Genomic DNA, 1,153,433 nt, shown 5'->3' on the forward strand with positions numbered 1-1,153,433 from the left:
CCGCCGTGGGGTGCCCGTTCCAATGTTTAATGATCCTTTCCATGAAGAAATTCTTCCCAATTTCCAACCTAAACCCTTGGCGCGCTTTCAGAGTACGTCCTCTTGTCCTGTTGCTAATCCTGTCCCTCATCCCTGCTCATCCCACAACCTTCTCTGGTTCTTCCACCTTCTGACCTCAGGCTGGCTCGTCCTGGCACTCCCCACAGGGCTTTCTGGAGCTGCTGGAGTGTACCAAAGGTATCACACATAGTAGATAAAAACACTACCATAAATAGTAAATAAAATACCATTAACAGTAGATAAAACACTATTTCCAGCCTCTGCCTCCTGAAGGTGGGACAGTGCCAGTGATGGATGGCAGAGCACTGGTTTAGAGCTCAGGTGTCCAGTGTGGGACAGTGAATCAGACAGGTCACAGGGCTGCTTTGGGGCATCCAGGAGCAACGTGAAGCTCAGGATGTGTCAGATTCCTCCAGCTTCTTGATATGTCAGATTCCTGTAATTTCTTGATATGTCAGATTCCTGCAGCTTCTTGGTCCTCCTCCAGAAAGGTGCAGAGAGAGCCTTCTCTGCAGCACAGGGGTCTCAACCAAGTTTTATACATGTCCAGGCTTAAGTAGCTAAAAAGCACTGGATTTCCATGTTTTTGTTTTTTTCTTTTACTCTTTTGATGTAATTTTGATTCAATTTTGATACACTTTGATGCCTGCATTGTGTTGTAGACATCTGGGCCCTTTTGACTCGAGTATCCCATTTTAATGTCCTCTGTGGGTGAGACACAGTGCACAGGGTATATTCCATCTTTGAAGACTTGTCTGCACTCTCATATCTGAAACTGTCTGTTTATTCCTATCTTCCCACAAACTCAGATTTATGTCCTTGATCTTCACCATTTTGGTCATATCAAGGATAATCCCCAATGTCTCTGCTGCTTAGTTGTTTTCAGATTATTTGCAATCCCATCCAACACCAAAATAGTCTGATTTCTGTCTTAGCAAGTGTAGGTTATTTCAGCCTCAGACCTTGAGGGGATTTTGGGCTTTAAATATTCTTTCCAAGTCCTCAAGTACAGCTGTAGAGAGGATAGAAAATTTTAATTGCTTCCAAAAGAAAGCAGTGGCTCAAATGTATCCCTTGGCTTTTTTTATTTTAATTTTACAATTTCAAAGAAAAATCATGTTAAGTGATCTGGAAAGAAACAGCATTGTGAAAATGCTTTGATTTCTGTCTTTGTTTTTTGGTTTTGCTTATTTTTTTTAAAGGAAACGGCAATGAACAAAATAGGCCAGTGCAGACAAAAGTGAAATCTATAGATGGATTAAATGTTGCTACTAATACTTGATACTAATCTTTTAAACAAATAAAGGATTGGAAAGGCAGGGGCTTGTTTTCATTAATGTGACTTCTGTAGCAGCTCTGTTATTTCTGTTTAGGTGGTTTTGCTTTTTAGGGTATGGTTTGGGTTGTTTTGCTTTAGGGATTTTTTGTTTGTTTGGGTTTTTGTTTTGTTTGTTTGTTTGTTTGTTTGTTTTGTTTGTTTTAGCAAAGGGTTCTGTGTTTAGGGCCTGGAGAATTCTCTGTAGACTTCTACTACATATATTAAGGAGGGGCTTACTCTTGGATAAAATAATTTTCTAAGCATTATCAGTCTCAAGGTTATGAATAGCATTCCAGAGTTAATGAGAAAAAAATTCTCAGAGATCCATAGCTTCAGATGGTAACAGTATTAAAATGGTTTATTGCTTATTTTCAACTACCTTTCATATATATGCTTTTGAGAGGGTTAAATAATGTGTTAAAGATTGTGAAGTGTGAGATATTATGGTAAGTGTGGCCATATAAGAACAGAAGATAGATAAATGCTGAAATCAAAAATGGTATCATGTTTGTGATGAGAATTTAATATCCATGTGCAGTGCCCTGGAACAGAAGTACTTTATAGCCCTTGAAAAAGGAGCACAAGGCAGGACAGAAGGCTTCTCCAAAGTGATAAGGCACTGATGAATTTCAGTGCTTTTCCCTGGCAAACCTTCTAGTCCGCAGAGTTTCTGCCCCTTCTCCCTGCTGGGCCTTGGGAAGGAATGCTGCTGCTGCTGCAGTGCTTTCCTCTCCAGCCCTTTCTGCAGCAATGTGAGACCCAGCTGGACCTTCTCATTTTTGTTAAATGCATGATTTACACTTGCATTTGCACTGCAGGAACAGTAATGCAGGAATCTGGGTGACAATGAGGGAAAACCCAGACTTTTACTAAAAATTCATTTCTAATAAGGAAAAACTGTTAACCAAAATGACAAAAAAAGTGCTTGCTCCTGTAATAGATCTGAGATTTTAACTGCTGTAAAATTTCCCTGCTGTGAAAGCACATGAATTCCTTTGCTTTTACAGCAGTAAATCTTCTTGTAATACTACTTATACTTATTCCATGTATTAAAAGTCTCTGAATTACTTCCCTGCATTGTGTTATTTTTCCTTTTACAATCTACTCTAGTTATGGGCTTCAGCTTTTCCTGTCCTCTGGGCCCTCTAAAATGGCTGCTACAGAGGAGCTGTGATGTCATCAAAATACTCAATTTTGTTCTTATTTCTGCCACTGCAAACTCGAAGTAACTGTCAAAAGATTGAAGTGACACTGGTTTAAGATATTTACCACAGGATTTATATCATATTGTTGGAGTTCTTGTGATGGTCAGGCATCAGGAGATTCAGTGTATTGAAATATGGTACAAAATAGGTAAAGTGGGAAAAATAGGAAGAGTGAGGTTTGCAAACAGTGGGTATTGTACAGTTCAGAATCTAAAAAATACTGGGGATTAGACAGAATTAGACCAGATCAGGCTGGAGATCAGAGAGCAAGCCTAACATCACTGTGATTGTCAGAGGCTCACTTTCAGCCGAGAAGCCAGGAATGGTTTTCTCCATTTCTTAGGAAGCAGAACGCTGGGTGCAAAGTGATATTTCACAGTCATCCTGGCAATCAGAGTGAAGGGAATAAAGGAGCTTTCCACATTTTGCCACCCTGTGCTGCAGTTCTTAGGAATATTGTCAGAGGTTCATTTCTACCTATTTTGAGCCCCTGATGCTGCCCAGGCAGCCAGAGGAGACATCTCTGTTCCTCCACATTGAGCCTGTTATTTAGATATTATCACTGAGCACGACTGACTTACCATTAATAACTGAAGAGAATTCCGGGAAGGCATCTGCTCAAATAACAGCAATAAATTACAGGATATGGTAAGGTTTCCACATTAGAAAGGCAAACAAACAAAACATAAAGACTGTGTTACTTTAGAGAGGAGAAAAATAAGATGTAATTCAAAAGAGGTACATAAGGGACTGAATAATATGTAGAAATAAGTTCTTCTGTTTGCCCATGCCTATTTATCCTTTCAAAGGACACGTGCAGTGAAATTAAAAGACGACAAAATCAAAACTGATAGAAGAAAGTACTTTAGATAGTGGAACTTGTTATCACAAGATGTATTCAACAATGTTCCAAACAGAATTAGGGTGCTCTGGGGACCCCACTGGACAATACCCCCTTGCATTAATTTTGATCTTTTGACTCACTGTGAGGTTAAATGTGCAATCCACAAAAGTTGGTCCCTGTGCAAAGAATTGTAGTAGAAGAAAACAGGCAGCAGAAGTTAAGACTAAATAATCCCAGAACACTATAGAGCAGAGCTGGAAGAATTTTGTGAGAGATTCTAATAGGATCTAAGGGGACCGAAGTGAATTGGATTACTGCAGACAGTAATGTAACAGGGAAAGGTAGAGTGCTAGATTATTGATGAGGACAGAGGATGGAGATTACCTGAGGGTGTCAGCACACTCCTCACAAAATACATTTTCATCTAATCTTTCTACTTTAAAGCAGGGAAAAAAGTTGCCCAGAAGTTCCCATTCATTAATATCTGTTGCTTTCGAAAAAGGCCACAATGATTTTGTTGATCCTGTCTTATTGAGCATCTTGCTCTTTCCTGATGTGCAAAGACACGACTGGGCTGAGCTCTTGGCTTTCTTGATGAATGTACGAGTTGCTACAGGCAAAGGCCACCTGCTCATGTTTTTATGTAGGTGAAGTAGTGACCTTTCTTTGCCTTGCCCTCTCAGTCTGACTAGTGCCTTTTGCCGAGCATTTTTACTGCACATCTGGAGACACTCAGTGCCTCTTTAACATTTCACTGTGGCTCAGCCATGACAGAGCAATTCCTCCTCCATTTTGCTGCTAAGTCAATACTCAGTTTGGTGCATATGAGCATTAGCTTCACTCATTCTTGATGTGTATCCTGCCTGCAACAAAAAAGAAATAATAGGCAAGCTATCTAAAGACACTGAAGTTTTCTTAATATGTAAGCTGTTTTTCAGGTCTGCTAAATTCTTTTTCGACTGGCTGCAGCTAAAGAAATCAAACCTGATTTGATTACAGCCACTAGAGGAATATTCCAGATCTTGAATTCAGTTGTAGTAATTGGAAACTTGTGTTGTAAAGGAATCATCTAAATTCATCTAAGAGATAACTTCTTTGAATACAGTCTTAGGAATTCACAGATGACACAAATTCAATCAGCCGAGACAGCATTAGCTTTGTACCCCAGAAAGTTCCTAGTCTCTCCCTTACTCAGTTCAGAAGAGGTAACATTTTTCTTTGTGCTTTTACATTTAAAATAAATTGTCTTAGATGGAGACATTGCCCCAGCAAAGTTTTTGCCAGGAACAAAATTCTTCTAACCAAGTTATAAACCCCTGAAAATAGGGCTTTATAATGGGACTGCTGATAGACCCTTAACAATAGCATTGTGAATGGTGCTGCTATAATTAATGATACTTCAGAAAGATTTATGGTCCTTAGAAAGAGATAAAACAGAAATATCATTGCTTCTTTTCCTCCCATCATTTTATCCTCTATGAAATTTTATGTGAAATAAGTCAAATGAAAAATGTAAGCTCTTAATCTTTTCCCAGAGTCCTGTCTCTCACTTGATGAACACTTTCACAGAATAAATTAGAGCTTTTTACTTCTTATATATGTACAGCTTTGTATTTAAAAGGCAAAGAAAAGAACATTGTTGGCTTGGCAAAGCAGCTCAAGACAACGGTCATGGAGGAAGCAAACATGACTCACTATTCTTGTCTGTTCTTCTGCCACACCAGAGACAATGGCTCTTGTCCTGCAGTAGTTCTGAGCAGTTGGGTAGTGTCCAAAAGTGCTCTGTAGGGAAGATTCTCTGCTGATGGAAAGTCAGCCACAATGACTCTGGCTGCAACAGCAAAAGCCCAGTGGCCTGAGCAGAAAGCCAAAAGCTGTGGCTTGATTACAGCAGATAGTACCTCTGTGAAAACACAGAATACTATATGGATATTTAATTTAACTGGGAAAGGCATAGCAAGGATCAGTTGCTGGAGGCTGAGGCTAGAAAAAAATTGAATTAGATATTTGGCATTATATTGTAACAGAGAAAGGGAGTAACCACTGGAACAGGCTATCAAAGAGAAAGTGAATTCTCCATTTCCTGACAATACCAAAGGAGAATGAGAAGCTCACAAAAGAAATGCTTTTGTTGAAACAAAACATATTTCAGCCGAATAAAAAGAAGATTGACAGCAGTATTTAATGGCCTGTGATGTACAAGAGGCTGCCCTGACTGTATGTTCTGTGTGTGAACATTGTGACTCTGTACAGCATTTTAACAAATGATGGTAAAGCACTGCTTACTGAGCAGAGATCAGGGGAGAGGGCTCTGAAGGATTTGCTTGGAGCCCATTCCCTGCAGGGAGCTGCTGGGAGCTGGCAGGGAAAGCCAGCTTCTGAGGCTTCTGAGCCTGCAGGGGGACAAGCTTCACCTCTGGGCAGCCAGGCCGAGGCAGCAGCTGAATAGGGGCTGAGAAGTGACAGATTTGGCACAGGCCACCTGGAATGGCAGATAAAGCTCAAAATCCATCACATCCAGATCAAGGCTCTGGCTCGTGCCAGCCTCACCCAGCTCAGATGGCATCAGGCACTTGTTTTCCAAAAGCCTCTGCAGTGTGTCAGGAGTTTTGTCCCTCTGCCCATTAAAGTAGCAGCGTTTGAGCATCTTCCCTGTTATTTTGATTGACAACAGCGAAGTCACTAGAGAACCTCAAGGACTTTCTTGCTGGCTTGTTTTCCTGTTATAAATCATAGCTTTTTATATTAGAGGAAATAAACCTGAAATGCTGTTTCAAAAGAATGGCTGAAGTTAGTTTCTAATAGGAAGCTCTGAGATCTATGCTCACATTCCCCATAAATTATAACATTGCTGCTTTAAAATGCCTCCAATCCATCAGAAACAGAGAGAGATAATACATATACATATATATATATATATATATATATAAATTAATTAATTTTTTTTTAATTACAAGAACTTTTGGTTTTGTGCAATTCACTTTGGAGGGCAGAACATTTTTTTTTTCATTGTAAGAAGATTTGTAAACACATTCCAAGGGGAGTGCAGAAGTGACACAACATGGCTGCCTCCACAACTTTTTCCTTGGGACCATCCCTAACCCCTAAATCAGCTACAGGCTGATTTACCTGTAGCAAAAGAAAGGGTTGAGTGGATTAGTGTTAATCAGAGACATGGGAAAGTAAGGAAGGTTTTAATTGAGCTTTTGGGCTTGCAGCTCAAAAGAGAATTCCAGAGCCATCAGATGTAGGGGCAAAAATATAATTCAGAATAGCAGAAGATATATCTGAATCCTGAGTAATTAACTTTTGAAGGTAATAAGATATTTTTTGGAAGTAGAAGCCTCTCTCTCTCTTTCTCTCTAGCACTGTTATCCTAATAAAAGTGTGCCTTTAGTATTATAAGAAAGTGACTCCTACCTGTTTTCTTTTACAGTGTCTTAATGGTGTATACACACAGCACCTTGTTAAAGGAAAGTTAAGTAATAATGAACTAGAACTTCCCAGTCTCTGGCAATAAATTTGCCCAAACAGAGTGCAGATGAATTGCCTCCAGAGTTGGGTGAGTCACACCAGGTAACCAGGTAAGGAGCTGGCACATTATGGGACAGTCATAAGTGGTCTGAAGATCTTGGGGTTCAAGATGAGTTCCAAAATCCCCTAGAGACATTGCTGACTTCAGTAAACATTAAAGCAGGATGGCTGGAGTGGAAGGGTAGGGAGTCCCCTTACAGTTCTGAGATATGAAATATCCCTTACTGTTTCTGTGCTGCCAGTTTAACTCCCTGTAAAATGACGACGCTAACACCTAGTCACTAAAAAAGGAAAAAAAAAGAAGAGAAAAATAAAAAAAAGAGAAAAAAGGAGAACCCCCACCGATTATCTGTTCTTGGAGGCTGTACAGTGCTACAATTAACAATCCTATTTCTAGCTGTTTGTGTTTCTTTTACATATGAGTCATCATTAAAGGTTAATGAGAAAAACTAACACTATATGAAAAGGTTGTTTTCTCATTATTTAAACATTTTCATTTTAAAAGCTCTATGTATTCCTAGAATATTATTAATTTATGATTTGCTAAACAATATCTTAACTAGTCCCTTTTAATTTCCTCACATGGCATAATTTTAAGCAGCTGCAACCAGTGCCCTTAGTTCCACTCATCAGTTCTGAATCTCTGCACTGCTGAGTCTCCAGCAGAACAAACTTCATCCAAACAAAGCACAGACATGTCCATCAAATCAGCCAGAGCTTCTGACACGCACCTGGTGCCAGCTTGGTGCTCTAGTGCTGGCTTTACTCTGGCTGCCAGAGGAACAGAGGATTCTGAATCCAGTGTCATGTTAGCTTAGCACAGAGAGGTGATGCCTAACGTAGCGTAAACCCCATCAGCACTACACCAAACCTTCCATGTTATTTTTTAACAAATTTAAACCATCAGGGTGAGCATTTATGAGTTCAGTGCTTTACATCAGTAGATCCAACGATGAGAGCCGTAAAGTTACAGGCTTGGTCACAACCTAAGCCTGCAGTAAATTTTACACTGTGATAAAACACCATTGAATTAAAATAAAACCTATAAATCATTTGTCCATTTTCAGTGCATTGGAATATATTATGGTGTTGAAAGCAACTCTTCTGGCATGGTGGAAGATGAACCCTACATTACAGCATCAAACCAAGCCACCTGTGCTCGTGGCCATGAGGGGAAAAGATGAGCAGAAACCCAAAAGTTTGCTCAAGTTCTTGCTCCACACCAGGGTTGCACGTGCCAGGTTTTCCAGTTGGACGTGACTCTCTCTTAATGACCAAAGTTAACAAAAAAACCCCTCTGAAAACAGGACTTCATGACAGAAACGCCTACACAGCTGTAAGAGCCACTTCTCAAATGTTCTTATGCTTATGAACCACAAGACTAATATGGCAAAATTTGCCGACTTTTGCAGTTTTCCCCTCTTTTGTCGAAACTAATGAGTCACGATTAGAGTAATGCTTTTCTGTGACTCTGAAACCATTTTGCCTAATGAGGTACTAAGTCTTTATAATTAGGCCCAGAAGGGAGCTGGGACATGGCCCCTTAAGAGCAATAATTATTTAGGTTATTTATGGTAATAAAAAATTGAAAATAGGAATTCTTCCTCAGAATGCAACTATTTATTCTTTTACATATTGCCTAATAGGCAATTACCCTATTAAGGCAACGTTTTGTTGCTAAAGACATTAATTGAAATGTAAATTAAATGTAAATCAGCTAATTAAATTGATATGTAATGAACTTGTCATGCAGGCTTTTGAGATCAGATGCATTCTGCTAATAAACAAGTGTTTTACTGGTGCCATTGCTCACTGGAGTTAAGGTTGTTTAACGTGTTGTGTCGATAACATTCTCCCATCCCAAACTGAAAGGTTTGGATTGTGTTACTAGAGCCCGGAATGAAGCTGGCACTGGGACCTTCAGGATTTACTCCATCTTATTATTTCCTGATCAACTTCATTGCAAGGCAAGGTGTTTCCCTAATGGGAAGTGCTGCACATCCCATTGGGTTGTGATCCAAGCTCTGCTGTTCCTTCTGCTCCCCAGAAATGATGAAACACTTTGTAAAAGCCGTCTCCAAGATCAGTTCTGCTATTTTAGGTGGCTTCTGGAGGGGTTAATGTTATTTCTTTCTCCACAAACTATGGCCAGTTCAGCAGAGGTAATGAACCCTCCCAGCAGTGGGAGGAAAACTCTACACGTTCCTGAAATAGAAATAAAATGAGAAATGAAGCAATCAGAATTTACTTGGTGATTATGTTGACAATGTACAAGGTAAACATCAAAGTCAATGCAGCAACAGGAGAATGAGCTAGAATAACCTTCTGTGTTAGCCATAACACACATGTAACCTTCAGCATCAAAGCGTGGGCTTGTGTCAAGCTGTAAATTAAAGGGAAAGAATAGGAAACCATCAGTTCTCCTATGAAACAATCCATTTTCCTGCAGCTGCCATTTGAGCCAGACATACTAAAATTTCTGGCAAAAATTCAGGCCCTGTATTGAAGGTATCTTGGAGGACAAAAGTCCCTCCCCTGCCAGATACATGGACAAAACTCACTGCCTCCAATTAAGTAACAGTAAGGCAAATGTCACACATTTTGCTTTCAAAAATCTCAGGTCAGCACCTTATAGACCTCACCGCCCACTTCTGTTCACATCATGCAGACATTCCATGTGCTCAGTCACAAAGCATAAGCAAATGTAGCAAAAAGGGCTGTGGAAGCAAGAGAATGGAAAAACAGTTTGGAGTTGTGGAAATCCAGAAAGTTTACCTGGATCCATCGTGCTGTAGCTGCACCTGAGCATTAATGCTTAATTATTCTGTCTGGAATAAATCAGATGCTGCATTTATAATTTCTTCTATCCAGAGAACCTTCAACCCTGCAATCCTTCAGGGCCTGGGAATATTTAATAAACATGTCAACTACCACTCTTCTTTAACTTGAATGCAGCATCTTGTTTTGTCCTACTGAAGAACACTCCAGTTTGAAGTTTACAGAGCAATTAAAGACCCTCATGGGGCCCCTGATATTGTCAGCATATGTAGATTAGTAATTGTCAAGTTTCTCCCTAAGGCTGAAGAGCTCTTAGTCAAATTCCAGAGATCATCAAATATTCAGATTTCAGTGGGCTCTGTGTCATACACAACACAGTGGCATAATTAAACTAAAATGTTTCTTTTCTAATAAACTTTTGGATCTGTATATGTTTCTATTATTTTTTTTAATTAGCTATGATCACAAAATAAAAAAGAGCATCAATCTAAATCTGAAATTTTTATGCTTCCAAAAAGTCACCCTGGTAGTAGCTTTCTCTTCCAAAAAGTTGGGGTTTGGGGACCACGCTTATGCTGCCATGACCTGCAAAGGCCTGATGGAGCACAAACCTCAGCAGACTGGAGGTACAGTTACTTGTCTGCCTTCTTTCCAGTCGACACCTGGGCACAGGCCATGATGCTGCCATCTTGAACTGTGTCTTCATTGACCTGGTAGCTTGGACTAGCTCAGTTTTTAGTCTATTCTTAGCTGGTTTTGATGTCTGTGAACATTGATGTAGATAGAAACAGCACTAAAAAAAAAAGAAAAAAATACTTTAGAGGTCAAGAAGGGAATTAGAATAGGGATCCTCCCAACCCAGAGTCTTGCTGTAGGGACTGACTCCAACCTTCTCCATTGTTTGAGCCCTCTGCCTGCCACACTGGGCAATCAGATATTCACCTGAATTTAATATTCATTTACCTGAGTATTAGACAGGAAGTTTGCTGGCTGGCTTTGAATCTTGCATGGTCCAGCTCTTGGAGATCAAATAACTGCTATAATACGGTAAAATGGAGTAACAAGAGCAACTGGATGAAGCTTTCCTGCATTAAGACTGGCCTGTACATGTTCCTCCAGCTGGATCCCCCTGCTCTGGGTTCTCAAATCCATTGGATTGTGGTCCCAGAGCTTAGATTAGTCACAATGTGTGTCACTGGTCTGCAGCCATCATTGGAGTCACATTTCATTGAGCTGTGTCTGTGGACAAAGCCTGTGGCAAGGAGGAAGTTGTTACAAACCTCTCTGATATTTTTGACCTACAAACTCAGATTTTAAAGCTGCATTTGGGATCTGAAATTTAATTCCTGGCAAAATGAAAAAGAATTGGACTTGGAAATAGTGAAGGTAGCTTTTATAATCTTCATTACAGCATGTTACATAAAAGAGCTAAGTTACTGCTCATGAGTAGATCTTAATTTCCATGCTGTTCATTTTCTAGGTGTAGCAGAGGACAAACTGGCAGTGCTTGGGAACTGACAGAAACCTTTTGTTAACCCCAGACTGCCCATGCACACACAGGTGTGTTCTTACTTAGACAAATGTGTTCAAATGAGCAACATTTCTCAGGCTGGTCAAGTGAGTAGGAAATCCTGTTTGTGTGTTCAGGAGGAAAGTCTTTATTACCTCCATTACTGCACTTCAATGGCACTTCTCCCTCTGTAAATCCCATCTTATTTGTCACAACTTACCTGCAGTGCTGAAAAGAGGCAGCTCTGAAGGCTGAGATCTTTCACTAGCCCCTGAACAGACAGCTGAAGTATCTCCTTCTCAACACAAGGATAACCTGAAGCCAGCAGGTAATTTCAGAGTGGTTTTCTGCAGTCTCGAGCTGACTTTAAAACAAAGCTGCATTATATTTTGCCTCCAAATCTTTCAAGCCTCCATGTCCCCAAGCCCCTTTGTGGACTGAGCTGTCATTTCATGAAAATCACTTAAATTCTTCCCACTGTTGTGTAACACCCACTGTTGATGCGGCTCTTCTCCACTTGGTCCACTGCATATGGCAGAATATAGGGCTGCTTTCTTTTCACAGGCCTCTTTCTGTGCTAGGCTATGGAAACTGCATCCAAGCAGCACAAAAAATGTTGGGTCTTATATAGTAGCCCAGGAGGAGATCTCAAGAGTCCCAATAAAAGAAGATCAAAAACTTTCCTCACATTCTTCCTATGATGATACGTCTCAAAATCATTAATTTTTCTTGTCCTGTATCATATCTTAGTCCAAGCTGTTTTTCCCAAGTGAATTGCAACATGGCCTTTGGTTCAGTGAGTTTAACTGAAGCGTGGCTATCTGGGAAAAGGACTGTTATCTGAAATAAAGTAACTCCTTCAAATTTATTTTCTTGATCTTGTACTTTTGCTGGGCTGCCAGAGTCTTAATGCCTGGAAAAGTATCTCTCACCTAGGGCCCTAATTTTAAAGGACTTTAGATTTTCAGGGGCTGGATGGTATCATCTGCTTGCATGGATTTTGTCAGTGTATTCCTGCGAGTGAGCCAGCCTGAGCTGTGTGCTAATTTCCCATCTCCTCTTTTGGTTGATGACAGTCCCTGGCTCAGTGAGATTTCACTTTTGCTCAATGGACTCTTCTTTCCCTGCCCTCCCTGAGATATATTTTCTAAGCACCAATTTCACTCCAAAATTAAAGATGAAATTTAAAGATTAGGGACTGCAGGGTTTTTTTTTTTTTTTTTTTTTGTTTTTTTTTTTTGTTTTGTTTTGTTTTGTTTTGGTTTTTCTTTTCCTTCCAAAGGCATTTCAATGTCTCACACTCATTGATTGAGTTAGGTATCTAAATCATCCAGGGCAATCTGGCCCCCATTCCAAATTAGGGGATGTAAAAGGCCAATTTGCCTTTTAAAAGCTCTCCAGTTTAATCTCCTGCTGTGCGATTAGTGCCACGCGTAATAAACACGTTGTGAGCGGTGCCGAGGGCAGGTGTGGCTGAGGTAATGGATCCCACCGACTGCCTGCTCTACAGATGCCAGGAATATCAAACACTGCCTGCACCAGCCTTAGTCCCAGTCAATTCTAATTACTTGAGTGGACTGACTCCAAATTCAGGTGTGCTGTGGTGTGACTGAGGTCAGGGTACAGTACATGATTCTTGTCTTAATACCACTGTAGTGCTGGAAAGGTCAAACTGAGCATCGTGCAAGGGGAAGAGGTACCGGCTCTGTTAAAATTGTTCTTCTCTCCTCTCCTTGAACTAAGGGGTGAAGATTGTGTCTCTGCTGAAGAGTGTTCTGACATACTGCATATTTAAAATAAAAAATGAGGAAGAATGGAGGAATCATTTGTGCAACAATCCCTAACTGAGCCTTCTTGAGCTTTGCGTGAAACCTCGGGGCACTTGGTCTGCCAGTCCTTTGAACTACAACTACACCAGAGTCAGAGGCCAGGGAGGGCAGCATTGCCCCTCCAGGCAGGGGTAGTTTCCAGTCCTGACCATTAAGAAAATCCAGCTTTACCTACCAAATACCCTGTTCAGAAAACATTAAAACCCTGTGTTCATTTGTAGGCATTCCTGCTGTTGGAGGAATTGCTGACGAGTGGGGCACAAGGCTGAACTTCCCTTTTCCATTTGCTTACCACTATCCCACTTGACCAGCTGTAAAGCACCTCCAAGTAGGAATGTTCCCTGTGTGTCAGTCATAGCATTTTTTTCTGTTTTGCATTGGTTTTCATAACTTTATTAGGTAGTGAGTGAATGTCTGGGATCAGAAATGGTTTTAGTTGGGCTCAGCTCACTGTTAGGAGGTGTTATTATCCATACCTGTTTCCAGTGTAACTTCCCGGGAGCCCACACATTGGATCCCAATCCATAGCCATTCTGCTCATTTAGCTTCAACTATCTCTAAAGTGTTAACTGCTGAAAGCAGAAACGTGAAACCCTGCAACAGAGAGAGCTGATTAGAATTCAGCCCACTGTATCACCCCTAAATAGGAAATAAAGAATACATGGCTGTGATTAATCGTCCATAAATGGCCACTGCCTGCTTCCTCTGCTCCATACAAACACAGTCCACGTATTTATTCAGCTCACCAAAGGAGTAACAAGATCGTTCCTATTTGTTAGGACCTGGGATTTAAGCAAGTACTTAAAGGGGAGCTCAGTTCTTGTGTGTCTGTAGACATGCACACACATCTGCTCTTCTGTCTGGTTTTCACTATCCATGAGATAAATCAGAATTATTTTTTTTAAAGGTGTAGTTGCCTATAGATCAAAATATATTGAGATGCAAAATCACAGCAATGTCAGTTTTAGTAAAATGATTTTTATGCTATTACAAACATCAGTCTTTAAGGATTGGCAATAGTTGTACCATTAAGAAAAAATGTTTTGGTTTTTATGCGTTGCAGCTTGGCCAAATCTGACACCAGGACACTGGGAAAAAAATAATAAAAAAAATCATGTGATGCACAGAAACCTGACCCGTAGCTTGAAGCACTGGTGGGTAAAGTCTGTTTTTACCAGTTGTGGATACATTTCCATTGGAGCACCAGCTTGCCTGCTTGTGGTTCAGCTGAGCTCAGCGGAGCAGGGCTGCCTGCACCACTGCTCCCTGGCAAAACACAGAAACATCTTTCCTTTGCTGGGATTTGCAGTCCGAGGGCTGCATCTGTGAACAGAGTGCTGCCTCCTGAACCTCCATCCTCTGCTGTCTCTGCGTGCTTAGAAATTTCCCTGGAAATGTCACTTGCACAGGCATTGCAGTGGCAGTGGTGGTCTGGGAAGGGGAGGTGACACTTTGGAGATTTGGTCCCTTTGCCCCCAATTTTCCTGAATGTCTTTAAGCAAATCCCTTGGTTTGTGGATGCCCTAGCTGATCAAAGGGGATTGATAACTACAACTCTCATTAAAGGCACTGGAGATCAAGGAGGGAAAAAAGCTGCACGAGAGCCAAATATTTATATTATTACCCTGCAAAATGGTGTAATTGCTGAGAAATGGCCAGAAAAATTGTCAAAATCATGGATAAGAAACAGGAAACAAAATCACAGAATGGATGATGTTGGAAAGGGTCTTGAGATCACCTTGTCTATCCTCTCTGCTCAGGCTGAGTTACTTACATGGAGTTCCCCAGGGCTATACCTGGCTGGATTTTGAATATCTGCAGGGGTAGAGACTCCATAGCTTGCTCCAGCACTTGACCACCCTCATAGTTAAAAAGAATTTTCTTGTGTTCAGATGGCATTTAATATATTTGTTTAAATTTGTGCCCTTTGCCTCTTGTGCAGCATGTGGTCCCCAGTGCCCGCCAAGGGGAACCAGTGAGGCCCAGACAGGGACTGCATGTGACCAGATGTGATCTGATTTTGCCCAGTCACCTTTGAAATCCCAGCGTTCATGCTTTTTTTCCCCTCTTGATCTTCCTCAACAGGCTCCTTTTGCTTGGAGACCAGTCCCAGCTGGTGGAACCAGTGGGTGTAACAGGCTCCCATCGCCTGGAGATGCTCTAGCACCATCCAAGGGCTCCACACCCCCAGGAAGTCAGCAGAGATTACCCAGCAATAGGGAGCCTTTCCCAGGTGAGCCTGTTGTAAAACAGTGATTACCACCACCACAAGATTTCTCTTCTAGGAGAGAAAAAAAAAAACCTCTCTTGCCTAAAGATGTTATCATGCATAATTCAGGGAAGAAATCCATACTGCATTTAAAAGATTACATCTTATCATCCAGGGTACTTATTAGCTTGATGATTTAAAAGTAGATGGGGATAGAGCCTTTCCTGCTATTCTGCAGTAGCATCAGTGCTGTGTGCTGATGAGTGATGGCCTCGTGGCTTGGTTTGTGGCTGAACTGCTTTTCTGATGCCACAGCTGGTCCAGATGGGATGGAGAAATTCCCAGTTCACAGCGAGCAGCCCTGGCTCTCTCTGTGTGTGGGTTTCACCAGACCACCATCCCTCTTCTTCCTGCTGGGTTTGGTTAAGTTTGTGGCAGGCAGCCACAAGGGGTTAGTGGTGTTTAGCTCCTCTGGTTAATGCCCTGTCCAGGAGCACACAGCACTCCCATCTTCCCAGGGGCCGGGGAAGATGCTTTGGGACAGCCAGGGGCGGGCATCTGGACACTGAAATGGGAGGAGGTTGGAACAAAATTCAGGCAGATTTACCCTGGACAGCACTGGTTGTTCTGATGGCCCTTGGTGATTTCCAAATACATGTTCCCCTTCCCAGAACATGCCCTCCTTTTGACCTGGCATGTCCCATGCTGCATGGAACTTTGCTCAGAACAGGGCTGGGTTTCCACCTCTGCCCTCAGACTGTGCAGATTGTCACCATTTTTCTAAATCAAGAAAAACCTCTTTTTTTGTTTTTTCTTAAACCAACCCACACATGGGCTGGTTTAAATCAAATACAAATTTGAAAAGTATAGTGTAAGTTGTTTAAAAATGGCATTGCCCCAGCAAATAATTTCTTTCAAATACCACGTGCACCAGATTGAACTTGGAGAGGGAGAACTTGGTTATGACCTAGTTTAATTATTTATTTATTTATTTATTTTATTTCTTATTATTTTTGCACCATCATTCTGTCCGTCTTATGCCTTGTGCCTCCCCTGCATCAGGAAGCAGGACATAGCAAAACTGGCCATTCATGGCAAAATTACTCCAGGTCACCATCTCAGGACCTATCTGCAATACCTAAATTAAATAGCTTTTTTTTTTTTTTTTTTTTAGGTTTTTTTTTTTTTTTTTTTTTTTTTTTTAGTTTTTTTTTAGTTTTAGGGCTTATTCTGGGCTACATGCATATATTAAGAGTGTAAATATGTTGAAGTTGAGTGAGGATGCTTAGGAAATCTTGATTTTTTTTAAATCAAATATATCCTGGGCAAGAAAAATTAACCCCAAAAGTTGGCACCTGCACTGATTGAAGGAAGTGGCATGGAGGTTTCTAGGGTATTTCTCTGTGTGGCTTTCCATACAAGCTCTCATCTCAGAGATTTCCTGATTATATCATGGACTTAGAACTAAATGATAACCTGGGGACTCTGATTCTTACAGCCATTTCAGGCAGAAATCCTCAGATGAATGGCCTGGGAAGTCTCAGGATGGCTGAATGACAGCTTGGTTCAGGAACAGGTTGTACTGAACATGAAGCGTGAGAGTGAGTAAAAAGGAAGTATTCTGAAAAAAATCCTTCTCCTGTTTCAAGGTTGAGAGGTATGAAATGTCTGCATTTAACAGTTATTATTAATTACTGCTTACTCTCTGCCAACACTGCCTTGGGAGCATCTGTGATGATTTAGCCAAGCACCCATGGCCATCACTCAACTGGCTGCTGTGACTAAGCCATGGAGCCTCATTCACTTCCCTCTCTGGCTCTGTGACCCACTTCTGTCCTGTTTTAGCTCACTTCATCTGCCTGAGACTTGGGCCACCATGTGAGAAATGGGTGTTTCCTCACATGGAAAAAATGATATATAAGGAAACATTAGTATGAGGTAAAATTCATGGGGGTTTGGATGGCAGACATGAATCACAGAGATAAATATTCCTCACCTTATCCTAAATCTTGCAATATCTGATCCATAGAAGAGCTAAAAGTTGCAGTCAAGATTTCCAGGTTAAAATCCTTGCTTTATTAAAAATAGCAAAATGCTTCTTCACCTAAAAAGACCAAAGGTTCATTCCTGGAGGCTGAATCACAAGCTCTGTGAGACCCATGTTCCCATGCCAAAAAAGGGAGCGGAGGACTCAAGACTTTCATGCTGAAGAGCACCTCTATGCTCTAACCAGTTTCCTCAGCTAAAGTTAAACTCTGCTTCTCCCCCTTTTTTCTACCCTCTTCTTCCCACTTCTCAGTCAAGCCTCCTCAGACATACTCTGTGTTTTCCACTTGGTGACTCAGCATCAGCTGCTCAAACTCTTTGGGAGCGTGACAGGGCTGTGACCGACTGAAAGGGAAAAGAACTCTGCCTTAGGGGACACAGAAATGATTAAGTGCTAAGTACAACATGAATTTGCCAGAAAACAACATCCCCACCAAGAGCCTGCTGTCTCCCTGCAGGGCTGTGCTCAACCTTCAGATTTGTGAATACCAGCGAGCAGATTTAGTGCTCATGGCAGCTCTGGAAGGGGCATCACACAACAAGGATAATGCTCAGGGCCTAAAATAATCACACCTCTAGAAATTTATTAACCCAGCCTTAAAATTGGCCCTAAATGCTGTAGAACAATCCTCATCAATCTTAGCAATACATGCATGGAGCAACCCCAAAAACTTCCCTGCCTTCACCTGGCACCAAAGGGAAAAAAGTACAAATCCTCAGCATTTGTTCAGGCTGCTTTGGTTGAAAGTATCAGGGGTAACAACCCTAAAAGTGCAAAATGAACAGGGGGCTCTTTATACCCAGGGTAATTTTGTGTACAGTAGGATATTGACTCCCTTATGGCTGTCAGAAAGACTTCATCCCCAATGGCATAACTTGCTCTAGTACTCTTTTCTTCCAAACCCTAGCTGGTAATGAAACTTTCCTTCAGATACACAGGCTATTGGTAGTGCAGTTTGAATTGGCTGGTTTCTGTTCCCATTGCTTCCAGACAGTAAATTTCAAGCTTTACTGGAAAAACAGCATTTTTATACTTCACAAATTTGGATTCTTTAAAACATTTTCGAAAATAAACAACTTTTTTGATGAAAGGCATAATGAAAAAGAAAAATATCTGTTACATCCATGCCCATCAGTACTGATGCTCCCAGTCTCCCCTGTGTTCCTCCCACAGGAGGATTCAAAGCCCTACAGATGCACTCAAAAACATTTCATCCTTCCACATGTGCTGCTCTGCCATGGAGAGGTGCATGAGATGTGAAATAAATCACACCTTTCCAAACTGAGCAGCACTCCAAAGCATTTCATCCTTCCATGTGTGCTGCTCTGCCATGGAGGGGTGCATGAGATGTGAAATAAATTACACCTCCCCATACTGGGCAGGTGTGACAGCCCCTGACAGCCACGCTGCTGCCCTTGGATCTCTGCTCAGAGCCAGCACATGGGGAGGAACATGAGTTATGAGAGGAGCTCCTCCACGCCAGGCAGAGCCACAGGAGGGTGTTGGCCTGTCCTGAAATCCCCTCTCACCACAAACACCCAGTCCCCAGAGCACTCACCTGCAGGGAAGGGATGAGGCCATGGTGGTCACTGTGCTGTTGAGGGTCACTCTGCTGCTCTGGCTGTGCTGTCCATGCCTGGAGGTGACGTGGCTGCACTCCCAGGGTGATGTGGAGGCAGTGGCCAGGCTGTGCCTGTCCTCCCCCTAAGGGGCTGTGTGCTGTCCCGGCCACAGCAGCTCCATCCTTGGAGCCCTGGGTTTGCAGGGAGCCAGGGAACTTGCTCTTTGCTGCTAAACTGTGGTTATAGATCACTGAATACAGATGATGAAGCACAGGGAAAACCTCCATCAAATCTGGCCAAGTGCTTTGAAATCTTTTTTCTGCACAAGGACAGAGAGATTTTAGGGGATGGAAACCAGCTCCTTTGCCAGCCATGCCAATTGTTTTCAGCAACCTCCAGTGGGAAAAGAAACATAGCGAGCTCTGCTTATGTATCGTTCCCATCCAGCACCATTCCCTTGGTTGCTGAGGAACCTGGTTTAACTCATTTTTATGTGCAAAGAAAGAGGTAGATAGACATGAACACAAACACAGATACATAGAGCACACACACATAGACACACGTAATCTAGGAGGCAAAGAGAGAATCTGTACCTGCATTTGCGATATCTTCCTGCACCAGGTAAGGAAAGCATCTTTTTCCTTTTAACTGGGTGCTGTACCTACATTGTTTCCTTGCAGTCTATCTTTAGGTTATAGCAGTTCACAGGTTTTTTCAGCAGATGTGTTATTCAATTACTTCAGGGCTTTTCCATTTGTAATATTGCGAAGCAATGATAGCCAGCAGACTTCACCTGTCTTTTAGAGATAGCCAGCCTGGTAATTTTAACTCTGCCCATTTTATCCACACCAGTAAATCTCATAACATGGTTATAGAGAGATTCCAATTTTTGTAGAACCTTCTCCTGGGAATTCCTGTATACAGTATTGCCATAGTCTGTAATGGACATAACCTGTGATTGGATTAATGTTTCCCTAGTGAAGAAGTCAAAGCATTTCATGTTCCTATAACTGGTTTGCAGCTCTGCAGTAAAGGTCTTTGGTGTGGCAGAGAGAATAATTGCAAACTCAGCCCCAATCAGAATATATAATCCCCTCACAGTGAGGGTCTATCTCAGTGCAGTTAGACTGCCCGTGCAGGGGTTTGTAGTGGGATTTTCTTGTCAGGAGAGCAGAATGCATGGAAAACAAGGTAATTTCAGTATTTTAATATTCATCATCCAGTCCTCCAGAAGGGAGGCAAATGCATTGCTACTGCTCCAAGGGAGCAGCCTTGGGAACAGCCAAGGGAGCCTGCAGCTCCCCAGAGCAGGGAATGAGAAGAGGCAGGCAGGGCTTTGCAATGGGCCACTGGTCTCCTCACAAGAAAAGCCCTCCACTCGTGTTCAGATAAACATGTGCCTTTGTTCTTAAGAGTAAATATCATTCTGTCCAAATAGAAGCCTAGTTTTGGATGCATATTGGCTTCTGAACCTCTCAGCATCCCTGATGTCACCTAACCTTGGTCCTGACACAAGTGACTAATAAGGAATTACTGTTGGGAGTTCAATGTGCATTCCTTACATCTCAGACATGGATCATCTCCAGGAAGAAGAGGCTAATGGCAAGCCAGGAGTAGATTCTGAAGCAGGATCTGCCTGCTCAGGTGGAGGAAGAGAACTTCAGCACTCACATGGGAAGAAAGGGAACTAGACACTGGGAAAAAAAGGTCTCCTATATTCACCTCCCATGCTAGACTCCTCAAAAAATGGGGCTTGTAAACCCTCAGGCAAACTAGCAGAGACCCCTCAGTGAAAGAAAGGCTCAGGCTCCCATCCCCAGATTGTCAGGGAGAGCTTTGAAGAAACAGTTTATTGAAGATCCCTGAAAGCAGCTGTGGGTCTCTGAGGAAAGCACCATAAAGTCAGCTCTGCCTATGGGCTGCAGGGGAGATGTGACTGGGATCTCAGCATGGAAAAGTTGGGTACTGGCAACTGTGGCTCGGCCAGAAGGTGCCAGAGACAAACGGAAAGAGGAATGAAATGGGAGGCAAGAGCAAAGAGCTTGAACAAGACATTCTGGAACGAGGATGGGGAGGATGGGTTCCAGATGGGCGTGCTGCCCGGCTGAAGAGCAAGGCAGATGCTCTTGGCAGATAACCTTCTGTTTGGATGTTACAGCATTGCTGGGCAGGTGGAGAGGATGGGAAGGTTAGCACCATGGGACTTGACAAATGGGATGTCATCATTCCCCATATGGGTCACTGTCTCCAATCTGTGCTTCCTGTGCCACTGAAAGGCTGGAATATCTCGGCAGAAAGGCAGCATCTCTGCCGGAGATGAGCAAACTACTTTAGGTCTGTCCTAAGACCTACAGATTTCAGGCTGTGGGGCAGATACCTGTGCACAAGACAGGTAAGAAGTGGAGACAGTGATTTTCAGGAAAATCCAGTTATTAAACTTAAAATATTGACTTTTGCAAGTGTGGCAGAGGGAACCTTTGACAGCTGATAGCAGGGCAGCACAAGGGCTTGCCACAATCCAGCTGTCTTGGTTTTGAAGTGATCTGGGAGCCTGTGAGGAGGAAGAAATGGAAATGAAACAACACATTCATTCCACAGATGCTTTTATCACTTTATTCATATTTCTAGAGTAGTCTTTTTGCAGCTAAGCAAATATTGAAACTCTCTCATTATATATATATATGTATGCATGTATATATATAGTAACATCCAAAAATAAATAATGAAGAATTCTCCAAGTGTTTTTGCAATGAACATGGGAAAGAACATTTTAACTCCAGTAAACCAACTTTGAAAGTCTTCCACTAAAACCCTATAAAACCCAGTGATAGTCATAAATTAGCACTAGATTAATTCAAAGGAGAACTTATTCCCCCCCTGCATACCTTCTAATCCATATCTCCAAGAGGTCATTTTAATTATCACACTGTCAATGCTATTCATTACTCTGCTTTTGGAGACAGAGAGCCAGCACTGTGCCTTTTGGAGGCCTTGGAATTCATCATATGAAGGCATTTTATTCTCCCCAAAAATGCACACAGTTTAACCCTCTCACCTTGAAATGCTGATGGTAGCAAGTTTGCTTGGTGTTCTAAATCATTTTCCTTACAGTGGGATACCTCTTTCTTGCTTTCAAGCGAGTTCCCCTTGTCAGACAGCAACTAAGGAAAGCCCAGCTAACGGGTGGCCAATGCACAGATGCATTCAGCTCAAGGTTTGGCAGATCCTGAGTAGCTTGTCCTTCTTCAGAGACATGCAGAATCAAACTTTCAGCACTACTCCTGACTCACACTGCCTCAGTCATACATCTCTTGGCTAGTCTGGTCTTTCTAGACCCCAAACAGTTTTTGATGGAGGGTCATTTTCCCTGCCTGTTGGACAGGTCTCACAGCAAGTTTCATGCTGCAGGCTGACAGTCCCATTTCTCACATGACCCCTCTCCTCAAATGATCTGATAGAAGAGCAAAAAACCCAGCCATGCAGTGGATGATAAACTGCACACTGAGGAGCACCTGCCTGGCTCCCAGAAGCTATTTATCAGGCTCTCTTCATGCAAGCTAACAGGACTAGCACATGCAGTAGGCACAAGGGCTTCTGAGCCCAGCACTAAAAGGGGAGACATCAGATGGTGCAGTAGAGAAGCCAGGACTCCCTCGTTAGCTCATTGTATGGATTACCCCTTTAAAGAGAGAGAAGGGGACTGGTGGAGGAAGGAGAGGCTTTCTCATTTTAACAAATAGCTTTTCAGACACCACAAATGATTTCTGCAAATCTATCAGTTCACTCTTTTTTTTCCCCCTCACAGATAGGGAAAAAAAACCAAAAAAAAACCCTGAAATTGATTCACCATCTATAAATAAAAAAGAATCAATAGTAAAATTTCTAGCTAATTTCCCTCTGCCTCTTTGCTCCTTGGACTATTTCTTATCTTAGAAATATTTGTCTGAGGGAAAAAAAAAGAGAAACATCATCGATTCCTGACTGCGACGTGTTCCTCCACCTTGCCCTACAGCTCTCCTCTCCTCTCCTCTCCTCTCCTCTCCTCTCCTCTCCTCTCCTCTCCTCTCCTCTCCTCTCCTCTCCTCTCCTCTCCTCTCCTCTCCTCTCCTCTCCTCTCCTCTCCTCTCCTCTCCTCTCCTCTCCTCTCCTCTCCTCTCTCAGCGTGTGGACACAGACGAGTCCTTCAGGCTCCTCTTCTCGGGTTTTCCTCCAGCGTGGCTGTTCCCAGGGCCCCACTGGGCAGTGCATTTATAGGGTGGCACGTTGTCCTTCCTGCCAAAGGAAAAAAGAGAGGATAGATGCTGTCAGCCCCTGCAGTGCTCCAGCAGCAGGTCAGTGTGAGTGGGGTGTGCTCTGAGGAGAAGCTGTGTGTGAAGTCTCACTGTGAAATGCATCTGTGAGGAAGGCTTTGGCAGCTCAAGAAAATTAGAGGTGTTAAAGACCAGCTGGTCCCATCCCTCTCTGGCCAGAGCAGGGTTGGTCCTTCAAGGAGGATTCAAGGGCTTTGTGCTAACTCTGAGCTCTCCAAGAGAAGGGTCCCATTACTTCTCTTTGGGTGAACCCCTTCCCACTGTTTTCTCCATTGAGGTCCCTTCATTTCTGCTCATGAAGAGCCCTCCTCTCACTGTGAATATTTCCTTCTGGGGCATGTACCATCCCCAGGATGGCTGGGTTCACACATCTGCTCACAGCTGGATTGCCTCCAATGCCAGGATTGTTCACAGCTGGGTCAGAGTCTTTGGGGACAGGGATTGTGTGGCCAGGGAACACCCAGCACATGATGCCAGCTCTTCCAGCATCCAGACCAGTGCCTTCAAAGAGCCCACAAAGATGTGATACTGCTGTTTCACTGTGCCCATAACTCCAATTTTCTAACTCAAATTTTCTCACTCGAATTATCTAGCCAAATTTCAGTTGTCAGTATAGTTTGGAGTTTCCAGTGCCCCTTTCAGGCTGCAGCCCCAGCAGAGCTGTGGGAGTTTTATAACTGGCCTCCAAAGGAGCAGGGTTGTGATAAATACAAAGTGCTTTTTGCAGTGATGCCCCAGGAGTCCACAGGCTAAGAACTGAGCTTTTCAGAGCCCAGCACCACAGAACCAGCTCCCCAGCTTCCCACAGCTTATCTGGTGGAAAGACTTGCTTTATAACACTTCAGTTCCTGATAAGGAACTAAGTCTCATTACTCATTTCCCAGGCAAACACTCCTCTGTGTATGTGTTTACAGTGTGCATGATGAATTTTTGCTACTTTAAGGAAAAATAAATCTCTGCTAACAGTTAATTCTGCAACATTTCTGTTCTGTTTACTTATAGAGCCATTTTGCTTAGAGGTTGTAATTAAAATCCTCCATCTCACAGCCTGCCACTCTCACTGCCCCTCTTCCCCCCAGGTCCTGGCACACTGCTCACAGCAAGATGGGCACAAGTGACCAAGACAGCCTCAGCCCTGGTCTGTCTGTCTGTCTGGGCAGAGCCTGGCCTGGGGAAAAAGTGTCACAACTCACAGCATTGTGTCCAGAGTCCTTGCTTGATGAGAGGCTGAATTGCAGAGGGTGTGGGTCCTCCAGCATCATCCTCATTCAGGGAGGCACAGCCAGCACTGAGCTGTCCCAGAGCAGGGAACCTCCCTTCACAGCCTCTGCCAGCACTGGTGGCTCTCAGTGGGACTGAAAAGCTGACTCTGAGAAAAACACTGGGACCAGGAGCCAGAGGAACCATCTCTGGCTGCCCTGTAAGCCTGCCTGTGAGATTCCAGTGGAGAGTGGGGTCCCTCTACACTTACCCTAGAGCAGCCTTCACAATCCCCTGCAGATACACCTTCAGACAGCTTCTCCTTTGTACAAGTAGCAAAACCCAGCTATCCATTCCCATCCCAAGGAAGGCAATGAAACTGTGCTGGCAGTGTTGCTCACAGCAGCCAAGGGGCTCCAGTGACCCTTCAGGGTGCTCCCTCAGGCAGCTCTTGGCCCCCTCAGCTGTGCCTTGCCAGCTTTGCTCATTTTCCCCCACTGCTGTGGCAGGGCACAAACAGGAAGGTTCTCTACTTGTGCCTGATACACTCTGAGCTCTCAGTCTGCTCCCTCTGAGGTCAGTTTTGGTAACCCCCAAGGCAGCTGCTGACCCTGGGCAGGCTGGTGCTGGTGCTGTACCAAATCCTACTGGGCCTCAGACACTGGCAGGGAGAGGAGCTCTGTCACACACCTGTGTCACACATCCGTGTCACACGTGAACTGACCTGCCAAAGGCCATGCAGCAGATCTGGGAAGAGCTGAAAAGAGCTGATGGAACCCCAGTTTTCTTGATCCCTGCACCCTGACTAACCCCAAGGAATTGGGCTTCTCTGTAGTGACACAGAGAAACCTGCCTTCTTCACCACAAAATTGTTTGTTTTTCAGTACTTCTGCTTTTATTTGCAGAAGGAAGTTTTAATATACATTTTAAAAATTTGTAATAATGTAGTTGCTGATGGGACCCAGGGCTTAGAGGGCTTTACCTCCACCAGCCCCTCCCTCCCCACTGCCACAGCTGCTACCATTTACTGCATCTCTACAGTTCAATCACCAACCTAAGGCATAGTGGTATTTTGAAGAGATAAACATTGAGACAAAAATAAATAAATGAGGACCCTGGGAGGGAGACCTGAAAGGCACAGTGAAGTGAGAACAAGCAATTTCTCTGGTTCTGTGTCTAATTACATTGACATGTTCCTAGACAGCACTGGAGACCCAAACACAGCAGCAGCTGTGAACCAAATGGAGACTCATGAAAAACATCAGGAAGCCAGGCTGGCAGCCCATCCCTTGCCTTGGGGCTGCATCAGCACTGCCCATGTCACTGCTGACAGCCTTCCTGCCCTCTCCCAGCACTGGCTGGGCAGCAGGGCTCAGCTCCTGGTCCAATTTCTCTGCACCCACTCCAGTCACCCAGCAGCACTGCTGAGTGTCATTCCTACACTCCTCTATGCAAGTGAAGGAAAAAATATAATGCAAAATATGAAAAGAGGATAAAAGTGGGTCCTAAACTTCCTTTTTCCTGATTTGGTTAACATAGGACAAGGAAATCCTGTCATGCCAACAGCACTTAGAGGTGAGATTTTTAGACTCTGGCCTTTTTCAGCCATCCACTGAACTGAAGCATCATGAGGATCAACCACTCAGTTCACATCAGGTACTTGTGACAGTGTGTTTTTTTGGACATACAGCCAATTGACAGCCATAATCAAAGCACAGCTCTGCTACATGTTCATTGCACAGACAACAGTTAATCGTGCAGCCATGCAAACTGCTTTGCAAATTGAAATCTCAGAGGCATAGCAATTACAATACCAAATTTATACCACATCTCCCACTCAACTAATTGTACATCCAAAAAATCACCACTTGAATAATCTGAATACATTCACCTTTAGAGCTAAAAAAGCCTTTGCTACATGCTTGATCTCAACACAATTTTGAGTTACAGAACCCCATGGGAAAAAAAATGCCAACCTCTGATTTCAACAGGAAAATTGCTTCTATCTAAATACAGCAGATGCATAATTCACACTGACGTCTAACAGCCTGGTGTTCCCAGCAAAGCTTGTTTTTACTCTGCAAAACTGGGGATGTTGCTATTGCTGCCTGCAGCTCTCCCAGCACATCTACAGGACAAGCCCTGCTCTGAATGTAGTGTTCACATCCAAAATAACAGCACCTGGTTTCTAATTGTTAGCAAATCTTAAAGGCCTTAAAGTGAACTAGCAGACCTACAAACTAGGCTGATGTTTTGGATGGGTTGAGGTTTGCAGAGCCACCACTGGAGGCACATTTGTGCTGCTGTGGCATTTTGAGCTCTTTCACACACACATTTTTTGACTTTTGTTTCCATCTCGTGAAGCAAGGCAAGGTGGGGAGATTTGAGCTAGTGACTTTGCAGCTGGTGTATTAAAGAAAGTCAAAACAGAAGAGAATTGGTGTTTAAATTGCAAAGGGAGGTAAAAATAAAGTTATCTAAGCCATGTGAGTGGGATCAAAAATGAGTCAAGGCTGGAAAATGGGTAACCTCTGATCCCTGAGATTAAGAAATCTGGCTGCTGTTGTGTTGCTGCTGATCTAATTTTTACACTTTCCCTCCAAACAGAGGAGACACGTTTCCATTGTGTCCATCTCAGCTAAACAATCAATGCCTGATCAGTCCCAATGCTTCACTCTCAGGGATGCACAATTAACCAGCTCCATGTTTGACACTGCAAGGGGAGCTCAGTATTTTCTGGGAATGCCTGACAAGTTTCAATCATACAGAGCACAAACCAAATGACCCAGCAGATAATGACAGCCTGTGCCCTGACAGTTAGATAATGTGCATGCTCCAAAGCAAGGCCAATTAGAAGCAATAAAAACAAATTTGAAATGTTAGAGCAAAGGTCAGAAATGCTCAGACATTACCACAGGCTTGATTTTTCTTCTTCTCAAGCGCTCACCAGCACTATTTCCATTAAGTGAACATGTAGTCATGTTTGCCAGGTGCCCACCCGTCCATTACAGTGCATTGTGACTTCTGGGCCATACAAACCCCACTAAAGTGATGTGTGGAGAATCCCAGCACTACCTGGAAATCTCATCAGGTCCCTATCCTATGGCTCTGCCCTTCTGAGTACAGGGGCTGGCCCATACTGCTTATAGAGAAGGCAGAGGTTACAGGGTGTGCATGTCTCTCCCTCCACCACAGAAGGGATTCTGCTGCTTGCCATCCATCCTTCACTTCCTGGCCTCCCTCCCCAGCTCAGTGCAGCAAGACACACCTGTTTTATCCAGGAGACAGTGCCCAGAGGCAGGAATAATTAGTTTGTAGCTGGAGCCACACTATCACATAAGAGAAGGCGCCACAATTACAAGCGCGGCTCACACACAGCTAGCCTTGTGTGCCTCTGCTGACCCAGCTGCAGACAGCACAGGAATGGATTTTGTCTTGGCTCCTGTCCTCCCATTTCCTAAGGAGCAGCAGGACAATAATGGATTGCACTCACCTGAGGAGATGTAGCAGAAAATGGCAGTCGCTTGAGCTCGTTCAAGTTACCAGCAGAATATTGGGATTAACATCCTGTGTGCATCAGACATTATCCACATCAACCCACCCCTCACACAGGTCCCTGTCTCTGCTTTCCAAATCCCAGGCCAGGGTGATGCATGAAGTAGCACAAACACTGTAAATCTGCTTGTTGGGTTCTGGCTTCCTCAGAGCAGCAAGACCAGGGAAGGAGAAGGAAAGCAGGTGGGTACCTGGAGGCATACCTATGTGAGGATGCCTGGGAGAGCTAATCTAAATACATTTAGGGTTTAAATGCAAAGCTGATTAGTGAAACCACAGCAAGCTCTTATGTGATATGCTCCTTCGGAGTTAAAGTAGCCATAATTCAATTTATTCATTTAGCTCATTTCCAAAAAGTAAATTAAAGTGTAGTAAATTAAATTAAAACAGCTGACAGCACCTCCATTTTGAAAAGGATTGTTAACGTGGACCCTGACTACTTCATACAGTAATGCAGATTATTTTTGCTTGCCAGGCCCCCCATCAGGCACATCAGCTCCCCATCCTGAAGTATTTTTACACTCCCTCTGATCAGGGAGTCTCCAAGAGCAGCACCAAGCTGGACATGTATTTAGGTGTTTGCATGTGCTTCAGTGTGCTCAAATCCAGGGTAAAATTCTTGCAGCTGGCAGCCTTGTTCCCAAGTGTTGGAGAAGCTAATTGTTGTAATGAGGAATTTTGGTGAAGCCTCTGCTGGGAGCTGGCCAAGCACTGCACATCTCTAAACTCTGTAAATGGATCCTTTTCACTGAACCCATGCAAATGCCACTGTTCAAAACCTGGAAGGTGTTCTTTAGTGACAGCTGCAAGTATCAAGAGTTGCATACAATGTGCAGATGTGTGTGGGAGCAAGCTGATTATAATTACCAATAAAGAAGGGGGGGAAAACCCCACAAAATTATTTTTTTAGGCAAAACCGATAATTTGCCTTTAAACCTTAGTATTTCTTCCATTACTAACACAATTTACAGACCTGGAAACCAAATTGAAGTTGTTCTATTTTGCTGCCCTCATTCCATTTCCTCCCTCCTCTGCAAATTGTAAGAGGTTTTGCTGACCTTTCATTCATTTAGTCTAGAACATTTTTCCTGTTTATTACACTCTGCTCTCCTCTTAGCCTCTGAAAATGGTGGGAGAAAAGACAACAAGACAATAATTTAAGTTTGGGACAAGTGAGCTGGGGATGGAAGCAGAGCCTCTCAGGAATAAAGAAGGGAGGTGCTCTCACTCCCAGCTCTCATGTTGGTCGTGGCCAGGTCAAAGAAAGCACAACCAGATGCAGGTGAAACCTCAAAAATCCTGAGCTTGAAAGTGTGGAGAGGAGTTTTTCTGAAACACGGGTAGAGTTGAACTCAGGAGAACACTGCAGACCCAGTGGGGCAGAAGGACCTGCACTCAGCACATGCCAGAGAGCAGCCCAGCCCTGGCCTGGTGTCAGAGCCTGCCAGCCCACACAACCTCTGGGCACAGCTGCTTAGCGTTGAGGTGGGGCTCAAAATGAGCTGTCCAGGCAGAAGGACCTACCTGTGGTCATATTGTGCCCACACACAAAGCCTTCCCCATCCCCAGCCAGTGTGGTGCAGCAGGCAGTGCCCATGGCCTGTGAGCATGGTGGGACAGTCCCGTGGGCACATCCAGCCTGCTGGAGACACAGCTGGGCTCTCATACATCATCATTAGAGCTGCAAAGTCAAGCAGCAAAAGGAGGAATTGCCAGAATAAAGGCTGTCAGAGCAATTTTAATTCAACCTCCTGGCAGATATGCCTTCTGATGGGGTCTTTAATTACCTCATCACGGCCTACTTTTTCTTCAACAAGGCTGCTGCTTTATTCAGGGCACGATGGACAGACGGCAATTAATGAAGGGCCAGTCAATATTTTGTTCTGTCCTTTTTTCATTCAGTGTGTGGCTCCAGGCACTATTTGCCACATGCCATCAAATCCATGCTCTTAGAATTATTCATCTTCTTCTGAGCTTTTCTCTCATGTGTATCAGTATAGCAATTGTGAGGTTCCCACATAGGAAGGAAATTCTTTTCCAGCACTTCTGTGAGCAGAACACAGAAACTCAAAGAAGTTCTGTGGGTTTTACCTATAGGAAAATATAGGGCAGACATGACCTGCAGAATGCTCCACCAGCGAGGCCCAGGTGGGATTTCTCAGGATATCCACACTGTCTCTGTTCAAAGCCCATCTTCCCTAAACCTCTGACAGAGCTGTTTAAACACTCAGGACATCTAGAATTTGAAATTCAGTGTGCCCAGAATATGAGTAACATGGACCTGGTGGCTCTTAGAGAGAAAATGTCAGTGGTCTAAAGAGGGAAGATCTCTGGTGATGGTGGGCTCTGTCACAGCCAGGGAGCCATAGTGAAAGAACAGAGAAATGCTGATATGGGCAAAGGGATGAGCTTCAGGCAGTGCAAACTGACTGGCATTTGTGAATTTCTCACCAAAATTCTTCTTTTCAACCTTAGTCATTCTCTGTAACAGCTGCGCTCTGCTGTCTCCTAATCTCTTACAAATTTTTCACCTTTCACCAACCTCCTTTCAGAGGAGGACATTTCACACTTTCAACCCAAGAAATCTTAACCTTTCCTCGGGCACAAGTAGAAAGAGGTGAGAGCAGGACAGAGACTCTGTAAGAGGAAGAGCTCCCTGTGCCACTGGCAGCATCAAAGGGAGCCCCACTCAAATGGTTCCCAGTGAGTGCCCTGGGAGTGGAGCTCTGGTCACTGAGCAGCTTAGGAAAGGAACAAGAGGAGAGGGAGGGCATGAACCTTCATTGCTGTCCAACAGCCCCTTTCTGCACTGCTCTGTGCCCACTTAACCCACCCTTGGAGAGCTGTCTTGGTGTCCAGGACAGGCTCTCTGAGCCTCTCTCAAGCATGGCTAAGTGGCAGTGCTCTCTTCTCCAGCAGGCAGCACAGAGCTCTCTCGTGCCCTGCTAGAAATTCATGGGCCTGCTGGCTTGTCACTCCAAAGAGCATCCAGCATTTTCAGCGAGGCTTTTAATTCATTAGCTCACAGAGGAAAATATTCTAACCTCCTTGCTCTCCTCAGCTGAGTCACTGATGCTTTCCTGCCTCGCTGCAGACACATCACCTTCAGGAAAATAATTACATAGCATGCAGATAACAGCAGACATTATCTTTGTGAGCTGGGTGTTTGTTTGGGATCACAGGATCTCCCTGCCTCGAGGACTGCAGGACACACTGGGGTTACTCCTTCAAACCTGACCTTCCTTTGCAGGCTGTGGGAAACTCTGTGGTCACTCCAAGGGGAACTGGGGGATGCCTGAGGGAGCTCAGTCAGAGGAAAGGGCTGAAGGGTTCTGGGAGGAGCTGGATGAGCTGTGCTGGGCTCCATCACTGGAAGAGGTTGCCCAGAAAAGCTATGGATTCCTCATCACTGGAAATGGTCAAAGCTAAGTTGGATGGGGCTGGTCTAATGGAAGGTCCACCCTCTAGGGGATGAAACTGGATGATCTTTAAAGTCCCTTCCAACCCAGAACAATCTATGATTCTGTGATATGGTGGCATTTGGGCTCCTGTAGGCAAGGACAAGTGGAATTTAACCCCAGGTCCAGCCAGCCAGCTAGGTTCACTTACAGGCACATAATGACACTATACCCAGAATACAAATACAGTTATTTCTCTTGATTCTTGAAATAAGCTGCATTTTGGTAGCAGAGGGTGCCCTACCTCCAGCCTCAGTCTTGTTCTGTAACCAGAGCTGGTCCATCAGTTATTGCCTCTTACTCCAGATGATCCTGATCCCATTCCCACTGAAGTGCCTGCATTGCCTGTGCTGTAGGATGGCTGCTCTCTCACAGCCTGACTGCAAGGACAAAGCTCTTGTAAAGGTGCCTGAATTTGGGTACCAGCCCTATTTCTGACCCTCAGGTCCACCTCTCCCTCTATGTGCCTCAATTTCCTTCTCCAAAGCACGGTGATTCCAACACAAACATTTCCTTCCTTGCGGCCAGACGTGCTCTGGAAGTGTTGCAGGTTGTTGCTATTTCCAGGCCTGTCATTCTAACACATTTTGGCTGCACTAATTCCCTCAAACAGAAATTGTTCTGCCTGTCCTAGTCTGGGACAAAGCAGGCAATTAGCTGTCCCTTACACGTTTATTAACTCTGCAGCTTTCTTTCAATGACTATGTGAAATCCAGTAATGTTTAAATATATTTTCATAAACTGTGGGCACAACATGTCCTGTTTCCACTAATAACCGTGCCATATAATTAGTCCTGATTACACAGATATTTAGTATCATTTTACATATTCCAGTCCTTTCCTAGTGCCACTGCCTAGCCAAGGCATATTTAAAGCTACAGCCATCTCCCTTCTGTTTCCCAGCAGTTTGCAGCAATTCCTTTTGAAGAGGATTGCAGTTAACACAGCAGCTTCAAAGAACAATTTCATGATGGACATTTTAGGTGCATCTACATATATATATATATATATATATATATATATATATATATATATATATATATATATGTATGTATGTATATATAAAGGCTCTGATCAAATGTCAGATGACAAAGCCCAGGATACAAATACAAGGCATTTATCTACTTGCAGGGAAAAGCTGGTATTTGAAATCCATCAGGAAATTAACAACATGAATCTTTTAAAATCCATTCCTTAAACATCTGTTGGCTTAGGGCTGAACATCGACCGTATTTAGGATTTTACTGGGAGGTAGCACCCCCCCAAACAAAAGATCCCTCACTGCATTAGGCTCTGGTGGGGGGGACAAGAAGAATTTGCTCTGTGCAACCCGATTAGAGATGTGTATCTTTCCCTGCTGGCGTGGCTGTCTCTATAGAGATGGACATGGATATTTGATGAGATTAAAATGCTTCACTTACCACTGTCAGTGGTTCTTTAATTTAAAATGAAGAAAGCAAACAACCATTCCTTTTGATGAGGTAACTGGATGATGCTATGGAAAAGCACTTTGCTGTCAGGTGGTAATTAGGTTCAGTAATAGTTGTGGGTTTTTAGCCTTGGAGGCTGTGGCCCCTGGGAGTCTGAGAGAAATGATACATTCAATTTCCGGAGGAGAGGGAGATGCTGGATGCTGTTCTCTGCTAACCCTGCAGGTCTCTGCAGATAAGAGCATTCGGAGCTGCAGTGCCGACAATCCTCCTTGAGCCAGCCTAAACTGTGGTGTCAAGATCAAACAAACAGAAAAGGGAGATGGGCTCAAAGCAGGCCTGACACAGGCAGCCTGGCTCTGACCACATGTATGAGGAGCTGCCAGAATGGCTGCAGTGAGAGGATTTTTAAAGGAACTCCAGCAATTGCTCTCTGGTCTGGGCTGATATTTGTAACATCCATCTTACACATCACTAGAAAATCTTCAGTAGGAAAATGTTCCTTTGCAAACAAGGAACATTCCCACAGCTACTCTTTTAAGGGAGGAAAAAAGCAGGAAAATGGCAAGGTTCAGCTGCCTTCCTTGCCAATTTGGAATTGCCTTTTCCATTACAAAATATAAACTATATATCAAAATGTAAACTATATATATTGGTTGTGCTGTTAAGAGTTGAAACCCAAATGAAACATTCCAATTGGTCCAAATGCATTTAATTGAAATTTTTCAGTTTCGAGGCATTATTGCTGTTTTCTCAGAACAGAGGCAAATACTGCGTATGATGTTTCCCATGAAACAGGTGCTCAGGTTCCTGCTCTGTTCCCCTCTGATGTTGTTACACAGCTCAGTGGTATCTCCCCTGCCCCTCACACAAGCTAAGGGACACTGAAAGGATGCAGCTGGCCAGCACCAGAGAAGGACCAGCAGTGCTGCAGGGAGCCAAGCCCGGGCATTTCATGCCTTTGTGCCTTGCTCGCCAGTGCCTGACTTCACACCCCACTTCCTTTTGGGCTAGCACCCCCTGAGCTGATTTTGAACCTGGAGCAGGGGCTCGGGGTGAGAGGGGATCCCTGGACGGAGTGTCCAGCTGGGCTGGCAGCAGGATCCTGCCTCTGGCTGCCAGCACAGCTCCAAGGGAGGGAGAGCTCTGCCTCAGCACAGGCTTGCCAGCCACTTCCTGAAGCACTGAAAAAGTTTTCACTTCCAGAATTAAAACTTTGCGAAATAAAAGCGGGTCTGATTCGCTCTCGGGAGATAAATGAAGGGTAAGTCCATTAAAGATACTGTGGTGAGATTGGTGCACAGCAGACAGAATTCAGGAAAGATGTCGATATCTCCAAAATCCTCTGAATATTTTTTTCAGACATAAACCAGGTATCTTTCCTGATCACAAATGCTTTATTTCCAAATGGAATTTCAATAAAATAAGCGCAGTTAGACTAGCACATGTTATAAAGCTGTAATGCAGTAGCACTGAAGTTTAGTCAGGAAAGGTATTAAAAAAGCAGCCCAGCTGAAGCAAGAGAAATTGCTTTCTGACCTACCGAGTTTTAGGAGTCGGTGCGAGTGGTCCCTCCACCAAGGAGTTCAGCCTGTAGTAATCCAAGAATGTCCTGGCCACATTTCTTCCAAGCTTCATATCTGTGAGTTTTTAATTAAGGAGCATTTTCTTAATCATTAAAAGTAATAACAATAATAATAATTTTAAAAAAAGAGCAGAGTGTGAAGGTAAGTTATCGCTGTTTAATGCAAGAGCAAGTTTTACATCAACCATCCCACAGAGTTCAGTCTCCAGGCAAAAAAATTACTTACACTGGCAGATAAGGTGGGGGTCATCTTGTTTGCTTCTTGTTTTCACAGGCAGATGCTGCATAGAAACACAGACAGGAGGAAACAATCTCCCTTTCCCCCCACACCTGGCTGCAGATCCCCGTGGTTCTCATGAAATACACTAGACAAAAGGGGCCCTCCAATTTCCACATTCAGGGAGAATAATTACCTTAAAATGCTTGGATACAGGCAGTATTTCTGTATCCAGGATACAAGGTCAGCTACACCACAGTGTGAACCTGCCATGGACCAGTGTACTGGAGGTTGGGGTTAATGCTGTAGTCCTGCACGCCTTTAGCTCTGACCCCCAGAGTGTCATGGGAGCATTCACTGTTCTCTCCCTGTGTTGCATTCAGGACCTGAAATGGTGATTTTAGCACCGACCTGGAAGGACAGCAGGTTACCTTAACAAGTTCAGCAGTAACTCTGGTGTTTCTTCTCACTAGCCACGATTTCTCCTCCAGCTGACCCCTAAACCCAGCATTAGGGAGCTGCTGCACAACAAAGCTGCCATGGGGACCTCAGGGGCACAGGAACCAGACCTTCCTGAAGACTCAGCTGCTGACAAAGAAGTTGAATAACCTGTGGATTGCACTGAAAAACAATATCCCAGACAACATGTCCATGGGGTGAACCTGCTGCTCATGTGAGAAGTCAGCATTAAGCCTGCCTGTTACAGAGCAGCATCCCCTTACCATCCACAGGGTGATGTCCAGCTGGGAGATACCAGTGGGCTCCATTATCCACAGCTGTGTTGTGGGGACTGAAGGCTCCTTTATTTTCCTATTTTGAACTGATGCCTACCCTCAATAACCTCAGGGTGCTCCAGAGCACTGCCCCAGAGGGTGGTGGTGAGGAGCATTCAGCAGGGCTGCTGCAGCAGCTGAGGTGGGCACAGCACCTGGGGAGTCTGAAGGGATCTCTGCATCCAACACCCAGCAGTCCAGGAGGATAAGCCATTGCTGGGGTGTTTTGTGTGTGTGTATGCATACTCTGCTTTATCAGTAGTTGTCTGCTGATGTTGCCATTAGAGGAAAATTCTAGAAATGCAAATCCCAGGGGCTTCCAGCAGCGCCACTGAAGGCACTGGCTCCTAAATGAAGCTTTTATTACCCACCCACTTACATTAGACACATCAAAACAAGTCAGCCTGAGACATCAGGTTCACACAGCAATGTGAGCTCTCTTTATCGTTTATTTATTTATTTATAAGGAAGGTCAAGCTGATGTGACAGTCTTTACTTCTCCAGAAATCCAGCCACCAGCTCTGCTAGTGCTGCAGTCAAGTCTAGTGGCTGAGGATGACTCCTGATGTTGCTTTTCTCTCCAATGACCTTATCCTGCTTTTCCAGCTCCCACTGCTGTGCCTGGGGATGGTTCCATGGCTCTGTCCCTCCTGAGGGTCTATCCTGACACACTCCTGATCCTCATACCACGTGTGCTGTGGGCACCTCTGTTCTCCTGGCCAGCAGCAGGGCAGAGCTGGAGCAGCTGGTGCTCCCAGCTGTTGTTTGCATGGACAGGGAGAGGCAGCTCTGTGGATCAGCACAGGCTGTGTGGATCAGCACCAGCTGTTCCTCAGCTGTTTCCCAGCTGTTCCCCAGCTGTGGCAGTGCCCAGTGAGCTCCCCTCGCAGCCTACCAGCACTGCTGGGCAAGCCCTGCATGCAGGGAGGCTCAAAAAGTTGGAGACAGCCTGAAGTTCACCAATTCGAGGGAGGGCAGTGTTGCTCTGGAAGTGTTTTGTGGTTGTTTCTGGAATTTGGGGACGGCTGGGGGCAGCCTGGTTGCTGCGGATGTGGACTCAAAGCGGTGGTGAAGGTGAAGAGTTCAGAGTAGTCTGAGGAAGAGGGGAAGAAGGGGAGAGGGCTGTCAGACACTTAAGGGATTGAGAAGACTAACATGGCTTGATCTTGTAGTTTCTTTCATTTGCTCGTCACTTTAAAGACATAAAGTGGTAATTGGACTCAGTAAAGTCTCGAGGACATTTTGTCAGTGGCAATCTCAGAAAGCTCCTCTGCCAGAAGTGGAGAGGAGCTGCCCTTTTCTTGTCTCTCTGCATTGCTTTTGTTTGCACGGTGGGAAGAACCTGACCTGCTGTCCTGGGGGAGGAAGCCCTTGGATGGCAGTGGGTGCAGACCAGGATGTGGCTCCACGAGCTCCTGCCTTAACCCTGACCTGCAGGAATCCAGTTCCACTGCTGAGCTCAGCTTAGGAACAGCTTTCTGAAGCTGGGGACAGCTAACCACTGGGATAACCTGCCTTAGCACATGAGGAAATCTCCAGACCAGAGCTCTTCAAGAACAGGCTAAACCCAGAGCAGACATGTATGGTTTAGGTGTAACTGGTGCTGCATGAGATTTGGGTAAGGAAACATAAAAGGGCCTCTCAGGCCACTTCATCCCATTTTCCTACCGTTCTGAACATATTTTGCACCCCACATAGAGACTGTTTGCTAAGATAGCCAAGAAAGGTAAGGGCATTTTGCAGAGCATGGACACAGATGGAGAGCGTGAAGAAACTGGAAATGCAGTGCCACATGCATCCATTGAAAAGTCACAAAATGGGAATAACTTGCAGTCAGCAATGATGAAGAGAGACTCAAGCCAGCATGGGATAAAAAATGTGCATGTTCTAATACTAATCTCTCCAGCCATCCTGCCCCCTCTGCTCTGCCTGTCACTTCTGCAAGGGATGAGTGGTTTCTGTCATGGAAATCAGGCACCTGATACATAAAACCAAGGGCAGAGCATTGGTCTCTCCCTGTGACTGTCCAGCCTGGGCAAGAGCTGTCATGACTCCCTCAGCAAGTGCCAACAGCACGTGTGTGCAGAACTGGTAGAGGAAAACAAATTAAAGCAATAACATTTGCATTCATCTGTGGTGCACGGAAGGCTCAAGCTCCACTTTGGCATATAGAGTATCCTGAGCATGTAAATAACAGCTATTGCAACCCAAACCTACTTCCACTGGGTGGATTGGTCGGTTGGTTGGTTTTTAACCAGCTTCCTTTCTGCAGTCACACGTGCTGTGTGCCCACAGGAATTCCCTTCCTAGCCTGAGCTGCACTTGACAGAAGGCCATTTCCCTGCTACTCCCATCATGGGAGCTCAGCTTATACAAGACAGCCAAAATGCATTTGGGAGAGTCATGTTGGGAACAGCTGGGTGTGTCCTTACCTTCACTGGCACCTGCAGCTCCCTCTGATCTCTCTTCTTCCTTCAGAGACTCATTCCTTCACACTCCGTATTTCTACTTGGAAATGGAAACCAGTGTCCCTCCCACAAACGCCCTTCTCACAGCATTCACTCTGTGAATGGCATCAGCAGATTTGGGGAGATTTCAGGACAGTCTGTTTATGCCCAACTCCGCCAAATTTCACAGATGTTCGGAGGTTCAAGAATCGTGCTGGGCTCCCTGCAGAATCCTGCACGTTTATGATCCCTACCATGCCCCACAGCCCAAAACTTCCAGCCCTGGTAAGAAGGGAGCACAGAGGAGTGGGGACTCTCACAAGCCATTACTAGTTTTCAGCTGACACGATTCATTGAGCCTATTGTGAACAGTCTGCTTAAGCTCCAGCCTCTGGAAGTGCAGACAGAGCCTTGTTCTGTCTGTGCATGGAGGCAATAAAAATCTCAATTTGGAAACCAGTTAGCAGTACAAGTCATTAGGGGAGGTACTAAATGTTGCTGCTTTAATAGCTCACTGATCCTTTAATAATGTCACTGCTGCAGAGCATGGTGGCACCGTTCGCTCGCTTTTGTTTTGCTTTTTGAAATTCAGGGTCATTCCACTTTCAAGTGAGTGGATTATCTCTCTTTCCTCCTTCTGCCAGACACTGCAAACTGCTTTAAATAATTAGAAAAAAAGGATGGCTCCTTCAAATTCACCATCTCATTTTCATAAGGTCCAGTGTCATGGCTTTGGAACGGGAAGAGAAACCGTGATGGTGGTAAGGATTTGACAAGGGCAAAACAGTTAGCAGCCCCCACTCATCTTTGATAAGTCCTGTGGGGTCTCTGCCAAGCAGATTGGATCTCTGGTTTTATGTCTCATCTAGAGGACGGCACCTCCATCAATTTGAAACACTGCACTGGGTTATTAGCTCATGGAATTCATCCAAGTTTAATCCTAAGTAGGATTTGAAATGTGACCATTCAGTCCGGAGGCACCACTGGCCAGACCCACGCAAGTCTTTTGTTTCAGACAAACAGCTTTAAGTTATCCTAAAGACAGACAGAGAGGAAGAAAAAAAATGGAAAGGGAGAAAGAGGGTAAAGAAAATGAGAACAAAGAGAAAAATGAATCTTTTTAATAGCTCAAATTAAAAACCAGAAGAAGCTCTTTGTTTGACACCACTGAATTTTACAGCAAATCTCAGTCCACCCCAACAACGATCCTGTTATTTATGAAAAGAGGGTTATTTTGTTTGGGAGAGTCCCAGATGACTGTGGTCAGCGAGCATACTGTCAGCTTCACACAATCTCAAGAGAAATATGGATGAGGTTTTCTCATCTGCTTATAACAGCTTCCATCAATGGATCAAACCCCTTCCTGACTTGAACACGAGCTCTAATGGAAAATGGCATTACAGAGCTTTAAACCACCATGTTATATCATGCCAAGCCTGATCAGAGCTAGTCCTCTATTTTAGCAGAGCTGTTTTCAGCAGTTACTTACCTATTTTGTTTCACAGTGCTGACACTGCTCTCTAATAAACAGATGCTGCCCTAATCTCATCTCATGGGGGGCAAAGCAAAGTGTGGCTGGGGCAGAATAGAGACTCTGTGGTGAAGGAGGGTGGGGAGAGGGGCCATTCCAAGGCTTTTCACCAGCATTTAACATGGTGCAAGTCTGGCTGCTGATGATGCATCCTTCCCTGGGACTCACTCCAAGGAAAAAATGCCCCCAATTCCTAGCACAGCTGTTACATATTTCAAAATCTTTATCCAAGGAGGAGGGAGCTTCTAAAATGGGAGTGTGGGGAGGAGATTGGGCTTTCTATAGCTCCTGTAAGAATCAGGCTCAATGTGGGAATTACTGGGGATACCCTCTCCTGGTACTCAGCAGGTCAAACTTGAGAAACTCAGCCAGACCATCCAGCCTTAAAATCTATAAAAGCCGTGAACTGCCAACCTGGAAATAGCACAGGGACTTTCCCCAAGGAGAGCATTTCATTCCCGACAGCCCCAGCTCCTGATTCCAGATGGGAGAGACACTTTTGGAAACCAAAGGTAACAGCAATGACGAGCCTTCATTTTTATTCCTCTTGTGTGTCATCAGGGAAGGAACCAGACAGAAAAATCCCTGACTGACTATTTCAGGCTTTCAGGCCCTTTTCCTGAAATGCTTGATTGTGGTGGAAGAAATTACCAAGATGGGAGCTGTGTGCTCTTCTCCCTGAGTAATCAGAGGCCTGTAATTTTCTCTCCTGCTCTGAAGGAGGAGATTGGAGAACAGGTATCTTGGAGAGCACTGTTTTATCTGTGCTGGAGGGGCTGTGCTCAGGGACCGTGCCGTGTGTCCCATGAACTCATTTCAATATCAGCCGTTGCTTTTGTCCTCCTGAGCTGACCTGAAACAGGCAGATCCCACCTAACACCTGGGCATGGAGAACAGAGGAGGTGGTGGTGCTGCACAGGAGCCTGTGTGTTGGGAAGGATGAAAGTTTGACAAGAAAGTCTCACAGATATGTATGCTTAGCAGAAAGATTTTTAAATGTTGAGTCTGATGAAGGAATAGAGATAGAAGCAAGTTTTGATATAGAAGAAAGAAATTGCTGAGCCAGTCTTACTGACTAACCAAGGAGGCAAAGGGTATGTTAGTTAGAAGGGGTTTTTATGGCTTAGAGCAAAGGATAAACCCACCTCAAACAAGAAGCTGTTTTTACCAAGCAGAAGGAAAGCACAGGCAAACAAGCCTGCCAATGTTGCAAGTAGGAAAAAAGGTCTCAGAATTTTCTGCTGCAAGAAAACTGAAAACCAACTTCTAGCTTAAACTGTAATGTACTAACTTTTAGTGATTGGAGAATAGTAACATGAATATGGTAATTATTGTAGTTATGATAGGCTATAGAAAAAGGTTAAGGTATAGATTGGTTCTACTGTATTAAGATGCTCAGGAAAGAAAAGTATAAAATGCAATGTAACCAAAACCAAAGGGTCCCCAGGCCTGCCTGCAGCTGGAGCTGACAGCTGTAGGCACAGGCTCTGTCACCCACCACCCTGGACTGCTGTAACCTCTTGGATGCAATAAACTGCATTTGGAGAGCCCCTGGAGTCCCACATCTCTCATTTCAGCTCTTACACCTGTGGCTGGACAAGCCAAGGGCTCCTGGCCCTGCTGGGGTGCTGGATCAAGGGGCAGCAGGGGCTGGAGGGGAGCAGAGTGTGGGGGAGCCACACGTGTGGCCATGAGAAGGGAGCACCTGACTCAACAAGGATTCGAGACACAAAGGCAGGTACAGGAAATTCAGCGTGCCCAAACAAGCACAGAACAGTGAGGGCTGAGATGTCTCACTGGGAACACCACAGGCCCACAGCCCATTTTACCTCTGCATCCACGTGCCTTTCCCAGAGCTGAGAGCATGATTTTACAGGGACACCTCTGACTGCTGCTCCATTGTCCTCATGCCATCTTCACATTGCTCCATGCAAGTGACATTTTGTCCATCTTACGGTCCCTCTACAGTGGGAGATGGAAATGGGCCCTCCTGTAAATGGTAATCTGCCCTAAGCTATAAAATGACCAAAGAAAATGGTTTATTAAATATCTTGGCGTTGCTGACTCCTGATGAGGTTTCCTGAGGGACAGAGGTCAGAGCCAAGCTCACAGCTGAAAAAAGAAAAGACCCTGAAAGAATGAATTTCAGCATCAGGACATTTTAATTCATTAAAATATTGCAGCAGCATCACTTTGTAAATTGGTATACTGTAAAATTATGCATTTAAAACCTGATTGTAACAGCTTCTATCAAACTGTCCGAAAATTAATTTGGGCCTGAATTTACTGGTCTCACATTAATGTCTGATGGATCTTTAATAAGAGTAGCAGGAAAACATAGGATGAGTCTCTTTTGTGATTTTAACATTTCTGATCTTTGCTATTGTTTAATTCTGGTTACTTGCCAGCTCTGGGAAGGAGCCCTTGTGGATTAGCTGACCTCAGCTCTTTACACAGTCAATGAAAATTACAGAGCTGATTCTCTCTGATGTACTGAGAAAGGATGAGGACAGGGGAAGAAATTTCCAAGTGAAAATCCAGCATTCACTTATCACTGATGAATGTTCTCAAATGCACGGGGGGAAAACAGTATGAAAAACAAAGCCTTAGCAGTTGTTTTCAGCTTGGTTGGAAATGCAAGAACAGTGCAATACTCTCCAATTGTAATTAACTCCCCCAAAATACACTGGAAAATCATAAGCTGAACTCTTTGGGGATCCTCTCAGTCCCTCACCACATGACAATCCCTGTTGCTCCAGGTCTGGAAGTTCCCATTAGACATTCTACCCACTGCTTTGGGCATAACATTTACTACCACCCAAACAAAATCAGTTTCAAGATAAATGGTAGAAAGAGTGTTTCGACACACCAAAGTGTGGATAAACCATTTCTCATCTCTAAATTGCTGGAAGCTCATGACTTGTATAAATCACAACCAGGCATCTGTGATCTGTTGTGTGCTGCATTTTCCCTCTTCGGCTGCAGCTTCCACTGGCAGACAGGGCACAGTCAATAGCTTTGACAAGAGCAATCCTACAGAGAAGAAATTAAGAAATGGGATTGACTTAGAAATATGAGGAACTAAGAAACACGGGGAGCTAAGAAACAGAAGCCTGAGTGTAGGTGGGTTTAAAGTTTTTGAGTAAAGAGAACTGAAGAGTGCTGGCAGTGATTGCAGGATTCACTGGGATTTTAGGGAACCTTCCTTCCCTGCCTGGGATACCACAGGTTCTGCAGTGTCCAAGGGGAACTGTTTGCACTTGCATCTGCTCTCCAGTGTCTGAGCAGATGTGGATGACCTCCTGAAACCTGCCTGGGGTCACCCAGCTGAAAAAGGACTCAGTCCAGTGGCTGTTGGATGGTCTAAGTCAAGATGCCTCTTAATAACTTGCTCAGAGTCACATTGGATTTATCCTGCTTTTAGTCAGTCTTTGTTAGGTCAAATCAAGGCACCATTGGCACTTGTTGTGGGCCAAATGCAGGGAAGGGACCAATTATCCTCAGGACTTGGCTTAGCCCCTCTCTCAATCTATCCTGCAAGGAAAAAGGACCATGGCCTCAGAGGCTGTGCCTTTAAAAACACTTTCAGTCTCCAAGTAATAGTCATGCTTCAGTGTGTTCAACATTTCAGCTGAGCTCAGTACAAAGTGCAGTGATTTAAAGCCGGGAGATCAGGCGGGATTCAGCAAATTCAGAATTATTTATTTCTTTAGAGCAGAAAGTCTGACTACAGATTATTTACTGCAAATGGGTCTGTTTGGGGGAGGGGAGCAAGGCGAGAGGGTAGAGAAGGTGTGAATTGATTGATTGAAATTTTTTTCAATTAAAACAAGCAGTTTTTAAAAAAGATTTAATGTTTTATTGAAAACTGTGAAATAATTCAAGAGTTTGGAGCTGCACTAAGGGCAGATCATAGAGATGAAAATGGGGGGAGAAGAAACGAAATTTTTTATCCTGTGGAAGAAGGGAAGGAAGAAGAAAAAAAAAAGAGGGGGGGATTTATAATGGGAACTGCCCCTGGCCAAAGCAGAGGGGGCTTTCTCCCCAAAGCAGGGACACAATGAGCTGGGCCAGAGCTCTCCCCACACCAGTGTGACACACCTCACCATGGGTGGTCACTCCAGAGAGGTGGTGCTGGAAGGTAAGAGCAGGATTAGGGCTATTACTGGTAGGTAGAGGAACTAATGATATTTTTGTCATTGTAGGGAAGAAGTAAAATATTGCTATAATCTCCGCCACTCCTAAGTTAATTGCCTCTTTGCTAATATAATTCCCATTCCCAGATAAATTTAGCTTTTTCTAAACCCTTTGAGTTTTCCTTTGTGTTTTACACTCAAGCTGGAATGCAGTGATAAGACACTATGCATATATATATATATATATATATATACACGTATATATTTAATCTACAGACACACAAATATAGTTATATATAGTCCCTGCCACAAATAACACTCCTCTGACTGCTAAAACAGCTTCTCCCTCAGGCTGGGCTGTTTTCCTCCATCCTGTCCCTGGGGAAGGGATGCTGGCTGTGTCCACAGAAGGATGCTGGAAATGTCTGCAGCTCTCCCCTTCTCCACTGCCTGTCTCTTCCCTGTGTTTCTCTGATGGGAACAATCCATTGCCAAACTTCAGATCCACCATCTCCTGTCATTGTCACAACCACCAGCTTTCCTGGAACAGCCGGCAGTGTCCTGCTGTACAGTCAGTGTAGGAGTGGCCCTTGAATTTTGAAAAGGGCATCTCAGAGGAAGGTCTTGTGAGGGAATTGAGCATTGATTGAGTGGTGGGGTAGCTTTGTAGCCACTGCCATCCTTGGTGAAATGGGGTTCACAGCAACATGCTTGTGACTGTAACCTAATCGGCAGCCTCTGGTTAAATTATTTTATGTGACTCTTCAATTAAACCTATCCTATTTTGCTATTGGCACAGTCTCACTCTCTGCTTGTGCTGCCTATCTCTATTTCCATATTACTAACAAGAAGTAATTCCAAGAGCACTGTTTGCCTCTATTCCCAAGTTCCAGTATCATCCTGGAGGAGTCTCACTGGTGCCCAGCTCAGGTGACAGAACAGCTCCTCCCTCTCAGAGCCACACCTGGAATCACTGGGGAATATTCACTGGGGAGTATTCACCTACGGGTACCAAAGGATGTTTGCTGCAGCTGTGGCCCTGGTGCAGAGGGCTGGGGCTGTGTTTTCAGTGAGCAGCACCTCTGGTCCCTGCATGGAGAGCTCCCAGCTGCATCCCAGGCTCTGGTGGGAAGCAGGGTTTGCCTGCTGTAGGGACACAAAGCTCCTGAAGTTGGTTTAGTTTCAGCTTCATTATCTGGATACTTCAAGGGCTTAAAAAAAGGCTGATCAGGAGTATAGAAAGTCCAAGGAAGGAAAGCTGAAAAGATTTCTGGACTTTGGCTCACGGATAGTGATAGAAAATGTGCAAATCAGTAAAGGCTGCTGTAGAACAGGATAAACTGTTCAGCATCTGCTGGTGATGGGACGAGAATCAACGGCCTTAATTTACAATAAAACACATTAAGATTAGGCTTAGGGGGAAGCTTTTCAGTGATAAGACTAGTGGAGCAAAAGAAAAATATCTCCTGGAGAGGCAGTGGCATCTCCATCTTAAGACAGAATTAGGGAAAACAGCTATGAGGCCAGACAAAAGGAGAGTTGAACCTTTTTGAGGATGGAGGGGTCAGCAAATGGTTGCCCTATAACTCAGTTCCTTGGGCTGAGGTCTTGCTGTACAGGAGCACTCTCCACCAGGTTTTTCTCAGACCTTAGTAAGGCAATTTTGACAAGCCTCTGCTCCTTTTGCATGTCCAGCAAGAAGAATAAGGGGCACAAAATCACCACTTGGTAGCCCACAAGCCTCAAAAGACCATTATAACCAGCTCATCATTCACCACCTGCCCTGAGACTGAAAATTCAGCTCCTCTTCAAGGGCACCACTGTCTTCAGCTGGGTGGAATCCCAAGTCTCCTGTCCCACATTCATCTGCTCTTAACTTCTGAATTCAAACACTGCTCCTCTTTAAAAGCCTCTCTGCCTCTTGCTGATAATTAAAACATTGGTTGCACTCTGGGCTCGCTTTTCCAAGAGGTCTGGACAGCGTTGCAGGCAGTTCAGACAAACAAACAACCAGACAAACAGAATCCATTAGGAGCTGCCACTGCTGACTGTCGCCCTTTCGCATACATCACAGTGAAAAGGTTAATGCTTCCCAAAAGGGGTGGGAGAGACGGGTGGAGGGAAGGGCAGGAGGGATCCAATCCTGCGAGGACCAGATGTCAGAGATGCTCAATACCTCACAGAACGGGCTCCCCCGCCAGCAAGGCAATTGCCCATCTCTTGGCAAAGCTTCCCTTTGAGGGATCTATAATTTATTAGGGAAGGTGGAGTGCTGAATAAATTGTGCATAGAGATGAAGCAGAGATGATCACTAACTCAAATCCCTGGGAGCTTGGCATTTCCAATCTTTAGCTCCCATTTGTGTCCCCCCCCGGTCCCTCCAAAGCGAGCGAGCCAAAGAGCTGAATATCGACAAAACATAATGAGCTCATTGAGATCTAAGCGCTGCAATTAGCAGGGTGGAATGGAGCAGAGGGGCTGGGAGGCAGACTGTAATTATTTATAATGTTGATAATCACTTATGTGTAGTTAAAAATATAAATACATCCCAATGCTTGATGGCATTCACCACCCTTCAATTAGCTCCGTGCCCGCTAAGTAAGCGATAGCCAGGTACCCGCAGGAGAAAGGCTGAAGGTCTCTGTCTGGTAGCTGTGCTCACACACTGGTGGTGGCTGGGTGGAAGAAAAGCAGTTAAAGAAGGTGCCTTTGTGATAGCTCACACCACTACCTACTGCTAATGGAGTTGTGAAGGAGACAGTTCAGACAAGTGTTCTCGTGGCGATGGATCACCCTCTGCCATCTTCTTTCCTAAATTTCGTCTCCACAGGTTGTCATCCAGAGGAGCAGAATTTGGTTAAATCAAGGGATGGCAGTGCAGAGAGTCCCCACTGTAGGTGAGGAGCCTTTTGCTGTGTGACCTGTGCTGCAGTCACAGAAGAACCCGTGGTGCATTACAGGGACACTGGAACTATCATGAGAAGCACTCAAACTCCAGCCTCACGTGTCCCTGCACAGCTCACCTCATGCTGTTCCTCCTGTGCCTAAACCAGCTTCTTTAAAAATAGCTTGAGTCCCTCTGTGCTGCAGATACTTCCCTACTCCTGAAGATTTTCACTAGGAATAATTTTTTCAACAGAGTTATCCAGTCTGGATGATTCCAGAGATGGGCAATCAAAACCCTTCCTTTCTAGCAATATTCCATCTCCTTGTGGATGGAATCCACATGCCAAATGCAAATCCAAATGCCTCTGTCACAAAAATGTAAGGGATTTAATTAAATAGTTGGTCCAAATACAGTCATGTTTTACCAGCAAGAGGGAAGGGAGATAAAGAAATAGAAAGCAGCAAGTCTGAGTTGTAGGCATGCTCCCAGGGAAGATTCCATACCTGAGAACACCTTCACCTGACAGTATACAGAAATGACCCTTATCATCCCCATAGTGCACTCCATTGGCATAAAAATTTTAATGAAAAACCAAGTAAGAGTAAAACCACAAGAAAGGGGGAGATTGCTGTACATCAAAAACAAATACATTTTGATGTGGGAGAGTAGGTAAAACCCCAATCTGCCTGTACCATTGATTTCCTTCCAGGTGAAAGGAGCATTTAACACACTGAGGACTTAAACTTGGACCCTTTTCAGTGCAAGTTTACAGAGAGGACAGCAGTGAAGGAATGGTCACCAGAGTTTAGTGAAGGAGCTTAATGAAAACATGGAAAATGTGGAAAGAAAAAAAAAGGAAAGAAAGAAAGAAAGAAAGAAAGAAAGAAAGAAAGAAAGAAAGAAAGAAAGAAAGAAAGAAAGAAAGAAAGAAAGAAAGAAAGAAAGAAAGAAAGAAAGAAAGAAAGAAAGAAAGAAAGAAAGAAAGAAAGAAAGAAAGAAAGAAAGAAAGAAAGAAAGAAAGAAAGAAAGAAAGAAAGAAAGAAAGAAAGAAAGAAAGAAAGAAAGAAAGAAAGAAGGCAAGCAGCAAGAACACAAACAGACTGTGTTGCAGTTGAAAACGCTCTGAGAAAATACAGGCAGTGTTCAGTGAAACTGAAAGAGAAAAGAGCAAAAGCAGAGTAAATGGAAATTGTTCAAAGATAATTGAATGTATGTCCAAGCGCTGGCGTGTGCCAGCCAGCAATAAATGCACTGCCTGTGAAAACAAGCTGGTGGGGCACGGGGAGGAGCTCCTTAAAGCAAACAAGGGGAGCAAGGAGCAGCTGCAAGTAGGGTGCAGGGCCAGGAATAGGGGACAAGGGATGGGGGATAAGGGATGACTGGCTGGGAAGGAGCTGGTGAGGCTGGAAATGAGGCAGAACAACGTGTCTTTAGCTGCATGCAAACAGGACCCCAGATCTACCTTGGGCATGGTGGAAATGTGAAAGAAAGGCAGCTGGATCCCACTGCAAGGGCAGCCTGGCAGTGGCTGGGGGAGTTGGTATTTTTGGGATTGTGTTCTGGTTGAATAACCAACCATTCAGTTAGTAAGATGGTGCAGGAAATCTGTCCTTGCTCTGTGCATGGCTTTGCAGGGGCTGAAGCAGCTAAAAGAGAAATATACCTCAGCTATTCTAGCAGACAAAGAGCAGAGAAAGCACAAAAAGGACAGTGAGCTTCTGGGGTGTCTAGAAAAAAATCCACAGAGAGAGCAGGAATAAAAGATTCTTTCACAAGAAATACCAAGCCAGTTCAGACCAAGCCTGACCTACTCCAACAGCCTGTCTTTGTCACCAGCCAGTGTCCAGAGGAAGAATTATAAGATTTACACCAAGGGATGAGCCTCTTCTCCCTGTATGAGGAGCAGTCTTGCTCCTGCAGCAAGGAGCTGTTCCCAGTTCCTTGGGCACTGACCAGGACAAACATGGCTCAGCCCTTTTCAGAACCAATTTCCCTTCCCTGTTGCCTGGAAAGCCTACCAAGACCCCATACAACACCACACAGGCACAATTTCAAGTCCTGGGCCAGGAATCAACCAGGTATCACATCCTTTGAAGTGTGTTCCCAAAGCAGAAATTAGTCTAGAACTTAAGGGGTGTAGAAAGCTGGTCACCACAACAAATAAAACAATACCTGCCAATAGCAGAAACCTTTCAAAGGCTGCTGGACTCCTCCATCTGACATAGATTAAAACAAAAACACAAAAGGGGATGTGATGTTTGCAACTATCAAGGAAAATGCAGCAGCACAAACAGGAAAAGGAGCCCTGTCCTCACTTGGTCCATGAGAACACACTGTCCTGGATCAAACTGACGCTTGCACCAGAGGAGACAGTGTAGACACATTGTGTGGAGAGAAGACCAGGGACTAGCATCAAAAATATTTCTACAAAGATTTTCTGGGAAAAAATCCCTTTGCCCCATCTGCATTTGTGTTTGCTGTGCACTGCCTTCCTCAGTTCTCAGGCAATCAGTGCAGAGCTGGCTCAGCTCTCACAGCCATGGAGTGATGCCTCACTCAGGTTCAGCAATCTCAGGCACAAGGAAACAAACCCAGGGAGAGGAGAGGAGATCCCACTGGAAGCAGATCCCCTGTCAAAGCATGGCTCTTGTGAAGAACAGCCAAAAATTGAGCAACCACCCAAAAACTTCCTGGCAAAGTAATTTTGAGCTGATGTAGCTGAGAAAATGTGGGTCTATTTGCAGATCATTTGTCAGAGTATGCCAGACTGCTCAGAAGAAACACTTGAGCTGACTGCAATTCTGGTATTTTATTTTATTTTATTTTATTTTATTTTATTTTATTTTATTTTATTTTATTTTATTTTATTTTATTTTATTTTATTTTATTTTATTTTTAATATCAAAATGACTATAAGTGTTTTTTGTTTTCCAAGCAATTTGTTTCCAAAAAGAGTATATGTTGGTATCAACTACTATTTAAAATATGGAGAGAAAATAAAAAGTAGGACCTTTCCAGTGGAAGCAACCTCAGCATTTAAATTATTTCAATGCTACAATATTGTCTCTTTGATGCAACCAGATAAACTCTAATTAGTTATGACTAAAGCATCTGCTTTAGCAACACCTGGATCTACAAGCCAAGGAATCCAACAGAGAGACTTCTACTTACTTCAGTGTGCTTTGTAGAAGCTTAATGTTGCATTAACCAGTAAATTCAGTCAAAAACCCAGAGAACAAGGGTGAAATTAATTCAGGCTCCCCAAAAAGGAAAGAAGAGATTCTGGCAAGCAAATTCTGAAAGAGCAAAAGTGTCTGGATCCACCACCCTTTTATTTCTCTTTATCTCTTGCAGTAACCTGATGAACATGAGATGAATTTATGATGGAAGAAGCCAACTCAGCCAAGCCTACAGTGGCTCCAGAGCCTGCTATTCCTGTCCCAAGAGCCTGATTCCTTTATTGCAGTGTTTTTCATGGATGCTAAAATCCCCTTTATTCTCCTCTGAGCTGCTGTTGCCTTTGATTGTACAGAAGGGATTTCTAAATGCTTATTTACTACCATCCTCCTGTAATTCCTGCATCTGGGAAAAAAGGGAGACCGGTTCATTTTGAAACAAGATGTTCATCTTTTCGACAGCTAGCATGGACTGGGGCATCAATAAATTAAGGGTTCTAGGGATTAATTGATTGGAACAAGGTTGGTTAACTAAATGGGAACTAATCTGCTAGCAAGCAAACTGGAGCTGGGCTACATTTGTCCTCCATGAGTTTGGGCTGTGAAAATGAAAATTTGCTGATGATAGCAGTAATGCAAACAGGGATGCTGAGCAGAAAGGGAAAAAGGAGGTTTTTCTCCCTAAAGGAAATGTACACAGGCTCTGCTAGATCTGAAATGATATCTCGCTCAACCTCTTTTCTTTGTGAAAATCACTACTTCTGAAACAGGAATTCTAGTGAAGGGAAGATCCCATTATCAGCAGCAGTCACATTTCACAGCAATGTGATTAACTGCCGGTCACATGTGCCCCTCACTCACCACTTGCAGACAGCTCAATAATTTTAACGAGGAAAGAAGACTGTCTTTCCCTTTCTTCCTTCCTTTCTTCCTTCCTTTCTTCCCCCTCTTTTCTTTCTTCCTTCCCCTCCCTTCTCCCCTTTTAGACTTCCCTTACAAGGCAGGCAGTTGAGGCTGACCCTTCAGGAAAACCCCACCGGGACCTGGATATCACTTATCAAGTCTAAATATGCTGTCCTGGCCCAGGTTGATGTGAAGAGCGGCAGCCACGTCTGAGAAATCTCCCCCTTTCAGAACAAAACCAGTCACCTTGGCTGGGAAATACACTCCTTCCATCACAGTCACACTTCAATCACCAGCCTTTCCCTTGTCTCAGCTCCTGTCCTTGGTTCGGAGTATTTACAGCCCATCTGTCTGTCTCAAACACACTTCTCACTCAAGAGGGAAATTAATCTCTCCTTCTCTCCCCTCTCTGCTTTCTCTCTCCTTCTCCCTCCCCCCCTCCCTCCAACACTTGCAATTTGCCATGAACAGCTTCCCTTTTCTCATCTAAAATTCTCGATGACTTTGAAAATTGACTGCACCCACACACCTGGGCACGGTGAGAGATAATTGATTGCATTTTTATTTCGTCTCTTCCCTAAACTGTTTTCCTTGCTAATGGCCAGTTCTCTGCAATTTTTTTTTTTTTTAAACTGACACTCAGTGTGAGGGACTGAGGGAAAGGAAGAAATAACCAGCTGCTGAATATTGTCTCTCCTGCCTCTCCAAGGAATTAAAAGCTCGATGAGTGATGAGGATCTTGCGTGGAGACAGATCAGCTCTCACAGGGTCCAGGTGATAGAAAGCTTTGCAGGAGACCCTCTGGGGCTTTGCAAAGGGACGTGCCCTGTAGCACTGCTAAAAGCAAAGGTCACACAGGCTTCCCAACCACTAACTAGGGGTACCCCCACGTTTTTCTGTTCCACTTTTAAGGCTTAAGTTACTCACTGCTCCTGCACCTTCTTTCCAAACAGAGCAGACTCCCTCTTTTACAAACAGGGAAACTGAGGCACGGTGGGGAAGGATGATTTCCATGAAATCTCCTGAGATGGGAGGCATTGCAGCTGACAAAGCACAGAACTGGGAGAGAGAACATCCTTTTATTTCCAGCTTGGTATCAAGTGAGGGCAGAGGAACCAAATTATTTAGATATGAGCACTGACCTTGGCTCCTAAAGACTCTTAAAAAGTCAGACATGTTATTCAGGTAAAATACTGGCTGTGATTTCTCTGGCTCAGTTTCCCCATGGTAATAGTGATGGGCCAGTTTGATTGTGAATCTGCCTCTCATCATCAGGAATTGGTGGTAGTTCTTTTATGTCTCTCAGGCTGAAAGGATATTACCAGAACCTTTGCTCCTAGGAAAAAAATCTGCTTCTCCTCCCATCCTCTAACTCATCTGGAAATCTTACTCCAGAGGGTGTAGTAGAGCTTATGGAGACTGAAATTAGGATGGAGGGATAAAGGATGGATTTCACAGGGGGAATGAAATGGAATGGGTAAAACCAAGTCAATCAGCTGAACCAAGAAGGCTGGTTAGGTGAATTCTTCCTGCTTGTGTTGGCCTCCTTAAGGTCTTGTTTCTTGGTTAGTAAAAACTGTTCTTTGTGCTGGGAGGTGGCTCTCAGCACAGGAATGTGCTGAGGGAAAAGCACAAGTTTCTGAGGTGTGCTGGGTCAGTCCATCTGCAGCTGGAGGCCCAGCAAGACCAATCTGGAGACAGATGGCAACACAGAAGAAGCCACCTCTGAAATGACACACAGCATTTGACCTCAAATCCTGACAGACAGACTCTGTGTATCCAAATTGCCTGGAGAAACTGAACACACCTCTGGGCAAAATCACATTTATATCTTACAAAAGAAGAAATAAATGGGAAAAGGGCACAGTCCACAGTTTGAGGAAGATTATGAGCATTTCTTTTTGACAGTCTGGTTTAGCTGTGCAAGGAAAAGAGATGGGGCTCCTGAGGAGAAGGAAGGAAAAGATCTGGATTCCACCTGCAGTAGGCACAAGCCTCTGATTTCCATTGCATCCATGGCCCACAAGATCCTAACACTAAAATCAGCCTTCACCTTAATTCTGTACCTGGGTGCTCAGGATTGAGAAAAAAAAACAGACGGAATTTGCAGTCATATATGATTTCTGCAGTGCAAGATGACAGAAATCCTGTAAAGTATCTTGATTTTGCCAGATTACTTGCCAAAACCTAAGATATTTTGGCACTGTGCAGTTTAAAATATACCCTGTGCAAGTTCAAGTCTATAGTTCAAGTCTGTAGAGCAAAACTTGATCCAAAAGAAACAAAGAAAACTTCTCCATGCACAGCTGCAGCCTCTCCAACAAACTGTGAGTTTGCACTTAGCTGGGCTAAGCCAATTTACCTCAAGTCTCATAAAGCCAAAGCTACTCTAACATTTTGCTAATCTGTAAGAGACAGGAACATCCTTCACTTCTAACCTTTCCAGCAAGATCAGCTGATTAGATACATCAAATACTGGTGTCAGAGATGAGCCAGAGCAGCAGCAGTGGGAAATAAGATTTAGCCCCCACCTTCATTTAATTTTTATGATCAAAATGTTTCAAAACCCAGTTATGTCCAAGGGTATCCTCAGGTTGGATGAAGGTGTCAGGCAGGTACTGGACCCTTCTTTTCTCTTAGTTCATTGCAAAAGACAGAAAGAACAGGCTGGTGCTTCCAGGGATGCAGGGCAGCTTTCCAGGGAGAGATTCCTGGGGGTACATTTCTGAAGGATTTCGAGGCAAAGCTTATCCAACAATAGCATTTAGAAGAGAGTGGATGATATTGTTAGGCAGAATATAGGTTTGTCTGAAATATTCATCCTCTCCACACAAAACTGTTTCCTCTTTTGTCTATTTCAGTGAGCACTCTCTACTTCTGTACTCTGAGATGTTTACATAACCTTCACTCAAGGACCACAGATTTAAGCACAAACATGTTTTATCCTTTCCTTTCACCTCATCCATGGATTTCCGTAAATGCAGGAATGGAGAAGTGCTCTCCAAGGCAGGCCCCCCTCTCATCAGGCTTTGCCAAATGTGTGCAAACACAAAATTCGTACAGGGCTGCCATCCAATTCTGCTTTAACATTCCCTTTAGAAGTCAAACCTCCTTGTTATTTACTGTCAGCCTTCAGACCAAAGCAGCAATACCCATTCCTGGTGTGCTGACCTGTCACGACCTGCCCAGCCTTCCTGGCTATCCCCAGCATTACCAAAAAGCATTCCAGGGCTGCTGGATGTCAGCAAGAGTTAACTTCTGCTGCCCCTACACAGCTCCATCCTCACAGGGGCCTGGAGGCCAACAATTGGCAGTTCCTCTGTTTGCCAACTGGAAATCAGCCTCCTTTTTTGCTGAGTGCTCCATTAACAGGAACCCACAAGCAGGAGGATGAGGGAATCCAAGTCCCAGCCCAGTGGGAAGATTTCCTCTGTGTCCAGCAGGCCCTGGATCAGGATTCTGCCCAGGCAGGAGTTACTTGAAAAGAAAGAGCCATTGTAATCTTTGGGGCAGAGCATCATCCACAAGTGTTAACCCTGCTCTGGTCTGACAGCACCTCTGCTCCTTCCCTGCCTTACAGCATCATTTTTGGGGTCAGCATCTCCAGCTCAGGTACTGGGTATGACTGGGTATGCACTCCTGTGGGAATGAATGAAAAATCTTAAATTTGAAACCCAGAAGATGAAATCTCCAATGGGCCACATGGCTCTGATTCTCTAAGCAAGGCTTTGCATCTTTTTAGCCAGGCTGGGCTTTCTCTTTTTTTTTTTTTTTCCTCACAAATATATTTCAAACAACAGGGGAAATGTAACAAACCAACTATTTAATTAGCAGGTACTGCAGAAAGCAGGAAAAGAGCAATGCTGTACACAGTGACTGTGTTTCCTCTCGATTTATTTCACACAGATGGAAGTGTTAGTGACAGCAAAAGAACTAATACTAATTCCTGAAAGAATAATTAAAAAAACCAAACCAAACAACTCCAAAGCCAACAAGAAGTTAACAGTACTGTTTATAGGCAGGCTGTAAAATGAGCAGCAGAAGGCTCAGCTGCATACAGAGAGACAAACTTAAACCTTTCTCTCTATAACACCCAGGGCTGCAAGTGAAGATGGTCTGTCTCCAAATAGAGATGAATAAGAAGCTGATAAATATGTCTGAGTGGGCCTGTGCTTTAGAAGGGACAAGAAGGTCAGGTGGGCATGACAAAATTCTGGAAGAAGCTTGGAGCAGATATTGTTGGAAAAAAACAAATGCACCACGTGCAGCTGAAGGAAATGTGGTGGTTTAGGTCCATTTGCCAGTGGAAATGTGTCCACAAGACAAATCCTGCTGCTGAAGGGGTTGGCAGCCTTGTTGCATATTTTCACAGAATAAAAAGGCACTCAGTAGGCTATTGAGAGTCTTTACTTTTCACCTCAAAGTCTGGTTCCACCAGATGAGGGCTGAGGCACAGGGGCATGGGTAAGCTCTCCTGTGGATACAGCTTTTTGGGGCTGTTAATTCAGCACTAAATTCACACACATGGGAAGCATTCTCATCAGAAGATATAAAAGCAATTCCTTGTATATGTCACACCATTCACAGTATCTCACAGGCACTCTCTGGAGCTTTCAAATACAGCACAGTCAGACCTGCTGAGACTTGGAGACACTGGGTCACCTCTGAATGCACAGTTAGAGCCTTTCCCCACCCTGGTGACCTGGCTGGTAATGGATGTTTCAGTGCAGAGCCCAGAAACCCAGAAACTGTCTCACACCGATTACATCTGAGAGCACTGTGCTCTCAGAAAAACAGCCTGCACGCAGCAGCTCTGCACAACAAAACAAGCTGCAGGCAGCTGAAAGCACCCGCTCCTTCAGGGAAACCTAAACCTTCAGGAATGCTCCTGAAACACCCAGCTGCAGCAGGGCAAGCAGCAATCTCTCTCTCTCTCTTTCTGTGCTGCAGACCCCGTTTTCCAGATCTCCAGTTCTCATTCAGCTTGGGCAAACACTTCTGCCATGGCTGGAGAATGCTGTGGATGATGCAGGTTTCCCATGCTCAGAATTTAGGCACTTGTAGCTGTGTTGCTCTACTCCTGCCTCTTAGCCTCAGTCAAAATCCACTCATGGGCCTCACTGAAACACGTTGTCATTCTCTGTAAAGAATGTAAGCACCTCCAAGTGACCACAGGGGCAAACAAAGCCATGAGGTGAGGTCTGAACTCAGGACATCAGTGCTGGCATGAAGAGCAGCAGCAGCAGGGAATCTGAGGGGTGCACACTGACCTAAGGGCATTTCAGTGAGCAGCAGGGCTGTTCTGCAGCTCCACCAGCCCTTTCATCCACGGGCTTCACCTGCCTGTGCCCTCCCCTGGCTGGCTGAGCTGCTCACCAAGGTGAGCAGATGGAATTTGCCCACCTGGGCTTGTGCTTGGTTATCTTGCTGCATGCCCATTCGTGGAACAAAGCACCTGTCAGTTTAGAAGCAGTCAGTGCTTAACCTTTACAAAGCCCCAAGAGGGATGGAAAAGGTGATGAGGAAAAATGAAATTAAAAAGAAATGAATGATATGGTTTTGTTAACAGTTAATTGTGAAAGGTAACACCCAATTTTAATTCAGAATGGTGTGGCAAGGTCAGGCTGGATGGGGCTCTGAGCAACCTGGTCTAGGCTAAAGGGGGTTGGCACAAGGTGGTCTTTAGGGTCCCTTCCAACCCAAATAATTCTGATTCTATGCAAAAAGTCTGGTTGTCTGTCTCATTTGCTAAAGCACCTCTTCCCCAGCACGGTGATGACTCTACTCTTCGGTAATTCAGTTTAATTGAAATTCTATGCCTGTTAAATTCTGAGCCCTGTATCGATCAACATATGTCAACTGTGGAAAATTGTACTAAATTGTGTTGTTTTACTGTGCAGCAGTCAACTATCTGTTGGTGTCTGAAGTTAGTTTATTTCACCTACTCAAAATTGGGCCTGGACTGATATTGCATCTAGAATTGGATTTTCTGTTCTTGATTTTTAATAACTAGGATTTGCACCACACTCAGAGAGATAAACACAGCCAGCAATTGGGGCTGTGGATCTATCAGCTCTTAGGCACGAGGCAGAGCCCTGCCTGGTTTGGAGCTGCATGGGAAACCTCAGGACCAGTGAGCCCTTGTGCAAGGTGCTGCTGGGATTTCAACAAGAGCTTTCTCCTCTCCCTGCTGGTCCTGAGCCTATCCCATGGCCCAGGACACTTGGCACTTAATCATGCTCTCTGTCTGGTTTGTTCCCATGCTGAATGACCCTGAGTTATACTGACCTTTCTTCTCAAACCCTGTTTTCCAGATCTCCAGTTGTTTCTGCAGTTGTTCTCCTCCTGACCCACATTTTTTGGGGGTGACGATATAAAAAATAAAATCCACACTCAGAACTAACCTCTGTGCCCTGGCTGTGACCTCACAAATGCTGAGGAAAGCAGAGGGCTCATTCCAGTACCTATTTCCATGAAAAAATGCTGGTTTCCCCCCAACACAGAATTTATTTCATGCTGGTGATAGTACCAAATCCTTTTCATCACTAGTTTGCCTCCTGCCTCAATCCATAGAGCCAATTCCTCCTGCTTGTGTATAAATTCCTGCTTTATTTTCACTGAATTGCATCCTTCCTCTCTTTCATTTTTTTTTTTTCTGAACATTTCTCCAATTTGTTTGATCTTCTCAAGTGGAAGCGCTTGCACTGAGCAGCCTCTACAAATACATGGTGCAGTTTAAATTCCCCAGTGTTAAAAATATCTGCTTGACTGTAAAAGACTCTACTTTTTATATGGAAATAGCAGCTCACTGGGACACAAGTGGCGCTGTGTTGTATGGCATGCCGAAGCAATCTGGGAAAAAGGAAAACTAATACAAACCAAAAGTAAAAATACAAAGTAAATACATAAATAAATAAATAAAGTAAGCAAATGGGATTGAATTTACAAATATATCAAAAACGTCCTGTGTGGAGACATTTACTTTCCATGCAAAAGTAGTTTCTTATCCGCTCTTTTATCTCCATGCTGTGTGCACACTGTGCAGCTCAGGGGACTGACTGCTTGATGTGTTATTGATTTCAGGGGGAGGGGAACATACAGAACTGACAGAAACTTCTGTAGCAAGTAGCACAACTATTCACTCAACATCCATGGCCTCTGAAACCAATTCTGTCCTCTTTTCCATGTTTTCTCATTTTGTTTTCAATCACCACTGACAGGTACCTTCAGCTCTCCTCTCTTTCACACTGCAGAGGGGAAGCAGCAATAATTAATTCTAATCACAGAGAAGAAAAGCACAACTGCAGAGAATGTCCACTGGAAAAATATGGTCAGAAACTCCCCAGTCATGCTCCTGCCTGTCTGCAGCCATAATGCACAAAGAGCTGTGAATCCAAAAGGGAGAGGAAATGAACCTCTTGCTCAGGGTTTTGTGCTTGATCAGGAGTGAATGAGAGACAAAGTAAAGCTCTGTTTAAATTTCTGTGCAATGTGTAGATAAATAACTCAGAGGGAATGCACAAATGAAGATGGTCAGCAGAGCCCTCAGGACACATCTCTGCCACACTGGGACAAACTGGGAGAAGAACCCCTCAAGACAATTCCCACTTTCTGATACTGCATCCAGAATTTTACTGGCTAAATTAAAACTATTCTAAGTGGGAGGCCACCAGTGGACAGACCTGAGCTGCTCCTCTTGGTGTTTAACCCCTTAGGTAGAAGGTCAAAACATTATGTTTTTTGTAGAAGAGAGACAGAAGTGCCACTAAACAAGAAAAGTTTTGAGGGAAAGAGACACAATTCTTTTAAGAAATGCCAATGGTAGAATATTACCTAAATAGTGATTTTAGAAAAACAGCTGTATAAAACCAAAAATAAGCAAGGAAAAAAACCCCAATATTTTGTCTGATAGGTTTCTCTAATTTTTAAGTTTCTTCATTTAGATGCCTCTATCCTTGGGCTTAAACAAGTGTCTCAATAGCCTAACAACAGTGTTACAGGATTTGGTACAGGGATTTAGACATGTTTTCCTTTGAGTCAGGTGATGCCTCTAAATTTCATAGTGTTTTTTGAAATTCCACACCTTATATTTTACACCCTTTCTCCTCCAAGAAAAACATATGAACTGACTTAATCTTACAAAAGGCGATAATATTTTTTTTTTCTCAAGTGATCCAAAATGTTTTACTCATGACTAATAAGGGGCTACCTCTTCATAAAGACATGAATGATCACTTACCAGCATCCATTAGCACAAAGAAAAACCCCTTTAAGACAAAAACGACGAGCAATAAGTCTGCATGAGAAGTTCAGAGAGGAAAAAGATCATCACATCTGCATCACAGTTTGGCTTAGAGTGGTATCTGCCAGAACACCAAACACTAATGTCAGCTTTTGGTATGATACATGATGTAATCCAAGGGTGTATGAATTAAAAAACAAAACAAAACAAAACAAACAAACAAAAAAAAAACACCAAAAAGAAACTCAAAAAATCCAAAAAGCAGTGAATAATTTCATTATCTCTGACTTCATGAAAAAGAGATGGTTACTCCAGCATAAACTTAATTTGGAGGGGTCTGGGGAAAATAAAGAATGGTCTTATCTCGAGGTTTTGGATTCATGGAAACTCCCAAAAAAAGCAACTGCTGCAATGTCCCACTTCTCTAGGGGCACAGGAGGGGTATTCTTAGATATTTATGGACATTCTTACTTGTGGTTTCTACTAGAATACGAAATAAAGAGAGCAAAAAGATGTTTTGCAGATATTTTGAACCCAAGAAAACATTTGGTTTGCCCTGGGGGATATACAAAGCCAATGGCCCTAGGAGCAATTTTAACTGGTATTTATTTCTCCTGCTTGGTGTAGGCACTCAGGGAAACATTTCTTGTGCTATTTCAGTGGCTTTATACTGCATAGAAGCTGAAAATCTCTGTGTCCTCATCTCTCTAACATATCACTGTGCTGACAGAGACAGGAAAAGCACCCAGCAAACGCAGTGTGTTGACTCGCTCCTGACATGCATAAAAGGAAGCAAGGAAGATGAAATTTCAGTATTTTATTATACTCCAATTTTCACTCAATCTGATTGTAACCAGCCATTTTCAGTGCCAATACTTCCATTCAGAGAGGCCTCAGAGGCAGGGACATTTTTTTATCAGTGTGAGAGTAGCTTATTGCAGTGTTGATTTATACCAAGGAGCAGGTGGGATAGCTCGGGCCAGCTTGAAGCTTTACCATTTAATAAGCAATGGGCAAATGCAACTCATCACTGTGTGGTCTGCTGGGAAAATACTGCTTGCTATTTTGATTTCCACAAAAGAGCTGATGCTTTTTTAAAGAATGTGTTGTGCTCCTGGAGGTGACAGAAACTCAGGTGATATGAAAGACATTGATTAATCAGGTAGGCATCCCCCAAAAATACATGTTTAATCTAAACATGCATAATTATATATGGATACTGTCTGGGGGACCTCTTATAGATGCATTTGTTCTCATGTCAGGCCTTTTACCTCCTTCTGAAAACCTCAAAAAAGAAAAGGCAGCAGCAGGGCCAGAGGTGAAGAAATCTTAAAATCACAGAAGGGTTCAGGCCCTCCATGAGTTATGGGCAGTAGTTGGTCCTAGAACTACCAAAGGAATTCTTATTTTTTAGTTATTCCATCACTAATTTAGTTACCAGGTAGAGTTAACCAAAATACTAACAAATCTGAATGGTCATTATGTTCTCAAATGAAAATTTCAGGTTATTTTTACTAGCTTACTAGGAGTTTGTCGTTATTTATTTATTTTTTATTATTATAATATATAGGGACAGTGCATTCCTCAGTGATGCAGCTGAGATTTCAAATTCCAGACAGTGGCTGGGAGGAAATGGCACTGACTTGGCAGGCATGAAACATAGTTCTGTTTTAGCTGTGCAATTTATTTCCTATCTCACTTTGCACCTGCCTTTTCCTTCTCCCATAATACATTTGTCCATCTAAATTGAACAGCCTTCCCAGCAAGGATGGTCTTTCTCTTACTGTTTGTATCTGGCATCACTCAACAGGGCTCCTGTTTCCTCTGGAGTCCTGAGCAGTATTGTAACTCAGGCAATTAAGATGAGCAAAAAGCCTGATTATTCTGCCTAAAATAAGTCTGTAATGGAACTAACACTGTGCAGATGGGAGAACAGATACCTCATATGACTATTTTGCTCCATTACACAACAAAGAGTCAACTGTGAGCAGCTCTCTAACAAGCTGGATGTTGGTAATTTTTTGTCCGGAGCACTCAGCAAACGCTGATGAACAACAAGTGAGCGTGCATTTACGAGTGATTTGCTAACAAAACCTGGGAGCCAAGGCTGCTGCACAAGCTCTGCTGAAAAGAAATGGGCACACTTAGTTTGCTGTCAGCAGCAGAGGCATCTTCAGTGGTGCTAATGGAGGCTGGGGCTGCGGGCTCTGCAGGGCACGGATTTGGCTCGGCGTTCATACAGCACTTAGCACAGTGGGATCCTGCTCTGTTATGGGATGCCATGAATGCTAAATTAACACAAATACATATTTAGTAAGGAGCAAATGATAGATGTTTTGTGGACAGCCAGGCTGCCGCGTTATTTGGGTTGCAGAGTTTCTCCTGCAGCCCAGGCAGTTCTAAGGAAATGCTATAAAGATGCCCAGGAGCTGCCTCATGCAATATTCAATCAGCTGAAGTGATCCGAAGCACTGCTGGTATTAGAGAGCACGCTCTGCTGTATTCATCTGTGAGCTGTTCCCTTACAGAAATCTGAGCACACCAGAGGTCCAGAATCACAGGTAACATCTGACAGAAGTCTCTTTCTGTCTTAGAAATTCAGCCATCAACATCTGCTGAGATGGGTTCTGTTTCAGATGAGATTTATGGAACAGCTATTGATTAAACCACAGCTTTAGTTCCGTTTACCACTTACACAAACAATACACAAACAATTAAATACATTACTGAGCTGAATAGCATTTCAAATTAAAGGAGTTTCTGCCTTCAAAAGCACTTAAAAACATTATCCTCAGACATACATATATATGTATGTTTTCACTGTTTAATTGACATTGTTTTCCCAACTCCTTCAAGTCACCTGTAATATCAAGTCAATTAAGTATTATTTTCCCAACCTATTTACTGAGCTACCTAGCAATCAATCCACCTACACACAGAGAGAACAAATGCTCATGGGGGATGGTAGATCTTAAAAAAACCACTGAAAAACTGTCAGCCTTCTCCAATGGCAGCCAGGCTCATAGCTTTGCAGGATTACACAGCCTGACATCTTGCAGAAAATAAGTCCATGGGATAAAAGCTCCATATTCTGACAGTACCATTCCCTCCCTGCAATCAATATACTCCTGTGTGGAATAGCATTACTATTTCAAGTTATACACATGCTAAATATGTTTTGGATTATGTTGGTATAAATAAATAGATGAGAACACATTTCTTTTCCATCTCTGGTCAGGAGATCACCCTCAGAACAGAAAGCAGTGCTGGGACAGGTCAGTAACACTTGGGTAAATCAGGTTTGGCTCCTGCCATTGCCACCAGGTGACCTTGGGCATGTCACACAGGGCCTGGCTTCCAAAGGGAGCTGAGCACAGGGTTTAGAGGCAGAAAACCCCAAGTGCTTGACATCACCCCCCTCAGCTCACAACACACTCAGCTAACCAGAGTCATCCCCCCAATATATTAAACTTTGCTGTATCTGTGTGCATGGCAATGCAGAAAGAGGAAGAGGTAATATATAATCCAACACTTTTCTGTATAAGGAGTCTAAATGAGGGTCAGTTCAGCTCACAGGTGGTTTATTTGCCAAGTCTCACTGTGGTCTCACTCACCAGGAAACATGGGGGGTGATGGAACAGGAGAGGCTTTACCAGGTCTGAGAGGAGCTCCCACTGCAGCCTGAAGTATGGGGCTCCTCTTGTGAAAGGGCACATGATCCCACAGACAAATATTTTTTCCCTATATTTTTCCCTATTTTTCTATACCCTATCCTTGTAAATCAAAGCATTAAATCCTGTTTTGTCCCCACTGCATCTCAGTTTGTCAGCACTGCATTTGTGCTGCATCTCAGACTCCATCCCTGAGCACCAGCACCATCCTTAGCACAGGTGGGGCTCCAATTCACACAGGAAAGTCTGGGTCTTTCAACCTGGACCAAAGAAATAAATCCTGGCCAATAAATCCTGCATAGAGCCAGCATGAGGCTGGAATCAGAGATGGCCCATAAAGCTCTTTCAGAGTGAAAACTATTACTGTTATTATTTGTAGTGCTTCATTTAGTAGAAGGGCAAGTCACACCCCTGTACAAGCAGGTACATTTTGGGGCACCAAGCCAGGTAGTAAAACAACTGTGACTTGTCAGGTGAGACAAGATCAGTCAGGCTACGATTTGGAGTTCAAATCACTATTGGAAATGGAGCTTCCTGGGAGCTAGAGCAAACTAAATTAAAGCACAGATATTCACACTGCCAGAGGATTTCAAAATGAAATTTAAAGGGCTTCTTCACAGAGATGGGAGAGTAATGCAAACAAATGCCCATGAATATTTGTTCACATTTTACAAGCTTCTGCTTTGGCCATTATCAGCCACCTTCAGTAGTTTAGTGTGTGTTCAAGTCATCCATATCTTGTGGTTCAAGAGTCACAGCATTTCAGTGCTCACTGCAGATAGGTTGTCTAACATTTTCAGCTGGGGAATAGCACCAGATGATTCCCCCTGCTCAGCTGTATCTGTTGGGACAGCCAATTTTGGAATTCAATACCAAATGAAAGCTAGAAACTTCCCTTCTTCTCAGACCACACCAGGTTTAGCAGAGGGACCTGCTTAGTGTTTCCAGAGCAGGGTTATTTATTTTTAGCCTTCTGTGCTCTTCTTGATCTGAAGAAAGATCCAGCTCCCATCATGAGGGCTCTCTGCTACCTTATGCCTAATGCCCATTCCTCTCTTTACAGCCCCTGAGTTAATTTTTCCCTCATTAACAGCTGCTGTGGCTGCACATGCTGTAAAATGGGATCCACCAGACCTGTTGTGTGAGAGTGCACACAAACTCTTCCCAAAGCCCTTACAGCCTGCCTTTCATCATACTCAATGTGAACAGACCACAAGGAAAGGACAGAATTTCAGTGTAAATCAGCCACTGTTATATACTGAGGACAGTTCTGGAGCAGCCATTTAATCCCTTATTGTTCTTTTTCGTAAGAAAAACACATTGCCTTCCATAAATCTTTGTTGTGAGTCCACAGGGTCATCTATTTGCCAAAAGAGCAATTATTGATTATTCCCAGCCTACAGCTGCTGTGGCTGTTCCTGAAGTGTGTGTTCTTCTATAATCAGAGCTAAGGTTATGACACAGCTTTTGTCATCTGCTTTCCCAGAAAACAACAATATCCCTATGACATCCACAACCAGTGCAGTGCTATAAAACACCAGAAAGAATGGCTTCTTAATGAGGGATCTTCTCTTATTTGAATCCCATTTTTTAGCAGTCCTGATGCCCCTTTTAAATCAGTCAAATAACTGCAGTTTCAGTCCAGCCTCTGGATCTGTCTGAGCAGGAATCTCTGCCAACTCCTTCTAGCACATTGAGGCTTAGAGGAAAAATTAAGCAGCATTTCAAAACACCAGTTAGGTGTAAGACTTAGCCAGGCACTCAGGGTAACAATCAATGACTTGAAATTTTAAAACTGGGTGTTCTGATCCTTCTTTCTCACCAAATGATCCTGGTCTCATCAAGGAACAGTGAAAGACATGGGTGTGCTAAATGATGTTCAGAGGTTTTGTATGAAATCCTCAGCCACTGCTGGGCCTGGCTGGCCCCAGGAAATGCCAGTGACACTCCTGCTTAGATCATTAGTTCGAATCAGTGGTGATGGCTGGAAGGGGCTGCTGTGAAATGAGATGCTAATAATCATCGTGTGTACAGGCAGCATTTCAGGGTGGGCTGGCATGCCCCATGTCAGCCTCTACTTTATGTTCATGTGTATAATCCCCATATCAGATAACTCACACCCATTTAAGAGTACCAGCCTGGGAAAATAAATCCTCAGATAACCCACACAAGTCAAATAATACACCAAATCAGATGTGGTGGGATGACCAAGGGTAGGAAAACTATTAGGGAAAAAGGTGCAGACTGTGGGAGTCAGAGGCAGTAGAGCTTGACTTGAGAGGAGAAGGGATGCTGAAATGTCCCCTCATCTCATCCATAAGTGTGGGCAGAGACCACACTGTTCCCAGAGCATTTTGGCTTGTTTTTTTCACAGAGAGTGAGCAGCCTGTTCATGAGAGAATCTAATACTATATGGAATAAATGAGATTTGAAAACTGCATATTTTCCACCCACACTACAATGGGCATTATTGCTGGCAGCCAGCAGTGGGAATAGCTGGGTAGACTAGCCTTAATTAGGAGGAAGGCATATTCTTCTCAGGAGAAAGCTAGGCTTGCAAATGTTTGCATCGAGCACATTCCATGGATTTCAGACATAGCACCATTTGCAAAGCAAGGTCTGATTGAAAATGTGTGTGCACTGTAGGGCATCATTTTCAATTCCTGCACAGGACATTTCTCCAGACAAGCAAAAGAGGACAGGGTTTCAGATGCTGTCACTTCTTCCTTTGTGAATTGTAGGTCATGCATTCACCCAAAATACAAAATGTCAGAAGCGAGGGCCACAATGTCTGCAGGGGCTGAGCCCTCTGAAACACTGCAGACCCTCAAGCTGCCATCTGGGGAACCCGAGCTGAGCCATAAAATCATTCAGAGTTGGGATCCTACACAGCCTTAGCATGTGTGGCCAAACCTGGTCTGCACTGATGCTGGGGAAAGTGTCACAGGCATCTTTTATGAAAAATCCTTTCTTTAGGATTTTTCCTCTTGAGAAGCTGAGAGGCTTCAAGAACAAAATGTAAACATTGATTATCTGCTACTGTGGAATACAACAGGTGGATCTGTGATTGGCCCATGTTGTTGTTTCTAATTAATGGCCAATCACAGTTAGCTGGCTCAGACAGAGTCTGAGCCATGAGCCTTTGTTATCATTCTTTCTTATTCTATTCTTAGCTAGCCTTCTGATGAAATCCTTTCTTCTATTCTTTTAGTATAGTTTTAATATATTATATATGATAAAATAATAAATCAAGCCTTCTGAAACATAGAGTCAAATCTTTGTCTCTTCTTTCAACCTAAGACCCCTGTGAACACGGTCACAGGAAAGAACAACTTGGACTGTCTTTTTACAGTTTGCAATTGACAATTAAACCCCCTCAAATCACACTGATGTTATTAGGGGGACTTCCTTTGGTATCAAAAGGGGTTAGGAAGGCCAGACAGATCAAGAGTTCCTCAAGCAGATAAATAATGTTAGCTCAACATTTGTAGAACAGTTTCGATGCCCTTCCTGCATTGGTGTTGTTTTCAGGAAACAGTTAGGAAACAAAATGCAGATTATTCTTCATGGTGAAAAGCTGAACTGTTGTATTGTTTATCCTGCTTTGGAAGTGTTTTGGCTGCAGACGTCTGGGCCTGGCTCCATTTCACTTCTGCATGGCTTCCAGCCTCCCCTGGAGACATCTCACACGCCTGCAGCCCTGTCCTCTGCCCTCCCACCAGCAGGCTGCCACCAAGCCAGGAGGTGCTGCTTCCTCCAGAGCAGTTGTCAGTGTCAGCACATGAATCCTCTGACAGATGGAGACTGAAAGCCATGAGAAAAACAGCCCTGCCCTCGAGATCAAATCCTTCAGCTTCCCACCACGTCTCGCTCCTCTTGCTCACCCAGGAGCTGCCTCCCTGAATCCCCCTGGAGGGGGAATTTCCTTAGGGCCAAAGCACAGAGCTGCCAAGAAGCTGCTGCAGCCCGGGTTTTGTTGTTTCACACTCTAATTACACATTAAGGTTTGGAATGTTTTCCAGGATTTTTTTTTTTTTTAGAGGCAGCTGAGTCTCTCCATCCTGTCCCATCCAGATGGTGCTCCAACTGGATGCAAATCTTCAGAAAACACTTTTGAAACTAAAAACCCAACAACAACAACAAAAAATGGAACTGAGTGAATTCTGTGCATGTGCAAGAGATATGGCTGTGAGGGGGCAGGAGAAAAGAGGCAAATGCCTTAAATGCCTCCATAAGAGACATTCAGAGCTGGTTGGAGCCTGGTGGCACCCAAGGGTCAGGATTTGACCCCACCACCCCACACCTGAAATGTCTGTGCTTCCAAAATACCAAACCAGCATGGCCTGGGTTCAAAGAAAAGCACCACACAGTTCCTCCAGTTCATTTACATTGTTATTGGTTGGGTCTGACTTTTTTTACTTCTTTTAAATTTAGAAACAAGAGAAGGCCATTGCCAAGTTGTCAAAGTTTTGACACTGGCACAAGGCCAAATGCCCCCACGAAAATACACTTTCTCTGGTGTCTGCTGTGAGATTTTGACCAGGAATAAACAAAGCAGGCTCCCACTTGAAAAAAAGAAAAATTTATTAACTAAACTACAAAAACAATTACTAAACTACACACAAAAGAAAAGAAAACAGAAGGAAAATGAAAACCTCACAAAAACACTCTCCTCCTCCTCCCCCCTAAATTCCCAATACAATACATCTTCCAAAATCACCAATTCTGGGTCCAGCACCACCCCTTTAGAATGCTCAACTTTCAGTTCCTCAAGAGGAGAGGGAGTCCTTCCGTGTGTCGTGGTGGCCTCTTCCGTCCTTGTTCCGGTGCTCTCACCACCGAACAAGAACCAGGGCTGCTTTCAGGGTTGTCTTTTTAAGGATGCTTTGTCCAGTTCCAGAAAAGCACAGTATCTCACCTTTGGGACATCTGTCCCCCCTCATATTTTATACACCCCCTGGGGCCGAGGGGTACCCACACTGAATCTTCTTTGGCTCTAGGACATTTCTCCCCCTGGACTCAGTCTCTGTATCACACGGAAACATGGCTCTGTCCATGGCTACACAAAAGAGTCCAGCATAAAATGCCACTCCATCTTCTCCATTCTTCCAACATCTCTCACTCTCTCTCTCTCTGGTCCAGACCTTCATCACTCGTTTAGGAAGGGTTAATGTTCTGTGAAGTTTTCATTGTCCAGGAAGGGTTAAAAAACTCCTCCAAGCGGCTGGACTCCTGGCTGCACCCCCCCCCCCTCCCCTGCCCCTTCTCCTCAGCCAGGCTGCCTGCTGCCAGCACATGTTTACTAAATTTCAAGGTAACGGCCACAAACACAGGCTGCACTCTCTCTCTCTGTCTGTCTCCAAGGGCGGGGGGAACAGGCTGCCCATTGCTTCCCGGCATTTCTTTACTTCTTCCTTCCACCCTTGGGGGGGCCAGGCCTGCCTCTCCCGGGCCGGGCCGCATGGCTTTTCCCCTGCCCCCGCCCAGCCAGCAACTGGGCCGGGGGAGAGAGACCCAACTCCTTCCCGCCAGAAACCCAAAGAGAAACTGCCAGGGGGAGAGCCCTGCTTTTACCCTGTGTTCTCAGAGGTGGATCCAATGCCCAGTGGTTGGGCCAGATGGCAATATTCAAATCTGAGCACTCATTGGCCCCATCCACAGCATCCCAGAAATCCTGTTTCCGGGTCAAACCATGAACTTGTCTCTCTGCGGGAGCTGAATCAAGACCACAAAGTCATGTAGATAGGAAGGCAAATACTGAGTTTTGGTCCTGTGAGGTGAAGGATTTGTAACCTTTCCTGAACACCCATGAGATTATTTACACAAATTCCTTTCTGGGTCCAGAGCTTGGGGAGCCAGAATGGCTCCTGACACAAGAACAGCAAATGAGTACACAACAATCCAAGAGAAAGTAAATTGGAGCTGCTTTTAGATCACCTGCCATGCCATTATAAAGGAAGCTCCTCTATCTAAATGGCTTCACATTAATTTTCTTCATCTGTTTCACACTCTTCCCCCTTTATTGCCCCACTTCCCCAACAATACAAATTATGTTGGCTTGGACCTATTTTCTCTCCAGCAGTTCAATAATTTGGAGACAGTGATGCATCAGAGCTCTCAGTTGGAAAGCACATTCAAACATTTACTATTCTCTCCTACACTGATTACTCACTCAGAGTGCTTAAAAAAAATAATAGCAACATTAAAAACCAACAAAAATATCAACCTAAAATAAAAAGGAGAATATTAAAGTATACAGCATTAAAATAAACTCTGGCTCCCTTGCCAAAGTCATTAATAATTTTGGCTTTCAAAAAAAACCCAAAAAACCAAAGAGAAAAAATTTGGATTGCTCTGCTCTTCAAGTATCAAAACATCCAATTAACACAGCTAATTAGCGTCACAAACAGCAGTCAAAAGAATGGTAATTTAGATTCAGGATTTCAAAGGTTTCTTAATCCCAGGCCAATGCAACTAATCTCTCAGAGGCTGAAAGTGTTTTGTTATTGCAGTGCAATTGTGTAGCATCCCATCAATTAGTGGCATTGCAGGGAACACTCACTTACATGATTCATTTGTATAATCAGAACCTAAAAAAACCTTGGTGGAGTTGGGGGGGAAGGAGGGACAAGAAGGAACAGAAAAATCTAGTCCCTTAGAATGTGCAGTATCAATTTTTCTGAATAATTTTTACCATAGCTGGAAATGATTGTGAGTAGCACCACATCCTTCCCCAAATGAGCGAGCAGGTGGAAGGGCTTCTGCTAGTTCTTAAGAGATTAATAGGAAAAGCAAAGCCAGCCCTACAAGTGACATTAGCTGGCCTGCAATTAGATGTGATGGCTGATATGAACGTTTTCTTAGAAAGGGAAATGAAAAGATCCCTTTCTCACCACCCTTCCCTTTATGCAAGAAACACAAAAATGGCAGGACTCTCAAGAAACAGACACTCTTACATCACAGTTTTTGCACATTCTCCAGTGATAATTTGACCCCAAAACCTCCTGGCAATCCCAAAGTTTACCATGTATCTTATATCATCCTTCCCACTTCTGAAAACCCCATCTTCCAGTGGGTAGGAATGCCTCACTGCTGGCATCAGTTTTTCTGTCTTGACTACAGAATTCATCAAATAAAGCTTTGAAGGTATATCTACCACACCCTCTACTCATTGAGATCATGCATCAGCTGTTTTAGAGGTTAAATATGCTGAGAAATGAGCAAGGTCCAAGTTCAACACAAACTCCCTCTTCATTTGCCACGTTTCTCTCTAAGTTCTAGATCAGCTCAAACCTCGTTTCTGATCAAAACAACACAAAGTAGTGCCAGAGCTCTGGAATCAAACCATCTCTTCTGTCAGCATGGCAAGATGAGAGGATTATGACAAAGATAATGACAAAGACATTTCATAATAATGGTGGTAAACCACTGATTTACTTTAAGCAGCCTCTATGCAGAGCTGAGCTGTTCAGTACAGCTCACACCTGGAAGAACAGAGTTTTCCAAATCTAAAACCAAAGTTTTTCTTTCCAGTATGTGCACACACTGCCCCACACCTCCCCACCATTGGACTCTTCAGCTCCATTTCCTCTTGGGTACAGAGGTGACTTCGAAACCATCAGCATTTCTACCACAGAGGTACCTGAGGGCTTCACTGCTCTGGGTGTCACAAAATTCAGTCCATGCTTAGAAGAGGCTGAGGGTAAAACACTCACTACAAAGCACTTGGTTGTACCCATGGTATCTTTTCTTCAGGTCTGAGAAAACGAGAAATCCTGAAAGCAAATGGACTTGAATCAAAACACAATCAAGCTGATGGAAAATGGATTATTTATGACAGGAGGGAACATTTGCCCTCTCCAATCCTAATTTCTAGCTCCTGTATCAAACCTGCCCTACAACTGCAGTTAATAAGATTGCATTGAATGAGACAACCCATGAGCAGAACAGGTAAGTGCATGGCCAAACCTCACTGAAGCCAAGAACTGGGAACATACAAAAGCTGGGACCACTGTCTACATGAGCCCAGTAAATGATCCCAGTATCAGTTCTGGCCAAGGCAAAATAGGGATAAAAAAGGTGTCCAGAGGTGAAAAAAGTTAATGCACAAATACAGTGCTCCCTCTTGAAACCACGACCATGTTTTAAGGTGTAAAGCGCTAATGAAGATGTATAGACTCAATCTCATGGACTTATAGACTGAATCTCTGCCTCACTTATATTAAGCTCTGGCTGGTCTCACCCACTCAATCATCCTTAACACACTCATTGGCATCAACAGCTCCTTTTTTCTGTACAGACAGGGCTCCTCATATGCTGCAGGTTTTGATATGAAGTCTAAAGAATGGATAATTATTAAAGGGTGCTTGGTTGTGGCTGGACACTGTGCTGGTTGGGTTGAGCTATTACCATTCACTCAAGAAAAAATAGGAGAAAGAAGACCTTTAGGAAAACCAGACAATGCAAAAAAAATCTCTGAACAGTATAGTTGATTAATGCATGTTATTAGAAATGGCCCAAATGGGAACCTTATCTATGAATTCCTTCACTGTTTTGGGACCGAGGAATTCTCAGATCAAAGTCTGCCTGCATTATTTTCACAATGGAACAGTTGTTAAAAAAGAGAAAGGAAGAATCTATATTCATTTCTGGTTGGCAACAGTCAGGATGCTTACCAGCCTTGCAGGATTCAAACCTCAAGGGCAGGTTTCCTTAGGGAAGAGGATATCATAGAAATATTTATATTATTTCTTTTAAAATACTAAATCTCAGAGTCAACAAATCACTCAATAGCATAAGGGTTATTTCTCCTCCCATCCTTATTTCTCCTCCCACCCAAACATATCCTAAATCTCTGTACAATTTAGCTTAGCCGACACTAAGGCAGGACATTCTCTGCAGCACATATGCATACGGGTGACAAAATTCAATTATTCAAATTATGTGACACTTTAACTGTTGTTCTGTTGTATAAAGAACAGTTGCTATCAAGTGATTAAAGGCTCATTCTGGTTCTGCCTCAAAGGAGAAAGTGATATTTTGATCAAGATGGTTCAAGGTTTTTCACATTCTGCTCCAGCTTGATAACAGAGCTCATGGACAAAAGAGAATGCAAAGGTAGGAGCTTAAAATATCTTAAATAACACTGCAGAAGTTACCAGGTGGCTGGTGAAGTCAGGTTTTAGCTGAAATCATGCTTCTCAGCCTCAAGTTTGAGCAGTAAGGCTTGGCTAATTAAACCACAATAAAGCCTGTACTCATAAATAAACACATATAATCTATGTATCATATACTCCAGTATATCATTTTCCAAAACTCACGTTCCTAATCTATGAAATGAAAAGAATATCTGCCTTCCTCTCTAGACCAGTCTGAAATTCATAAGCATAAAGGTTATTGTTTAGGAGCTCTGAAATACTTCTCTTTATGTAGGGCACATTTACACAATTTTTTTCACCTTGCTGTTTCTAGAACTGTTTGGAATTGTGCAGTAGATTCACAGGCAGAATGAGTCTTTGTTTGACCAGGAAAAGTATTTTGAGGTCTGGCCTTCCTGGTGCTAGTGAGTCTAAGTCAGGTGCTGAAATGTGATCTTAGCATCATTTCTGTGTATATTAGCACAGAGTTAATAGATAGGTACATAGATCTACATTACAATTAATAAGTGTGGCCAGGGAAAAGTAGGTCCCCCAGCACACCTTTCAGAAGCAAGCCGTTATTAATCAGCATTTTAACGAAGCATAATTACAACAGCTTATGGCTCCCACCAGGTAAAGCAATAATTATAGGTGCAACCAAATAAACAAGGAAAATAATTACCTATTTCTCAGAGCTAATATTAATTTAACCAGGCTTGGAGTGATGGCTAGACAGACAGCTTGGTGCTTTCACCAGGAAAAAACTGCTATGATTTGAGCAAAGTCACAGCTGCCATTGTCACAGAGCAGGGAAAGGCACAAAGTGTTTTTCACCTCCAGGACACCTCCCATATTTCAAATTCCCTGTGTGTGAGAAGCACATCTTCTCCTGGGAAGATGGGGTGAGACATCCTGGGCTGAGACACAGAGCCATGCTGGATGGGCAGTGTGACACAGGCAGCTCTGAGTGCCCACCATGGGAAGGGTGGGCAGGACACCACGCTTCCAGGGAATCTCTGCTTGACAGGAAAGTTAACCCTGATACTCAGAGCCATGCTGGATGGGCAGTGTGACACAGGCAGCTCTGAGTGCCCACCATGGGAAGGGTGGGTGGGCAGGACATCACATTTCCAGGGAATCTCTGCTTGACAGGAAAGTTAACCACTGGCAGAGGAGGTCCCTGGGTTAGCTCCACCACTGTGACTGCCTCAGAGTAAGCGGTGCTGTTCAGATGGATCAGCAGAAACTGTTTAATAATTACTTTCCAGAGCAATTTCTGCTGTGCCATCCCTTCTATCCATGGAGAGCAGCAGACGCAGACGCACCAAGTGCTGCTGTAATATCTGGAGCACTCCAGGCTTCCTCTGGATTATGGTGGCTTGTAAGCACACCCCCTCCTGGACTCAGTGAGGCTTTCTGATTGCATTGGGGATCTCCCACTGCATCAATGCAGGCAAGTCCCTGGCATATGAAATAAAAACTAATGAAAGTTTTGGAATTTGTTTTCGCGATGCTCCCATCTCTCTATGGAAACACAAACAAAGAGGCTGATGATGATTTATGGCCCACTGCAGCCCAGTGGTGTTCTTGATTCCAGCTCTAATACTGTTAAAAATTAATACCTTAATGATTCTAATGCATGCTGGTATTACCTGGTGATCCTAAGGAAGGAGGTGGGGGTCACAGAATATGGTGGAATGCTGCCAAGCACAGGCTGTTCCTCCAAAGTCTTGGATTCTGCAGTGTGGTAGCAGAAGTAGGCAAGGAAAGTATGAAGGTAACAGGACTAGCACTGCACAAAATCACAAGCTGCTGGGTCAAGGCTGAGACCAGAAGACATTGGTAGTGATGTCATTATGACACAATCACAGCGTGGCTCTGCTGAGCCCACATTTGTCCTCAGGCTCCTTCCCAGCCCTGTGAGTGTTTCAGCAGCACGGTTTCATTGGGTTCTCCAGTGTTTCAGAACAAATTGCACTGGTAAACAGATCTGTGACAGCACTCCATGATGAAAGACCAGCTCTGTCTTTGAGCAGCATCGATTCCTCAGGCTGACCCAAGTCAGCACAGACCTGTCTGACTCCAGCCAAACAGCTGGCAGGGGAGAACCTGAGAGCTGAGAGCTCACTGAATTTAGTTCACTACACCAACCATTAGTGTTCAAACTGACAAACCATTTTCCCTCCTCTCTGAGTGTCGCAGTGTTGGGTTGCCCAGGTGTGAGGACCAGGCTCTGCCAAAAAACAAGTTCAGGAGTGGAGCATCCTTTGCTAGGGTTGCTTTGGCCTCATAATCAGAACAGCTCTTTCATTCTCATTTTTTCCTTTTTATTTATTTTTTTTCTCACAAGAATTACCAAGCCTGAAAACACTCACTTATATTTCATATTTAGCAAAGTGACTTTGCACATCCATGCTGCAAAGATAAAAGGAAACCACAAAAAGATATGAGGTGGGACTTAAGGCATTTCTGATATTTATAAAAACACAGTGACATAAGCACTCCTTAAGAAACCATGTTCTCCTGAGTAGCTCCATAACTAATCATTTGGGAAAAGGTTTGATATGTTTCAGCTAAGCTAAACCAAATCCCAAAGCCTTTTTAGCTTCACCATCACTAAATGGAGGCTTATGCCACTGTAATTTGGGTTTGAATTGAAGACATGAATGTCAATAGAGTCAAGAGGTTTGGATACAAGTGGGGTGGAAAATTTACCCTGCGGAACAGATTTTACCCCTTGCAAAAGCTGTAAAGCAAGGATTATACAGCAAGTGAAGCTATATTGCCAAGAGGAGCACATTTAAACCCTTTAGGAAACTTTTATGTAATTTTATTATTCCTTTAATTTAATTTCTTAAAATCTCTTTCTCTCCCCACTCCAAACACTAACCATGAAATGATGCACTGGAAGGAGACATGGTGGTGCCAAATTCTCCTCAGCTGAGATGCTCTAAGCTCAATTTGAACTGACAAGGTGCCCGCACGAGGTGCTGAATCAAGTGCTTGTCTTGTGAAAAGCAACTTTTACTTGCAACAAAGGGCATTCCTGGTCTGAGGATCATCATCCTATCACTCTCCCTTTTCATGGCACAAAATAGAGGAAAGCTTCCAACAGTACAAAAGCAATAGATTTGTGACCCAGATGTCTGGGTCACCCACGTGGGTTTTCTGAACCTAAAATGTTGTCCCATGGATTCCTTAGGGCTAGATGCAAAAACAGAGATAAAACCACCACAAACAGTTAAAAAGCAATCAGAATTCCTAGGACACTGCTGGAATTAAAATAGGTTCAAGCCCTAGGTGTTTTATAAAGTCTTGGGAGAGACTTATCTGTATTTTAAATGCCTCTAAAAACCTTCACCCGTCTTTTGCCTCAGTTCATCTATTTTAAGTACAGTAATAAGCATCATCCCTTGCCTCAGAAGTGTGCTATGACATTTCCTGAAATACATTAGTCAACTCTCGGGAGAGGTCCAAGGGGCAGCAAACTCTTTACATAACTATTGGTGAGGAGGAGAACTCATCCCATGCTAACCATGGCAGCATTTCACAGGAAAAAGGCTCGAAGTAAGGAAATGTTTTAAGAAAACTGTTTCTATTTAGCTGCTGTGTAAAGAAAAATATGAAGACTCCGCTGAATTTCCCCCTAATTTTTTTCTCCTTGGAAGCTTGTGTGGTACTCCAAGTAGCTTTAGGAATCTTTCTAGGCAAATCAAACTCAAAGCTGTTGCTGCCGGCTGCCTGAGTCACTTGTACAAAGGTTTTCCATGCCACTTCATTTAGAAGGATGTTACCTTAACTTCAAATTCCAGGTGTAATTACAGGAAGGGTTTTGTTTAGCCTGGATGTACATTTAATGCCTGGCTGATCAAAGCAGGCTCTGCACATATCTGACTTCACAGAGCTACACTGGCAAACTGGTGCAGAGAAGGGAAATGCAGTGGAACAGTGAGGGATCAGCAAGGATGCAAAACCATCTATCACTGAAGGGTGGGACAAAGTCCAGGTAAGGGCTGGAAAAAGTCCTCTGCAGAAAGAGAGCCTGAAGGCCAAGGTGGCTTCTCCCAGCTGGTTGCCATCTCCTCACACTCCATAAAGAGCTGCACCATTCAGAGAATCAGTAAAATGTCTGTTCTGCCGTCACCAACAGGCACACATTTAGAGGAATTACCATAAGTCACTCTTTTTCTTTTACTTAAATGGTAAATGAAAATATGAGTGAGGTACCTAAAGTCATCACTGTCCTTTCCCATCCCATCTCCTGAGTTCTGAAATACCCAGACCTGGCTGGAGGTCCTGTCCCCAGCCACCCCCCTCCATGTGTCCTGACGACCAGAGATGTGGGAGCTGTTGGTGACAGAGTCCATCCGAGGGCCTGTGCAGCTGGGACCTCACCAGCTTGGGTCAGAAATGTGGCCACTCATGCAGATCTGAAAGAGATTTACCATCTCATCCACCTCCTCTTCCTCCCAGGCTATGAAGCCAGGGTTACAAAGAATTTCAGGTTTCTTCAGGTCTCCATGAAGCCAGGCTTACAAAGAATTGCAGGTTTTTTCAGGTCTATGGTATCCCCTGTAGAAGTCAAGGCTCTGGGAGCTGTATGATTACTTGAGATTTCCCCAGCATTCATTTAAAAATGCAATTGTAGGCTTCACAGTTGGAGAGAAAAGCTTAATAATGCAACTGCATGCAGACCTAAAAATAGACTCAAAAAGATTTAAAATACTCCCAAATACACCTGGCAGTGCTAGATTCCAGCTTCACTGGTGCATTCCCTTCTCTTCAAGCTTTTCTTGCTAGCACAGGGAAACCGGGGAGAAAATTAAAACAAACCAAAATAATGAAGAGGAACACATAACTGTGAAGGTTCAAAAACACTGAAGCAAGAATTAGGAGAAGACACAATGACAGAAATTAACTCATTTACAAAGCCTACCTGGGCTGCTGGGGTCCCTTTAACTGAACACAGCCCAGAAATGAGTCCACATTTATGCAATGAGAATGCTGATGAACGTCATCACTGTGCAATGGCTTCAAAATTGATTTGTAGGGGGTAGGAAGATTTTGTTCCACCTCCCTTAGTGGGGAAGCCAGACAGAGCTTTAAGCTTTATTGACTCTGGTATTACAATCACAGTTGCTGGTCTTTCAACCTGTTTCAGAATTGGAGAGAGGTTTTCTTCTCTGTATGACTGGGTACTGTGGCATGGTCGATTCTGTGCTGAATTGAAATTCATCAGAGCCTGCTTTGTCTCAACAGAGTAATAAAAGCCTAAAACGTTATTATGCATGAAATGGTTATGGAGCTGGTGAAAGGGTTGTTTCTCCCCCTTGCTGCAAAAAAGGGGAGGAGAGGGGAGATATCTGGCCTGACAATAAAAAGTGACTGGAAGAAAGATAAGTGTTTCACATAAAATGGGCTCGACCTGCAAAATTGTGTAAGAGAAGCAAAAAACATCAAATGGATCTCGGAGAAGGAGCCCAAATAATAAGAACCTCAGCCAGGCCTGGTGCTGCTCAGTGCAGGAGACTCACCTGAAATCTCTCTCTGCTCACAGTTAACCCAGTGTTTAAATACAGATGCAGTCTGCACATTCACCTCTTTTCTTGATTTCCTAACATGAGACATTAGCAGATACTCCAGGGCACAACACAGTTGTGCCAACACAAGACAGGGCTCCCCTGGCTCCAATCCTGCAGAGAATTCTGCACTTACAATACCCCTGTGGCCCAAGTGAGCATTTTTAAAAATTCCTCATGGAAGCAAAAGGCTTCAGCAAGACCCAGCTTTCCTAATGGAAACTAAATTGGGAAAATATATGCACACAGTCCCAATATGAGTAAAGACAGAAGAGAACCTTTGTAGCAGATGAAGATACCTTGATCTTTAGAGGCTCATCAGTCCCAGCTTAAGCATTGCCCATGGAATACCTGTGTTTTAGGCTGCATTTTGTGCTGTTTGAGGCAGACTGGGGGTGATGCTGCTGTGTCAAACTCTGGTTGCATGTGCAGTTGAAAGGGGGCAGCTCACACAGGCACTTCTGGATGAAGGGCACACTCCGTGCAGCTTTTCTCTCCAAGTGCCTATTAGAGTTAATTAGCAATTAAGTAATTGAATTATATACAATTGCTCAAAACACATATGCATAGAGACAGATAAGTACTATGCACTAGGGTGCCTATGTAAATATATATAGATATATCTATATATATCCATACCTCCATATACAGTCTGTTAAGTAGCACGTACACATAAAAGACACAGGAGGAACTTTGCCCTTGCTGAACTAGATGGGGGTTTGCTAATTTGTTTGAATGGCACCCAGGCTCTGCCTGTGGCTGTTTCCCAGCCATTCCAGAGGCAGTTCCATGGTAGGGCAGCCTGCACCTACATACCATCACCTGCACTGATGAGACTCCCTTGCTGAGCAGGGTAGCAGGAGATTTAAAGCCATGCCAAGCATCCTTGAGCTGCTGGGCACTTCCAATTTTGAAGGAGGTAAGGAAAATTCCCAGACATGTGCTAAGCAAACCTACAATGTCTGTGTGCTTCTGTAAATAGCTCGATATAAACCACGCATTGTTTACCCTCATGAAAAAAAGGCTCATGAAAGTGTCTGGTCTCCAACCCCCTTGGATTCTCTCAGAGGGGGGGCTCTCAAAGCAATAACTATTAAAGTGTTCCTGCCATTTGTCTAATGCAATTCCATGCTCCACATCCATCTTTGGCGAGCTGACTTTCATTAACACTTCAAAAATAATTTAAGGTTTTCGCGGTGAAGGTTAGAAACTTTTCACAGCCCAGAGCTAATAGCTCTGCTGTTTACATGTTATAATGTCTTGATAACCTTTTCAAACATGCTGTGGCCGGCAGCTGGGACCTGTCCCTGCTATTTTTGTTCCCAGAATGTAACAGCAGAAACGCAATGACTTTGTGCCCCTGAAATAGTCACATTTCTTCTCTTTAGGCTTCACTTCCATTATAGCACTAACAGAAGGGGCCTCACCTTTTCAAGAGGCTCCCAGTATACAGAAATACAACTCTGGCTGTCTTTTCCCTGGAGGAATGAAGCATGCTGATTGTCTCACTGGAAAATCAGTCTTGGGGGATAGAAGGAGGCCTTGCCTTGCCAATCCAGGGGTGCCTTGGAGAAGGCAATGAACATACACAAATCATTTTGCTTGGAAGATTCAGGTTAGGATTCCTGTTTTCAGATGCTGGATGGACAAAAGCACAATTCTACAGTGTTTATTCCAGTACTGCAGCAAAACAAGTTCTGCAGCTCTCTTGCTTTGTTTGAGTTGTGCAGAGATTACAAATCTGTGCTGGTGACATGGCAGGCTGGCAAACAGTAGCTGGATGCTGTGGCATCCACTGGCTAGAAAATGCTGTCTCTGTCAAAAAGCAGGGATCTCACTTGCTTCACTCTCCTGCCTGCTCAACAGCTGGAACAGGGAGGCAGGATGGAATGATGCTGTAGTTTCTAAAAGCCTTTCTAAAAACATCACGCCAGCCTAATTTCAGCATACTGTCCTTAAAATTACTGGGCCAAAAAATGCCCTCAGACACAATTTACATGGAAATATTCAATCCCATGGAGAGCTCCAAGAGGGGTTTTCTCTCCCTTAAACCCAGAAGCAAATAAATGCAGCTGCTCCAAAGTGATAGTGAGCAAAGGCCCTGAAGCTGAGAGAATAGGACCAGTCCATTCCTATTAAGTTAAAACATTAAAAGTCCTGGACAAGCTATAAAAAACAGAGACATGATCAACTCAGTCAAATTTAGCAGACCTGGGGGCACATCCATGATTTTCTCTCTCTCCTGGGAGCTCTGCTAGATACAGCTCGGAGCAGCCAGAAGCACCACAGCACGTGTTACAAACAATGCGCTAAATGAGCCCTAAAAGAAATCGTTTTAATGATCATCTTTCTCCTTTTGGGCAGGCAAACCAGAGGCAGAGGTCAATTTGTGCCAGGATCCCTGTAGCCTTCTTGATGCCATTCAGAAACCAGATGAGGTGAAATGAGGGGTTGTGGATTCTTCCCAATCCAGAGAGGGTTCCAAAGGTGCCCATGGGCTGCTGCCACCACAGAGAGCTGGTCCTGGAGAGATGGATCTGCACATGGGATCCTAGAGAGCACAGGCTAAAGTATTTCTGGCTACTAGAGAGTCACCACCAAGTATCTTGAAGACAAGTACAGGCTTTTGATCTCCACCCAAGCGCTTTAATTTTTTAAGGTTGAGAAGTGATGACAAAAAACTTTTAAAAGATTCCTTGGCTGGGAAGGAGAGGGGAGTAAATCAAAGAGCAAGGTGTACATCCTACAATTTATTGTGGCTTATTTAGGCAGCCTGGCTAAATACTACACAGAAAGCTGCGCATTCAGCAGAAATTTTGCAAGTAGTTAGCATAGCAAATGAGAACAGATAGTGATCAGGCTACAGAACAGCAGAGCAGAGTCACTGTTAATTAAGAGACCTAAACGATGAGGCCCAGTGAATTAGGTCAGTGAATATGCCCCTTCCTGCCCCAGTTTTAGGCTGTGCAAATGACTCCAAGCCAGGTCATTTTCAGAGTTCCTGTGGTTGCCAGTGGGGCCGTGTAATGGACGTGAGAAACACGGCCAAGAAACACCCAACAATTTAGATCTGCTCTAGAACTGGGTCAACATACGGCAAAAGAGAATTAAAGTCAACAAATGTAAAGTAATGTTCATCACCACACGATCCTCAGAACCCCTGCTAGGCCTAATTTATATAAATGGCTCAGAGAAGCTGACTGCAAACTGGTTAAGCCTGCTGACAACACAGAATTGGGGAAGTGGACGCGGAGAGGGAAGGAGTAAGCAAGCAGAGAAATTCTACAGGGTCCTTAGCTTTGCTGGATAATTTGGACAAGGTGCAGCAAATAGCTCCTAATGTTGACGAATGCAAAAGCAATACAATTTATTTGCAAGACCTCAGGACAAAATGGGAATTGCCTTCAACTTTAGCAAGGGGAGGCTAAAATGGCTACAGCAGGAAGGCAGCAGCCTTTTTCACACAGAAGCCAGGTGGCACAGCCATATAATACATTTTTAAGCTAGGAAAGAAATCAAGGCGAAGGGAAAGAAAAAAAGCCACATTGAGGTTGCCTAAAGATAATCCCCCCAAAATCAGCAAAACGGACCTGCATTTATTATTACATCTCTACAGAAAAGTCTTTAGCTGGCAAAAATACCTGCATAGCTGATACTCTGCAAAGCCTAAGCACAGGTAAGACCTGGCTATAAGTGAACACAGAAACCTTTGTGTGAGCCAGATGGAAAGGAGCTACAGCTAATTTTGGGTGACTTCTGAGTTACTTCTGGCAAGCCCTGCTTAGAAATTTCAGTCCTGTGCTACATGAGCAGCCCCAGAGCACAGAAATGACAATGTCCAAAACAAAAGCCAAGTCTTGGAGAGAAGTTGTTTTTGTCATTGCCTCAAGATTGATTCTAGTCATACCCAAATGTGTTGCAAGGAAGGCTTTTCCAAATGATCAGGGATTGAGAGGTGTCAGGATATTAGGCAGTGAGAGGCCAGTTTTGAGGGACAGCTATCGCACAAGTTCTAACCCTGCCCACGCCAGCCTAGGCAAGTGCTCACACTGCAGCACAGGGCAGGCTACGGAGATCACCCTAAAACCGAAAAAGAGGCAGAATCAACTTATTTTATAAACAAAACTTCCCAGACTGTCCTCCATCTTCATAAAAGCAGTAGAAAGTAACCTTTTGGAGTACTGTAGTTCAGACATTAAGAGCAGACTGCACAATGCTTTGGCAAATATACCACACAGCCATGGCTGACCTAGATACAGAGAAGTGATCCATGCTGTAATAGTGAAATGAGCAGCAGGAAAACCTATAGGACTACTGTAGGCTATAAAGGGGGAGAGTTCAGAAAGGAACCTAAAAGAGAGGGAATAAAAAATACAACACAGATGACATCACAAGTGTGGTAGTCAAGGAAACATGTTTCATTTTTTCCCTCAGTTCAGAGCAAGCAATCATAAAATGGACAAAAATAGGAATTCAGAGCCATTCCTATCTTCTTCCCTGAGATTATACAACTTTCAGAGACAATAAAAAGCAAGGTTTAGTCAGTGTAGACTTAGGATCTAATCTTCACAAAGGTTTGATCTTTCAATGTTCAGCTCATAGTAATTTTGTTCCTCACTTCAATGCACATTGCATCAGCCCAGGAACAACAGAACACTATGTACATGGTGAGAACTCCTTATCAGCCCCTTTTTGGGGTAGTCTATCAATCATCAACTGTGTGTAACAGCATTTTATTAGCTACTCTAAGTTAAATGCTAGCAGCATTGTCAAGGTGCTGCAATTGTGCAGCTGAACTCCATTTTGAATCATTTTATGAATGCCATCTCCTTGAGCCCAACAGCCAACAAGCCATTATGTTTCTTACCCCAAACTAAATACCTCGGGCTCACAGGACCTGCAGAATGGTACCAGTGTCCCTCTTCCACTGTCAGAGCTTTTTACTCTCCAAAATTTATAAAGCAGCTTAAGATGATTTGCACAGAAATGTGCCTCACAGCCAGAGAGACATCCAGAGAGGATGGAAACCTCCTGTCCCTGAAACAATTCAATCATAAAGCAGCAAGCAAGACCACATCAGAAAAAAAAGGGAAAATAATGAATGTCGGGCATTGTATTTTGCTATTAGTTAACCAATGCATCCTAACATTGCCATTCCTAGGACAACATAAACAAGTCTATCAGAGTCCCCACCTCTCCACACTATCCTGATTAAAGTAGCTCCCAGTCATTTCCAAATGTAAATTTATAAAAGATGCTTCTCATTTTGCAAATTACTCAACATTTCTTGAAGCAGTGTCGCACATTTTGTCACAAGGGGGTGATGCACATTCCTCTACTGCAGGGCATGCAGAACCTGGAAAATGCCCCCACAAAGATGTAGTCCAAGGTGGGAGGCACAGGCCATCCAGTGGCATTCCAAACCTTGGGTGTTCATTTTACCAAACAAGCCTTCCATATGAGATCAAGAAAATACTGGTCAAAAAATATTGTTCCTTTTATTGCTTATGTATTTATTTCTTGCCCTCGCTTACGGAATGACCTAGTGAAAAAATATTGTTGTCTTTTATTTGCTTTTAAGTTATTGTATCATCTTACATTTTTATGTTTGTAGAGATTCCTAACCTTTGAGTCAACACTGTAATTAACATTTAGATACTATATTGTGAATGACAAACAGATCTGTGGCTATTAAAGCTAGCCTGATGCATCCTCTGGATCAGAAAGTTCTTGATGTCCTGACTGCAAAACCTGGGTGAACACTGCAGAATTTCCTCTGCCTTATGTCTCCCAGTTTGATTCATCTTTAGCACTATTCAGTAAAACTTTATTGCCACTAAAAGCTTTATCAAAGTGCATAGTGTTGCCTGAGGTCAGACCAGCCAAGCCTTGAGCCTCATATGAACTGTTTTGATGCATAGAAAATCTGTCTTTAACAATTCCAGCCTCTCCTAATAAACTGGCCCATCCCTGAAGAGCACCAACTTGGAAATATAATTAACCTCGATGTATTCTGCCTTGCGCAGCAAATAGCACTAGGAAGAAAGAGGGTTTTTATCTGATTCACTCTTAACTACTAAATCATGATTCCTTTTATTATGTTTTTGTGCATTTCATCCTAGTGGGACATGGAAACAAGTTTGGGTAGTTTCATTGCCTGAATTTTCTGCTGCATACCAGCTGTCTGGTGTGGCTACATTCTCTGCCCTGGAAAAGAACATTTATTTCCCATTTCTATACTGTCTCCACCACTTTCCTAGGAGGGAAAGATCTTTTCCCTAACACAATTAAAATAAGTATAACAAAATATTCCTTCATCCTATATCTAGGCATTGTAAAGCCATTTTGTGGTGATGAAGTTATACACCTCCCAGTTTAGTTCAGTTTCATTGCTGTTCAGTTAAGCTGAAGCTTTGGCAGGGTATATAGTGCCATAGAGAGCCCAGAGCAGGCAGGACTAGACCTTTCATGGAGGTCTTGCTCAGTGATTGCTTCCCCACATGCACTGGTGATCTGGGGAGCTCCTTGCTACCAAAAATCAAGGAAATTAAGAAACTTGGGAGCATTGAAAAGAGAGGATGTGGCAGACCCAGAGCACAGAAACATTGTCTAGCCTGTGGACCAGGGGAGAAGGTGGGATGAGCAGCAGGGAATGAGAAGAAGAGACCCAGCAGGTTTGAGGGAAGATGGACAAGAAGCTGCACACCTCAGCTGCACACCTCACACACATGGATCTCCATGCCTTTCCCAGGTCACCCTGACAATTTGCTGCTGCAGGAGGAAGGGACAGCCCTCACAGCCAGCTTTGCAGGCTGGGCACAATTCTGCTCCTGCTGCTTGTTGGATAACCAGGGAAAGGATGACCTTGTTTGGCAGGGAACTTTACACACACATGTCAGGTCCCCAGGGCAGCACAGCACCCACCGCAGCAGCACCAGGCAGGTGCAAACACACCCACCCCTGGTTGGCAGTTTCAGGAAAAGGCTCTGTTTAGCTCCAGGTAGGCAAGGACCAGCAGAATGTGCTCCCTGCACTGTTCCTGTGCCTTGCAGGCCGCCTGCACTGCTCATTGCAGGGCTGTGACCAGCACTACATTCTCTCTTCCCCCCACATGCACTTTGTGTAGTATCTGGATTAAGGATGCCTCCTCTTGTCATTCAAACTGTCTTCTCTGCTGCTCAGAGCTGAGCTGGCTGGAAAATGAGAGGCACAAGAGCTGATATTCTCAACTTCCTTCCATAAAGAAGGGATTTAGTATATTTGTTATCTCAGTTTGGATGGAAAGACAAGGAGACAGCAACACCCATGAATTCGGAGGGAATGAGGCTGCATAAAGAAAGTTGGTGAGAGGAGATGTGTCCCCATAACCACCAGAAACATCTAATCTTCCTTCCTGCCTTGCTGAAACAATCCTTTTGTGGTTCGCCCAAATGCAGCCATCGCCAGCTCTCATACCCAAAATAATTAGACTTGCGACATTTAAATGAAGGACTTTGGCAGGTGAGAAACAGCAGAAGAAAAGCACAGCAAAATGGCATTCTATGCCAGCCTTCCAGGGATATGGGGCAGCCACAATCTGGCTGGGAAAAAGGCTGCAAAAGCTCAAGGTGTCTGCCTCACTCATCTCACCTGCGTGTCTCTCAAGCAGAGGAGCAAAGTGCTGTCCCTGCTGGCTCCTGGTGGGCAGCAATGAAAGGAGGCTCACAAAGTGATATTTCTCTCTCTCTTGCCTTGAGCAGGTGCCAGCAGAAAGCTTTGGCAGCTGCTGAGTGTTGTGCTCTGGGAATTTCTGCAGCACAGAGTGTTGGTCTCACTGCCACAGTTGGATGACACCAGACCCGTTGGTGACAATGAGCCTTACAAGGAGAAGTGAAGGTGTAAAAACAAGATGAAATCCAAGCTGTGCTCTTTTGCAGGGCAGAAAGCATTTATTGACGTCAAGAACTGCAGCCCATTCCATTTGAGGTGTGTGTGGTGCCCAAAATGAATTCAAGAGACCACAAATTCACCTGAAAGATTGATTTCATGGCCTGAGAGTCAGAACATTAACTGTGCATCACTCAGCTCCAAAGCAGCCCCTCTTTTTCCATGTGTGCTGCTCCTCACAGCCATCCACCTTTCCCTGCCAAGGCTGGGAGAGGGCTGTGTGTCACCCCCCACTGCCACCACTGCCCAAAGGCACTAGGAAGGCAATTAGCAGGGAGAGGATCGGGGAGCTGGGAAGGCTGTGGGATGAGCTGTGAGGCCAGGGAGAGCAGAGGGCTCACAGGGCTGATGTCACCTGTAACCACGTGCAGGAGCATTGTGCCAATCCCACAGCAGATGGGGTAACACCTGACTTTTATTCCCAAAGAAGGTAACAAGTGGCAAGAAGGATTGCTTTCTGCACAAAGGAATAAAGGCAATGCTAATTAAGCACCAAGCCTTCCTCTCTGCTTTGTTGCCAGCATTGATCCAAAAGCTACAGGGGTGACTACTGTGGGACAGATCTCATCTTTGGTGCCACTTTGATGATTTCAATAGAAACATAACAGATGATGCAGGAGGAAATCAGCCAAGTAACTTCAACAAACTTTCACCAAGGTGCCAAACATCCCCCATGTACAGTCACCACTTCATCATCCTCACCATGAAGGGTGCCCTGCTCTGCTCACTGTCTCTCATCCTGACCTAGCTCCTTACACATCCCCGGTGCAGCTGACAAAGAGAACAAACAAAATACAATCTGTGTGGCCTGTGCTTCAGCCAGCTCACACAGTTAGCTCTACTCTAAGTCCAGCTCAAGCTTTCCACTCCCTGGAGCAAAAGAAGAAGCAATCAGCTGGCCCAAACACAAAGATCCCAGCACCAAAGCAGATCAGGAGTCACAGACAGGGAGCTCTGGGAAAGGGGAAAGTGTTTGCTGCCTCCTTCTTCCTTCCAACCCCTTCAACCTCCCCAAACATATTGCACAGATTACACAGCTGGAGGATGAGGATGAGCAAGAGCAGTGGCATTTGCAGAGACAGACAAACAGCAGCCAGAGAGTGAGGAGACAGAATCCCACCAGGAGCTGGTGTTCAGCATCTCTGTTTGCCCTGCAGCGGTTTCTGAAGCCAGAAGGTGCCTGCAAACTGGCTCCCAGTGTCCCTGCACCAAAGCTCAGCTCTGCCAGGGCTCTGGGGAGGTGACTGGATCCCTGCACTGCCTTCCTGCAGCACTCCCCCTCTGCAGCTCCTTGTCTGCTGATGCGCCCACTGTGGGTTTCCAGCTCCTGACAGGGTTAATTGGCAGCCCCAGCAGGGGAAATAAAATGTTTCAGCTCTGTGGTTGCTTTTTTTTCTGTCCTTGTTTGCTCACGAGGCTGAGGGAAAGTGCTGGCTCCTGAAGGGTTACAGAGCAAGCACAGCAGGCAGCCAGCTGCTCTAGCTCTCTACCATTTATCCCTGCCCCATATTTGTGCCCCTTTGTGCTGCTCAGGTGCATTTGGCAGACAGACACCCCTGCTCCCCAAACCTGGGGCTATGGGGAGCAGAGGGCACAGGTCAGAACTGGGGGATGCCTGGGGCTGAGGGGGACAAGCCAAGGGGCACAGCCATGGGCACTGAGGGCCATTCTGCACCCAGCAGCAGCAGGAGCTTCTGCAGCCCTTTTTCTCTCCTGCAGCCCTTTTTCTCTCCCTCCAAGGCTGTGCTTCAGCAGAGACAAAAGCCCCCTCCCAGCTTCTTCTCTGAAAGCACTCTCATTCCTTTTCCATTTTCATCTAAGTTTCCAATGAAGATTTATTACTCTGAGTGATTACGCTGTCAGCCAAATGAGCAGGGAATAGGAATATCCTTTCTTCTTGCATTCCAGCCACTAGTCCATTTGGCTCTCAGCAAAAAGAGCAGATTTAGCATGATTTTAGTCCCTTTTTCTTGCAGGTATTATTTATTTTCAGGTTGACAGCATGTGGGAAAACCCATCAAGAATCAGTACCCTGGGGCATGAAGCTGGGTTGTTATTCTCCTATTTAAAACCTCGAAGGAATGAGGTGGTCAGTTAAGCCTAAGTCATGTAAAACTCCAAGGCAAAGGCTCCCTATCAGCACTGAAAACCAGTCAGATGTGGCAGGAGAAGCAACTAACAAAAGGCAAAGAGGGCGGTGAGGAGACAGAAATGTCAAAGCAGAAGACAGCAATAGTTCCCATCCTACACTCAAAAAACAGGAATTGTACACAGCATGACAATTGCCAAGGAGATGAAGCATGCACGCATATGCAAAGAGATTTTACCCAAGACCTGTGAGATCAAGATTTATTTTTGAAGATTGATTTGTTGGGCTTTTTGTTGATGTTGTGTGTAGGGTTTTTTCTCCCTGGGATAGGTGGAGAGTGGGACATTTTTTGTTTTTAATTTTCATTTCCTTGTAACAAGAATATTCCCCTGTCATGTGAGAACGCAGCTGCAGCAATAACACCACACTACACCTGAATGACAAGGGCACAAACCTAAATGTAAATAAAAAGAGTACCCAACTACTCTGATTTTGGTGCCCACCTGTGAGAAATGCAAGTAACAAACAGATTGCATCAAAAAAAACACCCCTCACGCTGTATTTCTGACATAACTGGTTAGATTATTAAAATGGTAATCAGTAAAAAGGGCAATTTCAATCAATCAACTTCATCTCCTAAGGAGAAGCCACAGGAGGGAGAGTGAAGGAGTCAGGAGATCTGGTTGTGCAGATTTAGGCAAATCACTTTGCTCTGTATGCCTGTTCCATTTTCCTTTTATCTCACTAGACTGTGTCCTAGCACTGTGTCATTGTCTAGACAACGCCATTTCTCCTGTCCTGCATTTTCATCCAAGAAAAAACTGGGGGAGGAAAGGACAGGGAACCGAGGCTGCAAAGCTCTTTACAGAGCCACAAACAGATTCACATCCCCACATCTCAACATCCCCAGTCACCAGCAAATGGCCAGAAAACCCTCTGGTAAAATGTTCCTTTTTTTTCTTTCCTTATTTTGGTGCAACAGAGAAGGACAAGTTGCTGTTCTGTGAGCCCAAGCACAGCACCCTGCTTGGGGAGCCCAGGGCTCAGCCCTGCTGATGTTCTGCTCCTGTCAGCACAACACCACTTCTCTTCTCGGTTTGCTGTGACAAAACCCAGGAAACGGTGCAGAAAGGCAATGTTAACAACAAAAAACAAAAAACAAACCCTGTCAGGATGGCAGAGCTGAAAGCTGCTAACTGGGGAAGGCAGGGAGGGCAGGAGGAGGGAGGGAGGTGGTGTGACCACCCCCAGCCACAGCAGGTATGGTGACATGGTGACATGCAGGGCGACCCCTTCACCTCGGGTCGTGCACAAGGTCCCAAAAGGCCCTCAATCAAAGCAGGGCTGAAGCATCCTAGCAAGGACAGTGCAAACAAAGCTCACAGGAAAATCACAGCATTTTCAGGGCCTGCCTGTGCCAGCGAGGTTTGCCTGGCTCCCCTTGCTGGGCTGCGGATGGAGCCGTGGGATGGGACTCCCAAACTGCCTGAGCTGCAGAGCACACGGGAGAAATAAATGACAGAAACAATGTCCCTCTGGGTTCTTCTCTTTCTCTGCATATTATGGTGTCACTGTGCATGTCACCTTGTGATACTGGGTTATTTATCATCACTGAGTGCCTAGATTGGCCCCGCTAGAGAAAAATCAAAGAAAGCAGCAGGGGCTGGGGTTTGATGAGGAGGAAACAAATTCTTCCCTTCAAGAGCATGCAAACTTCTCTGCTACCCCTTGCACACCCACACACACAATCCCAGGCTGCTCCTTTCCCCTGCCAGCAGCTCCTCCTCACGCATCCCTGCTCCTCTCCCTTTCCTCTGCTCAGACTCAGTGCCTTGTTTCTATGGATTTCTGTGTCAACTCCCTGAAGGATATTCACTGGAATGGACACATTTACAGGATTACTAACATTCTGAAAGCAGGTGGTGCTATTATAGTCATACAAAAGCCACCTATTTTTGGTGCCTTGTGCTGTCATCCTGTTAGGCTGTGCTTTGCTTTGCCTGGTTATTGTACCAGCTTTCAGCACCATTTCTGTGGGCTGCTCCACTTCCAGCTCTGTCTGCAGGGGCCTGATAGAGGAGCATCTTTGTTCACTGGCTTGGAACTTCCCCACACAAAGAGAGGCCTGCAAGTTTCTCTTGCTGTCATCATTCATTTCCTTCATGAATCTTGAGAATGTACTTTAGAAAAAAGTTCTGCTATATGTGCATATCTAATGTATGCATACACTCACGCATGTAAATTTTCCTATGCAGAGCAGCAGCCTTAAAGTGAAATGTTAGAAGATGACTGTATTCACTTTATCCTTATGTCACATTTCAGGTAATCACTTTGAAAGTCATCAGGTAAATTTTGAGTATTGTCTATGTTCTTCAATTATGTCTGTTCATATTAACTGCTTTAATATCTCATCTTGTATTGGCTGGAAACTCTTAGATTGTCTAATCTCATTTCTTGGCACATGGTCTTACCTGTCCCTGCACTCCTGGGTTTGGTTGACAGCACTGCAAGGGTGCTGCACTTATCTGCAGCCACAGACCATCTCTGCCTAAATTCCATCTGAGCACCCAGCACTGAGAAGTAAATCGAGGTGAAACACAGGCACAAAGTTTAAATAAAATCACATTATCAGCAGCCACATTTACAGAGCCTCAGTTCTGAGACCTTACTAAACTACTGGTGAAATGATCAGGAAAAAACAATGTCAGCATGTGACAGTTTAAAAGTGCATGGAACAGAGCAGGGATCACTGCAGGAAGATCCTCAGGCAGACCAAAACCACCAGGATCTCCTCTGTCCTTTTCACCTTGAAGGGAGAAGCTGGATTTTCACTTTCAGCTCGGCACTTTGCAAAACCTGGCAATCTTGACTCCAGCTCCTTTTACTCCACATGAAGGCAGTGGAGGGCAGTATAAATTGTGCGTGTGCTTCCCAAAGTGTTTTATGCCAATCCAGCTCACGTGTGAGGGATTTGCATTCAGAGGGCTTACGGTAAGTACAGAATTATTAATACAGCGTTGCACTCGATAGCTGAGACACTGCTTGTAACCAGGGGGAAAAACCACCACCCTTCTGCTGTAAAGCATCTAAATGGGAATCAGGCTCAGCCTTGTCTCATAGCATATATGTCCTGACCTGCTGTTCTCTACTTTGTAACACAAATTCAGCTATAATCAATTATGGCTTGAAATGTTCCTTAAACATAGAGAAAAATCCAAAGCACATGCAAAGGCCTCTGATGGTAACTGATGTGATGAAGCAGTGCAGGAAACTCCTTTTTCTTAAGGCTGATTCTCAGTGCCTCTGCAGACAGATGCAGTTGCTGTGCTGTGTACTGCTAACCTTGAACTGACATTAACAAATGTATCCAAACTTTCCTTTTCCAGCCAGGATGGGGACTCCTCTGACGGCTGCTGCACATTCCCCTCTCCCCTCATTTCATGACCAACTCTCTCTTGGTAGCCAATAGAGGTCAAATCTAGATCCCATTGGTATTCACGGTGAAAACTATTGACATCAACAGAGAGGATTTGTACAACAGAGAGAACATGAGCAGGAAAAGGCCACCCCAATCTCAGCTGGTGCAAACCAAGATAGTTACAGATTTACAACAGAGAAGGCACTGGAAAAAAAGACAAAAGAGAATAAAAGTATCCTTATTTAATCAGCTGGGATGCAAACACAATCTTCTCACAGCCCTGTGCCACAGGAAAGCTTGGACTTGGCCAGGCTGCTGCAACAGGGATGCTCCATATCCTGAAACCGCTACCACCGCTGGGGCAGTCCGGACACACGGGGGAAGCAAAGCGAGAAAAAACCCGCTTTGTTCCTGATTTTAGCCACCATCAGGAGCACATGCCCTGCTCTCAGCCGGCTGACACGGGGGGACGGCACGGTCGGTGCCAGAAGAGGGCACTTGAGCTCCAGCAAGCGGGAGATGCGCGGCAGGGCTCGGGCTGGACCAGCCCCGCCTGCGCCGCGGCACCGGGGATGCGCAAAGGACCGGGATGCTGCTCCCGTGAGGGCACCGGGGATGCGCAAAGGACCGGGATGCTGCTCCCGAGAGGGCACTGGGGATGCGCAAAGGACCGGGATGCTGCTCCCGTGAGGGCACCGGGGATGCGCAAAGGACCAGGATGCGCAAAGGACCGGGATGCTGCTCCCGAGAGCAGCCCCGGGGATGCGCAAAGGACCGGGATACTGCTCCCGATAGCGGCACCAAGCGCCCTCCTCGCTGTTCTCCTGCCCCAGGGCTTCCTCCAGCCCCTCTGTGAGCTCCTGCATCACACAGGTCCCTAACCTGGCTTCCATGGATGGTATGCCCGCTGAAATTCTCTCCTTGCTGGAGCTTTTTGTGGTCACTTGCCCAGACTCCCTCTGGAGTGCAGTAACATTTACACTTCCTCCAGTCTTGCCCCCAGCAGAAGCATTTCTTGAGTCTCTTTCCTTTGCTCAGCTGCTTGTTCTCATCAAACTTGCCCAAACTTAATACTGCTGAGAACTTGTGTTGGTAGAAACCAAAAAAAAATAAGGTCAGAAGTTTTGGGGTGAATGTGTATCAAACACACAAAAGCCTGCTGCCCAGCAAAGCATCCTAAACACAGAAGCTGTCTGCTTTTCCCAGCTGTGTCATCTGGTTCAAAACCAGACTAGTTTCCCTATAAACCTTACTCACTGAAGCACAAAACCTGCTCCCATCCCTCCAGGCACAACGTAATCAGCCATGCCTCATCTCCTTAGAAAACTCCTGACAACAAAATTTCACAGATTATGCAAAACCCTGAATTAAAGACAAGAAAGGCCAGAGGAGATGAATAAAAACAAACTGAATGATACAGCAAGTATGGCAATTTAGGTGTTGTTTTGAAAGCTTTGTTCTTTTTCTGTGGTGCTCCCTATGACAAATACGAAGCCATTTTCTTGTTTGAGATAGGTGAGCACAAAGTAATGGCTAATGTATCTGAACCAGCCCATAAACTCCCAGTGCATCAATCTATACCATCTAATTCTAAGTGGCTGCCTCAGAGTGGTAGCCCTGTGTTTGCATCCCAAAAGTTTCCAGACACATGAATAAACCAAGCACGGATAAATCGGTCTGAAGGTCTGTTTCTCAGATGGATCTGGCAGCTGCCTCGGTTTATTGGCAGCTCATTTATCATCTCAAGAAAAATATTGATGGTTCTAGAGACACAGGCCCTTTCTGTGTCCTGGCTGAAGGAAAGCTGTCCTTCTGGGCAGGCTTTGGAAAGAAAGTCAATGCGGCAAAATCTGCTTGGCAGAAACGTGAGGGATGTGGCACAAAGAAGAATCATTAAGTAAGGAAGAAGGAGCACCAGGATGATAACCCTGTTGGCCTAGAAATAGCCCAGACAGCAAGAATAGGAGATTGTGAGAGTGCTAACAGGCACAGTCATGGGCATCTTCTCAAGTGGAGGAATCACTGCTGCGCAGGAACAGACAAAGAGCCTGAAGCTGTGTTCTGCCAACAGAGCAGCCATTCAGCAGACCCTGAAGAAATTCACAGAAACACAGTGATCAAAAGGCTTGAAAACAAGGGGACTGAAGGACTGGAAACTCTCTCCCCTTGGGCTGGCAGCATCATGCAGTCCTGACTCCACGTAGAGTGCTGGCGGTCCAGCTGCCTCTCTCCTTGAAGGACACTGGGAAGACAATTGCAGCCTCTGAGCCTTTTCCATTCCCTATCTTGACTAAACCAGCTGCATTCCATTTGAACAGCATATTTAGGGATTTATTGAAAGCAATACTGAGATTTGTCATGAATTGATGTGGTGGGAAGAGATGTTACTTTTCACATGTCCCCTCAATATTCCTCCAGCCAAATGTCCAGAGACCAGTGTAAGTTTTGGCTACACATGGCACTCCTCTGCTCTGCAGATCCTCCTTGCTACATGAGAGGTCTTGAGCAGCTAACATTCATATTGATGGAGAAAAGATGAGTGGATTGTCACCTATCACTTGATATTTTATGCTATCAGATGACAATTGTGTGTTTAATAAGGATTGCTTAGTTTCAGAAAAAGAAATAACCAGCCTGACAGAATCATGAATGCAACCTGACTGTGGGAGCTGTTATCCAGAAGTTGCTTCACTGCACACCAGTCATAATGACCCAAAGCAAGGTATTTGGGATATTGCAGTTTTCAAAAATGTAATCCCTCCAATAGGCAGTGTTGCCAGATTCTTTTAACCAAATGAACAAAAACTCCAGTGTATGCTGAACAGGAATTCAGTTAGTTTAAGTTCTGAATCCTTCCTAAGTACCAGGAAAAAACCAAGAGGACAGGAGAGCAATCACAGTGTTAAGTGCATCAGGAACTGAACACATGATGTTTACAGTCTGTACTCTAAAACTGAAAGCTTTATTCTTCATTTGGTTCTTATACTTGCTGCTCATGTGACCAGAGTGCCATTTATCCTGAATGCAAACAAAAATCATACAACAAATACCACTGGAATCACTGGAGTTGATTCTCCATTACTTGGCAAGTCAAACAGTTGTGAATAGCCAGAGAAAAAATGTAAGATGACAAACCAGCTCTAGACATGGTTACCTGAGCTGGTAATATTTTTCTGCTTATGATGTAGCGGGTAAGCACACAGCAAATAACTAAGTAAGCTGTGAAATTTCAAATGTGAAATACAGGTGGCTGATGGTCAATGTTGCTCCCAGGGTGACAGGTAGGAATCACAAAATAAAGCTTTCTGATTGTAGGCTTAAAACAAACAAGTAATTAGTAACCTATGGAAATCCATGACAAGGAAAGTTTGGATGCTAAAAATGTATACAGGTTCATGGGAGACACATCCACTGACTGTTATCTCAGATAAAATCAATGTGTGGGTTTTGGTCTTTTCTCCCAAGTAACAAGTGATAGGACTGAGAAAATGTCCTCAGGTTGTGCCAGGGAAGGTTTAGGTTGGACATTAGGAAACATTTCTTCACAGGAAGGGCTGTAAGGTACTGGAACAGGCTGCCCAGGGAAGTGATGGAGTCACTATTCCTGGAAGGATTTAAAGGATACGTGGATGTGGCACCTGGAGACATGGTTTAGTGGTGGGCTTGGCAGTGCTGGGTTACTGGTTGGACTTGATGATCTTAGAGGTCTGTCCCACCCTAAATGACTTAATGAATTCAATAACTCTGGCTCTGGGATCCCCAATCCACTAATTGCTGGAAACCAAAGAATATTCTGGGGAAAATAGTTGCATGCTTATTCTGTTTTCAAATTCTTCTCAGGCACCTTATTTTGACCTCTGTGAGAGACAAGGCACTGCAGAGGACTGGTTTTGATCTGAGCTGATTTGGCTGTCCTCTTCTTAAGAGATGAGACATGAGAGAATCAGACCCACTCTTGCTCTTATCAAAACACAAAAGTTTCTGAACACCAGATCAAAGCTGCAGGTTATCTTTAGTTTCTGCCTGAGACATGTTCAAGCTTTGTTTTTCTGAACTGTGGACAAAGTTTCCCCTCTGGATGACAAGAAACACAGCTGGCTTAGGGTGGGCCTGTACTGGCCTTGGCTTGGATGGGTATTCCCACCACCTGGGAACTGAAACCTGACAAATTTCCGGCCTTTTTTAGCAGAGGTTTCGTGGGGAAGGTGCAATCTGCTTTCCAGAATGCCACAAGATATCCTTTGTTAGGGCTTTCACAGGGGCTAGGGGTTAAAGTGTAGAGAGGAAAGGAAAGTGAAGTCTCAACTCACCAGGGGCATGCTCAGAAAGAAAAGGAGATGTTGGATCTGTTTCCTGTGACTTTCATGCCTACTGTCCTCCTCTGGTTTCTAACAATAGACATGTAGCTGTCCCTACTGGAGAGATTAATTGTGGTCTCTCTGCTCATTCAGCCAGCTATTTTTCATGAAACTCATAGGAATGTAATATCTCTGAGACCTTCATCACTGTCAAATTCAGTTGCAATTGGTCAAGCAGCTGAGAAAGACACACAGAGAGACACTTGTTTCTTTGCAGAGTTTCCTAAAAATCATCTCTGATCTTCTTTCAGAAGGTTGGTATTTGAGACTAAAGAAGTGGTTGTTAAAAAAGAGATTCTGCTCCCAACCTAGAAGTCCCTTTAATCAACAATAACCAAGATGATAGTAGCAAAATATGAAAGCAAGAAGGAGTAGTTTGGGTGAAAGGCAGTAAAAAGTGAACAAAACCACGAGACTGGGCGTGTCTGATTAGTGAAACACCTCCTGGGAAAAGTCCCATAGGCTGACAGAAAGGCCTGGGGTAGGATTAATGACCTGAATGCCAACGAGATGGTGAGAACACAGACAGGACAGGCACAGGGGAGAAAACTCAGCCAGATTTGAAGAGACACAGAGAAGAGGAAAAAGAACAGAAACATGGAGACACACAAACAGCACCACAGGCTGGCAGAAAGGGAGAGACCTCTCCCAGAGACACTGCAATTTGGCTGTTTATTGCTTTTTGAAAAACAGCTTGTTCTGAATGGCTTTTCCCCTCTTCAATCCCAATGACATTTGGGAAAGCTTCAAAGCACAGCATTGTCTAAAGCCCTTTCCTAACCTAAGTCTCCAACCCACAGACACTAATAATAACCACTCCCCTCAGACATTTCCAACAAATTGTTAATATATTTTAAGCCCTTCTCTCCATTGCCTTTCAGATTAGCCTTGCCCTTTCCTTTGCACTTAAGTTTAGCAAGTGTTACTAATAGGAATTTAACATTTACCAAAGAATTATTTTAACTACGGATCTAATAGCATTTGTATGGTGTTCTGAGCACCCAAGAGCCTCGTATCAGTTCTATATGCTTAGTTTTGTCTAAGTTGCTTCTAAGAAAAAGGAAAAATACATGTTTAAGGAAAAGAAAATTCATAACAGAGGCATTCAAACCCAGGAAAGCCAGCTCCAAGAAGGATAGCAGCAGTGTCTGGAAGGAGCTTTCCCTTCTTTATGTTATCCACAAACCTGCATTCACTCATGTGATCAACCTCACCTTCCAACCTTTCAGCAAAACCTCAACTTGTGCTTGGTATAAGTTATTTTTTTCTGTGTACAAAAGAAATACTGACAGAAAAAAGCTATGATTATTACTATGTTTATTATTACAATATTATTATTGACCAATATTATTAGCTGGCAAATTTTATGGGTTTTTAAAAATATACTACCATCAAAACCTTTTTGAATTAGAGAGTTTTGTGCTTGCAGACCATGAGTCATTGAGAGCTTGAGTGGAAAGCACCAGTGAGGCTTTCAGTCAGCAAAGCCTCAGTGACAGCTTGGCACCAGGAGCATTGAGTGTCTCACAGGGACCCCAAAGGCTGCATTGGATGAGACCATTTTTAGAGCTGAGCTTGTGAAGCTCAGTCTTCCCATGCCACTGGATACAGCCCTACTTGGGCTGAGGAGCACATTCTGAGCCAGCTCTGAGTTGAGGACAGCTGCTGGGATGCAGGAGTGGTATTTGCACACGTGTCTCTAAGATGCTCAGCTCTGTACAAGGTCCCAGTTGCTGGATTCAGTTGTAAATATTGGTGGTTCTCAAATCAACCTGTCCAAATTCCCTAGTCCATGTTCACAGCTACTCAAGTCTTCCTGCTCTTCAAAGGAGGCAAACTCCTGTATTCATGTTTGAAACTGACTTGAGGGCATTTCTGTAAGTCTGAATATGCATCTTGCTTACATTCTCATCCCACAGCCACCATCTGTTCTATCCCCTGTACCTTGGGAAAGAAATATGCATACACAAGAGGAGAGAAAAGGTAACTGGAATCAGATGGTTAAATGGAATAATTTTGAAGGTGTCTTCCAAGACTGATATTCTACATTTAAGCAAAAAAAAAAAAAAAAATCTTTCTTTAAAATAGAAAAGCACCCTTGTAATACACTTCGCACTTTTATAGCATCTTTCATCTGAGGCTATCAAAGCACTTTGAGGTACAGATCCTAAGAAATCCATTACAAAAATTATGCATATTCCTAAGTTGACTGTAGTCACTTCCCTAAATTTCCATTTCTCTGACACTCCCAGACAGATTGACACAGTCAGTGCTACAGGCAACCAGATAGACAAATCTACATAAATATAAACTCTCCCCCACAAACAGCCTCCCCTACAGAAGAGAAGTGTTTTTGTGCAGCATTGTCCACTCCATTGAGCCCTTTGAGGTGTGCATACTGCAGCACCATGTACTGCCTTGTACTTTCATTCCACTGCACTTCATTAAACATACTTTCACTGTTTCTTAATTTTCTTTGAGCAGGTCCCACTGTATATACCCGATATGAACAAACACACAGATTCCTTCTGGGTATGAGCCAACAGCTGCAACCCTGAAAAATATCAGCTTCTTATATCATTAACTGAGTTTCCATGGTGCCCTGGGGCAGAGATATTGATGCTTGACAGCATTATCACTATAAAGTAACTTTACAACTCTATAATTTAACTCTATGCTTCCAGTAATATTAAGAGCATTTGAAATTGTGGCTGTAAACCTTGACACTTTCACACAGACTGGGGAGCTGAAAAGAGGATTTTGTTTCTTCTCCTCCAAACCAGCGCTAAACATGGTACTAAGAAACAAACACGACGTGCAAGGAGGTCACACAGAAAAATCTGCAGGATTAGGATTAATGCCATGTTTTGCAACACACAGAAAGGAGCCTGTTTGTAGTGCCTCAGCAGAAGAAGGAGACCTCTGGATGCCTCTCCCTGAATATGTGCCTGATTTACTTTGAAATCATCTTGGCAAGAATCTCTAACACAAGTTCAAACCTAAGCCACGCTGAATAACCTCTGCAGAGCTCCCTCAGCTTTATCAGCACAGCTTTTCATACCTCATTGGCTTCTGCTAGTAATGTTGCCTTTACTGGCTGGGAATGAACCTGCAAAGGCCATAATCTGTCTCATAAGGATCTTCTCTTAAGGATATCACTAACAGAGATAGGAGGATCAGGACAGGCAGTTGCCAAAAAAAGAAATGTAAAAAAGCCCAAAATAACCAAGTACATTTGCCCTAGGGGACTGGCAGGTACATGAAGCTCTAAAAGTTATAGACGCTTTTACTGGAATTGTAGTTTGCATACAGATTCCTTTTCCCCAGGACAGGCATTTACTGAGATCCAAGTACTCTTTAAAAGGAATCTGGATGTAACAAATGACTGTTTCCTCTGGGGATTTAACTTCTCAAGTTCCCAGTCAAGCAGCAGGCAGATATTTTGCTTGAAGTTAAGAATAAGAATGAACCCAGTGGTCTCCGTGTCAAAAGCCCAGGATGTGAGCTCCTGTTAGGTGTTTGAAGAGATTCTAGTCAATCCAAGCCTTCATTCTATGGCTGTAACCACATAAATACATCTTTATGCCCACAAACAAGAGAGAGTTCAGCAGTGCACCTTTGGATGGGGTCCTTCTCCACCTGGAGGAAGCTTGCAATTGAGATAAAAATACACAAAAAAGCTACGGACATGCTGACAATTGTGATGCCCACCCATCTCAATGAACATTCTCCCCTACAGCTATGGTCATACCAGTTCCTGCCAGGTCTCCATCATTTCTGCCTTCCTGCCTCATGGCTGGGCTGTGGAAGAGTAAAATCCTTTTATTCTCTGTTATGAACTGCCTCCTTTGCAGCAAGCATCCTGTTCAAACACTCTAAAAAATGAACCAAATAGATTTTAGAGCTGTTGATGTGAGAGTCCTTTGCTGGCTGCTCTCAGGCCAGGCTGCCATGGCTGCTCTTCACAGCTGTAGTGGGATACTGGAGAGCACCAGCTCTGGGTGTGCTGGGCATTCCTCCTGCCTCCCCCTCTTTATCCCTTGTTCCCTGCCCAGCTCTGAGGCTGGTGAGAATCGAGGCAGCTCAGCAGCTCAGCTGCTGCTGGTGAGTGCTGCAGAGCAGTTTACAAGCCTCATGTCATAAGCCCTGTAAATGCCTAGTAAAACATGGAATTTAATGGAAGCGTATCAGCTCATTTTAAAGCTCCTTCACCTGGTGCTGAGCTAACTGTTGTTGTGCTGCCTTTTTTAATCAGTTACCACCAAATGTGTGCATGTGTGAGAAGGGTTTTAAACGTTTCTCTGTCCACTTCCAGGAGAGTAACAGACAAGCCTACAATCCTCTTATTTTGCCTTTGAAACAGAGTCCATTCACTGTTATCTGCAGCGCGTGTTATCGTGGGGTTTTCTGCAGAGCTTACAGAACATATCCCTAATGTTTCTCACACTCCAGGTATGTATCTGTTAGACACAGACCTAGCAGGCACACACACAGCTCTGCAGGAATGTCTAAGTGCTTTGTTTGCTGGGTGAAAATACAAGAGGAACTCCAGCAGTAGCCATTAGTGATGCCATGTCAGTCAAGGCCTGAGACATTGATGTAATCATGTTAATTCTCTGGGTTAGAAAAGGACAGAAACTCAACACTCTGCATGATGTTATCCCACCATTTATGCCCCAAACATAAACACCCTCCACCAGACTGGAGGAAGACCCTTCTCTCCTGGATTTCATTTAAACAGTGCAGCCCTAGTAGCCAATTTGTTTTTAGAACATTCCAGGTGTCATCCTCTAAATTCTGAACCAATTCATTTACAACATTCAGTCATACTAACTGGAGTAATTTGAAACTGATTTTCATTTCTAATGGTACCTTTCCATCCATTTTTCTTACTGAAAAAAGTTACTGTCCACACTAATGGGTAGAATTCAAACAGACTGAAAATCTGTCTTCCATTTTCATGCATGTAAGGTATTCATATATCTCAAAAATTACAAAGAATATTTCAGTCAGTCACACAAATCTGAAAAAAATGGATAATCTTACCTATTGTTAAAACATATCTATTACTGTCACACAGAAGTTTGCATGGATCACAGAGTTAGCATGTAAAACCTGGAGAACACAAAGAGATAAAAACCCACCAACAAACCTAATCCACTTATATAATGGCATGAAAGGGAGTAGTACTGTGATCTTACTTGCTACAAATGCTGTAAAGAAAGGAAGCTGACAGGTATCATTACTTGTCACCAGAGCAAACACAAGTCTATTCAGAGTTTGTTCAGTATTTCTACCTGTCCACAGGAACAACATTAGGCTAAATTCATATTTTGCAGAATCTGGAGATCCTAATTGGTTTTGTTCTCTAAAAGGAGCCAGTATGGCTAGTTCTGGATGTGTGATCCACTTTGTAGTCTCTTTTCATGGTTGTGGGTGACCTGAATTTGAGGCTGAATCTCAGTCTGCACTCCTTAATCCAACAGTAGAAGCTTTGAACAATCCTAGCCTCCCTGATCCTGTTTCCATTGAAAGGAAAGGGAAATGGGAAAAGGGAAATGGGAAAAGGAAAAGAGAAGGGGAAAAAGGGAAAGGGAAAAAGGGAAATAACAAATAACATCACAGTGGGACAAACAAAGCTCTAAGAAATACATATTAAAGACAGATTTCCAGAATACTTGCACTATCAGTTCAGTTCTTGGGCTTGCTGTATTTCTTCCTTTTTGTGCTTGAGTTGCTGCCTGCATATAAGTAGATAGTTAATAGAAGCAGCCCTGTCCTTGGAGGCCAATATGAGCTGACTGCCTGTGTCTTTGGTTCAGGTCCATTAAAAAATCCGAGCATTAATTAATCACTGACTTGCAAATAGCCTGTTCCAGGCTAAATTGGAATGCTCTGCGATTGTTTTACTTTCGGTCACAGGCACTTCAGTGATGTGAAACTTCCTCCCCTGCCAGGACAGGATGTGCATAAATCCAGTGGCTACTCCTGTGTTGGATCAGACCAGTCTAGAGCCTGTTCCAAGCAGCTCCATTGCTTCCACTAACCAGAAAACTGCACACATGAGGAAAAGACCTCACAGGCAGTACTCTGGATAGAATTCCTACTCTGGATAGAATTGAAAAGGAAATAATAAAACCTTCCAGGGCAAAATGCCAGTGCAGCATACTCCATGGGCAAAGAGCCTCCCTCTGCTTGCTGTCTGCCAGGCCAACCAAAACCTGCTTCTCCTCCTTTTCCACTCAGCTGGGTGAAACCCTAACTGCAGAAACCAAGCTGCTGCTTGAGTGCTGTGCCAGAGGGAAGGTTCTCTGCTCTGGATCCTGTTTTCTGTGCCCCAGCTGCTGATGGGATGAACAGGAATGGAGCAGGGAATGGAGCACCTCTGCCTGCAGCAGGCAAGGCAAGCCAAGCACATGGAGATGTTGGACCCCACAGGAGAAACTTCTGCCATGTGAAGCACACACCAGAAATCTTTATAGAAAAGGAGACTAAGCCAGTCTGATCTACCAGTCGTGAAGGAAAACATATCCAAGGGAATCATGATCTCGTGTATATAGGGGCTCTTTCCGTTCCTCACTGGAAAAACTGTGTTCTTGATAAATAAGGAAGAGAAACAAGTAGTTTTCAGCATGAGCAGAAAATGAGGAAGAAAATTAAAGGTAAAACTAAGGCACAGGTTCTTGAAACACCAAAATACCATCTTAAGGAAATAAATACCTAAACCTAACAGTAACAACATTTTCTTCCACAGTGGCAAGATATACTACATTTGTGCATGTTGCAAGGAGCTTTTCCTTCAGTTAACTTTGCTGGGCAAAAAAGAGCTTCTATTACAAATGCTCAAGCCTGGTAAATCACTTTTCATATATTCATCTCCCTCCTTCCCCCAAATTTCACTTTCAGTGGAGAAGTCAAACCACAAAAGCCCAAATGACAAACAATTCCTCTCCCTGCTCCCTGCTCCCTGTTTCTTGCTCTTATTCCCACATTGAGAGCCTATATACATGGATGGTGAAGAATTGTATCTCATATGAAAATTTCTCCCTTGCTATCCCCAACTTCCAAAATGCAGGGGAGAGGTAAATAGGCAATCACAGCTAATCTCTCTCCCTCTGCAGTGTTTCTAAACCTGTGAAAATTTCAAAAGCTGCCATGATAGAATGACAAAATGAAATAACACACCCAGCGCTGAAGTATGGGCACTGGCTGTTTGATTGAGCATGGTGACAAAAAGAAAAAGAAAAACATAAAAGCAGATCATAAGACCAGTCAGAACAATTCTACAAATTGCTGATACATTGAGATAGCCAGATGGATATGTGTTTTTTGAGGAATGAGACACCGCTTCTATTTGAGCACTCAGAAAGGCCAACAACTTTGATGGTTTTGTTCTCACAATTTGACTTCTATTTCTTTGTCAACTGGCATTGAAGATTTGTCCTCGAGGCAGCTGCAGAACCTAATGGATCCTTTTGGCTGCAGTTCAAAGGCAGAGAAGATATTTTACTCAGTACCAAAGATGCACTGTCAACTTGCTATTAAAACAATAACACAAACACAGGGCTAATGAGGGAATAAGGAGAGAAATGAAGAAAGAAATGGAAGGCTGTGGAGGGGAATGGATCACAGACTCTCCAGGACTAGCTCCTATAACAAGTGTGTGAGACAATCTCCTACAAGAGGGAAATGGCTTATTTGATCTAATGTCTTTCTCTTCTTGAATTTCCACAGTATGGAGAATCAATATGAGGGAAATTAAAGCATCAGGAGCAGACTCACATTTCCACTTGTGTGTGTTCCTATCTCAGCAAACTCTTATGGAGACACGAGTATTTACCTTAAGTGCCCGGTCCACGTGTGCTGCAAGGGGACGGATTTCAGAAGGATACAGGCTTCCTCGGTGTAGGGCACAGCAGGAGCAGCTCCAGCCAGGATGTAGCTGTAGAAGGAGACCTCCAGAGTGTAGCAGTAGGATGTGTCATTGAGGAGCCCCCCAAGGAAGCGCCGGCCTGTGCCGGCTTTCACAGCGTCCCTGTTGAACGACGTGCTGGACTGCAGGAGCAAGAACACAGGAGAGCTCAGGAGTGCAGCAAGGGAAGGAGCCTCTGAGAGGATAGAGAAGCTTCACTCACACTGCCAGACCCCATTTGCACTGTATAGGCTGCTCTGGGTTTTGGTCACGGCCTGGAGGGGAAGCACGAATCTGGCACACAGGCTATAAATGATGCCTGGCAGACCCTCACAAAATTCATCTGGGCTCACCATTAATATCAGCTTTTCCTCTTCCCTCTCAGATAACACAAAGCAAGGCTGTCATATGCAGGAGTTGAAAGTGAGCCTTCCAGATCCCCCTTGCTCAGGAGTTAAGCTGCACCATTACCTGGATATTGGATTCCTTTGTCTCCACTGCATTCCCCTGTATCATCACCATTCCCCCCACCCCTTCACCTGGGCTCTTAATCAAAGCAGAAATACAGTGGCATTTATGTTTTGGTGAAACTTACTCACCTAAGATATTTGACTGGTTCTTAAATTAGGTCACAGAAATTTCCACTTCACTAACTTAAATGTTAAGGGGGTGTTGCTCTCTGGGTGGAAAAATCTACCTCACTATTCTACAGCACCAGCAGCACAGTATAAAAGGCAGTATTTTGTGCTATTACTGAAGATCTGGCTGTAAGAACCCTATAGCTTTATGACTATTCATTTGAGGGGTGGAGGGGAGGACTCCAAGCATTTCCATAAATGAGTTTTAGCTCTCCTTTGAAGGCATGACATCTGGAGACTAAAGGGCAGCTCATCTTCAGGTCGATTGAAGTCTCAGAGCTTGTTCCTACCAACTAGACAGAAAAATGGATTCTGATTTCATTTTGATTTTCAGACTCTATTCAGAAACCTCATAACCATTAGACTGAGCCAATCTGGGCTGAGCACAAGCTAGTGACAACCACAAAAAAACGATCCAACTTGGATCTGTTGTATAAAAGGTCATTACATCTCCTGCTGTAAGAATTTTATGTTGTCAGTGAAACACAAAGGACCCTTAACACAGCTCAATGTTCAGTCATTGTGCCCATGGTGAATTCTTTGAGCTGTCCAGTGTCCACCTATGGAGCCTTAGGGCTACTACCTTTTCTAGCCAACACCATGTGAATATTTATGAAATCCATCTCTTACCAAAACTGGGAAAAGAAAATTTCCTGTGTATTTAAGAAATGGGATGCAATGGTTCAAAATACTGAACTTCTCTAGACTGAGAAAATCAGGTTAATACTGAAATGAGCAACAACTCTTGATAAATACTGTATAACAGGAAAAAAGCAGAAAAAAAGCAGAAATACCTGTGGGTTTATTAACATTCTGAATGTCTTGAAATCTCTCTCATGTTGTAAAAAGGAAGGTTTTCCAGTTTAATTAGAATAAAATGGAATTGGGTTTCTTATTATCATTATATATAGATGTTTCCAAATGCAACTTGTTGTCTTTTTGGTAACATAATATTTAACTTTGTGGTGATTTGTACACAGAATGCATTTTCCTATGTAGATACAATATAATTTCTGCCAAATTACATAGCAGAAGCCTGTAGAATATTCTGAATACCTGTGGGAGAGGGAGCAAAGCACTCATAAGGAATGCTGGGAAAATTAACTGTTAATTTGATATATGGGATAAAATACTTTAAGAGGTCTACAAGAGGGAATGTTCTCTGGATTCCAGCAAAATAAACCTTCAAAAGGCCACTGAGATCCTGAGGCAGAGGGAAGCTTTGGCCTCAGTTAAATTTCAGAAGCAGAGGAAGATGATCATGCTCAGGGGATTGCTTCCTGAGCCAAGTGAGCACCAACTTCAGTGGAAGGTGAAGGTGCTCCACGTTCAAACAAATGCCTGCAGTGGAACTTTTAATGCATGAGAGCATCAGCTGCTGGTGGAAACAAAGGAACAGGAAAACAAATGGCTCAGGACAGGATATTGGGCTTTGTGTGCAGAGGCATCACTCACAAAGGGACTAAGCTAATTCTGAGGCTGTATTTGGCACAGGAAAAACAAGGAAAATGTGGGAGGAGGTGACTCAGGGAAGACATTAGGGATAGAAGTACTTCAGTGAGTAGGAGACTCAGTTACTGATATGGAACATTTGAGAAGATTATGGAATCTCATCAACTCTGTTGAAAACAAATTGTACAAGTATCTGCTGAGTACAGTTGGTGGTTTTGGGATACAGTTTGCACATGAAATCCTTCTCCTATTTCCCATTATCTTAATCAGGCTAAAAAGAAAGTTATGAGTAGAATTCCTAATAGATGATTCTTAAGATGAATCTTATGTAATATTTTCATCACAGTTCTTGGCACGGCAAAGGAGGAGCATGCCAACAAAATTTGCTGATGACACACTGTGGAATGAATCATCATTATGGAGGAGGTTCTGAATATCATACAAATAAAAAAGCAGTGGGATGACTTTGAGGGCCAGAGTGATTGTAGTCTGATGAAACTCAGCCACACAAGTGCCTGGTCATGCACTAAAGCATAATAATAATAAAAAAATCTGCAATAGGCTAAAAGCTTGTCAGCTGGAAATATATGGAGAGAGTCAGATGTGTTACTTCACTGAAGTGGTTTTTGCTTTCTAGAAGTTGAATTTAGTTATTGGCAAAATTGTATTTGCTGTATTTAAAAAGTGAGACATAAGTAGTTTAAACATTATCAAGACAGTTACATAAATGGTAAAAAACAAACAAACAAAAAACCCCACCAAAATTAACAACTTTTCAGAGTTTGAATTTTTATAATGCTATTTCACGGAGCTTGGGGCTTTGGGTTTTATTTTGGGGGGTGAGGGACTGTGTTCCTTTTTCTTTTTCTGAGTATTTGTTTAATAGAAGAGTTTCAGTTTCAGCTGTACAAAATTACTTGAAATGGCAAAGCATTAATAAATTCCTCTGTTATTTATTTGCCAAGTGGTAATGAATTGCCAGGAATAAAAACTGACTCTTCATTTAGGTACCCAAATGTAGATTTTTCAGGTTATAATTGTCCTCATTTTGAAAAAAACAAAAATCTGATGGCATAAGCCAACTTGGTGTCTTGGGTAAAAGATAAAATCTGTCATTTGACTCAAGAAGGTTGGGGTAGAACATAACAAATACATGTTCTAAAACAGCAGCTTGGGCCAGGCTGTAAAGAGAGTATTATAAGCCAAAATATGATTTGATATTTTATAGGAGAAAAAGAAAACTACAGATAAAAGAAAATTTAGGTAATGACAAGAAAGAGCAGCAGGTACTTGCTGAGTCTGACCTTCTACTCACTTTTTTAGCTCAAGATAAAGGCAGTGGGGAAAAAAAATTAAAACAACAACCGGCAAAACTTTGACTCCTCACCACAGCTGATCTTGAAGTTTTGCCCATGCACATTTATTTAATCAAACCCTAACCTGGGGAAAAAAGGGGTGGGGGCGGCAAGAGGAGGGCAAAAACACAGGGAAAGTTGTCTGCAAATTAGTCTCTTGCTTTTCTGGGAGAATCTATTTCCCTAAACCCCTTTGCAAAGCCAAACTGAAGTCATCATTAAACAAATGCACTGAGCAGGCACAGCAGGAGAACAGCTAAACAAATATTTATTTGTCCAAGGCTGAAACGCATGGGAGTGTTAACAACAGCAGCAGTGAGAAGCACAGTCTGCAGGGTGGGGGGAACACCAAAGACTTTGAAGTTCTTAAATAGTGATATTTGTATAAAATCAACAGTAATGCATTATTAAAACACACAGATACATTAAAGCTCACAGAAGGACTTAGCTTCCCAGCTGGTGTGAGGAAATTCAGTGAACAAATAGCTATCCACAGAACTAGAAGATGCCAAGAAATCCAGTGTAAAAAGAGCAGAGAAGGAAGGGTGAAGGATTCCCTTACTTTCTGGTGGAAAGAAACTCACCAGAAAAAACAGATTTCAAACACATTTGGGAGCCTCAAGGAGTGTCTCTCTACACATCAGCCATTAGTGGCAGCTTCCCCAGGCCTCCCTACCAGACTTCATTCCTCCTCCCCATGCTGTGCTGAGTGCCAAACTGTGTGACCAGTTTCCCTGCTGGGAATGGCAGGGAACAGCCAGGAAGTACAGAGACATTTGGGAACCAACTGGACCTTATTCAGGCATTGCAGCAGACAAAGATGTGTGGAAGGAAATAAGAAAAAAAAAGGAAAAAAAAAAAGCATGTAAATTCTTTCTGGAGTGATTTCAAAGCAGAAAAGGATCTTGGCCCTTGGCCCTTACAGAATCCCTGTAAGGACACTCAGTGGTCCAGTAAGGCTGGTGCCCCACAGTGTGTCTCCTGAGTGAATTCAGCCCACCTTCCCACTAACAGTGACCAGTGTCACAGATACATTTTATGAAAAATCTTTTCCTTAAGATTTTTCCTCCTGAGAAGCTGAGAGGCCTCAGGAACAAAATGTAAACAATGGTTATCTGCTGCTGTGGAATGCAACAGGTGGATCTGTGATTGGTCTCATGTGGTTGTCTCTAATTAATGGCCAATCACAGTCAGCTGGCTCAGACTCTCTCTCCGAGACAGAAGCTTTTGTTATCATTCTTTATTTTTCTATTCTTAGCTAGCCTTCTGATGCAATCCTTTCTTCTATTCTTTTAGTATAGTTTTAATATAATATATATGATAAAATAATAAATCAAGCCTTCTGAAACATGGAGTCAGATCCTCGTCTCTACCCTGTGAACACGGTCACAACCGGAATGAACACACCGGGCAGTCCATGTTTACAGTGTGCTCATTGACTCTGTGTGTCTCTGGCAGTCACAAGACTGGCTCCAAAAGGCAAAGAGGGACATTTCTCACACATCTGAGACTGAATTTGCCCCATGTACCCTTTTCAGCCCTGATGGGCTTGGATTCTGAGTGGCCATGCATGGTGGGAACATTGGCTGGCGGGGTCTCCTCCTCAGAGAGGCCTCAGAGGGGACTGGGCCTGCTTCAGCACCTGAGAACCTCAGGCTGCACAGAAGGAGAAATTGGAGGCAAACACCACTAAAACTGGATCCAATCTGGAGTGGAAGAAGGGATAACAAAAAGGGATGAAATGTCAAGCAGGCTGTGTCCAGCCAGTGAGGAATAGGAGCTTCAGTCTCCCTTTCACTGATGGCAGGACAAAGGGACCTTGTCATCCAGAACTTTTCTGGGGAATGAATCTTTGTCATCTTCTGAAATTGCTCAACACATTAAGAAGAAAGGAGCAAGGTATGACGACAGTGTAAATCAGATCTTGCGAGGTTCCTAACATGGGATCCAGGATATGGACTGCACATCATTTATGACCAATCCTAAGGTGTTTCCCCAACCTAGCAAGAAAAGAAAAAAAAGTAGAAGGCATTCAGAAAAATGCCAACCAGGCAGAAATCTGGTCACAGGCTTTGACAGAATGCAGAAGATGAAATTCTGGCATAGCAAGGTCCAGGGAGGTTCCTGAAATTCAAGAGAGAGATTTTTACCAGCTGTTCACATCTCTTGCAAAACAACTGATTATGGATGTGCCTGTGGAAGGAAGTAGCAAACTGCATATCTCAAAAATCTGAGCTCTAGTGTGCACATGAATGATTCCCAGATGATCACTTCTCCTCACAAAGAAAGTACCTGCATGAAACTCAAAATAAAGAGATCTTCCCTAAAGTTTCTAATATGTACATAGACAATGTAGGTCCAGGAAGGGTTCTACAATAGGATGTAGCATGTGCAACTGAATGCTCAAAAATCATAAAATTATGTTAGGAATCTTTCCTGGAGAAAAGCAGAGACAAAAACACCAAAAGGATTCATAATTAGAGAATAGTTTCATATTGCAACATACAATTAAAAATATGCTGGGTCAGCCTATGCCATTTCCATAGCTGTGTTTCACAGCTGAGCCTAACCACTCCTAAAATACCCCACTCCAAACCCAGCAAAACTGCCCACATTTTGCTCATTCTACAGATAAGAAATAAACACTTTACCTGCTGGGGTAAACTGGGATTATGCATACAAGTTGTTTCATGTTCTTCAGTGATCACCACCCCACCAGCAATGGCTGGGTGTAATCAGGACTGATTTACAGCATCACCAGAGCTGGCTGCTGATGCTGCTGCTATAGATGAAGAGAAAGGTTTTTTCCCAAAGCAGGTCTGACCTCTATGAGCCCTCAACTCAGTGCCAGGTGTGGGAAAAAAAAAAAAAAAAAAAGATAATAAAAAAGTTAGTGCTCTAGGAATAAAGGAATGGCGCACTTGTCATCAAGGTAGAACAGACGTGCCATTGGGAAATGGACTCGAGCCCAGGCAGTGTCAAATCCATCTCAGAGAGCAGTTTTACAGTATCAGCTATAACTCACTCTCTCTCATTTTCTAGAATGCTTTATTGAAGTCTGCAAAAGTTTGAGAAAGGGCACAGAAATGCACTGGCTTTGGCATCTTTGCCACAGACAGAGCTGATTCCTGCCACGGTGTGTCCAGCTGCCACTGCTTTGACCCTGCCAAACTGTGCTACAAGCAAAACTTCACCTCTTACTTCTCTGGAAGCACTGAGCAAACTTCTCACTTCAAAAGCCAGCTTAACTCTCTTAACTCTGTTATAGACTGGAAAGTAGATGTGCTGGTGTGGTTTGGGGTTTTTTTGGGTATTTGTTTTGGTGGTTTTTGTGATAGGCTAACACCAACTCCATACCAGCTGGGTCTGGAGACTTGGAAATGACGGCATTTGGGAGGCTGCTACCAGGCAGGCTTCTTCCAATTTATTTAACAAGCTGCAGTCAGCATCAATCCCCAAAGCAGACAGCTGATCTGAAGGAGGGAGCAGGCAAAGAGGAAGGATTCTGGGAGCAGAGGTGTGATGGAATGGGAACAGAGCTCAAAATTACTCCACAATTCATCTCACCTTGCAGCTTAGCCATGTTTCTGATACACAGAAAGAAAACTTATTTCATCTCAAAGCCAATTGTGACTACTGAAATCTGGGAAGAGGAGTTTTAGAAAAGTTCAGGATCATTTCAAAGAGGAATTCTATTGTTTGAGGCTCTTCCAGGTCCTGTAGGAACAGGCACATTGGACTGATAATTCCTGTGAATAGGGCTCACTCACTCTCACAGAAGGCTCTGCAGTTGACAGCATTTCCATAACTTCTGTGCCTGGTAGGAAACACTGAGGTGGGCAGAAAAGTCTGGGTTAGCTGGGGAATATTCTCTGATCTAGAGTTTGATTTGCTGAAGTCTGAGGAAAGGCAGGCAGAGGAACCCTGGAATAGATTGACCTGCACCATGAAGGTGAAAATACCTAAAACTGAACCTTGAAAACCAAACAGCCTCAAACCCTAAAAGATTTTTAATAATTCTCCTCCCTGTTTCTTTTTTCCTTTTTCCTCCTGCTCAATGGAAAGCAATCACTCTTTTCTAGAGGTAGCATCACTGTTGTAGGAGTACCATGAACACAACCTGCCTAGCACCACATTCTCAGGCTTTAAAGTGCAATTCTCCTCAGAGAAATAACAGTTTAAAGGTACATTGTCACCACACACACATCTGCTCCCCGAGGGGCTTCATTATCCCTCTAATGTGCAGTGCAGGAATACCAGATCTTTTCCCCTCCCAAGTGTCCTTCAGTCATGCCTGCTTAAGTTTCCTGATAAAAACACATATTTGCATGGTCATTAGGAGAGGTGTTGGAAGGAGGGAGTTTTATAAGCTCTCAGTTTATGCCTCAAGACCAAAAGTACCAAATTAGTTCTTTTTTTTAAAAAAAGAAATTCCTCAGCTAGAAAAGAAACTGGCTCTCACGCTTCAGGGTTTCAGCTGTTCACCTGTGAGAAGTACAATAGCTGCACTTTTTACTGCTCATTAATATCTGTGCTCTGCACCTTGAACCAGCACCAGTGCAGGGGTTTGGCCTGCATTTCCCATTCCCCAGAACCCTTCCCCACGTGCCCCTAAACTGGTTGTACTCCCAGCTCCCACCTTCCCCAGTGCTACAGCTCTGAAGTTGTTCATCGAGTTTGCTGGCTTTAGCTCAGCACTAACACAACTGGAATCCAAATCAAACCAGCAGCTCTCCTGAGGGACAGCTCCTTAAACAACACCTGCAGGGTGGAGGTGGCCTGAGACCTTCACAGAGCCAGGCAAGGCTTTTCCTACAGAGCTGGGCAGCCCATCACAGCCCACCTGGAAAGAACAAGAGGAGGAGGCAGGTTCCACCACATCCTACCCTCAAAGCAAACCTCAGAGTTCTTTGTTACTGGATCTGCCATCCTCAACACACACACTCAGAGTGTATATCCCAAAATATCCTTCCTCAGGTCCCCTCAGCTCCTACTTTAGTGAGCCTGCATCTCCCCATCACCACAAGTGACAATGTCACCTACTCAAACATTATCCTGTCACCCATTACCCAGGGTTAGGCTGGGCCTTCTCTCCCATTTATGAGCCCACCCAAGCTGTGACCAGTGATGCACACAAATAGGGGATCTGAAATGTGTCAGGTTAATAATGAAGGAATGCTTTCCCCCTGTTTTTTTACTAACAGCAGCCTCTGCTTCTCAGAGCACCTCCTCCCCCAAAGATGGCAATGGTGGCATTTCCTAGGCTAAGCTCTACAGAATAATCACACTGTTTAGAAAATAACTCAAGTCTCTGGAGTTCTCACTTTCTCCATTTGTCAGTAGAAAACGAGACATTTCCTCAAAATATACAATAAAATAGCCTCTAGCAATAGCCTGCAATGCTTCTCTTTACAATACTTTTATGAGCGTGAGCGTGGTCTCCTGGGAGTGCTTTCATAATCATTTATACAAATGACAGAAAACTAGGACAATGAGAAGCAAAAAGGAAAATACAGCCATCATGCACCCAGTTGCTTTGAATAGTTTGCAGAAAAAAGTGTTTTTCTCCATGGCAAAGAGTTGTCCTCACTTGCAGGCCTAAATCAGGGGATCACAACCTTCCTGAGGTGGGACAGGATGCTGCTTGCAGAGCAACACAGTTTAGCTCATTGCTCACACTCCTTCTTGGCTCTCTCACTGCCCCAGGACAGTTCTCTGAGCCAGAGGTGTATTCTACATACATTAAAATATCATGTGGTTAAGAAGATAATACCCAAAAAGATATCCTTCAAGAGGGACAGGTGTCCAGTTCTTTACTACCTCCCTGTCCTTCCTGCACAGCACAGTTTGTCCCATGTGAGGGGATTTGTGATGCTCTGCATGAGGGGCAGCTTGCAGGAGAACCTACAGCAGCTCCTTTCATTGCTGCTGCTCTGGGAGGCTGTCACCTGCTCCCAGCACGTTGACATTAGGTAAGAGTAATGTTGGTCTTTGAAAATAAACCATAAAATTGCTATGAAATCTTGTTTATTCTGTGTACATTCTAAATTTCTACCTGTGTGGGGATGGAGAAGGGGCTATCAACTCCTGCATGCACAAACAACAGGGCAAGAAGGTACTGAAAGAAAATCCATTTGTTCCAACACATCCCCCACCCTCCTTCTATTTTCAATACAAATTCAATCCTCTGTACACAAGGAAGGGTGAACTGGTGCAGCACAACATAATGGAACAGTTTCATTTCACTGAGACTCTCCAAAAGGCAGAGTCCTTGTGAGACCAAAGCCTGTAACACTGAGAAGGACAGACTTTACAGTCTGCTCCCTGTGCCACCAGAAACAATAAATAAGTAAATAAATAAATAAATAAATAAATTTCCTGTCTTGGCTCACCCAGCCCCCAGAATAAATAAATAAATAAATAAATAAATAAATAAATAAATTTATGGAGCAACACGTCCAAGAAGCAGCAAGCAGGAATGCATCCCAGAGGGGTGCTAAAGCATATAATAGCTGTATTTGTCTTCCTGCATATGCCTTGGTACAAGACTACAAAAAAAGGAGGCAGGATCATTTGTTGTGCTCAGGTTTTAAGAGATTTCTGAGTAGATCTGTTAAGCTTGCATGATGTTAACAAAACCTACCTGAACACAGCAGCTTTTGCCTTTCTGGGAGAAGAGTCTTTTTTTACCAAAACAGCAGAGAGGCACTTAGGAGGGGGTGATGCAAGTGAGTATGGATTTTACTTCAGGATAAATTCCAGGCAACTTTTCTACCGCTTCCTCTTCCTTGCCCAGCCACATACAAGCTGGGGTTTTTGTTATTTCAGAACAGATTATAGGGATTTGATCATTCAGTGCTCATATTACTGCCTCAAGCATTTGCACCACCACTGCCTTCAGAGGGAGGTGTCCAGCCAGGGTAAATCATAACAGCCCAGAGAGGCTGCCATAGGATGGAGGAGGTTTGCTGGAACAAACACATTTTCCCTAAGAAAGATTGGATGGGGGGATGCTGTGAGTATGAGAACAGCAGACCTGGAGTTTGTGGATCGAAGAAAGTCAGCAGAAGATATAAAGAGATTAAAATGTTTTTCTTCGTTGCTCTGTGTTTGATATCCAAACTAAAAGAAAACAAAAACAACTGAACAAAACACCACAGAAAGTACTAGTGCAAATCATTCAATATTTGCATCTTCTCATATTGTTGAGACAATGAGAGTCTCTAAAATATGTTTTAGGTGACAGTGTTATGGCATTGGAGTTAAGAACATGCTTCCCTAAAGGAAACTTGGTGGGTTGCTGTCTAGAGACTTCACTCTTGAGTGTGAGCATGATATAAAACAGGGAACTGCTGACAAAGAAACAAGACTTGCTCTTGGGACATCCAAGTTTTATTCTCCAATTTCTTCAAGCAAATTATTTCTCATCCATTTGTTATGTCTTTCTCAGCATGACTGGAAGCTTTTAGGGCTGTAGAATTCCTCAGCAGTTACCCAGCATAATGGCACCCCAAGTTTTTTTCAGGGTCTTTGGCTAACTCTGGCACACAGAGGTCAAACAGTGTTTATAAGGAAGGTTGTCTGCTGGGAGGCTGAATACAAGAAAATTAAATGAGAACTCAAATGTATCCCAAGTGCTACCAGTTCACAGTCTAAAGGAAAAAAAAAAAAGAAACCAAACTGACTGGATCAGGCCAAATACCTCTGCCTGGTTTTTATCCTTTAACTGAAAAGAAAAGCAATCTTTGCAAAGGGATAAAGCCACCCAAGAATGGCTGCAGTTGTTTCTTTTAAACGAACCAGAGAGAACAGATGGTGTCCTCTCATTCTGTCACAGAGGTCAAAGTTAGCCACCTCTAAGACTAGCAGGTTCTTGAAATGCTCAAACACTCAAGTCTGGTCCTTATGACTAATCCACTCTCCCAAACAAGAAAGGTCAAATGAAGAACATCCCTACAAAAACTGCAACTACTCCAAGCCATGGCTGATGTGTAATGCACTCAGACATGGTGTCAACAGCTGCTCCTAAAACACAGTGAGTCAGCCTTTCAAAAGAGCATGCCAGCTTTCACTGTTAGAGCTTTCACATGGATTACATTTACTCCCCAGTGTTTAAAAATATCTTTCTTAAACATTGAAAATATAAAATGTTTTCCTTAAAGATTTTGTCCCTTTGGCCCAGGCAGCGGCCCAAGAACGTCTCATGTATTTATTTGGGAGCAAAACATCAATACATCCTAGCCTTTCTTCCACTTTCCTTTTCTCATGCTGACAGCTAAACCAAAGGAAGGCCTCTGTTTTCTGAAGTCATGTACCAATGAGGAATTTCTGGTCCCTTTCACAGCTTATGCCTCTGAACCACAGTCAGCCTTCCAGAGAGCTGTGGGGTCACGAGTTCTGCCCAGCAGACAGGGCACAGAGACACTGGGTGACTCTCCTTTGGTCCTGTAACAGGCATGTGGGTACAAATCCCCTATCCATCCCCTACTCTAATCACCAACCTCCCTTGGATACTGTCATTTCAATAAAAAGGCCTACTGGCAATGACAGGTGAAGAAAGCAGCCCAGGCATGAAATGCACTCTAAAGTATATTAATAGAAGGTTGCCAGACGAAACGGCACAAGGCATTTGATCGCATAATCTCAGGCTTGTTGTTCATGCTCCTTTGCATCTGGCTGTGTGATTCCTGCCAGATTCTTGGCTGGAGGAGCAGAGGAGGATTTGCCTGCCTTCCCTAACCCGTGCCGGGCTCAGCTGCAATCACGCAGAGCACTGAAAGAAATCCCTTTGAGTTGGGATTCATTCCGAACATGTAAAACCCAAATGACTGCTTCTCCAAAGTGAATCCCATTTCACAGCAAGTAGGTTATTAGTGTGGAACTCCATACAAGTAGCCTGCATTCAAAAGCCCTCTGCATTATTAATAGAAGATGAGCTTTTGACATCAAAGGAGAACCATTATGTATGCTAAACGGTGGCAAAAATTGTACCCGCACTTCAAACCTTTTCAGCGCTTTGTCCCTTGTAAATCAATCAAGGTTGACAGATGCTTTAAGGAGAGTAATCTTTTCAATGATACTGTCAATGGATAACATAATGGAACATTGTCTCTGTGCTGTGTGAAGACATGGAGCTAGTCAATTATGGACAACACTTCATGCAGCCGCCAGTTTTCACTTGAAGTGCTGCTGTTGAAGTATTATAATCCCAACAAATGGCCACAGCAGCATACAATGTAAATGAGACCTCCTGAAGCTTTGGAAAATTCATTAGTAACAACAGTGGTCCATTCCCACACTTTCAAACACCAGCCTGGTAATGTTAACGATGCACTTCCCCCCTTCCCTTTGAGCAGGCAGTAGGGCATATTTACATACACTGTTTTAAACCTTCAGCACATTTCTCTCCCCCATTTTGGATTCCTTTCCTCTCTTCACCTGATATTTTCAACGAGTCACATAACCCACATGGATGGAGGCTGGAAACAAGAAAACAGACCTTCCAACTTGGGGACACGTCGTCACTTCACACATGTGAGACATTGGAAAAATGGCCTGGAGGGATGCCAGGGGAAAAGCTTCCAGCCTCAATGCACCCAGTGCCAGTAGCACCTGGGTGGAACTCTGCTCCAGAGTCAAAAGGGAGAGACTGTGCTGTTTATTTAGCTATTGGCTTCTATTTCCTGCATCATCTTCTCAAGGATTTTCCCTTTGTCAAGCAAGGCTTGTGCTAGGAGGAACACTTAATCTCCCACAGTAGCAGAGAGAAATCCCACACTTGAGCAGAGAATCTCTAAACTCCTATCAACTGCAGGTTTTCATTGCTATGATCTGTGAATGCCCCTTACCCCTAATGTGTTTTTGAAACAACCAGGTGCACACCAGAAACTCAATCACTGAGGGTAAGAACAAGCTGTTCCTTGAACCCGACTTCCCCTTTCCCACTCTCCAAGCTGCAAGTATTGGCTAGTTGAAAATCCTCTCGCAGAACAGTTTTCTATGGTAATATCAAAGAATTTCAGAATTATACATTCTCTTTGCCACAACTTTCAACAGATGTTATCTAACCTTTTCTTTCAAGGTGATTAATTTTATTTCTATTTGCTAGCATATTATTATTTAGAGTATACAAGTAAAATCTTTGACAAATTAATATAAACATTGGAATGATAAAGTTGATCCATTTGATCAAAAGACAAAAGATCTGACATGGTGTGCCAGTAATTCAGAGCCAAAGATAATTAAACAGAAGATGGAAAACCTGCTTTTGTTCATGTGTCTGATGACATACATAAGATCACAACTTACCACTGCTGGATAAGGTCAATTTGAGAGGGAAGATGGTAGCTAATAATAAATTTTTTAAGTAAGCTTTTATTCGTACTGAAATAAAATTCAGTCAAATAAAGCCAGAGATTTATCATAAAGGCAAAAAAGAAAACCCAAAAAAACCCCAACAAAACAAAAAACTAGGAAAAGATAATTAAGAAAAACTGACTTACATAAGAGAAGTCTTCAGCATTCTGACAGAGTAGCTTGGGAAAAACAGCCTGTCTCTGAAATCTTTCCTCATCCTCAAAGATGTTCCCATACATGAAGCCATTCATCATGGTGGAGTGGGCATGGATGTCGATATAGAACTCCAGGTTAATCTTCTGTTGAGGGAAAACAACAACAACAAAACATTCAGCACGAGATAAATCATAACTGAGTTATGCAGGTGAAGCCTCCCATAAATCCAGTCCTGCCGTTCTTGAGCCCATCCATGGTGCCAGCAGCAGGGAGCCACGCTGAAGATCTCACTGTGATGCATGCAACCTTCCTGCCTCTCTGTGGGGGCATGTGAAATACAGCAAAGGACCATGACAGACATTTCTTTGTCTTTTTTGAGAATATTGGAACATTCTGCACAGGACACTGTGCAAAATAGAGCCAAGCCATCCTTCATTGTGATACAGGGCTTACTGCCAGTGATAAAAATATGCACCTTCCAGTTCTAGAGCACGATTATTTGGTCATAGCTTTGCCATCTCTGCACAGTTCTGCACTGAATTATGCAGATGTTCCTTTCTGCCAGGTGAAACAGGCTCAAAATTGTGTAAAAAAGACTCCAGTATTTCCTGTGCAGTTTATTTCTTGTGTAGAAGGAGAAAATACTGCAAATGTTTTGTCTTCCTCCCCTTTCCAGCAGTAACTCAACAGAAAAACTCTCTAAAGCAAGTGACTGGAATACTTCTCTGCTTGTGCAGGACTCTGCACCAACTCTTGCTTCAAAAGAAGACAGCAGGACCCCCCAGCACAGAAGTGCCTGCTCTGCCCACACCCTTCCCATGGCACCAGTGGGAAAGAGGGAATGTTCACCTGGATCCCTGCACACAGTGCCATCAGCAGCACTAAGGAGTGGTACCAGAGCAAATTCCACTGAATTACCATGATTCCCCAAAATCTTACAACCTCTGGACCTGAACAGATGACATGACAAGCAAATCCCTGTCACCTGGCCAGCATGGGGCCATTGGGGCTCTCCTGGTGCCCAGATCTCACATGTCCCTGCCTCAACAGAGGGATGGAGAGGAGCTCTGTTGGCAGCAGGATGCTCATGAAGCTTCTCCCTGTCCTGAAACACATCAGGGAGCTCTGCAGCCCCAGTCTCTCCTGCACACAAAACTTGCTGGGCTGCTGGGGAGCACTGAGCCATGGGGCACTCCAGGGGGACAGGAAGGCAGGTTGGGTTGGGCATTATTTGGTATGTGACACTAATATAATACAGATTTACTTTCCCCCTGGCAGAAAACCAGTGTATAATACCCAGCAACTGTTTAGTTTAATTAAACAACCTAGAGAGAGTAATAATGCATCTTATTAAGCCTCTGCTATGTTAAAATGCTAGCTAATGCAATATCAATATCTGACCATGCTTCATAGGAAAGGGAACATTTGATTGTGTTTGACTCTAATACAATAAATTGTTTGCTCCTGCCAAAACATTCTGCTGTGCTATAGAGGACCAGCCCTGCAATAAAGCACACATCTGCTATTTGGAGATACAGCACTGAGGAGAAAGATTAGCATTGACAGGATGAAACACCACACAGGATTTTCTTCCTCTCCGAGCATACAGAAATTAAAAACCAAGATTAAGTAATACTATTTTCATGAGATAATTTCCCCATTACAAACAGAATTTGATGAGATCAGATGCACACTGGCATATCACCATAAAACAGAACATCTTGTAGAGTCTCAAAACAGTGATTTGATGAAGTGAGCAGATAATCTAGTTAAACTGGGTATTTGTAAAGCATGAATGTCCTTCACACATAAGTCAGTGACCTAAGTCATACTTATTTTAGAACAACCAGACAGAATTCTTTATAGGAACATAGTTACTAACATAAAATAATCGAGAAGCACAGTGAGATATATAACAATGGACTAGAATAATTTGTGACTTAAGACAAATAAAATTGCTGGTGTAAACTGCAGGATTTGTGGTATGTCGTGGTGTACTTATTAATTCATGGTTTTCAAGTTGTTTCCAAAAGAAGGTGGCCACAAACAGAGATGCAGATTGCTAAGACAATTTTCCACACACTACCCAGCAAGAAATTCACCTGCAGAACATGAGTGACCTGAGCTTCAGCTTAGTATTCAATTATCAAGCTATCCAGTCTAACACAATGCCACTGGAGTATTTTCTAAACTCTCCTAGGACCTTCACTCAAAAAAAATTGTTGGTAGAAGTGTCACAGAGAATATTAGAAAGTCTCCTGGTGTGCTGAAATTTCCTTGGAGATCTTTTTTGCTCACCAAAACCATTTTCAAATAATCTGCTTGCAGTGGTTATTTGTAAGGGAAGGGTGTCCTTCACCGATGTCCCCTTCACCTAAAGATGAACCTTCCAGATCCCTTATTTGGAAGCTGTGACATTAAACAGGTAGCTCATCGCCCAAATAAGTGTTCAAAAACATTTTTCAAGTCATCCATTTCAAGTTAATTAAAAAGTAATTTCTTAAGTTAGCCCACGATGACTATTCAACTGGAGTTTTTTTTCTGGTCTTTGTTCCTTAGCCTCCAACTGAAGATATAAAAATCTCTATTTTGCATATTCTTGTGCACTAAATTTAGTCCAAACTTGCAACTGCCCATCCTATTCAGCATGTTTTTAAACATTGCTAGAGTAATTGCTAGTTAGATGTACTACTTCCAGACAATGCTGTGTGTGAGCAGAACAGCATTTCAGTGTTTCACATTTCTCCTCCTCACATTCATTACTTTATCAAAGGGAAACATGTTCAGCATTCTCCATTACAGAGCAAAATAATTCAGTGCATTGTTGATATAACACATGAGTTTCTAATGGAAAAAGTCCTTTTATTCCCAGACACAAAGTTATTGTGGCCTTAAAATAGACAATAACAGCCACTAGGACATTAAAAGTTTGCCACCTCGTGCCTCAAGTGGTAAACCAAGCAGCAGACAATTTGTTGGCACTCAAGAATTATGCTATGCTCCTGAACAATAATTGTTTTTCTGCTTCCTCTTTAGAGTCATAGATATTCATAGGTGCTTTACAAGTAGGAACTGTTTCCCCCACTGCCACCTAAGCAAATTTAAGCAGGGGAATAAAGTTTTATATTTCAGTTGAGGTTCTCTGGAAGATTTTGACATAATTACTAATCTCCAGCAATTCAGGTAGGATCACAGAATTAACATTTTATGGAATATATAATGTCACCTACTGATGGCAATTTCAGCAAAGTCAGCAGAGAGGTGACCTCCTGAAATTGTTGCTCTTGGAGATAGGAGAACTTTAGTGGGAGAATGAAGTAAATAAACAAATGTTTGCATTTACATGAGCACATGCAAACACACTTAACCCACTGCTCTCTGCTGCCATACCCCAGGGGTATCTGCCAATATCTACACATCACAACCCAACCCCATCAGGGCTTCTCTTGCTGCAGCACCTGCAAGTGAGAGGGGGAATAGATTCAGACATGGCTCAAAGTCTCATATTCACATTTTCTTTATGCAGAAAATAATGAATAACTAGGCTCAAATGGCTCTGGATGCCAGAGCTGCCTTCTGAGAGACTTACCAGTTCCATCCTACAATATGATATTAAACTCATCATTTTCTGCTTTAGAGGTAGAATGCAAAATGATTCAGAATCCTTCTGAAAGTCATCATGCAATTTAATTCTCTCAAGTGCCTTTTCTTTGTGCTTACAAGCAGTGGCAGACTTTTCCTCTCTCACAGTGTTTCTTAAGTAAAGCTGTAATTACCTGGATGACCCAGGTTACAGAGCTCCAGAAAACAAAGGCAGACTTGGTCTTTCTTTTCTCTGAGTCTCAAAACAGAAATCACTTACTAGACTGACAGAGACAATGATTGAACCCCACTTCTTTGGAAAGAAAAGATTCTCTCCCTTGAAAAGGATGGTTTTTATCTCTTCTTGGCACTTACCATATAAACCTAGCATAAATAAACAAGCAAATGAATTTCTGCTCTAAAGTTCATTTGAATCCCTACTGTTGTGACATGCATTTTCCTACTGAGTCAGTCTGAACATTCTGTCAGCTTCAGAAATGTACATATAAATTAGGGGGTGGTGAAAATGAAAGAAATCATGAATTAAGAAAAAAAGCTCGCATTGTCAAGAGAGGAAATAGTTAAAGTAGTACAGAAGCTGGTTCATGATGGCACAGAGAAAGTTTTGAGAAAAATATATTCTCACTTGTCTGCATTTTTATTTCCTTCACTGAATGCCTTTTGGAAGGTCAGTAATTAAAGAGTAAAAGGAAATAGCTATGTTAATAGCCAGTGCTGATGTGACCAAACTTAGACTTTGAACAGTGCAATTATGATTCTTAAGAAAACAGAGGTTTAATAAATAAATAAATAGAAGTCAGTAAATGCTATAATAAAAGGATAAATGTGCATTGAGCCCAGAACATGAGCCACTAGAGAGACAAGTGATGCAGGAAGAAGCCAGCTCTGTCCACCAGCTGTCACTTCAATATGGATTTTATTAATTCTTGGGCATAGCAATTGGTTTAGAGAGAGAGGCATCCAAAAGCCTTCTCCACTCCAATATTTCATATAGGGGAAGGGATAAACTCCTTGCAGTGTTTTATACAAGCTTCTAAAACCATGGACTGTCATTTGTTGCAAGGAAGGGAGCAGCCTCCAGGCAGATTTTGTGCTCTTGCTGCTAAACCACTGTTTGGAGTAAATGGACATTCAACAGCTGGCTCAGCAGAGGGAGTGTGCCCCTTTTCATTCAGGGGACATTCAGAAATTCCCAGAAGAATAGGTCCTTTGATGCTTCCTCAGGTATGTCTCCAAAGCAAAATTCCTCAAAAGAATCTCTCAAAAGAAAATTTTGCACGTGTGTCTAAGACATCCCTTTTGACACAAACACATTGTTACCTCAGGATTAGCTATTTTGGCAATGCTTACAGTGGTGACACCAGAAAACCTCAGGAGCACAGCATTCTCCTAAGGAAAATGAAGGAAAACTGAGCATTCAGCATCACATGGCCAGCAGTCCACATTCAGCTACAAAGCAGCATTTCTTCCTCTTTTAGCCCAATTGAATTGTGCCCAGTGCTTTGAATTACTCCTTGGAGATGTGTGACACTTGTCTCCTTCTGGCTTTCCAAGGGAGCATGAGGTGGGATTCAAACTGCCTGGATATGGTACACACATTTTCAAGCTTGAAATGCCTGCATTTGGATGCCTGGTAAGGTGGATTTTACCCAAATTACTTTTCTAGCCCTGTATTTCCCTCACCACCCCAAAAAAGCATTAAATTCTTCCACATTTTCCTCTGCTATGCTTTATATAACCTTTGACAAGTTAGTCCAACAGAATCATCCTCAGTTTTTTCAGACAATGCCAGCCACCTCTTATCAGAGGCACTATTTCACATTTATACCACTCCCCTTTTGTAACCATAGGGACAACATCTTTCTCCTTCCATTCATCATCTCACAGACCACCTGCTCATTCACCTCTGTAAACACCATGGCAACAACAGCAATTATTTACCCAAGAAATTAATCGTAGGAAAAGGAGTTACTATTTTCAAAAAACCTCAAGCAAAAAAGGTTTCCTCATCTTGCTTCCATAGAAAGGAAGATGCCAGTTTAGAACCACTCTTGTTCTCACTGATATGAAGCACAAAAGACAGTTTTGCTTTTTCTTCAGACACCTTTACAGTCTGACAATGTCTTTTAAGTGTCCCTGCAGAAGCCAGCACTGATGTGCCACTAATTCTGCATGATCTTCCAGCAACTCTTCACAACACTTCAAGCATTTTTTTTCAGAACATTTCAATGATATTCCAGGAGCTGTTTTCTCTCAGAATGAACCACTCCAACCCAATTGCTATTCATAAGTAACTATTTACCAACCCTGTTTCATGGCAAATAATGATAAATAATGATACCTCTTGATGGTAGGAGTAACCTGGCATGACTCCCTAGAGCCTCAAAGGGGATGGAGAAGAGACTTCTGTTTGTGTATGGTTCAGCAAAAGGATGGAAGCCCATCAGTACTGCTTTCCTGCCTGCCTTAAAAAGCAAGGGATGCTTTTATCCACAGAAGAACAGGAACCTGTACCCTACTCTGGTGTGCCCATCAGCCACCCCAAAAGGAGCCAAACTCAGAGTGCTGGCCTCAGAGTGGGAGGTCAGCAACATGCATATTCTGATCCTGCCTTGTTATCTGCTCGCTTCTCTCACCTGCCAGAGCAGATAACAACACCTCCTGAGGATTAGCTGACGTTTGGAAAGCACTTTGAAGATATAAAGCATCACAGTGTGTGCGAGTGAAGTGTTAATTCATCTGCGGGGCCGGTTCGCTCTGACCCCTCTGCAGAGACGTCCAGTTAATGTCAGCTCTGGCAGGTTTTGCATTCAGGCACCTGTCCACCAGCCCCTGGACTGCAGCCAGCAATTCACACAGGACACACAGGAGCCGTCAGATGGCAGCAACATTTGGTCATGACAGGCCTGAATTGGATTTGAAAGGGTGACCTGGAGGTGAAAGGCTCTATCGAGAAGCCACTGCTGTTCAAATGCATATTAAATTAGAGAGGCTCCAAAGAGACAATGTTAAGACCCAGATCAAGTTTAGGCAAGACTTTCAGCTCAGCTGCATGGACAATTCTTGTATAATTTTTGCTCTAAATGATCATGACCAGAAAATATACTCTTATGGATTTAGGGTCTGACCTCAAGCCAAAACTAGGAGTGCGAGCCTGAAGAAGTCCAGTGCTTGTTCTGTCTCCTCCTTCCTCTGTCTCTCATATGAAAAAAATGTGCACATACACCCAGCACCATTGTTTTTTGACCTTCACAATTTCTGAAATCTTTCCTTGCCTGAATTATTAGAACAAAAGAGCAGTGGGACTGATCAGGGTCTTGGAGCATTTCCTCACCCCAAACTTTGCTGGTTTTACTGGGCTCTGCCCATCTCTGCCCACTTGTGTGTCACCAGCAGATGATCCACAGAAAAATTTAGAAATTAGAATTAGAAACAGAACAATCAGAAAATGCTTTAGAAATCCTACCTTGCTCACTCCTCTGCTACTGAACAGCACTGGCTCTACAGAAAGAGGGCTCTTCAGAAAAGACAAGTGGCAAAAGAATCAAGAGCTTTTTAGAAGAGGGGAGAAATCCTACTATAAAAGAGAATAAAAGAGAGAATAAAAGAAAGCAAGCAAGAGGGAAAGAGTAAAAGAAAGGCAGAGAGAAGATGAGGCAGTAACTGTTACTTATTCTCTTATAATTAAAGCAAGAAAATTAGGTTATGAAACAGAAATATCTAAATGACCATGTTTTCACTGGATAATTAAATTTAGCTCTGGTCTGGTTGTGAAGGTTCTCCCAGCTGAAATGCTCCCAGTGGCTGTATTGAAGGTTTTAGCATGCCTTGGTGCTGTTCCTCAGACAGCAACTTGCTTGCTGTGTGACAATACACAAGCCATTTAATATCTTCAGGCATCATTAATTGCTGCTTATATGCCTGCAACTATATTAAGGTCAAGAATTCCTGTTCAACTATTCACTTCATAGCAGTATTAATAGCTTTGTGTTTTACCACTAACTTTTAATTATACCCCTGCAGAACCCTCGAACCAAGGAGCACAGACTTTACAAGTACATAAATAAGGCCCAAAGACATTGCCTGCTTCTCTTCTAATTACAAAGGCAAAGAGTGGTAGACTAAAAACAATGCCTAGGAGTTATGGCTCCCTGTCCCCTAATTTCCTAGGAACTCTTGCAGTTGGACAAATTGTGTGTAACTCAAATCAAACTCTTTAACTACCAGTTTCTCTATATTCTCTCAAATAATATATATCATTATTCACTATTTCTTACTAAATAAGTAGCAGCTGGCAGAATATAAAGTCATCAGGCAGAAGACCAAAGGCAAACAAAATGAAGTGTTTTTTAAATTAGCTTATACTGCAGCACTTACTGCCACTAGATTTTGGCCAAAACACAGGTGAACAGAAAGATCAATTAGATAAATTCAAAGAAAAATTATGTTCTTACACTCCAAGCAGTGAGCACAACACCTTGAACATTAAATCCCAAATTACACATTATCAGTAGCCTTGCTCTCTTTTTAGCCTATCCCTTAGCATCTGCAATAAAATTCTTAGCCAAATAGACCTTGGGTTTGATGCAGCATCACTGTTCTTATTTTCCAATTACACCTTAATTTATGCTGCAGAATGAGACTTCTGTAGTTCTTAAAAAGGTAAAGTGTTGATTGGTGGTGAAAAGTATGTGTATTTCTACAGTTTAAACTCAATCTCTAAAAAGAGATTAGACAAATGACTCTAAGGCAGATCCTGATCTATATAAAGCTTTCAGCTCAACAAGCCCTAAAACAATGAGAACTATAAGCTGGACATCAAAGGTAAAAGTCCATTTTACAGATGTAAAATATTTTAGAGGCCCCCAGATTATCCAGGAAACTGGATTAGTTGGACTTTTTAGAGGACCTGTAAGGGTTGTTTTTATTTTACATAGATTTTTGTGGAGTAAGAAGCAAAAAGCCATACCTGGATGGCAACTGCAAACCTGCTCAGCCAGGTGGGAGGAAGCAGCACTGCCTGTGTCATTCAGAGGTTAGGTGGGCCTCCATTTGCTTGAGAAGGCAGGAAGGCTGTGCATGGACATTGTGCACATGCTTTACCAGGGGACTGACAACTGAAAGCCAAACCAGCTCTTTGAGTTCACCCTGCCTGGCCACAGGCAGGAGCTGTCCATGGTCATTATCCTGACCCTGTTCCATGGTCATTGTCCTGACTCTGTTCCATGGTCATTGTCCTGACCCTGTTCCATGGTCATTATCCTGACCCTGTTCCATGGTCATTATCCTGACTCTGTTCCATGGTCATTGTCCTGACCCTGTTCCATGGTCATTATCCTGACTCTGTTCCATGGTCATTGTCCTGACCCTGTTCCATGGTCATTATCCTGACTCTGTTCCATGGTCATTGTCCTGACTCTGCTCCCTTGCAGGCTGAGCCTTTCTGTTCCTTCCTCGTGCTCAGGGTGAGCAGCCAGCACATGGAGGAAGAGATAAAAGTGAAAGCTGATAAACAGGAACACAACAGCACTGAAGGAGATTAGGGACTCTACAGCAGACGTCAGTGCTGAGGGGAGGGACAGCATGCAAATACCAAACAGAACTGACCCTGGTGTTGTCTTGCTCACCCATGATTCATCCACAATGGGAAGAACAGGTTTTCTTGGCTTTGTCCTACTCAGAGACAACTGAGCATAACATTTTGTACCAAACTGTGGGATTTTTTCTCTGAGCTTTACATCTAGCAGTATTTATGGTCTGCACAGTGCTATAAAAGCTAAAATGTAATGCACATTTTGGAAGGGTCTGCCATTGCAACTGAAAGCACAACATATCATGCCTTTTCCAGGGCATGTTATCAGCATCAATTCTATATGAAACTTATTTCTCCAAAATTCCCCTATTCCTACTTGGCCAAGAGGTGTCCTGGACTGCACCAAAAGCAGTGGGGACAGCAGTCAGTTGAGGTGATTCTTCCCCTGTACCCTGCTCTTGACACCTCATCTGGAATGCTCTGTACAGTTCTGGGACCCTCAACATAAAAATGACACAGAACTGCTGGAGCAAGTCCAGAGGAGACCATGAAGATGCTCAGAAGGATGGAGTGCCTCTCATGAAGACAGGCTGAGAGAGCTGAGGTTGCTCAGCCTGGAGAAGGAAAGTTCTTCTCCAGGGAAGTATAAGTCCTCCTCCAGGAAGGGCTTGGAGCACCTTCCAGTACCTCCCCTGAGTGACAAGAAAGCTGGAGAGGGACTTTTGACAAGGACCTGTAGTGCAAGGACAAGGGAGGGGCAGGTTTTGATTAGATACTTGCAAAAAATTCTTTACTGTTAGGGTGGTGAGGCCCTGGCACAGGTTGCCCAGAGATGCTGTGGATGCCCCATCCCCGGCAGTGTCCAAAGGCAGGCTGGACACTCCCATGGGGCCCTGACCAACCTGCTCCAGTGGAAGGTGTCCCTGCCCATGGCAGGATATAGGAACAAGGTGATTTTTAAGGTTCTTCTCAACCCCAAACATTCTGTGGATCTGTGGTATTACTGCAGGCAATAATGCCCCCTTGTGCTCCTCCTGTCAGACCAAACAGCAGGACAGCTAACTGTGCCTATAAGAAGAGTCACAACTTCTCAAAGACAATGTCTCCCCTGCAAGCACATCCTGGGGACTACTACTTTTTAGTATTTCAAACAGAAAGAATATTCAGTTCTTGCAGAAGATCAGGGGACTCAAGATTCAGCACACTGCTCTAGAAAATAAGTGACAATCTCAAGAGGAGCCACCAGGGCATACCCAACAAAGGTATGGTGGACTCAGAAGGAGAAGATTTCCCACCCTAGATAGCAGCAGCTGACCCACATGATCAATGGTTGACTCAGAGATTTAGGCAGTTTCTGCATGCTTTTTCTTCTATATATGTGTATATTCACCTTTATAAGGATGTCTGTGTGTAAAAATGCATCTTTAAGTACAAATATTTCGAACTTGCTTTCATCCTCCTCCTCTGTGTCTGTTACAGCTGTCTGTAATGGACTACAAAGCAATTTGCTCTGAACTGTAAATAAATCAGACCAACATTTAATCCTTGCTCTCTTAAATGTTGCACATCACTGATGGTTTTCAGGTTGAGCATTGTGAACAAAAATATTGTGATTTAACCCTCTCAGGCAGATAAACCCCACAGAGCCACTCACTCCCTCTGCAGTGGACTGGAGAAGAGAACCAGGAGGATAAAAGTGAGAAAACAAGGTTTGCTCTCCTATTCCAACCACAGACCACACAGCAAGGCAGAAACCATCTCCACTCCAAGCAGCAAAGTCTTGCACAAAACTTTGGCAGACAACTCGTGGGCAAAGCAAACTTTTGGTGAACTTTCTGTGTTTTTCCATAGTTTCCCTGACAGTTTCCTCCCCTCCACACTCCCACACACCACACTGAGAGCTGCAGAAAGTCCAGAGCTGTGCTTTAACTTTGCATTTCTCTGAAGGAAGGAGGTTGCTGCTATCTCTGATGGTTGGAGCCTGATCCTGTCATCATTAACTTTCAGAGAGGCTCTTCATTTGCTGAATATTGGTCTGTAATAAGAAGCAGGAAGGATAGGCATTTTTATAGCAACTACCTGCCAACAGATTTCAATTCTTTATCCCTTCAAAATCCCACATCTGTCCATGTCTCCAGGCACTACTGGAAGAAGCTCTGCATTAGTTATTTTTATTATCAGCATAAAAATCTTTCCATTTATTTATTTATTAAGGAGAAAAAACCAGCTATCTACAAAACAGTTCATTTTGTCCTTAGGCAGACATTTAAAGCTGTCTGCCAATGTCTTTCCTTAATAAAAAAAATAAGCTAAAGTCTTTATTACACACTGTGTAACAAAATATGACCAGCTACATTCACCCAGCTGAGACATGCACCATCCATCTATCAGAAAAGATTGCTGTCACTGGAAGAGGAAACATCTGCTAAAGGAGGTGTTGTCTATCCCATACCTGAACCTGGCCACTGATGGTGCACCAGCCAGACCCCCAAAAAACCCCACTTTAAGGCTGGGTCTTTGCTTTTGCCTCTTAGACCGTGATATGAGTATTTTTCTGTGGTATATGTATTTTTCACATGAAGGCTGAAAAATACAACCCAAATTACTTCTGTACCTTGCACAAATACCCCTCGCCCCTTGGATGCATCTCCTGTCCCACATTTTGTGGCCGATATCATAAAAATATATATCCCCATATCCCTGAAAAGCAGGAAGGATTTGGAGGCCTGGCTGGGATGTGTGGCAGAGCTGCTGCCTGCTCTCTTTCTGGGCTAGTGACTGGCATGTTAAACCCAAACAACACATCTTAGACTGACACAAGATGAAGCACATTAGGCAGATGGCATGTTTTTTCTGCACAAGCCAGTGCCAGAGTATTTCCTCCTAATGATCTTCTGTTCTTGTTCTCACAGCAAAATTAGTTTTAAAGCAAAGAGAAACAACAGGGAAAAAAAAGTACGTAGCATGATGAGAGCAAAGATTACTCTGTGGGAAAAATATCAACAAGAGCAGGGTTTTGTTCTTTCAATCCCATGGCTTTTATTTATATATATATATATATTGTTTATAAAAACAAACACCCTATTTTGTCAGACTTGAAAAGTCAAAATTTACATTTAAATGGAGACATTTAGCTGGGTTTTTTTCTCTCTCTCATCTCTTGAATGCAGAGCACAAAAGATTAAAAACTCTCAATTTTCCTAAATGGACGGATAACAGGTGAACTTTGCATTCTGAGAGCTATTCATTTAGTGAACAATGTTCCACTCAGCAAAAGACCAAAGCCCAGCTGATCAAGGGGAAAAGAGCACTGGCTACAAGGCCTGACACAGATTTGCTCAACAGCTGAGACCAGGAGAAGCTGTGATCCCATTGTGTCCTGTTCCCAAGGAGGAAATTATGCCATGTACAGCAACACCTACATTTCCAGATGTACAGTGGATCACTATCCAAGTGAAAATCGCTGCAATTTTAGAGATTGCAGTGCTACAATAGCCCTGGTTTCATTGCCAGAGCTACTGCAGATGTTTAAAATGTGAGGTGGTCTGCTTGTAAGAGAAAATTAGAAGACTTAAAACAAGTCCATAATTGCATGGCATTAAAGCTATTGTAAAATATCAAAGTGGACACAAATACCATGATGACCCTTAAAGCTTGCTACCAATTACCTTCCTTTAATTTTTTCCTTTTTTCTTTTCTTTTTTCTTGTTTACTTCCTGGCCAGGAAAATAATTACTGATTTTAGGCAGGGAGTCTATCAAGCAGGTACAAGTGCAAGCAAAGTGCTCAGATAATTCCATGTGAGCCCCATGGAAAGGTGCAGCAGCAGCTCATTCAATTCTGGGCTGCATTTCTCCTCTCTGCCTTTTGCTACCATACAGCTGATCCACAGTGTTAAAAGGAAAACCAAACCAAATGCTAACCTCACGTTTTTTAAAATAAGGGTTATCCACAGATCCAACCAGCCCTTTGTAGGCTCTAATTTTAAAGGCTTTTAACAGTTTGTCATGTATTTTACTGAGTGAAATGCATCTATAAACCCCCACCAACAAACCACAAGAAGCCTCAACCACCTCCCTCTCCCCTGCCAAAAAAAACCAAAACCAAACCCCCAACCCCCCCAAAAAAAGCCCACAAAAACCCCAAAAACTAAAACAAAAAAAAAAAAAATCCACAAAAAACCAACACAAAAAACTCCCAGGAATAGTAATAACTGTTTGGAAAAGGCACAGACACAAAATCTAAATGCCTGGGAGGCGAATGCACTATCACTCCGTACCCAGCAGTAGGAAATTACTGACTCACTCTTTTAAAAAAGGTGCAAACAGTGTTTCTAGACTCCCAGGACCAGAAGCTATCCCAATCACATTCCTATTGGGACATGTATTCTGATGTTCACCCATCATCTCATCTCTGTCTCTGGAGAGTTTCCCTTTCTGTCACTCTCACAAACCACACAAGAATCCATTGTTTAAGCAACAAATGCTGCCAGATTTTCTAGCAGATCCAAACTTAAAAGCATTAAGAAAAATAATACAAGAGAATGGAATATGTTAAAGCAATTGATTCTGAATTTAAGCCTTATCCTGAGATTAAAAGGATTTTAACTGAGCCAGCAGGACAAACATCAGAATGTATGAAGAACTTGTATCCTGGTTTTCTTCTCAACCAACCAGGAGCATCTGGGAATATTTGGTTGTATCTGGAGCACTGACTTGACTGGTATCCATGTGGTACTACTCCAAATAGTTTGAGAAGTCTGCCCAAGAAATAGATGAGCAATGCCTCCTTTCCCAAGCACACCTCTGTACAGCTGTGTCCATCCCTGTGGTTCCTCTACCCCAAATATGAAGCAGAGCTTTAAGGTAGTGCTGACACCACTATGCCATCACTGCAGCTGCTGCAATGCTGTTTCTGGACACAGACTTATCACAGCCAAAAAGCAGGAGGCTTTTACTTCAGGCAACCCTTAGGACAAGATTTCAGCCTCCAAGTGATATCAGCTTGATTCAACCCTGAGTTCTCCTGAAAATATCACAGGATCCAATGAAGCATTCCCATTCGTTGCCATTTCCTACCATGACCTGTTCTAACAATACTACACAAAGCTTACTGTGTATTTATTGTGTTGTGTGTGTATATATGCATTGTGTCTTTATTGTGTTGGTTTATTTACACATTTCATGTGGCATCCATGCCCACAACATCCAAATCTGACATCTGTTAATTCCACACAAGTGAACTCAGCTGGTCAAGAGGATATAAAGTGATATAAAATGTCATCTTTCGTGTTCTCTGGCTAAAGCCAGCCATGTAATCAGGCACTCTTTATGATGGGCATATCATGGGTAAGCAGTGATGACAGAGTTTATCAGATACCAAAGGCCACTCAAACACACTCCTGACTTTGCCTCTGCAGGAGTTTTTCAATCAGTGGTACCAAACTTGGCACATGGTTATCACAGCAGGTGGAAACATGAAAACTTCTGGGTTACCTTCAAGCCCTAGCAGGAATTAGCATGGCCTTGAATTAACCTTGAATCTTACCCAAGGGAAGAGCTGTGCAATATATTGAAACAAGCAGTACTAACTGGCTGCAGAGTGTGAGCTTTGGGACAGAACAGGGCTAATAAAGATACTGAGCCCTTCCTCCTGCTCCTCCAAAGTATGGCAGCTGAGCCCAAAGGGCCAGGCAGCAGCTAAAGCAGAGTTACATCTCATGCTGAATGCCCAACTTCTCTGGAATGGCTTGTCTGCTCTGAAGAAGCATCTCCTGGGCTGGCTGGGCGGCCACAGGGTCTATGTGACACTTCCTTGAGTTACCTGAAACACTTTTATTTAAACTAGGTATTTCTGAAATTTCGTGGGTTTTTGCATCAAAAAATATTCTCGTATTCTTTTCAATGACCAATTTGTGGAGAAAAGGACTTTTAGAAATATTATTCAAAGAAGAATAAGCTCAGCACACAACTGCAGTCAGGTCCCTCATGGAAAGTGGTCCAGCCTGAAGGTACACAATCCTTAGTACCACCCCAACTTTTTAGCAGTCTGTCTTTACATCCACAAATTTCCATGCACAGGAGAGATCTTCTTCACATAACTCCTCCTTTTCCTCCACCCACCCCAAAATAACCCCACAAGCCAACAACCTATAGCTTTATGTGCAGTAATTTGACAACACTGCAGTTCTAATCTGCAGCTGAGAAGCAGAGACACAAAGGCCAGTACCAGTGAAGAGAAGCAAAGCACAATTCAAGCCTGATTCTCTTCTGTGCCAACATGATGGATTCATACTCAAACCACCATAGCTGAAACTGTGCTGGGCTGCTCAGCTGCCTGGAAAAACCAATACATATCATCCCACCATGTTCTGAGTGCTGGCTATTTTTTTTTTAAGTTTGGTTTGTTCTGGTTTTGGGGGTTTTTTGGGGTTTTGGTTTTTTGGGGTTTTTTTGTTGTTTTGTTTTCTTTTTGTCTTTTTTTCTTCTGGTTAATAGGTTTTGTTCTTTGTGGTGAGGTTATTTCTTGCTTTGTTTTCAAGGGCTCTCCAGGTTCCAGTAAATGACACTGGGTTGTGTATAAAGCTGTGGGATTTTATTCTCTAATACCAGGAAATTAATATGCACACATTTTTCAGTTTTTTATCTTGTGAATACAAACACTGAATCAAAGCATCAAAAAGAAAGAAAGTGAGATTTTTTTTTTTTTGCCTAAGTTTTCTGGGACTCAATAATATTGTCAGTTTCTCTTTCTCTCCTGCTTCTATTTTGTCTTAAGGCTCTGCATCTTGGAAGACTGTGAAGCTGCTGTGTGATTTTTATCTCCATGATTAAAGTGTTACACTTTATTGAGCTCTTTGCATCAGCACCAAAATCTGCAATGCAGGATTTTACATAACACTTCATTTTCTCCTCGCACCATTACTGTTATTAACCTGGTCGCAATAAACAGAAAATACAGCTCGGCTCATGATGTACTCCTGAGTTTGTGTGTGTGTGTGTGTGTGTGCATAACAGAAAAGGAAAAAGAAGAAAAAGAATGGAAATGAAAGGGCCTCCACCCTGTGAAAGACTAGTAATGGCTGCATGAACTTGTCATTTCCTTAAAGAAAAATCTCAGCCTTTCGGAGATAAAAGGAAAAGTTCTGTGCTGGAGCTTCTGCATGTAAGGATTTCTTAAAAAAAATAAAAAAGATCAAAACATAATGTCCTAACTATTTCCAAATTCTCTAACTCATTGGACTTCTCGGATGGAAGATTTGATTGATATCCTGCTTTCATTGATATCCTAATTTGGGATGTTGCTCGTTTCTTTATTTAAATGACAAAGAATGTGAGATCTGCCAAGGGGACACCAACAAGGGTTTGGAAAGCAGCTGAGGAGCTGGATGTGCCAGCACAGGTGACCTTCCCCCTCCACCAGTGGCTGGAACCTGTGTGTTTCACAGACACAAGATCTCTGAGTTCCCGGGAAAATGAGAGTTAAATACCCAAATGTGTAGGAATCTGGGTTACTGACAGATATTCTCTTTTTGCTGGGGCAGGAGAGACCTGCAGGTTGTGGAGCAGAGACATCTAGATGTGTAAGCAAGCTACAGGAGCCATGAAAAAAGAGATGGGTTGTCCATGAACAGATGGTCACCAAAACTTGATTGAAGCCTAATGGGGGAAGGAGAAAGAAAGCCAGTGTGGGGAACCTGGCATGTCCCAGAGAGAGCCCTAAGAGGCAAAGTCAGTTTGGGTATCGCCTGACAGAAATGTTTCAGGAGCTTAGGCATCATCTCCAAAATAAAACAATTAGGAGACCAGGCTTCCTAGACTTGCTCTTCCCTTTAGATAACAGAAGCTCTCCTTTTGCAGTCCTGAAATGCTGGTGGTGGGGAGTTGGGGGATATCATAGAAACCTGTGTCAAGCTGTCTGCACTCAGGTGCTGCAGGACCATGAACTGCACTGTGCTGCCACAGCAGCCTCAGGCATCTCCTCCCAGGGTTGGTCAGGAAAGTCAATGCAGACTGGGCCCAGTGGCACTGCTATAGCTTAGCCTGAAATGTTCTGGTTATTTTTGAAGGATTGTTTTGTTTTTTAACCCAAGAGAAATGTTTTAGGAAGCTCGCCAAGCTTCTGCCCCCTACTTATGTGGGTTCTGCTCTTTACTCATGCTATTTATTTTGTACTTGCTCTTTACTCAGTTTACTACAGCTTGAAATATAGCAGAACATTTTTCAGTTCGTCAGTGTGTTGTTTGCTGTCAAGGAGACGAAATGTTACTACTTTCCTCTGGAGAAGCTTAGGACATGATGGATGAAATGTCACAAATAATTAGACTTTTCTTATGAATTACATTTTTTAAACTTCTGTTTGCATGTCAGCAGGTGTGTTACGGATAGGCTGCATGGAAGGACCTGGGGAAATTTTAGTTCTCTGGGAACAGCAGTAATGTAATATCTGATAAGCCAGCTGAGACAAACTTTAAAAACTTTTACTATGGCAGTTTGGTGCTAGGAAAGATCTGAGTCCAGTGGCAGGATCAAAAAGGTCCAATCCAGTTCCTGAATAGCATGGACATGATTAGGGATTTAAAGATTGCTTGACACAGTCTGACCTGAAGTCCATCCACTGCAGTGTCTTGTTTCTGATGGTGATGTTTTGTGGCACTGTTAAGCCCTACATGATATGACACCCAGTGATAATCTAAATAACTATCAGGCTTGGAGGAAATAAAAACTGCAGTTCACTTTCACACTTTGAGCAGAGATGTACTGCAGATAGGCAGATACTCAGATTGCATAAAATTATCCAGGAGACAGACATTAACAAACCCTCCAACTCTGAACTCTCCCTGGATAACTGCTCCACACTTTATGGACTGGGCACACGCCAATGAACACCCCCAAATACCTGAGGATGCTGAAAAATCTGCACAAAACAGTCACAGGTACTCACACACTGCTTCTTCTTTAGGGTTTATGTGAGTTTCGAGATCTCTCATCATTTTAATCTCCAAGTTTATAAATGGCCAGTTGTTACAGCAGTAAACACTGGATCAAACATAAAGCTGCAGCTGAATTACTGCTTTGAAATCTCGTACCACATGCAATGACTTTAAATTGCTTGCTTTGCTAGAAAGGCTGAAAAAATGTGAAGCCGTGACACTCTAAATCACACTAATCAATGATGTAAATCTTAACTGTATGAATGTATCAATAATGAGGAATGCTCCAGGGGAAAAAAGCAGGGGAACTGCACACCTTTAAGATCTCCCTTCCATAACCAACTTATTCTCATACATTGCAGAATCATCAAGAAAATATAAAGATTAATAATGACCTGGCAAAATTTACTTAACCCCTTTGATATGGAAATAAAGTCTTATTTTATCAATGGGGAAAAAATGCCTCTCACATGTTATTTGCTCAGCAATCTCAACTGATTAGGAGTGATTCAATTAAAATGGAAGCATTGCAGTGAATGACATAAAAAGCATCACTGAAATTTTCTCAGGAGATTTGAAATGTTATTTTTAATGCTAAAGATAAACTGTATACACACAAATGTTTGAAGGGGAAGTGGAGCCATGAAGTTCCAGTGTTCATGTTTCCAGAACACAGCTTGTTTATGTCATCACAGCATTTCAGATAATATTATAGATATTGCTATTATCAAAACAGGGCCTGGGAAAATAGTTTTCAAATACCAGGAAAGGAGGGGGAGACACCTCTCAAACCCTTTTTTTCTCCTTACTCAGAAAACAAAGCTGTGATCATCGACTCCTCTCTAAGGATCATAAAACAACAAAAGAAAATTGCCTCCCAATGGCTAACATGATGAGAGGGAAAAGAGGGAGCTTGAGTAGCTCCTTGACTGTGTTGCTTCCTCCCAGCAACAGCTAATGAGATTCCCTGCCAAGGAGGAACCTGCCACACATCCTCTACATCAAAGGGGATCTGGAGGATATTCTATTGCCTTTGACTACCACGCTGCCTAGTGTGGCAGGAAGCCACATCTGAAAGTCCCCATGACCCCCAAAAGTCATATATTGCTCTCTGAGGGGCTTGGAAGCTGATAAAACCCATAATCAAGCCCTTGTTTTGCTGCTTCACAAACACTTGTATTCTAACAGCTGTGTGCAGGTTTATCAGAGAGAGGTGTTTGCATCTCTGCCTTCCTTAGTCAGGCCCATCATAACTTACATGGTCTGATCACTGTCCATCCTTCCTCTTCCTTCACACTGCAGCTAGAGAAAGCTCAGGAACAGTCAGATTTCCTGTAGTGAAATCACAGAGTTGCTCCCATGGTCGGTTCCCAATCCATGTTCCAGGTGCTACAAGCCATCCCTGTGGCAGTGTTCACAGGGGTCTGAGGGTGAGGGAAGAGACAAGGATCTGACTCCATGTTTCAGAAGGCTTGGTTTATTATTTTATGATATATATTATATTAAAACTATACTAAAAGAATAGAAAAAAAGGGTTTCATCAGAAGGCTAGCTAAGAATAGAATAGAAAAGAATGATAACAAAGGCTTGTGGTTCAGACTCTGCGTCAGAGCCAGCTGACTGTGATTGGCCATTAATTCGAAACAGCCACATGAGACCAATCACAGATGCACCTGTTGCATTCCACAGCAGCAGATAACCATTGTTTACATTTTGTTCCTGAGGCCTCTCATCTTCTCAGGAGGAAAAATCTTAAAGAAAGGATTTTTCATAAAAGATGTCTGTGACACACCCTCAGTGGGGCAAGGCTCAGTTGGCATCCCAGACACCTGTGGCTGCTGTCCAGCGTGCCTGTGCTCCCTGCGCCACTTTCTAGCTGGTCTTCAAACACTTAATGAGTTGCCTCAGGGGGCAGGGTCACACTGCAGCCCAGCAACCAAAGCACAGGAGATAACAACCTGCCCAAGGTCACCCAGGATGTGAGGAAAAGCCAACCAGTGCTTTTGGTTTCTGTCCATTATGCTGCTGCTCTTGTTTTAGAGGGTTAGGGAGAGGCTCCAGGTGCTGAACTGAAACCTTTTCCATGTTAGACCCTGTTTTCAAGCAGAGTGAAGGTGGAGATTGTAACTACAAAAATGACAGGGAGATGGGAGGTCACTCATCTCTTTCTCTTCTACCTCTTCTGGGTAAGTATTTTGTTTAGGGGGGACAGGATGCCTTCATAGTCAATGCAGCTTCTACCACTGATCAGTGCAGGCAAAGGAAACAGAAAGAAGCAGGGAAACTATTCAACAACCTTGCTGTTTGCTGCACTTTACACGGGGAACCTAGCTTCCTTCATTTTGGGGCAGAGATATAAAGAAGTATTCCAACACGAAGGCATAATTTTGGCTCTGTTCCACTCGACTGGAGATAAGGATGCAGTGTCAGCTGCCTGGGAACATAGCTCCCAGTGCTCTGATATTTTTTTGGATTCCTCTGGTTGGGTCCCAAGTCACTGTGCTCATTTATCACACGTTGAAGACTGTTGTTTCCTAGTACTCCTGCTACAGGGAATACTTCAGGAGGCCCTGCCTCCCCTGTTCCCAAGCCAGCAGAAACAAAAGGGGCAGAAGCTTCCATCTCATGCAGTGACATGGGCATTGATTCCTCAGCTCTGACACGGGCTTGGCATTTGACCTTCAAAAAATCATCCAGCTGCCCCCAGCTCTCCTCTTATAATGGGCATGGCAGAAACCAGTTTGTTAAATGTCCATAAATCACCACTCCTCATAAAAGACACTTTCCCATAGTGCCCAGTAGTGCAAATTCAATGGGATGCTGATCAGAACAGGAGCTGCTGTACCCTATATAGCCTGCCATTACACACACCTAAACACAACACCCTTTTCCTGTGCTCCAGGGTGGAAGAGCAAGAATTACTGGTAAAAGGAACACCCAGAAAAAATGTTATTTCAAAAGGTGCTGTTTACTTAAGAAATTACCCCTACTTTGTATTTAATATTTCATACCTAAGGTTCAATCAATGCAGGAAATTCTCCTTCTATTCTCGTATCTGAACAATAATGATGCGAAAGGTCATACTGCGTATCATCAATAAAATACTGTCTCTTGAAAATCAGTTTTCAGATAGTCAAATTATTTTTGAAATAGAAGTGCCATTCTTTAACCCTGACAGGAAGTTAGAGGAACAACATTCAGTTTCCATTTAAAAATCAGAGTGTAAAAGGGTAGGGAAAAAAAATGCCCAAAAATCACTAACACAAATGTCATTCAGGCCTGGCAAAAAGGAACAGAGATTAAATGTTACCATTTATAGTTTGCAACCTAAAGAGAAGATCACTGAGCTAGAGCATGACAATAAAATCTATTGCATGTATGCAAACTAGCCAGTCAAATCTCCAGTTCTCTGCAGACTGGAAAAAACAACCAAAGGAAAAAGAAACAACAAAACATCAGAACAACTGAAAGAAGAAATAACACTTCAAAAACCTTTCTGTTTCAACTACATATAATAAGCTGTTCCTCATACTGAGGAAAGTCTGAGGGCTGGGTGTTTTTTCTTTTCCTTTTAATGTGAGATTTTTATTCTTACAATTTATCTTTAATGTTACTTGAACATAGGTTACTCTACCTGCACACCAAAATATACTGGCTTGGAGTTTAATTTTTAGACACTTAAAATTACATTTTCCCAAGCAATGGTTGCTCTTCTCCTGAATTTGAGCTTCCAGGTAAGAGCTGGTTTTACAGGGATGTCTCTGTACATCCTTTACAGTCCTTATAAAACTGCCTGGCCAGCCAGAGCACTCACTGCCTGGGGAACTTTTGGTAGGGGTAGGTTAATCTATGTGACCCCCATAGTTCATCTGAAACTGCTGCACAACTTTCTAAAGGCCCATCTTTATTTCCTCCTCCATCTCTGAGTGACTCCCAGCACACACTTTCTTCTCAAGGATAGATGGATCAAACACAGAGGTGAGCATAAACACATTTCTTCCTGGGAAAACATTTGCAGTGGGGTGGATAAAGGCTCAAGGCTGCCCACTAACACCCACAGTCCCTTGTGCACCAGCTCCAGTGTAAAACCACGTAAATGTGCAAACACAATGATTGTGCTCCAGCAGAAGTATTCCTATTCCCACAAGAAATGCAATCCAGATGCTGGAAGGGTTTTTTATTAGCAGGGATCTGTCCTTTCCACTAATGAAAATAATTTTTCTGTTCTCTGAAAGAACCAGCAGATTCCATTCATTCCAGGTTAAAGTCTTTTTCCTGTATGCTAATGTGTTTGATTTTTAAGCTGATGATGGGTAGTCTGTCTAAGTTATTTCAATGTAGAGCAAAGGAGTAGCTCCCCACAGCTTGCGAGCCCTTCCTTCCCCATCCTCTGAAGCAGCATTAATCAGAACTGCTGCCTAAGCCACGGAACATTTTGCAACTCTACCCAGCCTTCTTCCCACCCCTTAACACCTCCTCTCCTCTTTCCCCCCACCCCATCAGCGCTGCTCCCCCAGCACAAATTGCCACACATCTGTACAAAGGACAGGCGGAAGAATAAGGTGACAGTTCTTTAAGGAAAGAATAAAAATGCAAATTAACAAACACCAAATTTGCTGTAAACATTAAATACTTCAGACATGAAGCCTTCTGTGCTACAAGAGCGCTTTCAGCATTATCTATTCACAGCAGTTCCTCTGCTCCTGAGGGTCATAAACACTGAGAGATGGAGCCAGCAAAAAAGCTCTAGTTGAAATTCAGCTCACAGCAAAAGCAATTTCCGAGTGTGCAAAGTGCTGTCAGCAGGCCTGATGTTTGTGTATGAAATATAGACAATATGACTGGCCCATCGGCAGTCACTGTCAGCCTGATGGATGGGGCCTGGGCAGGAGTAAAGCGGCTGCCGTTAGGGCCCAGTCTATCAGATGCCTGATGGAGATTCGGGGGCTTAATGGAGGTAAAAGTTTCTTCTAATCGGGCAAAATTTTCCAGCGGTGATCACAGAGAGAATAAAAGGGATAACGATCTGATCCGAGGGCACGAGCAGGGCTGGCCCGCCTCGGCACGAAGAAAAAGAGGGAAGAGATGCATTCTCAATATGGAGGGAAATTGGTGTCTTTGTTCTTGGATGTCAGCTGTCCCAGAACAGACAGGACAGCCCTAAGGGTCACTGTGTGCACAAGGTGTTCCCCACTGCCCACACTCCTGGCATAATGAAAACATCACTCTGGTGCCCGTCACAGCATACCTCTTACTGATGGACACAGCACCACACCCATGCAGAAATATTTGTGAAACAGCCAGTTCAAATGTCCTCACTCCTTCTACCATTTGGAAACCAGCATCCTCGCTATTTCCATTTTTCTTTTGTCTCCAAGGTTGTTATGTGAGTAAAACCTGATGTGTGGGGCATCTGCAGTAAAAACACAGAGGGCTAAACTCCACATCCTACCTCATGCTATGGGGTCATTACCTCATGATGCCCCTCAGGCAGAAAAAGTAGAGACCATAGTAAAAAGCCATGGCATGGATCAGGGCACTTGTAGTGGTTCAGTTATTAGTACTCGTGCCAAGAAACCATGAAAATCAAAAGACTCTGTTGAAAAAACGCTGACCACTTCAATAGAAATAGAGAGCAATTAGAAATGAGCTTGTGTTTCAAAGTCCACGAAGCAGTCTGCAGCCAAACTGTATATATTTTGAAACTAAAGAAACCATAGCTTTGATCCATCCCTATTTGCAAAGGCAAAGAAGGGCTGACAGCTTGTGATGTTTGCCTCCCTTCAGGTAAGTGAGAAGGCAAGTTCATATCCTAGGGAAAGGCAGAATTATTTCAGGTTTTCACTCCAAACGAGGACTGCTAAGCAGAAGAAATTTCAATGAATGCCTAAATTTCTTAAGCAAAACCACCATAAGAACTGAGGCAAAATGCAGAACAGGAAATTAAGATTGTGCACAAATGGGAAACGATCCCAGGTCTAGCAGTCTGTCCAACATTTTTGAAGAAGCGATATATTTCTACAAGAAACCACAGGTTGAGAAAACCCTTCCTCTCCACTGGGACTTTATACTTTTCACCCATCATTACAGGCTCTTCCTTGATCAGAAATAAAGACAACAGTAGCTGCTGGGGGTATTTGAGGACTTAAAAAATGGTCATTTCTTTGCACCAGTGTTTAAAAAGCTCTCCAACAGGAGAAACAGCAAACTTTTCAATACCCTAAATTGTCATTGTCATCATAATGGACCCAGGTTCAAGAGGATGGAGTACACTTGAATAGTTCCTACCTGACCTTCTAAACATACAACCTGCTGGTTCTTTCACCTCTCTAGGCATGTTCTCTGCAGCTGGAGATTTTCTTCCTTGGAAAACCTCTCCCCAAACACATCCATCCCTGCTCTCAGGCTGGCAGCTGGTCTTCACACACCAAACCCATCAGTGTTTCCATGATATTCTGTGGGGCTTCTCCTCTAGAACCCAGTTTGTTCTGCCCCAGACTCAGCTGGAAATTCTACATCCCAAAGCCCCAGCTTAGAACTTGTCACAAGGGCTCGCTGTTTCCTACTTACCAAAGGGACACAGGAGCAGGCAGGACTCAGCTGGAGCCTCTGGTAGCAAAGCAGCTCCTGACATTAATATCCTTTAGCACAGGCTCCACGAGAGCTGCTAACTGTGAGCTTTTTAAAAAGATTGCTGCATCCTTAACAGGTTTTAAACGAAGCTCCTTTACACTATTACCAGCACCTGATGAAAACCACTACCCTATTGAACTCACCAGCGGGCCATTAGAAGTGTGTCAGATTATATTAACTAGGCAATTAAAAAAAAACACCCAACCAGCAACAACAAGGAGCAGCAGCCCGGCTGGTGAGGAGAGCCTGTCTGTCGCTTTGTAAATCCCCAAATTAATTTTGAAAGGCCACTTTCAGCCTGGAGTTAAGGCCAGATTTACCCTCTGCGTTGTCTGCAGCGGGCTGAATCTCTGCAGCAACCTGATGAAACTGATTATTTATGATAAGTGACTGACGTTGGAACAGTGCCCAAAAGGCGAGGGAATGAAAGCTGCTGTGACCCCAAATGAGATGATTTTCTTTGATCAGCTTGCACCAACTTTTAAAAAAATTATGACTTTTGGTTTCATGCAGGAGATCAAATAATTAAACAAACAGATGTGCAGATATTAATAACAAAAGGTGTTGCACGAGGGAAGCATTCAACCACAAACAAGCCATTTATTTTAAGACTTAAGTGTTGCTGAAATTCCCAATCAGAAGAAGAAAGAATGATTTTTAAGTGTTGTGTGGGAGACATTTTAGAGAACTGGGAGTAATTTAAAACAGAATATGCTTTTTTGATGAGACTGCCAAAACCAAGATGCCTCTGGATAAAAAATAAAGCAAAAAAAAAAAAAAAAAAAAAGTTAATTTACATACAGACAGAGCTGTCAAGTGAGTCATCAGCAGAGAGAGGGATAACAAGTCTTTGGGTAACAACTCCCTTGTTAGGAAGATGGCAGCAAGAAGCAGGATCAAGGGAAAAGGAAAGTCACTGTACAGATGTTTTAAAGGAACAGTTAGCATTTTCTCTGGTTTGAGGGGCTGAACATTGCAGCTGCTTGCTCGGTGCAAGTGGAGAAAGCACCTGCATGAAGGATGCACAGCTGGGGAAATAATTGAGTAATGTCTTCTATTTCTGTTCTGCATACAAGGGTCGGAGCAAGGAGTTTGGGTCTGGACTCCAACCTGAATTTTCCTCAGGTTTATGCTGCTGGGGAAGGCAGGAAGGATGATATTTTGGGGCTTTACCTCTCCAGGATAGTCAGAAGTGACTTGAGGAGGCACTGGGGACAGAGTGACAGGCCCTGTCCAAGAACTCTCAAGGAGTACCACACACCCACCCACACTCCTTGAGTGCTTCTGGATGAAAAGCCCATGATAAGAAAAAGAAATGAAAAACCTTTTGTCTAGAAGTGAATATTTCATGCAAAAATCCATTTTTCTGTTCTTATATGCTACCAAAACAAATCCTTACACTCTGCTGAAGCTAAATATCCCACAGAGAATTTATTTTAATAAAAACTAAAGTATGTATGGCAAAGGCTTTACAAAGAAGAAAACCTTTAGGACCAGAACTCTCCTTATACTGTTTTAACATGGCCATTTTCATGTATGTGTGTGTGGTGCAGACCATTGTGCATGTACACGGAATTGTACTTTTGTGACCATTAACTATTTGAGTAAATATCAATGTGATTGTGGGTTTCTTCATGAGAGTACAGGAAATAGCTGTTAGAACAGAGCAAAGTGGGTTTTTATTAAAAAACCCAAAAACACAGTAGGGTAAGAAACAACATGGGTGTCTGTGGGGGTGAACTGGTTAATCTAGCAGTGTTCCTGTCTTCCAAGTTGCTACAGAAGTGACAAATCTACCCAAATTCCAGCCCAGGTGGCTCACAATAATCTGCATTTCCCCATCACGATTGCAGTGATGTAGACTGGAGGTGGGGTTCAGTTTCAGAAAGCAATACATACCCACAACTCAAACTGACTTTGTCTGCCAGAAAATGCACAGAGCTCAATGCATTTGGTCTTACAGGAAACCACCAGCAAATTTTCCAACGGGATATGCTGAGAAAAGAGAGGTGCCCATCCAGGAGAGGATTCCTGGCTCCAGGGCTCTACATGCATCCAAGACATGATTCACACAGACAGGAAAATGATCAGTTCTTTATGGCACATGGTCTTTCCTTCCTCTGCATGACCAAAACAATGCCAGGATTGAAGACAAATGGCAAATTATGAGGTTGGGGTAGGTGGGACACACACACACATATGACAGGGAGTGTCCATGGGAGCTGAAACAGCCTGGCATCCCCACCTTGCCTTGCTAATGCCAAAATGTCTCTGTGCAAACAGATGTTCCACTCCTGGGCAGCACCCTTCCCTTTATCAAGGTTTTATACCCTTCACTAAAAATCCTTCCCAACATTTTCCTCACTCTGACCTCGCTGCACAAGAGAACAGCAGCACCAGTGGTAATAAAATGTGTCCTTTAGTTTCAGGAGTCTGCCTTCCATTTAAAGCATGGAAATGGGAGGCAGCAGCTGCTGATGGCTGTATAAACATAACTGTCCACAGAGCATAACTGGCACTTTGCTGAACTCATCTCTGCAAAATAATAGATGTGGCTGGTCTGATGTGATAATACTTGATTGATTTACCCACATGGTATTTAAACTGTGGCTGATGTGACCCTTTTGCTCCAGTCTACCCACGAACCCATAGATTTAAACTCCACACATTAAGTGGATTTGTTGGAAAGCTGGAATTCACAAATCAAAGAGGCTGTTAAGGTTCAATAATATGGTTGCATGATGAATGTAAAGCCAGAGCCCATTGCACGCTAAGTGTGTTGGATAAAAAGGCATCTCAACAATATCTTAGTGTGATCCCCATTCTTTTCTGCATCTTGACCCTTACCAAAGTTTTCCAAAGCTGTGAAACCCAGATTTACAGACTTACCAATACAAAGAGCACAACTAAATAAAATTTCTTCTGAACATGCATCCACATGTTTGAGTGTTTATTCAGATTTCACCTGGACTTCAACCCCAGCCAGGCTTGAGCCCTCATTAACAATTGTGACTCCAATCCAACATTACCCAGTGACTCTGCTTGACAGCCACCAGTGCTTAGCAAGTCTGTAGTTCTTTATGTCTTGGAGTAGAGCATCATTTAATTTGTCCATATAGCTCAAATGCTTGCTTTGATATGCAACAGAAAGGATCAAAGGAATCACTCACGACTGTTTTTCAGTGAGGTGCCTACCAACACGTTTCCAAGAGCTACAGGCAATTTAGGGGGAAGATGTGGTGGGAATTATGGGTAAACAGCAGCAAAAATTACAATAAAATAGAGGAAAACAAATGTTGCAACCACAGCAACAACAACAAGGAAAAAGCAGGTTTGTTTTGTTTTTCTTTAAACCTGACTGGATTAAAACTTGTTTCCACTAACCAAAACAAAAAGAAAAGCTAACATTTTAAAGTAAAAAAATCCTTCTGATTGGAAGTTTTTATTTATTCCTTCTGTGAGTTTCAAAATAAAACCCTATCAAGGGAGAAACTGTCTATTTGCTTGTTTTTACCCTTGACAATCACAAAACCACATGTTCAGACAAACCTTTTAACTAAAGAAAACCTTTCTCTCCTCCCTGTGTTTCCCATATGTATGCTCCCTATTATTCACCCTTTTTTATCAATAACTTCCAGCACTTGGAATTTATGTGCAGTATTTAATAAGAGCTGGTGTGAATGTCGAAAGTATCTTGGTAAGATGTTATGTGTCAAAAAGCGATCATGTTACAGTGTGATGGATTAATATGAAGAAACAGCTTGAAGACAAGGTATTCATCTTTTTTTTTCCTTTTTTTTTTTTTTAAATGACAACACTAATACATTTGTTTCAGATCTGAAATTAATTTCCTAATAGTAAGAAAGGTCAAAATGAATGAGAGACATATGAGCCTTTTTGTCATCTTTGACAAATTATCCAAAACAATCCTGTCAAATCAAAAGGGATAACATTTTGAGTAATAAATGTTAGTACTGATTAACTGGTCAAAGTTAATTCTTTCCAGGAATTGCAATATGCAAAAGGCAGGAATTCATTCATTTGCTTTGTTGTTTTTTTTTTTTTTTTTTTTTTTTAATATTTCTTCTATCATGTTTTCAACATAGTTTTCTTGGAAACAGGCCAACCTGGTGTTTTCTGGGAATGATGCCTGTTGAATGGTACAAACTGAAAGTGGTATCTTCTGCAGCGCTCAGATGAGTGTTTTTGAAGTAATTTGAAAGATAAATGGGATTATTAATCAACAGAAAAGGGAAGGGGCTGTTTTGCAATGCCTCCTGGTTTCCAGATGCTTTGCAGTGGGATTATGTTAGGGGTTTCTCCTGAGAGACAAATTCTCCTGAGTATGCAAAGAGTTAACACCCAGTTATAGAAAACTGAAACTTAAATCTGCAAAACAGAAAGCTCTTCATCACGGCTGCTTCCAAACTGGTAAAGCTGCTGCGTTCTCTAGGGCTGGGTTGCTCTTCTGAGTGTGTTCAGTATGTTCAGAGGCTTTGAATTATTAGAAACTCCTTAGGGTAAGACTGGGGCAGAGAAACCACAGAACTCTCAGGGGATTCAAGGATCTGTCCAAGGGCAGAAGCCAATAAAGTCCAGCAGATGTTATGGGCTCTTCACCTTTTCCACCTGTGGGACTTCTTTTTGGAAAGAAAAATGGTCCCTTCATCCTATTTCACAAGCACCAAACTATGTGGGAAAGATGTAAGTTGCATTCAGTATTCCCCAAAACTGTGGACAAATTGTTATGAACACCTGGTTAGAAAACCAGAATACACATAATTTAAATAGAATTTTGGGAATCTGTTTTTCCCAGGTGAAAATCCAGCCCAGCTCTCCAGGGACCAGATGTGATTCATAAGATGTGACTTCCTGGCAGAGTGTCTGCATCACAAAACAATGACAAAGTTGTTTTACTTCTCCAACAATACCAGCAGGGCTAAGGAAAATTATTACCTCTTCTTAAAAACCTTGGGGGTTTTCTATTCTGAAACTGTGGCAGCCACAGGAACATCATACCTCACATACCTCATCCCACAAGAACACCTTAACATCTCCCAAAGGCCTCACTGCACAGTGCAGAAAATCTTTTCTGTGTTTTTGTGAGGAGATTCCACCTGCAGAGCCTGCAGGTGCTGCACACAGGCACTGCTGTGCAATGGTGTGCAGGGAAAGGGCTGGGAAAGGGCTGCTCTTAATTCAACCCTCACAGCCACAATCATTTTCCTGGCTAAGCAACATTTCCAGCTTCATGCTGCCTTTCTGTCCTCTCTTGGTGACTTCAGCTGCTGCTGTGCATCAGTTCCAGAGGATCCAGAGCAGTGCCCAAGCCAAGCTGAATTGCAAACAAGCTGAATTACAAGCATTGAGATGCAGCCACAGTGGGTACCACTGCAGGCTGGGCCCACCAGTGCCCATGAAGTACCTGGGATGCTGCAGCAACACATCCTCCACCACTGCACAGCCCCTCATTTAGGATCTTCTACTTGAAATACCCTCCTAGTGATCCCCACAGAACTGAATCATGGCCATGGTCATCCTGACAGAAAATACCCAAATAATTTCTCTGTGCCAGTTTTCAGGCTTTTAGAAAAATTTCCTTTTTTTCCCTTTTAATTGGAAGACTACTCCAGAAGTCTAAAAAGAACCCCCATACTAAGGGAAGTTTTCCCCTTAACTTATTTCTGTAAACTTATTCTGCTAAACCTTTGGTCAACACTAAATAAATCCTTTTCTCTTTGGGGCTTATGCAAGTCAAAAAAGATCTGGAAGACAGCACAGAGTTAGGTGACAGGGAGGGGGAGAAATATGCTGAATTCTGATAATTGCTCTTCTCAGAATAAAATGTTTCCCATTTATTACAGTTGGAAGGATTTATGCAGCATAGAGAAAGCTATATCAGTCCATACATATTAGCACAAGATTGGGCTCGCTATTATATCAACACTTTTCCAAAACAGGCAGCAGCATGACTAATCTCAAAGCTCCAAAAAAGAAAGTGTCTCTTCTTTGTTTGGCCTCTCAAATCTTCCAAATAATTTTCAAAATATGTTTCCCTTCTCTTCACCTCCTCCTGCAACTAAAAAAAAAACCCCACAGAAACCACAAACCCAAAACAACAACAATAAAAAACCAAAACACACACACACACAAAAAAAAAATCCCTGAGAAGAATTTAAAGAGCTCATTCAAAAGTAAAACACAAAGATAAAACCTCCAGTGGTAGATTCTTTCTAACTGGTGAATTTATTCTAAACTCAGTGCAGAGAACTGAGTAAAATAAAGGTCAGCCCCTGTGCTGGGAATTCCCCTGACCTTTCAGGCTACATCCATCATTGGTATTACACAGAATTTGCCATTTATCACACCAAACAGAGAGCAAATCTTTAACTCCTTTTCTCTTCCCAGCAGTACAGACCCAACAATTATTCAGATTTTAAAACAAAATCGATGTTTATCCAGCTCCTTCTCACAGCTCTGCCTCTTTGGGCTCCTCACTCTCCAAGCTCTGGATGTACAGCAGGAAACTGATGGAGCAGGGAGCACATGAGAGCCCATGTGTCTTGGGGAGATGGGTGCCAAGGGGTGGATTGAAAATCCATTTGGAAAGGCCTTTTAAAAAGGGTCTGCTTTCCTACTGACACCTATTGAAGGGTATTTGTGACAATCTACTCCCAAATTCAGGATCATGTCTGGGGAAGCCTGGCATTACTGAGGAAGAGGATTCTCTGAAAGTTTCAGACCCTCAGATAGCATCAGGGAATTGTTCTGCTGCACTTTCTGCAGAAGTTTGGCACCTGCATACATCAGATTTGGATGGTTTTGAAGGATCCCCCCTGATGTGAAAGCATCCTGGATGGACACAGTGAAGGGAGCAGCCCAGCCCATGAGGTCACAGCTCTGCTCATCACCACAGATGAATTTCTCTCTGACATGGAAATCTCATGTTATCCTCAGGCTTTCTGGTAGCAAAGTATAGTCAGTCCAGAAGTGGAGACAAAAAGAAGAGAATATAAGGAGCAGCTATTTCCATGTGGGAATTCACCTTCCTCAAAGCCTGTGACAGAGAAGCACTGCCCCTTCTCCAGGACTCATTCCAGAGAAGAAAATAAACAAGTCAGGGTGCTGGGGTCTGACACAACCACACTTGGAGCCATAGAAAGGAGGTCTGGGATGACTTCATCTCCATCTAAATGATCTCCTGTGTTTACAGCTGCCCAAAAATGCAGGGATGCCCTGAGAGACCTGCTCCCTGGGATGCCCCAGCTCAGCTCTCCAGGCTGACAGAGCATGGCAGGATTCAAAACAACCCTCTTTCACCTCAGCACAGGGATCTCTTCCTTCCCTAAAAGCTGTCAGTGCATGCCTGAGCCACCCAGTGCCCTGGTGCCATTCAGTGGCTGCTGCTTGCATTCAATATTCACATTATCAGCACTAAGGACCAATTTGGGAGCTCCCAAGCTTCTCCCTCACAGATAATGCAGGAAGAGAGGGCAGTTGCCAGGATATTTATGAAAGGGTGCATGGGACAACTATATCTGTGGAAGGTTAAACAGCCTAATGCATGATATGAGCATCTGTGTCATGAATCAGTGATTAAAGCAAAGCCTCTTTCATCAAAATTCAGCAATCTCAACCATGGTAAATAATAGGCTAATTAGGCATCTGCTCATCCCATGTCCAAAGGGACAGGCCAGTTCCTGGCACAAAGCAAAACATTTGTTGCACCAGCGAAAAGACATTTTCAAGCCTGTGGTCTACCTACAGCAGAAGAGATCAGCACCTTCCTTTGCCAAAGGATGCTCTTCACAAGGAGGAAAGCAAGATCCCCTTCCTGCTGTCAGGGCTTACAAACTGCCCTTGGGGGGCTGAACCCAGCACCTGGTCCAGAGTGAGATGGATGGGAAACTTTGAACTGAATTTTAAAGCACTGATTGATTAGAAATGATAAAGTGGGGAGCTGGAATGTTCTAACTGCCCAAATGTGTCAGCTATAAGCTTTGAAGTTTACATACAGTTAACAAGGGGACAGAATCTGACCAAATTCCAAAATAGGCAGGTTTGGCCACAACAATAATTATTTTTCCTTGCATGGACTCAGTCACCCACGACATGCCCAATGGTTCCAGCAAAGGAACATGCTTTATTTGGTTCAGGACTGCTCCTCTCCACTCCCATCAAGTTAGGCTCACCTCCCTGTTCCCTTTGGCTCTGTAGGTACAGCTTAGCAGAGAAACTGATGCCTCATGTGCTGTGGTGGGGACAGCAGTGTCTCCACAGCTGGCTGTGGCCCTGGCACTGCTGCAGGGGCCAAATCCATTTGAATGACAGCCAGATTTAAGAGCAGATCTCCTAAGGCTGATTGAAATAACCCCAGAACTGCAAGGATTACATGCCAGTAGGGAGGCTGCAGATCCATCTTTATTCAGAATAAATGCCATTGCTTCCCAAGCACCCTTATCTATCCCTCACACATACCTCTAAGATCCCTTCAAGCAGTGAAGTGCTGCTGCCAGGTGACTGCATACCTGGAGGCCACTTGGCACCAGGCAGCCCCTCAAGCAAAATTTGTCACTAATTTTTCTGCCTGACACACTTTTAAAAACAGACAAGTGGAGTTTTTTGTCTCAAGATTCCTCCTCATTTGGCTGGACATTGCAGAGGAAGGCTGGTCACCCCCTCCTAGAATACCATAAGAATAATCAGCAGCTCCCCTGAGTGTAATGAGCTATTTCTCAGATGGTTTTGTGCTCTTAGCACACAACCCTAATGCCTCAGCAAGGTTCTGTATGCTCTAAAACCAGTCATGTGCCTGCTGTGGCATTCCCTGGGCTCCTGCACTGCTCCCCCAAGACAGACCAGATTTCCCATGGCAGCTTGCAGCAGACTTCAGAAAGGAAAGTTTTGCTAAATGCAAGATGGTCATGAATAACACAGGGAGTTTAATAACCTGTGTGTTATTTATTTTGCTCCTAAATACAATCCATGCACTTTATTACATTCAAGGGTGTCAACTCACAAAATATGTCAAGCCTGGTCAGTTATTGCCCAATGTACAGTAAAGCTGTTTTCACTCATATTCCATGAGGTTATTCAAAATGACTTTAAAATGCTTACTGCTACAAGAAATTCAGGGGAAAGCTAACATCCTCCCTGTGCCCTTCTGTCTCCATTTGTCTGGCTGAATATTTGTCCTTTTGTACCTTCAGCAAAATTTCAGCAAGGTTTTTCATATATATCCTGTCCGAGAGCTGTTTCTGAAAGCCATTACCAGATGCATTTTTAAAGGTATTGAGAACAGGGAGAAAAAAGTAGATCCTCTTAAAAATATCTTCCTTTTGCAAATACAATTTCTGATGTCAAACTGTTACACCAAATTGGCTCTTTCCACATTCTAAGTTTTTAAACATAAGTCACTTTGCCTTCTGAATTTTTGTATCTCCCCCTCCTCCTCTCCTTTAATTTTAATGTAGAGGGACTGAGTAGCACTGTGAGAAAAGCTTAGGCTATACAATCACTCCAGATGATCAGAGGAAAGTTAAAATAAATGGAATTTACTGGTACTAAAATAATAAAGCTCAGAGACATCTAAACAGCATTCACTTGCTTGCTTAGCAGAACTAGTTATTTTGTGTATTGAAGTGACAGCCTTTCATACAGTGAAATAGCTTCACCTGTGCATTACTACAACAACTCTACTAAGCTGATCAAATCTATAGTGAGGTGAAATCTGCACTTAGGAGGAGATAATCCAATATGCTCTGTCTGCAGTCTGTTCTGTCATTTCCAGTCCAAAGGATAAAAATCCTAAAACACCCCATCAAGTCCCAGTGTGGTTCAGGAGGACATTGACTTGGTTATTAACAAAATTAGCTGGGGTACAGAGGCAGTGAGCCCAAGTGCATTTATTTATTTATTTATTTATTCTCTCTACAGGTTGCTGAGCGCGGGTGGCAGCTGGCAGTGCCCTGCATCACACGAGTCAGAGCAGGAAAATTCCTCTCAGCCCTGGCATTCAGTGCCCAGGTTCCTGCAGGATGGCTCCCACAGCTGACTGAGGGGCTGTGCTCCAGTTAGCACAGACCCTCCTGATGCTGGCCAGCCTGCAAAGCCAGATGGCAGCTCCTCCCTGGAATTTTGGGCCTGGGTACCCAGTGCAGAGCACAGCTTTTGCAATAGCCTGGTGAATGGCTCCCAAGCTTTATTTCAAATGCTCCAACCTCTCCCTGAACTGCAGCACTACTAGATCCAATCATACATCTGAACTCCACGGGGAAGAGATGCAGATAAATTCCTTTGCAAAATGCATAATCAACAGGAAAACAATGCATAAAACGTACTATAGGTGCAAAATATGTATAGACACATACACATAACGCTTTCCCCACCGCTCTCAGTGCACAGATATTAATGGTTCAGGTGATTAAAAAAAAAAAATCAATCTGCATGGCTAAAAGCAGTCACAGTGATCATTTACAGCTTCCACTGACTTCAGTCAAAGATACCAGCACTCTCAAAATAAGACTAAAAACTAAAATAATGCTGCACTTGGATGGATTTCGGTGTTTCAGATCTAGCAAGCTGCATTTGAAGTTATTTTCACTAATAACATAAAATCACAATGTCTGATATCCATTTTCATTGCCCTTTCCTATTAGAACACTGCTGAAATCAACAAATTCGTTTGCAAACACTCTGTCCAGAATCCCACCTTATACAACAGTGGTATATCTAATACAACAGTGGTATATCTAGTTAAACAGTGGTATACCTCAATTTGACTAACACACAATAACTGCTAAATACTTGGTTTTGCAGAGAGCAATCCACTACTATGATAACTGTAAATAGGGTTGGATGGGGCTGGTTGCACCACTTCTCCTGGCAGCCCACTCCCAATCCCCCTTTCCAAGGGTCTCTAGAGGACACCTGAGCATTTACTCCCTCCCTTCCCCTAATCCCGTTAGAATGTAACCACACCACTTGGAGAATGGAATTAACAGGCTACAACCAGGATGAGATGGGATCAAGCAACCAGCATTTCAAGGAGAAGGAGAAAAGATGAAAACAGTTTTCACTTTAAATCAGATAATCTATCCTCCACCTTGAATTCTGGGGGAAAAAGCCCAACCTCCTGATCTCGTAGTTAATCCTGTTCTCTCACCACCACCCCTTCCCAGCTATGGTGTCAGGCTTTTAAAACAGACTAAAACAGGTCAAAATACTCTGTCATGGTGAGACATATTCATCATCGCAGAGCTGGAATATTATTTCTTATTTCCAGGGACAGCTGGGGGTTTGTGCTAGGAAAATCAAGTACACAGACTTAAATTGTTTTCTAAACAAAGAGCCAAATCCCCCAGCAGTATTAGGAGATTCAGCAGTTCCCACTCCTGCAGCTCTGCTTGGAGTTGCTGCAAGTAAAAACTCAGGATCAAAACCTTTTCTCCTGGCTTTTGCTTTCTAGTGAAAATTCCTTGCTGAACTGAACAAGCAAGGAGATGATGAAGTAATTTGCCCAGAGCTGTCAGGCTGGACAACATCCTACCTTCCTCACCCTTCTTACTCCTGGCTCAGGGCAGCTTCAGCCACTTTCATAATTTTTTAAAAGAAAGAAATGCTCACTTATTTGAAAACAGAATTTGTAGGTGGTTTTGCACGCCGTTGTCACTGTGACTTATGTTTCCAAACAAGTGAAAATTAGGCTAACCTTTAAACCTTGCTGCATTGCCTGGCAGTCAAAACAAAATTGACAAAAAATATACTTTAATTTTAGCAGCCTCCAAGTGTGACATATGCCAGGTTCTGACACATGCCATTTTCCTGAGTCACCAACATGTGGCATCCTGCTGCTCCAGCTTTCACACACCGTGGCTGAGGGATGATGGAATGTGTCTGCTGGTGGCAGTAATAGTCTGGTACCCTTAGCAACATTGGGCAAACTGTGAACCTTTGCTTACATCAGGCCAGATCAATACAGCCATTATCAAGGGACATAAACAGAATAAAAGGCTGTCTCTATTGCATGAGTTAACTGCAGCAAGAGGAGAACATCCAGTTCCTGAAGGGCAGACTCACCAACCAAGCACAGGCAATAATGTTTCCATGGACTACAAGTCATCGGGGAGGATTAAATCTGCTCCTGCTGAGATTTAATTCTACAGTGAGCCCTTTTTGGGGGAAGTCATAAACCACCACAAATACCCTAGCAGAAGACCAATACTGAGATGAAGGCAGTTTATTTTCAAAAAAAACCAAAACAATAGAATAGCTGGGCTCAGAACAGAAATAGATTTTTCTTGATGCACATCTAAGTAAACAGCCTTCAAACAGTGCTCTGCTGATGGGGTCTTTTCCAGAGGTGACTACATTTCAGTAGGGGATAAACTGATTCCTAACTTGAATTTAAACTTCACAGGTTTGTCTTCAAGATATAATGAGACAGGACAGGATTCTGTTTCAGAGGGTGCTGTTGAAAATCAAAACCTAAATGCAAGATATTCTCACAGTTAAAAACGGAACTTTGAGGGGCCAGCCTATCAACAAAAACATTTAAAGCAACAACATGTTTAACAAAATCACATGATAATCCTAGCAGCATTACATATTATGTACATACATGCAGTGTTGTTAGTTGGGCAAAAGCACCAAAACTACCAAAACACCCCATTAAATTCCGTATATCAACACATTTAAAGGATTTATCTTGACTATGAGCTGGCAGGGTCCTTGTGGCCAAGGAGGTCCAGTGGGGTGAGCCTCAGCACAAAGAAGAAGTTCTGCACACTGAGTGTGACAGTGCTCACAGGGGTCTCAGGTTGAGGGAAGAGACAAGGATCTGACTCCAAGTTTCAGAAAGCTTGATTTATTATTTTATTATATATATTACATTAAAACTATGCTAAAAAAATAGAAGAAAAGGTTTCATCAGAAGGTTAGGCTAATAGAATAGAATGGAATGATAACAAAGGATCTGTCTCAGACTCTCTGAGCCAGCTGACTGTGGTTGGCCATTAATTAGAAACAACCGCGTGAGACCAATCACAGATGCACCTGTTGCATTCCACAGCAGCAGATAACCATTGTTTACATTTTGTTCCTGAGGCCTCTCAGCTTCTCAGGAGGAAAAATCCTAAGGAAAGGATTTTTCATAAAAAGATGTCTGCGACAACTGAGCAGGACAGAGCACTGGGTTAGGCTAACCAGGCAGGTTATGGATTTCCCTCTCTGGAGACATTCCAAACCCACCTGGATTTGTTCCTGTGTAACCTGCCCAGGTGACCCTGCCTTGGAGGGGGCTGGATGATCTCTGTAGATCCTTCCTAAACCTAAGTGTCCTGTGATATTATATACCAGACAAAAACACCAGCATGAAGGAGGGAGCAAACTTGGCACACACATGATTTTGCTGAGCTCCCTTTTCAGCAGTATCAAACACATTGCTGATTTTTCCTTCTTGCTTATATGCTCCATGGTGTGTGTTAACTTAAATTTTGCTGTTTATGTTCAAGAAACTCTCTGAATCTCCCAGATATACATTTATGGGAATCAAGGATTATCAGTCTTTATAATATGATCCCTCTTAAGAAATAATGAAATAATTATCAGTATTGTCTCTAAAGGAGTCACCCTGGAACACAAACAAGCAGCACAGAAATGAAGGAGGCAGCTCACAGGTTGGAGTGTCCCTGGCTTTCAGCATGCTCAGGCAGATTTATCACATAAAGGATGGTCAGATTCTGCAGCTCAGGCCAGCAAAATGACCCAGCTCAGTAATCCAGCTCTACACTGCAGTTTCCTATATGTCACTTCCCAGAAGGTAGATGACTGAGGAGAAAAAGAATTTTTTTTCTTTTTTCAGAAAGAAAATAATTCTTTTAAAGAAAACCACCTTACCAGCACAGGAATGGAGTTTTGAAGATATTTGGAGAAAGATTTGATATTCCAGATGCTCTCGTGAGATAAATCCTCTAAGCTCTTTTAGATCAGTCATTTTCTCTAACAGCTAAACCAGCAGAAGTTGGGGAAGATCAGACTTTGATGCCCATTTAGGAAAACCATGATGGATGATATTTAGTACTTTGTAAGTCAGACTAGATTATCACGGTGATTCCTGTCTGCTTTTAAAAACCTATTGATCCACTGGTGTCAGCACTGCAGAAGACAGCAAGCAGAAGCCTTCAAAATACTTTTAAGATGGGGACTATTGCTAACTTTGATGTGGTAAAATTCCAACATCATGATGTATCTCCTGACAAGAAGAAAATTAAACTTCTGTTAATTAATACATTAATTTTAATTGGATTTTTCACAAGGCATATAGTAATCAGATTCTGAAGAGATGACTGAATGCACCCACATAGGAAACATTGATCTGTCCTGTAACCCTAACTTGAAAGATTTAAGCTACTAATTCAGTTTTCTTGTCTGAGGAGCCTTTGCAGCAGGTTTGCATATAGTGGTCCTCTGGGTTTGGGAGAGTTTCTAAGCATAAACTGGGGAAGGAAGACAGTAAAAAAGCTTTAACAAGAGTAGGAATTAAGTCTTGTTCCAGTGCAGCTTGAGCAATGCTAGAAATAGGTCATATACATCATGGAAACCAGCCATGAAATATAAGAACTTGCAGCTATCCAGAGACTGATTAATGATTCAAATAAGCAATTTCTTTTCATAATTGCACTTAGGGAACATTAGAGACACAGACCCCATTCAACAGCTTAAAATGGGCTCTAGATCAAGAAAACATATGCAAAACTGCAGGGTTGCTGCCTGCAAAAGCCAGCTAGTAATGCTACCAGCATTAAGCCATTTTTTGATGTCTATAAAATAAAAGAGCAGTTTTTCAGGTTTAAGGAAAATAGGAACTCTGGAAGCAGCTCTGCTTCGTTACAATCCTCATAGGATGAGTTTGCAAAAGGAAAAGACTCTGGCAACCTGAAATCATAAAGGGTATCTATTATACTTTGCAGAAGGGAAGCAGAATTATCCGTTCAGCTCTAGTCACTCACTCTGTAACTAAAACCTATCTGCCTAAATATCCCCACTGGATCCATTAGTTGCCTTCCTTTCAGCTGTGAGGCAGTTGCTCTGTTTTCCTCACAGGATTCCTGTTCTCAGGCACGGGCTCTGGTTGACACAATAAACCAGGCACAAAAAATAAGCAGTGGAGAATCCTGTCTACAGGATTTAATACTATTTTGGAGTGGCATATGCCAAGAAATCAGTGGGCCCATCCTATACCTCTGCATGTTGTCACAAAGACAATGCAATAATGGCCTCCCCTGAGGATAATGATCTTTTATCCAGGGAAATCATATAGTATGTAAACGTTTCCCATCAAAACACAGTTTCACTTCTTTTTCCCCTTCCTTTTTTTTTTGTATGGCACTGAAAAGTAACTCCACTAAAACTCAGATGTCCCCAGGCACCAGAATTGGAGGGATGCAGAGGTACACAGGACAGAACAGAGCCCTCTTTTAGGCAGAAAAAACACTATTGATTGTTCACAAACCTGATAGTGCCAATCCAGCCATCAAACAGCTGCTTTAATCAGGGAATAGTACAAGAGGCTGTGTCAGAGGAGCTGTCTTTTCTTTGCCATGCACAAGCTCATGAAAGAGCAGCCACACAGATCCCTGGATGTGGGCAGCACAGGATGTTTAAGGAAACAATGCAACTAAAAGCAAAAATGAGCAAAAAAGCTCTGATCATCCAAGAAAACTTGGATTCTTCACTTCTTTAAAATCATTTGGTTAGAAATTTACCAGTGCTTTTCAAAAATTCAAAATAGGCAACAGGTCGATTGCCTTTATCTTCATGCTCATCAAACCCCTCAAAAAAGGGTAGCAGATGTATAAATTCCACCTTCAAAAATGAAAACTCCCATTAAACCACTGTTATCCATGTTATCTGACTTGTCCCCCATAAAGAGCAGCTCTAATTTGGGAATTCCCTTTAGGCTCCTCACTGTGAACACCAAAACAAATAACTCATTTAGCTTTTCTGGAAAGACCTTATTTTCCTTGAGCACTTCTTCTACATCTTGATCATCTATCAACCTTATAGACCTTCAGGCAGGCTTCTTGCCTCTGATGTGTTTGAAAAAGTTTTTATTATTAGTTTTTATGCCTTCAGCAAGTTATTCTTCAAAATTGTTTTTCTCTGCTATTATTATGGGTTTGCATTTGACTTACCAGAGTGTACTGTGGTTTTTTTTTCCTTAGTTCATTTGGGCAAGACTTCAAAGGGTGTCCTTTAAAGCTAATGACCTTCTTCAGTCTAATAATCCCCTTTGCTAACTTCTCATGTAACCTTTTATAAGTTTTGGAGGTTTTCAAATAGGTGTAACACACTCTATAAAGGTAAAACTGCAAAAATGCATCCTACAATGGTGATTTTATATAGCTGCCATGTCACCCCAAAGTGTTATTTTGTTCTGTTTTGCCCTTTTAGCTACTGCTTTTAGATTTCTTTTCCATTTTATGTTGGCCTCCTTTCAGAAGTATGTGCCCTTCTAAGGTCTTTCTGGTTTTCATATTCCATCAGGAATGATGAATTTGACCATGTTTATATTTATTATTATGGAATATTTCTATCTTCAATCAAGACTTAATCCTCACTAAGGGATAAATTAAAAAAAATACTCTTTTCTTCCGGGCTCTTTGATTTCTTGCTTCCAGAAGACATAATTTTTAAAGTCTATAAATGTGGTTTCTACATCAATTTTAATCATGACCCTTAATTAGGCCCTCTCATTACATTCTTTGAGTCCTCATTGCTTGTGTGGCAATTCTGAGCATGACAGTAAAGTTGCTTAGTGCTACCATTCCATTTTGGCATGAAATTTTAATGCACAGAGATCGTGGGATTTTCAGTACTTGTTGATACAATTCCATTCCCTGCCTTTTTTTTTTTTTTTTCTTCTTCTTTTCTTTTCTCTTTTTTGCTTCTGATCTTTCTTTGAACTGTAATGTCACTCCTCTGCTGGCTTGGTTCCCTCTGTTATTAGTGTATAATTTTACACTGCTATTCCAGTGCTGCCTGATTGAGATGCTATTATGTCAATATTCTCATTTAAAACCAGCATTTCACTTTACCCATCTTCATTGCATGCACTGGGCTAATTGTCCACTGGCTCTATTACTGCTATCTCACACCAGTAGAATAGCATGAACAGACATAGTTAGGTCAAACACTTGGCCAGCTGTCTCTAAATCATTTTTGAATACTAAGAGCTCTTTTGTATTAAATAAAAAAGCCCTGGCAGTGACTTTGCCCCTGTGTCTTAAAAGGCAAATGCAATCCCAGGGAAACGGAACAAAGGGCATGGTCCCAACACCTTGTGAAGTGGGGAAAATAAAATGGATCAGCTCATTGCAGGCATTTCCACTTGCATCCTGTGAGCAGCCCTGGCAAGAGGCAGCTGGAATTGAGTGCTGCATTGTGCAGGAGCTCATTCTCCTCAGTGCTCAGCAGTTCAAATGCAAGCACTGAAGCAGACTTGGCAGTGACCTTGGCTCTGACCCACTTTATAGAAGCACTTGGGGAAGGAGCAGAAGCAAAGGGGGAGTTTTTCATAAGTGGCTAAAAAAAAAAATAATATCTTAAACTCCCGTGTCTCACTGGAAAACTGAGAAGGGGAGGAGAAACATGAAACCAGAATTACTGAGGAGGAGCTTAACGATATCTCCCAGACTCAAGGAAACTCTCAATGCAGCACTGAACATGTCAGCCACTCCCTGATTAATGCTACTTAAAATTAAAAAATCCAAAACCCTCTCTCCCCAATGCAGATGATAAGAGGAATTCAATAACATCACATCTGTAAAAATTACAGAATGTATAAGCAGGAAGAGGATGCAACAGAAGGAGAAAAGAATCCATGCTGAACCCCTCTTGTACAATCAGTCCAAGAAAAAAATACATGTATTATATAAAGGGAATGTTTTCCTGCATTGGCAAGGAGTAAATTCTTTGAAGAGATGGCTCTGATTCATCAGCAGGGGGCTGGCAGGTGCCCCCAGAAAAATAGAAAACATGGCTGTACGTCTTCAAAAAACTATTTTAGGAGACACTATTTCCTCAGAGGGATATTTGAATTGTGTTCAGCCCCCTAGGCACATCCCAGGAAAATACAACCATGTTTTGATGGTAGAGAGGATACTAAAGCTTTGATGGATAATATTTTGATCCAAGGTAAAAGAGAGGAGTTTGACTAAAGGCCCTAAAGAGCCATGGAAAGAGACTGAGATGCTGAGCTAAAACTAAGAAAGCAACACCATAAGTTCCATGTAATAGCAATAAAACACCTGGAAGAGAAGATAAGGTGTACAGTAGATCACTGCAAAGTGGAGGTCATAACTAACATGCCTGCCCCAAACAAACTGCAGCAGCTCACAGAGATTCCTCAGAGTGGCAAACTCCTGAAAAACACCCAAAAAAATCCCCCAAAATTTCCACAGAATAGCAAACTGGAAAAAAAAAAAAGGAAAAAAAACCCAATAAAACCCCCCAAAATTTCCTCAGAATGGCAAACTCCTGGAAAAAAACCCCAAAAAATCCCCCAAAACTGGTTCAGCTGTTTAGAGCAGTACCAGAGGTACTACACACAGACACCCCACATCACAGAGAGAATGCAGGAAATAACAAAACCTGTGAGAATATCAGAGTTGAGTAAAGGGACACTTATCTAGAGATATTATAATGATCCACACATTAATTTGTCTGCAGTGCTTCATGCAGGTGTCTGGGTATCATGGAGAACAGCTTAGAAGTGTCAGGTACAAATGAGAACTGGCCATTTCTGTGTTGAAAAAAAGAAAATTTTAGTCACTGGGATTAGAACATTTCATTCTATTTTGTGTTATTGGTTTTATCTGAAACTGTTCCTATTCTAGATAAAAACATTATCAAAAGGGATAGTAAAAAAACTGTTCAACCTAGTCAACCAAAGAAACCAAAACCTGTGTCAGAGATTACCACCATGAAATGATTAGCAAAATGATTGAGTGCAAACAGAGAGAAATTTTGTATCTGTAGACACATTTCAGACTTGTTTCCTGGAGACTCTGGAGTATTTCACAAAAATACAGTGGAGCATCATCCAGAGCTAGACTGTGAACATGCAAGTGTGATCAAAACAAAACAAAACCAGCCAAAAAGCCAGTCTAGTTTATATGAAATGTGATTTATAATTTCAAAACACAAATTTTACTCAGCAAAAAATAAGACTATTAGCACTGGTTGGCCTGAATAGCACTCCCTTCCTTGACTATCACTTTAACAAGGAGTTCACAGTTACAGGTAGAACTTCATCTAACAGTGTTAATGATTCCTAAAAGTTACCAAATAAATTATATATTCACTTTTATGAATATACTTCTTTATGAAGATTTACATGTTGAAAACAAATCAAAGGGAAGGGATAAAAATCATAGATTAATTTGAGATGAGAAGGAAATCTGTAGAGTTTATTGAGTGTATTCAACTGCCTCAAAAGGGAATTAACTCTATCTTAACCTTTTTCCAATAAATACCTGTCATAAAACCCTCCAGTGGCAAAGATTCAGCATCACCAGCAAATAATCTGTTCTAGTGTAAAACCAGCTCTGCTATTTGCAAGTTTCTTTGAATACTGTGTGTGTTTAAAGGGCTGTGGGAAGAAAGTTGCTAAGATCAGAAGCTGCTTCACCAGGTATGAACACAGAACATATTACTAGATCAAGACAGAATGTTTACTCCAGGAAGCACAATTGTTAAAATTGCATGAAAGGAACTGAGGAGTTCTTCTGAACGCTCACTGATAAGATTGCTTATCAGAAAATGCCATAGCTAACAAACTGATCATGCACACTGCCCTTGCTTCTGTCAGCAGATACCAAATTTATCCTTATTTAACAATGAGTGGAGTTTAATGGGAATACTTTTAAACAGCCTATATGAAGTAGAATGTCAGCTAGAGCATTAGTAATTCTGATTATGCTGGTCCAACAGGAAGATGTGAAATAGTCAAAATCCGCAAGCTTTTGGTGGGTACATTAGACTGCTAAATTACAGCACTGAGAGAAAAGTTGCCTTTGCTCCTGTTCAACAGGAGAAGAATGATATTTTCAAAATACTGAGATTTACACTTCATTCAACAGGGACTTGCAAGAGAGAAGTGGTACAGGGCACTCCTGCAACACCAACAAAGTGGCACAAACATGAAGCATTGCCTTAGCAAATGGACACAGGGCTATCACAGCTGAACACACAACTGCATGAGCAGAGGGGAGCCCTCCTCCAGTTTCAGAAGGAGAGAAATAAGAGGCAGCACATTGGCCATTGTGCCTAAGAAGAACTCAGAATAACATATACTGTATTATCCCAAGGATTGTTGGCAAAAGATGATGCCTGGCAATGGCTGTTTTGATATTGGAGTGAAAACCATCAGGTACAAATGACAGCCCAGGGTGTCTGATACTCTCTGAGTATCGCTTCCTAGTGGGCTGTTAAAATTCAAGATTGAGTTAAAAATGATTATTCACTACTACTAAGTTGTTTAGTAGAGGAAAGAAGTGAAAGAGCTCTGCTAACAGCAAAATGGAGCCAGGTAGTGTGTGATGCTACAGAGCTCATTACCCTGTGTTAATCTGCTCTGACTCCCCACACCAGATGATGCAGACCTCAGCTGATCTGTTTGGCTCCAAGTGAGTTCTGAGCAACACCAAACCCCAACCCACAGCCTTTCCAAACATTTATTAACATCCAAACTGGCTTCAGCTAGAATGAGAATGAGCTTATAATTTTCCAGTGAAATATTTTCGAGTTTGCTGCTCCGATTTATAACAGGAGCAGGGGAGATGATGAGGGAAAAGAAGAGTTTTTGAAGAGAAAACAATTGCTTGCAGTCATTCAAATGTTAGATTAGAAAATGCTACTTGAGGGCTTATAGCACAAGAAACCTAAATGTACAGTTTTGATGAGAAAACCTTGCAAAATCTGTTGTTGTACTTTACTTGTCAAATATCCAGTATCACATTGATGGTAATACTAACAACATCATTTCAGGAGATGAGTGGAAGCAGAGCCTCTGAGATTGACACACTTTACAGGACTGACAAAAATAAAATTTATGTCACTCTGCTAGCAAAGCACACATATCTTGGAGACCAACTGCATATTTCTAAATGTGGAGCTGTCTGGTGAAGAACGTGGCACTGTCCAAGGCAAAACAATGTTGATTTGGGATAGTTGCAACCTGCAAAATATCAGTTCCAAGATTCTATGTCTATATTCTGTGACTTAGATTTCCATAAAAACAGAATGCCTCTCTCAAAATATGGCAGGGATAAGAGAAAAAACAAAAATCCTGATTTGTTTCATGGCAAAAGTTGAGGATAATGGGGAAATTGGGGGGTTGCATGTGCTGCACATGGAGCAGTCCCACAGCACCACAGCTCCTGCACAATCACAACTCCTCTCCTTGACAGTGCACTCCAAATGGTGCTGAGGATATTCAGCCCAAGGAGGACACCCATCAGCCTCCAAAGAAGGGTCTGAGGAGAGATTATAACACAAACCCAGTGGACTGTATGTTCAATAACTTTGGAAGAAAGCAAATATATTCTCTTTCTGAAGAGGAACACAATCATCTGCTGAAGAATCCAGTTACATTGACTTACCAGGCTAATTCCCCTGTACTGCTTGCCCACTCAAACCTACCTGGATCAAAAGCTGGGCCTCCTCAGAGACAGGAAGATTGGAAAATAATGATTTTGTTCAAATCTGAGCCTGCACACAGGATCTTAAAAAAAAATCCTCAAAAACACAAAAAGTGTCATTTACCCTTAAATATCAACCCTCCCCATGCCTACAGTATTGTGTTTACTCATCCTGCCTTATTACTAATGCTGCTGTCAGCAGATACCCCCAAAGCCCTCAGGCTCCTTCCCTCCCTCTTTCCTGTCCTCAGCAATTGCAGATTGCCATCCTCTATCAGCCAATTCGTCAGCCCTTGTGGCAGATGTCTGTGTGGTGGATCTAAAGGTTCCAGCCCAGCAGATGACTCAGAGTTTAGCATGCTGGGGCTTTCATTTTGCATTGAAAACTTTCACCCAGAATAGTATTAAAAGTATGCAACATCAAGCACTCCAAAGTCAGGAATGGATAAAGAAAGGTCAGTTTTGCAGAAATAATTTAAATTTTAGTATATACGTGCATGACAAAGGAGATGCTAATTAAGAGGCAAATCCATTAAGTGGTAAGTTGTTTTTTTCAGTTTTGGATGGGTCTCTGGCTCACTCAGGGCACAAGGTGAACAGCATCTAGCAAAGGAATCATTTGCTTGTAGGACTCCAGCTTCATTTCAACAGGAGGCGGAAAACAGAAGAAATACAGAAGAAAGATCACAAACTCCAGTGTTGAGAGTGCTTGGGAGCCCTGAATCCCATGTCTGCATTTTCACTTGGGAGGAGCAAATGACTTGAAACAGATTCATCCCAAATGGTCAGTCACAGCCTATTCCTCGTCTCCTAGGTCCTAGGAGGACCAAATGACAGAAATAGTCAATTCCAATCTTCCATGCAGAAGCAAGGGGTAAATACAAGACAGTGCAGGTATCAGTCTTTGCTGAGTGACATGAAATAAATCTGATTCCAGGCATTCTAAACCATCTATCACCAATGAGTAGGTGTGATCATAACTGCTTCCTATCCACACAAGGATGAAACATTTGTCTCTCAGAGGGGTCCCTCCCCAGAAATAATCCACAGCTCTGCAATGCTCCCAAGGTATAGCAGTGAACAGAACAAAGGAGCCCGCAAGGAGATGAACAGTTTGTGTTCAGAGCAGGATCTGCACAGGGCACAGCAAACACAGGACAAGGCTGCACAATGAACACTGAAGGTAAAACATTGAGTAGCTGCTTATTGTGTGGGAGTTTTCCTTTGGAGAACTCAGTGAGGGAGAGGTCTAGAAGGGAGAATAACACCAGCCTCTGGGGGAAAAGGCCATAACACAATGCTCATAGCAAGGGGGCTGAGCTGACAGTGAGTGCACTCACTAAATCTGTTTTTAAAGGGTGCTGGAATGGCTCACATGAACATGCTTTAACAAACTGCAAACATGAGCCATCTGAGTTGGTTTAAACAATACATTCATGCTCTGAGATCATTCTGGTACCTGCTCCAGCACAGACAGGGAAAACATCAACAGGTATCAACTGGTGGAGTGATGGGAAGACATTGCTGGCTCAAGTATGGGCCGGAAAAGGGCTTGGGAACTGAAATAGCCCCAGCCAGCAGCACATGATCTAGAGGAGACTATCACTTCAGTCTCATCTGCAAGACTGATACCACTAGAAACAGCTGAGAATATCCCCTCACTCCATGTAGGTCAACATGATGGCACAGATCATCAGAGTTATTGAGTCAAAGTCAGTGGAGATCAAAATTCTTATTGTTTCTCATTTCTCAACCCATCCATTCCCCCCAAGGGCAATGTGGTCCTTATGGAATCTGAAACACTTTAAAAATAAAATAAAATAAGCTCACTTTGTAAAACCCAGAAGAACAGTGAACCACAAGTGCTGTGGATTATTTTTATACAGTAACTACAGCAAACACGCAACCTTGGAACACTCAGTGCTGGAATCTCTGTGGCTGTGGCATTGTGCGTGTGCCTCATACCCACTTCACTTATTTCTGTGTCACTCATCCTCCCTGCTCCAGAATGAACTTTTTTTCAAAGGAAGGAGCTTATCTCCCGTACTGCAGAGCAGCGGAAAAAATCCTCCTATGCAGCAATATTTAAAACATGGTTTTATGGTCTTACGGCAGCTAATTTTCCTTAAGTGATTTAAGGGAATGAATACGTCTAAAAGTCCTGCACTGAGCTGCTCTGCAATGGCAACATGAAACCAAACTTCCCCTTGCTTTAAACAACCCAGTCTTCTGCGGACAGCCCTTCACAGCAGATCTTGTCTGCAATGGGAGGGATGAAGGTTATTTTTTTATTACATAATTCCTCAGGGAATTGGGTTTTGCATTTCATTTCATTTTCCCCAGTGTGGGAAGACTTTAGATGGGGAGGGGGTGGCAGGACAGATGTGTTCCAATGCAAAATGCCTGATGTGACACGGTTTGACACCAGCTCTCCTGCAGCAGGTCACCTGTGCGTGCAGCCAGCCATCCATCACGTATTAGTCATCTGAAAGTAACATTCTACCCCTGAAAAGCACCTAACATTTTTAGCTGCCTGAAGGGATTCAAAGCAGGTTTTATTCCGGCACTCTGTCATAACTCAATAAGAGCAGTCACTGCTAAAGCAGTGCAAGGACAGCGCCATGGCACCTGGCTTGTCTCCCCCTTTTGTCCCAGCACTTTGGGTATGGTCTTTTCATACCAATATTACTGGGATCACAGGGAATAAGAATTTGGTATTTCCTGAAAATAACAGTAATCCCATATACTGCATTGCATTGCTGAGCATCCCTGAAACTGCCAGAAAGGCTGGTGTTGACAAGGCCAGACAAGAAGGTTTTTTTGGTGGGTAGCTAATTCACTAAGAGATGGAATTCTGAAGAGCAACCTGAACTTTGCTGGTACTTTAATAAAAAAAAAATTCTAAAAAAGTAATTTTAAAAAATTAAATAACTTTGAAAATTAAATGTTTAAAAAGCTCCCTTTTCTTTCCCTCAGAAAGAAATGAACTGGAACTGGTTCATCTCAGGTTGATCACTGGGGAGAGTGGGAGACAGAAAAATGGAGGAAAAAAAATTTCCATTTCAGATTAGCTCTCACCAAACAGTTTTGGTTTTGATTTTTCATTTTAGCCACCATAGCAAATTAATTCATTCTTCACACATAGGACAGCTGGAAGCTACCAGAATTTTCAAAGATTCCTTAGAATGTGATGAAGCTGAAAAGAACTTCCCCCTACCTCCAAGAATAGCTTTACTTTACTGACAGTGACTTTTCATAATTTCAGGATTCGTTGCCTTACTGGCTACAAGCACTTCCCTACACCCAACTTTCTTGTAATGTTTAAAGGCCTCTTCATTCTTGGGAAGAAACCTCTTCTTAAAGCAATCTGCATGCTCATTCCATTGACTAGAACAAAAATTATTTTGCTGTTCGAGGTAGAAAACAGAGGAAAGACCAGGCTGGTTTCAAAGCTCCTTTCTGTGCCTTTCCATCATCATCATCACCACTTTAATAGAGCTTAGGAGCCTCGGTCAGAGGCACAATGCACAGTGCAAGGTGCTGCAGAAACTGAATAGAAAGACAAATTCTGTGCCAAACAATTAGTGGTCTAAGAAAATATTTTTCATGCAATTGGATTCCAGTCCATATGTAATGATCTTATCTATCACCCTATCTTCCTTGTACCTAAAAACTCCTCTGTACAGGTATTACTGGAAGATAAAAAGTCTAATTAAGATGTATTGGGAAAACCAGGAGTTAAATTAAAGGAGGTCTTATCCTATACATGATGTAGCCAGGGGTAAGAATCCTCTTTCTTTATTAGCAAGGCTAGCCAGGTTCTTTTTTCACAGAAACAAAAAGGAAAGAAAGAAAAAACAAAAGGAAAAATTAGCAAAACTTCAGGGGCTTAAAGATTCAAATTCCCTCTCCATTGTGAGAAGCAAAAAGAAAAGACAAATACCAGGAATACTATAATGAAAAAAATAATAATCTATAAAATCTCCTCTTATTTTTTGGTAGTGATTTTTTCCCTACCCATATCCATTTTTTTTTCCCCAGCAGTTTTTCTTAGGTGCCACGTTCAATAATCCTTCCGCGCCTTGATGTCAAACATTCAATAGCTGTCTGCCTCCCTCCCACTCCTCTTCTCCATATTCTCCTCAATCCATCTCCTCTGATTAGCTAAGATTTCACCTTCAAGAACACCTCTGCTTCTCTGAGTGAGCATGAGCGTGTCCGTGTGTCTTTATATAATATTTGCAAACATTCTCCCCCTCCTGCCCTGCACACCACACAGCCACCACTGCCAGAGCCCCGGATTAAGCATTGCTGCCATTCCCTAATTCAATTTGGGGGGCCTGCTGTTTTGAATCCTGCTCAGAGCATGAGAGCAGCTCAACTGAATTTAAGCCCTGCTTTCAGAATTATTCCATAGTTAATCTGAGCTGAGCATCATTCCACGCGCTTTCTCCTCCTCTGGTGCTTCCCGTGGCCAAAGCCCGGCTGTTCCCTGCTCTCCTGCAGTGGAGGGGTGGCTCCCCCAGCACCAGGGGGGCTCAGCAGCTGTGTCCCCACTCACCGGGTTGTTGTACATGTCGATGATGAGCTCCTTCACTCCGTGCAGGGTGGGGTGAGCCCACGGAGAGGGATTGGCCCAGTGCCGGTTCAGGTCGAAGCCCAGCAGGGAGCACCTGCACACACACACACACAAAACAGACACGGAATTAGCAGGGCTGTGGCCTCTCCTTGGATCAGATGCAGAATTAGGGTTACATTCTGCGGCTGAAGTAGTTAAACGTTGGTCTCATGGGGGAAACAAAGCAAACCCTTCCCTGAGGAGAGCCTGCAGCAATGGCACCTCTCAGAAATAACATGACCAGCAGAATATCAACTGGAATATCAGCTCCGGCCATTCAGCCTTCTCCCTTCTCCACAGCCTGTGCTTATTGTATTCTTTGCCTTTCCCCAGCTTGGCTGTCACCCTGGTTTTTTTTAAGATTTTCTAAGCCTTCTGATGTTGACGTTCTTGTAGTGAACTTTCTCACACACCTTCTGTAAATAACTCATTGTCTTGCATTCCTTTATGGAGGAAGAGAAAGTTGATGGACTGTTGGTTTGACCAGTGTCATTGGAGAGGTGGCACTGTCACCCTCCAATCCGCTGTCACTTTTGGAAAACTATAAATGTTGGAGTCAGAAAATAAACTTCCCTTTTTTTCTTCACCTTGAGAATAGCAGTGTGAGCTTTCGTGTCCTATAGTGACAATTGGCAGCCTGGAGCAGCCTTGCCTGACCTTGGAGGTTGCCTTCTCTTTGGAGCTCAGGCTGAGGGTGATTCACACACTGCACCACCAAACTGGACCTTCAGCTTGTCCTCAGACAGGCTCTGACTCAGCAGGGCTCTTCATGATCAATGGCCATTAGGTTTGTGCTTAAGGGATTTAAAGCATGAATATCATTGTTCCACTAACCCCGGGCCTCTGTCTCTTCCCCTCCTGCAATTGCCTGCACAAAAGTTAGCCAAGCAAATCAACAAGTTAAAATGATTATTGGCCATCAGATCCTGTAGGCGTTGGAGCATGGATGCCACCTTGGCTTCTCCTTCCTGCCCTGGCTCAGGTCCCGCCCAGGACACTGTCCTGACTTGGATTCTGCTGCTCACAGCCCCACAGAGGAGCATCCAAATTCTTTGTGGGGCCCCACTGAAACTCAGGAGGCTGTTGACAGAGTGAGCACTAAAATTGAAAATTTGAAATTTGAAAAAGAAATTAGAAAGCTGGAAGTGGCACAAGTAGAAATCAGATACGTTGCCTACTGCAGAGATCACCTAGAAAACCTTTGGCTACTGATACATGCAGGAAGAGAACTGTGTCATCTCAAGCTAAGCTTGGGATGAGTTGGGTAAACTCTTGCTCAGGAATTCTGTAGAAGATCATACAAATAATACAAGGCCAGGTAGAGATGCAACTTCTTCTATAGTTAAAACAAACAAACAAAAAAAATCAACCTTGCTGCTAAGCCTTAAAGCTTCTTGAGAAAAGAAGAGCTTTCATTGATCCCATGTCTATTACAAGAATGTCTGTTCAGCCTTAATCTTTTAAACACACCTATGCAAACTGGAGATTCACTCCAGCAGTGCTATCCTCTGACCAAAAAAAAAAAAATCTAAGAATCTGAAGACCCAAAACATAGGTTTAATTGGCAAAGAGAAAGGAAAATAAAACTAACAGCGGTGAAATACTCAAAAAGGTGAGGGGATGAAACCAGAGGATGAAATTCATTTCCAAACCTGATGAAAAAATATTTTCCTATGAACCAAAGGATGCAAAATTAATGTGACATTCTTTTGTAAAAGTTCCTATGGGTATCTAGGCAAGCAGGAGCTGCACTGCTCCTTGGGCTGACACAACCCACCCATCAGCTCTGGGAGCTCAAACACCCAAGTGCAGCCCTGCAGCCCCATCACTGCTGCCCTGGGTGCCTGCAGGGGTGCAGAAGCCACCTCCTTGTCGTGGTGGCCACTTCTCTGCTTGTATAGAAACCAGATGGATTTTTTTTTTTCCTGGACATTTTAAGCAACTACAATTCCACAGACAACTCAGAAAGTTTCTGCCATCCTACTCTACAGCATACTGTGTCAGATTTCTCTCTCTCTCTCTCTTCTTTTTGCCTGTATGTAAACTCTCTGCACTCGGCTCTACTAAATCCTATCTTCTTTTGAACTTATAGACATTAATAAAAACCAGAAGTACTTCCAGAGACGCAGGTGGAATTACACCAGGATAAAACTGGCAGAAGAGCAGAATGAGAGGAATGAGTTTTTCATTTAATAAAAGCAGAAACTGCCATGAGTTTTACTGTATTTTGGCACAGTTCCCAAGAAAACAACATCCTTACTGTAGAAAAACTTTCTTAAGAGCTCAGAATCTGAACCAAGATTTATATACTTAATGTGTCACACTTACATTTTCTTTTAATAATATTTAATACCAGAGAAAATGAGCATACTGTCAATATTAAATTTGGGGGTTGGGACTTTTTGGATAACTTTATCTAAGTCATCCCCATAGAGAAAAGAGGTAAGTAATACTTAATTTTTATAAGATCCTAAGTAAGGCATTGTAATTTGCAGAATTTTGATGTGTCAGGAATGTCTGGTAAGAGATGAAGCTCATAGTTAATTTAAAACAACAAGAACAGTTGAAAATAGTTGTCCTTACTTGAAAAGACTTCATAAACAGAAGGAAGCAACGTTTAACAAACAAGTTATTCATTTGGGAAGCTCCTCTGAGCTCTGTTTAATAGGAATCCAAATTAATTTCCAAATATCATTTAGCTAGTCTTTGATGTGGTATATCACATATTTATCAATGTAACAACAATTAATTAACTTTCTGATGTAGGCATTACTATTTCTCTCCAGTCTGGAAACAGTGTAATATTTTCTCCCCGCTTCCACTTTCCAAGTCTTTTTTCTTTCCTTTTTTTGCCTAAAGACAAATTTGTATCTACCACAGCCTCTCTTTATTCATCTGCTGCAAACTTGTGGCCTCTCTAAGGAAACATCAAGTTGTGTTCCTTGGTACTTCAGATTTGATTATTGACTCTATTGCATGTGGAGCTGTCTCCCAGAGCTCACGTATATCAGGACATGGCCAAAACACACGGCGAGCGTCTCCCACGTGCCCATTACAGATCCTGCATTCATTTCATTATCTTGCTCCCAGCTGATGTGATCTCCCCCATGGCTAATGCCTCCAATGCGAGAGCTTGAACAGGGTAACTTTAAAATTGCATCTTGCGCTGCTTTTTAATTCGCCCTCCCAGTCTTAAACCAGCTAATTTCTGGAGCACTTTCCACTGCTTAACTGTTTGCCTGCTGCTTCAAACACTGGGTAGGCAAAGTAGAAATGCAGATATGCTCTGGAAACAGCAGGTCTGTGGTGGGAAACAAGTATGTCCTAAAATAATACATAATCTCTCAATATTTGAGACCAGTGCTTTTACTCAGAGTGCAAGTGTTGCCATTTGCTTCACTGCAGTTCCTCACATGGCTCTAAGTGTTCCCCTAATTTAGAAAGTGCCTCCAAATCTGCCCTATACAGATTAGATTTATGTTGTGCTGTAAATAAACTAATGTGCTCAGTATAAAATTAACAAGGGGGGAAAACCTGCTAAATTATATCAAAGTACTGCTTAAGGATGCTCTTAGAAGGGGGACACAGAAGACAAAAAATCAGGAAACATTACAGACTCCAAGAGGTACAAGGGAAGACAAAAAGATCTTCAGGATTAGTGAGGGCTGGGACAAGGGCACTGGAGGATACCCCATTCCATGAGCATTAATGACCATGCCCATGAATGCTTTTATGAATGTGGCAGGTCACAATGCCACAGAGCCTGATGAGAATGAGGTGTTGGCACAGACTCTTCCAGATCAGGAAAAAACAAAGAATAGATAGCTACAAGCAAAGTAACAACCTGTAGCTATTACCTGATTTTGGTCTTCATTCCTACTGTAAAAACCTAGGATTTGGTCACGTAGTCATTGCAACAAAAATGACATGTATGTAATTTAAAGCATTTAAGCTGATAACCATTGTTTGAATTTTGGATTATGCTTGCTATAGTTTGCTAGATGTAGAGACCACATGCTGTGCTTCTGCTTCGTGGCTGAATGTTCATTTAAATCAGGTTCTGTGAATATTCTTGTTGAATTAGAATTCGTGTTTCACCAATGTTTTCCAGCCTTTTCCTAAAATTTCTGTTTTCTGTAAATAGATAAATTTATTACAGTGTTTATAAATTTACATAAACACAGTGCAAATTCAGTCAAAGCAAATGAGTTTCAAAATTGCACTGTAAACTGAAACATTTTGCAGTATTCATCCCTCCCTACTTGGGAGGCAGCCAGATCTGAAGAGGTTACCAGCTCAACTCAGTAAAACCAAAGATGTTCAGACCAGCACCCAGCTTGCTGGGCAGTTCTCTGGACAGAAACCCTCTCTGGGACTGAACTCATTGCTGCTTTTAAGGATTTCTTAAGCAGCTGCTTTAGTGACAACATCCTGAGGAAGGATTTAGTACCAATGCCCATGCTGGGTTTATTTTTCAGGTCTTCTTCCTATTCTTTCAGGAAGAAGAAAGGATCTCTTCTTCCTGGAATGTCCAAGTTACAGAAACCTGCAGGAACTCTGCCTTCCTTTACCTTCAGTCCTCCCTGCCCTGCTCGTTTTTCCTGCCGTGTGAGCCTAAATCTCTCCCTTACAGACCCATTTCCACAAGGTGAGATACGGAGAATAATGGAGGAAGGGAGCTAAAGAAATCCTTTTTCACGCCCTGTGATTTATTACAAAGGGAACCGCGCACCCTTCCCTCCAGCTCTGTAAGGCTGCGTTGGTTCATTGGATCAGCACCAGGTGAATCTCCAGATAATCTCCACACACACAAAGCCAGGGAGCTCCAACCCACGCCTGGCACCACCAGCAGGGTCAGGATTTGGGGTTGGGAAGGCAGAGGGGAAGGGGGAGCACTGTTTTAGAGGGCAGACAGGGGATAGCTGGTCCCTCTGGCTGCTGTCCCTTGCAGGCAGTGCCATGGGGCTGCAGCAGGGATGGTAAAGGCAAGGGCAGCACACACAAGGTTTGCTTCTCTTCACAAATATCACCTCAGAACTGATATGTTCTGTTTTACAAATCAGCTCCACACCTGCCAGCCAAGTCAGGTCTTCATTAGTGTGTGTTTCACTGTCTGGGTGCTTGGGTTTGCCATTAATGCATTTGCCTATTATTCATTAAAAAGGACTCACTCAAGCCCACATATTCTAAAGCAATTAGGTTAGCAAGACATCCTAACGCTCCAGCTACAGAGAACCCCTGCTCTGAAAAGTCTCTCCTCCTCCCCAGCTTTCTGCATTTTTAATTTCGAGCTCTGGAAACCTTCACAAAGGCTATTTAACAGAGGCACTGCAGTGTGCTCCAGGCAGAGAGCAGCATTAGCTGGCAGAGACCACACGGTGGAGTAGAGGTTTGCAGAATGAGCTCTGCCGGGTGTACTGACATAATTTTAAATCGTACATGACGGTTAAAGATGTGTTTCTCCATTTTATGTGTAAACAATGTTAAATAAGAATAAACACAAAGGGATATTTTCTCCTTCTGATGAATACATGCATTTCTCAGGGCTGGTAATAGGTGTCACAGGCACACACACCAAGGAAGACACACATCCCCTCCTGACACAGGCACACTCTGATCTTCAGGATATGTCTCAATTCTTGCATTAACCCCCCTTACACACCCCAGGTAATGCCAGAAGGATTCCTGGGCACACAGCAGCATGCTGGAAATAAAAACCCATCCTGCAGGTAGGAGAACTCCACCCAGTGAGTGTGCCTGGCGTGTCAGAGGGTGAGATCCCCTCCCTAGAGCAGCTCACCCCTGCAGCTGTCACAGGACTCTCTGTATTTCCACACCTGCATCGTGCCCAGCCCAGTTTCCAGTGGGACAGGGTTTCCAGCACTTCCCCTGGGATGCAAGCCCAGCTTAGCAAAGCTCTCCCCTGGGAAGAGCCTGTCCCCAGGTGTGCATCTCTCCAGAGGACCCTGCAGGTCCAGTCCCACCTGTCCTGCCCTGCCCTGGGAGGGCTCTCTCAGCTCCTGCTCCCAGCTGCATCTGAGTCACTGCCACGCCAATCCCGGGCACTCAGGTGTTTTAAACAACTTGATGGCAACACCTACAGTGCTTCCATTTTAAAGCCTGATTCATTGTTTGGCCTTTTCAAAACCAAACACATCACTGACTTAATGACACAGGAGACGGGTTTTTTTCCAACTTTTGGATCCCAAAATATTTCCACTGTAGGCACAGGGCCTTCAGAACTCTCACATATGCAGCCCATAATGCAGTATTATATAAACTTTCTTTTCTGATGTCCAAAAGCCACCTGCTCATGGATCACAAGCTGTAAAATACTGGGGAACAGAATTTTAATATGTGCTTAATTTACTGGACTCCCACTCTGTCAACAAGTCAAACTCCTCTAGGCCCTCCTGCCCTATCTACTTGACTTCCCCAGAATGTCCTAACAAATGTTTCCCTTCAGATAAGCAACCCTTCTTTAAAACATTTGTAATTTTTGTTGGTCTGTCTACATTCCTGAAGGGGCAGGTTGGGTGAAAAGAAGTGTTTCATCATCACAGTGGTTCACATTTCTGGAGATATGGCTGCTCTTGAATTGTGCTTTTGTTCCCACTTCTGGCCTTCCTCAGACACACAACACGTCTCAGAATTATTAGGGAATACTCCAGCTGTTATAGGATGGTATAACTCCATATTACACATCTCCTATCCAGCCTGGCACACAAATCTGGAGCTCTACTCACTTCTAGGAAAGAGGAAAGACACATCCTGCTCCCTGCAGACCAGCATGATAAGAACACCCCCAGAAGATGGTTGAGCTCTCACCCCCAGACCCATCACACACAGAGAGCTGCACTCAAAGGAGCCAACCTCAATGTCACAATGCTGAGTTCTTAAACTTAGGACAGAGCCTTCCTCAGCCCTGTGCTTGTCACTGCTCTGGCACAGCCTTTAATTGCAGCTTTAATCTCACTTTATTGTCACAGGATCCTCACTGGTCATTAATGAGTGGACCATTCAGTATTTTGGCTTTTCCTTATTGTTCAATATACAGCCCTAGGCTGCTGCTTACTGCATGCTACTCAAAGCCTGCTCCAAGGACAGAGCTCTCCAGCTCTTCATGGCTTTTCTAAAGTGCTCAGCACTGCAGGAGACAACTGCTTTATAAGCACTGATGGACTAATTTTCCCAACAGCACTGTTACAAGAGGGGACCACATTGTCCCCAGTTCATAAAAGAGCAACTGGGACAAAAATTGGCTTACATAAGAGACAGCCACTAATTTGTACCATTCTATCTGAGACGCCAAGGACAGGACTTTTTTAGGATAACATGGGTTTACATAGCATGTTACACATCCAGCACCTAACTCTGATTTGACCTGAAGCTGACTGTACTCAAGGCTTCTCCATATCTGACAAAAAATGGCACTGTGAGTGGACAGAATATTAGAAACATCGAATTTTGTCAGAGATTACTAGAAAATGGTAAGGTATTACTGGATCATGAATGGGGTTTGGGTGGGTTTCAGTTATACCTTAATTCAGCCATTTTTCTTGGCTTTATATCCTGATACTGCTGCATTCAGCTGTGTCTGAGAACCTGCTGTAACATGTGGTGGTTAGAGCTAGCATTGTGCCTGAGATTTCCTTGACTCTCCTGAATAGATTTAAATGATTACTTTGCTACATTTCAGGGTACCAGGCTACTTCCACCCAGGACATCCTCATGGGCCATGCCAGAACTCAGCCAGAAATCATCCATCTCCATCATCACAAAGGCCTTTTCCTCTTGGATATGCTGGAGGAAGGGTTTGACCTGATCCCAAACAGCCAAGAAGGTGTGTGCTGGCCCTCAGTGATGCAGCACAGGACTGGCAAGCTGCTGGCTGAACCCTAACAAGCAAAGTTTGACTCCCCAGCACCAAAACACATCTGCTGGCTCCCTTTAATAATGTTTGCTAACAGGCTCTGACACACTTAGGTACTTCTCACTCCCATACATAGCCAAAATACAAATTGTATTCCTGCATAACCTTGCTGCATCTACAAATTGTTCAGCTTGAAAGTGACTTTTTGCATTTATAAGGAGACATTTATTTTGGGTTGGTTGGAGGGAAGGCCCTTTTGAATTTCCCTGCATTCCCATACACATGGTGTGCAAGCAGCCTTCTCCAGCTGCATTGGCCAGCAGATATTAAATGTCATCAGGAGTTAGAGCCAGGGACATGGCCATTAGCCAAACACCCCCTTTACCACAACTAATTGAAAGTTTTACAGTTGTATGCAAGCCCTGAATAAAATCCCAGTTGTCACCATACAGGGGAAGGACAAGTGACACAGTGGTTCACTCATCAGGGTGACACCATGGGACTGTCCTGTCACTGCCTCTTATCTAACCCAGGTCACAACTGCAATGCCTCAGTTCTTCACTTGTAAAAATAATCATAAACCCTCCATGGTGTTTGGAGAGGGAAACACATGAAGGATTATGAAGTGTTTTGGTGCTACAGAGATGGGGATATGTTGGTGAGAGTGACCCAGGGTCCCCAGGCAGGGGCAAAGGAGAGCTCTTTATTCCAAAACTAGGCCTTTTAAAGCCTTGTTTTCAGCTCCACAGTTTTAAACCATAACAAACATCATTCAACCAACCACCACACACCACAATGTGAACAAACAATGGTTACAGAACTTGTTTTTCTACCCCTAATTCAGCTGAGCCCCTTTCCCACAGTCCTGTTCTGCTTAGCCAAAGTACCAGGCCTGAGCTAGGGTTTTACAAGGCCTTCCCTTAATGTTTTATATGCAACAGGGTTTTATTAGGTTCCACAGATGGAGATTATGGAATGGATTATGTTCTACAGATGGATTATGGAATCCAGTGATCTATGGAATCAAACAAAGGTTTTCTGATAGACTCTGAATTTTGTTGAAGTTCATTTCCAACAAGATTGCACAAGCTTGTAGTTAACAAACAATCCTGCAATGCCTATAAGAGCATATAAGATAAAATAACCATGAGATATCCCAGTCCAGTTTTTGAGAAACATTCTCTAAGGGTTTGGATGGAGAAAAGGGGTTGTGTTGGGTTGTGCTGTTGTATCAGTGAACATTCCCTCCTGTTTCTTCTACCCCTTACCACCTGTAAGTAAAGAAATTTTCCTCTCAAATCTGTCTTTATTCTCACTTTGAATTTCAAGGTTATCTGGCCCACTGGGTGTGTTACATATGGCTGTCTAATTAAAGAGCGAAGATTAACCTTATTCTATTAGATTATTTTAACACCTGCCAGGTGACTACTCTGCTTTAGCAAAGGCACAATGTGGCCAAATCAGTTAACAAAACTCTACCAAAAAATCTAAACCCAAACAAAATACCACACCAAAACCACTAGATTATTTCATTTTTGAAAGTCCATCAGGAACTTTGGAAAGCCCCAGAATCACTACCATGATAAACTAACATTTCAAAGCAGAAATAATACCAGTGTTATGTTTGTCACATAACATTTCAGAAGATGGCAAAGAAGCTGCTCTGCCTCTGATTGCAATCAATAAAAAGCCCAGATGCTTTAGAAGGGAGTTAAATCAGGCTCAGATTTTTCCCAATCACTTGTTAATTTAAAGGGCAGAGTTTTACCACCTGAGCTTCTCTGTGTGGTGCTGCCTCAGCCCAAACAACACAGAGAATGGGGAACTATTTGACAGCATGGTGGTCTCTGGTCCATTTCCAATTCCTACCTGAAATCACTTAGGCCTTAAATTGTCCACAGTCCCAGCAGTTGGGCACATTGTACACCCCAGAGGGGAAGATACCTGGCAAAGAGACATTTCTCATGATGCTCCATGATACCTCCTCTTCCTCACTCAAAGCCACGTGAGAGGGATTTGGTGCCAACCCATGGGACGTGGTCACTTGTCTCATTTGGATGCTCGGAGCAGGAATGTAAAGCACTCAAAGTGTGGCTTCTATCAAAGTGTGGCTTCTATCAATCACTGCAACACACCAGCAGAATGTGATTTGATACCAAGCCAAGCTGAAACTACCCATTTCGGTTCCAGAGCACTGAAATATCTTATTGCAATGAATAATGGTGCAATGATAGATTAGTTTGGGAATCCTGATGAGAATGTTAAAGCTGAAAAATTTAAACCTTCAGGGATTTAGAGTTTTTGGTTTTGGATTTTTTTGTTGGTCTTTTTTTTTTTTTTTTGTTATGCCTCAAAAATAGGTGCCAATGGGTGTAAAATTGTCAGAAAAATTTATTATTATACCCTTTTCGGAGATGTATAAAAGAATGCAACAATTACTAAAGGCATGTAACTGTTCAAGAAAAGAGGTGAGGATGAAACACCAGGGAAAATGAAATCTGGTAATTGTTATACAGAAAGGCTAGGAAGGAGTTTAGGTGGAAGCTGATCATGGAGGAATTTGGGTTGGAAGAGGCATTAAAGATCATTTAGTTCCAACCCCCTGCCAGGGGCAGGGACACCTTTCACTAGACCAGGTTCCTCAAAGCTCCCATCCATCCTTGAACAATTTTGGGGATGGGACATCCACAGCTTTTAATCTCCATTGAAAAGATTATATAATGAAGTCAATTTTAATTAGGCAACAGAGAACTCAAATGAGGGGAAAACCCTCCCACATTATGATTTTATTTTATCCATGGGGATTTTCAAATCTTGCCCGTAAAAAGCCAAAAGTAACCAACACAACACCGAAGTTAGCCCTGCTTTGAGAATGGCTGAAGACCTCCAGAGGGCTACATTAAACAATTTTCTTTATAATTCTAAGAAAGTCTCAGGCACAAGAAAAGTTTCACTTGCTGCTCATACCTCAGTGGACACCAGAGAGCCCTGCTGTGGGACAGGCAGCTTCACAGGCTCACAGAATTACTTTTTTTTTTCTTTCTGCATATTTGCAGCCTCACACAGTTCAGCACCCTCGAGATAAAATCCTACAGGAAAAATGTACAATGAATGGGAACATATATGAATGGGAAGCAGAGGAGCAAACAAATTTCAATTTCAAGCTTTCATGGCTTAGCATAAACAAACATGAAACAATTCATCCTCAAAATATGGGGGTGGGAGGGGGATACTGACAGTGTCATCAAGACACACAGGGAGACTGAGAATGAGGGAGCCTGGAGTGAAGAGAACATTTCAAAAACTCTTTAAAGCCTTGGGAAAGTTTGAAGCAAAGATGAAACTTTCCTGATCCATTCAGTGGGTCTGCAAAAACAATTCTCTTCATCCACTGCCAGCCCCCAGACTGTCAAAAATAAGCCAGCTCTGTCAAATGTTGTTTTCTTCTTAATAAAAATGAGCTTTTAAAATATCCGTCAAAATTTGGAATGGGTGAACAGATTTTGAAAAAATAAGAACAGTCTAATAACTTTCTAGAGAAAGATGCAGAAATAGCTTCTAAAGAACTCACACTGAGCTAATTCTCTTTATGAGCCTGCAAAGTCTATTTAAATTTTATATTTTCCCCTCTTTTATTTTTCATAAATTCATCCTCTGCCTGCATCCGAGCTGATATGGGAGTAAAACTCAAAACTCTCATTTGGGATGGTGCCCCATTTCTGCACCTTTTGGCAACAGGGAGTGCAGTGATCTGGAGGTGAATATGAAGTGATTAGGGGGATGGTTTGCTTCTGTTACAGGCTCTTGTAAACATTCATTTGAGCTGTAAATGGACAAAAGAAGAAAGTTCATCTTCCCAGCGGATCTATCCATTAGCTTGTTGTATCCCACACCATACAAACATCATACAACAGTGATTAACTGCGCAGGTTCTGGCTGTTTTAGCACAATGTCATCCTCCTGACAGGGCTCAGAAATCAATCCCTCCAGTCATATTCCACCCTGAAAAGTAGTTCAGTGTTTGTCAGGAGAGAAAGGAATCTCTTCAGCAGAGCTGTTACCTGGTTTGTTCAAGGAGGGACTAAGATCTGAGTGCTGTGGCTTCCACTGTGCACTCATCTAGTTCTTTGATTTTGGTAGCCAGTGCTCCAAAAACCTTGGAGTTGTTCAGAAGTTGGTTCTTGCTGCCTTCTGACAGCAAAATGCAAGGCCCCATGTTTGCAAAGTCTCTCAAAATGTGATTATTGGAAGCATGTAGGGAAAAGAGCAATTCCTTACATTCAGAATCAAATGATTCCTCTACACTGGCTTGACCTAAATGTCTGCCAAGAAAGTTGTGGTATCTCTTTCCAAAACTTACAAGGCAGAACTAATAAAATAAACCAAAAATGCGTCACTCTGTCCATGCATGGGCTTGAAAAAGAATGTGGAGGCAAACAAATCCGAGGATGACAAAAATTTAAATGGTTCACCTGCAGTCAAAGCTCATGGAAAGAGCAGTTTCATGGCCAGGAAGAGATGGAAATTACTTTCTCCACTTTAAAAGAGAATTTATTGAAGCCTTGAAGACAAGAACAGAAGCAAAGAAAACAAAAGAAAACAAAAGAAAACAGCCCAGAAGAGCTCTGAAAATCCAATCTCTCCCATCAGCCTCTGGAAAATGGATAACCTATGCGTGGTATGATTGAATTTCTCTGTTTCATCACCCTAGTGGAAGCGTCTTGTATGAAACTCTGGTTTATGAATTGAGTTTTGAGAGGGACCTGGGAGAGCAGGAGTTATCCCAATCTAATCAGGATGTGACAAACACATGCATCAAAATGTTGCATTGTCAAGATCCAGAAGCCACTTAATTCCAGAAAGATTTTAAAGTTGAGAAAGCAGCTTTGGCAACAAGATTAGAAATGATGAGAAGGCAGATGAAAATCCAGACAGAGGAAGATAGCCCAATTTTTTTTTTCAAAAACATCCTTTCAAAAATTAGGCCATGTCCCTCCATGATTTCTTATTAACTTCTTATGCAAACCTATGTTTTATTCAAATGAAGGACACAGTTGCCTTCTTCCATCTATTGTACCTTCTTCCTAAACATATGCTAATGATGGAATGAAAGACACATGAACTGAGATAAATAACACCAGAAAATCCTATAAACCCCACAGGTTAAAACACCACTAAACATTCTGAGCAAAATGCCCAACAAAGCAGATTAAATACAAGAATAACATGCAAATGTCATTGCCACAGAGCAGAGAAATGTGCTAATGCCAATGCCACAGGACAGGAAGCAAGATTCATGAGATTGATTTGTGATGGCTCCTAAACAAAAGCAGGGCACAAAAATAGCCTGTGATTATCAATAACATGAGATCAAATCAGAAAGCGTGTGCATTAAGAGAGATGGCATCAAATGCTTCCTTCAAAAGAAAAAGAACATCACAATCACTTTGTATTTGCCTGGTCTCTGCTTGCATTTCCTATCTAACTACTGAAGATAGTTTCAGAGGATAAGTACAGATTAGCAAAATATTCAAGGTGATTGAATGGATTAGCATTATTGTTTAGCACAATGCAAGGTGATAGGAAAATCCACAGAAAAGAAAGATCTGCTATCTGGACAGCCACTTGAAATTATGCAGCTCACAGGCTGAATTCTTACATTTCATGTAACATCATCAAGTGTCACAGTGGATGCCTGAAAACATTTCCAACTAAAGAGTGAGATTTAAAGCTGGGGATCTTGAGCAACAGGTGGAACAAGAATTCCTAAGTAAACTGCTATCTTGTTTGTCACACAAATAGAAAATCCATATGCTAGTGCCAGAGGCAAAAAGAACATGTTCTAGCAAACAGCACAAAACACCCCAAACCCTGAAGAAACATTTGTCTGTAGGAAAGGGGTGGGAAAGAAAAAAAGAGATTAAATGCATCTAAAAAAGTCAAAATTACCTATAGAGTAATTAACTGTGTACTAAATCCCAGGCAGGTAGAAAGCACAAATGCCTGCATCCCCACTATCCTGGCCACTGTAATCATGTCCAGCAGCTTGGGCTGCCCATTTTCCCCACCCTTGTGGAGATACCCACTGTAGGTAACAGATGTACTGATGTACTATGCTCCCCTCAGGCCCCAAGGATGCAATACCTGATCAAACAGACAGACTGTTTCACACTGTGACAGGGATATTTGGGTTTTTTCTAGGCATCCAACGTTAATAGAGGTCAAACTGTGAACAAATCCACATAACCTGTGACTAGGGACGGAGATTTCACATTCAGACATTGCAATTCTACACAGCTTTCTTCGCTTCCAGAACCAGAGACTTTGTGCCTCAAGAGCTGAACCAAATCCCCTAAATTTCAGACATCTCTGGTTTGCTTTTCATAGAGTTTTTTGGAGCATTTCACAAGCATTAATGGAATGTCCTCCAATGGTTCTGTGAGGCAGGTGCACAGAATTAGTTTCACTTTGCAACTAAGACCAAGGAGCAGAGAGGGATTGAGTGAATCAGCCAAGATCACTGTGCTTTTGTTTGACAGAGTCAGAAATAGAAATAAGGATTCCACAAAAAGTAAATAAAACCTCCCTCCCTGGAATATGCAACAAAATATTTGGTTAATTTTCACTGCATGCATCCTTACTGGGTTACAGCCAGGAAAGGAAGCATCATTGCTCTGAGCAAGGTCACTCCCACAGCAAGTCCAGACAGACCTTCAGCCATCAATTGTGTGTGCAAATCCTCAAAAGAAATAAATATAAATATGAATATTTAAGATCCAAGATACTGGTATAAGGATTTCAGATATCTTAATAAGCCTTATTTATTGAAAAAAATCCAAATTAAGCCCTGTTTCCTCACAGGTAATTATGGAAGAACTAAACAGCAAATGACACTGGCCAAGCAGACATAGATTTTCAGGTTAGCAAAATTACCTTCAGATATGAAAAAACAACTTGCCCTAGGCTGGGACAGACAAGTTTAGCCAATCTAAAGAAAAAAAGTAGTGTTGATTCTCTTGAATCGGTACACTCTCTCCAGTGTAGCAGAAGAGCTTAACTGGTCTGTGTGGGGAGGTAAATAAGTAAACCAGAGAGCCCTGCTTGCCCAAAGCACAACAGACACCTCCCCACTCCATGGAATGTAATATCCAAGCTTAACTGAAAAACTTACAAATACATTGTTTGGGATAAAAAGTCTGTTTGCTTTTTAATTCTCGTGACGGTTTTGACAAGATGACTATCAGACAAAGGTTCAGAAGATGTAAAGCAGAAAAAGGGCCAATTAACAACTTTTTGCTCCTTCAAAAAAATTTGAAGCTGCTTTCCAGTAATGAACAATACGCAGGCATATTACTGAAAGCTGAAAGGTGGCTTACTTGAAGTGATCAGCAAAATAATTGGGACAATTCTCAAAAATAAAATCCTCTCTCTCTCCAAATTTGTGTTCATAGCTCTTCTGGCTTCCCTCCAACCCCTGAATTATAAGTCAGGACTTTAATTTGCCAACATAGGCCATTTCTGCATTGGCACTAAACATCCTCTGTAGTCATTGCTGTGTTCATATTGGTCAGCAAAGGAGGATCATTAACTTTTGAGTAAAAATCTGACATCACAAAAACCTCTTTAGCCCTGTTTGCTCCATTTTGCCATGGAGCCTTTTCTCATGTTTAAGGGGATGACAAAAAGTTAAGAAACTCTTAAATGTAAGAGGTTAGAAGGAGTTCTACATAGAGCAATAGACAGCCCTGGCCAAAATGCAAGTGTCTACATGACACTTGTAGCCACAAATGACAGCAAAAGAGTTGGATTCATATCACAAGGGGACAGGGGGTAAGGGGGAAGATATAAAAGAGCAGCAGATCAGTAATTAATGTAAGAATATTTGCTTAGTCCTCTATAGCAGTTCCCACGTTGAACACTTCACTGCTAATCAGACTGACCATTCATGTATAGATACTGAGCCAGAATTAGATCCTAGATACCTACATCCAGTATGATTACACTTTCTTAGAAGAATAAATTTTTTAAAAAATCCAGAGGGCTGATTCACACTCAGTATAAATTGGTACAAGTGTTGACAATTGTACGTGTGGATATCAGTAAATTTGAGATTTGAGTCAGATCTCCTGACTCTTGTTAAACAGCTTAAGAGAGGCAGGATAAATCTCACTCTAACCCCAGCCCCAAGTTAGCAGGGTTACAGAAATCTGTTCAAATGGCAGCTTATCCCACTGACTGTGGATGGCACAAATCACTTTCTGGGAATGCCCCACTGACCACAGCCAGCTCTACCAGTCCAGAACACATGACTAACTTTTAGATGGCCAAGACTAAACAAAACTAATCCAACCTGCAACATTCAAAAATGTATTTCAAGTGTGGGTGGTGTTATGCCTACTAAGCAAAATCCAGAATCTACAGGGCAGGATCTGACAACAAGAAGTCAACAATCCCCTAATCAAGTACACAAAATCTTTCAGGCTTTTCAAAATACTAAAACCCCAAGGGAAATTTTGTCCTCAACCAATTTCAAGTCAAGTTTTACAACCCAATGAGGTGCACAGTTTTTTCCAGTGAGTTTTTACGAATGGAGCATGCAAACCTTTGAAATTCTCTCATGGCTCATTTGTAGGCATCTCACTGTATCCCAGTGAGAGTGGATGAGAGGGATAATTGAAAATGGGACACACGGGCATCAAAACAAGCAAAAATGACCCCCTCCTTTCTCTTTTCCCTTTTCTTCTGGTTCATGCTTCTAAATGAAATCCCAGGCTGCCTTCCAACTGCTACTCAGAGCTGTCACACAGGAGGAACACGTAGAGAGCACTAAACCACTGACCTATTTCCATCCTTGGAGCTGCTGTGTCTACACCCCTCGTTGTGAATTCTGCACACACACATGCACATGTGCACAGCAATTTCCCTGTGTGCTCCCACGAGGAACTATTTCCAACGCCTAACCTCAGCTCCTAGAGGAGCTCTCTGCTGCTTCCTGAACAGCTGTTAACCCCACGGCCTCAGTGCCCTCCATAATTAGGTTAACTTTTGGGAGCCTACCCTTTGGGGAAGACAATAGAAGCTTTGGCTCACTGACCCATCTTTTCTGTTCTCCACTGCATACTGCTCTATGTCTGAGATATTTGTATACAAGGATCCTTTCATTTCTTTTAAAAATGCAAAGCACCGCTGCAGAGTGAATAAATCTAAAAGAGCACATTAACATGTGCAATTCATGCACACAGCAAAAGGCCACTGAAAATGAAACCAAGTGGCTTGTGCCTTCCTACAGCACCCAAATCACTGAAATAGCAAAAGGTGTCACAACCTGAGGGCTCTCAAACCCTCCCGCCCTCTTTTAGAGTAAAATAAAAAAGAGCTTTTTTAACCCTATATGGCTTCTGAGCTACTTATATCACTTCCTAGGAAGAAGCAGCCACTGTCTTACTGATCTTGGCTGAACTTCAAAGATACAGAAAAGTTAATTGGATGAAATGAGGCTTCCAAAGAAAAACTTTGTGTGAAAAGCTCTTCAACCAAAGATTTGCATGCAATCCAAGGAGCCACAATATGGAGTGGCAGCAGCATTATTAGTGGTGTAGAGGAATGCATAATGCTTGGGAGAAAACTTTCCTTTGCTCTTTTTCCTCCAAAATGTGAAATTCTTTTCCTTTTCCCCTGCCCCACCTTCAATTTAAAGGTGTATAAAATAAGAAATGTAAAGGAAGCTAATGAAGGTAATATGGAACATTAAACCTGAGATTATTTTTTAAAATGGCCACATTATCAGCCCCTGAAAAAGGATAAAGTAAATGTTGTTCCATTTTTATTTCTTGTTATAACAGTACTCTGACAAAAGTGAGTATAATTGTTGCACCTGAAGCTTTTTATCATTGTTCCCATAAGTTTTCTATTTCTACTTAATGTGGGTTTGTACTGGAGGAAGCCCTGGTCAGCAGAGTGCCAAGTCCTGCACAATACAATTACCTTCTGGGAGTAGAGCACACTCCTGGAGGAGATTTTTAGACAGTTATGCAGAACTGGACCAGAAAACTAGATTTCAAGGGGCCCAGACACCACATCTTGTCTACCAGTCATAGGGCATCAAACTCTGAATTTCTTGTTAGCAGATTCTGTCCCATGAAAAGTTGCTGGAATAAAGGGGAATTAGGCACAAGTTTCCTTTAAAAATATGTCCCAGAGCAGCTGCAGTCCAGGTAGTCAAATTAAAGCAAGTGTCATTGCTTGAAAGGTAATTGAAATGCCAAAATCAGTATGAGAATTTGTGCTAAGTCCTCTCTCAGGACTACACCGAGGCTCGTGATTCAATTAGGTATTACAGCACTAAAGCCAGACCTTCACTCCTAATCTCTGGGCAGAGGATTCAGTATTTTAGAGATAAAAAAAAGCAAATGAAAGCACTTTCTTCCTCCTGTTCAGGTCTATATCCAGAAGGCCTGTTCTGCAGCTTTTTTAGGAGATTAGAAGCCTGTGTCTCCCACACACTGTAGTCACAGACGTGTGTTATAAGGCAAATACCATTTCATTAAACCATCTCTGAAGGTTTTATTTTCTCTCTTATTTTAATTCTGGATAAAGCAAGTTCTAAAAATAACTCAGATTGTTGATCTTTTAGGACAACTAGAAAGAGTCTCCAGTGCAGCCTTAAAACATGCAGCTGTTACATTCTTGTTATTTACAGATCTAAGAATTTCTTGCAGATACCCTGGATCCTACTTGCTGTAGCATCAACTGTGTCTAGAAATACAATCTAATGTAGAACTACATCCATGTGCTGAAGAAGAATTACAGAGCTAGTTATAGAAACCTAACCTTACCAGAAAGCTAAATTTTTTGATTCTTTTAATTGATAATCTGCATAAAAGTTCTATTTAGCAAACAATGTCTTAAACAAAAGGAACCATCTTAAACTATATATACCAAATATTTCTGCCTTTTTCTTTTATTCTTGTTTTTAACAAACAGCTCTAGAAACCCAGGTTTCCATGATGTTCTTGGGAGAATTTTAATTCTCAAGAGAAAATAGGGGAAAAAAAAAAAGAGAGAGATAGTACAGCAAGGCATAATTGTCTCCTGCAGCTGAACACACTTCTCAAAGTTCCATTCCCTATATTCTGTGTGTCCTGAGATGCCCCATCCTGCCCCAAACCAGATCCTCAGCTAACAGGACAGAGGCAGCTGCTCTGGTCCCAACTCTGGTGCATTTATGCCTGCAGGCAAACCCTTGGGAAATTCTTCTTGCAGCTGGTTTACACCCACTCGTCCTCTTAGGCTCAGTCATGCAAAGGAACAAAATCCAGTGACAGAGGCTGTGGGAGATGAGAAATGCCAAACAGGCCACCAATACAGTGCATCTGAATGGAAACAAGCTCTAAGACTGCAATCAGAAGAGGAAATGTCATCCATCTCAAAATCCACTTGCTCCTCTATTTCATTTACAGGACAAATAACTGCAGAGCCTTTCCATGGCACCAGTGAGGGGCCACACTCTAAATTCCAAAGCCTAACACTGCAAAACTGTTTCACTCTCTGATTTGAGAGGTGCTATAAAGGACCTGGAGTATTAAAAGCTACTAAAAAATCTTCATCTGGACTCCAGAAACCTTTGAGATGTCTCAGGCTCGCCAATCTCAACTTCAGCACCCGAGGACTACAAATTGCTAATGAAAACCACAAACCCCCAAATCCAGGACAGAAATCTCAGGCTTTCCTCAAGAGCAGAGCAGGAGGTACAGCCATGTACCTGAGCCACATCCAGCTCCAGCAGGATGGAGTGAGAAGGGCACAGGAGCTTGGGAAGAGCACAGAACGGATGTCCAGGCTCCATCTTCCCTGAGATGTCCTGAAAGTACTGATTTAACAGACATGGACTGGTATAAAACAAAGCTCTTACTACCAGCCAGTTATATTAAAGTAATTCCAACCATATGAATGACCACTTAGCATTTTTACTGTATTTTGTCACTGGCACTAACTCTAATTTGCAAGGCTACTTCTTTGGCTATACAGTATGATAAACACATATATAGAGAGAAATTTAGGTGGTTGCTTTAGTTAAGAGGAAAAGCAAATATATTCTGTTCTTGACAGAACTCAGTACTAACTTTGACCTTCACCACTGGTCAAAGTCACATTGAGACCATTTAAGATCTCAGAGTTTAATACAATTTGTGACCTAATGATATAGGAAAATACTTTATTGTTTCCAAGACTACAGAAAAAAGATGTGGACTGAGATACCCATTATTAAGGATGTGGCCACATTCTTTTCTTTGCTCACAGCAGCACTCAGTCATGGCCTGCATCCAACTTAAGTAATTGTTCCAAATTCCATGTATCAGCCTTTTATTTTGCAGGTTGGAGATTGTATCTTTATAATAATAATTTTAAAAATCTATTTTTAATGTTTGACCTTAAATAAAGCACCATATCTATAATGAATTTGTCACCAAGGAACAGGCAGGTACAAACTATTTCTGCTCGTGGCAGCAATGGTCAAATGGTCAAAGCTGACTTTCCCCTTGCTTCTGCAGACCTAGAACATCTATAGGGCTCACACAGCTTCAGCTTCTGCTTAAGGCAAGTGTTCAGGGAGGCATCAGCAAAGTTAAATGGATTTTCTGAGGGAGTACAACATTTTATTTTATGATGTTTCTTCCTTACCCTATTAAGCTTACATGATACCAAACCACAAACCCCCTCTGCATTGCAAAGTTGAAAGGAAAAGCCTCTAGCTTCCATTGATTCTAATGGAATTTGTCATTTGAAAGGAAGAAATTCTCTCCAGAACTCATAGAATACTTCAATTAGATGGAATGACTTCATTTGTAGGCACTGTGTCAAATTTTCCCAGACAAACAGTCCTTTAACTCTAAGAAAGACCAAGAAATCATTTGGTACATGGGCTTATTGCAAAAGAAAACTATGAGCACTACACAATAGCTTGAAAATCATACATTTTCAATCCAGAAAGAGGTTACTGTGATCATCTTTGCTGATCTACCATTCACACACGAAGATGGCTCATTCACAAAATAATGAACCACCCCACCAAAAAATAAAAAACCAAAACCAATAAAAAACAACAAGAAAACAAACAAAATCTCAAACAGATATTTAAGAAATTATTTTTATTTCAAACAAAAAACAGTCCATCAGGGAAAGCATACCATGTCCTCTTAAAGACTTGAATGTTCCTTTCTTGAGAAGCTGTTTCAAGACATTCATCTCTGTCATTCCCTCCTCTATTATAGTGAAAACTACCCTTCCTGTTACTCCACGTTTATGTTCCTTATGTACATGCTCAGATCACAGATAATTGGGTCCCCACATATTGGCCCCACATCATTCATTCCCTTGCCCACTCTCTGCTACACTAAACAAACAAAGCTCCAGGACTGCCTGGTCATAGAACAGTTTTTCCAAAACTATTCTTGCTGGTCTTTAGAACCAGTCAGACCTGTGCCAAACACAACTGTTTGCATGTCAATGCCCTTGTCCAACTGGCTTTTGGAAAGCTGAATTTCCGAACATTCTGGGTGGTTTGAGATAGATCCAAGAAACACAGAGGAAAACTGAATGGTGAAATGGACTCAAACCCCCAGGACTCCAAGAAGCAGAGTATTTTTTCATACATGAATGAGAAATAAAAGTCTGAGGTAGATTGATTGTTCAAAATATTTTGATTTTCTTATCAAGCAAGCTGTGGTTGTCTCCTTCTCCAGCTTCAAGATTAAAAAAAAAAAAAAAAAAACCTCAGTTCCTGACTCAGTTCCTCTAAGGTAGCAGTCATTTGACTTCCATGGGAATTTATGAATCCTCAGCTGTGTTGTTACTGTTAACAAGAGCTGACAGTTAAATGCATTTCATTAACAGAAACTAGAATGAGAATGACAAAACTTTAGCAGATCAGATCTGTAATTGAAAAGATGACCAATGTAAGGAGAAAGAGCTGTCTGCCAGCATTGCACTGCCTCGCCCCCACGCTGATAACAGCCTTATCTCCTGCTCGTGGCCTGTCGCTCTCCCACACAAGCCAGCACAGCAGCAGCACGATGGAGATGTCAGGAGCAAACCCATGCCAGCATCACCTCTCCCTGCACATCAAGAGCAGGAGCAAAGTAAATCCTGCTGGAAGAATTAAAAACAAAGGTTTTTCCCAGCTGAAAATGTACAGAAGATTAGCAAAGGCACAGCAGAAAGTAGAGGAGGGTGTCAGGCAGTTTGTTAATTGATTCTTTTCAGACTTGGAAGAGCAAGCAGAAGACCCAAGGACAACTGGTGGGGTATAAAACTTGCTGGGAGTGCTTTTGTGGGATAGATATTCTCACTGTGCAGCTTCCTCACCACCAAGCACTGCCAAAAGATCGGCTGGGCCTTGAACATCTGTGGATTTCCAAAACCTACTGAACAAACCTCTCTCCAGATGCACAGAAAGACACTTTAATCCAGATGTAAAACAATGGGTAGAACCATTTCACTGCTCAGCTGCAGCAGAATAACAGCAATCCTGGTGCTAGAATGTACTTGATGATTGAACTGGGAGCTGAGAGAGTTCCACAGATTTGCCCAAGGAGTAAAGAAGAGGAGAACATCTAAAAGTAATTTATTCTGAAGAAATACACCTTTTGGGTCAACCATCCTTTTCAAATGTATTTTGTCGCTGAAAGCTCCTTCCCTGCGTTCACCAAATTTAGAGTAGTCCTACTCTCAGTGGATATATGAAGGTTATTCAGCCTGATTGTGTAGTTTGCTATTGTGTTCCCTTCCACCAACTGGAGGGAAGGAAAGGAAAATTGAAAAAGGAAAAAACCCGACCACTATTCATCCTATTATATTTAGTGCTCTGTCTTCCCCTGCTGTAACATCTTGCTTGATTGCCTTGTCCCCCTGCTGTGCCATACTCTTTCAGCTCTGAAAGCACTTGGGAAAGTGAGGATCATTTATGATATACTTGTATAGCATGTAGCAGGACAAGGCCATGGCTTCAGCAGGGCAGTGTCAAGGCATAATTGACCATCTCAACATTCAGGCTCCCTTGCTGACCTCCATCTATTCAAACTCATGTACAAAATTTATTGTTAACAATACAAAATACAATCAGTCTGAGAGGCTTGGGCCACCTCTGTGACATCCTTCTTTCAGTTCTTGGGAGTCACAAAGATACAGCCTTACTGCAAGCCCTTCCATGATGCACCTCACTCACTGCTTTGCAGAGAATCAAATCACAGCTCAGCCTACTCTGAGTAGAGATTGGTCTTGTAAACAAGAAAAACATGTTCTTTCACTCAGATGTTGTCGAAGACATCTTTTATGAAAAATCCTTTCTTTAGGATTTTTCCTCCTGAGAAGATGAGAGGCCTCAGGAACAAAATGTAAACATTGATTATCTACTGCTGTGGAATGCAACAGGTGCATCTGTGATTGGTCTCATGTTGGATGTTTCTAATTAATGGCCAATCACAGTGAGCTGGCTCGGACAGAGAGCCGAGCCACAAACCTTTATTATAATTCCTTCCTTTTCTATTCTTAGCCAGCCTTCTGATGAAATCCTTTCTTCTATTCTTTTAGTATTGTTTTAGTATAATGTACACCATAAAATAATAAATCAAACCTTCTGAAACATGGAGTCAGATCTCTTCCCTCACCCTCAGACCCCTGTGAACACGGTCATAAGCTGTTACTTGGAGAACCAAGGGAAAAACCTCTGCAACCTTTTCTTTCCCTGGTCATGATGTAGAGGCACTTTAGGGGGGGTCAGGCTTTTCCAAGCTCCAACAGAGCTGGCAGAGTCCCAGGATAAGTGCTGCATGGGGTGCTGGGAAGCTCCAGTCATTTTCCCAGCATTTGGATGTCTGAATAGCAGTGATTAAGGGAGGGGGCAGCTAAACCCACTACCACCAACCACAGCATTCCAGTGTTGTTAGAAATCCAGCTGTTCTCTGCAAAATGACAGGATTTACTGTTCCTATTTTGGTTAAAGAGACAGACAAAACTCCCCTTCCCCACCCATTATCGTTGTCTAATCTCTCCAGCTCCGCGGCTGAGGCAGCATTGGCATTCCAGGCACGGGCAGCACAGGAGCGGCAGGTTTATGGTCTGTGCAGCCCAAGATCAGCACTGCTCGCCCCCCAGCAGCTGGGTGACACCCAGGAGCTGCACTGAAGCCACCTGCACCTCCAGGAATGTCCATCCTCCCCAGCCTGGGAGGGGACAAGGAGCCACAATCCCTGTCCCACGCACACAGGCAGAGACACACAAGGCTTTTGTGGCTGGACACTGCATGTCCAGAAATCCCACGTCCTCTTTCTGATCCCAGCTCCTCCAAGCTGGCAGAGAGCTCTTCCTGCAGCTCCCAGGCACCAACCAGGCAAGGCCATCAGCTGTCACATCTCCCTCCTCCCAGCCTGACATCCCCCCTCTGCCTGGCGCCAGGGGCAGCAGGGAAATAACCTGCTATGAGATTAATTGTTCCCTCTGCCAGGTCAGCACAGCTATGGTGGCTTCTGTATTTATAGGGAGCAGAGAGAAAAGGGGTTTGGGGGCAGTTTTTTTGCCATGTGTACATGATAGGGCATAACAGTCGCATGGAAACAGCTTGTTTCCAGATTCTGACACCAAAAAGCCCCTGTTTGCTTAAATGGACATGCCAAGTCACCCAATTTATTACCAAAGAGTGTAAATAATCATTTGCTGCTGTTAGGAAATAATAATCCTAAAATGAGATCACATGGGCGTGGCTGCTTTTGAGCACACCAAAACCCATCCAACAAATCACTGGCTGCCACTGTATTTCATTTCCAAGACCCCCAGAATCACGGCAGAACAGCCAACTACAATTTATGCTCTGGATTCAGAATTGTTTTATGTCCATCCCACCCAAGCTGCCATGAAAAAAAAAGGATCCCTCTCTGCTCCTTCTTCTCTCTGCCTGGTCCCACTTTTCTGGCCGCACTGGGAGACAAGTGAGAACAGTTTTGTCAGGTTGGTTTTCTGTGGGATCAGTGTTTTTCTAGCTCACAGCACTGCCACACAAGCACCAGCAAAAAGGAGATGGCAGGGATGCACAGCCAGGAGGGAAAACAGAGCTGAACTGCTCCTCTGGGTAGCCAGAACACATTTTCCTGAGCTTAAAGCAGCTGTGGAACAGCAGTGTCCCATCTCTTTGTGCTTCAGCAGAAAAGGGATATGTACTAGTAGCTAAATAAAGTTTCCCTTACAAACACAAACTAAATTTTCAAATCAGCACCAGGACTAGTTTATAAGAGCTCGATGCCTTGCAAGCTCCTTAAACTCAATATTTAAATATGTTTCTTTTGGGACACTTCCCTTACAAGAATTAAGCCAAGCAAAATGTTTTTATTTTTTTTCAAACAGAAAATGAAAGATCACAACTCTGAACCTCTTAGAGGTGCTTCACAAGGCACTTCCAAATCACAAAGAGATTACAGTGTCTGGGAGTTAATGTGCTGACCAAGACACATGAGTGGGAGCTTTGGGCAGGTGTCTGCCTCTACACTCCTCAGAAGGGATGCACATCCTCAAATTCTTTAATCTTGTTTTATTAATACAATATTGGTTTAGATAATGAATGCTTATTATTTAGCTTTGTCTCAGGATTGTTTTGACATTACATGACACTGCCCTTAGGACCAATATTATAAATTAAACAGCAAGCTGCCATCATTTTAAGTGCTGCAATTTTAGAAATAAAAAAATAAAAGAACAGATGTCACCCAGGAAAAGAAAACAACAAAAGTGGAACCTAAACAAACATTCCCTTAGGCTGCTATTGTTTTCCTAATAGCTTGGATGGTTTTTCACCCTCCCCGCTCACACAGCAGCAGCTGGAATAGGAAGACTGGACTTTTCTATGGACAGTTGATAAATTCTTTCCCAATTTAGAGTATTGAACCCCTCCCTTGTATAACATCATAACTGTATTATATATAATTGTGAGTACAAGGAAAGAGGCTCTAGAAGAGATCATGGGAATGATCAGTAGTTGCTGGTGATCTCGTGTAAATAGGTAGACTTCAAAAAATTCCAGAATGTCTGTCCAGAAAAGTCTTCAGGAAAAGTTAATCCTGTACAGCCTGCCCTGGCAGCTGGTGAATCTGTGCAGGTGAATAGATGTGGCAGAAATGGGACAGGGGAAGTGAGAAAACATTGAAAAAGTTTCTGAGATGCTGCTTGGGGTGGTAGAGTCTGAAACTGGGATACACACTAATCACAAGCTGGGCCTTCCTATGGTCACAGACTACAGGCAAAGCACCTTCCTCACTCTCCTTCTTTAGGCTGTTCACTCAAAAGGAACTGCAGGTGCTCTCATGAAGGCAGAATTTGACCTCTAATTGGTAATTTCTAGAGTTAAGGAAAGAATTTCCCCTCTTGACTTGCAATTTCCATTTTTCACTTAATTGTTGCCTAGGCAATCCCTGCTGGCACAAACAAGCACTGGAGTGTAACCTGTAAAGCTAAAATACAGAAGCAGCCTGGTCGCGCTCCATGCACAGCTGAGAGAGGGGTCCCAGCTCTATGAGAGTCACAGAATCATAGAATATTCAGGTTGGAAAGGACATTTAAAGGCCCTATAGCCCAACTGCCTTGCAAAGAGCAGGGAGATCTGTAACTAGATCAGGTTGCTCAGACTTGGAAGTTTTCAGGGACCAGGCTTTTACCACCTCTTTGGCCAGCCTGTGCCTGTGTTTCACCATCCTCATCCTAAACATTTTTTCCATTATATCTAGTCTGAATCTACTCTGAATCTCTGAATGGTTTTATTTCAAAACCATTACCAATTGTTTTGTTGCTACAGGCCCTGCTAAAAAGATTGTTCTCATCATTTTGTAAGCCCCCTTGAAGTGTTGAAAGGCAGCTATAAGTTCTCCCTGGAGCCTTCTCCAGGCATTCAGGAAGTTCTGCGAAGTACCACAGCGGTCCTGTACTCCTCACCAGGAGTCAGCACAGAGAAATCTCTTCCAAAGTCACTCCTGAAGATGGGGCAGAATGGAGGAAACTGCTTAGGGAACAACCCAACCCAATAGCTGTGTTAGAGGGGGAAAACCAAACAGGGGCAAGGGCAGGAGGGGGAGAAAGCCCAGAGAGAACCAACACAGGCTCCTGAGTCACAGTGCTCATTCTGGGACCTTCAGCAAAGCAAGAGCAGCACAAACCTTGTTTGGGGGAATGGAGGAGACAAACAGGAGTTGGAATGGGGATTGTCCCCTCTGCTGACACCTACACCTTATCCCAGGCCATCTCCTCTTGGATGAAGCACCCAAAGGACCTCTCTGCTGCCCTTTGCCACTGCACTGACACTCCCCTCTGGTTTGCAAAACCAAACAAAGACCCACAGCATGCTGGCAGAAGTTTACTAAGTCGTTCACATAATTTAAAAAAACCCACAATATAACCCCAAATAAAACACAAAAGCAAGGCAGTCAACCCAAAGAAAAAAAAAAAATCACTGGAGAATTCAGTCCTTTGTTTGCTGCTATGAACAGAACTCAGAGCTCCAACCACCAGAGATACAAGCCAGATTTATAGAGGAAATTAAAAAAAGAGAAGAAAGCCAAATATGTTTAGTTACTTAACTGAAAGTAAATCTAAGAAACCCAGATGGGATTATTCAGGCCTAAGATCAGCTATTCAGGAGAGAAAAAAGAGAAGCAAATATTTCAACCAAACTGACTTTAACACCCCTGTTAATTACAAATACATTCTGGAAGATAAAGATATGCAAAAGAAATGAAGTCAGTGAAGGTCAAGAATAGGTTCCTGCAGCAGCTTACAGACATAAATGGCACTTAGGTACAAAACTTTGATTCACTTGGCTGGGATTCATGAGCTGGATGCTTATTCTCTGCATAATGGCTCAAAGGTAATAATCACAAATGGTTCTATTTAAATGGAAAATAAATAGCCCTGTCTCTTTAAGGACATCATGTCTCATTCTCGGTGGAATAGTGGCAGCTATAAAAAAAGCTATGATTTCAGTATTTCTTGTGATGACTTCTCTCCCCGCTCGTCTAAAAATAAAAGGCTACTCTGTAGCTCCAGATCAATCTAACTAAAAGAGAAGAATTCGCTTACAAAAACAAAATAGCAGCTCTGACACTAGTTAGGTATTCATCACATGTGGAAATGGCCCATAATGCTGCCTTCAAACCTTTCCAACAAGTTGTATTAAATTAGGTTGGGTTGGGATTTTTTTTTCCTTGCACCAAAAGCAAAATAAATATAGCTTTATTTAATGCTACTAAAACGTTCAGATTCAACTGGAACCCCAAGGCCTGTGGCTTTGTTGTTAAAGCACATATAGTGACTCTATTGATTGGTGCAGTCCTCTGTGCAAGAGAATTTGTCACATCAATAGCAACTGAAAAATACTCAGGAGCTGTAATATGGTTTAAATGAGCAGTTACCACATCAATATAAAGAGCATTTCAACGGCAATAGATAGGAACCCTTTTGCAAACCTAGCATTTGTTTTAAGATAAAGCTTGACAACTTTTATTTTATTTTTTTTTTCATTTTACAAGGGAGATTTTTTTAAGTAATGGTGAGCAAAGCAGCAAGCCCTGTGGCTGTCCTGTGGTGACAGCACTCTCTGGGCAATGAAAGCCACGATGGACAGAGAGCTTCCAGATGGGAAAGGAATGGCAATGCCACAAGCCAGGTGGGTGTGAGGGTCACAGGTAACTCTGCTGCTCCTTGGGTTTGCCATTGCTGCTGCCCAGAGCACACCTGGGTCACAGCTGTGCACCCACCCCTGAATTTGCTTCCCAGAGCCCCAGCCTGGCTCACACATGAGCTGGGACATGCTGGATGTGAGAAAGACAGAAGAGAAGGTTTCCTTGCCCATCCTCAATACCAAGAAAGAGCTGGGGGAGGAAAAACCTTCTGCCCTGCCTCTCCTCCAGCCTCCTGGGAGAAGGTGAACCATGAAATGGCCCTTCCCAGCTGATATCAGATCTAGGTGGGCTCAGAGAGAGACTCACTGGCCTCAGTGACATGCAATCCTGTAGCCATGATATTGTCTGGAAAATCCCTTTGCCAGGATTTTTCTCCTGAGAAGCTGAGAAGCCTCAGAGGAAAAGAAAAACAATGATTATCTGCTGCTGTGGAATACCACGGGCGCATCTTTGATTGGTCTCATGTGGTTGTTTTTAATTAATGGCCAATCACAGTCAGCTGGCTTGGACTCTCTGAGAGCCATGAGCTTTTGTTATCATTCCACTTCTTTCTTTGCAAACCTTCTGATGAAATCCTTTCTTCTGTTGTTTTACTACAGTTTTAATATAATATATATCATAAAATAATAAATCAGCCTTCTGAAACACAGAGTCAAGATTCTTATCTCTTTCCTCATCCTGGGACCCCTGTGAACATGAACACCACCACACAACCCTAGTTGAAAAGTCAAGCAAGGTGAGAAGTACAGGGAGCATCCTGAATGTGTGCATCGTGGGTTTGTGGGGTCTGGCACACAGAGCTGGGCTCCCAGACCTCCCCAGGGCATGCAGCCTCTGCTTTGGTCACAACTGAGTTGGAAAAAAAATATATAAATAGTAAATGCACGGCAAGGAATGAACCTCCATTTCATGGGCTGGAGGAATCCCTGTTTTTCAATAATGAGAAATAGTTCCGTGTTTCCCAAGGAGGGAGCACGCTTTTCCTGACTCAGTGTGTTGATAGAGCACCATCCTCTCTCAGCCTCATTCCTCCTTCCCTTGGGTTAAAGTGCAAGGGACATTCTGGTCATCCAGGCAAAAATCCCACTAGGCAGATCAAAACTGGAATGTGCTGCAAGTTTTGAGTAAGATGAGAAATTTCACACTATCCTGATATCTTCTGGGTAACTGCTTATTTTATGATGACTAATAGGCAATTACTATGGTAATACTGCAATACAACATGTGTGAGGTTTGGAAATGAGAAATTATAGGTAACTACTTTGGACTCATTTCTATGGTAACAAAAAGTAATTGTCATTAAATACCAGTTATATTGCTGCTGTACCTGGTAATTATAGATTTTTTTATGCCCAGTAACATAAATAAAACCAATAAATTTATTCAAAAGGTCCACGATTGTTTACTTATACGTTTCTATACAGAATACACAATGACAAACACCTAATTAGGAAAAATAAACTCCATTGAGAGCTTCATCTTGTCATCTGAGATGGATACTCTGTTTTTCAATTTAAGGAAATGCATGAATTTCACATCTATTAAATGAAGTTAAGGGGGAAAAATACCTTCTCTGCCAGAAAAATAGGTGAAAATTAAAAAAGAGACAAACAAATTATACTCTGCATGTGTGGAGTTGTGTCTTACAACTGAATAAGTGATAGTAAAAACGACCTGACATATCCAGTCCCCCCAAAAGGGACATAAATAATAAAATAATTTGCATAAAGTCTACATGTGCCTTTACTGTTAAAAAAACTTTATGAATTACATGTGAGCATGAATTTTTTGATTATTTCTTCAGTCACAGAAATAAAGTCCAGAAAAACATGTTCATGAGAAATCTGAAATATTTCATGCAATCTAAAGCCTAGTTTTCTGATTGTATTTCAGATCTTTCAAAAGTAATGTTTAGAAAAAGTCAGTTTTTAAACAAATTGTGCCATTAACAAACAAAAAAGAAATAAGACCGTCCTTTATAAAATGCTGGTATGAAAGATTTAAAATGTTTCTCAAGCCTTCCCTTTATTTTTTTTACTGGAAACAGTCTGCTACATTTGACTTCCTTTTACAAGCTATTAAAGTCTTTACAACACTGCATTTCTGAGACAAGAATATATCATTTTCTCAAAACATGAAATCCCAACACAGCTTTCACATGGACACTGACATTTTATGGTGAATTTGGTTTTCCAGTCTGGGTAGGGCTGGCTTCCTTTCTGTTCACCAAATTAATTTGTTAACACAAACAAGATGTAAGGACTGTGTTGAGTTCAAAATATTGTCACTGACAGTGAAATGAGAAAGGATTGGAATCAGTGTGTGCCCTCTCCTCCCCATTCACACAAATTCTTTCATTCCCTACAATCTGACCAGAAGGATATAGCAGTGGTGGGGTTTCAGACAATTTCAGCTAATTCATGGCTGTAATTTACAGAGGGCTGATGCTGCCACAGCTCCCCCAGAGAAAAAGGAGCAGAGAAGAGGAATGGGAGCACTCACTGGGACATGCAACAGACCCTACAGGGAATGGTCAGGATATTTCATCTGCCTTGCCATGGCATTTCTGGGGTGCCTCAGTGAAGAGCTTCCCAGACTAAGCTACGCATCCCTTCTGGTGCCCGTGTAGGATTTTGCCTCTGAAAGGTGAGGCTGACAAATTGGAACTAATCTAAGGCAGTGTGGTACAGTCATCTCGCCTGCAGGGACACATTTCAGCATTCAGCTGCAGAATGCCAGCTTAAGAACAAGCTCTTGATAAAGGAAAGTTCAGGCCAAGCCTGGGGATGCACGACTTTTAAATCAAGAACATTTTTTTTTCTCCCCTTACTCTACCCCTTCCTCCCTGGGGATGGCAATATGATAATGCTGTACTGCAAATAGAGAGAGAAAAGTTGAGAAATCTCTCTTCACTGCACTAGTTTCCCTTTATTTCCTAAAGCTGTTTCACAGTTTAATCCATCAGAGAGGGTGAGATTAGTGTTATGGAGAAACTCACGAACATTTTTATTTTTGTGCCACATTTTTTTTTAAACTAAAGCTAAAGATCAAGTTGTGCACTACCCCCAGCAAAAGTAGTCCTTCTATTCAGGTGAGAGCTGAGGACAAGTTGTCAGCTAGAAATGAGGGGAAATTATGCTGAAGACTCTCTGTTTTAGCTGGGTGAAACAACGGCATCTTCCTGGGCAATTTAATTAACAAACCCATGCAGCATAACATCATCCATGCACTGTAACTGCAAAGGCAGTTGCACTTAGAAATGTAATGATACCAGGCTTTAAAACTTCAAGAAAAGGGAGAAACCCATTTTCCTGGTTTGGGAAAGACTCTACATCCTTGGCCACAGTGAACAGCAGGTACCTGTCATGATTCTGTATTTCAGGAGCAGCTGTAATCATGCAGCAAGAAAAGGACTTGGAGGGTGGTTTTTTTCCCACTGAAAAGAGTTAAAAAAAACCCAACAAACCAACCCCCCCACCCCAAAAAAAACCAACCCAACCAAACAGAAAACCACAAAAAATTTCATTCAAATTGTGTATAGACTTCCTAAACATTCTGAATTAAAGGAGCTGCTTAATCGCCCCTGTACATCCCACAAGGCACCTTATCTTTTCATTCCTAATTGTAAAGGAATAAAAATTCTTAAACTCTTGCATAAACTTGAATAAATCAGTAAATTTTAGCATCCCATTTCCATGTATCCTGATACAATGAGCTCTGACATTCATTTCCATGACCATTTCTTTTAGAGCCACCTGAATATACCTGCAACATATAAACAATTTTCCTCACAGGTGAGTCTGTACTTTATGGTTGCAGTCCCAAACTCAGTTGTTGCTGGTGATGAAAATTTCACCACATCCAAGTCAGAGTCACAACCCATTTTGTTTGTTCTCTTGAGAATAAGCAACAGTTTGTGGAAAACAGGCAATTCATGGTGGCATTGTTGCAGATGTGGCCTAAACTCCTAAACCTCAGTTCACAACAACAAAGGAAGGAGGATTTTGGATGAGAGCACAGGACTCACATCCTCAGTCAGTCCTGCATCCCCAAAAATGGCAAGGAAGAAAATCTCACCAGATTAGCTGTTATTTTATCACTCTGGCTTGGTGAGTGGTTGGTTCCTGTCCTGGTGCCAGGAGAACAAGTCCATCCCATCCCATGGCATCCCATGGCATCGCATCGCATCCACTGCATCGCATTGCATTGCATTGCATCGCATCTCATCCCATCCCATCCCATCCCATCCCATCCCATCCCATCCCATCCCATCCCATCCCATCCCATTATCCCATCCTATTATCCCATCCCATTATCCCATCCCATCCCATTATCCCATCCCACCCCATCCCTCCTCCCAGAGTTGCTGACACTCTCAGGCTCCTCATGGTGCCTGGGATTCCAGAGCACAGCCAAGTGCATCCAACAGTGCTCTTTGCCAGTGTGCAAGGCTGCGCACTGGTGGGGTAAAAGAAAATCCCCTCTCACACTGGCAGGAGATCAATTTACAAACTCAAGCATGAGGTTTAATTACCCATTTCATTATCTTAGCTTGCATAGTCTGAATGTGAACCTCCAATGAACCAAAGAAATAGTCACCAGCTGCTGCTTTGAGAAGGAGGGAGATAACAGGAAGTTCAAATGCCTAAAACTGCTCTTGCTGCATGTGGCACCCCTTGGAGGTTATCCCCAGCCAACAGATCTGTGTTAGACCCCACTATGTGGAAAACTTCTGAAAGTCCTATTTATGTGCTAATCTGAACAAAGACCAAAAGAGATGAAGCAGAGTTATCTAGCCAATCACTGAGAAACCTCAGAGTTAAATTTTCAAACACAAGCAAGTGATCCTTGGAGATTTTTTTAGACATTCATCCAGTAAATTCAAGTAAATAAATTGTGATGTGCTTGTGGATTTTGTATGAGCATGAAATAAAGTGTTTGCTGCAAATTATTCACTCAGCACTAGTTAACTGCAATGCTGGCATATTACTAGGCTTTTTAATATTCTTCTCGAGACAACAGGTAGCATTTTGCTTATTACCCTCATTTTAAAGTTATTATTTACATTAGGCTATTTGTAAATACAGTGAAGAATTGCAAGAAAATAAAATGTTTTTTTTTCATTTTTTCACTAGCTCATTAAAATTCTCTTTAGTTCAGGAGGGCTGAAAATCCTGCATATCATGGAAAGTTAAACCAAGAATACACCATCAAGCTCAGCAATTCCAAATTAATTCACATGCCCTTTCCCACTACCTGGGTTCCCAAAAGGCTTTTCAAGTTTCGAGCCATATGAATGCCTATAAAAAGCTGCATGTCTCTCAAAAACTATAAATAACAGAGCAGGGGAAAAACCCTACAGGGCAAGTGAACTTAGGGGAAAAACAAAAGCTGCTTAATTGCAATTGGAGTTTGCTTATGTGCAAGGCACCTGGAAGAAAGGAAAGTGATGTAGCATCAGATTCTAGAGCCATTTTGGGGCTTTATTCCAGTATAGTGACACATTCTGATAAATTCCTGGTGCTGTCTGATGCCACCCCTGCAGTGTCACTGACTGGTTTGGGATTTGCCAAGCATCACCGCAGCTGGAAGGAGCCACCTGTTCTGCGAAGCTTCACTCAGAACACACAGAACCACTGTGGAAATCACCCCCACAACTCCCTGCTGCTTCAGCTTAACAATGAGCAAAGAAAGGGAGGGATAAGGAGCACAGATCACAGGATCATAAATGCTGGAAAAGACCTCTAAAACCACTGAGCCCAGCCATTAACCCAGCACTGCTAATGCATGTCCCTAAGCACCACACCTGCACATTTTTTTAATATTTCCAGGGACAGTGATTCCACCACTGCCTTGGTTCCAATGCCTGATCACCTTTTCAGTAAAGATTTTTTTTTTTTTCCTAATTCTTAATCCAAAACTCCCCTGGCACAACTTGAGGCTGTTTCCTCAACAAAGAGCTGCCAGCAGCCCCATGTTCTGCACCTTCTATCTTCCTCCTCCTCAGTGGTCTCCTCACCCGCACAATAACCCAGCCTTGTTCTGCTTAGCAATGCAACACCTAATTAGATCAAAGGTAGCCTGGCTACAAAGTGAATTGTGTTATTTAGTCTTGCACAGTAAGCAAAACCACATGCAGTATATTTCATTTCTCAGGGGCTTCTCCAGAGAACTGTGTGGTACGTGTAATTGCCCCCACAAACAAATCATCAACTAATCAACTGCTTTTCATTATCACCTCCAGCAGCACATTTATTTTGTAAATAAATGCATTAAGAGCAAACAATTTTAGGGAAAACAAAAGATTATCTGAATACGATCTCAGCAGAGGAGGTGGTAAAGTAGTAATTCAAACACTAAAATGGAGCAAAATTAGCATAGGGTGGAATGATTATTCCATTCCATGTATCCCTATCTATTACAGTACAATAACAGAGTGAAATCTGTGACTTTAATGGATGATCTGGGTAGTTTAAGGGAGCTGTGATTGACTGACACATTTACATAGAGGCTGATGAGTAGCATAATGAGTGCATTCATAAAACACAGCTAAGGTCTAACTCTAAGCTGACATTAACTCCCACACTTAGAGGAAGCCTGTAGAGCAGATACTCTGCTGTCTTGAAGAGTTGCTCTCTACCTCCTGAAGCAAACAAATTCCCTATTTGCCCCTCTCCTAGGTGGGAATTTCAGGAAGCACATGGCCATGTGAGAATCTCCAGTTTAAGGGGAATTAATTGAAACAAGCCATGTAAGATTCAATGACAAAACAGTGCAGGGTGTATAAGGCAAATACAACAATACATGGGTTCATTCCCCACACCATACCTGTAATTTCCTAGGTAAACTCCATCAGGATTGAGCATGGGAGCAATCTTGAACACCAGGTGGTCTCTCAGTACTTTTGCAATTGGATGGTGGCTCACGAGGAAATCAATTATACCTGAGAAAAAAAAATTAAAAAGGAGCTTGAAGAGGGGGGTCTGTGACATCAATGATTTCCAGGTATCTACTTGAAATTTCACATATAAAGGATTAGAATGATTACTCCTCCTGGTTCATGGCACTGTTCCTGCTTCCAACAGAACAAACCACTTGCAGTCATGCAGCACCTGCTTAAAACTCCAAGAACTTTAAAGAGAAATACCTGAATCTGTCCTCATAATGCAAGTACGCCATGGTTGCATTACCAGACACTGTTAAGTTTCCACAGAGAGAGAAGTTACTGCTCATCAGCTAAGCCACAATAACAAAAAGGAGAAATGGAGTTACCCCTCACACCCAGCCTGCACAGAGCTCACCTTGTGAGTGGAAATTTGTGGAGATGAGCCATCTCAAATTCATTTCAGCATACATCCAGACCTAGCCATGATGTATGAACACAGATTTCAGATCTCCTGCATGTATGAAGGGGTGTAAAATGCCTCACAAAAATTGGGAGAGTTGCACAATATGTGCACTGGGCACAGGGATATTGTGCAACTGGTGGACTGGAATTTATGAGGCTTCACTTCTTTTGCACTCATAAAAACCAGAAGTAGCTCCACCTCAGCAACTCCTTTAGTGTGGAGCCCAGGCAAGTGATGGGGAAGCAGATCCTAAATGCCCTTCCTTTGGGCACATCACAGCACCAGAGCCTGCAGGAGGAATCCTTATGATTCCTCTTGGCCTCATGCTTGGGGAGCCACTGAATATTCCTCAGCCCAGGGCTGGTGCTGGGGCAGGAGAAGGAACCTTGCAGCTAAATTCACTGCTCACCCCTCCACTGAGTTGCTACTGACAGAAATAGCTTCCAGGGAATTAGTGTGGAGATAAATTGAGTTCCTGTGTAATCTCAGGACACCCACAGATAGGTCATGACAATTCGCTATTTATTGTAAGGTCCATCCTGTGAAGCAGGAACCATTTACTGAATTTCCCCAGAATAAATCAATCACTACGGTCTAGTAACAGGATAAAATTAAGCAGAGAAAAATTAAGGCTGCTCATCAGTAAAATTTCAGTAATGGTGAGCTCTATTAGAGTGTGGAATTGTCTCTCCAGGGTAAGAGTGGAATCCCATCATCAGAAACATTTAACACTGGGCAGGGTAAAGCCTCAGGGAATAGCTATAACAAGCAATAATTCAGCATAGAAGGGATGGCCTGGGCTAACTAGCTGACTTCAGACCTGATGTTTTGTGATTCAATCAAAGTGTTAAAAAAAGCCCCTAAACCCCATGTTCATGCCAGGTTAAATGCACTTGTTTACAGCTTGGCTGGAACATGCATTAAAGATGAGACCAAAATCTCACATTCTGCATGACTCCTTCATTTTGCTAATTTCCTAAGGCCCACTTTGTATTTCAAATACCAGAAAGTCTGAACCTAGGCTGCTGTTGGAATGAATTCGAATTATCTGAGGGATATGGAGAAAAATGAGGCTTCTGAAATGTCTGAGCTGATCAAGGCATAGTTGACTCTAAACATCAGCAACTTTTTCATGTCTCAGTGACTAATCCTGAAGAGGAGAGAGGAACTTTCTCCAGGTCTTCCACTCGAGAAGAAACTAAACCTGAATTTCTGAGGCAAATTAGCATATCCATAATTATATTTCTCAGGAAATGTTCCTGCAATTGCCTCCTCTCGATTAAGGAAACTGAACATCGATCTGCTTTTTGGCTGCTGTTGTGACTTTCGTTCATTATCCAACAGCAAGAACACGGAGGAGCGACGGGGACACAGTTGGATCCTGAATAACCAGATTTCCTAACTGTATGCAAACACAAAAAGCTTAGCTACGTTAAACTGCTGCTCTGACTGTTTCCTGGCAGTGTCTGAAACACACACCACAGTACTCACACCTGGAGGGCTCAAAATCACTTAAAGGGAAACAACCCCTTACTTAGTCCTTGGTTTCCCAAGACCCTGTGCTGGTTTTAAAGAGCTTGCAACTTGACTCAACTAGACTCAAACTCATCAGTTTGTGTTTTCTAAAACACTTGGAGGAGTTAACTATTCAGAAATCAGGGTGTCCAGAACAAGGTTTATCCTAGGTTAGATAAGACCCTTCAAGTGGAAATAAAACCTACAACAAATAAAACCTACAACAAATATCGCATCATGTGCATTGTAGATCATTGCCTTTCTTTCACGAGGTGACACAAGAGCCCAAACTCTCTTTTGCTGTGGCTGTCATGGTGTCGTGGAGAGGCTTGTCCAGGTTCTGCTCGTTTCCTGGTGAGGTCTCTGGTGTTGAGATGACTCCAAGGTGTTAGAAAGTCTCTTTTTCCCAGCCCCAGGACCGAAGAAGAAGCAGAGATGTGTCAGTTCTGCTTTCCAAGGTTGTTTGTTGTTTCTTATCTATAACATTCTTTCTCCAGCCTGCTAAAGGTCTGTCCAGCAGGTTGGGTTGAGGCACTCTGGCTGCCCTCAGGAGGGTGTTATGTTTTTATAGTAAAAAACACATGTGCTTTATTTACAATAATTTTCCAATACCTATCACCTATGTTAGACAACTTGTCTCTACTCTAAACCAATCCAGAAGTGCCACCATCCCAGCAGAAGATGGAGGCCAAGAAGGAGAAAGACAAGACACCCCCAGGTTCCTCCATCTTGCCTCTCAAACCCCTATTCTAAAACCCCAAAATTCTACTTTTTCACCCTGTGACAAATTCACTATCATTCCATTCAAACCCCTGTGTCTTGTAACTCTTCGCACAAAGTTGGTAATTTGTTTCCATGGGTAAAAATCAAAGGCACAGGTAGTTTTGACTCCATGCCAGGGTCCCTGAGCCCCCTGCCAGGGTCTCAAGCCCTCCAGGGGCAGTCAGAGGAATGTCCTGGTTCCGAGAGTTTCCCTCCTGTTATTGATGCAGCCTCACTCAGAGTTTGGCAGGAGCATCTTGGCAAATGAGAGCTGCAGTTCTCAGCTTCAGCAAGCAAATCCTGTTCCCCAAGAAAAAGCATGCAGTGGTGTGGAAGGCTGCACATAAACATGCAGAGGGTGAGGGTCTGCTGTGCCTGATTCACTGCTGCACCCAACTAAAGGATGCTGGGCGCCCAGAGCTTGGTGTCAAACATGACCCAGCATCTCCCCAGGCACCCCAATCTGCCTGGGCTGCTGCAGCCAAGCTACCCATCAAAAAGAGATTTACTTGATTTTCTTACTTAGAAAACAGTTAAACCTGAAGAAGCCTTACCCCATTGGTAAAAATACCAAGGAAGAGTTAAAAATATCTCTCAGAATTCTAACCTGGAAGTAGAGGCAGTTCTAAGGAGCATGAGAAAGGCATGAGACAAAAGCATACATTTACATATACAAACCTCACCCTAAAATTATTGTAAGTATCCAAATAATCAATACAACTAGGAAATAGCTTTGTCCTTCAGAGGAACCCAATAGTTCTGGGCTGCCTGAAATAGTCCAGATCAATAATTTTTAAAATAAAAAGACAGATATCAGAGTATTAAACAAAAAATACCATTGCCGAGAACTTGGTCCTCCTGTTAATAAATCAATACAAACTAAATTTTACAGCTCCTGTAATCAGCAAGAGACATATCAGTGTATCTCATTAGGCCAGGGTTAAGAATTTGGCAGCAACCAAAGCCCATTTAATATCATTTACTCCAAGGCAGACATGGCAATACAACAGATGTCTAATTTATTTGTTGATCTTTGTATTAAAATAACAGTTTGCTGGTAAACAGGAAGGGTAATGATGCCAGTCACCCTTGTTAGTGGCTAATAATTGCTTAAATTGTCCACTAATTGACCTGTGGTACTGTTGAAGCACTGGATGGTGTTGCAGGGCATGAAGTAAACAAGGCCACTGTAATGTTGCTTTGGAGAATGACTTCTGGAAATAGAACTACTTATTGCCATAAATTTTCCTTTCACAGATGAGCAGATTAATTGGTCTGCCAATTAGTCTGCTATTAAAGAAAAAAAAAGGGCTGCCCACAGATTGGTTGGATCTTCGAACTGTAGCCCCAGTTTGGGTCAAAGGAAATAATCCAATCTGAACCAGCCACATCAGCTATGGAAAATAAGACAAGCATCATTTAAAGACACAAACCTCTGTGGCTGGAGATCAAGGAAAATAGCCAAATCATGAAGTATTAACTCTTCAAGAGACTTCAAAATGAAATAGAGGATGTGATGGAATGGGCCTACCAAGGCACATTACAGTGTGGAAAAGTTCTCCAATTAGAAGAAGCGAAACAATATGGATTATTTTCCTCCCAAGCTTTCTGGAAAGCAATTAAAATCTTTATATTTCAAATAATTATGTGCAATTATAGATGCTGCCTGGAACCAGAACAGCTCAGAAATCAGCATTCAGCCATGACACAGGAAGAGGCTTATTCATAGTCCACTAAAAATCCACCAAAGTCATTACATCAACTTCAAGGAGATTTTCATAGTTGCAAGCAAAAGGGAATAAAGAATTGAAAACAAAGAAAGGGGAAAACAATACTCACAACTGCTAGCATTAGAGACATACCACATTGACTTAAAAATGTCAGACTCTTAAAAAATTTATTTCTTGGTAAACTCAGTTTAACTGAGATGGCACTAAATCTGGACCAAGCCCCTTCTACTCTGAGTCACTTCCTCATCATTATTCTTTCTCAAGGCTGAATGCACTTTTTCAAATTTCTCCTGCCTTCTGCAGCTCAGCACCTCTCATCTGCTCCAGTTTTAGGTCCTGTGGCATCTTTCTGCCCAGCCCAAATTATCTGCTGATTCTTCTCAAGCAAATTAATCATTCACCCCTCCATAACATGTCATTTCCACTGTTCTGTCAAGACATTTCCTCAACCAACATCCCTAAACTCTGTTTAAACTTCCTGCTGGCTCTAACATGACCTCTCCACATTTGCTCCTTCCAAAGAAAAGCCAGTCTTATCCCCTGCTTTTTCCATTACTCCATCCTTTCACCCTCAGTCTGACAATATATTTAATTGTGCAGCTATATAATACATTTGCCCTGCTCCTATTAGTGAAAATCTAATCAGCACAGACCCTAATGCAATATGGCAACTGCTAATGCAAACATACACTGCACTGTATCTAGTATATGCCAAGGAAGGAGTGATTTATGTTTTCAGACCCATTTCCTAATGCTGGGTAGCTGCTGGTACCCTTCAGTCAGCTCACCACAGCCTGCAGGTTAAAGAGAATGTGACAATTGGGCTCTAACAGCCATAGGATCTATTCACTGGAAAATAAATGTAAGGGAGTCCCAAATACTTATGCTTACATGAAACTGTTGAAATACACTGTTAAAGGAGACTGAATCCAATGTGAATGACACTATAGTTATGTTTCAGTGGAGAGTAAGAAAGCAAAAATACGGGGTTGGGCTTTTTGGAGAGGGTTTTTAGTGTGACAGTGAAAAAAACCCAAACCAATCCAGACGCTAATGTCCAAGCAGTTACAATATCTTGCCTCCAAAAAGCAAGTGCAATACACAGAATAAACGACAGCAAGCCACCACCGTGCCACCATTTGCCTGAGAAGTGTTTCTCCTTCAGCAACAGGGCCCTCATCTGTTGAGCCTTTGCTTTGTCTCATGGAACTGCAGGAAAAAAACCATAAACCAAAACAAAAAAATACAAAACATGACGAAGACAGATGGACCCTCTTCTCCACCCCAGCATGGTGGGGAAGGTGCCACACTCCCACTGAACCCTGCCCAGCTCAGGTCACAGCAATGCTGTGCCAGGGTGGGCTCCAGAGAACACTCAGCTGCTCCTTCAGTGCAGCCCCAGCAAGGCCCAACAGGCAGAAATGGCCCAAAAATGCCTTATTCTGAGGTGCTTCAATGTTCAGCACAACACAAGAACAAAAATAAAAGCATGTGAAGGGTGATAAACGAGCAGAGCTGACTCATAGTGAGGCTATTGACATGATCTCACATCATGCTGTCACCAAGATCATCACAGAGGGATCCACATGCACAAGATCACCACAGATGCTGACTCTGCCCCTTCTTCCAGTTCTGCTCCTCCTCCTAATGTGGAAAAACAGATTGGAAAACTCCAGTGTGTTTTGTTTGTAGTATTACACACTTTTTTAGAAACACGGTTCTTGGGCAGGGGAAGGGGTGAAGAAGGGTGATGCTGACATCAATCCAAAGAGAATCTATAGATTTTGAATACTTTATTAATAGGTTGCTTGTGACAGTGTTCACAGGGGCCTTTGGATGAGGGAAAAGATGAGGATCTGACTACGCATTTCAGAAAGCTGATTTATTATTTTATGATATATATTACATTAAAACTATACTAAAAGAATAGTAGAAAAGGTTTCATCTCAGAAGGCTGGCTAAGAATAGAATAGAAAGGAATGAATAACAAAGGTTTGTGTCTTGGACAGAGAGTCTGAGCCAGCTGACTGTGATTGGCCATTAATTCCAAACATCTGCATGAGACCAATCACAGATCCACCTGTTGCATTCCACAGCCACAGATAATCATTGTTTATATTTTGTCCCTGAGGCCTCTCAGCTTCTCAGGAGGAAAAAAATCCCAAGGAAAGGATTTTCATAAAAAGATGTCTGCAACAGTTGCTTTATCTTTCCAAAGGTTCCTTTGGAATCCATGGCAAAACAAAGGTTTATCTCATCAAAATTACAAAAGCTAATAGGCTGGTGAAGAAGCACTGCAAAACCAAAACAGGCACCTGGTTATGGTGTTAGAGGAAGGGAAATTTGATGTCTGAATTATGTCACCAGTTTCCTGGTGCACATCTGCATGCACGTGCCTCTCTCTCCGTAGTTTCTGGAACTGAGACTGGGAAGATCCAGAGCAGTGTCTGTTTTCCCTGAGCCCTCCCTGGCCACCCTCAGCACACCCAGGAGCAGGGCAAGGGAGGGCAGGATGCTCTCAGAGGGATGCAGCACCTTGCACCTTGCACCAAACCCGAGTGAGCATCCCTCAGACCCCACTTTCCAGGTCAGACTCTTCTCCTGCCTTCTCTGCTGATGTTCAGACTTCATTTAGACTTCCCCCAGGAAAGGCTCAGAGGGGACCTGCACAGGCCTGAGGGTGGCACATGATGAAAAGCAATCTAGGTGTTTGAAAATGCAGAGAAGTGAACAATTTTCCCCAGTGGCTCCTGTGGACAGGAAAGTCTCAAGGGAGACAACCAAGCAACAATTGCCCATGGCAAAACACATCAGAGCCACCCAAGGCAGGTGAGACAGCTCCAGGAAGGACATCCCTGGTTACATTATTTCTGAAGGGTACAGAAAGAAAAAGCCTTATTGATTCTCTTGGAGCATCAAACCTTTTGATCACACAGCAATTTGTCCCCAGCTAGACAGGTAAATATTTCAGGGTTAAGTAAGAAGATTTTGTTGCATTTGTTTGTTGGTTAAAAGCACCCCAGAAAAAGTCTGTAGGTTCCCATGGCTATTTCAAGTTTTTTTTTAAACCTGCAACCATAATAGCTATTGTAAAAAAAATCCAAAAAAACCAAACCAACAGTTACCACTTGTGCACTGTGCACAGAGCCCCACTTCACCTATTTTTAAAGAAGTTTTAATCAACCTGAGACAGAAAAGTTGCCCACCTAACTAAGGATCCAGCTGCAATAAGCAGATTGATTAGAAACACATCAAGCTATATTATGGCATGTTTGTTCTTTTATTTACCGTTTAGTCTCTCATCTATTCTCTGCTGTAACTCTTGGTCTCTTCAAAACACAGGATTAAAAGCAAAGGAAATCTCAAATAATGGGATAAAATGAATGTGCAGGAAATGAATGGGTGAATTAGATTACAGCAGATGAAACACTGAGGTCTCAAATGCAAAATGCAGAGAGTTTATTTAATTTGTTACTCTTTTAAAATGAAAATATGCTCACTGACTTGAATTAGTAATTTTCCTGTTCTAAGATATGTTAGGCCATTACAGCTAGGCCTGTTTCCAGAGCAGTGAAATAAATGGAAAACAGCCAGTCTCCCAGGGAACACAGTCCTCACTGCATTTTGCCAAGCTAGTGGAACACTGCTAATGTCAGCTCCAGAGAAAACCACAATTCTGCTGGAGGGGCTGCTGCAAAGGAATTGAGAATGACTGGCAACAAATACTTCAAATGGCAGAGCAAGGCACTGTGGATTTCCTCCAATTTTAATGTGTGTGGTAAGCACAGACAGTAATTGATTTAAAGAAGATTTTAAAAACCCATCATTCCTGACCATTCCCTCCCTCCCGCCCTACTACAGTTAGCCCAGGGTTGCGCAAATAATTAATCTGGAATTTGGTGTTGATGGAACAGAAATCCATGGGTAGCAATGGGAACAGCAGTCTGGAACCCCTAGCTGTATTCTGTCAGAATGAGAGAGAAAATAATTTCAAGTGTTTTCCAGAATCTCATAAGCATAAAAATCCTTCTCACACCACTGTAAGGATACAGGAGACACTTCTGCCATCACAGCCTCAATTGGCATTTGGCATCTATTCACATTGCAACTTCAATGAAGATTTGGAAAAATTGTGCCATAGTAAAACATTCTGGGACTCCTGGGTAAAGAAATGGACCTTGTTTCCCATTTTTATGTGTCTGCTGACTGGACAGGACTGACTGGGATGGAACCCTTTAAATTTATCATGGATATTCCACATAAAGGAGGCAAATTTACACCACTGCCTTTCATGTGCACTATCCTAGTATTTTTGAGAGAGTCCTACATTTAGACTGTGCAAACAAGGCCTCAGAACACCAAAGAGTTCCAGACCCTGATACTCCAGATGCATTTCAAACAGGGAGAATACACAGAGAAATGGATGTGACTGGAATAGCCAGTCACAAATCAGCAGTCTACAAGTACAATCAGTTCAGTGTAGAAAGTTGCTAAGTGATGAGTGTTTGGGATTTCCTATGTATTTTTATGAGCTGTTGCTCTTTCCTCAGAAAAAGATTCACATCTGCTTTGAAGGATATGCGGCTGCTGGTGCTTGGCTGGAGCACAACATCCCAATTCAGTGCTGAAAAGATATAGATATGCATTGCCAGCAAAACATAATTAAAGTTGGCATTCCCAGTGACTGGGATGTGGGACCAGGAGCCAGAATGCCAGATCTCAGTCTCTAGCACTGCTGATTTTTGGCAAGTTGCTACCAGAGTCTGCTATCTTAGTGTATTCAACTTGAGATAGCAATGGCCAGATTTGCAGGGCAGCAAAACTGGCATCTCTGGGGCCAAAACCAGCAGATGGATTTTCCAAACAAACTCATGAAAGCTCATTGGAGCCGACTGTAGCTGGAAACATGGCAAGTGGCCACAAAATGCTAGGTGTTGAGTAAAATTCTGAAACTTTTCTGCTCTTACTCAGCTGTCACTAGTGACATCTGAGCTACTCACAGTCCATCCCCAACCCACTCTTCCCTAAAGGTAAGCATTTTCTGAAAATCAGCCCTGTAGGGGTCAAGGTGGAAAGACTTTTGGTGACAGAGACAACAAGTGTTGCTGGTCAGTTCAAAATTGCAGCCCTGAATACTCTCACCCTTTCCTTTCCTTTCCTTTCCTTTCCTTTCCTTTCCTTTCCTTTCCTTTCCTTTCCTTTCCTTTCCTTTCCTTTCCTTTCCTTTCCTTTCCTTTCCTTTCCTTTCCTTTCCTTTCCTTTCCTTTCCTTTCCTTTCCTTTCCTTTCCTTTCCTTTCCTTTCCTTTCCTTTCCTTTCCTTTCCTTTCCTTTCCTTTCCTTTCCTTTCCTTTCCTTTCCTTTCCTTTCCTTTCCTTTCCTCACAGAAAGGAGCACACAAAGTGTTCCACAAACTATAGCTTTGGGTAAAATGTGGCATCTAATTTTGCCTGTTAAAATTGTCAGCCAACAAATAAAAGACAATTAAGCATTTTGCGAGGACAAGTCTAGTTCCTACTTTAAAATTCTCTAGATATTTTATACTACCCAAAGCCTGATCCTGTCTGAAAATCCAAAAGAAAAAATAACATTACTAAACAGACTTGAGTAGATGATGAGACCGCACAAACTATCTTGTTACAAAAGATGCCGTAGGTCATATAATTCATGTAATTATTAGGACATACATTCATGTAATCTTGTTCTGATAAAACTGTCTTCTAACATGCCTTAAGAGTTCCTCTGATGCTTTGGCACTTTAACAGCTGGAAACCCCAAGGAACCAAACAGTCTGACCCTTTCCTACTTGTTGGATGCAGCAATTTATGGCCTCAGGACTCATTTGGATGCCATTGAATTGGATTGTGCATATTTTCAGACTTTAGAATAAGAATAGAATGAGGAAAAAAGCCCTAGATTGAAGCTTGGGTGCTTGGATACTTGATCAGAGCAGCGGTGGGGTGTTGGTGGCACAATTTCCTGCAGCTCTGGGTGCAGGGCACTCGTGCTCTCCCCAGCAGCACCACCAGCCCAGGTGGAGCACCAGGTTAATCCCTCCCACCATTTCATGGTCTCTGCCTTTCCTCTTCCTTGCAGCAATGGGATGCCCACAAGTTTCAAAGCAGCAGACTAATTTAGGAGAGCAGGGCTGGATTTGTCTGGTGAAAAGTGCAAACCTGCACGGAGGGAAGCAGACTGTCTGCCCTGCACAGAGATGAACTCATATCTCAGCCCCTTAATTACCCTGATGGCGCTTGCTTAACCTCAAACTAATCTCCCCTGGCCCAGGGGCAGTTGTGCAGCTCTCCAGCAGAACTGATGCAACAGCAAAGAGCTGTGACTTGAAAGAACCTGTCAGGCTGACAAAGAGAGGAGGTATTGGCAGGAGCACACAGCTCCTGCTTCAGGATTGCCTGAAGGGTTCCTAAATTCAGTGCACAGCACAGACTGAGTGGGTGGCTTCCTTGGCTGGCTTTCCTTTCTTTAATTTTCTTAATATGCTGTAAGGAGCTTGGAGTTCTCTTTGCATCAAAATGAGCCTACCAATACCCCCTGGATAATGCCTCTTTTCCTCCTGGGGAAAAACAAAAGGGTTCCTGGAGAAGCACTGCAAGGATCAGATGATCTTGTTTCATTAATGAATTATTTGGGATTTATCAGAATCATTCTCAAGATGTTACCTCAAGAATATGATGCGCTTGGTCATTATTATTCAAAGTATGTCCCTCCCATGAGTGTGAGTCCTCCCGTCAGCTCAAAAAATATTCACTGCATTATGGCCCTCAATTTTTACAGAATTAACTAATGGTAAATCCAGCTAGAGTTGAACAGAAATATGCAGAAGATTCCTTCTATCCTGATGAGTGAGACAAGAGGCAAACCTTGGTTGCAAAGAGGGGAAAAATAAACATAAGGGGAGTAAAATCCAGAATGTATGAGCCAGAGTCAAGCAGGGATGTACCCTGGCAGAATTAACTCAGGCACTGTTTCCTGCTATCCCTATCAACTCACAAAACACCAGACTTTTCACCATTGCCCTGAAGGGGAGTTTCAGCTGTCCACCAACAGCACCAGCAAGGAGGTGAAAAAACCAGAAACAGAAAATCACTTCATTCTCCAGTTTGCTACTTAGAGCTGTAAGGGTCTGGCAGGGCAAACAGAGAAACTGCATCATTGTTGGAGTGTTGCTGCTTTACCCAGGAGCTGGCTGAGCTCCCCAGAGCCTGGCAGATGACTGCTTTCCTGCCCATCATGACAACTGCAGATGTGGAGGTCAGAAACCTTCCCAGGGCTGGCAACAAGACTGCACCACAAGTGTAAATTCTCCAAAGTTGCCTGCACTGGGGAAAAGATTCCCAGCAGAGCTATAAAAGTGATAAAAATAAACTCTGATGGACACAAGGAGGACTAAGCAGACCTAGTTCTACTTGGGAAACCACTAAAAGTTGCAGGGAATAGCAAAAGAGGATGAACCCTCTCCTTTCAAGCCTTTTGTTGAATTGTCTCCCCAGACTCAGAGCACTTCCTATATGGCCAGAGATACCTTTCATAACCTGGCAGAGGTGCCTTTCTTTGGGAATTAGGAACCTTTGGGATTTCAGTGTGCTTGGTTAAACAAAGCTGGGCACTGGGAGCAGAGGCTGGACTAGTTTTACCCAATTTTACCCAGTTTTATCCAACTTTACCCAGTTTTACCCCTGGATCTGTCACACCGTGCTGTTCTGCAGACCCAATGAACAAAGCAGCAGCCACACTGAGCTCTTACAGAATTATCTGTGGTCACAACAAGAACTGAAGAAACCTGAAGATGGATAGAGCAGCCCAAGCAAAGAATGCGCTGTAAGCTGAGAAGGCAAAAGGTGGATTTCTCTGGAGGCAGACAGCGAATACATTTACATGCAAAAATCTAATACACAGTGAAAAAGGGAAAGGGCATTACATAAATAATGCGAGGCAAGGAATGAAAAATGTGTATTTTTAAACACATTCTAAAAACGGTTTCCAGCATCTGCAAACACGTTGCTCAGCCAAGCAAAGACCCAGAGGCAGCAGGTTTGAGTCAGGCAGGCACACACAGACCAGAGGGGCCTTGCAGAACATCACTCATTCACACCAAGGTCCCTTCAGCTCTAGGGTGTTGGGAGAGTATTTGGGGTATCTCCACTTTTAATTTGCCTTTATCTACAACAACCTGCAGACATTTGCTGCTGGCCACATCACAAGAGGGCTCCTCAGCCAGACAGACTCCTGGTGGCACCACTGCTGGGATGAAAGTGGAACACAAATTGCTGGGAAGGAGCAAAAGCACATTGATGCCCCCATGGGCGATGTGGTGCCCTAAAGCTCTGGTGTCACAGACATCTTTTCATGAAAATCCTTTCCTTAGGATTTTTTCCTCCTGGGAAGCTGAGAGGCCTCAGGAACAAAATGTAAACATTGATTATCTGCTGCTGTGGAATGCAACAGGTGCATCTGTGGTTGGTCTCATGTGGATGTTTGGAATTAATGGCCAATCACAGTGAGCTGGCTTGGACTCTCTGTCTGAGCCACAAACCTTTGTTATTCATTCCTTTCTATTCTTAGCTTAGCTAGCCTTCTGAGGAGAACCTTTTCTTCTATTCTTTTAGTGCAGTTTTAATGTAATATATATATCATAAAATAATAAATCAGCCTTCTGAAACATGGAGCCAGACCTCCGTCTCTTCCTTCAACATAAGACCCCTGTGAACACCGTCACACTCTGGATCTCCAGAGGACACAAGGACAGGACTCAGGAGAAAATTGGGATGTGGGAAAGGAACTCTTTCTTGTACTTCAGCCCAGAACTTTAATCCACTCACCTATGAAGAGCTGAGGTGTCCCTTCCTTAGGGCTGAGCCCCAGCTGCTCCCTTCTGCTGCAGATGTGGCTTTTCCATTCATATGTGGCACATCCACACACTCCCCACATGCAAACACTGGCAGCTTGGCCGCGCAGGAACCTGCACAGCCATTCCCCTCATTTCCCCCGTGGGCACGAACAACTAGATCGCTTTGTGACTCCTGATACACAGAACTTGCACTAAGCTAGCTGTAATGGCACCTTTTGGCTGCTTCATTGATTTCCACTTTACTGGGTTTGCAGGTTACACTGCTTCACTGTTACAGGATTTGCCTGTCCTTCCCTTCAGATGGACTGAGAAGGCACAAGGCAGTTTCTCCCCTTTTCCACGGGAGGCAGAGGCACCTGCAAGGCTCCAGTGGCAGAGCAGGGCACAAAGTCTGCTGGCACTGCAAGGCAGCAGCTCTAAAATGGACAACCAGAATAAGAGAGAGAGAGAATCCTGTTAATGGAGAGCTGTTTTACACTCTCCTGTGGTTATTTATGGGCATGAGAAAGGCAAGAGTGGCATCAGCTTCCTTCAGAGGAGGCTGCCTGTCCCCTGGAGCCAGAGGGAGCTTCCTGCCTGCTCTGGGTCTCCCCCTCAAAGACATCCAAAAGTAACACACTAGCAAAACCAGAATAAAGCAGATATCTGTATATCTCCTCCCTGACAGATGGCATCAAGGTAGTAGAGGCTGAGTTGTTCTAAGCAGTGCCAAAGGACAGTTAAAACTGAAATGAAACATGGAAGTCCATTTGCACAGCAAAGTCTGGAGCTTCAGTTTTGACAGGCAAATAAAGCAGGGACTGTATTTGTATGTATTTTGTATGTAACACCTGAACTATTTCTGGGGAAAAGAAAAAAAGGAGTGATTTATTAAAGAAAAACCTAATCCTCAGGGAAGATCTGATGGCCAAGAAAATGCTGGCTGCATCTGAACTTCCCCCCATTGACTCAGAGGTGAAAGTTGTGGATCTGCAAGTTGCTTTCAGTGGTACTGGAGGGGACTTGTTGGATAGCTGCTTGCATTGGGTTCCAGCAGGCAAAAGCCTTTTTCCCTGTGGTTTATTTTTTTGTCTTATAGAAGAATAAAAAAAAGTAATGACCATGTCTCTACATGAAGAAAGAAATTGCAAAACCTCTGCTCTGCCCCTCATTGCTGGAGATGGATCTGTTCTTTTATTTACACTGCATGACATCCAGGCAAGGAAAAGCTCCACAGAAATAAATTAGGGTCACTCTCTGTCAGTGCAGGTGTGCTCCTGGCTGTTAAGCAACAGAACGTGGCATAAGCCCCTTCCTCCACTCCAGAGCAAATGTTGCTGTGAAAATGAAGATGCATTGCAGATCCTAAAGGTGATGGTAATTAGCACTGGAAAGGGAATAATCAGCAACATTTCCTCACATGAGTAGGACCACCACAAGCATCTCTCCTTGTAAAGAAGTGAAATTCTCCAGGAGGGTATAAAAGTACATGTTTCCATCTGAGAAGTATGAGGGAGAAAAGTCAGAGGGATATAACTTTCAGGAGGCCTCCAAGGATTGAGGGGGTTTGTTGTTGTTGTTGTATTAGGAAGAAGCAGCTAAAAAAACCCCACTATTTCCTAAAGAATTCTGTTTGGAGACAGTCTTAATGCAAAATCAACTTTGAAGCATATTAAACTGAGAAGGCATAAGATGCTCTCATTCCAGACTAAGAATTGCTGTGGAAATGTTCTAATGCACTCTACATTCACAGTCTGCCTCAGATGCAAATGAAATCTCAAGTGCCAGCAAGCTCCAGACAGAAGCTCTCCCCAGGCACTTTGTAAGGATGGGTTTGAAATCTGGCAGCACCGTGACCACAGCAGCTGATGTCAAGGCGCTCTTTCCCTCATATCCTTGGCCACTGGGAGCAGTGCCAGGAAGAAAAATCAGAGTTCACATGTGACCAGGGGCGAGGACTTTCTAACTTTCTACCTTGAACAGAATTTTAAGGTCTTAAAGGTAAACTTAAGTTTAATAAACAGCCACTTTTGCTGCATGAAGGAGCCAGATTTCAGAAGGGAGAGGAGCCACAGAACACACTGGGCAAACTGAGATCCCAGGGATCTGCTGTCCCCAGGGCAGGGAATTACTGCAGGGAATAAGGGGTGCTGTTCCAACAGGTTTCCAGCTCTGTTCCCTGCTTCTCCCCAGGAATGAGCGACACACCCAGGCTTTGAAAGATGGCACCTGGACCAAGGCTGGACCACAGCATTTTCCAGTTCTACTCTTGACTCTCTGACAGATCATGTCCCATTTGATGGAGGGCAGGGGAAGCTCACTGAGGCTGAATGGCTTCTCCTGTACCTGGAATTAGGCACCCTCCTGGTCTCCCTTTGCTGCTGTGACACCAAGCACAAGTGCTTCTAAGGGAACAGGACATGAAGCTGATCAGTGTTGTACTAAAGTCACCGCAGCAGTCAAACTTTAATCACTACAAAAATTGAAAATGCTCAATGATGCTCCTTTTGTGTAGGTGGAGGCCATGCTGAACCAGAACTTGCCCTGTTGTCATTGTCTGTGTCACACTTTTTCTGTAGTCACCCAAAGATTTGGCTTCTGCTTGCCAATAATATAGACCACATCCATCTTTATAACATTTTGCCTACACACTGTTCCACTGGCTGAAAATTTTGGAGTAAACTTTTATAATTTTGAACAAAATATCACATAAGGAGACCTGCAGACTTCTCCTTTCCTCTTCTTTTAACTGACCACAGATCTTTGGCTTTCTTTGTTCTTTCCCTTCCCCACCACATTTTTTTTCCCATCAGTGATAAAGTAACAAAAAAATAGAGGAACAAAAAAAAAAAGAGAAAGGGAAAATAGGACAAAAATTAGTGAGCTTGTATGAAATTTATAACAAAGCACTCTTTGAAAACCTGTGGCATTAGAAAAAAAAATACAAATTAATTATTTTTCATCCATGTCCAATTATCTTGTAAATTTAGCAGTAGCAAAGACTAATGCCATAACTTCCAAATCATAACACAGACACCAGGAGTGTGTTACCATTTGTGGAACTTGTAATAAGTAATTTGACCCTTGAACTAACACTATGGGGCACATCTGGAAATTGCCACTTAGGGGCAACACCAGTCACTAGGGAACCAACCTTCCTGGCCAGAGTGACATTTTACAGAACCCTTTTCCATTGTTCAAAACTCCCCTAAATTTACCCTTCCTGCCTACAAAGTGTTTAACAGAAGTTTGTCCCTGCATTAGGGTCCCAGCACAGCAATTTGTGCCTACATTTATTCTTAGGTGAAATTAAGCAGAGCTGGCAATGAATGTGCCCCATTACCCTTTCCTTCCACGCCCAGAGTGCAGAGAAGCCTCAGCCTGCACTGAAAGAGCAAAGCCAAAGCCAATCTCTACAGGGCTGTTGTCTGCTTTTATCCCAAGTGCCTTCTCCTTGCCCTCCAGACAGGCTTTGCACCCTTTTCTCTGTAAGCTGGAGAAGCCATGGCTCTCATAAACATCTGCACAATGTTTAGGCACTGACGAGCTTGTGAGCAACCTGTCCAGGGGCAGAGGGAAAGTTTAATCCCAGTGCCCTGGTGTCAAAGGAAAGTTTGCAGCAGCCAAGTCTCAGTCACTCATCAGTGCTGGCTCCTGAGAGCAAAGCAGGAGGAGCAGAAAGGTAAGTGCAGGGCACCTCGAGAGAAAAGGACTGAAAACAAAATGAAAACAACCCCAAAAAAAATCAATTCAGCTGAACCCAGCCAGGGCAGGCAAAGAACAAAGGGTCAGAAGACAAAGCTGGAAACAATAGACCAGCAAGATGAGTGTCAGTTGTGAGGAAGAGCCAGGGCACTGCTGGAGGAGAATGGAAAGGGCTTAAATTATAAAAACCAGAAGAGATTCCTAATTGTGAATGCTGACCTGCAATTTGATCAGCACAGCTCTCACACACTACTGCACTGACTGAAAGGGCTCATCTCAGTCTTGGTTCCTTGATGGCAGTGATGGTCACTTATCAGAGCCCTTGCTTTGCCATTAACAGAGTCATGAAATTGAGGTCTAAAGACAACCCTGAACCTCCTGTGGATTTTACATCTTTGTCCTGAGTTTTGCATATTTATTTCCTGCCTTGGCCCAGAGAAGATCTGGTTTCTGGAGCAATACTGCTCCCTAAAAGTGTAGGACTGGCTGCCCATGGCCATACAGAGCAATAAGCACAGAAAAGGACCCTGATAACTGGGCAGACATATTTAAGCACCTTCAGAATCCACTCAGACTGATTTTTAGTGGGAAAACCAGGTGATATTAAGGAAAGCCAAATCATCATGAAGTCCAGGTAATCAGTATTTTCTCTTTTTCCTGTCCTCAGACATCAGCAATGTGCCCCAGTGTGTACAAATGTGATGTGCTTTGCCCTAGAGGGAGGTTGGTAGGGCTGGGAGGAAATTATCTTTAACCTATGTTATCCAAAAGTATGAGCAGTCAAGAAACATTGCAAAACCAGGATGTTCAGGAGATTAATTGGGCAATCTCACATGGAGACAAAATAAATTTGCCTGTTGTTCTACAGCAAAAGCCTTTCTCAATGCTCCCCCTTGAAGACCAAGGGCTCCTTTAGCTCTGTGATTATCCCAAAGAGGATTAGTTAAGCAGAGCTAGTCAAAGCTCTGGGCAAAGGGCAAACCAAATCAAACAAAGCCACTTTTGACATTTCTGAGCTGCAGAGGCACAGCTGACCTTGCTGTCCCAGGGCTGAGGAGTTACTGGGAGCAGAGGGATGAGCACACAGGGGTGAGCCTGCCTGAGCAGCCCAGCTCTCTGTTCCTGCTGCTGCAGATTGAACAGAAGAGCTGGGACAGCAGCCTCTGCTGCTGGTGGGGAGAGATGTCTCAGCCACAGATGACACAGCTTCTTCCTCAGGGACAGCTCAGGTTTCCACAATTCTGGGGTTCCTCTGCAGTTGCAAACATGAACATCCAGCTCATGCATTGTCCACCTCCACACCCTGCCACCATCTCACCTTCTCTCTGTGCAGGAGTTCCAGAAAACACCTTGTAAAGGTGTAAATCACATGACTCCACAGCCTGAGGAATTTAAATCATCATAAACTTCCTCCAGCTCAGGAACCTGGGTGTATAACCTCTCAGACCTGCCTGACACCACAGTGATTTGATTCAAAGCCTGTGGTACCTTGTAACAGCCAATGTCACACTGGGTGTTAGGAATCCCTCTAACAGTCTATTTGCAGCAACACAACTTGAAAAGGAGCTTTTATTTCCCTTACTCCAATATGGATGCTTTAGTATTCTCAGAACAACCTCTCTCTCCTGGGATACTTCACACTAAAATCTCATCCAGGAGATTTACAAGGGACAGACAATAGTGATTTTCATGTTGCTTTAGAAGCCAGGGAGAGTGTGTTTCCCTTTGTATTAAAGCTTAGGAGCTATGCACTTGAAGAAAAAAATCTTGGTGGGAAGGATGAATGCAATTTAACAACCTTAAGAGAGTCCTGCAGCTCATTTTATGGTTGGGCTGTTGGATTCTGCTGCCTTTGTTTGCTTCTCATCATTTGGTTTCCTGAACTCCTGTAAAAGAGCCCATGAACTGCAGCTCCTGCTCACCACATTCCATCACTGCTCCTAAGAGGTGAGCTGCTCCTGAAAGCATAGGAATATTCCCATCCTCCTGAAAGCACAGGAGTGTTCCCATCCTCCTGAAATCACAGGAGTGTTCCCATCCTCCTGAAAGCACGGGAGTGTTCCCATTGCCATCCTCTCCTGACACAACTTGTGCATGTCACTGGATGCAGAACACCATAAATTCATGGAAAGATTCTACTCTTCCTTTGACCAAGAGCAGTCACCTCAAGAGTAGAACTCTGCTCTAGGGGATGCACTTTCCTATGAACTGAAGCCAGAAAAGATTTTCATAGGATGTCAAAAATATTGAAAGGGAATGGAAGTTTTGTGTCTTTATACCTCAAAGGGTAGTGGCAAGAAAGTATTAAAAAATACCCTTAAAGTGGAGCTTCTGTGTTGCTCAGTTCTCTTCAGTCTTAGCAATGCAGCCATGAAGAGGAACACTGGAAAAGGCTCCCAAAAAAGCATTCCTGAACCAGAGAGTACCCATTCCTTGTCTGCCTGGCCATGGCAGAACCCCTTCTGCACCCAGAGATGCCTTACAAACACATCCAAAGAGGAATTGCACACTAAGCCTTTATACATATGCATTCCATTCACTTGGAGCCTAGAAGTAGCCAGGACAGCAGAAGTGTTTGCTTCCATTCTCTTTCATTTGGCAGAGAAGGCAGAAGTGAGACTTGACAGTAATACAACAAACATGCAATTACAGGATTCCTATCCCCTGTGGAATGGTATTTTCTTTCCTCCTCTGGTAGGAAACATAGCTTGGAAATGAAGATGAATTGGCTTGCTAGACAGAAGAATAAAACAGATCAAGTGAGATGCAAGCCATGCATTTGTTCAGGTGCACCTTCAGTCTGATGGGAAATCTGGCAGATGATGTCCCCAAGCTTCTGAGGACCCAATCATTGCCACCACAGGGATTTCTAGGGGCACTGCTTTCTTCTGCAGTGCAGCTGCTGTTCCCAAAAGCATCTTACACCAATGGCTACAGAACTCAGTTTATTTACCTTAGGAGGAATTTATACCCTGGAGACAGCTAAGCAAGGTCATCACCTCTGCTCCTTCAGAAAGGCTCTTTTCACAGGTAAAGGCTGAATTTACACTTTTATCTAAAACATGTCTTGGCCTTCAGTTACTATCACTTATGTCCTAATGCTCAAAAGATTTATGCTTAATAAAAGAAACAGAAAAGCAGCTTTTAACCCTGACAGTATATTCCTCCTCTTTCTTCATAAGAAAAGACAAAGTTTGGGTAAAATTCCAAGTAGAAGAAACAGGCTTCACAAGGATCCTTCTCATGCTTATGACTGTTTCCCACAAGAAATATAAAACACAAATCCCAAATAACAAAACAAAACAAACCCCATAACACAACCAAAAAAACCCACCCAAGTCACATTTATTGTATTTTAGCAACTTCACTCTCCTACCAACTCCCTCAGGTTTCCTGAAGGATCAAATTCAAAGGATTTGAAGGCACTGCCTCCACAAAATGAACTAGAAAACAGTTTTAAGAGGCCACTTTGGAATCTGTCCAGGAGTTAAATCCTTCTGAGCACCTGGAGCATCCTGGTGACACAGAGAGCAAGTTCAATTACCCACCAGCCCAATGAGTTATAGTGCAACATCAGGACTGGAGAGACAGCTGCTGGGAGACTTGTTTTCAGGCAGTCTTTTCCCTTCCATTCCATGCTTCAAACTTAGAATCAAAATTTGTACAAGTTTTCAGATTTTTTTTTCCCCTGCCCTCTGCTGGCGAGAGGGTGAGGGTTAAAAACACAGACAAAGGATGCAAACAGAAAATCAAGAGACCTTGCCCAGTGCAATCTGTTCTTCCATTTCATATCATCTGATTTAAGGTGAAGCAAGGGAGAGCATTCATTTAAGCAGCTATAAAGAAAGAAAAAAAGATTTATTGAAAAGTAATTTTTTCTCCGTTTCTTATGGAAAAGAGTCACAGGTGTCTGTTTTTCTTATATTTTCTCTTTAATGGCTGTTCCCTTTTCAGCTCATAAGATTCAAGGTCAGGTCCAGGTTAAATTATACTGAGCCTGAGAGGCTCAGCAACTTCAAACCCAGTTATGGGATTCCTCTCCCTTCTGTATTGCACTGGGCTCCCATTCTGGTATTCCAGCCTGGAAATCCCTATTAGACGCTTGGGGTACAAATTTTCATTTCTGCATTTAGATGGCAAGATGGGTGCCACAGTGGGAAATCAACAATTGGCATCCCACTAATAGAACATGCTAAATCAGTGAGTAAAATTAATGTCTTGGTGCATCTAGACATGTTTAACCTTGGAATTACTGACTGCTGGCAAAAGTCAGAGCATACAGGATAAACTTAAATGTAGGAGTGTCTCCTACAACTTTCCATGGATGTGAATAGTGAGGGACAGTTGCTTTTCTCCCACAAAGAATATAAAATCTAGCAAACATAAGAAACAAAATAAGACTCTGAGAATATTGGGGGCTAAAAATACCCCTATTGCCAAGCCTTGGATAAAATCCAATCCTTTTGAAAGCTGCCTTATGGTCAGTGTTTGGAGGGTAGGGGCTTGCACAGATTATTAGTGCACACTGTTACCTGACATCTGTAAGAGTCAGTTTATTTGCCTTTACAGTAAAGTATGGAAGAGAAAACAGCCCACAGTTTCTTAAAGGAAAATACTATGAGGGAGAAAAATGAGAAGAAATATCTAAGAAAGGAAAATAATCTAAACCCACAACTTCAGAACAATCCCTCAGAAATCTGACAGGCCAAGAGAGATGAGTTCGGGCTGTAAGATGAATTTGCACTCCTTTGTGCTCACTACAAACGCCCTCCAGGAGCAGCAGTGATTCCAGCAGTTGGTTAAAAAATGGTCTATAATAGCAAAATGAAAACAAATCCTCTTAATCCTGGATCCTACTCCTACTTATTCATCCCTAGGAGTGGTGCAAACATCAATGCTCATGGTGACCATCACCATCTGAGCAGGAGAATACCACCCTACCTTTGGATTGAAAGGTACTCATGTGAATATTCTGAATATCCTCTCTGGTGGCTGGGTCTCCATTTCCAGCCCTGAGCTCCACCACAAGCAGTTAGGAACCACCAGGAAAACTTCCTAAAAAGGAGAACCATTGTACTAACTCCTAAAAGACCAAAACAGAAACAAAAAGGTTCTTAATCCATCTTTTTATGAAGAGGCCCTCCAGGGTTTTGTGGCAGCTGTAGCATGTGTGAAATACTACAGCATTTCTTTGTGACTGCTGGATGAGGTGCCTGATGGTTCTGAGGAGGTCTGGTCACTGCTGCAAGCACTCCACAGCTGGAAGGTGACAGAAATATCTATCCAAATTTAAAATACCTGCACATTTGCAGGAATGAAGGGCATTTGTATCCAAAACTCAGCTTTCAGTGGATTCTTCACAGTAGAATATGAAGAAAAATGACAGAGAAACAATTTTGAACAGACAGATGACAAGATTTTTTAATCCCACAGGAATACAAAATCCTTGCATAGATTCATAATATGTGGTTAAAGTGGAGGACAAAGGATTAAAAGACGAGCACAAGCATCTCATGATGTATCAAAGCTAGAAAACTTGCTTCTCAGGGGCCTTGACTAGTCAAAAACAAAAAAGTCCAAACAAACAAAAAAACAAACAAGAAAAACCCAAAAGCACATGCACACACACCAACACCCCCCCCCCCAAAAAAGCAAAGAAAAAAAAAAAAAAAAAAAAAAAAAAAAAAAAAAACCAAAAAACCAAAGAAATGGGGCTTGTAATATGTAGTTTCTGCCAGGTCCCAGGAATCTCCTGTTTGGAGTACACAGCTAAAAATCCCTCAGCAAAAACCAGCCCAAAGAGGGCAGGAAAGGAACTGGCCAGCTCAAAGAGAGGTAGAAAAGTGAGTAAGGAGTCAGATATTATCTTCAGGCTTTAAAGAAGACAGTGACTGAACAAATTAAAACCAAAGATCAATGGGAAAAAATGAAAAACAAAAAATATAAAGCTTTTTGCTCATTCTCTATTCCCCTGTGGACTGATTCTCCAAGCTTGGGCAGTCACAGATCTGGTCTTCCATCCATGAGATGCTCCTGGGGAATATTTGGGATCAGTTTCCAGATCTTAATACTCCAGGTGGTGAGCATCATCAAACATTCAAGAAGAAATCTCTCCACCAAGAAAAAAAATTGTCCTGACATGTTCCATATGCACTGAGCTGGCATCTGGATATAAAATCTGCAACACCTAACTATGCCAAAAACCTTCCTGAGACTCCAGAAATAAAATTCCTAAGTGTGCCCTCAACTTGACTGCCAGAGGAATCTTTTTTATGCCTTCTTTTGATCCTCCCACACAAAAGTTTCCAAAGATGGAGCAAGCACCCAGTTTCACATTTGGCAGTGCTAGGAACAACGCTGCAATGGCCTTGAAGTGTTTGACATTTCCCCTTGTGTGGATGCTGATTCTGCACAGGAGGCAGCTCTGCCTGCATGGGGCAGGGGCTCAGTGCAGAGCCCAGAGCCTCTGGGCCCAAGAGCTGGAACCCAGCCACAAGTTTCTGATGTGCTTCTCCAAAACTCATATATTGATATTGCCTTGTTATTTTTCTTGTATTTCCTGCTCTTTCTTTTTTTTTTTTTTTTTAATTTGTTTGTGTTTTCTTTGTTTGTTTTTGGCTTTTTTTCTTGCAAAGCACAAAGTTGTTTCCATGAGACAATCAGAGCATGACTTCTATCTAGCTGTTTCATCAGGCTAAGCATGCCACACGCTTTTACACATCCTTTTTTTTTTCCTGATTATTTCCCTTTTGAATAAACTCTCCATTATCAAAATAAAATAACATCATTTACAAAGCACCACCTCAGCAGCATGCCTCAGCTTTCATTTCACAGGGCTATGCCAGCAGCCACAAACAGAATCAAAGCAGCCAATTAAAAATCCATATTCATTAACAAACATCATGTGTGCTGTAATGCCCTGCATTGACTGTGGCACGGCAGGGGATGGGGAACTCGCTGAGTTTCCCTGCTCTCAGTCTGAAGCATTGTTTTGTTAGAGGAAGGGCTTTACCTTTGCTGCTCCAGGCCAGCAAGGAGAGTGTCCTGGGGCAGCAGAGGGGGCAGCTGCTCAGCTCAGCACCTTTTCCCTCAATGATGGCAAACACAGCCCCTTGCCAGGATTTAGAGCACACAGAGAAGACCATGAACCTGTGCCAGACCCTCCCCACCGAGGTCTTTGGGCACCAGCAGGGCCCATGGCAATGGAGCCTGTGGCACCACGAGCAGACAACATAATAATAAACTCTGCATATGCTTGATTGATGCAGCTCATGGGCTCAGCAGGGCCAGGTCCAAGCTGCTGCAGTGAATTACCAAATTGCCCTGGCTCCAGGGGAGCTGCTTTGATTTACACCATCAACACTTCACTGCTGCACACGGTCACATGCATAAGTACAATATTTCAGGCCTGTACAATGAAGTTATATGAAGGCGTGCCGGGGTTATTTATTTATTTGTACCCATGAGCCAAGAGATTTACAACTCTTTATAAATACAAGCTGGGCAATTTGCTTTCTATTTTTAGCAGGAATGCTTTGTGCAGGAAACAGCTGTCAGCCACTGGGAGCTGTGTTCCTCAGAGCAGCAGCTTCAGACAGAGAGGCCTCTTAGAATTCAACTGGAGAGCTAGGGTCACTGCTTTGTGATGGAAAAGAAGCTGGAGATGGTACACAGCAAGAAAAAATATAAGCAGTTAACAGAATGAACCCCAGCAAAATGGGCTGGAAAAGCCATAAGAAAAGGACCTTTACACAAATATATTGCAAATGAGTGTGACTGTCTCATTCTTCCCAAAAAAGCTTCAGAGCCCAGCTCTGTCCAAGTTCAGTAAACCTTCACAAGACTTGGAGCCAAGCTATTCCTACAGCCTCAAGGAAGATGAGCAGCTGGGTATTAGATGAGAGACTCTGCTGATATCCTCACCATGGAAAAATCTGCCACGTCCCATTTCAGAGCCAAAGCTATCCCCACCAAGCAGGAGATCAGATCCATCAGATCTGCCACCTTGGGGCACACACTCACCTTGGCAGACGAAGGAAGAGGGAGTTTCCCCAGGATGGACCCGTGCTGTGATGAACACCACTTTCTGTTCAGCCCCTGGACGCAGGTTTGCTGCAGCAGAAAGGGGACAGAGAGGAAAAAAAAAAAAAAAAGAAATTAAGATTATTAAACTGTGCCCCAGATGTAGCAGCAAACAATTGTTAATTTTTAAAACACATCCTTTCATTAGAATTGGTCACACATTATAAACAAGCACAATCCCTGACCAAAGGGGCATCGTCACCAGGTCTCCTTCCCAGACTGCACAAGGGCTGCAAGAATAATAACATGCAGCCAAACCTGCAACAACAAATTTAGGTCTCTTTTTAAAGCCCAAGATTTACTGCAGAGACTTTAACTGCACTGTAATTGTGCTCTCACTCGTGATAAATGTCCCCCAGGGCCACAGGAACAGCACTGGGGCTCCAGTCGAGGTAAAGCCAATTGCACCCTGCATTGCACTTGGTCCAAGCCTTAGCAGTGCCAGGCAATGGCAAAGTGCTACAAATTATATTTATTAGGCTTTGCTCTGGAGGATTTAGAGGTGATTTTTCTTAAATCTTTTAAGTGTTTGGGACTGCATCTGCTCTAACTGAAAGAAAAGTTTAAAAAAAAAGTATAGGAAAGAGACCAAGATTAAATCCAGGAACCTTCTCCAGTGAGGGCATGAAAATGTGCTATTTCCCCTTCAAATTGCAGATAGGTGGAAGACAGATTTAGATCCCAACTATGCTGAATTTAACATGGATTAATCCCTCAGTTTTGAAGCCACACCACTTTGGCCACCTGCTTTAGCTATAAACTACGTGGGTCAACCAGGATCCTTCTTTTGTTTGTGCTGTGACTGCACTTAATAAACAGCAAATGAAAATTATGCTCTTGCAAAATGGGTTCTGGGAATTTTAAAGACTATAAGAGGTCAGGACCTCAGTTAGATGGCTTATCTCAACCTGAACACACACAGCAGGGGTAATGCTAAACACAGCAGGCTCCAATTGCTAGAGACAGTTTAAATCTTTGTTTTGAAGTAAAAAGTTTACAGACTGGAAACTAAATCCAAGTTGTTGTTTTTTTTTTGTTTTTTTTTTTTGATTTTTTTTTTCTTCCTCTTTTAATTAGGTAGATTTATTGCACACATATCCAAAGTCAGACTTTTATTTTCAAAGAAGTGTGAGTCCTCAAGACCATACCTTAGTTATTTTTTTTTCATTTCCCAAATTCTTAGAAGTGCTCCATTTTCCCCAGGGCAAATCACACCTTACAGAACCATAGGAATAATCAATACATTTTTTGCTGTTCTCAGGAGACAATTGCAGCAGGTTTCTTCTTTTATTTCCTTAGCATCTCAAAGTCCTGCAGCTGCTCTCCCTATAACTCAGCCATCCATTTGTTCTCTCTTACACCAGCTTCACCATTCCCTGATGTTTTTGAACCCCAGAGGCAAAGAAATATAAGAAAGAAAGTCCCTGCCAAACCCTGCAGCTGGTGGGGTCAATTCTCTCAGCAGAAGAAAAGTGGGAGGCAGCAAAAAGGAACACAACCACATCAGCCAGGAGTCAATGACCATCCCACATCATTTGCATTAAGTAGTGTGGGAGGAAGGAGATAAATCACCAAACCAACTTTAGGGAACAAAAGGAGAAGGGTTGGGATCACTTTAGCAAGAGGAGATGAGTTTTCCTCCCCTCTTGGAAAACCAGCATTGCATCAAAGGGGCTGTGGCACAGCACAGATGTGATGCCCAGCACCATGGCTGCTTTGGGTCTGGAACAGCACTGTCAGGAACCTCTTGGACAGAGGATTGCTTTGGGGTGTTTTGTGGCTTTGGCTTTGTTTTCAATTACAAAATTGTTGCTATTTATGCTTCATAACACTTATTAGAATCATTATTATGATCAATAACTTTCACTATGCAAGTCTATTTTAATTGGCAATGAATTAAAATCCCCACAAGTCAAGTCTGCTTTACCCCAATGGCAATTAGTAAATGATATCCTTGTCTTTCTCTTGACCCATGAGCCTTTCCTTTTTATTTTCTCCCCCTGTCCTGGGTAAGAGGGAGCAGCTGTGTGGGCACCTGGCTGCTAACCAAGGTTAACCCACTATACAACCTGAAAACACAATTTCATTTTTTAATTTAAATGTTACATTAGAAATACATCCTATTTTCTACTTCAGGATTGAAAAGATCAATCAAAATTAAGAAGATTAGAAGTGTATAGCTTTGCTTAGTAGATGCCAAAAGCGCTTAAGCAAAATGACAGAAAGGCACACTCCATTTAGCCACAGCTTTGAGACTTGTGAAAATGCAGAGAAATCTGTTGTGGTACCACTTTTACCCTTCTGAACACCATAGCAGTGAATCTTAGAAACAAAACTCTTTGACAAAACAGTTTTTTTGGAAAGAAAGGAAAGTAAACATGTCTGGAATGGTTCCTTTTCCATTTTCTTTTCTGGAGAGTATCTTGAAAATTTAAATGAACATTTTCTCTTCCCTTTGAAGTCTACCACTATCATCAACATGGATAATACTTGCCTTGATTTATGAGAGACCTAAACAATCTGTCACTGTGTGTTACACCCCAGTGTCCTGCTCCTCACCCACTGCCATCCTGCCCCTGCTCAGAGGAGGATTCCCCAGAGCAAAGCTGTGGAGATCTGAGATGCTATTCAGAACAATCAACACTAACCTCAACATCTATTCTGGCTCCCCAGCAACCACAGTAGTAATAAACACCGAGCAAATTTCACACGGAAAAGAAACTGAATGAGCTGCAAGCAAGCAGCTCAGACCTCTCATTCTGAGCATCACTTGTGCTGCTTGGCCCTCAACCCATGTTCCTTCCCCTCTAAAGCTTTGGCATGTCAAGCCAGTCACTTAACCCCACTGGCAGCACTCCCTCAGCTCTCACCCAGGAAACAGCAATTTCCACTCCTGGTTGCTTATTGTGCTGCTGCAGCTAGAGCAGCACAGAAAAGATTTTCTACTTACAGAGAGAGAGTCAGATCGAATTCTAAACCTTCACGGCAAGGCAAGAAATTCACTTAGCCATTTTCATTCAATTTTCATTTTTATGCTACTATAAAAAACATGAAAATGATAGTATTTGTATATAGCAGCTTAATGGTAGGTATCTAGAACATTCAAGCAGAAATATTAAATCTATGGAATTCCATTTGCACCACCAAGATGAAGTACTATAACAGAACTGAGGTAGAACATCACTCCTCAACGTCCAGGATCTTTTCTACCACCTTGCCAGACCAGAATCAGATGGCAAATTTGTGGCTTCTTTAGGTCTTGCAGTCATTATGTAGTTTATAATTCAAATTCACAAATTAGCACTCAGGATGAGAAGTCTGACCCTGGAAGGTGGGTTCAGAGAGCCTTTAGGCTGGTGCCTGTCAGGAGATCTTGGGAGTGAATTTCACTCCTTTGCAGAGGACTTCAAAGTTGAGAAAGGTACCAGAAAAATCTTGTCATCTCTGGAAGACCAGAAGGCTCCAATCCATGGGAATCCATCATCCTACAAACATATGGCCAAATAACAATTTGATTTAAATACCCACGTACATTTTAATGGAATGTTATCCACTGCAAATGAATTCCATATTGTCATCCTGTCTCAGGTACTTTGCACTACAAGGTGGGCTGTTGCCAGCATGTTTTTATTCAAAACCCTGCGAGTTAAATACTCCACAGAGGAAATCAAAGCAGCTCTATTGCATTCCCCTCCTGTGTGCCACCCCAGCTCGCCTGTGCCCAGCAGAGCTGGAACATCTGTGTTGAAAACAGCCCTGCCCCAAGTGCCTCATCTCCACCACATTAACCTGCTCCAGCAAATCAAATCCAAGCAGCATTTACTGCACTCTGGTTTTTCCTAAGAGACCAGATCAGCACCTAATCCCATTTATTTTTGCTCCTTCTGGCCACGAATGTCATTTCAGGTAGGAGCGTACATCTCAGCAATGCAGGAGTGCAAAGGAGCAACATTTTTGGTCACTGCTGAATCCCACTGGACTTGGTGAGGTCAGATTTTCTTTCTCACCTTCTTATAGTTGGCTTCAGCAGAACAAAGAAACTAAGAGAGACAGAAGGTGGAAATTATGCCATTTGTACCACAGAGTGATGAGCAAAAACTGGGATGCAGGTTGTGGAAGTCAGACAGCCATTCCTATGCAGTTTTACCTGAAATGGGAGGCAGCAGCATTTTGTCTCCCATGCAAAAGCCATGGAAGGCCAGGTCTGTGATGAGGTAGCCCTGCTACAGGGGACCCTCACAGCTGATGGACTGCCCTCACCTTCACTCTGTCCTGCCTGGGGTTTTTTCAGCAGTCTCCTTTGTGCAAGGACCATCTCCTCAGCAATGGTCCTGCCTGTAATGCTCAAAACTGCATCCAAAACCTTCCGAGTTTTGGGTGTTCATTCAGGCTCTGTCCTTGACTCTGTCAGGTGCTTAAGTACATGATTTGTTGGAGGGACTTGCATCGTGCTCAAAAATGTGCTTAACCATAATTTTGGCATGAGAGCTCTGCTGAATTGGGGCCATTTTGCAGGAAGCCTGCCTCTGAGATCATTGTCACAATGTTTTAAAGTTGGAGATTGTGCAACTATTATCCTTTATTGCTCGTTTTATGCCAAAGTCTCCCTTTCTTTTTACATTCCTCTTAAAAGAGAAGCTATTTTGGAGCATTTAATATTATTTAATCTCTTTACTCTGGCAGCATAGAAATTACAGGAACCATTACAATGGTCCTGTGTGAGCGTACGCTTTATTGATGTATATGCTGACCTAATATCAAATTGATTTTATTCAGCTTTTCTGCTGACCATGGAAAAATGCAAATTGGGTATTATATTTGCACACTAATTTTATTGGGCCCCTGTGTCTTCATAAAAAGATAAAGTTTGGGCTAATAAAAATAAAACATTTCTGGGGCTAATATAGGCAAATGTTTATGTAGGCAGGTAACAAATTGGTTTGTCATTTAGGGGAACATAAAGAGCACTAAAATCATCTTTAGGCAAAATAGATTGGTGGCTTTTGCTTAGCTTTTAGCTTTCATTTGCAAAATCAATTTAATGTAGCACAGTGTCTCAAAGAAAGGGTGACACAGGATTAAGACATTAATTGTATTCCCCCTTCATAACTCCCCCTTATTCAGAGGCCCTGGGATTTGGGTTTGCTCTTGCTCAAAGCAAATTAAATATATTTCAGCAGAAAATAGGAATAAGGAACCTTTAGACTTTTGCCATGTGTGAGCATCCTATTGGGACAAACAGGGGCAGGTAGCAGAGTGGGACTCAGTGTTGTGCAGGCAGATGCTGACAGAGCTATCAACATTTGTCAGTGCCACCAGGAGTCTGAAAGCACAGTGGCTGTGTGATGTTCCTCCTGGATATGGCTGTGTCCCTCCCTCCTCTTCCCTCTCAATCCTCTGTAGCAATGCCTTGTGCATCCTCATGGCCTGGAGCCCTGCTGGAATACATCTGAGTGAAGTTCCACCACAGTTTAAGTAGACAGGTGTATATCAACAGCCTAACTTCATTTTATTGAAAGGAATTGGCCTATTTACATCTCAGAGCAGGCACTATTTCCACCCAGCTCTTGGTTTTCATCCCTTCCCCTTCCCTGCCTCAGTTGCAGGGTGTTCTGGAGGGGTTCCATGGGGTGGGAGGTTACATAAACAGTTTTGATGTTAATACTTGACTGCATTTTCAACGTAATAGCCCAGCAAAGGGATCTGACTGTGAAGCAAAAGACCAGAAATATCTCCTGGTAAAATTATGCTGAAGCACAGATCGAATGACGCTGCAGAGCTATTTGCAAAATCAGAAATGGCAAATGCCTACAGAGCAAGAGCCCCCTTACCTCCCAGCCACGTTTGCTTGTTTTTAATCTTCATTACATCTTGTAAGCAACCATTTTTCCATTTGGGCTTTCTGATACTGGCAGCTCACTACGCTTTTGAGGCAGGAAAATTAAATGCACGCAAAACCAGTCAAGATACACTCGCATCTTCCCTTCCTCCTCATCTCCACTAAAAAAAACCCTCCAAAAAACACTCCTAAAAACCTGAGTTTTTTTTTTTTAATTATACATATGCATTTGAACGTTGGAACATACAGTCCTATGAAAAAGAATGAAAATCTGGAATATGAGCTGCACATTATTCGTCCTCAAACAGCCAAGGTGATGACAACTCACAATTAAGGATGCAGACAGTAGCATTTAATGTCACCTACCTGCATCACTGTCATATCATAACAGTTTAGCAGGCAGGTCCCCAGCCTGCTTTTTTCCCTTTTCTGCTTTGCTATTTATAAAGTCAGGTTGGAGTGTAGATCAACCTCTTGCCCTCCAGAGAGCGGAGGCACGCAGTAAATTATGGGAAGGCTAAGTGGTACATCAAATGTGTCTCCTCAAAGCTATGCATCATGTTGTTAAATTTGATGTCTAATCCCAGAACCCCAGAAATCATTCCCAAAATCCCAGAAAATGCATGTGTCCTTCAGATGATATAGAACAAGAAAGTAAAGTTTACCTGCAGGGAAAAGAAAAAAAAACCACCAAGACAAAAACATTCCAGACACGATTTGCTAAAGCCTTCATTTTACTTGAGTGTCTTTCAGTGCCATTTCCTTAAATGCCATTGACTCAAAACTCACCCATCTGCACTTGAATACATGAACTCTGATCTACTGTACTCACTTTATTTTTCCTTGCAGTGGTTGACAATGAATTACAAACTGAATAAACCAAACATCCTATTTATCTCTCTCTAAAAATCTCACATCAGATAGAAATGCAGTATCTTACACATGCAGCAGCCCTTCTCCAGTCACCACCAGTGACAGCAATAATGATCTTCAGCTATTCCACAGGGTTCTCTTGACTGAGATCCACAGTGAGCCCCTCACCAGTGAGGAGAAGATGGAAACACTCAGGAGCTGGCCCAGAGGAAGCAGACTTCATCCTTTGGGAAGGAATCAATACTAACTGGTATCTTTCTTGCTCTCTCTGTTCACAGCTATCATCCCTCTAGAATTCTCACTATCCCAGTAGCCTTTTTACAAAGGGATGGAACTAAAATATTCAGATGCAAGACATTTCCACCTGAAGTACTACATTACACGGGTACTTTTTCAGTTTGTCTTTAAAATCCAGGGATTCAGAAGATGATGTTAGGACCTGTTAAAAAGCAACTCTCTATCAGCTCTCTCCAGTGGAGAGGGCTACGGCTGTGTTTGTTTGCTGTAAGTATGCATGGACTTAAAGATAAGAGAATAATTCAGCCAAGGCAGAAAAGAGGGAATTACCACCCCCTCACAAAGTAGTCCAGCAGTTACAGGAGCAGCCAGGACACCTTTGATCTGTTTTGGATTACTTTTCCAGTTTTGCTGTGGCTTTGCTTGTGATTAACCTCAGTGCTCAGGCTTTCCCATATAAAAACTGAGCAAAACCATGTGCACTTCAGAAAAGAATTGAGAGTCCCTGTACAGCTATTCCCAAAACTCTTCTAGTTTCTTTGAGATGCACAGCCACATCCTTGTGCTCTTCATGGATTTTTCCAAGTAAGGCGGCACTGAAAATGAGATTTAAAGCTGCCATGAGATTCAGCTCCAGAATCTGTGAGTCCAGCATCTCTAACCTCTCAAGGCCAATGGATAAAAAATAAGGAAGGAACAAATTGCAACACAACATGCAAAAATTGGGAAAGATGTTTCTGGGAAGCTGTAACTAAAAAACCTCCATTCAATGGGGCTAGGTCTCATATTATTCACTTAAGAAACAGGCAAAAAGTGTAACAAGAAGAGAATTAGGAAAAAAGAAAAAGTTGGAGCAGCATGAAATAGTGGACAAGGCTGGAGACCTGCTCAGGTCTCCTTCTGTGAGGAAAAGAACTGAAAAGCAGCCAAAGTTTCAGCCTGCTGGGCTAAAGTCTCAGACCTGGGGGAGCAGTGAAGCAACACAACCAACACTGTCACCAATTCATCTCCTGTGTTCCACCTTTTTGACACTGCCCTGAACAACATGAACCCTGCTCTCTTATTCTTCCTGACACCCATTGAAAAGAAGTGGGGACATGATCAATTACAGGACACAGGAGATGATTATTTTTTTTGATTTATGTGTTGCATCAGACCCTCCCTGGGCAGAAGGACAAGGGCTGACAGGGTTAGGAAGAATAAAACCTTAAGTGCACAAAACCTTGAAAGCAGTGATCCCAAGCAAGATGTGCAGGGTGCTCTTGCAAGGGGATTTGGCTTTTACTGACCTATGACTTTGAGCTCTTCAGTAGCTGAGCTAGTGGTCAATAAAAAGCAACCTGCTGAAATGAGATTCATGAAGAGCCATGCTCCTCAGAATGTGACACTGACCTCTCTGGGAAGCGCCAGCACTCTGTTTGGAGAGAGGCTTGAGCACACAGGCTAGAAAGAGACACCAGTGAATTGTTTCTCTTTTCATATTCATTGCTTGCCTGAAATCAGAATTCAGCCCCGAACCCACAGCACCGAAAATTGAGATGCTCAGTAGAAGGTCTGACACCCCAAATTCAAATTTTGAAATACTTCAGCAGGGTGGGGGATGCAGACAACCCTCAAGGCTGAAGTACACACACCCCTAAGGCAGCCAGGAGCAAATCCTTCTTTACTGTCATGTTAGACATTGGCTTCAAATCAGGGTGAGAAACCTGTTCTTAATGTGAGCAGGGTGGCAGAGATGGGGTGGAAAAGGCCCCCTTCTCACAGGCCCCTGCTTTTGTTCATTGATTCTTCTCAGATTTTAATCACAGGGACATGATGTCAGGGAGTCTGTGGCTAGAGAGGAGTTGACAGCCCTAAATCAGCTTTGCTTAGGTGTGTGCACTCCATTCACTGGCATCTGACTCCAAGACCAGCAAGGGTCACAGACACGGCCTCAGACAGAAGTGCACCAGGAATACTGGACATATATCATAAATCCCAGAGCCTGGCAGGACAAAGTCCTGTCACACCCTTGTCCTTTCATTCAAAAGGAAGCAGTGAGATACATGCTTGGAGGCAGGGCACTTTCCATTCTCGTTAAGGGCTAAAAATTAAGCAGGCTGCCATTCTTATTCAGATGCTGCTTATGACATTTCCCCTCTGCTGCAAAAACAATTATCGCAAAGATGTTGAAATTCCACCTGGGCACATAAAACCTTCTCCTTCCCCAGCCAACCTGCTGCCTTAGTCCCCTGCCTTGTAACAAACTGAGAACAGCTCCTCTCACAGACATGATCCCTCCCAAAGCTCCTGTAAGCACCACATTAACTTCGTGTGCACGCAAGTGTCCACCGATCCTAATTGTCCTTTTTGTCCCATCATTAGTTAGCAATAAATTCCAGAGGCACAGTCAATCAATACAGCATGGGCCATAAGGGAAAACACATTTTGTTGCCTGCACTAGGCACACACTGCAAGGCTGTGAGAGCTTTGCAAAACCTATCTAGTCAGCAAACTGTTAAAACCAATTTATACACACTCACTTTCCCTCTCTCAAAGCAATAAACCTATGGAGAATTTTAATTAAAGTCAAAGGAGCCTTTAAAAGTGGAAGGGGAGAAATCTAGCACAGCGAGAAATAAATTAATAAAAACACGCTCCAAGTTGAAGCTCAAGGGGATCACTCTCAGTCATCATTTATTTAAAGGATGGGACACGTCAAAGATGGGAATGTCAAGTGGGAGATGCTGTGAAGCAGCAGAGGACAGAAGAGGGGCTGATGAACTGCATGCCACAGCTTCTGTAGCAGATCATTTTTTGTCACTCAGGTTATACTTGTGGCTGCCCACCTGCTGCTTGATATTCGCTAGCTCTCAAAGTTAGGCACTGGAATATCTGCGTGCCCTTTCACAGGTGAGCTGGGGGAGGACCTTTTGGCTCATCTAGACCATCCTTATCTGGTCAGCACCCAATTTCTGTAGAAAATTATTCCTTTCTCTCAACATGAAGGAGTTTTTCTTGGTATTTAGCCAGTGGGTTCTTTTGCTGAATTTCATTCTATTTGTCACTTGCTTCTTCCCTTGGTGTTTATATCTTTTTAAAATTAGTTAATTTTTAATACATCATTCTAGCTTTTGCTTGGGCCATAAACTACTCCAGAAGAATTGACTGACCCTTCTACAGGCAGGCAAACCACAGATCTGGTCAATTCTCATGTTCAGGAGCTCAGAGGAGAGCTGGCATCCTGCTCTTCACCTGTCATTTTCGCAGCCACCAAATCACATCTTGCAGCCTTTTCCATAGCACACGCAAGAGATTTCTTCACTCTGGGCCAGTTGCAAACAAGCAATGCTACATTTCTTAACTTTAACAACTCCCAGTATGAGCTGCTGGAGCAACTTCTCATCACCTCCTGCAACAGCTCAGTGCAAGAGGCTTGTGTGGATCAGTGCCCTCAGCAGCCACCTGGCTACCAAACTGTGGCCAAGGGAATATCATACTGTGTCAAAACATCCCCAGCATCAGATGCAAATTAATCACCCATAATAATCATGTGATTGCACTGGAAACCCATCCACTCTCAGCCTTCAACTACAAGAAATATGGAGATCAAATATTGACTGCCTATCTTGACACTCATTATCTTATTTAGAGAGTCCTGTGCTGTCAATTTTCCAGCTAGATCCCTTGGTAGAAACAAAAACTTCATGGATTAATAAGACTCCACATTAGTTTCCATGTAAAAGCCTGGAAATACAATTCCTTTCCAATGTAGAAAAAAAAATTCAATTATTCAAAACATTAATAAGTATATTTGATAGTCAATGTAAATTGAGTTATGTTTTGCCCTTTCCCATAAAACAAACCAAAACACCCTTTTCATGGAAAGAGGGTTAGAAAGGTTAAAAAAAAATGAAGAAAGTCAAAGTCATTACGTTCCAATCAAACTTGATAAATATGTAAATTACGGCAACTAAACAATTGTCTTTGACAAATGGCTTCCACGTAATGGATTTTTCATAGTAATGAGGCTACAGTGCAATTGTTTTTTTAAAGCCTTACATTTCTCATTAATAAAAAGTGAGTCAGTGTGCACAATGGGCATATTTACCAAAAAAAAAATTAAGAAGGAAATAAAATTTTCAGACAGCAGTTGACATCACAGAGAGATGCCTCAGATGGTGTCATTGCTTCCATCAGCATTGACACATTGTTGACTTTAATTAAGTAAGTAACTTTAAATAAGTAAGTTGAGTTTAATTAAGTGGCTTGAACTTGAGGAACTACTCAGAGCCAGAAAAAAGCCCAGGACTTTGCCACTTGCAATTCAGTTGGGGTTTGTTTCTCCATCCAGATCAAAGATGCCAGCTGCAAATGCTACACAAGCCCTACAACACCCATGGAAATGGCAAAACAAGCAAGAAAATCACTTCATGGCATATCAGTAACTTCCCTGGCCACCAGCTTCTTCCTGCCTCATTGAGTCCACTGGCATTTCAGACTATGTCAACCTTCACACAGCACCTGTGCATCTCTTTATCTTTCTAGTGGAGTTTGAATGCGACTCCAAAGAAAAAGATTCACAAAAGATGACCCTGGACGATACAGTTGTGCTTATCATTGTCCTCAGAACATTGCAGTACTCATCAGGGCATCTCTAAGCTTCTTACTCTTGATTTCTGCTCACTTGATGCACTTTGGAACAACAGAAGGGCAGCACCCAAGGTGGTTTGAGCCTGCAACAGCTTTTCCACGTAAAGGAGCAATGGCTGCAGTGAAAACATCTCAAGAACCACAAAGACTCCCTTGTCATGCACCCAGCTTTAGCAGGACACAGCATTCAGGGTCCCCTTTAGTGCAGGCTGCTGGCTATCCCCCCTTTCCAAGGCCTACAGAAGAAAATGGATTTTTCTCATCTTTTCCAAAGGCCTTTCCTCTGCAGGCATCTTGCCACATCTGCAGAAGCAGTGCTGTTTTCCCTACCTCCACATCCATATTCATTTAAATAGAAAAAACAGGCTAATTGAAGGGGGAGTGGGAAACATTAATCCATTTTTCCAAGTTCCCCAACTTCCCCATCCTGTGTGTTATCCCCTATCACTGTGGTGCTAACAGGGCTCTGTTTACACATTCTGTATGGTACAAAATTCCTGAAGTATTGGGAGAATTTCAACATGCATGCCTACCTCATTTAATACAATTTTGGCTGCTCAGCCCTTCTTGTTTGAGGGAGGACTGCATTCACATCCCCTCACTATAAGGAATTCTGCCACCTGGCATTTGAATTCCTGAGCCAAGGATACATGACTGAATTTGTATTTACTCCCAAACACTCTCTGTACACCCAAGGGTCAGCCAATACAGGGTGGTGATAGATCAAAGGCTCTGCTGCTGATTTTAAGTTATTTAAAGTAAAAACAAACCTTCTCACCCCAATCTGCTGAAAGTACCTAAGGGTGAAGAAGGGAAAACACAGCCAGGGGGAATGTCAGTGGGAAATAAGGACAGAGGAGGTGGAGGAGAGGACTGTTTATAAGTCTTCTAATAAGCCTATATACCCTGGCTATATCTCTGCATGCATGCATTTCTTTTGCTGATACAGGATGCATACTTCATGTAATGCTGCTCTTGTGAGCCAAGAGAATCTGCATGTAATACAGCAGGAGAATGTTAATGACCTTCAGCTGAGCTGGAATCCAGCAGCACTTCCCTTTATCCAAGGTAGGCTTCAGAGCCACCAGTCAACCTTGGGGTTCCTCATGGAGCTGAGAATCAGTGAGTACAACATGACCACACACATCCCAATCTGTGCTGTGTCCCCCACTTGCACAGGAGTTGGTAATTCTTCCCAAATACCCCTCAGGCTGTAGAAAAGGTATTTTTTAGGCAGCACTTTGTCAGTGAGAGAAAAGCAATTTCAAGCCCATTCAAGTGATGGATCCTTGAAGCAATATGGCTTAACCAGCTCATCCAGCACAGACTACTGAGTGGTTGGCACAGCCACCAGCAAAACATCTGTACCCCAACTCCCCACACCACCCTGGCCCCATCAGGCTGAAGGGACACTCCCTGGTCTCACCCAGACCTCTGATGAAAGCAATGTGTGTTACTCACACACTGTTACTCAGCCACACTGTTCTCCAGTCAAAAATATTTGAGAGATCTGGAGCTTTTTCAGATGAAAGAATAACTAATAGGGATACTCCAGATAAGTGTGAAAACAAGATGTCACCCTGCTGTCCTTAGGAGTATGTGACACAAAAGCTCGATTTGAATGAAAATCTAAGTCAGCATTTGCTTGTCTTCTCAGTTTATGGACTGATTTAAGAGAAACAGAGAACAGATTAGTCCTAATTTGCTTTATCTTTGCATTTCCAATCTATTGATTATAATAATTGTGGAAGCTATCTTCCCATTAGCCACAGTTATTACCATACAGAGCACATGCAAAAGCCAGAGTGGATTTAAGTGGTTTTGTTTCCAGTGTTGGTTTAATGTAGCCCTGAACATTTCCAAGGCACAGAAAGAAAAAAGAGAGCTTCCATGCCATTAAATTCAAGCAGATTTTTCTCATCATTGCAGAATTTAAGCTTTCAAACCCGACATGTCCACAATGATGATATTTAGGACTGAACCCTGGAGAGGCTTTTCAGAAGTTGTCAGGGCTGAGCCCAGACCACTGTCCTAGTTTTGAGAAAGCTTCTAAAATCATGGAAAACTTTCTGAAGGTCATTGTCCTCTATAAAACACATAATGTAGCACTGTCTGAATATGAGGAGAAAAGTCAAAAATCCTGTGTTCTTTCTGTTGCTCTTCCACTGAACTGATGAGTAACCTTTCAAAAGACATTCAGGAATAAATCCGCAAACAGATTTAGCCACTAAAGTAGCCTAAATCCCATTTAAGTCCATAGTTTAGATCTTCAAAAACTGCATTCAGCTGTCACCTAGTTCAGGAGATGTCAGTATCCATGGGCAACTAGAGCTCTCCCTTTGGCCAAGTCTCCCAGAAATCCATGTCTCTCTGCCTCTCCTGCTAGTTTTAATAGATATTTCCAAATTGTACCTAAGGGAAGAGCACCACAAAAATCACAGAGGTAAAAGAATAGTGGCAACAATCTCCAAGTTTTCAACACTCATAGGCTAAGAAGACTTGCCCAGAATTAGGAAAGTCTCCAGGCAAAACCCTTTCTTTAGGCTGAAGACACCTGAAACCACATTTGAGCTTCCAGGAATATCCTAAACACATTCGGCTGAAGAATTTTTTTCATTTTTTAAAGTACATAGCATTTTTCATTTTTTAAAGTACATAGCATTAAATAGCACAGGAAACCTGTTTTACCTCCTTCCACACTGACACCCTGAATAGAAGATTACAGGATCCTGATTGCTCTTGCCCAACAGCTAATTCAGTGAATACTAACTTAGGTGACAAAGAAAAGTAGCTTCAGCATGGAGATAGAAGCACCTCTTCCCATCCCCAGAGCATGAAGACTGGGATTCTCTGAAAACTCAAATTTATAACACAGTTTGGAAACCCTAAAATTACAGGGGTATGTTAAAATATTGTTTCCCTATCCCAGCTCTCCCCTGAAGTGTCTGTGTCACTTCAGGAGGGACGCCAGGGTGAGATGACCTTCACAGTGCTGACAGAAGATATGAATTGAAAACAGGGACAGAATCCAAGGACTCTCCTTGAGTACACTCTACTTGACTGCCTTGAGTTCACTGGGCTTTTTCAAACCTTATTTTGGGCTTTTTCTGGGAGCTCAGATGGCTACTCAAAAACTGATGGTTATTTTAAGCAGCAGATCAGGAACCTTCCAAACTGAGAGTGGTGAGGGAGGCACAGGTTGCCCAGAGAAGCTGTGGATGTCCCATCCCTGGAATTGTTCAGAGCCAGGCTGGACAGTGCTCTGAGGACCCTGGCCCTGTGGAAGGTGTCTCTGCCCATTTCTGCAATGAGATGATCTTTAAGATCTTTCCAACCCAGACCATTCTATGAAGAAAATTGGTACAGGGACTGTATATACCTGCCCTGCTTTTTTTTAATGTCTGTTTTCACAACTCTTGCTCTATTTTCCTCCATTTTGAAAGCACTAGTAATGATTATCTGGTTTCACACATTGCTTTGAGATCCTCAAATCAAATAAAACCTTCACATCTCTCTGCATTTATTACTAAAGCCAAATTGTGCCTGTTTCTTCTGTTCCCTGTACAACAATCTGGAAAGCACTTTCCCAAAAATCTGCACCTTGATCCTGCAGTATTTTATCTACAAAAATGCAGATCTCAGGTTTTAGGGTGGTTTTTTTTTTTTTTTCCTTGAATGGATAGAAGACATCAGAAGAGGGAGAAAAAAATCCCAAACCTTTCCTGGGAATTTTTTTTGTTGTGTTCCTTTCCTACTCCTCTAGCTGTGGGTCACATATGTAAGTGGCCTTTCATGGCAACATACATCCATGATTATACCAATATAAATCAATAGTAGATATATTTTAGTTCAATTTTTAATATGCCATTCAATCAGTTTTTTTCATAGAAAAAGAGAACCTGAGCTGCATATAAATGGGTCACAGTACCTCATGTTTACTGTTAAACATGAATTAAATCTGAGTAGCTTGGCATATCTCTATAATAAAAAAGGAACTATTAATAAGATTTCATTAAATGGGGAGCTAATATGTAACAGCCTTATATCAGATATGTGAAAACAGAGTTTCATAACAAGATTGGGAAAAGTATTATCAAGGACCTAAGCAGAAAATCTGTCTTTCTCGATACTGGAGGAATTTATATTTGAAGAGTGTTCTTTCCTATTGAGATCTTCATTGACTTGTACAAAAATACCCCTTTTAATCTCAAATCCCCACTGGCATTTACATATGAGCACTGAAAATGCTATTGGGCTTTAGAGATTTAATTTAATGAAGGAAAAGTATTTCTATTAAAGTGTGTAATTTTTTTTTATTTTATTTTTTTTCCTCAACACAACATCTTCTGAGAAACCAGGGAAACAGGATTATTTTAAGCTCTGAAAAACTGACTAACCTGTGCCCTTGTAGAACTCCTGCTTCACAAAGGAAGCTTAACAGCTGTGGCAAAGCCTGGAGGTGCACTTGAAAAGGGACCCTACTGTCCCAAGTTATCCACACTGAGAATGCCAAGCCTGGAAAAGGCAGCAGACAGAGAGGAAAAGAAATGTCCCCATGCAGCCAGGTTGTTTGTGCTAAACTGCTGCATCATTATCTCCATTTTGAAATGTCAAAGATGGGAAAAAACTCACCAAATAGTACTGAATCTTCTGCATTAATAGACTGATCCTCTCATCTGTTTGTGTCAAAAGGTATTAGGTCTGGCTGGGTAGGTAACAAATTCACTGTTGGGGTAAATGAAAGCCACTTCATCAATTTGGGCAGAATTGCACCCATTGGCTCCTGTGATGGACTGGGCTGAATTGTGTCATTTAAGATTCCCTCCATCCTAATTCTCACAGTGCTGCTTTTGTGAGGCTAAAATCTTCGTTTCATCTGCGGATCGCCCATGTCTTTCTTGTATGAATATTCATTACAAGCATAAATTCCTTTTCATATTGAGAAGGCAAGTGCACTTGACACCAGGAGGCCTCTCAACAGGACACTGCCAGGGCTGACAAGCTCAACAGCAGTTGTTCTATTTGTGTGCAGAGCCTGCACCAAGTTGAATTTCCTCAATTAAAAAAAAAAAAAAAAAAAGAAAAAGGTTGTTTTTTTTCTTACTTAGGAACAAGCTGATCACTGAGTTACAGCAATGCAAACCTTACAAGTCATCTACTACAACAACAGCTGGGCCCAGGAGTTAAATGAAAAAGCACTGTGACAGCAGGAGAGGGTAGAACAGATATAAATACCTGACTTCTCATGAGATCTCCTGCTTATCTCATATTTGGACAGCCAGCTCTGCAGAGAGGTTATTTCTGCAAGGAGGTGCAGATAACAGAGTACCCAGACACCAACACAAAAAAGAAAAAGGGTCATCTCCTGCTTCTGAAGTGAGACAACCTCAATGGAAAGGAAGTCTGAAGGTCTGATTCCTCATAAGTTGCTTCAGGTTTCACCAGACCTACAGCCCAAACAAGAGCCTGCTGAATCTCACAGCTTCCTTTCCCAGGTTTAGCTGCCCATCCTCTCTGTTCAACATCCTCAGCCCTCCCAGGTAAGTAATATTTCCCCCAAGCATGAAATTTTGGACAAAAAGATAACTGTGCCATTGACCTCAATAGATCCATGATTCCCCTGTGTGCTCAGCCACAAGTATTTCACTCCCTGGGGTTTCTGTGGCTGCCCAGTGAAAGTCAAATTTGGGATTTCACACAGCTTCCTGCATCAGGTTTGTGGTTTGTGCCAAAGGAACTCATGCTTCATTTCACAAGGTTAAAAAGTCAAATATGACAAATCTGGGAATATGGGCAATCACCTGAAGTAGCTGGAAAAGTAAATGCACCAGAGTCACAGATGGAACATGAAATTAATTTTCATTTAAGCCTAATTAAAACAGTGGTCAAAGATCATCCTTGAATCTTTATTTAATAAACATATTAAATAAAGACATATTGGTGCATATATGGATAGCTACACATCTGAGCTAGACACACAACTATTTTACCCTAATTGGCTTCATTTATTTTTTATTGTGGGTAGCATGATGGACCACACTCTGATTTCATTTATTGCTCCTGAAATAGTCCCATGCAGGTGCACAGCTCAAGGGCAAAGATAGACACAGTGTTGATGCTTGGATTAACAAGCATCCAGAACTTCCCATTTCTACTCAAGTGTCACCCAAAAATTTGCAAATAGTGATTATACAACAGATTCCTTTTTTGTTTTGAGTGAAAGCAATCAATATTATTAAAACATTTTGACAGTGACTCTGATGTTTCCTTACTAAAGAAACAGGAGATGCACTGGGTTATGCCCTGCATAAAGCTACAGTCCTGCCTCAAAGGCTATCACAAAAGTGGCAGATTTGTTCCATCCTTCCACAAGCTAAGCATAAACAGGAGAATAAAAACCTGATTTGATGGCACATGAGCTGCATAATATGAAGGTCCATTCTAGTTAATTTATTTTAAAACATTAGCAGATTCTTTTCAATCAGAAGCCAACCTGTCTCCCTAAACCAGCTTACCCAACTTTTGATTCAGAACAATTCTGAAAGGTGCTGTTAATTCCTCATCACGAACAGCCTCAAACTTCGGACACAGGCGCAAACTTTACAAGTGACCTCTGTCACCTCAGGACACTGAACAAAAATCCCAGTACTGCTGATAAAAAATCAAACAAAAACCCTTCTGGGTAAGGCTGAAGCCACCAGGGACCATCCTTCAGCCAGCACAAATTGTTCCTGCTCTGCTGGAGTCAGTGGAAATGTGACTCCTTGCCTCAGCTAAGGACTGGCCCCAAGTCACTGGCTCATCTCTAATGGCACTGCCAGGGGACAAGGTGGGTGGAAAGGAGAAAACAAGCAGGGAAAAAAGGTTGATGTGGAGCAGCAAACAGTGTTGTTGTTTTTTTATTATTTTGGTTTTTTTAAGCAGCTGGCACTGCTAATAGAAATCCCCCCTCTTCCACTGCATTCTTATGCAAAGCTCAGATCTGAAGGTTACCTGCTTCCCCAGTGACTTGAAATGGAATTTTTTGTAAGGTAATCTCTTCAATCTGTCTCTTCCTGTATTTACAGAGCATAAAAGTAACCATAAAATGCCACCTTTTCTGAGCAAATCTAATCTGCCCTCCCAGTAATACCAGGCCACAAGATGATTATCTCATTTTCTCTTTGACAAATGTGGACTTATTGGCTGGTCATTGTCCAAAAATTGCATGTGTCTACATCAGATACATAGCAGTAAATACAAATAGAAACTATGGAACACTGAGCATAGGCAATAGGAGGCTGATGTCCCTGCCTGGTGACCTGTTCTGCAGAGTCAGTGACACAGAGCAGCCTGTCATTTTCTCTGCTCTGTTTATGGCTCTTCCACTCCTCTTTTCCACTTCAGCTCCAGACAAGGAAAGAGGTAAAAAAGGACAAGAAGGGTAAAGAAAACTACTTCTGCATGAAGGGCAAAGGAATTACCAAGCTCTTAACAAAAGGAAAGCAGTAAAACAGCAAAAAAGATTTTGGACACCTTGTTTGGGGTAATCAGGATGTCTATAAAGAGACAAGGGCAAAGGTTTCTAGGGAAGAGGTTTCACTAGATTTTGTGTGGATGGAGAAAGACTGCAACTGAAGCTCAGCAAATGAGGAAGAAGAGAGGAGGAAGAGAGGAGGGAAAAATAAGTATCTATTCCGGACTCCTGCTGTGAAGGACTGGGAGAGGAAGAACCAGCCCTTAGAAAACCCAAAGCGTTACTTAATTCAGCAAGCAATAACAAGCTGCCCAAAGGGAGCAGTGACAGCCTCAGTGGGGATGCTGCTCCTGCAGCATCAGGAGCTGCTGGTGTGCCAGCACAGCGACACTCAGCCTGAGTGGTGACAGCCCAATGTGACCACTGCAAGGCACAGCACAGCCCTTTTTCCCCTCAGGTTTCAGGGCCTGGCTGAGCAAAGCCCAGCCTCATCTGGGTCAGGCACACAGACTCAGGTTCTGAGCTCAAAGGAGAGCTCTCCTCTGCCCTTGGAGGTGGAAGCCTTGGATCCCTTTGCTGGGCTGGCTGTGGCAAGGTTTGTACCTCAGTCACAGAGCCAGGCTGGTGGGAGAGCTCCTTTGCCAGCAGTAGCAACAAGTGTTACATGGAAAAAAAAAAAAAAAAAAAGGAAAAAAAGAGGAAAAAAAGAGGGGGGAAAAAAAGGGTAAAAAAAAAAAAAAAAAGGGTGAAAAAAAGGTAAAAAAAAAAAAAAGGGGGGTGGGAAAAAGGGGGAAAAAAAGGTAAAATAAGGGTGAAAAAAGGTGAATAAAAGGGTGAAATAAGGTAAAAAAAGGGTGAAAAAAGGTAAAAAAATGTAAAAAAGAAGGGTAAAAAAGGGGGGAAATGGTTAAAAAAGGGGGGAAAAAGGGTAAAGAAAAAAGGGTAAAGAAAAAAGGGTAAGGAAAAAAAGGGTAAAGAAAAAAAAGGGTAAAGAAAAGGTAAAAACGGTAAAAAAAGGGTAAAAAAGAAGGGTAAAAAAGGGGGGAAAAATGGTTAAAAAGGGGGGAAAAATGGTTAAAAAGGGGGGAAAAAGGGGAAAAAAGGGTAAAGAAAAAAGGGTAAAGAAAAAAGGGTAAGGAAAAAAAGGGTAAAGAAAAGGTAAAAATGGTAAAAAAAGGGTAAAAAAGAAGGGTAAAAAAAGGGGGGGAAAAGGGTGAAAAAAAGGATAAAACAAAAGGGTAAAAAAAGGGGAAAAAAGGGTGAAAAAAAAAGGTAATAAAAAGGGGGGCAAAAAGGGGAGAAAAAGGGTAAAAAAGAGGGGGGGGAATGCTACAAAAAAAAGGGGAAAAATGGTGAAAAAAAAGGGAAAAAGGGGAAAAAAGGGGGAAAAGGGGTAAAGAAAAAAGGGTAAAGAAAAAGGGTAAAAAAAAAAGGTCACTTGTAGCCTTGGGCAGAGGGATGGAGAGTTCCTCTGGCTCCCTGGAAAAGCACAGGAGAGCAAAGCCTGACAAAGGAAGTACTGAGGCTGCAGGGAAGAGATTAGGCAGGAACACATCCAGGAGGATATTCAAAAAGCTCTGTCCTTTTTGGATCCACGGGATTTAGATGATAAGGAGGAATCAGGCACCTAACTGCCTTCCTGTACCTTGGCTTTCAACCAGGATTCATCCCACCTGGCTTTCAGTATTTAAGTAATGAGCCAAGCACCTTCAGAGTGCAAAGCAAGCCTCAGTGGGACCAGGCACCCTTTGGAGCTTCCAGTCCTCTTGCACTGATGCCAGGGGAGTGTGGAGCCTCCAGCCTGGGCAGCTCAGATAAATGCTCATGCTTAGTTGTGACAAATCTGGAGTTTAGCCTCTCCCTGCTTCTCCCTCTGTGCAATAAAGGTCAGCTCTCTGCTGCCACAGGCACATCCATACCTACCACAGGCAATTCTCAGTGTGAAGCATTCATCCTGCTTCTGCTTCACACAGGAGTTCTGCAGCTCAGGGATCTGAGGAAAACCTCAGGTCTGAGATACAGTTCTGTGAGGTGTGACACAGCCTGTATTCTATTCTGTGCCTGCCTTGTCCAAGCCAGGACCTGGGAATAGCCGGTGTTGGGAGAAAATTCAGTAAAACCTTGTCTGTGTGGTGTGGAGAGCAAAGAAATGAGGGGGGAAATGCAGAAGTCTTGCTTAGGTCCAGCAGTCACATTAAAGAAGACCCTTCACAGTCATTACACTTTATTCCTGCACTTTCATTTTCCACTATCATGAGGCACACTCCAAAGGCATATTTGCATTGCCAAGGTGTTACCAAAGTGAAGCGAAAGAGCTTAAAGCTTCTTTTATAGACAATGCATCTATTCATGGTAGATAAAGGGATTAAAGATCCTACTAAAATCCATTAGAATCAGGAGTAATACTGCCACATATAGTTTTATTTTGCACTTTTATTATACCTTTCCTCACAGGATAAGAGAGCACTTGTCAAATGAGAAATTAGGCTCTGCTACTTTAGCAGCATAAAATAAAAACTGTGCTTTCAGATAGAGAGGACAGCTCCACTGACAGCTGAAGGTCACACAGGAATAGAGCCTGGCTTGTGGCTTTCTGCTCTAAAGCCCATTCTCTTTTTCAATTAAAGGGATGACAGTGCCACATACACACAGTACTTGGGGTAAACATTTGTCTGAGTTCCTCATCTCCTCCTACCATTATCTGCACCATTTTTATTTGAATGCCTCATCTTTTTTTCTTTTTTTTTTCCCTGAGTTTTCTGCAAAATTCAAATGAACCGTGAAGAGGAGAATGAGAGGTTTATTGAGCCATAGCAGGCTAACACTACCCATGCTCCTGCATGATTCGAATACTCAAGTGGCCCAGATGCTCTAACATTCAATTAATGAATTCCAGAGATTTGGGAAGAGGGTGGAGGGAATAAAAAAAAAAAATTACACAAGATGTTGGCTTTGCCGTTGCATTATCCTAGGTGTCTCAGTCTGATGAAGGTTAATGAGGAGAGTTCAAATGCTAAGACATAATTAAATAGCAATAATTAAAGAAGCTGACACTGCTAGAAGCAGCAAATGGAAAAAAGGTGAGACTGTTTCCCTTTAAAAGAAAGTAGGATGTTATTGCTCTAAACACAACCCTAACAGGTTTGTGAAATGAATCCCTGTATCCCAAAACACGAGGCAAACACTCATTAATTGGTATCACTGCACATTTAGTGCTCTTTCCTTGCCCTCCCCAATGCCATTTGCCTGGTTTTGGATGGGATGCTCAGCACAGTGAAGCCCATTTGGCAAGGCTGGACCCTGCTCAGATGGACATGAGCTGGTCCTGGCTGGCACAGAACTAACAGGGGTTCAGACATTGCCCAGATGAGCACTGACAACGAAAACCACTGTAGGACAGGCAATGACCTGATCTATGACATTCTAGAAGCAGCCAGTGCAGGACATAAAACTGAATGTTTGGAAAACTGGAATATTCAGATCCTAAAAGCTCTGGACATTTGGGTTCATTGGATATCCTTGCTTTAGACTGGCTGGTTCACACAGCATGAAGCAGAAAGGAGGAAAAAGAACAGAAGCAACTTCTAATTTATTTTTCTAATTAATTTGCAGCTGCTAGTTAACATGCATCTTTTGTTAATGACATCAAAACTTCCCACTGTTCAGAAAATTTCACTGATTTACTGAACACTTAAGAATCACTCAGCACTGTCAACATGGCAAGGGCTGCCATGGTAAACACCAGTTTGCCTGCTGTTGAATTCCAACCCTGCATTAAGGGGGAGGGAGACAAGAAGATCTCTCCTAGCTGAATAAAGTTATGTTTAGATACATATGAGGAAAGGAAAGAAGAATGTGTTGTTAAAAATTCAGTGCGAGCCAGCCTCCCTCAGAAAGTGTCTTTTTTTAAAGCAGATTGATTCTGACATTTCACCTTTCTCCTGACCACGGGCTCCTGCAGAACTGGCACAGCATCCATCACTGCAAACACCTGAGGAGCAGTAAGTATCCTTTTGTAAACCTGCCAGCAGCCAGTCAAGGCAAAACCTGCAGCTTTTTAAACAAAGGAGAAAAATCCAGTACCAGAGCAGACAGGTAAGAGCTCATTTTCATCCCAAAGTCACACCAGGATTTAAAGATGGGTCTCCACGGGTGAAAATCCAGTTCATCAAAGCACTGAGCTCCCATGAATGCTTTCTTGGGTCATTTTGTCTTTCTAAGAAACTTAAATTATGAGGAAAAAACACTAAGAATAAGACTAACAACAACAAAAAAGCCACCCCTCCCTGCCTATCTCCATGAGTAAGGTGTGCTGCCCTTGCTCGGGGGTGAGCAAGGGGAATCTGTTTACAGATGACTGGTGGCTGAACTTTTGGCAGCAGAAATGTGTCTCCCACAATTCTGTCCATCTAAGCTCAAGTGCTCTGCTGTCTCTTTCTACCTACAGATGTCTTAAATTCAAGGCAAGAACTTGGCAGGAGTCAGAAACCAGACAAAAAGTACTGCAAATATATTCATGGAAGTTGTACATTTTGAAGCTTAGCAGACAGAAACCTAATTATAACTTCATAAGTTCTTCCCAAGGTTGATTCCACAGTGGCAGAACCTGGATAATCAACTTTCTGAAGCTGGTCACAGGATAAAAAAACCCTTATTTTCAGGACATGTTCAGAAGGGAGAAATTCTTCCAGTTATGCAGGAGTTCCAAAGCAATTGGCTCCAAAAGATCAACCATCCATTGTAGCCTTGGTATCAGCTCAAAAATAAAATAGTGATTACAAAAATCCAAATGGACAGCCCCAACCCAAAATCTGTAGGCAAAGGGCTCCTGACTCAAGAACTCACCCCTATTTCAGGATCTGCACCAGCAGAAATCCAAAGGGTGCTCACGTTAACTTTTACTGTGATAAAACCACTTTTGCCCTTCAAGGCTTTTTGCAGAGATTTCAAAGTGTCAGAAACTCAATTTGCATCCAGAGAAATGAGATAAATGCAAGCCATCTTTAGCTTTTAAGGCCAAAACCTGCTGAAGTTCCCATGACAATGACTAGAGGGCATTTAGATTCATCTGCCTGCTCATGACATGTTTTCATTCTTTCACTGCCTCAACTGCTATACTCAAATAGCCTTTCCTTATTTAATCTCTTATGTTTCATATTTCTTTTCAATTTCTTTCTTTTTTTCAACCTTTTGTTGAGGTTTGTTTTTAGGGATTTGGGTGGGGTTTTTGATGTGCTTTGTTTGTTTGTTTGTTCTTAAGGATGAATTGCTTGAATGGCTCAGAAAAACACAACACGTAATTATCAATTGTGCATTGTTAAGAGCAACATAAAAAAGTCACAACAAATATTTACAGAACCTGCAACAGCAGTCAACGCCTCAGGTACTGATCATCAGCCCCCAGAAAATCAAGAGTTAAACATGAAGATCTTAACTGTTTTCTCCTTTGAACTGTTTTAATCAATCAGGATGGTCTATATTAACAGCCTTTAAGAGATTACAGGATGCAAAGACTAAAACTGGCCCTTAATAATCTAAACCTAAAATCTGGTCAGTTCAGGTGGACTATAGAGACAGTAAATATCCAGAAACAAAGACTTCTAAGAATTACTAACAAATCTCTGTCTGAGGAAGATTTTTTGCTGCTCAACTCTTCATCTCACTATTTCTTAAAAAGAATTTTCTTGTTTTCAAGACAGTTTTTCCTGAAATAACTGCACCTAAAACACCAAGATTCTCTAGTCTGCTGTTAGAATAACATGTTCATGACAGAGGAGATAGAAAAGGAAGGAATAGGAAAGGAAAATAAGGAGGATATGGGGATCAGTTTCTGTGCATCAGCAAAAGACAAGTTTTATCAGGTTGGGAAAGCTGATGGAGAAAAAGTTGTAAGTAATTTATAGTTCTGTAATCCTACATAAATACAGCTATGATTCTGCTTTTATGTGTAACCTTTTCTTCACCTCACACATGGCACATTCTGCAGGCCAAGAGCTGTACCATTGTCTTTTATCCATGGTTAGGCACTTTTGCATTACTCCAAACTAATGAAACATAATGTTATCCTAATCTCCTCTGTAAAGCTTATCATCAATTGTCAATTATCCACAGCATTGGGATGAGAAGGGGAAATAAAGTTGGCTCAGCAAAAGAAATTGATAAGGTGAAGCACATTTAAATTCAATAAATCAGTCACTGTTTTTAAGATGTATATTTTTGAAAGGTGAATTTAAGAAGTAGGGTGAGATCATCAATGTGCAAAAGGGTTTTCAAAAGATTGATATCAAGATGATTCCTAAATAACATGGGTAATTGGCTAGTGAACAATCAAAAGACTTGACTACACTGCAGCTTCTTTCTTTCTTGGAAGTATATTTAAATGCCTCCTTTCATCTCTCACTGTGATTTATACTACTTTTACATAGTCTACATTACAAGAAAGTTTTGGCCTTCAAATCAGATAGGTCCTCTAGGAACTCAATTATTCACCCAATGAAAAGCTACATGAAGACCCTCCATATAATGATTTTTCCTGGCAGGTATTCCTAATGAAGTGATGCACCAGTCAAAGAGGATGGTGGACAAAAGGGGACATTTGCAGGCAGCACATTCAAAATTATACATGCACAAAATTAAATTACTATTGAACCATCAATTTCTCCATGTCAAGTTTTCTCTTAACTAATGAGGAGGCTATTCTCAATTTTCGAAAGTAATGTGTACAAGGCAAGGCCATATACATCTGTCTCAGACAAAATCAGAAGGTTCTGCCTCTTAAGATTGCCAAAAAGTTGTAACATTCAAGCACAATAGTTGAAAGTTTTGGCATTTACTTCAACATAAACACACAGAACACACATGCTGAGTACAGCAAAGAAATTTTGATTCTACTTTTAGAATCATATGTAGCAAATGTCCATGCCAGCATTCACCTGATTTTATTAAAAATAGGGAAGAAACTACTAAATGGACTTATTTCTTTTAATAGGAAACCCTATATTTATTATCCTAGAGGCCAGGCATATGAGAACAGACACAGTTACAATATTGTTTCCTCATTCAAATGTTTCCCATTTTAAAAGGAGAAGAACAACAAAATTAAGAAAAGTTGACTTTTAAGAGGAGTCATCAAACGCAGTGGGGTTAAGACTGATTACCACATAAAACCCTGCCAATACCATTAGCCCTCTGTTTATAGTGAACATGCACAAGGTTTATTTTTCAAAGGCAGACCCTCCAGCATGCCAAGCCTGTTTTTTCATGTGGAGATGATGTGTATACTTCAAAAATCACATTTCTAAAGCTAGGAGACATATTCTGCAATGAAGCTGGGAAGGCACCTACAGAGTTTTGCTCATTTACATCACACAGTGTAGCAATCCATGATGCAGAATCTCTGTGGTACCCACTCCCCCTTCCACATTTAACTGATAACAACTCCATACTGGGAACCAAGTTTGTACAGAGAAAATTTTCCTTAACAGGAAGAAAACCATGCTAAAACTCCATCAGATTGGTATTTTACCCGGGACAGTCTGCCTCCCATCCTTCAGTAAACAGCCCAGTATGAATACAATATTCCACTGAGCCACCTAATAGTCCACTCTCTTCCCTCACTCCCTTAAGCACGAAGAGAAATTATATATGGTTTTTAAATTCATTCTTTTGGTAATAAAGAAGCTTCTTATCAGTGATTGCATGCATTTAAGTGATGTCCCCTGGAGGTGTAATTTTCCAGCATTCTCATTTTAGCATCTGTTGGACCAAACTGTATTTACAATCTCCCTGTGTACCAATATCTGACCCTTGGCCTTGAGGTAGGAATGCTGATTCTCAGCATTTATCTGACAATTCTCCTTTTCCTGCAGTGGCCTCCAAAAGTAAATGAAGATTAGTTTGCTTTCAGGGCTTATTGATTAAGCCCTGTAAAGGATGGTGGTTGTGAACTAACTCAGGTCATAATCGCTAAAGAGGTCTCGGGAGCCAGAGCAGTCATTTTCCTGCAAAGATAACTGAAACCACAGAGCAACACAAGCAAGATAAACACACCCTGGGTTTAGGGGTAGCTGGTGCTTTGTGCTGCAAAGAAACACACAAACAGAAGCATGTTTCCCCCTGCTTCAAAAAGACTCTCATCACTTTTCCCTTAAGCTCAGGAAAGGAAATGGGGTGATCACAATCTCCAAGATGCTCCTGTGTGGTCACATATTTTCTTCTTGCACAGTGCTTTTCATCAAGGATCTCAAATTACTTTTCAAACACTGATTAAGCCCTACCTGTGAGATAAGCATTCTCACAGACACAGGAGGACACAGAGTGTTCAGCAGCTTATCCAAGGACACAGAGTTCCTGAGCTGTGGAGCTGGAATCCAAGCCCAGCCTTGGCAGGGGATGTGATCTCCAGAGTACACCTCCAAGCCACGATATTCCCTGCAAAGCTGCACAAACACACCACCCCTCCCTCAGAATGGCTTTATAAACACCTTCAGTTAATAAAGACAATCATCATTGGCCTCAACATAAAATTCAAACGTCCTGTAGGAGCAGCAGTGGGCAGGAGGATGGCCTCGGGCTGGAAAGACATTGTGTTGGAGGAGGCTGGGAAAAGTGGGCCTGACAAGGGTTTCAGCCTTAAATTGGTTCTTGCTGAGGAAAACAACAGATCATCTATCACCTCCCAATAGAGTTAAACCCCAGATCTAAGCCCAGGCCCCGGGGAAAAAGCATAAATAACGGGATTTGCACTGGGGAGGAACACAATGAGGAGCACTGCTCACCACTGACTTCTGTTGTGGAGGCACTGCAGTGGGAACGTGAACTCAGGGTCTGCAGGCTTTGATGAGGCAAAACAACTGAGCTCAATACTAAGAAAAAACAGCTCAAATTTTGCACAGAGAAACAATTTTTTTAACCTGTGTTTAATATTTCGCTTAATTCTCGTGAACTAAGTATGCTTGTAAAGTAGCCAGCTATAGGAAGTATCCAGATATGAAAAGAAATACAATATAAATATGTAAAAATATTTCAAATTTCTGTAGGTGATGATGAAGAAAAGTGAACTGCTTAATAAAATGCTGTTTAAACTTTAAAACAAAACAAGAGTAAAACACTTAAAATCTGAGATAAACCATATTTTAAAGCAGCTATACAGGGGAGTAATATTTTAAGTATGCACAAAGATACAAACTGAAGAAAGCGCAGAAAATATTAGTTGAGTAAAAAAAAAAAAAAATCGGTGCAGCTTTTCAAATATTATGTTTAATAAGCAAATTGCTGAAGTCTTGTTTCTCCTTATTCAGTTCCTGAATATCCGCCCTCATTTTTCTCATCCTGTGTCCACAAACCTCCCTCTCCCATCTGCAGAACCCCAACCCACACACGAATCCCTCACCCCTCCTGCCCTCTCTGCCCCTGCATTGGTTATGCCATCCTGTTCTCCTGCCTGGAGTTCATGCCTTGCTATTAAACACAGTAATTGCACTCTAGCCTTCAGCACAAAGAGGCAGATTCAGGTATTTCTCCTGGATTCAATGTAGATTTCTGGGGTGGTTGGCCAGTAAGCCAAACAAAGACTGACTCTTAGTGAAGGGATAATATGCCTGTGCTCCTCACTGTTCACCACACAATTCTGCTTCCCACTTACTTTGATCATACAAGAGCAAAACAAAAAGAAATTAGGATTTCTGATGTTGTTTCCTAGCTCACTTAAGGAACTAAAATCATACATCTTATACAAAATTATCACCAAAATGACATATTTTGGGCCCTACAGCACAATCTGCAATGAGCTGTGCTGACAACCACTGTGTCTAACAAGATGTAGACCAGCTGAAGAATTTCTGGTTCTGCATTGACATTCTTCAGGCTGCAGAGCAATGTGCAGCTCACAATCATTATCTCATTAATATCTAAAATAATTCACGTAGTATTGTGCAACAAACACTGAGAAAAGATGCAATCAGTATTTCAAAACTAGCACATGGGGACCAGCACAGGAGAGGGATTTGAACCAGCATTTGTTGTGCAGAAACAGGTGTCACCACTCATCTACACCCCACAGAACAGCAATAAGGGAGAAAAAAGTATCTGTATATACTATCATGAATTTTGCCTTTGCACATGCAGTTGGAGGAGGTTATTTATGGAATTCAGAGGCTAAAATTTTTTCTTTCATATCAAAACTCTTGGATATAGTAAAAAAATGTAAAATCAGATGTCATTTCTCAAGATGTTCCATTGGACTAAGGGTTGACAATTGATTTTTCTGGGCTCAGAAGATGATCCCAGGTAGGATTTAAGGTAATTGTGAAGTTAAACCCATTTTCTTCAGTGTACCTTTTGTCTTAAAAAGAAAAGAATAGATATTTTTATACCAGTGTATATATATGTATGTATACACAGGCCAGCACTTCAGGCTGATTGAAAGATTACCTGCACAAAAAGACTTTGTTGCAAGACTCCTGAATCACTGATAATCAGTAAGAAGGGACCATATCCAAGGGAGAAAAGACTGTGTAAGCAGAGTTCCTCATCTCTACCCTAATATCTAAATTTGGAAAGAACAGTAAAAACCACTCACACTTGCTTCACTGACGTGATTCAGCCAAACATCTGGAGAAACAAGTGTTTAGAAAAGCTCCTTCTTCCTACCTTTCTATTTTCTGTTCTTCCATTTTAGGATCCACTTTCAAGTGATGCTGGTTATTTCAAACAGGCCAATTATATTCTTGAACAGGATTATTTCCCCTCTGCAAAATATGGCCACTCCTGTTCAGCAGAACTTGAATCCACTTGATTTTTCTAAAAATGAGAACACAAGCCCTCATTCCCCCTCTAAGCCTACTCCTCCTCCATTTCATCTCAAAATGCACATTTTGCCTGACATTCTGCACTGTGGTCTGCTCTGAATTTCAGTGGCTGGGGTAAAAAGCCAATTTCCTTTGCCTCAGCAAAATATGCAGAGCATCCAAGAATAAAAGCTCAAACCTATGATCAAATTTCTCAGTCCTGAGAAGACTCTCACCTGGGACAATTCCTGTGGTCCAATGTGCTCAATTTGTGAAACAAATTCTTTATGCTTAAAGATTAAAGCTTAAAGCAAAAGGTGTTGGGGCAGGATGATGCTTCTGCTCAGAAGGGCACAAGAAGTGGCCAGAGACAGCCAGCAGGGCTCAGCTGATACTGGATGGGCTGATGGAATTTGTTCAGGTCTCATAAGGTCAGGCACACTTTGCCAGCACTCATTCTGTGTAAGCTTATAAAACCTGGCTATATTCTATGTATATTACACCACACAAGGCAATATTTTAAGGGGTTGCCCTCAAAAATCCTCACCACACATTTGGGTAAGTGTCCTAGATGAAGGAGGCACTAAAGACTTGTCATACTCAGATGTTTTTTAACAAGCTCTGCCTGCACATCCCTCCACAGTTATGCTTCAAGATCTTGATGTTTATTTCTTACACACAAGACCCTTAGTTGACAGAAAACAAACAAAAAGCTTTGCCCTGAAGCAAGATACTTGACTGCTGGAGAGATGTTTAACTTTCCCTTTGTTCTTAGCCTGGGAGAGGAGGGGAGAAAGAGCTGAAATTCCTGGTTAAAGTTACTCTCATCATGCTGCATCAGAGCTGGCTAAATCAGTCACGCTGCATTACTCTACATGGCTGATTTAGCCTCCTATGATGAGTCACTGCAGTCAAGCGTCAGCAAAGAGATGTGCTACTTTAGAAAATAAAAAAAAAAAAATTCAGGGCAGGTGCTGTGTGCCAAATTTTGCCTTCCAAATGGATTTTTTGTTGTTGTTGTTGTTGTTAAGTTTTAAGCATGGCAGGAGTTTATTTGATCAGCTGTGCCTCTTCAAAAAAAAAATTGTTATCACCTTCATTCTTTATTAATTTTTGTCTGGAGGCCCCCAGTGCGGGTGGGACACTGTCACATTAAGCACTGCACATTTGTGTGGGAACAGGCAGTGACAGCATTCCCTGCCATCTCAGCACTCCAGGGGAAAGAAAGAGCTCAGAGCAGGAGGAGTCTGCCTCAGGGTTCCCAGGGCCCAGACTATCATAGTTCTCTAAACCACCAAAAGCTCCTAAAATTAGTTCTGCATTTCCACGTGTTTTAAAAGGCTCAGGGATGAAGGAGAAGGGTAAAAGTGAGACACAAGGATTTGGGCTCTGACAATAAGACAAGAAGTCAAGTTTTAGTGACCTTGACATCTTGTCCTTGCCCATTGTCTCTGCAGCTTTCAATGAGAGGTCCTCAAATCTTCCTGCCCCAAGAAAAAATGCAATGCCCAGCCTTGCCTAGGACATCATCAACGTGCTGCAGAAAAGAGGATGAAGAACAAACAAGCCACTGTCCTGCTGTTGTGGAACACAGGCTCCACTGGGCTGGCTGAAAAGGCTTTTTTAGCACTTAAAGTTTTGGGTTGTATTTCTACAGAATCCAGAGACTATTTCAGTGCTCACAGATTGCAGAATAATCCAGGAAAACTATATAAATCATGGTCCCAAGATAGATCTCTTCTTCCTTTTCTTTTTTTTCCCCTGCCTTCATTTCCTACTTCCTCTCATTTGCTTTTAGATGCCTGGGTAGATTTAGATTAATCTTAGGGCTGAAATGTTACACTGAAGGGTTGTATTAATGCCTGATCCAGCTACTGCATCCTACTGTAATTCATGCACATCGGTAATAAAAATAATCCTCTGGGAAAAATATAGTGGGGAAAGGAATTTTTTTTTTAAACTCCGTGACTGTCAGCACATTTTCCTTCTAAAGAAAACTAAAAAAGAGTTTCTAAAAAGATACTGCAGTAGAAACCTTTAATGGAAATATCTCTAGGTAGCTGATGATTCTGATTCACTACGGACGCAGTTTGTTTTCAGTCTAAAATAAAACGAGTGGGAAAATTGCAAACCCAAAATATTATTAACTGCATTCCACATATTTCTTTCCTTCATTATTACTTTGCAGTTTCTAGTTTAAGAAGCCAAAGATCAGACTTCTCCACATATTGCAGAACCCATTCGAGTGCCACTTAATCACTTGCCGACAGCTAAATGGGTGCTCCAAAAAGACCCAGTCCTGTCCTCTTCACATGAGCATAATGTATCAGAACCCAGGTGCACCACTTCTAAAAAGCAGAGTTTGCACCAATTTTTCCTACTGTTAAGCCTCTTTTAAGCAGCCTTCTAAAATAAGCATATTCTAATTGAACTGCTTGTAACACTTGGCAGCATCTTTTGCCACAGAAAAACTTTAAGTGCTTTTTCCATTTCTAAAAGGGCATCTAGGAAAAATAATAATAATAATTAAAAAAAAGACAGTTCATCCAAGGCCATAAGAGATCAGAGATTTTCTACAGAATTAATATGCACAATGAAGAATAAACAAGCATTTATTTACAGGGTATATTAATGGAGGAAAGGAAAAGAATTTTCCTTTGCATCACTACACCCACTGACATGAACAAGTAATCATTCAAATGCTTTTAAGAGATGCAGTCTTGCTTGTACAACTCTGGAGTCACAGAGAAATGAATGTAGATTACAGCAGCAATAGAGAAGCTATAAATACACATACTCTGCCAGTCACACCTGGTGGGTTTTTTTTAATATAAGATCATGGTATTGATATATTTCTTCTTGCAGATGATTTAAACAGTTATTTAGGATGTCAAGATTAAAAATAGTCTTTTAAAGAGCAGCAAAGGTATGATGGTATGATTCCTTGACTTCATTCACTACATTTTCATTTCAGAAAAAAACCCTGCTTACTTATGGAATATCCCAGCCATCAATCAAAGATAAGATCTTTAAACAAATAGGAAGCTTAAAATAAATTGTATTATGTGGGAAAATAAAATAAAGTAACACACCAATTAATTCAAATGAGTGTTTTGCTGGAAAAGATTAATTTTAGCACAATTTGAATTTCAAAGTTAAGGCAGTCTTCCCAAGTCGCCTACCTGTTGTTCATGGCTACCTTATCTGCATTTTCTATTTCACTGGTTTACAGTTAAAGTGGGGAAAGGGAGATAGAGTTAGAAATTTTAAAAAGGCATGTTTTAGTTGACTTGTTCTCAAACAAAGATACAGAAAATCCTCCCTCGCCCAGCTCAACCAAAACAAGCCTGATTGTTTGTGATTTCAAAATGGGAAAGATTTTTAAGGTCTTAAATTGTCAAATGGTGACACCCCTTTCTGCCTACTTTAAATTATTATACTTTTAGCTTTTTTAAATTCATCAATTCCTGACATTCTGTCTGCCCTCTCTGCCATCTTAAATAAACAAAAGGAGAACACAAAAAAAATCCACTCTCCCAGCAAAGACATTTGTTCAGAACAGAACAGAACTCACACAGGCCAGCATCATTGGAGAAAACTTGTATTTCCTTCTCAAACTGGTAGAGGAATCACAGGAAATTTCAGACAGAAAAATATCTGGATTTTCTATTCCGACACTCTACTTTAGAAGGACTAAACTCAAAACTGAATGCAGTTGAGTCAAGGTGTTTCATTCCCATGCACAGCACAGCTGATCCCCAGGCAGAGCTAAACCGGGGAATTTGCATTTCCCCCTGCAAGGCCCAACAGGTCATGAGAACCTTGGCAACCTCCCAGCAGCCAATTCATCCACAAAAACCAATCACAATTTTCTAAAATAAATTCTTCAGCAGATAAACATCCAGTAAGACTTTCTTAAAGTGGGGACAAGAAGATTTTTTTCTCTTTCCCCTTATGTTTATCAAATATTTATTGTTGCCATTGCAAAGAAGTTATCACTTTCTAATTCCCAAGTACTTCTGTGTTCCTCTGGAATGGGGCACCATTTTGTTTTATAATCGCTAATTTTTTATAGATCTTCCCCTGCCCCTCAAACCTCAAGTGAAGGAGGACTGGCAAAGCATTATCTTGTATTTTTCTATGATTGTATTATGCTCAGCACCAAGAGTGAATTTCAGAGGTGGTGAAATCAGCTATAATCCTGACTTACTCTGAAAACAGAAGAATTCTGAGTCACTCTAAAACTTGATTTACAGTTTGGTGCTGTGAGTAATAAGCTGAAGCAAATAAGAACATGGTCCAAGTCAGCATCAACATACAGAGTTTGCAGAATTATGCAAGCCAAGGATTGGGCCCAATAGGTATTTAATGTGAGCAGTAGCCTTTGCAGCATGCCACAACTCAGGACTTTTCAGACTGAGCAGAGCAAGACATATTTCTTGTATAGATGTAAACCTTAACTCAGCTCCAGCAAAGGCAGCTTTTGTAAAAGTAACACTGTAAGACCATCTAGAGCAGGACATAACACAACTCATCTTTATTAGCAAGCATGCCTCATTTTTCATGGGGGAAACACACTATATCCAAAAAGGACAGGAAAAGGGAGACATAGATCATTTAATCTTCCAGGAGACAGAGGCAGATCCGTGTGAAAGCTGCCATGGAAGAAAACAGGACAATGAGAGTTTGTGATGAAAACAAAGGGAGAAGTTACAAGCAGAATACTTGAACATGACAAAGAAAAGGAACTCAGCAGTACAAAGATATGCCACACACTTACAGATCAAGGTTATCCAAGATTGATTTGAGACAAAAATCCTTTCATCCAAAAGTTCACCTGGCTATCCTAAAAACACCCTAAATTGTAGCTGCCAAATCATAAGGAAATGTGTAGGTAAGTTTTACTTTACCCACTGAGGTCTGTACTGCATCTTCCACTGCATGAAGCATTTCCAAGTTCAGTATCATTCCCAGAATAACATTTAAATGTGCACAAAGCTATTTGTCAGCCCATAACCAAACACCCAAATTGGGTCTGACAGAACGTGCAATTGCTCACCCTGGACAACACTTGCTGTCCAAACAGATAGAGATTTTGTAGCTAAAGAGAACAATCTTTTAATTATTAGTTTTAATCATCAGTGCAGACATCTCATTAATACGAACCAGAAAGGAACTTGACCTAACACAATATACCATGTCAGAAACGAACAAAGGACCATTCCTTTCTTATCAACAACCATTTTCAATTAAAATGTCCACATTTGGATTCAAGATTATTGCAAGAGACTTACTTTGGTGAATAATCTGGCTTTCCTAAGCAGGTCAGTGTTGGGTGAATAAAAGATCAAGGACAGTCTGTAACTATTCCCTCAGACAATCATGTACTCTGTATGTACCCCAGAAAAGCATTGGAAGGACTGGGTGCTAGGTCCTTGCATTCCACTGGAGACAGTTTTGTATGAATTTGACTCACTTCTATCCATGGAGTGCTCCAAATTTCCCTTTTGCCCTTCCATTTTGATTTTTTTTTCTTTTCTACTCTTTGTGTTTAAGGCAGCCCAGACTTGCTGGGCCCAGATGAACTTGGGATAACATTTTCAGGCACATTCAGCATCACAAAGAGCTTCAGTCCACTTCCAGGAGTTCTCAGAGACAGGCCCAACAGACACAGCCAGTGGGGCACATTTTCCAAGAAACTAATGCAATAAGCAACAGAGTCTCCAAGTCTGGTGGAGAAAAAGAGGTCACCACATGTTTGGCAACACATCATTAACTCCCTAATTATGCACTAATGGACATCTGATTTTTCAAAACCACTACTTGATGCAATTACATTCCACTCTCTGACATTAAAGGAGAGCTGGAGCAGCACTACATCATCCACCTGCTGCATTTTTTTAAAAGTCCACTTAGTTCAGAAGGAATTAATCCCTTTTACCCACTGCTAATATCAGGCACCAAAAATAAAAAAGTTTTTAGTATTTGAAGGAAAAACAAAATGCCCCATACCTTTGATCAGCAACCAGTCTTTGGTACTAACAGCTGTTAGGAATAGGTGGCCACTGAAAGGTTTCTGCAGAGCCCTGAGGTAATGGATGACAAGGTTTGGGCGAAAATCCATTCAGTTATGCCAAATTTTACTGAATGTGTGCGAGTTTCTGGCCTACAACATCTGAGCCAATGCTAACAAAACACTTCTCTCATGTTTTAATTCAGGACTAATTGCATATGCACCTATTCTGTCAGCTGGGGTAGTAACACATGGTTTGCCATGCCAGCAGAAGTTGCTGACTCCAACTTATAGCAAAAAAATTAAATAAAAGCAACACCACATTTCCATTATTTTTCCTGCTAATCCAAATGTACTCAAAAGCAGTTGCACCAGCACTCCAATGCTGGACACTTACCAATGTGGTGAGTGACTCCAAAGTTCTGGTACAAATAAAAAGTTCCCTCTTTTGTGTCTTTAGCCAGACAAGGCACCATTTCCCCGTTCTCAGAGCAACCATATGAAGACTTCCCAGGTACTCATGTCATGGACAAAGCACCAACAGACACTTTCTGAAGAATACCTGAAATAGAACCTCAACCTTTCAGGCAGAGCTGACCGAGTGTAGCTCTGACATGAAAGAGCATTTATTAAAAAAAAAACCAAAAAAACAGACCCGAACCCAGTTTTAAGCCATTTATTTTAAGAACAGCCTAGTGTAGCCAAGGGAAGAATTTAACCTCAATGAAACATAAATGAAATCCCATCAGGAAAGGCCTGTTTACATCCCAGCCCCAAAGGGCTTTTTTCAGAGTTCCTAGCATCCTCAGATGATTTCACTGCCATGATTTATATATAGCTAGGGAAGACCTTAGATGAAAATCACATGTGGAAATCTGCAGTGCTGCCAGGCGGCCTCTGGAGGGAAGAAAGTGCTGTGAAACTTCTGGAATGGTTTAAACCTCTGAGCCCCTGCAAGGCAATTTGGATTACACGATGGCCCATAGCAACATGCTGTTCCTGAACACACAAAGCATAAATATAGCAAATCGAGTTAATAGGTTTTGTGCTGCACATCTTGTTTTGTTTGCAGACAGTGCTACTAGAAACAGCTTCCAACCAGCTTTTCTTTTGTGATTGTTTTGGTCCAGCTCATGCCTGTTTATGCAAATATCCATTTTAAAGTTGTGACTGTGAAAAGCAATTGTGAGTGAGAAAGCACCGGTCAAGGGCTGGAAAGGATTGCTTGGATCAGTTCCTTCCCCACTCCAGACAATCATGGAAGAAAAGCCAGGATCAAAGAGGCACTTAATGGTGTCTGCTTTCCCACTTTTCTCTCTAGCCCTTCTTTTGACCTTCCCAAAGGATGTTTCATCTTCCAGCTCCAGTACAGAAAGGGAAAGCCCTCACTCACGGTGTTGACTCTGGGCAATGCTGCCCAAGTGGAAGGAGACCACCTTCAGCATCACCTTCAGAGACAGAGACTGCCACAGCCACGCCTTTTGTGTAATAAAGCCCTGCAGATTCACTGTGGACAATCCCAACCTGATGCAGCCAGGATTCAAGGCAGTACTTGGCCAGCAAGTGATCAAAGTGTGACTGTTTGCCTGTAATAACCTACTACATTTTCTAAAATTTTTGCTGTCCTTCCTTCTCAGAGCAAAGGCGAACAACCCACAATATTTGAGCCCCAAGCAACAGATTATCTACTTAATCCCAGTCTGAAGGTACAGAAAGTAGCTGAAGGTTCACCTCCTGCCTGCTCTGAAAAGGCTCCTAGCAAACCCACTCTTCCTTAGCACCAAACACTAAAAGAGCTCTCCAAAAAAATGGCACTGTATCCTACACATACTTTGGGTAAATTACACAGCTATATATTTTTTTTCATAGCTCAAAGGTAGCCAAAGAAATTATTCCATATATTTGCAACCTTTTTCCATTCTGTGGTGGATTGTTTAGCAACCGCTTGCAGGCACCTGAGACGTGGAGGACTGCTCACCCCTCTGAGTCTAGTGCCCATTTGCAATCCTGGACCCTTTCCACTCTGCTCAAGGAGCCTGGTCCCTCTTGAAACGCTCCAGAAGACCCCATTTAATCTCAGCACCTGTAAAACTTGTCCCTGTTTAGCTTGCAGTGAGTGAAGAAATACACCAAGGTGTTGTTACTGTGCTGGAGGATGAGGGGGTAGAGTAAAAACAGAAAGTCACACTAGAGGCGAAGGAAAGCTTCAAGGGCAGTCCAAGGATCAGGAAATGTATCCAGCTCAATAGACCCAACATAACTTGGGTATTGACTTCATAACATACACGATTGTGAACTTTCCCGGGGCTTTTTACACATTAATTCATAGTTCACCTGGCACTCCCAGCTCTGCAAGCCTAAGCTCTACACTCCAGTTGCTCCAAAAAAAATCCTCTCTGGGCTTGGCAGTCAGTTCTGCTCCCTGAGTTTTTCACAGCTACAGCTGAACGCGCCACCCACCACTGCTCATCCAGGGAATGCCACCCTGCACTCAGCCCCTGGAGAGCCTCCCTGCAGGCCAGGCCACCAACTTCCTCCGCTGTGAGGGGTTTGGGAAAGCCACGGAACCACCTCAGCAAGCAGCAGGGAACTGTGTTAGCAAAGGGACCCATTACACACAGGATCGGGGGTGGGAATTGGTACTAGGAAGCAAGAGCAGGACCAGTGTGGAGGCCCTGGAGGGGCTTCTCCTAAGTTACACCCATTGGCTCCTTCCCCTGTTGCTATGCCTGAACACAGGTGCTCCTGAGGCTCTCCCTCCCTTTTCCCTGATTAGGCCTCACCTTGGTACTGCCTGGAGACCAAGGTCAGCCAGGAGGGCCCAGGGGGAGAGAGTGGGGCCTAGGGGGGATGTGAGGGTCTGAGGGGAGAACATCTCACTGCACAGCTGAATTACACATCTAAGGATATTATGCAAAAGTCTTTTTTGCTTCTTTACCCTGGACTTCACTAGCAGCAATTCAAACTGCAACTCAGCCCCTGGAGAGCCTCCCTGCAGGCCAGGCCACCAACTTCCTCAGCTGTGAGGGGTTAGGGAAAGCCATGGAACCATCCCAGCAAGCAGCAGTGTGCAAGCACTGCAGGGAACTGTGTCAGCAAAGGGACCCATTACACACAGGATTGGGGTGGGAATTTGTGCTAGGAAGCAAGAGCAGGACAAGTTCAATAGGAACTTGGCACATGCATCAGCTCACTTCATTGACACTGCAGCCATTTGAAAAATGCATCAACCAGCAGACGAGGGAAATTATCCAGCTGGGTTGCAGTGTCTGTCTCTCCTGAGCATTATCATCTCCAAGTCTTAATCCAGAGACACTGCAAGGAGAGTCAGGGATCTGGTGTCCCATCTCCTGCTGATGAGCTGGCAGGTATGGCAAGGAGACTTGGGAGGTTCCCTTTTTTAAATAAAAAATGCAGTTGCCAGTGCCAGCTGATGGGCATGAAGGCAAATAAGCCATCCCAGAGCTGAACTCAGCCATGCCACATGTCAGCACCCCATCACTGCACTACATTATGTAAATCAACCTCTGAGAAAAACACAGCTAGGAAAGAAGCCGTAATCCTGGCAGGCCCTGCTCTGCCAAGTGCAGCCCCAGCTGCCAGCTCCATGCAGGAGTTACATCTCAGTGCCTGCAAACAGGCTGCAGGCTTTGCACTGGCTCTCCCTCTGCCTCTACTCCTGTTTTATTTACTCTGCACTGCCTACATTAAGGGCAGGTCCCTGAGGACTGAGGGAAGGGGATCTAAGGGAGAGTCCAAATCCATGCTTTGGAACAGCACATTCTGCCCTGCACCTTAAATTGGAATAACCATCCTGGCCCAGTTCCACCTCCCAGGTCAGGTCCAGGTCCACCTTAGCTGCTAAACTCAGCCATGCTTTGCACTACAAAATAAAGAAAATAAAGTGAAAAAAACAAAACCAAACTAGTTTGAATGACTTATTTAATGTTTTGTCAGGAACACTGAAGTTGCTCAGCAGTGAACTCTCCTGTTTATCTTCAGGGACTCAAACCACTCTGCCATCTGCTTTTGCTCACTTCTTATTTGCTCAGTGAAACCTCAAGCTTTCTTTTCAGGAATCCAGGACTGATCTAACTCACATCTATCCACAGTCCAGCCTTGGTGCTTTTTGCTTTTCACTGGCTTTCTGTCTGCCCAATCCACCTCCCCTGCAATTCTGCTTTTTCCTATATGCACTGGTGCCCAATCTCATTTTTCAGTCACACCACTGGCCGCATTTCACCCACGACTCCAAACCCAAGCTTCCTGCCTCCCACTCACATCTCCCCAACAACTCATCCTCCCCCTTTACTCCCTGTGCTCCCTTCCAGGCTCCTAAGCAGCTTCTCTCTTTTGCTCACTCTTGTGGAAGTCTCACCTTCTACCCATGCATAAAATCTGCTATTTCTTACGTGCCTGACCATACTCCTTCCATTTGTGTCCCTGCAGAAACATCGCTTTGGTGAGAGCTTTCAAACAAAGTCACCAACAAATTGTAACAAACAGCTTCAAGACCAAGGTTTGGTGGTCTGATTCACCAGACCTATTTGTCTTGGATGTGATACTCACTGCCCTACTCAACTCATGAAAGCACTGAAGCAGGGACTGTGATTTCCTGTTCCACAAGGCACAGACCACACTGTCAAGGCTTAATAAACACCAGACAACCTTTCATTTCCTTATAATTAGTTGCATCATTTGACTCATGTTACAGGAAGAAAGGCACAAGAGCAATGCACAGGATTCATGCTATTTGGAAAAAAAAAAAAGGGGATCAAATTCAAATGTAGTATCCAAGAAATATTTAAAGAACAATAAATCTTCAAAGACAGCATCATAACTGAAAGTAATCCTACAGTAGGGATGACATGCCCTATTCAGTCAGAAAAAGGAAATTTAGAATAGAAGTTTCTGTCCACATTATCTTTACATCATAGAAATGTTTGGTGGGCACAGGGGGAGGAAAGAGGGGAACAGGACAGGAAGTTTTCCTTTTACTGTGCAACATGTTGTACATTTTTAGCAACTCAAGATGTCAGAGTCTTCTCCTGGTGTGTGATTGCTGGTTTCACTTTTTGCAGGAAGAATTAGGAACTTCAGAGGCAGAATTAAATGCAGGAAAAGAAACATAGGCAACAAAAACTGGAGATGCTTTCAAGGTACCAGGGTAGCTGGTAAAAATATATTATATAGCCAGGAACTTCTTTTTATATGTTGTGATATAAAATAGACCATGTCCTAGTCCCAGCCTCATGGAGGATGGTCATAAAAGTATTTACATGATCCCATAACACCACACCCACACCCTTTGTGGGGGCTGCTGCTGTCCCCAGCTCCTCTAGTCAACCTGCAGCTGAGCTTTGCAAGAATTCATGCTGATCTGACAGTGGGAAAGAATAATTCCTGCAGGACACCAACCTTCACATTGAGGCTTTAAATGCTCCTCTAGCTGGGGGTCACTCAACAAAGGTTGTGGTATCCCTCACCTCCATCTTACACCTGGGTGTGCCAAGGCCTGAAAAAAGGATTTTGGGAGGGACTGGAGGCCAGAAGAGCAGAGGCTGTGTTGGGGAGGGTTCAGCAAGATTAACTACCCTGGTATTAGCAGGATGTGTGTCATTCAAAGGGAGAATGTCTAGTTTCAGTCTGCCTGATAATGTCTACAAGAGATTTATTGCAAGAGTGAGGAACAAGAAGCAAAGTGTAGAATCTCAGTGGAGGAAGGGTGAACATCTGGTCTGAGGCAGATGACACTTTAGGAAATGATGGCCATGCAAATCACCCGTGTGCACGAGCTCAGAAAAAAGAGTGCCCACAGCAGATGATCTCCAGGCTCATGCTGCCATTTAAATGGGATCAGCTAAGAAGCAAGAATGCCATTTTCATCTGCAGCAGATTTGTTTCACGGCATGCTGGGCCTGACTGGGCTTCTCTGCTAAAGAAATGAGAAATTCCTGGAGCCAAGGACATTAGGAGATGGGACGTGGTGCCTGCCAAGTCCCTCTTTCCCCAGGATGTGGAGGCTCCCAGCTCATTCTAGATCAGTCACAACACTGTGGGCAACCTGCCATCTCAGCCCATTCAGACACCAGCCAAACATCATTATGAAAGCTACAAACTCATCCACTCAGAGAAGTGAAAAAACATACATAGCACAATCAAGCCTGTCATCTGCCTGGGCTTTGGTTTGTGTCCATGTTTCAGAGTCACTTAATGAAGTGAAAACCAGATTTCATCTCTGAGTATCCAATAAAGTGTGGGGACATGCCAAGACAGAGAGCAAGGAAATGTGCTCTGTAACAGCCACAAGCAGGTGAGCCATCACATGAGGTCTCTCTAATTACACCCAAACAGAGCAGAGGCCACAGATTTTGTGGCACATGTGAGAATCAAAGGGTTTGGAGAATATTGATCTGGGCACAGTCCAGCACAGAGGAGACGCAGATTGGGGTGACAGGGAGAAGAGAACAAGGCTTATTTTGAAGGACAGTAAAAGCTTCTGTAATCAGGAGGGATGATGTAGTACAGCAATTCCTAAATTCCTTGGGAAGGCAAGACAAACACCTCTCACCCTGGCACCAAACCACAGCTCCCTCCAGATTCCTGTTACTGTCACTGAGACATAACAGCTGGGGATTACAGGAGAGTTAAGCTGCCATTCCAAAAGCAGAACACCACCGTTTCCCAACATTTTAAATCTTAAATGCAAGAAGAAAGACAGGCAAACAGTTGAGAACCAGCACTCAATGGAAACTTTAGGGATTTGGGAAAATCTCCACTCTCCCCTTGCCCTTCTCAAGTCCTTGGCTCAGCAGTTCTTGCTCCCTGGTTTAGGGTACAGCTTTAGGGCTGGCAAACACACACCAAAGAGCCCATCAGCCCCACAGCTCCCAGCCCAATTCTGCTCATGGAAAAGCTGAGTGAGGCTTGAATTAGGATTGAGTGGCAGATGAATGAACCTTCCAAGGCTGTCAGCCTTTGCTTGCTGCGCCCAAAAAAATCTTGCATGGGAAAATTTTAATTGGGGCACTTGAAGAAGGAAGAGCCAAATCAAAGCCCCATGAAAGGTCTGAGCAAGCCCACCACCCTCACAGGAGCACCTCAGCAGCTGGATTTAAAGCTGACAGGGCAAAGTCTGCAGTCTGCAGGTCACATCAGAACCTCTGCAGGCATCGGATGAAGCCTCCATCCCAGCAGACTCCCATCCCATCACTGACTGAAACAGCCAGACAAGATGGCATAACCTTCCTCCAAAATCCCTCCTGCAGCCAAGCCTGCCCAAAAGCTCTCTATGCAGGTCTTTTCTCTAAGATAGAGCTGTTCTTTATCTAAGAGCAGCTAAGTCCACCCTGGTATTTTAAATCTAGGCAGGGGACACTGTCATAGAAGTGCCCCATGAGCCATCTTCCACCAAGATTTTAGAGGTTCACCTTTGAGGCTACCATTTTCCTGTCAGATTTGGTTAGCTGATAGCAATCAGTGGCTCCAGAAGTTATGATGACACACTGCAGAGAGGAGGAATAAAAACAAATAATGGGAATAAAGTCTTAAGAGCTCCAAGTCGAGCGCTTAGGTTTAGGATTTGACAGGTGCTGCCCACACAAGTACAACCTGTATAACTGCTATCCAGTGGAGTAAGCACTATATATCTCATCTGGCAGCTGGAATAGGGATGTAAGTCACAGAAAAGAGTTGTTTCCAAGCCAGCCATCACATAAAAGTAACTCTTTGTGGAGTTTCTCACATGCATTGTTAAAGTTGAGTTGTTGCTCGAAGGTACAAAGCAGAAATCCAACACAATCAAAACAGACTTTCAGAAGGGCAAGGAAATATGCCAACAAATACACTGCGCAGGGCTTCACCTTGTCAAGACTTTGGCATGCACAGACTTGAAGAAACAAAGGGAAAAAAAAAGAAATCACCTTTTGCCACTTGCTTTAAGAAATTTCACAATCCTCTGAAAACTTACAATGAAGTAGCTTGTTTTGTCAGCGCTGATAAGCAGCTCCTGGATGGAAGACAAGGCAGCTCTCTGTTGAGCACGGCAATATTTTGTCAGGAAACCAATCAACAATATTAATGGCAAGTAAACTCCTTTATTAAGGGAAAGCAATTTCTGCTCACGTTCCTTGCACTGGCAGATGGCCTCCCATAGATTGCACACTTCAAGTCTAGCCCCAGAGAAAGGAACTGGGGGGAAGGTTTGTCCTTAGAAATAAATAAGCATAGCTTGATTTACCCTTAGAAGGGAAAAAAAATTAGATTACTCAACTGGCTCAGTTGTAAGAACACACAGAAACTACACTGACATTTGGACTTTTCATATTTTCAGAAAATTGAACTGACTTTCTAACTAACTGTCATCCTGCCTCTGCCAAAGGTCTTCCAGCTAGATCCAAAATACTGAAACCTGAAGAGAAACAAAGGTACTGTAATGAACAGAGAACATTCCTGAGTACCAAAGCACAGTTTATTCCTCACAAGATGCCTGACAACTTCCCATGCACACCGCAGGTCATTCAAGCCAACATCAACTCAACAAGAAGAAAGCAAAACTTTCTTAATAGAATATTAATTTATCTCCCTGTTCAAGCCAAGAGGGCTGAGAGACAGACAGAAGACTAAGAAGCTTTAGGAATGCTTATTGTTCTAACTCTGACAAAAAGTTTTCGTGTACTTTTTACTTATTAATTCCCTAGCTGCATTTTGATAAAGGCTCTTCTGGACAGAGATCAGTTGAATTCCTAATCAAAACCATGACAAGCAGGAGGAAAAAAAAAAACCCAACCAAAAAAAAACCCAAAACCCAGAACCACTTCTGCTTCCCAGCATGAAAAATTCAGTGTAAAATCCCATGAGCTGCAGTCTAATGACATCACACTAATGGAAGAAGAGAAAGCCTTCTAACAATTAAAAAGAGCCTTGCTGAGAAAACACACAGAAAATTGTCAAGCTGTCATTTGTCTCTCAGCTACAGCACATGGGACAGTGCTGGGGACTGCTGAACACCCATTTGTCTCTGTAATGGGCTACACCAGGAAACAATACAGGCTCAACACTGAAGGAGGGTTTTTTTTGTTTGCTCTTAAACAGAAGGGCAACATCAGTTAAAGGATGCTGTGGTACCACCCACTGCTGCCTTTCCCATGTCCATGGTCCCACGCTCCCCTCTGCAGCACCTGCACAATCCTGAAGCATCTCCAAAAACATTGGAGCTCACCCATTGAACATAAAAAGGAGTTTGGCTTAATACATATTCAGTTTCCTGATAACAAAATTTGCATAGACCGGAGAGCAAATTTTATTTTTTTTCCACATCCTGCACCTCCAGCAAAATTGCCAGGGAAGGTTTGGTTCCAGCCCTGTGGCTGCTGACACAGCGACGTGCACGGCAGGAAGAACACAGCTTGAGATTTAGATGCCAGGCTGAGCATTCAGCACAGAAACCTTGTTTTGGCTTTAAACCTGAGCAAATCTGATCTGGGAGTTCACTGATGGAGAATAAATATGGAAAAAACTGATTTCAGATTGTGTCTTTTGAAAGGATGAGTTGACAGGGCAAAAATAGCAAGTGCAATGGGTACCTGACTGCCATTGTTACATTTGTTTAAGCAGAGATTGCTGCAATGTTCAGGAGCTGCATAAAAGGCTCTGTAATATGCAATCAAGTCACAGGTCTGAAAACACACCAAGAAACATCCAGTAACTGTCACAAATGATAAGAGCTGGGCAGATAAAAGAAGTAATTACATGTTCTTTGAAACTCTATTTTGCTATTTTTAGTGCTTTAATCAAGGGCCCAATTCTTCCACCTTTCTTCACACCAAGTAATCCTTTACTCTTTAATTATTTTCACTAGTATGGCTGCAGGCAAACTAAGCTACAGTGGAGCCAGACTTGAGGGAATCGGAACCTGGCCCAAAACAATTTGGATGAGAAACAGAGACTCTGACGAAACACCATCATCACTGGATAAAAAAGAAGAAAAAACAACATGCCTTTTCCTCTTGGTGTGATGGACCCAGCCCAGAGCTGGAGGCTGAGGTTTGCTCACTGTGATATTTAGCCAGGGGCCTCTCTGGGGCTTTGCTAATCAGACCAACCGAGCTGGATCGTGGTCTGGTGCAGGGAAATACAGATGGCTATTAAGGATTGGACTGTGACCAACTCATTCACAAATGCTATCAGGCTATCAGACACTAGCCATTTCTGGGCAAATCCCAGAGGAGAGGGGTAAAAGGTGAAGTATTTCTTCAACAGCAGGGTTTTAGTATGAACTTCCACAGCAAATCCCGCCACGAGCGCCAGGCTGGGGAGCAATGTTCACACTGAGCTCTGCACTGGTTCAGTGGTCTGAATCAGAGTAGAAAGATCCAGAGCCAGAGCAAGGCTCCTTTTAATTGCTGTGATGTGTCTACACCAGCAAAGAGTCCAGCCCTGGAGAGGAAGGTGCACGAGCAAGACCCAGACAGCCATACCTAATGAGTTTGCTTTGCTTTGGAGCCCTGTCAGCACAGCACCTGGAGGAGGCTGTCAGTGCTGTAAACAAGAATCACCATTTGTCAGGTTTTGTATTTCACCTTCAGGACTTCATTCTGGTTCCTAACTGTTCACATTCAGATGCTCAGTGCATGCTCTGAGCCTTGCTCAGTCAGTATGCAGCACCCACTGCCTCTCTTGGTCCCCCCTCTAAGTCCCCATCTAGTTTGCTCTGTGTGCTGCACGTTCCAGGAAAAAATAAAGCTACAAAAACAACCCAGTAAGGAACCAAAGACAGGATTAGTGTCCCACTGCTATTTGTTAAGGTATGTTTCTGTGAAAGAAGCCAAATTTCTCTTTCCTGTCAAGTCTTTTTCTTGGAGGAAGGGAGGGAATTAATACAAAGAGAAAAAGCTCAAACATCCTCGAGTACAGATATTTCAAAACTATCTAGATCAGCAAAATAATAAAAATAAAAATAAATTATTTTCTGTAAATAAGTAAGTAATAAATTATATATGTTTACATAATAAATACATAACAAATTATATATAATTTACATATGTAATATATAAATAAATAAACTCTCAACTTGATAGGGTACTGATCACAAAGTCTGCTCCCCCAGGAAGCACACAGAGCTTAAGTACATCTGGGAAAAGTGTCTCCAGGCACTGTGCTGCTGTGCCAATAGCAGCCCTGTGCTCCTGGGAGTGCCATTTAAAACACCATGGGGACAAGAGAGGAGCAGTGAGGGACAGCCCTTCACCCACCGTCACCCTTCACCTATTCCTATATTTAGGAAGCAGAATGTTTCCCAAAATTGAGAATAACCCCAAGTGGACCCTTAGCATCCCCCATCCCAACCTCCATCTAACAATAGAGTGCCTGGAAGTCTCTCCCTCCCTGCAGCATGATCCATCTCCTCTTCAACAGCCCTCCCCAGTCCTGTCCTCTGAAATATTTCCCATCTCTGCCGCCTGAGTTGGGGCTGCATGTGCCCAAAATGCCCCTTTTGTGCACAGTTTTAGGAACAGATTTCTGACTTTGGAGGAGTCCTGCTGTACCAGTGAATCCAGCCCCGGTGAGTCAAAGTGCTTCAACAGAGTAACTCTACATCAGAGCCTTGTAAAATACAGCTGTTGCTGCAGTTCACAGCTGTTTGTCACAAGTAAGAAGTAGAGTGACACCTCTGTCTTACTGCCAGCACCAGGACAGAAAAGTGCCATCATTGAGGTGTCCGTGGGGCAGCCCACAAGCACAAGAACAGTAGAACCAGACAGGATGGGACTACAGGCTGGCACACTGCCACAAATGAGGTAATGGGGAAGGATTCTGAGCACCTCTGCTATCATACAGAACACAGCACTGTGAAGCTCCTTTGCTCCAGAAAGAATTTCCTGCCAAAGCCCCAAACATCAGCCTCACGAGAGGGGTGCAAGGTACAGCAGTGGGAATTAGCTGTACAAGCAGCCCTGGTGTACCCTGACCCAAGTCAATTGAATAAGTGCTGTATTATTCCAGGCCTCATTTCAACAAGAAGCCATCTGACAGCTGCTACCTCACAAATTGCTCTGTAAAAACAGGTGCAAAATGAGCAGAAAGAGCTATGCTTCCCTTCCTTACTCAACTGGAGCACTCAGAAAAGATGGTCACTAAGAATGATGTTTTCAGAGGGCAGGAAAGATTGGAAGACCCTTCAGTTTCTTCTACAAAGCAAGGCAGCCCTGTAGCAGACCTGAAATGATGTATAGCTTAATTATAATCATGGTTTCATAAAATGGTCTGGGTTGGAAGGGGCTTTAAAGATCATCTTGTTCCAGACTCTCCTCCCACCATGGTCACCCACTACCAAATTGCTAATTTGTGAGGTCTTCAAAGATCCATAGCTGCAAAGGTGCTAAAAATGCAAAGTGTGTTTTTTAAAGCAATAATAATATATATATATATATATATTCCTAGACTTCAGAAAAGCTCTATGAATCCAAACAAAAGTAAAGAAAATGCCAAAACCCTGCATTTGGAGGAATGAGGCATAAAACACTTCAGGACATAATCAGTAAACACGACAATATTTCCAAACCAGCCTTTTGAAACAGCACAGAGCAAAGGCACACATATCTAGATTCTCACAAGAAAACAGCAGCTCACCCACTCATTATTTTGGTATTCTAAGAGGATCAAAAAGGCCATTTTAATTCTCCAAATCCTTCACAAAAATCTCTCTCAAACACATTTCAGGCAGGCTGGATGGAAAAGAAAGAAAACTGTGATCAGACACATCATGATTCGGGGAGATCTGAGTGCAGAAACCTGTGAGCATTTCCACAGAATGCAAAGCAGTAATTAAATGCTTCCTATGGAAAAGAAAGGTTGTCCCTTGTACACTTCTGTCAATCTGCATTTAGGAGACACAGCAGCCCTCTCAGTTCAAGCACACAAGCACTCTGGTTCTTTGCTGGAGTGACCTTAGCTGTCAGCCCAGCCTGTCCTGTTCAATATCTGTAGCTCCGCCTGGTACCTTTTGTGAGCACGTGTTGGGATGAGGAGAGGCAAAAAGGAAAAAGCACAATGAAAAGGCAAAGCACTGGCCCCAATTAAAAAATTAAACAGGTGTCCTGAGACTGTCAGCCTGAAGATGGAGCATCTACATTTAATTAAAGGGATAAGTTTAGCAGAAAATGCCACTCCAGCTACTGTCAGAATGCATGATTAATCTGTGATAAAATACCCAGCACTGTCTAACAGAAGCGGACGGCTGGGGGACACATATTTACACAATCACTTGTTATTTCTTCAAGATATTACCAATGACCCTGAGCTTTGTGTCAGTGCATTAAAACAAAATTCTCACATCTGGTCTTTTGAAATCTCAGACTTGCTGGAGGCTTTTCCCAAGCAGCCCCACGCAAGAGCACTCCAAAGCCTGGGAAGGGGAAAGCAAACCACTGTTGGAGGCTGCAGCCTCTCCACCAGCAGTGGGGGTCACCCCTTTTAGTGTCAGCTCATCAGCCCATCTCCTGCAGTGACACCAGGGCATGGCTCTTCCTGCAGCTCATCAGCAATGCCAGTCCTTTCCAAGAGGTTCCTTAACAGCCCTTTCATTCCCCTGCCACGGCAGCGGGTGCTGCGCCCGCCGCTAATCAACTCCTGCTCCAATTAGTGGCTAGGGTAGGGGGGTTCTTCTCGTGATTGATATACTCTGCTATTGAGCTGCTAAAGAGCACAATTATTTCTCCTCAGTCATAGAGACTGTTTGGCAAACCATTCAGGTCAGATAATATGCTCAACAGCGGCCTCAAGTTTAACTTTTCCTGCCCCTCTGAGCACGTTTAAATAACAGCTGCAAGGTCCTCAGTGGCTCTCAGCTAAGCTGGGTTTGTTTCCAGCCCCTGAGAATGGAGAATTGGCTTCCAGGACCTTTCTACATCTTCCCCCAGGGAGGGAACATTGTCTTTGCCTGCCTTGGGCTGCCTGAGTCCCCACCTGTAGATTCAGTTGTGCTTTGTTTCCTCTGCATGGGCTGGAAAGGTTTTAAGCATTAAACAAGGCTCCAAGGACACATCTGTGGAACTTCTGCTGGGCTGCTTCCCTGGACTGACACTCTGACATACCATAACAGCTACAAACACCTGCACTCAGGGCTCTCACACAACAGGTACTCTCAGAAAGCTGATATCCATCTCTCCTCACACCAGCAGGTGAACACATGGGGCCCACACAGAATGCGCCAAACCCTTCCAGGAATGAAATTATCATGTCCCAGAGCACAGCACAGTGCAACTGGCACTGAACAGGACATTATTTGATGCATCTGACTTCTGAATTTTAGGTCTTAATTTTATCCCTGAGAAAGAGGAGAAAAAAAAAGGCAGGAATCACTACCTTAAAGTTCAGCTCTGCTTGATGCCAACAGTTCTTTCTACCTCTGTCCATGGCTATGCTCCTAGAATGAGGCTTCTCTTTGGCAACATGGTGGAGATTATTAAGACTTTGCTGAGATAACTTTGACTGTTCTACAGCAGAGCCACTTAATCAGCCACATGCTAAAAGCAGGCAGTCATGCCAAAGGTGTATTGTCACCATAAATACAAGATGTGTCACTGCTTTGACTACCACTGAGGAAAGCTTTTGGCTGTCCTGGCATTTCTCTTAGCTTTTAATAACGGCATTTTCTGTAACAAGTTCATGCAATGTAAATAGCTTTTTATTTATTTTATTTACTTAGCCATCAGCTACCAGTCAACTACCACCAGCAAGGACCTAAATGGATGATAACCTGGAATACTACTACTTCTGCTTTCACAGAAAGAGAGGCAGTGCTGTGAAAAAAACATTCCGTAAGTCTACAACTGGCTATAGGCATAGTTATTTATGATTTGTGTAGTCAAATGGTTGAGCTGCTCTTCAGTGCCCCTGAAGCTTTGAACCAGACCTGAGGACACAAGGCTTGGACAGCAAACTGCCTGTCCCTCAAAACTGCTGCCTCCAGACCTCAGCTGCAGCATGAACTGCCTGCTTTGGCCTTCATTCCCAGAAGGATCAGCTGTCAGAGGAATGTCACAAACCACCCATATCATATTTCACATCCCCACTTGCATGCTTGATTAAATTAATAGTTATTGTGCTTGGTACCAAGACTTTCTGAAGGACAACACTTTGGTTTCTGAGAGGTTTCCCACCTCACACAATGTGCCTTCCATGATCTCCAGCCACTGTTAATAGCACTGTGGAGTTTTGCTCATGGAATTCACTTTCCTTGCCCATGGCTCTGTGACCACATTTTCTCTAACTGGTAGGATGGGACACAGCAAATCTCATAGATTCAGAACTGAGGACCTCACCCAGATGATAGAGGAAAAAGGAAAGGAAAATGCAGTAGAAATAACTTATTCAAGAGGGCATCCCATAACCCCTTGGAGAGAGTTGGTATATTTTATGCTTTAGCATTACATGAGGATGAAATATACTAACTATTGGGCTCTTTGTGCCCTTTCCTAGCTGCTAGACTAACTCATTGCTTCCTTTTGCTCCCAAACAAAGATGGATTTTTGCAGGCTTTCTGCAGTTCTAGCATTTTCAGTAATTAAACTTATCTCTGAGGCAATCACATTTAGGATTACTGGGTTTGCTATCTCCAGGCTAATAGGGTCAAAATGCTTAGCTGCCCTCCTGCCTGCCAGTTTATAGCATTTTGCTAATGGATCATTTCCTTCCATGGGGATAACACTCTGGCTATTAGGTGTTCTCCTGTTGCACAGCAATTTTAGGTGATCAGGCAGTAATAATAAGTGTTCTTGTTAGATTGGAGACTTTATTGCCAGGTTAAAGAGCTACAAAGCAATAAGAATAACTTTTTGCTGGCAAAACAACTTCAGTCAAAGACAAGGAGCACTTCTGCTACTGGTTATCCAATTTTCACCTTGCTTATGCTCAGTTTTGCCACACTTGTACCCTCAGACTGCAAAACTGCTCAGCTGATTATGCTTCAATGTTCTCATGTTGGAAGAATCCAAGTCCAACAGGTTTTTCTGTCTATTTTAACTGCATCCCTGAGAAGCTCTGTACCTGCAGCACCTTGTTTCTTGTTTTTATTCAGCATTATTTCCTTATCTTATGTCTCAGCCTCCCCTGCCCACAGAAGATCAGTGCAGCAGCCAAAGCTCTGAGCAAATGGGCACCCCTGTGCCTTGAAAAGTGGGGGGAACAAGAAAAAAAAATGGTGTATGCAAATGAATTCCTTCTACGAAATGGAGTGTCTGTGCAAAATGACATCACCCAGGCCAAGTTCAGACCCACAGAAATCACTGTTTCCTTCCACTCTTTTCACTCCAAAGGGAGTTTATGCTTCTGTGGACAAAAACAATTGCAGTCATATCTACTGCATCCTAGTCTCAATGCAAAGTGGAATGACAGTGGCTTACCCCCAGAATGTGTTTTGCTGGTAGGACCATTTAATATTACTCACTAGACCCTTCCAAATGAATGACTTGAAGGGAGAGGATTTCGGATTTTTTTTTTCCTAAGTTACTTGAAGGCAATTACATTGCACAGAAAGTAATAATCACTTGTCAGGCTCTCCACTTCACACATAGAGCCTTATTTCCATAGAGGTGAACACATAGTAGTTCACTTGAATGCTCTTATTTTAAAGGATTTGGTGCAATCAGTGTGAACCTCATATTTTCTCTCTCTCTCTTTTTTTTTTTCCCCTTTTTTAAATTTTTTTTTTTTTTAAGAAACTAAGACAACCAATCTGGCATGGGTTCCATTCTTGAGAGCTCAAGAAAAGATGCATTGAAGTTAATTGGTGGCAAAATGAAGCAGGTCAAAGTGTGTCTCTTGAGTTCACAAAACTGGAATATGCACAGAGAAATCTATTCAAGTATCTGTGGTAGTGAGATCTGTTTTGAGGAAATCCTTAATACTCAATCCATTTGTTCCTCTCACAGTCTCTGCCTGTGATCCCACCAGGCTGGGCCCATCTTGCAACTGGAGACAGTCAATGGAATTCAGACTTGGACTCAGGAAAAACAGTGCTGCTGGTTCTCTTCACCAGAAACACTTCACAGCCCACTCCTCTGATCAGACTGGAAGTGAAAAGGCAGAGAAGAAATAACAGGATTTTAGAGAAAAGTCAGGACCGCAGCCTTAATCACTTATTTCCAGGAAGCCTTAATCAGTTATTTCCAGAACTTTCCAAGAAGTTATTCTGGAGAATAACTGCTGAGCAATTCTAATTTATCTTTGCTAATGTCTACCAAATCTCAACTTATTTGCCTAAGCAAATATTAATCCTGAGCAGTTTGGTTAAAAGCAAACACATTTTCCCTGGAGATAGCTGCCTTTCAGCATTGGGTGGCACAACTGCACCCCAGCATCACAAACCCAGACTTAATTCTCTCTGTCACAGACCTACCCCTGGCTGGGGGGGTTCCTGAGCTCTACACAAGCCCCCAGCCTCAGCTGAACCGGGGAAGGCCAGCAGCTCTCCCAAGCTCATGGGTTAGCTCAAGCACAGTGCTAAAGTGGGAGCTTGACAAATTATTATTTTTCATGCCACCTAATGGCACTGTGGTACAAATGAAACACGCCTCAGACTGGCCCAGGCATGCCTTTGACTGCAGAATAGTTTTATCACCACGAGTGCAATGTACAATTTGCTCTGGGATCTCTCTGAGTGAAAGACAAGTCATTAACGTCCTCTAAACATCCTCCAGGAGCAGTAAGACAAAGAACAATCAGGCACAGGCTCCGCTTTGAATAGCATCCTGATTTTGGCATCTTGTTTCCTATCCTCCATCAGCTTTCAGCAGGTGAGCTGAGGGGGAGATCTGGCTGCACCGGGCAGCAGGCTGAGCTGTGTTTGTTTTCTGTGGGGTGGCTAATGAAAACAGCACAGCAGGTGCTGGGAAGGAGGGGCTGCTCTGCTGTCCGAGCTGGGCTCACTCTGCCTCCTGCAAAACTTCCTCACTGAACTCCCACCCACACCAGGCACCAGGTGCAGGGATGTCTGGAATATGGAATCAGCTCTGAAGCAGAGAGGGAGGCAGGGAGAGCAGAGGGAAGATCTGTGCCCTGCCTTTTTCACACCTTTTGATTCTGCCAGGGCTGCAGGCATCGCCTGGCTCTCCACAGCTGCCTCCCACAGAAGCCCGGGCCATGCCCTAAATGTCAAGCCTGAATTTCCATAGTTATGAAGAGTCTGGATGTCAAGTGGCCCCTCCAGGCCTCACATTCATCTGAGGTTGGCAAGACCAGCACAGAGAGTGCTCACAGTTCAATTACAGGCATAACTAAAGATCAGGCACTGGCCAACAGACTACAGCAAGAAGCCCTTTCTCTTTGAAACACTCTTCAGCTTGGGCAAGTCTGTACTAGGACATCTTATCAGGTTATATTGTGGATAGATAAGGATTGGCAGAGCTAAAAATTTAAATATGGTTGTCACAACCTACGAGGATGCAAAGCCATTTTCCTCTGTCTTTATCAATAGTTTCTCAGGGCAAATTCTTCAGTACACAGAATCCTGCAGCTCTAAACTGCAAGCCTACCTGTTGGCATCATACATATATATACATATATACATACACACACATATATATATATATATATACACATATATATATATACACACACATATATATATATACATATATATATGCATATATATACATATATATATTAAAAATATATATTTATAATATATATACATATATACTCATATATATATACACACACACATATATAGAAAGAGAGAGAGAGTGAATCGTGCTTTGGTTCAAGAAAATCAGCTTAAAAAAATCATACTAATACTACCCCAAGCTCACGGATTATTGATGGAAGGTCTCAATGTATTTTTTTCCCCCTCAAAAAATACTAAATATTCTTTTTTTCCTGCTTCCTTTATGCTGTTTCCCTTTGATGAGTAATAAATAAAGAAGCAGTTGAAAACAGAATGTAAGTGCAAAGCCCCAGATCTGAAAGGGACAAAGACTCCATCTGTCACAGAGAAATCCAAAAATCCAAGTAGCAGCTCAGAGCCCACCTGCCAAAAAGGTTTTATGTTTATGTTAAGTGTGGCTTTAAGGAACAGAAATGTTCTGGCAGATAAAGGCAGCCATGAGAATGACTAACTGAGATGCACAGACAATAATTCCCTCCTTTGATTTCCTCCACTGTCACTGCTATCAGTTAGACATCTGAATGAAAAATCAGCTTAGAAACTTTGATCCCTTTAAAAACAGAAAAACAAACTCTGTAATCCGGAAATCCTTGGAGGAATATGGAACTGCAGCACCCCCCCTATGCAGCACATTTGCAGCAGCTGTGGGGAGCAGGGGTCTGTGCCTTGGACCAGGCAGCTCAGGGTCCAGCACAGAGGTCTCTGCTCCCTTCTGGGCCTGATGTGCCTGGGGGAAGAATTTTTGTTCTTCAGTGCTGCTCCCAGAGCACGCCCACCCTCATGGCTTGCTCGCCATTTTGCACATTTTAACAAAAGCAGAATTTCAGACTGATATTTCCCAGGCAGGAATGGAGATGGTTGAGTAGCCAGCGGTACCAAACAGGAGGTCCCCTAAATAGCTCAGATTCCTCTATACAGGCTTGTTTTTCTGCGCACTCTGTTTTGCTCCTAGTAGACAGAGACTCTGAAATATCCATCTGCTTCCCCAGAGCTCAGCCCTTTGCCTTCACCTCAAACACAGGAGAAAACACTACACCTTTACCTTTATGTTGAATTGGAATTAATTTCTTTTGTTTCTCTGGCCAAAGGCCAAGACCCAAGTGCTGGAGAATGAAAACACAATGAGCAGTTCTGAAGAGCAGAAAGAGTAGAGATTGCAGAGGGGCAGCTCAGCAGCAGCATAATGAGATGTCCTGAGATAGTTCTTGAAAGGGCTGAAAGACCTCAGCACTAACCCTGCTTGGATATGGGAACACAGCCCCAGCACTGCTTTGCACTGGATGCAATGAACTCCAAATTGCAGAAATATCCCAGAATTCATCATAAAGGATCAAAATCTGCCACAAATCCATAGTGCAACCTGCTCACTCGGTCACACAGGCACACCAGTGTCACTGGAGACTTGCCAAGCCATCCCCTTGACATTGGCAGGGGGATATGTACAAATCACCAATGGGACGGGGCTGCTGTGGAACGTGCCTTGAGCTGTTTTATTTTTCAGTATCAGTCTCATTACATGATTATGACAATGGGAAGATGCCAGCAGCTCACATCTTAGGCAGCAGACCAAGAATTTAATGTTACAACTTACTTTATAAGCTTTTTGACCAATCACACAAAGCAAAAGCATACTGACAGTAGTTCTATCTAATCACCATAAGCACATGTACCTTTGGTTAAAACAGTGCTTGCTTATTTTGAATACAATACCTACTTGTAAGACTTAAAACACAACACACAGAGCTCTATTATTAAGCTTCAACCTTCCTAATATCTTGTTAGATAAACTTTTCTGTAGCTTAGAGAGTTATTCTAGACAAGCGTTAATACACAGACCATTGTTCTATTTGTCTTTGCTTTTCTACAGTTTTAATAATTTTTCTGCTGACCTATCTCATGGTTGCTGCTTAACTCTAGTCACAGTTCTACTGCTTCTGGGGCCTTCCTTTTTCAGCTTTCCCAAAACCGTCTGATTTTAGATTCCCACATCCCTTCATGACCCAGCTCCGTGCTGGGTGCCGCCCTTCCCCAGCTGGGCTCACCTGCTCCAGGTGGGATGGGGCAGCAGCATGGGCAGCAAGCCAAGCTCCTTTCTGAGGCACAGGGTAGGAGGAGGGCACACAGCTCCCATTCCCAGCTACCTCCCCCATACTGGTGCAAAATCTTTCCTCAGAGCCACCCTGACTCACCATGGGTCCCCTCAGCATCTGTGTCACCTCTGTGTGTCCCTGCTCCCTCCAGGGCTCTTTGTCTGCCAGCTCTATTAACCCATCTTTGCAGAGCACACGAAATACCTGACCTTTCCAAGAAGCCTCTCATATCCTTGGCCACTAAGGCAACATTTTACTTCTGGAGTTTCTCTGCATCCTACGCACAGAAGGAAGCAAGAGCAGCTGGTTTTAGAGCCTCACACCTGAGGCAAACCTTACACTTTTGTCCTTTCCTAGCACAGCCGTCCTCACTGATGTTTTTTTTCTCTCTGTGCATGTTCAGTGCCTCTCTCCATCATCAGGAGAGCTCTGGGGGGGAATGTGCACCCCAGAGGATGCCCTTCAGTGGGGTCACTGGGAACAGCCCCCTCCTCCAGCTCCTGCAAAGGGGCACTGGCCCCAGCGTGCCACAGATGGAGAGCAGATATGAAAAACAACAGCCCTCAACACCCCTGCACCCTGACCATTAACTATAATTGTATTCTACATCAATCACAGGAGTTCTCCCCTTAAAGGTTATTAAGTATAATTTCTACTATGCAAATAGTTCCAGCTTCATTAATGGATTTTTGGTTTCTAGTAGAAGTTGTTCTTTGATGAATGTCTCCAGATGTCAGTATCTGAAAAATGTATTGGGGGGAAGAAAATTCTCCCTGATGCAATGTAAAAAAGGTCCACTGGAGAGAGGGGGCTGGGGAAGACAGAAATATAATTAAAACAATTAAAATTCCTATCTCATGACCATTTACAGATGCTCCAAAGTGGCTCTAAATTAAAGGGAAATGTCACAAAACATGGATGCTTCTGCCAAAAAGTAGCATTAAAAATGACAAATTCCAAACAGCCTGAACATTCTCGTTAAATCCAAGGCTTTAACAGCTCAACCAAGGCAAGCAGAGTGGGTAGACAAAAAAAAAAAAAAAATTCACATCCAACAGTCAGCTGTGGAAATGAAGGAGAGGTGACCAGGGAAAAGCTATCCAGCAGAACAACGAGCCAACATGAGACCTATGGATTTTCAGATTTATTCCCACCAGATCAAGTAGTTTTTCTACCATCTCATCTTTAATGGATTCAGACTGTCTATTACTATGACCCTGGTTGCTGCCTTTTCTTAACCACAGATTTATTTTTTTATAAGTGTTTAAAAGCTCTGGTGATGAAAGGCTTCATCGGATATCAAGATTTGCTGGATGAAGTCTCTCATGTACACTCACACCCCAGGTCCCAAGCCAAGGCAGAGAGAAGGCTGTGGGGTTGCATTTCCTCTGCTTTTTCTATTGTTATTTTCCTCCCTCCCCTTCACTCCTGGGAGAAATTTCTTTTGGAATATTTTCTCATTTATATTGTAAGAAACCTCTGCTGGTGTGCTTGGGTAGGGAATCTTGGTTTGTTTTTTTTTTCCTAAAGGCCATCTGCCTAAACTTCTTACACTCTCCCATTTAGGTTTACAGTGGAGAAACTCAATTATAAGAAATACAATAAATATTTATTGAACTGGCAAAGGCAATAGCACATGCCGAATGTGCTCCATTTTCCTGGATAAACTTTCCCCGCCCCCCCCCCCCTGCATCAAGCCCTTGTTCTGTCAGAATTGTTTCATGTTAGTACTAGTCAGTCACTCCCCATGTGTCAGGAAATGCAAACCATGCCTGCTGTGAGACAGGGAGCGCGGGTGCCACTTTGCAGCTCCTCGGGATGCGAGCTGGCACACAGACAAAGCGTACACAAAGGATGACAGGCACCACAGCCTGCTCCTCCAAACAACAAACTGGGCAAGTGACAATGCCTCGGGAGCAGGGCTGAGCTGGGGAGGAGGGAGCACGCAGGTTTGGAGAAGCTGAAGTGGAACTGGAGCAGGTAGGGGAGGTTTCCTTGGCAGGAAGCAGAGCTGCAGGGCACAGCTGCTCGAGGAAAGGAACATCTGTGCGTGGGGTCAGCTACTACAACCTGGAAGCAGAGCCTATTAAGTGGCCATCTGTAGATGGTTTGCTTATTTACAGGCCTTTCAGCAGTACAGCTCATCATTACCTAATAAGTACTAATGAACTTGGCCAGATTCTGCAGCTGCAGAGGAGGTGGGGTTTTCATTCCTTCCCCAGCCTACAAAGAGCTTTAACTCTGGATGACTTCACCTTCAGGGGCTCAGCACTGGTTTGGTTGGAAGTATCCCTCTCTGGCTAAGGACTAGGTTAGACCTAGAGGAGGATTTGGCTCAGGCTCCCCTCTCTGTGATGGCCAAACCACACAGGATCCAACCTCCAGAGCACTTGGGGGCTGCTCAGCTGTTGTAGACATCTTTTATGGAAAATACTTTCCTTAAGATTTTTCCTCCTGAGAAGCTGAGAGGCCTCAGGAACAAAATGTAAACATTGATTATCTGCTGCTGTGGAATGCAACAGGTGCATCTGTGGTTGGCTCATGTTAGTTTGTAATTAATGGCCAATCACAGTCAGCTGGCTCGGACTCTCTGTCTGAGACACAAGTTTTGTTATCATTCCTTTCTATTCTTAGCTAGCCTTTGGATGAAATCCTTTCTTCTACTCTTTTAGTATAGTTTAAATATAATATATATCATAAAATAATAAATCAGCCTTCTGAAACATGGAGACAGATCCTCATCTCTTCCCTCATCCAAAACCCCTGTGAACACGGTCACACTCAGCAGTGCTGAGCAGGCTGCTGGCACACGGAGCTGAGAGCTCTCTGCAAGCCCTGGGGACGAGGTCCAGACCCAAACACACTCAGTGCAAGTGCTGGAAGAGCTAGCAGCTCAAAATCTTCCCAGGGGAGTCAATGCAGGCATCCCAAATGAGGAGTGAGGGCCTTCACGGTCTGATCTCATCATGCAGAAAGCGCTCGGTACAGTCCGGAAATTAGCTCAGCCTTTCAGCATGCAGTGTGTGCTGCCCCAGCCAGAAAAAATTATAGGACAGGAAATTATTGTTGACTGGATCCATCATTATTCTTTTACCATCTGTTACCTTCAGGTTAGTGTTTCTCATAGCTCACACTGCTTTTCAGCACTGCATCCAATTTTAACTGACCAGAAGCTAAAAAAAAAAAAAAGTTCAGATTTTGATCAGTTCACCTTTAATTCCCAGGGAAGATTTCTGTCATGAAAAATGCTACAGAATCATTAATGAGCTGTTGTAGTTGAGACTTCTGTTTAATCTCCCATCCATCAGACAGCACCTTTGGCATTGCCGTGACCCCAGGCTTCCCACAACACCTGGCACTTACATAGTGCTTCACCTTCTCTAAGCATTTAATTGGCATAATAGATTAATGCTTATTGATTAGCTGACTCAGAAGGAGACCACCACATTCCAGGTTCCTGGTGTCCCTTTTTTGCAGCACATAGCCTTTAGCTGGTGGATAGGAAGGAGCTAGTTAACCTCTTAGTGTCTGGAATTTCACAGGTTTGGCGGTACAGGGAATTAGGAGGTACCAAGTGACATTCACAGGAGTGATAAAAAGGAGACTCACAACTTAAATAACCTCAATATTAACTATACTACATTTCTACAGATAGTATCAAAGGAACAGTGTCAAGCTGCTTGTCTGACCAAGGATTACTAATTTCTTTTACCTGTTCCTTTGGGAGCACACTTCCCCTCCCATCCCCTGAGCCTGGCTCAGGCCCCCAGGCCCAAACACAGCAAAAGGCCAAACTCCCCCAGTAAATAATTACAGAAGTCTTCCAAAACTCCAAACAACTGTAAAAAAAATAAAAAATAAAAGTGTTTCTTGCCACTGGGCAGGCAGGAGCACCATCTCCATCACAGGCAGATGTGCACATGAAAAACAACAAAGCCAGTGAGGTGTGGAGCACACATCCTGTGAGGAGCAGCTGGGGGAGCTTGGGGTGTTTAGCCTGGAAAAGAAAAAGCTCATGGAGGACCTTATCACTCCCTACACCTCCCTGAAAGGTGGGGCTCAATGTCCTCTCTCAAGGGACCAGACAAGAGGAGATGGCCTCAAGTTGTGCCAGGGAAGGTTTAGGCTGGATAACAGGAAAACATCTTCAGTGAAAGGGTTGTCAAGCATTGGAACAGGCTACTCAGGAAAGTGCTGGAGTCACCACCACAGGAGAGATTTAAGAGACATGTAAACGTGCTGCTAGGTTAATGGTTTAGTCAATGGTTTAGTCAAGGGTCATGGTTTAGTGGTAGACCTGGCAGTGCTGAGTTAGCAGTTGGACTCAAAGACCTTTCCCAGCCTAACTGATCCTATCACTCTGTGTCCCTCTACACAGGCACCTTGAGGAAGCACAGAAAAGCTGTTTGAAATGTCTGGGCTTCCCTTTTATACAGCAAAACCTACCAGGGAAAGGAAGCGTCCTCCCTTCAGGCAATGAGCACTGTTCGTAATGGATAACCACCAGCTGAAGAGGAGGCTTAGCAAGCCCAAATGCTGCCTGTAACAAAACACTTTTGGGCAGAAATAATATTCTTTAACACCTTCTTTGGCTAGGATTTAATACGTGTGAAATCAATGTTATAATCAAACGTAATACTCATTTCCTAGAATAATCCTCTGACACAGCACTTGCTATTTCAGCTGATTAGAAGCATTGTTCAAATAATAGAAATTCCTGATCAGTAACCCACAAGTCCAAGGCAAGTTTTTTATTGTAGCCTAAGGCAGTTACTTCCCTTCATACTAAATGTTCACAAGTGGAGAAACACTTGTAGGAATTCTTCTGTTGCCATCAACTTAAACACTGTGTTCTCCCAGCAATGGACAAATAGTGGCTCATTAAGCTGTTGGTGCCTAAGCACCAATAAGTTTGTGGTTAACAGCCAGACCTGTGCTGTTAAGGCCTGGTTTTAATTTTATTTTTCATACTTCAATAGGCAGAAGCAGAGAGGGAATCTCAGACTGCAAGACTCAATGGGGGAATGCAGGAAAGTCCTCAGGCAACAGGGATGGGATGCTGACAGTCCTAGGTGAGTTCTACAGGTGGAAAACATCTACCTTCAAAAGACTCACTTTCAGACATGATAGATTTCAATAAAGAGATGAAACTGATGGGAGGTTTTCTTTCTGCATTTCTGCCTGCTTTTGGCAGAGCAGACCTGAGCGTGCACGAAGGAGTTATGACTTGACAGCAGAAAGTTGTAAAGCTTTCCCTTCTTATCAAGGCAGAGCAGCTGAGACAGCCTCTTCTATAGTTGGCTTTTTAATTGAAAGATTAGAAGTTCTCTTATGCAGCTTGCACAAAACACAGCATTTCAGAGAGGTCACCCAAGGTCCGTGCTCTGATAACTCCAGGGCTGGAACTGGCAGTGCCAGCAGCAAGGGGACAACACGAGCTCAGGAGGCCAAAGTAAAGAGTTTGATCAAGCACCCTCATCTCAATTCAGTGCCCCTCAGGCTCAGGGCTTGTTGGGCTGCACAAAACCCCTCAAAACAGAGTGGGGTGGTGTTTGTGGGAAGAGATGAGAATCTTGACTCCATGTTTCAGAGGGCTGATTTATTATTTTATGATATATATTATATTAAAAGAAAATTATATACTAAAACTATGCTAAAGAAAGAGAAAGGAGACATCAGAAGGCTAATAAAGAAGAATGATAATGAAATCTTGTGGCTGACCAGAGAGTCTGACTCAGCTGGACCTGTGATTGCTCATCAAGTAAAAACAACCACATGAGACCAATCAAAGATGCACCTGTCACATTTCACAGCAGCAGATAATTATTGTTTACATTTCATTTCTGAGGCCTCTCAGCTCCTCAGGAGAAAAATCTTAATGAAAAGATTTTCATAAAATATGTCTGTGACACCAGAGCTCTGCCCTTTCATCCCCCAGTGCCTCGGGCTCCCCGGGGCCAGTGTAGTAGGACCAGCTCACAAATGAGAGCACAGATTAAAGCAGCTCAGCCTGGGACTGAGCCCAGCCCAAGGACCAGGGCTGGTGCCTCCAGGGAGGCTTTCCAGGCAGGCAGCAGCTGCAGCTCCTGCCCAGGGAGGGAGAGACTTCAGTGGAGAGGGCACCTTGGCAGCATCATCAGCGGGATTGTGGTCATGCACCTCGAGCTCCTATTGAGGCCATCACATTTCATTCATGTAACTCATCTCTGACTCCTGTAACCCCCCAGGGAAACAGCAAACACTCCAGCTCTGCTGCCCAGGGGAAAAGAGCCAGGAGATGTCTCCCAGCAGAAAAGAGAGGAGTTTCATCTGCTGCATCCCCCTCTCAGTCCAGCTGCCCCACGTCCTGGCAGGGAACAGCAGGGAAACACCTGGGAGTGGGATGCAGGGACACCCTCCCAGCCCAACACATCTTCCCAGTTTTCTATGTCACAGAAAACACCCACAGCCCCTCATAGACTGATCTGGAGTCAATTTCCAATAATTTCCAAGATGCAAAAATACAGGCCATAAAATCCTGGTGTCTACTTGCATCACAGACAGCAGAGGCATCTGCCAGCACCCTGGGAAACAGGAACCTACAATAAACACCCTCACCAGAAATGGTCCCTGTCAAAATAAACAGGTGCACATTCCCACTTATTACTGCACTGCCATACACAGCCCAAGACTCATTTCCAGACTCAAGTGGTTCATTACTGAGGAGGATAAAAAAGGAAATGAAGACAGAGTCACTAAGGGAGAGCACCTTGAGTGAACATTCTCTGCTTCTTGTTTTAACACCTGGGAGAATAACACAAACCTGGCCCACTACAGTAGCTCAAGGATCCCTGGCATCCTGTGCCTGAAGGCACAATTACATTAAATAAAACAAACTTTGTTTTCCTCAACATATTTGAAATGAAACTCCATTAAAATGGGAGAATGTAGATTTTTTTTTCAGCTGATAATCTATTTCTGTTTTGTTTTAATCAGGCTTAAATATAAACAGTAAAAGGAAACTCTTCTCTCTTTAAGCCTTGCACAACTCATCCATCACCCATCTGTCCACCTTGCACCTCATTATTTATTATTCAATACTCAACAAGCTAGCATGCCAGTTAAGATTTTCCCTGAAGAAAGCTAGCATCTAGACAGACAGCAACTGCTATCAAAATGTTTCTTTTCGATTTCTCTGCCCTCCCTCAATCCATCCTCTGTGGTGGGAATAAATATAAAACCTTTAAAGTAAATAAAACACTTTTTAATGAACCAGCAAAAGCAAGAGGAAAAACAAAACTAAACAGAAGTCTGTTTTCTTTAGTCAGACTTTATCAGTGCTCCATTAAATCATTTTCCTCCTGGTCCCTTTCATCCTCCTGAGTTCTCACTCATAAGGAAAATCTGCTCTCGGACACATGCAGGCTTCTGGATGCAAGGCACATCTGTTGTTTAGACCTCAGGCCCAAAGCAGAACTCCAGCCATGGTGTTTCTTTTCCAGGCATCCCTCTAATGAGATGATTTAGCTGAGTGGATGCTGGAAAAAAAGCTACCATAATAACCCAGAAGCCTCATCTCAGCTGCTGGCTGCCCAAGCCAGGGAGCCAGAGGTACTGCCAGGGCTGGGTCCATCCCCTCCAGCACCACCCCACCCTCCCATGGGCACAGGGAGAGCCTGAAAGTCACTGGAAATGCAGCCTCTGTTAAGGCTGCAGGTCCCCTTAATGCCAGGGGGAATCGCCAAAAGCAGAATTTTGCTTTCTGACTGAGCTATGCTGGCAGCCTCCAGCCAGTTTGGCTCTGCAAGCAGGAATTCCAGCAAGGATTCCCCCTGTTCCCATCACACTGCACCCACAGTGCTGTCCAGAGGCAGCTGTCCAGCTGTGTCCAGGTGCCAGGGCCAGGCACTCACTCCTGCTGCCCCCAGGTGTCCCAGAATTTGTGTCCCTGCTGGCTCTGGGTGCACAGGCTCTGCCATGCATTGAAACCATTCAGGGATACCAGCCCTGGACTTGGATCCTCACCACCCAGTGCACTGAGAGATAAACACACAGCTGCAGCTCCCACCTCCTCCTCCTCTATTTTGGGATTTGCAGAATAATTTAGCAGCGGGCTCCACTCCGAGACTGAGGGTTACAGCCCCACAAGGCAGCTCCATTCAGAGCCCTGCACTGGTCCATGTTAAAACACACACCTTAAAAAGAAGATAAAGCCCCAGACACCTCTGAAAATCAGGCCTTTCCCCCCCACACTCTTCCAGACAGAGAACAACCTTGTGGCAAAGGCAGAACAGGGTAAACAAAGTGCCTTCCTCTCCATGATAACACCTTCCTATTTTTGTATCTTGTATTAAATAACATCCTCCTTTATAACACTCCCAGCAAGAAAATTTATCAGGAAAAACATAAGACAGAAAAGGTGAGATTTTTTTTTTTCCCTTTCTTATCTCAAAGTTTCCTGCCTGTCAGGGTTTCACACATTGGCTGATGTGCCTTTCATGTAATACATGAATATAATTTATGCACGGATGTATCTGCAAGTGCTTGTGTTAGAGGGCTCTGTGCATAGGGGCACCTCTGTGAGGGCACAGCTTACACAGAGCCTGTGTGGATAGCTGGGTTAGGTGATTATGGGGAAAACCTCAGTTAATTTTCAGAAAATTTGGGAAGGAAGGAATGACAAAACTCTGTGACACGAGCTGGGCTTGGGGACAGGAGCTCACAAGTGGTGACTGCCACCCTCAGCTGCATCTCGGGAGCTCCAAGCATGAGATACTCCTGGCACATCCAGGTCAGGCATGTGCCAAAACACAAATACATTTGTTAGCCACTCACCAGAAGGAAAAATGGAAAAAAGAAGGATAAAAAAAGCCTCAAAGTTTGGTGTTGGTTTGTTTCTTGTTTTCAGTACCCATTGCTCCCCTTCCCGAATGCCTCATTTATTTTGAATTCCAGTAACTTATACCAGTAATATAATGTCCTCATTCCCAAAATTCATTATGATCATTAAGGTTTAAAGCCCGCTCAGCAGTAAATGGAGACAAGGAGTAAATGATTCCTCTCTGGTCACACTACAAGGGGGAGGGAAAAGCCCTGGACACCCAGAGATGCTCACACAGCAGTGCCAGCCCTGGAGAAGCACAGCTGCATCTTCCTCATCCTCCCTGGCTGAAGCATCAGGTCCCTTCTCTTACCAAGTACCTGATAATGCTTTAAAAAGTCCTACAAACAGAGCTTAGCTCCACACACACCCCCAAAGTACAATGTTCTGCCAGGGAAATGGTCTTTTCTAATATCTTGTCTCCAGAAACAGCATAATCTAAAGTGTCAGATGTTTCCTAAATAGAAACTAGCAAGACCTCCAGTTGTGGCTGGGGTTTTTTTATGAATCTGCTTTACTCCTTTAGCTGCTTACTCATTTGCACTTACCTTTTAGTCTGATCATGTAAGAGGTTTTGGAACAAGTACAGAGGAAGAATAAAAACATAATGGTCTCTCACTGCTCGAGGGCATAACTCTAATTAAAAAGAACATTCTTGCTTTTAGCACCCAGGCTTCTCTCTCCAAAACCTGAACTTTGACATTTTCAAACTGAGATTTAAAACAAGCAAATAATTCTCAGTGCCACGAGAAAGGACTGCCTGCACCGTGGAGCGAGAGAGGGGAGGGATGAGGGAGAGAGAGGTTCAAGGCTAATAGATTTATCAGGGGATGGGAGTCAGGAAAATGCAGATTCACTCATCAGTGAGACCCGGGCTGGCAGTGCCACAGTTCTGCAGTCCTGCACCTACCTGAGGATGTGCCGCTCTCTCTGTTTAACCAGGGTGGCACCAACACACCAGCCCTGAACAGGGGATGTTCTCTGCCACCAGAAGACCTTCCAGGGCCAGATCAGAGCCAGAGCTCCCCACTGGCAGAGGGGTTTTAAGGATGTCTCTGCTCACAGGGCGCTGTCCCAACTCCACAGCTCAACATCCAAGCCTGCGGTGTTCCTCTTACAGCCTCACACTTGGAATGACAGCATAGATAGCATTGTATTCCTGCTGCAAACACATCCCACGCTCCCTAATCCAGCCCTTTACCCTCTCCCTGCCCTTCTTTGCAGACACAGCCTCCAGCTACAGGTTTAAGTCATTGAGTGAATTGGCAGAGCAGAATGGAAACTGGCAGCGTGTGCTGCTGAGTCACAGGTGTGGCAAAGCAGCACCTTCTTTACAGGATAGGGTTTGCCTACAGCTCCCTTTACTCCTGAGGTATATGAATTATAAATCTTAAGAGTATTTAAAATGTGTATGTTATAATTAGCTTCTTCTAATCAGCTGAAAACCATTCACTTCTGAATTACGACTGGGGAAAATAACAAAAAGTGTAGAACTCAGAAAGCAAGAAGACAACAGACACAAGATAAAGAAAGGAACAAATGAAATTTTTCAGGTTAGGAATCAAGAGTCATTGAAAAGAACAATTTGGAAAGATGCATTACAGTTACAAAATTGACAGCAATACAAAATTAACTCGTACTACTCTATTTTAACTTCAACACATTACACACCACAGTTCATTTCCTCTTGTAACAATTCAATCAAGGAGCAATTAAATCATTATCACCTCCATCCAATATTAGTATTAATTTTATTTTAAACATCAATATAGAGGAAACATTTACCAACAGCAAATAAAATCCCATACATATATGGATTTCTGAGCTGAAAATCAGCTCATCAGCTAATGTGAACAGATGAGTAAATAATTCCAATGGTTCACATCCAGCACATATTCCTACAAAATGCACATGTAACTGCTCCTGATGTGGCAGAGATGGAGGGATGTACAAGTGGGAAATCTGCATCTCCATGGGCCAGGCTACCCAGTGCAGGAAAGGAAATTCTCCATAACTCAGGAAATTCTCCATAATTCTGCCCCTGCAGGAAAGGAAATTCTCCATAACTCAGCATTAACCTGACTGCAGAGCTCTGAGCTAGCAGTGCAGAGAGCTAATGAGTGCTATCAGAACAGCACATGTGCCCATAGAAACATTTGTACGAGGAGCATCTTTGTCTTAGGACATGCAGGAGAACCCAGGAGCAGCTGCAGGATAACTTATTTTTGATTTGGAGTCCTCATCCTGTATAATAACATTAACTAGCTTCTTGGTGATTGACCAGCTTCATCCATCAGATGTTTCAAAGGAAAATGAAGCCACTCTGGAAACATTACTATGGGCAGATTTTCTTCCCCTTCCCTTTTTTTTTTTTTTTTTTTTTTTTCCTCTACAGGAAAGGAAAAAAATTCTGGTCTTCATTTGCAATAGAAAAAATCCTTCTGCACATGAATGAAACCTAGCCAAGGCTGGGTATGGACACAAGATATGCAGAACTACAGGTCCCAGACTTTGACAAAGCAGTGAAGGAAGAGGGGAGCTATGGACCATCCTCTCCACCAGCATTGAGGGTTTGGCTGGTTTAGAAATATCCTTCAGAGCAGTGCAGAATTTGCAATCATTGTCCTGCTGGGGTTTAGTTTATCTGGGATTTTAATTGTGTCCAGCAGTAATGTGTAATGAGAATGAAGGCTGCACCAGCAAACACAGAGGGGTTTTCCAAATAATTTAAAAGTGATTTAGATACTTGGGAAAAAAAAAGACCCAAACCTCAACTAATTGTTAACTAAGATATGGTCCAATTTCAATTATTCCACTGATTGATCTTTAAGTGATAGATTTTCAAACGGACCATTAATGAAAAGTGTCCAGTTCCCATTAAAATGTAATGGGATTGATACCTAATCTGTTCAGGCTCCTTGAAAAAATCCAGTTTAAATTAACTGGTGGAGAAGCTTTGTACTTTCCAGTTAGTAGAATTTACTCTTGCACTGCATAAATCTGATGAGTGCTAAATAAGATGCTCCTGAAGCATCTGTCCATATGTCTCTGCCCTGGACAACACCATCCATTCTAATCCAGTTCTGGACTTGGGCAATAGAAATCTCCTAATTTCCACTAACCATATGTTAGCTTTGCCATATGGAAAGGAATATGCAGTGATGAGAGTGGTGACAGAGCCAGATTTCTTTCCATATGTAATCTAGAGTATGACAGTCTCTCCAGAGGAGGAAAAGCCAGGTACAGCCCGTGTATGTCCTGCAGGGAGAGCCCAAGTTGCCTAGCAAACACACTGAAAAAACTTTCACACAGAGTCTTCAAAAGCATGAATTATCTGCATAATTATTTTATAGTACCCAAATACAAAAGCTTGGTTTTCTCCCATGAGCACTAAGACTTCAAACTGCAAGCAAAACCCTGATTATTTGGTATTACTGAGAATGCCACTCTCACAGAAATTCAGTGGTATCTTGATGGAGTTTTATCAGCATCTCAGAAAAAAAAATGTATAATTTAGGAGAAAAAAACACCTTATGGTTTTTAATTTGTGTTCTTCCAGTGTTAGGGTGCTGCTAGACATTTGGTCTGACAGGAGTGATGCAGGTGGCACAGTGGGGACAGAGTGAATATTTGTCCATCTTTGCCCAACAGAACTTGGGTTTAAGTCACAGGCAGGAGTCCAGTGATGGCAGTGTGCTCCCTCTCCTGCCCATCTCCTCACAGACTGAAAGCCCTGCCAGCAAGGCAAAAAAACCCCCAGGAATACAGGGAAGAGATTTTGCAGGCCCCCAGCTGTTCAGAGCTGTTCAGCTCAGCTGTCCATCCCCCTGTCCCACCTCACCAGGCTGTGGAAAGGGCTGCTCCAGAGCAATCCTGGGGAATGTCACACCCAGAGTATGTGACCAGGGCTGACATGGATCCTGCTGATCCTGGCCTTGGATTAGACCTCACTGTGCTCAGGCAGCTCCCAGGGAAATGAGAGAGGCATAAATTATCCACTGTGCTCAGCTAATTCATCCCTCTGCAAGGAAATCCACATCTCCAAGTGAAACAAAGCTTCTTCCTTCCTTCCATGGTGCCTCCAAGCAGATGTTCACATGTTCACCATTCTGAGTGCTAATACAGCCCAGAAAGGTTATCTAATTACAGAAACAATACTTATTGGATGCACTAATGCTTCTGCAATTTTAATAGCAATATGATAGCTAGGATTTATATTATTTTCCTTTTCTGATTAATTATTTACATAGAGACAAGCATAGATTATTAAGTAAGTGTGCGCTGTGCCAGGCTGCAAAGAGATTTTTTAAAAAGAAAAGGGAAGAAAGAGACTCTAAACTTTTTTTTTTTTTTTTTTTTGAAACCATCATCCAAGTGCTTTGATATCCTGTGATCCAGCAATTTGCATTGAGGCTCTTGGGACATTGGTGCAGAGCACAGATTTGATCCGGGACACTACAGGTAATGTTGTGACTTCCCAGTTTGGTGTGGGGAGAGAAAACACTGATGTCAATACATGCATTCAGGAAAGCTGTGTTCAGCCATAAGCCCAACCAAATGCCTCAGAGGAGTGGGAAACATCATGAAATTGAGGTTGTTTTGCAGTGACTGTTCACCTGTTCCCCATGTAACATGTCCCAAAGGTGCTGACTGGAATCAGGAGAAAATTTAGGGACAACCAAGACTTCAGGGACAGACATCTACCATCCACCCAACCCATCTCAAAGCATGGCCATGAGTTCCTCAAGTAGACTGTACTCTGGTGGAAGCACACATTTCCCCTCTTTTTAGTAAAAAAATCCTCCAACATCTGTCTAAAATGTATCATACTTTCCTAAGATCAAGTAATTCTTGGAGGTTTGCCCCAATATACTTTAACAGATGTGTCAGATAATTATTGCTAAATGGCAACATTGAGCCTGGTCAGCTATTCAGGTGGGATGATCTCATTTTCAATATTTCATTAAAAAAAAATTCAAATTAGCTTAAGGCACTCTTAAGGCTAGAGATAAAACTCTGCCCTTTGCAGAAAACTGAAAACCATGGCCACTGCACAACCATTCAGCTGGAAACACAAATCTGCTTAACACCTGTGCAAATTCCTCCCCATTTGTTTATCATTTTCCTTACCAAAAAACACTTTGCTAACTTTCTGCAAATCCAGATATTTCTATGAAATGGTGTTTTGGTGCAGTGATAAAATTAATGAGAGGAAATTCCTAAGGATGAAAAAGACAAATCTTTAGGCTTATGTCATTAAATAAATTTGGCTTGGAAAGAAATTAATCCTATCAAGTTTTAATCAGGTGGTGACTTTGCTTTGATTTGTGAATAACAGTTTTAATAAAAGATATTTCACAGAACAGAAGAATCTCTAGTGCAAAATGCCCCACAGTCTCCTCCTCTGACTGGAATTTCTGGTCATTAAAAAAGCCAAAGCAGAACTATCACTACTTACCTCATCTGCAGCTATGAAAACGTGAGTGAGAGGTCAGAGGAGAGGGGGGAAAAAAAGAATCCTTGGAAAAAAAAGGGCTGGAAAATATAAAATCTAATTAGAGTGACTCTAAAATCCTTCCACCCCTCATAGGTTAGGAGGGAACAATAGCAGGAGTCCACGAGCCTTAGCAGGGCACGCGGTTCCCTCTCACATCAGCTTTCATGGTATTGCAGGTGGATTAAGTAAATCACTTCAGGCATAAATTTATCATAAAAGATGGAGGGAATTCCTCCTTCCCCCAGCAGGACCAGGCAGCTGAAGGCAATCCAGCAGCCTGCTGGATCATGGGCAGGGCAGTGGCAGTGCAGGGAAGGGTCCCTGCCTGTCCCCATGTGATGCCCTCCAAGTGGCTGGAGGACAGAGAGATACAAGAGATCCCTTCTAATCCCTGCTGCTGGAATACAGGTGTGCCACCCTTGCAGCTCCCAGGGGTGACAGCCCATGTCTGCAAGAGCAACAGCTCCAGAAGAGGAGGAGATTTGGGAACAGAAATATCCATGTATCACACAGCTCATAGAGGTCATGGCTTAGCAGTGGAGTTATTCTACAGCCACAAAAAGAGCCTAGATCCAAATCAAAGGTGGCAGAAACATGGACCAAGGATAAACCTCATCTTCTCCAGGATCTAAAAGGAAACCAGACACTCTGGGGAAGGAGCCAGAATGGTGCAGATTCGTGTATCTGGGAACTGCAATGGTCTTGGTACCTTCCCAGCCTTGGGTGCTGGGGAAGGTGACACACACCAGAGGGAAAGAAGAAATACTCATGGATGGAAAACAGAAATACTCAGGGATGGAAAGCAGAAATACTCATGGATAGATAGCAGAAATACTCATGGATAGATAGCAGAATCACTCTTGAATGGGCCCGAGTACCCATGGTGTTTGCAGTCATGCTGCAGCCCCGTGAGCACCTCAACAGCATCTTCCATGGCCAGGCAGCCCTGCTCCCTCTGCCTGCTCTCCTGCAGCAGGATGGGCTGGGAGCAGGCACCTGTGTGCCTGCCAGGACCAAAGGCAGATCTAGACACAGCTCCTGCCCCCGCTATTTTCTGGTGAGGACTTCACAATAGAGTAAATCTCAGGTAGCAACGAGCCCTGCTGCGCGGGGAAAAGCTGAGTGTGACTGAGAAACCCTTCCATCACGCTGTCACAGAAAGCAAGTTCCCTGGGGCTTGAAGGAAGGCTGTGCCTTAAACGATTTGCTCTTTAATGGGCTTTTTCTTTGCAATCAGCATGTGAACTTTGAAAAACCAGTGGTTTGGTTTCCAGAGTGTGCAGCCCTGAGCCCATGGAACCCACGCAGCTCGCTGCTCCCCCCGCGCCCCGCCAGCCTGATTGGCAACCCTGCCAAGAGAGCCTCCCTGCAATTTCTGCATCCTGCATTGTAGTAAAAATAATGTGCTGCTGATTTTAAAAAGGGTTTTTAAAAATATGCCATCCGAGCACCACCTTGATAAAAGCTGAAAAAGATGCATTTTTAGTAACAGAAATGTGAGAAAAGAACAAAGTCTGGAACGGGGGAGTTTGGCCCAGGTGAGCACTGCAGACCCAGAGTCAGGTGGGATCCTCAGGAACCAGAGGGATTCAGGGTGGGAGTAAAGGATCCCTCAGAGCCAGTGAGAGTGGAGGGTCAGGCCTGGCTTTGTTCTTACCCCTCTCTAGAGAGAGGACAGGAAGGATGGGAGTTCCTGAGGGTGACCTAGCACAGTGCTGAATGTTCTCCAGCGCAATGCACACACTGCACCAGAACTGGGGGGCTCTGCAAGACCCAGCTTCAGCCAGAAAAAAGGGCAGCAGCTGGGTGGGATGTGCAGGGAGGAGACTTCTCACTGCCTGTCATCCCTGCCCAAAACCCCCTCAGAGCCTGCTCTCCATGAGCATTCATGATTTGGGCTCCAGCACACACCTAGGACAGGACAGATGTTGTCCCCCAGGTCACACGTGATCCAGTGGACCAGAGCACTGATCCAAGGCACCATCTGTCACCTCTACAGCCAGACCAACCCTATTCCCCTTGTGCCCTGCATCTCCCACAGTGATTTCCTCCTGGCCTCTTTCTCCAAGGGCCCAATTGCCATCAGCATTTCTCATCATTTAGGAGAGATGCAGAGGACTAAGGCTGAGCAGCAGCCTCTAACCCCTTCTCCTGACACAAGCTTAGTCTTTGTTGCACTGTATTTACTTCTGTTTTCCAAGAGTAGGGAAAAGCAAACAATGTAGAAAACCTTTAATTTCACATTTTTTCCCAGCTGGTAAAAATGATAGCTGGATATGCACACATCAGTATAATCGTCTCCTAAACAAATGGCACAATGACAAACCGAGGGGGCGGGGAGAGGGGGAGCAGAGCACAAGCTGGTGTTTTCAATTTAGAAAGTATGCATTATTTACACTGCCATTATTCCACTCAATTTGAGTTCACGCTTTAGTCCTAATTTCAGTATAATCAAAGTCAATGAATATTTAATCAGCATTGCTTCCAGAAATTGAGTAATGCCATTAACATAATGTCCCCAGGACTTCAATGCCGATTTTCCTCAAAAGCATGGGACTTTCACTCTTCCTGCCCTTCCCCCCATCACTTTAACCAGTTGATGCTCTGATCCCCACCTTTGCTGGGCTTAGCAAGGAGGGACCTGCCCAAAATGCACAGAATGGGAGCAACACTTCCCAAAAGCAGAGTGTGTCCCCACTGATGCTGATCCAGCCCCAGGATAGGTAATAAAAGCAGAGCATTTCCCCTCAGTGTGTCTCAGTATGGATAAGCATCGTAATAACAATAATCCATTTGCACTTCTGGAGCACCTTTCAATGGAGGGGCTCCAGTCATTCTGCAGGCATTAATTAATGCCTCCCACTCCCCTGCAAGGAGGGCTCTTATTTGTGTGATAGCTAATCTACAGATAGGAAAGCTGGAGCATGATGAGGTTAAGCGCCTGGTTTGCAGCCACCCAGGAATCCAGTGGCATTTGGGCAGAAGTCTGGAGCTCTGAGTGCCTCCAAGCTTCCTTCCCCAACCAACAGACTGTGCTGCTTCCCTAAAATGAGATCAAGAAAAGCAGCAGTACCTATGAATATTTATGAACAATACAAAATTACAGCATAAAAAATTGTACAGACATTTCAGAGCTGCTAAGTGATGGCTCCAGAGCTGTATCTCTCTGTGCACAGAGCATTCAGCAGTCAGGGCACACATGCCCCCTCCAGTGGGGCTGCATCTAATCTATCATCTTTTCTAACATGACTATCACTGTAATATCTCAGCAATGCCTTCAGCGGAAGACCTATCACAGCCTTCCATCTATCTGAGCTGGTTTATAAAGATTTTCTCCATGGTGCTGGAAAATCTGTGGGGCATGTGTTTTAAAATATTGGATAAATTCCCCACTTTCCCTTCTGTAAGTCTAGATAGAGCTTTAATGCAATCTTTATCAGTAATGAACAATCTCTTGTTATCCCATGAAATTAGAAATAATCCTTTTTTAGGTTAATAAGGAAGGAACAAAGTTCAATTTTGTTCACACAACACATACAGTTGGGAAGTCTGAGGTTACATACAGAAAGTACTTAGAAAGATATTCTAACCTGATTTTTAGAGGGTTTTGACAGTTTGGGATCATCACACTTTCATAAACTCTTCCATGAACAATTTCTTATCACATATCAGTTCACTGGTTGCCTAATTTGCAAATCTCTCTGTTCTTCTCAGCAGGTTCCAGCATGGCACAGGCTCACCTCAGTGCAGGTGTTCTCTTCAGTAATGACATTAAGGATCATTTTTCAACTGCCGAAGATTTCTGAGTTGCACAGGTGGATGTGGCATATGGAAATTTTCATTCTCTACCTCTGAGAGTGGTCTTCAAAAATATTTTTTCTAAAAGTTTGCAAAGCTGTTGAAGCTCAAAACCAGAAATACTAATATGTGCTTATTTTGCTGAATTACATCATAGTTGTAACCAACTCAAGCACAGTCCCGCTGGCCTGGCCATGCATTTAGGCTGAGGCTGACAAAGATGAAGTAGCACCTGACAGATTTACACTCCAGCTCCATGGAATTACCCTGATGTGTGTAAATATGAAGATCCAGTTTGCAATCATTTAAAAAGCTTTATTCTTGGCTCATGTCAAGAGTTTGCTCTTGGAGATGGAATGGGGGAAATAAAGGGTGCAGATGGAACAGGGATGGAGGAGTAAAGCCTGTGCCTGCAGAGGGAATGAGGAAGGACTTTGCTGGAGTGGGGATGTGTTTTTTATGGTCTGGAGAAAGGCAGAGACGTGCTCAGCTCAGGAGCTCAAATCAGCAGCAAAGAATATCTTGTACATGTCACTGGCATCATAGAATGAAAGCCCCCTGTAATCTCAAGGAAAGCCCTTCTGTGAGCATTTTCCCAACCTATCTTGTCCTTAATAACAAATATTTTGAAGCCAGAAGATTAATGGTTTTGTGGCAGTGACACATTCTGATGTCTGTTGAATGAAGTTGTCTCAGCCATGCTCCAGCAGCACCCCCTGACACCTCCCATTAATCCCAACGGCTTTAAACACCAACCTTAGCAAACACCAGTGCCACCCTGGCTGAGAGGGAGCAAACCTGGCCCCAGCTGCCTCTCAGCAGCAACAGGAATGAAACATGGGGGTTCTGCCCTGGAAAATCCACCTTCAGCGACTCTGAATGGAGACCAGTGGCTCTGACAACATCTAGGGATTCTTTCCTTTGATGGAGGGCAGAGCAGTCTCATTCAGGGTCTGCAGCACACCAGCACCCACAGAAGGGCTCTCACAGCTCTCACAGCCCTGCTGGGAAGGATTTCCACAGCCCTGCTCCTGACAGGCAGAGTAAGAGTTAAGCTGGAGGGGGGGGGAGAAGCCAGGGGATTGCCATAACATATCATCAGTGGCTCTATTAATAGGGTTCAGGTTATAACTTATTCATGAACTTGTGCACTTTTCACTCGTACAGCATGGCAGGGTAACTCAGGAACACTTATGAATGACACTACTAATGCACCAAAGAGAAAGGAAACACAGCTCTGCTGCTGTTGCACATTAAACCCATCTATTGCTCTTCAAGACCACAGCAGATCAGTCAGGCAGACATGGATACTGCTGTTAAAGGATCAGCCCCCAGAGCATCACCACCCCGCTGGGTCTGGCATGCCTTTGGCAGACACACAGCACATTAAATCTTTTCGTCTTGGCAATATTCGTGCAATTTGTCCTATGATTCCTGTCTCTGCAAACCCTCCTGAGCATTGCCAGATTCAACAGGCATCACCTCTCTCCATGGCCATGGAGGCCCAAAGGCATTCCTCTTGCTCCATGCAAATCCATTGGAATTGGGAGCAATAGCCTCCTTTAAAAGTTCCACAATAGAACTCACAATGAACTGATGCTGATAAACTGGGCCAAAGCAAAGAGTCCAAAGAGCTTCACACCCTGAAAAATCAGCTCTGTGGTTTTTGAAGTTCACCTCCATGGTTCTGAATGGCGCTGAGGGAAGGTGAGAACAATCCCTGGAACCAGGAGGTTGTGGCTGAACAGGCAGCACCTGCAAACATCAAATGGAGCTCGCAGAAATGTGAAGGCTCAAATTCCCATTGCTGCTTCTGTTCCTGAAGGAGCTGAAGGCTTGTGCTATGGCACAAATCATTGAGGACTGTTGTTGTTATCTTATTGTATTTCATATTTCTGGAGTCCCATCTTAAAGTCCATACCTTCTTGCTGGTCCTATTATGCAGCTCCTCTCTGCAGCACAGTTCCTCATGGCTTCCACAGGGGCTCCTTCTGGGCTCTCGACCCAACCCCCTTTTATCCCAGAGGCCTTCATGAGCTACAGCTGCTACCCAACCAAGGATCCCACAGCTGTAGCTCATCCAGAGCAACAGGACCCACCTATCTAATACATAGGACTCTCACTACATATATATATTCACAAGGACTCCTTTATAACAATACATATATTCAGGCCCCTACATTTCCCCCCTTTTCTTTTAACAATTTCTCCATTACACAGTTACAATATCCATATCTGTCCCAGCTCCCAGGCTGCCACAGCTCTCGGCTGTCCGGGGGATTCCATACCTAATACATATATTCAGGCCCCTACATTTCCCCCCTTTTCTTTTAACAATTTCTCAATTACACAGTTACAATATCCATATCTGTCCCAGCTCTCAGGCTGCCACAGCTCTCAGCTGTCCTATCTTCCACTGTCCCAGCTCTCCGGCTGCCACAGCTCTCCGGCTGCCCTATTTTCCACAGCTCTTCAGGCTGCTACACCTATCTTCCACAGCTCTTCAGGCTGCTACAGCTCTCAGGCTGTCCTATTTTCCACAGCTCTTCAGGCTGCATACCTCCATCACGTCGGGGTCACCAATTGTTGTTGTTATCTTATTGTATTTCATATTTCTGGAGTCCCATCTTAAAGTCCATACCTTCTTGCTGGTCCTATTATGCAGCTCCTCTCTGCAGCACAGTTCCTCATGGCTTCCATAGGGGCTCCTTCTGGGCTCTCGACCCAACCCCCTTTTATCCCAGAGCCCTTCATGAGCTACAGCTGCTACCCAACCAAGGACTTTGCAGCTGTAGCTCATTTAGAATAGCTGGGACCCACTTATCCAACACATAGATCTTACAGGGACTCTCTCCACATTTCCCCCTTTTTCTATTACTAACAAATATAGTCAAATACAGTATAGATATTCAAGTACAATATATGCATTTCCTTACAATACACACACAAATACAATACACACATTCCCCCATGACTCAAAGGTCATGTACAACACACAGCTTCTTGACTCAAAGGCCATATTTCTCACAGCTCCTGGCTGCCACAGCTCCTTGATCCAATAGCTATGTTCTTCTCTACAGCTCTTCAGGCTGCTACAGCTCTCAGGCTGTCCTATTTTCCACAGCTCTTCAGGCTGCTACACCTATCTTCCACAGCTCTTCAGGCTGCTACAGCTCTCAGGCTGTCCTATTTTCCACAGCTCTTCAGGCTGCTACACCTATCTTCCACAGCTCTTCAGGCTGCTACAGCTCTCAGGCTGTCCTATTTTCCACAGCTCTTCAGGCTGCTACACCTATCTTCCACAGCTCTTCAGGCTGCTACAGCTCTCAGGCTGTCCTATTTTCCACAGCTCTTCAGGCTGCATACCTCCATCACGTCGGGGTCACCAATTGTTGTTGTTATCTTATTGTATTTCATATTTCTGGAGTCCCATCTTAAAGTCCATACCTTCTTGCTGGTCCTATTATGCAGCTCCTCTCTGCAGCACAGTTCCTCATGGCTTCCATAGGGGCTCCTCCTGGGCTCTCGACCCAACCCCCTTTTATCCCAGAGCCCTTCATGAGCTACAGCTGCTACCCAACCAAGGATCCCACAGCTGTAGCTCATCCAGAGCAACAGGACCCACCTATCTAATACATAGGACTCTCACTACATATATATATTCACAAGGACTCCTTTATAACAATACATATATTCAGGCCCCTACATTTCCCCCCTTTTCTTTTAACAATTTCTCCATTACACAGTTACAATATCCATATCTGTCCCAGCTCTCAGGCTGCCACAGCTCTCAGCTGTCCTATCTTCCACTGTCCCAGCTCTCTGGCTGCCACAGCTCTCAGCTGTCCTATCTTCCACTGTCCCAGCTCTCCGGCTGCCACAGCTCTCGGCTGTCCGGGGGATTCCATACCTTCTCCTTGGCTGCATGTTCTTTATCACGTCGGGGTCACCAATTGTTGTTGTTATCTTATTGTATTTCATATTTCTGGAGTCCCATCTTAAAGTCCATACCTTCTTGCTGGTCCTATTATGCAGCTCCTCTCTGCAGCACAGTTCCTCATGGCTTCCATAGGGGCTCCCCCTGGGCTCTTGGCCCAACCCCCTTTTATCCCAGAGCCCTTCACAAGCTACAGCTGCTACCCAACCAAGGATCCCACAGCTGTAGCTCATCCAGAGCAACAGGACCCACCTATCTAATACATAGGACTCTCACTACATATATATATTCACAAGGACTCCTTTATAACAATACATATATTCAGGCCCCTACATTTCCCCCCTTTTCTTTTAACAATTTCTCAATTACACAGTTACAATATCCATATCTGTCCCAGCTCTCAGGCTGCCACAGCTCTCGGCTGTCCGGGGGATTCCATACCTAATACATATATTCAGGCCCCTACAGAGGACTTAATAAATATGGCAGGGTGTGTCAGTAGCAAGGCTGAGGGAAGAACCCAGATATCCCTAGGGACCAAGTGTATTCCTCTCACCTACACGCCTGGCAAGAGACTTAGCGCTTGTCACCGGTCACTGTTTTATCTCCAGTGTCTTAATTGTCTTCCTGCTAGTTAGGGCTCATTGTATGTTCTATTGATTGTTGTTTCCCCACTAATTGACTGTGTGGTTGTTGGCTTCTTTAATTGCCATCCTGAAAGGCACTGTAAATTGTCCTGCATCAACATTAGTGATGGTAAGAAAACCAGAGTGGCGCAAGGAATTTCAGTATTAATACAGTGGGGAAACAACAAGATCTTGGAATGCTCTCAGCTCTCAACCCCTCTCTCAGCCAACTCATTCTAACCTTGTACACCAAACATTAAAGTTTTCACTTTCACATGCTGGATTCAGGTTCTGGTTTTGCCCTATATTCTGGTTCAATATTAATTAAATCATATGATGGATGTGCAGCACATCCTTTCCAACACTCATGGGCTTCCCAGCTCCTCCTCCAGTTACCTAAATCTGGTGCAAGACACAGAAGTCGGTGGGTATTTTCTTTAGACTTCCATAGACCTTTTGGCCCAGATCTTGAAACATTTATTATTTCTCACAGACATATGGGTACAGACAAGAGACCAAGGAGATTTTTCTAGGGGTCTAATTCCTACTAATTACCTCAGCCTTGTTAGAGCCTTTGAAAGTCTGACAAAGCACTCACCAGCATTTTTAGACAGTTGAATTGCTTTACCTGACTCAGTCCTCCAGCGCCCATATTTGCAAACATTGTCTGGTTATGCCAAACTCTTAATCCAGGTAACAGGACAGGATGAGTCAGTCATGCAATACATTTAACTGCTCTGGAGATGACAGAAGACTACAAGAAGAAAGATAATTAAAGACCTAGACAAGGAAAAAAACCAACCTTTTTTTCCAGAAACCATTTAGCAGTGAAAGGCACTGGGCATTATTTGAGGCTTATTGAATCCATGCTGGCTCTCTCTTTTCTGGAATAGCATCATGCGATTGATTCCAGACCTTTTCTTAGAAGAATCCCAGTTCTAATTTAATCCTATTGAGCAGCAGTCAGAAGCCCACCAAGGGAGGAATTCCACTCATTTCAGCCAAGCAGTGGTGGGTTTGACAAAACCAAAAGACATGCCTCTTGCCTTTTTTGAAGGCTTTTTGCCTTTTTGAAGGCCTTTTGCCTTTTTTGGAGGGTAACTGTCACTGCAGCAGTCTCTGTCACTGCCACTGCCTACTCCAAGAATGCAACATCCAGGATCTTGTTTGTTTTCCTATTAAGGCAACACAAGTGCTTTGCTAGAGTTTGTGTAAAAAATGAAAATGTATTTTTAAAGATGATAAATGGTCCTTTTGGCTCCTGCTGCTTCCTTTTTTCTTTTCTATTCTGCTTTCTATTTTTTCTCCTAGGTAAGAAAAAAATCCCTCCCTTCCTGTGCAAATTCACACAGCTTTTCAACCAGTCGGAACAGGAGGTCACATTTCAGCTGATGAGAATATGCTATGAAAACTTGTGTGTGCTATGCCTACATATCCTGATCTCCCTCTTATTCCTTCTCACCCCTCCTAGATGCAAAAAAAGCAACAGAAAAAGAGAAATTCCCCCCTCAACACTTGAAGTCTATCCCCCAGCCTTCTCCAAAGCACTTGAGTAGTTGTTACTGTAAGAGAGGAGCTAAGGGGGACTTTGAGTTATCCTGCCACATCCACAGGCCTTTCTTTAATTTCAGGATACTGTTCTTGAACTTTAATGGAATGATTAGTGATGTGCAGCAGCAGCAGCAAGAGGAGGAGCACAACTGAAGCCAGGAAAGCCTAGGGATGCAATCCCATCCATCTTTAGATGCCACATCCCCACCAATATCTGCTGTGAGCACCAATTCATTAGGCTGGTGCAATCTCTTCAATAAAGCCCTGCCTGTCCCCACTGAGCAGCTTGTTAAACCTCACAAGTCAGTGCAGAATCAATTTGCTCAGCCCTCACTGCTCCCCAACACTAACCTTATTAACCTTTAGGCACAGCAAAAGGGCTGTTCATTTGCTGGGATATCTGCTTTGGATTGAATGATGAGGAGTGTGATGAGAGCACCAGCCCAAGGGGCTCTGTCTCATCACCTGAGCAAGTGCCAGGTTCAGCTGGGTTTTTTTCAGAGGAGATGGATGGAGGAGCTCTATTTCCGTGGGTCCTGCTGCTCTGTGCAGATGTTCTGTTTGGCTTCACTTTGCCCTTTCATCTACAAATAAACCAGCTCACCTCCCTCTCCTTCAGAGTTCTGCATTCATGTGCACCCAGGGTTAACACTGTAGCCAAACCATGTCCTTAACTTCTGCTAAAACTTAGATAAATTCACAATTCTTTAGTTGCCTTTCTGCCACCTCTTTTATGGAATTGTCTCTGTTTTCCCAGACTACTTTGGATCACCTTCTCTCTGAAAGCAGATTCATGCTCAGCAGCTTGAAAAAGAAGAATATACATCCACACACACACAAACCAACCTAATCCACATCTAATTCTAAGAAGCTGATGGCTACTTGAGGAATGGCTCACTTTATAAATGAGAATATATGAAATACCCTACTGAGAAGAGAGGGTACTCAGTACTTCTGCAGCTTTGTGCAATGCTCAGGTATTCTGAACTATTTCTACCTTTTGACAGTTTAAGCCTGTTTTTCCCCTGCCTTCTAGTCGACTCCCATCACTTATTGCAAACCCCACAGGGAGAAACAAAAAAAAGTATTCTCCTTTAGCTGCAGCTCTCATGTCCTATATGTGCTACTTGTCAACGTTATTTAACTGCAAACTTCTTGCTGGAACCTGATCTGATGGTCTACATTATTTCCTAGCTCTGCCTCATTGTCGGAGCACGAATAGAGAAGGTGGCAGAGTTCTTAAAAATGAAAGGGAGCAGAGACAATCTCTGAGAGGTTTATATCTGCATTTTGAGGTGCCTGACAAAAGTTTGCAAGCACATTTTGCCTGTGAACAGCACACTACCCACCACGTCTGAGGGTGCCAAAAAAGCAAAACTTGGAGCACACACAGGGGAAGGACTGAGTTGAAAAAAAGCCAGTTCAGGATCTATCTGCTCACAACAACCAACAAGCACATAAATGAGTCTTGCACTCTTCTTTCCTCATCTCCACTCTGTGGCCACTCTCCAAAGAGAAGGCGGCGTGATGAGCCAGGGGAAAGCAAAGCAAAACACTCCTGGTTCAAGATCTGATTAGCTGGGAAGCTAATAAGTGCACTGAAGCTTTCATTCCTCAAGCTGAAACAGGAAAAGTTAGGAGGGGAAAAAAACCCAGCTTTTAAAGTGTCAGAATTTTTTACTTCTCATCTTGAACAGTGCCTCTGTACATTTTTAATAGCTGATCCTCCACGACACCCTTGGGAGCAAGGCTAGGGAGCCAGAACTTATTGGAGTGCTCACATCCCCATCTCAAAACCCAAAGCCTTTCCACAGAAAATAAGTTGATTGAAAAGCTGCATGAAGTGTCTCTCCTATTCAATCTAGAAGCTTATTAGCTACTTTTTGAGTCTTGAGCCATTGAGGTTTACTGGCTCCATGCTTTCAGTCTCATCTCCTCTTCCTCTGGGCCAAAAACTTTCCTTAGCTTTCCTGCCCCAAACTTCTCAGAATTCACCCTTACTCTCTGCAGTGGAGGGGAGGAAGGCAAGGAGTCAATGAGCTCTTTGATACAGCAGCTAGAGGGGGTCAGAGATTTAAATTTACCCAGAGGACAGATGATTAAAAAAAAAAAAACAACCAAAAACCCAACCACCCAGAAACAACAAGTGAGACTGAAGGCTTTGTCTTTGTTTCAAGAACAAGAACTGAGTCAAATGCCTGTGATCGTGACCACGGGATCCTCCCACCTTCAGAAAAGCAAAGCACAATCTCCACACAATGGTAACGTTTTACACAGGTTATAGATAGCAAAAGGGTCTTTAAAAGAGAAAGTAATCTGAAGGAAAGGAGAAGCCGGATGAATTTTTCAAGTCATCCTCTTATTTAATAAATACAGGACAGAATCAATGGCTTCTGCTGAAATTCAGCAAAACATCCTTGGCATTTTGGAGCATCCCTTTTAATTTCCACTGGGGGTGATTTTTTTTCGCTTTTAAACTATTTTTTTTCTTCTTTTGAAGAATGTATAATCAAAGACCATAATTCCTCACTTACTACATGTTTATTTGCTTTCATCTTCTTAAGACCAATGTACTTATGCTTAAAAATAATCACAAGTGCTACTAAAAGTGCAAATAAATTCTAAGCAGCCTAGCAAACAATGCTCCTAAACAATAGTCAGTGTTTATAAGCAATCCTATGACAAGAGATGTGATAAAGAATTAACTATTACTTGTTAGGACTTAGGACTTCAGATCACTACAGAGAGTTGACCCAAATCCTCTGCACAAGACCCTGGGGTATGCATGATCCCACTTTTCAGAAAGTCTCTGCACTCCAGGTTGTGTGGTAGCACTTAGCCAAAGTAAAGAAAAACTTTTCATTTGCCTAAACTGGAGCTTAGTAGGCTTTTGTTTATTTTTGTCTGCTAAAAGTGACAAAAATATAAATTTCTGTTACTTAGAAATCTGATATTTAACAGGGAGCTCAGGCCAACACTCCTCACTTTCAATGGGAACGAAGGGCTGGTGTACCCTTCAAACTGTGCCCTAGAGATGGCGGGCTGGATTTCATTTTCTTTTCTCTTTTCTTTTCTTTTCTTTTCTTTTCTTTTCTTTTCTTTTCTTTTCTTTTCTTTTCTTTTCTTTTCTTTTCTTTTTTCTTCTCTTCTCTTCCTTCCAGTTAATGTTTAAACATTTTTAAACTGACATGGAAAGAGACATTTTTAGGATGATTAAATGCCTTTCATTTTCTTGAGGGAAACTAAAGATGCCTAAACACACCCATGAAATTTGGGGTCCAGTTGTCTGCCTTTAGGTAGCTGTAAAAACATTTGGCCTAAAGATGCTGATCATACAACACGACAGAGCTAAAGGAGAAACTGAAACTCAGGGATGCCCAGATCTTTACCTCTTAAATCTCTTTGTAAAACAGTGAGAAAAATGCACAGCTCCAGAACACCCCAGCCCCTTGCCCAGCATGCCAGGAGCGCGGTTGGGATTGCAATTATTGCCAACCATGGCATTGCCCAAGCAATGTCATCACCACTGTCATGGAAGCCCAGTGGTTTTGTCACAGGGAACTGAAACCTGGTGCCTGGGAAACAACAGTGAGAGCTCGAGTTCCCATTCCAGAGTTCCCATTCCAAAAGCAGCATGTGCCTCTGGCTCGGCAACTTCCTCTTCCCTGTCCTGTGGCCACAGAGGTCACTGCTGGAGGAGGAGACTCAGACTGTTCTCCTTAAGCCAGACAGTGTCTGAAGCTGGAGAAAAGTTTTACTTTCTCTTGTGCTTTTTCTGATTTTCACTTTGGGTCACTTCCCTTTCAGCAGCAGAAGAGGCAAGAGGATTCACCCTTGGCAGATGGAGTCAGCTGCTGACAATACATTACACTTAAAATTCCTTTTAATATTCTGCTTAGACACACTGTAAAAGAAGAATGGATATCCCGAATAATTAAAATATGTTTAATTTGCATGGAGCTCAGGGCATTGTTCTGACATCAAACATCACTGTCAACCATATGTGGAATTTCAACTGCCAAGTGCTTCATTTATGTGAAAATTAGCTTAAGTGTACAAAGAATGAAAAATTTATGATTATTTCACATTTTAATAAATGCAGTGCTATGCATTAATTTAGACTTCTAAAACAATTTTGACAGTGACAAGGGAATCCTTCACAGACTAAGTGCTGCAGCGCGTCGTGCCTCACATGTCCTGCGGAGTTGTGTGCTGGAGTGTTAAGGCAGTTAGATTTTTGTGTTTTTAAACAAAGATATTATATGACTATATCACTTAAAACACTGCCTCACTCTTCCCATGAGAGTGGCACAGAACCCATCAATGGCTTTCAGACAGATCGGCATCTCGCGTTACACAAAAATGTTTGCAGTGAGAAGAAAAAAAAGTGCATAAATTACATTGCTCAATGTAACAGGCACTGGCAACTTTCCCCAGACTTTTGTTGTACAGGAAAATCACTTGGGTGGTGACAGGATCTTCCACAAGGTGCTAAGATCTGGCACCAATGTATTATTTTTCATGAGCATCTCCTGTTCTTCATGGTAAGACGTGAAGCTGCACCACCTCTTACTCCTTACAGGATATGGGGGGTTTCTCCAGGCCTAAATGGAAGTCCCACCATGTTTTTTGGGGCCTGGGGCACCCCAGACTGAGAGGAAACATTAGCAACCCCTCACAAACTGCTCCTTCTCTTGGTCCAACCAGAGGTCCCCTTCAAATGGCACTTTTCATATCACAATCAACTTTGCCTTTTGCATGACAAAATTAATAAAGCACTTCTGCAAACGTGGACTCGTAGGATCACAGGCTAGTTTGGGTTGGAAGGGACCTTTAAAGGTCATCTGGTCCAGCCCCCTGCAATGAGCATCTTCAACCAACATCTGAAATTCTGTACAAACCCCCTGAACTCCAAATGTAACTGACACAAAGAAAGAAGAGAATTTTAGCCATTGTCAGCGCACATAAGTCTGACTTTTGTGATTTGTAAGATCTGGCATTTACAGACATGTTAAACAGAGTACACTCTCCTCTCTGCATGTACTGCATGCTCAAAATCTACATTAAAAGAAGGTTATTAACACCATCCTGGCAGAGTTCAGAAAAGAGACCAAAACCAACTTCATTCTGCCATTTCCTAAGGTGGGGCTCTTTGAACAAATCTCTTTGGTGTATTTCAAATTCTTCTTTTCTTTCTTTCTTTTTTTTTTGATAGAAAGCAAACTTATAAAAATGGAAATTCTATCACATAGCCTCACCTTGAGCACAGATGAATTATAAACAGGGTTTGATCCTTCAGATCCACCTAGAGCTCTCAGCATGTGAGCTTATCTAGTAACCAAAAGCAGCAAAAAGCCTTCATCCTATCTTAGAATCAGCTCTGAAAGGAGATGAGATCAGAGACATGCTTTGCTATTGGCTTTCATGGCTGTTTCCTGACAGCAAAATAGTACTAAGAATAAAGAACCTTAAGACCCATTCCAGCTGCTTTAAACAGGTGTGATCTGGCAGGCATAGCCACTTCTGTAAGCTCTGAAACGTGAGTCAAAATCTCCCCTTCATGGTCTGGTTACTTCTGGCCTTTGCTGTCCAAATGCAGATCTCATTCCTTGTTGCAGGAACAAAAAAGAGCAGCACCAGCCTCTGCTAGGACAGGAGGAAACTTTTGCTCTCTGTGTCTTGGGCACCAGAAAGCTTGGCCTGGCACAGGAAATGAGTCACTTGGAAAATCTGCTGGCTGGGTGCTCAAGAAGCAAGTGCTGTATGTGTTTATATGGCATTTTGCAGGTCCATGACCTGCACGTGGCCTTTGGGTGAATGTGGGAATGGCCATTTTCTGGGGATGGGAGCAGAGCCCAGGACACTGCTTGAGTCCCCCCTGTGTCATTGTTTGATGGTTTGGATGGCACCAGCCAAGCCCAGACTGTCACTTCTGGCCTGGTGGGCAGGCACAGGTGGCATGCTGTGGTATTTTTGGGGTCCCCCATGGTGGGGAGGAAAAATGAATCTGACTCCATGTTCTTAGAAGGCTAATTTATTATCATATTATATTATATTAATTCTATTATATAATGCTATACTAAAACTATACAAAAGAATAGAGAAAGGATACAGACAGAAAGCTAAAAGATAATAATGAAAAACTCATGACTCCTTCCAGAGTCCAGACACAGCTGGACTGTGATTGGTCATCAAGTCAAAACAATTCACATGAAACCAATCAAACAATGACCAGTTGGTAAACAATGTCCAAACCACATTCCAAAGCAGCAAAACACAGGAGAAGCAGATCAGATAATTGTTGTTTTCATTTTTCTCTGAGGCTTCTCAGCTTCCCAGGAGAAGAAATCCTGGCAAAGGGATTTTTCAGAAAATATGACAGTGACAGCATGCCATGGGCCAGCTGGAAATGGAGGACAATGGAAGGCTAATTTATTATCATGTTATGTTATGTTATGTTATGTTATGTTATGTTATGTTATGTTATGTTATGTTATGTTATCCTAAAACTACACTAAAGAGTAGAGAAATGATAGTTACAGAAGGCTTAACAAGATACTAATGAAAAACCCATGATTCTCTCCAGAGTCCCAACACAGCCTGACCGTGAGTGGTCATTAAGTCGAAACAATTCACATGTTGAATAAACAATGTTTAAACCACATTCCAAAGCAGCAAAACACAGGAGAAGCAAATCAGGTAACTGCTGTTTTCATTTTTCTCTGAGGGTTCTCAGCTTCCCTGGTGAAGAGATTTTTCAGAAAATATGATGGTGACAGTTTTGGTATGAGACAGAGGTGAATCCCTTCCCCTGCAACTTCTCCTGTAAGATGTCACTGGAGGCAGAGCTGGTGCTCCCTGCCAACCTGGCACCACACAGGGACCAAGCAAATGCCACCTGCCTTGCTTGGTCCTCCCTGCCACTGCTCTAATGCCTCTGTAGCCCTCAGGCTGAGTTTGCACTCATTCACTTGGTGTCTGTCAAAGAAAATGAAAATGCAAACAAGAAAATCGATGTTTGGGGTTTTTTAAACAAGTTACTTTACTGACATTTGTGCTGCAGGTGCAAGGTGGTGTTTGTTAAAAACGGCCTACCAGGGCAGGGGAAATAATGGTTCAAAAAAAGTCCCCCTGGAATGAAAACATCTCCTCGGGCTTTACACTGGATATTAGATATGTCATAATGTACATAATCACCTCAAGTGGGATTTCAAAAGTATTCTGCTCTAGTCTTATTCCCACCCCAAACTGAAGACAATTTTAAGCTCTGATTTGAATGGAGACATTTAAGAGCCTCAATATTTCTCCAACACTTTTCACTAAGCTTTTGTGCAGTCTGTAAGTGAGATGAAAGTGGTATTTGCATATTTGTAAAATAGCACGTGGATCATTTTTATCTGGAGAATACTGCTGAAAACTGCCATCAGAAATTAGGGGAAAATCTAGAAGTGTGCATTTAGAAGCAGATGAGGGGCTGGTCTTTTATTTGGCTATAAATTTGTGTAGAATACAACTGTCTGAATTTGTTGGGGGAAAAAATTTCTTGCGATTCGAGGACCACAGTGGGATGTTTTCAGCCAGATGAAATTGAGATCATCCTGGTGTTAAATATTTGCTGGAGGAGGTTAGGCCTTCAACCTAATACCAGCACTCTGCCCCAAGGAATTGTTCCTAACTGCAGAATGTTTTGTCAAAAGCACTATCATCACATGCTATTTTCAAACCAGAAACACTAAACCAGAGAAATGCAGCTGGGAAGAGGAAAAACAGGGAAAGAGCAGAAAAAAATAGAAGGAAAAGGGAGCTTGCACCAGCCAGGAGAGCCAGCAGCAGCCAAGAGAGCTCCTTTTGTTTACATCAAGGGTGACCAAAACTGAACTTTCCCTCCCCATTTTGCAACAGCAAGGCAAGCCAGCCACATACAATCCTGCCTCCATGGTTTGAGCAGTTTGAAGGATGTACATGGGGGTGTCAGTGATGAAACACCCTCTAAGGAGGTTGAAAATGCAGGGAAGGAGATGGAGATGGAGATGGAGCTGAGGGACAAAACAGGATCAGGACAGGCTGAAACTTCACAATTGAGACTCTTACATAGAATGAAAACAAACTGAAAATTTGGTATCACCTGTCAGATACCAAAACAGGAATTGTCTCTTCCCCCATCAAATCATATGGCCCCAGAACAGTAAAAATAGGTTTTGTGTGTAAAAAGGTTTTGTGTGCAAACACTGCTGCTGAATTATGATGCTCATATTGTGGGCCAGGGTTTCTGCACTAGCCCGAGGCCACAGTCCAAGAAGAATTAAGAAGACAAAAATCCTTAGATGTAAACTCCTCAGAAGCAATAAAAATGCAGTCATGACTCAGATTGGTCACCACAGTTTTGGTGAGCATACACATGCCTGAATACATATATATTATATATCTGCAGCTGCAAATCTAGCACAGGCATAACACCTGGAGAAACCCAGAGTGGCTGCAGAACCCAGTGACACAGAATATTCAGCCAAGCCCTGCAGCAAATCATCAAGTTTGGAGAAGACCTCCAAGATCATCAACTCCAACCTTTGACAGAAAACCCCCATGAAGAAACCACCTTGGCAGGGTTGTCTGGACAGCTCCCACCCACCAGAGACAAGCAGAGGTAGGTACACAAAGCACAGCTACACCATATTTACCACCTGGCAGAACAGCTAAGATCTATTTAAGGGTCTGTGCCAGCCCCAGCAGGTCCCTGTGTGTGCAAACAGAGCCAGGGGAGTCCCTGGTGGGACAATGCCCCCAGGGTCCTGCAGTGGTGACAAAGCTGGGCTCTGTGCCCCTAATCCTGCAGGAGGAGGCAGAGGATGAGCTCAGCCACTGGAAAAGGGATGTTGAACACATCCTTCCACACCTCCTGCCAGCTGCTGGCAGCTGCTCACCTTGGTGGGAGGTGCAGTGCCACAGGAGCAGGTAGATGGAACAGGAGGAATCTGTCAAGGACTTCAGAGAAACAAAAAAGGAAAAAAAAAAAGAATTAAATAGAAAAAGGGGTTGGGGGATAATTACAAAACAAGTATTTTTAATGGTTGCTGGCAGAAACCCCAACCCTTGTATTTAAATGGCTTTTTTAATTAAAAAACAGCAGGCTATGAATGCTAATCTCTCTGAGCAGAAAGCTCCTGATGGTTTGCCTGTTTCCAAAAGACTAAATCAATCAGCAAGAAGGCTAACCCCATCGTGGGAACAGCATTGCAGAAGGGCCTCAACTTTCAGAGACTCCGTGTGCTGCACTCCTGAACACACAGGGCAAGGTGTAAACTAACACCAACACTGCAACATTCACAAAACATATCCAATAGTGCTTTTACTTATTTTTTCCTAGATCTGATCTGTCTTTCCTTGTTACTTCAGAATGTGTTTTGGGTTTTTTTTTTTTTTCTAGCTAAAAATATCAGTGGAGGCCTGCCAGGCTAAAATGTGCAGTTTGAGTCCCTAAGTGTTTGGGTAGGGAATATTCCAATTGCTCCACATTTTTGCCTATGTAAACTATTTAACTTGCAAATCAGAAAGCAATGTTGTATGACACACTTGGGTTTTTCTTGGAATCTCAGCAGACATGCAGAGAAAAAAAAACATATTACCAGCAGAGAGAGTGAGGAGAAGAGAGAAAAGAGAGAAAGAGAGAGAGAGAGAGAAGGATGTCAACCATGTAGTACAAAAATAAATTGTTAGCAATTTTTTATGAACTGAGTTTTCCCAAATGTAAAGCAATTTAACAATTTTGTGCCATTGCAATTCACATAATCTATGGGTAGAGGGATTTTAAAGGAAAATCCAGCCCTATTTTATTCTCTGTCAAGAATTATGTGTCATTTTGTTTCTTCCCCACATTTTATATTTGTATAAAGTGTGAGAGAAAGGAAGGCTCACCAGGGAAGGACACTAGCAGGGAACACCCTAAGAAAATCTGGTGTGGAAGGCTACCTAACCTGGCACTGCCATGCAGTTTGCAAAAAAAAACAAATAAAATCCAAATATTATGTATATGCATTTAAGTTAACCCAGTCTACTGGTCTCACAAAGATGTTCAAGAAATATTTTGTGCCAAGTTGCTACACAGAAAGAGGAGGTAAAGAGGTCCATCAGTGATGTGCACATCTTTTCTAGAATCTGGCTACACCAGGAGCCAAGGTTCCTTCAAAGGCAGGAGGGTTTACTCTGCACCACAGCTGTCACTGGGACAAGTAAAAAGCCTCAAAGATATCAGCACTCACCCTGTGTGACAACACTTGATGCACCTGGATGCTCTGTACAGCTCCTGCCATAACTTTGAGGCGCCCTGTAAGACTCAGTGATGGAAGAGGATTTGCAGAGGTGCTGCTCAAATTACTGCCTGGTGCCCTTTCCTTAAATCAGGCTAAGCTTTCACCGGGATCAAGGTAGGGAACAGCTCCAAGGAATTTCTCTGCAAATTCATTTTGCAGGATGCTGATTTCTCATTATGAGAGAACACAAATCCATTTGATGAGAAATGTTCTCTTTCCAGTCTCATTTTGTTTCACAACCTGTGGCCTAAACCTCAGGTGGATTTTCAAATAAGCTAGAGCTTGTCCTTGCAAGGGAACCTCTGAAGGAAACAAGCACAGAGAGCACGTTAGCATCTTTTGTGTTACTGCCCAGTGCAGCAAGAGAGCACAGGAACACCTTGACAGAAGTGACGTGTGCCCCTCATTCTGCGTGCAAGAAACCAAAAATACTTTGCAGATTTCTGTGAATTGTGCCACACAGCCTTTCCAAGTTCTTCTTTCCCCCCTTTTCTCAGATGGGGGAACTTGAGGGATGGCTGATAGGAAAGCAGGCCAAGGGAAACTCCCAAAGTGATTTGGGAGCTAGAACAAATGAAATCTCCTGTACTTCAAGAACTAGACCACTCTGTGCTCCAAAACCCACAAATTGTTGTTTCATACAGAGATGACTGACTTCATACATTTTGCATCCAAGTGCCACACTGACACTTGCCATTCTTGGCACTGAGGAGCTAAATTTATCACTGTCTTCTTTCATATGCCCCAGGAAAGGCAGAATTAGAGATGTCCTGCTGCCTGGGTTGCAGCAGCTCCCCGTTGTTAATCCATCCACGCAACATCCCCACCAGAAATCTCTTCCAGCTTGATTTGCTCTCTCCACTGAACAGCAGCACGTGGATCAAACCAGCCCGAGCAGCTTGCTGTCCACCTGCTTCTCAAGTGCAACCAAGCAGAAGAAAACCACTCTGACAATTTGAAAGGGGACTACAACCAATTTAGAAGGAAATGATCGCACAGAGTCCAACCCGGTGCCTCGGACGGCGTCACGGAGCAATCCTCCATCACTTGATGTGCTGGGGCTGTCACTCTGCTGCTTTCAAATGAGCTCAGGTAAACCAGTTCCACGAGCATGATTCACTTTAAAACACTTCCACTCCAGGGCATCACTCTGCATCGCTGCCACTTGTGTACTTTCAAAGAGTATTTATACCATGCTTTTCATTTCTTGAAGCAGATTTATATAGATAAAATGTGGCAAATGCAGCCCCTTTAATGACTAATAATCTTATTTCTTTATGGGAAACATGAAAGCTCTGGTATGGATGTAACCATCAATTTGTTTATCGTGTCTAGGCCAAGTTCTTCACCTATGACAGATCTATGCTAGTTAGGTGTGGAGTAAACAACACTGGGAGCTATACTTACCTAAGACTGATCCTTAAAATCCTCTGGATTTTCAGATGAGAGAGTCACATTTTTGTTTGGTTGAACACTGTTGACCTAAACATCACTTGCTGCCATGGAACTGCATTAAGTATTCATTGACTTTCAGACCCAAACTACAGTTCAGCATTTTCTTAGGTACTTCAGAAAGAAGCTTGGCTGTAGCATTTTATCCTGAAGTCTCTGATGCCATCCAGTATTAATTTCTTTGCCAAGAATCAAGTCAGTCCAAGTCCCTCTGTGCTCCAGGAGACTGCAGGGACTGCCAGAGCAAACCTCACAGGACATTGCTAGAGAAACCTCAGGAAGGCAGTGGAAAGCCAAGCTGAGCTCTGTTGCTTTTGGGACAGTATAAACACCACAGTGGGTAAACCAGCCACAAAACAAATTTTTAAAAAACCAACCAAACAAGTAAAAAACCACACAAGCAAACAAAGCACGAACATACACTTCCAGGGAAGCCTCAGGGGGGAGGGAAACAGCCTGCTGTGGTGGGTACTTGAGGTTGATAATGGTCAAATAGCATGACCTAGAAGGGATCAGCAGGATCTTTAACTGTTATATGACTACAAGCTGTATAGCTACATGTTACATGGCTAGAAACTTCAAATACTCCTGCAAGGAAACATCACAGATAAAGCACATCCACAGATTATCTTCTGCTTTCCATATACCATGAATGGAATTTTGTTTGAAACTAAACTGACTTTTTCCAGGTCTTGCCATGGCTTCTTAAGGGAAAAGCATAAAAAAGCTGCATAAATTATGGCTAACAGAGGTGGGCTTTTTTTTCCCCCACAGAATTTGAAAAGCAGAAGTAACCTGCATTGTCCAGCTTGTAACAAAGGCCCTTCCTCCCATTAAGTGGCTACACACATTTTAGCTTCTCAGTCCTTCTCATGGCATTAGGTTAATTATCAACTCTTTAGGGCCCCAAGTCTTACTTGTGAGGTGGTAAATGAAATCCAACTCCTTTATGGTCCTGCCCAACTTCCTAATAAAGTCCAGCAAGGTTGGCAACAGGAGCATCTTCAATGTTTTCAGGTGAGCATTGCTCCCACACTGAACCAAGTTACATTTATTATCTTCTAGTCTGGCTTCTGTAATTTTAATTCATAGAAGACCACATTCACCCTTCTTTTATCTGCAAATCTGACAGCTGTAATAAAGCAATACTGCACATTTCCCCTGGTTCTGGTGTTATTCAGGCTGGGAAGAGCCATTCTGCAGGGCAGAGACCTGGGGCTGCCAGCTGCACAGGACAAGGGGAGGCAGCCCCAGCGCTCCCAGCAGCTCCCACAGCTGAGGGCTAACCCGGTCCCATCCTTCCTCACACCCCAGATCAGATGTTCCAGACTCTGAGATGTGGGTTTTGGAGCAGGGGAGTGGGGAATCAGGGAATTCAGACTGCAGGGAGGCCACGGCACAGAGCCAGCAGGATGGAGCCATGGAAAGGCTCTGTGTCGGGATCTTTACTTATCAGAGTGACCCCGAGAAAAGTTGGAAAGTCTCTTTGCCCAGCCTGGTGCTCAAAAAAGGAGTCAGGGCTCTTCATTCTTGGTCTCAAGGTTGTTTATTGTATCTTATCTATAAAATTCTTTCTCCTGCCCTGCCAAGGTCCATCCAGCAGGACAGTTCCAGGCACTCTGCCTGCCCCCAGGGCAGTGTTATTTCTTTATACTAAGAACTCTGTATACAATGTTTACAATTACTTTCCAATATCTATCACCTATGTTAGACAGTGAGCTTCTACTCTAAACCAATCTGAAGGTTCCAACATTACAGCAGAAGATGAAGGCCAAGAAGAAGAAGGAGAAAGTCTGGACACGCCCAGATTCCTCCATCTTGCCTCCTGAACCCAATACCAAAAACCCCAAAATCTACTTATTCACCCTGTGATAACTTCACTGTTATTCTGCCTAAACTGTTGTGCCTTGCAGATCTTCATCTAAGGTTGGTCATTTGCTCCACGGGTCACAATCAAACCCACAGGGGCATCTTAGGCTCTGTGCCAGGGTCTCTGAGCCCCCTGGCAGGGTCCTGGGTCCTGGCAGCTCTGCTGCAGGGACTCTGGAGGGATGCACAGGCAGAGCATCCCCATGCTTTGGGCACATCTGGCTGCCTCTGCACAGCAGCCTCCTGGCACTGAGGCACCTGCTCATTAGCTCCTGTGAGGAACAGGAGCTGTGCTCATCCTCCTCTTCCTCACCCCCATCCCACGGGGGGAGGGATCCAGCCCTGCCCTGACTCTCTGCACGGGGTCAGGCCGTGAATTTGGCCTCACTGGATCCAGATGTGCTCCGTGGTGTCCCAGTCCCTCCCTGTTTAATGAGGATTTGTCCCAGCAGCGCCCCTCTGGTGCCTTTTGGAAGCTCTGGCTGCAGCTGCAGAGCTCACTCTGTGCTTCACTAAGAGCAAACCGGGCTTTCAATGACATAATTACAGCCCTATATTAAAATGTTATATTTAAATGATCTCATTCTTCATCAGCAAAGGATATCCCTAACCAAAACAAATTCTTCTATATCATTTATTGTATTTAAGATAATTTAATTCATGCTGGAAGGCAGCAAATGAATAAATTCCACAGCACTTTATTTAAATATTTTTGAACAAATCTTGAAAGATGTTTTCATTTAGCTGAAAGCATACTAATAGCAATTTTTTTCCTCTACCACAATAAAAAATATGGGTTTCTTTTTATTGCACTTGTTAAAATAAATGGCATTTTTAATAAAGACTGTCCCCATAACAACATATATGATTTGATCACATTATGAAATAAATGTCATGTGAGATTATACATTTCAAAGCAGACAGTTTATGTTCCTTTAGTTATTAAATTCAATCAGTTTTACTTTTTTTTTTTTTTCCTGAAGGCAGGTATGGTTTTGATTAAAATGTGACCCCAAAAGCAGAATAATTTTAGTGAGAGTGCATTTTCATTTTTTGAAGGTTTATCTACCTTCCCATAAGAACTTAGAAGAAAAAAAAAAAAAGTATGGCTTTCAATGGCAGAATTAAAATTTGGTTTCCTTTGACTGACATTTTTATTCCCAAGAAGACCATGTTACAGCACAGTGCTGAGTGGAAAACTTCAAGCTAACTAACTTGTTACTATGTTTTTAGCCCATGAAATGGGTCTGATGTTACAAATGGTCCCAGTATCCATCTCTTGTAGAAACTCAGCCCTGAGCCACAGCCTGTGCCATCAGACCAGGCTGTGACAGGGAACCACCACAGGACCTGCAGGGAATTTTGATTTCCCCCAGAAACTACCTGAGAACTATTAGATACGAACATGGGGATGCAGAGGACCATCCAGAAGTGAGCCACAGGACCATACCCATGGCTCCATACAGGCTGGCACTTCCTCCACAGGTTTTGGATTGTACCCTAACCAAGAGCAAACCCTCTTTCCTGTCTCTGAGTGTCTCCTTCCTGCCCACCCTGGTTGCTGAGGGACATGACTCAGGGTAAAGTCCCTCCTCAGGAGGCCCACAGGTCAGAAGCTGGTCCAGCTCTGAGATGGAAGTTACTGGAGTGGTTTGGCCATTCCTCCTCACACCGGTGCCCCTAGCGCCGCTCTCACACATCCATGGTCAGTACAGTGGGACACCTGCCTGGACAGCAGTATAGGAAAACCAGCCCATTTTGGGTCTGTCCAGAATGCCCATTGATAATTTCTGGATCATTTCCCTCATTTAGGAACGCAAAAATCAGAGCACTTTGGAAGAGAAGGCTTCGTGGTGCCCCTGAGGTCTCCCTCACAACACAGAATGTGGACCTGCCAGCCCCAGGTGTGAATATCACTGCTGGCTCTTCAGACACTGAATTTTTCTTCGGTGTCTTTCTAAAGCCCTCCATCCTATCCAGACACTTTTACTGCACAACAGCCTTGTTTCAACAAATGAAGCTCCTGTTAAAAATCACTGACAACACGGGTGTTGGCTTAATAAAGAAATTACTTTTAATCTAAACATCACCATCTGTCAGGCCCTGAAAAGGAAAAACAACAACAAAAAAAGAAAAAGTGCAGTGATGCACAGCCATGGAGCAGCATTTGAAAGCTCCCATCCCAGCTCTCACCGAGCATGAACACTGAATATTAAACAAACACCTGAAGCTACATGTGCCACCAGCTCAAAGCATCACTTCATTTTCTGCTGCGTGCCGCAACTTAGGAGAGCATCGCGGGCGCTGCCGTCTGTGACGCCTGGAATTATCCATGGGAGATGCTCACACCACATCCCACAGATCCTGCAGGAGCCACAGGGGTGCCACCAGGGCAGGACACGTGTCCTGGAGCTTGTCCTGGCCACGTGTGGTGCCCAGGAAGGTGGGGACAGGCACAGGCTCTCTGTGATGGTGTTCGCAGAGGTCCTGGGAAGAGAGGAGGATCTGACTCCATATTTCAGAAGGCTTGGTTTATTATTTTATGATATATATTGTATTAAAACTATATTAAAACTATGCTAAAAGAATAGAAGAAAGGATTTCATCAGGAAGCTTGCAAGCAAAAGAAAGGAAATGGAATGATAACAAAATCCTGTGACTGACCAGTGAGTCTGAAACAGCCAGACTGTGATTGGCCATTAATGAGAAACAACCACATGAGACCAATCACAGATGCACCTGTTGCATTCCACAGCAGCAGATAATCAATGTTTACATTTTGTTCCTGAGGCCTCCAGCTTCTCAGGAGGAAAAATCCTAAGGAAAGGATTTTTCATAAAACGTGTCTGTGACACCTCTCCTTGGGCAGGAGCAGCTGAGGCTCTTTCTCTGTCTGCCCTGGGGTGGCCTGACCCCCATGGGGGCACTGACTCTGACCTTCATTCATGGAAAAGGCTTCCTAGACTTTAAGATAGACTAGAATCCACAAAAGTGTTAAATAGATTATAGAGAGAAGTGTAGGTGTATCACTTGGTGAGAAATTGAGGGTTTGGGATTTTTAGTATGCTATGGATGGAAGCAAGATGAAGGACACCACAGGGTGTCCTCCTGGGTTTCTTCTTCATGCTTCTTCTTCCCTCTTCTCCTTGGGTTTGGGTGGCATTTTGTAACCGGGCAGAAAATTCTGCATTGTGGGCTCTGTGGGATCAGTTATTGGGTTAAAAGTTTAGTCTTAAAAGACCTTGTAACAGGAGACTGTTGGCCATTTTGTGCCTTCTAATGAAAAGCTGCCCAACTCACTGTAGTGAGACTGATAAGAAATAATAAACACTTGAGTCTGGACATGAATTACTGCATCAAGTGCCTTCAATCCAGACCCAGAGAAACCCACAACTGGGACTCCAACAGGGCTCCATGCCTGGCATCTGCACCTGCCCAGGAGCTGCTGAGGGTGGCTTCCATTGACACCTGGGCCAGCTGCTGGAGGCAGAGCTATGAGAGGATAAAGAGGGGAGGATGCAGATCAGGAGCAGCTTTCTGCAACACTGTCAGGAATTCTGCTGGAGCAAAGTTTCTGATGGCTGACTCGTGCTGAGGTTGGATGAATTGGTGGGAAGCTGGCTGGGTTAGGAGGAAAGTCAGTGGTTGACTTCCCCGTCATTCCCAACAGCTCTGAGCAAAAATAATCCCGGGATTAAATGATTCCATCAGCAGCTGCGCTCTAAGGAAGCTTGGTCTGTGCTTGCTGTACCTCCCTGTGACATTCCCATCAAACTTCCACATTATTGCCCAGTCCCTCCACCAGGCAGAGGAGCAGCAGTGCCTGCCCACCCCATCCCACACCCAAGGGCAGCTGGGCAGCAGGGAAGGGGCTGGAAAACAGGCAGAAATACCCTGGCAAGCACCACTAGCAACCCAGGATGGCTGAGTGAATCCAGAGTGAGCAGTCAGATGTTTTACAGACATTTAACTGATCTCCCAATATCCTGCTAAATCTCTCAGGAAATGCTCAGTAAACCCTACTGCCTGCACACTGGAAGTGACAGTCGTCTGCAATTAAAAATGCCTGGAAATGGCTCTCCACTCCTCTGCACAAATAATCCAGACTACAAGCAAATAAACAAAATAAAATTGCTTTCTCAGAAGCAGCTGCGGGGCATCTGGAAAAAAGATGTTCAGGAAACCCAAGCAGAAACAGTGACCCAGACTTGCTCCTTTGGCAGTTCTTGCCCCACTGTCTCCTGTTTTCTGGAGCAAACTCTCCTGCTTACGCCTTGAGGAAAATTTGTACTGAAAAATTAAAAAAATGCAAAAAAAAAAAAAAAAATCGCACCTTTACCAACCAGCATCCTTCTGCTCACATGAGTTTCTTGCTGTGCTGGTGATGGTAGAAATAAAGCCAATTAAAACCAAACTCCAGAAGTCAATCAAATTTTTTGCCCTTCATCCCTTTGTTGTGAGGGAACACTGCATGTTCTCCTCAAGTTACCTCCCCAAGCAACAATCCCATTTACTTTTTGACCTCTGTAAATTAAAACAAGTTTGGAGCTCTCTTGGTTCAGAGCTGTGACTCCATTTACTTGTGAAATTGTTTATTCAAGCAATTCCCACTCTGTAGCATCAAAGTTTGTTGTTAATAGTTGCAGACCACTAATCTACAAGATGAATATAACAAAGCTTGAGGAGGAATCCCAAATGGACAGGCGTGATAAGAGATGGGAGAAAGAGGAAAGAGGCTGGCAAAGCTCCAGGTACGCAATATTTTTGTGCCTGACCTCTTTAATTACTTCAACACCAAGCTAGACTGGCAGATGAGCTCCAGAGCTACTCCAGTGATACCAAGGACTTTCATTTCTGTTAAAAAGATGAGGCTTAATTTTTATTCCACAGTATGGAGGTACCTCCATCCAGAACAATTCACCACAGCACAAAGAGGAAATTACTTTAAAACTGAAAAACAAAGAACTTCACAGCACTTTTCTGCAGTAGAATGTACACATATAGCAGCAAATGTACACATATACCCTTCTGAGTGCCACTGCCAGAGAAATATCTCATTGCTAACAGGAGATCAGGGGTTGTGTTGCCACCTCAAGGTCTCAGATGCAGGCAACTGGGATGGGGGACTCTGGAATGATGTTCTGGCTGCTTGTTCCAGCCACTCATCCTAAGGGACCGCCATGGGGACCACGTCTGCAGCCACTGTTCCTGGCCCTGGGGAGACCAATGGCAGAGATGTCTGGGTGAAAGGTTATTGCTAAATGAAGGTTCTACCATTTCAAAGGTTACATTTTTATTCTCTGTTGGTGGGTTGGGTTTTTTCCCCCTCTATTTTTATTTTTTTAAGATCTACAACACCTCAAAACAAAAACAGCAAAATGAAATATCTATCTGCAGCTAAAATCAGCAAGCTGGAGAGATCCTGACTTCTGAAACTTCTCCCTAAGTAGCTGGGATTTTTGTCTTTCCCCTCCCAGCTCATCAGAGGCCTGTCTCCTTTCCCCACATCTTTTATGAGGTCTATCATTGAGAAGGTTTAAAATCCCTCAAATGTTTTCACCAAATATCTGTAACTCTCCTCACCCTGGGATTGGAAACTGGGGAGGGAAAAAAGATTTTTCAGCTGCAACTTGTCTCAAAGCATGAAGCCAAGACAGAATCCTTCATTAGGTTTTGTGCTATATACCCTTTATTAAAATTAGCAACATCTGATTTTGGAAGCAAAAAAAAAAACCCAGATCACAATTTAATATACTATCTTGCCCTTCACAATTGAAAAGATCTTGTAAGAGTGAATAAAATTTCATTAATTTCATGACAACAAAATTTCATGATAACAAAAAGTTATCATTATCGTGTACATTTACTGAAGAAAAACATTCAAATGACTGAACTGATCTTACTCTGTTAAAAATGGCAAAACAACCACAGGAGTTTCTAAAGCAGAGCTTAGAAATTCAATGAAAAATGCCTGGTTCAACATCACTGATTTGGGTGAGCAGCTTGGGCTTGACTGATGCTCATCATTTTTTTCACTGTGAAGTGGAATTGTTACTGACCCTCCAGGCTGAACTGGAAAAATAAATCTGTATTGCAGTCTTGTCAATCCCGAAAGTATCAAGACCTGAGCCTGAAACTTCATTCTTAACCTGAGATATGGAAGAAAACTCTGCTGCTGGTGAGAGATCTGCAAAATGGATTAGGAAGAATTTTGCTTTTGGTTTGATGTTCAAATTAGATTACTAATTCACAGAGTCCTTTTTACTGTTTAATAAATTCAGATGAAAAGGAAAGATACAAATTCTCACAGTTCTCTTGCTACTTAATACATTCAGATGAAAAGGAAAGATAGAGCATAATCAACACGTGTTAATTTATGCAGATCTTTCCCTAGCTCCATGTTTTAAAATGTCTTTTTTAGATAAAAGGCCAATAACACTCAGCATTTTTCATCTTCAAAGTGCTTTGAAAATATTAACTAGCAAATCAGCACAGCACAACCATCAGGGTCCATAAAGATTAACATCCCTGTTTAAAGAGCAATTCCAAGCAGAAAGGTTATGGGATTTCCTCACTAACCAGCAGCCTATGCCAAGGAGAGGTGCTGGTTAGCAAATTCATAACTTGAGGTGCAGCATCAGATAAGAGCTGGGCTCTAAGTCATTCATCACAGGCGATGTGTGTTCTAAATCTTGGTAACCGGCACTACCTGAAGCTTAAAAAATGCAAAAAAAATGGGCATCCTGCAGAAAAAAAGGTGAATTGTTGGGGAGTGTTTCAGCAGTGCATCCTTTTGTTCAGGAGCATTGAGATAAGAGAGACTCACTAAGTGGGGGCTAAATGCAGCTCTCATGCTGGATCCAGCATCTCACATTGGGCTGTGTCAGCTCCCTGGAGCTCTCCATATCACACCTGGGCTGGGAAGAGCACCCCACACTGCCCTGAGCACAGGGATCAGGCAGCACACCCAGGTGAAGCTCAGCACACCCAGCTGAAGCTCTGGATGCCCTCAACACACCCTGGTGAAGTTCTGAACACACTCAGTACAACCAGGTGAAGCCCTCAATGTGCTCAGCACAGCCAGGTGAAGCTCTGGATGCCCTCAGCACACCCAGATGAAGCTCAACACACCCAGGTGAACCTCTGGACACCTAGGTGAAGCTCTGGATGAGCTCTGGATGCCCAGGTGAAGCTCTAGATGAGCTCAGCACACCCAGGTGCAGCTCTGGATGCCCTCAGCCAGTGCCTCTCAGAGCACTGAGCTCTGCTGCCTCCCAGCCTTCCCAGAGCACAGATCTTCTGATCCAGATCTTCTGATCAGTGCCAAGGGTTGCGTGGGCAGATGCCTTTCTGTCACAGACGGCACAAACACATTGTAAACAAACTGCTGAAACTCCTCCTACAAAACAAGATCACTTTCTAGCTCTCCCACTGGCAGGTCCTTCCCGTCACCCCTGCTCAACCTGAGCCACACCACTGGGGAAACTTTCACTACGAGCAATTTCAACACTTCTCCTTTCAAGCTCATTGTTTCCTCCCTGTTCATTATTTCCTGTCTAGAACATAAAGGCACTTTCCTGAAGATCATCAGTAAGGAAACAGGGAAAGGGGTGGGTGGGTGTGCATTAGATTCACCTCAGCTGCTAAGGGCAGGCAGTGTGAGAACTGGGAATACCCCACAGAAAGGCAAAGTAACAAAGACACAAAAAGTGAAAATCATAATGATTTATGCAAGGATGTAAGCCACAGCTATAGAGAAGCCTTCTTTTGGTGCCATTTTATTTTCTTTCCTTTTTAAAGATGGACAGCACAGGGCAAAGCGAGGCTCTCTGGGTGACAAAAAGCAGAGCTGAAAACATTCCCAGGCTGTAAGTGGGTCATGTGCAGCACCAAATCTTGCTGCAACATCAGCACACCAAGGGCCTACTTTTTTTTTTTAGACCCAGGGTGTTGTTGTGGGCTGTTTTGGGAGTGCCCCCAGCAGCAGCAGATCTGCACTGGCACTTTCTCCAGTCATTCATAACAAGGCTCAGTGACGCAAGGGCAGGCAGCGGCATCGATGGGCTGCGGGCCAGGAGGTGAAATGCCACAGCAATGTTCTAGCCCAGGGCCTCTAAGACAAACATCAGAGTGAGAAAGAGGAGTTCACCAGAGTTCAGGGCTCAGCCACGCTGCCTGGGCCTGCCCTTCCCCACAGCATCAAACACTGGGGCCTGCCCTTCCCCACAGCACCCCACGACCCCCCACTGGGGTCCTGCCTCCACCTTCAAAGCCTCTCCAAATTGTCAGGAGACCTCTGAGAATGGTGTCTGGGCTTTGGCTGGCACTGCACTGTGGACTTTGATCCCAGATAACCCTGTCCCTTCCTGCTGGAGGAGCTTCCTCTGTCTCTTGAGCCCTGCCTCACAAGCAGATGCAGAACCTCAGGCAGGAGGGTTTTTCTCAGCCCCCAGCCCTGGGGATCTGGGATAAAGGATGGGGTTTCCTCCTGTCCCAGTGCTCCACCCCACAGCTACACTTGCACACCTCCCATGCCCCATCTGCCGCTCAGCCCCTCTGACAGGAGGAAGTGTCACAGACATCTTTTTATGAAAATCCTTTCTTGGGTTTTTTCCTTCCTGAGAAGCCGAGAGGCCTCGGGAACAAAATGTAAACAATGGTTATCTGCTGCTGTAGAATGCAACAGGTGCATCTGTGATTGGTCTCATGTGGTTGTTTGGAATTAATGGCAAATCACAACACAGTTGGCTCTCTCTCTGTCCGAGCCACAAGCCTTTGTTGATTCATTCTTTTCTATTCTTAGCTAGCCTTCTGATGAGAACTTTTTCTTCTATTGTTTTAGAATAGTTTTAATGTAATACATATCATAAAATAATAAATCAAGCCTTCTGAAATACGGAGTCAGATCCTCATCTCTTCCTTCAACATCAGACCCCTGTGAACACCATCACAGGAAGCAAACACCAGGCCCAAGCAGTGGGACTCAGAGAGCTCAGGGCTGAATCAAGGCTGAATGTCATGTGCCAACACTGTCTGTAATTAAAACTGTTTACTCTTCTGAGAGCAAAATGTTCATCTACTCCAAAAAACCAGACCCACCACCCAACATTTAAATACTTTCTGAATACAGTGCCTGGCTTACAACACACTTTATCAGAGGTCTGGGCTATCAAAGGTTGCATACTCCGTGGGAAAAGTAATATCCGCTTTAGCTTTCAAATATTTTGGCTTTTTTTATTAAAAATGTGTACAACAAAAGCTTTATGCTGTTGTCATATACAAAAGAGATAACAAATGGCATATACAAAGCAGATAAAAAAATGCAAAGAAGTGGAAATCTGTCAGCTATTAATATCAAAAGGCCACACAGAGAACGAAAGGCAAAAAAGTTTTTCTCTGCATGAGCAAACCAGGTTACTGTGTTTTCCAAGCAGCACATGAGGGGACAGCCAGCAGTGCAGGACAGAGGTGTTTCCTCAGCTGATGTCTGGGAAAAGTGGCACCAGAGCCAGCACAGGCACGTCCCAGCTTCCACAAGTCTCTTTTGGCTTTGAAAGCTCTAATCTGGTGCAAAAACTTTGAATAATTCACTGATTTGGGTGCTGTAAAATCCACACACCCATTGTCAGAGGGCATTAGACAGATCAGCTCCTGACTCCTGTCATTTGCTCCTGTACACACAAAGGCTGAAATGTCTGTCCCTGACAATTCCAAATGTGCAGAAAAACAGAAAACTCCACAAATAGCAGTAACTGAAGCTTCATGGGGATTTTTTTAGTCTTACAATGGGGAAAGCTTTGGGCAGAATGGAAGTTTGTTGGGGAAAAAAAAACTTTAAACCTGGGGCTAATGCTTTAATTTCTAACAATAAAAATACTACATCAAAAAAAATCAACAAACAAAAAACCCAAAAACCAAACAGCAACAAACAGAAATTAGCTTTAACTTAGCATTTCAGGTATGGTAGAAGAGTGATGTATATAATAAAAAGGATTTTTCCAATGGACAGGAAACTACATTGGGAAGAGGGAGGAATAGGATTCTCAGCTCTGGAAGAAACCAAGGCAACAAGTTTAAGAAACTTTTGCCACAAACTCCTCTGTTTCCAGGTCACTGGTGAAAGGAAGGCAAGTTCTTTTGTGAAAGGATTTTGTGAGCTGTGAGCACATAAGCACAGAATAAGCATCACTTTTAGATTTTAGATAGTTTTTCCCCTTCATTCAGAAAGATAGATACAACTTTTTTTGTTTGCTTTTTTCTTTTTGGAGGGTTTTTTTTTTTTTTTTTTTTTTTTTTTTGGGGGGTTTTTGCTTCATTTCATCGCTAATCTGGATTTGGAGCTTGAAATTACCCTTCTTTTCTCATTAAAAAAATCTGATGAGGCTGCAAATAATCAGATTTCACTATGCATCTATGAAAAGTATTTCTACCTTTTGTTCATCTCTATTCCTGTGTAAAGTACTTATGTTTTCACACTTCAGGATCCTTTAAGAGGTAAATTACATTTGACAACCTATGCTTCTTTTTATTAAGGAAAAAATTGATGGCTGCTGGCTTACATCACTATCATAGATGATTTGGAGGCCTATAAGCATAGAAAATGAAATTATGTTTGTTGGTTTTTTCCCCCCTAAACTGATATTAAACTTTCCTTCCTTTGACCTTTTGGACTGGCTTGCCCATGACACCATTTCATTTGCATTCCAGCCAAACATAACACTGTCAGTGCCATGTCAGGTAGAACAAAGCCAGACAAACTCAAAATAATAGGTGGTTTGGTGGTTTGGATTTTCAACTACTGGCAATGACACCAAGGTTAAGAAGATGTAATTTTTTTTTAGAACAGCTGCTGGGAAAAAAAACTGCTGAAGGAGCCAGGCATTGGAAAGCTCTCAGCAGAACCATCTATTGACAGAGAAGGCTGATCCAAAGGGATATTTCACCAGTTTCCATCTTTCTGCTGGGAAAGTTTAAAGATGAATTTCTTTGTATTTGGCTAGAGAGTTTGCTCAGCAAGTTTGCTCAACTTATTAAAGCACTGCAAGGGGAAGTACACAACAAAACGTGCTCCCATGCACGTGAGTTTCGTGGGCAGAAAGGAGGAAAGGAGGATAACACTGGGGAAACTCAAACTAGAAGCATGGGCCATTGCATTCAGAGTCCAAATATTTGGCATTTACAGAACAATAATTGCCTTGTGAACAAGACACTATTTAGAAATTCAGAAGTACAAAATGTCAGTCACAGACAATTCAATCAGTACCATATAATGAGAAATAGAATATAGAAGCTCATGGCTTTGGGAACCAACATAAAGAGAACATTTAGAAAAATGTTTTTTGCTTGCCACTGCTTCCCTGCACCAAAGGTGAATTCTCCATGAGGTATTTGTCACTCTTGGTCACCAATGTAAAGTTCAGTTGGTGAAACTGCAGCCACACAACTCCAGCAACCAAAGCTTAGGGTGTCCTTTGCTAGCACGAGCGTCCCATCCCATGTGCATCACAGGAAGGTTTGTCTCATCTCTCAGGGAACCTGGGAGAAACTGAGCACATGCCCACAGTGTTCAAACTCCTCCCACACCATTTCTTGCAGTCAGGCCTGCATCACTTTGGTTTCACTGATGGCTACCCCCTTGTCTCTCTCTGTCTCTCCAGAGAGTGATATTTTAATTGTCTGTTCCCTTTTTTTGGTCTGTCAGCTCCCAGTCTCAGCTAAACAGCTGGGCAGCTTTGGCTGGAGTCCAGAATTAACATAAGTTGTTTTTAACCTCTCAAAGCAAAGGTCTTTCACATGGCTCCCCTGGGTGACCTCTGGGCACAAGGATCTGCTATTTAAAAACATCACCATGTGCAAACCACCAACCTCCTGAGACAGCTGTGCAGGACCTTGGCCATGGCCTGGGCCTGAGGGGCATCTGGGCACTGTCACTGAGCAGAATATTATTCTCACCCCTTCTGAGCCAAACAGCACCAGAAACAGCTCCAAAGGATCTGGGAGCATTTAAATACCATTCAAGTTCTAGTTTTTACCAGTTTAGCGCCCAAACCCCCTTCTAGAGCCAGGCAATCAGGTTTCCTGTCTAAAGGGGGACTGCACAGCATCCTGTCCACTGTCCAAGGCAGGCAGGGCTGCTGCAGGGCGAGGGGAGGGTTTGAAGCACAGGCATGAAGTTCACTATTTAAGAGCTTAGCCATGATTATCAAACACAAGCTGCCAGTGATCAGTGGCTGCTCTGCTCTGCAGCAGCAAAATCCCTGCTCCAAAGAGCACAGGCACAGCTGTGCCAGAGCTGCGTGGAATTTGCTGATGAAAGGACTTTTAGTCTCAAAGTTAGTCTACTTTCTCCAACTTTCCAGCTCTCAAACAGAGATATTACTGCTTTCTACAAACCCTTGAAACATCAGGACATCTCTGCTCCAGAGGTGAGACGAGGACTCAGGCACAGCTCCGCAAATGTTGACTTACATAACTTCCAGAGTCAGAGCACAGAGCGTGGTGTGCAGGGGCTGTCTGAGAGATCCAGGTGCTGTGCCACTGGCAGAGCAGGGATTAATAAGTGCTCAGCAATGCAGGGTAGGCTGCTCCTCTTTAATTGCAGGGATGCACAAAGCATGAGTGGTTATTTGCTCACCTGAGCAGCTCCATCGGTAAATGGTGATGCAGGGAGCAGCAACCCAGCCTGCCCCACACTCAGAGCCTGAGCTCCCTGCTTCGGCCATCAGGACACAAAACCTGGGAAAACTACACCCACTTGAGCCTGCGTGCTTGACAGGGCCCCCAAATATTTGTGTTGACTCAGTAATTCAAGAGTTCTAATCCCATGGCTAAATATCAGCTGGCCCTCAGCAGTTCTCATTCGGAGAGGACAGAATGAGAAACCATTAGTTTACTTTTGGCTTCCCTACAAAACAGTGCATTCTCCCAGGCAGCAGCCATCCATTCCACCAGTGTTAGCAGCGAGGTCCTGGTCCAGGACAGGGGTTGCTAAGCAATATGGAAATACAAACAATAAATGAGTAACAGCCACCTGCAAAAGATTACACACCGAGCTGTACCTTGCCATGAAAGCCTGTGTTTGAAACTTCATCTCATTTGGATTCAAATTTGCTGAAATCAAATTTATAAAAAAGGAATGATTATAGTACAGAAGGTTTTGAGAGATGTAAACACTTCCTTTTCTATTACTGTGATTCACTTTGGGTTGTTCTCTACTGTTAGGCATTTAAAGCATGCAGCTCTGTGGAACACAATGGCTGGTTTCCTTATTACAGCACACACTGGAAACTGCTTAAATATATTTTTCTGTCAACACGTATTTGTGATTCCCATATTTAAGGAGCGACTGCTGCTCTGTGTACACGTGCCACCAGCATGACTGATGCCAGAACGGTGTTTGCACAACTCCACTTCGGCAAAGATTAAAAGCTGCTCCTAAGAAATCCTCTTTACAATGCCCAGCTATGCAAACAGCCCATACTAGGACATCTCACCAGAGAAACTTCCTCTCAAGGCCACCTCGCACTGGCTGTACCCGCCCTGAGCTTGAGCAATGGGGCTGCTACTGTGCAGAGGGCAGATTCCTTCCCTGTGGGCTTGGTTTGTCACCCATTGGAAAGGTTCCATTGCCTCTAATAGGAATTCAGAGCCTCTCTGCAGCACGTCCCACGCCCAGGGCTGGCCAGGGCCACAGAGAGCAGGCACAGAGCAGCGCAGGCAACAAGATCCTCAGGCTGGGGCTTCAGGATTCCCTTGCGCCTTTGGAATGCGATCCACAGAGTTAAAAAACAAAAGACGCACCCTCTTGTCTACATTTTTGTTGCCCTTGGACCTGTGAACCAGCACAGCTATGTCATTCTGTGTATTCCCATAAACAAAGCTAATTTGGGGGTTTTCTGGTTGCATATGAAACAATGGGAAATGAAGGGGAAAAAAATCCCATTTTTTGACAGCGGAAAACCAGCAAAACAATTCACTCTAAATCTTGGCATCCAGCTCAGCCACAGCAGCACTCAGACTCCTGTTCTGGCCATGTGGGAACCAAAGCGACCTCCCCTTCCGTGCACTTCCACAGAAAAACCCAGAAGTAGTTTGGCTTCTTTTGGCTCACAGAGAGAGGGTTGAGGTTTGTAGCCACTGTAGACCAATTGCTCTCACACACAAACACAAAGCTATGTTTTGCTCAACTGCAGCAATTTAACGACAAATTTGAACGTTTGTCATCAAAAGATTATCCTACCTGGGGCTAAATGCTCTTCTCAACTTTTGTACACAGCTGGTATAATCTTACCGTGTACCCAAAACAAAAAGGTAATTTGCCTTGGTTATTTGGTGGGGGGGTTTTGCTGGGTTTTCGGGTGGTTTTTGTTTGTTTTTGAGGGTTTTTTTGTTTGGTTTGGTGGGGGTTTTTTGAGGTTTGGTTTTTGTGGTTTTTTTGGTTGGTTGGGTTTTTTTCTTTTGCTTGATTGTTTTTTTTTGTTTCATAAGTTAAGAAGCTTTCAGCTGGAGTTTCCTCCCTGGCTCAGAGACAGGAAGGTGGCTGCGGATGGGCAGGTAAAAGATGGGCAGGTAAAACTGTGCAAATCCCAAAGTGCCAACTCCTGTGGGAAGGTGTGTGGTGTTTGGGATTCTGGGCAAGTGAAGCAAGGCCAGGCAGTGCTGAGGCAGCAGAGGGAATTAGACTAATCCCAGCTCCAAGGGAGGTGCCAGGTTACAGAGCCGGATGCGGAGCTTAGCGTTCGCTTTCTCAGGAATTCACTCCCCTCCTAACTGGGCTGCTGAGGAGATTTCACTCCACGTTATTGCTTAAGCTCACAATCACTCCGTGCCTAAAGATTAATCTGCACAATAAACACAACAACAGCTACTAGAATTGAGGGCATCAGGGAGCAACGTGAACATTCGGGGTGTTTTTTTTGGGATATTACGCATGCAGCTCAAGAGTTGCAAAGTTCAAAATGAATCTTGCCACAAGTCCTCAAGGCAAACAAAGACAGATGAGTGGGGCATTACAAACCATTAGCACACCTGAGCTATTCATGTTTCATAAATAAAAACAAAGAAAAACAATGGTGGAGCTCAGCCTGGTGTTGCAACAGTACCATGGGGAAGTGCAGGTACAGTACCCCAGAAATCAGAGCCATCAAAATATCAAAAAATGGCTAAAATATTCCAAGTGTCACTATCTGAAGCTACCCAAGAACCTTGAAAACATAGCTCCCATTAAATTTATCTTCCAGATGACTTTCCAGATCCCAGCCTCAAGTTTGCACTGACATTCCCCAGTTTATAAAAGCCTTTTGATGGTTTTCTGGTAAAGATCATACAGTGTTATTTTATGACTTTTAGAACAGAGGACTTGGGATTGTGTCATCAGTGCTCATTTCTGACTCAAGGTGTGATGCTGAACAAGTCACCAGCACCCTGTTTTTGAGAACTATCAGTCATTTACTGACAAGAAAACTACTTTCTCCACTGGGACAATTTGAGGCTTCATTAAAAATGTTTACAAACAGTTTTAGAACAGGTAAAATTCTACATAAAGGCAAAGGCAGTTTTCATTTATGCACTGGTTAAGGACATACTCTAGAGAAACAAACTAATGGCACCATACTGAGAGGTAATATCAGTATGATGTGGCAACAGAGAAATATCAGATGGGAAGTAGAGATCCTTCCAGATGACTTTCAGAAGTGGAATAATGGAAGTGAGATTAAGTTTTCCTATCACTTTAGGAACTTGCTGTCAGTCTGCTATACATTAACTCAAAGGAAGGATAACAACCTCAGCAGAGGCATTGATTGCAGCTGAATTATGAGCCCTCAGCATGACAAAGCCATGAAGATATTTCTAGAGAAAGGCATTTCTGGAAAGATAATGTCTCTGTAAAATGTACTGTTACCACCCAAGATAAAACCCAGCACAAAAGCATCACTGATGGGGAAAGATCAGGCAAGTGCAGGAGACACTGAGCAGGATAACAGCAGATGAATTGGTGAGTGTATCTCCCAAGAAAAATTTAAAAGACAGGTCAGCCTAGCAAAGGTAAAGTGGATATGATCTCTCATAAACTCTTCAGAGACAGGAGAAAAAAGCCACTCAAACTTGGCAGCAACTCAAGAACAAATAAATAGACTGCTGCTCGTGAGTAAATTCAAACTGGAAGCTGGGTGGGGGGAAACATAATAATCAAGTTCTAGAGAACAATGTTCTCAGTTTATCTGCCATTAGCACAGAAAAAGCAAAATTGGAACAGATTGACCCGTGGAACAGTGGGACGTCAACAGCACAGGACCAGCAACTTCAGTCCTGTGTTACAGGTCCAGCAGCAGGTCCAGAGACTTCCAGGGCTGCAGAATAGTGGAACAGATATTCTTGGAAAACTTTCCAAAATGAGCAAGGAGACCCTTACATCTTCTAAATTCTTCCTTTCTATAGCAGACTGTAATGCTTATTTTAACTCACCTGAAATATCATCTTACTCCTCCACTAGCCCAAGCCTTCCAGTTAAACTGAACTATCTGACACATTCATACAGTTTGATGTGACCTGCAGCAAGGCAATTCAGGCTACAGCTGGAATGATTATTTCACTATTTATTCCCTCTTTCAAGAAAAACCATGTATATATCACAACACATGAATTCCTGGCTTGATAAGGTGCTGTGCTCTTTTTAATACACCCTTCCCTGGGTTTCACTGGGGATACACCCAGTATCCATAATGCTCCAGAGACACCACCCACATTTTCTACCATCATCTTTAATACAAAGAATTCATTTGTATCCTTCTACAGGCAAGACAATGCCAGATGAATTTAGGCAAAGAAGAGATTGTCACATAGCTTCCAGCCCTGGGAGTCAGCAAGGGATTAGCAGCAACAGGACTCTCTGTCCCGTGCTCAGGCTCCACTAAGCAGTGCCAAGGGATTCGTGGCTCTGCAAGGATGTAGGCCATGCCAGAGGGGACACAGGCAGTCCTGCAGGAGCCTGCAGGCAATTAAAAGCAGTGATGCAGCCGAGCATCCCCACAGGCAGTGAAAAGGGACTTCCCCTGAGAGTGGAAATCGCAGACAGGAACAATCTATTCGTCTCCCATGTCCCCGACAAGAAGGGAAGACTTAGTTATAAAGGCTTTAAAATGCAATGAGTCACTTCTCAAAAGAGGTCACTGAAATTTTGCCATGAGTCACTTCTCAAAAGAGGTCACTGGCTACTGAAATTTTGCTGAAGTGTTTAATACAGAGAAAACCCTTGAATAACAAATACGAATCCCTCTAATCATACCATGTCTGATTCTTACAGTAATTACATTTGGGGTACCTGACAGTACAAAGGGGAGATTTTCACATGCAGAGCAGAGGCAATACTGGCCAACAAACCATCCCTCTGCTAAAAAAGCTCCACTAAAGTTCATTTCCCAGACCAGGAAAGAGTTTGTTACCCAGCAATAAAACAGGAGATCACAAACTTCTGTGGAACCGCCTGTGCAGTCCTTGCTCAAGGAGGAGAATGCCATGCAGGTCCCCTGAGCAGTGGCCAGGGCACACAAAGCACCACCCGCCCCAAACGCATTCAGCAAACTCTGCAGCCTGTGGGACTCTCTGCATCTCACCACAGGTCATTGATGAGAAGCAAAACTCTCACACACAGAGGGTGAAAATCCAGCAAGATCTTGCACCACAAAGGTGAAACCTCTCAGGTACAGGTTCTACCTGAGCTCCCAAACAGGAAATCGGATTAGCCGGGCGAGCAAGGAGACCTTGAGAGCAACTTCTGCACCACCCATAACCGTGCAAAACATCAGCAAGGCCTTTCCCAGAGTGTTTTTAATAATCCTGCAGCACTGGGGTAAGGGCATCAGCTGGTTTCTGCCCTCGGTATTACAACATGCACTTAAACTGCTCTGACCTAACTCCTCCCATCATTAAGACACTAGTTAGTTAAAACCTTGCCAACCCCTCCCAATTCACGTGGAAAAGGGTCACCTTCCACCAGCCCCAGAGAGGGAGGGAGCCCAGACCAGGCAGAATTTGCCAGAACCTTTTTTCCTGAGGTCATCAGATGAAGGTGATAATTTTAACCAGAACAGCTCAGCAATGATGCCCTGTCCATTCTCTGGAAGCTGGACAAACCAGCATGTGAGCTTTCAATTGGCAGAGATATTAATTTCAAATCAATAGGAAGCACAAAAAATATCAATAGGCATTTAGGAGTGAAAAATTAATTACTTTTCAAAGGGTGCAGTACACAAATTTCCTGGTGCCTTTACAAATAGAAATAAGTCAATAACATGATTTCATAACGTTTATAAATGACTAAGTTAATTAACACGGAATCTTCAGAGAGATGATGAAGGAAATTTAGAAGAATCTTGTCTAGCATAATTCAAAATTCTCAAAGGAAGGAAGTGATTTCTTAGAAGAGATTAATTGTAAGTTTTTTTACTTTACCTTGATAGAATATCTGTTTACATATTTAAGCTGGTTTTGACCTTCAAAATTCTGGCAAAGAACAATTTTCATTAAACCATCTCAGTGGAGGAACTCGGCAGTTCCTCATCTCATCGGTTAAGAGGGGATATTGAGCATTTAGCAGGAATGGTCAAACAAAATGTGTGTAAGTCATATCCAAAGCAGCCTTTAATTTATCACAGCAGACACAGCAAGGGCTGATGCACAGCAAGCTCTGCTGTCAGGTCAGATTCCTTCTTGGGACTTGGCTGGAGGTTCCAGAGTGGAGCAATTCCACAAAAGTTGAAGTTTCTCCCTGGGGATACCCTACCCAGTTCTAATATCACAACATAATGATAACTTATGATAACTTTTCCCCATCCTTTGGCAATTCAAAGGCATCTTCATCCAAGGAAACCCTGCACATATCCTGTAGACACATTCCACAGGAGTAAAATGGCTCTGGCTTCCCTTTCTTCCAAGTTTTACCTCTTCAGTGTCCTATTTTCTGTGAAACTCTGTTCACCTGCTGCCCTTCAGAGCCCAGCTGGGCCCCATCACCCACCTGCCTGGCCCAGCTGTGAGTGCAGGAATGAGCAGCTGGAAAAAGCAGGAGGAACGTGCTCTGTCTCCTCACTGGCATGTGAGTGGTACAGAACCAGAGGAAAGTGGAGCAGAGATAAACACTCATTTGAAAAACAACATTTCCAGGACAGAGCTACACTTAGTAATAGAGTAAAAATACACTGGGACATCAATTGGTTAAGTATCACATTATATCAGAGGTTTTTTCTTCAAAATTAAATTAAGGTTGGCCCACAAAATGAAATTAGTATTGTATATCATATTTTAATACAAAGTGACGTGTCCTAAACCACTGGATTGTATCACATTAACTAAACCAAACACTCCTATAGAAAGAATTTCCATAAAACTCAAATGAGTTTGGGTAGTCATAAAGGAAAAGCATTTCAAAAAATGAGTCAGTCATGACCTAGAAAATCTGTGGTGGAAGGAGAGTGAAGGCACTCAGTCAGTCTATTGAGGTGTTTGTGAGCTGCACAAATACTGGGGGAAGGCATTAAGACAGGCAAATTAAGAGCTAGGAATAAGTTAAGCCAGAAAGACTCACAGAGAAACAAGGCACAAGTTGAGCAGCGAGGGCAGTACTAAGCACTGGAATAAGCCACTCAAGGAAAAGATGGATTTCACACTTTGATGGATTCTCAAGAATGCTTGATTTTTCTGAACAGCACTGCTGTGGTCCAGCCAAGGTTTCTTTTCAAGGGAGCAGCTGAGTGAAGTTTTGTGATGTGTTCTGCAGGGAGCCACACCAGCTCATGGAACAGCCCAGCAGCCACCACAGCCTGCACACCTCCAGGCACAGCAAAATCAGCCTTATCAAGAGCCACACTCAGATCACAGCATTGGAAATGGCTCTTTCTTGCCCAGTTCACCAGGTGGCTGCTCTCACACAGCAGCTGGGAAAAGGAACTAACAGAGGGCTGATTAAAGCCATAGATCAGAATACATCTGTCAAGGTGCCCAATGTTTTCCAGCACTCACCTGGGCACTGCCATAAGGTGTGAAACTTCCAGGCCACTGACCCTCTGCAAAAGCAGGGGAACCTCTGAGAAATTAATGTTTTTAAGAGATACTGCTGAAAGATTTACTTATTCCATGTTATCACTTAAAGACCTCCATGTGAGAATGAAATTTTCTTTGCTACAACCTAGGCACTGACAGGGCAGGGGGGAAAAAAATAAAAAAACAACAAGAAAATGCTGCTGTGTGAAGTCCCTGAATGGCAAAGTCTGCCTTACAGTGACAGCAGCACTACCAGATCTCCCAAGGAAATGCTCTAGTTCTGTGTCAGTCACCCCCAGGAATAACAAGCAGGTATTTCACTTCAGAGCCCCGCTGACAATTTGCAAGGCAGGAATCATGAAACACTCCTGCCTTGTCCCTCTGAGGCAAGCACAGACTCCCATTTGCAGAAGGAACAGCACGGAGAAAGGAACACCAGGAAAACAGGCAGGGCTGGGGACCATCAGGAATATTATCCAGTTGTGGGTTTACATGGCACAGGCAGATTTACACAGAATAATGGCACATCACACCTGTACACACACAGCTGTGTATCTGGAATAGATAGAGGTCCCTGGCTGCAGAAGAAAATGCTGATTTTGTCACTTCATAAAGGTTAAATTCTGGGAGCTTTAAGAGTGATTGGATTTTTTTAATTAATACAACTTTTCACTGATTGGAACCTTAAATTCCAGGTAAACTGCTTGGGATTTTGCTGTTTGGGTACTGACTTCACCTCAGTTGCACATACTAACTGTCTGTGGGAAAGGATTATGTGACCCTTCTACCACCTCTTCTTTGCCTTCCTGCACCACCAGACTGGGATGCTCCTCCACACTAGGCTGGGTGAGTGAATCTCAGTTATTCTGTAAGCTCAGGAAAGCCACAGAGTGGAATTTGCCCACACCCACCAATGTGGCAAGAAACCTTTCTTGGATGAGCTGCATTAGGGGACAGTAGCTAAAGAGAAGCCAACCTTCCGGGGTGTCCTTCCCAGTCCTAGAAAGGAGGGTGGCTCCTTGTATTGTCCTCCAAAGGAGAGATGACCCTACAAAAGCACCTTCAGCCTTGTTTACCCTCAAAGGCACACCCTGGGTTGCTTATTCCTGTAGGGATCTACAGCAAAAAGAAGAACTTGATCCTGGAAGATGAAAGTGTCCTTGCAAATGCCACGAAAACCAATGAGTGTCAAAGAATTTTAATATACAGTGCAGGAAAAGAAAGCAAACTCCTACTTTACAGAGTTTTAGTTTTTCATAACCTAAGACTCTTAAAGAAATGAAAACACAGAACATTAATTTGAAGGCAATGCTTTGACCCATCCACCTTCCATCTTACACACTTTGAGAATTATTCTCTAAAGGTACTTCCATAAATCCTGCAAAGGACTCCATAAGGAAAGGCAAAGTCATAGTTCATCTGGCTCACAAATACAGAATGTCCAAATGGACTATTTTCAAGTATCAGTGGCTTAATACCCCAACTGAAACATGGAGAAAGACATCTCCCAGAATGATACTCAATTAATTACAAGAAAAATGAGAAATACATGAAAGTACATCTTTTTTTTTAAACTAAACTACAATTCAGTAAGATTTAAATAAACATTTGGGCTGACATTAAAGATGTATTTGAGTATAAAGGATATGAAGCTCCCATAAAGCTTTTTCATCTGAGTCTCCTGTGGAAGGGGCTGGTACCAGTGTGATATGGCACTACCAAGGCACATTCCCTCTGTTGCTGTCCCAGGCCATCATTCACATCCAGCAGGGTGAACACCAAAGGGTGCTCACAGCCAATTCTTCTAATGATCAGCAATCCCATGAAACCTGCACCCCTCTCTACTCCAAAAGCATGAAAGCTCAGGCCAACTATAAAGGATACAAAAACACCAACACACGTCACTTCTCATCTTCTATTTCACAGAACTTTTAGCAATTGTTATGTTACAATAAAAGCTAAATCACCCCCAGCCTATGCCTCTCTTGGGTTGTTCAGGAAATTTTCTGTGACTCTTTAATTTCAAATCACTAAAGACCAAAATTCAGCATGACAGTAGGTAGCCTGATGCAATAAACATATATATTCATAAAGACTTCAGTTCCATTAAGGCTTTACTATCAATAAACAAGGAACATAAAGTTGATATCCTGCTAAATGTGGAGGAAACAATTTTCTTTGTAGGAAGAAGTTTTCTAGCCAGAAGGCAGCACAGAAAAAAATCCTTTAGGCTCAGCTTCTTCCTCCCCTCCCAGAGTCGCTTTCCCCTTTGCTCTGATCCAGCCATAATGCAACTTCATCTGATGCTGTAAGTGAGGTATTTTCCTCTTTATGGTAAACAAATGATCTCACAACCACAGAACCATGACTTCACTGTATGACAAGAGGGTATCTGATGCACGGAATGAAAGTTATTGTTCAAACATAAACAGGAAAAATAATTGCAAAAGTAAAACAGATGAACAAGCACATAAATTAATTCCTTCCTGAATCACTGCTCCTGTTGTCCAAGTCCAAATGATTCTCTTTCCCTATTTAGGAACCCTGAGGGGATGAAAAAATATCCAAGACGGTGAAATTAAAAATTAGCTATTGAGCACGAAACACGCAATGATTGCACTTCATAACGCTTTTATTGCCTCGGTATTGTATGAATCACTTCAGAGTTCCACACTGTTATGATGAAAAAAATGACACCAATAAAGTCTGAGCAATTGATGTTATGACTTCATCAATCCGAGACTAAAGGCACACACAGAATGACAAATATTTTCAAGAGTATGGAGAAAGCTACCACCTCATTCTGAGGAGGCACAAGTTGTGTCTTTGTCTCTTTCAGAAGAGAATTCTCATGTCAGAAAGATGGAATATTGAAATAATCCTCAGTGCAGCTCCATGTGACACAACCTTGCTTTCCCTTTCTGAAACCAGCCAGATTTGGAGTTCTCAAGAGCTAATACACAGTGAAGCCACAGCTAATACACAATGTTCCCAATTCACACAATTCTCTGAGCTTCTGCATCAAGATTGTATCATTTTAACAATGAACTGCACTTAGCCTTAATTTTTAAAAGTCTATAGATTCTGGAAGTGTGAAGTAGAATTATCTTTGCAATTTCAGTAAATCCCAAAAAGTTCAATTTATTGCTACTTAAAACTTCCAAGAGGACAATAATCTCTGCTTAAGACAACAAAGCAGCCATCACAGTAATCTCTCCGATACAACATCAAAGGTAAGGTGCAAAAAAGTGACCTCCCACAGGGAGAATGCACCTGCTTTTGACAGCCAACAACAGGTAACCAATGCAACCTTGAATTCCTACTTAGAGTTCAACTTCGACATAAGTATTTTACTATTTTCTTTAAAAACTCTCCCATCTCTATAAAGCACCAGTAAATCCAAACCTGGAACAGCAGAAGTGAACAATTTTTTCCCCTCTCTAATAAATACTAGTTTTCTTTTTTTTTTTTTAATTGAGTGGCTAGATTTCAGCTATGAAAGTCCCTGGTATGATTCTTTCCTTTAACACAACAGCTCATATCCCTTATAAAATCACTAATAGAAAATAAAGCCCTTTTTGTTACCTCTAATCTTGCTTCCTTGCAAGTGTGCCAGAGGCACTTTAATATGGATCAGATCATGAATATCACAAATTACTGCAGCAATGTGTGGCAACAGAAGATCAGATTATTCATATAACAGCAATACCTCCTTCCTGCTTTGATTAAAAAAAAGAGTAAACTGTCACTTCCTCTTAAATCCATGTCTTTCTGATCCTTACAAATCCAGGTTTACAGTATGAGGTAATGGCATAGCACAAACCTTAGAATGACAAATGAGGGGTATTACAGGGTGTAATAAAACCTACTTCACTTTCTGTCAAAACTCTCTCCTGTTTCTCATGATGTACAGGTAAGAAGTTACCCTAGAGCAGGAAAAAGTTAGTAGGGACTATTTTCTATAAAGTTTCCTATGGTAGATTCACAGCAGACGCAATATGAACAAAGCAAACTATGTACGGGCAGGCACAATTATGGAAAAATTAATGTACCAACAAGAACAGCCCTGGTCATAAACGCAGTGCAGGAAAATGAAATGAAACTCACAGTTAATTTATACATCAGTTTTGCAATGCAGAAAAGCACACCTCATTAAAGTTCCTATTTTTCTTGGGTATTGCTGGAACATGGAACTCCAGCCTATTTCCCTACTTCAAACAGACACACTAGGAAACAATTGTACAACCTTGATACTGGCTCATGGGGAGGGAAAAGACAAGAGTAATGACCAAATAAAAGTATAAAATGTTATTCACACACCCATTACTCCCTGCAGAGCACTCAGCACGCTGCCATACAACCACAGTGTGCAGAAATGGCTTATTATTAGCAAAAAACTTATTTTCAGTATCCAAAGATTTCGTTCAAGTTGAAACACAATGTTCTACCTTTAATATATCCTACTTCTTTAACATGACTCAACAAAGTTTCGAGTGGCACATTAAACATCACTTGCCCAGTCCAACGGACACATTTCTTAGCCCCCATTGATACTATGTTTCAAAGGGAACTGAACTTTTTTGTGCCACTCAAATATCCGTGTTGAACTCAAATGAAAACTAGCCCGGGCTGATGAAATCTCCAGGAAAAATTTAATGATGCCTTCCAAGATACTGTGCCCAAGGAGAACATTTTAATTCTTCAGCAAAATGCAGTATTAACATCTGATGGGACTAGTACGTCAAGGAGAAGCCCTAGAAAGGTGATGCTGGTTTTGCAGAAGGAATTAACACCTCTGATTTTTGGGGCCAGGCTGGAGTCCTAACTCTAATTAAATTCTAAGCTGCTTTTTCCAGGTTTCATAAAATAGGCTTATCTTCTAAGAAGTTCAACTTGATCTTCTCATTAAAGAATGTGTTACAATGGAAACACATTAGTACTAAAGCCATAAAATACTAAGGAAATTATGGGCACTTTCCCCAAAATAGTGGGTTGCCTTAGTATCACATAAAAAAACCCCAACCCTGTACATTCACAAGTCTGCTTGAAAAGGGGAAACTTGCTGTTCAAATGTTTTTTCAGTGTTATCTCTATTTGTTCTCTTTAATTAATAAAAGGATACATGCAGTGACATTTTAAACACTAATCTGCTATTTAGCATCCCAAATTAGGAAACATAAACATTTATGCACTTCATTAAACACTACCTAAGAACACTTTTGATATTAGCAGAAGACAAGGGAGGCCATTCAAAGAAACTTCAGGGCACACATAAGACACTGGAAAAACACACTCCTGCTCTTTCCACCCCTCACCACAAAAGCTCTGGCTCCATCCCATGGGAAGCAGCTGTTGAGAAATGAACCCTGGAAACCAATGGGATCTGACACACCAGTTCAGTCACACTGTGGGGTTAAGGGAAGGGACAGGAATGCAGGTGCACCAGTGGTGAAAATTTGGTGTTCCTGTTTGGCAGCACAGCACGAGGCTGGTGCAAGGTAACCATAAAAGTGACTTTAGAAAGCATAATGCAAACACTTAGCTATGAGTTAAGACACTAATTACATACAGGTGAAGTACAGGGAGAAACAACCTGCTGTTTGTCTCATCTCTTCCAAGACAGGTCTATCACACCTCCTCCTCCCCTCCTCTTTTTCTTACACTCACCCAGCCCTTTAAAGTGTTGTCATCTTATTTCAAAGCTCCCATACCTTTTCAGTGATTTCTCATGGACATCTCCTCACAGCACTGACTCTTCTTCACAGCACAACCAACAAATTCCAACTGTCCTCTCACCCAGCTAACCCCCTCTTTTGTAGCACTCATCTCCTCATTGGAGACAGCTGTGGCCTGTTAAGTTCAGGGCTGTTCTTAATCTTTGGTGATGAGCACAGCTGCAAGTCCTCAGGTGTGAGATTGCCTTCTGCACTATTGTCTTACATTCTATCCCTCCACACTAAAGAATTATGGTATCATTTAGGTTGGAAAATACCTTTAAGATCACCAAGTCCAGGCATTCACCCAGCACTGCCTATCCCACCACTAACCCATGTCCCCAAGTGCCACATCTATATCTTTTATCATTTAAATACTTCCAGGCATAGTGAGTCCACCCGAGCAGCCTGTTCCTTTCCACATTATCTACATTATAGGACACTGAAAGAGGCTTCACCTCAGGGTGAACCAGTGCTACAGGAAGGTGATAAGAAATGGGAAGTTTTTCAAGACTACAGGAAACAGAATTGCAGTGGTAAAGAAACAAATGCTGACACTTGGGAACAGGTAGGCTGCAAGGGAGACAATCACAGCTGTGAGCACAGAATAAATAGAAGGTTAAGTGAGATCACAGACCCTCAAAATTCATCAATCCAGATCTCAAGTTATCTCTAAATCCTTCATGAAAAGAGAATATTTTGCTTCACTTACACGCAATAACATATAGTTCAATGACAAATGACATTTTTGATGACAAATTATTTCTAAAAACTTTGCATCGCAAGTCTAACTTCAATGTAGAAAATTATTTTTATTTGTAATTAAAATTTGTGCTAAAAGTGTCCATTGTTAAATGATGGACCCAAACAAAATTGTACTAAATTTTCTACTGTACATACTCTTGCCATAGTGTGGCAAATTTTAAATTGTTTGAAAGTACAAATACACTAAAAAGGTAATATTTTAAGAACAATAGTATGGACACACTGAGAAACTTTATACCACAACCAGAAATTTGAAGTGTCTAGGTCCCTGTAAAAGAAGTGGTTTTAGATTTATTTATTAAAATGAATTATCATGATTTTACAGCTTACAGCTTTGGGTACTTTGTTGTTCATTGTTTAGTTTTTGTTTTTTTAACTGTGATGGTAATAGTGATCTGCCTACAAGATAATTGAAAAAGAAACGTTCTTTGTGTATTTTTGATCAAATATATTGTTAGAGATCAAAACAAAGATTTATAAAAACAAACGATTGAAATTTCATTTCAGAAAAAACCACTTTGTAAAATACAGTAAAATCCTTTCCAATAGCAAAGTGAATTTTTTACAGTTCTTCCTTCTAAGCAGATGTTTTACTGCAGCTGAGATCCAACAACTCCAGCAAAACTCAATGCAGGGCAAACGGGTCGGTGTCCACACAGCCAGAACCAATGTACAACCATAGGTAACAAACTGCAACTCGCTGGAGAAACCTTGGAAACTTCAGTTTTCATTGGGAGTGAACTTACAATATATCTTACATTAGTTAAAAGCAGTTTACACCATGACAGAACTGCTCAAAAAACGAATCAGTTATAGGCAGAGAGCAACGCTTCAATTCAGCTTCTCCCATCAGCAAAAATGCCACACAAATCAAAAACCAACACTTAAGTAAAACACTAAGACTTTATTAAAAATCCAAAATTTATTGCAAATTGTACTTTGCAATTTCCCTCCTTTCTTCATTTTTACATGATTTATTGATATCCATGATTTTTTCACAGATGTACTTGTTGACTTTGGAGAGTCTCTGTGCAATTTCAGTTTCATCCACAGTTTCTTGTGCTATTCTATCATACAAACATTCTGGGGAGAAAAAAAAAGGAAAGAGTCATTAGGATATTTTTAGAAAACACAATAGCCCTGAGTTGGGCTGACAACTCAAGAGACAGCAGTGAGTAAGCACTGTGTATATTTGTTGCAAGACAAGAGAAGCTTTCCTTGATTCACTGTCTATCTTGTTTCAGTCAAGATTTGTCACCAGGCTTGAATCAGCGGCATGACCAACTTCCAGTTATGCTGTGACTACATTAATAGGCTTTCCATACAGAAACAAGGCTAAACCCAACCTTTTACAGTGCCAGCCTTGCCTGCCTGACCCCTGCATCTGTCTGAATCTCCACAACAGACTTAGTCTCCTCCCAGGTGAAGTGTCCCACCAGAGCTGTATCCACAGTGAGTCACTCCCACCTTCACCTCTTCAGCAGGGTACGGAAATGACAATGCTCAGGAAGAGAAGCAGTAAACAGCAGGAGAACACCTTAACTCATTTATTTCATTTTTTTTATCTCTTATGAACATGTATTAATGTTCATGTCTTTATCAGCTGCCCTGTCCCTGGGCTTATTTCACTTTTACTGGTGGATTATTCAGGACACGTGCCATCTCCTTGCATGTTTGATCAATACACATTCTGAAATACACATTATCTGGAATTCAAAAAGCAAGTGATAGCAGTAACTGCAAAAGCAACGTGGGCAGTGAAAGTTGAGACAATTTTTTTTCCCAGATTTGGAAGTTTGGTGCCAGAATCCTGCAGAAGTTACTGAAATCTGAAGTGGAGCAACACACATAACTCCTTAGTGACAGGCAGGTTTGGGTTTTTTTGGTTTTCATAAACAGACCAAGTATTTTGTTGTGTAGGCTTCCCAGACTGGTTAAACAAATTCTGTTCTGCTTTGCCTAGTGATCTATTCCATTAGCTGTTTATTGCTTCATATACAGAAAGCCATAGAGATTATTGCTTAATTAATGTGCTTTACAACATTTCTAATGCACCATATTAAAAAGTTATGAAAATTAAGTACTATGCATGTTTTGTAGTTCATTTGGAAACCTCTGAGAAGTTTTATAAAAGGTTATTTTGCATTAACAAGGTTTATAACAGTGCACATCCATCATACTTTTTATCATTTCTTTATTACATACTACACAGTGGGGATTTTTAAGAAGCTATAGAGATATCAGACACATTAAGAGCTAATGTTGTCATTCAAAAATCTATTTTAAATAAGTTAGTCTGTGTCCACAGAATAATGAGAACATCTAAAGCAATGTGAATTTTATGTTGTAAGATGTACTGAATACAAAATAAATGAAATTAACCAGCATGCAGCCTGATAGCTGAAATGCTGATCATCCATAAACTATGATTGGAAATACAACACCTAAGAAGAGGCACATCACATCACTGGGAGCCTGAAGAAGGGCAGTGTGTTTGCAGGACACAAGCTGGCCCTACAAGGGTGTCAGAACACTCCCAGGCAGATACACCCAGTAAGGTGAACTCCCAGTGAAAGACAGGCTGTGTTGTTCATTTAGCCACAAATCCAAGCAAAGAATCACTTAACACAACTCATTCAAAAGCTGTAATTTTAAAAGTTGGTGTGAATCAGAAAGATCCTTGATCACAGTTTTTCCTCTCCATCTCTTCCATTTTTGTGAGAGGGTGTAGAAGTAGTTTAGTGCTTGCATAAGGACACTGGCTTAGGGCTTCAAAGAATAATTTGGAGGTTCTGCTCCCTTGTTTTTTGGCTTTACAGGAGCAGAGACACCCTTTGTACTGCTGAATACCAAAGATTCGAGTATACCTCAAAGGCTAACCAGGAGCTTCACTACTTTTGGTGATGCCTGATCCAAATCACTGGCTGTGGAAAACTCTCTCAAACCTCAACTATTTGTCCCCTTGCTGGTCATTAGCTTGTTTTGTTTTGCTTTCTTCTCCATGGTGGGGCAAGACCTGCTTACACTGACGCAAAGGACACGACAACATGGAAAATCATGGTTATGAACTACCCAGTCCCACTGATACAGGCAGCCTGACACCTCCAACACTGGCCATGCAGATTAACTGGTTCAAGAAGAGATTGTACAGGCTGGAGTCTAACAAAAGGGAAACCAGAGACAAGGTGAAAGAAACACTAAAAAGAGGAACATGGAAAACCAGGGCATGTAACAGTAGAATTCAAATGAGGGTTGAGGCTTGAAGCAGAAGTATGACAGAAAACACAGAAAAATGAGGAAATAGGGAAGAGCTGAATTGCTGGAGAGTGTAAAGGTATGGAAGAGAAGAAAGGGAAGGGCCCCATCTGCCTCTCATCATGTACCTGTTGGAGCAGACTCCCAAACTCACTGTAGCCAAAACAAGGGGAGTTAGAAGAAAGCTGTCATTTAAATGGCTTGAGCCATTAGAGTAGCCCTGACAAAAGTAGAAGAGGAAATTCTCACAGAAACAACCTTGCCAGCAGCACTGAGGAGCAAAAGCCTCCAGCAGGGAAACTGGAAACCACATTGCAATGGGCCAGTGGAAAATAACCCCCTTGTGCTGTGTGCTTGTAAATGCACACCAGGGCAACAATTCTGCTTCCCCTTTGGGAGAGCCACTGCCACAGAGTGGATACTTTATGTGGCCAGTATGTCACTGCTCAGCTACATCTGTAAGGATTGTACCTAAAGACCCCAGACAGAACTAGAAAATCAACATGGAACAGTTTCAACACTTCCACATATAATCCTGAAGCAGCTTAGTGGAAAAAAACCCCCACGTCCTTTCCTCATTTCTTATAAAATAAGAAAGATGACAGTACGGAGATAAGTTTCCAATTTCTCCCCACACAACACAGACACAGACACACACACACACTCAGAGAGGAACTGTATTTCTTACTCCAAAACATGGTACTTTCATGGCCAATTACACCACCTCTTAATGAGTTCACAGTTAAGAGCACATAGCAACTAAGAACAGGAAATGCAGAATAATGAAGCTCTACCAAATGGAGAGGTTTCTTTCAGCCCTACTGCAATTTAGAATGGACACAAAACCTAAACATCCAATTTCAGTATGCATTCCATGAGGAAACAACTCAGTTCTGACTTAAAAAGAAGCCTGAAATACCAAGAGAGACAGAAATGATGCAACACAGGCATGATGATGCAAAGGGACTGAAATTCACCATTCAGTTTAAATAAAGGAGAAAGCCTCCTCTCTCTCAAAGTACTACACACATGGACTCAGGCTTGCAGTTACTGAAAGTGTCATTACAATTTTCCCTATCAGATGAGGTCAGCGATTTACACTTCCTGTCCAAATTCCAATTCAAGTGCAACAATTAATTTTTACTATTTCCATTTTCTTCACTTAAAAGGGGAGAACTGCTCTTTCTTGCCTTTGAAGGTATGCGTATTTTTATAGTCACAGCTATAATGGTTTCTGTGCCTCATGCCAGAGCTGGTTATGTTCTGGATAAAAGAATGTCGTAAAGCTACTCTCAGTCTTGTTTAAAGGAATATATGCACTTTAAAAAAATCAGCATGCTACAAATGAATTCTAGAACAACATGTTGTTCTCCAGGCTCAGAGTCCTGCACTGCAAGTGGTCTAAAGTGATGATTTTCAAACCTTACTGAAGTCAATGTACAACAATGTACAGCTGTGGAGGCCTGCACTGTGCACAGCTACTGCAATGTGTTCTACTGCTCCTGGGTACGTATGCACTTCACAATGCAATAGCAATCTGAATTACACTTTTTAATCAGTTAATTTTAAATGAGCTGAAAAGAAGCATCTTTCAACTCGGTGATTAATGGTTAAACTCCAAAGCAGGAAGCAAAAGTTTTCAAATAACCTACCTCTGACAATGCTTAATTTGTGAGGTGAGAGAGGTGGCTTGGGAACGGCATCTTTCTTTTTTTTGGTTGCAACTCCTGTGACACTTCTGTTCTTGAGAACATCTGTTCCCCAAATCATAACCGCTAGATTTTTTGTATACTTTGAATCTCCTTGTGTTACTTGCAGCTGGTGCCATTTCTCCTCATCTACCCAAATTCCACTGCCAAGATGGACCTAGAAGGTAGTAATAATAACAACTTATCTATGGTATGTAGCACACAACAGTATCCAAGTGCTGTAGGAACATTAATATTAGGAACTAAAATAACAGTAATTAGGGCTGAACAAATTCATTTTGCCTAACTCTGAAACTCTTCCAACTTTGTGGGTCAGGGAGTTCAAGTCAACCTCAATAAATAATATAGTTCCTTTTAGTAATCCCTACTTTTCCCCCCCACATAACCTCTCTCCTGAAAGACTGTGGTCAGGAACAGAGACTGGAGAAGGAAACAGTGAACACATCCAGTATTATATAATTATGCAGAGCATATAAACCAAGCAGTTGCACCAGCCTAATTCAGGAGCAAGATGAAACACTTCCCTTTGGCTAAAACACTTTACCCAAAGCATATTCCAGAGGCAGTAGAGACAGAATTACTTCCTAAGTTGTATCCTGTACCTGTTGGCAAGAGCCAGCCTGATTGTTTGAAGTAACTGGAAGGGGAGAAAGGATTTTGAGAGCTCCAGTTTCAATATAAGCCAGGAGAGTTTGGAAGCTTTGAAAAACTTCCAGTTCTAACACTAAGTGTGCCTATCATGTACGATCAATGTACATGCACCACATGAATACTGTTTTGTGTTTAGGCAATGACCCATTGCAGCAACATCATAATCTTTCCATTATCTGAACAATGGGAAGTCGAGGTATTTCACTGAAGTAGTAAAGCAGGATAATATGGGCACTGGAAAACACAGTATGAAGCCACTGGAGAGTCTCCATAAGGAAGATGCTCGAGTCTGGTTTTGCTTGTTAGCCTTGGTCAGCACTGACTGTGCCTGGCTGTCTCCCACAGGGCTACCCTATGTCTCCACCCCAAGATTCCCAGTGCTCCAGTCTAATGCCATACAAGAATCCAAGCACCATCCTTAGACTGCCACTACGTGCTTGAGCTGACAGCCCTGACCCTCAGGACACCTTCCAGCACCAGCACAGATGTAACTCCACCAGTAACCAGCACAAGTCTGACACAAGTGCAACCAGGACACACACGCTGGCCCTGCATGGAACCACAAACACTTTGCACCCTGTCTGTCCATGCTCCAGCTCCTGGAGTACAGTGCAGACTCCTCAACTACCTGTGCACACAGCAGCTTTGTTCACGTGCTGATGCACTTCACTCATTGGGACACACACCTGCTCTCATCATAACAAAGGTGTGACCCACAGCTCCCAGCTGCTGATCAGAGCTCACTGCACTCACCTTCAGACAGTCTGGACAAGTGCAACATACCAAACAATTGGATTGCTACATAGCCAAAATCTAGCTTTGATTAGGTCTGGTCCAATGGGGGTTCTTTCTGCAACACTAACACTTAAAACTAACTTTTGACCTTCTTATGATTAAAAAAAAATGCTATCAACAAAATCCCACAGCAAAACTGCATGAGAAGACTGTTTGCCTTAACTGCTCTGCTGTTAGTTTTCTGTGGTTTTACTCATTTCATCTGGCTTTACATAAACTGTGCCTGCTACCCACACAAATCTGAGCAGTATCACAGAAGTCCCATTAAATGCAATGAAAATTGGAAAAAGCTACTGTAAAATTTTATATACCAACATTTTACTGCCTGTATTCAACTGAATACCCTTTTTCCTGTAAATGGAAACCTGCTTTAATTATTAATGAGGACTATAACCCCAAGAAATTTCTTGTTACAACGGCATCCTTCAAAAGCAACTAGATGTTTAAAAACTTAAATAGAGTAATACGACTGGTTTGACTACAAGCTATGTTATATTAAAAAAAAAGAAAACTCTACCTGCCTTAAAGCATAAAACCATGCAGCAAGCTGCCTCTCCTGCAGAATCTCCTGCACTAAAGGGATTCTAGGAAGCTTTTCACAAGTCTGCATGGACAGAAATTAAACTAGTAACAACCACAACACAAACACCCTCTTTTTTTTTTCCTTTTTCTCTGTTGTTGAGCCTCTTCATAAATGATTTTTATAAAGGCACACTCTTTTTGGTGCTCTCTACATATTTTGTTAGGCAACTTCAATGAGCAGTGAGCAGTCTGTGCTCAAAAATAATTTCAGTGCATTTTTTAATTCAGTTATTTCTGGTTAGATCTTGGAAAAGTTCTTCAGGAAAATGTCTGAAAGTTACCTAGAAAATAAATAAGATTAGAAATGTTGTGACATAGCAAATTTTGGGTGTTTGTATTACATTAGTGGTAGGGATCGCTGTATTTCATCAAAAATCCAACTCTTCTCTGCCAAAATTAGGGTTTGCCTTTGCCAAAGATTATTTAGTTCTCTAAAGCCACTACATTATTCATTAGCTTGAAGTTATTCAAAAGAAAAAACAAGTTACAGGAAGTATTTTTAATATTTATGCTTCAGAATGATCATCTCTTCTTTTAACATGCTTCATTTATTAAAACAGCAATTGCTGGAATGAAACACCTATGGCAACTACAACTATGTGACAGACAGCCACAGCCACAGCAATCTTACATCTCCATTTTCTATTTCTAGCACTGTTAGGGTGAGGAATTCAATCTGCCTGTGTCTCAGTTTACCTCTCTACAACAGGCCCTACTGTTTCCTATCAGCCCCAAAGCTCAGTGAACTCCACACTCAGCAGACATTCCCCTCTTGCTGGAAGAGCTGCCCCATGAGCCAGACTCTTGTCTTGATGAAATCAATGGGAAATTTACTCCCAATTTCAGCAACTGTGGGATCAACCTTCAAGCACAACGCAACGGAGATGGCAGCGAATTCAAAGCGACGCTCACCAGCGTGGCTGTGCTAACATCTGCAACAGATCTAAAACGTGCCTCAGAAGATGAACCCTTTTTTTCCCCTTTCTTTCTTCTTCTTTCTTTTCTTTAAATGAATGCCATAGGCTCCGTTTTCCCTCTGGAGGGAAGAAATTTATCTGTTCTGAAAGAATCCTACTAAGATCAAATCTGGTGCCACAAAGGGTAAGATTTGTAAAAAAAAAGTACTTCAACTACTCTAGTGGTGCATATCAATAAAGGAATACTGAAATAAAGCCATAAACAAGGAAAACTGAAGAAAACTACCCTCCAACACTCCAAATACATTATTAGTTCACATTTTTGGCATCTGAGCTGGCTGTAGATCTATTAAATAGGCAAACCAAGAAGCAAAATTACAAAAAGAAAATTAAAGAGATACTTATATGTGTAAAGACAGAAAACTTCAGCAAAAGTGCCAAGAAGCTGACAGATGAAAAAAGGGTGCAGGAAAAGCTGCATACAAATACTAAAGGATGTGCCCTATCCCACAGACCTTAAGTGGAAGAGAAGGAGGTAGAGGAAACTCGCACAGTAATACACCCTAAGTACTCATTGCACAAATTTACACAAAATAATCAAAGAAATAACATATTTAAATATATTAGCCAAGAAAAGCTATCTGAACCAAATACCTGTCAAACTGTCAAGATTCTACTATTTTTCACGTACATTCTGTCCCCAGTGATTATGTTGAATTCTTCCTCAAGAGGGACAGACATTGTGCAGTCAACCTTTTAACACCAATCTGAAAACGCAGTTTCATGCTATATTCCTTCAGTAATTCCACTGCACAGCAAAGCTGGAATGGATGTTTCCTCCCTAAAGATTCTCAGATTAGGGTCCCAAATGAATCTCTGTACACCAAGAAACAGGATCTGCACAGGCAATTCTGAAGGAATTACAGTTTTGTAGAAGAAACATCACATTTATTTAATGATAATGAAAACAGCTGTAAAAGCAGGCCTAGGTAGATGAGCAGTTAATGTGTTAAACAGGCTGAAATCTGAAAAGGTCTCAGTCAGGTCCTGGCAAACTAGAGCTAGATGGTATTTCAGCAACTTCACAAAGTCTCTGGAAAGTAGCACTACATCAGCTCAATTCAGTGGCAATGCTCCTACCAGCAGCAAGGGAGCCCATTTTCCTTCCAGGGTTCATAACTACCTCCTGCACTCCAACTCAAACATGAGGGCTTCTCTGTAATATGACTACAGCACATTATAAACATTAAAAACCCTTTAGGAAGAAGTATTTTGGTTAAGTAGACTCATTTGGTTAAGTAACTTTATAACATGGGTTACTGACTTTGGTCAATATTTGGTGTATTTATGGATGCCACCAACTGAAGACTATGTCAATTTGCCTGTGCATGAATATTTATTTAATATCTATATTCCTCATGTTGCACATCATTCAATGCTCTCACCACTGAGAATATTTTTCTATGCTCTTCATATCTGTGTAACTTCACAATTCTCCTCAGCATAACAGCACACCTTCATGAAAACTGAGGAAGCTTCTACAAGCTGCTACCATGCAACACCCCCACAATCAATGAAAATTCCACACGAACATCACCAGATGGATATTTAAAAATGACTCATGCTATATTTAATATAAAATACCTTTCCATTCTCGAGAATATACTTGTCCATTACTGGAACAGGGGCAGGGTAGTACGTTGATGTATTTGCTTCCTCACTGAAGGTCTTCTGTACCTCAGGTTCAGGCTCAATTGATTCAGGTTTTACTTTTTCAACCTCAATGGCAGGTCCTAGACAGTTAAGAAAAGAGAGCTGTCTGCTATCCCAGAGAACATGAAATCAATCCCTTCATCACCCATGATTAGCATAAAATAACATATTAGTCATGTTCAATTTAATGTTAGAAGTAATCTAAACCAAAATCCTACTTCTGAACATCAGTAACTAAAAGCAGGATAAGTATTCCTGCTTTTTAAACATTAAAATGTTTAATTTTAATTTAAGTGTTTAATTTTAGTCCTAAAGCATAAGGACAATTACAGATATGGGTAAGATTTCTTCACACTACGGAAATTATGTTAAAATGACACTGAAATTATAAAGCAAAAGCAACAATAGTAATTCTTCAAATAAGAATTGCCATATAGTTGCATAGGAACCTGCATAATTTACTGTGATAATTACATAAATTATCCACACAGAATTACAAATATTATAGAAATCCAAAATCTCTTTAGATATAACAGAGGTGTATAAAAGTAGGGAGGATCTGCAGCAATGCTATGAAGGAAACAGACTTAGGCTCCTTATGCTGAAGTATCATGCACAGAAAGAATATCAAAGGTTAAAAAAACCCACATAAATTAGAATTTTGATTTGTCCAATTCATCCAACACCGATTTTTATTTTTAATCAACAAAAATAATGCACAAATTAAACAACGGAATACTACTAAGCCTATGTTTGAGACTTAAAAGTGGATTAGTTATTTTGTTAGTCATCAACTTTTCCAGATCGAAGACATAAAATGTTCCTAAAAGGACAGAAGAACAAACTTAAGTGATTTGTGAACTGGATTTCCTGACTCCATTCCTTGCAGGGGTTCCACCAGAAGTCTAGGCTATGGCCCCAAGCCTATCAGTGTCCCTTGACGTGTGGCTCTAGGGTCCCAAGAAGCTCCAGCAGGCACTCAAGTTCCATGCAGGGCCGGTGGCTCCACAGCACAGCAAGGTTAGACTCTGGACACCGTGTCCAGAACTCTAAGGATAAACTCACCCACTTGTCAGTGCTAATTGTCCCAGGCTGGTGCTGAGAGCACTGCAGCACTCTGCAGCCCAACCCTGACATCTTCAGCCAGTGACAACTCGATCAGGAGGTGACCCCTGAGCTCCCTGCTCGGTGTTTGTGCACACAGACCCAGCCCTGAGCTGATCCAACTCTGCAAGTCACGCTGGCACCACAGCTCAGGTCTTAGTCACGCATCCTAAATAGTTCCTGTGCCTGGAACAAGCACAGCATTCATCCCTCCCACTTTGTGCAGGTTCATTTAGAGATTATTATACAGCAATAGCAGTGCTTCCTCCGTTGTCAGCATTTGACATTTATCCTATAGCTTATCCTACACCTACAGAGCCAGCTCAATGTTCTCAGCTGGCTGCCACTCCACGCTCACCAATGACTAAAAGTTGTCTTGGCAACTCAGACAATCCTACACTGCAGTGCCACCAACAAGAGGGTCTTAAGAGCCAGCCCCATGGCACAAACAGAGAAATCACAAAACATCCAATTTGCATCATAATTTCATAGTCATCTTAGTAAACACCTCTAACACAATGAATATACAACAGTACAGCCAAGACAAGCTGAACTTCCTAAACTTCAGACTGTAAAGCTGATTGAGACTGGGGGAAGACCTGGACTGGGTAAAGCACCCAAAGCCTGCCCTCAGCATGGGCACAGCTGAAGAAGCAGATGCAGGGATGTAATTGCCAGTGTGACCTTAAGAAGTCAACTCTGAAGCTGTTACTTCACATTCTTCCACAAAGGGCTATTTTCTTATACTTTGAAAGTCACTTTAAGGGAGACACCTAAGTATAACCACCTTCTTCCTAGCAGGAAATATTTATTTCCCTTTAAACACTTTTACTACTCCCTATTTAGAAGACTTTCACTGTTTTTAGTCATATATTGACACAGCTGGAATTTGGTTTCCAGAGCTTCCCCAAGGAAAAAGCTGATTAAAGTCCACAACAACCACAGCTCTCACAGGTCAGAATACCTCTGCTCCAATTCATGCTTTAACCACTTGCTTAGAAGTTCACCAAAAGAAAGCCTTTAAAATCTCTTTTTTATATCCTGATTTTTGATTCCCAAACAGAAACCTGCCTCTAACCAGGCAGTCTCCACAGCCACTTCCACAACCACTAAACTCTGCATTTTCAACCCTGCAGGCTGGGAATTGCACATGCAGCCTGTACTCCTGCCTGACAACAGAGCACTGTGCCCCATTCACCACACTCCAAGCTCCCCCTCTCTGCATCTTATTTTAAAGAAGAAGAATGGGACATACAAAAATATATACCTCCATCTAAAGGCTTAACAATGACAGCACTTATGTAATAAGGATCAGGGAAAACCAAAAAAAGACGATTTTCAGAATGCAAGAAGGAAACAAATGTTTTATTGCAAAATCATTCTCCTGACTGCTATTTTTTTAGAATATCCAAGAGGCGAGCAAACTCAAATCAGGATGAAGTGGTAGAAGGCTTCCCTTTACCTTCCCTTTTCCTCAAAAATGCATTTTAGGCTACATGCTACTCCTGAAATTAGTAAGAAAGTAAAACCAAATTGACTGATAAAGTGGTCAGCATACATTTGTAAGCAGTAAGTTTTTGAACATGGTCTACCAGAATTTGAAGCAAAACAACACAAGTGTGAGAAGTGGTAATATTGGTACTTTCTGTACTTAAAAGAAACCTTGGGCCTTTTTTTTTGTAAACATCAAAAAGCCAAACAAATGTAGAAAAGCTGAAAAACAGTAATTCCTGACATGTGGGTAAGACACAAATCCCATTTCATTCTCCCTACTCTGGTGTCAGTCCCCAAGACACTGCAAACTGGATCACTAAAATTAAACTGGGATTAAAAATAAAACCTTGGGGGTCTGTGTGCACATGCTGATGAACCAATGTTTCTGAATGAATGTGAATATACCACCTGACTTAGGAGCAACACTAATTCTCTGCAATCTAACATGAAGCTGAAGAAATTATCAGGGAGCTAAAAACACTCAAGCATTATCCCTACAGAACTTCAGTACTTCTGACCATGTTTCCAGCCACAGGAAATGGCACAGATCTTGCCTGTGAGACAGCTATTTTTTTAAAGAAGTTATTGAAATTTTTCTTTTGCAATCCAAGGGCTATTTAAACTCCCTACAGGGGAGAGTCAGTTATTTAATTCTTTAAATTATCCTACTCTCTAATGATAAAAAGAGGGCCAATTAGGTGTGTTTTCAGGTGCAACAAAACAAACTGCAAAGGCCTACAGCTGCAGGGCTTCCAGCTCCCCACGTGTGCAAGGCAAGAGGCTGCACACATTATTCCAGGAGCTCAAGAGGGACACCATAACCTTTTCCACAACAGTCATCCCATTCTTCCACTGCTCTGGTCCCTAGATGGTGAAATGCCTGCCTTCTCCATGAAGGGATGTGCCTGGAAATAATATACTAAAATCATGAAGATGGTATTAAGCATTTCTCCATGGATCAGTACTGCTTTCACTGCTGTAGTTTGCCACAGCTGCCTCCAAGGCTCTTTTGTGACAAAGAGCAATTTGGTGTCACCATGAGGAAGATGAACCTCCTCACTCCTGCTACAAAAGTGGCTCCAGTTTAGTAGCAGAGCTGAAGGCCTAAATCTCAAGTACAATGCATTGACTTCCAGCTCCTCACTGAATTCAACACGTTGATGGGAAATTAGGAGACTGACTACTTGACTGCACGTTAGCTCAAGAGACTGTTCTATATTTGATCTGCAAGTTTAAAATGGCAACAGGCAAGCATTTCCCACAGCTGCAATTCATCAGCACAAACCAGCTGTCATCTCATGCAAAGAAATCACAAGTCTCTAAGGTGAAACAGAAATGCAATTAGTTTGCATTAAGTCCAGCCTGCTAGAAGTGCAGTGTAACATAAATTACATGTAATTTGAAACTCTAGGTTTAAGAGATCACTGCAACTGCAGATGAATTCAGGATGTAATTTATTTTCAGAACAATTTTCAGATATTATTCACATACCCAAACATACCTCATTTATAAGCTGAAAAAGTAAGGAAGACTAAAAAAGTCTTTACATATCTATTCTTGATTAAAAGTAGTACTTTTTCATACTGTCATCAGACTCTCTAATTTAGAACATGCTGAAGATGTCTCCCTTGCTAATTATTCATAAGTTTTGTATTGATCTTTCTAGAACATGGTTGTTTCTCTGCTGTGAATGAGGCTAAAAGGAAAAACAACAGAGTAAGCAACAGTTAATACACTGAGTCTTAGGAAATTCAAACCCTGTGAAGGACAAAGCCAGCACGGCCAAATTCCACCTTTACCATCCAATGTTCCTTACAAGTAATATTAACAAGGAATTTTTTTTTGGAAGTGTCATATAGCTGATATTTTTCCAGGCATGTGATTAAATTTAAAGAATTTGTCTTCAATGGAACTGGGATTTGTTTTCAGTTGTCACACTGATACATACAATAGAAATGCATGCCCAATATTTAGAGAAGATTCAGTATTTTTTTCCCAGGGTTTCTTTTCCTCTTGCTTTTCTTTTTTTTTTTTTCTTTTTCTTTTTTCTCTTTTTCTCCTAAGGTTTCTTTATTTGGCTGAAGCAAAAAAATGCATCTTCTTTTTCTTAAAGTGAAAGAAAAGAGATAGAATTCAGTACCTGTCTTCATTTCACTGCTGGTCTCACCACTCCAACTGCTGTCAAGTCTACCAACTAAATTGGTACTTTACGCTGTTCAGCCCCATTGCCTACCAACATCTGGCTCGTGCTCCATTCCCATAAATTCCAGCTAACTACTTGCAGATGAAGAAACATCTTTCCATCCAAGGAAAATTTTAGAAAGCTCAGTGGAATCTCCTGCCAACCACATCGTCTTTTTCAGGCTGCGGCAACCTTGCCTATTTAGTTTTATTTAGAAAGTTAACTAGAATGTTTATGGTAAGTAACGACATTTTAATTGTGCACAGTGTAACAATGATGAGCATTCACAATCAGACGCCCAGTTTAGGTTGTGGGACACTCCAAGAACCTGGCTCCAAGGGTGTGGGCACACCTGAACACATGCTACAGCACAGGCACATGCTCTCCCAGGTCCAGCTCTGTATGTGAGGGTAACTCAGACCCACATGCAAATTGCATGCACTCGTTCCAGTCCAGGAGAAGAGCCAATATCCAACTCACATGCAAAAATTAAGTTTCCAGATACACAAAGGCAGACATAAGAATGGCATGCTAAGTTTGGATGCACAGATTTCAACCAAGTTTCAGTCACCGAGCAAATCTTCAACACAGCAGTACCACATTCTAATTGCAAATAAATGTAATTAGTCAAATTTTTGAAGGTATTCCAAGGGTACCATCTTCAGTGAAAAGGATGAACTTTTTATTTTGTCTTTTTTCCCATTTATTCCAACATAATGCTTAAATAATTGTTATAAACCCAAACAAAGGAGCAATTGACCCAAGATATTTAAAACTGAAATCCAAATTACAAAAACCTGCATTTTGCAACAAGTGTTGATAAACGGGACACTAATATAAAGCCTTTTTAATTATGCTTTTAACAATCCATTGTTTTTCAAATAGCATGGCTATTTAAAGCCACTGCTAAAACTTCAGGAATATATCACATTTTAATAAGCTACTAATGGGAAGAGGGGTCAGAAAATGGAAGGTAACATAGTCACAGAACAACAAACAAAACCCCTAACTGCAAAGGATAAATTAGTTTTAGCCCAACTATTCATATTCATTCCAGCACCTTTTCTTTACTTTTTTTTTTAACTGGAACATATTGGTATATTTTGCAGATGATGCTTTATTAACTTTTTCAGCATATATTGGAAGGTCAGAGACTCTTTATAATACAGCTGCTTAAAATGGAACTCTGATTCAGCCATACCAGCACAAAGACCTCTAGTTTTTAAAGAAAACCCCAGACGTACATAGCATACAAATTCGACACATATTGTACAGCCACAGCAGAAAACCCTTTTAACATTCAATGTCCGGCTTCACAACCACTGCTATTCTTCAAATCCATTTCCATGACTATTGATCACACCTGCAAAATTCATTCAAACCAGTCCCACTTAAGTCCGGCACTTACCACTACCTAGTCTTAGGAGCAGTACATCCTGGAGCCTCCTGTTCAAGTCTCTGAGCTCTTTCATTTCTGACACGAGTGCCCCATACTCCTTGAGCTTCTTTGCCTGTTGCACAAGCTGTCTCCGCGTTCTCTCAAGCTCCTGTTGAATGTGTCTCATCTCTTCCTGTTGCTGCTGGTAACTCCTCAGCAATTCCTCATAGAGAATCCGAGGAACTACAGCATCGTCCATATTGTTCATGCCTTCTGTAGCCTCCATAAAAGCCTCCTCAGGGCTGGAAGTATTACTGAGACTCATCCCGTTCTGTTTCTCAAGGCGAGCAACAACTGCTTCAATGCTTTTGTGTGTACCTTCACTTTGTTTCCTCCCATCTTGTCTCTGCACGTTATAATAAAAAACAAATAAATTAGGAGAGTGGCAATATTCTTGTCTTCCAAAAGACTAAGACAAAGCCAGTCTGCAAAAATATTTTGCCTAACAGGTTCTTATGGATATAATATGCAGCATAACTAACATGCAGTTGTAACCCAGCTAAATGCATGTACAAACTTCTGAGGCAGCTAAAGGCTTCCTGCATCTGTGCAACACTTACAAAGGCAGTGTATACAGTTCACTTGATTCTGTATCATTAATTTCTTTTTGAAAAAGTTGATCTACATCTCTTTTTCTTTAAAGTTTACCCTTAACATTCAGATTCCTGACAGCAATTGATTTTCTGATAAGCATGAGAAAGAACAACTGTGCTCTCCATTTGTCACCTGTGACGACACCAGAGGTGAAAGCAGCACAGGTACAAAGCTGTTCTGTGAACTGAGGGCTTGTCCTTCCCACACTTTGGGAGACAAAACCTTCACTGAGTATCTCTACAGCACGTGCACCCAACTGCCTGATGCCAGTGACTGAGTTAACATTATCAGCAAACACTGAAAGGGATTTGAAAACACTGAAGCTGGAGACGGAATATATCATCCAGCCTCATCGTCCTTATCAACTGATTCCTTCTATATTAGTACTGCATTGCAGAGGCTTCAGGACCTGGCAACTCTCAGTGGAATTTTACCTTCAGTCATCTGCACAAACCCTACAAATTAAATCACACCACTTTCCTGGGGCCTGGATAGTGGGATTAATATGTGACAGTACACGTAAAGTCACTAAGTTTTACTGGCCAACTAAGAAAAGGCATTTGAATTTCCAAGCAACTGCAAGGAAAGTAAATGCAGCTCACAGAGTAGAGGTGAGAAGCTCTACTCATATCAAATTCCCATACCACAATATCCATGAGTAATGTGGTAGAAAACAAAATTATTTGATGTTACACCTCCAGCATTCATCTTCTAAAAAAACCTAACAATTAAAAAAAGCTGGCCCAACACAAATTCCTTGCGTTTTCTCCACACACAAGGAAATGTACTAATATCGCTCCTGCAGCTGCAAAACACATGAAACCATTGAGCAGTATCTTATTCTGAAGGTTGGCAGACTTTTAAAGAAATAATTTGATATTAAAAAAAAAATACATTTCCATAGTGGGTTCCTGGCATTTAAACCTAAAAAGGCAGCTGGGAGTTCTTATGGAGGGATACAGTCCTGTCAATTCTTTTCAATCACTGCAGTTGGGCAGTCTCAGAGCACCCTTCCCAATGCCAAACAAGCAGTGAGCAATGTCACAAGTGCCACCAAGAACAGCTGGTACAGTTGGGTACTGGTGACTTTTAAGGCATTTAGAGCCAAAGTGGAAGAGCATTGTTGCATCAGTCCCAGGTGGCAGTCACACTGTGCAGACAATATACACAGGCAAACGTCTGACTGCACTTAAATCAGGTTTTGATAAAACATACCCCACCCCCACACACAATGTGACCCAATTTCACCAAACACACTGTTTTAAGGGGATCAAAAGCAAGCCTGGAATTCTTAAGCTAGGATGTTCATATATGCCCCAAGCACTTACAAAAAAGATAAAAAAAGGAGAGGAGGGGAAAAAAACCAGAAAGACTTCAGTACCTTACTGTGTCTAAGCTCCACATCTTCTTCCCCATAATCTGTAACTTCCCCAGCTTCTTCTATGTGATTGAGAGAGAGTTTGGGGATTTTAATTTTCTTCTGCATCACACTGTTCTCAAGGTCAGTTTTGTCCTCTAAAATGTATATTAAAAATAAGGTTTTGTTACATTAATCAGTGTTCTTACTTTCAAATACTACATGATTTAGGCATGACCAGTTACAAAAACCCAACCTCCCATGCTCCAATCCCCTCATAATACCATGATCAAATTAGTCCATGGTGTAAATCCACTGATGCCCACTGGCAATTCTAGAGTTTCAACTGGGGATCAGGCTGGCCCAACACACAGATAAATACAGAAAAATGCCAAGCTAAATTCAAGTGATCAAAAGTGTTGATGAGTGGCTTGTACTATTACCAAAGTAAGAGCTGAAGAGGCTGTAAATAAAACTTCCTGCATTGCTCTAAATTATGTTTACCAACGGTATTTTCAGATTTATAATCCATTGCTGCAGTTCAAAATCTGCTTAGGGTTAAAGTGAAAATAAACTTGGTAATTCATCCCATACTCTAACCATCATCTGTCAGCAGCACAGATCTATTTGCACACATGGCAGATTCTGCTGTTCTGCAAAGTGCAGGGCTGGAAAAGGGAATGTTGCTGGAGAGCCTCAAAGTGCACTACACAAAAGTTGCATCGGAACCAAATCTGTAACAAAATTACTCCACAACCCTATTTCAATAATTAATGGATTTCATCCTTTTTCTTTAGATAATATTGGTGAAGGCCATAAATCTTTGCATCTCATTAAAAATTTAAAATAAAGTATTTCCAAGTCTGTAACATTTTGATGTATCTCAAAATTAGGTATTTAAAAATATTAATCTGAAAATACATTCAAAATATTTTAATATTCCTGAAAAGGTAGAGAGGGGACAGTGAACCAAGAGTCTCCCAAAATGTGCCTGTGATAGGTAAAATTCCTGCAGAACAGACAAGGTCTGAGAAGATTCATTTGCTCCTGGCAGAGTCAAGGAGAACTGCATTTAAACTGTCAAGCATTGCCTTCGTACACCGAGAGCTTATGAACAGGAAAATATTTTGAGTCTTCCTATCCACCTGCAAATTTTATTCTGCAAATGTCCCATGAATATTTTTGAAAGTGCCAAGGAGGATGGCCCCTATGAGTGCTTAGTTGCATTGACTTTTGCTTTCTCAAATTAGCATCTCTCCACAGGACCTCAAAATGGTTTGTGTTGACAGTGTAGGAAAGGGAAACAAAGGTAAATCACTGTTTAATGAGGAGCAAGGCATTCATTAGAAATGAATTACACAGATGAATGCAATTCATTTTGTTACAGATAGAAATGGATCTCTTGTAGGCAAATGGTGATATTACAGCCCAAGGCTATGTAAAAAAAATAGGCAAAGAACATGCAGAATGAGATATTAGACAACCTGAAATGAAACGCAGATGGTAGCAATAAATACTAAGACAGATGCAAAAAGAAACAGATAAACAACAAAAACCAGCTAGGCTTATTTTAGATCATTCTCCATTCCCCAGAGCATCGTGGATGCTTATCCCAGTAAAACAAAAAGGCAATCCAACTGTTTCAGTTTTGAAAAATAAACCCCTATGTTTTCATTTATCTGGAAAATGTAGGTTCATCAGAAAAGTGAGATAAGCCAATTCTAATGCCAGAGAGATGAGAAGAAAATATGGAAGCCCTTCCCAAAAAAAAACAAATAATACAGACTTCCAGACTAAAGGATAGACTGATGGGTATTGGTATTTACTTGGAATTTAAGAATAAATGAATCCATATTGAAAAGGGCAAAAAAAGAAAACCACCAACATTTTCTGTGTTTATGTATTTTGGGGTATTGGATGGATTGAGGAATCCTTTGCTAAACTATGTTCTCTCAATTCCTTGGAGGAAGAACAGCACGTGGATACTGCAGAGCCAGCTTCTCCAGACTGCTTGGCCAAACCATCTTCCATAGGACATAGGACATGAACTCCTCCTTCATTTAAAGAATTCAGATCAGCTTCTGTCCTCTGAAATAACCCTTGGCCTCACAACCAGATGGACACAATCCCTTACTTGACACAGTTACCAATTTGTCTGCTGAGAACTCACTGGGGTCACCAGAAGCCAGAACCACACAGCAACTGGGCAGGGACACAAGGCATCCTCCCCATGGCAGGGAAAGAGACTCTTGAAACAATCAAGGACAGGGCTCACAGAGGAGTAAATGCCTGTGCAGACTACAGAAGTCAGCAAATACTTTCCAGCGAATAAACCAACATTGAAACAAAAACAATGTGGAAGAATAGTAATATTTGTCCTTGATTTTGGCTTTTAAAGTAATTTCAAAATGGTTAATAACACATTCTGTGCACTTAACAATGAAAATGAAAGAAAATATTTAGTTTGGGGTCAAAGAGAACAAATGCAAATTATCTGAATTCTTCATTCTCTTCACTCCACTCAATTTCAGTTTGTTTATAAAATTTATGTTTGCAAAACTTCACTGGTTTTGAAGTTTGTTTAGACATCTCCTTACAAATGCTTAGTTTGTACATTGCTGGCACGTAACTATCAACACAGTTCTCTTTCTGTTCATTTGACTTTTCGTTTTACTGCTTATCTGTACATGAAGCAGTAAGACAAAAAAAAAGGAACTGTTTTTTCCATACATGAAATTTGAAGAAACAATAAGTTTATATAAGTTAAAGCTCAGGAACTTTCAATGCATTCAGTAAGCAAATAAATGTTCCTCTGCCTTCCAACAACAATATATGTAATATTTTTTTACATATGCTCTGGTCTTTGAAAGCTTATTTATACCTAACACAATCTATCCAGTGTGTTGAATATGAAAAGGCCTTTTGTTCTTTTTCTTTTTTTTTTTTAAAGTGCATTTCTAACCTCTGTTGTCTTCTGCATTAGCTGCAGCTAGAGCCAGAAAAATCTCATCCTGAATTTGAGATTAATGCTGGAGTTCTGGCTCTTGTTCTGTAAATATTAATGGAATTTGGGAAGGGGTGGGAGGGAGAGAGTGGAGACTGGGGGAAGGGTAGGAGAAACATGAATATGCATTTACAGCAGTTCTCCTTAGGATGCTCTGTCTCTTGTTGTGGCAGCAAACAAAATACAGGTACAAAAGGACAATCCAGCAAAAAACAACACACCTGTGATTTTGAGTCAGAAGAACACCAGGAGAGGAACCAAAAATATGTACAAGCTCCAATTCAATGCCTGAGGCTACATAAAAGAGAGAAGGGCAGCCTAAAAGCATTGCAACTCAGAGCCTCCTTTTGTAACGATCTAAATAACTTGTCTGGACTTTGTTCCCAGTCATTTAAACCTTGCTGGAAGTTAAAAATTACACCTTCCCCTAGGTGGCTATGATCAGCTTGTTAGAAAGTTGTGGCTATTGTTTTCCCTAGATATGCAATGAGTGGTGCAGTGATATCAATTACTGAGAACTAGCACTTAACATACTTAATTAGGCACTCATAACAAAATATGCAGGGTGGAATGCAAGATACAAGAATGGATTCCCTCTGTTCTTCAGGAAGGGACATTCTGAAAGACACATGTAAATTAGAAAAAACTGCTTTTGTTCACAGAGAACCTGGCATTCTGTGATTCAAGATAAAGAGCAAAGCATGCTGACATAACCATGCTCCAAGAAAAGGTCAGACTTGGAGAGATCTTGGCAGCCAGCTCCTCCTGGTGCTGAGGCACAGGGCTCAAGAGCCAGGGCACATGACAGGGTCCCTCCCCATCCAGATTTGGGAACAGGCAGTCAGGAAAAAGTGAACTGCTGAGGAATTCCACAGTGCCTGGGAACACACTTGGCCTCAGCTCAGTGCTCTAAGAAAGAAAAGCCAAAAAAGCAACTCTGCATTTAAAAATCACTATCAACTAGCAAAGGATAAACTGTTCCTGGAATGCTTTCTTCAATGAGGCCCTCATTCCAGTGTCAGGATGGGTGGATCCAAGCCAAAAGGTGACAGCTTCAAGTCTAGAGGGGAAGGGAACTGAGGCAGAGAAAGCAACTTTAAGAGGGCAGGGAGTTGGTTAAATGCAAGGAGAAATATGTTAGTGCTCTAAAACTGAAAACCCTGTTGTGGGATGTAAAGTAAAACTATGAAAATCTCAAAGTCCCCTTAAAGCATTCCTTACTTTCTAATTTAGAAATAAGGACTGAAGAAACTAATCCCTTCAAAAAAGAGTTCAAATACTGATTTTTTTTCTATCTTTGGAATGAAAGCTGGAAAAATAAAGGAAGAGAGCTCTGCACTCCAAATGGATGAGGGATGGCAGGTCTGGTGTCAGTCCAAAGAAGGGGCTTGGCAATGCCATAAATCTTACAGTAATAAAATGAAAGAACCTTGAACAGAATTCGTCCTTCCCTTAAGCCTTCAAAAAAATTCCACTCCTTGTGAAAAATGATATGCTGACAGATGAAAAAACTTACCATCAGCCTTCCCATTTCCAGGCATGCACCCAGCACATATGGACAACACCTGCACCAGATTCCCCACACACTGCTGCACTGAGCAGCTTTGGTACTGATTCAGCCAGGTTGCTTCTACAGAGAAGGTAAGATCACCTGCCTGGGCAGGCTGTGCACTGGTTACACATCAGGAAAAGCAAAAGATGCACAAGAACCAAAGCAAACACATAAGCACAACAGGGCATGGATTCCTAAGTGCCACTTACACACAAATAAACAATATTCAGTACTGCTGTGACTGAGAAGGAAAACAGCATGATAATAATAATAATTTTTTTAAAAGCCACCTAGCTTATTTGAAGCTGGGAAAAAAAGAACTATAAATTACTTTCTTAGCTAATTTAATGCAAACATTAAAGGAGGACTGGAAGAGGAAGAAGAGATGATATTTCAGAAAATGTAATGATCCTGCAGGCTCAGGAGATATTCAGGATACAAAGCAAGAAGAAATGTGCCTCACAGGAGTACACTGAGATTATGACCACTACCAAGGAAGAAACTGAGAATGACAGTAACAAACACAGGCCAACAGACAGCAGCAGAAATGCAGAAGTTATTTGAAGAGAACAGGTGCCATCAAAACCAATGCAGATAAAAAGGGAGGAGTGTGCAAAGGCAGGGTCAACCAGGTACTGGCACAGTCAATTCAAGAATTCAAGATTTGGAATTTGGATAGTAAAATTTACTACATGGTTTTGCTCCTTTTTTTTTTTTTTTTTTTTTTTTTTTTGCAGACTAGAGGACAGCTTTGTTGGAAGGACAGAGAAAATATTCCAGAAATAAACACTGGGCACAGTGAAAGCACTTCAGAAGTATATTTAGTTGGACATAAAGGTAGAGCTGAGTGTAAGCAACAAAGCAGATGAGGAGTATGGAAGAGACAGCAAGATTTTGGGTTGGGAATGACAAACGAGATTATTCCTCCTCTTGACTCCAAGTTCAAGACAAATGGACAAAAATTGTAGGAAAATACATTGGGACATCCTAAGCATAAACTGAAAAAGATTTCTGCTCAGGGTGCCAGAAAGGGAAGCTGACAGAAAATGTGAGAAAAGTTAGCAATAAAAAGGCAGAGCTGAGAGATGCCATCATCTGGGCTTGTATCACTCCCAAAATTTTAAGAACTAAGTTGTTCTGCAGCACTTCACCAAAAAGAGCAAATGACAGCAACACACAAATGAGTGACTGGAAGGTTGTCTTCAGAGCACAAAGAAGAGTGAGTAAAGAAGTCAGGGAAGAACAACACATCAAGCAGCACCGTGACGGGCAGGGCTGATAAGCACAGGAAGGTGAAGACATGCACTTGAGGAACTGGCCCAAAAGGCTGCTAAATCTTGTGAAGTGAATTTCAATAAAGTCTGAAGAATAGCAAACAGGGTGAAAATAATTCTTAATCAAACTGGGGGAAGGCAAGATAGAACGGTCTTAAACAACTGCTTGACAGATTTAGAGATGATGGGTAAGAAGGATGATGTGCCAGGAGCCTGAACCAGGAGTGCTCACTGATGATGGAGAGAAAGCCACACCTGCTTCATAGAAAGGCACTAAAGAAGGGAGAGAAAGATTAAGGAGCCAAAATCCTACAGAAGCAGAGCACAGATTATATAAACCTCTTAAATCCTCTCTGAAGTCCTACATCAAGTCTGGCTCTTGCTCATTAATATTTAATACAGTAACACAAGTAAATGCACAGAGCATGGACCTGCTGCTGCTCTCACAAAACCCAAAACAAACTAAAACTAAAAAAACAAACTACCATGCCAGCTACTGAAGCAAATAATGTTCAGGTCTCAATGCAATTTTTCTTCCAGTGGAACAACTGAGATACCCAGTCTAATTCTGGTAGGAGTGACAGTTATTGATATGGGCCACCTATCCTTAGCCAAATTTCTAATGCACATGAGGACACTCAAGCACTTTGTAACATTCTCCTTTTGCATGCACTCACTTATCAGCATTGCTCAGATCTACAGTCTTGAGTATCAGCCCAGATACTCTGCTGCAAGAAAAACCTACATGTATTTTCGTCTTTAATTTCCATTATAAACAGAAAATCTATTTTTCAGTTCTGAAGTGAACACAAAGTCTCATCAAAAATAATTAACAAAAGGCAACACAGCTCAAACTAACACAACTAAAAACAGCCATTATTCTTTGTCAGCAAAACTCTCCCTTTCACTAAACTTTCAGTGATACCAGAACTTGGCTGCAGCACAAACACATGGAGCTGGACAATCAAGTTATGAAAAGACTACTCTGAGAAACAGGAAATCAGGCTCTCTACAACACTAAGGATAGTTTTAATCCTGGTCCAATATTTACTTAAATACTGACCTTGAATAATTCAAACTTTTCATCTTACTGTCCCCATCTAGCTCACTGAAGTGTTGTACAGATTTGTTAATATTTGTACAATACTCTGCACATGTCAAACACAAAGGATTACAGTTATTACAGAACAACTCTCTTAATCCTTTCTGAAACAAGTACACTAATACAGCATTACCATCACATTTAAAAGAAACCCTGAAAACAAGCAGGATGTGAAAATGCCATCCTTTACATCCTTCCTCTGCACCTACACATGAAACTCAACTATGGGCATTACTTTTCAAAAATTGGAACAAAAATATTTATAACAAAGCTATGTAATTCTTTAGAAGTTCAAAAGCTCATTTAAAGAGCTCATCAATCCCAATGCCAGCTACAATTTGTCAATCTGGCTGCCCTCACCAGTCCATCTGTATTAGACTGTACAATTGCACTGGGAACAAACCCTGTGATGATCTGATGGTCACACAAAGCCATGGAGATGCTGTCCAGCAGGTAAAGCCTGCAGAGAACACTCCAGGAAGCCTCCACATCCCTGCCCAAGGAATAAACTCACTATGGAAATACAGGGTAGATTCATGCATTTTTTCAGTTTCCATACAAAAAATGACAATGTGGTTCAGCCTCTACTATTTTTAAAGAAATTCTTTAAAAACACAAATAATTGACTGACTGGCACTTCGGCAATGCACTGGAAAAAATGTTTTACTGTTAAATTATGAAAATAAAAACATTAAGTTACATTTTCTCCCTTTTCACTCCCTTGCAAATTTTAGTATATTTTAATTAGTTTTAGTTACCATAGCTACCATAACCATACTATCTTTGAAGTCAATTTTATTAAAATCCTGAATTTCATATTTTTACTGTATGCTGGCTGAGCTCATACAACATTTACAAGTATAAGTGATGTTAAGTGGTGCAACATAATACTAAGACCATGAAAATCAACAATAGTGTAGGTCACCTGTATTTCCTTCTGTTCCAAAAATAAATTAGATGATTTCTTACCATTAAGGTAAAGTAAAAAGAAAACGTGACTGAGGAACAAGCAGGTCAGTTGAGAAGGGTTAAAGACAAAACAAACAAAAAAATGTATATTCAGAATAAGCAGGGTAATACAGGAAATGAGGAAATTAAATATAAGTGCAAGATCTTCTTGCACAGATAAATCCCAGCTTTTTAATCAGTTTTTACTGGCATTTTAGCCTGCTGATGACATCACCACTCTCCTTAGGGTTACTCCAAACCACGACTTAGAAGTTACAGTTTTAAAAGTTCCAAAATTTTTTTTGCTGCTGCCATTTAGCCTTGTGTCAATGTGCCATAATAAGGCTTCAACACTGAAAAGACATAAACAACACCAAAAAGACCCCACAAATTGTGCCTTTGTGGAAGTCCTTCCTAGCTCAGAGATGGTCCTACACTTGAATTTAGAAGAAGGGAAAAAATTCCTCCACTCTTCATCTTACATGAGTTAAAAATAAACCAGAAATGGATCAAATACAAAATGAGTGTGAAATTTAGCTTTAAATATTTTTCATGAATACTGCCACACTTGTGTTCAGGACTATATTTAGGAGTGTGAAGCAGTTGGTTACTCTGTTAGAGAAAATGATTTGCTGAACCTCTGCATCCAGCCAGCTTTTACTTGCTAAAAAGGTAAAACACAGCAGTAGCATATCAGCTAAGGGTGACAAAGTAGGCCATGCACATCAAATATCACAGTAAAAAATTTTAAAAATGGAAAAAAAAAAGCTATTCTGAACAAGGTTACTTCAGCACTGGCTGAACTGCTGGGCTTAGTTTCTCCCAATGACTGGAGTGGGCTCTGGGTATGGCAAGACCTGCACAGGCACAGGAGGTGACACCACCGTTAGGGACAGCTGGACTGGCTGCCCAGGGACAGTGACCCAAAAGCTCCTCCCAGGTACTCCCAAACCAGCCCAGGAAAAACCAAACTAATTAAAAACAGCCTGTGAGGAACCACTACCAGTACTGGGATGTTTCCTACAACCTCTTCCTGATTTTTCTTTAATCAGAACAACCCTTGGGATCACCTGAGAAGCACCTGCAGGTGCTTTGACATTTTTCCTGGTGCCACTTCTCCCCAGGTCTCTCTCACACACCATCCAAGCAATGCATCCCAGCAGGGGACGGGGACAGGCCCAGAGATTCCTGGGAACAAAGAGGCAGCTGTCCCTACCACAATGGCTCATTCACCCCACTGACTGCCCTGGGAAAGGAAATGGGACATATGGAGCATGCAGGAACACAGGATGGAGCATGGAGACAGTGGCCACAGCCAGGACCTGCTTTAGCTACTCCCCACGCTGAATAAGGCAAGGAGGAAAATCCTCAGAGAAGCTCAAGACTATGGAAATACCAATAAAAGCTTGGATTATAATATCACACATCAAGACAACTTCCTGACCTAAATTTTGTATATTCTTGATAAATCTCTTATTGCAAATTTTTCAGTGTTCCAGAATTTGACAAAGGTCTTTCCTCCATGAAATTTCCATAGCAAAGAAGCTTGGATACACACTTAGTTAAAACACTCTCAACTTACTCAAAACTCAGTCCTAGAATCATCTAAGTTAAAATCGTTCTATGAACAGATATTTTATATCCTTCTGAAATACATAGTAACATCTCACCATGGGCTGCACAGGCTCTTAAAGAAAAAAAAAAAATCACATAACCTACTCCAATAAAAAGTGGAGCTAACATTTTATAAAGGAGCAAGAAAGGATAGGGATGCTCCAGGTATTAACACATTTGCTGGGGCAGTTAAGGAATTGCTGTGAGAATCTGATGGAGATATGTTTGCTATGAAAGTGTGGGTGGGAAATGTTGAGGGCAGCAGCTAGAGAGCACAATTAGTTACTGCAGCCAGGAAAGAACACCTCCTAGGAGAAGACAGTCATTATTAACTTGTTAACAAACATAGCCTGAAGTAGGGAACTTTTAGAAGTCTCTGAAACTCAATTCATTCCATCTAATATTCATCACCTAGAAAAGAAAGAAAAAGCTCCAATGGAGTCATCTAAAGATCATGCTGCTATAAGATGCATATGCTCAGAGACAACATTCTGCTAGTGACTATTAGACAGCGTGGAAAAGCTGCAAGTGGCATATGTGTGTCAAGGAGAGGGACCAGAAAAAACAGCTCTGGAGCATTTTGAGGAGAGGACAGAAAAGAAGAAAAAGGAAGGGTGTGGATGATCAGGAAGACAGACCCAAGCTCCTCCTGAAAAGCTGCCTGCTATTTTTGTATTCTCAACAAGACAGACCAGCTAACATCACCTCAAGACTCTGTAGTCAAACTCCAGGCTGCTGAGCTCCATCTTCCATTCAAGAGCAAGAAAAATTATTCCTTTATTAGCACATAGCATCAGCTGCTGCTAGCCAAATGGTGAACTTGTTAAGGCAAGGGACACTGACTGTAACATGTCTTCTGTGGCTGGAAGGTCTACAGCTACCTGAGTCAGGCCAACCTTTCTGGTTTGAGCCCCAGTCTTTGGCTAATTTTTGACAAAGTGGAAGGTTCCCAGGCCAACTCATCCCAGCAGTTCCCAAGCCTGCACACAGGGACACAAGGGAAGGCACAGCTGCTCAGAGTCCATCTACAGCAGCTCTTCTCTAACACTATCACACTACTCACCACACAATGAAACACAACAGTATTTATCTCCACAACATACCAAGTCTCTCACAATTACCTGATGATCATGAGCATGATCTACACACTTCCCTCTTTTATTTTTCATTTTTGAACTCATGATGCCTTTAGAGCAGCGCTCTCTGCTCTGCAGAAACAATATCCCTCACAAGTGCATTGGCTTCCAACCATCCAACCTCAGCACAAAGGATCAAAGAATTCCTTCTAGACTCTCTCAAAAGAGGACAATTGTTTTATGAACTCTTCACACAACCAGTGCTTCAATAAAGCTTTGCATTGTGGGCATAAACCTGTACTTAGGCCTGTGTGAATTCCTACATTACAAGGGTAGATGTTTGAAAGGTATCTAAATTTCTTTAGACATAATAGGAAAGGAAAACTCTTTTCAAAAGAAAAAAAAAAAAACAAAACATTAATGCATCTTGTATCTGTGTTCTTTTCTTTCCTTCTTTTCTTCAAGTTGCCAGAAAGGAAAAACAAATGGATCTGTTTATCAAACTATGACTAATTTCCACTGCATGGACACTGTTTGATCAGGAAAATATATATAAAAAGCCAGAACTTTGTTTACTTGACCAGCTTTACATGCAACAAAATTGGTCACCATTTAAACTGTAAAAGAACACTTTGCAGGCTCAAAAAAACACATTTTCCCCTCTTATTCTTTTTTGTTGTCTGTTAATTTTAATATCTGAAATTCATTTTAATATCTGTAGCATAACTTTGATCCTGAAGCCTCTTCCCTGTGGGGAATTCTTGGACCAAAGCAGTAAATCCATAAAGTCATTGATGTATGGTTTGTGCAGTTAAGGGTTCCTTCCAAAAAATTCACAATCAACTATGTATATTTTAAATATAAAAGCAACTTTATACACATTATTTTCCTTATTACTAAGACAGGCTAAAAACCTTTGGAATTAAAAGTTCTGTGCTGGTATGTGAAACGTTACTGCAGACTTGCAAAATTATTTTTAACTGAATAAGCAGTTTGTATAACATTACACTTGCAATGTTTGCCACAAAAACTTATCATAATCTGAGTTGGTCACTATAAAGCAAGAATTGTGCTATGATGTCTTCATGAAGACCAAGTTTTCTCTTCAAGGTTTTTAACCACAATAAAACCAAATACCAATATTAACATTTTGGGGAGAAATGAAAACTTCAGAAGTGACCCTTGGTATACAACTTCTGTTGAATTCACCTAAGGTATTCTTACATGGTACAAGCTGGAAAGAAGGAGAGAAGTAAAGACTCTTGGTGTTCAAGTGAGAAGTTTTCCAAGAATGCAAAACCCAGATCTAGTCAGAATACACTGAGATGTGAGAGCTGTAATAAAGACAGCTGTGTGTTTCCTTGTGTTCCTGGCTCAACAGGAGAATTTCCTGTAGAAATTAGAACCTCTGGAGAGCAATTAGTGCAAATCACTAACACAGGTAACAAATCTTGTTCTCTAAAGGAAACAGTGTATATTTGTTTGTTCTGGTTCAAGATACATGAAACAAAGAGAAACTGTACAGAAAAATTCAGGAGGGCACATCTTGGGCAGACACAGGCTCTGCCTGGAACAAGGGAACTGGCAAAGATAAGCACTTGCTGCTGGAGAACTGAGGCAACCTGGTGGGCCCAACATGGGAGCAAAGGTCTAATATATCTAAATATCATTTCTAAATATTTCTCTGGAGCATTTCAGCTGTGTTGAGACAGAGAGGAGGACCTGAAAGGGCACTGCTGCTGCAGGTCCCCAGAGGGACAGAGGAAGGTGAAGTGCAATGGGATGCTGTCTGTGGGAAGAGACCATGCCAACCCTGGGCACTGGGATTGTTGCCTTCCATGGATCCGACAGGGAAAATGCAAGAAACACTTCACATACACTCCTCTGCCACAGGCAGGACAGCCAAAACACGGGCTGGCACAGGACAACAAAAACTTAGCAGGAGAACCCACTCCTCTGCTAGATGGCCTAAGTAGAGTCCTCCTGAACTTCTGGTGTTGCAAATACTCAGAAACTGGAAAATCTTTGCAGGGAACTCATGTTTAGCTGTTCCTGGTTCTTTTGAGGTATTTGTTTATGGCCAATACTAGAAAGAGGATAATGGCAAAAGTCACTGCTGAGCCAGGAACAAACTGGGCCACCACCAGTCTAAACTGGCTCAGGAACGGCTAACTTCTAAAAATAAAATTAGAAAATTACCAGTTTTAGGTGACTTTAACACCAAGTTACTTTGTTTAGACATCAAAGCTCAGCACTGCCTTCTAAGAGCTCAAGACTAAACAAAAGAGTTTTTTTAGCCCATTCCATATTTGGGGAATTAGACAGAACCAGTAATTCGCCCAAACTGAAAAAGTCGGGATAACAATCCAGTGTCCTCTTTGCTGCCCAGACTGACATTTCAAATGGTCATTAAAGTCTTTCAAAAGCCTATTGGGCAAGCCCACACTAACCAGCAATTTGCTACAACCACCCAGTTCCTTTCTATGTCAACTACGACTATGGCAGCGAGGAAACTTACACAAAGTCTTCACGGAAACACTGCCAGAGTCACTATCTGGGGGCAACGTCCTGACAGCACTATCTCACCGGGGCTGAACACCTTCAGATGGCCAAAACACGGGGTTATTTCAAGCATACGCTTGAATTGGTCCCCTTAGCTTGGAGACATTTGTCATCTCTGAACACGAAACAAACCAAAGGCAGCCAAGCCCACGCTCAACACGAGCAGTACCTGGAGGTCTGGTTCCACTATTGGTGAAGTCACTTAAACTAACAAAGCGGACATAAAACAGCACAGCTCACAATTGGCAACAACTGCAAAGGTACACAAATGACTCCATGCACTATAAATAAGCCGTAGACGAAAACCTAAACTTTTTTTTTTCTTTTTTTTTGTTCAGTCTCCACAGCCCCCCTCCCCGGTGGGGGCATCACGGAGGGGTCGCGGCTATTTTGGAAACCGAGCCTTGGGCCCCCTCACGGACCCGGGGCTGCCCCTCCCCACCCCGGCCCTCGCCCCCACCATCCCTCCCCTCCCCTCCCCTCCCCTCCCTCCTTCCCTCAGCGGGGAGGGGGCGGCATCGCCCCCCGCCCGCGGCCCGGCCCGCCCTCACCTGCCAGCGCCAGGATCTGGGCCTTGTGCAGCAGCAGCCGGTCGCCCCACTCGCCGGGGCTCTCGTCGTCCTCGTCCGCCGCCTCCTCGGGGTTGCGGTACACGGTGTAGACCTTCTGGTTGTCGAAGTCCTGCTGGGAGGTGGGGCTGAAGTCCCGCACGCGGGACACGGGCAGCGCGTAGCACACGTTGTCCTCCAGGAACCGCACGAACGCGTACATGGTGCGGGGCGGCCGCGCGGCTCCGCGCCCGCCGCCGTATTGTTCCTGCGGCCGCCTCTGCGCTCGGCTGAGCGGGCCTGGCCGCGCCGCCCGCCGGGCCCCAGACGGCGCCGGCCAGGCGCGAGCAATCCAGCGCGGAGCGACGCGAGCGGGGCGGGCCCGGGCGGGGGCAGCGGGAGCGGCCGCGGCCCCGCTCGGTGCCCGCCGCAAACAGCGCCGCACACAGCCCCGTACGGCCCTGGCCCGCCGCAAACAGCGCCGCACACAGCCCCCTACACAGCCCCGGCCCCGCTCGGTGTCCGCCGCACACAGTCCCGTACGGCCCCGGCCCCGCTCGGTGTCCGCCGCACACAGCGCCCCGCACAGTCCCGCTCGGCCCCGGCCCGCCCCACACAACCCCGTACGGCCCCGCTCGGTGCCCGCCGCACACGAACGGCGCCCCGCCCGCGGCCCCTCACGGCCCCCGCCCTGCCGGCCGCCACCGTGCAGCTCCGCACACCCCCGGCTCCTCCGCCAGGGACACGGGTCCCGCCTCCCCCGTACCATCTCGCCTCCGAGAAGGGCCTCGGGAAGGTGTTTTTGCCCCCAAGTTGAGAACTCCGTACGCGTGTGCCGCAGAAAAAGGCTTTGTTCCAGAGAATCAAGGAGTGGTTTGTGCTGGAAGAGGCCTTAAAGATCGTCTCGTTCCAGTCCTGCTGCCCCAGGCAGGGACAGCAGCCACTGGACCAGGTTCTCCAAGCACCATCCAACCTGGCCTTGAACACTTCCAGCAGGGATTCCAGGGCTGGTGCATCCGTGACTTCCCCAGACAGCCTGTACCACCCTGACCACTCTAAAGCATTTTTTCCTGGTAGCCAATGTAAACTTGCACTCTTTCATTTTGAAGCTGTTCCCCATTGTCCTGTCACTACAAGCTCTTGTAATAAGTCTCTCCTCATCTCTCCTCTTAAGTCTCTTTCAGGTGCTGCAAGGCCATAGTAAGGTCACCCTGAAGCCTTCTCCAGGCTGAGCAATCCCAAATCTCTCAGTCTTTCCTCCTTGGAGAGGTGCTCCATCGCTCTGATCACCTTTGGAGGGGTAACAGAGGGGTGACACGCAGTGGGATTTTTGAGGGCCAGGGCAGAGCCAGCGAGTGCAGGGAAAGGGGCAGGAGGGAGCTGTGTGAGGAGAGTGGATCCTTCCTGGGCTGACAACAGAACCCCACACTCATCTACCACTTGGCAACAGCACTGGAGCATCAGCTTTTGCATGGAGGTCCTCCTGGGAATGCAGAACCACCTGCACTCCATCATTCCCATGTCTTCTCCCAAAAGAGCACAGAGCTGAGAAATGCTGTGCAGGTGTGTCAGAACCAGGCTTAGAGGCGGAACAGGTTTTATCATGAATTCCCAAACTTTTGGAGACTTAGATACAAAGTATGGATGTTTTGAGGTTCACGTATGAAAAGGGTAAAGTGGCAAAATTGCTTTAGGTTCAGAGCAAACTCATACTGCTGTTGTTAGTCCTGAGATCTGTTTTACCCAGCTAGACCTAGGAACAGAACAGTCACATGGGGAGAACTGTGTAATGTAAAAATAGAAAGAAAAAAAAATCACAGAATGATTACAAGAGAGAGGCATCACCAGTTTTTTGTTTGCAAAACACCAACACAAAGTGAAACCAAAATATATCTTCTTTCTGGGTTTTCATATGCCTGGGCATTTGCAGTACTATCTGTGCCCATTGCACTGAGTAAAACCACACTGTGCTTATTTTTCCTGGTTATCTTTTATAGACTTCCTCCTACATGGGGTTAGACCACAAGCTGGAAAACATAGAGTTCAGTTTTGGCTGAGCACTGGCACAGGTTCCCAGAGAGCTGGTGGAGTTTCCATCTTTGGAGGTAACTCAAAACCATCTGGACATGGTCTTGGGCAACCTCTTGAGCAGGGGCTGGATTAGGGGAGCTCCTGAGGCCTCTCCCAGCCTCAGCCATTCTGTGACAGTGCCAGAAACTTTTGGTTGTGCCCAGCAGAAATGTGTCTTAAACAGCACATGAAAACACAAGGCATCTATACAGATGTAGTTAAGCCTATGTAAGTATTTCCCCAACAAGCTGCAACCTTCCCATGCAGTAATGGCAGCTTTATTATTTTAGCAATTACAGAGTTTTGCAAATACTCCAGTTTAAGATTGGGGATTTAAATGGCAGTACTTTATGTTAACAATAAAGTATTGCCAGACTCGTGTGTAATTACAGGCAAATATAACTCTGCTACAAAGTATGGATGACAAATGTATTCTAGTAGCAAGTCTGCAAGGGAAATGAAATTCCAGCAAGGATTGTGTTGCTGATCAAACAATACCAGCTGCTGTCTCCTCTACCTCGTGTTACAGTGGGGTACAGGGAGCTGCAGAGAGATGACAGGACAGGCTGATTGCTGGAATTACTCCATGGACATTGTTAAAATGATATGAACTACAATTTTGTTCTACTGAGTTCAGTGGCCAGTGAGGGATTGGGTAGGCTGCTTCCTGCCAGGACTGTATTCCCTCCACAGCTGAATTCTATTAGGGAATAGGAACTCAGAGCAATGGTAAAACTGGAAATAAAAGGAAACAAAGAGAAGGTCAGGACTCAAAAATTAGCTTGAGTTGGAAGGGGAGAGATCTCTTTGGGTATCCAAGAATGCTTGGATAATTTGTCTCAATGAAAGGAAACCAAAAGGCTTCATGTGAAGGCAGTTAGCATCATAGTGGGTTTGTTGGTTGGTTGGTTGGTTAGTTGATTGGTTGGGGCTTTTGGGGAAAAGGAACATTCTAATCTGGTGTTTAGATTATTTTACGTTTGAATGTTCAATTACAGCCAAGACTGTAAAGATTTTTGCATGAGCAGCAAAAAAATAAAAGGTCTCAAATCCTTTAGGCAGGCTGTTTCACAGTTCTCCACTGAAGGACGTTTTTGGGAACAGATAAGGGTTGGGATGATAAATGCATGTTTACTCTTGGTCCCTTGCACACATGTTGAGCCAGAAGGCATTATAATGCTAAAGAATTAATAATGATTGCATACATTTTTTTCTTCTGCCTACAAGGAACAGTGTTAATTTCTGGCTTTAAAATCTATAAATAATCTGCACTGGTTAGCTGTGAAGCTGAGGAAAAATCCATTAAAGCAGCGAATGAAACACAAGTCACTTGTCACTCCTGTCTTTTGGACCTTTCCCATTTCTACTAATGGTTAGCCAGCTGCTTTAACATGGAGTTGAGATTGAAGTTTAAAGGTCCAGAATTTTTTTAAAGGTATAGATTTTAAAACTCGTTGTAAAGGGAATTACTGGAACCTTACTGGATTTAAATCCCTGAGCCACTCCAGCCTTTTAGAAACAGCACAGCCCTGCTGAGAAGTAAATTGTTGTACTTTCAAAATACAAATGAAGCCTCAGCTGAGAAAGTAATACTGTCACTCCAAGAGTGGAAAAAACACAGAACACAGTCCCAGCCCTTGTGGGACTCCTGAGTGGCTCTTTCTTGGAACACTACTTATATTTTGCTGGTGTTATTTTTCTTGAAAAGTAAAAAAAGCGTTCAAGCAAAAGCGAATGTCTGCAGCTTTCATGTGCACTCTGTGTTTTCACTTAAAGATAGAAAATGAAAAGCTAATCGTTCCGATAAAAGTTATGCAGGTGCCAAATCTCTTTTCCCAGCAAAACATTAAAATTAGGCTCATCATTCACATTATTGCATATTTAGTACCAAATTCTCAAAGGACACCATATTGACTTTAAATCTGCTAAAGAAGAAATTCCCATTTTCTTTTAATGTCCCAGTGGAGGTGCTTCACTACTACCTGACTTTTCAGCAGTAACCATGCATTGGACTACAAATAGGAATCCCTACACATTGAATATGTGGTTTAGAAAAGTATTGTTTCTAAACTTCTTATTTGTTCTCCGGGTAGCGCATTTTTGACCCAATTGTTTTCAAGCTCAAATATACCTTGAAGGAAAGATGAAGTCACAGTTTTTCGGGTAACACTGTATTGGAAAAATGGCATTAAAAGTCATACAGATTAAAGAAGAACTCAGCTAACAGGCACAAGAACTGAAGAGTGTTCAAAGGTTTATATATGTTCAGGCACACAATATACTCACAGTCTGGCTAATTTTTATGAAGAATATGATTGGTAGAGTGGTCAGAAGATACTTCCATTCCATGGTTTGCATTTTTTACCATACAATGAAGTGCAGGACAAAGTCATTTCCATGTATAAATGTATTTTCCTCTGAACAAAGTCAGATACAGCTTCTAGGTGTTTTAAGAGAGAGGGTGGTTGGAAGGAGGGAATCTACTACCCAGACGGAGCATTCCAGAGGGTTGTTCCCCTTTGTATTTGAAAATAAATTTTAACTCTTGAGACACTGTCACCACACTGTGCTTTCAGCATCACAGTGATTACATATAAAAATACAAGCAAACAAAAATAAAGGTCCTTTCCTGTGTGATCCTAGAAGATGGATAAGAAAATATTTTTGTCCATATATAATTCTGAAGCACTCTGTTACCAAGAGTAAGAGAACCTAGATTACACAGATAAATTCTGAAGATTTAATCTTTTCAGATCTATGGTCTTACACCATCCTCAGTCCCAATTCCTCAGAGTGATCTAACTTGTCTCAGGGCTGTAGTCAATCATCTTTTACAGTAAACTCTCACACACTCACAGAATATTCTTTCAAAGAAATGAAACCCAAGGCACATTTCATGGATCCATTGGCATAGGAGACACTTATTTCCCAGCTGGTGCATTCTGTAGCATGAAAAGGTAATGATTAAGCCAAAGTGTCCACAGGAGAAGGCACTTGTCTCACTGTTAATGACTGGCTGGAGAAACCAAGGACCAAAGAAAAAGCCAGACAGTCATTAACTGCTGAAAATTCCTGACCTAAAGGTCATTATTACTATTATAAAATTGGAAAATAAAAAAGTAATTATCGTCTTTGGGTCTTTATATGATTAAAAATATAAAATTCCGGTGTCTGTTGCTGTGGATACTGGTCGGTAAGGTACTTATCTTTCCCATTCTGGCAGGCTATGCAATGGATAGATCTGGGACTGGCAACCCTTCAGGAATGTGTGCCAGACTGTATTTTCCTCTGCCAAATTACAGGTTAAACGTGCCCACAGAAAGTCAACAGGAACCAGGAGACGCTGCCAGTCGGCACCATCTCTCCTCAGTGAGAGCAGCCATTCCCCCACCCTCCCCAGCCCTCTCTGGAGCTGCAAATGACTCTCAAACATTGTGACTTTCAGCTCTACCCTCATGTACCATTCCAAGTACTGCTAAATGCCACCTTTTGCACTCAAGTAAAATGCTGGTTTCCATGTGATAAACTCCTTTCCTGTGAGGAGGGCAGGGAGGGCTCTGTGTGAGCTGACTCGTGCACGGGCTCACCTGTAAAACGCGTCCTTCAGGTGCCATTGCCACTGTCTGCAAAAACCGCTCTGGAGACGATATTGCTCTTGCAGCCCAAATGATCTTTATTGCTACTACCATCCACTGATGGCTTCAGCCTATATATTTTCACTCTAACTGGAAATTTTATTTGAGATTTGCCCTTTCCTATTATAAACCAGACTTTCCCTTGACTTTTGACAGACATTTTACTAATACGACTCTAAAAGTAGCTTTACATACCTAGATTTTGCACCCCTGCAATAATTTGGTTCCTTCTGCACTTCAGATGAAAAAGTGACTTTCTTTCGGCAAAGACTAAAGTCTTTTTGTAACCTTTGGGCTTCAGTGTAAAATATCATTACTAGACACTGCCTGTGATTATGTATGGTTTAGACAGATCCTCTAAGATGATATTAATGACCCTTTTTCATAATATTTTCATTTTGGTTTTCTGTTGTCACATCTGTGCAGCACTGTTCTGTCTTGAACAAGCAGTTGTGTCTTATACTGACAGGGAAAATGATCCTGCAGCCCTTTTCTGCAGAGAGCTATTCTGCTTGAGAGGTTCATACAAGTAGTGTAGGATAGACACAGAAGGAAAGGAGGTCAGCTACTAAAAATGCAGGGCTGCGTTTTTTCCAAAAAGGTACCTCCACATACTCCCACTTTCCTTTAGAAATCTGATTTTAGCAAGAGCGTGGACAGGCTCTAGAGATGGTTCTTGCTGTTTTGGAAGCTTCTGGACAATCAGCAGCTGCAGGAATTGGATTGAGTGAAGGCAGAGTCAAAACTGCTTAAATAGATGTTCTCACAACGCAGTGCTTTTTAATTTATACTCCTGTCATATTCCTTCTAATCCCTTTCAAGACAGGTTTATATTTCATTATAAAGTGAGTTGAGTTTTTAGAAGATGTTCCCAGGACTTAGTGCTCACATCTCACTACTTCAGAAGGTAGAGTTTTCTACTTCTGATGGAAGTGACAATCAGAAATGGACCAGCGGCTCTTCTGAAGAACTTCAACTAATGCGAGCACTTAAAATCCTGTTGTGGAAGGTGAAAGGGAGATAACAGAGCAGGAATAATCCTTGGAATATTTCAGGGAAGTGCCTTCCTCAGCTGTGCATTGTTAATAATCATGTTTAAATTAAAAGAACAGAAAATGAAAGCTGAAACTTCTGGCAAGTGAAAGTGCTCCCTAATCTAAAATCCTTCACTATGCTCTCTGAACCTTTCCACTCTAAATAAAACCAGACATATTTATCATTTATGAGTTACAAATGAAGCTGCACCTGGTCTGCTCTAGTAGGTGAATTAAAAAAAAAAAAAGCAACAACACGCAGCAAGCAAATGTGAATTGAAAGGAATTGCTGTGACCCAGCTCTCAAAAATTCATTTAAGGGGGTAACTGTGATAGACCCCTCCAAGAATTGTTCTAGTTTTTCAAAGCAGAGTAACTCCTTTTATCTCACACAGTGTAGATGATTGGCATAGCATAGGAAACTGGTAATCCAAGAGGTGTTTGAAACCTCAAGGGTCTTCTTGCTTTGCTGGTATTTTCCACAAAACCCTGAGCAACATCTATTGTTCAATAATATTTAACATTCAGGGGAATCAGGATATTTTTTAAAGTGTGATCAGAAAAAAAGGGCCTTTCCTAGGCTGTCCCAGAATTCCTCATAACAAAGAGAGCTTTCTTTCATAAAGAAATACCTTGCACTGGAATACCCTAGGGAAACCAGGGTATGGGGTTTCTTTAAACAAAGAAGGGAATGTTCGAATTCGAGGTTTCCTTTAAGTACTCTTCTAACGTGAATATTTTTAAGGATGCCCTATTAAGTTCATGCATGAAATGTCACCCAGCCGTTAGTATATTTCTATGCAAATACAGCTGTGAAAGCTAATAACTGAAATCTGCATTTTTTCCACATTTCCAGTGTATTAAGCAACTTCTCATTCTTTCCTGTTTTGTAACTCACGTTAGCCTCTTGTATCAATAGAACAAAGCTCAGGTTATACTGCTTCCTGCTTGAATTCATCTGCAAACATCAAAGGTGGACATTTGAATAAGCAATTTAATGTATACATTTTTATTCAGTTCAGTATACTGATTTTCTCGTGGTAGGAATAAGAATTCTGCAAGATGACTGCAGAGAAACACACCATTCAGAATATGAATTGGAATATTCTTGCAGTGCATTCAGTGAGGATGGTGTGATATTAAGATTAGAATCCTGCAGATAATCAGATTTTGATGCTTGTACACATAGTGTGGTATTTCTTTTCCTTTACAAGATTTGTATGCAAAAACACAGCAATCCAATATTTGGAACATGCACTGTCTGCAGATACTACACCATCCAAACTGATGAAAAAATAATGTCAAGGAAAATACGAAAGTGTTTGGGGCACTGCTGCATACAAACTTTGCTAAATTCATCAGAAGTAGTTTTACTGTTCTGAATACAGAAAATATTGCAAAACCAGTCCTCCCAGAACAGTGAGATCAAACAGGGCTTGTGTCCATCCCTTTATTAAATCTTGGACTAAAGATTGACCCTTGGGAGCTGTAAATATTTCTCTAATCTTTCAAATTCTCTGATCTGATACACACAGAATTTCTTTCAAATGGCCTATATTTTCTAAATTCCCTCTCTTATTATTTACCAGTACATATAAGAGGTAATAAAACAGAAAAGATAAGATAGGTGGGGATTTAATTAGAAGCAAAAGGGGGCACTACTGAGAATATATCACAGTATTTAAAGAACATAAATATAATGCATACCTTCAGCTTTTATCCAAAAATGCAAGAGAAAAGACCACAAAGCAAAGGAAATCTGAATTTTTTTAAGGGCTAAAAGGAATCAGCCCAGTGCAGTTGCTCAAGATTCTGCTTCAATGGTTAACTGATTGGGAAGTAAGCTAATAATGCTTTAGATAAAATTTCACTGATGACAAGTGATGAATTGACACATTTATTTAGAAGCAATGATAGTTCAGTAGACACCCTTATCTGTCCTGCCTCTGACATGGAGGCATGATCTAGAATCACAGAATCATGGAATCATTTAGGTTGCAAAAGACTTTTAAGATCATCAATTCCAGCCATTAACCCAGCACTGCCAAGCCCACCACTCACCCATGTCCCTGAGCACCACAGCTACACCTCTTTTAATTAACTCCAGAGATGGTGACTCTACCACTTGCCTTGGCAGCTGGGTCCAGGGATTGACAACCCTTTCAGCAAAGAATTTTCTTTCTAATGTCCAATCTGAACCTCTCCTGGTGCAATCAGAGTGTTCTGCCACTTGTTGTGGGGAGAAGAGACCGACCCCCACCTGGCTACAACCTCTGTCCATGGAGATGTGGACAGAGAAAAGTGATCAGTGACAGTGATCAGTGACAGTGATCAGTGACAGTGATCAGTGACAGTGATCTCCCCTGAGCCCCTGTTCTCCAGGCTGGGCCCTACAGCTCCCTCAGCTGCTCCTCCCCAGATCTGTGCTCCAGACCCTGCCCCAGCCCCGCTGCCCTTCCCTGGGCTCGCTCCAGCCCCTCAATGGCACGAGGGGCACGAGGGGCCCAGAGCTGAGCGCCGCACTCGAGGTGTGGCCCCAGGACAGTGCCCAGGACAGGGGGACAGTCACTGCCCTGCTCCTGCTGCCACCCCATTGCTGGGACAGGCCAGGTGCCACTGGCCTTCCCGCCCACCTGGGCACAGCTGGCCCATGTTCAGCCCCTGTTGAGAGCACCCCCAGGACATTTTCACGGTCTCTCACTAAGATCACTCCTGGCAACTCTCATGGGTTTCATTTGTTTTGCTCTTTTTTTGACTCTGTTAACCAAAAGAACAAGGATAATAGCCGTTCTTGCCCTCACATCATGTAACAACATGAACTCAGAGGTTGGATGTAGCAAGGACTCTGGTGGACCTCAGATATCTGCATGCAGCTTTACAATCCAGGAAAAGTGAGAAAGTTATTGCTTACCCTGCAGGGCTGTCTCAGTACAAGATCTCAAATACCATCTGTGCTCAGCGTGGAAGCTGCCAAAACCCCATCCACGGAAACAGGGAGCACAGAGTGTTGTAACTCCCATCTTGCTCTGGAGCAAAGAGTGAAAAAAAGACACCTCCATCCTCTTACTTTAACAGCTTAAAATTCTAACCCCTGGCAGGTGCAGATACAAAGTTTCTTTCAAAACTAGACTAAGGGAGATTTCTTTCAAAATCCACCAACAAGACCAGGAGATCACCACAGTGATGTCTCCCATTTTTAATTGATAAGCTCCTTGCTGGGACCCTTGCCTGGCAAGTGAGGTGCCTGGCTTTGGTTCCCCCATCTTCCTGAAGGGGTTCAGCCCTCCCACTCTGCACCTCCACTCATAAAATCCTTTTCTTCCCCTAAACACACATAATTTCCTCTAGTCAAAACCCCCAGGAGAGGGATGCATCTGTCTCCCAGTCTCCTGCTCAATGCATTGCACTTCAGATGAGTTCTTACTGATCACTTGTAAAGGTAAAAGCACAATAAGTGACTCTGCTACTGCAGGGTCATCTATTTCTCCCACTGAGAGCAAACTACTTTGAATTTACTCACATTCATAGAGTCATAAAACGGTTTGGGTTTGAAGGGACCTTAAACATTATCTAAAATCACCTCCCTTGACCTGCTGACTGCACTGCTCTTGATAGGTGTGGCTTTCTGGGCTGCAGGCACACATGGCCAGGTCATGTTGAGCTTCTCATTAACCAGCATCCTCAAGTCCTTCTCCTTAGGGCTGCTCTTAATCCATTCTCTCTCCAGCCTGTATTTGTGACTTGGATTGCCCCAATCCATGTGCAGAACTTTATTTTAAGAGCTCATATATAAGAGCAGTCAATGTAAATCAGCAAATGTGCAGAACACTTGTTATTCCCGAGTAATTTCTTTAGGGGTCTGTATTCTAGAGAGAAAAGTATTGCTGAAGTGGGAAGTAAAAAATGTAAGTAGCAATTAGATTTTCTCTTAAATACTCAAATAGCTCCAAGGTTATGTTTTCTCTGAAAAATATTCTCAGTGAGTGTATTCGGTGCTCTTGTAGCACATTACATGTTTTAGCTTCTTTGGGGATTCAGTTTTTTATACCTTCAGATTTTAAGGCAAATGGAAGTGGAAAAAATGCTTACATATGAATGCCTTGCTTTAATTGTTTTAACATTTTGGGGTTTATTTGATTGTGGCCCTTTCTCAAATAGCAGGGCCAATATAAATGCCATGCTTAAAATGCTTAAAACTAGAATTCCCTCTGTTTTAAAATTTTGCCTAAAATGGCAGCTGTATCTTTGAGATGCTATTTAATTAACATCAGTGAAAGACTGTCAGTAATCAGTACTGCTGAGTGGTTTATTTACTTGGAAAAAAATATGGGTTTCAGTGCTTAACTTTCATCTTTTTAAGTTTAGAAGTTTTGGTACCAGCGATATAATTTGCAAAGTTATCTCTAGGCAATTAAAAAATATTCTACCGTTTAACCTTTGGATGATGTATAAATATGCATAGACACTCCTACAAGGCAATTTGTCTGCCAATCTGGAAAATGCTAACGCTGTAGTCAATAAGTCAACAGTCTGCAATGTTAAATTATGAAATCAGAAAGAAGTGCAGCTCGCATTCAATCCAGATATAAAGATCCTAAGGATTTCCAATTTTCTGTGTGGGACAATAAATTTCAGAGGCGATTGTATTCTGCCCAAATAATCACGATCTGCACAGCGTGTTCAGGTATTGTTGCAGAGATTAAAACCACAAAAACAGAGTGGAACAGCTCAGCATCAGATAATCACAAGCAATTCTGTGTCAGCAACAGACAGCTGGAGACATATGCCAACAATATTGTAAAAGTGGGAAAATGGAGATTTCGTGACAGCAAGGACGCGGGTTTCATACATTAAGCTAAGTTTCAACCCAAAACATTGAAATTGGTGTTCACAAATAACAGCTCTCTGTCACAGTGTTCAGAAAGTCTACTATTTAGCATAAAAACTACGTAAAACAAAATTAGGCAGAAGGTGGTATTTGTTTCTCTAATATTTTGCATGTTGACCAGCTATTTGATTTCAGTGTTATCATAGACAAAGAGATCAGAATATTTTTTGCCAGATCAGCTGGAAGAACTGTCCAGTTGTGGACCCGACTAATGATTTGTGAGACTCCTGTGTAAAAAAGCAGTTAGATGGAATTTTATCTACAAATATTTGTCTAAAGATTTTTTCTTCCAAGTATAGTTTAAAAGAAAATGAACAAATCTTGACCTAACTTGAGCTATTCTGTTTTTCCCTTTCCCTTGAGTTTCAAGTGTCCCTGTTCTTCCTTGATACTCATTCCCCTCTATCCCCACTTTTGTCTTTCACTTTTTAAAATTAAACATCTATTAAGAAGTAAGTCCAAGAATAAAGGCTGAAAAAATCCTATTATATTTATTGCTGTGAAGCAGAAGAGAGTGCAGGGAAAATACTTAGACTTGTGAAGCAAAAAATAATCTACCTTTCCACTGTTTTCTCTCAGAGCCTCCTTTATAGACCCATAAAATCCTTTTCTTCCTTTTTTCTGTAGGTGACCATATAAAATCAAGATAAAAAATTCAAGGCTCTGAACCGAAAAACCCCACATTTCCTATTTTCACAAAGAGTTCTCAGAAAACCCTTTGTATGTTGGATTTCTTGTAAAAACGGGAAATAGCTTGAAAATATTGATGAGGGAGTAAAAGCTGTTCTGATGAGTTCACTTCCCCTGCATATGAAGAGCAGTTTCAAAGTGATGTTTTATAGAGGTGGCTGGGCCTGTTTTGTGATTTTGCTGTTGAAGCCCCACCTTTGTGTCTCAAGTGTTTTGTCCTGGGATCTGGCTGTGATTCCTGAAGCTGCGACTCTCAGGGAAGTTAATGGGGACGAGTGGCTTGTGAGGAAGCTCAGGCCCAGGTCCCTGAGGTGTTTGTGTTTTAGGGCTCAGAGCCTGGTGCAGGTTGAGGAGTGATGTAAATGCTTCAGGCACCACAGAAAGAGTTTGAAAAATCAACGCGATAAGAGGTGTCAGCGGGGAATGGCAGATTGATTGCAACAAGCAATGCCAAAAAGTTCTGCAAAGAAGAAAAATGTAGTCTGAGTAAAAGAAATAAAGAAGAAAGGAGGGAAAGGGTAGTAAGAGCTTGCACGCCTCCGGCAACTGGCCTGCAGATCGATGTGCATTGGGGACAATTAATCGAGCAATTCCTATGACTGGCTTTTTACACTGGTGTGTAAACCTTGATGAAGCTGTTCAGTCCAGATCAACAGGTTGGATGGACAGGATCTACCCTAAAAATCAACTTTATTGAAACTTGAGTGGCTTGATGAAGCTCGTCTTTTGGATCAATGGAAGGCCAGCACCTCCAGATGATAGATCACCCATCAATTTAGGGGTAGGAAGGACCATTCTCTCCTGAAGTGATTATTGGTTCCTCAAATATGGAGCACAGACTGGACTCATGGTGTTGGTGTGGCTGAAGCAATATGGGGTAAGTTTTAACCTACACCTTCTCCTTCCCTCCAAGATTGATACCTTTTGTGGTAGCTTTTTTAAACAGACAAGAACAGAAGCTCTTAATTTTGGGATGTAGTGAACCACACTCTGAACCACAAACCTGTGTGAACAAAGGCCCAAAGCCAGCATATCTAATCCTGAGAGGCTCACAGAGATACAAAGATGATTTCCAGCCCCACAGAGCCCATGCACAGCACCCATCTGCTGCCACAGCGGGATGTGACTACAACAATCCTACATCTGATGATTAAAACCTGCTTTGACTCGTGTTTGGGGTCGCTACCATGCAAAATGCATTACAGCAGCCTCCATGCTCCTCTCCAGCTGGAGAACAGCCCATCAGATCAGCCCTGCTGCAGGAAAACTAAAGCCACCTCACAGTCTCACCTTACCCAGGCCAGAACACTGACTGCTGCAAAAAACATGAATCAGGAGTAAAACAGAGCGCTGAACACATTTATCAAAATGATCACCGTTGCAAGATCTGCAAAGAACAAAGAAAACAAATCCAAGGAAAGTTAACACCAGAAACCATTTGCAAGGCTGTACAAGTCAGCTAATGAAATAACTGTCAATGCAGACACAAACCTTTTGTGCTTTCACACAATTTAAATATAAAGTAATTTGCATTCAGGTATCCAAGTCTCCCTGAAAAAAAGATTAACAATAGGATTCGCTTTCTTTCTACAACCTTTTTTCTCCCCCCCTTCCCCCCAGGGGTGGCTCTGATAAGGTCACCTTATTAATGCAGATCTCTGTTTTTCAGAAAGCAGCCAGGAGTTTAACTGTTTCACTGTGAAATGATCTATGAGATGAGAACAGTCCATTTTTTATCCTTGATTGATCATTTCAGCATATATAACAGCAAATCCTAAGGGACACCACTCAAATCCCTGCCTCAGAATGACCTAGAGACTCAGCTCTAAAAAGTGTTGCGCTCCACTACACAATCCTTCAGCATTTTTTCTCAACTTTGCATTTTCCACTGAACATAATAAAGTTGCCTTGCATCATTACAGTTCTCTGTAGAAAAAAAAAATAAAAATCTCATAAATAAGTAAAAAGTTTCAACGGCTGAGAATTGGGTGCCACTACAGCCTGCTGAGGAGCTGAGCCATCAAGCAGTTAATGCCTTTTCCCTAGGCACAAAGGCAGGAGCAGGTCTATGATCTCAATTCAGGTGTCACGGCTTCTCATTTCCTTCCCTGGCCACCAGACACCTGTTTCCCTGCTCTTAATAGCCTGTGATGGGAACTGCCTGGTGCCAAAATCACAGGCTCTGGCTCCTCTATGATGAGTTGAAAATAAAGCGATTGCCCTTTTTTTTTTTTTTTTTTTTGTTATTTACTGTGTCTAAGCTTTATCTCAATTCCATTGTTGGTTTATTCTTCTCCATTCTGTGTGCTTCCAGCCAACTAATCTTCGTTTTGCTTTTTTTGATGACTTTATGCTGACATATACAGAGAACTTAAATAAATCATTACGATTATAAATAGCAATGGCTGGATTACAAAGGATTCTGGAACACTTGTGATAGTAAATTAGCAGGCAGGCAAACTTACAGCTGCCAGCAGCTGATGTAATATTTTAGAGAATTGTTTTCTGGATTGCGTAAGGGAGAATTGTTGTCCTTTGAGCTTCGTTCTCAGTTTCTTTCAGTCTGTCAAATGGTTCAACAATGTGATGCTCACACAAAGTTCACAGAAAAACAGTTTATAAATCCCAAATATCATACACACAGCCTGTTTCAGACTTCACAAGTTAGAATTTAGGAAAAAAAAAGGTCCACAGAGATATCTGTCTATTGCTAACAACACCCCTGAACAGATATACATTATATCCACAGAAACAGCTACCACATCAAGGAACATTTGCACTAATTTCCCCCTTTTTTCCTTCTATCCTTTCTTCATAAACATCAAACTCCAACAGGCTATTGTATTATAATAGCGCAGCCTGTAAATTCCTGTAATCAACTGATGGAGCAACATTAATTATGGAGACTTTGTACAGGCCACATGCATCTTTACATCCCTTTATAAAATGCTGACACATTCCCCATCTAACAGGGATTACAATCACAGAGGATGATCCTGCAAATGCCCACTATTGAATGTAGCATTTGCTATCATGAGTAAGCCCACTGAAGCTACCAGAAACTCACATGGCCAGACAAAAAGCTCTGATTCACATGTATGACTAACAAAGGTGTTCAGACCACAACATTTTCTGTCTGATTATGCATTTGCAGACTGAGATTTAGGGGACTGACGCTTTCAGACTTGAGAATCAGTCTGGGACAGCAGTCTGGCTGGGAGATGACGCAGGTAGGAGGTGCAAGAACAGGTAGTGGGTGCCCTCAGAAATAAGCTTAGAGAAGGAAGACAAAGTTTGGGAAGGAAGGCATCAGGTATTTATGTTGTAATGATGATGAAGTTGAGATGGGAGGGGTACATGACGTGCAAGGGATACAGGAGATAATAGCAGAGATGTACTAAAGACAAGATTTGGATTAGGTGGGATTTAGCCAGCAGGGACAGAAGGCTCAGTGCTAATATTGAAAAGATGGGGAAGCAATAAAAGGATTCAAAGAGCAAGAGGCTTAGTTGTGAGCAGCAGGAGGAGTGATTCTTAGCCAATCCATTGCACTTAGGTAGTAGCTGTTGCTCAAAGGCAGCATGCAGAAGGTGTTGTCCACAAAAAGTCTCATAAAACTCCCAGAGTAGGGCATGGAGTTGGGTTCCTGACACTGTGCCGGTCTGGCAGGCAGGCTGTGGGGTGAGTCATGCCATGAAGCAACCCTACAAACACCTGTGAGAGCAGCTCATGGAGCGAGCACCCCGAGATGGAATGCCCTTGGATTGAAAGGAATATGTTGTTCCTTGGCACAATGTGTAACTGCCTTTCACTTGTCTCGTTTGGAGAGAGTGATTTTAGTCTTTGGCAGCGATGAGTGGCACATGTTGGAGGTGTTTTGCCTAAGGTGTGCTATTTCATTAGCTGAATGTTGCTTAACAAAGCCTCATCATTTCAGAAGGCACGCTGTAATGAATTATTTGCAGGTTATCACTGATGGATACATAAAATCCACTGAAAGCATCAGCTGTCACTCAGCAATTGCATGGCCTGAATATTTATTACCTTTTATTTATTTTATGCCTATTCTATATCATGGACAGGTAAGAATTCTAAGACATGTTAAAAATCATTTCTGCTGATAAACATCCACAATGTTAAAATCAATCTCTCTTCATCCCCACCCAAAACAAAGCAATTCTCTCTCCTCCTATGCCCTGTATTATTAAAGGCCTGAGTTTAGGGAGTGTTCTTGCTACAGTGCCTGGTGTTGGCCAACTCATATTCTCCCACAAATGCCCCTAAAAAATCACCATTAGCATGCAACGATCCAGGGACAGAATAAAGCAAGAAAGCAAGATTAGTGTAACAATGATTAGCTTTAGTGTAGAGCATTATAAGGTCAAATTTCTGGTTGCTGGTCTGGGTGACTATTTTTACAGCACAGTGTAACTGAGAAAGGGGCTGCTGACTATTCTCAGGTTTGTGTTAAGGCTCTTGGTATTCCCAGTGGGAATGAGAGCTTTCCCAACACTGTGACACCACACAGGGATGGCTTTACCTTCGTTTTCCATAATAAATTCTTGTCTGTTGAATATTAAAGTATACCTCCGGTCACAGACTATGTAAATATTGGTGACATTATTCTGAAAATCTTACACTTCCCAAAGTGATTGTTTTAAAGGCTATTAGTACTTGAGAGGTGGGGGTCTTTGGGATTACACAGTTTGTATACAGCAACTTTGGGATGACATGCTAAGGAGAAATATGTCTGGCAAAGATGTAAAAACAACAAAGATAAGAATATTTTTAAATTACTTCAAAACACAACTTGAAGCAACAAACACAAAAGAAGGAATGAACACTTGTCTTCTATTTTGCTTTATAAAGAATAAACCAAATGAGAAAGGGATTGGGATCTGAGGGTAGTTCAGAACAATTGTAACACTGCAGCTAAAGATTTGTTACTCTTCACTTTGCAGATCATGAACTTCCATAAACATGGGAGGACAGGTACAAACCCAGGACTGGCCATAGGTCAGAACACAACTGGCTGCAATGGGGAGTGCTCACAGCAAGTCTGAATCATGAAATACAAAGCCCTCCTGTAGAGACAAGGCAGGTGGAATAGCTGCACTTTTCTTGATAAAACACATAATCTGATTCATATTTCTGTCATCAGATTGTTTTCTTGTTTTGTTTGTAATTTGCATGAAGTATCCTGAGTTGAGCCTGGATTTCATTGAGGTAAATAGACTAATTTTTTTAATGACCTTCACCTGCTGCTTATATACTGGTCTCTTAGGTCCAAAAGGGATTTGAGGATAAAGGAAAATATAAAACCTAATCAAATCAAAAGAACAAGCCTAACTGGATTAAAATAAATAAGCCTGTATATACTGTCCTCAATTATTGACAACTCTTTGGATTATTACTTCTGAATTGAAGCTGACATGCCCCCATGTGATGCACTAAAGCAGTTTAAAGCTTTAACAGATACAGAAATTTAAGGACTCAATTCCTTTCTTAACATAAAACTAGAGTGTTTTGATTTGTTGGAACTTGGGCAATTAGTAATGATACATTTGCTGACAGGTCTTGAGCAGGAACAATCACAAACACTGTGACTCGGTACAAGATTTATTTGTCAGAGTGCATGCTTTTTAAATCTGAGTAAAAATGGATTCTGTAAACTGATTGAGATTAATTAAAGGTATAACTCAGGGAAGGAAAAAAAATGACTCACTGCACATTTATTTTCAGATCATTTTTCACTGGAAAGTTTGCAGGTCTAACAAGCAGAAGCTACTGACACAGTGTGCAAATGGTTCTGCTTTCACATCACAGGAGAGGGATTTTTTTCTCATTTTTCTTTCCTTGGCTTGTCTGATAGCCAGGTGTCCAGTCTGTGAGGTTCCTGCCAAGGCACCAGGGAAAAATGTATATTTCTGAGCAGAAGCTGACCTTACCTACTTCAGGAAAGAGAATGATTCTGGAAGGTCTGGGAAAATACTCCCGGTATGAAATTTCTCAGCAGTAAGGAGGCAAATATAGAAGAGCTTAAAATATAGATTTGCTCATGTATTTTTTTAATGCTTGAGTCTATAAACACCAAAGAAGAAAAAGAAAGTGATGTAAATTATAAAGGCTTCAGCAAGTAGTTGCAGGCTGCAGTGTCCCAGGGTAAGCCTATGGCTTTAGCCACTTCCCCAAAAGGCTCTTTGAACAACTGCAGCTTTTATTGTAATTGAAAACAAAACAAAAAGCTGAACCCCAATAGATTTGTATTTCAGGTCATTCAGCTGCTGTAAATTGATACCCCATCAAGGCAGGGGCTGAAGTGACACCCATGCAGTTCTGTCCCATATCACTGTTGCAGTACAGCCTGGGGCAGCTGGTGAGCAGAGCCCAACCCTTGAATCCCTTACCCAAACCCCTGACTTTTCCCTGGAGGAGCTGGGGAACAGCTCTCCTACAGCACACGCCTTTCACACAGGTGGGCAGGACCCCTCAGCCCCAGAAGCAACAGCGCCATAAAACCTGACAGCAGCAGCAACCTGATTTTTTCCTTGCAAGCAAGAGCAGACGTTCCAGCCCCTTCCTGGAAGGAACATTTTTGTGGGAAATTCAGCGAGGTGACTTGGAGGGGTGAAAGGCAGGGACATGGTCCCTGGGAGAAATGAAGGGGGAAGTGAGTGTCAAACCAGACAAAACATGACTGGTTCCCTTATTATCCAGTGTGAAACCCAGCAGAGATTTCAGGGCTTAACATGATACTGTGAAACATCAAAATTATCAGTTGTGCCCAGACCTAAGGACAAAATATTATTTGTCATAGTATTGGGCAAAACTTCAATGTAAGAATGGGCATCAAGAAACTAAAGGACATATTTTTAAATGTGATGTTACTCCAGAAGTTCCTTCAGGTATTTTTATTCAGTGTTTCAAAGAACTTGTTAACAGAAATACTTCTCAAAGTCCTTCTTTTTTCCACCATTTCCATCCATGCCACTGCTCCTGCTCAAAGGGACAAGTCCCCAAAGCAACAGAAATGAATGGAAAGTGAAAAGAAAGTTCAGTAGCCAGAGCTGCTGCCTTGCTTGGTTATTCTGGTACTGCTCTCTGGGAACACTCTGCTCCCAGCCAGCTCTGCAGAGAGGGACTCTTGCCACCTTCCAGCCAGGCCAGAGAGGATAATCTATCTGAGTGCCTGTGAAAATCACATAATCCTTTTCCATCAGGATTAATATCCAATGTCACACCAGTCTGATACATACAGGATGAAGTCTGACACTTCTTGTTATAAAGGTCACGGAAGGAAACAATCTCTGCCGTCCCCAAAGCAGAACCCATAAGTGACAAATTTCCATTCCCCTCTGTGTGTGTTAAAGAGGCAATCTTCATCATCACTATTTTTATTTATTCCTGGGAACAATTTCCACCTGGTGAGCCTGGAGCCTGCATCTGGGTAGTTTTATTCCAGCTGCAGCAATAGTTTAATCGGAGCGAAGCTAACAGCAACATCGCTCCTTCCCTGTGCAGTTCAGCTGCTGCCTGTCCCCCTGCAGAGATACCTGTTGTGATTCTTGCAGGAGAAAAATGACCCATTTTCAGGTACACACAAAGAAGCATTACAAAATAAACCAAACTGCTGTCTGCACTTCATCACAAGTTACAGCAACCTCATCACCTGCAGAAAATGTGTTATTACATATATGAGACAGATCATAACTGGAAGTTGGAGGCTCACTAGTCATAAATTCAGGCACAAGCGGTAACGAAATGTATTTTTCCTCGTTCATTTTTAGCCAACAGTATGTGAACAGCAGTTTGAAAAGCTGGTGAAGCAGGGAGGCTTGGAACAACTACAGCACATTCAATCGACATAAGGACGGGATCAGGTCTTGTTATGTATTCATCTTATTCTACCTTGTTAAAATCTAATCCAGCTTGCACCATCTTCAAGACCTGGAGCAGGCCCAGAAGAGCAAATCAAGCTCTCCTCGATGGCATAGAGCAGGCAGGTCCTGCCTTTTGGGATTATTAAAAGATCCCATTTTACATCTTAACCCTGCAGGCAGAAACAAGTCTGCAAGTCACCTTACATGAGGAGATGAAGGAAGGTGTTACATCATTAAAAGCCAGTCTAGGGTTTCTAAGTGGAGGCACACACATTAACTAATTGAATCACTATCTTCTTATCTTGGGGAGACAAGCTGCTGTTACTCCAGATTAAAATGCAAATGTTCACCATCTTTCAAATAGTAATGTGAATTTGAAGTTGGGGAATGGCCTTTCTGTAAGCTTTAACTGCTCTCTCTGCTCTCCAGGCCTGCAAACAGACAGTGTTATTCTGATTGCTCACACTGCTGAACCCTGAATGTCTATCCATACTGGTGTTTTGCCAACTTTTGCCATCTTCAGCCTCAATGTTTTGTAATTTTTCATAACAGTTCAATACTTCATAAACAATGTACCTTAGGAAATAATAGGTATACATACATCTTACTGATAGTATAGGCATCAGCTTACTAACAACCTTTCATAGAGACCAAACAACTCATAATAAATTACAGAATTAGGAAATAAGTTATCCAGACTGAGTGTCCTGTTCCTCCCTCTTCATCATTTTCAGGGATTCTTTCACTGGTATTGACTTGAAAATACCACAAAAAAAAAATTATAGGACAGGATTAAAATTCAGAATGAGCATGACAACTTGAAGAAAGAGCCTGATGAAAAAATGGTGAGAGATCAATAAGGACAAGGTTATACATAAGGAATACCTAACTGAACAAATACAAGCTAGAAGAAAACCTGAGAGAGAGATTTTGCAAGAAACTGTGACATATCTTAAATCAGAAACTCAACCCAAGTCAACTGCATCAGACTTTACAAATGAGGCAAATATGAAATATAGGATTTGATCTGCCTGCTTTTATACAGCCTGAGCTGGAGCAGTGGAGAAATTGTTGTGCAGGGAGTCCTGGGCAGAGCAAGGACCTGTACAGAGATGACACAGGGGAAATGGCTGGAAGGAGTGAGGTTCTTTAGTCTTAAAAAAAGCAAACTTCAGGTACTTGAAGTCTGTTGTGGAAAAGGAAAGAAATTATTTAGTCTGTATTGTGGAAGGGGTAGAAGGAATGGACTTTTTAGTGCAGCAGGGTCAGTTTAGTTCAGGCATCAGCAGACTGCTCTGAGCTGAGGCTGCAGGATGGGGAGTCTCTGTCCCTCGAGGTGACACAAATATCCCCCAGAAAAATACATTTTTTTTTCTCTATCTTTCCCAGTAACTACTCTGAAATCACCTGTCCATCTGAAATGCCACAAACACATGGTGACTGTTTCCTTGGCTTGGGCTGGGCCAGATGACTCTCCAGGAATCTCCTGGGACCACTGTCCAAGACTTTGTGGCACCATCTCTGGTCAGGATAATGTAATGGTGCTAACCCAAAGGAAACAACTCTTGCAAAATCCCAGAATCACACTGTGTAATGCTGAGCCCAGACACCTGGCATTTCAGGGGAGACCAAAAGTATGACAGAGAGATGTTTGCTGCTGCATTTTGCCTGCAGCAAACCCAAATGCACGGCAGTGCCACGTGCACATCCTGCAGCAGGGGAGGGTGCTGGCACACAGCCATGGGGCAGAGGGGTTCAACAGGCTCCTCTGGACTCTGCAGTAGCTAAAGACTGCTCAGCAATGTGGTCACACCAGTCACAGCCTGGAAATGCATCCCAGGCTTGCTCCTGTGGGAAGTGCAGGGGTATCTCATGAAGGAGAGGCTACTTCAGTAGCAGCAAGCAGGAGGAATAGAACCATGTGGGCTGAAACAATAAATTGCTGTCACATCTGTCAACTGTTCCTTTTATTTAGTCAACAACTATCCGACTCAGTATATTTGCTGTGAAGGAAGGAGAGAAAAGCTGGCAAAACCAAGATGAATTCTGAAGGGGGAAAAAAAAACCTTTTTAAATTTTTTTCTTTTTTTTTTTTTTTTTGTGACCCATATTTTTAAGCATTTATTCACATTGACTTTTTAAGGGAGAGAAAAACACATAATTTGCACTTTGGGATAAGTTGAAGGTGTCCATGCAATTTCATGGATGGCAGAATACCAATTTTGCTTAAATGATAGAGTCCCACCACATGTCTCTTATTTAAATGACCTGAAAATAAGAGATATGAAGGCATAAGCAAGAAGAGAAAATGAACCTAAATATATAAAACTAGTGCATTGTGTGATATTTCTTGGTGTGTATTTCACTGTGCATACCAAGCCCACTCTTGGACATTGTTATCCCCGGCATTAGCCCTCTTTGGAGTGGTCATCCTCATCACAAGCAGCCCAGAGCTCTGCTGGGTGTGTACAGAACAGCCAAACACTTAGGGGAAACTCCCAGCTCACTAACAAAGCCAGGAGATGGAATTTTTGTTCATAAAACCCACACTGTGTTGGAAGAGCAATATAGCCCTTCTGTGGGACCCATGGCACAATAAAAGCAGCAAAAGCTGGATGCCATCCAGGATTCCCATAGCATTTGAAACATTGGCATTGAAAGAATTTTGTTCCTGAATTGCAACAAACAAACGAGGAAAAAAAAATTAAAGAAGTTAAAAGTGAGGTGTCCTGAAGATAATAATACCAGATTTTGTTTTCAAAACCTGAAATATTTAGGTCTTATATCATAAAAAGATATTTCAAACATAGCATCATTCCAAATTTTCTCTCAACTTCATCCAGTCAACTTTGGCTTCATGTACTTTAACTCCTCTTCCCCTATTTATTTGCTTTGTTTTTTAATACAGTTTCCTGAGATCCTGCTGTGTCCTCTCTCACTTTTCCTGTTTCTCAGAGGAACAGATGGCAGAAAGTTTTAATACATTTTTCTCTCTGTCTTTCCCAGTAACTACTCTGAAATCAACTGTCCGTCTGAAATGCCACAAAGCCTTCAACATCAATGTTCTTTGCCTCGAGTTTACCCAGGTATTGTCATCTTGGAGCTTTTGCCCTCACACCTCCCTGAAAACACAAAGCCTCTCCTGGTTTTTAGGTAACACCTGACTTCTGAATAGAGTTCCTTGCCACCCAAATCGAGCTGGGATGTTTGACTCCCAGCACAGCACCCAACCTGCTGCTCTAATCCAGGAGCTCGCTGTCTTCTTGTTCTCCCCAGCCACATCTGCCCCTCAGATCCTTGCCAGCCCTTAATCTGAGCATAACACTACCCACACATCCTTCATGCAAATAACTTCTTACAAATGCTTTTCCAAGAAAGCACATCAGTGTAATTCCAGAGAAATAAATGACGGAGGCAAACATGTTTTGAAAATTCAGGGTGAGTGAAGTGTGACCTCCTCTGCTTGGAAATTTAATCACCATGAAATTCTCTGGCATTGTGTGCCTTTATTTATTATTCCCATGTAGGATCTATTCCTGTTTTCCCTCACCGCAGTGGCATCTGGGTGGGTTATGAGACCTTAACTTCCACTGAGAAGAAAGTAAATGTTCATTTACACCAGCCCAAGTGGCAGAGCACCTGTGTTGTCCCTAACGCTGCCAGTAGGCAACTTGTTCCACTCATGCAGGGGGTCATTCTGTTGTGTGCCAAAGGGAATCCCACTTTCAGATTGGATCATTTCATGCACAGCACCTTTCTGAATGCCCAGGGGCCCAAACCTGAGTGAGTTCTGACTCAGGGATAGGCAAGACATGAAAGATGGTGCCCCAGCCCCGAGCCAGGAGGCTGCAGTCAGCAGCTCTCAGAAATGAATCAGTGGCTCATTTTTTCCTGCACATTCTTTATGCACTGTATAAGTGTTTAATAAAAGCTTTACAGTAGTGCTTTTATTTTGCCTAATTCTTTTTAATTTTCCTATGCTTTAATTAGCTGCATTTAATTCACACAAAATAAAGTATTAGGTTTGTGCTTTCCTCTGGGCCAAGTCATCGTACCTCCAGGAATCATTAAAGTACACATGGGCCCAGCAATGTAAGCTTACTTGTAATATTAAAAGGACTATTTAACAAGAGCAGTAACTGTTGATTCCCTTTCCAGATTTGTCACAGTTCAAATGCTGAAAGAAAGTAAATAGTATATTTCATTACACACATTATTCTGACATTTGTTCAAATAATATGCTTTGTTTTGTATGACCTTAAGAAAAACAAGTGCCTTACTTCAGAGCAGGATATGTCCCTTTGACTTGTAAAGAGCAGCAGATTTCAGCATGGTTCAGTACAAGACATCCTTGTGCAATTCCACTGTAATTAATTCTGAGTTTGGGGGGTTTTGGGGGCTTCTCACTTTATTTCAACTATGTCATCTCTGGGAGCTAAGTAGTTGCTCTGGTCATATTGGGAGGGAAAGTGTGTTAAGCAGTGAACAGCAGTGTTTTCAAGTGTTCATTCCACATACTGAAATAAAGGAATTTTGTAAAGGCGCCCTAACAACAGCACCCAGCATTTCTGCAGCAATGAAACACCCACCCATTCCTGGGATGGGCAGAGGTGTAAAATCTAGAGGATTTATACAAATACAGATGTGCAATTCAGAGCAAACTAGGACAAAAGAAACATCCTGTTAGGCAGTGCACAATGAATGCAGAAGAAATTTCCTATGCACATTCTCTAATTGCTCTGAGTGGGGAGAAGAATAATAAACTAACATTGAATAGTTATGTTATAACTGAGAAATAACATATTTTCCTGAATTTCTTGTTGAAAAAGGTAGTGCCCCCTGGCTTGGCTGCTGTTGTGGGACAAAGCCCAGCAGCAGCACTCCCTGTGCCCAGTGTGACAGAAACCAGAGGGAGCAGCCCAGGGTGGACGGCTCAGTCACTCTGCAAACCCACCCAACAGGAACATCCATCACGTTATAAATATCCCATTGCCACCCTCTAGCAGATGGAGCACAGCACTTGCCTCGCTAATCAGCAGAATATAATTCACCTGAACTCTCAAAACGAATTCATTCTCGCAAGGGGAAATCACTCAAATTCACCTACTGCTTTCCTGAAGGAGTGCAAACTGCAGAGGGGAGCGTGTGCCTTTGCTGACAAAAGCTCAAAGAAAAATACTGAAAATTAGGGAAAAGCAATAAACAGAAAACCCCATATGTTGTGGGGAAAAAAAAAAAAAAAAGAACAAGCTGATGTGCTTACTGGCTTACCAAAATACAGACTTAATTTACTTCAAGAATTGAGGTATTTTCTATATTTTATTTAAACAGAGCAGAGAAGGTTCTGTGAGGCAGATTTTTGGAGCTATTTAAACATAAAACTTCTAAAAATTATAGGTTTACCATCCTGAGTTCCATTTGCATTTTCTTGCTGTTCACATACCCTGAGAAAATGCAGTGACTAAAGGTGGGGAGCAAGAAAGGAAACTGGGGAAAGAGAAATGTAAATAAATTCTAAAAAAATCCAACACATTGATATTGTTGATCTGGAAACAAAATGAAAGGCAAACCCAGAAAGGCCCAAGCTCTGAAAACAGACTGCTAACCACAAGAAAATAAGGGTTTCATGTGGAAGCTTCTTTCCTATTTCAATCCAGTTTTCAGCTTTTCAATGCTACTGGCTCATTCCATGGGGTACCATTGTTCTCCCTTCCCTGGATTCTCATATTTCTTTACCAGGTGACAACAACAGGCAACTCTCAGATGTTCAAGAGAGTAACTGAGCACCTCAGTTCTTCTGCCTGTGATCAGCAGCTGGTATTTTACAATCTCCTGACTCTGACTTCAGGACCCTTGTGCAGAGAGGGAAGTCAGTCACAATTAAACCACAAGTTTCTACCCTGCTTTACACAAAATGAGACAGATCAGGAAGGCAGCTCCCTGTGGGTGTTGCTCAGCATCATCTGATCACCCCCCATCTGCTGAGACAAATGAATTCTGCAAGTAGAACATTCCTAGAAGTGCAGAAATTGCTTTTGACCTTGAAAGGGAACTATTGAGAGCAAAATTGTGTGAAATTCAGAAGTCAGGAAAGAGCCTGATTTGAGGAATCCATTTATCTGAGTAACTGGTAACTTTACAAAATCAGCATTGTAGTATGTGTGCCCACAGGAAGGGCTGGGTGGCAGCCTGCAGTGTGTGATCCTTGGGAAGACGGGGAAATTCCACCTGGAGCTCTGCTCAAGGCCATTTACAGCCCTGTGTAAAGGACATATTTTATTTAACTGAAAATACGGTACAAAAAGCATTACCTTGCCTCATCCAAGGAACTTCTGTGCAATGATTGGTCTGATTCTCCTGCAGTTTTAAAATGAAAATGCCATTCTGCCTATTGGCTTATTATCTTACCGGGACTAAGAAATTAAAATGACACATAGGTCTTGTGCATGTGCCTGTAAATTCTTTCCTGAATTTAAACCTTTTTGTAAACCTAATATGAAATTTGCCTGTTTCACAACAATTCATGTAACAATGGAGTTCTGTTATCCTGTTTATCTAATCTTGATGCAAATAAATAAAAAAAAAATCAAAAAACAAAACAAACCAAAAATAACCTGATGCTTCAAAAGAGCCAATTATTCACAGACAGACAATCAGGCAAATTTGAACTGTGGGAAACCTTTAAACTTTTGAAATGAGAGCAAGCTGAATCCTCCTTTAGGCAGGCTGCAGATTTCAGCCTCCCTTGAAACACGGATGGGATAAACTGCCACCAGACTGGAAATGGCTCAGAAAGAGCTGGAAAGTGAGATGCCAAGAGAAAAAAGGGATTGCACAAGGTGGGAAAGAAAGGTCATGCTAGTGTTGGGGAAAGACCAGGAGAAATTTTTGAGAATGTTTCTCTTTGCACATGAGCCATAATGAGCTGGGTGTAAAACTAAAGGGCCAAATTATGTATTATGAAAGAGTTCTAAATGACGGAACATATGCGTTAACATATTTCAAGTGATATGTTTTAAAAACATTATCAAGCTTTTATGCACATGTTGCATCGTTCAGCTCCTAAATTCTGCTGCGAGATCTGTGGGAGGAGATAGCCTGCTTGCTTTGATTCCCAGCCTTCACTTTGTGTGCTGCCTGAACACACACTCCCAAATGTGCTTGGAGAACAAAATTAACCCCTGACGTGCAGCCACACAGCACAGCCCTGTGGGAGCTGCTTTTTCTGTGAAACAAAGAACTCCACGCATATTGCTTCATCACCAGGTGACTCAGAAATTCCTGCTCTGCTCTCATGGCAGACCCAAGGACGGCTGGACAGGTGCCCTTTCTGCCTCAGATCTAGGGGTATATTAAGAAATAACATATGTGCGCAGTGATGTTTTTAAGGAATTCTGTATTTATTTTCAACCTCTTTATATAAAGGGGAAATACCCCAGACATCTGAAAGCACAAGGGGCAGTGAATGTTAACCCAGTCCTGACGTGCAGCCCTTGACCAGACTGCACAAGGGCTACCCTACACAAACACTGCTCAAGCCAATCCTTAAACACCCTGGCACACACAACTGGGATTCATACTGAGCATTTCAGCATCAATTATGGAGATCAAGGGGTTTGTATGATTAAACAGCTTCAGGGGTCTGACAGGTATTTACTGTACAAGTCAAATAAAAGACATATGAGAGATGCCAGAGCCCAAACCCACAGTGACAGTGGGGCAGGACACAGGAATTGGTAACAAAACTTTGCAATGATTTAAAATCCCAAAAATGGTCATTAGGGATTTTAGGATTGAAATAACTGTGCAAGAAAGCCATGAATGCCAGCCTTGCTTTGTCTTTCAATGGGTATTCAAAATATAAAGTTGAATTTACTTAGGAAAGCTGCAAAACTTGAAGATTATGTGTAGCTGCAAGAAACTTGAAGATTATGTGTAGTGAATAGGTTCAAAGAGAGAAGTTGTGGTTACAGCAGCAGGCAGTGGACATTTCATGTTAGCAGTTGCTGCAACACCACAAGATTATCAGTGCTGGGGAAGAGTGATCTGACAGCTGAAAATGGGAAGAGAAGTGGCAGCAAGGTTAAAGCATGGTCAATACTATGGAGAAAAGGGCTCTGGCTCCTGTCTCAGTAATTTCTTTGCTAGCACTGGTGGAAGTAGAATAGGGATCTTATCTGTCATCTTCATTCTCCTAAGATTTTGTTTCTTTTTTTGAGTAGGAAATTTAAGCTGGTGCGTGGGTGAAAGCAAGAACTCATGAAAGTAAACATGAAACAAACTGAGCACCCCACATGTCTGTGGCTGGATCCTGTGCAGCAGACACTGCTAGAGCCTGCAAGGAGAAGTGACACTGCCCAGCCCTGCTCTCCCATCCCTCTCCCTGAGCAGGGCAGCATTGCCAGGGACAGGATTTCTCCTTGGCACAGGAATAACTTCCCTGCTCTGTGCAGCTCCGTTCTCACCACAATCCCAAAAAGATCCAGAAAACCTTTCCCACTGGGCTGCCAATAAGAGGCAGAGATTATTAAACACACACACAGACTCTTTCAAGGGAAATTTTAGCTCAAGTCCACATGGTTCCTTATCAGACACTGGACATCAGCTACTGCTTTTTAGCTGCAGTGACACCAACATCTACAACATCACTCACTAAATGTGCCCTTCATTGCACCTTCCCAAACACAGAGCAGCCACCACCTCAGAAGAGATGATGAACTTTGCTCTTCACCACCAAACTTCATAAGGGTTTGTCATTCAGGTGGCTGAATAGTTCATAGCAGCTAAAATTGCTCCTGTGACAGCATTACCTGTTAATTGTCTGCCCGCTGATAGAATCTCTCCTTACAGTTATATATGCCCTCTCTTTAGGAGGCAGCCAGTTTCAGTAAAACATCATTAATATAATTAATATATTTCATTACCTTTGTTCTGCTTCAGTTATTTTTCAATGGAAAAGCTGAAGAATTTCAATAGCTAGGAGAAGAAATAATGTCACCTTGAATATGGAATTTCTTCATTATGATTCCTGAATTTGATTTCCAGCATGGAAGTGGAATGTATTTGTCAGGATAATGGCCAAAAAGGGAAACAATAGGAAGCCTTTGTTATTTTAAATAGTTAAGTTGTTACACAATATGATGGACTTCTTCTGTTGTACCTTAATGGATAGTAACACAATCAATAAATGGCTGTAACAATTTCATTCTGCTTCACCTGCTGTAATTGAAAAATAACTCAAGCAGAACTTTGGAGTAGTTTGTGATGTATATTTTTTTTCTTCTGCCCTCCCCTGTCCTTTTCTTTTTTCCTTTTTTTTGATTTAGATAAAGATTACACTTTAGTGATTGGAGTAGGTGTAATTGTTATTATAAACACCTTTCAACAAGCTGTTGTACCCTGAGAACAATCCTGCAAGGCTGCAATAGAATGAATGAAATCAAGGGGAAAAAACATGGATCTGAGAGGCATGAACAAGGATGTTATTGGTAGAGAGAGAAAATAGGAAGGGATGAGGTGCTGCCATTCACTGCCTAAGACTGTTCAATCTGGAGTGGCCACCACATCCTCTGCTAGAAAATGACTAACAGAAAACTATTGAACTAAAGTCCATCAGCTCTGCTTGGGACAAACCTGAAGGAACTCTAGGAATTCCAGGCAGAAGATTTCTGTGTTATAAATGCATGGGGGAGAAATTGTTTCAGCTGTATTTTTACCCAGCTGCAGTATTAAGAACACATGTACTGCAGTCATGTCCAAAAGAATTGTTTGTAAGAACTTATGTGTGAGAATTCCAAATGGTGATGCAGTAATCATGAAAAGAAAGACTACAAACTATGGAAATTTGGAATGGAAGCTATGTTTAAAAGCAGATATGGAAACAGTTAAACAGCACTCAGCCCACCATGCATGCTTCAAGTGCACAGGAAAGATTAAAAACATGATAAAAATATTTTTTGCTTTTTAAGAAGTGAAGTGTAACAAGCACATCCTATTTTCAAAGTAGGAGCTCCTAATTTTGCTCCCCAGTACAAGAGACATGACAAAATGATCCAAAAGATTGACTTTGGATCCAATGATTGACTTTCCATGGGTTCAATATGTTGCTAATCATAGAATCTTAGGGTAGAAGGGACCTTAATGAACATCTAGTTCCAACCCCCACAATACTGGTGATAAGAGACAAGAGGTTCCATTTACTGCCTTAATTACTTTGCAAAGTGATTGGTTTGGGGGTTTTGGGTTTTTGTTATTTGTTTTGTTTTTATTTTTAGTAAAAATCTCTGCCACTCTATATTTTGTACTACAGAAATCAGGGCTAAAGAAATGTGACCTGAGTCGTGATCATCTTGTGTTCCTGTGGATTTGTTTCCCCACCAGCCCGAGAAAGTTCTGCCCTGCACAAATGAGTTTCCTATTACTGCAAAGAGTGAGTTTTGTTGTGTGGAGAGACTGCCACTGTGGACCTGCTACAAAGGAAGGGGCAGCCTGATGAGGGAAGAGTTTGAATTTAAAGTTTCCGGATGTGACCTTCCATCTGATGTCTGGAAGCTTTGTTTGGAAGAAACAATAGTGACAGTTGTTATATTTCAGTCTTTCACAGGGCAGCCATCAGTCATGTAAGGTCTTCAAAGATAGAATGATTTGCTGCATTGTGACCTAAATGCTGCTAATGAGCAAGTCTGATCTGAAGCAGCCAGTGAAGAGACTTTGGTGATATCATAATGGACAGTAAGAGTAAAAAATTACCAAGTTGTCAGCTGTTAATTGACACGGTTAACTCCTATAGTCAACTTAAAGATTTCTTTGAATTCCAAAGAAAACACAAATGTTTTCTGACGTATTTGCCAAGCATCAAAGCTGATTGTTTATACGTTTCCCCCTCCTATTTAAAGAATACTTGGGGGAAAATAATCCACTTAAAAAAAACCCTTCCAACTTAAATTCTTCTCTTTGGGCACTTCAGTCCACAGCAGTCTCATTTTCTGGGTTCCCTTACTGCTCACTTCTCTCTAATTAGAGCCAAGAGAATAGATCACAGCAAGTAACTTACTCAACAAATTTAGCTTCTTTTCTGCTCTCCAAATGTCTGCAAGCAGATTGCAATTTCCTCAAAACTGTTCATTATTCAAATTTACGGTATATATTTTTTCTCCCTCTGAGTATTTCTCTATGGATTGATCAAGAACAGTTTGCTTTAAGTATTCTGTATTCAAAATCCCAGCTGCCTTCAGTAGTTGTGATTAAATATAGAAGTCATGTGATGCCATCCCTGCTTCTCAAATGCAAAAGCATAACTCTTTTTTAGACCCCAATTTGGCAAGGAATTCAAGCATGTGCCTAGAAGTAAGCCTAAACGTTCTGCACCACAGAGATGAGACTATTTACCTCATTAAAGTTTAACATGCTTTAAACACTTTCTTGGATCCAAGCCAAACAACATCTCCTCTCCTCCCCCTGCTCCCCCCCGCCCAGCAACACGAGGAATTTTACTCATTTACTTGGATTATTTGTTCCCCTAGCTCCAATCTTTTACAAAACATTTAATATATAGGACACTGCTAAGTCCATGATTTGCCTTCTCTGAGTCTCTCTCCTGGCCACAGAAGTGCTAGTTCCAATGATCTCCCCAGTCTGGGAATTATTTTAACTAAATTCCATTCTTAGTCTTATGACAAAGCTAAGAACACTTTATTTAACATTATTATATTAGCATAAACACACAGTCCATATAGGAAATCCACCTGATGTTTCCATGTAAATTCAGATGGAACCATCACAGGGCCCAACTGCTTAAATCCCACTAGAGCAACCATTTGAAAATTCAGATGGAAATTCTGCAATGATGGTCTCCAAGAGGTTACAGGAGAGTCCATTTGATAAAGTTAAACATTTCATGTTGCAGGAGTTCACACATTTAGTCCTGTACCTCTGCATCAGAGATCAGTGTGTTCCTGGTGGCCTGAGGGGTGAAGCTCTCTCCTATCCCATGGCAACAATATTTTCAGATGCTTTAATAGCAAGTAAGACTTATGTAGAAGAAGGTAACAAAACAAAAACCCCAATGAAACCCCCACCTTCCAGAAAGAGAATTAACAACTGTGAAGACAATGTGTTTATTATTATCTTGGCTTGCCAATGAGGAGTTTTAAGAGTTATTTACCCAAGCTGCTCATCAGCAGTCTCAGGACTGTGTAATGACAAACTTCCTAAAGGTCTCTTCTGAAATTCTTTAGCAGTTTTTACTAAAGGCTGCAGGAACATTATGTCAAGACTATATCCAGGTTAGGATGCATCAAAACATCCTCCAATGCCCAACACTTTGCATATTTATTTTTAAATAGTGCATATATCCTCTGAGACGTTTTGTAGTACCTAATGAACCTATGCTGTGTGACAGATGTACAGATTCTTCCTGATTTCATGTTGATTTTATACATTTATTTTGAAATAAGACCACGCCCTGGCCAGTGCACAGCTTGCCAAAATAGCAGTTAATTCTCTTTGACTCAAGTTATATGCACAAGGGGAATTCTGAGGGTTTATGCTGCATATTATATGGGAAAGACCTGACTCTGTGTTTTGAAATGGGCTGTATAGTTCATAGCAGGCAATTTTCCTCAAAAGTGCAAGATTCCACAAAGTAGAAGATGTGAAGCAAAGTGCAAAAATATCTCTGATTTTTTTCTCATGCCTCCTGCTGCAACTGACTCATGCCTGTCGTTCAACATATCTCTCATCCGGTCTTTCAGGTGCTGTCACTGTGAGCAGGATGAACAGTGGCTGCAGGATTTACTTGGGGGGGAGATGGCAAAGTGATTCAGAACAAAAACTCGCTGACAGACTGGCTGACAAAAACATCCCAACACAAAACAAAGCTTTAAGGACAGATAGACCCTGGAGTCATTCAGCTTTTGATCTTGGTGGCAATGTGCAAAGCCTGTTACACAAGATGTTTCTCACTGCATGGACCAATGTGTCCAAACTTATCATATCCAGCACAACTTACCTGGACCTGGCATCTGATGCACGTGCTGAGATAATTTGAGAGATGTCTCACGTCACTGGCTCAGACTCTAACTTCAAATGAGCACTAATTTCTAAATGTACCCTTAAATAAACACACACATAACACAAACAGGACTTGCAAGCTCATTTAAAAATAAATTAGTGCATTCAGTGGATGACCAGGAGAGGGTGTCTTCAATGCCTTTCAGCAGTTCTACCCAGACATCCAGCAAGAATTGCAGTGTGGAAACAGAAATCCTCATCTGGTGGGAGCTTGAATCAGTAGGTAAACAATTTCAAGGTAATCATTCAATGGGGAAAAAAAAGAAAAGCTATTTTTCAGTATATATGAAAGAACAGGAATATGCAGACTAGCAAACCTCACATCTCATGGCTCCTTTGAAGATCTGGAAGGCTACAGTGGTGCTGGGTAGTGCTAAGCAGACTGTGTCACACACGGCGCCGTCGCTGGGGTGTGAAATGCAGATTCTGATTACGCTGTCAGTTCTGAGCCGAGCTTTTTCTGTAGCCTGTATTTCCAGAACTCAAAAATATTTATATAGCATCCATTTCTGTCACACCTTCCATCCCACAGAATCCCGGAGTGCCAGCCAAACAGAGATCAACTCCATGCGGGGATGGCTTCACCCAGCGCCCAAACGCAGCAGCTGTGGAGCTGCACGTGGCAATGCCCCGGACCTTGGTGTGACAGGGAATGGCACCATGCAAGCTGTGTGCAATGGGAACACAGGGAGATCAGCCCAAATGCCATTGCTGAGGCTGAGATGTCAGCCAGCACCCATTGAAAGGGCTGAGCAGCATTGCTGCCTTAACGCGCTCCAGGCCGGCTTAAAATTCCTGCAGATTTTGAGGTTAATACCCTAATTTATCTTCCAGTGCCTTTTCAACTCCTGCATATTTTGGAGCAGTTGTAATCAAGTGCACATGTCACTTTAAAGCAAGAACTAATGATGAAGCAGATTCCATTGCTCTGGAAGGCACAGTTTCCATGATGTATTTTGGTGAAACCTTTGTCAGCTAGAGGTCAGGCTGCTTTAATTGTACAACAGCAAAGAATGAAAGGCCTAATAGATGTATTCACACCTGAAAAGGCCACCAAAAAAAAAAAAGAAAAAAAGAAAGAGGGGGAGAAAATTCAAGTGCGAAGCAGTAAATTTTTTAATGCTTATCAGCTTCAGAAAGGTATCCACATAATAGACTTCACAGGACAAATTTATGATTCTGCAAATGTTCCCTTCATTTAAATCAGCATCCCAGTGACTTTATATCTGCAAATCACCCTAAAATCCTGATGGCCTGAAATTCTAAATGCCACAATGGACCATCTCATGTTCATTCTTCCTGGTAAACAGGGAGGAGGATCTATCATAATGACACTGGGGCCTTTTTGAGGAGCCCAAGGTCTGGCAATTATGCATATTAGGCTGAGTGTTTAAGTCCAATAATGGGGTTTTAGTGATGGATGGATCATCCTTTCCTGTACTTCTAAGATGCTTGTGATAGCTGAATTGTCCCCAAGTGGCACCCATAAATTTTGGCCTTTCAGAAAGGCCCACATATTGTGTAGGTATCACCCAAAGCCCTCATTAGTTAGACTGTGACCTTTGGTGCGTGACTATCAGGCAAAAGCCTACAAAAGGCCTGTGTTCGATTAGCACTGCAATTTGTTCATTATCTCCTGACAGGAATTTGCAAGTGTCAAAGACAATTCTGTTATGAAAAGGTCAAGATCTGAGTGGTGGGGAGAGAGAGCATCACTCTCAGAAATTCTGCCCCAGCAGCAGCAGAAGCCACCACCTGATTCTCACCCACTTCATTCTGGGAGCCAGGAGCAGGTAAATTGCAATTTCACATAATTCATCATCACAGGAGTTAAATCACTTCAGGATAAAAACGGGTTTTCTGCTTTTTTACTTAAAATTATGGAAATTGTTTCTGACAGCAAATTGCTCCTAATTAATTTACGGTCTCTGCTGGGAAAACGCACTGTACTGTTGATTTCTACCTTCTACAGACTTAATTATTAAAAAAGCAAAATTTTCCTAAACTATTAACTTCTGTGCTGCCAGAATTAAGAGTTATAGGAACTGGAAGGGAGGCTGGGTCTGGCGTGCAACCAGTCTGAGGTTTCACTGCACACCTGCAGACAAATGATCCCTCCAGTATCACCCTGGTAATGTAAGGAGCATTATCGCCATTTTAGAAGACTCGATTTTGTTTCATTTTGGAAAAAAGTCAGGCTTCTACAATTGCAACATTGGCTGTCACACCACTGAGCTGCCCCGTAGCTCTTGACCCTTGCCTTGGATGAACTGAGACCTGCAGTGGGTGATGGACACCCAGCACTGGTCTGTCCTTAGCTCTTGGTTTTCCTGTCCCCTAGCTGAGGCTGTGAAGCAGTTCACAAGGCTATAAATACTTCTCTGATGACAAGCTGTCACGGCACTAATGTGGGAAGGGGGAAAAGTGACCGTGCTGAGAGCTTCAGGTTCTCAAACTTGTGGAACCTCTGAGACAGAGCAGAGTGGACAAGATAGCAAAGATGGAAAGATGCAGGTTCATAGTCAGGTGAAAGCCAGACTGCTGCAATACAAATTTCATCAGCTCACTAGAGGCAGAAGAGAGGAGAAGAGAACCATTACTCCTTTGAGAAAAATGGGTGTTGAATCTTCAGGGCTGGGGACTGCAACCAACCAACAAAAAGGAAAGAAACAGAAGGATCACAAAATCTCTGTAATAAAAATTAGGGGATTAAGGGTGAGAGGTGAATGGCCAAAATCAGGACTAGGCTACTAATACTTAAGGGGAGAAAATAGAAGAAAAGCTCCATTTTGAGTCACGGCCCATGTTTACAGTGCAGCCCACCTGCACCTCCTGGACACAACAGCACAGCTTCAGACTGGTGGTACAGAGGTCTGAGAGGGCACTGAAATGTCTCCTAATCCACAGGGATAAAATCCTCTTTTCTTGGATGTTTTCACCTTTTCCATCTAGATTCCAGCCAAGTCTCAGTGCCAAATTCCTCATGGCAGCACAGAGGTGTAATATGCGCTGTGATCCATTCCCCTGTTATTTTCTTGAGGTGCAGGACATCCAATTACTCTCTTTATTGGAATTCAAAACTTGTCGTTATCTCTTTGGCAACTGATGATAAAACCTTTGGTAGTGCATACTGGCAGTGGTAAAATGTCAAAAGACCTACTGTACAAGCACAGAAAATTTGACCCACTTTTGTAATGCTACAAGGGTCAGAGTCTTACAGTAAATCCAGTGGGAAAGTTTGGCACAAGCCCATCTGATCCATGATATTTAGTTCTATGAGTTAGATTTACCCAGCTGCTTTCATTTTCTAAGCTGTCCCTGCTGAATGATTCCCATCGCTTGCTGCGTGAGAGAAAGCAGCAGCAGATCACAGAAGAATCTAGAAAATGTTGTTCTAATATTTTTTTACATCACTCCTTTGCTGACAGCTGTGACATTTAAGAGGAGGGAAGGATTGGTGAATGAGGATTCACGGCACTCTTGGTTGCCATCAGGGAAACAGCAGCATTGGCACAGAGGGGATGTGCATATTATTAAAGTACAAACAAATACACTCGAGCCTGATACACTTTAAACCTGAGATACACGAAAAGGGGCATTGTTGCCATCAGAGAAAACACTTCATATTATCACAGAAGAAAAAAAATAAGTAGGGTTTGAGAGTTTGAGGGCAAACAAACCCTGCAACAATTTGCACAGCTATTAAAAGAAAAAACAAAACAAACCTCCAAACAATTAAAGGAAACAAACAAAAACCAAACAAAACCAAACTTCACTGCAAGAATCAACTAAAAGGCCAGAAAAACACAAATTAAGGCTGGGAGCTAGTAGAGAATTACATAGCACACAAGGCAACCTTAACTCTACCCTTTCAGCAGCAATTTGAAAAAGAGTCAAAACAAAAGAGGAAAATTGTTAGAAATCAGGATATTTGGGATTACTGTGAAAAATACTGCAAAACACCATAAAATATTAATACAAAATGGGTCACTCAATAGTCTCCATTCTTTCCTTTGTTTCTTATAAACAGACATTATTCCAATTTGCTTGTTGTAAGAACAGTGGCCAATTTCAACTTGCAGTAATAGTTTTTCTCAAAAGGTCATCCAGTGATCAATACTGCTTCCTGCCCACAAAACATTTAAACATGTACCTCGTTTAGAATTTTAAATAAACATTTATGATGCTTATGAAGACGTTTGATGTTCTTCACTGTCTCCTGAAGCGGGCAAACACCACAATCTGAGGTCGTCTCAGGAAAGTGTAACCTGTGAGTGCAGGCAGCTGGGGCTGGAATGTTACCTGAGCTTACTGCTGCCATTAGGGAAAACACCTGAGCTGAATGACAATTGAGTTCTGCCAGTTCAGCTGGGAAGGGAGCACTGCTGGGCTTGGTGGTTAACACAAAGAGAAGTTAATAATTACAGAATGTAGCATATAATTTTGAAGGGACTTAAGGGAAATTTCCTTCTTGATAAAGGGAAGTTTACTGTTCCTATGAAAAAAAAAATGCAGGAGGAGCAAAAAGATAATAAAATGCAGGATTCACTAAAGATAATAATCTAAAAAGACATTGATGATTGTTAATGTGCTGTCTCATCAGATGGAGAAAAAGAAAAATTTAACATGCAATAGGAGACTTCAACCTCCAAACAAGCCCCCTTTATCCCTAGGAGGCACAAGGAATTGCACAGGGAGTTTTTTACTGACAGGCTCAGGTAGTGACCCTGGCAGGAACAGTCAACAAAAGCAAGCAGCAAGTGAAACTCTTGACTGCTGCAATGAGTGTGGTGTGGGACTGACCCCAAGGACATCTGGCAGCTTCAGCTGGTGCAGGAGGTGGCTGCCTGCCACCGAAGATGAGTCAATGGACAAGAGCATGCTGCGCCTGCTCTTGGGCTCCTGCTGGCTGCCAGTCTCATTCCAGGTGCAGGCTGAAGTGCTGGTTATTAACTATGGAGTCCTTGGGGATGTAGCAACTGAGCGACCTCAGAACGCCAAACACCACGGCTCGATTTTCCTGTGATCTTTAGGAGCAGCAAAAGAACTGTCCCAAATGAAATGGTTCTTGATCACCATCCAATCCAACTGCCCAGCATCCCTGTGGCAGCCTTCTGATGCAACTGGTGAGGGTTTCTGGACACTCTTGATGCACTGCTCTACCTCATGGTCCCCCAGATCATCTTCCTGTATCTGACCTTTCTGTGACAGCAGTTTTGATCCCATCAGGAATCTTCTTGATGAAAACCAAACGTTTTTTCATCAAAACTTCAGCATGAGCAACAATTCTAACTGCAAAGCAGATGGTGATGAGTATGCACTATTTATTTAGAGTTAAGGTTTTGCCTTTCATTTAATGCTGTGCCACTTGAATGCTCCTGTGATGGGTTTATAAATGTCTGCAACTACAAAATGCAGCAGGTAAGGTGGAGCAAAAGTCTTTATAAAAATGGAAGTAGGAAGAGCAGAAATGTACTCCTGTGACACAGTTTGCTGGGTAGAGGTCTGGGACAGAGGCCATGACTCCCACAGCCTTTCCTGAATGTGACACGGAGTGACATCATGGGAGCTGTGTATCTCTGCCAGGTAAACATAAGAGATGAAAAATCCCCAATTCTTACATAAAGACTGATATCATGAAGTGACAAGCTATAAACTATACTACTAAAATCACCACCATTAGCACTTGTGAATAACCAACTTAAACATGAAAATATTTCCAACAACCCAAATCCTAAGTATTGATGAGGATATTTTCTCAAATTTTCTTGTCAAAACAAGAAAATTTTACAGTCATTTTACAGACAGAAAAGAATGATCATCAAGTCTTTCTTATGCTCAAAAGAGAAAGAATCATCAGGTTGCAGAAAATTCCCCACTTTTCCAAACTCTCTCCCCATGGATAGGGGACCTGCTGGCCAGCTACATCTCCTTTGCCACTACATCTTTATAACTGAACTTTTAAGTCCTGAATTCTAGTGGGAACATAAAGTTTCACAGGTACAGTAAGTGAAGACAGCACTTTTCATGGTTATTTAAGTAAAATATCCTAAAATAAAGTGTTAGGCTGCCAAAATCACTAACTTTGTCAAAATCTTCTGATGATGGATCTTTATTATTTGTTAACAAGAGGAACATTTAGCAATAACTAATATTGGACAGAAATCAAGAAGGGTATTGCTTTTTGCCAACACAAATTCTCCAGGACAGTGTCAGCTTGGCAGAGGTCAGAAATAGCATTCCTGGTTGGATTTTTCCTGACTATTTTGACAGATTAAAGAAAACTGCATTTTTTAATAAGTTTTTGTTGGGTTTTTTGCCCAGGATATGCATGCTTACAGTAACTCTTGAACCTGTTGAACAATTTCAAGCTCTTAGACAAAGGATAGTAGCCTGCAAAATCAGAGGCTCCTTCACTTTTAATGAAAACAGGCAGATCATTCAAGGAGAAAGAGACTATTAAAGCGTCTTCATCAGGGGAAAATTTGTAGTATGAGCTCACTACTTATTAAAGACCAGAAAACCCATACTTGCAAGCAGGCATTATTAATCTTTCTGCTAGGAGAACTGCTTATTCTAAAGAAGTGCCATGTGCTGCTGTGCTTCCAAGATACAAGATGACAAATTCATTAAATGTCAAAGGAGCTGTTTATACATCAGAAATGGAGCAGACACGGGCACTAACCGGGCTCTTTGTGTGCCTGAGGTGAGCTGCTTTCTCCCAGCCCGTGCAGTTGAGTTCCTCACACTTGTTTGTGGATCAGAAGGTGGTACACGAAGAGAGGGTGAGGAGCAAATCTTGGGGAGGCAGAGCAGAGCCAGGCAAAATGCAGAGCCTGAGCCAGAAAGCTTTTTACACAGACCTCACATGCCTGTGCTGGAAAAGAGGCGAGAGCTCTGCATCTGGCCCGTGCAGCTGCCAGAGCCACCCCAGGAGTGATGGAGAAAAACAGAGCTGAGGAATGCCAAGGGCAGCACAAACCTCTGCGCCAGCACCGGGACGCGATGCCAAGTGAGGAGCAGGATTGCATGCCTCCACCTTGAAATGGCATGCCTTTTTAATAAAGGAAATTTGGATGGAGGAGCAACTTGCCTGGGCACATTTTTTACATGTTTTTAGACTATGCAAAAGGAATAAATGACCAAAACACTTGTGTCTGCACCTATAGCGAGCCCAGCAGTAGTGTGAAAGCTGCCAGCATAACTAAATGAAATCTGCACTGATGCCAACCACAATCCTCAGCTGAGCTGAATATTGCAGAGCTTGGCAGCTGGGGTCTCCGATTGCCATTCAAACAGGTGGAGAGGAGTACAAATGAGACCTCAGTATCTGGTGATCCCAAAGAATCAATGGATTGAAATTATGATGCCCGAGATTGCAGAAAATGGTAAAGAGAAAAAAAATGGACAAGAGTGAAGCTAAACTAGGACATGAAAATTCAGGGTAGGCCAGAAAACCTTGCATCCCTCAACAACAAAATAGCAAAAGCATACTGTATTCCCTATTTGTATTTAGGTCATGGACTTTTTTAAGGCGTAAAAGCACATTAGTATTAGAATAGCCTTTGAAGCAGATGAAGCACATTAACTCTGCAATTCACTGATGATATGACATCAATGTTGTCATGTATCCATTTGCAAAAATCCAGATTATTTCTTCCTTTGATCCCTGAAAAAGGGAAGCCTCAGATGCCTTTGAGAAAATATCCTCATCAATACTGAAGCACTTGCAGAGCAGTCTGCCACAGGGAGGGAAAGGACTGAGATTGAAAATGAAACATTTGAACTTCCTCTATTCTTCTAAAACAAAGGAATATAGGAGGGGTGCAGAGTCCATGGGGAATAGCCATAAATTAGACAACTTTTTCAGGTGTGCCATGACTTCAGAGCCGAGGCTGGTGGTGAATGAAAGTCATGTCCATCTGTGGGCTGTTTGCTGGCAGAGTAGTTTAGCAAACGCTTCTGTGGCACAAGCCCTATTGCTGGCTGTCACGATTGACACTAATTAACACCCTTGCTGACAGCCTTGGGGGAAAAGGCCAGGGGCTGGATGGGCACAAAGGCTGGGTTGGCCTCTTCCTCCTCCAGCTTGTCTCCTTGAGGGGAGCAGTGGAGGCACACTGGGACATGCTTGGCCTGCCAGGACCTCGTGGTGTCTGTTCTGGGCATGAACACACCAAACTCCTCTGCTGGAAATTGCTGGGCTGCCTGGCTGTCTGCGAATCCATTCGATAATAAGAGAAGAACCAGAGGGAGTATTTTACAAACAGAGCCTAGAAGAGACATTACAAAGGTAGCTATAATTTAATTGTTTGTCAGCATTCAGTAGACTCTCCATTAAAATTCAAAGAATAGCCCAGACCCCACAAGAATTAGAATAAGAAGTATGGTTTATGTAATGTGATTTCTATTTCTTATGCACAGGAGCATTTTTCTTCTAACACCGTGCTGGAAGTGTTAGGTTACCCTGCCAAAATTTTCAAGTCTGCCACTGAGAAGAAGAGACCAACACTGTGATGAAACTGAAGAAATGTTCTCAGAGATTTTTAATGCACCAGCTTTTCCAGAAGACAGTGACTTTGGTGTGTCATTGAATGAAGTCTTCACACTCTAAAAGCTGATATCCAGTGTGTAAAAGTCTAGAGCCCTTATGCAAACACAGAGTAACCCTGGAAGCTGGACCTTGTTTATACCAAGTAGCAAAAGACTGCTACCAAGTGAAAAGCCATACAAACAAATCTGCTAAACAGAGCAGTGTTTCTGGGGTAAATCCATCTCAAATTTGGCTTTACTTCAGGCTTCTGTCAAGTAGATGCTCTCCTTACAGACCATTTAGGGAATCAAAACTAAACAGAGGAATTAATAATACTGTGTAAAACTCTCCACTCTTCATTGTATGCAATCCACTCCATGGCCAAATTTTTGACCATTTTCCCCACTGCAGGCAAAACAAAAAATACCTTCCCACTGTTCAGTAAGAATTTCATACAATTTTAAGGCAAGAAGAGAAAAAATTGCTTCATAAAAGGGAAACCTCTAAAAGCAATCCACAGAGAAGAAGCTAAGATGGTATCAAAGATACTTATCAAATCATTCTTGAAGTGAGATCAATTGATTCCTGTGAGTTCCACAGAAACAGAGCATTAACATTTGGGAACAGACTCCATCTCCTGCCTCCTTTCCAGCACCAACCCATGCCAATCCTTTCACAAGAGGAAAAATGCATTTGGCAATTTTGCAGTTGTAGTATCCTCGGACACTGTGTATCAGGCCCTGGTGCATGAAATGTGACAATTCTTCAAGGTTTTCATACTTTCAGGCTATAGCAAATACAGCATATAAAAGTGTGATATTAATTCAAAACAGAAAACTGAAAAACCCCAACAACTTAGAATCTTGCTTTGCCAGTTTTAAGAGGAGAGACTGCTTCTGGATGCTCAAGAATCCACCCACAACAGGCTTTTTTTTCTCATGGCAGGCTGAAGCCTTAAATATTGCATGCAATTTTCAAGGCTTGCAGCCAAATTTCAGGGTATGAACACGTAAATTCTTAGAAGGCCTTAGTGAGCCTGTTATTCTCATTTGTCCATTCTGATTATTATTGGCCTTTTAAAAATGGTAAAATAGTAAAATATACTTACAGGCAAAAGAATTCAGGAAATGAGCACATATTTCATTAAGAGAAGTATTAATTAGCATTTCTGAATGGTTTCACATTCAATGGCAACATCATTTTGCTTATCAAATGCAGAAGTCCAACCTTCCAGCAGTAAAGATAACAACTACTAAATATTGTTCAAAACATAAACCAGCAAATACTTAGATGCTTGCCTTGCCTTTCCACATGATGCATTACAATAACAGCTGCTATTTTACTTTGTTAACAGCGACTTTTCTCTCACTAAATTAAACAACACCCAAACCAATTTGAGTGAATTTTGGTGGTACCCTGAGTTAAAAATAATTTTGGATAAACATGTTTGACAACTACTAAGTTAATGAAACATTTATTTCCTCCATATCACATCCTAAGCATTTAAAGTTTTGAAGCCTACATATCTGTGCATCTCCTCATGCTTTGTTTCACATCACAGAGCAATCCTGAAGCACACAAAATGGATTCCCCTTGGATGAAATTTAATTAGAAGATGTGCTCCAATCACCAACAGGCATTCCAGCCACAGGAGCAGACCTGAGCTGATCCAATGGGAAAACCTCAGGAATGCACACAGTAGGGTATGGTCATGTGTTCAGTGCCAAATGTTCTGCTCCAAAAAATCAAATTCCGTCAGTCCATACAATTTTTAGTCTAAACACAGCCTGAGCAACAGGAGTTGGGATTAACTCTGAGTATTTATCTCAATTGTCTCCACTCCAGAGTTTCTTTGCATGCTCAATGTAAATGTTTTCAGATATTTCAGTTGCATGGGGCAAAGAGGAATGAACATTTTGGTTCTTTTCACTTCTTGTTGCAGTGACATAAGTGGTGGCTGATGGGAAATAAAACAAATACTGCAGATTGTTTTGATTCCTGTCAAGGCTGTTATTACACTCTTCACATATGACTTTTTTTTTTCTAAAAAACCACTTTGCAAAATAACATGTCTGGTGCTTCACATTGCTGTTGTCAAATAGTCCAGACTATCTCAACATTCTTCCTGTCATATTCCAGAGTATGGCAGAGGAATGATCAAAATTATTTTCTGGGTTTCTGAGCTGAGAAAAAACATGGATTTCCACAATGAATGCTCTTGTTCTTTGGGAGCATCCCCAGTCTTTGAATTCCAGTTGCTCTTCATAACCACATTAAAGATGTGCAGATAAAAACCCAGATTTTTTTATTGCATTTGGAATAGAAAAGGGCTGTATGTGTAACTTTTAAAATAAATGTCTCAGGCGCAGTGATGTTCAGTACATTGCTTTAATTGTTTGGAATCTGAAAGTTAAATTCTATTACCTCCACCACAACTTGAATATGAACTCTGAAGAAATGCTCTTATTTGTCAAGTTGGCTGAGCGAGGAGAGCACTATCCTTACAGGGATTTCAAATCAATCCTACTCCAGGAGGTAACTGCCACTACTAATAAGGATTTTGTTTGCAATTTGCTGTATGTTTCCTCAGGATGTCACTTTGCTCATCAAGCAAGCCTGCAGGCACTCACTCCACTCCAAACAATATAAAGCCATTAAATTCTTTTGCCTTGTTAAGGGGAAACACAAACTTCCATCCACCCAAATAGAAAGGTAAGTGGAAAAGTAATGTTCTACCCCATGCAAGTGATTTTTCTAAGTTATTATTTTAGCAATGTGAGCTCCCTTCCAGTTTGATCTTTAACTTTTGTGAGACTGTCAGAGTTTCACATACGAAATAAGAATAATATGTTGGGGTTTTTTTTCCAGAAGCAGATCTGCTCTGTTCACTCACTCCTTATTCTTCATGCTTCCAACAACTTTTGCTTTTCTGGGACATTGCCAATTAGCCCAAAGATTTCCAGAGGTAGTTCATCACACTGGACACTCAAAGTGGAAGAGGAGTGAAGTACAACAGAAATGTAATTTTTGGTAGGCTGCTTAATGCTGTGCCTGACCCAGCCATTTTGGGTGTTTTAAGCATCATCTCATTTGTCCATGTAGATCCATTAACTCCAGAGTACTTCAGCAGATTATTGTTCTTTACTCCCCTGTTCTCTTGTCTCCGTTTCTTGCTTAGCACAGCATGAAATACTTTAACTGGTTTACATGATGTAATTGGTCACCTTGAAGCCAGGAGAGATGCACTGAGTGTTTGAGAGCTGACTGTGAGCTCTGCTCTTGTGCTGGAACTACACAGACTCTATTCTAAAACTTCACATATTCTATTAAACTCTGGCTGTTTCCACTTCTCCTTGGTAGCTTTTCTAACTCTAGAGCTCTGCACTGGCATAACTCTTGGCTGTGATCACACCCTGGTAGCACCTGGATATGTTTATTTCCTCTGACTAAAGGGCAGATCTTCCCAGAAATCCATCTCTGATGCTCTGCCCATTTCGACACTGTCTGAGCACCACAGAGAGATTCTGAGCAAAACAAAGCTGTAAATTATTTACCTGCTTGATTCTAAACCCAGGCAAGCAATGATTTCATCCCTCCACAGAAAGTCCATATAATTTCAGGCAGCCTGGGAGAAGGCCAGTCCAGCTCATGCCCCACCCAGTTCAGTTAACATTACTGGAAATATTCTGCTTTAAATTTCATACCAGGCTGTACAAAAGACCTTTGCCTGTTGCCATGGGATTCTGCTCCTGATTGTAAGAGATAGACAAAATACCTTTTGACAGTTCTTTGCTGTAAATATGTTCCTGTTGTAAATTGACTCTTATTTTGTGTGTGCCCAGGGACATAATTCCAATTAAAACTTTGGATTGTGGCTCTCCTGTTTGTGTAGCACAAACAGACACTTGCACTTTCTCCACAAAGGCAAATTGCATATGTGATTTGGAAATTGTCTTTTTTAAAAAGCAAGTACACACATGCTACCAGTAAACTCAAACCTACCTCCAAATGTGTGTTACAGCATCTCCCTGTCTCACTTTTATGACCTAAACTGAGTTTAAAGTCTTATAATTTAAACTGGTTTCTCAAATGTTGATACTTCAATGCCTTTTATTTGTAAGTGAAAACAAGAATAACATGTGTTGAGGTATAAAATATTTTGAGATACAGTTTTGACATTCTGATCCATTCTGTGTCCCTGTGTATATTACATTAAAAAAAGAAAAAAATTTGTTTGAATACATATCTTTTCAGGCTTCATCCAACTTAATTACTAGACAAACACAATCCCAAATTCTTTTGGTCAATACTGCTCCATCAAACAGGCTCTGGCTGCATTCCTGGCTTTAAGAAGCAGAAATCTAGGGGTTTTCTTTCTATGCTGAAATGCATTATATTGTGTGAAGGATCCAGCCAGTCAGGAGATCAGGGTTGCACTGTGTGACAGACCTTTCTACATCTTTCTTTACCACTCAGCAGTGATGTTTTAATCACTGACAAATCATCATTAGAGGTCTCATTGGGCCCACTACGGTGAAAGGAACCCATTAAAGAGAGCCCCATTCAAGTGAGGCTCCCCCATGATGAGTGATGTGTGAGATGTGTCAGTTCACTGAACTTTAACCTGTTCGATGCATTCTATATTTCAAAAAGGTTGTAAGGCACTAAATCAAACACCTTATAAAGTTTATGCGGCTTCATCAACATATATGTGATATACTCAAAGGCCAAAAAGAATTGTTTGACAAATCCTTTTTCTCTCCAAACACGGACTGCCTTTCATTAGGATTTAACTTTTGCTAACTAAACCTTCATCAGCCTTTTAATTAGTTTCCTGGGGTTGTTGCCAAAATACCAGTCTGTGCTAACCTGGGTCACACGAGCTGCCTTCCTGAGTATTTGCACAATAAAAAGGCAAAGGCACCCCCCATTTCCAAAACACATTCATTTAGCAGAGCATTGGGTCTGAGGTGATCCCAGCTCCTACCAGGACTCCTGTACTCCTGATTTAAGAGTGTTTATCCCCAACAAAATCCCTCTCTGCTATTGCTGGACTTGAAAACATTTTGCCCCAAGGTGACAGAAATTAAAAGAAACTCTTATATGGGCCTTTTGAAAATCATAATTTTGAACTAAAACCTGAGTTTTAGTTTATTTAGAATTAAAGAGATCCCAGAAAATAAACTAAACTAGAACTTTTTGTTTTGCCCACATGGATTTTTCCTTCATGTCTTTTATTTTCTTTTTTCCCCCTTTCTTTTCTTCCCCTTCTCCTATTTACTACTTGAAAGCTATTTATGTCCCCTATTCCCATTAAGGCTAAACATTTGCTATTAATTTTAAATGCTTTCTTCATTGTGTCACTGAACCATAACTCATTTTTTAGCTAAATTTGTTTTCTTTCATGTCAAGGGATGTGGCTTTGGAGATATACAATTAATGTATTTTCTTACAAAAAAAAAAAAAAAAAAAAAAAAAAAAAAAAAAAAAAAAAAAAAAAAACCCCACACAGAAAAAGAACAGAAAAGTATTTTTGCTAAGAAAAATAAATATTTGCTAAGAAATTTGTACAGCTGTGGGAATTTAATCCTTCTCAAGCACACCATAGTACACCCTTCTTTTATCCCTTACTGAACATAAACTTGCTATGATTATTGGGCCAGTAGTAACTTGTAGTTATTGTTGTATTTGTCCATAATCACGCAGCTCAAAATACAGGATGCAGCATCTTCAACTATTAAAAAAACCCATAAACTTTAGAAGCTCAATTCAATCTCCACTCCATAGTTGCAGATCCTATAGGAAAAAAAAAAAATAAAAATCACAGCTCTACTTGATTTCTTTTCAGATGAAGTAATTTTGCTGATCACCCTCATTGTCTTTCAGAGTACCTCTGCTGGCTCTGCCACCTATTTTGTGAGCCGTGCATTGTTACATCTAATTTATTCTTTAGTTTTGCTGGTATCAAACACCACATTTTTGACTGCTTTTGTGCTCTGGGATGTCGCTCCTGAGGGGTTGGAACTCCTCAGGTCAAGAGAACTGCACAGAAATTTGGGGCACAGCATCCATTTTATCTTAAGGAGCTTTCAGCTCCTGTATCATGAAATGCAATCCTGTGAGTAGGGATTGCCTTCCTGGATTTCCTTGTCCAAGGTAAGTCCATCACAGCTGAATTGCCAGCCACATTCGGAGGAAATCTTGCCAACCACCTTTGAAGAAAATCAGGAATATGCCATTATTCTGGCTCTGGATCCAAATGGACCATCTGCCTGAGCTACCTGCAAGTCCTGGACAGAACCAAAGTTCAGTTGTGTCTGTCTTCTCTGTGTCACAGGAGCACACAACAGTTTCAGTTACAATAAAAGAAAAAAAGGTAAAAGTCATATTACTGCCATATTATTGTACCACAAACATATTTGTAACTCCACAGCATCTCCACGTTCCTCTGAGCTGGGCTGTGTGTCTGTGCTCCAGTGGGGCAGTTTTTGAAGGTAATACCAGCATGGACAGGGTGTTTCTGTCTGGAACTGATAATCTGTGAACAATGGATACAGATAAAACAGGGGAGAAAATGTTCTGCCTTTCCCAGGCACTGATGTGTGACCCACAGAGCTGCCTCAGGTAACACAATGGTGCTGTGTAAAGTTTCAGGAACACGCTGCACATTTCCAAATTCCCTCAGCTGTTTGCTGGGAAAGCTCTGAAGCTACACGGATGAGCTGTGCAACCTAGTGCCCAGCTTTTTAAACTGTTCCTATAGATAAGTCCATATAGATACTGTTCATATAAACAAGGGCTCTGTTTTGCATTTAACTTGGCAAATAAAGACCTAAATACACAAATATACAAAAGACCTAAATACACAAATATACAAAATTTAATCCAAGGCGTCTCTGCTGTTGATATAAAGTTTGCAGTAAATAGAAGATAAAATATGTAAATATTTGAACAAAAATATAATTAAAATAAATGAGAGAAACTCGTGTTTTCACATCTGCTCATTGGTGCCAATTGCCAGCCTCACATTTCATCTTCAGGACTCAGTTGATTAAGGTAGCCATGACATATTTTCTGTCAAGAAGCCATTCATATCTATAAAGATATATATCCCAACCTCACTCTCCCAAAATAGCAAATTCATTCAGATTTTGTAAGACATGCAAATGCTGCAGCTTCACTGATGCTCATGGAAGGTATCTGCCTCACTTGGGATACATGCAAAAGAGTTTTATTACTTGTTGGATTTTTTTCTCTTTTTTTTTTTTTTTTTATCACCTGCTGTTGTTCTTCCAGCTCCTCACTTTCCAATACAACTTAAAAACACTCAACGTCCCACAAAGCCCATTCCCTAGCAACAAAACTCCATTAGAATGAATGTTCTAGGAATGATGGTCCCTTACTACAATAATTGAATTATAAAACCCACCTTGGCCTCCTCACTCTGTATCCAGCACCAAGTGGACAAGGCTGGGAGGCTCCTCCCCTCCCTGGTAGATCTCAACCTTGGTGTTGAGGAACTGTCTTCTCCTGGGATGAGAGCCTAGTTTATCATCTCTGTAATGATGCATGTTCCTTGTTTCATCCAGCTGCCTTCTTTGGAAGAAATGGACAGCTAAATAGATTTAAATAGATTATATCCTAATTAATAATTAACATTTAAAGCAGATATACAAAATGGCTCACAGCCAAGTGGGAAATAAACCCTTTTCTTCAAGCTACAATTAATTTTTTCCAGAGATAAAATGATAAGAAGTACAAGAAAATATTTAGCAACATTTATCTGCACGTTGAAATAGAACTATTATGACCTGGAAAATGTGTGGAAAGGTTCCTGACATCTGGTCCTCCTTGATAATATTCTTCCATGGTGCTCAAACAAAATGCTGAATAACAAATACAACACAAAGCTCTGCCTCCTATCCCATAAAGTCTGCTCTTCCCTACTCTTTTTTTTCCTCCCCTTTGTCTAAAAATTAAATAAAATACATGAAATTAATCCAGTGAAGAAAAAAATATCGCAGGATTCAGAGGAGAAATCCATAAATTTCTACTTATTCTCAGCAAAGTCCAAAAAAAAGTGAGCTTGAACACTGACCAGCTTTGCAGACCCTCTCACAGCAAAGATTGCAGGGCCACTTTGCTGCCACCTTTAAGCTCCAGGCTGCTGGGCTGTGAATGTAGGAAGGGATATTCCATGGCATTTGGAGACAAGCTTGAAAACATGCATTACATATATTTAATGTAGTAAATAAAGCATTCTTCCCCCACAGCTCCAGCAATGCAATCCAGTGCTGTTAAACTCCGCGCTTACATTTGCCTTTGCTCAATCCCTTTCTATCCAGAGAGCATTTCCTCCTCCCTCCAAACACAGCTGCTCTAATCCCAAGGCTCAGAATAAGCCACATTTCAGCACAGCGAGCAGGAGCAGAGGCCAAGGAGCCAAGCCAGACCTGCCAATTCTCCAGGCTGCTGTCACTCCCTCTGTCCCAGGTCTCCACAGGTGATGTTTTCCTCTATTTCCATATTTCCATTCTATTTCCCTCTATTTCCATCTTTTGGAAACAGCAGGCAGAGATGGGGTTGTATCATGTGCTCCACCCTGATTTTTAATATACATGGGGCCCTGAAGAACCTGATTTAGGGAAGAGGAATCCTCCCTGCACATGGCAGGGAGGAGAACATGATGATTTTTACCATCCCTTCCAGTGCAAGCCATTCTATGATTCTATGATTTATTTCAGGTGGAAAAAACATGAAGGATTGAGCTCTTTTCCAGATGGGGACTGCACCCAGCAGAGGATTTACCTGCTGATGGATCCTTTGGCACCACTGCAATAACCCAGATAATTACAAATTGTTATCTTGAGCCAGAGCCTACAGGTCAAACTGGCCCAGAGGCTTCAAATGGAAGCTCACATCACCTTTGAGTGAGTGAACATTAAAAGAAAGGAAGCAGACTTTATCTTTAAGGCTGTGCTAGGCAAACATCTCTTGCAGAAAGTGAATAATAAATATGCTGTGTGCCATGGTAATGTCCATGGGGGGAGGTAAGGAATTGCTATAAAACATGGTATTCTAACTACTACAGATGTTGCTGCTAGAATTTACAGTTTTCCCTGTGTGCTTATCTCTCCTCACCAGTTTCTGCACATTGAATCACATTCAAACATGAGCCATTTGAAGCCATCATTTTATTATTTTAACCTTTTTTTTTGTTTTGGAGCTACTATTAATTTCTTCTGTGCTATTCTGTAATGTTAAATAGATTCAAGAACTGTATTTACAAACCACATGCAATCCTATTTTGGCACATGTAAATTACATGCAAATACATTCTAAATTAGTTTGTTTATCACTCCAGAATTCTAATCCAAAGGTTTTGTTTTTTAAATTTAGTTTTTATCCTGACATGTTTACAAATGAGTTTGACTCTGGAAAATAACTTAATAAACTCAGGGTTAGCTATGCAATTAGAGGAGGCATCGGGGAACCATAAAACCTGGAAAACAACATTTACATCTTTTGTACATCCAAGATTCCACCTTTTTTTTCCCTCCCTTAAATTCATCATTTCAAAATATTGCTGTTATTTTCGTATGAGGACAAACAGCAAGAACTCATTTTTATAACCAATGACCCCTCTCTCCAACAAGCAAGTCATGGGGTAGCACTGGATAAAATGCATAAAGTAGAAGATTTCATTATAAAAAAAGAGAAAATGAAAAATAACTGAATTAACATTGATCATGACTTTTCAACGGCATTTCTTATTATTACGGCCGAGCAAAGTCTCCTGTGGGCAGTAAAGCTTTCCCATGTATTATTAGTCCTCTACAGAAAGCTATGAAAAGACACAAATCTGTTTTGTCAAAGGACAGAAGAGCATTTAGTTATAGGAGGAAGTATGGCCATAATCCATTGTGGGGTTGAAGGTGAAGAAAACAGAACTATAACACGGAGCCTTAAGAGAGTAATACCCTGCAGTTAATTCCTGAGCTCCACGGCCAGGCTGGCCAGGCTGCAGGGAGAGCTCACTCCCAGGGCAGCCTGGCATCTCCAGGTTTGTATTTATGGGCAGCAGCACTGCTGCCTGCCAGCCCTGCTCCTGCTGGGTGCTTCCAGAGGCATTTTTGGGATGCCACAACTCAGCTGTTGTGAGCACCACCACCCTGACAGAGCTGTCCCTCAGAGGTGGGAATGCCTTGCTTGGCTGTGCTGTTGCTGGGGATTCAGCCCAGAGTCCAAATGAGATGTTTAGGAAAGTTCCCCAGCCCATGGAAAGATATTTGAGTGTTTGGATAACAAAACTGCAGCCCACCCCCTGGAGTGAGGGGCTCAGCTCGGGATCAGCGTGAAGTCGCTTTCGTTGTTTGGTTTGTCCAACCTCCAACAAGAATTAGGGGTTTGGTCCAAGTCAGCTGCAATTTAAGTGCTCTGGACCAGATCCCAAAGCAAACGTGCAGCAGGTCTAAGTGAGGGCTCCTTTGGCTTCCAGCCACAGGCCCTACACCCTCGCAGTCCCTGGAAGGAAGGAGGGCTCAGCACAGGGAACAGGCAGCAGCACAACAGGATTTGGCATCACTGTGAGACTCCTTGGAGGATGGGCAGAAAAATCAGGGTCTCTACAGATAGATTCCTTCCTTCCTTCCTTCCTTCCTTCCTTCCTTCCTTCCTTCCTTCCTTCCTTCCTTCCTTCCTTCCTTCCTTCCTTCCTTCCTTCCTTCCTTCCTTCCTTCCTTCCTTCCTTCCTTCCTTCCTTTCCTTCCTTTCCTTCCTTTCCTTCCTTTCCTTCCTTTCCTTCCTTTCCTTCCTTTCCTTCCTTTCCTTCCTTTCCTTCCTTTCCTTCCTTTCCTTCCTTTCTGTAGTCCCCAGAGGACAAAGACAAGGGATGCAGCTGTGCAACAGGGCAGGTAATAAAATAGACCATCATGAATAACACAATCTCCCACTATCTCCCAGCTATTTGGAGAACAGTTATTTTCATTTTGGTTCATATGGCCCAGAAATGTGACTCTGGTTTATGCTGCCTCCTCCCTTATCCTCTCTGCTTTGTGGCCCTTCCCCTCCTGTGCCCGGCTCCTCTGGCAGCACTCTCTGTCCTGGCACTCTCAGCAGGGTCTTGTGCCACGTCAGGAGCAGAGCCTGGTGTTCAAACAGAGTTTCACCTTCCTTTGACTGCTTCCTAAGGACACTGCAGTGCTGCCACTCTAGCAGTCCTCACGTTATCTCATTTAGCAGCAGCTCAAATGACTCCCTCCCAAACTGCACTGAGCTGTGTGATGAACAAGTCTCTTTTCCACCATGGCTTATGCTGCACTTACAGTCAGAATTCACAGAACGAGCACACCTTCCCCATTCAAATCTCCGCTAAAAATTCCTTTGTTATAAGCTCAAAATAATAATAAGAGCTCTGGGTTATCCTTTCTTGAGGGTTTCCCTGTGACCTTGGCTGACTGCTTTAACAGAAATGTTCTGCATACAAAAAAAAATGAGCCTACTGGCAATCCTTAGAAACAAATGAGCTTAGGAAAAGAGCTCTGTGCAGTTCCTGCTCCCATCTTCCTCAGTCCCACTCATTGTTGCTGTACAATCACCACTGTTTCTGCCATTTTCTGTTATATCAGAGATTGGAGGAAAGGGAGAGCAAAGAGACATAGTTCTATGAAAATAACATTTTATTTTTGACATTCTCTTTCCATGTTTCCCATCCGCTGCCCTGGTCTTTGTCTGCTTAAGTTGCCAATTATTCAGGAGCAGCTTGGTGTCACTGCATCCAGCAGGATGACACCCCTGTGGACTGGGGTACATGGATGCTGCTAAAATAGAAATTTAAAAAAAAATTAAAATGCATAAGCTAAAATTCAGGCCCAGGTGCAATTCAGCTGCACTGGGGTAACAGCACCCTAAAGCCAGTGAGAAAAAGACTTGGGGCTTATCTGTCTCTGGCACAGAAGCCAGGTAACAAGGCTTGGAGGGAGCTGTCCCCACACTGGTGAGGCTGCAGCACAGCTCTGCTGTTCAGGGCTCTGCTGGCTCATGCATTTCTGCACTGTGTTCCATTTTGTAGTGTCAATATAATCCTCTGCTGCCTTCTAGATATTTAATACAATGATTTCCACTTAGTCTTGTTCAGGTCGCTCAGCAAGAAGAAATGTGCCTAAATGAAGAGTGACAGGTGACCTTGAGAATTAAAATTTCATTAAAAAGGAAGAATGTTTTCCATCCTTTCCATCTGATACTGAAGAAATAAGGTGTTTATGAGAAAAAAAGTTCTATTTTAAGTTTTCCCCTAGCTTACACAAGAAGAGGATCACAATACACCTGTGCACAGACTTGCTGATTTTCAGTCCCTCTAAATGAGGGAGATGCTCATTGTGAAGTAAAACAGAAAGTATTATGTGCAAACATTTACAGCATAAAAAGCCTTGTCACCTGGGATACTTGCTGCTCCTGAAAATTCTGATCAAAGATAAGAACCAAGACAACTCACTGTAATCAATTATGCACACATAGTCCTCAACCTATGCGCAATTCATAAAAATAACACTAAAAACATAACGTGGATTTACATGCAGAAATGAAATGTGGACATGGTCAGAACACTAATCTTCTGATTGCTATCTTAAATTGGCAGTGCTGGCACTTTGAGCAGGTCCCTGGCTAGACACTGTTCCCTTGAAGAGATTTCCAGCAGTCCTTCAGCAGCTCCTGCTCACACCAGAGGAGCTACAGAGCCCCAGCCCAGGGCTGGAGGTGACAGGAGGGAGTGCTTCATCAACCTGGACGTGGGTTTTATGTCCATGCAGGCAGGGATAGTTAATCTCCACACATCCCCAAAGCCCTCATGGTGCATGGAAAGCCTTCATTTGACAATCTGACTGGATTTAACACAGGAACGATGCCCAGCCCTATCCCATGTGTAGCACAGGGCCCCCCTGTACATGGACTGACCAGAGGCAGTGGTCACTCTCCCATATTGATCACTAAATCCAAAAGGGAAGTTGAAGATGCATGAAGATACATCTTCAACTGGCTGGTTTCAAGCAAGTATGAACATGCTCCGATTGTTGTCCTCACAAATACCAAATTCACACTATGAAGTCTTTTCTGCCTCTTTCCCACCCACCCTTATAACAGCAAAGCCAAGGAATTCATGTTGCAATATCAATCCTCTCATCAGCTTTACACCCCTCAAAACCTGTGAAATATTTAGATTTCCACGTGAGGATTTGTTCCTGTTTTGCTGTAGCTGACATCCTTTCCTCACAGGTGTTACACATTTTTGCCCAGGTGAGCCCCAAAGAGTACCCAGTGACTTAATGAGCTGATCAATTACTGTTCATAAGAAAAGATACTGTCTCTTTAAAGGTTATTTGAAGGTTGATTGCTATCTTATTGCTTATATCCTGCAAATCTATTCAGCCTTATGAATGAATTTGACCTTTTTATACTTACTGGGGGAAAAAAACAGAACAGAAGTTAATTTAGAGCTCTATAATACAACATTTTTTCCCAGAGAAATGAAAGGGCATTCAAATCGATACCTGCACAATAACACTCTGATGAATGTTTGCACCCAATTTTCTCATTTTGCTAACTTGAGATTGGGCATTTTGAATAGTTCTCAAAGAACATATTCTTTATGTGCTGTGAAGTATGTGGTATTGTGTCCAAACAATGCTAGAGGATAATCATTATAGGAGTGTCACTGGGCCTGAAAAGGTCAGTTAGTTAGAAATGTCAGCTTTCAATGCAACTGTGCTGGACCTTCCCATGTAAGGAACCAATTAAAGGGACATGCCAAGGTGCATGGAAACACCATGGTGACCCAGAATAATAATAAGGAATTGTGGCAAAGCTTGATATTTTTCTTCAAAAGTAATGGATTAGCCTTTAGAATATCTTCTCTGCAGTCTTATTTTGACTTTGCAAATATCACTTCTTCTACATGTATCCAAAAAAAAAAGGTCACTTTTTTAAATGCAAAGGTGGGGATGAAACAGCCTTACTCAAAGTAAACATTCTGCAAACAAATGGGGATAAAGTTCTGGTTTCATTATTGAATCAAAAAAGTGCCATTTCTGTAGAACTCAAAACTGGGATATTGGAGACGGATGTGGGTGATGGTGAGGAACACAGGTGGAAATAGGTCAGGGAACAGGCAGAAAGATCAGTGAGGACTTATTCTCTTGGGACATGGTGTGAGGGAAGGGAAAAGGCACTGCAGTAGGAGGCATCTCTGCAATTATTATTCTGGCAAATGCAGAGGTATAACTGAGAATTAGGAAGGTACTGATCTGCATGAAAGAGTAATTACAAGCAACAATATTATTTCTCCTTATCACAGCAAATGGAAATTCTTACAGCTCTTCAGATGAGAAATTGGATATAGTAAAATTTCCTAATTAGCCTCGGGACAGCTGAAGCCAACCTAATGACACAAAAAAAGGAAAAAGAGTCCACGTCTTCCTTCTGCTCTCTGTTAGTGCAATTATCTTGCTAAAGTTTCATCAAGTCTGGAAAAAACTTCTTCCTGTGGCTTTATGGTTCAGCTAAGACAGGCAACACGAGAATTTCACTTTGAGCAGAGATTCTAGCATTTGTATTTTATTTTCATGGTAGGGAAATTCTTGTACTGTGGGTTCAGACAATCCATTGCCATGCTGAGCGGTGAGATTCTGACTCCCCCAGTTATCTCATATTATTGAGGGCAAACGGGTGGATTAATACCCAGTGATATGGGAAATAATTCACTGAGCATTAAAAGACTCAATTATTACTGGAATTTTAAGTAATTTCTTTTCTCCACCAGCTTTGCAAGTAAAGGAGTGTAAGAAGCTTCAGTAACAAACACGAGCAGCGGTTAAGTTAGGCTGTTTAAAATCTTCAATGCCATCCTTTGACACAGACTAAAATCAATGTGCTATTAATTAATAAGGACTTGCAAAAAAAAAAAAAATGTTCCCAAGTTTTAGTAGCAAACAACTTTCTGTCACATTTTATTAGTTGGTATCATTTTTACTAATACCTGTCATATAGCTTCATGACTTTGAGTTCATATTATTTTCATGCTTCAATTAGAAAGAAGTTGATAGCCAGACTATCCAGGAAGGTAATGGAAAAGTCTTGTAGCAGGGCTTAGTGGTGAAATTTATAGTTAAATGAAACTTTGAAATATACTATAAAACTTCTCCTTCCTTTACACACTTTTACTTGAGGTCTCATAAACAGTAATATGTAGAAATGCAAAACTTAATCAGCTAAAAAATATAGCAAATCCCACATATCACTTTATGCAATGCCAGGAGAGCAGAAATATATTTTCCTAACCAGAGGAAATTAACTAGGCAACAGTCCTATATCTATAATTTAAAGCAGTAAAATATGTATGGCAGAAGCTAAAGCCACCTTAAAAGAATTCAGGGTAGCAGTATATCACAAATTAATGAAATGGAGACATTTTTAGAGCATGCAGCACTGATGATATTAAAGGGGGGAGAATATTTCACCACATAGATCAGACTGATAAATACTTTTAAAATCAAGCTTTTTTCCCTGTTTAAATGTGTAAGATCTTGAATGTTAGGAGGAAGCACGTAGAAGCCATTAACACTTCTGACCAAATCTCAATAGAGATTAGGATTATTTTACTCTGTCCCTGCCTGTAAAGCTCTGATGTGGTTTACACATTAGGAAAATCTGAGTAAATCAAAAGCCAGGAATTACAGAGTCAGCACTTACATTTTTTCATCTAAAACAGAGCTGAAAGAAACTTTAAAAAAATGGCTTTATATTCTGTGCTGTAGCCAAGCTGGACACTACGGAATTTTCAACTACCCCAGGTTTTTTAATGCAATCAATTTACTGCTGCCAAATGTAGTAGGTTTATGTACATCTGGGAAACATGCACCTACGGTGCTGATGAATTTCTCCTGACATTGCACTGATTTCAAGAGAATGTTATTTTAAATTGGCAGTAGAGAGACTGGTAGAGAAGGATAAAGCCCTGAGGATGGCTGAATCAAAGAGAATTTCAAAAGAATTTTCCTGATGGTTCTTGGATAATATCACATGTTAGCTATTTTCAAAGCCAATAGTTTCCAACACACTTCCATTTATGGCATCAATAATTAAAAAATACTTCAGTGGGGGAGGAACTTACCTTACTGAGAAGAGAAATTGGAAAGCTGTGTTATTATCATAAACACAGGAGATGCAAAAAGCTGTGTCTCCATGGAGAAGCTATGGAAACAGGGGTATCTTATTTGCAGCTATTGAGTGGTTACCACAAAATGTGATGTGATTGCATGTGCGTGTTCAAAGTGCTACAAGAACATGATCACAGAGAAATGAAGGGCAGATCCTCGTCTCCTTTGTGCAACAAGGCCAAATTAAACCACCTCAAGCTTTGGTCCTACACCTCCAAGACAACTAGAATAGCATTAAGGACATGTTTTGGATCCAATTCAGGGGTAAAGCTGTGTTTAAAGAAAATTTAAATTACCAAAACTTAAATCTCATTATGTCCCACTCCCTGCCAGCATGTCCCTGCCAGCTCCTAATGAATTTTTAACATCTTTCCCCCACCCCACTGCGCACACCAGCCCTGACTCGGGCACCCTGAACTGTACAGCAGCACTCTAATTGCACCTCACATGTCAAGGGGCAAGAAGAAAGCAGTGTGGTGAGAGCATTGATAAATTTAACTTAACATTCCTCCAGCTCCTCAGCAGCAAAGCAGAGCAGAGAACTCCCCTCCACATTTTACAGGGGTGTCAGTTACTTCAAAGGAATATATTTGAGCACGAGGGAGCCTGGCTTGCTCCCAGCCTATGCATCATTTGTGTCTGGCTGTTTCTGGAGATCCACAGCAAAGAAAAGACTTCCTCCAGTTTGGGGCACAGTGTGGAGCTTGCCATACCTGCTTTATTAGGGTGCTGGAAGAGGTGAGCCCTGCATGTTGCATACAAACAGCGCAGTTGGAGCTGCAGCTCCAGCCATCTGTATTCCTGTTTCTTTTATTTTTTTCACTTTTTCCCAGGCTTGTTTCAGTCCAGGGTATAGATTAATGGTCTATACCTGTTCGGTTTAACATACAGATGTGCTTTTAAGTCCAGCACCAGTTCAGGCAGGTTTCAGGAAGCCAAGCACCCATTGCTTGGGAGTTGGAAGCCACATGGAGCAAGGCAAGAGGCAGCGCTGGATCACTCTTGGTGTGGGTTCAGCACAGCATAGGCAGGGGTGAGGTTCAGGGAACAAGAAACAAATTCTGATCCTTCTGGGGGAATTCTGGGGCATCATGCAGCAGCCATGGCCATGGGGAGCAGGGTGACTGCCATGAGACAACGTTAAGGTTTCTGTGATTCCACAAACTCCCTTTAAATGTTTCGGCGTCTGAGTCTCAACAAAACTTACATTAATGGCATTATTTAACCTTGTAATTAGTCTCATTAATTGGCTGATCAGTTTTTGGAAATTGTTTTAGCAGCACATGGAGAACAGCTGTTGTACTATCTGAGAGGGATCACCATCGATTCTTGACTAAAGGTAGAAAAAACTGGTTCAAGAGCTTCACACACACACAAGAAAAAGAGATGATATTCATTGTGACAGAAGTGCAAATCTCAGAGGTCACCTTTTCTTTTGAAGCCCTTTGTCTATTCTCACAATTAAGCAATAGGGTTTTGGTGGCCGACACCCCTTGTGGGACACGGAGGACTTTCACAATTCCAACTAAAGCTGTGTGACCTCTGCCAAAAGCAAAGGCTGCCTGCCTGCGGCAAGGTGGAGAACAGAAACAAGTCCCAGAGGATTGGCAGGTGCAACTAAACAGCTCAGCCCCTCATTTGAATCAGTAAATTAAGGGTTGACAGTGATTATGGCTGATCTCAGCCATCATAACTGATATCACGACTTTGTAAAAGCAGACTGTCAATGTCAGATCTTAGAACTAGGACTCAAATAATTAAATATTTTAAAGTAGCAGTCTCCAAAGACAGATAAAAGCCCCAAGGCTATGATTTATTTTATTTTATTTTTGTATTTGTAGGGCTGAAAGTAGACCCTTTAATCCACAGGCTGACATTTTCCAATCCTACTAGGAATTGAGTGCCTAACTTTTTCAACCCCTTTGAAAATTCTCAGCTTTACGCTCTTTGGTAAGTTTGGCCTGATCCAGCACCAAGCTTCTTTTGAAAATGCCTCTACTGAAGGAAAAACTACAGGCACTTTATTATGTAATCGTGAACAAATATTATTTTTTCCCCTCTGTATACAGTTATGGTAGATTTCTGGTTAAATATCAAAGGCTAAAATTTGCATTTCAGAAAAGGTATAGAAAAGGTATTTTCTTTGTTATAGAAAGCTTTTCCCCCACTTTTAGCGCAGCATGCTTACCTACACAGTTATTGAAGATCCTTCTAATTGCTGTGTTCATTTAGTAGATTGCTTTATTAAACAGAGACCTGATCAGCTATTTACTGATCACATCTACACACAAACTCAACCCAATCAACCCTTTTACACTGAATACTGTGTCAGAAATTATGAGAAAAGTATCATAAGTTTGTTTTACAGTAAAGTCTCATATTAAGTAATTCTAGCCCCCAACTCTCATTTCTCTTATTGAAAAAGTGCCTGTAGAGTTTGGTGCCCTTATCCAAGATCTGAGTGTGTGCTATGATTAAGACCTTCAGACATCTTTTTTTTTTCCTTTTTCCTCTAGAAACAGGGAATGCTGAAGATATGGAAAATGAAAAATGTGCCATGTTTGTCCTTGAAGTTACAGTTAGAATAGTGACAATAGCTGTATCACACTGTATTGTTGCTTTTATCAGCAAGTGCCCTGAGCATACATTAACATAATTGCAAACTGCGTGAAAAGTGAACATGCAAAAATGTGATGCAATTGCCAATAGCCTCAAACATCTGTCCCAACAAAGTGTTCCTCCTCCTTATTTTAATTCTTATTATTTTAACAAGGTTAGTGAAGGAGAAACCATGTCACAGATTATACTTACATTCAGAGTGTCAGAACAATTATTGACATGAAATTGTTATCCAAGCAAATGTGTGTCACATTTTGTTCACTTCCCATAACACCTGTTCACTCTGCTAGCACATTATTACCAGTTAAGGCCAGAATTCATTAGTCCCAGTTAAAGCCCACCTGAAAGCTTAATTCATACACATATCTGAAAAATGAACAAAGTTAAACCTAAACGTGGCACTATTTGAGCAGGGCTTCATCTGAAGCTGATGGGCAGCAAACTTCTGTAGCAGCTAATGGAAAGAAAGTGAGCCAGGCAAAGAGGAATAAATTAAAAGCCACCCAGCCTTAAGGGCTGAGATCACAGAGGAGCACAACTGAACCAAACTGCATTTCCACCAAGGTACTGAGACCTTCAAAACTCGCTCTTGCCACAGCCCCACACTTTCCCAAGAAGAACAAATTTTGGTTTATCTTCTTTATAGGTAAATTACAAAAGCCATTATGAAGCAGATGGATTAAGGCATTTTAATTCCTCCTAAATATTTCCTGCCCCACTTTGGGGTTCTCAGCCCTGAGCCTGGACCTTGTGTCTCCTTCCACACACGTCGAGTGCCACCATCTCCCAGCTCCCCAGACTGCTCCCGTTTGCCACCAAGGAAAGTCAAGCTTGCATTTCTGTGATACTTGAACACACTCTGTGAATTTGAGGGCATCTGCCCTGCAGATATACCACTAACTGTAAACCCAGGAGGCTTAAAGAAATATCAGCACTCCAATTCATAGAGTAAAGGTCTGAGGAGGCAGCTCTGTGAACGGATAACTGCCCGGGGCTTTGCCGAGCACAATATAGCTGTCACTTGTTATTAGGTGAAAGATTTTCTGGGGAACAGTGTTTTTCATTTTGCATGTCAGAGACGGGGGAAAAAACACATTTAGACAACCATCTCTTTAAGAAAAGAGAAGAGAGTGGCGCGGCAGAGCTCACTTACCGGGGCTGGTTATTGTCAGGAGGTCAAGCCGCCGCTTCTGCTGAAAAACAAATGATAAAGGAATTGTTAAAAGGGGACTAATTTTAGCGGGTCAGCTTAGACCTGTAAAGTAAGTGTTCTGACATTTACAGCAGGATTAATTACAAGTTACATGGCTCACTGTAACTCTTTTGGAAGGGATCCACATGTACTTTATGAGGGAGTAAAATCCCCTTCCTCAGTCCTTTTAATGTGTCTTTATTTGCCCTTATAAAGTGTTACTATTTCTTTTTTGGAACATATACTTGAAATGGATAGCTGGAAGCACAGATGGACCGATATATTTATAAAAGTGATTTCTGATTCCACAGGGAAGAAGACATGGAACCAGGACAAGCAACTCTAAATTCTTTATTCATATCAATCATTGACTCAATGCCTGTATGTGATCAAACACAATTATATCGCCTTGGGGTGAACCTTTCAAAGATGTGCAGAAGGATCTAGACAAACCCAGGACTGATAAAAGGAAAGCTTCTTTACATGCTGAGTGCAGTCAGCCCATGGATCTTGTTGCCACTGGATATCCCTCATCCCAAAAGCTTGCCAGATTTGATCATCACTGGATATGTGTACAGACAGCAAAATACAGGCAGTTATTATGGCAAATAACCCAGTTTACACAGAGGACTGGTTTCTGGAATGGCTGCAAAACTTCGCAGGATGAACAAACCCATACTATGAGAAAGTTAGGAAAATGTTTGGCCTGGAACAAGCCAAAAGTCCCACCAAAGCCTTTGTGATGGTGAATGCATCTGAGGTTCCCTTTTCCTGTAACACATAGCCAGCACTGTTACCTACTCCACGTTCCCAGTCTTAGATGATCTCTCCACCACTGTCTCTCGGTAGCTTGCCACTTAAATCCAGGTGCTCCTGGACCATTATCATCTTTTCTCCACTTTTCTGTGGGTTGAGAGCTTTCTGTCACAAGCAGGGCTTTCCCCATCTCACGGACAGACTGCTACTGCCCCTTCATCATAGCACTTTCCAACTTACTGTCTTCTTCCTAACTTTGCCCAACATCAGTGTGTCTAGCAGGTATTGAAGATTATACTGTCCAGTTTAATTTCTCTCTCCTAATTTGCTCAATAATGTCTGTGTTACTTTCATTTATTGTCAGCCCTATTGATCTTCCAATCTAATTCTCATCACTGCGCTCACTGTATTCCCTATGTGACAGCTGAAAGTCCTTGAGGAGGAAACATTGACTTGGCATTCCCTACCCTGAGAGCTCTTCCTTGGAAATCATGACTGATGAAACTCCTTTCCAAACCCATCACTTCCCTGTGGTAAAGCTTCACTGTCTGAAGTGCATGGACACAGTTGGCCATCCACTGAATACACTTGAGCTGTGTGGGGCACAACAGCAAATTTGGCCTGCTGGAATGCCAAGTGGGGTGTCAGGCTGGAAAAACACATTTTCTGAAACCTTCTTGGCCTTCAGTTCCTTACCTCTGGCACAACAAAAAATATATTTGAGAGAAAATTCCTATCTATCTTTTTCCAGAGGTGCTCCTTGTTCTCTTCACTCTGCTAAGTCATTCCAAGCATGACCTTAGCAGTGTGCTCAAGCATATTTGCTTTAGTCTAAAATACTGGGGCCAAACCCTTTTCCAGGTGTGCCATGGTAAAAGGGAGCAGAAAACCCTGCTGCTGCCTTGTGTCATCTGCTTATCCTCCTCCTTTCCTGGGAGCAGCAAAGCAGGGTAAGAAATCCTATGTGTGAGCACAGGCCCCACCTTCCCAAGGGGAGCTGTGAGACAAAACATCTCCTAATGAGCTAAATTTTATATAGATCCTGCACCTTAATCCTGATTCATATGTACAAAGCTGTGAAATGCCAGAGCTCAGCCCCCACTGGGCCCAAAGCTTTGCTTACATTTCTCAGCACAACTGGAACTCCAAATGCTGTATATCTAACGAGCAGCCAGAGCAGAAAATATATATCTGAAGCCGATACTCCGTGAAAGCCTCTCTGCTAGGAAAAAAGGTGGAATATAAATATCCTGCATTAAAGAAAGTTGGAAAATGTAAAAATATGGAACAGAGAGAAAGGCATGCAGCCCAACTGGCCCTCAATCCTGAAATGGGGTAAAAATAAACATTAAGTGAAAAACCAAAATAGCTTAGCTTGATGTGTCAGGAAAACAAAAGCATATAGGACAGGTCAGACAAATGGGAAGTAAAATGAAATTATTACAAGTCAAATGTTCAGTTTGTAACTTTTTTCCAGGTTGAATGCTGCCTGCAAGCTGACCTTGGAAAAAACAAATTAACTCCAGATCCAGGAAATCTTTGTGTATATGTTGAACTTTAAGCTGAAGTAATTTCTCTGACTTCAAGTAGAGCAGCACTGATCTTTTGCATCTAACACCTAACTGCTGCAAGGGATTTGAAATGCCACCAGCTTCCTGACACTGGCTCCACCCAAGTGCTCCAGGCTGGAGCTCGGTGATTCCTGCCTGCCTGCTGACAGAGGGAGGAAAAAATTCTCAGCTCTGACCTTCTCTGGACCTTGGAGAGCTTTTTCTGCTTTAGCTCCTCCAGGGAAGTTTGTGTACACTCACCCCAGCCCTGCAGAGAAGCAAACAGCAGAGTGCATTCCAGAATCATGCATTTAAACATGCAAAGATGCCCTAATTATGGACACAATCACTTTCAGGAAATTCCTGCCTGCTCTCAGATCTCAGGGCTAGCTCTGCCGTTTCCAGGGCTCAGCTGGATGCAGGCAGCCTAGTAACTAGATGGATTAAAAAAAAAAAAAAACAAAAAACCCAGACAGACTCACTTATGAGCAGCTATAAAAACAGCAGTATTTGAATTTAAAGAGAGAGACATTACAAATGTCACACCCATTAATAAAATAATTTCATCAGAAGAATCGTGGCTGTGGGGCTTTATGTATTTGCTTCTTTCTTCAGTGCTGAAAGATGCAAATTGCAGCTGTGGCCCCCCTCCAGCATGATCACCCTCTCCCTGTTTTGACAGATTTCTTGAAAGACTCAGCTCACAAGATATCTGGCTTTTTTTGTTCTGCCTTTAGGAATTTTCCACTTCTCAAACACCTGCCCCTGCTGAGATGCTTGGGACCATCCCAATCTTCAGGCAACCCACTGTCCCAAGAATTTCTTACAATCTGAGCACTGAAATGTGATGAGTGCTGTCCCCGGTTGGGAAAGTGGTGACAGCTTCCCATGTCTCTAAGGCTGGATTTCACCCACGTTGACAAAAGGGCATTCCACAAGAGACACAAAAATGATCCCCACGGCATCAGCCATAATTTATAAGAGGCAAACAGAAATATTCCCTGCATCATCACAGTATCGCTGCTGCTGCTGTAATCCTGTCCTGCCCTTAAGGGGCAGCATCCTCTTTTCCACTCTGCTGAATGTTTGAGATCCCAAGGGCAGGAAGAGGCCACTGGTGATTCATCCTGTTCCCACCTGGAGCAGTTTCCATCTCTGGCACTACCAGAGGCACAGCCCCTCCAGCACACCAGGGCTCAGAGCAAATCTGCAGCGGATCGTGCTCACTTCCACAAAATTAACACAATCCTTAATTAATGCAATAAGCACTGATGAGTAATAAATCATATTAAAATACAAGGAAGGCAATTTTTTAATAAATTAAGCATTGATTCACTCAATAAATATTAATCTGCTAAGCATCAAGAAGTCATTACATTTTAGGGAACCAGCTGAAGAACGTTGTTGGTGAGCCGGTCTGCAGTGTGCAGAATGGTCCCTGTTCACCCATAATATACACCTACTTTTAACTAATTCCTGAATTTATCAAGTCAAACAACTTGCCTGAAAGTGAGTCTGGATTATTATTCCATTGCAAAATGCAATTTTCTCAACATAGATTCTAACTAACCCCTCAGATTTTTTCCTGTTTCTTAGTAGCTCCTTTTCTAAGTACCTTCTTTCTCTTCCTTGGTTTTGGAGGTCTTTAAAATATTTGCTGACTGGTGTCATTTAATTTTCACCTCAATTAACTTAGCAAGAGTTGCAAAACTAGGAAAAAAAATTGCAGGGGGAGTGTAAATTAACTCATTCATTTAAGTTTAGCTTATCTACGAGATGTTCTTTCACACTTTGCTCTCTGCAGAGTTCCTCCAACCTTTTATATAGATGTGGGATGTGCTGCACTTGCTTTGACTGTTATCTACAGATTAGCAAAAGAGAAGGGAAAAAAAGCCAGATGCAAAGATGCCCCACGAGACTGATATGGAGCTGTTTCTGTAGCAACCGATGATTTTCTTCTCATGTAAGAATGAGCCTCGTCATATCTAATTCTGAATGTATCTGGGCCTTCCTTGCCAGCCAAAGCTGTGTCAAGTATTAAGTCAATATAGTCAGAAAGAGTGATAAAAAAGCAATTATAAAGTCATCTTCCTACTCCTTCTCCAGCCATGATCCAAAAAATATCCTTATCCCTGCCTTCTGTCCCAGCACATCATCTCCAGGCCCCAGCAGTGCAGGTAAGTGGGGATGGAGCTGGCAGCAGCTACTCAGGGATCTATTCCACACATGATGCTGGAAGCTCCTTCAGCTTCCCAGCCACGCACATCCCAGGAGCCAGCAGAGCTTTTCCTAAACAGCAAGGCCATCTCTTCCTGCCTTGCTCCATATAAAATTCCTAAGCCCAGAACCGAGATCACTTCATCCCTAGAAAGCTCCTGTTGGCTTTGTGCCTCTCACTGCCTTCACTCTGTGGGCAGTTTTTGCTGCAGCTGTGAGCCCAAAGCCAGGCTGCCCACCCACTGACAGCTCCTGCCACTGCCCCCTCACAGGAAGCTGCAGTTGACTCTCTGGGACCTCACAAGGACTTTGTCTTCTTATTTTACCCAGCCTGGTCTGTGCTATTGATTTCTTCCCCCTAATTTGAGTGTGTTTTGAACATGTGTCTGTCCCTCACCACCTTCAATTTACTGTGCAGAGGGTTTAAGATTGAAATGAATTGCACAATGTTATTTTTTTTTCCCCTGGAAACTTTGCCACAAGTTGTCACTAATGGCACCTTTTCTTTTTGACTTCAAAACGAGTGTTTCTTTCCTGTAAACTGTGTTGACACAAGAGTAATTGAAACCAGTGTATCTTATCACATATAAAGCTGAGGATGCACTGAAGGGTGCATTTCACATTTCTGTGGCCTCTATGATTGCCACAATGTGTAATGTCAATGCTTTGGAAATCTGTCTTTCCACATTATGGCATGAAGGAACCCAGGGGTTCGGAAGAGGATGAAGGAGATCCCAAGAGTGCAGCTTGGCACAGGTGGGTGGCACAATGTGAGTGCCCACAGGAACCACCATGGTTTGCACTGGAGGGAAAACGTGCAGGATGGGCAGGTTAAAGGCTCTATCCCATCCTTCTTGTTGCCACAGGATAAGAAATATTCAGAGCTGATCAACATCTGGATAAATTTTTTAAGGAAGGCTTTGATGAAGGAAGGTGTTAGGGAAAAAGTGATCATCTATATCTGCCCAGTTCCCAGTTACTCAAATGCAAATTTCACTCCTTGTACCTCCTTCCCTTCAGAGTGCAAGAGTTACCTCCAAAGATAAAATCTTGATTTAAGTAATGGCACCAAAAAAGGACTAATTCAAATCCTACAAAAATTGATAATTCAATGATTTAAAGCTGTCTTCCCCCTTCCCCCCCCACATGATTCTGAGCAATAATCTTTTCTTTCCATCCTAAAATCACAGACTTTTGTTCACATAATGAAACAAGGTCTCACATTTTGTACTTCCTTTAAGATTAGCTGCTAAAGTTTCCTGATATAATGATAAAATGAACCAGTCAGCTTGTTGACACTTGACTGGGATTTTAGCAAATTGCATCTGCTGTAGCCTACCCTGTGGAATCAATTATTGATAATATAGGTGTGGAAGAACATTTATAAAAGTGGTTTGGGATATGTTATTGCTCATGCTAAGAACTATAATGAGCATTTTAAACCATTTTGACAGTGACCTCTGCAGGTATTTGATCACTGCAATGTGTGGTAACTCTATTCTGCTTTAGAATCAAAACCAAGCCCAAATAATGAAAGACAGTGCCAAACCTTTAAGCTAGTTTACTCATTCTTCCAGTGCACATCCTCTCCTACTTAATACCTGACACTTGCCTATTTCTTTCCAAAAACCAGTGATGCATGGTGCCTTCCTACTTTCCCAAGGCACTGCCAAACAAGTAGCTGAGACTTCTCCTTCTCCCCCCTTGGACTATTTGTCTCAGGAACAAAAGATCTACACATAATGTTCTTACAGCCCTGCTGTGCTCCAAAGCTGTGCAGAATGAACATTAATACAACAAAGGTTAAGCAAAGGTGGAAAAGCCATTTTTTAGCACACAATCAGTAAAACCTATGTCAGTAGGAGAAGGTTGCAGCCCCTTGGTAAGCAGGTAGAGCTGTAGATCATTGTCCAAGCCATGGGAGACACTCTCAGATTTATGGGCCCCACAAATTCATGGCTTTTTCCACATGTTCTTGAATGACATCTACTCATCATTCATCTATAGGTTGCCTTATTTCCATATGCAGCTGCCATAAAGCAGTAACCAGATTCATAGTGAGTCACTAGGAATGCAAAAAATGGCACCTCTCTGTTCCCTGTGTAATTAATAATCAGAACAAAAAGTTGTTGAGGCTATCTCATCTCTAGAAAGAACTGGTCCTTAATTTTGCCATAAAAGTTATAACAGCAGAAAGCCTCTTGACTGAGGGAAAAGAAAGGATGATATAGCCAATACCTTTGTTCTGCTCTTCCCAAAAGCTCTGGGCCTGCAAGAAAAGAAAGAAGAGAAGAGAAGAGAAGAGAAGAGAAGAGAAGAGAAGAGAAGAGAAGAGAAGAGAAGAGAAGAGAAGAGAAGAGAAGAGAAGAGAAGAGAAGAGAAGAAGAGAAGAGAAGAGAAGAGAAGAGAAGAGAAGAGAAGAGAAGAGAAGAGAAGAGAAGAGAAGAGAAGAGAAGAGAAGAGAAGAGAAGAGAGAAGAGAAGAGAAGAGAAGAGAAGAGAAGAGAAGAGAAGAGAAGAGAAGAGAAGAGAAGAGAAGAGAAGAGAAGAGAAGAGAAGAGAAGAGAAGAGAAGAGAAGAGAAGAGAAGAGAAGAGAAGAGAAGAGAAGAGAAGAGAAGAGAAGAGAAGAGAAGAGGAGGCCCATTCTCCATGGTCTGGCCCCACATCCAGATTGGGATCAAGACTTTTTTTAGCTGCACTTTCTTGTGCATGTTTTAAATGTACTTCTATAGCAAGGGTTCAGGATCTACTCATTCCACAATTTAACTCAGCACTCTGAGGGGTTTGTTTTGGTGAAACACTGCCATGCAGGTTTTTCATAGTTTCTTGTATTACTATGTAAATTGCAGAGCTGTGGTTATAATCCTGTGCTTGTGACATCAATTACTTAATGCCTATAGAGATTATTGTAATGCTGCAAACAACAGATTATGTTTTAAAGTACATAGTAAGCAGCAGGAACTAATAAACTCTTTTATTTAAGATTTATTTATTTTGAAAATAGAGTAAATAAGGGCAGGAAAAACTGCACAGACCCACACAGTGCCATTAACAACCAAAATCCATCCATGACACACATCCCTCCAGGCACTGCCTTGCAATCCTTTAGCTGAGATTCCTGTCTTACATTAAGTTTTACCAAGGAAAGGAGAAGCATTCCTGAAAGCAATTATGAACTTGAAAGTTCATCATTTGTTGGGGGGCAGGGGGAGAGAAGCAACAGTGTTCAATGAATGCTTAATTAGAAACAAAGCATATCTGCCTATACCAGTAATGGGATATTGACTGACCAGCCATTGTTTATGGGCTGGTTTAGATAACAGGACAGATTAACCCCCAACATAGGCAATTTTTTAAACTAAACATGCAATTGTAGAGCCTGTGATTACATCATAAGGGAGAGACAAATTCAGGGGTTCTTGTCCCTGCTCTGGACCTTGAAATTCAGCTCTGAACCCACAGATCGTTTCTCCCAAATATTCTTTTGCTGTCTATAGCTAAATAAATTTTTATTCAAATTGGTACTGCAGTTCCAAAATTCATATTTGACCTAAGCAGCTTAGTTACCAGCTAGTAGCAGTTTAGTAGCAGTTTTCTATTCTCTTCATGTCAACTAATACTAAGTTTAATAAACTGTCATCATGCCAGAATAGCCACGACACTGGTGGGGAGAAGACTGGCTTGGGTTCAAAGGCATTACTGGTTTGCAAAAAAAGGGAATTCTAGGAGGAGGAAAAAAAACCCAAAACCACCTCAAGTTCTGAAGATGTTGGGAAAATTTCTGAAACATGAGAATTTTTCAGTGAAAGAGTGATTGATTTCAGCCCTCCAAACTCTGCTCAGGCACCTCTGCAGCCACAGACTTTTCTGCAATGGAGACAGGCAGGGGGGAAGGGGGAATAACTCTGTATTTTCACATTTAAACTAGGAGGATTGTTGAAAATCCCTCCCTCAACCCCCACATATTATGTAATGCCTCTTAATTACTCTATATGAGTTAAGGCAACATGATAAAAATTTCATCAAAAAGTTAAATTAGAATCTGTTATGTATGGACAAATATATAAATTTATATGCTCAACTATTTTGGTCTCATCTAATTTCAAGGTTTTCATCTAATTTCAGTTTGAGTCTGTTTCCTTTCACAATCCATAGCAGTGAGTTTGTTTTCCTATTGCTGAAAATTATTTTTTTTTTCCAAACCAGACCACTGCTTGTCATATTCACTTCAACAAATGATTCAGAGCATCCCAATCTTTATTCCCCCAAAACCTGCCTATTTAATTACAGCCCATGACAGCACTGTCTGGAGAAGTCAAATGGCACAAATGAGCGTGGGCTTTTCTGAAGGTAAAAGGAACAATCTGACTTTCCAAACAGACCCATCACTTTCTCATTTGTTTCTGAAGCAATCTCGTTGTGCTTTCCTATGAAATGTGCTAAAATCATCACTAATTCCTGCAGCTGAGGCACCAAAGTTGTGGAACAAGGTACAATCAGGCTGCAACTGCTATCAAAATTCCTAAGGACTACCAGGGCAGCTCTGGGACTCCCCAGAGCCTCTCCCAGGGTCACTCTGCCTTTGTACACTTTGTAATTCATGTTTAATCAATGGGTGGTGTCTCTACAATTGTTGATAAAAAAGCCAAATGGAGGCTACTGCAGCCAAGGCAGCATTTCACTCCATACATCTCAACTGGGACAGTTTAATCTTAGTTTTTAAATTTGGCATTTTAAACCCAAATCCTTCAACCAGGTGCTTTAAACTGTGAAAATCATTCCAGGGGAATTTTTATTCACAGCAGTTGAAGAGAGTTATATGTGTTGTAAATAATATGTTATGTTATATTAAAGGAGAAAATAAAAGTTTGGTTCATCAGAATCGCTGAGCTGAATTAGTTTGCCTGGGAGCAGCCTCAGTGGGGAGTTGTACAAGAAAATGAGGCCATCCAGATATTACAAGTTTGCTCCTCTCCTCAGTCCATGTCAGGTTATTCTGACTAATAAAACAGGGGACAACATTTGTCCTGTCAGCTGAAGAGAGATAAGGGGTCTGAAACCCTAATTTCATTAGCCTCATTGCTAACTGGCTCAAATTATCTCTCTTTTACAGTTGTTCCATAAGCAATTCACTGGGGACCTGCCACCTGATGTACATCTAAAGGTGCTTAAAAAACCCAGAGCACACACTGTGAAAAATCTGAGCACTGGTGAAAAATCTGAGCACTGGCAAACTGGGCACTGCTTTGAGCAGGAGGAGCTACTGGGAGAGGGAAGGGAACCAAATGCCCTATTAACCAATCTTAACATGAAACTGCTCATTTTTTTGCATCACAAATGTGGAGATGCTTCAGGGTCCAGCCCAGCCAAAGGCTGAATTTCCCCCTGGTGAGTCCCTGGGGGCAGGTTGTGCCCCTCAGAACCAGATCCCCAGCAGACAGAAGCTGAGATTTGCTCACATGCAACAAACATTCAACCAAGGACATGGTAATTCTGTCATGAGACAAAGCAGTTGTCCTTTGGGCTGCACAGAAAATATGTTTCTCTGGGTAATTTCAAATGTGGATGTTCAGCTATGATTTGTGACTCACTCTGAAGTTTCCATTTTTTTTTATTTTTAGAAATAGATAGTTGTTGTATTTTAACTACCATTCCCTTATTTACGTTCTTCATTTTTTAGAAGAAATCCAAGAGGTTTCCAAACATCCATTGAGCATTAACCTCAAAAATTAATTATCTAGATGTTTGCAACAACATTTACACACTGTGTTAGGAAAAGCAATTTGCTTCCCCAAAGAGTACCTATTTTTCAGTTAGCAAAAAAAGCTGTGGTATGTCAAGAATAACTCAGGGGGAAGCATCAGTCCATCATTTCAAATCAATTTCACAGTTGCAGGAAAGGTGAACAGAGTTTCCACAGGTGAAAATGCCAGGAAAATTTATCCTTGTTCTTAGCCTGAACTCCATTGTGTCAGACAGCAATCTTTCAGGGGTTTTTTAAAAAAAAAAATTTTTTTGAAAGACCAACACAAATGTAAATGTTCTAATTTATAGTGGCAAAATTAGGTGTCAGATTCATTCCTTGTTTTCAGTGAGCTCAAATTTTTCTTTTGGGCACTGGAGACAGAGAACATTTTTCCTTCTGAATTGTGGCTCCCTTTGCCACGGTCCTGTGGGTTTGGGTTATGGAGGGGATGCGGGAGCCCAGCTCAGCTTTGCCCTCTCCACTCCAGCTTCTCCCCAGAGAAAAGTTTATTCCCCACAGACCACTCCAGAAGAAACTGTCTCTGCTATTTCAGCCACCAGAAATATATCTGTGCTAATTTACAGCTGGAAAAAAAAAAAAAATTATGAGAGTTCACATCTCTTATATCCCCCAAATAAATAAACTAAACGGTTCAGATAATACAATAGAATCAGTATTTTCAAATGAGCTTTTTAATGAAGCCTGAATAGATTTCCAGCCCACATGAGCAGAAAACTAAGTAAAATCATTGGGGACTACTGTTAAAAAGCTCCTTGAAAAATAAAAAAAAAAAAAAAAAGAAAAAAGGAAAAAAGGAAAAGAAAGAGAAATTGATCTTAGGGCAGAAAAGGCACTTTGCATACAAGGAACTGGCAAAGCAAGGGGCAGCAGAGAAGAAAGTGTTAAGAGAACTGAAGATAAAAAGGTGCCATTAGGAAGATGGCTTTGGAGCAAATTACACAGAAATAAGATGAATTTTTTCTTAAAACCAAATAAGCAAACAAACCAGCTCCCCCAGCCCTCTGATCAGCAAAGAAATCAGAACTGTCAGCTTTCATCTGCCTCGCACAATAAACCTAAACTCAAAAGAATAGTTAAGTTTTGATTCAAGCCACACAAAGCTAATTTTGCTGGCCATGGCTTTCCCTAACTAGGTGTTTTGGACTCTGAGGAACGTGAGATTTTCTAGGTTGGAGAGTGTTTTAGTATTGCTACAGTGTCAACCTTGAATTATGCACGGATTTTTAAATATGGATCTGTTCCTCTACTTATGATGACAGGCACATTCACATCATATAAAATTGGGAATGAGGAGAGCTAAACAAAGCCAGTGAGTTCTGAATTGATCACCTAAAACATCTGCTGTATTGCTTAGGAATTGCAGCCCATATGGTATTTCAGAGCATCCAATATTTGGAGGCACACTACCTATGCAGAGCATCCATAAAATGTCAGAAACACCCATTTTGGCTATTTCAGTCTTAACTCTGGATGCTCTTTTTGTAAAATAAAAAGCCTAAAATTATTTCTGGGTTTATTTTTTCTGTTTTGTCGTATAATTTGATTGCAATCAACTTATCTCCTGCCCTAAGTCTCCCCTGTGTTTCTGTACACTGGGAATGTTAATAGTGTTCAAAACAACAACAAGAACTTAATGGAAAAGAGAAAAATAAGTGATCATCTAAATGTTATCCTTCCTATCTCAGCCAATCTACTCCTTGCACTTATTCTGAATCTCACCACCATTAAGGTACAATAATCCCACAGCAACCCTAACACAGTATTGATTAACAACAAATCAGAAATATGCATTTAAAATGGGAGTTTCCTCTGATTTAAAAATCCTGCTATATCCAGGTCCTGCCAAGAGAAAGGATGTGACATTTTTCAGCAACTGACCTCAGAGTGAATTAGACACCCAAATAATTTTTAAGCAGTAATGTATTTTTGAGAATGATTCTAAGCATCAAAATCTCACTAAAACAAGTCAGATTGGAGCCTCTAATTTTGCATCAAAAAATAGCAAGGCAAAACATCTCAAATCATCAAAAAAAATTATTTTTTTTTAAATTCTACTGGCCAATTACCTGCTTTGCAAGTTAGGCTTTGTTTTGGGGGAGATAAGAAAGGCTGGACTGTCACAACCACTCAGACCACATCCTAAAGGAGGAGAGAGCTGCTGTGCAAAACAGAGAAAATACCAAATGGGGCATTGGAGCCACAGAGCCAGAGGAGCCATTGCATTGAAAATAAATTCTTCAAATGGCAACTAGTCTGGGGAACAGTGCAGGTTCAGAAAAGATGGCAGAGATCAGCTGAAATACTTGCAATTTCTCATGACAGAGTTTCCTTTAACCAGTCCAAGCTCAGAGAGAGGTAAGGGTGAACCATGAATCAACACTCACCGAGTCTCTCTGGTAAACTTATTATTTGTTGTTGCAGTCTATTGCACAACTCAAGACAAAGGCTTTCCCTCTGCAGATAAACACTAATAAAAGTGCCTGTATTTTCCCTTTCTGCCTCAAATCTAATCCATGGGTAAAAATCAGTAGCAAGTTGCATAATTCTTAGAATCCCTCCAAAATTTATTGGATTATGTTCTACAAGTGATTACAAAAAAAAAAATCCAGCACTAATTTACCCTTTATATCATCAGGCAAATTGGATATATCTTATTCATCCATCTCAAACATTCAGAATTTCAGAATTAATTCAGTATTTCAGAATAAAAATATCATTTTGGAGTGGCCAAGAGGTGAGTTAGGTACCAGTTTTGGCAATTCCAGCTCACATAAACAGAAGGCAATCTGGAGCCCAAACTGCAACACACAAAATTGTATACAATTTAAAACAAGTTCTGTGCCTAGCAAGAGTTGTCCAGTTTAGCAGGATTACTATTTCTAATGCTGGAATGCTAAAATATGTTATTTAATGAAGCTGCATTGTGTACTTCATGATAGCCAGCTGAATAATACTGAAAATTAAAAGCTTATTTTCTCTCTTTGTACCCTGAAGTCATTGAAACCTAAGAGAGCAAAACTCACAGCTCACATTATCTCTGCCATAAACTTATTCTAAACCTAAAAGGCCTCAAATTTTTTAAGAAAAACAAAATTCAGAGCTTTTTGTAAAAGAGCAGATCCCAAAAGCAAAACCACTGCTAGAGCAGAGAGAATTCTGTCAGGGCTCCCTCTTTTGGCAACAAAATAAAAGCTTCACAGATCATCATGAAAAGCTTTTCGCAGGGGGTTCTTTGCTCGCAGGAGTGCAAACCTCACATCACACATGGCCTGGCTGCATTTTATCTTCTAGGGGAGACCTCAGCTGCCCAAAAGTCTTCATTTAGCCATACAAAAAGTGCTGCTGCTGCTGCTGCTCATGAATTTTGGAGTTACTTTCACTGTCCCTTGATTCTGAAGATTACTTGGAGCAAGAGGAACCACTCAAAATTCCACATTTTGCTGGGAGCAAAAATCTTGCTGGGAGCTAAGAGTTATAGGACTGGCCAGGAGCAGGCAGAAACAAAAGCAATTTGGCATTGGCTGGGATAAAAATCACAGGATTAGTCAAGAAAATAGGTCACAGAGGACAGGCCAGAGAACAAGTGTGAAAAATGGCTTTTTCTGATTAGTCCCTTCCTGGGAAGTGTGCCAGAAAGTACAGAAGGTCCCCAAGAAATTTCCTCAGGCTAAGTTTCACTGTGCAGCTTTTCCACAGAAGCTGTCAAATGGAAAAAAAAAACATCTAGAAATTTTTTATCACTATTGGGACTGCTGGTACAGAAGATTTGTACCTGGATTTTACACAGGATTTCTAAGAGCTGCTGATGGCTTGGGAAGGGACAGGGCCTGAATTTGTCACCTGAATTTGTCACTTACCTGGGGGCTGGGATGTGCAAGGAAGGAAAATCTGTTCACCTGAGCTGCTCCTACATTTCTCAGTAAAATGGAGTTTGGGGTCAGTATGCACAACCCACAGGCAATTTAGGGCAAGTTCTTTAGTATTGTACTAAAACCACAGACACATTCATATTAATTTGGCCTTGTAGGCACGTATAAATATATATTTATATCTAATAAAATATAGGAAAGGCTTTGGATAACTTTTTCCTTTGGCTTCTCTGTAATTTACATCACCTGATATTCTGAAACTCTGGTTTTTGTTTTTGTTTTTGTTTTTTATAATGGGAGCTTTTTAGCAACTTTTGGTAAGGATTATTGAAATTTAAAGGTTCATTGTGTTATAATTGTCTCATCCAGGCCCCAAAGGCTTTTGTGTTACTGCTGTCCTGTGGGGAATTGAGCAATGGGATGCTGGTTTTGTGAACCCAGGGAGAGCTCCTTATAAACATGACAGATATTATGGGGTCTTTCAATTTAAATACCTTGTCTGCAAAAGGCAGATTGTTCTGGATTTATACACATAAAGAGAATATCATGCTAACTTTTTATTAAAAATTAAAATCTTTTGAGTCACAACAGAAATCAATATACCACAATTTGAGTGAAGTAGAATGATGATCCTGTGGTTAAGTAATTGAAAAGGGAATTGAGTAATCTGTCATTCTCCCTGCTCTGGGCAACTTAGCTCTGGATGTCTTAAGCACTGCATTGTAGGCTCTTAAAAGAGTTAGGCATCATGTTTCCAAAAGCAATTTCAGCAAGCAAGGCAGCATTTGGGGTACATTCCTAAATAAAAGTTGCATTTTTTACATTTTGCACATCCTGGAATTGTGGCCTTTTCCAACATGCTGGACTAAGAGGTTCAAGGAGCTCAACAAGGTGGCCAGTAAGGATGGGAGGCATGATCTGAGACAATCAAGCACTGCCCATCTCTAACCTGGCAGGTGAGAACTGACTGTGGCTGTAAAATGTGAGGCTGGGCAGGAGCTGCTGAGAGCTCTGACATGTGCAGAACCCAGCGCTGGACCTGCCTGAAACTGGCTTTGAAAAGCATCCTCTGACACCTCAAAGCACTTCTGAAAATGAGACTGAACCACCTAAAGTGCTCATGCATTACTCTACATGGTCTTGTGGAGGCCAAGCTCTAAATCCAAGAGCTCTTTGGGACACCAAGCTGCTCAGCTAAGCAAGAAGGAGGCTGCATTTCCTTTCTTTTGTTCTTTCCCTCTTTTACCAGCACCAGTTTGCCCTGTCTGGGAGAGCCTCATGCAGTGTTGAGGTGCTAGACTCAGTTTTTTGTGCAGATTGTCCTTTGCTGCATGTACACAATCTCATCACCGCCTGGCTGTCACGTGGAGCGAGGTGGGCGCAGATGGGTGACCACGAGGGTTTGAAGAATAAAGGCAACAAAAATGCAAAAAGATGGATGGTAAAGACAGGCGAGTGATGATGCAATTCTGTATGAAAGTATATCTGTGCAATCAGTGTGGGCAAAATCTGTCCAGGCTACCTGAATCTGGAGTGATGCTTCTTTCCATTACAAGCCAATGCAGCAGCTCAGGAAGAGAAGTGTTTGCCTTCATTTTGAATTTGCCTGCCTTTTGTCACAACCTTAATTTCACTGAGTTGCTGAGTTTTGTGTCTTCATAAAATGCACCATTCAAGCTTCCAGCAGACATGCAGATTAGCCTTATCCCAAAGCACCTCATCTCTATTTATCCCGGGATAATTAGTCACATAAATTAGAAGTCATTACCAAAGGCTACAAAAACCTTTAGCAAAGGCTTGTTGACAGGCTAAACATGTTTAAAATATTTTTAGGGTGGGAAGAGAGGGGTGTGTATGTGGGGGGAGGTGGGGGGAAGAGAAATATCATCATCAGAGGAAGGAAATTCTGTCAGAGGAAATGGGGCTGTGTTAATCTGTATTCATTCCTAAAGAAAGACTTATAGCATTGTGTGCTGCCACGGTGATATATAACAGAGGACATTTCAAATGCCAAGCCATAAAAGTGTATTTTCTTCATTACATTTTCGTTGAATGCTTTGATCTTCCCATTTTACACTATAAGTTTGATTCATCATTACTTTCCAGTAAGAAACTGCCACATTTGATTGTGGAAAGAAGAATTCTTATCTAATTGCAATTTGTAAGCCCAGGATTTAGTGTATTGTTGCCTGAAAAATGGAACTGTCTAAATTATTTTCCCTGAAACTAACATCCTCAACAAATAAAAGCAACATATGATAGCTGGGCATAATTAAAGAAAAAATGACACCTACTGTTACATGAATAAAGAAAATATGTTGATGACAAGAAAGGGGGGGGAAAAAAAAAGTGAAATCCCTGCAGTTTTAGTAAAACACAAAAGCATCACATTTTACTTCTTTTAACACATTTGTTCAATGAATTGGAAAAAAAAAAAAAAGCAATCCCATCCTCCAGAGCAGGCTGCAATGTACAGTTATTTCCCTGCAGCCCGAGCAGAGCTCGTCAGACATTTTGGATTCACTGTGCAGGCACAGCAGCCCTGCCTGAGTGTCCCGACACCCAGCAGCCTTTCCCGAGCCATGAGAGAGCGGCCACGAGAGTCTGGGCGTGCAGAAAATCCTCCCTGCTTGCTGCTTCACTTTCAACAGCCATTTTGATCTCTTGAGGTGTCTGTACGTGTTTTATAAAATCAGTTTTCAGGCAACTTTCTGCTTCTTCGAACCTTTTCTTTTTTATTTTCTGCTTTGTTGCTCGTCGTCCCAGCTCCCTCACATGTGCTTATCTATTCCCTTCCCCAATATTAAGCAACTCACAGAAAACCTCTGGTAACAAAACATGTAATATTCTGTTATCATTTGGCATTTTACCATCCAAAGCTTAGAGTATTTGTCTTTTTTTCCTTTGTTTTCAGCACTGTCCTGCCTCGCCCCTCCCCACAGCATTCACATATTCATTACAGATGCCTTGATAAACTCGTTTCCACTCCATGGGGTATGAATAGGGTTATGGAAATCACCTATCTATAGCAATACATGATAACAAATATGCAGTGATAGCTCTGAGAGATGAATTATTCCCCACTCTCAACAGCATCACAACAGTATAATTTGTAACCTGTTGGAGGAAATGCTATCCTGATATTAGTGAGTTTTCCAGCCCATTCTGAGATCAATTCTGCTCCAGCTACTCCCCCAATGTACTCAAGAAAGTTTGAAGCCAGGCTGGATTTTTCTACCCAAGTTGGCAATGCAGTTTTGACTGCAGTAAAGATATAATCAGAAGATTTCAGACAATAATGTGTAATGTACTTATAGAAATATACCTAGAATATGACTAAGTACTACAGGAGCACTATTACAATCTGCTGTAATAATTACCTGCAAGCAAATATAAACACAGTCAAAAGAAACACTATTAATCTCTAAAAACAACAACAAAAAAATCTAATTATGTATCTTCATTGTTTACAAATGGTCCCAAGTATTGTCTCAAAATACAGAGCATTACTCCAAGTAGAAGCACAGTAGTAATGAGTGGGTTTGCAAGAAAAAAATAAATAAATAAAATGGTTACTCTGGAATTTGGGTCATACTGCAGCAGCAGTGGGGTTGAGCAGCTGTGTGAGGGATGCAGCCAAAACCTGGTTAGAAGCCACTGGCCTTTTGTGGAGATAGAAGGAACACTCTACATGAGTCACCTTCTGAGCCACCTGCAAACTGCCTGTCAACAAGCTCTCAAAATAGCAAAATCCTGCTGGGGGGTGGGCATATGCATCTCTTTCTTGGAGCAGGATCTCCATTTAGTAATAATAAATACTTAATGAAAAGAGGGCTTTATGCAAGAGTAAAATATGTTTTCCAAACATCCAGGTACTGAACTGGGTGTTAGAAATTGGCAACAGCTGCACAAGAATTCCAGAGCTGGAGAGAGGCCTAAGGTAATGAGATAATAACCACCTTGAAGATGAGTGCCCATTTCACCAGGATTCCTCTGATCACGGCTGCAATGCCATGTTTCACCTCTATTACATGGAATTGTTCTCTGCATTGCCAATCATTAGGATACCCCCGGTATTGGAGCAGAAGAATTTGCTGTGCACCTCAGGTGAATATCATGTAAAATCCAGGAAAATGAGCTCTAAACCCAGTTATTCCAGTGCTGGTGTCCCAGCATCACTGGGAGCAGCTGCTCAGCAGCCCTGTCACTGCCTGCAGCCACAGTTCCCCTTCCTGGATATGGAGAAGGACCAACCCGATTAGAAAACACTTATTGGCATTAAGCATCCACTAGATGATCTCCCAAGCTCCCTTCCAACCTCAGTGATTCTATGAAATATTCCTTTATGTCAATAAACACGAGCAGATCTGATCAAATATTGATTTCCAGCACTGCTCTTCCCCAGGCAGGTTTTCTGTAACATTGTGAGGAGTCAAGTGATGGGGAGGATGAGAGATGTTTTTCCCTACCCTGCCTCTTCTGGAGCCTCAGGGAGTTCTTTACAGATTCAAGAGAAACAAAACACATGTGGCTTTGAAGAGAGACAGCTCCTTCTTAGGACTGCCAGAACTGCTTTGGGTCTGAGGGGTTTCTCTCGGACCATTCAAAGGAGAAGTTTTGGACCAGGCTCTGGATGTCTCCTTCACCACGTGGACTCCACAAGCTTCTCCAAATCTGAGATATTAATGAAAATAAAAGGAACAAACAAACAATACCATTCCCTGGCATCTTAGCTCTGGTAGACTTCTTGTTGCTTAAAAGGGAAAATTTCCATTTCTATCAAATAAGTTATTTGATAAGGGCTATTGCTGCAGACATTCACTTCACATGAAAGATTTCTGGATACTGCAGTGTTAGATAAAAGCCCTAAAATATCTGGGATAAGGGACTGTCCCTGGCCCACACTAGTTCAAAATATTTGCCAGGCAAAATCAAAATGTGACCTTCTTCAGTAACAAAAAGAGCATTATTTATTTATTTTTCAATTTCCCCTAAAAGTTCCCCAATGTACAAAGAAAGTGGCATTACTGCAGGGCATATCACAAGCATTTGGGCGAGTAGGAAAGAAAAAGGAAAACTCTCCCACTGAACTTCTCTTTTTCTGAAGCATCATTCTAAGATCAGGAGTGAGCTGTTTTGATTTCTTTCTTTGGTTTGGTTTTTTTTTTTTTTTTTTTTTAATGCTTTCCTATATTGTACCAGATTTTTTTTTTCTTGATTGCAGAAAACATTTTCAGTCTGGAATAATTTTTAACTACTTCATTAAATTGTCCTAAAATACAAAGAATTTCAAACCAGTGTGCTTTTATGATGTGAAAATTCTTTCTAGAGCTTTATGGAGCTACTGCTGTGAAATCATAAATCAGCATGGGCAAAACAATGAACCATAATATTTTGCACGGATGTGGGAGGAACAGTTCCTGGTCTTTTATATAACTTCTAATCTATGTTAAGCAAGAAGCATTAAGAGTAACTTAGAGACACTGTCAGAGTTTGAAAACAGGTATGATAAAGAAAAAGAATTCACTATTGCCCATCAAACAGGGTAAACTCAGACCCTTTCAAAAATTATCTGAGCATCCTCAAATCCAAAATGAAGTCAGTGGAGTCCTGCAGCAGCTCTGTGGCTCTGAAACTCAGCTGCCCATTTTTTAATGGAGAATGGCAAAATACCTTGAGGGGATACAGAGCAATTTAAAGCATTATGAAGACAAAACACTAAGTACCACTTCTTACTGTACACACCATTTCATCAGGGCATTTTTAATCAGCATGCCTCCGAGAGAGCCGGGCTCAGCTCCACAATATTTAATGTCAATGGCTGCTGGTTAGCAGGGGTGGCAATTCTGCTTAGTGGGGACATCTTCCAGTGATTTAGCAGTGATTAGTGCTGCTCAGTCTCCTGCTGCCCGTGCTGCTCCTGTCTCCAACAATAGCTGCTCGCTGTCCCCAGCCCTTCTGCCTGCTGGAAATTGCTGGCAGTGATTTTCCAGCACCCCCTTTCTTCCTGACACCCTCCCCAATTCCTGGAGAGAGCTTTGCTCCCCAGGGCTTGGGATGAGCCCACTGCACGAGCAGGGATGCTGTGGCTGGCCCAGCTGGCAGCACTGCACTGCTGGGGGAGCATCCAGGCCCTTTCTCAATGCATCCAACATTTAATCCCCCCCTCCATGGAACTGTTCAGTGGCAACAAAACACTTTGACACAAGTTTTCAGAACCTTGGGTATGAGCGCTGTTGTAAGAAGGGAATTTTTTATGATCTCCTTCGTCCATTCAACAGGGAGATCAGCACACACTGGTCCTTTAAGAAATTCAACAATTTTGATAATTTTTGTTTGGTCCTTTTCTCTGGGACAGAATTATTCTTTTGCACATTCTGTCTCTAGCCTGCTCACACATTAAATACCAGTAAATGTATTAGTGTTGCTGAAGTCTGCTAAAAGTCCAGACCCGCAATTTCAATACTTTAAATCAGTAATACCATTTGACTGCTTCCTTCCCAATGAAAACAGTGGTTGTTCTTTTGTGGGTTGGACTGGTTAAATGATGATTCATTAAATTCCAAGAAAAAAAAACCTTTCAGTTTTTAATAATTAGTTTCATTCAAATTTAATAACAATGCAGCTTGAATAGAATCCTGATTTAGTGACAGAAAACAGCAGAATCAGTCCTTGCTTTTTATTTTGTCTCACAATACCCTTCTTCTCTCACAGGACACTTTGGGCTTATTATATCAGCAGTAGATGATACCATGTTTAAAATATCAGTTATCTGCTATTGGGTTTGCCATAAATTTCTTGTGTAATCTTCAGCAAGTTACCAGTTTACCATCTAAAGGAACTAACTTCACACTGTGCTCTACCTGTTCTGGACATTATATGGTTTCCTTAATAAATATAATAGCAAGAACAGATAGGAGGATATTTTTAAGTGCTTTAAAGGAGAGAAAATTATAAAATACTAGGGGGGCTTTTTGTTTGGTGGGGTTTTTTTTTTTGTTTAATTGATTTTTTTCTTCTTTGCTAACAACCAGAGAACCTTAAAGGAAGCCTTTGAGCAATAGCTGGTATTGCTGGTATCCACTGCTGTTAGAGGAATTTGCAATTTTTTTTGTATTCAAATGGCATCAATAAAATGATGGTTTATGAACACTCTTTAAAATGCAGAAAGGGAAAGAGAATACAGAAAGCTGTATGGTAATACAATATTCCAAAGACTGCAGCCTATGAACCCCAGACAATAAGGACTCTATAACAATGGAAGTCTACAGTGTACATAGAGTTTTGATATCAGACTATTTTTTAATCAGAGAATGAATTTTATCAATGTTGGTCTAAAGTAACCTTGGGCACCGTTAAGATTGCTAAAGGGGGAAGGAGACTGGATAAAATAATTACATATAAATCTCCAAGAAGAAATTGCATTTGATCCCAAGTACACATAGAATATATTACAACCAGGCTATTTTTAAAATACTTACTCAAAGAGATGGAACAATAAGAATTTTCTTGGGCATGAAAAGGAAAAAAAGCACCTGTTTTAATAACCATTTTATAAATTGTCCTTATACTTCTTTAAAGACTGCAGGAGAAATACTCACTTGACATAATTGGTTCTAGACCTGCATCTTCAGAAAGTGTCTAGAAGCAAGACCCACAAGGTCTCAAAATTTGTACCCCTACATTGTAAACTGCAATCAAGTTAAAGTGCCAAGATTTTTCAGCATTGTTCAGGAATCAGTTTTTTTTTTTTTTTCTTTTTTTCTTGTTCATCTTTATGGTGAATTCCACACACGTGGAAAACCATGCTCAGTGAGTTATAAATGCCCACTGGAGACCAAAGCTCCTGAGATTGGGATAAGGCCACATCACGAACTTCTCCCTCAAAGTTGCTGCCATGGCAAAGCCGCTGAGACTCGGTGTGATTGAGGCACCCGAGTGAGGCCGAGCTGCATTCCTTGCCCAGAAACAATGGGGTGCACTGATTTGCATAATGGTGCACACATTTGCATTGTGAGCAACTTTTGTAATATTGTATGTGGATGTTCCTTGTGCCATAAACTGACTGAAGCTCACAGCCTTGGATATTTAGAAACCATCAAGTGTAAGTTAGTTATCTTGTCTGTCTTTAATATCAATGGATGGATTAAATCCCTTCCATAGGATGAATCTTTTTACTTCTCTTGGATAAATGTCTTAGGGGAGAGTGAATCATCTTTTAGAGTTTCCTTGCACACACCAGCAATTTAGAAAGAGCCCAAATTGGCAGCTCAAACAAGGTCTTAACTAAGGTTTGTCATCAGATGAAATTAATTTCACCCTAAAGTTTGTAAAGACTGGAAGGCACATGAGGACAGCAACTTCCCTGTGCCATCCAGCTGCTGATGCTTCTTTCTGGATTAGGTTTTTTAAACTTAATCTTTGTAGGAAGATTCTCAACACAGTTGTGAAGAAAGGAGGCAGAAACTTCCATTTCTAGTTTAAGTCCCTTTAGCAAGAGATGCTATAGAATAAGAAAAATCTAAAAATAGAGAAAGGAGTTTTGAAATACTTAAACCACATTACATAAGCAGAACTAACAAGCAAAACAAGTCAGATGAATTTCAAATGGTACTAAATATAACCTTGTAAATAATACCATTCTAGAAGGCTGATTTTCTGAATCAGAGAGCCAGTTAGCATTAATGGACATAACTTCTGTGAGAGATAACTAAACGAAAGGAGGTTAAGGGTTGAACATTTTGCTCTGTTTATTCTCTGAAATCCAATTAACTTCAGGTATTTGAAAAGACAAAGCTTGAAGAACACATCTGAAGAAACGTAAGGGATTGAGACTCCTGAAGGAACAGGAAGAACTCTTGATACAAACATTGCCACACATCCAACAGGGTAAATTCTTTGAATTAGGCATGAAAGAAACAAGAGCTCTTCCCAACAGTCCGGAATGGAGGTATTTTTGTAATTTCTGATCTTCTTTCTGTGCCTCTAAAGTCATCACCTCCAGCAGCTTGAAATCCAGCACTGCTGCCTGTGCCAGGTACCTGTATTCATTAGCACCAGCATCTGACAATTGCTGTGTGGCACCTGCTCAGCACTGGGGTTAGGGGCTCATTTGTGCTCCTTGGATGCACAGACAAGAAGAAAAGTTGAGATGGGTAAGCAGATATTGCACAAACAATTTGTCAGTGATTTAAAAATAAAAATAAAAAAAAGAAAGGGAAAATCTCCCCCCAAAAGAAAGGAAAAACATAAGGTACTGTTCTGGAAGATAGGTGTGCTACAAACACAGTGTAAGTTTGTGAGCTCAGTAACTAGCAAAACTTTTGACAAAGGTGTATGAAGGTGGATCTGTCGTGATGCAGCTTTGAGGGAAAAGCACTCAGTCACAGAGAGAGGAGTAAACTCTGACAGGATGAGCTGCAACCTTCCATCAGTCCATCCACGCTCAACGTGAGCCCCACATGTTGCTCTGCTCTCACAAGAACAAGTGAAAAGGTAAAAGAGAACAGCTCCATCCCACTGAACAATCAGGATTGATCCAGGAGAGAGGGACACCATAAACCCAAGCAAATACATATACACAGGGATATATCCAGCTTCCAGAAACTGATAAAACCCAGACCGTGACTCAGCTAGTGGAATTAAGTGTGTCTGATGTAAGTCATGCTTGCACTTATATATGAAGAAAACTATCTGCTTAGAAACAATTCATAAGCAATGACAGGCAAAATGTTTTGGGGTTTTTTTCCCGTGTAATGGCTGGGATGGGGAAGCTGCTGTGCAAATTAAGCCCCTGCAAGAAATCCAGGGATGAAGTGACTTTGTTGTACTGAACAGGAGTTTCAGCTAATTTTGGGCAAAAGCATTCTCTCATTTTCACCCAAAGTTCTATATCTCCCTCATGGAGTTAAAGTACAGAAATTGATATTAACTTCTACTGTGTCATTATAATAAAAAGAAGAAATTTTAGGAAAATAAGCTTGGAGATACTAAATATCAGTAAAAAGAAATGTTAGCACAAAATTAATAGTAATTTGTGTTGCTGGAAGTGAAGATAGATAAACACCTGAAGGGAATCTGTACAAATTGAGGATTTGTGCTCTCCTAAAGTCAGTAGGGTTTTTGTATTTCTGGACCATCTATATTCTCTCAAACACTAAGTTTGCAGAAGAACTTTCTCTGTATAGACATGTTTTGAAAATGGCAGTCTGTCAAGCCACACTATGTGGGATCCATCTCACTTATCTTTACAGGATATGCATCAAAGCTGAACTGGTCAACTGGGATTTTCTTAAAATAAGAGAAACAGGCCCCTCCAAAGGACTGTTAGTCTCATCTATTGTAAACAACAAGCTCAGGATGGAGCACAGTGCCCTGTAGATCTGGGGGGTTTTTTTGTCTTCATCTATTCCTGAAGAAATCCAACTCTAATTGGTAAGGTCAGACGAGAATAACTCTCCCCAGTAAGACAACACATTAGCATGTTCTCCTGGAGTCACAGATACGTTTCAGAAATAAAGAGCAGCCTTGGCTGAGGGTGGGAATGCAGAATTGGATCCCTATAGTGCTAGACAGAGTGTCAACAAAATTGGCTGTAGCTGAAAGGTATGAAATCAGCTCTCCATCTCAGTGCTGTCCATGCAGCTCTGGATTCCCTGTAGTGCTGCTTCTCCTCTTTCACCCTACTCTAGTTGATTTGGGATTAAAATATGAAAGCAACTGGAGCAGAGTGGTTTTATTAAACAGCTGCTCTAGAGGAAGGCTTTGAGCTACCTCCTGTTACTTTGAAAGATACAACGCCAATAAATCTACTTCTGAGTAATGGTAACAACACGCTCAGTGTTAGCGCTGCTCCTGCCCTGTTTGCTTGTCCTGTGAGAAAGATGAATGGCTGCCATGCCTCACATGAGGATCATAAATAGCCTGGTATGAGAAAACGAATTCGGCGTTTATGGGGCACCAGTGCCAGTGAAAGCATTTGTTGGGAGCGTGCCAGCTCTGGCTTGCTTGTGAAAACCACTGAGTTTTCTTTTCTCACATCAGTCCTTCCACTAAAGAGCCTTTGGAGTTTATGCCCACACCAGCATGAGCGCTGTGAGGGAATCAGTGCCTGCTTTTAGCTAGAGAGAGGGATACCAATGCTTCCACAAATTATGTTCTAAGCCCGTGGCTGTGGCAGCAAAAAAACCCCAAAAACAAACAAACAAACAAACAAACAAACAAACAAACAACTAAAAAAATTTTTAAAATCCTAAAAAAAAACCCCAAAAACCAAAAACAAACAAAAAACCCCCAAAAAACACCAAAAAACCCATAAAAACCATAAAAAAATCTTCAAAAAATCCCTACCAAACCCCCCCAAAGAAACAAAAATCACAAAAAAAAAAAAAAAAAACACAAAAAACCCAAAAAATACCCAAAAGAGCAAAACCAAAACCTAAAAAACCCCAAAACCAAACGAAAAACCTAAACCACCAAAAAAATTTATTCTGCCTCTATGAAAACTGAGGTAAGATATTTCATAGAAATGGTAGCTCGAACTGAAATGCTGGGCAGCACTGAAGCCAGTAAAGGAAAAAGGATTTCTCTAAAAGGTCTTCGACAAGGTTATCAATCTAGATAGGCAATATTCTTTAATGAGGAGCTTGTAGGCAGAACAAAATAAACAGTATGGGTGGCAACTTACAGTCTCAATTATCTGGAAACAACTGTATTTGTTGAGAATGATTTTGAAATCAGAATGTCTCTCCAAGTAAATATCTAATGTCAGTTATATTGGAGGACTTGTTTACTCTACATTAAGGAGGTTCTCATCCATTTGTATCCAGCAAAATAAAGCAGGCACTGCCAGCCAATTAAACTGGTTCCAGTTACTGTCTATAAATCTGTAAATGGTCATTTTTAAAATATATTTGTCAATTCTTATTTTAATTATGTAAGAAGTACATTTTATGATCATCAAATTAAAATAGAAGCTAACCCATCTCATTAAACCTATCTGAAAGGAAACAAAATGCACACTGAAATGACAAATACCAATTGTTGAATCATCTATCAGAACTGAGAGCCAACAAGCATTTTCCTTAAAAACCCTGAAAAAAAAAGTGAAGCAGCATTTCTGAAATAAATGAGTCTGGCAATACAAGCTGAAATGGAAAGGGCACTCCTGCACATTGCTCACCCCACCACAGCTCTCAGTGTGCCTTGGTTTTGGGTAACTGGGAATGTCATGTGAGGAGAGTTCCACAGGGACTGGGATTTTCTGGGTTCTGTTTTGAGGGAATAGAAATAGCATTTGGCTACCAAACTCCTGACTCCATAGCTCCTACAAATTGGAGCCAAGTTCTCCAACAGGGAATGCTTAGAAACACGGATAAATGTGTTTCTACTCCATGCCCTGCAGCATCTCTAATCTTGATTACACAATGAAAACCACAGCCCACACCCCATCCTAGCCACCCTGAGTCAAACCATGGGTAAAATTTCTGGGCTTCTTGGAGTCTATGGGCAGACCAGTTGATCAGACAGCATTTGGAGCCAGATTTTCTGCTGGCTTAACACCATTAGTGTTGGTGGAGTTGTGCCAACAGAGAATTTGGCCCTTGAGCTTGGAGTCAGTTTTCTGAAAACCTGTCCATCTCCAAGCAACCACAGAATGTGCTGTGGAGTGCACACAGAGACCAAAGCAAATAAGAGGTGCTTTTAAAAAAAAAAAAAAAAATCCATGTGAGTACTTTTGGTCTGCCACCAAAAAATAAATAGTGCCTTCAGCTTTCCACCATCTGCAGCACCTGTAATTGCACAGCCCAGGCTCCAAAGGGGCCTGCAGGCTGAAACTGGTTTTGGTTTTAGATCTTACAAATGCTCCATCTCCTGTGAGGTAATGCTGGGTTTTTAAGACTTTTTCAAGGTTTAATTGTCTCACGGTACATGTGCAATTCACCCAGGTCACTTGCAGGCAAGCACTGTCTCTAATATGTCCTGCCTATCTTTTCAGACCATTTTTTAGTGATCAGGAAAGATTTTTTCACTGTTTTCTTTTCCTCTACTGTTCCTTTTTTTTTTTTTTTTTGCCTGCTGGCAATAATTATAAGTTGTGCAGACACAAAAAAGCGGATATTAAATACTCTGTATTTTATTAAAAATACTGTCATAGGCTTCAGTCCTGAACCAGCAGTCTGACTAATACATATTTGCCTTCCTCTGGGACATAAACATAGTCATTATTCCTGACAAAACAAAAAAAAAAAAAAGGGAGGGGGGAAAGAATTGTAGCTATTTAGTAACAATTTAAGGTTTTCATTTACTGCCTTGCAATGCAATAATGCACATGCATCTGTGTAATTGTTTTTCCTATGCATTCCAGTTGAAATGGATCCTACTTCTTAGATTCATGGCAATGAAACATTTATAGCACATATTCTGGGATTAATTTGTATTTATCCTATCATATTACATTATTAATATTAACATGCCACTCCTCCCCTTTAACTGTCCTTTTCTTTTCATAATAATAGTTTCTGTGAGGAAATCCAGCACAAAATTTTTTATCCTATCCTAGTCCAAGGATGTTTGGCCAACTCTTGAGGTGTTATAGCATTAGCTGATTTATACCAGCTGAAGGTCTCATATCTCATTTCAAACTGTGTTTCACTTCAGTTCTCAGACTGTTGTGATAATTCTTCAACTTGATCAGCTCTGTTTGTGCAGTTGTCAAACCCTTTCTTTCAGTCCTTGTTTGCTGAAGAAAGGTGCATGTGAAGAAAGGTGTAGGTGAGGAACCTACCCACAAAGTTAAATTCTGTAGAAATCTCTGACCCAATGCACAGGGAAAAAAATCTCTTTATTGGCTTCATGCTGTGGTTGTTGCTTTCTGCTTGGTTTTTAGAAATGTTTGCTGATCACTGTTCAATGCAATTCTGACTGGAATCAAAAAAATTGGACTGGGCTTGAATTGCTGGGATAAAATGCTGTTTTACAGCTCAGCTCTCTTTTCTACAAAATGTGAGAAAGAGAAGACCCTCTGCTGAAGTTCTATTGGAACAGCTGGATTAACGTAAATGAAATTGTGCAAAAGCTCTGATTGCTGAGCTGTGGAGTCCAGGGATAGTCTCAGATAAAATATCTTTAATCAACTTAATACCACAACAATTAAGGAGAGATCTTGTGTCATGTTCTTAGGGTGAGAGATCAGAGCATTCTGAATTTGTGTATAGATAATACAGTGGCTTGGATATTGGTTTCATTTCTGCCTGATCCAGGAAATGGAATTCGCTTCTTGGGCATACAAAGCACCAGATAAAACTCTCACAGTCCCCTGCTTCTGGGCAGTATCTACCCTCAAATGATCTGAAAATGTATTACATGGAGTGAACTGCACAGCGGTTCAGCAAAGCATAAAGATTGGAGTTGATTATCAGACAGCATTAGTACTACAGACCTCAAAAACATTTCCTTACCTGCTGCATTAAATCCTGGTATCTCAAAGAGTGTTAACTCTTGGAAACAGATGAAATAAGGGTTGTGGGCACCCAGCAAAGGCTGGGGCCTCCTCATTTGGAGGGAACAAAGGACACAGACAGCAAGAAATGGTGCAAAAGAATTAGTCTGACTGACATTTACCACTATTAAGTGGCAGGAGACAAGGACAGTTTAATGAAACAGAAGGGTTGAACATTTGAAACATTATATGAATAATTCTTAAAATATGCATAGCTAATCTCTGAAACGCTCTGGCACAATCCAGTAAAGAAAGATTTAGTATGATTTAAGAATTATTTGATTTCTGTGCATCTAATGAGAATATTCAGGGGTACTTCTGGGTAGAAAGAAGTAAAGGAATTAGCTCTTTGCTTAGAGTAAGACTTTAACCATTTTCTGGTATTTTAAGAAGAAATCAGGCCATAATATGTAATTTCATGGCTGCCCACTTTAGGAACTCTCAATGATGTGCTTGTTACAGCTCATTACTGGTTACAGGATGAAGCTGCTCGTTGATCTGATTTGGTGTGTGGTTACTTTTTTGCAAATGCTTGGGGTGAGGTAAGAGTGATTTACCTGAGGTGACAGAGAAAATCAGTGACACAACTGGGAGCAGGTCCCAGGAGGCTGGATCTCAGCTCCAATAGCTAAGTTGACACTACTCACTTCTCAGTTTTGTAAATAAAGGAACAAAGACCTCTTAAAGAGGGAAAAAAAGCACATTAACTTTGCAAGCATGAGGCATTTATTATCTGTGTGCACATATCACATTTTAAACCCTGTGACAAAGTAATATTCCAGCCATTTTGCAGATGAAGCCGTGCTGGAATTGGTTTAGGCTCATTCAGTAAAAGAAGGAGTTAAAGCACATCTGGTTCCTGCAGTGGGTACTGAAATGTGCACACTGAAATGTGTCAAGGCACACTGAATTTTGCCTTCTGCAGCCTCTGCACTGCTGCTGCTGCTGCCCCTGTGCTGGGAAATGCATCACCCTTGGCTGTCTGGTGACTCCACCTGCACCTCTCTGACCCCTAAAACGTCTTGCCCAGGTCCAGGATGGGCAGAGAGGCAGAGGAACCACAGAATCACAGAATGGTTTGGGTTGGAAGGGAACATAAATGATGATGTAGCAGCAAGCAGCTTGCCAAGGCCTCTAAAGCAAGTCCCCAATGCGACTCAGCCTCTAAATCTATAGCTGAATGAACAAGCAATACCAGTTTCTTTTTAAATCAGTAGGATTTCAGGTGTGTTACCAAATAATATTTTTTCTATAACACCAGTTAATGCCCCTATAGAAATAATGATTTCTGCTGCCTGTTCATACACTGGTAACTAGCCACAAAATAACTAGCAACTTGAACTTCTGCACTGGGTGAAAAGATTCAGATCAAATCCATCATTTCTAGATACCACTGGTTTCTCAAGTAAGTGAAGTTTCTACCAGGAAGTAATGAGAAAACAAATTCCTAGAGATACATCACAAATTAATTTTCTATGTGAATTCTGTTAAGCCTAAAGCAGTACACACTTCACTCATCTCAGATTTTTGGGATGTACTGATGTACTTGAGCACCTTCATGTCACTTCCACTACTGCCAGCAATCTTCCCCAAATCTGAAGCATCTGGTTTCATTTCTGATTAACATCAGGAAAGAAAGCATCCCCTGTGAAGAGCTGAGTTTGACTTGAATATAAACTTAATTATCAACCTCAGAGCATATAAATCACTTGGTAAACTATATCCTGCCTTAGTCGTGCTGAGGTCACTGCCAGGGGATCAAAAAAGAGTGAAAGTTGGATGAAAGTCCAATACATCAATGCAGACGAGTGAGATGTTACAAAGGGATGTGGATTCTGAGTTTAACAGAGGCAGCTCTAAAACATTCAGAAAATGATCATTCATTGTCATGGCTTTCATGGTCCAAAGGCTACTGGCATCTTATTTCTGAAAAAGCAAGTATACTTCTCTTTCTAAGCTCTGCTCTGTGTATGCATCAAAATGTACTTTGTTTTGACCATCTTTATGCAAAACCCTATTTTCTCTTTAATTATCACCACTACAACATGTGTTTAAATAAGCAATCCAATCTCTGTGTGAAAATCCACTGCATATCTGTTTGATCTGAAGACAAACTGATGTGTTCAATCTACTGAAAGCAAATCTGTGACATGAATATTCACAGTCCATTTAAACAAAGCTTCACAAAATAATTTGAGTGGTTACTGAGGAGCACTGCAGAAGGTACTGTGTCTGGTGAATTCTCTCTTCTCAGATGTTTGAAAAGATAATTGCTGCCTACACCTTCTATATGGAGAGATTAAAAAAAGGCTTTGGACAATAAGATGCAAAGAACAAATTACGCTTACCAGTGGGCTGAAATATCACATCCATGTGTACAGTTGACATAAATCCAAATTAAGGCTGATGTGGAGAGCCTCATGCTCTGATTGCCAGTTCCATACTTGCCTTTATACAAAGTCTTTAGCCTCTGAAAGACTGTCAGGTTTATTTTCCTGAGCTCAGCATTCATGCATGCAGATAGATGCATAAGCATTCACCCTCTTATCCATACTTCAATTTTTTGTATACAGTAAGAAGACTCAGAAAGCAGAATATGCTGATATAATTTCATTTAGTTTGCTTCTAAGATGGTTTTAGTCATCAGGGTGCGGGCTGCTGTTTGCACTGGATGACTGTCCCCAGGGCAAAGAGCTACCTGAAGGGGCTCTGGGGGGAGCTGCTTTTTCTCTGTGAATTCACTCCTGCTTTTGAATTCCCAGCTCCCAAGATTCACAGCTCATACACCACTGAAGGGGACGAGAAAAATGCAATTAGAAGATAAAGTATGTACCAGCGTGAGAGCTGAACAGGAAAGTGCTGGCACATCTCTGTTAACCCCAAGCTTTTGTAGCTGCTTCCTCATGGGCAGGGGTGTTTGGTGTCAGCCCAGGTCACAGAGCAGAGCCAGAGTCAGGTGTTTGCACATCCAGGGGCAGCTCAGGGAGACGCCAACAGAGACACCAGCGCTGCCCCTCTCTTCAGCTTCCTCATAACATTTAACACTCTTTTTTTTCCTTATTTTTTTTGTGTTCTGACTATCTATAGCTCCCAGAGCAGCCCACAGAGTCCCTGTGAGGGCTCTCAGGAAGCCCTGCCCCATCAGGGCTGGAAGTTCAGGAGGATCAGGGACCCACCCTGGTAACTTTCCCCTCATTATTGGCCACTGGGCACTGCTGGAGCAAGAAGCTGGAATGCAGCTTAATGACAGAAAATAATGAAATAACATTCATTCTGTGGTGTCCCCCAGAATGAATGTTATTTCATTATTTACTATCGTTCCTGATTTTTGCCCAGTCACGTGGATGTCAAAGCACCAAGCCAGAAGCTCCTCACAGAACCTGTGAGCTGACCACGCTGTCCTCATGCACAGCCCTGTGGAAATAATCCAAAAAACTTTACCATTTATATATATATATGCTCAGGGAGAGTTAAAAATACCCACAAACTGAGGGAAGCCAGGTGTCCATTCATCCATGCACCTGCACCTGTCTGTTTTTCAATTTTGTGTTCTATATGTGGTGACATCAGCATTAGTGACCCAAGGGAGCATTCCTGATGCCCACAAAACTAGTTTTTATTTAGAGAAATCAGCCTTTAAATAACAACACTGAAATGTTCTTATTTAGTTGCATCTGTAAGATTTTACTCAGGCATTGCTTGGTATTAACATGCTGTGTTTATCTCTAAGTACCAAACTCCTTTCTGTCCAAAAAAATGATACTGAAAATGCATAAAAGCAACATACTGTGAATAAACAGCTTATCTTGGGGGAGAAAGATAAAATTCACAAAACTTAAAATGGGGGAAACCTCCTTCACTGTTGAATTTACCATTTATAGATTAATCTGTCCATTGTGTTTCTATGAAAAGCTTTTCTGGCATTCTACTCAGAAAAACAAAATCTACATTTAAATGAATGTAAGAGTGTAATACAGCAGGAGCCTGTCAGACTGTTTTATACCTCATTGCTATAATTTAATGTTATTGATGCAACCTAGATTATGTTTGAGAAATGAGATGGTGCAAATTCTCTTTCATAAATCAACCAATGTGGCACAAAATATTAGGCTACAGCATTATGTAGTTCTGAAACTATTATATGACCTCAAAGTTCCCTAAAAGGCTTCAAATTGGCATAGACTAAGAATTTGCTAAGGGTATGTTTTCAAAGGGAATAGCTGTTGCTTGTTCATGGCTTAAACATTATACTATGCCAGTAATAAAATACCAGTGATGCATGCAAATGGAAAATCGTGCTGCTTTTTGTGGTAAAAAGGTTAATTCCTTTGGAAGAAACCAAGTCGCTGGATAAAAAGCATATCTCAGCCACCTGACTAACACACAGACATTTCAGTACAGTTTTATTGTATACAAGGGCTAGGAAAATCTAATAATATCCTGCTTTTTTCCCTAAGATTCAGCAGGTAAAAGCTCTGATTGAATTTCATCTTGATTTCATTAAATATTCATAAAGGCCAATTAGAAGGGCAGCTAAGTAGGCCACAAGGCTCCCTTCCATCATCCTGTCAAAGGCAGTCCATCAGACAGTCCTGTTTGCATTAGGGTCTGTAGTCAATATCTTCATTCAATCTTCATGTAGTATCCCTCTAAATCACTGCTCCATCCCACTTTACGGCTTTTATGGACAGACAAGGGGGGAAAAAAAATCTAATAATTCTGAAGGCAAGATGCTTACTCGGTAGAAAGCAAAATGCAAATGAGAAAAAACATCCTCAATCAAATGTTGGAATGAAAATCTTTTCTTTAATGAGCAATGACATTGGTAGAGCACTGATTACATTGAAGAAAAACTGTTTAAAATTCATAATCAATCAAGCAAGTTTATTTTAACCTTTCATGACAAAACCGCTGGGTTACAGTTTAATTTATTGATGGTGCTTATCTCTCCCTTCAACCACTAATTTTAAAATTACAACCCATATAGAATATGCTGAGTTGAGTCACGAAAATATATACTGATGTTTATATTCAAAGAAACCTATTAGCTCTGCCTGTTTCCCTTTAAAGATTCAGTGGCCTTTCCATACATGCCATGTTATATATATTTGCAGTTTATGCAGCTGAAATGCATTAACTCCACTGATGCCTCGCTGGACTGAAGTGTCCTGGCAGTTTTCATATTCTGGCCTGTTTGTCAGATAGAGCTGAGCAATTATTATTTTTGCTAGATGAGCATGAGGTAGTGCCTCATCCTGCCACTAACCACCCACTCCTGGCTCAGAGGGCATTGCCTCCCTTGAAACTTCATGAAATTTGAGGATTTTGCAGATAGGCTTTTACTGTGAGCTTTCTAAATTTGTCTATATCAGGTATCATAAAAAGAAAATTATTTCCTTTACTATCGGCTCTCTTTCCAGAAGGACTTAAGGAATGCTGTGGGTTATAGCAAGGTAAGATTGGTTTATATCTTGCTTGAATCAGTTACCTTTGCTCAAATTGCTGTTTTATACAACATGAAAATGTTGTCCCATTTTGGTTTTAAAAGACTTTCAAGCTCTCTCTTCCATTTTCTGAAAACAATGAAATATCTTTCCAGCCTAACACAGGGCATGGAAATGTAAGTTTCACCATTCTGAGTTTAAAAATACATTACTACAAATTCCAGAGACCTAATGAGAACAAGCCTCTCTAGTTTCTATTGGCTGTCTTCATTTCCTTCATGATGATTCCTTGGGAATCTTTAGCAGAGCAAACTCTGTAGGTCATTTTCTGTAGAGCAGCTCCATGTTTCCTTCCGACAGTATTTGCACGTGTTCAGCTAAGCAAGCTGCACCTAATCCTTAATTAATATTTTCTGTTCTTTTCTTTTTTCAATGTGTTTAATTACTAACTACTTACTTCTCTTGGTGACAAAGAAATTGAAGGATGAATATCACTGAGAGTTGTTAGCAAGTAGGGGAGACAATTGTGTGTCTTTGTTATGCAGCTTCACCTGAGGACACTTGACAGTCTCAAAGGGGTTGCCATGAGAATAAATATATTTTTGAACAGTCCTCTTTTATTTTCTCAGCAACTTATTAGATTATTAAAATGTACTTCCAGCATTCTTTATATTAAAAATATTGCCATAAAATTTACTTTATTCAGTTTTGAACAGAGATGGGATTATTCCTTTCTACCCAGCTCCCTGCCCTTCTTACTATATGTACAGCTCCATTAGGGTAAAATGTGGATCTCTGGGCAATTCTGATTTTGGTCATCTGAGAGGCTGAAAAATATGGTCATCCCATTTAACATGCCCTGTAAACTACTGAGAGACAACATTTAGTCTTTCTGGACTGTGTTTGGTCTGCACTTAGTCCTGCTTGCTTAGGTCAGGCAAGAACCATGAGCAAATTATTCAGGGCTCCCAGTAGGGTGAAGCAAAACACGATTTTCATTTGCTTTGGGAAGGCCAGCTCTCTGCAAAGGAGCTCAAATCTCTTCTTGTCTCTCCAGGCACATCCCAGGGCACAGCCTGGACACTCTGGGTGTGGGTAGGGGTTGGTGCAGGGTCCCCTTTGCTCCTCCACATCTCTGATTAATCCTGCAGTCCTTACTCTGTCTCTCTGCCTTAACAAAATGCCTTGTGTGGTAAGGAAATCACACCAAAAGGCTGCAAGCAGATCAGGCAAAGGGAAGATATTTATCATCTTGTTTGGCCTGCAAAGAGTTTGATATGCCGTCCACAGGCCACTGGAATGACAGAGCCTTTAAAATATTTGAGTATCATTTTAATGGAGTAGACATTTTCTACCTGCTCTCTGTTCGCTTTCTTAAATCTTGGTCCCATTTCAGTACCAGTTAATTTGAAAAACAACAAGAATAAAGTACACAGAAGCTGCTTTAGGCAGACCTAAGATAACCTGCTGTATTGGACATTCCTACCCATAAACCTCTGGCATTAACCATAAACCATCCTAATCACCACTGGAGCTACATTTCTGTCGCTTTCCTAAACTGTGAGCAGAGAAAATCCCTGACCTGTAAAAAAACTAGAAAAATGTCAAATGGCTGAGTTTGTAGCTTGTGTTCAAATGATTATTTAAAGACTCCATCCTGAAAAATTTAAAGCTTAAGTAAACTACTTCTTTCCATTTCTCCCCTTCTGTGTTAAGAAAGAAAAAACCATGTCAAATATTCACTGCCCAGTTGTGTTTGCTACAATGGCCGCCAAAAAATCCCCGACAGGATGTTGGGAACCCCCAGGAAAGCTGTTGCATACAAGCCAGGATGATTTCACTGCTATGCACACCCTTGTGAACATGAATGTTTTGAACCTTGTGTTTGGTTCCTGCATTCTAGGAAGGACACGTGGGGTACTGCATCCAACAGGAGGAGGATGTGGATCAGTCTGAGAAGAACACAAGGACGATCAGGAGAGTGGATCACCTCTCCTGTGAGGAAAGGCTGAGAGAGCTGATGTTGGTCAGCCTGGAGAAGAGAAAGCCCTTGTGCTTTCAGTATTACTGAGGCCTGTAAGGAAGATGGGGACAGACTTTTTGGCAAACAGTAGGACAAAGGGGAAACCAAAAGGGAAAAGATCGCAACTAAAAAGGAATAAATTCAAACTAGATATAAGGATGGCTTTTTTTACAGTGAGGGTGGTAAAACACCGGCACAAGTTTCCCACAGAGGTCATGGATGCTCCATCCCTGGAAACAATCAGGGTGAGGTTGGACAGGGCTCTAAACAGCCTGATCTAGTTAAAGATCTCCCTATTCATTTCAGAGGTTTGGACCAGATGGCCTTTAAAGGTCCCTTCCAACCCAAATCATTCTGTGATTCTACATTTCTATTACATAGCTCAATGAACTTTTTCTGACTCCAGGACATAGCACAAGGACAGAGGGTACAGAGAAGGGTTACAAATGAGTAAGATAATGAAGAAGCTGCCTAATGAGGAGAGTGAAATTGCTGGTTTTTTTCAGCTTGTAGGGAAGTCTGCAAGATGGGATAGAGGGTTGCAAAATCCTGGAGCTTGTGGATAATATGAAATCAGAAAAGAGAGTTGTTACTCACCAAATCTCCCAATTACAACCAGGTGCCATTATTCTTACTGAAACTAGTGAAACACAGGGTTAACCCAGACAAAATTATAGTGTTTAAATAGCAGAGACTGAACTTCTGGAATTTGTAGCCATAGGAGGCCGTGGAGACAGATAGCACTGGCAAGTTTAAAAAGAACTCCAGGCACATCAGGTCCACAAACAGATCCTAAAGTGAATAGGTGAGGATGTAGTTTTTAATATCCCTAATCCAATGCTGGTGTCTGCTGAGAGGTTGAGGAGGGAAGGCACTGCAAGCAGTGGCCAGCCTGATCCACCCTCTGTATTGAGCATCTCTTGCTGCCACTGTGGGAAACAGAGCCCTGAGTTAGACAGACCCCTGCCTGCCTCAGCAGGGCCCTTCTGATGTTTCTATATTGCTCTGCAAAAGTGAATGTTCTCTGAAAGATGTGCAGATTGCACCTGTGGATGGTAGGTTTAAAAATAAAAAAAGAGATAAGTTGAGCAAAAAATGGAATATGACATGTTTTTAGGGGGTTACAGAGGAAGGAGACTGGAGTCTATTATATTGAAAAAAGAATCTGAAGTGTCAGGGATCAGTGGTGAGAGGAATGGAAACCAAAAGTACAATGGGAAAATTGTTTTCTTAGGGCTGAAAGGGTGGTGGATACCCAAGTGCAGATGGGAGAGCATGAATCATTTGTGGCCTTAGTTCTGCTTGTCTGTTAAATGAGGTTTATGCTATTTATCCTGACAGAAAACACAGAAGCTTAATTTGTTATGTTTCAAAGAATTTTGTAGAAGCTGAAATGCAAATTGCTTGGAGATGGATCCAAAATGTGCATAATTCAATAAGGCAATTTTCAATAATTTCCAAGATGCCCTGTGGAAACCAGCTCTTAGCACTGCACACCAGGTTTAGCAGCAAACTGCTCAATGAGGGCATTTGTTTTGCAAACCATGCTCTCATCATCTTCTGGAGGAAAACAGGGATGGATGAACTTTTAAGTTCCTAACACTGAATGAAACTGGAAGTAATTTCCCCTACCAGAGCATACCATGTTGTAGTTACCATCCTAGATCATCAAGAAAACAAAAAGGTGACTTCTTTTTTAGGATAAAGAGAGCTATTTAAACTGAAAAACTATTCTTAGCCCTGTACAAATAAAATCTGTTCAGGAGCAGCCCTTAATGATTTTTGTAGCTTTTAGAAATGTTTGCTGATCTACACATCTAGAAGAATCATAAGAATTTGTGGGGGTTTTTCTGCTTCTTTTTAAGAGCACATTTCTTTCTCCATATTTCTGCAGTTTTTCACATTCTTGTTCTGGATACACACAATTACTTCCATTAGGCAGCCTAGATACACCAAGAGAGAAATAGGAATGTTTCCCTTTACCCTCCAAAAGCAAATGTAATCATGTTCCCTTGCTGATTTGTGTTTTGAAATTACCATTCTAATCCAATAGTTTAATTTTATTATACCCTTCAGTCTAACAGACCAGGCAGAGAATGTGTAATCACAAACAAAGGGCCAAATCCTGCTTGCCATACTAATGGGAGTAGTCCCACTGATTATAATGGGACTACATCAAGCATTACCCTTAACTAATGTGAAATGAGATAAACACACTCAGACTCTGCTGCAGGGTTTTCTTGGAGCATTTCTCCAGGCTTGTTACTGAGATTTTAAAACACTGTCTAATGTAGTGCTGAAAGTTCCACCAAAGTGGAAAAAAACATCTTCTTCATTGGAAAGTGCAAGCATTCTGATATTTAGCCTATGTTGAGATAAAAAGCCTCAAATATAGTATTTATATATAGGCATTTGAGGTGTTTAAATAGAACATATTTTAGTATCCTTTTGCAAAAGAAGCCATGTGATCTTTCAGGTCAAAACCCACAGGTTTAACCATTTCCTGCTCCTCAACAGAATTAGCTGTAAATCAGAGTGGTGATGGGGAAAAGGACATTTCATCAGTTCCCCCTTTAGCTCTCCTGGTGCTCATCCCATATGGAATTCCCTTTGCCCTGAATCCCTGACAGGTCACACAGCATCTGCAGAACTGTGGGGGGAAATCTCTCCTCTTGTTTTATCTCAGCTCCCAAACCCATTCTCGCCTGATATTCTCAAACCTTCTCAGTCGAGCCTTCAAGGTAAAGAAAATGTAAGTTGTAAAGGGTAGCTGAGACTTATAAAAGAAATCAGGTGGGAGACTTGTAGAGAGAGGTGTTAAATAGTTGCAATATGGGCAAAGAAAGAGCTATAAAGTGAAAAATAAATCCTGGGAAGTACAGCAAACCTATGCTGCTGCCTAAGCAGTATAACCTTTGCTAGGCTATTAAAAACCTACTTTAAAATAATATAATTGATTCCCTACCTCTCCACTCCAACCTTCTGTACAACTAGGATGGAAAAATTTGGAAAACATTTCGGGACATAAAAATATAAAGAAGGGGGAAGGAGAGGTTTAGTACTTGGGTTAGGGATTTTTTGGTGAGTTTTTAAATATTTTTTCCCCTGAAATGGTCTGCTCTCAGCTCTTTCAGAACCTAGGTGGCTGTGTGTAATATTCAAACTTTTCAATCCTTTAACATAATGTTTATTTCTGTCAGCTGAGCAACCTTTTTATCCAGTTCTCTGATTTAGTATACTGCAAACCAAATACAGCTTTAAAGCCTTCATACTTTCCCATTATCAGGTCCTATGTGCACATTTGGCTTTTTATTCTTGACTGTATGTTATTTACACAGAACATCTTTCCTTGGACTCATAAAAGTGTCTAACTGACCATGTTTCTGATATACAAGAGTCAGTCAATATAAAAGATGTAGAATGAATTGATGACCAAAACTTGCCTTTTCCAAGCCATCATCAGCAGTGCAATAAAAATGATTCAAACACCCAGCATGAGTCATGCTGGCAATCTGATGGGATCATTGTTTCCCAAAAAGAAAGCCTGTACAGAAGCCTCTGTGCTATTCATTTCACCAGCCTTCTTTTAAAATAATAAAGCAACACAAGGCTTGTCAGAAATCAGGTCTTACCCAAACAGGACCACTGCTCAAACACCCCTGCCATTCCCCTCTTCCTAAGAAAGCCTGGGGACACACCACAGCCTTAGAGCACACATCTCAAATGGGAAAAAAATAAAAATCCAGAGTACTTTGGAAGTACTTCCCAAAATCAGGGTTCCTTTCCTGAAAAGAAAAGCTGGCACCCTCTCTTTTACACTGCTTTAGATCCATTCATCCCTGGATTAGGTTAAGGAGGTCACACTCCTTTGTAACCGAATTGATACACCTTATTTAGGAGTTAAGTCACCCTAAGCAACCTAAACAGCTAAAGGAGAGAGACAGACACCTCCAGAAAGCATTTGAGCCAACTTAAGATCAAATTCACTATGGAAGTGCCTTTTTCTTCACTGATTACCAAGAAAGCCCCAGATCAAGCTCCTAGCTTAGAGCAAATCTCAGCAAAATGCTAAAAAAGGGATCAGTTAGGGCTGTAGACATCTGCAGAGGCAGGCAAATACCTTAATCCAAACCAGGCAGCCAGTAGCTATCACTGCTCACTAACAACAGCTACTCCCATTTTACACCAGTGTTCTCTACAGAAAGATGTTTGTTCTGTAAAGAAAGACAAAGCATGCAAAGAATTTGGATCATCAGTGAAAATGAGAGACAAAACTGGCCTAAACTCACCTGCCTTCTTCCATTCCCCAATGGCACAAAGGGGAAGGGTCCCCTTGAGCCATTTCTATTCATATATGTTCAAATCATATATATCTATATTTTTTTTTCACATTTATATTTCTATTCATATATGTAAATAAGGAAATACATTATATATACAATGTTCTGGCCTAAATAGTGTTGGTGAAGTGGACAAGATGAGCCTGATCCAAAGCCGTGATGATGAGGATGGTGCTCATCCACCACTTACATTAGGGAAGTTTTGCTCATAGCACATGGCAGCTGTATAACAGCAAATAGTGTCAGTTCTGTTCAGGAGAAAATAATACAAAACTGTCTATCACTTCTTCAGTTCTCAAACTGAGATACCAAGATTCATGATATTTTTGCCCAGAAGTGATATGTGGCGTCCCAAAATACAAACTTTAAAAAAAAAAATTAATAGTAGTTACTGACCTTTCCTGTCTTTCTGGGTAGCAAGGCACAGTCCAGTCAAGCTCCTTTTGAGTTTTGCTAAGAGAAGGAAAGAATTTTAAATGCCACAGAAGGCATCCCACAGCCTTTTCCCCACATGTGTGTCAACCCTTCGTGAAGGGTTCTCTTGACACAGAATTTTAGAAGCTGAAATACAAATTAAAGGAGAGCAAGAACCATCAGGACAAAAGCATCTGAATCATCTGCCCCTTTAGAAGGAACTTGTGAAGTGCATCAAAGCCCTTGAAAAAGTGGCTACAAAATGTGGTTTGGAAAAACAAGCAGGCTTTTATACATGATAAAACTGGGCCAAAAAGACACCAAATGGGGATAAATGTGCCTGAGCCTTTGCCCACTGAGGCAAGAGGCCAAGCTGCAGATGCACAGCAGCAGGAGAAGCTGCAATGAGAGCAGGCCCAGGAGCTGAGATCCCGGCAGCTGGAAGGGAAATTGGGAAGTCTGGGAGGGAGAAAGGATGAAGACATCCAAAGATTTCACTGGGGTAATGTTCTTCCAGCTTGGAGCAGCACACTGAGCCACCCTGCAGGGCAGAAAGTGGCACAAAAACTTTTAATGGCTCTGATTTTGTACTCTTCTACCCTCCTCTGATGGTTTGCGTGGGCAAGCAGACTCCTTGCATGGTAACACAAAACAGTCAAAGCAGTATTATCCAAGCACACTTCAGCAAATTGGGAGATCAAGAGGCAGACAAAACTGACAGACTGAAACTGGAGGTGCCACTGAACTGTAATATGATAAATAGCAGCTATAGCAAATTCAGAGGGTATTTATTTCTTTGCCAGAGGTAGAACAAATGTTGAGTGGCCAGCAATGGATTGATTTTTCTCTGTCAGCTGATGCTGTTCAGAGTCTGAATTGTAATTATTATGCTACTATTACCCGAGTTACAAAAATCTACTCAAGGTTTTCCTTCGTCATGTGCAGAACAGGAAACTTGGGAGTAAAAACTGAGCAAAGAATTAATACAACTATAAATATAAATGCTGATGTGAGAGGCATACATTTTCCTCTGACTGGAGCTGCTCACACTTCCAGTAACTAATACCTCATTCAGAAGGGCTGAATTTCAGCCATCCCACAAGGCCAGGACAAGGACTCACGGTCAGCTACAATGTGGTGCACCAAGGCAGGCGTGCCAGCTTTCTATTATCATGGTGAGATTCCATCACTGCATTAAGCCAAGTTGCTTGACAGCTATGAAAAAGACAGCTTCATCCACTTTTATCAGAACACTGACCTTCTCAGGAAATAACAGGATATATCCTGCTATCATTCCTCACATGAAACTCCTGTTGGGGTCAATAGGAATTTGGCTAAAAATGTGAAATCAGTACTTGGCCCATAATGTTTAGTGCCACATAACAGGCTATTGGGAAAGGATCCAGCCTTAAGCATCAGCTCTCATTAACTACACTGCAGATTCCATTTCAAAAGACTTTCTGAAATTTTCTGTGCACATTAAGTACCAAGAGCCAGATCCTGAGCTGATGTAAATCAGAATATCCACGATGAAGTCAAAGAAATAAGGTCAATAAAAATCAGTCAATGAACTCAATACAGCTAAGGAAAACTACGCAACAGAGAATCTGGCCCAATGAATAATTCTTTAGTCCAAGCAATGCTGCAGAATTTTTTATCTGCAGTGACTGATCTTTTCTGCATATTCTGTGGTTCTTCACCTGTGGAAGGTCATTAGATGAAACTGCTGGAAACCCCAATGCAACAAAGACTGTACTATGAATAAATTAAGTTCTGGACTGTAAAACAGCATTTTGCCCTACTATAATAAATAAAATTCTTTTCTGAATTTTGTGATGGTCTGACTTTTCTTGTGATAGAACAATAGCATAATTTACTATCTAACAAATACCTGACTACAGGAAAGGGGGGAAATTCTTTTCTGCCTACTTATTTTCCTGATTTTTATAGTCTTCTGTGTTATGTTAAAAAGGAAATAGGCTCAAATGTTTATTTTTAAATTAAGCACTGCTAAATATGTAGCTTTCTTTCATCTTGTTTGAATATGACTTACCCAATCTAGAGCCCTGGCCAATATTTTTGGATCCACATTCCTAAGAAAATATATTTGAACTACCTTACAGATTACAAGTCTGCAACATAAGTGTTTGTAGAGATCAAAAGCCTCCACACAGGTATTCAGTCAACAGCTATAAACATTTGGACAATAATTTTGATCATGTCATAGAACTCACTTTTCCAAGCCAAAATATTACCCTTTTTAACAACAATAATTTATAGTACCATGAATTTCCTAACAAGAAAACAGGAATATTTTTAAGCTAAGCACTGCACAAATGCCAGCCAAGGTGAGAGTTACAAAAATAATAATACAGAAGTCCTGTCACACCTCTCCTACACTCCAGAGAGCAAAAGATGGAGCAAATACACTTTATGATACTGTACTGCAACAAGTCATCTTCTCTCTGTGTACAATTTGGGTTTTCAGGAAGTCTGTGCACCTTGGCATTTATTTGGTAAAGCTAAAAGCTGGAGATGAATCTGGAATGTGTCTTAGACCATGCAGCATTCTGGCAGGATCAGCAAAGCCCTAAAAGGGGCCCAACATAAAAACCAACTCCATTACTCCACCTCCCTCTTTGCAATATTCCTTCAGCTTGTGCTTGAAGGCCATCAAAATATGAAATTGCCTTAAATATGGAAGCTGCATGACAACATTTCAATTAAAAAGCTTTTAGGAAAGGTCGTGGAAGGCATCTATAACATATATCCAAAGGTCTTGGGATGGAGAAGGGTACAATATGGGTCATGTCACAATTATGGTAAATTGGTTAAAGCAGTTTCCTGAGACTGCTCCAAGCAGAATAAAAGTGATTGAGAAAGTCACAATATGACAGGTATTAATAAGTACTACCTATCATAATGTCTGATATAATATCTTTTATCAAAAGGATCCCAGAGCACTTTGTAAAACTCTACGTGAACTAATTTCTTTTATCACTAACACATTCCCATATTTCTGAGAAAGCAGTGCACTGATGAACTCTACACAGCAGCACAGCATGAAATTTCTCATAATCCCAGAAAGTGAAGAATACCATTTCTGTTTGAAGTTTGGGCAGGGAAATCTGCATTTAGGGGTAAGTTCTCACTAGCACAGTACATTTTCAATAGCAAACATCCTGAAGGGCTGCTTCCTTCTGTCCAAAGCCAACAACATCCAGCACAGCTGTGCACTTTGTAACAACTTTTTTAGAGTAAGTTCAGAAGAGGAGCATCAGTCACTGAATCACCAGGAATATGCCCTTCCAAATCCATGTCCAATATCAAGGTTTCCTATTAAAGCACTGTCTCAGATCAAGATGATCTGAATTACCAGAACTGAAGAGATTCCAGTCCATGTGACACAGCAAATCCCACACTCCTACATTATTTAACAGTCAGTAAAATATCAAAAGCCTTCCTGGAATCTTACCTGAGTATCTAGGAATGGTGACCTAAAAGCCATAAAGTGTTTAAACAATAATTTTAAAAAAGAAGCAAAGAAATAGATAGATTGCTGAAGAGGAAATCTTCAAGGGCCTGGATTTGACAGGCTTGTCAATATTAAGCAAAAATATGTGCCTAAAGTAAGGAGAGGATGAAAACAAAAGCCTAATACCAAGTCTAAAATATTTCCTTTTGGTACAGACTGCCATCTTCTTACCTTGTCTTCCTTCAACTCTGAGCCCATTCTTTAAATATATATCATCCATCTATCTATCTATCTATCTATCTATCTATCTATCTATCTATCTATCTATCTATCTATCTATTTATCTACCTGCCTATCTTCAGTGAGACAACAATGCAAAAATGTGATATTTTTCCTATGCCCACAAAGCTGGGAGGAAGCATGCCTGATGTCATAAGGATGCAAAATTACAGGGAAAGAGCTCTCAGAAAACAAATCTGTCTCTTGTGTCTTGGGAGGAGTTTGATTAGTGTGACTATGGATTTTTTCTGGGTATTATTATTTTTTCCTGTGCCTGTGAAGGCTAAATGAATAATTATATTGCAAGAGTTCAGCCTAAGAAAAGTATTTATTTGCAAAGAAAGGTATATACAGCTCCATTTGTTAATCTTAAAATCTCTCCTTTTCCAGGCCATACAATTGAAAATATACTGGCGTTTTTTTAATATGCCTTTCATAATTTTGATGATGGCAAGACAAATGTTCACTTGATTTTTCAAAGGATAGTTCAAGGTCTTTAAAATCTGTGAAACACTTTTATTAAATGAGATATGTCTCAAATGAGGATTTTCCAAAATATGAAACCCTTCCATATTTACATGCATTTGTCCAGGTCGTATTTCTCCCTTGCCTTGAATTTTTCCCTGACTTCAAAATGTCCCAGCAGGGCAGTGTAGGTAAGAGAACATTGCAATCCTATGGATCCTATGGATCACCATTCCTGTCACTTCTATTATTCCCTAGAAATCATCTGAGATCTGCACACGGGGATTCCTGCCTCCCCAGCCCACCACATGCGCACACACACACAAGCACACAAAGGATTATTTTATACTGACATTCAGCTGCCAGCTCATTTTATCCTGGTCTTTATAAAATAATATCCTAAGTAGCCTATTAGCTTTAAGGTCAAAGTCTTTGTCTATTTTCTAAATCTGTTCCCTGCTCTCCCCCCCCGCCCCCCACTTCCTTTCCTTTCATTACCCTTTCCTATCAATTATCTCATCCCTGCCTGCTGCCCATCTGAGCGAGCCAGCAGGACCCCCTCAGTGCCCGCCAGATTGTCTCATTCAGCGAGCTCTCAGGTTGCTGCTGATTGCCGTCTTTATTCATTACCAAAACACTTGCTACGCGCCGCTCGGGCCCTGGCAACCGCGGGCGAGGCGCTGCCAGCGAGAACGTAATTAGTGCTGCACCACAAACAGAGCAGGGATGGAGGGAAGGATGGATGGATGGATGGATGGATGGATGGATGGATGGATGGATGGAGGGATGGACGGGCTCTGCTGTGAGTTCTTAGGAGCAGCAGTGAGACGGGCCTGGGCTGGTTCCGTGCTGGAGCTGGCTGCGGGTTTGCCGCGCGCTAATGATCGGCCCAACTCGCGGTTCTGACGGGCCTGGTCTGAGATAAAACGCATCTCTAAACAAACAAACACAGCAGCAATTTACTGGTGTGGGATAGGGTATGAGAGGAGCTCTGCCTGAGCTTTCATCCACGGGTTTGTGAAGTGCGTGGCGCTTCCATAGAGCCATGAGTGCTGCTTGGATGTGGAAGGTGGGCTGGGGGCCTGCTCTGATCCATGGGAGGCTGCCCATAAGGGCAGAGCTCCTTTTCCTTATTTCTTCACTGAACAAAAACAGTTATTAGGCACCGTTAGTCAGCCTGAAGTCTCCAAAGTGATGACTGTCTTCCCAAAGGAGCTGAATGTTACTTTTAAATGATCTCAGGCACAGATTATCCTTTTCTCTCCTTGTGTGCAAATTGCACAAGTTCTTATTTCGTCCCCTGTATTTATTGCCCTTCCCTGTAAAAATCCACCTTAAAATTTCACTCTTCCATTGGGGAAGTAAAGCTGAGCAGTGTTGCTGTTTCTAAAACATGTTTATTAGGGGAAGATCATTCTAACATCAGCTGAAAGCTTCTGTGTGCCTTTTGTATCTGCTCTTCAAATCCTTAATCTTTAAAGTGCTCACAACGAGGAAAATGCCTTAATGCTAAGCAGTCTCTAGCAGATTTGAAAGTTAAATTCAAGCAGCATTTATCTCACCATCAATGGGAAGGATTTATCCTATTACCTATTACTGCCATTGACAAGAATGGGTCCTGTGTATCTCCAACACACAATGGGAAGCAGACCCATCTAAAACTTCTCATACAAGAAAAATCACCTTTGATCCAAGCAGTATCAAACTGTATGGCAGCAGTTATAGTGATAATACTGTACATCACATGGAGAATAATTGATGAACTGAAAGGAAGCCAAAGAGATAATTAAAAAAAAAAAAATAAAAGAAAAAAGAGAGAAAAAAAAGGAGAAACCTTTCATACCACAGAGTTACAAAGACCTTGCCCCTGGATTTGTTTGCAGTGCTTTGCTTAAGGTTTAATTCTATTGATTACACATTCCATTTTCCAAAGTGCCATTTGCCTGAAGGAGCAGGTGGTGTTTGCTGTTTCCATTTAACTGATATATTAGCCATGTGGTGCACTGCATCAGTGGGCAGTATTAATCAATTTACGGCAAGATGACAGAGAGAATCACTCACAGCAAAATTGCAAGGGGGAAAAAAAGGACAAAAGCAGGAAAATAATGACCATTAATGGGGAACTCGAAAACAGAAAAAACCAAAATCTGGGCTTTTAATACTTCTCTTTCATAACAAATGGAATTGGAAAAATTTAGGAGCAGCCAGTGTTTGAAAGGAGACAAATATTGCTGTGTTCAGTGCAGTACTTTTTGTAAGCACTTTGCTGTTTGGCATTGTGTGATGAATACACAGTCACAGACCTCAATACTTGCTGAGAAACTTAGATTTCCCTCCCTTAACTAAAAGCAAAATGTATTATACAAGATCGAAGTTAGTGCAGCTCTTTTCTTGGAAGATCCATTAAGTTTCTATATGTGAAAATTATTTTTGTGCTACTTTATATATTATTTGAATAAATATTTTCAATTTGTGAATTTAGTATGAAAATTTCTATGACACTGAGGCGTTCAGGTTCAAATCAGCAGGTTCCTTCTATCTGTAAAGTTTTTATTAAAAAAAAAAAAGAAAACAAATTTCACATTGTTCTGTAATTATGTTTCTTCAAAAATATATCTTGATTTAAATTCAGTGAGAAAATAGAGAAAGACACATGCAGAGGAGGGCAAGTGACTTCCTCTCAATTTGCAGTCAGGAAATTCATACCTTTCTTCAGGAATCACAGGAAAGGCACCAAACTTCAACTAAATAGTTTTGCACTCCAAATTGCTTCCTCATCCACAAAATAAATTGGCAGAGGAGCTTTAGGCTCCCCAAGAGTGTCTCCAGCAGGAGCCTGGAGGGCCTTGCATTTCCCAGTGAGGTCAGTCACACCAGAGGAAGAGCAGCACATCCCTCTGCCACAAATCCCACTGTCCTTTCCCCATCCAACATTTTCACCCTCCAAAACTGGGTCCAGGCCCACCCTGCATCCCCTGCTAACAGAGAAATGCCCTGGCCACATCCACACTGGGTTAATTTGGATGCTGCAGCAGAGATTCTCTAGGGAGCAGAAGTTGAGTTCAGGCTCCAGGGCCAGGCTGGATCAGCCCCTAAAAACCTGACCCAGAGAGTGCAACCCCTGCCCATGGCAGGGGGCTTGGGGCCAGCTGAGCTTTAAGGGCTTTTCTACCCAAACCATCCCATTGTTCAATGATTCTGTAAGCCACAGAAAAGGGCCAGGATGGCTGAAGATTTCTTGAAGTTTGCAGAATCAAAGGATTCTGCAAGAAATGCAAACCCTCCCATTGAATACCTAGCAACACAGGGACAAAGCTGAAAGGAATGTGAGCCCATGTAAAAGGAGAGGCTCCATTTAGGAACTGTCAGATGTTCCTGAACAGCATGTAATCCATCTCCTTTGTCTCCTTGCACATGCTGTCTCCTATAAACTGACTTATCCCTAACTATCTGATGAATTTTGTTGTTTAACATTCTGTCCTTCCTCATTGTTATAAAGTATGAGGATGCAGTGAAACTATGCTTCATAAATTAACAAATAATAATATAACACTGCTTCAGAAACTTGTCTAAATGATGTAATGTTATCATGAATCATAGCCTTAATGAGGATAAAGGAAATATTTGGCAATGGAGTATCATACTGCAAAATTCAATGCAATGAAGTTATAAAAGCTTTCAGAAGTACCTCATCATTAAATAAATTTAGCAAAATTTTCCATTTGATGGCTTGTCCTGGATTAATAAACTTGTGGAGAGTTTGCTTTTGCATCTTTTGTGGTTTTTCTTCTTTGCACCTCTGGACAGAGAGGGAGTTTGAGCATCTGAGCAAGTTTACAGGGTCTAAGTGAAGATGACAATAATCTGAAAAGCCGAACTGGGAAAATCACTTTAAAACATTAAGTGAAATTGTACATGGGCTAATTTACAGATTAGGGACTCTTAAGGGAAATTTCTTTTATCCTCCTGAGCTACTTCATAGCAAAACATTATCAGGAAACCATTTCAAAAAATCATGCCAGCTTAGGAATTGCCACAATTAATGAATCTCATGGACCAATCCTCCCCATTGTTCTTTCCTTAACAATGTCTAATAGTTTGTATTTTGGAAGAAAATGTGAAAAAACCCCACAGCCTTGCTGCACGCAGCTGTAAGGTTACTCCCTTTGGTCTCCTCACAATTGCTAAAATGAAATAATTTAATGCTGAAGCATATGCTTTAATATTATGGGAAACTTGTTAAGCAATTAGAACTCCAGCTTTTCTTTATAAGCATTCAAGGAGCTGATCTTAGGGGAATGTTTCTGTATTTTTGGTCTCTGTTACACCTGGTGTCTAAGAGTTGCACAGTGGATTTTTTCATGGTACTACTCCAGCAGCAGGCACTATTCTTGCCACCCTGTGGATTACCATTGTTTTACATAGATTTTGGTCTGTTTGCTGTGATTTTTGTTGCAATACACTGTGTAAAGACACAATATAGCAGCTGCTGAGTGTTCCATCACCTTTGCCAAGCTTTGCAGCTCTCACTGAGACAGGCACACCCAGGATTTGAGATGCTAATTAGTTCAGGAGATGCAGTAGGAAGGACTACTCACATCTCTACCCACCGAAACAGAGGACATGGAAATAGAGCTGTGAATTTCTATTTGCAATTTCTGCTTTAGTATTCTCACTCTGTGCTTTCTGTGCTTTCTGCTCAAACATGAAAATGTCTTTAGTGATACTGTAAGTAACTGCAATAGATTGCCACAAGCCACGATGAAGGAGCAAGGGCCTTAACATCTCTAGCTTAATATTTTCATGATAATTTTTTTTTTTTACACACCCAAACACATAGTTCTGGTGTCAGGCTGCTTATCTGCTGTTGTGAAGGGATTCACAGAATAATGCTGCTAAGGGAAAGATGCTTTAGGAGCTGCAGTGCCTTCATCTCTCTAAAAGGAGTTGTGGGACAGCAGAGTGACCTTCCCTGGCAATAGGAGCAATGCCACCATGACTGTGATCCCAGAGCACATTCCCAATGCACTGCAGAGCACCTTACAGCACTGCTCTCCACCTCCATCAGCACCACAGCCTTCCAAGAGCGGCGTGATTGCAGCGCTGAGCCCATTCCTCTCCTTGTCTCCTAAGGAGCACAAGCAATTTATTTATTTTCTCCTCTGCAGCAGTGCCCTCCTTCCTGGCCTGGCACATCACTCCAAGTCACTTGGTGTGATGTAAGGGCGGGCAGAGACTGGCTCTCATCAGCAGTTCTGCATGGTTATGCCCATGTAGAATAAAAGCAGCCTTCTCCACACCAGGCTGCTTATTAAACTGCTCTTAATGGTCTGTGAGACCTTCCCTCTTCCCTCTGCCTCCAAAAATGTACCTTGCTTTATGGGACTTGTGGGAACTACAGGCTGACTACGTGGAACTAGAAAAGGATGAATTCTAATTAAGAGATAATGTCAGTGGAATAGAACTTTGTCACAGGATAATGATCCCCTGCTGTTAGATAAATATGGAAGCAAAACTTAGGCAGTTTTTGAAAATAAACAGTGAGGTGATGCCAAGATGTTTATATTCAGGAAGGGAAACATTTATCCCTCTGCAGTATTTCTATTTCATGGGGTTTTTTAATTAAAAAAAACCCAATCCTTCCCTCCCACACAACAGAAAACATCTTCATTAATGACCTTGGCCTTGCAAACCATCAGCAGCGTACAATCCTCACTGAAATCCAAGAGAGGTGGAAAGCAGCACTGACAGGTTCACCTTAGGGAGGTAATAGAGTTTTGAGAACGTCATCAATAAAGCTTAGCAATGATTAGTAATATTTTCCCACTTATTAATACTCAAATTACTAGCTATAATGAGCCAAACTACCTTCTGGCAAAACTCCTTTTTGTCAATGGAAGTACGCCAGCAGGCAATTTGGTTCAGTGTTTTACATTTACTGTATATGTATTCAGTGGGCAAATTTTGATCTGTTACCTGTTTATATTTGGAGCACATCAACAAAAGTCAGTGGAATTGCAAAGTGAAAACTATGCAAAATCTGCTTATTAATGTTTTCACACTGTATTTCTTTAATTTACATTTTCTTGGGAGCTAGGAAGAAAATAGAGCATGCAAAATACAGTGACTTATCAAAATCTGAAGGGAAAAAGCTGCAGAAGTCAAACTGCATGGCAGTGACTTTGGTTGCTATGTCTGCCAAAATAGTTCTCTTCCTCCAATGCAGCTGGAGGTCACATGAAAAAAAAAAAAAAAAAGTGTGGGGAGAAAACCTGGCTGCTGCTTCAGGCTGCAAAAAAGTGCATCAGAAACACCAAGCTTGGAAGTTCCAGGTAACCAACCACAGGCTCTGGTTTTTAACCTCTGTTTAAGGGAAAAGCCTTGCTCCCACTCTATTTTCTGGTTTCTAGTCAATCTAGGAAGGGATACAATCAGGGTGCACTTGTTGGTCCCAAATCCTTGGATATCTTTGGGGTTAATCCCAGAAATGAATGTGAGCCCTGCACCAGTGCCAGTGCAGCTCTGGAGTGGCTTCTCCACTACGCCCGGCAAGAAGGAAGTTGGAAATTTTTTGAAGGATGACACAGAGGCATCAATGTGCCAGCAAGAAAAAAGCAGCACTGACATGCCATCAGTTGGAACTTATCTCACATGACAGAACCTATGCCACGAGGATTCAGCTGCTTCCCTCCACAATTTAGGCTTCATCCTGTCCCAAATTGCAGATTTTGTCAACTGACAAAAAAGCATCGCACTGATATTTCAGCAAGAATGAGCATAGTTTTAGTTAAATTGATTAAATGAATCTGGTACACTTCTACATTGTTTTTTCTGATCTGTTATTTTCATAATATGGTATTTAGCTGCCAGGAATTACGATCAGGAAAATTCAGTGTCTTGTGTTTCTTTTGGGTCTTTTTTTTTCTAGATGAGCGAGTATAAAATAAAATCAATTAAAAAGCAGGAATGCAATTTCTAGTGGCACTTAGCAATGACTGATTAATATTTTTTTAATATTTTTCCACCATAAATCTGTTCAGCTTGATTCCCTTCCCTAGGAAGCTATTTAAAAATGAATCAACTTGTCAGCATTTTGTTTAAATGTCTTAAGTAGCATCATTGTTTTTGTTGTTGTTATTAGTGGAGAGTAACTTTGTTTTTTTTGCCATACAGAGGATTCCAGGAGCTCTGGCTCCGTGCGTGGCCCAACTATTTGATATTCAGGATGCTTTGCCCCCTCTTCCATTGCTATGACAAGGTTACACAAAGTCTGCAGCTCGGTGAAAACAGGTTCCTCTGGAAGCTGCAACTCTGACAGACTTCGTGCACAGCAAGGCACCCGTGACATCCTGGCGTCTGCCAGCTCCATTCCTGCTTGACTAGCTCTTGGTTACCTCAGTGATAATGTCTGCAGGCACTGATTAATGCACAATAATGGTACATCGCACTGGAAAGATAAGCTTATAGAGGATCAATTAAACAGTGGCAATTTCACAGCCTGCAAGCTGGGAGAATGGTACCTGCAGCCTTTTCTGGGAGCTGTTTTTTACCCAGTCTCTTTTGCTTGCTCTAGAATTTTCATTTAAAACGCTGACTATCATAGGGGGGGGAAGAAAGAAACACCCTGAAAACGAAAGGTGATGGTACCCATTAAAATTACAAGGGAAAATGAATATGAATCAAGGCCCCTGAACATTCCTTCAGCTGTCAGAGGGCTACAAATTCTGCTTAGATGATAAGACAAGAAGTTTTTTCAAATGCAAACTTGCCATAAATGGTATATAGGAGAATGCCATTGTTTCATGCAATTACATTGTTGCCTGGGCAACCATGTACAAAAGTTAATGTAAGTACAGGTTTAAAGATGAAGTGTCTCCCTGAATTGGAATAAAACCCCATTTAATAGTATAGATGATCCACAGGAAAAAAAAAATTACCTGAATGTAACTATAAAAAGACCTCTTCTTCAGAAGGAGTATAAATTAAAGGTTATCTTCCTCCTTCAGTTTTTAGTCAGTCATTTTAATAATAATAATAATAATAATAATAATAATAATAATAATAATAATAATAATAATAATAATAGAAAGCAGAAATCTTCAAGTACTATATCTTAATAGATATAACAATGAAAATTTAAAGAAAATTAATATCATCTTCATATCAGAAAGCTTTAGAGAGATTCATCCTCTAAATAAAAAATTCACAGGACAGTTTTTCTCATAAGGGCATTTAGCACAGACAACAAATTATTTTGCCCTAGAAAACACCACTATGAGAAAGTATTTTATTGAAATGCATCCAGAGATTGTTCTTCCAATAATTATATTTAATGCTGATGGGGAGGGAGAAAGCCCATGTTGTACTGGGCAGTCAGTTTTATTACTGGAATGACTACACTTCTTCCTATCATCAGGCTGGAATTAATGGCAGAATTATGGCCCATTATCTCTATTGCAATGACTTCTCCGGAAGAGGGTGACCAAAGACATATATTTGAATGTGGAACTAAAGCACACTGTTGAATGTATTCTTTGGAGTATTTTGCCTCCCTGGTCACAAGCCAAAGTGGAGAAACATCCAGAAAACATGACAGACAGAGGACATGAAACAGCAGAAGAGCAGAAATTAAGAAAGACAAAGATCTCCCTTGTTATGCAGTCATGGGTTTGGGGTTTTTTTAAATCAAAATATAATCTGCGAGGCATCCTGCATTTACACCCCTATTTATAATGACAGCAACTGCCACTGCCTGTCAAATCAAAAGAAATACCTTTCTCAATTTGCAGGGAAGATTAAAAATACTCTTCTTTCTTTTCTTTACAAATACAGGTATTATTTTTGAAGGAAAAATAAACTCTTGTGCAGTCTCTTTCACTGTTAAAAAAATAAAACAAAACAAAACAAAACAAAGATGTGTCCTGTATTTAGAAAGGACAAAACACAAGAAAACTTATTGAAAGGAACAATGCTGTACTACTGCAGACATGGAGCAGCTGACCTAGCAGGCCTTTTCCATCTCTTACGTCTCTGACTCTGTGAGAAATGGTACAAATGCATAATAAAGTCTAACACATATTCACTAAGACACCGAGCAACTGAAATACGTAACAAAATAACACAATTTTGCCTGCTAGGAAATGGTAAGTGTGTTTTGCTGAAAACGTCAGTTAGGAAGAAAAGAGATTTCTGGCCAATGTTGAAAGAAAAACCTCTTTGTGTTAATCCAGTTGGGCATGATTTTCACAAGTGCAGAACACTTAAAACTCCACTTGAAGTCAATAGAAGCTGCAAGTGCTCAGCACAGCTCAAAATCAAGCCCCTCGGGAACTGGTGAAGAACAAAGAGCAAGGAACTTGTGCCTCAGATAAACTGACTGTCAAAATTTGTAGAGCTGCCATCATCTTCTCATTTAAACGTGTTCTTAACACCTTCCTCTGCCTCTGAGTGATAGCTATAAGTCACTCCAATCTGGCACTGGTTAGGCAAGCAGCAAGCTAAGATTTCTGCATTTATGCTAATGCATGTGATTTGGAATGATCATCTTGCGTGTGGAACTCCGCATCTGTACCTTTTAATGCATTTAACACACTCGTGCTGTTTCCTACACAGGTTAAAGTTATTAGAACAGATACCTTCATAATACATCAATTAGATGCAATCAGTTCTCTCTCTTTCTTTTCTTTTTTATTTTTTTTTAAATTCATTATTATGGATCTCTCCAAAGCTGGAAGACCAAAATAATCAACAAATTATTCAGCTTCAGCATGGTGGTTATCAACCTGAGCTTGTAGAAATTGCAAGATTATTAAGCGACATTACAAACCACAGATAATTGGAAGGTATCAATCTTTGGGTGTCTGTCAGATTAGGGTTATAAATCAACACAGTTAAGAACAAAGAAAGAATTGGACATTGAGCCATTTTCTTAAAAATGTACTGACAACTCCAGTAACTGCAGTTTGTTTCTGAGGAAATAGGAGAACTTAAAACATTGTCTCTGTTTGATAAGAAAGGAGATCTTATTGGAATTCTTATGAAGAGGAAAAAATGTCTTGTTATGACTCATAAAATAATAATAGTATGAATAATACTTTGCATTGTTTTAGAGCCTTCTATCTCAGAAGCTGAAAGTAACTTTATAAAAATTAATGGATTAATCTTGACACTTCATCTTTGAGGTGAACCATTATCTTTGTTTTACAGATATTAAACTAAAGGCAAGCAGATTCTACACATCTTGATAGATTAACACTTGGAGCAAGCATTAAATACAGTCTTTGCAGGAAATGCTGGCCTTCTGTGGAAGCAAGGCAGAATTATCAGTTCATCTGTTGGCATAATCCAGATCATATGAAATTGCTTTTGAACCTGATGGTCAGTGACATTTGAAAGAACTGAAGTCAATAATTGGTAATTTCCTCCTGAAGTCTGGAGGTAAGCAAAGGCAATGATACAACATAGTGTCCCTCTGGCATCAAGGTCTACATTTTCCAGACCTTTTATTTGGCAACAATACCTGATAGCCAACAGGAACATAAAACTCAGGACAAGCCATGTTTGGTTTCCTTCCACCCAGAGGATCTCCTGGAGCACATCTTGTGAAAAGGGGAAAAGGTGGGGTTGTGTTGGGGCTAGGGGACACAGTAAACTGACCTGCAGGATACCAGGATTAAACAGTTCTATGTATGCTTAGTTAAAAAACAAAATTTATTTCAGAAACCAGTCCCTTTAGGAAAAAAAAAACATCAAACACCTGAGTGCTAAAACACATCTTTCAATATCTATCCTTCATTTTTGCCTAATGACATATGCCTGAATAGCCACCAATCCAGAGTACTTTGGAAAAGATCTTAATCTGTCTGAAATGGAAGAGCTGTCACACTGAGATAAGCTCAAGGACTAAAAATTTGTTTTACTAAAAATTGCTATCTGGAAATTCTTTCTGTAGCAAGGTAAACAGTTCCAGCTAACCTACTTTCTACAGAGTCAAAGGAAATATTTTCAAAGGATACCAGAGGTTCACATACCAAAACGCATATGAATTTCTCCGTGCTTGCTTATATACTTGTGTTTATCATGACTGGGCCCCTATCACAGTGTCAGTTTAACAGAAGTGAAAGTCAAAAACCATCTAAGTATGTGTTCCTGTGCACACCTGCAATAACACTTCACTGGATGACTGAAGGCATAAATGCATTGGCACAGCAATGCGAATAGGTGAGGTTCAAACTGATGAAAACTGTTTGGAGATGCATATCCTGGGGATGGGCCAGAATTGCATGGTTTATTATTAATATCCTTGGGTTCATCCAGGACAGATATTACTGACCACAGCAAATTCTGGGAGTGTACTGTTGATGGTGTATTATTCATGCAGTGCTACATAAAATTAACACAACGGTGAGGAAATATTGGCTACAATCCTAGCAATAAAGCTCTCACCTAATATGAGGGCCATTATTAATGAGGAGAAATAAATTATGTGCTTTACCTCTTCCTTCATGTTCTCCAATGTAACATGGGCTCTTTTACACCTTGTATAGATTTTGAAGACTGGTGTAAGGCTCATATGGATCTCTTTGGAAGATAAAAGGTTTTTATGTATGAGGTATGGAAGACCACGTAGTTCAGTTCACCTCAGCTGCAGAGCTCTAGTGATAATATATAAATCATCGTGCCACCAGGGCTAGGTATCTTTGAAGGATCTCTACATTTGAAGCTCTCCTAATCTCAGATCTGATTCTCTTTATCTCTTCAATCAGAAGACGAGGCAATATATAAGAGAGCAAGGTGGAAGCATAGCTGATGAGTTCCTCATTTAACAACTAAAGCTAAAAAGAAGAAATTTCCAGGACTTGAGAACTGTCCCAAGGTCAGCTGCCTTCACTCATGCTCATTTTGGAAGGGGAAGATTGGTTTATAGACATGGCTTTGGAGGATGCCTCCAGTACAGGAAGTTTACACAGGACCACAAGTTTGGCTCATCACAGGACGTGATGCCGTGGGGAAGAAGAGCATTTCCCTGAGCTCTGGATGCTCCCAGTTAGTGAGCACACCAGCTCAGCACACCGGGGAGAGCAGCACAGTTGACAGGCCCATCCAATTTCAATTAGCATTTCAGCTTCAGCTGACAAGTCAGAAAGACAGAGTAGGGGAAAGCCGAACGCGAGGCAGCGAAACATGGCACAGAAACTCAGCAGACAGGGAAATAACGTAAAGGCTGCTTGATTTGCAAATTGACTCATGCAGCAAAATCAGTTTCCTTATTATTGTTTTACAAGACAGAAAATTAAGGTGGGGGGGCAGATATATAACTACATGAAATTATTTAAGAGAGAAAATATCAGAGAAAATATCTGGAAAATGTGAATGGCTCATCCACTTGAAAATGCTGTAGAGGTAACAGGCAGGGGGAGCTCCTCTACTGGTCACAGGTGAGATAAAAACCAGAAGGTCCAGGAGCTGCTGTCATCACTGAGCTGGGGCAATGCTGCCCACCTGCTAATTAAAGGCTCTGACATAGCTACCAAAAAATTCAAGGCTATGGGATTTCCCACCAGCTACAAGATGAGTGGACACAAAAGTCAGGATCTATTACAACTGGCTTTTTTTGGCGAAAATGAGCTACACTTCAGATCTATTTTCCCTCAGGGTTTTGAAGAAGGGGGACAGATGGTTGGATAATTTATACCATTTGGCATGAGGTTGCATTTGAAATAAAAGAGAAGAGAAAATAAAGGAAACTGAGAGAGACAGAGAGGCATGAGCTATACATAACTGAGCAGAGAGGCAATCACTAGACACAGATCTGCTCAGGCAGCACCACCAGTGTGTGTCGCTAAATATTATAATGGCAATTTTAAATGGAAGATAGGGATTGGTGACTCCACTGAGGAGAAATTAGAGTGGACAATATGAACATTTATTTTCTAAACATCCCCATCTGAAGATCTCAGAAAGCTCTTGCATCTGTTTGTTTACATTAATACATAATCATGCTTTTCAATTCATATTCTTACTCATCACAAGGTATCAGCTTTCAGTGGTTCACTTTCTCCAGACTTCAGCTTGCAGCAAATACCACCATTTTTCTTGTACAGCAATGGACAGTAAAGTTCTAGTTAATACTAGATCAATTTTAGGAGTGATCATATTAAAAAAATCCAAAATATGATGGTCAATTGCAGTGTAGTGAACTTCAGAGCACATAAAAGTGAGATGAGCTCAATGGAGTAGTAAATGCTACACATTCCCAAACTGAGAAATAACAAATCATCTAAAGGGCACTGCAAAGGGAAACACAGCAAATGGAAGGTCTTTTTCAGCCTGGCTTCCTGAGGAATCCAGTTTATGTAAAAATCCCTAACAATTTTTCCATCTTCTCTACCATCACTGCACCCACTAGCCAGTTGTCATTAAATCTCTCAAAGACACCTGATTGATATATGGATATTGGGTGGTTTAGGCACAGGAATGGTTTGCCCAGTAAAGCTGGGGATGCTGCATCCCTGGAAATGTCCATGACCATGTTGGATGGGGCTTTGAGGAAACTGCTCTAGTGGAAGGTGCCCCTGTCCATGAAAGGGTGTGGGACAAGGTGTTCTCTAAGATCCCTTCCAACCCAAACCGCTCTGTGACTTTGATTCTATGATATTGCAGTTAGACAGGTTATACAGGGGGAAATAAAGGAGAGACACTCAAAATAGATCCACAGCTGAGGAAAAACTCATAGCCTATACTTCATGGTGCATTACAGCACAGCTGGCACACAAAGCAGTGCCACAGGGAGCCTGTGTCCACTGTCCACTGCTTCCATGCGCGTCTGCAAAATTAATCCAAACCAACAAATATTCCTGAGCCCCTCTGGCTGGTGGAGGTGCAACACTTACCTCAGCAGCCTCAATTCCCAACCCCAGCACTGCTCAGTAGCTAACATTTGCTCTCTTAAACGTGTTTCTCAAACAGCCACCTCGGGAAGGTCTTGGAAAAAGCCAAAGCAATCAAAATACGTACGGAGAGCTGTGTCAAATCTAAAGCTGTAAATATTAAAAAGCCATTGCATGAATATTGCAAAGCTAAATGCTGCATGTTGGCAGAAAGCCCACAGTTGCCAGTGACCTTCTTTGGGAAGGGAAGGCCGACCTCCAAACAGCCGTATGGGGGTTGCCTGTGTTTGTGTTTATTGTGCATATAAATATACGCTGGTCTGTTGACCAAGTTTGTGGGACATTTACAGTAGTTATTAAACTCAATCTGTATTGTTTCAACCTTTCCACAGCTCTGACAATGTTTGTACAATAAATGCTGTCATCTACAAAAGAAAGTGGGGGAAAAAACTAAAAGGAAAGGGGGATAATACAGGACAGAGAGGCTGTCACAGCCTTGGTGTCTTCCCAGGTGGGGACAGGAGAGGCTGAGACCAACACAGGGGTAGCCAGTGCTGCAGCTCAGGAGACTCCAATTCCTCAAAGCTGAAGCAAAAAGCAGCAGCTCTGTCCTGGCCACACACAGGCTGCTATGGAGGCAGCTGTGGCTGTACACACTCTGCTGCATTTGCACCAAAAATCTGCCTTGTACTTGGTGCAGACTGGGAGAGGCACAGCAAGAGCCAAGGTGATGAACCTTTGAATATACTTAAATGTTCAACATTTACACCATGACCAGACAGCCTTGCTGTGCTCCTTGGACTTGGTATTTTGGTGTGAAGCCATCTCTGTCAGAATTAAAAATCCAGATAAACCCCACCACAGTGAATCTGAACTTGCTTCAGTGGAAAAAAGTCAGACCATGTTTTGAAAATCCCCATCATCTTCCAAGGATGAAAGAAACCCCAGAAGATGATATTTTAGCAGAGGAAGGGTTGGTGAACACCTTAGACACATCTCTGGCACTAAGGTTTTTATTCACTGGGCTTTTAATTTGTTTTCACAGCGGTTTGAACAAATTGAATTTGTTAATTAAAGCGGTAAAATGAAATGCTGAACATTATTGACTAGATGCTAATTACATTAGAAGAGATATCGAGGGAGGGAGGAGTCCTTGTTTTCAATAGCCAGGACAAATCATATTAAGAGAGACAAGTGATCAGTCTGAGCCTAAATTCTGCAGGGAAAAAACTGTTTACATGTTGTGGTTTAATGTTTATCATTCATGATCTTCAATTGGCAATACCAATAGAAACATGATTACTGCAGCTTGCTATTGTACCTCTTTTCAAATTTCACTCTAGTTTATAACATTCACTAAGCAGAGGTCATTACCCAATTAAATGCAATGATGCTCACTGTGCTAATCAGGAAGGACATTATTTTAAAGTTGGCCTCATGAAAATGCAAGCAGTTCACATTCCATGTCTGAAAAACCCTTTGAGTGTTCAAGCTATAACTTTTAGTATTAAAAAAATTATTATCAAGTTGATTGTTTTGTTTCTTCATACTCCCTTTCATTTAATGACTTTAATTTCCATATTAGCATATTATTTTCAGCAAAATTTTAATTTCACCCTTCATCTATTTGCATGGGAATGGCTGGAATTTGGTATTACTTTCCTCAGTGTAATTTAACATAAATATAACCATAGTCCTTCCTGTTAATGACCACTACACAATTTCTGTTATGTGGGTATCCAGCCCCAACCTTGTGAGTTATTTGTAAACAAAATGCTTTCACCACATGACTGAAATCACTACCTTCAAAATAGTCTCTGTAAAATCCTGCTGCTGTGGAATTGCCAAGAGATTTTGGCTCCTGAGGTACCTAAATAATGTCTGAAAACAGAACTGAGCCCCTAGATTACTTAATTGATAATTAATATTTTACTCTACATGCAGTAGTTCCTTTCCAGATTGGAGCTATAGATACCAACACATCTGATCAAAGTGCAATCCAGCTTAAGCCCTCAGAGTTGTATTGACTTTGCAGTGTGAACAGGGGCAATAAAGATTACCAGAAGCTCAACAGCTCAGAATCCAGAGAGAGGAGATTTGCTGAGTAAGAGGAACCATTTTTAGACTAACCATTTTCTTCCTCTCTGTTGTGCTCCTAATCATGACCCTTTTTTGAACACCACTAGGATACTTAGTGCTTTACAAAAACACAAGGAGACTTTCAGAAAGAATGAAGGCATTTCGTTCTAAAAGGCATCAAACCTCTGCTGCTCATAAATACACTGTAAACAACAGATGAAGCCTCATTATAAAGAAACAAAGAACAATTGTAGCACGGAGAATCAGTGTTAAACCTTGCTGGGCAGAGGGAATAAACATTGTTCTTCCTTTAGAGTCACAGCAGAGAAGTGGCAATAAAATGATAAAAGACTGATTAATGTAAATGGAATAAACTGAAGCATCAATTTCTATGTCTAAGAAACAGGAGCAGAGCTAAAAAAGCCTGAACTGCAACCACCAGGAGCAGAAAAAGCAGCTGCAAAGCAGGGCACAGCCACCTGCATTAGCTTAAGCAATGAGTGCAATAAAGCCCCAAGCACAGGAAGGTGATAAATTAAAGGTTCTCAGCTCTGGCATGTTGAGAGTGCCTTAACAGGGACAAAGAGAAAACAAACACTCTTCCTGTTAGCTGTTAAGGGCATGTACTTTGCTCTCCTTTCCAGTATGGACAAACAGTGCACAGAATGGCCTAAATGACACATTTCCATTTACTTTCTTTTGGGAAGTTAATTGCCTGGCAGCAACACAACCTGGTTGGGCTCAGTAGGGTCCTGAAAGCTCAGCCCATGTGTAACTTCATGCACTCAGGCAGGCTCATTGAATCTGTGGGTTTGCACAATGGGCCCTTTGAGCATGGCCAGTGCTCAGGAGAGTGGTGGCCCTGGGAATGCTGGTGCTCCAAAGGCTCTTCAGCCGGGAAACAAAGCCAGTCAAACCATGGCACATACACTGGGAATGACCCCACATATGGCCAGTAGGTCTGATAAACACAGTATAGATTCATGGTGCACAAGAAAGGACTTATGGATGCAGAAATGAGGCATAAATTGAAGCTGATTTTCACAATGGTTCTATTTAGAAAAATAGATTCCTCCAATAATAGTTCAGGATTTTTTTCTCACACGTCTCTTATAAAGAAAACAGAATGTGACCTTATAATATGTAAAAACCAGGTACAATACAGAGAGCTGACAGATACAGCCTTGGCTGATGGGTCTGCAGAGATTTCTTCAAGGCACAGATGTGCAGCCTGCACCTCTGGGAACCCATTCCTTCAGATGATACCAACTTCAAATAGAATCATGCACTTATTCTCTGCTTATTCCTTTTTGAAGTTCTTAAAGAGAGTAGAATAACAATCAAGAGCCTGATCCTTCCTGCCTAACCTCATTCTGGTCGTTTGAGGATTTGGTATCTGAAACAAACAAAATCTGATTCTGTGTCTGTCTAATCATAAATCTGTTGAAAAACTACTCTCTAATAAATCAGACTTAATCCTACTAAGTCTGCCCTTTGCTAGTTCTAACTTTTTATTCATATATACTTTATTTACACTCTAAACTGTGAGTAGCTTGGGTACTGAGGTTTTAGAGGAGTCTCCTGAACAAGTTTCCTTGAACGTTTTGAGTGGAGTGAGTACAACACAAAATTTAAGCTTGAGCCAAATTCTTGGCCAAAGAAATGGAAGAGTGAAAAAAACCCCAGAAATCTGAAGTAAAATACATGGGAATGCCACAGCAGAAGTTATTAGCACTAATGCTTCCGAGCTCCTGCTGCGTTGATGTGGTTTTACAGATACTCAGTGAAGGTCTGTTGCTCAACAAAAGAATTTTGCTCTATGTTTGCATGGAAGAAGTAATAAATTTATTACAATCAGTGAGCAAAATCCAAAAAGATTGGACATCTGCCTTGGAATCTGCTCGCTATAGAGAAAACTGTTTAATATTGGCAAAGAAACAAATCTGAGAAGAGCACAGGACCTAATTAAAGGAGACGTGCTTAGAAAACAGATACCAAAATGACAGACACTGCTTTTGGACTAGAGATGAACCATGAAGAGAGAGTATGAATTTCAGAGTGTTTATTTTTTGAGGTTTTCAGGCAGGCTTGTTAGAACTCTGTGGTACCAGGGCTGGTGAGGCTCTGGCAGTGCCCTCAATGGCTCTGTGTGTTTCAGAAAGGTTCTCTTTCCAAACTCTTCTGGGAGGACTGAGCACGCCCTGCTCCACCAGAAACATGTACTACAGAGAGGAGAGGTTTTAATTGATTGCCTTCAATATAGCTGAGGAAAAATGCACAGAACAGACTTACCATGAATTTACTATTTAGATGTTTTATTGATTAAAAACAAATGGCCAATACGGCAAGTCTCTGTCTGCACATATGCTTCCTTTTTTTTTCAACTAATGCTCAAACAGAAAAGTAGCTTTGCTCCAGGGTCCCTCCATTTCATTCATGTTCTGGCCTGCAGAAGTTTATATCTGACATCAGAGGGATATTTCTTTTAATATATTTTTTTTTAATTCATATGGACATTTTATTATCCTTTTTTGGCTTAACCAGTTTAATTCATTTTCTGACGTCATGAGAGGAGGAATTTCACTTTTTCCATGTGACAGAAAATCAGGTCTTAAAACTTCAAATGTAGTGTCACCATTGCCTTTACCAAGCCACACTGGAGCTCAGGACTGAGTTCTGCAGGACACAGCTGTGGACAGTAGGAAAATTCTAGGCAACATTACCCACTGGAGCTGTTTGTGTTTTGAGAATTGTGTCTGGATTCCAAAGATCAAAACTTTACTTTCTGCTTGCCTTCCACCTGCATTTCTGAAAAACAAGAATTCTAACTTCACAAGGATTGCTTGTTAGATAGTGCTCCTGGCCCTCGGGAAACTTTCAGAAGCTTCAACTGGCTCAGAGGAATCTAAAATTAAAGGATGACCTTAGTGACCTTCATCATGAAAGTCTGTGCCAGCTAGCAATAATCTGGTTCATATTTTGAGAAGTCAGTAAAACATCACCAAGGAGAAAAGTTTTAAAAATGAATGTAAAAAGCCAAGGGTATTGAAATTAGCACCAAATTTGGACAGCCATTTAAGTTTCCATTTCCAGTAATTCCTAATTGTGGTCAAAGAACATGAAGAATTTCAGTCCATTTCCTCCAGAACAGATTAATGCTGCACTCAAAAGCAATAAACTAAAACACAAAACATAATTGAAAAAATGGAACTGGAAGTCCTTGGTCAGGCTAATGGATGTAAGAAGTGAAGCAATTTGTGAGCTCTTGTTGCTCCCTCTGAGCTGTTCCCTACCACTCTGGTAATGAGACAGTATCACAAAGTTTGTCACTGGAGTGTTAGAACAAATCAACAAAGAGTGAAAAGGTACCACACCTCTCAAGAAACTGTCTCCAGATTTGTCTTAGAAGCAGAAGGAATTCATATTGCAGTGGTTTGAAGTAAACCTATTGCGTGTTTGGACTTATTTAGATCTGCACCTGTACTGAAAGTGTTACCAAACCTCTAACAACATTTGCTACAGAGCCACAACACACTCTTGTGACAAAAACACACTTATGTACACAAAACCTAGGCTGTTTTACCTAAAATATCCCAACCAGACAAGCTGTGAATGTCCCTGTACACTCTGCATGCTGATGTGCAAGAAATCCCAAATGTGGGGGCCATCCCAGCAGCACAGGAGGTGACACAGTGAACTGAACCCTACAACAGGTAATCATGGCACTCTCCATTGCCAGCAGCACTGCACAACTGCTGCCAGTAATGATGCCCATCACACAGCACTGCAGCTGGGTGATTAAAGAAGAGGACTCTGGACCTTAAATTTCTTTGTTTTGCCATTCACATGCTATGGAGTCCTAGATTCTTTTCAGAGCTGATATGTCAACGCACTCATTATGGTTTAGCTGAGGTCTGTGTATTGTTCTTCATATATATTCACAGCATACAGTAAACTCTAATAGGTCCTTTGGAGCTTTAACACTGTATGCTGTAAATGGTTATTAACAATAGTATTCATTCATTTACATGTAATGGATTCATAATAGCAAAAGTAGAGTGAAAATCTTATGCTGTAATATAAAAAGTAGATACTGCATAAAGGCAGCATTTTAATACTCAATACTCTGACTGCTTTAATTATTTTTTAAATATCAATAGGTCCTGCTTCAGTAGCTCATAAAATTACACAAACCAAAGCAGCCCTTGTGTCAAAGGAGCACAATGAATAGGGTGCACAAAGGCAGAGATCTCCACAGGCCGTCTTCCCACAGACTTGCCCATGGTGGGGATGGGAATCCATTCACACAAGGATCTCTCCCTGTGAATGGAGATGATCCCACCCCTGCAGTGCCCAACATGGAAGGCCTCTCCTCCAGCCACTCACAGGTGCTCCAGGGAGTTGCAGTCCATGTGCTGGAAGGCAGAGGAGGCAAAAGAAGAAAACCACCAGGGAGAAATTCATAATACTTTCCAAAATCTACAGGCAGGTCATATAATCTCCACCTGATCACCTTTAACAGGACATTCTTTAACCACTAAAAAGTTCTTTGGAAGGGAAATTGAAGCTGACATAAAAGTCTAAAATGGCTCCATGGAACTGAGAAATGAAGTCCTCCATTTCTGACTGCTGCCATAGAGGAATAAATCCTGGTTCCTCCAAATAGGAAAATCCCCAAAAGACTCCTCACTGAAAACTGTCCTTCTCAGCGCTTTTCAGTGTACATTACCAGATCCTTGTTTTTTCTACTGCTTCAAATAAAAATACCAGCAAACAAGTCAAATGGATGCAATTTAGGACAGACAAAGACATTCCACAGAAAATGGCTGAGGCACTCACTCCCCACAGCCAGGGTGGCAAACATCTAATGGAACTTTACAGATGCAGCTCACCACTGGTGCAGAGAAAGGGGCAGAGAGAAAGCAGCAGCTCTGGGGACATTCCTAATAAACTGAGGAAGAAATAGTCTTTCTTTGTGGGTTATTTTAGGGTTTCTTAAAGTTCAAACACTGCTAAAGCTAATCAAAGGAACAGATTTGAAAATGGAGTCGCTGGCAAACCATGAACACACTATGAAGACTGACGCCACTGTGAGAAAGCAGTTGAGATTCCAGTATAGGTTTGCTAAAGTCATGTTTTATTTATCTAAGAGTTTAGTACAGTTGGGAGTGTATTTTCTGTGCATTTTTTTTTTCTCAGAATTTGAGATAGCTTCTTTCAGCAAAATCTGAGATGGTAGAATAACATAAGGATATCAGGTCTCATTATATCAGCTTAATAACCGGTTTCTTTAGTCATTCAGAAATCTAATGGAAACTGTAAACATCAATACAAATTTAGCTTTAGTTGGTATCCTCTGAATACCACTAATTTAGCCATTAGTTAGATTGCCTCATAACATAAATGCAATGCCTTTCTTCTTAAGCAATAAGATGAAATAGAAGAGGAAAAACATACATGAATTCATGATAGTGAGCACCAGATATGCCATTAAAGGGATTTTTTGGAATCTGAGAAGGTTCATATATACCTAAAGGATACTGAAGCTTTTGTCTAGCAGAGAAAAAGGAAAAGAAATAGGTTTTTAAGGGATTCATTGCATAAACTGTTTCTGGAAGCCAAGTCCAACACCCGGTAAAATCCACTAGCAGTTATTTATCACACAGGAATAATTTGCTCCAATATTTGAATACTTCATGGTGAACAGTAAAGAGCAAATGTTGCTCTTTGTTTTGCTGTTTCTTATTTTTATTTGGCTAATCAAAGGTACTGAAATCACACTGACATCAGCCATGTTCTAATTTACCTGTGGTTTACAGCTGTTGTTTTTGAGCTTACACTAAAGGTCAGCAGGGCTGCTTGTATCCCTGTCAAGGATGTTCACAACATCTTATAAGTCAGTAATATTTGGGAAAAACAAGAATCAAGAAAATTATAGCTGCAATGCCATTTATTTTTGTCTACTTATTAAACTACTATTCCAATGTATTTTATATCTGTAACTATTTAATATAATTAGCTGCAAGGCAATGACATTTTTTATAGCATTGGAGATAAAAAGCCAATATGTTAACCCCCAGGACCCAATTTTTGTGAGGTGAGAGTTTGCTCATTATATTCAAATTAGTAGAGATACAAGAGCACAGGCAGTTATATAGCTTATCTTTTCTGCAAATATATGTAGACCACTCTAAAATGATTTGCCTCTTTTTTTCCCTGGCTATAAATAACTGGAAAGATAGGTTTCTGGTTTGTGCTAAAACTGAGTCTTAAACTATGAATATCACAGGAAAAAAAAATGTTCTTTTACATCTGAATGTAAATGTTTACTTCTATATCATAACTATCTCTTTGTTCATGGGAATGAAAAATAAAGCTTAATATATTCAGAGTTTCATTGCTATTAGCAACACAAAACCCAGCTTTGTCTCAGATCACAACTGATTAAAAATAATATTCAATTGTAATTATCAAAATTGTACCCAATCAAAAGAGCTGCTCTATTGCAGGCATATTCAGAACTTCACGGACAGAGGGCAAGGAAGGAGGTTAGAAAATCTTAATGTGAAAGCAATTTGTATGATCTGCATAGTAACTTAATCAACAGCAAAAACAAAGTCATTTCTTCGGTGCTCCTCGTTTGTATTTTTATATTCAACTGTGTTCTGAGTGGTGCCAATTACCAATGTGAGAGTTACAGAGTTGATTATCTCCCTGATTCTAGAGAGTCCTGTTCCATTGATAAGAATATCTGGTGTACAGCCTGTATCACACAATGCTGCTCCATCGCCTGATATTGAGTTAAAAGGACCATAAATCCTGCTTGGCAACCTGGTCTGCTGGAATAATGGAAAGTACTTGGCAGCAGTGGCTGAGCTGTAATTCAAGCTCATCTCCTCAGACAACTGGAGAGGGACACACATGGCCGCAGAACTCATTTCGGAGTCTGAAAGCCATTAAACATCTTTTGCTGGCTTCTACACCAAGGACTGTGATGCCAGAACCTCAGTGCCAAGGGATACCCAAAGGGAAGGCATATGGTCTGCTTTCACTTGTGCTAAAGAGTTCATTCTTGTTATTTAAAGAAATAATGGAATGTGTGCTTCTTTCTTTATCAACACCCTGCCTATTTTAAAGGAGGTATAATGATATGTAATTAAATCAAATACTGTATTTAAGCCTCCTTCACACTGTGGTCTGTTGTATCTGCAGAATGGTGGATGTGCAAAGAAGGGAGAAGTCCCAGGAGGGAGCCCAGCTCACCTCTGTGCTCCTCCAAAGAGTGCCTTGAAAAGAGTGAGAGGCATCGCTCATCCATGCTCTTCCAGTCCCACAGCAAACCATGCTGTGAGGACATTTTCCATCAACAGGGCAAGGAATGCTGCTTCTGATGTATAGCAGGTACCAAAGACTCACTCTCAGGCAGAAATGAATGCTTGTAAAAGCAATCAATGTTTCCCCTTGTGTAACCTTCCCTTACATGATCTAATCTCACATCAAACCCCTCATCTTAGCACGCGACTGAAATCTGCAAAATTAATGTCAATATTAATAAAGTTGTCGGTGCAGTGTGTTAGAACTGTGTGCAAAAAACCTAGAGTTGGTTTAGAGCAACTGGTACAGCACGAGCTTATTGTGAGTCTTTATTTCATTCCATGTAGGAAAGGAAATTTTCATTCCTGTAGGATTCACAGACTGGCTGTGACACCAACACTAAATATAACCAGCAGCCAGAAATAAGGAACAGAAAGAGCAGGTACAAAGAAATGGGAGGACTCTGTAAGAAGCTGGAATGAGGTTAGAATTCTTTGCATCTTTTCTTCCAGCATACTTATAGGGGGAAAGGAGTGGAGCTGGAGCTGCTGGATAAGCAGACCAATGCTCCAGCCTTTTAGATCTGCTGTTCTTACAGCTCATTTAAAGCCTTGCCTCTATTCCCTGAATCAATACTCAGGCAGCTGTTTTGACAATCTCACTCTGGTGGTGTTTCTCCTGGAAGGATGGACAAAGGGGAGAGGGCAGAGCAATCATCTCAACAAGGTCTAAGCCCTCAAAGGTTTCCAAGGCAGAAAGAAATTGAAATATCAGATACCAATTGCTGAGATTGGCATCACAAAACAGCACCTGGTCAAGGAACACTGGGTGACTGAGTCAGTGAGAGAATTCATGTGGCAAGACAAACAAGCTAGTGTTTATAAAAAATATAGACCAATTTAAATATATAGTTTCCTGTTATCGATTAAAATTTCATCCTTAAATACCCACATAGACAACACTACAAAAATCTGAATCCTGAATAGATCAAATAAAAACTGGATACAAATCACATCTGAAGTACGTATTCCTTCTTCCTCTCACCTTTTGTTCATCTAGGAAATGGAAATTTCACAATCAAATGATTTCATAAAATGCAAGTTTCATAAAAGAGTTAAAAAACAAGTCAGATAAATGAAAGCAGGTACTACTCCACCTCCCAGAGTAAACACACTAATGGAGGGATAATTATTCCATTAAGACACAGGCTACAACAAGACAATGAAACTGAACATAGAAACATCAATTTTATAACTCACTGTGCTATAATTATTCTCTGGCTCAGTGAATGCATATACCCTTTCAGAAACCTACCGTGCCTTTCATCTTACATAAAGGATTATATCTTTAACCCACACACAGCAAATACAGCCTTCTGTAACATTCCCATATTACTCCCTGCACACTGCTAGATACTGCTCATTTATAGTAAAATCTGACTATTTCCAACATCTGAGGAATGTTGTCCAAATGGCTTTTTTTCACATATGTGTATGTATGTCTGACCTGATTACATCTTCCTCAACTACACATCCAAGAGTATAATACATTCCTAAGCAGCAAACTAAACTATTCATGGGGAAATCTGGGAAGAATTCAAAGATCTTCAGTGTGAATGATAATTATGATGTATAATTGGACGACAAACATATTTCCCTTGAAAATCCAGGAACGGGAATGAGCCCTTCCAAATAACACAGTACAAGATATCTAAACGCATTTTCCAAGCAGCATTCACCCAATTAAAATTAGAAACACACACACAAAAAAGAAACCAAATTAATGTGATATAAGAGTTTCATTCATATCTACTACAGCTCTACCTGAACATAAACCAATGTGCCATTTACACAGCAGATACTCTCAGTAATATTCTGCTCTTTCTCCATGCATAGGACACTCAATACTATGAAGAGGAGTTTATATGTATAGGGAGATGGAATCCAAATTAATCTAGTAGAAATTTGAACAAAATTCCTCCTGTAAATTATTTGTGAGGTCTGCTTGGTAAACCATTAACCATTTTTTCTGTAGTGTTCTTTCAAACACAGCCAGTGCTTTGTGTAGAACATACTGCTGGTTGTGTTTCGTGTATATACGAAAATACTGATTTACAACACTTTTCTCTGCCCAAGCAATACCACATGAACACACACATCTGGTAAACTTGCTGATAACACTCACACAGAGAACCCTGTGAGTTCATTCTGAATTATAATATCTCTGTAAATCTGAGTAACAGCAGCAAGCAGAAAATCATTCAAAGGTTTTCCTGTAAAACACGAGGTTAGTAACCAACGGTCAACTTCACTGGGCTCCTTTATCCCTATCGAAAGTAAATCATTGCCATGCAATTTGTTTGCCCTGAAGCTACAGAAACCAGGCACTGACTCCCTCTGCTCTGTCATTCCTGCTCCCATCCTTTCAGCTGGTAAAAGTGCCAGTTTAGTGCTATCAAATGTGAAGAATCAATATGCCGGCAGACACCAGTAGCACGTTGAGCCATCAGACCATAACAGTCTGAGATCAGTTTTATTTTTTTCCCTTTTGTATTTGTGCTGCTTTTTCCCTACTGTCTTATCTGGAGTCACTGGATAGAAGCCATCTATCAATCAAGCAAAGTCTCAACAAGGTTTATTACTCAGCTGCTCAAAACAGGGAATATAGATCAGGCCTCATTATTATCACAGAATATGTTAGAATCTACTTTATTTTTGCAGTGATTCTTTCTCTTTGCCACATTAACCTAATGGCATAACTTTAATTGACCCACAGGCTACTGACTTACTGAGAAATGTAGCTGAGACTTCCTATAAATAAAAGGTCCCTGAACTAAATGGAAAAAAAATAATTTGCAATGTCAGTAATACCCGTGGTCAGTATTTTATTTACCTTACTCAATTGTGTTTGTACATGTGCCTGCAGGAACTGATGGCCACAGACCATTTCTTTGAATTCTTGGAAATGTCTTCTCCCCAGCAATCAAAATTTATTATTCCCTCCATTCTAATGCAAAGTAGGTTGTTATCCAAAACTGTTCTTACAGCAGAGAAAACTGAATGCTTTGTGTTTTCCACCCTCAGTAGAACTAATCCTGGAATAAGAGTTACCCATCTATTTATGTGCATCTGTGGATGTAGGCCACAGAGAGAAGAAGATTTGCCGAGGTGTGGAACTCGTATGTGAGCCAAACACCACCTCCACACTGGATTCTTCTGTCCTCATCTGTAATGAAGCTGATCATCTGAAGGATGAGTCAGCCTGGTACAAGGCTGGCACACAACAGCAGTTTTCCTTACTGCTACATAAGGGACAGGAACTGGGTCTAATTTCTTCCCCCTTAAAATCCGAACTTTCAAAATTAGGCAATCCCATTGTAATTTTATCATAATTAAAGACTGAGGCGTACAGTGACAGCGCTGCTCTCTGAATTCACAGAGATTCATTCCGGGATTTCTTGCTATCCTGTAATTAGTACAATGAAGAACCTTGAAATTCACTTAGCAATTAGCAGTGATGAACAAAAATGAGTTGCCTTTAAGGCACTTAGGCCATATTCACACATCTTATTTTAAGAACCAAGCTGCCTAATTTCCACACCTGCAAACCATGCTCCTGGATCTGGAAGGATGATTCAGACAGCTTAAGTTAGGACTGAATTTTTTTTTGTATCCAGAATCACACTGACACAGTTTGGATCCAAGTGCAGGCACTGCTTTCCTCCCTGTTGCCAGTCACACTGAGTCCTACCCTGGTCTCTCATTCTAAATCTGAGATATTCCACGTCTAAAGGCTTTAAATCCCAGGTCAAATAGCAAGAGAAGCCAGCTAAAGGCCAGCTTTGCATGTCATGGCTGATGCTGTCCGGAAGGATTTCCAGGATGTGTCAGTATTAGACGTGTCAAAGCAGCGAGGAGAAATGCCCTGCATGTCAGGAGGCTTGTCAATAACTCTAAACCTGAGAGCAGGAGAAGCAGATAACCATAAAATGATGCTTTGCATATTCAACTGTTTGATAAGCTCTGAAAATGCAATTTAATGGCTCTGTACAAATGCCAGGATTGTTGCTCTTTTAGAAATGAAAAGATTAAAAATCAATATATATAGCATTATCCCTCTCCTGTGCCACCAAGGAATGTGCCAACCAATATTCTTCACAGAAAAGCCCTCATTCTTCACCTCACCTTTTGCAGTTTACACCTACTCTTGACAGCAAATATCTCTATGATTAAGCATATAATCCCATTTCTTTGTTGTGACGGATTGCTGACCAAATAATTAAACTATTTCTATTTTTTATTTTGGATCTGTACTTAAATAGGTGAAATCAGTAAGAGGCATTACTTTAATCCCATTGTGGTTTTAATTTGATTTACTTTATGCATGCTAAGAAGGTCTTTCTTCCACATCTTTCCAGAAACCAAGAATGATGAGGTGAAATCCTGGTTCTTTGCTTGGATTGAGACCCAGAATTCCTGCTGAGTGCAGGAACCACCCAAGTGCAAGAGATGGGAAATAAAAAGCCACTGGAATGTCTTCAACTTCGTAAAACTCAAATGGTTCTAGATGTTTGATTGATTGATACATAAATTTATTTTGTGCCATCTCAATGTCAGTAGATAAAAGAAAGTACATTAATGACAGACTAATTTCCCTTGTTGCTTTGTTGGGTTTTTTTTTTTCTTTTTACTTGAGAAATGCTTATAATATGAAAGCATTTATTTTTAAAAGTATTTTTAGATAAATCAGTCTTCTATAAGGAACCTAGCTACCTTTTTTTTTGTCCCATATACTTAACTCTGGTTTGTGAGAAAGAAGAACTTCTTCTGTTATCAGACTTTTTAAAAGTAAAGAAAGCTTTCTATTTAACCTATTTTACATGTATTTTTATAAACCACTAAAAAAAAATAGGAAAACCCTAATGTTCACCCATAAAAGTTCAGAGGACAAATAATTTTGGTTCACACTGAGAGCGAAGGCTGACCAGAGAGTTCCACGGCAGCCTGAGAAGGGAGACCACCACAGCATCCTTATTTAAAACACATCCTACTCAATCATACCTTCTTTATCACCATGGCACACCTCACACTGCAAAGTTTCACAAAAACTGCAACTGATCTGTGTCATTTATTTCCACTTGAGCCAATTAAAGAACAGTGATTGGAAAAGCATTCTCTGTAAATTATTTCCATTTGGACTACAAAGCTGGGCAAATCTGGAGTTTTGTGATAACCTTGTTTCAGTATTTTTAAGCAACTGATAGATAGAAGAGAAACAATACCAAACAGATTAGGGCATTATCTATCCAATTAAGAAAGAGAAAGGAACACTCCAGCCTTGGATGATTTGGCAAGTAATGCATTTGTGTGCACTTTCTTTTCCCTTTATTATTACAAAGCAATGACTTGGACCCACAATGCTTTATTGTTGTAAATATTAAGCACTTATAGATGGTTCAGCTTCATTTCACTAAACCATCTTCTATTCACCTCCTTAAATGCATGCAGGCACAGGGAGGAGGAACTTGATGATAAAGGTAAACATATCACATATATTTTTGGCTCGGACCCAGAGGTCAGGTCTTGCTGCATCTCAGTACAATGGGATTTTTTCACTGACTTCAGTGAGAACAGGATTGGACCACTGGGCTACAATAACCCCATCCCAGCATTGCAATAAACAGGGACATAAGACTCTGATCAGTGTGTTCCTGCACTGACTGGTGGAAGAGCTGCCAGGTGTCATTCAAAAAGAAATTTCTCAGTCGAAATTTAAGCCACAATACTAAGTAGATGGTTCTAAAACTTTAGGTGTTATCAGTGGATTTCAAGTTACCTGATACAGATGCAATGAGTTACAGCAGAACAAGAAATCACCTATTGCACCTGGGTATGCCAAAGTACCTTAGAGCATATCTCAGCTTTAACCAAGAAACTAATGAAGACTTTGTGGATGAGGAATGGGTCTGAGAAACAGCTTACTCTTTATATTATCTTCCTCTGTGACCATGGGAAAAGCATTCATCTTGTTTACTCCATCTTTAAAATCAGGCTAAAAATACATTATTCATCTTTAGGCAGGGCTGAGTTATTGATGGCAATGGCTGTGTAACTGTTCACCATTATTTATTATTATCAGAACTGAAAGCTTTGCAATGGATCAGACAATAAAATCTAATAATTTCTGTTTATCAGTGAGCCAAGCTAAACAGAACTTGATTTTCTTGTAACAAAACCAACATATCTGTGCTTTCCCTCTCCTTCTCAGGTAATCCAACGATTGAATCCTCCTACATTTAGAAAAGCTATTGAGAAAGTTAATGTGCAGAAAGTTTGCCATGGAAACCTATTGGACTGTAAACCTGGACTTCCTGCGTCTTTTGACTTTAATTTTTTTCTCATATACTACAAAAGAGATTTTGAAAGCTGACGTCAGTAGTTAATCACAGTGGCATCTTCTGAGCATCATTTTGTATTCCAAGAACTTTACTGTGTTAAACTCCATCTAACCCATCTGCAGCCCATTCCCAGTGAATCAGAGATCAATCCCTCTGACACCAGGAAAGCCTTCACTCCACGCTCTGCAATTTGCAGGGGCAGCTGAGGCAAGTCCTGGAAGGAGCTGAGGAATTAGCAGCTAGAAGGAAACACAGAAAACGTGTGCCCAGTTGCCAGTCAGAGAGTCAGACATCTCCAGGTTAGAGTTATTTCACCTTGAGCCCTAGAAAATCAAGATAAGAGTTGAAATTGCACATTTCATAATTTTTTTTCCTAATACAATGCAGTTCACTTTCAGAGGTAGGAGGCTCATTTAAGAGGGTGCATTACTGCAGAACTCATGAGCACAAATATTTCTGAGCTAACCTGTTTTTATTTAATGGAAAATAGGTTGGTGCAATGCAATTGTGCTATCCTTAATCAATGGATCTCCCATAGAAACTCCCTTCTCATTTCCCCCCAACACAACAGCTCCAGAGGAAGCAGAATGTTGAAGAAAGAATGTGAAAGATCTCTTGACTGTGTTTGTTGCAATTTCATATACAGACTGATGGCAGTGTGAAGCATTTATGTCCCTATAAAATTAGTGCTTAGAGCTTCTAAAATATTACTCTTTTCCAACACAGTTTATATTTTTTGACTTGTAGAAGTTATAATCAAGATACCCTATGGATCTTCAGTAATTGATGAGATACAGAAATCAAAGGCTACTGAAGCACCACAATTTGGTATATTACATTATTTATGCAAGCTAAGAAAAAAAATATAAATTTGCTCTTGCTGGATGACTGTCACTAGTGGACATGTAACCCACAACATTTTGTCTACCTCCATGAATGATTAGTTAAAAGAAAAAATAGTTAATCAAGATAAACTTCTACACCTAGCTAACAGAGAACTGAAAGTTTATCATGTCTAAATATGTTTCTCATACATTTACTGCAAATTAGTTTTTGAAAGTGAATTTCAAGGTCTGCTGGCTCCAAGGTTCACTAACTCAGTTTTCATTAAGTTTTCACAAATGATCTACTGTAGCATTATTCTTTTATAGTAGTGGAGATTTAAGGCCCAGTATGAAAAGCAATTATACTGTCAGAAAAGTGTATTTTGACTTATTAAAATATTGAAAGGTTTTGTGAAACTATTTATTTTGGTCCTCATTTGGAGTGCATGTTGACAGTGTTATGAAGAAAGTCTTGTTTTGGGTTGTATCTCTCATTTTACCTCCTTGTTGAAAACTTGAGATAATCTTACTTAGAAGTTATGTTAAATACTTGTGTAGGTAATAAATACAAAGTGATTGTGGTTCTGCCCTGCAGTTGGCCCACTGGATTTATTGTGCTTGATCTGTTTTATATTAATGATGCTTATGTGTTAGTTAAAAGTATATTAATTTTATTTCTGTAAATACTGAAGATGTTTAAAAGAAAATCTGGATATTTAGCAGTCTGATGAGTTACATGAGTCATATCAAGAAACAATTTTGTCCAATTTTCTTGGATCACTTGTTTCAACTGCATTGCATTAACTTTTTCCAATTACCTCATTATCTGTCAGAGTGTTATTTTTATATCCTGTTTGAGCACTATTCATCTCAAATAACTGACTTGGAGAGCAACCACAATGCTCTCTTTTGGCAAAAGTCTGGGGAAAGCTTAAAATATGAGGAAAGGATTTACCCTCCAATTGTTTCATGGCACCTAGGAATAAGTTCAGCTGTTTGCCTCTTGACTTCCCTTCCAGAGCAAGTGACTAACAAGTATTTAAGGAAAGGACAAAAAGTGGGTGATAACTGATTCAACTTAACCCTTGATCTTGTTACACAAAAGCCATTGTTCAAGACACAAGAGGAAGAAGAGATGACATTACTACTTAGTTACTTCTAGAAGTCAATGCCTACACAGGCAACAGAAAATAAGGGGGTTTTTTCTGCCTCTAAAAAAAATAGTACCATGTAACTTCTTTTTTACCCATCTCAATTAGATTACTTCGATTACTGTGTACATTAGTCATGAAAAAGAATAACTGCCAAGTTTATCATTTTTGCCTGGATTTGTCCAGTTGTGTAATCATGTAGATTGACATGAAATTCTAGGAACTACCAGAAAGGAGCTGGTGGTTTTCTTTGCAGGAATCTCATTATGTCCAAGCCAGAAAAACAACAGTAGGTGTGAGATGAATGTATATGCTAATGCAAGGCTTGTAGGAAATAAGCAGGAGGAACAGGATGTGTTAAACAACTAATAAAAACCTTTTTTTTATTAGCAGCAAGACTTGGAGAAATTATGCATAGAATTATGTGTAGAAAGGTGTCTGGGGTCTGATTAAACCCTACAGAAAGGAAGAGGGCAGTGAAAGGAGGCATGGATCAGATGACATCCTTTGAGAAGGGAAAGGCAGAGAAGAGTAACATAAAGACAAATAAAGGCCTACTTTCAAGACCAGTAACCTCTGTGAGCTGCAGGGTTAGATAGCACAGGACACAAGTGTAAACCTATTAATGACACAAATACAAGTCATGGCACCATGCAAGAAGTGTGCTCATTTTAGTGAGAGACAAACTTGGGGAAATCCCAAGCTCCCCAGTGACCTAAAACGCAGAAAGAAATGGCACAGAACATGAAAATAATATTACAAAAGTTAAGAAGTAGACTTTGGAGAATGGAAAGAAATAAAAGGGCCAGGATACAAAGTGAGATACGGCAAGGAGGTCCAGAAAATTCCCTATAGGAGCATTTTCTAAATTCAATAACAGTAGAGCTAGATCAAGAACAAATTGCTCACTATTACCTACAGAAGAAAAACTAGCAGCAAACATTAAGATTGCTGAAGTATTTAAAACCATATTGTTCCAGCCTCCCTGAAAAAGTTCAATTATTAAGAGGAAGTTGTGCTCAGAATGCAAGCTACACAGCCCTTTGACTTCCCTCAGCAGAGATCTTTGGCTCTTGCACAGTTTTAATACAATAAATGCAGTATGGAAAGCCATAAAGTTATTTCTACCAAATAAATGTATTCACAGTACCATAGCATGGTTTTCATTTTACCTTACAGCCACTTTCAAAACAATGGCCTCCATACCACAAGCACAGGAAAAATTCAGTTTGAAGTCATGTCGCATGGTACTGGCCCTACCAACTCCTGGTTAAATGCTGACACATTGAGATTTTGCTATTTTATTGATTTCCCTTAATTACATTGATTGTAGAGGTTATGCACTGTTATTGTTTAAGCTGTAAATACTCATTACATCCATTAGGATCGTTACTTTGAGAAGTGAAGAGGAAGCTCTGTAATAACTACAGAAAAAAAGTTTTAGTTATAACTTATGGTACTAGAAACAAATTGCCAATAGGATCCAGTTCTTAGGTGTTAGTAATGAGTCTTTTCATCAACAGAGTTAGCTACTAATTAAGCCTCCAAGCTCGTGGTCTATTAGCATACTCTCTCTAAATGCATTGATACTCTAGCACACAAGGTAAGGGATTTATTTTCCTAATTCTAAAAGCTAAGGGGCTGTTCCCCTTTTGACAGGTTTACAAAACTCTTCATATTTTTAATAGTTCTACATGTAAGATCTTGCACTGCAAACAACCTAATTAGGACTAAAGGAACAGATACAGATTTAAATAAATTAGTGTGGATTCTTTATAATTAACTTTCCATGAGTTCTCCTGGTGTTTTCCCAGCATGATGTGGCTTTCTCCTGGCTCTTCACTTCTACATTGTCCGCTCCTCCAAAGGCCATAGATCATTTCCTGTTCTGCAGCTGAAATAGCACAGCTTCAAAGGCTGTGACTAACATCATTTAAACCATTATCATTTTTTACCCAACTATTATTAAACAAATTGATTTCCCCCCAGTCTCTATGATAAAGAAAATCACTCATTCATTTTGTGTGTTCTTGGAAATCTATGTTTCTTCTTTAAATCACATAATAGCAGGAATTAGGAAAAATGATCATTTATCTGATGTCAGTAAGTTGGGCAAAGCTATTACATTTGTCATCATGCAGGAAACTGCCATTACATTAGGCCAATTTTTGCAACTAATATTTTTTGATTCATTCACTACTCAAAAATTATAATTGTCTTTGAACCTTTTTAATTGTCCCACTGGAAATAAGAATACTTTGGACTGTATCTGATGTGACTTAAAAATAAAATTTTTGTTTAAAATAATCTCTTCATGTTCCTCATAGCAAAAAAACTTTTCTAGACAAAACAAACAGGTTTTGAAGATGGGAAATGTTAGCAAGATACTAAAATACTTTTTCTTTTTCTTTCCACCTTAAAATCTAAAGCACTTGCCCCATAAGTGTGGCATAGAGACTGAATGATCTGCCACGTGTCATGTTCCATCATCCCACAGTCCTTGTCATCCCCTCATTGCATATTCTGCCTATGCAGTAGGACTGAAGTGAAAAGGATGATGGTGTTTTTGCCAGCCATAAAGTCTGCATATCTCCACAAAAATCTTTTGTAAAAGGATATAGAAAGTAATACAATGACATCTGTGATGAATCTGGGTAGCCATGTGAGAAATACCAAGCTCAGCACACATTCTGGTAAGAAACAGCTGATATCTGTTCCCATTTAATAGAACTACTCTTGCTAGTAGAATAAACAAAGTTTTTATTTATTCTGCAGTTAGTTATATAAAATCATTTTGTGTGAGTGCCTGCTAGCAGAATCTGAAGAAAGCAGCCAATCCTGTTCATTTTCATGACAGATGGTATAAAGTAGTGTTTAAGGCACTGGTGGGAAAATGGAGAGAGAGATTTTAATCTTGAATTCCCCATGGTGCTGCAGTACAGCCTGTAATGCCAGCTCACTGCTCTGTGCCTCTGTTTACCTTTTCCCTTTTCTACATTTCAGAAGGGAGCTTTTCTCCCTGGGTACAATCATCCAGTGCCTGCAGGAAAAGGCCACAGTACCAGTGAGAGCACTAAGCAGTGTCCCAGGACCAGCAGTGCCACCAGTTTTATGTAAACCTCTTATTTACTCCATAAAAGCACTGCAGTGTTCAAACAGGATGCACTGAGAAAGACTCCCTGGTAGAGATTTTCTCTCTGAACTGTTTTGCCACATAACAAGAGCTTTAAGACCGCTGAAAGGGTTATCTGAATTCCATGGCTAGTAAATGAGCGAGGTTTTTGGCAGTAAATTCATGCAAAGCCAGGGCTGCTGAACTTCAACAGCTGACACTGGCTTCTGCAGGTGCGAAATCACAGATGGTTACATGTCATTACTGCCACAGAAGTGCTACTGAATTCACTAACATTTGCCAGGCTGTGCAGAATACTGTACACACAATATGCTATAGGATTCAGGCAGCCCTGGACACCACATATTCAGGGTACTCCTCTGTGCTCAGTAATAAACAAATGATTCAATGTGTAGGTCCTATATTAACATCCATATCTTTGTTCTTCAGACTTCACCTTCTCCTTTTAAAGAGGATTACAGTTCACACCCAAGAGGACCTGGTTTTGTGCACAACAAATGGCAAGGTCAAATTAGACATATATAAAGCTTTAGTCTCCAACACGGTGTCCCTGACACTGTGTTGTTAGGGATGAGAGTTTGGCCAATCATCAATAACAATTTTGCCCTTGCTTTCCCTCCTCCTGCTGCAGGAAGCAAGCCCCAGGCTACTGCAGGCACTTCATACACTGGGACAGAGCAGGCTCAGTAATTCAGGACCTATTATTTAGCAAGAGAATGGGCTGTGATCCTTCTGATCCTCCACAGAAAATAACACAGAATCCAACAGGACCTTATGTTTGTAACAGTCAGCTCACACCTTCTCATTGCTTTAAGTTCTCATTTTTCTGTCTCACTTTAAGAGGAATTTTTTTATATTGAAATTGCACTCAGGGTAATAACCAATTTACAACTTTTTCACATTCCTATTGCAGACAAATAGATTGTGATCAGAAGTGTTTTAAAACCACAATTCTACTAATGCTATCTACTTGACAAATTGCCCATAATACGTGAGAAAACCAAACAAAGTCATACTAATCCAGACTTCAGAGAACAAAAGTATCAGCTATGGCTCATTTTGTAGTTCATTTTGCTTCCACTCAGATACTTAGATCCTTATCCTTAAAATGAAACAGAGATGAAGGACAAAAAAATACTGAGAACTCTCTGTTACTTAAGAGGAGCTTTACAGATTGACCACTAAGTTGCAGGTGTCCAGAGGGCAAAATCTGGTCTTTATATATTTTCTGAGATAGAGAACACTTGCTGTAATGGGAGATTATAGAAGTGGAAAGAGGTATTACTTTTTTTTTTCCCCTAAAAGATAGTGGAGAGTAACTACAGGCTAAGAATCCTCCTTTGCTAACCTGTCTAAAATACAATAATTACACGACAGAGTAAAAGTGATCCTGTGCCAACAGAAATCCATGGCAGCTAATCACACTGCTGTATGGCTGACCACGTACTTAGTGATATAAACAAATTAATTCCCAAAAGATAGCTAATCCAGCTTTTCTAGCCCCCTAGTAACATTGTGGAGCCTGTGCACTAATACCTAACAGCATGTACTTTATATCATTTGGTGGCAACTTTTCCATTAACTGGCAACAAAGGACTTTTTTATTTGGATTTAGAAATTCCCAAAGCAAATTTCTGAAGGGCAAACTTACATAACACCATTTAATTTGCAATGATTCCAGATCCCAACAGTGTGAGAGCTCCTACTGAAGCCTGTTCTGTTGTCTTTAACCAGAAATGTGATGGTTATAACAACAGACCAAACCAGCAATGTGCCTGCAATGTAAAAAAATATTTTTACAGATAAAAGATGTGATGAAAAAATACACATTTATCACACATTTTGGTTAGACCAGCATGGGGCTGAAGGAAAGGACACACAGTTGTCTAATGAGCTCCTGGAGCTGCTCTAAACAAAAAACCAACAAATTAACCAAGAAAAGGGACCAATTTCTCATTGCCTCATCTGCAAACCCCTGCCCTTGGTTAAATGGAGGAAGGGTCTGACTCCACCCAAGTTTCACCATCTGCTTCTGAGGGGCACAAAAAATAACTGTTGTGTCACATTCCTATAATTATGCAGAAATTATTAGCTCTCATAAATTCAAATTAATAAAATAAAACAATCTCATATGATCCTCTCTCTTCCTTCCAAAATAAATACGTCAAATTTATCTCAAAAGCTACTTTCCATAAGTGTCCTATTTTCCTTTTACATTATGTGGCAGCATTAGAATATCATTATTCTCTGAAAATGGATGTTTAAGAACACTTTGATAGTGTTTAAATTTTTTCCCTTTTTCTACTGATTTATTGTACATTCCAAAAATACCCTGGAGCAAAACATTTGTTTTGGTTTGGGAAAGGAAAAGTCAAAAATATATTTGCTATATTTGTCTCAGTCAAATCCAAATTTTAACTCAGTCTTCAAGGTCCAAAAAACTCCCCAGAAATGAAACAAAAACATATATACCCCTTACTTCTGTCCTTCTCCTTCGTTCTCTATATTGATACAGAATTTGTGTCACTAGAGGCATAACCCTTTATTCCTGGAGTTAATTTTTTTCCTCCAGCTGGTTATACTGATAAAAATTTAATATCATATTCTGAAGTCTTTGACTTTCCCTTGCATATCTTCATTCTTTGCGATTTCTGTTGTGGGCCCATATCTAACCTCCACATTCCTTTGCTGTAGGAATGTAGGAAATAATGAATATTTGCATAGTTAGTGATAAGTGATGAAAACTGGGACAGGACAGCTGCATAAATAATTCTAATTGTGAAGGAAGGTCTAATGACCCACCTGTAATTCACCCTGCACCCTGGTAAAGACACAGGGGCTGAAGTTAAATAAAAGTTAGTCTAGGAATCCAAGTTAGAACAATAAATATTTAAAACATAGTTATTAGTGATTGTTAAAAATTCCTTTATACTTTAATAACTGTTTCTAATAGAAAGTTGCCTGTATCCTCAGTCCACAGATGGCTGACAAATATTTCTTAAGAAAAGCAGGAAATTCTTCTGATATATAGGTAACTGAACAAAACAAACAACTTAGCAATGAAAATTTTCCAATAGAACTTTCTGATACAAGTCCATATATTTCATCTGTTACTCGGTGTAAATTCAAGAGCCTCCCTCTGCCATTTTGGGATGGTTTTGGTCTGCTGGGGGTCTCTGCCCTATTTGCTAAGCCAGTGTGAATGCCTCAGCTACTCAAGGGTATCTAAAGCAGTCCTAGAAAAACTTCTGAACAACTGAATCTTGTCTCAAATAATGCCAGAAAACTGGAGTTAAACAAGTGGAAGGAAGATCAAATAAAGGCGCTTGATGTCAAAGATGTTACACACTTTCTACTCTCCAAAACTGATAACCATGCTGGGAAAATTCTCTCATTTAATTTATGATGAATGGTATTCTACATCCAACAAGGAAATATTTTTCTCACGCTTCTGACTCCATTTTCTCTCTTTGATTATCTTTTACATTGTCTGTAGCAGTGTTCCTTCATGATCAGCTTTTTGAAAATACCCTCTAAGGGGAAAAGACGAGTCATTCTGAAGAAGAGTTGTTCTCTTTGGACTGACTTTAACTGGTGCAAGCTGACACCATCTTCCATTTATCATCAGGTCAGAGCACACATATAAGCAGTTACTATGGAGCAGCTTATGCATTGCAAATTAACACCTCTGTTTAAATATCACTAATTTATTCACATGCTCACTCCCTTAATCTTAGCAAGAGAATTGCATAAGACTGCAACAGCCACAGAAAGACAAGAAATAAGTTATAAACAAGCCACATTCATATATAAGATTTTATAATATTTTCAAATACTCTTTTGACCCGCAATCCTCAGTATTTACAAAACAAAAAATTATACATTTCTAAAGAGATTGTTAAGAGAAAATTCCACTAGTACTTGAACGATTCAACACCCACTCATCTTTCTACACACAAAATATATATTGGGGGAATGGTGCATATGGAAAGCATATGGACTGTGGCTAAAATGGAGCAAAACCACCTTTTTTGGTAAGAATTCTGTGTGAAGCACTCACATCTGCAGAGTAACAGTGATGGCCCTTTAACATATGCAAGTTATTCTCCCCTCTGAATTCAGCCAGTGGTTCTTTAACCGACAGACACCAGTAAGAAGCCGTGGCTTCATTCCCAGTAAATTCATCTGTCTCAGGGAGCAAAGGAGAATGTAACATTGGAATTATGCATGAGAACCGAGCATGGAAACTTATCTGGATTGACCAAGAAAGGAAAAATAGCCCAGACATATGGGGTGGTGTAGGAAAAGGCACAGATTCTCCTGTAGGAGCATGGCACTGCCAGAACAGCTAAGCATAAACAGCCAGCTGAGAGCAAGAAATGTCTGAGAATGAAGGGCAAAATGAGCTGGGTAGGAGGGAGAAGAAACACCAAGTGGAAAATGAAGGGATTTGGTTTGGTTTAGAATGAAAATATAATCTAGCTCTTGGACTTCAAGAAGAGGGTAGTAGAGAGTATCAGGTTAGCAAGGCTAAGTTAAGGGTGAATTTCAAGGTTGTTCACTCTCCTTCAAAGAATCCAGAGAAGTTTATAGTGCAAGATGCTAAAAATATTTCTAGATACTAACCTAGCAATGCAGATCACATTAACATACAGCTTTGTAAGGAATGGTATATAAATTAGAACTATTTGCAAAGGAATGGAAATAATAAGCTCATATAGAATGATAAATGTGTGTTATTAATACTCTGTTGTCTTAATTGCAAGCCTTTTGTTCTCTAATACAGAATGAGAATATTCCCTGCAATACAATTATTCTCTTGATTGTTGGTTAGATTAGGATTTGCCACAGGGCTTTCTGCTTCACAAAATATTTTACTTGCATGAAGAAACCATGAAATGCAGGCAGATATCAAACAGTGAAGTCAAAGAAAACAGATCATGTTTGCTCTGTCATACTTCCTTAACCATCTAACTGGTCATTTATGGATGGGAGTGCCTCCCACTGAAGGAAGAAGTGAACAGGACTCACATGCTCAGTTCAGAATTTGATGGGTGGGTATTCTGTGTGCTATTCCAGAAAAAAAAAAAAAATTAAAAATGGAAGAAAAAATTGTAAGGAGCCACTTTATTTGAGCCATTTCCAATTCCTTTTGGCCAAACCTGAAATAATCTTATTTGTTCACACACTGCCTACTGATAGAGTAATATGAACATCATGGAACTGAAAATACAAGTAAACAAACCTTTCTTTTAAGACCTTTATGACTCAGCAGGTCATGATTTTCCAATCACTAGGTGAGTCAGAACTAAGCCTGCGAAAAGGTGTTAGAAAGTACAAGACTTGATCATCTGCAGTGCAAGAATCACTGTCCTGACCATCCTTGTAATTAAGTTATCCATTTCTGTTGTAATGGAATGTGTTCCATCCAAATTCCCACTCTGGTACTTTCTCCCTGTCCCAGCTTGCTCCTGAAATTTCATTTGGGTGTAGAACTCAGTTTGTTCTGCCCTGACCAGGGAGCTGAGGCTGTGTGTGGCTAAATGCTGTCCTGGTTAATGTTTATTATGATGCCACTTTGAGATACTTTAGTGAAAAGCACAACAGAAACACAAAGAACAGGTCCCTGACTCCAGCCTGGAAGAACCAGATCAAGGGAAGATATTTGAGAGACAGATTGAGAGAACCACCCTGTGAGGTTTCCACCCAACCAAATGGAATCTTGCAGCATTTTTGACAGTAGCAGCAAGGTTTCAGGATGTGTGCATATCATGGCTTGTTGCTAATGGAGATTATTGTCCGTGTTTATTCAATCAATATCAGCATGTCTGAGGGGACTGGAAAGGCACTAATAAGGACACACGTTGTTTGGGGTAAACACAGAGCTGATTACAGCCACATCCGCTTGGTTTGGAACTAAGATGTAAATGGGTATTTTCGAGATGCTGATAGTGGCAAGTACAATTCACCTGGCAATGAGAGAAGAGGACAGAACCTTCTGGGCTCTCTGTCACTCCCAGAACAATCCTTGGACTCACCATGGGTCTGGCTCAGCTCCTGGCAGCCTCTCAAGCCACTGCATTGAGAATATTTAGTGTACAGCTACACTCTGCAGCAGGCAATGCAGACACAAGCCAGGTAACTCACCTAGATATTCCTCTCCTATTGTGTATACCCAGGCTGCCAAACTGTGCAGCCTAAGAGACTGCAAGCCAACAAAGGATTTGTCACAGAGAGTATGTGCCATGGGACAATGAAGCACAGAGATGCTCAGAAGTTGGCTCTGAGATCACGGCTGGAAACTGAATGTAAATTACATTATGGAAGTCTATTGCACATCGACTTCAGATTTGATCAGAAAACAGAACTGTGTGATTGCTGCACAGTGAAGAAATCCTTTGAGAATAAATATTCACACTGTTATTGTTTAAAAGATGAATGATCATATTGGCCCTCAAGAATGCCCTCACAGAAATAATCTGTTCAGACTTTTCAGTCAGATATGTGTATGCCATTTTAAGTGAGGAAAGAAGCAATCTTGCCTCGATAGAGCTTATATTCTGACAGGAATGTCAGCTACATCACCAGGGACTCTGTCTAAAAAAAGGACTTGGAGGCATAAAATTGAAATCAGGAGGAATTTTGGTAGAGAAACCCAGAGCTGTGATCCCGAGTTGTGAACCTCAGCTGCCACTTGTATCCCATTCATTCAGCATTTTGTGGCTGTAAAGCTGACTAGAGACTAGCAAGTTCTGCTTTGGCACCCACTCAGAATTGCCTGAGTTTTGACAGAGCTGAGCAGTTTGGCTCTTAACCCAGTCAGGCAAAAGGAGACTTGGCATTGCTGATGACAAAGAAAATAGTTTTTGGAGAAGTAAATGCATTTTTTCAATTTGCTGAAATAGAGTAATTCCAATCATTAGCAGAAGTACAGAATGGCCTGACCATTGCATTTCAGACCTTAGTTTTTCTATGCACACAGTGGTACAGCACATTAACTCTTCTGCTAAAGTAGCCCTGGATGACATTCCATCTGTACTATGATGGATCTCCAGTCACTTCCTGGAACACACTGGTGCAGTGCACAAAATCCAACTTTGTGCCTACATGGATTTTTTTCAGATATAGGAACTTAGAAACCAAGAGCAAAACTGCATTCACATAGTACTCAAACTTTGTCACTATTTTCTCATCTTTCAGAAGATTACTGGTGACAATTGTCTCCAGGTCTGGTGGTGCTAAATACCTGCAGTTCCTGTGAAAGTTCAGTAGAACTGAGAATGCCTGATAATTTGACAAACTCTCACAGCAATTTTATACTTGCTGCCAACAGAATAATATGGGAAAAAAATAACATTTGGTATTTTCTTAGAACTTTGTCACAGAGCAGTATCTGTGAAGAAAAATAAATCTCATGGTCATCACCCATAGACAAGTCTGGAAGCTGATACCTGGAAATACTTTAAAAGCAATGACAAAATTTATTCACTTTAACAGTGCAGGACAGCACACATGAAAAGGTTGTTTAACTGTTTCTCTCTGAGTTGTAGCATTCAGATAGACACGATTCTGGAAGTGTTCAAAACCTGAAAAGCAGCCTCTGAGATCTTTGACAAGGTACAGAAATACCTCAAAATAAGCAAGTCTTATCACCATAAAGGAAAATTGCACATGGCACAGCATCACCTCCTCTCAACCTCCACCTCCCTGGAAATCCACCAAGAGTTCTGAGGGAGAGGCAGAGGAAAAGGGCTGGGAAGGCAGGCAGGAACAACACCATTTGTGCAAGAAATGTTAGATTCCTCTCTCCTTTAAGCTTTTGCACGTAGATCCCTCGCAGAGCAGGGAATGTTAAACACTGCTATAGACTAAATGTCATTCCTTTACTAACCTCACAAGCTGAATGAAGCCAGGAGGAATTGCTCTCCCAAAAGTTGCAAAGAACAGGGAGTAAACAGAAATTCTTCCAAACCCAGGTAAGAAACTGAGGTGGCAGCAGACTCAGATGATCTTTGCTCCACCTGCTCATGGGGACTTTGCAGGTTCCAAGCAGGGAATTGTTCATTCCCAAGTTTTTCATATGTACTTGTATGTATGTTCATACATACAAGTACATATGAACATAAAATATGCTATGTTCAAAGAGTTCCACGATAAACTTCCAACATTTCAACAAAACAGTCGGAGTAAAAGAATGAACTACAGTATTGGAAACTGAACAATGAAACAAAACAAAACAAAATCGCAAACAAACAAAAACCCCACAAAACACCAAACAAATGAAAAAAAAACCACCCCAGAGACAAACCCTAAACATATGGCAGTAGAATTCAAATACTTCTTTTCTCTTTATTCACAGCAAAATGCTTATATAGACATACAAGCTACAAATGTCACTGTCTAGTGTATCTAATATGCAATATATAGTGTTATACTGTAATGGCTAAAACTTTCATCTTCTTCATGTAAAGATGAATGTACTCTTTAACTGGAAGAAGCAATCATAAGGACTGCATCACTAGGGCTATTTACTATTTGTTATTGGCTGTTCAACATTTCCAAGCATGTTTGGAAGGAATATTTGGACAGTGTATTCAGCAATTTTAAAGATTGTCCTGGTATTATTTACAGACTCCAAGCAGAAGTGTTATTTCTAATAATTTAAGACACTGTTCTCAAAATTCTTCTATCTAACAGTTGTGTCTTGTCTCTCTCACAATACATACATTTTTTACCTCTCTTAAACCTGGTTATTCCAATCCTTATCCCATCACGACTCCACTTTTACTAGTTTAAAAAATGCCTGTGGCACCCCAAATGCCACCAGCAGCACTCTGCTATTCATCCCTGCTCCTCTTCTGTACATTGTCTGCAGGTAAATATCACATTACTCCCAGGATTACAAATGAGCCTTTGGGATTTTTCAAATGGAGGAAAGGCATTTGTGGGGAACAAAATAACACAATCCTTAATCTTCTCCCCTATAAAAGGAAGTCACAGCTTAACTTGAGACTGGTATAATTTTCTTAAATCTCTGCACCTTCAGAGGAGCAGTCATCCTCAGGAAGGTCAGCTCATCCAAGTCACCCCTGACTTTTTGATGTGATAAGCTCAGAACAACACATCAAACCTGAAATTCAGTGTAAATATCTATCATTTAACTGCTTTGCAACAACTCACACGCAAGAAGTTCTTCCCAATTTGTCACACCAATGGCAGGCTCAGTTTAAGGTGTGATGATGACCACTGAAAATTGCACCCTTTTGGCCAACATTAAGACAAAAGTTATTTTTAACAGACATCATTACCTGTTGAATTAATGTTTGCCTGTACATACAGGCTTATATGTGTGTGCCTATATGTAATTACATTTCACCCTCCCCAGCCTTTTCCTCTCTCACATTCCCACACATGCATCCTTGGAAAGGAGAAAAACCTTCTGTGTATTTTTATTGGCCTGTCAATCTGCTAACTTTTTTTTTTCTCTTCCATAACTGGAATGTCATGTAGCATGTCAGTCCTCCTGCTTTCCCTTTCACCAGAATTAAGCACCCTGCATGACTGCAGAGAAAGCTGCTGGGGGAAAAGGCAATTTCTTTTCAACATTTAGATTTGATACAAGAGGTGCCATACATTGCCTATCCAGGAAAAGAGACACCAAGATCAAATCCAATATTTTAAATCCAAAGTATTCCATTTCCTGTCCTCCGTTAAAATACATACTAAGAAAAAGACACAGATTTCATTTGGTGGAGTGAAACCAAGCAGAATTCTTATCAACCTGGGAATCAAACCCAAAGCATCCATAACAGGCTTAGAAATGAATCTTTGAAGTCTCACTTTAAAACTGACCCCTGAGGTTTTGGTGACCATCAAAATGTTACAGCATGAAATTTAGGAGACAGGGTTTATCACTGTTTCTTTAAAGTAACCAGCAGGTGATGCTTGCAGTGATGCTGCCATAAGGATACTCACTCACCATTCCAAATTTTCCTCTTCCATTCTGTTATTCCATCCATCCATCCATCCCCCTCCCTCCTTTCCCTGAACACCCCCAAAAATATAACACTTAAACTGGATGAAAAAATACAGTAACTAAAAAAATTCCTATAATAAGCTGGGAACTGGCATGACTATCTGTCTTTAAGTGTGAGCATTCACAGCTCTGTTTCAAAACCTATTCAAACCTGGATAGCCTTTTGTGGGGACAAATGGAGCTGCTGCCAGTTTCCACCAAGTTATAAAATTTTCAGCGTCACAATAAATTGTGAGACAAGGAGAAGAGAAATTCAATTTAACAAGGAACTCGTAACTTTTCATTGAAGGAGTGCTCACTTGTGGGACAAGGAAGAAAGAGTGAGAGGTACAGTGTGCATCAATATCTTATCCCTTTCTTTCTGGGTTGTCCTTGGAGGCTTGTCCATAATTTACTTTCCCAGGGGAAATTTAACACAAGTGTAGCAATTTTTCCTTTCATCCTCCTGATGGACTAAGCTAGCCTCAGAAAAAAAGGAAGGGGTAAAAAAAAGAAGGAGAATGGGAAGATGCACAGATATTGTTTACCCTGCAGATCATGTATTATTTTTACCTTCAGATGTACATATTTTGATAGTAGTGCTAACTGTGCACACACACACGCACACGCCGGGGCAGTGTGATCAATGGCAGAGGTCAATAATCCCATTTCAGAAGCAGTTCTGCTGCAGACTGAAATGAAACAGAGTAAAGTCTAAAGTAATGAAATGTGACAGAGCCACATTCACTGCCATCCTCCAAATATGGGGAGAAATACATTTCTACACGAGGAAATCCAAACTGTCAAATTAGCTCCACTCATATAATAAACAGGGCTACACATGGCATCATCCTCAGAATTTGCCTTCTCCAATTAACTATAATATGATCTCACAAAGTCGGATTTTTGTCGGAGCATGAATGACTAACCTTCAGGTTTCCTTGTGAGCAAATAGCCTATCTCATTAGTTCACAATATTAATCAAATCTTTTATTCCCTCTTTATATTTGCTGTATCACAGTGATACTATACCTTCTTCAATTGGTTAAATCAAAAAATGATCTATAAACAATCACAGTGCATTTAGTACCATAATTGTCAATGCATCTCGTTACATTGGGCAGGGCTGGTGACAGCTGGCAAATCTGTCTTTGATCTATGAGCAATCCCAGGCCTGGCTGAAGCTGCCCCTCAGTCAATATAAACGTCAGAAGCAATAGCACTGTGTTGTAAAGTGTGATCTCAGAAACAACGGAGCCTCCTTCCAAAGCACTGGGCAGATCCAAGGCTGCGAGCAAGCCTAGGGGTCTCCCTGTGGCAAACTGTGGGTATGAGTGCAGCAATATCGATTTGGTGGAACTCTGCACCCCTGCATTACAGCAGCCTAGAGGAACAGGAAAAGCAGCAGAGCAGATATTTAGGACTTTCACTGCTGGAAGGAAGCTGCACAGAGATGGGTGTTTTCTTGTCCTGTCTTTGGGTTTCCCCCATGTCATAAATAAAGTTAGTTATGGACAAAATAGATTGGTTTGTGTATCTCTATATTAGCCATTTACTCATCCTAAACCACCTTTTCTGTCCTACCTTTCCTTTTCCCAACTTCTGCTTCTGGAATGGTGACTTCCATTTCTATAAAATTAAAAATCTCAGTGCAGACAGGAAATGTAAATGATGTCTGCAGAAATAATTTCATGGAGCTTTTGACTTATTTCCAATTGTCACTAGAATTTAAAAATGGATAATTCCATTAATTTAATAAAGTATAAGTTCAGTTCAGGAAGTGCTAATTGAAGAAAATTCCCCAGAAGTAGTAATTAAAGAATGAACATGTGATGCAGATGTTTTTGATGGAAATCCCAAAAAATAGGTATTACCTAACCCAGTCCAATCTCTGCATTGAGAACCTAAAAGAAAAGGTGGACGTACTACAGCTGTCATATGTGGCCAGCAGAGAGCTGGAGAGGTGACAGATGATGAAGAGCAGGTTAATCATAGAAAACTGGTCACTGTGTTCTTTGGACCACTTCAAAGTCTGTGGTCTAGATGCAAGGAAATATGGAAGTATACATTTATGAATAAAAATATCTACAGAACAAAGGAACTACCCATCTGGTAGGGATAAAAGTAAAAATCCAAATAAGTGTGTACATGAGACACATACATACAGAGACATCAAGGGTAACAAAAAACACTTTACAAAAAAAAAAACACTTTATAAACAAAAAACACTCCAGTAAGAGTGATATCAAGGGAAAGGCTACTCTGCTCCTTAAGAAAGAAGTGAAACATGATGGATGATGGCAAAAGACTAATGAATATCTAATTTTTTCACCTCAGTCTCTACTATAAGGTCAATCACAATCATGTATCTATCACAATTAATTTCACTGACAAAGGGCCAGACTTGAGCCTCAAATAGGGAAGGTACAATATTTAGAGTACTTAGATAAGGTGGATGTTTTTAAACAAGGTGAGTCTAATGAACTTCATCCACCAGTACTTACAGAGCTAAATGGGAATCTCAAAGTCATCAGGGCTTATTTCTGAGAACTTAAAAAGGACAGTGGATAAACTGGAAGCCCTAGGAAAGGGCCAGTGTAATGTCTACCTTTAAAAAGTATTTTAAAGAAATAGGCAAGCCTGATAATTGTAAGCCAATCAGCTTATCTTCAATTCATGGAAAAATACTGAAACAAAGAGCCCAACCCTTTGTGAGTGCCCGGAAGGCAATGAGAACATGTATAACATCCAACATGGATTTGTCAAGAGCAATCATGTCAGAGCAATCTAATTTTCTTCCCTGATAAGGTAACAGGCCTTGTGGACAGAGGGAAAGCATCAGATGTCATTTGTACTCTGGACTCTTTTTGATCCCCTTCCCCATATCAATCTTCTAAGCCAACCATGGAGGCACAATTCAGATGGAAATAGTACAAAGTGGCTGCAACACTGATTCAGAAAAAACATGCTTGGAGTGTGATTAGCAATGTTCCTATTGACATGAAATGCTACCTCAAGTGACAATCTGGATGAGGCCCTCCTAAGTCTGGTAACATTTAGGATTTTGATTAATGACCTGGAAAATAGCATCACATACACACTTGCTGTGACAATATCCTTCTCAGAGGCATTAAAAATACACTGGATTTATAATGACCAGAATTCAGAGAAAACTTGATGAATTTAAAGATCTGGTTCGGAAGCCACAGTGCTTGTTTAGTAGGGATAAATGTAAAGTACTTCACTGAGCCAAGAAAAATTAACTACTTGGGATGGAGAACCACTGACATTGGTAGCCATTCTGTAGAAAATTAAAACTTACTGTGGATCACAAGCTGGATAATCCATCAATAATATCACACTGCTCCAGTAAAGATGAATGTCCTACTGCAATGGATAAATTAGTTCTACTTTGTTTGACACAGAAGAATCTTTCTACTCAGCACCAGGAAAGCTGCAGCTGCATTTTATTTGATCCAGTCTGAAGAACTGCACCTCCAAAAACTGAAGACCAACTTGTGATAACCCAGAAGAAATTTATGATTTAGGGAACACAAGTAAGAATTGAGGTTGCTAAAAAAACAAACAAGGAAAAAAAATAAAAAAAGAAGTACAGATATAAAGAAAATGCTGCTAAAATCTAAAAAAATAAAAACAAGCCAACAAAAAAAAATTAAGGGGGGAAAAATGAAAAAGAAAGGAAAAAAGCCCCAAACCACAAAACTGGTAAACAGCTCTTTGTGCTGATGTTAGATAGGGTAAGGCAAAAATGACTTAAAGAGCAGCCAGGGAGTCTGAGGCTAGATTTTAGGGAAAAAACTATCAGGCAGTAAAAAGCAATAAACAGTAGAGAAGACAGATTGCCTGTGGAAGTTCTGGAATACTCCTGGAAAAATCTGTCAGAAATCACACAGAAATCCTTCCAAAATAAATGTGGATCTTGCCACACTAAAAGGGTGATCCAGGCTGCCCAAAGGTCCTTCCCACTGGTGTGATTCCACGAGCCCTACTGAAATGTCCCAGAAATCAGATCCTTGCATATCATGTTTGGGAGCAGTGAGCAAAATTAAATATCTAAATTTTTACAAATAAAGTATTCTATACAGCTGAATGGAATTATGGAAATTTAGAACCTATATTTTAAAAAAAGATGTTGAGAAACTGAAAGACACAGCAAGAAGCCACAGGAAATACTTAAGGGGGGAATATATCTTGACATGAGACTCAAATACTCCAAAGTGCTGCATTACAATTACCATTAACTTCCCATCTCTATCCCCCCGTAGAAGCAAATGATTTCTTAATCTTGTAGCAAAAAATTAGCTACCAGAGGAAAAAAAATTACATAATCCAAGATTAATTCAACTCAAAAATTAGATTTATGTTTTTAACAGTGAAAGTAATCAGACACTGGAACAAATTACCAAAGGAAGCAGTAGATACTCTGCTTCCTGACGCCTTGAAATCAAGACTGGATGCTGTCCCAAAAGACAGACTTCAGTCATACGTAGGTTAAAAGTTCAACCCAAGGCAATACAGGTTTAATTTAACAGTCTGTGATGTCCTAGAGGGATCCCACAACTGTTCAAAGTCCAGGAATTAATTTAAAGTGAGCCTGAACTTCTTTTCATCTGGACAGGAGGGTCCCTACACCCAGAGACTGGTGTTGCAGCCTGAAGTGGCATTGTCTCCACTGCCATGGGGTATTTTCATACACTGGGCTTCTTTTTCATAGCCCTATGAACTCAGAAATATCCTTTCCCAACAGAAAGTTGGGAAATGAAAAAATTATATTTTAAAATATAATTTTAATATAATAAAAATATGGTATATAAAATATAATATAATATCATAATATATATAAATATATATATTATATAAATATATGGAATACACATAAAATATAATACTCACCCTCCCAAACCCTCAGAACTTATTTTGCTCAAACAGCAGAAAATGAAAAGTTCTAGAAATCCAAATGGGTAATTTGTGATATGTTTCTTTTTTTCAGAACTTTAAGAATCTACTATTTAATGCCTTATTTAGTCTGTAAAAGTTCTGCCTGCTTTAAGAGCAAAAGGATTAATGGTTTCAAATTCCAGCGTGTTGACCTTTATTCAACATTAAAATGCTTATTTGAGCATTCTGCCATGGTACCAGTAAGCCTCTGTCTAATGAAAATTGTAAGGGAAAGAAAGTTTAACTCCCATATGCCCACAAATAGAATTATTTTGCATTAAGAGGTTTAGGGGATCTTTTGTGCACACACACACAGAGGTAACATTGGTGCAAAGTGCTACAACCACAGAGTGCACATGCTGCTGCTCTGGCCGCAGGCTGAATGTTACAGCAATATTAATGATGATGAAGAATAAAAATGGTTAAGAGCTCCTGCTCCCAAGTTATTGCCCTGAATTATTTGTGACAGCAAATAATTTGAGGCAAAGTCAAACAAAAGCAAATCATACCAGTTGCTTCTGAAATAAATTACAGAACTTTGCTTCCACACACCAAAAAAAAAGCCTGATGAAAACTGAAGAAGGAATTTGCATACCAGGGTACAGGGCGTGTGATAAGAGAGCAAATCAAAGAGGGGAAGGGGAGGCCAAGGTGGATTTTGGGTGATGCTGAACAGGAGAGAGGGGAGGCTGCAAATGCTGGGGCTGGCACAGCAGGATGGGCTGGAGAGAAGCCGGCGGCAATGAAGAGACATTGCTGCTGCTGCTGCTGCAGACCTGCAGGGCACCTGCTGAACACAGGCAATCGTCCCCAGGGGCTGATGCCAAGAGAGAAAGCCTTGAACACTCTGAATCACCGCTCTGATACCGACTCCAGTGTCAGCTGTGCAAAAAGCAAAGCAGGGGAACACCTTTGTCGAGGCAGGCTCCAACTCACCCCTCTCAGCATCAGGAAACAGGATCAAGTGCAATGCACAGCATCACAGGGATGGCACATGCAAGGAATTGATTGCCAGCTAAGGTTTTGTGATCACACTCTTACCATACTTCAGTAAATCTTTTTCTTTTTATGAAAGATTACAGGTCAGTCTTTTAAGTACTGAAAGGCTTCTTGGGCAAAACCACAGTTGTTACAACAGTTTTTTGAATAAAAAAATAAATTGCTCAGAATCTAAAGAGCTGAAATAACTTCCCAATGGTAAAAAGCAATCAACAGCTTATCTGAAGAAGGGGCATTGAGCAAGCACATTTTAAAATGTTACAATAATTTTGTAAGAATTACAAAATGTGTCAGAACTGAAGTTAGTCGTGACTAAGAAATTATGCATAGGACAAGTAGAGGAACAGCAGAATCAACACTGCAGGAATGTGCAGGTTTAAGGAGATGAGAATAGGAGACAGGAAAATCAATTTATTGCATGATAAATGTTCATATGCAAAATAGCATGAGCAAAAAAACCCAGCTGTGAAGAATGTGGCAGTGAAGGGGATCAAATCATTATGCATCAGAGTGAATATTTCATCATTCTAATTCAAACTTCCTGTGCAAATATTAACAGAACCACAGGAAAAGAAAAATCCTATAAAGCATGCCAGCATTTTGCTAAAAATACATACAACCACTCCAGAACTGCAAATATAATTCGAAATTCCCAACTCTCTTAGAAGTCTGACTTCACTGAACATAGAATAAATTCAGGCACAGAGGAAACCAGAATGGAGAAGGTAGAGGTGGATTTATTTCTGCCTCTTAAACAACTTTAAATAAACTAAAGGCAAGGCAAGACATGCTTAGAGTGAATAAAAGGAATAAAGTTGGAGAGGGAAAAAAAGTGTTCCATAAAGATTCCTTTAAAATTATGTTCCTTTATTACGTATTGAAAGTCAAAGTAATTGTTTTCTAACCTAACACTAAAAGGAACAAAAAAGCTTTATTTAAAAAATCCAATCAGTGAGTGACTGCAAAAATAATGGTGTCTGCCAGGAGCACTGATGCCTCTAAAGAAATATATATTTAGTTTGGCTTACTCAGCAGTGCTCAAAAAAACTCTAGGAATCATTCTGGGTAGAATATGCATTTTTAATAAATACCAACAAAAAAAGGGGAAAAAATCAATTCAGCACAGAAAAAAAGGCCATAAAGTTTCTTCCAGCTCTGAAATGCAAGCATTGTCTTAGCCCAGCTCCTTTTTCAGTCATATACAGACAGCACAACAATGAAACACAGCAAGCTTGAACTGAGCTCTCTGACTTTCTGTAGGTAAAAATGATGGCACTGTATCCATCAATCCTACTGCAAGGAATTGGCTGCCAGGACGAGGACTGGGGGATACCCCCAGTGTGCCATCCCACACCACAAGGAACAGAGGGATTGGGGCCAATCTATGCAGCAATTGATACTTACTGCTGCCATAAATCTCACCTACAAACACTGTTTGAATCAAAATATCATTTGCCATAGCTCATTGTTCATCTCATTCCAAATTTAATGCCATGCAATTAACAAAACTACTCTAAATTTATCCCCAAAGCTTATGTGCAGCATGCTGGACTTGTGAGATGAAACAGGCATGTGGTAAAACATGCTCCTGTTTTTGCTGATTCTCAGCATAAATGTTTCCTCCCCTCTTATCAGTTGCCTGAACACCAGCATGCTACAATCAACTTCCTGCTAGTTAGTTAAGATTCTTGCCTGCTTGCCTTTCTTCTCTAAATACAGCTCTCTCATGCTGCTATTGATCAGTGACTGAAGAAAAAAAAGGCAGGATGAAACTCCTTTTTCTTTCCTTTCCTTTTTTTTTGTTATTGATATTTTTTTAAAAGGTCCTTTCATCTCCTCCTCTACCAGGAAAGCATTACTGGATGGAAATACAATAATAATGAATCTAAAGCTGTTCAGCACCAAACTACCTAGAAATGGAAAACATCCCCCTAGAATTGAGCCTCCTGCTTTCCAGTGAAGCAGCACACATGCACTCCAATTACTTTCCTTGTTACAACATTAGTAACTCAAGGAAATTCTGCTCCAGTCAATTGTGCTTCCAGAGATTACATGCCATTGGGAAAAAGGGCAGAATTTGACCCACTTCTTTTTCGTCATAAAAAACTATCAAGGATGATAGGTAGCACATCAAAATATTTAATATGATTTTATAGTTTAAGATTTATTGCGTCACACTGCCCATGAAGTCTCTACTTCTAAGCAGTTTATGCCATTAGCAGGAGGGGTTAATTCCAGCAGAACTTTTGAAAGCCACTTCCCACTTCTCTGGTCATCCCTCAGAGCACAGGAGAACCAGAGGTAGCTGAAAACAGAGCAATGTATATTTAGCCTGCAGTGTTATATAACCTGTCTGTTAACAAATGCAAGACACAAAGTAAAGTCATGTAACCCAATTGAAACAGTTCGTTCTGGAGGTTGATTTCCCTTGGGAAACTGAAACATCAAGTAAGAAACTGAACCAGTTAAATATAACCTTTTTAAAGGGCAAAAGAATTCAAAGGTAATCAAGGATTTTTTTTTTTTCCTCAGAAGGGCATTTATAATTATATTCCACTCTTATTTATAACAACCCTTTTAATGTTGGTACTACAAAGAGCTTCACAGAAAGCCAGCTTTGCTTTATATAACAGGATTCAATCTCCACGTGGTTTTTATATGCAAAACATCTTCTACACAAGGTATGCAGTGACAAAAGCACATTTCCCTGAAGAAACAAGGAATGTGTTTTCAAAGTGGTTCATGAGCCTTCAGCCACGTGCCTTTTGCTAATATTGTGGGAGACTCGAGAAGAAATCCTTAACTCTTGTTTTGAGAAAATAATGGCAAGTGACTCCATGTGCAAATACAGTGAGCTCAGAACCTAGTGGATAATTCCCTTTGTTAACCTAGAATAGAATGGTTTGCTTTAATCTCCTGATTACTGAGGAGAAGGAAACAGAACAATTACCAGACTGTTTGTTTCAGTTTCTTTCCACTGGTTAGGCAGGTATAAGCTAAGAAGTAGAAATGATGGGCACGAGGCAAAACCTCCTGAAGCAGAAGCACTTTTCAAAATTCAGCACCAGAGTGACCAGGTGGTCTGTGATTAATCATTTAAGATCCCAAGTTTCGTGTTCATGTTGTGTTAGGACACAACATCTTGTGTTATGAAAACAACAGTGGGAATTTCAGAGTGGGATCTGGAGGTGCACAAAGCCAATGAGAAGGAAATCTACAACAAAGGGTAAGGATAGGTTTGGGTGGGACAAGCTCCTGCACAGAAGGTCTGCTGGATGCAGTAGAAATGAATTATACAGAAACCTGCTGCTGTGCATCTTCTACAGACGCAGCAGATACTCACACAGTCTCACTCTGCAGTCTGTTACCCTTGAACAATAAAAACAATGCAAAGGGCAGAGCCTTCACACAGCCAGAGGTGCTCTCAAATTATGCTGCACAGATTAAAAACGTGCAGGAGTTTCCCAGGATGCTATAAATTATTGATCTATCCCATTTCTCATGTTGCCCAAATGCTTGTAAATGTTACTACACAAAAGACATCTGTAGCAAACCGCCCTAATAAATTTATTCCGCGAAGAAAAAGAAAAGTTAATTTAATCTCAGAATTACATGAGAGACATTCTGTTTGAGTAGCAGCAAGCATGCAGGATCCCAGCATGGATTCCATTGTGCATACCTGCTCAAAGTCTTAGCAGACACACACTGAACACCTGCAAGAGCCTGACAGAGGCAATCGGGCTGGTGATTTCTTACCCACAACAGGCAATCTGTTGATACACTATGAAACCAGTATTAGGAGATGCTTTAGTCAAAATGCTGCAGGTTATTAATCACAGCTCTGGGGTTTCTGACAGGATGTTTTGATAAAATAAATCTATTTTAAGTGACTGTAATGAAATACTAACCGGTTTTTGAAGGGCTTTTAAGATGTTTTTAAGAAGTTTCAGATCAAAGGCTCAGTTAATGTAACCTCCATGCATTAAATATTTAGTACTTATTCAGTCACTTGAGCACTCAGGCATCTTGACATTGTAAAAGGAGGAGAGGGAAATTGAGTTTAAGTCAGTTTTACACAGTGGGATTTTTCAGTTTTTATGTTAAAATCCCAGGCATGTAATTTTAATACAAAGGGGTCTATTCTTCTACAACAGTATATGCACCACCCATTAAAAGAATTCTTTGTTCACCTGCATAGATGGGAGAATAAATCCTCTATAGAGTCACTTCTGTAGAAACTGTTGTGCTGGGATTAACATCATGATTGAACATTATTCTGTCTCTGAGCTCTCTGATGGACAAAACCAAATGCACACACTTCTCCTTCCTGAACAAGTAGGCTCTTACAAGGAACAGAGAATTTTAACAATGGCAGATAGATTTAAGCAAGTTCTTTTTAGATATTTGGATTATGTGACTGTAAGATTTATCCCCTTTCTAGCATCACCAAATTCCAACAGCTGCTCTTTACCATTTCATTTCTTCCAAAAAGTGCTCAGAGGTCTCCAAAACAGATGAGAGAAATAATCCTATTTGGGGGCTTATTAAAATAGATGTCTTAAATTAATAAACTGCAGATAAGTAGGGTCTGGATATCCATGCTGAAAATGCAACACTGTATATAAATTTTACAATTTCTGAAGCACCACCTTCCTTGTGAAAGCTCAGTGAGTGTAGTAGGAGCTTGAGGATGACTTCAAGCAGAATGATGACACTCCTGAGTGCATTTCTTGGCTCACTTGCAGAGGATTATAGACACTAAAATATTAAAAATTGCCTTTGAAACTATTGCCATGACCCACATTAGCAGCTATTCTCAGAATCAAGGAAGGTATTGTGCATTTCCATCCTGTTTAACACAAACATGGACACATCCAAGTTCTTTGATTTGCACAGTTGCTCCAAGGCTCTTGTATTTCGCATAAATTTGTAATAAATAAAAAAAAAGGAACAACCTTACCTCAAACACTACCCATATATGGAAAAAACCCAGCAAATGGTTCTGCACATCTTTCACAGACATTTCCCAAATTTCATCACAAACATTTTCCCAAAATGTACAACGTGATTGAAGATGACTGCACCCTAACTTGAAAGAAGCTAAAACTGACCTCTGAAGTAATGGCAGCAATACATATTCCCAAATCTGGTAAGGCATCATCATTGCATGACCTTATTTGTCATAAATGTCTTCTGAATGTTAAACAAGCACAAAGGCTGTGTGTCACCACGGGCTGAGCTGTGACACAAAGACAAACAGCCACTGAAAGCATCCACATGGATCTCATGGTAACCCCATGATCTCATCTGTTTTTCTCAAAGAATTGTCGTGTTCTTCCCTGCTTTCACTGCTGGCCATGGCTCTGGAGCTCCTGTCTTCTCTGCCATCTTAAATTATATAAACACATGGTGCAAGAAGGTGCAAGGTGATTTTACAGGATTTTACATTTCTTTGTACATAACTTGAGTATTTCTTATGCATGGTTGCCTCTGTGTGCATGCCACTGTGAGAAACTCCCAAACAGTAAATTAAACAAATTTATCCTTGCTCTGCTGAAGAAGAAACTATGTCAGAACTGTTCTATGCAAAGAAATCCAAACCACAAGACAACCCTTGCCACATAAAGAATGTTAAATACTCCAACAGGTCCCTCACTGATTTACCCAACAGTCAGAATGTGTCTACAAGGTACTACTGAATAACCTCATGTCTGTGTTTCTTTTGTGGCTTCTCTGATTGTTTTGAGAGTGGAGACCTGTGTTAAAACCACCTAAACAGCCAATGAATCAAGATGATTCCTGAATAATTTAGCTGTGTGAAAGTAGATCTCTAAAGATCTCCTGGAATCTTACAAATCAGTTATGTCCTCAAAGCAGGAAGCTTAGGAAAAGGCAGAGATAAAAATATGGTTAATTATGAAACAAAAAACAAATAATCTAGATGTAATCTAGGAGAACATTTATGGTAACAGCTCAGGGGAAGTCAGGTTTCAGATCTTGTCCTGCTGCCTCTGTCACTGACATTGCACTCCAAAGGAAAGCAGCTTGGACAGGGGGAGGGTAAGGAGGTTCTGACCAATGCTCCAGTGCAGGTGCCATGAAAAATGAGAGGAACAATAGTCGTGGTTTTGATAATAGTAAAAAAAAAAGGCCTTTACCCAGTTCTATAGAAACTGAATTCAGCATTATGAAATACCCAGCTTGACTATGGCACTTTCAGATGCTCTGTCGATTAAAAATGAGAAAGGAAGGAAAAAAGAAAAAAAATGGAAAGGAGAGGCTGTCCAAAATTAGCAACATTAAAACATTAAGTATTTCAAATGTTATTGATCAGAAGACAGGAAATGTGAGAATTATCACATATGTTTCCTTATAGAAATTAAAGCCATTTAGATAGATTCCAGTCTATTGTTAGTTGCATGTTTCAACTTGCAATGAATATGACGTTTTGAAATCAGGATATAGCCACACATAATGCTTTGAGATGCAATGGACTTCTGAAAAAAAGCAGTCTTGGCTGTATGTTAGCTATTAACAGAATTGTCCCAGGCTTTCAGAATTTGGGATCATTGAGTAACAATCAGTTTATTCAACTCTAATAGGGTAAAGGTGTCTCTCAGAGAGATTAAACGTGGACTGTCCTTGGAACAAAAAGTGTAAAATTTTGTGCTCATGTTGGCTGCACCAGAGGTGCAGATGGGTATTCCCAGCACACAGAAGGTGGCATGAAGCTGCTGTAAGGAATTCTGTCCATGATCATTGCTGAAATTCATCTGCCACCAGTGCTAAGTGCAGGCAGGGAGATCTGATCCAGAGGTTTACTACTACAACACATTGCTGTTATGCAGTCGGCTGTGATCCTTGCCTTATCATCATTATGGGGTTTTTTAAATCAGAGAAAGAGTATGTTGAAACACCTTTGTGATTTCTAGTAAATTTCTGTGCAATACAATTCCCAGAAAAGCCCAATGTTCTGAACTCTGTGCACATGGGCTCCCTGTTGTGTTAAAGCCACATCTCCTGTTGACATTTTCAAATAAATCATGGAGTGTGTGCTGCTATCCTACTTTCTAGTACAGGCTATCCTACTTTCTAGCACATGGAACAACTTCTGAAACTAATCAAAGAAGGTGTCTTTTGTGAATTAGTATTTTAGGGATGTTAATCATCACCAGTCCAAGGTCTTTCTAAACCTCTTGTTGTGATTCAGCACTATTGCATGTAAAGAGAATAACTTGTGACTGTATGAAAGAAAAGAGAGCTTATCTGCATTTCAAAAAATACATAGACATAAAAAAGGGTCACTCCCCTAGGTTATCTTAAAAAAGGGATTAAGGACCAATTACTCTGTGGTCCCCATTTGCAGGAGAGAATTTCTTTCTTTCTGAGTAAGTTTTCAGATTGAGCATGTCAGGAAATTTGTGCCATTACATGCAAACACGTGAAACTGGGGTGAAAATAATTTCTAGAATCCAGTTTGTTAATGAATGAACACAGGTGCAGTTCTTATCAAACAAGGAAAGACAGACGTGAACAGGAAAATTTTTTGCATGCAGTTTTCATTAATTTCCACCAAAAATTTGCTTGGCTGGTGTACAGGAGTTTCTGGAGATGGCTGCTACAGGAGCCATCAGTTTACTTTCCTTGGTACCACCTGATGGTTTCTACTGTCTCTGCAGTACATAGAAGGGGAAGTAATTGCTGTCCAGGAGCTTTGCAATACATTGATTTTCCTTTTTTTTCTGATTTAACTTTCTAATGAGCAGAGAGACTGGCATACATAAATTCTTTGCATTGTAACATAAATAAATTCATTGTAGTTCTAAAGTAAGTCCAGATTTCTAAAAGAAGAGTTTTTATTTGCCTATATTTCTCTAGGAAGATGAAAAATCTGAGATTTCAGAGACCACAGTCATTTTGCTCCATTATTGTCATAGCAACAAATTATCTTGAAGCACTGTATGCAACATCTATAGCCATTTGCAGTATAGCTCTAGCTACTAACTTGTTTCTGTTAATGGCTGGCATGAACCAGTCTCTGTAATCTCTGCAATTTAATTGATGAACCACAAAACAAATGGTCATAGTTAATAAAATTATATTTTGCCATCTGTGTCCAGTAATGAGAAAATCTGAATTATAGGAATGAAAAAGAATGAAGTTTTCTTCCAAACAGATCAATGCATCCCACCTCTTTGTCAGCATTAAATTAGATGTTATCTGTTGCTGTGTATTTCCCTCTTTGGTTGCCATGGCTAATGGGAGTTTCAGCCACGATGGACAAGAATTCTGTTTGACCATGGGGAATATAATACCTTTTCCTCTGTTTTCCTATGACTCTGTGTGGTATGAGTCTACAATCTTATTTGGTCTGAGTGCATCCAAGTCTCACTTATAGGAGGACAATTTTGTTCAGCTCTGGAGTGTTATTTGCCGTTACAAAACCTTATCTATTTCTATAAAAGAAATCTAGAGGATGTGTGCAGTTTTATTCCTAAAGCTCTAAAGGTTTTCAAAATCAGCTGGAGCTGAGGGCAAATCTGGTGCTGCCACAGTATCTTGTAAGGATGATTACAACAGCACTAAGGTACACCTTTGGAACACATATTCTGTTCTCCTGAGTTCACATTCTGAGCAGTTTGTTCCCTTGAGGGCAAGGACATAAATTGTCTGGACTCTTCATAAAGAGACCACTACAATTTAAAGGAAAAACCAAAACAAAAAACAACCCACCCCAAAACCTTTTATAAATTTTCTAGGAACCTCTATATCATTAATTCCCCTAACAGATGGATGGTCCCCACACAGAAGATAGCAAGGTAATTTATGGTGATTAGTTGATTACCTAGACCTTGCCAAAGATTTGGAGCATTTCCTTAAGCTTTAGAGAGGAAGACAGACTAAGGCAAGAAGGAGAGTATATTATATCAACTCACAGGAGACAAAGAAGATGCAATGCTGCTGAGCACCCTGTTGTGTGCAGCAACACTATTCTTGTTCTACATAGTACCTTTCAGATTTTGAAATATTCATTGTTTGGATTAATATCTATGTCTAGGTCTCAGACAAGCCTTGATGGATCTGACTGTATTGCCAAATACCTCCTCTTTTTTCACCACAGTACCATCAACCTCTGTTTTAGTCATCATCTGTTAATCTATAAAGTGCCCTTAATCAGTCATCTCTGACATTCCTATAAATTTCCCATCAGACATAACACATTACAGGCTATTTTTCATTCTCAGAAGGCAAATAAGAAAAACAGACTTGAGGTCTTGAATCACATAAACTGTGCAAAATAGCAGACTGCATTTCTAACTCTTTTCCTGAAAACCACAGCCATCATTTGAGGAGCTCAGTAGCGACAAAAATAGGGCCTGATTTCCAAACCACTAAACTTATTTTTGGGGTGAAAGTGTCAGCAGTTGGGGCTCAGTTTTGTGCATCAGGAGCTCTGAAAAGAGAAGTTTGTGTGAAGTGAATGTGAAAAGGCGCTGGGAGCCGCTCGGGAAGCGCGATGGGCTGCGCTGTCCAGGGTCCTGACAAGGATGGGAGAACTCGATCCTGCCCTGAGCTCTATCTAAATTGTCTGGTTGCTGAGGCTGACCTCTCAAAATGAACACCAAAGGCTTTCCCACAGGCTGCTTCCATGCAGTCCAGGTTTCTGCAATAGTCTCCTTTCCCATAAAATGACACTGCAGTCAGAACAATGTTATGAACCTTAACTTACTGATATTTATGCAATATTTCGGAGGCTGTCAGAGCAAAAGTTCAAAAAAAAAAAAGAGTTTTCTTTAAAGACAGGCATGAGATTTTCCCTTATTCCATGCTGAGAACAGTGCAGCACTCATACATATGGAAAGACTAGTTAATATTTTAATTTTAAGCAACATAGATGTTTTTAAAAAAGGGGGGGAAGGAAAAACAAACAACATTTAACAATATGCAGCTGTTACTAATGAATTTAGAAGCTGATTAAAAATAGAATTATGGATATTAATGCATTATTATAAACCACCATAATGTAGGAGAAAAAAATTATGTATTATAAAATCCTGAAGTTGTCAGATTTTGAGAAAGTAATAGTCGCCTTAAATTTTAACTAATTAGGACTAAGTGCAAAATTGGGTGCAATTGATGAGAAATTAAAAATAAATGGGAGGGAAATTATTTCTAAAACAGATTTTTCTTTCATGCATACTCATGAAAACTCCTGAGATGGATGGTACCTCTCCTTTGTCTTCCTCCATGTCACACATTTATTAGAACATCAGAAAAGGTGGTTCAGAAAAACATATTTTCTGTAGAAAGGTATGTCCACAATTCTAGGGAATTCTGAGTGAAAATATTTGACTGTGGGCCTAAGGCTGGCTCTTTTTTTTCCACTGGAAATGTCATGTAACTGGGGCCTTTTCAATCCGTGTTCATTTTCTCAGATTGTTCTCTGCTGCCACAGTATGGTGCTCAGCTGCTGTTTGAAAACATGAAAAAGAGGATCTTTATCAGAGACTGCAGTTCTTTTCATGTACCAATATGACTGGTTGCCATGTAAGATCTCTTTTAGGGTATTAAAAAGGCTTTAAGCTGTATCCTATATTTCCTAAGAAGTGAAAAAACCGATTTTCAATTAAGTACCTACTGCTTTACATTAAAAAGTTTCTGTCTCCTTGTGTTATTTGTATGTCATTTGGTCTTCAAAACAAAGATAAATATTGCTTTCAGTATTTGTGGATAATAGCAGCACTTCAATAGCAGCAACATTTTCTACAAAAACACTCTTTTTTAATCTTTTCCAGGAATATCATAGTCTTCTAAAATAAAATATGTTTGAATGGAACATGATGTCTTAAAATAAGGATGGTACTGGCCTCCCTCACATGTAAGTTTGATGTGCTTCATCATTGCACTATTCTTTGATTCAAAAATACTTTGCTAACAGTGCAGAAAAGTAAGGGTCATTAAAATCACACTGAAATCAACAACAGATCACAGGCTACACGTAAAATATCTCTCAGCTGTGCTTCCTTGTATGTGCTATATTTTCATGACCCTTACTTCCTCTCTTCAAGTACCTATCTTCAAATACTTGGGTCAACACTAAGGATGCACTCAGCAAGCTGGGGCCACATGAGTTACACTGCCTTGGTCTCTACTATCTTATAATCTGCATCGAAATATGTTCTTATGTCTTTATTTTCTCATTTCTATATGATATCTCCCCAAATCACTTCTGACATACAGGCAGAAGTCTTCTTAGAGCCTGCTTTTAGCTTTCAAGGCTTAAGGACAAAAGAGATAAAGTCTTACTGAACATGTGCATGGCAAGGATAAAGAACTCCAGGATTAGCACAGATCCCTTATGCAGAAGACCTCAAATGCAAAACTTATTCATACACTACTAAAAAAAAATAAAGATTGCTGAGCAATGATGGGATTCACTTTATACACAGATATTTAGCATATTTATAGAAAAGTGCAAAAATAGGGGTTTTATTATTATTTTTTGCCTGTAGTCATGTTGTTATAGTGGTAGTACAAGTTCACAACGAAACATTAGGGCACCAGGCCTAAGTGCTATTTGTTTTGACCTTGGAGCTTAAGGACATTTTACATGCATTAAACTTGATGCCATGAACTGTGCCAGTGTCTTCAACATGCCTATTTAACATATTTAACAAGTTTAAATCTACACTTAAGGGTTTTGCTGGATCGAAGCCACAATGCTCAGTTTACATAAATTATGTGAACAAGATTTTGCCTGAGGTATTTAGAGATTTTAATATATTATACGTACAATCTAGAGCTGGTATAAAGTTAAATCAAAAAATAGTTCTTTCTTTGGTTAAATTAAAAGGCATAAATCCAAATCATTTGGACTGTGCAGACTTTGAAATTCTTAAATAAGCCTTCAATCCCAAGGTTTCATCCCTACAGGTAATGTGAGCCAGGCTAACCATCTTTGGGGTCTACAGTCAAAGAATAAAGATTAAAATACTGCTCCAGCCCCACAGATGCATTACACAGCCACCACTCAGGAGATCTGAACAGAAACCAACTCAAAGACAGCCAAAATCCCAGCAGAGTCAATGCAGTGAAGTGCTACGGGGCAAATGTAGTTAATAGCTCCACATAGCACAATTTCCCCTCCGCGCCAGCACATCCAGCATCACTATCAACATGGTAATTATTGCTTAGTGCTCTGCTGCAAAGCAGGGAAAACACATTTCTGGAAATGGAACTGCAAGAAGACTGAAGGCATTTTAGGGTTTTCTCAGGGCCCTACACAACCTCAAAACATACTCATGTTTTGCAGGGCAACAAAATAGATTTTAAAACCATGAAAAAGCTTTATGTTGGTGTACACACAGGACCTCAGACTGAGGGGGTTTTATGAGATTATATTAATTGGTTGTGCCATGTTATTTCCCAAACACGAACTAAATAACAGGGATTCTTGCCAGCACTGAACATGGGAAGTAAAAATAGGTTCTCTGTGTCCCCAGAAGCTTAGGGTGCAGTAACTAAAGGCAACTGCATAGATCTGAAGTTCAACTCACAGTATGGACAAAATCAGTAGGTTTCCCACTGGGATTAAAATTACCCCATGGAACTTTGTGGAACTCAACCAAATAGGAGAAAGTGCTGAGGACAGGAATGAATAAAACCTGCCTTTTACTTGAAATTTGCCATTGCCATGAGAAAAGGAGCCAGACCCTGAAATGCCTTCCTGCACGTGGCTGTGAGCTCAGCCATTTCAGGACATCTGACTGGATCTCTAGTGTTCCCTTTCTGGGGTGAAACCTGGACAAGCAACATTTTATTCCAGCATTTCCATAAAATGCAGGAGTACATATTAAGGGATGGAGCAAATAGGGAACAGAAAACACAGAAGGGCAAGGAAGACAAATCCTAGAGCAGGATGTGAAGTCATGTGAAGTGGCACTGAGGTGGGGATATGGAGTGCATAGAGGAGAAGACGACTGCCTTGTGCAGTCCTGGTATTTAAAAGACCTCACAGCTATTTTGGATTTGCCCTTCACAACTCAAAGAGATAAGGGGAATGAATAGGAAAGAACAAAGCAGGATAAGTAACATAAGAGCAGAAAACAAATACCACAGCTTTTTTCTTCTAGCTATCTTAGGAGTACAAACTAAATGTAAAGAAAAGGGAAGGTTAGATCTGAGGTAAAGAAAGGGCAAGCCAGATGAAGGACAAGTGTGGAGTAAAGGTGAGATGAAGAGTCTGACTTGGAAATGGGAAGAGCCATGAAGCAAAAGGCCAACCTGAACAGCTACAAAAAGTCCAGTGAAAACTTCAGAAAAGTCACTGAATTTCCAAAGGTTTCCCTGAGTGGCTACAAGATGAAAGGGTAAAGCTTGGGACCTGTGCAAGAAAACAGATTGCATAGACTAACTTTGCCACACACAATTCATTTGCTGTCATTTCTTTCAGGAAGTTTCTTCTTAATAAAATAGATCATAACATTTTTTTTTCTTCAGATGATTTCTTACCTCAATGGGCTTTTTGTGCTCAAAGCTTCTTTTTTGGTCAAGTGCTTTTTCCAAGTGTTTTTATTAAATGGAGAATAGTAGTTATAAAATGTGAGCTGCAAAATGGACTTAAGATTTGAATCCTTCTTCACAATTTAAGATTTTTTTACTCATAATTAGATAAAGAGCAATTAGTGCAAATGCTTCTAGAAATTATTTTACTTTATCAAACAGTGTTCTTTCTGTAAATTAAGAAATAACCAGCTTATGCACTTAGTAACCTTGCATGATATTAGCTGCAAATTATGGTTTCATTGTTTGTTTTTTTCAAAAAATATATACTGCTGCCAACTTACACCAAAGTATTTCTTGTTTTTACCATGAACCCTTGTGTATATCCCACAGACAGAGGGCAACATTCAATAGTAACATCATTTCACCTATCCATCCTACTCTGTGATTCCCACAGGCCAGGTTATCTCCCAGAACTCCCTTTAAATTGTAACAAAGACATTTTCCTTAAAACTGATGGTATAGAATAGTCCCCTGTAATTTTTCATGTTATTTATATAATTTCCCTGGTAGCACGCTGTGCTATTATATGCTATAAATCATATTTTATTTTGGAAAGAACTGCTGGTGGTGCTATTTTTAGGTCTAAATCTACTTCTGCTGATATCCAATCCAGCTAAGAAAATAGCTGTAGGAACATTTAAAATCTCACATACGGTGTTGGGATGACATCCACATTACGAATGTTTTGGGAACAGCAGCACTATAGGAGTGAAAAATACACCACTGCATAAAGATAATGTGTCCTGAACATATACATAGCTGCACTTTTAAACTACTGAGAAATGAGAAAGGGGATTTACTTTTCCTAAGCACGATTTCTGTGGCCTTTTTCAGGCCAAGTAAATTGCCACAAATTACATTTACATGACATTTCAACCTAGTTGCAGTCAAATCCATTGGAAAATACAGTATCTGACACCAACAGGATTTCAGAGGTACATTACATTACACAGAAGCCTGTAACTTCTATTTTTTTTTCCAAAGACCAAGAGTATACTTTTCTTTTACAGAGCTGTTATTACATAACCCAGAGTTGAATGCAGAAATGGGAATTTTAACCTTAGAAAAACTGCCTATTTTCTTTGCTTCATGCTTTAAAACGTTCATAACTGAGCAGTTAAAAATGGACCAGCAGAAAACGGCAGAACCGATCAAGAATTTTTACTGGGGTACGAAGTCATTTAGTCAGTAAATAAAGGAAATTTGGTCAACCAAGCGGCAATGTGACATCTGGTGTGCAGTTTCACAGTCTTAGGGCATCATTCTGCTTCTCTCTGGTACCAGCATGAATCAGGAGTAACTCATGTAAATTAAAAGCCAAAGTGGTGTGGAGCCAGGAGGAAGCACTCTGTTTCCCAGTCTGTCTTTCAGTGTTCCATATCTGACTTAAGAGATGGGCTCATTTACAGAGCCCTACATTAGACATATTGCCTCCTTGTTTTAAAATATGTGTGTTTAATATTTAATTTAACAGGACTCCATATTCCAGTCTCTGTGTACTGTGGGAGTCCCTTTGAGGCTCGTGGTTTGCATGTGCAGTCACAATTCTCCTCGAGTGTAATTTGGAAGCACCATTGCCTAATGGAGTGAAAGGAAGTATCTGGCTCTGATTAATCCTGGTTCTCTTTGGAGTGAGTAATGAAAATAATGCCCAGCCAGTGTCAATTTGTAAAGTGGGCTGTAGGAGTTGAGCCAGGCTGTCCAAAACTCATTTAATTTATTATGTATGTCGGTGGAATAGTGGTGGAGGCACAAGTCCCATCAATTGTCCACACACTTCAAGCACACACAGGCAATTTGAACTACCAGCTTCAAATGACAACACACTCCAAAATTTTGCCAACTCTTAAAAATTGGTTATAATGCTACACATATAGCTATTGCACATGAAACTGAATAAGTATCATAAAATAGGTACTGTAAATATAAAATGTGCCTGTGCTTATATTTTCACAGAAATATAAAAATTGGTTTAATTTTGTTGTGCTGTGGAATATTGCATAGCATTTGCTGGGAGGAGAGACACATCAATGATATGCAAAAAAGTAATTCCACAATTCAAAAAAGTGCTCACAGATTTTGGATTTCTGATCTGTTGGGGCAAACCAAAGAAAATCTGAAGTTATCCAAGGCCAATAACAGCAGAATGAAAATAGCAGTTTAAATGGTACCTGGGTGACCATCTCAGCTCACTTGCAGGAGAGACTATTTTCAAGAACATTTGGCACATCTAGTATGTGGGATAGCTCTCTGAAGTAAAGAATATAAGCATTAAAAGGTCAGAAATAGTACAGCTAAGTTATCCATTTAAATGGGAATGGCAAACTTTGCCATTTGGCTCTGAACCATTTTGTCATTCTCCATCCTAATGACAATTACATGTCCCATACCGATATTTCACTTTCAATTTTCATAGAATTAGTGATAGTATTTCAGGAGTTAACGGAGGCAGAGTACTTTCTTTAGAGAAGATATGAAATTAGATTAGAAATTAGATTGCCTTGAAAACATTATATGCAGCAAAATGTGCACTCAGCCTCCAGGAGTAATCCTCTAGGCATGGCTTCTTGTGACTTGAGTTTTTCTTTTTCACAACAAAGGAAAAAAAAAAAACAAAAACCAAAAGAGATCCAAAAATCTGTGGTGAGATTCTGCCATCTCCAAGAGACACAGCTCAAAACCACCTAATCCAGGAGAAGAGAAATTACAAACACTAAACACTTTCCCATCCTCCCAGTCACAGACTGCAGCGGGGGGCTGTGAGATTCCCCGGGGATGAACCCGAGGGGACCAGCAGCTGCGTGGCAGCTGGACAGATGTGCTGCAGCTTCCCCTTCCATGTTCTCCCTCCTCAGCCTGTGCCCAGCATGAGGAATCAAACAGAGTTTGTCCTCAGATGGCACCTTTAAAATACCTTTCCCCATGTGCTGCCAGGGGTACCGTCCCTTGGCCAGGAATAGAGCTTCTGAGGGCCTCTTTATGCCAATCTGATTCCTCTTATCTTACATAAGGGGCCAGGGCAGGGACAGAGCTCTCCTTCTCAGCTCTAAATCTATCCTATATGGCACGCAATCCTCCAAAGTACAGCCAGCTTCTGCTTTTATGGAGCACTGTGCAGTGAAGAATGAAGGATCCTGTTTTTCACCATTTAAAGATGTATGATAGCAACAAAGCTCTATGTTAAAATATTTAACTTGCAGAGAACTTATGGAAATTGTCTATTCAAGCTCAGCAAAGACATTAAATTACCAAGCTGTTCTAGGACAGTTGTGTGTGGAGAAAAGCCAGAAATGCTCTGAGATTGTAATGTTGCTCACAAAGATTGCAGCATGAGCCTGATTCTGAAGCTTTTTTATACAGCTTGGGGAGCTGCAAAATGTTACCATATCAATTTATGCAAAACATACTGTGTGTGTACATATAGATATAAAAGCAGGACTTATACACAGCACATTTCCTGCCACATTTTGAGTGGCATCTGTTTGTTTAGCATGCTGAAATATGAAAAATAATATTTAGCAACTACTGGTAACACAATGTTAACAAGATTTAAGAGTATAGCTCTGTCTGTCAAAATGCAGATAAAAGACAAATCCTTCAATCTCTGTGTTTTAATCAGTCAGATCAGAGGTTTGATGAATATGCAAATGAGACTGTTTATACACTGGTTTCACAGTGAAAGGAAACAAATTCAGTTTCATTATAGAATTAATGACAGCTCTGTCCTCTAAGATTAATAATTAAAGCCCTACACACATTAAGATGATAGTGCTCTTTCCGCCCAGCCTCTGCAGATTTTACTTTTCTGTTTTTAAATACCCCTTTCCCTTATAATTGTTTGTCCCCCTAATTGGAATGATTAATAATTAATGCCAGTTCATGGATATGCAATAGTCATCTTTAGAACAAGAACTGTAGTTAACCTACAAAAAGGGTTAAAAAATTACTTCTTTTTTAATTCTGATTTTGCTCTTGCCTGTAAGTTAATTTTTTCTCCAAGTTTAATGCCACCATAGGAATTTCAATGGCCTGCTTTAATGATTGAAGCTTTTCATTTGTTTCAGTGCAGGACATACATATGATTTCATTTTGATGTTCACAATATATGCTGGGTTTCTTTTCAAAGCCCCTGCTGCTGGTATCAGCAGCCTTCACAACTTTCTGATTCTGAAAGACACACTACAAGTTTCAACCAAATCAAATCTCAGATAAAAGATTAAGAGTGTGGTACAAGTGCATTATAAAGTTTGAGAAAGCAAAAGTTAAAAAAAAAGAAAAACAGAGAAAAGAGATTTGAGCTATTATTTTTTAATCTGATGATTTCTGAGTTGACATGGGAGTGGCTGAGTCATGCTTGCCAAATCCCCTGGACAGGCAACATTTCAGAGGAAGATTATAGCAAAGTGAACAGAAGTTCAGCCTTACCATTAACTCTCCTTTCTGCTCCAGAAGAACTATGACACTTCATTTTCTGTGGCCATTAGGATCTACACAGAGACCACTAAATCCCTTCTAATTGCAAATGACCAAAGCACGAATTTTTAAGATAAAAGAACATTGCTGGTTTGTGCATGTTTTGCATTATTTTATCAAGAAAAGTTGTCTTCTGGGTCAAAAACCCCATATTTCTTTCTGAACAGAAAAGCTCTTCCAGAAAGACAAATGGTCAGAGTACTCTTAAAATCACATTTCTACAATAAAGCTGTTTGGGTTTCATATTTTAATTTCTTTAGAGGTGAAATGATCCTACGGAGGAATCCAGCATTGGCTTGACTATCTCAAAGGAAATATTTTATGTGACATTAAATTAGCATTTGCCTATACTCCACCATGCAGATCCACCCACTTCCTCCTGTGTTATTGACAGCAAGAAAACAAATCTGTGTATGTGGGTGCTTTAGCAAGGACGATGAATGGTACTCTGGAAGCATTTTAGGGTGGATAGACATCCATAAGGAAGCCTGCTGGTACTTACCACGCTGAGCCCCAGCAATTCCCTGCAGAAGTAGTCCATGTTCCTCCTCTGGAGGTTGTCCAGGTAGTGCTGCAGGCGAGTGTAGGTGTAGGGGTAGCAGTAGGCAAACTGGTAGGTGTCGTCCTCTCGGTCGAAGCAGAAAGCAAAGGACATGACATAGTTCTTCCTGTGGTCTGGGCAGCGGTAGTAATACACGTTTTTGGAGGGGATTCTTTGCCTGAAAAACAAAAACAAAAATGTGTCTGTAAGTTAATTTTTTTCCTCCAAGTTTTATGCCACCATAGGAAACTCAATATGTATGAACTGATGCATATCGACACGGACATTAGAGATCTGATCTGTGTGAGATCCAGATTCCCTCCAAAGTAAATGAAGTGGAGCAGCTTGAGCAGCTCAGGAGCTGGTGAGGAGATCCCAGAGCCTGTGTTTGGGAGCACCTGTGCAGAGCAGGGCTGTGACAGCCCCAGTGCCACTGTCACCACTGGGAGTGCAGCTCTGCCCTGTGCCCAGGCTGGCAGAGCCGCCAGAGCAGGGAGAGCATCATTCAGCCAGGGAAACCCATTCCCACAAAGTGAAAAGGATGCACAGGCTGTTCAAATATCCTCTACTTCACTATCAGGCTGCTGCAGCCTCACACCACTCATAACTCGAAGACAGGCTCCAGCCAAACCTACACCTTTTCTTACAGGTTCAATTCACCAGCACAGAGAGGAGGCACAGCTAATGAAGGAATGCCAGCATAAGACAACACTGACAAAACTATTCCTGGAAACCAGAACAACTTTTTATATAGATATCCTTATCAACATCCAGCCAATGAAAAGATAAATTCTTGAGGTTAGAAAACAAACAAACAACAAACAACCTAAAAATCATACAAGAAAAATTCAGGTATGGGAAATAACCAGATCTTAAAACAGAAAGCAAAGAAGAATTCCTTTGTTGTATTTGTTCCCATTCTAAATAGGACTGCTGCTCTCCTCAACATTTCTGGTTTATCTGACAAGATAGAAATGAATGTACACAATGGTAAATAATTATATTAAAGGCATTTATGTAATTGTTATCAAGGTGGTATCTCTTTGAGGAATAACAAATATCTGCCTGCAATCTCTCACACAGCTCAAGTTATTTTCTTACTTTTCAAGAGAAATAAGTAATATTTCAGAGGTGGGGCAAAAATTTGTTCTATGGATGGGAGATGTTCACTATTTCTGCTTGTATGCTTGGTACATTTCTTAGGTGGAATTTCCAGCTTCATTCAGACAGGAATAGTCTCCAATCATGCCATGCACTTGTAATTTGATGTAAGTAACTTACCAGTCATGTTTGGCAACAAAATGCTATGGTCCTGCAGACTTTACCTGATTCAATTACACAATCTTATAAACAGGTCTCATCTAATGATTGAAGCAGATCTCAGCTATACTGGGATCATGGTGGGGGAGAAGCATAACAAGATTTACAGACATAGCACCAGTAATGTGTGTCTTTGTAATCATTCCCAGAAGCTGGTCTGCTGCAGAGCCTCAGTTTTGGCCTCTCATTGCTAATCTGAATTAGAGGACAAAACCCTCTCCTTATACACAGGTACATATTTGCCAATTAGCAGCAGTTAACGAGTCTGGCCAGCAAGACTCAGGATCTGCAAAGAGAAACAGAAAGGAATTGACATCTTCTTGAGAAAGCAAAATAAAGAACCAGTGATCCAGTTAATTACAGTCAGAAAAAGAATTTATCTGCCCTTTTTAATGCCCTGCATCTTGAACATTCAGGACCTCAATAACTTCCCCATCATGACTGAACATGAGCCAGCTGTGCCCAGGTGGGCAGGAAGGCCAGGGGCACCTGGCTTGTCCCACCACCTGGCTCGTGGTGGAGTCACCATTCCTGGAGGTATTTAAAGGATGCGTAGTTGTGGCACCTGGGAATGTATTTTAGGGGCAGCATTGGCAGTGCCAGGATAAATTTGTACTCAATGATATTAAATGACTTTTCCAACCTAATGAAATCTATGATTTTTTTTTTTCTTTTTTTGTTAAATTTGTTTACCACTAAGATCTGGAAATTCTATTTAACACTAATATAAAAGACAGAAAAACAAACAAACCTTTTATTCTTTTTTAAAAAGTATCAGTAGGGAAAAAATGCCACCAGCCATCTGCATGCAGCCCTCTTACCTAATGGTTTTCTTCAGTATCTTAACATATTTCTATCATTCTCCCTGACTCTGGAGTGCTATAGGACATCCCTCATTTGATCTCAAATCAAGCAGATGATATGGCAGCGGGTAAATCTATTCCAGCTCCCAGTCCTCAAACCGTAATGCAAGTTTAAACAGTGTGTTGCTGAGTTGTTGAACTTTATTTGTTTCCAAATTAGCATGGGGAAAATAATAAAGGACAAGCCTCACTCTGTGCTATAAAAATTTCATGTAAAATGAGACCAATAGGAGGAAATTCAGGATTTGAGAAAGGCTAATGCTAATTGAAATTCATCTGCTGATAGTTAATGTTTAAATGACACATAGTTCTCCTTGGTTCAATAACTTTCTACTTTTAAGCAAGTTGAAGACAACTTTGTTAATGTATTAAAGGCACTTTTGATATTTCATTCCCTTTCCCCTTCATTATAAAAGCTAAGCATCTGTTTTATTATCCACTTTGACACATCACTTTATGGCTGCATTTGGCTATTATGGCTAATCTTGATGTCTAGGACATCTGGTATTGACATTTCACTATCTGGTGTCTGACACAACAGCAGAAACCATCCTCAGTTCCTAGGTTTAAATTCACCCTCTCAGGGCACAAAGTGCCCAAACTCTTAATTCAAACCATATCTTCCAAAAATAATTATAATAGTACTCTTGTCACTGCTAATCTATTTTTATCTCTCCTAGCACTTTGTCACTGCTAATCTATTTGTGAGTCATACAGAGAAAGAGAGTTAGCATTTAGATACCAACAACACATCTTTACACACAGGAGCTTAATCAGATTGAGATCTTATCAGGGAATTAAAGAAGAAAAGAAAAAAGGGAAAGAAAAGGAAAGAAAAGAGACAAAGTGCTAGATATCACCAACTGAGTTTTTGATAACGAAAAGACATTGCTCAGTTCTTGAATTAACCTTTGTGTCCTAGACACACTATTGTTTACTCTTTCCCTTTTTTGTTCTATGCCTTCTGGAAAAGGACACCCACACACTGTGGCAGCAGCTGCTCCTATTAATTTAAAGCTATTACAAAAATTAAAATTAAACCCAATTACTTTGGCTGGTTTATAGCTGGGGAATGGCTTAGTCTGATTGTTCCCTCTGGTTATGGACAAAAACAATATTCCTACCTACAGGCAGCTGCCAGTGGAATACTAATGCATCTAGGGCCTGGCAGGAACAGATTCAGAATGCAGAGTCTAACTGCATTTCTTACTAAAGAAAAATATCTTATCACGGATCTGCAGAAATGCACCAAGTCCTTCCTTACTCTGAGTCACAATGAAGCTGATTTGTAGTTAGAGGCAGGAAGGCAAAATGATGGTGGAAACCTCAGTGCTCTGATTTGTCCCTCTGCATTTCCAGGCAGCTCACACTCAGCAATGCATCCTGCTAATTGATGCTCAGCTGCCCGGATGTCTGAGCTCCTGAGGGGTTCTTTAAAGGAGAACCACCCCCATTCCAAGCACAGCCACAGAGAATAACGTGCAAACATCTCGTTTCCAGTCTGATTTCTAGGTGTATTTAAAGAAATGGAGCTTGATATCATACATTGGTTTGACACTAATTCAGAATGCCTAGCCTTAAAGATAAACACAAAAATCTTTCTGTCCAAGGAAGGAGGAGGCACAGAAATGGAGAGTTTCTCTCTATTTTGATGCTAACAATCCAGTGGCAAAAGCTTGAGCCTTTGAGTGTCTTCTCCTCCTGTCTGACAAGGCAGCACACCCAGCCCAGAGGATTTGTTGCTCCAAGTGTGAATGTCCATGAGCTCTCCTGTTCCTCTGTCGGCAGCAGTGCAGTCTGGAGTCAGGACGTTTGCTCTGTTTTGGTAGTGTGCAGCAGGATCAAATTTGTCAGTGTACAAAGAATTAAAATTAAAATTGTCGTCCTTATCCTGATGACTTGACAGGTCCCAAGATCTTACTCCTTGATACTACAAGAGGCAGTGAGGGGTATAATTCAGAACTTCGAAAACTTTACTAGCTAACTAACTATACTTCTAACTATGTAACTAACTATACTTCTAACTAGCTATACTACTTTACTACATAAGTAATTATACTTCAAATTTGAATATAATTTTAACTTCAACTTAAGAATTTTGACTTTAAAATCAAACCTTTTATTATCTATCTTTTTTTTTTCTGCTACCTTCTGCTTATTTCCATTTGAAAATTGGTAGTTAATCAATGCTTTGGAGGACAAACACTGGTGGTACTGATGGTACTGCTTTGTGGGATGTAAGTTTTAAACATGGAAGGGTGATAATCAAATCCTCTTGTGGCACCACAGCACAAGTAATTACGAAATAACAATTTTTGGAACGCTTTCCTCTCCCTATTGCATGACCAAAGCAGGGAGCTATGGCCCAGCCAAATTCCCAATGACTTTAATGAGCAGCATAAATAGTCTTTGGACTGCTTTTAATATGGCACTCATAAAGTAATTATTCAGTCCCTTGCCTCCACAGGATGGGGTTAGACATAACCAGTCAGGAGACTTCAAAGTAAGATGATGATCTTTGGAGCAAAAACAAAAAACTGCAGGTGCTGTAAAAAATCGATGGCCAAAAAAAGAAAAATTCCTGGATCTGGCTTGTAGAGAAATGCTCAAGTTGTGGTGCAGCATTAGATGTGGTGACACACTGTGGTGAGCATTTCCAATTGCCATCACTTTGCATGGGGAGGGATAACAATGAACAAATTCACAAATCTCCAAGCCTGCCTATAGAGCTCAAAGGGGTGGGCCTGAGTCACAATCTCAGACAAAATTAAGCCTCCTGACCCAAAACTTGATTCTGATTCAACTTTGAAAAATAACCTCCAGGTATTTATTGATGTTGTCCTAAATACTAGATTTGGCTACTCTTTATGAGTGCTTAAATTTCAGTCCTAGAGCTGGATGTCCCCAGTTATTCACTGCAAGAAATCCAACAAACTCTGGACAAAATCTAAGGATGTAAATCTTGTGCTGCAAACTCCTCTTCTGGAAGGCAGCCCTTTACTTCCTCATTTCTTTCCCTGTTAGTCTAAGCCATTATTTTTCTCCTTGCTTATTCTTGTTGACAAGTGGAGCTGACCATCTTCAAAATTCTTAGCTTACTTGTGACAAAATAAGTTTGTAGGGTTTTTTTTCTTGCACATAATTTTATATTTGATTCACAGAGCATGGAGTGACAGTGAATATGTCAGATGGTGTTAAATATTTTTTGCAGACAACTGAATGGGTTTTGGCACAGCTAACTCAGTTTCAGACACTGCAAAACATGTCCTGCTTTCTTTCTTCCTACTGTGTATTACAATGTTCCCCAGATATATTCATAACTTAAGACCTCAAGGTTTTCCACCTCTAACAGTATCTGGTTTCTTCCTAAGTATAAAAATCAAAATATTGTATAATTCAATTTAATAAAAATCAGAAACTCTACACATTAAGCATGCAGCTTTCATTTTAATTGAAATAATTAACAAACATCTATCAAAACTGTTAGAGAATTCAAATAATATTGAATTGCACAAAGATTGCTTGTAAAGTCTCTTCATTCTTTACAACTTCAAGGAGACAACACTGCATTTTTAACCATTTTTTCTCTAAATTCCATTAATTCATTAAGCTTTTTTTTTTTTTCCTTTTTGAGAGAAAAAGCTGGGAAGAAGCAGGGAAGGGTCATGATTGCAGGATATGAAGCAACACTAAAAACCTGTCCCCAGGTTCTGCTGGCAGAAATGAAGTCACCATCCTTCAGTTTGCCAGAATTAGGAGAATTAAAGGGAGGGATGATAAAGTGTAAAGTGGCAAGAAATAATTTTTAAAATTACCGAATTAACTTTAAGCAACTTCATATCAGATAGGGCAACACTCAATCCCTCGAATGGCGAAAAGTGTTGGTCCAGCATCTCCAAACTCAGTTTGGTTTTGTGGGAGGAGGCTTCATTCAATGCCTCTATTACTTCCCACGTGTCTATCTCCCCTAAACATGAAATCTGTCCACAAAGGTCAAAAATTATCACTCTTTTGACAAAACACTTGAACATGTCTGAGAGCAGCTGTCAGCTGATAGCAAAATCCAAAATCTTCTGCCAGCAGCGGGTACAAGTGGGATTTCCAGTGCACAAGCGCCAATTTCCTTTCTCCCTCCCTCCTGCCCACCTTCAGAGCCAGAGCCACACTCCCCCCTCCATCTTCTGTTTATTCTGTCCAGTTGCTAAATCTCAAACTGCAGGGACTTTCCTCTGTTGGAGCAGCAGCTCCAACACTGCAATTATTCTACAGAAACTCTCTTATAAACTGCAGGGATAATGAATGGTGCTGAATTTTTCTTCAGTCAAAATATGATTTGCCTACTGACCACAGGTATTCTGGCCATAGATTGTTTCAATAGAAATATCTATGTGCAGTGCTTGTAAATGATAAAAAAGAAAGAGAAGGAGAAAAGACAACTTTCCATACATATGTTGTGATCCTCTGAAGATATCATGAGTGCAAGAGAAGGATTCAGGGGCCAGAATTTATGTCTTGAAATGCAGCTACCAAGAGAAAAAAAAACAAATTAATAATAAAATTTAAAAATACTTTAATTTGTGATAAGAATCCCTGAATAAGGAAAGGTACAAGGGAAGTAAAGGAGTGATACACCACTGTAGTTCCAAAGTTTGCAGTGTAGAAAAGAAGAACAAAAGGGTTTTGAACAAACTGAGAAAGGGTAGCCACAAATGCTGTAAATAAGTGGAAAAATTTAAAAAATAAAGTCAGCATAAATAATGTTGTACCAGAAAAAGGTGAGGACAAGAAATGTTCCACCTCAGCACAATGCCTGTCCTGGCTTTGACCTGTACCAGACTCTCTGGCCACAAAAGAGCAAAGTTCCTGACAACTTCAGAATGCAGTTTGCATATACTGACATCAGGGAGCAAATAAGCAAATAAAATCCAGAAGAATGTGTATCACTGACTGCATTGGGAAAGAAGGTAGGTCAGGAGACAGAGAGAAGGGGACAAGACTGGCACAGCACAAATTGGCCAGGAACAAGGTAATGGCATGACTTAAAATAAATGCCCTTTTAGGTCTTTGCTTTGTCTACAATCCCTAGAAAGAAAAATCATGCTTGAGAGAATCATGACCTGGACAAATTTTAGGAAAGGCTGCTTGGTGAGAAATAGTTAATTCTTACTAAGAATCTCCTCAAAACACATTTATTTCAATTTTTTTTTCAACAGACAATTCAGATGAATTCCAAAGAATTTCACCAAACAATTTATCCATTAGCACAATAATTTAACATCTTCATGACCAAATTCAGCATTTTACTCCGTAATTCTTTCCCGTCTCCACTATAATCTGACATACAACCCCTTCAGATTATGTTGACTGGAAAGCACATACAGGATGATACAGGCTGTGAAACCGAGTCCTTAGGATGTTTGGAGCATGTGTTGGCCTGGGAATGAGGGACCAACCTCAATCCCAAATTCAAGTCCCTGAACTGCATTACCAGTAGACCACTGGGTCAGCTCTAATAGCCTCTTAGCCTCAATTACCTAATTAGCCTTTTCTTCAGTCTCCTCTTCTCCCTTTCCCATCTGTTCATATATTCCCACCACTCCCTGTTCTTCTGCAAGAATAATTTTTAAAATCTATGTTAACTTCATTTAGGTTAGTCTCAGGTGACTTCTCTATGCAAGAATAATTTATAAGTCTCATAAGAGCCCCAGCTTGAAGAAGCTTTTCAGTAACATATGAATTCTGAAATCCATGCTGAAAATGTTGATGATCTCAACAGTCTAAATACAAAGTTGAGATTTTTAATTTATATCATTTAGATGTGAATTTAAAGTAACTACCAAAGGAAGGAGAACAGATAGGAAAGAGGTTTCTGCCAGTTGTAGCTTGGTTGATATTGAACTGTCCTTAGCAAGATCTCAAACCCTCTGGAAGCCTTTGCCTTCCCAAAGTACATTATTCCTGATAAAGATCAGTGCATCTCTGATAGTAGATGATGTATGAGCAGGATAAAGACAAAAGAAAACAGGAAATTGTCATCATGGATCAGACTTTGTTAGCTGGGGAAACTTCCCCATATTATTTTGCTTTATCCTCTCATCTGTCTACACACAATGAAGACTGAGTTCAGTAATTCATTTTTAATGCCCCATTTCTTACGCCTTCTAGCACCTTGTTCACTTTTTCTACCATAACAGCATCTCAAACGACTTCTGCTATGGAACTGCCAACAGCAATCTTCAGGGTTTTTCCCTTTAGTCAGAGGATAACGTTTTTGTGTGCTTTCCTCCACAGACTAACTTCTCATTTATCAGGAATGAACCTTCTTGCCAGATCACCCAGAAGTTTGCAAGAGTGTGCTACAGGCTTAAATTACTTAAGTAATTACACGTCATTTGTAAATGTTACCACCTAATCCTTCACCTCTCTCTCCCAGGATCATTAATAAAGATATTTAGCATGTGACCTGATAGTTAACTTTAAGAAACACAGCTGCTGGCCTTTTAGTGGGATGAAAACTGACCACTTAGCCCTCTGCCTTTTTGTTTCCTTGTCGGGTTTTGATCTATGGGGATACTTGCCCTGTCACCATATGTGACTACTTAGCCTTTGCAGCAGTGTCTTGTGACAGACTTTGTCACATGCTTTTAAAAAGTCAAAATACATTATGTCAGGCAGCTCATCTCTCCTAAGCCTGGGAGCTGAAACCCAAAGGCGAGGAAACATTCCCAGGAATTCCCAGGGGGAAAGTGCACCTTGGCATCCAGTGCAACCCAAGGGAGATAAACTGGGAAGGTTGGTGAGAAAGCCAGAAACACATTTCATTGGCAATATTGCAGCTATTTTTTCTGTTACAAAAGGAGTAAAGGAGTTACTTCATCACAAGGAGAAAATGTGGAAAAGACCACGTCAACTGACTGTCCAAGTGAGTCAATCCAGGAAGAATTATAAAGCAGCAAAATACAAAGGTTTCACCTTAAAAAAAAAAAAAAAAAAGTTAAAAAAAGCGGGTGGGGGGTAAAAAGGAGACTCGTCTTTAAGTCTTCTGCAAGACACGCTAGTCCCAGAAGCTGTTTAAGCCTCTCTTAAGAACTGGGAGCCTGTGCTTGGTTCTCAGCCCTGTGCTTATTTTCCAAGGTTTGAAACAACAAAACGAGTCAGCAGAGGGGTGGGAGATGATGGGAGCAGTGGGTGAGAGCACCATGGACTGCAGAGCACCCAGAGCTGTGGCCAGCAGAAGTTTGAGGTGTGGCCTGCCAGGAAATGCTTGGCTGGGGCAGTGAAGAGCCAACAAAACAACACAGTGGCCTCACTAGATGAAAATGCTGCTGGTACAGTTATACCTTGGAGCTGGTGATTGCTACTCTGAACATCCAACCTGTTGGAGTCCTCTTTGATCCTTTTCAGGAAAACTGAAAAGGGTGGTCTAACATTGCTTATTTTACCACCCAATTCCTATTTGTCAGTGAGGGAAATTCTCTCTCTGAGCACCAGTGAGTTCAGGACTGGTTTCTGGGAAAGGGATGATGTCAGCATGTCAGCAGATGACCCCCTGAAATTCAGACATGGCCTTTGTGGCTGTCAATCAAATCCAAGGGAAAAGGGTTATCTAAATCTTTTTATTCCTCTCTCTTTCCTGTGTGGCTGTGACAGGGCACTGACAGAGGCAGGACGCTGGGCTAGAGAGAATTTTGGTCTGATCCAGGATGATCATTCCAATTCCTTTTTATGGGCACATCCACAGAGTTCTAAGCAATGTAGTCAGACATGGTTTTCCTTTGCTGAAGCTGTTCTCATTAAAGTCTCTCACATCATGATCTTCCAGGTGTTTTATTATTCCCTTTTAAATTCCTGTTTCGACCATTTGCAATGTGCAGATGTAATGCTTACTGGTCTAAATATAGGATAAACCCCAGATACTTGCCAACCCTCTGGAAAAGAGCTTGGTTTTAATGAGAGTGCATATCTTTGTTAGCACTTCACCTAATTCATTCCTAATCTTCCTCAGAATTCTTTTATACATAAATCATGTGGGACTGATGATTTACTACTTTTTAATTAATCAATTTGCTCCATCTTCCCAATCTCTGATAGTGCCTCATCTTTATTCCCAGAAAAGAGCAGGTCTAAGATAGGTACCTCCTTTTTTGCCATAAAGACTGACTTATGCTCTAGAACTCCTGATTTCTCTGCGTGAAAACACATAATTTTAAAACATGTACAAGACATGACAATGTGAGAGCAAAATAATTTAAATTCAGCATCGAAAATTTTTTGTTTCTTCTCCAGGCTACAGATCTTGCACGTACACAAATTTTATTCTCCATGCTCCTCTGTAAGCTCCTTCAAATTCCCTCCTTTCTCCTCCCTCCTTTAAAAAACTACTTTATCACATCCTCCTACTCTTGAGAGTGTTGCAGAGTACCCACCTCCAAGGGTGCTTGCATTTCTCTACGACAAGGAGAGGCTGTAGTTCTCCCATTTACCCCCTGTGCCAGCATGTGGCCTGTTAGCAATGGCAATGCTGCATTTTCAGAACTAAACATGCTTTGTGCTGGGCAGCCCTGCCTTTTGTGTCCCTCGGTTATCCCTTCTGGAGACAGCACTCAGAGCTATCACATTAAACACACAGCAGAGGAAAAAAAAGAATTCTGGAGGGAAAAGCCTCAGTTTTCCCAGTCAGAAGGGAGCAACAAACATGGCGAGCCCTTTTCTTGAAAGATGAAAGTGAATGAAACAGGACTTCAATACTCTGGCTCACAGACCAGGGGCTGCTGCTTTGCAAGCACCCTGGGCCTCCCAGCTCCAACACATGCTGACCTTGATCCCAATCCCCACTGAGCCCAGCTCTAAGGAAAAACACCCCCTAGATGGCCACCTAGAGAATAAAATCCTTATTTTAGTGAGGGAAAAAAATCTAATATTTTCTTGCTGCTCAAATCCTTTGTCATCCCATTCACATTGCTATTTTTGCCCGCTGGGGCTGGTTCAGAAATAACCTGAGCAGGGTTTCTTCCCCAGGTAACAGAGATGGACTCAATGCAAAGGTGCTCAGTCTGCAGGGGAAATAAAAGACAATTTCCTCCTTCTCTCTTTTCCAACATTCCTAGCTACTGACACCCAGAGCAGTATTGATCTAAGAGAAGACTAAGTATCCTGCTCTCTCAGTTTCTCCTTATTTGCAGTACATGTGGAAACATGGGAGCAGAGGGAAAACGATGGGAGTGGGGGGCCCAGGCAGTCAGAAACCATTGTACACACCTGGGATTTCTCATCCCAGACAAAAAGTTAAAAAAATGAGATGCTGCAATGGTTGGAGCTGTTGAAGACAGGAGAAATTGAAAAATGGTGTGTTACACTAATCTTGTTTTTCCAAACTGTATGCGTGATATCACCCAGGCCACTCCAATTTTTCACAATAATAGTTACAGCATCATTTTTCTTGATAGCCCTTTAAAAAATATTCATTTTGGGAAAACTCTGTAGTTTGTTGCTTTGCTTTTTTTTTTTTCCTCTACCTGAACAGTCAGTGTCACAAAATGGAGCAACTGCAATCCTTATGCATATTTAAAAGTCCTGCCCCATTTCACCGTGCTGAGTTTGTTTAGACTACAAGAGCATTACCTCCTTTACCCTCTTCTGCAACATAACTAGACATGATGGCAAAGGGAAGGGAAATGTAGGATACATTTCGTTAAATTACACCAAGTTTTATTTAGCCTTGAAAGACTCTTCACATTCTCCTGCAGCTGACAAAGTTCCAGACACTTTTCCACTTTTCCTTCCTCTTTGGACTGTTATAAAACACAGTGAGAGAATGCACATGCTGCTCCCAGGTCAGCAGGGAGGCTGATACCCTGAGCTGTCTATCAGGTAGTTGTCTACAAGCCAGTGATCACCAATGCAGTGCAGAATTCGATATCTGGTCAACAAAAGCATTTTTTTTTCTGTGCTCTCAGGAAATGTAATCAAAATAGAGGAGACTCTCCTCGCTTTTCACCCCTCAAAGATTCCCTGAGCTAAATCCTCAGGAAGCTCTGGGAAGAGGAATGGAGGTTTATGGCATACAGTTTGAGTTCCAAGTGACAGACATGTACCTGCAAAAACCATGCCTCCAGTGATTTCTAGGCACACACTGTAAGGCTCCAGAGAGGTTGGTTACTCTTAAAATCATTGTTCAAATGTTTGCACTGCCAGGGCCCAATCAATGAGATAATCTAAGCAGGTGCTGCACTAGTTGCTAGTCCAGACCAATTACCACAGATTCCTAGTGAAATACATGTGGTACTCATAGATTCCAGATGAGGAAAAAGTGGGAGGAGAAAACCCTAAAAGAAAACCTTAGGTTAAAAATTTAAAAAAAAGGAAAACAGAAAATAACCCAAGATGATGGGCTATCCTTATTTGTTTCTCAGTATTTCCTAAACTGTCAGCAGCAACAACAATTTAACCATGAAATCATACACGGAAGGATGTGAAAACTTTAGGTAAAGCAAAATATGATCAATTCCATGCACTTTGTCTTTCTATTTTTTAAATGAAACATTAACAATTAGCAGTAATGCTCCTCAGTTTCTTTCAGGTTGTTACCCTGCATCACCATAATGAGTTACCCTTACCTTCACCATGTTAGACAACCCTGCATAAAAACATTAGCATCTACAGAAAAGCCAGTAGGACTATCACTGCATTTTATTTATATTTGATGTAAGGTTTTCTGGGGATTACTTTACCTTTCTCCCAGGAACTCATCTGTTTCACATATCTAAAGGTTTGGTCCAAATATTATCTTCCATTTTGGACAAGTAAGGCTTTGTAGGACTGGTATGTTTGTTAAAAACAGCAGTCTTTACTGCAATAAGGATGAGGTGTTGAAACAAAGCATCTAAAAATCTTCCAAACAGTGTCAGGAAGCTGTAATATTTATGCTTAAATAAGAAAAAATAAGAGAAAGCAACATATGGGATACAAAAACTTTTATAAGCAAATCATCTTCAAAATGCTCCATATATTGTGTATTTCCAGGAGAATGACAGGATATTTGTCAAAATACATGTAGGAAATTTTTGTAAGAGTACTTGAAAAATAATATACACAGCTCTCAGTTTAAAAACACAAATGGTGAAAATTTAGCTTGTAATAACATTAATTTAAGCTTTTAATATTTAAAAGCTTTCAAGGAGGAGTCACAATTTCTTACCTGTTGCTTTTCCAGGCAATACCATGTATTAAACAATGTCCCTCTGGTCTTTAAATGGGACCAGAAGGCACAGAGGTGTTGTATATCCAAACACAGGTGTGTGTTAATTATTATGGCCAGCATCTTAGGAAATTTAGCCATGTAATACTGTAAACATGTAATACTGTAAACATGTAAAATGTATGGAATTTTCACTGAAATAGTGGGGAAAATTCAATACACATACACGTGCAATTAATTAAAAAAATACATCAAGCTATTACGTAGCCCATTGGTTTGAAATCTTTGTGGAAGACTTTGCATCTGTCTCATTTTCTCACAGCTGTACATTAGGTCAGCTTTGAGCAGAGTCCTGCTGAATATGAACCACAGTTTTAAGCAGGATTCATAAATTAGGGTTTAGCATTAAGAGGCAGGAAGGTAGATGCCATTTCCTATTCCATTAATGACTATAAAAATTCAAGCACAGGAAAAATATATGCTGAAAGGTCTTAAAAGTTAACAGCTGACTTTATAAAAGGAAGCCATATACTATATTAAAACATGAAAACAGAAGAACAAAAATTATTTCTGTGTCATTTCATACACTATTTGTATATATAAAAACATAGGTATGTATTAAGTCCCACAGTACTAAAAATGAAAATATAAAACCTCCAAAAGTTCTTTAGCTTTATTTACCTGGATTGGAACTGGGAGAAAAAACGGTATCATGGCTTATAACATTTTCAACTGGATGTGATCATGCTCATATTCCTTTATGAATCTCTGTCTCAGAATCATTAAACTTGATGTCCATTAACGACGAGGGCCTGGCTGGTTAAACCACTTACCCCAGACATAATCCATGTCCCACACAGCAGTGCTGGTGCAGATAACGCGGCCCTGCTGCACACACTGCTGGGGTCTCCATCAGGAGATGCCTGGCTTGTGTTTGCCCCATGGACACATCAAACTCCCAGGGGAGCAGGCTAAAAGGCCAAGGCATTTTCATAACTCAAGCAAACCAAATCTGAGCCCAGCTTTCCCTGACAGATCAGTTTGTGCTGCTCTCAGCCTGTTCCTAGCACTCCATTGTTAGAATGCAATGTGGCTTTTAAGTGACAAGACACAGCTATTGCAGACAGCCAGCACAAAAACTGCCTTTCACTGTTATTATTTTAAAATTGCTACTATTAAATTCAAAACAAGCAATATAAATGGAAACATTAAAAAAAAAAAGTATTGTCTTAAGTTGAAATTACAAACATCGGAAGGGAAATTAAATGACCTCAGGAATAAATAGGAAGAGCACACACAAACCATAACCCAGTGCTTTTGTTTCACAACTGTCTCTCCAGTGCCTGACTGACTGAAGCCTCTAATTTGCTAGATAAACATGCTGTAAGTCATCATTTACCCCCCAAAACCCCTGATCAGCCAAGAGCTGTTACAGCCACACAGTGTCCCAGGATTTGCACAGTCAGGAAAAGCTCTTCAAAACCATGCAGGAGAAATGCTGCAAATCCAGAAATGAAGACCTAAAGAAAGGCTTGAAAATGCAACATTTCATACCTCCTGAATGATGACACAAGATCTCTATGACAGTTGTCTGAGAGAGAGCTAATGGACCTGGCAAATTCAAGAGAGATAAGAAAGGCACAGTAGCATTGTCTATTAGAACAACAGATTGAACTGGGAAAAGCAAACACATCCAGCCAGAAGAGCTCCTGGGCCTTAAAGCTTTCTGCTTTTCTCAATTCAGCCAGCTCATTTCATAAAATATTCTACCTTTAGCTCATATCCACTTCATGACTGAGCATACTTGTTACAGGTTAGTGGTGCCTTTGATTCCTTTTCGGTCTCTCCCAAGCAAACACTCTAAGTGACTCATCCTACATCTCCACTTTTCCTGGAATCGTGTCTCATGATTTCCTCCCACCTTCTTCCACCACTGTAACACATTTCATCAGCAAAAAATGCAAAAACCCACCACAGACTTCCTTTGAGAAGCTGTGGTCATAAGTACAATGATTTAGAACAGTATTCAGAAATCAGAATTGTTGTCTGTCAGTCAAACCTGATAATCAGAGTAAAGACTTCATGTGTAGCTTAAAACCAGGACTATCACCTAAGTTGCTAGGCCACATTCAAGCTGACCAGGGAAACATTAACATTAAAATACAAATGACACCTGCACTGACAGAGATGAGTGATTGGCATGTCTGACCTCAGCACTTGCAGGCATTACTATGCAATACATTAAGCCAATCTAAACAACAAAAAAAAAAAATTTTATTACAATAGCTAAATTTAAGTCCTATCTTCTATTTTCCACTGTGTCTTGCAGCCTTTTACCCTGCAAAATCTCATATATTAGTATTAAAACATTTTATTCCATCTCAGAGAATGATCCTGTCTCTATCAATTCCTCACTGTATCTCACCAGCCTTTTAAGACCAGTTTTAGGCATGTAAAGAATAATGAAAAGTTCAGAAATTTATTTTGATTTCCTGCAATATGCTACCCAACAGTTTTCTGTTGTGTTATATGACCTTTCTGCCTAGCTAGTGTTTTGCTATTGATTTTAATTACTCAGTTTAATTTACTGCATGCCAACACAAAGCTGTTTACTCCTACTTGCCAAAATGTTGTCGTAGTCTCCCAGAGGAGGGCAAAATGAGAAAACTTTACATGTTTTACAGTTACATGCTATCCATTATAAAGAATTTAATAGATTCACGTCACATAAATGTCACCGTGCTCACATGTAGCCACTAAACACACCAAAACATCACACAGGAAGGAAAATCCTGAGCCATTCAGAGAAGAGGTAAGAATGTAAAAGCCTTAATTTATAAAAGGCTTTGACTTGAAGCAGTTTAGATTTTCTGCTTTGCCATTCTCCTCGGAACAAGTGAGGGAGTTACGACCATATGTTCTCCTTCTGCATAAGAAAAATCATGGACAGAAATGAATGAGTCCTAGAACCACACAGTGATTATAAATCCAGGTAAATTCTACCTTGCCCCATAATCCAGTTTCAGGGTGAGAAAGAGGGAATGCTAATTTATGACCACTCTTTTCTTGCCACACATCACAGAAATGATGAGAAGAAACCTCTTTGTGAGAGGATCCTACAAGCAGAATGTTCTTCCAAGAGAAGTTATGTTGGCATAATAGAAGTTGGCAATGCTGGAAGATGAAGGAAGCTCATTTCTGAGGTAACAGCTGAGCCCTTTACTGAGCAGTGCTCATCAGTCCAGTTCCTCTGTGAGGAGGCAGATAGGAAGGGGTAGTAGGGCTGGAGAAACTCAGGAGAAGAATCTCTGTCTCTTACTACACCTTGGAAAACCTATAAGGGAATTAAACCTTTTATTTCTTTGTAGAGAAAACATTTAAAAAAAAGGCAATTTCAAAACCCTCATACCAGCTCGACATTTCAGCTTGACATGAAAATTCACAAAAGGTAATTTATTTCCCATATAATTATTTTGAAACCTACTGATCCATGGTTATGGAATCCTATTGTGCTGGGATTCTAGAGACCCAAAACAAAAAAGCCCAAACTTGCTCCAGTGATGAATGAAAATAGTTTTTGGTGCATTTGATCATCTTTGAAAGTATGCATTATACTGACTAAGATTCATGTTTTTTAAACACCAGGTCATCTACCAGCTCTTTGATTTCAATTGTGTTTAAAAATAGGATCATCTGATGATAGTACTGTGTTATAAAAGCTTCACCAACTCAGCTCAATTGTAGAGTGCTCTTGAGGAATGATAAGATCTTTGGACAAAGTTGAATATCAAGATGATACATGCTAAGAATATGAAAATTCTCTATTTGAGTACCTTGTTTACAGAGTGAGAGTCAATCTCCTGCAGAACTTTTGAAAATTGTATTTTAAATTAGGGGGGAAAATGATCGAGAATACAAAACCCATTAATTTTTCATAGTGCTTTTTATTTGTTTATTGCGGTTTTATATTTACCATAATATTCATCTGAAATTAGAGATTTTATCCTGAGACTCTCACCACTACAAAGCATTTATAAAGCTATAAAGTCAAGCTCTTAAAACAACACTTGTTCAAAGCCATGGTGATTCACTATGAAAATATGCATAGCCTAAAATTTTCTTATGACCTTGATGTAAACCATAAACTGAACAAGACTTCCCTAAAATCCAGGCCTGTGTTGGTTCAGTGCAGGGACAGATTTGCTTGAAGGCTTCCATAAGAGTTGAAATGAGGCTGGGAAACTTGCCTTTGCTCCATCTTCCACTGTACTTTGTACAGCTGAAAGACCAAAGGCTCTTTGGAGGGGAGGCATTGGCTAAACCAGCAGCCAGTGCCTTAGAGCATTGGCTGGTAGTTTAGAGCTAAATGTTCAACAGATTCTCAAGTCTAAATAAAGTCTATCTGCTGCCTGTCCAAGACAAGAAAAGAGTCAGACACCTCTGAATGTGAGGCAGCAGGAAATGCCCAGGGCCAGGACAATTTCATCTGCTCTGTGATCACAGGATAATTCAGGTTGGAAGGGACCTCAAGAGGTCATCAAATCCAACTTCCTTCTCAAGTCAGGGTCAGCTATGAGATCAGACCGGGTTTTTCAAGAGGTTTATGCAGTCAGGTCGTGCAGACCCTGGTGACAGTGGCAGTGTCATTTGCTAGACACTCTATCAGCAGTTAACAGCGCTCAGGGCACCTGCCCAGCTTGAGGGAGACCTGCCATGACTGTCACCTCTGCCTAAGAACTGTCCCCTCGGGGCAGGGACTAACCAGTCTGCTGCTGGCTTGGCTCACACAGGAAAGTCCTCTCTTCTTACACACATGGTCCATTTTAGATGAGGAGAATTCAAACATTTCTTGGAGAAGAAAACTTACAGCAGCCCAGCAAAGATATTTTCTTCATCTACATTATATATATTTGTTTTCTGCAAAACCTGGAAAGTTCTCTGGGAAGATCCCACTCATGAGATTAAGCCCAGAACAGGCTGAAGAATACCCAGTTTAAAAGTCTTGGCAGAAGCCAAAGATCAGGATTTGGCTCCTGACATTATTACAACTGACAAATGTATGGATGCATCCTAGATAGGTCTTTAAACAACCAAGGAATTCATAAGTCAAAACGTAGGAACTTAGAGACCAAAAATATTTGTGAACTTACAAATCTAGACAGCAGCCCTGCAGGGACTTTAAAACTTCACATCTATACTTGGGTTTCAATAACTGGAATCAGACTCAATTCTAAACAAGTTCTTGTGAAGATCCATCTTCTAGACCAGGAAACTGGCAGAATATTACAACACCAAATGGCAACAGTACCAAAATACAGCAGACCTAAAGAAAGCTCATTAATAGCCCCACAGAACTAAAACAAATATGAAGAAAAACCAAAGGAAAAAAAAATCAATATTCAAAACCTTATTCCCAAATTCTCCAGGTGGCACTGTGTACAAAATTATACATCTAAACTCAACATCCAGTCTTCCCACACCCAGTATTAAAAATGCCAAATCCGAAATCATTTACCAGCAGGTGTAATGCTTGCTATCATTAGCAGCACTGCTCTAAATCAGAGTGGTAAATAGTAAATCAGAGAGACTACTCCTGGCAGTAAGCATTATGCCCACAAGTAATAGTTTATAGTTGCCAGCCCAACAAATGTTGTGCTATGATTTTCCTAGCTGTAGCAGTAATAAGATGCCAAACTATACTGTGAAAAATGACGTAGATGCTGAAAACATATTTGGCTTTTCTTTTTTTTTACACATGGTCTACACAGATTCAATAAGGAAATGGAAGTCTGTTACTCCAATGCTGTAAGAAATAAATTATCTGCACTGCATAGTTTATTGTTCCATCCTGCAGATATTTTTGACCACTAGTAAATTATTTTAAAGTAGCATGCAGACATGTAGCCTACTCTCCCACATACTTTCTAGGGCTTAAAATCCTTTGTCAAAAAGAAAACATCTTCACACAGGGCTCTACACCCAACAGGACAAGCAAAGTACAAGCTGTTTCTTGATAGCCCACAAGGGTTTGCATGGGGACTCTTGGAAATCAGTGACTGCCCTTGTGAACATACCTGTCACCAGCTGATCCTGCTGAAAACACAGGGCACTTCCACAGCTGAAGTCATAGAATGGGCTAGAAGATCTACTTTAAGCCCTGAGATCTACTCACCTGCTGCTTTATGACATTTTAGAAGTAACTTCATTAAAAAAAAACAACAAAGCCATAACCAAATAAACAAAAAAATAAAAAGAAAAACAAAAATACCCCACTAAAAAAAAAAAAAAATTGAAACATTCAGGTAGCCTTTTTTTTCTTTTTTTTTTCTATTTTTTTTTTTTTTAAGATACTAGCCTCTTTCACAGGTTCTGTAAATTATCATAAACTCTAGTGCAAATCCTTAGGACAAAAAATCCTTGATCCTAGGAGACCAGTGAAAGTTGTCCTAAACCTGTCTGACAGTTCCTTACATATCACAGCTGTGAAGGCTGTAATGGATCATGGACTGAATTATGAAATTCTAACATGCTATGGCTTTTTTTCTTTACTCTAAAATTAGGATTTTTCCCTTGAAAGGTCATTAAAACTTTTCCCCATTATTTGTTATGATAAATCAGCCTTTACCCATAACCAGCCTGGAGACCTTTACAACTTCTGAGCCCAGAATTTCCATTTGAATGAGTCATGTTTTTTCTCACAATAACCCCAATTCTCTCTCCTTGTTAATATGGTTGCCCCTGGTGCTGCATTAGCTAATCCCTTCAAGAAGGCAGCTAGCAGGACCAGGAATTGGGAGTTCAAAGGTCACCCCCAATATCTCCCCAGTGGCAACATGAGGTGAGCAATGACACAGAGAATTTCTTATTTTTTTTTTTAAATAAATCTAGCACCCTTTGCTGCTGCCAAAATTACTCCCTATGACTTCACAGCATGTAAACATTTCCTATTTTATACAGTGCCTAGAGTTTTTCTGCTAAAGGAACATGACTCTTAAGATTTATACTCCTGGTCATATTGCATTTGAAAATATTTTAAGCTACTCTGTTTATTTATTCCTCTTCTCTTCCTTACTCATAATAATACCCTAGATACCTAAAAATGGTATCACTTTTCTTATCTGAAAGTGGGCTGTCTGCCAATTTCTGGAATTTAGCTCTCTAGCTAGACCTAGTCTCCTTTAATATTCAGAAGATACAGATCTGTTATTTTAACCAGAATACATTTCACTATGTACAGATTCTTGGACTATCCCTATTAGAAGTGCAATTATATACAACACAGAGCTTAACTTCATTTAAAGAGTTTGTTATGCACTGCCAAAAAATTATAGATGTGCTTTTACAAACCAAAACCAAAACAAGCCAAAGGTACATAAAACTTACTGTGTCCACCAAGGATTGTCAGGCTTTCTCCCAAGAAATCAAAGACGTTTAAAAATACCAGATATCTTTTTTAAAATTCTCAATCCCTCACAGGAACTATAGGGCAAAATACTTCATGGGCACACAAAAAAAGCTCCTGTTCAGAGGTTCTTGTTATGACTTATCTCTCTGGAGACTGTATAAGACATTGTCTTTTCCCACTGTAAAACCTTTTTATATGTTCTGCTCGGTCTGATTTCAGAAAGAAAAAAGGACATTTTCTCTCTTGCAGTCTGATTCAGAATAAAGCATTCATCTAAAAGGAAGGTATAAACTGGGCATATACAGATGGGTCTTGTAATTTACTGTGTTCTATGACATCACCTAAAACACCCCTTGAAAGTGACTACTCTGTTTTCTGCTTTTGTCTGTGAAATAAATTTTCGTACCAATACACGTGTCCAGACTTCTGCTAGAAGTTTTGCAAAGATGGTCTTGTGAGATTAATCTTTGACATTTGTACTACAAAGTCCACTTTAGCTTGGAAAAAAATGGGTAAATAACAGGGGTTTAACTTTAAAAAGATACACCTACGTAAGGAAATTTTTAACAGATGTTCTTCACATGGTTATTTTTCCATTCATAATTCCACTTCTTAGAATGCAACAGCTACCTTGCTGGTACAAAATAACCTTGCATTATACTATTTCTGCAGAGAAATAAAAAGGGAAAGGTAAGTTATAATATATTTCAGAGGTGAAGGAATACTTATGTTACTGTTTCCATTGCAATATCATAGCTTTGCTAATGGCAGCCTGCTGCGCAGGTAAAAAGAAAAAGGGAAAAAAAGGAAGAAAGGAAAAAAAGGAAGAAAGGGAACCTGGTTAATTAGAGTACAGTTGCTGCTTTATTGCAGCATTACTGCTAAGTGCACTGAGATGCCTTCCCATAGGCAGGTGCCGGTGGCTGTACAGCTCATTTAGCCTGGGTGAGTAATGTCAGATCAGGAGGAGAGAAAGGCTTGTGTCTTCAAACTTTCAATCTGCCTCCATTATCTGTGATCAAGGTGGAACCACAGGGGAGTGGAATTACTGGCAGGTCTAGGACAAGTGAAGAGACAGTGAATCTATAAGACATATTAATCATCTTTCCCTTCTCTTGGCTGGCGCCAGCCTGCGCCTCCGACTCCCCGGCGCCAGGCAAATGGATTCTCTGTCCCCACAGGTACAAGCCAGTGCCTTTCAGGGGCAAGTCATCAGAATAATAATTACTGACACTGCTGAGATCAGCCCCAACCAGTCCAAAAAGAGAAGAGAAAGTAGGAGAGAAACACATTTCCTGAAGTTTCATGACGGTATTTATGGCACTGAGATATTTTTCAATTACATTAAGGACTTTCAAATTATATAATTCTGAATCTAGGTTTCTCAGTATTGTAGTAGCATCACCAATGTAGTATGACTATTTAAAATCTTTACAGTTTCTCTTTAAAACATAATTTAGATCTGTTGCTGAGGTGTGAGCACAGAGAAGTGGATATTGCATCAGCTATATTATGACAAGTGTTAAAACTCAGTTGATATGAAAAAGAACATGATCCTTACATGAGTTCCTTTGCTTAGCTCTGAAACAGAGGTTTGATGTATCTGCTCTTAGAAATAAATATGAAATAGGAAATAATATAAAAATCATTATAAATACCATGCAGCAATTGCCACATATATGCATAAATAAATATATAAACTCAGAAATATTTTAAAGGCATAAGCATAATTTTAAAACAGTTAATTTAACACAGTATGACTATTCTGAATTTTATTGCAACAAGAATTTTTAGTGCCTTTTCTCTCCAAAGCATTATTTATAAATACAAACAATATAATACAATGCATTATCAAACCTATATAGAAGAATAAACTCCAGCAAAAATCTATTTCTGTTTCAATTCAGTAATTGTACCAATATAGAAAGAGTTCAGAATAACAAATAAGGCAATTTGTTACATTTTACACTATAGAGAAAATCTTACATTATAACATATTGTACATTACAGCACAGAACATGAAATATTTTCTTGGTCCTGATTACAATCAGTTCAATATCTGACTGTCATTGATACCGAGCTCAATATAAGAGTATTACAGCAAAATGCCAAATTACTTGCCAGAATAACATGACAAAACTGGCTCATTAACATATGCTGCTTGATGAACCCTCCATGTAAATACAAATCTTAACTTCAAGAGTTTACATCATAAAGTATCTGACCTTGAGTTCAGCTTGGAGCTCGCCACACACCTGCAGCCATGTAAGCAACAATAATGCTAATATTTGTGTTTGCCATTTTGTGTTAAGGACCAAAAAAAAGAAAAGAAAAAGAAATTGATTCAAGCAGTAACATGTGTTCATTTATTTTCAAATCAGCAATTTCGAAGTTTACTGACAGACAGTGCAGAGCAGGGGAATGACTTGAAAATGCAAAATCAAATCAAATCCCTGCTTTCTTGGTGATCAGCTGCAGCAGCAGCTCCAAGTCAGCCAATCCACACTCACTATTGATTTTTCTGCTGGTCTTAAGTGACTTTGGACACTGATCAATGTTCTAAAAGAGAAATATTAAATCTCATAAAGGAAAATGCACATCTGATAAAGAGCAGCAATGAAAGAAAAAGTTTGCCAAAAGATAAAAGGATGTGCATATTTAATGGTAGCCAGGCTCTCAGGACACAGACAGCCACTCTAAAAGCAAAATTAAGCCATAGCCTTTTTGGTTTTTTTGTGAGAATTGTAGAATAAAAATTTCTTTGACGTGCTCTCAAAGTTATTTAGAATTTTATCTGGCAATATAAACAATCCCCCTGCCCCTGCAGTGTTTACTGCTGTTATAGATATGTAGACCCCTAGAAGATATAAAATAGCAGTGGAAAGCTGTTAGATTTTTAAAGTAAAAAATGTTTTTTAAAGAAATATTAAAAGTTCATAACTATTCCATTATTTCCATATCCCACTGTTTATTGTAATTTCACTCTTTTTTTTTCTTTTCAATATAGACCACAGATTTTTCAGAAAGTTTATCATTAATTTAATGAGGTATAACTAATTTTTTTTTTTAACTCAGCTATTTACAAAGGGGAACCTTGATGCACCAGCAATCCCAGCTAAGACCCTGTGATAGATACAGTGTATTCAGATATCAGCTGGCGTGACAGTGCCTAATCCTGAGTAACGTGACCGAGAGCCAAGGGAATGCTATTTCTCTCCGTTGTTCCAAACAACAGATGCTGTCAATTAACTTTAAGCAGCGTCCAAGAAAACCCTTTTGTTATATTTTGCAGTATTATGCAGAAAGTGTCACCTCTGGAAATGAGGGAACAAGCTGTTTTTCATTATCATTCAATTGTCCCAATCAATCTGACAATTACAAAGAGAAAAAGTCTTAATCACTAGACACATGCTAGTTGCTGCTAGTTTTAGCAGCTGCAAAGGAAAAAGGGAAAGGAAAAGAACTACAGCCCCCCACAAACAACAGAAACAACAAAAATAAAAACAACAAAAGAAAAACCAAACAGAAAAATTCAAAAACTGTTTTCCTATTTAGAGATGTAACCCAAAAGCATACCTGCATTAGGGTGAAAGATAATTGAATACACAGTGTTATGCTAGGTATGGGAATAGCCATTGCAACAAATTAGTAATTAAATCAGCTTATGCTGTTGATTTACTGTGGCTTTTATAGAAGTACCATTTGCTGTGTACAAAGAAACAGCCATCAGCCTGTTATTCATTTGAATACAAGAAAAGTTGTTCATTAAAGTTGTGACTAGTGAATTTCCATATCATTAAAGTACTGTATACATAAGCAATAAAGGAGCTTTCTGGGAGCTGGTGAGACAATGAGTGTAAATACAGATGGCCAGATTCATTTATTTGGCTGGGAGGACTGAGGCTGCACAAAGGTGGCATTGCCAGCGGGGACGTGGGCAGGGCTGGAACTGCTGCTTTGGTGACTCTCCTCAAGAGCCTCAAACAGTAAAAGCAGTTTTTACACTGGAAAAACTCCTTTTTATCTTCTGATCTGTGCTTTCCTGCACGTGTAACATTTTTATGCAGAAAATTCAAGCAATAGCATACTATGCCTATGAGGAAAGATTCTCATACTCTCAATTTCTGCTCTTTGAGTCTCAGTTGTTTGGTAAACTGACCCACCATAATACCTTCACCTGGCCTGCTCATCCCACCAGTGTTTATGAGAAAATAAAGGATAGCTTGGTGGCCCATTCCTCAGGGAGCATAAGTTCCTACATAACCTCTATTTGAACAGTAAACAAGCTACAGATTTGGCCTGCCATCAGGATTTTGAAAGATTCGATCTACCTGGAATTTCTACAGCAATAAATACCATCCCATGGAAAAAAATAATTGTACTTTTCAGTACATTCAAATGTTCTCTCTCCTACCATCACCCAGAATAGAGCAGCAGGCAGCAGCTTTTGGAACAGAACTGGCATCAGGAGTCTCTCAGAGACACATGCACTGGCTGGTGAGTGACATCCATTAGAATAGGTATTCCAGTAAATGCCAGATATGTGACACTGAAAGTATCTGTCTGATGCAAGTCTTTCAGTGTGCACCAGTTATGTTTTGTCATCTCCTCTCAAACAGCTCCACTGTCACTAAAACACAGAGAACATTCCGTATTCCCCACCACGCTGCTCTGGCCATCAGCACCTGGCCACTAAAGGGGGGCCACAGATGGAAACTATTCCAGAACTATCGGCAACCTTGTTGAATCCTTCATCCTGATGCCATTCTTGAAGGAAACAAGGGTGAAAAAAATGCCTTGGTTTGCTGATATTCTCACTCAAGAAGCTACATGTGGGTTTTTTTGTACCTTTATCAAAAAGGACCCACTCTCCTTCATCTGACTCTCTAGGATCTTTCAAAAAGTTGCACTACAGTGAGGTCCCTGGGCCCTGATGCAGTTCACATAAAAGTGTGCTTACACTCTGGAGGCCAAGACTATGATGCTGGTACATAAACCTGGATTTCAGTTTTTGTCCTCAGGAAATCTGCTAGTCACAATAATTCCAAACCATGCACATAAAGATATAAAGATCAATGCACAAAAGAGATTCACAGTAAGTATTAAAACAAAACACATATCTTACAGCAATCCATAAGACTTAGATGAGAGGGAAATTTGATACCTGAGGCATGAAGAAGAAGAAAGAACAGGTAAGCCTTCCTGATAAAAAAAAAGAACTCTCAGGCGCTGCATTTGGCAATCACACACAGTTTTGTACACTCTGACCAATAAATCTATGAAACTGCAGTCCAGGCCCATAAGGCAACGAACAAAGTGGGACAACTCAGAGAAAAACAAATAATTTTGATTTCTAATCTCTTTAGAGATAAGACTTGTAGACATCATGGGCCCTGCAAAGGCCACCTGCCCAAGATAGAAAAACAGTCTTTGACCCCAAACCTGTCAAAAACCAGGAGATGAGAAGACTGCAAGGGGAAATTGGCTCTGAGAGTTTTCTCAAGAGGTGGCAAATTTGTGGCTGGTTGTAAAACCGCTCTTTCTTCTTGGCAGACTTTTCTGATTTCTAAACTATTCAAGGTAGTTCAGGTTTCACTAAAGGCACATAAAGACGGAAAGAGGTTTTTGTCTTAGCTAGGCCCTTTCAATGGGAATTTTCTGCCCTCACCCCCAATTAACCTGTAAAATTGATACAAGTCACTCAGAGGGGGAATCTCAGTTACTGTGGGATTGCTTATCCACTGAAGATATTTTTTGCTGTAGAAAATCTTTATTTTATAACATAAAATTTCCTTTACTACCTACAGTGACAGCACAGATCCCATACAGACCTGCATTACTTGTGTAGGGAAAGGCTAGCTCTTTCTATAAATTATAGAAGATGGTACTTTAATTTTTATTTTTGAAAACTAGCATCCCTTTGAAAAATAATTTTTAAAGAGATAATGCATTTTTTGAGATGTATATGTTTGTTTATAAAAGAGAGGAAAATCAAGCTAATTACTCTTTTAATAGATCTTTTGTTTTGGTGTGATTTTTTGTCCAAAACTGAGAAATAAGAATGTTGCTTGATCCATTTCTCTTTGTACAGTTCAACTGCCCTTGCCATAAAATTAAACACTTCAATAAGATAAAATTACCATCCTTTTGCATTTTACCTTGATAGTGGAGGAATAAAGTACTATTTATTGTAGTTATACTGATCTGCATGTGTCTCTTCAGTCTTTCAAGATCTCTTTTAAATAAACTCTTGAGTCTGTGCTGCTTCCTTCTTGAATGTTATTCTTCATTCTACTGTGTGGGAGAACTTACAGAATAGAGAGAACAGGTGTGTTTATTAACAGTTATGAGGCACTCAACCAGAAGCTTACCATTTTCATTTACAGTTGGACTGCAAGAGTGCATATGTAAAAGTGCAACTTCAGAATGACTGAAACTATTCAAAACACCAGATCCAGAAGAAAAAAAAGGAAAAAGACCAATTATCATAGAAGAAGCACCTTGTTTCGACTTACTCGGAATAAAATGTCTTAAAAAACCCAGACTCGTTTTGAAATGTATGAAGATTTAATTTGCAAAAGACATAGGTAGCTAAAAAGAAAATATAAGAATTTTAAAAGTAAGGAACATGAATGAAATTGTGCACAAAGCTCTATAGCACTGGGGAGTATTAGAGGACACTAAAGACCGGTGACTCTCTGAGACTCAGCTTGGCACTGTCAGAGATCACAAATATTGCATGTGAGCCCTCAGCACCTCCAGAGGAAGGCAGGAAAGGAGGAATGAAGCCAGTTCAGGATTATAAAGTGTGTAGAGGGGGAAAAACATTATTTTTAAAAAATAACTAATTAAATTTAAATAGAACAAAGAAGTTTGTGCAAGGAGCACAGGCAGTGGTGGAGGTGCAGCTCCATCTTTCCACGGGAACTCAGAGCCATCTCAGGAAATCGGCAGCAGCCAAAGCTCACCCTGTGCCAGCCCCCACAGGCAGTGGGGTTAAATGGGGAGGAAGTTCTCCTCTGCTGCTTTGGGCTGCGTGTCTGGAGCCAGAGGAGCAGGAAGTAATTCCTCGTCTCACACTGCTGCTTCTTGGCCTCCACCAAAATCTCCCTGCTGTCACTAAGGAAGAGATGCTGCTAGAGTACCTCAGAAAGATGTATGAAAAAAATAACCTCCCAGAAGCCAATTAAAATGTAGGCCAAATGCTCAGGGAAAATTTCTGTAAACACAGGTGGAGTGTGCCAGCTCTGTGGAAAGTGGGTGTTTTTAATAAAAATGATGGAGAAGGGCTGCAAGGCAGACTGCTGAGGGGAGACAGAAACCTGCAGCTGCTTTCTGGGCATGGAGGGGGAGGATCCATCCATGGCAGGATCTGGGTAGGCCTGGCTTTTGTTAGCAGGGCAGGAACAAGAAAAAACAAGGAGTATGATAAGGAATGATTGGAGAAGCTGGCTATCAGAAGGCAGAAATAATTTAAAATGGTAATAAATGAAAAGAGTAAGAGGGAAATTGGCACTTTGGACAGAATGCCAAAGTGCACTTCAGGTGACCTGGGATTGTTGGCTTAAACCACCAGGGATAAAAGGGCAGACTGGAATACATTTAAAAACACTCACTCTTTATGTAATACAATAAAGTAGGAATGAATTTGGAAGAAGTTATGGAACAATTCTTAATGGTATTTAGAAATCTACACAACCTTCCCTAATCGTACAAGGGTCGGGCAGGAAAGGATATTCCTCAGTATTTTCAGCAATACATTTTGGATCATCTCCTCATCTTGGCCCATTCCAGGGGAAACCTCATTGCTCTGAATCCATTCACCACAATGGATGCACCTCTAGTAGATACAAAATAAAGATGGGAAGGAAGCAGAGCCCAGCCCTGCTGCAGCTAATGGCACTAATCAGCTATTGATGAGTCCTCAATGTCAGTAACAGACCAGGCATTAATGAGGAATGCTCACTGCTGATTTATTAGCAAGATAATCCTATGACAGAGAAGAACTGTTGTTGGAGAAAATGCCCATTCAGTGGGAGAATAATAACAGAATAATAATAAATAATCATAAATGGGAGCACCACACACAGGTTCAAGCCCTTCTGTGCTGCCCATCCCTGGCAGGCTCTGTCAGCTATTGTGGAATGACCTTACTGGGAAGCATGCAAAATACAGGATGCATCTCTGCCTCAGGAAGCTAATTAAAAAGAAAAAGCAAGATAAAATACGTGGAAATACCTTTAGCTAATTCAGATCTTTGGCTGATAACAAAGCAAGACAAATTGCAAAGATCTGATACAAGTTCTGTGTGGGTTTTTAGCTATGTGAAGTATTTTCTTTGCAAAATTGGATGGAGCATTTTTATTCTTAATAACTGAAAGTGTAATGTACTGTATTTTATGCTATTATAGAATTGTGTAAAGGTTATTTTGCTGCTAGTTCAATGCATATTTTCATATGCAAATGACACAAATTAAATTATCTCGAATAGTAGCAGAAATTCCAGGAGAATAGTATTTTAAATATAAATCCTCATGCCCTCAAGTCATATTATAGATAGAAAATTGCTTCTGTATTTATATTTTTTCATTAAAAATAAAATTATTAATTTTACAAGTTAATTTACCTTCCCCATCACAACACCAAAATTGAAATTATATATTCTAATGCGTAGAGATATTAAAGACTGGTTTATTGAAAGCAACTTACTGTTTTAGGAACATCTTCTTGATAAGTGCATGCTGCTGCTACAATTCTACAACATTTGTAAAGATTTTATTGAACAGACTGTGCATTGCTGCTTGGGTTTTGCTAAGCTTTATAGAATTCAGATTTGCTCAGGAACGTACAAGAGGTTTTATGCACAACCTTACACTTTTTTTCCAGTGTTGGATATTTGAAGGGAGCTCTGCAGCAGCCTTGGTCATGGGTTTTAGGGAAAGGCCTGGCTGCAGTGCAGTGACTGTCTCAGGATGGTCTCAGAAGGGTTAATGGGAACAACCTGCTCCCCCCACACACCACGTGGAAACTCACTTTTATTTCCACACAGCTTTCTTTCTATTATAACCTGATCATAACCTTCAAAGATGAATCTTGGTGAACCATAGTAATGGGTTTATAAGAATAAGACGTGAAAACACCTCCAGCATTTTCACAGCCTCATCTTTTCCCTCAAAAGAAATCTTCCTTTCATTTAATAATAGGGCTTATTCTTTCTTCTATTAATAAAATGATAGCTTTGCTCTCTTTTAGATTTTTATATTGTGCCTAACTAAGGTCAAAGAAGGTTCAGGTTGGGCATCTCTTTGCAATAATTTAATGTTGGAGGAAGAAGAAATATATGTAGCAGGGAAATTATCCCACCAGCTAGACAAGAACCTGTGTTTAGTCACTGAGCCACTTGAAGGTTAATCAGATCTCCAACCAATCCCATCAACCGGGATGTGATGAATATTTGATTCAGACTAATTAGTAGGCAAATCCAGACATTCTGAAGGTATTTGGAATGGCTTAGACAGTGGCCTGGAAAAAGAATAGAGGTAGCAATACTCCCCATTATTACACTCCAAAAATTACTGCACTCCCCCTTAGGTCACCTCCACAACCCCAGAAGGGTTGCAGGTGTGAATAACAATAATCAGAAATAAAGGTAGGTGTTATAATTTCTCTTTCTTTTGTCAGTATTTCCCTGGAAATGGGGATTATGGACATCATGGCTGTGCTCAGCCTGGAGGAGAATGTAGCTCCAAGGGGTTAGGAGACACTTACACAAAAGGTATAATATTTGTTACTTTATGCATCTCCAAAGGCCTGAAATAAGGTGATAAAACTTAGTGCAGCCAATACTTTCAGAAATACCACCTTCACACCAACACTATTCTGTTCCAGAACAAAATGCTGCACGGTCTAGGGCAGAAAGCAAGTCCTCCCCCCCCTAGCTGGACCTTTCCCTCTCCAAGGAATTCTTCCCTGGAAAGTTTTGTGTGCCGCAGACACATTTGACACACAGTGCCTCGGATCAAGATAAGCAATTACTGCATTATTAGCAAAAGAAACTTAAAACTTGTGATTTCTACAACACTGTGATTGGTAAATTGGTATCATCACTCTTGCCAAACCTTGGTGAATTGGTATTATCACTCTTGCCAAACCTGCATTTTCCCCCCACCAAAGTACTGCAAACCTTGACACAACAAGGTTTATAAACCAAATCCACCAAATCCTAAAGCTGGCCTGCAAGCAGTGCCATTTAGAATTTCTAAATGGATGAATACAAAAAGAGAGAAAAAGAAATGCCCTGAGTGGCCTTTTCTCCTCACGAGACAAAAGCCTTTACAAGGGGAACTCTTTGTTGGTCAGATCATTTCTCTTGTCAGGTTTTGACTCTGTTTCGATTATACAGTCAGTAATAACTCTGTGAGAACATCACTATTAACTAAAAAGGTCAATATCTTGACTTGGATTTCTCTTCTTTCTAAGAAAGAAGTTGAAACAAAATTTCAGATTAAAATGAAAAACATAAAAAAGGCCCCCACAAATTCTAAATCAGAAATGTCAAAAGTAAAAAAAGTGATATGTTCTCTCAAAATACGATGATGTAGAAAAAGAAACTTTCTCTTGAGTAGATACCAGAGTGTGAGCATACCTTGCCTTACATTTCCCAGTCAGCAAGGGTGCAAATATTTCATTTTGACTGTAGAAAAAATATCCAATTTTTACTGAAGGAAAAAAGAACTGTGCTGCAGAAGGAATTTCAAGTAGTTTTACCACCAATGACAGACAGAAACAAGAATATAGAAATAAATGGGAAAAGCCATTCACTGAATAAAGGGTGCCATTACACAGGGTGCTAAAATTCTTCCTTTTAATGAGGCTTGACCATGTCCTAGCACTCTCCATGGTCACTTGGACTCAACATGGCTAACAAATTGCAGGCTTGGACATGAATGATGGATTTCTGCACATTAATAGAAAATGAATAATTGGAATACATTTTTTTTCTTCTTCAGATCAGATTACTGAGAGATCTACACAGGCTCACATGTACACAGAGCCACACAGTTTACAGGAAAATAGAAAAAAATCACACCAAAATGTGATCCATGACTTAAGTGACCAGCCTACATGATCAAATGGGGTGTTCCAAGGACACTTTTACTCCATGGGTTTCTAGGATTGGACCCTAAACTAAAAAGTCAAGTGATCTAAAGGCTTTTGAAAACTGACTTAAAAATACCCCACAGCCCTTAAAACACCTCACTTGTCAGTTTATAACTTGAGCTGTAAAAAAGATGCAGAAATAGAAATAGATGCAGAAAGGAAAGAGGAAGATGGGAAATGGCTAAAAGAACCTGCTCCAAAACAGAAATCCAGTGTCAAACTATACCTGTGTTTATCCAGCAACTGACCACAAAAATTACATTTCCAGGCAAAAGTATACAATTTTTGTAACAAGCTGCAGAAACTCTTATTATAAATCCCTACTACCTTTATGCCAAAAGTGTGCCTAAAAACAGTCTCGTTTTTTATAGCACTACATTAATGCATTTGACTTTTTAAAAATCCTGTAAAGCCCAACATTCATGTTTAACAAATGCATAAAAAGAAAATTAAACACTGAGATAAATTATGAGAGTAACATTTTATAGGGATCTGACTGTTTTGCTCAGAAAAAAAAAACTTATTGATAGGTATTTCTTTATAAGATAATTAGATTTCTTTCATAGTGTAAAGAAATATAAAATATATTTAGAAACTACACAGGCAAATTTTCTCTTTCATGTTTTCATTACACATCCTAGAAATATAACAAAAAGACACATTTTTGAAACAACAAAAAAATGTCTCTGAACGAGCCAATATTTCAAAACGATAATACATGACAAAATATATCAAAATAATTATAAAAGTGATTCAGACAAAATTGACTCTACATATTTTAAGTTAAATAGCAAGCTGTTAGTCTAAGCAAGATAATCTTATGCTTCTCAGTCATTTTTCTTCACAGCTTTTAAGGAAACACAGAATGCTTGAGGTTGGAAGGGATCTCTGGAGATTGTTTAGTCCAAGCCCTGCCTTGGAGCAGGGTCAGTTCCTGCAGGTTCTCCAGGAATGTTCTCATTGGGCTTAAATAACACCATGAAGGGACACTCTACAACCTCTCTGAGCAACCTTATCATTAAAGAAGCTTTTTCCAGCATTCCAGATATGTCCTAGCAGCACTGAAGGGAAAAGGAGGATCCTGTCCCTCATCCTTCCACTAAAGCTTCCCTGCTTCCACTTCTGGCATCTCATGGGCTTTCTCAAATTAATGAAAACACATTAAACCACTGGAAGTTGTTAATAAAAAAAAAATTAAGCTCAAAGGCAACAGCTTAAAAAAATGAGATGAGGGTTCAGTGTGGAAATATGGCCCCACAGTTCTCAGATTCTATTTAACAGCTTCTATGAAAAGCAGAGTGGTTCTGAGAACAGTGTTGTAAGAAATCCACATGCTTTGCTTCTAAGAAAAAGGATGTTTTGACATTAGTTTTAGGTAGGTCAAGCTTTTACTTTCAGATTTTATTTGTAAAGCAAAAAACTGTTATCACAGAGAGGAAAACGAAGGCATGCTAGCTAGCAACAGGGAGTTGATTAATGCACCAGCTGAAGACCTAAAAATGCCATGAATTTCCTGGCAAAGTATGTTAACGAGCAACAGGGAGCTGATGCAGCTGAGGACAAAAAATTCCATGAATTTGTTGGCAAACCCATAGAAACTGCACATGTTACTGCAGGACACTAAATGCATAGTCCTGCAAGATGCTGGGTCTCACCCCAGCAATTAAATCCTCCACAAACTCAAGTCCTGTTCTGAGCTCACCACAGATCAGTTTAAGGGCCCTATTTTTGTTATCTTCAGCACATTGTTTACACTTCTCAGAATTAGTCTATTTCCTTTTAATTACAGTTTGGCAAATCATTGCTCCCAACTGTTTGTTCAAAGACACTTTGAAAAACAAGCCTTTAAGTTTCAGAAGAAAATTTTTACAACTGCACAGAGTTACTCTCAAAATCCAAACAGGAGCGTGGATTTCTCACTGAGGAATTCATCACACTTCTTTCTAGAATCTGGATGAACCTTCAAGGTGTAACACCTTTGCAAATATTTAATCTTCCAGAAGAGGATTCATGCCCAATGGTATGAATTATCAGGGGGAATAAATACACAGACTATGTGTTTGTGTAAAAAAAGCTGCATTAGGACTGATCAAAGATTCATCCAAATTGATGTTCAATTCCTAATAACGAACAAAAATAAGTTCTGAGGATAAATATAACAATGCCAGTGCAGGTATTATGAAAAGAGTTAAAGCGCAAAAAGATTCAAAATATGACATTTTCATCTCATGTACAATCCACAGACAAATGTAGAGATATGCAAAAAATCAGGCAGGAAGAAAAACAGATGATAATTACCAACAAGCAATAGGATCTGCAGAGCATAGGTAATTTCAAATAAATAAGATTACAGTTTCATAAAGATAACAGGGCAGCAACACAAAACAAAGTTATCCCATCTAAGAGACTGCTGAGGAAACAATAAGGCTACAGAGATCCTAACTTGGGTCCTGGAAATGTGCCTTATCACAGTACTGACACCTCCAACAGAATATTTCCCACTTCTCAGGAAGGCTGGAGGTGAGGGAGAGATCCCAGGGAAGCAACTGCACTGTTCACACTTCTGTGGCAAGCTGGGTACACCCTGGGGTGAGGATCTCTCCTTTGCAGGGCAATGACAGGCACTCTATCAACATCCCTGCTTCAGGCTTCACAAAGTATTTGGCTTCCTCTCTCATAATATTTGGAATGAAAACAGCACTATCCAAATGTCATGAACCTCCGTTTTCTTTAATTAAATTGACTACATTGATGGAGCCAGAAAGGCTTCTGAACATGAGGAATCACTCCATGAAATATTTCTAGTGTGGGCCCCTTGTAAATTTACCCTTTTCTGGCAGTTTTGTGAATAAAAAAAAGAAAACATGGTGATATGGTAGGTGACATATGCAGAATACACGTTGAGAATAATGACATGGATAAATCACTGGGGTGATATATTTTAATATAAGGAACATCATCATGGGTTAGGTCAGTGGTCCATCTAACTCAAAACTGTCTCTGCAGGACAGTTTTGGCAAGTTCTGCAGGACACAACCTAAAAAGAGACAGCAAATCACTCAGCAACTATTTTACTTTAGAATAAGGAGACACTGGGTAGGATAAAACACCATGGTAATTAGACCTTCAATGGACAACAGCAAACACAAACACTGACCACATACATGCAATGAGCTCCGGCCTGCACCATCAGGCAGAATAAAGTTGTGATAGAAACACTTCAAGAGAGAAAAAAAAAAAAATAAAGTTGTAATAATGGAAAAGTTTGGAAGAGAATCATATTTCATCTGTGGCTCGTTGAAAGGGCATGTCTGCAGTGGAGGCCCTGCTGAGGCTGCAGAGTGTGGTCACACTCAGATGGGCACTGCAGGCTGGGACAGGGCACGGTCATGCTCGGGCAGCTGGAACAGCCCAAAAAGCTGCCCAGGTTTGTGGGTGACATTTAGAAGGCAGAAACATTTGTAACCTCAGCTGAATGAGGGCTAGTGAAGGCCCGAGACTGAAAGCTGAAACTAGAGTAATTCAAGCTAAGAACAGCGTGTGCATTTTCAAACAGGAGGATTATTGATCATCAAAAAGAAAAAAAAAATTTAAAATAAATCTTAAAAGATTCTGTTAATCGCTCTCTATTACCTGACATCCATAAATCAAAAGTAGATTTTCTGGGAGTTACACTGTAACATTTTGAGCTCACTGCAGAATTTATGAGTATTACTCTCAAATCTGTTCCCTGTGAGAAGCAGCACCAGATCACCACGGTGGTACATGATATTCTGGGCAGCCAGGAGAGCAGTGCTCTCTGCTTTCTTATGAGTGCAGATACTGGTTTATTCCCTATGGATTTTTCAGTGTTCCTAGAAGGAGGTATTGCAGATAGGGAGAGGAAAGAGGCCCTTGGATTCTCCTAGTGCTCAGGCAATGGAATCAGCAAGGTGGTGAGTACAGAATTTCCATGAAAGATAAACTCGATCCATGCAGCCCAGAATTTGTGGTAGGGATAATTTGGGTAAAGAGAGAGGCCAAGCAGAGCTGACACACACGTACCAGCAGTAAAATGTTTACATCTGGGTTCTGTTTACTGGCCACATCTTTCACAGACCTCTTAGCTTCTATTTACAACATATCTTCTTCAAAAATTATAAATTGTTTTAGCTGGAACTCTCAGCACTGTGCTGACAATGCTTAGTTGTATTGATTTTATGATGGAATATTATTTGCTTTGTTGAAGGTTTTGCAGAGCTGTTTCTAATCTAGTGATAGATGTTGGCAAACTATCCTTAGGAATTTTAACATTCTGACGGTTCTTGCAGTCTGAATATAATTAATAAAAAAAAGCTGTAGCAAACTGCTTAGTGAAACAAGACTATGGTTTGAGTCATTTCATTACAGTCTTTGACTAACAAATTGGAATCAATTTGTAAGGACAGAACAGAAGATTATTTTGGCATTTAGAGTATATTTAGAATGAGAGAAACATGAGATACCTCTTTTTGTTCCATCATTTAACCCGTTGTCTCTAAGACACACATTTTATTACTTTGGGGATTAATCATTTTAGTTTCCTAGTTTTTCTTTTCCTGTCTGTTCACTTGTATTTACCTACTTTCATCTCTCTTCAGACTCAGTATGAATCAGGCCAATAATTTGGGATGCAGTGAGAAAAACTGAGAATTATTAGGGAATTTTTTGCTTTGTGCATAGCAAAAGAAAAACAGGAAAAAAATAACAATAAAAATGAAAAAATATTATAGAGCAGAGCTGGTTTGATATGGTTTCCAATAGAGTTTCTCCAAGACAAGCAAAAGAAATGAGCCCATTTGAGCAAATTAAAAGTTGTCTGGGAGGAGCACGAGGGAGCACAGCACAAGAAACAAGAGCAGGGCTCTGAACAATGAAAGCAGGGAGATGCTGGATTTTGTTGCTTGCTTTTCAAACCATCTGCTCCTCAGGCACGAAGGAGTTTAAAAAGTGACCCAGAGACGTGACTGGACCATACAAAACACAATAGTAGGCACATGCCTTTTAATTAAAATCAGTGATTACACAGCAAAACATCTGCTGAAGAAAAGGTTTTTATTTGGCCTTACAAATTGATAGTATGTTTTCAATTAAAGGAAAATCTTAATAGTCCAATTTTTGATGCTGCAAGTATTTTCTAAACTAAAATAGGGATAACTGTGGTGTATATTTATATAGGAAATGACCTTCCATATTGTCTTTATCTGAGAAGTCATCTCTCTTTTATCATCAAAAAAGACATAATACTACATAAAGAAAATACAATATGGATGTTCTTTCATATTAGATTTTAACCATGATTAAAATAGGACTCTAAAGCCAGAGCTGCTGAAGCCTCTGGGATTTGCAATTTTACTTGGCAGCAAACAAATGGGAACTATAGGGGAGAAGTGTATGCTACAGCATATAAACAAAAGGCAGGAAGATAACTATGAAACATTTTATCAATGCTTAGCAAGAAAGAGCATTTATATCTTGAGCTGAGAGATGAGTCCATCCTTCATGGCTTAAACAGAAAAAAATGGTTTTTTGGATCCATGCAGACAGACTGGAAATGACTGTGGGAGCATTAGATTCTTAAAATTCCAAGCTAAGAAAATTTCTATGGTATCTGATTGGTTATGTCTTAATTTCATAGCACATAAGTATTCAAGATAAGAATTTCCCTACTTTTCAAGTGATTAGAGGCAAATCTCTCAGCCAAAACAGCTAAACAAGGTATTATTATTTTAAAATGCTTCAGAAATTCTGTAGATGTTAAAAACCAACCTGCTTCAGCTTTATTTCCATACAAGGGCACAAAGCTAGCTGCCAATAAAAATAAATTATCTGGGAAGCAATCAGAAAACCTCACAAACACTAAATAAAATGCCATAAGGTACTGTACCAGGAGTACCATACCATAAGGTACCATAAGCACTGAAATATATTGTGTGTCAAACCGTGTTAGCAAATATGCTTCACTAACACTCATCAAGGAGCAGAAAAATCCCAGCTTCTATTCCCCTAATCCTTAGAGCAGAAAGCATTTTATAAATAGACATTTTTAAAAAACCACAGTATATTGCTGTTGTTCCAATATTTTACTGTTACTGCTCACTTACAGTATCTGACTTGCTTCCTAAACACATGTAAGGAAATTCATATTTAGAGCTGACTTGGAGGGCAAAAATTTCAATCTTAGACTGAAATTAAAGTTGAACACTGCCTGGACTCAGAGCTTTCTTAAACGCTGCCCAGGTCTTCAATACTCAATGAAAACAATTTCCAAGTCCTTTCTCTGCCAATTTATCAGAATCTCATTTATAACATACACTGACTTTGAGCTTCACTTGCTGGGATAGAACATCTGAGATAGATGGTGGGGGCACACAAATGAAGGTTTAAGCTGAGCCAGGGGTGTCAGGGTGGGAGAGGAAGGAATGAGAGGACATTGCTGTCCCTCCTTGTGCCCCGCTCTGGCAGTGCCAGTGTGATGTGCTGGGTCTGGCCACACAGCCCAGCCTTCACAGAGATGTGGTTTGGTGCCCACATGGAAATGGGGAGGAGCTGGAAACACCATTTGCACCTTCAAAGAGCAAACACCAACACAGATCTGGGTGAACCACCCTGCATTAAGTGTAAGCCTAGCTGAGGGTTCTATATCCCCTCCAGTGTTAAATAAATTCCCACATGTATCCCCTCCACAATGCTTCATATTTTGATGCCTATAAAATTTAAATACTAAATATGAAACACACATCACAGGACCTCTGTTCTGTGGATAATTAAAACAGGATAATTAAAACTATTTGTTCATCACCACTTCTCCCCCTTGAACTTTCAAAAAGGGCAGAAAAAATCAGAAGCCTAAAGTATAATTATAGCTGTGTTCAGCTATTCTTCCTCCCTGGGAACTGACTGAACTGCAAAAAAAGAAGGCAAATATGGTGGGCATGGACAGCAGATGAGACTGGACACCTTCCAGAGCACTCCTGATGCAACTTCTGGATCTTTGGGAATAGATCCATCCTTTTTAAAGAATACAGCCCTAAGAAAGAGTTCAGGCACCTGAGCTGCAAACTTTTGACCTGTGTGTCCTCAACTCCCAGTGACCCACAAATTGCCAAATAGACTTTGATTTACAATGCTCTTTCCCCCTCTTTTTTCATAAAAACACCTGCCCTAAGAAGAACATTAAAGTGCCGTGTTGCTTAAAACAAATCACCTGCTAACATCTTCATTAAACAATTGCATTTGAATCCTTAATGCCAATTGTAAAGTTTCTGTTGGATTTCTGGGATTCTGTTTAAAGCAGGAGTTATTTTGCTTCTTTAATGTTGGTGGGTCCCTGACAGCTGACATCATTACTCCAAAGGATACAAAGGACTTAAAAGTACCTTTCAGGCATTGATTTAAATCAAACAGCAGTGGAGGAAAATGAACTTGTGTGTGAAAGGTTTGAATCTTCTGACATACATTTCCTCACATTTGCAAGTAGGTTGAATACTGCAATTGAATAACTGCATCAAAAGAAATGAAAGATATGAATACTTGCACTAATTTTTTTTTTAGTTTGTATCTCTCAGTGCTGATAATCTAACAAGGATATATTTTTCAATCACATCTCATTACTAAATGAAAGTAAGCTTTTATACTTCTTTAAATGGAGATTGAGAAAATGGTAAAGTCAGCACTGGAATTCAGCAGTGCTGAAATTTGCCACCACTACAAGACAAAGTAGGCTTTGTTGTCATTTCAGCATGATTATTTTTCCCCTAAGATTCTGACTCACCCCCACAATAATTTTCAACCAAAAAAAAAAGTAGAAGGAGAAAAAATGGGCTTTTTTAAAGCAAAATCGTAGCTTCTAAAATAAACTTCCCTGAACAAAACATTTCTTGTTTTTCAGATTTCATGTCCTTGATTAAATATTAAAGATGAAACATTGCAGAGCATCAGCATATTTCTTCATTAAACCAAAGGGACATCCTGAAGATATCCTTGTGCTTTATTTCTGCCTGGCTATACCATGGGATCAGCAAAATATGCAACAAATATAACCTTGACCACTGCCTTCCATTCAACAGGGACCTGAGGGTTTACATTGCATTATCCCTGGGGTTATCTATTTTAGTTTTTCTATTTTTATGTGTTTAGACACAAATTATTTACAAACTGCTGGTTTGCAGTGACTAATTTTAAAAAAAAAGAAAAAGAAAAAAAGAAAAAAAGGAATATCAGCAAAAAGAAGAAAGATCTTTCAAAAAATTCAGTACAATCTTGAGTAAGCAGGAGATGGGGAACAAACAACCAGAAGGAGCAAGAGAACAGGACAACAGCTGAAGCCAGAAGGTTTCTGTTCAAGAGCAGTTTATGATGGAAGGTACAAAACAGAGATATATCCCAGGCAATTCCTGGATCAGAAGAATATTGACTATCAAGAATATATTCCTGTCCACAAATCAAGCTCAATGTAATATAAAAATAGTAAGAAAAACAAAATTCACTTCTGAGGAGAGCTATGAATCACTAAAGAGTAAAAGGCAGGTAGTTTGACATGAAGACAAACATCTTAAGAGGTTTTTTCCTCTGATGAATTATGAAAAAATGTTTTTTGACTTGAAATGCTGCACTTTCCATTATACCTATGCATGGGTCAAAATATTTCAAAACTGCTTTTTACAGAAAATAAAGGTGTGGTGGGGTAATCAACAAACCCACAGGAGAAGATCATTGATCAATGGCTAAAAAAATGCAGATAGGCTAAAGCGACACTTCCACCAAATTAATACTTATTTAATTAAATCTGGTCCAGGAAATGAGCACAAGGCATTCTCATAGGAGCCAAGAGCCTGGCAATGGATGCTCCTGCATGTGGAAAAACAGGCTCTGGTTCAAGGTTTTAGCTGTGGCAAAGCCAAAAAACTACTTGAGCCAGGGTCCTACACATCTTCAATAACTTCATGAATCTCACCAAAACTCCACCCTGAACCTAGGAAATTGTTAGCCAGTGAAACCTGAAGAAATATTTGTTAAAAAATAAAAAAAAGTCCATTCTTCTCTCTTCCATTTTTCAAATAGTTCATTTAGTTAAAACACTTCCTGATAGTTCATTTCTCTGACCAGACAAATACAGTGAAGTGCTGCACACAGAGAAAGAAAACTCCAAGCCCAGAAGAGCTTACATTTAAATCTTTATATCTGAGAATCCAAGAATGAGACAAAAAAACCCAAGAAAAGTTTCTTCTCATTTAGAAGGCTGAATGATTATAACTTTTCCTTTGTTAATGTGCAGATTTCTTTTTATTAGCATTGAAGATTAAATGAATAGGAATTGACAAAAGACGGAATTCTGATTCCAGCTAAGTCAGTTTGTAAAACAACCCTTTAGAAATGAAACTCTTCCTGTACAACTTCTTCTAACAGTAATGGAGCGTGTAGAGCTAACAGCATAACAAGCTAAAAATAAGCTCTCACAGATATTAAAAGTAGATGCCAAGAAGAAGATCTGGACATTTGTTTGAATTCAGATTCTCACTTGGCAATGTTCTGAAGGCAAACCTAATTAAAGGTTACAGTTGGCTACATTGCATTACCCAGACTGTAATTGTTCTAGGACCATGTGAGTGTTTAATTTCTACAAAAAAAAAAAAAAACCTCACAGTTAAATTAAACATTTATCTATTTGAGATAGTGAGCTAACCACCCACTCAAAAGAAAAGAAAAAGAAGTCAGAAAAGGTAACTGAATGAATAGCAACATAACAGTTAGAAAACTTTTCCACTTCCATTACAATACTCAGCATGAAGCTCACAGCACTACCACATGCAGAAGGATGTTGCATAGAGAAAATTGGTTTATTGTCTGAGAAATACAGGAAATCTCTCTCTCCTCTTTTGTTTCTGAACAATTAATGCAGCGCTGGTTAGGCACAGTCTGGAATTGGGCACCTAACACAATAATGGTCAAGACTGAAATGAAATTAAAGAACCAAGTTCCACCTTCACTGGAGCAGAGGGCTGAGCACTACTGTGGAGTGCCAGACTCTTGTTCAATTAGTTCCTACACCCAAGTGCATCTCAGTTAAAATTTTCCACCTCTCAAGATGCAAGCTATCCTTTTTTTGGGTGAGCTGCTCTCATTCCCTGCTGCAATGACTGCTAAGAGCTCTGTCCAAATGGAGCAGGAAGAAATTGGCCGATGAAACTTGAACCTGGTCCATTGATGCATCTGAAGCCCACCAACCCACTGATTTTCTTGGGCAACCTAACCTTGAAGACACAAAAAACTGTGTAAGAAAACTCAAAAGCTCTGGAGTTAGCCCTTAATTTCCTGAGCTGAGCCCCCACGATCTGGTTTTAGCACACAGCAACCTCTCTAAAGCCTCCCAGAGGCACTTGAACAGTCAAATTTGGTCAGGACTGTACTCTCTGGTGCTGATGCCTCACTTTTTTGTAGCAGCGTGATGGTTGGATTACTCACTCTGGGAGTAGGAGGCAGTGGATTCAAATCTCTGAACAGTCTCTGATGGAACCAAATTTGTATTTTCCATGTCCTGGGAGAATGACTAAATCCCTGCCTCCAGCCTGATGACTCTAAGTGAGTTTCCACACTCCACTCCCTGCAATGTACATACATTTTTACAAGAGATCTACACTGGATAAAAAAGAAACATTGTGGGTCACCTGATGTAAATGGTACTATGAATCTTTAAGTGTTTGATGAAAAGTTGAACTGTTTTAAAAATATATCACTTTCTTGGACTTCAGAGATCTGTGAAGGACCCTGCATTCCAAGTGAAAAGGACCCTGCACTCCAAGTGAAAGCTTTAATTCCTGAGAATAAGAGGGAGAAAAATAGTGCTAGAAGTGGTTTGAGGATATGTGCCAAATTTGATGTGCAATTGGCACAGATCTGGCTCAGTGCTCTTGCACAGCTTGGGTTGCCAGGGAATGTCACTGTTGAACTGGATTAGTGCCCCCACCATGCCCTGGAGTTTCAGGGATCTCAGCTGCAAAGACCATCCTTAGATTTGCATCCTGGTAGACCCAAATCCAGACAGGTACTCATCACCTCATTGCTGCTTCCCCAAGGTCAGCCTCAAGTTTCACATTGATCAGCTGCATCCCAGTGAAAAACACGGCCAAAGACTGGTTTCAACTAACAGCTCGTGCTGAGGCTGCTATTTAATTTCGCTGTCTTAGAACAAAACTTTCAGAGATGTTCTGTTTGCCTAAAGACAAAAGGCTTATTTATACTCTGATTTTATATCCCTACCAGATACTTGCATTTCCAGAGGATGGCTATGTTTAGAAATTCATCTATGTAAATAAAGTGACTTACACAGCTCTGGGTCCCTGAATAACACATTTACAGATAAATCAATGGGTTTGCTCTGTTCCAGCTGGAAATCTTTCACCTGAAGCCATGCAAAGTGGATCCTATCTTACATTTTACATCACCAGCAAAAACTCTCAGCTTTAATTTTGGCAGAATCACATTTTCTATGAGTGACAAAGAGGAAGAGGTAAAAGAATTGCTCTGTTTTCAAGAGGAGGTGGAATCTGCAGAATCTGGCTGCAGCAATCTATGTTTTTCAAGAGCCTCCATGTCTCGTGGGGTCCTTTGCACTTGTGAGCAGGAAGTGAAAGTGTGAAAGAGAAGAAAGCTACGAACAGATGTGCTGTCCCCTTTATCATGAAGTCTGTGACTTCAACATTTTAAGTCATTTTATCTTAAAATACAAAATTCACAAAAAAGCATTCACAAAAACCCATTAGTAAGGCTGGCAGATTTAAATCTCTATGCTGAAATGGAGACTTCCAACACAAGTGAAGCATGTAGTAATGCATTGAAAATACAGTATATTAAACACAAAGAACAAGGTTATGATCAAAAACAACATGAACTTAAAAATTCATGGTTACTCATGCTACACCATATGTCTTCCACCACCTAGCCACAACAGGGTGCCCTTTAATTACTCTACTAATGTGCTCTTTGTGTCTAAGTGCTAGAGGACATATGGTACATTTCAGTTGTAGCCATGAATTTCATGTCTTTAATGCTTTCTGTCAAAATTGAGATGTCCTTTTAAATGTATACATGTGTATACATTTGAATTCAAATGTTGATATTGTCACCTCTTTGAATCCCTATACTGTTCTGCACCTCATGGTGCAATTCATTTATACTCCATTTCAGGAGCAAATGGATAAAAAATTGAAATCTATTATATTTTTATTGCACAGACATATTAAAACCAAACAAAAACACAGCACCACCTACTTAATGACCTGGAAGAGGGAGGGACAAGCAGCTAAATCACCAGTTATATAAAAATGGCTTTTTAGTCTCAAACTTTCTCGCTGAGCTTACACACCAAAATACTAAGTGAATCGACTGCACTTCTGCCTTATTCTTTGAGATTCTATCAGAGAGCAGCTTTGCAATTTATTGTCATGTGCTGCTGTCCATTAACAGACAATATTTTTAATATATTTTTTCATTTCAGGTTGAAAAGGAAGAAGGTTTTGTCAGTCTCCTCAATTTTTCTGCTAGTGACAGTTCAGATAGGAGCTGATGAATGAAAATGCCATTCTGATGTGCCTAATGTATTGTAGGCAGCAATCAGATCTTTGGTATAAACAAGGTGCAACACGGACTTCAGAACATGGTATTCCTCATCTTAAAAGGTGTCAGTGTCTAGACAAAGAGGATGACATCCTTTAAAGTGCCTTTGGAAATTAGACAGCGATTCAATGCACCCTGGACTCAGATGGTGGTGATGTGCTTGATGTATGTACAGTCAAGACAATTAAGTTACATTAATCACATTCTGAGTCAATTACAGTTCCAGAGAGATTTGGGGTTTGCCCTGTGTAGGAAGAAAGCTCATTTTATGTTCCAGTTACAATAAAGAATTTCTCAAGCATCTCCTGTGTCATTTAGGGTTTAAATCAGAGACAGCTCTCACATCAGCCACTGAATACTACGATGCTTCCTCCAGTCCCCCAAACTGCAACCTGCAAAGGCTTCAAATGCTGCTGCTCAGAACGAACAGATCAAGGTCAAATATTGTGCTAGAAAACATAGGCTTAAAGTACCCCATGTCATTTTATGGGTTAGGAAAGCTACAGGCTGTTCCACTTTACAATTAATAGCCAGTGAGAAAAACAGAAACGTAGCTCTGTGATGGGTTGAGTTTATTCTTTCAGGCTTGATGACGCTGCTGCACTTTTAAATTAACCAACATTCTGATGCTTGTCTTTGATCTGTAAACTCACAGGAAGTGCAGTTTCTTACCAGGAGGAATGTTGGGTACAACCTGGAAGTCCAGCATTTGGCTGTTCTTACTCTGGAAACCATAAATAAATCCCTCATCTAAACCAGTTTCTGAATATGACCAAAACACAATAATCTCAGTACTAAACACAGGAAAATAATTGTAAAACTGAAAGACACAGAGAAGTTCCCCTCTACCATGATTGCCTAGAAGTGCTGTCCTTTTTTGTTGCCTTTTATTAGCATGAGCTCCATTTGAGACAAGGGAGCAAGAGAACCATGGCACGAGGAGATTAGGTTATTGGGGATTATGTGGACAAATTCCACACATTCCGACATAAAATGAAAACTCTCTGTAGCCATTTATGATTCAGTTTTCTTGAAAATATGCCAACTGAATTATAGCTGCTTGAGACCAATCTGCCAAAATTCACAGGATAAAGCAAAATGTTTACAAGGTAATGCAACTCAGTGCACAAGATGGCTAACAGCACATACAGCTAAAGATTCACAGCTATTCAGGGGAAAAGAGACAAAGTGCTGTAAACAATTTTCTATGAAATAGCTTTCAAAACACTGCCCAAACCAGATAAAACACTAGAGGCTATAAAAAATTGCCAGAAATTGCAAGTTCATGCTTTCAATAACCCTCCAACTTGGCAGTGTCTTTCTACAATTGCGTTAAAAGAAAATAAATTCTATTTACATGGGCAATGAGCTCGGTTTCCATATTTGCAACTTCCAAAGACAGTCCGAGTGCAAGGCCAACCTGGGAGGTCAAATTAATTACAACTGTCTCTTGTAAAGGTTTGCATATTGGAAAATTGCTGCTAATCTGAATTCATATCCAGCACAATAAAATGACATTTGAAGCAGAAGAACAGAATAAACTATTTCGTGGAGGATTAGTTAATTGCAAACAAAGTATAATAGATTACTCTGAATCAAAGTCTCCTTATGGGAGATCAAGGATTATGCTTATTTTAGCACTGGGACAATGACTTATATTTCTTCACAAAAATTTAAGCTGCAAAAATAAAACTAAAAGGTAAAAATTCAGCCAGACTCATTATTTACTATTATTCTTCCTAGAAATAGCAAAAAATAAAACATTTTGCCTCAGAAATATGGCATTAATTTTTTTTAGATGATTTTTTAGTAATGAACGCTTGAGTGCATCCAGAGGAGGACAAGGAGAGAGCCTGGTGAGAGCCTGGGAACACAAATCCTGTGAGGAACAATTGAGGGAGCTGGGGGCGTTCAGCCTGGAGAAAAGGAGACTCAGGGGTGACCTTATTGCTCTCTACAAATTCCTGAAAGGTGGCTGTGGTCAGGTGGGGTTGGTCTCTTTCTCTAGGTAGCACCGACAGAACCAGAGGACACAGTCTCAAGATGTGCCAAGGGAAACACAGGCTGGAAATTAGGAAAAAAAAATTATGGAAAGAGTGATAAAGTACTAGAATGGTCTGCCCAGGGAGGTGGGGGAGTCACCATTCCTGGATGAGTTTAAAAAAAGCCTGGATGTGGAACTGGGTGCCAGGGTTTAGTTGAGGTGCTTGGCCTGGGTTGGACTCGACGATCTTGAAGGTCTCTTCCAACCCAGTCATTCTCTGAGAGTATTAAACAGAACTATACACCACTGATAAAATTAGAGAAAGTTTTAAATCCAGCAGGATTTTCCATTAACATTTGACAAACACCTTTTTCTTAAAAAATATGCTTCTGTGGTTCAGGCTTGACTTTATATCTATGACTGCATTGAAATAAACTGAGCAAAGACCTGAGGGATGCCATATGTGTAGACAGAACAAAAAGTGAAATGATATTTAGATAGGAGGATGGCTTCAACTATCAGTGTCAGAAGTTTAGATGGCCTATTACAGTGAAGAAATAAATAAAAGTCCCTTTGTTCTTTTAGGCTGGGGGTTCTGGGGGCCTTTTTATTTTTTAGTTTTCATTAACTACTAAACATGAGAAGATTTTTTTTTCTCTCTTTTGTCCAGAAAAATAAAAAAGTTCCCTTGTGGTTCATTTTCATCGAGTTTCTTCATGAAAGAACTATCAAAGAAAGTTACAGTGTATATTACTTTTCATTTCAGAAGGATTTCAGCAATCCCTAAACCTCCAATAGAATCTTCTTGACAACCTAATCTCTTTGTAGTAGTAGCTAAATTAAACCAAACTGTCATCAGTGAAAGCTCTCAGGAGTCACTCAAGGATATTCAGTACATATGATCTATAAGGGTACAGTAACCCATCTTTAAAAAAAACTGTTTAGGGTAAAAATTGTTATTAAAGACCAAAGTCTTCTCAGGGCATTTGTATTTAACAATTATTTTTGTCTATTCTCATCTTCCAAATGACCTCAATCTTTTTTATTTGAAGTTTATTTGAAGTTTAGCTTCAAAAATTATGTCTTCATTGGCCAAAAAAAAAACAAAAAAAACCCCTCACCCACAAAATAATATAAACTTCTAGAAAAACAAATTGTTGTTGTTGAGTTGAACATAAAAAAAAATACCATAGATTGTATTTTCATATAATTAGTGTAATGCCCAGACACTTATATCTTTTCAGGTATTTCTATGAGAGCAAGAAAAACACATTGCACAAATGATGCATTAATGCTACATTTTGAGTAAGAGATGAAGGCATCCAAACTGCTTGACACAATACCACCATTATGAAGAAAGAAACTCATTTTCATTCCTACAAATTGAAACAGAGGATAAAAACAGGTGTGAAAGAAATTTTACTTGAGCTGCTGATCACACTTAACAAGTTTTTATACTTGTCTGGACCCTGAAATGCTCAATGATGGGAGCAGGATACAGATCTGGTCAAGACAGAGTATCTGACCACAAAATCCACACACTCCACAACCTGCCACCCCATAATTCAGATACTGCCACTTTAATTTATTCAAAAGAATATGTGAAACGTGCTGCTAAACACAGAAAAAACCAAAAAAGCCCTGAATTCCAAATTTCACCAGCATTTTTCATTTCATGAAAGGAAGTGGGGCTGTTTTAAAATATCAGGAACATTTGTCTTTGTGAAGTGTATCTATGGTATTTTCCTTGCTCTGAGTAGAGAATGGGATATACACCATGATAAACTTTACTACTAAACGTGATAAACATTAACTTCCATACTGAGAATCCCTAAAACCACTGATATCAATTACACAGCCTGGAAAATGTCAAAGCTCCAAACTACTATCATGATTTTCACTCCAAGTTGTCCAAGGCCAGAAGGATAAATCCATTATAGAGCACCTACAGACTTTTGAATACTGATTTTGCTGCAGGTAGTGCAGCTTTGCAATTGAAAATCAAACTCCTTGCTACTGGCTGTACATGTAGATGTAAAGTAAGAATTTAGAAACCCAAGTCTGGAGACAAGTTATCTATATTCTTAATTAAGGAATGGTTAAGAAGATGACACAGACCCAGGAGCCCCTGGGACACATTGCTATGGAAAAAAAAAGTGGGGAAAAACTTTTGCTATTGTGAGCAAAAGTAGATCTCACTGCTTTATGCTTCTGGTTTTCTTCAGTTTGGGGAATTTTTTTTTAAATTAACACATGAGGAGATGATAAATAAAACCTCTCAGACATTTTTTTATGAGACATAAAACTAATTTGCATGCTGTCTTGCTTTCAGGTTGCAGCAACAGATACCATTTTCAGAGACAGGGACACACTTGTCACCATGATGACTACAACTGAGTTCTCGTTATCTCTGTAACACCACAGAATATGTTCAAGATGAGGGAACAAAACAAGGAGAGTTAAAACATTTTGTTTTCCCATTTGTAGGAAAATTGCAGGAAAATTTGTAGGAAAATAATTCCAAAAAATGGGAGGAAGGAATATGTACAATCCACTTTGCAACTCCTGCCACGACCTGAGGAGTCAGGTGAGTCCAGCACCTTGAACCTCCAGCTTTACTCAGCTGAGTGGGTGGCAGCTATTTAATGAAACAGCATTTTAAGAGCACCAAGGAAAGCTCCATCCTGGGTGTTATTAGTGCATTGTGTCCTCCATGAGTGTGATGGCAAGCAGGAGCTGCTAAATGGCATCAGTCAAACACAGCGATTTGTTAGTGATGCTGTCACCTGCGTGCGAGCGTCGGCTGCTCTCGCCGCGCTCTGCTATTCACAGCCAGGGAACACTCAGCCCCTGCCTGTCAGCCCCAGGTTATCTCTGAACTTTTGTCACCTGAAGGCATATTTAGACATGGCAACACGCAAACCACCTTTTTCTCACTCATCAACACCTTGTATTACAGTGTCAGAGAGAGGATATTGCACAAAGGACCCTGACTAGCCAAATTGGTTGGTGAGATGTCAAAGCCATTTTGTGGCAATCAAATGAACATATTTATTCACAGATGAAATAACTGAACATAGATTTACCGTAGTTTTGATTCAGTCCTCGTCTTTCCTGCAGGAACAAACAAAAGCTTTCATCTTGGACAGCAATGCAGATGGTAAAAGCAAAAGAACATTACAGAAAAAGATCTGTCTGAAAATTCAGACTTTATATAACAAATTACTTGAAAGGGCAAACAGAATGCTGTCATATTTCTTTCCATCTTAGAAGGAGCCCCACAACAGAACTTCTATTTTAAATAAAAAGAAATACTGTAAAAAGTTAAATAATTAAGAAAAATCTTCAAGCCCTAGTAATTGGAAGGGTCCCAAAATCCCTTTGTGTTTCATGCTGAGATGCACAGAGAGTTGTTCCTATTTAATTGAAAATGTATTAACATTACAATTTCAAAGCATCAAAAATAAAAGGAGTTCCCTGAAAATTTAAACCAGGCTTCCAGTGTTTCCTGTTGTGCAGAAGAAAGATCTATTTTTAATGGTATAAACTGTAGAAAAGGACCTAAAGAGGGCAATTTCTTCATTCTTCAGGGAAACTGGTGGGAAGTAAAATGGTGTATAATTAGTTTTGGTGGGTTTTCTTTTCAAATATATTTAAAACTTTGTGAAGATTAATGCTCCCACACATCTGCATTCAAGCACAAACTTTATCTGAAGGGTGTTTTCAATAATTTTAGATCCCACTAATTTAAATTTACAAATACTAAAGACTACTTTGAAACCCTTAAAAAGGTTTACACTTTCTTTTTCATGTTTTAAAATTCTGACTTATTGTAATATTGCATATTCTTTTAATGTTAATTATTTTCCTTCTTGATATATTATGGATATCTTTGTAGCCTCAAGAAAAGACCTTGATTATATTTATAAAAACATATATATGAACTAAAAAGTAAAAAAAAAAAAGGAAGTTAACACACTCATAGAATGATAGAATTGTTAAGGTTGGAAAAGGCTTTAAGATCATCGTGTCCAACAGTCACCATGTTCACCATTAAATCTTGTCCTCAAGTTCCATATCCATACAATTTTTTAACACTTCCAGGGATTGCAACTCCACCATTTTTCTGGGTAACCCGTTCTGATGCTTGGCAGCCCTTTCTGAGATTTTTTTTTTTTTTTTTTGTAATGTCTAACCCACACTTCCCCTGGTGCAACTTGAGGGCATTTCCTCTCATCTTGTCCCTTCTTAACTGGGAGAAGAGACCAACCCTCACCTCACTACAGCCTCCTTTGGTGATGAGGTCCCTCCTGAGCCTCTTTTCCTCCAGGATAAACATCCCCAGTTGCTCCTCACAGGACTTGTGCCCCAGACCCTGCCCCAGCTTTGCTGCCCTAAGATCCTATTTCTGAATATTCATCTTCCCAGGTGGATGTTTGTGACTAAAGAGAAAGCAAGCACAACCAATTTACAGGAATTGTCAGCAGGAATCGTACTCAAACACCCTGGTATTATATTTTATATAAATTTTTTTAAAGCTGCTTTCTTACAACTTGTGATGCCTCGTAAAAACTGTAATTTCATAACAAGTAGTCACTCAGTGGTCATGCCATTTTATGGGAGAGTGCAATCAATGGCACAACAGTAATTGGGAAACATCATGCTTATCAAAGTGTACTTTTACTTTGGTCTCCAATTATCCCAAACTTTGAAAGGCCTGATGCATAAGGCAGTCAGAACGCCTTAGATCAATACTGCTGGAGTGAGCAACTGACACTTCTTGGCACCATAAATTAAATGATTACATCAATCATTTTTCCTTTTTTATTTAAACAATGTTAAGGCAACAAAACACTGCCACAGGATCAATGTCTCCTGCTTGGAAAATAAATTCTTCAACACTTATGCAGCAGCAGGAGATTGCTATTGTACAACAACAGTCTATACCACTTTCTTAATTACAGCAACAATCATTAGTGTTTGTGCTGGGTTTGGGTGAGATAGAGTTAATTTTATTCCTAGTAGCTTCTATAGTGCTGTGGTTTGGATTTAGGGTAAGAAAATAATGCAAACACTCATGTTTCAGTTGTCGCTGAGCAGTATTTACACTTGTCAAGGACTTTTAGGCTTCTCTGCTTTTTATATTTTATTTTTGGTATATCAATGATATAATTATTATTTAAATTATTAAACTGTTCTTGCCTCAACCCACAAGTTTTCTTACTTCATCTTTCCAATTCTCTTCCCCATCCCACAGGGGAATATGAACAAGCAGCTGGGTGGTTCTTAGTTGTTGGGGCTAAACCTTGACACTTATGAGGAAGAAATACTGAGTTTCGCTTAAAACATACTTCCTTGCAGGGCATACTTGTACTGCTTCAGAAGGGGCAGGAGCTGGTTTTGTTTAAGGTTTTGTTTTAATAAAACACAAAATGACCCAAAAATAGGAAAGGAAATCCGCCCAGGATGCCTGACCAGCGCTCAAACCCCTGCATTGGAGCTGGTCAGCCAGCAGCAAGGGTGAGGTCAAACCAATTTGCTGCACAGAGGCATCCACACCTTCTGGCTGGGGTACACGTCCCCTTCAGTGGCTCCTCACAGGTGACATGCACACGAGCAGCAGGAGCTGCTGGCTGTGGCTCCCTCTACAACCTACACACGAACCCTCCCCATGCGCCCGTGCTCCTCTCAGAGCTGTGCCAGCACTCTTGGCTGAGCACCTACAGTGGGCATATGGTGCACCTGGAGTGCGTGCTGACACCTGGAGGATGTGCTCTCACACCTGTGTGACCCATCCACACACACTCCTCCCACAGCTATTTCGGCCACGTGGCCAGCCCTAGGAGCTGCTGGTTTTTCCAATCATTCCTTGTTCAGAAGTCACCCCTGCAAATGGAGATGCAGCTGGTCAGGATTTCATCTTTTGCCAAGATATAGGTAATCCTGGTTTTATCCACTGCTTGCTGTGAGGAAACTGCAAATGATGCTGGAGCCCAATATAATTTCAAGTATCCAACTCTATGGGTGCCAATTTTTATTTCAGGCATGAATTTGTGTCCTGAAAATGCAGCTCATCAGTGATGTTGACTGCTCACACACTTCCATCAGCACAGCAATGATAATTCACTTGTTAATACCACAATACCAAAATCATGTGCAATAAATCTGGGATACATCGGGTTCCAGTTAGCTCCTTTTAGAGACTGAGATGTTCTCCATCACCTACAGCCAGTGCTAATTCTTTGTGTTAAGCAGAAGGTATGCTCCTTTTCCAGTTCACAGATCACCTCAAGCCATGCCCAGGAAAACCCATCCCTCTGTATTGAGCCAGGCTTTGTAAGGCACAGCCTTGTGGGGGATTGTTCCCTGCACTGGCTTTCTGCTTTGCCTAAACCAGGGGACACTTCACTGCTGTTCCCAGGGATAACAGAGTATTAAAATATTTCATCTTTTTCTCTTATAGTTCTTTATCTAAATATATTCTTCATGTAACCTACAACAGAAAATTAGAATCCAGGACTTAATTTATTTTAATTTTTTTCATATACAAGCACCATACAAACCATACAGAAATCACAGATCTCTGGCCCTTATTATATGTGAAAATTTACAGGGACTTTTGAGAATAATGTCCAAGTACCTCTGCATTTCTCTGTGGGTTAATGAGTAGTTAAACTTGGTAAAAACACAATGCTGGCTTGCCAAGGATACAATTCAAACAAAATTTCCAAGAGCATGTAAAAGTAGATATTTATCTCTCTAATCAATAAAAGTGGAATCATAAGTTCTTTGTGCTTTTTGTGAAATAGCTGGTAGCTTCTATTCAGACAGATTATGCCAATTTGGATGTGATACTCCACAAAAAGGGTTCACATTACATTTCAAGAATTAGATTACTGGAGTAAGAGAAACAAAATATTTTGATCATATCTCATCCAGCAAGAATATCTGATCTCCTCCCAAAAAAGCAACAACTCAAAGCTTCAGCAGAATCACATTACTCTGCTCGGGGATATTGGAGAGGCAGCTTCCATTACAAGTGTCTGCACTGCCTAATTAGCCAGTGGGCTTTGGGGCACAGTCGCCTCAGAATACCCACTTTTGTCTTTGGCACTTGGAAATGAAACTTTGTAAGAGAACACTGGGCCCTTGGGAATGAGCATGCAATTTGCAGAATGCAGCTGAGACCTCCTGCTTGCTCGGTAATGGAGCAGGCAGGCAGAGCAGTGCTGAATCTGGGAGAACTTTCTTAGAGGGTGACAAAGCGGGGAGAGAGGCTCCTCTCCACTCTTCCCCGAGTTGAGAAAGATGTCTCAGGATTGCAGACTTCATTATTCCTTCTGAGAAGGAGCTGGTGGAGGTGACTGATGACAAGTGTGACAGATGTGATTGGGAACATCGGATGTGACCCGGGCTGTGCTGCCCTGCTCTCAACAACAATGCAGTCAGAGGAGACTTTCGCTCCGAGCCTTTGCTAATACTTCATAATAAAAAGAAATTCCATGCTGAAAAAAAGGAATCAAAAGCTCAGCCTTAACCTTGAGGTGGTTTCATCATCTGAAGCAGCTGACATATTGCCTCACTGGATCACACACACACACTCACATCCCCAAAAAAAAGATATGGCAACAGTGATAGATGTCCTGAAGCAAGAGTTTCAGTTTATAATGACTCATGTAGCAACTGCATTCTCAGAAATTTAGTACAGTGTAAATGATATGACTGCTTTGCCAGAGTGGGGTGTAAGCTCAGATGAAACATCCAAGAGAATAATCCTATTATGGCCTGGCAGCTGGGTAACTGTGAGAAAAGAAACAAGTTGTTTATACATCTGAGTCATCATCTACTGAACTGAATTATTTGAATGTGAGGGCTCTCTGAGACCTTTCATTAATGAACATGTGGGAAAAACATGCCTGGTGTTAGTCCATAAAGACAGGTGGGGCAAAAAATTGGCTGCAGAAAAAACCCAAATTATATGTAATAATATTAAATAACAAGGAGGAAGATTTTGGTATTAAATACAAATCTGGAGGGAAAAATGTTCCAAAGAAAGTAAAAATTTTGTTCAGGCATTTACCCCTCTGTCTAGTTGATCTTCATCTATTGAAAGGATGAAAGGTTGCAAGTGAGAACTACCATAATGAGATATTTTACTGGACACATTTACCCATTAGACAAAACCAGAATCTTTGCCACCAATAAGAGTTCTGATTGTTCCATTTAAGCCAGACAATTTTCGGCCAGGCTTTTTTGTCATCAGTCCAGTCTGTTCTCACTGGTATCTGAAATTTGTATCAAATGCTGGAGGCTGGAATGTCCCAAATCATTAATTTTGGGCAGCTGTTAAAGAAGTGCAAGCCCAGGTCAGGCACTTGCTCTTTGCCCACATGGGTGTTTGGCTACATTGAGCCTCCATAACAAAAGACACAACCCCATTCAATCCAACTCTGAACAACTGAACACACAAGCACCCAAATCACATTGAAATTGATAAAGTTAACCATATTCCTGCAGGTTTTGCTGAACAGGTGCTTCAAGGAAATATTCTGAAAAGTACAATTTATTCATAGTTGTGGCTATAAAATTAGGAGATGTCAACACTTATGTCACACTTCCAAGTTATTGACTTTTACCTTTCCTAGCAATAGGAAAGAATTTGTAGTAGGTGCCAAATTGGGCCAGCACCAACGATAATCAGTTAAAAAGCAAAATATATTTGGCACCAGATAACAACAAGGTTCACCACTACTACACCTAATGAATAACACTGTTTGTTTCTTGTGTGCTGGCAGCTGTCATTTTGAAGCAGATAAGACAAACCTTGCTTTGCATGTTCTTCTGGAGATTACAGAACACTACTCAATTCAACTGCTGCAGACAAAATTTTGGGGATGCCATTACCCTGCTGGCAATGCACAGTTCTGCTCTATCAGAGGGCCCAGGCACACTGTGACAGCATCATGGAGCCACTAAAGATGCAAAAGACCTCCAAGATCATCAAGTCCAGCCTTCGAGAAAACACCACTGAGCCCACTAAACCGTATTGCAAAGTACCACTTCTGCTCATTTTTGAACACTTCAGTGACTCCACCAGCCTGTTCCCTCTCCCCCTCACAACTGATTTGAGCTCTTCAGCCCTGCCACAACAAAATTAGAGTGTGAGAAAAGGGTCAATAACAGGAAATGGTCAGAAGGACATAAGACATGAAAAAAAAAGTACAGAAGGATGCAGTAATAGGTGCCTCCCCAGAGTGGGCAGATTTGCTCATGATCAGGGTTTCTCCCAGCTGACCTACTTCACCTTGAAGCAGCCAACATTTCTGGGCTGTGTAATTCATTTCTCACATAGAGAAACACTATTCTTCAATAAAAATTAAAAAAAAAAAAATCCAAGCTCTATACATTTGTGTCTCAGCTTCATCACTCACATTCCAACTCGCCTTCCCTCTGTGATAAACAACAAATCTCTGTGCATTTACAGACTAGTAGCTGGTAGCTATGAATTTTAGCAGTTTGCTGTCTTTTTAGGTGTTTGGTCTTTTATAGGGGACAGCTACCAGGGGGGAATATTTTGTGGTGAAATTGGTGCACATACATCACTTGGTCAACACTCTGCCATAATGAGCTCTGTGTTGTTTCACTCCACGCAGGTGTCATCGCACAAAGGTGATAACACCACAGTTAATTTTTCATCTGGTTTCCAACAATCCCACTTACCCAACGTTTTTATTAATCAGCCTATTCCATACTGATGCTGAAGCTATTAAATGCACACATTTCAGTCTTGGAGGAAAGCTGTAGTAATCTTACTATGCTTGAGCATGTTTTGAGACAAGTGACACTGGGCCAGGAGTTTTAATTGCCTTGAGTTGGTGAGAATCAGATATAGCCAAACACTGTCACACTATAAATGGAAGTGTAATGGGTATCTGAGATAAACAGAAGCACAAACAACTCAACTGCAAATGAGCAAAATCTGTTCACAAGGCAGTCTTATGAAATAATTGAGCACTTCTGTGCATTATGTTTTTGCTTGGACTATTACCAGTCAGGTGCATCAGACATTATTGCAAATTACAAACCTGGTTTCTCATGTACTGTGGAAAAATTTGCCCTGAAAACAAAAGGCCACCTCAACCAGATTCCAGCTCTTGTTCTCAGATTGCTCCAACTTGTTCTAGAACTCTCTCCCTGCATTTCACCCCTGCTTCCAGCCCTTGGCTTTGACAAGAGTTTAATGTTTGTTAATAATAAGACTCCTTATCCATAATGCTGGCCACAGTGAGGAATTTTGGGCTCTGTACAACCACTCCAGTGTCCCTGATGCTGCAATGTTCCAGAGCTGGCCTGCCTCCATAGGGACCTTGGCTTCCCTCTCAAATGATTTTCCCATAAAGTCATGGCTCTCGCTGATCACTCCTGACCAATAGATTCCAGCACTCTAAGGTTCTTACTTCCCATTCTTAGCAGGAATTGGAAAATATTCATTTCTGCCAGTTGACATGCCAACAAACATCCCAACTGTGGGTCATTGACTCAAGCATTGTCCCCCTTTCCTGCAACCACGCTGCTCTGAACCAGCTGGGCCTCCCAGCCACCCTCCCCTCCAAACAATAATTAAGACCAAGGAAATCAAAAATCTCAAAGTTAACCCCTTCACCGATTCAATCCTACAGAAATGTAAACTTGAAAAATACATAGTAGCTCTCTAGCAACTTTAAACATCTGTATTGTCAGGATAACAGCAAGTTATCCTGACAATAATAACATGGCAGCAGCAAGTTTGGCCTGTGATTTATGCCAGTAAAGCATAGATTCATATTCTCATAACAAGAAATTTCACTGTGAAGAAGATTGTTCATTTGTTACAAAATTATCTTCATAATATAATAATTTAATACCTCCCTACTGGCAACAGATCCAAATATTCAGGTTATTCTTAGAACCAACATTTTTAAAGTAATTTTTTTTTATTATAGCTATTTATGTGGCTGCCACAGCATAGCATTAGACTATTTGGTCCCTGAAGAACTAATTCTAAAACATATTTTTGGCACAGCAGGCTATGCTTTATGGATTGGAAATTTAGGAAGATACTGAAGATTAACCAAGGAATGAGCACAAGACCTGGCAATCATACTTTCCACCCCAGTTCAAGCCCAGAATCTGTTATTTAGATGCCTGAAAAACCCAAAAAACCAACCCACACTGCAGTGGGCACCACCCTCACAGGATGCTCTCACAAACCAAGCAGGCCCCTGCTCAAATGTCTGGTGTGGGTGAGCTATCTAAAGCTGCAGCACAGCATATGAGTACCACACACTATCATATGCTTGGAAGTGCATGACATCTGCTCAAAAATGAGACTTTACTCCCCTACCAGGAGGTGCGTTCAGCCAGAAAGGAACCCCCATCACACAGCCTGACACACACATGCCACCTTGATACAGGAGGCATTCATAAGATGCCCACATCCAGAGGAGATGCTGACATTTCAGTCCCAAGAGATGACCTGCAGACACTTGGGGAATCTCCAAGCAACCCCTTGGATAGGAGGAGCAGAGAGCAAGACAGCCAGGTCATTTTAATGACACAGAAGGTCAGCAGCCCTGATTTAAGCAGCATTTAATAAAAATGCATTGCATTAAAGACCTGATAAGCTGAGAAAATTAATAGAACGCAGCTGAAATTCATTAGTTATTTATCATTTTTATCATTCCTCTCATTTTAAATGAATAAGTTACTACACAGTTTGAACAAAACTGCTTAGGAAAACCATACATCAACTGCAGAGCCTAAGATGGCCACCTGCTCAGCTAAAATTATAGCATCAATACATTAAATAATCTTTCTTCTCTAGATGTATATATATCTACACCTTTTTTAGCTTTGGTATTTTGGATGAAATGTTCAACCACTACTTGTAACTACAGGATACGATCAAGAGGTGGCAGCAGAATTGCCAAGAATTCCTCTCCAGACATACTTTTTGTGTACTTCATTCTAGAAGCAGACCATTTCCTTGACATGCCCCATAGAGGAGCAGTTCTCAACTCTCATTATAAACTTGGATTTTTAATCACTTCTTCTTACAAGTTTCGTGCATGGAAGAACACATGTTCATATATATACTGCACTATATTGCCAAGTAGGCAACGTAAGAAATGTTCTTAAACTTGACTGTGTTTATACTTTCAGTTTTTCTGGGATCAGCTGACTGTGCAGTCACTACTACCAGCTAATTTAAACAACTTAAACTGACAGAACATGTTACAGCAATTCCATGTTGCACCGTGACACGTGTACAAGAATTAGCATCACAGCCAGAGTGTTACAGCTGAAACATAAAAAAGGAGCACAGGAATAAATCACTAATTTTCAGGATGTTCTTGTTTGTGACTACAGATACATAATTCTAGGATGATTCTGTTCCAGTCAACAGAACTTCAGCATTTAAAGAGAAATTTTTTGTCTTTTAAAGACAAATTTTAATGCACAAATGTGTCAATCAACACAAGATTGCATGAGGTGCCCTGCCTCCTACTGTCATTCTCTGCATGTGACCAACAATAGAAATTGGAAAAAGTCCAGCAGCTGTGTTTAAGTGTCTGCAGTTTTGCACAGATGCCCAGTAACATTCTGGTCAGCACTTGTACCATACATAGCACATGGGAAAGCATGGACAAGCACAATGGGTAGAAAAATAAAGGGCATGTCAAAATAGCAGCTAGTCTGCAAAATTAACTAGATTAATTTTTAAATCTTGACCTATACCCTTCCTGCATATGCAAAATAATGAATTTTTCATTGCATAGAGAAATCTTCATTGCCTGTACTTCCCATGGAATTCAAGCAACATTGAGGAAACAAAAGGCAGGCCACAGTTATTGATGTGCAGCTGCTCCATACTTTGCTTTCTCTTCAGCGCTCAATACGTGGCCTGCTGACTAACTGCACACTCTGCAGAAAGGGCAATCAGAAAATCAGTGCATGGGCTCATCACAGGCACTCATTTGGGCTGTATTCCCTTGTTCCCATATTTTTCCAGAGCAGCTTCACTGCATTCTGTAAGGAGAAGCAGAATTAAGACAGGAGCTGTTCCTCCTGACTGGAGAAGTGCAACTTCCCCACCTTGGGCTACATGGGCAAAGCTGGGGGCTCTCTGAACCCAGAGCTCCAGAGCAGGTGGAACCACAGCTCCCAGTTAGTCCTTTGATAGAACCACTATTCCCAGTTGGTCCCTTGTCACACCCACCAAGAGTGGTGGAGGACACTCCTTGCTCTCAATGCAGTGATGGCAAACATCTCCTCGGGGTAGGGGACAAGCAAGATAGCGGCACTGCCTGGGACATGTAGAAAATGCAGAACCGCCAGTTTTTGGAAGTAAAATAAATAATGATTCTTTCTGTCAAGATGTCAAAACACAAATCCTTATGCATTCTGTGGGGAATTTACTCAAAAAAACCTGAAGTTCTAGGATACTCATAGATCACGTACATTTGTTAATGCTGTTCAAATAAAAGCCTTGTTTTAAGGGAAAAATAATTGTACTTATGTTGACGTTTTTCATAGTTAAAACCAGTGGCACTGCTGGAAGATGTATAAAATACAAAGCACATTGCACAACTCCTTTTTCAGTTAATTATGCTGTAATTTGATGCATCATTGTGGGGTTATTTCCCCCCTCTTACTGAGCCTTCAGCCAACTCTGAAAATGCTTTTGTAGAGTAAATTGAAACCAATACTGGAAGCTGTTTCACACTTAGGAATTAGGTCCTTTATGATGAAATGATACACTTCATGATAAACCTGATATCACACTGATGCTGCTGGAACAGAACCCCCTAAGTTGCTGACCAGACACATCAATCCCTTCAATTTTAGAACAATGGTTTTTTAACTCATTTATGACCTTACATATCTGAAGTAGGGAAAAAAAAACCATCACAAACTACAGTGTAGCAAACTATGAAAGAAAACACCAATATTTTGTGGTTTAAAACTGAAGTACAAAAGTAGTTAAAATGACAGCGCAGCTTAAATATCCCGCTCTCTTGCTAAAAATTTTGATTTTGCTGTTGTAGCCAGCCATAGCAAAATCACCTGAGCTCCTGGGGATCACTGGCATGAGTGCAGAAACAAAACCCTCACATGCTGCACAAATCCCCATCACCCGGGGCTTTTACCACCGGCAGCCTTGGCATTGCTCAGCACCCCACTGCTCCTGCCATCCTTCGCACGCAGTTATCGCCGTAGGACCCGCCGTCATTTAGATGGAGAACATGAATTTGCATCAGAACAGAAAAAGGCCTTTTGGCCCCAAATCCGCACTTTCTGAGTACTTTTCTCAACATAGAGACTGACACAAAAAAAAACCACAACCCTCCTTTTTGAACTGGACCCCAAGCTAAACCAGTAAGACAAAATAACAAACCACACGCCATAGGGAAGCCAGGTAAGAGGGGAAATGGGGCCTCTCCCTCTCACAGACTGCTGACTTTCAGGCAGACAAAAATATCCATAAAACAATTCAATTAAAATGATTCAGCAGGCCAACTTCAGCTCTCCTTACCAACAGACTACTGTAATGCCACTGAAATTAAGATAATTATTCTGCATTATTATTTTGCATGAGTGCCAGGGGCAGGAGGATTTGCCTGGTAAATGACCTACAAGTCTTTAAATCACCATATAATAGAAATAGCTCCCTAAAAATTACTCATTCAGTGTTTAAGTTCCATATATTAATGTATATCTTGTGCCTTCATCTATATTCAATGTAAACTCATTTGTAGAATAAGAAAAACCAGCAATGAATTATGGAGGGCTTGGTAAGGATTGAAAGATAATAACAAATTCAGATGACTCCCCTTATTTTAATAGCAGAATTAGAATGTACAGATCAGGGAGAAGAAGTCCCTTCAAATAGGAAAAACACAAAAGCCAGAAGTGAAATGACAATCCTAAACCAGTTGTTTCAGTGTCTGCAGTGAAGGGTGATGGGCCAGACAAATCTGATTCATAGCAAGGAGCAGGATTTAGTTGTACAGTAGCAGATAAGAGTGGAGATGAGGGATGGCAAGCTTTCGTAGAGTTGTGGTGACTAAGAAAAAATATGTACCAGGGACTGGACAGATAAAATATAGCTGGTGATATAAACCAGAACAGTATGTCAGTATTTCCACTGGTAAACTCAAATATTATACATCCCCCACATCTGCATTGCAGCCTGGAAAGAATTTATCAGTATTTATGTTAATCAAATATTTTAAATCCAATATATTAAAAATTATTATATATTAAAAATAACGAGTCACTATTCTCTCATTCTTTGTTTATGCTGTAACACAACAGCTGTGATAACATATTTTCAGTTATCTGATGCATCCACAAACCACAGTCTCTACGAACACAACAAATTAAAAATGAAAATAAATAAATAACTGCATTACATTAACAAATTAGAGAAGCCATGCTCAATAGAAGAGAAACCTCTGAAGTGATGAACTACTGATAAAGTGTCCAGTCCAAACCTTGTGCAGTGCACAGACCTTGGCAGGTCACCAAAAGGTGAGAGGTGAACAGGTTTCACCAAAAATACTCAGCCTTCTCAGGCACCTACATCTGGTGCTCTCTGCAGGTGGCCCAAACTCCATCCCAGCCACTGCACCTGGAATTTTATCTTGGCTGGCTCCAGCTGCCAGGGAGGGTAAGTCAAATGGAAACACAAGATCCAGAGGCTGAAGTGGAGTTTACCCATCTGAATAGAGCAGCAAGGTAGCCCCTGCACTGATGCCCATCTTTTCAAAGATACAGGAAGGAAGGCTTGGTTTCTGGCATACCAATTTCCTAAAACATCCATGCCATTCTCACCCTGTGCCCAGGCAGCACCTGAATTACCCCTCCTCACACTGTCCCTCTGAGTCACATTGACTTTAAGAAAGACAAGACTTCAGTAAATCTAAAATCAGCAAACTGTGAGCCTAATCCTACACAGCCAACAAGGAAGAGAACACACCAATAGTGTCTCTGAAATTTCACATACAGACTGAAACACTTCTACCCTCCAGCAAGAAGCTGGTCCTGCTGCTCCCTGCACATGCTGCAGATCCAAGTAACTCTGCAAAGGTAATCTTGAACAGACCCCATTAGAGTAAACCCCAGCAAGAGGTGAAAATCTATAATTAATGATCACTGTCAATTTAGCATCTCCCATGAGCGACTCCAGAAAGCTGAAGTCTTGACATTTTGAGAGTTATCATAATTAATTTAATTAGTTGAAAAATGGTTATTCTCAGTATAACGGCCACTCTAACTGTTCCTAAAGTCCCAAGGACACCAGGATTTAAGAGCATTCAGAAGGACTTACCTGTTGAGAGACTGATGCACTCCATGAAGTGGAGGATATGACAGATAAGGTGCAGGGAATAAAAGGCTATCAGAAGGATTATAAACAGACACACAATCCTAATGTTTCATAATAATTAAGCAGCCTGAAACAGTTATCCCAGCCGCTACTCTACGTGTGTGATTGATGCAGACTTTTCCAGATTTAAAAACTACAGTGTAAATGATTATGCCATAGCAATTCCAGAAAAGGACTGGTCTTCTTTTCCCATTAAATTAAGATTCAAAGAGAATGTACTGGAGAGAAAGCCACCCCACAACTCAATCAGTTCTTTAAATAGATAACACAGGACACAGGAATTATTCAGGGTTTTAATGAGACTTAGTGGAAAAAGCAACAACAAAAATCCTGAGGCAAAACCTCCCCAATTAGGAGACTTTTTATCTCGCTTTATGTTTAGCTTAGAAACCTTAGCATCCCTGCAGTCTACAAGCAAAAAAATTCTTTACATAGCAGGTTTCAAAGATTGCCTAACAATCAATATTTGGGAAGAGCTACATGAGAAATTTCCCCTGTGATTTGGCAATGACTCCGATTCCCCAAGGTCTGTGTTACTGACATTGCTGCAAATGTAGTGCAAGCAATGAAAAATGGAAGCTGCACATACTGTGCTTTCCCTGTTGCCTTTACTCAAGTCATAACTCACTCTTGCATATACTGTAATTTAACCTGTGGAGATCCCAGAGGGGGCTGTACAAACACCGTGTGGAAACTTAACCCCATCATTAAAACAGTATCACAGATTTTGCTAATTATTGAGTGTTTTCCAGTAGATCACTCAGCTGAACTTTCTTGCATTAAGCAGAGCTTCATCCAATTCATAAATTGATTTTTCATATTAGGCAAATCCCCACGGTACTTTGGCACCTAAAATCAGCCAGGAGCTGAGAAATTAAAGCCATGTATGTCAAATAGCATGTCCCTTAAGGTGTCACAAGTCACTATATAAATAAACAAGATACACGACTACTGGTTTTAAATTTGGAGCTGGGCATCTGCTGAAGTTACCCTTGGAGGAAAAGCTCGATCTTTGGGCAAAGACTGTACTCTGTCTCACAAACACCCAGCTGAAGTCTGGCACCCCTTCAGACCTGATACCCTCCACTCAAATTGTTAGCAGGTATTAGCTGTCACGTTCCATTAGCCCCTCATCATGCTATCTTGCATCATGCCAGCATATAATGTGATTTAATGGGACATGACGTGACATATGTGAGGTGACGTGATGTGATGTGACAGCTACCGTTTAAAGGGGAACACACCTATTTTTGAATTAGATGTCCATTATCAATTGAAGCTGCTCTGGTGATGGTCAGAAATTTATATGTCAAGCCCAAGTAAACTAACCAGCATGTGTTGCCTGCGCTACTGAACTGATGAGCTGGGAATCCGCCAGCCACCCAAATTATCCTTGGGTAATTTGACAGATCTGTAATATAAGCTCTGTGTATCAGTTCCATGTCATATTTGCTCAGTACTACTGAAAGCATGTTTTTGCCATTTTTCTCCTTCATCCATCATAATTAAAATCACCTAAAACGGTGATTTCCAAGCTGTAACTTTGGTTCTGTTATTATCAGCTGCTGTGCGCAGTACGTGAGAGAAAAAGAGGACAAAGAATATTGTGCTGTAGCTGCAGTGAACAAAGTGCTGAGAGCATGGCAAAAATGGTCATTTAACTGACCAGATACAATGTGGAGCTAATACTAAAGTTAGGAAGAGCAGCACACACCGTGAGCAATAAAACCTTTTTGCATTCACTCCTGCGCAATGATTTTTTCTCCCTCAGTAAAGACATTAAGTGCTCGATGCTTAAAACCAAAAAAGATTTGCATAGGTGCAATGAGATTGTCATAAATCTGTTGTAGGCAACAGGCTATGGAATGTATGCATAATTCAGAAGGAGAGAGAGCCTGCAGATGAGTTCGGCGTACGAGCGAAATTCAGACGCTGTGGTGCGGCAGCTTTACAACGCATAAGGAACACACATTATCCTTATGCAGATTAAAGTATTGATTCTTCATCATTCTATAGCTCAGCCATTAATATTCATGCAAACCCTCGGGGCTGGTCACCTTGCAGGGAGGCACAGAGCGGTGCAGGATCAGCCCCGTTTTCCGCCGGCGCCTCAGCTCTGGAGAGAGCTCTCTGTGCATCACCGTAACATGGCTTCCCTTCCCGGGAGTGATATCCCTCCTCTTGCTGCTCAGTTGACTGTTTCTGATGATCTTGCTGCTGCTGCAAAAAAGGGTAAAGCTGCTGCCTCTAGATTTCCCGATGCAAAAATTGCACTTCAAGGCCGGATGGCAGCTTGAAGGTCACACACGCTGACGCCTCGCATGCCAGAGACAGGAAGCCTAATTTTAGCCCACAAGAAAGCTAGAGTGCTGATTAGAAAAAATGAGATTCTATAATGCTTCAAAAGCTTTACAGGGGAAAATTATTCTTAGCACAAGATATCCCATCATACCTATGGGATGCAATGCTTCAAGGATGTAGAAAGAAAAGGTTTCCATAATAAGTGGTGGAAATGAATGAAAAGTAATTACACAATTGTCTAAAGCAGTGAATGTTGAAAGAGAGTGTGGATATAATAGGATTATATAGTGATTCTTTACCTTATGATCATCCAGCATCATAGGATAATAGAGAAATAAGTAGCAGGCTGTGGATTAAAGGCGCTGGAAATATTTATAGTTGTATTTCCTGGCATAGCAGTTTCTACAAAAACCTGCAACATGAACTGTAGACTGTGCCACCTTTTCCTCCACAAAACACTCCCAGATTTAGTATGAAGGCTCCCACACAGGTCTGTCTTATCAGAGAGCCTGGTCTCACCCGAGTGGCCAAGCAGGAGCAGACAGTCTGTGTGGTATCTGCCCCTGATATTCTGCCAAGTGCCAATGGTTGTTCCATGAATTGGAGCCTGGTGCCTTAAGAAAGGGAAGCTATGTTGCTAGGAGAGGTTGTTTCACAGCCAGCTCCATTCATGATCACACATATTTTCCCTTTCTCCTCTTTGTAGCCCATATCATTCTTGCAGAATATATTGCACTCACTTGCAGAGAAAAACAGCTCTCTCCCTGCACTCATTTCTAAAATGCTGCTTAAAAGCATTTAGTGACCAGAAGAGATGGGCAGATAGAGAAGGGCCGTGACCAGCTCCCTAAACACCACTTGCAGCTACTGCTGAGAACCACACCAGGAATCTCCAGCTGGGCAAACTCCTGGAAGAGCTCAACAGGAATTCTGTGGTTCCATGACCAGCTCTGCTGTCACACACTGGTTACACCCAGTGTGCCACTAATGCACTGCACATGGTGACCATGACAGAGAAATGCTGTGCCTTCCACATCCTTTGTTTCAGTAATAAAGCAGCTTTGGGGAAGCTTTTGGGAAAGATTTATTTGGAATTTTCACTTTCCTGATCACAGTTACATATATTGCTTAACAGTCACACAGTCCTCACTGTAATTTTCAAGTTCTCAAATGGTTGCAACAATCATTTCTGAACTTCATACAACGCAATTACAAAACAAGCATAACCAGTTCATAAAACATGCCACAAAGATTATTACCAACATTTCTGCTCCCCCAGACTTTTTGTCCATGTCAATTCATAAGAATAAAGTTGACTTCTGAATTTACTTTTGTAAGCATTTCATAATGCATTTCTCCTAAAGCTTTTCAATAAAAAAATTAAAATAAATGTGCCAGAACAGGAAGCAGTAAAGTTAAAGGGAGCAGTGCCCATTCAAAAGTTTCAATCAAATTCTCCTATAGGCACCTGGCACATCTGATATGGTGAAATTTATTTGCTTGCATGTACCTATTGATGGAGACTTGACAGATTATTGGCATAAATTGCTGGATTATTAATCTACAGTGCATTTTTCCTACTTATTTTCAGGATAATTTTGAACTAAATGCTTTACTTCATTCTGTATAGAGAATTCTGTCCCTTTACTTCATTCTGTATAGAGTTCTTGAAAAAGCACTGCAAACAAGTAGGAACTGCAAAGGAAAACCAGGGTTGAGTTGTTTGGGGTTATATTCCTGTATTTTGCACTTTCAGGCACAGTGTTTATTTAATTATAATGATATATTTACCACTGGGGAGTTTCTGTTCCCATCCAGATTTAAAAGTTCAAATCAAGGTCAGAAATTTCATTTTAGACTCAAACTTCAGATTCCAAGTCTGACCTGGTTTTTTATTTTCAAACACACACAGAGTACACAATTCCTCAAATTCAGGTAAACTTGAAAAGCAATTGAGAACATAAAAACAGCCATACTGAGCCCAGAAACCCCTCTTGCACTGTATTACATTTCCAACAACAGCCATAAGTGGATAGGTAGGGAAAAGTATAAAAAGCAGGAAAAGTATGAATCATTATTTCCCCAAATATTCACTCAGATTTCACTTATTCTCAACTTAGGGACTCCCTGAACCAGACACAATAACCATGTGTTCAGCTAAACCTCAGTGAATTCCTCCTCCATGAACTTGACCATTCTCCCCTTAGACCAATAGAGAATTTTAGCACCCATCAATCTTTTGGCAAGATCACCTAGCCAACACATGAGATCTGTGTCTTTTTATTTCTTTTAAATCTGGCTCCTGCTACCTTCATTTGATTTCCCCTGGCTCTTGGACAAGATACTGTGATGAGAATGTGAACAACTGAGCCTTATCAGCACTTTATGATTTTATAGACTGCTATCACAGTCTCCATCAGCCCTCTCTTTTCCAGACTGAAAGATCCTCATTTATTTAATCATCCCTAATACAGAAGCTCTTCCATTCTTTGCTTATCTTTTAGACCTTTCATGGAGCCCTCCTCAGTTCTACTGCAACCTTTTGGAGACTGGGGAGGAGGGAGGTCTTTAGGGCTGGCAAAAACTTCTCAGTGTCTAGTTGGAGGCAGATCATGAATTTTCACAATAATTATATTCTTCATTTCTTTTTTATTATTATTTTTCTAATTATTTCTAACATTTGATTTGTTATCTAGCCATTACTGAGCAGTGAACTGACTCAGGGACTTAGCTACTGTCAGTGGAATATCTTACCCCAGTAGAGGATAACATCACACAACATCATCATAGATCTAGGCAGTATGGAATTTTTTTTCCTCATGTGCACCACCTGACATTTACCTACACTGAATTTATCTGCTATTTTATTCTGCAGACACTCACGCTATCTGTTTTTCATTTGTCAAGCAAAACAAGGCAGATTATCTGTGTGTACATCAGCATCCTCTGGACACGTTTTTAGAGTGGGCTACTTGTCCCATCAACTTTGAATGATAGAAATTGCTCCTGCATGTGTTAAGGTATTTGCCCCATCTGTCCAAAGAGGTCACAGCATGGATTTATTCCAGTTTAATTCATAAAAATAATATCTTGCTGGAGGGTTCACTGTGCTAAGTCCCCACTTCTTAGACCTCAGAATACATGCACACAAAGCTGCTCAGACAATCTCAGACATGTTTTTAGCTGAATATTGAAATAAAGACACTTTGCAGAAATTTCTAAACATTCAGCAAACCTCAGGCATAATCCTGGAGGACTCTTGCCTGTGCCTCCCAGCTCAAAGACTGGTTTTAAGCTCCTGGTTGCTCCCAGGTCAGCAGTGCTGTGGTATTCCCTGGACTTCCCAGCCCAAGCCCCTCTGGAGACAGTTTCTAGGTAAAGGTCTTGGTGCAGCCTCTTTGGGTCCTGGAAACTCTGACAGCTGAACAAAAAAGCTGCCAAATGTTTCCAGTTATTTTTATAATTTAAGGAATTGTTTTAGCAAGCTGATCAGTTGCTCTGGTGTTATTTATTAGCAAGCAAACACAACCAATGGGAATTGTGTTACCTTCTGCCCACAGTTACAAGAAATTTCCAAGGTTTGCTGCATATTACCTATTTCCCCTTGGAAAAAATCTGGATTGTCTTTGATAAGGAAAACAAAGCAGGATTTTTACAAAACAAATATTTGCATAATTATACTGTGGGTTTGGTCTTGTTTTCATATTTTCTGGTTTTGCACCCATTTGAGAAGAACTTTTTCACAAATAATTTTTTCAAAACCTCGACCAAGCACAATTTGTTCTTTTAAAGGGAAAAAAATTGTTTAGATTTCTGCCACCTTCAGATGACTTTTCTGTTCAATTTCACAGATGTTAAGGATGTTCATTATTTAACAAATCACATCATCAGGAGGATATCTAAAATCAAATCTATTAAATTGTCAATAGACAGAATTAAGACTTCAGATTTATTTCAGCAGGAAAATAATTTATTTATATGTTCACATTGGCAACTGTTTCTCCAGAGGAAAAAATTACTATCCATATACACCTTCCAAGTCCCTAATGAATTCTTCCATTGCCATGTGAAGACTTTTACACTTGAATAATCAGCTGTTTGATGGCTTACCATTAAAAGTAAATAAATCAACAATTCAAGCATGGTTTAGATTCCCATGCAGGGGAGTGGCAGAAAAATGAAACAAACAAACAAAAATCACAATTCTAAATATTTCTAGAACATATTTTCATCTAAAACTAAGTAGCATTTATTGATGAAAAAGCTTCAGCTATATTGGAAATTCAAAACATCTGTTTTCAGAGCAGAAAACCCCAAACTGCTAAACTTCTCAATTCTTATAGAGACCTTTTCTCACAGATCTGTGCCTTGTACTCTAATTCCTGGAAATGATCTTTACTCTCACTGATCTAAAAGGGCAACTTGAATGATGAAGCATTGCAGTAGAGGTCTATTGCATTTCAAATTTTAGATCCCCAAAAAAAGTGAAAAATTTTTGGCAGCATCATGAAAATATCTGTTCCTCCTAAAATAGAAACAACAGAATATGCTTCAGTGACTCTTTGACTACACAAATCAGTAATTGCAAATATCAGATGATTGTTCTTTTAGTACAGGAAAGAATCTCAATAGTTTTATAACAGAATAATTCCTGTGTGATTTTTTTTTTAGAAGACAAAATATAATCATTTTAACCCAAGGATTAAAGTGCCTTTCTCCTTCAATTATATAAATCCTACACCAGATTAGAAGACAAAATCATATTTCTGTCTACATTACAACCTGAAATGAAACAGGTTTTTTGCTATATTGACAGAAATATTTATCTCCAGGGGCCTGCATCTGCTCTTACTGAAGTTAATGCAAAAAATCTAATTGGTTTCAATGGCAGCAGGAAACGTTCTGAGGCTCCATTCATGTGCCTTTCTGAAGAAAACACAAGGAGAACTTTTGTGGCCATTATCCCCTCCCTCTTTTATCATTTATCCTTTCTTTTCCTTTTGCCCACATTTCAAAATTTTAACAGTCAGACATAATTGCTGGGGCTTAGAAAGAAACTGCCATGTGGGAAATGTATTTCTTGGGCACCTTTGAATTATTTTAAACTGCCACCTCTCGGAGACTGCTGGCTGGCAAGACTCCTGCTCTGTTCCACAGTGTCAAATTCTATGTTGGATACTGCCCATTTTTTGGAAAGATGTACAGAATTATACTTGTGCTTTGCATTAAAATATAGCTAATTTTTTTTATACACAAAGTGTTAGATTCACAGGGTGCTGTTTTCATGAAGGAAACAAGGGAAGGAAAAACATGGAAAAGGCAAAAATGTTTTAGGCACATTAAGTGAAAAACATAAAAATATCCTGCTTCCATCTAATTTTTTTTTTTCCTACAGGGATGCTTTTAATTGTTGGTTGGGTGGGTTTTTTACCAGTATACTTGAAATAGAGCAGACAAGGGCCCATGGCCAGACAGTAATGGGAAAGCTAAGACACTGTTACTGGAATGGGCCGGGTTGGAAGATATCTTAAACACCATCTATTCCCAAACCCCTGCCATGGGCAGGATCACCAGCCACTATCCCAGGGCGCTCAGAGCCCCATCCAGCCTGGCCAGGAACATTTGCAGGGATGGCACAGCCGTATCTTCTCTGGGCAGCCTCTGCTCTCACAGGAAAGAATTTCTCCCTAACGCCTCCTTCCCAAACACAGTGACAGAAAAGGTCAGAACTCACACTGCTCACATTAATATTGCAAATCCACCTCTACAGAAATGGGAAACAAATTGAAATTAATTCATTGTTTGCTGGTTTCCATATCCTCGAGTCTTCTGAGCAATCAAATCTAAAACTAGTACAAGGTGACTACTCAAGTATCTTTCTAAAAGAAACCAACTGCAGAAGAGTTTTTCCTGATTACTTTGTTCACTCAAACCAAGTGTTTCCACACTGCTAGAAAAAGTATTTCCATAAGTAAAGCCCAGGTGCAATCTAGTCACACACACACTAATAATACACAGCTCTTTCCCCAGGCATACTATTTACATTATGGATTTATTATTGTCTTCTGTTATGTTGACACGAAATAATCTTCCATCTCCTTCTATGTTAAAAGAGTGCAAGCGTCCTTTGCTCAGTAAATAATTCAAAGACATATAAATATTTTAAGAACAATAAGCAGTATATTTTAGAGCAGTGGAAGAGAACTGAAATTAGTTATTTGTAGCTGAGATCTTGATTGCAGCAACATAATTGTTTTTCAGTTTTCATTATCCCACAGTGAACCAAATTTCTCCCTTTACTTTGAGACACTGAATATTTACTTTCATCTGCAAAAGGAATTTTTAATGAAAAAACACAAAAGCGTTCAAGCATGAACTTCCAATGCTTCCAAAATCTCTGTGCTAAACAAAAAGAAATTTACTTATAATAATTTCTTGGTCCTGCATACAAAATTTTAAACCGTGGTATATTAATCTTTTTTCTCAAATACTGTGTTTATGGGTTAGTAGATACAACCTCACAGAATATTTGAATATAATTAACTTGTGAAAAAGTTTCAGTCAAAAGGAGCTTTTCTTGATCACACTGAAATAACAAAGAGGAAAATTTCTTATTCTTTTTATATTCACATAGTAACTATAGTTGAAATGATAAATCAAAACTGACCTACAGTCAAAAGTAATAGAAGTTTAGAAAGCTGAATAATGTGCAGACACAGCAAAAATTCATTTGGGAATCACTTATTGCTAGCTATTTTTCTATGATCTGAGGCTGGCCCTCAGATCTGCAATGCAGATCTCCAAAATCTGGAAGAAGACAGGCTATAAGGCCTGGCAGGAGATCCACATTAATATTGTCAATGTATTCTCATGTCATCTTGTTTCCCTTAAAAGATTAGCACAGAATTTGTGTCTCCCATTCCCTTTTCACTGTCGGATAGGCCTGCCCTAAAACATGTGTAAGAAGCAAATATTAAAACTCTGTGTAGTAGTGAAGTTTCAGGCACAGTTGACTTGGTATTAATTTTAAAATATGAAGGGTGAAAAGTTTCAGGGATGAAAAAAGAAAAAAAGATGTAAAGCTATAGATTGCTTGCAGAACAAGCAGTCACCCATCTCTGAGCAGCCAGCCCCTGTCACTGGATAAGGATATTTTGTGAGGGAGCATTTGGCTGCAGTCCTTCAGCAAGGCTTTGACAGCTGCAAACCCCAGCGCTACAGACAACTCTTCAAACCCTCAGAAATTAACAACTTCAATTTAAATAGCGCTTCTGAAACACACAACAGTGCAAAACCCAGAGAAAAATATCTGTTTGATCAGATATTTTCTATGAAAGTGATTAAAAATATACTTTAGGGGAAGTTTGGCTATTTGTGAAATAGGTAACAGCAAGCATGTCCCATGCTTCAGTAAATTTTAAGTGGGGACCTCATTCCACCTCCATCACACAGCACTGCATGACAAACACAGGGCTCAGAGAAACTTTGTCAAATGGAAAAGAAATATTTTGAGGAAGAGAGAAGACCAGGAGTATGAAAGCCAGGGACTGACCTCACCCAGTCTCTTTTACAAAGTAACACATCCTTTTCGAAATCTTTGTCCATTTAAAACAAGGAGATTTTGTAAGTTTTGGGTTAAGTCCCTTTTTCTTCATCCTATTGTGCCTTTCCTTAGCTTTGTCCTGAATAGGGCTTGTTATCCTTTGGTTTTTCCCCCTCTTCCTGTTTGTTTTAGAAGCCTGAGGGTTACATAAAATACTCTTTGAAGTCCAACAGAAATTTAGTAGCTGCCCTTGTGACCTTGATAAAGATCAAGGATAGACTTGACTTAACACTGCTAAAAGGCAGTAGCAAAAAAAAATTGGAAATATCCCATTAGAAAATACAGGAGAAATAACCCCTTCAGCCCTCAGCAATATCAGTGACACATTTGCATACTCCCAAACATGGAAAACAATTTCAGTACTGCAACTACCTTTTCAAACATATTTCTAATTTTTCAAGAGAGCAGGTTGTAAATGCAAGTGCTTATTTAATTCTCTAATGCACCTTTTGTCATAGGCATTTTGTTGTGCTTTATTTTCAGATCCAGACAGAAGTATTGGAAAATACCTAACCAGAATTCCTCCAGCTCCAGACACCTAAGGCAATACCAATATTTTCCCCTCATGCAACAACTTCACAGACCTTTTACCTGGAGACCTGCAGGACCAGGTGAGGCTTTTTTTAGATTTGGACCAAGTTTCCAACCTAAATCCCTGGCAATCTCTACCTCGGCATTTTGGGAGATACATGATGTTTCAGATGAGTTTCATTATGACCAGAGTGATCAGTGAGGGCCATTGCACACACCACAGTGAAGTATTTTGAGAAAGGTCAATCTAGGCACTTTAAGAAATTAGTATAACCATGGATTTTGTTTAGATTACTTTATGAGTAAAAACATGATAACAAGACATCCTAATTGACTATATCCCATGGACTTTAAAAGTGTCAGAGCAATTTAGCCTTTAAAGCACTACATAAAATATTTTATCACATCTCTGCCTCAGTAACTTTAATAAACTACACAGCCTTCAGGGACCAGGCTCCTTATAAATTAACTGCCTTCAACTTGCTGCACAAGGGTCTTTATCTGTTGTCAGCTTAATTATGTGTTTAATTTTATTTTTAACATTTTTTTTTAAATGACCCACACCAAGAGAAACCTAGATTGTTTAATTAAACAAATGAATATGGTTATATCTAGCACGATCAAAGCACTAATTTGTCATACTAATGTTTTGTACAAAGCTGATAGTTCCATTGTAGTGCTGATACACTAGTTTAGTCTCAAGTTTATCAGCTCACCTTTCCAGCAGTAATTTAAAGTTTAACTTTGTTCCACCGCCCTCTTACAACTAATTGGCTGTAGCTTTTCCCTGGTGTCTCCACAGAAGCCAGGCTCTAATAAGTTATTAAGCAATAGTTAATGCATTATTGCTTATGCATGTGATCCAAACTCACACTGTGCTCCAGGAGGGCTCACATGAGTGTCTGGGTAGCAGAACACAGCTGCACAAGTTGTTCACTTCAGCTGCAAAGGCCTCAAAGCACTTTAGCCACTTATGTCAAAGGGTAACAGAAATGGGAGAAGAGGCTTTCAGCTCTCTCGGCTGATTTGGCTGCAAGAGGGAGGAAAGAGAGCCAAAGTTTGTCAGCCCAAATCCTCAGAAAACACTCACTTGTAGCAGGAGTCTTCATCTCCCTATATGCTCCCGAAAAGTAGTTTACTTTTCACACTGAAGTATGATTAAATTAGAACAAAATCATTGGAAACCAAAATCATTGGAAACCAGGTTATTCTGCTGCTGTGTGACAATACAGAGCAGCAAGGCTACCATCAGACAATCAGTCTCACTGCGTGAGAAGCTTTGACAGGTGAGATTATCCTCCCTTTCCTTCCCTTCCCAAGCAAACTCTAGATTAGACACCCAATTAAGGAATGAGACCCTGATTTTGATAAAAACAGGAGCTGAAGGCAGGTCTTTCACACTTGAGAAAGGCTCTAAGACTACGTGACTGCATAACAGCTGTGCAGAAGGAAGAACAGTAGTTTTTGGGGGTGGAAACAGGCATTTAGAACCCAAATTCAGCACAGCTTCTCGTTGGTTTCAATGAAAAGACACACTCCCAGGGCACTGAGGAAGGTACTAAGCCCTTTGAGCTGAATTTAAATTACTCATTCCCCACACTTTGAAAAGAGTAAGGAAGAAAAAGGGGAGCAAATGGGATTTTGAGGAGACCCACAGAAGAACTTGAGTGTTTGACATCTAGCGGGAAGGCACCCTGTCTTTCTGGAAGTTGTGTCTCCCTTTGAGGTCTCCATATTCCCACTTTCCCCTAAGAGCAAGAATTCTTCTTCATAGAATTATTAGTGTTTCAGTCTCATGATTTTCAGTCGATATTGTGATTTTTTTTTTTTTTGATATACTGACTCCTGACCCATGCACACCAGGACTGGCAATAAGGTCAGAGCACATTTGCCTGCTTTAATATTAATATCTCTTATAGATAGTTTCCTTTTAGGAAACTGCTTAGAAGTCACAGCCATGCAACACAGTAAAGGGAATCAATTGTTTCACATTTCCTGAAGGCCCACAACAACGCTCCTTCCCCAGCTCACAAAAGTGACAAGGCAGCAGATGTGGGAACATGATGAAGCACTAAGCACTGGCTGTAGGGTCCATTTGGTCAAGGGGCTCCTCAGTTGTCAAAAGCAGAGGAGGGGCAGTGGCTGGGGGTGACAAAGTCCATCCTGTCACAGAGGTGCCAACTATCACAATGGCTAATTTATAATGGGAGGTCACTTCTCTTAGTGTGGATTTAAAGCTCAGGTCAGCAGAAGTCAAATATGTATTTTTTGAAATCTTCAGTGCCAGGATGACACCAGGCAGTAGATGGGAATGGTGCAGGGTGACACAATTTGATTGATGATGGCTCCACAGTGCATATGCAGAGCAACTTCAGCAAGTGATAGAAGGCACCTGGTAAAAGTCCATGGTGAAGGTCAAAGCTGCCAGAACCTTTATATATGTGGGAAGATGCCAGGGAAAGAGCAATAACTTTTAGGAATACTAAAAGAAGTAAAAAGCTGAAAAGTACAATTGCAAGATCTTGTGGAATTTATGGCTTGCTTGGTTAATGTGTCTGGCTGGCTGACTGATAGCTCCATTGTGGCAATAATACAATAGCAGAAAGTGAAGTTCAACTGCCCATCTTTCTAGACAAAATGTAGAACTTTCACTTTGTTCACAGTGCCCTCAGACCAGCAAGGACTGACTTGTTTTCTCAAATGCATTGCAGATGCTCATAAGTTATTACCCAATTACTTTTTTGCCACATGCATCCAAGCAGTTAGTACATGAAATTTAAGACTCACACTTAATGGAAAACTTTGAGAAGGATTTTAGTTAAAATGCTTCTCTATATAAACCCTGGATTCTTCTGTTTTCTTGGGTAAATTTTCTGCAAGTCCTTTGATTTTAGGAATTTCATTTACTTCTCTGTTTTTGTCTTCATCTGAAACCATTATGTTTTACTCATTTTTCTCCACAGAAATTATGTCATCGATGAAGCATGATGGCTTCAAGGCAGAAACAGAGAATAAACATTTAATGTTTTCAAAATTAAAATATAAAAATATTGGTCTAACATAACCAAAATGTGCTAGCTTCATGTTGCAAAGGTAAAAGCAATGAGCTGCCAAAGGGGCCAAATCATCAAATGAAAGCAATAATTGATTTAAAAGGTTCTGTGCTAGTTTTCCCCTAGCTGCAAAACTAGCTGAATTAAAGATATGATTGACAGCTTCTTCTTTTCAAGTTTTCTGAATCATAACTCACTAAGAATGGTTTTCACTTGTTGAAATTATGATGAAGATCATGATTTAAGCCAAAGCTTCCCACACTGAATCTTTGGACTCAGATGTTCCTTTGACTGTTGCGTGAACTCTGCCCAGATCAAAAACTCTCATCACAATTTGCTCCTCTCTCTACAAGTTTGTAAAATTCCAACTAAATTTCCCCAAGATTAATCTTCTGATTTGTAGCAGTCACCATGTTTTCCTCCTAGGTTCAGTTGAAAATAAGCCAGAAGGTTTTCCTCCCATACTCCTGATTTCTTTCTTCCCCACAATGAATCTCTGTGGAGGAAGCCTTTTGAAAGTAGAAGATCTAGACCAAAGGAATTAAAGAAGGAAAGAAAGAAAAGCAGATCAGGTGGCCAAGAAACTTTTTGAAGATGGGATTTGTTGCTAATGATTTATCCACTCCCCTGGAAACACCAGAGCTGGGTTTGCAGCCAGATGCCAGAATGGCTCTGCAATTTCAGCCCCTGCACAGCCCTGTGTCAAGGAGGGCATTCCCAGACCCCACAGACCCTGCCCCAGGAGCACTGTGCTGCAGCCAGCAGAAAGTGCCCCTGATCTGCCCACGAGCCATGCACAAATACAAATTCAGGTGCTCTGCCTGTGTGCAAATCAAGGCTGTACAGCATCCACACCTCTGGGTGTGTACATGGAGGCAACTGGGCTGGCCTGATAATTTCTCTGGTTTTATAGATTGCTGTGTAGTTATATTTTGACATATAGTTCACTATATTAAATCATTATTCCATATCTATCAGGTAGGGGTAAAGGGATCCTCAGCTACCACAGCTGGTAAGAAATGGTACATTATAAATTACATTTGCTTTTATAAATCAGTATAATCAGATTCCCAGTCCAGCTCTTAAAATCATCATTACTTCAGGTAACGTAGTATATTACAAGACTCACCTAACTTCTGCAAACTTCTAATTCTTGCTAAGAAATCCATTCCTTCACAGAAGCCATCAGATATTTCACTTACATTGAGAACTCTATTCTATGACAGTACCAGTTAAACATCCATTTATTTTTTTTCTATGCCTTTCTCATTTGCTGAAAGCCTGGGCAACAGTACACCTTAGGTTAATCCTAACATTTTAATTAGTTCCAAGCTGACAGCTATTTGTACTTTCAGTAATAAATTTTAAAGTCACTGAAAAGTAGATTAGTGTGTAATTTAGGAGAGCTTGCTCATGTGTTTCACTTCTCTGTGAAAGAGACACGCTCATGAGATTAAGCTCTAGCCTGGCAGAGAACCTGCTTTTCCTAGCACATATTTGCTTCTGATGCCATAAATTATGTTTAAATCCTGACTTGGCCAGCCTGATGGTGGCAAGCAGTTCACAGAAGGTGGCTCATTTGCAGGTTGAATACTCAGGGAAGTTGTCCCATTCTTTGAGATACTGCCTGGTTAATCACCTAATTTGATCTTCCTCAGTTCTTATGTTCTACATGTGCTGCTCCAAAACAGCTGCTCATGGAGGTCACTGCATTTTCAAGCAAATTAACTTGGTTTTGCCATCATTCACACCTCTGGATGCTCTCTCTCTCCATAAATACTTCTTGAGGACCTGTACTACCAGTGCTTCCATTCACCTGAGACTACTGCATGTCATCTAGGACAGAAAGAAAACTACTGTGCTCAAAGGTAAGGTCTTATTGGAGGGTTTGTGTGCTGTTTTATTTATTTGGGAGGAAACTGGTTCTTCAAGCAGAGAAAGTGACCCTGAGGGTTTAACAGGGTCAGGTCAGACTTAGCCAGTGACATAAAATTATGCACCAGTCATCATTCTTCAATATATACTTCAGGGAATGAAAGAGAAATGAAAACCTGTTCCAGAGTATACAAATCTTCTTTCTTTGCAATCTAGACACTACACAAATACACCTGATTCCAAATGTCTTACAATATTGTAAAGTTATAATATCGAATTTTACAAATTCATTCCCTGCTGTACCATCAGATTTGAACCTTCCTTGTGCTTCCACAAATAAAATAGGAATGTGCTTTCTGTTACAGATGCTGGAAATGACTAGATAATGCATTTCACAACCATGCCAATGGTTATTTTCTTTCACTCATCATCTTTTGTTCACTGCCAGTTATTTCAGTTGGCAGATGCGGTTTCACAATCCTCCATAATTGTATCTGCTAACATTGCATAGCTGAAAGTTCCTCCCAAGAGCCTCTTTAGATATTTCTTATGCCCACTTCAGGTCTGTTTCCCATTAGTTATTTCCTTACAGAATAATTTCTTCAGTAAATGCCTCTTGCCTAACTGTGGAAGGCATTCTTCTTATCCAGCTGAGATAGGAAATGGTAGCACACATTCCCTTTTCACTTTCTGGCTGGCCCAGGACAAAAATAAAGCAACTGTGCTCCTCAGTAGGAGCTCAGCTAACCCCACTGCAGGAGCTTCTGTATTTCCTCTTTCTATGTTATTTGTTCACATTCCTGCAGGGGATGACTGGAGGGGCACCTACCAGAGGGTTTTCCCAGCAAAAGGAGCAGAATTATTTAGGCTGTGCTAGGTCTGATCTGTACAGTTGTCAGTAAATGTAGACCACAATAAAAACAGATTTAAAATGTTAAGAAATTCTCCAGATGTTTTAATAGTAAGCATTAACAAGTGATACAATTGATATTAGAACAGATATAGTAATTAATTCAAAATCATTTTCCCATTTTGACTCTTTCCCCCGCCATCCCAACCTTAGAAAGAACCAAACACTATCTAATCAACACTTAATGTTTTCCCCACCACTTCATAAAGATATTTTTAATTTCCTTCAGGCAGTCATATTAATAACAAAAAGTTCAGTTTCTGTTCTAGAAATATTTTGAAACCCTATGCATACATACACACAGGAAGTGAGAGTAAATAGTTGCTGTAAACATAATGAAAAACTGCTAAAATTTAGACTTTGCTAAAAACTAATTTGATTTCTCAGTTATGTTAAAATCATCACAAACACTAATCTACAGCTGGTAGTCTCAACTGTTCCTTCACTCGTAGTGATTAAAGATGGGTATAAAAGTCTAAAACAAATGTGAAAATTAAAATTGAAATTTCAAAAATACCCTGCCGAAAATAGGACAAGAATTTTTTTAGAATTATTTTCCTTCCTTAATTATATCTGAATTGCAGCTTATTTCCTACATCATAGAATGTTTTTTGTTGGAAAAGACCTTGAAGATCTTGAAGACTATCTAGTTCTAATCCCCTGCCATGGGCAGTGATACCTTACACTAAACCAGGGTGCTCAGAGCTTGCCCTCTGAAGAATTTCTTCCTACTATCCAGTCTAAACCTACCATCTGTCAGTTTAAAGCTATAAAAACCCACAAAAAAAAAAAAAAACAACCACCAAAAGACTCCCCCACAAACGCAAACAAACAAATAAAAACCACAAAAAAAACACAAAATCCAAAACAAAAAAATCTCAAAAAACACCCCCCCAAAACAAAAACAATCAAAAACACACAGACACACAAAACCCCCAACCAATCAAAAAAAAAACCTCAACAACAACAAAAAAAAAGAACGAATCCAAAAAACAAAGGCCCAAAAAAACCCAAATCCCAAACAAACCAAAAAAAACTCAAAACTACCTGCAGAGATTCTGCCCTGGATGAATGATGATAACTAGACCACAGAAAGGGATTTTTCTAATTTTAAAGGTATTTAAGCATTTCCTTAAAGAGTTTTAAATATACTGTGCTGCTTTTGACTGTGACAGAGTAGTTTTTTTCATAGCAGCCAGTATGGAGCTATATTTTGGGCTTTGCTGGAAACAGTTTTGATAGCACAGGTATGTTTTAGTTTTTGCCAGGCAGTGCTTACACAGAAACATCAACTAACAACAAACCGTTCCTGTGATTTACACCCTTTCTCTGACAGAAGAAAATTTACATTATAATAAAACTAGTCGCCCACCCTGGGGGAGCAGCTGTGCTGAAGTCTCCACAGCAAACAATATTGGGATGTCTCCTGTCAGGCAAATGGGAAGGATGGCTGGGGTGCAGTCTCACAGCATCCAGCCTGGGAAGCACAGATATGCCCTGACATTTGGGAAAGATACCCAGCAGTGATGCTACAACAGAGGTGAGCAATATAACCCACTTCTCAATCCTCTAGTCAATTGGAGCTGTCAAGTAGCACCTTGTACTTGGCTAATGTGAAACTCTTCAAGAATGTCCAACAGTTGGGTGCTGTCAAGTATTTTGCTGAAATCTACAGTCCTTAAAAGCAAGGAAGTCTAATAGGATATGTATGTAAATCATGCAAAGTACTGCTAAGGATGTGACAAATCATACGATAGGAACAGCTTCAAAGCCCAGCAGCATGTGCCAATCTGTGCCCTGATTACTGATTAACATTCAGAAACATTTCAGAGACAAGCCAGGCTCAAGACAGGATTGGAAGTGATATATGTTATGTGAGAGGTACATTCATTTTCATAAGTGACTCTTCAGAGACTTTTGATAATTCCCAGAGGGACCTCCCTCTAATGATTTAACAAAGTGATCAAGGATCAAGGCACCTAGAATTCATGAACAGCATGACACTGCCTCCCTTTCATGTCTGACATCCTAAGGACAAAGAAACTATGAAAGGTTCGCAGCTGCAACAAAAGTGAGAATTGTTAAAATACAACAGTGATGGCAGTTCCAAAGGAATTAGTCTGCACTCAGCAAAACTTTCCAACAAACAAATAATTCCAGAAAAATTTCCTTCTAGCCTATTTCAGTATAAACCAATGATACCTTTTCAGATGTGCCCCATACTCTTCTACTACGACCCCACAAATATAGCAGCATATTAGTTGGACTATTCTTAGATCAGTAGGGCAGACTTTATATAAATTCTTTGTGATTTGCCTTGTCTGTATGCCCACCTAACTATTCTCAGCTGTTGCTTGTATTTGCTTTCTCCAGGGCACATCACACCCAGCATAAACTGATGCTATGACAAAGAGATGAGAGTGCTCTATTTTGCCATTTTCAATATCCCAGGATGCTGTAAGAGAGGAGTAACATGCTTTACCAGGTGTGGTTTACTTTTGCTAGAACCCTTCCAACTACTAAGAAACTCTCCATATATTCATAAATAAAGCATGGATAGGTACACATAAAATGAGACAAAACAGGACAAGAAGTCACTGAGAAAATAACATAGTACAGTCTCAGCTTCTTGTGGAGAAGTAGAAAGACACGGAAAGGAGCAAGTAAAGCACAGAGGGATGCTAAAGTCCATATGTTACCTTGAGAAAAAAGTGCTCCCAGTGATCGGCATCTGGGGCCAGCAGATGCCAGGTTTGCCTAATGAGGGGCCACAGCAGCTCCCAGCTCTGTCACAGGATGAAGGGCAGAGGAAAGAGACCCATTCCCCACCACAGCCCACAGCAGCAAAAAGAACACTATGATCATTAAAAGAGTGAAAGGGAAGTAATTTTAAAAAGCTTAAATACCAGACAGGTGTTTACCACTCCCATACACCGCAATCTAGATTTGATAGCAATGCAATATTTGAATATGATGATTAAACACAATTTTTTCTGTCACATATTGAATTGACTCCTAGGCTCCTTTTCCCACACCCTTGCTACTTAGCAGCTACTAAAATAAGGTCACTAATTTCAGAATGAATTTTGCCCAAATTCTGTTCCACCTCTTTTTGTCCTACTCTTGAAGGGAGTTTTGCTCATTTGCCTGATTAAACTGCTTTGGTTGCTGAGAATCTAGAAATATCTCAACAAGTCAGGATACATTTTCCTGAGAAACAGGAATTCTGGGAAGTTTTATTCCATTAATTGATCCATTCCTGTGAGTGCAGATAAATATGCACTGAGCAGTACATAATTTGTTTGCAAAATAGGTACACATAGCTTAAGCTATCTCAGCTGAAGTCTATGGAAATCACTGAGTGACCTCCATTAGAGGGCCTTAGGATTTTACACTGAAGCTGTAAGATCCAAGGGGCAATTACTAAGGAAGGAAAGCAATAAATTATGTGAACTGAAATGTGTGTGGTCTGTCTGCTGCTATGGATACTTTCTAAAATAGTATTTGAAATATTGCCTTAAGGGAGCACTGACCAGTTCAATGTATTTCATACAGCCCTAGGAAGAAAGTTCCAAGCCAAACACCAAATATTTTTTTTAAGTAAATAATTAAATAAATAAAAACATCCTGCTTAGTGTTGCTAAACATTGAGCATAGAAATGAGGTGCAGGTTAGCATTACAAAATTTGACCCTGAATCAATACATTATAAAATATATATTCAAATAAATGTAAATTCTTTAAAACAAAGATGAGACACTTGTGAACAGATGAAGAGTCTAGACTTTGATATTTTATTTATGTTTTAATAATTCTGCTGTTTGTATTCTCTCCTCTCTAAGTGAAGGTTATACCTGGAATTGTCACCAAGATAGGTGAGAAGCACTTCAAACTATTTACAGCCAGATTTGCACTTCCTCAGAAGTTTTTGGCACTTGAATGCAATGATTTTTTTAAAGGTCCTCATTGTGTCAAGGAGACAATATAGGATTCCAACTAATTCTTTCCTCCTTTGATCCCTTGCAGGACCTTGCAACATTTCTAAACATAGAGTTTCTAACTTTTTTTGGTGGATAAAATCCAAATCTCTGTGAAAACAGTGGAAGAATTCTCCTTGTCCCTAGCAAACTTTGGAACAGGAGCTGTATACCATGCTGACTGCAGGTATACTTAGGAGTGAGTCTTCATTTTCTTTTCATTTTACTCCATCGTTATCTTTTCTCATAAATTAATAGCAGTGGCTTGTGAAATTTAAAGATCTGGTAGAAATGTTCTACTCTGAAGACGTTGTAAAAATAGGTGTACCTTTAGTGTTTGCCAACTGCTTACTAGATAATAAACAAACTCATAATGCCAAACACTGCAAGCAATTTTCAGTGAAAACTCCTTCAGCAACCCCTCTCTAAAATTTGATTACTGTATTTGGTACATTGATTTAGCAATGAAAGTAACAACAATATCATAATTTTGAACTTCCTTGCAGGAGTGTTGTAGAGATACACTTAAGTTCATGTTTGTGTAGCTTTCCCTGTCTGCTTTAAATTATGAAATGCATTATTTAAGGAGAGTGATAACAGCTCTAATTGCAAATAAAAACAGGGTGTATCTTTGAAAAGTGCCCCTGTGAGACGTTACAGCTAAACCCAGTACTACAGGAACAGCACATAAAACCTGATAGATTATAGAAAAAAAGCCCAGTGACAGTTTTCATGGTCTGTTCACCCCATATTGCATTTCTGAAGAAAGCATTCTTAGTTAAATTTGCTCAGTGAGCAACAGAAACACTGTTATTTATGTGTGCTTAGAAGCTCCTATTACAGACTGAGGCCTCACTGTGCAAGGTGCAGTACAAATATTACAGAAACTTGCCCAGCTGGAAAGGATGCATGATGTGAATATTATAAATATGTTCTGTTTACAGTTGTATTGTAACTTTAATTTTTCCATTCAGACACCTCCTGTCCATTGCCAGTTGTTGCTGATGTCCCAAGCACTACCATGACATCTCACACTGGGTTTGATGTCACCAATGCCACACTTGCTCTGGAAAAAGAGAAGGAGGGGTTGTCTGCTATTTAGGTCTGATAAAAATCCATAAATATTGCAAACATTGTTTTTTCTTCCCTAACCTCCAGAAATTCTAGAGCACACCCTCCCAAGGCATTCAGTGTTTGGACAACACTCTCAGACACATGGTGGGGTTCTTGGGGCTGATGCGTGCAGGGTCAGGAAATGGACTTCAATGATCCTTGTGGGTTCTTTCCAACTCAGGGTATTCTATGATTCTATGGAAAAACTTAGAATAATTGAAATTTTTAGCACTAGATTTAAGGTTGGGTTTCACTGATGCACAAGGCTAGCTGATTTTAGTTTTAATGATATTAAAAAAGTGGTAACGCTATCAACAATAGGAGTAGACTATTTGTTATGCAGATGCCATTGGCTGATAGAGAACCTACTTTACTCTCAACTCATTTCCATGGTTTGTGATATGCAAAAATTGAAGACAAAGTTTTACCTTGATAAATGGCTCTTTCTTTTTCTGAAAGCCTTTAACTCAGACTTCCAGATTGTCTGATGAAGCATGCAATGCTCTCAATGCACCTCCCAGCTAGTGGGACTGGTGACTTTGCCTTCAGTTTTAGCTGTCTCTCACTCATAAAGCACAAAAATATAATTAGTATATCACTCAGCACTCAATGGTATGTTCTTTATGTTCGTGTAATTTATCTCCAATTTGTCAAAGCTCCTGTCAAATTGCCTACCGCTACCTGGTGCCTTATTCCAGGTCTGTCCACTGACATGAAAGTCTTGAAACCAGGCAGATGGTTTTGTGAAGTAAAGACTGTTTTGCCTCAAGCAAGAAGCTTGTAGATTAAAAGAAAGGTTAATTCAAAAATAATTCAAGGTAAAGATAAAAATTTGACAGATGTGCGCGGTTCTTTCGCCAATCCCCTTTTCCACAGTGTCACTGCAGTATTTATATATTCTAGATCATACCTATGTGGAAGTGTACAAAAATTTATCATGGGAGCGAGGATCTGAAATTAATTCCTATTCAGCAAAGAGTATCCTGGCAACATGGCTGGGTCTAAATTCCCTTAGCCCACAGGCCACGAGAAACCCCCGCAGCTCCGCGCTTTCAAAGTCCTCCGAGCAGATATTGTCAGGACTTTGTGGTATAGATTATCTGGTTTGGCACTATCACATTCAGCTCATGTGCAATGTCAGTGTAGGCTTGTGAAATGATCTTTAAAAAGCAAATTAATTTTTAGAAAAACGCTATCTTCCAAAGGAATGTAATCAAGATGTCACATGGGGAATTGCAATGCCTCCTGGTTTCAGGAGGGTAGTGAAGAGGAGAACAATCTCCGTTGTATCTGTTGGGTTTATGTCAAGTTCTACATATATAATTAAAAGAAAACCCCAAACTACTAAGATGTCTTGTGCCTGTCTATTTTTGGAGGAAAGAGAAAGAAGTAGGTATTATTCTTACAGAGTAACAAATCAAGATATTATTTCAAATTTGCCCACCAAATCTGTCCCACTCGTGCCCAAGGGGTCTTTACAAACATTTATGACTTAAAACCACACCCTAAATTAGGGCTCCTCTTACTAAAATAGACAATAAATGAATGGTTGCAATGAGAAATTATGAATGAACTTTACAGACTTTGGATGTTTGCCTTAAATAATTATCCACATCTGGCAGTTAATACAGCACCATCATAAAAAGATTTTACTTTGAAGATGAACATCTTTGAAATAACTGGATTTTGTATGTTAAAAAAAAAATTCTTCCCCTACTTCAGGCTGCAAAATGTCTTAGAAATGTCTTCAACACAGCCTTTTTCATGGCATTCTGGCATTATTTTATAAGTGTTTTATATGTCTATATTTCTATTTTAGAATTGTCTCAAATAAGCCAAACAACACTTAAAAAAACAAGATAATTTGTGACATATGTTCTTTGTGACTATGCCTCAGATTTAACTACAACAAATTTGACACAGCTAAACCAAAGTTTTTTGATAAGGATTTCTTGACATTCACATCTCAGGTTTCCCACTGTTTTGTCTCAGGACAAGGAGATGACCTTTACAACATTTCACTACCAGCAGCTGAGGCCCAGGATCTGGGCAGGGCTCCCCCAGCTTAGCAGTGCCCACCTGGTTTATCCTCTGTCTATGGCATCACAGCAGTTTTTGTATAAAAATTGCAGTAAAGGTAAAGCTGGCACCCAGCCCTGCCAGGGAGCACAGAGCAGGGTTAAGGACGGGCAGGAAAATTCCTTTGGATTTGGCCCAAGCCACTCAGCTCTGAGATCTTAAACCAAAGCTATTAAAAAGAGACACACCCCAAATAGCCTAAACTTTGTGATCGGATGTGATGGATTTTCCTGGAGCCTCAGTGCCTTAGCTATGCAAGCCACATTTTGCCATGCTGAAACAAGAACTAAATACCTTTGCAAGTCACAACCTCAGAACTGAAACAGGGACAAAACCTGTGAGATCTATAAACCTCCATTCTTTTTTTTTTTAAACCTTCCTTTCTGACCACTAAAACTATTCTCATCCTATCACAGTTATTCTACTTATCTCAGTTTCATTTGTATCACTGTCATACTGTATGCACTAAGTGATTTCCCCAGTCCAGATTTAGGAACTAGCTCCTTCCATCCTGTGCCAGAAGATTTTTGAACTCCAGTGTTTGCAGAGGTTGTTTCTGCAGTCAGGCATAGCTAATGGTAGCTATTCTGAAACAGCCAACATCTGCTTCAGTACTTTTAACTCAATTTTATCAGCCACTCCATGTCCACTATTCTTGTTTTCTCCTGCTGTCATTTTATAGGATATTTTCTCAATTTTGCTTTTGCAAGGATTACTCTGATTGAGACTAGATAAGTGAACAAATGCAATCGGCAGCGCCACTAAGCAGCAAGGTTTCATCCAGCTCCCAGAGGTTAACACTCAGGCTTTAATGGAACAGAACTGCGACTTCTGTAGCTTTAAGAAAGCTGTCCATGCTAACCTTAGTTTTTCCTTTCAGTATGACTTCTAATTTGATCAAACCCTGTAAGTATCTAGTGTGAAACAGATGGTGTGTGTTTGGGAAAGTTTAAAAAGGGAGCATAATATACTCCCTTTGGCGGGCGACTGTGAAATGCATCTGTTCTCTCTGCAGCGCGGCTCCTCTCCCGGCTGCAGGCAGGCGCTGCGAAAGCCTCCCCACGCCGCGCCCGCTCCGTGCGGCTGAATCACTCTGTTCCCGTTCTGCTCGGGGCCCCGCTCCCCTCGGAACTGAGTGCTAATCAAGCCGCCATCCTTTATTTATTTACTTGTTTTAAAAATAAAGGGCAAACATTAACAAAATGAGGCCTTGGAGAGAGCCCTGTCACTCGCGCGCTGCGGGCTGAGGTTCGGGAAGGTTCGGGATGCTCTGCACTGAGCAGGAGCGCAGCGGGTTTTGGATGAGGGGTGAGCAGCCCCTGGCCCACACAGCCGAGTCAGACACTGAACAGCAGCAGGGAGATGTGGCATATCTGGGAGTTAACGTGACAGCCCCCAAAACCCGAGCTCAGCAAGGGCAAGGAGCGAAACAGATGCTGATCGCCAGGCTGAGGGGCAACCCCACACCTTAGTGCCTCCTGGCACACTTCACTTTCTCATGCAGAAAAAAAAAAAGAGCAACACAGGTGGAAATCATCCCCCTTTAAAAATGGGAAATCTGCATTAAAATGGTCACAAAATTATTTATCAGTTTGGAAAGGCAATGCCCCATCGATTTGCTCCAGAGTCCAGAGTGGAGATCAGATGACTCAATGAGTTAAATCAACATTCATACTGACATTGATTTGGTTTTCCTGTGCATCATCCATCAGAGATATGGTTTTAAATTTAAATTTAACCCCACACACATAGCACCAGTGCAATATTAAATCAGAGCCTGGCTTAAGCTGCCAGCAAAAATATTTTTGGGGTCTAGTCACGAAGATGGGAATGTGCCTAACACGTAAGCTTTAAGGAAATTACTAGCCAAGAGCACCAAGATCTCATCAATAATCACCTTTGCATTAAAACACTGATGAGTCATGAGCAGTACTCTGTGATTATCCAGACTGCACAGACACTGGCTTCAGAGAGAAACTGGAGCTGTGATTCCAGCTTCACTACTAGAGAAACAACAGAGGAAAGGAAACTGAGCCAGACTAACAAAAAAAGCTGAAGTACTCTGTATCCAGAATGCTGTTCATTCTATGCACCCTCTCTCCATTTTTTTTTTTTTTTTTTTTTTTTGCTTTCCAATGCTTATACATCACTGTTATGTGAGGAAATCACTTGAACCCATTATTCACCTATGTTATTTCAAAGATTTTGCGGCTTATTTTTATCAACAACTGCCCACTGGCCAAACAGATTTACACATCTGTTCATAAGCAAAGCAACTCCAGGTACTGATCCTGGAAAATCTTAATTGTTTTGGGCATTTCAGTATAATACTTCTTTAAAAATCAAATCACTGCAATGCTCTTTGAGATTGCAAATATATTATTGTACTTCTGAATTTTGCTAGCTCAAGTTACATATTTTGATTTCTGACATTTCAAATTGGTTCTTTTCATCTGTTAAATTTAAACCAAAGGTAGAGGAACCAAAAGCTAAATCTCAGCAGCACTTCAGGGTAGTAATAATCTTGTGAAATGACCTCTTGGTTCCTGTATTCCCCCAACACCATTTTCCAAAAGTCACTTTTTAGGTAATATAAAAATTTAATTAAAGTTAATGAATTGCTTTGGGACTGCCAGATTAATACAAAAAAATACAGTCAAGGAAAAAGTGTTTTTAATACTGAAGAATTCAGAAACATTAACACACAAAGAGGAAAACACCATTGTAAAAAATCAGGGCAAGTATAGGGCGTTTCTTTAGATAAAACAGATTTTATTTCCCTCTTCAATTTTCAGAATAAAAGGTTGGCCATGGGATGTACAGCTGCTACTCAGATATACAGCATGTAAACCAATCTTCATAGAAAGTAGTCGCCCGTTCTACATAGATCGTTTCATTAATCTGAATGATTAAGCACTTTATATTATCCCTTTTTAAAAACATAAAGCAATTAAAAAGTAACAGGGCATACTGGAAAATGGAATTCCTCACTGTAAACCCCAGTCTCAGTTGTTATAAATAGTTAAACACAAAAAAATAAACTTTATCATTTAAAGGCAAATAAAGCTACGCTTCTCTCTCAAACTGGAAAGTCCCAAAGGCTTTATATTCTAAAGTCTTTCCTCTAAAAGATCTTTCCAATTTATTTTGAAAATAGAAACCAGCAGGACAAAGGACTAAAGGGTCCCCATGGAATGGAAGTGTAGGCATGATCTTCCCTTTCACTCTACTCAGATTTGTTTAACTACAAAATTCTAACACGTATGGCCACGACTGGGAAGAATCAGCTTCGCTAACTCGGCCGTTGTGCTGTCCATGACCTTGTGGTCAGTATAAAACTGAACAAAATTTATTCAATACTTTTGGCTAACTGCATTCCAATAAAGAATTACAGAACTTCATCAAGCTAGAACGTACAATCAAGAGCACAAACCAGGGACAGCTAAGCTGATTCTTCAGCCATCTGCAGTGGCACTGGGACAACTGCTCACCTTTGGCAGCCGAGAAAGCCACAGAGCCAGGGGGAGCCCCAGGGCTCCCCACCTGCACCTGGGGATGTGTCACCTGGGCAAGGTCCCAGGAGGGCAAAAACCTGCGGCACAGCCTGGCATCACTGCCCCTCTGCTCCCACAGGGCTGGGCACTGGGCAAACCCTGCCCTACTCAGCTGGCAGAGCTCGGCTGTTCAGGGACGAGAGGATGAGAGATGTTCATATCAACAGCACTTGCAGCAGGGCTCGTGTTGATCAGGAACCAGGTGAAGCAAACCAGAACTCACTGTTTTCCAGTTAAGCACCATATGCAATGCTGCTGATGAAGATGGAGGTGATAAAAGGATCACTGATCAGATCCATCGTTTAAAATGAGTTTTGCATACGGTGACAGACATGCAAACATTAGTTTTCTGATGAATACCATGACTGTGATAGCACTGACATTTTGCCAGAGTTATTTTCAAACATTTATGGTTTGCTCACCACAAAAGAATACTGGTGAGCTTGTGAGTGTGTGAAACATCTGGGGAAATGCTGCATCTGCAATCAAAGCCAGCAGAGTAGAACAGCAGGCACATTTTATTTACAGGTTTAGACATTTATCAATAACTCAGTTATGCTCAGTGTTACTCAGGCATGAGGCTAACAAACCTTTTAATAGACTAGGATGAAAAGTCAAATGCTGAAGGAATATGTTTGTAGCTGGAGTTTTACTAGTAACAGAACAAATTGCATAATTTGTAGTCTTTGGCATAGTGATTCTCTCGAACCACAATACATAGACACAACCTGAATATAATTTGGCTTTAATTATAGCTGTGATAGCAAGCACTATATGAAGTTTATTAGTTCTATAAGTTAGAAAGGTAAACTTTACTTTTGAAAGCATGAATAAATTGTAGAATAAAAGCAAATTTAAAACACAAAATCTCCATTTTGTATATACTAGCAGCCTCCAAAAAAAAAACCAACAAAAACTGAGGAAGCAGAAATAACTGAGCACAAAAACCATCACATTTAAAAATGTAAAACCATTGACAGCACAAGCTAAACCTTTAAACATGATAGATAATTACATAGCATTTGAACGCTGATTATTAATTTGGATTCTGTGCTATGCTTGCAGCTAAAAATTACTCTGGCATTAAAACCAGAGCTAAACCCAGGCAAACAGTGTGTTATTTTTACAGCATATCTATGTTTGATTACAATGCCAGAGGGAGAAGGAAATACAGACAGAATGGCCATGCCTGCACCTCTCACACAACAACAAACAAGTGGCCAAGAGTTCCCGCAGTGCTCCTGGTGCTCAGGTGCCAGAATCCGTGATGCTCCTGAAGGAAACCTGCTCCCAAGCTCTGCACTTGGGGAACTCAAGCACAGGCACAGAACAAGATAGCAAATGCTGTCTCTGCCCACAGAACAACTGAGGCTGTCAGGAACCTTTCTTGTGGCAAGATCTCAAACATTTTTTCTGGATAATTCTTATTCTACTCTGAGAGACCCATATAAGAAAAAAAAAATATCCACCTGTTGATTAAGCTGTTCATCCAGAAGACAGGGGTAAGAATTCAGGAGTAAGAATTTCTGTTTCTCCTGTCTTGGGCCTAGAGTAGAAATAGCTTTTGACTCATTAATTTTCTAATGACTAAAGGTGACATATCATTTATGTCATTTTGTAACTGTCTCAAAATATGAGGTAGAATTATTTCTCTGGTTGTTGGACAGCTGCTTCAAAACCCCCCTCCTCCAGTATTCAGAAATCTTCTAATTTCCAGTCTAAATTAATTCATTGACAGTGTTACCCATGTGGTTTTCGTTCAATGCCAACTTTTCCTCTGGGTATCAATCCTAAATTATATTACTAGGGTAAATTTTACCCTTTCTCTGGCTTCACTTTACTGGAATAAACAAAAAAGATCTTCTGTGTGACTGCTCTTTCCTTGGCCTTCTCTGTACCTGTGCCAAGGTACCTTTTATGAAAATAGATGATAAAAAATATACACAGTACTCTACAGAGTATCCTTTGGCTTTAAAAAATATATAGCTCAGCCCAGAGAATGACTTTTTGAGTACTCAAAAGAGAAAGACAAGGCACAAACGGACAAATTTACATTCTCTGTATGAGTAATTCCAAGCCAACAGTCCACCTTCTTCATTGGGTATAGTATTAATAGTTCCCTAAAATGAGACAGCCATCTGATCCACAAATGCCACACTAGGAGGTGTACAGGTGTACATAAGAAGTCTTTTTATTTGCATAAAGTAAAAACTGGGCCTGTGTTATTTCATTCCTCCTTTCCTGGCCCCAGCACTAATTTATAGGATGACTGTCTAATCGTCTAAGAAGGCTGAAGTGGGAGGTATTAAAAATACATTTTAACTAGATCTTGAATGACCAAAAATATAATTTGGCCCGAGTTTGACTTTCAGCAGACAGAAGGGAATCCAGTTAATGCTGGATCAACAGTGAAATATATTTAGAAATGCAATAGAAAATGCCCCAGTAGATCAAGGACCTTTTGAATCTCTTCACTGTCTTTCCTATATATGCATAGAAGTATCCTGCACATTTGCTATTTTTTGTTTTTTGCATTAAGTCTGCCTTTATAATACATCTTGCCTATTTTTTATATGTTGGAGATGAGTCATGTCACACTCCAGTCACCACTAAAATCCTACTTCTTGTACCTACGTGGGTATCAACATATGCTTGGGTTATTAGAGATTTCAAGTAGAAATTAAAAAAATACCATAAGATACTCTACTCTAACTGGTCAGATAATCAATGCTGAAATAAACTGAAAGCCTTAATTATTTAAAAGAGTGATGAAGACAGTTCTGCTTCTGCTTACCCTTGTGAATGTAAGAAAACTGTGGCATGAAAATCTCCTGTCTCATCACAGGGCTCCTACATGTTCTGTTTCCAGAGACTTTTTGGTGTTTGAAATTAATTCTAATTTTAGGGAGACACTGAAACTCAAGATAAGATTAAATGCTAAGAACCATGCATACCTTCTTTTTCAGTCCTTTTAAGTGCATATGTTATTGCCCACACACATCTAGCATATAATTGTTGGCAGTGATGTTTTTTGGCTGGCACATCCTTTGGTGGTTGAAGGTTTCTGTATTGCTAAAATGAAATTGTATGACTGCCTCAGAGCGAGACAGATAGGGGGGTGGGAAAAGTTCATATTGACATACTGCACTTTCCCAATTAAGTTAAATATCACCACACTCAGAAAATGCTCTGCTGAGAGATTTGGTGTCTACCTTTGCTATAAGATTTTGGCAGTTTGTTGGCATTTAGCAGTTAATTTTGCCAAACTGCAGACGAGACTAAGAGACAAAAATGCCTCCATTATATTTCTGACTGTCTGGCAGACTTACATTTGACCAAGGGCAAATCTCTCAGATGAATATTTTTAAAGCTAGAGTGGCTCATCCAAATTATCTCCTTTCAGCTGCTGGGGATGCTTGGTATTCTCTGGTAATCAGAGGGCAGCAATTGCCTATTGGGCACCTGAAAGAGCAAAAGATAGAGATCACAGAGAAGCCACTTTTGTTTCTCATCATTTACAGGCTTAGGATCCTTGATTAGACAAAGGATAGATAAAACTTGGACAGGGTCTGCAAATTTCGCATCGTCCTGCCAATTCGCCTGAAGCCTTATCTGGAAAGACTGCTTTAAGATGTCAGAGGGAAGTTCATCCTCATGCTCACAGAAGCTGCCAAAAAGAATGTAATTGTGACAGGTTTTGTTTTTTGTTGTTGTTTTTTTGAATGTGAATACCATCAGTTCCTTTCACACAGACTCCCAAACAACCATCAGATGATAATGAATTTCTGTCAATACAGACCCGAGCCAAATTTGAACTGGCAAGCTACAAATGAAAGGCTCTCTATCTGTTACCTATCACCTGGGCTATCCATTCCTTCCTGCTCACACTTATTCCTAATTTACAAATAAACTGTCATTCAAAGTCAAAGACTAAAATTAGTTGGGGAAAATAAAGAAACACTGTTTAAATACACACTTCACACCCAGATTTTACAGTAGCAGCAAACAGTGAAGCCATGAAGTGGTGAGGAAATACACTGGGTGCACCATTGCTGCAGCTACAAGTGCTCTCTCTGAAGTGTTAAGCACAATTCAGTATTCAGCCAGGACTTTTCATTTTTGGCCCAGCCTCACCCACTGTCACTGAAGGAGGACATGGGAGAAGAGCTTATACACAGGAGCTTTTTTACATAAAGATGTTTCCCAGATGAGAAATCCTGAAGAGGAAACCTCTGAGTCCCCCATATTTCAAGTATGCAACAGCCAAGACCCCTCATTGCTCTGGTCATGAAAATGGCAGCAAAAACTCAACTGATTCCAGAACCAGCTCTGGAAGCAAACTTTGATACCTACTGTGGTCTCAGCCTTCCCATGTATGGAGTTCATCAGACCTATCCATGGGAGATGACACAATGCCACTTACAACAGCAGGAAATGAAACTGAGACTGATTTAATTTGTTACATCTTGGTCGAGTGGACTGGATCCTTCTAAAAGCTGCTGATATTTTTTTTAATGTGTTCTGACATTCAAAGAACTTCTACATAGTCCCCACCAGCAAAGAACTGCAATTTAATTGCTCATGGCTTTTGTAAAACACTTCCCATTTCCCAGCTAGACTGTGTACACTGTATTTTAGAACAGTAACATCTATTAAGTGAATCCATTTGCAATGCACACAAAATGTCTGGGGATTTGTTTTGTGTAGCAATGAGGAAATGGCTGAGAAGGAGAGACCAAGAAAAAGGATGGATATGGGGATGGACCTAGGGCTGAGAGAGACATCTCAACACCCAGTGAGGGGAAGAAATACCTACCCAAGACCAGCCCCAAAGGAGATTCACAGATAAACACTACTGAAACAATGAGCATTAAAAAAAATTCTCCTGAAGACATCCAGGCATGGCTTTCTAAACAGCAAAGCCACTCCACTAGCAGCTTGGGTTCAAATTCCCAGTATTCTTCCACATGAAACTAAAGTCTTTCCCAATGCCATACAACCTGGCATCATCACAGCCCAATTAAAATCTTTGTTCCAGTAGACTAAATGAAATGAAGGAATAGATGTGGCTAAACAAATTTAAAATACTTGTGAATGGCATTTAGAAATGTGAAGAAAAGTTCTTTGTCTATGTGGGGAAGCCACATGCATCAATTCTCCAGAGCAAGAAGTGGGAAAGAAGCTCCGGTGTTTGTTTACCTCATGTACCTGTGGTTTTGGCTCTTAGCAGGGAGCTTCCAAACACCCCTAACAAAACAGAGCCCACACTGTTTAATTTAAATTGAAAGATTTCTTAACCTGAACTCCCTTGACTTTACCATGAGGATTTCTTCCTGCTGGGTCACTCAATCTCTGCCTCCAGTGGAGCAGGAGCATGGTTAAAATTGACCCTTCTGCTATAACCTCCCACCTGCAGCACTGAACCTGATGAAACAACCCTGGGCATGGGAAGGGTTCTGAGAACCTGAACCCAGTGACAGCAACACACTGTGATACAGTCCACAAGACAAGGCTGAACGAATAAATGAGTTAAAATGTTTCAAGTACTGAAAAGCTGACAAAAACTTAAAAATATTAAACTAACTAACCTCAACCTACAGAGAAAAAAAGGGACCAATTAATAATTTGTTTAATGATTAAACCAAATGTCAGATAAATGTCTCCAGTTTGGTAGCAGTGGCACATGGTCCATGACTGTATGCTGTGGTTTCAGAAAACCATTGTCAGTGGTTTTCATTTAAGAGCAGCAGAGGTCCCACCTAGAGGTGGAGACGTTTGTTCTTCTGCCACCTGCAGCCCTGTGGTTACTGAGAATAAGGGCTATTACATGTGCAGTTTACAAAACATTAGTATTTCATATTCCTCTATGTTAATTACTAATGGAATGCAATTAACTGATTCTCTCATGAACTGTGATACCAGATATAACAAGCCTGATTCCTTTCTCACTGTGACATAAATTAGCAGTAACTTCATTAATGCAAATAACATTATATTGTATAAAAAGGATGAATGGATGAAAATAGAGATGAGTTAGGATAATCTAATATCAGGGCAACACATTAGAACAATACATCAAGCCAAGGAATAACAGAAAACATTTTAAAGGACTAATACATTTTTAAAACACTGCTATAATAATGTGTTCAAAACTGCATTTGTTACATTTCTAAAAGCCTCACAAAATGCAAGGAAGCAGTCAGAAATGCAGATTAGGGAAGGCTACCTGATGTTTTGGCCATCCTCTGCTGAAATGTAGCAGCAAGCACAGAATTTGGTGTTTCAATTTTCACTTTTAAGGGATTAACTTTTCTCCCTCATGCTAATTTAAATTTCACCTTAATTTGCCTCTCTAAGCTGTGTGTTTGAGTTTTCTAATTAAATGTAAATACTTAGTACATTTTTTAAAATAATCTGGTTTAAATTCTGTAAGAAAGTAGCACGTAGTCTTTAAAAATGTCATATCTGAAAAAAACCTAAAGCTTTACTTACAAATAACAAGACTCCAAAGGTCAGAAGTGAAATGTTTAATTTCTGTGACTGTTGTCTAGAATCTTCCTAGCCTCCCACTAGTGGGCTTTTAGGCACAGCCTCCAAAGGTCAGGATCCTGCATGTGAGAGGAATTAAGAAAGGTACAAACATTTCCTGGAGGCTGCAGTTTGGCACACAGATGGTTAAAGGCTCCATGTGTTAATAAGTTGTCCATGATTCAGAAAAATCTCTATTTATCAAGATCCAAACTGCACAGTCTGGCTGGGGGAGAATAAGTGGATAAGAAGAACAAGAAATACCATCCCCCGCTGGATACACACCACTGATTCTTTTGCACCTACCAAGTAGAAGGGCTTGACAAGATATATTTGTTTTTCAGTTAATATTCATAAAAGGTGTGAATAGGACTCAGAACTTTTTAGTACAAAGCAAATCCAAACAAAAGGAATACTCAAATTAAAACTCTCATTTTTTTTCAAGACACAGCAGCCTTTTCTAAGCTTTATTAGAAAATTATCATGCCAGCTGTCTCTTTTCCCTGACTGTTATTCACACAATATGCCTCTCTCTTGTTTCTTTTCAGCTTTGTACATGTATAATAATGAGTTTTCTAGAATGGAAAACCCAGCGGAATATTAAAATTGCAAAGAGCAGCTCTTTGAGTTAATTTCACCAAAGTGCATCACAACATAATACAGTGTAGTAAGAATGAATTTCTAATAGGAATTCATTCATGGAAAAATTAATTAAAGAAAATGTTATTGCTAATATAGCTTTTCATATATGTACTGTTATGTATTGGCAGTAATAAAAGCTAAACATCCAAAAATCCAAACTGCACATGACATAGTTCCTGCCCTGTTTCATGAAAAATATCTTTTCACGATAACACAGCACATATTCACTCTAGAAATGTAACTTATTATGATATTACTGAATTACAAAGCAGGGGGAAGACTACTCCCCACAGATACTTTTATACCAAATTCTTACATTAAAAAAGAAGTTCTAGCCTTATCAAAATGAAAGTTAGTAGATCAATATTTTCATAATATTAATCAAAAAATGTAAGAATAAAATGAAATTTCCTAATTAAAAAAAATTAGACAATGTCAACATCAAAGATTGGGATATCACATATAAAGAAAAACCTTGAGGAGTAAAGTAATAGAGGTAGGATGAAATTCAGTGCAGTGAAGGGTATGTAAGTGGAGACTAAAAATTATGGAGCTGAGCTGCAGGACACAGAAAAGGGGAGGAAGAAAAAGATATATAGGATGATATGTATAGACTTAAAAAAAAAAAAGGCAAATATGATCACAGAAAGAATACATCAATCAGTTCATTTCCTAAAGAGCTTTAAAAAATCCTCCCAGGACTGCTTAAAGCACTGACAAGGCCCTGCCTGGGTTCCTGTGTACAGGAGGGAGTTGCAAAAGATGCAGGGAAGTAAAATACAGGAATTAGGAAGGGCCATACTATCAAATAAAATAGTCCAATATGAATTTCCTCATCTGGGAAGTCAAAAAAGCCTGTAGATAGAAATATTTGTTCAAGGGGGAAAATCAAGCTAAAAATCAGCACTGGAACAGAACCAAATGGCCATGAACAAAATCAGAATAAACCAGTCATGAATAAATTTAGCCTAGGGATTAGGAGGCTTCTAACTATCAGAGAACCAAAGCACAGACTCAGCATCCAAAGGCAGAAAAAGATGCTTTTTTTAACTTGGAATGTGATAGATTGTGAAAATTTTATGTGAAATAATTGTCTGTGATAGAAGAAGACCAAGCAATATGGTTTCAGGAGATTCCTTCCAATCCCAAGTTCTTAAATTCATATTCAACTATGCAAATTACACTCACTCTATGTCAAACAGAATACATACATCTCTCTCTCATAAAGATCAAAATGTTTTCCTGTTTTTCCTCTGGTTTCAGCATGTCTCAATTATAGCTTTCAATGTTTTGAATTTTTGTTTTTCCTAATAGGCTCAAACTTGCCTTAAATATTTGCTTATGAAACCACATTTATACATCTGATTTCATGTCCTAGGTACTCACTGCTCCTGTTACACAACATTTCTGTGGCAGAACAAGCAGAAACAATCCCAAAACAAAGCAGTCTTTACCTTGGTACTCATTCATCATGGGAAATGTAAGTTTTAACCTCCTTCAGCAAAGGAGAAGCCAAACCCAAGACCTCACCTAGTACATGAAAACTCTCAATACATCCCACAGTATTTGTCACATAAGAACATCACCAAACCCTCTAGATTCTGTCTTGGAGGTTTTTCTAGAGATACACACCCAGATTTGACTTCATGAATATTTTAAACACGAGTTTCAAATGTTTAGCCACACGCAGGAAAGCAAGTAATGAGCAGGCAGCAATCAGAAGGGGACAGCCTGCAATGATCACAGAGACAGGCTGATAAACCAGCTGCTGGCAAGGTGCTTCTCTTCCCTCAACACCACCTTCTTCTTTTTTTAAATGTGTGAAGTGCTGTTCAGAATATCTGATCAACAGAAAGGAAAGTCAAATAATGATAATTTTCCTAGAATATATTACAGATGGCTAGTCATTCATGTGTCAGCTTTATTTAAATCTGTGAGGAATGAAAGTGATCTCAAAAGCCTCACTGTGCACAAAGTTACATATTTGAAAGCAAGTTTAAAAATCTGTGGTTTAGCCCTTTGAAGCTTTTTGCAGCTTTTCCCTTTGTTTCAAGGCCTGTAGACATGTTCTCTTTTTTGTACCATCTAAACATTAAAATTGCAGCTCCCTTAGGATGAATGACTTTTGCTCAGAGTTGACTTTTTATCAATCATGTTAATTTGGAAATAAGCTATTGGTTTGACTTTTTATTCATCATAGTCAAAAGGGGATTGTGTTAGCCCTGTCCCATTTGCCCTTAATTAACAACCATTGAATCCCCATATTAATTAGCAGAGCTATTAGTAATTTTACATCACTCTTCACTATAGTAGATAATTAAAAGTCCAATTAATAAAACTGCGGTATTCATAATTTGTATAAACCTATTATGAAACAATAAACCTGATTACACTATAGCTTTTTACATGCTTGTTTATTGATATAGCACTGCCTGAATTTAAAAATAATTTACAGCCTTATAAAGGTATTTAAGTGGTGCCTTTAGTTTAATTCATGAAACTTCTGAGATGACAGACTCCAGTACCTCCTGAAAGAGCCCAAGAAATAATTGCCACTATTGGAAATGAGCAACATTTTTGTACATGTCGTTTTGGGGACTTCTTTTTACATTCACAAAACCATGAACCTTCATTTTTATTTATAACACAGCACCAGAGAGTGATTGATTCCTGCTCGTGCACAGGAGGTGCGATCCAGAAGACAGCAACTCTAAATGACAGCTACAGCTTAATTGGCATCATCCAAGGGAAGCTGTCCTGCTGAAGCACTGAACCATCATTTCCCTAAGGCACCTTGGCCTTGCCACATCCCCAGTCAGCATCACTTTTGCATTTTCAGATAAAGTGCCTCAGGGCCCTTTGCTGGAAGATCTGTGCCAAGGACCTCTGAAACCATGAAGCCCAATGCCTTAAAACTTTTTGTCACGGTCTTTGATGAGAACGAGGCAGAGATTTACATTAATAAAAATCTGGACAGGTGAAAATTGTCAAAGATGCTCGGGTGACAGTGGCAAGATACTTAAAGCTGAATCAGTCCTGCCTACCTTGTACCCACAATACAACTTCTGGGGTTAACTATAAAGTCAATGACTTATTCCTCAAAATTGAATTAATACCATTTGAACCATTTCAGAAGTCTACCAGATAACTAAAAGGTAACAGGTAGAAGTATCATTTGTAGAGGAACCTACAGATTCTGAGTTGCAAAGAAAACAACAAATCATAAATGCAACTTGCTGGACAGGTAACACCAAATTTATTTTCGGATACTTGCCCAAAACCTTTCATCAAGACTAATTTACCTCTACCTGCTTTCCTAATAGTAGTTCCACTGTTTTTAACTGGTGTTTATAAATCTTTGGTCACAGATTCCAAGGGCCTTCAAGATCTTCTATGAAATCTCCTGTTACACAAGGTTTTGAAAACCTGATGTATGTTAAATGTTTCCTGTTCAAGTCAGTGCAGTGACTGAGTACTCACAGCCCACAAAAATGTAAATTCCTTTTCTTTTGGGTTTTTATCCTGGGTTATAGTCTCTAATAATCACTTAATATTTCTTTATAGACAATTTATAAATATAGTGATAAAAGCCTATTCTCTGGGATTTTGAAATCTTCTCTGTGAAATAAGCAACTCCTCTGATTTAAATTCTAGGAAGACATTCAAGAAGTCACTGTTTCCTCACCAAAGAAATTCATTTAAATTTCAAGTTTAAAGTTAAATCTAATTCTGCATCCCTGTTTAATTAAGAAATCTCTAGCTCTTTTCACTGAGGATTTGTAACTCCCTACTGCATTCTCACTAGAACTAGTTAGATTTGCCGAGTTTAATTTTTATCACAGTTCCCTGGCTTTCTACTTCTGTCATGTACTCCCAGGCAAAAACCACCTGTTAAAAAGCCCTACAAGATTTCATTTGTAATAAGAGGTTAAAAATTAGAGAAAAGCAGCAGAAATGTATGCCAACTCTGACATTCCCTCAGGAAACGTTGCAAGTTAGGGAAATTTTTCAATATTATGAACTAAAGGCTTAGGCTGTCATTTCTGTGGGAATTGCTGATATTCTGCTGCTATGACTTTTGTGCAAATGAAACTCTGTGTGGGTGAGAACTGTATTTAAGTAGAGTGGCTGTGAATTTATAAAATGCAGACAAGATGTTCTACTGCAATTTAGTAAGATTTTGCAATTGCAAACAAACAGGAAACATACCTCAAAGCCAGCTTATCAATATGCAGGTGAAAGACAGAGAAGAGAGTATCTCCCACTACAACCTCTCTTCTCCACTCTTTCCTTCAAATAAATGTATTCTCATGTCACAAAGTATTGCTCAGGAAAGCACTAATATGAAGAGAAATGATACCTATTTTATATATCAACATCTTGAAAGGATTTGCACCTCAAGTTGTGGTTTGTGGAAAAATGGATATATCTATAATAAACCCTGATCTTATAATTTACTTTTCCTACATTTGAAATTCAAGATGGTGACTCACTTTCCAGCACATTATCAACACAATGCAATATTGATTCCGTGAAGTAATTTCCTAAAGCTACACAGAATTTCCAGCATCCAGGTATTTTGATCATCTCCGTCACTCATATTTTATAACCCTTTGGAAGAAGCTGTGGTTATAAACCAAATGGCAAGGAAAATATTTGCAATATTCCTTAAAAATCTATCTAATATCTCTTACAAAGCACCATTTTGAAGGATTTTAAAATAGCTAGAATACCAAACTTCTGATTTATGTTTTTAAACAGAAGTGTTTTACCCATTTTTCTAAAGAAAAATGAAATCACTCTTCTTATTGATTTTTTAAAAGTTTCCATTTCAACAGCAGCCAACAACAGGAATCTTGGCAACATCAGTATAACTCAATTGCAGACATGCATTTTAGTGGTGTGTCCAAACCTCTTTTTTAATTTTGTGAGCAATATATGTGCTGGAATCATTACCTTACCATAGAAGGTTTTTCCCTGCTTTTCCCTCCTGTTAGTGAGGAAAGACACTGGGCACAATGACTAAGGTATAAGAACAGAGATTTCAGAGTGCAGAACACTCCAGATACACGGTGAAAGGAAGGAAAACTCACACCTCATTCCGTACCCTAAGCATGAATATTTAGACTCAGTTTCATCCCTGTTATATTTAAAATACCTTCCCTATAATCAGCACATCACGCTGACACACGCTGGTGGTGGATCTGACCCTTCATCCACAGCAAGGCTTCCTTCCCAAGCAAAACACAGAGCCCTACATCTGAAGTGGCTATCAGGCATCTCACAGAAACAACACAACGTGACAGCCCTTCAGAAGAGGAAGGGAAGATGACAATTAATTGGAGCTTAGAGGGAAATTTTTGGAAGACTATAAGTGGAATACTAAGAGTATGCACTACTCTATAAGACGACTCTTTTTAGTAAAGAGGTTGCACACATTGCTGACTTTCCAAGAAATAATGCAGGACATCATTGACCTCAGCCTCAAGTGTTCCTGAAAGTAAATTGCAGCAGCTATGCCTATGTTTGTAGGGTCCAGCTAAATCACTACTCAGTTAAAATAAATGCCTGCTTTTCATTAGATTTGATGAAATCACTAATAATGTCTCTAGACTAAAAAATTACAATCCTTTTATCTGAGGAAAATAGTCATAGATTTGTGGGAATTAGAACACCTGAAATGACTGTCAGCTTGTTCTGTTTGAGTCCAGATGGCCAGGAAAAAGTCAAAGTCTATGATGGGTAAACTTCTTCCCTTTGGCTGTTTTAACTGTTCTACAGAACAGAATTTAGGGCATTGTTTTTTATTATTAAAATGCTACAACAAAGATAATCAGAGTAACATCCCACACTGTGATGAAGTAGTAAAGAGCGCAAAGAAATTAAAACAATCATTGAAAAATCCAGAGAGCTATGACTCCTTTTTATTAGAGATGCTCTGGACTGTGTGCCAACAAGGTTGCAAACTGAAGAGGAATCTCTCACCCTGTCCTTGTACACTGTCATTCATCCTGTCAGCTCATTCCCCAACGTGACCCTGGAGATACTCATTAAATGAAGGGGTCTTAAGTGACAAGATGGTGAAAAGAAGACAAAAAAAAAAAAATAAACCACTTTCAGTAAGCTGAAAATTTTAAACTGTGCTAAGGAGATCTGCCATCTGGGATGTTGGAATGCAAAGAGAAGGAGCATTTGGAGTTGGGAATATGAGTCTAGTATGGGGCATATTGTTTCTACTCCTATGGATTCATCACTCTTCTCCAAGCCAGCATATTCTACTTCCTGTAACTTCATAAGCAAGGATCAGAATTCACCAACCAAACCTCAACAGTGTCCTTGTGTCCAGCATGGTGGGAGATTAACATGGACTAATTTTGGTTCAGTCTTTACTGTTTAGTCTGCCAGCAGAGACATTCCCACCAGAAGCAGAACTACACATATGATACCCTACACTGCTACGAAGAGTCACAACTGCCCCATAACAGCCAGGCATTTCTGGGAGTAGCAGTAGATCCTTGCAGGTTTGAAGAAGGATATTTTTATCACTGTAGAGGTGTGCATATGTAGATGAAAGGAAGACAGAAGCCCCGCCAAGTCTTACTCATCTGATGGCAGACAATTTCTTCACCCTGCACCTATTTTAAGACATCTTTTAAAAGTATCTGTACCTACAAAAAAATAGGCAGTGTGTATTTCAAGAAGACATTTAGAATCACACCGTTTAACAGCAGAAAAGGGGGTAGAAATTTCTCTGCCCAAAGAGTGGATGGCCTTTCAATAAATCTTTAGAAACAAACACCTCTGTGACCTTGAATTTAAATGTAGAAAAATTCTGTTCTGCATAGGATTATCTGTTAAACATATGCTATGCCTAAAGTAGGCCACCAAACACAAACAAATAGCAACTCAGAAGGAATTACCTGAAATTTGTTATTTCTGTGTTTTGACTGAATAATCATAAGAGTACTTCCTCGAGTATTCAGAGCCTGTCTCTCCTGCCCTGCCTCCAGCAGTTCAGATTTTCTGTTTATCCTATCTATAAACATGTCATGAATGACCCAGAAGAATTTGAGACTTCACTGTCACCTCCCAAAATCAGTGTGCACAACTGGCTCTGCAAACACCCTGCTCTGCCACCTGGGCAGCCACCACAGCAGAGGCTGCACACCACCTCAAACAGCCCGGTGGGCAGCACTTTGCTGCTTCCCTGAGTCAGTGAGCCTTGAAACAAGGAGGATCAACAACAAGAATCCTGCCACCTTGCCAATGCTGTCCAGTTCTTTCCTAATGTACCCAGCAGCAAAACTGGAGAGCTAAACATATCAGTTGTTTTTTCCTGTTTCGAGCATAGAGCGCATATTAACAAAGAACAAATTATTCTGTTTTTTCATCATTCCTTGAGAAACGAAGCATCACTGTGTGCTATCACAATGGTTTATTTGCTGTGGCATTCAGTTCAGAATGTTCCTTTAAAAAATTTATAGCTGCATTAAAGTGAGTCCTTGTGAGGAGAAGGAGACTGGCTGGAAGAATTGAGGTGAGCGGAGTTTCAGGCTGTGTCAAGGCTACAGATTTCTGTCAGCATCACTTCAATGACTGTGGATAAGTACCAGTTAAATCCCTGCCATTGGAAGAGTTCACTCAAATGCTCATAATCTAAATCCACTGACCAGCATAAAGTGCAGCAACTCCATCATAACGTTATCCTGGGAAAGAGTTTCTACTATAAGTGCAGACCTTGTAGGTGAAACCAGAGACTGACACATGTTTCAACTTCTGTGGAATAGCTATTCATTTCTTTCATGCTTTTTATCCTCCAACTCTAAAATTTTGGCTTCTCTAACTCAGTAAAATCAATTCTTCAAAGAAATTCAGAGAAATGATACCTGGCAGGTCAGAAATGCACAACAAACACGACAGATATTCAACCAACTGGATTAACAAATGCTTAACTTGCACCTTACTGCCTAGAGTAGTTCTTCCCCTGTAAATCAGGCTGCAGGAGGACAGAGCAGGAAGAAGTGGTGCACAGAGAGGTCAGAGACAATGCTGAATCAGAGCTCCCCAGCCATCAGCAGAGCTGGAATCGTCGCTGCTCACAGCAGCACCAGGCTGACTCATGCCAGGCAGGACTGAGTGTCTCGGGACCCGCAGCCTGGTTCCCGTCCATCACCTGCAGAGCCTGCCCTGGGATCATTCAGACTCCACTGCACTGATTTTTCCATCCACTGCACTGATTTTCCATCCAAGAGGGGCTTGGCTCTGAACGGTGACTTTGCAGAGGCTGATTTAGGGATCCAAAGCACCAAGTGTATCACCTTTAATTTGCACCATGAATCAAGTAAATGATTTATTACTGTCATCCACACTGATTTGTCCATCGCTACAAAGTCAGTCAAAAACTTGGAAAAGTCCTTAATTGAATTTTAGGCAAATCTGAATTTCCCTTCTCTAGAAAATTTTGAATAAACAGCTACATTCAGTATTTTTAGTGTTACCTTATCATAAAGCCACTTAAAAGGATTAATTTGAGACCACCTTCTGACTGGAATGCTTTTATTTACATTTAAGATTTTACAGAACACTGCTTAAGAGCTCGTCACTAGACAAATTCACTTAAAGATATTTTCAGTTTCTGTGAAGGATTTTCTGAACTCCAGCTATAACATATTCCTGGATTCTTTTCACCCTTTGTCAGCTGCAACTCCCATGTCTACAGTAAAAGGCTGGGCCTCTCAGATATAGGTGTTTATATGATTCTATTCTCTATGGACTGGCTTCACTAGATAGTACAACACCTGGAAGCCTTTAGATACAATGGAAGAACACCAATAAAGTAACTGGAAATGTGTTTTTAATAAACTGATTCTAAATTTCCTTATATGCATCATAAGCTCTTGTATCCCCAAGAGGGCTTATTAGATACAGATAAAATGTTTTAGAAAATTCCTATCACCTAACTACTTTAAGCTGCATTAATCATTTTAAATTCCACCCAAATCATGAGCAAAAAGTCTGCGCTCATTTAATGAATATAAATGCTTTCACTTCCATAACTAAATTTCTTGGGCTGAAGTTTTACAAACATTTAATGGGAGATGTTCACAGAAAATCCATTAAACAAATAAAAGGTTGCATGTGCAAATTTCCTGTGCAGTATGCTGTGTGGAAATTCATCCCCTTTATTACTTAGCATTTTCTTTTCAAATATCAGGGTTGGATTTTAAATACTGAAAAGTCATTATTTCAATACTTTGTATTTTTTTTTTTTACATTTCATTACTTATAATATTTCTTTAAAAGCATTTCCTTGCAAGTCATTCCAAGTCTTCCCTAGCCATGCAGAAAAAAAAAAGGTGAGGAATGGCACAGAAACCTGTGGACATGTTCTTAATTCATTCTCCTATCTCCATGGCATATATACTACTGAAATGCAGATGTTTTTGTGAGATTAAATTTCCTGGCTCCTACATTTATTATCTAAATAAACAGCAATTAATTCTGGCAGGTCTGGTTCTATGTTTCAGCCTCTGAAATCTCCGATCAGAAACCTTCTCGTTTCCTTTGAGACCCACGGACTCTGTCCTTCCCCATTTTACATTCCATGTGTGTGCCGAGCTGCCAGCAGGCATCCCATAACGCCATGGCCATAAGCAAGGACCTGCAGGTGACACTTCCTCCTGCATTAAGCTGCAGCCAGATGTCCCAGGGTAGGATGACACCAACGACTTGAGGAAGGCAGCTGGCTGAAGTGAAACCTAGATCACGAGATACCAGATTAGTCAAGGATAAATGGCAAAGGACTGGGATTTGGGAATTCTCTGCTCAGTTTCTGTTTCTACTCCATTTGTGACCTTAAGTAAATCACTCAGTCCCAGAACCCCAAGAGGTAATTAGACACCAAATTTCCAAAGATTTCAACCTCGTTTCAGTTTCCAAACCTAAGCAGATCTAAACCCTAATTAAAATTTCCAGGTCTGATCTGAGCCAAAGCTGTGAACACCAAGACTGTTCTTTCTATCCAGGTATATGTCATTATGGGAAACTAATTTTGGTGAAAATTATGGCAGGGATGCATCACCCCAGTGCACTTGAGGCTCCTCTCAATAAAGCAAAAGCTCTGAGAAGCCAACATGCCCTTCAGGCTCTCAGCACAGAACTGCAGCTCATGGGCAGAGTTCAATGCTCTGTTTGAGACACCCATAAAATACATTTCTGGAATACCATAAATGAATTTAGTTAGACAGAAAACCAAAAGAGAGAAACCAGTTCTGGAATGAAGAACTCTGCCTTCTCAGTGTGAAAAGGGTACAAAATCTCCTGTGCCACTTAAATGGAAAGTGCAGGAATAGAAACAGTTGCACAAAGCAGCTTCTTCCATCCTTTTTTGACAGAGCAAGTATGCTAAAAATTCAGACTACTTACATTCAGAGAAACACTAATGCAAGAGCTTCCTTGGCATGCCACCTAGCACTCTGGGAATTCCTCTTCACAGAAGCTAAGCAACAGGCTCAGTAGGTAGGATATTTTTATCAAGTTCAAGAAGATTAAGTGCCCAAATGTAAGAGAAATAAAGTAGTAGTTTTATGTTTAACTCTTTTCAGCCTTCTTTTAAAATGAAGAACAGTACTCCCAGGTGAATTTCAGCTTTGACTTCATGACTCCTAACTTTGCACATACTTTCTGTATTAGTAATAACATCTCCAATAAAACTCATCCATGCAATAAGCTCACCGAAGCCAAAGAAATTACAATGATGACTACTTTGGTCTACTGTTTCTTAATTAGCTTCTTTCACATTCAATTGACTGTGTTTTAGCCAGCTCTACAAAACCAAAGGTTATTGTATGGAGAGTCACTTCTTTGCTGTGCTGGTTGTAAATCAGAGGGATCTGCAAAAGCTTCTGCATCCAGCCCTCTCCATCCCTGCCCGGGAGCACAGGGAGCTGTCCTGGGGCTCAGCCAGATGGGCTCTGCTGAAGCTTCTCTGCAGGGCTGGACATTTGCAGCTGGGAGGAGTTTGGAGTTTGGCCACAGGCACAGGACAGGTAGGCTGCAGCCAAACATTCCCTCCTCCAGCCAGAGCAGGATGAACACTTCCACAAGTGGTATTTGGGTTTTTTTTATCTTCACTGGCAAACTCTCTGAAGAGCACTTTGGAAACACAAACCAGCTGGAAGCACCTGGCGCTGCAAGTCCCCCTGGGGCAGGGAGAGGCAGAACTTGTGCAGTTACAGGAGGGCACCGGGACACTTAGTGACACTTACTGACTTTGTGGGATGTTTGGACCTACACAAATCTCAGAGAAGCAGAAAATTTTAAAGGCTATGTCCCTGGGGTCTACAGAGAAGAAAAAAAATATGTTTTCCCAAGCTGCAGATTTTCAGTGCGTACACTAACGAAAAGAACCATGTGCAATTTCTTGGCCTTCCCATATGTATTTCTCAAAAGGATAAAAAGTGGGTCACAGATGAATGGAGACACAGATGAATTTCTACCATCAAATATTAACAAGCCTGAACAATTTTTTTAATCCAAAACTCATTTTGTTAGACATTCCTGAACACATTTGAGGTTTGGAGTTAACACCCACAAGAGTCTAACACACATGCAAGTTGTCTCATAAATGCCCTCCACCAAAAAACACTTTTGTGCTTCCACACAGCTCTCTTCAGGCCATCCTTCCATATCTGAGACCAAGGCCTGACATCTCTTCCATCCCACTTTAGATCCTCTCTGTTAACTGAGTGGATCTGCTCTCCCTTCTCCAAAGATCACCCAGCCAGGCCCTGGTTTGGAGCTGTCTGGATAAATTCCCATGGTGAAACCTCACTCAGAGTCCACACTGTGGACACACCTCAATGGAAAGGACACATCTCTCACCTCATTCCTACTTTCCATCTTTAGTATTCTTCTGTCCTTTAAGCTATATTTACTTCAGGGGTTCAAATCCAGTGTGAAGCGTTTCTCAGATCCAGGCAGAGGTGGGAGGGCAGAGAAGCAGAACCTTGTCTAGACAGTGGTTGAGGTTGGTTGTTTGGTTGGGTTTTTTTTATAGAGATGGTTTGAACTTTGCATAGTCATTCAGGATGGATTTTCATAGCTGCTCAGGCAGATTCATGTATTTTAGCTGTCCCTAGAGCCCCACTCAATATTTTTTCGGACTTGCTTGAAATTTAGACTTGCCACTGCTTTTAATGGATGCCCCTTCAAGCAAAGACATAGATGCCTTGAAATGTTTATAGGAAAACACAGGACTCAAACACAAGGAAGTTCACTACTTAAGGAGGTATCATTTCAGTGGAGACAAGAGAAAAACAGCAGTGCAGGTCCATATGGGGAATAAGGTACTGAAACTTATTTTCTATTTTCTTACAATTCTTAACTACAGCAAAAAAGGGATTGATCTTTTTATGGTTTTTGCTCCAACAAACAAGTAGCAATCACATCCTGAAATTTTACAGTCCCAATAGGTCTCCATATTCTAGAAGGATTCGCATAATTTTTTTCTCTTTTTTGTCTTTTCCAGGATAGCCACAATATTTCAGGGCCTAATATAGCTTAGCTGGAGCTCAGCTTTAACAGCAACCCTCAAATACTTCCTTTATAATTTAAATACATATATAACTAAGCAAAGAAGGAATAGAAAGTTAAAAATCCATTTTAAAAGTCCTTCTCTCAAGAATGTAACCCAGAATGATAAAGAACAAGGCATTTATCTTCATTTGCAGGGAACAACATAAGACAACTTGGTCTGCTTTGCCCCTTGTGATTTGTTTCAGCACCCCAAATGTCTGAAAAACTAAAACACTGCTATTGTACTTATCAGAACTCTCTCCATATATTTATTTATATTTTTTAATCTTCTAAAAGGCACAAACAACCTGTCAGAGATATTCAAGCATATGCAAAATTCTAACTAGACAGACAAAAATAATCTTTGTTCTTTTTCCCATGTGCTCTGTGGGAGTTTTGTCTTGTTTGTGTGATTGATCAGTTTGTATTTTACTTCAGCAAAATCATTTTTCACACACAGTACATGCAGTTTGGGAGCAGAAGAAAAATATTCCAGCCAGAGCTTTTACTGGACAATGTAAAGTCAATACAGAGAACTGCAATGTTCAACAAGATTACAAAGAGTCCCACCAAATAACATTAGAATCCCTCTGAGAAATAATAATGATTTCAGTTTTTCTTGCCTAGTAGCCAGGTTGGTTCCTGAGTTGTTGGGAGGGTGGGGTGGGTGATCAACCCCAAACAAGACTTTTAACATCCACTCTATTTTCTGTGAAAAATAAGCCTTTTGGGGAATCAAATGGCAAATGAAACATCAGAATATTGGCAGAAAAAGTTAAAGCCAGCAATGAATGCATCAGTCACCTTCAGAAAAGGTCACATTTCTTTTGATCATTCTTCAGTATGCTGCAATAATAGAAGCATAGTTGTACTTCCCATGTATTCCTCTTCATGTTCTCCCTTCCCAGCTGACCTTACAAAGATAGCCTCTATGAATTCCTATTTTGCCATCCGAGCACAGTAATGCTCTTTTTGTCAGCAATGAAGGTGAAAGATAGTCATGCTATCTTTCAACTGTACTACTTGGAAGAGAGTTCCTTGCTTTTGCCCCTAGCAATCTTTAAATAAATTTGTTAATCGTTAAGATTGCTTCCTATGACTGATCCCACAGCTGCCTTTCTTTTTGACACTGAGTTTTACAATTTGCATTCCTTGTACATCTCGAGCATCCTTGCTGATGTAAGTCAATGGGAGATCGAGACAGGTGCAAAAGGAAGAATTACAATCACTGTCCATAAATTGCTTTTAATTCATAGCAATTCTTCAGTTTTTTACACAAATGTTTTGACAGGTTATGCATTTCCTCAACAGAATTTACTTCTGCACAACACCCATCTAAATCAAATCCTTGTATTTTTCCCCTTTACTTATGGCAGCATTTACTAAATTTGGTGAAACTACAAAATTTCTACAGTCAGAGGGTTAAAAGCCACAGAAGTGAAAGATATCACTACAACATTGCAGACACTTTTGTGCAGATTTCCAAAGCTAAAATTGTACTTCATGCTCAGTAGCATTTTCCCTCGTGTGAGTGCATGTATTCTGCTAATCACAGTCATCACTGCATCCTACTTCACTGCTCAATGACGGGGGGAAAGGATCTTTCATTCCCAAAATAGCTCTGATCTTATAAGTGTGCTCATCAGCCAGTTTAGACCGCGCCATCTAATTGAAGTCAATCACAGAAAAATTATTAAAAAACAAGTTTGAAAAAGCAGCGTGTATGTGGCAACAATGCAGCAAACCCTCTCACAGCCTTCTGCCTTCACAGTATTTGTTGCTTTTGCAATATGTAACTTGATCATTTTTCTAGACAGGAATTTTTAGAATCCTCTACAAATAACCCACAGTATCAATAGTAATCAGCTCAGCAGGAGTCACCATCTTTAACATTTCTATTTTTTTTTTTCCAGAACCATACTGCTGTTTACCCAGAAGTTTAAAGGAGAATCCCATAATTTCTGGGGGGGGAGAAAAAATGTAGGTTGCTGTTTTAGTGTGTTTTCCAGACACTCATCCCTTACTCTGACACTCTGAGTGACCTTAGGCATTTCAATTGACCTCTCTAAGCCTCAGTCAGCTCGGCTAAAAGACAGAGTCCCTTTGAAAAGCAGATGTTGTATCAGTGCTGCGTTTTCTTGGATAAATGCATTTAAAATTAAAAGAAAGCTATGACTGCTCAACGACCTTTCAGTACACTTAATGTCAAGGGCCTTTCTTTCGGAGACTGAGTGTCTATCTGGAATTGCTAATGCAATTTAAAGGAAAAAGAGAAAAATCAAATTGCAACAGCTCACAGAGATGCAGAGGTAGGGATTGCCTTTTCATTGATATTATATGCTTTGGCTCTATCACATCTTTTTTCTGGGTGCATTTCAAGATAAATCATTTATAGTATTGTAATAGCTTATATTCATGCAGCTTTTAATTTTAAAGTTCTGTATTTATGCTGGATCTTTCGTGCCAAAACATCTCAAAATACATCCAAACTTAAATTTTTAATGAAAAAAAAAATAAAAAAAAATAGAAACCAAATTGTGACAGGAAGCTAAGAAACAGCCCTGGGTATGTGCAAGAAGAGAAAACACAGTTTACATAATGAGGATACAATCTCCCACCACATCCCCAGGCCCTGCCAGCCGAGCGTGGATGTTTGCACTTGTCAGGTGCTGATTCCACACGCTGTGCTGAGCAGCTGTGAGCCCCCAGCGAGCACAGTGAGCAGGGCAGGGTTGGTGGCAGGGGTGACTGACGGCCCCAGGGCTGGGGACAGCTCTGGCAGTGGCTGGAGCAGCCCCTGGGGTGGGCAGGAGGGCTCACCAGCTCCTCTGGCAGTGACTCAGCACACACACACATTCCAGAATGGCTCACTGTAATCTCCTGTGGACTTTAAATCCTTTTAGTCACTGCCTGCTCTTTTCACCATTACATCCCCCTGCTTTTGCTTTTTAAGGAAAGATATTATAATATCCACCAGTCTTCTTTTTCTCAAGTCCAGAGAACCAGGTGTTATTTTATCCATCTAAATCAGTTACCAGTTACTTCTTAACTGGATCCAGCCCTGTCTTCATTTAAATGAAACTGCTTTCAGTGCAGCTCTCCAGGATGTATTGTCTTAAGAAAGGCCACATTCTGCTTACTATTCCATCCTCTATCACACAAGTGCAATGACTTGCAAACACAAGTACATCACTATTTCACACTGTAAACCCATCCCAAGTTTCTCTCATCACCAGTGGTCCCATAAGTACGAGGAAAAATGGAAGGAAGAAATAAACATAACATTACAAATTCCCACATTCCAAACCCACAACTGCTCGTAAGCCTTTGCCAAACCTATGTGTGCAGTAGAGCCCTGCTGTAAACATGCTGTAAAGTCAACTTCAGAGTACTGTTAACTCCATTTAATGATGAACTGCACCCACAACTGCAGGAAAAGGTGACAAAGAAGCTGTTTTGGTGTTTGGCTTGACCCTCATCCCTGTGCTACACAGTTTACCTGAAGCATCTGGCTGCAGCAGACTGATGTGGCAGAAACCTTGTGCACAAAGTGAATTCCTGGCATGTTTGCTGAGCTGCTGTCCAGGGAGGGAGGAAACCTGCCCAGACCATCAGTGCCTGTCACCTTCCCAGTGGCCACTGTCACTTCCTTGAGGAAAACAGCACATGTTCCTTCCCTCCAGCCCTCCCAGTTCACAGCCTGGTACTACCAGCAATGAACAATGAAAAGCAGTAATTATTTATTAGTAAAGAGGGATAACAAGTAGGAGTTTTAATGTTACTATATTACTATTAAACAAACACACCTACTGTGGTTTTAATGCATACTCTTCATTATCTTCTGTTGGCTTGAGTTCTATGTGTAAAAAAAGAAATTGTAGGGCCTTCCTAATAAATAAGATTCAAGTAGTGTTTATGCTTTGCAGCCTTGCAAACAGTAGTTGACTTTATCACTTGAAAACATTCTGAATAATTTTGAATCATTCTCTGAAGACTCCTAACTGAATTCCCTCAGATATTTTGGGAGTCTCTTTTTACATATAGATACCTGAGTTGATACCTGAGGACTGTATAATTGTCCATGCACTCAGACCAACACAACTCACAAAAATATCCTCAAGGGCCATATCAAAATCCTTGTTAAAGTTGAGGCAAATAACCACTTTCCCATGTGCCATCTGCAAGGGCAATAGAAGGCAACCAGGTTGATTAAGCATCCAAATGCCTTCCCCTTCACAGCCCAGAGATATCTTCTAAGAGAACCTGCTCGATACAGGGCCAAATATGGCCCTCTAGACCATTTTGAAGATAGGGACAACATTTGTCTTTCTCCAGTCAATAAGAAACTCTCCCTGTTTCCATTTCCATTCCAAGGCAACAAACAGTGACAGAGGACATCAGCCAGCCCCCTGAGCACCTTGGATGCTGCTCATCTTCCTCCATGGCCCTGGAGGGAAGGAGATCCTGCAGTCCTGTCCCTGAATCTGTCACACCAGCAATGCAATAACCAGTGTGAAAGCGGGCACTGCACTTCACATATTTGCTCTGCACAAAACATTTCTTATGCTGTCTCTGTCTCACAACCTTATCATTTCCTCACAACAGAAAGATCAATCAATTTCATAAGCAATGTCTCCCAGGCTGGCTTTGATACTAAATGGTGGCATAGCATTGCCAACACCTTAATCCTCACACACTCAAACACGTTCGGCTGCAACAGTTTTGACATGCGGGTCAGAAGGTTGATTTGAGAATAACCAAAGCAGTTCATAAGGTTAATTTGATAACATCCAAACCTGTAATCTGCAATCAGCTGAAGGAAGGAAAGATCTCCTGCTGCACAGGTGGTACAAAGACACCCATGTTACCCAGAGCAGCTGGGGAACAAAAATCAACAACATTGTTGTAGTAAATTCACAATGTGTACGCAAACCCTTTGAAACAATGTGCATAAACACCTCCTGTGAGAAACAAAAGCAGTCAAAAATGAAAATACAACAGTCTGCTGTGAGCTACACTATTTAATGTCTCACATGCAGTCATGCCTATGATTTTGCATTAGTTTCGTTTCCCATGATCCCAAGGTTTGTAATCTGGGACTGCTGAATTCTCAGACAGGAATACTGACCTGTCAGATGTTTTTGATTTGGGATCATATATTCCCTCTACTTTATTTATCCCTCACAATTAGAGACTCAAAGCCACACTACCTGTGCCTTCCTGCACTGCCAGCAATGCTTGTGACAGCCTCTGTCCTCTGTGGGGACTGCAGGGTCAGCCTGGACAGCTGATCACCCTAAAAAACCCCTACAACACACAATCCTACACTCTGCTTTCAGACAGACACAAAAATCACTGAAAGGACCCAATGATGGCCCTGCTGGTTGAGCACACAGGCAGAGCAGTAGTGAATTGTTGTTTCTTTATGCCTAGAAGAAATCAGACCTATCAGAGATTCCAAAAGCTGACTGGTCTCTGCTTCCTCCCAACCTAGAATGCCACCACCCGTTTGGAGCAGCAGTGTCATGTTCCCCGCTCCTCTCACCAGCCCAGACAATGTGTTCTTTCAGCAGCTTCCACAGACAAATGCTCTTTCAACATTTCCTACAGACAGGTCCCCTACTCCAGCTGTTCCCCGAAGAGCTTGACAATGTTCCTTCCCAGAACCCCACAATATTTGTCAGTAATTTCTGCTATAGATTCCCTGTAACACATTGTTTGTGTGCTCTTGATTATGTTCTACCAGGCTGCTTACCCCATTTTCCGTGGCTTATTCTGATGTTACCATGGTACCATAATAAGTACAAGTAGAGACTCTCCAACAGTAGATCACCTTTTACTGCACTACCCTTTCACTGAAAAGGAAGCAATCCACCTCAGTACTGCTTCTTTTATTTCTTCTTTTTTTTTACTGAACTATCACCTAAAAGCCCCAAGAGCTTACTAAAATATTTGCCCTCCACAGTTTGAACTTTTTTTCTTATTTGAAGTCCTCCATTGAGTAAGACAATTCCCAACAAAGTGATTTCAGAAAGAAAAAAAGAATACAAAACCCCCCAAAAAATACAAAAAAACCCCACCCACAAAAGAAACAAAAAAAAAAAAAAAAAAAAAAGAAGAAGAAAAAAAATTAAATCTCAAAGAGAAACTACCAACCAAAATGACAAAAAAACCCTCACAGATTTGAATACCAGATATGTAATGAGTGGTTATGGGAAATGCAGACTCGTAATCACCACACTCCTATTTCTTGCTAGACTCTCATCAACAACAGAACAAATCTATCTATGTCAAGGTTAGATGAGATCAGATTATTAAAAGCAGAAGGATTTTTGCAAGATACTGGCAAATATGAGATCAAGTGGTATTTCAAAATTTCCATCAAAAAATGGTTTTCACAAGCTCCAAAGAAAATCAGATTTTTTAAAACAGCACCCACGTGCATCATACCTAGAAGCATGTGGAAACACAACCTGCAGGATGTACCAACCCTACAAGTCCTGTGGGCTCCAGGAAGAAAGTCTGGATTACATCAATGATCATATATACAATGATATTCATATTTTTCATTAGTATGAATATTTTTTCCACCAGTGTCTGGTGAAAAACGACTGTCACTGCTACAAGGAATAAGTGGTAATTGATCCAGAAGTGCAGGCACCACCTCAGTCTTGCACAGCTGTGGTGAAGCTCCTTCAAAGTCACTTTTCCAGCAGCCAGGCAGCACCTATAGTTTCATTACTAAAAGCAGCGTGTTGGAAGCAAGAGAACAGATAAGCCTGGGAGGGTCTTTGAAATTATTCATAGCCTTTCTACTGACAGTTTCAGCAGAACTTTTAACATTAAACAGCTTGCAAACAGAGATCAACAGCACATCAGCTCGTACTGGCTACAAACCTTCCGCAGGTTTCAAGCGATACGCGGTGGGCATTAGCACAGCTCAAAGGGGTTTTAAAAAGGCTGCAGGAAGCTGGAAAATGCAGATATTTCAAGCATGATTCATGATCTAACTGTTGCTCACGATAATTTTGTTGGGCAATATATACTGTGTAGTTCTTGAAGGGAATAATTTGTATTATTTTCTCATTATAAAGCTCATTTTTTTAGCCATTGGAAAATAAAGAATGGCTGGATTTGTACCTATTTCTTTGGTAATGGGACACTACATGATTGACAATGCAATTACCAGTGAAAAGGTTTTGATATGCCAAGTAATACTTAAAATAGAACTTCAATATTTTTCATGTACAGAGCTGTGGGTTTCGTAACAACCTGTTTTTCTGCAACTCAAGAAATCTTCACAGGTTCAAGAAAAATTCCTTTAAACTTGATATTTGTGAAGAGACACACGCATATAAGAGACATTCAAGCATTCCATGTAAAGGTTGGGGAAATTAACGTTTCAATTACATGAAGAGTACAGTTACACTTTTATAGATCTTCATGAACTGAAAGAACCTTTTTTATTTGAAAAACATTAAAAATCTGTCTCTTCCAACGATATTGAGAGATATTTTAGACCTCAATTTCCATATCTACTTTAAGCCAAGTTAGTATGTGGGCATGTTACATTAATGTCGACTTATTCCTTCCCCTTTACTATCATTTTTCTCCTCTAAGCTTGCCAGGTACATTCTGACAGTTGGAAGACACTGAGATTTGCCAGATTCAAGCTCTCGTATAGAGGCACATCTATTACTGCCAAAAAAAATAAAAAATAATGTACTATAATTATTTAGTTAGGCCATTAAAAAAAAAAATCCTTATTTCACCTTTAGACTTAAATCTTCACTTGCCTTGAAGAAAATATGAATGTCTGTCTCTGCTACACAGAACATGGTCTGGATTCTATACAATACAGATGCAGTTTCACAGTTCTGGTTTGCATCATGCTTCTCTTAGGACTGATGGTTTAGGATATTTCCTGCTTTCTCTTAGAGCTTCTCCTACTATTACAAATCTCTTCCTTTACTTTCTGTTCTTTCTCTCCTCTTGTTTATTACTGGTATTCACCACCATTGCTGAGAGAAGTTTTCCATTTCTTGATGGAGGACAGTAAACTCCTCACTCCTCCAATCTGTTCTGGTAAAAGAGACTGAAACGCAAACCCTGCTGGGGAGCTGTCTTCTTTCACCTTGAATTTCAGCACTTGTGACCAAGCCTGTCTCTGTTTGTTATCCCAGGCCAAGATACATGGCAGCTTCTAAGACAAATGTGGGACCACACCTGGAGCTTGCCAGTGTTTTTTGAGGACACCAGGAAGGCAGAGCAACTGAATCTTCAGTAGCTGGTGCAGCTGAAGAGATGCTGCAGGTGTGTTCACAACACATCTTGGCAGGAAGAGAATAGAGTGTTCCAGCTGTCCACTGAAGGAAGTGAATTGAGGGGGATTTTTATATGAACCACAATTTTCCACAGCTAGCACATGATCCAGAACCATTTGCTAAAATGAAAGATTTTTCCCCTCCTTGGAGAGTTTGACTTTAGCTCCAACCCCATCTCTCTCTGCCTTTAGGTGGATCTCAGCCAGATTTGCCTCTCCACACGGGTGCAGATCCCAGCCAGGCAAAGGGTGTCAGGGACAAACTCCTCAGGAACAGCAGTCAGTGGGATTTAGGGTTGATGGCCACCTGTGCATTTCTGGCATTTGGGAGAGGTCCACATCCATCAAGGCACTTAAAAATGTGCCCCACTTTGACTGCAATCAAACTCTCAAAATAAAGGGAATGTTTCACCTGAGACCACAAAATCCCACAATGTGATGGAGGAAAGGAGCTTACCTTACATTGACTTAAATCGAAAAATGGCTCCAGCTAAATCCAGAGGTTTCTCCAGATTTTCCCTGATATGAAAATGCCTATTGTATTCACAAACCCCACAGCCACCACACTAAGTTCTTTATCTTGTAAATTCATTCTTTACTTTCTCAACAGAAATATCTATATAATTATTCTATGCATGAGTAATATTGGCTCAGAAAAATCAACTAACATGGGATTCAGCAGACCCAAGAATTATGCAAAGACTGTTTTAAGCAGCTTACTATTTAAAAGAAAGAATTTTTTTTAAAGTGCATCTACCTAAAAAAGCAATAAAGTTCTTTGCATACAAGCAAATTAGCAATATTTTTTCACGTCAACTGAAAAGCTGTGGACACTGAAAATTAAAAACAGTCATTGAATGAGGAGAGAAAAGCTGCATAATTACAAAAAGTATAGTTATAAATGTCCTTTTGTGAGAGTTCATAAATGAGAGTTTGATGGGAGAAAGAAGGAAAATAAGTATAAACATAATTTTTTTTAAAACAACCCAGAGATTAGTGGGTCCAATATTCAGAGATATTGGACCCACTACAAAAATCAGCCACAATCCCCCTATTTTTCAGCTGTAGTTTTACTGCAATTAGTGAAGCCACATCAGTCTGCTTAAAGTATAACATCACCTAAATATATTCCATTTCTAAACAATATTTCCTTACAATTGTTTCTTTCTCATTGTTCCTACCCTTCCCCTACCTTTATACTGTCTTTGAATGCCAGTGGGTGGTTATGGAAAATATTTGCTGTCATATCAAGGGCTTTCAGCCTCCAGTAACCCTGTTAGAACAGGTCTTTAATTAGCATTATAAATAATTGCTGACTACATTTTTGTTCTGGGATGCAGAGAAAAGTTGATTTGAAACTAATTCCAATTCAGGAATTTTTGTTTCTTTTTCTGCAGTTCAGAGATAGAGATGGAAGAATGGTCCTCACTCAGAAGTGACTGGCAACCTCTTTATACATTATTTTCCAGGTCATTTCACTGAGTGTTTTGCAGGTATTCCATTTCATTCCTTGGCAACTGACCCAAAACTTTGAGCTGGATTACTTGAGAGATAGGCATTGTCTTTGGTATCCTTGGGTAAAATAAAGCTATTTTTCTAGCCTGCAATTCTTCCCAATATACCAGTCAAGATTTCCCCTCACAGCTCTCACTTTTTTTTTCTTTATAATGGCATTTTGGCCTTAATTATTAGGATCAGAGGAAAAACATCCATATCTTTATAAATTAGAAAATGTTTAATAAGAATGAGCTTGAACAAATTTTTGTTATAATGAAAGGATTAAGATGCCTGATAGCATTAATATTTAGGAAAAATTAAACAAAATTGCTTTTTATCTGCTGCAAACTATGTTAAATATTTAATATGCCACATTATAAGGGCACCATTTGCACAAAGGGTATGACAACCTTTGTGTTATGAACCTTCATTTCAGCAGTTCAAACTTAGTTGGAAAAACTTCTAAAAGCTAAATTTAAAACCAAGTGCAGGGGGGTTTTTTGGCAGTTGGACCTGAGAAAAACTTCAAACCTGTGCAGGGCTCCAGCAGAACATTTTGCAAACAGTTGGGGCTAAAGAGGCTGCCTCTCCTGACCCAGCACATGGTTTATTTAGGAGGGAGCACTGAGTTTAATTGTTCTGGAACTTATGGGAAGCCTTTCTGCTGCTTAGCTTGGAGTGTCTGGATGTATTTTTAGACAGCTTTGAAACATTAAAAAAAAAAAAAAGCAAGTGTTCTGAGGTGATGAAGGGTGATTTCTTTTTTCAGTAATCTAGCAAGAGATAACTTTAATGTAAATATTGTGAGAGGAAAACTCTAGCTCTCAGATTATAATAAATGAGTATAATATTCCTTTATAACTAATAAGGTGTGATAAATCTGCTAGGATCAGTAGTATGCTTCTGAAAAAAAGAGCAAATCACTTTCTGAAGCCTGAAATCCTGGAAATTTTCAAGCTTTCCTTGGGAGTTTAAACAAATAAATCTCCAGAAAAAAACCAAAATAAGTAAGCCCCAGAAGCCAAGTTGGGCCTGCTTACAGCCACCTATATAGAGCATGAAATTTTAAGGTAATAATGTAACAGTATAATGTAGTAAATTTGGTACTGGATTTTTACTGCTTGCAGATCACTGAACTGAGAAACAAATAAAATGAAAAAAATTCTGAGGTTGCGCCTAAGCTGCTCCTTACAATGACCTTGAAAAAAAATCTATTATCTTTTGCCTTTCTCTCTCCTCCTGTAAAATGTGATAATAAATACTAGTTAGACCTTCTATCTTGGGATGGGACTCTGAGCAGAAAACAGCAAAAAATTACAACCACTTTGCTTTTGCTGGCTGAGTTTCCAAAGTCAGCCTCACACTCTATAAAAACAAAAATGTTACCAGAATCACCCTAACTCTTCAAAACCTATCAAGCCACACTCAAAGCTCTCCTTCCACCTCAGCTGACTTTCATTTTATCCACCCAAGTCAATTGGTTTCATCTCTATCCAAGGCAGCTCTTAGCTGCTGGACTGGGGAGCAGGCTCAGCTCTTGTGCAATCCATGCCTGGTTCCACCATGTAAAGAATTGTGGGTTTTTTCCATTCTCTATTTCCTACAGATGTCATCCTTACTGAATAAAAACTTTGCTCCTTTGCAAAACAAAAAAAAAAAAAAAAAAAAAAAGCTTCACAATTATTTTATTGTTACTGTGGTGTAACTGAATCCATGACCAGCTTCTGAACACTACTGGGTTTTCACAGCTGTAACATCCTTATTTCCAAGGCACAGCTGTGTGAAGTTCACATCTCACATTCGAGGAAATCCAGTATTAAACAGGAGAAGGAGAAAAGTAAAACAATCTCAGAGACACTGCAGTTCCTTATTAGCTTCCAGATTTTCTGACTCTGGTATATATAGTTGCATTTAGATATAATAGAAAAAATTAAGAGACATTTTACTATGTTGCAGTCTCATAGACAGGAAAAAAGAGTAGTTGACCAGCATTTCAAAGCTACAACTGTTTCATTTGAAATTAAGATGGAAGATATCCAGCAGAATCTTGCACAAAGTGAAGGTAAAAAATTAGTATTGTTCAAAAACTCTCCAGATTCAAGTCTGATTTACCACTAGAACAGTAACAAGATATATCTTTATGTATCTATATTTTAATAAAATCAACCTAAATTATATTTTTTTGACCTTGACTACAATAACTGTATTATGTCACTTAGGGTCAGAGGATTTTTTGACATTTTAAAGTGTTTATAATTCCCTCCCAATGCAAAAGTGGTAGGATACCAACACGAGAAATGAGTACAGAAGCACACTGGAACTCAAAATATCAAGTATCTCTACTTAAAGGTACATCTTAGAAAGTACACTCCAATAAATAGCTTTTACTGAGGCATTAGTGATCATTAAGCTCTCATGCATGTGGCTCATGCTGTCAGGCAGATCATATTAGTGATACTTGTAAATGTTGTGCATCTGCTAGAAAGTCTCAGCTTCACTTACCAGAAGGTTTTCTAAACATTAATTCACATTTTTGGTGGCTTCAAGAGAGATAGATTTTATTAATTACATGTTAAATTAAAGCTACAAACAGCCTTTATTTATGTTAGTACAAGATTCTGTCAAGGGATATCTTTATTTCATTGCACTCTACTTTCCAAGAACTGAAACCTTCAAAAGAAACTCTAATAACAAGTTTGTTTTGGACCTAAAATTGTACACTAACCTTTGAAACAAAGAACAAAAGGCAACCTTCAGTTTCAACTGTAAATATTAGGGTATTGAAATATCAGGTTGTGCTGAATACATACATTTGGAGGGCAGAAACTTTTCAAGCATGAAATCCCTCCTTCAAGGAAGGCAAACTGAAATCAAAACCAAAACTACAAAAGCAAACCTTTGGAAATGCACCATGCCATTTTCACTGCCATCACTCTCCTTCCCACACCTGCTGCTGCTTTGGGTGTGTTGATGTTTTGCTGGAGGAGAGCTTTCCTTACCTGCAGAATTTCAGGGGAAACCACACAGTGGCAGTACTGTGAATGCAAACACTCTGTTCTGTTGTGCAGCAGCTGCTAACAACTAAAATACAGTTTTCCAGCCTTGCTTGTGGTTAAGTTGGCTGTTTCTTTTCTATATAGAAGAACATGCAGTCAACATGTAATTTATTTCCTTTCTAAATTTTAGTATCCAGAGGCCCCAGGCACAGTCACATTTCACTCCAGGCTACTATTTTCTTGCCCTTTGTACCCCCTTCACTTCCTCTACCCAGATATGTTTGTAAAGCTCCGTTCCTTAGTGAACACTTGGAATTCTTTGCCAAAAGAAAAGGAAAGGGAAACAAACTGAAGGAGCGTCCCCATACAAAAATACCAACACACCCACCCCAGACATTTATGATTCATCTGGGTTATTGGTTTCTGTCCTTTCATAGCACACAGAAACAAGTTGATGAGTATTAGAAATGACAAATCCAGAATGCTCTGTTCACTTCCCTGTACTCTGAGACTCTTGTCAAAGACTGCAGCCACACAGATCACAGATGTCAACTTCTGATTTACAGGCACTTCACATCAGCTGGGAAATTTCCATTCTTTTGGAAATTTCCTCCTGGTGAACATTCTCTGATTGTAAATAATTTTCTGGTTTTAAAACCCCCATATTTCAGGCAGGAATGTAACAGTTAACATGAACTTGTATTCTTGAAGAGCATGGCATACAGCACAGGGGTTGTAGTTCGTTTTTAAACTTATACAGAAAAGTCTATTTATATCCATCATTCCCACTTAAATCAATTCCCCTTCATTTCACCAGGTACACACACAGTATTTCTCTCTTTTTTTTTTTTTTTTTCCTCCTTTCAAAGCAAGAATCAGCTTTTTCCCTTCAGGGGTTAACACTCAGTGAATCTGAATGTGTTTCCTTCCCTACTTATCTTTGCTTTTAGCTACAGAAGCTGTTCCTGAAGGTAAAGCCCTTCTGACTGCACATGCAGCAGCACTTTTCCCCTGGCTGAGTCATTCCTCAAGTTCACAGAGTTGAAACAAGCCAAACAGTTCCTGGGCAGGATTGGCATCACAATCCTTCCCACCAGCACCCCCAGGATAGAGACAGTCCCTCAGGAGAGCCCAGGGAATTATGTTTAATAAAAAACTTCACAGAAAAATACACATGCTACATGACTCCCCTCCATTGACTGAATGACATTTAAAAAACAACCATAAGAACATTAAAGTATCCAGTACCATAGCAGATGGGGGAAAAAAAATTCTCTTTCTTATCAAAGCTAGATTATTATATCACTTCTGATTGTGAAGCCATGGGGTACTGGTGTTTTTTAATTCCACTAGGAAAAATATTAGGAGAGGATTTTATCACATATTAAAAGGCACAGTAAGTTATTTTAACTTGGATATTCCTCAATTTATTTCTAACGTAAATCTATCCTTTTAAGCTGAATCTCTTTATCTTGAGCTGAAATGTCTCTGCCTATAAATTTTGTAAATGGTATCACATATTTCCAATAAACAATTCCAGAAGAATTCTCCACACAATGAATTCAGCACTTTTACAGCAGCATCTCAGAAAGGCTAAAAACCAGTGATGTTTTCAAACAAAAAACAAAAAGAAGTACCATTTTCTTCCCCAATCTCAATAGCCATTCCCTATTAGGGAAGTTACTAATTTTACCATTTCACGTCATTTTACGACAAGTCCAGTTACCTGGTACAAGTCGCTAATAAATTAACACCAAATCCTTACTGAAAGTCTAATCCTTGAGCTGCTGAGAGGACACTTTCTGCTCATGAATGTGTTTCTCGTGGCACAGTTCCTTTGGCCACACGTTTTGGGGCAGATCAGCAGAGTGAGCACAGCTCACACACCTACAGGTACCTCTGATGGGACAGGCTGTGCCAGAAAGTCCCACAGCCTCTCACCAGGGATGCCAACCTCTCATGGGACTTGGGAAGAGCATAGAATGGGGAAAAATTGAGAATAAACCTAGAAAAGGGCACAAGGCAGCCCCTAAGGGAGGTGGCCCAAGGCAGGCCGCAGCCCGGCCTCACGCGGGGCGCTTGCTCTCCAACAAACCAGTCCAGCTAAAATAAACACTTTATGGCTTCTTTATCAACATTTTTAACAATTCCCACACACCAATCATTATTAAAAGATAAAATGAGGTAAGGGCTCACATGCTGCTGGTGTAGGAGCTGAGGAATCCCTCCCTGGCCGGGACGTGTGGGGATCCCCTTCTACCTCAGAGCATCCGGCTCCCTGAGGGGCTGCTTTGAACCACCTGCAGCAGGTACAGCCCTGAGGGTGGGCACTGCACTGCTCACCCACCTGCACTGCTCACCTGAACTGCTCACCCACCTGCACTGCTCACCTGAACTGCTCACCCACCTGCACTGCTCACCTGCACTGCTCACCCACCTGCACTGCTCACCTGCACTGCTCACCTGAACTGCTCACCCACCTGCACTGCTCACCTGCACTGCTCACCCACCTGCACTGCTCACCTGAACTGCTCACCCACCTGCACTGCTCACCTGCACTGCTCACCCACCTGCACTGCTCACCTGCACTGCTCACCCACCTGCACTGCTCACCTGAACTGCTCAGCCACCTGCACTGCTCACCTGCACTGCTCACCCACCTGAACTGCTCACCTGCACTGTTCACCCACCTGCACTGCTCACCCACCTGCACTGCTCACCTGCACTGCTCACCTGCACTGCTCACCCACCTGCACTGCTCACCCACCTGCATTGCCCACCTGCACTGCTCTCCTTCATTGTTCACCCCTACCCACCTGCACAGCTCACCCATCTGCTCTGCCCACCCGCACTGCACTTCTGCCACCCATCTGCACAGAATGAATTCAGCATTTTTACAGCAGCACCTCAGAAATGCTAGAACCCAGTCATTTTCAAACAACCAAACAGAAACACCATTTTGCCCGCTCCTCACTCATCTGCACTGCTCTCCTTCACCCACCTTCATTCCTCACCCCCACCCACCTGCACATTCAAGCTGTGGGCATGCCCAGCCTGGGAATGCCCCCCCAGGTACCAGGAAATGCCCCAGACCAGCTGCCCAATACCCTGGGAGCCCATAATGACAACCCAGCCCTGCATCCCACCCAGAGGAGCTCAGCAGAAGGCAGGGAAAGCTGCAAGGAAACCTGAGGGTGGTAATGAAGGCACTGTGTGGTTCAGACCTCTACCAAAGACCCGTGGTTTCCACAGGGATGCTGTTCCAGCCGGGAACCAGCCCTGCCCAGACCACTCACCCAGCACAGCCCATCCCCTCCCCAGCAGCACTCTGATTTTCCAGAGGCAGGGAACTGTCAGCAGAGCTGCCAGCTTTCCCCTGAGAGCCTGGAGCCTCACCTTTCCATTACCCAAAACATCTGACAGCCAGTTATCCTCATGCTGCCTGAGCAGTACTAGACAGAATGATTGGAATTAGTATTTGCTGCCAAAAAATATTGGATACTTTCTAATCACACTAGGAGAGCTCTTGCTAGGTTTTCAATCTCAGAGATGCTTAATATAGTGAAGCAGGAAGACAAAGTTTCACTTTCAAGCTGGAATTCAATAATCCTACTTGAAACAGTTTTAAAAAAACAAACTTTAAGCACTGCCTCAGCATCTAGAGATACAGGAAAGATCTTATCCCTATTGTATTATCATTAAATTTTAATTCTTCCAAATATGTGCCATATCATACAGAAGTTAATTCATAACTTATCCCTAGTAATCACAGCATAAAACCCAGGTTTTTATCTTTTGGGTTTGTATACAACTGTTGAATCCCATGAGTCCAAGTTCAATATACAGCACCTATTATTTTAATGTTCTGATGCTGCATTATCACTTGCCATACTTATTTACTGCTTATTTTCTCTACAGTTCTCAATTTCCACAGTACAGCAAAATGTTTTTCTCTTCTATTTTATTTTCTATTAAAAGAGAAATTGAACTTATTGCTTTGACTTTTTCCATGGCACCTCGAATATAAGGCAAGCACCCGATAACGGTCTCACTTTTATCAGAAATTCACACCTTTTCCTCTGCACTAAACATTGTTTCTTCACAGCAAATGAATAAAAAACTTTGTTGTTAATGATTCAAACAAACACTTAAAAATATTAGGCTGGATGTTTCAGCCTTAACTTTGCTTAGAATTGTATTTCTGATGTACTGCACATTCTGTGCTTTTATGTCATATGTAAATTTAAACAGGACTATGTATTTTTTAAAACCCTGTGTTGAAAGATCTTTAAAGTTGCAAGGCTAAGTGAAGGAAAGCCAAAATTTAACCTGACTGTGCTGCGTCCTGGTGCATTCTCAATTATATTATGTCATAGGTTATTACATCTTGTTAAATTCAACTTGTCTAGCACTCTTCAGACCATTAAAAGATTCTTAAAGAGATGTTACATTTTCTGATTACAGTTTTTGGCTCTTATTTGTGTAGTCTTGTGTTAACAGTCTGATTTTCAAGTACATTTCTTGGTGACACTCAGCTTTGTCTGTGTAGAGCTCTTACTACTAAGTACTTACAGCTGATAAATGCCATTCTTAACAGAGGTGATTTTCATTCTGCTTCACTCCATTAGCCCAAAGTATAAAATTGCAATGAAAAGCTGCAATGTCCTCTTGGTAGTTTGACTCTACTTTGAGCTCAGTGCTGCCCATATTTATCTAACTTACAGACTCATTTCAGGGGGAAAAAAGCTTCAATTTTATGTACTTTTTGTTAAACCTGCCAAGGTTAGGGACCCAGTTCTGTGAACACTTTTTCATGCAATCAGTTCCACCAAATGCCCATCACCTGAGGAGAGAGAATGACCTGTTTCAAGATGGGATATAATGCACAGCTCTGGTCATATTTTGCAGCTATTAAACTCAATACCATGGACTGTAGTGGGAAAAACCTACAATTCAGTTCTTTTAAACTGCCACAAAATCTCCCAACTGCAAATTTCATTGTGGTTTGCACTGGTGATGGGGGAGCTATTTTCACACAACTGTATGCTTTTAAGATTTTTTTGAAGTTCTCATCAGAACCCCAGTAATTAAGTATTTATAGATGACAAAAATGCACCTAACAGGAACAAACCCATTTGTTTCCTATGGGCTTCAAACCTTTCATGAATAAAGTAGTGCCAAGGGTAACCTTTCATGAATACAACCTTAGGGATCACAGAGTGCCCTCAATCAATGCAGGGAACTCATGTTGACAGAGTATATGGGAAACAGATTGAGGTATTAAAGCACATAGCCTCTGGTGTTTTAGATGTAAATACTATAACCATCAAATATTTAGACTCTTATGTAAGCAGTATGTCATTTTTTAAACAGTTACTGCTTGGAATAAATCTTTAAGGATGGAATTTTCAGAAAGGCTCGGTATTGGCCTAACTTTGCTCTTACTGAAATCAATCATAAAATTTTCACAACTTTAAAAAAGGACTTTGTCTGTTTATATGTCTCCACAGCACTAAGCACAATAAGTCTTGATCCTGGCTGGGGCCTTTTGACTTTGCTGTAATCTAAATAAATTGATTTATAGGAGATCAGTTAGATAAATGAGGAAACACACACATACATATAAAACAGCTAGGGTTTTTCATGATGGCATAGCAGCCTTTGGAACTTCTTCATCATTTTATCTTGGAATCCTAAAACTCATTTTCTTTTCCTTATATTAATTTCTTTGTTATTAGTTTTCTCCAACATAATTCCATCTTAAATTTGCAGTGAAGTATCCCTCCAATAAAATGTAGCGTTGACACAAATCCCATTTAATCTACACAATAAACACATTAATTTTGGGATCTGACTCAAACATTGTTTCAGCAGAATATAATATCTCCTGTATTCCACAAAAGCTGTTGTTAATAACAGTGATATGTTCACTTGGGACATATCACTGGTAGAGAGTAGATTCCATATCAGTGGATTCCATATCAAGCAGAGAGGAGATTCCATATCAGTGATATGGAATCTCCTCTCTACTTCCAGGAATAACCACCTTTGCTGATCTGGGAAAGAAGAAGAGAGTGTGTTTATTTTACAGGTTTGTAGAGTGGTTAGAACCGGTATTTTTTATTTTGCAAGATTCACACAAACATTAATTACCCAGGGATTGGCAGTTATTTCACTTTAATATACATGCCAGCCTGAAACCTGTCTAAAAAGATCTTATTTTCTGCCAAAGAGCTGCACTAAGACCAAGACAAAGCTTCTGCTTTTCACTCAACGTGGGATTTCAAAAGGTTGATACTGAAATGCCTTTTTCCCTATTTTCTCCAAATAAAATGCTGTAAGTTATTTAAATGAAGGCTATTGTGACCGTGTTCACAGGGTTTCTCGGATGAGGAAAGAGATGAGGATCTGACTCCATGTTTCAGAAGGCTTGGTTTATTATTTTATGATATATATTACATTAAAACTATACTAAAAGAATAGAAGAAAATATTTCAGCAGAAGGCTGGCTAAGAATAGAATAGCAAAGAATGATAACAAAGGTTTGTGGCTCGGCTCTCTGTCTGAGCCAGCTGACTGTGATTGGCCATTAATTACAAACATCCAACATGGGCCAATCACAGATGCCCCTGTTGCATTCCACAGCAGCAGATAATCAATGTTTGCATTTTGTTCCTGAGGCCTCTCATCTTCTCAGGAGGAAAAATCCTAAGGAAAGGATTTTCCATAAAATTTGTCTGCAACAGCTGTGGTTCCCCAGACAGTTCTCAAGGCATTTTTGTGGGAGCTGCCACCCCCATTCCTTTGTCTCAACTCCCTTACCACTCCTGTGCTTGGAGCTGTACAGCTGATTTTGGATCTCTCCAAGACCCAGACCAAGACTAAATCCTCTTTCTCTTCCTTCAAAGCTTGGTTTTAACCACTGCCAGGCTGGTGCTGCTGTGCAGAGCTGTGCAGGATGAGGGAGGAGCTGGAGCTGCACCAACACCCACCTGTGCCACGGGGACACATTCCTGAGCCTCCAAAAACATTCTCACCACATCCCTCAGGAAAGCAGGAGCAAGCACACATGACATCACAGAGCTGGCAGAAGAACAAACCTCCAGGAGTAGCCAAAGTTGTAAAATAGGCCATGGAAAGAATCAGGTAATGCTAACAGCTTGTTCATCTTCCTCACCTAAATTCAGGTGATGCTATCACTGGCCCCAGCCTGCCACATATTTTATAGTAAGCAGTTTTAGTCTTTCAGATTAGCAAGCTATATATATATTTAGTGCTTTATTCTCAAACTGTTTCACCACAAATGACAGCTCATTTCACAAACAGCTTATCTTATGGCTAAAGATATATAAATACATACTAAAAATGCTGCTGAAAGTCTCAGAATGTATAATGCAGCCTGGTAGACATGGTAGTGATTGTAACACTGCATTGTAGACACAAATGTTAAAGAAACTTGGCAAGAAGCAACACATTTTAGCTACTCAAAATTCAGATTTTCTCAGACTTGTCCCCTTCTGATGAATGGAACATATGGGAGTATTGTTCATAAAACTTACATTGCTTTTCTTGATGTCTACCAAAATTCCTCATCATGACAATATTTACCAAGATACATAAAGATTCAAATTTGAATTAATTACCCAGAAGTTTTTCTGTGCTTCCAGGTTTGCTGGAAAAGAAAAACACTTCAGAAGCAATGTGTTATGAGCGTTCAGCAGTAGATGTTTTAGCAGCAGAGGTAGCAGAGTGCTTGCTGGGGAAGGGGCCTACCCAGTTAAAAGCCATCACTGCTGAGTGAGATAAAAGACAGGGAAGAAAGAAGCTGCTTTGCCAAGAAGCAGTTTAAAATCTGACATTATAAACAAAACACATTTAGATCTAGACATAAATCCTCCGTATGCTGAAGGCTCAGTAATATTTTAGCTAGCATTATTACTCACAAACAAACAGTTCCTGAAATACAGCATCAAAACTGCAGAACAGCCTTTAACCTTGTGTTCATCCACTCAAGAGCCATGTTATTTATTATCTTTTATCCCTTAATTATGGGGACTTCACCTACTGCTCTCTACTCATTTGAAATGCAGAATAAAATACAATGGATGTCTAAAGACTTAACAGGTGTCAACCAGATATTTGCCAGCCACTGCTACTATTCTACTGGGAGGAGTTGCTGTTCTATAAATACTAATTAGAGTTTTGCACATGATCTTGCTGAAATACCTAAGGTGATGAGTGGCCAGTTGTTACTTTTAAAAGATTAGCACAATTTGAAAAACTAATGTCCCCAATGAGGCAATGCTCACACTGAATAATCAAGAATTATAGCTGCTCTCTGCCCAAAGGGAATATTTGCTCACTTCATCATTTGGAAAATCTGCTGCCTCTCGAACAATTCACTCTTCTTTTTAACTTTGAGAAACTTGTAAAACTTTGTGCAATCAATAAATTAGTACAGTATACGGACTTAGATGGTCTTCCACTGCTATGCCCACATGGCAGGCCTTTTCACTACCTTTACTTCCAAAGACAGAGCTCTTCGTGTGAAAACATGATTAAGAAACTGCAACAAAATAATGTTGCACCTAAATCAAGCAGCAAAGTAAAATAGGATTATAGCACAAAGCCCATAAACCCAGCAAAAATTCAATTTCCTCAAATCCATCTTCCTTCAAATTCTTCACATCCACTAAACAAGAAAAACAGACACAGGCAAATCAGAACAGGTCTCCATGATACTGAGATTTTATATTAAAAATTTATATATAGTAATTTTTGATTTCAAAATACCCTCCAATTCTCTAAAATCTTGGTGCAATATAGCTGAAAAAACAGTACATTTTAAGCAAAATTTTAAAGTCACACAGCCTGTTTCCTTGGTTTGTAATAAAATCTTGAGTTTTATCTTGTCCAGTCTACTGTGGAAAGCAACTGATGTCACAAGGTGTGACACATTGCTGTATTTCTATATGTGAGCTGTGCTTCAATGCAGTGAATTTGATACAACTGATATAATCCCTTAGTATTTAGTGTCCATGACCACATGTGGGGAAAACATACACATCATTTTAATCAAAATTTTTTTGCGGGCTTTAATTTTTAAAAAAAAAATATTTTTCTTTACAGTGAAACCTATATTTTTCTTTATCCCTCAAGAATATCCCTACTGCTTCCTCTTTTCCAGTAGCTCATTACTGGAAATGTTTGGCCTTGCTTCAAAAGAGAAGAATATGTCAACAGCAGAACATCTGTGTCCACATAGAATGCTTTGATGACAGTGATATACTCCATTTACATCAGTAACACTGAGCTGAACCTTGATGCTGTCTGCATTTAAAGATCTTACCCCACAGGGCAAGAGAATACAGGTCAAAAACGTTGATCTCTGTTTGACACACTCTCTACTTCAAGAGCACTTGGCAGCAATTTGTTCCAGAGTCAAGAATCAAACTCACAAAGTGTTGCAAAGCTCGGAGCCATGTTTGCATAACCACATTCAAAACAAATATTAAAATTCACAGTCTCTGGAGGCCAATCTACTTTTGATATGCAGGGGTTTGTGAGCAATGCAGTCAAATTCTAGCCTGAATACAGGAGGAGTTTTCATTTAAATCCAAAAGTCTTAACTCGGGCTTCAACATCTGCTATTAAGAGGGATAATGAACCTATATCTCTCAAATGCAAAAAGGAAAAAAGGCACTTTATCACCTAAAAATAAAAACTGATCATCTAAAAAGGGAGTGGAATAGTCATGTGTGACACAGGGTTGTGCCTATCAGTGTGGTCAGAGGAAGTTGGGTGAATTTTGGTACAGTACAAAAGCAGGCACAATAATGATTAATTCCTCAAATATTTCATAAAGAGGAGTTCAGAGATGAAGCCTGACCTACAGAATATTTGTAGCCCATGGCTACTGGTAATCTTCCCTTTAACTGGATTTTAAAACCTTTAGCCTTTCTTCAGCTTTTTTTAATTAATATATCATTTTCTAATTTAATTACATTGTGCCCACAAAAACTGCTATGCTGACATAAACCCTAATATGAGGTGGAGAGTTCCAATAGTTTCCCTCCACACCTTCCTCCCCTCATGTAGAGCTCAGCACTTTTGCAGCATTGAATGATCCGGTATTGCTTACAAGACTAATACATACAGAACATCAAACAGGATCCAATCAATGCAGCTGGATATTGCCCTGCTCGTGCTCAAGGACCACAGCCACCTGTGTGCTGCAACAGCAGCTGCCACTGCTGCTAAATCCTATTTCAGCAAACAGAGAAAGAGAAAATTTTGTTTACAGGTTGCACTAGAATGCCATGGAAACAGATACAGAGGTAACTGTGAAAGGCATAATCCAAATGGAAGACAGCCCTGATAGAGCTCATATATCCAAAAATAATATATATGTTTTCCCACTTGGCAAACACATGCATAAATCCTATTAACATCAAGACAGAAAATTATACTGAGTAGACCCCAATATCACCAAGGTCCCTGATAACAGTATGAATTAATGTGCACCTTCAAAGCAAAGCAAGATGTTTTCATATGCAGACTATTAGAAAAAAATAAAAATATCTTAATAGAATAATCACCTTTTTAAAGAAAAAAAATTACATCTTGAATTTTTGAAACAGGATTAAAGTGTGGTAGTAGCCCTGTAAAAGGAAGCTGCTCAGCACCTGCTGCCTACACTGTGCCTGGCTTCAGGCAATGTTATTCATTCCTCACTTTCATGGGAGCAAAATACATCCTCTAAAAATATAAAACACAAAAATAAATAGATCTCCAGGGAAATTGAAGAGAAATCGGTTTTAAAAATAGTGAAGGAGCCTCTGTGTTCTAAAAAAATAAGTCCATTTTGCATTGTTTTGTAAGATTTACACTTTAATTTGAAACCAAAGTAAGGCATAAAATTTGTATGAAAGCAATATGTGATTTATAGATAAACTTAAAACACAATACACTTAGCTGCAAATACCAGACCCCAGTGAGAGAAGCTAAAGGTTTTGAAAGATGATTAAAATATGCTTGATAAATGTGGCCCTGAAATGCCCCAAAAGATTTTTCTGAAGTTAAATAGTAAACACAATTAACATGGCTTTTGCTACAAAAACACTAAATGCAATGGATTTTTTTAAATTAATTTTCAATGTTATTACATGTTCCTATTGAGCTGGAATTGACTCAATCCACTAACTGTACTGTGAGTCAGTTCTTTTGTCCATATGACCTTGCCATCTAGACAAAAAGCCAAATATCCATTCTGTTGGTCATATGAAGAGGAAGCCACACAATGAGAACAATCTTATGACCACCATTTCCATCTTGTGAGTGGAAAATTTGTGACAGTTGAAGCATTTAAGAAAGATATATTCATAAAGCCCAGATAATGTCCAGCTTGATCAAATGTATCACTAATTAACCAATAAAAAGCAGCAGCTGTGAAGGCTGACAAGAATAACTTACTGTACACCTCTGGCCTAACCTCACTATCCATATTCAAACAAGTCTCCTGGCAAAGGCAAATCAAATAATTCTTGGGAGTCTTGCATGCATTCAGACTCACTAGATTTACATATTATTATTCACAGTAGATGTTTCATTACATTTGCTTTGAGAAAATGTACAATCTATATGGGTATTCACATGTTTAATATGCACATGAGTTCCCATTTTGTACATTTTATGGAGCTGATGATGAGGTTGCTTGGCCTCCCTCTGCCTTAGACCAAGCACTGCTCATTCACATGAGGTCAACTCACGTGGCAGAGCTCAGAGCTCACATTCTCCCACCAAACTCCAGCCACCCCAAAAAAGGCAGAACAATTCCAAGCAGCTTTTCAAAACCAGACCAACCCCAGTCCATCTCCCATAATATTTGCAGATTTTTTTGGGGAGATAAATGCAGGCGAAAAATGGTACAATTACTGTCCTAAGAGCTGGAAAGTTGCTGAAAAACAATTTGCCCCAAGCCCTGACTGCTCAGTTTGCTCAAATGGACATCCCTTCAGTCATGGCATCTGTAACAAGGCACTACAGGGGCCTCCAGAATTCACATTCACATCTGCTCCAAAGAGAACCTGTCGTCACAACGCTGCTGCATCAAGGTTCTCATACTCTCAGGTAAAAGTGCTCCTCAACCATGGGGTCTTTGGTACAAATGCCAAGTAAAACGCGTTTATCTCATTAATTCTTTGAGAGAATAACTCACCATTTTGGTCGGCTTGTGGATTTCACCATTGGAGCCATCCCATCTCTGTAGAGGCTTTTTGTTTTACTGAAGTTGACAACATTGAAAATTACTCTCTGGAGAGGAAAAAAAAAGGAAAAGACATCAGGTTTAAATCCTGAAAGACTTTCTACATGTGTTGTCCATACCAGATGCATAAAAATATGCACAGATAACATATACAATAGATGTGTAGTTTATGAATTATTGGTATTCTCCATGGACTCAGATAATGGATATCCTGTCTGTTCCAAGTATTTAAAATGTCCATGTTGTTTCACACTGCATTGATACATGTGAAATACATGTTTTTAATTTAGTACACTGATTTTTCAGTTGGAATCCTAACCAGATGAAAAAATGAGCAGAGTGTGCTGCAGTTAACATTATAGAGGTGGATGGAAAGCTGGGAGATGGAGTAGCATTCCTTGAGAAAACCTTCTAACTGCTTCACAGAATCATAGGATAGAAAGGATAGAAACATAGAATTGCTGAAGCTGGAAAAGATTTCCAAGATCAAGTCCAACCATTAAATCCAGCACTGCCAAGTCTGTGGATGAACCATGTCCCTGAGTACCATGATAGGAATATTTCTCTTCCCCTGGCAAAAGGAAGAATTTTCTTTTGCAAGAAGTGTACAGGATATCTACCCAGAAATTGCACATAGCCATCAGTTGTTTGAATACGAAGAAAATATTCTAAATCTGATCTTAGTTTAAACTAAAACTTTGGGGAAAATGATGATATTTAATAGGTCAAGGGAAGACTAGAATTTAGATCTTTAAGGGTAATGGACTGATACTAAAAGCAAATTAATGCAGGGGGAAGACAAGAGAAAACAGAGACAAAACCTTTTTCTTTACCATCTGTCTGCTTCAAGTCATTTCATACAAAATTACTTATTCTGTCTCTGTTAAGAAAATCTAAATTGGATCTAGCTCATCTCATGGAGAACACTGACTTTTCAGATGCCAAATGCAGTATCCCTCATTTGTTGTACTCTTTTGATACACAGTGTTGATGTACTCCAAGAAAACAAAATATGAAGTCTAAATTAGTTTCTATAAAACAGTCCACAATATAGTGATACATTCAATTTCTATCTCTCTTTAAATTTGTTTTTTTTAAAGGTAAAAGTGAAGACAAACCACTAAAAAATATATTCACACTTCTCTTTTAGAGCAAACTATTGTAACATTGGCACCCTTCATAATGGTCCACAAGAAGCCTAAGAACAGATTGATCACTGTTTAAAAATTAAACAATTTTTGACTAAAACAACAAGCTTTCATATGTAAAACTTTGCAAAATCAAATCTGGACCTTCCAGACAGTCTGCTCAGGCTACAGGGAGTGAGAAGATTAAAGTGAAAGGAATCAGCAGTGGGACACCAACAGGAACCAGGCACATTTATCCTTTCATATGGGACAGGTAGGAAGCCAGGTAAACTGCATAGCCCTAAGTGGCTCTGTACTCAAGAAAAATTAAGGTTTTTTTGAGGTAAGGTAGTGCTGAAGATTTTGTGAATGGGAGCACATACTTCTATGCTGCAAATTCTGCCAATCAGTAAAAGCAAAATCTAAAAATAACCTCTAGGTTTGACTAGAACTGACATGAAAAACTAGCAAGTTGAGAAAATCACTTTTTTGAAGGTGGTAATTCAATTTTGCACCAAAGGCAGTAGGGAAACTACATATCCCTGTGCAAGAGTTTCCATGCATTTTGAGATTTTCTACTGGTCATGAGATGAACTTATTTTTATAACTGGATAAAAGAATGCACTTAAATTTACAGAATGTTATGTTTTTAATTTTAGTTATTTAGGCTATTGCTTATCTGATGAAATATCCACTTTGGGAGGTCTCTAGTTATTTTCCATCTTGCATTTATAATGGACGGCTTTAAGTTAGAGAATGGTATTCAGGTCTCTACATGCTTTATGCTCTACATGGAAACATTTCCCTCTATTAGAATGCTCAGATTTTCCTCTGTTACTTAACTCTGTTCATATTTTTGAAAACAAATTAAGTTGCAACAAATTGGTTTGTTAATCTTGATGTTTGCATGGAGTGAATGAAACAAACAAGATCTCCAAACCAATTGCCTTAAACTTTGGATGCAATCATGTCACTGTTGGAAAGGGAAAGTTGCTAATTTTGTTACATACTGACTCAGAGCAGACAGCTGGTAGAGAATGTTCTTATTCCAATCAAGCTTATTTTGTATAATGAGTTGGGCAAATGTACACAACTGGGTAAGCAATGTATATAAAAACAAAAATATGCAGTTCATTTAACAAAACACCGCCGATTACTGCGTCCCGAGCGCGGAGCGGGCGCTCAGCAACGCGTGCAATTCCCCCAGCATGGCACCGAGCTGGGTTGGCAGAACCAAAGGTTTAACAGCACAGAGCAGAACTTTATCAACACACACACACTCCACTGAAGCCATAAAGCACACAAACCGAAGCACTCAAATGAGCAGCTGAACTCCGTCAAGTGTTCCTGGTGATGGTTAAAATAGTCCATGCAGCTCAGCCAGTGGAGTGTGCGAAAATGTAATGACTACAGGATGCACACTGGATACACGCGCTGGAAAAATATGCAGCTTGCTCAATAAGGTATGCAAACAGCTTTGAACTGAATGCTGTCATAAAAGGCTGTGATACAGCAATCAAAGTTTTGCTGAACAGATCTAATTTTTAGTCTAATTTCTGTCTATACTTATATCCTTTAACACAGCAGTTATGCAGCATAAAGAGCAAAAGGAAGAGAAACAAAGTGAGCACATTCAAATTTTTAGTCTAATTTCTGTCTATACTTATAGCCTTTAACACACCAGTTAGGTAGCATAAAAAGCAAAAGGACTAAAAACAAACTGAGCATGTTAAAACATTTTTTGCAAGAAAATGATCACTATTCTGAATTATTATATCAGTCATAGAGATGTACAAGATTGTCATCTTACAATCTTGTAAGCAATATAATTGAGATACTCCAAAATGAGTATTCAAGAATTTAAGAAATGTCAAGTTAAGAAAATAAAATTAGATTAAATGTACTTAAAATTCCCTATAAATTGTTCTGGTCTCCAGAGCATCAATACAGAGAAAAATGGTGGAAATTTTTACAATAAAAATACCTGTTGGGTATTTGGGAATGTATGAACACCGCTAATAGAAGCAATATTCTAACTGATGCTGTACCAGAAATTATAATTCTGTGCTTTTGCTTCCGTTTTAGGATAAAATCTTAAATCCATTGCATTATTTTGGTAAACTGATCTGCAGTTTCTGGGTAGGTGGAAGAGGCATGGTGCAGAAAATCCTCTCAGGAGAGCACCGAGTCAAACCACGCTCCTGGGGATGCACCAGGATGTGTTGTGGCTTCACAGCATGAGGGAAGAAAACTGCTGCAGTCTCAGGCTCTGTGCTTGGGCTGCCAAATCTGAGACAGATGTTGGAGAACATGAGACAAGGCAGGCAAGTTCTGCCTACTGAGAGAAGAAGGAGGAGGACCTCTTTCCATAACATGGGCAATAAGTATGAAATTGAAGGTATCTTGCTCATAAAACCACTCAGACAGAAAACAAAGGAAAAGCTTGGTACCTCCTTTAGCCTTAAAATTTACATAGAAATTGAATTTATGTCTGATTTTCCTTACAATCCTTTGCAGACTTACTTCACGAATTAAAAGCACAATCAGGTATTAAGAGACGCTCAGTATATTTAAGGTGAGCAAGATAAAGATGAGCCATGAACAAAAGGAGGAAAGGTGGCTGAATTACATCACATTTTCTTCTTATTGCCAGCAGTTTTCCTGACTGGTGCTGGAAGGAGCTGCTGGCTGTCTGGGGAGCAAGCACACAGCAGGGTGGGTTTGGTTTGGAGCTGAAGGCTCTGAGAGGGGATGGTGGCATTGAGCATCATATTCCAACAGGCTGGTGGGAGCACAGGGTTCTCCCAGCAGGTTTTCCAACTGGAGCAGGTTTCCAAAAGAAAGTCACACCTTTGACAAAGGTTAAGCGCCTTCCCCCAGGATCAGGACACGTTAGGTCCCTTCAAAAAGGCTCCCATTTTGCATGGTTTTTATTTTGCATGGTTTTCCCTGGCTGGCTGCTCACAGAAATAAATGTGCAGCTCTGGTTGACATTAAAAGGGAAAAAAAAAAAAAACAAACATACCATAGAACACCACAAAATTCTGCCTGAGGCAGACACCTGGCACGGAAAATTTTGTGTCAAATCATTACAAGTATGAGAAGTTTTAACTAACTGAAAATAGGGTTTGCAGTAGGAAGTGTCAGGTTTCTTAATACTGTACATTCACAGATGTAACATACATGTATTAAATATTTAAAATTAGATAATATATTTAATATTAATAGCCTAACAATTTCAATTCAGTGGACAATGCTGATTGCTACCAGTATGAGCTATCAAAGTACCTGGGGACCAATTGTTTGAAGTCAGTCATGAACAATTTCTTCATTTAATCAGCCAAAATAAGACAACTGGGCACTAAGTGTTACTATTAAGACATTTCAGCTGAAATTAAGCTGAGCTTCTTTTCTTTGAATGAACATTAAAATCCAAAGGTGGTGGATATCATGGTGCTCTGCCTCGCTTATGCTGCTTGATCTTGCTTTCCTCTCCTGTAGATTCTTTAGATATTACAGTGTTTTGTGAATTCCTGAAACCTGCACCTTTTTTGAGTTGGGTTCTTGTCTTGGAAAGATTCTTGGTTATCCTTTCCTTCATTTTTTTAAAAGGTAAAGATATAAGTTTTCATCCCTTTAAAGGGCAGATCTACTTCAGAAGGAGAGAAAGGAAAAAAAAAAAAAAAAAAACAAAACACAAAGAAAGAAAAATGAACCCAACTCATGACTTGTGAGATTTTGAGACACCATTTGTGAATGTGAGAAAGTGGCAACAAAGGATTGCTGCCTGCTCACCAAAAAAAGTGCTGCATTTTGGTATTTGAGTCAGAAGGTCTTTAGGATCCTTTCTGACAAAGCACCTTATACAAAGCTGTACAAAAATAAATTACACTGGAGGGACTTCCAAATGGCAAGAAAAAAGTGTCACCTGCAACTGTTATCAATGCTGAGGAAAACAAGTAATATAACAGTCAGCTCTGTGCAAAATCCCCCATGAGAACTTACAAATAGCGTTTTTCTGACCTTTTCAAATTTAAATCATTCATTACTGCTAACATTTTAAAATAAGCCATGCTTTTTCTTTTCCCCTTGTAGGAACACTTGTCCTTTCAAATGGAAAAGTTTTTAATATTGACAGCATTTAGCCTTTTTCTCTTTAGCTAAGGAGCTTTCAAAACCTGCTGATGCTCAGGAGGGGAACATAAATTCTCACTTTCAGAGGGGGGAGGATGCTGGGGACCACTGAGAGCTCCACCAGCCTCTCTCATCAGCTGCACCTGTGTCTTGTTAACTGGAAACTGTCGAGTCTTTACAACACAACAAAATTTTAGGAAAGTGACGCAGCAAATGTATTACAGATTGTGAATTATTAGTGTTTTTCCCTTGGTAGAGATCTTCATTTAGTTACTTGAAAGAGAGGAATGCTGAAACCTGGGATGTTGCAAAGAGCAACATTAAAAAGAGACCCAAAGGATTTTAATACCACAACACTTCTGATATAATGCTTTGCTAACTATTAAATTAGTTTAGCCTTTATTGTGGTATTTGTCTGTGTGTGGGAGATATTCTTGGGTTTGGTGCCAGCCCAGCCCCCTTAAGCTGTATGAGTGGTTTTCAGGCAATGGTGGGTCAATGGCAAAAAATGCTTTTACAAATAATTACAAGTTTAGGCATTTGCCCAGTTATCTGTCCTTTCTGCCAGTACCTTCTTTGCCCTCAAACTCATAGGCTGAGGCATAGACACACAGGAGTTGTAAGACCTGTGCAAGCCAGTGCTCCTTCCCCATTTGGAATTTCACTTTTACCTCACTAAGTTCTATGACAGGGGGAAGCTGTGGAGAAGATCCTGGTCCAGCAGAAAGGTTTCAAAAGGATTTTCAGCAGAATTCCTACTCCCAGTGTAATCCCATGCTGTGGAATGACCACTAACCTGGCTCCTCTGTGTGACCTGTTGGACTTGAAAATTATGAGAGCAAGAGGCACTCCAAGTTTTCCCAGCTCAACTTTTTTTTGGAAAAACAGCAATTTTTTCAATGAACAGAATAACAGTATTGTTCTCTTGCAATCGTAAGTCAGCTTTCTGTTCTAACTTTTCATCTGAACATCAATAATCTGACACTTTCAATTGAAAACTCAGAAATGTCCATTTGGAAAGCCAGCACTTGTGTAATTAGACTGACTCCTGTTCCTTGCTCCCTTGGGCCAAAATCTCCAATAGAATTGCAAATGTGTCACAAGACATATATTGAATTGTGTTGATTCATCAAAAAGAAAATAGCACAAGTCCTGACAGGGCATATAACCAGGCTACACAGTTATTTAAAACAGGTTGGAAGCTGAAACCTTCTTGCCATTTTTTTCCATTTTTTGTAGCAAAAGGTCAAATTTTTTGCAAAACTAACAAAGACATCTTTATTTAATTAGCTTGGGGGGAAAAAACAAGTACTTCTATTATTTCCTATCTCTTAATATATATGCAGACTTTGGCAAAAGAGGCACCTCTATTTCCATTGCTGGGAAATTGCAGAGCTACAGGGATGTGAGAGCAACTTTTTATTTGCTAACTGACAGGTGCCTGAGCCCTGTTGGTCTTGCCATTGCCTTTTTCCACATTCATGAATATTTTCAGGAATCAGCAATACAAGAAAACAGTGCACAGTCTTTCTCTGAGACTTTCTCAACCAGCTGAATTATTTCCTAATAGATTCCATGCCACACTGCAGCCACTGCCAGATGACATTTGAAGTAGCATCATGTATTAAACTCATTCTGCATAATTACAGAAGCTATCCATGTTTAGGTTCTATATTCTTTTCAATCAATATTATGGCTGCAGGTGGATAGTAACAGCTGGCTGTTCTGGAACGTGTTAGCAAAATTTGCGGATATCTTACATCCCTCAAGAGGAAGCAGCTGAAAAGACTTACATTTTCCTTTTCCTAATAGAAATTATTTAGCCAGTGAGAAGAAATGCTACAAGGTTTTGTAGGATTTGAAATGGTTATAATAGTAACATCTTGGCGGTGCGAAAAGGTAATGCTGTCAATGAAATGTTTTCTACTGCAAATCCCCTTCATGGTGCAGGCCCCACAGGAGGCTTCAAAACAATGAGATCAGTCTGGAAAGGGGAAAGAGCCAAAAAAAGTCAGCACATACAGGAACTATGGTAAGAACCAAAAGCCCATGTTTATGAGCACTGGCATAAAGTGTGTCCTGAAGAGCAGAGCATGAAGTGGCACTAAGTTCATGTGGGAGCATTCCACACACTCTGCTCAGACTGCTTTTCTGGGCCCCTCATAAAGTGCAAATCAGCCCATGATCCAGAATGAAAGCCTCCCTTACCAACAAGGGATGCACTTCCCTATAAATTAGACCCTGGTGATGGACACCAAAGGGATGCAGAGCTTAAAGCATGCAGGTGGAGTGTGAACACTCTCACCCCAAACACTGCAAGGCAGCAGGTGACAGCGGCACTAACAATGACAGAGTGGCACTGATATTTGTATGGATCATGACTCTGCTCAATCCCTAAACACACAGAAGGTAACAATCTCGATTTAAATAGCATGCAAACAGAAAGGCAGAAATCCATCTGATACCCAGGCTGGAAGATGAGAATGAAAAAGCCTTTTCAAGTGTAGGTCCTTGTGAGGAAGATAAAGAAAGCCCTGTTAAGGGAGAGATTTGGATGAAGCTTTTCCAGCAATTGTTTACTTTGTATTTTTGCAGCTGGCATTTTTTCACAGTTAAAAGCTAACGTTTGTCTGGAGCTTGTGGGAAAATTCTGTGGGGGAAAAGAAGGAGATGATAACACATAGAAGGCAAAACAGGATATATGGGAGAGCTCAAAAACCAGCACCAATGTATTTGCCTCAGTGTTCTCTGATGGGTTAGAAAACAATGACATTTTGATGTGTACAGCCCCTGGTTATTACTGCCAGTGGTCTTGGTCATGTTACTATGATCATAGCCTTGCAAACATAAACCCTCTCTATTTACTTCTCCAGTAACTAAGCACAGATGGGCTTTGTGTGCAGGTTATTCATGGAGGTCCTTGGTTTTCCCTTTATTTTCTTTAATTCAAGCATTTTAGAAGCTATTACAATGAAACCTTTGAACCTTCTATGTTCTTCCATGCATGGCTCTGAATAGTAATAGAATAAAGGTTTCCCATATTGTACGGCTCCTTTATATTTAGACAGAATTTGAATTGGATCCTTACTGGCGTAGCTGCAGCACTGATGAAAAAAAAAAAAAGTTTTTTGAGAGAAAATATAAACTACATGCTATCAATTTCATGAAAATGAGAGATATTATTATAGCACGTACCCTCTAGTTTTCCTTTGCAAAATTAATAATCCATTCTATTTCTGTATTGCAGGGTTAAAATACTGGGGTTTTTTCTGCTCTTTCTAGCTGAATCCTTTTTCATTACTGCAACATTCACACAATTCACCGATTTCTATAAGAAAATGTAATCGATGTGTTAGTGCACATTGGAATCTTAGCATTGACAACCAGGAGCTTGCAGTATTGATTTGAAAAAAAAAAAATGCTCATGATTTCTACAGTTCTTTAGCACTATTTCTTGTATTTTCAATTTCCACTGCTTAGAATTCCACTCCAAGAGTTTAACTCATGTACTAACAGACTATTCAAAGTTTTGTGCTTCAAAAGAAAACCCAGGGGTAAGTAGAAGGAAATCTGATCTAATTCCTGCTGGTTTTTGTGTGCCTATTTGACATTTAGAATAAGACCTCAGAACTGCCTTAACCAACCCTAATAGTGAGGGGATATATGAATTGCACTCAAAGCTTTGAAAATCCCATTCTGGAGCTGAGATGCTGAATGTTAGATTCAAATGCTGATCTCTGTCTGTTTGCAAAGGTGATTCACAGCATGTGGAATAAACATGTTTTGGCAGTGTCATGAACAGAACAGCTAAACAAAGGAGCAGGGAGGATTTCAATAGGAAAGTTAAGTGTCTTAAAGCAAGGTGCCCTGCGCTGTGTTTGTGTAACATGGGTGTCATTCCCCTCTGGCATTCCTCCCTGGCACTGGAATGGGGGGAAAACGCGTAAAAATGGCAAATTCTCATTACTGGGGTGAGCAGGAAAACTGCAGTCCAGTCACTCAGGTCCTTTTGCTTTCAAATGCCAGAGGTAAAACTTCATTTTGCCCTGCCTGAGTTTAAAATGCGGATTAAAAAAAAAATCTGTGTTCAGAAAAGCTCTCAATCACATAAATATTTAGCTCCACTTTAAGTGTTCCTAGAGGCTTAAAGTTAAGCAAACATTCACACTTTCTTGCTGAACATGGGTGGATTTCTGATTCAGGATTTAAGGCAGCCTAGAATTATGGGAGAAAGATGCTGGGTTTGCCAAAAATCCCATAGGCACCATTTATCCTTAGTAAGTGATCACTGTAGATTGGAAGTGACGTTTCTGCAGCTTTGTGATGCAGCCACATTTTTATCACTGTTACAGATCAACTTTAAGTGTAATATTGTTTTGTTAGTTTATGTAAATCAATCTGCTGTATGAATAAAAGGAATTTGGAAATGGATTGCTCATCTTTATTGGCTTTGAAGTACTGAGTATTTGGTACTTTGCTGAAACTATTATATTATATTGAGTTATAAGAAACATTGCTCAGATACTAAGCAAGTCTCAACACAAATTCTGGTAATTTTCCATCAAAAACAAGGCTCCAAAAAGATATAAATATGGCACAGGGCTGAACATCTTTCTAAAAAAAATTGTATCATGTACAGCCAAAGCCCCTTTCAATATGATACAGATTTGATTTTCCTTCAGATCCCTTCCAAAAGGTGGAGTAGAAATCTGCTGTGAAGTGCCCTCCTGGTAGAGAAAACATCATCTCTAAATGGTTGCTTATTCTTCTGCAAAGCAACAGTAACAGCAGGCTGCTATGAGGCTACTATGAATGCTCCGTGCATTTTAACAGGTAAATTCTGCACTTTTAATATGCCAGGTTGATGGAATATTCAAAGTTGCTGAAAACCCTTCTGGGGAAATGTGAAAATTGATAACATTGCTTCTCATAACTCAGTATTTTAATACAACATCTCAATATTAACCGTAATGCTGCAAAAAGATCTTTCACACTTTATGTTGTTCAATTTTTTCATTTTGGAAAAGACTCAAGTTTTTTTGGAAACCATATGTAAATATAATTCCTTTCAGATTTCCTAGAATTTTAAAATTGTAACAGCACAAGATAAAAATTATTAGCAAAGAAAAAATTTGTAATCAAAGATCCAAGACATCCCTCAGTTCCCTTACGAAGCAATCACAGCTGATCATCTCTCATTTCCCAGAGTATCATTTCAGCCCTGAGCTTTCCAGAACACTAATGCAGTTTACATTTATTTTTGCTGCAATGCATATGATAGCTTTTTCCTTGATTTTACTTATATCTATAGCTACATCACCTCATGAACACTGCTGTGACAGCCAGCCTATAACCACGTATCACACAGGCAAAATCTGCAAACATTATTTTGGTGGCCAAGCCTGGGGAGGGGAAGGAACCCACTTATCACTAAGGAGGCAGGAAAATACAAACAAAACAAGTGCATGCAGTGGCAGGAGCAGAAGACATTCAATAAACAAAAAATGCTAATATGACCTTAACAATAATGAGGAGTTTCCCACAAAATTGAAACAGTGCTCTGTCACCAAAGCACAAATTCCCATTGCATGGGAAAATGCTTTTCTGTGTCCCTTATGTGCTTGACACTGGATTCAACAGGAATTTCAGTTATGCCAGGAATGAAGATTGAAGCTGTAAATGTGACTGCGAGAAATAAGATGGTGATTCAGATTTGGGATGTCAGCTGCAAGAGCAGCACACTGGGTGCCTCAGGAGGGTGAAATACACTGCCCTAGTTCTGGATCATTAGGGATTTACTGGGCACAAATCAAAGAAATCTAAACAGTCCGGCCCAGCCCAGCTGCTGAGATCCCTGGGGTGGGAGAGCTGAGTCATCCACGCTCTGTGGCAGCACTGACTGCAAACTTTGCTGTCACCCTGGCTTTTTTTAAGTTTTCTAAGCCTTCTGATGTTTACGTTTTTCTAAGGAACTTTCTCACGTGCTTTTCTGTAAATAACTCATTGTTTTGCACTCTTTTCTGGAGGAGAAATTTGATGGACTGTTGGTTTGTCCACTGTCATTGGAGAGGTGGCACTGTCATCCTCCAATCCCCTGTCAGTTTGGAAAACCTATAAATGTTGGAGTCAGAAATTAAACTTCCTTATTTTTACCTTGGAGATTCCAGCGTCTGTGTCATTTTATTTTGTGTCCTATAGCAACACTGAGCCACCCAAGGCTTCCCCATATGGGACCTTCCTTCCTTCCACTTGAAAATGTGATAATGATGACAATGCCAGCACTGCACTGCTAACCTGTGACAGCACAGCTCCAGATCAGAGCCTGGAGATAAACAGTCCCCCCACATCAAAATTTCAAATATCCTCTCCTTTTGCCGGTGACTCCAGCACAAATGAACTTGCAGAGTGAAGTCCCACATCACCGCATAAAAACCTTGCCCCTAAAAAAATAATAATAAAAATAATAAACTGTACATGAGAAAGTCATATACAAGTAAAAAATTACACAAGAGAAAAAGGAGAAGCTTCAGAATTAATCACTGCGACTCAGACTGTGGAAAGACTCACTTATCAAGTCTAAGAGGGGTAAGAAGAAAATAGGAAAAGCAGAAAAAAGCAAACAGAAGTTGTTGTTGTAAGAGTCTGTGGTTTGGGAAGGAAAAAAGCTGCTAAATCCCCTCCTGGAGCTCATTTCTGTAAATATATAAGTATGTTGTACTGCTTGCTAAAGGAAACGTTACAGCCCATCATGAACCAGAGCCCTGTTAAGAAATAAGAGCATAGACATAAAAAAGGGGAAATTTTTACTTCACTCCCTTGTGCTTTTTACTTCACTCCCTGCAAGCCCTTGTGCTTTCCCTGTGTTCTAAGGCAGTTCTAACAGGGCTGCTTATTTGCCTTTACCATGCCAGCTCCCATGGAATGCTGACATAAAAATATTACCATGAAGATTTTGCCATGTTAAAAAATGCCCAACTTCCAAAACTGAGTTGGGTCAAAAAAATGAGTCAGGTTCCCTCTTTTGGAAAGGACAATTCCTCTTCTCATATTGTTCCTCACAGCACATGCTTTGAGCCTTTTCTTCCTCAAGGAATTGACTTGTAAAAGCATGCCAATAGGAAAAAAAAACAACAACAACTACCTTGCAGGATAGATTAAAATTTTGTCCAAGTTTGTAACTCTATTACCCTAACAATAAACCAGATTATAGGATATTTTACTAGAACACTGACAATTCTAAAACCTATTAAAAATATGAACAAATCAATAAAGATAAAGCTGAATTATACATATAAGGAACATTTTCTTTATTGAACAATTCTTATAGATCGCTTTGAAATAACATTGTTCTAGATGTTTGCTTGGATGATCTTATTGCTGAGTTCCAATGTGATAACTACAGCAGTTCTGCATTATGTCCTTACCAACAGCAAACAAGCAGAAGAAAGGAAAGACATTCAGATATAAACATACATGAAGTCTCTTGTAAATAGCTTCAAGGGTTTAATCACATTAACAGCATGTTTATTATTTTTTTTAAAATTGCTAAAACACAGCTGGGAATAGAAAAAGTTTCATTACAAACACAACCCTTGGTAAATATGTTGAATTACTCTAGTTAGTTACTTCTGCTGAGACCTGTGTAATAGAATAGAATTGGTAAAGAATTATGATCCTTTATATATGCATGAAAAGTAAACCAGAGAAATGGTCTGGTAAATTAAAAAAATCTGTTTTGAAGTTTATAAAAATGTTTTCTCTGCATTTTGTAAGTTTCTGTATACAAATACAAGGTTAGCAGAGTAAATTATAGTTTGAAATCAGGACAGCTCTGGTCTCCAGAATTTGGTATGGCTGACCACAAAAGGATTATAAGGTTTATTTTAACCTTAATAGATTTTAAATTGAGTAAAAATTGTTATTTCAGTGCCAGAACATGTTATGGCAGACTCCATTTTCTAATATACACACAGGTTTCCCAAAGAAAGATACCATTGCATAGCCAGAATTTTCTTAGGAAAAAGTCAGGGCAATTCATTTCTCTTTGCTTCTTTCACCCCTGGGAGGACCTCTCACAATAAGAATTGTCAGTGCCTTATTTATAATGGCAGATCTCAGGTTTGATTCTGGCAGCTTTTGATCTCTTGATGGCCCAAAAGCTTTCAAATACAGAAGAATCTGATGCTTTTTTGGCATCCTGCAGTGTGCCTAAACCTCAAAAGCAAGTTTTAGTCCCAGAAGTGAATTACTGAAGCAATGTAAACAAAACACAAACGTCACAAAATGATGAATATCTCAAACAAAATGTCTTTGTCAGACAGATGACAACCTCAGATCACTTGAAAAGCATTTGTAGAAACTCTGCATTTTGCAAACAAACTTCTGTTTTACAACCTAAAACTAAAAAGTACACGAAAACAATGAATTATTAAAACTGCAAATATTCTTTTTTTGACATTGATATAAAAATTCAAATATCTCCATTCTTTTAAACATTTAGTCCCTGTAAAAAAAAAGATCCCTGCATGCTTCTACACCACAGAAATGTACATAACTACCCAGTCACAACATAGCTGTCAGAAAAAGGATACAAGAGCTCCACTGAACACTGCCTTCAACAAAGCTCTCATATTTGATTTATTGAAAAAGAACGGAACAAATGAGAGGCAAAATATTTTATATCATTTGAAGAAATAACTTTTGAGCAGTATGTGACAATGAGAGCTATTTTATGCCCAGAAACCTCTTTTTGGATAGTCTGTATTTTAGGTAAGACCTCTGTGCGCATGCAGAAGACAATTGTACATTTCAAATGGGAGAATGTCTGCCTTTTTTCTCCATTAATACATTATTCTTTAACTCTTAGCAAAGCCTAAGGTTTTCTTTTTTCACTGTGACGATGGAAAGGGAAGGCAGAGAGGAAGGAGAGGGAAGGGACCACGCTCTGCTACAAAAGGTGTGGGGGATGTTTGTTTGGGTTTTTATTTTAGCACAAAGATGCACTAAAAGTGGTTTTTTCAACCAATTTTCAGGTTTATGTCCCTCAGTGCTGCTTTCAGGCTGCAGTGGATGCTGTAAAATACCAGATCTATGCCTCAGCCTATTAGACATCATGATTTGCCTTTTTTTAAGCAAACTGGAAACAGAGATAAAATGCTGTAGACTAGCAGGCTTGATACTGTAACCTTTTTATACCAGCTATAACTACATTAACATAAAGATAGCTACTGTAATATCATTACTGGGAATCAAGGCACTTCGAAAATCTTTGCTCCTTGTGCCAATTTGTGACGGAGTTAAATTAGCAATAAAGCTCTGTAGTAGTAACACGGCCATTAGTTAAAAAAAAAAAAAGTTAAAAAAAAAAAGTGAGAATACATTTGGAAATAATTCAAAGAGATTGGGGAATGACAGCAGAGGATTTGCCAGACTAATGAAATTCCTCATTCCTAACCTTTAAATACCTGCATGTACTGTCCAAGGCCCCATTCTGACTAAATCTGTGCTGCTAGGTTTACAAATAAACCTGCTAAACCTCTTGCATTATTGATCAGGGATGGCATGCCTAACCCATATGTCCTATTTACATTCTATTTCTTTTACACTTCTGAGATATATTGTGTCTTTTACAAAACAAGAGCTCTTTGCATTTAAACCCTGCAGTTTGTGTTCTTCGTACAATTTAATGGCTGTAAGCAATTTAGAAGGTTAGTCTTTGAATAGTAGATAAAACTGGCAATATTTATTGGTAAATAAATGCCCTAATTATAATAATTTAGGAACATTTCCAATATATGCTTTTTTCCAAATAAATAGCTGCAAAAATTATTTCCTTCATATAATAATAATATTTAAATAAAGACTATGTAACAACTTACATCATTTTAATGTTATCTTAAGATTTTTTGCACCTATTCTAAACAAAATTCAAGCATTTCTAAACTTAAAAATAAGAAATAAATATGTGGATTCAAATATAGCAAATTTAACCTTGTGTTCTGCACACAAAAACTAAGCCTACCTTCCCAAGGCTTGTAAAAGAGAGGCTGGCACTGCACCAAAGACAAGTTTAGATGAAATAAGCCAGGCCTTGAAAAAATTTTGTGTTTCAGGACAATTCGGAAAAATTCTGCCTTCTTATTCCTGCTTTCTGAGGAATGTAATGATCAAATGCTCTTTAACAGTAGGTGTGCTACTCACTCACACCCTTGCTGACCAGAATCACCTTATAAATTCTTTAAAAGCACCTAAAAAGTTTTCAAACAGTTCCTCAGGTTCGAAATTTGCCCATTTGTACCACCAGGCATTTTCAGTGTCAGTGTTTCTGAAGCCAGGAAAGGAAAATCATCAGCCACTTCAAGCAGGTCCTGCTTTGACATCAGAAAGTCAATTCACTCAGCTTAGCAGCATTCAATTCTCAACAACATTTTGTTCTGGGTCTCTGTCAAGTTATTCTAGGCTGTGAAATTGTCAGGAATGATGGATGACTATCAGCCTTCTGCTATCTTTTTCTTTCTCCTTAGAGATTTGCGGCTGCTGACTGCAAAGCAAATTCCTCTTTTCTCTTTTTTTTTGCACAACACACCAAATGAACAACAGTAATTATGAGGAAGCCTACACTACAATTATTTTAGCACTTAACTTTGTATTGACATCTGTAAGAGACAGAGCTCTCTAGATTGATTAGCAATGATATAGCTTCCTGCCTTTTACTACTATTGCTGCAGTCATGCTTTACATGCAATTTGTTCAAAATAAAAACCCCCACTGGTTTTTTTCTCTTAATATTTTAAATTAAAAATTGAACTAATGACTGAAAAATTCTAATACTAATATTAATATAGGGCATTATTACTAATATACCAGTATTTCAGTCCATGTAATATTTGTAAAACAATCAAAGCTGACTAAAGAGAATAATTTAAGGATAATGGGATTTTGTTGGGGAATATGCTAAAGCTACATTATTTGTCCAGGTTGAAATCCTTGCTTGAACAAATCCTGTTTGGCCAGCCATTGCAGTCCTGGCATACATAAAGGAAAAATTACTGAAAAATTACTGACAGAATTTTTTTGTCAAGAATTTAAACCATGTACTAAAACTAAATACAGAAAGAAACATCCAGCCCAGGAAATGAACAATTTTGGAAGGAAAAATGAGAGAAAATAAACTGGAACATCCTTCAAACCCATGCAAATTATAATCCAGTCTCCCATATTTCTACTGTATTCAAAATAACTGCAAACTTTCTCACAAACAGCTCTCCAGCAATAACAATGCATTAATTAATCTCCATTACTCTCAGTCACAAAGCTGTTCCCTTCAATTACACATCAGATCTGCTCAGCTCACTACACAGGGCTGCACACACAGTGGGATGGAGCCTGTTCCATCCCAGAACATGGACAAGGCTGAAAAACAGACTCAGCACCCCCAAGGAAACCATTATCAAATATCCTCATCATTGACTTTAACATCACATTCAAACAGAACCAGAACATTTTCCAAAAATCCTAAATAAAGCAGAAAGATTTACCCTAAATATGCCCCAGCCAGGCCAAAGGATGACATTGGTCTGTCTCATTTCCCGGGAAATACATGGGAGGTAGAAATAAAAGTCTGACCCTCGTAAGTTCCTATGACGAGGCAGGAAACATTTTTGTGGTTTTACAAAATTCGAATTTACAAAATACGAAAGTGGATGCATACAAATGGGGTAATATTCACATTGAGATTTCCTCCTTGACCTTTTTTATTTCAAATTCCTTTTTTTATGTTGTGTTCTGTTTCTTTTAAATAGCAAGTGTTGCACCCACGGACATTTAATACAGATTTGGTGGGGTTATTTGCTATTGTTTCAGCATTCTCTCATTTCCCTCAGCCTCACTAATGGATAACCATTTTATTATGGGATAATTCTGAATGAGTAAATCCAAATGAAAGGATACAAACTACAGAAAAATAGAAACTCTGCTACCTAGAAAAACAAAATCTGAGGAATAATGGCAAAATTCAGCTCAGTGCCTTTTCATGACATCCTGCAACCACCCCTGGATTCACCAGAATCTATGGAAGGTCCTATCACTTGTTATGTGTTTTTATTTTATGTTCACTGTACAGAAGGACTCACCAGGAAACCAGGGATGGATTCAGCTGGTTTTAACAGTAAATTACCTTCATGCTTTGCCCTGTTGTGACAGAATTCTGTCATAGCGCTTGCAAAGGCATTAATAACTGTTTAAACTGCATGGTTCACTCCCACAAAAAAATATCAGAAGGTCAGCTTAATATTTCTGAACTTCAATATATAAAAGTTGACTTCTCCTAGGTTTTAGAAAAACAAGCAGCTTTGACTTGTGAGCAGAATATGCTTTTCAGCACAACACCTGCATACAGGGATTTGATCACCATTATGGTGAACCAGAAGTAATATTAATTTTAGAGAAAAAAGGTGACTGAAACAAAAATCAAATTAGCCCAAACTGAAGTTTCAGGACTTGGTCATGAATGGAATTGTCCCCACCTTACTAAAAAAATAACTTTCAAACATGGGGTCACTGCCAGGTCAAAGACTATTAGGATCTTTAATCTACAAGTCTGTAAAATATGGAGTCAAATTTTACATTGAAGGTACCTAATCAGTGGGACTGTATTACCACAATTTATCCTTAATCAGATAAATTAACTCGCTGGTATGTTTAAAGAAAATTTCAATCTTTTCCTGCAGTAGAAAAATGAATTTATCCTCTCCTAGGAAATGTCCTAAATGTCTCCCTCAAAAAGTCATTAGCTGGAATCTGTGGTATATGGTAACTTAATGTCAGAAAAAGAGGTAACAGACATTAACAGTCCCTTAATGAGATGAAATGTAATTTAAACTGTAATCTCATTACCTAAAAATAAATAAACCTCTTCTGTTTTACCTTTTGGACTTAGCTTAGGCCTATTTGTTTTATCTCCATTTAGATTTCAACTTTAATCATATCTCAGAAGCTTTTACACAGAAGAACTGCAGTAGCAACTGAGTTTGTCTACAATATTTGCTTGCTTGTAGCTGTTTACTCTGAAATTTCTCATTTGCTGCCAAATAGAAGGCAATGTCCAAAGCCATAGAGCAGAGATAAGAGTTTAAATCTCACTATCAAGAGAATCAGCCTCTCAACAGAAAAGTTGGAACCGTATTAAATTAAATATTACTTTACCTTCAATGCATCCATTTATTTTTCTTATACCAAGAGTATCCAGATATGTGTATAAATAAATGTGGCATGAACCCTTTTTTATCATTTTGTAACATGATTCTAATATTGTTATCTTCCAGCTTGTAAGAATGCATTTATTGGTAGCTGTGTGAAAAAATATCTCATATATGGATATCTGCCCATATTATATAAAAAAATCTAAGAGGGGATAAGAGAGTAAAAGAAGTACATTCATCTTCATGCATGTATGTATTAAATATTGATAATTAATATCTGCAGCAAGAATGAGTTTAAAAGGAATTTCCAAAAAGAAAAGCAAACCCCTTACCACTCCACAAGACATTCATGCACAATGCACTGTATGAACAGTCTTTCAAGGAAACCACATGAAACTAAAGCCAAATTAATTTCCATTTCCCCAAAATTTCAAGTGCAGCATATTTCCCTCTAACTCATCATTATGCTCCAGCCAGGCTGCTATTTACCAATTTTCTTTGATTATATTCTGAGTAACATACACACCCCATGTATTAAGTAGAAATTAAAACACTTCTCCCTCCCAAGCTTACGAACCAGAAATCATTTGAATGCTCTTACTGTATTCTCAAATCCGCAAGATGAGAGTGTGTGCCTTTGGAAAAGGTCGTATTTCCTTTGTTGTTCTCCACCCCTTTCTAAGCTTTTATTTTATCAGAAAGAGAACATTTCCTATAACTCCTAGCACCCCAAAACGAGACGTTCTCCCACACAACTCCACCAGGGGCTCTCCGGCGCCATTTTGCACGAGGGCATGGCTTGGGACGTGTTGGCTCATGCTGATAAACACAAACAAGGAGTGACAGCTAAACAATGAGGCCAGCTGGAATCCCAGTTTGTGGAGGGCAACGCCACAAAGGGAGGCCCCAGTTTGGGCTGCACAGAACTGGTGAGGTTTCTGTGTAAGGAGAGGTCACCTTCACCCTCTTGGTGGCACCTTGGGGCAGACACAAGAAGAAAGCTTTGTAGTTCGTAATTCAGGTACACAGCATGGCACGTCACGTTTTTCCCTAAGATTTGTGATTCTACTGTTATCAGGTTTCAAAATTCATTTCTCAAAGCTTGAATATGTTACTTAGATCAGATTTATCTATCTTTTCTTTAATAAACCCATAAAGCCCTTTTGGTGCATTCCTCAGTGAACTGTCTTTTTCCTTGATGTATTTGAAAATGAAAAGAGAGAAAAATTCTGCAAAATTTGGTTAATGGAGAAGAAAAGAATTTCAACATTGGCCATTTCCTAGCTGAAGACTCCAGAAGTTTGCATGGAGATCTATGGGCTATGGTAGTTCTCAGAAATGAAATACATTTTACTGAATAAATCCTTTCTCTTCCTTTCAGTTCTTTCATGATTTGTTTTCAGGCAAGTTGAATTTTTGACAGAACTTGTTGAAAATGTAACAGTGCAACCTATCCATTAATCAAGGAATTATATCAAAGCTGAGGAATGATCAGATTTCAGACAGCATCAGGAACAGGAAAAGTTTTGAAGCACTGTGGGAGAAACCTGAGTAACTCTCAACCAGCTCTGAGTCATGACCATGTTTTGTATTTTCACAGAATTATAAGACTAAAATTGAGCAATCTTCACTGGATATTCAACTAAAAGATTTTGTAGGTAGAACATTTTAAGACCTTTACTTCTACATATAAAGATATAAAGATATTTATCTTATGGCCATGTCTCACCCTTATCATGTTTTAAAGGCTGATCAACTGAGGCATCAGTAATACTTCAATAAGAAATTATCAGGACCCCTGTTATATGCCTGCAATTAAAAATTATATTTTTATATTATGCCTAATAGGGAAATAATTAAATCATTATTCATATTTTTTCATAGTTATCCATATTTAGTCTAGTGCCTGTGTAAGTGAACAGCAGCATTATCAGCTGCAAAAGATAAGATGCTCTCAAAGTTCAAAATGTTTGGCCACATTCTACTTTTCAGATGACCTGATATTTCTGAGACACTTTCACTTCCTTCTTCAAAGTAATCAAATAGACATTTAAGGCTAAAAAACTATTTCAAAAATTGATATTATAGTTTTGAAATCTCAGGAGCCATGGAGAAGAATATACCTTTTCAACCAAGCTTTCAATTATTTTTTCCCCATCTGGAGAAAGGAGCTAACATAGTTTATTCTGCAGTATCCCCACACATCTCACAGTAATTTCAAATAGATTGACACTGCCAACACTGAAAGTCCTCCATGTCCCCTCTGCCATATCCCCTGAAAAACCCTTACTGCCCACACCAGCCATCCCAGGGGCAGCAAAATTCAATTTTGCCTCACTGCTGACAAGCCTTAAGCTGCCTCTGATATGAATAATAAGCAAAGATCCCATTGGACTCAGCACTGCACAGAGACACAGCAATGAGTTGGTCCCTGCCACAAAAGCTTACAAGCTAATTAATGAAAAAAACAGGTTTAGTCCTATCTGTAAAACAATGCAAAGATGTAAATGGGAGCCCCAGGGTGGGTGGTCCAGTGCTGCACGAGGTGCTGCAAAACTTTGAGTTCAAAAAGGGAGGACTTGGGCACATTTCTAAGTTATCTTAAAATTATTCTCCTAATGCCATCCAGAAAGAAGTAGGGAGAAGGGAAATGTTAAAGGAAAAGGCTGCAGTTAGAATTGTCTCTGTGCTATAGGCTGGGGTTTAATCCAGTTATCTCACTCTGTTGTTTTTTCCCTAATCTTGGCATTTAAGCACTTTGTGATTCTTTCACTTCACTAACAAAACAGAATGATCACATTAAAGTATCCCTCCTTTGTGACTTTTAACAACCTAGCAAGAGAATATAATCCAACGCAGTGTTATATCCTCCTACAAACAGGTAGAGGTGATAACTCTAAACTGTGTGAACTGCACTTTTTATCTCTCTGATGTTACTATTATTAACTGCTTCACTGTGGATAATTTTAGCACAAACATACAGCAATTCTGCCTTATAGTCAAAAAACAACATTACATTTCTTCAAGCCAGGAAGAATCCATCTTCCACAATGCTTCCTCAACCCCAGCAACTTTTTTTTAATACTTTTTTAATGAACTATTTGGCAAATCTGCTGCAGCATGAAAACAAACTATTAAATTCAATGAAATATAAATAGCTCAAGGTGCTACTAAGAGAAAAGGATGCACAATAGCACTTTAAACAGTGGCTCCCAGTCTGGGTGAAAACACCAGTTGCAGCGTTATTCCCACTGGAAAGGTAATTTTTAAGTGCAGAGGCACAAAGCCTGTAGGATTCATCTGCAGAAGAGTTTTCTCCAGGGTTTACACCTACCTGCCTGTGTGCTTTAGAGGGTGAGAAATTCACAGGGCCCTATCTACTGTCTCATCCCTTTTTTTTTTGCAGATTTTGTATGGCTGCAGGCTCCAGAGCATCACTGCTGTAAGCACCAGGAGGCTTGAGGAAAAGCTCCTTGAATAAAGCCAGGTAAAACTCGGTCTGGACAAGAGAAGTGAGGCAGTTTGCGCCACAGAATTTTGGGGTTCAAGAGGAGGGAAGAGTAACCCCGCTCTGTATGGGAGTGTTCTGCCTGCAGGCTTCTGCCTTGCACAAGAAAGCTCTGAGAAGTGATTCTTTGTTAATTCTTATTAAATCTTACTTTAGCCATCCTGTTTCCCCTGGGACAGCATCTCTTTTTTCACAAAACTTTAAAAAAGGACTAAAATTTCAGGCAAACTGGCCTACTGGAGAGCACATTAAAAATATCAGACAATGAAAATAACTTGCAATTGAAATGGGGTTTTATTAGAAGAGTTTTAAACTGTGGTCTTCACAATACAAACCATATGGAGTGACCACAGCTTCTGACAGAGAAGGCTGTATGCAGAGAATATATCTAAATGTTTAAAATTAATTATCCCAGTCTATTATTTCTATCCATTAGGGATATGTTTGGTTTAATTTTTTATCTACTTTAATTAGAAAGACAAATATGAAACATAAATAAATTAAGGAAGAGGAGGTTACTAGGGAGAAAAAATCCTCAGTAAACTAGAAAATTCTTTCCACATTGTCCAGTCTTTCTTTTTAATTCCCTAAACATTTGACAAATCAAAACTTGTAAAGAATCAGATTGGAATAAATCGAAATAATTTGGGGTCTCTAAATGTAATAGAAAAATTACAGAAAAACAAATACTAAATAACTATGCAGTTGCAAGAAGAAATGGGGAAAAATCACAGTATCCAACATAACACAGAATTCTTTGTTACTTATTTGCTGCAGTTGGTCTAGCAGATACACAGCCACAAGATGCTCCTAAGTGTTTCTGAAATCAGACAGAATGGATCTCTGAATTTAGTGTCTGTGTCACAGACATCTGCCTTAAAAATGGAAAGCACTGTACTCTGACTTCTATTTCTGAAATTTCTATTTATCCTCTAAGAGCATATTTTTAGGTTCTTCAGAAACTCACAGATGAGATTATTCTTATTTGACTCTTCCACTTGTCCTATATATAAGTTGAGAGAAATTTCAGCAAAATGCATCATTTACTATAAATTTATCTAGAAATGTATTCAGCAGTATTTGAGAAAAGTGGTCCTTTTAAACCTCTGAAAAATTCCTTTGACTTCTGGAAGTCTGGAGTCTTCTGAATTTGCTTTTCCTTCTCAGAACACTTTTGATTACCAGGAACGAATTGTTGAAAATTACTGTTGTGGTAAAAAAACAGTTTCTATGTTTCCAAATACTTTTATCTCCTGTTTGTTTTCCAAAACTTTCAGGTTCTGTTCCATTAATTTTTCTCTGCCTGGATGCACAGCTAACTGCAACATAAATCATCTAACGACATGGATTTATCACATCTGGAAGATTCTCTTCAGCACTGTCTGCAAGGTTAAACCTTTGCTTTTTAATCCACCTGTATTTCTCATTTCCCCGTTTTATCTGGCACATTTAAACGAGATGCAAAATATACTTTCTACTCACTCATGAAATAACTGTGACAGGATATAACAGCTGTGGAAAATGGAGAAGACAACCTTTAAAACATTCACAGAAAGGGATACCAGGACTCTGGGATGCTGTTCCCACATGCAACATTAAGCAGGACTCAATGAATCAGGATACTATGGCAGGGAAAATGTTTTCTCAAATCTGAGACAATTTTTTCCTCAAATTTGAGACAATTTGTGGCTGGTTGGGCACTGGGCATTTTCACAGGAGTGCTGCTCAATCCCATCTCACAGCCCTGGGTCTGACACTGGCAAATTTTGTAATCATAAGACATCTGAGGGCCCCACTTTTCCATCAGCAGGACTAAAATGGCAGCACTTCTTCCCTTAGTTAATTGGTGTCAACTAATTAATATCTGAAAGCTGCAACATAAATGAAACTCTATTTATAAGGACAGTTACTTGTCCCTGATAATGGATAAACAGGATAGAAAAAGAGAGGAAAGAGAACCTTGATTGCCAATGCAGATCTCTCCTGTTGTTAACCTACCTCATCAGTCCTTCCTGCTTCCAACACTACAATTTTCAGCTTTTCCACCAGTGGGAAAAAAAATATATATCTGCTCCATAAGGTTGGAAGTATATTTGCAAATGAAGTGCCCCAGGCCACTGTGCAATGATCAAGTGGGAAGCTCCAAATAACTACAAAGTGCCAAGGTGAAAGAGCATCCATCCACAGGCAGTGCAATAGGATTTATCCCTAATAGGTGAAAAATGTGAGCTTAGATCCAAAATCCTGTGAGCCTTTCTCAGCTGGGACTTCAGCACTAGCAGCATCCAAGCAGCTCTGGTTTGTATTTGACTGCCTCATTTCAAAGAGTATCTCAAAGAGACACCCAAGTAGGAAAAGTTGAAATGTGTGTTAAATATCAGGAAGTATAAAGACTGACATTTATCTGAAAGTATTTTTAATAATGGTTCCACTTTTCCACAAAAAAAAAACCTATTCTCAGTAACACCTGCCTCCTTCTGTTATCTGGAGGAGGCATTTCTATGACTCTAGTGTGAAATAGGAAAAAAGGAAATAGAAAATTGGAGCAAGCCCACATGTGCTGCTGAACAAAATGGTTTCTGAATTAAAACGAGTCTGACGGGTATTTCTAAAGCTTGCTCTGCCTAGATAGGTTTGAAATATAAGCAGCTTTGCCAGTAAATAAGCAAGTAAACAGCAGAGGAGGGCATGATAAGGGAAGGACCAAGCCAACACTCTCCCTGGAAAGTGAGAGCCTACAATTAAGAAATAAGATAACACCAGGAGGTTTATCTCCGTTTCAGTCGCAGATGTGCCCATATGATTTATATGTGAAAAACAATATCAAAACAAACCAAATCAAAACAGTCTTCACATTTATGGGGCTGTGAGTTTGTACTTCTCTTCAGTTACAGTGATAATTAGGAGTAGACATTTGAAACACCCACTTCAAGAAACGAACATACTTAATATAGGGTAAGATAACACAGAACTTAGTAAAGATGTCAGCTCAGTCTAAAATCATAATTACTGTGTACAACTTACTCCTGAGAGGTTTTCCCAGTAGAAATAATTGCATTACTTCAAGTTCCTTTTATTAAAAAAAAAATTATAGATAGGCATAACATGTAATTTTGCAAACAAAAAATACTGTTTTGCTTTTATTCCCAGATTTTATATTTCCCTGGCAAAATGCTGCAGACTGCAGGGAAAACAGTAACATTCAGCTTGGAGTAAACTTTAACACTCTGAATCAGATTATATTTAAATTAAACAGCTGCACAATTAATGATAGAATAAGCAAACTTCCTAATTACCCAAAGTATAACTTTAATTTTTATGATCTTGTTATCTGTTACCCACCAGCTGGACTACTGCATTCCTTTCTGGCCCTCATCCTACCCAAAAGAATATTTTGGTTGTTCTGAAGGAAAAAACAGTTACAGAAGGGTGATATACTGAGATTGTGAATACAAGGAGTAGCTTTGCTTTTGCATTTTAAATTATTGCCTAGCCTCCACAGCGCATTTATCACCACCCCATAACTCTCATCAAACCTAAAATTTTTGATACAATAATGTGTTTTTACAAAAGATATCAGGCCGATTAAAAATTTCAAATTATACACAAGTTCATTATTTCCTAAGTTGGTTGAAAATGTTGAATGTCTCCACTGCTGCAAATGCATGGTGCCTTTCTGTGGCCTGGATTTGTTCCCACCAACTGGATAATCCCACACCTTTGGAGAAGGAAATGTGAGCTGTCCCTACCCTGTGTCTGTGCAATGTGGGCACAAAGGTCTGCAGGTCCTCCAGTGCTGCAGCAACGAAGGAAAATCCCTGGAACAGGTAAAAATGGCATTTATGGTATTTACAGTAGCCATATGCTGAAAATATTGGTTCTTACAATCTCCACAACTCTCTGGATCCCCCACTTGGATTATATTCGGCTTCATTTAAAATGAAGGGAACAAAACTCCCAGAATTTCAATATATTAGTTCCATTAAAATGAGGTTTCCTTTTATTGGCACAATCTGGTCTTAAGGCTGAAAGTATTTACTTATAGAGACGTGTTACATCTATGAAACTGCACAACATATTAATACTCAGTCAAGGTAGAAAAAAATAATTTTCTTGTTTATCTCTTTCCCACAGAGGCTCTTATCAAATGCTGCAAAAGCAACCTCAGTCCTTATAGATACTCCCCAAAATTTACAGACTATCAGTTACAAATCAGCCTTGATCAGCTAGGGGGCAGGGGGAGAATAAAAAACCACCTTTTACTTTAAAGTCTCCATATCCAGTTTTTCCCTCATATTTGAAGTTAAGAAGAAAAGATTATTTTCTTTTACTTTTAAATGAATCAGCATTTACTCACAATCTGGTAACTGACCACAGTCACATTTTTCTCCAGTGAGTTTAAGGCCCTTAAGACTACAAATGAGACTGTTTTTTACCCCTTCTTTTTAAAGTGACAAGGCTGAAAGTGGAGTAGAAATGCAGCAAAAGTACTCAGTGCATGTTGTAGTTTCCAAGCAATTAAAAAATAACCCAAAACCACTCTATGTGCTTATGCATGTTATTAAGTCAAGATAAAATCATAGAGTGATGCATAAATTCATGGTTCTGAGTGCATCTATCAGGAATTTAGTGAGAACAAAACTGCAGTTGGAGTGCCCACATTTTCTCCTTTGTGATAGGATGTGACATTGCCAATCACCATGAAACCAGTTGTAAAACAAAATTTCAAAGGGAACCTCACAACAGCACCTCAGTCTCAAACACCCCTAAGCTCAGAGAGAAAAATTTCCTCCTGGAGGTTGAATCCAATTGTTATAAGTGAGCTGAGCATGAGGAATGATCCAAATAAAACTTTATTGTGGGAGGAGTTCAATTTTGGGTTTGAACTCTGGGCCAATCTTCATGAATTCCACAAATCAGCTGTGAAAACAATTCCATTCACAGTGTGAAGATTTCTGAGCTATTCTATAACTCATTAAGTGTGTGTTAAAAGTCAAATCAATTATTTCCTCGTAGACACCAAACAAGTCCTAGCTACATAATAAATAGAAGAAACACTATTTATTAAGTAACAAGTGTAATTATTTCCTGAGCAATCACATTCTCTTCCCTTAGAAATAATCATTTCCTTTGTTCTCCCAGCCTTCAGCTCCTTCCCCACTCATTTTTTTTTCTTCTCTATAAATTTTCTTGTAAGAAAGGAGGAGTTTCACTCAAATAGCTTTTCTCAGAGAGAGTATTTACACCCACTTTTCAGAGCTGGGGAAAAGTAGGCAGTTCTTCATGTTTTATTTCCTTCCCAGGACATGGTAGAGCCCCTCTCACTGGAAGTTTTTGAGATAAAATTGTTCAGGGTGCCAAATAATCTCCTCTAAGCTCATTGCTCACAAAATGGTTCCCACCAAGCTCCCTTCAAAACTGGGCTATTACATGATTTTGTACTTTGAATAAAGAGAATTTTTCTCCCTCCAAGCAGCAAGTCCCATGGATTCTAAAGTGCTTGCCAGCTCTGCAAGGAAATGGAAACAATTGGAACAACTGAAATAGTGACAGGGAAGGACAAGTTATCTCTGGGTGACCTCTGTGCAGCAAGGCCACCGAACCTATGTGGAGCCTCACTATTGTTCAGCAGAAGTTATTTGATAAAATGATGATGACAACTTTCTTTATCACAATCTTCCCCTCCTGTTCCATCTTCATTTTAAATTTGAGAATTCAGCACTATATTTTATTAAGCATAACTTGATTACGTGAAGACACTGTGATGATATTACTATTGACTAGGATATTAGAATAACCTTGAAAACCAGAATTCTTTTAGAACATTAAATGATCCTATTAATATTTTCGACCTCTGCTCCCTGCTATCACTACCCTCTACGGACTCTGTAGTACAAAAGTAGAAATTAAAGGAGAGTGACAATGTGCACTCTCTATTTTCTGTATATTTTTATATATATGCATATTGTGTTCACCTAGAACTAAATGCACAAATCTCTGCTCTTCAGCCCTGAAGGTCAACCTACACATGAAGGCTGACCATTTAAAGGTCAGTAAATTCCAGACACTGAGCATCAAGTGGTGATCAGTGCTGGTCACATCCAAAGAACAGGCTGAACAGAAGAAAAGGGAGTTTTCCTCATAGGTGGCAAACAAAATTTCATGCTGCCCTGCCTCACTCATTCTGCCTTCAGCAGCCCCTGTGTGAGGTAAATTTCTCACCAGGGAGAGAGGAGCAGCATCACCTGAGACAGTGCTCCAGCCCTGACACTGTCAATCCCCATTTCTGCCTGCCAGCAATGGGTTCCCTCCAGCAGGTCCAGCAGGGAGGTGTCCAAGCACACCCAACCCCACACAGGAACAGCCCAGCCCCAACCCTTTCCCCAGAGTCACTGCACACACCTGGAAAACAAACTGCACTGGGGAAGGCTGATTTAGCTGGTGGGAGAGAAATAAGGGACATCATTTGTGCAACAGAGGTGTGAAAATAACTGATTTCCCAGCCAGACAGCTGAACAAAAATGTTATCAGCTTAATCAGGTTAGCAGGTCTCATGTTTTCAAAGTAGTTTTCTTTAGCCTTAAGAAACTACCTGACTGAAATCCATTAGAACTTGGTCCTAGAACCTTGGAAATCTCAGGAAAATCTCCACTGTATATGGCCACTGACTTGTCATCAGAGAAGGGATTCCAAATTTTCCTTCTGCCACTGAGCTGAGTGTTTCAGCCTCTAGGTTAAAGGGTTTCTGCAGATTTGAATCTTCTCAGCATTATTTTGCATTTCCAATGTCACAACATCCCTTATCAGGTCACTTCTGAATGTTTGTGCCCTTGCTTTGATCACAGCTGTTCAAGAAACTGCTGCAAAAAGTTTCTTCTCCCAAGTCAGTTGCTTTGGCCATATAAGCCTTTAAATCCCTGCACACATTTGTTTTCACAGCTGTATCCAAGTTATTCACCTTCATCTGCAAAACTCCTTACAGGCTCAGATCAAAACATGCATTTCAGTAATTTTGTTTCTCTCCTTAAGCCCTCACACAAATCCCAGCATACTGCATATCCAAATTTGATGAGCTGTAATGAGAACAAAATAGTAAATGATCACGTTCCTAACCATCATATTAAAATGATGCAGTGGTTAAGGAATTATGTCCTGAATGGAGCAGAGCACTGCTCAGCTACACCAGTGTAAATCTATAGTAACTCCAGACAACTCACTGAGATTTACACAGACGTTCTGGGGACAAAATCTGACCCACAGACCTTTGGGAAGTATATTAGGCCCGTGAGGTTTTGTAAGTAGGGCACAGCGAGGATTACATCACATTTTAATAGAAAGCCTGTTCTTAGAAGTGAAGGGTTTTGCACTTGTTGGAAGGTGCTTGTCAAATGAGAAATAGGAGAGCGGGAGGAACTGAAGAATAGCAGCATTATGTCATGGGTAGTCTATGAAAGGCAGCCTTGAATAGAGTGCACTATAAAGAAAGAATATTGTTATGTTTTCTGACAAGGATCTGGTTTGCTAAGTGATTCTTGAACTCCACGGGGGGACTTGTCTCTTCACCTTGATTTAAAAGAACGCACAAACAATACCACTTAAAATATGCTCAGGCTGTCTTCTGATTTCACTGAAAGAATCTCAGAACAAGGCAAAACAGATGGTACTGAAGCCCTTTCCTTTAGATAATACTGGCTGTACTTATAAGTCTGGAAAGATCGAGAGGTTTAAGAAGAAAAACAGACCTTATGTTTTCTTCTTTTTTTTTTTTTTTTAATTGTCAGGGCCTATAAATAAAGAAAAAGTTATTAATCCAATTATTTTCTGTGAAGTATTGATTCACTGCAGAGTGATCCAAGCTAACTGATACTGTGTGTTGCCTTTTCATCAACAGCAGAAAAGAACTTAGTACATTGGATCAGTTCTCCATAATAAAACATGGACTAGAGTTTATTTATCATTTTGATTAAAGTAATTTCCCTTTAGATCTGCAGTTTCTTATGTTAGAAACAGAATTCTCTGATGCAGTTATAGGTATTCTACTTGTTATACATAATTCTCTCATTGTCATTCTTTTCTAAAAAGACAATGTTCATTTTACTATTTCTTGCATTTTTAATCATATTCTCAAGGAGAAAAACAGAAACCATGCATTACCACAAAAGACCAACCCCCTGTAATCATGGAGAAAATCTTGTAGTGACAAGATGCTTGGATTATTACAGAAAATTTATAAATGCTAAGAGAAATTAAAACAAACTGTCACAAATATTTTTTTTTATTATCTATTCGTGGAGAGGATGAAAAGGCAGAAAAGAGAACCAAGAAGTCTGAGATTGAAGAGAGCCTTTGTTACCATAGATACTGGGCAGGTGTGTCATTCTCAACTATAAGCACACATATGATAAGAGTCTTCTGACTGCAAATGCACCTGAATAAAATGAGGAAGAGTTGTAACAAAAAAAGAAAAGGAGGCAGAGAGACTGAGCTGTTTCACACCTCCAGCTTATCTCGTAGTTGATGTGTTATCAAGTCTCAGAAATTTCCATCTAAACAAAGAGCAAGCAGATTTTTAGAATTTGCTGGGTTGTGAGCTTTCAAATCTGTTCGCCCTGCATTCCACCACTTTCACACAGATTTTAATACCAAATAGTCATGAGATAAGTGGTATTTCTAGATATCCAAGCCTGTCTTTCAGACCTTTCTGTCTTCATACACAGAAGTTGAAAAAATATTTTTTTTTCTTGGAGATCTGTGTGAAAAGCATGGGAGAAAAAAATAGCTGATGGCAACAATTGTTGTTTAGAAAAGAGATAAAATGTTTAAAAATTCTGTTTCTCAAAACTTCTAAATGCATATTAGAGATGCACTTGCTAACACTCAGCAGCAGTAACAACCTACACAAAATGATAGAAAATTCTTTCAAATTGCCAGTCCCAACATTGTATTCTTGAAATGTAAAGAAAAATGTTCATGTAAATGTTCAAGGCAGAAGTCAACCTTCTTTGGATGCACATGTGATTATCTTTGGAAGATTATTACAGCTGGTTTCATTAAATGACTTCCACTATTCACCTACAACACAACTGATAGTTTGCATCAACTTTGTACACATCAGAGGAAAAAAAATGAAAGAAGCAACAAACACTAAGCCACTTTTTAAAATTATTATTTTTATATCACCATAACTAAGATATAGGAATTTCCTTTTCCTTGCAGTCAAATTCATTGGTGATAATGGCTTGGAATGTGAGTTATTAAACAAAAAGTCATTCTGCCCACTTATCTACATATTGGCTTATTTGTGAGATAATTCCCTATGAATTTTACTTATTTCTTCCCAACAGGCAGGAGACTGTCTTTTACAAGATTTTGCCAGAGGAAAAATTACAATAAAACTCTGACTTAAGTGTTTCTAACCTAAAAAAATATTTTAATTTCAGCTGTAGATAATGTTTTTATCTGAATCACGAGTGTTCATGCTCATCTCACTTCTGTTACAACACCTTCAGATGCATTGCATCAACATCACCAGATCTTTATTCCTGAAAGATGTGCAAGCAGAGTTTCATTGAGAAGGCAGAAAACCCTGTGTGAGCCAAAGCTTGGCAGGTATTTCATCAAAGAAGGGGTAGGCCTCTGGGAATATAAAGCATTAGTCATTACAGGGAAATTAATGATGATCTTTACCTTAAATTTCTTCATGTCTGTGAATAACAACAACTTGCTGTATCTAACTACGTTTCTACCTCAATCCGCAACTGTAGGCAGAAATTACCTGCAGTATTCCAATAATAAAATCCCATTTCGATATCAGAACACTGGCTGCTGCTTTCTCCAGCTGGCTACTCCCTGGTCTTGCAGAAGAGCTTTGGTTTCTCCTTGAAGAACCACCTGGTGACTCAGGAGGAAACTGAGTTTGTCACCCTGAGGTCCCCAGGACATCACTGTGGACAAGGTGCCACCACCACACACGCTCACACCTCACATGTGATTTTCAGAAAGAAGGATGACTTCATCCCTAGGTTTTGAAAATGCCTCCTTTCAATGCAACAAAGTGAGTCCTGACCACAGGATGTCACTGAAGCTCATGCTTCACAGGAGCATGGGATTTTGCATTGCCATCCTAGTCAAAATGCAATACCCAATCCTTCACATTAGCTTTAATTAGATCCACTCATGTTCTTCAACTTGATGATAGTATAGACTTCTATGACTAATTACTCTCAGTAATCACAATGCTAATAAAAATCTTTGTATAGCAGAAATCATCCATTAATTGAACGTTAATCTCATGAAGCCATTTACCCATTTATCCATTTATGTGTTTTCACTAAAAGCCAACGGCACATATACGTTTTTCAAAGAAGCAGAGGCTTAAAATATTTTTCTGATGTTATCTTGAGGCTATGTTCCAGATGAAGCAAACCCCATTCTTCACCTCCAGCCATCAAGCCTCACACCAAAGAGCTATTCAAACTCTGAGATGTATCATCAGTCTATCCACAGACAGCAGTACTGCCCAGATCCAGGTACCAAGAAAATCCTGCCTACCTGCTTCCATGATCATTGGGAATCCTCATTAACACACAGGCCATGTCCCTCTACCAGCCAGGAAACCAGGTGATTTCACTTCAAGAATTCAACAGGTTTTCATCAAAAAAATATTAATGATTGTCTAATTCTTAGCCATTTCATCTCTGTTTTCCCAGCTGGTAAAAGAGACGTGGGAGTGACAAATCCTCCCTTGGCCCAATTTGACATTTTCTTTCTTCTTCAAGAATGCAATGGGTTGTCTAATAGTGAATTCTCTTTCACCTTCCTTACCTACCTTGATAAAACAAAGTCAATTACCATCCAACTCCAAGCTTTGTTGTCACAAGGAAACATATCAAAGGCTGCCTAAAAGCTCAACTGAGTTGAACATCTTCCATTAGCACAATGTGGATTGCAGCAAGGATTAGGAATAGAGGTTGCCCTAACATTGCTCAGTTTTTTGTTGATGGAGAGCATTTGCTTACCTTTTTTCCCCTTGGAACACAGCAGCATGCAATAGATTTAATCTCTAGAGTTCTCTGATATGCCAGAGGAAGGGATGTCTACTAAAATTCCTTCAGAGACCCCATGCCTTGCATGGAGGGACACATGCACAGGGCAGATATGAAGCACTACACAACCTCTCCACATTTCAGTTGCAGAAACATTCTTTTCATCCAGATTGGCTCTGTGTTAAGCCAAGATCATCAGATTAACCATCAGTGAACTGCTGAAACCAAACTGAGGAGCAGCACTGGTGAGACCCTGTGAGCGCAGGTGATACTTTGAAGCATTGCCATTGCAGTGCAGGCTTTTTTGGAAGCTCCCAGCTGGGAATGTCTGAGCCATTCTCCAGTCTGATGATTCTCAGACTCCACTTCATTACAGAACCTGTGAACTGCCTGGCAATTTGACTAGAAATTGTTCCATGCTTAATGTGATGGTCTGGCTTCATTGATGTCTGCTGCCATGTATTTCCCTCATCCCATCCTCTCCCACAGACCATCAAGTTCTTCAAACTCCCATCTGCAGAACGCACCAGCAGCAGACACCATAAGGTTCAGGGATACTTCCTTTTCTTTGGTGCCCTGTTTTCTTACAACTCCTCCTGACAGAGAAATTATTCCTAGGGAAATTTAAACAGCTAAGTACAGTGCATCTCCTCAGCCACCAAGATTTTCAAGAACAGCTCTGAATTCTACTCTCTGCATCAGCTTCCCCTAATGTTTAAATAATTCTCTCCTCCGAGGGATCTATGTGCCCATCCCAGTGAAAAAGCCTCCATGAAAAGGATTTTATGATCACAACTCAACTTCTGACACAGAGGACGGGTACAGCTCCACCATGTATCAGATGAAATTTTTTAATGAGCTGCTTTGGAGCCTGGGATAATTTATGCCACAGTCTATGTCATTCCAAGTACAAACACTCATTTGACCTGTTGGCTGATAACAAAACCCTAACATGATTTGAAGAACAAATGCAGGGGGAGGGGGTTACATTACATGATTGCCCTACAGGAGGGCAGGACAGAAGTATCACTCATGATGAATCATGGGTCTGTGGCAATGGCTTAATGAAAATATATGCTGTTACTTCTAATCCAGGATTGTGCTTTTTTGCCATGTTTCAGGAAAATAAATGGAAAAGAACCTCAGTTAGCTGGACTGCAGTAACACACAAAGAGGACATTTGGTTCTGCCCATACTAATTTCTAATATCCTTGCATTTTCCTATAACTTTAGGGTTTTATTTAATGAAGTCCATTTATGAAAGCTGTTATGGAACAGATACAAAATCCTCTCAGACTTAAGTCAAACAAAAACTAAACATTAGCTAGTGCAGAGGCAGGAAAGGACTAATGTATATTTTTGTTGTTTTGTGGGGTTTTTTTTCCTGGGAATTTAAAATCTGCATTTAACAGTGGTAATGGTTGAGAGATAATCCCTGGAACCACTTAAGACAGAGAACTTTGTTACTGCTTGTCCTTATCTGGATAATCAAATAATAAAGTCCAACTGGCTACCAAAGCAGAGCTTTCAACTTAACTCTGAAATACTTTAAATGTAATTTGTTCAGTAAACTGCAGTACATTAAATTTCTATATTAAGTAAATTATAAGGAAGAGTGCACTTTGCAAAATTAAAAAGTGCTCCGTTAACTTATCTATTACTCCTCTGGGAAAGTTTCCAAAGTGTGTCTAGTACAATTAGGTACTTTCTTTATGGACAGTCTATAGCCAGGAAAGAATTCTTGCAGCTCAGCAAATGTGTTTCCAGTATTGTTGTAAACTTCTTTTTATTTTCCAAGGTGAAACTCCTTGATCACAAACACCATTTTTTTTAGGTTGTATGGGCAGATTGAAGAGTTTTAGATAAAAATAACTACCTAAACCTGTATCTGGCAGTTAGAATCAAAGAAATATTGATCACCTGCTTTTAAGTGACTTTTCCAAAAAGTACTCTTTGTAAATGCATGTAGAATAAAAGTAAGTGGGATACAAGATACAGTGGATTTACCTCAATAAACTGTCCCACTACACAGCAATTACAAAATACCTACATCACATGCTATAGAAGAAAAGGAGATATTACATTCAAGATGTCATTTTTAGAGGAAAAGATACCAATGCTTCACAAGGACATGAAAAATAATTGACCCCAAACAGAAAAACAAGGGTTTTTTTCTGTAAAGTCTTTCATTCTAAACCAATTTTTTTACTATTTGGATACTGAATTCTGAGCGTGTAGGAGTCTCAGTCCCCTATCATTGAGATAACCCAACTGATCAATGCTTTTTAGTTACAGTCTCTTCTTAATTACTGTAATGGCAAAAATCTTATTTGCATGAGATATTCCACCCTTTGGACCTTGCCAGACAAAGTCCAAGAGGAAAAAAAAAAGGAGGGGAGACGCCTCACTTTACTGACATTACAAGAAATGTCTGTAAAAGCCCTTAGAAAGTTAACATTTTTGAAAGCATTGTATTTTGTTAGTGTGTGTAGCCTGAAAAATAAATAAGCTGAAACTGCATCTGTGGAAGCTTATAGGAGAATCAAAGATTAAGGTCACAGCGTAGCCGGGCTTTCAAATCAACCATATTGAGAGCTCTGCAAAAGCCGGAAGACCCTGGAGGTTAGATACAACAGGCACCATCAGAAACCTCCTCTCCCAAAGAGAAACTGCACCAGCTGAGAAGTCACAGATATCTCCAGTGGAATGTCTGAACTCCAGGTCAGTGATGTGCTTACTAGAACTTCGATATCACCCTTCCCACAGAAAATATTCCCACATCATCTTCTGATTTTAAATGCCATCATCCCAAAAAAAGTTTCATGCGAGCAGTAGTCATGCTAAAAGAAAATAACTCCTATCATGTGTGTGGTCTTTTAACACCACAACTAATGGGGTTTTTTTTTTCACTCACCTATTTTCCAAAGGCCTGGGTTGTGCATCCCTAGGCCTTCAGCAGCTGGCACACAGCTGGCCACAGCTTCCTGGATATGTTAAAATAACAATGACCATTTGCCATATGAGGGAATGGTTTGTGGGTGGCAGGGAGGACCTTGTCAGTGCTCTGCTCTTGCTGTAAGTGGCTGCAGACTCCAGTGGGATTAGAGAGGTGGCTTCTACACCTTTTGCATCTGTATGAATGATGCATTGTTTTAACAAGATCGTTCCAAAGAGTCATCTTACTGAAATATCTCTCAAGGATTAAGACAGGTTTATTACCAGTTGAATGCTCATCAACTGTAAATACACTACCCATTTTATTCCAAACTGCCTTTTCATGAGCTGGCTCTGCCAGGGCACAGGCACAAGGTGAGCCACACACTGCATACAGAAAAGCCTGCAGAAGGACAAACAACCATGGATAGCTCTCTGGCTGGAGACAGCTGGTGCTGACTCAGGTACAGAGGAGCCTGGCAGACACTGTCATTCACATCCTCAAACCCTTTCAGGAGCTAGTTTGAAAAATAAGCTCTGGAGATGTGTGTATGTGTGTCATCATGCCAGCTGTCAGGGCTCTGACAGTCCCCCTCAGCATGTGAGTACTGGATCAAGGCAACGAGGCCAAAAAAAGGAAGTGTTATCTTGTCTTTCTGAGCTGTTTAACAGTGTGGTGTCAGTGAAGGCACCATGTAGAATGAGTTCTGATTCCTTAGCTCAGGCACTTCTCTGCCAGTTCCCCATTTCCCCAAGACAATGCCAGAACTGTCACGCACACTCAAGCTGAGGAACATCAGGGAAAATCCCAGTCATCCAAGAAGCAATAATAAAGACCAAAGATTATCATCGTGCCCACCTGGAAGCTGCAAACGTAATGAGCTATTTGGAAAAGCTCATGACAACCTCAAACTCGAGTGACTCTTGTTTCTGCCAAAAGTGAGCCAGCTCTGAACCTCGCTGCTCACAGAGCGGGTCTTGCTGAGTGGTGCAAGTCTAACACCAGCTCCCTTCCACATCCTGCAAACCTGGCTTTGTCTTCGCTTGGAGCTCTTCCCAGCAACATTCTTTCTGAGAGCCTCTTCAGCTACACTGAGGATGTTACATCTAAAAACAGATGCCAGCTCCTGCCAGCAAATGCAAAATGGCTCGTCGCCTTGCAGCTTAATCTGCCCACGCTCGGCTTCTGTACCAGTGGCTATTTGCAACTTTTTACCAGGATTTTCAGGGTACTCGTGCACATTATGCACTTAATTTTCACAGAAAATTTCTGGTAGTTATTACCACGTAAGCTAAAGTGCTTATATCATATATTCCCCGTTTTAATTTTTAAGTAGATCTACAAGTGCTGGAAACCAAGCAGCAATTTGCTTCCCTCCCTAGGATTCTTTTTCCCTTCCATTCCTCAAGTCTGTGAAACATTTGTCACAGGTAGCATATATAAAATGCATTGAGAGACATTTGCCTTCCCACTCTTCCTTACAGAACAATCTTTAAACCTTTTGGGATGCATGCTGCAAATAGGATTTTAATTTTCAGTATTTGTACATTTAATGCATAGCAGATGACTTAACTCCTACTCTTATTTGCTTGGAGCCTTTCATTGTGGATAACTTTGGAGGATTGCTGTGGAAAGTGTGTGTTGGGGGGGAAATTCCACAATTTCATAAGCTGTACTAAAGTCACAGGACTGTATTTTAGCTTAAGAGGGGAAGAAAATACCTCCTATTTAGAGGAATTAGTAATTGACAACCAGCTCATCACCATCTCTAAATGTAAGCATTTGACTTAGGGGATCTGGACCACTTTCTGGCAAAACTCACCTCTTCAATATTTACAGTACCACTATTTATATCCACAGGCTTTATAGGAAATTAGGTCCTTAGAAAGGTGCCTGAACTGTAGTATAGTCAGATATCTACAATAATCCCAAGTCATAAATGTCCATTAATACAAATTTTTGCTTGGAAGAACACTTCTCAAAATCCCCCTTCTCTCCTTCATCCCACCTTCAGGAGGCTGCAGCCTGCTGACACCCTCCCATCCTTTTCCCATATTTTCTTTCATTCCCACAGCTGCAGCACCAGGATGCAGCCTCTGGACTTATCCTACCCAGCCTGAAACCCAAAGCCAAGGAGGGAATGCCAAAAGAAATTTTTTTCCCCAAACTGGCAGTTTCATTCCCCACCTTGCAGCTTTAAACCAGCATCTATGTTGCTTTTGGTGCCCAGAACACAAATGAAAACTGCTTTTGTGCACAGCAATGTCCTGAGTGATCAAACTGCCAAGCAAATACCTGGTTCTCCCCACATCCCCTGCCATGTCCAGAAGTCAGGAGCTGATCTTTTTGAATGCTGCATCTCATTGCAAGTGGCACAGCTTTGTCAGGTCTCTATTGAGCTGTTCCACAGGAGCACACCCTGGCTTCTCCACAGACCTGACAGAGCACAAGTAGAAATGTCTTCTCACTCATCATCAGATTGTTAGTAAACAAGGCACATTAAGCAGTGTTTCTGTTCAACAAAGACCCTGCTGGGTAATTTTGGATCGTTTACCCCCAGTTAACCATTAATTGCTACATAAAATTTTAATCTCCATTTAAACAGACTAAAGCTCTGTGTCTGTTTCTGTGTCAGCCTCAAGACAGCAGTAACTTTGCAGCTGTGGAATACTGACTGCTTCATATTTCCTAAGCAGAAAGGCAACATCATGCACAACCCAAATGTTAAATGAGGAACTGAAAAAAAAAAAAGAAAAAAGACAAAAATTGCCATTGTGAAGAAGAGAGATCAAGAAAGGGTGGAAAGGGAAAGAGCAAGAAGGCCAAAAAATTAACAAAAGGTAAGTCGGATTTTTATTTTTGATACTAGGGTAAGTATTCCCTTTAAAGGAACTGAGAGTTCTTTAACACTTTGAGGGAGTTAACTGCCAAAAACAATTTTAAGAATTGTTAATATGATGAATTAACCAAAACCTAACAAGTTTTGCTCCCACACCACTTTCCTCTGTGACTTGTGCACAGTGACCACCACAGGCTCCCTGCATGGGTGGCTTCTGCTGGGCTCTGCCCCTTGGCAGAACAATCTGAATTTTGGTGATGTTAAAAGGGATGTATTGATTCAGAACATCACATCCTTAACAAAATCCCACATAAAAATAGCACATTTATAAACATCTTCCCTTGACATAATCACAAAGGATTGAAGGAAAAATCACTTTTCTTTTGTGCACCTCCACACACACAGACACTCAGGGGAAGCTCCAAGCTTCTTGCCAGGAAGGGACTGATCTCCACCTGCTGAAGGGAAAAGCAGATGTCCCATGGGCAAAGTCAAATGCAAAGCAAATAGCTCCTTGGAGCCTGATTTCTGAAGAAAAGGAGAAATAAAGAAGATCTATGGCTTCCCTCAGCCAGAGAGGGAAATCCTGGCTCCACTGATGCCAGTGGGATCCTGTTCCTGCCTTCAGTCAGGCTGGAGTATTAACCAGCATGTTTAAACAGAAAGAAAGGGAGCTGCTTGTGACCAATTTTACCACCTTGTTTTATCCTAAACATTAGGGAACTTACTCCCATCTCCATTTTGTGCCTATCTTTTTTCCTCTTTTCTCAGTTTCTCCCTCTTCTTGGACTTTGCAAGCTCCACATGTAGTCCTAGGCAGTATTTAATCCTCATTTGCATCCTGAATTAAATGAGGCACCATTGAAATGTTGAGCTTTGTGCAGGCCCTCTAACTAGGAAAGAATTTCCTGCTGACTTTGGGATGTTTTGACAGGATCCTGCTCCTCAGCTCTTGGCATCACGAGTCTTTTCAGCAAAAGCATGCATCTGGTTTAGAAAGAGTTTGACATACTAAGGACTTCTACATCCAGATCTATAGCTGAAAATACACGGAGGAAAAACCAACAACAATGCATTTTACTAATATCCTTCTCTTCAGCGTTATGAAATTGCTAAAAAGCATTCACAGGAAAAAGTTATAAAAATTGATAGTTCCTACATTGTTAGTTATACAAAAATAATTTCCTTTATCACAAAAATGGTCTTACAAATGATTATTTTTATTATTTTTAATGTTATTTTTAAAAAAGCAAAAGTGTAAATCTTCAGGCTAAGACATATTTAAGGCGTATTTAAACAGACTCAGGAAGGCAGATATCCACATTTTAATTAATAGGCCTTCAAAGGCAGATCCTGGGAAACTATCTATCTGGACACAAATCTGTTCCCTGCTCCTCAGAAAAAAAAAAAAAACAAGATGTCTCATGGATTAAATATAAATGTAAATGAGGGAGATAATTTGTTTCTTTTTCTGAATAAAAGTATAAAAAAAAAAGTTACTCTTCTTTCTTCACTGATTTCTGTGTTGAGGCTAAAATAATGAACAACAGCCAGGGGAACTATAAGACTTTCTTACCCCTATATATATATATATATATATATATATAGCAAACATCTGAGGATAAGGATTTTATGTGGGTTTTTTCTATCACATGAGGCAGTAGTGGAAATAAATGAATTTTTATGAGCCATATGAAGATTTTCCAGACAAAATTATGCCAAGGAAGTCTGCCAGAAAAATTTGGGCTTTCTCTGATTGATCTCCATTATTACAAAAGTCCTGGGCTAGACACAGCAAATACAGCCTTGGAATTTCAGCTATGACTTCTGTAGTGAGCAAATCTACTCCCTTACCACCAAAAGACTGAGAATCCCAGTAAAGGAAATCTTGAATATGTGTTTCAATTGAGTGAGAAACAGTGAGGCACTTTTCTTAGATATGTATTTGCTTTTGATTTTTAAAACACTTTTGGCTGGAGTAAATTCAGTGTTGCTAAGATTAAATCTAGAGCACACCCTCCAAGATTCCATCAAAATTCTGAGGCTGTAGGGAAAACTTGCATAAAAGTAGATGTCTTAAGGCACCAAAAATGCTTTTCAACATACTCTGAAAGAGGAAAGTGTTGCTCCTTTGTGTATATAATGGTAGGAAAAAAGTGCATCAGTGAATTGCTGCCGTGCATGAAGAGGGTTCAGGTAACACTAAAATCCTTGCCCATCACCTCTCCGTAGATTTTCAAGGGCGTGCAATGAAATGTCTGAGTAGAAAATTTGTAAGACAGCACCTGTGTATTCAGCTAACCTGACAATTCATGTGAATTTGGGACACTGACTTCAGACACCAGAATGGTCATTCCTCATATATGATTTGGGTTAATAATGTTCCTATATGCAAATTAATTCAATCCATATTATATGATGGAGAAAAACTCCTTAAACATAGAAAATGTTCCTCACCAGACAGACAGCAAAGTGACAAAATAAAATTGCATCACCAAACTTCAGAATTCTGGATTATTAATAATTCTGAATTTTCCTACAGTTTGCTCTGACAAAGTACAACAAGACCAAAGGGGTTCAGCTCTGTGCCACCTGGCATTTCTGTTCCCATAACAGCACAGGGAAGAACCCACAGTCCCTGTCCATCCCCTCCACGAGCCCAAAGGGTGGAATACAGATTTCTTGTCAGTTTTGCCAAATCCTGAATTGTTGGTAGCTTTTGGCAGCCCTTTGGAAGTGGCTAATTTTTGTTCAATCTTACAGTTTGATCTCCATGCATAGAAATACAATGTTGGTGGCTAATTAAATTGTGCAATCCAAACAAAAGTTCCATGCTTCTCTCATGCCCCAAAGATCCTCTACATTTTATAACTCTTCCTGTACTGCATTTCTACTCTATTATTAAGCACCCATTCAGATTTGGAAAAATTCCAAGCAGCAGCCACATACAATTTGCAATGACTTGGACTGAAATAATAAAAATTCTATTTCCTGTTCTTGCTGACTTGCCACCTCCCCTAACACCAAGACTTTATGTGAGAAAGGAGTCACCTGTTACATTTTTCCTTTCTGGCTCAGTGTGAGTACAAATTCCTCCCCTAAGTCCCATAAGATGCTAAGGTGCTTTCTCAGAAAAGCTGCTGCACCACAGTCATTACTCTGATTTCATGGAGAGATTGTGACAGGACCAGAAGGAATAGCAAGGCAAGAAATAGTAAAAAAAAAAAAAACCAAAAACCTTCAGATGGGACTTGGAAAAGATAAAATTCAAATGTTTGTTTTTCAAAACAGAATTAAAGATGCATTAAATTGATGGTTGACAATCATTTATGGACCTTGAATTATTGAATAGAAATTAGATTTAAACTTACCATTATTTCAGAACGGTTTGGAATATGAGCTGAATATTTTCCAAGGCCTAATAGCAGGAATTTGATAACATTATGCAAAGTAGTATATCCAGCATAATACTAAACCACCATAGAATAAAACAGAAACAGCAATCACTGCTATAACATGTAGGAGTTGAAGGCGTGAAGCAAACACAAGCCATTGATAAAAGTCAACATTTGCCAGGCATTACCATACAGTTCCTGCAGATACCTCCCATTCTGAGTGGAGAAAAATCCCAACGAATCGTTCTATACTACTATGAAATAACTGATGGCATGTTTACGACCTTTTCAGATCAAAAGCAAATTATAGCTTATAATGAGAATATTTACACAATAATGTGAATTCAGTATGCTGCATATCAAATTTAACCACAAGTCAGGAATTGGAACAGTAAAATGCCACACAGTACTTCATTATGATTCAGGATAGCCAGGTGATAATTCTAGTGCTTTGCTGATTATAATTTCTTTAGCACACAATGTAATGAAAGAAAAAATGGGAACAGTGGAAACATTTTGGCATGATTAAATGGCCACTGTGTTCAAACAAAAGTTCTGATCTAAATCTACTCTGAATTAAATAGCTGCCAGAGAGAGTATTAATCTAACGCCTGGGCAATGGAATGGGACTTGTGATTTGGCTTCTTTCTCCAGCCCCACGGGACACTGCACCAAGCCACTGTTTTTTAGAGTTTCCATTTCTATTTTACAAATAGATATCACCATGCATTTTACAGCCAATGTAGTGACGTATTAGCACACTCAGGAAGCAGACAGGAGTGCATGTACCTTTTTCCAAGAACAAGTCCAGCCAAGAGGGTCCAAATGTAATTGAATGTGGACAGCATGACATATGAATTAAAATCAAACCCAAGTAAAAAAGGTATTTGGCACACAAAGGCATTTTTTATGTTTTTTAACTGTCAGTATGATTTAGTTAAGTTTTACAAAGCTTTCTGTTCCACAACTTTACAGCTATGATATAAACAAAAATTCATACTGTCAAAACACTGAGTCTAAATTGTGTTGCTTTATTTTTACCATAATAAATACAGCAGATATGGCTCTGCTAGAAAAGCATGGCAGTATTTTGTAAATGGAGAGGACCAGACCTGGGGGATCAGTCAGAGCGTCCAAGGGCAGGGCTCTCACCCAGACTGGAGAAAAGGGCAGGCAGGAACCTTATGGAACTCAGCAAGGAGAAAGGCAAAGTCCTGCAAGCCCTTGCTGTGACCGTGGTCACAAGGGTTTGCAGGATGAGAAAGAGACAAGAATGTTGATTCCAGGATCAGGAGGTTTGATTTATTATTTTATGGTATATATATATATAACATATGACTATACTAAAAAGAATAGAAAGAGAAGTTCTCAGAAGGCTAGCTAAGAATAGAAAAGAATGATAACAAGGAGCTCTCTCCGACTCTGTCCCAGAGAGAGCTCAGTTCTTGATTGGCCATTAATTATACACATCCAACATGGGCCCATCACAGATGCACCTGTTGCATTCCACAGCAGCAGGTAACCATTGTTTACATTATTTTTCTGGGGCCTCAGCTTCCCAGAAGGAAAAATCCTAAAGAAAGGATTTTTAGTGAAAAGGATGTCTGCAACACCTTGCCATGACAGGGAAGTTTCACACAAGCCAACCGCGTGCGCTAGCAGCAAAGCAGGACAGCAGCACCCTTGGATATCTGAACAGGAGCATGGCCAGGGGATGTCACAAAGCAATTATTCCTCTCGGCTCAGCCCTTGTCTAGATTTCCCCTTCAGATACAATTGATCATCTGGAGCAAGCTCAGCTCTGGGATGGCTGTGGGGTGAAGCTCTTGCTCTGGGGCGGAGGGGCAGGCCTGGCTCAGTCTGGAGAAGAGACCACAAAACCTCCAAAGGGTTCCACAGAGGAGGGACCAGGCTCTCCACAGTGCTGCATCCCACCAGGACAAGCAACAACTGATAGAAATTGAAATTAGAGCAGATCTGATGGCTCTAACTGAAGGAGAAACTTGTTTCCCATGAGGACAGCACAGAGAGGTTGTGCCATTGCTGTCCTTGGAGGTTTTCAGGATCTGACTGGGTAAAGCCCTGAGCAACTTGGTCTGATTTCACAGCTGGCTCTGCTTTGAGAAGGAGGCTGGACTAGAGATCTCCTGAGGTTCTTTCCAACCTCAATTATTCTGTGATTCCACGATTCTGTAATTAACTGAGCATGAAACCTAAGCTGGAAAGAAATTAAATTGCTTTCTTCTTACCCCAAACCTCTGTGAAACTGTTTTTTGTTTAATTATTTCTGACTACTGACATGGAGAGCTAGCTTTCAGTATTCTCCAGTAAATAAAGTTATGTAGCTTGACTGACTGCACAAAATTTGACATATTAGAACTTGGTGCAGCAAAGAAAGCATGTGGATTTTTAGCCTGATGTGTATATTTTTATACTGAAAACTGCCTGTGACTCAGAGCAACTTAAGAAAGAAAGAAACTCTGCACAGCTGGATTCACAATCAAGGACCAGTTTACTGATTTTAAATTTCCTGCATATTTACTAAAGCATTGCTTGATGCACTTTCCTCTTGCATATCTCAGTCTTAAAGGCAATGGAAACTGCAAAATATACAGTAAGTTCAAGAATTATAACCTTATCTTAATTAGCATCATTCATTTTTAGACAGACCTTTAATTATTTCCATACAAGCGAGTCTGTGGAATCTCATGAACAGAAAACAACAAAGAGTGGGCAAGGGCTTGGATTTGGAGGCAGAGCCCTTCTATATGTCTTTTGTCAGATGTAGAGGCCAGATGACCTGCTTCTTTGGAGGCTTTAGAAAATGAAATGGAAATGATTCTGTGGAGAACAGAGGCCGTGATCTCTTCATATCCTACTCATATCCCCTTGCCCTTCCTGCCTGCTTCTCTGGGATTATCTATTTTGACTTCACACAGAGAAGTTTAAGCATACAAAACCCAGGGACCTTTTACCCACCCCAGATGTAAGCTCATATGTCTTCCTTAGTGACTGTGAGCACTGTGCTCACTGTGCTCTTCTCCCATGAGGGAGCCTGGATCATGCTTAAATTAGTTTTTAGTTTCTCGAGATGAAATGAGAGAATAAACATGATCAGAGAAGAAAGAGTTAAGAGAGCCATGGCTAAGTTGTGGCTATTTTCTCTCCTCAGTTTGCATCCTCCTGAAGGCAGCCAGGGTGGCTCATTGTATGTCCAATCTTGGATATTGACAGAATGAGGTAGAAGTTAATGGCTGAATGCAGCAACAGGCCTTGTAGCTAAAAAAGCAAAATAAGCACATTGCACACAGCTCTATTTTTTATTAAATACAGTTTAAAGCCTGGCATTAAGGGTGCTGTTTTTTGTTTTTCTAAAATCCCAGATCGTTTGAGGACAGGCTGCCAAGTTCATCCATCAGCTCAGCAACTGAAATATTGGGGTTCTAAAAAATTTATACAGCATGAGTTCTCCACAGCCTGAAACTGTGGAGACTTTTGTTTTTAAATTATAGTCTTCCACTTCATTTCAATCCTTTTTCTTAAAAGGCAAGGCCTCTGTTTTAGAAAAGCATGTTTGCCTTTTGTAAGCTACATGGCCTTGAGAAGAACAGGTATTTTCTGCAGGATGCAGGACCCAGAGGCTGGAGGATGGGAATTTTAAGAATGTATTTAGCTGTGTCCATGTTAGAGTTACAGTTTTCTTCTGGGAAATCTCATTTTCTATTACCACAAGTCAGAATGTTCTACAATGAACTCTGACTTCTCAAAAACACAATTTTAGGCAATGAAACATCTCTTTCTACAATAAACACACACCTTTCGACTGTTGTTTTTATAGAATCAGAATAATTCAGGTCAGGAGCAAATTTGGGAGGTTATCTCAGCCAAGCTCCTGCTCAAAGCAAGTTTTATATTCAACAAGAAAATATAGGCAATGTGTAATGATTATGCTGGAACTTAATTAGCCTCAAAAAGATAACATCCTAACCTCTGTCCAGCTCTCTTTCATGCAGACGGATGACACACAGTTGGAAGTGTACAAGAATACAGCCTGCATTGTGAAACAAAAATAGATCTGGACCAAATGTCATAAGGCATAAAACAGTAAGGGAAGTTGTAAAGGTAAAGCTGAAGTTTGCACATGAAACAATACAAACCAAATCTCCCTTCATGACAAGTTTCCCTTTTCAAAATAATTCAACTTTTTGAAGAACAGCAAAAGGGAGAAGCAAGCGATTGTCATTGGTTTACTTAGGAAAAATCCATCAAAATGCATTTCAAATGCATTAAAGTTTGTGTATCTATGCAAATTCCTGATTTTATTTCCTTATGACTAAAAAGGGCTTTAGTGAGGGAGAGCCTGACCCTCCCTCATGTCCAAGCTGAGTAACATTTGACTGACATGGAGCCTGCAGAAGATAAGGATCATATCTCATTATTATCACTAAGAGGCCAAACAGTGCAGTGACTCCTCTTCAAATTCAGTTAATTTTCCTCATTAAAACATAAGACAAAAGTTCTCGCTGACCCTAAAATTCTCTGCAAATCCCAATGCAAGGTGTCTGGTAAAAGGCAATAAAATGCAACCCACATCCAATACTTTATTTGATATTGATAAGAATGTAAAGCCATTCCTTCAACAGACAAACCACCAGTTTCATTAAACTAAAACAGAATTGTTCCTAACATGTGGTGGTAAGCCCATTAGTTCTGCATGACGGTGTAACTTTGCAAAGTAAGCCATATGTGGAAGTTTAATTGTTGTTTGTTTATTAAGCTAGTTGCAAAACTGTTAATTATGTACTAATACAATGCTTTAAAACTGTCCAATAATTAGCTAAATACGTTGGTTGTTTTCTCTGATGAACCAGCCTCACACATTCTAAGCAAATATCCACATATCCTGCTCTAAGGTCAGATTTTCGCACTGTTCAGCCTCTCTGAGACTAAGAACTGAGTCAATGGCAGCATGGATACACATAATCACCAAAGGTAATTTAACCATTCCAAAACAACTTCTGAAAGTAAAAGATCTCTATGTGTTGAAATACAGACTCATGGAAGAGAAAAATAATGTAATTACTTCAGAGAGTGTTAAAAGTGTGACCAAACTCAGCTTACATAGATTGGCCAACAGTGAGCCTATTATTTAGATGCAGAGTTTCTCGGGAGCTGATGCCTCTGAAACAATACAGGCCTAAAAATATTGTTACAGTTACCACTTGGAAAAGTAAAAGCCATAAAGGGCTGGTCAAAAGAAGGGAAAAAAGCCCAAACAAACTGAAAAATCCTATTAAAAAGAAACACAAACAGCTTTCCTTTTGCTCTATACTAATTTCAAGGGGAGCTCCCTTTAACCAGCCAAGAGATTAATCGCCTTTTTCTTTCTTTTTCCTTTTTTTTTTTTTTTTTTTTTTTACAATATCACACAAACACAACCAAAACACGCAAACAAAACTTTGAACGCACCAGCACCCTGAACCGCACATACAACTGTTACTGGCTCAGGCAACACTTAGTGACAAAGCTTATGGCTTTCCATCTGTCACCCGGGGAGCCGGCGGCAGCGCGGAGCCGCGCTCGGTGACCCGCTGCAGGGGCGAGGACCCGCTCCTCAGCTGGCTGCCGCACAGCTCAGCGTGCGCGGGGAATGCCCAGGACAGCCGGGCACACAGCGCTGGGCGCGGCTCATGCCAGCTGGGGAGACGGCCCACGCCGCCCTGGAAGCGTTTCTTGATTAAGTCGCGAAATGGGAAATGGGCGCAGCGCACTCAGAGAAAGAAAGGACCGTGGAAGTTCAGAGGGACCATTCTCCGGTTTGCTGGAGGCTCTAGAAGTAAATTACGCTCAGTGCAGTTTCTCCAGCCCATGTGAAATGAAGTTTCTCTCAGCACAGGCAAACCACACCATCTCCTGCAAGCAAAGAGTTTCCTACGCCAAAGACAAAATTTATATTGATGTGAATCCTAGCTCTTCCCAAGATTCACCCTTTTCCAGTTGAAAAAGCCTGAAAAAGGCAACAATTTAATAGAAAACCTAGCTTAGGCCTTTCCTATTACTGTCTGTGACATTGTAGGGGAAAATATGTGCAGTCTTTGCCAATCAGTTCAATGCACTCATGGTACAATCAGAGAAACTGCCAGTTTCCAGAGAAAGTGGACTGGGGACATCCAAAAATCTCTGAAAAACACCCAAAGCCTTCATCTTGGGCTCAGAGGAGATTTTCTGATTTTAAAAAAGACACGAGTAGAGGAAGCCCAGATATATGATGGCAGTAGCAAAGAATAATTTTCACAACCAGACAAAAGTTGTAATTAGTTTAAACCCTCCTTGTCTGTTTGTATAATATTTTTGAGCAGATGGCTTTGGCAAAGAGCTGGGATTTGCACGCCCACTTGCATTTTGCAGTGATAAAATAGAGATGAAAGACACATCTTGGGTCATCCAGTCCATTGCCCTATCAGTGAAGGATTGATCCCTGCAACATGCAAACCAGCAGTCAACCATTTGCCATCTGATGCACACAGTTATCCAAACAGAAGGGATCTATAGGGAAGATCACCAGGCATAGAGAGAGGGGGGTGAGAAATGCATAAGAAATCAGGAACGTTTACATTGGTAAAGGAAAAAATATTTACTGCAGAATGAGCTTCATGGAGAGTCAATAGTCACAAGAGAGCAAGGCTTCAGCTACAAAAGCAAAATGTTTTGTAAGATAGGCATTTAAAACACAGCAAATCATTGGTCTTGCTACCAGTGTAGAAGAACCATCTCTGCTGCTTCCAATGCTTGTAAAGAAATGGCAAAGGAACTGGAGTCATCCTTGCAAAGTTAGACATTTTGCAACCACAGATAACTGTATGGCTACCAGGCAGCCTCCCCAATCCTGAAACAGGGCAAGCTGGAAATGCCTTCACATGGATTCTGGCATACACTTAATGATGAATTCTCCAGGTATTTCTAGTACATGTTTCATTTTACTCCCTATTTACAATTTATTTAGTGTTATAGTCCCCTCATTTTCATGACTAAGCTTCCTCTCTTTTGTGTTCTTGCTTTTAAAAAGTTCTTCTGACAATTGTCTATGATCAAAACCAGGTTGAAGCAATGACTTAGACTGTCCATACCAAGAGAATTTAGAGTGTACCTTTCTCTTTTTGCATTTAAGTACAAAGCCATCCTGCAGGTCTTTCACCAATTCTGCTCCTACATAATCCATATTTAGCAGTTTCATTTACTATAAAAAGCCTTCAGTACTTCCTGTAAAGAACAGCTCTTCAAAACAAAGGTAAAATACACATAACTCTACATTGTGTGTCAGTCCACACAAGTGAAGATCTGCATTATATTCTATTTTTATATATACATTTTAAAGCCCCAACCGTTTCCATTTGATTTTCTCCCTCGGATATGTACTTAGCATCTAAATATTCCAATTATTATTTGCATGATGGCAAATGAAAAGCCCCAGTAGCCCATTGATGAGTGCTTATCACATCTCCAATTCTCATCTGAGCACTTCTAAAGCCCCTTTTGAGCTTGTATTTCAGCATTCCCCTAAAAATAATGGGAGCTATAATTAGAGCAGTGCAGTAACAAGACTTAACAAATAACAATCAAAGGACAGCCACCAACTGCTAAAATACAGAAGAGGAGCACCATCAAGGCCACATATCAGTGAGAACTCTCTATAAATCAGAGCAGCACAAACAGAGCTCAGACCTCTGGTAAATGTCTACATCAGAATTGCTGAGGTTAGATTGGCAGATTAGAAAAATAAATCCATTTCTTTCTGTCTGAGAGGGAAAAGATACAATGCTGGGCACAAAGATTATAATAGAAGCTTTTGCATTGTTACTCCAAAGGCAAATAAGTGGAGGCCTTTTCTTTAACCAAAATAAGAAAAAAAAAAAGGAAAGTGGTTATTTATATGCCTTTAATGGATTTTCTCACCTTGCAAGGCTACTGCCATTGAAGGACACTGAGCTCAGACTTTCCTCACACTCCAGAAAAGAAAAGAAAAAAAAAAAAGAGAAAAGAAAATTAAGAAAGACAAGAAAAAACATAGCTTTCCTTCAAGAGAGGTGGCATTCTAAAAATATAGATGTGCAATGGACTTAACCACATCATACACAGACACGGAAACAAATCTAATAACTACACTTCTGGCTAGATAACAGAGGTAAGTACAGTCCAGAAGGCTTACTCTTGCTTTACTTTCAGCTTCTTACTTATTTTTAGATTTAACTGGATGGAGACTCTGAATTCAGAGAAACATAAATCAGATATGACGAAAAAAATTCCTTGTGCACAAAGAAATAGCACATAAAGACTGTGGGCTTTAAAATTTTTTCTTGGAAATACCATTTTGTACATCCTATTGCAGGACTTCAGTGTCTTCCAACATTACAAAAAATACCTGCAAAATACACTTTGTGAGGGGGGAAACTCAGGATCTTGCTGAAGGCTGTTCAAACACCAGCTGCAAACTTGAGGGCAAATCTCAGAGTCTGCACCCTTCAACTTTGTGCTTTTCCACCGCAAATACTTCCCCCCATTGCTGACAGCAGGGAAATCTCAATCTACCAAAGCAAATTTTGATTTTTGAAGCAATCAAGTTATTTCCTGGGCCAAAATGTCTGCTGAAAAACCCTGCCTGGCTCAGTAACCAAACTTGTACAGTATTGCAAAGCTGGTGCTGTAAAGCAGCACAAAGTCCCAGTGACTGCCAAAAGGAAAGAGATCCTGTTACCATTAATAGGATCTTCTGGCTCTGCCTCCTCCAGTTCATGAAATATCCTTTGATACTAACCAAAATAAAATCTAACAATTCAAAATACAATAAGGAAACAATTACAAAAATTATGTCAAATATCAGTATAAAGGGCCTCTTGGTTCTTTGTGGATATGCCAAAGACAGTAGTGTTCTGCATTATTCCATCAATTTACTGCTGCAAAATGGAATAGATCTGAAATTGAGCGCATACTGCAAGGAAGTCTTGAGATCACACCCTTCCCTTTCAAAAACTACCTAGGAGTCTGGTTATTAAGGTATATTTTGGTGTTCCAGAGACGTTAATTCTAGGCAATGTGCTGCTGAGTTTCCATCACAAGAGCAGCTCGTTTTATACCACAAAAATGACTCCTCCTTTTATTACCATTTCTGAACAATGGAAATACAGTGTTTCGTAGTTTTGGAACAAATAAAAAGATTGTCACACAAAACCTGCCTATTATCCCAACTTACAAGAATGTTTTTGTCAGAGCAGTGCTAAAAAATTCCCTTATTCTAGTTGGCTAAAGAAAGCCAAAAAAAACACCCAGAACAAAACAAAACCAAACAGACACGAAATTATCTCAGTGTAACAGATTGATGTCTTAGTAAGATCATGAGAACTGCAATTGAAAACGTGTCACAGCCAGAAAGTCCTCTCCAAAAACGCCAAATTTGAGCTGAGTCACTTCTCCTGGGCTAAACAGAGAGAGCCCATGCAGGGCAGCCATGGGAGAAGCTTTGCCTGCCCTGCACCCAAGCAAGGAGATAAAACAAGGGCTCTGCTTTCCTGGGGTGCAATTGTTCCCCACTTCAGAGCCACAAACAAGGCTTCTTGCTCATCAGCACTGAAAGAAAAGAAATCATTCTAGGCAGACAATAGTGAAAATTATGATTAAAGAACAAAGATTCGGTGGAAAATAGGCCCTGGGAATTGGAATGCAAGTCTGCCTTGGTGTGTTCAAGGGAAATGCAATGTCTTTTACCCTAAAAGACCATCCTTTCCTACAGAGACTAAAGCTTCCTTTAGACTCTTTGTAAACAGAAATGTTGTAAGGGTTAGACAATAGTCCTTAAACACCTTTCAAATGCTTCATTTAAAGATGAATGCAGTAATATAGACGCTGAGAAAAGAACCAGCTGATTAGCCAGTCTGATTTAGGATGTGTATTTAATAAAGATGAAAAACCACCTTTTTCTGCTTTCCAACAAGTAAATGCCTTATCTATCAACCTAAATTTTTCCAATGTTTTACTCTTTGAAATGAAAAAATATTAAAATAGGACGCAATCAGCACAAATTGGCTGCAAGAAAAAAAAAAAGAAAATAAACCTTTTTACAGTTTCATTGCTATTTGCATGCCAAATGTAAACTTGAAGCAAAGTGACCTTGGTTATAAAAAATAAGAAAGCAATGTCAGAATTCATAGGATATACCATTAGTATTTCATTCTGACAGGTAGGAAATAGGCATGTCAGCAGTGAATGTTACAGACTGAGCTGTGGCCCTGATCGCAGTCAAAGCGGTAAATTTCTGCCTACAAAAGTAATTTCCATCAAAACAAAAAGTACTTTAAATAATACAACTATCTCCAGATGAAAATAACTTTCTATGGCTGAGCTCAAAGGCAAACAAATGAAAATGCAACAAATAGCTTTTGTATTGTGTAAATGCCAGAAATGTAACATTAGGTGCCATTAAATTGTACAATGGTTAAATATTCTGTGAGCTTTCCAGTTCCTAGAAACTTCTTCCATAGGAAAACTCTACTGAAAAGATTGGTTACACAAAGGCTTCATAAATGGACTTACTATTGTATTCAAAAAATCTGAATTATAACACTGAAACTAGGCAAGCAACATCTGTACCTATTCAACTAATCATATTGTGATGTGATCAAATAATCACTCAAATGTTCAATAATTAATAGATGCATGAACCAAAGTTTGCATTACTAATATAATCAGTAATGAAAACTTACTACCGTTATTTTAAAAAATTTAGGTAGAAAGAATAAATTAAATACCAGTTAAACCAAGTTTTTACAATCAAAGCAAGTCCATGACTAATGCAACAAAGTTTTAGTAAGTTTACTTTTATTTTGATACATGAAGCTTAAAGGCCATTCCTGCCTTCATTTTCAAACTGCATTACCAATTCTAATATTTCATCTCCCTGGAGAATCTCATGGAATTTCACATTGTATGCTACCACCTACACTACCAAGAAAATGGGAAAAAAAAATCTTTGTAATCGGAAAGATCTAACATACTTTACAAAAGTGGTAAAAAATCAGTAAGTTACAAACCTAATAACAGAGGTCTTTACCAAGAGAGGATGAATCCACAATTTATTCACCTCTTGAAGACAAGGTTTATATCTGCTGTCATAGTTTGCCATCAGCTTCATACACCATCAGATTCCTAAATGCTACATCATTTCACATTTAGGCATTCCTCATGCTAATCCAAACATTCACCAGTTAATAATTCAATTAGGAGTGCCCTAAACCAGGACAATTAATATTCCACTCTTTTCCTTCAGTGGAGGCAGCTATGGACCATCTCACTCTCACACTCTAACTGGGCAATCCTCTGATTAGGGAAAAATAAATTATTTCCTACTTAAGGAGCTCTGTTGATACATCACTTGGTGATGCCTGTGGTGTTGATGTGTGAAAGGATCCAGTGAAAAGACTCTCCAGACACCGCTGGTGTACACAAAAACTGTAAACCAAACATTTAAAACCCATCACTGCTCCAGGCCCAGCTGGTTCTCCCTCCTGCCCCTGTCAGCATGGAGATGGGCAGCTCCACAGATGCACCACATCCCACCCTGGTCATGCTCCTGATGGAATCCTGTGCCCAGCAATCTGGTTGTCTTCTGTGACTCTGGAAAATGAGCATTGTCTTTGGAAGTGACTGATCCTTTCCACTTTGCTCCAATGGAAAAAAGGCACACTTAGACAATACACTAGTTTTAAAGCAATGCAAGACAAGACCCATCCCAGCTGTACTAATAATGGACAGATTAGTCAGAAAATAACTTGAAATTATGAATGATTTCTCTTTTTTTGCCAGGATGGTGCTTTTATCATACCAAAAAGTATCAGGAAAGAAACCCAACCAAATTGGTCTAGGGAAAGAAGAGAATCAGGTGTGGTTTGGACCATATTATGTTACACCCATTAGTGAACTTCTCAGCAGGTTCTGCATAAAGCTCATTCACGCCCTCTTTCATTGAAGTGGAAATTGGACATTGGAAGTAAAAGGGGATGGAACTGGGGAAATGGGGAATAATTGATTACAAGTTTTACAAGAATTACTAAAGGGAATGTCAGTTTCCCTTGGCTCCTGACCAAGATTTAGTCATATTCATCACTAAGACACACCTTCATCCTCCTACCGACAAAAACAATGTTCTAAAATATTATCCACTGTACAAATATACAGCCTTCAGGGAATAAAATTTGAACATTTTTTAAATGTGAAAAATTTAACTAGAGCAACATTATTTCAACTTTTTCTCCTTTTCATCACATCTTTAAAAAAGGCTAGAAGTACTATTCCCTGAAGGATTAAAAAAATAGGTCATAGATAAATGCAAAGCAAAACCATTTAAATAAAGATTTGATAAAATAAAAGACTTTGTGAGCATCTAGTAGAAATAACATACAGAAAAGCATCTAAGATAAGAGGCAATCGTTCAGAGACAATTTCCCATACTCAGCCTTTATTTTAGGAATGCACTGTGTAAGGGATTTTTCATGACCCAGTGGGAAGAAAAACACCCAAGTCTCTCTGACCTCACCTGCCTGCTGTTGCTGGCACCTCTGAAACCTTCCCTTCCCCCCCAGTGGACTCTAATACCTCTGATCTCATTTCCTTCTTATAATTGCTGAGCACACACACGGTTTAATACACGAACTTGTACCTTTCATATTGTCAGAAGAACTATCAGAATACTTACGCTAAATCCTTGTACATTTTGCCTTATTTTACCAAAGGATTACGTACCTCTCCCATTCACATATAAAACATGTCTTTTAATGATGTACTTTTAGAAAAGTCTAATTAAAATTCAATGCATAAAAGCGTGCAAGGGCTGATAACCCACAGAACTCAGCAGACCCTAGTTAACATTCTAATGCATCCTCCATTTGGAGAGAGACAGAAAGACTTTTCCACCTCGGTGGCAGACACTAATGATACTTGCAAATATGACTAATGTCTTCATTGGTGAAAAATTAATGCACCACAATAATTTTTCTACCTGGGGTTAATGAACATGTCAGATGCTGAAAATGAGTTGTTTGAAAGTAAATTACTATAATCTATATTTAGAAGACTCTGTTCTTGGGAAAAAAAAATCTATGGTGTGGTTGATGTCCCCTGCTTATTTTTGTCATGAATTTTGCTGTGTACGCAGTGAGACTACACTATGCTGACTTTTTCATTGGTGCAAGGGGATGTTTTATTTTTCCTAAAATGCCCAATTTCTGGAGGGGAAGTCCAGTTTGATTCCACTTGCCACAAACATTCTTTCAGCTATAAGAGCAGTAGGAGCAAGCTGATGTCCATGAAAACCAGCTTATCTTCACTAAGGTTAGACCCAAAGCAGCATCTCACTGGGCATTTTGGAAAATCCAGACAGTCACTTTACAGCTTGTCCTTCATCTGGAGAGGAGGGAATCATTTCCCAATTTTGATTGCTTCCTCTCCCGTAACTCCCCTTTTTCTTTACACCAAAGTTAATGAATGCTCTAGGAAGCTGTGTGAATAGAAAATACCTTCAAGAAATAGCCATAGCAGAGAGAAGGGAGTTGTTCTGTCAGTGAAGGGAGACAGAACTCTATTCACTATAGATCAGTCTAAAATTTTTAGAGCCATGCTCCTTCCAAAGCACATGGGGTGTCAGCTGCCTAGTGGGATCTGGTATGATCTGGTTAGTGGGAATTAGTAACAATTTTGAAATATGGGGCTTATTCCTTATGTTGGAATCATCTTTTGCCTTCAACTGTGATCACTTCTTCAGAAAATATGCAAATGCATTCATCTTCTAAATGCCATTTCTAACAGAGCACAGAACTCCAACTCCACATTTAGCACTGCAAGTGTAACTCCACAACATTTCTTTCAAAATGCGCAAGCAGAGAAAAAAGGGTACAGAAGAGTATGCCTGGCCTTTATTCAGGTTTCAGCAGTAGCTCATGGTGAGTTTAGGGAGTTGGAAGTATTCTGAATCAAAATTTAAAGGCTTTAAGTAATGACAGACTCAATACATTCCTTCACAACCCATCCCAAAGGCTAGGTACTCCTTCCTACCGTCAGAACATAAGCACTTTATTTACTTCTGATACCTCGCTGACTTTAATTCTGGCCAAAACTAAATTTTCATCTAGTTTTAAAAGCACTCCAGTATTAGATGCCTTTAACTACATGAGCAGTTACACACCATGACTTGGCAGCTTCTTGATTACGTGCTCAAAAAGTAGAGAAACAGAACTTCTGTAAATGACAACGATTCAGTGCTTGAGGCTGCATAAATATTCCATGTCTCCGAATTTCCTGGTCACATATGGGTGTCTGGCCAATCTGAGCCAGCCCTATGGAAGCACAGTCAGTTCTCAGAATTAATCCCGTTCCAGGGAACACCTGGAACTGAGTGATTAATCCAGTCCACTTCCAGCAGAGCAAAGACTTTTTCTGAGAATTATCAATTCACTCTAGCACAGGAAATACGCTCAAATTTAGGTCTCACAGGGTTCTGAAATAATCACTTCCCCGATGACAGAATGTTTACTATTTCTTCAGATTCCTATGGATAAAACATTAAGACTTTTGCCGCTAACCTTTTATCCCCCAATTTCATTTCAACTTTCTGAACAATGATTGCTTTCCCTCATTTCTTGTTTTTTACAGTACTTTGAGTTAGGATAGCAAACACACAATAGAACTTTACTATTCTTAAATAAGCTGTCTACCCACAAAAATTTTGTCACTCCATTTTGACAGATCAAGTAATAATTTTATCTACCATGGGAGAGTATAAACTGTACCAGTACAGGAATCATAGTGGGCGTATAAGCTGTAACCATCATAAATGACACTTTTTATTCCCTTTGAAAATCCTCCTGATTTATTACATTTACTTAGAGACTGTCACAGCTTATTTTTACTAGACACTTTTTTTTTTTAACATTCCATCAAGTGAGCTCCTATTTGATGCAGAGCAAACTGATAGAAAATGGTGACACTCTCACCCAAGCTGTCATTATTCAAAATGATTTCTTCTGCTCAGGTTGTTTTCATTTAGTAAAATAATTTGATTTTTCTATGTCTGCCCACATTCTATTCACAGGAGGAAAAGGAAGCTCAAAACAATGTCTTCTGCATTTAATATGCAAGGAGAATGCTTAATAGAATCATTTGCAGGATAATTAAAAGTCTGCTGATACATCTTAAGAAAGTGTGAAACAAAGTACAAAATGAATAGAGCCAAATGGCAATTGCTTATTTCTGTAGAATAAGTGCTAAGTCAAAGAGGTCATAATTGCTGTTTTGCATATGGAAAACAGTTAACAGGGTTTTATAGATATATTTTCTGCAGTAAAGCTAAAGCTGATTGTTTTCATACAGAAGTTAGTTGAATATCACAAATGAAAATGTTACAGGGTAGTGCTGCTAGCTCTGCCTGTGATATCAAGGAAAAGAAGTCCACAAATTCAAATACAACCAAGGAATGGCATCAGTTGAAGTCAATTCCTGCTCACATTTATAAAATGGCACATTCAGCTTCAATACAATTCCTCTGAAACAAACCTGACATTTTCTGGCAAACCAAAAGAAATCTACCCAATTCATTCACGACACCTATCAAAATGCTAATGCTGTAGAGTTAATAAATGGTTGCACAGTGTTCCCCAAGCCCTGTCCCCACACTCTGTAAGTTCTTATGTTTCCAATCTAAGAGAAATTTTCTTAAGTATCCACTTTCTGAGGCAGATACATAAGTCCTATTATGAACTATGGGAATTGTGTGTGCTCACTGAGGACAGACTATGGCCACCAGCTGTGCCAGTTATCCTGATTATATTCATTTCTCATGAAGTGGATAGCCCCTTATCTGGCTTTTTTATGACTACAAATTAGTTCTTAATTACAGTCAGTCATTGTAATTTCAGAGCAACTGCTAGCTCAAGCATTGACCCATTTTAGTGAATTATAAGCAAAGTAGATAGCATAGATTCCTTTATTCCCCAAACACTAAAAAAAGAGAAAATTCTTAAAATCTGGCATTCCTGTTCCACTCCTGCCTACTGTTTAGACATTAACACAATGGTTCCCTACATCTGCTGATGTTCACCTCCAAATAACAGTTGCCATGAGACTGTGCAATTTAGGTAACAAAAAAAAAAAGTAATGTAAAGATTGTGCCACCCAAATTAATGCAAGTCAAGGATCTCACTGTAGGCACAATGCATTCTGTTAGCTCTCTGAGACAGTAACCAATTGCTGCAGTGACTTTACTTGTGACTGCTTTTAGGTCGAGGAAGAAGAGAATTATGCCACAGCCTCTAATTATCTGCATTTAGAGAGTGTAAGCATTGTAGTGATCTCTATTCAGAGACAGAAAAACTTCTGCCTGACTTGAATTGTTAATGCTATTGTTGTGATTTCAGTAGCATGGAGGAAATTACAAATCCAGGTGACATTAGCAGTGGGAACCTGAGGCACTGCATTGTTCTGATGTCACGTTTCATGCCTGTGCAGCTCTTTGGCACCACCACAGACTCACTCATCCAGCGGTGACTCCAATTTGAAAGCCAGTTAAACCCAGTGAAACACAATAGAAAGAGTGAAATCAGCATTTCATTTTCTTGGGTTCCCATTGTTAACAGTGCAAAAACTTTCGCAGCACATTGTAACGTGGTGATTTCCCTTGATTCCAGCGCTCCTGGTGTGCCAGACTGTGCGCGGACGTTCAAGTCTTTGTATTTATGTTTTCAGCTTGTATCTATGTTTCAACTTGTATTTTGCATTCTACATCTTCAGAATCTACATCTGCATCCACAAGGGTCTGTTTTCCCACACTGCAGCCCTGAAGCTCAGCAGGCACCTGTGCTCAGCACTCCTGGGGAGGTGCCAGTGCCCTGCTGTGCTGATTCCCCCTCAGGTCCTGAAGGCTGTGCCCTGGCTGATGTCTCTGGAAAGGATGCAGCCTGCTCCCCCGGTTCCACCAGCTCCAGCAAACTGACACAAAGGTCGAGGGGTAGAGACAGAGGCAAGGGCATGGCCTGCTCCCCTGCCCACCTGCCCCAGGGAGCAGCAGCAGAGCTGCCTCTGCAGCGCTTTCAGGTGCCAAGGCAGAGGAAGCTCCTCACATCCTCACCAAAGAGTGTGCTTGTCACAGAGAGCCCCGAGCAAGTATTAGAATTCAGCTGCCAGAACTAGAAAGACCAAGACACAGCCACAGTCCCAATGTCTGTCATGTTGGGAAGTGAGAAAAATGTAACACATCCACTTGGAGCATTGACAGATACTGAATAGGAGCTGATGCTTTTCCTGCCTAAGAGGTAACACAGAGACCAAAACAAAATTCACGCACTTGTCTTACACATCTAGCGCTGACTTGAGACTAATGCCATGTCCCACACAGAGCAAATGATACATTAATTTCCTTAGCAAATACATAAGGATCCATTTTGTTTACTCTAAAGCAAAAACACTGCAAGGGCTTCCACTGTGAAGAAAGACAGAAAGAACAAGTCTAACTATGATATGCCAGGAACCTTTTCACCATCAGTTTTCAAGTCATTCTTCCTTACTCTTCTGCTTCTGGGCTAATTAATTATACACTAAACATACTGCTAGTGTGATAAAAATAATTAATTAAACATGGTCACAGGCTAGAACATTAATTGTGACAATATATTACACTTACTGCTGCCTGTCTCTTTGAGCTAATATGAACTTAGCAACATGCAGGGATTCCAGCCTGGCAAACATGTCTGCATATTTACTGTAATAAAAAATATGCACAGAACAGTATTGATTGTTAGTATGGGGCCATGTCTGGACAGTAGTAAGGAAATCTGCATTTCTTTATACCATGACAGGAGGTCAACACTTCCCTGGGTTCTCAGATCTCTCAAAAAAAAAACAAACCCCAAACTAATTTTGTCTGATTTTTTTTCACTGGGGGTTCTCTGAAGAAGCAGAGTCTGAGCTGCTGAAAAGGGCAGGAAAAAGAAGGGCTGGGCAGAGAATGAACAAACTTCAGCAAACACAATATTAAGCCGATTTTAGGGGTTCCAGGGCTGGCAAGTACACAGGTATTATTCTCAGCAAGACCAAGAAGATTCCTTAAAGAGATTAGTAACATTTACCTTGAGCACAGGAAATGTTCTGAGAATTCATCACTTGATGCCTACAGTGCTGAAAACACAGCATGTTGCAGCAGCATTAAGTATTATTAGTGTGCTTACCTGCAGCTCCTATATCCTACCAGATGGCACACAGAGTTTACTTTGCTTTCCCTTTTTAAATTGCCAGAAAAAAAAAAAAAACATGTTATTCATAAGAAGGTATTATAGCATTTTTTGGTGTATAAAACATGAAAATGACGATTTTTAAGACAATAGTTCTGCTGGATGCTTTTTCCCTTTCACTGGGAGGGTCAGACATGGCATGTACACAGCACACAGGAAGAGAATAATTCATAGCACACACTGAAGTGAACAAGACCTTTGAGGCAGATTAAACTACATACTATAAGAGAGAAAATCAAGACCTAAAATACCTTGCCAAAGGTTTTGGGCTTTTCAAGCTTTAAAGAAAGAAACTGCGCTATAGATACATAACAATTTAATAGATAAAACATTTAAATGATTTGTGCTGGAACTTTTATGTGTAGTGTATGCAGTTAAAGTGCTTTTTAAAAATGATGGTTAATTTTTCAGTTGTTCTATCATTTCTCCTTGGCTGGAAAAAGAAGAGTTTTATGACACCTTTTTTGGCAAGTGGATTTAGCACTTTCTAGTACTGAAGTTCATTCATTAGCATAAGCTTTTATTACAAGCCATAAACTCCTCTTTATCTCAACTGCCAGGGGCGAGGACACCAAGGCATCATCTCCCATCATTGGTAGATGGAAACATCTCCCATTTGATTTCAATATACACAGCACGTGTTTGAACCTGTAATGTGAATATCCTCATCTTTTAAAGGCTACCATGAACAAAGCAGCATCTAAGAGTCATGACAAATATATTTAAAAAATAAAAAAAAGAACCCTAAAACATCAAAACACAAACAAATGAGAAATTTAAGTGAAATACTTTATTTCTATCACTTATTCCACCTCAGTTATAAAGTGGGATTTTTTTTTAAATGATGCCTTCTACAACTTTGATTATTTTTACTACAAGGATCTGCTGCAGTCATGCCACCAACCCTGAACCATGGGCCAGAATATTATGCTAAACCACTATAATTATTAAATAAAATCTTCATGGATAGATTTTTTAATATAATAGCTACAATAAATAATTATAAGAGCTAAAATACTTTTTTATCTAGGCATTCCAATTTACCCTTATTTTCATTTTCAGAAATAAAAACTGTAATGACACTGTTCATTAAATTGATATTTTCCATCTTTTATGGTATTTTTTAGACTTTATCCATATCAGTCTGGTGTAATTTGACTTGTATAAGGACCTATCATCAGAATACTGCAAAAAATGTTTTTATGAAAATAAGATACAAACAAGAGAGTCCAGAATAGAGACTTCATAGCAGTCTTGCTTTTCAAGAGAAAACAATCAGAGACATAACTTTAGTTTGTATTATGTTGCTTCCTAAAGACAATGAACTAACTAGAAAAACATTCCTTTTATTTTAATGTTCATTCAAAGAGAGGAAAAAACACTCATCAGAATAAACCTGTGAAGACCACAAATCTTACCTGGAGGACAAAAGTACAGCATTATTGTTTAATATTCTTCTTTGTTGCCAGGTCTTTGGAAAACACTGCTTTGCTTTACCTTACAGAAATACTTTGCAGCTTTGCATACAACTCAGTCAGAATCTCTGACTACAAAGATTCCAAATCAACAGGATGGAGATGACAGGGACACAATACCAAGTTCAGTTTGTCACACCAGTAAGAAGCATCACTGTGTTTTACACCATAGCACTCATATTTCTGAGACTTTTAGCATTAATGTCAAAGCTTTTCCCCACCAAAAAAAGAAGTCACATCATCATCTTTTACACTTCTGTGAAACTCCCACTAAAAGTAACCAGAAATGAGTACTGTGCTTTTCCCAAAGAAAACCCCTTTGTTCTTTGATAAAAACAAAGATTACAGGATAATGCTTTCCATTTTCCAAAGAAAGAATAATTTAGGAAGCTTTCTAGGATTTTCTTTGAACTGCATTTATATTCCTGTGTGCTGATAGCAAGCACAAGGAAATGTGCTTTCCTCTATTTCAGCACTTAAGCCCCACTCATAAAAATTAGGTGCTTAGGAACCAATTAAATAGCTTTGCCTTAGTGAGCAGAGTGTTACCAGTGAGGGAGAACAGTCACCTGCGGTCCCAGTTTGGACTCAGATTTCCCATTAATAGTTGTTTCTTATTAACAGTTGTCAGGAAGAGAAAAAGAAAATATTTTGGAAATTTAATCACACCATCACTTTCAGGATAACTCATAGGTAATTGCATATGAAAAACTACAAATTATTTTGTTTTGTATGCAAAATTTGAACAAAAGAGAAACCACTGAGGATTAGTAAGTTAGAAATAACATAGATATTGTCTGATTTACTGATTTGTTGGTTTGATGTCATGTGAACAGGCTGTTCTTGGTAGATTTTATATTGAATATTCATCGGGGGCAGAGAAGAAGGAGGAAAGGGTGGGAAGAGATTTACTCAAGGTATCCATGTGTCATCCTCTTTGGGGACAATTTTACCTAATTTTGTGAGACATTAATCACCTCCCTCTCATAAAGTAAAGTAACGTGAGTACTTCATATTTTTACTTCAGTCTTTTGGGCCTCAACATCCAGAGAGATGATGTCATATCCAGGGGGGTAAAACCCCAAAGCAGTTAAAAGTTAAAACCCCAGGGCAGTCCCACTTGCCCACCACATCTTTACTGCCACAACCTCCTGATGACAAAGCATTCTGCTCGAGCACGGAACAAAAGATTGTAAAATGCATTTTCATAGCAGAGCCAAAATTGCTGTGGTAATAAAAATTTATTTTCTTTTCCTCTTTGAAGGCTACTGCATAGGCAATCCATTATTAGTGGCTCACGGCCAGCAACTGGCTGTGAATTGAGCTGGTGAATTAATCAGCCTATGTAGAAAAGACCCAGAATTCTGGTCATATTTCTGGATATGTGAGTGTGCAAAAGAGGCCCCAAACAATGACAATTTTTCTGTTTCTCTAATGCAAATGGTTTAATGATGGATGACCCCATTCCTCTAATGTCCATGTGGATGTTTCATATAACTACTTGAATTTTCACCTGAACTTAATTCCTTTCACCATCACTGTGGGAACTGATGAAAATACTGTTTCCTCATATAATCCAAAAATAGCAATGCATCTTCCAGAGAGTTGAAATATGAGATATACATTGCTAAATCTGCTGCTTTCATAGCTGAGCTGCTTCTTCACAGTGGGGAGAGTGACTGTGCATATCCTTTCCTTTATAAATTTGGCATATAGTGCTGCTTGTTACCATTGGATTAATCTATCTTCAAGTCAACTGTAAAGTTACACAAATATTTGAGCTCTGACCTTCAGTGTATTCCCAGGTTTCTCCAAGTCTTTTACCTGATGATGATCCAAAAACATTTCTTAGTGCCTAATGATGGATGCACCCCTCTGGCATTGCTTGGCAGAGCATTAGAGGAGAAGAGATATCTCCATATGTAGCTGATATCTTCCCATAAATCTAACAAAATTTAACCTCCTTATTTTGGAGGATAGATAAAAGCAGGAGGAACCCAAGAACTCCAGATTAAGGGTCATCTTGAACAGAACCTACTCTTTTAGTTCCAAAGAACTTTTGCCTTCTCCAGATCTGTCTCCAGCCATAGAGATACTTGGGGAAAAGTTCTGAAAAATACTGATAGGTAAATATAGCCCAAAAATAAAGGTAATAATCTTACTGATCCATTGTTTTCAGCTTCTTTGATTCTGAAAGCTTGTGAACAATTTGTAACCAAGGGAGGAATGGTATAGATCATTTATATTGATTATAATACAGGTTTCAAACAAATCTTCCCAGACACAAAATAGTTACACTTTCATTTTGGAACTTCCACAGTTCACTGAAGGAAAAAGCAAAGCATGAGTGTAATGCCTTCTCTCATTCTTTAATTTAAAGGGCAAATATATAAGCCCTAAAAGAAAAAAACAATAGCCTATGAATTCTTGAGCAGCCCCTTGTGACAATTGAGATTCCCATGAACCAGCAACAAAATCCACAGCGGTCTGCAGTGATACCTAAAACCTAAACTCCTCCATAGGCTAATATTAAAGTCAAAATTCCTGATATTCCATCTTGGCCAAAGTTCTGCTACCAGTCCACTGGGAAATAAGGGGAAAAATAAACAAACAAACGAACTAGCATTTATGTATCTGTCTTGATAGTACAATTGTGCAGAAACCTCCTGAAACTAATTTTATGAAACTAAAATACATCCATTGCACTCACTTTAAGGAATATTTGATTGCATTCACTTTAAGGAATATTGATAAAAGTACTCTGGGCTGTACCTCATCAAGATCAAAAGCAAATTTGATTATAAATTCAGTAATCTCAGTAACTTCAACACTTGACATTGATTGCTCAGTAAAGAATTTTGTCCAGCAACTAAAGAAAAAGATATTTCTATGACTAACACAGCACAGATGATCCTTTTCATTTGTTTCCAGAGGCAGATGTTTTCTCTGGGTATTTGAACTCTTAGAAATGAGGTGGGGGACAGAATCACCAACACACACAAATATAAACCCTCTCAGCTCCAGCCAGATTTGCAGAGCATGGGGGAATGGTGCCATGAGGGTGGGAATTCCCTGAAGGCTTCCATGCCCCAGGAGCAAGACTGAAACAACTGCTGCATCCCATCCCTACAGAGAACAAGGATAATCCTGCCTCTTGGAAAACACCCTTTGGAACAGAAAGCCTTCATGACCACAACCAGAGCTGCCACCCCTTACTCTGTTATAATTACTGTCAGAGGAAACAGAATACTCATGCAAGAATCCAGGATAATGATTTAAATGCAAGAACACTTGTCAGAGTCCAGGAGGGTATTGGATTTTGGTGCTGTATAGAACAAAACAGCAAAGCTGTTGTTGAGTGCCCACACTGACAGCATTTTTCAGCTTATTGAAAACTCCTCATGATTTGCACAAACACATTATCCGTGTCTTCTACTCGGCCAATATGTACTTTGTCTCTATTCCTGTAGGAATAAATATTAATTCCCAAATTATTACATTGTAAATGAGTATATAATATATAATGAATATATATATTCATTATGTATTATATATGTATATGAGCATATAATGAATTTATAATGACTACACAATTTCTGTCATAATTTTTATTTTTTGCAAAATGCAAAAATTTCTTGTCTTCCTAAAATGTTGAAATAAAAGTATATCTACATTAAATAATAGATTCTGGGGCCATGGCCAGAGCCATCATCTCCTGGATTATCTTTAGGCAAGCACCCATAATCCAGTTTTCCTTAGCAACAGTTGATTTTGTGCAAGTGACATGGAACTGAGCACAAGCATGTTGTTGACATTTCAGTCTACATGAACAAGCAGAGAAAAGACCCAGTGTGGAGGTGACATGTGATATTTACAGTATGGAAAGATCTCGTTACAACCTTTCCCTGTTCCATGAGGGACCTCTCCCTGAGGCAAGCCTATGGTTCTCTGCAGTCAAAAATGGCACACCTTGCCATGAACAGCCCCTTGCTCCAGGGCCATGGCTTCTCCTGCCTGCTCCTGCTGCCTCTATCTGGTAGAAATTCTTTAAAGGTTACTCATATTGTTATTACACCCCAAACGCCCCTCATTTCTTCCCCCTTGCTCTGACAGCTTCCCAGTGAAACTCCAATGGTGTTAACACCTCCCAGCAGCACTATTGTATTCCTGCTCCTCGCTGCCTACTGCACTTCAAGGTAATTCTTTTCCCAAAATCTTTCCAGGATGCCCTTGTCCTCCACTATTCCCAAGCTGTACATGGAACACAAAGGTGGGAAAATTCAGCACATAATATATGCAGGTGCAAAATCATCTTACAATACCAAATGGACTCACAAAATGAGAGATATTTCTCATCTGGACCACTGCCATTATCAGTGTATTTTCATTAATTTATCACTTTTTTTTTTCTTCCTCTGGTATCTCTTCATGAATATTTTCTTTCCCAGCTAAAATTATCTTTTAAATTTATGCTGAGTAGTAAGACAATGTGTTTACCGTAAATAATTCAGCAACGTAAAATATTTGAAAAAACTCTGGGGGAAACCAGTTATTTACATAACTAAACTTTCTAACGGGTACGAAGCTGACAATTTTACTTGCTTCATCATCAGAAAACTTCAGAGTTTTTGTCATTGCCCAGGACTCCATGGTGCCAAGTGCTGCGTTAGCAGAGAACAACACCCCAGCTCCTGCCCCAGACAGCTCACCATCTGCAAGGCAAGGGGAGCACGGACAGATGGAGAGGGATGGAAGGTGACAAGATGCTTGTGATCATTGCTCTAGGCAGCAGTCAGAGCAGGACAACACTGCTGTCCAGTTTTAAACAGTCATGACAGAAAAGAAGAGTTTTAAGGATGTACAACTCTCCTGAGCCACTGGAACAGATCAGCAATTTGCCATTTATTTTTACTTTCTAATTTGAACTCTCTTTTTCCTCTCTCCAGGCTCTCAGGTTCTCTCTAAATAAAAACATGTAGTAAAAATCAAAAATACAACTACTACTTGCACTTGGAGAACCCCTACTTGCTGATAAATTCACATAATGTTGCTTAGACACCCCCTTCGAGCTTTATAAAAATTTTAGCATATTTTATAATGTATACAAGAGCATGCGCTTGCTTGAATGCAAGATTTATACCTATTTTACTGTTGTTAGCAAAGACATGGCTTGAAATTCAGACCTAAACCACTCTGTCTGTAGAAAAAAATGGCAAAATGACCAAATAAAATTGATTATGATGATGATGTAAGCAGTAAGGTTTAATATACTACAGTATAATCCAACACATCAGGCTAAATTTCACCTCAGTCTGCACTAACTCCTGCTGGAGACTGAGCATAGCAGTAACAGGGAAGCTACACACAGACAAAATGGATTTTTACAAAAGAAAATAAGAGTGATTATAGCTCCAACAAATCAATATGGATAGGGGGGAGAGAAATACACTCCTCCCCATCTCTTCAGATTGTCTACATTCTGGTAAATTTCATAACTTGTCTTTCATAGTGAAAAGCAAAACATGCATCCTTAAAAAATTTACACTGCCTGATGTAGCAGATTTTAAACAATTAAAGCCTAACTCCTTTCTAAGTGGATGCAATTTTAGGACAAACACAAAGTAGAATAAGTATTTCAATTAGCACTTACATTCCACTCTGAGAAGCATTTTAAAAAAGAAACAATTATCAAAAGTCCAAGCCAGGGGTGTACACTTCACAGATGCAAACAAACTGTGGCTGCCAGGAGGAATCTAGCTCTACAAATCTTCATTTTCAGTCACAGTGAATTCTCTGAATGATTAATATATTTACAAACTAACTAAAAACCACAAACCAAATTATATACATTGATGTTTCTCCTATCAGACCAGGCTCCTCATCTTGCCTCAGACTGAAGTGATATCAGCACCAATCATCTTGCTGACATAAATATCATCCCTGAAGCCATATTGAAGGGTAGAACCAAACTTTAAGCAGGTTTAATTTGACTATTTGGAACAGTTTTCCCCACCTTCCTGTGCATTATACCCATCTAAAACTTCTTTATGCAGCTACATGTCACAGATGACTTGGACAAGGCAAAGACAAAGCAAAGACCCTCCCCAGGTCAATAAACATATATTTCAAATCAATGCACCATGGTGTCCACACCCAGTTGTGATCTCAGGTATTGCAGCTATACACATTTTACCCCAGAAAGCTGTAAGACATAATTCCCATAATAGCTTTTTCCCTACCAGAAATGTCCAGCTGCTACAGCCACATTCACTTGATTCCTCCTCATCGCTACCTTGGTTTATTTAAATGTGGTAATATCTCAAACTTGTAAAAATACCTTGCTTAGTCCACAAGCTGCAGCAATGTATAAATTGCTTTCCAATGCCTTTGCATAGACCAGGCTTAAAATAAAAACGAAATGCTGCCATCCATGTGTCAGAAATATGATAAATAGCAGTGATGGAAGGCAGAGAGGAGGCCTGTGTTTAAAACTTGTGTAAAACTTCCTCCCTCCCCTCTGGTACATCAAAGAGGGTTGGTGCTCTGAAGCACCACGAAAGATGAGGCAGGTGATGCTGGGAGCTGTGGCAGGCAGAGCCTGCTCCCTGCACATGGAATACTCAGCCAGAAGCACAGCATGCCCAAGAGGCTGCTCAGGAGGAGGAGGAGGATGGAAGTTTGGAGGGAGAGCGGAGCGCGGCAGCAAACTGAAAATGCAGAAGTTAAATGGCAGTAGGTTTAGCTGGCATGGCACACACAGCCAGACAAAAGGTACTGCCTCTTCCTCAACAGCACTGAGCTGCAGGGATGAAAGGGAGAATAAAAAGAAATTATTGTGGGAGGTAAAAGAATAAACATATCAACAGAACACAAGAGAAAAGAAAGCAAAGCAGACTGAGATATGAAGTGATTCTAGAAACAAAACAAAAATCTCCCAACAGCACAAATGCAAAATGGGGACAAACTGAATAAAAACGGTTAAAGGCAGGCCTCAGTTTACTGCTGGCATAGTTAACATGCTGCACCAGGTTGGAGGGAGATAACAGCTGCTGCTGCTCTGCTGAAACACCCACCCAGAACAGCGCTGGGTCACAGCCAGCACCACTGCTCAGCCTGGGACCACACATTGCAGGAGACACCAAAATAGGGCAGCAAACCACAATGCATTCCTGCAGGAGACAATCAGCCACCAATGCCATATTGTAATAGCAGCCAAAGGCAAGAAAAGAACAAAAAAAAAAATATGTATTCTTCACAGGAGAAGTCTTTAATGTTTTGCAGATACAAGAAAAAGAGATGTACTGCACCTGCAGCAAACAACGTGAATAAAAGGAATTGTATTAGCAGGAGCTAAATAAATATTTGCTAAATAATACATAATATGCATTTTATTTTTGAGTTTTCAGCTGCTCTTTTCAAACACCTCTAATGATTCAATAGCTGAATTAACTAACTGGGGGGGGGGGAAAAGCCCCAGTCTCTGGAAAGCAGTTTAGATGTGGAAAGAGAAATACTCTGAATTAAGATATCTTGGTCCCCAATCTCAGGGTTTAATTTACTCAGTTTGCCTCCAAGAATTGAACAAACTTGGGTGGGCAATTTGAAGACTATTTAATCTCATCCCTAATCTATACACTAATAACAAATGTAGTGATTCTCAAGAAGCTGTTAACTGAACAAACAACAGAAAGAGAATCAGCTGTCTGCCATATGTTTCTTGTTTATTTAAACAAAAATATCCATTCTGTGTTCAATCCAGTGTCCATCCAAGTCAATGAAAAGACTCTTACTAGTTTGAACAAGTCCTGAAATAAAGTCAATGTGGTTTTACATTTGCAATCTTTTTGTATATTAGCACTACAAGTGAACCAAACCTCATCAGCTGAAAAACTAAACAAAACTTTAAAAGGTGTGCTTAGTTGGTGTGTGTTGACATGTTAAAACTTTGCACTCCAGGAATTCAACATAGCAGCTGGTTTCTTAAAACTCTATTCAAAAGTCTAAATGCTCATGGGTACACTCAGCTCCCTGCTTTGTGGATGAAAAAATTCCATTTGAGCATAAAATACCCATTGCTTTGGGTACACAAAGGTAAACCTTTTCTCATTTCAAGATGTCTTCCTATTTGCATTCATTCCAGAGGGAAGACTTTGAGAAATAAGAAATTAGTTTCTTGTGGGCTAAATAGATTCCCTAAAATTTGAGATAAAACGTGCTTTCAGCAAATAAAGGTATTATTTAAGTACATTAAATACTTGGATTTCAATTTATTCAAATATCTTAATTAGTACATTTAAATACAGTATTTAAATATTTAAATATAGTGTTTAAATAGATATTAATTAAAGATAGAGGGAAGCATTACTATGGAATAAAATGTAGAACAGCCCTCAAGAAGTAATATTAGCCCGAGTTCTGGAACAATGTCTTTGCTTCTGGTCCTACTCACAAAAAATATGGAGGATCATTCTAATTCTGTTTCAGATGATCTGTTTCCTATTTCATTCTCAAGTGGCTAAATTCATGCACAGACACTTCACAAATTAAACTTTCCCTCATGCAAATATTAAGTACCAGCATGCAAAGTCACCATATCCTGCAAACCTGAAAGAGGTTTAGAAGACATTTACCCATGAAAACCTATTTTTCCCTTTTACAAAACATTGTTTTGTGACTACACTAACAAGTTCCTTTTTTTCTTTCATTAAATATTGACATCTTGCACCTTTTGCTTCATTCAAAGCAGATATCCAAAAAAACAAAACAAACCCAAACCACAACACCACAAAAACAAGAAGAAAGGTCTCTTTGACAGTTGTACCTGACCTTCAAAGAGTCATTACACAGCATCTGGGCCCAAAACATTCAAAGAAACCAGATGTTTTTCCCTACATGGAAGCCACAACTGGGACATGCTGGCTTAGGAAGTCAGTCCACTGAGATCTCCTGTAGCAGCCAAACCCAGCAGCCTCCTCTGCCACTGCCTCGAGGAGGAATTCTGACCCAGTCAACCATCCCTGTGGATGCATACAGCGACAGACAGAAATAAAGTGTCTTGTGTAATTTGCCTGCCCGCAATTCAGGCTTTGCAGAAATCCTTGGCCAAATCCCGGCAAACGAGCACACAGGAATCCAGCATAGTTTGAGCTGCAGCCTCCACAAACATTGCAATGGAACAGCTTGAAACGTTCAGACACATTAAGTGCCTGGAAATTTTCAAATATTCATTTGCAATAATTATTGTACCTCAAAGCCCGAGTCTTCAGACCACCACTCCCCAAAAGAGCTGTGCTAGAGAGCAGAAATGGAAGGTTCTTCCAACAGGTGGGCAGATGCAAACTCATTTCCAATTGCCCTCCAGCTTGGATCTGTGTAACCCAATGAAATCTAGCCTCATCACTTATTAAATTTAACTATGTTTACACTAGGGCAACACCGAAGACCATGAATTTCAAGTGAATTCAATTGTTTTCCTTTTGAGTGAGTCCCCCTCCTTCAGTCTGACATGGCAATACAATAATCAGCTGATAGTGCAGCACGAGCATGGCAGGAGATGTAAAATAAATTCTATTGACTTGGGCTACAGGAGGAAATCCCTCACAAATGTGAGAGAAAATGGGCTTTGGACAGAAGCCACTGGGTTTCCTGTGCACCCTTTGCCTCCCAAGTTACAACAGAGATCCTTGGCTACTGCACTCGACACACCCGCACTCCTCCTCATCCTCTCCCAAATAACTGGCACTACCAACATTGCTATAATCCAGATCTGGGCAGCCTCGCTCCTCCAGCTCCCTCTTTCTTTTTGTATTGAGAAGAATGAAAAGCTCAGAGAATTTATTTCAGTGTCAAGCAGATTTTACTTTGAGTCAACAACAGGATTTCCATGAGCTTCAAGGGACATGGCAGTAGATCCTCTGGGTGTCAAGGTACATTCCAATGTTAGATTAAACTTAGAACTTCTTTCACAAGTTTATTTTCTCATCCCGGAACACTGGCAAACAATGAATTCTATGCTACTACATAACTCTTGCATTTTCTGTCAAGATACTTCCGTATAACATTAGACACATTACTTTTCATCAAAAAGAATTGCAAAATAATACATGGACAGAATTTCTTACCAAGTGGATGTTAGTCTAAATGCTTTGATTGTATTATGTGAAACTCATAAAATGAAATTTCTACACTATAAAAGCATTTTTAGTAGATTACAAAACACTTAAGTAGCGGATATGACTAATTCAATAAAAGTCAATAGGAAACTGATATGATTACACTTTTTCCATTTTTGCTTCTGCTTCATTTATCATTTACTCTCAAAACACATGCCTGTATCTTCACAAAATTTCATTTCTATAAGCAACATTATTCATGTTTCATGAATTTGACCAAGTTCAGAAACTAAAATTACTTGTAATCTACCTTATTGGGCTCCTACATTAAAGTTCTGACCCTGCTGGCCCCAGCTAATAGAACCAACTCTGGTGTGAGGCAGGTTTTACTTAAGCTGAAGTAAAGAATTTGTATTTTCCATTTAATGCTTAGGCCACATGTCAAAGTAAATTATTTAAACAAGTAATTCTGCTGGCAAATGTATCCATGAAGTGGCAGATTGTGTACAGGAGCAGGAAGATAGCCCTGCTCCAAGGCCAGCCACAAGTGTCCCTCCTACAAGGCAGAGCACTTCACTACTGCAACCAAAGTCTGAAGTTATGAATGCATAAAGAACCATGTAGTTCAAAAAAAAGAAAACAAGAAACAAAAAAGAGCGATCTCCATAAACTGAATCCTGAAGTCCCTTATTTAATTTTAACTCAATCAAATTTCCCTTTCAATAATATTTAAATCTTGTTCACCATAGATCTCAAAGTACTTTACAAAGCAGTATAAGCCTTATTATCTCACTGAAGTTAAAAGGAGATTGTCCTAAGGAAGGAAAGAACAAGGATTTCAGGATTTGTCTCAATAAAAAGTATAAAAAAATCTGCTAGAGTTGAACAGATCTATTATATCAGAGAAAAGCTAAAACTGTAATGTTTCCTTTTTTTCCATTAAGTTTTTTTAACAAATTAGTCAAAATATAATCACTACATCTTGTAATACCCTGTAGACTAAGATCATTTACTTATTTAATTTGTGGTTACAAGTTGGGGAACTTTTTCATGTGCCAAGGAAAATTTTCAGATAGAAATTTTATTTATCATTTACAGAAGAGATTAAGGGCAGTTTACAAGAGAGCAACATAACCATTTTGCCATCTGTCCATGTAGAAAAGGGATTTTCGGAGAGCACAGAGCACAATTGCAATGGTGTTTTCTAGCTCAGTTTAGCAGCCACAAACATGAAGCACTGCTGGATGCAGCCACTGTCCAGGAGTGCCTGCTGTGATGTCTGGGTGCTGGAGGACACCTGGAAAAACTGGGCACACATTTTCCCCTGGAATTTAAAGGGCAATCAATGTGCGGGACCACCAAGAGATTTTGGCCCAGGGACAAAGCTTGTCACAGCTAAGGAGCAGGGACATGAACCTCAGGTGCCAGAAAGAATTCCCTAAAATAGTCTTGGAAAAGGCCTTTAGCAATTCCCAGCAGGGAAACAACCCTTGGGGAGGCCAAGGAGAGCTCGGGAGCAAGAGCAGGCCTCAAACACCATCAGCGTGGAAAGGACACTCCTTCCTCTAGGATCACCCCAGGCAAGAGGCCAGAGGAGAGACTCCCTCCATTATCAACTAAACTAAAGAATCATGGGCTGAGCATTTCTCTCCAGAGCACGGGTGGTGCTTAGGGGGCCAGGAACAACTTTGGCAGCTCTGGCAGGCAATGGACTGAAGACACAGAAAGAACTGTAGCAGCAAAATCTCAGGTATCCACCAGACTTCAGACATCTGAAGGCTTGAAGGATTTAAAAGATCCCATAAATTAGGTGAAATTTACACAGCATTTGCTTGCCAGTTCCTGGAAGTACTTTTCTTTTAAAACCACATCCTTTCTATCTGTAATAGAAGGCAATTATACATTTGGACTTGAGAGCATGTAATATTTTGAAAATTTACAATATAAATATTTCTCACAGAGTTGTAATTTTCCTCAGGTGATCATAAGAGCTACAGCACATTGATCTGACTAACAATGCAGGAAGATATATACATATTTCAGGATTAATGATAGGGTGCTTAAAGCAGCTTGCAATAATACTCAGGAGAATAAGAGATTGTCATTAAAAAAAAAAGGCAGAGGAAAATTTTGGGATTGCAAACTAGAGTTATTCTGCATAGGTAGTTCTACTTTTTACTCCTTTAATATGATATAACTTCATTGATGTGAATGAACAGAAAGGCATCAGATATGGTTTTCTTTATTGTCACTTAAGTGGCTCCTGATTGCTGCAGGTATCTTCATTAGGCTGGGCATAAAAAAACCCATGCATTTAAAATGGGTGCATTTTTTTTTTTGCCCATTTTAACAACATTCTTTTTGCTAAAACATCCAGAGGAAACTGTAAAATAAAATTTTCTACTTCTGCAATGACAAGGTCACCAGTCCCAATTCAACATTGTTTAAAAAAATGGATGGCATTATAGCTTGAGAAAATTATTTAACATTCCCTAGCCTGCAGTCTAAGCCCCTTGTTACAGGCAAAAATGCCAGTGGTAACATACTCTAAAAGCTTCATCTTCTACAACTGAAAGGAATACAACATTTGTGTATCACTCACAGTATGAGGTATTTATTTATAATGCTGCAAACTGTCAGCTCCCATTTTATTTCCATTATATAGAGGATGTCAGGAACTGTCAAGAGGAAGAGTTTTACCAAGGGACCAGCCATGGAAAGGCAGTGGATTGATGGGGTGGATGCTGCAGTGAACTCACACTGCTGGCCATCAGGGAGATCTTGTGGGGCTGAGCACAAACTCCTCCACTCAGGGTGCACTGGGGGCTCCTTACACCAGAAAAAGGCAGAATTAAAACTTGCACATATAAAATGTATCAGGGAAGCTGTCATTTAAGGAAGGAAAAAAAGCATTTATACTAAAGAAAACCCCAAGCAAGAGTAAGAGAACAGCCATGATTAAATTTAGACTGAGATTTCGTCGACTATTTCTGACCATCTGAGAGGCAAAGTTGTAGAAACCTGTCTCACTAGGAGTGCTGGGTTAATAACCTAACCCATCCTGATCTGTGAGGCTCAGACTGAAGGAAACACGGTGTGCACAGCTCCAAGGAGAGTGGGATCCCCTCACAGAGATGCAAACCCACTGGGAACAGCCAAGGACACAAGAGCAGCTCAGGAGCATTAGCACAGCTCCCCACCCACTGTTCGCTTCCTCGCCTGAGCTGTGCTTCCCCTTCCCTCCACAGCACCACAGACAACTTTATATAAATGGCTTTTGGAATCTGTTCCCTCTCTCTTCACACTTATTTGATCTTTCTTCTCTCTCACTACGCATTCTAAGCTCTGCCCTTGGCTTTGTCCAGTCCTCCCCTTCTCCCACAAAGACTATTCTCTTTGAATGCTGCGTTCCCTTTCATAATTTAACAGTCCTTTCCTCTCCCACACATCCTGGCACCCACAATTTTTATTCCCATCTGCTGCTTTATGCCTAGGATTGAAATATTTACCAGAAACATAGTAACTAGTGAACTAAATGAAGAAATGGAGCCCATTTTCCAGAGACAATATGTAGAGAGCAAACCAGATCATCTTGTTCATCTTCACATAGATGCACTGATACCTCTAAATCCATACTGGGAAAACAAAGAAGCAGCTTTTGGCAGGGATGAACAAAAGTATAGAACAGTGAAGCCCAAGACACAGCAGCTTTAAGACGACTTTCTTTATGACCTAGACACACACATCTGTTGCACGAAAAAAAGTCCTGAACATTTTATCACTGCATATGGAAATTCCTTTCAGTGTGTCCTTCTCAAACTTAAACCCATGTTTTCTCACATTCAACCAACGTTGTATAAAAAACCTGGAGAGTTCTTACTCACCAGGCTTTGTGGGAAAGAGAGAACACTTCATCTTTCCTTCCTGCTTTATCACATCACTTTTGTGCTCCTGAGGTGGGATTAAAGGTGACAGCAGGACAGATCAGCAAAACAATAATAGGCTGTCTTCAGGTGGCTCTTCTGCACCAAATTCTTCCACCAATATCTCCTTCATCTCACTGCTTTCATAAGGGGCACCTGAGTTGAAGCAGACCTGGTCTTGGAAGTTCTGTTCATCCCATGTTTCTCCAAGGGCTCTCCTCCACATCACCGTACCCAGGTCTAAACACACAAATCTGCTGACTGTGGTAAGAGAAATATTAAAAACTCTGATACAGCTGTTACACATGCCCCAGCCTGCCTGCTGTGGTGGGGAAATTGTGCCTCACATAAGCAACAAGGGAGACCAAAATGGAAGTGGCAAAGCAAAAGAGTAGAGGAGGATTCCTTCCTCACTTGTGAGCACACCCGGGCTGCAGACACCAAACACTGCCAGGCTGAACCTGTGGGCTTGCACAGACATTTCCTGGACAGGTCAGTCTGTTTGGCTGAGAGCTGCAAGAAGTGTTAATTTTTTTTACTTTTTCTTAAGGAATATTTTCCCACTGCTTTTGTATTTCCCTTTTCCCTGGCAGGCAGACCTGCTTGTCCTGATGAGTGTCTGCCCATCAGGGAAAAAAACACCCACTGATAGAGCTGTATAAAAACTAGGAATAATTATAACCATTAAGTACCTTTCCCAAGAATAGAAACCTTGAAGTTTTAAATTTCAAGAGGTCTCTTGCATCCAGATTTGCATTTTTGGTCTATTCAATGGGGATAATAAACTTGTCATTAACTTAACACAGGAACTGCTGCAGATATCATCAATCATGCACTTGGTTTACTTTTACTTTTTACTTTCCACAAAATTGAGTAGAGAAGCCACTTTGCTTTTTAACATGCTAATCACTTTCAAAACACCTGTATCCCCTTTGTCAACTGTGCATCTTTTATTAGTATTGGTGAATTGATTTTAAACAGAATTCTCCAAAGTCCCAGATATGAAAGAACAATCAACATGTCAACTCACATATTAGTAAGAGACTATCACACATCAGATCTTTTCAATGTTTGTGATTCTATTGGGATAATATGGATTGAAATAGTATATCACAAACACAGAAAGGAAAGTCTCCAGTGACAACAGTACATCAATGATGTCAAAACACTGTCAAATAAAGCTATTATTCTTCCAGCTGATACTTTCACTTGCATAGTTTGCCTTTGTTATGGTGTAATTTCCCCTGTATTTTCATTGTTCAAGATTCAAGCAGTTATTAATTTTATACACGCGCGTCAGATCAGACATTAAACACAGGAATATTTTAAGCTTTTGGGAGTTATGCTGTTCACTACAGAATTGTCTTCCCTCTTAGGAAAGCTTTTCATGCCTTAAAGGGTACCCTTTGTCTTTAAACACCACTGAACATATAGATGAAAACTGAAAAAAACAACTAAGGAATGCACTCTGTAGTTGAAGACATTCAATTGGAACACATTTTATTTCATAGTTTACTATAGCAATGGGCAGAACTATTTTAATCATGAAAAAATTTTGTAACATTATGCCCTAAAGCCCTCTCTGAGCACAAAAAGACAAGACTTTCCTGGAAAGATTTATGAAAGCCACCCAAAAAAAGCAAGATATAAATGCTTTCTAAGAGCTCTCATCAGCTTGTGCAGGCTTTGAAATTATAGTATGCCTTAAAAGTACGTTATTGCCTGTTGCAGTACACAAAAATATTAAGAAAGTATCTCTGCTGTAAAAAAATAGATAAGCAGCACTCAAGTGAGACTCTTACTAATTTACTATCCATTATCAGTGCAACTTCGAGTGAACAAACCCCCCAGCTCTAAACACAACATCTGTGGAAAGAAAGTATACTTCCCAACTCTGTAAAGTACTATGAAATGCTGGGTGAAAAGCAATTTCTTAATACAAAACTCATCAGCCCTACAACAAAAAACATTATAATTGATATTAAAGCACTGAGCACATTCAGCAGGAACTAATGACAAATGCTGCTACCAAGCACCATGTTTAGTGCTGCATCTTTCCTCCTGCCTCTCTTCTGTGCTGTTCTGTGGAAATGTTTATCTTTTCTCTATTCTCGGGGAAAACCAAACCCAAAAATATCTAAGTGTCTTGTACTTCTTACCTATGGAAAGAAATAACTCAGTGTCCTGTCCCACAGTACTCATCTGTGCAAGTCTAGGAGTAGAGCAATTAAACACAGATAGATATCTCTCTAAGCTCCAGTCACAGCTGACATCCCTGAAGACCTAAATCCCTTCAAACACATGGATTTTTCAGGCTGAAAGACAGGATATTATAAATAGCTGCAAAGAGACAATTCAATAATTATACCACAGCTTCACCCAGTCTAAAAATATTCATAGAGTAGAGATTTTTAGTAAGTTTCAGGAGTTTAGAAATATGACTGTTAGCCCATGATTATATTCCTGCTTTGAGTATGAAAGAGCCACACAATTTTCCTCTAACACATAGACACCTGTAACAACACACAAAATATAATACCTGCTTCCTGACAAAACCATTTGTTGCATATATCTCTGTAATGGCAAAATGGAAACACTGATTCTTTCTCCTTTAATCTCTGTACTTCTTTTTGAAGATAGCATTGGGCTGGTTTTTTTGCCTTTTTCTTTTTCCTCTAAATGAAGAAAATAATACCTTTGGCACATTCTGTCAATGATTCTGTCATTCTGCAACCTGCCCACAGAAAACCTGTCTCCATAGTCCTTCTTTCATCTATTTAGCATCACTTCTTCACAAGAAGCAACTGCACTTGTAGCTGTACCAACGTCCCAATCTTGGGCTAAAGCCTGAGATTAGAGGTAAATATGATCTGTCTGGGGAGGTGATGTTGCCCTCAGGGCTGCCTCTGGCAACCAAAATATAATAAATCAGAGGGTTGGGACTCCCCTTTAAATACTGAGAGGGCAGCTCACTTCCCAGGATCTAGTAAGCACAACTGTCATGCCCAGATCTTATGACTGCAACTAAAGAAAGCCATTATTTATAGATATGATTGTTATTATAATAGAGTCCTAATAACAGCTGGCACTGGACATGCACGTGGTGCTTGTGCTGAGAATATTTTCAAATAAGTCTAAAAAGAGAATGTGGAGATTTGAGGTAATGCTGTAAAAACAGAAGTGATGCTGTTACATTGGAATAAGACCTGGCTGCTTCAGCCTTTGTCCTGGGACAGCAGTGGGGGAGTCAGGGCTTACCACAGGAATTCTGTACTTCACATGATTAAATTAACCCATTTAATGATTTGAAACAAATCTACGGTTCTAGCTAGGGGCAAGGCACAAAGAGCACATCCCTAGGGCTGCTCTGGTGGTGCTGTAAGAGAGATTCTGAAGAAAGAGTTGGCATCTCTTATTCAGCCAAGAGGGTACTTGCCTGGCAAGTTTTTGACCCCCAAAACACTTCCATGCTCAATATCTTGTTTGTTCCCTCCTACGCTCATTTTATCAGTACATCTGTTAAAAAGAAAAACCACAATAAACAACCAAAACTACTGCTCACAATCCATAACCGTCTTAGAAGATGGATTCTCCATGACAAATAAGACTTTAACAGGACCCTAACACAGCTCAGTAAGCGACATCTAAAATCCTTCCCTCAGTGCTTCCTCTGACTTTCATGCTCTGAAAACAAACTGATTGGTTTGGAGTGAAGTTATAAAAAATGGCCAAAAAATATTTTTCCTCCAGCAAGCAGCTTCAATAACCTTGAAATGTAAAAAATATTATCACATTTTGAAACCATATTTCCTAATTCCGTAACCTGGTCAGATAAAACTTTCAGACAGGAGATTTCTAAGCAGAATTCACTTTTATGGCTATTTAGTTTGCATTTAAATTAAATTAATCAGAAAAGCATAATAATATATATTTATTTGGTTCAATCATTGCAAGCTGACTTTATTTGGTAAGTCTTATATACATCTTGCTGTGTCTAACACATTTAAATTTAATTAAAATAATTTTCACCAAGTATCTTTCCTCATATGATCACTCTCAATAGTAATTTCCTGTTGTTATTCTCCTCTCCTTAATCTAAATTCTGTTCAACTTGCTTAAGTAGTAATTTTTCCTTCTGTGCATGATGGTTGTGGTCTCTCATCACACTTCCAGGACTTTTTCCACTCTAATGGCAATTTCCTTTGTGAGAAGAAGAGCTCCTCTTGATGATGATGACTAAATTATGTGTGTATCAGAAAACGTGGCTCAGATGAAAAATGGAACTGAGTGGACATGTTGTGTCTTTTGCCCATCAGAGCTTGGAGGGGAGACAAAAAATACAGAGAGTAGACCAAGGGAAAGTCTTCTGAAAGAGTCCTGTGAAGTACAGCCACTCCCCAAAGTGCCACTGTAAATCATTTGTGCTGCACTGGAATTGTGCAGTGGGGAGAAAAGGGCAAGGCAGAGCTAACACCAGGCTTGGTGCTTCTATTTCATCTGTTCAGGGAGAAACAGAATGTGGCCACAGCCCACAAAACCAGGCTAGAAAGGTTAAATTTGCTTTAGAGCTGCACCCAAAGTGTTTTGGCACCTTCCACACTCCTCTGCACAGTGCTGCAGTCCAGCAGTTCTGGTCAATCTGAAACTAATTATTTCTTGGTAGACAAGTGTATTTCTGTAGGATGAAGCTCCATTCAGCACTTGTCTGCAAAGCATTTAGAATCTTATTATAATCCATGTGACCTGTTTCTATTTTAAGTGGAGTAATTCACCAAACTGACACTGATAATTCCAACTAAAGTTTTACAGTCAGTCACAGGAAGTACTGTGTGGGGAGATTTCTTTCTCTTCGGTATTTTTTGTGTATCTCTGTATATTATGAAAGTGAGAATTAATCTTGAACCAATGCAGTTTTTGGAATACACTCTATACATCCTTAAGACCCAGGCAAGGCTGGCAGCAACTATTCAATTTTCAGAGTTGATTTCTTAGATATAGAATAAGGTGTTTTGAGAAGAATGATACTTGAATAGTATGATTTTAAAATATTTGGATTATAAGCACAAGAACAAGATAAAGTCAATCTGGTATGAGAGGAACTAATGTGTTAACCTGCAACAGAAACAAAAGGATCAACTTGAGATCTCAGGCTATTCTACCATGTGTATCTGACAAATAGTTTTAATTTTTTTAATAAATAATCAAAAGCCTGTTTGATTTTCCAAATGTTTGATTTAGCACCTTTTCTGTGTGACAGTAAAGGGAGAGCCAATATCTGCATGCTTCCCAGACCCAGTGTGTGAGATGACCTTTCGAAAGCCACTTTACCATGGAATGGCTCAGCTCCCCATCCGTAAGGTGGCAAAATATTTCTTATGACACAATAAGCACTTTCAAGATCTACTCACAAGAAGTGTGACAACAACAGTACAGAGCTTTAGGCAATAAACAAGACTCTTAAAAATGTGAAATTAAATGAGAAATAAACACCCCATTCTGCTCAGCACTTGCTCAGACACACCAGCAGTGAGATATCTAGGTTTGGTCCTCTCCAGGTCATGAGAGACACTGAAAACCTGCCAGTGATGCAGTAGGAGGCCACCACAATGATTAACATGTTTGAGAAGTTAAAATACAAAGAAATGTTGACAGTCTTGGATTTGCTCAGCTTAGAGGGCTGAGAGCAGTGAGTACAAACACTGGCAGTCAAAAACTGCAGCTAACCTTGGCAAGAGCCATGCCTTGACAGATCCCAATTCCGCTAAGAAGTATTCCCATAAAAGTCTACATAGTTTGTCTTGCTCTGGTGCATTAAAATGTAGGAAATGCAAGGAAGACCTTATGGCATTTGAATGGCCAATTCTATTGATCCAGTGCAGGCACAAAGATCAAACCCTTGCCTGTCCACTCCAGACTCTGTGAGAAATGTTTGCCAATAGGGCTTGTGAACGCATTTCTGCAGCAGAGGAGATGAATCACGGATATTGTGATTCTGTGGGATAACACACCAGCTCCCCAGACAAATCACCCCTTTGCATTAAGGGGCTGCTGTGACGCTTGCTTGCTTGCTCATGCAAAGCACTGCTCTGCTGGTGTCTGTCATTAAAGGGACGCTTTCGCCAGCAGTGGCCAGGAGCTCTCACCATTGCTCTGTCACACAGCAAAGACTGAACCTCTTCTCACAGGAACCCATCCAGGGAGCACCCCTTGGGTTGGTTTGTTGGGATGGATATTCTGCTACTGGCTAAGGGAATCTGGTCCAGTGGCAATATTAAAAAAAAAAAAAAAAAAAAAGGAAAAAAGGTAAAAAAACCGAGTGATCCTACTGGTAGACTAGTAGAATTCTGATATCTGTGCAACTCTTAACAAAATCAGCAAATTATTTGATCAATAAAAAAGGCAGAGGTAAACTGACCTAAGTACAGTCACATCCAAGCTGGAACAACATGACTTCTTCCATGAAGAATTTTTACCCACACACACAGAATGATAGACATCAGTATCCATGTTTGTTCTTCATATATTGGATGGGAATATCTGAAGACTATAACACAGCACATGAATTTTTTGTGCAAAATTTAAGGTGTTCTTGAACTTAAAGTATCCCCTATAAAAGAGATGAGGACTGAAGGAAAATGAGCACCAACAATTGCTTACCAGAGAAGCAACAATAATGCTCTCCACATATGGGTCACATGGAAATAACAATAACAAAATGATAGCTAAAAACTTACATAATGCACATCATTGGCAATGCTGTCAGAAAATCAATCCAGACAAATTTAAGCTTCATATTGAATTCATTACTTTTCAAAAATATTTCAGATAATCCAAAATGTTTCTCCATGCCAGGAATTTACTCACAGCTGCATAACATGTTGGTGGGGACAATTTTCTTGAGTGCAGGAAAGGATACAAAGGAACACAATTGTAAATGTAATGGGCACAGGAAAAGAAAACCTATATATGAGGAGTTGCATTAGATAGCCAAATAGATATATTTCTGCTCAATTATCCTGACTATGTGCACAATGCTACCAGCTTTAAAATTATTTGAAACTTTAATATGTGTTTCATTGTCATGTTCACTGCTGCATCCATGATGAAGTAAAAACATTAAACCTTTCAAGAGAGGATCCTGGAGGCCATCCAGTAATTAATTTTACTAGGAAAACTGAGAGAAGAAAGTGAATGTAGGTAACAAAGGTTGTGAAGCACATAACAAAACAGTGGCCACAAACGTTTTTGCTGTTGATTCAACAGAGGTTGGTGACCTTACTGGATAAACAAAGAGAAGCAATAATCACATTTAACTAGCATGAGGCACCTCCACATCCAGAAGATTGTAGAGGTCATTTACTCTTATATATCCTAATTTTGTGAGCAAAGAAAATCTGTACAGGTTTTAGAGATGATCAGTACATGCTGTACTGCCATTTGAGAAAAGGAAAGAAATAAAATAAAAGCAAGTTTGGCATGCATTAAAGAAGGAAGTTCAAGAGGAATTGCTGTGGTCGAGGCATCCTAGACAGCAAGCAAGCTTACATTCACAAATTCTATAAATATGACACAAAAGTGATTAAAAACAAAACAACTGATGGGAAAAAAACAGAATGAAATCAGTTGATATTGATATCATCTCCCATAAGTGAAACAAGATGATTGTAGCAGCAAGTGTTTAATATTCCTAAGCCTTGCTGTAAAAAGCAAAAACAATACTACAAAAAACTAATAAACATTAAAAATATAATTTAATCATCATTCCATTCCAGCAGCCTTAAATGAAGATTTCAGTTAAACAATAAAGTATAAACTACATGTACAGCAGATCTTTTCTCAAGGAAAGGTTCACAGTATTTGTCTATCATTTGTGTATGCCACCAGTGCACCTTTCCCTGCTTTTGCCATTTCATAGAGCAATTATTTTGATTGGTTTTTCTTATGTGCATCTTTTTCTGCCCAGTGCCAGGGGCAACGAGAAAAACACTCAGGTCTCATGCTTCAAACACATCTGAGATGCTTCCATTTTTAGTTTTTTAACTTTTAAGGCAAGGAGTTGAAGTCTACTAAATTTCAGCACTTCCTATAAATTGATTCCATTTATTTAGATAATATTTTTCTGAGCATTTACTCTAAAAAGAATCTGAAATTTGACTGTACACTTTGTGCTCTTTCCAGCTTACACAGCTATACAGCACTGCATAAATTATATTGGCTTTGAAGATGTATGGTTTCTCTATAAATTGTACATTATTGGAGAATGGATGCTGTGCAAGTAGGTGACAAAAGCCTGCTGTCACCAGACATCAATCAGCTCTGCATATCACCAGGCTCCAGCATTACTGCCAGAAGATGGGAAGTGTCCCACATGAGGAGCACCAAATGCTGCCCAAATGCAGAGAACGGGACAACAGCCTAATAAGAGCTCTGTGATTAGTAGGAATTAATAATTAATCCCACCTTTTTAATCTTTGCTTTTAAACAGTTAAGCTGCCACTTAGAAGAGGCATATTGTCAGCAAAACCTAATTCTTTTTAATCCATGTGCTGCCTGCATGACATTCCTGTGGTTTTTCCCACACACACTGAACTCGGAGGCAATGCCAAGGAGACAATATCTTGCTTAACACAAAATCTGTGTTAAGCCTTTCACAAAGTACAATAACTCCTTAAGTACCCATGAAAATCCATGGCAAGCACTTTCAGACATGGGATGATGTCTTTCATTTTGACTTTAAAGCTGAAAATTCAGTCAGCCTGAAATATTGTGCATCAAAAGTTGAGACAGAGCATCCATTAGCATTGCTCCACTGAACTTCATTGTTTGGCTATGAAACCTCTCACCAATGATGCTTAATTTATACTGCATTTGCAAAGGCAACAATTACCTCTAATGCCATTTTTCCTTTGTTCTGATGGCCTTTTTTGATCTCTCACCTCATTGAAAAATCCTGTGATTTTAATCAATATGTAGTTAACAGCAAAATGTTGTAAAATCATCTTCTCTGACTATGTCAAAACTCCCCTGTATACCATATCCAGCATCTAGAGACTGATAACAAAAAACATGTCAAGTGCAACATCACTAAGCAGTAGCCAGCTCTTATTTTAATAGTATTCATAAATGGTGGCTAATTTAAGTGCATTGTATTGGACTGATAATGGAGTCTCAGTTATTGCTCATCTCTAGAAGCATCTATTCATATGTAAAGCAAAGACATTAGCCATGTAATTAGCCTGCAGCATAACTATCATCCTTCACTCAATCATTTCAGTTCCAACTGCCCAAACAATAGTAACATTTCACAATGTTTTCACTTGAAATAGCTGGTGCCTTAATCATAGTGTGAATTTCTTATGAAAAGCTCCCACAGATAGTGTACATCATGCTGGGAAAATGAGTTTAAGTACAAGAAACCGATTAAAACTCTAACAATCTCCTAAGGATAATTTGTTAAAGGGGTTTTGTTACTTTGCGTTCTCTCTAAAAATAATCTAGTTCTTTATTAAAAGGTTCAGCACCTAAATAGCTACTTAAGATTGTATAAGAATAATCAATGTTTTTCCCTTTGTTGGCTACATAGATTTTTATTAAACAGAAATGCAATTTCACTGTTAGTTTTAATAATATTTTTGCATATTTCTATTTCGTTATTCATGATTCTGTTCTGAAAGAAAAGAGAATATAATCCCTCAAAGCAATTATTAGAAAGATCTAAGTTTATTTTAGGATGGAAGTTAAACTAAAAGGACCTTTCTGATGTTTTCTGCTGTAGTAGGGCCCTAGATTCTAAGACTTGTGCATCCCATCTTCCTTTTGTTCTTATGTTGCTGCATTTATGAATGTTGTTTTCAAGACATATTAAGTTATCTATAAAGAGCATCCTTAGAAGCAATCTGACACAGAAAGGCATCAGCAGGTGGGAAGGAAAAATAAAAAAGAGAGGGGAGGATTGGGATCCAGAAAAGCCAAAACAGCCACTTGGAGCCTGGAAATGCTCAGAAAAATTATTTTCTCCAGCCATATCACAGATATTCTCCACTCATTTACCTAAAGAACAGTAAAGTGAGCCTTTAAATTTATTCTCTTTGCGCATTAAATTCTTTTTTAGCATTTCATAAAAACATTTAAATCTTTTCCTCAAACATCTTCAGTTGGGGAGAAAATAATTGGAAAACTACTACAATTTGCAAGAAAAGTCTACATAAATTTACCTCAGTATATTATGTAAAATGACTGAACACCTCAAAGCTTCAGTGTGTGTTAGCTGGCACATTTCCAGTGCTGTTGCAATAATTTCTACTCCAATAACACAATGATAAATAATTTTACTGAGCTAAGATGGAACTGCAGTTGTGTGCACTTTCATGAAAATATGATTATCTTAAAATCAAATATGAGATTTCCAACTGAACATACGAATAAGAGCTGCAAATGTGAAGTCAGTGCCTAGCAGGGACCCTAAGAGTAATGGAAGTGAAATGACATGTATATTGTATTATCTTTACAGCAGTTTGGAGACCTGATTTTATGGACAGAATGGCAAAACAGCACAGGAAAATGCGAATTAATTGATCTAAATGATAGTGCAGAAGGCAGTCTCCAAACTAAGCTGCAGATAATGACAAAAAAACAGGGAATTGCACTTCTTAACTTGCCAGAGTCCCAAGGTGAAGCAGGAGAAGAGTTCTCAGTTGCTCTGGGAAACTTTGAGCAAGCCCAAAATGGAAAGGGCCACTGAAGAACTGCGTGCTGGACCAGCTCCATTTGTTTAATTTAAGGGAGACAGCTGCTGCAATTTACATAAATTGTGCTTTATTGATCCACAGAGATTCTTGTGGCAGCTTGCCTTCCCCCAGAAAAAAAAAAAAAAAGAATAAAAAAGATAAAAAAAAATGCCTTGTCATCCTCCCCATGTCTTAGAGGCACCAGAAGAAATACCGAGCAGGATTTTTGCATTAACTCAGAGTTTACGGTTGAAGTTTGAAGAGGTGCAACATCAATTGCAGTATCAGAGACTAGGTTTGGGTTTCACGTGGAAAGAAAACACATCAGAAATAGAGATGGGAGGAAAAGCACTTTGTAAAGCATGTAAAACAGAAGGATAAAGATGGGAAAATTAAAATATTTTTGCATGAACTTGGTTTTCTTCCTTGGCAATTTTTTTAAAGAGAGGAATTAATATATTTTTGGGAGATTGTGGTAAATATAGATCTCTGAGGGCAAGGGGCAAAGCATAAATGAAGGCCCAGAGGATCCAAGCTTTCATGTGAGCTGCCAGTTTAATATGTGCATTGCAGGAGACAGGTAGGATAAATCAAACAATGTTTGCATAGTGTTGTGGAAATTTCAAGTCATGTAAAAGTGCTAAGAATTATTATTAGGTATAAGACACATGCAAAGGAATCTGTAAAATTTAAAAAAAAAATCACACAATAAAAACTAACACTAGCTAACCAAGATATTCTAATTAAACACACATACTTTTATCAGGTACTCAAACTTGTCTCCATGCCAGTGTCAGCCTCTGGATTCGCCATGGGCAACTGCTGGGGAACAGCAAGAGGAGAAAAGGAAGAAAATAAAATGTCTGTTGAGCCACAGGGTGTTGGGAAAAGAAGAAGGAGGCACTGGAGAACTGCAGCATGATCCTCAGGCAGAACACTCTGAGTGTTCTGCCCACCCACAGCCCACACATTGCTCTGGGCTAAAACCCAGCTCAGTCCCAACGCAGCCAACAGAAAATGACATTTGCGACATCCTAAGGTTAGCCTAACATTAATTAAACCATCACAGCGCTGCACTATTATCCTCTTTACTTATTTCTTTTGTGGATTTTACTTTTCCTTGAGAAACAGTCATTTCCAATTAGAATTTCGTAATAAATCTGAATGTCAGAACTCCCCAAGTATGAATGTCATCTTTGTTTAGAGGCTGGAAGGAAGAACTGGAAGCAGAGATGTCCTTGAGCACTAAAATTAGCTGAAATTCTCATTTACCACAGGAACCTGAATGTGGCATTAGACCTCAAAGTGGCTAAACCAGATTTGTTGCAAAAGAACATTCCAGGACTTTGTTTCCCTGGAAGCCTGTGGGGATCCCTGGCAGTGCTGAGATTCCCAGGGGAAATCAGGACCTGGCAACTGCCAATCCAACACAGTCAAACCATCCAGTGCTGCATACAGCCTTCAGATTTTCCCTTCTCACCAATATTTTTCCAGTGAGGATTTCCTCCTCCAAAAATCCCTGCTCTGATGCTTCAGGCCCACAGGAATTTGGACCTGAGGGATTTCATGCAAGTGGCTAAGAGTGAGCCCCTGCTCTTCCCAAGGTTTTTGTGCAAATGCCACAAAACCTCCGTGCAGGGGATGTAAATCCACCCTCCCAATAAAGGACCAGCTGCCTGCATGGTCATTTCCCTACCATAATCTGCTGCACTGAAAGATATTTTGGGTAGGTCACCAGGTAACACCTTCATGCAAAACTTGCAGTAAGGAAACACGGATCCCATCATCCAGATTCCCTTTGAGGTATTATTATATCAGGTGTTTGATTATTCACCTCCATCTATTGTTAGACACTCTGCATTTTCCTAAGAAAATTATGGTGCTGTTTATTAAGCAACAGACTATTTTTTTTTTGCCAAAGGGTACACAACAATAAAATGCTTTTTTTTTTTTCAAATATAATTGTTTCTGTTCAGAACAAGTGTTTATAAACATGTTGCCATGTGAACTGAATCAAGAAAACTGCCCTTTCTTCTTTTATCTCAGCCTTCAGGAAAAGTGAGAACTGCATTAAAGATGGGGTTTAACCTTTCAGTAAAGTTGTTGCAGGCATTTTGAATATTTTCATATGGCTAAGTTTGTTCAATATTTCATAGGTAGTGCTTTGTACTGAATGCCAGAGCTGCACACTTAGAAAATGGCAGTAGAATTCAGCAATATTGCTGCATACCAGAGGTAAGCCTACATTCACTACTCCAACATTTCACTCCGCCATCCTTCGCTCAAAGCAATTTAACATGGAAAAAAATTTAAATCATTGAGATACAATAAGGCAAAATACATCAGTCATCCAACAAGAGAACCTGACACTGCTGCACAATGTACAGATCATTTGCCAAAGTCAAAGGTGACAGAAAATTAAGAAATATACAAACACAACTAAGAGCACCAAGTAAACCTGAAAAGGCAGAAAATAAATCACTTTGTCCTGCCAAGGTTAAGACTGAACCATGAACTTTCTTGCATTTGGAATTTCATATGAGGGAATAGATCTTGATCTCATGCACAGAAGCTGGGTTAACTCCACCTTAATATTTTTTTACTCCATGGCTCACCTAGAAGAGCCAATGTTTCAGCAGCATCAGTTTTAAGCAACTCCAAGGTTTGGAATGCACAAGAAAACATTGAATTATTTACTGCAATTTGGGCTCTGATAGTTACCAGGACAGGCAGAGGAAAAAAGTAAAGCTGCTCCAAACACAGAACTCTGGGTTAAGCAAAACTTGTCTTTTCCATTATAACAAGACATTATAATCTGCACAATAAAAGTCTTCTGGACTAAACAATCATTTTCTTGGTTAAATGCTTCTTACTGTCAGCATCGAGGCTTGTTGCTTTGGAGAAAATCCTCCTTTTTAAAATAAAAGAGGTTAGTTTTGACACGCAAAATTTGCTCTTCAACTGATAAGAAAAGTCATAGAAACACAATATTTGTAACCTGAGGATGTCTGCATTGAAAGTGAAAGCAAACTAAAATATGATGAACTGCACAAAACCAAGCAAAATTGTTTCTTTGCCTCATTAAAGTATTAGGTGGAGGAAATCTGTTCTGATTCGTTTTCTTGCAAATGAACATTTTTACTGAGATATTTATGTATGCAAATATAACAGAATAATTAACAGTACAGGAGTAATATGAGTGTGTACAAAACTGCCCATTAAGATTCCACACACAGTCCTGATTACTGACATGGGAGAGATTCTTATGACTTGGAAAGTTCAACAAGAGAGTCCTTTAGTAGTAGGAATTGTATAAAATAGACAGTATTAAAATATTTCTTAAACTATTGCCAGCATCTATAATGACAAGAGGCTTTGAAATTTTAACTTTTCCATTGTTTGATTTACAACCCCCCCCAAAATATGCTTATTTGTAAAGCTATTTGTCTTTCTGTCAACCAACCCACGTGGTTTATGGTGGTGGTTTCACATAGTTATTGTATTTCACAACTCAGGTATTTGGATACCCAATTGTATAAATGACTACTTTCAAACAGTTAAATCCCCAAAAGAAAACAGGATGTGAGCCAAAAAAATTTTAAGTGAGATGAACTGAAGCCTGGAATACATCTGTGTTTACACATGGTCTGTTAGTCTGCAAATATATGTGGGCAACTGTGCACACCTAATTCCACAAATCTGAGTTCGTAAATTCATTTCCTTCACTCCCAGTTGACACTGTCAGTGCATTCTTCAGTCATTTTGCTGAAAGAGGATCAAGTGTGCCAGCCATGAGAGTGACTTTCGAGGCTGCAAACACTTTCCAAGAGAAAGGGACTGATAAAACTGCCTTACTTTGCATATGGTAGGAAAACAGAAGATACCAAAGGTTATTTACTACTGATATGTTCCACATTTAAAAGAACAATCTTAAGCCCACTGCCTGTCCCTTGAGCCATCTGGTCCCTCCATTATTAATTGTTCTACCCGACCTTCACAAGAGAAGAAAAATATTGTTTTATCTTCTTTTATCTTGTCTTATAATAGGAATCATGTTTCATAGTGTTGAAATAAATTACTTGCACAGTGATCAAACATCTTAGCTTCGTTTCAGCATTTAATCACCCGTGAAAGCCTTTTATTGCTTTGTATACTCCAAAGTCATGAACATTATTTCCTATCTATTCTATGGAAAGTATCTTTCATTTTATTTTTAATTACATCTCAAATTCTATCGTTCTTCCAGCAAGCACTTTGGTGTAATCCAAATGCATTAAAGACCTTTGTTTTCCTGGTATTTAAAGCAAAATACTCTGGCTAAAGTAATACTGATTTCATTGACACTACTTTATTTCCACTCAATATATACATTAAAAAGCCTCAAAAAACAATAATAAATAAAATCAATACATCAGGCAATGGAACAGACTATGGTTTTTCTAAAATCCATTATGTTTTCTAGGCTGCTTGTCAAAGCATCATTGCAAATCAATAGTCCTGCACCAATTCTGCCCAAAACCCTCACCAAGTTTACGGATGTTTCAGACAATTATTTAGTGTCACAAACCTCAGTATAGGTTGGGCAACATACCTAGATTTTTGTTTGGTGAGCTAGCTCAAAGTCCAACTGCTCTTTCAGATGCATAAGGAACACTCACATGTTTACAAATTAGAGAAAAAAACCCCACCCTTCAAGATTTTTAATAGCAAAACACACACCAATTGCTACTCTAGAAAGCCAGATTAAGAGAGGTATAACAGAGGGAAAACATTTCTTGACACTGTTGACACAGTCAATCTGTGTCACAATCAGGGAGTTTTATATCACATCCTACAAGTATTCGTGCAGCTGAAATAAGTGCAACAACTTACAGTGACAGAGGAACTAAAGCCCCATCTAACATCTGTGACCAGGCCACGCACAATTTGAACCAAATTTAAGTGGGCCCTGTTTTGGGCAGGAAGCTGGTTCTCAAAGGAAACCCCACACCTTTTCTATTACTCTGCTCATTCATAAACCACAGGGGTTGTCATCAGGAATACTTAAGAATATATTAATTTAAACCATTCATCATAATAAACTTTTCAAAAGTTCTAATTTTCAAACAAGCTCTAGGACAGTGCTCCAGTAGAAGCATTGGTGGCAAAGCAAAATAAACAGTTTCCAGATGAAGTTTAAAAACTTTCTGCCCCATCAGCCACCAGCAGCAATGCAGGACTGGCACAGATGAAACAATTGTTCCCTCTTCAATATTCCTATGCTCCATTGAAAGCCTTTTCAGTAAACAACCATTACATATTTTTTTTAATAGAGAGTATAAAAAATTCTGGTATGAGAGGAAGAAATATTCACCCTTTTACAGCTTCATCCAGTTTAAATTAGAGTTATGGCTAATAGTTCACTAATTTCTGATTGCGAAAATATAAAATATTTCACATCTTATATAAATTCACTTTTATTGAAATATGATGGCAGTGAATTTGGATGCTGAATTCCAGAATGAGACAAATGTTATTTCTGTTACAGTAGCTTTTTCTACCCCTTGAGAATTTTTCCATTCTCATTGGTTTCATAGATTATGAGTTTTTAGATAGTAGTAAAGCTTCTTATACATAAATATGAGAAAACAGTAGAAAAAGAAAGAATAAATAAACAGCATTTGTTTGGAATGATTATTTAGCTGATAGATTTTGGTCTTAAGCAAACAAGGAAAAATGCATCCTCTAAAATGATAAATGTTTGAAAAACTTAGTTATTTACTTGTCCCACCTAAGGCGGGGGATATTTTACACTGAACATTACTGAGAGCACACAAACAGATTATATTGATTTCAATTAGAAAATCATGTGAATAGATCTGTCACCCTTGATAACCATTCACTGGAACTTTGATTGTTGCTTTATGAGCTGAAACTGCACATATTATTAGAGACAATACTTCAGCAAATAGCACATTTATTCTAAAGACAGATTAATTTATTTTAAATGGTCTTAAGTAGTAGCAGCACTACTACCAGTATCAGTTATGTTACCAGTATTATCATGAAATACTTCTCTCCAAGTGAAGGGGTTTAGGAATATATTTTAAAAGGAATATATTTAAAAAATAACTAACTATTTCTAGGAAGAAAATTAAGAACTCCTTCACAGAATTCTGTACAATTCCACACTAAATTTTCTAAAGCTTTAATTCCATGTCAGAACACAAAGTCCAGGCTAATCAGCTCTGGACAGCCTAGAAAGAGAAACATATAAACCACGTTCCTCAGACTCTCCACTGTGACCTTCAGCCAAATTCCCAGCACCACAAATCCCCCAGTCCAGTTTCAGCAGGAAATGAAGCCACACTGCAGTTAAAATATTGTTTTAAATATCTTTTTCAGGCTGTGTCTAAGCTTTAGGTCAAGGTGAAGCAGCAGCTCACAGGCAAAATATGTTGGCAAAGGAGTCAACACATGTTGGGGATTCCATCACTGTCCCACTAATACAGATATGCCAGAATTCCCCAGATACAGAAATCTTAATGACCTTCAGTGTGCAATTCACAATGAACAACAAACTTTAAAAATCCAAAAACAAGGTGACAGAGGTCTCACCCAGTAACTCCAAATAGAAACATTTTACTAGGATGTTAAACCAACCTTACAAAGTGTTTCAAGTCAATTCGTAGAGGGCTGAGTGACTAAAGAGTAAGATATTTCAAGCTAGCTTGTACCAGAGAAAAACTCGAGATACTCAACCTTTATTCTGAAATTGACTGGTTTTTGGTAGAAACTGTACACAGCTGCAATTTGAGGAAGCTACCTCAGAAAGGAGAGGTGCTTCTCCTTTTTTCTCACATATATATGCTCACCAACAGGCAGAGATCACAAGGAGAAGCAAAAGAGGCCTCCAACACCCATCTCTGGGAGCACAGGCACTGCCTCAATAAGCTGACCCTCTCTGTTTAATTCCCATCACTGGAGATCACCACTGGAGAAGATCAACATCATCTGCTGGAAGGTGTCCCTGCCCATGGCAGGGAGTTGGAATTAGATCATCTTTAAAGGTCCTTCCAACCTCAACCACTCAGTCACTCTGCAATCATGTTCAGCACCACAGCTGACCTCTTTATTTCCAGATTATTCTGATTTTAAAGACTTTCAGCATTTCCTTCCATAGTTTGCTGTGTGAATCTCCTGATCTGACAAACATTCTCCCTCTCCCCAGCCACCACAGATGCCCTCTGCACTTCAGTCCTTACTGAGGCAATAACCAGAAGAACCCATTTGCTCCTGTGATTTCTCCTGTGCTGTTCATGTCATTGCAGCACACACTCTCCTGTTTGCAGAATATCTAGATTTGCAAAGTGGGAAGGCTGCAAATGAGCATCTCACTTGAAAATTAACTAAATCACTGCTAATTTACTCTCTCTCTATGTTCTCTGCCAATCCTCACCAATTCTATAAGTGCACCTAACAAAGTCTCCTTTTGTCTCTCGCTTGACCACAGACCTTCCTCCCTGAGGCCTGCCCTCTGGTTTTATTCAGAATTCGTCAGTCCTGCCTGCACACAGCCCGTTCTGGCTGGGCCAGGCTCAGCACTAAGCTCCCTTTTGTCCAGCTGCCTCCAGAGCACAAAGGGAGCTCCACAGCCAGGTTTGATTGCACCAAACGCCCACTGGTGCAGGTCCCTCCACTAATCTCCAGCCAGACAAAAAGAAGGGCTTTAATCCTTGAAATCCTCTTAATGACCTTCCAAAGACATGGCCATCAGTCTTCCTGCAGTCCCTCAGGCAGAATGCTCTAGGTTTAAAAATCTTTCCAGATAACTCCCCAAAACGTTGACTGACACCAGGAAAACACATAAGGCACACATTGTAATAACTGTAATACAGTAACTGGCAGTACTAAGAGGAGAAATAATAGCTTTTCAGGCAAACATTAAAGTCAGGGCAAGTTAACTCAGTCTGAATAAACAAATTGTAAAAAAGTCCAATTTTTGTGAAATGAGTCCTACTGAGCACAATACTTCCCATTAGTCACACAATAATTATGCAACCACACAGCAAACAAACCACAGCCTTTCCCTTTCTTCTGTCTTGGTTGCTGAGGACTCATGAGGATACAGACATCATTGAGTAAAAGCATTAATCTCTGAAAAAGCATGTTTGCCATGCTCATTTTGTCCCATGAAAGAAATATGAAACCAGAAATTACCAATAATTTCACTGTGGAAGCACAGGAAAGTATTTATGAGGTACACCACTCACAGTGCTCTGAAGGATCAGAGCACAGAACTGACTGAAGATTTTAAATTAAGGGTATTTATCTTAACTAAACATGTGCAACAATTTTTAAAATACAATTAACTGGTCAAAACACCAGCAATATAGGATGCTGTGGAACATATACATGTGAGGTTTTCACTCCTGTCAGCAAACTACACAGTTCTTAAAGCTTCCACTCGTCAAAGTATGTTGGAGTTTGTATAAACTATTTCCACAGTTCTTCACACTCAATCTTAACAAAAACAAATTCAAATCTCAGTACAGTTTTAGTTACAGTCAATAATTACAATGGCTGTAACACAACCATCTTTCCAATGGTAGAGAAAAGAAATCTCTCTTCTCAGTTTGGTCAACAGCTTGTGATTGGATCCGATCACTATTTTCAAGTTAACCAATATTTTGTGTTGTATTAAAAAGACTTAATTTCACTCTCTTCAGTGGGATTGAATATTTAGCTACTTATTTGAAGCCATCATTTCAATGATTTCAAAGTTCAAATATCCCAAACTCATTAAAATGCATACTATAGTTAGAGTAAATCAAGGTTTTGAGGGTTTTGTTTTAGTTCTGAAAAAAAACCCAAATGAACACACCACTTCACATGTTAAATAATACAGGAAGGGATATTCGAAATGAAAATAATTACAGGGATTACATTTCAGTTCCTAGATAATCCTGTTACATAAGAAATTTGAGTTATACCAAGATTTGAGATGGACTAATTATTTCTTCAAATAATAATTCCCATTTCTTTAAGAGCTGAAATAAATTTATTCCAAATAATGGTTGTGGGGTGGTGGTGTTTCCCCCAAATAAAGTAAAATTGTTTAAGTTACTCTGTTCTACAGCATTGCAGGTTTCTGCACTGGGAATGCCTTATACTAGGTGGTTTCTTTGCCTTAAATCTAATTAATCTCACATCTATTTCCTCCAAGCAGAGTGACTGCAGAGAAAGTTCATGGTCAGGATGTTGCCACAAACTCAGATTTCAATCACATGAGGAAGAAACTGAGGCAGAGCTTTTAGGCTTTAATATAATGGAACATAAGAAATACCATTTGACCGAAAAATTGATTTCCAATTTGGAAATGGATTTTGAGCTTGCTTCTACTTTACTTTACCTGAGCATTTTTTTTTTCGGGGTTAGGGAAGAGGGGGGATTACTTGGTTTTGTTGATCTGGGGTTTTTTATCAGGCAGTAAAGAGTGTGAACTGTTTCTTTACAGTTTGAGATGGTGAAGAGTCACCTAACTTTTCTCTGCATGTTAAAATCAGCTGTTTAACTATAAAAGTCACAAAATTCTCTGCAGAAAATACTTCCAAATCTTTCATATTTAACTGTGGGCAATAATATAAACCAAAGAAAAAGCTTAAATAAATCTATAAAATATGGTAACCTGATCGAATTATAAACATTTTGAGATGCCTTTTTAAAAGTTCTCAGGCAAGTTTAAGCTATCCAACATAATCTGTGTTTTTGGGAACTTAAAAATTTTAAGCTTTCATTGATATTGACAACACACTTCCATTTGTGATCAGTTTCAATAGGTTTTGGGGATTTTTTCAATATGCCAAAAACTCATTATTTTTATTCTTTTCATTGCTCTCTGGAAGATACTCATAACAATGAAAACTTCCATTAAAAAACAATCTTAAAGGAAACTTTAAACATGAGTTCACATGTTACCAACCTCAAGAAGTTACGATAAAGGTCTGAGCCAGGAAAATCCCCCTGAAATTCTTCAAACAGCAAGACTTAGATGCAGAACACAAAGTTACCTCCAGTGTAATTACTGCCCATCTGAGGGATAACCCACATGCCAATGAAGAGGAAAAGGTAAAGGTTCAGTGGCAGATGACTGCACAGTCATGGACATTAAAGATCTGAACATTTCAGGGCGTCAGGGAAGCTCAGTGAGAATTGTCACTCAGCAGTGAACAGCTGCCTCTCTAAAATTCAGATTAGAGCAAATGGCCTCAAAACCACTCATAAAGCCAGGACACCAGAATGAACATTTTGTTTAAGCGATGCAAAGTTAAGGGAATGAAAAAAAGCTTCAAACTCCTGCCTGGCTGACATTTTTATTTGTAACCACTGAGTAAAAACCATTTTCTAGAGCAGCAATGATGAGATGTTTAGTATGAATTACATATCTAATGACACAACCTCACCTCAGGATCAGTTGCGTATCTTGCAGAAACAGCAGATTTCCAAGTTGTTGTGATTTCTGTTGGACATGCCACATGCCTGTGCCTCATGGCATAAAACAACTATTTTTAAAAGTGGCCTCCACCGTTCAGTACTGGCCTCGTGATCAGCAGAGCCACAGGTGTCAGAAACCAAACACAGGGCTGTTTCCCACCCCATAGGGATCCCAAGCAGCAAGGACAGCCTGGGTCACAAGATCCACAGAATCACTGGGATGGAAGAAACCTTAAAGATCATCGAGTCCAACCCATGCCCTAACAGCTCAACTAAACCCTGGCACCAGTGCCACATCCAGGCTTTGTTAAACACACCCAGGGATGGTGACTCCACCATCACCAGGCAGCCATTCCAGAACTTTATCACTCTTTCCATGATTTTTTTTTTTTTGTGTGTGTGGACAAGGCAGCCAGAAAAACAATTATTAGCACATCAAACCATTTTTTCATAGCAAATACCCCTATTACTTCAATATTATCTCTGCTGTGACCAGGAAGAGGGACCTGACCATGGGCACAGCGGGAAGCAGCAGCACAGACTGTGTTTGGTCAAACCTGAGGAAAGCCATGGAACAGCAGTGCAGGGAACACTGTCCTGGAGCTGTCCAGGCAAGTCACACCTCTGATGGACTGCAGCACAATTTGGTCTGCAAATGTCACAAGAGTTTTAGGGCAATGACCCTAATAACCATATCTTGGCAGAACGGCACCTTTTTTACACCTCAAATATGCATTTAAATCCATTTTCAATGAAATTTGGAGAAGAATTTGAAGGAAAATAATCAGATTAACTGAAATTAAAATCTGGCCATTTAATAGAGAAACATTTGACCTAACAAGAACTTATATTAATGCAAAACATTGAAAAGAGGCCCAGTTTGGACTCTTGTGCTCCTCCTCTCCAGCAGAGCCATTTGCTCTGGTTCATCACTGCAGCTTGGGAGAGACCCAGGCTGGAGACAAACCCAGCTCGTAAGCAGGCCTAAATGCTTTCTGCCTAAACAGACTGCAAGAAATGACTGAAAAACTGCAAAAACCACGAGCCTGAGGCAATACAACGTGTCAATAAAGCTGCCAAATATCATCAGCGCAGCTGCACTCCAAATCCTTGGTTTAATCATTCTGCAGTCTTATGTCAAACATGTCTTGCCACCTATTATTCAAAATACAAACACAAAACAAAGAAAACCCTCCAGTGTTTTTTAGAGCTTTTCTTAATCTTAGTAAGGCTCATTGTATCAGCCACATGGCAAGGAGCTGAAGCAATGTTGTGGGACTTAGAAATGCTATTTCTCAGAAGGAAAAGTTTGAAAAAAATTTAACTGTTTACTATTCCTGCCAATAAATGTGTTCCTGACAGTTGCAGTTCTATTACTAAGCTTTGTCTTCTAGCAATAAGAAAACACAATGTTGTAGAATTTAAAAAATTATGCAAAAGAGTGTGAAAACAGAAAATAGTGGAGAAAAAATTGTTTTTAAAAAGTCTTCCTTGGGTATTTCTGCGGATTGCAAACAGACTTTTTTACAACGTTTGACAGAATTACACTTATTCCACGGAAAAAAAGTCCGCTGTATTTCTAGGAAATCTCTTCACTTACAGGAACAAATTGATAACACCAAGTGCTGAAAGGCATAAAGGTCAAAAAATGGTCCTTGCCCTGTCCCTCTGTGCTGAAGGACAGTTACTATCTCATTGTTTGAATTTATTTTCTTTTATAAGGCATACTCCAAAGCACATTCTGTCGCACGATCATCATTATTAATTAAATTAAAACACCATTTTCAATTAAAGAGTAAAGTACACAACATAATGCAGTATGTCTGAGATATTTATTCCATATATTCATTTACTTCCTAATTTATAGTTTGATCTTCTCTAATACAAATAGAACTCATTAGTGCAAATTACTGATGTTCTTATTAAAAGTTTAATAAGAGAAGTGCTCTAAGAGTGTGACTCTTAGTCATTCATCTCTGTGCTCATCTTGCAATAGTTGGATGGTATTTTAGAACCAAAAACAGAATAGGACACTACAGTCTTTACCTCTTTTTACGTACCAATACCGTCATTAATTGATATGAATAAAGAACTCTTGGTCCTGCATGATGAAGAACCCGTCTAAAAATCATTTCTTTACTTAACCTTTAATTATTTATGGCTGTTGTATTTTAAAAGAAAATTAAAAGTACTTTTTTATTACTGCAGTGGTTATAAAACCCCATTACCAAAGGAAGCACTGTGCCTGCCCAGCTCCCAGGAACAAACACAGATTTCACCTGCAGGACTGTGTCATTCCTTGACCCAGAGCACCTGTCTGGAGGGAGTTAATGGAGGAGAGGAGGAGCATGAAACAAGCACAGGGAACAGCATGAGAGAAGGTGGGCAGCTGTGTGGAAACACATAAAGGAAGCTGTTAAAAAAAAAAAATTCTGCAGGAATTTATAGAGTGAGTAGGAATATGCAATAAGAAGCACCCTGGCCTCGTGATACAATGAAAGGTATACCTTGTTTTTCTCATTTACGTTGTACTTTGAACATTCTCAAACTATGACCCTTTTAGAATGCAGCCTTAGCAGCAATCTGTAAAAAGTGGGACTCTCAGAACTAAGATGCAGCCTACAAGAAGAAAAAAACAAAGCCTCAAACAGCAGCTTTTGCATAACAGTCCTTAAGAGTCAAGATTATAGATCCAAATCCTGTTATGTAATCCCATTTCCCTAGTAGAAAAGTCCCAATGGCAGACACTCAGGAGTCCATTATATGAAATTTCCAGGGACTCTTCCTCTGCAATATCTCCTTTGTATGACACAGCCTTGACACCCTCTCCCCTGCTTCTGGGACACCCAAATTTAGCCAGACCCCAGTGTTTCCCCCTCAGCCTGACCACCCTCCCTGGTGTGGCTCCCCAGAACCTGCAGCCAAATGAGGGGAACCAGGACCCCTCAAAAGGCACCAACAGCTTTCAGTTCTTTGCTGCCTATAGGAGGTCATTTTAGGAAAATCCCATCTGCTTTCTACAGCCAGGCAGGCAGAAACAACTGTGAATTGTGGCACTTGTGAACTTGTCCATTCTCCCCTTGCTCATTTGTAACTCCTAGTTCTGCATGTGCGTTCAGTCTGTTATTCAAAAAAGTTAAGTAGAATCTAACCATCTTCTTCAACCCTCACAAAACCTTTCTGGCTTTTAGTGCTTTCAGTATAAAATAGAAATTACTTCAGAACGGAAAACAAGCATTTTTGATTTCACCTTCCAGAAATTAGTGTAAAAAGCAAAAATTTAGAGTTGAGTCCTTCTCTACTGACTAAATATTCCTCCCTAGCTTATTACCCATGGCACATAACAAAGATCTCTTCTTTCTCCTAACGACTAAAGATACTCATAACAATGAAAACTTCCATTAAAAAAATCTTTAAGGAAACTTTAAACATAAAAAATCTTTAAGGAAACTTTAAACATGGGTTCACATCGTGAAGTCTGGATTAGAAATGTTTCTGAAAGATAGTTTGATACTAAAGGTAGAAATATGTTCCAACAGTCCTAAGACAGTGTCTAAGGAAATCCCTTTCTGTTTGCCTTCTCAACCTTGTTTTGTCACTATTAATTATGTGCATATTAATCTTATGTACAAGGTTAAAATCAGTATTGGACAGAAAGTGACAGGAATTCAGTCCCTGTTCTAAAAACTCCTGTCATGTCCTGGAGCTGTACTTACAAATATTGCACAAAGTAGCTGAAATATGTGCATGATAACACAAATTGTGAAACATTTATCTGACTTCAATAATGCCTTACTTGCAACGTAAATTGCTACTTCAAAACTGCCATGTTAGCCTACTTAACTTTAGGGTGTCAGCATTTATAAAATATGGATGCTGAGCCTGTACATTCAAATACAACAAGAAATTAATATGTATGCCGCAACCACTTGCACTTAGAGACATATCCTGGAGTAAGAGGTATATTATATTTCCAATTTAAAAGAAAAAAAAAATTGATCAGATTTCAAGTATCCTGAAGAAGCCCCTCATTGTTTCCTTTTTTTAGCATGAATCAATAAAGTAAGCATTAAAGTCTCTGACTGAGGAAAATAAAATGAACCCATAACATTTAGAGCCATGAAATTTAATATTGGAGAGAGTGACAGGAACAAATATGCAGCTGTATGAAGTGAATATCTTAAAAAATAAACCGCACCAAAATGGTTGTTCTTAATCTCAGACAGTCAATGTTGCATTATTAAATAAATTCTTTTTTAACAAAGCTCAAGGTTCCTTAAGTTCTGTAACTTGGGTATTTCTCTCCTAACAGTTGTCAATTCATATTCCAATTTCCATACCAGAGTGTGGCCTCCCAGGATATGAAAGCTCCCATTTTGAGTAAGTTCTTTGTATCACCTATCAAAAACTTTTTTCTCTACTCAGGCAAAAATGACCCCAGCACAGAGTAAAACACAGCTCTTAAATAGATGGATTATGGTGCATCAGTAACACAGGCACCTTTTCTTTTGTTCAGAGAGATTCAAATACACATTGAAGCCCATTATCATGCTGAAAGTACCCATAGGAATAAGTAATTTCCTTCTATCAGCAGAAGCAGTTTTTGTGCAGCACAGTTCTCACTCAGGCAAAGGTCTCATGAAGTCATACAATTAAATTAGAACAGTTTTACTTGATGATTTTCAGGTCAATTTTGAAGAATGGAAAAAATAATCTCTTTTTTATAGAACACCACCCAAAACTTAATCCAGTGAGAGCTCTGAAGAATTAAGAAATCTCAGGCAAATAGTTTTCACTCTACAGAGCACTTCATAAGTTTTCTGCTTCCATTCAATCAAGTTGTACTTGTGGTTTTTATACTTGAAACAATTTGCAGCCATATCCCTTTGCCCTACTGCATTACCACACTTATCAAACTTGCCAGAGTTATACACATATTGATTTCTTTTGCATTGCCTAACTACTAAGAATTTATCTTGCCAGCCAAATTTTGGCCTGCTGCCTTTCATCAAAATCATACACATATATGCAGAATTATCTGTATAATCTGCAATTCATAATTGTTATTGAATTGAATAATGGTTATTCAAGGACACATGAAGGAATCAAAGCTATTCCTAGAAGTTTGCTTATGAGTTTTGCTGTATGAGCAGCAGAATTTCTTTATTTACTGACTGCACGCCAAGTCCAAAACCCAGAGGAAAGTTTACTTTCTATGTTCTACCTGTGATTATTTTAGATTTTCTGGCAGATAATCAGGCACAGATCAGTGCTGGAACATGTCCCAATAATCCAAACACAGCAAAAATGGCCATGTAGAAATTTAAGCCTATGCTGCACAGAGTTTTCAGTCTAGAAGAGTTTCTGTATGAACCAGAGGGAATAATTAAAAATATTTTAAAAATCCTAAAGTCCATTTTATTTTACAAATTCAATGCCACAGAAGTGTGGATCAGTTGTTAGGAATTTTCTGCCCTTCCTTTGTGGCACCAACTGCACAAATCAGTTCATCTCCAAGCCATTTATTTGCTCAAATGATTAACCTAGATTTAAATAACCCCCATTTATAGTTTCTATCCTTCTGTCTTTTTTGATTGGAGAATATCTTCTATGCTGCTGCCTCAGAACAAAATAAGCTTGCTGGGGAAGGGAATTCTCAGCTTTAAATGACAGCTGTCACATTTTGTTATGGAAGCGCAATTCTATTTAACGGACGCGATTGCGCAATTTGCTGCACCTACCTCACATTGTGTGGGCTCCTGTGTCTGAGCAGAGCTGCAGGATCAGTGCCAAACTACAACAGAAACATGCAGTGGGGGAAAAGAAGTGCCAGGAAAAGCTCTTGTGTCATACAAACCAGGCTGGGCACATTGCAGTGGCAGCCCCAGCAGGTGACACCTCAGGTGGGCTCAAGGACAGCTCAGCATCTTTAACTGGGAGCAGGAGAAGAAACTCTGGGCATGGAACTCTGAGCATCCCCTTCCCAGAGCAGCTCTGACAACCAGAATTCTGCTGGGGCCCTTGTCAGGAATACACAAAGTGACTCAGAGATTTTGTGCAGCACTAAACTGCAGCGTTTGACTCATTCAGGAGCTCCAAACTGCTTTAAGAGAGGCACATTTAAAATAAAATTCTGTTCTATTATAAGTGTACTATATGTCCATAACTTAATATGGGATGCGTGTCTTTTTTTCCTTAAAAAACAAGATATGTTCAGAGAACGGTGATAAAGGACTAGTGCTTCAAGCCCTGAGAGTGTAATATGCCAGCTGTAATGAGAAATCAGTGATTACACCTGAGATAATTTAATAAATTCAACTTTTTTTCCAGTGAGAATATGAATTGCCACCTACTGATATTTAAATTTTCTATGGCAAAATCTAAGAATGCAACACTGCTGCTGTGATTTTTTTTCCCCACACATCCCTCCCTCTATCCTTCAATGAATTCCACATTTTACTGAGATGTGCCCCCTGCCCTGGGCTAACAGAGAGATCAATACTCTCCCAACACAGGTATAAACACAAAAGAAAGGAGGAGTCACGAGGGGGAAAAGTCAAGAGTTAGGGCTAAATTTCCTGTTCAGCTTCCTTGGCAGGCTGGCTCCCTAAACCAACCTTTGGGAAACAGAGTGCTGCTGCAGCAATCTTTTTCCCACTGTAATTGTGAATATTTCAGAAAAAACAAATACTTTCAAGAGTGGCCAGTGGCAATTACAATTTCCATCTGAACCAGAAAAAAAAAAAATAAAAAGCCAATTCAGTTTCATTAGGGAACAATCTTCTCCTCTTCCTTGAAAACTCAAGGGCCTGACAATGAATTAAGATTTATAGAAAAATCCTTTCACTACCTAAATGGAATTATGATTTTGCCATTAACGCAGAGTCAAGATGTTCACTCTGTGTATGAAGATAACTTTTTAGCAGGGATGGAATGGGTAAGTAATATCATAAACTGCAATTCTGTAGCAATTTCCTAATGGTCTGCAAGGAGCAAAAGACACAATGAATTTAATGTGTCCAAAAAGAAGACTGATCACTGCCAGGACAGGAATAAATGATGCTGAGGCCAGAGTACAGCAGTCCCAATGATAAAAGACTGGTGAAAACATACTTTCCTGCACTTTCTTTACTCTGCAACAAACACTGAATTTATTTCCTTTCTTGTCCATTTCTCTTCAGCAAGCTGGTTGCAGCAAACAAAATTAACCATTGCCTCTTATAAATCTTGTAAATGCAGATTTAGAGATAGCAGAACACATGACAGGCATTTGTTATCTTGGATGGAGTTTCTGGAAAGCACTCGATTTTCCAGCAGCAGAGAAAACCATAAGGAAATTCAGGGCTGGAATCAGCCCTGAATGTCACAGAGGACACTGCTGAAAAAACACAGTACAACCCACAATGGCCAGGCATTCTGGGACCAGTTTGGGGTTTTGTACAGTTTTTCTTAAATCTATCTGAATTACTCGGAACTTTTGTGCTTTAGTGTTCAACTATAGTAACTTTGGATAATTGCTTTTTTAAGCAGTTACTCTTAAAAAAACTTGTGGCCAGTAGGCTAAAGAGATGCTGGAGTGATCTGCCACTGGTTTCTGCTTTTAACAGAGTTCTGTGGGGGGAAAAAATATCATTTCTTACAGTCTTAGAAGGCAATGAAAATATTAATAAAGAGCCAGGCAGATTACCCCAGTTCACCCCATCAGGATGTTAGAAGAAAAAGCTGACAGGGGATTCAATTGATAAAGAATTAAAGGAGAAAACATTTTTAAAAAGTCAATCAAAACGATTTTATGGAAAATGAGACTCATAAAAAGTTGTTTTATTATTTTAAAGGGAGGCTGATGGTGTTAATCTCACATGTAATATAGGTTTTAAAGCTATTTCAATCCATACTGCATGCAAGTAATTTACACATCAGCTTTACAAAATATCAGCAAAGCACATATTAGATGTACCAGGAGCCAGCTAACTTGGATGTGATTCTCCATGGGAAATACTCTGTGAAACCCATCAGAAAAGCATTGGAGGGATTAATGTGCAACTGGACAGGGAACATGTTAATCTAAAGGGGAGAATCCAGGTTTCTAATAAAACAATACAGAGGATGAGTAGCTCAAGAAGTGAACTAAAAAAATCTATTTTGCCTCAAGTGCATATATCAAATTAGAATTTGGTTTTTTAATCTGGGACAAAAACTGATAAGGAACAAACTTTTTGCTAAGTATCAGAAAGAGGAGATGTAGGAAATGCCAAGTTCATACTGGATGAGTAATTAAACATCAGGACTCCCTAGAGTGCTGCAGAGGGGCAAATTTGACTCCTGAATGCCTAAAAAAGAAAAAGAATAAAATAAGAACTACAACATTAATTCTGCTTAAGACCCTGGAAAGTCTGACATTCAGGCTGTACATAGTTCCAGTGTTCCTGTTTTAAAAGTGGTTGTTGAAAAGTGAATTCCCAAAGTGATTTAAAAGTACCTTACAGCAAAACTGCTGGAGCTCAGTGCTTTTAATTAAAAAAAAAAAGGCTAAACACAAGCACAGTCCAAGAAGTTAGCACACTGTTAAAGTCATTTCACAGAGAATGAATTACAGTGCATTAGCTCTGTATACAAACAGTTTTAAATTATACTCTGGCCTTTATCCAAGGGAGCTTCTTCCACCACAGAACCAGCAAAAGGACAAGGACCTGTCTCACCCACAGCTCTCAAGGAGCTGCTGCTGCTTCTTGATGGAATTTCACACACAGCTTTGCCAGTGCAGGCAAGGGCAGAGGAGGGAATGAAATGCAGCGAGTTAAACCTTTCCAAAGGACAATAAATGCTTTGTTCTAAGTGCTTTTTAAACATGGAACCAGCCAGACAGCTCTTAAGAACCTGTACTGCTAATTTTTTACTTTAAAAACCAAAGGTTGGAAGATAGCACTGAGTTGATTGAGATCTTTGATGATCAGATACCTTTTCTGGAGATATATTTTGATTAAACACAGTTTATCATTAACAGATAGAATGCAAGACTGATAGCATGCAATAAAGCAGATGAATTATGTTTTTCTAAAAGGCTTTAATTGTAACTACACTGTACAGCCAAGTTACTGATTGCATTTCAAAAGTTTAGGAGACTAAAAGTACAAAGGATAGTCAGATCAGTACCACAGCCTCTGAAAGATACTGCAAAAGTGAATTTGGAGATATCAGGTCAGCTCACAGTCAAAAGCTGGTTCAAACTGAGCATTATGCTAATGTAATTTATTTATTTCATGATAAAACATTACAATTTATATTAGCATATTCTTCAAATACCTCAGAGAAGTATTACAGCAAATAGAAGTATTTAAGGGCAATGACAAGCACATGAAATGAGAAATAAAAAAAAGAAACTATATAAAGAGAATTAAAATCAAGCACATTTTTACATTATGCATCATACAAATTAGTCACTAATTATGAAAATGTTCTCCAGCTTCACAAGTGGTATTGCCTGTACTATTTTATCCTTTGCTAGGCATCTTTTTGAAGCACTTTTTTATATCTTCTTTCTATTAGACTGTCAGCAGTAATCAATGTTAATACACTCAATTACACACAGCAATTTAAGAAATAATCAGTTTTAAACACTACAGTGTTGCCATACTCCTGGTGGCCTGCATTATTAGGTCTTCACTCTGTAGTACATATTCAATGCAGAGTTTAAAATGGTGTAAAACATTCACTTTCAAGTCATAAACTTATTTTTCTCACTCAAGTGTTCTCCTCTCTGAGAAAAGCTGATTTGCTTGAATGTTCTAGGTGAGAACATAAGACTGAAGATTTCTGGTGCTGCTAGCAGCAATAAAGTTAATGATGTTTTCTCAAGAAACCTTCCTTTTCTCTAAAGATTCAGTTTAGTTACATAACAGATAAATTACCATCATACATTGCTCACAAGGCAGATATATTGCATTTATTTAATTCAGATATGCTTCTTTAACAGCTTTCAACTAAATTTTGGAGCATTGTTAAAAGTTACATGCAGAGCACTTTCAATTTAGACTTTTTGTCCTATAACAGTGATAAAGTTATTATTTCATCATCTTTATTACGGAATAAAAGAGAAAGCAATTTTCTGAAAGCACCTAATCTCATAAACAAGTTATGTGCTTTTGAAAATGGGAGTCTGCATTGTTGAGCAATTTTGAAAGTTTTTCTATCATTTTACTCACCTGTCCCAGCTTAGTGAAGATGATAAATTATTCCAAACATTGTAGCATTGTAAGCCACTGCATCTAAGTCTAAACCTGACAGCAGGACCACACAAGATGCCACTCACATAAAAGCACAGCTACACAGAATGCTTTCCTCTAGCAGGAACTCCAAGCACACTGAAAGCAGCTCAAAGGGGAGATTCCCACAGGTGCCCCCTGTTTATTTCAGCTTTTCCGTTGGAGAGTTGTGGAATGGTTGAATAGTCAGCTGCAACTGGAGCAAACAGGAGCTGTACACCAAATGAAGTATTGTGTGCTGGTGAGTAGGCACAAAAATCAAGCCTCAGATGTTTCAAACTGGGCACATACAATATGCCTGACATTTGTCTGTGCTTGAGAGCAGAAATAGTCTCTCCTCAACAAACATGCATTAAGGTGGCAATTTACTTCACATTGTAAGACACTCCAATCTCACCACAATGAGTGCTATAGAAAAGCCCATGAGGAAGTTAATTATTCTGCCTTCGGCACAGCATTTAAATAGTGTATAGTAAACAGCCTATGCTGCAGCCTGGGACCACACACTGAACACGGTAAAACAAAATACTGGATCACTGCTCATTAAATTCTTATCTCTTATGTGAAAGCAATGTGAGATTACATATTTAAAGATTGCAGAGCAGGGCATGCTCACAAGGCAGGCTGTTGGGGCAGCCCACAACCAATCCTCACACTTGTCAGAGGTGCAGTCTGCATCCAGTGCTTGTCCTACCTACACTTTGCATTTCTTTTCCTTTTATCAATTATGGGTTTTTATTCAGAATCCTCAAGTGAGTCACCAATAACAAGACAGAATATTGTCTTATCTCTGCAAGAGTTCCCACAATCCCCAAGGCCTCATAGTCTCAAAAAAGTCACTAAACCTTCAGTCTAAAAACTCTAAAAACAGAACACCCCACACTTCTAATCCTCTGCCTTCCCCACCCTTTATTTGTTATCATCATGGTTATAAATTCCTGCTCTCCCAGTCCTGTTATGAATTTCAAATAATCATCTCTCAAAACCAACTGTTTAACCTTTTCTTCCCTGGTGGGAAAAAGCAGATCCCATCATACAGTTAAATTAAAACTGCAGGCAGCCTAACTTATACATGTGAGATACTGAAACTTTTGCATTCTTTTTTTAGTAAGTATGGTGGGTTTAAAGTATAGAAAAGATGGTAGTGTTTGGAAATGTGATGCATTTCACAGCATCTCAGCACAACAGGAAGTTTCCTCCTTTGCACTCCCACTAGGTTTCAAAGAAATAACTTTGCTTTACATTTTTTCTCCAGTGTTTTACAATGTGAAGAGTAACCCTTGACTACCATCAGCCATCTTCTGCTGGATCTGAGGATATCTATCACACAGTGGAAAGGGGTGGCAAATATAATGTTATAGATTTCCATGTTTCTTTTCTTTCTGCAATGTCCTTATCTAGTTGTTTAAATTATTATTAAAGTGATAATTAGTCTTACTGCTGGCCAGGTAAACACGGCCTTGTGTTTGAATGGCAAGCTGGGCTCTTCCTGCCTGCATTTGGAACAGCAAAAAACAGTTTGTAGATAAAATTTCTAATACTTTTCTCTGAGATACACTGCCAGAAATACAGCCAGGCTCACTTCCACATATTTGTGGAGACTCCACTGCTTGGCCTAAGCCTGAGATTAAGCCAGGCTCAGATACTAACACGGTCACATGTACAGCCTCTGAAAAAGAGAGGAAAGCTTCTCCCTTGCCTCTATCTCTAGTGAATCACCCACCAGCTTCTGACAGAAAGGCAATCTTGTTCTCAGGGCCTAAACTAAGTACAGAGGGGAAATACTGCACTGTGGAACAGCCAGGAGTAATTGGTGACTGTTAGCAGCAAATACTGCAGGATTGCATGGCCCAGTGTTATGTACAGCAATACACAAACACATATGTGTGTGTATTAGCCCAATCCATGCTGTTTAACACTAAAACATTGGCCTATTACTGAATACAAGCTTTCAAGAGAGTAGAAGCATTAACTCATCAGGCCTCAAAAAAAAAAAAAAAAGAAAACGGCAAAAACTTTTTTGGCAATTCCACAGAGGCATCCATGGACTCAGCTGAGGCTCCCTTGTCCCCAGCCTCCAGACTGAGATGCCAAGATGCCAAGCAATTGATTTAATTAATCAAAGTACATCCATAATTTGGAGGAGGCAATATGACCAATGGTTCAAGCACAAGGCCTGGGGTTCAGTCAATTCTAATACAACTACACAGTGGAATTTTTCTGCAAGATTTTCATCAGCTCATATACTTTTTATGCCTTAAAATAATTAAAGGCTTGACCACTATCCAATTTCTTCAATTTTACTGTACAGGAGACAAATAAAAGCAGCATTTGGACCTGGCTGTTTTACTTTCTGTAGGTATTTTTTTTATCCTACCATACAATAATTGAGGATTTAAAGTTAGCTTTGCAAAGACTTGCTGACTTGCTCATTCCCACTTATTTCAATGAGTCAAGAAGCAAAATGTCCCTGAAATAGTGTGCCAAAAGATTTTTAATGTGTAAATACTTGTAAAAAATGTAAAAAAATATTTTAAAGTGAGGTGAATTGAAAACCATTAATGTCTTCTAGAATTCTATTATTCATGCACATATTTCTTCAACTTGATAAACAAGCAAGTTAGATGCCTGCAACCACTACAAGCAAAGCAAATATTCTGTCTTCAGTTTCTGTATGGTGAAATTGGCATCAGGACCAACATAGACACCCCAAGGAAAAAAAAAAAAAAAAAAAAAAAAAAAAACCATCAGAGATCCCTCCTCTCAGCAGAACTGTTCACATCCAATTTCTCAGATCCACAGTTACAGAAAGAAACTACCATATGCACCTCAGGAAAAAAGGAAGAGGAAATCAAACTCCCTCACCATCCACTGGCGTCCCTGTTTTACTCCCCGTCCTCAGCTTTTATTTAAGGAGATATGAAAACATTAGGATTTATTATAAACTTTGAAATTTATGCACAGTGGACAAAAGAGCTTATATTTTACTGCTATGCAAGGAGTATGAACATACAGCAAATTCACATTCAGGCTGAGTACATCTGAAGCTCTTTGAATCACAGAAAAGGCAATTAATCTTAGTAACCTCACAGAGAACTGACAGAGTGTTTTAACATAGTCAAAATGCTGAATGCTTTCTAATAAAAAAACGTTATGAATTTTTGAATTTTATGTTTACTGTCTCATCTCTGTGGGGAACCTAATGAAAAATGCTGTATGGGAACACAGTATGGCTATTTCATGTAAATAATTGCTGTAAATGTTTATTATTGGAAATGCAACCATACATGACTCTTAAATGTAGTCTATATTACAGACTAATCAAATAATTGATTGTGATTCCTGATCATATCAAATTTTTGTTCACATTAATAGTGTTTCTAGGAAAATATGACATGCTAGGTAGAGCATGTGCTTAAGGGAAGCCATGTTTTGAAGAGCAGGGGAAGAATATATTTAGTATTTACTGGTATTTATTTCATAACATTCATGCAAATTCAGTATGTGAGTGACTGAAACAAAATCTCCACTACTGCTTAAAGTACAAAATTATGCAAAGCATTTTCACAATGCACTGTCATTTTCAAGGCATTAACACCATCCCATATTATCACAAATTACAATAAAGAAAGAAGAGGTCATCAGTTAATGTTCTTAAGCACAGCCCTTTTTCTTATTCTGGGTGAGCATTTACAAAAGAATAATAGTCCATTTTCTTTGATTAAGGGATTTGTTCGTTGGGAAACGCTTAAATACTGCTCTTTCTGATGCATAAAAAGTACTTTCTTTTATATTCACAAAATCACAGAAAAGTCAAATTTGGAAGAGATCTCTGCAGGATGCCTTGTCCAATGCTCTTGCTTGAGCAGTGTGAACTAAAGCAGGCTGTCAAGGACCATGTTCTGACAAGTTTTTAATACCATCAGAGACAAACTCCATACCCTCTCAGAGCAAGTCATTTCAGTGTTCCATCAGACTTGCAATAAAAAAAATATGTTTAAAAAATTATGCCCTCATAGTCCCACACTCCTCCTGCGTCCCCTGCTCCTGCCATGCCTCTCAGGGTTCACTCCTCTGGGTATTGTCACCATCCATTTCAAGTTCATGGCCTCTTGTCTGGGGCTCCCACCCAGAGCTCAGTCTGGACCTCAATCTGCAAACTGAGCTGCTCCAGGTGTGCTCCTCAACACCAGCTCCCAAAAGATATTTATGCTCACTGATTACACCCACTTCCCTGCCAATCTACTTTAACTTTTCTCTCACCTCATCCTCCTCCATCAGGGGTAAGCCTTCCATGCTCCAGGCTTTACATTGGCCTCAGGGAACTGAGAGCCTTGAAAAGCAGCCTGACCAACAAACACTGAGAAATTGGTCAAAATTCCTACTCCTTCCCTGTGTCTTGTATCACCACACTGCCTCTCTCCCTTGGCAGCGAGCCCACAATTGCTCTTGTCTTTTACAGATAACTTCTTGTTTCCCTCCAAGTCCCTGGAAAATCCAAATCCAGCTGGGCTTTGGCTTTCTTAACCCTATCCCTGACGGTTCAAACAGTCTCTCTCTACTTTTTCCTGGTCACCTACTCTTCTTCCATCTCTTTTACATTTTCTTTTCACATTTGAGCTTTTCCAGGACCAACCTGTCCACCCATGCAGGACTCTTGCTTATCTGATTTCTCTCTCATCAGGATAGATGATTGCTTTAAAACCAACCATCTCTCCAGGACCCCTCTTTCCTCCAGGGCTGTAACCCACGGGATTCTTCTCTAAACAGATGAAGTTCTGCCCTTATGAAGTCTGAGAGGTCATTTTAGATTTCTGCTTCCTCTCAGGAGCACGCACCATATTGTCCTCGCTCTTCCAGACTTGACTTTGCCAATAATGAGTAAGGATGTGTTAATTGTACTCAGAAATAAGATATAGATTTTTATTTTTTTTCTCAGCCCTTGATGAGCTAGACTGCTCTGGAAATTTGAACCTAGCTTATTTCTAATAATAATGGATGTATCACTGGGAACACCTATGAAGGGACTATCAGTCTTTTCTGCAGCTCTGCCTTGAATTCACTTCTCTACACCCCTTAAAGTGTCTTCAAGGCACACAATACTATAGTAATTAGATATTTTAACTACATATTTTTATACCTAAACTTTTAAAATCTACTTATGACAGTTTCTATTCTTTTTCTGGGGTTCATGGAAACTTATTAGGGCAATAAACCCATTAATAAAACACTGTGGTTGAGAATTTTAATGCAGTCAAGTCAAGAAATGAGCTTGAAATTACAGTTCTGCATATGAACCAGTGCATATGAATAACCTATCTCATATGCATATTGACTAAAATATTCATCACTCTATCCAGCAAGACAAAATTCATCACACACACAGAGTAATCCCTAATAAATGCTGAAATACTGAGGTTCACTCTTGGATTCCAGAACTATGTCAAATGCCAGGAAAGAAATGTTGATATATTTGGATATAGGACAGGAACCAAGGTAACTGGCATAAAATAATTTACTATTCCAAAACTAAGAGGGGAAGAAATTAAATACAAGCTGAACTGTGACAAAACCATAGACTTATGCTTAAAACTTCTATTTAAGATAAGTATTTCTCTCACATTTTTCTTTCATCTTACTGATCCTGGCTGCAACTTAATTGGTAATTTTTCTGCATAAACACTAAATGAACATCTTACTGCAACATTGTTGTAGACCTGATGGTGTAATGAAGGTTAAGTTTATAGACTGCTCCTCACATACAAAAAAAGTCACTTTTCTTTACACATTTTATTATGGATGTGCATTAAATAATTGTCATTTGTATTGTAATAATAATAGTAATTATTTTTGCTGGTCTTTCCTTAGATATTCCTCACAATTTAAAAGCTCTTCTACAAGCATTCATGGTAACAAATATTATTTAATGGGAAGATGACATTCAAGAACAGAAACAGTCTATAAAGAAACACTCTGGCCATGAAGTGTAAATGCATCTGCAGTCTTTGAGATAAAAACAGTTCTATGCCCAAAAAAAAGTGTGACTGAATAGAAACTTCTCTATAAAGAATCATTAAATTATTTTCCTTAGGAATTGCTTTTAATAAAATAAATTGCTTTAAGACTTTTTTAAGAAAGTATTGATTAATCAGCTATAACAAAAATGGAAAGAGGCACATACTCTAGAGAAACTATAGGCAGAAGGTTATTTGGGTTTAAGAGGAACTGTAACCAGGCTTCATTTTATTTCTATTTCAAGAAGATGACCTACATGAATAAATTTTCATTCAATCACACCAAAAAACTGTTGATATGATGGATTGGTATATAAAGGGCCTTGGGAAACCAAGGAAGAGCAGAATTCAGAAGTGTCAAAGCATAAGGAAGTTGTTTTGGGCAGGAAAGAAAACTTACATGGCCTTCTATAACCATAATTCCCATTTTGACTGGGTCCACCAAGCCTGCTGATATGTACTGTGGGAGATGGCTACACAAGCACCCTTGAGTGGTAGGGAACTGAGGTACAGTCCAGGGAACACCTGGGTTTGGAACTAAATCTGTGCAGAACAGACCACTCTGTTTCCAAAAACAGCAATATAACCCCTGTGTTTGCAATACAAACATGCACACTGATATTATGTGCCACAAGTAAATCAAAATATAGTCAACAATTAAAATCTCCAGAAGCTGTATGGAAGTTAAACGTGATTTATGTAAGGGAACACTTCCTGCGTGGGCTGAAAAATAAATCAAAAGAAACTCAGGTGCAGAGCTCCAGTCCTCTCTCTTTGTCTTATCACGGACATCACTCCTGTGTTGTCCCTGTTGTTGCTGATTTCCCCATTTAGACACATCACATTTTATCAGTGCTTTTTAAAGGCCATAAATCTGGAATTCTCTCTCCTGAAGGCTTGCAAATCCTCACTCCAGATAGTTTCTAGAGACAAAGTGTCACTTTGGTTTTGTATTTCTCTGTTCAGTAGATTATAAACAATACATATCTCACATATGGCGTTATTCAGTATTAAATCCTGAAACTGCTTTAAAAAGGAAGTCACTAACATTTTTCCCATTATATAGATGTGGAAAATGAAGCAAGCTGATAGGCAAATTTAGCCTGGCCAGTGAATATGATCTCCTAAGTTTCAGTTCAGTGCTCTGTCAAATAGAATCACTGCTTTTAGCAATTAATACAAAGTAGTTGATCATTTTCTTATTATGCAGGGTTCATTTAGCTACTCTGATAAATGTGGTTTATATATTTACAGGATTATTTATGTAGGCTACATTTACGCAAGGGTTGCCTACTTCAGTGATGGATCAGCATACAGAGAACTTGCAAATGAACACCTAAAGAAACACATTTGTAGAAAAGATAGTGTAAGAATTACTCAGGAACTCCTATCTTAATTATGTGATGAAGTAAATGAATAACATGTAGTCATAGCACAGGCATATATTTATGCAGACAATGAGAAAACCAAGTTAGTAACCAAATTTTATACCAAAAAAAAAAAGCACGTGTTTGATCTGAGTGTGGAGTTAATACTGCCACACAATCAGAATACACCTCCCCATAATGTGTCATCCAGAAGTATCACTAACATTTAAAACAATTTGCAGTAGTTGTTACACAGATAAAGCCCTTCCAGAGCAAGAGCTGCAATTTAGAAAAGACTGCATAAAGCAAAGTCTGAACAGGGACAAGTGATCAAGCACATTTATATTTTTAGAAGGCCCAGATTAACAAGACCTGTGGTAAAGGGCAAGTGCCAATCTCAGTCACAGCTTGCCACTGCTGCAAGAGAGCTCTGCTTCCAACATCCAACTCTGGAACATGGCAACGAACTTAAACTGGGGTTAATTTTGTTCTCTGGTTAACAACCAGACCTGAATTGCTTTAGTATTACCCACCTACTCAAAAGGCAAAAAAAGCAATTTTTTCCTGTGAATACTGCCTCTCATGAGAAAGTTGTTAATACTAAAGCAGCACCAATTATTTTCCCGTGTTGTAAATCTAACAAAAAAAAAAAAAACAAGCTTCATGCTGGTTTCACTAGTGGCACAATTTTTTTCACATGGTGAGAACCTGCAGAGAAATGAGTCAGGTTCTAGATACCTCAACCATCTCTGAATCTAGTACAGTAGCAGCATAGAAAACCCATTTTAATATTTCAGTCAGCCAACCAGTTTATTAGGCCCTAAGCAGCCTTGAGCCAACAACAGGACCCGTAAGGATTGTTTACACATTAAGACATTATACTTCAAACCATTTTCAGACCATTTGTCAAGAAAAGTAAGAATTGGTAATGCTTACCACATCCAGCATCTGTTTGAAAAGAAATCCATGTCCCTTTCCACAAATCCATGATTTCTCATGGGCTTCTGCTCCCTAGTACAAACAAACTCCAACTCTCTCCTCACCCAGCTAACCCCCTCTTTTGTAGCACTCATCTCCTCATTGGAGACAGCTGTGGCCTGTTAAGTTCAGGGCTGTTCCTAATCTTTGGTGATCACAGCTGCAACTCCTCAGGTGTGAGACTACATTCTGCACTATTTTCTTGCATTCTATCCCTCCATAGCATTGGGAAAAAGAAGGAGATGGTGTCCCTCAAATAGCATTTCAGTCATAGATGTTTGTATTGTGCCATATAATCCAGTTAACAGCTCTCTGGAAGATCCAAGCGTGGATCTTTTATCCACTAAGTGTGGTGAGTAAGTAAAATATTTGATTCAAGAATCAAGCACATATTAAACTCAGTCTAAACAACATCCTTCACAAGTGCCTATGAGGCCATAACTTAGACAACCAACATAAAAATGAGGTGAAAAGGACTGTTTTAGCCACTTCCAAGGTCCTGCTAAGTCAGTGCTCACATGTAAACCAGAAGATGCATGAACACTCAAAGGAACCTTTTTTGGTTCAAGAGCTCTCATTGTTACACTCTTCAGATGCACCAAATTTAATTTCTGCACCTGCAAAGAAAGCAGCATCAAGAATCCAGTTCAGAGTTCTTAGCTCATTGCCTTCAGTAAAGGCACAAAGGTACAAACAAGGTGCTGTCACTGACTTTTTGTCAAATTCTTCCAATCTCTGTGTGTCCATTGTGCTTTAATGGAGGTGTCATTTATGCCACTCTACACTTAAATCCTGTGCTCAATAAATGCTTTGCCTCAGGTTGTGGCTTCCAGCCTGGATCAGGCCCAGCCCAGCAGAGCATGAGTTGGGTTTGTGCATCTCCAGCCTTGAATAACTTGTCAAAGAGTGTCCACCCTTCCTGTAGTGCAACACCATATAGGATCCTACAGTATTTCCTATTTCATTTAAATGATGTAATCTATTTTAGAACACTTTCTTTGGTTTGACAAAAACACACATGATAGGCACGAATCTCCTTTTAATTTGGTTATAGCCACTTTTTGTGTCATGAAAAATTTACAATATTATAGACTGCTGATAAATATATATTTGATAATAAATTAATGTGGATCATATAAATATTTCTTTATTACTGCTTTGCTCATTTTCTTTATCATTTTAATTAATTCTTTATTTATTATTCTTTATCAAGATATAAATTTCTTCCATTGCTGTCAGTTGGAGTTTTAATAGACATGAATAGATATTCAAAAGACATGAATAGACATTTTAATACTTTTCAATAGTATTCATTCAAATTATTATAATACCAGCAATTATTTTCTCTAATACTCTTGTATTCATGTCCTTCAAGTTTTGTGAACCACTGAACTGTCAGGAAAAAAAAAAACCTAAATGATTTTTCCTTTAGCAGTATTATTTCAATTAGATTAATATTTCCCAAGTTTATAATTAATTTGACAGAAATGTCATTATAGTAAAAAGTCAATACTCCTTCTGTTCCTTGCTGGCAAACTTTCCCTACAGTCTAGAATTTTATAACAGTGCCAAAAATCATCAATTTGCCTAAATATGGATATACACATGTCAAATATTTGTTTCTTTTTACTTATTTCTTTAGCACCTATTACTATACTAGATAGATGAATCTTCTGTTATTTATTATTTGAAACACAATAAAACAATGAAAATAGACATTTTATATAAATGTCCATTACTTTTGCAAATGTTGCCATGGTCCTTTGGGTTATAAATATTTCTTGTGCTAGAGCACCCCACCTTAGAGTAACAGGAAATATAATTTTATATATTGAAAATTAGAGACCATATTATGATAATTATTTTCAGCCCAGAAGAACTGAAAACATCAGACATTTATTGTATGAAGTGTTTACAAGTGCTGAGATAGCCAATAGCAAATTTCACACAAAGAATTTTATATTAATTCTTGCAAGTTTAAAGCTGTCTTCATCTTTCTAGACTGTGAATAAGAGAGAAATTTTGTAATTCTAATGCCTGAACTAACATATCTGTAAAACCCTCTTTAAATAAGGAGGGAATACTTTATGCTGGTAAGTTCTTAGCCACTCCAGATAATTTTGATAATTTCTCATCATGATGAAATCACATTTCCTAAGACAGATGTTTTGAAATTGGAGAAGGAAAAAAACAGCTCATGTTCCCTATTCCAATAATTAGTGCAGCATTGTTTTTACAATGGTACCTTCTACTAATGTTTGTTTCTGTTTTTTAAATGTTAATTAGTGTAGCTGCTGTTTAGTCACACCTACTTTTATTTTGTAATTTAAGCATCTGCTGGTGCCCACAAGAGATTGTAATAGACATTTTTTCTGACCTCATACTATGACCTTTATGTTTTTATGCACCACTAGTCTTGGAAAACTATTGCAAGGTGTATTCATCTCATTATCAAATCTTCATCCTCAAGTGCATTTGGATATTTTAACTTCCTGAAATTGGACCATGGCAGTATTTTATTTCCCTCCATTAAATTTTAATAGTTTCCCATACTGTCTCAAAATACTCTCCTTTACTTTTAAATATTTACAGGGCATCACCATGTACCTTTCCCAATCTTAGGTATTATTTAATCAATTCTTACCCTGAGGAGCATTTAACAAACAATTCACTAAATTTGATGTCAGCACACCTATTTATACCTTTCAGCAGGCATTTTCTCTTGCTGCACCACAGCCTTACATAATTTTTTCCAGCCTTCCATAATTTTTTGCAGTTTTTCTCTTGACTTCAACAAACAAGTGCTCTTCTGAATTGAATGTCAACTACAAAAAATTTTTCATACACACTTTAAGCTGCTCCAACATGAAATTCACACTTTATAACATTTTTACAAACTCTCAATGAAAACCTAATTTGCAGTACTTGAAAATTTCATATCTCATTTCAAGAATGGGTTTTGTCCCATATGAAACTTGCTTTTGCTGTTGTTGATCTACATTTTTACAGAAATTAAAGAATACTGAGGTAATTAGAGGAAGTCCACAAGACCAAACATCCAAGAACCATAGGAAAGAAGAGCTGAAAGGAACCATGAGGGGTAACTGCAGGACCAGAAGAGAAAGTTATTATAAACACTGACAAAGACCAAAACTACTCAGATATTTACCATTCACACCCTTGTGATTTCATCTTGATCATACATCCCTTTCTATGAGAATAGTTTTTATCTAAATCTCTAATGAAAGAGGCTTCACAAGCCAGACAGTCTGTTCCGTTCACTAACTCTGTAGTTAGAAAAGCTCTTTACAATCTAATTTAAATCTTTTGCTGTGGGTAAAATTCTATGACATGAAGATATGAAGAACCACTGTTTACTGTATATTTAGATTTCCCTCCTCTAAAATTTCAAGTTAACTATAACCTTCTTGAGAAAAATCCTAAAGCAAGAGATGTTATCCATTTCAACACCACCAGCCAGAGAAAAATTGTAATAATTATCTCATGAGATAATTATTACATATCATAGAAAAATATGTCCTGTTTTGCCATTCAATTGTAATAATTCAAATTCAGTTTTTACTTCACTATTGCCCTCCGACTGTCAGATAGTGCAATTCCCTAATAAGTGACTTTATATTTTGTACTCAAGGTTTATTTTTCCTTCCTAAAAATAACACTTTTGTCCCCTTGTTACTGGATCATTCCTGCAGGTCTGTCAAGATCACTCAGAATACTTAGAACTTCTTTCAATGGATTTGCAGACCCTCCCACTTTAACTGATTACAAAATATTAACTTATTACAATCTCATGAAAACCCAAACAAGAAAATCGCTAAATATTTCACTTGGGTTTTCACTTCTTTGGTGTTTTAATTCTTTTTTTTTTTTGAACCATTAATGTAATAATAATCAAAGTGACCTTTTGGACTGTAGCAGTAAAATATTAGACTTAAATTTGTTATGGAAATAAATTTATGGGTGTGTTAAGGGCCCGCAAAAATATTGTTCGCATAAATGCTTATGCAAATAAATTCTAATGAAGAATAATCCAACTGCAGACATTCCACTATTACCAGTATGTAAGTTCCAGAGGGTCAGAGAATGGACAGCACAAATCCTTTGTCTGGGCCCTTCCAAGGCCCCTCCACCTTCCCCCTCTCCGAGGATGAACCTTGGGCTGCCAGCTCAGAGGTTTTTCCATCGCATCCTTGACAACACAGGGATGGCTCCAGTGGGTTAATTGGAAACTGCCCCAGAGGCAGCTGAGTTGCTGGCAGCACAGCACTAGAAGTCACATATTTCTGAGCTACAATGTGCTAGCTTTTATTAATTATTACAAGTATTAAATGATAGTACCATTAAAGCATGGTAACCACTTCATTTCTTCCATAAAAATTACAGAGAGTGACCCTTGGCACAAAGAAGTTGCTTAATAAATCAGTTATACATTAACTGTGAAGCGAATTTATTTATTGGTACCTGCAATTTTTTAAGATTCAAAGCACAGATAAAAGATTCTTATATATATCTTTACAATAAAAAAAAAACTTAGATGCTATTCTCTCAAAGATGCAATGACAGTGGAAGGGCATCTTGCTGAAGTAAACTAATATATGAAGCAGTTAAACTATGACAAAAAGGTGAAATATTATTAAATATAATTCATTTATTCACTTATGAATACTGTATGTGCATCTACAAAGGTATGCTTCTTAATGTAATTTAATGGCTTTGAATGTAATTTTCACACTATTTACAGATCTGACCCTTCTCTGCAACATCAGTTTCTCAATAATCAGCACTTTTATGTTTGCTAACGCCCAATAATATCTGTAAAATAAAGGACATCACAGAGTGATCTCTGCATCTTTTAACTTCAGTCTAACCTTTGCCTTGCTCTGCATAGTGCCATCCTGAGAACCATCTCAGCTAAGCTTTCTAAACAAAGGAAGTCTCAGTTATCTCTCTTTCCTTCTATAAATATTGTCAACCTAGCAACAACGTGATTAACTATGATTGTTACTAATAAAAGTAGTAGGTAGTTCCCTGCATATTTCCATTTTAGTTTCTAGACAGAAGAAAAGCCTTTTTAATATTGGCAGAGAATGGATTTTCTTCCTACTATGAAGTATTACAGCACTGAACAAAGTCTTTCTGATCAAACCATACCATAATAGCTTTTGTCTCGTGTCACTATATGTTAGCCAGCATCAGAAGAGAAAATAAGCAGAGGCTTGCTATTGTGCCTCTATTTTAAAAGGGCCTTCCATCTGGTAGGAAGCAGAAGCCATCAGCACTGTAATTAAAATGCAATTACTGTCCCCCGCCGCAATCCCAGGACGACCATTCCATCTGTGTGATATACAGTGGAAAAACCACAATTTTTTGCACTTTTCTAGCCCCATTAAGTTTATTCTCTTTCTATTAATTAATCTAACAGCACTAAGGGATCGTTCCTGTTTTGCAAGCCATTGTGTCACAAACTGCGCGCTCACAAAGACTGAAACCACATGAATTTTTAAAACTCTCCGCTATCACTGTGACATAAAACCTTAATTACTTCTGACTAAATCTGTAATTAAAATATATCACCGCAGCAGATTTACCTGCGTGTGGGTGTTGGAGTGCATGCTTCTGTGACTGTCACAAATGAATCACTCGGAGACGGTGTCATAAAAAGGGGGATTAGCATGTATGACAGAAAGGATGGGGAAAAGGGACTTGAAAATGAAAAAAACTGGCAGTAGTCTAGGAAAAAGTTGTACACCGGTAAAATAAGAAAGTAATTCTCTTATTTTGTGGATTTTTTTTCAAATATAAATATTCATAATGTGCATGGACACATAGCAAATGCTCCAAGGTAAATTTATTCCTCTGTGGTCCTACATTTTAATGTGCTACCTTGACCTTACAACAATAAAATGACAATAAGTATAATCTCTGGTACTGCAAAACAAAATCCCATAATATTTTTCATAGCAATCCATCTTGTATTCATGAAGATAATCTCATAATCTACCCTTCCTTTCATTCACAACTGTGCAGTCCAAGGCCTTCCATCTGCAAAGCAAGAAAATCTTAAAATCTTTGTGAGAAGTACAAGCATTGTGCATATCAAGCAGAATTATTAGCTAAATATTAAGGTGAAATCTTAGCCCTGTCATAGCTTGTTGGAGTTTTGCCTTTGACTTCAGTGAAGTCAAGGAGTATTTTGTCTTTTCTTTTAAAGCATGTTGCTAGGGGAAAACAAAGAAACAAGGCTCTCTGCAAATGCCCAGCTGCAAGAAGTGAGCAGACTAGCAGTGAACCTCAGCACAAGAATCCTAGCTGTAAAATGTCATGTGAAAATTAGATTAAAAGGCCTGGAAAATAATAAATTCCCTAGTTCCTTTTTTTTTTGTTTTTGAGCATCTTGGAATCCATTAAGGTTCAGCATGTGCATAAGTGTTTTTTACAAACTCAGCATTTGGGCTCAATATGTCTCCAACAGAAGAGAATTTTGGCATTTCGTAATTTTAATAAAGGGGAAGGACAGAAGTATTTATGAAATGTTTAGGACAGCTTCCTGCAGCTCATAGGTCATTAAATGTGCCACTCACCCTCTTATTTAGTACAATGACATGGTTTTAGCCAGGGCATAGAGTCCCTTTTCAAAGGTACCACAGAACATGGAGTCTCAATTTCAGAGTTTACTCCAGCAGACAGTGATTCTGACCAGTAAGAATTTGCACCTCCCTCCAACTTGTTTTATCTGGTTTAAGATTCCAGCATTAGTTTCTACCAAGGTTCTGTGCATGAATAAAAAAAGCTTTTTAATACCCCATATTTTCTTCCTGTGAATTTACTTGCACACTGTAATCATGTTACCTATCAATCTTCTTTTGATAAGATAAACAGATTGAGCTATTTAAATCTCCCACTATAAAGCATTTTCTCCAGCTCTTAAAATGTGTCTTCTTCCTGCACCTCCTGCAATTTTAAAAATGTTGAGAACAGCGTGTAAAACACTCTCCATCCTCAAGGTAAGACAAAAATGACAACATTTGCTGCTTTATGTGGTTACTAAAATAAGCTGAACTAGGAACTGGCCCTCAGCAAGGAGAAAATCATCTCCCATGAGTGGCTCCAGCCAGACCCTGTGGAGGGAGGCTCCCCACAAACACTGTGGAGATCTTTAGCTTGCATGCAGTAGGCTACCAATGATACCCTAATTGGCAAAATCTTGTTTACTGCAAGGGAAGTCTCACAGGACAGGCAGCTACAGAGAACCTACAAGAATTTAGTGGGTTCACAAGTTACTGTCTCACTGGAACCAGATGGTTTGGCTATAGCTTGTCTCTGTGTAGGAAAGCAGTTCTCACACACTTCCTATAAATGTTGTCATTCAAACTGGTATTTTTTAAATGCACAAGAGTGATGATTTGGTGTTGCTTAAAAAAAAAAAAAAAAAGAAAGTGATATCACATGTTCCCCAGCCTCAAATGCTGAGTATTCCAGAAATGAAGGTATATTATTCTTATTGAGAAAACACAGAAATATTAACTACACGTAATTGAATGAATAAAGCTTAATATTAAACACTGGTCATGTATGAGATATATTGGCACTTAGATACATAAAAAGGAGCTAAATTTACATTAAAACCTATAACATTTTATAGCAATCTCTCAAATATAATTGCTTATAATTCAAGCTAAGATAAAGAGGTTAGATATGTTGGCTTTCTGACTACAATACAGTTTTATGATAAAGCTTAATAAAATAATTGTTTTTAAAATTATTCTGAACTTGCCTTTAAAAAAAAACATGAATATCCAAGCGGGATTTTTCATTCTGCTCCAGTGCTGCTCTTCTCATTACCTAGATCACTTCCTGTCCAGGGGAAGCATATTGCACACACAGTAAACATCCAGTTCTAGTGCATATGACGGCACTTAGTGGCCTACTTTGAGGTCCTTTTCACCTTTAGACCCCAGTGATACAATATATTTAGAAATAAACTGCACACAAAAATATCCAGCCTAAGAAAATATAAACATGACACTGTGGGCCTACATAATTCATCTGATGGGGGCGAGAGTTGAATAAGACCAGATACACTCTGCCAATTATTCTGTCAATACATTTATAGGTATTTGGAACATAATAATTGCATATCCCCAAATGCTGTCCAGTGCTATTAGTTTCACCTCCTAGGGACACCCTATAGAACACCAGCTACTGCTGTGCCACAGGAAAAAGAAGTCTGCATTTAGTAGGAAGACCTAGATGGAATTAAATTAACTAACAAGGAACTGGAGGATATACCAGGGACCTGTCTCTGCATGCCCTCTCCAAAGCAGCTCCCAAATAAATACATTCTAAATCGGAATAGCAACCCATACTGACAACAAATGCTAAGAATTTTAAAGGACAGAAGAAAATTGGAAGGTTTTTTTTACAGAAAACACACAAGAATATATGTTTAAAACATGGTATCTGCTTCAAGCCCTTCCCAGTGCACAGAAGCTGCCTGCAAAGGTAACAAAGACCTCCTGACTGCCACCGTGAGCAGCAGCCACACACTGGGATCTGTTTTGCTAACACAGTGCATAAAGCAATGCAAAATTAGCTTTCATATCATACAGTCTATCACTGTTTGACCCTCTGGGCTCTTTTTATTTATAGCATGTAGTTTCTTGTTTACTTTAGTGTTTTCGTATTAAATAAATATTCATGAAAGTGCACTCTTCCTGAAATTGGGTCATTTAGGGACTATCCCATTAAAAATAGATTTACTTTTTTTACAGGTGTCATCCATTAAGGTAGGGAATAGACAAACTCAGCCAATTGTATCTGTCAAGAAGATGTTAGTCCTTCCAGAAAGTCTGTCCTTTACATATATAGCACTTAATAGCAAAATGACTAACTTCATACTTTGGGGAATTTTTTATTGTTGCACGATTTGTATCTGAGGGTTTGAGGAGATATTTTAATCCTTCCAAGTTGTTCAGATGCTGGCACCAGGCTTATAAATAAAAGCTTTCTCTTATTGGCTAAGATGTGGGCAGCCAATTGCAAGAGTGGCTCAGGGAAGAGGAGTTTAACTCCTCGCTGGGATTAAACACAAACCAGTGGCAGAAGGAAAAGCAGAACAGTGGCATGGTCTGGCCTAGGGCAGAGAAAATTGGAATTTCCATGGAGCAGAGCATCCAGCAGGGCTTAGTTTAATGAGGCTCTTGGTCAAATGAACTCGTGTAGGGCTTGTGCAGAGAACAGTGTGGGCTCCTAAATTCAGCCTTCATCTCCCATATACCCAAATGTTGGAATGAGTGTGGAATGAGAGTTCTTGGTAACGTCTGTGACAGATGCCTGGGAAGAACCGGCAAGGCTTGGACATGAGCTGAACAAAAGCCCAGGACTGGAGGAATGGAAAGAGGCAGGCACTTCTACAGAGCCATCCATCACCCCACTCCCTCCCACAAACTGCTTTAAAATGGGATGAAAAGCCTTTCAGAGGGACTTGAGTGGGGTGAGAAGCACTCGGGGAGTTTAGACACCTAATCTAGACTGGAGATCTAAACTTTGGACTGTGACATTTAAGTGAAATGAATTTTAGGATTAACATGGACACTTCATCAAAAGATCCAAGCAAATTTGTCTGGTGCATTTCCCCAGTCAGAACTGGTATTTTTAGTCCAGACACCACCAACCACTACTATGGATATTTCACACTAGTTATGAAATAAAACTGTTTGAAAATTGAATCTTTGCAGAAAGAAGGCAGGAAAACATTTTGATCATTTTCATGCCAGTGAGCCTGTGATGAATCACAATTTCATCACATGGCAATAAACTCAGGTCCAAATTTTCAGAATGTAACTTTCTGCTAATACACTTCTAATACTTTGATATTGCAGCTATTACCAAGAGATGAGCTATATCAGCCAACAAGTTTTCTCTTCACCAGACCCTGTTGTATCAAATGACTAACAAAATGAAAATAGATGTTTTAAAAATTTTTATGCACAGGGGAGAGTTAAAAAGAAATTATTCATTTTCCATGGATATTTTCCTAGCAACTTGAATAGTCTTGGAAAATATTCTTAATATGTTCAATAGGACATTAATACAGAAGTCAATAGCTTCCATTCAAAAGATAAAAACATCTACAGAGAAAAGCAATTTTCAAATGCAGCAATTGTTGCAAACATTGGTTGTTTAAAAATAAGACAAAGATTATAACAGAACATTAAGAAGTGAAAGAAGTCACAATAACCAACCTCAAATCAGCCTTGCAAAGTCTTAATTGCCCACTGTCTGGAGTGAGAAATTCTTTTGACGGGCAAGTAAATTATCATTAGTCTTGTCTATTATGGTCAATCATTGTGATCAAATGCTGATGAGTGAATTTATGTCTGGGCTGGTGAATTCTCATGTCAACTTTCAAATTAAGTCACAAGTCAGGGCACAAAAGAATCTAAAATCAGCTGTTTAAATTTATTCATCTGCATAGTGATATCCATAACCTTTAACCTTTATTGTAACAGGAATTCCTCTAAGTGGTTTTAAAAACCATAAAAGTGTTTGTGTGTAAGAAGGTATATATGTGAACAGCCAGCTAAAAGATCCATGTAAGATCTTTCGTTTCCTTTCATGGAAAACTACTCTCCAACACTTCAGTCTCTGCTGAATAAAACTGCAAAGCAAAACTCAGGTAGAAGAGCTGAACAGGCTTCAGAAAGGAGAGCTCCAGTTCTGGGCAAATGAGGCAGATTTATTCCCTGGCTGGCTGGCAACAAATAGAGACTGAGGAATCCCCTACAGCAACACTGCTCTTGAAAGAGCTGAAAATCTGAGAGTATGATATGGCATTGCTGAATGCAAGTGGCAACAACAACAAACCACCATTATCAGATACCCAGCACCACACTGGAGCAGCCCTTAGCTAAAGAAATTATTAATAATAGTAATGAACTAATAACAGTAATGAATGCAAAGCAAATCTTTTTTTCTGAATAGTTTCAGCATTTTGTCTAGAATGAGAATGAAGTTTTTCTAATACATTGATACATGGGTGGGATCGGTAGTAATGCTGCTAATAACTGAGTTCTAATGCCCTTCAACCAGCTTTGGAGTTGTCTATAACAAAATTAACATGTCTGGAAAATTTTACATTAAACAAATACATTATACATTCCTGTGGTAGTAGCTAGAGAGGAATATTGAAGAGAAGGAACATAACACCTTCTTACCTCTAATTAAATATTACTAAATTCTCAAGTTTGAGAGCTTATAGTCCTGAAAGCTTCACTTCCATTCTATTCATACAACAGCACATTTTTATTTTTGGCATTAGTCTAGGACAGACTTTCTATTCATACAGGTACTTCATGTCAGGCAGGCACACAGGCTGGGTTGGGTGAATGACTTCTCAGAATCCCCAGGATGATCACTTCATCTTCAGTGTGTGAAATTATTTGTATTTGGGGGCAGAGGGGAGAGGGGAAGGTGTGATCCTGAAATAAGCATTTTTGTGTATTTTGCTGGAAGAAAAAACAATTAATCCCAGAGTTTATAATAGAGATAAGCTCTAGATATATGTTTCAATAGACTCACTTTTCTGTGGCCATACAGAAATACATTCAGATGCAGTGGCCATCAACAGGGACTCAGTGCAACAGAGCAACCAAAGCAGCTTGAGAATTTCACAAATTTATAGATGAAAGGCCTGAGGGGATCATGGTGATGATCTAATCTAACTTTTTTGTAACAAAGGCATGTACTAATTCTCTTTTGAATTAAAGTAGATATTTTAGGGTGAAAATATCCATCAGTTGCCATTGATGGAGAATGAACCAGCCTATGGTAAATCATTCCAACATTAATTAACCTAACAGTAATAAATAATCTCAGTTTCAAATTCCAGTCATTCTATTTATACTTTTATTTACTGAATTGAAAATCCCATTATCAAAGTTTTGTTTCCTAATATTTTTCTCAATCTTGTTGCTCTTCTCTAGAGCCAGACCTTATATTTTCTTTACCTTATACAGTCAATTCATAAAGAAACTTGAGTCAATCTCTGGTTTTTTCAAGGTCCTTTTTCCTACGCCAAAGTTCTTTCATCTAGATGGACATGAACACCTATCCCTTCCATTATTTGTTACTTGCTCAGCTCTTCATCACTGTCTTCATCTGTCCCTCTGTTTTCCAAGTGCATGAGGCAGAGCTGAAGTAAGTGCAGATGCTTTTGGGAATGTTCTTGTCTGTCAAGGATTGGACTGGGACTAAGGTTTCCTTTACATTAACAACAAAAGAAATTTTTAAATTAATTGCATAGAATTAGGAATGGTAGCAGTTACATCCTATATAAAAATATGCTGAAACTATCTAAATTATCATATCAAGGCCCAAGAGTTCAAATCAGAAGATCAATTGCAAATGGCTATGCCTAGAACTAGTGTAAAATAATTCTGAACTAAACCCAAGTTTCCTATGGTGCTTAAGCACCTACATAGTAATTAAAGTTTAGCCTTAAGCATAGGACTCCTTTGAAAACCATGAAATAAACTGGTAGCATCTAGTCATTTCATTTTAAATGCTTTAGTGATTTATTTAGAGAAAATAACATTGAAAAGCTTTGAAAAAAGTAGATGGTTGGCATTATGACCATGTGTCATTCTATGCTAAAAAATACTGTAAGAAATAAAGCCTGCTGTTACCTACAGTGAACAGCCATTTATCACTTTGAAGAATATATGATCTAATCTTTTCAGAAAAATGGGCAGAGCTTTAACTTGAGTACAGGGCAGACTTACACTCAGACAAAATCACTTTGATAGGTCACTTCCTGATCAGATTTCTAATGTTTATTCAGTTCTAATGGGACTAACCCATAATCACTGGTAAGGAGCTGATAGTTATTTTCCCTATAAAGGCACAGAGTACTCAATTTTGACTACTTTTAAAACCTACAGACAAAAACTACAATAACTACAAGCACTCCAGAAAAATATTATTGCGGATAGGTGTTAATTTTGAAAAGAACATTCTTTGCAAAAACGTGGCCATTATTTGATGCCTTTTGCAGGTACTGAAAGTAACTAGGTCATTTCCTTGCATTCCCCATAGATCCTTTCTGTCCTTAAAAGTCTTCATAAACACAAGCTATCATTTTTCCTGTGCATACTGAGAAATGTGCTCGTTACAGGAGTTCTATTTTGATCAGGCAGAAGGGAATGAAGCTCAGTTGTGATTCACCATCTACAGAAATCTTCTCCCGAGTGCAAAGTAATCTAAAGGCTACATATATATCTTCCTTAACTATATATATCAGCAATTAGCATATATATGGGCATATACACTATATATTAGTGTGTGTATGTTAGTGCACACACAGAAATTCAGAGTTGAAGGAATCTTTCTAATGTATAAATGTAACAGCATTATTGAAACATTTCTTAGACTCTATCACACTAGATACTGTGCTTATACCATGCCTATCTACTGTCTAATTAACTCTCTTGGGATTTCATCTTTTGTACACAATCCAACCACACAAACCCCACTAATAACAAGAATACATCATCTTCAAAATAACCTTACCTTGAACTTAGGGTTTAACCTTAAATTTTCTTTCCTTATCAAATTAACTTTAAAAAGAAAATTTATTTTGCATTCCATTAGAACTTGAAAAAATAATAGTCTTGGGGGAAAAAAAATCACAAAATTAAAAACTTAGATAATTCCACAAAAAATAAGAGAATATGATACTATATGTGCATATATATATATATATATAACATATCTGCTGCTCCCCGTGCTCTGAAATATTCTTATTGATGGAAAACATTATGTAATTACAGTTAGGAGCAATTGCAAGCTGCCATGAAATTTGGAGAGCTCAGTAAAAAACATACTAAATAGGACATTACACAGGTAACCAAAGAGTAAATATGCTTCAACTTTCACACTATTCAAAAATAGACTGCCAAAGGCTGCAGGGGGAAAAGGCATGTCAATTAGTTTGTTCAATGTACCCTCAGTTGCACTGATCTCAAACACCTGAGATCACAAAAATGACACCTCTAACACTTTCAGATCCCAAAGAAGAAATTGGTGTGTGAGTTAAGAACAAGTTGTTCCACTGGATTAATGTGAAATTATGTAGCTGTTCTGAAACACCAGAAATTCTATGGATTTTGCTACTTTTATTGATTTAGGCAGTCTATCAATAGTATTGAGGTAATCTTGTGGGTGCTCATTGTCCTGGGTATATATATGAAAAGAATTTGGGTCTAAATAAATAGACCTAAGCTTCAAAAATAAACTAGATACATGGTGTTGTATCTAGTTTTGAAAAGTTTTTGACCTTTTGTGGAATCACCAACACATTTCCATAAAAACAGCTGGTCATTTATGCTTGTTTATAAGAAAAGTGGTTCTTCATCCTACTCTTCTTATTTTTATGGGACTAATGTTTGAGATTTATTAATTGTCTAGTCTGGAAACAAAAGCTTTTATACTACATGCCTGTACTGCATCACAAGGATCACATTATATTATATTTTCTGAAGTTCTCAGGGACTGGGAGCAGAGAAAGCCAAACAGGTTTCATTTACTTCTCATAGGGATTTGTGGATTCTGTTTGCTTGTTTGGTTTGGGTTTATATATCATCCTTACAAGAAGTGAACAACACCCCAATTCTCAGAAGATCTGGGTACTGTTCTCACACATAACTCAGTGCTCTATAAACATATTTGGAGCTAGTATGACCACAGTTCTTCTACTAACCAAGCTAATTAAGTTAGAGTTAGATCACTGGCTTATGTAGACAAACCTCAGAAGGCAAAAGTTGTGCAGAATAGAATAATTAAGTGATGAGCTTGCAACTGAGTCTATTTTACTTTTAAGCTAAAGTGATTTAAAAAAAAAAAAATTCCTGCAGGCATATCAATAGCAGAATAGATTTTCTAAAATTATTTTTATCAATATTTTAGAGCAAGACTTCTTTTGGAGTGATACGGTCAAATTCAGGCAATAATGTATTGGGTGAAATTGTTATCCCTGGCTATATTTTGATAAATAAAGGGCTTTCTTATTTAAGATTCTGGATCAAACTGTTCTACTTGAAATCATAAATAGAGCAGGCCTAGTCATTAAATTTTACAGTGACATGAAATGAAAAACTCAACAATAACTAATTGTGCTAATATTTAAATACGTATTAGCTTTCAATCATTAATTAAGCTTGTTTTGTATCAGTTCTGCAATTAACAGAACTTCAGTTTGTTTTCACTTTCAACAAGTAACAGTTAAAATAAATTGTTAGAATTTAAAAATCAAATTCTATCATTCTCCTAATGAATCACACCTCATGTTTAGCACTCTTTATTCCAGAACTAATTACGTGGTGCACACAAGCATTCCTAAGATAAATGTTTATTACGGAAATGATAACATGACTGCAACATAATGGCAATATCATGATGCAATTACAATGAATCACTATAAAAAGTGGAGTGTTTTGAGATACTCAGATATGCAGTACACTTCAGATACACCATGTTGTGCTGTCTCATTCACCCAGGCATAGCAGAAATCTAAGTTCTTCTTCATTATTTCGCCACTGTTGTGTACTGCTGGTATTATCCTCATGTTTGGGAGTTTCAGGCCTTGTCCAATTTCAGACTTTTAATCTGGATTGTGCCCAAAATCAGAGGGAAGAAATGGCATTGGTTGAAGGAGTTTTAAACATAAAGATCAAGGCAGGCACGTGGGAAAGCACAAGGAAACAATAAAAGCGTTGGTCAGCCCCAGTCACTGTGGCCATACACAGAAGTCTGGTCACATTGCCTCACCATCTGTGCCAAGGGGGAAAAACCAGCTTTACAAGAGAGGAAAAGAGAATAATGGGTTATTTTCATAACTGTAACCACAAAGCAGTAAACTAAATAATGACCACAATTCGCACCCCTTCATGCATTGCAGTGTGAAGTTTGAGGCAGTTGTCAGTGGAATCAAAACTTTTCTTTCTTTTTAAACATATTTTCTATATGTGAACCTCTGAGATTTTCTAACAGAATTTAGATGTTCCCTGAAAGAATCTTCCTTTTTTTTTTTTTTTTTTTTTTTGTTCTTTTCTGGAGTTTTCCTTATTTCAAAATAGATATCTTCCCAACTGTAAACATGATTTTCCCCTTTGCATTTAAGTCAGTGCTATTTCTTTCCCATTCATGTCTCTATGTATAATGAATACTGAATTTACTATTTCTATTTTTGGCATTTACAAATGAAATGTAATTATAATAAGCCATTTGTGACTTTACCTGCAGGCTTTTGGTATTTAAATTGTCCCTTTGCTCTCTTCTGTGGCAGTTTTTCATTCCACCCTTTACATCTGGAAACCCTTCCTTGGCTACATCATCTTTTCTCACTAATTGGATACTTCCCAGAGACACACACAAAAAAAAAATTAAAATATATTCCCAAAATATCTCACCAAAGCTAAATAAAGATCAAAAACTTAACTAAAGTGTGGTTAAAAAAAAAAACAAAACCAGATTTTCCTGCATTTTATTACCATCCAGTACTGGATACCTTGAATTTATATTCTGTAAGAAAGGAACCTTCCTCTCCATGTTATCTGCAAAGCACTGAGCACACCTGTGGTGTTAAATAAAAAGTTATAATAGATACATGGGTGAATAGTATTAAATGGCAGTGGGCACAAAGATATTCACTGGATCACCTGTTCTGACCAGCCTAATTAATGTGGTAATTGTGCCATGCATTATTTAGTGCACAGACTTTCCTCAGTGACAAAAGCCACATTGTGAGTGGCCACCAGCCCCATCCTGGTAATTTCACTCACACGCAACAACTTCCAGAGTTAAAATCTGTGTCCCACGTTAAAAAGAGAAAAGAAACCATGCCATGTTGTGGCAAGTGACAAAGGAATTATTAAGCAAAAAGACAGAAAATAATTGCACTAATTTTTTATTCTATCTCCTATCATTTTTGAAGGGACACAAATTTAGTATCCTCGCTTTCCGAAACCTTCGGCCTCCTAACCAGCTTAATTGGTCTCTGTCCATTTCTTACTCAGATCATTTATAAGCTGCCTCCATGGTCCCTGCTGCCTTTTCAAAGCAGCATATGGTCCCTCCATTCATGATAGTCACAATTTCTATTAGTGAGTAAAGGAGAAAAAAAAAAGTTAATGTCATAATTAGACTGCAGCAGAAAAAGCCTGAAACAAAATTTGGGATTCAAGAATGAAGGTATCAATGGAGACAGTAAGTCTGAAACATCACCCACCCCGGAGGATTTTTAGTGCATTTTTAGTCCATTAATTTCTACAATACTCAGTGCAGATATTAGGCTATGTTTAAAAAAGAAATGCAGGTTTAAATACACTACAATAAGCATCTGTTGCATATGTTGTTCAAACATCAAGGATTGTCTTTCTCATTGTGCTTTTACATGTGATTAAAAAAATAATGCCAATAATGCCACATAGCCTCTTACATTTAAATCGAGCCAAGATGAATTAATTAAGAAGAATGTCTCAGTATTGAACTGATTAACTCACAAAATGCAGAAGAGAGTTTAAATACAGAGAGTTAGTGTCCCATCCCATATGATTAAATATTGCAATTAAAAGACAAAAATACAAGTGACCATTACCTTTAGGCCTCTCCTTTACAAACTATGCTATTTGAATTATCGTTTTTATAAACTTATCAAATAGTATTTGAATTTGAATTTTAACTGCACCAAGAAATGTTTCTACAGCTATAGGAATGAAGAGTGAGGTCACAGGTTCTAATTTCTTCCAGTGGTTAGCAACAGGTATGGCCCATTGTTATTATAAATATATTTTAAATTCTTCAAATATTCGTTATTAGTTTCAACCTTTAAAAAATAAATACATATTCTATCAAACTTAGGCATACTCACGGCTTAATGTCATTTTGTCCTTTCTACTGGCATTTTTTAAGTTACAATCAAAAATAAAAATATTTTTAACTTCTCTTTCAGTTCTTAGATTTTTATTTCCTTTTTTTGATAGTTAATCTATTTAGTTTCACTCTGCTAGCCAGCTTGGATGAAAGGTTAACACATTGCTAATTGAGATATACTGGGTATTACTTTGAACAGCAGAGGCAGCTTTTATGGATGGTGATATGAATTCAATAAAGCTGAATTAGCATGAAATAAGGCTAATTTAGTGCCTGCATACTTATCAATTGATTTCAAATTTTCTTCTTTAATGTTTTTTTTTTTCATTCAGGAAAATAACTATTTGTTATACAGGTCATTAACTTGTTTCAGCCCAATAAAAGCACCAGTTGTGTCAGCTCCAGAACTGTATATTAAAATGTCCTTCTGTTCTCACCACATCTCACCCTCATTCCCACCATCTCACCATTTCCACAGATTCCAAACTGAAATGACCCTACAGGTGTATTTTATCCTTAGATCCCTCTAATTAGTATGTTTTAGGGGTATTTTCTATCTATTGAAAATATTTAAGAAATATTATTATGTTTAAATATTATTATGTTTAAATATTCAGAATTTTATATGGTTAAATATAAGAAATATTACATAGTTAAAGTATAAAAAGGAGCCAGCTCTCTTATTACCTCTTTTAGATATATACAAAGACTACATCATTATTAAGTTACTTGACCTGTTTTAGGAATGACAAAATCCAGCTCTGTGTTCTTAAGCGGATACAGTAGAAATGTGTAGGGTAAGAATCTATTATTAAATAGTTCCCAAGAAAAGATAAGCCTTCCTATATAAGGATACAGTTCTTATTTCTCAGTAATTTTACACAGGACAAATTTTTTTCATACAATAAAAATTATAATAGAAACATAAATTTTAATATAATAGACCATATTTCAACAAATTCAATTTGCATTCCCTCAGTGCAGGTGGTTATTTATTACAGTGTATACACACATAATCTTGATGTTTTGAAGGTGACTCAGAGTGGCTGAGTGAGTAAGCCAGGGACAGTCAGGGAAAGCATTTACTCAGCATCTAGAGTACATATTACAAGCTCAGCTCTGCATGAAGGGCAATTTGGACTATGAAGAAGCAGCAAAAGGAATCAAGGACAACTGTAGTTTGATACTTCCAATCTCATCAACTGAGAGCAAAATCCCATTTTTAAAGGGGGAAAAAAAAGGCTAAAGATAAAAACCCCGTTCACAAAAATAGTTCAAGTACAGCCCTGAGAATTTACAATAATGAAAGTGTGTGTATTATTGTGTGGTTAAAAAAATAACAGCTGCATTTTTCTGAAAACTATTTCAAGGCTAGTAGATCTGTTTCAGAATTTTTCTCTTTTTTTCTTTTTTTTCCCTTTTCCCTTAAATAGAAAGCAATTTGATTTTATGCCACTGCTACTTAAAATATATAAATAAAACCTGGAGCGGTGGGGAAAAGAAAAGGAGAGAAATAATAAAAGTGATCTAAAGTAAAAGAGAAAGAGAGAAAGGAAAAGAGAGGTTTGAATCTAGAAGGACTGATGGAAGACAAGTCCTGAAAACCGTGAGAAAGGGAAATAGGCATAAGAAACTGCAGGTAAAGACACAGAAGTTACTCTGAGTTGGACAAACACATTTCTTATAGAATACTTCACATATGTATAAGTATTTTTGCAAAGAGACCCCCAGAAGACACTTTTTTAAAAAATCTATGTAATAGCAACATGTTTACCCAAGAAAAGTGTTCCCCAAATTTGAATCATTTTTAGTAATAGTTTAAAAGTAATGTATCATGTTTACTCACAATTATAGGAAAACATTTTCCTTATTTAACACTGAAATAAAACTGACATAAATTAGCTCTTTGAGATTTATCCATCAGTAATTTTGTCCCAGTCTCCTTGCTCTGCCTGATACTGCTGATTTACTCTGCTGCAACACTGACAATCTCATTTGTAATGCCTTGGCAGTAAGACCCATTTAAATCAATAGATACACATGTATGTTCTCAAACTTCATCTTTCTGCCAACAGCCTTAATTTAGATGCCCATAGTCATAAGGATTTTATAGGCTATTCTGTTTCTTTTATGTTATATGCAGCCAACTTCCATGAAGTTGTTAATTTTACTAAAAACCCTACCAGCATTTAGGCATTTTACATCATTGCAGTTATTATCTCAAAGCTAATCAGAGACAAGCAGCACTAACAGTTCCAAATTGGAGGTGCTTGTGCAAAATAAATAATAAGTAAGAAAAAGTAATTTAACAAATATTAATAGCAATATCTATGATGCAGGTAGTATTTTACATGTATGTCTACAGTACTTACAGAATACAATATGTACTACTGTCTTTTACCAATTAGTGAAACTGGAGTAAAGTTTTAGGTAGCCTTGGAAAGAGAGTAAAGAAGGAATCTGAGCACACAATTTCCTTATTCCCAACTTTTGGGCTCACATGGCTCGCACCATTTATTTCAAGACATAATTATGCTTTGATTGTCTCAAAGCTGATTATGCATCATAATTTTCAGACCTATAAAGTAACAAATGAAGCTTTTGACCAAATAGGATGGAGTCCAAGCTGGATGAAGCCTATCCTGGCCTCTATCCAGTAAAGCACACTCCTCCCTTCCAACAAGACTTACACTGGCAATGGGCACAGCTAGTTAAATATCAGTTGGTATTCATTGCAAAATACCATTTACAGAGTTTAGCAGAACTCCTTCCAAACTATCCTAATCCTGGAACTTATTACTTATCCCAAAAGCAAGTTGTTTAATTCAACTTCTTGGGTAAATCAGGTTTCCACCTGTGAATTAAGGTTTATAAACTAATCCCTATTATTGTCATTTATCAAAAGGAGCATGTGAAAAGATGCTAATTTGAATGCAAGTACGGTTGCACAATCCTGTTTGTACATATTTCATTGTCAATATTTTACATTGTTCTATATGCAAACCAATTCTAATGCAAACTATTTAATTTCCCCCAGGTAATGAGAAGGTAAAGGATGTAATCAAGATATAAATCTAGATTCTGCTCTTTTCCAGCTAGTACAAATGTAACACAAATTAAAGTTTGATTTACCAACAAAACAGGCAGAGTTCTAAGGCAAATGGCCTCAGATGTCGTTTCCCTCATCTCACTACTATACAAAATAATTTGGCACTCTGGGCAGCTTCCTGTCTAATCCATGTTGTAGATTTCTAATGACAGACACCACAACTTTTCTAGGAATATCATTTCAGGGATTCTCTGCCTCTACCTAATACCTACTCTGAATTCTCCTGCAGCACTTCCAATGTGCTACAACAGTTAAAGTTTGTTAGTTACTGCCCAAATCACAAGAGACCACACATACTCAAAATTGTCATGTTCCATCTCAATATTCCCTCTAATAAGCTGAAGTCCTTCAATTTTTCATTGCAGATCACCTACAACACTTCTGATCATCATTTCCACTCTTCTCTCAGTTGCCTCCATCCAGCCCACAGTTTCCTGGAAGTGAATATGCAAAACAGGATGCAGTTTGTCCTTGCTCATGCTGGGAAAAGCTAAAAAATTACTCCACACATGTTCTAGGCTAGGCTTCTGCTTCTATAGTCCAGAATGCTTTTTCCTCTCTCCAAGTGAAAGATCATTTTCAATTCTATTTTTTTTGTCTGAAAAATCTGTCCTAGAATGTTGTCAACACATAGAAATTTAATTCCATCATCTAAGTCTAATGAGGAACAGAATTCCACTGAGTCCCACCCAATAGGTTTTTTCACAGCTTTGACTGTGAGCCACTAAACCATTCTCTGGATAAGCTTTCAAAGAAATATTGCATCAGCTATAACATAATCTCATCTACACACACATTTTGCTAATGATATCATTTGTTGATGATACTATTATTAGCAACAAGGACAAAGCCCTTCTGCACCTGCCATTTCTTCTCTAACCACAAAACTTACAAAATCTTCCTGTTTTAAAATTGTACAGAATTTGTTGTTTAATTTATAGTTCAGTATCTATTTGATTCCACAGAACTGTTTTGCTTCAGAATTTCTGTCATAAAAATGGCAAAATTAACCCACCTATCTACCTCCTAACCATAAGCAGAACTTTAAAAGCATTCTAACACTTAACTCTCCTCTGTTAAACAAAAAGAATCACACTGCTTTTAGAGTTTACTGTGGGGAATCTTTCGTCTTCAGAGACAAGCAGAAGATGTCTGGTAAGAACAGAGATGGGGAAAAATATCCTCCCTATGCTTCAGCATTCACAAGATGTGTCAAGTTTAAATGAATCATGGAGGGGGAAAAAAAAGGCTTCTTCTCTTATAGGGGATCACTTTTGAAAAAGAACAGTCACATTTTGCAGAATGCGCAAGAGCATTTTGCATTTTGCAGAACATCACACGGTGCTTGGGTTGTATAAATAACAGAGTACTTTCCTTGAACATCAGTTGCACCAATGCACAGTTACTTTGCCCAGAAAAAAAAAATAAAATTTATTAGCCATGTCCTGTTGCCTCATACAGTATCTTAGCGACCTAATGGTATTACTTGAGCAACATTGCTGTCAGAGTAGAGATGGCCCCAAATTGAATTCAAATACCCTTGAGCCTCACTTAGCTGAGAAATAGGCTAGGACACAGTTGTTAGACCAGGTCAAAGAGGGAAAAGGTAGAAGAGAGCTCACAAATGCTTGAGGGAAGAAAAGTGAAAATGAAATGGATTACACTGCAAACAGAAAAGAGCAAACAAAAAGGATTATTTAAACAGGAAATGCTAAAGAAGAACAAAAGGTTTTTTAGAAAGGTAAAAGAAGTATGAGTAAGCAACTATGAACTATACAACTCTGCTATGTTCCAGCCCCCTCATTTCTTTTCTTACATTTATAAAGTTCTTAAATAAGAAGCAAATCAGAGGTTTAGATATTTAATTATCTCTACAGACTATGCAAACTCTTATTATCCTGTTGTGCTCTGGCACTGGCATACCTCTATATTGACTTCAGTGGGAATACTCAAAGTATGTGATGCTACATGCACAAATCTCTCCAGGAGCACAGCTTTCCAGAGTCTGACCTCCACAGAAACCCCACTGGCATGTTAGTTCTGCCTGGCAAGCAGACATCCTCCATGGACATCCTCCATATTCAAAGCTAATAGTTTGTCATTTCCAGGGAATCTTATAAATAGTTAATAGGGAGAAAAATCTTTTTCCCTTCTCTGTTCCTTTAGCAAAGTAACCATAGCAAGTATATAAAATCTTCATTCTTCTGATCATATTGTCAGCCAAATTCTACCTAAAGAAATTTAAGAAGTCTTTTTTGATATTTCAAGCAAAGTGAGAAAAGTATCTGTTAGGGTCACTTATTTTGAACTTGTGTTTTTCTGTCAGACTTGAGGGTGGGTCTGCTTGTCCTCAGTTCAGAATTTCTGCTCAGTAACTTCTGCATTATTCTGTCTGATGAAGTTAGAACAGCCACACTGGGGGAAAAAAGAAGTTATTCATGTTACAAGCATCCTAAGAAGTAACCCATTGTGTTGTCCAATTTTACTGAACGTACAATACACACTTCCCAATCACAACCCAAAGTTTAAAAAGCTTTTCTTGCAATGGTTATAAAAAATGTATTTAATGTTAGAACATTGATTGGACTCGATGATCTTAAAGGTCTCTTCTAAACTAGAAATTCTGTGATTTTGTGATTCTGTGTCATACAGAAGCAAATAAGGTGTAACCACTTCTGTTCTTCAGTTTCCTATGTCCGGTGTGGGAGGTACCTGCCCTGAGCTGTGACCCTCAGCCGTCCTTTGTCATGCTGGAATGGCCCCTTGGAGCCACCTCCTCAAAGAGGCAGCCAAATAAATTCTAATATTCAGCTAAAGGATCCATTTTCTTTCTGGACATGCTGAGGTTTTTAAATGTTTCTACCACTCTTTATTTTGATCTATGCAGAAGGATGGAAGTTACAACAATTTAAAGTTTTTAATCATCCAAGGCTGCATAAACCCAGTCACCTACACATTTGGAGAGGAGGTTAATCCATGTATCCCTAAGACTTCCTGCCCAGCACAGGAAAGACATAGATATGAAATACAAATATTGCTCACCTTCTTCTTCGGTGTTTGTTTAAAGTTATCTTTGGAACCAGATGACCGTGGAAATAGGATAAAATTAGGGTTGGGGTGCGGGTGAAACCCTCCTGAAGTCTTGAATTATGGAATTTCCTGTCCTGTGGATGCTAGATACCCTAGCACTAGCTTTGTGACCATGACAGCATTATTCGGCTTCTCCTAACAGATGCTGGCCTAAAAAGACCATGTGAGTTGCTATTTCTGCTGCATAAAGGGAAAGTTTTCAGCTTCAGTGTTGGACACACTTAGTGGAGTGATGAAGGACTTCCTCTGCCTCCCTGTGTGTGCCTGTTTGTACTGAAGGGACACCACACCAGCTGCTGAAACACATGAACTGCTCCCTTATCCCAAGCTACCTTTGTACACTTCATATTTCCGTGACTGGTATACAAATGGAAACACTCTTGTTCTGCCAGTAATTTTTATATTGAATATTTTTATTCACAATTTTTAATGTGCACTTCCTCACTAATTTAAGTATAGCAGCCTTGGAGACCAGTCTCTGGTGGTGGCAAAGACCTGGCATTTGGGTGGGCTTCTTTTCCATGGGAAATTTTCCACCAATTTTGCTACCACCTGAGAATATTCTGTGAAATCACCACAGCCTACCAGCATTTTAAAAGAAATTGTTGCTGAGAAAATTAAAGACATAAAACTTTTTTGTCAAGAGGAAATTTTCTGCACTTTCCATTTTTATTCCACACTCTAATTATAGGTAAAGATGTAGTTCTCTGCTCCTATATATTTACAGGCACATATATCCCTGGAGTTAATCTACTTAATACAAAAAGTAAATCCTGTTTTTCTGGAGATTTGAATTATTAGAACATATTTTCCTTTTTTCCTCATCTTTTTTAGAACCAAAGCTTCTTTAATTTTGCATTTCATATGTGTAAGCTTTTTATAACATGTTGGAGCAGAATCAGAGGGACTTTTAAATTGAAAGTCTTTTCCCTGTGAAATTAATGTGGATGGTAGTATTGTAGAAAAATACTCAGACAAGAAAGACAGGCAACTAGGGAAGTATTCCAAATATGGTTGGAAGGGGATTTCATCTTCCACTGCCCTGGATAAAATGCTGTAGGATATAACTCTGTAATGTGAAACACGGAAATCTAATTAAGCCTCATAAAATTAAGCTGTTTCATAAAAAAGCCTGTTTGACTGACATGTATTTTGAGCCTAACTTTCCAACTGTAGTAGTGCACCATTACTTATGCATGTGCTCAGCACATGAAACACAACCTACCTTATCTAACCGTAGGAAACCATGAGCTGAGAAACAAAAACCAAAACGAAATCTAGTCAATATATTTAGTCAATACTTTTATCTTTGAAAAGGGTCCCAGAAGCTTTAATGTTCACCAGAGATCAGGATCTAGAGTTTATCTGCACCTTCAGAGAATAACATCTCCATCAGCACTCCTTCTGGCATCACTAATTAAAGAACAATCTACTGATTTACTGACATGAGCTGGAATATAAGAGAATTCACACAAAAATGCTTTGGAATGAATAGTCCTGCAATTCTAAAATCCCAATACACTAAACCATGTTAACTTTAGTGCCATTTGGTGGGAAAAACAATATAGATATCTGTAAACATGCTTAATATGCAAATGAGAATATAATTATATTTTAACATCTTCTCTTAAAGTTTAGGTCATGTAATATAAATATGATCCAAAACTTTGAGACCATAATATTTTGTTAGAAAGTTATAAAGGCACTGTATGCTCTCTGCCCAGAATTTAAGGACTCAGTAAACATGCCCAAATGCACAAAAGCAAAACAATATGAGCAGCAAGTTATCCATCTTCCTTCACTAATCAAACAAGGAAAAATAATTAAAAAGAGACTTAAGCAATTTCATTTTTATTAAACCAAATGGATGATGAGGCTGAAGTTTAGTAGAAAATGCCAGACAGTTATAAACTAAGAGAAAAAGGTATAATGATACCCACTGGTTTGAAGCTGAAACTCAACAAATACACACAAGAAATAAAGAATATCTTGCTAATGAAGATAATTAGCAACTAAAACAACAATTGGGACAATTGGGACAATTTTTTTCACAATTTATGGATGTTAGGTAAAGAAGGCATCAGTCATTTTTTGTACAATAGGCTTTGCACTTATCAGTAATTGTAACAAGCTTTATCTGTACTGATTCCTTTCTAAATTCCTTTAAACACTCCATGAGCTGGAGACTGCAGGTCCTACTGATGCCTTTGGTGATACCAATGTAACATTCACTTAATGTCTATCCAAGATTATTTTCCTAAATACATTCTATTGATGTCTCACAGCCACAGCTGATCAGCACATACCCTCAACCATTTCTCACCCTTTGTGTTTTGCAATTAATGGATTCCTCTTTGTGACAGTTTCATGTGATTAACCACTAAATCTTACAGTTCACACTGTCCTACCTTACTTCAGTTGTGCTGCTGAAGTTCCCTATGGGATAAATATAATCTAGCCTGATCCTTGCCTTTAATAGCCACACTTCCCAGTGTCATGGGTGTGATCCAATTATGAGAAAACTCCTTCTGATGATACCAAGAAGCAGAGGAAAGCTGTGTTCCACAGAGGAAACTGCTGAATTGTTGGTCTGATGTTCTTTCTAATGCAAATAAAAGAAAACCTTAAATACCCCAGAATCAACAAGAGAAAACAGGACTGACATCATATTTATACCCACAGATAGGCAGACCTGGGACCTGAATGACACACCTTGCTCCAATGGTTGCTGTGATTGAAGGAGAACTGAAAAGGAGCCAGAGAGGGGCTCTTGGTCAGGGACTGCAGCGACAGAACAAGGAGTATTGAGTACAAATTAAAAGAGGGGGAATTTAGGTTAGATACTAGGAAGAAATTCTTCAAGGCCAGTGTTGGATGGAGCATCCTGCTCTAGTGGGAGGCGTCCCTGCCCATGGCTGGATGATCTTTAAGGTCTCTTGTAATCCTTAAAATTCTATATGATTCCATGATTCTGTGAAATGGTTTGCTGAATATAATATAATTATTGTAGACTGACAAGGCCCTTTTCCACTGTGTCCCTTCATAAAACAAGGGACTCACATCTGTGTTTACATGAGGCAGAGGGATGGACAGATGGAGAACAGACTGAAAAGTCTCCACGGGCATAAGGTGGGAAAATAAAGCAGGGAGTCTACCAGGATATAGCCTGTAAAGACTGGGAGTTAAAGTTGGTGTCTTTAGAGCTCGACTGAGGTTACCTAGTGCACCAATTATTACATTAACTAGGGATCTCTCATCCTGGAGCCAAACACATTCCTAATTTTTTGCAGGATCAAGCTCTCTAAGCAAAATTCGTGTGACTTCAGAACATCACTGCAATATGCGAGCTGGATTAAAATATGTAACACTGTTGGGAGGTGGCAAATAGGAACTCAGCAGCAGCAAAATATAACAAGAAAATGAGAAACAGATATAAGAGAATAAGTTTTAGTAAGATAATGTCTTTAGAGAAGTAAACCTTCAGAACAATAAAAGAAGTAAACCAATAATATATGTATTCCTTTAATAAAAGCAGAATGCGATATTCTATTTTAATTGAGTAAATTGAAATGTAGTATGCACTTTGGTTTATGCACATTATTTAATCCTTTAGCTAGTTTTCTTTAATTTTTTTTTAATTTATAATGATTTCTTAAATTATTACTTATGTAACACAGGACTGAAAGGCAAGCTTCATAAATAAGCTCATACCATAATAAAAGTTGCTTTATTTCTTATTATGAGGTTTTTATAGGATTCTACAATGTCATCCCACAGTCTGCCCACTCCTTTTTAACTTTCTAAAAGAAATATTGGAAAAGTCCATGCATGAAGGCATTAATACTTAAAATTCTGCATTAACATATTTGCAGACAAATTATCAGTCAATTTTTGCAGACAGCAGTTTGCAGACAATCCTACAAAGGCAGACATACTTCGTAACTTTGTATTATTTACCTGGAGTACACTTATTCATTGCAAAGTTAATCGAGGTACAAATCTCTGTAGAATGTAAGTCAGGATAGTATCTTGTCTGGGAATATATTTCTGCAGATATAAACAACCCCTCAAATTTGGAGAAAGAATCACTCTGTAATGTCACACACATATATATATATTTGTAATTTGCACCACGAAACATAGCGAGAGTTATCTAAGTCAGTATTTTTACATTGCAAGAAGACTCTCAAAAGGAATGCAGTTTTGAAAAGTAATAAATCCCTCTTTTTTAAATCACCGATAACTTTAGTTCAGCAAAAGCATCATCACTTGCTGTTTGTTTCTAAAGTCTCTATTTTTCAGTTTTTAAAAATATGGTCAACATTTTCTTTATGGTTTAATTTTCTTTTCAGGGCTTCTCCTTTTGATACTCTCATTTTCTACCTAAACTGAAATAATGTTATTACCTTATATTCACATTTCTAAAACCTTCCAGTACCTTTGAAGTATTATTGTCCTCATTAATATACAACACTTTCCAATTTAGTACAATCTAAGAATGTAATTCAAGGTCTATTCCTCCCCCACATCATTTACGAAATTGTCAAATAAAATTAAACTTATCACCAAACCTGGCAGTCCTTTAATGAGCAGTTTCATCTTGGTTGTAATTATTTTTTGTTTGTGTACATTCAGTGATTTTTCATTCTACTTCTCACAAATTATAGCAACTTTTACATTTTACCCAGTGGAAATCATAATTTTTTCCCCTTTTCACTTTGGAATTTCTATGTACCACATTATATAGATTGCTTTATGCCTATATAAAAATCTGAAGAAATTAATAATATTAGGAAGCCGCCTAGTAGAGTGTTTTATTGCATTTTCTTTCTCTTTAGTTATTGTTGGTGTTGCTGCTTTTGCTGCGAATTATTCTAACAGGAACTCTAAGGTAATTACACATGATCATGAGGAAGTGCATAAACCTACTGGTCCCTGTTTCCTCACTGTCTCCTTAGACTTTGTCCCACTATTCCATAAGGCTTTCCAAGATAATTCTCTTACCCTTATTTAATTCCTCTATTTATTCTTATTTTCTGCATTTTCTTTTCATATTTTCTGGTACTTTCCTGACAGTTCAGGAGGTTTTTAGAAAAAAAAAAAATCTAAAATTTTAAAAATATATTCAATAATTTCCATTAATAGTGTCGTATCCAACTAGCATAATTGTCTGCATTTTAGTAATGATCCTGAAAAATTTCTTTCTTCCACATGGAAAGTCTGTAAGCATTAAAGGATACCTGTCACACTTTTCATATGACAAAATAAAACCTGAATGATTTCTATGGTCTAAAATCCTGAAGATCCTGTGAATTTGAGGGAGTTCCCACCATTAATGTTGCAAAAGAAATTTATTTCAAATTTAAATCATTCAATAAGTATTACATCAAAGGACTTATTTTTAAAAAGCAAAAATATAGATTTCAAATAATCTCAATACAATTCATTATGGCAGAACACCTATTTTTCATCACTGAAGCTCTAGCTAAGATAATATATTTTCCTTTGCAGTGCAAATTGTGATATTTCCAACCTCTACCACTAAAAAAAACAAACCTGGCACAATATGGCAAAATAATTATCACTTTATCACTGAACACTATCATTAAACTGAATTTCAGTCTTGGAGGGAAAAGGATAAAGGATACCATAAATATGCAACATTTCAGTGCGGTGTAAGATACTACTCGTAATTATCAAGTTGTGATTAACATTATCAAATGCTATTATCAAGCTCTATTATTGTAGATCTGCTGCTGCACAAACTGGAGTTTTCTCTCCAATTTTAAATCTATTTTGTTATAGGTGTGTTTGGCTCTGACTTCTGCATCTTTGGTTATTGTATTTCTATAAAAGCCCTGAAGGTTATGTAAATAGCAGCTACATTTAAACAAAAATTTTAAATTTTCTTTATTACTAGAACATGGGTAAAATTTAGCTAACAATTTTGTGCAGTTAAGTTTTTTCCTTTAGCACATATTTGATTTCCCAAGCACAACATATATACAAATTGAATTTCAAATTGTATCCTTGGGCATATTCACAAGGTAACTATCTTTTAAAACTCTTTATCTTTTGAACTGATCTTGAGGTCATACAGCTTCAAGGTGGACAGAAATACAAGTTTTCAGGCTGTGGTATCTTACATTTTGTGATTTGTGTCTCATGTCATTAAAAAATAACTTTTCATTGTCTAACATGGCAGGTAAACGAGCACTGCACTATTTATATTTACTATTCATTCATCTTTCCTCATATGTACCTTCAACTATCAATATTCTACTTATTAATCCATGACAAGCCATTAACCAGTAAATGGAAAATTCTGGTAGTTGTTACAAAATTATCACACTCAACATTTTATGAGTTCCTGAGGTCACCTTTCTGCAGGAACAAAATGGTTCTATTTGCATTGCACTAGAGTGTAAAAGGGAGACTTTCAGGAATTTTAGCAGACAATCAAGAATAGTTATTAATGCTCAAAAGGCATCTGTGTTGTCAATTGAAACAGTATTATGAGAAAGAAAAACACTCCACTGATTTCCCATATTTGATAAAATTCCTGCTGAGGAATAACCTGAAACCTGAAAAAACACTTCTGTGGTAACCAGCCTCAAAGATATATTTCTTCCAGTGCTTTACTGCTCAGGGTCTTTCCAAGGAAAATAAGAGGTCACAGTTTATACTCATTACTTTCTTATTTATATCTTATGATTTTGAGATTACAGTTGATATTAATGGAAGAAGAGAATTAATGTATTGATCAAAGAGCACGTCTGGCACAGAGAATTCTTTGTGCAGTCCTGACACTGTTATTTCAACCTCGAGGTAGAATTCCATTGCTGTAAAAGAAACTGAAAATTTGCACCTGGTATTTTACATGAGCCAGTAAATGCAGGCACATGAACTTGACCTGGCAGACTCTGGTGACTATTTGGGTACTCTCACAAAAACATCCCTCACTTTCAGATGGAAATGGAAATACTGTTCTGCATAAGTTCTAACAGGAATGAACAGCTGGGAGGCAGAATTGATGGATAGCCTTAAGGATAATATTGTCAAAAGAACAAATGAGTCTTATGTGGTCATTAGTGCATTTAGTAAAGAAATTTGAGGGCCTCAAACTTTCAGAGGACTAACATCTCAAACAGGTTAGCTAAAGGAATACTTTGTTTTGAAGCATAGCTGGCCAAATTAAGGAATTTATAATAGCAGGGAATTCATCTGTCTGCAATAGAAACTCTCTTCCTGTCCAGTATTGTATTATTTCTGTATATTTCACACAGCAGACAGGATGGCAGAGGGATATTCAACCACTAACCACTAAGTTCTCATTATGTCCCACATTCCCTCCTTTCTCCAATTTTAACCTTTTAAAATTGAAATCTTCAGTTGAAGACTTTTTTGTTCATCATCCTATTTAATTTTTTTCAGTTTAGAAGGAACTGATATATCATCCTACTCCACACTTAGGACTTTTTTATTTGATGTATATCTAAAAACACACAATAATCACAGGGGTTTTTTGATTCAGTAGCAAGACAATATTCTTGTATAGAAATGCCAAATTATTCTCCTATCTGACTGTGCTGTTGGGTCACGGAATCCTTCATGGAGACAAAGCAACTGCTTACTGTTAAATAAGCCTATCCAAATCATGAATATAATGCTAGGTTTCTCTAGGGACAAGAAAAACAATCCCACAAAAAGCAAAATTATAACAAGCAATGTGCTGGTTGAACTGCATTTCATTTTCCATTCAGTAAGCAGTCAAAATAGAAAAAGACTATTGTGTTTGGTATGTAAATTTAAGGGGAAAAGCCATGCTGTTTTGACTCTATAATATGGATTATTTTGAACAAAATGGCAGCCATCACCAGTGTCTGCAGTGTATTTCAAGCAGTATATTGTACAATTCAGATAGAGTATATATCATGTTGCTTACACCATACCATAAATGGGTGTAGGAATAACACTCTGGCACCTGGAGCCAAAATGATCTCTCATGTTCTGTGGTGAGAATTTCTTTCTAAATAATATACACTTAGCAAAATACCATCAGAGAAGTATTTTCTACCCTGATGTTCTGCAAATTGAGGATTAGAAGTGATGCTCAGCCTTTCAGAAAGAAATCATTATCTAGTCATTAACTTTTCTTTTACCCTCCCTCTCTTCTTAAAAAACCAAAGTGTAAATGAAACTGTTTAAAAAATAACATTGCAAACAACTGAATGCTTATGCCCACACAAATGACTAAATAGGAAGGTGAAACATAATTATGTTCATTTACAGTCTGATTTCTGACATCAAGCACTGAGTGTGTTCATTCACTCTTTTATGGGCAAACACCAGTTTTTAATTAATTCACTCAATTTGAAGAAACCAAGTCAAACTGTTGAACACATTCATAGCAATTATATTTTAAAACAACAGAAAGATAGTGACTATGCATCTTGTTTAAGTAAAATAGGAATATCATTAACTTGAAAAAGATATTGCTCATCTTCAGAGAGAGGCAGATACAACAGTTACTTAAAATAGGAAAAACTGAAGATAGAAAATAGTACAGTACACATAATATAAATAGAGATAGTGTCAATTAGGTGGGATTATTAATACACTGGCAACTGAGTCTGTGGAGAAAGACATTATTGAACAATCGTGTTTGTTTGTTTCAGTATAAAAGTCAGATGCAATTACTTTTCAAATGCATTCATTTGACACTCCACTATTTCTGTAAGTACATTTGTGTATGCATGCCCCTCAATATTATGATATTTTGAAGAATTTTGTCTTCTCTCCTGTTAAGTACCACCCATCCAGAATGTCAAGCATTATTCTTCAGAAGGGAAGTTGAGCATGCAAAAATGGGCAAACACACTGCTCAAACTGCAGGACTCGGTATGTTTACAAAAGAAAGCTTTTATACACACTCAGCTAAATCTGAGTGGGCAGCCTTGGGAACCTGACCAACATGTTTCTAGGCTTTTAAATGCATTTCTAGCATGGGCAATGATGATACATTCATTTAATAGGTTAATGTATTTAAATAATTGGCAAGTTCAATGATAAACATTTTTTTTCATTCGCTCTAAGCACTACAAATATATCTAAAATAACTTTCTATGGATTTTGCCGTGGGGCCAAATGTGTGCAACCACTGCCTCATGAGCTAATTTACTTCTTACCCAAAACTTAATCATAAACACTTAGTATTGTTTAATCTCAGTGAAAATTTGCACACAGTAGAGCTTCAAATACAGTTGCAGACTCTTCATCATCCGTGATGCCTTTAATCAGAATAATGTACTTGTAAAATGTGGACAACACATACACCAATAAGTCTTCAGCATGTATAAAGCAAATTTTAGGGTAAGGGGTATAAATTATTTGACAATAGCTTTTTAATTAAAAATACAAATTTGTCAAGGCTGAAGCTTTCCATTGTTTCTGTATTTTCCCTATGACTACACATTTTTTTCCTACAGTAAATGATAACCTCATGTGAATCTCCTTCTGTTTGGTTCACCTGTTGAAAACATTCATAAAAATGCAATAAAAAGAGGCAATAAATTCATTTACAGCTCAGCACTGAGGGACCTGTGATCCATACTGCTCAAGCTGCGAGTAATAACAATTTCTAAGTGAGGCCAGTAGTGTATATGGTGCGCACCATTTTCTCTTCTTTCTAACATCACAAGGTACAGTGGCATCATAGCTGAGAGAATTGTGGAAAACACACTGGCTTTGACTGGATGTCCCAGTTGGAAGCCCAGAGGAGGGTGGTGAATAGGGTTACATCCAGTTCACAAGGGGTTTTCCCCAAGGGTCAGGACTGGGGTCAGTTCTGGTTCATCTCCTCATTGATGATCTGGACAAGGGGATTGGGTGCACATTCAGTTCACAGGTGACAGCAAGTCAGGCAGGTGTGTGGATCTGCTGGAGGACAGGAAGGCTCTGCAGAGGGATCTGGACAGGCTGGGTCACTGGGATGAGGGAACTGTATGAGGTTCAATGAGACAAAGTGCCAGATCCTGCACTTGGATCACAACAATACCTGTCAGTGCTACTGATCACTTTTCTCTGTCCACATCTCCATGGACAGAGGCTGTAGCCAGGTGGGGGTCGGTCTCTTCTCCCCACAACCAGTGACAGGACACCAATTGCACCAGGGGAGGTTCAGATTGGATATTAGAAAGAAAATTCTTTGCTGAAAGGGCTGTCAAGCTCTAGACCTGGCTGCCAAGGCAAGTGGTAGAGTTGCCATCCCTGGAGATATTTAAAAGAGGTGTAGCTGTGGTGCTCAGGGACATGGGTGAGTGGTGGGCTTGGCAGTGCTGGGTTAATGGCTGGAATTGATGATCTTAAAAGTCTTTTCCAACCCAAACAATTCCACAGTTCTATGGTTTCTGTCTTGATCACCAGGATCCCTATTCTAATCATATTAACTTTCACTTTTAAAAGGCAAAATGTTGTATGATCTGTGAGGCCTAACCAAAAGGGCACTCAGAAGAGAATGTCAGATATCCTTTCATGTTTGAACTAACATTATCAACTGCTGCACGTTTACATACAAATAAAATGTTAAATTAATGTAGTTTATTTACACAGGTTGATGCAAGTATGTATGCAAACCAATGGGCACACTGTAGCTTTGCATAAACAAAACACTCCTCTAAAGGGAACTATGAATAAAAGCTTTATTTAGCACAGCAGTAATTTATCCTCTAAACAACTTCACACAGTTAGAGGGAATAAAGTGAAAAACAAAGGAATATGAATGATTAAAAGCTATTTGCTGTGATACTTCACTAGAAATGAAGATTATAGAGGGCAAGAAATTTCCAGTCAGGACAAAAGGCTTTTTAAATCTTTTAAATCTTTTGTTGTGCCTGTGACTACAGGTTGAAATGATTGATTTTCCTCTATGACAGTGTCTTAAATTGTGTGTCACACAGTCAAAATTTAAAGCTTGATAGGTCCACAGAACAGTTTTAAAATCATTCAAAGAAGCTCAAAATTTAATTAGGAAAAACATTAGACCAATTAAGACAAAATGGTAGCATAAAATATTAAGGTAAAACATGTATTAGTGTGACATTTGCATTTTTATGAAGTATGAATCACAAAGAAATAAAAACTGCTGCTAAATTTCAGTTAAGTCCCTTTTAAAAATCTTGTTTCCATGGCAATGCTGAGGATGTAAGATATGGATTTTTTATTTAAAAAAAAAAAAAGAAACTCACAACAGTTTAAATGAGAAATAGCAACATCATGGCCTCCTTTCAATTTCCTAATATGCCCAAGAGGCACAGAAAATAAGTCACCAAGACATCAATGCCAGGAATAATGCAGGAGGACAGACCCCTACTTATTCCACTGGCTTGCAGTATGCTGCTAAATAAACACATTCACCAGGGTAATTCTGCTGCAAACACACTAATTGTTAGCAGGCAACAGTATTTTTTGCAATCTGAAGGCCTGGTAGAGCCCATTCAATCAGGAAAGCTTAATAACAGCACTCATTACCAAAATGAGCTGAAATTCCACTACAAAGGCTACCTATGACAAAAGTAACCAAGTGATTATTCTTTTACATTCCAGATCTAAGAAAAGTTGTTCAAGTCTCTAATGAGTAATCAGGGATTGAGGTTTCTAGGCTACAAAAATCCTGTTATGGCAAAAAAGGCAGAAACCTAACACCCAAATCAATACTGTATTACTCTCTCCACAGGCAAGAGCTGCTGGGTCAGGAAAATCATGAAAAATTCATAGTGAAGGTGGTCAAGTCATCCATAAGATAGAGAAAATAATGCTATATCTAAAGATCCCTTGAGCAATCGAAGACATTTTATAGATTTCACCATGGATAAGTGCTGGTTTGTCTCATCTATGTACCTTAATACTGTTCCTCTCTTGTTTCTAACAGTAAATGAGGATGGTCTGGTCTATATTTACTGCCTTTCCTATTTACTTTATTAATTTCTCTCTCTTTGTGCTCCACTGTTGTTGCAACAGCTGCCCTCAAGAGAATTCTGAGTCACTCCTGCTAGAAGAATAAGCAGGTAACATCTTGAAGGAGTCCTCTATCTAAATTCCTCAGCAGGGATGAGCTTAATTCAGACTAAGAGAAAAAGTTAGGAATATCTTGCTCCTTTTTTGTGACATCAATTCTGCCAAAGGCGAGCAAGCAACAGCCTTCATTTTTATCAAGTCAAAACTCTCAAGCATAAAAAAGAAAAATACAATTTTATTTCATATAAGGGTAATAGAAGGAAAAGAATTGTTTCAAGACACACATATGGAAAAGATTTGAGCATGATTAATAACTGGGTTTGCACATCTTCATTCCTCCTGCAGCATCAAATTTGTGCCTAAGAAAACAACAGTAAAAAAAGTACAATGGCAAAGCAGGTCCCCCTGTACAATATATAATAAAGTAATAAAAAGGAACCCTAACAATAGCAAGAAGTGATAGAAATCTGACTGCCAGATAGAAGACATAGCACTTTCTAAAGGTTCATAAACATTTCTGAAAACTGGGGAAAGGCACATTCTTCCACAATGCACAGAAATCCAAAGCTTTCCAGTAGGATGAGCTGCACAGCTATCCCACACCTGTAAAAGATTTAAACATTCTATGATTCAAGACACAAGACACTTTGTGGAAAATGGATACAGTCATGATTAAATCTTTTATGCCAAAATAAGATAAACAATGTAAGAAAGACTGTGCATCTCTCTGCCACTGAGGAAAAAGAATTAAATTAAGGATGAAAACTGCTAGTCCATTTTGTCAATTGTCTGCAGGATGCAGGACTGTCTCCTGTTCTGTAACAGCAATCCCTATCTAGTGAGCCATTTAAGAAACTGTTAAAGTTTTTTATTGTGTTTAAAAAATATTATTCACCTGGGAATGTAATTGTCCAAGTATATTGCCTCTCCAGATACACATTAGACTCAATCATGTGCAAATTCTTGGAATAATCTAGAATATAATGAATAGAGGGGCAAGACATGTTCTCTCTTAAACTTGAATGTGCTGGACATTCACCTAGAACATTAATAAACATCTCTGGCCTTGTTATATAATGCCAGTCAAAGACCCAGAGAACAATTTCATACATCAAATGTATTTCATGTTTTTAGTTTGGATTCCTTTTCTTTAGGAAAATTAGGAAAGAATATAGGAAGCAAAAGCAGGGGAAAATTAATTGGACAGTAGTGGGAGACTTAGCTCTGAAGGCTTATGCAATTTTACTTGAAAGCACATGAGAGAATTTATAGAGATTGGTGCCAAGGAATATAAAGGCCAATTTTCCAAGGTGCTAATAGTACTGAAATGTCACTAAAGCCAGTGGAAACTCTGGTTATATTGCACTTCTTAGAAAATGTTTGAAAATAGCGAGTCCATAACAGGGACCTTGTGAAATCACTTGTGGCACCTGTATTCCCCTAGCAAAGCAAATATCAGCACAGAAAGCAGAGGTTATTTTGAATTAGAGGGGTGTAATCAGCTGCCAGGTAAAAAAGGACTCATTATTGGAACCATGTAGCATGATCAGGCAGGATGTATTCACACCATGGGCCAGTACCACAGAAGATGACAGACGATAATATGTGCCACCAACACACTGCTGTGTGAAAAAGAGTGTTCAAACAAATTCACCAATGATTGTTCTTGAATGGTAGATCAGAATATTTAAGGTTGGGGTTTTTTTAAAACTACATTGGCCAATGTCCAAATCTATTAAAGTTTAAAAAAAACTGTTTCCCAAAGAAAACAGGTTTTCTAGAGAGTGACACAAAGAGTCATGAACGTCAACACTTCTGGGGCTGCCAGTACTTCACTATAAATGGATTAATATTTTCACCTAGGTGAACATAGCAACATGTTACCTTGGTGAGATGAGAGTAATGGAAATCCGGTGCTTCAGTGAGAGCCACATGTAAGGGCTAAACACTGATTTTTGTCAGAGCTCTCCATTGCCACCAGCTGAAATCTGCTGATTCCAGAGTAACCCAGCCTGTGGCCAGGCTGTGCCTCAAGTGCCTTGTCCAGGAGTTTCCATTTACATGGCTTAGGTTTCAAGTTCTCTGGGTTAAAACACTTGCAAGAATAGCACAAAAGATGCCAGTTGTCTTCTTTTAGCTTATGGGTATTTATTATGTATTAGCACTAACGTGGTTATTTGCATGGCAGACAGAATTTTTCTTTTTTTCATTTCTCCCCACAGAAGTTCTATAAAATATTCTGTTCTAAGACATTCTTATAATAGCATGTAGATACAAAAAATATAAGTTTCATTAGAAAAGAATGAATGATTGGGAAAAGGAATACACTATTTAAATAAACAAAATCAGTGTTTCTTGCATAAAGATAAGGATACTCCCTAGGAGAATGTTGAAAACTTTGCATTTGTTCTTGTTAATTATGCACTTTATCTTCAAAACCAGGAAAAAATTCAAAATATTTTTCATTAATTTTTCACATATATATAGCACATCTATTAATAAAATAATCTTTGGGTGTAGCAGAATACATTTTACAGCCTGATAAGCATTGCATTACACACAAAGTAAAATGGCTGTATCATTTACTGTGCTCCTCTCGGTTAATATCTGTAACAGCCTGCATCTTTTCACAATATTCTAACTTTACATTACTACAAAACACAATTTCATAAACTGTAAAGGTCTGTACAAACAAGGAATGTATTTTAATAGAGAAAACTTGACACTATCACTGCACTTTTCTTCATAAATACTCTTTTCTTTCTTTGACATTTTTTTGGCTTACACAACAGGGTGCCAAACATTTGTGACAGCTTACAATAGAAAAACAATATTGCTTTTAGTTAACAATGTTAGCTATGAATATATATTGACAGCATTTTCACTGCAGATTTGCTGCCAACATAATACAAAGCAAATAGCATTCAATATGTTGGAACACTCGGGGGAATTAAAGAGTTTCAAAAACAAATTTATGGCATTAGGTGCTGAATGCTAAATCTAATGAAAATGCAAATTCAGAAGTATCTCCTGCACATACTTCATGCAAAGGAACACAGTTTGGCAAAGTGATAAAATTAAGATTGTTTAAGTCAGGAGAAAATTATGTTAAAATGCCTCTGCTTGTTTGGCTTTTTATAAAGCCAGTTTTACCACAAAGATTAATTTTTTTCCAAAATTTTTTCTGCTTTTCGTCCTTGAAGTACATCAGAGAGCGATCATAAAAAAACCTCTGAATTCAAAATACTCCCAAATGTTTTGAGAGAATACAACTACATCATTTTATAATTTTAAAATTTGTAGGTTCACTACTAATCACATACAAACCCAAGCATCACTGTTCCCTTGAAACAACAGAAGCCGAGTTTTCCATCCAACTCTGTATATTTATTATCTCCAAAACAAGCAAAGGAGTGCATAGAAATTATGATTTAAATGTAAATAATAAAATACAGTAATTTACTGCAACATTGTAGTCTCATCTCCTATATATTAACATGTATTTTTAAAATCAAACATTTCTTGATTGTACTTTATGCCTGACATGACACTAATAGTTTTTAAACCATTTACAAAGAAAATTAATGGAGGTTAACAATACCACAATGCCAAGAAACAAAAAATTGATCGGATTTTGTAGCTGATGAAATAATAATATTTTATTAATTTTTAGGTGAACTTGATGTTTATCATGACTGAAACATAACAAGCTATTCAACACTTATATCTAACAGTCTCCTTGTGAGACATAAAAATATTATCTAAGTTTTAAAATAACTTGTTTAGATAGACAAAAAATTATATTGTTATAAAAACAAATTCTTCATAGGTTGCACTCTGGTATTCGTGAAGGCATTTTGTACTCTAAATAACAAAGAAAAAACAAAAGAAAAAGGGAAAAGTATTTGTAGAACAATATTTAGGTATAAGCGCTGAAGTGTGAAATTATTATAATCCATAATTATCAAAGTCACTATAAGACACAGAAATTTATGAATTTCAGGTTTATTAGAAAGCTGAATGGAGCACATTTTAGGATTAAGCTTGGCCATCACACACAGTTTTCCATGAGGCTCATACTACTTGCATTATAGAATAGCCTAAACTGCAAAATTATGCAGTGCTTCCCACTCTGGCGAGAGAGCCACAACTCCACATTTAGATCTGCAAAGGAAAATGAGGAAATGCAAAGCTTCCCTTTGGCTAAGCTATGAATTTCAAAACGTGCTTCAGAGCTCACCCAGTGCAATATGGAGCCGTGTTCTCCCAGCACCAAACGAGCTGATTTTATAGAAGCTGAAAGACTGAAACTGGTGAGGATGGAATAAACACAGTTAATTTGTTAACGTCTACTCTGTCTCTTTTCACTAACTGTCAAGGAAATCATATTTTACATTTTTTTCAGTATGTGCTTGGAAAGGATTTCCCAGTAACCTACACGCAGTCTCACTGAAGGGTGACAACAGAAATCAATATGTGTCTCTGAAGAATAATCTAGCCAAACATTTACATTTAGAAAATTCATTTGTATCTATGCATGAGAAATTCCTGGCAAAAAAAAAAAAAAAAAAAAAAAAATTATCTCCCTGCATACATGCCATCTCTTTTTATAGGCTGATTTTTATAATGAACATGCTTTAAATCAATAAAATTAATATATATAACTCCATGTAAAATAACACTAGGTTATTTTGACCTAGGTAGGTAGCTTTATTAACCTCTGGTTCAAATAAATCCTTCTGCAGCCATAGTGAAGAGACAACCCACAAGGAACAGCTATTGTAGTTTCATCCTGGATATTCCAAAGCCATGGAATTGCCATTCCACATGCCTGCTAGGAAGGATATTCAGTTTAATCTGGCTATTGAGGTGACTCTAAACCTAACACTGGAGGTACTCAGCATCACTGTCAAATTTGCAGGGCCAGGGAATGCCCTGCCATGGACCCCACAAGACTCTGTAGGGCTCTGATTTTGGGATTAGTTTTGCCCACAGAGTTGACAGAAGATCAGAACATGAACAGACAACAAGCTGGAAAGCTGCAATTCTGCTTCCCTGCATCACTCCTGAGTACAGCATGGTCCTGCATGAAACCATGCAAAGGGAAAGGAAAACCTGCTGGGAGAATCTGCACATTGGTGTAATATTCCTTTTATAAAGGTTTTAATAAACATCTTCTGCAAAGCTTCATGAGAATTTTCAGAGGGACAATGAACACAGCACCATCCAAAAATTATGCTGCAAAATTAGAAAATTAAATAAGTGTTCTGTAGAGCACCATCAGTTCAAGACAGGTAAAATTGCCATTCCAATAAAAGCTTGTTACAATGTTCAAGGTTAAGGCTCAGAATTCATGCATTTTGGTGTTTAGTAGGACAATACATTTATTCAGTGGGCAAAAATTTTGGTAGCACTGCTCTTCTCACAGTTGAAAATTATAATTAGGAAGTGGTTGTCCAATTTGTTGTCTCTGATCTTGGAAAATTATTAGGGAAAAAAGAGAGTGGTAAACAGGAGCCACAACCCTGTTCAGTGACTGGCTTAGAGAAAACAAATATTTTGGGCAGATTATTTGTATTCCTTATGCCAAGGCACTAAAAGCTTCAGAAAGATTATCCTTTCTATTACAATGTAAACGCCATTCAACAACATGCACTAGATTTAGCAGAAAATACATGCAGTTGTTTTAAATCTATGCTGAATGTGTTCCACTGTATATACATCCTCTAGTAAAAGGAGTAATAAAAAACTCATTTCTACTTGAAAAAACCTGCCGAGGTTTAGTTCCTACATAACATAATGCATATTTAGACTATCATGTTATTCTGTAAAAGATGTCCAAACAAGATGATTTGATGTTGGAATAGTCATCTCAGAACAACCAGAGCAATGTAAGGTAAAATAATTGTCAAGTCAATCTCTAGCTTACACTTTATTGCAGAAATAAATTGAACTCTGCTCTAGCTTTTTGACACGTAATTCTGATACTAATGGGTTCAAATCCATTTCTCTTTGCTCTCCTTCCTAACAGGAAGCCTTATGTAATACTGTGTCAGAAATCTACCAGTTACTGGCTAATGTTTCCCTTAAATAAAAAGTCTCTGCCTGTAATAGTATTAACAGCTGCCATCAGTTTACAGTAATGAGCCTCAGTTCATCATGGTAGTGCTGCTATGAAAATTAGAAGCTTCCATGGAGCTTCTCAAACCACAAAAAAAAATTACCAGAGCCATCCTGAGCTGTGGTGTAACAGCAGATGTTGCCTATCCAGGGTGCACAGGTCAGATCCTAAACTGGGGGAACTGTACTCAATCATCAGAACCACTCAGCTGATTATTCTGCATTCTGTATATAAAACACAACAGCTCTATGTTGAGTCACTTTATAAATCCAGTGTTAATTTTCCTTAATTTCTCAAAGCAAAACAAAATGCACAGTAGTTTTACAGAGTATTTCACAGCTTCTTCAACAGATAAATTAAAATATATTTTGCTAGAAGAAACTTAATAATTTTACTACACATAATGTAATATCTCAGGTAACCTATACAGTTTTCCAGTTTCAATTAACAGTGAAAACAAACAAAGAAACAAATGAAAAGAAACGTAGCTACAAATCATGGCATTTTAATTTTAAATTGAAAGTGGATATCTTAATGTGTGATAGCTCCAGAGTTTTATAAACTAAGCATATACTTGTAAGCAGTATTGCAAAGGAACAAAATATTAAACTGAGATCAGGATGGAATTCTTCTGTGGCATTTAACACTGTAGGAACTTCCCTCCCTCCAAAATCAATGGGAGACATAGATTATTCTGAATTATTAAAAAATCAAAAATTATTCTGAATTTAAAATATAAAAAAATCTAAAAGCAGGAAAGTTCAAAACATTTCATCTTCACTTCTTCAATGCATGTTTCTACATTCTGATAGAAAGACTTTTCAGTAATAAAAGGAAAATTAAACCAAATTTGCATGGAAGACAATTCACTCTGGAACTAAAAAAGGGAGTATTTAATCAGAAATCAAAAAGGTTTTAAATTGAAAGAAAAGTAAGCATGTCACATCACTGACATCAAGATCATCACAGCGCTGATTTTGTTGATGACATCTATAATGTGTTTTTGACATTTTGAGTGACAGATGCCACCAATACGAAATTAAACACACCTGGCCATTAGTTTCCTGGAGGCAAAAGGCAGTGTTAAATCTGAAGAGTACAGTATGTGTGCAGTAATTACTGAACACTGGAATCTGAAATGTTCTTACAGACACCTGGAACGGAGAATGTTTGTGAATTTAACACTGCCTTGCCAAGAGTGAATATTTCACCAGGACAGAGGCTGTTCTGGTCATGCTGACTGTTTCCCCTGTTTACCAACCTACCTGCATTCATTACTTTGAAATTATGATACCTGTCATGACAGCTTTGGATAATTTCATGGACATGCACACTGTATTGCACTTACCAAAGTTTCACATGCACCCTCAATCTATTCCAAGCACGACTGAATTATTGATCCAAAATAAAATTATATGTACATGAAACGATTCCAACTTGGAAGAATCATCATTTATAAATCTACTTTTATACATGACCAATATAGGCACAAGTTTCCAAAATGGTAACATTATTTTTCTCCAAAACTGCAGTATGTTCAATAGATTTTTCTTTTTTAAAATGTTGAGACACACATGCAATCTATTTTAAATGTCATCACTTTGTTTCTTATTTCACTATAATTTCATATGGCTTCCTCAGTAAGTAAATGATTACCTCAATTGCTATAGGTATCATCTAACCCTGTGCACTTTTGACTTATGATAAAATTGTACCACTTTCCAACACAGGGATCAGTTAAACTACTTTTAAAAATACAAAGGCTCCTTTGAAATAATCCATTTTAATTTTTAATACAAATTTCAGATAATTCAAGCCCTTGCCTAACAAAAAGTAACAGACTCATATTATCAGGTGCTATGGTACCACAAGGTCTTATTTGCATCATGATTCTGCCTCCATCCTTCTTTATCCTTTTATTTTTTCAAGTTGAAGGGCATGTGCTACTCAAATAAATAATCTGCTTACCCTGTAGTAAATCTGTTACTAAAAAGTTATTATCTCAATGCACTTACCTCAGCCTCTCGTGTTTTCTAGGGAGATAGGTGTGGATTTATGCATGATTTTATTATAAATAAAATATACATATGCACACAAACACAGCTTTAAGGAACTTGGCCAGTGCAAGATGTGCAGTGCAACATTGTCATACACAGAGATGCCATAGGATTAAACAAAAACCAACTTAAAGTCCAGACTTTTGCTGCTTCTAAACTATAAAAGGAATCCCAAAGGATACAAACACAGAACTGATTTTGCTCAACTGTTGTCATATTTGCTAGTGAACACCAAAGAATTTTCACTGAAATCATTCTCTAATTGAGATTAATTTTTTTACTTGATTTTTCCTGATGCAAATGTTTCAAGACATCTTTGGCTCCTTTTTAATCTTACAAAACTGATTATAACTTCAACCTTTATGCAGTATTTGCTTTTCTCCAAGGGAAAATAAATCATGATATGATATGACATGATAATGATGAATGATAATGACTGGCAAACCCAGCAGCCTTAGATGCACGCCAAAGTTTAAATTTTAACCAAGTTCAGCCACAAGAACTGAAATCCACTGTTTGATAGCTGAGAGAAAAGGAAAAACTTCACTCACATATGAAACAAATAAAAATTTGATACTGCTCTAACTAAATCAATACTAACACTACAGTAAGCAGGAAATGAAAAGTTATAGCAGTGGTGCTACTCACAGTTACACCTTGAAGGCAAAATGGGAATGTGAGCTGGTAGTGTCAGCTGGGTTACTGATATCCATTTAACCTCTTAAATATAGATGGCTTTCAAGAAAAGTATCAGAACTAAGGAAACAAAATAAATTCATATGACAAAAAACAAAACTGGGGTGTGAAAAACATCAGGTTTTGCCTACCTGTGTAAACAGTGACTGAAATAGCAAAATACAGGAAGAGTTGGACATCACTTTCCAGAGTGCTAAAAATTCACATAAGAGTACATAAAGATGGGGAACAGCTGAAGGCTTCCTAAACAGGGAAAATTCAAATAATCCAGTGATTTTCCTTGCAAATTATTATAAACAACTATTTGGAGAGATTACAGGAGCTGACCAGAAGAGGATTAATAAATTATAATGCAAATTATTAATAATGAGTGATGTATACCTAATTTATTAATAAGGCATAAGCAATGAAACACACTAAAGAAATTATGCATTTAAGGTTGGTTAGGAATTGTTGCAAAAAAATGCTTTTTTCATTCACTTCATATGTATTCACTTGAAAATTCCAAATCTGCACTCTTTCATAAAAGCCTGCCCTTTTACATATGCATTTTCCAAAGCTAGGTAAATGCAATATAGCCTTTAATACACAGTAAAGAAAATATCTGTCTTCTCAAATGAGAAGCTGGAAAGAGTATAAGATGTTATAAAGCATCTTGATACCAGTAACTTAAATCCCCAAATGACAGTAGAGCAAAGCAAGTCTGCTTAAGAAGAAGAAAGTAAAAAGGTAGCCTCTTTCCAACTTTAGCCTGCTTTTGATGTCATATTCACTCCATCTTACTTTGGATGCAGCTTCTGCAGGAATTAACTGCACAGAATGAGTTCTTAGGTCAGAAAAAAAGGTTGAGTACCTCAAATTATGCCTGCTTTTCTTTTTTTCCTCCCTGCTCCTCCAAAATGTGTCAGTTGGTATAAAGAGAGACGTTGTCTCTCCCTATACACGTACCACTCATATCTTTAAACAATCACAGCTGTGGCATCATAAAGAAGCAGTTGTCTGCTAAGGATCATTGAGTTGTTTTAGGACAGTAAAAAAAGGCCTGAACATATTAAAAAATCCACTGTCAATAACAAGTATTTCCTGAATATCTAATCAATTAAAGACAGCAGAGATCTTACAGCCTTTTATATTTTACAAAACAGTGTAGGACAAAAAGAACATAAAATTCTACAATGACAGTTCCATGCATTTGTAATAATGTCCAGCTATGATAATCTCTGTCTTACCTCAGCATCCTGTTTAAAATTCTGAAGAGCAGGCTATCCTTTTTCCTGGTCCATACTCACACATAAAAAACTCCAAAAAATTCATGAGTCAAAATTCTAGTTTCAGTCCAACAGCAACTGAAGTAACAGAGAAAATGCCTTTGAAGTAAATAACATTTGGTTCTTTGATTTTAACCTCAATCTGGATTGATTTATTAACTGTAAGTACTGATTAAGTCCTAGCTGCCAAATATCCATTCTTCTCCTCTATCCTTCTTGGTATATTTTGTCAGTACCTTTGTGATGAAGAACTCCAAATGTGTTTATCAACACTTACAGAACAAAATTTGGCACTATTAGGAAACCCCTTCTGTTGGAAATTCTTTTTTTAATCTCAGTGAAAATACCATTTCTCAACATGATTCATCCAACAGCAGAGCTCCTCAGGGTACACACACACACAGAATTCGTCATGAGGCCTAGATGTACATTAGTTAGTGGTATAATATGGCTGCTATGTGTTAAATCACAAATCCTCAAATATTTTTAATCCTTTCATTGATTTCTTGTATTTAACTCTCATCTCTTCTCAAATTGCTCAAAAGAAAATTTTCTAGGACAAAGATCATCTTTTTCCAGTGTGGTTATAGTATCTGGAACAGTGAGTGTTGAGAAGAATTCTGGCTACGGCCCTCAAAAACAATAATCATTCTTTTCACCTGTAAAATCCTCCAATATCAGTATACCAGAATATTTTTTTATAATTTATCACACGTACACACATCTCTTTTTTTTCTCAAAAAGCTCAAATGAATCACTGTTGCTAGTAATAGCATTAAAGCCATTCTAGCTCAGAGGTAATCTTGCACCTGAAGCACTGTGTATTTAAAATACTTGAAAGGCAATTGGGAGATGAAATTTGTTCATCCAATTTCCGACTGCACAGAGAAGAAATTTAGCAAAATTTGATGGTGTTTGAAGGGCCATGGCTGAAATGAATAGGAAGCAACCCCTGCCCAGTAAAGAGCATTATCAGGAATAGAGAGCAGCCTGTGACATGTATATAATTAGAGAAATTGGAGGTTTTGCCCATGAGACCATGTGTTCCACAGCAAATCCTATTTCCTTCACTCTCCCTTTCATGTATATGTGTAAATCATAAAAGTCTATGTATTTTCTTTACATATAACATATCAGTTTCTTTACTTCTTTTCCAATATTGGTGTTGATTGAATTCACCAAACAAGTAACAAAAAAAGAACCATAGCTCACATCTTTTCAGACCAACTGAGTACCAAGTCATAAACCATGTAAGGAGACCAAAATACCAAATTTGACATCTTGCAGATGTCTCACATGATGGCTCATTTCCTCCCATTAATATAAGGTATTAGCTTTTTTTAAAATCATTTTTCCTTGTTAAAAAAAGTACAAATAAAACTGACAACAAAAAATGTCTGATGTGAAAGCCCAAATCATAAGGACGAAGAAATTAATTTACCAACTTCCAAATTAAAAAAAAAGTCTGTTGGTTCTACTTCAACGTCAGGAAGTGAACATCAAATAAACCAAGTTTATAATAAAATTCTAAAAATAATTCTGGAAATATTAGGGCTGTCACTGGCATGGCACAGAGCTTAGCTCTATTACCTATGAAGCACAACAGTAACCTCAGACATACGTAACAGGAGCAAGGAAGCAATCACTCTAAAAAAGACTTCTGTATGATAGGGAAAAACAAATTAGGCCTGAGTTTCCATAGTGATACAGCAACAAAAGGCTGCTGCAATTTCCAGCTGTCTACAGTGAGGCAGTAACAGAGCAAAGGGACTCGAGCCCCTTCTCTGTAAATTGGGATTAGCATACTCAGAATTATCCATTAAATTTTAGTTCTGCACTATAAAGAAAATATTGAAGGAACTGGAAGAGGAAGAATAATAATAAAAACAAGAAGTTCTGCAAGAAGCAAAATTACTAAATGCTATGGATTTGGATTTCATGGTTGGATTCTCTGGTATCTTAAAATGCAAATTCCAATGAGTACTTTCTCCTATTCATCTCCTCTGTGGATTCTCTGATGTTTAATAAGAAATGATCTCATACTATAGCCTGTCTGCCAGTGGGAACACTAATGGGTCTCTTGCCCATCTGGCAGCCTGTTTTCCCAAAACTTACAGGAATTCCTGTCCAGTGATGCTGAAACTGGCCAAGAGTTAAGAAGCTATTGAAGGAGAAAAGAGAGGAGAGGGGATCAGCAGCCATACAAACACCTAGGCTAGCAAGTAGACAGTGTGATCATACAAGCTTTACTTCCTTGGGAAACTGGGCTAATTATCAAAGGACTGAAAGATTCACTTATGATGAAAGTCCAAAGGCCCCAGAGCAGAAAAATATTTAAAAGGTAAAGTGGTCTATTGGATATAGGGCTGAAAGAACCAAACATGATAGCTAGGTTGACACGCAAATGATGAGGAATGTTATAATTCACAGAAATATAAATGTTAGTCAGGGATGATGAGGATTTATTTGTACCAAGAGGAGTTATTACTAAGCAGAATTGCAACTGGGAATTGTGGGATTAAATAAAGGAAAGCTTTAGGCTAAAAATCAAGGAACACTGTAAGTGAGAGGAGTCTATAAAACAGTTTTGAGACATAGGAAATGGAAGCTCCATGATTTAAGAAAATTAAAACAAGAAGAAAGCAAAGAACCTGTTTCTTATAGAATAATGCATGGATGGTAAGATTAGCTGGAATGTCTAACTGGTCCTTCTTTTCATTTATTAGTAGATTAATAACACAAAATTCTGCACTAATAGATAATATAAAAAACAAAAATAGCTACTTTTTGTGAGTCCTTATCCAAAAGGCTGAAACCAGACCTAATATATATAAATGTATTGATGTGCCTTCTTCACACATTACTTATATGATATATCAAAAATAAATACAATATTATCTAGGTAACGATTTATAGAGAGCTATTAAAATATCTACTTTTATACATAATGTCATCAAAGGTCCTCTGTATTTGTATTAGTGAAATGTTTTGAAACAATACTGAATAGTTTGGGCTTCCTTGTTACTGTTTTCTAGTAAAACATAAAATAATCAAAATGCAGAAAACAAATTACATTACACAGTATGTTTGATGTAGCAACTTCTAACTTTCATTTAATATAGCTGAGCTGCAATGACTAATGCTGCCCATGGCCTGTAGTACAAAGACCTAAAAAAGGTTCCAGACTAGATTACGTCCAGGCAGGTCCCATTTTAACGGAAATTGGAGAGATGAGAAAAAGATTATAGGAGCACACATTATAAAAACAGACCTCACAAGTCAAACTTAATAGTGGAACCATTCTCTTTCATGTAGACAGCCATGAAAACAAATATCCTGTAAGCACGAGATATATATTGTATCTTTCTACCCGATCTCTTTGCCTCCTTGAGACAGATTCCCATTCATCTCATGACTATATAATTTGATCACAGTTGAGTAAGGCACAGCAGGGGAAAGGGTCTGTCTGATAAAGTATCAGGCTCCAGGACGATAGATAAACAATTTCATGATTTCCAGTTGTAACAGGAATGATACAGTGCTGGATATTAATACAGGAATACAACTATCAAGCCTCTGCATTTTCTCTTACTAAATATGCTTTATTTCCATTAAGTAAAAATGACAGACTAATTCTGATAAACTAAGGCAGGCCACCAGAGCAAAATTCAAGGCGCATGTGAAAAGTGAAATGAAATTTTTGTATTATTATTTTTCAATGTGAAAGTTAGTATATAACTTTTATTAGTGATAAAATAGAGCAAGGATGTTTCTTTCTCAAGGGGCATCTTTACTGCAAAAAACATTCTTTAAAAGTAAGTGAAACAGTTGCCTATCAATTTGCTTCACATTTAAACCTCCTCTTTCACAAGGGACACGTTGGCAAGCAACTCTCCTCTGCTTCAAGTCACTGGGGAAATGCCTGTTTGCACAGCTACCCAGTTGTTCTACAGGTATTAAATGAAGGCTTGAGTGATAATATTTGAACAGCTATGATGGACTTCTTTTTCGTATATTAACACACATATTTGGTTAGAATGCAAAAGCACAAATATTGGCAGCCACTATTAATACCAGTTTTGTTAGTTGGCAAAAATTATACTGCCTTTGCAATTACCTCCTGTCTTGGATAGCCGAAAAGCATGGTCATACCCACTCCTGCTGATACCTGCTTTTATTTATAAAAAAATCAAAGAACAAAGATACATTTTAAAGAAATTTTTAGTTGCAAACCCGGGGTGCCATCTTCTTTATTAAAGTAAACATGTTCTGGAGTAAGCAATTTTTGAATTTCTAATTTATTATCACTTACCTGTGATTCCTTCACGTTTTCCACGGTGAAGTTGAACCAGACTCGGAAGCGAGGGTTGCAGGTGTCTGGCCTGATGAAGAGGTCATACTCAAACTCTGAGACATGGTCCACCCTGCCAAGGTTCCCTAACAAGAACAGATGAAACAGGATGAGTTTTAATGAATGCCTGATCAACTCTCCAGGAACAACACTGAGAAAAGTTTTTAAAACTTCTGCCTCCATTTGTTGCAATATACAAGTAAAATAGGCCTTACAAGAGTTCACAATTATTTTTTAAAGGTAGCTCAGAATTATTTTTAAAGGCTTCATTGTAGTCAAGATAAAATATATAGCAGTAAGCTGCATGCACATGAATACATTAAAAATAAGACAACAGAGATTTTTATTATTCAATCAAATTGACCTTTTGTCTCCTCTTATCTGAATACTCCAATTATGTGTTCTAACATCCTTTTAATTGTTTCCTTTATTCTTTTTTCACTTTTCTAATGATGTCTCAGCACATCTCTTAGTCCCCACCTGATAGGATTTCTTTCTTTCCAACTGTTGCTCATGCTCATGTAACATTAAAGAGTCCCCAGATTTCTGCCTGGCCCCTCTGGCTGTTGCTCTAAGCATCCCTCTCTCCCCACAGATGGTCCAGCCTTCATCTCTTCACTGATTCAAAAAAAAAATCTCAATCCGATTCCTTCACCACTTACAGCCACTATCACCTCCTTCCAAAGACACAAATGAGATTTTGCTTCAGCTTGTTCCCAGTGAATTTCATGGAATAGTATTTTTAACTATAGTCAAAGCTACATTGTCCCCTATGGCATTATTCAGCAGGCAACCACACAGGCTATAGAAATGAAGTTCAGCACTGAAAAAACCCACTAAGTGCTTTTAAATTGCTAAAATGGCATTTTTCCTTTGAAGTGTGCCAAGATTTTTAGAGACAGGGTTTAGACTGTCCATTTCATTTATACACTACAAAAATAAGACTTTACTTTTCCTGATCCAATCCAAAACCCATCTCATCTTGTAAGACAGGGCCATGTTTTAGCTCACAGGCTAAATTATATTTCTTTTTTAAAAGTAGCACTGAAAACCTGGGTTTATGGTTTCAGATCTATTTCTGGGGTTAGATATATCTCCTTGGGTTGGAAATATACTGTTGGGTTCTAATGTGTATTTATAAGGTTGTTTGAGCTAAATGATTCCCTCTTCAGCAAGTCCCACTGCAGTCAATAGGACTGTTCTCTGGCAACACATTGCTCAATACCAGCATGAGCAGCAAAATTCAGCTGATCTGCTGCTCTGGGCTGGAAAAGAAGAGGAAAAAAGACATTTTCAATTCTGTTTATCAATACAGCTCCAGGATTTCTACCTTATCCTAAATTGGTTTTGGCTTTACTAATGGAACATGCTTAATCTTCCCTATTTTTAATGTTATCCTCTACTTTCCTACCCACATTCTTCTTTTCAGAAGAAAATTCTCTCCATTGCTTCCCTCTGCAGAGACCTGCTCCACGCTCTCAATCTGTTCCTGGGGGCTTGCCTCAAGGAGACACTTGGCATTGGAAATATTTGGAAAAACAGCTCTATTGCAAAGCCAGGAGGCCTCTGCCAAACAAAAATAATGTCACCATCCGTGGTGGGTGCCCGTGCCCAGGTGCTGGAATGGGTTCTTGGGGAGGCTGCACTGCCCCTGCCCCTTGCAGCCCATTCCTGACACTCCCAAATGGCTCCAGAAAGCCTCACCCATGGCCAGCCCAGCCCCTCAGCCCAGGTGGTGAAAATGTGTCCAGTGAAGGGCAAAATCCTACACAGGCAGAGGGGCGAGGGAGCCTGAGGGGGACTGAGAAGGAGGAGAGAAGGGGATGCTCTGGGAGCCAGGACAGAGAGCCCTGTGTCCTGTGGGGAGGGGCTGGAGCAGGTCGGTGTCCCTTGGAGGAGCAGTGGCCCACAAAGAACCCAGGCTGGAGCAGGTTGGTGTCCCTTGGAGGAGCAGTGGCCCACAAAGAACCCAGGCTGGAGCAGGTTGGTGTCCCTTGGAGGAGCACTGACCCACAAAGGGTCTGGAGCAGGTTGGTGTCTCCTGGAGGAACAGTGACCCACAAAGAACTCAGACTGGAGCAGGTTGGTGTTTCCTGAAGGAGCAGTGACTCACAGATGATCCAGGCCAGAGCAGGTTGATGTCTCCTGGAAGAACAGGGACCCACAGAGGACCCAGGCTGGAGCAGGTGCTCCTGACAGGACTGCGGCCCTGGGAAGGGAAAAGGCCCAGGGTGGAGCAGGGGAGCAAGGAAGGCTCAGCCCTCACCCCTTGCACAGCTCCTTGTGTGGGGAAGATGATCCTGGGGAAACAGGGAAGGGCAGGGAGAAGGAGTTGGTTTAGTTTCTCTTTGATTTTCACTATGCAAAGCTATTTTAACTGGCAATAAATGAGTCTCCTCAGAGCAGAGTGTTCTGCCTGCATAGGCCATTGGTGAGCGCCCTCCCTCTCCACACCACCACCCAGGAGCTTTTTCACCTCATTTTCACCCCTGTCCTGCTGAGGAGTAGCGGTGAGAGAGCACTGGCTGGCCAAAGCCATCCCACCAATGCTCCTTGTTTTATTTTTCATTAAATGCCATGCATAAATGACGTAGCTCGGATAATAATATTCCTTGGACATTTCAAGATTTAGGTAGTCCAGGGTATTCATCCCGAAAGTTTAGATTCCAGTTGCGTCACAGGTCACGGATTTAGATCTCTCTGGACAAAGTTTGCTGTGTGAATTCACTTCAGCCTGAGCTGTGCATGTGATCCTGGCAGAGCCTCTAGGGTTAAGGCAGCAGGCTGCATGAACACAGATGGTGGGCTTGGTCCATCTTGTCAACTAATAAACTAATATACATGCCTCCCAGCAATCCCAGCAATTCCAGACATGGATTAAGTTATCTGCAGCACAGAGCAGAGGTGCAAATTTTGATTGAATTACTCCCAAAGAAGGACACAGAAGCAATTAAATTCATACTTAAAGTTCAAAGACCATTAAAAACTTGTACTGCAAGGCATAAGAAACTAAAAGATTATTAAGTGAATAATTAAAACAGAGCAAAATGAGACCTTGATTTTGACCTTTTGCACATTTCAGTTTCTTTTTCAACATCAAGCCAACCTGAACTGGATAGGGAACAGATGACCCAGAACTGCTTTACAGGGTCCTCAGGATCCCTAAACTAGCACTGGAGAATTGTACTGATGTCGGGGAATCATGGATGGTGAAGAGCTGGTGTGCTGAAGCAACTGCCATCCAGTCTGCTCTGGAAAACTCATCTCAAACCCAGCACAGCCCTTTAAAATGTAATCATCTGTGTGCTTGACTCCTCAGGAACCCCAACATGGTTTTCTCTGTTGATTTGAATACTCCCTTCCCTCCTAATGCACTGGGGCTTTTTTCTTTCTGTGAGTTTATTGGTTTATTATTAGTTTTTGCCTCTTACCAGGCACACATCAGCTGCCATTGTCACCTGCAGCCCTCTGCAGTTTGGTGTCATTTGGACATTTCATTAGCCCACTATTTCTTCTCTGTCTTCCAGATGCTAAAGAGGCTGGACTGAGCACTACTGCCTCCGGTAACTAATTCAACAAGTTCCTCGTGCTCAATAGACTATTGTTTGTAATACCACAGCCTTTGCTCACAATCTGTCAGCCTAATTTCAGCCCACATAGCAATGTCATTAAACAAGACAGCAGTTTTGGTACAAAGAAGCCAAGAACTGTAGGAACAAAACACCTCCTCACTTGAAGAGATGCTTTGTAGAAAACTGATAATACCACCGAAAAACATTTCTTGGTGTCCAAGCAAGGATTTAAACTTCCCAATGTTAATCTCATAAAAAAAAAACTTCACCATTTTTTGTCCTGCCTTCAGAGTGCTGTAATCATGGCAAATGCATTTATTCTAATGGATGAGAATTATATTCCAATACCACAGGTCCCACAGTGACATGCATTAGGAACTATGGAATTTAAACATTGATTACAGCATTCCATTTAGAAATTAAGCCATTTTAACACTGAAAATAAACATGCAAACCACCTCTAAACTAATTTTTTTAATACATTTTAATTCCTTTTTTATTTCTTGCCTTTTTGCTAAATACACAGCAAGAGAGAAAACAATTTAATAAGTGGGTAGACAGCAAGTTCCTCCTGTGTCCCAGGATTTTCTGTGCAATTCCACAATGTCTACACTGTACTTTGCAGCACCTGCAGCCAACAGTTTCTGTGCTGAAAATGTGACAAATGTAAGAGAAAGCCAGATAGCACCAATTTTGTGAAATGAACCTTTCAACAGTTTTCAGTTATGACACAACTGCTGTATGACCCCTCGTGTGCACAGTTCTTATTCTGTGTGCATTACTGTTCTGGTCACTTGTGGTATCAGTAAGAGAGTCTGTTCACAACCTCATTGGTTAAGTATCTTCTTCTAAAATCAGAGAAAAGGTCTCACACCACTGAAACATCAGCTTTGCTTTACTTCACTTTGAGTTCATGCCCATGTGAACTCATCACTACTCCATTCCATAAATACAGAACTTGTATATATGAGAGTATAGAGCACTCTTCAAAGCCTTATCACGTCATATCTAGTGATTAGCACTATATTTGGGGGTTAAGATTATAAAACACAAGATATTAATGTTATTTAAGGTACATGTATGATTAATGAACTGATTAATGAGACCTGCCACAGGAAAAAAAAACCCAACAACACTGTAAGCAATAAAATTTGAACTGGTTGGCATTCTAAGACAATTCTTTTTTAACTTTTTTTCAATAATTTGGGTGCACATCTGTATGCAAATGACTGTCTGACTACATCTTAAAGGTAAAACAAGTAATTTATTAGGGTAGCCAGCACTTTGCTAAACATTTTGGACTTTCTCTCCTATGCACTCTGAAATTCGTTGTGGGGGGTTTTTTCTATTATTATTTTACTTTACAGAAATATTAGCATGGATCTTTTTAAACTAGTGGGAAGATGTGAACAAATCAAATTCCCAAATGTCTATAAACTGACTTTCACGTAGCCTTGGGGTTTGTTTTTAAGGCACGCTCAATTTTCAGTCACAGTTCTGTTCAATACTCTTAGCATATTGAGAAAAGAGGAGACATACTTTCCTTTAATCATTCGAGCTGAAATTCTTAATTATATTTGCTTAAATTACTTCACAGAGTAATGTTTAGTGCAATGCTCTCAAAATGTGAATAGTGAAAGCGGTCAATAGCATGTTTCAAGTTTCTTTAAAAGTCAGAAAAAAGCCCAATGATACTATTTTATTAATCATGCAACACACACTTAGTCCTCATAAAATATTAATGTTATTGCTTCCTACATCAATAAAAAGTGTACTTTACACAAAGAAAGAAAACCTGCCGAAGAAAATGCTAGCTAAAGTTACTAAACATTCTAACAATTATCATAAAAATGCTAGAAAAGAAAATATAGATATGTTAAGTAATCCTAAAATCTTCTTAAACCGCACATTGTGCTTGCCTACAGAGAATTTTTAAGATGAAAAATAGACCTTGAGGGTCTTAGACAAGCCTGAGGCAATATAAAGAAAAAGGTCAAACACTCTGCTAAAAAGGACCGTTATCTTCAGAACAACAACTTATCAGCCAGCTTGCAGCCCTGCTTATTTACAGTTATTGGTCCCAGAGGAAGTGCACTTCAGCGCAGGGCGCGATTACTTTGTAATGAGTTTGCCAGAAATGGTAAAGGAAACTAATTTGTAACAATGCGCTGCTCCCGGCACATGAACTTTCTCAGACACTTTTTTTCTTTTTCTTTTTTTTTTTTTTTCTTTTTTTTTTGTCCAGCCTTGAATAACTAACTTCAGCCTCCCTAATAAGCAGTGAAAACAGAAGTGCTCTAAAGCCGACTGAGTCGCGAGCATAAATGTGCTGAAATATCAGTGATTATCCCTCTCAGCTGTCCATTACAGTACTCATGATGACCACCAATTCCCCTGTGGTGGATATATAGAATGCAGGTTTCAGGGGGTGGATTTGCACATGAAAATTAACACCATTTGGAAGAAAATAGCCTGCACCTGTCACAGATTAGCAACAAAAGGTCAAATGCCTCCTTTTACACCTAGAGCACTTGCATATTGTATGTCTTGCTTATAGGCGCCTAATTCTAGTTTCTTAATTCAGAAAAGTGAGCACCATGGTGAACTGGGGAGAAAAAAAGAATTAAATCTTGGCTAAAAGCTATCAATAAATCTATTGATCAAGATACATATGAATGGAAGTAGCTGAGGCAATCTCTGTCTCTAAAAGAGGTAGTTTTTCAAAAGAGAATTACACAAAGTGCTCTTCTGTTTTTGTCAATATGCTGCCAGGTTTTGAAATGCTATTTTTCATCCACACAATAAAAATCTTGACAAGTAAGCAATAGAAAATCGCTAATACACTTGCAGCTGCATTTCAATCTATACAAATTCCTTAAACAAAAACAACCAAGGAACAGATTGGAATATATATCATTTTCACCAGTTGAACCTGGGATTAAGTCCAAGATAGCCAAAAAGTATTAATCTATATTTCATGCAACTCCACATTTCCCAAAATAAGGTAAAATGTTGAATATGGAATAACCTCTATGAAATTCATCCTTACAGATCATAAAACACATTGAGATGATAATGCAAATAAATTTTATTTATATGTTCGAAATGGAACAGGAACTACAGGGACTGAGATCTGTAAAAACTTCTATCTAGTGAAAGATTAGATATCTTCTGACAGGAGTGCATCTAGGAATATCAGATGTAAATTCCCACTTGCTTTATGGGCTTTGCCTGTGAAAAGAGTTCATAAAAAATAGTTTGGCAATAAGTCCTAAAGAACTTCTAAATAGTATTTGATTTCTAAATAGGAAAAAAAATCTAATGAAAAAGGGATGATATCTGAAAAGCCATGACAGTTTTTGCATTGCACATTATCCTAGACTCATGCCCAAAGCAAATGTCAGCTCAAGAGACTTGAAACTACAAAGCATGATTTCAAAAAATAAAATGCCATAAAAACCACATATACAACACCTGTAAATTATAGTTTAAATTATTAAAATTGCACATATCAACCTCTGCAATGCAAAATATTATCTTCACTACCACAGTTAAATCAATGTTCTGCAGAAAATCTCTCACTAATCTTCACCAATATAGCATTCTTTTAAAAATCTGGTGTTTCAGTTAAAACCAAAGCAATGCTCATGACTCCACTTTTGGTCAAAAACCAGATTTCCTTTGAAAAATGGTCAAGAATATCAAATAGGCAAAGCAATTCAAAAGTACATGGCTCAAAAAGCTGGATGCTTCAGAATTGAAGTCTCTTTTCTATCTTCCCTCCTCAATTAAGTAAGTTTAAATTGTTGTTTCCATCATGTTTTAAGTTTTATCAATAGTGACATCCAAATAGCAGTATATCAGTAGTTTTTTGTGAAAAATACTGTATGGAAACAATGACTTAGTCTTAGCAGCAGCTAAGGTAAAAGGCCAGGTTCCATCTCTGCAAAGGGTAGATCAGGATGTAGAGCTCACAGAGGCCGAGAAACTCTGATTGAACTTTTAATGTAAGCAGACCATGTGAGAAAATCTAATTGTGACTGAGAGCACATGAAAATTCTAGCTTTACGCTTTTCTTGTTTAGCAATGTAAGCAGAATTAAAACAAAATGTATCAATTTGGTGGTGGGGGGGGCATATAATTATGGATATCTACTGGTTTATTTGTTTCTTTTGGTGTTGATCTTAATTCACAACAATGAGAGCCTGATCTGCTCTTCCACACCTTTTCAGGATCACAGACTTCCATTCTCTCCAATACTTTTCCTCCCAGGTGACACAAGTGAGGTGCACTGGATCCATTTCCTGGGGGCACTTGGCCCACAGGCCTGGGAACACAGTTACTGCTCCTCAGTGGTCCCCAAAAAGTGTCATGAACAAATCTTTAATTCCTTTGCATTGAGTTAAATTGCAGAAATATTAATGATGTGTGGCCTAGACTAAAACACCCACAGGAGTTTTATAAATTAAAACTTTTATCTGAATTAGAGTAGGAGGCAGAATTGTCTTCCATGCAGAAAATTAAGAGAATTTAAAACCTTTAAGAAAGAAGAACTGGTTGAAAAAGGAGAGAATCATAATCAATCTTAAATCTATTTGTTGAATATAAAAGAAGGAGGGGTGAGGTGGCCAACGCCATGATTTATTTAACTAAAAACAGTTACAAAAAGATTCTCATGTTCTAGGAGTCCAAGCAGTGCTGTCAGTGGATAGATTTAGGATGAGTTCTTCCTTTCAGAAAAAATATTTTTCTTGGTCACAGGTGTTTGAATGATGTCTGGGCAAAGGGGAAGGGGGAATAAAAGGATTAAAATTTATTAAGTAGGCTTGAGGTTCCTCCTGCAATGAGGATACAGTTACAGAGAATTTACATTATAAAATAACTGTAAAGTTCTAGCATGTGTTAATGCCAAAGGCCACCTACTGACATCACTTGCAACTTTCTTTTATAGACCAGGAGAATAAACAATGCAATTTAGAAACACAACACAAGCAGCTAGAACTGGAATATTTTCTGTCTTTTTGTGTTCATTAAGTAGAGCAGTCTTATTGGTGATGCCAGCTTAGAGCACAGTCAAAAACAGCAACAAGTATTCGTGAATATTTAGTGATCATGATTGCTGAAGAACCAAATAGCACAGAATACAAGTAACAGATATCCCAAAATGCTACAAAGATCATTGTGTAAACAGCCGGCTCACATATGTATTAAGAAATTATACAATACAATCTTGCTGAAAGAATTCAATAGTTTTGATCAAATTAGATTGATATTTAATCACTTGCAGCCAAAGAGCCTTATTTCAAAATTGCCCTTTTCAATAAAAACTAATGCTTTCAGTTAAAGGACCTAAAAAACCTAGTGCTACAAAGAATAAAATGTCAATGTTCACCGAGTAGGGAAATTGTAACTGATGAATAAAATGGAGTCAGCCTCTTCACTCCTTCTCCTAGGTCTGTGAGAGTCTTATAAATCACAGAAATATCAGCAGAGCCCAAGACTGCAGGAAAAATGCTCCAAAAAGTCACAAAATCATGTAAACACACAAACTAGCAGTGATAAAGCTGCAACTTAGTGGGGAGTGTCAAGAGTGCTTAAAAATCAGAGGCCTGTGCCCTAAGATGGCCATCCCACACCCACTACACCAAATCCACCAAATCCCCAGAAAAACAGATTTCTCAGCTCCCTCTTTATCAACTCCCCAAAGGCCTCCAATGACAGATGGGCAGTTATTGAGCCACGGCAGCGAACCTTTGTTAGAGGAAAATCAGAATACAAAGAGGTTTTGCATTAGTGTCATGAAACTCAGCTCTCTTTAACAAAGCGTGCGCTCCCAAAATGAGCCTCTCACGGCTGGGCTTGTACCACATCCTTCAGAGCAGAGCTCTTAAAGGAAAAGCAATTTGGGGAAATTTCTGTTTGGAAGTCACTTAGCATATAATGGGTGCTATCCTAAATAAATAATAAATGAGTTAATAAATAAATTATAACGACGTCTGCAGCCTTAACCACGGAAGCAACCACCAGCCAAGGCAGATGAGGGAGCAGGAACTGCAGGACCACAGAGGGATGTACCATCACTGGTGTCACAGACAGAAACATGTCCCAAATACTGACTTGTTGGGGCCTGATGCTCAGTGCACACCACTGAAATCTGGTGCTCTCTGCAGCCTCTGATGCAAAACAGCACAAGTGTGCCAAAAAAAATGTATTAAAAATGGTTTAAAAAGTTTTTAAGCTGCATATTCTTTATTCTTTAGTACATCACAGCAGTGCTACTTATGTAATGCTTCCTACTCAATATATTCATCATTTTGCAAAGACCCTGAGAATTCTTGTAATGCAAAAGACAAGGAAGTTCTTTCATCCTACAAGAGAGGATATTCCTGTTGATTTATTACTGCACAGTAATGCTGTAATTCTGCATTTGGCCTAGTTTGGTACCTTATACACAGAATCACCATTTTTTCCAGAAGAATCCTTCCAATGTATAACTACACACTGATACTTGAATAAAAATTAATAGATGGAAACCTTAATCAGAGACCTACAGTTATATTATATTCTCAAGGACCTCTCAAAAGTCACCAGAGCTGTAAATAAAATCAGAAGTTTTTATTAAAGAATATTAATAGAAAGGTTCCAGGTATTGCCCTATAAAAGAATCTTGTTTTCCTGGATAAGAACCTTCTTTAAATAATAAATTACTGGATTTATAGCTGTAACTTTTTTTATCTTATAAAAAAAAATCCTTGGAAAGAGGTACTGCAAGGATAGGCTTTCCACACAAATACTGAATGTGAATAACATCTGTCCTACATACAGCTTTTGCAGAAGAAACAGTCTTATTTTAGTTTATTATAAAACTGAATTTGATTCACTATGCCATTATGAATCTAGTCAGAAAAACAGTTTGGGGGCTAGAAATGTTATTCTCATTCAATACATTAATCCCATCATTTCATTGCCTAGAAGTGGTATCTTACCATATAATCTCCATGATAAAATTTACAGATAGACTTTCCTGCAGTCTGGGTGCATTTTTAGCCATTTTATCAGATTAGACTGATACGCAACTTTTCTGTTCATCTCCTCCTCCTCCTCTGCAGCTCCTACTCTGACATTCTTTTGTAGAACAAGGTGATTTCTCCACTTTTCTCTTTATTATACAGCATTTTGGTCCTTCTGTAGGTAATGGGACTTGCTCCTGTATTTTCACTTATACAATTTTCTGACTCCTGTGTCTTGCTATTTTCCTTTCCTCCAGACACCAGCCTGTTCTGGAAGCTCCCCTTGACTTTCAGATTTACCAATATTTATGAAATGCCAATACTATTCATAACATAACTACATTATGTTGGTTTTGTTTTATAATGCTGCTAGAATTCATACAGGCCTTTGTAACTGTATCCACATGGATGTAACAGAAAACTGCTTCCCCTCATTTATCTTTGTTTAGCTAAAGCTTAAATTAGACCTTAAAGAACTATCCAGTTGATGTTATTTTTTCAATCAGAAGTGATAATTTAAATATTGACATTTTACATGGCACCAACATGTTTTTGATTTCTGCATGGTTACAATGTTTTTTTATATCTCAATGTCTGTCTTAATTTTGTTGGCGTTTTGGTGTTTTGTTGGGGTTTTTTTATTATTTTGCTGAATTCAGAAGCGTTTCCTTTTATTTCAAAGTATTTCTATGTTTGTAGTAAATTAAACATTAATCTTTCTCTGCAAATGTCAAGTGATATTTAAATGTTTTTCTGGCAGATAAATGATTATTAATATTAATGCAATAAAATCACAGCTCTTTGTCCTTTCTTTGATATTTAAGAAAAAATTAAGAATGTCAAAACAGTTCTGCAAAAAGAGAATTCATTGGTCTACCATCCACTCTTCATTAGCCTGAGAGGTAAAAAATTACTGATCTTGTGAGACAATGTGTTTATAGAATCAGAAAGGGTTGAAAATGAATTACTCTATCAGTGGTAGAGTGTGTATCACTTCAATGTGAAAATGCCTCGTTAAAGTTCATTTTAATTTAAAGCCCCCTTTTGTCATTCAAAAAGCTTTAGCACAACGAAAGAATCTTTGTCACTTTCATAATTAGCCCCTCTTGCACTAAATGAGAATAAAATCTGATCAGAAGTCCATACAGGCAAGGTCATAAATCAAAGGGAAAAGCTCCACAACATTCCTGTAAGATGTCCAAAGGCACACACAGCCTGGAATTAAAGCACTGCAGTCAGGATCCACTCCCAGAAACACAGCACAAAAAAAGCCCCAATAATATCTGTTTGACAGGCTAAATTTATCTCCATATTCTGTAGCCCTATAAACACATTTTGCTGTTTAGATACAAAAGCAATTTCAGCACCAAGGACAATCCAGGAAAGCAAACAGCTGTTAAAGTGCTACTATCACCATTTGCCAAGCAAAGTCAAATTAATTTAACTTAATGCTCTCACTTCAAACTGTGGCAGTAAAACAAAAAAAAAAGAAAAAACACCATATATGATAATTGTCATAAAGTAGGAAAAAAGTTGTACTAACAGAAAAAATTCCTTAGGAAATCAAGTTTGATTTTATACACAGCAGTGAGTATGCGGCCCAGCTCAAATGTAAACTGGATTTTATTCAACTTATTTTCATTTTCAGATGAAAGTAAAAAGACATTTTGAAAGATGTAATAGAATTCTCAACCTTGGAGAGTTATGGAGAGAGTGACAGCACATCACTCTCTCTACTCAGGGATCATAAGAACACCAACAGATATCCAAGCCATCAACATATTATTTTACTCCTCATGTTAACACAAAATGAGGATTTCATCAGAAAATGATGCCTAAAACATGGGGAGAGAGAAGGGCAAGGAAAGGACAAGGTAGGAAGTTGAAGGGAAGACTGCTATAAAGTGGCAGCCAGCAATGAAAATTTGTACTCTACAATAGATACACCTTTTATAATTCCATGTATTATGTTAACATTAAATGCTAATTTTATATTTTAATCAGATGAGAGTACTTTTAAAGGAGCTACATCCATACAAACAGGAACTTTCATGAAAATTCACATTTACATCTATAAAGTATACATGTATGTGAAGACATTTGTATTTGTACAGCTCTACCTTGAAATACATTGCTAGGTCCACTAAAATTGTGCAACTTTCCTTTATGAGATTTTGGGTTTTAACAATATTTTCTCTGCAGAGCCAAGCTATTTCTGTAATTTTTTGCAGAACTAAGCTATTAATGTTCTTTCTCTAGCCATGCAAACACCAAACTGCTTCCAAAGGAATGCCTTGTTTGGAGGACGTGGTTGCTTCCACATCTCTCACATGTTCCCGAAATTCCTTGTTGCAATAATTATATAATGACCACAAATAATTCAATTCCACATATTTGGAGACGTGTGGAATTGGCCTGCTAAGCAACAGACTGCAGAGATCAGTGTGACAAAAAGAGAGCACTGCCTTTCTCCATCCCCCCAGTTTGCCATCATTGAGCTTCTCACGTTGGCTCAGGTAGGGAGCACCTTGGTTTCTTCCTGGACACAGCCCCCCTGTGCTTTAGGCACAAAAGAAATGAAATTTCCCTTGTCTCTCAGACATACAGGTATCTCAAAAGTGCAATTTGCAAACTCCCATACAAGCAAAGCAAGCCTGGGAACTGTGACGAGGGCGTGCAGGTGATTAGAGAAAGAAAATGGATTTAAGATGGATGGGATGAGAATCTGAGTCAGACATATTATTGAAATTGAACTCCCTAGATCTTTTTCTTATAAGTGAGTATTCCAAAAAGCCAATAAAGCTTTTAAACAAAAAGCAGGCTTTTTTTGCTATATAATAACCTAGATTAATTGGCTTTTAAATACAGAAAACTCAAAATGACAAAGCATGACAGAACAAAAATCAAAACAGAACTCTTGTGCCCATTGTGCTATTACTTTTCACCTTTATCTGAATCTCAAAAAATGTGGAGGAAACTATGATTTTAAAGCAAATCACATCACATACTCCCTTTTTCTGCTTTTCTGATAATTCTTTGATATCCAGAAGTTTCTAGCCTACCAAGACGCCCACTTAAGCTTGATTTAGGATTCCAATTAAGTGGAGCAAGTTTTTTTTTTATTTGACTGTATCTCCAATTTTTTTTTTCTCACTGGGTTTGAGTTTGGTAGGAACATATTTTTCCAAAAAGCAAAAAAAATCTAAAAAAGAAATATGTAGATTTTCAAAATAGACAAAATTTTCTCAGAAATTATTTTATGAACCCATTAAAAAAAAAAAACAACAGCATTTCTAAAGCAATTAGTACTTAAATAACCTTACAGTGATTGTTGAGCTGTATCATTGTGTCTCATGGGCATGAAGTGACCTTGATCAATTATACAAATCCAATGTATAATTTTGACTCTTCAAAGGCAGGGACTTACACACAATTTCCAGTACTATTTCTATTGAAAATTAGGCTGAATTTGTCAAGAGAGGTGCCAATTTACCTCTACATAAGAATTTAAAGAAATATCAAAATTTTCAGTTAAAAGCAACAACAAAACATGCTACTTTTGTTACATATTATGTTATACTTTTAATAGTACACCCCAACAATATAAGAAGCTGCTGATATAACAGGAGCTCTTTAGAACATAATAAACATCAACTATGAAATTAAGGAGTTAATTAAAATTACTTCTTTAAATATATCCATGGTTAATTCCAATTTTCAGATTGAATCTACATGTATGTGCTTTACAAGACATTCATTCATTATGACATACAAAAGTCTTTGTGTTATTAAATGCATTGGAAAGTTTTAATACATTATGAAAAACTGGACAAGAATTTACATAACAAAATAATTAACATCTTAAGAAGCAAGTAATTATTTGTGGTTCCTAATTTCAATAACCTTCTTGTACTTTAACCTCAATAACCTGTATTTCTTTAGTTTACTTACTTGGAGGTTAAAATTAGATATTTAATGTATTAATAAAAAAATTTTTACATGTTGCTATCCATATTGAAAACTTTCAAATAAAGAAGTTAACAAATGCCACTAACTTTAACCAAACAGACCTGCTGTTTCAAAAGCCAGTCTTCAAAACCAGGAATGTTTTAAAAGTCTGTCTGTTCATGTTCATATTTTTACCACACTGACAGAAAACATTATCTCTGTGACTGAGAAATGACTTTCTGTCACACTGCTGGTGTGAAGGCAGTCAGCAACAGAGGCACCTTTGGCTTCAGAACATCCCAGACTCACAGGAAACATGGCAGTCCCACCGTCCCCTCTAAAGATGGAAATAATTTATACTTTGGGAATTGTAATTAGAGTGTAAAAGAATTCCAATTCTGAACAGGTGGGCAGCTTCTTACAATTACTACGATGGCAGAGGTGTTGTAAATATCAATTTATAAACTCTTTTACCAGTAAGTATATAAATAGGGGATATCAGAAAACCTAAAGGGCTAGTAGCTATATTTTAATTTTTTTTAAAAACCCAAGTTTTGTTGTTAGCAAAGTTATTTTTTTAAGCTCATATAAAGTTTCACCTGAAAAAATCCGTTCTATAAACATTGAGCGATTTGGCCTCAGTGTACAGAACAAGGTATCCCAGGGTCACATGGATATTTGTGTCTTTTTTGCACTTTCTCTCATTATTTTTGCTTTTGCTGCTGCATTTTGCTGCTCATCAAGGCCTAGAACAGGCTGGAATGAACCCCCAGATTCACCCTGAGCACTGCATGGCAAGGGCGTGGTCCAAGGTGGCCCCACCTGTAAGTGCCACACCAGGACAGTGACACTGCCCTCTGCTCCCACACTGAACTGAGCCTCCACCTTCCTGTGCAGGGCATCTGACACCAAACCACACCATTTGGACATTCTTCCAGTATCGTCCAGCAAAAAAAATAAATAAATAAAAAAATAAAGGAATGATTGGCTAACAATTTTTAGGGGGCAAGATAATTTTATAGAACTACACAGGTTGATTAGAATACTATTAATATACAAATTTATTTAACTTGGTTAGATTTTTTTCTTTCTGTTGGAATCCTTCTGCAAGATTGGAAATAATTCACCAACGTTATCTTTCCAATATAACATCCACAGTAAAATGACATTGGATTGCATAATTAGCCAAAACTGAATTTTCTCCACATTTTATACTTCATACCCTGTAGAATTTTATGGTGTTAGAATATAGTAGCCTATATTTGCTCTTACTAGGAAGTCACGTAGATAAAGAAGACCAAATCACAATTATCAAATTACAATAATACAGCTTCCTGATTTCAGCATTCTTCCTTTCTCAGAAGAAGCAACAATTTAACATATGTCTTCCAGTTATTATTATCAGTTAGCAAAGCTTGTTACAGAACTGTCAAAGAACACAATATTGCTTTTCTCCTCATCTAGGTTAAATCAGCCAAAACTGAATAGGTTGCAAAAGATAATGCTTGTTCTCCCTCCTCTTTCTTTACTCAGCTGGTTCATTCTTCATTAGTCTGACTCAGAGAAGATAACCTAACACAATTTTTCCAACAGTATTTAAGTTTCCCCGTGCTGCTGAAATAATATCAGTTATTGTTACATTCTATCTGAAATAGTATCTATTATTCCTGATACCTGTTGAAGCATGGCAGACTATTATAAAATAGCATCCCTACAAAGGAAAGTCCATCTCAGCCACCGTGATTCAGGATGACACATACTTTGTTCAGTTTTAAAGAGTAATCAGAGGTGTGGGCTTAAATCCAATTAGTGTGCTTCAAAGAAGATAATGTCAAAATGCTTCAAATGGTGATTCCACCATGTAACACTGAAGCTCCAAACTTCTGGGAGCCTCAGATTTCTGGAACTATAAAATGAAAACAAAAGTACCTTGTAAAGCACACAGTGATCTCCTGCTGTAAAGGACTATAAGCAAAAGTTATTATTAACTAGGCTAACATTCTAAATAGAAAATAAGATCAACATATTCACATCCTAAGAAGTATCTAGATGTCATTGTGACACTGCAGATACATGGGACAGACACTTTTAATTGAACTCCTTGTAATCACTGAGAATATTCTCCTTTTCCTGCCATCTAACCAGTTCAGACCCCTCTGGCATCCACTCTCACTGACCTGTGGCCAATTGAGTGACAGAGCATTTGCCCACTTGCCACACAACCACTCATTCATAGAAAGTTTCACAAGCTGATGGCCTGACCCAAAACCAACAGAAACTAGTTATGCAGAAATTTTTCCTCTGACTTCTGCTCTGGACCAGGCACTGAAGATTTGGTATCTGTCAACATAGACCCCCATCCTAGAGAAAATATTTAGAGTTCACAGCTGAAGTTGGAGTTTTGGGAAAGAAACATTTCATGTCCAAAAGAGCATGCAGACTGAAAAAGTACAAACATCAGGACAAAGCTCTGGATCCCAGTTCTTTTGAATGTTAAATATATATAAATATAAATTAAGACATTTCGGAAGAAAAAAATAGGAAGCATTTTGGAAAGGCAGATTTACAAAAATCTTTCAAGGAGGGGTACTGGTAGAGGAAATTGTAAAAATGGGAAACCTTGACTAAAATGAAATGGACAAAATGTTTGCTGATGTAAATGAAATGCAAATGTGAGGAAAGGAAATAAATTGATCACTAAATCCAAAGGGATAAAGAAGAGCTTACAGATGGGAATAATGAAAAACAAAACAAATGCTAATGGCATACGGATAACATGGAGTCCTAGAGGTGATAACAGCAAGATTTAATTTGATACAGCAGTTAATGTACAGGCCCAAGGAGTGAGGCTCCACATTCTCTCAACATTCTCTCAACATGAAGATACTTTAGCAATAACATTTACACAAATGCAGAGAGTAAAGAGAACTAACAGGCAGGACAGCACAGAGATAATCAAGTAAGAGGATGAGAAGTGTCTGGGATGAGTGAGAACCACCCTGAAGCTACTGAAACAGAAGGGCCACTGAAATACACACAGTAATAACCAGAAGTCAAGTTCCAACTTGCTATCAGCATTTATTTCTCAGACAAAAGTATAAATTAATTATAACATTGCTGCCCCATCCTTGTTTTAACTTCACTTTTAGTAAGGAGCACAGCTGCCATCCATCACCCCGGCGAGCTCAGGCACAAAGCTCTCGTGTTCTGACAGCAATGGATCTGTAACAGCACAAAACTCCAGAGTGAACTCACCCTCCAATCTCAAGATATTTTTGGCTGTGCTAACACTGCTAAACAATCTGATTTAACTGTACCTACACAAGAGGCCATCAGCCCAGCGCAGGTACATGGGCAGTTTTATGTTGCATTTTGAAGGTGTTTAATTATACAACTTAACATCATATGAAATATATATGTAAACCCTCTATAATTGGATCCTAATATAATAAAAACTGCAAGTAAGAAGAAAGACCAAAAAGGAACACAAGTGTCAAAAAGAATTCTTAGTCAATCATTCAAAAAACTCACTGTGAACATAATTTCTTAAGCTGACTACCAAAATGCTAAAAGGAAAAGGAAAACACCCTAGATGTATTATTCCTTAGCTCTCCATATTTTATATTGCATGCATGATATAGGCTTAAAAGTTTTTCACATCAGAAATATGACATTCACTCACAATCCTAAAAAAGGCTACTAAAATGAATTATTCATAACATAATACAGTAGCAACAATAAACATTCAAACCATTTTTTTTTAAACAGAATAAATTATTCTTCTTATGAAAAAGCTACAGTTTCAGATGAGAAAAAAGAGATGTGATTCCACCAGAAACTGTTAGAACATAATAATAACCCTTAATATATTATGGTAATTTACCTTCACATTATGTTATTGTAGTAGATACTGGAATTCCAGTAGCTGTCTAAAGAACACACAGTGATAATTTATGGTTTGTTCCCAGTTTGTTTTCAGAAATACAAACACTAAATCAAAATTAGCATGCTAAAGGCTGAACCTAGAAGGCAATTAGGTTACTAAATAGCATCGATAAATGCAAAATGAAGCTCTGCATGTATCCAAAACAATGTGCTTCCCACCTAATAACTTGTATCCAAATTCTTGTTAGTCTGAGCAAAAAAAATTCCAAAATATTTTCTCCTGAAATCAGATAGTATCCATCCAAGAATAAAAACACTTTTTGTTTATGAAACACCTCTTCTGAAGTATGTTTTCCAGCCAGTATTCTTTCAAAAGTACAGACCACTGTTTATTTCACAGCATTTTGTCTCTTCTTGCATTAGAGTGGCAGCTCAAACAAGCAAAGATCTTAATTTGGCTTGTTAACTTTGGAACAGCAGGCAGTTGAGAATTTTTAAGTGATTTAAAGAACAACAAGAACAGAATCTATCTGAAGTGTATTCTAATTTCAGGACAAAAAGATAAAATATTAATCTTGTAAGTGATCTCTTAGGGATTTCTGGAGATGGTCTAGTCCTACAAGAGGATCAGCATCAGGAGGCTGCCCTGAGCTGCATCTGCCCAGGTTTTGAACACCTCTGTGGATGGAGATTCCACAGCCCCTCTGGACAGCTTATGCCAGTGTCTTCAGCCCACTGGGAAAAATCAAACATGACCACACAAAGGGCAGGATTTACAAGGAAAGGGTGAGGGAGCTGGGCCTGTTCAACCCTGGGAAGACGTGACTGAGAGGGGCCCTCATCTGCCTGTCAGTGTCTGCAGGGAGGGATCAGAGGCAGGACCAGGCTCTGCTCGGTGGTGCCCAGCAATGGCACAAGAGGATCAGGCAGAAACTGATGCACAGGAAATTCCACCTGGACACGAGGAAGAATTTTCCTGTGCAGTGACTGAGCAGTGGAAAAGGATGCCCAGACGGGGTGTGGAATCTCCCTCACTGGAAATATTCCAGAACTGTGTGCACACAACCCTGTGCCATGTGCTTGAGCAGGAAGGTGGGACAAGGTGACACGCTGTGGTCCCTTCCCACCATCCTGGGATTCTGTGAAAGGTATTCCTGTATCTGGGGCTGGGCAGGAAGTACAAGGATCATTGTTCTCCCAGCTGGTGCTGCCTGAGCCCTGTCCTGAGCCAGGAATAGTACCACCACATGTTGGGTCACACAGCAGCAGAGAAGGAGCAGCTCAGCACCGCTGTGCCCGAGGCCAGGGGCGCTTCAAGGGCAGGGGCTCACAGGAACATTTCTAATGGTTCTTCTCTGCTTTAGTCCCCTTCCTTCTGTTCCCCTATTCTTTACAGCATCCCTGTTTGATCAACTCTGGTAGACATAGTACAAGATATGAAATTTCCTACATTTCAGTCTGAATTTGGCTCACATACATCTGATGCAAAGCACTCTCAACGTTTCTCAGCCATTTTGCACTCATTTCACACAGCTGAAATTCACTACAAAAGGCACTAGGCGGACAAGAACCAGGGCTTTTGTGTTCCTGTCTTCTGCAAAACAGGGATAATATTACAGGTTACTGAACTAACTGAACAAAATACCACTATTTAGTGAAGCAGAATATTTCAAAGTTCTCCCAAGATGAAAATAAAGCCTTTCCAATACCTCTTAGCTCCCAAATATTTACTGTTCAGGTGCTACTTTTTCTTTTATTCTGAGTACAGCCACTCGCTGTGATAGTCTATATAGCACCATCTGCATAAGCAGAGTAAAGAACACTTCAACTTCTTCTAGTTCTGAAGGGCTCTGATTTCAAAAGACAGAGGTTAAGCATACAAACAGGACAGTGAAGGCAGAGTACTTTACTACTTTCAGGAAATAGCAAGGAGCAGCATTCCTGGCAAAATAAACAACTCCAGAATTTTTCCACTGGCACTGCTCTACATTGTATTTTCCCTGGGTTTGAGAACCCAGCAAGATGAAATTTGGGAAGGGTGGTTGGCAGCTCCTTTAAAGGCTCAAAATCAGATAAAAACCTAAGGTACAGTTAAGGTCTGCACTGCATCCATCAGAAGAGATTGACCTGGACCTACCAATCACTCAAAACTAATGCGATTCTCTATTTTAAGAAGCAATTATTCAAAGCAATTATTTCCTTAGTCAGTAACTGAGGCAGAGGTCACCTGTTATTCTATAGAGTAACCACAGATATATTCAAATCCAGGGATTCTATATGAGAAGAATTTTGCATCTCCTCATTAGTGACTTCCAATGGTGTTAAAAAATCTTTAGGTACAGCACAAACTCATCTAGACATTTTCCCTTCACACTTTTAACTGTCCCAACCTTCTATTCTGTCACTATATGTACATACCTCTATACATTCCTGATGTCACATTCATGTTCATATTAACATGTGCAGTTTGAAATAAACACAGCTGCATTTATGTCAATGATTTTATATTCAAATATATCTGATTATGCTGAAATAAACACAGCTGCATTTATTTCAGTGATTGTACATTCAGATAAGGATATTTGTTCAGTGTAATGTAATGTTCCTTCACACTGGCAGGGACATTGCTATTCTTTCTTGTATTTCCCTCTATCATTTTTCCAGATGGAAAATTTTGAACAGAGCCAGAAAAATGGAAACTGGAAAATTTATCTCAGAACCTGATATGTAGGAAAATACTTTTGCTTATTCTCAAAAACTACTTTGTCATCTTTATAGAAAGTATCTTTGTTGTTGAGGGTCTTTTTAATTCCTTCTCTGTCATAGAAGAAGCTTACAAAAATCCCATGAAAACTTTAAAATCGGATGGGAATCTAGTATCAGGAATGTGCAAAATCTTAAGAACAGATCTGCATCAGGTCTGTTGCTGGACAACACCACCTTCAGCCACTGTCCTCCTTAGAAAAAAAATTTGAATAGAAACAAGAACTGTAAGATTTTCCTTCCTATTATTTGATCAAAGTATACTTTTGCATGATGTTAATTTTGGCTTGCAACTATAACCTCAAATCTGTTTTTAGAAAATAACACAACATTATTAAATGTACTAACAGTGATAAACCATTGTTAATCACATGTATCTATCAGGTGAGATCAAGGTCCAGCTCAGTAACTGCCAGAAATGGATCCCTATAGAGGAGCAGAAGAAAAACAGCAATCATTGGAAGATACCTCCCAGTATAATTCCCTAATTTACAAGGCACAGTTGATGAACCTTCTGAGCCAGAAATGGTGTCAGTGTTTAGTAGCTCTCACCTGATCTTTCTTTCCTGGGCTTGTCAGTTCGTTTTTTTATTGAAAGCATGACACATGTCAAGTTTTAGCATCCACAATGTTCTGCAGGAAGAAGTTCCACAGTTTAATTAAACAACATGTAAGGAATCATTCTCCTTTGTTTGCTTTCAACATATTAACTTCTAGTTTCATTTGATGGCCCTTAGTATTTTGTACAAAGAGAACAGACAGGGAAACACTGATATTTTAACTAGAAATCATGATTTTACAGACATTTAATATATTATTCCTCAGTTGCCTTTTTTCTAGACTAGGGATCTATACTGTATTTAGTTGTTTCTTATACTGAGATTGTTAAAAATCTGCTGTGAGCTTACAATATCTCATCACAGACATTTCTGATTTTGTTTCCAGTTGCTTATTCTGGTCCCTCTCAGGTCAGTTAAAGAGCAAATCAACACATGTGCTTGAATACCAGCTGAGGAGATACAAACACTTGGGAACAGGGAGGAGAGGACTGGTCCTGAAGAAGGTTGTGTGAGAATCAGATGGTAAATTGACTGTAAAAATCATAATTGTCACAACAACTGCAATTATCATCCTAACTCTTTGCTTTCATTGTTAGAGTAATACTTTCTGCATTTTCTTTAGTTCCATAGGTCATTAATATCTATTTTCCACAAGTTATGCTATCTGACTAATGCCATATGTGTTGGCTGGCATCACACTGACATCAAGCACTCCCCATTTGTAAAAATGCCTTCCATACTATATCTGTTTAGATATTTAAAAGGTTAATATTTAGTTCCATTTGCAATGCTGACCTAGCAAGAAAGAAATTAATTTGGCATTACAGCAGCAACATCAATTTCCCATGTAACTTTAGTAATGCATTTACTGGAAAGAGATTAATATCAATTCCATAAATCATTCACGTGCTTTTTCCGGAGTTTGAGACATCTGAGTAATGTCATATATGTTAACTGATAGCACTCTGTGCATGCTACATCCATTAATCTATGCCTACTGTCATCATTAAAACACATAGAAAAATTAAAATCAATCTTTTGCTCTTACTTTTTTCTGACTTTTAACTTGCAGTAGTCCAAAGGTATTGATACTCTGGTAGAGTAAAACTGCTCTGAACAGGAAACAGGCATGTTCAGAAATGGGAAATATTTCCTAAATTATCCCTACTGGCAGCAATAACCACTTCATGCCTTCCTTTGAAATGCGACATAAATTACTGTCAAAAATAAGGAAATCACTAAAATGTTTCATTAATCAGATACACCTTGATGCCCCAAAAGCAGGCAGAAAACAGACATCATTACTGAAATAACACAAAGACTTTCATTCCTTTGTTTCTACTTTACAGATGAGCATCCTAGTAAAAATGAAAGACAAAACAGTTCCACCTGACTTAGTGATTCTAGATATACATGAGATTATAAAACAGGAAATTTGGAATACCAACTATTTTTGCTCCAAAACACAGTTTAGCCTACTACTAAAAGTGTTTGCACTGGAAGAAAGAATCCTTACACAGCTTTTGCACTTTCTATTTCTACTGAGGTGCCATTATGACACTTGCCTGTATTGCCTTATTCCTGTTCTAGGGTATCATCACAGTGCTGCTGAAATCAGGGGGAAGAAGGGTTTTTCTGTTCACTTAAACACAAACGCACAGAGGGTCAGATTGTTTAATAATTTTGCAAGCACACTACAATTCTATGTTAGATGGCAAAAATACAACTATTTCTTAGGTTGGATTTCAGTTTTCCTTTGAGCATGATACTTAACAATATCATCGTATGTGTTGTCTTAGTTCTCATTTTTAAGTTTTATCAAACAAAAATTTCTATTTCAGAAAATGCTTTGCAAATCAAATTGTACAATATTTTACGAATTACAACTAAGAATAATCACCCCTAATTTTAGCTGTCTAAAGTTACATGTCAAGTCTTAACAACTGGGACAGAAGCAGCCCCAAAGGGCAATCCATCCTATATTATCTGTGCTTTTGTTCAGAAGATATCTTTCATGGTAAAGCTCAATGGCCTATTTCACGCCTCTAAGTGGTTACAATGAGATCAGCGGAATTACAATCACTTATTGCAATTTTGAGTGTTGTGCAAAGTGTTTTATAAGTACATTATCCTATTTTTGAAATATAGAAGGATATTTAAAACCTTAACAAAAATGATACGAGGGTACTTCTCAGTCATATGAGATCTCTTAATACATTGTAAGTTTTAACTTTTTCCAACTGATTAATATCATTTGCAATCCGTCAGCACTGAATTTTTTTATCAGGTTTCTAATGCAAAATATTTTACAAACCTGCTGCAGGAAAAGACAAACCAATGTTTGTGAATCATTTTCATTGCAAGGTGGTGGTACAGCAGTTACCATAATTTGAGGCTTACAGTAATTGAGATTGAATCTAAAATTTTACAAAACTTTAATTACAATCTTTTGAACATAAACCACAATACAGAAATTACCCAATCATAACATTTTTTCATAAAAAAAATAAGAATTCATCCAAAGGATAGAAGATTTAATGACTCTTGGCGGAGTTCCACTTTTTGGTTGAAATGAGAATAAAAGCAGACAGCAGCTTCATTTCTAATTTCAAGAAACACAGTATTTTTTAACAGTTAAACAGCATTATATTTGATTAACAAGCCAAAATATATATTTTCAAAGCCTTATTAAAAGCCCCTGTATTTAACAGTGTAAATGCTGAGATTTACAAACCTCTGCGAGCCAACACTGCTCCTTCAATTCTCAAAAGTAATTATAAAACAAGCAATTTGAGCCACAAGCAGCAGAAACTGTCGAGCTTGGGGCTTTTAACCATGCTCACAGCACATCACAGTCTGCAGCCTGACTCCAGCTCCCTCCCATATTCCCTCTCCATCCCAGGCCAGGCAGGGCTGGGGTGCGGCCCCGAGCACGCCAGAGCCACCAACCAACCCATCCCTGGGGACTGCAGCCCAGTGACACCGGGCAAAAGGAACATCTGAACCTCCCCTGCATTCTTCTGCAGCAAAGCCACACCTGGCAGAGTCAGCCCAAGGTTTTCATCTGCCAGTTCTCTCCATGGACAGACCAGGGAGGCAAAAGCTGGAGAACAACAAGCGCCCACCTCTGTGATGGAGCCAGGAAGGCAACTGGAGGATACATCCTGCAAACAGCCTTGGCACAATGAGAAGAAAGGTGGGGCTTTGTAAGAGCTGAGTAATTCAGTTTATGTTTTCTTTGTTCAATTTGCAAAATACATAGAAAAAGCTTCTCATGCATCATGTTAAATTCATTAAAAATTTGTGACCTCGTGCAGAAGCAAAGTTATTGCAGATATGTAAGCTCCCGGAAAAACAAGCGGCTTCCAGCTCTGGAGGTAACATCCCTTACAGTTAAAATGACTAAGCAGATAAAACAGCTCTTAGCCACAATACAGAATAGGCTGCTGACTTAATGGATGCCATCAGGAATCACAAGCACGAAGGCAACACAAGACAGTAGAGGCAGATGGCTAAACTTTTAAGTCCTTTAGATAAAATGTCTGAAATACCAACTCACCTTGAGTACGAAATGCCAGATTCTTTGAGGAACATGTTCATATCAAAATCTGGGCCCTCCTTAATCAGGAAGGACTTTTTTGCATAGCAGAAATTAATACATCCTTTAACCCAGAGCACTATGTTGTGCAAAATTCCCATTTTGACAGAACAGAGGGTGGGATGAGAGGTAAACATTTGTACAGTTGTGCATTGCTGCGAAACTGATGAAACTGCGAAATTAATGAATATTAGGAAACACAATTACAACTGACCAAATATATATATTTCAGATGTATACATTTAAATTTGTACTGTGTATAGGTAGCTGTGCTTCCATTTTTCACTGAAACTAACTCATGTTTCTTGCAAAAACTTAAATTATCGAAAAAGTATGGCTTGGTACGCAAGAAATCTGAATTTTTATCATTTTCTTTCATGCTAATGATAAATCAATGTAAAAAGTTTCTTTTGGCTGTATAGATTCTTAAATATTAATAAAGATAACAAGTAAGATTACAGGCAGAACATTAACTATGGGAACTTGAACTATGGGAAGCACAAATTCCTCACATACTTGCAAGTTGATAATTCTCCACCTTCTTTACTCCTCTGTCAGTTATTAATAAGATAAAGGGCTGAGGCCCCTTTCTTCATTTTCAGTAATTGCATTTATTTCACAGCAATGATTTTTTTTTCCCTAGTAATAGATTCATTAAGGGTAAGTAAAGTGCCAGGCACCAGCTGCACTGGTTCAGCTCCTTCAGAAAAGAACCTGGACAGTATAAGGGTTCACAAGTTTTACAGAAGTCAACAGTACCATGCTATTGTGAAAAAGATTGGACTGTAACATTGCAGAAGTAAATAGATTGCAAGGCATGTCCTGTAATAAACTCCACACAGGATTGGCACCAGCTTATCTGGGTATCATGCTCACCTTGGACCACTGCCAATCAAGAAAGGCAGAAAACAGCTGGAGATAGGCCAGAGGAAATAAAAACAGCTGGAGATAGGCCAGAGGAAATAAAGAATGAGAGAAAATTAGGAAAATGTGAGCACTAAGGAACCATTGAAAAAAATAGCAGTTATTTAACCTGAGGAGGGAAAGGCCAAGGAAAGATATGATAGCAGCTTTCCATTTAGTCAAAGAAAAAAGGAATAATCTGCTTTCTGTGCCTATAGCACTGGACAAGAATTAATGCCTTTTTTGTAAGGACATTTCTACATAGAAAGAAAATGTTTCTTATATTGAGCAAATTGCAGTGTTAGAATGGATTGCTGCTTTCTCATTGAAACTCACTGAAAGTCTCTGAAAAAGATAAATAACTGTCAGGAATGGCAAAAATAGCTTATTTTGCCTCTCAACAACAGAATGGATTAAAAAGAAATCCCAGTGCCCAATTCTATTTTTCATTATTTTTTTTTGAAAGCATGGCACTTCAAAACAGCAAGCTGGACATTGGTTTTCAGACTACATGAAAACACACCTCTGTCTCAAACAAATTCATACTTTTCCATGTTATTTAATACAATAATTATAGCAGTTACTAAAATGAAACCACTTTAAGTAGCATTTCTTCTGCATGTATTAATATTTTTTCCTGATTTCTACAAGTTTAATACCCCTTCTCTATTCTGAAATCTGTTTACTTCCATTTCTACAATATAAAACAGTCATTGAAAAACAGGTATTTTCTTTCTATCAACCAGACCTTTCAAGAAAGCAGAGAATGCAGCCAAAAAACGAAAATCCCACATTAAAAAATATTTAATACAACGTCTATTTTAGAATCATAGAATAGCTTGGGTTGGAAGGGGTCATAAATATAATTTTGTTGCAACTCCCCTGCCTAGGACAGAGCCACCATCCACTATCCCAGGGTGCTCAGAGCCCCATCCAACCAGGCCTTGAACACTTCCAGGGATGGGGCAGCCACAGCTTCTCTGGGCAACCTGTGCCTCCCCAGCCTCATTGTAAACAATTTCTTCCTCATAGCCCACCTAAATCTCAGTTTAGACCCCTTTCTCCCTGCCCTGTCCCCACAGACCTTGGTAAAAAGTCTTTCTCCACCTTTTTTATAGGCCCCCTTCACATCCTGAGAGGCCACAAAAGTCTCCTCAGAGCCTTCTCTCCTCCAGGCCAGGCAAGCCCAGTATTCCCAGCCTGTGTCCATAGCAAAGGAGCCCCTGGAGCATCTCCATGGCCTCCTCTGGGCCCCTCCAGCAGGTTCCTGTATTTCTTCTTGGGGGGACCCCAGGGCTGGGGGCAGTACTGCAGGTGGGGTCAGTTTTACCATCTGTTCTTTGAAAAAGGCAATTTCAATAGGATATTCTATTTAAGGTGGTACTCAAAGAGCATCAAAACAATATTATAAATGCTGTATCCTGCTGTGTGGACAATAGGGTGGGATAGATTTCATTATTATCAACAATTTCATAAGTTATCCAGAATCAGTTAATTTGCTTTGACCAGTCAAGGTACTCTAAGCAATTACTTGGCTGACATAGAACAAAAGATGAAGTGAATTTACATATGAAGTGTACACAATATTACTCTCACTCTTGCTAATACATTGTGATCATGAGGAAGTAAATGAAGGTATTAATTTCATTCACACTTGTGTTTTGGAAGCGTCTGAATATGCAAAGCAACATCACAGCCTCATCATGCTATAATGTAAATAAATACAGTATTTCAAACAGCACCTGCTTCTATCATATTCTATTATTACCAAAGTATGTAAAGTATGAACATTACCTTTGAACTGAATAAACATTTTAATTTAAAAATATAATTAATTCCATTGTTCAAAAACTGGAATTAAACCATCATGCAATGACTCATAATACTTCACAAATAATTTGATGACTGCTACTGATCTTTTTTCATTGCTGAGAAGTTTAGCACAATAAAGTAAATTTCCCAGCTTGGCCATGATTCATTTCTTAAGCTGTTTTCTGATACAAAAATGCAAAAACCCCACATAACTATTATAAAATAGCACTCAAGTATGTTTAAAAATACCAAACTATTGTCTGAACCTTCAGAGACACACCTTAAAAAAATAGTCTTTATTATTCACTGCATCATTTGCACTTTTTACATAACGTAATCACAGGATTTAAATAACTGAATTTAATATTTATCCAGTAACTGGCAGTCAGTATTCTACCCTGAGGGATGTAACTTTTTATAAAAAGCTCATTTTACAAGACACTGGAGTAGTTTTGGCATTACCATCACCTCTCACATAAACCATGCAGAAAACTATAGTTTATCCTGCCAAATGCCTTTTCTACATATGGTGTTTAACAGTGCTCTGTAGGTCTGAAGGCCAGTAATAGATTTAAGCTAAAAATCTGGTAGCACACATGTATGTAACACAAAAAATTAAACAATGCTACATTTTCATGGATATATTTACCTACATACCCCAAATGCATATAAGCAATTAAAATTACCCTTTAAATTAATGTGCTAACTATAACTCCTGTAAAAACAGTTTCAGTTTGCAGCAGCTTCCTAAAGTTTAATTCTCCTATTGACATCAGAGGCAGAACTTCCATTAACCTCAGCAAAATAGGATCAGGCCACAGGAAACCCAAAGTAATATATTTAAAGACAGCACATACAGATTTTCAAAATTCTCTAATTATGCAAGGATGGGCTGGGCACTTTACTGGGTTAACTGCCCCAGTAAACTTCTAAATTAAAATTTTAAATAGCACATTTTAAATACTACATCATAAATACATAAATACTACCACATAAATAATGACAGAATAAAATCCTGTTATGTGTCCACATGTGGTTAAAGATGGACTGATGAAATTTTTATTGTAGGCAACAGCAACCTCACAACCTTTTTGACATTTGAAGTCTGACTTGAAGTCAAATGTGACTGAAGGGAATCAGCTGGATTTGTTAAGTAGTATTTAATGTAAGTCTTCTTAATAATTAAGACACTTCATAAAAAGATTAGTGATGGAGTTTAAAATGTTAATATATTGACAACTGGGTAACATAATGCTGAAAATACTCACCACTTTCAAAACAGGCATCAAATATAAGATGTCCTTTTTTGGGCTGCCCACAGTAACCAGCTGGGAGAACAATGTACTTGCTCACGTTCCCTGCTATGATATCATCACTTCCCATGGCACTGCCTGTTGCAGTAAAAGTGAAAAAAAAAAACATGAGCATAAAACAAAATATATTTAATATATAAAAACCAATAGAAGGCTACTTCCCCACACATTTATACATAAAATAAATTTTTCACCATTTAACATCTGCATCAGTAAATTAATTCTTTCTTTTCAAAGTGTATAGAAGAATTTTGATATAATAATGGCATAATCTGCTAAAGCCTCTCTAAGGGACAAACCACCCAGTCTGGTCCCTTGCATGTTTATCACATGAGGCTGAGCCCTCTCATATGCATTAGTCTGATATTCAGCTGCATCTACTTCTTTCAGCAGGAATTCTCTAGCTTTAGATCCTGCTGCATTCCCTGGAACTGAACTCCTCATCAGGTTCTTTATCACAACACTCAGAAGCTTCTTCCTCTCTATCAGCATTAATGGGATCTTCTTTCTCTATCTTACTGCCTACTTTCATGCATCTTAAATGAACTTAGAACCTTTGAGACCATTCACTCTCACTCAAATTTGAAATTTTAGAATTATTAGAAGGAAGAGACACACGCCCATAGAGCCATGTGACTGAGCCCTCCTTGTTAGGAAACAAAACTCAGAAAAATAACTTGAATAATTATACTTTTTAAGGGGCATTATTTCATGGTAAAATATAGAAGGACATAAGTTTCCATTCAATGGCATGATTTTTGTCAAAATACATCAGTACTGAATACACTGAAGGCTTTATCCTTAAGTTAAAATTATAATAACAAATTGCAGTCTGCAAAATATTTGTTTCCAAATAGGGACAGAAGAACACTAATTTATTTTTTTTTCCATTTGAGATATGTACAATAAAGCAAGCAAATAATTGTATATTATATCATAGATTTATATTATAGCGCAAGAAGCACTCAGCACTTTCTTCACTACTTACAGCTTGGACAAGAAATATTTAACAATAGAAAAACTATTTTCTGTATTATAGAAATGAAGAAATGGTATAGCTTCAAGTGCAGAAGGCATGTGAAGGGATAATGGGATGATAATATCTTATTTCACTCTGATAAATAGGGCTACTAAGGCTTCTAGAAATAGACTTTTGGTCTGTACTGATTTTTTTGACATTTAAATGGGTTATGGGGGATGATAAATGTGACATAAAGCTCAATTTGTTTTATTTTTATATTGAAAACTATTTCACACAAATGTTACAAGCAATTCATATTGTCCCTGAATGAGAAAAACAGCTTATTAATTAAAAGTGACCTTTCCATACATAAAAGTATTCCACCTCTTGAGGCAAAACACCTTAGCTGAGGTAACAAATTATATCAATGTATTAGTGACACCATAGTTAAATGGTTTGTCAGCCTTTCTATCATATACCCATATTTTCACAGGTACATAAATCCCACATTGAAAAATATGCAAGTCCAGGTCAATATCTGGCATATGAATCCCCACTCTTCCCCAGGAAGAAATTTGGAACTTACTTTCTTTGGGAAGTACTACAACAGAACAAACAGAATTTAGACCTTTTCTTACTTTATCATAATCTAGAATTGTAGATATTTAATAATGCATTATAGTATTTATTTAGCAAAATTATTATTTGTAACCTCTGGGTTATTTGTTTTAGACTGAATAATTACCAGCAGACAGCAATCTGTGGCATTTAAATTGTTTTCTTTAAGTGCATAATTGATACTTAGGATATTTTAACTGGATGCTTTTTACCAGTATGCTGATACAATTTGCTTAAAGCCTGGCAACAGCAGAGACAAACTGAGGCCTGGATGAGGCATCTGTGAATCTGCATGGCTGTGATCCTGTCCCTTGACAAAATTCACCCCTCTGCATTGAGCAAGCTGCAGTGCAGAGCAGCAGCCAGAGGAAAACTCTTGCTCAGTTTCACCTGAGTTGGATCAATACATCCCTCTTGCAGTTAAGATTAGTCAAGTTGGTCATCTGCAATCAAACTTCGTGGAATTAAGGATACAAAGAAAAATTAGTGGAAAACCTGCAAATCACTGTGAGTGCCTGAGCTGAAAGAATGGGAGGCAGGGCGTCACCTGAGTAGAGCTGTTTGAAGACTGGACTCCTCTTGGTAAATGTTCCTTTTGAGTCTCAACTAAAAGTAACAGACCTCTTAGAAATTTTAGAAGATAACTGGGAAAAAGCTGAAGAAACTAGAAAGGGTTACATTCATAGCACTGCCACCATAAGACAGCAGAGGAAAAGCAGGCAGAAAGAGAGAGTTACATCTCCCTGGCAATTTAGAAAATCTGCCAATGGAGACTTTACACAATGCAGAAGGAAGCTGTCAAGTAACTGTGTCCCAGCAAAAAGTTTCCATCTGCTCCTCCTGACCTAATGTAGCCCTCCAGGAATGAGAATAAAATCATCAAATAGCCTGCAATTCATAGTCATTTAGCAATATTACTCTCCTAGCATGCTCTTTATTCGACAGTAATTAGAATATTCCCAATGCACTATTGCTATATTTTGAGTTATATTATCTTTAATCTCTAAACATGCAAAACTGCTGGTTTTGAATGGCATATTATTCAGCAGCACAACAGCACCACGACCCTTCTGGCATGTTCTCCTTGGGTGATAAAGAAAAGGCCAGAGCAGTGCCTGACAAGGAGCCTGTGTGAGTCCACGATAAACCATGGCTTCACGCCTGTGTGCCCAGCAGAGGCAGAGCAGGGCTGGGAGCACATCACCACCCTCCGATGGAGAGAACAGCTACCCTGGGCTCCTCTGGCCAATCCTGAGATCCTGTCCTCACAACTGGGGAGCCCTCAGCACATTTTCCTGCCTGGAGGCAAAGATGTATGACAGAACCTTGTGGGGAAGGGAAATAGCTCTTCAATCTGAAATAAACTGAAAGGAAAAGAAGAGAATTAACTTAAGTACATCCTGCACGTTCCACTTAAGGAGACCAGATTCTCCTTTGAGAAAAAGGTTAGATAAGACAAGCAAAGGCAAAACCGAGCAAAGAAATTGTCTCAGAATGCAGTTCTTATTTTGTCAATTATTTTTCTTATGTGTTGTAAGACACATAGCTATTTTATTCTAATTCTTCATAGCTTAAACTCCAGGAGGCTCCAGCAAATCCCTAGGATTTACTTTTACTGCAGTATTAAACTTTAATGGTAATTTTCTATCAGGTATAAAATCTGTGGGTGCCTGAAATCTCTGTAAGTGTATAAGGCTTTAAAATAAAACCTGGGCAGAGTCTTCTGGTATCTGCATTCATCACTATTGTCATTGTGGATATATTTCACATCAAACTAGTGAAAATGAATAGAATCAGTTCCAGGAGACTGGGATTCGTGGGAGGGAGAGTTTGGAAATTTCCAGAGTTTCTTTGTCCTTCTTAAATTCAAAGGGTAAAGCCCAACTTTTTTTTTTTTTTTTTTTCATTTAGGAAAAGATGAAATCAGTATTTGCTACAATAAACATCATACAAATTTAAGTACATTTTCTTTAAACACTGTAGTTTTCAGAGGTAGGTACCTCTTTAGAAAGTAACAGGGACTCTGGATTGGGTAAACAACAAGCCCAGCTCACAAAAGTGCCAAACACGAAAACCCAGGGAGCAAGCAGCCAGCAGCTACCCTCATGCTACATTAGGCAGGAGAGCACAGCTACATTAAAACAGACATGGAAAAATATAGCAAGAATTTGCCTGGAAAACCTGCATCTTTCTTCTAATCACACTGCCTAACAATGACAGCCAATTAGAAAGGTGAGGTAACACAAAAACCTACAACAACTGCAAGGAAACTTTGTGGAAGTCTTTCTTTAATTACAAATGTCATCAAGATACCCTGCATTCTCTTATGAGATCCTTATTTTAGAATAAAATTAGAATACATTTTGCTGCTGGAAACATCTATGGTATAAAGATCTAATAGCCAGATCCCTATCATCCAGGGGCCAGGAAAAATTTTCCAGGTATCCTAGATAAGCTCCATCAGCCTTGAGCAGTACTGTTAATAGAAACCCACACAAAGAAGTGAATCTGAACTCTTAGTACAGTTTGAAATGAAAAGAACTAATTCAGATGACCAACAGCAACTCCTATTAGCTCCAAAACATTCCAAGTCTCCAGATGAATACTGCTCAACTCACGCTTTGGCTAAGCAGCACTAAAGGAAGTTATGCCAATAACAGTGTCTGCTCCACAAACCTGAAAACAATGTCATTTTAGCAAAATTCTTTCAAATGATAGTATTTAGTACAAGTCTATAGTCTCAACAGCTGATTATGTTCTCTTATTCTTTGACTTTTTTTTTTTTAATAAAAGCTTTTATATCATTGTCCCTAGGCTTCAGAAACACTGATATTCAAGAGGACAAGCTATCTCTGCTATGAATTCTGAATGCTCTGCAGCCATTCTAAAAATCCTATGGGCAGCAGCAGTCAGGAACTTGGAATTCCAGCTCCATTGACTTAAAAATGCTAAGAAAAAGAAGAAAACAACTGTCATTTTGATCTTCACAGCCATGTATCCCGAAGCAAGGCTTGGGCATGACCCGGAGAATCTAAACATACTGCAGAGTGCTGTCAGTCTGAAATGTACTTAAATCACAGGCACTGTGATCTGAAAAGAAAGGGGAAAAAATGTATTTAGACTACAAATTCCAGGGTTTGAGACAATATCCAGCATGACAGCAGCCACACCTGCTGCCTCACATTGGGGTACTGAGCCCATTCTGTCACCATTACCTATTTCAAAAGTCCAGCAAGGAAAACATTGGTTACAAGAAAGCATTGTCATATAGCTTGGTCTAGCTCTAAAAAATGGTAACATTGTGTTGTCATTTAAAAACCAAATTTGAGATAAAGCAGCTTTGCAGCAATTGTCTCTTCAATTACTTTCCTCCTACGGTTTGACCAACAGACTGCTTGTCAAGTCTGTCTCCAAACTGTGAGATGATATTCATACAAGCAAAGTAAAGATGAACTATAGTTTAGCACAGATTAATGGGCAAATTCTGAGATTTGTACAGATTCACAGGTACTGAAAGTAGTAGAAATAAACTGCCATCTTACTGCCAGGTGCTTGAAAGAGCTTGTGGTCGCATCATAGGAAGGAAACAAAATTAATGGTTTGGGTCTTTAATTTATTGCACAAGTTACTCTTTCTTCAGAGGCTTCCCAGACAATATTACCTTTCAACTTTCCTAACACAACTCCTTAGCTAACCCACGATTAATTTTTATTTTGCGTTAGAAGCTTAAGTAGATCTAAATAGCTCATGCCTCTTTAGCTGCACAGACCCAAACTCCTTTACTCTAGCAGAAGGTGTGGAATTGGTGTCTGAGGCAAAGCTCAGGGTGGCAAATCTCGTTCTCATGTGCAAATATGTAAAGCAAAATGATCACTAAAGGAGGGGACACGTGGGGTGCCTATGAAAGGCTCAGTGGCACCACAAAGAGGACTTTGCCTGCAATACACTGAGCAGAAATCCCAGGGGAAGCAGGGACAAAAATGTACACGAGGTGCTTAGCCCAAAACAAAGCACTGACCACTAGGCTGGTCAAGTGTGAAAAGGTGATGAGAAATCTCCACTATTTGGTCCTTTCAAAAAGACCAGATCCACGTAGAGATACAACCATCAATCCAAGGTCAATTATAGCTGCTATCCAAAATCCAGTGAGGAACATTCAGCTGGAGATATTTGGCAGACACTGCTCGGCCCAATGACTCCTCACTCCCAGGGGCTGCCATTGTCTTACGAGTTTATAGAAAAAGAAGAAAAAAGTCAGCTTGTGTGGAGTTGCACTTATTTCATATGTGATATTTATTTCCAATCTTCAACCTAAAAGCTTTACTTCAAGACTACTCATTTATTATCTCAGTGTGGGCTATCCCCAAGGATATACCTTTCTGTTAGAGACAAATGGCAATGAAATTTTTTTTATCACTTCAGTGAAATCCAAAGTGTCCAAGAAGGCATGAACAGATTTTTCTACTGAAAATTTTAAAAAGCAATTAATGCTTTGAACTCAGCAAGCAAAAGAAAAAAAATCCATTACTCTTTTTACGGCATTTATAAGCTCTAGACTAAAATTCTACTGCGAATGAAAAAAAAAAGAATGAAAATACAGTTGTATTAAATACATAAACTGAAAAGATGTTTATTCAAAAACATTGTAAGGATCAGTGAATTTCATTATATATAGATTTATTTTTAACAAGTATTTGGTATCTTGATAACATCAAAGGTATCACATGATTCAACAGTTGCTATAGTAGCAATACTGAAGTAAAAAAAACACATCAAACAAAAGCATAAAACATATAAACAGTAAACAAAATTATAGTACATAATATGCAACACCAGCTAGCAGAAAAAAGAGAAGATAATAGCTATTGAGTTGAACTAGTCCTCAGAGTTGCATCCACAAACAAGTATCAGCAAGTCCACCCTTTCTGAGAAATAAGGGATGGCTCAGAGAATTAGCTCTGCATGTGAATGAGAGGAGATGCTGAAACACCAGCAAAGAATACACAGGAATTCAAGTTCTGGGTCAAGAAAAAGAAAATTTGGGAATGTTCCTACCATTCCAGGGGAAAATCTGTGTCTAGGGGTTCTGAAGCAGGAAAAGAACTGAAGAGTTAAAGCCAATCCCTTATGTGGTACCACAGAACTTCAAGAAGGGAAACTCTTCCATAGCATCCCATATATTTCTGAAATTTGTATGCAACTGATTTCCCAAAGACAAGGAGGGCATGTGACCTGCAAAAAATACTGAGTCAAGCACGCAGGCAATTGCAGGGTTTGGAATTGTAGTTGAGGAAATTTCAGGTAAGGGCAAAACCTGATATTACTCACAAAACTGGAAAAAGATGGTAGTGGTTGAAGTTACTCACTAGTATTTGCTGGTGCCATCCTAAAATGCTGTAAATATTTCCCATGCTATTTAATACTGAAGCAAATCAGCTTTTATATACCCAGGTTTGTGTTATATGTGATGGAGCATAAAAATAGTGGAAGGAAAGGGAGATATTCATGGATATATGCTGCGTATAAATACATATATACTCCTAGATAATATGTACACACCCATGTTTCAGGTGCCCTGGATGTGAGGCACTGATTTAACAAAAGCACGTTATCTTGCTTAAACTTGACAGCATAACTGGAAGAAGTCATGAGAAAATAAATTTCTAATGCAAAGATAACTCACATGGAGCCAAGCTAAATGTAAATAAAGCATCTTAGATGTAGCAACCAATGCAGTGACCCTGACCCAAGATTATATAGCCTTTAGTTACTAACAAAGTTTAATCTCTCCAAGTTAACAACTCTGTGTGTCTCCTTGCTTGGGGACCAGCTGATTCTCAGCTGGGAAACTGAAAAAGACTCAATAGGTAATAAATATTCTTGATATAACAGAGAAGTAGGTAAATTTCAGCTTTTGCAAAAGGCCAAGGCTTTATTTCTTGTCCTAGTTTTCAGACTCCTCAGCCCTGACTATCACATTCAAAATGTTTGTCCACAAAAGACATCTCGTAAAAATACCAGGTATGAAGTACTATGGAAGCCTTTCAAGAGTATCAGCAAGGTCAAGCACGGAACATATAAACAGCACTTCTTGTGTTTATGAAAATTACCCTGCTCATGCCAAATTCCCATCACTTTTCATGGCTTACTGTGCCTGCTGATTGAACAGGAACTTCCCAAATTTATGTTTAAAGAGATGTCTATGCCAAAGTGTGGAAGCATGAGGTTATTTGCTGAATCCCAGGAAGGCCAAAGGCAGACAGCATGGCTGTGATGCTGAGCTAGCAAGCTGGATCATGGACATTATTGCAGGGTTAGCACTGAGGGAATACAGCTGTGCTTTCTAATTTGGATAGGGCTTTGATCTCATTCTCAGCTATTCTTCACAAGCAATCAGCCTGGTGAGTCTCAACACAGGTCAGCTGTGGCACTACACCAAACCAACTATTAACAGCTATTTAAATTTTTTCATACCTAAAGTGCAACTACTGTAAATTTCTTGCAGATGCACATCCAAATTTTTTAAAAAATATTTGATTATCACTAATTCAAGTGTTCAGAGACCTCAATTCAATTTCTGACTCAACCACTAACATCATTATGGTGGTAATGAATCTTTATCCATGGGAAACTGAGCCTTCCATGAGAGCTCCAGGGCAGGCAGAAAATCCTGTGGGGAAACACATCAGCAGCTTTGCACAGCACCATCTCTCTGTTCAAGACCCTGTATTTCCCAAGGGACTGGAACAAAGGTGGTCACTGCAGCTGCTTGGGCTTCCATCCTGAGTGTGGTAAATGAAACCTGGGCAACCTCAGCACACAGACAATTCCCTCCTGGTTATCACACACCATTCCTTTATTCTTCTTTGGGTTAAACTGCTGTTTCCCTTGGCTCTTGCTTCCTATTCACCTGTTGTTTAGGGATGTACGGATGTCTTCTGCCAGTTAACTTAAGCCAGCAATAGTTTCAGCCACAGTTTCTTCACTTTTGGGTTACACTCTTCTTCACTATTGCATATTTAAAATAATTTGGGGATTTTAGTACTACTTCTGAAATAATTTGTTCCCCCAGGTTGCTGAAATCAATTACACTATTAATTACTGCCCTAGTTATAATTACTCATTGAAACAACTCCTTTCACTTCTTTGTTTAGAACAGCAGTCCTCCCTACTTTCCAAAAGTCCATTCCAAAAAGTAGTATTTTAAACCATCCAGAATTTCTTTGATCCAAGCATTGCCCACTCACATTCCCTTTATTTAAAAACATAATCTAGTATTTCATTCCAAACAATTTGATCATTGCAGTTTTATTTTATTCACAAAGCACCGTATAGCAGAAAAAAAAATTTAAATATTCTTTCAGAATTCCCATTTTCTAACATAAAAAATGTCAGCAAAAACAAACGATCTATTAACTGTCTTGCATCAGCAACATAACAGGAATAAAACTACAGAGAACACTACGAACTAATACAGCATATTCAGCAGTTTTTTTAACTAAGCAAATACTAAGTTGATACAATATTTATGGGAATATGAAATGCATACAAAATATTTCAAATATTCAGAACACAAGCCAAAAATTCCACCTTCAAGAAGGCTTACACAGAGAAAGCTCTGAGATCAAATTACTGTTTATTTGTACTGCTCAGAAATAAAATAACCAGCAGATATAGTGGTATTGTGCCTAGTTACAAAACATCTGCTCTTCTGGAGCACCACAGGCTTTGGGTGTAGGTAAGCAGTACAGAGCCAAGTTTATCTCACAATCCTATTTCACATGGACAGCTCCCATGAAATAATGCTGCTGCTTTTGGATTTGTATAGGGTATTTGAGGAATTTTTCATTAATCAAACACACCATACCACCTCATCTGCATTTTATACGCATGAAAACCTGATAGTGACTTGCCAGGCTTCCCAGCACTCAAGTTGTCTGTAATGGCAAAGTGCCTCTGCTGCTTATTGCAAATGAAAACACATCAGCAGAGCTGCAATGAATCCAAACAGGCTCCCTTTGCGATGGATTCCTGCTGCTCTGCTCTGGTGATTCACGGCAACTGATGTTCCATTTGCTTTAGTGGAGATTGAAATTCAACACATTTTTCAAGGTGCTTATGAAACAAAATGTAGAAGAAAATTTTGCTAGTTTTCACTCATGATTGTGAGATCCACTGCTAAGTAAACAGCTCTGTGAATTAGTATTTAAATGGAATAATTAGAGAGCTTATTAATCTAATAGTAATAATTTAGGACAACTACTTTTTCCTCCATTCCCTTTTCTACGCTCGATTTTTGACATAATGCAACTATGAAATCAGCTAGTTTACCATTCTGAGAGAACAGGGATACATATGGATATTAGAAAATATATGTATCAAAACATAGAAGTTTTAGTCTCTAACGTTTATACATTACTTATCCTAAAACAGAACCAGTCACGAAAAGCATTTACTATGCACAAATACATCAAATTCATTGCCAAACATTTGCAGGATGAGAGCCCTAGATTTAATACTGAAGTTCACATTCTGAGTTTGAGAGTCCGCGACAAAATGAAATGGAAGTCATTATTATTTTGGTAGAGCAGTTTTCCAAACCATTTCAACATACAAATAGTAAAATTACTTCAAGAAACTTATGTAAAAATCCAAAGTTAACAAATACAGAACTTCTTAAATGGCAGCCTTGGCCTCTGTGGCAAAGTCAAGAAAATTGGTTGTGAGGACAATGTGACAAGGAAGCTGGGATACAGGATACATTGATGTGTACCCATAACCAACTTCAATTAATTGTAAATTGGTTTCCCTCTATTATAGATTAATGGCAGACACAGCTTGAGCCCAGAAGAACTCATTATCTCAGGTACAGTGCAATCTAAACGTGGCAATTCTGCATCAAGGCTCTGCCAACAACCTTCGGGCATCACTTGAGAAATCTAAGCTGGTTTCTACAGATTTCCATCTGTAGTTCTGGAAAAGGGCAGCACGATCAATCCTCCAGAAACAAGAGTGACGGAGCCTGATGCACACACCCAGGTGGCTGTGCTGGAGCTGCTGTGCATCAGCAGCACTGCTGTGAGCAAAGCAGCACGGCTGCATCTCAGGGACATCAGCAGGAAACAGCTGCACAAACCCTCCGTGTCCTCCAGCACCTCCTTTATCCAGGGGCTGCTGCTTTCTGTCACCAAGTTATCAGACATCTTCATTTAAAAACTTAAAAACAGGGAATGACGACTATTCAGCCATTTCCTTCTGTCCATGGAGGAAAGAGGAAGAGGAAGGAAAATTTCCCAGCGCAGACAAGTTGTTCATCCCTCCTGTGGCAGCTGACAGCTACTGTGTGAGGTGCCCCACCTGAGGGGTGGGCTGGTGCTGCAGATCTGTGTCCCAGTCCTGGTAGTGGCCCCATGTGGAGATCAAGCTGGTTCCATTGTAACACAGGGACATGACTCCAAAACCCTATTTTATTCAGCATTGAATCTATGTAGCTCCACTTCCAAAAACAGAAAAGCTATGTAGGCCACATAAATGCATTCTGAGGTTGATCTGGTCTTTTGCATGAGACTTTAGCCTACTAAAAGCAATGACAGCCACACTAAAGAAACTTGCAGAAACTTCTGTTTTACAAATTTCAGTATAAAACTTATTAAAATTCTCAATGTGTCTCATTTTACTTTTTACAAATTCAAAAGCCTCCTCTCACAAGTGCTAGTAATTAATAGGGTGCTTTGAACTTCACTGAAAGAAAAAACGTTGGGAGGCTTGAGGTAAGTAACTTTTCAAAGCTTTGATTATTCGTCAAAGAAAAAATGTATGAAATATGGCTAGGAAATGGTAAACCATTCAAAAATGGCAACTGGAACACCAACACATTCCTGTTTCTTTCTTTTTCTGAAATTATATCTGCTGGCTGTATAAAGCCTTCATTAGTATTTCTCAGGTCTCCTTATATGGCAAATTATGTAACAAAAATATGATCAAAGCTTTAAGTACCAAATATACATTAGCAGCTCTTCTTCAATGAATTTTTCTAGTGGGGATTTTTTTTCCACTGGATAACTGAAAAATGTTGGAAATTACCTGAATAGCAGCCTACTGGCAACAGAGTCTAATGATCACTAGAATATCAGTAGAATACCTTTCTGCAGCAACTAGAGTTAATTTCTGTACAGAACTTCAATGAATATTTCACCTTACACAGTTAAAACTGAAACAGTTAATAGTCTTACAAAGGGCCTCAGATTTACTAAGAAACCTTTCTCTAATGTCCCCTGGATTTCCAACTGCTCTGGCTGAAATGTACCAATGCAATCAGCAAGTTCTGGCAAATGTCTTTATTGAACAAAAGCCATTTTAGATTTGTTTACAAATCTATCCTGCAGCATTTTATAAACAACTGCAAACAGCTCCTTCTGCTGTGTGAACATCTGCAAGGCTGGGCCCAGTCCCCGCACAGTTTTTCGGTGACGTTTGAGGCCTCCTGGTGTTGATAGGAGGATACAGTGGGCAGATCCCTTCCAGCACGAAGGCTGCAGTGTCTCTGCCCAAACACTGGAATTCTGCAATGCTCACAGGCTAGTTGTGTACATTACAAAATAAGCTCTGTTGTTTGTATACACTTTAAAATTCAGAAATTATTTAGGAAAAGGTAATTCAAAAGTGAAGAAATTAAGTTTACCTGGAGAATCAGAAGTACTGCTGATGTACAGTGTTATTTTAATGACCAAGATTAAGTACTGTTGTTAAAGTAATTGGCTGATCTCTCCTATTTTAAATTTCCCCATGATAAAGCTAGTGAATTAGTTATCAAAAAAGCCTACATTTAAAGACAAATCAATTATTTTCTTATTTAGTTTGGCTTTTTTATTTAATAATTAAGGCCATTGAAAAGAAAGCAGTTATGTGTCTGATACTAGAATGTTGTCATACCACATGTGATTAAATATTTTTAAAAGAATAACTATTCTTTTTTGAAAGAATAATGAAAAGCTATGTGCAAAACAATCCAGCTCAGCACAATCATATTGAAATCAATTATAAAACATTGCAGCATTTACACAGCTGTTCTATTGGCCCCTTCACATGCAGATCTCTAAAATAATGAGCTGAACACCAATTCTTTTAGGAACACTAATTACTACACAAACTTTGGGTGGGGCTTGAGCATTCAGCAGAGGTTTGCAGATTTCCTCCCTGAAGCCAGGTCACAGCACTGCTGTGAACACTTTGAAAATTCCAACCATTCTTAACATGAAATGTGACTCAACACCACTCTGCAAGGTACCAACCGTGATATGTAAATAAACATTAAAAACTCCACATTCAGCTGGGAAGCCTTTTTATTCTGATAACCAGGATTTTTGGGCTAAAGGCATTTATTTATATCCCGTCCAGTACTGTGAGTACATGCCTTTCCTTGCTTTCTCTATGATTTCAGTGATGATGACACAATGAAACACCAGAAATACTAATATCCACAAAATGACTAGCAATTGTGGAATAACACATATTAGAACTGTCAATCCAGGCTAATATGCAGTTGCCTCAGATAGAAAACTATTACAGAACTCAGAGATAACCTGCACCCTCTGATCATTCAGGCCTCCAGATGCAAGTCCTCTGAAGGTAATACAGATGCCTTGAACAGAAACCTGGGGAGAATGAGATAACTAGTGAAATTCTAAATTGGAAAACACTTTCATCTGGTTCATGGGTCAAAAACTTTAGCAAATACAGGCACTCTGTACTCACTTTGACCTACTCTAAACCCTCCTTAGAGAAGCTAAAATGTCACTTTGCTACAGAACTGGAAAAACAACATTCATCTAGTTTTGATGAAACTTAACTAAACTGGTTCTTTTCCTGTATCCTGTATCTTCCAGAGGTTTATCACAGCAAGGTCAGCTGAGCAGAACAACTGGAAATCAAACCAAGAAGCTCCTGAGAGTAACTAACTGCACTCAGTTCTTTTCATCCTCCTGCAAACTTGATTTGTGAAGATTTACGTTGCTTTTAAGTTGGATTCCCAGTCTGAGACATGAAGGTTACAGCCTGGAAAACCAAACAGGAGGCACACAAATTCATAGTTCGCTGCAAAAAGCTGATTTAAACACTTTCAAGAAAGCAGGTAGGACTAAGGAGCCAACTGCAATGGTAAAATGATTAATTCACAGTAAAGTGAGCTGATTTGCAGCACTCTAACCAAACATCAGAATACAGAAACTATTTTAATGTATTAGAGCAGATGTCTGCCTAGTCCAGTGAGGACAGCAGCAGAATATGAACTCTGTACTAGACAGGTGTGAGATAATCTACCTTCCATATTAAGTCTCAGTTTTACTTGAAATTGCACTGAAAACATGATGTAGAGAACAATGCTGGGCATAAGAGTAGACTAAAAGCTGATGGAAATCCCTCTCCTGAAATGCTTAGCCCAATTCTGTGTGTCCTAATCCCCCTACCCAAATAAAAAAAACTAAAAAGGTTAAAAATTTGCAGAAACAAAAACAAAAATCTTCTGCAAGGAAAAGGAATGGAATATGCAAATGTTTGTATATAGGGAAAGAGTACAAATAATTACCAGTATAAAACAGATTAAGATATTTACTTTCCTATGACAGGAAGAGATACTAATAAAACTGAAACAAAAAATTCTTGCTTTATAAAAATATGTATTTTCCATAAAGTATAATTAATTTACAAAATGTCTTGACACAGTGTGTTTTCAAATCTAGGAGTTTAGAGGGGTCATAAGCATCCTAGATGTGCATAATTCTCTGTCAGATAACCTTTAGGAAGAAACCTAATTTTTATAATCCCTTATCTCTAAGTGCACACTGTATTTTTTCTGACACCAACTCTTGTCAAACCTGGGTTCTGAACTAAATCAGTAAAGAATGGTCCATCACAGCAATCTGTGCTGCTATAAACCATGAATAAGTTACCATCCATTTCTCTGTAACACAGTTTCCTTATGCAAAAATTGCAGATATCAGTATTTCAAAATGAGAAGATGAGATGATGAGAGTTATTACTTGTGTTTTCTGATCCTTGACGAAAAACATAATGTTGCTGTTAAAAAATAAAAAAAAAAACTAAAACAAAACAAAACAAAAACTATCCAGCAAGTATCACATACTGATACTGGCTAAATTGATTTATTTGAACAATGTTCAGTCCTTCTGTAATGGCTTTATTTTCCTTGCATTTGTGTAAAATGCAGGTTCCAGAGCTACATTCCTGTCTCTCCTAAAGACTGCTCAAGATCTCACACGTGATGAAGATACACTAAGCAGTGAGGATGCAGCAGGAACATTCCCCAATTATGTGCTCAACAACAGTGTCAGTGTCACCCAGCAGTAAAGGGGAGGAAAAAAGAGATTCTTTGAGGGATTTGCCATGGAAAGAACCTGCCTGTCAACTTAGTGTCAGCTGACAGTCAGAAAAAATCCAAAACATCCCACCTTTTTTTCTCACAGTCTACTTTCCATGACCTTTCTTAAAAGTGGGCCAAGATCACAAGCTCGCTTCCTTTTCTCTGAGGGTTTTGGGTCTTTTCCCTATCTTTGTGGTTACATGCATTTTTAATTCCTTATCTGGCTTCTCCAAAACAGAAGGACCTGCAAATTAAACTTTCAAAGTGGCCAGACAAGCACTGTATAACTCAAGCAGACAAGGACCAGGACATGAATTCAGCACAAGCTGGAACACAGCATTTGTGAGAAAATCATCGGTTAGTCAGCTGCAGTGGTCAGAAGTGGGAAAAGTTCTGGCAAGGCTGAAATTAAAAAACAAATACTGTGATGCTGCAGGTTTAAGCAACACAGCAGAGAACACAATGTAAATTAACCTGGAAGTAGTATGAAATTTACATTCCGTGTTGAAGTTACTGACAAGGGCACAGGGGGTAGGCAAGAGAGCTGACAAAGTCCAAAGGCCACCAGAGATCTGTTCCCCAACTCACAGCTCAGGCACAGCTGATCACCTGTGTTGGCAGTGCTGCAGATGCAGAGGATGAAAATAATCATCTGCTCCATGGAAAAGTTCAACACACAAAAAACTTCACAGTGTTTTTCCATGGGTTCATAAACAGCACAGCTGAACTCATATGGACAATCCATTTAGATGCAGACTCTGTAGTTTCATTTCCCAGAACACAACAGCATTTGACATACTTATCCCCTTTTTTCACCTAAAATGGACTAAAAATCCAAGATCAGTTCTATGGGTAATGCATATTTATTTGGAGCGACTTCTGAGGCTAAAAAGCGGAGGTGCAGCAGCTAACACAGCAGGCTGGGAAAATGAACTCCTGGTTCAGGAACCCAGATAATTTATGTATGGTACTGTGGGAGATTAAATATTCAGGAATACTGTCATCTTTGTTCCATCTTCCAAACGTTAGTATCTCTGATTTTCATAATATATTTTGAGGGCTTTTGTTTTCATGTGGACTGGAAAAGACCTTAACTGTGTTTTGTTACAACAGGAAAGACCCTTGTACCTAGAGGGTCCTTATCATTTATGAGGAGACACAAAGCTTCAGTTTCACAAACAAACTTATCTCACATAGACAGTTAAAGCCACTTTAATAGATCCTGAATAGAAAGAATAACATTTGGCTCCTTCCTTAAAGAAATCTTCAGTGAAAGGGAGGGGAGCTGTCAGGTGTGCTGCTCGCTGTCCCTCTGCAGCCTCCGGGTACTTTACACCTCCCAGACAGGTCAAGCAGCACCTGCAGGTCAACCCGCAAGCTACCAGCCTTGTGCTGCAGTTTCAGTCCCAGACCTGTGTCTTCATGTATTATTTTCTCATGCTAATTCACGCAGGCGGCCGTTCCTTGTGTAAGGGGAGCTCCTCTGCACCGCCGGTCTGCTCTGCTTTTCGCCACCGCCACCTTTGCCCTGCGCGGGAGGACGGGGCAGGGTGCGGGAGGATGGGGACGGGGCAGGGTGCGGGAGGATGGGGACGGGGCAGGGTGCGGGAGGATGGGGATGGAGCAGGGTGCGGGAGGATGGGGATGGAGCAGGGTGCGGGAGGATGGGGACGGAGCAGGGTGCGGGAGGATGGGGATGGAGCAGGGTGCGGGAGGATGGGGACGGAGCAGGGTGCGGGAGGATGGGGATAAGGCAGGGTGCGGGAGGATGGGGATAAGGCAGGGTGCAGGCTGCCCCACCACCAGCCTCCTCCTCGGCCCCGCAGCGCCGGCCGGGTGAGCCGGCCCGTGGCACTCACACCTTCCACGCCACAGCGGGTCAGTCCCGCTCAGGCAGGCCTGGAGCGAGGCGGGGTCTTCCCTCTCTACCTGCCTGAAGGAGCTTCCCCACGACCACCTTGCCCCTGGGAAGACTCTCCTCATCCCCCAAGGGAAGGGGCTTTGCCCTTCGTCACAGCTCCTGCCGCGGTCCCTTCACCACCTTAGTGCCCTCGGCCAGAGGTGCTCCCCCCCGTCTCCCCCAGGAGAAGGGCTCCGTCTCCGCACTCCGCTGCGAGCCGGGCCCCCTGTACCGCCAGAAGCCCCTGGAGAAGGGGGGCTCCCCCTCTCCCCCCGCCCAGGCGCCTGCGGCTGGCACTGACCCGTCTCTGCCGTCCTGCTCCTCTCCGCCATATTTGTTGTCATCCCGCCACCCCCCCCAACGCCGCCCGGCCGTCGCCATGGCAACGCGCGTCAGCGCCATGGGGGAGCCCCGCGCCCCCCCCCCCCCCCCGTCATAGCGGCAGGGCTGACGGCCCTCCCCGAGGACAGCCTGCCCGGGGACAGCCTTCCCTGCGAGCGGCTGCCCGGGCTCATCCTGCCCGGAGAGAGCCTTTCCCAGGAGCGCCCGCTCGGGAACAGCCCGCGCGGGAAGCAGCGTCCGCTTCCATCCTCGCCCAGCCCGGCGGCCGCCGCGGTGGTGGCGGGCGGGGCATGAGGGGAGCAGCGCCGGCCGCCCGCCCCTCACGCAGCACGGCTCCCTCCCGCACGGCCGCGCCCGCCCCGCCCCGCCTCCCGCGGCCGCTGTTTACCGGCGCTGCTCGGACGGGGAAAGGAGGGCTCGTTTTCTGCTCCCTGGTGGCTGCCCGCCACTTCGACAATTGTCGTCACTGAACCCCGGAGGACGGCTACACTGCCGGTAGCGGAGCTCCTCCCGGGGCTCCTGCCTGCCCGTGGGAGTCGGTGTGGGCCTGAGGTGCGCGTAGGGCGCTGAGGAAGAGAGGCTTGTTTTCACAGAGTATCAGTTAGGTTGGAAAAGACCTCTGAGGTCATCAAGTCCAATCTAAGATCCAACACCACTATGTCACCTAGACCATGGCACCAAGTGCCGTGTCCAGTCCTTCCTTAACACCTTCAGGGACGGCGACTCCATCACCTCCCTGTGCTGTCTATTCCCACATCTAATCACCCTTTCTGTGAAGAAATCTTCCTATTGTCCGATGTCCTGGTGTTACGTGTGCCCCTCCACACAGCTCAGGGCAGCGGGGGCAGAGGGGCCGGCGTTGGGTGCGTTCGGGGTCTCTGTCACCCCAGGGGAGGCGAGCACTTCTCTCAGGCTCCGATTCCAGCCCTATCCCGGCAGAGATGGCCAATGCATGTGTGTGTGACTGCCCCACCCTGCCCCACGACTCAGCAGGTGAGTCTGGTCGTGTGGCAGTTATGTCAACTTTTATTTTATTTTATTTTTTAATTTCTTAAGGCAGCCCAGTGGGGAGCTTCATTATGTGCGTGAGTGTTGCCCGTCTGTCTCCTTGCCCCAGCCCCAGCAGGTGAGCCTGACCATATGGCAAATGCAGTGCTGGGGACGGGAGGGCTCCTGCGTGCGCGTGTTCGCGGGCCCGCTGGGTGACACTCACCATGTGGCGAACACGGCCATGAAGGCTCTGGTGTACAGGGGCTAATTATGTGTGCGAGTCCCGGGGGACCCGGCAGCCTGGGTGTGATCATGCGTGTCTCACTAATGCTGAGGCGCAAGCTGCTTTGTGCATCCTCCACGCAGACAGCTCCAGCCTCTGGGAAGCGAGGCTGACCGCGGGAGGAGCGCAGGGTTACAAGCACAAGCATCAAGACTCATGTTTTATGTGCATACACAGGCAGATGTGGGGCTGGATGCACCCCGAACCAGGCGGCTCTTAAAACTCTGAAACAGGGAGTACACGAGCCGTGCTGAGCAATGGAAACAGGCAGGACTGTGGTTATGGTTATGCACGCACTCAGGTGTTTGCTTCCTTAGACCTTAGTAAATTAAAGTAACCACTTCCTAGTGACTAGTCAGGGAAACAATCCAAGATTAAAAATTAAGGCATGTAAAGTTGTATCTTTCTCCATCTAAGTTCTGTTATTTAAACGTTACTTTACCTCTTTGTCTTCCTACCTAGTATATGCCTTTTCTGCTCCAGTTCAGCTCCTCTTAACACTCAGGTGGATCATACCTACAGGTTCTACATACTTAGATTTTTCTGTGGGTCACTTGCTAGCTTTCTCCCTGAAAAAGAGAAAGCTTGCTCCTTTTTGCAGCCTTGTTCATTCTTCTTTCAGTTCATAGTTCTCTGGTTATTTTTGCAGCATTTATTTTTGTGGTTTCATTTCCTTTACTGTTTCCTTTATTTTTCAGTGGCACTTAGGCCTCTTTCCTTTATCTATTCCTCTTCTCTCTCAGTATCTTACTTTAGTATTATATAAGCTAATTGAACATTTCTTCAGCCACATTCCTGTTCCATGATGAAATACCTGTCTCAAGTGGTGTACCAAGGGGGCTTTGTGATGGGCTTGGAAGATACACCCTGGCAGAGAAGAAGGTTGAAGGTCATCTAGATCCAAGCTCTGCAAAAATATTTTCTAGACATTCCCCTCTGCAGTCTTTCTAAACTATAGGTGGTCACTTGCATACTAAAAAGGTGGATTTGTCTCGCTGCTGACAGTGAGCTACACTAAGTGCACACACCCCCACAGACACATTCTTTTCCTTACAGCCTTGCTCCAGGCCAGCAAATCACCCAGGCCTTCTGCTCTTCCTTATCTATTGCTGGGTAAATGATCCTGGGACTTCCCTCTTCAGAATATGCCACATATACTCTGATCTTTCTCTTCTTTCTTTTATGTTCCCTGATAGCCATGTCCCACCCCAACTCTCCTTCAAATAATTTCTCATAGTCCTGATCTCTTCATTCCTTTATTTGAGATTTTTTTTTTCCTATTTCTAGGTCTTAAACAGTTCTGTCCAAGTTTGCAGCTCTAGTCTGGTTTCTTACCCTGTCCCCACATCCCCTTATTCCCTTTGTTCTACTTGCTATTCCAGCTTTAGTGTCCCCTCATCCATATTTCATTTCTATCTATTATTACCCATATAGCATTTTTCATCTGTAAATTTCTAAGAATTAAGTGCCTGTGGAGAGACTTTCCATATCTGTTCTTCGAGTGACCTCTTTATTCACATTTCTCTGCGACTGGCTTCTATGGTGACCACAAATACTAATCCAAAGGCCTTTTGCATCTAATTGCCAGCCGATTAACTCAACTGAAATACCTGCAAGAAGTTCTATTGAAACCAGGGACATTTGGGGGAAAGCACTTTTGCCATTCAAATTATCTCTTCTGAGTTAACACACTTGAAAAACCTAGAAATGCCACACTCATTTTTTTTAGTCTGAGTTTAATGCTATGTTATAGTCACCTCACCAAGCTGAAGTGGTGTTAAATATAGATGATATGCAGTCTTTCCAAAAACAGTAAGATAATTTGACAAGAGAGGACTGGAAAGTTCATATAGAAAGTTCTTTTGGAAATAGGAAGATAACTGGATGGTGTAATTCGAATCAGGGCTGAAGAATGAGGGAAATGGTTTTCAGGAGGAGCAGTTGCTTATTTTTATTTGTGCATTTTTAGAGCACCTGAGAACATTTTGGGGTTTTCATTAGTACAAAGAGGCCTTTGGCCCTAACAGTCTGCATTTGGACATTACAAAACAACAAATAATAGCAGAACACTGTTGCAAGACGCTGGTGCCCTGGTTGTCCTCACATTTGCTGCTTCAGCCCAATTCCTTGTTCCAGCACGTCCCTCCTCCCCCTTCTGCATCTTGGCAAGCAGAAGCTGCCTCACTTCTGTGGCTCTTTGCAGCTTATTCCCACCCCACCATCTTTTAATAGCCTATGGAGAAACCAATGGCTTCCCCCCACACATTTCATTCAGTAATAACTCTCTACTTGTTACATTTTCAAACCAGCACCTTCATGCTTTCCCTCGCTGCTGCTTCGCACTCCCACTCACTTAATTTTCCTCCTTCAAATCCCTCCCTAAAAATCTCCTCTGCTGTGATGTCTACCGAAGGAATGGTAATGAATTGTCAGCTGTGTGCCAAGCTGAGTGTCTGTGGTGGGGACTGGTCTGATGTGCTGGGCAGCTGCTGCTGGTGTGGGACTGGCAGTGCCTGGAACAGCCCCTCTTTCCACTCTGCTCACTGTGGGTCCTGGGATGGGCCCTTAAAACTCGTTATATAAGCAAACAAAAATAAATTGAGGCAATGGAAATGGAAATGCTCGCCAAAATCAGGAAGATTAGACAATATTTCAGTTATGATTCATCAGCTTAGGTAAATTTACATAAAAATTAGTTGACTGACAACTCCCTTCATTGCAAATATTGAGAAATACATTATTTTTCTAAATACAGATTTGTGCCATTTTTCTACTTATTTTTAATCTATAAGGACTTGAGGAGTATGCTTTACTTTTTTTATCTGTGCTTGTATTTGAAACATTAGATATTCCATTGTTTGTTTATCTTTCGTTTGCAGCCTGCAAGGCTGTGGTGATTAAAGAATATAAGAAAGAATAACATGAGAGCAAGACTTGAAAGGAAAAAAGATTCCTGATCACATTTTTTTTAACATGAGGATAATTCAAATATGTTGAAGATCGAATGATTTGTGTTATACATTCAATATTTCTGATTCAGCTAGAGGTGGCTGCTGTCAATACATGTCCGTCGAAACCTCAAAGAAAATCAGTAAAAATGCAATTTTACAATCCTGATATTGTCAGTGTTTAAGAAATTGGCAAAAAAATGCCCTTTCTTATACATTACAAAAAAGCCAGTAAGGTGCATTATTGATTTTTCACAAATCGTTTGTAAGTGACTGTTAAGGCTGGATGAGAAGGAGAAGATGGAGCATTAGCATGAGTTTTGCATCTGTTTCACACAACACATGCATGGTGCATGTTGTGGCTCTTCAAGGTGAGGATTTAAGAATCCACGTGTAATTGTGTAGAAATCACATAGTTACACTTTTTTTGTATCCCTTTCCCCATGTAGAATAAAGTAGTGCAGGCATTCAAGTGTATTTCAACTGTGACTACTGTCAGAGAAAAGGCCATAGAAATGGTTCTGATGCAAACAGGGCATCCATGGTGGCTGAGCAGGCACAACCCAATTTTAAAAACCAGGAAAAGGAGAAAGAAAAGCAAAATTCTGGTCAGAGGTTTTTTGCCAGATTATTATGGTCTGGTGGATTCAGAGATAAAATTAAATCTGATAAAGAAAGAAAAAGCCAAAATGAAAACCAAAGCCCAGACTGAGGTAGCAGAATTGAAGTGAATTTTAAACTATGCACACATAGTGGAGGAATCCTATAATCTTATTATTGTAACCTTGATCCATTTGTTCTCCCAGCATTTATTGCTCTCATTAGTTATGTAATATCTAAAATCACACTGTAAATTTTTTTGTGTCAGGACAGTATCTTTAATGTATTTTGAACATGCCTAGTATAATTAGAGAGCTTTATACAAAAATAATATTACCTGCTGGGTTTTTTTTTCTGTATTATTTCTAAGCATAGGAAAAATTAAAATGCAGCAAGTCTGGAAAGGTCAAACTGAATCTCCCCTCATTCTGTGCATGATTTCAGAAATAATCAAAAAGTTATGCTGAGATAACTGATATGAAACCAGTGACACTATCATCACAAAACTTGGATCAATTTGTGCCCATGCAGGCGAAGCATCATCTCATTTCACACCTGAAAATATTTTTTTTAATTCTATGTTTTATAGATATTTTCTGTTTGTTCCTAACGGTTTGTTCCCACAGATGTGCATCGATATTGTGTAATTACACAGAGACACTGTCGGCCCAAAGGAGCCCAGGTGAACAACTTGTGCCTCCAGGATATGGAATGCTGCCTTGCTCTTCCACTCTTCCACAAGCACTTCTGGGGATCACCAAGGTGCAGAGCTCTCTCAGGTGCACATCCTTGCTCTTTCAGTCCCTCTAAGCCAGGCAGGGCTGACAAGGGCTTGGCTGCCAGTGTGCACTTCTGCCCTGCATTTGACCAGGAAAGGGAAGGAAGGTCAGTGCCAGCCACCTGGGTGCAGAATGGAAAAAGAGATGTTACCCAAGGCCATGAGTGTCACAGACACATTTTATGAAAAATCCTTTCCTTGGCATTTTTTCTCCTGAGAAGATTAGAGGCCTCAGGAACAAAATGTAAACAATGGTTATCTGCTGCTGTGGAATGCAACAGGTGCATCTGTGATTGGTCTCATGTAGTTGTTTCTAATTAATGGCCAATCACAGCCAGCTGGCTTGGACTCTGTGTCTGAGACACAAGCTTTTGTTATCATTCTTTTTCTATTCTTAGCCAGCCTTCTGATGAAATCCTTTCTTCTATTCTTATATATAGTTTTAATAATATATATATCACAAAATAATAAATCAAGCCTTCTGAAACATGGAGTCAGATCCTCTCTCTTCCCTCATCCTAAGACCCCTGCGAACACCATCACACACGAGTAAACTCTTGCTATTACAAAAAGGAGACTTTGAAATTCTTTTCAGGAAATAACCTTCATTTTTAAGTTGCCATCAGAAAGGTGTACACAGGTACGTGATAAAAGGGCACTTTATCTGGGAAAGATGAAGGTCTAAGTCAGTTCTCCTGGGATTTGAACATGTGGATCAAGATGGTTTAGGATTTCAAACCCAAAGAATAATGCTAAGCTAGAATTCTGTGCCACTCAGAGGAGGAGCCCAAAGAACTCTTCTACAGTGGAACCCTGGAATTCCCTGGAAGCCCTCAGTGGGGAAAGCACTTTCCAGGGGGTTCTAATTGTGGAGCTGCTAAACACAGTCAGTAACTTGACAGGTGTTCCCAAAGGGTCTGCAGGATCCTGGTCCAGTCCCAGTGGCAAAGATTACTACACCTATACTTAGAAACAAAAATATATGCTTGTGTGATGTTTTAATATACTTACTGGGAATATTTAATATCCAAGTATTAGTTTTTAATTAATATTTCAATATTATTATGGACATTGTCCAGACTCAGTCCTGTGTCTATATTTACAGACACATTTTATGCATTGCATTTTAATCATCTATAAACTTTACAGTTCTCTGCTGTCTTTTAATCCTTTCCAGTATCTACTGTGATAAAATTCTTTTAATGTAGCCAATAAACATCTGGAAAAATGAGAGAGGTACAAAGAGAACTTGATTTCGGATTAACAATTGTTTGCTGTCTTGAAACTGATTATTTGGCCCTCAACTGAAATTTAATTCTTTAGAGAAAAGAAGAATTCATAATGAATTTAAGAACCATGTTAAACTCCATATTTATAAAATAAATTCATGGTTTCTCAAGGTTCCAGTGGCACAGAAAAAGGAGCAGCAAATCTCTGAGAGACAATCACTACATGTAGCAGCTGGGAGAGAGGAGGTAAACTGAAATGGCAGGAATTTACTTGAGACTGCAATAAGCTTATGTTCACTAACACATGGCAACTAATATACGATAAAATCCCAGTGCAGAAAGGCCATTTTTAGTTTTCACATTTGTTAGCAGATCATGGTAAACAGTTGGCTCACCCTAGTATGCACTTGTCTTCCCTAGCATTTTTTTCTCACACTAAGTGGCAAGGAACTCTCTTTTGCTCCTATCATATACAAGTCTTACAAGTACTCAGATAGGAGTGGAGGAGATCTGTGCCAATGTCAGCCACACAGATGAACAATGATGAGTTTATTGCTTTTAGGAATCCAAGGAATGAATTCAGGGGCTGCAGGCTGTTTGCCTTTGGTTGCTAAGTTCTTGCGAGGGCTCAAGACTCAGCCCTTGAGGTCCTGGTTCACCTTTCGCCTTCCCTGGAGCATTGCTGCACTCCCAGTTACTCCACAAGCCCTTCAGTGCCACCAAAACAAGTCCTTGCAGTGCAAAATATTATCAACATTTGCCTTTAACAATAGCATAGTAAGGAAAAGTCAAGCCTATAGCAGCACTCCACCAGCTCAGGAAAGGGATAAGAACATGTTAGACCCATTCTCTGTGGAATCCAGGGTACAGAGTAAAGCAAAATACGGGACCGACCGAGGCCAACAACATTCCCTCAAGAATACAAAAACAAGAGTTGTTCAGTGAATCTAGTCCTAAATACCATCTGCTATGGCAAAATAATGAGAACTCAAGAGAAAAAGATCATTATGCCCCTAAGGAAAAAGTAATTTCTGATGATGGTCCACAAGATGGTCAGGGACTAGTGCTCCCCACACAAACTCCAGCCTGACTGTGGTGAGATAGGCAGACCTGGCTTTAGTGGTGCTAGAGAATCAGTACACCAAGGCCACATCCTCAGTAACATTTTAAAATCACTATTTTATGTGTTTGGAGAAACACATGAAACACACAGCATCTTTTCTTTAATCTCTCTATGTCATCCAAGTTACACAAAATTCTAGATATTCCTGAACACCATGATTACCAAAATTGTTTCCCTTATTATAATAGCAGTGCTGAGAAGTGAATATCCAGTGAAACGTAATCACACCCAATTATCTGTCCCCAGCCTTGAACCTAGAGTCTGTAGAAAAACTCACATGAACTTTTCAAGGTTTGTATCCATAATATTTTCTGCATTCAGTGACCCTTCCAGCCTGCAAACTTTCTGCTCCTCACTGCAACCTGACCCTACAGATGATAAAAAATTCTTCAAATTAAGATCTTAAGGAAATGAATGAGTATATATGTATCTGATCAGAATCTGCAGAAATAATTTAATGTAATTACTAGCTAATCCATCTTGAAATCAAGGACAATTTAAAAATTAAGGCATTAGGATGAAATTAGGATCACTTGAAGTTGGATGAAGGAAGTACACTGTAAAAAATGTGGTTACATTACCATGTTTATCTTCTAAATGAAGATATTTGGTGAAGCACAGATGGGCTACAGTATTTTGTAATCCTCTGACCCATAAGGATTGGCACTGAGACAGTGTTCCCACTAATACATCTCTCACTCCATACTTTTCCACGTGGCATTGAAATACTACATTTGGGAGCTCATTGACTCACTTAGGAGGGCGGCTGCTGTACCAGAGAAAGGAAGCTGATTTCCTTTTCATCTTTTGAGCACACATAAAAGTGGTAGCAACTTAGGAATCAGCTCTTAGAAAAAGGACCTAGAATAGAAAAGCTCTTAAAATCTAACCTGCCAGAAAATAATGTTCCATTATACAGAAGAAGGGAAGCTCAATACTGAGAGTCTGATTAAGGAGGGGGCACAGCACTGTCCAGGACAGCTGATCTTGACCATTCCTGGAACTGTGCCACAATTGTAATGAGGGGCAGAGCTGCTCACAAGCCAGGCTCAGTACCTGCACCTGGGCAATTTCTGTAGAGGAGGGCTTCCAAGTAAATTCCAGCTTTGCTTAAAATTCTGTGCTGGAGTCTGCAGGATTGGACACTACAGCAGTGACCCCATCAGCCACCTGAAGTTACACCCTCCTGATGGGGTCATGTGTGACTCAGCAATCACTTAAGGATTCTACTATAGCACAAGAAACTGATTTGGATTCCAAAGTACCAGCCTTGCCCATCAGGACCTTCCTCCCATACAGAAAGCAAGAGCTTTTAAGGGGAGCAGCTGCAGCCAGCCTGTGAACCTGAAAGGGACAGAAATGTGGGTAAAATGTCCCAGTGTGGCATGGCACTCTGACAGAGATCCACACAAGAGGCACGACTAAAGGAAGCATAAAAATAGATGCTATTTAATTAGAACCTTCACAGGAAAGCATCTGGTATAATTGGTTAAGGGGAAGTCTTCACTCAGGCAACATTTATTGGAATATAAACAATGTCCAGTTGCAAACACTAATTAAACAGCAGGGCTAAGGTAACTGAGTTTTGCCTGCCTGACTAAGATGTAATGTTTATAATCCGTGCTGTTATGGGACAACTGTGAGAACAAATAAAAGCATATCCAAAAAGTCAATTATGCCCTTCTTTTTGTAATGACATGCTCCAGAGGTCAGAGAATACTTTGTCTCTAAGTAACATAGCCAGTTGTTGATAGATATTGACACTTAATTGCTGTTCAGCGTTTGTGAGGGAAGTGGCAGTGGCAAAACCAGCCTGATGGATATCCTACCCTGTCTGGTGGTGTCTTATGTGACCAGCACCACCAAGCTCTAGGCACCCTCATGCCCTTTGGTTTCAGCAAACAAATTCTCTTGATTTTTGAGCCCTGTGGCCCATAACAGTTCCTCTAGGAACCCATATCATTGACCATGTATTATTTCAAAATGTCCTTTCAAAGAAAGTTCACTCTTGAGTTTTGGTGATAGTTATATATAAAGTTTGAATTAATGCAAATTCCATGGCAGGTACATGTCTGTGTAGTTACAAATTCATATTGCAAACCCATATTGCACAACTTCTTCAGACCTTCTGCAATGGGTGCAGCCTGGCTTTCCCTCACCCCTCCCAGGCTGCCTCCAGGTTATCCACAGGCCAGCCTGGACCTTCTACAGCATCTCCAGCTCCCTTTCTCCTTGGTAGCAAAATACCTGCCATACCAATCCCTTCAAAGACACTGTCTATAACAAAAGAGAATTCTGATTTATTAATGTTCTTCTTGCTTATCTTCCTTGTACTGTTGGAATGACCTAATGCTGCAAATGGCAAGAAAATGAGAGGTTTGGAGGGCAATCATCCAGACCATGGCACATCTCAAGGTGGAAGGTACCATAAGGATCATCAAGGCCAACTCTCTGCTCCTTGCATGACTCCCGATCCATGTGACTCAGAATGTCATCTTCTGTGAAGAGGGAGGGATGTTGGCCCTTGAGTGGCATTCTAGGCACTAACACAGTCTGTGGGATTAGGAAGCACCATTTGTCACTCATGATGAACAACTGAAGTAGAGAATCTGCCATGTAGAGCCCTTGTCCAAAGCAGTGACACCCACAGGAGCTTTATGTCTTTTATGCAAACACCATTAAGGCTTTCTTTTTAATTAGTTATCATGACACAGTATGGGCTACGGTGCATTTGCTGCACTTTCCAGCTGTGGCCCTCAAACAACGTGAATTCTGTGAGAAGGCTGCAGGCTGAGCAGTGACAGACAAATGCAGTGATATCTTAAATTAGTTTATAGACTTTTAATGTTCACATAATTTTCTCACAAACTAAACACCTGCAGCAAGTGGAAAATCTAACATTAAAAACTTGTAATTTTTTTAAGTTCATAGCCTCTAGCAAGATATTAAAATGAGCAGTAGGTATAAAACCATACTCAAAACCTTAAATGTTTTCACAATAATTTTTACTTTTAATAATTTAATTTATTGCATTTTAGGTTTGAAAGTTGCAAGGACAATTTCAAACGAAAACTTCAAAAACAAGATATAACCAAAGACTTTTTAAGGATGAAAGAACACATGTAAGGAGGATCAAGACCCAACAGTGAGATCAGCTATTAGCTAATTAAATATGTGACTAAAATTCATCATTTTAAATAGCAGCCGTATTGATGGTGAGCAATCTGGTAAGCAAACAAATGATAGTGGATTTTTTTTCATCTCTTCAGAGAGAAACATTTATCTTAATAAGATTCACTGTGCCATAATACACGTGGAATAAGTCAATGTCTACTAATTAAAGGACATTGTCAACCTGATTTTCTAAACAGCTAATTAAAATATGTAGCATCTAACAACAGCTTTTCTTGCAAAACATGCTGTTAAAAATACACATCCCTGGAAAAGTTACTTGTTTTTCTATTCCCTTGTGTTTGCTTTTTTAAATGGTTTCTCAAGAAAGGAGGATCTGCTGAGCTGAGGTTCTATTTCTGTACCAAGTTCCATTGATACACACCCCTGTACTAAGGCAGAAGCCCAATGATTTGTAGCTCTAAAAGGCTAGACAAGGCAACAATGACACCAATCCTAAAGGTCTGCTGTTGTTGCTTTTTCAGAGATGACATGGCATTCCCCTCTCTGGTTTTTTGAGGGTTTTAGATAGTCTAGGTGTTACTTGAAACTGTAAAATTTTCAAGAATAAATGTGATTTTCATATTGAGGAGGAAATTTAACCTCCCATTTTATGTATTACATTAGTTTCTCAGAATTAGCAGGCTTCTCTCTTTCTTATTCTGATTCTGTAAGTAGCTTTTTCAAGAGAAAGAAGTTGTTGTAGATCTGTCAGCAAGGCTCTGGGAGTAGGAGGATGTTTGGATTTCCGGCATATTGCAATGCAGTTCTTGGCCACCAGCAAAGCTATGTGTGTGAATCTCATTTTATATCCGTTGTTTGCAATACCACATATTTTAAGAGGCATTTGAAATAGTCTCTGTACTCCTAATCACAAATCATTCCCTAAAACATGCTGAGAAGGCAAAATACAAACCTTTACAGGACTCATGTCAAGACAGACAGCGGATGAAATGATGCTGTCGTGGAATTAAAATAAAATCAGTTATATCTTGAACAATATAGTCTGTGTTCAAAGTTCTTAGCTCAAATCAGCTTATTGCTTGTTATGTTTTTCTCTCCCAATTCAGATTGTCATTTTCTCTGACATACCTTTTACATTAAAACATTAGCCAGCTAATCTCATTAGCCAGTTTTTAAATCTATATTAAAATATATTTTTGCCATGCAGAAACCTGAGACAGTAGACTACAAACTCTGTGACTAATTATTTTCAAACCTGGAAGTGTGCAGAGCTCATCTTCAATTCTTATTTGCATTATTTTTTCTCTAAAGATCACCCGAGTCACCACTCCCACCATTTCCCCTTCTTTTCTAGCCTCGACCAGTACAAAGAAAACATCATTTTCCCAGCCAAGGCATATGCAGCATCCTTCAGAATGCGTCACAGCAGATCCCTCAGCAGCCAGAGGAATCACTGTGCTAATGTGAAGTCCTTCCTGCCCAGCAGCACAGAACAAGCTTGGGATCACCACACGTTTTTTATTCTCCAGAAAAGAGGTGATTTTAGCATTGTTTTACCTAATAAACATTTTCCTTTCATGCAGTTGTGCCCTTTTGTGGACAAGCACTCAGCTCCTCCTCTCAAATTATGACAACTCAGTGACTGACCAGAGGCTTTGGCAATCTTCTATGGGACAATGACTTGAAACCAAATATCTCTCTTGCAAATAATTCCAGAATAAAATGTAACTGAGGGCTGTGTAAACAATGATTTAGGAGGGCAAAATACATTTTACTTTTCTATAGGTCTCTGCATTCTACAGTGTTTACAGGAGTTAAAATCTAGTTTAGTCATTAATCAGGTACGAGTCAAAGAAACTCCAGGTACGAATCAAAGAAACTCAGGAGATGCTGCTGTTGAGAAAGTAGAATTATTTTCACACAAAGAATCATTTTCCTCATTATAACTTCTTAATATCTTCAATAAACAAACCCATTATTTTGAATTGTATCAAGAAATTTTCATCTGTAATACAGGTCAAACAAAAAACATTAAAATGCTGAAGGCAGTTTGGTTTTTTAAATACACATCTAGTGTGTTCATTGCCATAATGCAATACTGTAAATGCCAAAAAAGTGAATCACTGACATATAATTTTAAAATGCCAGTGATTTCCCAGCTGTCACTGATCTTGGAAAATTTCCCCAGTAGCATGTGGAGATCAATAATTGTTTACAGACTTTTTAGTCCCAGTTTATAAGGAGGACTTATCACTGTGGACTATGTCAAATCTTTTAACTGTGAAGTTTAAGCCTGGTTTCACATAAATCTATGCAAAAACCCGTCATACTAAAGAAATGCAAGAACAATGATCCAGGGAACTACTTTATGTCCTCTGGGACAATAATGCTTCAAGTCTGCAGGAGCCATTCCTGACGAAAGAAAGATGATTAGAAGTGGTATCCAGCATGGCTTTTCCAAGGTTTGCCCAACCTGACCAAGCCTAATGACCTTCTGTGATGCCCTGGAAGATGTGCAGACAAAGGCAGAGCTGTAGATGTTGCCTACCTTGCCTTCAGCAAGGCTTTCAGCATGGTCCCCACAGCAGCCTCTATCACATCCTCAACAAACTGATTTCAGTGTTGACCCTGATCTGAGCAGTTTGCACTAGGAAACCTCCTAAAGTCTGTTCCAACTGAATGATTCTATGGTTCTGAGAAAGAGGATTCTCAAAGTTCACCTTTGCCATCCATCCTATCCTTAGATTTTCCCTATACATGTGTAGTTCTGGGCTGATGTCAAAAGTAAGTAAATTAACACGTCCTCCTCATCCTTGTAGCTCAGAAGCAGGTTTAAGATCAATACCCTGTGCATGCTGATCCCAAATTGCATGGCAACGTTAATGTATCCCATTAGCAGAAAATACCCTTCTCACTCACTATTTTTCTCTCCTTGCACACATATTCATGTGAAAGCGGGTAAAGAACCTTTCTCTTCTGAATCCAGATGATTTTCTATTCAATGTTTTTCAGAAAAGGTACTGAAAAATAATTTTGTCTTTGATTATGTCTCTTTACAGCTTATTCATCAATGTTTTTCGTTATGGTAGATCAATTCTCTTCTGTGCTCATCCATTTCTCTTTTGTTTCATCTAATTTTTCATCAGCTGAGTCTTTTCCTTATTTAACTGAAATGAGAGCTCAGGTTTCACACGCATCACTGTGTCCATAGCTCTAAACATTAATTGGAAAAGAAACTGTGATACAAATTGGTAAAAGGGCATGCTGTATCCCAACAATGTAAAGAAATGGGAGTTCTGCGCTGTTCTTATGAAACCAAAAATTTAATACTATTACTCCATGCACTGAAGTCAAACAGTCTGAATCTGGTGTCCCCTACAACCTTTCAGAGGTTTCATCTCTTCACAGCTCCATTCATACTGCAAACTCCCTGCTTAGCAAACCAGGCATTGCAGGCACTCCTCAAAATGAACAATAACACTGCAGTGTAGTCATTTGTCACAGTACTGCACACTCTAAATGTGACACTATTTAGCAAATAGTAGAAATGTATACTGGAAATGAACCATATATTTTCTTCCTAATTCCTTTATTAAGAGTGGTTAAACACATTAAGTTGTGCAGTTTCCTATCCAAGGTCTTATTTTCAGCATTATAAAATGCTGCCAGAAAGTATTTAAACCTTCTTTGTGTGTATCATCATAAAGAAAAAAATCTGAATGGTAAGGAAAACTTCCAAACATACAGATTTAAAGTGGCAACTGGAATTCTCCAAATTTGTGCAATTAAAACCACATAAAATGGAATTTCTAAGATATATATACAAAATGATTAAGCATGAAAATAGCCAGAAGGCTTTTTTGGGCAACTATAGCAACATTGGTGGCTTTGCCACAAACTGAAGCCAAATTAACTTCTTTTAAACCCATGAGAAATCCAGCACTTTTCCTGAGGTGCAGTACCTTGTATATCAATAGTGGAAGCAGTTTAAACACTTTCAAACAGAAAAAAATATCTTAAAAGTCCAGAAATATATAAACAACATACTCTTCTTCTTTATCCTTGTTCCTTTTTCCACTCCTGGCTATGCAAACTAGAAAAAAGTAGAAGGTTGTGATAGCAGTGGAAGACTCACCAAAATACATTTCCAAACTAAGAAAAAATATTTAAATTGGTATAAAAAAAATCAATAGTTATACTGACAGTTGAAGGCAGACTGAATACGAAGTCATGTGGCTCTGAGGCCTGATCTTTTAAGCTGCTCCTAATTAAATGCAGCTTTGCTCTTACTGGATGTTAAGAGCTTTCCAGGTTACTGCCCGTATTAAAGGAAAATTAGATACTTATCTGTATGAATGTTGCAAAGTTGATTGAAAAAAAGATAATGTGTGAAGACTGTGTCAAAAAATAATATTGCTGATTCATTCTAATGTGCTTAGACATTCCTGAACTCTGATGGTTCATCTGTACCTCATAGTATGGGTCATAATCCTTAGCAGATAAATGCTTAATCCGAGATAAATCGTAATAAATCCAAATGAGATTAGACCTTTACCAAAATACCCAATGAGTGGTGTGAAAACATCTTTGAGTGACTGTGATACATCAGTGGGAGTCACCAACTGAATTCTTTACAGAATAGCAGAGAAGGTGCAATAATACTTAAAAGCAAAGCAGAACTGTTCTGATCAGCACCACTCGGGGGCTGGTGTTGAGTGCTCTTCACCAGCCTCCCTTCTTAACAATATTCCTCTGATCTGCAAGGCTTCATGGTTTACATCAGTGTTCTGTCAGTCACCTACTTTCTGAAACAAATGTTTTATTTATCTCCTCCTTCCCACTCCTACTATTGTGAATCCGAATAAAACCTGCAGGAGCCTTAAGGCTAAAACATTCAGAGGCATCCACTGGCATTTTCATCCCCTCTGTATTCATAGCTTATGATATCAGGTTAACTCGTTAAGTATTTACAGTAAAGGACATCTTTGCGTACCATTTTAGAAAATCAAAAAGCCACAGTTACTGAAATCCATGGTTCTATGACTGAGTTAATGTGTTATGGTTAGAGATGGACAAAAATATAAGAAAAGCTGTTTGCTGCTAAGATCTGAGATTGCTATGAAAATCTAAACTCTTTACCTGGAAGAAATTCCGCCTGCCTTTACTTGTGACACAAATATAACCTCTTAACGTGCTAAAAGTAAACAAAAGGCTGTTGTCTTGAATAAAAAGTATTTCAGCTACATTTTTAAGTTTTTTATTCTGTAATAATAAAACCTCCAAGAAATTTGCTCTAAAAAATTTTTTGCCTTACATCAAGCGATTTAGAGGAAAAATCATCACAAGAAATCACTATTTAATAAATTGCAACCTGAATTAAATTACAGTTGTGAATGAAGGTGCCCATGGAAGTCAGAGTTCCATTAGCATTACTGAACATACTCAAAGTCGTGATCCTGGGACATTGACTTCATGGGAGTTTTGACAGTGGGAAGAATTAAAGTTTGTATCTGATGTCCTCAAAGCCTTTGATGTGTTTATAGCTTTTATAGGTCAGTTGCAAAGATAAGCTTTGTAATGGCTTTCTACACTTACCCTGGAAAAGCACTTACACTCTCTTTCCATTGCTTAAAATACAGAACTATTTACTTCTGACACTTGCTATTTGTTCTAAACACCGCGGTGTGCATTACCCGAGTATCGATTCACAAAGCAGCCTCTGAACGGGCAATTTCCTCACCCTGCTCTGACAGCACAGAGAAGCCCCCAGATGTTGTCATGTCTGCTGCCATTTCATCATCGGGGGATGCGAGCGCAGCTGTGCCCTGGGTGCTGTGATTGTAGCAGCGACCTGGGTAAGGATGTGAGCACAGCTCTGCCCTGGGTGCTGTGACTGTAGCAGCGACCTGGGTAAGGATGCTCTGCCCTGGGTGCTGTGATTGTAGCAGTGACCAGGGTAAGGATGTGAGCACAGCTCTGCCCTGGGTGCTGTGATTGTAGCAGTGACCTGGGTAAGGATGTGAGCACAGCTCTGCCCTGGGTGCTGTGATTGTAGCAGTGACCAGGGTAAGGATGTGAGCACAGCTCTGCCCTGGGTGCTGTGATTGTAGCAGTGACCAGGGTAAAGATGCTCTGCCCTGGGTGCTGTGATTGTAGCAGTGACCAGGGTAAGGATGTGAGCACAGCTCTGCCCCGCACAGCTCTGCCCTGGGTGCTGTGATTTCAGCAGTGCCCTGGGTAAGGATGCAAACACAGCTCTGCCCTGGGTGCTGTGATTTCAGCAGTGCCCTGGGTAAGGATGTGAGCACAGCTCTGCCCTGGGTGCTGTGATTTCAGCAGTGCCCTGGGTAAGGATGCAAACACAGCTCTGCCCTGGGTGCTGTGATTTCAGCAGTGCCCTGGGTAAGGATGCAAACACAGCTCTGCCATGGGTGCTGTGATTGTAGCAGTGCCCTGGGTAAGGATGCAAACACAGCTCTGCCATGGGTGCTGTGATTGTAGCAGTGCCCTGGGTAAGCGTTTCTCACTGGCAGCTCCCTCCATCTGTGCCAGGCTTCCCAGCACCAGCAGGTCCCGTCGTTGGTGGCTCCGAGGAGACAAAGGAATGGGGCGGGCTGTGGGAGGAGAAAGGTGAGCAGGGTACTCAGGTAGAGACAGAGACACAGAGCAACACAGGTGATCTCTGGCGCAGGTGCAGAATGAGCACTTACATCGTCTGAGCTGAGACTTCACTTTCACTGCCTACAACACACGACTCATTTTTCTGAAGGAGAAAAGTAAGTTCTTATTTTAGAAAGTGTTTTTGTTGGTGGTTTCACCATGTAACTAAGAAATGAAGTAGCATGAAAATGAACTAAATCTTTTACTTTGTGTAGCCTCTAAATCATGCATTAGCAGCATTCAGTTACAAGAAACATTCACAATTACTTCTTATTTGAGCAGATCTACCTGGAATTCTCTTTCCATAATAACTACATTGGTCTTTACACTTCTCAAGGGTACAGAAGGCTTTTCTATGACTATTTTTGGTTACATTTTTAAAGAGTTGGTAGGAATAGCCTCTGAATCCAAACTTGCATCATCCAGCCAATGCCACACAATGATCATTAGTTGTACAACAGTGTAGACCTTTCTCTATACCTGTGGAGAAACATTTGCGCTGTAACCAGATCCAGTAGGAATTATAAAATAATAGATGCGCATTTTTGGAGTATTAAGTAAATTTTTTTTTTTCTTGAGACCTAAACCTTCTAGGCAAATAACTGAAATCCTGAATAGTGCAGCCTGGGTATGCCACAAATAAAAAAAGCTGTGTAAGAGATGTCATTTTGTTGGGTATACAGAGCTCAAAGTGAAATGCTTTTAGAAAAGCTGTTGTCTAATGTGGTGATACCTTATCATTTAATGGATTGATGCCCTTTTCCTGGCTGTTGTTTGCAGCTAGACTTCTCAGTTTTTAAGAGTATCAATACCTCTTCAGAAGTTGTAGAGGCTGTAAGTCAGGAAGGATTTTCCATCATTCTGTCAAAATAAACACAAGGAAAATATCCAGCGCACCTAAAAGTACAGCAACACTACTTTGGGTGGGAGAGAGGCACTCTGAGACCAGGACACTGGGAAGGGGCAGATGATTTAATATAAGAGTGCTGTGAGAAAGTCAAACTTGTTTAGAGGAAAACAAATAATCTTACTTTAGCTTTGTGTGGATTCCTGACAATGACATTTCATATCTCCTCTGTTTAGAATAATTCATGTATTTTAGGGGTTGTCTGCACAGAGTGTATCACAGATCTTTTCCCTATGTGATAGCATGTCTCTAAAACAAGAGAATTTGGACCAAACTAATAGACAGATGAAGCCAAACAAACAAATTGCTGCTATGCTAATTTCTGAAACAGATGGCTCTGATCCAGCATTTGCTGGGAAATGCAATTCCTTGTCAATCTAACACAGAATCATGTCTGCCTTCCTGTAATCCTGTATGTATAGCATATAGGGATGAATCTGGCTCAGGATACTCCACCCACAGCTAAATTTATACACAAAGAACTGAAAATCAAAGTGCATAAACAAGTACAAATTCTGCTGTCCGTATTGGAAGCAGAGATTGGACCCTGTTTTGAAGTTTCAGGTACAGATCTTCAAAAGGCCCAAGATGTTCAGTCTTACCTCACTTTGTGGTAGAAATACCCTTGAAATTAATGCTAGTTGTATATATGGCTTGCAGCACTGAAGTAAAGCAGGCAAGCTACAAGCCTTTCATGCTTTTAGAAGGTATTTTATTTAAATATCTGAGATTCTGTTACTTTTAGCCAAGGTACCTGAAACAAAAATAAGTCAGTAAAAAGGTAAATAATTTCACACCCAGGTTCCTGACCAGGCCACAGCTGAGGCTGTGGGTCTAGCTCAGCTTCTTCAGACAGTCTGTCTTCACTGCTGCTGCATCTTCATCTAAATTTAGCCTAATGTTAAGGATGACCTACACAGCAAGAAAATTAACTGTTTGAAAAAATATAGGACAAAGCTTATGTCTAAGGAAAAGCTTCCCACAACGTTCTATTTGTGGCACACGATCATACATTTGTGTCACATCATCTTATCCTTTCCTTGATTGAAAAAGAGGCTTTTTAACCTACTGAAAATTCTTCCTCATACATCTTCACAGCCGAGGGTCACGAGCCCAGTCAGAGACAGGGGGAAAGCACAAACCTCACCCTGCCCGCCGCACTTCATCAATTTCCATTCCCACACCGGGAGCCACCTGCGAGGGAGCGGAGCTGTGCGGACCCTCCTGAGCGCGCAACCCCGGCTCTGGCTCTTCCCTGCCGCCCCCCACACGTGTTCCCTCTCGGCGGCCAGGGTTTGCACAGCTGCCGCGGGTTGTGCGTGCCATAAGAGCCCTGGCCCCGAGCGCTGCCGGCGGAGCGTGGCGGTGCCGCCTCACGCCGCCGCCTCGCGCCCCGCCCGCCTGCGCGGGAGACCCCGTCGGCGCCAGCGCCACGTGCGGCCGCGCGCCCCCCTCGAGGCCGTCCCGCGGCGGCGGAAGATGCGCGGCCGGAGCGCGGTGAGAGAGCGGAGCCGGGGCGGGCGGGAGAGAGGGAGGGAGGGCGGCGGTGGGGACGGGGCTCAGCGGCCTTGCCGCCTTCTCCCTTCTCCTGTCCGCCAGCGCTCCCGGGGCGCGGACGTTGAACCCCCCGTTCCCTCTTCCCGTGCCGCCCGGAGCGGGCCCGCCGCGCTCGGACCGGTTTGGGTGATGCCGCCTAAGCGAAAGGCTTGGGGTTCATTCTGCTCTAAACAAAAGGCTTATTTTTTTTATTTTATTTTTTAACAACAAGAAAGTAAGTTTGCACTGTGTTTCCTATAGCAAAGGTTTTAGAATGAAAGTTTATCCATCGGAGGCTTGCGGCGTGAGGCCTCTGGGCAGCGGGCCCGGGGCATCCGCTGGGGCGGGGACCCGGCTGCTCCCGGTGCCCGTGGCCGTGGGTGGCTTCTCCCTCTGTCTATCCCTCTTCGCCTTCCAGTGGCTTCTCCTTGTTTCCCTACCTGTGTTACTCTGTGACGCACACGCGAGTTGCAGGCTCAGTCCCCTTCACTGTGATGAGTACAATTAAGGTGTTTTTAATTAAAGTCATTACCCATGACTGTAGTTTTAATTGCCTAATAGTTACTCTGGAAGTTAGTGCTGTTTTTATGCTGATGGCGTTATTTATTTTTTTTTCCTGTAGCAGGTTGATGGTATACGAAGTATTCCCAGGTGTTAAAATGTTGGCATGGGTAGAGTTTAAACTTCTGTTCGTTTGTTATGCCATATATAAAATAAAATCCAAAAGGAAATTCTATCAATGAACATTTGTGTTAAAAAATATAGATTTCCCTAAATGTTTTCCCTGAGTTCTTTTTCAGTGCAATGGCATGCTTTGAGTAAGACTCACTGGTTGTGGAGGCTGGCTGGCAGTAAGGCTGCCTACGGTGATAAATCATCCTTAAAATTTCACCAAAGCAAGAGCAGGACAGCTCATATTGCATCACTTGCTCAATTTGTTTATTGGTTCTTAAGTAGGTCTCCCACTGGCGTCATTGGAAGGTTGTTGTATCCAGTGGCACCCTCAGTGCTATTTAAGACTTTTATTATCTCCTTGTATTAATAGAGGGCCACAGAATATTATTTAACAGGTATATTGGACGTTTGGTTTTGTGCCAGCACTCGGCCTTTTCTTGTAAGAAAGGCCAGGGAGAGCAGTTGAGAATTCTTTTAATAAAAACAAAGCAGTAGTTCCCCCTGTTTTTTAATTCAGAAATTCCAGAACACTATTGGAAACCTTAAACAAGAAAGTTCTAATGGTTGAGAAGCAGAGCCTGCAACACATTCAAAGCAAAAATGAAATTGATAGTCTAATTTTACTATCCACACTGAGTGACATCTGAAATAGTAAGGAAGCCCAAATGATGGAAAGTAAATTAGATTTTTAAATTAGATAATGTTTGAAGATGTTAGAGTATTACTACATTTATTTCCTTGTTAATATTCTGAGGTGTTTTAGGAAAAAGTAAGGAAAGATAAATCATACCAAAATAATTTAAATGACACTTTAAAAAAATCAATTACAGTGTGAGGCTTATTGCTATGCAGAGGAAGAAGCCTTTGCACAGAAATAAGCCTTTTACTTTATTCCACCTATTGAACAGAAAAGTGTAGACTAGGGAGAAAGTGCTTGTCTAGCTTTGGCAGTAGAGGAGCCTGGAAATAGTCTGAGGAAATGGAGATTGCATTCCATTTCAGCACTGCTGGTGAGTTACCTGACACAGGCATGTGTATTTTTATCTACATTTTAAAGGGGGTTTGAAACACAGTTAACTTTTTTTAGCCATATGCAGGAAGGACTTGTTATTTTTGTCTCAATATGGAGGAAACACCTGAAATGTACAAGTTTTAAATGAATTACTTTCAAGGAAGATGTGTAATGTGTCATTAGTTAAGAGAAAGCTGCTTTATATATTTAGTGGCTTTTTGAAAAGGGGAAAAGATGACACCCTACAGCCATAAGTCAGAAAGCTACAGGCAGGACAGCGTTGTCTGGAACTTTAAATGTGGAATGAGAAAGGTGCTGTTGTGGGCAGACAATTCTTCCTGGATGGTTTAAGGGTTACCTTATTAGTGTGTAGTGATACAGCAGAACAGAATTTTAGGAGGTTATAGACTTCTCTTAAATGTAAGACTAGATTTTCTAAAAAGTGAAATTTGCCTTCTGTGGAGGTGCAGAAATAACCTGGAAGATGGTTCCTGAGTTTGGTAATCACAAAGAGTTAACATGTATCCCAATGGAGGGTTGGTTTTTGTGCCAACACTGTAGGGGAGAGGCAGGAGTTGTTAATTGTAAGTCGCTTTGCTGTTTGCATTCTGGGCTGGAGGTGGGAATTCCTTTTTTACCCGGGGTTTTTTGGGGTTTGTTTTTTTTTCCCTAGGTAAAAACTTGGGGTTTTTACAGCTGGGAGTCAGCAACTTTTTATTAATTTTCTGGAAATAGATGTGTAGCAAATAAGTTCTTAAATAACTTCAGGTTGTGTCAGCATTTTTCTTTGCTTGTTTCTATCAGCATTAACTGTTACTGTTCAAATCAGCCTAGTAACAGTTTTGAAGAATGGCAAAAGTAATGAGAATTGATGTATTTTCACGAAAGGGTAGTATATAAGAGCAGAGAAGTAAAACCTTAATATTGCCAGTTAGATTGCTATTATCTGTAACTGCTTTCTGGCCCTAAGGGAAGTAGATACCTCTAACAGTAAAATCTGTGTGAAACAGCATCATATTCTTATACTGGTCTAGCTGCCTGGACGAAAGGAAAACATGTGGAGTGTAGCATTATTGATGTGGCAGTTTTATCAGGATCCATTTGTAGTAACTGTGGATTTGTTCAGGATTAATGGGAGGAGTGTATAATAATTATAATTCTGGCCCTGCAAGAATGATACTGTCTAGGCAGAGAAGAGTGTGTCTCAAAACTAGTGACAAAACATGCCTGCCATACAGAGTTAAAGCTCGGTGGTATTTTTGTCAGTTTTGTTTAGTTTTTGAATAAATTGATGGAAGAATCCTGCATTCAAACAACAGAGGAGTTCAAACAAGGTGTAGGATTAAAGAGCAAGCTGAAAAATCATGACTAAACTCAGAAACAGTGACAAAATAATTGTGGTCACTTCTAATTAGCCTGTTTGCTTCATGGTACCAATTCAGATTTTTCTAAGAAAGTATATACACCAGTGTTTTTTTAATTAGCTCCCCTTGATTTTTCTTACATATCTTAATTAAAAGTTTGGTGGTAGTTGTTAATTATGATGTACTTGTTTAGCCTTTTGTTTGGTCTTTGTTCTGTTTATGAATGCTGCCTTCGAACAGCACTGCTCTTACTCAAACATCTTGCACGATAGTTTTCCTTGGGGGTTATGGAAATGATAATCAGCCTTATGCTTGCTCTGTTTCCAGGTGCCAGAAAGAGACTCTCTGGAAACAGGAGCTCAGCAAACAGACATTTTGTGTTGTACCATCACCTAGTCCAGTTGGTCAAAAGTGGAATTTTAAAGTATTAGATTGGGCTGTAATGATAAGCAATCTGCTAGGGGATTTTCATGTTTCTGCCTTGCTTGGACTTAAAAGTTCTGGTTTCAGTGACCTTCTTTGTTCTGTTTTGTGTGAAAAGAGGGTTGTAGTGGAGAATCTAAAAGTGTGTTGTCCTTCCTGCAGTCTTTTGTGTTTTGTTGGGTTTTTTCCTCTCCAAATTCTTGCAGCAAGTGTAGCATAGAAGCACAGAAAACTCTTAACCTCTTGCAAAAAGAAATAACATGTCAAATATTACAGTATATAACTGGATTCAGAAAGCAATTGACTTGTGAACCAGGCTTGGTGAACCATTTTATTCACAATGTCTTTTCATTACTTATTCAGATAATTGATGCAATGTTTGAAGTCCCTGAAGTGCACAGAAGCATCTGCAATTTCATTGACATAGTAAACTATTTTAGAAAAATAGTACTTCAGTGTCCTTACAATAGACAAAATATGCAGCCTTTGTTTCCATAAAGATTTAAAGTTAATGCATGGGAGATTGAGTTTGGGATTTCCATAAATTAAGGGGAGTTCTCACCTTTCAACAGTTGGGTTTTTAGTACTGAAAAACAAGTGTACTTTCTCTGTGGGGTTGTGTGACTTCATTAAAAATAAGCGTTCTGGTGCTTCCCCCTGGTTATAAAAACTACTAATAATAAATGGTGGTATTTGTAAAACTGCTGACACTTCAGCAGTCGAAGAACACACTGAACAGATGCCTCCTGTTGCCCTGCACTTGAGAGTGTTTACTGGTGCTTCATGCAGCCTAGGTCATATTCTTGTTTTCGTGTTTCTGAGTGCTCCTGTAGCCTCTTCCCTCTGAATGCAGTCAGCTGCTCCCTGATTTGGTTTACATGCTCTTAGTGTCTCCCTCGGGTTCTCTCCATTCACCCGTCTTTCACAACAGGCTCTGCAAGCTTTGTTAATCAGCTCATCCATTTGCATTAGAAGGTGGTTTGGTTTTTTTTCCAGCACAAGAAAAATGGTTTTCACCCCTCACTGCTTGCTGTCATTCCTTAGTTTGGAGATTTGTAGTTTATCAAATTTATCACTTGCTGTACTGAGAGATAGAGCTACTTTTCTGTGGGTTGGTTTTTGTTTTTTTTTTTGGCATGTGTGTCCATCTATGTTACCTGGCCCCTTGCCTGCCTTCATAAAAAAAGCTTATTTTTTCTTCTTGATTGATTTCTTCCACTTGGTTCCTTTCATTTTCTTCACTGACTAGTAGTTCTATCACTTCTGGGATTTCATGCACTATTTCCAACACAGTTGACTTTATTTGAACCATTGTCCTCCATATTTTCATGCAATGTATAGCTAAAAAGTCTTTGTGTAGCTGAACTCATTGCATCTTGCTGTTGTTAGTTTTCCTTTGTTTTTTAGGCCCTTTTCAGTTAGGCACAGTGACTTGCTGTAAAATACCTACGTGGTGATGTTTTCTTTTGTCCAGTATATAAACAGTGGATTTCTTGAGCTTCCCAACTATCATGTCTGCTATATATCTTTTTGTATTTACTTCCTACAAATGCATAATTATAAATTCTTTTAATGGGTTGTAATATGTCAATTCATGCATTTTTGACATCCTTGCCAGTTTTAGTTGCAGTAGCCCATGTAAAGTCACCTTTTGCCAAGCTGTTGCTCATTGCTTATGCAGAACCCCAAATTGTCAAAGGTATATAAAAATGGATATTGTTTAAAAGAAGTAACTTTTATTGGGAAAGCTTTGTATGTCAAAAGTGAAGCTTTCCTATTAAAATGATGCGATACAAGCTGGTCTGATACAGACTCTGTGTACAGGTCTGTCACTTGCCAACAGTTTTAATTGTTCTTCCTCATTCAAGCATTTCTGGTTTTGGATAACTTCTGTCTCATTATGCTCCTCGTTTTTCAAGAGAAGTCCTTGCTCTACCCTGCTTGTATGTTGTTCATGTATTCCCTGCTTAATACATTTCTAACCCGCCGGCAAGTCTTCAACAGATATCAGAAAGGTGGAATTTTCAAAGATGCTGAACTACCACAGGTTTTGCAAAATCAAATGTCCAAAAAGGGTCTTAATTTGCTCTCATCTCTTTGGGAATTGCGCATCAGCAAGACTGGATGCTGGAGCTTTAGAAAAGCATTGTTTCCACAGGACAAGGTTCCTGCTAGCAGCCTTAATGTGTGGGAGATTATTTCTGCCATGCCATAATGAGAAGAGATAAAGCACTTTGTATACCCTTACTGGCATCCTAGGTAACATCTCACAATCCAGACAATCTACTAGTGCTTGAATTGAGATGCTTGTTGGTGTTCACAATACCAAGCTTTCTGTTAATGTACTCATTGCTGAATTCCACTGCTCTACAGAAAACATCAGCTTTAATTATGTCTTGGAAGAGTTGTCCAAATTCTGTCACTCAGGGCTGCACGCTGTGGTTTGCACTGGGCTCACTGGGGCTCTTCTCAGCAGCAGGGAGCATGCAATAGCACCAGGATTGCTCTCTGCAACTCTCCTTGGATGTGGCACCAGCCAGAGGAAGTTAATAAACACCACAGATGAAAGCAGGGAAGGAATCAAAGATGAAAAGAGATTGGTAGAGAAGGAAAAAATGGCATTTTTTGAAGTAAGTAGCACATTAAGCAGATTGGGTCCTATTGGTTTGTTTTGCCTTTTTTCTGTTCTGAGGTGGAAGCATGATATTTATTGGCCAGAAAGGCAGTTTCTGGAAGAATGATGTGCCTAGAAAGAGAGGACTAAACCTCAGCATGCTTAAAGATGGTTGCTGCATGTTTCACTCAGGGATGGGATGTATCTTTACTGTCCTGTACTCCTTCTGATCTGCATCAATTTTCTGTGTAGGTTGCTCCTGTAGGAGCTCAAGGATTTCAGACTTGTGCAGGTAGGAAGAACCTCCAGGAATGTCCACCAGGCAGCTTGTCTTAGCCGATATGTGATACAGAGGAAAGGAGCAAGAAGCAACAAATACTTGATATTTGGAATGTAATTCCGTGTCATGCTGGGCATTTTTCAGTCCACCGGATGATTTACACTGACTGAATAATGTCAGGAGGTTTCACTGTTTCACATGATCTGCAAAGCTTCTCTTTCCCAGTAAGTCAGAGTCCTGTGATATCTGAACTGGGCTTACCCTGTCACAACAGGACAGCCAAATTTCCCATTTCACCAGTGGGACCTTAGGAGGAAGAGCAGTTGCCAGTTTGCATTTGCCACAGCTGGCAGAGTGACTGGAGAGGTGAGAAACTTCCTCTCCAGCCCAGATATCTTCCTCTGGCAGCAGTAAAGACCAACTGATGCCAGATTTCTCTCTCTCCACGTGTCCTCTGCTGGTATGTGGGGGAAGATATTAAGGTCAGCCCCAGGCTCCGTGTGCTGTGACAGCGTAGGTTGTTCCCTTCCACAGATGGTCTGGCTAATGAGAGTACATTGCTGAGCAGCTCTGAATCAGGGTTATTAACACCCAGAACTAACTACACTTCATGGAACCACGGAGTTCAATCATCTGTAGTACTGGGATGCTCTGTGTGGCACGGACACTCACTTCTTGTGTGCCTCTCTGTGCATCTTACTAGTCTTACCCTGCAAATGTCTGACTGGTGAAAATCCCAACCTGAGAGATGCTGTCTATTGTGTGTTTTTCCATCCACTTTCCCAATGGTAAAATGGTCTACTTAGAAACTGACAACTCAGAATTTTGCCCTCTGTGCCCCAGCCCTGAGCTTAAATGGAGCACCTGGATTTGGGTGGTGGTGGAGGCTGCAGGTGGGACCCATCAGGGCATTCAGCCCTGAGAGTACATGGCAGTGCCATGCTCCCAGCTCTTCTTCCTTGCCTGACTCCCACAATCTCATGTTGCACTCTGCAGGTCACTCTGCTGGAAACCTGTTTGGCGTTTTGCCAGGTTATGTTGCTTTTTGTAGTGTTGAACAACACATTTGGGATCTTCTTGCAGTATGGGAATGTCATTGGCTGTTGTGCTTTTCCTTTTCCTCTGTCCTGTTAACCTGTCAGCTCTGATGCTCAGCAGTTGCCCTTTCACAGAATGGTGAGGCTGAGTTGGTGGGCAGGATAAGAAAATGCTGAGGAGCAAATTTGGTACACTGGAGCATCTGGCCTGTTCATCTTAGTGTCACAAGCAGTCTCTTGTGTAGAAATTGTGAGGGTTTTTTTTTGCTGGATTCTTAAATAGATGAATCAAGTGAAGCCTCCATTAAGCTTGATTGCAGTGTTTTTTAAATTATTTCTATCTGGGTCTTGTGGAAGCATTTGGAGCAAGATTTTACTGTATACACTTACATGTTGTTTTTTTCCCAACATTCATTTTTAGTATCTGGTCTTATTTTGGTTTGCATAGTTGATGTGACTGTATCTGTGAGATGTTTTTTTCCTTCATTCATTACTTAAAAGCTTATGAAATGTGCAATAGCATCTAGTTTTGACAGATTTTTTTAATAAATTACTGTTATGATCCTAATGATACAGAAGGAGAGGTTGGCTCTGCTTTCCACATGGAACAGCAAGTGATGAAATTCAGGGAGTTCATTACTGGAGGGAATTCTGCATCTGTCAGCAGCAGAGCTGCAGTCCTTGTCATGGCAGTGCTCATACCTGGTGCAGAGGGCACAGGCTCTGTGTATGGGGGAGTCTTGAACATCCCAAGACCTGACTGATGCCAGTGGGAAGAGAAAAGAAAACCTTTGTGTGTGTCAAGCCATCCAGGTTGCTGAGGAATGTTGTGTGCTAGTAGGAGTTTCCTGAGCATCCCAAGTGTTTGTGCCCATGTGGCAGCTGAGAAGTGACAAGAGCAGGAATGGATGGAGCCATGTCACCATCCTCCAGCCTGGGATAGTCTCCCAGCCAGCTGAAGAGGGTGGCTTCCTGAACAGATGATTGCTCCTAAATAATTGGCCTCATTTTCTGTGTTGACAGTCTTCCAGTTAACAGTGAGGTCAGTGGGAGTAATTGGTTAATAGCTTCATTGTGTCTTAAATTTAAATAGCACCATTAACCTCAAAGGTCATGAGCTGAAATTTCTACTACCAAACCACAGAATTTGATGGTGTGCACCTATACTGCCCTGTTACTTTGGCAGAAAGCACAAAATTATGGAAGTAGTTTGGAGAAAGACACAGAACCATTATGCTGGAGAGATTTTGCAATTTGTTGCTAGCAGTTGAAATTCCTTGTCAAATGTTCCACAGCATCATTGATGTCTGGCTTTCCTTTACCCACAGAAGTAGGACCCTCTACCACAGCAGAATAAAATCTTGTCTTTTAACACCTTTAAAAAAAAGTAAACATATTTTTTGTACACTAGTTCTATGTTGGTTATCTGTGCTTGCTTGGAACACTTTAAGTGAATTTTCTTAGGCATGGGACTATGAAAAATGTTAAAAATAGAGGACTGTTTTGTTTATTATTTGAGTTTAAAGTTCCTTCATTGTACGATGTCAGAAGAACAATTAAGTTTTATCTGAGCAGAGCAGGGTGTCCCTAGGTGCAGGTTACAACGCATCCAGTGATACTATTAAAAGAAAGATTGTTTGTTGTTGCATTGGGGAATCCTTATAAAACATCAGGAAAACTGCCTGGAAGAATATAAATGTGTTCAGGCAATGGAGTGAAATATTCTTAAACTGCAGGGTGATGGCCTGTAGCTGGATGGGTTTTCAGAGCAGCTGTTTTGATGTGATTGTTGCTTTTCCCAACAGCCATAAATTGGATGTACTAGAACCCTTTTTTTTTCTGAAGGCTTTGCTGGTTGGAGGTCCAGAATCAAAGCTTTTGTTATGAAAGCGAGATTATCTAGCCTAGAGTTCATGAAATAAACTTTGCTTTTTTTTTTTTTTCCTTTTGATGAGTTGTTTACATGCTTCCAAAGATGTTATGCTTTTTCTGTGTGCAGAGCAATGTAGTCTTGCAGGATTTGCTTTGTGTAGCTCTTATGGGTGCACTGAGTGTTGGCCTTGGTGTGAGTCGGTCTGTGCTAAACTTGCCTTGCTTGAATTGCTGCTCCCTGAAGTACTTATTTGTCCTTATGAACATCTGTGCTGAGTTAAATCAAGGATTGCACTGTGGAGTTAAGAGACCCTAGTGTGGCCAAAGCTCATTTAGGTGAGGGTCAGCTGGAGACCACCTGCTTTGGTCACCTGGTAAGCCCATGGTGGGACTGGGCTGACCGAAGGTGGACTTTGTGCTGGAGCAAGGCTCCCCTGGGGATCACTGGAGACTCCTTAGTGTGCAGCCAGTGAAGAAGAGCTTGATTTACCTTCCTCCCAGGAATCTGTAGAGCAGGACAGATGAGCTGTGCCGTGGAAGTGCCCATTGCCTAGAGCCTCCTGTACAAAGGGCTGGGGAGAGTCACTGCCCAGCAGATGGGAAACCTCAGGTGAGGTGAATTCATCCACACTGGCTTCTAGGACTGGTGAAGCCCATCCTCTCACGTGCAGCTTTTCTCCATGGACTGGAGAAACCACAAGCAGCCTGGCTGCTGCCTCATCTTCTACCTGCCTGTGCAGTGAAAAACAAATCCGTGTGGCTGTGGAAGAGACAGTTCAGCACGGAAGTAAACTCACTCTTGGGTGCCAACCTGCCAGCTTCTCCAGCTGGGCTGCACAAATCCCTTGAAGCCCTAGCACCAAATTTCTATTGCTAGGTAACTGGAACATAAAGTTATTTATTAGGAAGGTTAGGCACCAGAGCAACTTTTATACCTACTAGCATATTTTTATTTTTTTTAAAAGGACAGTATTAAAAATAGACATTTTTCATCTGCCCTGCTTTAAAGGAAGCTACAAATCATCTGCTGAGGTATGTTGTACTTTGCAAAGACAAGTTTAAAGAAAACCATAGGTCTGCATGAAAATCTGAGACCTGGGTAGGAAAGCTCGAGTCATCCTGATCCCAAGAGATGAGCTCCAGGAACTCTAGAGGGCAAAAAGAGGAGCTGCAGACGAGTTCTTTCAGTTGTCTTTCTTTAGCCTCTCCCTGGTTTTGTGTCAGTATGGAAAGTTCAGTATTGGCATTGCTCTTCTCTTAAATACTGCATCAGTTCTGGGTTTCATACCCATTACCTTCTCTGTATTTTACCTTGTTTTCCTTATTATAAAATTGTCATTTCTCTAATCTAAATTATACACTGAAGACTTGTGTTAGCCATATTCATGAGGGAGCTGTTTATCCCTGAGATTTGGGTACCTTATTTAGGCAGCTTACCTAACCTTTATTTCTTAAGGGGTAGAAATAAAACAGATGTACACAGGAAGCTTCTTGGAAGTCCTGGTACTTGTATATACAGGTGTAAGCTTTGTAAAGCCATTTTCAAGTTTTTCTCCTTTCCAGCATCCTTGGTTTTGGGATAGGTTACATGAAAGGGTTTACTCAGAAATTACTGAGGATTGTTTTTTTTAATGTATGAAATTGTAATACTTATTTACCTTCTGCCTGCTGCTACTAAAATACTCTGTGTAAAGTGCCAGCTGCTGTAACGAGAAGTAATTTGGACAATGAATAGCTCTTGGCGCTTTTTGTTGTCTTCATTCTCTTTTGTATCATCCCTGCTTCTGCATCCTTCCTGTGTAATTGCAAGTTGCAGGAGGCATAACCCTTCTGCATGCTGCTCACAGGTCTCCTTTGATTCCTCCTGTACCTCTGTTCTGATCCAGCCACCTCACACTCATCCCCAGATCTCTTTCTGATCACTGTCTCAAAGCTTGGAAACATCAGCACATTAATCCCCTCTCAGGTTTTTATCTTTGTTCTTGTTATTGATATTGTTTGGCCTGAGTGCAAGGTGTATAGCACACTGTATTACAGATGGGCTTAAAGCAAATCCATTAACTGTTCTAAAATTAGGCAATGCTGGTTGCAAGACCCTGTTCACATTTTTTATGAGGGTTTTTGTGCTTATACATAGGCACATTAAAAATGGCTGAACTCATGTAAATCTCCCTGGTAAGTCTGGAGTTCTTCAGTGTCTAGGTCCTTTCATTATTTACAAGTAAATACATTTTAAAAATGCAGTCATAAATCTTTGAAAACATCTTCATTTGTGCTCAGCTGAAACTTTGCTAACTGTATTATACAAAATTGACAGCAATGTAGAAATGTTTTAACTCTCCCTGTAGGTAGGATTGAGTTCTGCTTGTAGTGATAGGAAAGCAAGCTGTAGGATTTAGGATGTCTGTCGCATGCAACTTTTAGTATCTCTGAATTTAAAAGGAGGAAAACAAAATCAGGGGGCTGAAGGCATTAAAATCTCTATTCACGAGCCAAAAGTAAAAGAACTGGAAGGGGGAGAAAGGTGCCAGTAATTCTTACTGCTGTGTTAACATGTTTCCCTGCAGTGTATGCTGCCTTTTGCCTTTCGGTCTTGCGGTGCTGACAGCGGGTTCTTTAAAATGTGTTGAAAATTGGCCAGGCAGGACATGGTGGGACTGAGTGGATGCTCTGTGTTGCAGAGCAGCAGTTCAGAGCTGGGACAGGAGTGTGGGGCCAAGGGCATTGCTGGCCTCCAGACTTGCTGGGAAGGTGCTGAATCATCTTCTCCAAACCCTTCTTGCACTGCAGCAGAGCTGCTGGCCCCCTTCCCTGGCTGGCCTGTGCCCTGACAGGGACAGGAATCCTCTGCTGAGGTTATTCCCTGGCACACACGCATGCCTAAATCTGTGTGGCTGCCCAGCTTCCAGCTGTGGCACTGAGGATGTGGTTCCTATCACTGCTAAGGCTTCTCTCACCATCAGTGCTATTTACATCTATTCATTTTGTTACCTCTGTGCTCTGCTGTGCCCTGGAGAGTTTTGTTCCAGTCTCCTGGCGCTCAAACATAAGTATCCACAGTGGGGTTTGCAAATACGCACATCTTTGGAAAATTGGCATGTGATACTTAGAGCAGCTATGCAGCATCCAAATTACACATCTCATAAGGCATGAAAAAGAAAGTGGGCAAGCAACATTAAATAGCATATTTGTGCAAAAGCAGCTGAAGTGTGATTTCTGTGGGAACTGTGACTACTTGCCTAAGCTTTGTGCATCTAAATTCCTCATTTAGGGTTGTAAGTATTTAGGAAGGCTTTCTGTCTTGTTTTATATCTAGTGTCTAGCTCTTTAAGGAGCTAGAGCTCTGACTACTCTTGATTCTTCTTCTGGGTTGGCTTTTTTTTTTTTTCCTTTCTCTCTTTTCTGGGTTCAGATCCAAAAGGTGATAGTTTCTCCAGGTAGCTGTGTGTTATATTTCATCTCCTCGGCATCAGGAGGAATTTCATTGCACCGCACAGAACATTGCATCGGTAGCAGAGCTTGTGCAGTTGTCAGTGGGTTCCACAGCAGGGGCAGGGTAGGAGGCAGGGACAGGTTCCTGTGTTTCTGAGTGGATCATTAAATAAAAGCTCAGGACCACATCAGTCATCCTTTTCAACTACTGTTTTCTCAGAAATTGTATTGTGGTTTTCTTGGGTTTTTTTTTATATGGCTGGTGTTCAGTTATCATGACTTATATATTTTGCAATGAAACCTTAAAAATTTAACTCTGTTTCATGAAATACATTAATTCACTAACCTTTAAGAGCCTAAAAAACATTTTCAATGTCATGCAAGGTTAGTCTCAATCACCCACTCCTGCCTGATTTCCACAGGGCAGTTGGTAAGGTGTTTTATTTTGCTGGTTCCTTTTTAAATTACTCAGTAGATAAACAAATTATGTACATATACACTTAACTGTAAGATGTTCAAGTAACAGTGAAAAAAGCCCCCTTGTTGTGTGAGTAAATAACCTGTTTAGCCATTGTTTTTCCCTCTACCCCTCAGTCCCTGCCACCTCCTGCACACAAGTACAGCAAAGGGCAGTCAGCTTAATTGGGCTGGTTTCTTTTTTTCTTTCCTGTTCTCTTTGCTGAAATCTGGCTTTGGGTTAGATGCCATGAACAATTCAGCTCTGGCTTTCTCATCTGAGTTTGTCAGCATCACATGAATTATATGTTTAGCTTTTCAGTTTCTTGTCATTTCAGAGGGTTTTAAATTAGTTAATTTCTTCTCTCTGTGTATATTTATAAGAGTTTTGCTCACCTTCATGTTCCTGTTTTTTCCTAGTGTACTTTTTTAGTTAGTCATGCAGTGCATTTGCATGGGGTTATAGGTGAGGGAGGATATTTTAAATTATTATGAGGTCTTCTGATGAAAACACTGTGTGAGCTCAGTGTTGCTGAAGACAGTGTTGATGTGGTATCTTGAACTGGAGGCTGTTTCCACAGAGGTTCTTGAATTACTGCATAGGACAAACCCTGGTGCTTGCATTGTGTAATGTCCTTTCCCTGCCCGTTATCTTTATTAAATCATTTTGTACACGAGATCCATCTCTTGCTCACACATGCCTCTCCTTGGTTCCTCATCCACCTGCACCCTCCCATCTGTCAAACAACAAAATAACTCTTTGATAAGAATTAAATGTTAATTTTATGAGAGGAGTGTCTTGAAAAAGAGTAAAACTGTTCCAGAGATAAATGCTTAGATCTCCAGAAGAGTAGAAAATGAGGTGATGGAAAATGCCAGGTTGTAGTTCACAGGCAGCAGCATTTAAATTGTTTGCTATAATCATATTAGGATAGAATTAAATTGAGTTCTTTATTTTGTGCTGCAGTGGAATAGGACTGTTACTGATCATTTTCTCCTCCCTCTTGCTTTGATGATTAGTGTGAAAACTCAAGCAGCAAAAATTACAGGAGTTCTGCAGCAGTGCAGGGAGACAGTGGTGTGAGGAGGTCTGACTTGAGTGTTGTGTCCTTGCACATGAGAGCTCTGGTGCTTCCCTAATAGACTGAGAATGAGACCACTGCTGCTTTATAAGAGGTCTGTTCCAGCCACATTGCTCTACAGCTTGGCAGATGGTGGCATGTGAATGGTTTCATATTGATTGGATGGATTTGCCTCGGGGTAATAGGAGTATGGGTCCTTAAAGATGTAATTCTAGATAGTTTTTTCTTTTTATTAAAAAGAAATCCAACAAAAATGTGCATTTGTAAAACACCTCTCTTTACATGAGTGGGGTGTGTGGTAATCAAAGCACTGAAGTTACCTGGAAATAAAAAGTCCTTAAATAGATTATCACAAAGACCAAAAAGCCAAGAATACTTATTTACTAAGTGATTACGTTTTTACATTAGAAGAAAGTGACACTTTTAATTAGTGTTCAAGGCATATGGTGAATGAGAAAATAAGCTTATTTCATGCAAACAGAAATCGATGCAAATAACCTTTCTCATATAAAAAGGGATGACTTGAAACTCAATACATATTCAAGAAGGTTAAGTCATTACTGCATCACTTTAATATTAGTTAAAGGCCAGCAAAGAAAATCACTACTCTGCATATACTTACTCAGCATGGATTGCTATAAATGACAGGAAATAGGTGATGGTGCTTTGTAGGTGGTGAATCTAAGGAAGCCCTTGTCCATCTAATGCATTTATTCTTTCACCTCAGCAAATAACCTTTTGGGTTCTGCCTTAGCACAGGTAGTTGCCAGAGATGCCCTGGTTCCTCCAGCAGTTCTTCCCAGCTGGTAAAGACATTTTGTGATGCTCTTTTATTGTTCTTTCTCATACCTCTGCTTTGTGCTTTCAGTCTTGTAAATGTTGTTTGTAAATCCTTCGGTATGAAATGACTTTTCAAATGTATTTGTACAGCACCTAACACAAAGATCCCAATCTCATTCATGCCTCTGGGTGTTGCTGTAGAGCGTTGAGCGAATTGGTATTTTTTATAGTAATGGAAGTATTTCTTGAGGTATTTGACCTTAAATAAAGTGGAGAAAAAATACTTAAATAGCTTGCAGACATGATGGAATAGGGGCAGTTTGATACCTTGGGAGTCTTAGGTGCTACTGAACACTGGATCATTTCCACGTATTTCAGTCTTGTGCTCTGATGCGTGCAATGGTGGTCTAGTAAATGAATTTAAGCCACAGTAAGTCATAGCAGTATCTTATCAAGTTTCTTCAATTTGCTTGAAGGTATAGTTCATATTTTCTAGCAGAATTATTTACATGCTGAATTTTGTCTTCCCATGAAAGAACCCTATTGTGAACGTAATGCTGATTTTTGTTCTTCTGTAGTACAAACCAGTTAGTTGGCTGTGCTTTCCCTTTTAATTATACTTTGTTCTCAAAACTGATTGGATTTTGCCACTTTTGCTGAATGAAAAGCTCCTGCATAAATTTTAAGGTCCCTTTAAAAAAAAAATCTGTGTTAAAAGCTAAGTGATTTTAGGGTTTTGTTCATGGGCTTGCTGCTGGGGAGGAAAGGGCATAAAGCAGTGACAATTTTTTTTCCTCCTGCTTGATAAGTGTAGGGGGGTTTTACGTTGTATATCACAACCAGCAGCTATTCCAAGAAAAATCTTTAAGATGGTTACTTGGATCTGTGTACACTGCCCACCTGGTGGTTATGGAGTGAACTGTTACTTTAAAGAATAGTTTAAACAACAGCCATGTTTGGGGCAGGCTAATCTTGCAAAGAGAGCAGTACATATAACAGGAGTCTACAGTGTGATAAGGGGAAAATTCAGCTCACTGACTAGATGTTTTAATGTGCGAACTCTAGGGAAATAACATATTGACTATTCTGTTGTGCGCAAGAAAATTGAAGAACCCTTTGCAGACAGAGGGCTTGCAAAGGATTCTTTCTGTTTCTCTTAACCAAAATCTGTGGCAAGATGTTTGAAATCAGCAGGACGCTTAATGCTGCTTTGTTAAATAATGAGGTAATATTTTGTCACTTTTTCTGGGCAGCATCTGTTTTTTCTCCTTTTTCATATGTTGGTGAAGGATTCAGTTTAATCTTATGCAAGTAAGAGATTTTTTTTTAAATCATTCTTCAGTTTATTATTTTTTTCCTTTTGATGCTTTTGGAGAATTGGGTTGTCTTTTATTTGCGGTTTCAATCGGCTGCTGTTGCCTAGGACATTATGCCACGTAAGGCTTCTAAACTGCACAGAGTAGGTAGTTATTAACGCTGAATTGGCTTCTGGTATAGTCCATCTGGGCTCTGTATGAGAGAGCTTGCTAGCGGCTACTGATGCTAAGATACCCGCAACCTTTGGGATGTATGCGTGGTGGAGAGGGGCTCAGTGATATGAGATCACTTCTTTTAAGGGAAACTGTCATTAATGAGTCAAGAAACTGCTCATTTATGGTAAGGAGAGGGAGGGGGGGGGGCTGGGAAACAACCCTGTGATTTCATTTTGATATTGGATTAGCTGTTTAAGACAAGTTTCTTTTTGTGGGGATGGAAGATTGCACTAAAAATATGCTTTGCTCAGGGGCTTGCTGGCTGATGCTGGAGAGGCTGTATAGAGAATCTGATGCTTTACAAATGTCACCACCGTGATGCGGTGGTCAGTCCCTTTCCCTGAAAGATAAATGGTACTATTGGAAACACGAGAATAAGGTTGACTTTTTCAACAATAGGGTTCTGCCTTTGTCTTTCCAGAGAGAGGCCTCTGAGGATGCTTGAGCATTTGTTTTAGTGTTTCTCGGGAAGGCTGCGTGTGTGGGGTGCTTTTTGGGAGAGCGGTCAGTGTGCAGAGTACCTGGATTTATACATGGATAAGATTAGCTAATTTTTGAGAGGAGCAGCGTGTGATTATTGTTTCAGAAAAATGGCTGAATCTTGATATGCACAACGGATTTATAGTAACAAAGTAGGCTGAAGTTGAAAAGACTTAAAAATAATTTCTGGGTGCCTTCTCTGGTGTTATTAACCCCTGAAGAGACCTTAAGTAAAAAATATGCATTACAGATCTAACTTTAATATTTGATGTATGTTTGGACAGGAATCTGTGGTAATATACTAGCTGTTGTAGCATTTTGATATCTGTGTGTTCAGTCTAATGGGTCACCTAAATTTGAGTTAGGAAATGTATCTTACAGGCTCCTTTAATCTATGTTAGTTTTTACTAAGCTACAAATGTGCTCAGAGACATGCATGGTGAGAGAAATCCTCTGCAGCCTTTCACATTGTTCATATTTTAATTGAATTCAGTGCTCATTCCACAAATTGATTGTATGATGTTTTTTAAATGTGATTTTTCTCCTTGCTTGGTTTGTGTATAGCTGGATTTTATGAGCTTTGCTACATTTCATACGTTTTATTGGTGTGTTTAGTCTCTGTGTGTTTGAGTGTATCCACGCTTTAAAGAAATTTAAAATGTACTGAATGTCAGTCCCCAGCTTAGTAGTGTGGAGGGAATATTTATACTTTTTAAAAGATGAAATTGGTAGAACAATGATTTGATTTATGTGTTTTGAAAATGGGGTTTGTGGTTTGTAGTCAGGTTTTCTTTCTCTAGGAAAGAGCTAAGTGAGCTTACAATGTGGCCCATCCTAGCTTTCTCGGTTTTCAGGTCTTACATTTAAAAACGCTTTCAGTGGTACTGATTTTTTTTTTAAAGTATTTTGTTGTGGAAATTAATCTGTGGATGGTAAAACTAAATGATCCTATGTGTATCAATAGGGTAATACTCGGTTGCTTTAGTTGAGATAAAAGTAAATTCAAGGTTTGTTGTAATTACAGAGTGCTATGCCTGGTTACTTAGTACAGAGCATGCTTTAGGAAAATACCTCTCGAGTCAAGAGAAAGAAATGAATGCTTCCTAACTTGTGAGAATTCATACAGAACTTGCCGTGGTCGGACGGGGGTAAAATATTGCTGTTGGAAGTGAAGTTTTGTTAGTTTGTCAGTGGCAGCGAGCGGAGGATTAATGAGTGTGCATTGTTAAGTTAAGCACGTTTCTCGAAGGCTGGAAAAGAAAATTCTTTTAAATGCCCAAAGTTCGCTGTTGTTTTATTTCCTGTCGACTGAAGAATAATGAAGCGAGGTGGCAAAATAATTCTGAAATACTACTGTCGTTCGGGGGGAGCGCCCGATAAAGAGGTGTCTGCTGTGCCTTAGACATTGTCAAGTGGCAGCAACATCAAATCCACTCCTTTAAAAATACGTATTTTAAAAACCTCACCGGGCGGAAGGAAGGAGAGATGGGTTGATTATTAAAATCAATAGTACCTGAAAATAAATGCAGCTTTAAATGCACGTCAAAGTGCTTTTGTTGTGCCTTTAAGCCTAGAGGCAGATCATTAAATATGCATTTCTCCGGAAAGCAACTGTCGAAAAAGATAAGGTGGTTAAAATACGCCGGACCTGGGAGCAGGGCGCGCAGGAGGTAAGGAGATGTAGGCACTGGAGCATGGCCGAGGTACGGCACCGCCGGGCCCAGGGGTGGGAACAGGGGGAACCAAAAAAAAAAAAAAAAGAAAAAAAATTAAAAAAAAAAAAAAACGGGGCTGCGTGTTGTTTCTTCAACCGGGCCTTAATTACTAGACACAAGCAGCAGTTCAGAAATCTGGTCTCTGTTGTTGTAGAGGTCACCGCATCATTAACATTGTCAATCTGGCAGCGGCTAATTTCAATAGCACCTGATGTCGCAACGCCTCCCCCCCCACACGCACCACACACACACCCTCCCTCCCCCCCCCCGCCGCACCCCCCCGCGCGCGCGGCGCGCTCGGCCAATCAGCGCGCGGCGCCGCTGACAGATGGTCCCATAAATGGCGGTAAAGGGGCGACGGCGGCCGCCAGTCGCAGCAGGGCCCGCGCCGCTCCGCGCGCTCCGCTCCGCGCGTCCCGCCCCGCGCCGCTCCGCGCTCCGCCCGCCGCCGGCGCCGCCGCCCTCCCGCCGCAGCACCACACTGAGACAACGAGATAATATACTTAGCTATTATTATTTATTATTTATTATTATTATTATTATTATCGCTGCCGCTATTTTTTTTATTATCGATAATAATTTCTCGCTGCACAAACGTCTAGCAGTGTGCTTTGTGGCTCTTCAAAAAAAAACAAAAAGAGAGAGAATAATAATAATAAAATAATTCCCTGAAACCTTAGCAAAACCGTTAGAAGAGTTGAAGCCTTTCAAGACACCCAATATTTGCCATTAAGAATGGTTATGGTAGGTATTAGTAGTTTTAAAATCTGATCGTAGCGGGTTTATATAGAGGTAGATATAGAAGCTAACATACAGGCTTTCCCCGAATCTGCATCATTCTCAGTCTGTGTTTTCCCATGAATTTAGTTTTCTGCTACTGATCTGTTTGTACATGATCTCTCCCTTTCCCCCCCCTCCCTTTCTCTTTCCCCCTCTCTCTCGCTCTCTCTCTTTCATATTTAATGTCTGCGTATCCTTTAATAAAGGATGTACTTTGTCATTTTAAGGTAATTGCGATTTCTCTCAGAATAAAGAGAAAAGCTCATTTCTAATGCAAGGCTGGTATGTGGCTAACTGAAATGCAAAAGGAAGAAGAGGCTTTTTTTTTTTTTTTTTAAGGGTGGGGGAGAGTTAATTTCCACATTGACATTTTGGAGATACAAATGCAGAGCAAAATTCTTGGGGGGGGGAATGTTAAAAAAAAAAAGCCTCGAGATTGGTAATTTTGTTTTTGGTGGACTGCGCAATAGGTATGGTAATTTTAAAAGAGGGTGATTTATATGAGCTTCAGTAAATGCTGCATATTGTATTTCAAAGAGTTTCCTGTCGTGACCTCATAAAAAGAGGAGGAGGCTTGTATGTGTTGCAGTGCCTAGTATATGTCGATTTTGTTGCATCGTTGGGCAGCAGCGCTGTAAGAAGGAATGTCAGCTTTTACATAACGCTCTTTTTGCTTTTGACTCTGTGAGGGGCTGTAAGGGTCCATCTTTGTGATCACAGATGGAGTGGAATGGCTTGAAAATGGTAAGTGAACGGGGAGAGCCTGCTCGTGGGGTTTTGTCTCGTTTCTCGTGTGCCTCGCGAATTTCTTTTGTTCAGGGCGGCGGATCGTGAGTCATAAAATAAAATTAGAGAGCCTTGTTTATTTTCTTTTTTTTTTTTTGTTTTTTTGTTTTTTTCGGTGGGATATGTCTGCCTGTGCATATGTATCTGTACATCCATTTACCGTGCCCAGCCGCGATGGCACTCCACAGCGTTTCCATTGAACGTTGCGTTTCAGTTGAGCGCGGATGGTCTCTGCTGACAGTCACGGTGTCATGGTACCGCGTGTGCCTGGCGGAGCGGGCGGCCGATGATGCCTTTTAATCTCCGTTCCTATTACACCAGCCTTAAATACAAACCTCATAATCGCCTCTAAAAATCCAGGTATCGCGTTTCCCATGGAGCCGGTGCTGTCGAGGATGGATGGATGGATGGATGGATGGATGGATGGAAGCAAGGGTGTGTTTTTTTTGTGTCGGGGTGGGGGCTGGGGTTGGGGGGGTTGGGGGAAGAGAGCCGTGTTGTTTTGTGCTTTTTTAAATGCCGGGAGAAGTCAAAGCCATTTATGTGAAAAATAGTATTTCTATTTTTAGCCCGTATTCTCCTGGCGGAGGAGCCCGGACGTGCTCATCTCGTCCCCTCTTTTGTGCTTTTCCTTACAGATTGTGCAAAATGGCATGATCAGACACACAACTGCGGGCACCGGGGCTGCGCCGAGCGGGGCGACCCGGGTGGGGGCTGGGGCCGCCCGCACAATGCCCGGCCCTGCTGCCAGCCCCGGCACGGGGGGCGCGGGGACCCCCCCTTTCCCCCCTAATTTAACGTTTTGCAGACTTTTGCCGCGGATATTTATTATAACCGGGGAAACAAAGCGACGGTCTTTTCCCATTCTTACAGGATTGTCTTTGTCTAGCTGCTTGTTTTGATGGGTGTAAAACAAATAAGATTAGACTGAGCAGCCGAACTGAAAGCGATAGCTGGGAGGAAAAGCCAATGAAAGGTTGCCGGGGAAACGAGCATAGGGGAAGCTGAGTGGGGGAGCAGGTGGCAATCATGTGGGAATACTGCAAACAGTGTAAAAAAAAAAACTAAAAAAAAAAAACGAAGCAGGGGCTACCTCGATTATCTCTGCTCTTCTTTGTGGCAGTCACAACTTTAATTATTCTTTATAAATAGGTGTTAATTACATTTCTGGCTCAGGCTTACAGTGATTTCTAGAAATCTGGTTTTAAGCATCTGTTCTTTCTCCTTTGCAAAAGAGGGTTATCTTTTTTTTTTTTCTTCCCCCTCCCTGCTGTGAAATTGTACGTGCAAAAAATTGCAAGGAATCCTGTGAGGCAGTATAAAAAAAAAATGTAAATTATATTGAATGAAGTTGACAGAGGTATAATAGTGAACTCCCACAGCTGATAGCTTCTGCAAATCATTTCTTAGAATTTTCCAGCAAATGTCCCTATGAGAACAGTAGGTAGAATGAATTTACCCTAAGCAGTGATTTTGTGTTAAGTGATATTGGTAATTTTACGAAATCAGATGGTTATATGGCAGAATAATCGGTTCAGGGGAGTTCACCATATTTTAGGGTTTAGGCACTGAGAGGAATTGACAAAAATACTGAAATTATTCTTCTCTTCGTCTCCGGCCCCACCTTTAGCCACAGTCTGTTCTATATCTGCTGGAGCAATATCCACTTCCAGTCTCGGGCTCCTTGTGGCAACTCTACTTTTTAAACCACGGCTGAATATTTTGTTAATCGTGATGGTCTCTTAATTGTAGTGGCAAACAATAATGGGAAATAGCTGGTGGTGCTAGAAGTGTTACAAAAGCGTAGTAGACTAGTAAGTGATAGACAGTAGCGTAAAAGATATAAAAATGTGGTTGCCCAGAAAACGTTCATCTATCACACATCAGGAGGCATAAGAAGCAAAGCAGGAATATAGAACACGCCTTTCTTTCTGTCTTCGGATTTGCAGATATTTTTACTTTATTCCTTTCTCTGGTGCAGGGTTACTTTGAATGCGAATTCAAGCGGGGATAGTAGTGCTTGGTTGAAATAAGAATTTAAAAAATTAATTACCCTTTTTAATTTGTTTTAAGTATTGCTTCTGCTGCAGTCCTTTCTGTGAAAAAGTGATTGAATGGCTCTCTGAAAACTGCACTGCTTTACAATGTAGAGGGGGAGAAAAAATCTTGAGGGGGTGTGTGCGTGTGTAAAATTCCGTATTTTACAGTCTGTGCATGTGCAGAGATGCATTCTGACATGCATTGTAGTTGTACGTGAAAGTAAAATAATTTTTCCTCTGTCCAAAACAGAGATACTGTGTTCTAAATCTGTTAACTTAGTCATGACAATAAATAAGGGTGCCTTTTATTATACACAGCTGCATTGTTTGTTTTAAGAGTCATCAGCTAGTAGTTACATTTTCATTTTCTGTTCAATTTCGTGTTTCTACAAAGATTTAAAAATAATGCAATCCTTGTTTTATGGTGCACGTGTTCCTGCCCTGATCTTCCTCTTTTCTTTGTTTTAAGATTATATTAATGAATACAGCCTGCATGTACATAGTGACATTTTCTTTCTGCATTGTAAATCTTCCTATAGAAAAAATAGCTGTTAAGTTAGTGAAATAGAATTAAGATTGCTAGTAATACTAAATGATGAAAATGTAAAACCTGTCTGAGACAAAAAGATACAGAAAATGTACTTGTCCTTAGACATGACATTTTTCGTTTTTTAAAAATTGTTGTCTTGGTGTACTAGTCAGAAAGGAGGCAATCTTACAATTGGATACTGATGCAATGTGAATACCAGCCATCAGTTTAAAATCCTGTCCTCATGTACTCTGCTAATCAAGTTCCCATGTTAGATACAGGGATGCCTCTCCACTGGTGACTGGCTTGGTTGCCTCCTTTGCTTTCTTCTTCTTTATTAATTTTACCTTTTTGAGCTCTCTCAAAGTGAGCCCGAGCTGTTGTGACAAAGGATGGTTACAATGAGCTGGAAGGGGTATACTTAAAAATCCTGTTTGAATGGGTTTGAAATAGTCTTCATCATCTTTATTTGGTCCCATTAAATATTGTGACTCTATTGAAAGAAAATCTAGCTGCATTAATCTTACATATATGTAATGGATTAATTTTTTTAAATAGTATCTTCTAACTTACAGGGCATGGGTTTTTTTCCTCAGCCTTCCTATTTGGTATGCTGGGAGTGTACTAATTAAATGCAGGTTATTTTCTGTGAGTAATTGTCATACTGTTGGTACATAACCTAGAGCCACTCTACACTCTGAGGTTTTTCAGAAGAAATAAGGTATGATTGCATCCCATATTCTGGCAGGGGAATTTGGTGTCTTCTTTGGGAGCTTGGACTTTGGAAATAATTTCAGCAAACAGCCCAGGCAAGAATTGGACAGTGGCAGAGAATATTGTGGTGAGAGAGATGCAGATAACTTGACAAATCCACTTGTCTGTTTTGGCAATCTGTGTCCTCTGGACGCCTCATTTACATGCCTGGACACATTAAAATGTACATTTGTTTGTCTGTGGGACAGCTAACTGGATACACTCCGATGCACTGGCAAATACTGCAATGCAGTATTTTTTCAATGTCATTGGGGTTTTGGGGGACAAGTGGGCACAAACAGTTTTATTATAAGTGAGGTGATGTTAAGAAGCATGGTACCTCTCTAAGGGATAGGCCAGATTTTGCAAAATTCACTAATCTGTGGTGGAAAGTCACCCCTCCCCCTTGCACTCCTTCTTTTGCTTTTTTCCTTTCTGTGTAGGGTGGAGGAAGAGATGGGTACGTGTGTATTTGTGTGTGTGGTTGTGCATGTGTATCTTCCTTTCCCAATTGAATGGATGTAAAGGAAAACGCTGGGATTTGCATGAGGAGGGAAAGGACATTTGTGTAAGGTAACACTTCCCAACTGTTTCTGTAAATGTCTAGTTGCCAGCGGTCTAGGACTTGGTGCAACTTTAAAAGAAGACACATTTTTAATTTTCTAAAGAACTTTCTGAAGAGGAGGGCAGTGTTGCAATTCAACAAGTATGATTGATAGCCTGTTTTATTAGGATTTAATCTATCTGTAAAGGGTATCTGTACCTCGCCTTAGCTTTGGGGTATGTTTAACCATTTGAGATAATGTAAAAGGAAGAGGTTGGAGAAACTGATACTTAGAGACTCCTTGCTTGCTTTTCCCGTGAAATGATCAGTCTTTACTTTTTTAAATACTGGAATATTTTAGGTGCAAGGGGCTTTTGTAGGTCACTAGCTTTACAGCAAGAAGAAGAAAGGGGGGAGAAAAGGTCTCAGTGTGTCAGAGGCAGTAATTGTATAAAATTAGCCATCTAGAAAAGGCAGGAAAGGAGGCACTAATATGTGAAACAGCACTGTGCTAGTCAGGGAGATAATGAGTGATAAATTTGAACTGGTGCAGTGGTGTGATGCCCATTAATTTCTCAGAACCTTGACTTTGCAGGTTTGTTACTCCGTTGTTCACACCTTTAATTATAACTAGTTTTGGATGATAGCTTGGGGCACTGAAGATGAGACCTTTTGTTTGTTGTTTACTCATTTAAATATTCAGAGTTTGCAATAGCATTGGAACATCAGTGTTAGAAATTACATACTCTCAGATGAGATTATAGTAAGAATGCAGTTAATTCTTGGAATTGCTTAACATTGTCTTATTTCTAGCATTTACATTGCTTGCATGAATTCATTATGAATTAGCTCAGCAATATTAGGTTGAGCTTTATTTTCTGTAGTGAAAATCTGTGTGCCCTAATGGAGCTCCTGATGCGTTATTGCGAGCCCCAAAAAGTAGGGAGGAAGTGGAGAGCCCATCTTACCTATTGTTCTACCCTTGACAGTGCCTTTCATGAGGACTCTCACCTCAATGGCTGAGAAAATCTGTACAAGTCAAGAAATGCTGAGAACCAGTTAGGAATTGTCAATTAAATGGGGAGAAAAGACGGCATATTATGAAAATATTTAAAATAAAGGATAGCTAAACCTTTGTGTGTCCTCTCTGGAAATGAGATGTAGTTGCAGAGTGTAAGATACGAACCTGGCTTTGACAATATTTAGAGGCATGATGTATAGAAAATGCTGTAGTACGCCTTCGTTGCTAAGGCACGCACAGTTGCGTCAGCATTGCTGTTGTGATGGGAAATTATTCGTCCTTGAATTCTGGGGGAAAATAAGCTTTCATTTATTTTATTCTTTTAATTTTAAACTTCTCTAATTGCTATAAAATTCCGTATACTGCTGCTGGTAGTCTTCCCAGTCTGGAGCCGTACGCCAGCGTGTTTTCGGCGTCAGGGCGGTGACATTTGGTGGCTTTGGAGCGCTGGGGACCCTTGGAGCTGAAGGTGGCGCGATAACGTGTGTTTGTTTCAAAGCAGACGCCCGTGACTATGGGAGGTGGCTCTCGCTTGCAGTGCTTCGAGAAGGTTCCCCACGTAACGCATCCGTGCCCACGTAAGTGATGTTGGCAGAGGGCAGCAGCGCCACTGGAGCCTCTCCAGTAGCGCCGGCCCTTCAGCGCCGCCGCGCACCTGGCGGCGCTCGCCGAGCCGCGCACGGAACCCCAAACCGCTTCCGCGGGTTTCGCTTCCTGAGGGACGCGCGGAGAGAAGGTCCCACCTGATCCCCATGTAGAGGCCCCTAAAGGTTGCTGCTGGAGCAGGTAACTGTGCCCCGGTCCTACCTGTTGGCCTGTAGTTGCATGCAGTCCCCTTTGGAGAGGCTGAGTGGTTTCCTGAGCACTTCCCAAGTATTTTCTGCCAGGCTGAGTGCTGTTGAAAAGGCTTTGTAGAGACATGAGGGATGAAGGACGTGTGTCCTTCTTGCTTTTCTTCCTTTTAAGAATCTCTCATGGTTGCATTCTAGAAAACCAGCAAAGACAACAATTTACTCAGAATTTATAACTGAAGGAGAACTGCCTCCTCTTGTAATGTTATGTCTAATTGCCCAGCAAGGACATGGGATTTCTGCTACTGCTGGTCAGGACAGTTGCTAGAAGTCCTTGTTTCTCTACTGTTCTTAACAGCAAAACTGGCGTTTGTGAGTTTGGGAATTATTATTGCTAGACAGAAGTTCATTGGAAGGCTTGACAATGAGGGTTTTTTTGGTTAATACATGGATTAATTAAAAGACTCTTGATGTCTATGAAGTGCTTGGTGTGTGTGGAAGTCAACCTGGTTCTAGTAGTTCTGATTAGAGGGTCATAAAAAACTACATGGGCAAAATACAAACCTTTTTGAAGAGTCGAGTGCTAATATGGAGGGGAGGCCAGGCCTTTTTTCAGTCCCCTTCAGCTGATAAATAGACACCCATAGTCAGCAGCAGTTTAATGTTAGATAACATGAAATTCATGACTCAACGGCATGAAATAACCCGTATTTAAGTCACTACACTGTGGTGGAGTGTTAACACTTTCTGCTTTGGGGATCAGAGGTATTTGGAGTATTTGGCTTTTCTGCCTGCCTGAGGGGTTTATAAATGTGACTGTTAATTGCAGTCCTTGTATTAATCTTCTGTTGGTCCTCCTTAATCTTTTAATGGTGGTCGGCGACTTTTTCCTTTACTATGTGCAGAAGATCTTGTGGGCAAAGATGTTATTTCTGTAAAGCACAAGGCACAGTCACGACTCCGTAGAAGTAATAATGTATGTAAATAAATGCTTCTTAAATAAAAATAGTTCAAATATATCTTTGTTCCAAATGAAGTTACTGGCAGTAGATGAGTAGGGGGAAGTTGATTTTTAGCAGAAAGCATGAATACTGGAAATTCTTCCTAATATGCCTGTGCCAGCTATACTGTGACAATGTTGCTGTCGATTCCCTTCCTGTGAGAGCAGCTGTTCAGGGAATTAACTCTGCTTGACGCGGAGGGTCCTGAAAAATTCAGTGTGCAGCTACGGTGGTGGCTGTGGCCATTTTTAGTGTGGCCGTTGATAGGAGCTAACTCTGATCCAGCACAGTAGCATATTGTTCTTTAGCCTAACTGGGCCAGGACAGAATTATCATTCTGTATTTCGTGTGCTCTGTGAGAGATTCCGGAGAGCACTTCAGAATTTGACATTGTGTTTGATAATTTATAGAGCACAGTTTATATTTAACTGTAGACATACTAATCCAGGGGAAAAGAGTAGTGTATTTTTAGAATCCTTTTTTTATTGTCTGTGCTTGTCATCACCCAACTACTGAAAGAAGTGCTCGCAAATGTAAATGCTCAGATAGAAATTGAGTTTAATTTCCATCGTTAGTCTTTGCTAAGTGCACAAGTGAATGTTACTTGTGTGATGCTCTCTGAGGTGATCAAGGAGCTTTGCAGCCGTGCGTAGCTGATGCGGCTGCTGGGGGAGCCACGTTCTCCTCCAGCATTTCAGCACCAGGCTGGACCAGGACACTGGGGCTGAGTGCCTCCATGGCCAGGGTGCTTGGCTGGTGTGGTCGTTTTAATAGTGACAGTGTGACTTCTGTCACCAGCCTGTCTGAGGTGAAATGGATGGAAGTGGATCCAGCTCCAGGTTTAAAGCGCCTGCCTGTGGCCGCTGTGTGCTTTAAGGAAAGCACAGCCAATAGAGGACAGTAACTTGGTTGCTTTGGCTTTTTTAATACTCAAGCATTAGTTCCTGTGTGTTTAGGCTCTTAGGACCTTTCCCCCTGCTGATCTCTAATAGTCGATGTTGTATTTCCAGTTACTTTTTGATGTCTAAGTGAAATGTCATTTGTGGGGCTTGGAGTCAGGACAGCTGGGGTGGTCTGTGTTCCCCCTTGTCCCCAAGCACCTGAGCCTGAGCAGGGACTGAGCTTGGCAGGGCTCCCATTGGGTGCTTGAGCAGAATTATTTGAACCACTGGTTTGTTATCCATAAGGTCTGCTCAGCTTTTGAAGAGGAGTTTTGGTACATTTTTAATTTCTTGCTGTTCAGGGTATGTTTGTTCATTTACATTTATTAAGGAAGGTGTTTGGTTTGGCCCGTGGCATGCTTCTCTTCTGTAGTACAGAGATTAATAGTTTGTCTAGGATAGAACATAAGGATCTGTCAGCCTGACCTGTGACAGATATGTCCTTGATATTTTGTCCTTTATTGATGAAGAATATATTCCTAATCTCTAATAAGTCTTTGAGTTTAGCATAGATGCTTTCATGCATGAGATTGTTTGAATTTAAGCATTACTGAGATATTTATCCCATGCAGTACTTTAAAACTTATACTCATTTAAGCCATTTTGTAGGTAGCTTTGTGAGACCATCTGAGTAAACAGCTACCTCTGTTCTCTCAAAGGTGATTTCTGATTATTTTGCTCCCAGAAGCTTCTCAAACTTAAAATTTCTATTATCCACTCACTTTCATTAAGGTGGTGATGGCATATTATTTTCAATAATTCATTGTAACTTTATCTACCATAGGTATGTTACAGAAGTAAGAATGCTTATGTTTTATGAGAAGGTTATTTCCATAAGCAATGCTAGTGTGATACAGAGCTGTAGACTAGCAGGTGAATTGTGGTAAAGATGTAAATTTCTTTGTTATTTTTCATCTGGTTAAGTTTTAAGAGAAATACCGATAGCTTGCAGCAGGCAAACATTTCTTATGATGGAGATAGGACTTAGCTGAACATCATAGTTTCTATTTTGGGGTCTGTCTCGCTTAGACCTGCAAGCTGCAGTATCCATAGAGATGCTGTTGCCAGCAGTTGAGATGTACACATGTTGATTAGTGTTTCCTAATTGCATTTAGCAGTGTGTCTTCATTAACATCCTGTTGAGGACAGAGCCTTAAAACATCTTGGTTGGGTTGTGTGTTTCACTAAGCCATCCATTCCTGCCTAATAGAAGCCTGGCTTTGCATGAAAAATACATGGGCAACATTTTCAGAAGAGCTTATGGCTTAGGAGCTGAAATCCTATTGCAGTGAACTTTAATGAATATTAAATTGCTTAAGGGCTTCTGAAAATTGTAGCTTTTTGTTTCTAGAACTTCAGTAGAAATAACAGCAGTGGGGGGTTGGATGTTCCTAGGCTTCACGGAGAGCCTGCACTGTCCTTGCTTTGCTTTGCCTTCTGGTAAGTGGATGCTTTTAGGTTTCAGTATGGCTCATGACACAGGTTTCACTGACTAAACTCTGGGGTTGCAAATGATTCTAGATTATTTTCTTAAAGGGAAAAAAGCATAAAGTGGAATTGTGACAGGTCTACAGCAGCTGAAGACTTGCAGCTGTCTGCTTCTTTATGAACATGTACGTCCCCGTGGGAATCTGTGCGTCAGTACACAGTGCCACATACATATTCCCAAGTCAGTAATAGAATTCAGTTACAGATTAGCAATATATAACTCAGTAATAGAGTCAGTAAACCAAACAAGTAAGTAGTGATTAGGAAACAAAACTGAGCTAAAAATAAAATTCAGAAAGTAACCAGAAATATAAAAAGACTCTCAATTTCCTTTGCTTTCATTTCAGTGTATTTTTAGGCTGCATGTCCTTTAGACTGAGAATGTCTTAAGTGTTGATCTCTTCCACGTTCTTACTGTCTAATATGTAGGCTTTTGAGAGACCCTCTTCAGTATTTCAGTTTTTCTCATGTCCTTAGTGTTTTTGTTGGTATATCTGGTTTTTTATCACCCTGTTAACACTTATTTCAAACATGGTTTCTGTTAGTCACAGTCTCTTTTTCAAGAAGGACAGTGCCGTCACTGGGAGACCTCTTGCCTTCGTGGTATCTAATATCTGCAGCCCATGGAGAAAGAAGATGGTTTCATCAAATTTTGGCTTGGAGTGTCAATCAAAGAGCTCTTTTTGCTGAGACTTGATTTTTTTTTTTTATTCCTTTAGCCTTCATATGAGTCTTGAGAGAGCAAGTAGTAGCCTCAGTGAAAAGACAGGAGGGAATAAGAAGCAATCTGGAATGATGAAATTACTGAAATAAAGCCCTTGTAAAATTTTAGGCACCGGGTTGCCTGGTATGAATTTGGCAGAAGTAGAAGTGCGATTGAAGAAGAAATAGATGTTCCTTCAGAAGTGAAAGCCTGACCGTGTTGTCTTTATTTCAGTCCAAAAATAGCGCAGCCCTTTGAGCAGAGGCGGCGGGTGACCCCCAGAGACGCGGGTGGGCTGGAGCCACTGGTGGCCTGTCCCAGGACACAAGTAGGACACAGCCCTGCCACCAGCCTCTGTTGTGGTCTGTGGATGCAAGTGGTTGTAGGGGTTTTTAACCTGAGCTGGTTGGGTCCCTCATCTAATAGGACACATCCTTTTTCCTCTCCTGGTGTTTTCGGTGATGCCTTTCTCCAAAGCTGTGTTCCAGAGTCGTGTTTGAATGCTGCGAAGTCAAGGTTATGTTTTCCTGCCTCTTCCTGTCTGAATTGCATTTAATGGTAGAAATTATCATATACGCTGGTGAAACCATTCTAAATAAACCAGGGGATAACTGGCTGGCATTCCAAAAGTCAGTTTGTCTTAATGAAAAGGACGACCCTGATCCAGAGACAGAAGGGAACTTCTGTGCCCAGCACCTATTACACCACTTTCTTCCTTACCATCTCCCAAGTGCTGTTGCTGTGGGCTTCAATAAGATACTGGGAGAACACTGAAGAATAGAGCCAAGCACCTCTGATGTTTCCAACAGGCATAGTTGCCGATAATCTTTGCAAGAGGCAAAGAAAAAGCTGGAAATAGTTCAAAGTAAAGCTCAGTAGAAGTTCATAAAGCATCTCATATTTTGTGAGCTGAGGTAATACACAACACAGAATTATAACTATATTCTGCTTCTGGACAAACATGGTTGTCCTTATAAATGTGCCATTTCTGCTTCCCAGAAACTGCTGTGCGTGGAGTGCTTGTCTGTGCACCTGCTCCCCAGTCCTGTGTGTTTCCTCTGAGCTTTGCAGAGTGCTGAGCTCTATGAATGATAATTGTAGCTCTCCTCCTCCAATTTCTTAACCCCAGAGTACCTGCAGGAAGAGTAAGAGATTATGCCAAGTATATGGTATGGTGCCTTTGTTCCTGTCTTCAGTGTAGTTACTGGATGTGTAGTTCCAGGAGTGTTTTCCCCTACTGCTCAACTAGTAGCTGTTGATGTTGAAATAGTTGCAACTTATTTTGGTGCATACTTTTTGCTGCCTACTCATTCCCTTTTGTTCTTAAAATCAAATACAAAACTGTAGAGCCCATATCTTTGTAGGAACAGAAGACATCTGAAACTCTCAAAAAACCTGTAGTTTTAGTGCATCATTATTATATTGGTTTTCTTTTTGAATAGGTTGTTAGGAATGGTATCTTATCAGTGGGCCAGGTTTGAGGGTAGGGTGGTGCATTACAGGGCTGTCACAGCTTCCTGTGTAACTTCAGCAGTTTGCTTAGATACTTTCATCTGGTTTGACTTTTATTTCGCTTCTGTGAAATCTGGAATAAAAAGTAACAGGTTTTGCCTGCTTTTTGTCACTGTGTTGGTAGAGCAGCAGTCCCTGCCTTACTGCCCATTTGTACAGCTCAACTTGGTGCTGCTGTGGGTTATGACCTTCAGGCACTGCAGTGATAACAAGTAATATTGCCGCTAAACTTTGCTTTCATTTCACTGCAGACTGGGGACAGAATATTTTGGTTTAGCATATTCATGAAATAGCTTATTATGGACTGGTTCAGGATAAATTTAGCTATTAAAGAAAATAATTTTCTCCTTTATTTGAACTGAGGCTTGCATCTTAAAATGAATGCATTTGTTGTCTCCATTTGGATCATTTTTGTGCTCTGCACAATTATTGTGGCACCATAAATGTGAATTTGCTGAAAGTGTTTGAACGCCATTTCAACCTGAGTGCAGCTCACTCTGAAAGCAAGTTAAGACGGCTGTATCTGTGCCATGAGAGCCAGAGATTGCCAGTTTTCTGAGCTGAGACTTTCAGCTGTTTCTATATTTAAAATATTAAATGTGACTTTTACTCCAAGGAAGGTAGCATGTAGAAGTGTGTGTGAGTGGGGAACATGTCAAAATACGGAGGGTTAGATAATGATTTGTTTCTGGGGTATTGGGTTTGCCTCCAGGCAGATAGACTAAAAAGCTTCATTTCCCCCCTTTATTTCATGTTCATGATGTATTTATTAGGTAAATAATAGCAAAGTCTAGTTGTGCAGTACGTAAGCTTTAATAAAAATGTAGTTGACAGTGAAATCTGACAGTTGTTACAGTTAAGAGAATCTGTACTGGAGCTGCACACAGAGCATCACTTGCTGCTCCTGAGGTCACTTAAGAAAAAGCCCACGTGTGGTCCAGGTGCACCTGCTTCTTGCTCTGGCTGCAGTTGTGGTTTTGAACCAAGGAATGCTTAAAATCACTTTATGTTCTTTTCCTTTAACACTCTGATGGGAAGGTGGCATGATGTGTCCTGAACATTCTGTGATCCAGTGCCTCATTCTGTGAAAAAATGTGCTAAATCCTCATGGAGCAAGTAGCAGTCTGGTGCATTTTAAACTGGGCTGGGGTTCCTGGGCTGGAGCAGGGCTGAGGGGCCTGGATGTGTTTGTGTGTTGTGCTCCACGCCCATGGATCAGCCTCCTGGCTTTGGCATGGCTATTCATGGCTCAGCAGATGGCAAGGCTGTGCATGGGCTGGTCGAGCAGCCCCTGTAAATGGGGATTTTCTCACCTGCAGAAAACTTCTGGGGGAACAGACTTGTACTGTGCTGACTTCCATTCAAAAGAGCAGATATGCAGGGAGTTAAAGCCTTTTCCCTCATTGTATGAGGGAAACCTTTGTGAATCTACATTTATTTTCTTTGAGAGGTTTTGTTTGTTTCTTCTTTTGTCATCGTTTTTCACGAGATGGCTGTGGGACCTCTGCCATGGCACCATTTGTTTTCACTTGTAAAAGCAAACAACTTGCAATGCTAATTAAAGAGCTTTTTTAGATAAAGTAAGAGCTTTGCATTATTTATCTAAACTCTTTTTTATGGGAAAATGTTCTGAGTTTGTTCATTAATGAACACTTAGAAATAATATAAAATTAGACCTCATGAATTCTTCATGAGGTGTAATTTGCCATGATCTTTTTTCTTGGCATTTAGGTGCTGTGAACAGTTCATTATTCATAGCTAACTTTTTGACTTCTGAGTCCTCAAAATGGATATGTCTGCATGAATTTTCTGGGGTTTAGAATTTTTTTCAGATTTTGATTTTAGGAGGAGATTGCTTCTGGTGTGTTTAGAAATACTCCTCTTTAGTGCCTGTAAATAATACTTAAGATTTTTTGTGATATTTTTTTTTTAATACATACAAAATTAGTTTGTTTATTGTGGACTATGGTCAGTAGAGTATACATAATTCAGACAGGAGGAATGGATGCTGGCTATTTGCTGAATGCAAGCTCCTTTTGCTGTACATATGTGAAAGCCTCAGTTCAACATGCAGCCCTTCTTTTAGACTGCTGAGAAGGAATTTTGTAAATATAAAAAATGTATATTTACATTTATCAAGCCATTGGCTATTGCTTATGCATGCAATAGGGAGATAAGGCTGTCTTAGTCTGTGGGTAGTTTTCCAAATGATTCATTAACTGTGCTTTGTAATGGTAGATGGATGTCACACATTTACTGTAATAAGTGAAGATTAGTGTCAGTTACTCCAGCTTGTAATAGTTGGTAATTGTAATAGTTCTGTTTATACATACAGGTATTTTTTGCGTTATTGTTGGAGCTAATATTTTAGCAGGAATAAATTGAAATTAGTTGAATTAATTGAAAAAACAATGGAGATGTGATGGAAGTATTTCTGAAACATTAGTAATGTAGGAGTAGCTCTAATGGGTATTTGTGGCAGATACTCTGTGGGAGAGGTTTATACCAAGCCTTTTGGTAAGCAGTGTTTTGCAAAACACTGGCAAAGCTTCTGTTGTCTTCCCCAAAGCATTTATTTGTGAAATCTGTCAAACTAAAATACCTCATACTTTGCTGATACATTACCATAGTGAGAAAAGTAGCACACCAGGATATGGTCATTTTTTTAAAACAGGAGTCTGATGAAATACATGCACAATTTGAAACATGTAACTTACTAAATCAGTGTTGGAATTCTACCACAGATAGTATTTGTCAGCATTAGAATATTGGTGGCTAAATGATCAAATGTCTGTTAGCTATAACTGCAGTTTATTCCTCAAAGATGCTATTACCCTATATATAGAGTATCATATGGCAGTATTGGGAGTTTGGCAAGTTATTGCCCCCAAAAAATAAAATGCTTCTTTATACCAGTAGCATGTGACTGTCATCACACATGACATTTGCACCATAATATTTCAGGACCGGTAGTAACTGCCTAAATTGGGTCAGAAAAGGTCTACAAAAAGAGATATTGCTCAGAGCACAGATATTGCTGAATTTACTTGCTTATGGAGGTATAAGAATACCTTCAGGGATAACAGTGTATTTTGTTTTTAAAAAAAATAACATAGGTGTTAAGTCACTCTTGAATTTTCAACATTTGTTTTGCCTATATCCAGATGTATCCTTGATGAGTTAGGCTGACTTAGAGCTTTCTTGGGTATTTTGGTAGAATTTAATTGCAGCCCAATACTTTTCTGTACGTTAAAAAAATTATTACCAGTAATTAAAACACAAAGTTAACTGTGTGCCCTAGAAACTGGAGTATTGATTTTAAAAATACTCACATTGTGGTACAGGTATTGAATTAAAAATTTAAATCTTAGTGTTGTGCATAGAGGAAAAAAAAAACATACAGCGACTGTCATGTTGAAATCTATTTGAATAAATAATATTCCTCTTATGTAATGTGCTGACTGATGTGGAATCAACAGCTACTTAATATTAAAGCCAGTGCTTGACAATAAACATCCCAGGGCATGCACACTGAACTCTGCCCGGGGTTTGAGCTTCGGGCGTGTCGGGGACAGGACCAAATGTCTGGGGAGGAGAGCCAGGGCTTCCCTTTTGGTTACCGTTAATTAATGTGAGTTTCTATTCATGGCAGGAGTCAGAACGCACACCTGAAGTGTTATTCCTTTGTGCCTGTGAGAGCTTCGAACGCCAGCTCTGCTACAGAACTGCTTTGCACAGAAATCACTCTGTAAATGGAGACTTAAAATTATGCAGTAAAAAAAAAAATCTGAAGTCCTTTATCAGAAATGCTTTTCATAATTCTTCAACATCTCTCTCTATCCATTATCTTTTTTTTAATATGTGTATAGCAAATGGATTTTCAGTAACCTATGACTTGGCAATAATTTGAAGGGCAAATAAGTGCCTTGGTTTTCCGTTCTACTATTAAATAATCAGGAAAACCTAATTGAAGTTGAGAATAACTAGAAAGAAAACCTGGCACCTGGTGCAAAATCAGTTTATGCCAAGATACTTTGAAGTATATGAGGAAATGTACTTGTTCAGGAACAGATTTTTACCGAGCAGCTTACTCTTAATGTTCTGAATGTGTTAAATGTCTTGGGTTGAATTCTGTTCCTTTGCTTGGTGGGGAAAGTATGAATGCTGAAAATTTAACTAAAAACCTTTTGCAAAATGCCTAAGTAGGACACCAAGCAGTTAGGAATTTTGTTTTCTTTCACAGATTTTAAAAAGATCCAGGGTTATTGTCTACCGCGGGGAACTATAGATAGCTTTTGAGTCTGTTGCTAATAATAGATGCTGTACCTTCCTCGGTGAGTGGTGCTGAAGTCCTGCTTCTGCTGAAACTGAAACCAGAGGTGTGCTGTCCCTGCTGGCTCCAGGGGGGCAGGATCAGTCCCTAAAACCGCAGCTCATCTTGTGGGGTTTTGCATTGGGAAGAATACGGTCCTGTGATGTAAAGGCGGGCGGGAAGCTGCCGTTAACCATGTCAGCTGCTTCACTCACCCTCTCACTGTGCCTTGGCGTCGGAACTGGGATTTTCTCCCCCAGATTTCGGCCGGGTGGCTGCGGGTGCAGGCCGTAGGAGCGGGCTGTGCGGAGCGGGAGCGCGGCCGCCTTGGGGTGCGAACCCCGGCCCCGCAGCGGCTGCTGGCGGAGCTCGGAGCCGTGGGGTCGCGGAGGTGCGGAGATCAAAGGATGATCTTCCAGCTGGAATCCCGAGCTAAACAGATTTAGCAGCATCTGAAGCGTTTAAGTAGTACGTGTGAGTAAATACATGGGTGGAATTAGCTTGGAGAAGGGAAGGGAGTATGGCCGATGCTGGGTAGAAGGGGGAATCTTGAAGGAAGAGCGTGTGGGGCTGGCACAGCTTGGCCAAGGATGCCGGCAGTACTTGGTGCCACGTGGCTGGTAAAATTGGCAGGGGGATTCTGGTTTGGATGTGCCCATGTCTTTCAAGAAGTGACTATTTTTGTGCAGTTTATTTTCAAAATGATTCTGCTGTGTGGTTTTAAGGCATCTCTGTTAAGCACAATGTGGCAAGGCTTCTTTTTATTTAAAAGCTGTTAAACCAAGTAGCTATTCCTGGGCTTGATAATAAAAATAATGGTAATTCAAAACTTATTTCCATTGATAAAAAAGAGGGTTATTTCCTAAATGAGGCATTAAACTAACACTGAAGCGTTTCAATTAAAAAAAAAGACATGGCCAGAATATAACCTGTTTAGACTCTGAGCCACCCTCATGCAGTTAATTTTAGAATTGACACCCCTTTTTTGGGGGGTGTGTGTGTCCCCATCCTCCTGAATTACAGGCCTAATTTGTCACAATATGTACATCCCTGGATTTAAAAAAGAAAGCAAATTAAGTCTTGAGTAATTATAATAATTACAGGATCGGCAGAATACCAGGTTCAGAGTGTGTTGTGCCTTAGCCCCCTGTTCTCCCGTGCTGTCCGTGGGCAGTGGAATCTCCTGCCTGGGGCAGCAGTTTGCATCACTGACTCTCTGGTGGAGAGAAGCTGAGCCCATCTGAGGGATGATCTTCGATTCCAGTGAAGCTGCACATCACAAACCTCACAGCAGGCAGCAAGAGCCACCATTTGTGTTGCTTCAATTTATCCAGAACTGAGGCTAAGCTGTCCCTTCCTTTGGCAGCACTGGGGACAGTGAAGGTGGGCTAGAACCCACAGTAGAGGCAAATTATATAGAAAAAGCTCGAAGTACCCAGGTTTTTCTGCTTCCTTTGTCTGCCTGTGCAGTTTTGGGATGAAAACTTGTGTTCTGCAGATAAACATGCAGGCAGCTTTGCTCACGTGATGGGTGACACTGGTGACAATGGGGCTACTGTCCTGCAACACACTTTGTTAAGCTTTTGTCGTTTTTTGGAAAGGTCTATTTAAGTCTCTTCGGTGAAAATTGGAGATTTCTGTTTCAAGACAGATGTGCTTGTTATAATTGCAGCCTTCACCTGTGCCTGATAAGCCTTTCTTTGATTAAACCTTTTTGATTATAGTAAATATCTGAAGACCTTTGTATCTGTGAAGATTGCAAATGCAGGGCTCTATTATTTAAAGACATGTCAGTTCATTAGTGGAAAATATATGTGGAGAATATAGGTCATCACTGGAACCAGTCAATGGTATGTCTTGGGACACCAAGTTTATTAATTGAAGGCAAGCTGAGTGACGACATGGTGCAGATTGACTGTGCCTGGTTAATGTTGTTGTCATTGCACTCTGTGATACAGTTATTAAATAGGTAAAATATTTTACCTTTTCATATAGAGCCATACACTTACTTCATCTGATTTAATGGAACTATAATTTTAATTATGATTATTACCTTAAATTATAATTAAATTTATGTGGTTTAAATTTACATTTGTGAAAATGGCTGCGTGATGAAAGCAGAAATCAGCTTCGCATTAACAAAAAAAGGTTTTTTTAACTGCATCTTAGTATATGCTCACAGCCAAAGACTAGCATGACCTACTTTGCAACAATAACAGAGGAATCAAGCCGGGTTTTTTTGTTGAAGTATCTAAATTGGCCATGAATGCTACCTACTCATTCGTTTGTGAGTATCTTTAAAAATAGCTATTGTATCTATGAAACTTAAGGGTGGTTTTTTTTTCCCCTTTCTCTTATTTTGCTGTAGATAATTAGCACCATGGAGCCTCAGGTGTCGAATGGCCCTACTTCCAATACAACCAATGGACCCTCCAGCAACAGTAGAAACTGCCCTTCCCCCATGCAGACAGGGGCTGCTACAGATGACAGCAAAACCAACCTCATAGTCAACTATTTACCCCAGAACATGACCCAGGAGGAGTTCAGGAGTCTCTTCGGGAGCATTGGTGAAATCGAATCCTGCAAGCTCGTGAGAGACAAAATCACAGGTAAGTGCTTGGTGTTGTGGGGTTTGCCTGGTAAGGGTCAGCTTGTGCTTGGGGTCAGCAGAGCCCTGGTGCTGCTGTATTGCAAGTGCTAACACAGGCACTGCATCTGCTGCATTCCCTAACTTCAGGGGCAAGCCTGTTGTTTTCAGGGCTGCACACTGGATCTAGAGCAGCTGAGAAGCCCCTTGTCTCTCAGCGTCTACAGATCTGGTGAGAAGTCTGAACATGGCCAGGCTGCATGTGTGTAACACACTGTGCAGCTTCCTGCAGGAGAGCTTAGACAGTGGCCTTGCTTTCCTCTTCATCTCATTTTTATTTAACATGGACTGGTCTGAATGGCTTGAGCCAAATGATGGTTCCTAATTCTGTCTCTGCCATTTGAGCTTCCCCTCATTAATTTCAGCCTGTTTAAGACCACTCTAAAGTGAGGTGGTTCTGCATGTCCATCACAGCTTATTGACCATGGTGTTCTGGAGCAGCACTGGGCTATACTTGAGACACACTGCTCTGGATTTCATTCAGACAGCTCTAGATAATAGTTAATTAACTCTGGTCCCCAAAAACATTTTAGTTTGCAGGGGTCCTTTTTCATATGAAGTAGCGCCCGTTGGTAGGTGCCTTCAGAATAGCAGCCTCCCGTGGCAGATGCTGCCTCAACAAGGAGAGGTCTGCACTGTCACTAGAGGAGGTGTGGATGGGTGCAGATGCACCTGGCCTGATCCACATCCTTGCTGCTGCAGCCAGGAATCCACTGGTGCACAAGATGGGATGAACAATCAGCTTTTATAGGTTAGTTTTCTGGGTTGTGTGTCTACTCACACCGTAGGTGGGAGCAGCTGAAATTTCACTGCTGTTCAGTGCATCACCAGTGCTGTTATGTTTAGCACAGAGAGCAGCAGCCTTGGGAGGGAAAGGGTTCCAAAAAAGGAGTCAGCTCCCCTCAGAGGCTCTTCTGGCAACTTGGGGGTGTGCTCTGTGGGAAGAGGCACCATGGGAAGATGAGGAATTAAAATGCAAATCTTCATACCTGCTTCTATAACATCCTGGCAGCCATTGCACTGGCAGCATTAGCATGATCTGCTTAGTGCTTTTCAACATGCAATGTTCCTTTTTTGTTTACTTCCCGACACACAGCACTGCTCTGGTTGAACACAAGGCACATAACAAATGGCAGTAGCTGCAGGGCAGCTTGAGTCCTCACAAGTGTAGTCCAGCAGAGCTTTCTTTAGCACGTTGACCATGATGTATCTATTGCATTAAATCTTCTGATTTGGCCACAGCTCTGGGTGTTCTGAAAAGAAGATGGAAAATGGAATTGACTTTTATTTACTTTGGGGTTTTTTTCTACAGGCCTTTGTTTTTCTTCTAGGCTGAAAATAATCAGAAAAATTTAACTGCAGGTTAGTTCAGTTATTTCAGGCAGAAGTGAAACCTTCATCTACAGGAGTCTAGGGTGCCTAGCTTGAATTTTCATCTTGTGTTTCACGAGCTTTTACTACTTACTCTATCCCTCAAATTCATGATGATGTTCTTACAATAAACTTTCAAGACTTAAAATATTCAGTGTTGTTTTCATAGGGAATGTATTTGGACAGAGAGCCATTACTTCATTGGCAAGGAACAGTATTCTTTTTGTTTCATTCCATCTCCAGGCTTTTGTCTTTCTGTTTGAAGATATGAGAAATTTGCTATATGATCTTCTGACACATTCTTGGGTAGTTTTTTTTGCCTGTGCTTTTTCTTTCCATACAAGGTGCATAAATCTTTGATCACTAAAATACTTTAAAGGAACCATTCTTTAAAAAAAACTTGTGTAGATGCCTTGAGGACATTACCCCTACGTGTTGTTTTAAGAGGTGATACAAGTACAAAAGAGCCATATTTGCAAAAAAAAAAAAAAAAATTGTGCTCCAAATTCTGTGCCGTTTTTGAAAACAGAATTTCATCTGCCAAGATTTTCAGGCCTGTTATCAAGGCATTGTGCAACATTAGTGAATTTGAGGATGCATATTCATTCCTCACATTGAATTCAGAGTTAATAAATCAAATTCAGTCCTCTGCCAGAAGCAGTTTGTGTTTTTAAGGTTCTTAGAACATGGAGAGTAACAAAATGGAAATGCACTGAGGTCACAGCCAGCTCATCTCTCTGGATCATCATGTAAGCATGCTCCTCATTAGGCCCCTGGACTGGTGTTTTTGGGAGGGGAGGGATGGAGGTATGCCAGTAGGCTGCAGGAGGAATGACTGGCTTTTCAGGGGTTCTTTGCTTTTTCCTTATTAAAAATCAATAGAAGTATTATTTCAGGCAGTGAAAGCTGTATTGAAAAAAAAAAACCCAGTGAAGTCTTAAGCTATTGCTTCCGCAGTGAAGATGTGAAACAGTTTAGATTTTGCCTGCTTTTAGACTTGTCATTGTTTCTGTTGAAAATTTTGTGGCTTTAATAAATCTAAGCTAAGCATGCTCTGTTTTGTTATGCCTTTTAAAAATGTGCTGTTCTTTCTGTTAAAAGTCTGGTTTGTGTTCATATATTGTAAGTTTGCTTCCTTCTTGCTGGGCTGAATTATCAGGCAAATCAAAAAAAAGTCAGAATAAAAAGTTGTAGGGAGAGCTTGCTTCAAGAAAAATAGAAAAGGTCATAAACCAAATCATGATTAAATAGTTCTCCTGGCAAAACCATAGTAGAAAATCTCAAATGTATTTCTGAAGATAGGTAGCATTGAATTGGCTCATGAAAAAGATTCTATTTCCCTTGTCAAGGAGCTGCAAAGTTGGGGGTTTTTTTTTAGGATAATGTTGAGTCTTCTGAAATGTTTTTTTCAAGGAGTTAAAAGGCATAGAAAGTCTTTTTAAACATACTGGATCTCTCCAATAAAATTCATAACCTGAGCTCTTATTCATTTTAAATTTGGTTAAACAATGACAGGAGTAGTCATCTGCTCCAAGTCTTTTTGCAGCCTTAGAACAGTAGTAGGAGTTTTTAATAAAATTGGTTTATGAAGTTGCCCCCTCGCTTTGGGAAGGCACGTGTTAAAACAAGCATATTCCTTTACTAAAAAACTATGCTAATTTGGTAGTACACCGCTCTGAGTTGAATAGGAATGACAGCTTCTAAGACAGCCTTTAATTTGGTATTCAAAACCAAAATCGTAAACTTGGGTTTTGTTTGGTAGCTTCTCAGAACAGGCAGGATATACAGTAGCATTTTTTAAAGATGCTAATGACTTGAGAGAGGAGATGGAAGTCAGGCATACATTTTAATTATGGGGGAGGGGTTGCAATAGCAAAAATGGTTTGGGGTTTTTTTTTTTTTCCACTGCAGAGATTTTAAGGGAATGAGACAAGGAAAAACAAGACTGAAGATAGTTGCCTTCATTTGGCAGGGGTGTTTAATAAAAGCAGAACTTGTGGTTGTAAAGTGTGCTTATTAAATTCTTCATTTACACTACCTAATTAATTCTAGCATTTTAAATTAACAGTGAAACTGGTCCCTGCTGTACCATTTCATAGCTACAGCATATTTCGTCCAACAACCCAGTTGTTCAGGTTTAATCAGCTGCGCTCAAAAAATGAGAAGGAACTTGGGTTAAAAAAAACCCAGCTAAGTGGCATAAACATTTTAGAACAGCATTAGATGAGAGGAGGTGACTTCAGGGAGGAAACCTATGGCTTCAGATGGATGTGAGTGAGGCTCAGCACTAACCAGAAATGCTAAGCTAGAGTGTGTTGCAGATGCTCTTTATTTCTTATTTTGTCTGAAGAAAACCAGTGACAAATATCTTCATTGCTTGAGGGAGAGGGCTTGAATTCATGGGAATTTTCAGAGAAGAAATGCTGAACTTGTTTTGTCCTGTGTTTGCAAACAAAAGATCCAGTCAGTGTAGTGTCCGTCAGATACTGTAAGAGCTGCTGGCCCTCTGAGTTGTCCTTGTTGACATAGTTTGTGTGTGGGAGAAGGGGATGTTTGTTACTAATTTTTTAATTCATTTGGTAGGGGTTTTTTTTCCTTTTTTGTTTTTCTGTAATTTACCCAGGAACTTACCTCTTTGAATCTTCAAATGATTGGTATCCAAAAATCTTTGGCTTCCAAATCTTTTGCATCTTTAAATGATCCAGGAATGTTGTAAAGCAGAATACTTATTGATACAAGATTTCTGTGCATCCCTTAAGTTATGGCAGGGTTTGCATAATTCTACTGTGTGGTACAATTTGATGTTCTTTGCATGTGTAATCAGGAACTTTGTTCCTCTGCCCAGAATATAACTCTGTTGGATTTAGGTTTTTTTAATTGTTCTTTTTTTTGAATTTTCAGTTCCTTTAAGATTATGTACAAATATTGAACCCTTTCACTTGAGTTTCAGATATTTATAATAGTACTGATGCAGGTTTAAATTAAAACTGCAGTTCAGAAATAATAATGACATTGTAAGTATAATTTAAATATCAATGAGTGAAAAGGACAGAAGGAAATACTGACTGCTTTACCTGTAGCCTTCTCTAGAAGTTATGGATTGTCTACTCCTTACTCCTTGGGATGTTCAAGCATAGGATCCAAGAACCAAAACCTACTAAAATGGCAGAATCAGAAATCATGCAGTATTATGACAGTACTGGAAAGTATTTCTCACAAGAGAAGCGTGCAGTACTCATTCCTGTATGGAAACCAATAAATTGTTGACCTGGGAAGGCTGTTCTGCTCCTTCAATCCAGAAGTTTGTCCACACTGAGTTGGTATTATGTGCTATGTGGAAAAAAATGTTTCCAACTTTCCTGTAAAGTAAGAATCCCATATTGAAATGCTGCTGCTGTAAAAAGCAAAGACCCAGATTTTATTTAACCAAATGATGGGGAACTAGTGTGTTTCTATCTAGAACATGCTGTTCAGAGCTGCAAGTTTGCAGTTTGCTAAAATTTGGAGCTTAATTAAGCAGCGTTAATTTCAGCATCTGCATTTGGAAAGCAAGGGATGCAGAAGTTCTGTATCCTCAGGGGCAGAAGCCATTATCTGCACACTGGTGATGCCCAGGGAGGCAGGAGAGAAGGCAAGCAGGAATGGTCGTGTTCTCCAGGAGGGAATTTCTGGGGTCTAATGGCAATTGTGCAGTAGCAGGAAAACCCTGAAGCTTTCCCTGGTAGGCAGACATCACCTAGTATTGGCCCAGTGTTGGCAGCAGCCAAGTTTTATGTATTTAATTGGAGGTTTTGAGGCATGGTAGAGTAGATAACCAGGAGGTCCCAATGGGTCCATCTGGGTTGGAGTCAAAGGAGATCTGGAATCTCATCATAATATAAAGACACAAAGCAAAAATGGGAAAAACAGCTAGGGAACAAGCCCTTGGTAAGGCAGTTTGTGACAATAGGTAACTGTCGCATGGTCAAGTCTGCAAGTGAAACACTTAAGCTGGAAATTGCAGAGATATTAGTGAAATTGTGCTGCTTTGTCAAGGGGAAAAAAGATTTATTTTTATTTAAGGGAAATAGTTCACAGCTATTTATGCTTAGAAGCTGCAGATAGAACATATATTCACTGAAAAATAAATTCACATACAAAGGCTGGCAGTGTTTCATCTATCTTTTCTTTAATAATTTTGTAAAATGGTGTGCCAAAAGTATCCTGTGGAAAGGAAAAAAAGGCTCCATATGCAAATTAATATCATTTACAGTGAAACCCAGCATTAAGGTACCTGATCTGAGATCACTGGAGATCTAACCTGAGCATGAGCTGCTTCTGCATTTGATGTCCAGTTCACTGATTGTGCTTTGGAAGTGCCTTCCATTTTGAGATATTCCTGGTTCCAGCAGTTTTCCCCACGCAAAATACATTAAACAGATAGGATTATAGAATGCAAGGATTATGTTAGATAAGACTTATAAACTCTTTAGAAAGTATGTAAACACTCATGCCTCCTAGCATAAGCCCACCTAATAACAGGGTTTAGGAGAAAAATACCTTGTAGAGGTAGTTTATTCCCTTGTTGACTTGGAAGGGGTTTTAGTAATTCTCTGTAAAGCAGTGGTAACTATCTCTGATCATTTATTTGGCACAGATCTTGTTGGACTGAGTGTTAGCAGTAATTTCATTGCTCTGGTAGAAGAGGAGAATTAATGCAGTCCTTCAGAACACGGGGGAAAATTATTTCATGCAGTGGTGTTCACCATAAATTGAATATATATTTCTGGCATTTGGCTTGATTGCATTTAAAGGTCATATTTAGTAGTGCCCCTCAAATTGGTTGTATAGGGAATCTCTGTAAGAAGCTGTGGGGTTCTTGCATTTAACTTCCTTGAAAGCAAAAGACTTGGTATTTGCTGAAATAAGAAAAATATTTATACAGCAAAGTATTCAGCTAGGGTTCTTTTGTCTGACAAAATAATACCAAATTAGGTGAATTGCCTTAGGTTTTTCAGAAGTGACTGTACGTTGGCCCCACTGTATTTATTAGGTAAAGGAGATTTGTATGGAAGTTACTTCTTTATGTTGAATGCAATGCAGTGAGGAAAGAGTGGTCAGAGCAGTGTTAGTGCAGCTGAAAGTCAAGTGCCCAAAGAAGCACAAGTCTAAGATAATGTAGTTTGGAACTGAAAAGAAAAAATTCTTTCTGCTCATCAGATGGAATACAGACTATGCTTTAGTTTTTCATTTTATGTAGAGAATGAAATATTAAGATATGTGGAAAACCAGACATGTTTCAGAGTCTTTTAAATTTGAAATCTAGAATTATTTTTAAAGGACTAAATATATGGCTCTGAATGTTATTAAAGACCTTTGATAAATTGATCTTAATTTCATAGCCTAGTTATTTTTACAGCTTATTTCCTGAAGTATATTCTGTTCTGGAGCAGAGATAAACGTAATTTCCATGTTGCATATCCTATTTTAAGGGCTGCAGATTCAAGACAATCCCCAAATATTGATTATTTTAATGAACATTTGCATTAAGTATCTGAACTTAGCACTGTGGGGGAGGAGACACAGAAATGGTAGCGAGTGTGTCAGTGCTGGATCTCTAAAATGTTTTTTTTGTGTGGTTTGATGTCTGTGCTGAACACTGAGGAGAATGGTCAAATTAGCATCCATCATTTTCTTTATCACTTCTCTGCAGTCGCCTGGTGCAGACTCTGTGCCGGCGAACAAAAGAATTTTGATTTCTTGATTATTGGAAAAAAGCAATTGAAATGAGTGTTGGGGCAAATAGGCAGAGAGCAAGCAGGCACATGGCCCTTGTGCTGCAAAAGAGCTTTCTAATTAACTTCACTGATTTCAATCCTGAGCTGCTTCTGCAGTGTATTAAATGCCTCTAATGCATATTTAGAGTATTCTTCAGTTTTTGCTGCTTGGTTTGAGTAAATACCATCACCATCCTATCAAGCCCAGTGTGGAAGGATTACGAGGGTGGTTTTCCTCAAGAGCACAAGCCTGCATCTCTGAGCTCATGACCTCCTGATACAAAGTTACTTGTGAGGCTTTCCAGTGTCTGCTGACCTCTTGCTCTGAGCCTTTTTTCCATCTCTTCTGTCACCTGCATTGAAGAGAAGCCATCTGCCAGGGGACAGCCAGTGGAATGGCTCAGGTGCAACCCTCTCTTGGTGGCACTCCACCCTTCACTTCCAGTGTTCTCTCTCCTTTTTGGATCATTCTGCCCTCTCTTCCAGAAGCTCAGACCTTGTCCTTCAGCACTTTGCACAGCTGCTTCTCTCTGTAACTTTTTCTTTCCTTTTAGCTGAAGGAGAAAGGGGAGGAAAGGAATGTGAGTGCCAGGAAAGCTCTGGGAGACTGTCACCACTAGCAAGGCACTCCCTGCTGAGGCAGGGTCCTGTGGGGCAGCAGCAGACAGCACACCCAGGTACCTGTCAGGGCTCCAAGGCTGATTTTCCCAGTGTTTCTCCATTCCCTGCTGCTCAAGGAGTTCTGCCCTCCAGCCATACCTGTGAGCTGTACTGTGGCTGTCACCTCTGCCTGCTTCCCTTTGTGCTTTTGCTACACAGCTTGTCCAGGAGCAGAAGTGACCTGTGTAAAACCAGTCCAAATGCTTTGGAAAGTGATCTGCCTCCTGCTCTCCCTCTTCACAAGCCTTATTTTCACCAACACTGCATGTGGAGTTTCTTCTTGACTTTCAGAGGGTGTTCAGTAAACTCGTGACCGGGGTTGCTTGACCTGCCTGCAGTAGCTCATTCTCTGAATCAGTGAGCCAGGGAGTCCTTGTCCCTTCTGTCTTGCAGAGCTGATCCATCATCAGCTGAGTTCCCCCTAGCTAGCTGTTTGTTTTCTCTTAGGCCAAAAGAGTTCTGCCATGGTGATCTTCACCTTGGCTTCTGGGAATGGTCAACCTGAGACTTTCAGACCGGGATTGGGATCTGCTGCTCCTAGGAGTGTGAATGTCCTCAGCATTCCTGCCTCTCCTCTGTTTTCTGCTACCTCAGTTTGTGTGCAGTCCCTAAACTGATCAAAGTCATCTTTCAGTTTCCATCCCCTCAGAATACATCATTCAGATTTTTGCTTTTGGGGTTATTCTGTGACTTGAGGGAAGACCCATTTGCATGATCAAGCCAACCTCTTTCCTGTCTATTTGTCAAATGAGATACAATTTGTCAATGGCCAAGTTCCTTTTGGGATATTTACTCCATGGAGGTCTTGCTTGGCCTTAAATCATTTTTTTTCTCCTTTGCTTCCAGAAAGCTTCAGAAATTCAATCTCACTGCTTGGAAACTTAGGACACCGTTTTAAACTGACTTACAGTTAAAACTTCTTAACTTCTAGTTTTGCTGTTAAACACAAGGATATATGGAGAGAGTGTTTTCTACACCCCTAACACTGCTCACCACTTCTTTTCTCCTGCATAAAACATGGTTTCTCTTGCTGCCTGAGCTGGGAGTCCAGCAGCCTTTGTGTGCAGCTCACTGGCAGTCCTGTGCTCAGAGTCAGCACAGATAACCATCTCAGGAATCTGGGCTATTGGAAGTTGCTCTGATGCACAGTCTTTGCCAGCAAATCTCTGGATTGCATCAGCATTCTCTTCATGTCCTGTGCTTCATTCCTGGAATAGTCATTGATAGGGTACTGCAGCCTTTGACTTTTCAAACTGTTTGTGATACAGCCTGACTTTTGTTTGGGCTCTTCTGAATCTCTCCACATCTATTAAGAAAGATTTTGCTCAGGTACCGTGTTTCCCATTTTTGTGATGCCACAATTTCATGGTCACTCTACATTCTCATTCCTGCAAAATTCTCATTCTATGAAAAGAGAAGAGAGAAAGCAAGCATCATGGCCAGTCCATTTATTTGGCTTTGGTCGCTGACACTGCTTTGGCTGACTCACTGCTGCATGTTGTTGGATTCCTGAGCAGGATCCATCACTGACTTTGCAGATGCTGCTGCTTGTCCCTGCTAGGAATTTCAGTGTGAGTACCTGACTTGCAGGTGCTGCTGGAGGCAGGATATTGGACCAGGCAGACCTCTGCTCTGACAGTTCTGCTGTTCTTATGACTCTCAGTATCTGTTTAATCAGTGGAATATATCAGCTTGAGGGGCAAAAAAACTTATTACTTTTATTCACAAGAGCCTATACTGCCTTTTTTTTTCCAGTTAGATGATTTTCAAGGGGTGTTGCAAAAGCAGATGGACAAAAAGCTGCGTCATACTCACCTGCAAGCAAACAAATGGCAGCATTGCCAGTGTGATTAATTGTTGCTGTACTAGAGGGACTGCTGTTCCTGCAGTGCAAGCTCTAATCTCCCTGCTGCCCTATTCAGATAATTGTGCTCACACACATTTGGAAGCACCTTAAGTTAGGTATCAACAGGCTCCCTTCCTCTTGCTGCAGAATTCTAGGACCCAAAAAATGAGGCTGCCTCCTCCTTCCCTGGGAAGCTGCTGGCTGGATGGAGGGGGTGTGTTGACTTTGCTGGCTGTGAGGATGGTAGGTAGGGCATGAGAAGATAGGACATGTAACAAGAAGTATTCTCCAGCAGTTCCTTTTTTAGACTCCTCTGTTCTCCTACTTGCTGTATCTGTGTCATTTCTATTTACCAGTGCATATCTTTGCCCAGTTCTGTTTCTTTAAACGTTTTCCTGCTCTGGAAGCCACTTTGTGTTAACCAAAAAAAAACCCCAAAATCCCAGCCCCAAACATGAACAGCTTGGGAGCTTGACTGGTAACATGTTTTTCCCTTATGCTTTCTGCTGCATTGGAATGGCTGCTCTGGTGCCTTCATTTTGGTTGTTGGTAGTATTGAGGCACTTGCTTGCTCCAGGTCAGGTATTTTGCCAAAGTGGAAACAAAAGGAATAAGTTCATTGACCACCTACCCGCTTAATATTGTGAAAAGCCTTTAATAAGAGTTGTGTATCACAGGAATTGCCCTGTTGTTTAGTGGTGGTTAGCCAACAATGGCAGAAATCTGCCATCTTGAAAAGAGCAGAATTTTTATGCTGGAGAAAATTTACTGAGGAGCATATTCATGCTAATATTCTTCTCAAAAAATTACCAAGATTAAGTGATAGAACTAAGTAGTATGTGCACACAAAGTCGTAATATTTTCTCCTTGAAATGGTTTTCATTACTTTTGTTACCTGCAGGTACCTAAAAGGAATGTTTTAAACATTTGAAACCCAACTTAAATTCCTGCTCTTGCTTTAAAATTCTTGGAGGTTCTGTCTTAAAGCTGAAACAAATTTATGGTGAGGCTCCCTGCAGTCCATATATCAGTGCATAGCAAAATTTTTATAGGTAGCATGTTTTGGAATATGATGAAGTAGCTTTACCTTTCTCAGCATCTTTCCAGATGCTGTGTAAAGTCATCTATGTAAGTCTAACTATTACAGATTAACCTTCTTAGCTGTCAGGTTGCAGCTTTTATTTATGTTTCTGCTGATCAGATTAAAAATGCTGCAGTCACAAGTTGTGTTGTTAATATTAAATTTTGTATTTCAGTCTGTAATAAATTACTTTCCTCTGTGCATTGGAAAAAGTGGTTAGTAGAGCTCAGAGTTTAATTAGTAGGCTGTTGATGATACAGAACAGGTATTGAGAGTCATTGTTCTGAATTACTGTGAAATTTGTTAGTATTGTTACGGCTTTTGTTTTTTGCTGTTTGACAGAGGCTGAGGTACAAAACCTTAAATGTTGCTGAATTAAATCATTTAATGACAAAATTACCAGGGCCTTTTGAGTTTGCAGTCAAACAGGTTTCAGATATTGATGTTGCAGTATAAGATTATGTCCTGGTTAATATGCTTGTTTTGCAAAACATATTCTTGTTGTTTTTCCAGTTCTATGTTCCTCTGCCATTTCCTTTAGACTGGAAGCATTACTGCCGCCATTTCTATATGAAATTATTCCAAGCTTGCTGGTGCACTGGCTTTTCCAGATCTTGGCTGTGTCTTTCCCATGTTTTCTGCTTGCTTCCTTCTTATTGATAGAGTATGTTTTTGGCCTTTTTATTAAAATCTCTAGCCTATGAACCAAGATTTTTGTTGAGCCAGGACTCTTTCCACTCTGCAGTTCTCTGACACTTCATCAAAGTAGGAACCTTGGTCTGTGTGCAAGCTCTCTCCTGGTTCTGTTGTTTTGCCCTTCTTCTACCACTCACTGCCGTAATTTTGTAGTGGAGCTTCTCACAACCTTTACTCTGGGTGTTTGGCACTGCCCTTTTTCATACAAGTTTGGCACATTTTGCACCAAAACCGTGCATGTGGTACAGTATGGGCTCACTGTACTCTGAACTTAGTGTGCCTTTGGTTGAAGCCGAATTATTGAGCAGTGAATAATCACTCTTTCTTTTGGTTTGCCCTCAACTTCTGGTCCATTGTTCAGTATTAAATTTTTAGTTGCTTTCTACTTTCATGTAAATCTCAGAAGTGCCAGCATTTGGGATGATGTGCAGGAGGGAAGATAGATGTGCTGTAATGAAGCGTGTGCCTCTTCTGTGACCTGCTGGCTCGTGCTCTTGGAGTGCCTTTTCTCTTTGGTTCCAGACAATGATTCTTTCTACCCTTCTGTAATTTCATCTTTTTTTGAGTAACAATATTAAAAGCAGCACTTCTAATATTTCATCTTCAGTCATAGTCTTTACACTTTTGAAATATCTATAGGCTTTTTTATCTCACTTTGGTCAGATTTCATCAAAGGATACCATATTTTAGTGTTTTAGCACTGAACACTTCTAAGCTTGTATCTTAAGTCACTCTTGAGCATTGGGTCTTATTTTTAAAATGTCGTGACTGCAGAAATTTGCCTTCAGTTCGTTGCCTTCCTTTTCTCTGGTGCATCCATTCCTTGTTGGAGTTGTGGTCTTTACCATTCTTTCTGTGCTGCTTGTCCAGTGATGCTGTCCTTTCTCCCCAGTGTGACATCCCCTGTTTGGGATGAGAACTGCTTCCTACAGCATCGTGTGTGGTTAATATAATGCAGTGACTTCTTGAATTCCTTTTGCAGATTTTTTTTTCCACATTGCTGATAACCATTTTTATGTGCTGCTACATCATTCAGGGGATTTTTTTCTGGTTCTATTTGTTTTCACTTTTTCTCACTGAGTCTTGTTTTCACTTAGCCTGTTTGTTTCTAATGTCTGCATTCTTGTGTTTAAGTCATCTCTTCAGCATTGAATTTACTGTTTAGGATAGACAAGTCATGGCTGTTTCTTGTCCATTCATGCCTGTCCCCAGAACACTGGATTTTTATAGTACAGTCCCTGTTCTGTTCTGGGACAAAGCAGGGAGGAGTGCAGCCCTGCTCCTCTCGGAACAGCTGCTAATTCAGAGGCTGTGTGCTCCTTGAAGGAAGGGGGAGGAGAAGATGAAAAGAAGGGGAAGCAAGAGATGTCAACTGAGGGGAGCAAAATCCAAATATTTGTTCAGAAATGGAGCTCACTTGTCTTGTGTGTCAGGAGCAGTAGCTTTTCAAAACCTATTTAATCAGTTGCTTGCAGTAGTACGAACACACCCATGCTGAAAATCCAGTTTTGCATTTAAAGAAACTTGATAAAAGCAAGTAAACAAAAAAGAAAAAGGAGGATAATATAGTCTACAGAACATGAAATGTATGTGTTGTTTACAAGATATCTCTAGCCCAGCACAACTCTCAATGGACCAATGATAAGGTTCCAATCTTTGAGGGGGGGAGCTGCAGTTTTAGCTCCCTGTTTTAGTGGCTGTGTTACTCTGTCCAAGTTCACCCTGGGAATTGTGATGCCTTTCAGTTTTTCTTCTCCAAAACAGGAATAAAAGTCAGTGGTGTTTGTGGAGAAAGGCGTGTTTCAGAGGTAAAATGCTTCCATGCTATGGTAATGTGAACCACAGAAGACTCCAGCCAAGTCAGCAGCATCTGTCTCAAAGTGCCACTTGAACCTTGCAGGCCATTAGTCCATGTCCTCAAGCACAGCAGTGGCACAGCTGACTTGGTTGGACTCTGTAGTCTGCATGTGAGAGCAAAGCCTTGTTTCAGGTGAGATGCAGAACATCTGAAATGGTAGGAGCCTTTAGGAGTCTGTAAGGCACAATTTTCAAGAGCAGGTGTGTCTTACCTTGCTGGTCAAGTACAAAATAGAGTACTTGCATGGTGTTGGAAGACCTCTTGAAGTTTCTGTGGGGGTAAGATTTTTGGTAGGATCTGGTCATGCTGGGCAGTAGCAGGCTGGCAGAGGGTGCTCCATCTTGTTCTGTGTTGGGAGCTGGATATATGGGGCCATTCTAAAGTGAAAATAATTACTGTGTCTATTTTTGAAAAATGGCAGTTACTGTCAATTGGTATTTAATTTAGACAAGAACTGCTACTGCTTCAGCATTTCTGAAAATCAAGACACTGAATTACACCATCTTGCATTAAGAAATTTGTCAGACCTACAGAAAAGGACAAAACTCATGTTATCTTCTCTAGCACTGCCTGGCAAAATCAAGCTTTCTGACTCAAGGTGCTGGCTGAGTGATATTTCTTTCTGTTGTGGGGAGCTTGCAGATGGGCTTGGGGAGTATTGCTTTGATTTTGAGGTCACTGTGTCCAGGTCCTCGTGGCTCTCGTCCAGTGACATGTGAAGGTCCAGGGTTTGTAGTCACCTCACCATCACTAATAATCTGCTTTAGCTGCATTTATAGAATTTGTTTCACATTTTTTGGGCAATGCTTCTTTTTATTCCCCTTTTATTTTTCTAGGCTTGTTGTCATGGTATCTGGCACTTCCCATTCAGATATTAAAATTGAGTGAGTGGTGTCTGTATGTCTGGTTCATTTTCCCTCTCTTATCCTCTCCCCGAGGGAGAGTTTTACGTGGGATGTAGCACACTGTTTGCAAGGGCTTCCTTTGGGGGATTTTTTAATCACGTAGCAGCGTCTCTGTTGGGGAAGGCCTGGTGCAAAGGAGCCCCTTCCACCTGGGCTGGGGTTTATTAAATCCCGTGTGCACAGGGCTCCCGTGGGACCTCATTGTGTCTCCCCTCGAGCTCCCCAAAAAAGGTTTCACTCCTGCATGAATGAGCTTTCAGCTGAGTCTCTCTGGCATGAAGGCAGGGATAGGAATTTTCCCTGTGCAGGTACCTGATGGGGAGTGCCATTGCTGTTTGGGTGTCAGGGCTCTGATGCCTGAGGAGGAGAGTTTGCTTGAGGGATCTTGTTCCATCTGAGGATCTTTGTCATTGTGTAGGCTTTGCAGGTGCTGTAGCTGTGGAACGTGGAGGATTTTTCACAGAGGTTTGGGGTTACTTTACTTTATTTTTTTGTGAAGCTATGGGCGGGTTTCTTAGGAGGGGATCTGTTACTGTTTGTCTGCAACATGGCTTTGCTCTCCAGTTGTATTTTAAGGATCTGCAAAACTTGGATAGTGCTGGTGGCTGTTTTTAACCAAAGACAAATCATGCTTCTTAATTGTAGGTGCATTGTAGCATCTCACCATATCTGGGGCTCTAGACTGGATTGCATTTAAATACAGCTGACCTTTCCTAATGTATAGGGGTGGGATCTTCTCAAAAGAAATAAGGAGAATTCAAGTATAGTAATTTGATGGAAGGTTCTGAAACAAAGCTTGTACCCAGACACCTTCCTGCAAAAAGCAAAAGACAAATGATTTATCCCTCATGCCTGCCTGTCTGGTTTTTGCTTTGAGAAAGATTGTGCATTTTTCCCTAAATTCTTACAAAAGTGAGTTAACAGCGGGAGAATGTTTTCCATTTCCAATGGAATGTTGTCCATTTCATGGACAACGTGTATTGAATGAATCCTAGTTTGTACAAACATAAGGAGTCTGTATTGTAAATGAGCTATAGACTAAATGGGTGCTGTGATAGAGCTGCACTAAGCACAGAACAAGTTACCCTTCATAGATGGGTTACAGTGAATTGTGACAGTGACAGCCTCAGCTTAATTGTTTGGTCCTAGGAGCACTGTGTGCTGAAGATGTTTCCCTTCTGGTTTGGTTCTCCTGAGACTGCAGTGTGCATTGCTGGGGTGACAGCAGGTGATTTTCCTTGGTAAAGAGATGGAGAATGAATGAGACTGACATTACTGGTATAAAAAAGCATCAGACAAGGAGCAGGTTTTGAACTGGGCTCATGATCAGATCTCATTTTCTCTTGATCTGAATTTTCTCTCGATAGCTTACCTCCTTTTTAAGGTGAACAGCTCTATTTGTTGGTGACTGTTGTGGAAACAACAAGAAAAAAAAATGAAAGTCATTTCACTTGACCCTCTTTGCACATTATGAATGTATCATCTCAAGGATATTTATGTAACCTTCTCCAAAATCCTCTACTTCATACAGCGTTTTGTATGAGATGCAGTCATTCCTTTTCATCCCAGGAATGTGTTTAAAAGACTTCTGAATTGGTTTGAAGGCTCACAGGGTGGTGTTCTGAAATGGACCTGTCTTCTGGAGCAGGGACAGCCTTGAATGTCAGAATTCTCCTTGGTTTTCTCTTGTTTAAAAGACGGAAAGCAATCTCCCTCCCATCCATCCATAGGTTCTATTTATTCCAAACACCTCAATCTTGAGAAACAGTGGGAAAAGTGGAGTAGTTATGTGCAGGTTTGCTTGAAGAGCCACAGGTGGACAGCAAGTTTTGCTTAGCTTTTGCCACAGAGAGAAGCTCACCCCGCGACCAGTTCCTTCCCTGAATTTCACCCAGGTTTGAACAGGCGCAAATGGCCCTGGGGAGATGTGGAGAATTGGTGGTGAGCATTATTTATCTTTGGGTCCCCAAGGCCGGGTGACTGAAGGCTGCTGCTGTCTGACTCGTGCCTGGCTGATGCGAGATGAGCTGTCAGACGTGCCCTACTTCCCAAGGGAGGGACGGTGCCGGCGCTCGCAGAACGCCTGTCTGCAGGGAGGGCAGCTTTAATTAGGTTTTACATTTGGGCAGGGCACAACAAAAACACAATTTGAGGCAGTTCAGATCACTGCTGTCCCATTCTGTGCCTGTTCTCATGAGTGGCTGCTTATAGTGGGGACCGTAGTTCTTTAATTCCACAGTAATTTATTTCCAACTAAAAAAGATGGTTTTAACCATTCTTTTATTTACTTGGTCACTGGTGGGCAATTAAAAGTTGTACTCATCTCTAAGTTGCTCTTAGAATAGTTTCTTGCAGTAGGAAGGCTTCAGACTTTCTGAGGATGTAGTTTGCTTCTCTTTGCTTGTGGCAATAATTGTTCTTCATAGAACCAGCAGGAACAGTGTATTTGTAGAGCTTCAGAGTAGAAGAGATTATTGAGCACTTAACACATCCTGCCAAAGCGTTCCGTGGATTAATTTCTGCTTGAGCTAGAGCATAGCTTTCAGAAAAAAAATCAAGCCTTCAGAATTTCCTGTGGTAGAACTGACAAAATGGTTGGTAGGTTCTTAAATTTGTGTTACCTTCCATGTCAAAAACACAGAGCAAATGGCTTCCACAGGAAAACAGCGTTTGCTGTGTTGTTTCTAGTCTGGTTTCACTTGCCAAGCAGTGGGATTTGGGGTACATAACTCTATGGGCAAACATTAGTAGGAAAACAAAAATTTGTACTCCAGGTGAATACTAGTGTAGTAATGTTCAGGTTCAGCTTCGTTCAAATTATTCACAACTTTTTGATCAGGTGGGCAGATCTGACCCCCTTATCTCAACTGAAGGAGTCCTTGTGCTGAAGTCAATTCTCATGGCCCCATCACCAAGGCATCAGTGTCTTGCTTGGAGCACATGCACCAGGACTGGGCTCTTCCTCAGCAAAGCACAGGCACATCAGAAGCAGCAATTTTTCCTTCCTTGTCTGATTCTGTGACTTTTATGGCAAGAATGGGTTTTAATTCTTGTGTCAATGGTGCAAGCTTGATGTAGCCTGTGTCAGTCTTTGATTTCAGCACTCCTAAAGCACGGCACAGTTAACTTGGTTTGGCAGGATGTAATCTTTGTGCTGTGCAAATGTGTGTATTTGTGGTTTACTGAGGAGCTTAAATTGCTTGTGCTTTTCCTCTGTCCTTTTTGTACTTATCCTCTCCTCCTTCTGTCTTTCTGCAGTCAATTTTCTCAAGCACGGAGTTTGGGTTTTTTCCACTTAGTGGTGGAAATAAACAATTTAGGGCCAAGATCTGTTTCCTGAGATAGATGCTCTCCTACAGGTCTTTCTCGTGATTTCCTGTTCACAAGTCCCAGTAAGAGATCTGTTGGCTTCTTTAATCCGTTTAATGTGTGCCCTGTTAATTTTGTTTTAGTCAATTAATAAGCAGTACCAAATCAAGTCCTTTAGAGAAGACCAAGTATATCAATGTTGATTAAATGGCATTCTTAAAATTTATAGGTCAAACTTGTAATCTCATCAAGAAGGTTGTCAGCTGAGTTTGACAGAATCTCTTTTCCATAGACTTTATTTGATTGACATTGATTTTATTACCCCCTCACTAATTCTTTATTATTGAAGTCCAGTATTGAATATTCTGTAAACTTGCCTTGCTCAGCATTACACTGCTGGACCTGTAGGTACTTGGGCTGTCCAGTCCCCCCTCTTTGAATTCCAGTGCAAACATTTTTCCTCCAGGCTTCTGGAATTTCTTGATCACAAAAGAGAGCCATTAGCCCCTTTTTTTTTTTGGAGTCTGTTCTCTGCAAATAATCCAGATCATTTAATTTAAACATATATAACTTCAGGAGCTTCTGTTTAGCATTCACCTGGGTATATCTTCACATACCTCTTCAGGTGTACATAATGCCTCTTGTCTCTGTACTGTTACTATTAGTATCTCCTGGTGAGTCAGGATGAGTGTTAAGGGATCTTTTTTCAGTAACCTAAAAAAAAGTATTTTGTTATTCCAACCTTTACTAGAGGGGTTTTATGCCTTTTAAAAACCTGTTTTCTATGATATTTCTGTTCTAACTTAGAGGGATTTTTCTATGTGTTTTCCCTTTACTTCTTAGCATAATTATGGAATTGGCCAATGTAGACTGGCTTACAGTGGAAGTAAAGGAAGGTGGAGGTCTTTGACACTGCCTTTTTCACTGTTGCAGGTTTTTGGTTGTATGGATAAAAATGATACAGGGTGAATTGATTTTTTTTTTCCTATATTCTTTCTCATTACTTGTTTTAAGCGCAATTTTCAGCTCTGAAATGGAACTTTCTCAAAGGCAAAACATGTACATTTCCAGTTTGGGTTTGGCTTTGCCTGTTTTGGTTTTTTTTAAGACTGTCAAGTCCTCGATAACTTGTAACCCTGTTACTTCTCATTTTTAGACCTATTCCTTACCAGATTCTGGGAGGTCCACTATCCATTTTCTCCTGCTAGAGAAAACATTCGGGAAGAGCAGTGGGAATAGCAAGATAACAAGGTGTTGTTTTAGGATCATCTAGAAATATCTCTTGCCTGACCTACTGAATCACAGCATGTGATGAACTATTGGATTCCAAATCACAGAAAATATTTACTATTTACGGTGCTGTTCCTGGGAAGTGTAGCATGGGAATGAACTACAGTGTCTGTGTGGGATCCCACTGAGAGGTCCAGCTGCTTGCTTTGTGCTGCCAGATTGTGTCCAAAGAAGTGTTACCCTTTTGGAGAACATGCAGGAAGAGCACACAATGAAGAAAATAGGGAAGTTCATACTGTTTACTGTATTTTGGAAGAAATCCTTTCCTTTCTTCACCTGTTACAGTTTTTAGTTCTTTCGTATCTGGAGTCTGTTTTGTCTGACATAAGGTACATTGCTCTTGAGAGGAATTTGAAACTCATGTTTTTAGCTGCATGTATAAATTTTTTTGGCTTCTTAACTGTAAATGTTTAGCACAGTAAAACTTTATGATGTTTTCCACAGTCATCATAAAGCTTTTCACAGACAAAAAACTAATCTGAGTTTGTCTTTTCAATTTTTTGAGACTGAGGGTTTGTGTCAGTTTTTAAACACATGATAATATTTAGGCAAGATTGTTGAAAATACAAAGTAACCAAACAAAATAGACCCTTGAAGTGGAAAGCTCTTAATAGGAAGTATTTTTTTCCTTCAGCTTTGCTGGTACAGTGAGGTCTGTGCCAGGACACAGCAGAAGGAATTTGCTGATGGAAACAACTGCACCAAGCTTTCAATGGGCTGTGAAGGGTGTGGAGTTTGAGGTTTTAAGATAAAAGGGGTATTCGTTGACTTAACAGAAATTCAGTGCTCAAAATTCTGAGCATTCACCCTTTTTTGTGAGCGTACAGTACAGCTAATATAGCAATCAGTGGGACATGAATTCATAACCAAATGCTTCTGAGTAACAGCCTGCTATCCTGGTACAAATTTCATATATTTCTTGATGTCCAGGAGTAAATACACTGACAAGAAGAAATCTTGTTTCTGACCTGTTATTTGAAAGAAAAATGGTATGACAGTGTAGTAGTTTTCATTAAGCCAGGTTCTGCAGTCCTGCATGCAGACAAGATTAACTTTATTTGTTTTGGTATGTTATCCTTCACCTGGAGAAAATATATTTATCCATTGCCACTTGGTAGTGAGAATGAGATGATATCTAAATAACTTGAATGTTACTGGGGGACTCAAAGAAAAGTGTTGTGTAATTGTGATCTCATTATTTTCTTGTATTGCCATTTATTTCCCTTCCCTACTGCTAGTGCTGTCTGTGGGTTTGCTGTCCATGGTCTCTCTTGTGTGAGTACTTGCAGAAGTAAGAATGTTTCTATGGGAGATTGTTGAAAAGCAGTGTATACATTGTAGAGGTTGGTCAGTCCATGTGCCCTGAGAATAGCAGTGGCTGGACATGGAAGCCCAGGATCAGACCTTGGCCATAAATCCCAGTCTCACTCCAGCTACTCCTGCTCTCTGTGTACCTTTGAAGCCCAGAGATGATTAATAGGGAAAGGATACAAACACAGGTTATCCATCTCTGATCCTTGAGTCTCCTTCCCCCCCATAAAAAGATGTGTTTCCTAGGGAATGGCTTTCCTCTCCCTAGGATTGTTTAGGATTAAATTTATCAAAGATCTGATGTATTCAGAGGTGCAGGGATTGGGGCTGTATAAAATACCTCAGGTAGGCAAGCAGAAGGCATGGCAGGGAAAGTATCTTTACAGTATTTTTGCTCTAGGCTTTGTGCTCAGCCAGACTTCAGGTCATTCTTGGTTAATGTCATGTAACTTGGGTAAGAATATTTTTGTTGAGATTAGTTCAGCTCTCCAGGAAGACAGAGTATGTTTTTTTACTTTTTTTCTGAGGTTGAATTGATGGGATGGAATTGCTCCCTGGCTGTATTGTATGTTAAAACAGCCATTTCTTCTCCTTTGCCTGCAAGTGGGCATTTCAGGCATGAACTGCAGTGTTTCCATGGATTTTTAGTCTTCCATTGCATAGTTAGCAGCTTTTAGGGCTTTGATCTGATTTCGTAAGACAGAAGCGCTCCCTGTATTTGTGTTACAGCAAACGCTGTATTTTTGGTGGCGTCTGACTTTGAGAAACACACAGATGCTTTTTTGTAGTCCAGGAGACAAAGAAACAAAGCTTTGTGCTGGGAGGCAGGATCTGTGCCTCCAGGGGACATCAAGGCACTTGGTGTGCAGCTGCCTTCCCAAGCTCCCCTTCCTCCTGGTGAGCAGGAGCTGGGTTGCTGCTTGCTGCTCCCGTGGCTAGAAACCTCCACAAATGCTGCTCCTCTCCTGGGGAGGCATTTTCACATGTTCCCTTTCTCACTGCCTGTGAGCAGCAGCATTTTGATCACATCAGTGCTGAGGGACAGGTGGTTTTTTGGCATGCTGTGCCCCAGATACACAGAAGGGTGTATGAGAGGGAGCCTGACAGGATGGTTCACCTGCCTGCTTAGGCTTACTGATTCTTGAAACGTGGTTATCTGTGTGTGTTTCTGAGTTCATGTGCCTTAAAAAAAAAAAAAAAAAAAAACCAAAAAAAAACCCAAAAAAAACCTGTGTTTTCCAAACATGCAAAATAAGTTCAGTAGGATGCTGGAAGGAAGGGATCTGGAAGCGGCTGTCTGTCACGTTGCATTAATAGAATTGGTGCTGCAAAGCTGCTGCTTGGGAATTGGGAAGAGATCCCTGTGGATCAGGTTCTCCCAGCCCTGTGCAGCCCCACAGCCCCGTGTGTGTGTGTGTGTGATCCCTGCAGTGCCCACAGCACGGCCTCTCCAGCCCCGTGTCACTTAGCCCAGGTATTACCCGGGTCTGTTCTGCTGCAAACACACACACACACACACACGGGTCTGGCTGGGCAGGCAGGAGCTGCTGAAAGGCTTCTGGCTGCTGCGGTGGCCTCCTGCCATCCCGTGCACAGCAGCAGTTGTTGCACTGTTTGGGTTTGCTGTCATCTCGAATGCTCCGAGGGGAGCTCTAATGTGGTCCCTGGCCCGGCTGCAATTTGGGCTGTCCCTTCTCCTATTTACTGGCTGCTCACTGAGCAGTGAAAAGAGATGTAAAGGTGGTTTTCTGTTCCTCAGCTCCTTTGAGGTTAGTGTAAAAATGCAGTTTCCTAGTTTTGTGGTTTAAATACTTCGAGATTTGTTTATAAACAGCAGCAAAATTATATGTGTGTGTTTATTTAATTTTAAGAGGTGGCCTTGTTACTGGCAGGTCAGCCAGTTATATTTATTAGGAGCTCAGCACAAAACTATTACACAGTTCTGTTGCTGTCAAGCCTTGTAGATGCTTTGCAGTAAACTCCTGGGGAAGGCAGGGTGAGGAGTTGCTGCTTCTTGTTCTCACAGAAGGATCTTCAGAGCAGCAGTTTAAATTTAATGACGGCTCCCCCTGTATTAAGGAGATAAAGAAATGGTGAAAAACAGCATAGAGACTCTAAGGGAAAGCAGGGATGAAATGAACAGTGTAAGAATATTGTGCTTCCACTCTTGAAAGTTGTTCCTGTGCTGAAAAATATTGAGTCCTTTTTTCTTTATTTCTTTGTTTCAACAGGGCAGAGTTTAGGGTATGGATTCGTTAACTACATTGATCCAAAGGATGCAGAGAAAGCCATTAACACTTTAAATGGACTCAGACTCCAGACCAAAACCATAAAGGTAAGACAATATAAAATGCCTTTTGCTCAATTCAGGAATGGGAGAAAGTAGTTGGAACGGTTTCTGGCAATTTCATCACTATTTTCTTCTCCATTGTAAGGGGGTTAACGAGCTCCTCCTTGGAACAATGAGCAGACATGCAGAAGATGAAATCTCTCTTCTCTGAAATTGCTGCTATTGTTAAAGAGAGGGGAAAGTAACAGGAAGCTCTTTAAAGCATGACAGTGAGGCTTAAATGTAGAATAGAACAGCCAGAGTGATACCATTATCCATAAACAGGTGAAGTACCTGATGATGTATTCAGAACTTACATGTTTCCTTATGTTTTCATGGGAAATACTTTGTCACTGAGTTCTCCCTTAGTGACACTCCTGTCATTACCAGGTGTTGAAAGCATGTTTCTCACAAGTTAGAATATGTCGTTCTCAAAAAAAAAAATTTTCTGAATTTCCACATCCTTAATTTGATTTATTTTTTTAAAAGCTGGAGGCTTCCCACCGAAGTCGCTTATTTCATTGTTTGTAATAGACCATTAGTTATTCAATTACCTTCTTAAGTGGTCTCACAAGAAAAGCAAGCTTCCACACTGTCACCATTTTTGCTGCATGGCTGATAAAGCTGTTCTGGAACAGCTTACAGAAGATTTCCACATCCCAAATTCTGACAAATAATACAGCTTAAGGGATGTGAATCAAAAAATTGAACAGGAGCAAACAGCAGATCAGAATCAAATTATCTGAAACTGCTTTGATCATTTTTTGGAATGCTGGCTTTTGATTTGCACCATTTTCTTAATTTTTCTTCTGTAGTTAATTTGTATTTCCAAGCTAAAAGTGTTAATATAAAAATAGAATTTTTACCGTACTGAATGTTGGTACAAGTAATGTCAGTGATGTTGTATCTTGCAAAAAAAGATACAATGTAATGTAGCCAATACTGTGGGTTTTGGCAATCTGGCTAAAGATTGTGGTTTGGACAAAGTGGTGTTCCCTAAAGCAAAAATATTTATTGGATTCTGGTGTATTTCTGAGGATTGTTTCAAGCAAGTTTTTCCCCTGATGTTTGATCAGTGAGGAGTAGAAGTGCTGAGCTGAGGGTTATGAAAGTGGTGGAGCAGCTGATGGATTTCATAGGCAAGGCTGCTTCCAAACCTCCCTCAGACCATCCAGATCCCATCCCACAGACAGGCATGTGGGCCATGCATCAAAATGCTCACAGCATGGTTTTGTAGAGCTAATGGAAACACTTACAGGAATATGTAAGGCAAGGCAACAAAATCTACCATCTTATCAACTGCTGCAGGTGGAAATGCAGGCTTGGACTCAGCAGTTTCCACTTAGAGTGAAAAGTTGCTCTCCAAATTGCTTTTAAAGGCACATTATGGGGGGAAAAAATATTTTGAAAACGCTTATTAAGAATTCAGTAGAACTTGAAAAATCTAGATCAGTTTTTCATGCAGCACATGTATATTTTGAACATTATTCAGCCGTAGGAAAGAGCTGCGTTTCTTGTCCCTAAGTACCTCTGCTGCTTTGCCTCTGTTTTTCTTTTTTGTGAACCAGAGCAATGCTGTTACATTCATAATATTTCAAGGTTACAGGAAACTCATGCAGTAAAAGGCCTCCAGAAACTGGAACCCAAACCAATTATTATTATACATTTCACATGCAAAATTAAACCATTATGCTTTTTTATCATCTGTAGTAAGACTTTTGTTATCTGGGAACATCCTGTGTCAAATCTTATTCATGGTACTTTTTTTTAATTCAGTATAAGTTTTAGAAATTCAGTGGTTTGTTTTGGGGTTGGCATGTTTATTGATAGCTTGTAAACTAGCATCAAATAAAAGGACATGGGGGGGCTCTTGAAAGCTGTTAAAATTTAATAATAAGCAAAGAGATTGATCTAATCTACATGCATAGGAGCTGTATAAGTTCTTCTGTGGCTGGGAGGAAGCATAGGGTTTGGGATTTTTTTTTAAATAAATTTGGGTTTATGCAGTTGCCTAAAACGAACCCAAGGGAGCCTTCTATCCCAACAGCCAAAGTTTTGGCCCCAGGGACATCCAATCAGTAGTTTCCAACCCAGCTTTTCATTGCAGAATAACATGTGATTGCCTTACCTTTACCCCCTTGGCTTTTTTATATTTTTAGTTGTTTTACTTCTGGAAATCCTGATAAATTAGGCCTGCATTCCCTAGTACTGTGCAGTGGGGATGGAGCTTTCCCAGTGTTCACACTGAGGGATAAATCAGGTGTATTCAGTGCTACCAGTGGCATTTGTGTTGCTGGAGACATCTCTGGTTTCCAAAGGGTTTCAAGGTGATGAGGAGCAGAACTCAGCACTGCTGAACCTCCTCACTGCCCATTGCTCCCACATGCTGCTTTCCAGCATCTCACTGTCCTTCTTTGTAAGGCTGAAGTATTTAAACTTGTGAAAATACTATATTTAATTATCAGACCCAATTACTTTAGCTACAGATGCCCTTTACAGTTACTAAAAATGCACCATGGGTGCATTAAAAAAATCTCTCTCAAGAGAACATCTAGAAATGAATTCGGTAGCACATAGTTTTGCAGGCTAAAAAATATTTAGTAGAACAACATTGAGCTGGAAAAGTACTGAAGATTACTTTGTTCTGCTTTCTTCATGAATGTGGCTGGGTTTTTTTGCTTCAGAATCAATCTGTAAATATCTTATTGATGGATGGGCTGAACCTTGGCTCCTGTCCATGTATGTTGGGTAGCTGCAGTCCTCCAGGTGGAATTTCTCTGGCTGCCTTTTGGAAGCTGTTTTGATGGAAAGCAAGTTGAAATGAGTAATCTGTGAAAGCCTTTTACAGTGGCAAATTACTTCTAGTTGCCAAGGTCACTGTGGTCCTGCTGGCTTTGTCCCATCTATGTTAGGGGCTCTGCTGTTCCTTGCACCTTGACTGAACATGAGGTGGCTCTGGGGAGTTGTATTTGCATTCTTTTTTTGACCCCACAAGGCTTAATTCCTGTTTAAAAATAATATATGTATTTTATGCATGTGGCCCGAGATGCTGTCCTTTTCACTTCTGTAACATTTTTGTGGCAGCTTAATGTTCTCTCTCTCTCCTGATGCCTTGCAAAACAGCCATGCAGTCACAGGAGGAACTGGCTTAATAGCAGGATCAGCAGAACAGCCAGGCACAGTCGGCTCTGATGTGTGGACTAAAATAACTGGAGAAATGTTCTTTTTATTCTGTCATTGTTATGATAAATAATCCCTTTTCACTCTAGCAGCTAAAATATTTATGTGCATTTTATTTAAGTCAATGATGCCCTTTCAAGTCAAAGTTGAGAGGTGACGATTTACAGAATATCTGTTGGGGAAAAGCATTGGAGGGAGTTGTGTTTGGTGGTAATAGGTTATACACATTTTGTTCTTCCTCAGCTGATCACAGTGCATATTTTATTTACGTGATTTCATAGCAGCATCATCTTCTTGTGAGAGAGAAAAGCTTCACTTTATTTTTACAGCTAAAGCTTGACATGATTCTGCAAAACAGTTTAGAGTGAGGGAAGAGACAGTGTGTGTTGAAATAAATATATATTCCAGAAATTGAATCTATTTTTAGAAATTAAATTTGCCCATCCATAAAAGCATATGAAAGGTCACTGCTGCTGTTGAAGATTGCCTGGCAATTCAGTTGCATCAAATATCAGAAGGAAAATAAGATGTGTGATGCATGGGGTACAGATTGTTTAAACTGCTGTTTAAACTGTTTGCCCTGAAAAAGGACAACGCCTGAAAGATGCGAGGGAAGTGTTTTACAATTTACTTGGGGATTCGGGTGACCTGGCCTTGTTGGAACAAGGGCAGAACAGTTTTGAAAGGAAGTTTGAAATCTAAAAAGAGCCAGTGACCCCTTGAAGTGCAGTCTTGTGCACCCCTCTCTTCCTTTTTCTCTGTTGCCTGAGAAATAGGTTTGCTTCTTCCTTCCCTCACAGGAGCAGGTTCATGCTGTGACACTGCTGGAGCAAAGGGAGATGTCCCCAGAGAGGGGAGAAGGAATCTGGGTTCTCTGAGCCCTTGATAAGCTCCAGTTTTAAAATCCATCATATCTATCCGATGGTAAAATACCAAATGGATAAGATGATTCCTCTGTGCTCAGAGACTTTTTCTAGTTTTAATTTTCAGTTAAATTTAATAAATAGCATGAAATTCTGTATTTCTGCTTTATTCTCCTGTTTTGATCAATAGGTCTGGATGGTCCTAGTTTAAAATACAGCAAAAAAGGCTGTGGGAGAAAGTAATGCTGCTTTTTCTGAAAATAAAGTAGTAACATTACTGCTGAAAGATCTTCCTATTTATCTTGGTTTCTGTGGCATTTTTCAAAATGCCAGCTATTTCCACAAAACTCAGGCTCTAAATCTGTCCATGTTAATTCTTGTAATTGTCCACAAAACTACAAACCATCCTGTCACTGTAGGGTAACCAAATAACAGCAGCCTCAGACTTCTCTGTCCTACAAAGTCATTTGTCAAAAAGATTGCCTTCCAGCCGTGCTGCGCGGAGGAGGAGGAGGGATTGCAGCAGGGAGGGCTGGGGAGGAGCTGTGTCTCCTGCACCCCATCCTAGACTCCTGGGGAGCTGTGGGGGAGCTCAGCACAATTTGGGTGGCAGCCAGAAAGTGCTGGGTCGCTGACAGTGATGCTAGCAGAGCTCTGGTGTTGGGTGCCCCTGGTGCAATGCGCAGCCTAAAACTGGTGTTTTCCAACCATGTTTTTCCACAGCCTCCCCAGGGCCACCGAGCCTGCTGGGCACTGCCTGCAGCCTCCTATCCCTCTGAAGAAATGGGATGTGCAAGGCTGGGTGGTAAGGAGAGGGTGTACAGAGAGATCAGGGCGAGGCACAGGAGGAGCTTGGATGCTCTGCAAGGAGGAAGAGATGGAAGGTTGGGATGTTGGAAGGTGCTGGGAGTAGCTGAGGTTGTTGGACTGCAGCAAGGAGGGATTTGCGTTTTTGAGTGTCTTTGTGTGCATTGAGCCCCCTTTTTTCCCCCCTTTTCTGAAAATTCACATTACAGGCACAAACTGCAGATTTGGGATGTAGCTGTTGTATAGCTCCATCTAAAATTAACTGCTGTTCTCTTTTATGGTAGCTCACAGTTAGTCAAAGAGGGGTCATTTGCTGTGGCTGCTGCTCCCCAAGACAAAATCTTGGACCAGAAACTTGAAAGATGCTGCAAACCTGGAAAGCCTCAACTAAAGAGGCTCCTGTTTTGCTCTTTAGGAGCCTCTGTCAGTGTAACCCTTTGGACTTTGTAGTGCTTGTTGACAAACCTTCCCCCACACTTTGTGCCTGCAGTGATACTGGTGCTCAGAGGACCTTTCAGTGCTGCATTTGAAGATCCAGCTTTGGTTCTGCTGCTTCCAGCAGCAGAAATTAAGAGGCAGAGAGTCTCTGCCTCTTAATTTCATGCATCTTCGCTTAATCGGGATTTTTCTTTTTACTGCCTCAGTTTTGCCAGTGAGTCCTTTTCACTCCACCGAGCCAGAGCAATTATTTCTCTTAGCCTTGCTCTTGATACAGCCAGGAGTGTTCCTAGGTTATTATCTGTGGATGTCTTTCCTGAAATGATGGGATAGACCATTGTACCTGCAATTATAATTAATCTCTGTAAAATGGCATTGAATCGCTCAACAGTAAAGTGCATCGTCACTCCCCTCCATCCTCCAGCCAAGGGCTTAGTGAAGAGAAAGGACAGAGCAGTGCAAGCATCAGATGTGAAAGTATTCCACATCCTGGTCTTCAGCCTCTGGACCAGAGGGCTTTTGTGTTTGCTTGTTCTGACAAAGCACAGAACTTTCACAGGAGGGTGTCTCAAATCTGCTTTTGCACAAAATTAGGACACAGTTGAGGGTCTGGAAGTGGTTGTGAGGAAATGTCTCTTTCTGCCATAGCCCGTTCACTGGTGCTAAGATGATTTTACTTCTAGTTCTGGATGTGTATTAAACAAGTGAGACTGTGCTTTATTTATGTGTGAGGCTTTTGAGTTGGTTGTGCTAAAGCTCTTCCAGTTTGTACTAGTGGGACAAGGGGCAGCAAGTGAGGGAAGGGTTGTCCCCATTTTAAACTGGACTTCAGGCAGAAAAAAAGCCAAGTGACTCACCCCAAAAATCACACAAGAAATCCTGTGTCTTGAAGAGTCACAAAAGGACAAAGCAGTCACAAAAGGACATAGCAAAGTCTCTGTATTAAGGTCACCAAGGAGTCGGGTATTTTTGAATGTTACACAAACGTTCTGAAAGCTGCCCAGGGAGTCTCTGAACGCTGACTGCCCCTTAGCTGCTTGTGGCTGAGAGGTGCCCTGGGTGGATGCCTTGGTGGTCCTTGGGTGCCTGTGCTGCACCCTGATTCAAGGCTCCTGCATGGTTTCCTGTTCTCCAGGTGAGGAATGGTAGATGCAGAGCAAGGCACATCTCAGGGAAGGTTGGCATCTGCAGAATTAGCTGCTTGGTTGCTGCTCAGGTGTGTCCAGGGCAGGGTGGCTGCGCTGGCAGAGCAAATCATTCAGGAAAGATGCAGTTCCTCTTCAGAGCAGAGTTAAATTTTACAAGGGGGCTCCTAGAAATGGACTTGGAGATGTTTGAGAGGTCCAGGATTAGCACAGGAGTTGAAGGCTTCTCTTACAGGGAGCAGCAGCAAAGTGGTTAAGTGGCACTGTTCAAATGGCTGCTGTTGCTTGTTCCAGAAGATAAATGGGATGCGTTCATGCCTCTGGGTGCCTTTGCTGTGGGCTCTGGCTTGGGAAGGCCAGACGGCTTCAATTTATGTTCTGAAGAGTCTCGAGTTTAGTAATTCTTCAAAAAGTTTTCAATATGGGAAAGCAGGTAGGAAATCAATAGGGAAGATAATTACTTGGAGATATTTTCTGTGCACTTGAAGAAAAATGTGCTTTGCCATGGAAGATATGAAATGCTGTACCTTCTGATGCTGCAGTGGTGTTGGGAAACAGTGGTGCAGCCTCTGGAGATCTCTGTTTATTATGAAGAGAAGCCCTTACACAGGCTAATGCTCAATGTCAGATGAGAAATGTCCTATTAAATGTTTTTCATAGTTGTTATTATAAATGTATTTATAGAAACTAACATCTGAGGCCAGCAAGCCATTAAATGAATTCTACAATATTTTATTATCTTCCTTGCAAATTTGACCGCAGAACTCCTGAATGATCTTCTGCAGTGAAATCCAACACCGTGGTTCGACCTTCAACCGTTGTGCGAGCGGACATATATTTTAATGCTGAGAAATGCCTGGGTCAAACAGTACCTTGGTGTTCTCTAGCTCATTATTTGGAATCCTAGCCACCACAAGGAATTCATACTCTTTTCTATTTCAACGCTCTGTTTCATTACAGGGTGGTAACACTGCCGTGAGCAAAGGAAGGGGGAAAAAAAAAAATCATTTTTGAGTGTGAATATAAAGAATTAATGCAGCGTCCTCACGCAGCGCTTTGCGGTTTGCAGGGATAAAATGGGAGCTGGTTTTTGCTCCCATTTTAACTCACACAGCATAAGGAGCTTCTGGTGTGATGGAGGGTCAGGGTGGGCGATTTCTTCCTTTGATAGCTCACACACGGGAAGACATCCCGTCCTCAGCACTAACTGAATAATAGCTTGAAAGCAGAATGGCACACTCTAACCGATCGATTTGTCATTGGCTGACCTCAGAGCAAAGATGAAAAAGATTCAAAAGCAGATAAATAATTGACATTACTAGCCTTGAGTCCATTCAGCTCCGCAACCTTTTCTCCTTGATATTAAAGACGGCTGAGTTGCTTTTGGCAGCTTCTTTCTTTGGCTCAGGCTCCCCTGCAGCCTGAATGTTTGATTGCAGGAGGAAATAAAAACTAGACCTGAGCAGCAATAGGTGCTCACATGTGCTGTGAGTGGAGGGTTGGGAGTGTGAGCAGCCTCTCCTTCCTCTGCCTGCCTGCAAGGCCCACGAGAGCAGAGAGCCTTCTGTAAGTAGAAGTGTATATATATATAAAATGTCAGGCACTCATTGCTCTGGGAAGTAGTGTTTTTTGCATATCCCAATACTTTTCATCTTCCCTGTAACGTGGCATTTGGTTAATGAATGTGCCAGAGTGAGAAACCCAAAGGAAACCCCTGGCTGTTTGCCCAGGAACTTTATTCATTTTGCGGTTCTCAGTTTTGAGGAATAGGTAAGATCCCTACCCTCACTCCAGAGAGGCTCTTAAATGTTTTTTAAGCTGTTATTTCTAAAGTAGGTTAAACTGTAGATGCCTGAGCTCTCACAGTGCCCTCTGAAGGTGAGGCATTTGCAGAGTGGGGAGGGAGAATCTGCTTTTCCAAATGCTCCAGCACCAAACCAAGCTGTAGATAAAAGCACCATGTGATTGTCCCTGGTATCCCCAGGGTCTGGATTGAGCCCTGTTACATAAAAGCCAAGTTGTGCCATCCATGTGTGTTTTGGTCCTGGGTCCATCAGAGGGATGTTCAGGACCGGCAGGGAAGTGATGGAAATGCTGCACCCCATCAGCACAAAATGACACAAAATGTGACGCAAAATATTTTCTACCCCAATATCCTCCTTCCTTTCAGCACCTGAAGGTTTCTGCTCTTCTCATGTCTGTTTTGTGCTGTGTGCCTGAGCTTGCCTCCATTGATGCAAATGTTTTCTCTAACCTCTATTTCATATTTCTTTCCCTGAATTTTCCACCTCCTCTCCCCAGCCTTCTCTGTAAATGTTAGATTTAAAAGGTTATGGACAAACATGTAAGTTACAAAGAAATTGCCAAAAACCTTAAAATCTAGCATCTTTAGACTTTGTCTGCTATTATGCAGAGGAGATTGTGGAAGCAAATATTAGTCATTAACATAATTTTCTGTGTTGAGTCAACATCTATTTTTAGGTGTGGAGCACATAAAGACAACTCTTTGACACATAAAACACATAGACATGCATTTGACATCCTCTCTGTTCAGGCTGAGGCTCAGGGAAAAGGGAATACAATTGCTGAATGTATTGTATTTGTGATGGGAACCCCCCCCACTTCCTTCCTAGACACATTTTAAGACATAATGCAGGAGAGTGCTGATCTGTTTATATTGAAATAAATCAAAATGAAGTGCAGAATATTCAGCTTGGTTTCCAATGCTTTTTCAGATGTGCTGCAAAGTAATTCATGATCTGTGCTGAAAATTTGCCATTAGGCTTTATCCAGGAAGTGTTTTTATTATGTTAAATGTGTTTATTCTAAATGTATATATTATTTTAAAAGTGCAGAAGGCTTTTTATGCACCTATTATAATTATAAATCTGATTCATAGGTAGAAGAGCAGTTAAGAGGCTTGAATTAGTAATTTTCCAACAGCACACATGCAGAGCCACAGCTAGATTTTCTTGTTTGCTCGGTCATAATATTTTATGGTCTGATTCTGGGCTTTATAATGCAAGGGAACTTCTCGTGATAAATTGCAGATCCGACAATGAGTGTCAGTCTACAGCTCCCTGAGCAGATGTTCATTTAGTCTAATTTCACCAGTACTTTACTGTTCATCCAGAACAGATCTTGCCAGCTCAGGATGCAAACACAAAGAGAGAGAGCACAAAAGATCGTTCTGCAAATAACCTGATCTGTTTCAGACACTTGGAGGGGGAAAAGAAAAACATGCGGGAACTTGAGCGTGCGGGGCTGGCTACGGCAAATCATCCGCACACCCACAGCCGAGGGGGGGATTCACGGAGCCGCGCGTGGGAAGGTGCACATCAATCCACCTCTGAACAATGGGCTTTTATCACTGCACTTCAGAACCCTTGTGTCTGTTTTAAGGTCTCTGCAGCTCTTCCTTTGTTCCTCCAGCCTTTCCTGGCTCTGCTGGTTTGGCAGAACAGGTCCTGTCTGAACTGCAGGGTTGTGTCTTGTGAAAGAAGAGAACGTGATCTGTCCAAAATGCCCAGGGTGGCTGTAGCTCACTAACGCTCCTCTCCTTTTCTCTCCGTAGGTGTCGTATGCCCGTCCAAGTTCGGCCTCCATCCGGGATGCCAACTTGTATGTCAGCGGCCTTCCCAAAACCATGACCCAGAAAGAATTAGAGCAGTTATTCTCACAATATGGGCGCATCATCACCTCACGGATTCTGGTTGATCAAGTCACAGGTTAAAAGAAAACTTTTCTTGATAAGTGCATGGTTTTTCTTTTGGAAGTGGCAAAATTGCAAATGTCTGCAGCTGGGTTTTTTTGACTTGTAGTGTAAAATGCAGTGCCTGTTTCCTTATAAATGTAACTAGAGGTATAACTGCTGCCTCTTTAATGAGGAACTATCAAAATACAGAATATTCTTTACTTAAATTCATTGGGATTGGGAAGAGGATTTTTCTTTACAGGACTTGCCTTAATTTGCAAACCACCTATTGTGAGAAGTTGAACCCAATGTTCAGTTTGTTCATTGCATAAATGAGGCTGTTCCTACGAATATTCATCTCTTCACATGTTTTTACTTCCCAGGGGTTTCTCGAGGTGTGGGATTTATCCGTTTTGATAAGAGAATAGAGGCAGAAGAAGCCATAAAGGGACTAAATGGCCAGAAGCCTAGTGGTGCTACAGAACCAATTACTGTGAAGTTTGCCAATAACCCCAGCCAGAAAACAAGCCAGGCACTCCTTTCACAGCTGTATCAGTCTCCCAACAGACGCTACCCTGGACCACTTCACCACCAGGCTCAGAGATTCAGGTAATTACCTGGAAAAGAACTGAGGTTCCACCAGCAACAGCAATGTGGGGCAGGTGCTGTGCAGGAAAATATGCTTTAGTTGCGTAGGCTGACCTGATTTTGTTTGTAAAATTAAATATTCTTTCCTGGAGAATGAGGAGGAAAATCTGCTGACAGCAGTAGTCATGTTGTATTTACTAAAACAGCTGAAGTACTGTACAATCAGATCTCATGAAGGCTCACAGAAAAAGGGAGGACAGAATAGAGTTACTCTGGTAATCAAATGAGCAGTGACTGTCCTGTTCTTTCTCTCTTTTTGGGTAATGCTTTTATTTTCTGCTGTATTACTACAGTTTTGATGCAGCTTAGACTTTGATGTTAATGACAGTGGATTGGTAGCAGGAAAAAAGCTGAGTCTGTCCCAGTCAGCAGGAGTATCATTAAATTTATTAGCCTGAGATATCTGCTCTTAGTATAAAGAGCCCTTGTATTAGTCTTTGGTGTGAGGCTTCAGATGCTTTTGGGGATGTTTTATGCTTTGCATTCTGAATATACTGTTTCCATCTGATGCATAAGGCAGAGTTAGCAGTATGTGATGTTCCTATTACTTTCATACTTAATAGTTCTCAGGCAACCCAGCTTTCAAATAAAAAAGTCTGCCTTCAAGAAAGAGAACTTGGACATATTTGCATAACTGAGTTGCACACTGGCTTTAGAGAATTATCCAGAAGTAATTTTAGTTTGTCAGGGATGGAAAGTGCTAATGAATTAAAGATCATAAAAAGTCAGTCATTGGATACATTAAATTTACACTTGTTTTTGTGTCTTTGGCATGCAGCTGTGTCCATTGAGGTTATCACTGAATCATTCCATGGACAGAAGGACTTTATTGTGCTGCCATGGAAAGCAGATGGTTAAATTCTACAAAATTTGGTGGTCAATTTAGATTGACATGTCATGAAGGATTAATGCTAAATTTATATAATAAAATTGGGAGAATGTATTATACTAAAGCAGATTATCAAAGATTATCAAGAAGTTTTCCAGTTCCAGTAGTTTTGGACTTAATATTTTATTTTTAAATTAACTGTAAATATAAGATGAGCAGTTAAATTACCAAAAAAAGTTGAATTATTAAAAAAAAAAAGACAAATCCTAAGTGCATCTTTTAAAACCAAGCTATAAAGGTTAAGCTTTTCTCTAGACGGTAGACAAGTTTAAAAAAGGCTTTTAAATGCTCTGGTGGAAATTTAAGCACAACCTCAGACTTAACAAAGCAGGCCGGGAGTTGTTAGGCTCCTTAGATGTGTGGGAAACTTGTTGAACGTTTCTTCTTTGAAAATGGAACACTATTAATAATAGTTCCATTGAGCGATCTTGCCATCTGTGAGACATTAACCCAAAGACCCTCCTTCTCTTTTCAGGCTGGACAATTTGCTTAATATGGCCTATGGCGTAAAGAGGTAATTAGAATTCCACAGATTGCCAGATGTCCGTGTTGGCACAGATTGGTGCTACAATTTATTTTTTTTTAATTCACTAACTTTATTTTTTTTATCCCTTCTTTTCTTCCACCAGCATGTCAAATTCTTTTTAAGTTTGGACTTCAGTTGGTTTTGTTACTTTAAAGGCCTCACGCACAAGTTCTGTGGGGTTTTTCAACCTTTTTTTATTTACAGGTGGGCTTCTCAAATGGTTTAGGTGCCACAGCTACCAGCATTGAAATTGCAGTTGCTCTGCTAAGTGGTGCTTTTTGTAGAATCAAAACTATTAACTTGAGTTTTTACCAAATCTCTCATCTGATAATAGAAAATCTAAGTCAAAAATCAGAATTAGGCTGCTGTGGTCTCTCACAGTTAGGACCACATCATAAGTTTGACTTGAAAATACAGCTGTGTGCACCTCAATCAGCCCAAAGTTTCTTTTGTTACAGGTTTAATACTTTGAATTTTTTTTTCAGTCCTTGAAATTTATTTTTTGTTTGTTTAAAATAGCTGTGTGTTTGTATGTGCACGTATGTGTGAAAGCTCAGCTGATCTGTCAACATTTCTGCTGTTACATGAGTATGCTTGGTAGCTAAAATGAGATGATGTGGTGTTAGTGTTTCTTTTAATGGCAACATCAGCATAAGCGATCCTTGCAGCAAAACAAAGGTGTAGTCTTATTCCTGATGTTGCCCTAAAATGTCCAGATTAAGATGAGAAAATCTGAAATGGTCTACTCACCACACTTGAAAACTATTTGAGCTTTTGTTTGAAGCTCATCCTCTAAAAAGGTATGGTAAGTATATCTCTACAGTAGCTAGTAGCAGACAGTAAGGTGGGGTTTAACCCCTCAGTAACTCAGTGCAGCTCTGAACTCTTGAGTGCTCAAAAGAGCAAAGTCAAACCAGAGCTTCTCCCCAGCAGCAGCAGCAGTGCTGGTGTTCCTGGGCACGTTGGTTGTGTTGGGGTATCCTGAGTGGTGATGGGGATGTGGTCAGTCAGAACCCCCTGATTTTACCACACTGCCCTTCTCCTGTGCTCTCCCACCTTATTTGTTCCTTGAAATCTCATCAGAAACATGGAAACTCTCCCAGTTGAGTGTCTGTCCAGGTGCAGGTCAGTGTCAGAAGGATGGGTTTGTTCTGGGAGGCTTCCCTGGGTTTTTGCTGCTGCTCCTTTGCTGGAATTGGGCTGGCGTGTGGTGCAGGATAGGCTCAGCCTGAGCAGAGGAAAAGAGCAATTACCTGCCTTTATAGGTTATACATCTGCTTTCTCAACATTGTCTGCAGCGTTACTCCAAAAACACAGCAGTGCTCAAAGTCATTTTGCAGGCATCTTAAATTAATTCTTATCTCCTCCTAGCAAACCTTGGCAATTGTACCTGCACTAGCAAAACCTGAATTTATAGGTGCAGGGTGACAAAAAATACCACACTGATAATTTCTAAAGCTGCTTCAGAAACAGGAGATTGGCTTTCCCTGTGCTAACTGTGTGGTACTGATGGAAAATGAGACATGCTGATGTGGAAAAAAGGTTTTATTGAGGCTAATTTCAGATCACTTGCTAGAAGCAAAGCTCCTTATGCGATAGGTGATCTTGTATTTGTGTCAATACACTTGCACCAGGTTCATGCATGTTTTGTTGGATTTACAGCAGCTGCTGTGCTCATGGCACATAAATAGTTGAAAGCTGCATAGCTCCTAAAGGTTTCCAGGGAAAAGCTGCTCTCCAGTGAACTGTAGGAAACTTTAACCCTTTGCATCAGGGAAGCACTTCTTTAGAATGCAAAGCCTTATAATGCCTTGTGACACACACGGCTTTGCATTGTACGGGTTTTATTTCATCCTTACTTAGAGCATGGTGTGTCCCTCAGAGTTGTATTTCACATTAAATTTAAACATTCCAGAAAGGCAGTGTTTGCTGGCTTGTGTATATTGCTGGCACAGTCAGCACTGGTCAGTGATTGGGCTTGAAGTCCCATCTTGCAGATTTCAAAATGAGCTGAAGCTGTTGGCTTGTACAAGCCCTTGCGGTGCCTTATTTCCAATCCTTATTTCCACCTACAGTGGAAGGAGCAGTAGAAATTGGCCTTGTCCAGCCTTTCTGTGCTGAACTGTTCTGATAATGTCACTGGTTTCACTGTGCGGAAGAGAAACTAAAATGTGTCGAGATAAGGATTTGCAAAAGTGAAGTTGAGTTGGAAAATTGCCATGGATTTTTAATAAACTGTCTGCAAACCTTCCTGAGGATCTGATGCTGTGAGCATTTGTGAACTGCTCATTTACAGCACAGCTACACCCCAGTGATGATCCTCAGCTTAAGATGTATATTCCAAGTGTCTTCTTTTTCCCTGAATATACATAAAAAGTGCCGTCAGGCGTCAACAGAACAGTGAGCAACCATCAAGTGTGTAGTTTCCTTTATGGTTATTTAATATACACTGCATAATACTGTGCAGATTGCGAAATGTGGAAATTATTACAAGTGTAAAAAGTTTTGGAGAGCGCAAGAACTCGCTCAGCAACAGAGTATCTCCCTCTGCTCCCTCAATCATCGCTCAGAAAATCCTGAGGAATTATTATTCCATTCTGGTATTGAAACTCATCATATTGAAGGTACACGTGAAACTGGATTTTTAAGACGTTTCCTCTGTGCAGTTGTTATTTTAAAACGTATCCCAAAGTGTAGCTTCAGAAAGCATGTCAATTTTTTTTCCACACTGATGAAAGGAAAATTATGTTGATCCTGAGGGCTGATACTGCTTAACATCTTCATTAATAACCTGAGTCATGGGCTGCGCTGCACCCTCCTCGCATTAGCGGGTGACGCTGAACTGGTGAGGAGCAGGAGCTGTCACTGCTGCTGGCCATGGCTGCCACTGGGGAGACCTTGGAAAGCGGCAGGAACACGCTGAAATTCGGGACAGGCAAATGTGGAGTTTAGCCCCTGACTGCTGCCTTCAGCTGCCTACCAAGGGGCTTTAGAAAGAAGGTGAAGCCGAGTTTTTTGCAGAGGTCAGACGCAGGAGGACAAGAATCAGCAGTGACAGGCTGCAGCAGGGGAAATTCTACTTGAGGATAAGGGAAACTCATCTGCAGTGAGGATGGAGCCCTGCAGCAGCGGCTGCAGGAGCAGCATTGCTGTCCTTGGAGATTTCCCAAGCTTCCCTCTGCAGGGCCATGAGCAGCAAGTCTCATTTGAGAAGTTTGCCTTGCTTGGAGCAGGAGGCTGATCAGATGATCTCCCTAGATCTTGCCCAGCCTTTGTTATCCCATGATGGATCCGTGTTCCTAAACACCTGGCTTTATCTGCTCTCTTTGGATATTCGAGGTAAAGTCCCAAAGGACAGCGAGGGAGAAACAGTAGGGTGCTCTGTTGAATTCTGGGAGTTAGTTCCTGCATTGTCTTTTTGAAGGACCTAAAGCCTGTCATGGAAATGAAGCCTCACGGTATGAAGGTATCAGTGATGTGCTCATTAATTGTAGAATAAGTAGAACATAAATACAATTGCTGCATAAACCTCCTTCTCTATGCGGCTAGCTTTAGGACTCTTTATCACCTGGATTTTTTCCCCAGTGTATGTCAATTAAGGACCGTGTTAGGAGGAGAAATAAAATCTACCACTTAGAGACATCTCTCTAATAGTATTTTTAGCTGAAGAAGCTACCATTACAGCTGAATCCTGACAAAGGCATTTCTTATTAATCTTTAAAATAGGTCTTGAAGTTTGCTTGGGTTTTTTCGCTGCAGACTAGTAGGAGACGAAGCATTAGATTTGTTGTCCTGAAACTTATATCAGTGCTGGAAATAAGTGGCAAATTTCTAAGGCCCTTTTTACACGAGCTGTTGTTTATCACAGTGTGTGCAGGCCCTCTCTGACTCAGATTGTCCTCGAGCATTTCTTTTCTGAGGTCTTTGTACACATCTAAGCAGGGCTTATCCTCGGCGGGAGATGCATTTATGCCCAGATTTGGCGATTTCATTTATTTAGCACAGCTCCCCTCTGCTTCAGCAGGAGTTAGAGAGCAAGGGTGGCTCTGTGGTCATCATCCAGGGACAGGATCCAGAACCTTCAGTACCATTGGCTTATTTACTTTAAAGTCTTGGAGCCCTATAGCTCGTGCCAAGAGATATATTTAGAATAGACCCCTCTTTTTGCTCGGTAGGTTTTCTCCGATCACAATTGATGGCATGACGAGCCTTGTGGGAATGAATATCCCTGGTCACACCGGGACTGGATGGTGCATCTTCGTCTACAACTTGTCCCCCGACTCGGATGAGAGCGTGCTGTGGCAGTTGTTTGGTCCCTTTGGAGCGGTCAATAATGTCAAGGTGATCCGCGATTTCAACACCAACAAGTGCAAGGGATTTGGCTTTGTCACCATGACCAACTACGACGAAGCTGCCATGGCCATTGCCAGCCTTAATGGATACCGTTTAGGAGACAGAGTATTGCAAGTTTCCTTTAAAACCAATAAAACCCACAAATCCTGAATTTCATATCCTTACTTACTAAAATATATATATATAAATATATATACGAACAAAACAAAACAAAAAAAAAAAAACTCTTCAAGGCTTATATTCAACCATGGACTTTATAAGCCAGTGTTGCCTAAGTATTAAAACATTGGATATCCTGTGAGGAACAGGAAAGGATTTTATAATGCTTAGAAAAAAAAAAAACCTTTGATGCATTGAATGTTCTTTCATAGCTGTCGTTGTTGAATATAATATACATAGATAACAATGTGCAGGGATTTTTACCCGGCCAGCTAGTTTTACTACCTTCCTTGAAGGTGGGTCTTTTTAAGATGACCATTCACTCATTTGAAAAAATAATAAAACAAAAAACAATTTTTACGAACTAATGGGATTAAAAGCGAGAAAAAAGATTTTTGTTTTCTTTTCTGTTTTTTCAAAACATTGATTGAATCAGATTGGTAAACCCCCCACGCAAATTAAAGAGGAACAATAAAAATTGCAAAAAGAAGAACATAATTTTGCAACTTTTTTTATTTTTCCTTTTTTCTTTTGTATCATGTGAACTAAACAGTCTTCTGTTAGGGAATGGGGTAACGGGGGATACCTGATGACATAACAATTTAAATAACATTAACAATGTTGCCAAAGAGGTGGTCTCTTTGCTGAAAATGGGTTTCAAGAAAAATCTATTTTTATAAAATATAAAGAATTTTTACAAGAGAATCTGGATTTGAGAAAAAATATTTTGACTGGCTAATTTAGGGGAAATTGACAACTTTGTCATGTTCATACTGCACTGGTAACTTTTTAGAGATCAAGATGTGTGTTTTAAACTGGATTAGTAGATTGTTTTTTGAAGGATGGGCTACAAACAGATGATCTTCGTATCTTTTCATAGCATGTAATAAAAATATTAAATACAGTACGGGAGAGTGTTCTTCCCAGGCACGCAGTTACCCACAGTCAAAACCCAAAAGCAAGGAGATGAGTTGCAAGACGGTTTTTCTTTAAGTCATCAGTATGGGATATCAGCAGAACAAAAGTTAAAAAAATTAATTTTTTGATCAAAAACTTCCTTGGTTTGAGCAGTAGGTGCTACAAAATTATTTACATATCTTAGTATCATAGTTAAATGTAATGTGTTTAGAAAAAAATACATTTGCTTTAAATTTGTTAAGAATTTTCAAATTCACTTTATAGCCCAAGCTAATATAATTGGGCTGTGTTGGCACATTTGGAACACTGTTTATGTTGCTTGAAACACTTATTTATTTAATTGCCGATGTGATGCATATGGCCAAAATCAAATATAGCTAGTTTGGCTAGTCTACTTATTTGTTTACTTAAACTATGGGAAGAAGCATATTATTGTGTCATTTTGTTGTGTGTGTATGTGTATATATAATATAAATATATATATATATAAAGTTATTTTTTCTTTTGGTTAATTTATTATAAGTTGTAACACTTTGCTAGTTTTGTTTGTATATGTCTTAAAATGTTTTCTTATGATACTTAAGTGACAGAGGTATCAAGGTAACTTGTGTAGAAATATTGTTTGATATATTGTCATGTTTGTTGTGAATATTTTTTCTTACTGCACAGTAGAAAAGAAAACAACTGGGTCTTTATTTTAATGTAATTCAGATTGGGGAAAACAGAGCTAAGGGAACAAAATGACTGAGGGGGTGCTCTCCCATGTCCAGTGCACTGATCATTTTAGTATGTTTGTGCTTTGTACGGTTATATATTTAAAACAAAAAAGGGTCATGCTCTTCCCTGAGTACTAGAAACAGTTACTCGCTATGCATAATCTAGTTGATAGTTAAATTTGCTATTGCTTTTCTTGTCTTGTTATATAAAATCTTTTCAATACAAGTTTAGTCTTAATGGTAATAAAACGTTATGGTTATTTATAACTTGTGCTTATTTTGTGCATTTTTTCCATGCTATACCCACTAACTGCATGTAGACTAAGTATTGTTTTTTCACACTGAAGAGGCAAACTTTTGTAGTAGACAAATAACTAAAAGCAAAGGCTGCATCATAATTTTATCAGTTTTTTACTTTAACAATGTTAGATTTTAGTTTAAAGGAACACTCATTCAATGTTCAGGGAAACCTTTATACATCATCTGCTATGAATGAGCGCAGTTTGCTGGGAAAGTTTTGATGCATTTGCTAAGCATTAGTGGGGAAGGCATGTCAGAATCTTTTCTCTACGATGTGTTTTACTATCTGAATAATAATAATAATTTAAAAAATCTTTCTTAGGACCAGGCAGTTGTATACTTTAGTTATAATGAATGACTTCATGTTAACCTTGCTAGTTTAGATCATTTCTGAGGGAAAGTATTGTAAATGTTTTTTTCATAACCTTGTTGTGTTTGAATTATTTGTACTTTAATTGTCCAGACAATAAATGAAAGTGTGTAGAATGGCTATGGACTTTCCACCTTTTTAAGTGTGTTCAGATGTTTTAGTGTTCCCAGCCGCACCTCAGCCGAGGTCCAGGTTTAGTCTCTGATTCCAGAAGCAAGGTCTTCAAGAGAGAAACGTTCTAGTCAAACCAGATTGAGCATATTCATGATTTGTTTTTCCTTCCGAGGGCCAGAAAGAATCGGCCGTTTAATTTAAGATGTTGAACACCAAATAACAAACTGTAACTTTGATTTATTTGAATGTGGAAGATGCTGAAGGGTTTCTACTATATACAGTATTTTTACACAATGAAAATATTAACTCAGTCAATATCAACACTTTAAATCATAGTGAGCAAATTTCAGTGATAACAGTTTTTAAGCCATCATTTAGTTTGACTTTTCTATGAATATGCTATGAATGTCATGCAATATGAAACAGTGTACATATTGTCTGATGTACAACAGTATATATGATCACATTCCAAATTTGATTCTTTTCACCATGTGTTATAACTAGAGTTGATACTTCTTTCAGTTGACTTGTTTGAATCTCATTAATACAAATATTCACTTCATGTTTATGTTCTGTAACATTCACTAATTGAGAATATGTACCTTGTAAAACTGCAGCATTGAATTTCGTAACTGAGATTAGGAAACTCTATCAGAGGGCTGGATGGACTGTGTGGTTCTTCAGCTCCTTCACCTATTAATAAACTCGTGTTTTTGTGAGATTAAGTTACCATGTTGGTTATAATAATTAATTTCAAGCCACAGAATGAGTTTGTTCTTAAATTTACAGCTTGCTCAATTCATCCTTAAATCCACCTCACCACGCCATGGTGAGACTTGGCTCTGAAAAACATCATCCTTCCATCTACCTATATATGTATATACACATATTTTGATCATATACATATATATAAACACTTTACAACATGCATCAGCCCATTTAAAAAAAAAAAAAAAAACACTGCACTTTCCATTTAGGAAAGTGAAATTTTATAACCAGCACTATTTACTATGGTTCTCTCTGCTTTATAGCATTTGTTAGGGTTGTCACCTAATTTTTCTGCAGTCCTTTCTTCAGAAAGTAGTGAGACCAAAACCACTGTATGGTCTGTATGCTCTTAAGACAGAACACAGCTGGCACTGGGGCCAGTTTTGGTTATCTCCACACTTCCACTTAAGGGTTGGCTCCTTGTCTTTACCTCTCCCACAGAACCTTTTTCCCCATTCAGCAGCTTGGTGAGCTCCTGTGAGCTGAAGCACACCAGTAACATGAGAGAAAGGACTCTGCTACCTTTAGAGATCTGGGATGCAAAGTTCAGTCCCCTTTTGGGGGTATCACAAATGGGAACAGGATAAAAACAGTCTCAGACTGGTTCCCTGTGCTGCTCCTATGGGAGCATTTTCAGAAAGTTTACTGAACCACAGTTTCTGCCCAGCTGGGATCAGAACCACATTTCACTAACGCACATTCAAAGTAATCAAGGTTTATATTTCCTTCTTGAAAGGGTAATCACTCTTTTTGCAATTAGTGAGCCTGCTGCATAAATGGAAAACCACCTGGGGGAGGGTGTTTCAAGTGCATTCACTTTGTGTTCCACTTCAGCTTACCTTAGACACGGAGCTGGGCTTGGAGCACACTGAGAGAGGAGCGTGTGTTGGGAAATAGCAGCTGACAGCTCCAAGGGAGCAGGGAGCCCCCCTGAAATCCACACTGAGGCCATTCAGCTTTCCTGGTGCCCCTGGGCTTGTGGCAGCCAAACACACGAGCACTCTGGTGCTCTTTTCCAGTGGGAAGGGTGGACAGGGGGGTCTGGGTACTTGGATCAGCCTCAGGGTCACTGAGGGGAGAGGCACACCCAGGGCTGTTCAGGGAAGCCTTTCTCCATCACCAGAAGCCAGGCAAGGCTGTTACCTTGCACATCTCACTGACATGGCTACAGAGGGATGAGGTCAGAGTGTGCTGACAGCAAAGATTTGCTCCCTGCCCCGGAGATCTTGCAGGCTGAGCTCCCTGCACAGGAGTAATTCATTGTGTGCGCAGAGCAAAGTGAAAGGAGATCAAATCCAGCATAACTTCACAAAAGCTCTGACATCTCAAAATAATACAGTGTCTCTCTTCTAAAGATACCTGACTTCCTAAACCCAGGAGATGGGATGGAGCCACTCCAGCTGAGCCTCAGCAGCTCACAGGGGACACATAACCTGGGCACAAACAGGGGCTGCTGCAGGAGGGAAACACAAGGCACACACAGACACAAATCCTGTGGGATGCTGCAGTGCAGCCCCATGCTCAGCACACTGCCTGCATCCCAGGTGCTTTGGGGGTACCTTCAGTGCCTGGGGAGTGGTGGTGCTGCTGCAAGAGGCACTTCTGAGGCCTCTCCCAGAAACACTGTGTGCCACTGGTGTGCTTGAGGAATTCCAGTGGGATCACGTGCAGTATGGCACCAGGGTGATCAAAAGAGAAACTCTGAAGTCACCAAGCTTGAATTGTTTCTACCTCCCATAAACACAACACCTGTGTTTTAAAAAGCCTGCTCCTATAAATCTTCCCAGAGCTGAGCATTAGAGAGGGCTGTAAGAAGAAAAGTGCCCAAAAGGAGGGCTCATACAAAGGCACCCTGATTTAGCTCACCCACAGTTAAAGACAAATCAGACTGGTTCTTCCAGATAAGCAGTTTTCTGAAATACTCTTTCTACTCACAGTAGAAATAACTGGGAGGATGGATACACACACACACGCAACAACTGCTTTTCAGACACAGTTGGAAGTTTTGCTTGCCACGCTCCTAAGGTATCAGTGATATTTTTAAATGCCAGTCCAGCATATTTTAAAATATTTCATCTAAAATTTCACTGAGAGTTTAAATATTACAGAGCTGCAAATTTTCCTTGTGCAGTAGCAAAAAATAAAATCCTAAACCCCTCTATTCTATTCATTCCACAATAAACCTCCTGTCTCACATCGCTGGGGTTTGGAGCTGCCAGCAAGCAAGACCCAGCTGCTGCTGCTTGCAGGAAAGCAAAATCTGCAGCAGGTTCATATTCCCTGTCCCAGAGAGCAAGCAAACCCATGTGCTAAGGGGAGCATTGCTCTGCCAACAGGTCCAGAAGCTTGTTTTTGTCACCAGAACCATGTGTCTTGTACCCAGGCCCTCCAGCCCAGCCACCAGCCTCATGCTGCTGAGACCCCTTGGCCCCTGTCAGGTGTGACATCCTCATCCTCCCTCTGGAGCATCCTTGGGGTGAGCCCAGCCTTGCTCTGGAGTCTGAAGGACAGAAGGGACAGGATTTACTTCTCTGCCAATCCACCCCATGGCACAGCCCCACACTGGGACTCTCCCTGCAGGCCCACAGCGCCCACTGCACCACTGAAAATAACCAAATTCCCTAAATTCCATTTCTGATCAGCCATCCCAGTGGCCCAGTAGCCCTCACTCAGGAGGAGGAGCAGGTGAACCACCACCTCTGGCCTTATTTTGTCCATCCTGAACCTCTGCTTAACACCACAGCCATTCAGGCCCTGGGTTCCCCCCTTTCCAAGGCCACCAGTGTGACCCTGTCCCAGACAAAGCCACATTTTTGGTGCCACCCAAGCACATGGTGCCATGGGGCTGCTGAGTGCCTCACCTCCCCTGAAATGCTCCAAGTTCTCTTTCTCCTCCAAAACCAGGCAGGAGCCTGGGATGCTGCATGGCCAGAGCACGGGTTTTTCATAATGACACAAGAGTTTATCAAATCAGAGGAAACAAGAATCCCCTAAACTCTGAAAATTAATATAAGCAATGCCATTGGAAGAGCAGTTATTTACAAATAAATCCCTGCCAAAGGAAAAGGGGTTGAGTTTGGAGCCTTGGCTATGCTGGGGTATCACTGTGTGTGCCACTGAGTGTGGCTGAACTGCCCCAGAAACCTTCCCAAGAAACCTGGCAGTCCCAAAATGCTAAATTTTATTTAGTGACTTTTAAACACACACAGTTATTACCTCCTCAGTCTGAACATCAGGACTGACTAGAGTTGCCACAATCCATTTGTTTAAAGCAGCACTTAAGGCTTTTCTTCCTTGCGTTTTGTTGGAATTGCACAGGTCCCAGCAAAATGATATGCAAGAATTAGCTTTTTACGAACAATACAATTCTGATTTTAAATCAGCACATGAGACAATTAATTTTGTAAGATAAGGAATCTGTTGCAAATATACAGCAGTACACCCACACATCACCATCTGCTGCGGAGAATTAAATGTACAACTCACAAATTAAATCCTGCAAAGTTGGTGCAAAAAGGTCCTTGCCTTGAATTTAAACAAGGCTGTGGAAACCTGCAAACACATTGCAAAAGATCATGAAAACAATAACAAATTTGTCCATCTGTGAGTCAGTTCTAGCAGGGTTGGGGTTTTGTTTTGTTTTTTTATATTGGTGCATTTGCAATAAATGTTGCAGCTCACAATGCAAGTTGTGTAAACTATATTTGAGCTCTCCTGGCCAGGAAAAGTCACTCTTGGAGGTGCTCCTTACATGTCCCATGACTTTACCCCAGGTCTTCTATTCTTACAGAGAGGAAAAACAAAACAAAACAGAAAACAAAATTCCTTTTTTTCATGCTCAGTTTATTGAAGAAAAAAAAAATTGGCAAATCTGGCAATTGTTGTGGATGTTTTATTATTAGATTTATTAACAAACACTGTTCCACTGAAGTGAGGAAAAATAAACATCAACAATTACTGCTGCCATGAAAAAATTCTGACAAGCACAAATATCTGCATCCCTTTGACTCCCCTGGAGCCAAACCTTCATTCTCTGGTTTTCCCTCACATGTTCTTCTAGCACGCTGCTTTTCATTTATTTTTACACCTGGCAGAACCACCTGAGACTAAGTCACATTTCCTGGTCTCCTGCACTGAGGAAGTGTCTCTGAAACCTTGCTGGCCAAGAAAGGCAGAGAAGCCTCTGGGCCTGCACACACCAGTGAAACACAGGGGGGGTGTGAGGAGGAGGCTGGAGCAGCCTGGAAGCCAAGCTCTGTGCTCCTCTGCCTTCTTTGTGTTTGGCTTTCACCCCCAGGTCTGCTGGGCACTCACGGGCTGTAAATGAGCCTGGGACCTGCTGCTCACACTCTCTCCAGCTGTGCACCTCACTAAAGCTGTCCTTTGCAGCATTAGGGTGACCAAAGCTGGGCCAGTGATCTCTGAAATGCAGGTGCCCTTCTCGTTCCTTTTTTAATGGGATGCTGGGGAAGCACACTGGCATTTTCCCTGGTTACTCCTTGATAAACACTGTCTCACAGCACACACCTACACCACCAAGCCCATCAGCATCTGGAGTTCTACCCGCACATCCCCAAACCACAGGGCAGGAAATACAAAATACAGCATTCCCCTGCCACAAACAAAAATTGCTCTGGGTCGGTGTTCTCAGGGATTTTTAGCAGGGTGCATTTGGTTTGTTTTTTTTTTTTTTGAGAATGAAAAGATTTCCTAAACCTTTTCTGAGATGCATGTGCTGCTTTAGCACACACTTATCCTCTCACACACCTGGGAAGTGCTCTCAGTACACACACCCCGAGTATAATTTATGCTGAGGGGCCTGCTACATGTTTAACTCAGATAAAGTGTATCCATAATTAAGAACTGCAGCATCAGAGGTGCGAGGCGCGGGGAAATTCGCGGAAAGGATCCTATCGATGGAACGAATGCTGCCGAGGACTATTTAAAACCACAACCTAATCAGAATACTACGCCTCTCTATATATTTATATCAATATCAGCAACCCTTTGACATCCCCAGCACTGCTAACACTCTGCCTGGAAGCCAACTTATCGCAGCTGCCTTGGGCACACTCGCATGCATAAAAAATCAAGTGACTTGATTAATCAGGGGAAGTTGCTGAATCATGGGCTTGCAGCCCTGCCTGCCCAGCCCTGGCTATCCATGGGAAACTGGCAGCCTGGCGCTGGGATTAATCCCTATCAGCTGGTCTGCAGACCTGTGCGGCCCTTTGCCAGCATTTTTTTATGAGAAATAGAATCTTAAACATTTCAGGCCTGAAAAAATAGCCGTGTCAAAGGGGTGGGAGTGTGTGTGTGAGAAGAGAATTGGACCCCAAGCGGCAAAAGGGAAGTGGAGCTCAGGAGAAGAGAGAGGAAAGCTGGGAGCAAGAAAATCCTGGCCCCACCTGGAGCACAGCCAGAAGCAGCAGTGCAGGTGTATCCCAGCTCGAGCAAACCCTGTCTGAAATTCAGCAGCCCCAACAAGGGAAGGGCAGGAGGAAGTGAGGGATGTGTGATAGGGGTGGGGATGGAAAGCAAAAGTAGCCAGGCTGTAGCACCAGTGCAACCACACCAGGAAAATGGGAGCAGCTCTGGGTCTCCTGGGCATGAGCTGCCTTGCCTTGGGCTTTCGGAAGTCAGAGAGGCTGGGGGAAAAAAATTGTCCTTAACACATAAAGAGCAATTTGTCCAGAAGTAAAAAAGATAAAGGTCTAGGGGATGTGTTTTATTTGACACTCCTTGCAAGGCTTACCCTGCCCAGGGTCTAGCAAGCCTCACCTGCTCTCAGGACAACTGGGGCCTTTGGGAGAGGAGCTTCCTTTCTGTGCCAGCCTGTGTCTGGGAAAAAGAGACAAAAAACCCCTTGGAAACAATTCACTGAGCCCTACAGGGACCATGTGCAGCAGCCCTGATGTCTGGCCTTGTCAGATGGGAATGGTGCTTTTTGTCTTGGAGTTCAAACCCTCCCCTCCAAAGACATTATCCTTTGGTTGGATCTTCAGGTGAGACAAACAGCCACTGCTCCTCTGAAGGACCCTGCCCCAGCTGCTTTCTGCTAGGAAATCAAGAAACTTTTTGTTTAAAGAAACACATTTGCCAAATCTTTACTGCCAGGCAGCTGGTCGAGGCTTTTGCTTTGCTTTTTCAGAGGGTAAGTTAAGTGTCCTTGAATGAGTGTCTGGAATAAAAGGAAAAGGAGGGCAAGCACCCTTTGTGCCAAACCTCTTATGCTTCCTCCAGTGTGACTCTGCTGCACTTGTGAATAATCATATTAACATATATTAGAGGAGTTGTGTGCCAGTAATGGAAGAGATTGTGAAACCACAGTACCTTATCTATTAAAATAGCCAGAGCAATAATATCATGTCAGCTGAATTAAAAAGCAGAGAGGACACCAGTCAGGTTGATCACTGCCTAAACCCAGTGTATCTTTGGCTACACACATATATATTTCAATATGAACTGACTCTGTGTGTATTTTCAATATTAAGAGATAAAATACTGCTCTTTGCCATGTTATAAACCAAGTTTGTGCAATGGAACAGATTTTTAAAGCTAAGTTAAAACCTCTTGAGACTAAAGGTTTTATAATGGAAATGCTGACAGACTCTTAACTGGAGCACTGGGATCTCTCTTGCTATTATGACCAGATAAACCAACAAGGTAATTCAATGTAGTGTTCCAGCTCCAAGACACTAACACACTCCTTCTGGTCCCAGGTGCTGAGGGGAAGTTAAATATAAAACTTAATGAAACTGCTGTGACTGACTACAGGGCTGGCTGGTTGCCCCTGCACCAGGGAAAGGTGAATTTCCCTCCTGGGAAGGTGTCTGAAAGGCAGGCTGGTTCAAGTGCAAGCTCTGGCTGGAGCCTTCTAAACTTCACAGAAGTCAAATGGCTTTCTAAAGCCTAATGGGTGGCTAAAGTTGGAAAGCTGTGAGAATCAAACCCAGTCTCTGCACACACACCTGACCAAGAACTGACTGGAAGCACAGACAGGTCCAATACTCTCCCAAAACTCCACACAAGGGTGCTGGGGGCAGGATCTCTGCTCGCAGGGGCTGGGGCACACAGACCTGCCCTCCCTCCCTGCAAAATTACCCCAGAAGCCTTCAGTTCAGCAACTCAAATGCCAGGGAACCCAGCTCTGCTCTCAAAGCACAGCCTCAGGGATGCTGGGGTGCCACCCCTGGCCCCAGAGGCAGGAGACAGCGGTGGCGTTGTGCTAAGCTGGCACAGCAGCTCTCCAGCTTCTGTCCAAACAGAGAGCAAAGCTGCCAGCATCAGTAACGCCGTTCATGCCATGCTTTGACACCCAGAAAACTTTGCTACTCCTTTTTGTGCCGCTTATAATATCACCAAGACTACTGGGAGGTGCACACGCTGCCTCTACCTACACATGAAACCCTGAGCAAAGGTCCCAGGGTTGGAGGCCTGGTAGCACTGCCTACTGTCAAGACTGTCTGACATTTCCAATTACAAGACTCTATTTTCAGCTGCTTATAACTGTCATATTTTGACCAGTGACTTGTCATTTTTCCATCCTGGGCATCTGCCGCAGGCTGAATTTTTTTGGAAAGCTTCAGCCAAAACAATATAGCTATTCCCAAGGGCAAGGCCAGGGAACAATGCACTGTTTTGTAATTGTAAAAGAGAAAAAGAACTGACATCCTCTTCTTTAAGATGCACCACGAGGCCTCACAGTTTGGATAGGGGAGTAGAAATTCAGTCGATCTGTGACCTTTGTGTTAAGGATGTGCCTTTTTGTTACTGCCATGAAAATCTATGCAAGTGTGGCCAAGTGAAAGCATTTGGAAAAATTCCAACCTGATTTCTTCAGCAAACACTTTTCTTTCATTGAGAATCCTAAAAGCTTTGAGAATCCTGTTCTGCTGGGCTCATCTTGCCCTCCAGCTTGTGTAGAAGGGAGTAGCTCCATCCCAAAGGCAAAGAGATGGGGGGAGAAAAGGCAGAACTGGAACAAGGAGGAGATGGAGGGGAGCAGGCAGAGTGATTTGCACCCACCAGAGCTGCTGGCTTTCCAGGGCAGGGAATGGCATCCAGGATCCTGGGTCTCAGCATCAGGAGGCTGCCAGGAAGTGCTGTGAGATCCCACTGTGCCCGCTGGGAAGCAGCAGCTTTTACAGCTCCTGGGTTCACAGCCCACCAGCAGGAGCTGCAGCTGGAAGTGCTCCACACTCTGGAAATCAGGTGCCAAAATGAGCAGCAAACATTTAGCAGCCCCATGCAAAAGGCTGGGTTAAACTCCCTTCCCAGGCCCACTGAGATTTTGGCAGGTCCATCCCCTGCCCAGCTGCATTCCCACAGGCCTCCCAAATCCACTGCAAACAAAGCAGGCACCTGTGGGAAAGCCTCCCTGACTCACCTGTGCTCCCAAAGCCATCCTGGGCACCAGCCTCTCCTGCACCCAGTCCTGTGACACCAAAACCACACACAAGTGGTGCAGAAGGCTTCTGTTCATGGACTGCCTGAATTTTTACTCCAGGAATACAGTCCTTCATTATGCCCTTTGAATATGGAAATATAGGAGAGAGAAAATGGAGGCTGCCAGGACAACTCTCCTTTCTTGAGAGTTGTCTTTGACTGGCACATCCTTCCTTTACAGAAAGCTGATGTTTACTACTGCAATATGTTTAGTTTGAAACTCAGTTCATCCGCTGTAAGAAATTACTCAGACCATTAATTTTGGAAGCCAATGCTGAGAGATCATGAATGTTAAGAATTCTAATTATGTTTGGTCTGGAAAATTTAATGAATAAAAGAGACTTTTCATAAGAATCTCAAGCCATAATATTTTAATGCTATTGGCATTAATTAAAATATCTGGAATTTTTAAAGGAGCCTTTTCCTTCTCCCTTTAAATATTTTACTCCTACCATTAGAACAGAAACAGAATTTTGCTAAAGCCACAAAAAAAACTGTTCTCTCTGGCTGATCATCTCATTTATAATCGTGTCATGGTGGGAACAACCTTTCGCTGAAATTTTGTTTATGCTTCAAAAATTTTTCTCCTAATAACATCTTCCCCACCCCCCTTCCCAAGCACTAGCAGGCCTGGATTTGCCTTCTGTGCAGGGCTAGGGAGATAAAAGTCCAGATGATTTGGCATCCTGCAAGGGACTGAGTTCTCAGTGCCTGATTAATGACACTATCCATCTCAGAAGGTAGTGATTCCCTCCTTTAGAGCTCAGGGGCAAAAAATAGCCTAACCTTTGAATTCATGCTTCATCATCCTCCTCTGGCATTTGTGGCTTTCTGCAGGACACAGGGCTCAGTGCTGCCCTGCTCCCCACACCCACCAGCACAGCAAACACCTGGCAAAGAGGGGGCACCTGCTGCTCTGCTGCTGCTCTGCAGGCACCCTGGGTTCCCATGGGTTTGGTGCCGTGTCCTGGGTGCACAAAAAAAGCAAATTTCTAGGGGAACCCTTGCACTGCAGGGTGGGCAGATCGTGACTGCCAAGGTCTCTGCTGCTTGTGCTGTGACCAGTGGCAGCAGTGCTGAATGTAGAGGTTAGAGAAGCTCTGGCTCTGAGGTCTTGGGAAGTGGGCTCATTCCCTGACTTGAGAGCTCAAATGAGCTCAGAAAGATAAAAGGGGGTTTTTTTTGTCTCTGATCTTAAGCTTGCGGGTTTTTACTTGGATTTTTCTTAGTATCTAAATATACAGTCGCTTGCTAGTTAGTAATAGTGGGACCTCACCTTGTTTGATGGTGTTCTCAGTTGTTAGAGTGCCTAATTAAAGGAAGGACACAGGAACTGCCAGTGCTCAGCCATTGAGAAAATGGAGCCAGTGGGTTTTCCAGGCACTGAATGTGCCAGGAACTGCCTCAGATGGAGCCAGCACTGTGCCATTGCCTGGGCAAGGCAGGGGCAGGTGAATGGAACATTAGGGGCTGTGAAGAAGCTGCCATGCCCTCAGACACATTTAAAAAGGCATTTTCTCTTGAAAAGGCCACCACTGTAGTTGTGAAATTTGAAAAGTGAAAACAACAAAGCAGCATTTTGCAGTGGATCGGGGGAAGCAGTTTCCACAAGAACTGGAAACAACAGAAGGAGGAGGTTGAGCTTTATTTCTACCAAATTGGGCACAGCCTCCTCTGTCTCAGAGGTTCTTGGCACATGACAAGGCTGCTGCTGTTGGGACTCTGCACATCACCATTGCAGAGAGGCAGGTCACTGCTTCCTGGCAGCGCCTTCTCCTCCAGCACAAAGATGCGGATTCAGCAGGCTGCCAAGCCTGCCTCTGCTTATTTCAGTGCTGGGCACAGCCAGGTGTCACACAGGTGAGGTTGCACACAGACACACAGGAGGCCCAGAGGGCTTTTATCTATTTTCTCCATGTGGCTGAGAGAGCACTCAAAGGCACCTGCTGATTCTGTATGTTCGGTGCCGCAGAGAGGAAAATCGATGTGGGAGCTACAGATGGCTTCAGCGTACAGGCTATTCCAGCCTGCTTTCCTGATGGAAACACAACTGATTCACTCTTAGTGCCTTAACTTCACTGACCAGTGTATTTTGTTTCATTATTCAAAGGCAAACACTGAAGAAACATGTTGTGAACATGCCTGGTTCTTTCAGGTGGAAGGAGGTGAGAACCATTTGTGCTGAAGCATTTCAGAGACTTGTTTTAGTGACTTCACGTGGTTTCAGGAAGCTTTTCCTCTCATATTGAGCTGCCTTTTGCAGGTGTTTTTTTTTCCTACACCTTGGGATCCAGTATCATTTCCTTGTTTTTTCTGCACTCCAGTGCTATCAGCCATCCTCAAGTGTTTGTCTCATCACTTTCAAGACTGCACCCCTACCCAGGAAAACAGTGAGGGACAAACTTTCTGCTCTCTGCAGGCATTTCTCCCAATAAGCTGGAAAATAATGTTTGTTTGGCTCATATTCTTAGCTAGCTGCAGACTCCCCACTGATACCCCCTGCCCTGTCAATTGCTAGCTAATCGTGCCTGCAGTAAAAGTAAACCAAACTGGGGAGTTATTCAGCAGCAGCAGAAGGATCCATTAAAACAGATGATGCTCTGTGCTCCATTTCTGTCCTCATCCTCTGGGATCACCCTGCCTGGGCTCTGCCCCAGGGCACACCCACGCTCTGCAGAGTCACCCTGGAGTGTCCCCTCCAAGGGCTGCCAGGCTCATCTCAAAGGGACAGGGCAAATCCAGGCCAGGGGGCTGTCCCTGAGGGACCTGGCTGCCAGGGGATATTAACAGGCAGGAATGCTCTCCAGGAATGCTCAGGGGCAGGAAGATGTCCAGGGGGCTGCTGTGATGGTTTTTCAGCTTTCTTATCCTTGACACACAGGCAGCAAAGCAGCTCAGTATTTGGTTTGACTGAGGCTTCAAGGGCAGCAATCCCCTATAGTGTTCAGGCCCCAGGGAGGCAAAAAAAAATGCATAGTGGTGATGTCCTGGAGCCAGTTCAGCCTTGAAACTCAGTGGCTGCCTGGCAGCAGGAGAGACCCCGGCCTGGAGGGAGGAGCGGGGTTTCTGAAGGCCTTTGGAACAGGCCTGTGGTATTTCACAAAGTCATAAGCTCACAGAATGGTCTGGGTTGGAAGGGACCTTAGAAATCACCTCATTCCACCCCCTGCCATGGGCAGGGACACCTCCCACTGTCCCAGGGTGCTCAGAGCCACATCCAGCCTGGCCTTGGACTCTTCATGGATGTCACAGCCACAGCTTCTCTGGGAACCCTGTGCCAGGGCCTGCCCACCCCACAGGGAGCAATTCCTTCCTAACAGCAAATCTATACCTGCCTCTACCAGTTTAAAGCCATTGCCCCTTGAGAAAAGCTTCAATCCACATTTAAATCCCTTCCCCTGAGAGTGGGTTGGTTCCATGGCCTTTATGTCTGTCCCTGTGGGTTTTGTTGCCCCTGTGAAGATCAGCTCAGGCTCAGCCTTGCTCCCAGCATTGGCTTCCTGGAGATCCTGCTGTACAGAGTAACAAATACATCCCTGTTACACCCATGAGCTCAATTCAGGCACCTCCAGCTGGGATATAACCTCTCCTAACAACACCTGGGGTGCCCTGTGGGGTCAAGAGGCCCTGGAGCTGGAAGATGAGGGGCACTGATGGAATGGAGTCACCTCAGCTGGGCCCTGCACCAGCCACCACTGCTGCTCCAGAGAGCACTGTGCTCATGGCTGGACCTTGCTGGGCTTCCTCTCCCGACTTTGCTTAATTGTGTGACATTAAAGCCACCCCTGAGCCAGTAGGACAGGCGTGTGCAGAATGTACCTATTTACCTTGCAGGTTTTTAAATTCAAATGGGTTATGTAAAGCAGCACAGTCTACACAATTTAAATTGGCCTGACTTCTGAAAGCTGCAGGTTCCAGGACCTGAAAGAAAGCCTGCAGCTAGGCTGAGTATCCAAGGGAGGTCCTCCTGGCATACAAAGATCAAGCACAATCTGAAATTCAAACATACCTTTACGCTTAGTTTTTATCTTATTTCAGTTTCACGCAAAATAATGTTGCCCTAGAAATGAAATTTCCCCACATGTCTGGCACAGCTCTACAATGGCCATTTAGTGGAGCAGTAAAGCAAAGCACCAGGTACTTGACAGCTCTTTTTGTGTCACTCCCACCATGCCTTCTAATTCCAGAGAGCTGCTGCCATGTACTCCAACAGGGTTTCTTTGCTTTCCTGAAGCAGTTACATGACTTAAGAGCTTGGTCATCTTTCCTGCTAATAGGAATTGAGGAATTGTACATAGGAGAGGCACATGGGCAGAAAGCTCTGCACATTAAAATCAAGCTTGCTCAGGACACCACTAATATCATCCACACAGCTCTGCAAAAGGAATTTTTATTATTTTCCCAGCTTAACATGCTAGCATTAATATTTCATTACTAGATTTCACTGTGATTTTGGTCCTGTTACTGTCTCAACCAATTTATTGCTTGAGAAGGTTATTTTTAATCTTCAGCAGTAACTGAGAATATACCCTCAGAAAACCTTTCCCAATGTGGAATTTCTTTGCTGTTTCATTATAATTGAGGTGATGCTGTATCCAACAGCTCTTTATGAGAACAAAATATATTTTAAGAGAAGAGGGAGTTTTATCAGTTTCTAGCTGAAAGTCTGCATTGCCCACTTGTCTTAATTTGTAATTATAGAATTCCAGACATTACGAATGAGGAGAATGAGCTAAAAAGATGTGATTTGATACAGAAAGGCTGGGTTTAGCACTGAGCACTCAGTGCTTCTGAGGTCCTACAGCACTGGTGTTCCAGCAGTTTCCCTTTGAAAAATGAAGGTGTTTATTTGGGCTCTGATTGAAATAAGGTCGAGAATGTAAAAGCACAGGCAGCATTAGGCCAGGTTTGCTCCTCTTTAGGTTTGTGATTTAAGGCCATGTCTCAGAGACAGTCCTGGCAGCCAGAGAATGAGACAGGACCAAAGACTGCACAGAGAGTCTGGTCCTGACCCCATCTCCAACCAGCCTCAAGGGTTTAGCACACAGGCTGCGCACTAACTGTAAGAGGAAAAAAACAGGACTCAAAAAAGGTCTCTCAAAATCTGCTTTGGAGTTACAAAATGTTTCCCGGTGTCAAACACAAGCAATTAGTGTTATTTATTCATCCCCTTAAAACATCTCTCTCCCCAGTTCCAATTCCCTCCAGCCAGGTACTGCCAGTGATATTGCACCTCCCCTTAATTCCAGCCTGATGGATTTAGGACAGGATGTGCCATTTTGGTCCCTTATCCTACCCTGGGGAGTCTGCTCTCTTTGCTTTGTGGACAACTTCTTTGTCCTAAGTGCAGGGTTATTTTCCCAGCTGTTGTGGGGATGGGGCAGGGATGCAGGCAGTTCTCTACCAACCACTGACATAAAGAATAACTGATCCCTCACCAGCCAGGAAATTCAGACTATTCCCAAAGGTACACAGAAAAGCACAGGGTGCTGGCCTAACATCAAGCAGATGATTTTCCTTTTCCCATAAACTCAGAATGTTGTGACATCTCCTAAGGGGACTTTTCTTCCTCAGGTGCACAAACCCTCCCCTAAATCCTACCTAGGGTAACACCACCCTCCATGTGCACCAAACCAGCCATGAGGGGCTCCCCTGGGATGCCTTGTGCCCCTCCAGAGTGCATCCCCAGCACTTCAGTCCAAAGGAAATCGTGGATCTGTGCCTGTCTGTGCAGCCTGGGGCAGCATTAACCTCCATGGGCACCTGAGAGGGTCACTGGGGTGCAAATCCCCACTCCAGCCCCACATCCCAGTGCAGTCTGTTCAGGGATAGGGACACATCAGCAGCTCCCCAGCACACCTCAGGTACCTGCATTTCCAGGGGTTTTACTGCTCAAGTGCTTATTCTAAAGCCTCTCCTGGGGTAATCATAGCATAATCATCTAATTTGGGGAACTTAAAACCAATTCAGAGCAGAACCAAAGGACAAAAATTTTTCACTCTGAGTTTTTGTGGTTCTCAAAGCCTGCTGGTGAGTGGCCCAAACAGAAGAGTTCATCAGTACTTGGGCAAGTAGGTTTTGGGGAGAAACCAGGAGGTGGGCTCATACTTATCCCTTTAACAGACTCCAGGAACAAAGCTAATCCAAATCAAATGGTCTGTCTTTGACACAGCATCAAGCAACTCATAAAAGACTTCCTAGATTCTAAATATTGGGTACATTCTTCACAGGATAGATGAGCAGCAGACCACATTTTCCATTGAAAACATTTTCTTCTGTAATTTTTCCTGATCTGAGAGTTGTAACAAGCGCATGGAAATTACAAGCTGCTATAAAAATTACAGAGACTAAAACTACAATTTTATCCTCCTGCATTAGAACAATTTTAACGTTGTTAGAGGAATATATCTCTGCAATTTTAAAATTATTTGAGTCATGACAGAAAGACTCACAACTGCAATATTTATCTTTCAGATTCATCTTAGGATGTTCCTGAAGACTTGTGAGATGTCACATTATATAGCATTTTGTGGGGACTGGAGAATGTCACTTTGACAAGCAACACATGTAAATTGGAGCCATTGATTATGGGGAATTTAATTTTATCTACTCTGTATTCATGGTACAATAAATAAAAATACTTCAGTGGTCACTGTAGGACTGCAGCAACTTCTACAGAAATGCAATTTATAGTTGCATATTTTTAACAGCGAGCTTCGGCGTACATTTGATTAAATTCTGCTTTCCAGTGCACTTAATGAGAATTCTAATTCTCTAGAGATTTCTATAGGCATGCCAGGTAAAGAGGAGTCTATCAAGTCAGAGCTGTGGTTGTTAGCACAAGGAGCTGGTTCCTTTGAAGAGAAATAAAATTCATAAGCATGCATGCATATATTTTAATATTGCCAAGATACATATTGGCAGAGCAATAAATAGTGAGAAGATTTATTACCCACTCTATTTCCCAATGTATACAAATGCAAGTGATGCTTGTGAGGTATAACATCTTTTGGGCATGTGTTTGAACTGAGGGGCTGGAGCAAAGCTTATTTATTTCAGGTTCTCAGAAAAATTGAGGTTGATTCAGTCTCTGCATTTCTTCAAGTTATCCCATTGATTTCCCTGCCTGCCTGATGAGGGAGGTGAAGGGCTTTCTCTAAGGGATGCAATGTCAAGCCCTGACTGAGGACCATCCACTTCTCTAAATAAACAGAGTCAAAAAATAAAAAAAATTCTTACCTGCTCCTATTTGATATCTCTCTGCTCCAAATCACGATAATTTTTATAAGGACTATCTCACTACCACCATCATCTTTTTACAGCAACGTGGAAAACACATTTACCCTTCCTGGCAGGAATATTGGGGGTGTCCAGAGGGGACAGCTCCTTCCTATACTAATCTGTAGCCACAACCTCACCTCAGGTAAATTCTACAAGAGATAATTTAGTTTTGGCAAGTGTTTTTCCCTTGGCTGCAGAGCTGGGAGAAGGACAAGCCCTGCTGAACACAGGGACAATTTTGCCTTGTTCAGTCTGCCTTGTTGGAGCCCGGGTGCTGGAGACTGTGAGTGAAAGCCTGGGCACATTCAGCTCAGAGGCAAAACCCTGCCACAGGAATGGGACCAGGAATTCTTCCATGCAGGGATGGGTGCATCTGGTGCCAGGTCTGGAAAATTGTAATGGCTGCTTGTCTCCAGGCTTGTTCTGGATTTGCTGCAGAGTTTATTGATTACTGGGTGCTTACATCATTTTTTTTTTTTTTTGTGTAAAAGTATGAACAAGATTATCTAGCTTTATGTCACTTTTAATATGCATCTTTCAAATTAGCTGAGGAGCTCAGTAAATTTGCACCCACCTTTCTGATGGGAACTCAGTGAGAGTTGTTATTCAGGATAGCAGAAGGGGGACATTGGCAAGACAGGGAGAGAGCAGAGAGTGGAGCTGTGCCCCACACTGCAGTCATCTGGTCACAGTGTTATTCTTTAGAAGACTTTTCTTGCTGTCACTACTATTAGTCCTGGAATTAAACTAAAAATTGGTCTCCCCTAAAGAATATAAAAGAATATAATAAACCTTTCTTTTTATCCTCTCAGCTGTTACACTCTGAACCAGTAGGTTATTATTATTGTAATACTGACCAATGCTCAATTTCTAATTCTTACACTGGAATCAAAAATAAAACCACATTAGGAGAAAAAAAAAAAAAAAGCAACCAACCAAAAAACAACCAAACCCAAACCACAAGAAAAGAACAAATTAAATATAGCTTGTGCTTATGCTGATTTTCTGAAATAGGTTAATAAACATTGCTCAGATGAAAGGAGCTTCAAGCGTTAAAGAAAGAAATCAGAAGGTCTCACTTAAGTGATTTTTTGGCAGGAATCAAATTAACGAATATAATATGGATTGCTGACAAGGTGCTTGATCATTCTCAGCAGCAAGGAAATTTTTATGTATATATTATATTTATTTATATAGATATATATGCATGAGTTTGTGTTTGAGTTGATTCCATTAACACTTCATTTGATAATGATAAATAGCATTTTTATTGAAAAGGAAAATATCATGAAGTCCTGATTTGCAAGAGCAAGTTAGAATATATGACATTATTACGTCCTACTGCTTTTTCTTCTTCTTTAAAAAACACCTTCAATGCCAGCACAAAGGAATGGAAACATTTTATTTAGTGCATAGACAATTTCAATCTGCAAATAACAAAAAGTACTTTTTTTTTTTTTTTTTTTTTTTTTTTTTTTTTTTTTTTGTAAGAGGGTGGAGGACAAACCAGGAAGGGAGACATCAAAGACACTTAATTAGATCATGGAATTCTTTCTTAAGCTGTTCAGCTTCTTAATTTCTGTTAAACTCAAGCCCCGTCCATCCGGGGGTTGATTCTGTCAGTCCGTATCTGTGTCTGTGTGTCCGTTCCCATCTCTCTGGGCATCCGTGGCTCCGGAGCGGCACCGAGCATCCCGAGCCGTGCGCGCAGCGAGCTGCAGGATGCAGCCCCGCTTTGACAATGATTGCGGCTGACACCGACAGGCACTCACGCCCCATTCTCGGGCTCGTTTTGTTTGGCCTCGCGTCGTCCGGCCAAAGTTGAAAATAAAGCATTTAGGGCCAGGCTGTGGTCCGTTCTCCCCGCGCCTCCGCAGTGCGAGGGGGAGGAAGGGGAGGGGACGCTCCGCGTTCTGCACCACTCGCATCAAGGTCAGGCAGAACTGCTGCGAGAGCAGAGCCGGAGCCGCCCGCAGCACGTGGTGTGCCAGGAAAGAGCTTTTCCTCCGGGGAAAATCACCTAAAAATTCCCTCCTAATCACCTGCGGGTCCGGAGGGGCTGAGAGATGCTCGGGCGTCGCCCCCACTGATTCAGGCGAGCAGATTTAGCTGGCCACGCCCCGGTGCAAGCAGCTCCTGAGCCTCAGGGCTCTTGGAAAATTTTCCATCAAAACTTTCAGGGGAAGTATCTGGTTTCCTTGAAAATGTCAGCATGTTTTTATTTCATTCTGCCAGGCAAATTAAATATGGACAATGGAAAAAGATATTAGCAGAAACACAGGAACCCTAATGGCAGGGGAAGGGGACAGTATGCATTTTGTCAATGAGAAGCTGATATTTCCAGCTGAACGTTTTGGATTAAAATGGTGATGGCCTGACTAGGCAAAATAATAACTGGACAAACCTACCTCTCATTTATGAGGATCTCTATTTCAGATATTTATGCAGTGAAGTTGACTGCTTCCCACCCTCCCATCTCCCACATTTCTCACTGTCAAAGAGGTGGATACAGGCAAAACATTTTCCTTTCCCTAATTTCCTAAGGCTGGAGAATCTCCCTGCTACCCCTGAGTGCCAAAGCTGCAGAACTGCTGTAACCCTGCTCTGTACCAAGGCTGCTGGGGCTCACCTGAGGGGCATTCAGGGGAAAAAACTGAGTTGGATTTCTGTGAATATGGGACCAGAATGAATGAGAACAGGAGAATGGGACAGACTCCAGTGGTGACAGAGCCCACCAGACAGACATCTGCTGCATCCCCCAGACACACATCCACCTCCCTCACTGAAATACTGACAGGGGTTCTCCCCACTGCTGCTCTGGAAGGCTTTTCCAGAAACTCACATCTTTCCTTACAAACCTTCTGCTAAAATACAGGGTCACTTACTGATGCCTAGCTTACAGTTATTTATGTATCAATACTGTCTAATCTTAAATCAATCCCCTTCATCCCTATCATGTTTAAGGATGACTCTCTGCAGGCTTTAGTCTGCTAAGGCACAATCCCTCTTCTCCCACTGAACTATTCAATGCTCCTCCCCTAGGCTGAATTTCTTTCCTTCAAACACAGGTGGTTACCACTGGTCCCTACATTTCTGAAAAAGCCTTACTATGGCCTTCTAAAGGGTATTCATTTTTTTCCAGCTTAACTGGAAATGCTTCTTTTGATATAATGCCAAATATATGCCCCATTCTTCTGTATCTCTCCAACCAAGAAGCCATACCTTATATTAGAAATTGCCATTAGTTCCCAGCTACCTGATCTTGCCACTTGAACTGTTCAGTGTAATCCCATTTATATCTTCCTGGTCCCTGAGGATATTCTGTTTTTCTGTATGCTGTCAGCCTCCTTGCTATTGACAAACCCTCCCACCTTCAGCCATCAGCACATTTCTCTAGCAGGTTCTTTTTGTGCCTAGTTGATTAATGAAAATATTAAGTGATATTAGTCCCCAGACTGTGCCTTCAGAAACTCCACTTTTAGCTCTCTCCAGCCTGGTATTTCCTCTTTCAGCATCATCTGTTATTATCTCCTTTAGCCAGTTTCTATTTATTTTACAATCCTGGGCCTAATCTTCATCATTCCCAATCAAATAATTCCCCATGTAGCTCTGTGTCAGATGTTTCTCTCTCAGTGTATACACATCACATCTATTGCCGTTTTCTTTGTCTAAAAAGATCAGGATAATCTAAAGATTATCAAGTTAATCTCATAAATCTGCTTTCAGTAAACCTATTCTGTGTGTTATCCTACTTCTGCCATTTGCTATGCTCTCTATTCCTCTGCTTTCCAGAAGCACTCTAATGCCTTGTGTGCTACTGATGCCATGTTAATATGCCTACATTTAACTAGAACACATTTTTTTTCCTATTTGGATACAGGAATCAAATTTGAAATTTCTCTTGCCACTCTAACACAGTTTCAAATACCCTTCAAGCAGAAGTGCAGTTTTGAATGCCAGTTCCTTCAGACAGCTGGGACACAGATGCTTGGAAACCACTCCTTGAATTTCACTTCTACCTCAAAGGCATCATTTTCACCCTTCCAAGCTCACTCCCATAAAGCCAGTTTCTCCCATCCAAGCTCAGAGCCTTTATCCAAATTGAACACAGAGCCACAAAACCATCTCGGTTTTGGAAAGCAACCATGCCAACCTTAAACCCATCCTCCCTCAAGCCAACCTCACTGTTACTTTCCGTACTGCCATCTAATTTTGATGGCTGAAAACACCACTGTTGTTTTTTCAATTTCTTTTGCTACCTTTGAATATACTTCAATTTCCATTTTACCTCTGTGATTCTGGATCTTACACTTCCTGTTGATCACTGTTTCCATTCCTGGGAGACTTTACCATTTTGAGATTTCATAATTTCCTCTCAGTAAAAATACCTGCAATGGAACAATATCAGAAGAACATTATATTCTAAGACATTGCCAACATTTGTTTTTATCCTTTCTACGGTGCAACACAATTTCTTTATTTTTATTGACTTCAAAAATGTCTTATATTTGAAAGCATTGCTCCACACATTCAGAACAGCAGGTTCACTGAAGCTGGATGTTGATTGGAAAGCAAACTCCTCGTGCTGAGTTGGACCAGGGCTCTGTATGGTCCATGCATCCAGCTAAACCCACCCATGCAAAGTGTCATTGCAGCTGGAAATGTCTCCCCATCAGAACAAATCTCCTGGATTTAGTCCTTCTCTGTGTTAAGTTTGCAAGTCAAAAGAGGGTTTCTTTAATGTCACCTTCGAAATGTCACTTTCAGGTCTGCAGTCAAACCCTGCCTTTATTTCCTCCTCCCTAATCACCAGCACTAGGCTGGTTTAGCGAAGGAATGACAGCTCAGGAGTGCAAAGCCCAAACTGTGAGCTTGTTTAAGGATCAGGCTCTTTAATTGGAACTGCAGAAGGCATGTGGCAATCCATCCACCTCTCCAAGGTAATTTTGACTTTGTAGGGCTTTGAGCTTAAAACTGAATTGTGGAGTCCAATGGAGGTTGTGTTGACAGAGGGAAAAACAGCTTTCTAGACTAGGCACTTGTCAGATTTCCAGGTTAAACACAAGGTCCACATTGGCAGAGCCCTTTCTCTGGGTTAGGCACCACCAGCAAGGTGCACAGCCCTGGAGCTTTGCAGGTTTGGGGAGTGGAAATGTCTCTGCAATGCAAAAGAACCACACTGCTGTTCCCACCACACGGTTCAGTCCCCAAAGCAACCCCATGAATCCATAGCTTATTTCCATCAAATCAAAAGCTAGAATAAAAATTTTCAAGTGCTCTTGGCCACAGTAGTGATCTTTTTTCATAGAGAAGCAGATGTCTTTCAAATACCTTTTTTTGTAATATTCCTAGTATTTGGTATCTTAGATAAGCTCAGGAATGCTTGATTGTAACTGTTAGTACCTTCTGGCAGGTTTCATGAATAGGAATGGAAACATGAAGATTCAATGATTTATCTAATGAGGACTGAGATATAGCTGCCAAGTGAAAACTGAATCCACCATTTCAGCTTCATGCACATGGTCAGCTCACTTTAATGTGAGATATGTCTGTAACTCATTTCAAAACTAACTGAAATCCTACCCTGCTTCATAAATCAGATTATAGTTTCTCTGTGAAGTAGGAGTTAATTATTAAACATGGCTCCAATCTTAATTTTAAGTATCTCCTATTAGTACACAGCTATATCCTGGACTTGGTACCACTGAAAAGGCTATTCTTGTTGTAACATCTAAAAAAGATGATTAATGTCCTATACCTCTGGTCCTGTGGTATTGATTTGCTGCCCCACTTAACAGGAATATGTTGCTAAGGTAAGTGACTTATTTCCATCCCTTTCTTTATTGAATTGTCCTCTAAGTGAAGAAAGCTGGCTCCCCTGTACTGAAAATTATCTTGCTTCCATTAACAAGATGGCAAAAAATAATATATTATTTCATGCTTCAACATTTCAAGTAAACCTTTCCATTTTGTTCACTGGCACACAAAGAAGAATATTTATTCAGATAACCACAAGGCCATATATAATAAATGGATAATGTGACTTTTAGCAGTAACTTTTTTCTATCATGAATTTTGCTTTGATACTTGTCTTCTGTTTCATTTAGAATTCCCAGCCCTTCATTATTAAATTATAGCCTACAAACTATTAAAATTTACCAATTAGAACTGACAGATACTTTTTTCAAAGTGAAGATTTAAGAGTTGATTTATTGCAAGAAAATATTCACATCCTTCATGCACGAGCAGCATTTGCCCAGCTTGCTCTGAGTAGCTGCTGGATTTACCAGCCCAGGCTCCCCCATCATTGCAGGTGAAAGGAAGAGAAAGAGGGATGAACAGTTTAACATGGAAAAAAGCCTTAGACAGAAAAAAAAATCTCTGCTACAGATGGCTGTTGGCACTAAAGCAAAAAGTATAAATGGGATAACTAAAGGAGAAGGTTTCTAATCATAAGAGAGAAGTTGTTCTACAAGAGACTTCCATAAGAGTGGTGCAACAAAAGAAAGCCCAACAACCTGCAAGATGGACCTCAATATAAATGTTCAGGATTATGTGATTTGAGCACGAGGAACAACTGGGGCTTTGACTTCCTGCTTGCTTCCATTGTGAATTAACAACGCAACAATCAGACTTGAACTGTATTATCAATAACAATGTGTAATTTTATGGTTTGTGTATTGCTGGAGCTCAGGTCATCTTCCAAACTCCCCAAAGGAAATGCAAGGAGTGCAAAAGCAGCCAGTGAGCTGGTGAGCTTGAAAATGGGGTTGAAGTGGAATGTGTTGAAAAGGAACGAGGTGGAAAGTGACTGGATCACAGCTTGGTCCAGGTCCAGGTCCAGGTCCAGGTCCAGGTCCAGGTCCAGGTCCAGGTCCAGGTCCAGATCCAAACTTGTCTGGAAAAGCAAAGGTGGCAAAGCACAGCAAAGCCAAATCTGAGATGTAAAGATAGCAAAGAAAGCTGTCCTCACACATAACCAGGAAGGAAGACAGAGAGCCCTGCAGAGGAGCCATCCCAGAGCTGGGCGGAGAAGGAGAGAGGTCCCTGGTCACAAAACACTCCTCTGCAGGTGAAGCCCACGAGCAAAATCAGGTACCTGAGAGGAAGAAAGGGAGGTAAATGAATTCTGAAATTAGGTTTGCTCCTACAAATTAGTAGAGGTTTGCAGGCTGAGGGAGAATGGAAGCAAGAGTTTTAACATCTAGATCCTCGCTGGTGGCTCTGTAACTTGGGCAGCAGCACAGGCACCTAAACACAAGTGGGGCTTTGAAGAACAAGCACATGATAACTCTGAAAAGGAGTCAGCACCTGTACTTACCTTCCAAATTTACTGCTCAATATTTTGAAATCCTGAAAGTGACCCATTAAGATCCTTCTAGTTCCAGCCTTATTTCTACGATAAGATTCTTTTGACATGTTCTGAAACCTAGAGGCAAGTGACTAAATATATTTCCATACAATTTAACACCTGGTTGCATTAATCTACATTCCCACCATAGTATACTTATTATTTTAAACAATAATTTTCAACAATTTAAAAAATATAATTTCTAAGTGAAAGGTGACACAAATCAATATTGTTTTCAGTGTTACACAGAAGGCTACAGCTACCTAAATCCATGTTCAAAACAGAGATGGAAAAGACACTACTTCTCTCTTTATATAAGTATGGAAAATAAGGAAGTTTGTCCCTGAGACCATGTTGTATTTCAGACACTGCAATGTGGTAACAGCATAATTAGGAGGGGTGTATTGTTGTTGACAGCCTCATGGTAGTGATCACCATCATCTGCCATTGTTAATCACACCAAAACTTCCAAAGTGAATTGGAAATTCAGCCAATAAGACTGCCAGATGCTTCTGGCTCCTTATTCCTGTGATCAAGCTTCATATCTATCCGGGTATCAAATCAAAATAATCAGGTTTTAGGTCTTTCACATATTCATAGCATTTTGTTTTCCTTAGAAAACTGTGTCTGATGTCAATTTCTGCATTTAGTGTAAATGAAAAGCCATTTTCTAGGGGAAGGTCACTTCTGTAGACATGTCCATGCAGGAATTAAAAGTTTCCTCTTGTTTCAGACCGGTATTGCAGCCCACCTAACAACTACAGCCAGAGAAACCTTCTACGTCAGTCGAATCTTGGCAAAATTTCCAGCTACAAGCTTGTTTATAATTAATTATTTTGAGAAAGTTTATTAGGAAAAATCAGAATTCATATATAAAATCATCTTATGCCAGGTGTGAATTTTCTAACTAAAAGTGGCAAATCCTCCTACTCCACAAAATGTGCACAGAGGTAATAAATCCAGCATTAAATAATAATTTCACTGTGCCTTTGGCTATACAATGGTTTCAAGTGCTTTTCTTTTCCACATTATAACCAGTCACTGATTTGTGTTCTTGAGATCCATAATGATGGCAAAGAGTTAAATTCAGGAAATATAAAGAGTGGTTCTTCATGATACTTTTTTGACCAGAAGAACAGCATAAGGAAACTTATCTTGCATTTCACTCTGACAATGTTTTCCTATCATTTCACTCAAATTATCATTCGTGTACAGTATTTATTTTTCATTTAAAATTAAAACGCTGAATAATTAAATACCATGGAGAATACTGATGTGTGGAACAAAGTGGGACAAATAGACTCTGTCTACAAGATTTCTATGATCCTCTCTCCATTAACATAAGCATGAGTTCTACTGGGTATTTACATATTAGATTTGGCAAGCAATAATACAATGAGAAGTAATTTCTGCATTAATATTTTTCTTTCAAATAAGACAAGTTTCTGAACTTGTCAAACATAAATGCAAAATTATGAAAAACAATCCTAACCAAAAACTCTTGTTATTAAAATGCATGGCAACTAATTATTGATCTGATGCTATTCTGCATAAAGAAGACATGCTTGGCTGAACAAAAATATTTTAAAATCATTAATATACATGTGTTTATTTTACTGAGTCTAAATTGGAAGTGGTAGATTACTCTTATTGTCTAACGAATTAGAAAGTGTGACAATACTGCTGTACAGCACTGATGTATGATATCTTTCTCCTTAAACTTATTAATTTCTGTCAAATTAAAACTAAAACACTACTGCAAACCTTGAACAGCCACAGTATGAAAATCAAATGTGAATTGCTATTAGAAAAGCCATAGTACCTTAGATTGCTCCAGGCAAACACACAGAGATACAATACTAAACACAGTCTTTGTATAAGAAAGGAAAGGGAAAAATCTCTTGTGGGACGTGCTGCCAGTTGAAGCTGAAGCCCTGTCAAAACTGCAGTTCTTCTGTGGGAACATGGTGAAATCGAAAATCTTTGTGCAGCTGGGGTTTCTCTTCCCTTCAGCTTTCCACTTGAAACAAAAACCTAAGTGAAATTCAGTTCACTGCAGATTTGCCAATGCATCATTTCACTCTAAGGACAGATTAATAATTTCTGAACTTATTTCAACTGAATTTCATGGTCAAGATATCCCGTAATTTTACACCTCCCCACAATGACCTTTATACTGTACTTATTTTACAAAATACCACTGGTAACGTTTTTTCCATTGCAACAAGCTTCAGGATACATATATCTTGATATTACTTTGCAATTACTATGGTGTGGAGTGCTCTGTAAATAATCAATGACATGTAGCTCGTTCTCTATAAAATTCTGAAGAGCACAGTACTGAAGACTGTTCATCTTTAATGCATTTTTACAAGTCAAAGTTAACCTTTATGGGAGGTGCAAGCTCATTTCAATGGATTCCTAAATCAGCCCTGCTAATCTAACTCTGGATAACCAGAAATGTATAATATAACAATAGCAACACACCTGCTGCACAGTGTGCCTTCCCCACAGAAAGTACTGTGACACAACAACTCCATAGCCTGAACATCCCAAAAAAATCTTTGATAATTTCTCTAAAAGCAGGTACTGACACCCTTGGCATATTTCCTTTCTGCTATTCATGGGGGCAAAGTAGCAAATGCTGCTGTCACAGCTGAAAGTTTTTCTGAGTTTATATCCCAGTCACTGCCAGAGCACACAAAGCACCCAAATGGTACGTGGTGCACCCAGAGGCACTCAGTAGTTAAACAAATCCCCCAGAGCCTTCTCTTCCAGGGAATATTAACAAGGGATACACTGCCTGCATGTAGATATCCTGTCTGAAAGTGCAGTGGTACATTCCTGTAAAAAGATCCCAACATTCTGACTCCTCTACGTCCCTGATCTTAGGAAGAACTGGTTACCACCTGGGAGTAGTTGTTGTACAGCACTGCTGGGGACAATTAGGAAAGTTCTTCTAGGAGGTGAAATACACTCTAGGTTATTCTGGTGATCCAGGGGCCAGCTGGGTGAAGGACTGTCCATTGTGTCCCTGAGCCTTTAATTTCCAAGCCTTTTCTTTGCCACCATGAGGTGCTGCCCTGGAGAACACGAGCAATGAGTGCCCTACAGAAAACATACAGCTCATGTCATACATTAACTCCTGCTTTAACAACTCTTTTGGCAAGGTATTAATTGCTCTAGACCTGTCCTCTCTTTGCAATCAGGCCTCTTACCCTTCCCTGTGCCCTGCTCCTGCTCTGTCGGTGCTGCTGTGATCCACTGCTCCTCACCAAGCTTCCTGCTGCCCAAGGCTCTCCTGGCAGGGGCAAATTGCTCTGGAATTGCTCTTGCTGTCCTTCTGCTGAGGTGTTTTATTGCTTTTGTAGATATTGATCTGCTTTTGGAAATGTTGGAACCAAAAATCTCCTTCCGTGAAAACGTCCAAGAGAAGAATTTCTTCAGGAAGGATAAACTCCAAAGATATTCTCTGACAAACTCCCTGTAAGCCATGGTTTTCAGAAGCACAGGAATGATTCATATGGAACAGGCTACCAATAAAGACTGGAACAAGCCATAGTTGCTCACTATGACATGCTATGAAAAGGGATATTCAGAGTTCTAAACCAGTATCTTCACAGCCTGGAGCCTCTAGGCTATCTCTGGGACTGGTATCTCCCATCTGCTCTCTGACAGGAAAGCTCTATTAGAGAGGAGGTGTGACAGGCAGTACAGTGATTGTGTTATTTTGGTGAAGTCACTTCGCCATGTCAAACATAACATCAGATTTCCCTGAAAACTGTTCGCTAGATCTGAGCACAATTTTCCAACTTTCAGTTTAACGGGAGGCTCAGTGCAATAGGAAACACCATTTTGAAGGGAATTGTTTCATTTCATTTACAAAACAAGACTATACTAAGATTTTCCTGCTGTTCACTCAGTAGCATATACTTTTGATTTTGGCAAATACAGTTCCTTCCAACTACATCAAAACTCCATTACAAATACAAAGTAATCAACAAAAAAGGGCTGATGCAAGCACATCACCACAGTACTGAGAATTTGGGTAAACAATTCTCCAAACCCTTTGCTTGCCTTCTCCCCTGTACAGTTATTCTTTCACCTTTATTACCTGCCACTGCTAGATGAGACAAGCAAGAGTTTTATTTGTGTTGTGGTGGCACATAAGAGCTCATCTCATAAATGGACCCCACTGCTTTATGTTACATAAACCTCACAGTAACACATTATTTCTACAAATGAACACAGTTAAAATTCTTACAATTGGTCTCACATTGATCTACTCCTTCATCTCAACCTTTCCCATCACCGAAAATTGACTAGGATATAAACACGCAAAAGCAGAAATAAAGATTTTTAATAGGTCAGATCCCTAAGAACTGGAGTAGCTTGGAGGAGGTCAATAGAGTTGTACTGATTTACAGCAGCTGAATATGCATTTGCCATGGCATACTGGCCCCATATGTATGTATGGGAAGAAAAATTGCTACAAAAGAAAGGGAGAAAAAAAATCAGCAATACTTTTATAATGTTTTACATGAATCCCTAATGTAAGCAGATCAATAAATGTTTTGAATCTTTACTGTAAGAATATAATGAACAGTGAAAATTGTGTTATTCTTTTGATGTAGTAAGTTGAGAGCTCTTAGTGAATCAACTTTAATTCTTTCAGATACTGATGGTTTACTTACCAAGGAACTCAGCTGGATTTTTAAATAAATGTGGTAATTTAAAACTACTTTGGTAAAAAAAAGTTTAATGACAGCTGAAAACTGAAAAGTATAAAAGATGGAGGTTCAATGAATAAAGCATTTGCTCCTTCTGCTTTCCAGGTTTAGCTGATGGCTAAACAAGTGCTGTTTTCCAGGACTATTAGTTATTATCCCATAACAAATTGGTTGAGTTCAGCTCCTAATATGGTGGAAAGAAAAACTACATAAAAACCCCCAAATAAACTCTGGCTGTGATGAAAGTGGTGGCAGAGCTCCATTATTTCCCATGTTCTCAGCTTGCTTCCAATCTTCATAAACTCACTGTAATGGCAAAAACTGAGCAACAGAAATAGTGGTAAACTGTGGACTGCCAATTCTCTGCTATCTCATGTCCTAAAGTCACACAAAACTGCAGTATTCACTCCTGGTGTCTAAAATTATCAGCAACAGGAACGCAATACAATGTAAGAGATGAGGACAAGCAAAGGATTATTTTCAAAGGTTTGGATTTGGTCATCAGCGAAAAACTGTTCACATGACCACCAACAATCTAATCTTATTTTCTCAAAACATGAGGAAATGATTCATTATCTAATCTTATTTACATCATGAGTATCCAAGTCATTCTCTTACTCTCTTTTTTAATCCTTAAATCCCAGCTAAATGGATTATGCCAGTACAATTTGTGTTTTGAAATCCTACCTCCGATTGCCTTCTGGGCAGAAATAAATATCATCATATGTATTCAGTCTAAACTGTGGAGTCAAGTCCTCGTGAGAGCTAAATTAGCAGAGCTTTTCAAATGTATAGCAAGTTGCATCTACTTTATTTGTTTACAGCTATTGAAGTATTGGCTCCCAGTGTAGGCAGAGAAATTCAGGACTCCTCAGATATTTTCTTTACCACTTGAATGTAGTTAAGAATCATATTTCAACAATTTGTTCATAACTATTAAATATCTAAAACAATTTAAAATATGTAACTATTAAATGTACATTAAAAATAGCCCTCAATGGCACCCTGTCAGTACCCAGGTTGAAATAAAGACAGAATGTGAAGTCTGAACAGCAGAAAGGAGTAGAGGAAGACTCTAGATGGTTACTGAAAAACTTTATATGTATATCTTCTCTATTTTTCTAAGTGACCAAGTTATCCAAACAACCTGGAATATTTCCAGGCATACTTTCTCCTGAAACTCTTCGTAGTAGCTTTGTTCTCAGAGGACACAGAATATTTTTTCAGAATACAATGACTAGTTACCATAGAAAACCTCCAGGGAATTCTGGCCCATGTTTTTAGCCTTTGTAAATCCTCTTCATACCTTTCTGGCTGCACTTGTTTACAAGGATTCATGAGAAATGTGGAAGTCACAATTTTTTTACCAGTAAATGCAGGAGGCAAACTGGTTTAATGATGTGGAGGCAAACTGGTTTAATGATGTGGAGGCTGCTCCAGAAATCACCTCTGTCCTTCCCTCCAGCTCATTTAAACCCAGGCAGGTCTCCTGGCCATGTCTCAGGATTTGGTCATCAGCAACTTAAGTTTAATTGCTGCATAAAAGCATTGCCCTTGCTTCCAGTAAAATGGAATTACAATGAGCTTGTCATCTGAGCCCTTTATTTTGTTATATGGTCTTTATGAGTGTGGTATCCAGTGCACTCAGCATTTGCAGGGAGCCTGTCATCAGGGAGAAACTGAGGCAGAGATAAATTGCATGACTTGCCCTGAAACTGAACTCAATTGAACTCAAACTGAACTCAAATTTTCTAAGTCCCAACCTGGCAACTACTGGAATCATCTGTCACTAAAATAATAAGAAATTTAGAAGAAATTGGTATGCTCTACCCATCCTCCTCTCCACTTACCTACTTTGGTGTTTGATTCTGTTTCTTAATCTGGATCAGTATCTTATAAATTTTTAAGAACAAAGTGTCTTGATTTATGATAAGGTTCATAATTCTAAATCTGTCTAAATACAAGGTTCCATGAAATCCTAGGAAGATTACATGCCAAAATGTTTAAGGGAAGAAAATTAGGCTTGGCTTTGTCCAGAAAATAGGATCATCCATATTTACCTGGAGAGAAACTTTGTCCACATTACACATGAATTGTGGGGGTGGTTGTTTGGTTGATTTGTTTGTTTTGCTAGTATTTTCTTTGGGTATTTTAGAAAAATAAGAGCTTGTACCTCTAAGAAAAGTAGACCAGCAATTTAGTTCAGCAATTTAGTCAGGATTTTTAACATTCCCTATATCCCTACTCTGCTATTCTCAGACTGTCCCTTTCAATATTTTCCTCTGTATTTATTAAATAATACAAATCATGTTAAAATAGGACTGGTCATTGAAACTCTGAGAGATTTATGTTTATAGAATAGCTTTGACGGCACTAATGTAAATGCAAGGGGCATAAAAGAAGCATGAAATATAAAGCAGAAGAGAGGACAAATTCCAATGAAATCATCCAAGTTTTCAAAAAAAATTTCACTGCTAAGTTTCAGTACCTCACTTCCTATTACAATGTCCTCTTCTTTTCTCTTCACAGAAGACTAGTGCATACACAATAAATAATATTGGTATTAACAGAGATACACTAAACTAAAAAAGGATGAGTTAGTAATGAAGTAGTTAACATGAAGAGGGGAAAAAATGCAAATAATGCTGGTATTAACATAGATGCACTAAATTTAAAAAAAGAATGAGTTGGTAATGAAGTAGTTAACATGAAGAGGAAAAAGCCCTGGGTGTATTTGGCTGATCCAGCTCATGCTGTCAGTTCAACAGGCAGCAGCAGTGAAGGTTGGTAAGATGCTAGCACACATTAAGAAAGGTATATCTGTAACGAAGCCAGTAAAATTACATTTTTACTATGTAAGACCCTGTGGTGGTAGACCAAATCTGGAATATAATGTCCAATTCTGGTCATGAGAGTGGAAGACAGATGTAAATAAAATGGAGAAAGTACAGCAGAGGGCAACCAACATGATTAATGTACTGGAGAATGCTGGCAGAGTAGCTGAGAGAATGATGAAATGGGAATTATTTAGCCTCAAGGAAAGGTGATTAGGAGGTGAACCGACTGAAATATTTAAACTACCTATGGGTTTTTATAAAATTAAGCTTGAAGGTGAATTTGAAATTTTTTGACAGACCAGAAATAAGGGAGGCAGCATTAAATACACATTACATTAATGTCCTCACAGGCCCCTGGGGTACACATGTTGGCTGCATGAGATGCCAACATGTGGAAACTGCAGCTCAGGCTTTGTGCTCCAACGTGTGGGCACACAGGGCCTTGGAACAGCCTGGCACTCCTGGTTGGAGCTGAAGGCTCAGTCAGTGACAGCATCAGCAGCAAACTCCCCTCTGGGCAGTGAGAGTGCCCAGTGCAGGCCATGGCCATGAGGAGTGGGGCTGCCTGCTCCTTTCCACACCTGCAGAGTGGCTAAAAGCCTGGATCCCAAATGGAGCAGTCAGCTCCCTGCCAGCAGGTTTATGGGGTAACACATTCTGCATCACTGGATGGATGCTCTGAACCTGAGGGGGGGATTCATCCCAGCCACCTTTGGCCACCCAAGGCAGGGCAAGGCACTGACTTTGCTTGGTCACCTGAGCTCATTGCAGGCACTGGAGAGAGGAAGAACTGAGGGACATGGAACACAAGCCCTGTGAGGAACTGAAGGATTTGGGGGTGTTCAGCCTGGAGAAAAGGAGACTCAGGGGTGACCTTATGACTCTCCACATCTCCTGAAAGGTGGCTGTAGTCAGGTGGGGTTGGTCTCTCTCTCCTGACAGAACCAGAGGACAGAGTCTTAAACTGCACCAAGGGAAATACAGGTTGGATATTATGAAAAAGTTTTTTACAAAAAGGGTGATAAAGTACTAGAATGGTCTGCCCAGGGAGGTGGAGGAGTCACCATCCCTGGGTGTGTTTAACAAAGCCTGGATGTGGCACTGGGTGCCAGGGTTTAGTTGAGGTGTTGGGGCTGGGTTGGACTCGATGATCTTGAAGGTCTCTTCCAGATTCTTCTTGTGATTATCTGATTCTGTGATTCTGTGAATCCTGTGAGCTGCCAATGCAGAGCTCCCTGCCTGTCCTAAGGCAGGTGCCTAAGATAGGTGACATTAATTGCTCTCTGGAGGTCTCTTTCTCTTTCCATTTTCTCTGCTGGCAGCCTCACATGGAACCAGGCTGGAATCCCAGTGCTAGGCACCTTTCTGGCAACCATTGCCATGGTGCTGACATGAAGAGGAGAATCCATGAGCACACAGAAAGAACAGAGACTACTGAGAAGTGGGCGCCAGAATTTAGGTAGATGGCATTGAAAACAAGATTTAAGTCCCCAGGGAGAGGTGAGGGAGATGAGGAGGAGAGGTAAAGAGTTCAAGCTCACTTACAGCCATTCAGGAATCTGGGAGTTAAGCACAAATTTTTGATGAACAAACAGTTCAGTTTGCCACTGATGGATGAAGGCTCTGGATTCTGCATTGAGGCAGTCCTGACATGGTACTTAAACAATGCAGACTAAGAAAAATAAACTGCACATGAACAAAGAAATGGAGAGGACACAGTGGCTATTAACAGTGAAATATGGCGGTTTTAATTAGCAAATGCTAATTGTAGGACTGGATATACAGTGGAATGGAAGCATTGAATCTCAGGTGGAAGTAGGTGATAGCAAAATACTATTAATCTGAAAAGGTATAATGAGAAAAACAAAGTAAGGGAAAATGGAAAGGCTGATTGTTCCTTCCAGCAAGAAAATGTTATTATCAATAAAAAAATTAAGTGAAGCCTATTTTTTCTGTATTGGAACAAATTTTATACAGTATGTATAATGCTTGAATTATATTTTTTGCATTAAGAAGCCTAAAAATGGATAATATTAATTTCCAAAATAATATAGACTGGAGTAAATCATGGAAATCCAGTAATACTAAAATAAAATTCTGTAGATTTTACAGCAGGAGAAAGGGAACATAAGAAGGAAGAGCTAGAAAGTGAGTTACATGTAGAAGTAAATCATCAAATCAGAACATAAATGTCTGGATAGATTTAAAGATAAAAAAAATCAAGCAGGATTACCAATTTTCACCATTTGAAAACTATGTTAGCAATAATGGGAGGAAAAAAACAGTAGCAAAACCATAAATTCTGATGGATCCTCTCTGTTTCAAACTCTGTTGGGTTTATACCCCACCTGCATGGGATGAAAGAGGATCATAATTGCCCTGGACTTTGTTTCCAAAAATGAACAAAGCTGAGCAATAAAACACACAATTAAAATTCAGCGATCACACCATTAGACCTGAAATATTTGTAAGGAAAAGGCAGTGACATCAAGTAATGCTGTTATTACAGTCAGACTCTAAAAGAATATAAAATAAATTTTAGAAATATCTTGAACAAAGTGTTGGACAGAAAAAAGATTACAGTGTACTGGTAAATATTTAAGAGCAGGTAAAGATGATAAAATCAAAATTAATTCCATCAGAGCCCACCAGATTGCAGCTGAAGAGTTTGGAGCTGCATACAGTTTTGCTGAAGCATAAAATCACAGATAAACAGGAGTAGTCACAAATACTGGGAAAAAACATTAACATTAGTGTCTGCACCATACCAAATCTATTGATTTTTTTTAAGGTAACATAAAACGGTTTTATTTTACTGGGTGGAAACATAAACTGAATGTGAAGAGAAATTGCAGATATTGGAACTATTTACACTAATAAAAGACTGAGAGGTTATGATAAAAGTCAAAAAAAGCAGTTTAACAGCCCTGCTCAGTTCCTTGTGATTGTTTTTGTCCTTCCAGGAGTACAAGGGAAACACAATGAGACTGAACAGTTGCAAATTCAAAAACATTAAAACTTGATAACTCTGGTACTTCTACCTCACCAAGACTCAGAAGGTAAACTGCAGCAAATAGGCAGTGTGCACAAGATAATTCTTTTTTTTTTTCCTTCTTTTAAATGGTTTTGAAGCACTTTGCTTCAGAATCTTCACCATCCCTCAACTATCAGGACTGGTAGGAAAGGATGATGGGCACAGTTATCCCGTAATTGCACCTCTGCCTGCAGAACTGTCATGGATTGTTGTTAAAGGATTGGGCAACGCAAATCCTTCTGAGTCAAATTGGGCAGTCAAATCTTCCTCTTTGTGTGTGTTTTTTTGAAGAGAATAAAGGACATCTTAGAGAAGAGGGGAAGAATCCATCCGTATTCCAAGCTCTAAAATTGCACTTATGCGTGTGTCTGTACAATGAACGCACATTTAAGAAACCCATGGGTTTTGCTGTGGAAACATAATTATTTTGAACTTAAAAACATCTAGACAGAAAGATATGACTCCCATCCATACTTTCACCTTCCTATCAGAGAAGAAGGACGGTGAACTGGCTCCTTTTAATAGCTCCAGAAAAATGGCAGCATGTTTCTGCTCACACACTGACAGGGAAGGACTTGACTGCTTGAAAAAGTAGTGGTTGCCAGCTGTGCTCTGAGTAAAACTGGGGTTGGTCTGATAAAACTGCCAGCCCAAGTGCAATACAGAAAATGAAGCCTTGGCAATATCATGTAAGGATAGGCTGAAAATTATTTCATGTATTTTATCAAAACTGAACTCTGAACATGGTGGGCGTCTGCAAAGAGTGGAGGCTAATAACACGGTGTTTCAAAACACAGACTCATGGCTGTGTGACCCCTGAGACAGTCTCTTACCTTTCACAGGACCAAATGTGAGCAAGATGTTGTTGTAGCAACAGTTTTTGTTGCTCAGCCCATTTGCTCTGTGCCTTCAGGAGGAGCATGTGAGGGGACATCGATACTGGAGATGTCTCCTGAAATGCTGCTGTGACCTGCAGGGCTCTGCAGCTCATTCACATAGAGGGATGAGGCCCTTGGGTCCATGGACAGAGTTTTGGAGATTCTCCATCCTCCTATGCCATGAACCTACAGCACAATGGGAAGGATGCCTGCTAAACACTGTGCCTCAGTTTCCCACTTACAAATGAGGACAGCAAAGCATTTCTGTTGTGCAGTGTAGGATAACCCTCACCATTACAGCCTAGAGTGTGTACTGATGTCTCAGAGGTAAACACAGATGAACTGCACAGCTTTATCAGCCTTAAAATGGCAAAGAAGCACTTGGGCTGTTACAAGGACTGAGGCTTTTTCTCCCACTTTGCTTTCCACTCAGAATGCCCCAAACGCATGGCGAGGACAGAACGCTGTGATGGCAGGGCCAGTGGGTACTGAAGTGTGGCTTTGTCAGTTTAATAAGCTGCTGCTCTTGCAAAAATGGCTGCAGTCTCTAAACTTAACCCCTGAGAACTTCAATTATTTTATCTACCAATCTTTTGGATTACTGACACCCTCTAAGGGAAAAGCTGTTGTCTTGGATTAGCCAAAGCAGCTACAATGCTGTCTTCCTTAGAGACGGAGGATGACTTAGCTGTCTTATCCTTGGAAAATCTATATAATCCAAAGATTAATCCAGAAGACCCTGATCTCTTTGCAGCAAAAGGCCATTCCTAACAAACTGCCTTCTCTCTAGTAAAGCTAGCTCTTCACTTTCTCTTTCAGCCTAGAGTAAAAAGAGCTGTAATTGTCCTAATAAAAGCATTTTAGTGTCATGGATAGCAACTGTCATAATACAATTTCTTGCCTAGATAAAATTTATCCAGAGAATAAAATGGTTCCTACATTGCTTGCTATGAAAAAAAAAAAAAAAAGAGAGAGAGTTAATTGCTATCAGTTAAATGAAAGCATGGAGGAAACTGGATGAACAGCTTTCCCTTGGATCTCCTACAGGTGTCTTAGGCTACAAAATACTAGGTACTGTATATGTGTTGACTTTAAAATCATTGTGGGATACAAAATAATGCACATTGTCTCTCTGAGCTGCTTCATTAGCCTGATTTACCTCCAAGGTTCCTGTTTCAGGCAAGTCTGCTAGTCTTGCATACAAAGGGATCAGCCACAGAACTCTGCAGCGTGAGCCGAGCCTTTTGTCCTTCCAGTAAGAGGGAATAAAGTACAAAACAAAAACAAACCTTCCCTGCAAAAGTAGCCTGTCAAATTAGCAGGGCATTTCAAACACAAAGATCTTCAAATCCTCACTTCTGCTCTATTTAAGAGACAGAGGAGAAAAGCCTTATTTAGCAACAAAACACAGTCCTTGAGACACTCGGCTTTTAAAATACCTAATCGATCAATCTCTCCCTTCCTCTGTCCTTCCTTTTAGAGAGAAGATTGAATGTAGTTTGAAAAGAAATGTCCAAGAAAGCTCATCTGTGTGACAAAGCGAAAGCCAGACCTAAAGCAAACAGAAAAAGCTGAAAATATCCCTGCTCCTCTGGAAAATGTGGGAAAAGAGGCAGAGTCCTGGGGCGGGGTGCGGGAGCTCCACGGGCTGTCGAAGCGCACTGCAAGTGAAGCCACATAAAGCATCTCACCTGCCCCTACCAGTGACTGTGGGACATTTCGGAGCGTGACCTTTTGAAATGTACATAAAATACTGGAGATCGTCTCCTCTCCTGAGGGCATCCGTAGCATGAAACTGAAGGTGGCCTCACAGTTGGCAGAAAGTGTGTGGGGCTTTCTGTTTACATTTATTTGTGTACAGACACTGGCTTGTTTGCTGCTTTTTTTCTAAATTACTGCCCTCTGCATTTCCTTCATTTTACATGCACTGCTGTTAAATCACTTTTTCTGATAAATATGGAAACATGATGAGTTGAAAAAATCCTTCCATGTCAATTCTGCAGTTCATATTCATGCTGAGATTGTATCTAATTTTGAAAATCTTCACACTTGTGCCCTGCCATCATGTGTAATCTTTTATGCATGGCTACCTCCACTGCTGCTGAAGCAGTTGCTATGCGACAGATGAACCTGCTCCGTGGGGCCCTGACATTAGTAAAAGCAAATTGACCACAGGAGCACTAATCTAGCATGAAAAGCAGTTGGTGCCGTGCATTTCCTAGAGAAGGATTACCTAATCAACAAGCAAAACCTCCTTTTAAACGTGAGCTGAATTACCTGGGTCTGGATTTCCCTGTTTCGCACCTTTTCGCTTCACCAAATCATCCTGAAGAGTGAAGCCTGCAAAGGTGCATTACTCAAGAGGAGCAGGGACTCACCTGGGATCAGATTCTCCAGCTCTCCCCCTGGCCTGCTGGCAAATTTGTCACCTGGGCTGATAGTTCCTGCAACTTCTTTCTCCAAGGTGACCAAAAACTGGTAATGAAGACAAATATAGACAAAAGATGGTCAGACCATGGTGAATGTCACCCTCTTGTCACCTCACTGATAAACCACATCAGCTTGAAGTGTCAGAAAGGGGTTAGATGAGAAAGTGGTCACCTAATCCACAGGGAGCCCAGGGTGTAATGCCTGCTCAAAAACCACCACAGCATGCTGCTGCCATTTTTTGAGAAAGTGATCTCAAGGGAATCATACTTTGCCAGCCAGATCACTACTAATGTCATTATTAGTGATTTAACCCTGCAAGTACTGGGCAATTTTCTTTGAATCCATCACCAAACATATGATTATATTAGAGAAAATGAGTCCTGACTCACATAAAGGTTCAGCTGACCTCTGTCTGGATGTTTCTGAGGAGGATAAGGCTGATAATCTACTGTTTTCTCCTAGAGGTAGAAAGGCTTTTTAACCTTTATCTTGCCACAGGAAAACAGAGTTGGAAAACTTGACTTCAAAAGCCACTTGTGAAGAGGCAAAGGTTTTATCATGTGAAACATTTTCAGGACAATTACAGGCACTCCTGGAGGATCCTCCAGATTTGGGAGATCCAAATTGGCCTGACTGAGGTGCCTCCAACTTCATTGCATCCCAGTGAGATATGATTTTTTGCATGAGAGCTTCCTTCCCTCCTGTTTCTAGTGTGGTGCACCACAAAGAAACCAAACAATCCAGGGTGCAATGCTCCAACATGTCAGAATTGTCTGCCTGGATATTACAGAAACAGCATTTTCTGTAAGACATGGGAATGCTACAGGTGGAAGACATGGGAATGCTACAGTCAAGGTTAAAATCATGTCTTGACTGCATTTTGACTGCACCCAGTTCGTACCAACAGCTCAACATGCTTACCTCCAAGTGCAGATAAAGAGAGAATTTGGTGACATCTTCACAGGGATAACACTGAAAACTGTTGCATCGCAAGGCTCAGAAAAGGATGACAGATAGGAGAACAGAAATCACCTCTTACAAAATCTTGATCTCTTCCTTAACTCTTTGTTTTCCTCAGTTTCTGAACTCAACAGCAACTACAACAATACTTGCTGTTCTTAAATTAATAGTTTCATTTAGTCCATCAAATGAGTTTTCTTTTTAGTGCTGCTACTGCTTGTACTTAACTCTTGTTAAGGCTCACGGTACAAGGGTTCCTGACTATTCACTGAGTGACATGAAGGGACTTAGTGGTACAACTTCCATTAACCTTGGTAGGATCCACACAGCTAAATCCCCACCCTCAATATTTACCCTCCATGGTCTCTGTCTCTTCTGGTCTGTACAAATTGCTTCGAAGAGGGACATAAATAAATGCATCTATGCTGCCTTTGGTGCAGTTTAAGCACGGGGAGCAGAGATTCAGCACATCTGAACTGTGCTTGGGTGGGTCCTGCCCCACAGCCCCTCACTGCCATGCACACACCAGCACAAGAGAATTCTTCCTACCAGCTGAGCTTCTTTTCTGTGCGGGTCTGTCTCCTGCCACAGACAAGGAGCCATCATGTCCTGTGCTGTAGGAATTTCATTTAGAGCCATCACAAATGAATCAGGATCATGTGTAGGACCGGTGAGAGCCTGGGAGGTGGGAGTTCAGCTCACATTCATGCAGGTGTTATTTGGTTCATACCAAACCTGTGCCCCAGCACAGATCTCAGGGCATCAGCAGACATCAGCCAGTGGCAGCATCATGCCCTGGGAGAGTCCAACAAAGAATTTCAGACTGTACTTTTTGCCATACACATTACTGTGAAGCAACCTCTGTACCCCAGAACTCCAACCTGACTAAAATTTGTAGTTTCACACTCTGCAGTTTGAGGCAAAGGCAAATCTTCATTTCCCATGTCCAGGCCTTGTTGAGGTTGCCATGTGCTGTAAATCTGCACCCAAGTTCTCATCCACAAGGGGCTGAACAACTTCAGATGGTAATTCTGTAGTGTCTTTTAACTTGCTAGCCAAGGCAACAAACATATCCTATGAACCAGGTTCAATATTCCTAATGAAAACCAAAACTGCTCCTCTGCCAGTTGGAGCTCCTGCTGTTTTCATGGCCAGTTTAAGAACATATTTTCTTGCCTCATGTTTAACTAGTTCTTTTCTTTCTTCGCTCATCCTTCCCACAGCAAGCATGCACACAATTCAGTGTCTATCCTTATGAAGAGAAAAATTATGCTCATGCTGTCTTGACTTGATCAGGCTCAGCAAGATTTCAGGCCGGGTGTTATGGCCTAAGGAGAAGAGCTGTGCAAGCCAGCTCCAGTTCTAGAAAGCTGTAAAGGTGCTTCAGCACACCATTCCGCCTGAGCAAACTATTTATGCACTGCAGGGTGCTTCAGTGGAGCTCCAGGGCTACTCTGAGGCTGCTATTTCCAGATTTGAGTGCACCATCTGGATGCAGGAGCTTGGGCAGGCGCTAGCTCAAGGCTTTCTTTGCTGTACTTCAATACACAGAATAGACACATCCCCCTTGTCACCCTCTGTCCTTTCCAGCACCTGTTTCAGCTTGACTTTGTTTTCATTGAAGGAAAATGATGAGAACTGTAAGGGTGAGATTGTCCTGAACTCATCAGTGTTTTGTACAATGGTCCTAATAATTCCCTCTTTCTGCTGGAAATACCTGTCTTAATGGATCCTGGGACCACATATGAGGCTTCTGCCCATTCATGTTAATTTAATCTCTCCCATTGTTCATCAGAGCTCTTTTCCTTCCCTAACAGCCACTTCATTTTTTGGAGCAGTGACACAAATTATCATTAAGCAGGGCAATGCTCAAACCCTCAAGGGCTACAATCAGGTTTCAGGGTTCCGTGTGGGAGGACTGCACCAGAATACTATAATCCTTTCTTTATTCTTTAATGATCATTACACTCTCCATGTATTAATAAAACTCATTTCCTATCCTTCTGGATATGCAAGACAAAAGTAATTAAAACAAAAATTAAGAAGCTCTTGTTGTATATAACAACAACAAGGGTCCAAGCTCAGTTTTCAGCAGAGCTCCTACAGCTTGATCCTGTGCCCAAAAATGTCATTGAAAAATCTCATGGAATCACAGAATGCTTTGGGCTGGAAGGGACCCTAAAGATCATTTGGTTCCAACCCCTCTGCCCCAGGTAGGGGCACCTTCCACTAGACCAGGTTGATGAAATCCCCATCCAAGCTGGCTGTGAACATTTCCAGGGATAGGAGATCCACAGCTTCTCTGGGCAAACTGTGCCAGGGCCTCCCAACCCTCACAGGGAAGATTTTATTCCCAATATCTAAGGCAAGTCTGTAATTTTCAATTTAGAGCCATTGCCACTTGTCCTGTCTCTCCAGACCTTTCTCCAAAGCCCTCTCCAGGTCTCTTGTAGCCACTCTAGGCACAGGAAGGTTCTCTAAGACCTCCCTGGAGCTTTCTCTTCTCCCATCTCAGCCTGTCTCCATAGGAGAGGTGCTCCAGCCCTCTGCTGATCTTTGTGGCCTCCTCTGGACTCACTCCAGCAGTTCCTTGTCCTTCTGTGCCCTTCTCTCATGTTTTGGTGCCTCTGAGAGTTAAATTTCTGTCCCTTTCCATGCAGCTCACCAAGGGCTGGGAACAGAAATGCATGAACTTCAAAGTCAAAGATGGGAGGAGAGGAGTGTCCTAAAAAATGTGAAGCCCAAACTTATATGTTTCTAGTGATGAAAACTAATTATAAAATCAGAATGCATTACCATAATTGTTTATATCTGTGTTTTAAGGAATTTGCTGTCTTCTGAATCTAATAAACGAAGGAACTGAAGCTTGACTGCTACAACAGTTTTTAATCTGTTTGGAAATTAATCCAAACAATGAAGAAATGCTTTCCAGTACTACAAGAAAACGTTACAGTAAGGAAAGAAAATGGAAGGGAAAGAGAAACCTTTAAAGAAAGCGGGGAAAAAAGAAACTAACAAAACATTTAATTATTATCTGGGGATAATTAGGGGCAGAGTGTTGCTGCTTCTCCTGGAGGGCGGGTGTTCCTCAAGCACCTGCTCATACCTCTGCAGCTGAGGCAGATCAATTCAAAGGATAAAACATCAGATAGAGAATAATTGCTTTAGAGCAGCCAAAGCAGACAGAGTTTTAGTATAACTATGTTTAGAATTAGCACAGATCCTTCATCCTATTCTTGGCCATAAAAGAGAAATTAGTCTGTTTCCCACATCTCTCACTTGTACAGCTGTTCACCTCATCACATTGTGCACAGAGTTGTTAGAGCTGCCGAAGATTAAACTAGTTTTTGGCAAAGATTGCAAGGTAGGCAGTTTTCTGTCAGATGGGGAGTCTGTGTAGGAGGTTAATAATATCAGGCACACCCAATGAGAGCAGTCATGGCACAGAGGCCAATAAAAGCCCTAAAATCAACAGCACTTTTGAAATTCATCTCAACCCAATTTTTCACAGACATGGTCAGGAGGCTTTGGTTTGCTTCCTCATGAGAACCTGTTCCTATCACCTGAGCTCAGCTAATTTCTGTAGTTCAGGGTCAGCAAAGTCTCCAAGATGTGAATGAGCAAAGAGAGCCAGTAAATGGTGTTTTTATCCCACTCATGACCTTCCAGGTGCCCACACAAATGCAGCAGTGGAGAGAAGCAGGCAGTTGTTAGTGCTGCTACCTGTGTTACACCTGTACAGGGCATCAAAACCCACCTTTGGTTCCAGTCTTTCCGAGCAAGCACAGCTTCCAGCAGGAGCAAGCCTGCTAATTTCATGGTGCTGAGTGTCACTGATCCCAGGCATGGATGCTGTGGCTCTCAATCCAGTATTAACAGCCACTTATTCACCAGCCAAAAACACTAAACTCAGCAGCTCCACACTGGAATATTGCAGGGAGTGCTCCAGAAAAACTCTCTAAACAAAAGTTCTATCTCTGACTCAGAAACAAATCCTCTGACATTTTGTCTGCAGAAGCCATCTAAAAATATCCTTTTAATCATGATTTGGCCAAAATAATCTCTAGCAAGGGTGAAACAGTGAGTGTTCAAGCCTTGCTGCAGAATGAGTATGTCAGAGGTGCAGCTGGGTGCCCAGCTGAGGCAGGGCTGGGTGCTGAAGGCAGAGCTCAGCTTCTTATCCACAAGGGAAGGTGCAGTGGGGTGAATTTCTCACATTTTCTCAGCCATTGTAAAGAAGTTCTCTCCCTCTTCTCTTTTTGAGGATGAAAGTAGCATTTGTAGCTTGCTAAAAAAAAAAAAAAAAAAAAAAAAAGAAAAAGAAAATGAAGCTTGCTAGAGGACATTCTATTTCTAATCCAGCCTGTGTGCATCTCCCACATGTTCCTGAATTTTCTGTGGCAATAGGTGTTTGTTGTACTCCTGCATGGAATCTTAAATAGCTTTATAACACCATCTCTTCAGATGTCTCATTACTCCTAAAAACAATGTTGTGTTAGAAGTGTTTGCTTTCTTTCATTTTTGTTTCAAGATTTAAAAAGGCGGCTGCTAGAGGTTGATTTTCAGTTTTTAAAATGCTCCACTCCTAAATAATACAGCATCATGTGCCTCTCAGATGGAGATCACGGTTTGGCTGCATGCTCAACCAAGCTGCTTTCCTTGGGAAAATATCACAGCTGGGATGTGACCTGCTTCAAATCCCATGCTATGGATCTAGGCTTGGATTTCATTTCTGCAGGAAAGCAGCCCACCTCAGTTTGTCAGCCCTTTGAGCAGGATTTACGCGCTACTCGCTCAGGCCAAGCACAGTGTTAGCCCTCAATAATAATAATGGGTTGTGAAAGGAGTTCATAACTGGATGTATGAGATAAAGAATATTTGAAGAGCAAAGGTTCACAATAGTCTCAGGGATAATGGCATTATTTCAGGGAATCTCTCTAAGCAGCATGTCTGAGAGGAATTTGTTCCCCACAGACCACAGTGCCAGCCTACACCTACTTTATTTTCCCAGCCATTACCAATCCAGCATTTCTTCTTCAAACCCTTTGGAGCCATAGACCTTTTGAACACACATACTCCCAGAAGGAGTTTAGCACTCCAAATAAAATAAAGTAATTAAGCATAATAAAATAAAATATGAAGATAGCAAAGACTGATTAGCAATACCTACACAAACCTTGCTGTTTGAAAAGTGCTACAGATTTTGTTGTACACTCTTCCTGCTAGGACAAGTACTTTGTAAGTAATCACAATTTTGCTGCCTCAGAGAATGTGATTTCAGCTGCTTCCTGCTCAATAAAGTGAACATCAGAATCACAGTGGAAAAAAATTCAATCAGAAATCTCTCAATATTCACAAATTTCCTCCAGGTGCTCTGCAAAGCTGCTCACAGTGTATTCTGCATGCTTTAATGAACTGTTTGTTGTTGCTACAACAGGAAGCTCTGGTGTGGGGAAATGAACTCCCTGGCATGGGAAGCAGTACTCCTCTGACCTCTTGCAGCCTCTCCATTTTTGTATTCTCATCAAAAGATTTCTACACTGAAATCAACCTGCACAAACTCAACGTGTTTGAATCATACATAGACATCAGCTTTTTTCCTCCCCTCCCCATTTTCTTTTGTATATCTTCCTGTGCCTGTAAATGCCCAGGAAAACTGTAGAGTATATCCTTTTGGGTCCCAATTAAGATTCTGAACTGCTGTTCTCTGTATGATAACAACCTGAAGTGCTGACAACACGCTACCTGTCAACAGGCAAATGAAGGCCAACCATCTGTTCTACTATAAATTGTCTCCATTACTCTCAACTTGAAAATCTGCTTTAAAGACTCCCCAATTATCCAGTAACCTGAGCCAAACGATGCAGTGTTATTTTAACTAAAATCGTCATTGTACACAAGAAAAATAAACATAAAAAGCTCTGAACAAAGAGAGATTTTTGAAAAGTTGTTTTATGTCTGATTTTGTGTGTACAGCTCTGATGTTTGTGCTGGAGCAGCTCAGAGTTGCAGAAGCAAAAAGTATCAGATTGCTGCTGGTAAATCCTGAATTTCAGTGGATAGGGAGCTGGCTATACCCTCCTACCCAGAAGCTTTTTTCTCAAACAGGTTTGGTTTGATTTTATTTCAGTTAAGTTGGGCTTGCATCTAGTCCCAGAACCTTCATGTCCAAAAGTAAAGATCAGCAAAACCAAGCACTAAAGCAAGGGTTCAGTTCTGCCTGCTTACCTGTCCATGGAACATTCCCTATTCCTCAGGCTGTCCTTGTATTGTTAGCTGGCTTCTTTCTTTGGGACATTCCCTGCTTGTTAAAACTCTGAAACCTCGATGGAAATTTTAAAATGAGACCCAGTACAGAATTTATATTGTTATAAATGAACAGATGTGCTGGGCTGGTAATCTAACCCAGATTTCCCCTATTCAGTAACCAAAAATTTGCATCAGCACCTGGGGCAAGCAAGCAGGCCAGTCTTAAATGCTGCTCAGGGGATTCATCTACTGATCACATCTACTAAACTATATGTAACAGCGCTCAGATTTTGAAAACAGGAACCATTTACAGGATCCATTTTACTCACAGAGCCGGAAAGCTCAGCAGACTTCCTATGCACAAAGAAAATATATTATAAAACTGTTCATAATTTTTGTTGTCTAGAGATTACAGATAGCAAAGATATCACTGACTGAATGAAAAATGATGGGAAAGTACATGGGCTTAGTTTGCAGATGCAAGAATTGGGATATGGGATTCCACTGGAAAACCTGCAGGCATCTTCAGAACCATCTTAGGGTGCAGGTGGTAAATTGAAGATTCAGACAGCAAAGAAGAAATCCAAAACAGGGAGACAGAGGCATGTAAATGTTTTTGTCATTGAGGTGACTTTTACAAGGCCATTCACCTGTATAAGGCCCTATTGACAAGAAAATGGTTGCAATTTGCAGTACTTAAATGACACAGAAACACTCCAAAATACTTAGCAACGAAACAACAGTACTTGATCCCATGCTATGGACCCAGCAACATGAAATAACTGCTTTTTATAAAGCCTTGTGTTGGAATAACACTTTGTGCTCCGTGGTATTTACTAGGGAAGTGAAACATAGAGAAAAATAAGATGACACAGTTGCCTTCATTATGAATGGCTTTTTGAAAATTCATATTTCTTCATTCATACAAAAGAAAGACAGGAACTTATAGACTGTACCAGATATTTCCAAGAAATTCAGAAAATGAGGCAAAGGTAAAAAACTGAATAAATGACTTCGAGTCATCAGTGTAACACAAAAATGAATCAGATCATTCAACACAAGGTGCAGCCTTCAACTGGGAAACAAATCTGTGCTTGTGTCATGACCCTTGAGATATTGTTTTCCATTTATGGACTTTATTTTTCCTCCTACAGATTTCTGTGTAAAGGAAAGTCTGCCTCCTGTTTTGATATACTAAATTGCTTTGGGTTTTGCTGGCTGGCTGACCTGATGGGAGTTTTGGGTTTTGGTTAGGTTTGTCATTCTCCTTTGTGAAATCTGCAGCCAAGATTTGGGTCCGGGGCAGTTGTGTTTGCCTTTGCACCAGCACCACCAGCCTGCACTTGCTGCTGGCACTTACAACTTTCCCCTGGGGCAGTAATCCTAGGAATCAACACACCCAAGTATTTGCAAAGAGCAGAACACAGAACTGTTTGCATTTCTGCCAGCTTCCTGTGGTATATAATCTGAAAATATGCAGATTGCTGAAATGTAGTTACCCGCTCCGGCAGCTATGCCCAGTGTGCATTCCATGAGTTTTGTCTCACCCAGTGCAGTGGAGGATCCATGGGTCTATGGACACACACCTGGGCCTCTGAGCACCTCCCTGCAGTCTGGAAATGCTCAGTGAATGGTCAGGCAGCACAAGCTCTTTGAATAGGTGACTCACTGAAGAGCTGATCCACCTCCAAATAAATGCTGTTACTAACTTGAGCCAAATTGGAACAATATCACATTATCTTAAATTTAGAATTACATCTGAAACAAATCTGGAGATAACACAGGAAATCTGTCTTATTAAGTTTGTACCAGAGTCCCAAACCAAGGACTAATTTATATTATGGAAGAGAAGACATGTGATGAGCACCATTTCTCAATGTCTCAAACCAAAATAAGGCCAAATCAAGCACCAAATGTAGCCCAGGTTGGACCTCACAGCCAGACCTCTGTGCTATTTCACACCAACATTCCATACTCACACCTCTAATCATCAACTATTTGGAGATTTGGGGCAGGGGGAGGATCTCCAAAGACAAAAGTCTAAAGAAATAAAGCCAAGAGCTTGTTTGCATCACACAATTGCTCATTCTGTGAACTCAGCTACCTCGTTTCTTGTTGCTTCAGTCAGGAAGAGCTCACAAAGGACCTGGGTACCACCTTCTAAACAAGCATGTCAAAACAGCAATCCAGCAAAAAGTGAAATACCTGATATATAAACACCTATTAATGTAATGTACAGTAGGGGAAGGAGGAAATGTATATTCAACTATGTGACAGGTATTTCAAAGCACCACATAATTAGCTTTGTTTAGTTATTTTAATTTTGTTTTTATTGGCAAGATGCAGCATAAAAAAATCCACTAATTAGATAGGAAGTTCCCCTAAAGACATCTAACAACGGTTTCTATTAATACAGGCAACTGTGAGTAAGTAGGTAGGATGGAAAAACATTCAAAACCAACTTTTTAGTTAATTAAATTGAGGTCTGGATGCAAAATACTTTTTCCCCCATCAACAAATGTTCAGTCGCATTTCTTAGAAAATTGGTGTGAAAAATAATCCTAAATCTGAGGAACCTGTCAGAATTTTGATTTCCATCCACTCTGTTTCTCATCACTTCAACACAGTAACACCAAGTTTATTATCTCTATGGCTTGCTGAGCTCCATAGAGAAATCCACCATCCCCAGCAGTAAGAGCTGTGTATTCACCAATTAATGTTGAGTTTTGTGGGTTTTTGGTTTTTTTTGTTGTTGAGGTAGGGATTCAAGGTATTTGAGATTATAGTTTATGTTTAGGTTTAGATGTTTAATTTTTTTAATTTATGTTATAGTTTTACAGTAGTCAGTTTTGTAGTTTTTTATTAATAAGGTATAACATGGTTAACTATTTTTTGCTATAAGGTTTTTTAAGATTAAAAGATTTAATTAAAATATGATACTTACATTATTTTTATTTTTAACTTAATGATTAATTATTCAAAGTCCGCAATGAGGACATTTTTGTTTAATTACAAAATATTGCTTAAACTTACGAAGAAAAAGGGTGTTTGATGTGTAGGGTGGCAGAACTTCTTTAACACGTGCACTCCTTGGCCTTACATAGTTACAGATTAATAATAATGGAAGTACCACCAACTGCTGAGTCTGGGTTCTCTTAGACAGAAAGCTCTGATTTTTTTTTTTTTTTTTCTTGTCTTGACTAAAAAATGTACAGAGACATTTTATGGAACTCAGGCTGGCCAGCAATTGGCCATGTTGCCATCTGAGGGCTGATGGCCAGGTGAGGTCCAATGCTGCAGGAATGCATCGACAGCCCCCACGGAAAGATTTAGATTGAGCGGGTCTCAGGAATACATGGCCACAACTTGGAGACAGTGTGCTCTGGTTCTGATGGTGCCACAGAGCAGCAGGGAGGAAGCAGGGCAGCAGCAGATGACTTAGCACACATTCATTGAATATTTGGAGTCTTTGTGCTGTTCTGCCTGGGAGAAAGGGCAGAAATCAGCCACATCCTCTTTGCTGTGTAGGCTGGAGCAGTCCTCAGTGGGGCCTTTGTGTGGAGCCTGTGTGGACACCTGGCATGGCATTAACACCACATCTGGAGGGCACAGCTGCAATTTAACCCCCCTGAGCTCACCTGGGGTGTGTGCCTGTGTGTGCTGGGAGAGCAGGCAGGATGGGCATCGCCTGCCAAGAGCAGAGGCAACACGGACAAGCACCCAAGCAGCAGTGATGGTCACGGATCCCAGAGTCCCTCCAGCCTGGTGGCCAGGCTCTGGGTGGGCAGGCAGCCCAGCATGGAGTCTGGGTCCACGTGGAAATCCGGGGAGCGTCTCCTTCCCGAGGCAGGCAGAGTCCAGCTGCTCGGGAGGGGAAGGATGCGGAGCCACTTAGAGAGATTGACAAGGCAAGGTCTGCTGAAGGACAGCCAAACAGAGCCTGTTCTCCCTGCAGGCACCAAGAGGGGCAGCTGAATGTCCAAGCTAGAAAAGAAGCCCTGCTTTTAATTCCTGCTGTACATAATGCAGGTAGCAGGAAAGGAGCAGCTGAGGAGTGAATTTGCTGAACAGATACAGCACGCAGCGCTCTGTGTAGCATTCCCCCTCACATTTAGAAAATAACTAGATCTCATGCTTATTTCCCTTCCCTTCTCTATATCTAAATTCATATTCTTTACCACCTGCGTGTGCAGAATGGAATAAATAATGATTACCACTGTGATAGAGAACTCCTGCTAAAATCCCAGTAAGTCATCAAATGGTTGTTACGTACAAAGATAATGCAGTCAATAGTGAGGCTTTTTCAGCAGGGTTAGGCAGCAACACTATATGTGCATGTTTTATTAGTTACAAAAATGGGTATTTCAGTATAAGCACCACATGTAGATCAAACTGACAGACTCCTTTGGGATTAAGCCCCATCGCCTTCTGAATGCAAGACAAGCATAAAACCACTGCAGCAACGGGGAAAAAAAATCAGCTTGAAAATAATTAAACAGCAAGGCAGCCACCCATAATGATATTCAGCAGAACACATTAGGGACAGTTTGCTGGGAATGCACAAGAGCACTCCAGTTGTTTAATTAACATTGAAACGGCGGTTCCACAAGAACTAAAAATCCTGTTAATTTATGTGTCTCTTAATGATGCTCATTTAAATACTGTCAACTTTTCTCCAGTTTAATATTCATGATTTTTAGTCATTAAAACACCACTCTCAGCTTGTGGATTCACCGAGAAACACAAATTGTTTGATGATGATGTCAGTTCTTTAAAAAGTTCTTTTCCCCTTAAAGTGTAAATCTCTCAATGCTCATCACGAGGGTCATTGTAGTCTGGTCTATAAATACCATTTTTATCATTCCTATAATATAATAAACCGCAATGTTCTCTCTCACCTTCAAAGATGAGCCCTGCTTGCATAGTCAGGAGTTATTTATGTAAAGGTAGTTATCTTTTTATGATGGAGCATCTCAGCTGGTTAATGTAATGGCTTTATATATTGGGATACTGGGCTCAAGTCCCACTTTAGATTATAAAAACTATTTTCATCCAGGGTAGGAAACATTACATTAAAGATAATTTTAGTGCTGGAAAGACGCTTGCAGCTGGATATTAAAAAGATACTGCCAATGTAGGCAGAAGTCAAATTTTGACCTCCTCAGAATCAGTAAATCCATGGTCTGAATGAACACTTGATTCCATGGAACCTTTGTTTCCCTGTCCTTTCTCTGTGCTGGCAAGTTCAGATAGCCTCCAATGCTGCCTCCTTGGCAGAAACTATGATGGAGCCTCCTGTGACTGGGACTTCTCCAGAAAAAATGTCATATATTGATCTTCTACGGTCAGAGAAATTCCATTAAGGTTTTCATAAATTGAAAGAATACGGCTTATTTGCACAGTTAATCTTTTCATTGTATAATGAGAATTTAGATTTCAAGGAAAAGATGAACATTTTCAGCAAGACAGAGAGCAGAACATTGGAACAGAAGTACAGACAGCCACAGATGGACATTTCTTCCCTCACAAGGGCATTTCTTCCTACCATTTTTGTTCTAAGTACCAGCCCTTAACACCTTCTTAATTCCCTCCTCTGATGAAGCCATGTTTTCCAGGGCAAGATATATTATTCCTTTTATTCTTCTTTTTAATACCCAAACAATTGGAAGTGCCTCTTATTAGGTACTTTATATTTTTCTCTAAGTGGATTGTAAAAAATATTAATAAAAGACACAGGTTCAGGCTTAAAAGAGGTCATATACAAAGAGCAGATGAAATCTTGTTAGCACTCCAATTCCCACTGCATACTTTTAAGACCTAGCTGAGTTCCCCGTCTCAGGGTTTTTTTATTATTCCTGTCAGATTTCCAGTACACATTGAAATGCAACAGTGCCATATAATTTTTCTGAAAGACAGTTTGTTTGGCATTTTAGACAGACATCCAACACAACAAAATGTACTTTATTATACAGAGAGAAAAATATTCTGTGAACCAGGCAGCACAGAACTTACACTACCTGATTAGTAGCAAAGCCAATATTTATCACCTACTTCTGCTCATTTCAGTTTTTGCATTTTATTCTTTCCCTGTTGTTTCATATTTACAATCTGCACTTCATAACTAAATATCTTAATGTGGTTTACCTCTGAAAAAAGCAGTCATAACTAGATGGTCTAGACATAATCTTAATTACAAAAATGCTATCCTCTGTCTGAAGTGCTTTTTATGCAGTTACTGTTGCTATTTTCTTCCAGAAGCATTTCAATTAAGCAAGTAATCTGTATTAACTTATTGTGTACACATTTTAATGTGATATACATTATTTTCAGCATCATTCATCCCCGAAGAGATCTTTCTATTTATTTTAGTAGTCTAAATGTTCTCTTTTTCAGCAAAGGATTCTTTTTTCATTATATCTTATGATGGCCTAATTATTAAATGCAATTCCTTGGGACCATAATTTTGGGATAAAGCCTGATACATAGTTCTAGCATGAAATATATAACCATTTTTATTCTGCTTTAATCTGTAATAGATTTTCTCCACTAAAAGTGCATTATAGCTCCAGATTGATCTATGAGTGGTCTATGCAATTCCAATGTCCCTATTGTTTTTCATGTTGATCACAGAAAAGAAATTATTAACATCCTAATTTTTTTTTTTTTTTTTTTTTTTTAGTAAAAAAGGAGACAATTCTTAAGGTAAAATATGTTAATTCTATCTCTGGCAACTTCATCTGTTTACATCATTACAGATAAATTTGAGAACATAAACCTAATATGATAACACAGCTCTTCCATTTTGGTATTTATACTTCCATATCCAACCCTTTTGACATTGCTTTCAGGAGGCACTTGACACTTGGGCATTGCCTCTAAACTGGTTCCAATGTGAAGGTTTCCATTACATTAAATTGGTATTTTGTATAGCCAGCATCAAGTAATCAGCATATGATATCTATTCCCAGTACATTTATTTACTAAACTTCTTCAGTGTCCCTAATCTTTGGCACTAATGGTTCAATAATTAAACAAATTATAATGAACAGTCTTCTCTTGTTCCTTGTTTTTGAAGCACTTGAACCCAATGCACAAGGAAAGTCGTTTCACATGCTAATTCAATTCTGAAAGCATTTTTCATGTTTCTCCGACATCCCAATTAAACACAGAGATCCTACCAAGAAAAACAGAACACTTTCTCTGGACCTATATATTGTGAAAAAGCCTCGTTTTCAGAATCTGTGATGTGCTAAATGTCTCACAAGAATTCCTTGCACTTACTAAGGGAATTCTTTCCTAAAACACAGATTGGTTTGCAACAGCAGAAGCTTTCTTGTCTCTATTTCTTCCAAGACTTATTGGAAAAGACTTGGCTAAGGAGGGAGGTTGATTAGGCTCATCCTGGTTTGGAAGGAGTTTCTCAACTATTTTTAAGGGGGGAAAGTTGTCAGCTAAGTATTCAATTTCCACGGAGAAAAGAGCCCTCTGTAAGAGGGAAGGTACTTGTGTCCTAAATATTTCAGAGAGGCATCCAGTAGATCATGACTCTTCCCTATTTTTAATGTACCTATATCACATTCTTCAGATGTTTAGAAACCCTGCAACAGATCAGCTGACCCTCCATGTTTCCATATTTATAAATATGCTTTTGTGCAGAGTTATGACACCTGCATTTTACAAATCTCTTCATTTTGCCTGGCCTTGTTTCTGAGCACTCCTTGTTCTTGTAACTGTCTTAGATCATCTATTAAAATTAAATCTGCCTGCTAATGTGTCTAACATCTTCCCTATGGAGAAGAAAAAATGCCAAAGGCTACTGGTTTGCAAATAGAAGTTCTTTCTGGGCTTTGGCTCTTGTTTATGTCAGTAGTGGCTCTGTCTGAATGGATGTTTCACTTTTTCATGTCATGAAAATCTTTCTCATTATGGCTCCTGCAAAGCACAAACTTGTTGCTCTGAGTCTACGTTTGTGTCTATCTCATGTTTTTTTCTAAATCCACTATGCAAGCAAACATATATCCCTTTATAATTGCTTTAAAGGCCCCTTCCTAGGATTCTGAAGATAAATTCTGTAAGAGATTGCCCAGCATATAATTATTGTGTGATTTTCTGGTTTATTCACACTTTCTTTCAGTGCTACTTAATCTCCCTCTTTTCCTCTGACATGGACTTTATTTTTATGAATACCAATGCACAGTCAGAGATACTGCTGTTCTTATTATAATACTGAGAATCTCACATAATAGACTTCTTGATATCAAAATTAAATCACCTGGAGTATGTATTTTGAGCGATTCAGAGAAATAAATATATTCTGTTAAGTCATAGAAATCTTCCAAAGTCCATCAGCTCTGGGGTTTATAAACTGATTCCAACATTTAAGCTTTTTCAGTGAAGCTGCTGGAAGACTTGTTTGTGTATCCTGGGCTGGGCTGATGCAGCAACAATTATCTGTGAATCCAGAGCTGCTGCAAGCACTAATCAAACAGTAAAATTTTATATGGGTAAACATCAGTGACAAAGTCATCTTCCTTCTGCATCTGGTTTAAAACTTCTACAGTCCAATGCTACTTGTACAGGCATTAATAAAAACACAGTTTTTAATGGCAGCAAAACACTTCCATAGCGAGCTCCCTATGGTTTTTTGGTGCCATCCATTTTCTCCTTCAGGTGAGCTTCCTGATGAGTCACTGCCCACATTTCTGTGTTTTACTGGTTTTGATTTGTGCTTTACTGAGGTTTGGTTTTGTTTGGGTTCTTTTCTTTATGAAAAAGGGTATTTTTAATTGATTGCTTTTGCTCCATTTTTAAAATCTGGTTTGCTGATTTCTGCTATATTCAATAGCAATATTGAGCTTTATTTTTACTTAGTGGTATCTCTTCATTATGCTTGTGGGGGGTTTTTCTTGTATCTCCATGTCTCCTAATCAGACTTCTGATTATATTGAACATTGAACTAAATTATAGCAAAACTTTAAACTATAGGTTAGCCCTATGCTACACTTTTTCTTTGTTCTATGTTTTCTGGTATCCATATTAGTAATGGCAAACTTCCATAATGTAAGCTCTCGTAGTTCTTGCTTGTTATTTGTTGGAAATTTGTTTCTTAAACTGTATCTTTATAATTTTAGCACAAAACTCATTATATACATTTTTTTTTGCCACCAAGGCAGTATTTTTTCACAGCACAAGCACAGTGTTTTATTACATTCAAAAGGCATATGAATTCCCTTTCTCCTATAGTTAATGAGCCCTCAGGTGAAATACACTTAACTTGGGTCTAATCAGTGCCTATTTGTTCTTGCTTCCAGCAATGAGGTCAGGAACTTTTGGACTTCCCCTGGCACAGAGAAAGCATGGGTTTGACTTACTTGTTACATATTTAGGGTTGTTGAGAACTCTGGAGCATAGTGCTCCTATGGAGATGTTTGCAGATTTGTGTTAATAAAGTCCCCTTGGTTGTGCTCCACTGTTGTCTCTTTTGATGTCCAGAAAACTAATCACTATCATAACATAACTCTGCTATGCCTGGATGACTTCATTTACTGCATCCTCAAACCCTGATACTTTCTGAATTTTATTTGACTATAATAATGCAAAGTTTTAGGCATCTGCTTGTCAAAGGAGTTGCATGTCCGTGGCCACGTTTTCAAACTCTGGTTTTGTCCCCACACTCTTGTTTTTCAGTTCTATCCATTAGGTCACAGACTTCCCCTTGCTTGTTCCCTCTCTGTCCCCATGACTCTTGCATAATTGGTTTTACATTGGCCTACTTTCAGTTGGAGATGAGGAAGGTATCCCTTGCTAGCACTGTAAAATAGCCAATTTGCAGGTAGGAAGAATGTTCTCATTGAAGGTTGGAGGTGGATGTTTGAATCTCCTCAGCTGGAGCAGAATTTAACCTAAATTCCTTCACTCTGAGAACATTCTCATCACAAGCTTTTGCTGCTTTGTCCTGTTCTTTCCCATGCCCCTTGTGCATTTTAAACATAGGAAGCATTACTGTCTTTGTACCTTGTTCAGAGAGTTCAGTGACTACAGACCTCAAAGAACTCCTTAAATACAAAAGAGCCAGAGTTTTGGATGTTTCCACTTGCACTGCCTATTGCCTAGTTTAAGTTCCCTCCCATTGCTATGTTTGTTGGCTTAACTCTCTTTAGCCCCTGTACAGAAATCTCAAGCACATGACTTTTACTTTTTCACTCTAATCCCACAGCTGAGAATCCAGTTTTTAGTCCAAGCACCAAGAACCCTAGCTCTTTTTGGAATCTATCCCATAAGTCTGGCATGTTTTTGTCCTGGATTCCTGAATCTGCAGCCTGAGAACCATCTATTTCCTACCCTAGCCATAGATCTAGTCCCAAACTGTCACATGGAGACAGCTTGACCTCTAAAAAAAATATGACAGACTAGTGTTATGAATTTTTCTCTCACAAAATAGCTAGGGAAAAAAAGACATCTTTTCTTTAAAACAGTAATTAAGTAACCCTATCTCCTTCCTCCTAACAGCCTATTGAAGGAACATTTAAATAGGGGAAGGCAAAATCCTAATCCATTATATCATAATAATGACATATTGTTTGGCATGGGCAGAGAATTGTGCTGCAGTATAGTGATTAAAGCATCCATTTATAAAAACTATTTCAATTAGTGCGTGAGTAAATATTTAAGTCAAAATTCAGCAGTGCTTAAGCGTATGTTTAAATCACACAGAGTATACAATCAGTGTGGTGCACACATTCTTCTTGTCTACTGTTGAACATTCTGTAATACTTGGAATCAGTTTGTTTTAGTGGGTCAGAAACACAGAAGGAGATGAAGTGAACCTCAAAAGATGCAGTGCACAGTGGATTGGCAGTTATCTTTTGGCAGTTACCTTTTCTTTTCTTTCCCCAAGTAAAAATCAAACTGAGATTCTAGATTCATAGGCGTGAAGGGAAGGAGAGCACAGGCTTTCATCTTCTGGACCAGCAGCCAACTTCACTATGATTTCCTTGCAAGAATGAGCAATTAGTTGGTCAGCAAGGACTTAACAGACATCATGTACTTGGCTGAACTGGATCTTTGTGTTCATCTCGTTAAATGCAAAGCAGATTTTGGCTAAAAACAGGTTTAGAATGAATTCATAACTGTTTTATAAAGTTTCATGGGAGATGCCTCAGCACAACTCCCTGCACCCCTTGTGAGGAGCTGGACTCACATTTTCAGATGTGCTGCTCCTGCTGACAGCCAGTCAGTGCCACACTGACTGTCAAGAACATTTCAGTGCAGATCCAGGGAAGATTCAGAGATCAGGTTTTATAAGGTTTTCATCTCCCTCCTGCCCTCCCTGAAGCAGCAATGCTCTCTTCAAAAGCAGGATTTGAGTGAGAGGTGCAGCCCTGAAGTAATTTACAAACAGCACAGCAATTTACAAACATATTTCATTACAGTTATCTATTTAGAAAAATTAAAGTAAAATGTTTACCCTCTTAATTGACCATAGGGAGCCAAATACTTTGTGAATGTAAATTATAACTGTGATTAAAATATAAGCTGCACTTTCTCAATATTCATAGTGATGTCTGGTACAAGCAGCATTAACATAAATTCATATATTTTCTTATCTCTCCAAACCCATACTTTTATTAAAATGAAAAGTTTATTATTTATTATTCTCTTGGTGGGAGTTGGGGTTTATGCCTCCATAAAGAATCTAAGCTGTCATATTTTCTTTATCCCATATTTGCCAGGTTGCCTTGTGGTTCATTTATTTGTTAAATGTATTGATCTGTTCCAGCCATTATGCACTTCATAAACAGCTGTGGACTAATTGGTATTCATGTGTTGGGAGTATTTTCTTATAGTACTGAAGTGATACAGTGAAGTTTATAGCTAAATGATAGTTCAGTGCACTGTTTTTGAAGTTCAAATACAGAAAAAGACCAAGTTAAAAAATGTTGTAGAAAATATTAGGCTAATTTTTATAAAGGATTTTTTTTCTGTTCTCTGAAAATACAAGTAAAAGAACATGAGAGGAAAGCAACCAGTCATTCAGGAACTACATAATTCTGCCTCTATCAGCATGCATGCAAACAGCTGCACCCTTCTTGAACTCCCTGCAACTCCTCCAAACAGCTTAGAACAACTTCTATCCATAAACAACACTGCCTACCTCACTTAAAACTCAACTCTAGCTTTTATCTCCTGCCCCTGGAAGGATGCTTAAAGCCAGTTCTGATTCTGAGTAGATCCATGCAGACCAAACTCACAGCCAAGACTCAGGTTCTCAGCAAGAGCAATCTCTTGTTGCTCTGGTTTTATGTAGAAGAGTTTTCAAGCAGCAGTTCAGCAGCCATTGCCCAGCTGTGTGACTTTGACCAGCACTGGCAGCAAGTTAAATGCTTGAATATTCTGAGAGATCCAATTTACATTATTTTATGAATTTACTCCTTGCCTGGGGCCTGGCAGCGTCACTGGCAGCAGGAGCTATCAGGGGCACTCTCACTTCAGTGAGGCCACATTATTCTGATCCTGCCTTGTGCCCTGCTAAGCTGTGCATGAGACTGTCCAGCCTCAACTCCTCTGCTACCAGAAGAGTTTTATTCTTCCTTACCCAAGGAACAAACACCACACCAATCCCCTCTAATGTGTTGGGTGCAGCACTGTGTGGTGGCTCCTGGCAGCCCCAGCCTGGCCATTTGAGCAAAGGTAAATGCATTTGAAATGTCAGGATGAAGTCCAGAGGCTTTTTGAAACACTCCTGAGCAGCAAGGAGAGGGTTTCCATTAAGGGACAGGTCAGAATTCTTCCTGGGGTCAAGAGATGACTTTCCTGAGTGCATCCAAGCTGACATTTGCTGTTACCCATAGAAAGCAGCAACACAGAACAGAGTCATCAATTGCCTGGTGGCTGAGTTCAGGTTTACTCCTTGCCAATTGAGGGGCTTTAGCTGGTAGAAATTAGAACTACAGGCTTTTGAGCAAATATTAAACATCAATAAGGTTCCTGGTGTACAAATAAACCTTGTAGCTACACAGGAAATATTATATCTTTGTTTATTTCTACTTAAAAGGCATCTTCACTAAAATTTGGGAATGAAAAGCTGTCATCTTACTTGCTAACATGATAGAGCATATAGTGATCCACTTGTATTGTGTACACTGTGAGACATAGATTAATATTATTATTTAAATTATCATCACATACAACATCTTTAATCAAAGATTAACATTACATTGTGGTTTTGCCACATGTGCACAGGAAAAAATTCTCTATTCTACAAATGGTACAAAAGCCATAGAAAAACAAAGGGAGAAAGTTAAGAGTGACGCATTTATTTTTAAATCTACATTTATTTTTATATTTATTTTAAAATCAGTTATACATAAGATTTTGATCATAAAAATAAAATATTAACATATTATCTGTCATCTTTTTGGTTTTTTCCTTCAGCTTCAAAACAGAGCTTGTTAGAGAGGTTCACCTTTGTTTGTACATGGGCTCCAGTCAGTACCACTTCCAACATGATGTCTGATATGTCCTTTACTACAGGAGAATCTTTCTACATCTGAGGGATTCCACAGAGATTTAAACAAAAGCCAACAATCACACTCATATTACTTTAATTTTAAGCCTGTTTGCACCTTATTAAAACTGATGCAGTACATGGAGTTTAAGAAAAGGTGAATGCTTTTGGAATCTGAGAGTTTACCTGATTTCTAGGCCCTGTTCTGAGCCTAGAGAGGAAAATATATTTCACCATTTTCTTAGGCTTGCAAGAAAATCACACAAAAATGGTGTCACCCTGTAGAACTAATTACTTCTCATCACCACTAATAGAAATGGGAATGTTTCTCCATGTGACAGGCCCTGCAATACAGGAGAAATAATTTCTGTTACTGTAAGAGAACTGAACCAAGGCACAAGTAGATTTTAGAGATAATAAACATGAAGAAAAGCTTTGGTTTTGACCTACACGAGGTGTTCTGTTCCTAACCAATGCCAACACAATAATCTGATTCACAATTGACAAGAAGTTCTGCAGCTGAAATCCAACAACTGAAGGAACTCAGAGTCTCAAAAGTGTTGAGACACATAACTCCCTCAGAAATCAAGGCACTGGAATACCTGCAGGGGTGATGGCCTTGTCACCTCCCAGTAAGAGAAGGGCTCATAAGGCTGTGACAGGTTAAGTACAAGCAGAAGTTGCAGGAACCACAGTCAGGTAATAACTGCTGTTTCGTGGGCGTGTGTTGGTGCTCCTCACACCTTTGCTCCCAGATCTGCTCCAGTTGGTAGTTTCAATCATCAGTGTGCTCCCACTAAGGCTGCATTAGCCAAAGGCAACTTGCAGCTGGATCTTGGGTTCTGGGCTCATTCCAGAGCACTGATGTGTTCTGGGTGTCTTTCATCAATCAGAAGGCAAGAGCGCCACTTCTACCCACTATAAAACCTCAGCAATCAAGGCTGCAGAAAGATCTGCAGTGGCACTCCATGAATTTCCAGATGTGCCCATGTAGAGACCAAGGCCACATGCCTTTCGCCAGGGGTTTTTCCTGTGCCTTGCATGCCTGAGATTTGTCTGATATGCCTTTAGAAACCCATCCATTCCTTCATTTAGGGAGGACCTAATTTATCTTTGTGCTTCTCCTGCACCTCGAGTCAGAAGACAGACACATCCATAATGCATGGCTTTGTGATGTGTGCTCCATGACAGCTGCAATCTGTGAAGCACACACCAAAACTCCTTGAGAAAAGCTCTTGCTGTGAGCTGAGGCCAGCCACACGTAACATCCCTCTCCTTCACAGCACACTTTACAGTGCTGAGGGCACTCTTTTCTACCCTCCATCTCAAAGCACTCACTGCTGGAAAACTCTTCAGCATCTGCATATTGGGCAATGATATAAACACACATCTGCCTCCAGTTCCTTGTGTCTCTGAAACAACATATTTGATTTTGAGATACACTTAAGCAAGGGAGATTTGGAAAATTGCATATCATCTTCAGGGTCAGTGAAAAATTTAACTGGCAACATTACAGATACATTTAATCCATTAGTCTGTCTCATGTAACTGAGATTAATAAATGCAAGGCTTAGATTTGTTCCTTCAGTATCCAGCAGAATGTGTTTCTGAGGAGTCATCTCGCCTTCCTGATTGCTCTCATTTACAGGCCCAGGGAAGAGCACAAGCCACTTTCTAAAACGTACCCACGTCCTGAGGCTGCTCTCAGAAGAGCCAGAGCAGCAATCCTCTTGTGTTAGCAAGCTGGGGCTCTCCTGGAACGTGGATCTCCAGCTGGCTTGGGAACACACTCCATCCAACCCTTTCTGCCCTGCCCCAAAGGCATTTCCACATGGGAGCAGAGCTGTCCACCCACCATGCATGGATCCAAGCACTCATGGGATCATTTCAGGTGAAGGATCTGCCTTCTTCACCAGCTCCATGTCCCTTTCCAGGCTGCCTGGAGGTCACAGCTGTTTAAAACCTTGAGCAGGGTATTTTTCCCAGCAGATCACAATGGCTGAAATCAATGGGAGATTTTACAGTAATGCAGTAATGTGGACCTCTTTATATGCAGTCCATGTAAAGAGGTCCAGGCTGGAAAATTTTCTAGTGAAGGCCTGAGGATTTCTGTACCTCTGGCTTAAAAAAAAGAGGGGGGGAAAGGTTTCATATTTTTTCAATGGCTCAGTGTAAAATGTTCCTCTTAATTTGCACGTTCCTCTTAATTTTCACATTCCTCATATTCAGTGGCCATGGAATTTATGAATATTGTCACTCACGGAGGCAAATGCTGTAAATAACCCACCTAAGAATGCGACTTTTAAAAAGGAGGAATGTGAAGCCCTTTCGGGTAGAAGAGATGTCCTTCTGGATTATGCATGTGACACTCCAGTGTTAAAATTAGGGACCATTCGAACTGCATTTCTCTCAGATCTTTCTCCCTCTCTTTGCCAAGGCTTTCAGAGAGGGTTTAATTTTTTTTCTTTACGATACCCTGAGGAAATACCTCTCATGTTGGGTCAGCATCTTGAGCTGTCTGCAGCATTTCCAAGACTAGCTTCCGAGGTTTTGCCCTCTGAGAAAATCAGTAAAGAGGAAGGCATGATGTGATCATACATTAGCTGGCCACAATCTCCCTCTATGGCTGCTCTTAATGCACTCGGTGGCTCCAGTGGAGCTGCCCTTCCTCAGCAACAGGAAAAGCCACTACTCTGTGAGTGATGCATTACAGCCTAGCTCCGCTGAACAAATTAATGCAGTTATTGTATTAATTTAAAATTTCAGTCCCTCAGAACCATAGTTCTTTATCCCCAATTTCCCCTGAATATTTCTCTGTTGTCATGGGCCTAAAATGGGAAGAGGTTTCCACCCAGGTGGAAACCCCTAGTCCTTCAAGGTGTGTGAACAGCCCATGTCATTCCCAGATTTTGGTGTATCCATTCCATGCAGAGGTATAAGATAGGTTCTGGTTCATTCCTGTTCCCTTGGCCAGGATAAAGTCTGACCCACAGCACTGCTGTTAGTTTTTAGAAAACTAACACAGGTGAGATTTTCTCACCTTCTTTCACTAATATTTTGTTTGAGTGATCTCCAGAGTACTGTTTGTAATGACTCCCCTCAACAGATGAGCCCAGGACTTGGTAATCACCACTGAGTGATTAGACCTGTGGAAGAAATTAAACCAAACAAGCATTTTCCATGGTGCATCTCACCCACTAAGCAGCCCTGCACAGGGATGGAAAATTTCCTTCCCAATGTCCACAAATGATCAGTTCCTGCCTTGGAGCACTGAGCTGGATTCGATTACACTGAAATCATTATTTCAGTTCATGTAACTCCAGACTACTAGTGATACCCAATGACTCTGGCACGCTGGGAATTCAATCAAATGTTTATACTAAGGGGGACTATTTACTCCAGCCCCTAGAGGTACCACTTTAAAAAAATCCCCTGAATATCACTGAAATTAATATTAAGACTTTATACCCTCATGTATTTTTTGAGGATTTATATATGTTGAGATATCATTTTTCCTACCACTTATCCTCTTACATACTCCCACAATATCTCATCTGTGGCATTTTCCCAGATGGGGCCCACAGCAACGTTCTTGTAGCTTTTGGCTCACTTAACACTCCCGCCTAACAAAATCCTTGATTTGACGAGGTCTTCTCTGCTGCAACACCCATTCCTACAGACCCCCAGGCTCTGTGTGTTGGGAACTCACCTCTGTGTTTGCTGCATGGCATCCTCTGTGCACTGCACACCCCAGAAGTGGCCATGGATCTGGTTCTCCTCCGTCCCGTGGTCTCCTAAGGAAAAGGAAGCTCTGGGAGCCCCCACGCAAGGCACTGCCAGAGAAACAGCAGAAATTTGGCATTCTGCATCTGTGTAGGCAACAAGACAAAGTGAAAGGCGGCAGATAACTGAGCTCTTTATTGCTTCTCGACCATAATTTTCCTGTTTTCAAAATGGATCGTTCCAAATGGAACGGCGGGGCTGACAGCCTGCGCACTGGCTTCCATGGGCTCTGCCTCACATTTCTATTTCTGGGTGTGAAGGCCTAATTTTCAGAGGCAGATTATTTTTGAAACTGAGCCTCTACCCCTTTCACTGCTCTTGATTTACATGTGATTTTTCAAACAATTAAAATGTGCATATTGTCATCACAAGGCCAAAACATCTCTTCATCTCTTCTTCATTTTCATTTCCCCACAGCGCGGTTTTCAACAAGTGAACTTGGCACTGAACAGAGCCTCCTTGCCACTCCTGCCTGAATGGGGCTTCAGTCACCCTGCAAATGTTCACACGGCATTTCATCTGATTTCATCTTTCATTTCAAGCACACACTCACATTTTCTTCTCCCATTTTTTTCCTCCCATCATGAGTTACTTTTATTCCTTTACAAGCCCCTTAATTTGTACAGACTCTTCTACCTAAACCATTTTCATATTGGCCTTTGAATTGAGCACTTGTGCTGTAGTCTGTGACATGCAGATTTTTTTTACAGGTATCTCACAAATTCTCAGTATTTCTTAAATTTCTGAAGTCAGCAAACAGGGCAAAGCACCTGCCAATTATTTCCCTGAACTAAGCCAGATTTTCTAAGTCAATCAGTGTGTTCCCATTCAGATATTTAATCATCCTCTGCTTCTCTCAACCTGCCAATTCATGCTGCACTTCTGGCAGACCAAACTGATATTTAGATACTATCGAGCACCAATTCACAGGATTGTTTGCACACAGGTGTGCCATGAGGTTCCCATCACTTGCTGCAAACATGTCAGGAACCCAAGCCACACATTTTATCCAGAAGATTTGCACAGTGGAGATAAAAATTCTGCCACTTTCCCAGGAGGGACTACAAAAGATGGACACAATGGGAAGACTTGTAATTTTTGTACTGTCACAGACCCCATAAACTCTGTCCCATACAGCTATTTTAAACTGTGCTTTTAAGAAAAATGAAAAAGTGTGACGGAAGATTGGGCACTAGGAGAATTTTAGAGAATCACAGCTAAAATTTTAAAGAATCACAAATAATTTTCTTCAAATTAGACAATGTTCCTTTTACACTGTATCCAACTGATTTTTCTAGGAAATGTCAACATACAAGTGATTGCCATGTGTTCCCTGAAAATTGATACTATACTTAGGAACATAAGAATTAAAAAAAAAATCCGCTAATTAATGAAGATTTTCCACTGCCAGTTCCTACAGCTGAGTTCTTCACCTACAAAAATCTTCTAGGTTTCTTTATTTTTAAAAATCTATTAATAATAATCCTAAATAGTATCAGAATTTTGTGATGTAAGTAAACTAGGCTTTCTCAGATGTGCAAAGCAGGTTTGGCCCCAGACGTTATCTCAAAGGAAACAGAATTTCATGCAGTTTGTTCAAGACAAAGCTGGCTTCTCCTTCCTGAAAATTTTTCTGCAAGTCTATCTTCCATCTGTGCCTTGGCTTTGTCCTACAAATCACAGCAGCACAAGGCACTGATCTTCAAAATGTCAATGTTTTCTTATTTAAATGCTACACATCTAATAAATAGCCCTTCCCTGTCCTTCAGTGATACCATGTGCAGTTTCAGCACAGCAGGATCTCAGAGGACACTGTCTAAACAGTGGCCTATCAATGCAGCCACTTGCTGATGTGTTTTTGGTGTTTACAGAATACTTCACTCAACATCTAGCTCAGATTTCCTTCCTTAGGAGGTGAACACACTGCCTAGGAGTCACAGCCAAGGTCACAGCTGCAAGTGAGCATCCTGCTCAGAGAATGTCCCAGCAGATCTACAGTACAGCCTGTGCAGCTCACACATTGACAGAATTCAGGCTATGCCCATTTTTAAATTTTATTTAAAATTACTGAGAAAACACTTGCCCAGGCATTGCCTTCCAAATACGGGTGGTTTTAGTTACTGGCAAAGATGTATAATTATTATCTGTCCCTGGCTACAGTGGGATTTGTTTACCCACTAAAAGATGTTTTGGATCCTGCATTTCCACTGTGAGGTGAGCTCTTCCCAGGTCAGGCTGATGTGCAAAGGTCAAATCCCCAGGGTACATAACCAGAGCACGTGCAAACAGGCTCCCAGTCACCTCCATGGCTATTTGCACAAAGAAAAATCCCCCCATGGACAAGCAAAGCAATTTGAAATACGTGGCAGGATATTTGTGTCCATCTTCGACATAAGGACAGAGCACCATTCTTATAACTGGAGTACAGCTCCACAAAAATCACCCTGTCTCCTTGCCATACCATTGTGCTCCAAAGATCTCCACTGAAAATTAAGTTTATGCCTTTGGTTATTGCATGGCCACAGCTGAGATGGTGCAGCTGCCTCTCCAACTTCTCCAGCAGGTTATTCTGCACACTCATCCTCATGGCCTCAACCTTTTGGGGTGCCCTGTGCCACACTGCACTGCTTACCACTAAGGAAACATCAACAGCCTCATGCATTGATTACTGCCTAACGTGTCTTTGTCAAACACTTAATGAAGCACATATTGGGTCTGCTGATCTGACTGTCAATTTATTCTGAATAAATCCACATGCCAAAGGATTTAGGTGCCAAAAGCTGGAAGAGCTTTCAAGATTATTTTTTTTTTTTTTAGCCCTGACCATGATAGCTGCACAGCAATATGCCATCTGAAGAAGGAGATGTTTGACAACTTGGAATACCAGGTAGTTCAAAATCACAAATCTCTGTAGCTTCCTCTGAAAAATGACTCTTTGACTCTACCCCAACAAGCAGAAATGACAAGCCTACGAGATCCCTTTTTATACTACAGAGCAGAGGTATTAATTTCATGTTGTAAGCATAACCTGTGACCAGCCTGGGAAAGTGGCAATTACATTATTTTGTTTGGGTTTGTTTTGCTTCTGTCCCTGTTTTGCACAGCCCACATGCAGCTGAACTAGCAAAGCTTAAGAGGGAGTAAGAGCCCCAAAATGAATGTCACAAAGGAGAAAAGGTTGTGTTTCACTGGCAGCAGATCTATTTTAGGGCCTGCCCACTCCACTCCTGATGTTGCGCTCTTGTAGCTCCCTGGTTATGTGGCACACCAAGCCTGCCTCCCTGACCCTGCCCTGACTGAAGGTGATGGGGAGAGGGCAGGGAAGGGCAGGAGTGAGCAAAGGCTGCAGGAACGTGGGAGGCCAGGCTTTCTTGAAACAGCAATGGAGAGATAAACTAATTACCGAGTGTGAAATTGATAAACGATAAAGCAGCCATCGTTAAACAGCCCTGGTGTTGAGCACACACGTTCTGCATCCATGTATGCAGTGCTGCTGCTGGGCTTTCCACGGCTGCTCCTGGCTTCTCCTTTCTGCCCTGAGCAAGGGCAAGGCATTTATCCCAGCTCCTGGCCTTTCCTTCCTCATTGATTGAGGGAAGCAAGGTCAGCCACCCCAATCCGGCCTTTAAAGCAGAACTGCCCATCACTCGGAGCCTCCAGAACCAGACAAAGGTTATTTAAAGTCTTCCCTGAAACAGTTAGGAGGGAATTTGCATATGGGAGGATTTGGGATGGAATTAGGATCTCCAAGCACCATAACTGATCAGAGGGCTTTGGCCCAGGCAGGTGGATGAAAGTTCTCCCTTTAGACTGCATCTTGCTTGGCTTTGGAGCCCCTGAACAGAGAGGGCTGCAAGGCATCTTCACAAAGAGAACACCAGAGAAGCTAATATTACCTGAATTAAGCTCTGCACAATAAAGGAATCCTTCTAAAAATGTAATAAACACCCATTCAAATGACAGTGGAACCCCAGCTCCATGTTTAACACTGGCCCGTGGTTATTCCAAATCTTTGTTAAAGTACTTCAGGGAAAAAAAACAGCACCTCTGTAGCACTTAGGGATGGTCATCAGAATGACCCTGATAACCCAGACTCATAAATACATGGAAGTAATAACCATGCAAAATAAAAAGCTTGCAAACTACTGTAAACAAACAGAAAAAAGTCCAGAAGGGAGAGACTCAATTATAGGACAAACCTGTCAAGGTTTCATTAAAAGACTGATTTAAAGTGAAAAAAATCAGGAAAACTCCAAAGCTGGGCCAAAACGTCATCCTTCACTTATCCTCTGGTACCTGCACATCAGAGCTAATAGTGCCTTCTCTGAGCAGTGGGTGACCTTCTGTACCAAGTGTGCTGCAATAACTAAATACAGCAGGGGTGAATTGAAGATGACATTTCAGCCTTTAACTGAATTTCCTACATTTCTTCAATTTACGCCAGACCCTTACATTATTTCAACTTATCTTTCCTCTGATGGCATACAAACCAGGGGTTCAGAGAGTGGCACTCACAAACAGGGGCACATACACACACCAAGCAATTATTGCATTGCAAAATTATCTGCACAATCTCTCATTAAATATTTGTCTTCGGAAAGACCTGCAGGAACTGCTCTTTTCCACACACAACCCCTCTGCAGCCCTTGACCAAGGAATCCTGCAAGAAAACATCCAGCCAAAGCACCTGAATTTGACTCATGCTGCACCATTAAAATGAGTCAATAATTTCATCAATCCAGCAAGAAATTGCAAGTCACTTCATTTATAAACAGACCTTTGAGGGATATTTTTTTTTTCCTAGTAACAAAAGGAGAAACAGAAAGACTTCCTTTGCAGATAAATGCTGCAGGGGGAAAAAAAAGACAATTTTTACAGAAATCATTCAGCACTGTTAGCCTGTTGGTACAGCGTACACCTTGGCTGCACATCAGCTGTTATTGGATAGCAGAAGCTGTATCATAATTATATCTGGATTTTTTAATCCTTTTTTTTTTTTTCTTTTTTTTTTTTTCTGCATAGGATACCAGTAAATCTTTCTTTCTCTGTTGGAACACACACAATATGTGAAATCTGCATTTACAGCCAAAAAATGGGTGCACAGCATCAAAGCATAGCATAGAAATTGAGCATGATAAAAACAAAGCAGCAAGAAAACTGAAACATCAAATGGCTCTTACTTGATACTTCTGCCATTCATAGCATCTAAAAATAAAAATAAAAAAAATACAAGAAGAGCCATGTTTGTTTCAGAAAAATAGACATATCAGATATTTCCATATGAGAACTATATACATATCTAATTCCAGAGCAAACAGGGATAATTCTGTCCTCCCCTTGTCACACAGAGCACAGACTTGTCAAGAGAACAATTCAGCTCCCTGCTCCAGGTGGTGCCTGGCTACCAGCAGAATTGCCCTGATGCCTTAGCCCTGATGACCGAGGAGTAGCAGGCAGACAATACTTCACATTTCGAGCCTCAGTCACTCCTGGAGCTGGCTCGGTTACAAGGAATAATTCTGATTCTCAGCAAGTTTAACGCATTTGCATGAAAGAAATAATTTACTCTGTTGCACCCCCTAGTGGGATTATTTAGAGTAATCAGATCCTCACGGTTTTGTTATTTCTCTATTCATAGTACACGTTAACTAAGGGGAGTCACAAAAGGATGTACTTAGGTTCCCAAATTAATTTACTTCAAGGTTAACTGACATTTCTCTCTTTTGTTGGTGGTTTCCAATAAGGAATAGTAAGGCACATCGCACCCTGTGATACATAAACGTTTGATATAATCATGAATTTCTGGTTTGTGAGCTGGGTTCTATTTTCAGTTTAAACCCAGAGTAGAAAGACTTTCTATTCCAGGGAAAAATTACTCATTCTCTTTTTAAGGTAAAGCAATACATGTAATAAGGAGAGATCCAAAGAGAGGAGGAGAAAATGTGGAGTTGGTGCATTATTAATGCCAGCTATCTCCAATGCGTCCAATAAGTTTGTGCAAATTGGCAAATGGCAAAAAGTCACAGTATTGTTAACATCATTATTTGACTTTGTGTCTGTGTTGCTCCTACCTCGGTGAACTTACCTGGAAAAAAAATCAGCCCCATAATAAATGAAGCAAAGGATGAAGGAACCAAATTACCAGGACTCAAATCTTGGATTTTTTTTTTTTTTTTTGCTGTTGGGCCAATGGTGCTCTCATTGTAAAGAGACCTGTTTGTCAGACACAGCTCACAGATTCAGCATGGCCAGGGCTAACACTGCACACAAACCATGGACAGGAAGCTTTTGGAAAATCAGGCCCAAATGTTGTGTTCAGAGCAGCAGCACCTGGAGAGGACACAGGGCTGGTAACAACAGCTGGGAGCTCCATCCTTGCTGCAGCTTCCTCATGGCAGACACAGAAGGAGAGAGGCATAAAACTGTCCTCAAACCCCAACCTGGCCATTGTTGAAGTGGAGCAGAGGAGCACAGACAATTTTCCCTTCTCTGCACAGCACATCAAGGGCAGAATAAAGAGCTGCTGTAGGTGCCACTGGGCTGCTGGAAGGCATTTCCCCCTTCCCCCAGGTCTGCCCAGTCTTGCTGAAGCTCTCACCCTCTAAGGGTTTTAACTACACGTATAAAGATGTACAGACAATCCCAAAATTGCCTTCCTCGCTGCATTATGACTTAAAATATCAAGGCACTTCCAACAAGTCCTGACATCGGATGGCAAGAAGGAGCAAACAAAGAGATCTAGCTTATCTTTTGTGCTTAGATATATTTTATACCAGAGTATAAAGGAAATCAATATTCCCATCATAAATCTTGCTTACTCTCCTTATAGAGGCGATGGCTGACTTCCATGTGAAAATGTCAAAATAAAAGCACTTTGCTCTCCAAGAGACTTTGGTTCAATCAGGCATAATACAGCACAAACAACCCTAATGTAAATAAATGCACTGAGAATGCAAACATCCACAGGAGGCAGGACTGTCAGAGCCCTCTTACTTCCACCAGGGATATTTATCCACTGCCTGGGCAGAGTGGGAGCATCTCCTGCTCGCTGCCCACCAGAACGAGCGTGGGCTCTGTAATCTGATGAGCCGTGATTTTCCCTCATCCATTAACATTCAAAATGGTTTCTTTCTGCTTCCTTGCAGCCCCTTAGATGGCTGACCAGAACATAAACAGGAAAAACCATTCATATTAGCCAGGGAAGGCTGACTCTGGCTGGCTGCCTGTGTAACTATGATAATCAGCCATTCTTAAAGCGTTATCAATGAAAACCGTCTTGAAATCCACACGCGCTGTGGAAAACATGAATCTGTCCTGGTGAACCCTCGTGACGCAGCCACTGCTCTTCTGCTTCACCATGGCTGACACAGATCACATCAAAGCCATTACGACCAAAAGGAAGATTAATAACTTCTGCAATTTTAACTAGAAATGTGTTAACAGGACTATGTTTACATACTTTGGATTTAAAAAGAATCAACGCTAACAAGTAACTTGAGAAGCTCATTATAATTTCACATTAGTGAATTACCAATGAATTATTTTGAGGAAATTGCTTCCTTGCGAAACCAGGACACTGGAAAGAACAATCTTATGTGTATAAAATTAAATTCTAGCAAATCTATCTGACAGACAATAGATAGGGAAAGTATATATTTCCAATAATGGGCATTTGCAATTCACAATAATTTTATCTGTGCATGTATCTGAAACAAGAAGAAAACACAAGGGAAGATTTTGTAGGGAAGTGTTGATAACAGAGGTAACAGGATGAAAAGAATAAAAATAAAATTGCTTCCAGTAACCTGGCGGCAAAAACTAAAGCACAGCGTCATCAATATCCCTGACATCCGTGAACAGAGTCATCACAATGCTAAAAAAATCATATTTCATTTCCTCTGTTCAGGTTAGCCCTGCGATCTGGCACCTCTGCTTCTCGTTATAATGCTGTCAGTAGGTGAAATTCACAGGACAAGGGCTGTGTGTTACTTATGTCCTACTTAAGCCTACATTTACTCAGGGTGTGTACCATAACCTGTCACACCTAAATGCTTCTTTTGATCATTGATACGTGGTTTTAAATTATTTTGATCCAAATATCAGAGGCATTTTATCTTTTCAGCGATGCAGGTGTAAAAGCAAAACCTTACAATACCACAAGTTCGGATTTAATTTTTCATACAGAAGGACTATTTTTCATTTTGGTGCTCCTCACATGCTGATATTAACACCTGTGCAAACTGAGTGTAAAAGGCGATCAAATCACAATTCCCCAATCACATCAGCTGTGGTATTTTGCACCCGCTTGGCACAGATGCAATTTATTATATGAGATTAAACACAGTGGTGAATCAGGCCTCCTGTATTTAAAACAACAGCTCATATTTTCACCTATAGATAACATCACCAGATCTAGGCAGGGGGGAAATAATGTTTTGAGTTCATCTTAAATTCTCATGGATTCCTGTAACTATCACCAGGTAATCCTGTGACTGAAAGGTACCACTCAGTAGCCCAAGAAAGACAAAATTTTTATAAGTCAGGCTCAAAATGCACAGGCATGACTGTGCCAGTAAGATGCCACAGTGCATAGCTGTTACAGACCTCTTGGGTTTGAAAATAATAAATACATGCCAAATGTAATGGCAAAATAGTCAAAATGTCATCAATAACACAGCAACGTAACTCTATAAGGAAATACTGTAACCCAAATTTTACTGCCTGTTAGGGATTGCTGATTCAAAGGGGAAAAACAAGCTGAGTTTCCATCTTTGAAAAATACCCTCCAAAAAAGGTTCCCTACGTCACATCAACGTGGTCTGTAATGTGGAAATTGTAGAGTGGGAGAACAAATTATCAGCAAATTAATTGGATATAAATAGAATGCTGTTATGTGTTTGGCTTTAGCTGTCAGCAGCTCAGCACTCAGAGCTGATCATGGGTGTTGTTTTATTCAATCAAATAAGACCCTTTATATTATAGTGTTCTATATTCTGTAACTGGAACTATTATAATTTGAGCTGAAGCAGTTATCTTTTCTACCTTGTGAATACAATCTGAAAGAGTTACAGAAAATGCTGATATACTTAGGATGACCTTCTTTGGTTCAGTGGTGTTACAGGCATACATTTTTTTCTTTTTTTCTTACTACGAAGGAGAAAATTACGTTGGGCTAAAATGAATACTAATGAAACTCCTTAGTTAGCTTTCTTTGTGATAAGAATAAAAAATTGGAGCTATGTTCCTCTAGAATCTCAAGCAATTTTTGTCCTTTATTCTGATAGAAAGATTACTGACAGTAGAGAAGGAGAGCAAAGTAATTTCATAAAATATCTGCATTTTTAAGAATGCTTTTGTTGCAAAAATGTTGGTGTGCAATTTCTTCAATCTACTTTTAAGGCTGTAAAGAAAAAGTACCTATTTGTTCTGCACTGCAACAATGCCAGCTGCATTCAATCAACTAAAAAGCTGCAAGCCATAAACCTTCCTCCACAGCTATAGAAGAAAAAAAGGCAGGGCCATAAAAATTCATCAGGATAATGTAGAGATGAGGCGTGTTTGAATCACCATCCCTGCAATCAACCAATCACTCATCCTGTGGCATTTACAGCACATCTCATTCCCCTGTTCCTTAAGGACAATTGATTTTCCTGATTCCATTAGCATAACGGCAAGGAAAATGACTGCAGTGCAATATTTCTGGAAACTTCCAACAAGTATGTTGTGTGCTGGAGTGTGACCATAATAATAAGCTACCTAGCTAGCAACTGTGTGTGCTGCTGCTGCTGCTGCTATGGTATCACATCCAAGGGAAAAGGACACAGACTAAGCAATTTTGGGTTCATGCACAGGGGGGAGGAAAAAAATGCTTTCACAGAATATAAACCAAAAACTCACTTAAGCAAATAAACATAATTTCAAGGCGGGTTGATCAGTAGGCAACATCTAGCAGGCCTTGAGCATTATTGTGTTATGGTTAATAATTCCATTTTCTGAAACATTAGTAATACTTCTGCATTCCTCAATGGCTTTTTTACTCCTGTTTTAGCTTAGGTTTAAAACAGAAGAAAATGAAACTTTAATATCAGAGTTTTGTTATAAATATACAAGAAGAATGCATCAGTGGATTCCCCAAAGAATTTACAACCATTCACAGCATTACACAGTCATCAGCACTAAGCAGGGGTCTCCACATTTTTCAGTTTTCTCTGTAAGTTCAATGATAATATCCACACTAGCTTAAATTATTCAAGATGATGAAACTTTATTGGTGAACATGCACTGCCTAAATTTAAAACTGTACATTATTATCTTCCCTTGTGAATGTATTTTAAGGATGTGTTAAGCTTTTTGAAGTGTAATTCAGAGACTACTGTATCTCAAACAACATAAAATACTTTTCATCTTGTGAAGGATCCTTTAGACTTCTAAGGTCCTATCTGTTGTACATTTTTAAGTCCCTTTATAGTTTCAAACCCAGTGGGTTACGCATGTTAAATTCAATCCCTAAATTGAATTCAAAGTTGATACGAGCCTGCCTGCAGAACTAAGGAAAGTCTTCCTATTATAAGAACCAAAAGTCAATATTTTTAACCCCTCATTGACATGGAGGTTTTTTTCTTTATCCCTAGAAATGCTCCAATATTCCTTACAAAAGGAAAAAAAAAAAGAAGAAGAAGAAGAACTTAATTTCAATTGCATCCTGACAGGACTACCAGCATGGCCCAGACTCTCACAAAAATTTTTACTGTTGTGGTTTATTACTATTATTATTTTACATTTGATAAACATTTGATAATCTTATTCATAAATATAAATCCTTTCTTCCCAAGCATGATAAAGACATGGGACTTGCAGAGAACTTAAAACTTACCTACAAAAAAAAAAATCATAGATATAAAGAGGAGAAAATTAAGAGTTACATTGCAATTAAGAGTCACATCTCAGTGTGAAAGCCCAGTGGTTCACTGAGATCAGACACAAGCAACCCACATCCCCACCTCAGGCCATGGCAGGACTGAAAATTCATAACAAGGACAAATATCCAACAGTGATTCCTCTGTAAATCATCATCAAAACACAGTGACTACAGAAATTCTGCCTTCTGCACAAAGGCACCCCATAAACCAAATGCCCCACTATTGAAGCGCCCCATGGGGATTGTCAGGGATCTTCAGGGAGCAACTCTGGGACAAACAGGAAAGGATCTGTCAGAGTCCAAGTCTTGGAACTGCTCCTTTGACCCTGGGATACTGGTGGCAGCTGCTTCTGAGCAGAGTGAAATCCTGTGGCTACTCCAGCTCCTGCCCAAAACTGCAGCAAATCCAGCGTGGGCAGAGCAGGGTGCCCCTGGAACCCTTTGTGCTGCTCCCAGTGCTTCCCCAGCTTCCACCCTCAGCACAGGCAGAGCAAGAACAACTTTGGATACACTCAAAACAATTAGCTTTCAGGAAAGGCTTCTGTCATCAATTCTGTCTATCTCACAAAGTTAGAAAATCCCTTGATACGCTGCCCATGTCACTATGCTAAATAACAGCAACTATTCTTAATTAAAAATGATCTCTGGGTGTAGCTTTCCATCTTCATGGACGTCTACAAAGAATAACAGTATAAGGATCACAATGCCAGAAAGGAATAAGCCCAAATCTGTCTAAACTCTAGAGACCTGGATGCTCTTCTCTTACATAAAAAGTCAGTCAAGGGTTTGTTTTGATTGCTTGCAGCATCTAATTTTGTCCACACAGATTAGCCCATTTTGGCCCTGGGTGTGTGGTTTTAATTCCTCTTGTTTACATCTCAGCCCAATGTTTTACATTCTGCCAGGAACCAAGCATTTTGCAAGCTGACTGCAAATGTCAAATAACCTTTTCAACAGAAATAAAATGGTCTGACGCAGGTCATGGTCTCCTGCTCTGGCAGATCCAAGTTTACACCCCTGGCTGACAAATACTTAATGTACAGATTTAGACAAATGATAGAGATTCTCTCTGCCTCCATTTTCTCATCTACATAACCTAATGGATAAGGATATACCACTGCTTTGGAGAAGTCTTATCAGATTAGCTGATATTTGGGCAGCAGTGTGACACCATGGTCCATCTCACCACTGAAACAGCCATTCCAGAGTCTGCTTAAAAGAGAACAGCAAAATGCCTACTTGATATAAAAAGGAAAGGAAAAACATGTGATTTGAATCTCTGTCACCCACTGTGATTTAACCCCACAAAAATATCTCGAGCTCATGGGTATTAATACCACACAATGCTCCCAGTGACTGTCAGTCCAGGTCTTTCCTGGGCACATTCTGCAACTACAGTGGGTGGGGCCAGCCCCACAGCCAGGATAAAGAGGCATCATTTGCTAGAGGGGGACTGTAATGGACAATGGAATTAGCACAGCTCCTCCCTTAAAGCAGATTTCTCCTCCTGATGAGTATGAGAATGTTCATGAGCACTTGTTGATCAACACCAGGGATCAGAGCCACAAGCAGATTCACCGGTTTAAAATTTAGACATCCAAAACACAAATTATATTCGAAGTAGAAGCAGACCAAAATAAAGAGGAAAGATTATTTTGTGGGGGTTTATAGTTGGTCAGGAACTCGTCTTAATAGCTCCTCTGAAAAACAGCACTATCAGCAAAGACGCCCTACAGTGTGAGGGCATCAGCTCTAAACTAACTCAGAGGGAAATGCAAATCTATTAAGTCAACACCAGTTGTCTCTGACCTATTTAGTCCTTATCTGCCCACAAGCTTATTCTGATTTACTGAAAGCAGTTTATCCAGGATGAGCTAAGCCCCTGTTACTAATTGGCGAGCATCTTGTTTCACATTGGCCTAAATGTCTTAAACTCAGCTAAAAAAACTCTAGTTTAGAAAGATCAAAGTGTCTACACAGCTATCCACATTGCTTTAACTAAGGTCTTTTTAAATTGAATCTCAAATTAGTCTGCATTAATTGAATCCTTTTAATTAAGGTGCATGCTTGAGCCCAGGATAGTGCCTATTTGCATGCTGACCAAAGACCTGGTTAACTGGCACAGAAAACCCATTGGGCAAAAGACACCTCACTTCCCAAATGTTTCTTTTCTGTTTTGCTTCCAGGCATCAGAACCAGAAAGCCTCCAGGTCCACTGAAGTGTGCTGAACCTTGATCCTAGAAGTGCTGTCACACAGAGTGAAAATGAGGTACACGAGAGCATGAATAATAAATATCACATTGCACTACATAGCTCCTTGGCATGCAAATGTCAAGAACTGGATCGTCAGCACAATATTCAGTCCAGTTCACAGGCTGAATATAGTATTAGGTGCTGTTGTTTATTTTTTAAACTCAATCAAAAATGTCCCTCAGACAAGCTAACAGTTTAGGCCAAAATAGTAAGAAATGCCCCCTACCTCAGGAGGCAAACCAGGGTCAGTCTCAGTTGGGTCAAGGAGTATAAAGCCCTCTGTCTCACCAAGACTGATGTCAAGCAGAAAAGTAGATTTACTTCTTTATTTCTGAGTCCCTCCTGTTTCCCAAAGCTGCAGCTAACAGCTCCTCAAACCTCAGCACTGGCTGTTCTGCTACAAACCAGACACTGGGAGATCCTTGCAAACCCCTCAGCACCTGCACTCCTGCCCACATAAGGGGTGAGTGGGGGCAGAGGGAATAAAGATCAGAGTGGAAGTTTTCAGGAAAAAAAAATGTGCAAGGAGAGGTCAGGAGAGGTTCCACATTTTTGCTGTCGCTTGTTTCTCTGATCTGATTCCTTCCAATTCCCAGCATGGCTTGTTCCTCATCCCAGCTCTCCCTATAACCATTATTTATTTTGTGCTCAAATGAACACTTCTAGCTTGTAGGGAAAGCTGACATTGGAGGCAAACAATATTAAGCCTCACACTATGAGAAATCCAAAATTATACAGGTACACAAGCCACAACATGACAGAGGAAGGAAAAAGGACCCACATCTTGACCCCTGTGAGATGATGCTACCTTTGGTTGCCAGAAAAGGTATTTTCTCTTTATGTCACCTCTCAGTCACTCTGTGAACAGCTGCTTATATTTCTTCCTTCCTTGGACATGATTCTAAAAATGCACAATGTTGATCTGCAGCTCCAGCATATACCACCTCCTTTCAGCCGTAGAACCAGATTCCATATTCAGGGAGAAATTCTGCCTGCTCCCCTGAGGGCACCGAGGGAATCCAGGGAGAAATGCAACTGAGAGACCCTTGTACATGTGGGATATGATATAAAAAAGGGCAGGGCAGACTCAGCAGCCAATCCCTGCCCCATGTGTGGCAGCAGGGCTTGTAAGGTCACTGTAGAAAGAAGGGGAGCAGAAGAGGCACTCTTGAGGTGACCAGGAGTCCGTCCCTTTCTGCCTCGACTCAGGAGAAACTTCTCTCTTTAGGAGGAAGTGTCTGCCCCTGGAGAATAGACACAGCCTTCAAGACAAGGCCTCCTGTTTTCCACTCATAATGTGCCTTTTAACGGCGTTAAATTGCTCTGCACATTAGTGAGGTGGATAATTAATAAATAATAATAATAATTACTTGATGCCGGTTCCATCTGGCATCCGCCGGAGAGCTCAGCCCTCAGTGTGGCTTGGAAATGCTTTCAGCACTCACCAGTCAGACACCATCAGGCCACTCCAGGGCTGCTGGTAAGAGACAGTCTGGGCAGCACAGGGGAGGGGCTTCTTGTTCACAAGGCCGCTGGATTTATTTAGTATCATATAAAAGCCCTTAGGAAAAAAACCTCCTTCCTTTCACTTAACTCCCTGCCAAGAAATTACTTGGGGGAATGGGGAAAATGCTCTTTTAAAGGCTATTAAATGTTATTGTTAAAAGAAAAAGGTTCCCATAATGTAATGCTCTCCCCACAGCAGTTCTCTCCTCTCCCCAAAACAGCATCTCAGTTTCCTGTTTGTTTTGCACTACCAAACTCAAGTTGACACTGTGGCTCCTGATGAATAGGTTCTTTATGTCATTGTTAATAGTTCTCCAAAAGGAGACTATTTGGCTTTATAATTGCAGCAGCAGCTACCTTCGGGGACTCACAAAACAAACAAAAAAATATTACTTACCCTTTCATCAGACAATCTTTAAAGTCCCTTCCAACCCAAAACATTCCTTGACTATCTCAGAGGAAGGCAACTCCCTTTTTTCTTCAAGAACTTGGGTGAGAAACTCACTTTAAATATCACCAAAGTCCTGCTCATTCATCACTGCATGTGCAAGGAGAGCAATGCCATTACTCTAGGCAAGGGCTGACCCTGTGAAGATGGAAGTTCCAGGGCTGCCCAAGGTCATGAGCATTGCAGGCTGCTGCAGACCAAAACTTCAAAGGAAACTTCCAGCATTACTTTTAATCACTGTCACCCTCCAACATCACGTCTAAGGAAATCTGAGCCTGATCTGAGGCTTGCATTCCTGACCAAATCTATTAAGCAAACTATACATCAAGGAGATATTCAAAATACTGCAGCACTGCTAAGCTCACCAGCAAGAGAGCAAGCCTGGAGTTTGTAACCTTTGGCAATTTTGGGCACCTGATATGTATGTACAGATGCATGCAAATAGTACACAAAGGCTGGAGAGGTTTTTCCCTTCCCAGCCCCAGATCTGAGTGCCCATCCTACAGCAATTGGTGAGCTGGCACCAGTCCCAACATTTGACTCAGACTGGATCTGAATTTATTACACTGATTTTAAGCAGAGCAGAAACTAGAGCAAAACAAACAAACAAAAGCCAAAAAAAAAAAAAAACAAACCAGGAGGCCCTATTTTCACATCCTTGGCATTGATTTGACAACAGGCAGGTCTTTTTTAGCCCTGGTGTTGCTGGTTGTTGCTGTCTCCCTGGCAGAGAAGTAAGAAGGAACTTATTTTTCTTTTTTTTTTCAGTTTTAAAAGCCTAGTAATGTTTAAGTTGGCTCTTGCTATACATACAGCCCCCAGGTGACATCACAGCTTTGAGGTTCAATGTGGAATGTGAAGCTATTACAGTGGGAGGGGAAGAGGGAAGAAGTAATTTTAAAAATCAGACTGGCAGCCAGAGTTCTGAATGGCAGCTACCAGCAGCTGTCCTGGCTTTGAACTGCCACTGTTTTATTTTCAAAAGTCAGCTCAGGAGCATAAACTCCCCATCCCACTTTCAGCATTTTTAATAAAAATTCAAAGTGAGGAGTTGTGATGGCCCTGAGTAAAAGCAATTGAAAGAAGCAGGGTTGGCTACGAATCTGGAGAAAGGAAATTTTCTTGTTACATTTCCAGCAGCAAAGGAAAGAAAATGAGAAAAGGGAAGGAAAAACCCCAGAAAGCCTGGAGTGGTCAAAGGGTCAAGAAGAAAAAGAGAGGGACAAGTTCAGTTTGTTGTTGTTAGAGGACAGGCACAGTTACCAGCACATTGAGTGCCACTTGTATGGACAGTGGTACTGCTGACATCAGTGCACTCAAGAGAGCAAATCCTGCCAGCCCTTGCACCCTCCAATGTCTTCAATGAATTGTCCCAATTCCACAAGGAATCCACACAGGACTGGATGGAATTCCATATTCTGGGAGCCATGGAGTGGGAATGGGAAGTGTAAATGGACCCAATATCTTCACTGTGAAATACTGCATGCTAAAAAAAGAGAAATAATGAAACCCTAGGGTTATCCATGTAACAACTCTTGGTTTTTCTTTGAAAAACGTAATCAGGAATTCTTATTACTCCCAAATAGTGTTTTAAAATAAAAAGCAATCCCTTCGCTCCTGCCTTGGGCATACAGTGCTGAAACTTGCAGATGGAAATCACTCTTGCAGACAGTGCTCCCTGATCCTGCCAGGAGTTGGAGTGGGGACAGGGAAATCTTCAGGGTAAAATAACGGGAGCAGAGGTCCTGTAGGACAAGAAGATGATGAATTCCAAGGGAGCAAGGAGAGCAAAACATCAGAGGAAGAGATTCTGGGTTAAGGAAGCAGAACAGCAGTGGAGGGAAAAGCCTTGTGGGAGAAGAGAGTAGCAGGAGAGGTGAGGCATGGCAGAGGAGAGCCCAGAGTGGCAGAGCCACATCTGCAGATGGCTTTGGGAATGCTGGATCCAAAACTGCAGGAAAAGGAGAATAATGTAAATGCAGTGAGTTGGAGGGGAGGTTCTGTCTAATAAATTACAAAATTATGTTTACAATCAGGAACACTTTCTAAGACAGCCTTTTCCATTTGTCAGAGCTGAAGAATAGCCACACTTGAGATACTGCTCATGGTGTTGAGAGTCACAGTCAACTCTGTCTAGGTGTCCCTCAGTGACTTTGTATGATATTTAACAGGTTCTTGTACTGTGTCACCACAAGTTAGAGCTAAACTGAGGAGCTACTCCTGGAACAAGAGCAGGAAAATTTCCTATTTTTCATCTGACTAATTTTCTCAAACTTTACTCTTTAGATTCGCTATTTTCTAAGGCTGGAAAACTTCAGTAGAAATTATCCAAGTTCTTCTATGAAAAGGCAGAAAGGAATGTATGTATCTACAAGAAGAAAAAGAAATCCTGTCTTCAGGGGTTCTTTAACCAGATGTGGAACCAAACGAACCACCAAAGAAAGATGAATCCTGAACTGAAAATTGACTCTGCTGGTTCCCCATGGAGCCCAGCTCATGAGTTTTGACTCTCTTGGTTCTCACTCTGACTTGACTTTGAGTTCAAATCAAAGATTACATGTGCAGTCATCCTTTGACCTTGCATTTTTGCCAGTGTTAAACAATGAGTTCCATAGATTAATTCTCTCTCTGTACCATATGTACAATTATATAAATTGTTTTCTATCTAGATACAGAGCTAGACAGGAAGCTGAGGCAGACACCAGAACAGAGATTATAGATAATCACTGTTCATTTACTGATCCCTACCCCTCACAGAACTGGGTAAGTTAATGAGCTCTGAAATATGAGTTTCAAAAAAACTTTCATTTCAATAATATTCTACACCCTTGGGCTTCTCTTAAACTTTTTTTGCAACAATAACACCATTCAAACTAACATTCACATGTGAATTACAGTGATACTGCACCCCATGAAAATGCAGAAAAAATGAAAAAGAAAAGGAAAGAAAGCAGTCTGCCAGCTATCTTAGCCACGTTCAAATTAATCAGCAGCAGCTCCCAAGGACAGGTGAATAGCCCCCAAGAAAACCAGAAACTGCCCAGCCTTCCACCATATACTGCAAAGGAGCAGCTGGAAAGCAGAAAGATCACAAGGTTTATTTCTCAGAATCTCTGCTCTGCTCAAAGTACAGCAAGCACCAGCTTCCTAGAGGGACTTTCTATCAGATTATTGATACCACCACTCTCCTAAAGAGATACCCACACTGCTCATCATCAGAATGTGCAGCAGCAATTCCAAGGTTAACCTTGCCCCAGGCCTGTACGTGACCCACACAGCAGAGACTCATTCACTAAACTCTGCTGCTTCCAGCTTCGCCCTCCCTTGCAGCGAGGCAGCTCCAGAGCTGCCACAAACACTGCGCAGAGATCTCCCCCAGGAAATCCCACGCAGAGGATCTGCAGAAAGATCTGACTCACAGATTTATGCCCAGTACAGATGGGTGAGATTTGCCCTCCCAGCTCAAGTCAGGGCCTGTTTTTGAAGTCCTCCAGCAACCTGAACAAGTCAGCTAACACTTAATGGAATTCCAAAAGCTCAGTGGAAATCAGAAGAGAGTGGCCAGGCACTTCTGTAATTCTGGTTAGGCAGCTACTGACACCAGCACCATTCAAAATGTGGCTGTGGAGCACTTTAGAAAAGCTGCCTTTCATGTTTTGTACATCATTCATGTGCACATTGATTTGGATGCCTATCCAGGAAACCTACAATCCAAAAATATGACTTTCATGAGCAGAGCAGGCTAAACCCACAACACGGGTCCCTTACGTACTTCAGCCCCACCAAGTCTGAATTCTGATCCCAGTCCAAATCTAATCTGAATTCACCTCTACACATCAACATCTGTGCTGCAATTTTTGCAGCACATGCCATAATGCTGCAAGAAGAACTCAAGATTTCCAAAAGCAATAAGAGTAAGCCAAGATCACAGCAGGAGCTGGGATCTGGGCTCTGATTTGTTGCTGGAATTTCAAACCTTCAGGTTACAGGTTACTGTTCTGCCTCTGAGCCAGTGAGGAGCTCTGTCTGATGGCAGGAATTTGAGCAGCCTAGTGCTCATCACAGGACTCAGATATTCCTTTCCTATTTTCATTATGTGGCCTTGGATCTCTCTGATTCACAGAATAAAGTAAATGAGAGTGAAGTGAATTTTTTAAAGGCTCTGTTATTTCTGTCTCAGCTAATTGTGTAATCCAGTTCTGTGCAATAACAATCACATACGTTTTCTGTACGAGGTTCAGCCTTATACACAAAACCTTTTCAACACAGTTCTTTTAATATCCCTGTGCCTACACAATTCCAGTGCAATCCAACAGAGTGGGCTGGCCAACTCACAACTGGTGGCTGTTGATTTTTTTGTTTGTTTATTTGCAGATCATCAAGAGCATGTGAAGAGTGGGTATGTGTGAAAAGAACTGCAGACTGAGCAGCTTAAAATTGGATTGCTTGAGCAAAAAACACTCTTTTCCTGTTCAAAATTGTTCAGGACTGAATCCTGACCTCAAGGTAAAGCAGAGAAAACTGATTTTGAAAAGGATGGCATCTTCAGCTGTTTGAAAAAAGGAGCAGATTCTATTTATAGGCACAGGTTGTTCTCTCCCAAGGCAAAGGACAGGAGAAACATCATTCTGCTCTGCAGCCCTATAGCTGCTGGGGTAACCTTTGTATCTGCACTACCTGCAATCAGGCTGATCACCACTGCCTACACAGCTTGCCCACCCTATTTCAGAAGCTGTGGTAAGGACTGCACAGAGAAATATCTCTGAAGTTGACAGCCCCACGCAGCTGATCCTGTCTGGCTCTGCTGGCTCCTGCAAATCCAGGGATTTGAAAGCCTCCCTTCTAATGCTCGCCTGGAATAATGGGTGGTCAGAGAAGCACTGTGGCTTGGAGAGAAAAACATAAAGATGTGAGATGCTCCTTCTTCCCAGCAAGGCCTATATTAGCTTTGCAGTGAATAATTATTATGGTATCTCAGAACAATTACAAGCCAAGAATCTCAAAACTGAAATAAGAGGGCATTTTGGGGTAAGAAGCGCAGCGTGACCAGGGGGTGAGGCTGGGGAAAGGACCCTGAGCACCATGAGCTGAGGGGCTCTGTCTCAGCACCTTAATGCAGCCCCACAGTGCAGGAGTGCCCTGACAGTGCCCTCCAATCAGGCTGAGCTGACCCATCAGAAAATGGGAGATGACTGTGGGTAAACGGTCCATATGCTGAATGCCAAGGTATTTAATGAAAAATTTTCCTAATAGAAAAATTTTCCATGCTCAATATTTTTCATTGACTACCTTTTTACAATTTTACCCATTTAATAGCAACTGTCATTAAGTTATTTTCTATGTAATATCAACCGAAAATCATTTATTTCCTGCTCCAAACAGCAATTAATGCCAATTATTTTACACAGCACCATGAACTGCTACAGATTTTTCAATTTTCCACTCAGCTTCTCTACATAATTTTTTATTATTTTAGTTTAGTTTATTTTTCAACTATTTGAAACAAGAGGCTGAATTGGTGATTTAATCTTTTTTGGCAAAAAAGAATTGAAAAGGCCCAACTATTACAGCAAAAGGAATCCTATTTTTTAAAAAGAAGAATAATAAAGATGCACCATTGTCTTGCTGACTTTGATTTTAACTTAGGGAATGTCAATATTCACAACAGAAAATCCAAGGCAGAGCAGTGTTATACTGCAATGGACAGGGTGCCTTTTTTTATGTTATAAAAACAAGTTTCTGACATGGTTCTGTTCCTGTGACAAGGTGGCAAATTTGAGACCCTAGGACTGCTTTCTTTCTTGATGATAGCAAATGCTACATCTTGAAGATTTCTTGATTGCCAGGCCAAGGTCAGAGCTGTGATGAGCAGTGGAGACTGGATCCAAGGAGTGATCCCAGAAAGAGTTAATGCTTTCCTTTGACTTAGCTCTGCTCTGACCATCTGACAATTTCCTGAAAGTTTACTTTTTTCCCCATGAGATTGGTTCCATTGTTACAGATAATGGAAAGGAACTTCATGGTTTTCAACATTTACAAATGTTAGGTTTTAATTTAATGAAGATATTTTCATTTTTCAACTCTTTTAGAGAAGAAGCCTATTTTCCTGGTTTGCTGCAGATGGATTTTGTGAATTCTGTTTCACAGCAGTTAATGCTTCCTTCCACTTTACCCTCATTAGGTCTGCCCCAATCTACTGTTGCCTCCCCTAAATCTGCCAGACCTACACAAGGACCAGAAGAAAATACTCCAGACAATGTCTGATGCAGCAGAGCCTTCAAACTCAACGCCTTCTCCTTAATCCTCATCTTTCTTGAAGAATTTCACCTTCAGTAACTAAAATAATGGAAAATCCCTCTTCAGAAAGTTTCTTTAATCAAATGAAATGATAGATCCATGTTTTACTCTGGTGGCTAAAGTCCAAAAACACACACTCTGTCAATGGTGTTGAATTTAGCATTTTTGTGATAAAGTTCTTTGAGTTCCTTTTCAAATAAACATGCTCAGCTATAAATGAATAAATCATGCAAATACATGTTAATGTATACATAAATTAACACAACATAATAAGGAAAATGAAGAAACAAGATTACGAATTTTCTGCACCTCCAAAATATGAGAGTGATATTTGCTTTAGAAAGAACAAACTCATTTAGAGAAAAAGCTTATATAGATACAAACAAACCCAAATCACCAATGAAAGCTAATTTTATGTTCGGCAAAGAAGGAAGATGTGCTTCCCACTACAATAGGCAAAACCCAATTAGATTAGGCAAACTTAGAAACACAGAAACAGAATTTCACTTAGTAAATAAAATCTCTGAGTCGAATTCTGTTGTCCACTCCACGTTCACAGCCCCCACAAAATGAGTCAGAGATTCTGAGGAACTGCATTTATTGTGTGTTAAGAATGGGGGAAGTTGGCAGGAGAATCTGCCTCAAAAATTCAACTTCTCAAATAAATTTTTCATTAAAATTATTTATTTTCTCTTTCCTGACTTAATATTATTTCATCTTCTCTTTTTCAGCTTTGAATGTCTTTAAATTAAGACCACAAAACCAGCATTTGGGAAGTACTGCTCACAAATCACCACCTCAACATGCTTGCTCCATACATATGCCCTCTGCAACGGGATGGAGTTTTCCAAGTATTCCCCCTTTGCCTAGCCCTGTTCCCAGGACCCATTTCAATGGACACAGAATAATGCTTTGCTGACTGGTTTTTAAATTTCTGCACAGTCCTGGTTTCTGTTATCAGTCTTACCAACAAGCTGCTGTTATTGCTAGAGGTGTCATAAATCTGTGGTTTGTGAGGTTACAAAGAACTTCTCTTGCTCTCTAACAGCCACAGACAGTAGTTTTCTAAGATAAACCCAAACTCCAGAACAAAGCTGCCAAGTTTAGAAGAAAAACATCTCCTGATAGATAGCCTGCATTGCTGCTCACTGCCACATGTTGGGGGTTTGTTTATTAATATCAAGTGTATTTTGACAAACGATGCTCAGGTTTCTGCTGAATTCTGCTTTCTGTTCACAGGAATCAAACAGTAAAATAAAGACACCTCACAGCTCAGAAATGCTCAACAGAACCATTTGCTTAAATCAGATGCCTTTCACCCTGAGCAACCTTCCTGAGAGGAGCAGAAAATTCAGCCTAAGTCTCCCTGATAGCCATCTGAAGATGGAAGTTTTTATCACAGTCAAGCAGAGTATAAAGTAAGGACACAGATCTGATGCCTCTCATCTGTCTAATGCATTTGCCAGACCCTTATCTCTGCACCTGGATGCCACAACTGACTCCATTTACCAGTCAGTTTTGATACACGGACTCATAGGCTGATTCTCCACATTACCACTTTAAATATCTGATTGCTTATCTGGAATGACAGCCCTGTTAGAACCAATTCATTCCTCACAGTGTCCTGGACCTTGGCCCTCTCCTTAAGCTGGAGAGAAGCAGAGCAGATTTTGATTTGCAGCAGCCTTATGCCCACTGGTCCCCTGCCCTTCCCAGCATGTCAGCCTTTGCACAAACGCATATTTTTATTTTAGGATTCAATTCAGCATCCAAGTAGAGCACGTGGAAATATTCTGACTACATGAAATGCTAGTTTCTCAGATTCTGGTCATTTTTCCACACAGTAGTTGAAAAATAAGCACAGCTGGGAACATCCCTCTGCTCTGTCCTCCAAATCACCCAGCTTGCAACCATTTCTTCTGGTGAGTCCAAGGCTAATATTGACATGTCAGAAAAGTTCAGATATATTTCTCCTTCAGTATAAAGAATATGTGCTTTCCTGATAGACTTCAGTACAGAACTGTCAACAAAAATATCAGTACAATAAAGCTACAAAGTTAACAACCCATTCTGTGGTTTCTGGAGATGTCAGTAGTTATTATAAATGACTTTCCAGTTAATTACCTGTTTTGAAAATTAAGGAGATTGGGGGTTCACAGCTGCTCCAATAAGTAGCTTCAGTGCCCGCCTCATCCCATTGAGTATGATAAATAATATATTCTCTACCACCCAGACTGCCAGACAGTGGCTGTGTCAAACCCCTTAGAGAGCACACTTTGTCTGCCATGTGTTACAGGCAACATTTATGACAAAAGTAGAAATTAGATGGTGGTTAATCTTGCTTCTCTGTGTCCCATGTGGGGCACAAGCGCAGTTGTAGTGTGGCTGGCTGGATGACACTCAGAAAAAATGATCTCAGCAAATTGTGTGTACATCAGGATACAGCACAAAGAATGGGCTCAGGAAATTATTTTTGGTGAATTGGGCAATGAGGTAGTCTCTTAAAAGAGAAACGAGGTGACAGAAGAGCAAATTTTATTTCCCCTTAAAACAAAAAAAAAAAAACCCAGCAAGCTTTACATTACAGTTAGATCACAGTGAAAAAGAATGAAATCATACTGCTCTGGGGTTTTTAATTTGCTTCTTATTGCTGCTTAGGCTATTTAGCTTGCAGATCATAATAAACTCTGTTATAATGACAGCACCAGAAGATGGATCCAGCTTATAAAAATAACACTAAAGTAATAGCAGTAAGTTCTGCATTTTAGTTCCTGTGAGATGCAAAAGGAACAATTCTCATTTCAGTTACATGCTTATAAACAAGGTAAATGTGATAGTCACACTGACAAATCAAGGCAAGTGAGACCAGTCCTGGACTCAGATTCAGGCTGTCCTCACACTGTAACAACACAGGACAGGAATCAAAGTTTTGCCTGAAGAGAAACTCTGAGTAAGCCTCACCTGCTTCTAAATGAGATTTGATGCAGCTCACGAAGTAACTTAAAGTCAACCCCCAGCTGTGACTTCCCTCTGAACACTTTTTTAAATATATAATTGTAGCATGAAGATCATTAGAGGGAGCATAAGTTAAGAGAATCATAATTCTCTGAAGGAACATGCTGGCTAGAGTTAGAGATTCCTTATATCAAAAGCACAAGGATAGGTAACACTGGTACCTCTTCATTTCTCAGCATCTCCTGTCTAACACACATCACCCCAAAAAAGCAGCACCACTCATGACTAGCAATGCCATTTTTCATTTAAAATCCTGCTTTCAACTAAACCATGGGTTTGTATCAAGGAGTTGGGAGCTGTAGCTACACTTCATAGTGGAACTGTCCAAATTTCAGCATTTCTGCCCACGGTTGACATATTTTACTGAAACAAATAAACACAGTGATGGATCTGAACACCACGAGGAGCAGCCTGCACATAATGTGTTCTGTCTAAGACTGAATTAAATGTACAATAATGCCTGGTCTGAGAGGTGTTAACTCATCTTGGGAGTTTCTGAGAACTCCTGGGAATTCTTTTAGGAGAAGCAGAGTTTTCACTTCACTTTGATGAATCTTTTATTTCCTCCCTGATTTTTAATGAAATGCAGGAACTTTAACTCCTAAAAGTTGATAACAGCTGGCATCCTTTTGCTTTCACGCTTCACATCTTTTCATTCTTAAGAGCCTTGCCAATCTTGTTTTGACCCCTCAACTCTGCATTTCTTTCTGTCTGTTGATGCAGTGACTGGTTTACCACCACGGAAGAATAGTCATATAGAAGATCACTTGCTGTATAATAAACTTTAAACTTAACATTTCTTTCCAGTTCTGTATAGAATACAGTAATTCCCCAAACATTCAACTTCACATAGGCTAGGCTGGAATAAACAAACCAGCCTCCTGCATTCCCCTCTGAAGATTTTCAAAGGCTCTACAGCACTCAAATCAGGAATCTCATTGATTTTCAGTAAATCCTTTCTCCTAATTCCTCTAAAGCATTTCAGAAAACCTCCTGCAAAAAGCCTCAGAAAACATATGTAGTGCAGTCTCAGGGACATAAAATGGAAGGTGATGTTAAAAAATGTTTGTATTTGCTATACCAATTGCATGCTGACATGAATGCCCAACATAAATTTCTCTGTAGAAAGATACAGGACTACAGGGCTACAGCTTTACTAAAATGGCCTGCACATTATCATAAAATCTATTGATCTATTTTCATTAGGTAGAGCCATCTTTGCCTTCACTGGAAAGATCTAGAAATCATAATCTTTTTTTTTTAATTTCATAATACAAGGCCTTCAGCTAGGATGACAATTTTGGTCTGTAAAACCGTAAATATTTGTCTATTCAAAGGCAGCATTTATTTTACAAAGGCACACATAGCAGTTTTGCCTCTGACAAGTTCCTTGTTTATTTATTACTCTAATAACAAATAGACTGTCATCCCTGCTGGGCCTCAAAGATGAACTAAATCTGCTGACACAACTGATTGGGAGTGGCTGCAAATTATTTTATTAAAAACTGTGCAATAGCAGATTCATGGTGGGGAGAGTGTTTAAATCATAATTCTGTTATTGCTCTATATGTTCCATAGTAACAACACCCAAAGAAGCCAGAAACACTTCTGTAACCCTCATGTTTATACTGCAGAGTTTGATTTTCATTTTGTCCAAACAGGAGAGAGGCAGTGAAGGGAAGACAGATTTCTTTTGTGTTGAGTGCTCTGTGTGCACACACACCAAGAGCAAAGCACAGCATCTTAATTAGATGGGTCCAGAGGCTCTGGCAGACAAGGGAGAGTGACAGTCACTGGACATGCTTGATAGCTCTCTCTGAAGCAGGGCAGAGACTTTCTGGGAAAAGCAAGACAGATCCATACATCTCCAATTTTGTAGAGCTGAGCCAACCAAAACGTGATAGGAAAGGACGAGAAGACGGTGAGGAAAAGATTTTTTGTGTAGTAGGGGACAGCAGTTCTAGGACACATTGTGCCTCACCAGGTCACCTGCTGTGCTGGCCTTAAAGACAGAATGGGGAGAAATCCCCAGCATCTTGGATAGAATGGGGAGAAATCACTGGCTGACAGAAATCCCCAGCATCTTGGATAGAATGGGGAGAAATCACTGGCTGACAGAAATCCCCAGCATCTTGGATAGAATGGGGAGAAATCACAGCCTGGCTCCAGAACCATGGCCCCAAGACAGGACAACCCAGCAGAGGCCCACCCTGGGACCCACTGAGCAGCAAGGCCCTGGCAATTAGGTAACAGCAACAGTAAAAAGGAAAATTGCCTCTTTTCATCTGTTTTAAAGATTTCCCATTTAATAGTTCTGTTTAGCAGTATCATTCACAGAGCCTTTAAGTGCAGGAGGCAGATGTTTGCATGTATGAACCGCCAGGCCTTGAGAAGGAGTTTGTGACACTCATTGTCTTGCCTGCCTCCCAGGCTTAATGCCTTCTGGGCTCTCACAAAGGTGTCCCCCAGAATGAGCTTTTGGAGCAGTGGAGATTTAGGAGAGGCACAAGAGAAAGGGAACAGATTAGAAACACATAAAATTAACTCAGCCTTTTTGTGAATCACCTCCTTGTCCTGCAGCTGTCACTGGAGCTCACAAAGCTGTGCGCTAGAATGAATCCTCTCTTCCCACGTTGGTGCCACAGGAGCTGCCCAGCATTCCATCTCCTGCTCCATGCCACGAGGTGCATCCCCAGCTGGCTGCACGCCTACCTGGCTTGGTTCACAGGCCCTCCACACCCCCTGCCACACATTACTGCCCTCTCTAGTTTGTCAGCTTGGCTAATATTTCAGCCCAAAAGAGAGCCAGGCTAGCTGAGATGTGCCAATCACCCCACTTCAGACAAGCTGGGCTGTGTGGCAAAGAGAAACTCGAGACTGGCACACCTTCAATGAGGAGAGCACATGTGAGGACGGTGGGATTCTTGCACACCTGGATGGACAGATCAGAACCTGGAGTGGAGGAACCAAATGCCACAAAAAGGCTGCTGAGCTGCTTAATTCTGGTTGGGGTGAGGGGGACAGAGACTTGGAGCACTGCCCTGAGCCAAGGGTGGCCACCTGACTCACCACCAGGACATTGCTGTGCAGAATGAGAGTGAAGCAAGGAGAGGACTATTGTGCATCAAAAGGGTCTTTTCTGACAACACAGATTTCCTGGGATAAACCATTCACAATCAAGGAGGTGCCTAACAGCACAAATAAACATTAACATCACGGAAAATGTTTCTCTAGTCCAGATTTTAGGTCCCTGCAGAGAATGCAGCTGGGAATCTCTGCATCCTTTAGTCTTCCTTAAATATGTCGAGGTACCTGAATTTTATGGTGGACTCTGCTCAGAGAGGAATTAGGTGGGACCAACGCCCTGGGCACCTTCCCCTCCCTGTATTCCCTGGCTCCTGAGCTGGCCAGGTCGTTACCCTGTGCTCTGCAATAGCTGCTGTAGTCATTTGGTCATGTGGTTTGAGGCATTTCCAAGGAAACCTCTCAGCAATTATTTCTGGAGATGGAAAGCAGTCTTTTAGTGTGTCTTGCTATCTATTCCACGTACTTTATATTATAACAATTTATTCTGCAATGTGATTACATGTTGGCATAGACTCTGATTAGAGCTTTAAACAGGAACTAACAGCAGTTATGTTGAATATGTTTTTCATCTGATGATGCACAATACCATTGATTGGATGTAGATTATATTCAGCATTAACTCCAGCTATATAAAAATATCACAAAGAAAAGTCTATCTCATGGCACAGAATACTCTTTAATTGCATGGATGCTTAGTACATGTTGTGACTTCTGCTTTTTTAAAAAATCCTGTACACAAGAAAAGTCATGCCTGTAACAGGAATATTAATCCAAGAAATTATCAAGCATTGTTTACTTTTCCTGATAATCTCTGCAGGTTTTTTTTTTTATTTTCACCCACGCACTGTCATAAACCTACAGTGATAGGGGTAAAAAAAAAAAAAAAGCTGGATATTTTGTTGTCTAAAGATAAAAGTTTAAAGTTCATAATGTCAGGATTCAGGAAATGTATTAACTGTTTCTTGCTGACTGCAGATGTACTGCAAAGCTCTGATAATGTTTTTTTTCTTCATAATACCCCTTGAAACTCATATCTTCACTGCACCTTATACTTTTGCCATCCTACAGACTCAGAGCATCTTTAACAGATCTGTACCCCTTGGAGATGAGAAATGTCACTAAGTGTCCAATTTATTTGCCCATGATCGTGGGGCCTGCAGCAGAACAGACCTGAATGAGGGCAGGTCTCTAAGTCACTTTTTTTATCCCTGAAAACCCAACTGCTGTTGGCTTTCTAGGGCTGTGGAAGGAGGTTGGGAACAGATATTTCAGACTCCCTGACAGGATTTGATAGGATGTACATGACAAAAAAAAATGAAGAAGCTAACCGTGATATCACTACAAATTCAAGAAAGACTGAGCTGTGCAGAGATTTCCAACTGAGCTCTCCACATAACCAGAAAGGAGGGAAATGCTGAAAAAGGCAAATATGAAAAGGCAGGGTCAGATTCAGTCCCTCCTCAGCACCATCAAAGACAATGAGGACTTGCAGGTGTGAATGAAGAAAGTGGAACCATGGTATGTCTTTGGGGAACTTTTGTAACAAATTCTGTTCAGTTTATTCCCTTATTGGACAATTTATTCTCCATCCATTTGGGTCAAATAAAGGAGGCAAAAAGTTGGAAGGGGAAGTAGGAATGAGCAGATCTGATAGGGACAGAACTAAGGAAGGAGGCATAGGGAGCCCTGATCAGTTTTTTGAGAAATAGAAAGAGGAATTTCTGTTTCCACTGTAATTACCCACAGCCGGTGGTGAATCCTCCATTTTACCTCAAACCAGGTCTAGGGCAGAAACTTTTACCTGTGCTGTACCATTTCTAATTCCAGAAAAGTCCATGTTTTTTTAATTTATTTTTTATTAACTTACACTGCTAATATAATCTTGTCTTATATTGGTACACTTGTAGTTTTCCTAATTATATTTTGGGCCAGGTGCCCACCAGGAGTGCTTGGCCCCACAGCTCTATCAGAAAACATTTTTACTTTAATTTAGGCCTTACAAGGTAGAGGAGCACATCTTTGGCTGATGGAAAACAGTGATTATCAATTGCCCTAGAGAATACTCTGATTCATGTTATTATCTGCAGGTAGAATCAAGTGCAGAGAGTCATAGGAGTTAAAATGAAAAACATTTTAAAGGCATCATTCCAAATTTTAAAAAATTAAGAAAAAATTTTATGTCTCATGAGAAAGTTTCTTTTCATCCTAAGTTCCTGTAACATACTGATGGTGTTATTTTTGCACTTATTATTGAAGCAGTTTTCTTCTGAAAATTACATATAGCTGAAAGAGCAAAATCAAACCAATAAATGGGTGGAGAGAAGGGGGAAGAAGATTTGGTGATAGTATTGGAAAAATTTTCTATTCATATACAGGAGGGTAAAAATGAGCTGGGGTTTAAGCAAAGTCCATTTAGGTAATGATTTCTGCAGAGAACATTATGAAATGAATATGCAGCAACAGAACAAGAGAAGGAGGGAGTCCAAACCTTCCCCAAACTGTGCCTAATGTATTAGAAAAACTAATGGCTGGTGAGCAGTTAGCAGAAAGGGAGACAGCACCTTTCTACAGAGAGAAAGTTTAATGCTGAAGCATTAGAGATAAAGGATTCAGTATTCACTGGTGGCATTGTGTCCACCCACAGCAACATGGTCAGTGGACCAGAAGGGAATATTTCATTGAGTTTTAACACGGGCAAAGAAATGCCTTTAAATTTTTTTTTATATGAATCTCATCCAAGGTAATAAAAAAGCCAAAATGTGGTAGAAGAACAGAAGACCTTGATGTACCCATCAAGAACAGCTCAAGTGGGTTATTATGAATAGGGTTCTGCCAGGATTTTACCCACCATAAAGACAGTAAGCATGGATAGGCAATTGCAGAAATGTACAGACACTACCAGGATGATATTAGCAAGACAAGGATGAAAGAGACTGATATAATACACACCAGAGAAAAAATAGAAGTACCATCAAAACAACATGAGCATGTGCACTTACTCTGTTGTTACAAGCCCTTGTTTGGAGGGTGAAAGCTGCCAGTTCCCTGACAGCAGAATGCATTGCTAATCATAGAGCAGGCTACACTGGCAGCCTTTCAAATGCAAGTGAAAGTATTCATCTGCAGAAGAAAGAAGGTCAAAAGTCAGTGAATTCTTTGCATACTTCAGTTCTTCAGATGTTTGTAGGATTTGCTTTTCCTAGTTGAACTGTAATGAGCACCAAACTACACAAAAGACCATGTTTAATGATCTCCAAACTGGACTGACCCACAATTTCTCATAAAATTATTTCTTACTATTTTCAATATTCAGAGCAGCACTGATCACCAAAGACTACATGATCTCTCTACTTGTTATAGTCACATCACTTCAAGTAAGTAATTTTTTCTCCTAATAGAAGTATATCCAATAACTCTGGCTACAATATATCACCTTATTATTTATATATCTTGCCTAATACAATATTGCCTTGGGGCCCTGTTCATAATGGCCCTAGACACCCAATGTGACAAGCAGACCTCTGCTTGGACTGGGATTTATTTGTCCTTGATTTATTAGTCCTTTGTTGCCACCTGAAGATTCAATTGCCCTCCTCTTCAAGTAAGGGGCTCTGTAGATGCCCTGAACTGTAGAGGACAGTTGGATCCATTGTTCCTTGACACCTTTTCTTAATTTTTCAGCCTTGGACCTTTTGAATTTAATCCTGTCAATTTTCTACTTGCTCTTTCCTGGTCCTCAGGAGAAGTTTCTTCAACTAACCACATAACAAAAACTGAAATAAATACTCTGGATAATTTATAAGCAAAATTTTAGTGTCCATCTCATGTCCTGAGGTTCATCCACATATATCACAAAGAATTAATCCATAGATTATGAATGGAGACAGACATGGCTAAATACATAATCTATAGTGCATACAGTCAGGGAAATAATCTCTGTGACAGGATACAAGAATTCAGACATAATGAATACCATTTCACAAATGTACAGGTTACACTGAATTAGAGAGACATACCAGACTCTGAAGAATTTTAGAAAGCTGCAAGAGAAAACAGTCTGATGTGTGAATTAATTGTCTGACCCCTGCTTCAAATATGTCATATCCCTGTCATTTCATTTAATTAAAAGACTGTATAATCATGAACATTATCATAAATGCAATGTTTAAGGAAAATCTGATTTGAACTTTTGTACTTGGGTCACATGCAATGTAATTCAGTTTTACTCTCTTCCTAAAGTGATTCATATACAGAACTGCTACACAAATATATAAAACATAGATTAAATAATGTCTGTTCCAAAGAAACAGTAACTCTTCAACCAAAATATTTAAAACAAAATGGATAAACTCACTAATCCCATCACAACACCACATTACCTAATTGGACACAGAAATACTGACATTTTGTAGGACTAGCTTGTAGCATGCATGACAAAATCACATCACTCTGATGGCAGTACTGGAGGCATAAGCCTTTTTTCAAAATTAATTAATTCTTTTTACTGAAATGCATTTGAAAACATGTCCTTGGCCTACTACAATGGCCATATAAGAAAAGCCTCGGAAGCTGAAATAACTCTGACTTTGTTGTTGACTTTTGCTGTACTTTGCTGATGGAATGTCATTGCCCTGTGTGTACTCAGATGATCATTCATGCTAATTTGTGATCAGTTAAAGTATCTTCACCATTTCAATGCAATAAATACCAGCCTATGTTGTACAAATCAGCAGGGACTGCTAGGAATATATTAGTCTGAATGAACAAGACTAATATGTATAGCAGGATTCAGTACTAATCATTCTCCTCTCCTTACTTGCAGGACTTTTTTTCCATTTTTTTTTCCTATTTAGAGACATTGCTGTTATAAATTTAGTTTGTGCCTGTCTTTCAAAGGTTTGCATTGAAATCTGAAAACAGCTACTCTCTTTACTCAGCATTTGATATTTACAGCCACACTTCACAAACCTTTTGTTAAAGATCCCCTGCACCTATTACAAGTCTGCAGGAGCATGTTGTTTATGAACTTGAAATGACAGAGATACACAGAGTGGTTCCTTTTAGGCAACATATGGCACCTACCTGGGTATACTGCAGTGCTGTGGGTCATTTGCTACAATTAATAGAGCTAGCCAAGATAAAGAAAGGCCACAAAAGGAAAAAAAAAAAAGTCTTTTAAGGTTTTGCTCCAAACTGAATTGAAATGAAGATTTGAGACTTTCAAAAAATTGCATTTTGAAAGGATTGAAACATGCTATTTCTCAGATTGGCTGGGAAAAAGCCACAGGAAGCAGCAACATGAAGGAGGAAAGAATGGCCCTTGGTCCTGTTCAGTCTCATTCTACTCAGGGTAGAATGAGCCCTCTGCTTTGGGAAAGGTTTCCTGGGCTCACTTCACTTGCCCCAAAGTGAAATTAAAGGTGAACTGATCATTATGGAAAAGCCGAACAAGCTGCTCTGCAAAGGACTCCAGGCTGCAGGTCACCCCTCACAAGGCTGCCTTCCTAGGCAGAGCTCGCATATTCCCTGTTTCAGGTGATGTTTTCATGCTCCCTGATTGAGTTGATGCTGCAGGAGAGCCCCTGGCAGCTCTGGAAGGCTGTGCTTGAGCTGAAAGCCCCCTGTGAGCACCCCAACCTTGCAGCAGCCCCGCTGTGGACACTGTTTAGATCAACCCCAGTGTGGATTGCTCAGCCCAACCCCACGAGCTGTAGCCATAGCATTTCCAGAGTGTGTGGCTCTAGGACAAGTTAAAAACTAAAACACAGGTCTGTAGCCTAGGAAAACTTGTTCTGCACAAAGAAGTCCTTGAATCTTAAGAGAAAAGGTCTGAGCAGTGAATGCCACAGCATTCACAGCCTGGAGCTGCAGATCATGAAAGCACCTCTGGATGTGGGTAACCCACTCCTCCTGTATCAAATACACCTCTGGATATGGGTAACCCACTCCCCCTGTGTCAAATACAAAATATTTCCTTAGCCATGGACACTGGGACACCCCACCTGAGAGCTGCCCTGAGAGTGGCAGGGAATTTTCAGCCCCTCTCATGTTGCAGCTCATGAAAGGCACCTCGTTGTTCAGGCAACAAACATGAATCCCCAGTCCTCTGTGAGTAAATGTTTTGAAAATAGGGAGCTAAATGCCTCCTTTACGGCTTTAATGTTTCAAACATCATGATGAAAAATTGAAGAAACGTTACTTCCTGCAGAGGTGAGACAGAAATAAATCAGGGGAGTAATTTACTTCAAAGGTCTCTATGTTTACCTCTCCCTGTCTCCTAACTGGGACACCAATCTTACTGACTGAAACCAAGAATGTAGTCAAGGGAAAAATGTCCACAAAATGCTCAGAATAGTCCAAATGAATGTAAATTCTGATGGGTTTAGGATTGGTTCAGGCAGTTTTGTATTACATTACAGCATTAGGTGTTAATTTTCATTTTTGTTTGCATTTCTTGTCACAGTTAAAACCAAATTCTCACTAAGCCAGAGCTGCCTTAGCAGCTCTGCTGGAAACCAATGGGAATTGGTGCTGGACAGAGTATTTCTGTCTTCCATAAAGAGCCCCAGCATTGCCACAAGCCCAGAGGGCGTGCTTCATGCCAGAACCTCTGGGTAATCCGTGCCAGGGAGGAGAGAAATCACAATATAGCACTTGGATCCTTGAGATACATTTGGGTAATGGGCTGCACTTGCTCTGTCACTTCCCATTCCTGAGTCCTGTAGTCATTCACGCAATCTGCTATATTTTGCCTTACCCAAAAAAAGCAACCGGCTATTTTAAGTTGTTATATTTATTTCAGATTAAGAAAGCAATAAATCAAGAGAGTGGCAAAGGTTTTATAAGTGAACGCAAAGTGAATTGCCGTGTAGGAGGGAAAGCCAGACAACTCTGAATTGCAATAAAAAGGACTTACAGAAGAGATTGCCTGTTGCTTGTTAAGCACAGCAAATGGTAGCAGTTTGCTTTTATCAAAATATGTGGTTTTTGAAGAATGAAATCTGACAGAACCATCCTCAAACACCCAGAAGTGTTCTGCCCAGATTCCCTGCTCATGTCCACTATACACAATTATTGTCTGGCTCTGCAAGGCAGAATGTTTAAAGATTAAAAAGTGCAGTGCACAGAAAAATGAGACTTAAGAATGACATCATCAAACACAACACAAAATGAGGCAGAATTACTAAAGGATTCCCTGGAGCAACCACAAGTCCTGCTGAGAACGTTCCTGCTGGGGCTCCCTAATTAATGTACCCATTTTCCACCTGTCACACAGCAGAATTAAACTCACTGCGTCTCTGCTTTAATTCTCCACTCAATCAATAATTCGGATAACGGATTCAAAGTTCTGTAGATTCTATGTATTGATCTTCTCCCACCCTCAATTTGCCAGTTGTCTCCACTAACTTTGAGCAGTACGTCACTGAAAGTCCATTTCATTTAAAATGTAATCACTTTGCCAATGCTGAACTGCTTGCCAGTTTTATTAGTCTTCAGAAAACTTTCCCAAAATATGGAGGTGTAAACACATTGAGTATAGCTTAGAAGCAGAAATCTGTGTTCAATCCATGACTTCTCTCGCAATAAAATTACTCTGTGCAGATACATAGACAGAAATTCCATATTTTAACCACTAAACCCTTGCAAAGTTCACCAGAACTAGGCTACAGTTTCAAATACACTTTTCTTTTTTTTTTCTCTCTATGGCAACTTCAAATAATTTTTGCTGATTGGAAAAAAAAAAAAAGTTTTACTTATAATATTTTAAAATAAAAGGTTTGTAACCAAAAGACAAATAATAAACCTACCCTTATTCTGCTGAGGCAGCCTCTATCTTTTGCAAACCTGTAAAGATAGATCTCCAAACCTCATGAGGTTTCACAGTAATTAATGCAAACCATTTAGATCTGATTCTGAAAGCTGAATGGACTAAACAATGGAAGGTAAATTACTTTTTGCTGTTTTACATCTTTTCAATTCCTCGGCAAGGGTCAGAGCTGACACGGGGAAGATTAAATAGCATACAGCACAAAACGACCCTTATCACTGCCTTTCTGGAAAATTTGTTTTCTATGTATGTAAAAGGTATATAATGCTCTTGACTAAGAAGATACATGGGCATCATTACTATGTTTATACCAAGTGAATAGAAATAGATGAGAAGATGCTCAGTTATTGGAGGAGAGATAGCAGAAGGAAGTTATTAAAATACAGAGAAAGTACTGTTAGCAGCAGCCAATGCAAGACAGGTCCCTGCATTGTTTTTCTGAAGATAAAATTCACTGAAAGTAAGTTACCAGAAAAAAAGTAAGTTTCTGATAGCAGTCAAGTCAGACATGAGTAAGGACACCAAACCCACTGTGTTCAGCTCCTAAAGCTCAGTGCCACAGTGCTCCAGCAGTGCCACAGTGATGCATTTTCCCAGAAGAACCTGTGCCCAGCCCTGTGTCTTTCCAGCATCTGTGCCATGGGGAAAAGGCTGATGCATGAAGCCTGGAAAATCTGGTATTTGGTCAGCTCCCTTCCTGTCCCTAGTAAATTCTTCATTTGCATAGTAGCTTTGAAATATTACTAGATAATTTTTTTTCCTTGATCTACCAAGTTGGTACACCACCAGTAACCAATCACCTTGGAAGAAACAAGGGAATAACTTTGATAATTTCTATAAAAAAGGGAGTTGAAGAGAATTAGAAAGGTTTACCAGCCTGGAAAAGATCTTCCAGCTGGCCTGACTGCCAGTTGTGCTTGGGAGCTCATAAGTACTTAAAAATAATTTAGGATAGCCATACAATCATACATCATATCAACAACTTGTTTGGTTTCTGGTAGGAGTTTATAAATTTGTAAATTCTGTTATCCTAGGCTGTTTAAACCCATGTTAGAAGTGATCTCAGAGTTCAGATTTCTCAGAGAGGAGATCTCAGATTAAAGGTTAGCCTTGGAAATTAATGGTAGACTTGCAGTAGAAGAAAGGATTAGATTTTTATTATATTTTCCATTCTTTTAAAATGAGTTGGAATATTATTAATTAGCTTCATTTCCTGGAAAAGTTCTCAAATTAAATAATCAACCATATTATAAGTGCCTGCAAGATAATAAGGAAATGGGTTACACCCAACAAAGATTCTGTCAGGAAGTCATCTTGCCAAGAAACCATCATTTATTTGTTAACAAGATAATGGGCTCTGTGGATAAGGGAGGAACAGTTAATATTGTACCTTGAATCTAATAACATTTGCCATGTGATCTTACATGATAGCCCAACAATGGCATGAATTAAACTGCTGCAGGTTGGGTACACAACTCTTTGGATTATCATGCTCAAAGACAAATTACCTCTGTCATTTTTCCATACTTAGACAAGATCACAGCATGGTTTCTGCAAAGGATTTGTCCTAAATGTTGCTAGGCTCAATACTTTCTGTAATGGTGCCATCACAGGGTATGTAGCTGTCACCTTCAGATGACAAGAAACTTGGAAAGACTGACAGTTTATCAAGAAAACAGAAACAGATTTCATAGTGATTGTGGCAACCTGGAAAAATGCTCAGAAAAAAATGGGGTAAACAATTTGAGATATGGTACCTGTGAATAACCAGCTGTTGATGCATACAGTGTAAAATCACTAGTTAAGAATTTAAACCCTAATTGAAAAAAAGAAAAAGTAAGAATTTTAAATTATTTGAGGTGAAGATGAATTAATAGTAACATGCTGTTTCACAAAAGGAAACAGAGAGAGTCAGGCCTGTAAAGACCATTCCACAATGATTCTGCTCTCTTTGCCACGCTGTCACCATCTGCTTCAGAAAGATGCAGACAGGAATCCACAGCAGAGCCCACTGCATCACAAATCAGAGGGCAAAGTCAAAAATGTGACCAGTTAGAAAAGGTAGAAAGAATTCTGATTGTTGCTATAGAGGACATACCTGAGAAGGGGTGCAAGCACAATTCCTGTGTAAATAAATAAATAAGTTAATAAATCTTGCACACAGGAAAAGACCAATTTGTGCCCCATGTCCTTGGGAACAAGATGTACACAGCTAATGCAGCAAGCAGAAGTTAGACCAAGGGAAAACACACCCTGGAGAAAAGGACAATGCAGCACTGGGATATCATCCTCAGGGCAGGATCTGAGGCTCCCCTCAGCAGAGACCCTGGAGAAGAGGCTTGCAGAGAGCTCCAGGAAAAGCTTGTAGAAAACTCCAGCAGTGGCAGGAGGGGCTGAGGGGGGCACTGAGCCCATCTCAGGCACCCCAGCTGCTCTGAGCTGCACAGCTGCATCTCAGCCAGATGTTCTGCAGGCAGGAGGAACACGCACACAGGAGAAACATGCCAGAGTTATCTCTGCCCAGCAGTGGAAATATGACTCTGCAGATTTTTATGAAATATTTGTGGTCTCTCCCAGCCTTGCATGGACACTTGCAAACTTCTGCCTTCCTGAATTGGAAAATGTGTTTTTCCATTGGAATTTCAGACTGAGTGAGCAATTCCAGCTACATTATCAATGAGGTCAGGACAAAAATGAACAAGATCAATGCTTGTACGTGGCTATGCACATAAACTGTGGGACCTGGGAGCCCTTCCAAGTTCTTCAGTCCCATTCAATGTTTCATTCACCTCCTGACTCAATGTAAATCAGATGGCAAATGCTGTCCCTCACTGTCTGCGTGTTACAGTCTCCATGGGGAAGGAATGCAGATGTACAAGCCGGGGAGAAATTTGCTTGCCATCCTTGCACTAGGCTAAAGCTGTAGATAGCCAATATATAAAAATCAGTGCCTGGCTTTTCAAACTCAGATCACCCACCAGGATCAGATTATGATGTTTTTTCAGAAGACTCTGGGACTGGCTTTTTGATGTACTATTTTGTTGCCATAACCTTGATGCATTGGTTCTCCACACCCAAGGTCTCAGTGTTTAGCTACAATAAATCTAAATCAGTTGTTCTGTTCTATTCATTTTCTGTGGGTCCAGTGCTAAATGAGTTGGTCTTGAAGAGAACCTATTTCACTAAGCTGAAACAAAACCCCCTATCCTGACAGTATTTATTCGAAATGAGATCAGTAGCTAGTGGGGAAGAAGCCCAACAGAAGATAGGTTTATTCTGCAGTTGGATTAAAGAAAAGGGCATTTCACTTACAAAAAATTGTCACTTATTTACTATTTGAAGAGAAAAATCTCATAATATATTAACTATATTTGTAAAGCCTGCAAAGTCACAGTTGCATTGATTTATACCAACAAATGCACTATCTATGTCATTTATTTAAACACAGTGAGAACAATTCTTTTTAGAAAAAAATGCACAGGATTTGGCAAATGCATAAAATTCCTCAGTTCCTGTCCAACAACAGACTTATCCTGTGGACACACTGAAAAAATCATAGAATAGTTTGGGTTGGAAGGGAGCTTAAAGATCTCATTGCAGCCCTCTGTCATGCTCAGGGCCACCTTCCTCAAGACCAGGCTGCTCATGGCCCCATCCAACCTGGCCTTGAGCACTTCCATGGATGGGGCAGCCACAGCTTCTCTGGAATCCTGTTCCAGTGTCTCACCACACTCACAGGGAAGAATCTCTCCCCAACATCTCATCCAAAACCTGCCCTATTACAGTTTAAAGCCACCAGATAAGTGCTACAGTAGGATTCATGCAGCCTACCGTGCCAGCCATTTCCCAAGGCTTTTTGGAGAGGTGAACAGAGGAATCCATGGGAGGCCTTAAATCAGCCCTTGACAATACCATGATGTTAGCTCAGATGTGCACAGAGCACACTGCAGTAGCACAGGTTTCCCTCAGATCCCACATGTACAAACTGAACAGCTATTTGTGCACGAGCAGCTCACTCCTAACATGGTCTCTATTAAGACTACAAAGCTTGTTTTGTCCTGATTAGGACATTTTTGTCATGTAACCATTTATTATTGAATATAAGGATGAAAAAAATGTCATGCTACAAGGGTTTTAGACTGCAGTCTATTCTGCAATGATGCAAGGCTCCTGGTAAGACATTTTAGTTGCAGACTATATCAAAACAAACCTTGAAAACAATACCTTCAAGGAGTGGTAGCAATGAGTTCTTTCTATTTCAATAAAAGCTTTCCATCTCAAGATCCTAAAGAGCTTTTTAAATATTAATCAAGCCTCTAAGCAGCCCTGGAGATGCTAAAATACTGCAGCCAATGATCAATTAAACCATACACAGTTTATCCACTTTATAGATAAGGCATGGCACAAATGCAGAAGTACCCAAAGTTGCTCTTCACAGAGCCAGATGAGGCTCTCCTGAGTGGATGGGAGCCACTTTGGCATCTGAAATATCCTCTTTACAGTGTCCCATGATGACTGTGCTATCCAGGCTTGTCCATTTATCCTGGGGATCCAAATCCCTATTAGAGGAGAAGTGACTGCTACTTCTATTTTATCATAGATGAGTGACTGAGGTACAGGGAGATAAATGATTTGCCCAAGGTCACACAAGAGACCTGTAGCAGAGAAATAGGGTATTGCTCAGTATTCCTGTTTCTCCTCAACAGCTGAAATGGTTCTTTCTTTATTTTCCTTTATTTTTTTACATCCCTTTTTCAGCACAGTCCAGAGGGTACTGAATCAGTCTGAATGACATGTTATCTGGCAGTGTGGGGATTTATTTTTTGTTACAGTTTTGACATGTGTAATGAGTAAAACATTCTGTACTTGCAGCATTATTTATCCTGCAGCCTGAACTGCAGTGTTCAAAAACTCCCAGTGACTGCACCTTTCAGAGCACATGCAAGGGTAGCCTGTTATTTGTCAAAGCTCACAAAGGCATTGCTGAGAGTGCAAGCTTTGTTCCTCAGACAGGGCTGCTCTTCCCCCTTTTATGCTGCAAATTTCTGGGCAATGTCAATACCCGTTTAAGAGGTCTCCCACTCTCTGGGCTCTTTCTGTCATGTGCTGACATCTTCTAGGAATCAGCAGATTTTATGCCTCTCTTCAATTCACTTGACCTGCCTCCAAATATGTTCCTGGCATCAGAAAAGCCATTCCCCACACACACATATGATGAAGCCCAGATCAATAGCACAGGATAAAAACAAACAAGCTAACTAAGGCAAGTCTAAAGTCTTAAGAGCTATCCACAGATGCTGCTATCTGGACTGTTCAATATGATCTTCTGAATTGCACACAGCAGGGTTTCATTTGCTACAAATAGCTTTGCACCAGCAGCATCTTCAATAATTTTATCATGCAGTGTTCCCTAGATAGACCAATATTTCATTTAATAAACAGCAAATTAAAATAGCAAATGTAGTGAAAGACAAAGCATGAATAGATTTGCTTCCGAGTTTTAAAGGGAAAGATTGAATTTTTTTTTGTTTGCTTGTTTTGTTGGTTTGTTTTATTTTATTTTTTAGTATTTCTATAGTTGCTCATAAGGTCACCTTCATGACAATTCCAACAGGGGTTTATCTTGTAGTGCTCACTCTGACATACAGCCTGATGATTTATTATTGCTTAGTTCTTGATACTGTTCACTGCACAATCCAATCTAAGAGAGACACATATTTCTCAATTCAGGGACTTCTTTTATTTTATGAGAAATCAGCTTGGTGCTTTGTGGTAAAAACTAGACTTGGCATTTGATCTTAATTTTTTTTAAGTATTTCTTTCTATTCTTTGTTTCTCTGCTGTATCTTTGATGTATTCTAGAATCATTTTTGTTTTTTATCCTTTGCTTTTCTCCTCTCACCCTATTTTTCTGTGGCTACACCCTAAAGAAAAATCTGGCACGGCAGCAGTTTCTTACAGACACTCTTATCTAGATTTCTCTTTCATACTAGTGGGTGACATGGTGATAGATTTCATAGGTTTTCTCTTCTCATTTGGGAGAAAGAATATAATTATGCAAAGGAGGGTGAGATGGGCAGTAGGAATATATCACTATTAACCCACCAGAACACATGCAGATTCACTGTGGTTATGTGCTTAGAGGGAGGAAAAAAAGCCCTTCATGTGCTAGACAAGATATTTTTCCTTTCCTTGCATTAATATCCATTCAAGGTTAAGCCAACAATTCTCCTCGTGTCATTCCAGTGTCTATGGTGTTGTGATATGGGGCTATTTAAGCTCTGCTTGGCTGCAAAGCTGCTCCCTTGGAGTGTCTAAGCCATTTGGAATCATTAACCCACATGGACCAGGCTGCCCACATGTCCCAGACATTCCTCCAAGGCTGCCAGTCATTAGCTGGTACGTTAAGTAGCTAATGGTGCTCTCACAATATCTGCTGCATCATGCAGGTGCAACAGAATAAACATTTTTTTTCTCACTGGTGCTTTGTCCTAAATCATTAAGGACCCCAATCCTGCAAAGATTTATGTCTGTGAATAAGTTTACTCACATGAGCAATCCTGTCTCAACCCTCTTAAACACGTGCTTGTAGGGTCAGAGTCTTGATGATCAAAATATCAGGTGTTTGGCTAAAAGCTAATGGAAATGCAAAACAGCATCAGAAAGCAGCAAAAAAAAAAAGAAAAAAAAAAAAAAAAAAAACCTCAAGCACTTTCTGTTCTGTATTTTTTTTTTTGTCCTGAGAAATATTTGCAGAAGTATCCAAGTCGAGAACGAAGATTAATAGTCACACCTGCTATCCTATGACCGCATTACTTCCCTGCTAATTGATCAGTATATAAAATATATAATATTTTATATATTTATATAAAAGAAATATGAATATTCCCCAACGCTGCTGGTAAGGGAGATGAAGTGAGGATATGTAAATTATTGAAGCCATAAACTGCTTGTGGAGCCTCCTGGCTCTGCTGGGAGGCTCGGGGGGATCAGCTGGCTGTCCCTGGTGGGGCTGGGCTGCAGCAAGGTTAAGCAAGCACCCCCAGCTCGTGTCTGCAGCTCTCAGACACCTTTGCTGACTCGCTGGCGCCAAGAAGTCAGGCACCACCCTCTACCCCCAGAGCAGCACAGGAGGTTGCAAATGGTAAATTTAATACCGCAGCAGGAGGTGCCATTTACAGTCCCAAAGGATGAGTCTCCCCCTCTTCTCTTTCATGCTCATATAAACAAATGGAGGCTGATGCAATTTTGAATCCTGTTGGCTTGTTTTGGTTTTAAATATGTAATTTCCTCCTTATTTTAGCATCTAGGCAGGGTAACATTAAAGGATTTTTGTACACATGACTGATGGTTAAACTGCAATGAGGATTTGTGTTTTATTAATCCATTAAAGCATTGGCAAATACAAGCAAATAAAATAAAAATCCCTACCAGTAAAAAATTTGGGACTTATTAGTAATATGCAATTTGGAAGAAAAGGAGATTAAGGTGCCTGCACAACCAAGCCTTACACAGAGTATTCTTTATCTTAGTTTAAAAGACAAACAAAATTTACTCAGAAAAGACTATCAAATATTTGTATAATGCTTGCCTGGTTTGCTCCTTCTATTGTGGCAGAGTCATTCTTAGAACAATCTCTTTAAAAGGTTAAAACCATGTAATATTTTCATTTTTTAAAAATTACATATTGCCAGGCACTGTTTGAAAGAATAAAATAATATCTAGTGAAAACCACTGCCTCATCAATTCAACCCACTCTTTTTCTATGTTGCTAGAACAATGCAAGACAACATCTTTTGTATGACCAAAAATTTTTTTAAATAATTACAGTCTATATTGGAAAGATGTTTCAAATCAATAATTTTACAAAGGGTGTTTGAGATTAATGCATTAATTAAATAATTGGGAAAATGCAAGGCGGAGAAATACACAGCTTCTAAAAACAGAGAACAAAAATTGTTACATTTGAGGAGAAGAGTGAGACATTTTTAGAGGATGCAAGGACCACATCCGCTCCTCAGTCCAGTTTCCTACGCAATGTGGGCCAGAGGATTCTGGGTGGCTTCTGGGTCATACCTGGTCATGTGAGGTTGGATGATCTCATCCCTTTCAGAAGAGCACCAATTCTTATAATCAGAGAGTCTATTTTATTTCCAGGCAAACTCTTGCAGGCATGCACTTACTCTCACTGTTAAATAAATGGGGCAGCATAGGTAAAGGAGCCTTGGCAGCTGTGAGTGACAGGGTGGATGGCAGAAATGGGAAAAGAGAGAGATCACAGAACACCTCAGATTGGAAGGCACCCATGAAGATCATTGAGTTCAACTCCCAGCAGGCCAAACACACATCTAGAATTAGTGGACCAGAGGAGTGGGCCAGCACATTAGCAGGAAACATCGAGCATTTCCCTTGTCAGCATAAATATCTGAGACATTTCAGCCATAAATTACACAGACCACACCAGGCTGCAGGTTCCTGTTGTACTCCAGCACAACCACCAGCACAGGGCCAGATTTACCAGCTGAGCCCCCAGGATGCCACAGCTCCTGAGCAGGGCTCCTGCAGGAGGCAAAAAACGGGATCGGGCGCGGCACAGAGGGAAAGCAGAGCCAGGCCTGCACACTCCAAATGCAGGCAGGCAAACAGTAAATAATTAACCAGTGCATCCATTCAAATGAGGACGAAGGGAGAGTCTGAGGACACGAGGAATGTTTTGCTCTCCTGTCTCGCACACAACCCTCCCAGTGGAGGCGAGGGCAGCGGGGAAGGCACGCAGGCCTGTGCTGCTCAGCACACACACCTTGGGCTCAGGCTGCAGCCACAGGCTCCAGACAGCTCTGAAACCCTGTTACCCTCACAGCCTCCATCTGCACTGTAGCCCTCTCCCTGTCCATGAAACACAAATTTAACTCTGATTTTTTTTTCTCTTTTTTGTCCACAGTTTAAATGCGAGATTCATCTCTGCTTCCCTATTAGTATAAGGAAAGGAGGCCTGCATTTGGCTGTCTGACACATCACAAAAAACATGGAGCATTCATTAAAGATTTATGGCAACATCAAACATTCTGCTTTACTTTCAATTTTGTCACATAATCCCAATAAAACAGTGATTTAGCTGTATGTGTTAAAGTTATTTGTCAGTGCTGAGTCCTTCCTGTATCACTGCTGACACACAAATACGTAATCCAGTGAAGTCAGCCTCCATGGGGTCCGTCTCTTTTGGGAGCATTTTAAGGATGTTTCTTCCACAGAAGTATGCTCTATATTATTTAAGCTTTCCAGGAAAAAATAAAAAGAAAAAAACCCTCTTAAGTAATGCATTAGTGTTATTCTTATCTAGAGAAGACTTGTGGGACTAAGTGAAAAGATAAAGGAAATAACAGAGACGTAGCAGTGCTAATGTTAATATTTGATTAGAAATATTCCAAACAAGATGTCAAGACAAATTCAGATCTTGTTATCAACACACACCCAGCTCATTGAGGCTGGAGTAGTATGTTCAGAAGTACAGCTTAGAACTTAAGTTATTTGAAATTAGCTTGTGTTCAAAAAAATTAAGATCAATTCTAGAAAAAACAAACAAAACAATCCTTCTAATGTAATGCTCAGAATTAATTAGCAAGGACAAGAACTACTGGAATCAAATTCATACCCATTCTTCTATTATTACATGTTTCTTAATTTAGAGCAACACTGTGTGCAACATCAAACCATTTGATTTCTTCCTCCCAAAGTCTTAAATTAAATAATGTCAGTACCTGAAGTCCTCATACTTAACACATTTTCAATTCTTTGACCACATCTGCCATAGGCATAATCTCCTGAATTTAAGTGGCATGACAGCACTGTTCTCTGTTACACCACGTCACTTCACTCCCCTTTTCACACAGTTTCATGTATTCAATTGTTAATTGTAAATGTTTTTATACAGGACTTGTCTACTGCAGCAAGGAAGAAAACAATCTAAAAAAACAACCTGCCTCAGGTTGTAAGTCACCGTGATGGTGCCAATATTGTCATTGTCGATGTGCAAGGAGAAGATGGAGAAAGAAAGGCACACAATTAAGTCTAAGCTGATGGCATGATACCCAGAAGCAATTGTCAGAGAGAGAAACAAGGAGATGGAATTGGATGCAGAGCAGTCAGGAGCAGAGAAATAGAGCTGTGTCTCAGCTGGGTAAGGATAGCAGGTGAAATTATACAACTGGACAACATCAGCTGGAGACAAAGCAGGCAAAATTTTAAAATGGTAAAATAAATAAAACAGAAAAACAGGAAAAAGGGGGAACTGAGGAAGAAAAGAGCTGCTAAGTAGGGATGGGGAAAGCATGGAGTAAGTGCCAAGGGAAGTTGGAATGTTGAGAAGACTTAAGAAATAAGAAGAAAGATCAAGAAGGCTGGAGATGGCAATCTGGCCAATAAGCCATTGCTTGAGACTTGGTAAAAGCCCACCAGAACTCAACCCTGAGCCAGGATGAAACTGCAGGAGAAAAACTCACAACAGCTCCTGACTGTGCTGTGGCCTTCTCAAAACACCTTGGTGAGACTTAGGCTATTGGGTATGTCAGAGGATTCACCTGTTCCCTCTGTCTGAACTCCCCCATTTCCACATGACTGGAATAATAATTGTTTCCTGCATGGTAGCTCTGTACAGGCTAGGAGGGGAGACAGTACTGGAGCCATAGAAAGGACCGAGATGTGTGAAAGCATTTCAAGAGAATGGTTGAGGACACATTTCCAGATGATGGGCACAGAAGTCAGCAGCAGCCAGAAATGAGGGGAAGCAAAGACACACCCAAGGCAGTGGGCAGAAGGGGTAGAGAGAATTGTCAGGAGCATCCAACATGGACAAGGAGCATTGGAGGCTTAGATCATGTTACTGTGCATCTGTAAGTATTACCTGCGTAGCCCCCTTTCACCATTCCCCCCTTTTTATATGTATTTCCTGTGCTCTTCAAGATATCTTTCATAGAAATTACAATTACTGTAATTTCAGGTATCTGCCTCTATTTCAAGATGTCTGCATGCACCTTAGCTGCTCTATGGAAGGTGTTTCACAGCAGCCTTAAGGAAAAAGAAAGATCAGAAGGGGGAACCAAAAGCCACCATAACTAATAAAGCTGACTTAATCAGACAGTATGCAATAATTTTATGATCCATGAGGTTTCCTGCAATAATTCGGTCAGTGAAACAAAGTACATTTTGGATTTTTTCTTTCCATTAGAAACCACCTCTTCCATAATGTTTAAACAGCATTATGACCCAACCTGTAATAAATAAAAGGCTTTCAAATACAGCTCCACAGGAATCCATAAACTACAGAATGGTTTGTGATGTATTTACTTCAGTTTGCTTCAAAGCAGGACTAGCCTTTCTTAAAAAAGGAAAAAAAAACCCACAACAAAGAATTGACCTTGGTTTTGCTGAGTAAAATCATTGACAATATTTCATGGGGAAAAGATAGAGTGTTAAAACACAAAATCTTTTTATATTAAGACATGTCAAGTTACATCAGGAATAGTTCTGGACTATGCAACTGTATTTTGTCTCAGGCATTTGCTAAACTTAACAAGCTCAAATAGACAACAGTAGAGTTGTTAAGATTTATTTCTTATTTTCTTCAAAATGCCTGTGTTTGTTTCTGAGCAAGAGGATGATTTCCCCATCCTGAGAAACAGTGAGAGATACGGTATTTCTCAGTGTAAGCCGGGAGATGGAAATTAATGAAAGATACTTGTAAATCATTCATCAGCCTTGGCAGTGCCAGGCATTTTGCATTTCAATACCTCCATGGCTCTAAGAACAGCAGAAGGTGAGTTTATAGAAACCAGCCTCTTTCCTCATCAAATGTAGCACGGATTTACCTGGAGAAGGATTTTCACCCTTCTGTCTCGTGATTAGGGAAGAGCCGACCATTGTAGCAGTTCTCCTCTGAAATGTTCCTGGCATGCTGACAGACTTTTTCCCCAGCACTATTGCATCCTAATGAGGCTCCAGCCTGCTGTAAGAGCTGCTTCTCTCGCTTACCACAAGGTTTTGTGCACATGTATGTGGCTCTTCTGAGAATAAATTGTGAACACTGTGTTTGCCATGTACAAGCATTCCTTTTTTGAGGCACTGCATCTCCTCATTGAAGACATTCAGCTTCTTCCTAAGGCAGCAGGATACTGGTTGTCACATTATGTTTCAATCTTAGATGACAGCATATTTTTCAAGTGTCCCTGCATGTACCTCAAAATTTCCTCCTCTCTCTTTACAAAAAGTTGCTCCCAAACAAGCAAGAAATTGTGAACTAGGGGTAATAATTCCTTTGTGATAATTCCTTTCTAAAGGGCTTTGCTTTCTCTGATTGTCTTTTCTTTTCCTTCCTCTAACTCAGGCTGCTTGCCCATATCAACATTTAGAAAGTGCAAATTCAATTAAAAAAAAAAAAAAAAGGCACATCTGTTTTGGTAGAACTACAACAAAAATGTGAAAAAGCAGAAATACTTCTCGTTCAGCTACAAGAGCTGTGGCAGAAGTCTGAGGGCTCACTTATCTGAGTTACAGCATATTCCATGAACCTGATTGTGCCCTAATGATAGCACTGTCCTTTAGCAAAGCCCTGGGGCCACGCAAAGTGTTCAGTGCCGTGGACAGCAGCTCATGTTTTGCTCACTGCCTAAGGCCTAAATAGGCCTTTCATATACAGGCCAGATGTTCACTCTTTCTTAGGCCAGCTTAAGGCTAGAACAAACCTTTTCAACCAGGGTTTATCAGAGTTTCTAAATTACATGCTGGGAAGAAATTTAATTGGTTTAATTAAGAAAGTTTATTTCATGGTAATTCAGTTTTGTTATGCTGCAAGACTTAATGTGTCCTCTGATAGGAGTGATTTGTTATAAATATTCATACCAATCCTCTTCTCATCCAAGCCAAAAAAAAATATATATATTCAAATAGAAAGTTGCACATTAAAAAAAAAACAGTATTTTCTATACTTTGGAACATGACTGACCAAACCTCCTCACAGTAGCATCCAAGCTATTTAAGTCAGGGTAATTGTCATGTCTCTATATAAATGACACACTGCTCAACAGAAATGTCAAAGGCAACAAGGTCACATCCTGACTGCTTTTTTCCCGTGGAGTTTTAATCATTATTTTTGTTGACCTATTGCTGTGTGTTGCTGACGTTTGGGGGCTTGTTTTGGATTTGCTTGGGTTTTTTCCCAAAAACCATAAAAAGCCCAAAACATTTTATATAATATTATTCAAGACAAATATCACAAAGCTATTATTTATTGTGTTTTGAAGTGAGCCCTGCCTGACTGAGATGCCTGACAATGCAGCCAGGGTAGAGGCAGTGTAAACTAGAGGCCCTGCTACCTGGGAAGGTCATGACTTAATCCTTCACACTGAACAGACACCATGACTTAGCTAAAAATCCAAGTTCACAGACATCAGTCACTACCATAATGGGCCTGCAGGTCAGGCAAGACAACAGTAGGAAAACTAATGTGGATGCAGTTGGGTTCTTCTGAGGCTCAGGCATCCTTCACACTGCTCTCTCTTTGCCCCTCACCACCAATCATTACCACTGTGAGGAGGCTGCAAGGAACATTCCTTGGATGCAGAGAAGATCCACACAGATCAATAATGGGTTCATTCTTTCAGCAGCAAATTTAGTGCAGGCAAATGGTGCCTGGGGACAGTACTGGTGTCCCCTGCCCTGGCACCACAACCCCTGCTGGTCCCAGCACTGAGTCCCCAAACCCACCAAACTGCAATCAGGCAATAGTTTGCCCCTGTAAATCAAAACTAGAGAGAAGACTGCAAGAATATCACAGGAGAAATCCCTGAGCTGCTGTTATCACCTTTGTAAGATTTTCTATTGCACCAATCCATCAATGCCACGCGCAGGATCCTGGCTCTGCTTTAGCTGCTGTTCAAACACAGGTAGAAGCATCATTTCCCAAATGAACAGCTAATCTAAAAGAACACAAGAAGAGCAGGAGAAAGAGACATGCCAGAAGTGTTATACACTGAAGAGACAGAGGAAATATTTTTGATTAGAGCAACCCAAGGTGCTCCGTTTTTAATATGCTGAACTCCATTTACTAGGTTTTTCCATTTAAAAAACCCCAACCAAACAACTAAGTAGTAATCAAGGCTTTCCAAAAACTTTATTTGCCAGTCACAGCATGACTCTGAAAGTCATTTATTTTGTGGATCTCAGTTTGGCCCTGAGATAGAAGACATTTTAACACATATTATGCAGATTTGCATGATTTCCTCAAGGCTTCTAAAAACTGCCCTTCTCAGACATGAAAAAACACACAGGTACATTTTCAAATATTTCTTTTCAAATACTTTTACACTTCTGGCAAGTTAAGCAATGAAAAAATACTTGGGTTATTTACTAGGATTCACAGTGGAACCTGAAGTCAGGAGTTACACTGAACAGACAGAAAGAGAATGTGTTTTTTTGTGCTCCAAGTCTGTCTTGCCTTGTATGATTTGCAGCAGACCAAGAATAGCTCTTGATTCTCTGTCTGAGCTGGGGGCTGATGTAGTATCTGACAGCACAAAGAGACCCTTGAACACATTTTAATAGATTTTAATGTGATTTCTCATGTAAAAAAAAAAAAAAAAAAAAAAAAAAAAGGAATAAAAAGAAAAGAATTATCTGTAGGAATTTCAGCACAGTATCTACAAAAGGGCTATTTTTAACATCCATCATTTAAAACCTCTTTATAGGAAAGGTCCTGAGCTACCCTCACTTATATGTACAGCCAAGAGAGACTCAGAATGAAGAGCAAGAACAATTGTATTTTAAAGGATGTGTGAGTTCCTTTCTTCTCTGTTAATACTACACTGTGCAGGACACTTTACCACCCAGTACCTATAAAAGCTGCAGTGCTTTCAGATATTCAGCCCAAAAAATAAAATAAAATAAAACCAACCTGCAAATAACCCCCTACTCTTCAGCAAACAGATCAACTTTTTCTCAGCTGGTTAAATTAGGGAAGTGATGAGCCTTCCCTAGGTTACTAAAACACATAAATCAGATATCTTGACAACACCTCTCTGCCAAATCATAACATGAAAAACAAATCTATTTACAAAAAATCCGATTGATACAAATGGTATTTTCTTTCCAGTTCCCATGACTATATGAGTATTTGAGGCAACAAGAAGGTAGAATTAATCTTCTTTAATACTGCAAGGAACACATTTCAAAATAAACAGTATTATCAATCTATTCCTTTTTTATCAAAACAAAAAGGATAAAGAAACAGCATTGCTGAGTATTATAGTGAGGGACTGGCAGAACCAGGCATATGTAGCTGACACTACCCCAGGGAAAGAAACAATCTGCCTTTTTAGCTGCCCTACCTGCACTTGGGGGTTAGATAAGTGCAGGTTAGAAAAGTGAAGGTTAGGAAAGTGTAGTTTCCTTCCACAGTCTAAATGTGCCAGCCTGTCACAGCACCACAGACAATAGATGGCTGGTGACTGCTTGCTCTCTGCCTGATTTTCTGCAGCTCCTGGTAACAGCTCTTTCTCTCAAGTTTACCAGATCAGCATTGCCATAATGGCTCATGACAATGCAGCAATGCAGGGCTACCTGCACAGATGCACATTTATTCCTTCTGTTGACAGAAACTCAATTCATTTTTCAGAATCCACAAGATAGCTCCCTACAAAATGTGCTGTGGAGAACTCTCAATTACAGTGAATTGAGTAGTTTTGAGAACAAACCATTGGGAGAAAACATTATGTGACAAAAGCACCTCAAATTCAAATGTGCTCTTTCCAGAGAAAGAAAAAAAAATCTTAAAATAAAAATCATGACCCAGAGAACATCACTTACACGTGTGCACCAAAAAAATATGTTGCCCTTCTGAGTTTCCAGAATCAATTTCTGTATTGGATGTAATTGTTTAATCCTTTGTTTACCTTTGTAAAACTCCTTAGAAAAGGAAGTGTATGGAGCAACCTGGTTGCAAGCAATGCCATATTCTTGGATGAGATGAGGGATCCACTGAAAGGGTTGTAATAAATGAAGTGTGGGGAGGGGAGAAGGAAGAAAATTGGAATACAAAGCTATGAGACCATTATATGAATTTAAAAGAATGGCATAATGGACAGAGGCAGAGATACCAGGTGTGACAAGAAAAATAAAAGCTTTAAACTTCAGTATCACATGCAGAGAGGAAAAGCCCATCAGGAGCAAAGTATTCCAGATGATGAAGGAGATCATTTCTGCTATGAATTTTTTAATGCATCAGAGAGAAATGAGCTATGTGCCAAAACAGCGAGAAAGAAAAACTCACAGAAGTCTGACCAAAGACACCAGTACTTGTTACCAAGATGAACAGTTGGGCTGCAAAAATCTTAGCTTTTATTTTAGACAGACCTATCTGTTCTTCAGTAATATCCACTTGGACATCTGCAACAAAATTTACTTAATTCACCTCTCTGACCACAGGTAAAGTCACTGTATTAAAAACTTGCTGTTAATATTTTCTCTTCCTCTCAAATGCATACCTTTCTTATCAATCACAGCAAGTGCGCTATACTTTAGCTTTAATTCACCTGCAGATTTATCTGGGAACAAAAAGATTATTTAAAAGAAGTAATTTTTAACGTTTCTCTACACTTTTACAATTGCTTTCAATGGTATTTGGTATAATATATAGTTTTGGCTATACATTGTGCCACTGAGTGCAGACACACCATTCAACCACAAATTATCTCTGCTTCTCATTGCTAATATTCATTCACTGCATGAATCCCATGCAGGAACTACACCTTAAAGCAACCTCAGCCCTCTGTGAAATTAGAAACTGAAGACTGTTTCATTAGCCACCTTTTATTTGATGTCGACATTGCACAGGCTTTAGACTGAAGTTCATAACCTGTTCATAAGCAGTATTTTTTCAGTTCACTTGCTACCATGGAAAAGAACCAAACCAATTAAGAATGCTAAAATTGCCATTTCGTTTTCACTAAGGAAAGAGAGAGATTCTGCTAAACTGACAATAAAGAAAAAATATCTCACTATGGGAATTATCCAATTTGACTAGATAGGTCATTTCATTAACTAAAAAGTTACAACATCTCTAATCAGTCTTTCTCACCTATAAATTACCATTTTTATCTCTTCAAATCTTTAATTCACTGTTGCTTTTCTTCCCTTTTGCTAACAACTACTGCCTTTGAAACACTACCATCCACCACATCAAAGGCATTTCAAATAGAGGGGGGTTCACTTTGGATTGTACAGCACACAGATTATTTTCCCCATTTTTCCCCCCACTGGTATATTTTAATATAAATTTGCTTAAACTACATTACAATGTGTCATTTATAACATACATTAATTGTCATGGGAAGTAGGTCAAGTAAAACCTGTCCAGTGAACTCCCCTCCAAAGCACAAAGAGCAACAAGAAGAGGAATCTTTCATGAGCAAGGTGAATTCAGCCTCAAAGCAGCTTTCTACATTAAATGGTGCAAAGAGGTGGAGGGGGAAATCCACAACCACAAGGAAAGCACAATGCCCACGTTGGATGGATGCATATTTTGGTGAACTAGTATGCATCCATAGCTAAATACATATGTACACACAGAAATATGTGGATAAAAGACCAAATGGCAAGTTAAAGCTGTTTTCAGAAATTCCAAACTTCTGGGGCTGATAACTCAGGCAGACAGTCATCCTAGCACTGGACCCCAGTATCAAATACCAGACACAGGTCACTGCTGTCATCTCTCCAGATGTGTTTCTATCTTGCTAATTGTGTAAAAGGAAATTCAGATTGGTTAAGGCAAAGCTGAGAGCAGGGACTTTTCATTTGAGGGTCCTGACTATGAAATTCCATGTGTTCAGCAAAGCCCCTTCTTTGACCATCTTCAAAGTTCAGACTGAGACTTTTCTACTCCAATGTTCCATATCTGATTGTTTTTCCTGTCTTCTCTTTGCTACTGCTCTTTTTGGCTATGTGTCCCTCACTCTCCTCACTAAGAAAGGCTCCTCTTACTGAAGCATTGAATCTTCCTCTTTTCTGAGGTTTTATTTTAGATCTGTACACTGTCCTAGATACAGTCAGCGCTCTAGACAATGGCAGAATAGATAAGGAACTTCAAACTTTCACCAAGAAAGTATTTCACAGAAGCTTCCAGCAGAACAGAGATGTGGCGAGTTACCCCAGTTATCCTTAAAGAACATTTGGAAAATAATATAGGAACAAGCCAGAGTCACACAATTACAGCATTGGTGAGTCCAGTCTCACACCATCACCAGAAACATTAAACATCACTCTCAAATTACTGTCAGGGGTTCATTTCTGTTTATGCTCACTGTAGAAATCAATAAGTCCACTGGTGCTCTGCCCTCTGACTGAACAAATTCCTCTGGTAAAACTTCCCCAGTGCCCTCAGCATCCTCTCCAGTGTACAGGCATCACCATCAAGCAAGGAAAAAAAAGGCAAATTTCTCTACAAAGGTGAGAAAAACCTTCTTTTTCACATAGAAACTACTTTGGCAAAAGACACTACAATTTGCATCATCATTGCAACACATTGGTTGCTGCATATGAGTGAATATATTTTTAATTTTTCAAAGTCCTGTGTCACTTGATCAATGCAGTGCCTTAAATAAGCCTATGTACCAACGATCTACATTCAAATCAAATGAGATTTGGCCATGCAAATTTCCCTGGATTAATGAACTTTTACACATGATTTTTCTTTCATGCAATGAAATCACTACCTGTACCAGAACTCATGAAATAAATACCCATAAATAGCAACACAAACAAGTACTCATAAATAGCAGCCTCACTGTGTGGGTTCTAGCATGCTGTTGAAGTGACCTGAATATTCCAGTTCAATTCCCAGGTCCTATTCTCCTGCTTCTTCCAGAAGTGTCAGAATGCTGATGAGTTTAATCACTAATACAATAGATCATACACAGGGCACAGTCCATCATGTGGGAATGGGTTTAAAGAAAAATTATTTCACCTATCAGGGGTCATTTCCTAAGGCTAGAAAGCTGCTCAAGCACTCTCTGGCAGATCAAAAGTCTATTTACCCTTCAGCAAGGAATCATTTTTCTCTGTTCTCTAATCTCTTGAATATTATATGATATAACTGATACTACACAACAGTTTTTGCGGCTTGTAGCTCTTACCATTGCCCAGGTTTCCTTGTAGATATAAGGAAACTCAGGAAATCTGTATTTTTTCCTGCTTTAGTCTCATTATTATTTAAATGGAAGATTGTATGTAAATGATATTAAATCAAATGTTTTTGTACTGTTGTCTCCTATATAGACATACCTTAACATCCTTTCTAAGCAGCACTAATGTGCTGTCTTCAAGCTACCACACCTTGTTAGCAATGCACTTTTTAATCTGTCACATTTTCCATTTGCTTCATTCTGCCAACAGAAGGGTTTTTTCCTCTTGCTTGAAGTACTTTCTACCAATATCCAAACAATAATTAAAATAAAAGCCTAACAATTAGCAACACCAACTGGTATTTCTTTCAGATTTTTTTCCATGTAATTCAAACCTGTCAAGACACTGAGTAACCATTATTAACTGCAGTTTGTTACAGTCAGAAAAAAAAAAATGACTGCTAGAGAACTAAAGTGCTCTGCCACATGCCAAACAGGCTGCCAAAGGCATAATGAGGAATAAAACACTGAATTCCAGTCTCCAAGTTCAGTGATTAATCCATGGTGAGATTGGGAATGGTCATTTGCCAACACAAACTCTTAAAAAATCTACATGTATCAATTATTTGAGGAAGCATTAAGGGATTGGGGCTCTTTTCTGGCCCTTGGGGCTAATTTAATGTGATCATAAACAAATAACCACTATATGCCATGGTTTCACTGTCTGCCTACCATGGATATTTACATCTACAGGAAGATTCAGTTTTCTCTTGGATTTTTGTATAGACCATCATGTCAATATTAAGTTTCTTTGAGCTACAGTGTGAAACTGTTTAATTCACGTGGGTTCTAGCAGGATGTGAGATACTCAGCTGAATTATCTTTCAAATATCATTCAGTATTACAAACAGCAGCACCAGGCTGCTGGAAATTATTACATTTAAACAATGTCAATGAAAAATAAGGAGCCAGAGTTTGTCTTCTTGCTTGGATGCAGAACATGAATCAGTGCAATGATACCTGACATTACAGGTCAAATTGAAAACAAATTTGCTGATGGAGTCATAATTTGCAGAAGATTCAGAACAAATTTTAAAACTTCAATTGTGCAAATATTTTAAATCACTCAGCAGAAGAAGGAAATTTTTAAGCCATTAATAAATATCAGCTAACATCCTTGAATCAGGCAGAAATGTATTTTTTCTGCTTCTGTACTTCAACAGAACTTTCCAAAGATACCTGCTCCTCTGAATAAATGAATTTTATTTCATGGTGACAGCAGCTATCAAACAAATCCTTGCATCATTCTCCCCCTTGCTTCCCAATGCAGCAGTGAGAGAGAGATTAAATCAAAGAGGATGCTACCAGGTAAAACCTCTTCACCCAGGGAATAGGCAAAACAATTTTTTCTGCTGTTACCAACTTGCTCTAAAGAACCTATAACACACCCAGTAATTCACTTAAATGTCTTATTTTTCCCTTACTTTTAAGTGGAACAGTTTGTTCCAAGTATGAAAGGACTTGGCCATTCCCCTTGTCCTGTTCCCAGTTCTGTCCCTGCCTGGTGACTTTGTCCTTAATTTTCAGCCATTTTTGCCCTCATTCACAGATCTCTGTTACCAATGTACAGCAAGCCCATACAGATTACACAAAATTTTCAGACACAATATAAATTATCATTCCTGTCTTGATACTTTCCATATAATTTTTTTAAAGTATGAAAAGAAATGCAGTGTATTACTTAGAAAACAGATTTTAGTGTTCTTTCCATCAACTAACCAGATAAAAATATGATAGGGTAAGTCTAAGTTTGGGGATTTTAGTCCTGCTCTGGAAGCAATTAAATCACAAATTTTCAGACTACAATGGGGTCTTTCATAGACTTGTGTAAGATTTTGGTGGGTTTTTTTAAATAACATCTTCTCTGTGATATTAGAAAGCTCAACGTCTCACTGTTACTTAGCTTCTGTTTGCTTCCTTTCTTTACAATATTTCATATGTAGTATTCAGAGATAACTTCTTTAATTTCCTGCTGTAGTCAAATTCTGCTTGGTACATTCATAAAAAGCAGTGTCACTTTTGGGGAAAATTTAAAAACCACACACACACAAAGTACACAGACTTCTCCCACTGGGGTTTTGTCTTGCCAAGATCTTGGTATCTTTGCTTAGAACCCCGGACTGCCCTCATGTCATCAGTCCTAGCACCAGAAGCAGTTTTCTATAAACAGGTTTGGAATGTCTTAGCTTTATAGACACCTATTCCCTTGGTATAACAGTACTACAGTCAAGAAGAAATTTTTATGTCAAGTATTTCAGTTCTGCATTGTTATATTTTTTGACTCATTATACTGTTTATGAAAATTTAGTTTGCTCTGTGATTTAGCACCCAGACCAATGACCTTTATACTTCTTATTTGTTGAAGAGCACCATGATTCTGCATTATACAGTATATTCCTTCTGTCAAGCTCTCTTGAATTTTCTGAATTTTCTTAACCACCATGGATAGAATAAAAACTAAGCTCGGATATCCATCCTATGGAAAAATCCATCATAGTTTGCTTTTCAGTTGAACTGTAGACAGATTGTCCACCAGTCAAGGCACAAAAGTTTATTATCCAGGGTGTACTTGTATCCATTTCCAAAAAGCAGCTTGCATGTATGTCCAAGTGCAATAAATTTCTTGTGCTCCAATGTATTTATGGAAGTGGGTAATCAGCACTCGCTTTTGAACGAGCCCTTTTTAATTTGATGCCTTCCCCAATTTCATTTCATTCCAGCCTGTGCCAAAGAGGGAGCTGCCCTAAACAGCCTCATTTTGTCAGGCTGCAGCTGCCAGGGACTCGGGGGTTTAAAATTTGCTGATGGGGAGGCAGAGGGGGGATAGTACACACAGAACATGGGGGGTTTACTCTGTATTTCAAAATGCCACAGGGTAAATATTAAAATTAAAGTATTTTTTTATGCTGGGAGATATGCCTATACTAGCTACAGGTGCTCTTTCTCCCATCACTCCTGTACTCTCAATACCCTAAGAATCATAAAATAAGGCTTTGCCTTTCTCACATGGGCAGAGCTGAGGTTGCTGGAAGCAGCTGGAGATGGACAGGACCTGCTGCCAGTTACCAGCTGGAAACCCTCTGCCTCCAGGGTTCATCTCTTCACCAATCTGGAGCTGCACTCCACAGGTGGAGAACTCCTGGGGCACAGCAAAATGCCACAATAACCAGGGAGAATGCAGGAAACACCTCTGTTTCATGGGCTCTCCCTGTGGGCTTCAAAAAGGGATGTACACACAAAAGCAAAAGCCTCGGGACCGCTGAGGGGCAAGGAATAAAAGAGTTGCAGCTTCTTCCAGAAATCACAAACTCTGATACAGAAATGCCCAGAAACAAAATGTTCTTTCCTCCACCCACATCCCCATGTTCTGCAGGAATCCATTTCACTAACCTGTGCTGCTGACTAGGGGTTTCATCCTTAGCTCCAGCTCTCAGATTCCCTCTGAACAATGGGAATATTGCCACAGAGTCCAGTGAGTGCTGGCTCGGGGAATGACTTTCTGAGAGAGATGGCTGGGCCTGTAAAAGGAAATGTGCATCAAATGCAGATTGCTATGAAGTTATGGGATCAGGAGCAATTGACCAAAGCGAGAAATCCATATTAAATGGAAAAATTATGCAGCATGCAGCCAAAGGAAAGGACTTAGGGACAATTCCTAAAAGCTGTAATCCTAGCTTGGGGATGCAATTAAATAAGAAAAAAAAAATGAAAAGAAAAGTGTGTTGGGAGACAGGAGACAGAAATGCATTGAGAGAGCAGAATACAAATCACCTAAGGATGCTGCTGCTTTCCAGGCTGGCAGCTGGACCCTCAGGTGGACAGACCCCATTTGTCTGTGGCTGAGAGAGGAGCTTCTCACAGCAGCACCCTGTTAGGACAGCACAAAGGGAGGGACACTGCAGGCACATGCCATGTCCTCAGATATCCCCAGCACAAGCACAGCACACACATCTCCTCACGCAGCTTTGCTTTCTCATCCCAATTCTGCCAGCATCTAAAGCAATTGTGATTCCACCCAGAACAGAGAAAATAGGGCTAGGACCTCTCTGACACTTTCTATACCTGACTAAGATAAAAATAAAAGAAACAACTCTGTTGAGCTAAGTGGCTTTTCCATTCTAACAATCTTCATGCCCTTGAAATTTAGTTTGAAATGGAGCGGCCTCCTATTTCCACATCAAAAATCAATACAATCAACAGGTTAAAACATTCTCAGTTACAATGAAACTGCATCTGAGGAAACCGTGCATGGTACTTTAAGAAACAGCTGAAAGCTTAAAGACCATAAGAAAATAGAAAATCTCTTTGTTTGCCCAAGGCAATGACATGGAACTATAGATGAGCCCCAGAGAGAAACCTGAGGAGATGGGGTGTCCATTCCCAGCAATGTCTCTTTGTGACCTTGGGCAAGTCGCTTTGCTGTCCCCAGCCAGAACAAAGCAAAAATGCTTTTTTACCTAAGGTGGCTCAAGATCTCTATGAAGAAATTGTATTTCTCTTAATAATCCTCTAAATACCAGATGTATATGCTCAATATAACAATACACGGCCATTTAACACAAGTCTGTAGCAGAAGAAAAGATCTCAGACTCTGTGTGACTTGCACTAATTCACCCAGATGACCTTCCAGAAAATATTGTGGACCTGCAGTAAAAGTCTAATTTTTATTCACATGAAACAAAAAGGAAGCAGCTTAGCATGCATGCAATCAGATAAATCAGAATGTACCTTTCCACAATGAAATTAAGAATGAAATTAAATTCACTAATCTCATGCTAAAATATTGACAACAGCCTGATTTAAATGTCTTTCTTAATGACCAGACTCCCAAAGCATCCAGCTCCCTTAGAGGTCCAGGCGAACACACTGCATCTCTTAACTGAGCATCCTGACCACAGGATGTAGGGGCACAGTAGTTCCCTGTCTTTGCTTTGAGATAAGAAGCAATAGAAAATCATATTTTGGGATTGTTTGGGATTTTTTTCATTTCACCCCTCTGTTTATGGAATGTCTGCACAAGGATGAGGGTGAGACTTTTCAAAGAGCCTGACAAGGTACAGATCATAAACTCCAGGAATCCCATACACATTTCTAAGAGGGTGAGTGTGTGCATGTGTGTAAATAAAATGGCCTAGTTTAAAATGACTTTAATAACCAGAATCTGCCAGGCTGAAGCACACGGCTGTGAGCTCCCCCTGCTGTCTCTGGAGCTCAAACGAATGAATCGTCCTCAGATGCTTCTGCAAACACTTTTGATATTGGCTCAAGGTCAAAGCAGTGGACTGCTGCAAGGACATGAATTTTAGCCTCGCTAGCATCACAGAACAAAAACTGGCAATAAGGACATTATGTGTTTTATTTTGATACCACTGGAGGACTTTTACAGTGGCTACCAATTCAGATTTCAGTGATACTGCTCAATTTGCAGACTAGTAGATTAAAACCATTTTATGCAATCTTTATGCCTCTAAAAAGCATGCACCCAGTAACAGATGAAAAATCAAATTGGTAGGAGAACATGTGCTATCTTTTACCTTAGACATGAGCACTTGAAACAATATATGCCCAGCTACAGTCAAACACTAATAACCTCTTTGATCAGTTGTAAATCTGTATTCCTGGACCACCTAAGCTAAAAAAGAAATTAAAAAAACATTACTTACATCCCTCACATTTTAAAGGATACAGCAGGCTTCCACAAATGTGAAAGGCATGTCATGGAGTGGCCCAATAATACAAGATTACACATTTAAAATAGACCAAATTTAATATTTTATTATTACTACCAAAACCATGACTTCCAGCTTTTTTTCACGCCACTCTCACCAAGAACTTGGGGGACATTGTCCATTCTCATCTGTTGGCTATATTTTATACAGTTTGTGATTTTTTTGGCAAAGGTTTTTATATCACACAGAAGTTTGGATGTGAACAAGTCAGTTCATTTATTGCTGCATTTCCAGGCCCATTTCAAAAGGAATTGCTGACATCTACTGGTTCAAATTATAAAATCCTCAAATTACAGTCTTTCCTTACAAATAAAATCTAATGGCTCTGACTTCTTTCTCAGTTGATGGCAGAAAAGGCAATTCTGTTGAAATAAGCAGAAATAAACCCATTCTCTCCCATTTAGCAGTTCATCTCCTCTCTATGCTTTCTGGCAGACATGAGTGTCTAGAATTATATCTGCTAGGCACCAACAATTTTTTGAGCTTGAAAACCACAGGGAGGATTTGGCTGCTGTGTGAGGCTGCTCCACCCAGTAAAACACAAACCCCTCACATTTTGTGCTGAAAATCCACAAGCAATTCTGCAGATCTGATGCAACACAGGATTAGTATCCTCATCCCCCTCATTCTCAGAAGAGACCCAGCTCCCACCCAGGGCTGTATTTCTGGACCTTGGGGCTGCTGCTCAGACACTCCAGTGCCACACTGGGCACTCCAGCTGTCCCTGCAATGCCTGGGGTGACAAAGATTTGGGAAAGGGGTGGAGAGGAGGAGAGGAGAGGGGCTGAAGTGCTCCAGTAAGTCATTTGGTATTTCACACTGGGAGGTTTTAAACAGACCTGTTCCCCTCATCCTTCCTTGGGATCATGCACTCAGCACCCACTCTCAAACTCAACACTGAGCCAGGTCAGCTGCTGCAGGTGCCGTGTCTCAGTACACACAAAACCCATCTTGTCCCACCTCTGTGTTTATTCATTGCAAGCAAGTCTGCAGATGCCAGCTTGGGAAACTGGAGACACTCATAAGGCCAGAAAGCAGCTCTGACTACTTTGAAAATGCTTCTTAGATGGAAAACTGTGGCAATTAGAGAGGCAGACAGGTACCTGAGGGCACCTGGAGACACAGGTCAAGAGCAGCCCATTTAGCAGGCAGTAAAACTAGGACAACTTCCTATGCCAAATCCTAAGGTTTTATCTCAAAACAAGCTTTCTCTTTTTATACTCCTAAGGGCAGCAAACCCAATTTTTTCTTCTGCAGACATCCAGAATTGTACTGCTGTCAACTGCATCACCACTGGCAAATCAGTACCTTTCCTCTCATTGCCAGTACCTGGCCAAAGCATCAGACAAGCACAAGGGCAATTAAAACATCACCCTGCTCCAGGAAACACATTGAAAGCCCACAGGCTTCAGTGATAACATTTAAGTAGGCTAACATCAAAATGCAGACCTGGCTAACAATGAGTATCAGGTAGCAAAGATGGACTTCTCTTTCCATGGGTCCTTTTTCCTCATCACAAATTAAAACAGAGATCTGCTCTGCATAATGCAGCTATTGTTTCACATTTTAAAAATCCTTAATTTCAAAAATGCATTTTGAGACACAGGAAAATAGTTTTCACTGCTGTAGTTTTCAACACTTTGAAGAAACTCTTGAGATAGGGCATTAATGTAGGAAAACAGGAAAGCACCTGACAGCAGCAGGAATGCAGCAGGGTGTGGGATGACTGGAAAACACAAACAGAATAACCAAAATCCCACACAGAGCAAGATGTGAAAATAGATGCTGGAGAGGAGGAAGAAAGCTCTGGCATGTCAGATGCTGATCACAGAGATGCAGGGCAGTGGCTTCCCAAGTCAGCTCTCAGCACCTTACCAACAGCAGGAATGTGAAGGGCTATGGTTATCAGGCCTAATTCACTTTTTCAGAAGAAAGCCTTCAAGAAAGCTCTATCCTATACCTGTAGGATAGAAGCAGTCACTGTGCAAAGTTACTACAAATGAGAGAAACTAGCACAAGAATCCATCCATTTTATCTTACATCCACAGGCAGATAAAATGAAGAAATGGTAGGGTCAGCACTGGCCCTCCAGAGAACCAGGCTCTATTCAAGATGGGAATGTAAAAGTGCCTGAACATTTTCTTGCAGAATTGAATTAGGAAGTTGGCCAGGTAAAGAGGACTGAAAATTGATGGAAAATGAGAGTGTGATTTTGGGTCAAGGAGAACTGAAGTTAAAAACAGTAAGAGATAGGCAGATAGACAATGAATGCACTTTAATGACCACACAGAGACCATTTCAAACAGTGCTTTATAACCTTCCTGCTACTCATCAGGTCTCAGCCAGCCCGTGGAGGATGCGCTTGACATGCTGCAGTGAATAGAAAAGTTCAAACATTAATTCATCCACACCGAGGTGTGCCCTGCCCTAAGGGCATGCAGCTTCAATTGGATGGATCTAGAACATGAGAGGAGATACAGAAAAACAAGAAAGCAAACAAATATTGAGAGGTATTATCAAGGCAAGCCATACACCTTTTGAATGTTTGGGGTTTTTTTTAATTTCTGTGTTAAGCAAAATAAAGAATGGGATAACACTGAGCAAATAGAAGCACAAAGAAATGCCTGAGATGCCTGACCACATTACAAATCCAGGTGCTTTTGATCAAAAAAGCAAGTTAGCCACAGAGGAGGGAAAGGTATGGGAGTAGTCATTTTTGATGGTAAAACTACATTTTATTTCATGATAGTGTTTCAATAGCATTGTGGCTTTTTGTTTACCTGTGGATTCAGGCAGTGCAGAGACACACAGCCATGCTAATTGAGATGTTCAGTCACTCATGACTAGTCTGATTAGACAAAAAAAATCCAAGATGAAGTAGACACAGACTTTTCCAAAGTCAAGATCAATTTAGAATTTATGAGTAAAAACAATAAACAGATAAAAGACCAGCTGTAAAAAGTAAAATCCAAACTTGCATTGTCCAAGAGTTTGATTCAAGCTCATCCAAATTTCAGGGTATTTGCTGTGTGTTTCTGTGATGCCAGTAAGAGAATATGGCTTAAGATCAGCCTTTAATTAGATAGATTGTCCTCTGTCCACAGGCCCATTAAGCACAGATGCTCCTGCCAAAGACAAAAGCAGAACTGCTAGATATTTTGGAAAGGGATGAAGAGGGAGGTCTTAAGAAATAAATGATATTTTGGAAAACAGTATTTGGATTTAGTTAAAATAGAAGATATCTCCTTAGTCGCAATGTACAAAACCTTGAGAGGCTGTGATGCCTGCATGGCCAGGTAATGTCAGGTAGGTGCTGTTATTAATTGGTTATTCCAGACTTTTACTCAGTTGGTTTTGCAGACAAATGTTCTTCTGCCATTTGGCTGCATCCACAGCAAGGATAGAAGATTGTCATCACTTCTTCATGCTAACAAGGCAGTAATAAAAGAGAGCGGGCAGTCAGGAATGAAACTGTAGAAAATTTAAAAGGTGGAGCCATAGCATTGGTGCCAAATATTTCCAGTAAAGGGATATAATTATTTTCAGGTACTTACACTGTGACAGGAAAGAAATAGCTGAGAGCTTTTGGTTTTGGCTCTTTACCCCTAAAGCTGCAGAGGCAAGATGTACCAAATACACAGAGCAATGATCCAGTCTGGGAGCTTCTGCTTCTGGCATCCATAGCTGAAGTGACTTCAGAGACCAGGAGATTATAAAGCTGCTGAGCTTTTCACTTTGAATCACCTCATACTCAACACATCCTTTAAGGCCAAGCATATGGCTAGGAAAGTCTGAGCAACTCAAAGTTTTCTCTCTTAATCCTTTGGCTGACTGGTGACAAGTGTCTCAGGATTAATGGAACAGGACATTGAGGGAGAATCCGCTGAATACAAATCACCTGAGAAAGGCTCCACAACGTTTCTCCCCACTTTCAAACTAAGAGCTCAGCACCAGTGTTTTGGAATTTGCCTGACACTTCCCTGATTCACTAAGATGTTCAACTTCTACACGTATTTAACAAACTAGGTATCTGTTGGTGACATTTGTACAGGAGGCAAGTTAACTCAGTGCCAAGCAGACATTCACTATTCACCCCAAGAGGGGATATATTCTCACAGCAGGAGGAAGAGCAAGTTCTTGGAATTCTGCATTCATACATTAAAGGAAAACAAAAATCAGAGAAAATACTGAACAGCAAAAAAGAAATTACAAAGAGAAAGAAAATCTCCTACAAGAAAACAACCCTTAATTAGATACTATATGTTATTTTCTTTAGGGCATGTAGCATGCAGATGAGGAAGTACCTTTCCAGTATTAAGGACCTTTCCTACTAGTTTCCAACAAGGTTGGCATTCATTTAGCTCAGCAAGGAAGTTACTACACTTTGGGAAGAGAGAAGCAAACAGCCAAGAGAGTGCAAATCACTGCAGCACACCCAGCAAACCTCACTCAGTGGCTTCAGGCTTAGAAATGGAATCATTCAGGTCTCAGCCCAGTGCAGCTCACATTCCCTGGAAATTCTCTACTAGGGACAAGGCTGAGTCTATCCTATTTTTAGCTTTGTCAGGCTTTCTGAAACACTGGGCATACCACTTGCTACACCTCAACTTGTCACCTGTAAAATGGGCACTTTGCCCTTGGCTCACCCCACCTCAAGGCCTGATTCACACATTCACTAACACTGTTAGAAATACCAGTACCCCATTCATTCAGAACACTGATCTGTCTTAAAATGTTCCATTTCCCATTTCTTTCCAGGCCATCTGCAAAAGCATGCATGGATATAAAATTTACTTCTAAATACTGTGAGAATGGTTGTGCTTAGAAATTCATCTGCAGTCCTCTACTTGCTCGCCTTCCGCTACAACTTCCTGGAATAAGTATAGACTATGCCTCAGGAAAACAAAGCCATTTGAAAAGAGAACAGCTGCCATGGTGCTGAGTCAATACAGGCAGACAAAATAAAATAAAATAAAGAAACTACACTGCATCTGTGGCAATGTGTTTCCCCCCTTCCATCACAATATCCCGATGCACCAGGCCCTGGCAGCAGTTTAGCAAACAGCCCAAGCGTGTGCTTCAGAGAAATGCATCCAAACCCTGAGCCCATTAAAACAGCACACTGGATCCTGCAATGGGGCATCCATCCAGCTGCTATTGCAGCATCTGCTTTAGAGATGTTTCCTCTGCCTCAGTCAGGCCCCTCTAAGCCATCTTCCTCTAAGGGATGAGCTGGGAAAAGGTGCAGTGGTTACTTATTGTTGTTAACAGCAGCAATAAAGATAAAAGGCTCCAAAAACTCCACCACCCATTGCCAGGCATTGGCAGAGAGGTGCTGTTCATCTTTTCTGGTGACAAGAGTAGGTTTAGAGTGAATATTTCATCTGTGCTTTCACACAGCTCCATTGTAGTTATTTCACAACCTGGTGAAGTTTTCTACACTTGGCAGTGGTGAGTGCAAACCAGCATTAACTCTTGGTCCTCGCAGGGACCACCAAGTCCTGGGGAGACACTAGAAATGCTTTCTCAGTGTTGGGATGTTATCTATGACATCCCTCATTTGCTCTGTCAGCTGCACTAGAACATACAGTGACATAGAGGATATAAAGTTACAGTAAATACAGCCTTGGAAGCATCCAGAAATATTGAATCAAACCAACAAAACAAGAAAAAATATTTGGCATCCTGGCCAGGGAATTCAGGGCTTGAATAATCCCTTCAAACTTTTACTTTAATTGAGGCTGAAGAGTGTTCTGCTTATTTAAAAGACACCTGCAAAAAAAAAAAAAAAAGGAAAAAAAAAAAGGGAAAAAAAAAAAAAGAAACAAAACTCACCCACCCCGACTTTTAAAAGTGGGAAAACCATGCCATGTGTTCAAAAGTTTAAAAATGGCAGCTTTGTGAATGTTCTGAACCATAAACTGGTTTTGTGAATATTATGAAAAGCAAAATGTACATTAGCAAATTGCAACATTCATACTCTGTGAAAGAGAATTTGTACAGCTGTAGACTGGTACATTTGATCTGCAAAACTTCATTAGAACAGTTTTTTACAGGAACAAGCCAAATTCTTTAAAAACCTTTCTTTGCTTTGGGATAGAGCCTTTTAGACACGAATAAGCTCATTTTTATTGTCCTCCCCTTATTCTGAAACACATTTTCATGGATGTAAAGGACTTTTCACTGGGGCATAAAGCAGAACTCCAGACATGGCTGAACTAGCACCTAACAGCACTTCCTTTTGTACAGAATTTCTTATAACTTTGTACACAATCCTTTATTCCCCACACCTCTGAAAAGGGGGCAGGGTGTTGTTTCTGCCTTTCCCCAGGAATTTGTTTGGAAGGCTGAGTCCTTTTTGAGATTTCCACTTTATTCCTCTGCTCAGCACCTCCTGGCAGAGGGAAGGGTGGATGGGACCCTCCTCTCTGCAATTTTGTTTCTGACTGCACAAGTGAGTTTTACACAAAAATCAAATTGAGTAAAAAAAAAAATAGGGAAACATATTTTATGGACACAGATTAGGAATCTTGACACTACCAATCAGCACTTTATGGGACAAGATATAATTAAGATGTCAAAAATAATAAATTAGCACCAAAATAGAGCATATTTAATAATAAACCTTTCCTGTTCATAAAGAACTTTTTCTATTGAACACAAAGCTTCTCTAATATAAAAGAAAAAACTACGTTAGACTTGAATTATCATTTATATCAGCTTCTTTGCACCTTTCCAGCAACATAAATGAATCTATAGTGAGTACAAATAACCTACATTTAGTCTTATCTGTTGATATTGCAGAATTGGTAAAAAGAGGCATTGTGGTAAGGATCATACCTGGTATGTTCACAATAGTTTTATCTAGGGAAGAACTTTATTAGCAGCATGAAACTGAATATTATGTATTATAATGAGAGGAAATCACAGCAAGACGTTCAGATGTGCCTTTGTATGCATGTAGATCAAGCACCTCTGAATTTTTATCATGGTATACTTTGTCAACTGCTGCCTGCCAGGAGGCATTCAGTGGTGAACACTGTGGGATCTGCATTCCCAGCTCTAACGCTAAAAACAGAAATCTTCATACCAATGAGTAAATGCTCAGGTTTCCTGAGCCTCTCTGACTGAAAACACTAAGGTTCTTAGGTAACTGCATCTTTTAAGTACTTTTTGCAGAGTTCTGTAACTAAATAGGAGGATTTTGGTCCCAAAGTTTTGCTTTCTTTTAGGAAATTACCAATTATTTACATAGTTATATCTAATAATGGGATTATATTAAAATATTTCCTGAAACTTTGTCATTGGCCAGCTGTAACTGAAGTGTTTCCTCACCTCTTACTGCTTTATCTAGTAGAGAAATATTTTCCTTGCATGCTAGATATCTCTATAGCAGGCTTGTTATAAATTATCAACATTTCTATGTTCTCCTTACACTGGAAGTATGCAAGCACAAGGAACTTTACTCACACAAGTAGGGCCAAAAAGTCAAACAAGAGTATTCATCAAATATCTATACTGTGCATCTAATGCTTGTAGGACTGAAAAGGTGATCTAAAGTACTGACTAAAATTAGCCAGCATTTCTTTGTGTTTGAAATACAATTAAGCAAGCAAATAATGGATGACAAATCTTTCGGCTATTTTATATATGGGTATTCAAGAATAAAAAATCAGATTTTTGTTGTATAGTCATTATTGATATTTTTAGAATTGTATGAAAATTCTGGCTAGGAACACATTTCCAAAAACTGAAGGAATAAAAAGCCTTAACTGGTAGTACCTGGAAATTTTAATTAAGCTTGACCTTGAAAGCTGAAAGAAAAACACTCTGCCAATAAACCATTTCATCTTCACAGGAGTAGATTTGATGTCTTACATTCCTACTCAGATGACCAAATCAGTCTTCTTTATGCACCCTTCCCAGAAATTGCAAACTATTCCACATCAGCCAAAAATCCTGGTTCCCCTTTATTTTAAGAGCAGGGTGGAAGAATTTTAGTCATTTTCTTTGCATTGGTTAAATGCTGTCTTGTAGCTATCAAAACTTGAAAGAAAAGAGTGTGACCTGAAAAGGTTGGCTAGAAGTAAAAGTACATTATTTAGCTACACTGTCACTGCCTAAACCATTCTAACAAAAATCTGAAACATTTAGACTCATCAATGCAGACAGAATGGAGCTCTTCCTACCAGCTCTGGGCTTATTCAAAGGTTAGGCTCAATTTAGTGTCAGTTCAAACTCATTTAAAACCCCATCCATGGATTGAGTTTTCTGTCTGTGCTGCTGGGGCAGCTGAAGGAGGAGGAAGATGAGATCAGAGCGTTTCAGCTATCTTGATTCACTTTTGAATTAATGTCTATAATGTCATGTGTACAAACTGGACCTACTCCTGCAATTTAATTTTTACTTTTTTTCTTTTTTTTCAGTGAGGCCAGGGCAGGTTTCTGTTTTCAGCTAGGAACCTGTATCAAAGTGAAGCTAAACTCTGATCATAGAACTCTTGAGTCACTCCAAAATCTCAATTTGGTGTTGTACACCCTCACAGACTAAGAAAAATGTTCCTCAGCCTTTTTTTTCTTTCTTTCCTTGTTGTTTTGCTCTCTCAAGAGCACAAATTCTTTCTAGCACATGCCTAGGCAAGGCAGAGGCAAAGCTTTAAGTCATTCTTTCTCCTTAAAACTAAAGCAGCGGAGCAAGAGGCGTCATTAGCATAAGTGGAAGAGTCAACAACTTAAAGTAGTTTTAAAACCTTATAAGTTCACCAAGAAATATTTCAGAGGGAAATGAAAACGGCACATAAAATACAGAAAGCCATAACAATGTCTGCCAAAATCTAGATGCAAATACATTTGGGATTGGTTCCGCTTTGTGTTTGTTTTAGTTCCGCTGTGGCGCTGAGCTCCGCCTGGAGCTGACTCGCGGCGCTCCTGAAAGGAAACAAAGTTTAACATCTCAACTGGGGAGCGCAATCCTCCCAGAAACTGCATCTCCACGGCTTTCGCTGCCTGACCAAGGAGAATTATCTGATTCAGAAAATGCTTGACACCTCTAACAGCTTCCCCGCAGGCCCAAGTGCCTTGCCTAGCCTGAATTAGCTGTAGCAGATAATTCTGCAGGAAATGTTTAGCAAGCTTATTAGGCCTTTGCATATTAACACAGAAGGGGGAAAAAAACCTTTTGCCACGGCTATTGAATCCTGCATGTAAAATATTTTTCAGTGAAAAGATGACAGCAAACTGCCTTATTGCTATTTGCTTCTGTCATCAGCCTCAGTTTAATTCAAAGTTTATTGAAGTAAATGGGAGTCAGAAACTTAATGAACTTATAAAATACAATTATTTTATACATTCCCATTAAAGGGTACTTCAGGACATGGTAGAGACTCACAGAATCACAGAATGTTAAGGGGCTGGAATGGAACTCAAAGGTAATTTAGTCTCAACCTCCCTCCATGGGCAGGGACACCTCCCAGTAGACCATGTTCCTCAAGGCTCCATTCCACCTGCATTTCAACACTGCCAGGAATATCCACAACCTACCTGGGCCTCACCACCCTCACAGTAAAAAATTTCTTCCTAATAGCTAAGCTAATTTTCCTCTCTTTGAGCTTGCACCCATTACTTCTTGTCCTATTGCTACATTTCCTGATAAAGAACCCCTCTCCAGCTTCCCTGCAGGCCCCTTCAGACACTGGAATATTTTCTCAAGAGATGGGATGGGCAAGCTGCATTGGTTCACTGTGACACCTGCCTCACTCTGAAGAGTTCTAACTGAAAAAAAATTGTACAAAAATTAGAAAGAAAAACACACAATATGAGAAGGAGGAAAATACCATCTGGTTCAAGGTCTAAAATAAAGCCTAACCAGACAAAGCACTCTCCTGCAATTTAGTTACAGCGATCTCAGCTGGGCTCAGCTGTGTGTGTCAGGTCCCATCAGAAATGCTCTTGGTCTCTGTCACTTCTTTTCAAGTTCACAGGAACCAGGGCCCTCCCCAGTGCCCAGCTCTGAGCTGTCAGCCCCAAACCCAGCATGCATTAAACCAGCCAAGGTTATACCTTAAACAGTTTTGTTGTCTGGCCAGGTGGGAAGGCCTGAGCTACAGAAAGGTTTCCAGAGTAACATGAGGCTCTTTCACAGGGTGTCTTTTCCAAACACAAGTCTTTCCTCATTTTTATTTTTGTAAAAAATAAAAAAAGTGTGGGACTATTCAATCTCTGGTGATAATATCTGAAGGTGCAGATGGGTGCATCTATTTGCCTGCCATCACCACACCAAGGTTTCTTCTCCTGCTGAGGATCCCATTAACATGTAAATCTTCCCCATTCTTGCCTGACACCTGAATTTTTCAAAATAATTTAGCATCTCTTTTTCTCACCTGCAGGGCAACTCTCTTCCTTTTAAATGTTAAATAGGCATTTGGTGGCTTAGCCTAAAGTATTAAATTCAGAACCATTTATCAATTTCCCTCACCCCCCTTCACCCCTATTCACCTCTCAATCACCACTGTAGAGAAGATGGAACTGTCTTTGGTTCTCCTCCATCCACACTTCTCCTCAATAACCAAGGATGTTAAATGGTGTAAAGTATCCCATGGGCAGGTGACAGGAAGATTTGGTCAGTGCTCTTTGGAGATGGCCTGCACAATTTCATTTCTGGGTTTGCCAATCACAGGCACCATGAGAAAATCTGAATTCTGCTCTACCCTTGTAAAATGGAAGCAATCAGAGAGTTCCACATCCAAGCGTGTACCACCTCCTGCAAGCTGGCTGTCAGATGTTCTTTGCTCACCCTTGGAGATATCTTGGTTCTACTGCTCAGCAAATAGCCATCAACATTGACAGAATCAGGATTTTATCCTGCATTGCCTATAATGCCCCGCTGCATCAGAGTTTGGATAGTGCCCTTTAATACATTCATGTATATTTACTATGTTTATATTTTGAACCAAGAGATGCCAGGAGCTCTCATCCTATCATAAAACCTGACAGCCTGAATTTGAGTAGTGACAAGCCTGTGGATGACTCTGCTGAAAAGCCTTCAGTAAGGCTTCCTTCAGCTTCACAAGTTTTACTGCACCACAAGACTTGGACAGCACAACAGTGGCTAACCAAAGTCAGTGTCATCCAGTTGCCCCAGCCTAGCAGGGGCTCCACTGCAGAAAACAGCATAAATTGAACAGAAAAACTAATGTTTGCTCTGCCAGCTGCACCTGCCTATCAAATCATGCCGCCCATTAAAGGTTATTTTCCAAAATCTCTTAACCTAATAAACTGAAGAGACACAATGATTCTTATGCTGCTATGAAATACTGCAGCCTGTCAGTGCTGGAATACTTAACTATCAAATCTACCAGTTAGTTCTCCTCTCCAGAGAATTTTAACTCGTGACAAAAGTGAACTGGAGAGGCAGATGTTTTTATGGCAGTTTTGAGAGAGAAGCAGATCCCACATCAGAAAAGAGAGTTTGAAAACAGCCTTCCCTCTCTCCCAGTTATGTAAGAAGTGTCTCCATTAAATGTTTACAAACCCCACCATCCAAGAGGCACAGAGCAATAGGTTTAAATAAACAAAACCAAAGGTTTGTGCCATTTAGTACCGGTGTACACACACACAGAGCAGGTTTGTTTTAGTCTATTACACAAAATAACTGCCTCAGATGTTGTTATGGGCACTCATCTCTGACATGGGACATTTAATTCCCCATCAGAATCAATTAACTCATGGTTGAGACTACAGCTGCAGGGAATACTAATTAATAACTATTAATTAGTCAATTAAAGGTTGGGACAACCTGTCAGCCTCTGTCTCAGGTGAGTGTTACACAATACAAGGCTCACTGAAACAACCAGTTTGAAACTAAGCACATTTTCCTTTTGAGGAAAGCAATTAATCTGCTGCTTGTAATTCTGCTCAGTTTCTTCATTAAAAGCAGCATTCTTCCCCCTGTGCTACAGACTGTGCCCAGCAGATAACCTTCCTTGCTGTGCTCACCTTGAGATGCACAGCCCTGGTCATGGTCCACTGCGTCCTCATCATCAGATCCTGCAGCAAGGGGAGGGATTGCTTGGGCAGCTCCCACAGCTGCAGCCCTGGCAGGACTCTGCAAGCCTGCCTGGAGTCTGGGAGGAGGATGCTGTGCCAGCAGACACTGGTTTCTGTGCTAACCAAACTGGAAAAGGAACCTGCTTCCCCCCTGCAAAACCAACTGACAGCTTAGGAATTCCAGCTGCAGAGCAGGAGGTCAGAAATCTCCAAGTCCCTGGTGAGGCCACCAGCACCTGGAGATGCTCCTGAAAGTGGAAGCCACCTTCCAGAAAGCTGGGAGGATGGTTTATGTGCAGCCCTGCTCACTGAGCTGCTGCACACCTGCAGAGCCACTGGAATGGCTTCCTCCACAAGGGTATTAAAATAGCTTGTCAGCATCTCAAAATACAGCAAAGTAGTTATATAAGGATAAGCCCAAAGATAGCAAAGGTTTACAACTTGGGTGGGAGGGGAATGGAACAAAAATAACACACAACCTAAGAATATATTCTTCACAATTTTTCCTATATGAGATTTCTCTAAAGCAGCCTTGAAAATAGTCTCTGTGAAATCAAGCCGGAGAACAAAGGAATTAAATCATAATTCCTGCAGAATTCTGCTCCTGCAGAAAATATATGTTAAGAAAGGAAGTTAAAGAATGGAAACTAATGACTTCTGCTAATTCTTTAAGAGGATATAATCCCAATAAATTCACTGGAGAAAGCCATGTCTAGTGCAAGCAAAGAGGCTGAAACCCCTGACTCTGGATCAACCCATGTAAAAATACCTTAAACCACTGAATATCTACAAAATTATAACACAGAGAGAAAAGATACCAAAACCACTCCCATGACAGCAGCACTTAGGAGATTTTTCCTTTTTGAAGGCATCTGTGCTGCTTCTGGCAAGGAAAACTAGTAAGGGCAAGGCAATCTCTAACTCTTTGTGGGTACAGGAGACAAGCCAACTCATAGAGGGTTTTTTGCTGTCATTATTTGTCTACTCAAAGTTAACTGTACAAAGAGAGAGGATGGCCAAGTTGCAAATGTTACACTATTCTCTAGAGCCTTTCCATGCACTCCCTCCATGATCCTGATCAACTCTGATGTCTAAGAGTGCATGTTTCTGGTCCAGACCTTCTGTCAAAATCATGTCAGAGGTTTCTTCACATAACCTCCAGCTGCACACCCGCATTTCTTTAAAATGCTCATTCTCCATTTAGTCTAACCGAAAACCACACCTCTCCAAAGTCAATAACTGAGGATTTCAGATGTACATAAGTGTGGAACCCACCAGATTGGGAGCTCTGCAATTATCTGTCACAGAGAAATGTACCACGGTTATTTGGGTACAAAATGGCTAGGACTTCTCAAAATTTCTGGAAGTAATAAAACAAAAGCCTTTCTTTAAAGCACAGAGGCAGAAGAACAAAGGGAAGAGGAAATTAAAGTAAATCTTGCACCACTGAGCTGGCACAGAGCACTAGATCAATGCCAGCACACAGCTCGGCTGTAGGGAGCTCTGCATGCTGATCACCAGCAGCCTGCATGCAAATGCATCACTGAGGGAAGAACAAAGAACAAAGAGAGAAAGCAAACACAAAAGTACATGCACCATCATGCCATTTGGGTTTATTCATAAAAGGAATTTCATTCCTTGCTTCCTCCTCTGAAATGTTGCTTTAACAGGATGGCTCCCTCTGCATTTGCAATATAGCAAATTTCAGCAACTCCAATTACACATCGCCATGCGTGCAGCAGGGATGCTGCATCCACCTTTACTGACAAACAACAAAAATGAATTTTATCAGTTCAAAGACTTCTCTCTAAACATGCATTCAAAGGAAACCATTTCTAAGAGTGAGTTTTCTCTTGTCAGCATCACAGTATACACAGGTGGGCTGGGGTGGAGGGGAAGTGCTGCACGTTGTTGTGAAATTTCTGAGGGATTTCTGCCTCCATTATCATTAATAGCTGGATTTTCTGGTATTCCCTAATGTCTGCAAGTCTTCCTCAATCACTTCATCAAAGACAACAGAGCTTGATTTCTCAACAAGTTGTCAGCTATTAATAGTCTATCCATAATAGCAGTGTTTTTTAGATTAGTAAGATTAGGAAGCAGATTTTTAACGATTTTCCAGCACCAAAAAGAGCAGGTAAGAAATGCAGCAGCATTTCAGGAAATTCAGCTACCATCATGAAACATACAGCAATGCCTGAATGTAAAGATACACACAAGTTATTTGTGTACTCACAGTCAGGAATGGGCTGGACCCAAACACAAAAAAGCAGGAATACAGTTCATTCCCTCCAATGACCTTCAGGCCAGGTCATCCCTTCCCATGGGGCTCAAAGGGATGTAGATTGCCAGGTAAAGCCCAGCCCAGCTTCACACAGCACCTGTGCCCTGCTCCTGCTCAGGCACCAATTGGGGAAACAGTTCTGGGTCTCAATCCACAGCCTCCCCCCTTTGGGGATTTTCCCTTCTGTGTCTGCTCCCAGAAATATCTGCAGCAAAACCCAGGGTACCAGCACAGCATCAGCCCCCCTGGCAGAGGCAATTCCCTCAGATCCTTGGGACACAGGCAGGAACACAAGGAAAACACGTGGGGAGTCCCTTTCCATAGGGCTGCAAAGGAAACCCACTGAAAGCAGATGCTTACTGAGGAGTCCTAAACAAAGTCTGTGATTAAAGCCAACCCAAATAATCAGATGCAGTTTGTTCCTTCTAATCATCAAACTGGTGTCCACATTATCCCTGACATGTGAAAGGAAAAGATTGAATGTTCAGTTTATTAATTTACTTCTTTAATAACTGCCTGTGTGATGCCTCATTTGTTATATGTTTCTCCCTCACACTGTTCCAAGAGCAAATACAAGTTTTAATATTGTTTATGTTACTATCATCTGAAAATTAATAGCTTTTCATATATCTTTTGACTTCCTAGTGGCTACAAGGAAAAAAAATCTTAAATATATTCAAGGCTAAGTGTCATTTAAACTGCCTCTGATATACATGTATTATAGTAAATTACCATAAACATGCTATGCAGTGATGGAGACAAATGCCCAAAGAGAAAACCCATGTAAACAAGATAACTAAAACTGTCTTATACATATTTAAGGGATCCATAAATGAGAGCTAGTCATAAACTTGACAAAGGTAATAGAAGATATATGTTAAACTTCATTGCTATAAAATTCAGGTTAAAAAGGTGATATAAATATTTTAGTCTTTTATCTAAGACTCCATCATTAAAGATTTAGTCCCACTTCAGCTGCTTTGGGGAGGTTGGAATGTTTTTTTTTTCCTTTTCCACCTCTTTTTTTAAAACTTTTGCACTTTTTGTTAGTTGATTTGAGTACTGATTGATTTTATCATGGCTTTTGGGTATTTGGTATTTTCCCTGAATTCCCAGGTACTCAAACGCAATATATGCAGGGGAATCTTACCACATGCAATTTCTAGTTCCCAGGTTGGAAAGAAGCGTGTTTAAAAATGTGGAAGAGAGATATAAAGGATGCCTTAAAAGTCCAGAAAAATGTAAAAAATTAGTTTTCAAAATAGGAATAAATAAATAAAACCCCAACATAAACCACTATTTATTTGTTATGGTGAACCTCAAGAACTGTTGACATGGTTTCTAATCTTTTATAAGTTTGACACCCCAGCCAGCACTGGAGGCAAACACAGAGCTTGTCATGGGCTCAAAATCCAGATTCAGGAACAGAACTGTCCCAGCTTTACACCAACATCTGTCCCAGCAAAACTCCTTGACAAATATTTATCCTTATACACAAAAAAATATATCACCCTGAGGTGCACAACTTCCATGTGTAACATGGAAATAGCTGCTAATGCTCATTACATGCAAAATTAGGTGTTAATGCTCATTACAGGCACACTGGCATTGAATGTCATGTAAATGTTGCTCTTGAGCTCAGTTTACTGTAGTCATCTTTAATTTTTTATAAAAATAGGCAAGTGAGGTTTACTTATTGAATCTAACCCCAACCCAAATCAAATTCTATGGGTTTTCCAGATCAGAAAGATGCAGGAGCAGCAATAGGATGGCCTTGGCATGGCTTTTCCAGAGAGTGCTCCTGGAGCTGAGGGCTCTTTGTCTCTCTCCTGCAAAACCACGTTGGTACTTTGGGTCCTGCTCTCTTGGTCTGTCTCTCAGCGATTTTCTCATGAGGGCAGCTCAATTTTCAAGTGTTTCCCCCTCTCACCCCCAACAGCCACTCCTGGTAATTTCTAACTCTGAAAGCCAGGCCAGGGCTTTTCTGGCTGGCGCATGAGCAGCAGCAGACTGTGAAATCAGAGGTTAGCTAATAAGCCATCAGGCCAGTCTGGACTGTCACTACAGTCCTGGCAGAAGTAATAACACTGACTTAGTCAGCAGAGTAACAAAATGTAGCTCTGAACACTCCCAGGTAGCAGAAATCCACAAGCTGAAAATCCTTCCATTCATGAGCATTGTTTTTGAGTCTGGAATCACAGGAAAAGGTGCTATAATTCAAAAACTGTCTGAGATATTTTGCTAATAGAGTTAAATTTCTAGTGTTTATTTTATATTCTATGCCTCAGGGAAAGAGAAGAATTTTTCGCTGGGAGCTTTTCTTACTTAATTTCAGCAAAGGTGGGCCAGAACAAAGGTCCTTGATATGAATATTCCCATACATTCTATTCCTCAAAAATCAAAATCTGACCTTGTGCCTGTGATCCATCTGTCCCCCCAGCACCATTGTGTACCTTCCTACCCTCCCTCTCTGAGCCTGCTTGCCATTCTCTGTGTCTGCTCGCCACCTGTTTGTTTTCTCTTCATCAACTTTTTTGGGAAGGTGCCATTTCATTTTCCATCAAGTCTCTTCTCTCTTTCATTGATTCTCATCTGTATTTTTCCCTTCTGCCCTCACCCAGCTCTACACACATTTTCTTCTCCATTAAGTTAACTCACAATTCATCAAGATTGTGCACTCCAGAGCCAAGCAGATATGGAGCATTTGAGAAGGAAAGGCAGGGATTGCTCCAGCTCACTAATAAAGGGTATCAATCTTGCTCCCATTTTAATGAAACAAGTTGTAAGCTTCCCTTAGTCACACTAATGAAAGTGTTTTGCCAAGTTTATCCCTAGCATGAATTCCACAAAACATAGGCAAAGAAGGGGGTACAGCATTGAGAATAATGGATGGATATTTTTAGCTAAAGGATATTACGTATCAGAAAAACTAATAATGTTTTGGGGTTGGGAATAGGATAATAACATCCACCTCTGGGTGAAGGGGAGGGCCAGGACCCTCACTCTAAAGGGCACACATAATTTCCATTATCTATGTTCACAAGGTCGGTGTAGACCACATCTGTGAAGGTCCTGGGGAGGGGTGAGGGATTTTGTTCCATTATTGAAAGGGTTTTATAGCATCAAAGCCAGGAGCAGAGGTAACTCCAGCATTCCTCTTCAGAATTCCTCTTGCACTCCCCCAGAGTAACCAGGGCTTTGTGACATTTACCACACAGCCCTGCCCTAACTGGATAGATCTCATCTCTCAGGGCTGCTCAGGACGTGCAGCTTTCCCTGAGCAGTAATCACATCCCTGGACACAGGGGGGAAAAGCCCCTCTAAACTGCTTCAGGGATCAGGGCTTTATTTACAAGGGTGGAAAAGGAGCTGTCTGCACACAGCTGAGGACTGCGTTTTCCAAGTCACTTCACTTTCCTGCTAACATCACTTCAGGGGCTTAAAAGCCATTCCCCATCCCCAAATCAAATTCTGCTTTCCCAGTTTCATCCTTATCTCCCTCTCCCACCAGCACTCAGTGAGTTGGATATAGCCTAATGCCAACTGTGCTGCCATGAGCTGCTGTGAAGTCTCTGTGTATTCTTTAGCTCACATTTCTCCAGACAGGAGCTGCAGAAGAGCTTTTCCCCCTTTTCCAGCTGGAAGGGTTCCTCAGCATGGCTGTCCCAAAGCCAGCGTGCATCTTTTGCTTCTCCACCTCCAAATTCTGCTCCAGGCCACCTTGGGCCCCTGGCAAAGGGCTCAGGAGCAAAGGGAGCAGGAAGGACTGGAATAACTCCCCACACACCTCACTGCTCCTGTGAATCTCCCCAGCTCTCCATTCCCAAGTTACAGATGTGTCATTGTGAGAAAGACGCAGCCACCTCAGTCTGGTGTCTGCCCTCATCTCATGATCCATACCATTGCAATATTACACCAGTATGAATACTGATTTTAATGCTTTATTCTCCCTTATTCCCATGAGAGATCTCATTTGCCTTCATCCTGAAATAATATGACATATTATCACCAGTTATCACAAACTACAATTGCTCTGTCTCTCCTGGGAAGTGTATTTTATACCTGCCTTCTCACCAGGACAAATCCTTAAGAATTACTAAAAACAGAGAAAATCTGGATCTGATCTACCTGAGCCTTTTTACTACAATGTGACCAAAAAAAAAAAAAAAAAAAAAAAAAAAAAAGAATGAATGAGGGGGAAAAAGCCAAGTCATCATCAGAATATAGGATCTTAGCATCAAGTTCACAACTGTCAAAAAGATCAACTCATTGTGACAGGGCACTTCTTACCTTGATGAGTACAAAAGACAAGCTGTGATGATAAGTTATTATGGTTAGATTGGGTTTTTTAAATGATAAATGAACTCCTTGGTTGTTTTCTCTCTTGTGATAGTTCTGAAAGGAGAGACTGTACAATGACAGACCATAATTGAATTGTAAAGACAGAGGCACAGATGGATAACAACTCTCTGTCATTTGTTCCCGAAACTTCCTAAATGAAACTCACATCAAAATGTGAAAATCCGTAAAGCATCATTAATTTCAAGGGATCAGAGTAAGATTTTAAGCAGGAACTATGAAATAGTTTCTGTGTGTACTCTTCTGATGTCTTTCCTATTTCATCTAATTAACAATAAAACAGATGTCCCGTGACAAAATCAGCTTTTTCATCCAATAACACCCTGACAATCTAAAAATGCCAAACCCTTCACATATGTAAGTTAAATGTCACTGGAGACAGTTGATGCAATTTAGAGATAAAAGCAAAGGGAATATTAACTTTGGCTAACTGTCTACAGGGGTGCAAAAGAACTCTATTGTCTGCCCTTCAAGGTTACAGATCTCTAGTGCAGTGAATTTTGAAGTAACCCTGTTCTTTAAATGTAATTTTCCAATACTTCAAAAAGTTAAATAGGTAAGTTACAAATCTTAAGGTAAATTTTATAAATATATATTTTTTTTAATATATTTATATATATATGAATGTTGAAGCACTCAAAGCTATTTTAAAGTCCCATATTCCAAAGTAGAAGTGGTCTGTATTTCCTGTCACCCAGTTGTAAGAGCCAGGAATAAAGGAAGATTAAACTTCAGCTCAGAAGAAATAAACCAGTAATATAATAGCAAAATGGATCTGGCTTCCTTTCTGTGGCTACATAAACATGGGAAAACTCACAGCATTGCTATGTACTGACACTCAGTAGCTCAAATATTCCAGAACCACAAATATTCACTCATTAGCAGTCTGTACCTGCTGCTAATTTACCACCTGCCTCCTCTAGATGATGCACAGGTCGTTCACATGCAGGCTGGCATCAAAGGCAGGCTTTGGACAGGGAATTCTCCATTTGTCTATGTTTTTCTTAGGAATTACACATGGAGGAAGGCAGTCAAGGCTGCTTCAGGTGGAGAAGTCTGATACAGAAATATTCACAACCTTCAGTCTAAGAATGTCTCCTCCTCGTGTGTGCCTTCACAGAAAATTAAGTTATTTTTGGTATTCAGAAGATACCCTTTAGAACAATACAATTATTCTGAAGATAGTACATCTCTTTATGAAATGTGATCCCCAGCACTCAGAGAGGCTCTGGAGAAGTTAATCATTGTTGCAATCCTGTGTCTTTTCCAATTCACGCAGCTCTGTGATTGACAGAAACTCCCAAAGCAGAATCCAATTAAGTATAATTTTGATTCTCATAAGACAAGTCTGCCTTTGTTGTAACACCAAAATCAGTTCTGAAACACAGATAAAACAGATATTAAATAATGTAATCTGAAGCTTTTCAGAGAGAATAAATGCCACCAATAATAATGCTGCCACTGTTCCCTTCTGCAGAATTCAGAGTTGGTTCTCTCCAAAACTGAAATATGAACATCTCCAGTTATAAGATACCAGGGGGCAGATTTTTGAGGTTCTTAGGTGGTGAAACTGCAAAACCTCACAGAGATTTTCAGAAACACCAGGACTCCCACTGAACCAAGTTACAAACTAATCCTCAGAGTATGAGAGCTATGAACACATTGTTGTTGTGTCACCTTTAGCAGATTATATTGTCTGTGATTCACCTTCTGTGTAAAGAAGTGCTTTGACAATGCTGGGTACAGGGCTGAAGGTACAGCAATGCACTGTCTGTGGGAATAATCACCATGATTTTTTATCCAAAAACCTTCAGAACTTCTGCATTGCCACACTACTACCTATCTTAAATACTGTCCAAAACTTGATCCATTCACCCACTATATTTCTTGCTCCACCAAAACCCACTTCAGCTGTGATCAGTTCTTCCACACAGCCATAATTTGACAGAGCTTTTCTCCTCCTTCTCTCACACACTGAGGAATAGGATAAAGGAGTTTGTTGTTTGCAAAGGCCCTCTGCCAGACTGGGGTCAGAAATTAACTCCATCTTCTCTTTCAGTGCCCACACCATGCCAGACACAGGATGGTTTCCCATCACCTGCCTGATTCATCTACCTGCTGCCTTTGTTTAGTGCCTGGTGCCACTGGCAGCCCCTGCAATCACAGTGACAGCCATTTACAGGTGCTGACAGATTTTCTCCTTTCCATCTATTCATTCTGCTCTTTTCCCAGAGCCAGCAGAAAGGACACCAATCCTCGAGATGTCGTCACAGACTCACTGCAGGTATTGACTAGCCAACACTACAGGAGGAAAAAAAACTTAAAATCACTTCTAATAAAGGACCACATTTCAGGAATTAGGTTTGGATTCTCAACCACAAAGGCTGAAAGCCCAGAGGAGTGGGTGCAGCCCCGGTGGGACGACCTGGGGGACAGCAGTGACCCCCAAAATGGGACAGTGGGACAGCCTGGGGGATAGCAGTGACTCCAAAAGGGAACAGGAGTGACCCTGAAAGGGGACAGGAGTGATCTCCAAAGGGGACAGCCCAGGGACAGTGGTGACCCCAAAGGGAACAGCAGTGGCTCTGCAGGGACAGCCTGGGGACACCTCTGACCCTCAAAGGGGACAGCAGTGAACCCAAAGGGGACATCCCAGGGACAGTGGTGACCGCAAAGGGGACAGCAGTGACCAGAAAGGCGACAGCAATGACTCCCAAAGGGGACAGCCCGGGGACAGCAGTGACCCTAAAGGGGACCAAGGGGACAACAGTGACCCTAAAGGGGACCAAGGGGACAGCAGTGTCTCCGCGGGGACATCCCAGGCCCAGCCCGGGGACCCTCAGGCCCAGCCAGGCCGCTCCGCAGTCTCTGCTGCCCTCTCGTGGCCGAGCTCGGCGGAGCCCGCGCCGCTCCAGGGCCGCCTGAGCTCCCTCAGGAAATCCAGTCCCGAAACACTTCCCTGGGAAATCCCGTCCCGAAACACCTCCCTGGAAAATTCCGTCCCGAAACATCTCCCTGGGAAATGCGGGAATGAAACATTTAGTTGGTTCCTGCAGTGGTTTAAATCGACCATCGTGCTTCCAGCCCGGCGGGATGCCGGTGTCACATCAGGGCTGCAAAAAGCAAACCCTAAATCCACCCACACTGCGGTCACAGCAGCAGAGCTCAGCCCTGCAGGGTGGTTTGCAAAGTCCCAAAGGACAGATTTGTTCTTCTCCACCCTTGGGCCTGCATTCAGGGATTGGGATCAGAGAGGGAAAGGCAGGGAGAGTCAATGGAGAAACTTGTGCAAGGTCACCACCATCTATTTAGAGCCTGCACACACAGACCCACCTTGATCATGCTGTGCCTTAGGCCTGTGTCACCTCCATTGGGTGACACAATGTTTTATTCCTTACACTAAACAACCGTGAAATGGAAAATATTACACAACCAAAGCTTTCTTCAGGACAAAAACCCAAATCACCACAACCAAACCACCCAAGCTGAAGTGATCTACACCATAACTCACTTTTCTATTCCCTATATTCCTCGTGACCACCATAAATTGAAAGCATTTCACACAATTCAGTGGAAGTATTGCCAGAGTGCTAAGTAAACATATTGGCACAGAGGCAGCATGAGCAGCTCAGCACACTCATGAATGGGCAAAAAGCCTCCACTAGTTATGACAGGAAAGTTTGGCACTGGAAAGAGTTTCTATTTTTAGCCCAGCTTCCAAAGGAAATGAGGTTTCTGCAATTGTAGTACGTGCAAATGTTGTGTGTCAGTCATCTGCACCACAATCCTACTATCACTGCTCTGCCTAAACAGCCACCTGTAGCCTGTGTCTCATAAATTATGAAAATGCATTGGAACTTGGTTCATATAGCAAGTCTAAGAGCAGAAAAATTCCCTGGAAGTGCTCTGATTACAAAGCTTCTGACCAACTTAAGGACTTGCACAGAAGGCTGAAGGATTTATTGCTGACTCCTCCTTTTATCCCTGTCAGAGTAACCAAGTTCAGTCAAGTTTCCAGCAAGGATCTGCAGTCCACATGCTTCACTCCACCAGCCAGAACAGTGCAAAATAAATAAACAAAAATATTAAAAAAAAAAAAAATTAAAAATCAAGAATCAAATTTACCAGTTTGTGAATGAGTCAGCAGAGACAAGATGTGCCAATGGGGGTGAGAAGGGTCTGGGTGTGCTCAGTGACACCCAGCAGCAGGCAGGAATCCCAGCTGGCTCTGGCTCATTGCACAGACCCACAGCAAGGATCCCTGCCCCAAAGCACTGGGGTTTGAGCAGCACAGAAAGTGGAGACAGGAGAGAGTCACTCACTGTTGAGCACAAAGCTGAGACTGCATCTGAGGTCATCAGATGATTGCAAATGGGTTTAACATTTGTGGCATATTTGTTTTTACCTAAATTAAATAAGGGCTTTGGGAAATGGCAGAAATGGGCCTTTTTATTTATTTAAATTGCCTTTCATACTGTGTTAATAAAAGTATTGCATGACATTCTCAGCTGCTGTTCCCTTAGTAGCTAGAATTTCCTCCCTCTGTGAATTTCTGGTGCTGACATTTTACTTTTTTTCTAATCTTTGGGCTCAAGGCAAATTTTTTTCACCATGATTTCTTTACAAATATTTGGGGCTTGCTCCTGCATTCCTCAAAGCCAGTGAAAATCCTGAATGTGCAAGGAATGCAGAAGCAAACCACAGAGTAATTTACGTTTTCTATTTCACTTGCTTTGAAAGTCCCTGAAGAGACATATCACTGTTTATTACTACAATAAAACTTTCCTAATTCACTCAAGTGAGTTAATGACTGAGAAACCTCCTGGATATTACCAAACTGGCAAAACATAAATGATTACTGCACGATTTTCTGAAAAGCAAACCTAATAGAAGCTTTTTTTTTCTTGTTAAGTACACCTGTATTTTATTAGTTGTTGCAGTGAGAGAGCACAGCTTCTGTGGTTTGCTTGAAACCTCAACATGTGAGACTGCAAGAGATCTGTGACTCTTTAACCTGAAAAACACAGGTTTTCAGGTGTTTAGTTTGCAGTTTTAGACAACTCCCACCATCTTGGGGTGTGTCTAAAAATTACCACAAGTGAGATTAATGAGATCCCACTGAACAGTTTTCCCTTTCTGCTTGCATTTCAACCAGGTCTGTCAACAGCAGCTGCTGGAGATTTATCCCTGCCGTGTCACTTTTATTTACCTGTTGCATACGAGCATAGTATCAAATTAAGAGCTGACTTAGGGGTTATTTGTTGGTTTTTTCCCAGCCTGAGACCCACCCAGCACAAGGGACCTTTATTGCCACAGGTGTCCCTGGCTGCTGCTCCAACACAAATAAAGAATGCATCAAATTCAGTCGCTGCTCGTTTACAGGGGCGTGGATGAGAATAATCTCGTGGGGGATGCCAGGACTGTGCTGGCTCCACACAAACCAGGGTGAGGAACAGGAATACCTGAGACACCAGCCCAGCTTTGACCACACAGTGGCAGCAGAACCAAGACACTGCTCAGACAAGCCCCGGATCCAACCTGCCACAGCAGCAAACAGGGAAACAGCACTGAAAAAATGCTTTGGATAAAATATAAAACAGAACTGGAAGTTCTGGAGGGCTCGATTTGCCCCTTCCAGCTTGAGGCAATACCTCATTTTGCTGGAAAGACCCACGGTGTGTTTGCAGCCTGACTGAAAGGAGCACCCGGGGACAAGCCCTGACTGACCCCAAAGGGCTCCAGGGAAAGGGTGAAGGAGCTGAGGTGAAATGCAGCAGGCAGCAAATCCTGTCAGCATTCTGCTGGAACTCCAAACAACGTTCTGGAACAAATGGTTCCAACCCATTAATTGCAAAAGGCAGTTTAGTGGGTTTTGCTCAGTCAACAGAAGTAAAATTATTTATTAATTAACTAATAAAAATAACAACAGGCATGGAAAGAGGGCTTGATCTGCTTCCCACTGCCATGAGTAATTCAGGAACAACTGTCTCCATGTCTGAATATCTTTGTTTATGCCACTCTCAGCCAGTGGAATGAACAAACCAGCTTGGAATGGCAAAGGAGCAAAGTCAACCCAATCCCATTCCTGGCTGTCAGCAGAAAAAGAAAGCCCAACTCCTCCTCCCTGCCACCATGGGGTGACATCCCCTGGGAGTGGAGGTCCCTCTCTGCAAAGCTCACAGCCTGAGACCCCCCAGCCAGGGCAGGAGAGCAGAAGCTGATGTTCTCCTCCCCAGGCTGCACCCACAGCATCCTCGGGTCAAAACACCCAGAGCAAGACTCACAGTGCTCACATGGAGCAAACAAGAGGCAGCACAGGAAAACAAACACCACAAGGGATGGAGGAGCAGGGTGAGGAAGAAGAAGAAAAAAGCTCCGTGGTCTGCAGAATCCACAAATCCCCTTTGAGGAAATGGGCTGAACAGTCGGGATGGGAGGGAGGAGCAAGGAAAGCGATGGGGAATTTTCCCTCTTGTTGCAGTCCCCTGTAGGGACCCTGCTCCAAATCCCGCCCTGCCCTCTCTCACACCCTGCTGGGCTGTCCTAACCCCACTGGGATGGGCTCTGGGGCCAGCCTTGGAAAGTGCCACAGAGCAGCAACAACTGCGCAGCCAGCAGGGAACAGCACAGCACACTCGCAGCAGCTGGAAGGAAAATTGGGGTTTCTGGGGCTTCACTGCACAAAACACCATAAATTAACAAAATATCCTTCTGCAAATATCCACGTGCATTTCTGCAGCCAGGTGTGGGGTGGGAAAGGGGGAAGCACTGTCTGGGGGCAAAGGGAATCATCCACAGCCATGAACAAACTTGTCAGGGGCTGAATGCTGCAAACTCAGAGGAGGAGAGCAGCATGTGTGCACCAC

At 40.5% G+C, this 1,153,433-nt stretch overlaps 3 protein-coding genes across 9 annotated transcripts; 1 reads left to right on the plus strand and 2 right to left on the minus strand.

Annotated features, from left to right (window-relative positions):
• Positions 1–23,038: 23,038 nt before the first annotated feature.
• LOC132076575 (cytosolic carboxypeptidase 6-like) lies at positions 23,039–228,804 on the minus strand. The gene is made up of 8 exons (XM_059477703.1): positions 228,729–228,804; positions 228,330–228,419; positions 203,229–203,343; positions 167,757–167,868; positions 116,784–116,936; positions 102,817–102,979; positions 34,393–34,489; positions 23,039–23,168 (listed from the first exon to the last, which is right to left on the minus strand). The coding sequence occupies exons 1-8, from the start codon at positions 228,802–228,804 to the stop codon at positions 23,054–23,056; spliced, it is 921 nt and encodes a 306-aa protein (XP_059333686.1). The 3' UTR covers positions 23,039–23,053.
• A 121,473-nt stretch (positions 228,805–350,277) lies between these two features.
• Positions 350,278–904,994, minus strand: LOC132077052 (BEN domain-containing protein 5-like). Of its 2 annotated transcripts, XM_059478502.1 has the most exons (11): positions 904,954–904,994; positions 887,751–887,873; positions 858,393–858,517; positions 691,892–691,986; positions 557,088–557,304; positions 442,649–442,688; positions 367,209–367,342; positions 365,204–365,579; positions 358,947–359,095; positions 354,301–354,514; positions 350,278–350,476 (listed from the first exon to the last, which is right to left on the minus strand). In XM_059478502.1, exons 1-11 carry the CDS (start codon positions 904,982–904,984, stop codon positions 350,316–350,318), a joined length of 1,665 nt encoding a protein of 554 aa, XP_059334485.1. In that variant the 5' UTR covers positions 904,985–904,994; the 3' UTR covers positions 350,278–350,315. The 2 variants fall into 2 exon arrangements, with proteins under 2 accessions (XP_059334485.1, XP_059334484.1); XM_059478501.1 differs by lacking the exons at positions 442,649–442,688; positions 557,088–557,304; positions 691,892–691,986; ... (1 more) ...; positions 887,751–887,873; positions 904,954–904,994 and adding an exon at positions 380,868–381,156.
• A 20,025-nt stretch (positions 904,995–925,019) lies between these two features.
• Positions 925,020–1,006,045, plus strand: ELAVL4 (ELAV like RNA binding protein 4). Of its 6 annotated transcripts, none has more exons than XM_059477903.1 (7): positions 925,020–925,144; positions 963,506–963,746; positions 986,099–986,202; positions 996,204–996,357; positions 996,707–996,932; positions 998,336–998,374; positions 1,002,562–1,006,045. In XM_059477903.1, exons 1-7 carry the CDS (start codon positions 925,127–925,129, stop codon positions 1,002,887–1,002,889), a joined length of 1,110 nt encoding a protein of 369 aa, XP_059333886.1. In that variant the 5' UTR covers positions 925,020–925,126; the 3' UTR covers positions 1,002,890–1,006,045. The 6 variants fall into 6 exon arrangements, with proteins under 6 accessions (XP_059333886.1, XP_059333882.1, XP_059333887.1 ...); XM_059477899.1 differs by lacking the exon at positions 925,020–925,144 and adding an exon at positions 941,750–941,866; XM_059477904.1 differs by lacking the exon at positions 925,020–925,144 and adding an exon at positions 944,487–944,681.
• The last annotated feature ends 147,388 nt before the right edge of the window (positions 1,006,046–1,153,433 follow it).

Source organism: Ammospiza nelsoni, chromosome 9 (assembly GCF_027579445.1).
Source record: "Ammospiza nelsoni isolate bAmmNel1 chromosome 9, bAmmNel1.pri, whole genome shotgun sequence".
NCBI classification, from domain to species: Eukaryota; Metazoa; Chordata; class Aves; order Passeriformes; family Passerellidae; genus Ammospiza; species Ammospiza nelsoni.

What these genes read in the sequence shown, in the direction of transcription:
- ELAVL4 (XM_059477899.1), top strand. Translation starts at nt 941,750, where the DNA reads ATGCTAAGATACCCGCAACCTTTGGGATGTATGCGTGGTGGAGAGGGG. An exon ending in TCTGGTTGATCAAGTCACAG is followed by an intron (nt 996,358 to 996,706) that starts GTTAAAAGAAAA and finishes TTTACTTCCCAG; the next exon opens with GGGTTTCTCGAGGTGTGGGA. An exon ending in ATGGCCTATGGCGTAAAGAG is followed by an intron (nt 998,375 to 1,002,561) that starts GTAATTAGAATT and finishes TTTGCTCGGTAG; the next exon opens with GTTTTCTCCGATCACAATTG.
- LOC132076575 (XM_059477703.1), bottom strand. Translation starts at nt 228,804, where the DNA reads ATGCAGGGTGCAATTGGCTTTACCTCGACTGGAGCCCCAGTGCTGTTC. An exon ending in TCGACATGTACAACAACCCG is followed by an intron (nt 116,937 to 167,756) that starts GTGAGTGGGGAC and finishes TTCCCTCAACAG; the next exon opens with AAGATTAACCTGGAGTTCTA. An exon ending in GCACCGACTCCTAAAACTCG is followed by an intron (nt 23,169 to 34,392) that starts GTAGGTCAGAAA and finishes TTCCTTTGGCAG; the next exon opens with GAAGGACAACGTGCCACCCT.
- LOC132077052 (XM_059478502.1), bottom strand. Translation starts at nt 904,984, where the DNA reads ATGGCGGAGAGGAGCAGGACGGCAGAGACGG. An exon ending in TCCACAAGCCGACCAAAATG is followed by an intron (nt 557,305 to 691,891) that starts GTGAGTTATTCT and finishes TTTGTTTTTCAG; the next exon opens with GCAAAGAATCCCCTCCAAAA. An exon ending in TGGAGCTTAGACACAGTAAG is followed by an intron (nt 365,580 to 367,208) that starts GTACTGAAGTCT and finishes TATAACGTGCAG; the next exon opens with AGACAAGATGGGAGGAAACA.